Below are 1,149,184 nucleotides of genomic sequence, written 5' to 3' on the forward strand. Positions count from 1 at the left end.
ACTACAGGACCTTGGTTGCAACCCATGTTCTATATGGTCCCAATTTATATCAATAACATCACGGTGTTCGGGCCATGAATCAGAAAAAATGGCCACATCATCGAGGTAGGCAACTGCACATTTTCCCAATCCTGCTAGTAGACCATCTACCAGCCTTTGGAAGGTGGCGGGTGCATTTTGCAGTCCGAACGGAAGCACATTAAATTCATACACCCCTGCATGGGTGATGAAGGCTGACTTTTGTTTAGCGGGTTTATCTAGTGGTACTTACCAGTACCCCTTGGTTAAATCTATTGTAGAGATGAATTGGGCACATCCCAGTTTCTCCAATAGCTCATCGGTGCGTGGCATTGGATAGTTGTCGGGGCGAGTTACAGCATTCAGCTTACGGTAGTCCACGCAAAAACGTATTTCCCCATCTGGTTTGGGAACCAGAACCACTGGAGATGCCCATGCACTGGTAGAGGAGCGGATGATACCCATCTCTAGCATGTTTTGGATCTCCCATTCAATAGCAACTTGGGCATGAGGAGACACCCGGTAGGGTGGGATTCTAGTAGGGTGAGCATTACCTGTGTCAATGGAGTGGTATGCTCGTTCAGTCCGTCCTGGGGTGGCTGAGAACAAGGGGGCGAAGTGAGTGCACAGCTCCTTGATCTGCTGCCGCTGTAGACGTTCCAGGGTTGTGGAGAGGTTCACCTCTTCCACCCCACCATTACTTTTTCCTTCGTAGTAGACACCTTCAGGCCACTCAGCGTCATCTCCTCCCTGGGCTATAAACTGACAAACCTGTAAGTTTCTGGCATAAAAGGGCTTTAGAGAGTTTAACATGGTACACCTTAGGTTTTAAGGAAGAAGTAGGAAATGCTATGAGGTAGTTAACAGCTCCCAGGCGCTCTGGGACCGTGAATGGTCCTTCCCATGATGCTTCCATCTTATGGGCCTGTTGCGCCTTTAAGACCATAACCTGGTCTCCTACTTTAAAGGAACGCTCTCTGGTATGTCTATCATACCAGGCCTTTTGCTCTGTTTGAGCATCCTTTAGGTTTTCTTTAGCAAGGGCTAAAGAATGTTGGAGGGTGCTTTGTAGGTTGCTTACAAAGTCCAGAATGTTAGTTCCTGGAGAAGGCGTAAACCCCTCCCATTGCTGCTTCACCAACTGTAATGGCCCCTTAACCTTGTGGCCATACGCAAGCTCGAATGGTGAGAACCCTAAACTGGGATGTGGTACAGCCCTGTAGGCAAAAAGCAACTGCTGCAACACTAGATCCCAATCATTGGAGTGTTCATTCACGAATTTACGTATCATGGCCCCCAAAGTTCCATTAAACCTCTCCACCAGGCCATTGGTTTGGTGGTGGTAAGGGGTTGCAACCAAGTGATGCACCCCATGAGTTTCCCACAGGTTTTTCATGGTTCCGGACAGGAAATTAGTTCCGGAATCTGTAAGGATGTCCGAGGGCCAACCTATCCTGGCAAAAATGTCAATTAAGGCCTGGCACACAGTGTTAGCCCTGGTGTTGCTTAGAGCTACTGCTTCCGGCCATCTGGTAGCAAAGTCCACAAAAGTCAGTATGTACTCCTTTCCTCTGGGGGTGGTCTTTGGGAAAGGACCCATAATATCCACAGCTACTCGCTGAAATGGGACCTCAATTATGGGGAGTGACTGGAGAGGGGCCTTGACCTGGTCTTGGGGCTTTCCTACCTTTTGGCATACCTCACAAGACCGGACATAATTGGCAACGTCTTTGCCCATTCCCTCCCAGTGGAAGGACTTCCCCAACGTGTCTTTGGTTCTGTTCACCCCAGAATGACCACTGGGATGATCATGGGCCAAGCTTAAGAGCTTTTCCCGGTACTTAGTTGGAACTACCAACTGTTTTTGAGGATGCCAGCCTTCCTGGTGTCCACCAGAAAGAATCTCCTTATATAAAAGTCCTTGTTCTACAACAAACAAGGATCGGTTACAAGAGCTGAGAGGCGCTGGGGTGCTCCATGCCGCCGCCCAAGCTTTCTTGAGGCTGTCATCTGCTTCCTGCTCAGTCTGGAACTGTTCCCTTGAGGCTGGAGACACTAGTCCCTCCGTAGACTGTGGACTTGGGTTTGGTCCATCTAGAAGCGATGTAGGTGATGAGGTTGTTTCCGTTGACTGTGAACCTCTCTCCGCTGGTGCACTAGGTGATATTTCAGGCTCTGGTTGGGCCTCTTGGGTAGGGTTGTCTGCTGCTTCTGCCAGTTCAGGCTCGCTGGCGACCTCTGGCGATGAGGTTGGAAACGGGTTTGCAAGCGCTGGCGTCAGTGCTGGCAACGGTTCTGCCACTGGTTGCTCTTCCAGTTCCGGTTCTGGGACTGGATGCACTATGGTGGTTTCAGTTGTTGGCATGGGATCCGGTTCCACCACCTCTGTTTGGGTCTCTGGTAACACAGATGGGGCCCTGGTGGATGGCTCAGGAACAGGGATGGGAGCGGAAGCTTGTTTGGCCTGGCTGCAGGTGACCACTCCCCCCCCTTGGCCAGGTTCACATGGTTGGCCAAGTCTTGCCCCACTAGCATGGGGATGGGATAATTGTCATAGACAGCAAAAGTCCATCTTCCTGACCAGCCCTTGTACTGGACAGGCAATTCAGCTGTAGGTAAGGTTACAGATTTTGATATGAATGGAGAAATTGTGATTTGGACCTCTGGGTTGATGAATTTTGGGTCCACTAAGGACTGGTGGATAACTGACATGTGTGCCCCGGTGTCTCTCTATGTGGTAATCTTCTTCCTGCCCACTCAAGGTTTCCCTGTGCTCCGGGGGTATTTGAGAGATATCTGGGCATGGGGATCCTTGGTGTGATGATGGTGTAATGGACTGTACTCGATTGGGATTTTTGGGGCAGTTGGCCTTTATATGTCCCAGTTTACTACATTTAAAACATTACCCAGCTGACGGGTCACTGGGCCAAGGTGGGTTGCTGGAGACTGGTGAGATGGGACTGTAGGTAATCTGAGGCTTTCCTTGGGTTGTAGCAGGGGTCTTGGGTGGCCCCCTGTGGTAGGGTTTATTGTCAGCTTGCCCCTTGTTATATTCCCTTCCCTTGATAGTAGCTTTTTTTTTTTCTGCTATTTTTGCCCATCTGCCTCCAATTTTCCCTGCCTCTGTTACATCTTTGGGCTTTCCATCTAGGATGTACCATTCTATTTTTTCAGGAACACCATTTAAGAACTGTTCCATTTGCATCAGGTGGGCCAGGTCTTCTAGAGATTGAATCTTTAGTCCTGACATCCATGCATCCCAATTCTTTCTAATGTAGTAGGCGTGTCTGGGGAATGACCCATCTGGTTTCCACTTTAGGGCTCTGAACCGCCGACGGGCATGCTCAGGTATTAGCCCATTCTGATTCTGGCCTTTGTTTGGAACAGTTTATAATCATTCATGTTTTCCTTAGGCATTTCAGCTGCCTCCTCTGCTAAGGGTCCACTGAGCTGTGGCCTCAGCTCTATCATGTACTGGTCTTCAGGGATGCTGTACCCATGGCAGGTCCTTTCAAAATTTTCCAAGAAGGCCTCAGTGTCATCACCTGCCTTGTAGGTGGGAAATTTCCTGGGATGGGGAACAGTGCCTGGAGAAGGGTTGTTAGGGTTGGCTGGAACATTCTGCTTGGCCTTTTCTAATTCCAGAGCCGGCTTCTGGATTTCCAGCTCTTTCTCTTTAAACTCCATTTGTCTCTTGTGGTCAGCCTCTCTGGCTTGTTGTTTCTCCATTTCTCTCTTGTGGGCAGCTTCTTCCCTGGCCGTTTCTGCATTAAGTAGTTCCATTCGTCTCTGATGTTCTTTCTTTTTCTGCAGCTTCCAGCCTAGCCAGTTTGAGTTTGTCAACTGTTTCACTGTTACTCATGTTTGTGTGCCTTCTGGGGCTGGCCACCCGCGCCCCCCCTGCAGTCAGTGAATTGACCGTGTAGCTTTAGCTCAGGTTGCTTGGTTTACAATTTCCTAACCTTTCTATTCCCAACTGAATAAAAAGAAAACAAAACTTTTCATTTGCAAATGGTTTTGCTAGTGGTTGCTGGCTCACAGCTTCTAACTGTGCTTCTTTGACCGAGAAAAAAGACCAAAAAACTGGTTTGTCCTGTTTCTAGCAACTTGCTAATGAGGGGTAGGCCAAGGCAGCAGGTCCAAACCCCCCTTGCCAGTGATGAATAGGCTGATACTGCAGTCTGCCCCAGTGAACAGGGGCTAGATGGAGACTGGGCAGTAGCCAACACTGAGGCAAAGTGGGGATAGTGGGGTGGGGGTTCCCCTGGGAGGGGGAGACCCAGTTAAAGGGGCACCAGGGTCCTGGGAAGGACATGGGGGGCCAGTAGCTGGAAGGCGGATCACCGGCCTGCAGAGGGCGCTCCAGAGCTGGAAAGGAGCTAATTCCCGAGGATGACCAGTAGGAGGTGCCACAGGGGTGAGTTTGACCTGTTTACACGTGGTGGAGAATGTGGGCATAGTGGTCCACCCCTCATATAAGGGGCCAGGGCAAGGACTGTGGGACAGTTGCCTGGAAGAAGAGCTGAGTCCAAGATGGTGGAGAAGAGGAGCAGTTATTGGAGGGCCTGGGCAGCGGCAGAGAACATTGCTCTGGCTGCTACGGGTGTGGGCACCCGGACCTTGTAAGAGACCAGGCGCTGGGGGCGAGAGGCCAGGGCCTGGACTTAAAAACTGTTTTGCCTGTGTGCGACAAGGGCACTTGAAAAGGGAGTACCCCTATCGGGAGAGCGCAAGGAGGCCCTGCCCAGAAAAGGTACCCACTGTGAGGGTAACAGGGGGAGCCCAGACTTGTTGGGCCTGTGGGCGGCCAGGGCACCAGAAGAGGGAGTGCCGGTATAGGACTCACAGGGCCCAGGCAAGCCCTGGAGGAAGGGCTGCACTGGAGACAGACCGTGGACAGACAAGAGTGCCCCCTGCGAAGCTAACGGGGGGTTCCAAACTTGTTGGGCCTGTGGAGAACTGGGGCACCAGAAGAGGGAATGCACTCAGGGGACTCACAGGGCCCAGACTAGCCCTGAGGTGGTCAGGGTGGGCACTGGCTGTGCTGCCTCTGCCACAAGGAGCACAAGCAGCCTAGTCCCCAGAGAAGTTGTGGGAGGCCGGAGGACCAGGCCAGGTCCAAGATTGCCCCAAAGGAGGGGGTGGTGATGACCAAGGCCCAAAAGAGGGGCCTGGCAGAGGCAGAGAGGCCCCAAACAAACTGGGGATCCCATGGAGGAGCTGAAAAGGCCACCATGGGAACCCAAACCCTGGAGGAAGGAAGCAGGCTGCTCCAAACACTGGAGAGCCTGTGAGCAGAAAGGGATTCTCTGCGGGCCCAGCTGAGGAGAAAGCTGGGCCGGTAGAGCACCCAGCCCACTCCCGGTGGAGCGGTTCTTGAGGTGGGGGGTGTGTACCAGGGTGGATCCCTGCTCTGGCCCTGAAGGGGTTAAAAACAGCCCTGGGAAGGGGCTGAGGCTTGAGAAAGCAGCTTTTATGCTGGGCTGATTGGGAAGTGGCTGCAGCTGGGCCACGCCCCAATCAGGCCCAGCTGGCCCCTATAAGAAGGCCAGGGAAGCCAGAAGCCCCAAAACAGTCTCTCTCTAGCTGTAGAGGGTGATGGGCCTGGCTTCAGGGAACTGGACACAAGGTACCTCAGTGAAGCAGGGCTGGGGAAAGGCTGAGGAGCTGGGGAGCTCTAGCCTGGAAAGCCCCAGGCTGTGGCCTAGCATTGGGCTAAGAGGTACTAGGGGTTGCAGAGGGCAGCCCAGGGGTAGGCCAAGGCAGCAGGTCCAAACCCCCCTTGCCAGTGATGAATAGGCTGATACTGCAGTCTGCCCCAGTGAACGGGGGCTAGATGAAGACTGGGCAGTAGCCAACACTGAGGCAAAGTGGGGATAGTGGGGTGGGGGTTCCCCTGGGAGGGGGAGACCCAGTTAAAGGGGCACCAGGGTCCTGGGAAGGACACGGGGGCCAGTAGCTGGAAGGCGGATCACCGGCCTGCAGAGGGCGCTCCAGAGCTGGAACGGAGCTAATTCCCAAGGACGACCAGTAGGAGGTGCCACCGGGGTGAGTCCGGCCCGTTTACAGAGTCCTTGTGATACCTTAGAGACCAACAAATGTATTTGGGCATAAGCTTTTGTGGGCTAAAAACCACTTAATCAGATGCATGGAGTGAAAAATACAGGAAGCAGAACAGGGCCGCCCAGAGGATTCCGGGGGCCCGGGGTCTTCGGCGGCGGGGGGCCCTTCCGTTCCGGGACCCGCTGCCGAAGTGCCCCGAAGACCCGCGGCGGGCCCCCCCCCACCGCCGAATTACCGCCGAAGCGGGACCCGCCGCCGAAGTGCAGCCCGATCTTTGGCGGTGATTCTGCGGCGGGGGGGTCCCCAACACGGGTCTTCGGGGCACTTCGGCGGCAGGTCCCGGAACGGAAGGCCCCCCCCCCCGCCGAATTACCGCCGAAGACCGAGCTGAACTTTGGCGGCGGGTCCCGCTCCGTCTTTGGCGGTAATTCGCCGGCGGGGGGTCCTTCCGCCCCGGAGTGGAAGGACCCCCCCGCCGGCGAAGACCGGGAGCAGAAGAAGCTCCTGCGCCCGGCTGCGCAAGAGTTTGCCGGGCCCCCCGGAGCAAGTGAAGGACCCCGCTCCAGGGGCCCCGAAAAACTCTGGTGGGGGCCCCTGTGGGGCTTGGGGCCTGGGGCAAATTGCCCCTCTTGCCCCCCCCTCTGGGCGGCCCTGAAGCAGAATGTACATTATAGCACATATTCTGGCCTTGCAGTCTTTGACTTGCGCCTCTAGGGCCCGGGACATTATGGGGGTGGGGAAACACCGAGGGGCAGGTTTGCCCCAATCTTCCCCCTCCCGTCTCTTTGGCCCTTCACACCCAATTGGCATCAGGATGGTAAAGGCAGCCCCCGCCCCACACACCTGGGTGCTGAAAAGGGGCCTCGGGCAGTGATGGCTGAGGCCTGGGTATTTCTGACCCACTCTATTTGTCTCCCACAGTATTCTTGCCAACAAGTTAAAGTAGTATGGATTGGATGAATGGACTATAAGGTGGATAGAAAGCTGGCTAGATCGTCGGGCTCAACGGGTAGTGATCAGCGGCTCCATGTCTAGTTGGCAGCTGGTATCAAGCAGAGTGCCCCAAGGGTCAGTCCTGGGGCCGGTTTTGTTCAATATCTTCATTAATGATCTGGAGGATGGCGTGGACTGCACTCTCAGCAAGTTTGCAAATGACACTAAACTGGAGGAGTGGTAGATACGCTCGAGGGTAGGGATAGGATACCGCGGGACCTAGCCAAATTAGAGAATTGAGCCAAAAGAAATCTGATGAGGTTCAACAAGGACAAGTGCAGAGTCCTGCACTTAGGACGGAAGAATCCCATGCACTGCTAGAGACTAGCGACTGAGTGGCTAGGCAGCGGTTCTGCAGAAAAGGACCTAGGGGTTACAGTGGATGAGAAGCTGGACATGAGTCAACAGTGTGCCCTTGTTGCCAAGAAGGCTAACAGCATTTTGGGCTGTATAAGTAGGGGCACTGCCAGCAGATCAAGGGACGTGATCATTCCCCTCTATTCGACATTGGTGAGGCCTCATTTGGAGTACTGTGTCCAGTTTTGGACCCCACACTAAGAAGGATGTGGAAAAATTGGAAAGAGTCCAGCGGAAGGCAACAAAAATGATTAGGGGGCTGGAGCACATGACTTATGAGGAGAGGCTGAGGGAACTGGGATTACAGTAACTCCTCACTTAACATTGTAGTTTGTTACTGAAAAATGCGACTTTAAGCGAAACAATGTTAAGCGAATCCAATTTACCCATAAGAATTAATGTAAATGAGGGGGTTAGGTTCCAGGGAAATTTTTTTCACCAGACAAAAGACTATATAAAACAGTAAGTTTTAAACAAACAATTTAATACTGGTACACAGTGATGATTATTGTGAAGCTTGGTTGAGATGGAGGAGTCAGAAGGTGGGATATTTCCCTTACTGCTAAATGATGAACTAGCAATTGGTTGAACCCTCAAGTGTTAACTCTCTCTCTACACAAGGCAGCAGGAATTGAGGGAGATGTGCGCATTTCCCTTAAGTACACTGCTTGTTAATAAGATCAGCTTGCTGAGAGGCAGCTGCTGCAAGCTTCCTCTGTCCTGAGTCCTGGTCTGTCCCACCTGCTCTATGGAAGATGGGGTAAGCGGGGTGCAGGAGCAGGGGGGAAAGGGACACCCTGACATTAGCCCCTCTCTTGCTCCCGCACAGCAAGCAGGAGTCTCAGGGAGCACCTCCAAGGCAGAGGGCAGGAGCAGCATATAGCAGTGTGGGGAGGGACACAGCTGGACTGCAGGCAGCTGCTGCACAGGGAACTTAGGGAAGCGGGCAGATGATAGGGGGCTGCTCTCCCTGCAAGCAGTAGACAAAGCAGGCGGCTGCCAAACAACATTAGAAGGGAGCATTACATAACTTTAAAGGAGCATTTTCCCCTAATTGATCAGCAATGTAACAATGAAACAAGGTTAACCGGGACGAATTTAAGTGAGGAGTTATTGTATTTAGTCTGCAGAAGAGAAGAATGAGGGGGGATTTGATAGCTGCTTTCAACTACCTGAAAGGGGGTTCCAAAGAGGATGGATCTAGACTGTTCTCAGTGGTACCAGATGACAGAACAAGGAGTAATGGTCCCAAGTTGCAGTGCAGGAGGTCTAGGCTGGATATTGGGAAACACTGTTTCACTAGGAGGATGGTGAAGCACTGGAATGGGTTGCCTAGGGAGGTAGTGGAATTTCCTTCCTTAAGGTTTTTAAAGTCAGGCTTGACAAAGCCCTGGCTGGGATGATTTAGTTGGGGATTGGTCCTGCTTTGAGGACTAGATGACCTCTTGAGGTCCCTTCCAACCCTGATATTCTATAATTCTGTGAAATCCCCCCAGTTTCGCTTGGGCTCTATGTCGCCTGCTCTCCAGTGGGCAGCGCTGCTGGGAGCTTTCTGCTACTCCTCGAGCTGGTGACATAATCTGCACCGCTCAGTTTCCACTTCCAGCCAAAGCAGGCCAGGCTGCTTCCTTGTCACCTGCTGGCACTGGCTGCGTCACCCCTCCGCCCCGGGCCAGGCAGGCATGGGAACTTCCCACGCAGGGAAGAGATGGAAACCGAATCCGATGCCCCTGCCCCAGTGCCAAGGAGTGATCCCCAGCTTCCAGCAGCAGCCCATACTGCAGTTTCGTTTCTCTAGTGAATGGAAAATGAAACTTAGCAGATCAAAACCGGGGAAACCCTTAGCTCTGCTGCTGCCAGTTAAGGTGGCCTTAGGGAGCAGCTCCAAAGTGCTCGCCCAGGTGCTCGTCTGCCCTGGCTCCTGCATTGGGGTGCGCTGCAGGTGCCCCCCCTCCCCCAAATCCTGCTGTTCTTCCTTCAGCCAGGCTTGAAAATGCCCCTCAGCCAGGGGGCAGGTAGTCGCTGTCCGGGTCAAGGGGGAACCTCACCACCACTTAACCAGCCCTTTCGTAAAGGAAGGGCCGGCCTGGCAGGCTTGCTGCTGGAGAGGAAGCGCAGCAGTCGGGAGGCTGCCGTGAGGCTGCAGGCAGATGGCTCCAGGACCCCCCCTGGCACTCAGGGGTGTCCAGACAGCAGGCAGCAGAGTGACATTAACGAGACTCTGGGCTGGGGGTTCATGTCCCTGCCCACGGCCCTTCATTTGGGTCTCCCTGATTCCTAGATTCCAGGGCCAGAATGGACTCTGCCCTCCTGTGCAGCACTGGCCAGTGACCTGCCCCAAAATAACCCTGGGTGCAGCTCTGCCAGCAAAGCATCGGGTCTTGCTTTAAAAATGGCCAGGGATGGAGAAGCCACCACCCCGCCTTGGTAAGTTGTTCCAATGGTTAATTGCCCTCCCTGTTAATTGGTAACTGCCCCAGGGAGAGTAGAGGGTCCCTGTGTCCCAGCCTAGGCGCATCAAACTGACACGGACGAGGTCAGTGTCACTCTCTGGTGGGGTGGGGGAGACAGACACTCAGGATAGGGGCTGGCATGAAGGACAGCGCCTGCAAACAGGGCCTAGGGACAGCCCCCTCCTAGGAATCCCTGGGGATGGGGGAAGTGCATTGGGCTGTCCTTGGAATTGCGGATGAGGACCAGCCCCCAGGTTTCTCTCCTAGCCATGCCCAGCAGGCGTCTGGTGGACAGTTCTAGTCCTGTAGCCCAGGCCACCTTAACAAGCTCAGCCTGATGTCATCCAGAGGGAGGAGATCAGCAGGGCTGGGCTTTGCCGGGGTTGCTTAAAAGCAGCAGCAGCAGAGGAAGGCAGGGACAGGGAGCAAAGCAGCAGAGATGGAGCTGTACCAGGTGCCCGCAGGATCGCTGGATGCCTGGATTGCAGAGCATCTCCAGCCCAGTGAGGAATTCCAGCTGCAGGTGAAAGACACTGTCCGGAGGATCTGTGATTTCCTGAAGGAGACGTGCTTTGATGACATCAAGGTGTTCAAGACGGTGAAGGTGAGTCTGTCCTGGACCAGCTGCCGGTGTGAAAGAGCTTGTCAGGGCTCCTTTGGTGCAGGCAAAAGCCTGGGTGCCTACACTGTGATCAGGGCAAGCTGAAACCACCAGCTGGATGGGCCAAGGGATGCCGAACAGGGCTCCCACTTACAGCTGGCAGCAGAGGGCATTATCCCATAACAGCCCTGGCTTCCCCGTTGCTGGTGGGATCAGGTAGGAACGTAGGAGCTGCATTGTCAGGTCAGAGCAGTTTTAGCCCAGTAATCTGTCTCTGACAGTGACCAGCACCAGCTGCTTCAGTGGAAGGCACAAGATCCCACCTCGTGGACAATTATAGAATTATTTGCCTATAGGGGAAGTTTCTTCCTGACCACAGGCTGTTAGTGGTCAGTTTATGCTCTGAAGCATGAGAGTTTGTCTCCCTTGTACGGTGACATGTTTCAGACTGGTAGCCGTATCAGCAAAAAGAACAGGAGTACTTGTGGCACCTTAGAGACTAACAAATTTATTTGAACATAAGCTTTTGTGGGCTAAAACCCACTTCATCGGATTCATGCAGTGGAAAATACAGTAGGAAGATATATATACACAGAGGACATGAAAAAATGGGTGTTGCCATAGCCCACCTTAACTGATTATTCTCGTTATAGTTGGTATTATCAGCAGGAGGAAAAAAAAACTTTTGTAGTGATAATCAGGATGGCCCATTTCCAACAGTTGACAAGAAGGTGTGAATAACAGTAGGGGGGAAATGAGCACAGGGAAATAGGTTTTACTCTGTGTAATGACCCATCCACTCCCAGTCTTTATTCAAGTCTAATTTAATGGTGTCCAGTTTGCAAATTAATTCCAATTCTGCAGTTTCTCGTTGGAGTCTGTTTTTGAAGTTTTTGTTGGGGTATTGTGACTTTGATGTCTGTAATTGAGTGACCAGGGAAGTTGAAGTGTTCTCCGACTGGGTTTTGAATGTTATAATTCTTGATGTCTGATTTGTGTCCATTTATTCTTTTATGTAGAGCCTGTCCGGTCTGGCCAATGTACATGACAGAGGGTCATTGCTGGCACATGATGGCATATATCACATTGGTAGATGTGCAGGTGAACAAGCCTATGATGGTGTGGCTGATGTGATTAGGTCCTATGATGGTGTCCCCTGAACAAATATGTAGACAGAATTGGCAACAGGCTTTGTTGCAAGGATAGGTTCCTGGGTTAGTGTTTTTGTTGTGTGGTGTGTGGTTGCTGGTGAGTATTTGCTTCAGATTGTGGGGCTGTCTGTAGGTGAGGACTGGCCTGTCTCCCAAGATCTGAGAGTGAGGGATCGTCCTTCAGGATACGTTGTAGATCCTTGATGATGTGCTAGAGAGGTTTTAGTTGGGGGCTGAAGGTGATGGCTAGTGGCGTTCTCTTACTTTCTTTGCAGGCATCCGATGAAGTGGGTTTTAGCCCACAAAAGCTTATGCTCAAATAAATTTTAGTCTCTAGTGTGCCACAAGTACTCCTGGTCTTTTCTCCCTTGTACATTTCCCTTTCTGCTGAAAACAAATAGGGATGTTCTAGTTATCCTTCAAATGTCTTATCCTGTGGAGAGGGCTCACAAGCTCATGGCCTCATTTGAGTGAGTTCCACGGATATGCTGTCACAAAAAATACCTTTTCAGGTGTTTTAAATGTGTTGCTTTTTAATCTAGCATTATTAGACATGTGATACATCTTCTCTGAATCAATGGCTCTCAACCTTTCCCCTGTTGGGTCACTACCTTGTAATCAGCACTCCCTTTACCAATAACAGGACAGGAAGTTTTCAAAACCTCTCCCCAGTCCCATTTATTACGTCCAGAAAAATTACACTAAAAAAGAGTTATTGAGATTGCAACTCAAACATTAGGATGTGCCAGAGGTAAGGTGGCCTGTTTAACCTCATTTCGGCCCCATTGTGCATATGTATTACAATACAGGCTTTAATGACATGATCACATATTATTTTTCCCATGGGAGCCCCTAGGGTCTGGTTTGCAGAATTGCTGAGTGCTCACAGCTGCGACTGAAGCCAACGGGAGCTGGGCTTTGACGGTACAACATGCTGTATAAATGCTACATCATCTGAGGGGCTGGCCAAACTCTGACACATCTGTACTGAGCACGTGCAAAGGGGGAGATTTCAAAGGTTCTTAGCTTGGGCAAAGTTGGGTGGGTTTTCACGGGCATGGCATAAGGTGCATCCCTGAGATGTAGGTCACCCCGCTGTCAAATTTCAAGGCTCTGCCCCGTCTTCAGTGATCAGGAGATGCAGGGAGAGGGCGCCCCAGCAGTATACACTACAACACAGGATTCATCCCAGGAATATTTTCTATCCCATCCTAACAGTTCTGGTTTGTTTCTGGCTGCCCAGCAGGGTGGGTTGTGCCAGAGGGGTGACCTGGCTCAGCGGGCGCAGGGGTGAGGGCCCCCGTACGGCTCAGCGCCCTGGGATTGTTGAGAGGGTAGCGCAGTGAGCAAATGCTTCTGTTCCTTGGCAGGGCGGCTCCGCAGGGAAGGGGACAGCCCTGAAGAACAACTCGGATGCGGATCTGGTCCTTTTCCTCAGCTGCTTCTCCAGCTACCAGGACCAGATGGAGAACCGTGCGGCTGTACTCAACACCATCAAGCAGAAGCTGAACCGGTGCCGACAGACCATCGCCTTCAGCGTTGACGTGGAGGTTTCCAAGCCGAAGGAGAAGGGCACCTGCCCGCGCTCGCTCTCCATCACCATCCAGTCGAAGAGACGGTGGGAATCCATTGAGGTGGACGTGCTCCCGGCCTACGATGCCTTAGGTAGGGACTGTATCCCTGCCCCTCAGCTCGGCCTCCGGGGATCCAACAGGTTTGGGGGTACGCACCCCCCGCAACGTCCTCATGGGCCCCAGGGCTTATCCTGAGAGAGCTCATGGGAATGACGGTGCAGCCTATGTATGGGACACAGGACTAGCCCAAGGCCCATTGGGACAGGACTCCCCTCAGATCTGTGTGTGGTGACCCTTCCTCCACTCTCTCCCCCAGGGCAGGTGACTCCTGGCAGCAAACCTTCCCCCCAGGTCTATGAGGATCTGATTCGGGCCAGAGCCGGGCCCGGTGAGTTCTGCACCTCCTTCACCGAGCTGCAGAGGGACTTCGTGAAGCGTTGCCCGGCCAAGCTCAAGAACCTGCTGCGGCTGGTCAAGCACTGGTACAAAGAGGTGAGGTGCCCTGCCCTGCCCCAGTCAGTGATTCCCCTCTCCCCCGCCCTTGCTCCTTCTAACACTCCTCCAGTCCTGGGGGTTACCATTGTATGTTAATGTGGGTTCAGCTGGAGAGCTCTGGGCTGACAAAAGAACCTCCCACATGCTAAAAACCCCTCTGGAATAAAGCTACTGAAGGTGATCACAGGAACCCCTCCACCTGCCAGCGCTTCTCAAGTCTTTCCAGAAGATCACTTTGCTTCCCAGCATTTTGCTCACCGGAGATGGTGGTCGTCTTGGCTTAGCCTGGTCTGTCCTAGCTCACTGCTCTCCTGGATGCTGTTGGGGTGGGCTGCAGTGACTGGGTTCCATCACCCCATCAAAGGGCCGTGGGTGTCGCTGGAGGCAGACAGGACACTGGACTAGATGGATCTTGGCTCTGATCCAGTCTGGCGAGTTTGCTGAGTCCCTCTCTAGCAGTCCCAGAATATCTGTCCAGATCACTGGTCCCCAAACTGTGGGGCACCCCCCCCCAGGGGCACACAGAGGAACATTCAGGGGGGACACCGCAGGGCCTGGGCCAGCCTCCACAGAGGGTAGGGAGGGAGCGCCACCCAGCCCCACTCTGCCCTCAGCTCCAGCTCTGCTCCAACCCCGTGGCTCCACTCCTGGCCACAGCCCCAGCCACAGCTCCAGCCCTGGCCTTGGCCCCCGGCTCCCAGTTCCCGCATGGGTGCGGACAGATTACATTATGGGTAAGGGGGGCGAGACATGAAAAGTTTGGGGACCGTTGGTTTAGATGGCTTGGGTCACTCTGAGACAAGCGCTCACAAGATCTTCTGATCATTGACTGGACCAGAGGTTAAACAACAGAATTGTTGGCCATCTTGAACAGAGTCTGACTAGGAAACAGAATCGATTTAAAAATCATTCCAAAACAACAATTTATATATCACTAGAGATAGAGCTAGATATAAATTCCCCATTGGAACTAAATTTGTGTAGCTTCATAACAACCAAACCCTCAAACATCCAATCACACGTCTCCTCCTCTAATCTCAGGGCGAGCAACTGAACAAAGAGCAAATTTCAGATAATGATTTAACAACCTATTTGCTGCTCACTTGAGTGGAAATGACACTAGCCTGTCCCATGGCACTTTACAGGGCCTGGGGAGAAGAATTTTCTTTATCCTAATAAACACCTGAAATGAGTCAGTGCCTGATGCCACAGTCTGTGGGGACTTCACACCAGCAGTGGAAATAAAATGTGGAGCCTTCCGTTTCAGAAGCACGGACCTCTGCCACCTGAGCTAAAGGAGAATCCCCACTAGATGTTAGCAATATAGGGCCTTGACACACAACTGAGCAGGTCTGATTACACACGCACACTCTCTCTCTGTTTCCAGCTGGTACATTACACCCCGGCTCACCTTGTCTGGCCACTGCTAAGTAGTTGAGGGTTGTGATGAGCATAGGACATGGGCAGGGGAGGGCACCCACCTGACCACGCAGCAAGAGGGATTTGAGGCCCCTGTACTCCCACCCCATCCCATGTCTCAGGCCGGCTTCCCCCATCTCCTTAACAGCTTTCCAAGACAACGACGGGCTTGCCAACCAAGTATGCCCTGGAGCTGCTGACCATCTACGCCTGGGAGAGTGGCACCGAGAGGGCAGAGAAGTTCAGCACAGCTGAGGGGTTCCGCACGGTGATGGAGCTGCTGTGCCGGTACCAAGATCTCTGCGTCTACTGGACCGAGTTTTACGATCTCCAGTCCTCCGTGATAGGGCCCCATGTCAAACGGCTGCTGCGGGAGCAATGGTGAGACCCCTGCATCTGCTCCTCTTGTCTCTGCACGGCTCACTCATGTCTGGCTGCAGCTTGGCCTTCCTTTCTGCGTGGGAGGGAGACTCTCATACCTGGGGACACGCAAGCAGAGAACTGGCAACTCTGCTCAGCGTCTCTCAGCCCTGCCACCCCCAAGACCCCTGCGGTTACACTCAGCATCAACCAAGCAATGTGGCCGGCCCAGCAGGCCCTGCACCATGTACAGCCAGGTTGCCTCTGGGGGTGTAGGCCCAAGAGGAGCCCCAACCCCATGGAGCTCACTGACGGGGCGAGGGCTCGTGAATGAGTGCGTGTGGTACCCGGCAACACCCCTGGGCCGGCACTAGAGATGGGTGTGATAGTATCGCATGTACTAGGGCAGCAGCTGTCTCCAGCCCCTCAGCTGCCCAGACCCTGGCTTTTCCAAGCTGGGAGACCCCAGACCATACTCACCCTCCCCATTGCCCCATCCTCAAGCCCCTGGGACTCTGGCTCCAGTCGGCCAAGCCTGAGACTCCCTCCTCCAGCTCCCCTCTGCTCTCCCTCCCCTCAGTGCGGTGCCTGAGCCGGGGCAGGCAACGTGGTCAGCAGGCAGCTGGCATGTGTCAGCAGCCTGGACACAGAGCAGGGCCCGGCTCATGGGGGAGAGGGAGCGGGCTGGGGCAGACAGCAGAGCCTCTGGCCACGTAGGCAGGCAGCTCAGCCGAGGAGCCATCGACAGAGAGAATCTGTTGTGTGTTCGCAGCCCCGTGATCCTGGATCCAGCCGACCCGACAGGAACCTTGGGGCAGGGAAAGAGGTGGGACCTGCTGGCGAGAGAAGCCGCCAAGTGCCGGGACCAGCTGTGCTGTAGGAACGGCCTCGCCCCCATCCGCTGCTGGGACGTGCAGGTACCAATGCCTCACAGGGCCCCTTCCCACCCCAGCCTGTGATGAGCTCTTCCCTGTTCAGAGCCTCCCAAGCATGGAGTAGCCGGGAGCTCCCCTGATGGCCCCTGCTCCTGCCCCGCTACCCACAGCGCCCCCTGCCGGGAGAGGCTGAGGCTAAAGTTGCTGCCCCTCCCCACAGCACCCCCTGCTGCGGAGGCTGCGGTTGGCATAGCCGGAAGCTCCCCCACAGCCAGTGCTCCTGCCCCGCTACCCACAGCGTCTCCTGCTGGGAGAGGCTGGGGCTGGAGTAGTCGGGAGCTCTCCCCACAGTCAGCGCTCCTGCCCCACCCCCACAGCGCCCCCTGCTGGGAGAGGCTGGGGCTGAAATTGCTGGGAGATCCCCCTCCCCCCACAGCCAGCGCTCCTGCCCAGCTCCCTGCTACAGAATCTGATGGGCCCAGAACTGCGGGAAGCGCTCATGTTGAGATTCCACTCCCCAGCAGAGGTTGCTATGCCAGGGTGCCATTAGAGGTTCTCCGCTGCCCCACCTGGGCTGTCCAACCCCCACCCATCCCCATCTCCTTGTCTCTCTTCCAGCCAGCCAGACCCATGCAGGTGATGGTGAAGCAGCTGTCAGGGGTCAGCCTGGCCCTGCGCCTGAGCCCCTCCACTACCACATGGGAGATTAAGGAGGAGCTCGAGCGTGCATGGGGCATCTCTCCTTACACGCAGCGCCTGGCCCTGCAGGAGCCTGGCCTGGAAAACCAGCTGCTGCTGGACGATCAGACCCTGGCATCTCACCACATCTTCTACGACACCACGGTCCTAATGCTCACGACCGAGCCCCAGGAGATGGAGATCTTTGTGAAGGACCATAACAGCAGAACTATCCCCTATGGTGTCCGCGCCAGTGACACTGTCCTGGGCCTGAAGAAGAAGATCGAGGGTCGCACGGGTGTCTCCGCCAGCCAACAGCGCCTGACGTTCAACAGCAAAGAGCTGCAAGACGACTATACGCTCGCCCATTACAGGATCCGGAGCAAGAGCACGGTCTTCCTGCTTTTGCGCCTCAGGGGTGGGTAAGATGCTCACTGGGACCTGCACCCTGGCAGAGAGAGCATCACAGTGGACTATGTTTCCCAAGATTCTTTGCATGATAATTCAGGACTTTGCTAATGCCCCCCACGTTCCAGAATCAGCACCACGTCCTTCTGTAGTGCCAGCCCATCCCCACGCCTCCTGCTGCAGCTCCTGGGAGCTCTTTCCCACTGCTCCATGGCCCGTTTCGGGATGTACTGCCCGCAGTGCAGAGCTGGGTGCTGGGCGCCCACCAAACATTGTTCATTATCCCCGTTGTTGTAGTCCCCTTCCTCCTCATGTCCTGACTCCACTGCTGTGTGTCACCATCTCCATTATTATGTTGTGCCAAATCCCGACCAGTGTGTGCCGCTTGGAATCCGAAATAAACTGCTTTACGCTAATCCCAGCTCCTGGATGTTATGTCCATGGGATGTGGGTCCCACCTGCCCTGTGCATATAGCTGGGGGTCATGGATTCAGAGATTCATTTACTGATCTCATCTAGTCTGACCTCCTGTGTCACACAGACCAGAGACCTGCCCCACATTAATTCTTCCAGCAGATCTAGCAGCAGTTCTGTGACTGGGTCGTGGCCCCCTCATCTGACCCGGCTACAGCAAACTTGGCTGAGTTGTCTCCTCCAGCGGCTTTGTTCAACACACACAGCCCCGCCGGCTTCCTCAGCGAGGCAGTGCATTGTGGGAGAATCTGGGCCACACTCCCATAGTGCCTCAGTGGAGACAGCGTACCTGGCAGATGGGGACACACAGCGGCACCAGCAGCATGTGGGCCAGTGCACCCTGGGATATCTGTGGCACAGGGAGCTGGGAGTGTCATGGACACGGTTATGGGGGGAGGCTCATTTACACGCCCAGCTGAGCTGTAATCAACCTGCTGACATGTTCCACCTCTAGGCTGAGCTGGAAAGGCACAATCCAGGAGGAGTAATGTCCTGGCTTGATACAGGACGGGGCCCTGTATGGAGGGCACGGGGTGTGGGCTCAGTGAGGGAACCAGAGGGCTGGAGGGTGGGGACTGTGCCCAAGATAAGAGGGACTCTGGCCCAGCCAAGTGCAGCTGGCACAGAGGTCTGAAAGAGGGATTTTTACACCATGTTTCAGCTCAGCCAACTTGTGGGACAGCTAAGGCCGTGGGACGCCCAGATGATGTGGGACTGGACAGGCCATTAATGTTTCTAGGACCAGGGCAGCATTCCCTTTGGTGGGAAAGCCCATCAGCCATTGGGGCAGTGATTTGTTGCCTCCTAGCCCAGAGAGAGATAAGGGATGTGTGTGGAGGGGGGAGATAGTGAGGATGTGGCAGATGAAGGGGGGATGTGGGGGTCATGGGGGACATTCATACACCCCTATCCATGACCTTATTGATGCCCACACAAAGGGTTAATTATATGGGGGAAATATTTTTGTCCAGCCTGCTGCCCCCCAGCACTTAGCAGAGAGGATGAGCACCCAATGGCAGAGGCAATGCCAAGATCAGACAGCAGGGGGAGGCAAAGAGAAGCATCCAGCTTCCCTCCTGTGCCTGACTGTGCACACAGCAACAATGTCAGCAGCAAGGGCGGGGGGAGGGGGGCTCACTCTGCAGCATGGCCCCCCCACATGTGCTATAATGTATATTCTGCTTACTGTATTTTTCACTCCATGCATCCGATGAAGTGGGGCTGTAGTCCACTAAAGCTTATGCCCAAATAAATTTGTTTGTCTCTAAGGTGCCACAAGGACTCCTCGTTAATTTAATAAAAAGAAGAGCGACTCTCAATCAGCGTTTGCATTGCAAACCAATTGCTGAGAACCCAAGAGAGTAGGGTTAGGTCATTTTTGCTGCATTCCCTGAAATCAATTTATTCCTGGACTTGTTTGGGAACAGACAGAGCCTGGATTCCCACCCCCCACCCCACCCCCGCCCCATAACAAGAAGTGTTCTACAGTAGATGTGCTGAAGTACTGACAGGTTTCATAGTAGCCATGTTAATCTGTATCCACAAAAAGAACAGGAGTACTGAGAGCACCTTCTAGACATCGCTGGCTCATTGGCTAATGACAGAGAAGAGAGAGCTCGGCTAGAGATCATATCTGTTGGATAAATAATGTGGTATATTTGGGCGTTTTGTTAACTGCTTTTGGTTTAGGAAGAAGGGGAACAGAGAGAGATCAGGCAGCGAAAGAGAGAACTAAACAGAACCAAGGAGTGTGATGGATTATTTTTCACTGGCAATTTTTAAATCAAGGGTGGGTATTTTTCTAAAGGACCTGCTTTAGTTCAAAGGAGAATTCATTCAGGGAAGTTTTCTGGTCTGTTTAATGCAGAAGCTCAGACTAGATGATCACAGTGGTCCCCCTTGGCCTTGAAGACAATGAAAAAGAGCAGAGGACTGTGTGTTAAAGGGGGAAAGAGTCAGAATGTGCAAGTGCCCCAAATCTGCGACCTCAGGTATGTCACATCACCTCTCTGCGCTCGGGTTTCCCTATGGATAACACTGTCCCATCTTGCAGAGGGGCAATGAGAATTCACGCTATTCTGCTGGTAATGTGGGCTGGCCGGGGGGGGGGGGGGTGTAGGATGGTCCTTTCCAGTTGATGGGGGGAGGGGGGAGGTCTCTGTGGGATGGGAAACTGGAGTTACCCCCTGGCTTGGGGCTAGCAGGCTTAGCCAGTTCCTGTGCACCCATGGCCAGCACAGCCTGACCAAGGCAGCAGCCTTTCGGACTCTCAGTGGGGGAGCGGTGAGGGGGCTGGCAGATGTGTTTGCTGGAGGGGGAAAATCCCTAGGTTGTCTCAGTCCCTCAGGTACCTGGGGGGGCAGCCCAGGGACCCCCTCTCTGGAGTCCAATTTCTTCAGCTGCTGGCAGCTCTTCCTTACTGAGTTCAAATCCAGGGCCGCCTAGAGGGGGGTGGCAAGTGGGGCAATTTGCCCCAGGCCCCGCAGGGGCCCCCATGAGAGTTTTTTGGGGCCCCTGGAGTGGGGTTCTTCACTCACTCCAGGGGCCCCGGAAAACTCTGGCGGGGCCCAAGCCCCTGGAGCATCTTCCACTCCCGGTCTTCGCCGGCAGAGGGTCCTTACTGCCGAAGCGGGACCCGCAGCCGAAGTGCAGCCGGGTCTTCGGTGGTAATCCGGCGGCAGGGGGCCCTTCCATTACGGGACCCACCGCCGAAGTCCCCCGAGGACCCGCAGCTATGGCCCCCCACCGCTGAATTACCACCAAAGACCCGGCTGCACTTCGGCAGCGGGTCCCTGCTTCGGCGGCAATTCGGTGGCGGGTCCCGGAGTGGAAGGACCCCCCGTCACCGAATTACTGCTGAAGCGGGGGCCCCCTGCATCCTCTGGGCGGCCCTGTCCAAATCAGCCAGGCCGAGTCAGTGCCACCCAGGGTCAGGGACAGATTAACACAGGGGATTTAGGGGCTGCAGCCCAGGGCCTTGGCCTAAGGGGGGACCCCATAGGCCCACGGGCTGGATGTGGCCCGCTGCTTCTTTTCATCTGACCATACGCCAGTCCCCGCGCCTTAGCACCGCCCCCACCCCGCAGGCTGGAGCCACAAGCACTGGCTCACCGGCATGCCCCTAGGCAAAGGGCATTCAGGGACTCTATGCATGCTGCCTCTGCCCCCAGTGCCAGCTCTGCAGTTCCCATTGCCCGGGAACCGCAGCCAATGGGAGCTGCAGGGGCAGCGCCTGTGGGCATGGGCAGCATGCACCACACAGACCGGCCTGGCCCTTCCACCTAGGAGTTGGACATGCCAGCCACCTCAGAGAGCAGAGCAGCACGGAGTCAGGACTAGCAGGGATCCTGCCTTAGCCCCACTGCATTGCTGAGCAGGAGCTGCCCAAGGTAAGCACCTCCAGGTTGGAGCTACACCCTGCACTCCCTACCTCAGCCCAGAGCCCCCTCCTTCACCCAAACTCCCACCCGGAGCCTACACCCCAACCCCCTGGCCTATCCCTGGCCCCACCTCTCCCACACCCCAATCCCCTGCCCCAGCCCTGAGCACACTTCCGCACTCCAAACCCCCAAGGGCCTCACAAAATCTAACAGCCCCAGGCCCACAGGGGAGTTAATCCAGCCCTGCCTGGGGTGCTGGGGCCGGCCTTGGGGCTGTGCATTTCGATGCTAGCCGGCCACCAGATCCGTCCCGCAAAGATCAGAGCACTTTGCTGCTGTCCCAGCTCTCCCCAGGCCGGAGCCCCCGCCCACACCGCCCCATGGGCACCGCTCTGCAGCTGGCTTCGCATCTCCCCGAGCGCTGCCACGTGAAACACGCCCCAGGAGAGCCGCCCGTAGCGGAAGGGTTAACACGGCTCCGGTCCGCGCGCGGCGGCTGCAGGGACTTGTAGTCCGTGTCCCCGGCAGCGGTACCCAGGCGCGGAGCATCATGGGCCGCGTAGTCCCGGGCGCCTGTCATAAAGCGCGAGGGCCGCGGCGACCCCCCCTCGCGGACTGCGCTTCCCAGGGGGCAGCGCGGCGCGGCGGCGGTGGCCGGGAGTGCCCCGCCCGCGAGCGAGGGAAGATGGTGGCGCCGGCGACTGCCGCGTGGTTCCCCTCTCAGGCAGCGCCTGGCCCCGGCCGCCCCCGGCCCCGTCCCGCCCCCTGAGAGCGCCCGGTCCGGCCCGCCATGCCCCGCTCCCGCCGGGCGCACGCGACCCGTCGGGGCGGCCGCGGTGAGTCCCCGTCGGGGCGGGCGGTTGCCTGGCGGGGAGCTGCGGAGCGGGGGTGCGCGGAGAAGGGGCTGCGGGGTCGAGGTGGGTGCCCGGGGGTGGAGCTGGCCGGCCGGGTTCCCTTGTAGGGAGGGTGCCCTGGGCACTCACCGTGGGCCCCGTTCTCTGGCCCCGATTTACTGAAGCGCCCCCGCCCCCGCCGCTAGGTCCCTGGCCCCGCTGCCTGTGCGAGTGGTGCCGTGGCTGGGGTCATGGGGCCGCTGGGGCCGGCTGGCAGCGGGTGCGGGGCCGGGGCCGGGCTGGCAAACTGGCTGGCACCTTTGGGGTGAATCTCCCGTGATTGGCTGCAGCGAGTGGACTTGTCTTTCGTGCCCACTGAGGGCCTGGTGTCCAGAGACCACAGGGGGCAGGCTAGGTGGGACCCGGTCAGGCTCTGCCTGCTGTGCCTTAGACCTTTCTAGGGCATGGCCCACTGTAAACTCCACTCCCCCCCTCAAACAGTGCCCCCTCCCCAAACAGATCTGTAGGCTGCTGCCCTCCCCCTGCCCATGTCTCCCGTGACCCTGCTTGGGCTGCCCACTCCCAGCAGTAGTTCTGGGCTGGGCTGCACTGCACGTGGTCTTATTGAACTTACTGCTCAGACTGGGGGTGGGGTGACTGGCAATGGGGGAAGCACTTTGGGGCAGGTGCTGTCATTTTGTCCTGTGTTTGTGCAGCACCTGTCACAGTGAGGGCCTGATCTGTGCCTGGAACTTCTAGGTGCTTCCACAATAATATGCTGTTATCTTCAGTGTACAGAGACTGTGGTCTGGTCTACACCTAAAACTGAGGTTGATGTAGTTATGGTGCACAGGGGTGTGAAAAATCCAGGTATGCCAACCTAACCCCTCCTCCCCCCTGCAGTGCAGACTTGGCTAGGGTGACAGAAGAATGCTTCCATCGCTTAGGGAGGTGGAGTTACTACACCATAGGGAAAACCCCCTTCTGTCACTGCAATCTGCGTTGACATTACTAGTTCCTGTAACGTAGACGTGGCTTAAATGACTGACCCAGGGAATCAGTGGAGGAACAGAAACTTGAACCCAGATCTCCCAAATCTCACACTAGCACCCTATCCGCTAGACACTGTCCATCCTTCCTCTTGATGTGGTTGACTGAAGTCTCCTTAGCTGAACAAATCTTGCCTTTCCTATTAATTTAGGGCCCTGGTAATTGAAACAGCAGGTGCAAATACACTTGGTTCTGCCTGCAGTTCTGTTGCTGTTTTGTGCATTGACTGTCCCCTTGTGGTGGTACTTGGTCAGGGCATCTGTTTAAAAATGATTAATTGCATGATACATTTACAGGCTGCTCAAACTTTGACTTAGTACTAAAAATATAAATCCAACAGCAAAATAACGCTTTTGGACTTTTAAGATTAAATTGGGGGCAGTGGGTATGCCTGCTAAATCAGGGCAGCTCAAGATCATCTTCAATATTGCTTTGCAATCTGTGAAGACTACAGATTCCAGCATGCATGTTCTGCTGTAATCAAAGCACCCAGAAGTGTAGTTGGCATACAGCACCTCATATTAAAGATGGGGACAGCTGTGATCTGCTTCCTTCTCCCAAGTTAGGTACATACTTTCTGCCAAAATGGAGCCCTCAAATATGTGGTTTTTAAAAAAGAAAAAAAAATTGGGAACTGAACCTAGTTTTAAAGGTGAACAACAAGGGGGGAAAATTGAAGTAAGCGGAGATATGTCCCATGTGCTCCCACTAACAAAGCTTAGAGAGGGAGGAAGATTTCATCACAGGAGGAAAAAATTAGATTCCTATGGAAGTTCTGGATTCAGTAGAGAAGGCCCAGAACATATCAGTGGTTGTGTGGGACTTAAAGTGGCTCTGGCTTCATGCGTCTTAAACCAGGAAGAACAGGAGGATGTTCCAGATTCTTTAGCAAAGTTCTAAAACATTTAAAGGATTGCCTTGTATTTTTGAAATTGACTAACTTAAAATCCCAGTTTCTGATAGTCTTCTTTAGATAGTAATCATAGAATCTCAGGGTTGGAAGGGACCTCAGGAGGTCATCTAGTCCAACCCCCTGCTCAAAGCAGGACCAAACCCAACTAAATCATCCCAGCCAGGGCTTTGTCAAGCCTGACCTTAAAAACCTCTAAGGAAGGAGATTCCGCCACCTCCCTAGGTAACCCATTCCAGTTCTTCACCACCCTACTAGTGAAAAAGTTTTTCCTAATGTCCAACCTAAACCTCCCCCTCTGCAACTTGAGACCATTACTCCTTGTTCTGTCATCTGGTACCACTGAGAACAGTCTAGATCCATCCTCTTTGGAACCCCCTTTCAGGTAGTTGAAAGCAGCTATCAAATCCCCCCTCATTCTTCTCTTCTGCAGACTAAACAATCCCAGTTCCCTCAGCTTCTCCTCATAAGTCATGTGCTCCAGCCCCCTAATCATTTTTGTTGCCCTCTGCTGGACTCTCTCCAATTTATCCACATCCTTCTTGTAGTGTGGGGCCCAAAACTGGACACAGTACTCCAAATGAGGCCTCACCAGTGCTGAGTAGAGGGGAATGATCACATCCCTCGATCTGCTGGAAATGCCCCTACTTATACAACCCAAAATGCCATTAGCCTTCTTGGCAACAAGGGCACACTGTTGACTCATATTCAGCTTTTCGTCCACCGTAACCCCTAGGTCCGTTTCTGCAGAACTGCTGCCCAGCCATTCGGTCCCTAGTCTGTAACAGTGAATGGGATTCTTCCGTCCTAAGTGCAGGACTCTGCACTTGTCCTTGTTGAACCTCATCATATTTCTTTTGGCCCAATCCTCTAATTTGTCTAGGTCTCTCTGTATCCTATCCCTACCCTCCAGCGTATCAACCACTCCTCCCAGTTTAGTGTCATCTGCAAACTTGCTAAGGGTGCAGTCCACACCATCCTCCAGATCGTTAATGAAGATATTGAACAAAACCGGCCCCAGCACCGACCCTTGGGGCACTCCACTTGATAGCGGCTGCCAACTAGACATGGAACCATTGATCCCTACCCGTTGAGCCCAACCATCTAGCCAGTTTTCTATCCACCTTACTGTCCATTCATCCAGCCCATACTTCTTTAACTTGCTGGCAAGAATACTGTGGGAGACTGTATCAAAAGCTTTGCTAAAGTCCAGAAATAGCACATCCACTGCTTTCCCCTCATCCACAGAGCCGGTTATCTCATCATAGAAGGCAATTAGGTTAGTCAGGCATGACTTGCCCTTGGTGAATCCATGCTGACTGTTCCTGATCACTTTCCCCTCCTTTAAGTGGTTCAGAATTGATTCCTTGAGGACCTGTTCCATGATTTTTCCAGGGACTGAGGTGAGGCTGACTGGCCTGTAGTTCCCTGGATCTTCCTTCTTCCCTTTTTTAAAGATGGGCACTATATTAGCTTTTTTCCAGTCATCCGGGACCTCCCCCGATCGCCATGATTTTTCAAAGATAATGGCCAATGGCTCTGCAATCTCATCAGCCAACTCCTTTAGCACCCTCGGATGCAGCGCATCTGGCCCCATGGACTTGTGCTCGTCCAGCTTTTCTAAATAGTCCCGAACTACTTCTTTCTCCACAGAGAGCTGGTCACCTCCTCCCCATACCGTGCTGCAGAGTGCAGCTGTCTGGGAGCTGACCTTGTCTGTGAAGACAGAGGCAAAAAAAGCATTGAGTACACTAGCTTTCTCCACATCCTCTGTCACTAGGTTCCCTCCCTCATTCAGCAAGGGGCCCACACTTTCCTTGACTTTCTTCCTGTTGCTAACATACCTGAAGAAACCCTTCTTGTTACTCCTAACATCTCCGACTAGCTGCAACTCTAGGCGTGATTTGGCCTTCCTAATTTCACTCCTGCATGCCTGAGCAATACTTTTATACTGCTCCCTGGTTATTTGTCCAATCTTCCACTTCTTGTAAGCTGTTCTTTTGTGTTTAAGACGAGCAAGGATTTCACTGTTAAGCCAAGCTGGTCGCCTGCCATATTTACTTTTCTTCCTACACATCGGGATGGTTTGTTCCTGTAACCTCAATAAGGATTCTTTAAAATACAGCCAGCTTTCCTCGACTCCTTTCCCCGTCATGTTATTCTCCCAGGGGACCTTGCCCATCAGTTCCCTGAGGGAGTCGAAGTCTGCTTTTCTGAAGTCCAGGGTCTCTGTTCTACTGCTCTCCTTTCTTCCTTGTATCAGGATCCTGAACTCGACCATCTCATGGTCACTACCTCCTAGGTTCCCATCCACTATTGCTTCCTCTACTATTTCTTCCCTGTTTGTGAGCAGCAGGTCAAGAAGAGCTTTTCCCCTAGTTGGTTCCTCCAGTAATGCCTACGCTTTTGTCTAATTTCCTCTCCTTTTAAAAAATGTAAGAGTTCATTTGCTCTGCTTGCTGCTTCTGTTCAAAGGTCTTTTCAGCAGGGGAGAAACTAATTATATATGGGAAATGGAAACTGACTAGTCACTAGTGCTGTCAAATGCGCAAAGTACACTGGGGTAAATAGAGAATTTATTCTCTCATATTTCATTTTTAGTCTTATTATTTGGGTCATGGACCAAGTCCCATTGCATTAGGCATTGTAGTAACACAAACAAAAAGCCTCTCTCTGCATCTTTTGTGTTAGTAACTGTATAATAGGTTTAACAAAAAAGTTGACAGGAATGTGACTTTTTTCAAGTTGACAGCATCTTTTTAAATCTTATTTCTGTGCTGAAATCCCTCTTTCCAAAGCACATTTCTGTTTTATCTAGCTCCATTTTCACTTTCCAGTTCACTCTTAATCTTGTTCCTAAGCAGCATCCTTGCATGAAAGAATACTACAAGTAGGGTACGTTCTGTCAGCCTATGTCTGAACTAAAAGGAAGCAATGTGTCTGTTACCTAGCCAGTGCTTGCTAGCTGCTGGAGTTTTCTGATACCTGGGTGCAAACAGGAAAAGCTTCCAGGTGGGAATTTGTCACAGTTGTTATACAAAGCTGTAGCTGTTTTGCAAGCCACACTTCTTGTGCTATTTCTGTGCGTGCATCTCCTCTGAAATCAGGTACTCCAGCTCATCTCCATTTCATGTTCTTTGCTGCTACTGAAGAGCCCACAGTGAGATCTATGCTGTATGCCATGCAAAAGTAGCCTGTTTCTGCCTCAGGTAGCTTAGCATCTGGAAGACACTGAAGACTAGATATGCTGTGAGATCAAGAGGAGGGAGCAGACATACCTGGATGTATTTTTTTCAATATCTGTAAAATGCAGTAGTGAAACTTCTCACTTAGAGACAAATCTTTGAGTGGACAAATCATGGAAGCCGTTACTGTCTGTCTGCAGTTCAGTGACTGCTGGGGAATGTGTTGCTAGCCATGTTTCTGTTCTTTGCGGACCACGTCATAGTTGACGTTATGGGGGACTCTTCAGTGAGGTTATTCCAAAGGGAACAACTTCACTAAGTGGGATGAATTTTACAGCTTGGGCACTGCAGTGTCCCTGACCCAGCCTGAAGCTTTCCATTCTTCACAGCTGTGAGAGCGGCATGCCCAGTGTGTCTTCTGCAGGTGTGTTGGATGAGTGCACGTTCACCTGTGCAGCTGTTTGCAGTACTCCAAATACACACAGATGCAATTGTGCCAGACTGCTGTTTACTTACTAGTTTGGAATCCAATGTTGGGCAAACACCTGTTTGGTGTCCTGAGCATTGTAGGATCACCTGGAAGGTCTGGCTGATGTGGATCTACCCCAAACCATGGGAAGCCCCTGCCAATGGCACAACTTATTCTTTAGGTTGTAGTAGAACCTGGATACACATGGCGCTCTCCAAACAACCAGTTTAAGCAACTGTGTTCAACAGAGATGTCAGACGCTCCCCTACCAAAGCTGGATTTGAACGTGGTATTCTCTAACATGGGTATACCATGGTTTTAAATGTTTGCTACATGTAAACATAAGCTATTAACCAGGGCTGGAGTAATTTTCTAGGTACTTATTAGCCAAAGGGCTAAATCTAATAGCCAGAGAGCAATGCAAAAGATGAGGGTGCAGGATAAGATCTGGGGGCTGTTTTTGCTGAAATCCACAGCAGGGCGCCCTCTGCTTGTACTGCTGGGAATAGGCAGTTCTTGGACTCTGCTCGGGCAGCCCCATCTTGGTTTGGCTAGTGGCCATTTGGCTAGAAGCCATTTTACAGAGACTTCCCTCTGAGGATCTCAGAATGCAAATCTGTTAGTAGTAGGTGGGTCCATGCACACCTGGCTGTGGTGAAAAGGGGGATGCAAAGGGGGCTTCTCTCTTCCTCTCCTGCTTGGGAGGCATGAGAGATTGATGCTGAGAAGGAGGATGAGCCTTGCCATGTGTTGGGTGTATCATTAGAGCTGTCTTTATTGCTCACCTGACAGAGCTCCCTGTACTGATACTTGGCGTCAGCATGAGGGGCAAATTGTGGGCACTTAACCACAACAGCAGCTAGCTGAGCATGTAAAAGTTCACCTATGTGCTCTGCAGAGCTCTGTGCAGAAGGTTGCATGGAGTGGGCTGTTCTCAGGAGCAGATCTGAGCCCCATCCTGCTCCGCGTGCCTCTCACTAGCCCAGGGGGCTCAGGACAGGTTTTGTGTCTCGTTCGGGTTTGAAAGGCCCATGACCCCCATGTGCCCTGTTGTAAGGGACATGCTGACTCTGCTTCCCAAGGATCCCAACCTGCTGCCTTTCCCCCTGGCCACTGCATTGTGCAGCACCCTGCTGGCAAGTTCCAGGGGGAGGGATCGCTGAGAGGGCGGGCTGTGTGCTCAGCACTACGCTTTCATCTCTCTGCCAATCAGCTCAGGCGTTCAGTGCCACGCTGTTCTTGCAGCAGGCGTGGAGCCCGAAGAATATTAACCTTTCAGTAGCATGTCACTGGTGCTCTGCTTGCTGTGATGAGTAGGACTCGATATACCAGCTGGCTTCTGGTCTTAATCCTTGTGCCTTAGCAAGAGGCTAAAAATAAAACCCAAAGGTTTGTCCCAGTTCCCCTTCCTTAGCATCCTTCTGCCTCAGCCTGTGCCCCAGTCCCTGTTCCCCTTCTCTCTCCTGCACCCCAATCCAGGCATCGCCGCCCCCCCCCGAACTCCAGCACTCCTTTGCTCTACCGCTGACCTCTTTTGGCAGTGGCTGCCTGCTTAGTTGTGTCACTGTAACTTAATGTGGTGCTGTTTTGTTCTGGTTATAGCAGCGAGGCTTTGACTCTCTTCCCACGAAGCTTGTCCGCTTCTGTGTGGGATCATGTAAGGTGAGCAAGCCTCTGTTTACCACTCAGCTCAGCTTTCTTGTGCTGCGTCAGCACACAGTTTCCAGGGCCTGTGTGCCTCTGGCCTTGCTGGGGAGGTGCCCGGTGCAGTCTGTGCATGCGCCGCACTCCCACTATGGGAGCCCGCTTGGGTTAAAGGTTCACTCCATGCAGTTCTCCAGCAGGGTTCCTCCAAACTACCCTCTAATATGTGTATAGCATTTCTTCCCCCAGTGATCCCAAAGTGCAGTCACGTCTACCACCACTGACCTGCGTATGGGGGGAGGGGTGCAGGCAAACTCTCCATGCAGTGTTCTCTGCCTGGCCTTCTTCCAGCTTCTTCTGAAGTGCTGGGCTTTAAAGAGCTGACAGGTGTGTGCCAAGCTGGCACTGGCTGGTTTAACACTCAAAGTGGCATTAAGTTCCCAGCTGTGAGCAATGTCCCCACTCCCTCAAGTCAGGCCTCAAGTGGGGAGGGGCAATGAAGCAATCTGAAGGGGGGTGGATCCAGATTGCCCTTGGGGAAATACTGAGGCTGGTTCAGTCTGCACTGGGCTGGGCTTCCAGGGATCACAGCTGTTTCAGGAAGAGATGCACCTGAAGGCTACCTGTGATGTCTCTAGCTGGTTTAGCCTCTGGAGCATCCTTGCTGTGATGTCCAGCTTTCTGCAGGACCCATGCCTTTGGCAAGTCTGGCTTGTACTCTTCATCACTCCCTTGGGGACTGCCACTGGTTTGCTCTGTGGGGTTGAAGGGGACAGTTGGCTCTGTGAACTTACATGATTAAGACACTTATCTCTCCACGGCAGCTGCTGGCTTCCTGTTGCTGCCCAGTGTGTTACTGAGATGCACCACTTCTCCAAAGCATCGCTGTGGTGATCTCATGCCCCAGGGCCAGCTGAAAACCAAGCTGCCCAGCCAACCCCTCCAGGACACACAATCCTGTGTGGGGAGCACCAATCCAGTGGCTCGAGAGGGAGAGGGAGGTCAGGCGTGGGCACTTAATCCTGGCCTTCAGCACTCGCTCCATCAACACTCCTGCTGCCTCCTCCACTGACGTGTGTCCCCCCGTCGCTGTTCATGTGCTCAGCGGCTGCTCTGGATCAGCTTGGCCATTCATGATCCTGCTGGCCTGTTGCCTGGTTCCTGTGCTTGTCATGCAGAGTAACTGGTGCTGCTTGTTGTTCATGAGCTAACTTGAGCGTGTAGTCAGTGCGCTTGGTGCTTCACAAACCATGAATGGGCCCTGCCCCAAAGAACTTGCAATCAAAGTCAAAAAGGGAGAAGATGGATTGGACTGGGATGGACTGAACTCTTAATAGCAACATACCAAGCTGTCTTGTGGCCAGTCTTGGCTCCCTTCTCTCTCGTCTCCTGCGCCTTGTCCCCTTTCCATATGGTGCTGATTATCAGAGGCTCCAGGTCTCGCTTCTTTATCAGCAGAGCATGTCTAAATTGGAGTTGCTAATTTGCCAATATCCTCCCTTGCTATCTGCGTAGACACTTGCTGCTTCCTTATTTGCAGGCTACATATGGTGCAAGCTAATATTCCCGTCCCCATCAGCACTTGTGGCAATAGTAGCGAGGCGTGTGGGTCGCTGAACCCAGCCCTCAGGACAGACTCCTCACCGGTGGGGATCTAGCTGGCACCCCAAGTCACAGTACAGCTGGCTAGAGGCATGTGGCGCCCGCACAGCATGTTGAGAGGCATGGCGCTTTGCAGGCATACAGCTAGGTCCCTGCCTGGCAGAGTTGGCAGCCTGAGTTGGATGACTCGTGAGTGAGGCTTAATGGGCAGAGGATGGGGGACATGGGAGATCCAGGGGAGTGGAGGGGGAATTGACTAGATCTCCTTTTGCAAGCTTCCCTGGCATGTTACATGGGCAAGTTCAGTCTGCCTTTGCACACCTTAAGCTACTGGCCGCTACAGGAAGCTGGGCCAGCTAGCTCAGTGATGGCAGATCCCAGAGGAGGAGGAGGATCGTATTTCTTATGGTTGCTGGGGCAGGGTAGGAAGGTGATTAATGGAACAAGCAAGGCTCTCCAGGAGTGGAGTATGGGGCTCTGCTCTTTCTGGCGGCTGCCCCTGTCAACCTAACCCCGGCCCCCTCCCGTTCTGGTTCCCCAGGAGCTCGGAGCAGCGCCAAGGCAGAGTCCCAGGCCAGCGACGATGAGGCAGCCAGTGAAGTACTGAGTCACTACAGCAGTGCTAGCGAGAGCACCAGCGTCGCTGAGGAGGGGGCCGGTGAGTGAGAAGCAGGGGGCGTGATGGGTGCAGAAGAGCTGGCTAGAACCTGTGGCCAGACGAGCAAATCAAGCACGTGACAACAGAGTGCTCTGTGTCTCACCAGAACCTCCCTTTTCCCCAGCATCTTCCCCCCCGCCACGGGGGCGGCAAATTCCAGGCCTCAGTTGCATAAAGGACTTTAACTGATGGAGCGCGAGGGCTTATCCCAGGCCCAGTCGCTCTAGCTGACCATGGAGCTGCCTCCAGGTCAGCCCCACAGTGTCAGTGGTTCTGATTAGGTGTATGAAGCATATGGGTGCCAGGTGGCACAGCTGCTACTCTTCTTCCTGGGACTGGATGTGGGGGTTGGCACTGGGGCCCGAGGTGGGAAGAACGGGTCCATCTGGCTGCTCGGTGTTTGACTCTGGCTGTTGCTTGCAGGGAGTGATGCTGTGGACGAGCAGGCCCAGCAGGAGGAGGTGGAAGACAAACTGAAGGAGTGCATTGACAACGTGACCGACAAGAGGTGAGACGGGGATGGCCCAGGCCAAGGCTTCCTCCTGTTCCTCAGCCCTGGCCCTTCCTTGGGGAAAGCACAGATGATCAGCGTGCTTCAGCTGTACTGGGAGCTCTCGCCTCCTCTCTCGCCCTTCTCTCCAGGATCCTTGCGATGGGTGTCAGGAGGTGTCGGGAGCTCTGTGCGACCCTTTGCTCCTAGTAGGTGCAGCATGCTAGTGGGCTCAGCCAGACAGGGAGGAGCCTTGAGAGCTTGTCTGGATTTCATCCCTGATGGGAGCCATGGCAGATACGGTGCATAGGCAGCTCCCCTGGGATCTTGTCCTGTACAGCCCCAGAGAAAGTACTTCTGTTCCTCCTCTAGCTGCAGCGAGGCCAGACTGGACAGGACTCCCCTGGGCTGCTGTGGAGCAACCCTTAGAAGCATGTAATCATAGCTGGCACCCCCTTTACTCCGCTGCCCTGCTGGGCTGGGCACCTCCCTCAAGAGGGGTAAACTGGCCTTGGAAGGGGTGTGCTCTGCACCCCCTGTTCAGAAGAACCCATTGGGATGGTGACTCACCCTTTCTCAGGGCTTCCCTGGCTTGGGAGGTTTTTCAGCCCTTTGGGACTGGCCCCAGAATATCTTCCCTCCCCTCGCCCAGGCTGCCTGCCTACAAGGAAGCTGATCTAGGTGATGGGATGGCCCTTGCCAGCCTTTTCAAGTCCCCACCTCGCCCTCAATGTCTAGCACAGGGTATGTTTTTCCAGCACCAGGACCCGGCAGGTAGCCCTGGAGAGCCTGCGGCTGGCTTTCTCCTCCAAGACCCTTTTCGACTTCTTGTTGGAACGCAGGCTCACACTCACAGACTCCTTGGAGAAGTGCCTGAAGAAAGGTAAGGCTACCCCTGCCCTTCCAGCCCTGGGAAGGCCCTCCGTAGCGGTGGGGCCACCATCTTCCCTGCAAATCCGGCCCCTTGGCGTGAAACCAGTCTTTATCTGCAGCCTAGATCTTCTCCTCACCTCAGCAGATCATAGCAGGAGCGCCCCCAGAGCATCAGCTGCCGGGGGGTGGGGTAAGTAGCAGGAGCAGAGAGACCCAAGGGGGACAACCAGCAGAACATGCAGTGCCTTGAAACAAAACCTTTGCCTACTTTTCCCTTGCCTGCCTGGGCCAGCCCCTAATGCAGTTTAGGGAATGCAGGAGCTAACTCTGTCTTCAGCTCCTACAGCAGGAGCACTGGTTTCTTCACTCTGCTCTGGGTGGGTTGAAAACCTCAAATCTATCAAAGAAATCAGCTTGGCTGAGAGTCCCCTCCAGTCTCAGGAGACCAGCCCGAAGTGCTGAGCAAAGTTCTGCTTTGCCTGCATTGGACATTCGCCTCCATCCAGCAGCTGAGGGGTGTCGGTGCACCTCGCTGCGTGTTCCTTGGTTGCATGTATGTGCCCTGTGTTGCTCTGGCACTTGAGGCGGCCTCCCAGGTGGAGGAAGGGAGAAGATCTTGAGGCTGATGGAGGTTTTCTTCTCCTGCCCCGCAGGTAAAGGGGAGGAGCAGTCTCTAGCTGCTAGCGTTCTCACACTACTGTGCCTTCAGATGGGCTCGGGCCCCGAGGGGGAGGAAGTGTTCCGCAGCCTGAAGCCCCTCCTCATCAGCATCCTGACTGACTCCTCGGCCAGCCCCATCGCTCGCCAGAGTGTAAGTTGCAAGTCTCCTGGACACGGGAGCCCAGCTGGGTTCCAGGGGCGCAGAGCAGGGAGCAGCGCTGATGTGCTTTAAAGAGAGCCGTGTGCGGTGTGGAGCTGGGTCTCCCTGGCACCTGGGTCTGTCTTGGGTTAACTCTAGGCTTGTAGCAGAACTGAGGCTGGGTTATCATCACAGAATGTGTGGAACTGACCAGTGGCTGTGGAACGCGGCATTCGCTTTCTACCAGTTCCAGCTTCTACAGGGAGGAATGCAGCTGCGGGTGTGATGGGGAGATGTGGCTCTGAGACAGGCTGAGTGCCGGTCCTGGCTGGGCCAACCAGCTTTTGGACTCGCTCACACTGAGCCTGCAGACCTGGCCCCCGGGAGAACGGACCAGACTCAATACTATGTCAGAGGACAGGCTGGGACAGGGTCCTCTCTCCCCTGAATCCCCGTTCTCTTCCCATCTTTGCTCTGTCGGTGGTCTCGTCTACAAAGCTGGCTCCGTGATCCAGGGGATGAAACCATTCGGGAGTGGGAGGGAACTCTCCAGAACTGAGACGTGGAGGCCTGACCTTCCCGCTCCGTCCAACCTACCTGGATCCAGGGACACGGGCTAGAGGAATCAAAGCGGGCGGGCCAGCCCCAGGGATGCAGAGACAGGAGACCTCCCTCCTGAGCCGCCTTGTGTGCTGTCCCTCAGGCCATCAGGACGGCACCCCAATCCGTGCTCTGCTAGGAATCAGACTGCAGCTTGCCCTGGTCACAGGGTGCCCAGGCTCCTGACCACGCTGAATCCTTAGCTTCACGTGCCACAGGGTGCGGCTTTGGAACGTGCTGGAGTAACAGCCGCCCTCTTAGCCAGCACCAGGGTATGAACCGGGAGCTGCCAGCACTAAACAAAGTGTGTCCAGCTTGGGCTGCAGATCCAGGGCTCCCTCGCTGGGCTGTAACACTCCTAGCCTCTCCCCGACCCCCAGAGGTGGCACCCCCCACCTTGAGCAGTGCTGCTTGTGTGGTGTGCTCCCACAAGGAGAACAGCCTCGGCCTTACTGACTTCAAGTGGTTCAGTGTCAGCCCAGTTTCCTGGGCCCTATGGGATCACGCAACCCAACTGCCCCTGCTTGGCCTCCTCCCTGGCATGCTCCTAGGCCAGGGATCGACTGGGCCTGGGAGGCTGGACCAGTGTCTTGCCCATAGACGGGTCCCTGCAGGGCACAGGTGACATAACACTAGCAGGCAGCATGAGGGCAGCTTGCCCTGCCTTGTGCCTGCGTGGCAGAGAGAGAGTTCCTAGGCTGGCCACCAGCAGGAAATCACCTGAACAAAGTCTGCTTCTGCTCTGTGCCCCCTGCTTTCTGCCAGTGTGGGGCACGCCAAGAGCCATGGAGGCCAGGAGCAGGGCCAGATCAGCCAGCGCAAGCCCTGGTGTGAACAGAGGGCTTCCTGGCCATTTCCCACAGGAGAGGAGGCGCCCAAGCCCTAGAGCAAAGGAGCCTGTGTTAGCTCGTGGTGCCGGAGGGTTTTACCAGAGGGTGGCTTGGAAGGAGTTAGGCACTGGGACCTAGGGGCAGGGATTGGCCCTGCATTACTTTCCATAACCCACTCCTCTTCCTGTCTAGTGTGCCACGGCCTTGGGTATGTGCTGCTACATCGCTGCTGCGGATGTGGAGGTAACTATGCGGTGGGCTAGCACCCAATGGGTGCTTTAAATGGAAAAGCCAGGGAAGTCTGCTCAGCCCCAGTAGGGTCGGGTGTCCCCTGCCTTCCACACCCCAGAGCCACCACTGCCACCATCTCGAGGGGTGCAGCAGTTGCTACTGCTAGTCACGTGGCTGCTTCAGGGAAGGTGGTCTTAGATCTTCTTGTCTGCAGTGCTATCGTACCAGCTTGTCCTGCCTGGCTGCTGTCCCTGCCCTGGAAATGTCCAGTTCACCAGTCACCTGGCTCTGCCTAGTTGGGTGATGGGACGGCTCCCCTCCGGTGGGGGAGGGGCTGTGATCCTCATGCTGTTACCAGAGCAGCTGTTCAGAGGAGAGCAGCGTCCTGTCCCCCATGATCAGACCCACCCTCAGGAGGGACCCAGGTAACTGGCTGTCATGTCACATAGGATGCGGGAGTCTTCAGCCCTCATCTTCATATCCTTGCACCTCCAGCTGCTGCCAGTTATCCACAGGCAGCCAGTCTCTGGGGCTGGTTCTTCATCTGTGACCAGGACAATGTGGAAGCACCAAGAGACACCCCCACCCCCAGCACTTTATGACTGGGTTAGGCCTGTCCAAGGAGTTCCTCTGCCACAGAACCTGGAGCTTCTCTGGATAACAGGCTGCTTCTGGGCTGCGCAACACACAGTCAACCTGTGGAAGTCCTTGCCAGAGGATGTGGTGAAGGCCAAGACCATAACGGTTCAAAAAAGAACTAGATAAATTCATGGAGGATAGGTCCATCAGTGGCTATTAGCCAGGATGGGCAGGGATGGTGTCCCTAGCCTCTGCTTGTCAGAAACTGGGAATGAGCAACAGGGAATGGATCATTTGATGATTACCTGTTCTGTTCATTCCCTCTGGGGCATCTAGCACTGGCCACTGTCGGCAGACAGGCTACTGGGCTAGATAGACCTTTGGTCTGACCCAGTAGGGCCGTTCTTATGGGCAGACCCCAAATGTGTTGACCCAGCTGAGATGCTCTCATCAGAGGCTGCTGGGGCTCATTTCTGCCCTTCGATTCACCTGTCCGTGTAACTCCCTGGTGTGCTCACTCTCTCTCCTGCCCTAGGATCTGGTTTCCTGTCTCACCTGCCTGGAGGGCATCTTTGGCACTTCCTGCCCAGAGGAGGGCAGTTCTGTCCCCACCCACCACAGCCCCCTGCTCCAGACTTTGCACTGCAACGCCCTCCAGTCCTGGTCCCTGCTCCTTACCATCTGTCCCAGCTCCCAGATCAAGAAGATTCTGGACAAGTGAGTGACCTGGCAATGCTAAGGAGCTAGATGTGGGCTGGGGCTGAGCTGCCATTTGACCCTTTCATGCCAAGGGTTCAGAGGGCAATGCATGTCCTGTTGTACTGGCTGGGTGGCAGGGGGTTGGACTTGTGGGGCTGACTGAGGAACAGCTTGACTGAGCGGATAAGTGTCCCATCCATTGTATGGGGGAAGCTAGCCCCGACTCCAGCACTAGCCATGTCAGTCTCCATTGTGGCTGGCAAGTAGCACAGGAGTGTGCTAGTCGCTTTCCATAGGAAGTGTGACAGGCTGGTTTCCTTGGTCTGTCTTCACTCCCTCCTGCCTGAGCAAGGCCCAAGAGGGTCTCCCCTGGCTGCCCATTGTCCTCTGAGTTGCCCAGGCAAGCGCAGCGTATCTGGCGCTGGCTCTGCCTTGATTCCCCAGCTCTCCTGCTGCAGTCACCTACTGAAGCTGCCGCTGCTGCTGTCCAGCGACAACGTCAACCTGCGGATTGTGGCGGGCGAGACGATTGCGCTGCTCTTCGAGCTGGCCCACGAGCTGGAGGTACGTCTCGGGGGCGCTGCTGGGGCTCAGGCAGGCTCAGTGGGGCCCGTGTGGAAAGGCTAACCCTCAGCCGTGGTGGCCAGCTCAGTGCTGCAATAGCGAGGAGCAGAGGAGGCTGGCTGGCTGGGGAAGCTGCCCAGGGCTCCTGCTGTAAGGGGGCTGGCTTGCTCTCGCCTCTTGCTGTTTGCTTTCCCTGTGCTCCTGGCAGGGTCCCTGTCTGTCCCTTGCTGCCACGATCCATGTCGCTGGCAGGGGATGCCCAGGGGCATGGGCTGGTTATGTGTTCAGTGGGTGGTGTCCATTGGGAAGACTAGCAGTAGGACCTGCTCCCCCACTAGAGAGCCTTCCCAGCCCAGCTGCCCCTATCCAGGGAAATCCCAGCAGCTGGGCTCCAGGTTAACCCCCTCCTAGCACTCCAGCCACGGCTAATCCCTGCTCTCAGCCAGGCTTCGAGCTGTGGGGTGAATTCCAACAGGCTGCTCATCTCCTCCAACCTTGCTCCCTCCCACGCAGGAGGAGTTCTTCTACGAGGACACGGACCTGCTGTGCACCAAGCTCAAAGCCCTGGCCACCGACAGCAACAAGTACCGGGCCAAGACGGACAGACGCAAGCAGCGCTCCATCTTCCGCGATGTGCTGCACTTCATCGAGGTGCCCACTAATCCCTGCCAGCCCCAGAGAAGCCTCACTGATGTGTGTGCTAGAACCGGGCATGCCCAGGGCAGAGGCCAGCCTGGGTCCTGCTAGCAGGCTGCTTGGCAGGGTTCTCTGTTGGGATACAAAGCTCTAGGCCCCTTCAGCCTGTTACTGCCCCGGCCCTGACTGCAGGTCCCAGCTGGCACCTCGCTGGGATCTCTCTGGGGGTGGGGTTGTGCCACCCTGAGGTGACCCTGCCCCAGTGGGGTTGGAGGTGTACCCTGGCAAAGGGCTCAGTCACTAAGGACTTTGAGTGTCTGTCAAGCAGTGCCCAGTGTGTGACCCACTCGAGTTGCAGGGCTGAGCATGTCAGAATGCCAAGGGGCTAGGGTGGCTGCCGCCAGCCAGTCTGCAGGGATTATGAAATAGTAAGTGGCTAACGGCTATGTTGGCACCTCAGCTGGCCCAAGGTAAGTGTCTTCCCCAGGGCACAGAGGCCTGCACATCTGAGGAGAACTACCAGCTGGCTTATGCCAGTGCACTGTGGGTGAGCTATTAAGCTGTGCCTGCTGGGAGCTGCTGGGCTCATGGGCCGTGCTTTGTCCAGTGGCATCCCCTGCTGGGGGCAGCTCTTTCCCATGCTCCTTGGCTGCGTGTGGGATTGGGGGTGGGAGGGACTCATGCTCTCCTGGGCTGCCTGGCGAGGCACTAATGCCACCTCCCTGCCCCCAGAATGGTGAGTGCCATGAGGAGACCATCAAGTTTGGCCTGGAGTGCATGTACGTGGACAGCTGGGTCAGGAGGAGAATGTACAATGCCTTCAAGGAGGTGCTGGGCTCCGGGGTCAGGCATCACCTGCAGGTACTGGACTGGGGGTGGGGTGCTGAGAAGGTCTGGCTCGGGGGAGGTGGGATCGGAGACCCTCCCAGGTCAGGGGGAGTGTCTGCTGAATAGGTGCTTGGCTTGCTCCAGGCGACCGTGTGTGGCGGCGGGGCTCATCGCTGGGGCTGGGTGTGGCAGGGAAGCGGCTGCTCCCTCCCTGTGAAGGCCGGAGGGCGCACCAACAGGTCTCGTCTCATGTCGCCCTTAGAACAATGAGCTGCTGCGTGAGATCTTTGACCTGGGGCCTCCTCTGGTGCTGGACGCTGCGGCTATCAAAGCCAGTAAGATCTCCCGCTTCGAGAAGGTATGTCGGTCGGGGCCTCGAGCCAGGCCTGTGGTCCCTTTCTCCCTGGCTCCAGCGCCCCCTGCGGGGGCTGCCTGTGTCCCAGGGGGTGCTGGGCAGGGCAGAGCACTGGTTTCCCAGCCCTCCTTGAGAGGGGTCACTGAGCCTAGCGGGAAGGCACCAGGGAAGGGTTGGAGAAGGCTGCAGGTAGGCAGAGCTGTGATGGCTGGGAGGACTCTGCCAACCCTGCTAAAGCCCATCTCTGATTCCTGTGGCCAGGCTGGGAAGAGCAGAGGGAACAGCTCCCCATTCCAGGTGGAGCTTTCCCCACAAGCCTTGGGGATCCAGAACCAGGAGCTCCTTCCCACTTGGGGCCAGGTTCCCGGGGCCTGTTGGGATGGTGGGTCCAGTGCCAGGAGCTCCGTTAACACGGGACTGGGCCCGGACACCTCCAGGCTGCATGGCCAAGTCACTGGGCTCTCCCAGCGAGTGAGACAGAACCCCAGTTGGCCCAAGCAGCTGCTTCCTTCTCTGGTGAGGGGATGGCCCCCCTCTGACTGTACTGGCTGGAAGCGGGAGGACCTGCTGGAGTGCTCCATGCAGGGCTGTAGAGGGTTAATAGGTGGCATATCAGGAAGAAGCTGCCAGTGTTGGCGGAGTAATCTCCCCAGGGAAGGGCTGGGAGCCCTATGGCTGGGGATGCAGAAGGTAGCAGCAGAGCTGCCCACAAGCAACCCTGCCTTGTGCTCTGGGGCCAGCCAGGATGGGTAAATGGGCCCTAATGGCATAACCCAGTAGTCCGGTACCTCCCCCTCCAGCTGACTGTTCCCTCTCCTCTCACCCCCAGCACCTGTACAACTCAGCTGCCTTCAAAGCCCGGACGAAAGCCAGGAGCCGTGTGCGCGATAAGCGAGCCGATGTCCTGTGACGGAGGCTGCTCCCTCCACTGCCTCCTGGACAACCCACGGACTGCAGACCCCAACCACTGTGACACAGGGGAGGAGCTGGGAGGTGGGGCCCTCAGCCCTCCCAGCTCATCAGCTCCTGCCATGCCCCTCACCCCCAGCCGGGGGGGCTTTTAGACGTGTACAGACTTGTATTTAAATGACATGGCTGGTGGATCCCAGCAAGAGGGCCATGGGGTGGTTTTATTTTTTTAACCCAAAAAATGAAAGTGAGGTCTGGGTGTGGGGGAAGCCCCCCGTTTTAGCTGGTGATTTTAGCCTCCTCCGGCCACCTCCCACTCTTGCGAGCACATTGGGCCATCCAGGTGCTGTCCCATGGAAATACTGTGAATCAGTGCACAGCCTGGGGGACAGGCTGGAGGCAGCGGGAAGGGGGGAGGTGGATTTTCAGCTGAGTGTCTTGTTCTCTCTCCTGCTGTGGGAGCTGTTTAGCTTGGCTGGGTGAAGTGGGAATTGGCAATTGAAGTGGCTGGTGAAATGCTGAGTGTCTGGCATTACTGGAGGGGCTGTTCCCCCTCCACTCTCCCTGTTCCTCAGTTACCCCCACATAGCACCCGTGTTCGTGCCCTGCTGTCCCCAATACACACGCTTTGCATTGGGCCCCTCCCATGTGCACAGGCCAATCAGCTCTTCCCCTGCCCTTCCAGGGGCATGGCTCAGGATGTGCCCAAGGGGCCGTGGGCCATCAGCAGCTACTGGTTTGAGAGAAATCCCCAACCAGTGTCAGGGTGGAACTAACAGGGCCCTATGGGGGTAGGGCCACTGCTGAGGAGCTGCTGCTCCCCTCGGGTGCTCTTGTTTTGTAGGGTGGGGTCTTGGGGTTCATCTCCCATAGCGAGGTGCAGGGGAGGGCAGAGCGTGCAGTGGGGATTGCTTGCTGAGAGGGGTTGATACAGTCCCTAGTGTTACCGGTGAGTGGGAGATGGGATCCCTCCACCCCGGGGAGAAGCCGGAGATCTTGGCGCGAGCGGCAGCCTGCTCGGGGCCCTGGGCCCCTGGCTGCTAGGAGATGAGGATGGGGATTGTGGGTGATGAAGAAGGCAGGGCTAGAACTGAGCACGGGAGCAGAGCACATATTCCCCCAGCTCTGTCCCTGCTGGACAGATCTCCCCTGTGTTAGCCAGGTCTGAGTCAGTCTAATAACTATGGAGTGCACAGCCTGGACTAGCCCCAGCCCTGTCCGCCCCCCACCCCCGAGCTGAGAGAAACTGAGCAGGTGGGAAAGGTGAAACTCGCCAAGCTGAGGGAGCAAAGGGCCACGGCGGGGGCAGGGCAAGCTTTGTAAAGGCTCAGTGAGGCATTGCAGGGCTGGGAACGTGCTCGCTTTAACCAGGCATTGTCTCTTTAAAAATCCGCCTTAGAAGTGATTCTTCCTCTCCCCACACTCTGCCTGCTCCCCAAAACACAGGCAGGCTTAGTGGGACTCGGGCCCGGCTGTAGGCACCAGTGTCCCAAGCCTGTGCTTGGGGCGGCACTCTGGCCTTTTTTGGAGCCAACCCTGGTGGGACCCTACAGCCTGTGCTGGGAGGGGAGGGTCCCCTGTTTCTGTAGTGCCCCCTCTTGCCTTGCTTGGCAAGTGTTGGTGGGGGGGAAGGCCAGGAAACACCCTCCCTCTGCCCTCCCTGATGAAGACTTGCCTCTCTGAGAGCTGCAATTTCACTTTCTTCTGAACCCTGTTCCCTGCCTGTCGGGTGTTGGGCCCCTTCCCACTAGCCTCTGCCCAGAGCTGGGGGAATGGGGCAAGCCACCCCCTGCCAGGAAGCATCTCAGCTGGAGTGCATTGAAGGTGGCTCCCCGCCTGGGGTTGAGGCCTTCCCTACGCTCTCCCTCTGACAGCACAATGGCCTAAGGGGCCGAAGCTGGCCCAGGTGCTCTCTGGCTAGGAAGGTCACATCAACTTCTCACTGTTGCTCTGCTGGGCTGGGCTCTGCCATAGCCGGGGGGCACACACAGCCCCTGTGCCAGAGGAGGAGAAGAAAGACAGCAAGGGAAGAGTGAGATGGGACAGGACAGCAGCATGGCCCAGCTGTATCATGGGAGGACGAGGACTTTGCTGAGGGGAGCCTAGGGCCTCCTGGTGCTGCTGTTCTGAGAGACGTCTCCCCCCTGGGCCATTGGGGTGCTCACCCCATCCTACAGGGCTTCCCTGGAATGGATTGCTGGAGTGGTTTTATAACAGGGTGATGAGCAGAGATCATTAAAAGGCAAATGGCTGGGCTGCCTGGTCTGATTTCAGAGGCAGTAAGTGTAGGGCAGCACCCCCTGCTGGGGAGAGGTGATCAGAGCTTTGGATGTGGGTGGGCTTGCTGGGTTGGGATGGGCTGTTCAGGGGAGCGGTGTGCTGCAGGGCCATCTCTGCAGCTCCTGAGCATATACTTTGCCTGCACCAGGGCTACCTGCCCCATGCAGGAGCCAGGCATTCCCTCCTCCCGTCTGCGTCTGGCCCTTGCCCTCTCCCAGCCCCCTGACGTGCATGCAGGGTCGGTCCTGCCCTGTCCTGCAAAAGGAGCAAGAGGCAGCATTCCAGCTCCCCTGCCTCTTGCACCTGTGCTGTGGCAGCTGCCCCTTGCCACTTGGGGGAGCCAGTGGGGAGCTCTCTACTGCTCTGTCTCCATCCAGTCTGACCACCTGTGTAACACAGGCCCCAGCCCTGCCCCACTAATCCCCAGAGCAGAGCTGCTAGGAAAACACTCTGGCTTGATCTGACCATTGCAAGGGATGGAGGATGGACCATGCCCATTAGTAAATACTTCCAGGGGCTAAGGCAGTGGTTCTCAACACAGGCTTCATGGGGCCTGGGTGGTGGGGTCCCAGCTGCCTGCCTGGCTTGCATGGCAGGGTCTGGGCTGCCTGGCCACTGTGTGGGGTTGGAGCTGCTGCCTAGCCCTGCACAGCGCACCTGGGGCTCTGCTCCTGGCCCTACTCTGTGGAGGGGGTGCTGGGCAAGAGGGGGGGCACTGTGGTTCTCAACCTGCAGCCCAGGTAACATGTGGGAAGAGACTTGGGGCTGATGCTCCACAGAAAAGGCCTGAAGGCCCAAACAACCCCTCAGGGGCTCTTGCTTTCTGCAGCCATGGAAGGTCAGGCTCTAGTGGCGTTCCCGGTCTAACTGCCTCTCCCAGCTGGCCTGAGCCCTAGGCTCCCCCAGCCACCACTGAGCTGGGCCCCCTGTAGCATGCCTCCTGTTTCAGCTCACAGGCCCTTCGGGCCCTCCCCAGCAAAGGCAGAGCAGCTTCAGGGTGTGCCTAGGCTCAGGCTGTTTGGCAGGTGCCCACAGCTGGAGGGCTCTGAGCATGGCCTCTCCCTTGGGGGCAGAACCAGCCCAGGTGGGGGCCATGCCCTGAACTCCAACCACAGCAGCTTCCTGGCCTGCTTGAAGCAGCTGGTAGCCAGCTCCTATGGGGCTGTTGCAGGGAGGGGGTTGATGGGGGTGGGTGCTAGCACAGCTTTATTGTCACATACAAAATCTATATTTAGAAAGGATAAATAGTGCTTGGGGGGGAGAAGCTGCTGTTAGAGGGGGAGGGGTTATAAATAAGGTGTGACTGGAGAGGATAATAAATAGGGTGGGGGGGGGGAGTAATGATGGTGATTCTCATTACCCCTCCCCCCCTTTAGTCCTTTGCAGGTTGCCTGCTGCTGAACCAGACCCCAGCATTCCAGCAATGGCCCCCTGAGGCCAGGACTGCTGGGCCTGGCCCTAGAGAGCCTGGCCTCGGGTCATTCCATGTTCCCCGCAGAGAGGGGGCGCTGTCTCCTTGTCCTGGGGTGCAGGAAGTAGTGCCTGGCTTCTGACCTCCCCCATCAGAGGGAGCAGCAGGCCGGGCTGGGCGGCTCATGTCTAGTCCCTGGCCTCGCTGACATTCAACCGCTTCCACAGCTGCAGGCTTGTGGCCTTCATCTGCCGCACGGACTCCTCCTGGGCCTCCAGCCACTGGGACAGGACTCGCAGTGACTCACTCTGCAGGACTGCAGGGGAGAGAGGAAACCCTGGGGGTGGTGCTCCTGGCCACCCCTGCCCCCCATCCTGGTCCTTCTTGCCTAGGGCCATGGTCACCACGGGCTTAGAACTCATAACCTGCAGTAGAGGGACCGGCTCTAGCCAAACCACGCCACTAGGGGGCAGGCCTACCCATCAGCACCCACTGCTGCTTCAGCCCCGAACTCCCACTGGGGCCAAGAGACCCTCTCCGTCGTGCCGCAGCGCCCCCTTGTGGGTAGCCTGGGAGCTCAGCTAGAGAATGGTGATTCTCAGGGAGTCTGCCCTTGAACCCAGGAGGATCCCACCCACGAGCGCATACCCGCTGCTGCCACCAGGCTGGCCCCCTCAGCCCATGTCTGTTAGCAGCAACCCACGCACGTGATTCTGCTCCAAGGTGCCTGCGGCTCCCCCCAAGCCAGTACCTGCTGAGGGCTGTGAGTGGGAATAGAGCCTGTCTCTGCCACAGGGAGAGGGGGCCAGTGGCAGGGCTCGAACCCAGCTCCCCCAACACACACACCCATGCTGCTGTCCTAGCGTGGGCACAGGCTCAGAGCCTTTCCATGGTGATCTCCATGGCTCAGGGTGGTGGAAGGGGCAGCAGGGGATGGGAGGTGCAGAGAATGGGACAGGGCAGAGGCTCAGCTCCTGCTCCCATGGGATCGGATGTGGGGGCACCAATAACGCCTCAGGCTGGCCTGTGAACTCTGCCCCTGTTGGTCTGCTACTAAAGTAGCTCCTGGCATGGCTCCCCCATGGCACCTTGCCACCCGTGCTGCCTCCTTCACCCCAGGAGCAGCAAGTGCTCTGATTCTACATGAGACACCCCTGCCCCCTCTGGGTCCCGTTTGCCCAGCAGGTGCTCCCAGCCCAGTGGGGCGGGGCCAGCATGGCGAGTGCTGAAGGAAATGGTCCCACATACCGCTCAGGTACACGGCCAGCGTGGCGAGGGCGAGGCTGGCCAGCACCAGGCCCCCGAGCAGGGCGAAGAGGGCTGTGCGGCAGCAGGCAGGGCGGAAGCAGGGGCAGATGGGGGTGGTGCGGACGGCTCGCAATGTCGGCAGGAGGGCTGGCCCAGCCATACGGCGCTGGGTGGAGTGGGCCTGAGGGGTCTGTGGGGTGGTGGACTGAGACAGGCCATTCCCTGGTGGGAGAAGTTAGAAAAGAGTGAGACACCAGCCCCTAATGGTCCCGCTGCCCCCTTTCTGCCCAGCAACCCCACTGAGAAGCATCTGCATGAGGGTGGGTGATGAGCTTCCCTGCTGCCATGCCAGGCCCATGCCATGCAATGGAGCTACCGCAGGGCCATGCCAGTGCAGGCTGTCCCAGTGCCCCTCCCGTGCCAGTGCCCGTCAGGGTGTAGCACTGCCCGACCCCTGCCTGAGCAATCCCAGGCTGGCAACAGACTCTGTCGGGGGGCAGGTGTCCTGAGGGAGGAACCAGCCTGATCTGAGCAAACCCCCACCCTGTGACTGCTCCCTTCCTTCTCTGCCACCTCAGGACTATCCCATACTTGCCCTATCACTGGGGAGGGCTTGGCATTAATTATCCAGGCTGACCCCCCTCCCAACAACCACTGGAGCCCCAGAGCCAATCTCTCCCCTGCCCCCCAGTACTTAGAGCCTCTTTGTTTCAGCCCCGGCCTCTCCCCCAGCTCAGCCATCACCATGCTCCTAAAGTGACCGGGATGCTGTGGTCTGTGTAGTGCCCTGCTGCCGCCCTCTAGTGGTGGCTGGGCCATACAGCCGCTGATGAGCCTGCTATGGCCCTGGCTAGCCGACCTGGACCCTTTAGTTCAGGCCAGAGAGATCCAGGCATCAGAGGTTCAATCCCCGCTGCCCTAGCCCAGCTGGCCTGCAGCATTGCACAGGCAGCCCCTGGGGGGAATGAGCCTCACCCTCCGCAGCCTTGTGGCCCCCAGACACCCAGTACAGGTCGCTGATGGAGTCCACCGAGTGCAGGTTGATCTCTGCCAGGTCGTTGCCATTGAGGTCGATGGGCTCCCTGGGGGGAGAGGTGTCTGCCTTCACCGCGGTGTCTGCCAGAGGAGGAGGAGGAGCTGTGAGGTCTGCTGGCTTGGCCCCTGGCCCTCAGCCTGGTCAGTTTCACTCTGACTCTGGTTAGTTTAAGTGGAACAAAGCTAGCAATGGAGGTGCCTGCAGTGTGTCCTGTCCAGGTTAAATGGCCAAGTTATGGGGCCCAAACCACCTCTCCCCAGAACCCATGGAGAGGGGGGTACCTGTTAGCCTGGCCTCACAGAGCTTTCCCTCTGGTTCCAAGTCCTGCCAAGTCTCATCTGGCAGCTTCTGCCCATGCAGAACCCGTTTTTGTGTACAGCCTCCGGGGGAGCTGCAGATGGACTGGAGCACACAGTCCCTCTGCTTGGTGCAGGCGTCTGGTCCCCCAACCCAGAGTCACGTCCAAGCTGTGCCAAGCAGGCATTGCTGTAGCTTGTAACAGCCGGTCACACCCCCTGCACTTAGCTGGATTTATCCCACGGGATGCAGCGGATGTGTGATTCCCGGCCAGCCCATGGCAGGACTCAGCAGCTGCTGTGAGCCATGCCCTAGATGGGCATCACACACTGATGTCATGCTACCGCGCAGCCATAAATACACAGCTGACTTGTTAATGCCGCCCGGCTTAATCACGCTAATGTCCCGCTCTCCTAAAACGGCGCCTGTCCTTAGCTGTGGCCATGCAAAATCCAATTGGTCTGGACATCAGCCTAACTGCCACCTGCCATTTGACAAGCAAAACCTTCTGCAGAATGGGACAAATCATTGCTAAGAGGAAGCAGTTCATTGCCCCCCGCCCACCCAGAGAGCCCCATTGAGTCCTCCCCATGCCCACCTCAAACCCTTTTCCTCAGCCCCCACAAATGCTCAGGGTGAGTTCTGGTTACCTTTGTCGCTCATCCCAGGAAATGGTTGGCCCTTTTTTAAATTGGCACTAGATGGCTGAGGGAGGGAGGGCAGGCTGGTGCCTTCCCCGGCTGGCTCACTAGTGTGATCCAGCCGGGGAAGTGATCCAGCACTGATACAAAGTACAAGAATGGTTAATGCACATCTGGAAACGGGGGCCGGGGGAGGGTGTTGAAACCCCATTGCTGTCAATGAGGTGAGGTTTTTCACTCCCATCTATTCCACAGACTCACTGCATGACCTTGGGCAGGTCGTATTTCTGCTCCATGCCTCGGTTTCCCCAGCTGTATAATGGGGGGTAATCCCCCCACAACCTCACAGGCATGTTAATGCACATGGTGCTGCTCAGACCTAATGGGCAAAGGCTCTGATGTAGGGTGACTAGACAGCAAATGTGAAAAATCGGGAGTGGGTGGACGGTAATAGGAGCCTATATAAGAAAAAGACCCAAAAATCGGGACCGTCCCTATAAAATCGGGACATCTGGTCACCCTATGCTGATGGCTGACAATGAAGCAGTGATGACCAATGCTGACTAGCAGTGCCAGACTAGCAAGCATTGCTTTGCCCACAGACCAGATGCCAGTAGAGGGAGTGTCTCTCTGCCAATGCCCCAGACTTGACCTCTGGGACCTGTTCAACCCTTTGGCCTCTCTGACCAAGAACACCAGGTAGGGCCAGTTGTGAGGCTGCAGTTTGTAACATGAGCTGATGTAACAACCTTGCCAGAGCCTGTTATCAAGCCCCCACCCCAACCCCTGCAGACAGCTTCTGTGCACAGCTTTGGATTCCCACAGGTCCAAAATTGGTCACTGTCGCGCAGGGCTGATGCTCCCATTTCATGCTCAGGCTGTTTAGCAGCAGTCATCCCTGCCAGTCTCCTGGAGCTGCGTGAGAGGGAGGAGAAACCTGGCCCACGTGAAGTGTATCCGCCGGCAACAAACACTGGAGTCAATTAGCCCTGTCACCTTAACCTACCGGTCACACTGCCAAGCTAACCTGGGGGGACATTCCGTCCCGACCCCAGATCTTGGGATTGGATGGACTCTGAGCATATGTGCAAGCCTCACCAGCCAGGCATCTGTAGTAGCTACTGATGAGACCCTTGCGTTGTTCTGCTGCCCACACCACAAAGCCAACGGTTGCTCCAGCCTACGTGCCACAGGCTCCTGCTCCTGTAGGATTTAGTTTTCTGCTTCAACGGGCCCCAGCCAGCTAGAGCCAAGCCCAGCATTAAGGTGTTTTTGTTTTGAGGGGTTTAACCAACCCTCAGCCATAGGGCCAGCCCCACCAACCATGGCGGGCTCTAGCAAAATCATGAGAGTGTCTTAAAAGGCGTGAGATTTTTTTTAAAAGCTATTTTGGGGTCTTTTCCTCTATCTTCTTACTTTGGAGCCTTTTGGACACCTCTGGGTCACATTTTCAAGCTTGTCTTTGCAACCATAATGACTAGAAACATACTTTTTAAAAAAGCTCCTCACATTGTCATGTGTTCCCATGACTCCAGGAGCTGAGGCTTTAAGGATCATCACCATTAACACAGCACATGTAACCCACTGCCCTGTGTGGTATGTGTCCTCCTCTTGTCCTATCAGCATCGATTCCAGGCCCCCTACGGTCAAGCTTGGGTCTTTAGTACTGGAGGGCTGTGGTTCAAGCCCATCATGTTTCAGCCAAGCTAAGTGAGGGTTAGGGGGTTGGTACTTTAAAACAGAGGTGCCACAGCTCATGAAGGTTCCCTGCAAGCAGGTTACGCTGGTGCTCGTGTTCAAGGAACTCCCAGTTCCACCAGCTGCTCCCTGCTGCGTGCTCTCTGCTGCTCTAAGTGTGAGCTGATGGCACCCTGGTTGTGTGACCAACTGTCAGTGCCCAGCCTAGGGTTAGCGATGTGCCGAGCAGGCACTGAGCCAGCCCCATAGGATGGGGGGGGGGAAATCAGGGGGTTAGTGGGGTGTTAACACCCTGCTAGGCTGGCAGAAGCGACAGTGCCGTTATCCCTGCACGCCGGCCTGTGCTGCCAGCAGCCTCGCTGGGGTCAGCCTGGCCTTGGACCCACCTGCAGCTGCCTGCACCATCTTGAGCCTGAGCTGGGGGCTCCACTTTTAAGCCCGGCCTCTCCTGAGCTGGGCTCACGCTGGGGACTCCTCTCAGACCTGTGCTGGCATCTACCTCCTCCGGTCTGATCTTGCCTGGGAGTCTATGCCCTCCCAGGGCTGGGACAGGGTGGCCTCACTCTCCCCTTGTAATCCCACGGCTGTGCCCGGCAGGATGAACACTGAGGGAGGCAGCTCGAGGCTGGCACAGGAGCAGGGGAATGGATCCCACCCCCTTCCCACACGCTGACGGGCACAGTGCCCCTGATGACTGCCCTTCCCCCATACCTTCTCCAGCCTCCCTCGGCATCGCTGTGGGGCCAGCAACCGCTGCAGCCGTTGTGCCTCTGCCAGTGGTCGGGCTGTGGGAGCCGCCGGAGGAGGGCCCTGGGTCCCTTGGGAGCTGCCCAGGAAGCCGGCGCTGGTGCCCACAGCACCAGCTGCTCGGGCTTAAAATAGGCCTGAGAGGAGCCCACCGAGGAGCTATAAATAGAGGGGGAATGAACTGGGGCGGGGGTGTGATGGGCTATATTAGGGGAATGCCTAGGATGACGCCACAGCTGGGGGCAGCCAAGGGAAGGGGAGGCAGCCAGCCTGGGGAGCTGGAGTGGGTCGGGAGGGGGGAAAGGGGCCCCAGCCCATGATTTGTCTCCGGCTGGCTAGGAAATAGTTAACCCCATGAGACCCGTATCCGCGTCATGGCTGGGAATGAGAAGGGCTCGAGCCTTCTGGAACACCCCTCACCCCCGAAAGGAGCAGGGGCCACACCCCCTAACTAGTCTGAGGCTGGAACTGGAGGGGCTGCCATGGCGGGGTGGCCTGTGCAACTTGGGACTGGACTTGACAACCCAGGAGGGCCCTTCCAGGCTGATGAGCCAGATGGGGAAACTGAGTCACAACAGAGCAGGTGACCTGCCAGAGGGTCTGCAACAGCACTGAAGGCAAACCTGGTGGTTAAGGCAGTGAACTGGCACTTGAGGGACATGGGGGGATTCCCAGTCCCTGTGGGAGGAAGAATAATTCTGCCTTGTCTAATTACTTTGTAGGGACTGACCCTCACTAGGGCTGGGTGCAATGGCTGGTGAATCCCACTAGAGCACACTGCCTTTCACGTGAAACCCTGTTACTGCATCATCTGCCCTGGAATGGGAGCTTTTTCTGGTTCCAGACACATCACATCATCTGCAGAGGAACTTGACAATCCCATCAAGGAATGGGAATGAAATCAGATTACAAAAATCCCTGGGGTATCCTGGGGAAAGCTTGGAGACCTGCACCCTCGATTTCCCAGGCAGATCCCATGGTCCTTGCACATTCAGCCTCCCCCGCTGATGTCAGTGGGAGTTTGACATATAAAAAAGCTGCAGGCTGGTACATGCTTGGTGCTATGCAAAGAAGATGCCTGGCACCCCAGACAGAGGGCCAGCACAGAGCCAAGGTACCCTGTAAGCCCTACCAGGGAGTTTCAGTGAGGCACAAGCCTTACACCCAGAGTGCGGGGAAGATGGCAGGTTTCTTCGAATCAGAAAACCGGAGTTCACTTCATCTATCCTGGACTGCAACTTGCTTCAACTAACCTCTGCTGAGAACTCCAGTCACCGAGGAGCTGTTGGTCCATCCTGGGCACTACATAAGAACCTGTGACCTCCAACTGGCAGAGGGCACAGAGGGGCTGCCTAGGGGTTTACAGAGTGGTATGTGAGGGCTCTGCCAACAGTAACACACTGGTCCTCTTAGCCATTGTGAACTTGCAGGTGATATTTAAGGCATGATGGCTCTAGGCTGAAAATTCTGACCTTAAAGTTAAAAGCAGGTCGCCAGGCGGTGACAGGCCAGGGACCGACTCTGTTCAGCCAGAGGGCAGGAGATGCTTCCCTCTCTTTGCCTGCTCAGGTGTGCAAGCAGGGGGGGTGTCCTGCTTATGAACAAGAACAAAGGCTTGTCCTGCCTTAGCTAAGGGCCCCAAGCGATGCCTTTCAGCCTTCACAGAGGAGACAAGCCAAGCATGTGGCTAGGTCCATGAAAAAGGGCTTGCAGGGCTGCCTCGCTGGAAAATGCTGCAGACGGCTGAGCTAAACGTCATTATACAGTATCAGAGGGGTAGCCGTGTTAGTCTGGATCAATTACGCCATTACATGCGTCTGACTAAGTGGGTATTCACCCACAAAAGCTCATGCTCCAATACGTCTGTTAGTCTATAAGGTGCCACAGGACTCTTTGTTGTCATTATACAGGAGAGTGTTGGCCAATATATGCCGGTAGCACATATATTAATCATAGCATATTAGCGGCACCATGCATTAGTTTGCACAAAGCACAAATAGCATTAGGCACAGCCAGTTTTAGAACCTAAATTGGCCTATATCTTTGCTCTAATACTGGTCTCTATGCTAAGTAGCCCACACCACATTGCAGAAGTCAGTTGTTGGCTTAAGCAAATAGAGACACTGTTGAGCTCAGGTCAGAGGAGTGTTTTACCATAGCAACAGAAAGGGAGTTACTCTCACAGGTGAACATGGCCTGTCCCAAAAGAGGAGGAAAAGACATGTGATTGTTCTACAGCAGTTCAAAGCTAGGAGATGGCTTCATGCCCCATGGTACAGTACTTGGAATGCATGTGTTCAGAACAACGTGATGAGGGGGACACCATGGGACCATGCGTGGTTACATGTAGTTTCCGATGTACCCTGTACTTGTAACCAGGCAGGATACAAACTGATGGCTGTAACTTTGGGTGCACAGTGCTGTGTAAGGTGAACACAACAAGGCTGCACGAGCCAGCTTCCTGGAACTGTACTGAACCTTTGTCCTTTTCTATATTCTTCTTGGCTTTTAGCAATAAACCCACTGATACTGGGTATTTGATCTCCTGACTCTTTCATAATGAACCAAACTGTGGTCAAGCAATGGCCTATGCAATTTATCAACACCAATATCTTGTTAATTCAATCGTGGCTCCAAAAGGCTTTTATTTTAAATGTAATGCCATGGTCCCAAGCTTGCCACTTGCCAGCATTTGATTTGCTGCTCTTTGGTAAATACACTTTAGCGTGTTCACTACAAACATGTCTAAGTGCTGTGTGTGTGAAGCAGAGCTGTGTGCAAAGGGGGAGTTGGGATGTAACGTGAATCCCATGAGTGGCCAGTGGGCCAGGGGTTTGGCACTCCAGAACCTATCACTAACCTACCGAGGAACAGCAGAGACAGCATGGCTGGCGGAGCCAGGGAGCTGACCCCTGGTGGGCACAGGCAAGGTTTCCTCACACTAAGGGCAAGTGGTAGCAAGAGGCCTCACAACCCTGGGTACCCCCGGGAAGTGTCACAGAGCCTCTAAGCAAAGCTCCCTGTCTGGGCTTGTCGAGGCAACAGAGAAGACACCAGCTTTACACAGTTATGGCTTTAGTTAAGTTATATTGCAATTACATGGACTCAGGTAACACATATCATTCTGGTTCATTTCATCCTTGGGGGCAGGGCTAAAGAGTGAACAACCATTTGAGGGAGTGGCCAGACTGGAAAAGGCATGGTGTGATTGGACGCACAAGCTTTTCACTTTAATTTGAGGGCAGGAGCATAATAAATACTGCTGGACTGTGATTGGCTGAAATCCTTTCCCTCATCTGAAGTCATCTTAATGGACTGGTTTTAGTCAGCCATTAATTGAGCTGTAGGAGTGGGGCTGGGGGTCTGATCACATCCAGGCTGAAGCCATAGGGAGGAGAGACCACGGTGGAGCTTCCAGGGATGTAGAACATAGAGATGGGACCATGCCACACAGCTCAGCCATCCCCAAGGGCTCGGGTATCAAAAGCCAGGGGCCAGTCAGCGAGGTCTGACCTGCTGCCATGGCGAGGTGCGTAGAAGCCCATGGCTCTTGGCTTGCTCCCCTCACTAGAGCATCTGATGGCCGAGGCCCTCAGAGGTGCCCATCACAGCTCACCCCCAGCCCTTTGCAGTGCCAGGGCCCCTCTTGAGATGGCAGCAAGAACAAGTGCAGCTGGCCCTGTTCCCGAAATGCAGCCATTGGGGGCGGGGAGGGATGGTGTAGGGGCACTGGGGGCAGGGAGGAGGCCGGGGTTGGGGAGTCATGCTGCCTCCTGAGGATTTGGGGCCTTTGAACTGCACCATCCTCCCTGCCAAACTCCCCCACTGCCTATGACTTAATGCACGAGACCGCTCCTTGCTGATCTAACGGCAACTGAGTGTCACTACCCCTGGCCCTCAGAGGAGATAAGAGCTATAGCCTCCTACAAGGAGCAACTTATGGAGGAGCTACTCCTTTAGCTCATGGCGTTGGGGCATGTGCTTTGGGGACAGAAGGTGCCCTGGTTCTGTCTCTGCTGATGCGGCTCATGTTGGGTGTGTTCCATGAGGCTAGATCTCCCCTGGATGAGCTCGTCTGGGACTGGGCATCTCCTCCCAGATGGATTAAAGATTAAAGAATCCTTATTGAGGTTGCAGGAACAAACCATCCCGATGTGTAGAAAGAATAGTAAATATGGCAGCTTGGCTTAACAGTGAAATCCTTGCTGATCTTAAACACAAAAAAGAAGCTTACAAGAAGTGGGAAATTAGACAAATGACCAGGGAGGAGTATAAAAGTATTGCTCAGGCATGCAGGAGTGAAATCAGGAAGGCCAAATCACACTTGGAGTTGCAACTAGCAAGAGATGTTAAGAGAAACAAGAAGGGTTTCTTCAGTTATGTCAGCAACAAGAAGAAAGTCAAGGAAAGTGTGGGCCCCTTACTGCATGAAGGAGGCAACCTAGTGACAGAGGATGTGGAAAAAACTAATGGACTCAATGATTTGTTTTGCCTCTGTCTTCACAAACAAGGTCAGCTCCCAGACTGCTGCACTGGGCAGCACAGCATGGGGAGGAGGTGACCAGGCCTCTGTGGAGAAAAAAGTGGTTCGGGACTATTTAGAAAAGCTGGATGAGCACAAGTCCATGGGGCCGGATGCACTGCATCCGAGGGTGCTAAAGGAGTTGGCAGATGTGATTGCAGAGCCATTGGCCATTATCTTTGAAAACTCATGGCGATTGGGGGAGGTCCCAGATGACTGGAAAAAGGCTAATGTAGTGACCATCCTTACAAAAGGGAAGAAGGAAGATCCGAGGAACTACAGGTCAGTCAACCTCACCTCAGTCCCTGGAAAAATCATGGAGCAGATCCTCAAGGAATCAATTCTGAAGCACTTAGAGGAGAGGAAAATGATCAGGAACAGTCAGCTTGGATTCACCAAGGGCAAGTCATGCCTGACTAACCTAATTGCCTTCTATGGTGAGATAACTGGGTCTGTGGATGAGGGGAAAGCAGTGGACGTATTATTCCTTGACTTTAGCAAAGCTTTTGTTACAGTCTCCCACAGTATTCTTGCCAGCAAGTTAAAGAAATATGGGCTGGATGAATGGACTATAAGGTGGATAAAAAGCTGGCTAGATCCTCGGGCTCAATGGGTAGTGATCAATGGCTCCATGTCTAGTTGGCAGCCAGTATCAAGCAGAGTGCCCCAGGGGTCAGTCCTGGGACCAGTTTTGTTCAATATCTTCATTAATCTGGAAGATGGCGTGGACTGCACCCTTAGCAAGTTTGCAGATGATGCTAAACTGGGAGGAGTGGGAGATATGCTGGAGGGTAGGGATAGGATACAGAGGGACCTAGACAAATTAGAGAATTGGGCCAAAAGAAATCTGATGAGGTTCAGCAAGAACAAGTGCAGAGTCCTGCACTTAGGACGGAAGAATCTCATGCACTGCTACAGACTAGGGACCGACTGACTAGGCAGCAGTTCTGCAGAAAAGGACCTACGGGTTACAGTGGACGAAAAGCTGGATATGAGTTGACAGTGTACCGTTGTTACCAAGAAGGCTAATGGCATTTTTGGCTGTATAGTAGGGGCATTGCCAGCAGATCGAGGGACGTGATCATTCCCCTCTATTAGACATTGGTGAGGCCTCATCTGGAGTACTGGGTCCAGTTTTGGGCCTCATACTACAAGAAGGATGTGGAAAAATTGGAAAGAGTCCAGCGGAGGGCAACAAAAATGATTAGGGGGCCAGAGCACATGACTTATGAGGAGAGGCTGAGGGAATTGGGATTGTTTAATCGGCAGAAGAGAAGAATGAGGGGGGATTTGATAGCTGCTTTCAACTACCTGAAAGGGGGTTCCAAAGAGGATGGATCTAGACTGTTCTCAGCGGTACCAGATGATAGAACAAGGAGTAATGGTCTCAAGTTGCAGTGGGGGAGGGTTAGGTTGGATATTAGGAAAAACTTTTTCACTTGAGGGTGGTGAAGCACTGGAATGGGTTACCTAGGGAGGTGGTGGAATCTCCTTCCTTAGAGGTTTTTATGGTCAGGTTTGACAAAGCTCTGGCTGGGATGATTTAGTTGGGGATTGGTCCTGCTTTGAGCAGGAGGTTGAACTAGATGACCTCCTGAAGTCCATTCTAACCCTGATAGTCTATGATTCCCCTTTAAACGGGCTATCCCAGCATGGATTCATTGATTGTTTATTTGTGGGAGGGAAGGATGTAGTCTTATGGCTGGAACAGTTGATCATCCTGTGGCAGATCCAGCCATCTAGCCAGGAATAAAGGGTGTGTCAGTGCAGGAATTTCCACCACCACCACAGGCTCCCTTCTCCCCAGGTTCTATGTCTATGAGCCTGCTGATGTCCCAGGAGCCACTCCCTGATCCAGGCGGTCACCTGAGCTCTGTCTTCCCCTCGTAGGCAGACTTAGGGCAGATCTGGGAGCCCGCAGTGTTTCTGTCCCGCACTGCGACGCAGATGTCAGGATGATGGGCTCGTGCAATGCAGTCCGGGTCCCTGATGGGCTCAGTCCACCCCGGCTTCTCACAGCTGGCTCCCGTCCACCCGCGGTAGCAGCGGCAGCAGAACTGCCCCCATGTCCTCTGGCCCGGCTCGTCCATGCCCACATAGTTGGTCAGCACGGAGTCCGCTCCCCACTGCTGCGGGCTGAGGTGCAGGAAGGCTCCCAGCTCGTCGAGGCGCTGCCTCACACACCGTCCATGCCCGTGACACAGCTGGCGGCTGCACAGCTGGGCCGCTGACGTCACGTTCACCACGTAGGGCCCCAAGGTGTGGGTGATGTAACGGCGGAGGCTCCTGCAGCTCTCCTGAGGGGCAGAAAGCCACATTTACACCCAGTTCCGCTGCAGAGGCTGGCATGACCGGGGAGCAAATGCTGCCACCCGTCTGCCCCACCAACGCGCCCCAGCCCTGCCCTGGAGGAACCCCACTTCCAAACTGAGCTAGGTCTCAGGGCCCATTGGCTCGTGGGCCTCCCTGCTGAGAAAGAGGAGCAGCCAGTGCCGGCCACGCAGGGCCCCCGGGGAAGGGATCTGAGAACCCACACACTCATCTCACACCCCTAAGAGTGAGTCCCTATTCCCAGACACCTCCTGCACAGCTGCTTGCATTACGACTAACACATAGGTGAGTAAATGGAGGCATCGGGCCACGTGGATGGGCACCGTTCATGCCACATGGACAAAGGGCAGCGCTGCCAGAAATGAATGTTCAGACTATTGCAGCTCTTAGTATCTAGGTGATTACCCCCTGGCTCTGCTGAGGGCCTGACCAGGGCGAAGTGGGGTACTTACGGCTGAACGGGAGTAGGAGTTGTCCCCCCACAGTGCCAGGCCGGTGGCGCCAAGCGCTGCGCTCTCCCCAATCGTATGGACCAGGTCAGCCTGACCGAGGAAAGAAGGGAATGAGAAAGGGACATTTAGACAAGTAAAATTTGGGCACCAACTCTGGCACCAGTCGCTGGGGGCACGTTACCGTACAGTGCTGTTTTCTTTGCTGGTCTCATGGCACTGGCACCGCATCATCTGTGCGTGGGTGAGAGGCGGTGCCCGTGGGATTGGTATCCCCCCGGTTCTGGACAGCTGCAGCGTGGTCCTGAGGGCGCCCACGAGGCGTGAACATAATGTTTATGTTGGCCTGCAGGTGATATTGGCATCCCCCATGACACTGCATGTGCCCCCAGTTCAGCACAGCCCCATGGCACTGTCGGGGCAACATATGAGCCCCTGGCCCCACCTTTCACTGAGCAATGCCCCTCATTCAGCCGTCGGTGTCACTGATGTGCAATGAGCCCTAAGCAGAGATCAAAACAAGCCGGGGTTTGCACTGACTGAGGCTGTGTCTACACTACAAAGATAAATCGACCTGTGTAAGGTCGACTTACAGCCATCACATCTCTTACTGCAGTGGCTGATGTTCACCCTGCCCTCCTTCTGTTGGTGCAGCGCTTCCAATGACTGAAGAGGGGCAGTGTGGGGGACAGATCCAGGGAGTGGAAACTGTGAGACTGAGGAGCCAGGAGCCGACTTTCTTGTCAATTGAACAGCTCCAGCAGAGCCCTGAAATTGACAAGAGGGCCAACAGCAGATGTTACTGCAGGATATTCTGTGCCAAAAAAATAAAAATTATTCACATAAAATTTTAAAATTTTGCAAATTTTATTTGTCAATAAATAAATGTGGCTCCAGCATGGGAGTGGGGAGCACAGGCCACTGGCTGCACTGAGGTGGGAGATCACCCTGAAGCCCCCACCTCCCCCAATACAGTGACTCGGCTGCACCGGACCCTGACACAGTGCAAGGGCTGGGCCTGCCCCAGAAATGCCCTGTGGGCCCTGCACCTCTGTGCCAGGTGCACCAGGTGTGGATGGGCAGGCTCAGCGCATCAGGATCCAAGTGGGGAGGGGCTTAGTGTGGGGGGGGATCCAGGTGTGGGGTGAGAGGGTTCTGTGTGGGGCAACCTGTGTGCAGGCGGCTCAGTGGGAGATCTGGATGCACAGTGGCTCACTGGAGGGTTCCAGGTGCAGGGGCAATGGGACTCTGCAGAGAAGCCAGATGAAGGTGGTTGGGGCTCAGTGGGGGGGTCTGGGTGAGGGGAGATGTGGCTCAGCAGGGGGGTCTGGATGTGGATGGCTTAATGTGGGGGGCCGGGTGCTGGGGGAGTGGGGCTTGAGGAGGTGGGGGTCCAGGTGCAGCTGGTTGGGGCTCAGTGGGGTGGAAGCCTGGTGGGGGGGGTTGTCAGAGGGGTCCAGGTGGAGGGGGGCAGGGCTTGTCAGGATGAGGGTTCGATGGGCCTGCTTAACAGGGGAGCCCCAGCAGCTGCCAAGAGGACGCTGCATGTCGGGCTCCCACTCACCCCCCACCACCTCAATTCCTGCATCCCCTATTCCTGTCACCTCACACCCACATTCCCCTCCCCATGCCCTATTCCACACCCCCTTTCCTTCCCCGCTGCCTCTTTCCCCCACCCCATCACTTCCCTCACTCCCCCTTACCCAGCCCCACCGCAGGCACTCACTGTTGCACAGAAAACAGGAAGGCTCCCAGCACACAGAAGGGGAGCATGACTGGCACTAGGACCCAGGAGGTGGCATTCAGCTGCAGTCAGCAGAGCCCAGATATCGCCTCCTTCAGCTGGGCAGCTCTGCACTTGCAGAAATGGGGTGGGGAGGGAGGGCAGTGGCATGTACCCCCATGTACCCCCCATGCCTCGCCTCTCTTTGGGGGGGGCAATAATATCCCCAAAACTATACCCATGATCACCCCCCTCTCCCCAAACATGTAGCTTCCCTTTGCTTCCCTGACATTTTCTGCGAGGGGGGATTTTTCTGTGGAAGCACAGTCACGCAGAATCCCCCCAGGAGTAATCAGATATAAGGAAGGCAGTGTTTACACAGACACTACCTTGTCCTAACTACACCGACATAAGCCTCTCATTGAAATAGCTTTATGATGTCAGCATAGCAGGGGAGTTACATCAGTGGAAGGAGTATTTCAGAGCATACACCTACACTGTTTTGTCTGCAAAAGCTGACTTTCTTTGACAAAACTGTAGTGTAGACAAGGCCTGAGTCAACTGGGCATATCCTGATTACAACAGCCCCCACCCTTGCTAGCCCCTGGCTGTCCTAGAGGTGCAAGCTTCACCACCTAGTAGCCATCAGTGGCTGATCCAGGGCTATTCCCAACCACCAAGAAGGCTAAAGTCTACCAATGAGCAGGATACCAAGCCCATGGATCTCCAGCTCTGGTTCTCTCCTTTGTGTCCCAATCCCTGGCTCTTACCTCGGACAGGTACCTGGCGGAGTGCCGATAGGAGACTCGGGAGTATGCTATCACCGGCAGGGGCTGCTCCAGGCCAAACCGTGCCACGCGGAAGGCCTCTTGCAGGCGGTGGTGAACATAGCTCTGGCGCTTGGCTGGCGGAAGCTTGGGTGGGAGGTAGATGCTCGGGTAGAGGGCAGTGGAGGCCTCCCAGAGCCACATGAGCCGGTTGTTCCGCAGCACCTCCATGGCATTGCACTCCCCCGTGTAATTCCCCCTCTTCGTCCAGTTATCGTTGAAACAGTCAGGGAACCTGTAGAAGCCCCACAAACCCCAGGGCCTCAGCTCTTTCCCCAGCTCCAGTGTCCTCTCCATGAGCTCTTGGGCTGCTCCCTCAAACTCTACCTCAGCCAAGTAGACTCGCTTCTTGGCACGCATGTCTGGGAACCTCTCCCAGACCCACTGCTCAGAGGCCTCCTTGTACACTGCTTTAGGGCCCCAGTTCCGTCTCCACAGCGGCCTCCACTCCTCCCAGTCAACCACGGCCAGCCCGTGGAAGTCTGGCTGCAGGAGCTGGGTGATCTCCGCTGTGGCCCTCTCTAGGTGCTGCTTGAGGCGGACTTTCTGGGGGATCCCCGCATTGTAGTATTCGCCCTCCGGGGAGATGTAGGGGTAGAGTCCAAACTTGTTCTTGTAGAAGATGGTCATGTTCTGGCCCTGGAATGCATTGCCTTGGTTCTCCACGATGGCATAGTCCTCAAGAGGCAGGGCAACCCCAAAGCGCTGGTGGCACCGGGCCGTGGGCATGTTCCACACTACCACAAATGGCTCGTGCTGGAGAAGGGGGCTGGCAGATGCACTCTCCCAACTGCGCCCTCTCAAGGGCAGGATGGCTCCGAGGCAGAACAGGACCCAGGGCCAGACAGTTAGGCCCAGAGTCATGGTGGACGTTCTGCAACTACGTCTGGTCTGGACCCCCTCCTGCTTCCTTCCTGAATGAACACCCTACAAGGGGAGAACAAATCAGAGGCGGAGTGAGACCAGGGAGCCACGCCTGGTCTAACACTAATGGGAACAGCTTGTCCACGGCTTCCTCTCTCAGCCCCACATCCTCTCCCTTGAGCTCCACCCATGACAATGGGAGCAACCAACACAACCTGTGCCCAGGACAGACTGTGGCAGGTCACCCTGGAATCCTGGGGAAAGGCCCCAGCCCATGTCACCCACGTCAGGCTAAGGAGGACCCGATGCCAGCTGAGAACTGGTCTCTTCTTGCTACATCCTGAGGCTGCCCACGGTCAGCTTGTGGTTGAGCCCGTTGGGGCGCCAAAGGGCTACTGGAGAGGACAGCTGTGCAAACTATGCCCCAGGATTGAGAAGCATAAAACCCCATGGCTTAGTTTGCTTTGCGTCCCTCCTTGTCGTTTGTTGTCCCTTCCAAATTACAGGTGTAATGGGTGTTGAAACCTATAGGTGGTGTTTCTCTGATTGTATTAGTGCATCCCAGCCAGCCTTCAGCCTGGGCTTTGTCCACCCCCATGATGCTGTCTCCACTGTTTCTTGCCCCTTGGACTGGACCTCACCTCTGACCCGGCCTTCCCACCAGATCACACTTGGACCAGGGACTCACTCTCCACAGGGAAAGAGCCAGAACTCCCAGTTGACACCAGCAAGCAGCATCACTCTCAGATCAGTGCCCCAGGAAAGGAGCCCCTGCTTGGCCCGTCCGGGTGCAGCTCCCAGGCTGGGATGCATGAGAGGATCTAAGGCTCCTAATTCCCAATGGAAGCTGTGAACGTTTGTGGATCTGGGCCTTAAGTTCTTTGGGGCAGGGAATGTCTCTTATTATGTATGACGGGCAGAGCCGTCCCTAGGGTACAGCAAATCGGGGTGACCGCTCCAGACCCTGTGCTTTGAGGGCCCCATAGGCTGACACAATTGGCCAGTGCAGCTGGTCCCAGAAGTGACGGGTCGGTCCCGGAAGTGGCAAACTCATCACTTCCCCACTGATGATGGGGTCCTGATCTTGGAAAACCTCCTGCAATGAAACAGCCACATACTCGTCTCCCGCCGTCGCTCTGATCTGCAGTCAAGCCCCAATTGCACGTAGCTAAGGGCAATGCTAGGTTCTCTCTGCTGGTGCCCCTCCACACCAGGGTATACAGATGGTCCTGAGTGGACACCAAGAAGCTCAGGCTGAGGGAACCACTTCGGGGGAGATTTGCAGTCAGGGGTGCAAGCAGGGCAGTACCCTCCAGTACACAGTATCAGCAGGAGATTTTTAGCGGGTATGGGGTACCAGAAAGACTTGGGGCTCGCTCCCCACTCCAGAGGGCGGGGTGGGGCTGCGCTCTGCTCCTTAAAGGAGCAGAACGGGGCTAGGGAGAACATTCATTCTTTAAATGGCTTTAACAGCACAATACATATGCTAACAAATATAAACAAAGGCTTTGTTTAATTTTTTTAGCATATATATTGTGCTGTTACATTGGTCAGGAGTCCTTGGGGGCGGGGGCAGAAGGTGTTTAAACAATGTTTTTTATTCTGTTTCTCCCCATTGGTCTGAATTATCCATGACATTCATGCTTCATCACATCAAGTCCAAATCATTAGAGGAATGCCTCTGCTTGCACTGACCAGAGGATGTTTGGATTGTGATGTCAGCCCAGTTCTGCAGCCTGATGGGAATCAGGTGTTGTCCCCAGTGTACACAGAATTCTTCTTTGCAGCCAAACTAGTCTAACATGCATTTTGTTAACTGGAACTGGAGCAGCAAAACAAGGAAAACAAATGCCTCATTTTCCAGCTTTGTGGGTGAGAGAACTGTAAGTGAAGATTATAATGCCGGACACTGATGGCCATAAACCAGCTGCCTCAGGAATCTGCCAAGAACTTTGCTGAAAATATGTTCCTCATCTTAGCAACGAGCTACAACTTACCACACATCTGCCCACCTTTATTTGAATGAAGCTCCTTCTGATCTGACAGCTCAGGCATTGTCAGTTTCATCCAGAACAATTTACAAACTTGGAACCTAATCCTGTAAACTCTTAATCATTTCATCCGTCCCAATGGGACTATTTGCATGACTATGGACCACTTTTGCGGACTGGTAAGAGTTTCAGGAGTCTGTTTCTATAAAAACAACGAGGAGTCCTTGTGGCACCTTAGAGACTAACAAATTTATTGTGGGTTATAGCCCACGAAAGCCCAAATAAATGTGTTAGTCTCTAAGGTGCCACAAGGACTCCTTGTTGTTTTTATAGGAACAGACTATCATGGCTACCCCTCTGAAACTTGTTCCTATAAAGGAAGTTGAATCCCCCATTGAAATGCAATGTTTGGGTACAATACCATAAAGCAGTTTAGGATACAGTTCTACTTAAAATTTGTCTTTTAATAAGTCAGACCTATGCTGAAATGGCTCCTCACCAAACTCCCATCATGGCTAGTCTATAAGGCTAATGGCTATTAGAGATGATGAATGGTGGTGTCCTAGCCTAGCCTCTCAGAGGAGGGAGATGATGATGGGGAGAGAGAGAGATCATTGATCATTGCCTGTTAGGTTCTCTCCTCAGGGGCACTGGGGCATTGCCACTGTCAGAGACAGATACTGGGGGAGATGGACCTTGGTCTTTACTGCACGGCCTTTCTTATGTTCTTATGTTCTTATGTTCTCCCATATTCCATATAAACAGACTGAATACTATATATGTGGGGGGAAAGTGAGTAGTTAAGCATGTTGATGTTTGTATATACAAAGGGGGGTGTCAGAGGGGACAGGGAGAGTGTGGGGTTCCCAGGCTGGGGGCAGGGCAGGGAGGAGTCACATGGAGGGTCTGTGCCCGCCCCCCCTTGTGTCCCTCCCATGAGTGCAGTACCAGCAAGAAATGATTTCTACTTGCACCACTGTTTGCAGGGGGCAGTTAGGCACCACTGGAAGTTGGGCGCATAATGCTCAGGCTGCCTGTAAGCCGCAGCACCAGCGGGGAGCATTAAATATCACGTTCCCACTCATGCACAAGCCATGCCACTGCCCCCCTCCTCGCCAGCTCAGATGCACCCTCCCTGCGGTCGCGCCAATGACCAGCGAGGTGAATGCAAGTTGGGGGAAGGAGTCCAGAACAGTTCTGACTCTCCCCACCTGATCCAAGGCATTGGACCAGGCCTGGCTGCATGCGGCCAGGGCAGCCAATGCCAGCTTGCCACTCCCAGCTGCGACAGAGATATCTTCGGAGAGAGAAGATTAGGAACCAGATCGGTCTTGGGTGCCAACGTGACAGCCCAGAGCCACACTCTAATCCCCCCAGAATGCACTGCCTGGGCTCGCACTGCCTCCCGGCACCCCGGAGACAGGCTCTAATCCCCCCAATCTGCTGCTCAGAGCTCAGTTACAACTGACCTTGTTGCTTGAATGTCACCTACCTTTTCCCCCGTCTATTTTCACAGCCCCGGTTATTCTAGGTCTGTGTTTTCCCAGCACAAACGCTCCAACACTTATCTATACACTGCACTCACACCAGCAGCCCAGCCTGCTCGGAAGACCCTGCAATAACAAACCCAAGTGCAACACCCAGCACTTGCAGGCAACCCTACAATAACAAATCCACGTGTGTATAGCCCAGCACTTCCAAGCAACCCGACAATAACAAACCTATGTGTGTATAGCCCAGCACTTACAAGCAACCCTACAATAACAAGCCTGTGTGTGTATAGTCTAGCACTTCCAAGCAACCCTACAATAACAAACCTATGTGTGTATAGCCCAGCACTTCCAAGCAACCCTACAATAACAAGCCTGTGTGTGTATAGTCTAGCACTTCCAAGCAACCCTACAATAACAAACCCACGTGTATAGCCCAGCACTTCCAAGCAACCCTACAATAACAAACTCACATGCAACATCCAGCCCTTGAGAAACTCTGTAATAACACCCTAGTGTGTGAATTCCAGTGCTAACAAATGACCCTGCAATAGCAAACCAATGTGTGCAGCCCCTATGCTCCCAACAACCCTACAGCACCAGCGTGCATGTAACTAGCTCCGCTTGAGCCCTTAGCAGGGTTTGAGTGATGGCGCTAGAAGCACAAGCACTATTTGAGCTAAAGAAATCCCTCTTAGCAGGCAGCTGTAGTAGACTTTTAGCCTCTTACATGAACCAGCCACTAGAGGAAGACAGAGACTCACTCTCCCCAGTGTGGGTTACATGTGCCCTTGAGCAACTCTGCAATGACCAGTCCCAGGATATAAAGCGCATCATCACAAGCAAGCTCCCCACAGAGCAGGACACTCCACCTCACACCTGCCAGAACAACAGATGCAAAACCTGCAGCCTTATCTCCACTGCTACAATGATCAACACCCCCACCCCACCCCAGCACATCTTTCAAGATCCACAGGTCCTACACATGTCAATCACAACATGTGCTGTGCCCCATCCAGTGCACTAAATGCCCCAATAGCAACTATGTGGGTGAAACTAGGCAATCCCCATGCTCTGGAATGAACCCTCACAGGAAAATGATAAAAGACAAAAGCACCCTATCACTTCTCACAAGGCGATCACTCTTTGTCCTTTGACCACTCAGTCCTCAGCCCCAAAGGAAACCTGCGCAACACTTACAAGTGATGAACCTGGGAGCTTAAATTCATAACTTTGCTAGACACAGAAAATCCCGGATGGAACAGAGACAGACAATAGATTTATGGCTTATCACAACAATCTATAACCCACTAACAACCCATCTCAGCTGCTTTCCCCCTCTGACTGCAAGGGTGTTAATGGGCCACCGCAACTTGACTTTTGGGGGGAGGGATAGCTCAGTGGCTTGAGCATTGGCCTGCTAAACCCAGGATTGTGAGCTCAATCCTTGAGGGGGCCATTAAATGAACTGGGGTAAAAATCTGTCTGGGAATTGGTCCTGCTTTGAGCAGGGGGTTGGACTAGATGACCTCCTGAGGTCCCTTCCAACCCTGATATTCTGTGAAATGTGTGTTAACTACTTATGCTAAACAATTGTTCAAATCTGGGATTGAATTGTGGCACTTTGAGGAAGAGCTCTGTATAGCTCCAAAGTTTCTCTCTTTCACCAACAGAAGTTGGGCCAATAAAAGATATTACCTCACCTGCCTCTAATGTCTCTCTAATATCCCCTAGAGTCAGAGAGCACATGTGCGTGTGATGGGGAGGGAGCATTTTTGCTAAGGAAGCTTCAGAAAGGAGCTCAGCAACATTTTTAGATGGGGGGATATAATGGGTTCCCGACAGCTTCAGCAGAGATTCTGTGCTAGCCGAAACATTGCCAAGTCAGTACAACCGGCCCCACGGAGCTCACAGCGGGCAGTGGTCCAGGGATGCCCAGACAGCTGTTCCGTACTCGGAGTTCCTTACGGGGCTGGGGTATTGACAGGCCAGCATTCAGGGTGGCTGACGTCCCACCTGGACTCATTCTCATTTTCCCCACCCCAGCTGAGGGCCCTTTCCCAGCAAGCTCCACAGCAAATGAAGATCCCGGCGGCAGGTGTGAATGATCACGTGACTAACAATGACTACATAGAAGCAGCTGTGGATGATGGGACAGGGTGGGATGCAGGAGATTGATCTCAGCCACTCTCTTCCCCAGTTCTCCCGGTGTTGTCACTGGGGTTCAGAAGAGCTACAGTTATGGCAAACCCCATTGCCACCTTGCATGTCAACAGTGCTTCCCCACTAGAGCTGCTCCCCTCCCAGGTGCAGGGGACAAGGGTGCAGGAGGCTCCTGGGGGGTTCCCCTCATCACACGGGAACATGGGTCTCTGCAGACAGTGCTGCTTCCTACAAAGGAACCTTGATCCTGGTGACTCCAGTCTACTGAACAGGAGTGGATCCAGTCGGCCCACAACAGAGGTAGGGGTTATCACCCCAGAAGTGGCTGCATTTCACCAGTGGGAGAAGTGACTCCTGTATAGTAACCATAGGCCAAGGAGGCCAGGTTTGGTTTTTCTTGAAAAAAAATAGGGGTGGTTCCAATGCTGGTTCCATTTTATCCAAAGCACCGAGCTCCAGATAACAGCCAGCATGGGCCCATCTCCCTTGTGAATACTTAGAGCCACATTCTACTTTCAGATCCTTTCAGCGCTTCTCCGCTTACAAGAACCCAGTTACACTCATAAGAACGGCTATAGTGGGTCAGACCAATGGTCCATCTAGCCCAGTATCCTGTCTTTGGCAGTGTCCATGCCAGGTGCTTCAGAGGGAACAGGGCAATTAACGAGTGAGCCATCCACTGTTGTCCAATCCCAGCATCTGCAGGTTTAGAGACTGCCGGAAAATGACATTGTGTCCCTGGCCATCTCATTTAACAGCCACTTATGGACCTTGCCTCCATGAACAGATCTAATTATTTTCTGTGTATAGAGCAGGGGTCGGCAACCTTTGGGCAGTGATGTGCCAAGTCTTCATTAATTTAAGGTTTTGCATGCCAGTAAAAGGTTTCGCATGCCAAACCGGCAGCATGGGCACCAGACGGAACCCCAGACCGGCAGCGGGCTGAGCCGCTCAGCCCGCTGCCAATCTGGGGTTCCGTCCGCCGGCCCCTGCCAGCCAGGGTCCCAGCCGCCAGCCCCGCTCAGCCCGCTGCCGGCCCAGGTTCTGTCATCCAGGCCGGAAGCAGGCTAAGCGGGACTGGCAGCCGGGACCCCAGCTGGCAAGGGCTGGCGGCCGGGACCCCAGACAGGTAGCGGGCTGAGCGGCTCATCCCGCTGCTGGTCTGGGGTTCCATCCATTGGCCCCTGACAGCCAGGATCCTGGACGCCGGCCCCACTCAGCCCACTGCCAGCCCGGGTTCCGTCCATCCAGGCTGGCAGCGGGCTGAGCGGGCCCGGCGGCCAGGAGACCCTGGCTGGCAAGGGGCCGGCGGCTGGGACCCCAGACCAGCAGCAGGCTAAGCGGCTCATCCCGCTGCTGGTCTGGGGTTCCATAATCCAGGCCTGCAAAGGGCTGAACGGGGTTGGCGGTCAGGACCCCGGCTGGCAGCAGCATGCCACTAAAAATCAGCCCGCGGGCCACCTTTAGCATGCGTGCTGCAGGTTGCCGACCCCTGGTATAGAGCAATCCCTCGCTAAGCCCACCCCCTTACCCACACAAAACCAGCTGCTTCTCCCCACCTCTCAGCACAGTTAAGAGCAGACAGAGCTGTGGCAGTAATTCACATTACCAAGACTTCCCTTTGGTTACGAAACAAGTTGCCAAATGGTTCCCAGCACATCACGAAGCAGCCTTGTGGGTCAGAACCCACCACGATTGCCCCAACAGTCAGATCAAAGGCCTTTTGGTGAGGCACTTGCCTGGTCTGCTGAAAGTTGCATTTATTCCCTTCCTTGCAAGATACGCTTTCGCAATGGGGTTTCCCAGCCATTAGCCTGGGGAAATTCTCATCTTAGTGGAGCCTGCCATGAGTCAATTGTCCCATTGTGCCATCTAGCACACGCCCAGTACAGGATTGTTTGCAATTAACCCCTAGAACAACTGACCCAGGGTCCTGGACCTTCTCCATCACAAACAATTCTTAAATCCAGATTGGCTCTAGGAATTATCATGGGGCAGCTCTCTGGCCCGTATCATGCAGGAAGTCAGCAGATGATCACAAGGGACCACCCTGGCCTTGAAATCCATGAGTCACATCACACAGTTTGAGTGACATAGGGGGGTTGTTGGCAAATGGGTCTGGAACTAACCCTTACTGCTCTCCCACCTGTATATATAGGACTTTAACTCCACCCCTAAATCAATTAACCTGGCCCCTGGGAGGGGCTTATTTTAAAATGACCCATTCTCCAGTTTGGATTTCCCCTCCAAAGAGAGAAAGTCAGACTAGAAGCTGGCAACCAAAGAGATGAGGGAAGAAGTGACAGAAGGGCGATGGGTCAGAGAACGTCCCCTCCAGCCAGCCTGTCCTCTCTTGAACAAGAAGGGTGGCACCTTCTTGATGCCAGCTGGGATGCCCTTCTGACACCCACCCACCATCCCTCTACATAGAGCACCCCAAGAACTTCTTCCAGTCCGTCTGGTGCCTAGTTATAAATGCCTCCCAAATGATCTATTTACAGCAAGACAGTGGCCACCACTGTCTTCTCCCCATGTACCTCACACATTGCAGATATTCTTGTCTGCCCTGTATGGGCACCTGCATGTGATTGTCGCCCTGGGGATCTGGCTGTAAGACGGATGGCCTGGCAGTGTCCCAGGCCCTCCCTGTGTCTCAGCTGGAATGTGCCTGTTATTAGCTGCAGTAGCTCAGGGTGATGGCAGATCCCAGCCCAGGAAGCAGGTTGTGGGGGGCCCCTGAGAGAGAGGCACCTTCCCCTCTGTGCTGGCCATAAACTCCTGCAGTGTAGCCTAGTGGGTTGAGCACTGGAGTGGGACTTAGAAGGCCTGGGCTCTATTCCTAGCTTGGCTGGCTGGGTGACCTCGGGCAAGTCACTGACCGCTTTGTACCTCAGTTTCCCCATCTGTGAAAGGGGGTTAATGATCCTGACTTCCTCTGTAAAGCCCTATGGGCTAGATTCACAATAGGACTTTAGACACAACTGCCACTTTAGACACCTGAATCAGGGATTCACAAAACCACTGCCCCCACCCCCAATCTTGGTAGGTGCCCAAACTTGTTTGACACCTTAAACTTTCAGGGTAAAAGTTTCCTGGGCACTTCTGTTTCTGCCTCTGAGCACGCATACTGCAGCCCCAGGTCACGCATCTGGGCACCTACGCCCCAAAGAACGATCCACAGGCCTCACAGGCTCTGAGATCAGTGCCGTCCTGCTTAGCCAGCCATGGCACTCTCCTGCCCTTGCTGAATCATAGAATATTAGGGTTGGAAGGGACCTCAGGAGGTCATCTAGTCCAACCCCCTGCTCAAAGCAGGACCAATCCCCAGACAGATTTTTGCCCCAGATCCCTAAACTGCCCCCTCAAAGATTGAACTCACAACCCTGGGTTTAGCAGACCAATACGCAAACCACTGAGCTATCCCTCCCCTGCCAGCTAGAACTGGGCACGTGACCAGTCAGGCTTGGCACAGGTGTAACCCACCAGAGCTTCATCACCAATGCACAAGGACCAGCCCCACGCAGATTTGTTAATGGGGCTCTTAGCTGATCGGCCTTGGACACACAAGGAGCAGGCCTGGGGAGTCCCTTTGCAACCATACTTTCAGCTCCAAGCCCCATGTCCCATATCTGGGCCTCAAAGGCCTTCCTCTCTGGCAATGGGAATAGAGTAGAAGGCCACTTGCTGATTTCCCTACCCCTGCAGCTTGGGGAGCACCCATCATAAGGCCAGCCCTGCTGCTGCTAGAGATTTCTCCAGCTGCTTCCCCAATGATTCAAGGAGGCAGCTCGCGTGAGTATCTCTACATTATAGATTTGCAGGGTCTCTCTGTAGAAATCCCCTTCTGGCTGGACCAGAAGAGATACAGGCTCCCTGATTTACCCAGGTGAACATGGCAGATGGCCCAAAAGGGAATGACTGGGATTTGGACTCCCACCCCACCCCACTGGAGTCAAAACTAAAACAACCAAGCAGTGGGTAAGGTGGGGGGGGAGAGTTCTCCCCACCCCCAACTTTTAATCAGCAGCTCATTGGCACACTGTGCAGGAGTCAAATGTCCTTCTTCATCCAGAAGATGGGGAGCCCTCTGAGGTCACGGTACGGTGTCTTCAGGAGGCTGTGATCATAGGGCTCCTTCCCTGCTGGACTGGAGGCAATGAGGCCAGGAGAACCTGGTTGGCCTGGCAGAGGGAGGAGGCGTGGTGGAGGACCAGGGGGAGGGGGCGGAAAGTGTGCAGAGCTTACATGGGCAGCTGATGCAGGTAAAGTGGGTGGTGGGGGAAGCCCAGCAGCAGCAGTCTTGGAATGGAAAGGGGAAGCATGGTGAGGTGAAGGTGGCAAGGGGAGTGGAGGAGGAATGGCAGATTGTGAGAAGTTTAAAGAGCAGGTCGGTGGAGACAGAGACGGTGGCAATGGTGGCGGAGGTGGTGGTGGGCACACAATGGTGGTGCACTGGACAGGGGGTGTGGAGGACGGTAGTGGAGGCAGGTTGGCTCCTGAAGTTCTGCTAAGATGGGAGGTGGTGGGGCTGGGCTTTCCCAGTCCCCAAGCAGGTGCTCTAGCGTGAGGAGGGGGGCTGGAGAACATCTGCAGGAACTCCATGGGGACCAGGGAGCTCATGAACCCCATGCTCTGCACTGGCTCAGATGTGGTGTAGCCCAGGTGGGCATAGAAGTGCTGCTTGTCATGTGTGGTGAGATGCAGGTGCCTGAAGCCACGGGACTTGGCGTAGCGCTCGGTGGCTTCCATCAGCTTCCGGCCATACCCCTGGCCCCGCAGCGCCCTGGAAACCACTACCGTTTCCACAAACAAGCTCTCGGGCTGGCTGACTACGCGGGACAACCTGGCGTGCCCAAGGAGCTGGGTCTTTGCCATCTTCCCTTCCTCGGCAGCCTCTGTGGCCCTTTGGGTTTTAATCAGCACCAGACACATGGGGAAGTTGTCTGTGGACTTCTGGAGTGAGTACATGCGAGAGGTCTTGCTTTTCTTCCACTCTTCGTTGATGAGCTCGGCGCAGACCTCCACCAGATCCGGCCTCTGGTGAAGGGGAACTGCTGTGAACAGCTCCGAAACTGAGCCCATTCTTCCCACCACGGAAGACCAAGTGGGCAAAGCTTTGCAAGTCAGAGAGAGCTAGCACCGCTCCCCAAAGCCACGAGACACCTGGGCGGGTGCACACAGCCAGATGCAACCTTGCTGCTGGAATTCCAACGATCACGGCAACGGGCCATTCCCACCGGCCTTGGGCAGATTGTGGGGAGACAGGGAGACATCAGGCCCCCCCGGGGGAGGAGGGGAGAGAAACTCCCCCAGGCAAATCCAACCAGGCGCACACCCAGTCTTGCAAGGGTTCAGTAAGTGCTATGGGTCGTCTTGCGCCAAGAGCTGATAGAAACAAAGCAATGGGCAGAGCTGTCACCATCTCGCTCCATCTGGCACCTGGAGAGTTTATTCCTTTTAATTTTTTCCATTTCTGGATGAGCATTTGAAAATCCACCCACAAAACTAGCCCTATAAATACCACATCTGTTAGAGGAATGGATAATAAATGGGGCGGGAAGGTGCTGGAGAAATACCGGCTGGGTCACAGAGCTGCCACAGCCGAGCTGCGCTGGTCCCCTTTCCTGTCCCAGCAAAGGGGTATGGGCCAAAGAGTGCTGGGCTCCAGCTGGTCACAGCTGGCAGATGGCCCCCTAGGGGCCAGGGACACAGAGTGTAAATCCAAGCAGCCCCAAGGATGCTCTAGCTTACATCCAGGGGTGGGTGACAGCTGGTCCAAGCGTACATGGAGGGCAAAGGTGGCCTAAAGCCATCTCAGGCCAGGCGCCCTGCTCCTGCATAGACAAAGAGTGGGGACTCCGCAGTCTGCACAGGAGATCGGACTCTGGGGCTGGTCAAGTCCTCGCTGCTGAGACCAATGAGGTTGATCAGTGCCAACTGCGATGCCAGGGTCTGTGATTGGGACACAAGGCTGAGAACCACCAACTCATTGCATGCACGCCCTTGCTGCCCACTTGAGAGAGGAACTTGGCCTGACCATCAGGACAAAGAGGGAGAGGGCTGTGTCAGGCTGGGCTGGGCGAAGTGGGAAGGGGCCATGCCACAAGCACAGTCCGTTCCAGATGGGCCCCGTCTGTTCCAGGCCGAGGAGGTCCCTGCCCCATCTCAGCTTTGGCTTGTGCCGAGCTTTAAACCCAGGAGACGCATGCACGGACCCCACCCACACTGAGGCTTGGTGCCTACTTTAATGGAGGCTGCCTGTGTCCCCCAGGAGATGGCAGCAAGCCATGGCATACAGGGTACCTCTCCTGTGTGCCAGCTCATCTCAAGAGGCTGCTGTCAGGCCCCACAAACCACCTGTGCACCCAAGCTAGGGGAGACAGAGCACAGTAAAGGCTGCACCTCACCAGTGGACAGTTTAGCTAGAGCGTCCCTGCCTCCCAGAGTCACACCCCCCGCCCCCACCCCGGCACTGAGCCAGCAGGTCACAGCCCAGCAGATAGGCCTGTGGATGCAGTGAAATCCTCACCCCACGCACTCCCCCCCACCCCTGACTTCCGCTCTGGCTGGGTCACAAACCTTGTGAAACTGCAACATGCACAGTCACCACCACGACTTCCTCTGAGCCATCCGCTCGCTGGATTTAGAGGCATCTTGAAAAGACCCCAGCCTCTCCCAGCAGGGGGCGCTGTAGGGATGGGGCAAGAACGCTGGCTGTGGGGATCTCCCAGCTACTCCAGCCCCAGCCTCTCCCAGTAAGGGGCGCTTCAGGGAGTGGGGTAGGGGGCACTGGCTGGTGATGGGTGGGGTCCTAGCTACTCCAGCCCCAGCCTCTCCCAGCAGGGGGCGCTTTGGGGAGCAGGGCAGGGGGTGCTGGCTGATATGGGGGGATCCCAGCTGCTCCAGCCCAGCCTCTCCCATTATCAGAGCACCGGTCTGCAAACTCATCAGACCAACACCTTTCATCAGCACTAAAGTCACTTAAAAAAACCCTGAGAGGAGACAGAGCAAACACTTGCCGTCCTCTATCCAGGGCTTACAGGGACCAGCCCACCCCTGGCACCACTCTGGAGACGCTTGAATTTCCTGGCACTGGCAGGCGCCTTTCCCCCAGGCTAGTTCCCCTCGCTAGGAGCCGGCGGGCTCTGGGAAGCCACAGGCAGTTTGCAAGAGGAACCACCAGCTAAGCAGTTTTCTCAATACAGTCTGATAGCAACAACCGTGCTTCCCCGCCAGCGTTTGGAGACAAAGAAGGGCCTGGCCTCGGCAGGCGGACAGGCTCCCAGCCCCGCTGCAGCTCAATCCTGAGACAGGCTAACGTCTCCTGACCTGGGAGAGGCCAGATCTGACTGTCCTGTGTCCCATAGTAACTGCACAACCCACCCTGGTGCAGCCAACCCCAGCTCAGATCCCCTCACCCTGAGCCACAGCCTTATCTCCAGGGCTTCATCCAGCCTTGTATTAAAAGGTCCAAATGAAGGGGCGCCCTATTCTGGGGAGGAGCTATCACAGCCTCGGCCATCTCTGCAGATGAGCCCCATTCTCCAGCCTGCCTTTGCCATTGCTCCATTTCAACCTCATAGTGAGAATCAAAATACCCATTCAGGCACTGGGGAATGGCCTTAAAGGCAATGGCATCCCCCTTTATGCCAGGCCCCCTCTCAGACCTGCCAGGAGCAAAGCCAGCCTCCCAATCCCCTCTGCAGGCTAGGTGTCATCACCCCCACTGGGGAAACTGAGGCATGAGGCATGTCCAGAGCCAATAGTGGGGTTGAGAAGAGATTCCAGGAATTCCTGGCTCCCAAGCACTATGGAGACCAAGTCAGCTCTGTTAGCCGGGGAGCATGTTTCTGCTGGGTGTCCACTCACCCTGCCCAGCATCAATGCCCGTCGAGCTCCTGTGCTCTGCGTCTCCTCCCTGCCTGGGGATCGACTCAGAGACTCTGCTCTGACTGAGGCCCCAGAGACACTGTCCAGCCTCTTTCACAAGCACCTCACAGGAAGCTGCACGTTCCCCAGCCAACCACAGACACTGACACCCAGTTCTGCTTCCCAGCCATGAATGACGTGTCTGTTTAAATACAGGATGAGCCCTTGGCCCACAGACCTGGAATGGAAATTGGTGTGGGGCAGCCCCTCCCCAGCGCTGGCACACGGCCCTGAAAAGCTCTGCTTGCTGGGGGCTCCTAAAAACCAGGTAGGGCACAGCAGAATTTCAGTTCAAAGGTGGCCGAGTTGGTGGGTTCTCAGCCTGATCTCCCCATGGAGCCATCGTGTGGGCACAAACCAGCCCCTTACAGGCAGACTCAGCACAAAGGCCAAGAAGGGGGGTGGCGGTAGAGACAGAGTTCCCTTCGCAGCTGTCAGTGAGGGGCACATCCAGGGGGCACAGTGAGAAGAGAGCTTGCCCTGGCGCTGGCTTGCCCAGGGGTCTCTGGGGCTTCAGCCTGGCACCTTCAACCTTCAAATAAAAACAAGACCCCAGCACAAAGGCCCGGGGCATACAAAGGGTTAAAACAGGGAGTATTCACTATGGTACCTGGAGCACTCCCATAACTGCTATGCCATAACACAAGCCCCTGGGGGACCAAGCTTCAGGGCAGCAGAGTGGGGAGGAAGGAGGACCAATCTCTAGATAGGCCTGCCTGTCTAGTGAACCTACATGGCCGGGGTCCTAGCAGGCACCCACAGGGCACAGCCAGGGGGACGGTCACCCTGCCAGGGTTCCACCTAGCACCCTCAGGGCACAGCCGGGGGAAGCTCATCCTGCCAGGGTCCCAGTGGGCACCCACAGGGGGTGTGCTTACATGGCTCAGAGCACAGAGGTGGGCTATGTCTGTGCAGCCTGGGGAAGTGTGGACACACGCCTGGGCACAAGGACAAACCCCTGCATGGTCCCTGTTGAGAAGGGGGCCCAACTGCCCCCTGCAAACATTCCCTGGCACTGAAACAGAAATTAGATTCGGACGAGGGGGTGGGGGGAGTGGGTCAGCCACCAGGGCTCCTCCTTGCTCCCCTAGGGGTGGGGAGAGCCCGCCGCAGCAAGTACAGCTCCACTTCCAGGGCATTGTACCTGCCATTCAGCTCCCCTGCTGTGGAGGTTTGTCCTAATTCTCCCTCTTGGGATCAGATCCCTCCCTGCACCTGGCCCAAGAGGCGGCAGCCTCCCCTACTCAGGGTAAGAGGGAAGTAGGGGGACCCCAGCGCAGCCCAACATTGTGCCTCTACCTCAATGAGCCCTATGGGGTTTGCAGGGGTGCAGAATCGCAGGGGTGCAGATCCAGCCCCACCTCCTCCCATCCCCATCTGCTCCCTTTCTCTGGCCCTTCGCCCCAGGTTGGCCCAGTGCCCAGAGCTGCTGCAGAGATGGTGTAAAGACCAGGGATATTCCCCAGGGGCTGACACCTGCCTGGCACAGCCCCTTGGCATCAGCCTCGCTGGCACAAAGGGCACCTGATTCCCCATGCCCTGTGGAGCCATTTAAGCCAGGGCAAAGTGTGGGTGAAACTCCCTCATGGTGACTGAGTGGCACTCAGCATCCTCTGTGCACTGGCATAAATAACCACCCGGGGCGTAACGGAGAACCAGGCCCCAGAGCACCACATCCTTCGGGTGCTCCCGCCACCGTGTCCCTGTTGTGGCTCCCATAGACATGGGCTGGCCAAGCTTCCTGCTTTTACCACCAGGGACGGCTCGGATGCAGGGCAGGGCCCTACCCACTGGTGCTCTTGGCAAAGCACTAGCGAGAGCTGTGGGCAAATGTGGGGTTTCCCTCCCCAGTGCAGACAGGGCTGCTGCTGTCTGAGAGCCAATGTGTCACCAGACCCAGCGTCTAGACGGCGCAGGGAGACAGAACCGCCCCGATCACCCTGTGGGTTTAGTCCCCCGCCGCCAGGCCGGGTCACAGCCCGAGCGGGACCCCCCCGCCGCCAGGCCGGGTCACAGCCCGAGCGGGACCCCCCCGCCGCCAGGCCGGGTCGCAGCCCGAGCGGGACCCCCCCGCCCCCAGGCCGGGTCGCAGCCCGAGCGTGGCCCCCCCGCCCCCAGGCCGGGTCGCAGCCCGAGCGGGGCGCTATGGGGCAGGGCCCCGTTTCCCCGCCGTTCCACCCCCTCGCAGGGCCCCGGTACTGACATGGCGGCACCGTGCGCTGCGGGTCTCGCGTCCCGTCCCGACGCTCTCCCCGGCGGCAGACACAGCGCCGCCTGCTGGCCGGAGGCTGCCGAGCGCTGAACCCGCTCCTCGGCCGTGTGAACGGGGCAGCCCCCCGCCCCCGCGTTCGGTCAGGCCCGGCCTATGGGCACCTGGCCCTGCCCCCTGATACCCGGCCTGGCCCATTGTCGTGGGGGCTCTACGCTGGCAGAGAAGCGGGGTGTGATGTACTCGTGGAGGAGGGTGTAGGAGGAGCGGGGGTATCAGGAGGGCTGCAGGGGAATGGGGAGGTGCGGGAGGGTACAAGGGGAGAGATGCGGGTGAAGAGAGAGTACAAGGGGAAGGGGTGCAGCGAAGGAGCGATGGGGGGAGGTACAAGTGGAGGGGCTGCGAGCAGGCTGGGGGGGTGCAAGGGCTCAGAGGGGTAGGTGCTGACAGCTGCTTCCCCAGCCCCGTGCAGGCAGAGCTGAGAGGACAGACACTGACCCCACCCCCCACCCCAGGTGCCCGAGCCGCGTGGGTCTCCTGGTGGGGCACAGGGGCAGTATCCACTGCCCCACTCGGAGCTGGGCTCTGCCTCTCCCCACCCAGGGCAGGTAGCGCGGGGCTGAGGTGGGGGAGGTGTGCAGCGGGCTGGGTCCGGGGACAGGAGGGGGCAGCTCCCTGGCAGCTCGATCTGCCCAGCCACTCGCCCTGTCAGCGTGCGAGCCGGGATCTGTGCCCCCTGCCCAGCCCGGCAGCACCCTGCACAGCCCACTCAGGCAGGGAAACGCCGCGCCACCCTGGGGAGACTCAGAGCCAGTGATTTCCCTACACCCCCCCCCCAGGGGTACATCCCCCCTGAATTTTCTCAACACCCCCCCCCAGTTTTGTGAGCTAGTTACATACCAATTTAGTGACTGTTTGGAAATCTAAATTTAAACTGAAACATTAATACACACTTTAAAAGCTTATACAGTGTATGATAAAATATGTGTATCTGAAAAAGTATAATAGCTTTGAAAAGTATGAACATAGACTAGCTTCCTTGTTTCCTTATACAGCTGTTTTTTATGACAATGTCAGTGCATTCATTTCGGTGATGTTGGCCAACCTAATAATTTCAAATGATGATTTGTAAGCAAAGTCTAAATGAGTTCTCCCTGACAGCTAGTGATGAGCTGGGGGCTAAGGCTTCAGGGCCAGATCATATTTACATTCACACCTAATCTACCTAGGTATCCAGCAAACAGAGCTGTGTTGTCCAAGTGATAGATTTTTGGCTGGGGTTGGGTTACAAACCACTTGAATGTGGGGGTAAGGGGGGATGAAATGTTGTTCTTATTGTATGAGTAAAGGGCAGTAGAACTGTACTTAGCCTGTGATGATTTGAAGGCATCAAGAGAGAGGGTGGAGACCTGTCCCTCTCCACTGTTTAAAGACAGAGCTGATTAGGCTCCATAGATAGTCTTTTGTTCTGTTAAGTGACCACTGCAGCCGAAATCACTGACAATCAGGTCTAAGTGCTTAGTTCTGTTGTGGGGACAATAATAGAATCATAGAATCATAGAACTTAAGATCAGAAGGGACCATTATGATCATCTAGTCTGACCTCCTGCAAGATGCAGGCCACAAAAGCTGACCCACCCACTCCTGAAATAATTCTCTTCCTTGACTCAGCTGTTGAAGTCCCCAAATCCTGATTTAAAGACTTCAAGTAGCAGATAATCCTCCAGCAAGCGACCCCTGCCCCATGCTGCGGAGGAAGGCGAAAAACCTCCAGGGCCACTGCCAATCTACCCTGGAGGAAAATTCCTTCCCGACCCCAAATATGGTGATCAGCTGAACCCCGAGCATGCGGGCAAGACTCTCCAGCCAGACACTCAGGAAAAAGACTTTCAATATCCCAACATTGACCCTTGGTACTAATTACCAGTGGTCGCACGTTATTGACCTATTGACTAAATCACGTTATCCTATCAAACCATTCCCTCCATAAACGTATCAAGCTTAATCTTAAAGCCAGAGAGGTCCTTCGCCCCCACTGTTTCCCTCGGTAGGCTGTTCCAGAATTTCACTCCCCTGATGGTTAGAAACCTTGGTCTAATTTCAAGCCTAAACTTCCCGACTGCCAATTTATATCCATTTGTTCTCGTGTCCACATTAGTACTGAGCTGAAATAATTCCTCTCCCTCCCTGGGTACAGTGTTTTTGTGTAAGAGACAGCCCAGACTGCACTAGCAGCGAGGTTCCCGCACTGAGAGCTCAGCTGAAATCACTGAGAGCTGGTGGAACCTCGAGACCAACTCATAGAGGTCACAGTGGTAGGTGACAGAAGAAGGTGACTGTGCAGGGCCATTGGCAACAGAGTGGTGGAGTGAACGGTGGCACAACGATCAGCTGTGGCCAGAGCGAATTGTGCTTTTTTGTCCCCCACCTGGAAGGTGTACTCACGTGAAAGCACCTCTGAACTCTGAGTCTCCACTGACCAAGGACAACACCGGTGAGTGGAGTGCGGTGGAGGGAAAAGTGAGGGGCATGTTAAATAAACATTTGTTTGTTGGACTATATTTTAGTCACTTTGCTCCAGAATGCTAGATTTGAGACTGGGAATGGAAACTTATATAAATATGTTTCCCAGTAGGCCAAGATTTTTAAAATGCAGTATTTGCCAAGGTTGTTATCTCACATTGTTGCTATCTTGGGAGGTCATTATGTTGGGGAGTTTCTGTACTAAACATTTTTATTATAATTAATTTTTACATAAGAATGGTCATACTGGGTCAGACCCATGGTCCATATAGCCCAGTACCCTGTCTTACAACAGTGGTCAAGGCCAGGTGCTTCAGAGGGAATGAATAGAACAGGGAATCATCAAGTAATCCATCCCCTGTTGCCCATTCCCAGCTTCTGGCAAACAGAGGCTAGGGACACTCAGAACATGGTGTTGCATCCCTCTCATCCTGGCTAATAGCCACTGATGGACCTGTTCTCCAGGAATTTATCTAGTTCTTTTTAAAATCCTGTTATAGTTTTGGTCTTCACAGCATCCCCTGGCAAAGAGTTCCCTGGGTTGACTTTATATTGTGTGAAGAAATACTTCCTTTTGGTTTTTTTTAAATCTGCTGCCTATTAATTTCATTGGGTGACTGCTAGCTCTTGTGTTATGTGAAGGATTAAATACAATTTCCTTATTCACTTTCTTCGCACCAGTCAAGATTTTGTAGACCTCTATCATATCCCCATTAGTCATCTCTTTTCTAAGCTGAAAATTCCCAGTCACTTTAATCTCTTCTCCTGTTTCATACCCCTCATCATTTTAGTTGCCCATCTCTGTACCTTTTGCAATTCCAATATATATATTTTTAGGATGGGTGACCAGATCTACACACACTATTCAAGGTGTGCACGTACCATGGATTTATATAGAGGCAATATGATATTTTCTGTCTTATTATCTATCCCTTTCTTAATGATTCCCAACATTGTTTGCTTTTGTGACTGTTGCTGCACATGGAGTGGATGTTTTCAGAGATCTATCCACAATGACTCCAAGATCTCTTCCTTGAGTGTTAACAGCTAATTCAGATGCCATCATTTTGTATGTATAGTTGAGATTGCTTTCCAATGTGCATTACTTTGCATTTATCAACATTGAATTTAATTTGCCATTTTGTTGCCCAGTCACCCAGTTTTGTGAGATCCCTTTGTAGCTCTTCGCAGTCTGCCTGGGACTTAACTATCTTGAATAGTTTTGTATCATCTGCAAATTTTGCCAACTCACTGTTTACCCATTTTTCCAGATGAATATGTTGAATAGGACTGGTCCCAGTACTGACCCCTCAAGGATACCACTATTTATCTCTCTCCATTCTGAAAACTGATAATTTATTCCTACCCTTTGTTTCCCATCTTTTAACCAGTTACTGATCCATGAGAGGATCTTCCCTCTTACCCCATGATGGCTTACCTTTCAAAAGTCAATTTAAATTAAATACATTTTTTTTAAATTATATATTTTTTTAGAAATCTAGATCAGTTATGTGTTTTGGTGTAACTTGCATTTTCCTTATGTTAAATTTGCATTATCCTAACAAAACATTTACTTTATTCACTTTCTTCACATCAGTCAAGATTTTATAGACCTTTAGCATATCCCCCCTTAGTCGTCTCTTTTCTAAGCTGAAAATTCCCAGTCATTTTAATTTCTTCTCCTGTTTCATACCCCTAATCATTTTAGTTGCCCATCTCTGTACTTTTTGCATTTCCAGTATGTCTTTTTTGGGATGAGGTAACCATATCTGCACACAGTATTCAAGGTGTACATGTGCCATGGATTTATATAGAGGCAATATGATATTTTCTGTCTTATTATCTATCCCTTTCTTTAAAAAGAGGTTTCAGAGTAGCAGCCATGTTAGTCTGTATTGCAAAAAGAACATAAGCTTTCGTGGGCTACATCCGATGAAGTGGACTGTAGCCCACGAAAGCTTATGCTCAAATAAATTTGTTAGTCTCTAAGGTGCCACAAGTGCTCCTGTTCTTTTTAAAAAAGCAAACAGAATGTTGGGAATCACTGACTGCCACTGCACACTGAGTGGATGTTTTCAGAGAACTATCCACAATGACTGCAAGATCTTTCTTGAGTGTTAACAGCTAATTCAGACTCCTTCATTTTGTATGTATAGTTGAGATTGTTTTCCAGTGTACATTACGTTGCATTTATCAACATTAAATTTCATCTGCCATTTTTGTTGCCCAGTCACCCAGTTTTATAAGATCCCTTTGTAATTCTTCGCAGTCTGCCTGGGAGTTAACTATCTTGAATAGTTTTGTATTGTTAGGTAAAAAGCAAGTCCTTACTCACCTCTCCAGCACCCGAGTTTGTGCGGAGTTGGTATGGGGCTCACAAATCTGTCAGAGACCAGACAATTCGTTGATCAACGGGCTCACACCATCCTTAGCTTACAGAAAAGCTTCGGAGTAAGTGTGGCAAGTTTATTAGGGGTGAGCATCAATATTTATACACAGAAGTAAACAAAGTGATTAACAGATCATAATGGTCATGCATAATCAATCAAGATTCTACAGGATAAAACAGGTTAAAATGTAAATTGGAGAAGACATAAGAGGAGATGACTACTTATGGCTACTTATTGGGAGGGGAAGGGTCATGAGTAGTTCGCAGGTCAAAACTTTTGATTAAAAGTTTCAGACAGAGACATGTAGTCTGAGTTAAGTTTCAGTTCATAAAGAGTTCAGACTCAACAGTATCATCTGCAAATTTTGCCACCTCACTGTTTACCCATTTTTCCAGATCATTTAAGAATATGTTGAACAGCACTGGTCCTAGTACCGACCCCTCAGGGATACCACTATTTATCTCTCTCCATTCTGAAAACTAATAATTTATTCCTATCCTTTGTTTCCCATCTTTTAACCAGTTACTGATCCATGAGAGGACTTTCCTCTTACCCCATGATGGCTTACTTTTCAAAAGTCAATGTAAATTAAATACATTTTTTAAAATGTATATTTTTTTAGAAATCTAGACCTGTTATGTGTTTTGGTGTAACTTGCATTATTCTTATGTTAAATTTGCATAATCCTAACAAAACATTTACTTTATTCATATCTCTTTTATATATCTCATTGGTCCTGACACCCCCCCCCCCCGTAAATTTGAACACCCCCCCCCTAATTTCAATTCCTGGGGAAACCACTGCTCAGAGCAACAGCAGCAGCAGGACCCCTCCCCCTTCCCTGCATCCCGGGCCTCACTTCCCTCCCTCCCCGGCTCCTCACACCCAGGCTGGACTGCAGTGCAGGCTGCCCTGCCGCTGGAGAGCCAGAGCATCATCCCCCTGAGCTGAGCCCCTCTCACCGCCACAGCCCGGGCTCAGCTCCGGGGGATGATGCTCTGGCTCTCCAGCGGCAGGGCAGCCTGAACTGCAGTCCAGCCTGTGCAACTCAGGCTGCCATGAGCGCCATCTAGCGACTGAAGCAAGAACTGCAGTGCCAGTTCTAGCTCAGCCTGAAAGCCTGAGCTGACAGGGAACATCTTGGTTCAGGGCCAGCTCCCAGCTTTTTGCGCCCCAAGCAAAAAAAAGGGGGGGAGGGGGCTGGAATGTCGCCCCTTGGCCAGCCACCAGTGCTCAAAGAACCGTGGTAAGGGGGCAGGGAGTGGGGGGGTTGGATAGAGGGCAGGGGAGTTCAGGGTGGGGGTCAGGGGTGGGGGTGTATAGGGGTCAGGGCGGTCTGTGGGTGGGGAACGGGTTGAATGGGGGCAGGGGTCCCGGGGGGAGAAGTCAGGAAGGAGGAGAGGTCGGATGGGGTAGCGGGGGGCAGTCATGGGCAGGGGTTCCAGGGGCGGTCAGGGAGAAGGGGTGGTTGGATGGGACAAGGGTTCCAGGGGGGCAGTGAGGAATGAGAGGAGGGGTTGGATGGGGCGGCGGGGGGCAGTCAAGGGGTCAGGGGACAGGTAGCAGGGGGGATGGATGGGGCAGGGGTCCCAGGCGCACCGTCAGGGAACTGGGTGGTTTGGATGGGCCAGGAGTCCGGGGGGTGGGGGCGTCAGGGGGCCAGAAGCAGGAGGGGGTGGATAGGGGGTGGGGGCTGGCCCACGCCCCCCTCTCCTAACCGGCCCGCCATACAATTTCCAAAACCCGATGCAGCCCTCAGGCCAAAAAGTTTGCCCACCCCTGATCTAGAAGATACCATCAGAGATGCTTAGTTTTGCAGTTCTCAAACTGTGGATTTGTGTCGCCAGAGAGAACATGCTTGTTAATAGCAAAAATGTTTTTAATTAATTAAATAAATAATATGTAGAGGTGAGAAATAACAGACCTCAACCCTATTGTCCGTGTCATAAACAGATAGTTAAGGGTTAATGTCTCTTTTACCAGTAAAGGGTTAACAAGCTCAGTGAACCTGGCTGGCACCTGACCAGAGGACCAATGAAGGGACAAGATACTTTCAAATCTCGGTGGAGGGAAGTCTTTGTTTGGGTTCTTTGTTTTGGGGGTTGTTCTCTCTTGGATCTAAGAGGGGCCAGACGTACATCCAGGCTCTCCAAGCTTCCTGAAATAGTCTCTTCTGTTCAATATAGTGAGTATTAATTAAAAAGGCGGATTAGTCTTTTGTTTGTTTTCTGTATTTGCAAATGTGTATTTTGCTGGAAGAATATTTTACCTCTGGTTGCTGTAACTTGTACTTATGCTAGGGGGGAGGGAGTCCCTTTAGTTTTATAAGCTGTATACCCTGTGTGGAAGCCAGTAAATAATTAACAAGGATTTAAAGAGATCTTAATGAATGTTAGTTAGCAAGAGTCAAGCCATACTGTAACCTTAATGACGTAAGACTTGTAGGAGCAAAGATAGTGACAGGACAGGAATTGTGTACAAAGTTATTACGACCTTGCAATCACTAACCAAAATGCAGGCTTGCTTTTCTTAGGATTGAGACAAATAAGATAAGCCTTTTTGCTATGTATAAACAAAATGTAGTTGTTGCTTTTTACTGTCTGTATTATTGCTAGAAATTGTCTGAAACAACGGTATAAAGGCTTGATGTAATTGTTTTTGTGTGAGAGAGACCTGTCAGGACCCTGTCCCTATGCACTCTCTCCCTCCATGGTAGTTACTGGAGAAATAATAAAGAATTTGATTTTGCTGCACCCAAACAAAAAGTGAGAACTGAGTTTTTCTTCGACACCTGTAAGCATTTCCATCCTGATTTTACAGAGATAGTTTTTTACTTTTTCTTTCTTTAATTAAAAGCTTTTCTTTTTAAGAACCTGAGTGATTTTTTCCCTTGTTTGATGTCTGTTACAGCTTTCCCCCTATTCCATTTTGTTTCTTACAGCTGTCCCCTTACTCCATTTTGTTTTTGTTCTCCTCCTGTGGCCGCCCCTCCCTGGCTGTTAAGTTGTTTACCAGGGCCACTGCCTTTCTCAAAGGGAGGGCCCCTTAAGTCGTTCCCAAGAGCCATTGCCCTTCTCAAAGGGATGGCCACTTGTGCTGCGTGCTAAGTGGGACCACTGCCCTGTTCAAAGGGTTAATCCTGTTATCACCTTGTTAAACCTGGGTTCGGTGTAGGGGGCGCTGCCCAGAATGCAAGACCTGAAAAGGCCAAATAGCTGAGCATATGAGTCATTCCTGTGGCTCAGAAACTTGCCCACGCATGTCTGTGCTCACCTGAAGTCTCCTCTCCTCCCCTCTAACAAGGGGAACCAATCAAAGTTACTGGCGGGAAGATGCCTGAGTTTGCCTTTATAACCAGGCATTTTCTGATCAGACCTCGGAGAGGTTCCTGCATTGCCACCTGGTCTGATCAGCTAGGGGTCTTTGGGGGGGCCTTCTCCCCGCTCTCGTTTGTTTTTGAGCGTACCCTCGTTTTTAAACTCCCCTCCCACGAACAACGAATTTTGCCTGGAGATCTCCTGATTATTGTAAGCGAATCAAGTCCTCTCTGCGTCCTCTGATGCTGCTGCTGTTCCTGTCTCTGTGCTTGCTGCTGTCCTGGGATTGGTAAGAACTCCCTCTTGCAAACTCCCCCTGTCCTAGCTGCTGGCTTTGTTTCCCCAGCAGACAGACCCAAGTTAACTCCGTGGTCTGTGTTCTGTAACTGCTCTGCCTCTAGCTCTGCAGCGCCTTTGCTGCTAGAAATAAGCCTGTGTCACTGCTGAGCTGTGCCTTCCTGGGCTGCAGGCTTGCAGTCGTCCCACAAATGCAGTCACCCCGACCCCCTTGGGGCTGTATCCTGGGCACACACCACTCTGCCCTCTGTAACTACCCCTAGCATAAGGTGCACCCATTAGGTTAGGTTTAGCCTTTAGTCTAGATAAGTTGTAATTTCATTTTGCATAGCTGTGGTTAAGTTAGGTTTAGAGAATTGTTTGTATTGTACTCTGTAAGTTAAGTTTAAGAAGTTGTTGCATTGTGTTCTGTTGCTTGCTAATTTGTGTAGTCTTGGTTAAGTTAGATCATAGATAAGATTTTGCTGTGTTCTGTATAATTGTGATTAAGTCTGTCTTCCCACTGTCAGCCCCCCCACCCCCACCCCCCGGGGCTTCCCCAGTCACTTACAGCCTGTTTGTTCTCTGTGTCTCTCTGAGTTTAAATCTCCCTCCGCAGCGCCTCCGCCTTTGCTCTCTGCTCCACCACGTGCTTCTCTTCCCCCTTCCCAATCTAGCATAAAACCCCATTGGTTACCCTTTTTCTCTCTGATACACCTCACATTCTACATTTACACCACTGTGACACATTTTTACCTAAAATTGTTTGCTATTTAACATATTTTATCCATAACTGTTAGTTGGTTATATGCTGCTGTGACACACCCTTTACATAGAAACTGTTAGCTACCTGTTACATTTATACTTCAGTGTTAATTGGTTACCAACTGTACTGTACCCCACTGTATTGTACCCCACTATTGAAACCCCCTTTACTATTTACTAAAAGAAACCCCTCCCCAATTGACTACCTTAACAAACCCCATAGCCCTCACTATTAAATTTTCCCTGCTTTTGCATTTTCTTAATAAAGTTTATTTTGCACCCCACCAGTGCAGTAGTTGTCCCCCAAGATCCCCTACCTGCTGGCAGGGACATTTGAGACCCCAGAGGGTTAGTCGGACTCACCAGGGATAGGTGGGGGGGGAAAGAGGAGGGGGAAGGTAAATCCCTCTTTGTTTTAGATTCAAGGAGTTTGAATCAAGGTAGTCTCTCCAGACGACCAAGGGAGGGAAAGTCTGGGAGGGGGAAAGGTGGAGGAATGGTGTATTTCCCTTTGTGTTAAGACCCAAGGGGTTTGAGTCTTGAATTCCCCAAGGAAGGTTTGGGGGGAATGGAAAGTGTACCAAAACACTATATTTTTGGTTGGTGGCAGCGCTATCAGATCTAAGCTAGGATTTAAGCTTAGAAGGGTACATGCAGGTCCCCACCTTTTGGACGCTAAAGTTCAAAGTGGGGAACAAACCTATGACAGTCCGTCTGCACATTTGTGTACAGAGTCAATCCCTTACCTCTCTCTAAAAGTGCAAAGTTTCAAAAAGTTCAATGAATAGAAGATTGTTGGGGTCAGACTAGATCTTGACAAGGAGAAGTCTGGAGATAAATGTGAGAAGGGAGGGACAGGCAGTAGAAACAAAAGTGAAACTGAGCAGCATATTCCAGAAGTCTTGAGGTCTTTCTGAGTGTAGCCTTCATTGATTTGAGATCTACCATACCATTCTCTCACTATGTAAGGGGCTTACCAACTAGGTTGACCAGACAGCAAGTGTGAAAAATCGGGACGGGGGTGGGGGGTAATAGGAGCCTATATGAGAAAAAGACTCAAAAATCAGGACTGTCTCTATAAAATCCGGACATCTGGTCACCCTATTACTAACATTCAGTGGAGGTGTTTTGGTTGCTAACTCCCAGTGCTAAAAGAAAGGGGAAGGGTCGATGGGAAATCAGGAGCCTGAGACTGACAGTCCCCAAGGGCAATGGAGAGAGGCCAATGCTCCAGGTCAGCCTGATTGACAGGGCAGGCAGGCTAATCAGGGAGTCAAGACACCAGGGTCCCATCCTCCATGTGAGCTGGAATTGCCTGAGTCAGACAGAGTGGGGCCGAGCTAAGGAGAAAGCAGAGACCCAAGCTGAGCTGGGGAGCAGAGCCGCACCAGCCAGAGGGGCCAGAAAACAGCCCAGGAAGCAAGTCAGAGCTGGGAGCAGAGTCACAGAAGCAGCCCACAGAGCAGACCTCCTTGGGGGAAGATTTGCAGCCACAGAGCCAGAGACACAGCCCAGAGAGAGCAGATCCAGAGCTGCAGCCATAGAGCCAGCTGTGGTGAGCAACTGGGGCCAGCCAAGGGGGGATTCTGGGCAAAGGGCCCAGCACAGAAAGACACCCCCAGCCAAGGGTCCCTGCAGGCCAGACTGGGAGGGGGATCTTAACCCGAGGGGGAGCTGATGCTGGGAAGAAGGGTCCCACCACCCAAAGCCACCATCAGAGCAAGTGTCCAACCCGCAGCATCCCTGCAGCACAGCCAGGGCCTGAGAAGGCGGCCTGGGACCTACAAGGAACAGACGGTGAACTGCCCTGACGTTCCAGAGACACTGTTTGTGATGTTCCCTGCCACAGAGTGGGGTGATGTGTTTTCCTTTAACCTTTCCCATTTGTCCTTATTCTTTTTTTTTAATTAATTGTTGATTAAACAACTTGTATTTGCTTTAAATTGTATGTAATGGTCAGTGGGTCAGGGAAGTGTGTCCACTGCAGAGAGCACCCCGGAGTGGGGAAACCCTAGCCTCTGTCCTAGGTGACCACAGCAGGGTTGGGGGTCAAGCCCCCCAGGAATCCTGGGCCCAGCCTTGTTGGGGTTACGAGGACTCTGCCAGACAGGAGAGTGGAAGGGGAGTTCTCAAGGGCAGGGAGGCCTCTGGGTAAAGGAAGTGGGAGCGAGGACTCAGATCCTTTCGCTAGCCCACCTCACCGGGGTAGTGCAGAAGCCAGGAAAGTTCCCCACAATAGCGGGACCATTCCCCCGCTTACATAATTAGAAGGGAAAAGCTATAATGGCAGCAGGCCATAAAAGAGACCCAGTTTGGGAATATTTTAAGGAAGTTCCTCTACCTGTGGGTAAGACAGGCATGTGTGCAAAATTCAAACAGTGCAACAAAGAAATGCAAGGCCTGGTTGCCTGCATGAAACAACATCATGAGACGTGTTCCTTCTCAGAAGGAAGCTGTGTTGAAGATGATGAAAGGAACATCTCTTCAGGTTGGTAAACTTTTTTATTTTGTATTTCTTTCTTAAGGTCTGCCTGACTTCCTTCTGGACTATTCTTGAATTTTCATGTTTGAGCAAAAAAATATAATTGTTACTCTGTGGTACTATCATTTTAGATGCAGTTGTGATGAAAAATAAATAGCTGAATTAGGCAGATCTTCCCTTTACAATTTCACCTTTAAAGTAGTAGTGAGTGTCATGAATGCAATGAGTAATACTAAATGAGCAGTGTGGTAATAATAATTAAATAACTGCATTGACTTACTTTGTTTAGGAGAATCCACCCTCAACATACAGGATTCTGAAGACTATCCACTTTCAAGATCACCATCATTTTCTATAGTTTCAGAGTTATCTGCCAATGATAGTGTTTCAGTCACATCATGTATGTCACATAACCACAGTATATCTCCTGTAGCAAAAAGGGGACAAAAATCTACATCTTCCAGAAACAACCATATATAAGTTTGTGATAAGAACCAGGAGATAACAAAAAGAGTTAACTGATGAAAAAATTGCCTGGTTTGTTTATGCAACAAACTCTCCTTTCCATATGATTGAGAACCCACACTTAATTTACATGGTTCAGTCATTACGAGCAGGATACAGTCCACCCAACAGAGCAGATGTCGCAGGCAAATTGCTGGATAAAGTGTATGAAAGAGAAATTGAGCAGTGTGCAAAAGATCTAGCGGGTGAAATTGTTAACCTGAGTCTTGATGGGTGGAGCAATGTCCACAATAATCTTGTCGTATGTGCTCATGTGACAACAGAAGAAGGGAATGTCTTCCTTACAGAAACAATTGATACATCAGGAAATGCACACACAGCAGAATACTTACAAGAAGTAGCAGTAAAAGCTATAACAAACTGAAAAAAAATTCAAATGTCTAGTACGCAGCTTGGTCACAGACAATGCTGCAAATATATCCAATATGAGAAGAAATTTAGAAGAGCGTCCCAAGCTAATAACACACGGTTACAGTGCTTATTTGATGCACCTCATAAGAACATAAGAACATAAGGAAAGCCGTACCGGGTCAGACCAAAGGTCCATCTAGCCCAGTATCTGTCTACCGACAGTGGCCAATGCCAGGTGCCCCAGAGGGAGTGAACCTAACAGGCAATGATCAAGTGATCTCTCTCCTGCCATCCATCTCCATCCTCTGACGAACAGAGGCTAGGGACACCATTCTTACCCATCCTGGCTAATAGCCATTTATGGACTTAGCCACCATGAATTTATCCAGTCCCCTTTTAAACATTGTTATAGTCCTAGCCTTCACAACCTCCTCAGGTAAGGAGTTCCACAAGTTGACTGTGCACTGCGTGAAGAAGAACTTCCTTTTATTTGTTTTAAACCTGCTGCCTATTAATTTCATTTGGGGACCCCTAGTTCTTGTATTATGGGAATAAGTAAATAACTTTTCCTTATCCACTTTCTCTACATCACTCATTATTTTATATACCTCTATCATGTCCCCCCTTAGTCTTCTCTTTTCCAAGCTGAAGAGTCCTAGCCTCTTTAATTTTTCCTCGTATGGGACCCTCTCTAAACCCCTAATCATTTTAGTTGCCCTTTTCTGAACCTTTTCTGGTGCTAGAATATCTTTTTTGAGGTGAGGAGACCACATCTGTACACAGTATTCAAGATGTGGGCGTACCATGGATTTATATAAGGGCAATAATATATTCTCGGTCTTATTCTCTATCCCCTTTTTAATGATTCCTAACATCCTGTTTGCTTTTTTGACCGCCTCTGCACACTGCGTGGACATCTTCAGAGAACTATCCACGATGACTCCAAGATCTTTTTCCTGATTCGTTGTAGCTAAATTAGCCCCCATCATGTTGTATGTATAGTTGGGGTTATTTTTTCCAACGTGCATTACTTTACATTTATCCACATTAAATTTCATTTGCCATTTTGTTGCCCAATCACTTAGTTTTGTGAGATCTTTTTGAAGTTCTTCACAATCTGCTTTGGTCTTAACTATCTTGAGTAGTTTAGTATCATCTGCAAACTTTGCCACCTCACTGTTTACCCCTTCCTCCAGATCATTTATGAATAAATTGAATAGGATTGGTCCTAGGACTGACCCTTGGGGAACACCACTAGTTACCCCTCTCCATTCTGAGAATTTACCATTAATTCCTACCCTTTGTTCCCTGTCCTTTAACCAGTTCTCAATCCATGAAAGGACCTTCCCTTTTATCCCATGACAGCTTAATTTACGTACGAGCCTTTGGTGAGGGACCTTGTCAAAGGCTTTCTGGAAATCTAAGTACACTATGTCCACCGGATCCCCCTTGTCCACATGTTTGTTGACCCCTTCAAAGAACTCTAATAGATTAGTAAGACACGATTTCCCTTTACAGAAACCATGTTGACTATTGCTCAAGAGTTTATGTTTTTCTATGTGTCTGACAATTTTATTCTTTACTATTGTTTCAACTAATTTGCCCGGTACCGACATTAGACTTACCGGTCTGTAATTGCCAGGATCACCCCTAGAGCCCTTTTTAAATATTGGCGTTACATTAGCTAACTTCCAGTCATTGGGTACCAAAGCCAATTTAAAGGACAGGTTACAAACCTCCTAGCCAAAGACTTCATTGTTCCAGAAATAAAGGCTTAATGTTGTTGAAATTGCAAAATACATCCATAACAACCCTTTGCAGCAGCTGCTCTGAACAAAGTGGGAAGAACCAAGCTAACTCTCTCACAAGACATGTGATGGAACTCAGTAGTGGACTGATTTGAGCACTATATCAAGAACTGGTCTAATCTGATGACAGTTTGTGAACAAAATCGTGAAAAAATAGATGGCACTGTCACAGCCAAAGTTCTCAACATTGGGCTTAAGAGAAATGTTGAACACATGCTGAGTACCCTGAAGCCTATTTCTGTAGCATTGAACAAAATGCAGGAAATAACTGTTTTATTGCTGATGCTGTTGAAATTTGGAAAGAACTGAGCGAGATCATAAAAAGAGAAATATGCAATGACAGAGTTAAATTACAAGCATTAAAAAAACGAATGAGACAAGCACTATCTCCAGCTCATTTTCTTGCAAATATTCTCAATACTCAGTACCAGGGTCAAACCTTAACTGCTGAGGAAGAGGAGTTGGCTATGACATGGACATCCAGCAATCATCCCTCCATAATGCCATCTATAATAAACTTCAGAGTGAAGAGTGAACCATTCAAGAAATATATGTTTGCTGATGATGTTTTAAAGAAAATCACACCAGTTAACTAGTGGAAGTCACTTAAGCACTTGGATTCAGGGACTGTTGAAGTGATAATCTCACTTTAAATAGCATTAGCTTCTTCTGCCGGTGTAGAAAGAATATTTTCTTCCTTTGGACTAATGCTTTCCAAATTGAGAAATTGTTTGAGACCTGAAAAAGCAGGAAAGCTTTGAACAAACAGGAAAATGAAGGTGAAGACAACTGAGTTAGCTGCAGAAGCCAATATTTTAAGTTTCTCATGTTGACCTGGCTGATATAGTTGATTTAATTTTTTTTTAAGTATTTCATTTAACTATTTTAGTTAAAAACAATTTTAACAAAAACAAACCTGATTTTAAAAAAACTTGACTGTTTAACTAAATTAAAAAATCCATATGCTTGTTTTGTTAAAATATTATATGATTGCTGTTGAAGAAAAAATATCCAGAATACATAACATTGTTGTTTTAGTTAAATACAACAATTTAAATGTCTGTCTGGTGATGTTCTCCTCCTAATACAGCATGGCCAGAAAATCCTCCAAATATTAATGATTAACCGGTTGAACTGGAGATAGTTCACCTCCCAATGACTTCATAAATATCTGCTTCCATTACCTTTGGTAAATGAAATAACCAATCATTCATTTTCTGATATAGCTGTAAAACTAATCTGAAAAGTTTTCAAAATAAATCATTTTAAAAATGTATAGTGTGTACCTTCTAAAAATGAAACCTACATCTATCTCTGAGTTGTGAAGATTATGTATTAAGGTTATAACAACCAACAAGAATGCACTTTTATGTAGAAATCCATGAATAAATCAAGTCTTCCTGACTAGTGTTTTAAATCAAATCTACCCTGACACCCAACCCATTGACACCCGGCCCAGCCCAGCCCATTGATACCCATCCCATTGACATCCGGCCCATTGACACGCAACCTGGCTCAGCCCAGTCCTTTTACATCCACCTGGGCTGGACCCATCCATTGACACCTGGCCCGGCCCTTTGACATCCAGCCCACTGACACCTGGCGCAGCCCATTGGTACACGGCCCATTGACACACGGCCCGGACCACTGACACCCAGACTGGCCCAGTCCTTTGACATCCAGCCCATTGATGCCCGGCCCAGCCCAGTCCTTTGACATCTGGCCCATTGACACCCAGCCCAGCTCATTGACACCCGGCCCATTGACACCCGGCCCGGCTCGGCCCAGTCCTTTTACATCCAGCCCATTTTCACCTGGCCCGGCCCAGTCCTTTGACAGCCTGCCCATTGATACCTGACCCCTTGACACCCGACCCATTGACACCAAACCCAGCCCATAGACACCTGGCCCGGCCCAGCCCAGCCCATTGATACCCGGCCTGACCCATTAATGCCCAGCCCATTCAAATATGGCCCATAGACACCCAGCTCATTGACACCCAGACCAGCCCAGTCAAATATGGTCCAGCCCATTGACACATGGTGCATTGACACCTGGCCTGGCCCATTCACACCCGGCCTGGCCCAGTCCTTTGATATTCAGTCCATTGACACCCAGCCCAGCCCATTGGCACACAGTGCATTGACACCCGGCCCAGCCCGCCTGGCCCATTCACACTGGGCCTGGCCCAGTCCTTTGATATTCAGCTCACTGACACCTGGCCAGATGCTTCACTGGTGCTACTTAGAATCAAACACATTGAGATACAAGTACATAGCCAATATTCATAACTTCAAATACAAAAATGATACACACATGCAGATAGCATAATCATAACCAGCAAATCACAACCTTTTCATAGACACCTTCTTGACCTCCTTTATACAAGATTTGGTGCAACTATAGGACCTTGGTTGCCACAATGATCTGTGCGGTCACAGTTCATGTCAATATCGTCACACCTACCCACAAGTGTATCTACCTCTCCCCCAAACTTAGTGTCCCCACTGTGTCCCCTTCCAACACTCTCATGTAGCTCCCTGCCCTCTCCCTGCTACCCCTTCCGCTCGGAATTCCCTTCCAAAATCCCTTCAGCCAGCCCCCCTTGCCTCGGTCACTCCTAGATAGCACCATCAATTAAAAAAATGCCAGTGTGTTTGTGATCCACCAGTGGGTGGGGATGTTATAGGACTGATCCACACAGGATGAGAGCCTTGTATAGGCCCTGCTAGGATGCCTTGACTCTTCAGCTCAAGCTTGCAGTCGTTCATGTGATTAGCTCTGGAGGTCTCCTGTTCAGTCCCTGGGGTCTCAGCCAAGATGGAGGCCATCACACGCTTACACTTGTGCAACTAAAAAGCCATTTGATTGGGTGGCAGTGCCGGGTGCTCTGCATGTGTGAATCGGCTCTTGAGCAGGGGCGGCTCCAGGCCCCAGCACGCCAAGCGCGTGCTTGGGGCGGCATGCCGCAGGGGGCGCTCTGCCAGTCACTGGGAGGGCGGCGGGCGGCTCCAGTGGACCTCCCGCAGGCATGCCGCCGTGCTTGGGGCGGCGAAATGGCTCGAGCCGCCCCTGCTCTTGAGGTTGGCATGTGAATTCTTTGCATGGGTCTAGCTTGTGATTTCTTTTTATTTCGGAATGATGTGTTCCAGGGGTGGGGTGTTCCAGGGGTGGGGTGTATGGGCCACGTAGGGTGCATGGGCCATGGGGGGGGGGGTGTTTAACAGCCCCACACTGAATGGTTCAGTGTAGGAGGCTTACACCGTTGTAGCCCTTGCATGCTGCTAGTTACAGCGCACATTTCGGGCCATGAGGTACGAATCTCTCTCCGTTGTGGACATGACAGAGATCACTATACGTGGTATGCACCTCTCTGTGAGGTGGTTTTTAGCATAGGATGTATCTGACACTTACATGTCAGTTTATGATGGGGTTCCACATATCATGTATGTTTCCTGTTATAAAGTACAGAGTTACACTATGTGAGGGGTACATGACAGAAAGGCTTGAACTGCATCCCAGACTGTGTCCATATTGGTGTTCAGGTGTGTTTCAGGGTGAGGGGGCCACGTGGGTGCAATGGGGCCATGCGAGGGGGGGGTGTTTTGGGGTAGGGTGCATGGGGGCCATGTGGGGAGTGTTTCAGGGGTTGGATGTAAGGGGCTACATAAGGTGCGTGAGCCCACGTGGGGGTGTATATGTGGGGTGTGGGTATGTCAGGAGTGGGGTGTATGGAGCCATGTGGGATGCATGGGGCCATGTGGGGAGTATATGTGGGGTGTGGGTATGTCAGGGGTGGGGTGTATGGGGCCATGTGGGGTGCATATCAGGGTGTCTCTGCTGAGGGTCTCACGCTGGGTTGCCCTCATGTTCACACTGGGTCCCTGCCCAGCCAGTGTAGCATTGGCAGCTGAATTCTTCCACCAGCTTGGCTTGCTCCTGCTTTGCCAGCTGTCCCTGCAGGTGGAGGTGGGGCTGACTGTGATGCCTCTGGACGGTGAAGCTGGAGGGGCTGAGATGCAGGAACGCGCCGGGGTGCCCGGCTCGCCGCACACAGCGCCCATGGCTGGAGCACACCGTGACACTGCACAGTGTGGCGCTGCTGGTCACATTCATGATGTAGTGGCCCAGGCTGCTGTCCACATACTCCTTCAGTGCCAGGCAGGACTCCTGTAGGGGGGCACAGTACAGACCCAGGCAGGGCTCTCTCAGAGGAGAGGAGGGGCCCATTTTCCTGTTGTGCTTCCCTTCCACACAGTCCCGCCGGGACCCACCCTCCCAGCTCCTGAGTGCAGGGGGAGCCAGACCCCAGGGCTCTCACTCTCAGCATCACACACACCTGGGAACTGCCAGTTGCACACCATGCGAGACGCCCACACACACCTTCCCATCCTCTGAGCGCGGGAGCATCCACACCCCAGCCAGGATTCCCATTCCCAACCCATAAGCAGCCGTAGCCCCCGATGTAACGCACCCGTGAGCGAGTGTAATCCTCGTTGCCCCACAGCACAACCCCCGAGGCACCTTGAGAAGCACTTTCCCCAATGGTGTGGACCAAATCCTCCTGCAAGAAGCAGAGAATCACCATGAAGATAACAGCTTTGGCTACTAACACCTGGGAGGGGTGGAAGGCTGTTCCTGTAGGATCCACACATGCATCTTTCCCGCACAGATCGCCCCCTTCTAGCACAACAGCAGACAACCACCAGCATCCGCTGCCTCAAGCCAGATTGAGGAACCTCTGTGGTTCTGTTCCAGGTGAGGGGGGTGGGTCAGAGACAGTGGCATCGATTCACTGCCCACATGCAAAGCCGTGTTATGCTGACAGGTGTTAATGACTGCCAGCAAGTGGGATCTACAAACAATCACACACCTGGTTAAAGCAACCTTCTTGCAGGCTAAAGGGAAGGAGCAATTAAGCCCCTTTATGTAGTGACATAGCTGGAAACAACAGAAATCACCATCCAAGGCAATGGCAAGTCCTGATCAGAAGGTAAGCTGTGCGGGCTGTGGGGTTCCCTAATGGCAAATGCAGGGGCTAGGAGCTGGTTTGGCAAGCTGTGAGGGGGTGCTAGAGCAGAGGTGGCCAGCAGGCAGGGAGACGTCATGGCCCTGAGAGAGCAGAGGGACAGCTCGGTGGGCCCAGCACTGACTGAAGGCCTGGGGATTTCTCAGTAAGGAAACTGACGGCTACTTGTTTCTTTCTGTTCAGGGAAGCTGGACTTTGTGCCCATTCTTGCAAATAAACAATCTGACTCAGAAACGACTTGCAAGGCCCCAGCTGCTGGCTAATCACTAAGGGCCACTGGGACCACAGCAGTGTAACAAAGACAGGTTTCTGCTAAGCTGGGGTGGGCTGGGGATGGAGAGTTGGCTGAGTTGGGGGTATTTTCTTTCCCGGAGGTATTGGAGGTATTTTCTTTCGTGGAGGTACAAAGAAAAGGCAGAGGAATAGCCTGAAACAGGCCAAATATAGAGAGACCCTCCAGGAGCCCAGACCTTTGTCTTGTGTGAAAGCATTGCTCTCTTCTGGCCCCATGGCCCAGGATATGGCCCTTGTCCCTCACACATCTCCCGCTGGGATCCCTATGGAGCCCCCTTCTGCCCTCCAGGGCTTCTCCACACACACACACACACACACCCCGAGCTGACTTCATCCTACCAGACTTCCTCCCTCTGCCCCTTCTCCGCCAATGGCTGCTCCTTGGCCCCGGGTGACAATGGTAAGCAATGGTCGAGAGGACCTGGGCTAGAAGATGGGAAACACCCCCGCCCCTAAAGCTGGCCTCTGCCTCATGCTGCCCCTCTATTCGGCCCTGGGGGGGGGCACGGCAACGCTGGCTGGGGGCATCACCTGCGAGAGGAAGTCCTCCGTGAAGTCGTACTGGATACGGGCGTAAGGTAGGACTGAGAGGCTGCCGGTCCCCATCTGCCCCTGCACCCGGAATGCCTCGGCCACACGGTGCCGGACAAACTTGCCAACCTGGTCTGTCAGCCGGAGCTCCTTGGGCAGGTAGATGCTGGGGTAGAGCGCCCGGCTTTGGTTCCAGAGCCACCAGAGCTGTTCATTCCGCCGCTGCTCCACGGCGGGACACTCCCCTGTGTAGTTGGCCGCTTTGAAATCATAGTTATAGCAGCTGGGGAAGCCATAGAAACCCCAGAAGCCCCCAGGCCTCAGGCTCTTGCCAAGCGCCAGGGTCTGCTCCATGAAGGCCCGGGCGCTTTGCTCAAATTCCTCCTGAGCTTCCTCGGCCACCCTGTCTGGGGGCCAGTCGAGGTGCTGCTCCCGGACCAGCTCTTGGGACTTCTCCTTATAGAGCTCCATGGCATCCCAGTTCCGAGCCCACACGGGGCGCCAGCTCTCCCAGTCGATCACTGCCAGGCCCCGGAAGCTTGGCTCCGATATGGCGGCCTGGATGTCGTGCCTCGCCTTGCCGAGGTGGGCCAGGAGGCTGCCATTCTGGGGGATGCCCCCATGGGCTGCCATCCCCTCCGGGGTGTAGTGTGGATAGAGGCCCAGTGTGTTGCTGTAGAAGAGGGCGATCTCCTGGCCCAGGAAAGACTCGTTGCGGTTCAGCACCACGTCAAAGACCCCCAGGTCAAGGGGCACATGGTATTTTGTGCTGCACTCCTGGCTCGGGGCGTTCCACACTGTGACAAAGGGGCGGTTCCAGAGAACGGGGCCCCCGTCTGCCGTGCTTCGAGCCACCAGGGCCAGGCTCAGCAAGCATGCCCAGGGCAGTAAGAACGCGGTGGCCGCCATGTTGAGCCTGCGTGCCAATGGCTGGCGTCTAGTCCTTGAGGCCTCGGGAGAGCTCCTGGGGGGCCCGGCTCCTCAAATCTCAGAGGAAGCCCTGGCTGCCTAGTTTCCCCACTCAGCCCCCCCCAGGGATGGGGAAGCTGGGAGAGATGCGGAGTGGATTCCTGCTGCCCCCCAGGGGAGCCGAGTGCTGTCAGCTTTCCAATGCTAATTCCTACTGGTTTGTCCCGACCTCGTCCCTCCTAATAACTCTCCCTGCAGAGGAGCGAGGGCTGGAATCAAACCTCTGGCTTTCGCAAGGATTTGCGGTGGGAGGCCTGGCACCTGCTCCAGAGCTTTGCCCTCCCCATGACCTTGGCTGATGTGTCAATGGGGCCTATTCCCTGCCCCCCCTCTCTTCCCGTAGGAGACACCAAACCGGACCCTTGAGCTCCTGTCCTCGGGGGCAGGTGGGGGGAGTGTTTTCCCCATGTGAAGGGACTGCTGGGCCATGATGCCAGGGCCACTGCTCCAAAGGGAAGCAGTGTTTGCAGATGGGGTGGAAGAGCCCTGGGTTGGCTGCTCTGTGCCCAGGTTAAAGATTTACCTGCGGGGGGGGGAGGGGGAAGAAGGAGCAGGGAGAACGGGTCAAAGAGATAGCGTGGGGTCAACGGAACATGGGTCAGAGCTGCCATGCTAAACTGCAAGGCCAGAATCCAAGCCATGGCAACAAAGACACTGCTCTGAGGAAGCGCACAGCGCTGGGGGCCAGCTGGCATGGGCAGGGCACTGCTCCAAGGAAGTGCACAGCACTAATGATTAGCTGGCATGGGCAGGGCACTGCTCAGAGGAAGCTCACAGCATGGGGCCAGCTGGTGTGGGTAGGGCACTGCTGTAAGGCAGCTCACAGCGCTGGGGGCCAGCTGGCATGGGTAGGGCACTGCTCCGAGGAAGCTCGCAGCACTGGGGGCTAGCTAGTGTGGGCTGGGAAGGCAAATCATATCCTGGGGCTGGATGTGGATCATGCCCATATCCTTGTGGCTATGCTCAGTAGCAGAAGCAGTGGCCCACGCTGACTAGCCTTGCCAGGTTCCAGTGTAACAAAGTGGAGCCAGCCAAAATCAGCCAGGCTACTTCTCAGACCACAGGAGTCAGTCCCCCCCAGCCCCTATGGAGAGGGCCCCTTTCCTTCCTGCCCCACTAGGAGCTAAGCCTGTAGCATCAGTGGGGAAGCTGAAGTAAGTGGAGACCTGTCTATAAATCTCTGGGCTGGTGTTGGGATGCAAACTGATAGGGGTAAGCAGAGGGCAAGGGCAGAGAGGCTCATGGGAAATGCAGTCCTGGGGTGGTTCAGCTCCATCCCCAAGGAATCCTTGCATCCCCATGCTCTGCAGATCCGCGTGGTGCTGAAACTTCACCTGTACTGCCCCAGCTGGGCTGAGGGTGTCACACTCCGCTACTGCGAAGCCAGAAATACGGCCCTGGCATCGGTCGCTCCCGGGAAGGAGAGCATTTTATAAGGGGGCAGCCAGGGTAAAACACCAGGCCCAGGGCTGGGCCTACTCCCTGAAGGACCCAGGGCCGGCTCCAGACCCCAGCGCCAGCGCGCTAGGCGGCGTGCGCGGGCGGGCGGCAGGCGGCTCGGTGGACCTCCGCAGGCGTGCCTGCGGAGGTCCGCTGCTCCCGCAGCTCCAGTGGCGCCTCTGCAGGCACGTCTGCGGGAGGTCCACCGGAGCCACGGGACCAGCGGACCCTCCGCAGGCACGTCTGCAGGAGGTCCACCGGAGCCGCGGGACCAGCGACCGCCAGAGCACCCCCTGCGGCGCACCGCCCTGCTTGGGGTGGCGCAATTCCTAGAGCTGCCCCTGGAAGGACCTCTGATTACAGCCCTGCTCTGCCCATGGCAGCATGTCCCTGTGAGCCCAACATGACAACGCAGGCCCGAGGGTGGCTTAGGACCCAGATGGAGCCCACTGCCAGACCCTACACCCTGGGATTGGTGGGGCTGGATAGGAGGGGCTGGAGGAAGCTCAACTAGAACAATGCCTCCCTCTGAGCCAGGAGCTTAATTTGCTATAAGAAAGCTCCAATCTCCCACCAGCTCTGGGATCCTTCCCGTCCTCCTCCCCTCCCCCGTTTGCCTCCTTCCCCAGCCAACGGCAGGCTGGGGGAGTGGGATGGGGCAGACCCTTCCAACCAGGGATTAAGGGGATGAGTGAAGCTTTCCAACCTATGAGAGCCTTAAGGGGTGGCATAATGGGGAGGAGGGGGGGCTGTTTCCACCCCAGTAACCACAGCTGGCATCCCGGGGGAATCTCGGGGGGCTGGGGTCTACTCCGGAACATTTCCAGGTGGTCCGTCAGATGAGATGAGGGAGGTGCACATGTGCAAGCCAGATGGGCCACGTCCTACACAGCCCTGGCGCCAGCCACCCTCGAAACCAGAGCGCTGAACCCAGACCAGGATCCTGATCCAAAGCAGGCCCTGATTTCTATAAAGGGCCAAACCAAAACCCAGGACCGGCCCAGCCCCCCAGGCTGCCTCAGTGTGTGTGAGATGGGGGCAGTGGTGCTGGCTCCAGCCCTGGCCTCCAGAGTATCCTCTTGTGACAGGGAGTGGTCCTGCAACATCCATGCCTCAGTTTCCCTCTCTTCAGAGCTCCTCAATAATTTCACAGACTGGTTTGGCTGTTGCAGTGACTTGACCCTCTGCCTAAGTCCCTAACAAAAGGTCCACCCCCATCCCAGGTATACGAGGCCAAAACCCAACACAGTTTTCACACTGGGCCTGTCTTGAGAGTCTGGTTGGTCTTCACTAGCTCAGACACGCTTCTGCCTGCCTGCCCTCGGGGCTCAGCTTTTCCCCCTTCCCAGGCTCCCCTCCTTCCCCCACCCCAGCTCCTTTGTGCTGGACCCTGCTCCTTCCTCAGCAGCCACCCCCAGGCCTTCCTGCGTGGAGTCCCTGCTCCCCGGCACATCATGATACCGTGCCAGAGCCTTGCCAAACTCTGCAGCCCTCAGCAGCCTTCTCCATGCCTCTACCTTCTCTACCCCAATTGGTGACATGATTCACTAGTAACATGACCATCAGCATTCACCCCACCTAGAGAGGTGAGCTGGCTGGGTCACAAGTCTGCTGAGCCCCATCGCCTCTGAATAGGCCCAGCCAGCCTAGAAGAATGTGTGATAACAGTGCAGTGCTGTGGGGTGCAGTGCTGCAGGGTGCCCTGAAGGGGGCAGTGTGCGATAACAGTGCAGTGTGTGTGGGGGGGGTGCCCTGCAGGGGGTGGTGTATGATAACAGTGCAGTGCTGCAGGGTGCAGTGATGTGGGGTGCCCTGAAGGGGGCGATGTGTAATAACAGTACAGTGCCGGGGGGCCTGCAGGGGGCAGAGTGTGATAACAGGGCAGTGCTGCAGCAGGCAGTGCTGCAGAGTGCCCTGAAGGAGACAGTGTGCGATAACGGTGCAGTACTGAGGGGTGCCCTGAAGGGGACAGTGCTGGGGGGAGGGGCTGTAGCCCAGTCCCCTGTTGTGATTAGGGGAGCAGTTCCAGGCATCGATCAGCAGGTGTCAGCACACGCACGCACACAATTCTCAGAAAAGCAGCCGGCCAAGCACTGGGGAGGAGGAAGGGAATGGGGCAGAGCTCAGCCCCCACCGAGTCTGGTTCCTATTACACTGCGGTGGGGGGGCCGCCAGGGAGACTGGGAAAGGAAACAATCCAGCCTTCAGCTTCTGGAGACCTGGGGCCTTGACTCATGCAGCTCAGCCTATTAACTCTTTGCTGGGGAGCGGGCAGCAGGCATTTCAGGCCCTGCCCAGGGCACCCTGGGTTGCGCCCGCACTACACCAGATGAGGCTGCCCCGTTGCAGTGCAGGTGGGGTCGTGGCTGGAGTAAACTGGCTGGCTGCAGCCTTTAGCCAAGCAAACACCCCAAATAAAACAGTCACCTATTTTGGACGGGCCGGGGGGGCAATGTTGGGGGGAGTAATGGGGGGGCTACACCTCCCCTTCCCCATCCTGCCCCTGAGTGCCCCCAACTGTGCATTGCACTCACTAGCGACTGCTTTGTCCATTCTGGGAAGAGATGGTGACACCGGAGCCTTCCCAGTGATAGGATTGCTGAGGCAGAGAAGGACACCTTGGGGCGGGGAGCAAGGAGTGCTGGTTTGAATCCAGCCCCAGGCGGGAACTTGGTCCTGTCTGATGGCAGCCCTGTAATGGGAGTCTTAATCCCCGCTAACTGACCCCCTGGTTGGCACATTGGCAGAGGGGGGCCAAGGATGGACTGAGTCAGTGGAGACCAAATGCCCTGCTCCAGTTACAGCACAGAGAGAGGCCAGTGACGTTACTGCCTGTGCTGTGGCTGATTTCTGGAGCCATCTGTGGCTGTCACGGCCCAGGAATACCAGCCTGGCCTGGCCACAGCACCATACCCACTTTTGCAGTGGGAGGAGGAGATGCCTCTATATCTAGGGAATGCCACGCTGCTCCCACCATACTGACAAAAAGGGTAGGCCGTGCTAATGACCCTCCTGGATGCCATTTCTCCTGCCAGGGCAGAGGAGCTGAGATTTCAGCAGGTTTCTGAAAAGCCACAAAGGGTTAAAGCACCCCTGGAACATGGAAATGACAGGGCTCCTCCACCCACACACCTCTCACTGTCATAGGACAAAGGGCTTGAAGTGATCTGGGCCAGACTGCATGGGGGCGGGTAGGTGGGGAGAAAACACGCCCCCATCAGCCCGGGGTGGGGGTGTGGGGGGAAGAGGAGAAGAGTGATTCAGACTCTTGGCTCACAGGGGGAAGTGGAGAGCAAAGGCTCAGGTCTAACCCCTGCATCGCCCCTTGCCCAGGAGAGCAAATTCAGGGCCAAGAAAAGCACTAGCGAGCTGTGAAGCCTCCCAGAGCAGGTCATAACCCAGCATCTCCTCCGGAGCCTGCATTCTACGGGCCATTGCAAATGAATTGGGTTTTACAGCTGGTCAAAGGAGATAGCTGGGGCCAGCTGGAACGGTTCCCCATACAGCCCCCTGTAGGTTTTCCCCATGCAGCTCTGCCAATGCACTGAAGTCCTGTCCCACAGCCCCTGCTAGCCCAGCCCGGGGCTCCCCACCCCCCTACAGCTCTGCTGGTGCCCCTCAGCCTGGCCTCTTGGTGCCCTGCCTATCCCAGCCACAGGCCTGTTCTGAACAGACAGCTAAATGGTTCCACACTGTACAGTAGTTTTGGGGAGCAGATGCATCTCTGCTTGGCTGCAACCAGTGGCTCTGGTTTCCCTGGGGTAGCCAGCGAAGAGGCTGCTCAGAGGCTCCAGCTGGCAGTACCCATTGTGTGATGAATGGGGAGGGGGCTCCAGCCTGCCCATAGCAGGCACTGTCTCCACATCACACAAACCACCTCATTGGTCACCTCAGCTGGGTGGCCACAGACTGGGTGGGTCATTGAAACAGCACCTGTGGGCCCCCCAGGGCAGGGTGCATGGTGCTTGCCCTGCTCCCATCTATGCTGCACCCACTCCGGGTATGTGCCCCTCTCTGGCGTTAACCCCTCGCACCATGCATTGTAGGACAAGGGGCCTGCCCCTTGGGCCAGCACAGGCTCCCGTCACAGCCAAAACTGGGGGACTTGTGAAGACCCTCCGGTGCAGGCGCTGGAGAAGCCGGTGGAAGTCAGGCCCTGACAGACAGCAGCTGCCTCCTCCTTGCAGCCAGGGCAGGGTGCTAGCCCTGCTCCAGGCCCTGGGGAGGTTTCCCCACGCTGGCCTGGGCTGTGTTTGCTTTGGCTGCCCAAGCTCAGCTCCTGCCAAAGCGGGCAGCAGGAGGCGTAGGGGTGGGCAGTGCAGTGGCGGTGCCAGCAGGGAACAGTGCGAGGGGCAAGGTTGGGGCACAGACACATGCCTGGGCAGCGGGGACGCCAGCATTGCCAAGGGGAACTGGGCTGGGAAACCTCGAGGAGGGAGAGCACATGGGCTGCTGGGCCTAGCACATGGACACCCAGCAAAAGGAGCCCGTGGCCTTCCCCATCCCCTTCCCCACTCCTTCCAGCCCCCCCATCCCCTCCTTAAGCCCCCCCCCCCCAAACTGGCTGCACAAACCCCTCCTTCCCCTTCCCCACTGAACACTTGCCTCAACCCCCATATAACCCCTTTCCCTCACTCTGTCCCATGGTGCTTTGGGGCATGTTGCCTGGCGGGGGTGGGAGTCAGGATGGAGCCCTCTGTCCCCTCCTCTCTCCCATCCCCCTTGTCTTCCTTCCCCTTCCTCCCCTCCTCTGTCCTGGAACAAGGGGGGCCATTCTTGCAAACTGCACTGGAAGGCCAGCAGCCGCATGCAAGTCAAGCCCGGCCTCCTCTTTGAAATTATTAGTAGGTAACGAGAGAACGTGCCCGCCACTCAGCCGCCCTCTCCCTACTGACCCCAGCTCCATCCCGTCCAGCCACGTGCCCAAGCCTGGCAAGCTGCCGGGTCCCTTCCCCATGAGGCCACCGCGCCTGCAGCTCCAGGACTTTTTCTAACAGGACTACCAAAAAGCCCTGTTGGGCTGTTGCCCCCTGAAAACACACCCCAAAGCATCACGGGACACATATGCCCTGCAAAAAAACACAAAAACCTAAGACATCAGGGCTGACCCTGGCAGAGAGGCACCAACAATGTGATACTGCAGCTATCTTGCCTGTGCACCTGCTAGCTGGCACATACTAAGCAGGGTTGTGGGGTGGTCACCCACCCAAGTCTTGGCTAGCCCAAGTCCCAGCTGGTACAGGAAGCAGGGTGGGGTACTCTGAGCTGGTGCTGTGTTGCAGGGAGTATAAGTGGGTGCAGGGCTGGTTCTAGAGTCTCATTACTGGATCTACTTTGGGGCCCTGGATGTCACTGAAAAATAAACATTGGTACATTGGCAGATGTGTGTTAGACCACCGGGAGATCTTGGATTTTAAGCATTTACCAAAGTAAAAGTTAGCACCTGACTATTGCTCTGTGATGTCTGTTATAGAAAAGATGAAGACTGGCATGTTCTGGCTTTTCTGACAATAATTTGGGGGCCCTAGGAACTTGCTGGGGGGGAGGCAAATGCCCCCATATCCTTCCAGTAGCACCAGGCCTGAGTAAGGGGCTCAGTAGGGGGCATGCTCCCCTCAGTCACTGCTGACCCCCATGGGAAGCTCAGGATGCTGTGTTTCAGGGAGCAGAGGGGGTTACTCAGTAGGGGGCGCTCTCCCATCAATCAATGCCAATCCCCGCATGCTGCTGTATTTCAGGCCAGCTGCTAAAGCAAGGCCCCTCCCCTAGTGCTAGTCCCAACCCAGGGTGATCATGCCTGGGGCAGTGGTGGTATGGGGGGTGGATAGCACCAACACGTGCACTATTTAAGGAGAACACAAAGACGAGTGGGCAAAGACAGCCCCCCCTCCCTCCTGGCTTCACACCATACTGAGCGGCATGAGCCCACGGGGAAGGGAAACATCCCAGAGCAACAGGCACCCCCTGGAGCCAAGCTTCCAACACTCAGAGCTGGGGGCTGGCAGCAAGGGGGGAGCTATGTAGCTCAGTGCAGCACCCTGCAATGCATGAGCAGGGCCAGCTGTCAGAGATGGATCTCACCTCCTGTAATTAATCCTGAGCCCCCAGCCACATGGCTTCCAGAGAAACCCCCCAGAGAGGGTCAGTCACCCACTGGGGTTTCAGCAGCCCCAGCTTTCCTCCTCGCTGCTGGCCTTGAATGAGCATGCAGCATTCCCGTACGCAACACAAACACCCCTGCGTATCTCCCCAACGCCTGCAGAACCCACGCTGCTAGCACGCAGGGCCACCAATAGTTTTATGGACAGCTGTTGGCATGAGGGGGCTCTGGCCACTCCTGGAGGTCAGGCAAAGGGGCAGGTGTCCCATGAGGTACCAGCCTCTGTACATGGAACAAGTCACAGGCTGAACGATAAATGACCTAGCTGGGGGCTGGGCTAGGGAGACATGGGGCTGCCTGCTGGCCCCCCGTGGCCTGGAGCTGCAGGCATGACTCATGCCAGCTCCCAGCCTTAATGCCCCCTCCACAAGCTAGCCTTCCCCACAGCTTTCTTCTGCTGCCACCCCAGGGGCAAAGGGAAGCCACGGCCCAGCCTTGCCCAGCCAGGGAGAGTGCACACCCTACAGGAGCAGGAGACCTCACGGGCAGATGTCTCCATGCTGTGTGCCAGGGGCTAACAGAGGGCAGCTCAGTGAGCTGGGGAGGGAGGGAGGGGTGCTTGGTACCATGCATGCTGGCTGTTGAGTCACACACTAGGGGCCAGGAGAAACAGGGAATTGGCAGCATGGGGGGGGGGAAAGCAGTATGGTCCAAACTTGACTCAGATATAGTTGCCTCCCTAGCCCAGGTACTGTGCCAGCCAAGAGGGGCCCAACTAAAAGCCCCCAGAACGCCTGCCCCAACCTCCCCTGCAGCAGGGGTGGGGAAAATGGGACTGTCCCCTGCTCTCAGGGCAAGGGGGAGCCGCGCCATAAGCCAACAGCAGCCGCCTGCTCTCTCATTCTGCCTTTAATGGTGAGGTAAAGCACTTTGGTTTCTCGGTGACAGAGGCAGGGCGCTGGCTCCCAGGAGGCCCCCGGCCCAGGCCCCACCTCACTCAGGCACTGAAAGGCAGATCCTCCCCCAGCCCGTAAACTCAGCCCCAGGGGGGTTTCCAGACACATACAGTAGTATGTCACATCAGGCCTTGCCTCCCAGACACTCCTCCGCTCATTGCATAGCCACCCCCCTCCTTACACCAGAAGAAGGGCCCTGCCATCCCCTTGCTCCTCCACCAACCCCAAAGCCTAGAGTAGAGCTAGGAGGCACCCCACACCCCCTGTGCAGCTTGGCTCACGCCAAGAGGCCCCTGTCCCTCTGCTGAACTGGGGAGGGGGATGAGCACCCCCCCAGCACCATGGGGCCAGGCTCCACATTGGGGCACACCCAGCAGCAGGGAAGGAGGGGCTACCTGGCCCTGGGGGATGAAGCCAGTCCTGGGCACAGCCCTTGTATTTCCACACCAGGGCAGATCTCCCCTCACTCCCAGCTGCAGGCTGCCCCCTACCCCTGCATCACTGCCCAAGAACACCCTCCACCCCACAGCTGCAGGCACTCTGCTGGCCAACAGGGAGCGCTGGAGGGGTCTCTTGCCCCCTCAGCCATGGCAGAGGGCCACCTCCAAGAGATCCACTACATCGGTACTAAATGAAATACAAAAGGCTCCTGGGTTCTAAGTCTGTCTGCCCCACGGAGGGGCACGCCAGGCTCTGGCTACAAGTGCCATCTATTGCACCCATGCCCCTGCCATGCTAAGCACCAGGAGACTGCCTACTGCCATGAGGACCCCAGTAAGGGGCCAAGCTAGTCCAAGTGGGCCAGGAGCCCCAGCGCCAGGAGTCCCAGAATGGCACAAGTCGGGCAGGCTCCACTGTTGTGTGTGCTCAGCTGCCGCTCGCACGCGTCCCCACGCCAGCCCTGGTAACACTGGCACCGGAAGTGGGTCCGTAGGTAGGCGGTGTCGGCGGCAGACAGCTCCCCCTCCACCCGCAGCATTGGCTGCTGCCCGTCTGCCTCACCCCGGCGCCGGATCTGGAAGCTGAGCGGGTTGAGGTGGAGGAAGACGTTGGCGGTGCTGTCCCGGCGCAGGCAGCGCCCCCAGCCCTGGCACAGTGCCTGGCTGCAGCGCTGAGCTGCCGTGGTGACGTTGATGATGTAGTGACCCAGCTCTTCCTCCAGGTAGGCCTTGATGGTCCGGCAGGTGCTCTGGGAAGGGAACGAGGGGTGAGTGAGAGCCAGAGGGCAGCTGTGGACCAACTGCCATGGCAGGCCCTGCTAGGAACCCAGGAGCAGTTCAAGCCCACCAGGGCATACCAATAGCACTGCCAGGTTCTAGCACTGTTCCTTCACATGCCTTCAGATCCCCAGGGGCTAGCAGCACTAGTGCTGCATGCAGGGGGTGGTTCCCTATGCCCAGGCCAAGCCAGGAGGCAGAAATGCCAAGCAGGCCAGGATCAGCAGGGCCCCAAGGAGACTGGCAGCTTCCCCTGCCCCACTGACTGCACTGGGTCAGGCACCATGGGATGCTCAGACCTTGCGGGCACAGACCAGAGCGTCCAGCAAGGCCACAACACGTGCTGTGTGCAGCCCCGGTTCATTCACAGGACAAGCTGCGGTAGGCAGATGCCAGCAGGGCACCAGGCCCAATCCTGTTTCAGTCTTTGACTCCACAGGAGGCAGGAGCAGGCCTGTGGAGAGGCGCTCCCCATGCTCGATACCAGAGCTCAGATGGCAGGCAGATGCTTCCCTGCTGCGAGCAGAGGGGGAGCTGTCCTCCCCCGGTACCTACCTGGCTCTTGGTGTAGTCTGCATCACCCCAGAAGATGGCACCAGCTGCCCCCAGGGCAGCACTCTCACCAATGGTGGAGACCAGGTCCATCTGCCAGGAAGGAATCCAGACAGGGCCAATGGTTAGGGTGGAAACTTGCAGCAGGAGGTAGGCAGGTGCAGCACCCCAAACCAACCTGCAAACTCTAATCTATTACTCCCACCTGGATACTCCAGGGGCAGGAGGATCAGGATCACGTGAGAGGGCAGTGCTGTAGCAGTCAACCCCTGGGGGAGGGGGTGCAGGGGTGTCCCCACATGCGCTCACACTCTAGTTGGCTGCGTCAGAGACGTGAACTCTCTGCTAGTCTCTGAGCAGAGCTAGGCCTGGCCAGGACTGGGACAGGAGGCCTCCCAGGTGGTGCTCGTGCCCTGCTGTAGTGTTAGAGGCAGGTGCTTTTGGGCATGCTAACTTGCCACCTGAGGCCATTAAAGATCCAGTGTCTTTTTCCTGCTACCCTCCCCACACCCAATTCTGCTGCCCAAATCCCAGCTCCCTACACTGCACCTCCCTGATTGCTCTCCCATCTCTTCTCCAGTCCAGCTGCCTGGGGAATTCTTCATTATGTGCCCCACACTGTTGCTGGGTGCTCTTAGAACAGCTGCTGTGCTCCACCCCAGAGGGGGCTGCCTTTCTGGCACCAGGGAGAGCAGTCCCAGCCTCCCCCTTACAGTCCATGAAGCAGCTGGGGGTGAAAGGTTGCCAGTTACCTAAGATATGAGATATCCCAGGGCTGCACCCAGCCTAGTGGCACGCACTTTGTGACGGGGTGGGGGTGGAGCCCCACCCCATGCTCCTCACATTCCTGCCCCTCCCTTCCTTGCCCCAGGCCAGCATGCATGTTCCTGGGCTGGGCCTAGCCACCAGGGCTGCTGAGACAGCAGGTGGCCTGATGGAACAAGCACTGAAAGTCAGGCAGGAGGGAGCCGCCAGCAGCTAGTGAGCTGTGCGGAGAGTGCCAGAGGTGGGAGGCAGGGCCTGCGTGCAGCTCAGCTCCTGCCTAGGATGGGGGCGGGCAGCTGCAGGATTAACTTGTCTAGCAAGAGGGACTGGCGGAGCTACTGAGAACCAGGCTCTGAGTAGCCTCCCCACACATGGCCTTGCCCACATTCCTGGCTGCTGCAGGCCCCTGAGATCCCAGGCCTGGGCTCCCTGCACACAGCCCTGACAATGCCCCTCAATCCTGACCCACAGCAGCCCCCTGCTATCCTAGTCTCATAAAGGGGTTGTAGCCTATTAAAGTCCCTTCACGTCACATTAATCCAAATGGAGCCAGCTCTTCAGCACTGAGAGGTTAGTGCATGGGGTTCTCAACAAAAATTTTGGTGGCTTCGGAGTGTGATCACCAACACTTGCTAGTGCCAGACTGACACTTTTTCCTAAAATACTTAACTTTAGGAAAAAAAAATATCCATGTGTATGTGTTTTTTTGGTACAGACAATAAAAATAGTGCTGTGAAAAGTGATATTTGTATGTTGGTTACTATCACTTTTCACAGCACACTTGGTAGCTAGCTGGGAGGCTGTGATAGGTCTGCTGGGAAAAAAGTGATACCTGCGTGTTTGTTAATATCACTATTCTCAGCAAGCCCCAGGACAAATTAAGTCCTAGATGGGGGGGGGGGGGTCAGAGGAGGAGGTAGTGGGGGCCTGGGGCCATGGATGCAGGGCCAGGGGAGACAGCAGAGGCCCAAAGCAAATGGGGGAAGGGGGTGGTGAGCCTGCATGGCTGGAGCCGGGGTTCAGTGCCCATGGCTGCGTGGTCAGAGCCAGGGGCTGTGCAGCTGAAGCTGGGGGTCAGAGCCTGCTGCCGCACAGCAGGGGCTAGAGGTCAGCACCAAGGGTTGGCTCTGCAGCTGGAACCCGGGACCAGAGCCAAAAGCTGGGGCCACATGGCCAGAGCCGAGGGTTGGCACATGCAGTCCTGCCACTGGAACCTGCTGCCCAACCACCCCAGGGCTGAAGTCTGAGCCCTACCACCCCCCATCAAGGTGGGCTGAGAACTCACCTTGCTCCTGCAGCATTGTACCCCACCTGTCTCCAGAGGCAGTGCAGGGTACCGCATCCAGGCAGAGCCGCCCAGAGGATTCAGGGCCCCCTCGCCGCCAAATTGCTGCCGAAGACCCAGCACTTCGGCGGCGGGTCCCGGAGCAGAAGGACCCCCACACTGCCGAGACACAAACCTCCACAAACTCCCCATGACTTGTTCACAAACAACCAGTGAGAGGCTATCACAGCCTCCTCCCTGCTAGCAATCCCATCTGTGTCATCAATCATAATCAATCATCCTCTTCAATCCTCACTCTCACATTTGAAGACATCAATCAGGTTTCCTCCCCCTCCCCTTTCCTTGAAGACTTCCATTGTTTTTTCATTTAAGTTTTTGTCAATTTTTTTTTCCCTTTTTTTTTTTTTTTTTTTGCTCTTTTTCTGAACTCTCCAATGCTCTTCTCTTTCTGAAGTGGGGGCTCCATCCTGGGACCTACAGGTGCAGATGATGCTCCATCCAGGATGAGCAGGACTCATACCTCCTCCCTTAGATGACTTCTCAACAACATCCCAAAATGTGAGTTGGGGAAGGGGAAGGGGGCCTCAACACCACCAGGGGACAGCAGCACCACCTCACCCCAGCAGCAGCCAGCCCCAGCCCCCAGCCAGTTTTTTTTCTTAGCCCAGTTTTTATTTTTTGTTTTTTTGTAGTGCATTGTTAGTTGCTTTACTTTAGTTCATTAAGTTTTCTCTCTTGATTTCATCAATTTGTTTGTCAAAGGTCCTTTCAAAATTTGTCTCAAGGTCCTCCAAAGGGCCAAGGTCCCCTCCCCCCCCCAGCATTTATATATTTCAACTCCCCCCCTCCTTATACACCCAAGTCAAACACTAAATCACCACCCAAGTCACCCAAGTCCTGCCTGAAATGACCCAGCGCACATCTGCAGGACCTCACTAGATGCACATTCCCAGCTAACTATGAAATACCATCTTTCAGCCAGTTGTGCATCCACTTTACCATAATGCCATCTAGACCCCATTTCCCTTGTTTCTGCTGCATGCCAGTGCTATGCCTGGCTGCCTGCTAGCAGCCAGTGCTATGCCACAGCATCCAGTGTCTCAATGCACTCATAATCACTCCTCCTCTTGCCCTCATGAGGACTCCATGGAAACTGACTGGATGGGAAGAGAGAAGGGGAATATGAGGGAGAGGGAGAGGAGAGGAATTATTCAGAATAGAGAAAGAAAGAGAACCCAGGCCAGTCGGCTCTTCTAGCCCCCTGACTCCCCAGCCCAGCCTCTAGCCCCTAGACCAGCCCATAGATCCCAGAGTCAGTTCCCCCACCCCAGTCCTGTAAACATCCTCTCCTCCCTCCCTCCATGTGCATCTTCCCTCCCACTGCATATGAGCTGTCCTCCAGAGGAGCTGCACTCCAGCAACAATGTAAGCAAGAAGCAGCCACAGCCCACCACCCCGCCACCCCGCCCCCCACCCCCCCCCCCCGGACCCCTTCCCCCCAGAGGGCTCCTCCTGTGCCACCAGAGTTGCACAGTGAGAGCAGACAACAGGGCAACACATAGGCATAGGTGCACAAAAGGAGCAGAGAACAACAAACACCAAGGTGGGGGGGGGGGGGAATCTGCCCAGCTGGGGTCACTCATCTCCACCCCCTCAAAATGCCCAGAAGGCTGGGGTGGAAAGGCCCCACTCCCATGCAGCTAGGAGCCACCCAGCTGGGCAGGACAGCATGGGGTCCCCCCCAAGAACCTCTGACTCCCAGCCTGCCCCAGAGAGATGGCTTTGCAGCCCCAGCCATGCTAGCAGTTGGCTGTGTGCAGGGCCCCCTGGACTTCTACTCAGTCACTGACAGGGGGCGCTGTGCCCAGCAGGGGCGGCTCTAGGATTTCTGCTGCCCCAAGCACAGCGGTACGCCACGGGGGGCGCTCTAGCAGTCGCCGGTCCCACGGCTCCGGTGGACCTCCCGCAGGCGTGCCTGCAGATGCTCCACCGGAGCCGTGGGACCAGCGGCCCCTCCGCAGGCACGTCTGCGGGAGGTCTACCGGAGCCGCCTCCCGCCCTCCTGCTGGGATGCCGCACCAAGCGCGCGCTTGGGCGCGCTGGGGTCTGGAGCCGGCCCTGGTGCCCAGCAGAGCTGGCATGCTGGGCACTATAGATGGGCTAATGGGCGCAGCCATGGGGGTCCCTGTGGTGCTTTGGGCCTCAGTGGCACTTTCACCTCCATCTCAGCAGCCAAACATCCCGCAGAGCCTCTGTGCTGAGAGATGTCCCACAGGGCTTGGCTCAGCTTCCTCCCCCTGTGCCTGCAGGGTGGGAGCACAGAGTGGAGCTGGGCTCAGACCTGAGCCCATTCACATGGGCTCTCTATTACAAGGGGGCCCTTTATACTAAACAGCTGGGAGACCCCACGTCCCCCATGCTACATCGATTCTGTTGCCTCCTACCCCTGCACCATTGCTGCCAGGGAGCTGGGTGCCTGCCTTGCCCACCCACCACCTGCTAGCACCTGAGACTCCTCCATGCTCTGCTGGAGGAGCCCACCCAGGGCATAGCCTTGCCCCATCAGCAGGGAGTTTGATGGAGCTGCTCTCCTGGCCCACGGAGCCTATGCGCAATTCCCATATCGGGCTGGCAACATGAGTTGCCCAGATCTAACACTCCCCCCCGTCACCCCACCAGCATGACTTGAAGCCCCACCCAGGACAATGGGGCACCCTCCTGTGGCAGATACTGGCCTCTGCCTGCCCGCTCACAGCTCGAACACACCCCTGCCCCACAGGCAGAGACTACAATGGCTTCTTACCCGAGAACGGCTTAATGTATCTGCAGGCCCTGCCACTAAGTGCCAGGCACGCATGGGCCAGAACAATGGTACCAGCACCACCCTCCCACTCCTGCCTTTTCTCCCCCCACCACAGACACCTCCCTGCCCATCATGCTGCCCCCACAGGCCCTTGTGGGGGACAGTCACACCCCAGGGCACCAGGAAACAGACTTCCCAATGGAGATCCTTGGCACCGCAGAGGGCATCCTGTGGCAGCATGGCCCTTCTACACTGGGCAGGGGGGGTTGGCTAATGGGGACATAGTACAGGATGTGATCATTCCAGACTCTGCACCCCACCACAGCTCCATATGGCTCCCCCAACATGGGACCTTTCCCCATGCTGCACCTGGGGTCCAGAGAGCTCAGGCACCAGATTTTCAGCTGAGCTCTTGAGAAAATCTGGCTCTAGGTGATTTGCCCCTGCTCAGGCAGGAGGGCCAGGAATGGAACCCAGAAGTCCCGGCTCTTGAGGCCATGCTCTTCTTCCAGCTGCCTCCTGAAGCTGGGCTCTGTGGGACAGGATCCAGAAAGGGGAAGTCATGGCTGTCAATGTGCGGTTAGCCTGCACAGCAGCAGGGCCACAGCTCCCATTTCAACAGCTGCACTCCCCCCACCAGGAGGGGCATGGTACGGTCAGGAACTCATCCTCAGCCATGGCAACGCTGGACAGGACCAGGGAGCTGGAATGCAATCTCACAGACCCACCTGGCTAGCACAGGAAGATTCCCCCCACCCCCTATCCACTGCCCATCCTTCTCTCCTCCACCCCAGCCTGCCAGGAAGGCCACAGAGCTGCCCTGTCTCAGCTCCCTTGGCTACCACAATGCAAGAGCCCTATGTCCAGGCAGCACACGCAACAAGGCCGCTGGCAAGTCAGCTCAGATGCAGAGGGGCAAGCGGGACTGGGACCCTGCTCTACCCCATAAAGCACCACCAGCCCATGACAATGCAGGAAGGGCGCAGCTGGGGTTGAATTTGAGGAGCTGGTGTTTAAAGCCTTGGATGGTGGGAAGAATCAGTTCCTCCTGCCATCCCTGGTGGAGATCACATGGGGCCTGGAAAAGACTGTGCAAAGTCTGTCCCCTTGGTATGTTCTGGTGCCTTTGCTGTAATATGCTGGGAGGATGTGTGATCACACTGCCCCCTAGTGGTGAGACCACCCACTACCCTCTACGAGAACCAAAGAGCTAGAGGCCCAGGAAGAAGCAGGGTTCTAGTCAGAGTCAGTGAAAGTAAGCCGGTACGCCCCAGTACAGCATACCAGCAAGAGCTGGTACGCCATACTGGACTGGCTTCCCCAGACAGCAATTAAAGGGCCTGGGGCTCCCAGCAGTGGCTGGAGCCCCAGGCCCTTTAAATGGCCACCAGAGCACCGCTGCTGGAGCCCTGGGGTAGCGGCAGCAGGGCTCTGGGGGTTATTTAAAGGGCTGGGACTCCCGCTGCCTCTACTGCCCTGGGCCCTTTAAATAGCCACCAGAGCCCCACCGCTGCTCCAGCAGCTATTTAAAGGGCCCAGAGTGCTAGAAGCAGGGGACCCCCGGGCCCTTTAAATAGCCCCTGGAGCCCTGCTGCCGAAGCCCTGGGGTAGCAGCGGCAGCCGGGGGCTCCGGCAGCAGTTTAAAGGGCCCGGGGTGGTAGCAGCAGCCGAGCCCTGGGCCCTTTAAACTGCTGCCAGAGCCCCCAGCTGCTGCTGCTATCCCAATGGGGGAGGAGGAGGGCACTTACCAGTATAGGGCAGGCTGGGGCTGGCTCTGACCCCCCACCCCATCCCCACCCCTTCTGGGGTGGAGAGCTGGCCCCAACCCAGCCCAGCCCCATACCGGTAAGTCCCTATTTCTACTTTCACCCCTGGTTCTAGCCCCAACATCCCTGGCAGAAATAGGTCTATCCCTGGGGTTCGGGCACCGCCTTACCCTGCTCAGGACGTCCAGCTTACGGCTGTAGGTGGGCCTGGTGTAGACGAAGACTGGCAGCGAGTAGCCATCATGGTGCTGGTGGGAGATCCGCAAGGCCTCCATGACCCGCGAGCGCACGAACTTGCGGCCGTTCACAGAGGAGGCCAGGACCTGGTCTAGGTAGATGGAGGGGTAGAGGGCTGTGCTCTCCTTCCAGAGCCAGGACAGCCGGTCATTGCGTGTCTCCTCCACGTCAGGGCAGCGGCCCGTGTAGCTGTCTGGATTCTTGCTGTAGTCATGGTTGTAGCAGTCCGGGAAGAGGTAGTAACCCCACAGCTGCTTGGGCCGGTAGCTCTTGGCATGCTGCAGGGTGTGAAGCATGAATCTCCGGGCTGAGCTCTCAAACTCATACTGGGCCTCCTTGTTCACCATGTCCTCCTGCCAGTTGGGGTGCTGCGACAGCACCAGCTGGCGGGAGTTCTTGCGGTAGATGTCTTTGTTCTGCCAGTTGCGGATCCAGATGGGCCGCCATTCCTCCCAGTCGATGACAGCCAGCCCTTCCTTGGCCTCTGAGCGGATGTACTTCCGGATGCCCTCCTGGAGGCGGTCCAGGTGCTCCCGTAGGCTGCTGTTCTGGGGGACACCCCCATTCACAGCCACCTGCTGCTCATCATAGTAGGGGTAGAGGCCCAGGCGCTCCTTGTAGAAGATGGTGAGGTTCTGGTCTACAAAGCCCTCATTGGGCGAGGCCTGCAGGTCAAAGAGGCTGAAGTCCAGCTGGACCTTGAAGCGGGGCCTGCAGTCCTGGGTGGGTGCATTCCAGGCCACAATGAAGGGCTTCCGAGTGAAAAGGGGGGCAAAGGCTGGCTTCTCATCCTGCCCACGGCCGCCAGTGACAGCAAGGACCAGGAGCCATGGCACTGCCAGCACAGAGCCTCCACGCATTCTCTCTCACTGGGCTGCTCGGTCACAGGACAGCTTCAGGTCACAGCCTGCAGGGGAACAAGACTGTAAGAGGGTAGAGCAAAAGGCACTCCCCCACCCCGCTAGCAGTAGAGCTTTGCAAGCTTCTCCCAGTTCTGCCAATGCCCCCCTACTATCTCAACCCCACAAACTCAGCTTTGCCAATGTCCCTCCAATCCATTGAGGTACTCAAATGGTCTGCCACTGGCCCCCATGTGAGCACCTCACAAATGTCAGTGCATCTCTGCTCTGAACTGGGGAGAATACTTTTCCACTTTGCTGAAGGGAAACTGAGGCACAAAGCTCAAGTGACTGACCTGAGGCCATACAGGACGACTGCAGTGGAGCTGGGAACTGAACTGAGATCTCCTGCATTACAGACTAGCATCTCAGACCTCAGACCAGCCTTCCTGCCCTGCTCTGCCAAGGCACTTCGGTCCTGATCTGCCACAACCCACCTGAGCCCAGTACGACTTGATGGGCAGCAGAGACTCGTCCTTAGGAGAGGGAGCTTCCAACCACAAAATCCTCCAGCACCAGCACAGGTAGAGGGCTAGGAGCAGTCCCAAACCCAGGTCTGTCAGCACAGTAGGCTGAGCAGCCTCCCCAACCCCAGCAAAGGGCCGGCTCCAGAGCTCAGCTCCAACAGTACAATTCCAGCATAGCTTTCTTGACAGCCCCACCAGCAAGAGCCAGGCCCCATCATACAGCAGGCACATAACCTCCCTGGAAGGAAGCTTGCAATGTAGGGCCTGGTTCCGATCTCTCCCACACGTGGCGCCGACTATTCGGGTCGAGTCACTCCGGATTGAGGCTGGCGGTAAACCGGAAGGATCGGGCCCCACGCCGGAGGTTGAAGCCCTAAAACATCCCAGGAATGTGCGGGCCTTCGCTTATCAGCGCAGTCGGTGGGTCGAACACGTTTTGTTCCAGACCGATCCCTCCCTCTCCCCTGGCTGCGCCCTCGTGCGACCCCCAGACCCCCACCTCAGCTCCGCCGGGGTGTGCCAGCGAGGCCACCTTTTGTTCGGCAGCTCCGCGCACGGAGCAACAGGCTTCGCGCGAGCTGCGGGGCACTGCGAACTTTTTTCCATTGCAATAGTCTGCGAGGCCAAGCGATCGACAAGAAGCAAGAGCCAGAGATCAAATAGCAAAGGGGGCGGGGGAGGGAAAAATGTGGGTGTCAGCAGAGCAAGGGCTCGCACAAAGCCGCCCCAAGGAGCGGTGCTGCAGCGAGAACAGCTCCGCTCTCAGCCCGGCCGGCAGCTAGCGGCACAAATCACAGCACGGCGCAGAGCCGGTAGAGGGAACTCGTGCAGCGGCGCGTCCGGGACAGAGCCGGGACTCCCCAGAGTTACCAGCTCCCCCGGCGTGGGGGTGGGGCGCAGGCTGCCCGTCGCCCCCCCCGCCAGACCCCCAGCCAAGCCGCACACCGGGATCCAGACCGCAAGCTGCTGGAGCGGGGCGGCGGGGCAGGGCAAGACGCGGAACAGGGGACGTTTCCCGGCCACCCAGGGCTCTGCTCCAGAGCGGGACGCTCGCCGGGCCGCAGGGGGGGTCGGCAGCTCCCGCGCTGGAACCGGGGCCGGTGGGAGCGCCCCACGCCCCCCAGCGCCGCTGCCTCCCGCCCCGCTCCCGGCAACTGGGAAAGTTCCGTGCCCGCCCAGTCCCGGCCGGGCGGGCCCCAGCAGCCCCCCTGCGCTCCGGGCGCGCACTCACCTGGGGCTCAGCTCCCCATCGCCCCCGGCCGGCCCCCAGCAAGCCGCTCTGTACGGGCCACGAGCCCAGCACCGCCCCCTCGCTGCTGTCGGCCTCGGCAGCCCCTTTAAAAGCCCAGCGGCTGGAGCGACCCAACGCGAGCCGGAGGGGAAGGGAGATCCCCGAGGAGCCCCCAGGCTCCAGGGAGGCACTGGCTCAGCGCTCGGCCGACCGGCCGGAAGCGGGAGGCAAGTCCTGTGGCCCCTGGTTCGCTCTGCGCCGTTTGTAACGCTCCGTGGCAACGGGGACTGCTATTTGTATGTGCCCTAGTCCTCACCCCCCTCCCCAGCCGCCAGGAGCCACTTGGTACAGCCCAGCTGTCTTGGCATGCCCGGCGCCGCTTGCTACTGAACTACAGGGGGCGGCGCGCGCCGGGGCAGGGCGGGGCTGGGGGAGCGGCCGGGCCAACTGAGCCCGCCCAGGGCGGCAGTAAGGGGAGCGGCGAACTGCTGCAGCGCCGGCCTCTGCCCGCAGGGGGGCGCTGTGGGGAGGGTCACTGGCTGTGTGGGAGCTCCCAGCTACTCCAGCCCCAGCCTCTCCCAGCAGGGGGCGCTGTGGGGAGTGGGGCAGAGAGTGCTGGCTGCGGGGGTCCTGGTTACTCCAGCCCCAGCCTCTCCCAGCAGGGGGTGCTGTGGGGAGCGGGGCAGAGGGTGCTGGCTGTGTATGTGTGGGTCCCGGCTGCCCCAGCCCCGGAGTCCCCTGCAATTCCAGTATTCGGAGCCCATTTTCTCCGGGAGCTGCAGACAATGGGGCAGGCATGCCTGCTGCCTTGCCCTCGCCCAGCACGAGTTGGTATAAGGATTGACTTGGGAGCACTGGCTCTCTGATCAAGTCACAAAGCAGTTGTTATGTCAACGGCTGGGAATCCCTTGGAACGTTTGTTTCGTTATGGACTCTACATAAACATCTGCTGGGGGAACAATGTCAGCCCCAGTGAATGGCCATTGTCTCGGGAGGGCCATTTTCCTTCCCAGGAATGCGCCCGCCAGTCTGCTGGGTTCAATGGCTCCCCCAGAGCCCTGGCAACTGGCAGCCGGGGCAGGGCTTGGCATGCCAAATGGCTGGCACGTTCCAGCCAGACGGCATTCTGGAACCCCTCCAAAGTGCCACTAGAGCTCAATCAAAACCAGCTCTTCAGAGCCAGAAGGCCAAGCGGCTGGATCTTCTCCCATCACGAGGTTATTTGCATGTTGTTGTGATACCAGAAGCTGACAGCACTCAGGGGTTCAATGGGGCTTGTCTGAGTTTGGTGGCTGGCCAGCTTGGGAACCTGCAGACACAGGATGCTGAGTGATGAGCCCTGGTTGAGTTCAGCTGCAGTTGAGGGTTTTCCTCATCTCTGGAAATCAGGCTTCTGTCTAACTACATAACAGAGCCACTGCTTTCCCCATACCACCTGGCCAGCGGGCCTCAACCCTGTCCCAGAAGGGCCTTGAGACCCCATGGTGTCCCAGGCCTCTCTGCTCAGAGTGCCACCACCAGGGGCAGAAATGGTGCTTGTCAGCTCAGGATGTCTCCAAGGCTTTACGCTTTGCTTGAACCCTCCTCTCTGGGAGCCCTGGGCCGTGACAAGGAACATGGGGGTTAAAGAGACAGTGCTGCACAAATGGATTCCTTATTGATTAAAGCCTCCAAAAAGTGCCTTCAGTCACCTACGGTACTGGGATGGCTCTGGGGATGGAATCTCTCACCTCTAGGTCCCTAGTTCCATAACCCAGCCAGGGCAAAGGAGACCAAAGAGCCTTCCCTTGGGGTGGCTGATCAGTGGCCTGTTGGCCATGAATTAGATGGGGAGGGATGTCCCAGTCCATTTCCAAATGGGCCAATATCTACGTGACACCCACTGCCACCAAACCTGCTGGCACTCCCAGCAGCGAGACCAAGAGCTGAGTCAGCCACAGGGTCCCTCTGCAGTAGGGAAACAGCCCACAGGCTGACCTCGGTTGCCCACTGCAGATCTCTCTTGATCCATCCAGGATTGCTGCTGCAAATGGGGATAATAGGACGAGATCATTGGGGACACCGTTACAGGGCGCACGACCAGGCCCCAGTTCTCAAATGGTTTGGGCCCATCTACAGTAGCACTTCCCTCAATGGTGAGAGTGGGTCCAATGGAACGTATTGATTGCTTTTGTTGGCCTCCAGTGGACTCCCCTGGTTGGTCTCTGCGGGGTGGGGCTGAGGCATGTGGGTGATATGGAGGCTGTTTGCCCTGCCACTGCCCATGCTGTATCTTGGCTGCAACCAACCAGAGGCCTTTGAGCTCCAGGGCTGTCACCATGGCCCCAGTCTCACCCCCTTCCCCCCCAATCCAATGCAGTTTTATGTTTGCACTGCCAGCTGACCTGGGCACCTCCCCTTCCTTCCTCTGCTGGGCTCGCAGGGCTTGCTTCTAGCTGGGCCCTGCTTTTCCAGCCACATGTGAGCCACATACAAGCCACTGTGGGTGTAAAGTAATTAAGGGCTTGTCTACATGGGGAGTTTGACCACATACACTTAGTCCAGAAGTGCCTGCTTCTGGTTTAGCTTAGCTCCCTTTGGTTGTCCACATGTAGGCTTACAGTGGTTTAAATTCACTCCCTTAGCTTCTACTGGCAGAACTTCCTGGATGCATGAATCTGAACAAGCAAACAGGATGAGGCCAACTAGTGACAGCTGGGGTAAGAACACCCCCCCACACACACACACACACAGGGTAAGGAGCCACTCCCACCCCATCATTACTCGCCGGTTACACAAATGGAGGGACAAACAACAGGGCATCACATTAGGGCTGTTCTTAATGAGCAGCCACCCCATTCTTTACCGCTTCTGCTGGGAGAGGTGGGCCCGGTAACTGGGGGCTTCCCCCACACCCAGCGCTCCTGCCCCTCCCCTCAGTGCCCCCTGCTGGGAGAGGCTGGGGCTGGAGTAGCTGGTTGCTCCCCCTCTAAATCCCCCCACAGCCAGCGCTCCTGCCCCCTCCTCACAGTGCCCCCTGCTGGGAGAGGCTGGGACTGGAGTGGCTGGGAGCTCCCCCACAGCCAGCGCTCCTGCCCCCTCCTCACAGTGCCCCCTGCTGGGAGAGGCTGGGACTGGAGTAGCTGGTAGCTCCCCTCATAAATCCCCCCACAGGCACCGCTCCTGCCCCCCCTCCCCACAGCACCCCCTGCTGGGAGAGGCTGGGGCTGGAGTAGCTAGCAGCTTCCCCATAAATCCCCCCACACTCAGCGCTCCTGCCCCCCCTCCCCACAGCACCCCCTGCTGGGAGAGGCTGGACTGGAATAGCTGGGAGCTCCCCCCACAGCCAGTGCTCCTGCCCCACTCCTTACAGCAGGTGCTAGAATCATCAGGGCAAAGTGGTACCAGCAATGCCCTCTGAGCAGCAGTGGGTGGGTTCTGGCAGTGCACGCCCACCGTGTGAGGCCCAAGGCCAGGGAATAACAACACGGAGGAGAGCTACTGGATTAGCTGGAGCCTTTGTCCCAGCTGAGATGGATCTCCACCGGCAGAGGAAATGAAGGGCTGCTGATCTGTAATCCGATCACAGCCCCTCACACCCCTGCGCTGGGGAGGGGCAAGGGGGTGAGGCCCAAAGGCTCCCTGGAGAGCTGGACTCTGCAGTTCGGGGTGGAGGGGGTGAGCTCCCAGCAGGAGGAGGGGGAAGGGAAAGGCACCGGGCTAGGCTGAGGAAGGGGGCCAGGCCAGCCAAACAATGGGGGCTCCCAGAGGAGCTGACTGTGGAGCTTGGGGCTTTGTTCCATACAAAAGGCTCAGGAGGCAGCAGTGGGGCAGCTCCCAGCAAGGAGACTAGCCAGCCCACGTTCTGGGAGCTGGGGGCTCTGTCAGCCCAACCCCAAGCCATGAGCACAGGCAGCCAGTTCAGGGTGGATACACACCACCAGCCATGCCAACCACGCCTGCACTTCCCCTCCCCCCCGCCCTGAGCTACCTGCCCCGAGCTACCTGCCCCAGTTCCCACACTCCGCCCAATAAAGACTCCAATTCACTCACCCACCCCCATTACAGACCCCAATTCCCACACTCCGCCCAATCAAGACTCCAATTCACTCACCCACCCCATTACAGACCCCAATTCCCCTGCCCAACCCCATTACAAACCCCAATTCCCCATCCACCACCCCAGCCCACCCCCATTACAGACTCCAATTCCCCCTTTCCACTAACCCGGCCACCCCATTACAGACCCCAATTCCCTCCACCCCATGTTGCACCAGGTCTCTACAGGGGCCAAGGCTGACTGTCACTAGGGGATGCCGTTCTGCCTTGGGGGCTGCCCTCTGGGTGTAACACTGCGCAATGGCTGCAGCATAGGATTATCGTTCCATGCCTCCTTGCTGGGAACAAAGCAAAGCAACCCAAGCTGGGGCTGACGGAGGAGATAATACACGCAGCCAATCTAGGATGACCAGACTGCAAGTGTGAAAAATTGGGACGGGGGAAGGGGTAATAGGAGCCTATATAAAAACAAGACCCAAAAATCGGGACTGTCCCTATAAAATCGGGACATCTGGTCACCCAAAGCCCATCCGGCTTCTTGGCAGGCCAGGAAATCCATGTGCCTGGGATGGAGGAACAGCCAGGAAGAAACACAGGGAGCCAGGTGTGTTCCAGCCTGGAAGCATGAGACACTCACCGACAGTCCAGAGGGAGAGGCAGGGGCTGGCATGGCTAGGAGCTTCCACCACCAGCCAACACTCCTGCCACCTCCCCACAGTGCCCCCTGATGGGACAGGAGTGGCTGGGAACTGCTCTGTGTCTAGCACTCTCACTTTTCTGGACAGTGCCTCCTCTGTTTTAGTCCTGGAAACACTGTAAATAAGCCACTTCTCCCCAATACAGAGAACTGAGATAGCAAGTCCCTGGTGAGTACTCTGGTCTGGATACAGAACCAGAGCACCCCCACACACACACTTTCCACACACACACAAACCAGAGACCCAGAGCCCTGTATCCTTCCAGTTACCGAGTCTCATGTTATCACACTAACAATATAGATCACAAAGCCCTTTGCAAAGGTGGGGGTCATTATCACCATTGCACAGATGGGGAAACTGAGGCACTAAGAGTTAACTAAAGACACATTGCAAGTGAGTGACAGAGCCAGGTCCTGAACCCAGCTCCCCAGCGCCACGTCCTACCCACAGGGTCATGCTGTCACACGCAGCTCTAGTGCATTGCTGCTGTAGCATCTCAGCTCCAGCTGATCTCTGCTGCACATCATGCAGTCCTCAGCCCCACCAGGGCAAGGTTCTGTCTTCAGAACATCTCGCTTGCCTGCCCTAATGGTGTCCGAACCTGCTGCGCTGTTGGTCAAACTGCCCTCTCATTGACCATCAGGGCTGGTTGTTCCAAGCACTGGCACATGGGCAGCCAAAGGGTGTCCCCACTAGATGGCTAGTCACTGGCTTGTGTGACATGAGTTTGTGGGGTGTCAGTCCCATGGGCCCGTCACAATGCCAACAGGCCACCTGCTTTTAGTCGCTGCAGATAGGCTGAGGACTGACTGGGCCACGGAGCCAACCTCCCTGCTCACCCCAGAGGCTGAGGCAGAGAGCGGTGTGTGAGATGCCTGGCACTGCTTCTGCCCATGCTGGGCATACACTGGCAAACAGTTACCATGAAACTCCCTGAGCCCTTGGCTCAGATTCACCCTCAGCAGTGTAAGGGCCTAGCAAGGACTATTCTATATAGGGAAGGTTTCTGCCATACACCTAATATGAAGGAGGCAGGGCACTGAGCAGGTGTCCATGCCCAGCTAGATGAGCATAATGGACATTGCAGGTCACTGGATGTTCTACTCCCCTCTGGGACAGCTGGCAGGGGTGGTTCTAGCACAAGACACTGAACACTCACAAGGCACTCACACTCCGGTTAGTGCATTAAGTCTTGTCTCCTACCCCTAGCCTGGCATTGGGGTAGGATCAGATCCTTTGCTAGCCTCCTGCGGCCCCTCTATAGGTTAACACTGGATGTGTCCTTAGCACCACCCATTGGAGGGTGTCATAGCACTTTGTGGACATTAATTTACCCACAGAACCACTCTGGGAGCCCAGTCAGTATCATTGGCCCCATTTTATAGATGGGGAAACTGAGGCACAGAGTGAGGAAGCAACTTGACACAATCATGAAGCAGGCCAGCAGCACAGCTGGGCCTAGAACCCAGCTCTTCCAAGGCCTAGCCCAGTGCACCAGCCACTAGGTAACACTATCAGAATGGGCATGTGATGGACCTCAGGAGTCCTGACACACATTGCCCCCCATTCTCACTGTTAGATCCCCCGCCCCCCACTTCCCTTCCAGAACTGGGAATAGGACCCAGGAGTCCTGATTTCCACCCCCTACTCCCCTTCCAGAGCTGGGAAGAGAACTGAGGTATCCCAACTCCTTGCTCTTATCACTCCCTTCCTGACCTCATTTCTATTGCTAGGTCCATCCCAGCCCATTATTCTCTCCAGGTAAAGCAGGTCCCTTCACCTTCCCCAAGTATAAAAAATGACTCACCTGCCTGGCTTGGCTTTCTGTGGCTCCGGGTGGCAGCAGCAGTGTTGGCTCAGGGAAGGGTGTGGTAGGGAGATCAGTCCACACTGGGGGAAACCCCTCACGGATGGCTGCACCCAGCGAAGGAAGGGAGAAAGAAATGAACGAAGGAGCCGGCAAGGAGGAGAGTTTTGACCCCCACAGGGGATCTCCGAACAGTCCAAAGTGTCCGGATTGGACAGAGACACTTCCTGGGCTGTGCCGTCCCAGGGCTAAGATTCCAGGGCCTGTGGGGCTGGACAGTGGCTCTCTCTCTCCCAGTGTCTCTCTCTCCTCAGCTCTCCTATGCTCGGTCCCCCTCTCCAGAGGTGCACACTCTCACTCTCTGCAGCCCAGGGAGCTGTGCGCTCCCCAGTTCTCACCCGCCCCCGTGGAGTTGCCCTATGTGCCTTAGCCAGTGCACACCCTCTTGTCCCCCTAGACTCCCCCTTAGCTTGGAAGGTCTTTCTCCCGGAACCGAGCCTCATTTCCTGCTGGCAAATGGAAAGGGAAGCTGTGCAGTCCCTGCTCAGCAACCACAAGGCCTCCGCAAGCTCAGAGGTGGGAGGGAGGGTGGCTCAGAGGTCAGCGAGTGCTCAGGGGATCTCCCCTGCATTTGCCTCCACTTGCAACCCATAGTGAATGCTGCTGACTGTTCCATGATGCACCAGTCCAGCTTCCCCCACCCCTGCCGATGGGGCAAGATCGGGGCTTAGCATGGGCCATCCTGTTCCTGCTCTTCTGAGGTCGCCACCTGCTCCACCCCAAAAGAAAATACTGTAACAAGAGTCACCCGAAAGCTCTCCGGACTCTTGGCTCCAACGTGCACCTCTCCCAACCTGTAGGTAGCACTGCAGAACAGCCGGGACTGACATAGTGCCCCTCAGCTGTGCTCTGTGAGTGTGTCCGGTACCACCACAATGTGTCAGAAGGTTCTACTCCCCTTGAATGGTTCTTCCTCTGCTTCTGGGTCTGCCTGACTCCAGCAGGACTGGAGAGCACTGTCTACGGGCAAAGGGACCGGAGCCTGCACTGTTAGAGGATGTCAGAGAGGCTATAGCCCCCATTGCCCCCTAAGCTGAACTGCACATGGGTGCAGGGCCAATACAGGAGCCACATTCTGGGGCTGGTGCAGAGGTCCCTGGCCGGTTGTTTATGGAGCACTGGCGGGTGTGCCATGGAGATCTGGCAGGGCACAATGGCACAGGTGCCCCGTCTTCTTTACGGGTGCTAAACCCCATAAAAGACATTAGAAATGCACAAAGACTTTCCCACAGAAGCACATGCCAGAGCTGCCCCAGAGATGTTCTGGCAGTCACCAGGGAAGGGGGGGGTGGGTAGATGTCCCCATGACACTCTCCTGGGCCCAGACTGAGGCTGTAAAGAGACTTTGCAGGACCCTAGGATTTGTTGTGAGTTGGTGTCAGGGGGGTTGATCCTTGTCTGGGCTGGCCTAGAATCAGGGCGGCTGCGCTGAGCCCGCAGCGCGGGCGCGCGCGCCGCCCTTCGGTCCCGGGCGGGTCCCTTCCTGGCCGGCTCGGTTGAGCTCCTGCTGCGGCATGCCTGCGGCGGACGGCCGGGCCCGAGCGGGCCGCGCCTGCCGAGGGCGCGGGAGCTCCGACAGGGGGGAGGACGCGGGCGCCGCGTCATCATGCCGGCAGGTCCGCCGGCTCGTCTCCGTCCGGTGGACCCCACCGCAGGCATGGCGGGCGGAGCTCCACGCCAAAAATGCGCCCCCCGGAGCGCGCCCAAGCGCCTGCTTGGCGCGCTGGTGTCTAGAGCCGCCCCTTCCTAGAATTGGTGGGACTCGGTAAGTGGCAGGCGGGGGCGGGGGGGGTCTTCTCAGGCCTTGTTGCCTTAGAAGGGAAAATTGCTGGAACTCTGCAATTGTAGCTTTAGTTCCAGCTTGTTCCCAAGCATGGTGCAGTTACAGTTCAGTGCTAAGGAACAGTTTCCCAAGGGGCTGTTTGCTATTCCTAGCCCAGGGTACAAGGGTGCTGCCAGAATCCCTCGGCTAGCAGGGGGATGCAAGGGGCAGGTGAAGGAGCAGCAGGACAGAACCAGCATAGTTCTCTCGGGGAGCATCATGGCTGTGTGGTCCCAGGGAATGCCAGCATTTCAGGGGGGGGTGGGATTTCCTCTGCCCGTCACTGTGCCGCTGAGTGCGCGGGTTGTTCATGGAGCTGCTGGGTCAGCCCTCCGGTGCCTCCCCTTTCTGACCTCACCGTGGTGACTCAGCAGCTTTCTAGAACCAGGAGCAATACAGGAAGGGTTTCCTGTCCCGAGCTCTGCTGGGCTGGGGCCAGGAAAAGAAACTGTAGAGATCTGTCCTGGCCTCAGAGTGGAATGGACCTGGCGGGACCTAGCAGAGGTCAAGCTCCCATGACACTCAAGGGTTAGCCATGCTGCTCCATGAAGAAAGAACTCACCTTCCTCAACAGCCTGGGGTGGGGTGGCTGTCGTCATGTTCCTTCAGACAGAGGATCTGCCCACCACCACCCAGCCTGAGACCCCAGAATCTAATGGCTGATGCCTAAAGCCCCATTTAATCCAAGCACCCCTCCGCCTGAGCCACATGAGTGATGGCTGCCAAGGCACCCAAAGAGAACCTGCTCCCTTTCTTAATGACCCCCAACCAAGTCTCAGTCACTATCCCCATCCACCCATCTATGCAGAGCCTCCATCAGCATGATATCCATGCATCTTCTATGTATCTGTAAGTGTCCTGCTCCATGCAGTGTTACCCAGGGTTCTTTCAACCCAAAGCTCTTGGTAACTTTACTCTGTGTGAGGAGGTGTCAGGAAATAAATCAGGGGAGACACGGCCGTCCAACCGATAGATGGCTGGCACAAACAGGACAAGACAAGCGTGCTTTCACTTAAAGCTAAACTTTACTTAGTCTCAAGCACTTACACACGTCTGCAACAAGTTAGTAAAACACCCCCAACCCTTGATAATTACCAAAGCTGAGTGTGGCTTTCGAGTGATACAGCAGCAGCCTGTCTGCCGCTGGGGAACACAAGATGCATCCAGAGGGAGAGCCCAGTCACAAAACGAGTCCCATCTGTCTCAAGCTTTTTCCCCTTATTTATACATTAGTAATTAAAGAAACCTTGTTAAGTAAGCAGTTTCAAGCAAGAGGTTCCTTCTGATTATTGATTAACCAGGTGTGGGTTTTTCCAGAACTTGCAGCCTTGAGACCTCAATAGATATTCCTGGGGCATATCCTACTCTTTGAAAATGCATGTATCAGCAAATTTTAACACAGTTCTTATCAGGAAGGATGCGGGGTCAAGCTGCCCTTTCGGTGGCACCCTGAATCCCACCTCCCCTCCTGCCTTGGTCAAGCTGAGACTTGCTTTTAACCGCTTTCTGTCTTTAACAATAAGCCATAGTGGTTTCAGGCACTTTACTGGTTTGCCAAAGTCTCCCCGTACAGCAGCTCCCCTACACCCTCGCCATCCCCTGGCCCCTCCTCTGGTGCATGTTTCTTCTCCAGTACCTCATCACTGAGCCCACCTGCTTCCTTGGGATGGGTGCTGGGATGGCAGCCAGCAAGCCCCATGGGGTGGGACTCAGGGGCAAGTTCTCTGATGCCAGCAGCCCCAGCTGTGATCCCAAGGCAGCCCCATGTGTCACCACTACCCAAGTCTTGTTCACTATCGCTGTGTGCAAGGGCCTGGCTGGCTCAGGGATTCGAGCTATATGGCCTTCCTAGCTCAGCAGTGACTGATGTCTGCCCAGAGGTATCTGGGAAATGGGTTGCACGGTCCTACTCCAGTTCCTAGTGGACAAGCGCCCACGCTGGCACTAACTGGACCCCTTGCTAGCAGTATCAGCTGATGGGTCAAGGACTGAATGGGCCACGGAGACCAATCTCCCTTCTCTGCCTACTGAGGTCCTTCCAAGGGGGGCAGAGGCACAACAATGTGTGATCTGGAGAAGCCAGCCCTGCCACAGCCCATGCTGCTATACCTGCTCTGTGGATAGAGGAGTCCAGGTTCCAGGAACATTTCCCCAGCACAGGAGCCATTTAAATCAAAGCACCTTCCCCAGGATCCACCACTGGCCATGGGGCAGCACCATGGAGCAGCTGAAGGTGACACTTGTCTCCAGGCAGACAGAGATCAGGCAGGGAGGCTAGCCTGGCTGGCAGGGGCTAAGTGGGTGGGCAGGGCATCAGCCCTTTGACTGGCTGGCAAGTGCTGCAATAACAGACCAGGCTCCAGCCGGCGGCGCTGGAGTCAGCCTGAGCAGAACTGCAGGCTGGCAGCCCAGCCTGGCACTCTGGAGCTGCCCTGACTGTCCTTGTGCAGAAGAAAGGCCGTCTGTCTATGGGGCTGATTTGGTGGTTTTTTTGGCCATGCTATTTCCAGGAGACAGAGTCAGTTTTTTTCCACTGAGAATGGAAGCGAAGGTCCTGCTGAAGGCTCCTTTATGTGTGTGTTTGTGCAGGTCCCTCTGGGTGCCTGTCTAAGGGGAGTGTGTGTGTGTGTGTTAGTATGTCCAGGGTGTGCATGTGTGATTCCTGGCACACACCCACACACGGAGCTGGCCAGGAGGCTACCAGGGGCTGCTAATCTGAGGAATCTCACAGCCCCAGTTGGACAGATTGTCCCTGATCTACCCTGTCTCTGCCAGGGCCGCTGCTCTGACTCCCCCACGGTGCCATGGAGTTGATGTGCCCAGGTCAGGACAGGACAGGACAAACTTCACCCACCCCGCCAATGAGCATGAGAGCTGAGCAGGGCCGGTGCAAGGATGTTTCGCATCCTAGGCGAAACCTCCACGTTGCGCCCTCCCACATCCCCGAGCCCCCGCCCTGAGGCGCCCCCCCCGCCCCGCGGCAGCTCCCCTCTGCCCTGAGGCGCCCCGCGGCAGCTCCCCATCCCCACCCTCCACCCTGAGGCACCCCGCCCCAGCTCACCCCTGCTCCGCGCACAAGCATGAGCACCCTGAGCACGCCGTGGCAGCGTCACATCTCCCACCAACCAGGCTTGTGGCGCCTAAGCTGATTGGCGCCGCAAACCTGGGAGGCGGGAGAAGTGAAGCTGCCACGGCGTGCTCGGGGAGGAGGCGGGGCAGGGGTGAGCTGGGGCAGGGAGTTCCCCTGCGTGCCTCCCCTCCCTTACTTGCTGCAGGCGGCCCTCCCCACGCCCCCCTGCCCCAGCTCCCTCCGCCTAAATGCCGGCGGCGACCGGGATGGCCAAAGATCCAGCCGCTGCCGAAGAAAATGCCGCCCCCCAAATCCTAGTGCCCTAGGCGACCGCCTAGGTCAGCTAAATGGTTGCACTGGCCCTGGAGCTGAGTGGGGAGAGCCATCCCCATGTGCCAGCCTCTGCTCAGAGTGAAAGCGCTGTCTGGCTTCAGAGTTCTGCACCCAGCGAATGTTGCTGCAGGGACTAAATCACCATTCTCAAATGCGGCCACCAGGGGGTTTCCCCTGGGCGAGGGAAGGCAGGGCTGGCGTTATCATGAGGTGAACTGCGGCAGGGCCGCCCAGAGGATTCAGGGGGCCTGGGGTCTTTGGCAGCGGGGATCCCCCACTGCTGAATTGCCGCCGAAGACCCGGCACTTCGTTGGTGGGTCCTGGGGTGGAAGAACCCCGCTGCCCCCAAATTACTGCTGAAGATCCGGAGCGGAAGAAGCTCCGGGGCCCCTGGAGCCAGTGAAGGACCCCACTCCAGGGGCCCCAAAAAACTCTCATGGGGGCCCCTGCGGGGCCTGGAGCAAGTTGCCCCACTTGCCCCCCCCAGGGCGGCCCTGAACTGACGCAGCCACCTAAGGTGCCAGACTGTGGCGGGGCACCACTAGGACCCAGAGTGTAGAAAATTGTGTCTGCTGCTGGTGCATGTATTTTCTCTGCTCTAGATGCACAGAGATGGTGGAGTGCTGTGCTGGAGGAAGGAGGGCACAAGAGACATAACAGGCAGGCAAGAGAAAAGGTGAGAGGGAATAACAGAAAGCAGCAGGAGCTGCAGGGAGAGAGAGGAGGAGGAGCCTCTTATGTACCTCTCTGGCACCCCCAGGAGCCTGGCCTGATTAACACCAGCTTCTCAGGGAGCTCCCTGTTTCCTGCTGCTTCCCTGAACCCACTTGAGGAGAACAGGCAGTCAACTGAAGTAGTAGGAGCCAGTTAGGTTCTTAAGACGCTGATATCTTCCCTCACTCAGGCCCTGCTACCAGCCTGCTTATTTGTCCCCTTCTATTGAGGGTTGAGAGCCACTATAGCTGGCACAGAACAGCAGTCATGAGTGAAAGAAGAAAACGCCCCTCTGGGGCAGCATTCAGAAAAAGAAAGAGGCAAAGGAAGCTTTTCTATCTAAGCAGGAAGGAGCTCTCCTGAGATACATAGACACAGATGTTCATGGTGAGCCTTCCGGCCCCAGTGAGGATGTGAGTGGTGAGGAGATGCCTGATCTTCCAGTTAGTCAGAGTGCAGGTGACCTGGCAGCTACTGCAACATCCATATCTCCATCTCAAATGGATGTAACCATGCACATTCCTGAAGAAAAGTGTAGATCAGAGAAGAGTGTGGTAGAGGTGCAAGAAACAGCTGCTGCTGAGTTTAGTTCCTTAAGTCTAGATGATCCAGGACTGTGGACCCACTTGAGCAGTAGCCTGAGGGACTTCCTTGCACTGCATGGGCCACAGCAACTGAAAAACTTCATGTTCCCCAAAGACAATGAAAATAGAAGTTTCCATCCAACACACAACTGGTGTGAAATCCCCAATGGTGACAAAGTGGAGAGGCCATGGCTTATGTACTCAAAAACCCAGAATGCTGCATAACTGTTTTTGTTGCAAACTCTTCCAGTCTAATGTTCCAGCCACATTGGGTTCTACAGGAACAAAGGGCAGGAAAAATCTGGCTAGAAATCTGGCATGCCATGAGAAGGCAGCAAATCACCAGAGAGCATTCCATAGGTGGAAAGAGCTTGAGATGAGACTAAGGTTAAAGGCCACCATAGATGATCAGCATCAAGAGAAGATTGCATCAGAGTCTCTTTACTGGCAAAATGTTCTGAAAAGGCTCATTGCCACTGTGAGAATGCTTGCTACCCAAAACCTAACACTGCGTGGCACTGCAGATCAGCTGTATGTGCCAAACAATGGAAACTTCCTTAAAATTGTGGAGCTGATGGCGGAGTTTGATGCTGTACTCCAGGAGCATGTAAGAAGAGTCACCACCCAAGAAATGTACATACACCACTACCTTGGAAAAACAATTCAAAATGAGATCATACAGTTTGTCAGGGTTCCCTCCCCACTCTGAACTTCAGGGTACAGACGTGGGAACCCGCATGAAGACCCCCTAATCTTATTTCTACCAGCTTAGGTTAAAAACTCCCCAAGGCACAAATCCTTCCTTGTACGTGGGATTAGGTAACGCTGCCACCACCAAGTGATTTAAACAACATTTAGGGAGGGCCACTCGGAGCCCTACCTTCCTAAAATATTCCCCCAAACCCCTACACCCCTTTTCCTGGGCAGGCTTGGGAATAATTCCCTCACCAATTGGTACAGGTGAACACAGACTCAAACCCTTGGATCTTAAAACAATGAAAAATCAATCAGGTTATTAAAAGAGGAATTTTAATTAAAGAAAAGGTAAAAGAATCACCTCTGTAAAATCGGGATGGTAAGTACTTTACAGAATAACAAAAGACTCAAGAACACAGAGGATCTCCCCTCTAGGCAAAACCTTAAAGTTACAAAACCAGGTATAAACCTCCCTCTTAGACAAAAGAAATTACAAGCCAAAATAAAAGTAAGCTTTCCTTCACTGGTACTTACTAATACTAATGGAGCTGGAGTGCTTGCTTTAGAATTGTAGAATCATAGATCATTAGGGTTGGAAGGGACCTCAAGAGATCATCTAGTCCAACCCCCTGCTCAAAGCAGGACCAATGTCCAAATCCCTAAATGGCCCCCTCAAATCTGTCTCCGGCAAGCACACAGAACAGACAGACAAAGAACAGACAAAACAAAGCCTTTTCCCCCTCCCCAGATTTGAAAGTATTTTGTCCCCTTATTGGTCCTCTTGGTCAGGTGCCAGCTAGGTTACCTGAGCTTCTTAACCCTTTACAGGTAAAAGGATTTTGTGCCTCTGGCCAGGAGGGATATTATAGTACTGTATACAGAAAGGTGGTTACCCTTCCCTTTATATTTATGACACAGTTACTATCAACAAAATTCAAATAAAAGATTGTGGCAGATCTGAAGTCAGCAAGATATTACTCTGTTATTCTGGACTGCACAGCTGACATAAGCCATACGGAACAAATGACTTTAATGGTGTGTTTTGTAACAACAACAGAACCTAGTGAAAATGTCCCTGCAATGGTGACTGTCAGAGAGCATTTTCTAGAATTTATTGACATTGATGATACTACAGGAGTGAGTGTGACAAATGTGCTTCTTAAAAAGCTGGAAGATACAGGAATTGCGATAGCTGACATGAGAGGATCAGGGCTACGATAATGGTGCCAACATGAGAGGAAAGAACAGAGGAGTGCAGATACAGATCTGAGAATTAAACCCTAGAGCTTTTTCTGTCCCGTGCAGTTCTCATTCATTGAACTTGGTGGTCAGTGATGCAGCATCAGCTTTCAGTGAGGCTGCTGAATTTTTTAATGTAATTCAAAGCATCTATGTATTTTTCTCTGCATCAACTCATTGATGGCAAATTTTGAAGCAACATCTGGGAACAGCCTCTCTGACACTGAAACCGCTGAGTGCCACACAATGGGAAAGTCGAGTGGAGGCAATAAAGCCTATAAAACACCAAATTGGGAAGATAGATGATGCCATAGTTGCCATTATGGAGGATAATGCTATGACGGGAACTGTTCATGGGAGAACAGTGGCAAAGGGAAATGGAATCACCAGAAACATACATAACTTCAAATTTCTGTGTGGCTTAGGGTTGTGAAATGACATACTGTTCGAAATAAATGTTGTAAGCAAGAGACTCCAAGGTGTTGACCTTGATATATCTGGAGCAATAGAACAACTGGACAAAGCAAAGTCATATCTACAGTCTTACTGGTCAGATGAGGGATTTCAAAATGTTCTGAAGAGTGCACAGAAGTTGGCAGAGGAACTTCACACTGAAGCTATTTTCCCACCCATTCAAGAATACAAGAGTCACTAAAGAAGAAGGCATTTTGATTATGAGGCATAGGATAATCCCATAAGAGACCCCAAACAACAATTCAAAGTTGAATTCTTTAACCAGGTGCTAGTTTGTGCAGTCAGTTGAAGAATGTTTCATGCAGCTCAAGGCCCTGTGGGTTGAAAGGGACCTCAGGAGGTCATTTAGTCCAACCCCCTGCTCAAAGCAGGACCAATCCTCAACTAAATCCCCAAATGGCCCTCTCAAGGATTGAACTCACAACCCTGGGGTTAGCAGGCCAATGCTCAAACCACTGAACTATCCCTCCTCCACTCAAGGAACACAGCAGTATATTTGAGATGGTGTATGATATTCCAAAACTCCTCACTATACCTGAAGAAGACCTCCACCAGCAATGCAGGGCACTAGAGACAGTGTTGACACATGATGACATGTGCGATATTGATGCAAGTGATTTAGGTGATGAACTGAAAGCCCTTTCAAGATACATTTCAGCAGGATCAACTCCAAAGGCTGTTCTGGAATATATGTGCACAAATAAGATGACCACCCTCTTTCCAAATGCTTTTGTTGCTCTGCGCATACTTCTAACACTTCTTGTAACAGTTGCCAGTTGAGAATGCAGCTTCTCCAAGCTGAAGTTAATAAAAACACATCTACGCTCCACAATGACACAGGAGAGGCTGGTCGACCTTGCAACCATCTCAATAGCGCATGAGCTGGCCCAGACTATGGACCTTCAGGAAGCAGGTCAAATCTTTGCAACCCAGAAGGCATGGAAAGCACCACTTTGATTATTCAAACAGATAAAAATGCCAGTGTTTATTATGCAGACAAGAAAAGTTACATTTGCTGTTCAGGCATTTGAAAGTTAAGCATTACTTAAAATTTTTGAACAAGGCATTTTAAGTTGTTAATTCTTCTTTATAGGGGTAGGTAGCAGAGCAGTATCATTAGAGGAGTAGAACAGGAAGAAGGCAGAATTGAGACCTTTCAAAGTTTTGGCCAAAGCGAGGGGGCGTGGGGGTGTCATTTGAGCTCTCCGCCTCAGGTGCCAAAATGTTGTGGGCCGGCCCTGGGGGTGCGGAAGTATCATAGAATCATAGAATATCAGAGTTGGAAGGGACCTCAGGAGGTCATCTAGGTGGTGGGAATAAGGGTGTTTGACTTTTGCAGGGATTGCTCCAGCTGCCTGCACAGATCCTATGACTGCCCCTTTGTAACCTGAGACCCAGGAGCGGGATGCGATCAGGTGACTCTTGGCCCAGGAAGCGAGACAAAGGCCGGAGGAGGAGCAATGGGAAGGGCAGGGGCCAGGCAGCTGGAAGCGAGTCAGTCTCATCTGGCTTGGGGCACCGAGGGAGGGTTAGAGCCCTGGCTCTGGGCTCCCCTCCCCCCAAGATGGACTTGGCTGAAAGACACTGATTTCTGTGCTAACAAGTTCTGTCCTACGCTGAGTTCTAAACCTTCTGTTTCACTGGTTGGCTGAGAGTCATGTCTGACGGCGGAGTTGGGGTGCAGGGCCTTCTGACTTCCCCAAGTGCCCCACCCGGGTGTACTCGCAGCAGGAAGCACATGGTGTGTGAGTTCCACCCAAATCAAATTATGACCTGATACTTGGTAATGGTGTTTAATATGGTTTGTTTATTGTCCGCCATTTTGGTTTGTAAAGTCCAAATAGTCCACCATGTTAGACAGTCTTCTTGTTCCCTTAGGAGAGAAAAGGCGGGAAATCTAGTGGCTTGTTGTTAGGCAATGGGAGGGATTATATAGGTTGGGAAAGAGCAGGGAGGGGTTCTTCTTCCTCTGCTCTTACCTCGGAGAGAAGGAAAGAGATCAGACACCAGTTATCCATCTAAGTAATAGCTCAACACTAATTCAATGGGAAAAGATCTGATTTATTGTTGGAGTTTATTGTTTTAAGGGAAGCATACTTCCATCCACAGGGTTTCTATCTCGAGTGGCTAGGGCTCTTACTCACAGACAGGATGTCACAAAGGGGTTAGGGTGGGAAGTTAGTTAGGCCTCTTACCTGATTCCTCATTGTCATTTTCTGGTGTGGTCACTGTTCCAGAGGGGATCGTGGTCCAGTGAGTCATTCATCAAATCCTGGTCTCATCAGAATCTGGACACGGTATAGAGAGCAGCCATCATTTACCCTTTTGTAATTCCTGTGTGAAAGAGTGACTGCTTATAAAATCTGTTCAGTATTAATCCTGCCTCCCCATTCCCTTCTTGCCTATCCTATTCCTAATTCCCTAGTTAATAAAGAATCGGTTGTTTAAGTTGTGGTCTCTGTGATTATTTTAGATAAGCTCTGATAGATGGGCAATACTGAGGTAATCTTGGGAGACTTCTGTTGGCTTACCGCAGTCTTCTGGAAGTAGGGTCCTGAAATAAATAAAAAATAATTAACAGGTGTGGAAGGGGATGCTGAATGTTTTGAGGTCAGACCCAGGAAGGTCGAAGCTGTGTAAGCTTCTTGCTCTGGAGACAGTATGCTCGGAGAGAGGAGGCTCCCCCAGAGTCCTGACTGGCTTTGTATGCAGTAGTTCCAGAGCATTGCCCCAGTGACTCCATGACAGTGGGCAAGACCCAGCAGCCAGACACCTGGGAAAGAATTCTCTGTAGTAACCCAGAGCCTCCTCATCTAGTGTCTCATCTCCAGCTATTGGAGATATTTACTGGCAGCAGCCGCAGATAGGCTACATGCCATTGACAGAGCAGCTCTGATCTTAGGCTGGGGAGTTACAAAATTTCACCAATCTCTGTAGGGGAACTGGCTTATTCTGGGTCTAGATCATCAACCTCCACCTGCAATCTGAAACCCAAAGACGAGGAGCCCCTGCAATGGTTGCAGAGAGGGGCTGTATTTTTGGCTGCTTGCTGTTACCAGATTAACTTCAAAGTTTCTGCTTGTCACGCTAGCCACTGCACACAGCAGGGATGGATCCTCAAGTGGAGTCTGTATGTACTCCATGGTCCAGCTTGAACCCTTGCCAGTGACAAATGCCATGGTATGACGTGCCACTGAAAACAGTTCATGCTGGCTGATGAATGGATGGCCTAATATGCACGGACAACTATGGCCAGCTTTCTTTGCTTGAAATGACCAGTTATGTGGCTATCCAGGCTGATGAATGTCACAGGTGGCTGGTGAAAAATTCTTGGGGAGGAGGGGGCCTGAGTCCCACCCCTGTGGGTGTTTGGAAGGGACCTACTCTCAGAGAGAGAGGAGAAATCAGCAGCTCCAGTTCCATGGGGCTGGGCCCAGCTCCCCGCTCGAGCATTCACTGATTAGGAGGATCCTGCCCCAGCATCATGTGATATGTGCATCCATATGCAGGCAGAGTGCCACTGGCTTGAGGGCTTCACTTACCGAGCTGGGCATGCATGTGGGCAGCAGGGTGTCAAAGCAGAGATAGGTTTGGGAAGGGGGATGAGCCCTGTCTAGCCCTGCCCACCCACCACCTATGCCTAATGTGTGGCCCTAGGGTGGTGGTTCCAATGTAGCTCAGGTCACGCCTCTACCAAGAATTACACGAGACCCTTTGGGAATGAAAATCCTGGTTGGGAGTTGTGCGTGGTGGACAGGGATTGATAAACAAGCAGAGGAAATGGCATGGTTGTTAACAAACACAACGCAGACCTAGATATGCTCCTTTGCATTCTTGGGGGTAGCCATCTGCCCCATGGCAGCAGATCCACGTAGCCCCCAGGGGCTGTTAATGGAACATATGCCTTTGATTGCAGAAGATGCCCATTCTAAATGGCCTGAAGTATTCTGTATGAACTCTGCGAATTCCACGCAGATGGTGGAAGTATTAAGACTTGTTTGCACAGACAGAAGTTCCTGACCAGATTGTAAGTGACAATGGAACTCAATTCCCATCCAAAGAGTTTAATTTGTGTGTCAAAAGAAATGGGATCAATCATGTCACATCAGTGAATTCCCTTCTTGCCACAAACGAAGTAGCAGAAAAGTTTATTCAGACATTCAAACAGTTTGCACTACAGCCCTGGATAAAGGCAGTTTACAGTACAAGATTGTGAATTTTATGTTGGCCTATAGGAACGTAGCCCATGCTGCTACAAATCAGGAGCCAGCAATGTTGTTTATGGGACGTAATTTAAGGACTCTCCTGGACTTGTTAAGGCCCGATCTACGATCTACACAGAGACATTCATAAGAAACAGTGTGATCAACTGGCCACAAAATAATCCCACCCAACCGCATAGTTTTCACATGGGAGAAAGTCTTCATAAGAGACACCTGCTTTAAGTCATGGAAATCTGGAGATTGTGTCACAGACTGGTCTTCTGCCTTATCAGATAGAAGAGGCACCAGACATGTCGAGGAGAAGACAGAGACCTGCTTTGGAGCACAAGTCCTGTGGAATGTTCTGTCCCACAGCAACGCCTGTTGAAAACACTGAACTTGCAATACAGCCACAGCAACTTGTGATAGCACCAGTGAGCCTCAGGGCCCTGTTTCTACTACAAGAGACCGGAATACTATAGGGCAGAAGGCTGTTGCTGATCCAGCGACCTGAGAAAGTGCAGACACTGTTCCGAAATGGGTGGGATGCCAGTGAGATGTGATCCACGGAGAAGTTACAAACCAGTTCTCAGACTGAATTTGTAGCATGTTGTGCATTTAGTGAGTGATGCATTGTAACTTTTTGGCATTTTACAATTACATTAAAGGTGGAGGAGCCTGTAGTGTATAGGAATAGGGCAATATCCCTTTAAATCGTTTGTAAACCTTCTAGTGGCGCTCACTGTGTTTTGTTTAAGAAGCTGCAAGAAGCAGAACCCAGCCACAGCAGCAAACTCTATGTAGCCAGGCCTGGATGCTGGGGATGTTCAATAAGCAGAGCTATTTGGACCCCACTGGGCCTGGCTGGTTCCTTAATATTATGTTTGTGTTTCCCCTGGTTTCTTCTGGCCATGAGTTCTAGATTGGTGGCCAGTCCCCGAGAATGCTCTGTCTCCTGCACGTGTCTTGCTCTTGCAGCTGCCGGTTCCGTTACTGTGCTGGAGCAGAGGGTGATCATGCACGGTGATGGTGTCATGCTGGTGCTATGGGCCCATCCTCTGGAGTCCAGTGAAGATGAGGACTGAAGTGGTGCCAGTGTACAGCCAGGAGCCAATGCTGATTGCTGTTGTGATGTGATCTGGGCAGCCTGTGCTGCTGAGCTCGGAGCCTGCTCTTGCTCTTTCAGGACTACGCAGGTACCAAGAATGGCATAATCAATGTCCAGGAATGCATAGGCCAGTCCAGCTGGAGGCATCGCTGCATGTTGGGATTTGAGAGCCTTTGGAGTGATGCAGTGCTAAGTTCCTCAAACTGCTACAGCAGAAACAGTTCTGCTGCCCCGATCATGAGGGAGGAGCCTGTCTCCAAACAATGCACATTCCTAAACACTCCCTAATCTCTAGCACCTACTGCACCGTTGCCTGCCCTCTATACCCAAGGAGTGGCTGATAAAGGTGCCTAAGGTGAGAGGAATCTGTTGCCTTCAGCTTAGGAAGCCCCACTGGAAAGGGCCTACTACCCCCATGGCTCACACAGAGCTGAGCACTTCATGGTGGTAGAGCTGAGCCCTTTCCAGTGCTGGGCCAGTACCACTGTCCTTGGAGACTGAGGCCCAGAATGGTGAAGTGACTCAACCCAGTCCCACAAGGAGTTGCTGGCAGGGTCGGGAATAGGGGCCAGTCACTTGCTAACTACCGCCTTACAAGCAAACTGCTTAACCAACCAGGGACCTCCTCCTCGTTGCTCCTTTCACCCCTGTCCTAGTGTGAGGGCTGGGCAGAGGCAGCGGAAGGCAGTTGGCAGCTCCCTTCTAGCTGTGCTGTAGGAAACACTGGGACAGGAGGTTCTGTTTAAGTACAATAGCCTTGTCTGCCCAGAATTGTTTCCTGATGGGAGGGACAAAATTTTCTTCTCTTCATTTGCAACGTTTAAACTGGCACAGGCTAGAGAACAGCTTGTTCCTGAGCGTCAGAGAGACGCAGTACCAAACGACAGGGGCGCCGGCCAAGCCACACCGCACCATGCTGTGCCACTTTCAGATGGCACAGGCAGGCCAGGTCAGGACTGGCAGGGCAAGGGATGAGCAGGGAGCAGTTCGTGACTCACTACGGGGCACTTTGCTTTCTAAACCAGGCCTGCAGTGCTGTGGCATTGCAGGTGCCATCTTTTGGCAAAGACTTAAAACTAAGCTGCTGATCACTTAAGGTTATTAAAATTCCCAGGGTAGGTCCTGCAAGAGTACGTTCATTAGCCCTGCTATCCAGGCCCGATTCTAATTATACTCTGCTTCCCTGAATTCCCCCTGCTGTTTCAAAGGGATTCCAGATGTCTGGTTCCCAGGGAGCACCTCTGCACCAACTCTAGCTCAAGAGCCCAAGGTAGAGAGCAAACACTTGCTGTTTGCACCAGCTCCCAAGCAAAGAATGTGCATCACAAATATGGCGTGTTGTTAAAGACTGGTCTGTGCTTGCATGCTAAGAAAAGGGCTTGTAAGGCTCTGCCTAACAGCACCATCTGGTGCCTCCTGCATAGAAATAGCGCTTGGCAACTAACCCATCTAGCCAAACAACTGCAGAGACTAAGCCCCAATATCTGTGTCTGCTGGTGGATGTAAAATTGAACAGCAGCCCTATCTGTGAAATCCTGCACCGTGTATGCTGAAGGGTTAAATACACAGTAGTCAGCTGCAACATGCTCTCATACCAGCCAAGCAGGCTCTGCAGTAGGAGAAGGAAACTCCACCTCAGCTAATGCTCCTGTTTGCTAAAGGGAAGATCCTTCCCTTGCACATTTGCACACAGCCAGGGAGTGGGAGCCATCCACCCTCCAAGTTCGGTGTGTGAGGAGCTTCAGGAAGGCTCCCTCCACCAGCCTGGGTTCTCCAGCCCACTTCTGGGCTCTTCCCACATTGGGGATGCTCAGGAGGGCATAGGGGCCAGGAGCCATGCTGGCAGGGAGGGGTCTGTGGGCTGTTTCCACAGCAGCTGGAGAAATGGCCCAAGCTGTGTTTTCTTCCCCTGCTCCGGGATTATTCCACTTGCGCTGAACTCCGAACAATAAAAGTCAGTTCTGGGCTCCCCTGCTGCTGGTGACCACGTCCCCTGGCAGCGCTCCTGCTCCCTTTGATTCTCTGGCTCCCTCCATATCTCATCTGCCTTGAGGTCACTTCCTTCCTTAGCCGGCTCACCCCTGCTGCCTGCTCCCTGGGGCTTGTGCTGCCAAAGGGCTTCAGAGCTCTGCTCACTGGGGGGCCTTTCCCATTGGCTGCCTGTGATGTCATGCCTGGGACAATGGGCCCCAGCAAGCTCACGGTGCTGACCTGCTCTTTCCTGAGTTGTTTTATAGTCTCTGTGTCACCGGAGGCAGTGAGACTCAGTGTAAGCTGTGCACTGCCTGGAGAACCCTATTCCTCAGCCTTTGAGTACCTGCTGCATGCACTTCACCAGTGCTGTCCCAGCACCCTCCAGGCATGGCTCATCACTCACTTACTTCAAGGCACCCAACCTTCCCCGACCAACAGCTGCATTCACCTAACATGGGGCACATTGCGGCCACGTGATCGTGAGGGCCTACGGCATGCAGCGCTCCAAGTAGTACCCAGAAAGATGGCAGGTGACGATCCCCATCTCCAGCAGTGAGGAGCACTGCATGCTGGGGCCTGTGGTTGTGCCTTTGTGATGGGATCCCTGGGGTGTAACCTGGGACTGGGGGACCACTGTGCCTCCTTAAATCACTAATCTGGGTCATCTTGCACAAGCCTGGTGACAAGCAGCAAACCCTTCCAGGTGCTGTTACCACTCAGTACAATCGCATGTGGAGCCCCACGCCCAGCCAGATTGCATGAATGCTCCCAGAGCCACTCATGAATCACACAGAGAAAGGCACCAGCCAAATCCTCCTAACTTCCAGCACTGTACCTCAGGAATATACCATCTTGCACTGCTCAAGAACCTTTCTTGAACAATGCAAGTTTATTAATGGGTTCACCACTTCATCAATGGAAAGTGGACATACACCAGCCTTTGTAATGTGAGCAGATTTACCAAACACTTCAGTCAAACCCACTGGTAAAGATAAACATTAGAATAAGTGTATTGATTACAAGAGATGGATTTTATGTGATTATAAGTGATAGGCAAAAAAGTCAGAGTAGTTATCAAAAGAAAATAAAAGATAAGCGTGCAGTCTCAATTCTCAACTGTATTAGGCTAGGCAATATCTGGACTAAGCAGATTTTCTCAGCCTATTGGATATTTCAGGTTGGTTGCAGTCCTTCATATGCAGGTTCTCCTTGTTAGCCTGGGGACCAGTCTCCTCAGCTGCAGCATTCTTGTTGCCTTCAGCATGGGTGGGGTAGGAGAAAGGACCAACCATGCGGCCTCTGTCCCCTATTTTATATCCTCTCTCCATGTGCTTGGAGAACACAAGTCCTGGCATGTCTGGTGGGCATTTCTGAGTCCCCAGGCAAGGTTGAGCAATTCATAGAATCATAGAATATCAGGGTTGGAAGGGACCTCAGGAGGTCATCTAGTCCAACCCCCTGCTCAAAGCAGAACCAATCCCCAACTAAATCATCTCATCCAGGGCTTTGTCAAGCCTGACCTTAAAAATCTCTAAGGAAGGAGATTCCACCACCTCCCTAGTTAACCCATTCCAGTGCTTCACCATCCTCCTAGTGAAAAAGTTGTTCCTAATATCCAACCTAAACCTCCCCCACTGCAACTTGAGACCATTACTCCTTGTTCTGTCATCTGGTACCACTGAGAAGAGTCTAGATCCATCCTCTTTGGAAGCTCCTTTTGGGTAATTGAAAGCAGCTATCAAATCCCCCCTCATTCTTCTCTTCTGCAGACTAAACAATCCCAGTTCCCTCAGCCTCTCCTCATAAGTCTTGTGCTCCAGCCCCCAAATCATTTTTGTTGCCCTCCACTGGACTCTTTCCAATTTTTCCACATCCTTCTTGTAGTGTGGGGCCCAAAACTGGACAAACTACTCCAGATGAGGCCTCACCAATGTCGAATAGAGGGGAATGATCACATCCCTCCATCTGCTGGCAATGCCCCTACTTATTCAGCCCAAAATGCCGTTAGCCTTCTTGGCAACAAGGGCACACTGTTGATTCATATCCAGCTTCTCATTCACTGTAACCCCTAAGTCCTTTTCTGCAGAACTGCTGCCTAGCCATTCGGTCTCTAGTCTGTAGCAGTGCATGGGATTCTTCCGTCCTAATTCCCCTGGGGGGACTTGTGCAAGTGAGTCATTGAATTGTAACTCCCTTGCTGGACAATGGCTGTTGATGTTTTTTCAACACCCGCCCGGGTGTTGCTTAGTTCCCTTGTTATCTCTGGGGAGCTAATATCTGGGCGATTCCCCAACTCTCAGCATATTTTAGTGACAACCATAAAACACAATCTCATAACTTCATATACACCAGTAATATACGTACTTAGATAGAACAATGGCTTTCAGCAGATTATAACCTTTCCCATGATAATTTACATGGCATGCTTTATATGAAATATCCTAATTATATATAAATGATTAATATGGAGGTTACAGGGTGCTCCCCTGAGGTATAGAGTGTCACAGTCTCTGTAGTGAATATGGCCTTTGGCACCACGTTAGGCTCCTTGGTAGGCCAGATGATCTGGCTAGAGCTTTGCATGCTGGGACATGTAGTCTTTGTGGGCCGCACCTCCGCAGGAAGGCAAGGATGGCCAGAGACTGCACAGTAGAACTCCATGGACTGTGCTCCTCGATTTAACGATGATGGTGAATTGTGAGGAGGAAAAGACTGAGATGATGTCAGTGGGGAGATTGCTTCTACCTGTTAAGCCTCCCCATGACCGCTTGCCAGCTGCCCTGAGAAGCCCCAGGGCAATCTCGGAAACACAGAAGGGATCAGGGAGCCGGCAGTCTTTAATGCAGCCAGGGTCTGCGGCACCAAAACCCAGTGGGGTGGGTTTCTACACAGGCAAGGTTGTTCAAGGCCTTGAGCCCCAGGTGCTGGAAGGCAAGTGAGCTGCTGGTGGGGGAGAAATACTACCTGGAGGGAGCAGTGACCCGGCTGCCTGCCTGCCCGCCCGGCCTGGGGGCTGCTGTTGCAAAGTCACCACTGCACAGACAAGGCTCAGTGTGCACCAAGCCAAAAAGCTTTCAGTAAGTGACTCTGTGGCAGTTTCCTGTTGACAGCTTTGTGGGCCGGGGGTTTCCTTGTCCCCTTTACGTCCTGTGCTATCCGATGGGGAACAGGAGACCGTCTCTTCCTGAGCATGGGTCACGTTCCAGCACTCAGTGCCTGGGAACAGGCAGGGAGCAGGAGGCCTGGGCTGCTGCCTCTTCTCATTTCTCTCCCAGACCCCGGGCAGCCTTCCTGCCTTGGAATCTTGGGTATCCCCACTGCAGCTTATGGGCACTCCCAGGCTCAGCCTGACATCCCACTTGTCTTCACCCTCCCCCACTTTCTAGGCCACGTGTCATCACGGCCACCAGCCAAGGTGAACTGGAGCCCATCAAACCCTGCTCCTTCAATAGCCAGAACTAGACAGAGACAGGAGCCATTCACTGCTCCCAGCCCTGCACGTCAGTACCTGCAGCTGGGAATTGTCCCCAGCGCCGCCCCCCTCCCCCACAGCATAGTGGGGCAGGGCCGGTGCATTCATTCTATCCTAAAATAAGAGGGCAAGGGGACACTGAAAGGCAGTATGCTCTGGACTAGAAAAGGGAGATAGTTATATAGGCAGGTTGTAGTTAACCCAGGGGACTCACTGCTGCAGGAGGCAAATACAACCGTGGGGTTTGCAAAAAAGGCTGTGTAATAAGTGATAGCTATCATATTGCAGAGCTACATGAGCTGAGGCACTGAAGAGCATAAATCCATCTCACTCCACAGCGCAAGGGCTTGATGACTGTGGCACATGCCTGTGGCACAGCTAGGCCTGGCTCTGATTCAGGACAGGGCTCTCAATCGGTTCCTCAGTGGCTTCTTCACTTGGTCGAAGGATATTTGAAGATCCAAACAAATTAAGTCCGACCAGTTCCATTATCCACTGTTTGTTAGTTTCTGATGGGTTTGACAAGAAGCATGATTTTCCTTGTCAGCCATTGGGCTGCTATGCCCCTGACGTATGATCATCAAGGTGCTTCATAATTCTAGTTGTAATTATCATTTCACCAATAGAGAATGAGGAAGGGGAGGGCGCCTGTTTCACTTGGTAATAGAAGAAGAAAAAGTTCTGAACAAAAATAGCGCTTCCAGCATCTATCTATATTTAGCTGTCTCAGTGTCTCTCTTTGTCCCCGCATCATCCACCCCCCAGATCATGTGTAGAGGATTATGAGTTTGCCAGTGGCTCTGGCCCTGTTGTCCAATCAGGACAGTCTCTTACTTTTAGATCTGGAGTCCTGGATTCACCCTGCGGTACCCGGAGGAAGTCCCTTCCCCTCTCTGCCTCCATTTACTTTCTGCAAAATGGGGATCAGCATGGTGACTCTCCCTCATAAAGCGCTTTGAGATCTCTGATGGCAGGGCTCAGGTTCAGTCAGTGTGGGGTGGGACAGCAGGCTGAAGCCACTGGTGAGCTGCTTGGTTGGTCTGCAGAGGCTCAGCTTCCACTTAAAACATGAATAAAGGCTCTAGCTGTTCCGGTTGCGAAACCAACCTCAAAAATGGGACCCAAGCCTAATTGGTGCAGAGCTGGGGTTGTAGAGAGCCAGCAGGGACTGGAGAGGTAGGACTGGCCCCAGTGACCTCAGGGAGGAGTGAACTGTTTCCTTGCTCAAGTCAAACAGGAGAGAGAGGCTCAGAGATCTGCACAATTTATCCTGAGGTCTGGGCTACACTTGAATGTTAGGTCAACAGAGGTATGGCCCTCAGGGGGGTATGCAGGTGTGAAAACCCTGAGCACTCTAGCTATGCTGCCCTAACACCAGGGTAGATGCGACTAGTGGACAGAAAAATCCATCCATTGACCTATCTAGCTATGATCACGTGGAAAGCTGTTTTACCTACACTGATGGACAAACTCTCCAGTGATGTAGGAAGCATCTACAGTCTGGTGCTATAGATGTGCCGCCATAGTGTAGATGTAGCACCGACAGACCCTGGTCGTCAGTGGGTGGGATCGAACCTGGGACTTCTGGAGCTAAATGTCATCTGGCTGTTAGAAAATTCATTAATCTCTCGCTAAGTGGTCTTGGTGCCTGTGGTGGGGTGATGACTCACTGGCACGGCGCCTCCTGCTGGTCATCCTGGCAATTAGCTCTTCTCCAGCTCCGGAGTGCCCTCTGCAGGCCGGTGTCTCGCCTGCCGCTGGCCCCCCATGTCCCTCCCGGACCCTGGTGCCCTCTGCCCAGGGGCTCTGCTCACTGCAGTACCCCCTCGGTCTGGGTCTCCCCTCCCAGGGGAACCTCCAACCCCCTATCCCCACCTTCACTCAGTGGCTACTGCCAGTCATCATCTAGCCCCCGCTCCCTGGGGCAGGCTGCAGTCTATAAACCACTAAGCATTGGCAAGGGGGGTTGGACCAGCTGCCTCTGCCTTTTTCTGGGCTGCCCCAGTACCTTTTGTGGGCCCTTAAATTGGCCTGCAGCCTGGGGCTTTGCTAGGCAGGAGCTCCCCAGCTCCCTCTGCCCTTCCCCAGCACTGCTCCACCCTAGATACCCTTCTCAGCTTCCCAGGCAGCCCAATCCCTCTCTCTCTCTGAAGCTAAAGAGAGTCTCTTTTTTAGCCTCTGGCCCACAGCCCTCTTATAAGGGCCAGCTGGGCCTTAATTGAGCTGGCCACAGCTGTGGTCAGCTACTCACTCAGCTTCTCCAGCTCTTCTTAATCCGTTTTACCCAGTTGCAGCCCCCTCCAGGACTACTTTTAACGCCTCTGGGCAGGAGCAGGGTGACCATCCCATTACAGTCCCACTTTATGGGACAGAGCGCCATGCTCAGGAGGTGTGTGGCTTTCTCTAGCTTAGGAAGCACATCCTGAGCTTCAGAAACTTCCCAGCTGAAATCCCAGACAAGCCCCCACTTGTAACACCACCAGACTCCGGCCATTGGCAGGTGGGATTGAACGTGGGATCTCTGGAGCTAAATGCATGAATCTCTACCGCATGAGCTAAAGCCATATAGCTGTTAGCTATGGCTGTAGAGCAAACTCCAAAGCCAAAACTGCTGGTGGTGCGTTAATTCCAAAGGGGCAGGCTCTGGGCTAAACCCCAGCTTGGTGGGCTTGTTCTGGAGAACTTCCACCCATGGCCCAGGAAGCTGGCAATGACAGCCTCAACTAGGTTGCAAGGCAGAGGAGGGCGGCCCCTCCTGCCTGCTGCAGGGCAGCAGACTAATGAAGAGAAGCTGTGTCCCAGTGGAATGGTGCTCCCATGGGCTGAGCCCTCACAACGATACCCTCCTCCCAGGATTGCACCTAACACTTTGTCCTTCTCCAGCTCCTTCCATCAGCCTGATGTCATCGTCCCCTAGGCTGTAAATGGGGAAACTGAGGCACAGGAGGGGCAGGGACTTGCATGAGGCCAGACAGCAAGTCGGCTTTCTCCAGGCACCATTTAGTCCGGGGTTCCCGCAACAAATTTTTTGGTGGCCTCAGAGTGCGGCCACCAACTCTTGCTGGTGGCTACACTGACACTTTTTCCTAAGATTATTTATTTTTCCTAAATTAATAAGGTAATATACACATATATACATCCAAATCATTGTAATTTATTTATGTAAGGTTTTTTTTGGGGGTTGGGTTTTTTTGCAGACTCAATAATAAAGATAATGGACAGTTATCTCTATTCTTTAAAAGCGGCAAAGAATTCTGTAGCACCTTATAGACTAACAAACGTATTGGAGCATGAGCTTTCGTGGGTGAATACCCACTTCTTCGGATGCACTCTATTCTTTACTGGACCTAACAGAATAGAAAGACAAATAAGGTGCTTTGCATGTTCTTGTCTTTATTTATTATTATTATTATTATTGTTTTTTTCTTCTGCTTTTTTGATAAAAGTGGTTCTACAACAATTCTGAAGTAAACTTAAAAATGCTTTGTCATAATAGAAGTCCAAATAATAATGAAAAACATATCTGGGCAGCTTGGGTCTGGGGAGGGAAAAGGAGGGGAAAGCTGTGGCTGCAGCTGACCCAGGGGCTTCTCCGGGGAGGTGGTGGGGCTCAGAGCTTCGGCCGGCCCTGAGCTCTTCTGGCTGAGAGGGGGTGTGCTCCGGGCTACAGCCAGCCTGCGGCTCCTCTGGGCAGGGGTGTTGGGGGGGGACACTCAGGGCTTCAGCAAGCTGGGGCTCCTCCAGCCGAGAGGGGGGGGTGCTCGGGGTTCTCCGGGTGGGGGGGCTTGTGGCTCCAGCCTAGGGGGGGGCAGAGGGGTCTCGTGGCTCCAGCTGCTGGGGCTAGGGTGGAAGGGGTTGAGGCGGGGGCTAGCTTCCCCAAACGGGGGCTCCACCCGCTACCCATGCACCCGCCGCTCACCTCTTGACCCACCCCCCGCCCGCCTCCTGCATCCCTCCTCACTCCCCCACTGCAGCCAAGCCCAGCCCTGCCTCCTCACTCTTCTGCGGGCTCACCCCCTGCCTCTTTACCCCCTCCCAGGCTCCCCCTCCCCTCCCCTCCTCACCTTGCTCCTTAAGCATTGTGTATCCCACCTGTGTCTCCAGAGAGGCGGAGCATGCAGCAACAGAGAGGAAGGGCAGTGTTCCCTCTAATTTTTCCCACCCATGTGCAGAATGAATCATAGAATCATAGAATGTGCAGAATTAATTTTGTTATGTGCACCAATATGGAGGTGATTTGTGACACATCACTTTCATATTGGCGCACATAACAAAATTCATGTGGTTCCGGTGGGGCCGAGGGGTTTGGAGTGTGGCAGGGGGCTCAGGGCTGGGTCAGAGGGTTGGGGATTCAGGGGTGTGAGGGCTCCATCTCGGGGTGCAGGCTCTGGGGTGGGATGAGGGGCTTGGGGTGCAGGAGAATGCTCTGGGGCTACGACAGGGAGAGAGGACTCCCCCCAGCTCTCCTCGCAGAAGCACCTGGGCTGGTGGGGGAAGGTGCCTTTCCTGGCCGTGGCAATTCTGGGGCTGGGGCTGCAGGATAAGCGCCCCTTTGCCCCAGCAGGTCTGGGCTGGGGCTGGGTTTGGGACAGGGGAGGAGAGCTGGGTTTGGGGAAGGGGTACCCAGGACAGGGCTGGATTTGGGCCAGGCCACTCTGGCCGCACTGGGCTGCATCCGGGTTGCTCCAGCCACATCTGGGGCCGTGCTGCCCCGGCCGTGGCAGGGCCAGGCCGCAGGAGAGTTGGGGCTGGTGGAGGGGTGCCCCAGCCGTGGCAGGTTGGGGGCCGGTATAGGGGCACCCCTCCCTTGGGCGGGTTCCCTGAGCGCCTGCACGGCGCTAAAGAAGCTGCTGCACGGCTGCACAGCTTACAGGGAAATTGGAGGGGCTGGTCAGGCTTCAGAAAGCCCTGGCTGGGATGATTTAGTTGGGGATTGGTCCTGCTTTGAACAGGGGGTTGGCCTAGATCAGGGGTCTCAAACATACGGCCTGCGGGGCTATTTCCTGCAGCCTGCCAAGCGGCCCGTGCCCGCCCCCCCCCCCCCCGCCTGCCTCCAGGCCAGGGGTGTGCAAACTACAGCTGCAGGATTGCCCCCCTCGAGCCCCGCGCTGCTCCCTGAAGCGGCTGGCATCATGTCCCTGCAGCACGGGGGGGTGGGGAGAAGCAGAGGGCTCCCTCCCTCTGTTGCCCTAGCTTCCAGGCACCCCCTCCCCAGCTCCCATTGGCCAGGAATGGGGAACCACAGCCAATGGGAGCTTTGGGGGAGGTACGGCAAGCAGCAGGCGGAGCCCTGCATCCCCCTCCCTCAGGGGCTGCAGTGACATGGTTCCAGCTACTTAGTGGAGTGGGGCTGGCAGCCTGCCCTGGCCCCAATGTGAGCCGCTGCCAGCCCGGAGCCCAAAGCCCTCCTGCACCCCACCCCACAACTCCCTGCCCTGAGCCCCCTGCCTGCACCTCAACCCCCTGCCCTGAGCCCCCTGCTGCACCCCACACCCCAACCCTGTGCCCTGAGCCCCCTGCTGCATCCCACCCCCCTTCTGCACCCCAATCCCCTGCCCTGAGCCCCCTGCCTACACCCCAACCACCCCCTGCTGTACCCCAACTCCCTGCTCTGAGTGCCCTGCCTAAACCTCAACCCCCTGCTGCACCCCACATCCCAACCCCCTGCCCTGAGGCCCCTGCTGCATCCCACACCCCTCCTGCATGCTGAGCCCCCTACCTGCACCCCAACCCCCTGCTGCACTTCAACTCCCTGCTCTGAGCCCCCATCACACCCCTCATGCACCCTCTGGGGGCAGAGAGGGGGCGGAGTTGGGGTGGGGACTTCAGGGAAGGAGTTGGAATGGGGGCAGGGAAGGGGTGGGAAGAGGCAGGGCCTCATGGAAGGGGTGGAGTGGGGGCAGGGCTGGGGGCAGCGAGGGGTGTGTGTGTCAGTGATGCGGCCCTCGGGCTAATGAACTAGCCCTCATGGTCAGTTGAGTTTGAGACCCCTGCTTTAAACCATGATTTGAGGACTTCAGTAACTCAGCAAGAGGTTAGGGGTCTATTACAGGAGTGGGCGGGTGAGGTTCTGTGACCTGCAACGTGCAGGTCAGACTAGATGATCATGATGATCCCTTCTGACCTTAAAATCTATGAGCATAGTTCTGTTCTGCCAAGGGAAGAGATCTAGACACGACAGGCATGATCTTCCACCACACGCAACCTCACTGCTCCTATTGCATATGGGGAAGTGGCACACACTGACTTTACAGGCAAAAATGCACCTTAGTGCAGAAGAGCCCTCTCAGACGACATGAGCTTCTTGGCCTCATCAGGCGGCCTTGGTGCAGCATACGGGCCAACACCAATTCTGGGTAACAGTTCATTTAGGGGATGTCACACTGTCCCTCTGTTTGGCAAGAACCTGTGGTCATAACTGACTGTCCGCAGAAAGGAACATAATTGTGACACTTTTGTGGTTGGGGAACCGTAAGGCTTGTCTTGTGATTGAATCAAACAAGCTTTGTCAATGGTTTAGCCACAGAACGCAACGGGGTCCTGGAACAAGCTCCATTTTCCCTCTTTGCTCCCTGAGCGCATTCAGGCAGCCTCACAAGTACCTCTGGGGTATTCTCTGGGTGCTCTTGATCATAGAATCATAGGACTGGAAGGGACCTCGAGAGGTCATCTAGTCCATTCCCCTGCACTCATGGCAGGACTAAGTATTATCTAGACAGATGTTTGTCTAACCTGCTCTTAAAAATCTCCAGTGATGGAGATTCCACAACCTCCCTGGGCAATTTATTCCAGTGCTTAACCACCCTGACAGTTAGGAAGTTTTTCCTAATGTTCAGCATAAACCTCTCTTGCTGCAATTTAAGCCCATTGCTTCTTGTCCTAACTTCAGAGGTTAACAAGAACAATTTTCCTCCCTCCTTTTTGTAACAACCTTTTATGTACTTGATACTAGCTCCCGTGAACAATATGTTGCACGTAGGAACACTGAGTACCAGGAAGGCCCTGTAATACCTGGTCCATGACTTGTGGCCAAATAGCAGGTGCTATTCCAAACACAAGCTTCTTACATGGAACTAAGCCTGATGTGTGTTAATCACGAGCTACGACTTGCCAGTCTTTGTTTCCAAATAGGCTTGGGCAAGGTTGGTCTTGGAGAAATGCTTCCCATTAGCTGATGAGGCAAATACAGCCTCTGTTATAGGCAAAGGATACTAAGCCACATGCAATTCTGGGTTAATGGTAACCTTAACAACACCGTCGATCAGGGCCGGCTCCAGACCCCAGCGCGCTAAAGCGTCCCAGCGGGAGGGCGGCAGGCGGCTCCGGTAGACCTCCCGCAGACATGCCTGCGGAGGGGCCACTGGTCCCGCGGCTCCGGTGGAGCATCCGCAGGCACGTCTGTGGGAGGTCCACCGGAGCCGCGGGACCGGCGACCGCTAGAGCGCCCCCCACGGTGTACCGCCCTGCTTGGGGCGGAGGAAATCCTAGAGCCGCCCCTGCCATCGATGTGAACTGCCCCCTTCTTTTTCATTGCTGTCACTGTAGGGGTGTGCCATTTAACCTTGGATATAATTCTGGAGTCCTGCCAATGCTGCAGGTCTGCCTCTACCTTTGACTGTTTTGCAAAATAATCTGCTACAGTGGAAGCTGATAATGGCTGCCATCAATTGAGTCTTTGATCTACAGACAATGACAGATCTGCTTAAAGCCGATAGGGGGGCTGAGCAGTCTTCATTCAGGTTGAAGTGGAAGGAGCAATTAAGCCCTCTTGTATAGTGAGATAGCTTAAAAACAATATAAGCCACCCTCAAAGGCAATGGTCTGCATGGCAAGAACTGATTAGAAGCTAAGCCATGTGGGCTGAAGGGTTCCCTAAGTGCAAATACAAGGGCTAGGGGGACTGGCAAGCTGTGGGTATGTGCTAGAGCTGAGAAAGCTAGCAGGCAGGGAGAGAAGCAGTCACGAGTCTGGCCCTGAGAGGCAGCAGAAAGACAGAGCTATTTGGGCACAGGAAATGCTGGAGATACAGGCATGGGGATTTCTGCATAAGGAAACTGTCCGATGCTGTTTATTCTTACTGTGTTCAGGGAAACAGGACTGGCTGTCCGGTCTTTGTAACAAACAGGATTGCACCAAAGATATACCTGACTCGTATCACTGGTTCCTCCTCCTAAGGGAAAGAACCCTGCTTGACCCCAAATACTGGCTGACCGTGCAGGCTGAAGGGGAAGCAGTGATGGAGGAGTGATGTGACTTTTCGGAGTTGCTGTCTCCTCAAGCACAATTGTGACTTCCCAAAGGTTGTGATTCCACCCTGAAGCCGGCAGCTGCCTCCTCCGAAAGCTCAGCTTCATTTTTGCTTGGGGATGGAATTTGGGTGGCTTTTTTTTTTTTTAAACCTGTAGACATTTTATGCTTTGCCAGGGTGGCTGAATTTCTCTCGGCCATTCTCTAATCCCATTGTAATTTTGGGAGGCATTGAGGCAGCATGTTGATGCGGACCTGGACAGATACAACACAAGACAAGCATATGGCTGCCCTTCTCTACGGGGCTCATCTGTGCACTGGGGTAGGCTCTCTCATCTAAGTGAGGAGGGGAGCAGCTGCTCATATTTCCCCAGGAACACGATGGTCTCCCATGGTTACAGTTGGGGAGATCTTGCTGGGTCACTGACCTGCTAGCAGCTTGGAGAATTTTGCTTGAAAACAGGCCAGCAGGCGATCTAGGACCCTGGTTGCTGGTGGAAGGGAAGGGGTAAGAGCTACATTGCTCAGGGCATTTAAAATTGGCCGTGACAAAGGCTTTGCAGAACCAAGCCTGCCTTGGCCAAGGAGAATGGCACCTCATGATGGGGAGAACTCCTCCAAAATCACACCTTTTAATTTTTTAATAATTGGAGATATACCAATCTCCTAGAACTGGAAGGGACCTTGAAAGGTCATGGAGTCCAGCCCCCTGCCTTCACTAGCAGGACCAATCTAAGTGGCCCCCTCAAGGATTGAACTCACAACCCTGGGCTTAGCAGGCTTATGCTCAAACCACTGAGCTATCCCTCCCCGCTTTGAGTCAGGGGGCCTCAGGCCCAGGCAAATGTAGCCAGGTGGGCTGGCCAGAATGCAGAGAGGAAGGTTAGAGATGATCGGGGGTTGGAAGGGCTGGTTTAAAAGGTAAGAGGAAAGGAAGGGAATTGGCAGGGGTGTGTCTGAAAAATGGCGGAAAAGGAAGGCGATGCCATCTGCAAGTGTCCGAAGGGTGGACACGGCCGGGAGCAGAGGAAGTGCTCTAGCAGGAGCACCAGGGCATTAACTAGCAGGGAGTTAAGGAAAGGAAACCTTAGGCTGAATCTCAGGAAAAGCTCGCTGGCAGTGAGATTGCTGAGGCTGCAGAATTCTCTTCCCAGAGAACAGGGGGAGTTCTGGAGACTGGGGCAGTTACTGTTTATACCATGGAAGCACTCAGAGACAGAGATCAGGACCAACGCAGTGCTTGGTGCTGTATGTACGCAGAGTGACCAACAGAGCCTGCTCCAAAGAGCTTACATTCTAGCTGGACAAGACAGAGGTGCAGGAAGGGGAAGTAATTGCCAAAATCATCCAGGTGGTCAGGGATGGAGCTAGCAACAGAACCCACACCTCCTGAGTCTCAGGACAGCGCTCTGCCCACTGGACCCCCACCCCGTATCACTTGAGAGGACTGGACATACTTACCACACATGCTTCCCAGCTTCATCTTCCCTCCCCCTTTTAATTGCTATCGCCTGCTCCATTGACAGATCGGCACAGCTGTGTCATTCTCGGTGCTGACTGGTTTGATTTTCAGCATCTCTGCGATGGAGCAGCAATGAACCGCCCTGCTTGAGGGCTATGCTGGAACCTTTTGCACCTTCTCTTGTGGTGCAGGAGGCTTTTTTTGAATTAAAGAAAATTGGGGAGGAGCCACAAAGCTCTGGACAATACCCAATAAGGGCCAATCCTGTCCTGGCCCTTGGGGAGCTGTGGATGGACCGGATGGGATTTAACAGCTTTCCCATCATTAGCAACCAGGGTTATTCTGTAAAGACCAATTCTACTGTCTTGTCCATTTTCCCATCTCCATGTGATCTATTGTCCAGTTCTTCACACAGACTGTGTGTAACTGCCACAAGCCCTGAGCCTCACACCCTTTCCACTGGGGAGATTAAGCTGATTAGATTTCCTTTAGATAACAGCTATTCAGCCTGGATGTTCCCTGGCTCAGTCTCCCTTCAAGCCAGTGGCCCAAATCAAAGCCTTCCTGTCCCACAGTTTATCAGCTGTCCCTGAGCCTGTAATTCACTACACACCACATCCTCTCCCAAGCTGGGCAGCACTGATAAAGTGCAGGAGTCACCTCCAAGCTCCATCCTTCTGCATGGAGGCTGGTGGCAGACGGAACAGTTGTATTGTCAGGGAAGGGCCTTGTGCCAAATTCAGCCAGTTTCTCTCTGAATGACTGTGACGTTATTGATATAATCTGGGACCATATAGAACATGGTTGCAACCAAGGTCCTGTAGTGGCACCAAATCTTATGTAAAGGGGGTCATATAAGGTGTCTAAGACCAGGTTATGGGTTGCTGGTTATGATTATGCTGTCTGTATGCATGTGTCATTTTTTAGTTGAAGTTATGAATATTGACTCTGTACTGTCTGTACTTCAAACTTATGCTATGCTTCTGGGTGACATCCCAGACAAGTTGGTGTTAGCTCTGCCTAGCCTGCTTGATGGCCCATTAAGGACCATCAGCTACACAATTGACCCATGGAGAGAAGGCAGATACGCCTTGTAACACAGCAAAGTATGCAGGGACTTGGCCTTGTGACTCCAGACTCCATTTTACTGTAATTTTCCACAGTAGGAACAAAGACATGTTCTTACACCTGGAAAAGACTATAGAAGGCTGATGCCTCATCGCCATCTGGTCTTCAATCCTGCTTCTTACCTCTGGAGGGACTTTGCTACAAACTGAAGCTCTGAACAAAGGACTGAATGACCCATCCCAGCGGGGGATGTACTCCAGAGACTTGATTTGAACCTGCAGTTTACTCCATCACTGCTAGAAGCCTGAACTAAGAACTTTGCCATTACTGTATGTAATTGATTCCATTTAACCGATTCTAGCTCTCATCTATATCTTTTTCCTTTTATGAATAAACCTTTAGATTTTAGATTCTAAAGGATTGGCAACAGCGTGATTTGTGGGTAAGATCTGATTTGCATATTGACCTGTGTCTGGGGCTTGATTCTTTGGGATCGAGAGAACCTTTTTCCTTTATTGGGGTGTTGGTTTTCATAACCATTCATGCCCAGGACGAGTGGCACTGGTGGTGATACTGGGAGACTGGAGTGTCTAAGGGAATTGCTTGTGTGACTTGTGGTTAGCCAGTGGGGTAAGACCAAAGTCCTCTTTGTCTGGCTGGTTTGGTTTGCCTAAGAGGTGGAAAAACCCCAGCCATGGGCTGTAACTGCCCTGTTTTAAGCGATTTGTCCTGAATTGACACTCTCAGTTGGATCCCAACAGAACCGCATCATTACAATGACACCTGGGTCTCTGGTTGTTGCTAGCTTGAAAAGGTCTGGGGTAAATGGCAGCCAGGTGCTTCACTGATAAGGGAACTCAGGAGTGGAAAGGGAGCACGGGCCATCCGGTAAGCACTTCTCAGAGTCAGGAGACTTCTGGTGGAGCCCTGGCTCTGTCCCTGCTTGGCTGGGTGACCTTGGGCAAGTCCCTTCCTGCTTCCGTGCCTCAGTTTCCCTATCAGGATAATGAAGGTGATGATTCTGCACACCCCTCTGGAGGGGTGTCTCCATTCATGTGTGCCAAGATCCTCCCATAGGAGGAGCCATAGAAGGGCAAAGTATGACAGTGAGATAGGGCTCCTGCCCCTCTGCTCCACAGGCCTTGCCTAACTCCTGACCATGTGCATGGCACTTGGTTTGCGATGGAGACAGACCACCACATTTACACCCTATTACAGCACGAGCATCCAACATTTCTACTGGGACCACGCTCCTGAGAGATCCCAGAATATATCGCAGGCTAGCTGCAAGCTGCAGGGATTGCTCACCAACCTGGGACACCTCTGGGGAGGAACATGGCAGCCACCCTGCAGCAAGGAACGGAGCCAGGAAAGATGCTGGGGAGCATTCGCGATCACTAGGCTGACCACACATGGTCAGGGGCCCCTGCTTCTGCATGGCAGCTGAAGACAGCATCCCCAGCAGCACAGCGCCCCCTAGCACTCCATTGGTATAGCACCCATTCAGAATGGCACACCACATACTGAATCATCGACACCGCTATGGCAAGAGCCAGCTCCCCCAGTCTTGAGCCGGCATGGCCCTGTATAATCTGATCATCTCAGTACTGGAGGTGGCCTGACTGCAGATGGTCTTGTAGGCCAGTAAGGTGTCTGATCTCATCACATGAGCATTCACACACTCTGGGAAATGTGACCAGGACCTGGGCAGTGCGAGTGCCACTGAAAATCAGCTCACGTGCCGCCTTCAGCACGTGTGCCATAGGTTGCTTACCCCGATCTACATTGAAAGACCCATGGCCTCATCACGTCTGGCCTGGGTCAGCTGACTGGCTTAGGGGCTATAAAATTGCAATGTAGACAGTCAGACTCACGCTGGAGCCTGGGCTCCAAGATGCCGCGCCGGGGGGGGGGGGGGAACGGACGGACCTGGGTTGCAGACGCATCGCAAGGTCTGAACCTCTACACTGCAATTTGCAGGCCCAAAGCCTGAGCCCTGCAAGCCTGGATCAGTGGATCCAAGCTCTAGGTCTCGGTGCCATGGGGTTTTTATTGCAGTGTAGACCTACCCTCTGGTAGCTAAGGTCCTGCCCAGCCTCCTCCCACCTACCCAGCAGGGGCTGTTGGGACACTAGAGAGGCACACACATCTTTGATTACACACCGGTTTCTGGAAGCCTGAAATTAATACTGTAAGATTCCAGGAAAGAGGAGCCTAGCTGTAGAGGTGCTTCCAGTTTTGGGTGCTCAGCATCAGAAGCCTGCAGATGGATTCATCCCCTGCCCCCGAGGCGCTCACAACTCCCAAGTGTTGTGAGTGGGAAGTCAGTACCTCTGGAGCAGGGGAGGAATCAGTCTACACCCAAAAATGGAAACATCCAAGATTCATGCCCACTTCCCTGCAAACTGTAGGGCAGACATAAGGGGAAGCTACTCTTTATGAGGGGCATTGCATGGGTTCACAGTGGCCAATGAGGTTTGTTCCATTCACACCCAAAGAGATCATTTTTCTCACCAGCACCACTGCTCACTCAGATCTTAGTTTGAATTGCACCTCTGTTCTTAGACTTCGGCCTCCTAGCTCATCTCCTGTTAAAGATTTTGCAATCGGGGCTCAGCTGACCTTTGGACAGGGCAGAAGGGAATCCGTCTCGCTCTGCAGCCTGAAGAAAAGCTAGCAGTCACGGAGTCACCAAAGAAGCGTCATTTGACCAGATACACTTTTCAGACCGTAACTGCACTCTGCTCGACCGCTTGGAGAGAAGAGCTCTGCTGGCCCCAGCAAGCAAACATGGACGGGTCTTGTCAAATTTCACCAGTCAAAGCAAAGCTCTCACCAGTGGGTGAAATACCACTAAAGACAGTAAAAGCGGAACAAATGGCTCATTGTCTGGAATGGCCGCAAACCCCAGCGCATGCTCCTCCACATGGTCTAGAAACACGAATGCAAATGTGAGTTGCAGCCTGGATGGTTTAAATCTCTGAGCTAGATCAGGACACAGCCATATAAGGACGCACAGCCGCATGCTCCTAAAGCAACTGGATGCTGCCCTCGTCTGGGCAACAGCTGGAATGACAGTTATTCGTAGTGCCTGGGTGACCCTAACATCCAGCGCTCTTGGGACGCAGCATGTTGAGGGGTGGGGAATCAGTCATTTCGCTGGCTGATGTAGGTTTTGACAGAAGGTCGCTGAGCTTTGGAAGATTAGTTTCCAAGTGGGTAGGGCCCGTTCTAGGTCACTGGTCCAAATGCAGGGAAGGTGAGCATTAGCGTCTGAAGGCCTTTCTGAATTTAGCTTGGAGGGGGTCCATGTCTGAATGTTAGTCAGAATCACAAAGGACATGCCTGGCCCTGACCAACCTGGGCTCATCTGAAAAACCAAAGCCCAGACAAAGCTGAACTCCCTGCTCTTCACCTTGTCTATTTACATTCCAGGCTCTTTGGGGCAGGGACCGTCTCTTGCAGCACCAGTACCTAGCACAGTGGGCCCCCATTTCTCGGTTGAGGCTACCATAACACACGCCATTTCACAGCCAGGGCAAGACTGATGGGGCAGGGGTGGGTTAACCACCCTGCTGCCAGAGAAACAAGAGGACTAGTCTCCTGGGCCATGAATCTAGCTGCCTCCATGATCAGCAGCGACGGTGCCCCCCATAAGGCTTTATGGAAATATGCTTAGGAATGTATATATATGACCTAATTGGAATATGTTTTATGCTACATATGCCATGTGACATATCTATGTAAAGGTTATGATCTACTGAATCTATTCATCCTATTTGCATGCACGTATCATTTTTGTATTTGAAGTTATGAATATTGGCTGTGTAGTGGTTTGATTTTCATGTAGCATCTGTAAAGCATTTGGTCAGCTTCTTGAGAAAGAAATGTGCAAATTAAGTGCCCAGTCAAGAAGCCCTTAAGGGACAATGGATCTTGGGAGGCTTTAATTCACATAAGAAGTATACAGGAGGACATTCAAGGTAGCAGGTAAGCGATGGCTGTTGCCTGTAAAAACTTAGTCATGCATGGACATGTGGCTCCAAAACTCCATCTTGAAGCTGGACTTTGCATAGGAGGGAGTCTCCACCCACAAGAGAAAGTCTACTTAAACCCCTGGGAGACTCCTCTATTTTGTCTTCAGCTGGCTAAAGAGACCTCTCCACCCCCCAAAGATACCTGAAAGAAACTGGAACAAAGGACAGTAACTGCAGGGGGTGTGAGTGATTGCTGGACCCAGACTAGAAGGAGACTAGTCTGTAAAAAGGAAGCTTACTGAGTGAGGTTTTATCTGTATTCAGTTTTCTTAGACATAGACTTGCGTGTTCTATTTTATTTTGCTTGGTAATTCACTTTGTTCTGTCTGCTATTAATTGGAACCACTTAAATCCTACTTTCTGTATTTAATAAAATCACTTTTTACTTAATTAACTCAGAGTATGTATTAATACCTGGGGGGGAGGGGGCAAACAACTGTGCATCTCTCTCTATCAGTGCTATAGAGGGCAAACAATTTATGAGTTTACCCTATATAAGCTTTATACACAGGGTAAAACAGATTTATTTGGGGATTTAGACCCCAATGGGAGTTAGGCATCTGAGTGTTAAAACAGGAACACTTCTGTAAGTTGCTTTCAGTTAAGTCTGCAGCTTTGGGGCATGTAGCTAAGATCCTGGGTCTCTGTTAGAGCAGACTGGTGTGTCTGGCTCAACAAGACAGGGTGCTGGAGTCCCAAGCTGGCAGGGAAAGCAGGGGCAGTAGTAGTCTTGGCACATCGGTTGGCAGTTCAAGGGGATTTCTGTGATCCACCCGTCACAAGCACTGTTCGCTCTAACCCAGGAGAGATGGCCGAGGCTGAGCAGATCGTCCACTCACGTCTGTCTGCAGTTCACAGCCATAGGCATGGAGCCTAACCCAACTCTCACTGAAAGCCCAAGAAGTCTTTCCAGTTGCTTCAGCAGCAGCCGGATCAGAACCCCACTAAGCATTATTTATCTGGACAATTGCTAGGAAGTCCAACGCTGATCCGATGTGTCTCTCTCCCCAACATTAAGTGCTCCTGTACGAGCTTTCCTTTGGAGAGCTGCACCCCATTATCCTATTATGCCCCTGTGGCAGCACCTCTCCTGTAAGTTACTCCTCCATTTTTGTAGGTGACTCTTTCACATCCTTCCCCGAAGCTACACATGTATGGTGGATCACGGCTCTTGTCAATTCTCCTAAGACTGTTGGCCAAGGACCAGTGGTCTGCCATTCTTGACAGACATCTCAGCCTGAAGACACGTCAGCATGGCCCTTCAGTCTAAATCTGCGGTTATGGGTTCAGCCCTGGTGCGGATATTGCTAGTGGGTGCTGTGCTTCAGTTTGGCTGTTAAATGGAGTTGTCTCTGCAGCGAGCCAGAAGTCTCATGAGTCTGAAGAGCCAAAGAATTTCAGCGTCCTGGCCAACATTTTCCTCCCCCACCTCAGAATGCCCAACATTCACGACTTTAAATGGCTGCTTGGTTTGCCTACAGAAGAATTGTCTAAATTTTTCCGTGCTCAAGAGCCACATACATTCAAATTGGAGCCTGTAGCTGCCTTCTCTTTAATGCAATGGTAGGGACGACAGATCACAACAGAGGTCACTCGGGTCAAGAAAGAGCGCTATGGGCTGGAAGTCACGGCATTAAACAGAGCAGAAAAGGTTCCATGCTAGACAGTAGAGCAACCTTGGGCTACACTATGGAACTTCCTGGAATGTAACTTGGCATGCCCCATGTAACTGCTCTGATGGGAAGCCAACTCTCTGAAAGTTACACAGAGCTTGGGACACCGAATTCACAAGAGGTCATGGCCAGTCTAGTCTTCCCCATTTTTGTTCATTTCAGAGACAGTTCTCAGTTTTCAATTGCAGGGTCACATCTTTAACCAAGAGAACTTCTCTCCCAACCTTACAAGGCATCTGAGTTAAACAGGTGTTAAGAATAGGAAAACTTGGGTAGTCTAAACAGAACCACATCACCTTTTAATTACGTTTTACAATCATGGCGCCCTAATCTTACCCAGTTCTCCAGTCATCTGAGAAAAACAGTATAGGAAGAACCTGAATTGCTAATGTAAGAAAAGTCACAGGAGTTCCCATTCCAATTAGCAGCTTTTAAGCCATTTCAATTTTCCCCGCCCAAGCCACATCCCAACAAGAAATGCTGGTAGGACAAGCTGCTTCCAGCAACTGCTGCTTCCCAGATGCTTGCACATCATCCAGCCAAGACTGCCAACGAGATTTTCGCTGCATCAGTCATTCTCATTAGAACTTTCGTCAATGGCTCATTTTCTCCCAGAGACCAGGCCTGTGCTAAGGAAATGATGAGTGCTGCGGTACAGCAGGAAACCATTTACAAGCCATTTGGCTGTTCAGGGGAGGGGAGAGAGAAAGCAGGATGCAGCGCAGAAAGCAAGACAATGTTTATTTCAACATACAGTGTAATTGGGATCAAAGGCCACCCACATGAGGCAAGCTCCTGGAACAGCTCCACACTCAGTGTGGAGACACTTCTTGGACCACTACCTCCAATGATCAACTGACCTGTCACTCTCTTGAGTGACTGCTGAAGATGTGGTTCTAGATTTATTTTCTAACCCACAGTGGTGGTCTATCAGACCAATGAGTACATTCAGTGTAAGTTAATTTTTAGGACTTCTCTAACACTAGAAAATTCTTCCATTTTAACTCTAATCAATATAGCTAAAGCTGCCAACCCAGGCTACATCTACACTAGGAGTGCTTTCCTAGTATAGGAACACACCACAGTATACTACACCAGCAAAGCCCTCCTAGTGTGGCTGCAGCTAATACCAGCAAAGCTGTACTATGTACCAGTAAAGTAAAATCAGCCCCAAGAATGAAATACATCAGAGGGCATCTGTGTTGGTATAACTGCATCTACACTTGGGGCTTTTGCTAGCATAGCGATGTTGGTCAGGGGACACTTCTTCACAGCCTTGACACAGCCGGGCCAACAGAAATCTGTAGCACAAACCTGGTCCTAGTGCGGATGCATTCATAATGGCATAAGAGTACTTATACTGGCATAACTTATTCCAGGCCAAGAAGCAGAACTAACTATACTGGTATAAGGCACCTTTATACTGAGAGCCATGCGCAGATACAAAATTTGCATCTGATCTGCAAAAATGGTCCACAGACTTCAATCACCCTGACATCTTCTGGGAGAGCAATACAGCAGTGCACAGACAATCCAGGAAGTTTTTGGAGAGTGTTGGGGACAACTTCCTGGTGCAACTACTGGAGGAACCAACCAGGGGCCGTTCTCCTCTTCACCTGCTGCTTACAAACAGGGAAGAATTGGTAGGATTAGTAGAAGTGGGTGGCAACCTGGGCAGCACTGACCATGAGGACGATTGAGTTCAGGATCCTCACAAAAGGAAGAAAGGAAATTAGCAAAATATGGACCCTGGACTTCAGAAAAGCAGACTGACTCCCTCAGGGAACTGATGGGGAGGATCCCCTGGGAAGCTAATATGAGGGGGCAAGGCGTCCAGGAGAGCTGACTGTATTTTAAAGAAGACTCATTGAGGGCACAAGAACAAACCATCTCGATGTGCAGAAAAAATTGCAAATATGGCAGCTGACCAACTTGGCTTAACAGTGAAATCTTGGATGAGCTTAAACACAAAAAGGAAATTTACAAGAAGTGAAAACTTGGACAGATGACTAGGGAGGAATATAAAAATATTGCTCGAGTATGCAGGGGTGTAATCAGAAAGGCCAAAACACAACTGAGTTGCAGCTAGCAAGGGATGTGAAGAGTAACAAGAAGGGTTTCTACAGGTACGTTAGCAACAAGAAAAAGGTCAGGGAAAGTGTGGGACCCTTAATGAATGGGGGAGACAACCTAGTGACAGATGATGTGGAAAAAGCTGAAGTACTCAATGCTTTTTTCCCCCTCAGTCTTCACAGACAAGGTCAGCTCCCACACTGCCGTCCTGGGCAACAGAGTATGGGAAGGAGGTGAGCAGCCCTCAGTGATGAAAGAACACGTTAAGGACTATTTAGAAAAGCTGGACATGCACAAGTTCATGGGTCCAGATCTAATGCATCTGAGGGTGTTGAGGGAATTGGCTGATGTGATTGCAGAGCCATTGGCCATTATCTCTGAAAACTCGTGGTGATCAGGGGAGGTCCTGGATGATTGGAAAAAGGCAAATATAGTGCCCATATTTAAAAAAGGGAAGAAAGAGAACCTGGGGAAATTCAGACTGGTGAGCCTCACTTCAGTCCCCAGCAAAATCATGGAGAAGATCCTCAAGGAATCCATTTTGAAGCACTTGGAGGAGAGGAAGGTGATCAGGAACAGTTAACATGGATTCACCAAGGGCAAGTCATACCTGACCAACCTGATTGCCTTCTATGATGAGATAACTGGCTCTGTGGATATGGGGAAAGCAGTGGATGTGATATATCTTGACTTTAGCAAAGCTTTTGATACAGTCTCCCACAGTATTCTTGCCAGCAAGTTTAAAAAGTATGAATTGGATGAATGGATTATAAAGTGGATAGAAAGCTGGCTAGATTATTGGGCTCAACAGGTAGTGATCAACGGCTCTTTATTAATGATCTGGATGATGGGATTAGATTGCACCCTCAGCAAGTTCACAGATGACACTAAGGTTGGGGGAGAGGTAGATACACTGGAGGGTAGGGATAGGGTCCAGAGTGACCTAAACAAATTGGAGGATTGGTCCAAAAGAAAACTGATGAGGTTCAACAAGGACAAGCGCAGAGTCCTGCACTTAGGACGGAAGAATCCCATGCACTGTTACAGGCTGGGGACCGACTGGGTAAGCAGCAGTTCTGTAGAAAAGGACCTGGGAATTACAGTGGATGAGAAACTGGATATGAGTCAGCAGTGTGCCCTTGTTGCAAAGAAGGCTAATGGCATATTGGGCTGCATTAGTAGGAGCATTGCCAGCAGATCGAGGGAAGTGATTATTCCCCTCTATTCGGCAATGGTGAGGCCACATCTGGAGTATCGTGTCCAGTTTTTGCGCCTCCCCCCCCCCGAAAGGATGTGGACAAAATGGAGAGTCTCCAGCGGAGGACAACGAAAATGATCAGGGGGCTGGGGCACATGACATACGGGGAGAGGCGGAGGGAACTTGTTTAGTCTGCAGAAGAGAACAGTGAGGGGAGATTTGATAGCAGCCTTCAACTACCTGAAGGGGGGTTCCAAAGAGGACGGAGCTCGGCTGTTCTCAGTGGTGGAAAATGACAGAACAAGGAGCAATGGTCTCAAGTTGCAGTGGGGGAGGTCTAGATTGGATATTAGAAAACACTATTTCACTAGGAGGGTGGTGAAGCACTGGAATGGGTTACCTAGGGAGGTGGTGGAATCTCCTTCCTTAGAGGTTTTTAAGGCCCGGCTTGACAAAGCCCTGGCTGGGATGATTTAGTTGGGGTTGGTCCTGCTTTGAGCAGGGGGTTGGACTATATGACCTCCTGAGGTCTCTTCCAACCCTAATCTTCTATGATTCTATCCATGGATATAAAGTGGATATCTGTGGATTTGCAGGACTCTATTTATACCAGTATAACTGCCTCTACACTAGGGCTTTTACTAGCACGATCATGGGGGGGGGGGGGGGGAAACCACACACACCCACCACACACTGATAAGACAAGTTTTATCAGTAAAACCCAATGGAGACCAGCCCTAAGGGAAAGTTAACTTTAGTTAAGGTTGCTGAATGTATTTTGAAACAAGACATTCCATTACACACCAAAACCCAAATGTTACAAACCTGAAATCACAGAACAACAAATAATTCAGATGCTACTCTTAAAACCCCCATTCATTCCCTCACCAAACAAAAATTCTGCACTTTAAACAACCTTAACTTTGCCCTTGTAACAGGCAAATTGACAGTCTAAGCCTTTCCTTTCCATCCATCACAATTTTCTCACAGCAGTGCATAAAAGCTTTAATACCTTCCTCTGATTTGTACAAGTCTGGTCTTTCATAGAGAAAGAATCATGCAACAAAGACACTAACTTCTGAATGCACAAAGCGCACTCAGAAATCTTCCCCCCAAAACACAATTCCACCTACTCCTAATTAGACAAATATCAGGGAGCATAGGAACATAACATTAAGTTTTACATTAGATCATAAAATTATGTCCCTTACATTATAACAGCCTTTACTGAAAAGCAAAAGTTCAAAGTACAGTATAACAGCTTAAATTTGAAGCACGAACTGTATGGAAATTTACACATAGCATTTTAGCTGCTGTAGATTGGATCACTGTCAGCAATTACTGCAGATTATTACTTTGTTCCAACACCAATTTTGTCCTCAGCGTGAGTGCATGCAGACAGACCTGCCCAAGACTGTGGTTTTGCAGTGCCTATGCATGAGAGGTCACAGAAAAGTCATGAGACTCCATCCTTGAGTTTGACAATTTGAGTGGTTGGCATCTAAAAATCTGTTTAACCAGAGCTTTTGAAACTTTAGGGACAATTTTTTTTCCAATCCCAAATCTATAATTTAGAAGAAAGTTATATTTAGAGGTTGTTCCAATCATAAGTTAAAAGTGGGAATCAAACCACGGCTCCTGTCTGAACCCACCCAAAAAAATCATGGACCACCACAACCTTTGCCAACACCACATTGTTTACTCGACTGGTGTGTTCTACCCTTTTCCCTCCACTCTGTGGGTCTGTCTCATCTGGATTACATGCTCTTCGGGGAAGGAACTGCCTCCTGTTATGTGTTTTTACAGCTTCCAGCAGTTCTTGATTGGTCCTTAGGCACTACTATAAGTAAACATGATTGATGATCACCCAAATTCCAGCTGCAACTACAACTGTGGTGTCAGGGCCAACAAATTTGCAATTCTTGCTACATTAATCCTTGCAAACTAACTCTACCAAATCCATAAAGGATTTGCCCATTTGCTTCTCCACTACCTGCAAGGGGATCACTCACATCTTATGTCTTCACTACTGGCTGGATTGGCGGGCAGCGATTGATCCAGCGGGGATCAATTTATCGCATCTAGTCTAGACGCAATAAATCCATCCCGCAACGCTCTCCAGTCAACTCCTGTACGCCAGCTGGGCAAGAGGTGCAGGCAGAGTCGATGGGGGAGCGGCAGCAGTCGACTCACCGTAGCGAAGACACCGCAGTAAGTAGATCTAAAGTATGTCGACTTCAGCTACGTTATTGACATAGCTGAAGTTGCATAACTTAGATCGATCCCCCTCCCCCCCAGTGTAGATCAGGCCTTAGGACCTCAAGACCATCATGATGTAAATAAACTTCAACACCACTGTAGCAGGGTGCTGGTGCAAAGGCACCTAATTAGCCCCTGCTCAGCCAGCCCCAATCAGAGGAAATAGATTGGGGCTGGGGAGAAGTGTGGTGCCTGGCCTTTAGAACTGGCTGCACCTGTGGGTTCAAGGCCTATAAAGGCTGGCTGGCAGCCAGAAGGGAGATGGCCAGGGGAAGGTCAGTCTCCAGGCTGAGGGCAGACTCCGTGTAGGAGAGGAGATTGTAAGGCCTGCAAGCTCTGTATATAGTCTATCACTGGTGGTGGGAGAACAGGATGTAAATAAAGCCACGGGTGCTGTAGAACTAGAAGCCTCTCTGAGCTTTATTGGGGCAGCCAGTGGGCCCCAGGAAGAGGGGCGGGCAGAGGACTTGTTACAACCACATAATCCAAGCTTCAGCACTCAGATAGCCCCCAAGGCTAACTGTTCATGTGTTCAATACCACAAACTGCATCCACACATGGCATTTGAACAGCCTACGTAGCAATAATGTGGGGTGTAAGCATGTCGAGGTACCACATGCCTGTGATCTCAAGTGGGGTGGGGTGATTAGAAGCATTCACTGGGCTGCAGGAGTCTAAAGAGCAGCTGTGCTTAGCTTTGCCTCTTTTTTCTGCCCTTATCAGTTGAAAACAGTTGTGTAATTATAGGAGATGAGCTCAATCAGCTGGAGATAAGCTCTGTTAATTTTATAAAGACTCCACAGATAGATTCCAAAGCCACTAGGGCTGTTCTATTTACAAATCTGTTTATGAACAACCCAGCTTGGTGGCTTTCACTTACTACCACAAAACAGATGGCACAAAACACCATGCTTTAGAGACATTGATTGAGATCCTGAGGTGGATGTAAGCAGACAGATGTGTGTCCCTCAGGCAAGCCCTATGTCTGAGCACAATTCAGAAGAGTCTTTCCTTGTGTCAGTACAACTGAAGGGGAGAGAGAATCAGGTAAGGCCCCTGAGTAGAACTAGTGGGGATTGCTACAGGGGCTGTGACATCTGTATGGGTAAAGCCTGCATTGTAAGTTCATATCATGTTAGCTCTAACATGTCCTGTCTTTCCTTACATGCAGAGAGACCAGTTACAAAATCACTCTCCAAAAATAAGACAGCTCTTGAACTTTTGGGATCTACAAATAGTTTTATTGAAATTTAACAAAATTAGACAGATGCACTCAAAGGCAGAGGAAGAAGGACCATAAATATTGTACATGTTTGAATTGGAAGCTCCTATCCATTCGCTAGAGGAGCTGTAAGTGTAGTGTTGGTGGGTACAATTCTATACATCCACACTTGAAAGCACAAAGTCGCACAGAAAGAAGTTGTAAAAAAATTGAAAAGAAACCAAGTGGGTTTTTTTTGCTTGCTTCAACAACATAGTGGACATAGATACTATTTACAATCACCTTCACATTTTAAATATCCCTTCAGCAGTTCCCAAGGGTGGTCCTCATCCCATCTGTGTAGGGTCAAGGGGACCGGAGCTACTAGGAAATATGGTTGGGGGAGAGAAAGGCTGGGATTCTAGACTCCATGCAGACTGACTGCACAGCTTCGACCCCAGTGGGCTAACCAGCCTAGAAAGAAGTGGGTCAGGAAGAGGGGTAGGAAACCTGCTGACTTAGAAGTAGGGTGCAATGAGCCCTTCCTTGGGGAAAGGCTCTGAGTGGATTGTTCGGGGTGTGTGAAGAGAGGGAGTTTCCCCAACAGGCTGTCTCAGAGCAATTAAAGGACAGTGAAAGTGGGTATAGGTTACCCATGGTGCTTTGCTGAGCGAAGGGTGCTCTGGCCACCTCTCCCTATTCAGAAGCAAGGTGGCCAGTAAAAGAACATGAGAGGGCTCAGCTACTATGTTACGGCCAGACGTGAGAAACAGTCACTGTACTCTGCACACAGTGGTATGTCTGCACTGTAATTCAATACCACAGCTGGCCTGTGCCAGCTGACTCAGGCTCAGGGCTCTTTAATTGTGGTGTAGACTTTCAGGCTCAGACCCTCAGTCCTCACAGGGTCCTTGAGCCTGGACCTGAAAGTCAACACTGCACTTAAACAGACACTTAGCCCAAGCACTGTGAGCCCAAGTCAGCTGGTGCAGGCCAGCCACAGGTTTTTAATTGCAGTGTAGACAAACCTAGTGCCTTTCAGTCTTGTCTGGGCACCCCGAGTGTTACACTCACTGTGCAGTGAGTAACCCATTCCTGCTCCCAATTCCAGCAAGGGTTTGCCAAGGTGAAGATGTGCTACACAAACCCCTGTGCAAAGGGGAGGGCATGGCTTCCTCTGTGAAAGCCATTCAACAAGCTCCGCCAGATGCACTCTCCCCCGGCCGGCCCTGCTTGCTGCCATGAAACACACCATCTGCTTCCAGAGTCAAGCCCTTCATCTCTGCTGCTTGTGGTGTGCAGATGGTTTCTGTGAATAACAGAATGGGGAGCTCAGCCTGCTCAGGACTCTAATCCCCCTCCCTGCTCTCTTTTTTATACTAGTGGGAAGCATCTTGCCTTTCCCTCCATACAGTCTTCCCCAAAAGAGCTAGTTCACCATTCAGCTCACTCATTTCTGACCAACTCTTGGCACGGAGCTTGTTTAACAATGGCCGGCTCCACCTGGCATAGCCCATGACACTGCCCTAGGCCAGTTTGGCATTCACAACACAGATCTAACCCTGCTGCTCCAAACCTGCCCAGCACAAGGATAAGGACCCTATCCCTGCATTTGCAAAAACAGGTACCACACCCCACACCAAAGCACATGGGAGGTGATGCCCTACCAACTTCTGCTCCAGGGGACATGCGGGGGGAATAAGATACTGGCCAGCGGTTCTCATTTCTCTCTCACCATGCACTCTCCTCCATACCAAACACATCCTCATTTCTTCGGTGCTAGATTCCACCCACCACTCAGTACCTAACCAATATTGCTCTTCACTCAAGAGGAGGCCAGTGGCCTCCTGCTGTCTCTCACCTCCATCAAGAGAAGCCAGGAGGGCTCCCAGCCCAAGTTGTCTCCTGCACACACCCCACAAGCAGCAGCAAGGGGGTAGTTTTCACAGCTAAGTCTCCCCATATCAGAGCAGGGGTCCAGGGTTAAGTCAGCCTCACATAACTTGATCCCTTCCTTTGTTGGAGATGGTGTCCTCCAGTCCAGCTCTGCCACCAGAGATGTGCCTCTTTCAAGGAGATCTGTGAGCCTTGGTCTGAGATGAACCCAAGTCACCTGCTAGAGAATAGCTGGTGCAAACAAGAGACATTTTAATAGGATATTTTGTTAAGAGCAACTTTTCCAAGTAGGTGGAAGAACACTGATCTAGAAGGAAATGCTCAGCGTCACAGTGTAAAAGTGCTCTCTGCTGGAGCAGTAATAAGCACTCTACCTGTGAAAACCAACCTCCATGCCAGCTGGGGAGGGGAAGGGGGGAGCAGAACCTTTGGTCCCTCAGTGCTGTGGTTTCACTCCAACCACTACAGAGAGCTATCAGGGAACAAGGCCGAGTCTGAGGTTATAGGGAGACAATGACACAGAGCCAGCATTGCTATTGCTAACTACCAGACCCCTATCAGAATGGCATACAGCCCCTAGAACTGTTCTCAGGGGTGTGGAGAGGGATACATCCAATACAGACACATGGATACTGCTAGCAACTTTGCACCAGCAGCTTAAATTAAAAATCGAGGTAGCAAATGTCTGAAGTGCTCAGAACATAAATGACATGCTCTGGAAGGGGAAATGAGATGTTTCTAATAAGCTGACCACTGTGGGAGCCATGTCTCGATCCAGTTTTAAAGCTTCACCAGAGTTCTTGGAGGGGTAGACAGTGGTAAGGATCCCTGACATCCTGCTTGTGCACAGCGACTCTGCCCATTCTCATGCAAGATGGAGACAAGAGACCATGACTTCTAGTGTTTGGGATGGGGTAGTCTCACCCCGGCTCAGCAGCAGCCAGCTAGCGCTCAATCCTTCAAACAAGGAAGCAGGCATGAAGTGGCAGACGCACCAATGCACAGTTTCAGTGCTGCCACCATGAGTCTAGCTGGCAGAGGGGGCCGCCCCAATAGCTACGTGTTTCTTTATCAAGTTGGGTGGGGAAGAGAGAACCTTCCATTAAAGTGCATTGCATTCTCTCTTGACCCCACAGGGAGAAAGAGAGGAATGGGTGCAGTGGAAGAACCCAGGCTTCATACCTCAGGGAGGTTTCCAAGACCGGGGAGGGGGCTGACGCCAACTGCTTTAGAGGGTAAAAGCTAACTCTTCATTCCTGCCTTGGCTCTATCACAGCTACACACAGCCGGGGCATGCTGTCAGCACCGGGGCACAACTGATCAACACATGAAAGTTACCCAGAATCACATTCTGAGAGAGACTGAGCCCCAAAATAAACACTATGGCTAATACAAGAAGTCACACCTTGTACCCCGCACTTCAACACACCAGATTCAGGAGGGGGAAGAACGCCACTCAATAGGAGCGCAGCCTGCTCCCGCCAAGGCAGACGCATGCTAATGGATGGCAAGCTAAGCCCTGCTGTGCGAATCCTAACTGCAAAGCTGTGTGGGTTAACATGGGCTGCCAGCCCAGTCACTCAGCTCTAAGCACTGCTGCTGCTTCCAGCAGTGTCCATTGGTTTTGCTGCAAAGATCGGACTGTTTGCTCTGCTGGCTCTGCACAGCACCACCAGTGGCCAATGGATTTTCAGAGAGGTCTGAACAACAGCTGAGCCAGGGTATCTAGAGCCATTGGGAAGGATTCTGGGGACCAGACGAGCCATATCGCTAGAAGTACAAAATAACGCTGAGCACAGGAGAGGGCCGTATAAAAGAGGAGACTGAGGTCTGATGCAATGAAATCTGGTCTCCTACCTTCCCGAGAAGCGCTACTGTTTCAGTGGGGTTCTCAAGATTAGCTTCACCTCAGACCACCCCATTTACCCTCCATTCCCAGACCAACTTAGGGACAGTACTGCATAACCAACCCCCCACAAAGGATAAACCATACCACTACCCTTTTATTCATCGCCACTTCATAGGGAAGGGGCATTAGGGGTCTGCCCCTAGCCCCACAGAGGTGAATTAACTGACCTCAACTCTACCTGGGGCAGATACCTGCGAAGCAGGGATTTTGTTCAGCGAGAGATGCAGGATGGCTCTCCCTTTAAAACCTCAAACACGAGCGTCACAGGCAGTTCAGTGATCCATCCAAACATCTGATGGCAGCCACAAGAAGGATTTCAATCTTCTGACTCAGTCAAGGGTATTGTTAAGCATGTTGCTAAACAAGTTCACATGTCTTGTCTGACTTGTGAACAGATCCCTAGCCAATTCTATTCCAGGTAACTAGCCAATTCTGCACCAGCTCATCTCTTTCTCCTTCTCCAGGCAAGAGGAGCTCCAAAGTCAAGAGTGTGTGCATCTGTGCTCGCAGTCCATTGTGGTTCAGGGACACAAGGCAGCCTTGTGTGGTTACATTAGGTGCAGTAAGGCCAGGCAGGTCGGGTGCACTGACGGCACACAGCAGCAGCTCACGCTCCCCCCGCAGCTCAGACCTCACAGATGATAACAGGGAAGTCCACGTGAATGCGAGGGTGCTCCAGTTTCACTATACCCTGAAAAAAGAGCAAGGAGGGTAGTGAGGCAGGGGAGACACTGGCCAGAGCAGAGTCCTAAGAAAAGGCCTGCAAACAAAGGACCCATGCTCTGCAAGTCACTGCAGATGGAGACAGACAATAGAGCTTATGTCCCAGTCCAGTTCTTAATGGACAAGAGTTTATTAAACCATCACAATTGAGCTGTTGGTTGACACTCTGAGCACCAGGCAGGCAAAACAGACTGGATGCACTGCTCGAACTAGCCCCTAAAAGTAAGACTAAGGTGCTCAGATCTTACGATGCTGAGCACGACAGGTCTGAACGACAATGGCATGAGAGTGGGGGGAAGCAGTTCGGCCTGTCACTGCCCACGTTCCACCTGATCCATGACTAGGTGGTCACCAGCTTCCAGGGCTGTTAGTCTGGCACCTTAAATTTAAAAGGTCATTTAAAAGACTGGAAAGGAAAGGCCTCTAAGTGACCAAAAAGAAGAAAAGATCAAAGACACTTGTGCACAAGCAAGCTTTCTGGCCAAGGAGTGATACTGGGAATGTAACAACCATCTGTATCAACTAAAGCAGAACTCTAAGCCTTAGGCATTTAATGTGCTCTGGTGTGAATATTCTTCCACTACAAACACATCAGAAAGCAAAGTAGCTTCAGGGTCTATAGGCAAAGGATGTGTGTGCTAGTGGGTTTTATGCTCTGATTTCACAGAGGGATCAGAACTAGACTGAACCAGAGCAATCCCCACTAGACTTACAAGAGGCTGGGAATGTGGTAAAATGTTTAGAATATGAAAGGGTGAAATGACTTCTCTTCGTGCTTACATTTCTCCACCTGCAGTACGGTGACAATATTCTTGGAATTGAACTGGTTCATTTGTGTTTGCAAGGCTTCTGGAGGGCCAGAACTATACGGTGCTAGCGAAGAACAAAGGCCTAGTGCAAGGATGACAAAAACTGAGGAAAACAGTTTTATTACATTTAATAAAAGATCTGTATTTTCTGGAGAACAGCCACAATTTTTGCAGGAGTGTAAAATGAAAAAAAAAAGCAGCTGGGGGATGCCTTGACCTGTGGCCTCCCAATTAATGGGCCTTGCTTGGTTCATGACAATGCAGACTGGTTCTGTCACATGGCAGCTACTGCTAGAAAGTGGCAGCAGCTCATATGGGTGCCTGGGTATAGCATGAATGCAACAAATGTATTTTGCAAAATAAACAAGACCTTCATAACTACATACAAAAGCCTTAGAACAGATGAGAATTCCCATGGCCCCTGCTAGCAGGGGCCATAGAAATCAGGGATTCATCCATACTCATTGTTATATCAGTCCCATCAAAAAGCCACAGCTAGGCAGAGTTTATTTTTAGTGCTCATGAAAGGTGCCAGCCTAACAGTCCTGGAGAATGAGGTCCTCTGTCCCTAAAACAAATACAGCACAGGTAGAAACTGCATCCTGTCTATGTGCCTCACTCCACCGCCCAGATGGATCCCCTCAAGGAGTGAAAGGGGAGCTTGCTTCACACAGCCCATTCAGCCTCTCTCCTAAGAATGCCAACAGTGGCTTCAATTAGTGGCAACTGTGCAATATGGACAGCTGCCCACTAGAAGCTGGACTGAGACACCGCCCCCCCAAACTCATCTCATAGCAGCCACTGAACTGCTGTCAGATGGCGACAACACACCCATTTTCACTGACCTACAGGCAGTACTGCTGTGTTGGCATGAAGTCTGCTCTACCTTAACATCTGCTTCAGCACTTCTGAATTTTAAACCCCTGAAAACTAGTCAAATCATAACCAATACCCCACATTTAGAACCCCTGGTCCCTTCCTACATCTGATTCTCCCACCCCATTTAGTCTTTTGTCTGATTTTAGGACAGTTTGTTATATTGTTCCCTTTACAGTTCATAATAAAAGAACTCCAAGGACCTGAGAGGAAGGTTTAAAAATGAAGAGGTTTTATATCAATGCTGAGTGTTAATACTGTAAATCACAGAACAGGGAGTCAATGTTCATTTTTAAGGTCAGACTGTTGGCTTCAGAAAGCAGGGACTTCCTGACACAAGTGTATCATGCTCATTGGCTTCCCTGACCTCACTGTGCTGGTTCACTAAGTCAGTTTGGATTTTGTTCCAGACTGGCGCCATCAAGTGGCTCCATGTGGTATACCAATGTCAGAGTTTCCCTGGCATTTGCTGTCTGGAAACTAGTGTTTAAAACTGTCAAGTTATTTCATAGTTGTTTCTCTCACCCCTGTCAGTGAGAGGTAGGGGGGTTGAGCCAAGCACTTAATCACACAGGATTTTCAGAATACCCCCATACATCGATGCTCTCTACTCAATTTTATCATTTCTGCTTCAGAACAAGGAGGCCTGGCCACGAGGGTGGGGGTGAATACTCACCCTTCCCTTCTGGAGCTTAGAGCAGAAAGATAAATCTGGGCAAAAGGTTTCCATGTACTGTTGAAAGCCATTGTCCCATAGGCATATCTAGTCAGAATTGCAGTCAGCTACCACTAGACTTCTAGGGGATGAGACTTGGCACAAATCCTAGGTGCCCCATGGGTAAGAGATCACAAAGAAACCCAGGCGACCTGCATAGCATGCTAATACATTGCCAGTCGCGTCCCCACAAGGGTCGCTTTTGTTTCTGAGCATGTTACCCAAGGTATCAGGTTCTTGTGGACAGACAGGCTGATGATCCATCAGCGAGGACAATGGACTGTGAAAAGGCTTGGCCTTCCTGAGGATGCTCCGTACGGCCACTGACTCATGGACAAGGCAATACTACAGAGTCAGATAGTCTTGTCACCTGATACTAAACATTACCTGGGACCTCTTGCAACTTTCCACTGGAAGGGAAGAGGAGTCAAGTTTGGGAAACAAAGGATTCACTCCTTATGTAAATCCAATTTAAGGGTGGAAAGGAAGGCAAACAGGACTCCTCTCCATGGCCTGTTTGCCCAAGAAGAAAGACTGCTAAAGCCACTTGAAGGGAAGGCAGGGGAAGAGTCCAGACTGAGACAGGGGTCCAGTCTGAAAAGAAATATAACTGGAACTCTGAACCACAGAAACTTTGCAAGCTGCCTAAAATAACATTTAGGGTAAGAAATTACATTTTGTAACCTGTTTCTTAAGTATATTGAGCCCAGCTTGCACATTTTGTTTTATTTGGTCAGTAATCTGCTTTGTTCTGTCTGTTGCCTCTTATATTCACTTAAAATTCACCGTCTGTAGTTGTTAAACTTATTTCTTGCTTATAATATGACCCAGTTTATGTAATTTCTAACGGGGGGGGCGGAACAGCAGCAAGAAGTTGTGCATATCTCCCTCCACATTAAGGGAGGGGGTGAATTTCATAAAACCTTTGGGTTTGTACCCCTTAAAGGGAATGGGCACCTTTCCCACCCTAGAGTGCTGGGGTAAGCCTCTAAGGCTAAATCTTTCCAGAGCGGATCCCTGCCTGTATGCTTGGTTGGAAGAGGCTTGTGAGCCTAGCCCAGCAAGACCAGATAAATGAACCCAGGCTGGCAGAATAGGCTGACTCAGTGGCATCCCAGCACATCAGGTGACACTTCAAAGGGCCAAAATCTCTCACAGTGGGGTCATTTTTGTTTCTGAGCACGTTACCTGAGGTATCAGGTTCTTGTGGATCCTTTTCAGTTTGGCGCGCTTTCTCCCATTCTTGGTGACAATTGTCTCCTCATAGAATTCATGGGCGAGATCCCCATCCTCATCATAATACATGGAGCTGCAAAGAAATGAGGAGAGGAGCACATAAGGGACGGGGAGGACTGGATATCAGTGATCCCTCCCCAAACTTTTTGGGAAGAGGGCATTAGTGGGCTGGCAGAGATCAATACTCGTGGACATTACACACTGGAGACGTCTGGGCACCATGGGACTGGGAAATGGGATATGGAGCCTGTCAACAGCCAAGAGTCATTTCCATCTAATAGCTGTTCAGCAGCTGTGAAACAAGAAATTGGTCTCAGTGCAGTCCCTAGTAGGACAGAAATCCACATCATAAAGCCACTCAGACAACTGGCATTAAATACATACAGTACTCAGATTTCAATAGACGTGCCAGCAGCTGCTGTGTAGGCAGATCAGCCCACCCATAGGTTGCATGGTGAGGCTCAGTGGAGAGGTAAGGGACTAATGGACCATGGAGATTGCAGTCCCTCCATCACAGGGGCCTGGCCAAACCAGGGGTGAGATGGGAGAGAGAAGAAGCTGGAACTACTGCTCCCATTCTGCATACAGAGACAAGGTTTGCTATCAACTCACACAGCTGGATGATTGGTTTTGTACAGAAGCAATTATAAGCAGTTAAATACAGACCAATGGAGCCATGGTAAATCAGCACCAAGCATGCTTCCCAGCTCTGATTCCATGCACACACTGGCAGATCTGTAGCACTCAAGGGTACAACGGCCACCAGAAGAGTTTCACTTTTGGACAAGCAAGCTCAATCGTTGCCAAGCTAGAAAGCTATTCAGCACGAAGGGTACAAGGCCATTTTTAACTACAAGGTCAAGTCTTACGTTCACTGCTCAAAGACACCTAGTTTTAAGTTAAAAGAAAGCACACTTGCATCAGGCATGAAATAGGAACCACAAACTAAGCTCACTAAATGGGGACCCTGCAGTTCAAGAGCACTCTCTCCTATCCCAAGAGAGACTGCTGCAGTTAAAGGGGAAAATAAGTCACTAAATGACTTCAGGATTTCTTGTGGCAAGAGGGGAATTCAGTCTGATCTATTCAGTGCCTGGCTTATCTGCTAGCCATGGAGCTAATCAAGGCGCACAGATGGTGGGGTTTGTGATGTAAACACCTCTTCACTAGGATCCAAAGTGAGATGGCCAGTTTATTTCACAGGAATCTAAATCATCAGGTGATAACCAACTTGGGTCACTACTAATGGATCTATATCAGAACCCATGACCTGGTGGTAAAAGGCCCCAGAATTAACTTCCCCCTTGTCCCACTTTATGATATGTTTGAACACTCTTCCCTTTCTCTATGGGACTGAACCAATTTTACCATATAGCACTAAGACTGCTCATATGAACTAATGTAAACACCACAGCTCCAGGCACACACAGATACTGAGTGTGCCAAGATTTGTACAGCTGACCCACATGTGCCTGAAGTCCTCCAATGACACAAACGACATCTCCCATGCTACACCATCCAATGCTAGCCCTACCCACAAAATGAACATAAGAGACAAAAACAATATACTGGTACCTCTAAAGAAGCTACATATGGGATTACAGAGTAGCACAGCCTCCTTTCTAGACAGAAGCCACATATAAACAAAAAATAAAGGCCCAACCACAGACTTTTGGATTGCTGTTGAATTGCCCTGTTTCCACACACTGCAAATCCTGCACCTCCCGACTGGCTTGTGGGCAATAAAGAGAGACAAGCTACTGATTTAGGCTAGACAAAAAAGAGGGGTACTGAGACGATGCCAATTCCCTGATAAACATCAGTTCTTACACTTTCCTTTATATCCAAGGAAGAGTGGTAAAAATAAAGCTAACCATAGGCAACAGCTTGCCAGCTATGCCATTTGATTCAGATGTACCTGGCCACTCTCCTGTCAAGAGAGGAGGGACACTGGTATGCCAACAGCTAATTAGGAGGAAATGAACCCAAAGCAAAAGTCAAGGATTTTGGCACAATATTAATCACATAATTTAAGAACTGGCAAAAAAACAGCTTTGTGGTGCAAACAGGTCTGACGGAGGCAATCCATTTCAACTGAGTCACTAAGATAAAGGCATTAGCTGCAGCTCCACATTTACTTCCCTCTCTGCTAACAGTCTGCTAGCTCCCCGATAGGACTATATGGCTGCCCCTGACAGATTTGCTCCACAGAACAGCACAAAGATCAGACAGTATTTTGTTGGCAGGTACAGTCTGCTTCCAAGTTCTTGGCAAAAGGCTTGAGGCTTTTCCAGAGGTGAAAAGCCTCAAACAGCTACTGATGGGAAATAACTCCAGACACAGTGACCAGCAAAAAGCACTAACAGAAGCCTCAATCTAAACTGGTGATAGGGACTTGCCCTGCCCCAATGCATGAAGATTGGATGGCAGGCAATCAGCAGGATCCCACGTTTTTGCCTCAGTACTTCTCAGTGCTTCTCACTGAAGGAGTAGCTGCTACTGAACACCACTGACTTTGCACATCTAAGTGACTGTACCCTGGTACCTCTATAATTTAGGGGCTATTCCTCACCCCAACTGTGACACCTGATAAGGCAGGGAGCACAGCTCTTCTTGGGCCCCTCTTTGAGACCTAGACACAGCTGGGTCACTGGACTCAGTCATTCACTCTTCCTCCCCAAAGGTAAAGTCCCATCTCCTTGGCCCGACAGTCAGTTCTAGCTCCTTAAAATCAGATCTGAATAAGAGCTGCAATTAGATGACCTATTTATTTTTAAATAAAAAGGAGACAAATCAAAAGAAATTATATATGCTTATCTGTGCACAGATGCCACTATATTTCAAAGGTTAGTGGTGACAAACTCCACTCAGAGCCTTTTGTTTTACCTCCCCCATTCCTGCCAAGAGCCCTGGGAAGAGTAACATTTCTGTCTTCCCAGACCTCAGCACCCTCTCCCTTTATTAAAAAAAAACAAAGAGTCCTTGTGTCACCTTAAAGTCCTTGTGTCACCTTAACAAATGTATTTGGGCATAAGCTTTCGTGGGCTAGAACCCACTTCATCAGATGTATCAGATAAATTTGTTAGTCTCTAAGATGCCACAAAGACTCCTCGTTTTTTTTGCTGATACAGACTAACACCACCACCACTGAAATCTCACCCCTTTATAGTGAATGCCCCTTATAGGCAAATCCATCCTCCTCCCAGACTGCTACGTAGGGCGTCAGAGTGCAAATCCTGTATATAAACTGTACCTTCTAATAACTAAGAAAGTGCATAACTTTAATAGAGACTCTGCAGTCCCCCCTAGAGGGGCACCACAGGGAATATTCCATGGATACAAACATATGGACCAGCAGCACTTGCAAGTGCTGGGTATCACTGGGTGCTATAAGGCTCCAGATAAGGTTGCTCAGGGGCACAATGGTGCCCAACTGAGCCTCAGATTGCCAGGATGTGACAGTTTACTCAGATGTCACAGCTGTCAGGTGCACACCCCTGGACCCCACATGCCCATTAGGACACCCCAAGGGTCACTTCACAGCAGAAGATGCTCATCTGAAGGCATCATGAAGGGGGCAGAGGACTATATAGCAAATCATAGAATCTCAGGGTTGGAAGGGACCTCAGGAGGTCATCTAGTCCAACCCCCTGCTCAAAGCAGGACCAATCCCCAGACAGATTTTTGCCCCAGATCCCTAAATGCCCCCCTCAAGGATTGAATTCACAACCCTGGGTTTAGCAGGCCAATGCTCAAACCACTGAGCTATCCCGCCCTCCAACATGATGTTCAGCCCCCAGCCACCGCCTACCCCAGATAAGCCGCTCCCTCCAGCTCTGACACCTTCCTGCCGCATGGAAACCTGCCCCACAGGAGCCCAAACCCCAACACCCCCCCACACACACAGCAACACACCCCGTGGAAATCAGCCCCCGATCCCATGGGACCCCACCCCATAGCAACCCACCCCCTGCCCCATGGGAGCCCATTCCCCAGCCCCCCAGCCCATGGCAGCCCGCCGCGTAACAACCCACCCCCTGCCCTACGGAAACCAGCCGCCCGCCCTTACCCGCGGCGGGTGAAGACGAATGGGGTCGCGCTGCGGCAGCCGCGCGCCCGAGCCAGGGCCTGCTCCCCGCCGGGTCCCGCGGCGCCGCCCGGCCCGGGGGAGGCGAAGGGCCAGAGGCCGCGGGCCTTGGAGCCGCTGGCGCCCATGCTCAGGGCGGGAGCATGGCCCAGGGAGGCGGAAGCCGCCCGGCGCCTCCGCGGAGCCCAGCAACGGAGCGCGCCTCCCGGCCCGCCCTACGCCACTTCCGGCCGCGCGGGGCGCCCGCCTCACGTGCCGCAAAGGAGGGGGTGGCGACCCCTCCTCACGTGATCAGGGAGGGTGGACTGGACTACAGTGTGAGACTCCTCCCCCTCACGTGACGCCGTGGGTTCGCGGTATTAGGTTACGGGCTGTAGCCCTGGTTCCCGGCTCGCGCATGCACAGCTCCTGTCCCCGTCCCGAGCCCGGTCACACACAGCCCCCATCCTGCGCCCTCCGCCCTGACCCCAGTCACACATAGCCCCCAGTCTGCCTGCTGTCCTCATCCCTCCAGCACACATAGCCCCTATCCAACTCCTGCTGCCTCTGCTCCTCCACCCCACGCCCCCATCACACACAGCGCTCATCCCACTGCCACCGCCACCCCCTGCACATACATCCCCCTCCCCGCTCCCGCTGCCTCTGCCCCTCCACCCCCCTCCCTGGCACACACAGCCCCCTTCCCTCTCCCGCTGCCTCCCTCTCTGCCCCCTGGTCACGCACAGCCCCCAGTCTCACAGCTGCCTTTGCCCTTCCACCCCCACAGCACACACATCCCCATCTCCCTCCCCCTCCCCATCCCGCTGCCTCCCTCTCTGCCCCCTGGTCATGCACAGCCCCCAGTGCCCCTGCTGCCTCTGCCCCTCCAAACCCCCCCCCCCCGCACAAAGAGCCCCCATCACCCCTCCATCACACACAGCCCCCTGTGTGACATAGTGGAGATTTTCCCTTGTTATGTTATACGTGAGCCTATGTGAGTCTTACTGTTTTGCATGAATGCTGTGTGTGCCTCAGTTTCCCTGTGTATTGCACCAATGCCTAGGTGGTGGGAATAAGGGTATGTGACTTTTGTGGGGGTTGCGCCAGCCACCCTTCCTAACTTGAGACCCAGGAGGGGGATGTGACTGGGTGCCCATGGGCGCCAACTTATATGGGCTCGTGGAGCTAAAGCCCCAGGAATATTCAAAATCAGGGGCTCTGCTCCACCAATATTTGGAGCTAGGTTTTGCCCCTTTAAATCCCAGCCCCCGCCGGGAATCAGAGGGCTCTGGGCTGCCTGCAACCGCAGGGAGCCCAGAGCCCTTTAAATCCCAGCCGCGGCTGGGAATCAGAGGGCTCTGGGCTGCCTGCAACCGCGGGGAGCCCAGAGCCCTTTAAATGTCAGCCGCGGCTGGGAATCAGAGGGCGCTGGGCTGCCTGCAACCGCGGGGAGCCCAGAGCCCTTTAAATCCCAGCTGCGGCCGGGAATCAGAGGGCTCTGGGCTGCCCGCTGCGGCAGGGAGCCCAGAGCCCTTTAAATCTCAGCCTCGGCTGGGAATCAGAAGGCTCTGGGCTGCCTGCAACCGCGGGGAGTCCAGAGCCCTTTAAATCTCAGCCGCGGCTGGGAATCAGAGGGCTCTGGGCTGCCTGCAACCGCGGGGAGCCCAGAGCCCTTTAAATCCCAGCCCCGGCTGGGAATCAGAGGGCTCTGGGCTGCCCGCTGTGGCAGGGAGCCCAGAGTCCTTTAAATCCCAGCCGCGGCTGGGACTCAGAGGGCTCTGGGCTGCCTGCAACCGCAGGGAGCCCAGAGCCCTTTAAATGTCAGCCGCGGCTGGGAATCAGAGGGCTCTGGGCTGCCTGCAACCGCGGGGAGCCCAGAGCCCTTTAAATCCCAGCCGCGGCCGGGAATCAGAGGGCTCTGGGTTGCCTGCAACCGCAGGGAGCCCAGAGCCCTTTAAATGTCAGCCGCGGCTGGGAATCAGAGGGCTCTGGGCTGCCTGCAACCGCAGGGAGCCCAGAGCCCTTTAAATCTCAGCCGCGGCTGGGAATCAGAGGGCTCTGGGCTGCCCGCAGGGGCAGAGAGCCCAGAGCCCTTTGAATCCCAGCCACAGCGGCTGGGATTTAAAGGGCTCAGGGCTCCCGGCGGCTGCCAGCAGCTCCGAGCCCTTTGAATCCCAGCCCCTGGCTGCTGATTGCCCCTCCCGGACCCCCACCCCCTATCTAAGCACCACTGGTCCTTGTCCCCCATTACCCACTCCCGAGACAACTGCCCCTAACTGCCCCTTGGGACCCCAGCCCCTATCTAAGACTCCCTTCTCCTTGTCCCCAACTGCCCCCTCCTGAGACCCCACCCAACTTCCCGCCAGGACCCCACCCCCTACCTGTCCCCTGATAAACCCCCTGGACACCCATGCCTATCCAATTGCTGCCTGTCCCCTGACTGCTCCTCCGAACCTCTGCCCCATCCAACCCCCCCTGCTCCTTGTCCCTTGACTGGCCCCTGGAACCCCCTACCCCTTCTCCAACCTTGTAATCTTGTGGCACTGACGCGTTGTAGCTTCATTTTATATCGGCTTACAGGGCGGGAGTGGGGGGGGGGGGCACCACCATTTTGGACCCCACCAAAAATTATACAAACCTGCCGCCTATGTGGGTGCCTCTTGGCCTGGGAAGGAGACAAAGGCTGGAGGAGGAGCAATGGGCAGGGCAGGGGCTAGGCAGCTGGAAATGAGTCAGTCTCGGCTGGCTTGGGGCGCAGGGTGAGAACCAGAGCCCTGGCTCTGGGCTCCCTTCTCTCTAAGACGGACTTAGCTAAAAGACACTGATTTCTGTGCTAACAAGTTCTGTCCTACGCTGTGTTCCTGTTGACTAATAAACCTGTCTTACTGGCTGGCTGAAAGTCACATCTGACAGTGGAATTGGGCTGCAGGGCCCTCTGACTTCCCCAGGAGCCCTGCCTGGGCGGGCTCGCTGTGGGAAGTGCACAGTGTGGAAAGGGATGCTGAATGCTCCAAGGTCAGACCCAGGAAGGTCAAAGCTGTGTAAGCTTCTTGCCCTGGAGACAGTATGCTCAGAGAGGAAATATGTTCCCCCAGAGTCCTGACTGTTTTCATAGGGAGTAGTTCCAGAGCATCGCTCCAGTGACTCTATGACAACTGGTGGCAGAGGCAGGATAAACTGCACCCCATGGACAGAGCATTCTCCAGTAAGACTGGAGAGCAGTAAAACGAAGGGGGATTAGTGAGAGATGGGTGCTGAAGGCTCTGAGAGGTGCGGTTCCAGGAGGTGGAGGAGCCTACAAATTAACCCCAAGAGAGATTGGACCCACGACAAGGGCTGTTGCACTGCAGGGGACCCTCTCAGGGATCATGGGGAGCTGAGAGAGCACAGGCCTGTAAGTCAGTCACCACTTGGGAACAGCGTGCAGATGGCCTATAACCATCTCCTTAAGAAGGACATTGTAGAGCTGTGCAGAGAGAGAGGGCTATGCATTGGAAAGTTCACTAAGGCATAGCTGATTTCAAAGTTGGAAGAGGAGGATCGCTCTAAGAAGCGCGTTACTGACCCAGCTGGGGCCGCAAGAGAGGCTGGGAGCAGCTGGATGTCCCGGAGAGACCCGTGTCCCTGACCAGCAAGGGGTCTCCACCAGGTTCCCCCGTTCAGGGCCAGCTTTAAGCCGATTCGCCTGATTCCCCAGAATCGGGACCCGCGCCGGCACCTTTTTAATTTTTACTCACCCGGCGGCACCCTGGGTCTTCAGCGGCATTTCAGTGGCGGGTCCTTGAGTGCTGCCAAAGACCCCAGCAAGTGAAGGACCCGCTGCTGAAGACCCGGAGTGCCGCCAGGTGAATATGAATCAGGCCCCGCACTTGCTAAAGCCGGCCCCTGCCCCCATTGTTGGATCTGAAACAGATGTAATTGGAGCTGAGATCAAAGGAATCTGAGGACCATGAAAGACAAGGAAGGCATGAAGCAAAACAACAGGCAAGACAGAGGCATCATGAACTGGCGATGGCTGAACTGAGAGGCAGAAAGAGCTGTCCAGGGGTGAGTGGGGATGGACCCTGGGATGCCAATTCCAGAGGGAACCTCCACACTAAATTGCTGCCCCAGGTTAAGGAGGGGAAAGATATAGATGCCTGTCTTGTGGCCTTTGGGAAGGCTGGCAATTGGAACCAGGCTGGCCCTGTGGAAAGGCTCTGGTGTCTAGCCCCCTTCCTGGGTCCCAAGGCCATAGAGCTGTTTAGCCAGATGGGCGGGGTGGCAGACTGTCTTTCACTCCTGGCCCCAGCATATATGTCTGCATGGACTCTCCTGGGCTCAGGCCCCTGGAACCCCAGAAGGTGGTGGTCAATAGGGAGACATTCCTGGGGTGGCGAGACCCTGAGACAGAGAGAACTGTTGTCAGGCCCCGGGTGGTGCAGCCTCACCAGATGGTGAGGGGCTGTGTGACCTGGGTGAAGGTCCCAGGGATGAAGCCTCTAGTCCTGCCTATGGCCCATATCCCTGTGCAGACACAGGAGGGGTCTGGCTGGTAGTTGGAGTTTTCCAAGATATCGGCTGTAACCTCCTGTTGCGGAATGACTGTGTCTCTTTGGGACAGGATCCACGTCCTGCTCCTAGAACAGCCAAGGATTTGAATATGTATCCAGGGAACCAATCGGCTGAGACTGAAGCGGTCAGTGAAAATGCAAATGACCTGGCTGGGATGGGGCAGGAGCTGCTAAGCTCAGGTTACCTGCCTGTCTGTAACCAGAGCTCTGGAGCTGAGTGGGACAGAGAGATGCTCCCCGCCCCCCTGCACACGGGGGAGGTGGCTCACGCTAGCTCTGATGCTGTGAGCAAAGCAGTGGGCTCCCTGCCTGCCCTCACTGGGGCAGCGGGGACAAAGCTGAGCTCAGGGGGATCGGAAACCCCAGCTGAGTGTGGGGAACCACAGCCAGGGCAGGACAGCTGCCAACCAGGACTGACTTGTCCAGAGGTGCAAAAGGCCCAGGACAAGGGTAAAGCAGCCTTGAGACACCTGCCTGTTATAGAGGAGCCTTTTCAGAAGGTGGCCCTGGATTTGGTGAGGGACAAATGGGAGGGGAAAGCCTCCCCCGATAGAGAATCAGTGGTGGAGTATGTGCTGACTTTCCAGGATAAGCTTGCTGAGCTCATGGGTCTGGCCAGGGAGAACCTAGCCAGGGCCCAAGGGAGGCAGAAGGTCTGGTACAACCACTCAGCCTATGGCACCGGGGACCAGGTGAGGAAGAATAAGCTGCAAGCTGCCCGGGACAGGCCCTTCAAGGTCATCAAGCAGCTGAATGGGGAGAATTTGTGGCCAGTGGGAAAAGGGGGAAGATCCCCTGGTGAGTCTCTTCACTGAGACAGGAGCCAGCCTCTTGCTGGCAGATCAGAGAGATGCTGCATTCATACCAACAGCAGTTTTCCAGCCCACTTGGGCTCACTAACGGAGCTGTCCACTAGGTGGAGACAGGAGCCCGCCCTCTCATCAGGTGTTCCCCATTCAGGGTAACTGGGAAAATAGCCCAGTCCCTGGAGGGAGAGGTCAGAAACATGCTGGCTTTAGGGGTGATTCAGCTATCCACCAGTCCCGTGGTGCTGGTCCCCAGGAAAGATGGGTCAATTCGATTCTGTATGGCCTATCAGAAGCTCAGTGCCATCACCATGTCTGATGCCTGCCCATACGTAGGCCTGATGAGCAGGGGCGGCTCTAGGAATTGCGCCGCCCCAAGCAGGGCGGCATGCCGCGGGGGGTGCTCTGGTGGTCCCTGGTCCCGCAGCTCCGGTGGACCTCCTGCAGACATGCCTGCGGATGCTCCACCGAAGCTGCGGGACCAGCGGACCCTCCGCAGGCACGCCTGCGGGAGGTCCACCGGAGCCACCTGCCGCCCTCCCGTGGTACACTGCCCCAAGCACGCGCTTGGCGCGCTGGGGTCTGGAGCCGGCCCTGCTGAAGAGATCCTAGACAAGTTGAGGGAGACTCAGTACTCCATGACCAGGGACCTCACCAAAGGCTACTGGCAGGTGCTTTGGATCCAGATGGCAGGTTGAAACCTGCTTTTGTCACCCCTTTGGGGCTGTACAAGTCCCTGGTCCTACCTTTTGGCCCCAGGAGGTGCCGATCACCTACCAGCGCCAGGTGGCTCAGTTACTGAGGGGGATGGAGAGTTTTACCCTAGTGGACATTGATGATATTTGTGCCCTTAACCAGACCTGGGAGGACCATGTGTCCCAGGTGAAGAGGGGGCTGAGTCACCTCCAGGATGCAGGGCTGACTGTAAAAGCTGGGATGTGCAAGGTGGGGATGGCAGAGGTGTCGTACCTGGGCCACAAGGTGGGGAGCGGCTGCCTAAAGCCAGAGCCAGCCAGGTGGGGGCAATCAGAGACTGGCCTGCTCCCCAGACTAAGAAACTGGCCCAGGTCTTTATTGGGATGGCGAGGCGCTACTGGAGGTTTGTGCCCCACTGTAGCTCTGCGTCAGCTCCCATCACTGAGCAATGCAAGAAGAGTGAACCAGACAAGCTGGTCTGGACTGGGCAGTGCCAGAGGGCTCTCTGCATGCTGAAGGAGAATCTGGTAAAGGGCCCGGTGCGGGGAAACCCAGACTTCGACAAGCCCTTTATGGTGTTCACTGATGCCCCAGACACAGGGCTGGGCACAGTGCAGAGGCAGGTGTGACAAAGTGGGGTTTTATACATCTTGTTATGTTGCATGTGAGTCTTACTGTCCTATACTGTGTGTACATTAGTTTCCCAGTGTACTGCACCAATACTTCTGTGGTGGGAACTAGGTGTGTGATTTTTGCTGAGGCCCTCAGGGCAGGTGAGGCTGCCCAGCTATTTGCACCTATGACCCAGGAGGGGGATGCGACCAGGTGGCACCTTTTGCCTGGGAAGTGAGACAAAGAGAAGGAGGAGGAGCAACAGGGGGTGTCCGAGGTCAGATCAGTGAAAGCTGGCAGACTGCATGGGTGACTGGAAGAAGGGGATAACAGATGCCTCTGCCCCTCCACCCCCCCCCATCACACACAGCCCCCATTCTCCTCCCGCTGATCCACCCCTCCACACACCCCCATCACACACAGCCCCCATCTCCCTCCCACTGCCTCCACCCCTCCACATTCCCCCCATCACACACAGCCCACAAGCCAACTGCTCCCCCCACACATACACAGCCTCCATCCCCCTCCTTCTGCTGCTGCCACACCACCCCCGATCACACACAGCCTCTCCCCCCCTCCTTGCTGCCTCCACCACCCCCCATGGCACACACAACCCCCATCCATCTTCTGCCCCCACCACGTCACAGACAGACATAATCTCCCCTATTGCCCCCACCCTCCCAGCACAAACAGCCCCCATCCTCCTCTTGCCCCCGGCACACATTGCCCCGATCTCCCTCCCACTGCCTCTGCCACTCCACCACCCCTGCCACACACAGCTCCCATCCTCTTCCCATTCACCCCCAGTCACCCCAGCCCCCAGTCTCCATGCTGCCTCTGCCACATCACCCCTGCTGCTGGCGCACACAGCCCCTATCCTCCTCCTGGCCCCCCATCACACACAGCCCCCATCCCCCTCCTGCTGCCTCCGCGCCTCCACCCCCCACATCCCACACAGCACCCTCCCCGTCCCTCTGCTGCCTCCCTCTCCTGGCACACACAGCCCCCATCCCCCTCCCGCCGTCACACACATCCCCTAGTCCACCTGCTGCCTCTGTGCCTCGCCCCCAGTCACATACAGTCCCTGCCCCCCAACTGCCCCACACTACCCCAGGGCATGGCCTGGCTGGGGATGGAGGTGGTAGAGGCGGGTTGGGCTGCATGGAGGTAGAGTGTAGAGTACTCGTAGCATGACCCATTGGCACCTGCCACTAGGCTGGCACCTGGGCTTCCCAGCCCAGTGGGGCACTGGCCCTGGCGGGTGAGCTTTCCCAGCTGTGGTGAGTGGGAGGGCATCTCCCCTGCTCTGGTACCTGTACCCCTTATGGTGCTGCCCAGACACAGAGCCAGGGGGCTTGCTGGAAGCCCTCACCCTAGACCTACTGTGTAGTTTCTTGTTCTTCCCGGATCAGAAGCTTGGTTGGGGCGGGAAGAGCAGGAGTCATGCCAGGGAAGCAGCTCTGTGGCAATGGCACATTGGTGCCAGGGCTTCTCCTCCATTCTGCTCCAGCAGCAAATCTAGCTGGGTGGTAGCATGGATTTGAAAGATTCCTCCACCCACTGGCACTACCTGTCGTGTGGCCAACAGCGCCAAGGCCTTCCATGCCGTGCTCAGGAATCCAGCCTGGGCTGGCAGTGGGATGGAACCCACTCAGCCCTCCACAGCTACATGGGCTCTGCAGGCCTGACAGGGACAGAGGGCTTGTTCCTAGGCTGAGCAGCTTGTGCAGGGAGTAGAAAGGGTTTAGGGTAAGGGTAGAAGTAAGGAACTCCCTCCCAGGAGGCAGATTATGCAGCCCCTGCTCTGCCCTGACTATGGCTAATGTCAATCCACAGCACACTATTACTGTCATCAAACTGCCAGGGACAGTTCATCCCGTTGACCTGCCTGCCCCAGCAGGACTGAGGAATCATAGCTGCAGGCCTCAGCATGGGGATCCTGAACTCCAGCCCCCAATTTTGTTCCCATTCTGTCTCCCATGGCCTTGCTCGGCCAATTGCAATAAGCCCTCCTCAGACATCCTGTAGATTAGTGCCCCAAATACTGCTATGCTGGTGTGGGATGTATGGTACAGGGGGGTACTGAAGGTGGAGGTCACGGGGCGGGGGGGGGGGGAAGGCTGCATGGGGCAATGTTCTGTCAAATTCCTAGCAGTGAGAATTCAATTCCACCTCCCTAATTCCTCCTTGTGTACACTGGCATCAGCTTCACTTCCTGGTCTACACTGGTGCATATCACTGCCATGGGTAGTTGTAAACAGCTGCCATGCTTCACCCCAGAGGTGGCTGCATTTTAGGGACAGGGGAAATGAACCTTGTGTTTCTAAAGGGGTCTGGGCTTATGCAGGGTGAGTAGCACCATACCACTGTAACTTGTTATATGCTCACCCATTCTTCCTCAGGGTGGAGCCCTGGGCGATTGATTCACCTCTGACCTGGGGTGGCGGGCTGCACAACTCATGGTGTGAGACAACAGCCTGAATCCTTGCAGGTTGCCCCATTGCTTATCAACACAATGTGGGCTAGCGTAATGAGCCAGCCAACTCATGACTCAGCAAATCTCAGTGACTGTGAACCCAGTGTTGCCAAACCAAACAGGTACCCCTCAGAGAAGGGGACCCTTCTGCAATGGCCATTAGCTTGCAAGGGAGAGTGCAGTGCCCTACCCCCACCACCACCATTCCCCTCCTAAGAGAAGAGAGCATTGCCTGGACTGGGACACAGAATAACAGACCAGCAGGCAGCAGGTCCTCACGTCACATCAGGGCTGATCACAGGGCCATGTGGAAGATGTGGGCACAGCTATGCATGGCAGCAAGTGGAAGTTGCATGGACATGGTGAGGGGAGGGGTCAGTTTGCCCCCATCGTTGAATGGTCCCTCCCCCTTTGCCTCCCTATCCAATGTGGCCCAGGCATCCCAACTGTTGCACCTTTAGGCTTTGCCTGTTCCTCTCGCTGTGGCTGGCAAAGCATGGTGGGAGGCCACTGGGGTGGGGGTGGGGAATAGGCTCAGGAGCTTTGGGGTCTATTGCTGATGCTAGACATAGACAGGACGCAAATGCAGCTAATTTTGTTTGTTTGTTTTGCTGTGGGTGGAGTGAGGAAAGTCGTGCCCACACAACTTGTGACATGCCCCCAGCCAGCCAGATTCCCCTTTAAAACACAGAGGATAAACAGCACAGATGGGAGGAAGGGGACGGCCGCTCATCTCCCAGCTCAGTGCTAGGAACACAGCCCAGGCAGGTGGTGACTGGAAGTTGCTACAACAAGCAGGCCCCATAGGTGAGTCAGCTAGACTGTGCCTAGGTCGGATGCACTGGCCCTCGCCCTGGTTGCGCCAAGGACTGGATGGGGCATGGGGACTAAACTCCCCTCTCAGCCCGAGGGCTGGCTGCTTCCAGGCAGTGCTGGCCTATGCAGATAGGAGCTTGCCCTGCTGCTAGTCATGCAGACACCGTCTGCCTGCAGGGTTGTTGTTCTGGAGCCAAAACTGGCTCCAAAGAAATAAAAACAGCAAAACAGCCTTGCCCCGAATCATTTATTGATCCACACAGAGCCAGCACCACGCACAGGCCGAGCCTCCAGGGAGCGCGGCCCCCCTCGAAGCTCGGGACATTCGACAGAGTCAAGTTCAAAAACATTCACTGAAAAACTCAAATCTCCAAGTGAGGCCCCCCTGCAAAGCAGGCGGCCTCTTGGATGCATTTGAATGGCCTCAGGTCCCACACGCTCATGGGGAGTGGCTCGATTGCTTCACTCCAGCCTAGCAGTCCTGCACCAGTGCCCCAGCTCCCTCAGCACCGGGGGTCTGCTGCTCCTCCAGGGAAGGGTTAGGGCCTGTCCAAGGCTAGGGCTACCACCCCTCTCACTCCAATGCTAGCTACTTGCCATTGCTATTGGCCCATGCTCCCGCCAGGATGCACTGAGCTTGCTAGGTGCCATCCCTCCATTCACATGATGGATCTTGCCATGCAACAGTGCCCGGGTCCTCTTCTCCAGGATACCCATGGGGGCAGACACATCCCTGGCACCAGCTCCATTGAGGCAACACTTGGGGAGGGGGTTGCCCCATGTGGTCCCCTGAGCTCCTTCTCCTGGCCTTCCTTTGGATGCTGCCCTCTACCGAGGCCACCTTTGGTAACAGGGATCCTGGAAAGACCGATGCAGGGTTTTGAGGGCTGCATTGGTCCCTGGAGTAATTCCCCTGGGCTTGCCCCACAGACAGCCCCGAGCGCAGCTGGATCAAGAGAGTCCTCAGGCCTGCCAGCTCAGCACCCTGAGCTGCACCTGTCCAGGGAACTAGGGTCTGGCTACATCAGGCAGTCTTGGCTGTCCTGCTTAATGAGCCACAGGGCAGGGCTGAGCGGATCCAGGGCCCTCCCACTCTGAGTCCATTGCTACCCCCCAGGAATGGGGAACAGGGTTCAGGGGCTGCCATTAAGGTCCACATTGAGCCTCCATCTATCCCCGGACACGGCTAGGCCCAATGAAGCCAGAGGCCCTGGCAGGAGGATGAACCCAGACCGGCTCTACCCCCCACCTCTCCCCAAGGCGCAGCCAGAAGCGGCCATCCCAGCAGTGACCCAGCAGCCTCACATATATGCACACATGATTGGGGGGGGGGGCAGTTCACCCCACCCCCCTAGGGAAATGGTTCCCATGCACACAGCCCCTCCATCGCTCACACTTGTGCCTCACACGGCACCGGGGGCCCCCGCGGGGGAGACACCCACGGCCCATTCCTCCGCCACCCCCTCCCACACTCCCCCCCCCACCTCCCTGCACCCACGCAGGGGAGCTCCCGACCCACAAGCATAGTCCTGGAGCAGATCCGTCCATATCCGCCTCGCCTCCTCTTCTCCTAGCCACCTGGTGTCGGTTGGAGTGTCAGGTCCGGGACGGGGTGGCTCAGCCCGGGGTGCGGGTAGTCAGTGCCTCCTGCATCTTCTGGCGGCAGCGGGCATACTTGTGCAGGATCTGCCGGACGTGCTCCTCCTCCTCGCGCTGCAGGATGCGCAGGAAGTTGTGCAGCTCGGGCATGCTGAAGGCGTCCCACTGCAGGGCGAGAGGGCCTGTTACCCTGGCAGCCTGTGCCATGGTGTGCAGCATCACCTAGGTAGTGGGTCTGGGCTGTGGGGCATTAGCAGAGCTCTCGGGGGATTACGGAGTTGGAACCCAAGGCTGGACTAGCGTGCGGGGGTGGGGGGGGGGGAAAAGAGAGCTGTGGGTCAGAATGAAGGGGCATCAACAGAGCTGAGTGGGGTCCATAACAGAAATAGCAGGGTGGCTGCAGGTTAGGACTGATGGGCATTGGCGGGGGAAGAAAAAGAGGGAGCCCAGGGCTGCAAGTCAGTTGAGGGGCACCGGCAGTACTGCATGGGTTCCACGACTGGAACAGCAGGGGGCTCTGGTCCAGTATCCTTCAATTACACTGCCCCATGCCGACCTAACCTTACAGGAATCAGTAGTGATCTAAGATTCCCTCCCAATGGCAAGGGGGGGTTGAGGTTCTCATGCTGGGGCAGTATCCCACACCTCACTGTCCCCATCTCATGCTCTCAGGAGTAGCCTTCTGTTTCTACCCCTATCATGCCCACGTCCCAGATGGGGCCTTTCTGAGCTCCCCTATTTGATCCCATTGTTCCCCTTATCCTCTGGAATGGATGATTTTATGAAATTGTGGCATGAACTGACTGTGTCAGGGATCACCTGTCTGTATGTGGATTCCCCAAGATTTAGCAGGCCCATGTCTGTCTGCTGGGCCAGAGATAATGGGGACTAATCAGCATACAACAATCAATCCTCTATTCAAAGTAAAATGCTTTGGGACAAGGGGCTTGCTCTAGCTGGGAAAAGACACTTCCTGCCCCTGTCTGAAGGGAGGGGGGGTTGGAAAGTTACCAGGAGAATAAAGGAAGCAGGTGCCCCTCCTGGAGTCTATACAGGAGCTCACAGAGGGGAAAGGTCCAGGAGTGAGCCATTTTTTGCAGCAGATGAAGAAGAGGGAGGCTGCGACAGGGACAGGCTAGGCAAGGGGGGTGCCCACCTGCCGGAACACAGATGTTCCCCAAGGGAAGGGTGAGCTAGTGAGGGACATCGCATTTAGGATGTTTGACTGTTTTGTATGGTCTATAATCTCCTGCCCATCACATCAACAAATATAAAGAGCATCAAGTTGAAAGACTGTACAAAGCACGTGTGCGGCTTCCCACCTATTGTGTGCCCCTGACAGAGAGTTAAACCGGAACCAGCGTCACCCCTTTCGGGAGGAGTTCTGGGCATGGGGTGTGTTCATGCACTGGGGAGTGTGAAGGGTCAGCCAAAGGGCAGGTGGCTGGACAGCGGGTTCCAGCACCTGGAGTGGGGTGGCCAGATGTGAGGTCTGTGCCATGAGTGCGCTGAGGGATCATGGGATCATAGACTCATAGATTATTAGGGTTGGAAGGGACCTCAGGAGGTCATCTAGTCCAACCCCCTGCTCAAAGCAGGACCAATCCCCAAATGGCCCCCTCAAGGATTGAACTCACAACCCTGGGTTTAGCAGGCCAATGCTCAAACCACTGAGCTATCCCTCCCACCCTGGGATCCTGAGACCCAGGCAGTGGCTGGACTCCATTCAGGCTCCAGGAGCTTGAAGCATCCTGGGGATACTAAGGACAGAGGCTCGGATTCCCCTTGCAGCAAGCCTGGTGGGTGGCCAGGAAGGGGCGCTTACAAGAATCTGTGACACCCCTCTGCACTCACTTAATTCCCCCTTTCCAGCCATCTGGCCCTGTCAGTGAGGCAGCCAGCAGGGGGCAGTGCTGTAACACCCTTCCCACAACCCATAGGCTTCCCAGAGAGACTCAGGCTCCCACTCGAGACACATCAGAGCATTCCCAGACTCACATTGACCTCTCCGGTCTCATTCTCCTTCAGAACGAAGCTGAGGACCTTCTCGCTGGGGCCAGCCAGCAGCCGGAGATGCAGAGGCTGCTCCTCGTCTGAGAGCTTCCGCAGGTACACTGCAATGACAGACGGGCCACGCAGCTCAGTACAGTGGAGCAGACAGCTCCAGCTGCTCCAGCCCCAGCCTCTCCCAGCAGGGGGGTGCTGTGGGGAGGGGGCAGGAATACTGGCTGCGTGGAGGTCCCAGCTATTCCAGCCCCAACCTCTCCCAGCAGGGGGCGCTGGGGGAGTGGAGCAGGAATGCTAGCTGTGGGGAGAGCTCCCAGCTAGTCCAGCCCCAGCCTCTCCCAGCAGGGGCGCTGTGAGGAAGTGGAGCAGCCACTGTGGCAGGGTAAAACTTAAGCCCTGGCTTGTCAGTGTAATCTAGGGTGACCAGACAGCAAGTGTGAAAAATCGGGGTGGGGGGTAATAGGAGCCTATATAAGAAAAAGACCCAAAAATTGGGACTGTCCCTATAAAATTGGGACATCTGGTCACCCTAAGTGTAATCTACACACTGGGAATAGCTCTGGCTGGTTTTAAAGCCGGTTGAGATAGGGACTGAGCCCAAGGGAGGAAAGGACGTCAGGTACCTTGGTCATCCTTCTCAGCTCGCTCGAAGAGAGCGAACTTGCGGGGGTTGTCGACCACCATAAACTTCTTGAGCAGGGCCTCGATGACCTCACTGGCGCGGGTGCGGGAGATGATGTGCAGGTGCTTGACCGTGTCCTTGGGCAGGTAGAAGGACGTGCGGCGCGTCACCACCTGGGAGCGCGGCGCCTTATTGACGTCCTGAATGGAGGGTGCCTTCTTGCTGGCTGGCACCGAGACCGGCCGAATCAGCTTCAGCTGCACCTTGATGAAGCCAGTGTAGGAGCCATCTTTGTTCTGGGAGGAGGCAGAGCCAGAGAGAGAATGAGCTGGGCAGAGCCGGGGAGTGGGGCAGGTGAAATGGGCTCTGGGTGCAGCCCCTGGGAGCAGGAAAGACCCAGAGTGGTGTTAGGCCTGAATAAAGATGTAGCACAAAACCAGTTGTGCCAACCTGACTGAAATCAGGCTAGCAGAGGTTTCTGGGTAAACCCAGAGTGGAATACTGAGAAGCAGCATTGTCTCACAAAGCCCTGGGAAAGGGTAAGATAAGTGAGGGGGCTGGTGCCAGCTGTGTTGTGTTAAGAAACAGTGTTTGAAGGACTGATAAGAAACACAAGCATCTCACAGTTCTGACTAACTCCCTGGTTTAGTGTTCGGTGTGTTTTTAACTCCCTCACATTCCTAACCTTTGGCGCTTGTTGAGATATTAACAATATAATGCTGTAGAGACTAGGCATGCGTATATATTAAAAAGTGTCTAATTTCTAGTTAACAGACGTTTTGCAGCATGAGCTTTCGTGAGTGAATACCCACTTCTTCGGATGCAAGAAGTGGGTATTCACCCACGAAAGCTCATGCTGCAAAACGTCTGTTAGTCTATAAGGTGCCACAGGATTCTTTGTTGCTTTTACAGATCCAGACTAACACGGCTAACCCTCTGATACTTAATTTCTAGTTGTTAGACAAAGGGGGTGGATTGCTTAAGTAAATGATTTATGACGTAATAAAACTGTCTATATAAGCTATACTAAGCTGTAAAGGGGGGGCTGGTTCATTTCGGATACGAGCTGTTCTTTACTGATACGTGCACTTGTCAATAAAGAACTTTTGATCGGACCTTGCTGGTGTTGCCTGTCTCTCTGCGGTCAGACAACGAACTTCGCTGTTGGGGTTCGAGTCCCCGACAGTGGGATCCCTGTGCCCCCTGGAATGGGCTCTGGGTGCAGCCCCTGCGAGCAGGGAAGACCCAGAGTGGGATCCCTGTGCCCCCTGGAATGGGCTCTGGGTGCAGCCCCTGCGAGCAGGGAAGACCTGGACATGGAGCCATGACCTCTCTGGAATGGATTCTGGGCATGGCCCCTTTTTAAGAGTTCAAATCTGAAGCTCTAAGCTCCTTGCCATGCCCCATCGCCCGGACGCAGACCCGCCGTGCTCCTGGCCTCACCAGGCTCATAAAGAGGTTGCTGTTGATCTGGCTGTTGTATTCCTTTATCTTCTGCTCGATCTCGGCTTGGGTCAGAACCGGCTTCTCCCAGTCAATCTGCTCATCCTGCAGGAGAGAGAAGCATAGGGTTAGCCCACCTCCCTGGATAGCAGGGGCTCCCACGTGGCTCCTATCCCCACTGCTGCCCCCTGCATCTCAGCCCGGCCACAGCCCAGGCCCACTCGGCACAGCACCCACAATGCCCTTCTGCAGGAGTTAGGACTGCTATGCTTCCCCTGCCCCAGCCCCAACAACTTCCTGCTGCCTGGTCTCTGGGCATGGGTGCTCTGGAACCTGTGCGCTGGGTGCGCTTCCCCCGCATGGCCCCCTCCACCCTGCCCTGGCAAGTTCACCTCTAGGAGGAAGACACTCCCTGACCTGGCCCAGCTCAGGAACCTAGCAGCACCAGCACCAAGAAGCACCATGACAGAGACCATGCCCCATTTCCTGGTGAGGCCCTCAGGGCAGGTGAGGCTGCCCAGGAGTGACTCGGATGTAGCAAGTGGGTCACAGTGCAACAAGAGAGGGGGCCAGGCACCGTGTGCAACACAGACGGCTCGATTTCAGTCCAGTGGGGCGTCCTGCTGCTTTGGCCTGGGTGAGCCAGATGGGGGTGGGGGGAAGGGGCAGATGAGTTCCCTGCCCCCACAGGAGAGGTAGATACCAAGTCTGCTTTAATCACACCTGCTCTTCAGGGCAGACCAAAAACTTCTGTGGGCAGATACCTCATGTGAAGGGTGCATCTGGAGAGAGAGAAAACCCTGCTGAGCCTTCCCGTAGGGTCCCCCCAGCCCTGGCTGGGGGCAGCTCCCTGGACCCACAGGCAGGATCAAAGTGGGGAGTCAGGAATCATCCCCCCTGTTTGTTATCCCAGAGGCTTCTAAGAGGCTGCGAGCCAGAGAGAGGTTTATATCACGCAGCAGCCAACCCCACAGAAGCCACAGGCTGGGCCCAGCAGATGGGCACTAAGGGAGGCTGAGGGCAGAGGAAGGCTGTGCCCATGTTGAGAACAGGGGGGACTATGCCAGCCAGCAAGGCAGACTGTCATTACCACTGGAGAAACCATTTCACAAAGCCAAGAGCTACAGCAGCTGCTGGCCTGATCCAGGGGCGAGGAGGCACTCGCTGCCGAGCAGCGCCCACTGGCCACACCCCCATGCTGACACAGGGAACTCACACAGACGGGGCTGGAGTGCAAGTCAGAGACCAGCCTCCAGAAGAAAAAAACAGGAGGCTCCAGCAGGAGATCTCATCTCCAGGGCGCCTCGGGCAGTTGCATCCCTGACCCTGCCAGCAGGCCAGATGTGGGGCCTGCCCAAGGTGCCTCTGTGCCACCCTCAGCAAAGGGGTAATCGGTAGATGCCCAGCATTTGAGCTAGAACAGACTACTCAGATCACCTGCTCTGAGCCCCTGCAAACACAGGCCAGAGAATTCCCAGGATTACTTTCAAGGGGCTAAGCGGCCCAGGCCCTGTGGTACTAAATGGGGAGCAGGCACAGCATGAGAGTTCCAGGCTAAACACCTGTCCTCCCTGACCAATGCAAGGCAAAGAACAGCTGCTTGGTCTGGGATATTTGTTTCAATGCACGTGTTGCTCTTCAGGGGCTAACTCGGCATTGCCCGAGTGTGTTTTTTGGTTTAACCCCATGGCCATCCGCCTGCAGTTTGAGCTGCACCATAGCAAGGGTTGGGGTCAGGGTGGGGGTGTGGAGAGGGAGGAATTTATCAACCCCATGCTGCTCAGGGCTGGCACAGGAGATCTAGACACAACTCTCCTCTAGAGCATGTCCCCAACCAGGAACCTGGTTAGGAGCCCCAACACCACAGTGATGGGCCATCTTATAGCACCTCAGTAGGACAATGCAGCCAGTTCCTGAATTACCAGCTCTTACTTCCCACAGATTACACACAAACACGCCCAGGACACACATGCCGCCAGAGCAGGAAGACCAACCCTCTCTCTTTCCGCTGCCACAGAACTGCATTGCACCCTCTTGCATCAGCCTGGCTTCCTGCTGACATCAGCCCTCTGCACGCCCCAACCCTCCCCACACAAGGGGAATTACAGATGAGCTCACCACAGACCAATCAGAGCTCTCCTGGGATTTCTGGGAACCACTTCCTTTCCTTTCCCACCGCAAAAGCGGCAGCTGCCTGCGCCGGATGGCAGTGGGGGAGAAGAGAGAAGCGAATGGCACGTGGCACACACACCCCTCACTGCATGGCACACATCAGACATGCGTGGACACACCCCTGGATGCTCACACCCATGTACACACAAACAGATTCTACATAGCGTATGGGTAGTAACCCGCACCTGGCATTAGCACCTGCGGCAGCTGCCCGGCATGCTGTCCAGGGAGAAAGATGGCCAATGAGAGGGCAGATTGCGCTGGGGAGGGGGTACCGAAGCAACCCAAAGGGGCAACTGGCAGAAGTGTTAGAGAAGGAGAATGGAGATGCTGAGCTAGCGGGCGAACCGGAGGTGGGCTGAGCAAAAAAAAGAAGAACAGGAGAATACAAGCAGGGGACTGGGAAGAGAGAAAGAAGGAAAAATAGGAAAGGTTTCAGGTCAGGAGAAGCAGGAAAAAAAACAGACCTGGGTACGTGCGCAGGCACTGTTAGAGAAGGGAGGGAAATCAGATCTACAGACTTACCGGAGAGAGAGAATCAAGGGGGAAAAATCTGAAATATAATTGGGGAAAAAGGGAATTGATCAAAGCTGTGTGAGATGCAGCCAGATCCTGAAAATGGTAAATGAGACCCCACCCCCCCACACACAAAACACCTACAGTACTTGGAAACAGAGAGAAACTCTTTGAACATCTTTTGACAGAACACAGCTCAAAAGATGCGCAATGGCCAGGCGAGGGCCCACGAGGTGTGAATAAACTCGGTGCAAAGTGGTACAGCCACAGAAACACAGAATCTAAGGAGCACTTTGAGCTGAAGAGGAGCAAAAAAGAGGACAGCAAGAGTGGAACTGGACTTACAGCCAAGGAGAGGAAACGTTGATTCTTCTCTGAAGTGACACAGGATATTGTTGAGTGAGTTCTTGTGTTCTTGTGAATAGCAATGCATTTAGTACCAACCGCACAGCATGGACAAACACACAAAGGTTAATGGGTTTGTCACCTATATTGCTTATTATTATAAGTAGTAAGTCTTTGGTAATGTTCGATATTATTTGTGCTCCTGGTACAAGTTGGGGGTTTTCCCTATAAAATGTAAAGTTATCCCGTTTGCCTCTGGCTCTCCTCACAGCTAGCACAGCCTTGCCTAACCAGGTCACCACAAGTGCAACACACACACACACCAAAGACGGACCGCACACACACACACTGCTGGTGCTGCACGCCAGAGACCATCTCATCTCAAGCAGAAGCTACAGCAGCTTCTAATTTGCAATTGCTAGATCTGTTTTCTCCTCTTAACCCATATCCACCTGCCTTCCTGTATCCAACCCTAGACAGTGCCATCAGCCCCTTACTACCACGCATGCCACATTTACCCCATCAGGTCTAGCAAGCATTCACGGAGGGTGGCAGGACTGCTTCCCCATCCCCAGGCTGCCTGCTAGTTAATATCTATCAGGTGTTTGAAACTGGAGAGCTCTGTGGCTTAGCTGAGCCTGCTTTATCACCCACCAACTACGGTTGCTACTCTGGTCCTTCCCCAGCCCCCATATCTCTGACCCCCACAGATCAGTCAGCTGATGATCCTCTAGGGCAGTGGTTTTCAAACTCCCACACTCCAGCCCCCTGCCCCAGCCCAGAGCCCCCTCCCACACCCTGAACCCCTCATTCCCAGCTCCGTTGGGTTATAGGCATCAATAATTTTCTTCAACTGGATCACCAGAAAAAAAGTTTGAAAACCCCTGCTCTAGGGAACGGTTCTCCAGCGCGATCATTCAGCCTGCACTGCCCTAGCTCTGGGCAGGTGCTTGTCCCCTGGTTGTGGGGGATGGAGCAAGTACCCAGGTTCTGCTCTACAAACAAGAGACCAGGGAATAATTCAGAGTGGCAACCAGAGGGCCCTTCAGGCTAAGCCACAGACTCCAGGGCCTGAAGCACATTAATAGCAGGACACGCCACTAATCACGAGGAATTATCCAACACATTTGGAGCTGTGGAATCCCACACAGCCTCCATCTAAAGCCGGGGACGGGTCTGCAGTGTCCAGACATCCATCTCCTGACAAATGCCATTAGATCAATGGCTTGTCCCACCAACACAGCACGGCTGGGCATTACAATTACCCTGATTTTCCCGGAAGACTTGACAGACAACTGGAAAACTGCTGGGTTACATCAGCACACACCCGAGAGATGAATGATGATTAATGAAAGGGAAGGAGAGAGCAAATGCTCAGAGCAGTCTGTCTTTGTTAACACCCATCTAACTCAAATGCTCAACAAACAGGCAGAAGGAAAACTCTCCCTGTTAAAGTTTCAATACCCTTCAATTAAAGACTGAGAAAGCTCTTGCCCCATGTTACTGGATGCTCTGGAACTACTCCATACAAAGCCAGTCAGGACTCTGGGGGAGCATGCTTCCTCTCTGAGCATACTGTCTCCAGGGCAAGAAGCTTACACAGCTTCAACCAACCTTCCTTGGAGCATTCAGCATCCCCTTCCACACCATGGGCTTCCTGCAGTGAGTCCGCCTGGGCAGGGCTCTTGGAGAAGCCAGAGGGCCCTACACCCCAACTCCGCAGTCAGATGGGACTCTCAGCCAGCCAGTAAAACAGAAGGTTTATTAGTCGACAGGAACACAGTGGCATAGAACAGAACTTATTAGCACAGAAATCAGGGACTTTCAGCCAAGTCCATCTTGGGGGAACAGGAGCCCAGAGCCAGCCGAGACCAACTCACTTCCAGCTGCCTGGCCCCTACCCTGCCTGTTGCTCCTCCTCCAGCCTTTGTCTCACTTCCCAGGCCAAGAGTCACCTAGTCGCATCCCCCTCCTGGGTCTCAGGTTAAGAAGAGGTGGCCATGGCATCCATACAGGCAGCTGGAGCAGCCTCTGCAAAAGTCAAACACGCTTATTCCCACCAGCAGACATCGGTGCAATACACAGGGAAACTGAGGCACACAGCATTCATGCAAAACAGTAAGACTCACGTACAACATAACAAGGGAAAATCCCCACTTAGTCACACCCCAGTTCTCTAGTCTTCCAGGGACATCTCCAGCAAAAGCAGAGGAGACAACTGCACATTCCTGTTCTTCCTACAGAAGCAGTCCAAAAAAAAAAAAAATTGGAGCCAATGCCTAGTTTTCTGGTTGCCTTCCCAGGTCACATTTAGGACAGGAAGTGCAAAGCTGCTTTAAACTCCTGCATGCTATGGTTGTAATGTTCTCTGTTAAACAAGGACTGCTGCCCCAGGCCCAACGTCTGGCTGCCCCTGAGTCTGGGAAGGAGGTTGGGTCATGTGGATTTTGCCTTGTCCATGTAGCCTTTGGGAATCAATGCATTAAGTGCAAGTTACTAGCACTGTTCTCTGTCCACAGCTGTAATTCCATGGGTGGGAAGCTCTGCTCTGCAACCAGGCCTACAGCAGTTTAGGCAGAGGCTTACAAAACCCAGCCCGGCTACGCTCCGACAGGATGTGGGAACATGGGTGTGCGTCAGGGTGGAGCGCGTTTCCCATGTGCAGAGATCAGATCCAAGGAACGAAAGGGGGAAATCTCTGTATCCTGAGGACCAGGGCAGGCGGAAGCCTGCGAGGGTGAGGTGCACAGCTCGCGGCTGAAGGATGAAAAGTCACAGGGAGGGACACTGGCATCCTGTTTACAGAACAAAGGGAGTTTTCTCCAAGGCCCATTTTCTGGGACATTACATAACGCATCACTCCCTGCTCCAATGCCGCAGCGCCTCCTGCAGGCACCCCTGGCTCCAGACATTCCCTGCCAGCTAATGCTAGGGCAGCAATAGCGTTCCCCACACACAAGGGGGCATGCCCTGCCAGAGTATCTCACACGCCTGCCCCACGCCACTACCCTCAGCTGCTCCAAGCCCAGCTAGGGGAGTAGCTGCCGCTTTGCTCAGATCAGCCTTGTTTTGCTTACAACAGCTTTGAGGTTGGCTCTGCTGCTCCACAACGGAAATATCACAGGGCTGGTTAGTTACCGGGTAACGGCAACACAGACGCACAGGGCGAGGGTGTGTTACGGGCCCCCTCACCCGTGCCAAGCCACACAGGAGGAGTCTACCACTGCCCAAGCTAAGCAGCCTCAGCTCTGTCGCTCAGCTGCTTGTGCATTTAGCCCTGGAGGTTCCCGGGGAGTTAGTCCCACATATGCAGGAAGAGGCCCCTATGTGGCACCTGAAGGGGTGGTGAGATGCCCAGCCCACCTGCACAAGCCACATGTAACTATCAGCACAGGTCAAAGAGGGGCAGCCTGGAGCACTGGCACAGGATATTGTGCCAGGGCGTAGTGGATACTGGGCACCCATGGGTACTCACTGTATGCTGGACCCAGGAAAAAGGGGGTGCACCCTCCTGGAAAGGGAGAGGGAGGCCCTGGCAGCAGCGCCCCCTCCCAATGGCATTAAGTCATCACGGCCGCACCCCACCCCACCCACAACATGGCACATGGCATGGGAAACAGCTGCTATGCCAGGGTGAAGACAGCAAGGTGCCTAGCAGCTATGGGGTGCCCTGCTGGCTGGGAGGGAGCACCCCACAGTGCCGCATGACCAGCTGCCTGCCACCAGCACCAGTAGGCATGAGACATGGCCGTGACCCAGGAGGGAAGTTCAGCAATCAGGGTGCAAGAGGCCGGGTGTGCAGGTCAGCACGGTGCCACTGCAAAGCCCGGCAGCCGATCTATGCTGCCATAAGGCCCTGCTCACTCCCTATCCCAGAGCCAGCAGCACCTTGGGTTATCACACAGCAAGCAACCATATACAGGCATAACGCCCTCTCTCACCACTAGGACTGTGTTCTTGGGGATGGGCCAGGCCCTGCTTTCTGTGGCATTGGCTTTATATACACACACGCTGCAGCCTCCAGCATGCAGTCAGCCAGTTTATCCAGGGTCCATGTCCCCTCCACAGCTTCCCACAGGAACACCCTATGTTCCAAGAGTCCATCAAGCAGGAGCAGGGGCTGGGATGCAGAATGGACGAGATCTGTGTTTAGCCCTGGAGGTTCCCGGGGAGTTAGACCCCAGGCGGCCTGGCTGGGCGCAGGGACCACAGCAGATTTTCACCCTGGCTCCAGCAGGGCCGGAGAAGAGCTGTTTACATATTTGAGAGGCCTGGGATTGTTGGATCCTAATGAATATTTAACCCCCGATGCCTCGGATGAGATCCCACAACCTCCTGCCTCTGCTCAGTAGGGGAAGATGGGCGTGGGGGAGGGAATTTCCTCCCAGCCCACTCCCCTCATGCTTTCTGGCTGCATTCCTCCCTCTTTCTCCAGTCTGGGGGCATCCTGCCCCTCCAGTCACTGCAGCTGGGTTCTCAACTGCCCCTTTGTTGGGCAGGGCACCAAAGCTACAGCCAGTCCAGGCCCGGGGGCATTGTTCCCAACTGCCTGCAACCTCCCCATCCCTCTGACCCCTGCTGAGGGGGCCGGCTGCTCAGGGACATGGTGAAATGGTTAACAGCCGGTCTGCTTCCGCTCTCTGACTGAGTCAGATGGATTGTATTACAACCCTGCTCCATCACCCTTAGTCAGGGGTGAGTAGCACTCCCATCAGGCACAGAACTGTGTGTGTGTGGGGGGGATACTGCTCCCCCAGTACACAGACACCACACAGCTGGGGTGCAGGTGGCCCTTTGCATGGAGCGCAGAGCGGGAAGGCAGCAGCCCTGACTCCCCTTAAACCTCCCGGGCCATGGACGAAGAGCCAGAGTTGCCCGGAAGGAAGTGGACAGGGTTTACCCGGGGAGCAAAGTGCAGCCTAGCCCCAACTTCAGGAAAAGGCCCTGTGCTTTCCTGGCCTGTGCCTGGGAGTCAGCCTCAGGCAGGCTCAGCCCCTACCCATCCAACACTCCCATTAAGAACCATCCTGCTTTGTGCTTTGCCAGCCCTCAGGGAAGCAGCAGCTGGTGATGCCAGGCAAGGCCATGGTGATGCTAACCCAACAAGGGCAGCACTCGAAATGTCTCCTGGTATCCAGGACGTCCAGTCGGCCACAGCCTTGGGGTCCATTTGGACTCCTTGGTGTCAGGAGAGGCCCCCAGAGCCATGAGGCCAGAGATGCCCCCTTCTTATTTGCCACTGGCCAGAAGGTTGCCCCCCCCCACCCTCGCCATCACAGCCAGAGGCAGGTCCCAGTGTTTCACACAGTTGTCGCCTCAAGACATGAAGCTCCCCACACTGAAAAGCCCAGCAACACAGATCACTGCCAGCTGCCCCTGGCCCCTCCACAGTGCCCTGCCCTCTGCACCGGCTCCCCATTGAACAGAGAGCCCAGGGCAAGGTCCCAAACCCTGCCATGGCCCTGATTATCCAAGAAACGCCTCTCCAGCTATGCCACAATCTCCAGTGGACCAACGGGGAAGAGGGGCCAGTGGCTACGGCACAGGACTGGAGCTCAGCAGACCCAGGCTCAACTCTTGGCTCTAGCACTGGCCTGCCGGGGGAAGTGGGACAAGCCCCAGATTTTCTGAAGAGCTCAGCTCCCCCGTAGGCACCTAAATGAAGTGGGCTGATGAGAATAGCTCTGCTTGGTGGTAGTCTCAGCACAGCCACTGACTCATACACAAACGCTACTTCTCCTTCAGGCCCATCATTAAGTGCTTGGGAGTGCTCAGATGGGGGCCAAACCCAGACAGAGCCAAGGATCTGAATGCACTTTACATCTGGGAGTGAACCAAGCTTCACAATCCATCACGCCCAGGATCATTGTACAGAATGGGAAACTGAGTCACGGAGCTTTGAAGTGACTCGCCCAAGGTCACCTGGTGAGTCAGTGGCAGGGCTGGCAACAGAATTCAGGAGTCCTGACTCTCAGACCCTCTCCTGTAACCAGTAGATTCTACTCCCCACAGATCTGGCAACAGAACCCAGGAGTCCTGGCTCCCAGCACCTCTGCTCTAACCACTAGGCAACACTGAATCACACAAACAGAGGAGACTAACAGGGCTCTGTAACTCACATAAGGACACCTCGCAGGGGTGTCCCCAGATGGTTTCCTGAGCCAGCTGGGGGATTTACCCTTCTGTTGGAGTCTTAATGTATCACAGCTGGGAGGCTACAGCCTTTGCCAGCGGCAGATTTGGCACTCGGGGAACAATTCCTTTCCACCAAGCTCTGCAGAGTGGCAGGCACTGGCACAGCTGCAGGGGGCAGCAGGGCCCCCTTTCCCCCCGCTGACAAACTGGCACCACACAAAGGCCAGACTCTGCTCAGCAGCAGCCCAAGACTGGCACAGCAGAGGGTGTTGCACGATAGGATTGAGGGGCATCAGTCAATCTGGGGGTGAGGACAGGACCAGCAAGGGGGGCTGTGGCCAGGAACATAGTGCACTAGCAGAGGGCAGGGGGCTGAAGTTTCCACAACACCCATTCCCACTTTGCTTAGTTTTTGCCAGCTAAGTCAGCAATTCCCTTTGGGGAATTAAAAACTCCCCCAATTCATCCATGCCTCCCCATATGTACGTACACACACACATACACAATCTGTTCCAGTCACCAGTTGAGTGGAACCAACTCATCCACACCCAACCCCAGCCCAGAGGCTGAGATCATCCCATGTCTCACACCCTTGTGTCTCCTGACCTCAGATCATCTGCTAAAGCCACGAGCTGAGCCAAAGGTCAGCCAGATTCCCAGTCCCTTGGTGAATAGCACCAAGGGGCAACATGTCCCACAATGCTGGCCCAGTTCAGCTCCTATAGGGCCACAGACTGAGTGGCCCCAGAGCACTTTGTAGGCTCCAAGGGGCCACCATGCACAAGGATCTCCCTAGTCACTGATACCCACTAACACCACAACCTCCTTTGGCCGGTGGCAGCTGGAGGTTTGTCATCGCAATGCTGGGCACTGGTCTATGAAGCCCTTTGGAGTTCAAGTCCTTCCCTGGCACAGATGCTACCCACCCTGCAGCTTTTAAGACAAGCTCAGTCATCTCTTTGTTGGGTTCTCAGGTCCCACAGCTTCTTAGGACAGATGGAGACGGAGGCAGGGCAGTAGAGTGGCTAAGACAGCAGTGGACAAACTATGTCCTGTGGGCCAAATGCAGCCTGCCAGCCATTTTAATCTGGGCCTTGAGCTCCTGCTGGGGAGCGGGGTCTGGGGCTTGCCCTGCTCCAGCCGTGGGGGGTGGGGGGGTGAGCAGGGTCGGGGGCTACTCCACGCGGCTCCCGGAATCGGATCCCCCACTCTGGCTCCTATGCGTAGGGGTAGCCAGGGGCCTCTGCCCCAAGTTCCGCCCTGCAGCTCCCACTCCCTGGGAACCACAGCCAATGGGAGCTGCAGGGGTGGTGCCTGCAGACGGGACAGCGTGCAGAGCTGCCTGGCTGCACCTCCGCATAGGAGGCGGAGAAAGGACATGCCACTGCTTCCGGGACCCGCTTGAGGTAAGCACTGCCCAGAGCCTGCACCCCTGACCCTTTCCCTGGGCCCCAACCCCTTGCCCCAGTCCTGATCTCCCTCCCGTCCTCTGAACCCCTCAATCCCAGCCCAGAGCATCCTCCTACATCCCAACCCCATCATCCCTACCCTAGAGCCCACACCCTCAACTGAAGCCCTCACACACATCCCGCACCCAACTCCCCTGCCACAGTCCGGAACCCCCTCCCGCACTCTGAACTCCTCATTTCTGGCCCCACCCCAGAGCCCGCACCCCCAACCAGAGCCCTCACCCCCCCACACACCCCAACCCCAATTTTGTGAGCATTCATGCTCACCATACAATTTCTATTCCCTGATGTGGCCCTCAGGCCACAAGCCTGCCCTCGGGTAGCACAGAGCTGGGTGGGTTGGGCCTCCTCAGGCAGAGAAGGAGCCTGGCAGATGCCCCATCACAGGGCAATGGTGCCAGGTGGCAATTTGAGCCTGTCCCTCAATGACCATTCACCATTCTGGGTGCCAGACACAGCTCAAGCTGGTGCCCCGCCACAGGGTCCTCCAGGGCAGATCTCCCTAACTCAGCCTCCATCTGCCACCTCCCCATTCCTCCCTCCCCTATCGGCCAGGACGACCTGGGAGTGTTATCATCATTCATCAAACCACAGATCTCCATAGTCTTCTATCCTGGGCCATTCGCTCTAGCTGGTTCCAGGTATAGCCCATTTTTTTGCTATCAACCTCAGGTTGGGAGTGTTAGTTTGATGCATAAAACCAGAGAGCTCCTCCTGCCCTTACCACCACCTCAGTGCCCAGCACTCTGGGGACGGACACCATAGGAACTGGAAGCCCAAAGACAGATGGAAAAGGTGAAGAATTTGGAGAGCCGGATAACAATGCGGCTGCACTCAGTCTCAACCCACAGCCCCCGCCTGCTGTTCCAGTCTGGGGTCCCTCCCAGTTCGGCCAGTGCCCCTCAATCCTGATCCAAAAGCCAAGTCTTCCAGTAGTGCCAAACTAAGTGAGGGTTTTACGCTAAATGACCATTAAGGGGTTGGCAGGAGACACACCAAACTCATGCCACGTGTGATGTAGCCATAGCTGAAGGGCAATACTCCACCTCTCTTTACCCCACAGACCTCAGCGAGCCATGCGTCGGCCAGGCCAGGAAGACAAGAACACCCCTCTCCCCCGACTGGCCCCCCATGACATTTGGCCAAGATACTTCAGCCCTCGTGACAGCAGAGAAAGAGTTAGTTTCACATACACACACACACCTAAAAAAACCACCACCACGGTTCCCGGAAAACACGCCTACCCAACCAAGCGCATTTGATACACCCGTGGGAAGGCTCAGTGGAGGCGCATGGGGGACCAGCCCCCCGCCCCGGTACCCTGGGATGAGCCCAGTCAGCCTGCTTGCTAAGTGCCCAGAGCCTGGGCTGACGGGGTACGGCTCGCTGGCTAGCCAGCCCCCTCCACCCAGCTTCGCTCACCTCGGAAACCCACAGGGCAGCCCCCCATCCGCGGCCCGTTCAGCCCGTGTGGCTCCCCAAGGCACACAGGGGACCAGCCAGTGGAGAAGCAGGACCCAGGAGTAACAGGCTCGGGTCCGAAGAAATCGGATCAGGCGGCAGTGAGGTCTTTTGGGCAGGGGCCTTGTTCACCCCACAGTATCTGCGCAGCGCCAAGCAGATCGGGGCTCTGGGCACAAGGGCAATCGAAATAACAGTCATCTGGTTCAAAGGAAGGGGGGCAAACTCCAGCTCGAGGATCTGGATCTCCCCCTCCACGTACGGGGAGATCCGGATTCCGCCCCCGCGCCGGCACGCTCCAAGTCAGGGCTCCCCTACGGAGCACTGAGGGGGATCCGGATCCCCTCCCCACTCCGAATCGGGACTCCTCTTTCGGGCACTGAGGGGATCGGGATCGGGATCCTCCCGCCCCCCCCCCCCCTCCGAATCGGGGCTCTACCTCACCTTGTCCTTGTGGGGTTTGCGGATGAAGGAGGTGCGCGCCGTGAAGTACTGCTCCAGCTCCGAGTCCGAGTCCTCCTGGCTGCAGTAGCCGCTGCTGGTGGTGCTGCTCCAGGTCATTTCGAAGGACGGAGTCCCCGGCTCGCACTCGCTCATCCCCTCCCCGACCGCCGCTCGCCCTCCGACCCTGGAAACCAGCCTCGCCCTTCTCCGGCGCGGGCTGGGAGTTCTCAGATCACCGGCCCCGCTCGGAACAAGCCCGGATCTGCCGGCAGCTGGGTCCGAACCAGGCTCGGACGATGGAGAGGGTCGGAGCGCAGCGTGTTACCCTCACCCCAAGCCCTGACCGCCCGTCTGCACGCCCGTGGTCCCGGCTCCTCCGCCTGGCTGCAGCCGAGCCGTTGAGATTGAAACGTACACACCGCGCCGGGGGCCGGCCCGCATTGGGGGAGGCTGGGGCGGGGCGAACGCGCTCCGGACCCTCCCCTTTCCGGCCGTGATTTCATCCCCAAAGCAGCTCGCCCTGCTTGCGGCGGCGGCGCGTCACAAACATTAGCCAGCCTGGGGCCAGCATCGCCCATTATGCAGGGACGCCACTACCACCTCCGCCTCGCTCAGCCGCGCAGGGCGCCCATCATGGCGGTATCTGGGCGCTTCACAGGCCTTATTTCTTTATCCTCCCAGTAGGGTGACCAGACAGTAAGTGTGAAAAATCGGGACGGGGTGGGGGGTAATAGGAGCCTATATAAAAGAAAGACCCCAAAATCAGGACTGTCCCTATGAAATCTGGGGTCCTTCCCAGTTCAGCCAATGCCTCTGGTCACCCTACCTCCCAGCCCCCCTTGCCAGGCAGGGAAGCGCCAGGACCCCCATATCACACAGGGGGAACTAGAGCACAGAGACTGGGGCCAGATCCTCCATGGTCTTTACAGCCTAACAACCTTGCAGGATCTGGGCCTAAAGTGACTCACCCAAGGTCCCACAGGTAGGACACGTGGTGGAGCAGGGAACTGAGGTCAGGCCTCCCTTGTCACACATTAATGCCCTAAGCCAGCCTGTGAATAGCCCCAATTCTCAGGGCTGTGCTCTAACCACCCGTCCATGCTCCCAGGTAGGTAGGTGGGTGTGTGCGGATTTAATCAGCCCTTTCACCCAGGAGTCAGAGGTGGGTGCAGCTTAGGCCAGAAGGACCAAAGGAGAGAGACACACACTAACTCAGCAGGACATGAGGATCATTTCCATTAAGACAAAACTGCCTTTCTTCTGCATGAGGGAGGTGGTGACAGCCCCAGCAGCGACACAGAGTTCAGTGCGGGGCAGTGCAAAGTGGGGATGAAACCTGGCTGCCCTTTGTCCCCTCCCCGATCTGCCTCGGTGAGTGTTCCCCAGCCGCTTCTTGGAGACACAGGCAGGGTGCTGGGGCTGACCCTGCTTTCAGGTTCTCACTTGCACGGGGAATCCCAGGCAGTCTCACTTTCTTGCATTTGTGATCAGGGAGGGGCAGCCCACTTTGGAAAGAGTGAGAGCTGGTCCTCCCACCTGGCGGGAACTTCCCTTCCCCCACAATGCAGACTGACCCCCCCCATCTTAGCCCCAAAATGCAAACCTCCCTCCCAAACTCAAGCTAGCCCCCCAAGCATTTAGCCAAACCAAAGCACAATCTAGTCCCCCGCACTCCAAAGCTTCCCCCAAACACAAACCAAACTCCCTTTGCCTAAAGCACAGAGCCCCTGATCCTCCGCAGAGACGGCAAGGTTTGGTTCGCTCCACTCCCGTCTGTGTTCCCTGGCCCTGGCCAGTAGCAGAGTCACCTGGAGAAATGCGGCTATCGATGAATTTCTGATTGCACCAGGAAGAACCAGTAATACCATGATAAACCCTGGCCTTTTAAGAATTCCGGTCTGGATTCGCAGGCTGGGGCATTCAGACGGCTCTGAAAAGCACCCAGCTGTCTGGGAGTGGTTCAGACCCACCATCCAAGGCAAAGTGCTACTACAACAGCTCAACAGGGCCACAAGGAGCCTGCTCTACCCACCATCAGTGAACTCCTCAGCCAAGGCAACAAGAGACACGCGATGACCCACAACCCAGCCAGGAGCCACTCTGCCTTTACGGTTCTCCTGAGCAGGCTACACAGGGATGAAAACCTTCACCAGCTCCAATCCAGCCAACAGGCGGTGATGATTCATTGTTGCTATGGCCTCTGGAGGGTGCAGTCAGCATCACTGTATTAGGCCACATTGTGCTAGGGGCTGTACAGACAGAGGAAAACATGGGCCCTGCCTCACAGGGTTCCCATTGTCACCACCTAATGGCTGTGTGGCAGCCCCGGGCATGTGCCCCAGAGCCAGAGGTACTTATATAGTGCTCATCAGGATTGTTGGAGCACTCTACAAGGGATTTTACACTCACACCCCAAGGAGGTAGGGAAAGATCCCCATTTTACAGATGGGAAAACTGAGGCACAGAGAGTCTGTGGTTGAGCCAGGCCTCTCAAGTCCCAGTCCAGTGCCTTAAGCACTAGATCACCCTCCCTGCTGCTCTACAGATGGATCAACAGCCCCTTGGACACTATTCACCAGCACAACGCTCACTGCTGTTTAAAAGGTTGTCCCCTCAGGGTGGAGCTCAGACAGGATTTCCTTTGCATTGGATTTCATCCTGAGAACCTCTCCACATGCTCAGAGAGGGACAATGGTGGGTCTGTGGGGGAGGGGAATTGGGGGTCTGTAATGGGTGGGGGGGTGATGGGGAAAGGGCAATGGTGGGTCTGTGGGGGAGGGGATTTGGGGTCTGTAATGGGGGTAGGTGGGTGTGATGGGCAGAGGGACAATGGTGGGTCTGTGGGGGAGGGGAATTGGGGTCAATAATTAGGGTGGGGTGACAGAAGATTCTGACTGACTCAGCAGCCGGGGCAGGAGGTGTGGGCAGTAGGGGATCCAGACCCACTGGGCGTCCCAGACAGAGGGGCAGGTGCTTGTCTGCAGTGTTGGTAGGTGTCAGAACAGCCACCCCGGCAGGAGTTAATTAGCAATGTGCCTGCCCAGCTGTGCAAATGGGCCTCACCACCCTTCCCCCACTGTTCCTGCCCCTGGGGAGTCCTTAGCCAGGAGGCCCCAGCTGCCAGGAGTGGAGCCACAATCTCAGGATGAAATTGGAGCTGGCTCCTCCACCAGGGCCACAACAAGATTTATGAAGCTCTCCCTGGATGCCAGCTGATCCCGCGTGCACACTGCTGTGCATGGGAGGGGAAGGAACGTCCCAGCAGCTGAGCAGCACCCACGCCCTGGGCTGGGGACAGATAGCAAGGGGAGGAGCTTGATGAACTCCAGCTCCAGCCTCTCCCAGCAGGGGGCACTGTGGGGAGGGGGGCAGAGGGCACTGACTGGTGGAGCTCCCAGCTGCTCCTGCCCTGTTTCCCCCCAACATGGGTGCATTTTGCAGCCTGCAGACCTAGGTCAGAATCCCAACTGCTCTCCTACCACGTTGGTGTCTTTCTCCACGGTCTGTTCGTTGGCCTCAGCCGGGTCACTGTCCTGGTACCGGGGGCCGCTGCAGTCCAGCCTGATCAGGGCACGGCACCGATAGTGGCAGGTGAACTTGCAGTCTGGGAGAGGGGAGAGGAAAGAGGAGACAGCGTTAGGTGGATGGGAGCCAGCCTGGGGGAAAATCCAGCAGCCTGCTGGAAGGAGCAGCAGCCCCCGGGGTCCAGCGCTTGCCAGAACCCCAGGGCTAGGATCAGGCAGTCTGACGCCATTGCACATCCCGGTCAGCTGTGTGATGGCTCAGTATTTCCTATCCTAGCTCCCTGTCTCCCCGCTTACATCCCAGGTCCCAGGAGAGTCCTGCCGCATGGGAACTCGGAGTGGGGCTGTATGACAAACCTAACCTTGGATCACCCCTGCCAGACCAGGAGGGAGTCGTTGGCCCCCATCTCAGCCAGAGCTGGTGGCCAGTGTGGGGTCCTCGGAAGCAGAGAGGCCCCACTCTGGGCTGAATCCCAACTATCCAGGCCTGCGCTTTGGGATTTCAGGAGTGAATGGAATAAAGGAGCTGGGGTCCCATGAGATCCCTGCCAGAAATCAATCAGCAAGAGCACGGGCCTCTTTCAGCCACTTGGAGGGGACCTCACCTTTCCAGTCATCCCAGCTCTGCTGCCCGCCCCCAAGATCAGCCAGCGGAGGGATGGAGGGATGGTGGGACTGGGTTCTGGGGACACTCGCTCACACAGGTTGCCCGGCCCATACCACGCCACGCACACCCCTGCAGAGCTGGGGTCTGCCAAGGAAGTGGCATAGGGGAATGAGGAGACACGAGCCAGGTGCTCAGCCTGGGAAGCAGCCATGCAGGTGGAGGGGAAAGGACCAGGCGTTACAGGCGGACGCCAATCCCAGGTGGAGCCAGGCACAGCCTCAGCAGCCAGGGAGAGGGACAGAGGGGAATGGCACCCTTGACAGGTTCCTGTTCTGCCCTCTTCACTGTGGTGGTGGTGGAGCATCTTCAGTGACACACCCAGCATCTGCCAGTGGCCAGGGAAACAGACCCCAGGGGCTGCTCCTGCCCCAGCTTGCGGGAAGGCTGGGCTGGACAGAAGCTAATGGGGCTGCTGCCCCTCTGATTTCTCTGTCCCTGTGATTAACGCACCGTGCAGCTCTGTGGCACCCGGACACTGCCCTGCCAGCCCCAGGACCTCTGATGGACCCAGCAAAACCGCCTGTACCCAGCCACGAGGCCTCCACTCAGACACCGTCCATGGGGCGAGGGAGAGAGCAATCCCCCCAACGCACACACACACTTCAAAGGGACCGAGACAAAGACCCTCTGTGCCAGCAGCATTGCCTTTCCCTGGAACCATACTGCCACCCGCCAGCACAAAGAGCCTATTAACGGGCACCCGTCTGCCTCCGCAACCATTCACCTGGATGGGCTGCAGCCAGACATGGCTCCCGCAGTGCAGATGAGCTTGTGCAGGAGGAATGCTCCAACGGCAGTCACATGGTGCCATGACACAGCCTAAGAGATTCCCCCCCATTTGCCCTGTGTGCCCCCCCTCAATCTCTGGAGGGATGCCCTCTTCCCCACACCCTATCTCACAGGGGTCTCCTCTCCCCCATAGGAAAGACCTTTTCCAGTTAGAACAAATTCTCCATTTCTTTCCCCTTGTTCTGCGTTACTGGCCTTGGTCCCACCACCTTTGAGGTCTGCTTGTGACATTACAATCATCTCCGTTGCAACCTGTGATGTCACAAAACAGAGGATTCAGCTTGGTAGCAGGAACCAGTCAAATGCTCTGGAAAGAAAAATAGTTTGGGGTTTCCCTCCCCCAGATCTCCCGAGCAACAAAGACTGAGGCAAAGATTAGGGAATCTTGGTATAAAAATAATTAAAAAAAAAATTGGAGAAACAACATGGTCCTCATTTCATTCCTGGCCGTTTTGTGGCCCCAAACACATCACTTTTCTGGCCTTTCCACATCAGAAGATGAATTTCAAAATGTTCCCTATCTTGAACCAAAAGAATAATTGGTTGAATGAGAATATGGTTTCATAGGCCAAATATGTGGCTTGAAAAACAGAGCTGAATTCACTCTTAAGTAGCCCTGTGTTCTTGCCAGCACCCCAAGCCTCCATGCACCCAGGTGGGGAGTGGGGAAAATGAGAGCAGTTGTGACTATAGAAAGAAAACGAGAGCACCTCTGATTTTGGAGATGTTAGAGTTCAGTTGTGGCTATTTCACAGGGCCACCAACAGAGACAGGGAGAGAAAAGCATGCTACTTCTGTTCTCTTTGCAGTATCTGCAATGTCAGGAGTCCCGTTTCCCACCCCCCCCCCCCCAAAATAAAATCACATCAGGCCTCTGAAAAAGTCACAAGACTAGCTTAAAAAACTATGAGACCATGACAAACTAACACATTTTGGGTGCTTATTTGCCTTCTGGCTTCTGAGCCTTTGCCATGCTTTCAAGCTGTTCTCTCTGCGAGCACATGGGCTAGACAGTGACTTCAGAAGAAAATTTATTTGGACATTTTCATGTAACCCATAGAGACAAAAGCCACAACATATTACAAGAGTCAGGATATAATCGTGATAGGTGTTGACAGTGGGTTCAGGCAACTCAAGGGCCTCCCCCCGCGACTGGGACATCAGAACAGTCCCAGTGTCTACATCCAACATGTGAGCTTCCTTCCACCGAGAGAGAAGCCAAACTTCCATTTTGCTGAGACACTTGAATGCCTAGTCAGCTTCTAACTAGCCCACTGAGACCCAGGCTGCCCTGTTCCCTGCCTGCAGCCAGGCGGCTCTTTAGGAAGCAAATCCATGATGATTTCCAACCCAGCCTTTCCAACCACTGGCTCTGCGAGCTGCAGGAGAAAGAGGCCCCATGCCGCAGCTTTGGAGAGCAGGATTTAGCTGCAGAAGCAGAACAATCTCACTTAATTCTCCATGGAAAGTTCCTCCCAAGATTTCCATGCATTCGCAGCTGTTCTTTTTAGAGGGGAACGAAGACTTTTAATAGGGCTCTGGCTCCCTCTAGTGGTTATCTCTGCAGCACAGCAGGACACCGAATCCAATTCTTTGACACCAGTGTCACTTCACTGGAGTTACTCCGATTCACACCAGTAAGAAAGCAGAGGATCAGATCCATAGATTTTACAGTGGTGCGGTCCACTTATCTCAGACACCCGCTGCTAATAACGGCCATGTTCAGAGGCAGGGGTGGCTGTGATGGTCGTCGCTTATAACTAGGCCTGGCAGAATTAAATTGTTACTTTTTTATCATTTTGATGGAGAATCTCAAGATTTATTTTTAACTATTTTTTAGATTTTTATCCATTTCAATTTTCACAGTTGCTGGAAATTAGGGGGGAGGGAGGAGACAATTGTGTACTGAGAACAAACACTGAGATTCCAAAAGGTAACACTTTATAACCGCTAAACACAACATTGACAACATCACCTGTCAAAATGCACAAAGTAACTGCCCTTCAATCAAACTCTAACGAGTTCTCAAGCAGTGTTTTCCTTACATTGGTACATTTGGATTATTACTGACTGAAATATTTGGGTTTGTAGTGAAATTGACATTTATCAACATTGACAATAAAAATCAGATCCTGCCAAGCCTGCTCACAACCGGGCACCATGTCTAACGGGCTCTGCAGCTGCCCCTCATTGAACTGTGGTCTCATTAGATCTCACATATAAGCCTGGTGAGCACTTGCATGGAACTGAACCAGGGGATGCAGAAAGTGGGATTGGTAACTCAGGGCGCCCCAGGGGGTGCTGTGCTGCAGGAAGTACGTCCCAATGTCCCAGTGTGGTGGTAGGGCACAGTGTGCTTCGGGAAGTGGTGTTGGTAGGTCAGTAGGGGGCATCCTCCTCTCTGATTTAGTATTGACCTCGGTGCAGTACTGACCTCTTGTGGCCAGTCACAGTCCCTTGGCATTTATAGAAGTGCTAAGCATTATTATTATTATTCTTTTCACAAGAATCGTTGCATGTTAATGTCAAGTTTGGGCTGAAGTGCAAAATTGGTCATTAAATTCTGCTGACCTGGCCTCCCCCTACAGTTTCAGTTGGACACAGCTTTGCTTCCTATCCCAGGGTTGCTGTGTGCTGTTAAACAGGTGCTGTGTTGCACCCCAGAGGCAGCTGCATTCAGCGGGGTGGAGTCAAAGAGTTTATCTGTAACTGATGCAACACTTTGGCATGACAGAGGCTCTCAGTGATAGGTTAATTACAATCAGAAGAGCTTTGCCACACTGGCCTTCATGCTGTTCAGTTACAGCCTTGTCTGCCTGTCCCTCTGGGGAAGCCGCTCTCCTGACACTAGAGCAGCCGCGGATGGGGCAGGAAGAAGCAGACTGCCTCAGGGGAGATGCTGAAAGCATTCCCATGTCCCATCCTCTGGGGGGTCAGAGGCACAGAGCACGGGGTTCAGCGTGGGGTGACAGCTGCGAGCAAAGCAGATTGTGGGAGCGGGGTCGCTGGGCCAAAGGGACCCAGAAAAGCAAGAAGGGAAAGGAAGACTCAGCTCAGCTGTCTCTGGCCCAGCATCAGAGCCAGGCAGATCTCCCCATCCCCTCATGGCAGGGGCACACAAGCAAAGGTTTCAGCTTCCTCCTTCTTCCCAGGAAAATTCCACCCACTGCCCTTTTTCCAGGGTTAAAAACAAACCAAAGGCTCTGGCTTCTCCTTTGGTCCAGAAAGGATCATGGCAAATCTCAGGGCTGATCTACACAGGGAAAAATCGACCACAATAGCCACTGAAGCCTCTTCCACTGGGGAGTCGGGCACCACAGGGAGCCAGCTGGCCTGGGATCCCGCAAGCCTGGAATGCCCAGCCCTGGGGCAACCCACATGGCAGGGCTGCTGTACAGTCACAGAGCCTGGAGGCCTGTCTCAGGACTTCCCTGCTTTCTGTGGCAGAGCCAGGTGTCAAGTCCTGGCTAGAGCTGAGGCTCCCAGTGCTTTCAAGCTCCCAGCTCTAGGGTAAGGAGCCTGGAAACTTGTCACGGCAAGGCTACTCCAGAGCCCCGGCCCTCAGAAACCTTGGGGGCTCCAGCTCTAGGGCTGCCAGGAACCCCAGCAGCCCACTGGTCACCTGCCTGGGATTTGCTGGCAGTGAATGGAGACCCAGATGCCCCTGGAGAAGTGGAGGCTGAGGTGGAAGAGAAATCGCACTAAATAACAGGCAAAGCAGGTTGGCAGCTGGGGCGTGTCAATCTGTCAGGGTGGGTGGGGCCTCCCTGTCCTTTGGCATGGGACACTTCTGCCTCCTATTATTTCCATCTCTAAAATATTCTGTTCTGCCCTATACATTTCTCCCTGCTCAACAGGGGCAGGATGGGCGTTCCTGAGCACGGGCCCAAATCAGTTGGCTGATACTGTCTCTAAGGACGCCAGTTACCACCACCCCATTGCCCCATATTACGGCCCTTGCAGGGCTCCGTGCACTCACCACTGGGCTGTCAGGTCCATGCCCTGACCCCTCAGGGGCCCTGCCCGCCTCCATGCCTACCATCTCCAGCAATCACATCACAGTGCGCGCCAGCATGGCTCCCCACTTGTCGCTCTCAGTGCCTGTTGCCATGCCCAGCCTCAGTGCCCAGCCACTCCAGAGTCACTCCTTGCCTCTGCCAACTCTCCCAACCCATACAGACACCCTGGTGCCATTCTGCACCCCTCCAGCCAGCCTGAGCCAGGCCTGCTGCCTCCCCTGCTCTCCAGGAATGGGCCCCACCAGCCTCTTCCTCTTCTAGCAGGAGGAGGAATTTGGGAGATAGCAAATGGTTCCCAGGCTGTCCCAGGCTGGGCGAGTCGGCCCTGCCTCAGTGTTACTGTCCCACCAGAGAGATCTCCCTACTACACAGCCACACATCACTGAAATGCAGCTGTCTCTGAGGCAGAACACAGCAGCTATTCGACACCACACAGTGATGCCACCCAAGCCTTTGGATGGAAACGGAGGAGACTGAAGAGGGATTCGGGGGAGGCGGATCGTAACATCGCGCAAGGAGGGACCTGGCCAAGCCCTTAAGGTTAATACCTCCAGACTTGCAGACAGTGCCCCACCATCTTTAATGCCCGCAAACAGGCAGGAAGTCAGGTTCTGGCAGCAGAACTCTACCCCCTGACCTAGAGGGTTTCCCCAAGAGTGCCTCTCATCCAGCCCAGCTCAGCCTGGCTTGCAGGACCAGAAGAGATCCCAGTTTGACATACTATGGCTGGAGGACAGCCTTGGTCTATCTGTGCCACTAGGGCCTTGCACCCACACCTGCCTAGTGCCAGCACAGCATAGCAAACACATCGAGGTAGAGAGTCCGTTAACCCCAGGGCTTCCTTCCACACATACACTTCCTGTGATTGGCAGGGGGAGGGCAGGAAGGCAAACGAGCCCTCTGATTCTTACTGACAGCTACACCTGGCTGGCAGGGGATGCAGCACAGGGATGCACCTGCTGTGCATCTGCTGGGAGCACCAGACCCCACAGTGCCAGGGGCTGGGGTTTAAACACCTTCAAAAGGAGCTTTCACTGTCTCCTCATCCACAGGGGCTGGCTGTGGTTCTCTCCCCACTGTGCTGAGTGCTGGTCAGGTGAAGGCGACTGGAGATCAGCATAGGGAACCATCTCCCCTTCCCCACAGTGCCCTCCCACACACACACACATTCACAGGGCTCCCCAGGGGGCCAGGGGAAGACTGGGAGCTCCTGAGGGTTGGGTAAAGCACCACTGTGAGATGGTGTCCCAAGGCAGATTTTGCACCAGGCAGGCAGACCCCAATGCCATGTGTGTGGGGGCATTCCACATACCCACGGTATCACCATTCTCACAGGCCCTGGGCTGGCTCTGAGTCCTGGGGGCTCTGAAGTCTTCACATGGCTAATTTCCTCTGTGCACCATTGTGAAATCACCAGCAGGGGGAGCCCGTTGGGACGATAAGGTGACTTGGCCAGGTCGGGAGGCCTGGGTACCATAACACTACAGATGACCCATAGCAGTAAGCATTGCTCGGCAGAACCGAGCGTTTGCCGTGTGTGACAACCCCAAACTTCATCAGCCTGGAAACGGGGCCAAGACATGCAGCAGGACCTGGCCCCAGCTCCATGCATGAGCTAGCACTGGGCCCACTGTGGAGTCTGTGCATTGTGCTTAGCCCAGAGCAGGCCAGGAGCTGCTGAGCCGGACTGGGGGAGGCAGCAAAGAGCTGGTCTCTGTGGGGACAGGACTGAGTCAATAATCACCCTGTTCTGTTCATTCCCTCTGAAGCACCTGGCACTGGCCACTGCCAGAGGCAGGATACTGGGCTAGATGAACCATTGGTCTGACCCAGAATGGCCATTCTTATAGGTTTGAAGAGCTGAGTCCTGAGTTCATCCCAGGCAGAGAAAGGTCTGGAGAGGGGCGAGTGTCCCAGAACTGGGCTGCTCACACCAGCTCACAGGGCTCCCACATGGCCACCCCATGTGGCCTAGCAGCGACGGAGATACGAGATGATGCATGGCCTGGCACGGATTCTTTGTCTAGCGGAGCCATGCGCTGGGCACTATGCTGTCCCTGGCTGGAGAACAGGAGACGAAGGGTCCCACCATCCCGGCAACCAGAGAGAAGAGCCAGGGAGAGAACAGAGGAGGAAAGGGAGTCTCCTGCCCTCTCTCAGACCACAAGGGGACCTCTGGGTGGGTTGGGGCGGGAGGCCTGTGCCCTGAGCCACTGCCTGAACTCTGGGAAGGAGGAAGCTGCAGACCCCTGGTTCCTGCCCCTCACTTCCTCTCCCGGCTCCTGCTCTGCAGACTTTGGCAGGGGAACTGGAGGGCAGCCTGAGCAGCTGACAGACCATGGCTGCAGCCCTCTCCACCAGAAGGGGCAGGGCTCTCCTCTCCGCCCCCAGATGCCTCTGGCCTGTCTGCAGGGAACGGTGCCAGGCTGAGTCTTTCTAGCCTGGGCAGGGCAAATGCCCCTGCCGAAAGCCCACCCAGATCAATGGGCCTCAGAGCAGTACTGGGCGGGGGTTCCCTCTACTGGGTTACCAAGAAGGGGCCAAGAACCCAGCCTCGGCCAGTCCCGCTGCCTGCGCCCCCCTGGAGGTGAGTCCCGCTGCCCCGAGCCCCCGCCGCGGTACTCACGGGCGCACTGTAGGCTCTTCCGAGGCCCCCCCCAGACGAAATCTCCGCACAGGTCGCACCAGGTCTGCTGGCCGCGGGTGCAGGGCCGGAAGGCGTGGCCCTCGCCCAGGTGGCCCGTCAGCCGGGGGTCGCTCTGCCCGCCCAGCAGGCGGATCTGCCGCACGCGGCTCAGGAGCTCGGGCACTTTGCCAGGCGTGATGCGCAGGGCGTTGGTGCGCTCCAGGCGCACGGGGCGCTCCGGGGTGCCCCGGGGCTCGCGGGTCAGGTCGATCCGCTTCTCCAGCTCTAGGTTCTTCAGCTCGATCATCTCCTGGGCCGCGGCCATGGCCCCGGCGGGGGGGGGCAGGGCAGAGCCCCTCCGGCGATGGCAGTGGGGTGGGAGAAGCCTCAGCGCGAAGCCTGGCCTCGGGCCCTCTCTTCCTAGCTCCGTCTGCCTCGCTCCTCTTTTCAGCCCGCCCGGCTCTTTCCTCCCCGCCCCCTGGGTTTGAACGAGGCGCAAACTCCGCGCAGACACTGGTTGGGATCAAAGCGAAGGTCCCGCCGGGTCCGGGCTCTCCTCTGCCGGGGCGCGTTGCCCCAGCCCCGTCGCTTTGTGCTGGGGAGGGGGATCCCGGATTCTCCTCCTCGTTCATCTCGCTCCGTCATAGGGCGGAAACCCCCGCGCCGCCACCCCACAGCGGCTGGGTCTGCGAGCGCAGCGGTCCCAGCTGTGCGCCCTGGGCTCCCGCTGGAATTGCTGCCTGCGCCTCGGGGCGCCCGAGGAAGGACGGACCGGGCGGGAGCGCGGGGCAGATTCACCCTGAAACCTTGTCGGGGCCGCGGGGAAAACTCCCCAGGCAAAGGCCGGGGGGGGCGGGACGTGCTGAGCAGGGAGCGCAGAAAATAACGCCGCGGGCAGCAGGAAAAGCGGTGCCCGGCTGCCCCGGTATCCCAGCGCGCCCCCGAGGCTGCAGTGGCAGGATCGGGTCCCCCAGCGCCCCCCGGCCCGGCTGGAGGTTCATTTCCTGCTGTTCCTAGAGCGGTGCCTGCAGGCCTGCGCCCGGCGTCCGCACTGGGGAAGGGGTGAGAGCGGGCGGGGGCCCCGAGAGAGAAACCGCGGGCTGCTTGGGGCCCTTCGGAAAACTGGCTGAGGGGAGTGCGCTGGGCGCTGGCTCTTAACCCTTTGTGGGGCAGGGTCCCGGCCGGGGCCAGCCCCACAGAGGCGGTGTCCATGGGTACAGCAGAGGGGTTGGGGGCAGGGCTGGTAGGTCTGGTGATTCCTGGTTGGGGGTGGGGGAGATTGTGGGTCCGTGGTTAGAGCAGGGCAGTAGGCGCCAGGGCTGGTGGGGTCTGTTAATCTCTGGGCAGGAAAGGCTAGTGGTTAGTGTCGGGGTGGGGACTGGAAATCAGAACTCCTGGGCTGTTTCCAGGTGTGTGTGATCTAGAGATTAGAGAGGGGGACTCTAAGTCTGGACTCCTGGGTTCTGCTCTGAGGGAGTGGGGTCTAGTGGGTGGAGCAGGCAGCTGGAGACTCCTGGGTTCTGCTCCCGGCTCTGACACTAAGCTATTGAGCATTTTCCTCCCCTGTACTAGCCTTTACCTCCCTTCGAGGGGGCCTAATAACTAATGAATACAACCCTGCAAAAGGCCATGATGAGCAGGGGTGAAGGCGGGAGGTATTCCAGCGCCAGTTGGGGCTGGGGGCTCTATTCCATGCTTCGTGAAACTGACCAGACTTCTCTGAAAAGCATCAAGCATGGACAAAGCCAAGTGACGTGGCAACACCGGAGCCTCGCTGAAAATTCAGCTCAAAGGCATAACCGGGTCCCAGAGACGGCTCCAGGGGAAGTTGTAATGTATAAACGACAAAGTAACAAGGTTGGGTTGATTGTCTACGGGGGCAGTCGGTTCTGAAGTGAATAGTGTCTACCTCTCAGTGCGGCCTAGTGACGAGCACCCTGGACTGGGACACAGTATTCGCAACTCTGCCACTCCGTGCCTCAGTTTCCCCATCTGTAAAATGGGGTTAAGGATATTGCCCTCCCTCAGGTAGGGGAGAGTGATGGCTGACAAGTTCTGTGTATTTTTTCCCCTTCCTCTAGTGACTCTTCTCCTTTATCTCTGCTGCTGCTTGGTCTTAGCTGCTGGGGGGGTTGGTACACCTTCTTGCTTTGATGTGCCACACAACCACTCCAATAAAGATCAACTTTATTTGAGAAGGAGGGTCTTTGTTCCAAGGGCTGGGCGAGGCGCTGGAGGGCCACAGATAAAGAAATCTACCCCTGTGCCCTCTTGATAGGGCAAGGGGTGGTGCAGAAATCCACAGAGGGCAGGCCGGGAAAGCAGGGCATCCCCTGTGGAGATTCACCTGGTCTCTGTGCCCGGAGAGGGACAGAGATGCCAGTCAGTGCAGACATCTCCCCCTCCCCACCCAGTGCTTATGCCCAGCGAGGGGCAGAGATGCCAGTCAGTGGAGACTTTCCCTGGTAGGTGAAGGCACTGCTGCTTCCAGTTTCCAGCACTGCAGGGTGAAGGCAGAGGCAGCCCTGGCTAATGGTGCCAGCATTGCCTTGGCATGGCACTGAGGGGCACAGCTGCACGGCAGCCCCCAGGGCAGGGAGCGGAGTTAGAGCCAGACAAAAGTTATGTACAGATGCTTTAGCCTATTCCCAGTAAAGCCCCTAAGCAAGGCAGAGAGCAGCATCCCTACTGGCTGGGAGGGAGGGGGCAGGGCAAGGGGAGGGAGGGGGCAGGATGCGCCCACCCTGCTCTGACCCACTGCCATCTTCCAGAGGGAAATGCCCCTGGCTGGCACAGGAAGCCTATAGCCTGAGCTAGGGAGCCCCTGGCTTTTACCAAGTTCAAGCCCAGCTTGTGGCAGCAGGACCCCACTTCCTTTCCTCACCTGTACTACAGAGCTAGGGAGTAGTCCTGGCCCTTTACTAGCTACTGTCCCCTGCCCGCAGCTCTCCCCAATAGGATGCACTGCTGCAGCCTCCCTCCTCTGTACACTCATGCTGGAAGTTTGAACCATCCGCTCCAAGCCAAGACGCTCCTTGGGAATTCAGCAGCTGGGCTCTCTGTGCCATCCCTCCCAAGCCGCCCCGAGGAAGACAGCTGGCCCCAGCCCAAGCAGGGAGCATGCCTCAAGGAGTAGGTGACATCCCAGTTTGGACAGGGTGCTTCATGCCTGAGAAAAGCTGGAATGAAGCAGGCCACAAAGAGGAATAGGACCAGAGAGGCGACCTATCATCACTGAAGCCCAGCAAAGAGAGGAAACAGCCAAGCTGCATGTGGATAGAGGGAGCTCCCTTGGGAGGGGGCTCACCCCATAAGGGGAGCTGGGCTTAGCCCCACTTTTAGCATGAAGAGCAGCAGATTCTCCTGGGAGCCAGCAAGTAGCTCAGCTGTGAGTTAGAGCTGCAGGAGGCCCCAGTCCCTGTGCAACCCCACACAGGCAGCCTGTGGTGTGTCATCCCACAGAAGGGAACAGAGATGCCCACCTCGACTCCCAGGCAGCCAGCCTCTGGAGAGAGTCCTTCAGGGAGTAGATTGGCCCTTGCAGAAGACCCCAGCTCAGGGGGGAAGGGGCATATTTGACGTACTGACGTTGGGTCCTTTTGAGGAAATAAAATGGGACTGGGCTCTGTGGCTGGCACATTCTTTGGTGTACAGGCCGGTGCAAGAGCCCATTGGCTTACACACAGCCCCTGACATGATGGGTGGGATGTGGAGGACGTTTCCAGCTGCCCCTTCCTCGTGCCCCTGGCCCAGTTAAGACAAACATCTTCCAGTGTCAGTGAGCTCTGTTGATTAGCTCCTCCAGTGCCCCCCCATCCCCTGCCTGTTTTGCCCCCTCTAATCTGCCCCCTAACCTAAGAAAGAGGTTGGGCCCAGTCCACGTTGAAGTGCGGTCACTCCCGGGTGAACATGGGCCATCCGGTTCAGGCTGAAGGTCACTTCTCCATGAAGCCCATTGGCACACCAACTTTGGTGCCTTCTTTTTGTAGCCCCTTTGGAAAACGTGTGTGTGAATCCTGGTGCTGGTGTCTTGGAGCCTTGGGGGAAGTTGCATGGCCTATGGGACACAGGTGGTCAGACTAGACAATCACAATGGCGCCAGCTGGCCTTGGCATCTCTGAATCTAAGCCTGGAGTCCGGCCCGGGCAGCTGCATCTCCTCGCCCTGCAGGCACTCCCAGAACTGATTGGGTGGGAGGGGGTGTGTGATTCATTCAGTCCAGGGCCCTGCTATAGACCAGTTTTTGGGGACAAGGACACTGATCCACTAGGACAGTGCTTCCCCACCTTCCTCACTCTGGCTGACGAGAGGGGGAAGAAGAGGACAGAGAGAAAGTGCTGCTCCGGCTGCTGAGAGGAGGTCAGGCTAGCTGCATCTCAAATCCAGAACTTCTTGTTGCTGGTGGTCACTATGGCAGCGCAGTACAAAAACAACAGTCAGCTGTAAAGACTGTCTGGTTTCAATGGAAAAAAATCAAGCCAGAGAGATGGGTGGACCCAGGCAAACCAGAGGAGAGCGTCCCAGGGGCACTGGTTGTGGATTCTTGCTGGCACTAAAATAGAAATGAAGAGATCCAAAAATATCCCAGCAAGAGTCTAAAATCGCTCCCAGGAAGAGCCATTTCTGGGGCGAGAGTCCCAGGGAAAGGTTAACGTTTAGGAGGAGTTTAAAAGTCAGCACCAGTTCGGGAAGAACAAGAATAAAAGGCAATTTCCCTCTCTCTCCATGTGTTCTTGGCCTGTTACATCCAGGCATTGGAAAGATTATTTCCCTGTGACCAGACTTCAAGCTCTACAGTACTAACCTGAGGTATTAAAAACCCCCATGCAGGGCTGACACAGGGGATAAAAGTGTGTTAGCTGCAACACTAAACATTTAAACACATTACTCCAGATTCTAGCACTAGTGTAAATACAGTCAGTCCCTGGGAATCAGTGGTATTCTTTGTCCAGTGTAAATCTGGAGTCACTCTGCTATTACAGCTGGCTGACTCTAGATTTATACTTGTGTAAATGGGATCAGAATTGGCTTGAGTGTCCTCTAGACTTGCTCCCTACCTATGACATGGGTTTCAAGCTGTTCTGGCCAGCTCACATCCCACAGGCAAATCACACCAGCAAAGCCCGTATTTTAGCCATGTTGATCCCTGGTTCTCTCAATAGAGTTTTATGCTCTGTGTAAATAGGGCCTGATCCTGTTATTCCATAGCACTGGAAAAGGGCAAAGCAGTTCCTGCCTTACCCCTCCGCTCAGATCAGCTTGTGTCCTGAAGCATGAGGACTGATAGCCCCAATAATTTATCCTTCTAGCCCAAGGCAGCCATTTAAATACATCACATGAAACCAGCTCCCTCACCTGAGTGCTATTCACCAGCTGCTTTCTCATCCTCCTAAAGAGGGTGCAGCAAGGCCAGCCAAGGCACTATCTGTTTTCTATGGGGCAAACCAGCCCCACTGAGTTCCGCTCACAGCTAGGAGGGTGATGCAAAGCATGAATGGCAGCTGGGGCCTGATCCTGAGAGGTGTTGAACATCCACCATTCCCAGCCAAGCTGACTTCAAACACCAAAAAAGGCCAGTGCTCTAACTGGGCACAGTGGGTCCTGTGCTGTTCTTCCACAGCTGGGCTCAGGGGAGAAGTGGGCCTCAGTAGCATCCAGCTCCTGTAGGAGAGGCAGGGCCAGGTCCCAACTGTGGATCTCTAGTCATGAGTGAGGCGGCAGCTTTTTAGCAGAGGCCACAGCGATACTGACAGAAGCTACCCTGCAATGTTCAGCAGAACCAGCTGTGTGCATTAATCCAAAGCGCTGGACTGTCACATGGCAGCGCACAGCTTTCCATTCCAGTGCTGGCCAAGGCAGCCCAGTCCATCCCACTCAAAAGGATTGAGATGACACTGCAGGAACATCCTTCTCCTGTGGCCTGTAGGTCAGCTGCCCCTTCTTTCCTTCCTTGGCGACACGTTTACAAGAGGATAAACTCTGGTTTGCTGATATCTGGCTTCCTTAGCAGGAAAGGGTGTGTGAATGCAAAGAAGAGGCTGATAAGGGGAAGGAATTTATTATACAACAGCATGTATAAGCCAGGTCCTCAGTTCCCTGCCAGAGAACAACACTCAGCGTGTTGGTGGATGACAAAACACAGGGGGATATCACTATGCACATTTTATCGACGGGGCAACTGAAGCACAGAGAAGATAAGCGACTTGCCCAAGCAACAAAGAATCCTGTGGCACCTTATAGACTAACAAACGTTCTGCAGCATGAGCTTTCGTGGGTGAATACCCACTTCTTCAGATGCAAGTGGGCCACCCATTAAATCAGTGGCAGAGCTGGGATTAGACCCCAGGGCTCTCAACTTCTAGCTTAATGCCTTATCACTTGAACCTCTCTCCAAAGAAATCAGGGGCACTTCCCCCTAAGTATCAGCAGCAGCTCTTCCAGAATCATTGACCACTTTGCCCTGTGAGCTGTAATACCCTCAGCCTCCCCTGACAGCCATGCACTGATTCTGTGCCCTCTGCTCTACAAAGGCAGGGAGGGGACTTAAGCATCCTGACTGAAAATATGCCCTAGACCCACAAGTTCAGAGCCCAGCTTGATCAACTCAGCCCTTCATCTTCCGGAGTCACAGACACTTAATTTCATGTTTTGTTCGTTCACCATGTGATCTTCTGGCCAAACCTTTCAAAACTAAAGGTCTCAGAGGGCCTCAAAGATCACATAGGGCAAAAGATCTGAGTGAAACAGGTAATGTTACAGCTGTGGTTTGCCTAAAGGTTTCCTGTTCCCTTACAGTGCAGAGCCCCACCCCAGCATGGAAAAGGTTCCTGTGTGTGCACTTTTGAAAAGTCAGACGCATTTCAAACCAGCCTGTTACCTGATTATTTCCTGCTCCACTAACATTCAGCACCCAGATTGTAAAATCACATCATGGATGAGTCAACAACTTCTGACAGAGAAAGTTTGGCAGTAGCAGTTTTAATCTGCAAGTGCCCTCTTTGTTCAGTGCCTGAACGTCGTCATATTCTGTGCTCTTCCAGTTCAGTCTCTACCACATGTATGGCTAAAAGCAGGAACTCAACTGGTACTTTCTAATTCCCAGTCACACTCTCCGCACAGAAAGGGGGTGGGGGGGATCTGTCTATAGCCCCCGTTGGTGTGGTCTCCGAGCATCTCACCATTTTCAATGTAGTTCTGCTGATCCTTCCTCCAGGATAGGACTGGGGAAAACCCAGGGCCAGTTGAGATGCCAGAAGGGGGCTGAGAGAGGGTTGAAGGAAGAGGAGGTCTGAAGTTTGGGAAACTGGGAGAGCCTGTGATAAGAGAGTCCTGTCCCTCCAGGCTGGCCTGGCGCAGCATGCTCATGTTTACATTCATGCTTATCTACAAGGAAAGATTAAAGAAAATGCTGAATCTAACGTTCACAAAGGCAAAACTGCTCTCTGAAGTCGCAGGCTAGATCCTTTTCTCCGGCTCTTCAGACCAACAAACATCTCTGTCTAAACTAGCATCTGCCCAAGAGCCACATCCAGACACAGGTGACATGAGCCTCAAATGCCCCCACAGAACATTTCCAGGAGTTTGACTTTCCAGCCCCACTTCCATTACCTAGTTTTTGCACATACTTGTGGTATTTTCCATTCATTTCACTTGTTCCATGATTGCTGACACTTGGGATTTTATCGTGAGTCTCAAGACACTTGGTGATTTTCTTAAAGCCCCAGCTCCCAGAGTCACATGATTAATGGAGCATCTCAGCTCACACTTAAAAGAGAAGTATGTTTCTAGCCTTTGTGGTTGTGGAGAAAACCTTGATAATATGGCCACTAAAGGGTGAAAAAACAGAAGACCAGCACTGGTTATTTTTTAAAATCTTGTTTTTTAAGACAATCTCATGATTTTGGGGGCCTCACAGTTTTTGAACACTGGGGATTGGTTAGCCTCACTTTTTCTAATGCATCAGATCGAGAGGAGACTGAGCTGAAAGTTCAGGTGAGAACAGCATAGCCTTCAGAAGAGTTCAGAGCTGGATCCAAACTTCACTGCTTTATTTATCATGGGTGGAAGCAAACCCCAGCATCGAACATTTTGAGTGTTCGAATAAGGCTCGCTCCTGATTGGACTAGCTCAGACCCATCTCTAACATCAAACTAATCTAGCGGAAGCAGCCCTCTCCCCTTTTCTGGAGGCATATTTATACAAGCCCGTGGCTTCTGGGCAGGATGACCTGGGGGTCAGCAAAAGTTAGAGAGACAGTCAGAGAGGCCACTTTTGCGGATACAGGATGCTATGGGACAGCTCTTGCAGGACTATTTGTTGTAACTGTCCATATGGTCATTAGAGAGACAAGGTGTATGAGCACAAGATTGTTTAGCATAAGTAGTTAGCACATATTGTAGGGACCATTCAAGGTGAAGTGGTCTGTTAACACCTCGGCAGCCATAGGATTAAAAGAGGGGGTTAGTGGGTTACAGATTGTTGTAACAAACCATACATATAGTCTCTGTTCAGTCCATGAATTTTAGTGTCTAGCAGAGTAATGAATTTAAGTTCTGCTAGACACTAAAAATCTGTTCCACTTGCATTTTGCTGTGAGGCTGGGAGTACCTTTCCCAGGCCTGAAGAAGAGCACTGCGTAACTCAAAAGCTTGTCTCTCTCACCAACAGAAGTGGGTTCAATAAAAGATACTACCTCATCCACCTTGTCTCTCTCATAGCCTGGGACCAATACAGCTACAACTACGCTGCATTCACAGACATGGTCATTAACAGGATTGAGCTGGCAGGATTCAGGCTCACTGGAGGCTAACACTGGGGGAGCCAGCACACCTCATAGCATGACCCAAACAACTGGGGAAGTTACTGATGAACTTAGCTACAGGGTGTTCAGCATGGGGGGGAAGATCAATATCAAACATGGGGAAGATCAATATCAAACATGACTGGAGACGAGCTGCATGGGGACTGATCCTTGGCATTCTGACCAGAACACGACTTTGGATGACCAGGGCTGACACAAGAATGACTCGTGCTGCTTTCTGGATGGAGCTGATTATTAATTTTGTTTCTCACTACACTGCAGAGAAAAGAGAAAACCCCAGAGCAGGAGGCAAGTCCCTCAGTAGCCACTAAGACACCGCATTATGCTCTAAACCGTGAAACAATGAGCCTCCAAAAATTGAAGTATTTGTCCTAACCACATCCTTTTCCCTGCCCCTCCCCCAGCCTACACGGCAAGGCCCATGCAAGGATGTTATAGAACTGAGCACCTAGATAAGGAAGGTACAGAAGATGTCACCTTCTGGGCAATTCCCTCCCAGCCTGTATGGCCCTGACTGGCATCTGAGCATCAACAGAGACCTTATAAACTCATTATTGGCAGAGATGGGGTTTATAAAATCCTCCCCAGTAGGATGATGCAGGAAATAAGTGAGGAAGTGGTTTTGTCATCTCTAAGGTGGCTGCTGTAGACTGTTACAGAACGGAGATGAATGAGAACAAGATGGTTAGTGGTTCAACCCATTTACTGGAGAACAAATTGTAAGGGGGGGGGGAGGGGGGAGTCACAGCAGAAGAGGGTCTGAGCCCAGTGCGGCTATTGCTGGCCTCTGAGCCCTGGGAGCAGAAAATATATTTTCCTTAAGGCCCATGGTACAGTCCCAGCAGCAGGTAGTGAGAGCAGCAGTCAGTGGTTAGTTCCAAACTTGTCAGCTGCCATTGTGCTCTGCCGCAGTGTGGCGAGATCTGCGCTCACTGCCATGCTGCATGACGGGAGGTGGCGCCTGCTTCGGGCAGGATGCCCGGTAACACAAGCTGCTTCTGTGTCATGGGTGGCAGCACGGAGAAAGCTGCTTAGCATAAATGAGTCCCCGAGGTCAGGATAAGCCTGTTCTCAAGCAAGGAAGTGTTTAGAGACTAGGAGACAGAATGGGGTATGAGAGAACCAAGGCTCCCAATCTCAGCAGTTGTGCTGGCCAGTGGCTGCTGCCTCCCACTGAGCTGAACATGATCCCATGGTAGTGGATCTGGGCCTACTGTCCGTGGCTGCAAGGCTGGGATCTGGAGCAGCCCATGCATTACCACAGCATGTACAGTTACACAGGAGGCAGGCACCAGTGGTGCACTGGGCCCAGGTTAGATGAACAAGGGGTTGTCTGTCTCTAGTTCTAACTGGCGACCCTTTGCTCTCGGATTGCTGGAATGCCTGGGAGGAGAAGTCCCTCTTTGGAAAGCTCTGGCTCTGCATTACGGCTGCACTTTCAGGTCCTCTTTTATTTTCTTCAGGGCATCAGCCATCAGGTTGCAAGCTTTCTTGTGCTTCTGCCAGTGCTGCACCTGGCATTCCCTGCAAAGGGAAAGAGGACAGAGGGGCAATGGTAGAAAGGAACACATTGGAAACTGGATCACGGGATTGGGATGCGCTATGGAGGCCTTCAGCTCTACTTGTCTGCGTGAAATAAGGGCCAGCCAGTGACAAAACCTGTTCCCATCTACCCGTGGCTCAGTGGTCTGTGTGAAACAGAGTAGGGGTATCTGTTGTAGTGGTCAATTGCCTATAGCCACTGTCACTGACTGGCCCCCTCTGCTAGTCTCAGCAATGAGGCTAAGGAGTCCCAAAGAGGCCAAGGACACTGAATTCCCACCCAGGGTGGTTCCCTCTAGGTGTAAGGTGAAGCACATTCACTGGGGAGAGGGTAAGGTGGGGAAGCTCACATTGCTGCTTTTGTTGTGGATAAACAGGGGACTCCGGAGTATCAGCCCAGCACCTTCCAGCATCAGCACAAAATTCACTGGGCTTTTCATAAAAGGAAACATGGAAAGGCTGCTTCTGCTCCGGCTTGTGACATAACTGACCCCAGTGGAGATTCACTGTGGTGCAAGGACAGCTGACCTCACAGTTCCAGTGATGCTAATCAGAGGGTTAAGGGCTGTGAATTCATGCACTGATTTGAAACTCCATGACAGTCATGAAGTCCAGGTGCACGGGATATAACACCTGTTATCATGACAGGTGCAGAGACCAGCCAGGGCTGCTAGACCCAGCATATTCAGGTAACAGTGAGCACCACTTGCTCCAGACAAAGGACCAAGTCCTAGCATTGGCATGGCCAGGTCTCACAGCAGGACTCTAGTACCAGCTGCGGGCCCAAGGGAGAGGTGAGATCCCAGCTAAGCCCTGAGGGCAGCAGGGAGCTCTGACAGATCAGACAACACTAAGAATCATTACCGTTTGCAGTACCACTCGTTCTGGCATCGAGAGCAGCGCTTTGTTGCCTCAAAGCCGCACAGCCCACACTTGGGTTTCTCTGGGACGAGAGCCTCCATCACATCCAGGTTGTATGTCCGTGCCCACCTAGTTGGGGATAGAAAACAGGCATCAGCACCTGTAGCAGGAGACTCATGATATGAAAGGTGGTGTCTGTCCTGATTCATCTTCCTTACCCTCCAGCACAGGATGGAGCCTTTAGGTCTGACCCTGCTATCCTTCCCATTCCACTCTCCAAAGGGACCTCCTGCTGCAGGCTAGGATTCCTGCCTCGCTCAATGTCTCAGTCCTCCCCAGGGCAGTGAAATTTACGCTGGCTATTTTCTCTTGTCAAGAAGCCCCTGCTCATTGGGATGATGGTTGTGCTGAGCCTCCTGTAGCTAGCAGCCTCATGACACAAGAGGAAAATGGGGACTGGCTTTGCAAATGGGCTCTCCTGCAAGAGGGAGCTCAGGGTTGCTCATCATAGAGGGGCTGGGGTCTTACCAGCATGCCAGATCTTTCAACTCATCCTCTGAGGGGCTGAACATGTGCTTCACCTGGTGCTTGGCGATCGCCTGCCACTTCCCAGAATTCTCTCTGACAATGCGGTCCCTGATGACAGGAACCTGTTGGGACAGTGAAAAGGGTGAGAGGAGCATCGTGTCCCAGCAATGTGGGGGTGATTCTGGGGCAGGATATGCAGGGGCAGCAACAATGTCTGGGGTAGCTCATGGACTTGTATGAGAGCCAGAAGCAGGGATGAAGGATGTGTGTGGGATGAAGGAAGATGTGACAAATCTGTGTGTGTACATGTGCATGTAGGGAGCTAAAGGATGATGTGACAGCTGTGTGTGTACACACATTTGTGTGCAGGGGCATGGGCAGCGGGTAGCATAGGCTGGGGGAGGCTGTGCCTCCCCAAACAGTCTGGTGTGGCCCTGCTCACGCTCCACCCCCCGACCTCCTCCTGCCTGCTCCCAGTTCCCCTTCCCACTCTTCTGTGGCCGAGAGTCTGGGGCAGGCAAACTGGGGCTGGTGCTTGTAAGGCCTACAGCTGGGGGTGCTGGGCCCGCGGCCACGTGGTGCCGTCCACCCAGTGCAGGGGTTGGGGGCGCTGGGACCACGCCGCCTGCCTGCCCAGTGCTCCAGGGCTGGAGGCACTGTGGCCAAGCTGCTCACCTGGGGCTGGGGGGCACTCTGGCCATGCCACCCACCCACCCAGCATTCCGGGGCAGGAGGCACTCCGGCTGCGCCCCCTGCCCAGCGTTCTGGGGCTGGGGATGCTGAGGCCAAGCCACTTGCTTGGGGCTAGAGGTGCTCCAGCCTCGCCGCCTGCCCAGTGCGCCAGGCAGCTGCGGGGGCAGAGGGTGCTCTGGGCTCCACCAGGGAAGAGGGGACAGAAGGGGAGTGGCTCTGGACTAGCCTCCACCAACAGCTCGTTCACCCACCGCCCATGTACAGGGGTGAAGGAAGATGACAGATCTCTATGTATACACACAAGTATGTGTAGGAGTTGAAGGAAGAGGTGACATATCTGTGTGTGTACAGGTTGAAGGGAGATGTACACGTATAGACCTACCAATTGTGAATGTACGGGGTGAAAGAAGATGTGGCAGATCTGCAGAAGCCACAGCAGTTTGCTATGAGAAGAACTCCTTCTCCGCATTGTGACAAAGTTCCTCCTCTACCTTGGTGGGTCCTGCGCTTATTGGCAGATTTGCTCACCTCAGTGATCTTCCCCACAGTCTGGATCAACTCCTCCTGTGTCTGATCAGGAGTTGGGAGGAACCCGGGCCCGCCCTCTACTCCAGGTTCCAGCCCAGGGCTCTGTGGATTGCAGCTGTCTATAGTGCCTCCTGTAACAGCTTCATGACAGCTACAACTCCCTCGGCTACTTCCCCATGGCCTCCTCCAAACACCTTCTTTATCCTCACCACAGGACCGTCCTCCTGGTGTCTGATAACACTTGTACTCCTTAGTCCTCCAGCAGCACCCGCTCTCACTCTCAGCTCCTTGTACCTCTTGCTCCCAGCTCCTCACACACACTTCCTCTCCTCTGGCTCCTCCTCGCCTGACTGGAGTGAGCTCCTTTTTAAACCCAGGTGCCCTGGTTAGCCTGCCTTGATTGGCTTCAGGTGTTCTAATCAGCCTGTCTGACTTAATTGGTTCTAACAGGTTCCTGATTACTCTAGTGCAGCCCCTGCTCTGGTCACTCAGGACACAGAAAACTACTCATCCAGTGACCAGTATATTTGCCCTCTACCAGACTCCTGTACCCTACTGGTCTGGGTCTGTCACAGCGTTTATTGAGAAGAGGCCACAGCACGTGCCTCCTAGTTGCATGACACTGAAGGGAAAGCTCAGTTGTTAACAGCATTTATTCTGGGAGGTGCTTTGATCCCCTGGACCTACTCCATCTTCCCAGTACATTTGCCTCCTTAAACTCTCCTAATTCCCTCCCTTACACCAACACACTCCTTGAATTCCCATGTCAGCCCCAGCCTCCCTTCTCTCCAGGAGGATGGAGGTGATGAGACTTCTTTCAGATTCCTTCACTGACAGAGGTGATAAGGGCTAAGTGAAACAAGGCTATGCCTCCCTCTAATCCTTGGGAGTGAGAGATCAGCAGCAAGACTTGAATTCTAGTAACATGAAGCACTCTCACCAAGCTGCGGGGGTGACCCAGCTCCCAGAGTCTCTTGCCTTATTTGATCTTTCTCCCAGAACTGAGAACTTTTTCCACTCATCATTTCTCTGAACAGAAACACCCTCACGAGAGCCTTTCAATGCAAAAGAGCAAATGCCAGCCAAGAACAGAGCAAGGAGCTCAGGCTCCAGAAGAAAAGCTGCTGCTTCAAAGGAGCTGTCATCCCTGCGGAGTAAAATAGCCAAGCAGAGATGGCGAGAGGAGGACTGTTCTCAGAGAAGCAACCAGTGGAAAAAGCCTTTTTCATCATTGCTTGGCACAGTGACAGTGGGTGAGTTCATGGGGCAGGATGCATGATTAGCATGTGTGACTGCAGCTGGCTTCCCCCAACCCACTTGAGATGCTGAATTCCAGTTACATGCATGAAGCTAGTGATGCAAGCTGAAAAGGAGATTGACGAGGTTAGGATGGCAGCACATTGAAGGGCCACACAAAACCCTCCAGAGCGATAGCTGCCAGCCCCTGCATTGCTAACTCTTAACTTTAGCAAAGCCTTTGATACAGTCTCCCACGGCATTCTTGCCAGCAAGTTAAAGAAGTATGGGCTGGATGAATGGACTACAAGGTGGATAGAAAGCTGGCTGGATCATTGGGCTCAATGGGTAGTGATAACGGCTTGATGTCTAGTTGGCAGCCGGTATCAAGCGGAGTGCCCTAAGGGTCGGTCCTGGGGCCAGTTTTGTTTAACATCTTTATTAATGATCTGGATAATGGGATGAATTGCATGCTCAGTAAGTTTGCAGATGACATTAAGCTGGGAGGAGAGGTAGATATGCTGGAGGGTAGGGATAGGGTCCAGAGGATTGGGCCAAAAGAAATCTGATGAGGTTCAACAAGGACAAGTGCAGAGTCCTGCACTTAGGAAGGAAGAATCCCATGCACTGCTACAGACTGGGGACTGACTGGCTAAGCAGCAGTTCTGCAGAAAAGGACCTGGGGATTACAGTGGATGAGAAGCTGTATATGAGTCAGCAGTGTGCCCTTGTTGCCAAGAAGGCCAACGGCATATTGGGGTGTATTATAGGAGCATTGCCAGCAGATCGAGGGATGTGATCATTCCCCTCTATTTGGCACTGGTGAGGCCACACCTGGAGTATTGCATCCAGTTTTGGTCCCTCCACTACAGAAGGGATGTGAACAAATTGGAGAGTCCAGCGGAGGGTAACGAAAATGATTAGGGGGTTGGGGCACATGACTTATGAAGAGAGGCTGAGAGAACTGGTCTTGTTTAGTCTGCAGAAGAGAAGAGTGAGGGGGGATTTGATAGCAGCTTTCAACTACCTGAAGCAGGGTTCCAAAGAGGATGAGCTAGGCTGTTCTCAGTGGTGGCAGATGACAGAACAAGAAGAATGGTCTAAAGTTGCAGTGGGGGAGGTCTAGGTTGGATATTGGAAAACACTATTTCACTAGGAGAGTGGTGAAGCACTGGAATGGGTTGGTTACCTAGGGAGGTGGTGGAATCTCCATCCTTAGAGGTTTTTAAGGTCCCACCTGACAAAGCCCTGGCTGGGATGATTGTTGGCTGATGCCTTGCTCTCCACTCAGCCCTGGCTGCAGCATGAAGCAAAGGCTGTCCACAAAGCCGCTACTGTAGCAGGGTGCGGAGAGAGCAGTGCTAGTGAGAGCTGGAGTCTGTGCAAGGCTCCCATCCAGGTACTGTGTAGAAGAAAAGGCAGGCACAACTTGACCTATGGTACCAATATGGCCTCCATTACCACGGTAGCTGTGCACCTCACAATCTACAGTGCATGTATCTGGACCTCAAACACCCCTGTTGGGGACAGGGGTATTATCTCCATTGTCCAGATTGGGAACTGAGGCAGACAGAGACTGAGTGACTCACACAAGGAGTCTGTGGCAAAGCAGGGACTGAACTCAGTTCTCCCAAGTCCTAGGGTAATGCCCTAACCACTGAGCCATCCTTCCTCTCCATAATATAGAATTCCATCTCAGGGCTCCGGTGACTCTGGCTTTGCTCTCATATCACCATCGCCTGATGCAAGGGCGAACTCCCTGCGTCTCAGCTGCCTGTCTGGCCTGCGTGGAAGTAAGCTCCTCAGGGGATGATAGTTGATAGAGCAGAGGCCCATTACTAACGTGAGGAAGAACTGGATGCCGTTGTAGGGCCAGTAAAAAAAAAAGAGTGCAAAGCACAGGTTCAGTGCCAGGGCATGTGCCATCTCTCATCACAGCATCACGTTCTCCAAGTGGTGGGAATATACTCAACCTTTGGAAACGGGAGGTGGGATTACAGAATGCTATCCAATATGAAATGCAGCAGCCTTGTGCAGCTGGAATGGAGGAGACCAACTGGCCTTGGGAGAGGGATGGTGCTGGAGGTACCTGCTCCAGGATGAGGTCCTTTTTGGGTGGAACAGGCTCTGTCATTACGAGGTGGCTCAGAAATCTCTGCATCTCCACCAGATTTGGCAACTGGTCAATGAGGACATCAGTCAGGAATGCACGGAGCTAAACCCAGAGAGAGAGAGAGGAGGGTAAAAGGAGAGAGATCAGAACAAGGCAAAGAAATAATCCACTGGTTAAAAAACAAGCTGCTGGAAAAGTGGCCAGGTGGTCACATGCCAGCTCAGCAATGCCCCACTGAGCAGAGCATTAACTGCAAAAGAGAGTGCAGAAGGGTTATCATCATCAAGGGCTAAATTCATCGAGGCTCCATTGCTCAACATCAACAGCCAGAGGTGAAAGTAAGCCGGTACGGCGTGCCGGACCGCACCGGCTTCCATGGCGGGGATTTAAAGGGCTCAGAGTTCCCGCGTCTGCGGGCAGCCCAGAGCCCTTTGAATCCCGCCCGCGGCTCAGGCGGCCGGGCTGGGGCTGGGATTTAAAGGGCTCAGAACTCCCCACCACTGCGGGCAGCCCAGAGCCCTTTAAACCCCGCCCGCAGCTCTGGCTGCCGGAGCTGAGGGCAGGATTTAAAGGGCTCAGAGCTCCACGGCGGCCGGAGCCCCGGGCCCTTTAATTTGCCCCTGAGCCCCGGGGGCTCCCAGCCACTTCTGCAGCTGGGAGCCCCGCGTTGATTTAAAGGCCCTGGGGCTCATAGCCACAGCCCGTGCCACAGGGCCCTTAAATCTCAAGAGGCCACGCCCCTTCTGGTTGAGACCACACCTCTTCTGGATGAGGCCACGCCCCCCTCAGGACTCCAGCAGTCCTATAATTTACTTTCACCCCTGTCAACAGCACAGCTAGGTATTAAGAAGTGTCAAAAGCCTGCAGTACCTGGAACTGCAGGAAGTGCTGTGGGTGAGGACTGAGGGGCATTTTCTGGATTGTGTGGGGAGCTCAGGGCTGGAATAGCAGGGGGAGGGGAGCTGTGGGTTGGGATTGAGGTGCATTGTCAGAGTTGTGTGAGAGCCCAGGACTGGAAAAGCAGGAGGGGGGCCCCAGGCTGGGACTGAGCTGCATTGGCAGAGCTATTAATGGGAAGTTTATATAGCACCTGCCAGCATGGTGTGTGGCTCTAGTGCTCTCAGACTCATCCTTCTACAGGCACTAAATCCATACATGGCATAACCCTAATTAAAGCAATAAAATAAACCTCTCCACCTCAACAAGCCACTTGTGAAATTCTCACTAAGGTGGTGGATTGGCAGCCCTATGTCTCCACAGAAACTGCAGCAGCAGTGTGAGTTTCCCAACACATCCTGTCAATGGGTCTCAAACCTGGCCTGGAGAGACCATTCTAGGATGAGTCTAGTCTCCATGGACCTCTCTGTCCTTGGACTCTGCTGATCAACAAAGAGCTAATTCATGCCAGCTGGTGGGGTATTTGCCTCTAAACTTGACTGGCATGAACAAAGAAGCCATCTTGGAACTGACGACATGGTATTTCCCAGCTTGTGATACAGGTTTCAACCAGGAAATGCTCACCTGGCACATTTTGAAAGTGACGAGAAGAGGATATCTATACCTGAGGGAAGGTCCTAGTCCTCCCTGCGCCTAGACACCATGCTGGGTATATGTACAGGCTATGCACACTGAAGTCTTGTACCTTTAGGAGCTGGCTCTTGTTGAAACCGTCTAAGTTGTATTTCCTCTGGCATTCTGGGCTCAGGAGGAGGTTATAGAGGGCAATCCACACCTGCCCATCCAGCTTGGTCATCTTCACATGGTCTTCAGGGGGCACCACATGCCACACTCCATTCTCAAACTTCTTTAGCTTGCCTGAGAGACACAGCCAGTAAGACAGAGGGTGAGACCGAAACACCAGAGAAAAGAGGGCCCAATGTTTAGGGTGCCAGCTGGGACTCAGACCTAGGTTCAATTCTCTGCTCCAACACAGACTGCCTGTGTGACCCTGGGTGAGTCAATTAGTCTCTCTTCACCTCAGTTTCCCTCTGTAAAGTGGGGCCAATCGCACTTCCCTACCTCACAGGGGTGTGTGAGGATAAACGTATTAAAAGATTGTAAGATGTTCAGAGAAAGGTGATGGGGCTAGATAAGGATCTAAGAGAGATGAACAGAGCCCATGGTTTTATCATCTGTGCATTCACTCAGGTATAGCAGACAATGCTCAGGGTCAGAGTCATTGTGGGAAGAGAAGAAATGGAAGAAGTGATCATGGGTCTGTGGCAAAAGCGAAGAAAGATGATGTGTAGCTTCTGGGACAGCTTGGACTCCTGGAGGAGATCATGGCTGTGCTTCCCACACTTATCTGCCTTTACTTGCCATTCCAGGGATGTGTTGTGTAGCCAGTGGCCTTGCCTACATAGGCCTTGCTACTAAATTAGCCACCATGCTTATACTTGGTTATGGCTGAACCCCTGTAATGCTAGTGTGGACTAGCCAGCCTGGTTCTGAATCAGGTTAACTCTGCCAACACTGATCTGATCCACTGTATGAGAACCCAGTTTAAGATGGCCTGGAAGCATGCTTGTTAAATCTGTTTGGAACTCCAGTTTGGATGGGGCTTCAGTGCAGACAGCAGGGGTGGGATGAGGGCACAGTTGCCAGGGAGAAGTGGGCTGATAACCAGGTCTTTCTAAGCAGATCCTGTTGCTACTCACAGAGCATGAGGACTCCCTGCAGGGCAGGATGGGGTGGGTGAAGGGGGCTGGCAGATACATTAGGGTTGTATTGTCCTCTTTTACTGCATTGTGGACACTAGCTTGGGAGCTGCCAGACTTGGATGAGAGACAGTCACAAGCAGAGACCATTTTTGGAAGCGCAGCTCCTCAATCCCAGTTGAGTGGTGTCTGCTCAAGAGCGGAGCCAATGGGCGCATACAGTCCCATGCAGGAAGTGATTCCATGTACCTGGATGGGACGGGAGGGAGATGGGAAGGCCAGATGGAAATCCATGTGAAAGATGGAGAGTGAGAACTGAATCTAGGGAGGACCTTTCAGCTATTTCTCCCTATATGGGAACCACCTACCAGATGGAGCTCCAGGTAAAAAATGCTACAGCCCCATGGATGCACTAAGGTATGAGCACATGATTCATACCTGCTTCACGGTGGCACCATGGACAATGCTCCAGGAGCTCTACCAGGAGGCAGGGCACGTTATGAGTGTTCAGCATCCGTGTCAGGGCACTCAGTGGCAAACTGGAGAAAAACAAGAGAGGAACTAGTGAAAACACCTATTGTGAGCAGTACAAGATCAGCTACAAATGGTCCCCAAGACTCTGGGGAAGAAGAAAAAGTGACAAAATAAAATAAATTACAGTCAGACCGGGCAAAATCCATACAAGCAGCCATTGAGAACAGCCTGATCCCACACCAGGATCCACACAACCAGTCACCCAAGCATGGCAGGATCTACACACCAGGGCACTAGTACCAGGATCCACACATCGGGCAAAGCCAGATCCAGACCCTGGTGCTAGGTTTGATACTTTCAGCTGCTAGGATGGATCTGCAAACCAAATGCCCGGCAAGATTCACTGAGAGCCAATCAGCACACTGATTTCTCACTGCCAGCTACTGAGAACAGGAGGAAGCACACACCGGAACTGTAGTGCCATGATCTGCACATCCAGCTACTACACACAGCGGGATCCAGACAACAGGGCACTGCGCCAGAACTGATGCTCCCAGTCTCTGAGCATAGGACTGACACCCGCAGACCAGTGCAATGACTTAAACAAGCCCACTCCAGTTCCTAGGCTCATCTCTAGATTCTCCTGTGAGCCAGCTGCTTACCTGTCTACCTGATCAGTGATGAAACGGAGCACAGAAAGAGCCCTCAGGGAGATCTTAAACTCCATCATCTCTGCCTGCTTCTGTAGTTCCTACGGGGATGAAAGCACAGACTCTCATAAGCACACCAGATATAGAGCTAGATTTTTTTCTGCAGAGTAATAAAGGAGGCAGCATATGCGCTGGCTCTCAGTAGCCAAGGACTCGTTAAGAAGCCCAAGCCACATAATGCTGATTCCTGCCCCAATCAATGTAAACTGCAGTCACACAAATGCCTTTCTTACAAGACAGTGACGGAGAGCTGGATGGTGTAAGCACTGCTGAAGATAGCAGCTAGTCATGACATGAATGCACCAGGCTCCCCATATGAAGTACGCCATAGGCTGCTGCTGGCAGTGTCACATACAGCCAGGTCGCAGCAGGACAGACCATTTACTCAGTCCTGATGCTGAGTGCTCAAGTCCAGCCCAAGGAAGAAGTAATTGTCCCGATCCACCATTTGAGAGATCCTAACATTAGCATGACCCCACCTCCAGATATCTGCCCAGAATCCCTTCTGTAAACTCCAATGTCATGATCCCACGTCTGGAGCCTCCCCGGGTTGAGTGGATGAATATAAACTGGCCATCAAGAAGTTTAGGTTTGAAATTAGGTGAAGGCTTCTAACCATCAGAGGAGTAAAGTTCTGGAACAGCCTCCGAAGGGGAGCAGTGGGGCAAAAACCCTAACTGGCTTCAAGATTGGGCTTGATAAATTTATGGAGGGGGTGGTATGATGAGACTTCCTACAATGGCATGTAGCCGATCTGTGACTGCTAGCAGCAAATATCTCCAATGGCCAGTGATGGGACACTAGATGGTGAGGGCTCTGAGTTACTACAGAGAATTCTTTCCTGATGTCTGGCTGCTGGATCTTGCCCACATAACTGATCATCGTATCTGGGGTTGGGAAGGAATTTTTCCCCAGGTCAAATTGGCAGCGACCCTAGGGGGGTTTTGCCTTCCTCTGCAGCATGGGGCACAGGTCACTTGCAGGTTTAAACTAGTGTAAATGGTGGATTCTCTGCAACTTGAAGTCTTTAAATAATGATTTGAGGACTTCAGTAACTCAGGCAGAGGTTAGAGGTGTATTAGATGATCATTATGGTTCCTTTGGGCATTCAAGTCTATGAGTCTATGGGAGTCTGAGTCCATTGCATTAGGGGGATAGGGAGCTGAGCGATCAGGGCAGAGAGCTAGGTAGGATGACAGAGAATGCTGTGCTCTAAAGCAACTGCAGTCCTAGGCAATGGATACGACTTCACCTACCATGTCTATGCCAATGACTCACAGATCTACCTCGCCATTCAGAACTTGTCTCCTTCTGTCCAAACTAAACTCTCCGCTGGTCTCTCTGATATCTCCATGTTGATGTCCAGCCATCATCTTAAGCTCAACATGACCAAAACAGAGCTCCTAATCTTTCCCACCCCATAAGCCTCCCTCCCTCCCTTCTTTCTCAGTTACTGTGGACACTGCCACCATCCTCCCTCAGGCCCAAATGTTGGTTGTCATCTTTGACTCAGCCCTCTCTCGGTCCTCACATCCAGGCTATGTCTAAATCTTGCTGATTCTTCCTTCCTAACACCTCTAAGATACGACCTTCCCTATCCATCCACACAGCTAAAACTTTTGCCCAGCCTCTCATGACTTTGTGTCTTGACTATGGCAACATCCTCTTCTGTCTTTGATAAATGCAACCTTGCCCTGCTATGCAGAAGCATTCTGACTGAAAAGATCATTTTCCTAGACCTCACTTTGACCACATCTCCTCTCTTTGAGTTCCTCTACTGGCTCCCCTTTCTCCATTGCAAATAGGAGCTACTTGTCTTCACCTTCAAGGCCCTTCACGGACTATCCCCACCTTACCTACCATCTTATATGTCAATAGCATATAGATCAACTCTTGCCTCTGATCAGACGGTGGAGCCAGGCTTCATTGCCCACTTGTTAAATTTCCAAACAAGCATCTTTGTGCTTTCTCCCTTGCCAGCCTTCACATATGGGAGGAGTTCCCCATAAGCATCTGCAAAGCCACCTGATTATCCACATTCAAAAACCTCCTTAAAACTCTCCTTTGATGTGACACCTACAAAAAACTTGACAATGGTTCAAGGGTTCCTAGGCCAGAAGGGACCATTGTGATCAACTAGTCTGTCCTCCTGTAATAACACAGCTATAGAACACCCAAAACCAATTCCTAGAGCAGACCTTTTACAAAATTAATCTTGATTAAAAAATTGTCAGTGACAGAGAATCAGTCACAACACTGGGTAAACTGTTCCAAACCAGTTAATTACCCTCACTGGTTAGACAGCTGGTGTGCTGAGAATATGGCCATCGTGCAGACCAAAACAGTCTCATTGATCCCTTGTACTCCCCACTCTGTCTGTATCCATCAGTCATTTGCAGGTCCTGAAGAAGAGCTGTGTAGCTCAAAAGCATGTCTCTTTCACCAACAGAAGCTGGTCCAATAAAAGATACTACCTCACTCACCTTGTATCCATTTGTTGTTTCTTGAATTATACTGAGATTGTAAGCTCCTTGGGGAAAGAACTGTCTTTTTGTTCTGAGTGTGTACAGTACACAATAGGGTTGTGGTCCATGACTAGGGTGCCTAGGTCCTATGTTAATACAAATAATTAATAATTGGCTCCATCATGGGGAAGAAAGCAAGATTGTTGGTTTAACTCTGTCACACGGAAGGATGGCTGTGGATAAAGTTAGCAGAGACTGGACTGGGCCTGAGAAAACTGGACAGATGTTTTTCTAAAAGATATGCTAATTCAAACAGGAATTATTTTGGGGAAGTTCTCTGGCCTGTGTTATACATGAGATCAGACTAGATGATCACAATAGTCCATTCTGGTCTTAGAATCCTCACAGCATAAGTAGCTTTCAATACTGCAATAGCTAAGACTGTCATTCTCCCTTGGGCCACCTCCAAGGGTTAACAAAAATGCCCAGTGGGGAAACACTTCTCTACTGTTCTCAGGAGTCCCATGACTTCCTCTCAAGCTTTGAAAGATGAGCATAAGTTTGGGCAGGAGGCCAAAGGGTGAATGCAATTCTGGAGACTACTGCTGAGGTTGCTGTGTCTCACTTTAAATCCATTTTAAAAGAAGATTATGATGTCCTGTTTACAGAGAAGAATTTTAAGAGCTGAGAAAAAAAAATCCCAGATGCACAATACTGCCTCACACCAAAATGCAACTGAAAAAGCGACAAGCGATGGAGCAACAACGACACACCCAGAACTGGGAAGGGTTCAGGAGGTTGGGTATGACCTTTTTCTCCTTAGGTCATTGGTTCAAAATTGGTCCAGGACTGCAGAGACTGAGTTGTTACCATCTCGTAGGCGTTGGGTGGCCTGTGTGAAATGAGTCTTAGACCAATTCCAAGTGGAAACCTATAGAGATCTCAAAAAAATACCATTGCAATTAACCCTGACTGGTTCCCTCACTCCTAGTCTTAGGAGGCAGGTCAAAAACACAATTGTTCATAGAAACTGAACTGCCCTCTTGCCCCTAGAGAGAATCTCATAATGTCACACTTGAAGAACACTTGTAGGACAGAGTGGGAAAACTCACACTGTCTCTGCTCATGATGAGCCACCAGTGAGAACAAATCACCAATCAAGAGACCTCCACCAACACCAAATTCATGTAGAGGAATGCCCAAGTGGAGTGGATTTATTCATCAGGTTCTGGATACAAGGGCCTTCATGGCTATAACTATGGTCTTTCCCAGTCATGGAAATTTAACTTCCCTCCAAGGTACAAGGTCAGATAGACCTGCTGGAAGTTGAAAACTTGCACTTTTAACCCACCTGCATTGATGATGCATTGGTCAGATCCTCAGGCAGAAGCTTTTCGTGGGTTGGAAACTCCCTGTTGGTGCTCCAAGCTGCTAGCAGGGTCAGTTTCCGGTAGCTATAATCGATCAAGTCCAGAATGGTGTCCTCAGCTGATTCGCAGATCTCCTACACAACAAAAGGGCATCAGAGTGCTGTTTGAGAGGAGAAGGTATTCCCTTCAGAAAGATCATTTTTCAAAAGGCCTTCTGATTAGAAAACACCAGTCCAATTGCACCAATACCTGCAAACCTCAGTGTCACAGGGAGTTGATTGAGATCCACCTTATGGCTTCAGGCTGAACATAGAGATATAGGTTGTTTGAGTTGCCTTAATTCTGTATTTCCATACTCTCAGTTGTCTGTGGTTTTATGCTTTACCTTTAAACTGGCAGAACTGGGACTAGAATTCAAGGGGGCCTTGTCACAGGGTCTGATCTATGCCCCAGCTTGTCACTAGTCTCCCAGGAGTGACAGCTTTAGCATGCCAGGCTCCAAGGGCCCATACAATCCCACAGGGGAAGGTCTGTGACCTCCAAGCCTGGGCCTTTGGCACCAGCGTCTCCTGTCTCTCTCTGTGGCTCCCTGCAGTGAATCTAGCCAAGCCAGAGACCTGCGGGAGGCTGTACTTAAGCCCTTCAGGGTGCAATGCTCTCAGTATTTACAGTGACACAGGCAGCCTTTTAAAAATACGGTAACAATTTATTTGTCACCAGGCACATGGAATCTAGACGTCCTTAGGTTAGCACAGAGAAATGAAGGTTAAAGTATAGTCCATTCTGGTCAGTGCAGAGTCCCAGTCAAATTGTAGTGAATCCCATGCTCAGGTTCTGTCTCTCCCCCACAGTCTGACCTCCTTGGTCAGTTTCCAGATGATAGTCCTGACTCCTTCCAGAAACCAACACTTTATCCCCACACCTCACACCTTCCAGTCCTTTGTTCCAGAGCTGGGGTCTGTGCCCAGCTTCCCTGCGGTGAGGTGGGGGAATCCATCTCCCTCTAGGTTGCTGGTTGCTAGGTGTCAATGTCCTGGTGCCTGGGCTTTCCACTGTCATCTCAGATTTTCTGTTGATATGAGGTCGGCCTCAGTCAGTCCTTTTTTTAATGGCCCATTCAGGCTCGGACAGCTAGGTTACACACATCCACCTAGCTCTCTTAACTAGCCCTGACAGCAGACTTAGTTCTCCCCCACCCCCAGGTAGCCAGGCAAAATCTAGGGGAAACTGAGGCACACACAAGATTCACAAAAATACTACAGAAAATTCCCACTTCATCACAGGTCTGGAATCTACTCCCATGATCGGCCACTACATCACACTGCCTCTCTAATTACAACTCTTGGGAAAAATGTTTCATACGCATGACCTGAAATCACATCTGGGATTTCCCCGTTCTGGGGCCCTTGATTTAACACAGCTGAACTAATCTCTTACCTTATGAAAAAACACTGTCTCCAGGAGGTTGACAATAGAAGCTTCATGGTGCAGCTGAGGGAATGTGAGGAGAGAAAGCAAAGGTCAGAGGAACATCATCTACAGTGCCCATGGTAATATGCAACCAGCCTGTAACTGAGGTAGCCCCCAATACAGGTGCAGCCGAAAGCCCGGCCGATGAGGCAAATGCAATCCATGGAGTCCTTAGCCAAGCTCATCTTTAATACAGATATGTGGCCTGGGGAAACTACAGGTCCCGACTCCCAGCAAGCAATGCTCCATCATCATCTGAGAACAGGCTGGAGCACTGCAAACTGGGAGCCAGAGTCTGAACCCCTGTATCACTGCAGTCTGCAAGTTTATCATGCAAATGATACCTCTGGTTCCTGGCAGCTGGCCAGTATGGCCCCTCTACTGGAATAGTTTTCCTGGCTTCACTAGAAGAATACTAGTGCACTGAGATACAGGAGTGTCTTTTGCTACTGAGATCAGTCCCACCACCAAAAGAGCCAGTGAAGACCTCTCACTGAAATTCTTATAGCAGCAAAGGGCCACCACTTTCCAGTCACCCTGGGGGTCTTACAAGAAATGTTTTGGTGGCCACAGAGTGCGGACACCAACTCTTGCTGGTGGCCACTGACAATTTTTCCTAAAATACTTAATTAACTTTAGGAAAAAACACGCATATGTAAATACGCATATATACATGACCAAATCATTGTAATTTATTTATGTATTCTTTTATTGCAGACTCAATAATAAAAATAATGTAGTTGTCTCTATTCTTGACTAGACCTAAACAGAATAGAAACAAAAAATGTGCTTTGCATGTTCCTGTTTCTTTTGCTGTTGTTTCTTTTGCATTTTTGGTTGCATTTTTAAAGACTTGCTAACTAGTAAGTCTGTGTCTGTGAAAAGTGATATTTGTATGTTTAGGGGGGCAAAGCAGTGTTAACAATCACTTCCCAGGAGGCTGTGACTGCACAAAAAGCCCCTGGTGGCCGCATGTGGCCTCAATGGCCACATTTGAGAAACGCTAACCCAAGAGATCCCACCAGATGGCAGATGTTGCTGTGAAGATGCCTGGAATTCCAAGAGCACATTGGTGGCATTACAGGTAGTGACCGGTTTCAGAGTAGCAGCAGTGTTAATTTGTATCCCGTAAAAAGAACAGGAGTACTTGTGGCACCTTGGAGACTAACAAATGTATTTGAGCATAAGCTTTCATGGGCTACAGCCCACTTCATCGGATGCATAGACTGGAGCATGTAAGAAGAGTATATATACACATACACAGAAGATGCCATAATTAATTAATTAGCCTCTTAGAGCTGGTATGGCATCTTCTCTGTATGTATGTGTATATATATATATATATTATATACACTCTTCTTATATGTTCCAGTCTATGCATCCGATGAAGTGGGCTGTAGCCCACGAAAGTTTATGCTCAAATACATTTGTTAGTCTCTAAGGTGCCACAAGTACTCCTGTTCTTATTACAGGTAGTGTGGGAGGAAGTTCTACACCTTCTTCTAAAACAGTGGTGGGTAACCTGCAGCCCATCAGGGTAATCCACGGGTGGGACCCCAGACAGTTTGTTTACATTTGCACGGCCACCCGCAGCTCCCAGCAGCTGCAGTTCGCTGTCCCCAGCCAATGGGAGCTGTGGGAAGTAGTGGCCTGCATGTCGCTGAAGGCCGCACAGCTTCCTGCAGCTCCCATTGGCCGGGAACGGTGAACTACAGCCACTGGGAGATGCGGGCGGCAGTGCAAATGTAAACAAACTGACTGGGGGCCCACCAGCAAAGTACCCTGTGTTGCCCGCAGGCCACAGGTTGCCCATCACTGCTCTAAAATATCCATCTTTGGCTGCCATCGGAGCCAGAGTACTGGACTTGATAGACTATTAGTGTCTATTCCTATCACAATTCCTAGGAGAGTGCCCCCTGATCCAGCATTAGCTAGTGGCCCTATTTGAGGTGTCCAGGGCAGACAGGATTGTGGAAGGATTTCTTAGAATCCCAAAGAATTTACTGGACTATCCTTCTTCCACATACATGCTGGGTGCAAATAGTGTGGAGTCCTGTCAATCAACAGCATGAACACCTGTGAGCTGTGCTAACTAAAAGGCAGTGAAACTCGGCAGAAAAGACAGTCTCTCTGTTTTTAGAAGCAAGAGATTTGTAGTGCCCCGTTAAATGGCCAGAATACCATAAACGTTCAATGCCTGAATTAAATGTAAATGATCAGCCCTGAGAACTTTCGGTCATTCAAGATTCTATGGCTGTTTTTAAAGAGGCAGCAGCTACCCCAGTGTCCTGGCCAAAGTCTAGGATAGGTGATTACATTCTGCTGGCTGTCAAAATTTCCACTGTAGTTTCAACTGGATAGGAGATCCTTCCTCATTTCCTGTCCTACACTTAGGTAGTGTTGCTGTGTGTGCTGTTAAACAGCTCCAATGCTGCCACAGGGGTGGCAGCATTTCAAAGATGGGGGAAGTGATCCTTGTGAAAAGAAGTTATTTGGGATCCTTGAGAAGAAAGGCCCTATGTAAATAAGGGTAAGTTATTTTATCATTAAGCCATTGCCTAAAACCTCTTCTCTCCCCTCCAGCCCTTGTGAACAGTGACTGTCCAACAGAATTTGTGTTTCATAAGAGTTTTGCCTGTGAATATGACTCACATGCAGCTACCATATGAAAAGCCTTATTGGAATATGGACAAGGTGTCTTGTGAAGCATGCCTGTTGAAGCAGAAGTACCATGCAGTGCTACCACCCTGCAGGACATTCCAGATCATGGCAATGCGCTTGAATACTGTATGTTTGTTCTCCAAGACCTCTCTGTACTCACCACCAAGTAGATGGGAAAGGTGCTTTTTGGCTTGAAATCCTCCAGCTGGCACAGCACAGGGAACACCTTGTGCTTCCAGATCTCCACAGAGATCAATTCCTCGATGAGAGTAGGGATCTGGACAGAAGAATACCCGTGGAAAGTGAAACCTTTTCAGGCAAGAGAAAATGTACAGAGAAGCCAAGTGCCATACAAGTATTTTAGTCCTAGAGGAGAAGATGCTGGGACAAACTGCAGCTCTCAGAGTTGGCAGTTTTGTTACACTCTTCATCTAGGTACTTTCAATATGCCTCATCATCGTATTATCTGCTTCATTCCATTGATAGTCATTTCTGAATCAGTATCTGTCCCCACCTTCCATTGGGTGAGATGAGACAGTGCATCTGGTGCAAGTAAAGGAGGGAGGCAGAGTTCTGCTAGTCTATTTCCTAATACACCAGCAACATTTCCAACTGACCAAATTTATCTCTGAGATGAGCTCCACTGATTTCAGTGTTACATCAGAGATAAGCATAGCCCATGATCTCATGGACAGAGAGACTCACTTTATTTAGCAACAGTCCTTCTCTGGTACAACCAAACTTGCATTCAATGTTCAGTTCTGGGGTCCTTTGTACTCAGAATATAGACAAACTGGAGGGAGTACAGAGGACAGCAACAACTATGATTTGGGGACTAAGGAGGGTTACTGGGAGGAGAGAACAAGAGCCAAAGATGTAACAAATTTAGGCTAGAAAATAAGGCACACATTTTTAACAATGGGTAGAACAATTTATCTAGGGATGTGGTAGATTCTCTGTCACTTGAAGTTTTTAACTCAAGCTTGGCTGTCTCATTCCAAAAAAGTATGCGCTAGCTCAACCATGAAATATGGGTTTGATGCAGGAATCACTGTGTGAAACTCTATGGCTTACATTATTCAGAAGGTCAGACTAGATGGTGAGAATGGTCCCTTCTGGCCTTAAAATCTATGAATCTATAATGTGGCTAAATGACTGAGGTCCAGACTGCAGTGTCACAGACAGGGCTGACTACATAATATTGGAGGGGTGCAGATGCCAAGCAGGGAGAGAATTTGATTACCACAGAGTGTATTTGAACAAACAAAAATTTGTGCTCCAAATCGGGACACCATCCCTGACAGTAAGGTGAATTAGTGCATGCATCTCCCCAAAGAAAGAGGCAGGAGCCCAGTTGGACTAGGCACTGTAGGGGGCAAGGTTGCCTAGGATTGGTTGGCAGAGAAGGATGAATGGGACCCTGCAGAGCTTTCCCTGTGTGTCTTGTCCAGTGGATGCTGTCCCCATGGGGGAGGGTGCTCTTATCCCCCAGCTCCCTGTGGCTTGCACAGTGCTCACCTTGGCATAGTTCACCAGCAGCTCGATTAGGAGCTGTTCCTGGCCGGCAGAGGCGCTCAGAATGGCCTGCATGTTCAGCTTCTCGATGGCCTCGTGCTGCCGGAGCCATCTAGGGAGCGGGAGCAGGGGCAGGGGAGTCAGTTTCCACATCTCATGGCACCCCTGGTACCCCAGCTCCCCTCCATGCCACCTTCCCCACTCAGAGACAAACCCCCAACCCAGGCGGATGCTTGCCCCCCTCTGAGGGACTCATCACATCCCCAAAGAGGCGCCTCCCCTGGAACTGGAGGGCTTCTTCCCGCAATCAACGGCCCATCTCCCCAGCTATGGTGGGGCTCACCTTTGCCTGAGGAGCAAACCCTCAAACCCACTGGGGACGCACATCTGCCCCTGGCCCACACAACCCCCGACTCAACTCAACCCCTGTTGACTCACTTCCCCTCACACCCCACGCCCCTCCCCTCGGGGGACCCACTCCACACACCCCCTTATCCCCCCAGGGACTCCACACACATTGCCCCCTCCCCTCAAGACCCCCCGTCTCGGACCTGTGGTCCCCGGTGTTCCGCAGCGGGCCGCTCCGCAGCGCCTGCACCAGGGCCTCGGCCTCCCCCGGCAGCAGCACCGCGGCCACCTCCGCCATGGCCCCACGCCGTCACCATGGAGACCGACGGGGGCGGGCGGTTGGAAAGCGGCCGCGAGAGCCGGGGCCTGCGCGCGCCCGGCAACCCCACCCGCCCCGTTAGGAGCGCCGGGCTCGGGACCGGCTTTGAGCCCAACGGTCTGTCTCCCCCGCCCGCAGGCACGGGGCAGGGCGAGGGGAGCGGAGAGCCAAGGGCCCTCTGCAGTAGCAGCACCATCCCTGGGGGCACAGGTGGGCTCGGAGCAGGGCTGCCCAGAGGGGGCCGGGGGCAAGAGGGGCAATTTGCCCGGGTCCCGCCGGGGCCCCTGGAGCGGGGTCCTTCACTCGCTCCGGGTGGGGGGGGGAGGAAATTCTCGCGGGCCCCGGAGCTTCTTCCGCTCCCGGTCTTCGCCGGCGGGGGGGTCCTTCCGCTCCGGGGCGGAAGGACCCCCCCGCCGGCGAATTACCGCCGAAGTGGGACCCGCCGCCGAAATGCAGCCGGGTCTTCGGCGGTGGGGAGCCCTTCAGTTCCGGGACCTGCCGCCGGAGTGCCCCGAAGACCCGGCTGCACTTCGGCGGCGGGTCCCGCTTCGGCGGCAGGGGGCCCTGCCGCGGGTTTTCGGGGCACTCCGGCTGCAGGTCCGGGAACTGAAGGGCCCCCCGCCACCGAAGACCCCAGGCATCCTCTGGGCGGCTCTGGCTCGGAGGGAGAGGCCCTGCCCCCGTCCCCGCTCCCCCGTCAGTGGGCACCTGTCCCCCTGGTGCACCAGAGACCCCTGCCCCATACCACATCCCTGTCCCCCCACCAATGGGCACCAGTCCCCTCGCTGCACGGGAGAGCCCCTACCCTGCACCCTGGCCATGCTCCCCTGCCGCACTGGAGAGGCCCTGTATCCCTGCATTGCTCCCCCACTAACGAGTACCAGTGTCACATTGCTCCCGAGAGGCTCTGCTATGTGTCCCAGCCCTGCTCCCCTGCCAGTGGGCACCGGTCCCCCTGCTGCACTGGAGAGAGCCTGCCCCCATACCCCAGCCCTGCTCCTGGGTCCCGTAGCTGCTCCCACACCAATAGGCACCAGTCCCCCTGCTGCACCAGAGAGCCCCTGCTCTGTACCCTGGTACTGCACCCACGCCAATGAGCACCAGTCCCCCTGCTGCACTGGAGAGGCCCTGTATGCCTGCACTGCTCCCCCATCACCAACTACCAGTGTCCCATTGCTCCGGAGCAGTCCTGTCATGTATCCCGGCACTGCTCCCTCACCAACAGAGCCCAGTCCTCTCACTGCACTGGAGAGGCCCTGCCCCTGTACTGCTCCCACACCAATGGGCGCTTGACAATACCAGGGGCACAAGGTGCACTTGAGGGAGAGATGAACAGCAGGCACCGCCTCTTAGTACAGATCCCAGCGGTATTTTTAAAGTTGTGTCCCTGTTAATTTGCAATTTACTGTGCTCCCCCCCCCCTTCCAACACACAAACATACGCACACACTTCATGCTGGGTTGTTACATTCCATTGTGCCTTTCCAGTGAGGGACTAGCCTGGTCCATTTCCTTCTTTGGTTCCCCTGTCCCAACCCAGGGCTCCTGCATTCGAGGCCCCCCACACTGCACAGGAAAGTCAGGAACCATTAAAGTCCTTGTGTGTTAATTATCGTCAAATTCTTTAATCAACAACTGAATCGTAAGTCACCGGAAGCCGGTTTTCTGGCTCCCTCCCCAACACAGACAGGCTGGGTGGCTCATTATGATGAGTTAGAGGGTGGAAGTGGCGCTCCCTCCATGAGTCCCCTGGTGTCACCAGCCTGAGCCACCCCTGTGGCTTTTTGGCCTGGGCGACTGCCCCGGCTCACCCCACCCCAGTTACAGCCCTGCCCTATAGTGGTTTCAGTCAGCTTCTGTCCCCTTGTGGGATTGGGTCCTGCTCAGCATTCCCCACAGTGGCACGGTCTGGCATGGCTCTCCGCTCCAGGTACTGCAACCACTGGTTTGGCCCTGCCCCGACTGGACCAAATTTGAGAGAGTGGAGTTGTGGAGTGGGGGTGTGGTGCCATTTACTCAAACTTGGCCTACCAGGGCTCCTGCCATCATAGCGGCTGGGCCAAACCTGAGTGGCTCCAGACGCTGCTGTGCCTGGAGCAGGGAGATGAGCCCAGTCCACCCCATGGGACAGGAGTTGCCATACTACCCTTTGAAGCATTCTGGCGACCCAGTTTTGGGGCCCACACCCACAGGCTGGGAAACTCTGCATTCGACAATAGAGGGTTAACCATTTTCCCTCCCACACACCGCCCCCATAACCAAACCCAGACTAGTTTTAAGCAATGACCTTTTAGTCCCATTAGAACACCAGCTCACACCCCCAGTTTCCATCCTCCACAAAGCTGGAAATTCACCAAAACTTCAAAATGCAATTTCAACAGTTTTATTACTATTCACTCACTCAGCCCCTGCCTCCCTTTACCTAACCTGGCTACTCCACTCCTACAGCACCCTCTGCTGCTAGATCCACAGAACAGCAAGCATAGGTGTTTCGTTCCCAGCTGCAATGGGAGATGCTGGGAGGCTGGTTAAGAACTAGTTGGGGCAAAACTATCAGTGCTTCTGAGAGTGGGAAGGAAACCAGCCCCCTTCCCTTTTAACACAAGGACTCAGGTGTTCCACATGTAGATTGTATGTGCAGCAAGTGGACACTCTCCAACAATCCCCAATATAGCGATGACAGTGTTTCTATGTGACCTAGACTGGCAGCAAGAAGGCCGGCACAGGCACCATGGAACTGATGTTTTCAGTGGCACATAGCAAAAAGCAGCTGGCCAGCACTTTGCGCTGAGAGGTGGGACCTATGCTTTGCCATTGTGGAGGAATGCAAAGACATCCGACGCGAGTTCTCTCTCTTTCTCCAAGCAGCATTAGCCTGAAATACACAACATACTCTCCACTAAAGGAACCAAGTCACTTGAAAGAGCTGCAGTCAGGGGTCTCAGTTCCTCTCCGCGATGTGGACAGCTCAGCCATCCTTTTCCATGTTCTTTTCTCTGTGGGGCAGGGTGCTGCTGGTACTTCCCCAAGAGAGATTCACTTCCAGCAAACAATGATGTTGGGATCATTCTCCAGTCTCTCATCCAGCTCTCGGTAGCTCATGCCTCAGGAAGAAGCAGAGAACAACAGTGTTATAACCAGCACATCTATGGCACTAACGTGAGTCCACCCTGCCAACTAAAGTCCCTGTTATCGCTGATGGGGGGGAAAGGCAGGCAGAGGGGTGACACAAGACTAGAACGCCTGATTATGTTGAGTTGAGTCCTCAACTCTCATGCTCCAGCCACTGGGTCTTGGTTTGACCTGAAGAATGGCCCAACAGTGAATCCACAGATTCTGGATTTTGTCTCTCCCAGCTTGGTCACTGGAAAAGTGGGGCTAAAACAGAGACCTAGACCAGTCAGATATCACAGTTTGATCCTGGCTATCTCAGCAAGTACCATTTCAGTGCTGATGGCCATGTCTGATAAAAGGAAGACTCAATGTAGACTGGCACTGTGCCAACTTTCCCCGTTCTGCTTTGCTAACCTCTTTCGATCCTTACCTCTGACACCCACACTTTTGCAATCTTGCCCAAAAAAACTCCTCACCTCTGACACCCATTTCAGTTTTAGCCCTTTCCAGAGAACATCCTCCCGCACTGGTATGGCCAGTGATCTCAGTGGCTCATGCATCACTCCCCCTCACCTGTAACTTCCCTATGCCAACCCTTCTCTTAGGCTGGTCCTGAGCAGACACTCCAGTGCCCCAAGCAGTCCAGCGGTTGAGACGTGGACAGCTATTCCTTCAGTGGGGATCTAATTAAGACCACTAAGTTCATGCTAGGTGTGGGGCATATCCACTTTTAAATCCAAGTCTCCAGAGGAAAAAAGGTTCAGCCAATACCCTTCTGAAGTGCTCAGCTCTCAAATCCCCTCCTATAGCCAGCTCCCTCTCCAAAACGCACCTTTCCATTGAGCCTTTCAGCGATTGCCACGAGATTCCTTCTGCATCTCTCTCTAAAGTCTCTAGCATACGGCTGAACTGTTTGTTCTCCATCTGTTCTAGACTTTAAACTTCTAAGGCATGCAGCACTGCCTTATACTAGCAGCGACCCTACTGTGAACACTCCAATATTTTGCTGTCTAAACAGGATTCAAGAAAGGGCCAGGAAAAAAAAAATCAAATGGATTCTGCTGAAAGGGTCTCCTGAGCCAGAACCTCTTCTGGGGCCCTGAGTTTCCACTGTTAGGGCCCAGCACAGCTGGAAAACGGCTCTCAGCTAGGTTTGTTACAAGGTGACGTTGGGAAATGTCTGCAAGTTATTTCATTTGATCAAGTGGGTTTGTCAGGTGCCTTGCAACTCCTGCAATATTGCTGCTACTCATCCAAATTGCAAGAACAAAATCCCTCCCACAGCAGTACAGAGCCTAATGCAATGACTGCTGCTCATAGGTGCTACTGCAATGCAAATCCTAGAGTACCAAATGTTACAGACTTCAAATTAACACCCGCTTCTACTGCTGAGCCATGCTTGGTCTGTCCTCCCTCCCTCACACACAAAGCTGGGTTCCTGTACCTGTTTTACAGCAGATCTCATCATAGCTGTGGCAGCCCGTGTACAGCCGGGCTGGGTGACTTTTCTCATCCCGCACTATCTTCACGGGATACTTCTGGAGCCGTCGGATGAGGCCCTTCATCAAACCGAACTGGATGAGCTTCCTGAGAGAAGAAGGAATTGCTCTCAGAAGGGCTGCCATCCCAGGAAACCTAGAGTTGGAAAGGTCCATTCACCAGCCACATGGTCTTAAATACCAGTGGGGGCTCAGCTCCAACCCAGCTTCTCCTCCCACTCGAGCCAAGTCAGAACACTAAGCAGGTGACCTGCCAGCAGGTCTGGCGGTTACACACCAATGAGGAGGACTTCACCACACAACCCAACAGTTAGGGCTGCTGGGCCGGCAGAAAGTGAACCATAATCTCAGTATGACTCTGAAAAAGGAAGGTGCTAGAGCAAGAAAGAGTCAGGAGACCTGGGCTGTGTGCCTGCCTCTGCTGCAGCTTCACTGTGTGACCTTGGGTAAGTCACTTTGCTGCTGTGCCTCAGTTTCCCCATATGTAAAGCTGGGTGAATTATACTGAGGGGAACACCCTAAGCTAGCTCTGTTAACTAGCCATGGGCATCCTGCATCACTGAGCCACTGGCATACATCTGCACTTCCACTGGCATGCAGCAATGTTATGGCCTCATCCTCAGAGCTTCCTTCGGAAAGGGGATGCAGCCTCAGACCTTTCGTCCACTCTCTGGAGCTGCAGGGTGTAGCGGCAGATGAGGTCTCGCACCGTCGTGCCAGGGCTCAGCCCGCAGTAGAGCTGGAAGACGTCTCTCAGACTGGCTCGCTTGTGACCTGTGGGGAAGAGAGACACCACTGAACAGAGGATAGAGCTAAGGAAGAGATTGTCCTGGAGATTAACAGGGCCTGGCCAATCTCACTACCATCCCCAAGTTAAATGGTGGTGGAACGGTATCAACACAGAAATATGGAGCTGCCTTTGTGTGCTCTGCAGGTCATACAGCTGGGATATTGCACCAATCAGAAGGAGGGAACGTTGGTCAGGACACACGGCTTATCCCAGACTCTGAGATCATGACGTTCTACCAGAACACGTGGGACTTCACAAGACCCTGGTTTAGCATCTCAGCTGAAAGATGGTATCACCTCGGGTCTGAGTATCAGGACCAAGTCCTGCAATGGGACACATCATTCTCGCCTGGAGAAGTGCTCCCAATGCGGCTTCACTCTTACCAAGCTCATAGGAAATAGCCACACTGGATCAGAGCCAAGGTCCATCCAACCCAACCGCCTGTCTCTCACAGCAGCCAGCACCAGCTGAGTCAGAGAGTGATGTAAGAACTCTGCAGTAGTTGATTTGGGATAATGTGGGGGGCAGATTAAATATCATCCTGGTCTCTGTTAGAAATTCTCTTAACACCTGAAGCACAAGGTTTAATATCCCTTCTAATCGTGTTATCATTAATTATGGTAACTGGCTATAATTGCCATTCATATAATTATTCAATCCCTTTTTAAATTCTGTTAAATTCTTGGCCTCCGCAACATCCCATGGCAGTGAATTCCACCATCTGATTACACACGGTGGGAAAATGTATTTCCTTTTTTGAATTTGCTATCTTTTAATTTTATTTGATGTCCCCTTGTTCTTGCATTACATCACAGGGAGAATAGAAACTCCTCACCTCCCTTCTCTAGCCCATTCATTATTTTATAGACTTCTATCGCGTCCCCTCTTTGTCGTCTCCTTTCTATGATGATGACCCCAGTTTTTCTATTCTCACTCTTCTCTGAACCCCTCTGATTCTGCAATATCCTTTTGGGGCTCGGTGGCCAGAACTACACAGAGCATTTCAGATGAGGCTGCACCACTGATTTATACAAAAACATTAGAAAAGCCTATTATTCTCCACCCCATTCCTTATGCCTCCAACCATCTGGTTTGCTTTTTTAACTGCAGCTGCCCACTGAGTAGAAGTCTCCATTGATCTGTGTACAATGATGCCCAGGTCTCTTCCTTGAACTGATACAGTTGACTTAGAACCCTTGCAGGCGTGGAAGTAGTTAAAGTTTTCCCTTCCACTGTGCATTACCTTGCATGATTTATCAACACTCAGTTTCATTTACCATTGTGGTGCCCACCTGCCTCGCTTTGTTAGGTCTCTCTGAAGTTCCTCCCAGCCATCCCTGATCTTTACTAACCTAAATAACTTTGTGGCATCTACAACTTTTGCTGCCTCAATACTCAACCCCTTTGTCAGATCATTAACATACTAACACAGGACCTAGTACACAAACTTGAAGGCCCCACTACCAGCCTTGTGTCATGAGCAAACTCGAGGGAGAAAGAGCCAATGCTGGACTTTTGGTTTCCAAGTCCCTAGCAGATCTCTGGAGGAATCAGAAGGCCGCGACAGCATATCCTGGGCCAGCACAATCTTATCATATCTAGCTCAGTTCAGGCCTGCTATACCTTGCTTGGTGACATAAGAGAGACATTCTTCCTGGAGGCATTTATCATCCACCAGATCCTGGACTTTAGGTGTAGTACAGTATACATTTGAGTACTGGGAAGGAGAGAGAGAGAGAGATATGAAATTACTATTAACCAGAGGCTGAAGAGTTTTAGCTCTGGGCCTAGGATTTAAGCCAAACAACACTAGAGACTCCAAGACAAACAAGTTGGTGGAGCCAGCCAAGGAGAAGCATCTGCAGCACATGACCACCATAGAGTGGCATAACTGGCATGTGAACCAAAGCACTGTGCAGTCCTAGAAGAATTACCCTCTATAGAGCATAGAGTGCAACTGCATCTCAGAAGCACAAGATTCTTCCCCTTTCTAAATCTGGTATCGTTAGCCAGTGATTCTGCTCGACCAAATTCTACAGCCGCTGCTGCCCCAGGTTTATACACACGTGAGTGTTAAAGCAGATGTGTCCTGTATGCAGTCCTCTCCCCAACAGTACCAGAAACCAGGAACTATTAAAAGAATATGGGGAAAAACATAGCAGGTCCCATGTATTCAGATGTCCTTGGCAGTATGACCAGAGTTGGGACAACAGCAGAGCTGCAGGTCAGTACTAAAGCTTTACAACCCTATTGTGGTTCTTAGTACCAGCCTGGCACTCCCATACTGGTTTTGTCCTAGGTCTTCTCCCAAGTCTGTCCACTAGTGAGGTAGTTTTGCGCTGTGCCTAACATGAGGCCAGCAGACTTCTTCCAAGAGAGACCAGATCTCCAGAGGTGAAAGGTCACATGTGTTAGGCTAATAATGGGCTGGAATCTTTTGCTCCTAGCCATACCCACCTGAAGTATGGAGACCAGAGTCACCACTCCATAGTATCTGCAAGACAGACAATGAAACATTAGAAATCACTGATTATAGATTCAAACACCAGCCTGTTCCCTAGTGAATGCACAGGTTTTATTACTTTCCACTAGCTGCAGGCTGGGTTTTCTGTAGTGCTTCCTCTACAGAGAGCTCTGCAGGGAATTTCTTCTAAATTTGGAGTCCCATGTGTCAAGGGGACGCAGGGCTAAGTGAGAACTGGGGACAAGAAGGGTGGGTATATGGATCTGTGTGAGTATTCTGATCAGAGACCCTTCTCCTTCCTGATGTCCTAGATCTTAGCACTTACAGCAGGTTCTGGATGGCAATTCGCACCAAATTGAGCTCCACGTCGGCTTCAGCAGAGATTTTCTGGATGTGTCGAAATCCATCAATGTACGGCAGGATCTAGGGAGACAGCACGTGAGAGCCATCAGACCAAAGAGAAGAAAATCTGCACGCGAGACTCCCTATAGTGACATCAAGGGGAGCGTGCTTGTGAGGGAAATCTAGTGCGTCTTCAGATTACATTATCAATCTATGACCACAAACAATTAAATGCCTCAATCATCATTTGCATGGTTATTGCGTGGTGTCTCGTGTTTAGGTACCTTAACTGCACATTGATATGTTTGGATTTCTCTTCAGTTAACTTTAGCTCTCTGTTTCCTGTGTTTATAATGTTTTGTTTGGGGAAAGTCACAACATTCCTGCAATGTTTTTTTACCATTAAGTGACTGATACATACTCTCAATGGTATCTCTGTCTTAAGATAGCATTTTTTCCATGAGACAGTGATATGGTTCTATCACCAGACACATGCACTTCTAACATCCAAGAACTCTTGTATCCAACTGCAAAATCACATGCACTGGGAGAAGAAAATTATATCGTTATAGAACTGAACAAAAAAGGCAGAGGCCACCTTGGGCCAGATTTTCCAGTAAACCTGGTCCATGCACAAAGGGTCAATGAAACCATCAGAAGAGATTTAACACGGATACCGCGCTGAATGAGAACACAGTGCAACCTCACTATAAACACATGTACCTCCGTATTCCAACCCTGTTTGGAAGTGTCTGCAACTGGAGCGCAGAGTTCCACACTATTTAACACTTTGTTAACCATCTCTAGTCACTGGATGAACACTTCCCCATAAAGGACATCTTTGCTTGATTTGGACAGCTGTTGCCGTTTATCACATGTTCACTGGGAATGGTTCAGCAGAGGCATACCCCTGCAATCAGCAAAGTCTTCTCCACAAAAGGGATCAAGCTCCCCAGTCCTAAGACCCTGGGAAGGCTGGGCTGCTACCCAGTAGCATTCTCCTTCCTCTTGTCTCCCAAGCAGAGGATTTATAGGCCCCAGGCAAGGGCTACAGATTGCTGAGCTGTGGTTAACCCTTTGTTCACTGGGCTCCAGGTAGCGCAACCGACCCATCACATCTCCATGCAGCTAACTGAGTTGCTGGGATTGGAGATGATCCCATTAGAATGTCCCCCTTGCTTAGCCCCACCCCAATGAAGCAGACAGACCTGCTGAGTGGTGAGATCCCACTGGGCATTGAAGAAGTCATCCTTGTCCAGAGTGAAGACGGGCACGTCGTACTCCTGCACAATGGGAGGGTCTGGCCGCTGCTCGATCACTTTCAGGTGAATGGTGTTCGATTCATCTAGGAGGAGGAGACGAAAGCACTCGGTTCTGCTAGCAAACACCTTCTGTCTCTCTCAACTTTCCCAACCAAAATCTGCCCTGATATAACAGTGTGAGTACCACCCCATGAACAATGGGAATTGCACCCGCTGCTGAAACCAGGGCAGGATTTGACCCTCAGATGCCAACCTCCCTTTCCATCCTCTGTGCAAGACTCTGTTACAGCAATCTGGTCAGTATAGAGCAGCTGCTCTTTTGTTCCCAGCAATAGCCAACTCCGCTGTAATCACAGTCCATTGGCACTCCAGGGATGGCAGAGGCAATAAGGGAACAGTGCACTCCCTCAGCGCATCTAACTCCCTTCTCTCCCCTGTGCTCTTCCCCCACGAATGTCCCCCGAGCAATACTTCAAATACCACAAAACAAAGCAACACAAGGGTGGGGTACAGGTGGAGCTGTAAGTCTGACCCCACACCCTCAAGCTACAAACTTTATATCAGGAGGCTCCTCTGCCTCAGACAGGATCCACTAGTGGGGTGATGCTAAGGGACTCATTGTGAAGCTTGGAAGGGACACAGAAAAAGACTACATTACAGCTGGATGTCCAGAGACCCTACCTATTGGCAAAGTACATTTCCCAGTGGCGTTGAGCTCCTCCAGGAGGATGGTCATTATTGGCACCAGCTTTTGTTTACTCTCTTCATTGGAGATGAAGCCACTTTCCAGCTAGGAGAGAACAGGGTCAGTGTCATTGCCTCTCAGTAGCAGCAAGCCACATCCGATCTCTCTATAAAGCTGCTGTGGAGCTGTTATGCAGGCGATACAGTACGGAAACCCCACTGGTATTTTTTCCTTTGTTCTTTTCTTACTTTTAGTCTGATGCTGAAAACCTGTCACTCACCTAATTAATGACAAATCTCTCCTTTACACCATGATGTGTTATGCAGGATCAAGGGGTGAAATCCTGGCTCCAGTGAAGTCTCAAACTCCCAACGACCTCAATGGATTTCACCTAAGGAATTATTGTTTAGGGCCGTTGTAGAACCGATGAATAAAATTGTTTTTAATTATTCACTTTATTATTATAACTTCATAAGTAAAGTTTTATGAATGAAACAACATTCATTCATAAAACCGGTTACCCCAATAACTGGCTAATTGACAATTAAGATGCTTGTTAAGAGTGACAGCCTTCAGCCAGCTGACCTTGTAAGTTTCACTTTCAATCCAATTGCTGCTTAAATCACTGAAACTTGCACTGTTTCAACACTGTAACTTCTGCTCACTGTTTGCCATTCATTATACTTGTCTACATTGCAGCTTCTGTTCACTCTTTGCTACTCCTTACACTTGTCCATATTGTAACTCAAACTCCATTTTGTAAAAGCCTGCTGCAACCTTCATTTTGCAAAACCCTAATGTAATCTTATTAGTTTAGTTTAAATGTGTGAATGAGGTCTGGATGGATGATGGAATCAACCTCCAGCGCCAGTCTGTCCTAATGAAATAAAGTTCAAACACCAACGGCTGAAGATGCAAACAAAAGCCCTAACAACGAAAGAAAAGTCCACCCTAAAAAGAAAAAACAAAAGTACAATAGAAGGAAAATCACAGTCAGGTCCAAGGCTAAAAGTCACCTCTGCAACTGACAGATGATCAATCACACCGAACCCAGAGGCAGTGTGACACAGCAAGACCTATAGACTCTGGATTCAAACTAAAAGCCTATAGAAAGATGAGTGAGATGGAAGACTTTGGGGTGGGGGCAACGTTCTGCGGCCAACATGGGAGAGCAGACCCAGCCCTTCCTTGTGCCCAGCTTTCCTGGCCAGTTAGCCTCCACAAGCTACAAACCCAAGCTGCAAAATCAAGCCATGGACTCAAGCTACGTTCAGGACTGGTAACTATACAGCAGCTGCAGACATCTGATGTGTGTGTGTGTGTGCGGACGTGTGTGTGTGTGTGTGTATAGGTATTAGTTATTGGTCGTAAATCAAATTGTGTTATCATAATAAATGTGGCATCTTTGTCTTGTCCCCTAAAACACTCCTGTGTAGTTTTGTCTGCAAAACAGCGTAAGCAAGCACAGATGCCTGAAAGGATGTTTTTAAAATTTTTTTTGCTGTTTTTAACTTGAGAAATATTAGGAGTGTCAAGTCTGGTTCTCCATGGCTTTGTTGGAAGATCTGCGGGAATGATCAGGGATGTTTACCATGGGCTGTTAATACCTACTTGAAAGTTTAAGCTTCCATTCAAAGTGTTGCTCAGGAAGAAACACCACAATTGGGTCTCTTGATCCTAAACAACACACATCATCACCCGAACTACAAGCTTCCCTATACAGTTACTATGGTCACCTGCATGATTCTGAAAGTACATAGCTTATACCATTTACTGTTAAAAAGGAAATTTGAAATCAATGAACTCACACTTCATAGTAACAAACCATCCCCATATTATTTATTACAAATCATTAAAACTGGCTGACTTAAAATAGCCTTATTTTTAACAAAAAGTGGCTGGAGTTTCTCCATTATGAGAACTCAGTTTCCCAGGAAATGGACCAGAGAAAATAGTGAGAAAGAGACACTACCTGACATTTCATTTTGTTTAAATAAACAAACAAAAAGTGAATGGGTGTGACATTATGTGCTTTTTAATTAACCATTGGAACAATTTACCAAGGGTGGTGGTGGATTCTCCCTGACAATTTGTAAATCAACGCTGGCTGTTTTTCTAAAAGCTCTTCTCTAGGAATGATTGTGGGAAGTTCTCTGGCCTGTGTTATACAGGAGGTCAGACCAGATGATCACCGCAATCCATTCTGGCTTTGGAATCTATGAATGACAATAAGGCCTTGTCTACCCAGCCACTTTCCAGCGCTGCAACTTTCTTGCTCAGGCTATGGCTACACTTAAACTTCAAAGCGCTGCCGCGGCAGCGCTTTGAAGCGCTAAGTGTAGTCAAAGCGCCAGCGCTGGGAGAAAACTCTCCCAGCGCTGTCCGTACTCCACCTCCCTGTGGGGAATAACGGACAGCGCTGGCTCCCAGCGCTGGGGCTTTGACTACACTGGCGCTTTGTAGCGCCGCAATTTGCAGCGCTGCAGATGGTGTGTTTTCACACCCTGCTGCAGCGCTGCAAATTTGTAAGTGTAGCCAAGCCCTCAGAGGGGTGAAAAAAACACACCCCTGAGCACTGCAAGTTACAGCGCTGTAAAGTGGCTGTGTAGACAGTGCACCAGCGCTAGGAGTCGCACTCCCAGTGCTGGCAGCTACTCTCCTCATGGGGATGGGTTTTTTTTACAGCGCTGGGAGAGCTGTTTGCTTTCAGGGCAGGCTGGGAGACATAGGTATGAATATCAGAGGGGTAGCCGTGTTAGTCTGGTGCAAAACGTCTGTTAGTCTATAAGGTGCCACAGGATTCTTTGCTGCTTCTATAGGTATGAATGTGGCCTAGCTGTCTGAGCATGAATGGGTCATTGGAAAAGTACTGGCTGAGGCCGGCCCCATATCAATGGGAAATCTGAGATGACAATGGAAAACCTATTCACCAGGACACCAACACCTAGCAACCAACTACCCTGAGAGAGATGGATTTCCCCACCTCTCAGCAGGGAAGCTGAGTAGAGACCCCAGCTCAATAACAAAGGACTGGGAAGGTTCAATCTAAAAAGATGATAAGACCACAGGGCCTACCCTGTGTAGGAAGGGCGAGACCTCTCGGAGGTCTGGCACAGCAAAGGCGTTTCTCCTTTTCTGAGAATTTACAAGTAAACGCGTTCATCAGTTTATGAGAGAGAGTCATTTAAGAAATTTAGCATCTGTGCCAGACTGTTCTAAAGCTGGGGGTTGTAGCACCAATCCTGTGGATCCATGACAAAAACCATTAGGTATTGAACGGGTGCATCAGTGCCAAATCTGACCTCTAAGGTGGTGAGATAACCAGCCAATTTCTTCACGATGGGTTCCAATGCACAAGTCTTGGCTCTAGCATCACAAACAAAGCCCAGATTGAAAAGCAGAGCGTTCCGGCTGTATTTTTTGTGCTCAATACAAACTGGGCAGCCAATCAGCTTCTTCTCCATAGCGGTCCTATCAAAGAGAAACAAGCACAAGCCGTCAACTGCAACTGTTCTGGAAGCACTGGTCAGAACTCCATAGTGAAAGATTTTGCTTTTAAAATAGACACTCCTTTGTTTTGTATGAAAAATACAAAAGATCCTCCCCAAACTCCCAGCCCTTACTCCGAGCCCAGAAAGAATTTTCTGAGAATTTACAAGTAAACGCGTTCATCAGTTTATGAGAGAGAGTCATTTAAGAAATTTAGCATCTGTGCCAGGCTTTGTCTTGAATTCTCTTAACAGAAAAACGCAGACTCTTCAAAGTTTCCATGTAGTTAAAATTCATTGACATCATGTGCACAGCCTGTAATTAAATTATTAAAAATGGTGGTTGCTCATTGCTATGATTATACAGTGCAGTTCTAGGTGGTACTCACACTGTGATGAGCTTGTTCTGCAGCTCGGGTTTGGTGATGATGTACACCTGGACTGTGTCAAAGAGCTCTCGGGATATGAAATCCTCTGGGACCTGCATGGCCAAGGAAACAATAATGTATCACTGAAGCGCCAACAGACATAACCCTACAGTCTCATAAGAAACCCGAGCAACAGGCTACAGGCATGACAAGGAGAGTGAGCATCTGTGAAAAGCCACTTTTGTAGAGAGCCGTATGATGTCACAGTATAAAATGTCACAGTTCAGCTGAAGAGACACACAGGGCTCAGCTGCAGGCCCTTGGCTGATGGGGCCAGCATTGGCTGGATGCTGGAGACAGCAGACTGAATTCCCTCAGTTCACTGCCTGTTTGAATACTCAGTAGACCCCCTGCCCCAAATACTCTGGCATTACTGACCTGGTAGGTTATTTTAGGCCCCAACGTTGGGTGGAATTCACTGAAGAAGATGCACTCAATTCTGCTGCTGCTGTCCATGGTTATTGCTGCAAGAGATACACCACAGAACTGATGCTTACCAAAAGAGCAATCAAGTGGATTCTCTTTGGATTTCTCTTCCCTTGGTTTTTTTCTCCCTCTCCCACAGAGAACGCTAGTGCAATAAAAATAATACAAACTTTACTTTAATGCAAATTTTCAAAGCACAAGAGTCATGTGTTCAAAGTTAAGTTACAGCAGCTGTAAATCTGGCCTGCGTGACATATACAGACTCTGAAGTTAATGCCATGTGTGATAATACACATGTATTGGAGGGACAGGTAGTGTATAAAATATCTCAGTCTTTGACACAGCACTAGTGTGGCTTTATGCACTGAATTCCAGTGCAATCACCATACTAGTGGCTGGGCCCTGCCTCATTAACAAAGTCACTTCACATCAAAACAGGCCTTTGCCTCTTCTTCCAATCCAGCAGTTACTTATGTGAAGCAACACTTTAACACACCCTACTGCCCTCTGGAAGTTGACTGTACATGCAAAATATAAGTTATTCCCTGACTTCTACATGATTAAAACATTAACTTGAAAGGTGTCCTGCAAAGGTACACAAAAATGGAATAGAATACGATATCATAAAAGGCAAGAAAAGTTCAGCAACTACAAAAGAAAGGAGTCTTAGTCAGAATATTTAAATTTTTATTCCTCAGGAGCAGGGGCATGGGGTGAATGTTAGGCATGAATATTAAAAAAAATCAAAGTTTGCTTCTGTTGGGTATTAAAGAGTAATATGAGCTTTTTGCAAAGATTCATGTTGCAAAGCTCAAATTTGCAAGTTTTATGCACCATGAACACAAAAGTCAAACTGAAGTTCATGTTCAAATGCAAATTAATATTTGCAGAACATTCCCTTCCCCCATAGCCACACTTCCTTTGCTCAGTGCTACAGCTGCTAATACCTAAAGTTTCTATAGCACTGATCATCCCAGGGTGTCAGCACATTAGTACAGCTGGTATCATCACCCCATTGACTGTACAGAGACAGAAAGCCTGTTCAAGAGCATACAGCAAGCTGGGAAGGTGACTCTGAGTCCCGGCTCTGTGAGCTAGCCACTGAACTCCCTTCCCCACGATGGGGATAGAACCCAGGAGTTCTGGTTCCCAACCCCCTCAGCCCATTAGACCCCTCTCTCTTCCCAGAACCTGGACAGAACCCAGGAGTCCTGGGTTCCAACTCCCTCAACCTCTCTCCCCTCCCAGAGTTGGGACAGAAGAACCCAGAAGTCCTGGCTCCCCTCCCGCCCAGCTGACTGCACACCCGGGGTTCTCAGCTCTGGGTGGCGCAGGGGTGCCCGTGCTCTAGGCGTAGGTGACGGGAGCTGTCCACATGACGTGCGCTAGACGGGGCCGTGACAAACAGCCGCTCCCAGGCGACCCTACAATAACACCGGCACAGGGCCCCATCCCTTGCAACTCAGACGCTGATACGAAACCAAGCAATCACCTACCCGACTTCGCACATGCGCACACAGCCGGCCCAGGAGCACACTTACCCGTGCACGGTAGCAAGGAAGGGGGTCGCGCCCAGCCGGCCGCTCTACGCATGCGCACTGAAGGCTCGCCCGGATAGGACTACAGCACCCCACCTTTTGTCACGTGTTCCTGGAGCATGAAGGCGAAGCCGCCGTGAGATGGGGAGGGGTGGGTCTTACAGATGATAGACAGCAAAGTTCAGCCACTCAGAGGCTCTAGGAGGAGGGTCAATATAATGAAGGACAGCAGACCTTACCCAATCAGGAGGTGAGGGTTGTTTTTCCGGCTTGTCTCCGAGTTCTAGGAGATGCTGGTGATCCAGGATCAGGTGAGGCTTCCCCCGCGGAGCCCGCACCTAGAGCCGAGGGAGCCATGGGCCCCTCCCCCCGGGTGGGGGAACCGGGGACACCCCCCCCCGCGGCGCTGAGCCCCTCCCCCCGGGTGGGGGAACCGGGGACACCCCGCGGCGCTGAGCCCCCGCGGCGCTGAGCCCTCCCCGGGTGGGGGAACCGGGGACACCCCCCCCCGCGGCGCTGAGCCCTCCCGGGTGGGGAACCGGGACATCCCCGCGGCGCTGAGCCCCTCCCCCCGGGTGGGGGAACCGGGGACACCCCCCCCCGCGGCGCTGAGCCCCTCCCCCCGGGTGGGGGAACCGGGGACACCCCCCCCCGCGGCGCTGAGCCCCTCCCCCCGGGTGGGGGAACCGGGGACACCCCCCTGCGGCGCTGAGCCCCTCCCCCAGGTGGGGGAGCTGGGCCCCATGGTGGGTGGGGTTCGAAGGCATGCAAACCTCCCAGTAGTCGTGCCTGCCAGCAATGCCCTGAGGCCCGTGGGGGGCTGGTGAGGAGCAGGGTGACCTGGTGAGTGTTGAAATGCCCGGACTCTTTGCTGCTTCCCGCCACGCGGGTGCTGAGTGTCCTGTGATCATGCCCCGTAAGGTGACGCTGACATGACCGCTCTCCCGGTACAGAGCAGGTCCCTGAACCGGCTCTCTGGTCCCCATTGCCAGGTCCCCTTGGGGGCAGGTGGCTTGAGGAAAGGTTTGGTCAGTGAGAGGCCTCTGCTTTCCCCTGTTCCTCTCAACGTGTGGCTAAGCCGTGCCTAGGGATGGGTTTGCAGAGGAGGCGGAGGCTGTGTGCCTGTGTCATCTTAACCCTAGTGCTCCCTGGCACATAGCGTGTGGGCCTGAACATGCCTCGTGCCCTTGCAGTTATTTGAGATCTGTTCATCTAGTGTCACAAAAATAATGGCCCTTTCTTGTCCCAGCTGGGTCTGATTCTACTCTGACTTCAGGATCTGCTCCATGTGCATTTTGGAGTCACACTGCTGACTTTACAGCCCTGTCTTCAGGACTTCAGGAAAAGGAGCCTTCTGCAGCATTAGCTGAAACTGGCTGCAGAATCTGTTTCACTGGGAGGATGTAAGAGGCAGGAAGGAGAAACCCAGCGGGCTTTCAGATTCCAGATAGAAATTGTAGCACTGACAGAAAAGTCATCTTTTTGGCTTGTAAACACAGCTTCCTCCATCTGTTGTCTTGAGTGAGAACTGAACATGGAATGTCATGATGATACTCATTTTTCAGAGTCTAAATGCGCTTTGAAGCCAAGCGTTCTTTGCTGATCCAGTGGGAGGAGCCCACATGGCAGTGGGTGAGATGACCTGTGTATTATAAACTCCTTTCTGGAATGATTTACGCTTTGTGTATTCTAAATACACACTGCCACTGTATCTGTGTTCAATAGACTGAAATGTGATAGTACCATAATTGCCTTGCAGTGGTATAATATATCGGCTTGTGTCTTGGTCTCCATTATTCCTCCTCTGTTGATTAAATAGATTCGATCTGCTCCAGCTAGGTGTATCAATTTCTTCTACTTGTCACGCTCCTCTTGATCTCATCTGAATTTTTGGAACAAAGGGCCGTGTGTTCCATGTGATGCTGCATGTTCAATCAGCTGATTCCCACAGAATTGTGATAACATCCCCCTAAATCAAGCCATTCTCTCTTGTCTATCAACAGTCCAGTGACAAAGTTTGATGCTTTTAAAGTTGGTCCCGCAAGCTCCTTCCAGGCTGAGCTGTTCAGCATGTGCCCTCCTGATTGGCATTCATATTGTTTTGTTGTTGATGCATATTTCTTTCAGCGGCACACTTGACATTTTTCCAATAATGTGGAAAGACCTGCCCCACCCTGCTAGAGGGCTGAACACTTGCCATTGCCTATGAGTGAGTGAACAAGCAACCAGTATCTGCAGTTTATAAACTGCCTTGGCAAACTTCAGGAGTCTCATCTTTCAGATTCACTGGTGGGATCTTGTATGAGCCTTCTGATGCTTAATGATAATTTCCCCTCATTGTTGTTCTTCAGGACTTAACTTTATTTTTCTCATTTTCCTGCTTTCTAGATAATCCATGGATGTCTAGGAAGGACAGCAGAGAATTTCTCGCTTTAAGCCAGGAACGGTCTATGGTGCTTCCTTGCTGGATCTCTCCCTTGCTTGGATGTCTTGGGGAAGCTGATGCCTGCTAGACAGCCCGTGTAGCCAGTGGGAGTTAAATGGTGTAAGCGCTGCTGCTGTGGGGCAGAAGACAGGCTCATATCGCAATGGCTCTGACCATCGAGACAGAGTCACGGATCTACCGCTCCTTGCGAGCCGTCTCCGGCATCACTGCCCACCTTGTCTCACTTGGTTTCACCATCTTTGTGGCCGTACTGGCCAGACCTGGGTCAAGTAAGTAGAAGCCAGTGCGGGGCAGAGCTACTGGACAGCATCCATGATTAAACAAACGTGTGGGATTGATTTTAGTGCTTCTGAAAGTGATGGGCTGGCTAGTGCCAGAGGATGCATGCAGGCCTTATGTAAACTCCCCAGGGACCTCTGCCACCCCTGTGGCTATTTGAGTCCTGCCCCTTTCTGCCAATGCACATTAATCCTGCCTGCAGCATCCTACCTAATATTCTTGCTATTCTAGTCCTGGGGCTCCCGCTCTGCCAATGCACCTCGCTTGTGGTCTGCTGCATTCCCAGCTAGGCCTTTTGCAATCACAGACTCCTACTCCTTCTCTTGGTGTTTTTATACTGTGAAGGATGAGATACCCAGCCTTGCTTTCAGTGATGACTGAAGAGGTACGTTCCACACAAGTGGATCACCCCGCTGGCTTCCCTCAACCATAACAGTTTTGCTGACAACTGTTGCACTGTCAACTTGAAATAAAGAGTTTTAAAAAATCCCCATCTGCCCCTGGGTCCCCCACTGCCTGTTTTTGCAGGTTTGGTCACATTTCACAGTGTGGTTCCCTGGGTGGAAAAAACCACCCAAATGGGTGAAAGTAACAAGACACAAAGTGCTGTCAAAGGAAGTAAACAAACTGAAAACACAGTGTGTTTCTTTCCAATCGCTTTCAGTTATAATCTATCTAGCTAAGGTACTTGTATGGCCTCCACTGCTGTAGTACCTGAGAGCCTCACAATCTTTAATGTGTTTATTCCCCCAACACCCCACCAGCCAGGTGAGGCACAGAGCAAAAATGACTTGCCCTGGGTCATGCAGGAAATCCGTGGCAGAGCAGGGAATTAAAGGCAGGTTTCCCAAATGCCAAGCTAGCACCCTGACCCCTGGACTATCCGATCTTAGGTGGCTGCATGTGATAATGGTGGGTTAAAACATGGAGTGATTTTTGAGGTGATACCTCTAGTGGGGTGTGGGGTGTTTTTTCAGCTATACATTAGTTTTTGGCACACCGGATGGCTAGTCTGAAAGGGCTCATTCCTCTCTCTTGTTTCATTCCAGGCTTGTTCTCCTGGCATCCTTTCTTAATGTCGCTTGCGGTAAGTCGGACAAAAGAGCTCCATGTTACCTGCCTCCTTCCCTGTAATCTAGGCTTCAGTAGCCAGTGGTAACTCCACCCTCTCAGGGCTGGAGGCTGCTCACAATGGGCTCAGTGCAACATTGCCCTGCATCTTGTCACGTCATCGTAGTGCATAGCAAGTGTAAAATGTTGCTGAGTCAGAATGGCAGAGTTGTCTACCTGCTTTGCACTCTTGAATGATAACACAGGGCACCGGTGGTGCTTGGAATCCCATTTAGCTGATTCCCCACCCCTTGTCCTCGCTCTCCCATCTGGGTATCATCTCTCCCGGGCTATAACCAAATCTGTTTAGCTCTTCAAGCATCTCTCTTCCTCTGTCAGCACCACTGCCAGGCTCCTGAGGAGTTCAGGGCTACTGGGCTAAGTCTGGTCCAGGCACCTGGCCAGGTGCAGTAGACTGATGTCTGCAAGCAAGTTCTAAACCACAAGTTCTTTGCCAGCATGGAGAGAAAAATTGTAACCAATGGGAGCAGTGTTCCCTCTAATTTTTCCCACCCGTGTGCAGAATGAATTTTGTTATGTGCACCAATATGGAGGTGATGTGTGACCCATCACCTTCATATTGGTGCACATAACAAATTCATGTGGCGGGGGTGGGGCCAAGGGGTTCAGAGTGTGGGAGGGGTCTCAAGGCTGGGACAGATGGTTGGGGGTGCAGAGGGGGCAAGGGCTCTGGGGTGGGGCCAGGGATGAAGGGTTTGGGGTGCAGGCTGCTCTGGGGCTACGGTGGGGAGGGAGGACTCCCCCCTCAGCAGCACCAGGTCCAGAGCTGGGTTGGAGCCAGGGGAGGGGTGCCTTTCCCTTGGCTGCAGTAGGTCCTGGGCTGGGGCCATCAGGGAGGGATACTTCTCCCTGCTGTAGCCCTGAGCGCCTGCACGGCACTTAATAGGCTGCTGTGCGGCCGTATAGCTTAGCAGGAACTTAGATTGGAGGCTCAGGACTCTGAACATCCATGAAACTTCTGCCCTAAATATTCCAGTGTTACAACCTCTAGTTACCATTTCTGCAGCCAGGATCTGCCTCTGATGGCGGGGCCTCGTAAAACCAACAGAACTAACCTGCATGTCTCAGCCAGCTCTTCTTTCTTATGCAGCCCTTTCCCAGGCACGCTTTGCGTCCCTCAACAGCTACCTGCTGCAGGGGGGAGTTGGAGAGGCTGGTGGTTATAGCATATGTGAGCTGTAGGGGAAGCAGGAGCAGTGGGTTACATCCCATGTTAGTGGGAGATGCCTAGTTCAGAGCCATGACATTGAGGAATGTAACACAGCCTGTGGAGACCAGCTGTACTGAATCTGTGTGTCTTAGGTGCTTATCATCTTATTGTTTGGGCCCCAGATGGCCATGAATATATTTCCCCTCCCAGCTCCCCTGTGAGAGAGGGAGGTGGTGGTATTCCCACTTGACAGATGGGGAACTGAGTCCTAGAGTGACTAAGGACCATGTTCTTAAAGGTATTTAGGCACCTAACTCCCATTTAATAATAGGAGTTAGGTGATTTTAAAAATATGGCCCTAAATGACTTGCTCAAGGTCACACAGGAAGTGCCTGGTGGAGCAGGGAATTGAAGTGGGGTCTCCAAGCCCCAAACTAGCCCCCTAACCACTGGACCACCTTTCTCTGGTTGCCCACACAGCACTGGCTACTCTCCCAAAGCCCTGTCTCTTGGTGCTGTAGGGCTCAGTGTAAAACCTGAATGGGCCTCTCAGGAGGGAGGCAACCATTCCTTTGGTTGTTCCAAAGTCTTGGTTGGCTATTTGGAAGGGCCATCTCCAAGATGTGATGCTTAGGGTGGGGACAGTTTTCTGGGGGGGCTGGGGAGAGAAAGTGGCTGCTGCCAGCACTAATCTGCCTGCTGCCGTGTAGTGTCCATGACAAACCTTCTCCCTTTGTCCCTCTCAGTTCTCCTTCTTGATGACCGAAGCCCTGCTGGTTTTCTCGCCGGAGAGCTCACTGCTCCGCTCCTTCTCTCGCAAAGCCAAGGTCCGCTTCCACTGGGCCCTGCAGCTGCTGGCCCTCCTCTGTGCCCTGCTGGGCCTGGCTATCATCAGCTACAACAAGTACCTTAACAGCAAGGCCCACTTTGTCACCTGGCATGGTCTGACAGGCCTGCTGACCGTGCTCTATGCCAGCATGCAGTGCATAGGCGGCGTTGCTCTCCTCTACCCCAAGCTGATGAAGAACTGGACGCTGGCCAAGCTGAAGGTCTACCATGCCACATCGGGGCTGGTGGGTTACCTCTTGGGCTGTGCCAGTTTGATGCTGGCCATGTGCTCCTTGTGGTTTACCACCACAGTGACAGGTCTTTCCTGGTACCTGTCACTGCTGTGTCCCATTCTCACCAGCCTAGTTATCATGAACCAGGTGAGCAATGCTTATCTCTACCGCAAAAGGATCCAGCCCTGAGGTACCACGCTGAAACCAAGTTTCCCTGGGAATGTTCGAGGTGCCACGCACAGTCCCTGGGGCATTGGACCAGGGAAGTCACCTGTGTAGGGTCTCTCTGGAGCTAGCTTTCTAACTAACTCTCTATTTTTAATACTGGAAATGTCTATAGCATTGTGCCCAGTCCATGAAATTGCTCTTCCCAGAATGCCTAGCAGTCCTGGGCACGGTGGTATAGTTGCCATCAGACAGTGTGTGTGACGGACAGCAGCAATTTAGCCCATATGTGCTTTGGTGCTGAACGGTTTCCCAGCCACATGCAGGTCTAGTAGCTAGAACAGCTGGGCGCTTATCAGCGGAGCCCCATATGAACTACTCCACGCTCAGACTTTGTACAACCAGTGGCGAAAGGATTAAAGCTGGAATTCAGACCTGCTTCCCCTGGTTGGGCTGAACACTAGTGCAGGATGTTCTCATTGATAAAGCACCAGGACTGTATTGCAGTGTGGGGAACTTGTTATATCCCTTTTGTGATTAGGCATGTCTGGAATTTTCCCTTCCCCATCCTTTTATAGGAGTAAAGCTCAGTATTTCCTAGCAACAAGCAAACCTGCAGGGAGGACTGCCCCGGGCCCACAGCCCTAATCCAGAAGGAGGTGCTGCAGTGCAGAGAAGAGGGGATCATGGTAGTAGAGATGGGACAGGCACCATCTACCCTTGAGTAATGTTGACCCCTCTGCCATGGGCTGGGGAGTCTGCCTTGGAGAAGGTGCAGGCTAGGGAACAGGAGGTGGGAGGGAAGGGCCATGGCTACCTTCTCCCATGGGCAGAGGAGCTTTTCAGGCACCCTGTGAAGATTCTCTAAATTAAAGGTAAGTGATGGTTGTTTCAGCCCACCTGGGTGAAGGGTTTGAGGCTGAGGGAATGAAGGCGGGGTGATGACTAAGGAGAAGCCCTGGAGCAGAGGGGCTTGGGCTGTCCATGAGCAAAACTAGAGACAGGTGAAGCTAAGGAGACCATCTTGCCTGAGCTAGGGCTGTGCTGAGTGGGTGAGGCTCACCCTGGGCAACCTTAGCTTGGATCTCCTGGTAGAGCATGGGCTGGAAATCCAAGCTCCAGGAGTGGCAGAGCCATTCAGCACCTCCCTGTGCACTTCGACTGGGGCTGCTTGTTAAAGCCACTCTGAGTGGAGCCAGCCAAGGGCCTTAATCTGCATACTCTCTGTAGAGCAGGGCTCCAGCCTTGTAGCAGCTGGGATCAGCTGCTGAGAGGGATCTCCCCAGTGTGCCATTTGAGCAGCTCAGATCTGCGGGGCTGGAATTATTGCCCAGATGGTTTGGAGGGGATGGGAAGTTGGGACCTTCTCCATGGAAGATCAGAGAGCTGAGGGCATACGCTCTTGCGTCCAGGAGCACCTGCCATCCAGGGATCTCTCAGCACTTTTGCAGCTGCTAATGAGTCCTTCCCACACCCCTCATGGAGTAGCCAGTATTGTTCACCCCATTGTACAGCAGGGGAAACTGAGGAACAGAGAGGGAAGTGACTTGTCCAAGGTCTCACAAGGAGCCAGTGGGCAGATCTGGGAATCAAACCCAGCTCCTGAGGTTTCTGCACCATCCTCTCCCCACTGTTCCTCTGACAGCCTTCTGGGCAAAGCTCAGGCCCACTGTCCCCTTCCATGTGGTATGTGGGTGTGAGAGCAGCAGGCTTGCTGTGTGTTGTGTGTTGCTGGGACACAGTCCTGGTGTATGTACTGTAGTGTCTTTAGCTGTATCATGTGGGAAAGTGCCCACAGCCTCCTGGGCACTGAGAGACTGGGAGTGGGGACGTATTGCACACATGGTGCTATGGCCCACAGGCAGAGCCTGTCTTCTGGGGAAGGGGAGAAATGAGTTGGACTGAACCTTCTGCGCCTGGTGGGAAGGAAAGAACTTGGGCTCCAAGAAGGAGGAGCTTGGAAGCAAGTCCTGGTTTTACACCTCTTGGGTAAAAGAACAAATCTTGGGTTAGGCCCTCCAGGCTCCCTAGGTCCAGCCCTTCTCTGGGAGAAGTCTGGGGCACATAGGCTAGACTAGGGCTTGATTCTATCACAGCACCCAGGGGCCCTTCCTTGTGCCTGGAGTAGCCCTGGTGAGGATTCCTAATGGTGCTCTGCTGCATTAGCTGCTGTGCAGTATTCCCCTTGGCCGTTGTGTGAGCATGGAATGATCCTGGTGGCCCATTCACCTTAATGTGGCACTGACACCTCCCTTCCCCTCCTCTCTGTTAGAGAGCTAGGAGCAGCCTTGGTTCAGGAGGCAGCCCCGGGGACTCTCTCTGCTGTGTGTGCAGCTCTCCTCCCTGGTTAAATGAACCCCCCTGCTAGCAGGGAGGTCCCACTGCTCCTGCTCCGCAGGCCTCGGGGCTGTAAAAGGTGCAGAAAGGGTTTGACTCCTGCTGGAGCCCAAGGAAGCTGCAGCCAGCCGCAGCTGCCATTTCAATCCTCTTACTGAGGTGCAGCATGTTCCCTTGGGGGCAGGGGAAGTGGGAGCAGGGCCTGCTCAAGGAACATTAAGCTGGAGTCAGAGGTTTTTTAATTAAAGATTTCAAGCAGTTGCAGCCTTGTCAGCTTTGTGCCACTTTGTTTTGGTTTTAATTGCCTCGTTATCCACTAAATTCCTGCTGAAGGAACAGAAGAATCCTCTTTGATGGGTGCTTTCATCCCTCCATTAACATGCAGCAGGGAGCATTTATCACCACAGGGTATGAACAGCTCCCTTTGCCTAGGGATCCTACCCCTAAGCAGCTGATGGGAAGGAAGCAGGCAGAGGAGAGACATGGACTAACTCTAGATACCCTACCAGTGAAGATGCTAGCACAGGAGGGACAATGATGCAGCAGGCTGTATCTCAGCGTCTTAGCATAGTTTCTTCCTGCCATTTGCAGGCTACAGGTCAATATCACTAGCTTTTTTTGGCAGCTGCCGAAAAGGAAAAAAACAGCTCAGGCCACCTGGGGCACCTGCCAACAGTAAGCCCGGGTGCTGCTGGGAGAAGTCATTGTGTCATGCTTAGTCACTTATTGGCTGAGCCTGCATCTGCTGTCCTGGAGCACCTTCCACAGGAACTCAGTGGAATTCACCCTCCCCGCAGTAATTGTAAAACTGCTGTGCTCGGTGCCCCCTTCTCAGACACTGCTCTCTCAGATTAAATGAATCCAGCTCGGAAACAGGGTGGCTGCTGCTTTAAGATTAAAAAAGGAGAAGCAGATTTTGCATCTAAATTAACATTTAATCAAGTAGATTAAGAAACTAGCAGGTTTATGGGAGGGAGGTAGGAGCTATGGCAGCTAATTCTATGCATCTGGGATCAAGTGCAGCATTTTAACCCTCTGGGCACCAGGATTTTCCAACACATGTTGCTCATGTCAGGTACATTAATTCACACAAGCCATTAGCTGCAGTGCAGTGAACCAGGGCTCGGGGGATCATCAGCCCAGCATTTCACATCTGACCAAGGGTTGTGGTTGGATTCCCCAACACTGACAATTTTAAAATCAAGATTGAGTACATTAAAGATCTACTTTACTTCAAACAGCTTGCAGCTTGTTCTTCCTCACGGGAATGCAAAGCATCATCTGGTCCCCAGTAGCATAGGACTGGGCATGTGCTGAGCAGTCATACCAGACCTTCTGCTTCCCTTGGGCCCTGACTAGGTTGCCCCTGGCCAAACCCATGATCTCCGCGAGCTTTTCCCAGGAGGTCAGTACATACTCCACCATGGATTCTCCATCGGGAGAGGCCTTCCCCTCCCACTCATCCCTCATCAACTCTAGGGGTCCTCTCACTCTCCTCCCATACAGCAACTCGAACGGGGCAATCCTGTGGATTCCTGGGGCACTTCCCTGTATGCAAACAGCAGGTGGGGTAAATATTTGTCCCAGTCCTGCAGGTGCTGGTCCATAAAGGCTTTCAGCAGCATCTTTAAAGTCCCATTGAATCTCTCCACCAGCCCATTGGACTGAGGGTGATGCACCGAGGCCCAGGTGTGTTGGACCCCACACTTCTCCCACAAGCACTGGAGCAGGGTTGACATAAAGTTGGACCCCTGGTCTGTAAGGACCTCCTTGGGGAACCCTACTCCGCTGAAAATGGTCAGCAGTGCGTCTGCCACGGTCCCTGCCTCGATTGACAACAAGGCCACTGCCTCGGGATAGCGCCTAGTGAAATCCACCACCAGCAGAATGTATTTCTTCCCTGATCAGGTCACCCTGCTGAAGGGCCCCCACTATGTCCATAGCAACCTCTGGAAAGGCTCCTCTATGATAGGCAAGGGTCTCAGAGCTGCTTTACACTTGTCCCAGGCCTTCCTCACCCTCTGTCAGGAGTCACAGGACCTGCAACACTGTTGGACCGTGTCAAAGACCCCAGGCCAGTAAAAGTTGTGCAGCAGCCTCTGCCTGGTGCACTGGATGCCCCAAAAGGGGAATATCATGGGCCAAGTACAATAGTCTGTGGTGGTACCTTTGGGGGACCACCAACTGCCCCCTGGCATTCCAAGGTTCAGTTTGCCCTGAACCAGCCCATTCCCAGTACAAGAATCCCTTCTCCCGAAGGAATCTCTCCTGGTGGTCCTCCCCCTGGGATCCTGCAGCACTGTGCCCAGCAAGGGCCCTCAGCTTCTCTAAGGAAGGATCCTACTGCATCTCTGTCTGGAATTCAGTTGCTGGGTTTCAGGGTACAGCCCGGTTGGCTGTGCCTCAGTTTCCCCACCTTGGGACAGAGGCTCTGGCCCAGTCCTGTCAAGCCCTACCCTCGGTGCTTCAGTCCCCTCCTTCAGGAGGTCCCGCATCCCTCGCTGGCTCTGGCTCCAGGTAAGGACCAGGGCGCTCCGAGTGCCATCCAGCCAGTCCTCCAAATAATTACCCATTAGCACCTCGGTAGGCAGGTGATCAAGCACCCCAACCTCTTCGGGTCCCTCCTTAGCCCCCTCATTTCAGGTGTATCCCCGCTACAGGCACCTTGACAGGGGGCCCAACACTCCCCTCAGGGTCATGTATGCATTGGGCACTAGCTGGTCTGGGTCCTCCACTACAGGCCACGCCAGTGTCACCTCTGAACCCACATCCCAGAACCCCTGGATGCTCCTTGTACCCATTGTCCCCTGGGGCCTGTCCCACACACCCCCAGAGGATTGAGTATGGGTGCTCTGGAACTGGAGCCCTGCCTTTGAGAGGTCTCTGGGGACTCGGAAGGGGAGTCACCCAATGTGGGTCTCCCTCCTCCCCCATATCTGCCACAATCTCATCTGCCAGTGCCCCCGCACTGTGCAGATCTTTAGGCTTCTGGTCCCCTAACCACACCTTAAGGTCTGGAGGGCAAATGTCAAACAGCTGCTCCAACCCCACCAGGTTATACATGGCCTCTGCAGTAGTGGCCCCTGTGCCCTTCCCCCGCTTGCGGAGATATTCCCCCAGCAGGCTGGCAACCTCCTTGTAAGTGACGCTTGAGGTCTTGCCTACACCCTGGAATAGTTTCCTGTACGCCTCAGGGGTCAGTTGAAGTGCAGCAGCAAAGCCTGTTTGAACAGGTCACAGTCCCCCATCTCAATACCATCCATTTGGCTGAATGCCTCTATGGCCTTCGGACCCAGCAGAGGGGTTAGCCTGTCTGCGGGGTCAATCTGGTGCAGATCACAGGCCTTCTCAAAGGCTGTAAGGTAGGCCTCAATATCCCCCCTCTTTAAACTGAGGCAGCAGTTTGGTGTCTAGATTCCCCAGAGAACTGACGTCTTGGGGCCCTTCCCCACTTACCCCCTGGCAGGTCCTCTTGGCCTGCCTCTCCTCTAACTCCAACTCATGCTTCTGCTGTTCTGCAGTCTGCCAGCCTCTGCTCCTTCAGCTCCAGCTGCTTTGCTTTCAACATCCGCCTCCGCAGCTCCTCCAGGGAGAAACCTAACTGGGGAGTTGGACTCCTGGCCGCTACATGGACTGCCCCCACAGCTACTCCCCAGCTCTCCGGGCATCCCGGGAGCCCCCCGGGATCTGGAGCCTGTTCCTCAGACTGATCATTCTCTACAAGCTAAGCCATCAGCTGTTCCTTAGTGAGCCTCCCCACGCTCAGCCCTCTCCCCCTGCACAGATGTGCCAGGTCCCTCTTACGGAGCTTGTTATAGGCCATTTCCACACTGGTTCCTTAAATTTCCTTGTTTTATCACTGGCAGCCACTCACTGCAAAGGGCCTGCACTCACAGCCAACTGTCTACAGGATTCATCCACAAACCATCCTCTGCTACCACGTTGTCATGGACTCTCAGGATGTGCCCGCTCTTGGCCCATACAGTCCCTGAGGGGACCCCCATTCAGTGTGACAGCCCTTCTCGAGGGTTCACTCTCTCTCAGGGGTTAAGACCCTCTGCCTCCTGGAACTGCACCTCTCTGAGCCTTAGCACACCTCTCTCTCGCCATTGGCCCCCTCAGGGAGTCCACTCGCTCTGGACCCCCAGGGCCTCCACTCCCAGAGGGAATAATGCAACCCTGTTCTCTAGACCAGAGCGACTCTCAGCCAGCGTAAAACAGGAGGGTTTTTTGAGCCTCTGAACACAGCATAGGAAACTCTCAGGACCCTCAGGGATGGCCCTCCCTCAGCACAGTACATCTAAGTCTCCCCTGCATCCAGGTGGGCTCTGGCTGGTCTCCCCAGTCCCAAGCCCTCTGCTTTCCAGCTGGTCATCCAGTACCACCTGCCCCCAAGCCGTCTCTGTCCTTCGTCTTCTATCCAGGTAAACAGGGTCGCCTGGGCCTCCTCGCCTCTCATCCATCCTTTGTTCCCCACCGGCTGGTCAGGTCACCGGGCTCCACTCTCTCCACGGCCCATTGTCCTCCCACTGGCCAGAACCAGCTGAGTCGCCTGAGCTGGGCCTCCCACTCACCACTGGTGGGGTATCCATTCTCCCAGGCTTTGGTTGGGGTCCCAAGTTCCGTTGCTGGCCCTCTGTAACAACAAACTCCCTCTGCCATCACCTCATTAAACCAGCAACACCCAGAGGTCCCACCCCTCGGCAAACCATTGGGGGTGGGGGGAAAATAAAAATCAAGAAAATCCCCCACTTCGTCACACCTAACCCACAGGATTTCCAGTTATTCCAACCTGAACCCCTACCTCTCATCGCACCCTCACATGGTACGCCCCCATCACTCTCTCAGAGACTGGAAACCATCATGTGACTAAATGGGGGACTAAGATGAGACTCACTGAATTAGTTTCTCAAGGGACTGAGTTAGGATCTGAGCATGGCTTGCTAGGGATAAGAGCCCAGCCCCTAAATTCTTCTGCTACCAATGCCAACCAAACCCCAGGAGCCCTCGCCCCCAGCTCTGGTCTTGGCAGAGCCAGTCTCGTGTCCTGTGCTCTAGCAGCCACCTAGACTAAAGAGACAGCTGCTCTTAAACAGAGGGATCATCAATGGCTCAGAAAAACATACAGCTTGAAAGCTTCTGCCACACATTAGGATGGGACTCGGACTTACTGGTGATGTAGGGATCAGAGCAGATAAGGGAAATAAAATGAAATGGAAGGGTGACCCTCCAAACAGGACCTGGGCTTTGAGTGATCTACAAACTAAAGTGAGAGGCACTCTTTGAAATAATTGTTTATTGATACTGAAATTCCCGTATGTTTATTTCTCGGTTGACAAAACCTTCTTGTGTGGCCCTTTTAAAAAAAGGGTCATCACACATGCACACTCCTCAATTTGGTAGCTGCCTCCCAGGGAAGTATACAAGCCGAAGTGGTATAGTCTTGGGGGGCTGGTTCTCAAGGAAAGCTTTTCCAGAGAAGCCCCCCCAACCCCTCTCCAAAAAATCCCATCAGCACAGAGGAGGGGAAAAGGAGAGAGGAAGCCAACATTTTAATCAAAGGGAGGGGAAAAAGCAGGTGTTGGAAGAATTGTCAAGAGCCCCACCATAAAACAGATTTGCCATCTGACAAAGAATCAATGCACAGATGATTCATCCAAGCTGCAGTGAACGCGCAGGTCCTACCCAGTTCAGAGGCTGTGTTACAATTTAAATCACCGCGAAAGAAATTAGAGAAAATCCAAAGTAGCAACAACACAAATAAAATTAAACCCCTCTAGGACACCCACAGAAAGACTAGGGTTGATGTATGTCTATGGACTAGGCTCAAAGCTCTGTGGCCCCAGACTTTCCAGTCAATAATTCAAGGTAGGCAGCTGCAGCAATGGGGCGGTATTAAGCAATTACTTTGTAGCTAAACAGGCTTATCTAATGATCATGGCAAATTCCCAACTCAGGAATTTATTGTAGTCAGTTCTTGCCAGATAATTGGGGCCAGAGGGGAAAGGGTTAATATAGCAAAGGGATTAAGAAAAAACTTCCTGCTCCTCAGATCAGTAACAAAACTAACTTTGAAAGGGAAAAAGGAAGCTGCAGGGTACTTTTTAACAACCACCACCACAAAAGTAAGAGAGAGAAAGTGCTGTATCACTTGCTGAGTTTGCCCTCTGGGATGCTGTGAGGGTCATTTAGTGGTCTAGCACACAGGCTTCAAAACTGGGACCTGACCAACCACGCACAGGGCAAATCCTGAGGCCGGATGAGTCCAGTGCCTCCACCCAGACAGTGCCATGGCCACCACTGAGGCGTACACAGTCAGCTAGCCCCAGTGGTGGCTACTGGCAGAGGCGGCCAGCATAAGGCCTCTCTGGACAGACCAGTCCATGTCCTGTGCTGAAGAGACACACGCAAGTCCACCCCCCTTGGTGGTTGGTGCCCAGCCCTGCTTAGTGTCTTTGAGGAACCTCACATCACCACTGAAGAAAGCAAATGAGAACCAGAGCCCCAGCAGGAGAGAGAGCCCTTCCAAGAAGCCAGCACTGGCTAACGGTTACCACCCAGAGACAGTCTAGAGACATGGCATCAGCTGACTGTGGCTATTAAATGCTGGAATGAGGTAGCCCTCTCCTCTTGAGGTTGCTGGAGGTGTCCCCTTGCTCCCTGCAGACAGCATTACCGGGGAGCAGACAGGACTGTGAGAAGATAGAAGGGATCACGCTGACAGGGGAGGTGGTGTGTTCACAGGTCACAGCTGAGGGGGGGCATCCTCAAAGGTAATGAGGCTGGACTCCTGGCTGGTTCCTTTCCCTGCGGCATTGGCATCCCGGCTGCTTTGGCTCTTCTCAGGGAGCAGCGGGCTGTCCGCCTTGGGACCTCCCTCATCCTCATCGTCCTCCATGCTGGGCCACGCTGACTGGTCCTCCACGCGTTTCAACCGCTCATTCAGCGCCTTCAGGGCAAGTTGTCTGTAGGACAAGGACGAACATGCAGGGTTAGTGCAAGATCAGCTTCAGGTACTCCCAGGGAAAAGGCACGTGTTACAACGTGCTGGGCACTTCATGGGTATTTCGGGGGAGCGAGGGACATCTTCCAATGCTTCTATCGACCATCTGTCCAGCCCAAATAACCACTAGAGTGGGAGCAAAAGAACTCTAATACAATAACCCTGCTCAGATTCCTGCCCACTCTCCTTTTGCTGCATTTCTGCCCCACTTCCTCTGGTTCAGTCTCTGAGTGGCTACTGTTCCCCATACATCAGTTACCATCCTTGGTGCTCCTACACCTCCTGCTGGCTCGTAACTCGCTCCACCAAACCTGCATACAGCTCTCCATCCCTATCGACTCAGGTGTATCTCCCGTTTATTCTGGCTGCTGCTTCTCCCAGTCTGCAACGGCTTTATGGTTTAGTCTAGCCCCCTCTGCTCATCTCCCCATGGCAGAGCACCCTCAGCAGCAGCAAAGAGTTAAGGACGTGTCTCTGCACTTCCCGCACATTGCCTATCTCCAGCAGAGGCAGTAGGGTTTTTGTGTCAGTTTCACTTGGCTGCTCTTGCCTGGGAGATGCTATGGGCAGTAGTGAATGCACCAACACAGTCCTCCTTGGTGGGCATTCCTTACAGGGGAATTTCACAGGGCAGAGGCCTAAGTGCCAGGGAAATGCAGAGCTCCTGCAGGTACTCCCAGGAGTGAAAGTAACTTAAAGGACTTACATGCTGCAAAATGTCTGTTAGTCTATAAGGTGCCACAGGATTCTTTGCTGCTTTTACAGATCCAGACTAACACGGCTACCCCTCTGATACTTAAAGGACTTACTGGTATGCCAGAGTCCTGAACGGGGGCGTGGCCTCAATCAGAAGAGGTGGGGCCTTTCAAGATTTAAAGACCCTGGGGCTCCAGCTGTGGCTGGGAGCCCCAGGGCCTTTAAATCACCCCGGAGCTACCAGCTGCAGTGGTGGCAGGGAGCCCAAGGGCTCAGAGGCGAATTAAAGGGCCCAGGGCTCCGGTTGCTGCAGAGCTTCGGGCCCTTTAAATCACCGCAGGAGCCCAGCTGCTGGAGCTTTGGCAGGGATTTAAAGGGCTCGGGGCTCTCCGCAGCGGCCGGAGCTCCAGGCCCTTTAAATTACCGCTGCGGAAGCCGGTCCAGTCTGGCACGGCGTACTGGCTCTTGCCAGTACACCATACCAGACTGGACCGGCTTACTTTCACCTCTGGTTACTCCCCAGATCTAGCACAGACCCTCCTGTGGCTATGCCTTGAGTAACCTTGCTAAGATCTGAACAGATCAGGGTCTTCTGAAAGGCAGCAACCCACCAGGTTAGGCCATCAACACCAAGAACCACATTTGGTGAAAACACCGACGAATGGGACTTGGGAGGGTCTCCCAAGGGACAGAATCTTTCAGGATCTTGGCTTCAGTCAGGACAGCATCTGAACCAAGACCCTCTTCCTGCTGCCCTCCCCAAGTACAGTCAGTTGCACTTAAGGCGTATCCCTTGTGAATGCAGCATTGATATGAGACCCATGAGATTGTAAGGTCTCTGGGGCAGAGAGCATCTTTTACTATGTGTCTGAATAGCACCAACAGGGCCCTGATCCTGACAGCCTTGTGGGCACTATTGCAGTAGTAATAAATACTAATAGGGACTGGGCAGCGATTCTGTGATCCAGTTTAGGCAATAGAAGGATTTCAGCCAGTCTGAACACAGAAGAGAGAACATTCTCCTCCCACACACTACACTGAAATCTTCAGAGACAAAGGACACAGATTTCAAACCCTGGCCTCTGAATTAGGGCCCCTAGGTCCTCACTGGGAGCTCAAAGTGGCTCCTAAGATGTGTATTTGAACAATCTGACTTACTGGACAGTCAATCACTTCCTCCCTGGTCCTTCCACCTAACTCCTGCCCCCAAACAGACACTGCTGGAGTCCTAGAAGGCAGCAGGACCAAACTGCAGCTTCCCTTCCTTGTGGGTATCACATCATTTGAAATATGGTGCTGGCAGAGAAACAGACAAGGTGCTAACCACAGAAGCAGCTTATCGAATCCCTCAGCCTGGCTGTAGCGTTAGATCACCCAGGAGCACTGTTCAGTGCCTCCGTTACTCTTCTGCTGCTAACATTATCCCTTGAATAAATCTCCCCCTCTTTTCTGGGAATGTCTGCTCATCAGCTGAGGTCAAGCCCCCACCCTTCTGAAGGGAAATTCTGAAGAGTGTGGGAGTGTTTGTGGAATATATGCATGCCAGAACACCAGGAGATTACATTTGGTGCAGGCCTGGGGGCATCCTGTGCCCCCATCTGTGCTGTGCTAACCAATGTCCATCCTCTCCTGGGAGAATCTCCCCTGGGCTGTTCCTACACAAACTGCTTCCCCCTAAGCATGCTGGCAGTAAATGCAACTGTGGAGTGAAACTGGCACCATCCTTGTCAGTTTTACTCCTGCTACCACTGGTTAACCACTAGAGTAGGAGGGACACAGGCTTCATCCTGGGGCAGAGAGAGGTAAGAGACTGAAGTGGAAGGGAGAAAGAAAGGAGGTGGAGGAGACTGACAGGTCAGAGCACACATTGGCCAGTGGGTTTCTTGTTCTTTGGGCCAGAAGAGGCTGGGAGAGCTACTGACACAGTTCAATCATTACCTAGGGGTGGGGAAGTGCCATGTCAGGCAATGCTCCCATCTAGCTGCCTCCAGTTGGGAGAAAGGAGTAAAGGTAGCCTAGGAGATACCACTGCTGGATAAATATAAAAATGCAGATTAGTTTAAATTTGATTAACAAAATATATTTGTATTGTAAAGAGACCCTGACTAGCAAGTAGAAGGAATACCTTGAAATAATGAGTCATAAGGCCAGAGGGAATGAAGTGGGGAGGACATCTGGTTCAAAGACTAACTGATTAGATAAGGGGAAGTTTCTAAAAAGGCAGCCTCTGATCCATACAGGTGACTGTGGATGATTTTAAATAAAACAGAGAGAATCTGTCTTAAAATGAGCCAACATTGCCCTTCCCACCAATGTTAAAGCTTATGTGAGCCCCGGTGCATTGAAAAACTGTTAGTCAGCAAGAGGGAGGGGAGGAAAGGCCTTGAGGATTGTAAATATTATCTGGATTAAGATTGGAAATAAGGGTGAACTGTCTCCGACTGGTTTTTAGCTGAGGTCAGTAACTGGCAATGATATCACTTGTTTGTTGAAGGGCAGAAAAAGTAAACTCTTAAAGGGTTCATTGAGTCATGCAGATGTTATATGTTGCAGCAGACCAATATGGGTCTAAGCACGCCTGGGTTTAGCCCACTGAGTAAGTATGTTGATCAAATGCTTATATGTTGTTACTATATTGGGTGTAATAAATTGCTTATTATTTAGGCTTTTAGGCATGTTCAAAGCAATTGTATAAACACTATTTGGCCTTTGGATTTAATAAAGGAATTTATGATTAAATTAGTGTTGTAGTAATACCCTGTGCAAAAATTAATAATTCCAACGTCACCCACAAAAACAAGAAGGGAGTGGTGAGACAGTAGCAGAGAAGCAAGAAGAGAGGGAAAGACAGTAACAAGGACCCAAGACAAAGGTCTGTTAAACAGAGAAACCCAGAGCTGTCCTGTCCCACCCCATGTCTCAGAAGTAATTTAACCCTCACTGCAACAGGAAGCCAGACCAGAAAGGTTAAGATATATGGAGCCAAACAGGTGCTTTATCTATTCTACATAAAAACAAGGACATTTGTTTTTCAAGTCAGTAATGGATTACAATGCAACCCTCACTGCAAGCTCCTGCAGAGAGTCTGCTCTGAATTTGCACTGGCCATTGACTCACATTTGCCATGCCACATTATATAGGAGCACTCATTGTCTACTGGGAAATTATGCTGTGTGGTGCAAGATGCAGCCGGAGGAATGAGACACATTCCAGCTCTGAGTCATTTCTGTTCACTGCCCAGCCGTAGTTCAAGAGCCTGCCAGATTTACTCACTGGATAGAAGGGGGGGAGGAAACAACTGTCTCATCTCTAGAGGTGAGTTCCCTCTGAGACAGGGCTGAGGCATACTGACAAGGTAATTGGGGCTGGGGAGTTTGCACTGCTGCTCATCAGATCACCATTTCTGTGGGTCGAGTCTCCTGGGCTCTTGAGCTGGCTGGTTTCACCATCACTAAAGTTGCTTTAAAACGTACCCTGGTTGTGTGCATCCAAAGGGAACAACTCCACATGAGATCCTGGGACAAGGAGGGACTAGACGGAACTTAGCAGGTTTGTGATAACTGCCAAGGGCCTATGTCTGTTCCAGATCCCATATCACCTCACCATCTCAACAGGACTCACCTGAAATATGCCAGCGAATGAGAGAGAGAACTTGGAACCTGGGTCGGCTGGAGGAAGAGGAAGCGCTTGAACCAGCAACACGCGCCAGTGTTATTGCTCTCCCAGAGCTGGTTTAGTGGAAAGCAAACTGTCTCACCTTTTCTGAGGCAGAGCAGGGGCCAGGTGAGTCTAGGCCCACCCATAACTAAAGGCCTGCCCCCTCAATTACAGGAGAGGAAGCACTAGGTCCAGGCTATAATCGATTGCTGGGGATAACCAAGGAGAAAACAGGAATGGGCTTGAGATTAAAGGCTAGAAATCAGGGAACCAGAAGAGACATGGAGTAGAGCTCCCCAGACAGCGCCCACCACCCTTCAAAGGCATCCCAGGAATCAGAGGACACTGCCCAGAGATATGAGCGGACAAGAAATAGGCCCCATGGGTGCAGAGCACCTCTCCTCTCCGCCCCCCGCACCAGCCAGCTTTCTTCTCCCGGTATGATGGATGGTCATCTCAGCTAGCACCAGGAGGATGCTGACGAGCAGGTCCCATGACTTTGTGGGGGCGTGGATGGGGTGTGCAAGAATCAGGAGGTGCAGGGAAAAGTGCAACCAGAACCTCAGTAAGAGGTTTTGGAGAAGCCAGAAGAGGGGCTGCAACCTGACACATTCTACATACACATGTGCCAGGGTCTCCCTCTCCCCACAAACAGGACAGGTGTGTGTGTGGGGGGGGAGTTTGTGAATCATGCCAGGTACATGCCAGTGCTCATGGCACTGTGAAGGAGTCACATCCCCACTGGGGATGTGACACCAAAGTGGCGCACAGACTGGCCCACTGGGGTTCCTCACCCTCAGCAGGTGGCAGCAGGCCCCGCCACTTGGTGTCAGGATGGAACCCAAGGGTGAGTAAGTGGATAGTATGAAGCACAAGGATGTACAGATGTTCCCTGGGCCTGGTTCAGAGGTGGACCGACTGGCTGGATGTCGTTCAGCCAACTCAGATAACATGTTAGGGGCGGCTGAGGAGGCTCATGGGGCAGGGGCCTGATGAGTTCTGGAGGGCTGGAGTGAGTGGGGAGGACCTCCCACAGGAGCTGCTCGAAGAAAGTAAGAGAAGCAGGAGGCTAGGCTGCCCTCACCTCATGGAGCATGACAGGGGACATACAGGGTTGGCAGCCCCATGCGCTGGCCAAAGGGTCCACCCAGTCCCTCTGATCGTTGTCCAGGAGGTCTCTGATTCTGGTGGTGCCAGCCAGGACCGTCATCTGGCACACCAGAGAGGACTCCTCCACGTGCACACAGCAATGGCGGGTTGTGTAGCAGCGGTTCTGTGAGGCGGTCCTCCCGCTCAGTGGTAGCTACAGACCTGGTCCCCAAGACTGACTTGCAGGTCCTGAGGAGGTCCTAGGAAAAGACTGGCAGCTCAGAGAAGCCTCAGGGGAGACCTCTGAGGTGGAGGCAGAGCACAGGGGCTGCGGCTGGCACCTCTTTGAACAAATCAATTCACTCCTAGGAAGCTTTAGTGAATTATGCTGAGACCCAGATGCTCTCTGATGTGACTAGAATATTGGTGTCAAGACACCAGCAGGGCAGGAATGCCTATTTCCACCCTCACTACAGGCACTCAGCTTCCACTGATGTCAATGGCAGCTTTGTACCTGGCACAGCTGCAAATCCGTGGCCTGGCCTGGCCGAGAATTCTGCCCAGTTTTTAAAGCCACTCCCCATGCCCTTTGCCTGTCTGCTTAAACCCATCACAGACTTAGGACAGAGAGCTGCCTCTGCAGAGGGACTCTTCACATCAGTCTCTTCACTGCTTTGCATAGTGCCCATGCCCGCAGCCATCTGCAGTTCTCACTGCCATTGTCTGAACACCCCATGTCAGTCAGAAAGGCCAAAGCAAGTTCTTCACATTGAAACTGGGCTCTGTGGGAGTCAACCTGGGTGGGTCCAGGAAGGGACTGAAGGATTTCAGATACAACTTCTGTGCAGGCACTTAGAGCTCCCAATGGCTCACCCTAACAGAAGGGCTGGTCACATGCCCTCTCCGATATGTTACCAGGGAGGGAGACTCCAGAGAAAAAACACCCACATCAAGGAAACTGACCCTCTGGATAAAACACCCAGTGTGCAGCTCAGAACAAGCCACAGGGGGAAGAGGCTGCAGCGCCCACATGGTCTGCACCTGCTCCAGAGTTAGCCATTCTAAAAGGTCAGCGAGCAGGTGTACTCTTCTCCGTCATCACATGAGCACGATCAACCCTCTACCCTGAAATGCGAAGCTTTCATTTAAAACTCAGCCCGCAGTTATTGTGAGGCAATAGCAACAGCACTTCTGGATGGGCTACAATAGTGTTTCTCAAACTGGGGTCACCGCTTGTGTAGGGAAAGCCCCTGGCAGGCTGGGCCAGTTTGTTTACCTGCCCCGTCCGCAGGTCCAGCCGATCGCGGCTCCCACTGGCCGCGGTTTGCTGCTCCGGGCCAATGGGGACTGCTGGGAGCGGCACGGGCTGAGGGACTTACTGGCCACCACTTCCAGCAGCTCCCATTAGCCTGCAGTGGCGAACCGTGGCCAGTGGGAGTTGCGCGGGGCAGGTAAACAAACTGGCCCAGCCCGCCAGGGGCTTTCCCTACACAAGCGGTGACCCCAGTTTGAGAAACACTGGGCTACAAGAAGCCAGTTTGACAGCCAGCTCCAAGGAGGAGGAAAAAAGATCTGGCTAGTAGGACATTTCAGAAGCCCAATCCAGGCCAACAATGCAGGCAGCTAGGAAGGTGATATGAAGCTGGGAAGAGCTTTCCTCCACAGCAGAAGGGCTGGATTTCCAAGAAAGCTCAGATCTAGGGCATCAGCAAATATGTACAGATGGTTTTTATTATAAGTTCGGCAACTGCACTGGAGCCAAACTCTCCTTTTCCCCTCCAGGCTTCCTAGCAGGGACTCCTCCCTCAGTCCTCCAAATCTAGGCAAAACAAAGCAATCAGTCTACCCAGAATACACCGTGACTACAGTGCATCCTATAGTGCTCTGGATACCTGGCATTGGCAGCTTCTGTGGAAACAGGGAGTGCAATGTGGGGATTCATAAAAGAGGGCACACAGCAACCCCCTGAACTGTCAGTGCATGTTGTACTCTAGTTATTTGCTTTCCCACACTAACCACGTTCTCCACCCAGGCATGCAATCTCATTTCAGCTCCTTTCCTCCCCTCTAGCAGGATCCTCCACATCTCCAGTACGCCTAGCAGGATTCCTCCACTTTAATCCCTCCCGGCACGTGATGCCACCTTCTGACAGGGGCTACCTATGAACATTCCTACTTAACCTGCCAGTGGAGGGACAGAGGGGTTCTCTCTCCACTGCACTTTTGTCCTCAATCCCAACAGCCCATCTGCAACCAAGAAACCATGCGTTTGGGCGGGAATTTAACCCTTCGCCAGCTCCCTTTTATCCTCAACTGATATAACAAAAGTCTGTTCCACTGCATGAAGCAATACATGACGACTTCTGCTTTAAGAATGGCCATCCAGTTGAATGCCAGGTGGAAAGCACCTGAGGCTGGGCAGCTACCTACAGGGCCTGATCTGGCAGAGAGCCAAATGCTCTCAACTAAGTTTGACAGAAGGCACCTAGCAGAGCTGGGCCCAGAAACGCCCATTACGTTGAGCCGTCATTAACAAGAACGTGATTAGCTGGCAACTTTTTTCAGCAGGTTCTTAGCTCCATTTCACTCTGAATGCTCCAAGCTGGGGCTTGAGACTTATTTAAGCCAATCTTTCCTGAACAGCCTGTGGGAAATTACTAACTGGGCAGCTGTGCAGATGTGGCAGCTGCTCAGGTTACTGCCACCTGGCTAGCTCTAGCAGAAGCTTGAATCAGTTACCATTATTCCAAGCCCTATCTCCCCCAAACAGGACTAACCTGAATACAGGGAAATGTTTACACTGAAGACAATAAAATGTGAAGGTTTCTTGCCTCACTTGCTTGCGAAACTCATGAAACACATGATCAGATTGCACAGTCAACTGAGAAGTTAAAGGGAATGTGTGCAAAATCTGACTATGAATAAAAGGGTTCATGAAAAATTTACAACAGTGTTTGCAATTTTTCTTTTTAAATATTTTGCCATTGAGTTCAAACCCAACCAGCTGCCTGGATTCAACAGATCAAGGAAGTGAAAGTGACGAGAAAAGGTGAAACTGACTCATCTCATTTTCTTCCCCATACTGGAAAAGGGAGGAAGAGTAAGCTAGCATGACTGGCAAAGAGCAAATTAAGGCCTCAGTCAAGTGGAGACTCATGAACCTTCGGCCCACTGATTTCAACAGGAATACTCTTGCACTTGAAGTTAAGCATGTGCACAGGGACTAGATTATTAAAATGGCAAGGATCTAAGCCATGTATTAGGAACAAAGATAATATTTTTAAAAAAGGAAGGTTCAACAGCTTCCCTTGAATTCTTAAATAGGAATGATGAGATGGCTCCCACTTCTGAAGTGGGCTCCACTGCTGATGGAATGTTCTGGTTTGATGCACGGAAAGTTCCTTTCCTTGGGTAGTTTTATTTTTCTCTGCACTGGAAATTCCTTTTTTGGGATGGGGTGGGGTGAGGGGGGAAATAGGTAGTAAGAGGTGAACTAAAAGGATTGCTGCCTGCTGACCTCAGGGTTTCACTCCCCTTAAGAGACCTTGTCTGTACAAGGATCCCCTTCAGAACTTCTTGCGATTATCATCGCTGAAGTTTTACTAGCAATAGCAATGGTTGGAGTGCTACTGTGCACAAGGCATGAGTGTTTTTAACAGTGTGTGGGGCAGATCTGCTCTCAGTAGAACCAGATGACATAGGCCCTAAAATGCAGCTGTCCCACATCAGGGCCTCCACTGCTGCTGTCATCAGTAGGGCTCCACCAGGGAACAAATCCTAGTGCAGACAATAGTTGATGGCTCCCCGATGTCAGATGCAGGGGGTAAACACAGAGCCCTGAATTCAGATTGTGAGAGGCAAGTAAAGGAGGGGCAGATTTTCAAATATTCCCCTTTTAAAAATAATCCTTAAAACATTTAAACCTAGACACAGTAATCTGAAACCAAGCAGTTTTGTGGTCTTATTAAAACTCATCTCAATTCACCTTTAGTAGGTATCTAGCACTGGGTATGCTGCATGAACTCATGATCTCTAACCACACAATATATTTCAAGGGAACATACAATACCTTCTCCTCTCAGCATCCTGTGGGTCTGTTCCAGGCAGGCTGATGGTGATGGATGAAGGAGCACCGACATCGTAACGCTTCACTGTTTTCCGGCAAACTTTTACCTTCACCAAGATGCCATGCACCAAGTTGGCCACCAAACCAATCACGGGCTGCAGGATCTCGGGGAAGAACGTGGCAAAGGCAAAGTGGTCTGACATGTCTCCACGTCCCCTACTGTGCCTCTGGTAGAAACGAAGATAGATCCAGCTGGAGAGGACCCCAAAGCCGTAAGAGGCCAATAGGTTGCTTTCAATTAGGGTGGTCAGCCTCAGAGCAGCCAGGATAAGGAGTAAGAGCATAGGGACCACTTTCATCCGCACCTGGGGCACCTTCAGGACAGTGCTGTCACCCATGGTCTGCTTGAGGGCCACCAAGACCCCACCGAGGAAGCCCAGCATGCCGTGAATGCGAACGGTAAACAGGTACAAGAGATTGAATGACCCCACATAGGTGAGAAAGTAGGCAAAGGCTCCCAGAAGCCCAACTGAGATATTCACCACTGCAAAGAAGATCAGGAGCTCCAGTGCTCCCCACAGGGGCTCCAGCAGCCTGCCAGCCAGCACTACTGTGGCCAGGCTCACACCAACGTCCCAGACATGCTTCTCCACCACACTGTGTGTGGCCAACGTCCAGATCCAAAAGTTGGGTGGAAAGAGGTAACCGGGAGTCACGCCAAGCCCGAACACTGTGTCCACAGCAAAGGATAGAAGGTAGAGCAGGATGACAGCAGCACAGATGGACTTCACCACCACACTGGTGCTGGCCAGCACAGCCAGAAAATGCTGCCGGGCTACTGGGAGGTAGCGGTTCATGTTGAATCTCTGCCCCCACACACCTTCACTGAACCAGTCAGGGGCCTTGATTTGATTCTTTTGGGGGAGTCATGCATCCAGCAGCCCCCTCTCCACCTCTTCCTCAGTATGGATAAAGCAGACTTCAGTCCTGACACCAGCCACCACAGGCACCGAGAGGGGGGACGACAGAGCTCTCCGCCCTGCTGATCAGCCTCCCCCCCGCCCCCCCCCGACAGCACAGCAGGGGACTGTTACCCTGCCTGCCAGAGAATCCAAAAGGGACGAGCCCAGATCCCCTTGGCCCTGTTACCCAAAATGCTCAGATACCGCAAAGCCCCACTGGAGTGCCTCCACCACACCCTGTGCCCCCTGCACCCCGTTACCCCACCCCCGCTCGTCCGTCCCGGCCTGTGCCCCCTGCACCCCGTTACCCGACCCCCGCTCGTCCGTCCCGGCCTGGGCCCCCTGCACCCCGTTACCCCACCCCCGCTCGTCCGTCCCGGCCTGGGCTCCCTACACCCCGTTACCCCAGCGGGCGGGGCAGAGCCCGGCTCCCCTTGGCTGTGTGCGCACGGGGGGGAGGGGAGGGCAGGTCCCGAGCCTAGGGGCGTGTCTCCGGGCCTGCCACTCACGCCCCCTTCACCTCAGGGGGCTGCCCGGCCTCTCTCCTGGGCCTGCCCCAGGCCTGGCCCCGCGGGCCTCACTCAGCCTCGGCCCCTCCCTCCCGACCGCTCCGCCCGACCCCGCCTCCCGCGCCCGGCTGCAGCCCCGCTCGGCACCCTACGCCGCTGACTGCTCCCCACGGCCCGGGCCGCGCCGCGGCCGCTCGGTGCCTCACTCACTCACTACCCCGCCGAGAAGCGACGCGGACAAACAGGACACTGCGCCTGCGCAACACCTTCAGGGCCCGCCTGATGCACGCCGGGTATTTGAGTCTCGAGGCCGTGCACTGCCACGGGACGCAAAGGGGAGAAGAACGAAAAGTCCCAGCATGCACCGGGTTGGCCGGAACCAGGGGCGCCGTTGGCGAAAGGGATGCTGGGGGATGTAGTTTTGGGTAGGGATGAAGTTCTCCAGGGCAGTGGGAAACTGGCCCGTGCGCTCGCTCAGACCGTGTGTGTCCACGAGCCGCCATGGGGGGAAGCGCAGCGCGGGATGTGGCTGTCCCAGGGCACCCCGATCCACACTGGCCAGGGATTCCCTTGTGCCCAGGCTCGGGGCAGGGCCTCAAAACAGAATCCCAGCCCTGACCTAGGGAGCTGGGGGCCGGGAGGGGCCCAGGGGTGGGGAAATGAGACCTGCCTTGCCCCTTCCTGCAGCCACACTGCTAGCCAGCCTCTGCAGCAGGGAACGGGTCTAGTGATGTAGGGACACCAGATCGCAAGTGTGAAAAATCAGGACATCTTTTTGGGGAGGGGTCTGTAGTGGTTGCATATATAAGACAAAGCCCCTAATATCAGGATGTCTGGTCACCCTAAGGCAGTGAGGTGTGATGGAACTCCAAACCTGGGCACCCCATGCTCCCCAGGCATCGGGGCACCTTCCTCCTGGGAGATGGGACAGACTGGAAATAGGGGGAAGCCCTGGTGGGGGCAGGGCTGGCTCCAGGGTTTTTGCCGCCCCAAGCGGCGGGATAAAAAACAAAGCCACAATCGCGATCGGTGGCACTTCGGCAGCAGCTCCACCGTGCCACTTCATTCTTCGGCGGCAATTCGGGGGCCGGGATGGAGGGACTTTTCTGTTGGCCGCCCCAAGCACCTGCTTGCTGCGCTGGTGCCTGGAGCCAGCCCTGGGTGGGAGTTAATCATGAGGGGTCCTACCCTCAGCTTGCCCATCCTCATACTCCTTCATCCAGCTAGGCCACGGGGGTTGCAAAATCCAGGGCTAAACCCTGATGTTTTTTGTAAGACCAACAGGGACACTAGGGGGAATTCCAGCTTTCCAGGGGTGGGAGCAACCACTTGCTGGTCTGGGTACACCAAGCTCTGAGGATCTCAGCAGCATGACAAGAAAGTCACCTAGAGACCCCTCATGGCAGGGTGACCCGATGGGTACTCTGTATTCGTTTATGGACAGGGGCCTCTCAGCATGGGAGCAATGTAACAGGCTCTCAGGCTTGTTATAAAGCATTTGGAGTCCATCTTGATGCCACCCATAACAAAGGGCACCCTAACATTTCACCAAACACAATAAAGAGGTCCCAAACTTCTCACCAGTCACTGCCAAGGTCACCCTAGTGTCCCACCAATCACAGCATAGGAAACCCAAGCATCCCACCAATTACAGTCAAGGACAGCTCAATGCTTCAAGCATTTCCTCCACCTTGAGACTGTGGTATCCTCAGATGCACGTGATGTTCTCCTGCTTGCATGTTCTCAAGCCCTTCGAACGAGGACACCAACATTTCCCGGTATTGATACTGTTCTTATGCTTTATTTCCATAGCATCATGGGCTCCATGTCCCCATACAGCCAAGTACAAAAGGTCCCTGCCTCTGTGGGCTTACAGTCTGAATTAGATACCACAGTGCAAACAAGGATGGGTTAAGGGATGTATGATGGGTAGAAGACGGGCTAGGACCATAACTAGACTGACACAGCCTCCGACTGTTTTGCTATCCCCATTGTTTAAATGTGAGATGCAGAAATGTCTGTCAAACCGACACAAACAAGCCTGCAGTAAACACAGCCCCAAACATTCCAAAACCATGAGTCAGCCTCCCGCCCCCCCGCCCCCCCCAGTCATGACATTGACTTAGTAGTCATGAGATGTTCACACTAATCAGTGCTTGGTTCTTTTTATTTGCCTCCTGGATTTTGGGGCTTTTATGCACCACATTTTCCAGCTTTTCTCTGCCATCACAAGGGCTAGCAATTTACTATTTTTTAAAATGAAAGCTGAGTCTCAGGTAACCACTTGACTCCTGGCACTGGAACTAAAAGAAAAAAACCTCACTACTGTGAGACCCATGTCAAATCACAAGAGTTGGCAATAGCAAGTCTGATAAGGACAGGGAGGAATGAGAGCTCACTAGAAAATGATGGTGTTGGAATCAAGGATTAGAAAACATGCCTTATAGTGATAGATTCAAGGAGCTCCATCTACTTGGCTTAAACTCCCTTGGGACTGTCACGTGGTGCACTGACACTACCTCTGAGCCTGTTTTCTCTGCCAGTTTGGGCCTCCAGAACCCTGCCTTGTCGAGCCAGACATGCCAGTCTGCTCCAACACAGACCCAGGATCTGCACCACGCGCCCCCAAAGCTGCAGACTTAACTGAAAACAGCTTAAGAAGTGCTCATGTCCAGACACCCAACTCCCAATGGGATCCAAACCCCAAATAAATCTGTTTTACTCTGTATAAAGCTTATACAGGGTAAACTCATAAATTGTCCACCCTCTATAACACAGATAGAGAGATATGCACAGCTGTTTGCTCCCCCAGGTACTAATTACTTACTCTGGGTTCAATAATAAACAAAAGCGATTTTATTAAGTATAAAAAGTAGGATTTAAGTGGTTCCAAGTAATAACAGACAGAACGAAGTAAGTTACCAAGCAAAATAAAACAAAACTCACAAGTCTAAGCCTAATACATTAAGAAACTGATTACAGATGAAATCTCACCCCCCGAGATGTTCCAATAAGCTTCTTTCACAGACTGGACTCCTTCCTAGTCTGGGTCCAGCAATCACTCACACCTCTGTAGTTACTGTCCTTTGTTCCAGTTTCTTTCAGGCATCTCTTTGGGGTGGAGAGGCCATCTCAACCCAGCTGAAGACCAAATGGAGGGATTTCCAGGGCCTTTTATATTCTTTCTCTTGTGGGCAGAAACCCCTTAATTCTCCTGTGCAAAATCACAGCAACAAGATGGAGTTTGTAGCCACCTGAGCAAGTCACGTTATTGAATGATTCAGCTTTTTGCAGGCCGACGCCATTGTTTACATGTTAGTTTGAAGGTTCCCAGGAAAGCTCAGATGTGGATTGGCGTCTCCCAAAGTCCATTGTCAGTTGTGTGTTTCTTGACTGGGCACTTACTGAGAATAGTCCTTTCTCAAGAAGCTGACCAAATGCTTCACTGGTGCTACTCAGACACATTGAGATACAAGTACATAGCCAATATTCATAACTTCAAATACAAAAATGATACAAACAGACTACATAATCATAACCAGCAAACTACAACCTTTCCACAGACACCTCACTTGACCTCCTCTGTACAAGACCTGGTGCAACCCTAGGACCCTGGTTGAAACAATGATCTATACAGTCACTGTTCATGTCAATAACATCACAAAGGGGTGACTTGATCACAGTCTATAAATACCTACATGGGGAACAGATATTTAATAATGGGCTCTTTTGTCTAGCAGAGAAATGGCTAATGCAATCCAATGGTGGGAAGTTGAGGGTAGATATATTCAGACTGGAAATAAGGCGTAATTTTTTAATTAACCATCAGAACAGATAGCCAAAAGTTGGGGTGGATTCTCTGTCACTCACAATTTTTATATCAAGATTGGATGTTGCTGTAAGAATTATTGTGAGACAGTTCTCTTGTCTGTTACATGGGACGTCAGACTAGATGATCACAATGGTCCCTGGTGGTCTTGGAATCTAGGAATCTATGACTCAAAGGGTTACAAACAATGCACCAAAGCAAAGGGAATACAGAAGCAATTTCCCTGCAGCCTCATGGGCATTTTACTTCCAAGAGCTGTCGTTCGCCCAATGGCTCATTCATGAGGACATCATGATGACTGTCCTTTATGGGCTTCTAATGGGTTTCCATGCTGGGTGCCTTTGGAAATGTTTGGTTAGGAAAGCGATTGAGCTGCGTGTGAAGCCTCCAATGCTCCCACAGCTCCAAGAGAAATACTCTCGCTTTGCTCATGTTCCCTTAGCTTGATTTCCTGTTCCAGACATTAAGGAGAAGACTGTGCTCATCCGGCTGAGTCATTCCACCAGCTGACATCACGGGGTCACGGTGAGAAATGGGGCTGTTAAAATGGCCCCTTCCTTACTGCCCAGACCTGCTCCAATAAAACCCTCACATCCCACAACCCATTACTGCTGCTGGATGTGCCCCAGATTTTACAAATGTTTTCCTTTTCATTGGGACTATTTTTTGTAGACATCTGCCTGTGACACCAGGCTTCCTTGGTTGCCACTGGCCCAATTCTCCTCTCTCAGCACGTCACTCAGGAGTAACTCCAATGGAGCTACACTGGCATAAAACCCTGGTGAGAAGAGAATCCAGCCTCGGGAGTCCCACTATAAATGGCTTAGCATGCATCCACACTAGGAAAAAGGGTGTTAATGAACACATGATAAAATCCTAGATACCATTAGAGGGAGCCTCAGGCTGCTAACTCAGGGGAAAGCAACAAACCACCGTGTCTTTCAGGATTTTACCTGGTGGGAAGAACACACTTTTCTTCCTAGTGAAGACAAGGCCCTAAGAGGGGAGAGAAATTCTAACAGCTACATCTCAGATCCCTCTAGAGAGGCTTTTAAATAGCTCATCACTGGATCATGAGACAAGCTGAAAGCACAGCTGCTCCTACTAGTCTATTTCAGTAGTGCCTAGAGGCCCTGGTTGAGATCAGGATGCCAGGGTGCTAGGCGCTGTACATACACACAGTAATAGGTGGTCTCGGCTGGGAAGAGTTTACAGACAAGACATTAACAGATGGGTAAACAGAAGAAGAGAGAAGACAAATCGGTTGTCCAAAGTGGCAGTGGCAGACCCAGAAAGAGAACCAAGATCTCCTGAGTAAGCCCATCTTTCCCGTCTTCCTTTTCTAGCTGCTCTGTGGGTGCTCTGCTCCCCATAGCTGCAGGGGACATGAACAGTCAGTGCGGGAGGGGTAAAGTATTGGAGGAACAGCTACATCTTCTACCCTGAGCAGTAATAGCTCCCCATCTGTGACTCTGTCAAGCCACAGGGGAAGTCTGGACATCCGCCTGCGGGAAAGTTGGCCAGGGAGCTTTGGCAGCTTTGTGAGCCATCCATGCTGCCGCTGCTGAGGTGGAGGAGATTCCTGGAGGTCTCATGAGTGCATTCCAGGGGGCTGTGGGACAGCACCTTACACTCACCTTGCTGCTCAGAGCAGCAGTATTGCCGGACCCTGGCAGCTTTCCCCTCAGCTGTAGGAGGGGAGGAAATGAGCTCTTGTCTTTTGTTCATGGAGTTGAGGACACGGTAATTTTTAATTGCAAAACAGATACACAGCTTGGAAAGGTCCAGGCGCATGTTGGGCTGGGAGCAGATTCTGCAGGAGAATTTTAAAAGCACAGCATCAACATGAGAGGACAATATGTTTGGGTAGAGGACCCCCAGCACAAAGCACACAGGATCCTAGGGCAACGCTGCACCACTAAATTCCCTGTTGTTGACCGTCCAGAGTCCACAGCTACAGCTCTGCATTTCAAAGCCAACATGTTGATGCATCCCTAAAGGAATGCCAAGTTCTCAAGGGCACAATGTCATTCCCCAAGACTGATCTCTCTGGGAGCGAGATTGCACCAAAACTAGTTATAGAGGTAGTATGATGAGTGGAACTGAAGAGAGAGGATAAGGTTTCAGGCGGGACTCAGATTGGTGAAGGACCTGAGGTGCAGCTATAAAAGCCAAGTACCTGGCTGCTACTGGCATTAATAGCAGAACCTCAGTAGATACTGCTGGCCTCACAGCATATTAAACACTGTAACTCTGCCTGCTTAATGCATCACTTATTGCTAGTGAAATGAAACCACACAGCCAATTGGATTAGATTTTTATCCATAAACATTGGTAAACATTGATTTCACCAGACACACACAAAATAACAAAATAATATTTTCACCTATAATAATCAAAATTTAGAGAGTGGCACAGTTAGAAAAACTGATTAGAGTTTGATTTAAAATTTACATTGTATATTTTGACAGCTGATGTTGACAATTTGTGATTTTATAATTATAAAACTTTAACTTTTTGAATCTCAGAATCTATTATTACTAATTATTGTCTGACACCCCCCCCGATAATTTCCCACAACTGTGAAAGTTGAAATAGCTGACAAAAACATTAAACATTCTTAAAATCCATAAGCTTGAGCAGCTGTGAAACATTAAATTGATAAAAATAGAAAAAATGTTTAAAAATAAACATCAATATTATCTATTGAAATGATGAAAAATAAAAATTGAATTCTGTCAAGCCTGCTTATATGCTCAAGGATAAAGAAGCAGTTTATGCCCACATTCGAGAGGCTCTTTCTGCCAAATTTCAGTAACTGGGGGACTTTTCCTTGCTTCAGGAAGACTCCTTGCCATAGAAAGAACAGGAGGACTTGGGGCATCTTAGAGACTAACAAATGTATTTGAGCATAAGCTTTCGTGGGCTACAGCCCACTTTATCGGATGCATAGACTGGAACACACAGACAGAAGATATTTATACATACAGAGAACATGGAAAGGTGGAAGTACACATACCAACTGTAAGAGGCCAATCAATTGAGATGAGCTATCAGCAGCAGGAGAAAAAAAAACTTTGAAGTGATAATCGAGATGACCCATAGAAGGTGTGAGGATACTTAACATGGGGAAATAGATTCAATTAGTGTAATGGCCCAACCATTCCCAGCATCTGTTCAAACCTAAGTTAATTGTATCTAATTTGCATATTAATTGAAGTTCAGCAGTCTCTCTTTGGAGCCGGTTTTGAATTTTTTTTGTTGTAAAATTGCCACCTTCAAGTCTGTCACTGAGTGGTTATAGAGGCTGAAGTGTTCTCCCACTGGTTTTTGAATGTTATGATTCCTGATGTCAGATTTGTGTCCATTTATTCTTTTGTGACTGTCCGGTTTGGCCATAGGACACTCCCTCCTGGCAACAGGCCCCTGCCCCAGCAATACACAGTAGTACCATTAGATTCACTCACCTCTCCCTCTGCGTGTTGGCAATCATGGAAGGACTGATAGTTATGGCTGCTGGTGTCTCAGCCAGGCTGTCTGGCTATTGGTGCTTGATTGTTTTTCCCTTCTCCGTTCTCTGTGGCGGCTGCTTTCCAACAAGTCTTGTGCACGTCGAAAGGAAAGTGCAGTCCTTTCTCTAACAGCAGATGACACAAACATGGATGGGGGTCCGTGTGTATATACGTATGTGCATGTGTGGGCACGCACATGGGCATGTGTATGTTCATACATGCACTGGGTTTTCTGCTGTTCAACTGTGACAGTGCACCCCATAAACCTTTATGGAAACATGCTTAGGAATGTATATATGACATAACTGGAATATGATTTATGCTACATATGCCATGTAACATATCTCTGTAAGGGTTATGATCTACTGAATCTATTCATCCTATTTGCATGCATGTATCATTTTTGTATTCGAAGTTGTGAATATTGGCTGTGTACTTGTTTGATTTTAAATAGCCTTAGTAAGGCATTTGGTCAGCTTCTTTAGAAAGGAATTTGCAAGTTAAGTGCCCAATCAAGAAGCACTGAATGGACAGGGCTGGCTCCAGGTTTTCTGCCACCCCAAGTGCCGAAAAAAAAAAAAGGTGATTGGCGGCACTTCGGCGGCTGTTCAATCGCGCCACTTCATTCTTTGGCAGCAGTTCGGCGGCGGGACTGAGGGACCTGTCGCAGAATTCCCACCGAAGACCTGGCTGTGCCACCCTAATAGCGGACAGAGTGCCGCCCCCTTTGTATTGGCCGTCCCAAGCACCTGCTTCCTTAGCCGGTGCCTGGAGCCGGCCCTGTTAATGGACAATGGATCTTGGAAGGCTCCAAGCCACATAAGAAGTCCACATGAGGACGTTCAAGGTAGCATGTGAACCATGGCTGCTACCTGTAAGTTCTGAGTCATGCATGGACATGTGACTTGTGCATGTGACTCCAAAACCCCATCTTGTAGCTAGAATTCTACACGGGAGAGGGAGGAGTATCCACCCACAAGAGAAAGTCTATTTAAACCCTTGGGAGACCCCTCCATTTTGCCTTCAGCTGGCTCAAGATATTGCCAAATGTTTCATCACCTTTGAGAGACTGTGCACTCTCCATGCAATCCCTGAAGATCAAAAGATGACCACATTGATAGCAAAATTGACTGGCAGAGCTCTGGACTTATGCACTAAGATGCCTATTGATGATGCTTCAAACTATGGTAAATTTAAGGATCTGGTTTTGAAACAGTTTCAGGTTACACTTGAAACCTACAGGGTTAAATTCAGGAGTCTTAAGAGGGAACCTGGATTGAGTAATGTGGCTACTTTAATTGAAATGAGAAATTTGGTAGATAAGTGGGTGAGAGGGAAAGGCATTACAAGCTTTGAAGGAATGCGTGATTCCTGAATATGTGCAGTGATGATGTAAAACAGTATTTGTGGGACAAAAAGGTAAATGCAGTGGGTGAATTAGCTGGTTCTGCAGACGCTTATGAGCAAGTACAAGCTGCAATTAAATATAAACTAGTGGTAGAGGGGTACAGGGCTGGGGGAAAGCAGAAGCACCATTTTACCTCTGGGAAAAAGGAGGCTGGGCATTCACCTCCCCACACCCCTGTTACTCGTCCCAAATCTCCTGTACAAGTAGAGGAGCCCAAGAGGTGCTATAATTGTAGGTCCACTTGGCACCTGAGGAATAAGGTGGAAACAGGAAGCAAGTAACACATTAAGCTGCTGTTTCTCAGAGCCCTGCTGCTGCCTCTTCCCACATAGGATTTGTAAAGCTTGCTTCTACACGACCAAGCAGGGAGCATATGCATGCCATTAAACTTAATGGTAAATTACTCATTGGATTGAGAGAGATGGGGGCTGAGATTTCTGTGGTCAGGAGGGACCTGATCCAGGAGAAGGATTTGTTGCCAGGGTAAATGGCAGAATTAGAACTGGTGGGAGGTTACAAATTCCTTGCACCTTTAGCTAAAGTACACATGCAAACTAGGGGTTTGCAGGCTCAACCGATTGTTGCAACAGTGGCACACAATTTTTCACCGTTTCTACTAGGGAATGATTTCTTTAATGTGGCAGAATGTGTCCCAGGATTGGTTAGCAGTGAGAAGGAATCTTGTGCTGAAAGCCCCGGGGGGGGGGGGGGGGGCATAAAATCACATGGACTGCTGGGGAAATAGGAGGATGTCTCAATGAAGCTCTGGGGGCAGGGATGGTTGTAGCCAGTTCCTGTAGCTCCAGGGCTCAAGGCAAGTTCCAGAGGGAGGGGCTGGACGAAGCCAGCTCCTGTCCTGTAATCATCTCCCTAGGGGAGGGGAATGTTCCACCTTGTAGCAGGGGGGCCACCTCAGCTGCTGACTGACAGTAAGTTGCAGGTCAGCAGGGGACAAAGCTTGCCCTGGGGTGCACAGAGACATGTATCCCGAAGGTGGAAGTTGGGGTCCTGGTGACCGCTGCGGTGGGAACAGACCCCAAGGACTCTGTAACTGGAAGCAAGTTCAACCTGAAGGAATTTTGCTGGCCAGTGAAAGGTCTGTCATAGCTGGTAGCTGTGAGCCCAGGGCTGGACCAGGGTCACTTTCCCTTTTGGGGGACACAGGGGTGTCTGACCCAGAAGGAAGGTGGGGGGGGGGCAGAGAGTCCGCCACCTTTTGTAGGGAGGATCTTTGCCAGGAGGAGGGTGAAAAATCTGCATTTAAAATGCCAGACCCCTCTTCTGTAGATCAGGGTTTAAGGAAAAGCCGGGGGTCAGATCTCCTGGAGGGGAACACCCCCCCAGCTAACCTTTTGGGAACAGAGAGTGGGGTATCCAAGAGGATCGTACTAATCCAGAGCACCCCATTGACAATCATAAACAGAGGCACCTCTTCCCTGCTGATCTTCAACCATGGTCCCACCACGGCCTTACTAAACATAAGGAGATGTAAATCTGGCCCCTCCCTTGAGCTCTCCTTCTGCAAACTCTCACCTTCTCCACTTGGACTCTGCAGGCATCTCCCCTACTCTATGGCTGGGTGCCACCAGCCAGGGCTTTCTCGCTGGATGCTCCTTTTCCCCCAGCAGGTTCTCACTTCTTCCCCTCCCGCAGGGCTCCCTGCTGCTCCTGCTTCTCCTTCTTAATGATAGCCCTGCTCCTTACTGGGAATACCCATCCCCTCCTCAGCTGCAGCCCCGACCCTCCTACAGGCCCATGTACCATTCTGGGCAGGTGCTATGAAAGGCATCCTCATTACTCAGCTGGAGCAATGGGGTAAGCAAGCGGCTTAGCAGAGCCCCGAGCTGATGGGATTTCCCTTCCTGCTGGGGTTTCGGGCCCTGAGCAGAAGATGACAGCACCCAAGTGACTCAGGAGCGTTGCATATGCTGGGCACTGGAAGGCAGGGAGAGCCTGATGCCTTACACAAATTTTGACAGATTCTTGTATGTTCCCCTGAAGCCTTTTACTGGGCACAGCAGAAACCATAGGGGCTTGATTCACTTCTCATTTAGGGCCGATTCTCCTGCTATAAAGCAGTGATACGCAAACCTCCATGGTTCAGGAGCCAAATTAGCACTCAGTATTACCCAAAAAACCTTCATTGTTTCATTTACTATAGTACTACATAGTCCTATTTAAACAGTATGACAGGGGAATGATAGATCCATCAATGCTATTAGCCAAGATGGGCAGGGACTGTGTTCCTAGCCGCTGTTCGCCAGAAGCTGGGAATGAGCGACAGGGGATGGATCACTTGATGATTACCTGTTCCGGTCATTCCCTCTGTGGCACCTGGCACTGGCCACTGTCAGAAGACAGGATACTAGGCTAGATGGACTTTTGGTCTGACCCGGTATGGCTGTGCTTATGTTGACTGACCAAGTATTATTATCAACTACAGTTAGTTAATAATACAGTGAAAACATCCTGATTAGTTAATAACTTAAGACGGGTTAACAATGAAGTCACTCAGTGTTTTAACATCATGTGCTGCAAAAGCCACATTGTGGCGCGCAAACCACAGTCTGAGTATTGCTGCTATAAAGGACCCTACCTTTGAGTTTGGTGGCCTTAAGTTGGCACCTTACCCTGGTGTAGCTCAGCGTCTGTGGTGCTACGGCTGAGGTTTCGTTGCCACTGCCATCTCTTTGCTAGTTGCAGCCAGAGACGTGTTACTCGGCTAGTCAGCTCTTTGAGGCAGGGATACGTGGTTTTGGTTTGTGTTTGTACAGCGCCTAGTGCAATGCAGGCTTCTAGGCGCAATCACAGTGCACATACCTAACAAACAATAAGAGAGGGAGGGCTAAGAATGCAGCAGAGTTCCCTCTAAAGACAATATTAAGAGAACATTATGATTGTCAACAAACCCTAATTGCTAGCAACTCAGGCAAGTCAATGGTCCAACAGCACCCTTAACTCTGCCCTCCTGTGTCCTCTGCCCACCTTCTCCCTGGCCTAACCTCATAGGTGGGTAGAGGACACAGGAGGGCAGAGTTAAGGGTGCTGTTGGCGTTTAACCTGCCCATGTGGGGTTATGAATCGCGGTAATGCGACCAGTAGTTGTTGGCTGATTTCAGCCACACTCCCCTTTCTGGCTTCTGCCAGGTGGTGGCAGGGTAAATCTTTGAGGTCCAGCCTGGTTCTGGAAGGGCCCCAATTTGGTCAGTATCTAGCTGACATTTACTGAACTCATCTTCCTGTAACCCCTGAGGGGTAATGCAGGGCGGCCCCAATGCCTAGGTGGGGAAACCGACACACACATAGAGGGGAGATAACTTTACAACACAGCCAGGATTAGAACTCATGCCCTTACCAGCCTGACGTTGACCTGTTCCGTCCCCCCATCCCCACCCCCACCCCTTGGTGCAGCTGTCCACCAGCCTGTCTCCCACCATTGCCAGCAGGCCAGCCAGCAGGCGGTCGTGTCTTTGTGGGGCTGCATTTTGTGGCATAGGAAGGTGTATGTGTTTGTGACTAAACAGCAGCTGAGAGACAGATCCAGGGACTGGGATGCTTGGGGTGCATTTGTGCAACCTCTATCATGTCTCCCCTCAGCCAGCCCTCTGGCTCTCCTAAGGAGCCTGCTGATGCCATAATGAGCATCAACCAACCAGGTGTGCTGGAGGACACTGATGGGTGCTCCCTTCCAGGGGCGGCTCTAGGATTTCTGCCGCCCCAAGCAGGGCGGCACGCCGCGGGGGGCGCTCTAGCGGTCGTCGGTCCCGTGGCTCCGGTGGACCTCCCACAGACGTGCCTGTGGAGGGTCCGCTGGCCCCGCGGCTCCGGTGGAGCTCCTGCAGGCGTGCCTGCGGATGCTCCACCGGAGCCGCGGGACCAGCGGCCCCTCCGCAGGCACATCTGCGGGAGGTCTACCGGAGCCGCGGTCCCAGCGGACATTCCGCAGGCATGCCTGCGGGAAGTCCGCCGGAGCCACTTGCCGCCCTCCCGCTGGGACGCCGCCCCAAGCGCGCGCTTGGCGCGCTGGGGTCTGGAGCCGGCTCTGCTCCCTTCACCAGCGCCTTCCTGGGGGAGCAAGCTGCTTCCTCCAGCCTTGGGGCACTAGGTCTTGAGTCCTGATATGACACCAGCCCAACTCAGCTGCCCTGACAAGTCTCATGGCCAGGATATGTTGGGACGACTCGTCCTCCTGTAGGAAACCCCCCATACCTGAATGCAGGGCTTGTCCACTTGCATTCTCCATGTTGGGCCCACGTGGTTAGCAAGGGGGCAGCTGGCTTTGGCCATTGCAACCCCCTGCCAGCTGAGTACAGGAGCACAGCCTGCCTTGTATAGCTATAAGAACGTAACAATATTCTGCACTGACATGTCACCCTCCCAGAGTCAAGCAGGAGCAACCAATCCATTAAAAAATATATTCTGCTTGCTAGAATATATATTCTTCTTACTGTATTTTTCACTCCATGCATCTGATGAAGTGGGTTTTAGCCCACAAAAGCTTATGCCCAAATAAATTTGTTAGTCTCTAAGGTGCCACAAGGATTCCTCGTTGTTTTTGCTGATACAGGCTAACACAGCTACCGCTCTGAAACCAATCCATTGAAGCAGCTACAAATTCCCCACATATATGGCATCCCAGCCACCCTCCCCAATCCCATTCAAAACCAGTTAAAAAAAGCCACCACGTGTGAAGTGAAAATATGAACATTATTTAATAACTGATCCTCTGTAATAAACAATTTGAAAATATCTTACAAGGAATCACACACACAATATTTTACAAAGTTTTTTGTCTTTTTTTTTAAGTTTTCTGACTCTTCTGTACAAAAAAAGATAACAAAATAAAATCAAATTAAAAAAAACCAACCCTTTCGAATGAGCAGAAGAAAGCGTTCAGATGAGGAATGATCAGGATTTGATCCCAGCAGAACAACTATCTAGTGGTTCGCTTTGTTCTTTTAGTTTTTTAGTTTTTTAAACGTAAAATAGAATATATATATATTTATATTTATGTATAGGCTTTTTTTTGTTATTCTCAAATGAGCACCTAACTAGACTATAGAATTACACAGACTCCCAGTAACACAGAGCCAGCCATCTGTTCAAAACACGTTTCCCAGAGACATTTAACCAAACACACACTGAAAAAGCTACAAGCAAAATGACCATTAATTAACCCAGTAATTAATTAATGAATCACTTCCCTTACCCCCCCGCCCCCTCCGGCTCAAGGGTCAAACCAGCAAGGTCCGTGGCTTCCCCCTGCCCACCCCCCTCCCATCCCATCCCCCAAGTTGGTTTAGTTGAATTAATTTTATAAAAGCATTCTGAAGGTCCGGAGACTTCAGTTCCAGCCAGCCCTGGGCGCCCCCTGCTGGCAGCTGTGTGTGGGGTACAGGGGTACATGGACACGCTAAAATGATGATGGCCAATAGACCAATGCAGCCCCCAGTGCTGCACTGGAAACGGAGCAGCTGAGGGTGAGATGAGGTGTTCTCCAGCCCCCGTTGCCTTCCAAAATGGGGATGGGGTAGGTCACCAGTTCCCCATTTCCTGCCCTGCGCCCACCCCCAAACCCTGGCTCCTCTCCTCCACCCAGTCCCCAGCACCCTGCACATGCACAAAATTCCTTCACGGGCTCCCTCGCTAGCCTGAGCGTACTCTGCACAGCTCTGCCCTGGCCATCCCCTCTACCTCCACCATCACCTCATCCCTTGCACTCTGTCACAGATATCCCCTCTACCCCCACCCCCACCTTATCCCCTGCAGTCTGCCCCGACCATTCCTCACCCCCACCTCATCCCCTGCACTCTGTCCCAAACATTCCCTACTCCACCCCCACTTCATCCTCTGCATTCTTCTCCTGCCATACCCCAGCTCATCCCCGACACTCTGCCCCAGCCACACCCTGCCTCACCCCCATCCCCCGCATTCTGTCACAGCTATCCCCTCTACCCCACCCCCACCTTATCCCCTGCACTCTGCCCCAGCCATTCCTCATCCCCACCTCATCCCCTGCATTCTGCCCAACTCTTCCCTGCCTCACCCCCACTTTGTCAGCACACTCTGCCCCAGCCATCTCCTCCCCCACCCCCACCTCATCCCCTGCACTCTGTCCCAAACAATCCCTACCCCACCCCCACTTCATCCTCTGCATTCTTCTCCTGCCATACCCCAGCTCATCCCCGACTTTGTCAGCACACTCTGCCCCAGCCATCTCCTCCGCCACCCCCACCTCATCGCCTGCACTCTGCACTGCTGGCGCTTCACTGGGAGACCTCTGAAATTCCTTCAGGCTGGCAGTGCCAGCCTCCTGCAGGGCACACAACTTGGGGGGCAAAGGGGCTGGGGTGCTCATGGCAATGGTGGGATCTAGTAAGATTTCCTCCAGGGAAAACGAATATAGTGCCAGGGGAATTCAAGGGGAAAAGCCACCTCTAGTGCTGGGTGTTCTGACAGGTCTCCTGTCTGGCCCTGCGGCCGCTGGGTGAAGTTTGTGTCAGGATCAGAGGAAGGATACAGGGGGAATGGTACTACCAGGCTCCTGGATGAGGGGTGATGGCAGTAGCCTAGCACAAAATGGCCCCCTGAACCAAAGATTGTGTTAGGGTGTATGCGGGAGTGTGTGTATGTACGTGTGGGTGTGTGTTCACAGGAGAGGTAGCCACGTGGGCCAGGTGTGTGCACGGTTTGGTGTATGCGTCTGTGAACGTACAAGAGTGTGTGTTCTCTTGTGGGTATGAGGGGATGTGTCTGCACGTGGCTGTGTACACACATGGAGTGAGTGTGTGTGTGGTGGGGGGTGGCTCCGTGGCTTCAGGCAAACACAGAGGTGGGGGCAAGGTAGCAACAGGTTGGTTTGTACCCTAGGTGAGAAGTGGAAGGAAATGGAGTTAGGGCGGGATCTCAGTTAGTACCTCACAGACGTTTGCCCATGTCACAAAGCAGTCGCACCGTCTGGCACGGCTAGGCAATCTTGGCTCAGGAGACACCGAGAGCTAGGGTACAGGATGAGGTCGGGGCCACAGGTCAGCCCCTCATGATGTTGCTCTATGCGCCCACCCATGAAGCAGCAATGAGCGAGGGTCCTTTCCCCTTTCCTGGCCACCCAATGCAAAGAGGCAGAGGAGATATTTGGCTGAAGAGAAGGGGGCTTTGGGGTCGGGAGGGTACTCAAGTGCAGCTGAACCTGTGTAAAATGGCATCCCAGCCTGTGCACCAGGAACAGCCCCAATGGCTGAGGACAGGCACAGAGCTAGCCCCGCCGCTTTGACATCCCATCTAGCCACCACTCGCTATGGGGGGAGGGATTCTGACTTTGATTTGAAAAGCCAGCCCCAAACATAAAACATGCCGCTATGAAGACAACTGGAGGGGCTCTTGGTGGGGGACAGGGGCTTGAGTTGAGTGGCAGGTGCTCATAGAACCCTCTCCCCTAAAACCAAATCTGAAAGGCCCATGTTGGGGGCATCTGATGCCATCTGGATACATATGTGACATCAGGGACAGAAAGTGCTGGCTGCTGCTTGAAAGACGGGTCAGTCTCAAGTCTCCCAGTTAGCGAGACCCTAAGATCCAGATGCTCTGCCCTCTCCCAGACATCTGGGTGCTTCACAGGCCCAGGGTAACTCCCATCATGCAATGAGGCATTCCGAGTGTGAAAACCAGGGCCGTGGGCACCCAGGGAATAATGTGTCAAATGCACCATGGCATCCCCCTGCTGGTGGTGCACCTGACACGTTACTGGTGCCTGTGTAGCATTTTCCTCCTTCTCTTGCCCTGCATGCTGTTTCAGGAGACTGAACCTACCCCTCTGGGGGCCTGACCCCCTGCTCTGTGGCCAAAACCCCTCACTAGCGCATGTCCCTTCCCAAGCGTCCACCAGGCTTACATGGGGCAACCAACGGCCAAAGGTGCGTCAGGTTAAACTCTCCCCTCAGAGGCAGAGTCAATGGGAGTGACATGAGGGCACCACTTAGCCATTTTGGGGGGCTCAGTTCAGGGACCCTCCTCCTCTAGTAGAGCTGCCCTGGATGCCAGTCCCTCTGGGGTGGTATTTGGGGGGTGAGGGCCAAATGCTCCCTGGTGTATCTCTGCTGACTTAACAGTTACACTCAGGGGCGAGCTTGGGCTGGGTTTTTTGGAGGTGTTGAACCCCACTGAGGTCAATGGGAGCTGTGGGGGCTCAGTACCCTGCTTATATCAGGCCCTGGGTGTTTTAAAAGGCCCTGTTGGATCCTCTCCAGCTCTGCATGCCTGGTGGAGAATGAATCAGCACACAGGATCAGGGCATGCTACTCAAAGGAGTGGGCAGTGCCTGCCCCAGTGGTGGTAGTCTGGTCCAGAGAGAGCCCCATGAACCCTTAGCCAAGCTTCCTGCCAATGTACCCTTGGGTTAACTGTCCAGGGGCATCTGTTATCCGGCCTGGGTTGTAGTGGGAGGCTGTCTCTGGGGAATGAGGCAACAACATGGACCACAAAGTTCTTCTTAGCCATGGTTAGTCCCACCCACTGTATGCCAGGGCTAGAATGATGCACATGAATGGCTGCTGAAGGTCTTGGATCCCCTCTCCCACTTCCCCACTACAGAGTTATCAATTTAAATAAATAATACTGACCATGACATTCAATTCAAGTTTCTTTTTTTGTGTGTGTGTCCTTGTTGCTGACAATAAATATTTGTACTTCTTCAGGCTAAAATGTTGGAAAGCAGATGTAGAAAGATATGGTTTAAAATCCTCAGGCTACAAAATAATAATTGAAGATTGAGATAAGATGGATGTAAATAAGGTGAGACTTGGACGGGACGGTGTTGGAAAGCACCTAGGGATTGGGTGGCATGGAGAAGCAAATGAGGACATTATAAAATATAACATCGGTTGTTTTTTGAGTTCAAGAAGCCACGGTGATTGGTTGAGAAGTTAACAAGACTTGTCTCGATTTGGCAAGAAAACACCATTTTTTTTCTCTTCTATTTTGTTTTGTGTTTTTGTTTGGATGGGAAGGGCAGGAGGGCGGATTATCTCAAATACAAGAGTAATCCGGCATCGGTGTTGGTTAAATACTTTAAGACAGCAAAATGGTAAGACGTCTCTCAATGGAAACTACAAAATCTCCCAGAATTCCACAGGTTCCATGAGGGAAAAGAGAAAAAAAAAGAAAACCGAACCAAAAAACCAGGTCACTGTTCTTCATATTTGGCCAACAGCTCAATGGAAGGGAGAGGACGGGGTCAAGGAGTCAAGAGCACAAGGACGCTTGCTGTCTGAAGAACAGAAGCCTCAAATGGGTTGTGATTCCCCAAGTCTTGCTCAAGCTCAGTTCTTGCCAACCTGCTGCACAGAGACGCTAGAAAGGCAAGGCCAGGTTGGAGAGGATGGGAAACAAAGCAAAAGGAAAAAGAAAAAGATATTCCAGGCTCCTCAGTGGAGCGAGAGGAGGTCCTCATGAGCCACAGCCAAGGTGTAACCAGAGCGGATGGGACGAGAAGAAGTTGCCCTTTTCCAACACGCCTGGAGAGGATGGAGATGGAGTTTTAAACAAAAGAAAAATGGATGGGTTGGACCAGATGGATGTTTTAAAGGCAAGATGCTGAGGACAGAGGCTGGCGGCTGGCAGTCAAGTAGAGGAGCAGCAGCTGCAGGGATAACAAGACGCTGAGGGAGGGTTTGAAGGAGGCCCCTCTGCCGCAGTCTGAGGTATCTTCCTGCGGAGACAAAAGGTGAGATGGGTTTCTGCAGGGATTGGGTGGGCAGGCGAGATCATCACACATGTGCCAGTGGGACCCAGGACAAAGGCAGTCCCCATGCAGTGATTGGATTCTGCTGACTGACACCCAGAACAGATGCACTCATTCTAGGAGAGCTTTGGAACCAGAGGGAGGTTATTGCCTGTGACCTGGCGCATCCTTAGAAAAGTGAGAGCTGCTGGCAACCTTGCTTTCCATCCCCAGCAGATTCCACGCATAGTTTGCCCTGCCTCCCTTCTCCCAGGTCCCCAGCTTCCCCTGCCCCTTGAGCCAGTTCCCCCACTTACCGCTGCATCATAGTCAAAGCAGATGTGGGGGCCTTTCCGGTACCGGGGCTTGTCTACCAGCTCACACTGATTTGGATCTCTCGGTGGAGCTTCACGTGTCAAGGAAACAACGCAGTGAAGGGATGATTCTGGGGTTGAGGGCAGAGGGACGAAGTGGGGCTGGGGTGGCTTAGAGAAGTTAAGCAATTGGACAGGAGGCCCCCCCGAATACAGGGGACTTCATGAGGTCTGCAATTAGGGAAGGACCGAGACCTCCCAAGATATTCTCCCCAGTTCTCTTCTCTCCTCGCTTGGAGGCTAGTGCACAGCATTGCCCATTGGCTTTTAACACTTCTCTACAGGGAGCTGTGTATCTCAACCCATCGTCCTGGATCCCCTTCCTGTCTTTGAAGCCCTCTGGCAGGTTGTTTTGGTCTCCTCTCTTCCCATTGAGAACAATCTCAGCTCCCTTAACCTTCCCTCATTGGTCATCGGGCATGGAGAACCTAAGTGATCACCTGGGCAGCTGAACACTCTTGGAGGGTGTGGACCCAGAGCTGAACTCACATGAGGCAGAGACACAACCAGCTCCAAGGGGAGTTGATCTGTGGATTATGTTTGTTATTTCTAAGGCATTGGGCTGCTGGGAGGGTCCTGCACTAGCATGGACTGCACTTAAGACTCTCCTGAAACCTATGGGCTTGAAGAGGCGCTTATACTATACTAGCCCTCAGTGCGGGGTGAATTCCACCCTCTGTGATCATCCAGGAGAAAAGCTACTCTTCTCTCCAGTAGCTGTTGGCCATGTCCTGGGGCTGAGGCAGGAGCTGTGAAGCCCAATGCAGCAACAATCAAAGGATACCTCGTATCTCCGCTTGAGGGAGCTTGGTGGACTCACACTGGCTGCACATCGGCTTATCCGCTACAACGAACAGCAGATTGGTGTTGGCGAGCCTCTGTGCGTGGAACAGTCTGTGGGAGGGGAGCAATATGGTTATCCAGGGCCACATCTCCTGCGCTGCATCCTCCACCTCTGCTGTGCCGCTCCCAAGCAGCAGAGAGCAAACCCTGCTAGTGCTACTTGGGAAACCCTAGCCACCATGAGTGCACCATGAGTTCTTCCTTGGCGTGGCTGACCTGTGACCCTGAGTACAGGCCGCCACATCCCCTGCCATCGGTGACCTCCCAAGCGTCATCAGGGAGGGACGTGAAGGAAGATTAAGGTACCAAAGAGGCGTCCAAAGCTTTCACCCCATCTGGTGGCCCTGTTCAGCCAGGTGAAATTCCTTCCTTCCCAGGCTGCGAGGGCTTGGGTGTCAGAGCTGCTGTGTTGACGTTAGAGGGGAAAGGTTCCACTTAATGAAACCCCAGTAGTCTGCACAATTTGGAGCTCAGCTTGAGTCCAGCTCACTCAGCCCATGGGGCTGTCGGTACCACCAACTGCTGGTGTCATGGGACAATGCTATTGAGAGTGTTTATTTATATACAGGGCCACGGCTGTGAGTGGTGCTTTACAAACAGAGAGAGACACAATTCACACCCCTAATCTAAAATTAGATCAGGGCCACAACAGCCATCACATCACGGAGGGAACAGTAGCTCCGGCACCACCAACCCCAGCACCGCTGCATCCTCCTTCCCCTTCTCAGCAGGCGTGGGAACGATCCGGGGACTTGGGGTCGGGGGGATCACTGCTGCCACCTGGGCATCTCAGCAATCAATAACTGACCATCGGCTGAATTAAAGTCATTATTAATTCATGCACCCACAAGACTTTTTTAGTCTTGCAGTTCTTATTGAGTCAGCAAGGTGCCCAAGCTTTGCCCAGCAGAGGGTGACATATCAGTTGGGTAGGAGATGAAGGGCCCCATCCAAACTGCGTAACATGGAGCAGGATGCAGCTGCCCACTGAGAGACTACAGATCCCAGCATGCAAGGCACTCCTTGGAATTGAGTAGCCTGGCCTTGGTGCATGCTGGTGGGCCTCTGGCTAATGTGGCTTAATTAGGATCGGCTAAAATGATCATGTAACAAATTCTGTGGTCCCTTACACAGATTTGTATTTGGCCCAGTATAAAATACACCACCATTTTAAACTCCAAGGCCTCCTGAGTTAAAAAAAGGGAAAGAGAAAGTTCCTCTCCCAGGCATCAGTGTTCTCTAGCTCGTCATCAGGAAGGCTTTCTGGGCAGAGGAGTCTGATAGGCTAACAATGGCTCAGAGTGTGCAGATCTCTCATACAACCCTGCGGATCAGGGACTCCGCAGCCAAATGCAACAAAACAAATCACACAAACGCAAGCAGTTCTAGAGGCTGCCTGTGATTCTGCATGGAGCTGATGGCACAAAGAGTTTGGCTTCAAACCTGCAAATGCACTCGAGATGCAATACCACTGCATGCTTGTTGGCTGTTACTGCTTATGGCACTGCCAGCGCTGCTGTGTTTGTTCCAGTCCTTGGTGCTACTGCAAAGCAACTGTGCCACTCTCAAGGAGAAGCAGCTAAAGTGGAAAGAAGAGGTGGAGCCTCCTTTGCATGGGACCTGATTCAGCTCCCACTGAATGAAGTATTTGCTTTTATTTTAACAGGAGTTGGATGGGGCCCAAGGAGCCATCTTCATTGTTCTGCTCTTTTTCTCCACGTGGTCGGATTAATGAGCCTGCTGCACAGAACTGACACTAGGGCACTCCAGCGTCCTCAGCCTCAGGACCCCTTGGCAGGAGAAAGACCCTCTGATGCCCCCAGCCCTCCTTGCAACAGAGTGCGTGTTGTCTAGCTGTGAAATGCACTCTGGATACTGTGTTCTGGTTACCAGCTGCTCTGAACCCCGCCGCTGTGGGCACCCCGTCGCACTGACCTGGAGCAGTTTCCACAGTCAATTATAGCATTATAGGTGGCGTTGACGGTGCTGAAGTAGTACTGCGTCTGCTTCATGATGCAGCTGGTCTCTCTGGACTCCATGCTGTCTGCTGTGACATCCTCTGTCACCAGGGACAAGAGACACAATGGGACACGGCAGAAGGAAAACCCTAGGCTGCTCATTCCCACCCCACTGAAATGTGCCCTGCTTCTCTAAGCCCCTCTGAAGTAGCGGCCAGAACTAAGGTGGACTTTGCTGGCCAAAAACACACTCCACGATATTTTGGAAAGCAATACAATGTACCCCAGATATCTGCGTGCTGGAGCTGGGTGGTTACTGCAGTGACTCCAGGTGCTGGCCAGTGGAAGATCAGCTGGTGACATCATCTATCTATCTCAGTCGCTTAGTACGCTCCATTCCCCAGTCAGACATTTACTTCTCCTCTCTCCAGTGCTCCCTCCTCCCACTCATCCCTCTTGCTGCTGCACGGCATTAACCAGGGCAGGACTTACCTGTTTGAAACCAGCTGCTGTAGGTGAGGCTGTACAAGAGCTGCTGGAACAAAGACCTTTGGGAAGGAAAACACAGAGCTGTTAGCTGACATGAGAGGCCAATCAGAACACACTCCTAGGGCCAAGCTATGCACTGAATATAAGGCTGTGGGCTGCTCCCTGGGAGCAGGGCCGGCTTTAGGCCAATTCAACCAATTCCCCTGAATCGGGCCCCGCGCCTAAGAGGGCCCCGCACCCAAGCCCTGCCAGTGCGCTGTACCGGGGTGGCCCAGCTTCCCCAGGGGGCAATTTAAAGGGCCTGGGGCTCCCAGCAGGGACTGGAGCCTCAGGCCCTTTAAATTGCCACCAGAGCCCCACTGCTGGAGCCCTGGGGGCTATTTAAAAAGTCTGGGGCTCCTGCTGCTTCTACTGCCCTGGCCCTTTAAATAGCCCCCGGAACCCCGCCGCTTCCCCAGGGCTCCCGTGGCTATTTAAAGGGCCGGGGTGGTAGAAGCAGGGGAGCCCCAGGCCCTTTAAATAACCCCCAGAGTCCTGGGGTAGCAGGGGGCTCCAGCTGCCTCTGCTGCCCCGGTCCTTTAAATAGCCCCCGGAGCCCTGCCGCTTCCCCAGGGCTCCCATGGCTATTTAAAGGGCTAGGGCGGTGGAAGCAGGGGAGCCCTGGGCCCTTTAAATAGCCCCCGAGCCCCGGGCTGCTGCTGCTACCCTGGTGGGGGAGGGAGGAGGAGGAGGCACTTACCGTACAGGGTGGGCTGTACCCCCTGTACCCACACCCCCTGCCTGCACCCAGCCCCTGCCTGCAGCCAGCCCCGCACTCCCAGCCCTGCCTGCAGCCAGCCCCTGCCCGCACCAGCCCCGCACCCCCTGCCCTGTCTCCAGACAACCCCTGCCGCACGCCCCTGCCTGAAGCCAGCCAGTCCCGCACTCCTCTGTCTCCAGGCCTGCCAACCCTTGCCGCACCCCCCTGCGGCTCTGCCTGAAACCAGCCAGCCCACCCCACATCCCCCTGTCTCCAGCCAGCCCCACACCCCTTGCCCTGCTTGCAGCCAGACCCTACCTCCAGTCAGCCCCTGCCCTGCCTGCAGCCAGCCCCATGTCCACTGGTGCCCTGCAGTTCCCAGGGCAGTAACCCTGCACACCTGCTTCAATGAGAGGGGCAGGGAACAGCTGGGACCCACACATGTGCACACCCTAGGGTGACCAGACAGCAAGTGTGAAAAATTGGAATTGGGGTGGGGGGTAGTAGGATCCTACATAAGAAAAAGAACCCCAAATCGGGCCTGTCCCTATAAAATTGGACATCTGGTCACCCTAGCACACCCCCAGGGAGTGGTGGGGACCCACACATGTGAAACAGAGCTCATTTCTAGTTCAGGCCCATCTTTTTAAAAAAGAACTTTAGGTAGGGTTAACGTACATCCGTATTTTCCCAGACATGTCCAGCTTTTTGGTTCTTAAATCGCCATCCGGGAGGAATTTTTAAAAATACGGACATATGGTAACCCTATTGGTACAAAAAATACATACTGTGGCACATTCCTTAAAGCAGGGCACATTCCTTAAAGCAGAACTTTTTACAGGGAACCGGTTGCTAAGAAATGAAAGGCTTTTTTTTACATGTTTTTTTTTTTAGTCATCCCTGCCGGGGCCCCGCCGAAAATGTTCGAATTGGGCCCCGCACTTCCTAAAGCCGGCCCTGCCTGGGAGCACTAATATAGACAGTTTTACACTGTGTCAGCTAAGCCCCCTTCACTTAGCAAGATCAGAAGCCAGAAGAAGATGTTTCTTCTCCCTTTCACTCTCTGTGCAGGAGGTTGCTTTGCGTGGCTTTGAGCTACTCTGACATCACGAAGGCAGGTACAGCCATCGCATGGAAAGGAACCCACCCTATTCCACCATGAATCTGATCAAAGCCAAAGAGACCCAGCCACTCTAAGTCTTCCATTCCATCAAAGAGCACTCACTTTCCTCAGGCTAGTTCTCCTTTGCGTGCGGAACTCAAATTCTGTCACTTGGCAGGTGACATCACTGATGCAGATACGAGCAATTAACACAAACGCGGCAAAAACTGGGTAAGAGACGACGTTCTATTTGCTAATAAAGTACGATTTTCAAACCAAACCCACACAGCATTCAGGAGCTCCTCTATTGGCCCCAAGGCTATCCCCTTCCATCTCTCTCAATCCAAATAGATAGATCTATCTGGATGGACGGATCTATCTTCTAATAGCACGCCAACCACCACTGCATCTCAGCACCAACCTAATGATCCCGTAAAAAGCACAAAAGCCAAAAATGTTCAAATTTGAGTGGCGAAAGTTAGATATTTATATCCACATTTAGACCCTTAAATAAAAATGATCTGATTTTCAGACATGCATTGCTGAGCACCAGCAGCTCCTGAGAAAGTCAGGGAAGAAGCCACTTATTTAGATATCTAATTTTAGACATCCATATTTGAAGCTTTCTGCTTAACTGTACAGAGAAATGTTTAACTGATGCCTAGGGGTGTGTGGGCATCTGTGTGTGTGAGACACAGAGAGAGAGAGATGCTGACTAAAGGGAGTATCTCACATTGTATCTGAAAGGTGTAAACACCAAGGGAGCAGAGCAGGAGATCTGGGTTGAAATGGATTAGTGCAGACATAGGCTGAATTGCAGGGAACATTTTCTGATGCTGAGACGTGTTAGGCGGAAATGGAGGCTCCCTAAGGAAGTGAGGTGGAAGCCCCACAGATTTAGAAGAGGCGTGGGCAAGCCCCAGGAGAATGGAGTGTAGGGAATTCTCTGGCCCGGGGGATGGCATGGACCAGATGCGAGCTATTAAGGCATTTCTACCTGACTTCTATCACTAGCACTCTCTCACTCTGCCTCGCTGTGGCACATCCTTACTCTCCAGTCTCACTCTAAAATCTGGGCCGCATTCAGCTCCCCAGGCTGCTTGGGGCTCAGCAGCAGCAGTGCCGAGAGAGATGGAGACTTACCATGCTGCGGCTGATGTCCACCAAGCCAGGTTCAGGAAATCTGCCATGGTGGGCTGAAAAGAAAGAGGAGAAGGAAACAATGTGTCAACGGAGCAGGGCCACAGAAAGACCCTACAATAATAAACCAGTGGGCAGCATCCAGGGATTGATGCTGCAGAAGAACAGGTGTGAAGCGCTCCCCGGAGATGCCTGTGCTAGAGCCACATGGATAGAGGGCTCCATTTGCTCTTGTCTCCCCTGCTTTATAACCTATTAGTGGCTCTAAATATGGCTAGTGTCCATACCTCCCCGGGTTAACGCTTGGTTAGTGACTGTGGCCACTAGTGGTCTTTCTCCCAGCCAGAGGTCTGTGCCGGCACACTGCTGTTACCGGCTAACCTGTCTGGCTCACTGCTCTTTTGCAGAGTAGTGCTAACTCCTTAACCAGGCCTGCATAACTGGTGCGGCTGGTCCCCCTTCCTCCCCACTCTCTGTGCGGTAGGACACCCCAGAGTGCATTGCAGTACGTGATGCTGGGGCTGCTCTGTGTCGCGTCCAGTGGGCACTCGAGACCCCGCTGTGGCACTCTGGGAGAGCTGCCCGTGTTTTCCCAGAATGCACTCAGACCGACACAGTAGGCAGCTCGGTAAAGGTGGATGCACAGCCACAGCTGGCACGCGACTGTGCTGTGAGGAAAGCTGCTGCATGGACACAACTCAGTAATGCTGCTGGGTACCATATTGGAGGAGACCGCAGCCTGGCCACAAAGCCTAAGCGTGTGTGAGACAAAAGGCTATTTCAGACTCTGCATCTGACAGGGAAGCTGAACCTTGATGAGCTACTCTCCACAGTCCCCCGCTCCACAAGGCATAAGGAAGAGGAGGGATAAAGCAGCCCTCTCCTAGTCCAGTGCAATGTTGAATCCCCTGGGGACACAGCACTTGAGGCTCTGTGACAGCAAACTGTCGAAGTATCACTCAAGGCTTGGTACCAACAGGCAGATTAAGAGGACTGGCCAGCTTTCTCCTGTTGCATTCTGGGAGGACATTTGTTGCTCTGATTGGCTGCATTACCCAGCTGCTACGCCCTATGGGAAAGCCAAAGGAATTCCCCCCACTGATTTCTTTGTGCCAATCAATGGTTCTTTAATTGCCTGGCTGTCAGGGATACAGCCCCTGGACCAGCAAGTGAACTTAGCCCTCGCCTGGGCTGTGCGATCGCTGCCCATAGTCCTGCACTCACCACAAACACCCCTCTGGGGGCAGCTCCTGTGTTGCTCTGAGCTTCCGGGGTGCACACCGACTGGAAGTTGTAGGACTCCTTCCGTGCGAAGAAGGAGTTGTTGTAGAGGGCAGACATCAAATTAGCATCCACTTCGCTGAAAAACTTCCCCACCTGGAACAGACGACACCAGAGCAGAGGGGGCGAGTCTGTGCTGAGCATGAGAAATGAGACATGCTCTCTGCACAGCAGGGCTCTGCGTTGGGTCATCCAGGCAGAGCTCACGGGTGCAGTACAGGAACCAGGCTTATGGTCACAAATGAAATGAGTTCGGAGGTCTCTGCTGAGTCCCCTGTGGGTGCTTCATAACCCAATACACAGTTCAGTACCAGCAGGAATGACCCAGGAATGGAATAATGGTGGTGGAGCCACAGCGCAGGACTGAAGGTCACTGGCAGAGCTGGAGGGGAGGGCAAGAACTGGAATAGTAGGGGGTGCTGTGGGGCAGGACGCAGGGGCACTGGCAGATCCGTAGAGGGGGTCAGGCCTGGAGGAGCAAGGAGGCTGCAGGTCGGGATTGAGGTGCATTGGCAGAGCTGTGTATGTGGGGAGGCTTGGGCTGGAATAGCAGGGGGGCTGCAAGCCATCAGCCATGCACTGTGCTTAGGGGCAGCGCTATCAGTCCTTCACTTTCAGACAGAACTGAAATTTACCCAAATTTGCCATGAGGGGGCAAATCACCACACTTCTCTGCACTCTGACTGGGATTTCCCTTCCTTCGGCTCCCAGCATCTCAGAGCCAAGACCCTCCTCCCCAGCCTTTGGCAGAAGAACTGCTGCTCACCTGGTACCAATGATCTTCCTGGTTGGAGAGCACCAGAAAGCCTCCATCGTCAATGAGAACGCAAATGAGGTCCTGCAAAAGGAGAAGAGCATTGGTCTGATGTAGGCAGCTCAGAGCTACAGGCAGCCCTGCTGGGCTCAGCTGTGTCCAGGCAGCCGTGCCATGGGGGCAGAACCCAGGCATTGCCTATTGGCCAAAGTCAAGCGAGTTTCAAGAGAAATGCAAGCGGCACATGAAATTCCTGGACAGGTGACAAGGTCAGTCAGCCCTGCCCTGAGCACCTAGTTCCCTGGGGCCCTCTTTCAGGATCTGTCCTGAAAGCACATGGGTCTTCATGTGTTAAAGGGCTGCTGTACTGTGTGAAAGGGCAGCACTGAAATACAGCTGCCACATTAGGAGGTACGGGCTACACAGGGGATGGAACAAACCTTTGTAAAGAGTCTGTATCAAAATCCACTTGCCAGGGCGATGTCTGATGACAAGGGACAGGGGCAGAGTTAAAGGCGTCTGCATCACTCTACGTGTGTTTTTGTCCTTTTCAATTTGATGTGTTCAGGGGCAACCTTAACTAAGAATTTCCTGCCTTTCTGAAGATTTTAAAATCACATCAGGGTTTTTCTACTGCGATTTCCTCTGGAGTTACAGATGGGTATTTTCAACCTGAACCAAAGTTTTTTGTCTTGGAATTTCCTTTGGGTTTTGAAAACATTTGTCACAAAGTACTCTGAGTCGGGAGGCTTTGCAGGCTCTCCCATCCCTGTAGTGTGTAATAATTATGCCTAGCTCTTAGCATTTCTCAGCAGTAGAGCTCAAAGTGCTTTACAAAGGATCATGATCTCCATTTTGCAGGTGAAAGAGGGGAAGTGACTTTCCCCAGATCACCCAGCAGGTGGAGCCAGGAATAGAACTCATGTCCCCTGAGAGTCCCAGACAGAGGGGGCAAGTTGTGCGACTGCAGGAGTCATGCAAGGTGATGATGTAGATCAGAGGTTCTCAAACTGGTGGTTCGTGAGCTCCATTCAGGTGGTCTGCGGATAGTTCCCTCTAAGGTGCGCGCCTGGGCAGCCACACACAAGAGAATGAAGGGCCACCCTCCTAATTAGTGGAGCCGCTCAGGCGTGGCTCCACTAATTAGCTGCCTGGACCCTGAAGAAGATGCACATGTAAGGTGAGGTGGTGGCTTTGAGGGGAATAGAAGGTAGGTGGGAGGGGGCAGTGGTGTGAGAAGTGGGGGTTGGGGGAACTTGGGATGTGCAGGGCTGCAGCGGCCAGAGAAAGAGGCGACTTTCCCCAGCTCCAGGGCTGTGGCTGCCGGGGAGAGAGGGCACATCCATCATATCAGAAAGGTAAGACTAGTGATATTAAAATATGAGTTGTGTGCTTTAATTTGTAGAATAAAAAGAAAGTTTATTATTATTACGTTTTTTTATATAGCACTTCTTTCCAAAGCGCTTTACAATACTTAGCTAATGGTACAAACAACATTTGGAAAGATCATTAAGTGGTCCACTGAGACCTTCAGCAATTTTCAAGTCGTCCGCAAAAAAAAAAGTTTGAGAACCACTGATGTAGATTGTAAATGTCAGGGGGCAGGGATCACGCCAGCATCATGAACGCCTGGGGCGCTATACACAGGCTTAATAAAAATTGTAAGTGCACATGAGGGGCGGGGAGGAGGCACTGAATTTGGCTGCCATGCTCTGGACTCATGGCCCAGGGCAAAGTCAAGGGGCTGATGGGTAAGGGGCAGCTGTCCTCCTGAGCCCCCCATCCCACTGCTCACCTTGTTGTTGGCCTCACAGTCCATCTCGCAGCTCGTGGAGGGGTCGCACTGTCAATTCGAGCAAACACAAAGAAGGGGGGACAATTGTAAGCAGGGCAGCAAGCGGGGTGTCTGCAAGTGATCTGCTTCATTCGGAATCGCATCCATTTCTCCACTGACCATGTCCCAGCTCCTCCTGGCTGTACTTCCCCGGGGAGATCAGAAGCCAACCAGGAGAGAAGGAACATGGATGTGGGAGGAAAGGGCAGGGGGGTGTAATGGGATGATGGGTGGAAGGAATGGGCAAAGGGGGAACCAGGTCTGTGTGGGATGGAGGAGATTGGGATAGCTAGGGGGCTGGCTGGTAGGAGATACTGGCAGGACTGTGCAGATCAGGGCTGAGCTGGGATTGCTCCTGGAGCAAAGTGGGACAGGTCTGAGCAATCCCACTGGAGTGCCCCTCTCTGTGCTAACTAAGATCCCACCCGTAGAAGCAAAGCCCAGCAGTCCTGCCCAGGAGGGCGACAGCTCAGATTTTTCCTCTTCCCTCTCCCTACTCACCCTGCGCGTTCCCAGCTGATCCCGGTCTGTCCGATTACTTGCCAGGACTTTAAACTTTTCAGCCCAAGCCTCCAGGTCAAGCTTCACTCCAACCACTGGGGAGAGGAAAGGAGGGTGTGGGAAGGTCACAGAGCAGCTCCCCTTCATTCCCACGGCCATGCCCCATGCCCTGGAGAGGTGCGTTGACTGTGGCCAGCGCATGTTGCCCCATATGTTAAATCACAAGCAGCCAGACTCAGTACAGTAACTCCTCACTTAAAGTCATCCCGGTTAACATTGTTTCGTTATTAGGTTGCTGATCTATTAGAGAACATGCTTGTTTAAAGTCGTGCAAAGTTCCATTATAAGGTTGTTTGGTTTGCCTCGCTCCACCCGCCCACCCGGCGCTCCTGCCAGGAAGTGGGGTTGGGGAGCGGGAGCTTGCCCTGTTCGGCCTACTTGGTGCTGGGGAGTGGGGTTGGGGAGCAGGGTCGGGGCGTGGGGGCTTATCTCACTCCGCCTGCCCAGCATTCCAGCCGGGGAGCGGGCAAGACCCGACCCTGCTCCCTGGCAGGAGCACCGGACAGGCAGAGTGGTCTAGCCCCCGCGCCCTGACCCGACTATGTCCCACCTCAACCAAGCTTCACAATCATCACTGGTGAGTACAGTATTAAATAATGACAGGTTTCAGAGTGGCAGCCGTGTTAGTCTGTATCCGCAAAAAGAACACGAGTACTTGTGGCACCTTAAATTTGTTAAAAGAACAGGAGAACTTGTGGCACCTTAGAGACCAACAAATTTATTTGACCATAAGCTTTCATGGGCTACAGCCCCACTTCATCGGATGCATGTAGCGGAAAATACAGTAGGAAGATATATATACACACAGAACATGAAACAATAGGTGTTACCATACACACTGAAAGGAGAGTAATCAGTTAAGGTGAGCTATTATCAGCAGGAGAGAAAAAGACTGTAGTGGTAATGAAAATGGCCCATTTCCAGCAATTGAGAAGGAGATGTAAAGAACGGGGGCGGAGGGGGGATAAGCATGGGGAAATAATTTTACTTTGTGTAATGACCCATCCACTCCCCGTCTTTATTCAAGCCTAGTTTGATGGTGTCCAATTTGCAAATTAATTCCAATTCAGCAGTCTCTCGTTGAAGTCTGTTTTTGAAGATTTTTTGTTGTAATATTGCGACTTTTAGGTCTGTAACCGAGTGGCCAGGGAGACTGAAGCGTTCTCCAGCTGGTTTTTGAATGTTATAATTCTTGACGTCTTTGTTTGTTAGTTTCTAAGGTGCCACAAGTACTCCTGTTCTTTTTGCAGTATTAAATAGTTTGTTTAAAATTATTTAAAACTTATACTGTATATGTATATAATGTCTTTTGTCTGGTGAAAATTTTTCCCTGAAACCTAACCCCCCCCATTTCCATTCATTCTTATGGGGAAATTGGATTCGCTTAACATAGTTTCACTTAAAGTAGCACTTTTCAGGAACATAACGACAATGTTAAGTGAGGAGTTACTGTATAGTCGAGGGCTCAGGATCATCCTCCTAGTTCCCACATGGGCCAGAGGGAGGTGGCTGCTCCCCATCCATGGAACCACACAGGGGAAGCCCAGGATTGACTGGACACAGAGAGCTCAGACTAGAGCCAGGGGCACAGGTTCCAACTTTTCCGCTTCACCACAGGTGCTCAACCCCTGCTTCACCCCAAGGCCCCGCCCTCACTCCACCCCTTCCAGTAAGGCCCTGCCCTCGCTCCGCCTCTTCCTGCCCCTGCTCTTCCCCTTCCCCCAAGGCCCTGCCCTCGCTCCGCCTCTTCCTGCCCCCACTCCACCCCCTCCCCAAGGCTCCTGCCCACCCGCTGCTCTTCGCCCTCCCCCAAACCTCTCTCCGAGCCACCAAACAGCTGTTTGCCAGTGCCACCCCCTATCAGCTGTTTGGCTGCAGCAGGGAACAGCTGTGGCCAATGGGTGCTGAGCACCACTATTTTTTTTCCAAGTGGAACAAAAGGCGGAGACCCCCTAAGCCAGGGTTAGCGTCCTGAGTGGCAGAGCCCACAGCTGGACAGAGCGTATCACCCTGCAGGCTGGGCCCAGACAATCCAGGAGATACCCATAGAGGGGCTTTCCCCTAGGTCTGCCATGCAGACATCTCCCTGGGCACCCTGACCTGCTGGCTTCAGGGTCCTCCCGCCAATGCTGAGCTCCACGGCTGTGCTGACCAGGATCCCAATGGTGTTGTTTTCGAGCTCCAGCCCTCTGTAGCTGGCTGTGGGGAGAAGAGAGAGACCGGAGACCACATGAGATGCGGGGAGGTCCACCAGGCAGGTCCCTCTGGAAGGGGAGGCCCTGGGTCCATCCCTGCTGCCATGGCACTTTCTTAGATTTATAGAATCCAAGGCCAGAAGGGACCTCTTGGATAACACAGGCCAGAGACCTTCCCCACAATGCCCCTAGAGAAGATCCTTTAGGGAAACCTCCAATCTGGAGTTAAAAGTTGTCAGTGATGGAGAATCCACCATGCCCCTTGGTAAATGGTTCCACCACTCCTTATTTCCAGCCTGAATTTGTTCAAAGGGCCTCCCTGCCAGGCGGGGCTTGGGGTATTGCATCTGCTGGGTCAAGAGCTGGGCAAACCACACAGCAATAACTGTGTTCACACCTCCAGCTGAACCCTCTGGGCTTCGGCTCCCACTCAGTGGAAAGGCTTCTTCTTCCTTCTAGCCTGATTCCACCTGTGTCTGCTGGCCCACCGATGCACCCGCCCAGGGGCAGGACTCTCTGACGGAGCCTCTGACCGCTCCAGGCCATGGATCAGCTGGGGTGCTCCAGAAGCATGGACAAACCATGTGCACCTTGTTCTTTAATTACCATCTTCCTGGCAGCCTAGACAGCAGGAATGCCTTCTGGTTTGCCAGCACCAGCGCATACGGCCTGGCAGAGTAACGCTGCAGGCCCAGCTCATGCCGGCCACCTTGCTCACCATTACAACGCAATTCCCACCTCCAGGAAAGGATTCTCCTACCCACCAGTGGGCAATGGACCAGGATATCTGAACCAGCAGAGCCCAAGAGATGAAGCTGCCCAGGGCCAGATCTTAGGCGTGTTTCCCCAGGAGCCCTGGGCAGGGCCTGCTCTGTACCTCCAGAGGCATAGGTGCCAACTTCTGCTCCCGCCGGTGGGTGCTCGACCCCCCTCTGCTCCACCCCCACTCCACCCCTTCCCCAAAGTCCTCACCCCCACCCTGCCTCTACCCACCCCTGCTCCGCTTCCACCCTGCCCCCACTCCACCTCCTTGAGTGTGCTGTGTCCCCGCTCCTCCCGCTCCCTATGGGAGCGCCGCCAAACAGCTGTTTGGTGGTGGGCAGAAGTGCTGAGAGGGAGGGGGAGGAGCAGGAACGCGGCACTCTCAAGGAAGGAGGTGCAGAAGAGGTGGCGGGAGCTTGGCTGCTGGTGGGTGCAGAGCACCTGCTAATTTTTCCCCGTCGGTGCTCCAACCCTGGAGCACTCATGCAGTCAGCACCTATGTCCAGAGGTAGCAGAGATGCTTCCAGCCCCCAGACACAGCTCCAGGCCCCGAGAGCCACTGCTGTCTCCTCTCTCGGTACTGCTGCAAAGCGGCTGAGCCCAGGGAATCCTGTCTCATTCCAGAGGGCCATGAAGCACTGGGCTAGTCCCTGCCATGCACACCAAACTGCTGTCTGGTTGGGGTGCTGCTGCAGGGTGGTACTTACGGTCCCGGAAGGGCGGTTTGAAGATATACCCCCTGTTGTCTAGACTGCGCCGATAGAAGCTGGCATTGAAGGGTTCCGGGTCCTCTTCCCAGTCGTCGGCAGCTCTGGAGGGGGGAGGAGAAGAGGCCCCGAATCAGTGAGGCCATCAGTGGTGATAGCTCATGTATGCCAGCTGTCCCGCCTGTTGAGGCTGCACCCTCACACAGACAGGGCTGAGACGTGAAGGGTAACCAAGGCCACTTACTTGTTAGGGAAAACTCGGGTGATGCCACCATCCGTGGCCGCAAACACGGCCAGGAGACTGTACCTGCAATGAGACAGGACAGGAGCACAGAGCGTTACAGCTGGCCAGAGGGCGCTCCAGCTCCTTTTCCCTCCTCAGCGCTGCCCTCACTTCCACCTAGCTATGGGGTTTTTCCCTACTGCTCATCATCGTAGGATCCGGGCTGCTTCCATGCCAAATCAATAGCAACAGTGAAATCCCCCATGGACTTGGTGGAGTCCCTGGCACTTCTTCCTTGTCAGGGTTGAACCCTGCTTGGGCTGGGGATGTTCTGGGGGCAGAGTTGGGTATTAAATGGGTGTTTGAATGACTGTGATCGGTTGCAGCTGGGCCCCCAGGGGGTTCAGTGCTTCCTATAACAGTGCCATTGACAGCGGAAAGGCTCTTCCTAAAAGGAAGGCCTTGTGCAACAGTCCCTCAAGATGGTCTGACTCTGGATTTGCCTGATCTGGATCAGCTATTGCATGCACTGGAACTGTCATCTTGAGTGCCATCCATGCCAGCAGGGAGAGCTTCCCACAGCCGTGCCCTGCCCCTGCCGCCTACTGTTCTAGGAGTGCAAGCTTTCGTATAGCAATGCGGCCAATGCAGCAACGTGGGCTCCTTCCAAGGGCTGAGTCTCCGGGGCTGTGAGCTTCCCCAGCACAGTGCCCTAGCTGCACTTGGAGAGTCACACATTAACACCACAGCTTTTACTTTGAAACCTATCTGGGTTCAGAGTGCCTGCCAGGGGTGGCTGTATTCTCCACTCAGCACAGAAGCTGGCTACTGCATGAGCCTTGCTCAGCGAATGAACATCAAGGTCAAGGCAGAACGTCTGGCCTCAGGTAGGGGTTTCACGGCTGCTAATGCTGGTATTGTCTAGCCTACACGGGCCCGTCCAGAGCCCATTCCAGGAGGGCCCTGCCTTCCAGCTGGGGTTTCCAGGTGCGTCATTGACTAAGGGACTCAGTCTCTCTGCTCCCAGCTAGAATTGCCCCTGGCTGGGCTGCTGCTGGTGGGACTGGGTCTGGAATGGGGCTGTGCCTACGTATTGAGGTCCTGGTCCTTCCACACCCTCTCCACCAGCTGCTGGGTGATTCCTGTGTCCAGGATCAGGTTGTGAAGGAGGAAGTTGTCACCTTGAAAGCAAGAGGGAGAGAAGAGAACAATGAGGTTTGTTCCCCACCCGGAGCCTCCCCTGCGACCTGCCAAGCAGCAGTCTCCCCCACCCAGGATTCCTGCCCCAGGGACTCTTGCCCCTTTGAGTGATGGGTGAAGGAGGGTGGGTTCTCCTTGCTCTTTGGCCTTGGCTGCCTTTCCTCTCTGTCCACTAGAGCCCCTTCTCCATGCTGTCTGAGCCATGGCACAAGTCCTAGCCACAGGAAGTGGGCTCTTCCGTGGCTACTGTGCTGTTCTGCACCAGCCACGAGGAAGCTGGGGCTAGAGAACTGCAGAGACAATTCCAGGATAGGGCAGGTGGGACATGGATTCGGGGCTCCCACATGGCAGCCAGCTGTGCAGATCCCTGAGCTACCGAGCCGAGTGCCTCCTTTGACCTTCTCTGGGACATACTTACCATTAAGCAATACAGATATAACCACTGGGGAGAACACAGGGCTTGCAGGCAGGCATCTCCGCCAAGGTACTCTAGTCCTAATCTACACCATCCCCTGCTAGCCCAGCCCTAGGCTCTCCATACACAGCTCTGCTGATGCCACTCACTCCCAACCTGCAACCCCCCTGCTATCCCAGCACTGCTCTGTCAATGCCCCTCCATCCTGCCCTGAAGCCCCCCTGCTATTCCAGTCCTTCATCCCCCCAGCTCTGCTGATGCCCCTCAATCCCAACCTGCAGCCCCTTCTGCTATTTCAACCCTGGACCCCCACCCTAGCTTGGCTGACACCTCACATTCCTGCCCTTCCACACCTCTTCCTGCTGCCCCAGCCCAGCTGGCCCTCCCTTAGGAACAGACTATCACACAGTGTGCTGCTTTTGGGGCTAGGACCAACGCCCACTTGGCATCAGAGCCCACCCGCCTCCTTTGGCTCATGAGCCGATCCCAACCTGGAGCTCAGTCCTGCCAGGTGTGTGCCCCAGCCTGCTGAGTCAGCTGCCGATCTGGAGAGGTGTCATTAACCATTTAACCCCCTATTCATCTCCTCAGCCTGCTGTGACCCTTCCCGACCCAAACCCCTCCCTTTCTTCCCCGAGAGAAGCCCAGGACCGCTCTGCCCACGCTGGCCCCTGTGGTACTTACACTGTTTGGAGTCTGGGGTCACCTTTTCCATGAGGGCGATAAAGTTTTCCAGGAATTCTGTGTTGTTATCCGACAGGTCAAGGTCTTTGCAATATTCTCTGGGATTAGGGTGAAAAGATTTGGCGTTTGGAAGGAGGAAAAAGTTACTGTCACTTTTCTCCCGCTCAGGACTGGTTCAATCCTGTCTGTGTGCACGTGTGCGGGCGCACAGGGCTGCCTGTATACGGGTGAGCGTGCATGGGCTACATGTGCGCTGATGCCTTTGAGCTTCTATGTTCATGGGGCTGCAGGTGCAGAGTGAGTGTGCGTGTATTTGAGGAGGTGTCTGGGAGGGGTATATGCATGCAGCACCCTATATGTGTGCACACATGGGTGTGTGTGTGTGTGTAGGCCTCTGTGCTCGGACGTGTCTATGAGGAAGAACCTACACAAGCGTGTGAGGAGGTGCTGGTGAATATGTGCAAGGGGCAGATGCTGGGTGACATTTGGGTGTGTGAGCGTCCCTCCAAGTGGGCCTGCACTATTTGCAAGGGCTGCGTGGAAGCATGTACATTCACCAGAAAACTGCACATTCAGGCTTCCCACAGTGGCACTGCATCGTCACCCAAGAACCACTGAAAGTTTATGAAAGAATACGTGGCTAATTTCAGTGGAGACAGCCGCTACACTGGAATTTATCAGCCATAGCAATCCTGGGTCAGGCACTGCTGCTGGCTATCTTGATACCTAGTCAGCCATGCCATCAAACACCATGGGGGAAGGCTGCTAACGCTGCGACGGCACAGCACCACCGCCAACTGGGCTTGCTAATGTCACTGAGTGGAAGTACCCTATGAGCAGTCACTGCACCCTCAGATTGCTCCGCGTCTGCTCAGATAAGCTAGAGATCGCTGGGTGCTTTTAGACTTCCCTTTCAGTTCTTGGATTCAATGGGCAGAAATAAGATGGTAGCACATTCTTCAGACCCAGTGGGTCTTCGGTCAATTGCCCAGGGCTCCTTCCCTTACACTGACTCTTGTCATGGCAAATCCCGGGGCTTTGTTGTCAATGTACCAGGGCTCAGCTGGCCACGCATGTGAGTACTAGATAGTGTGATGGTACTAGATGCCATTGCACCTTCTCTTAGCATGCAGACTAGACACACCATGAATATCCACAGCACTCTGCAGCCTGAAAAGGGCCCACAAGTGTCCTCTAGGTGAAACTTCACAAAAGAAACACTTGTCTCTGGGGTCTGAGATGTGGGGAGAGCAATCAGATGACACGCAACTACTTGCTTTCATTAGCAGGAGGGGTGGCTATCTCTGCCGCACGGACAGCAGGAAGTAGCCAGAAGCAGCGTCCTGTCACTGGAATGCTAACTAGAACCTGTGGATGGGAAGCATCACCTGGAGTGACAAAGCTGGTGCCAGCTGCTATGACTCCCCAGGAAGATGGTGCCACCTGGCAAAACAGTATGATGCTTTCTGACATTACTGCCCAGAATGGTGGCAAGAGCTCCTCAAAATACAGTGCCCCCTGGCACAGAAGGATGTGGCTTTTCAAGGATGACAGCTGGAAGGGCCATAAAAGACCTTTGAAGGGAACATCAAGTAAGGTGAGATCTTCAAACCTACCTCTTTTTCTATGGGTGATGACTGGCACCTATCATGGTGGTATCAGAACACCTGAAGGCACTTACGCAGCATCAGAAGTACTATTTGCTGGGCTGCCTAAAACGGGATCTTATAAAGGGTGAAGGCAAGGCAGTTACAGAATTTATAATCCAGCTGCTGATCCCAGGTCTAGCTTTGAGGTGACTTAATGGGATGGAGACCTTGGAAAAGTCACCAAACTCTCATCATTGGCTGACACAACACCCAGTGGTAGTTTTTCTCTCAGCCCTTCCATGGAGGTGAAGGCCCCATTGCACTCACCCTGTGCATGCAGCTTCAAAATCCAGCTAACGTGTGATTGCTTCTGTGACGTTATGACTGTGATATAATATCTCATTGAAAGATGACAGGGCCAGAAAGAGTTAATTAACTCATAGACTGACCTGACCCATGGGTGAACCTTGAGGACGGTTAAGAAGATATGTAAATGACTAGAGCTTTGAAATGCAAGTCTGCATTGTTAGAGGTAGAAGGGGAGATGTTTGCTCAGGTCTTGTGATGGCAGCAAACAAGTCTTGTCTATTGCTATAGTTTTAATTCAAAGATCAAGAAAGGAATATTAACATTTATGATGATACTTGAGTGAAATAGTATTATTGTCTATGTGTCTCTTTGAAGGTTATGCTAACCTGTATCTGAACTGTTTAATGGATAAATTACTCTGTGCTAATTGCCAGGACATTTGGGAGAAGGAGTTAAGCCTATTGTTTTCTCAGGCCGAAAGGCTGCTGGAAATGTATAAGAAGCCTGGGACAGGGTCCTTCTTCATCTCAGATCTGCTTTGGGTTTTAAGAGGGGGAAACCTTAAGCCATAAGGATTGAGATCCCCAGTCATTGACTGGATCCACCCTGAATATGGAAATTGGACTATAACCTATGGACTATTTCTAAAAGGACTTTTGGCAACTACAAGCTCATCTCTGCTGTGTATCTGAACCTCAAGAATTGAATTCAAGTCTGTCTGTAGATTAATCTTTTAACCAACACTCTCTCTCTTTTCTTTTTTAAATAAATTTTAGCTTAGTTAATAAGAATTGGCTATAGCCTGTATTTTGGGTAAGATCTAAGTTGTAATTGGACCTGGGTATGTGGCTGATCCTTTGGGATTGGAAGAACCTTTTCTTTTATATGATGAAGTAAGATTCTTAGGAATCATCATCATATCTGACAGGTGTGTCTGGACGGAGGCCTGAGGCAGGGCACTTTAAGGGAACTGCGTGGTTTGGACTTCTAAGTGACCGGTGAGGTACTGTAGAAGCTGTTTTGTGCTGGTTGGTAAATCTAAGTATTGGAATAACCACCAGCATTTGGGGTTTGTCTGCCCCGTTTGGTTTGCAGTTCACCCTGATTGAGTGACCTCAGCTGGCTCCCACGGGCAGCACCGTCACAGCTTCAAGTGTCACTGCAGGTGAATTAGCCAAAACTTGGGGGCTGTCTTCCTGTCACAAGCGAACCCTAACACTGGTGAGGAAAACTGTGGAATGTGTCAGGCCCTTAGCTGAGATAGGAACAAGGCTGGAGGAGATGGACACGGTCTGGTGTTTGAAGGCATCTCGCGCAGGATCGCCTTCTCAAAAAAAGTCTGAACTGCACAACTTCAGATGCTGCTGCAATAGAAAACAAGATGCTTCCAAATGCCATGGGACAGCCTAAAAGAGGCCCAGGGTTTAATAAGCAAAGACTCTACTGACCACATTAAGTCTGGGAGGAATTTCCCTTGACTTCCATAACACAGGTACCTATTTCCAGGTCTGGGTTGCACCTGATTAGACTAGGACCGAATGTGACTCTAGTTTCTTTCTCATGTCGTCATTTTAGTAAGGGTGGGCCTCACAGTTCAAGACAGGAATTCTTCAATGGACCTGGAGAAGCGTAGGATTCAGTGACCATGTGCATGAATTCCCCTGTCACCTTAGGAAGCAGCTGGTCTCTCTTTGGTAGGCCCACTCCATTGAGAATCCCATTCTAAAACCTGGAAGGATGCCTATACTGAGCTTGCAATACTGGTTAATGATGTTTGATGGCATTCAGACGGCAATGTCTTACGTTACAGACTGTTACAAATGGGTGCCTTAATGTGCCATGACGTAGGTATATTTTATGCTATGGCATTGTGGCCATTGAGGACTGATTGTGATGGCCTCAGAAGTATCCCCACCTACCAAATTGCCAGCAGCTATTTAGGTGTTTGCAAAAGAACCGTCACATCTCCAAACACATGAATTCTTACTGCACACGGAGGATAAGCCATGGCTGTCTATAGGCCAGGATGAACAATTCAGTAGATTGAAAGACTCCTGAATATGAACAGCATTAGAATCGTGAATGCTGCAGATGGTATCCTGTGATTTGACCATGTGGTCAGGAGCTCTGGTGACGTGAGCAGGTAGAGTGGTGGATCACAAAGTAGGTTAAGCACTTGATGACTGGAGACTGAGGGAGTGTGGTTTAGTGGTTAGAGCAACAGCTATAGGAGACAAGACTCCAGCATTCCTTCCCTGGCTCAGTCACTGACTCACTGTGTGACCTTGGGCAAGCCAACTCACCGCTCCATGCCTCAGTTTCCCCATCGGTACAATGGGGATAACTATACCTACCTGCCTCATGCAGAGGGTTGTGAGGATTAGTTTATAAAGAGCTTGGGGACTGCCAGATACAGGGAGCAGTGGAAGTGTATCAAATTGAGACTGGTTCGTGCTCCATTCACCAAGTGCTCAGCTTACCGCGTGCTCTGACAAATACGCTCCCATTGCTGGGGCTGCTGCTTGTATGCTCCAGTCACAGCAAGCCACATGCCCATCAAGTTAGCCTCACCAGCAAGAAAGCAACCTCTGGAAGCAAAATCTCTGGCGAGTCAGTTGTTTGTATTTTTCATTCAGTTAGTGCTTTTGTAGACTCCGCTCCTGGAAGGAACGGAGGGAAGGGGCAGGGAGGGAGGAAGCAGAGAGACAGCTCTGGGGTCTGTCTCATTGGTGGCACAGTTTCTACTGCACACAGCTGTTTTTGTCTTAGCAACATGAAAGTAAGATGGCCAGCCATGCTTTACCCGGGTTACTGCATTGGAAATACCGGTACACACACACACACAGACACACTCTCGTTATACATATCTGTACCTTTTATGTAGATAGATAGGTGCTGGTTTAGCTGTGTAGAAGAACATGTACATCTGGCATAGATGTATTTGTGTTCTGCAAAGAACCCCCCAGTAGCTGCTGGGGGTCCTCTGTTGTCCCAGCCCCCACAATGTGTTGATATCAGAACGCAGGCACGCACTTGGCCTGGAGTCCCGTCCTGCGGTGCATTAGAAAATGAAGGTCATTGATAGTTTAAAAGAATAAACTGGATGGTGTGTGTGTGTGAGAGAGGTGTGATTGCATGTGTCTGGGTGTGAGGTGTATGAAATTATATAGGGACAGATTCTCAGCGGGGGTAAATGAGTGTTGTGCCATATGCTGATTGACACCTGCTGAGGATGTAGCTTGGAGCTTACAATATTCATGCCTGGAGTAACTTCGCTGAAGCCAAGGGGATGAGTTTGGCTCAGTCTAGGTTTGCCCTGAGCGAGCTCCTTTTGGGTTCCATGTCAGCCCCAGCTGGGAGTCCCTGTCTCCCAAATACCCATGGCTGCAACGTGTCATTCAGGAAAGAGAAACCAACTGCTTTTAAACCTGCTTCCAGCCATGCTGGTGCTACTTCCCCGATGGCTGCTGTCTCCAGCTGCTGGGCTCCCATCGCTTTCAGTCGCCAAGTCCCCAGGCATCAGGCTGCCTCAATCACGCCAGGTTTCTTGTACCTGTGAGTTCTGGTATGAGGGCTACCATCTTGGCCACTGCGCCAGAGACTGAACCGGGGACTTCCAGAGCTAACAGCACAGGTTGTCCAGACTCCCACACTGGCATCTGTAACAGCCTCATCTCTGCAGATCGGGCACCGTGGGGAGGCCTGTATCACACTAAGCACGAGGGTTACACTGGCATGATATTGCCCCTCGCTGCCAGACTGCCATCACTTCCAGGGGTAGGGTGCCATGGGGAGCAAGTCCCAGCTGCTGTTGCCTGCCAGGTGCAAAGTGGATGGGAACGGGTCAATTTAAGGACTGTCTTTACAAACTCTTGGCTCTGTGGCATTGGTCTCCCTGGCTGGAACTGCGGCTGAGTTCCCTGGCATGGGACAGAGCGGGTCCTGCAGCCTGCAGGGCTTTCTAGCCTGTTTCATCAGTTTAGTTATTACTGCTTTATTTTAAGCCATCTGTGTAATTATGCTGAAGGATCAAATGTACTAGGAAGGCAGATCCATGCCTACAGGATAGCAGATGGCAGGGTATATGGGTGCCCATGGGGAATGCTTGGGGGTCTGAGACCCCTGTGGAGTGGGAGCATCTCACAACACCCGGCTAATGAGGGCAACTGATGCTCACCACTGCGTGACCCTGGTATCAGCCTAGAGCATTTCCTGACACACAGCAGGCCCAGCTCTGGGGCTCAGATCAGTTGGCCTGCCCTTTGTGGGCTTAGCTCTGGCGTACGCTGAAGTGACTCCTGGGGAGAAACAAAGTGGTGGGGAGGGAACCCCTGGGCATCCCATCCTTAAGCAGCTCTGCATGCAGCAGGTGTGACTCCTCTTCTCACTAGGTCAAACTACCCCAGGAGAGGTGATTGGCGTGCATTGTCTCTCTAAAGAGCTGAGCAGTGGACTCATGACTGGCCCTGAAATAACTCATATTTGAGGCAGGGAGTCGATTTCACGTGTACCCACCATTTTGGCATTGCTAGGTCACTGCGCACACAGTGATCTGACCAGGACTCTTTGGTGCAAAACTATCCAGATGATGCAGTGCCGCTTGGACGGATTGGACTTGAAAAGAGCAGCAGTGGAGATGCATCTGTATGTGGCAGGCATGCTTACAGTATAACAGCACTAACAACAGGGGTGTGTGTATGTGAAGGTGGGGTTCCTCTGGAGGGGCACCAAGTCCCCCCTTTGTGTGGGCAGCTGAGTGGGGCAGCCATATGTTTTTAATTTCCTGCTGCACTGTGCAAGGTCCAAGTCTCCTCTTTCCACTCCACCAACATGATGGAAATTGTCATTCACCTCCCGTCTTCTAAGCTTTTCACATGATGGCTAGAATGCATTGTAGATTCCCACACCCCTCTGTGGCTCAAAGATCTATAGGCGTCCCAAGGTCATCTTTAACTATAGCCACCTATATATCTACACAAACGCGTACAGATATATGTGCTCACACACGCACAGAGATATTAAATGGTGATATATGGTTTCTGAAAATTGCCAGGGGACATATTAGAATTGATGGGATATCATACAGTCTTATTGACACTCATGTAATCTCATATGGTCCTCCTGGGACATCTTACAGTCCTTTTGGTCCCCAGGGATATGTAGGTTAGGGAAGCAATGACACAAGATCCTATTTTTTTTTCTGATGTGTCACAGTATTGATACCAATTTGGAGCAAGGAACATTCACAGAACAGATTTCAAAATGGAAGATTCTTACCTATTATTAGAAAAATGGTTAATATGCAATAAATCACTACAAGGCAATTCCAAGGTTCTCTTCTCCTTTATGAACTACATCATTCGGATCTGAATTTCAAACTGTTGGATCGGGCCCTTCTCTAACATACATGAATAATACATTGGTAACGCAATGGATTTCTAATAAAAAGCTAGAAATTCATCAAGAGCTTCTGGTAATGTTCTATGCTGGGAGCTGAAGTTGGAGTCACCTGACTGCTATAATGTACAGTAGATTCTCATAAGATGTGGGTTGGGTTTTTTTAATAACATATGCTTTGAAATTTTATGTCTCTAGTTGACACCGTCTCTGTTTAAATTCCATACTCCTTAAGTGTCTCATTAATATTGACTCTATGCCTCGTAACGAACATTAGTTTTCTGGAAAAGTCCAATAGCATTTAAAAGAAAATAATCCCATTTGAGTCCAATGTTATATTAAGGGTATATTTATAAATGGCTTATTAAGGGTCAATGAATGATTAATGGATGTTATAAGCACGTTACAGACATGAGTAGCATGTGTTATAGATAGTTATAAGCACATCAATAGGTGTTATGGATGATTCTAAGATGTGGCTATAAGCAATCTATTGAGCTGTTGGACTCTATAACTGTATTAACCATTTATTAACCCTTTATAAATATACCCTTAGTAAAAAGTGTGACAATATTTCTATAGATTTTTTCCTATAGAGTTTAATAGAAATTTCTGTCCCTGCTAGAGAATCTTACAAAATAAAAACATCTTGTATAAAGGAGTTCCTTATCTATTAAGCCCTATCAGTTTTTAGAGTTATTTCTATAGGACCCTCTGAGTCCAATCCCTATTACCTCCTATTAGACTTTTCAATATGAGTGGAGCTGGGTGAACAAATTGATTGGTAGCATTTTCACTAAATAAAGTGCATCATTCTATTGGCTCTGACTCAAGAGTGTTCAAACTACCACCTGGCATTTGTGAAAGTGTTCGCAACTCTTCAGACATCCACAAATTTTAGTCAAACTATCATTTCTTCAAAAACTCACGCCAAAAGTGTGTTAAGTGCTACTTGTTATTCTGCCATTTAAAATCAAATGTGTTTGGTCAACCAATCAGTGACCAGAAACACCATGTGACTGATGCAGCCAATTACATGAGCTGAATAATGAATCATTGACGCAAGCGATCCCAGCTCTGAGAATGATTGTTTGAAACTATCTGAGGGACACCTAGGAATAAAGGACCTGTTTGCAGAAACTCAGGCCTGGCTCCTGAACAAATCTGCCATTCTCTCTTCCTGAAAAAGGACCTTAACTTGAACCAAATATTATCCATAATTGAACAGTCTGACCCGCACAGCCAACATGACTGTATGATGTCACAGCAATCCCACTATGACTTCTGGGATTGTCTGCTACTCTACGAGACTTTTCAGAAACTATACCTATATATGTACACGTATATACGCCTCATATACAGCTATACATATATACTGTGCTCGTGTATATAACAGAACTGAAGATAGACACAGCCTGCCAACTGTGGTGGAGTCTCAACAGAGTGCAGGTAGCAGCTACCGTCTCAGAGAGGCACACAACACACACAAGAGACAAAAAGTAAGACAGGCACAATGAAGTGGCATCAGTTCTGGAGAAGAAGGGTGATGAGAGGGGATATTTGTAGGGGTGGAGGTGGAAATGGGAAGAGGGGAGTTGAACTAGCCCCGGGGTTAGCGTGGGGAGTGTGTTTAAATGGACACCTCAGCAAGCGCACACGCAAAGCTACCTGGGAGCAATGAATACATGTCCCTCGGACTCAAAGCTGTTTGGCAGCAGGAATTCAAAATCTGCAACAGAAAGGCAACGTTATCTGGTGGGGGTTTCAAACAAAGGAAGGGGCTTTGTCTCAGAATATGAGAAAGAGAGAGAGAGAGGAATAAACGAAAGAGATCAAACAATTGACTGATTTTTAACAAGAGAGAAAGGAAGGGGAATTCTGTTGGTAACTGTAGCATCGCACAAGAAGGAGAGTTATAGCCAATATGTTGCCAACATTAGAAAGATTTGGTGATTTGATTGGATTTTTTTTTTTGGTTTGTGCTCTGAAATGCAATATATTTCCTCTGTTGTATATGTATGAATACAGGCCGTATAGTTACATATACACACATACATATATATATGTGCACACATTTATATATATATATATATATATATGCATGTTCAGTAGGTCATATGGGCATCTCTCTCTTATGAGGATTGTTAACAACGAAAAGAAACCACATGCTATGCTTGTATATTACTACAACAATTTTTTTTTGTAATAAAAATCATTGTTCAGGCATCAACATGGCCAAACCAGGGTCCTTTATGAAGACAGTCCAACCAAAGACTTACCCACCAAATAAAAGTCAAATGCAATGCATTGTGGGGGTGTTGCTGCCTTCTGGCTGCCAATGGTCTACAGCTCAGCAATAACCATCCCCCTTGGTCAGGCTGCAATGGATCCTTCTAAATCTGGATTAAGATGGGGCTGGGGGAAGGATCTGAAGGAGCTGTCGGAGCAACCTAGGCTAATCTTCCTGCTCTTCCAATGGAGGTTTTCCACTCTGGCTCTTGCAGATTCAAGGACCAAAGCTGAGGGCCACAATGTTATCTCTCTGCATTTCCCTCGTTCTGTGCTAGTGGTTTTCACTGCCATTGCCATTATCTCCTGGTTATGTGGCCACTGCATCTTCTTGGTACAAAACCTGGGGCTGGCTGCCTAGACGAATGGGAGATATTTGCCCCAGGAGGCAATGTGTTGCTGAAGCCTGGCCCAGTGGGCCCAGGAGAGGACCTGATGGGGTGGGAAAAAAAGGAGTCAGCCAGGATCCGTGCAGCTGTTTGGAAAGGCAGAGGCCACACCCATAACTAGAAAATCCGTGAGTTGCTGAAAGCGACTCTCCAAAGCAGAAAGCTTCATTTTCATTTCCAACAAAGGCTAAGGTGTCCTCAGGCCATTGGGCAGGGAATGGTTGGGGAATGAAGGTGAGGGGTTATCAGTCGTATTAAACATGGTTTTTCTTTCCTTAGTGGTGGGTATGGCATCAGGCGTTTGGAGACACCCTGGATTTCTGGCCCAATCATGGATGTTACTTGCAGCCTGGTCCTGCCTCATTTACTCCTGCTAAGAGACCTTACTCAGATGAGTCGCCCCATAGGAGCCAAAGGGATGGGCGACTTGAGTATGTATTACTTGTGAGTGCAGGGATTAGGTCCTAAGGGTTTTCACCCATAAAAATTGCAGGGAAACCTTGGGCTGAACTGTGGCCTTGGAGGATGGATTTTGGCTTAGACAAAGGCTAGAGCAGCATATGTGGGGATAGGGGATGGAGGAACCTCCCCCAGATGACCCAAGTGGTTTGGAGGCAAGGAGGGAAAACAGTTGGGAGAAACCCCTGCTGTGCATTTGGCATATGCCCAATCCTATTGGGATTTCATAGCTTTGGTGGCTAGTCCAGCAGGGAAGGGTCCTTTGCCTTGCTCCCCCTAGGGGATGGCTGTTGTCAGCTCTCCATTGCAGGCCATTTTCTGACAACACAGGCTCGACTAGTACAGTCTGTCTGCATTTTTCACAAGGACCTACATACTCATAAATATTCAGAGGTTAGCCCTACCAGCAGCCATGCCCCTCGCCCTCCCCGCCATGTCTTCCCACAGTGCATTGCAAGACACACAAGGCCCTTTGCCAGGCAGCACAGCCATAGGTTGGACTGTTGTTTTCTGTAAGGCGGGGTCTGGATACAAGCCAATGAGAGGAGGAAGAGGAAAGGAATACAAAAACACTAGTAATTATTCCATCAGCATTGCCATTACAGGGTCACTGGGAAGAGGCAACTCAAGGCTGATAGAACAGGGCTGAGGACAACGCTCCCCTTACCTTTCTCTTTCCTTCCCCTTCCTCTGTGTCTGTCTGTCTATGGCATCTGTGCCCCCTCTGAGTCTGTCCATCCCTCCCAAGCTTCTGAGCCTCTCCTCTCTGCCTGGCTGGGGGAACTGATAGAGGAGTGGGTAGCTTCCAGTGGTTCTGCTCAACACACTGTGGAGTGGGGTTGTAGGTCTCCTTGGTGGATGTGGGGTGGGAGTGGGGGAAGGAGGGTAATGGGAGGCACATGCTCCCCATTCCCCCAGGTGCAGAGAAAGCGACTGGGAAGCGAAGTCAATTTCCCACACATTATTTCATTACTTTAAACCCATTGGCTGTACTTTTCACTTGATCAAGGCTCTGATTCAAAGCCTATCCATCGACTCTGACAGATTTTGTGTCAGGCCCTCTATGAGGCACAGCGTCAAGCCAATGTTTTCACCAGTTGGACTTTAATGAATCCCACAGGATCTGGAAAAGCAGATTGAGGAGGGACCTGGTATTTTAAAAATGAAATAAGGGCTGTTGTAACAAGGACGGGGATCAATTGTTCTCCATGTCCAGTGAAGGTAGGACAAGAAGTAATGGGCTGAATCTGCAGCAAGGTGAGTTAGGTTTGATATTAGGAAAAACTGTCTAACTATCACAGTAGTTCAGCTCTGGAACAGGCATCCAAGGGAAGTTGTGGAATTCTTGTTGCTGGAGCGTTTAGGAACAAGTTGGTCAAACTCCTGTCAGGGATGGTCTAGGGTTACTTGGGCCTGTCTCAGCGCAGGGGACTGGATTTGATGGCTTCTTGAGGTCCCTTCCAGCCCAATGTTTCTATGGTTTTATGATCTCTCAAAGTATTTCAATGCCTCTTTCCCTGGGCAGCCTTATTCATGGAGTCACTGTACCAAATTCTGCCCTCAGTCCCATCCATGCCCTCCCACTGTATTACACCGATGTTCCTGACAGTAAATGTGCCCATGAACTGGACCCTGACATGTCTCCTTTTGGTTTGGAGAGCAGGAGAGGCAGAGTTGGTCCTTGGCTGCCTGACATCTCTGGATTTACGTGACAGGGTTTTCAGACTCAGTTCTCCCCAAAAGGCAGGACCATGTCTTGCTAGTGCCTGGGCAGGACCAGCCATTTCCTCTCTCTGTTTGTGTAACAGACAGAGAAGCGGTGAAGGCAGATGCTGAAGGGTAAACATTATCCCACTGCACAAGGTTCAGGGATGGAGCACCACTAATGCCACTGGGAGACTAGCGGGGCAGATTGCTGAGTCAAATTCAGAAGTTACTCAGCCCCTACTCCTGCTGAAATCCGTGGGAGTTCTGCCTGAGTAAAGACTGTAGGAGTTGGTCCAATCTCTGGAAAGCTGTGCTTATGCTAGGCCACATCCTGAGAGGTGACCAGCACCACCCATTCCCACGGGATGGGAGTTGCTAGTTGCTCTGCATTTCTTGGTGTCTGGCCCTTTATCTTGAGCTATACAAAGGATGGAGAAAAAGGAAACCATGGAAAGACAGCTCCATCCAAACTCATCCCCCTTTATTTTTCCACTGAGGGTGCTCCTAGATCCCGATCCAATGGCCACTGAAGTCAATGGAAAGACTCCCATTGACTTCAAGGGTCATCGACTCAGGGCTCCATTGCATTGTGGGATATTCATGTCCAAGCAGATGGTCCAGCATCACATCAGATTGTACTGTATACACCTAGACCCATTTACTTGAATACACTGAGCCAGCCAACTCCACCTTTGGTGCCACTAGACCCAGGATATCTCAGGCGGCTGCAGCTAGCTCAAAACACCGAGGCTTTCTCTACACACATTCATTTGCAGCACATGGACACATGTGTTTAGGTTTAAGAGCTGTTCATTTGGGGATAAACCCTTCCCCAATCGACTTAAACTAAACCATAATAACTTGGATTTAAACAACAACAAGAGAGTCCTCACTCCTCCATTAAACTAAATAGGCCTAACATCACACCTGGAGTTAAACCAGTGCAACTCAGCATGTGGACCAGTATGACATAGCCATGGCTGGGACTGACATGATGCACTGACATACAATCTGGGGCCTTCTTAATATGATAACTGAGACTTGATCCTGGAAGAAAAGCTTTAATTCACACATGCCATGGACCTTCCTGAGATTTCAGCCCCTTTCTCCTGCTCAGCCAACATCTCCCCACTCAGGAGGTCTAACGCTTATTATTATCAGTTTTGAAGCGATCAATGGATCTAGTTCCAAGTACTGCTGAGTCTCGAGGTCTCTGCACAGCCCTATCCCATTCAGTTTGAGTTGTCTTGAAGAGGAGGGACGCACAGGAGCAAAGATGGGAGGAGGAGAGATTTGTAGGGAAGGAGTGAGAGAGGGAAAGAAGAACAAGAAAGGGGGCTGGGGGAGGCGGAAGAGCAGGATATTAAACTAGCTACGAAAACCTTGCTGAATCAAAACATAACAATTCCATAGGAGATGGACTCTAACGATATCAAATCGAATTTCTGAGCAATGCACAGGGAAGGAGTGCAGAGATAAATAGGGACAAAGCTCTCATGAACATAACAAGACATGTTGCTTTCAAATAAAGGGGAAAGAACTGGAGGGAAGGAGTGGAAGAAGGAACAGTTTGGCGGAGGTTTGCAAGGTTAGGTGTGGCAAACGGGCACAGGAAATGGGCAAGCAGGCTGGGTGGGAGAGGTGGGGGAGAGTTGGTGAAGGGTGGGAGTGAGGGGTGGGGGTACTGGACACGGGGGGTGGTGGTGGTGGTGAAGGGTTAGTGGTCTAAGACTGAAAATACTTGCCCTTCATTTTGATGTTTGGTACTGTGTGAATCCACCAGAGAGAGAAAGCAAGAAAAAAACAAACGAAAAAACAACAAACAAAAAAAAAGGGGGGGAGGGTTGGGTGGAAAGGAGGAAGGAGGGAGGGCACAAACAATATTTTATTCAATTTTTGTTTGAATAAAAATATTGTGTATCATAATCAGACCGAAAGGAAACCTCTTGCAAAAAAAGACATAAAAAAAGAAAAGAAAAAAGGCCACAGTAAAATAATAATAAAAAGTATAGATATAACTAGAGAACTATAATCCATCTATATTTATATAATCAAAATAAAAATGAACGTCAGTAGCAAACAGTTGCAACAGTCTTGATATAGAAATGTTCTTACTGAGTTAGCAGACCATGCAAAAAGACAAGGTTACAAGAGACCAGAGGGGAGACACGAGAGTGCCCAGAGGCACAGAGACAGAGAAGGAAGAAAGGTGGGTGAGAGAAGGAAAAAGGTATACAGAGATAGGCAGGGGGATAGAGAGCTCAAGACAGGGAAACGGAGGATGTTGAAGGCTGTTATCTCACTCTGATGTAAGTGGCTGCTGAGAGAGCAAAGACCTAGGGCAGATGTGGGCAAACTACGGCCTGCGGGCCGCATCTGGCCTGGCCCCTGAGCTCCCAGCTGGAGAGCCTAGTCCCTGGCCCCTCCCCCACTGTTCCCCCTCTCCCGCAGCTGCACAGGCCGTGCTCTGGCCTGCCCCTCCCGCTGGGCAGTATGGGGAGTGCAACTGGCTCTGGCCTGGTGTTGCGGCTGCGAGCTCCTGCTGCTGGTAAGGGGGTGGGGAGTGGGGGGGTTGGATAAGGGAGAGGGGGGTTCTAGGGCGCAGTCAGGGAGGAGGGGGTGGTTGGATGGGGTGGAGGTTCGGGGGCAGTCAGGGGAGGGGAAACAGGGTGGGTTGGGAGTGGGAGTCCCAGGGGGGCCTGTCAGGGGGCAGGGAGGTGGATGGGGTTGGGAGGGCAATCAGGGGACAGGGAGCAGGGGGTGTTGGAGAAGGGGGTGGGATCCTGGGGGGCAGTTAGGGGCGGTGGGTCCCGGAAGAGGGTGGTCAGGGGATGAGGAGCAGAGGGCAGTAGGATAGAGGGTGGGAGTCCTGGGGGGGCTGTCAGGGGGTGGGGGTGTGGATAGGGGTCAGGGCAGTCAGAGGACAGGGAGCAGGGGGGTTGGATAGAGGGCAGGGGTCCAGGGAGGGGGCGGACAGGGGACAAGGAGTCGGGGGGTTGGATGGGTTGGAGGTTCTGAGGGGGGCAGTCAGGGGGCAGGAAGTGGGAGGGGGCAGATAGGGGCAGGGGCCAGGCTGTTTGGAGAGTAGGCTCTAGCTGCAGCCCAGAGACAGCAGCAGCATGTTTCACTTCCATCTCTAGAACAGCAGCTGCTCTTCCTGGAGCAGACGTTGCAGCTGCTCCTTCCCCAGGGGGCACTGGGGCCAGTGAGTGCCAGCTCTTTGCTGCCCAACATGGGGCTGGATGAGGCCCCTGAAGCCTACCTGCTCATCTTCGAGTGGTGCTGAGGAATTTGGGGCCCTCCATTTATCTCATTTTTTAACAAGTCAGACTTAAGCTGCAAATCTGGCCCTGGGTGAGTACAGCTACAAGGCCCTCCTAGCTGCCACCCTGGGCTGGCTGCGTTTGGAGGAGCTGTGCTCCAGGGCTGAGCCCAGCCGTGAGCCTGTGAACCACAACTGATCCACTGGGCAGCTTGAGCCCGCATCATGAACCAGAAAACTGACGGCCCTAGTCACTCCAGAGCAATTTTTAGGACGCAAGCTTGGCTTGATGGCCCCAGCCATCTATGCTGGCACAGCCTGGGCAACACACGACGACTTCTACATGGAGGCTGAGCAGCCAGAGCAACCATCTAGCGGACTCAGGGTGCACCCAGACATTGGTGCAGAGGGCTTGGAACAGCTCCAACTCCTTCAAGTGACAGAGCCCATGGGCATCTCCTTGAGGGGCATTGCCCTGGCTCCCATCACCTATTGCCATGGGGCGAGATCAGACACATCACTGGTCTCTCCTGGATTCCATGAGATGTCCATGGAGTCATGGGATTGACTCCCAGCCACAGGGCCAAGACGCAGGCTACCACAGGGCTTTGCAGGAGTTGGATCCCAATGGGGCTTGCAATGGAGAGGATACCAAACTGGACATGTTGGCACGGGTGTAGTGGGGAGGTAGGTAACAGGATGGCAGTATTTTCAGGCTATCAAGTGCTGTTCCTGCTGGGAAAGGGTTACATGGGTTCTGCTGACTGATGCAGATGGCTGACTGATGCAGATGGCTCACTGCCCCACCTAGATCTATCTAATGAGTGAGGACCAAAGGTGTGGGCTGAGCAACTCCTTGAAGAGGAACCCTGGGAGCAACCAAGCCTGGGGAGACAAGTCCAGCTGAATTTTGTGTCGGTTCATTCCAAATTCCTATTGTGAATAAAATCAAACCCAGACCTACGTTCTGACCTGCTATACTAGGGAATATGAATGCAGCAGGGTGCTCGGAAAGAGAAAGGGACAGTGGGCAGCAGAGAGAGACAGACAAAGACAGAAGGAGAGAGAAAGGAGGGAGAGAAAGATGGAGGAGGAAGCCTGATTCACCCCCTTCAGGAGTGACTCGTATCCTGAGGTGGGAGAATAGGTTCTGGCGTAGAACGAGAGAGAGAGAGAGAGAGAGGTGAGCAGGTTAACACATAAGTACATAGATTAATTATAAATTAATTAAAAAGAAAATCAACCAACCAAAACTTAAATCATAAAAACAAAAGTGGTTTAAAACAAAACCCAAAATAATCTTAACAAAAATAAAACATGCAAATTTTCACAGGCTTTCAAAGTAACTGGCTGCTACAGAATTATCACCTAGTACATCGAAAGCATATACAGCAGCACGTCAACCTCATCTCCTCTAGAGGGGTCTTTATTTTTTTTTTAGGAAACATTTTGTTTTAGGTTTTTTTTTTTAAATGCAAAATCTAAGTCCGAAACCCTCACATTCCCAGGCAGACAATTAACCTTCCATTTTAAATGTCATTGTTCATCTCTATTTTGAAATGATGATTTTTCATTTTAGTAGCACACATTTTGTTTATTTCCCCCCCATTGGTCATTCTCTGTACCAGCTGGTAGGTTCAGGGTCAAAGGGCATGTGAAAGGGCAAAAGGAAAAGGCAAGTGTCTACTTACACTTCACTTGGAGAATCTGGTCGCTGAGGTTTGCCCGGATGTAGTACGTGCTATAAGGTGGCAAGGCTAGCCCCAGGCTGTGGAAGAGAAGGAAGGAATCAGCATGTTTCTAGCCTGCTGTCAAACTATTTCCCAGGGGTAGGATCCAGTGGGGCCAGGATTTCACCCAACATGTTGTTCTAGACTCTCGTTTGACAATGTAATGGGGACATCTGGGGCCTGATCCCTGGCAGGAAGCTCTGTCCTTTTGGAGCTCTGTCCTTGCATTTGCGAGCTACCCCGGCACCCACACGGAACCTCACTGAGAACAGGGGCAGATCTCAGGCTCGAAGCCAGAACATGCTAACCCCACCGACGATTGTTAGACTGAAGGAATGTTTGGAACATACTCTCTTCCACCCCACTCCCCCATTAGATATAGGGACGGATGGCTTCGAAGTGTCTTTAACTAGTACATTCCCTTTAGCTGACCGGATACAGAGATCCAAATCCAGTTCTTCCCTCCCAGGGGCTGCACCCAAAGTCCGTCCCAGGGAGTTCAGGAATTCAGGCAGGTGGATGTCTTAGAGCCCCCCAGCACATGCTCTTCCATTCAACAGGGAGCTCCAGGAGGGTATTTCTGCTATCGGGGACCCAGAACCCCACCTGCCTGGGGCTGTGCTCTCTAGGATCCATGAGAGCTGGGTCTGTCCTAGCCACCAGGTTCTGCCCAGCTCCATGTGGGACGTTATTTGAAGGTGAGACCCCACCACTGATTTCCCATGCAGGGTCCCCCCAAGCTGCTGGAGCCTGTTCCCTGCAAAGCCCAGAAATGAGATGGGCTAATGGGGAAGTCAGTGGTGACAAGGGGGCTGGAGGCTGCTGAGAAACGGGGGCTGGCATGGGAGTGAGGACAAGGGGCGTGAAGCAGTGCGGGGGGTGGGGTGGGAAGAGCCAGGATGGCCCTTCAGAGTTAGAGCCCGAAATAGGTCAGGAGCCTGAGAAGGGGGCAGTTCTAGCCTTGAGGGGGGTTGTGGTTTTGGGGCAGCCTCCCTAATCTACTCCCGATTTTGTCCATTGCCAGCCCTGTCATCTCCACTCCGCTCCTGTCCCTCTCCCACAAGGTGGTGCCTCCTCTCCCTTCCTCAGGGCCTCTGCATGGATAGGTGAAGCAGAGGGTACCCAGTCTGTCCCCTCCCCACATAGGGACAGCCCCCTCTGTCTGAACTGGTTTGGTTGTGTCCAGGAAGCCCACAGCTCCCAACAGGCCAGCAAGCAGCGGGAGTCCTCCGATCCCTTTCCATTGCCCTGAGGGATTGGAACGCCATATTTTTTTTTGTCACGCCATAAGCACAGGGACTGTCCCCTCGCCCCTGCCTGGGTGTCCAGCCTCTGAGACAAGGCCGCATTGTCCTCTTATGATTGCCCCCCTTTTGTGCTTCCTTCCACTCCCCTGCCCCTCTGTTCTGTGGCTGTATCATGCATGGGATCAGATGGCCAGCTCTCCAGACCAGGGACCCTGTGCAGTTTCTCTAGTCTGCTTCATAGCAATCCCTAGGCAGTGTTTCCCGAACTTGGGACCCGCTTGTGTAGGGAAAGCCCCTGGCGGGCTGGGCCGGTTTGTTTACTTGTCACGTCTGCAGGTCCGGTTGATCGCGGCTCCCACTGGCCGCGGTTCGTCGTAGTGAAATGCAGCTGGACCTGCAGACGCAGCAGGTAAACAAACCGGCCCAGCCCGCCGGGGCATCCCAAGTTTGGGAGAAACTGCTCTAGGGAATAGATATACTCACAATGAACCTGTCTACCCACTAGATGGCAGCCTTCCCCAAGGCAGATTATGCTCTAGTCTAGAAGCCATAGCAAGCAAGCAAGCAAGATCTGTTTTTCTATGGCTAGCACCTGCAGCTCCCACTGATTTGAGAGGTGACGGGGAAGCTTAGGACCTTTGAAAACTGGGCAATGGTTTTATTTCCAACCATGGCTGCTGCCTTCTCTCCCTGCTCATGGCAGTTAGCGTGCGTAGCCTTCATGAGCAATACACGGGCACGATTTCACATGAGTCCCAACTCGCGGTTTGCTCCTCATTCTACTTTAACATTTATTATCAGGTGACTGGGAGACTCTGATTGGCTGGTAACTATTTTGGGCTATGGCCGATGACAGATGGGAAAGTCATAGCAACTCGCCACCAAATTCTGAGAGAGACGTCAGATAACTTGACTTATTTCTCCAGTAAAACTCAAGTGCCAAAGATGCCGGGTTTGCAATAATAAGCTACACTACAATGTAACGTAGTGGATGGAAAAGGCTGTGGGTGCAGCAGCACTCCCTGGCCAAAGTCAGAAAATGCCAGTTAAAGGAGGCCCACACAATTTTCACTCTGCTCCAATGTTAGTAAGTATTAATTCCCCTAAAATCCCTACTTACTAGAGGTGGGCGGGAAATGGTTTTCCCAACCCAAGAGAATTTTGGGGATTTCAAACTTTTTTCCTGTCCTGAATTGGGATCAAATGTAAAAATCTCTAAATTTTTCACAAGCTATCTGGTAAATAAATTTATCGGGTTAATCAAAATGTTTCGTTTTGAAAATTTCAAAATGTTTCATTTTTTACTTTTAATTCCCCTCCCCCGCTTTTTAACCATCCATTAACTAAAATTTTTAAACAAAAAGTTGTTTCCAGTAGAAAAAAACTAAACTTTTTTGGTTTGAAAATGCTGAAACAGGACATTTTGACATATTCTGAACACATTTTCCCTCCCAGTGTTTTTTGGAATTGGGAGATTTGTTGAAACTGACCCTTTCCCACCAACAGTTTTGGTCTTGATGAATTGCAGTTTTCTAATGGAAAATGTTTTGTTGGAGAATTCCCAACTAGCTCTATTAATTACTTCATCACATACTAGTTCTCCAATAATATATCCAACCACTTGCCCCTGTGGTTTAAATACCCTTGTTGGGCCCTGCGGAGTTTCTTTTATTCCTTGCACATTTTACAAGGCTGTAGCAAAAATTCCATCTTGTATCTGAAAAATAGACTGTGACCATGTCATTACCGTGTATTGTAATGTCTACGCATAAGAAGGTAGAATTAAGGTTGTACGTGCAATCTTAACTTGGGCATTTTCTGAATTTCGAATTCTTAATGGTTTATTAAAATAGGTTTTTTTTTAATGGAATTTCCTAGGTTTTACAAATTTGTTTAGAGAAGAGAAAAATCCATTGTCTGGCTCAGTCTGCCCAGGCTCCATATGTTCAAACCTTTAAGGCAGTGTGAATTACATGTTAATAAAGAGCGTCTACTGGACACCTCTTCTTGCAGTCGGGATTATGTAACACCCCTGAGCAGTTGCTGACATGGGGATGTGACATTAGGAATGTTTGTCATGAAATTTGGTGTCTTTCAGTGCAGTGTAAGATACAAGATGAAATTCAATAGAAGACAAGTGCAACGTACTACACTTAGGAAGGAAAGATCAAATGCACAACTCAGGGCCGCCCAGAGGATTCAGGGGGCCTGTAGTCTTTGGCAGCGGGGGGCTCCCGCCACCGAACTGCTGCCAGAGACCCGGAGCGGAAGAAGCTCTGGGGGCCCAGGCCCTGCGAGAGTTTTCCAGGACCCCCGGTGCGAGTGAAAGACCCTGCTCCAGGGGCCCTGAAAAACTCTTGGGGGGGCTCCTGTGGGGCCCAGGGCCTGGGGCAAATTGCCCCACTTGCCCCCCCCTCTGGGTGGCCCTGGCACAACTACAAAATGAGGACTAAGTGGCTAGGTAGTCATGCTGCTGAAAAGGATCTGGGGGTTAAAGTGGATCAAACTGAATATGAGTCAACAATATCTTGCAGTTGCAAAAAAGGCTACTATCATTCTGGACTGGGGCGTATTAACAGGATTGTCATATGTAAGACACGGGAGGTCATTGTCCTGCTCTGCTTGGCACTGGTGAGGCCCCAGCTGGAGTGCTGGGTTCAGTTCTGGGCACCGCACTTTAGGAAAAATGTGGACAAATTGGAGAGGGTCCAGAGGAGAGCAACAAAAATGATCAAAGGTTTAGAAAACCTGATCTGTGAGGACAGGTTAAAAAACCTGGGCATGTTTAGTCTTGAGAAAAGAAGGCTGAGGGAAGACAGAGCTGGGGACCACACCCAGGTCTCCTGATTCCCAGCCCGGTGCTTAAGCCACCGTTCCATTTATCTCGGACCCTACCAAGAGTCTTTTGTCACCCATTTCTCCCTCTCCAGCCGGTGGCTGGCATCCATCTGATTCTGTGCCTTCAGAGGGGCTAACACAGGGGATGGAGCAGAGCCCTCCCACCTCCCGCTCCCTCCTGCCAGCCACACCCTGCTCACCTGTAATTGGTGCTTTTGATAGGGGCCCAGGTGTAGGTCCTGATGACTTCATCAATGTATCTCTGGAATTGCAAAGGGAGGAGACACTGAAATGGCAGCCCAGGTGCTACAGCCCACGGACAGGACAGTGCAAGGAGTCACACTCCAGGCTCTGAGTGCAACAGGCCCCATGAGTACCAGGACTGTCACACTGTCTCGCTTTGCCATTGCGTTCCATTTTTATCCCCAAGAATGTAAGAATTTCCCTCCCCATCTCCGCTTGGGCCCTGCCAAGTCCTTACCTCATCCAGGGATTTGATCAGGGTCTTGATGACTCTCTGCCCTTCGCTGCCATCGATCATACTTCTCCGGATCTAGGGAACAGGCAGGAAGGGAACTGAGCCCTGACACACACCATGGCTCTGCGCCGCAAGAGGCTGAGCCCTGGGCAGTCTGCTGCCTGTGTGGGCTCTCTGCGATCCTGTCTGTGCCCAGCGCTCCAGACACACGGGAGGAGGGGGGAGACGGGGAGGGGGCGAATGTGGCCAGCCAAGAGCCCAACGGATCACCAGAAGGGAGAACAAGGCACCGTGCCGGCCCCAGGGACGTTGAGATCAAAGGAGAGGGATGACAACCTCTCTGATGGCCCTGTGAGTGGGTGGGATGGGAGCGGAGGATGTTTATGGAGTGAGGGCTGGGTACAAGCATGTTCACGTGCGCCAGTCCCCGGAACTCCGGTGTGGGACTGCTTTCCCTGCAGGAGTCAGGATCGATGCCAGTGGGCGGGCGCTCAAATCCCCAAACCCCACCACCCCTGCCTACACTAAGGACCAAATGAGGCAAGGTGTCTGCCCTCCCTTCCCATCCTTAGGCTGTTCCCTGCAGGGCAGGGCAGGGTAGGGCAGAGGCAGCATGGAGGAAGCCTGCTGCCCGGGCTGTGCTTGTCCTGTGCACAGAATGCAGCAAGTTCCCGGGCCCCTTTGCCAGCAGGGCCACCTAGATGCTGTTTTTAACTCAGCCTTTGCCTGAGTCTCTAGTCTTCGTCGAGGGGTGGAGGGAGAGCCCAGCTCACCTCCTCCTTGTTCTCATCCTCCAGCTCAGCATCCAGAAAGTCCAGGGTCACGGGCTCTCGGAAATTGATGATCTGAAAGGAGAAAGAGGCTGGTGAGAATCCAGGGTTCATGATCAGCAGAGCTGGGCCCAAGCAGCTCGGAGCCAAGTCAATTTCCCCTCATCCAAACCATCCGACAGCCTGGGCTCAGCCACTCAGCGCACTAGTAAAGCACTTGATTGGTCAGCCAACGCCCTGAGGCATTGTGGGTGCTGGAAGACATGGCAACAGCTTGGAAGAGTGAGACCCAACAGGCTGTACTAGCAGAGCTGTCTAGCAGTTTGCCTTCCCTGGCACCCCTCACGTCATCTGCTCACTGGGGATCCTGAAGTGCTATGCAGACACCGATGAACTAACGCTCCCCAGTGTCCTGAAGCGGGGAGGGTTATGAGCCAACTTTTACGTAAGGGGAAACTGAGGAACAGAGTTGGGCTTTTTCCTACAGCCTTGTACTCCTGTCAGCCCCACAGAGCCAGCACAACTCCAGGAAATGGCGCTCTAGGCTATGGCGTGCCGATGAACGTGGGCTGCACAGGTGGAGGGCAGTGAGGGGTGAGTCCAGAGGCAGTGGGGGTTGCATAGCAGTTGCAGAGGACAGATTTGCCTGCAGAACCCTTATTCCTGGCGATGTCCAGACTGACTCTCAGCTCCCTGGGGGCGCGTGCTGGGCCAGCAGATGAAATAAACATCCCTTTGTCTGCCATCAGGGCACATTAGATACAAGGATTCCTGGGAGACCAGAAGCATGGAGGCCACCAGTGCTGTTCGTCCAGTCGCTTTTCTGAAGAGAACCACTCGCCCTTTAACTTCAGTGGGCTGATCCTGAGGCAGTCAGGGCAGGTCCCCACTGCCCAGCCCTGCACCCTGGCACGTTGTGTTTAGCCCCAGTTCTGGTGGCTGCCCAGTCACTTTCCACCCAGCACTGAGCTCTTCTCAGGCTTCCCTGGTTTTCTTTGCCGATCAGCCCTGGGGCTCTCTGGGCAGAGCTTGCACCCCAGGCACAGAGCCACCTGTAGGTGATTGAATGAAACTGACGAACAATGACCTGGAGGGGTCAGGGCACCGAGACCCTGCCTGCCCCAGCAACCAGCCTAGTGAGCGTTCTGGAGCTGGGGGATGCCCAAGGAGGCATGACGTGGCTGCTCCTGGAATAGGAGACTGTTTTCAATCAGATCGGCAGGTCCTGCAAGGCTTCCTACCCTGGTGATCCCCAAGTCAGTGCTCACAGCACACTCTGGGCACAGAAAGGAGGTTACTGTAGGAGGCCCTCACCCCCAGGGATGCTGGACTAGTTCTGCTGCTATGAAAATAGCTTAGTTGTTAGGGGCTGAGCGGGGACTGGGGTGTGTGTGTTTATAACTCAGGTATGTCTACATGGGCCACGATCACATACCATCAGCAGGGGAGAGTCCAGGGCCGTGGTGTGGCCCAGGAGGGGACAGCCATTGTAGGGACTGAATGCTGGCTGGGACAGATTTTCACACTCATCAGGAGCTTATCCAAGGATCTATGTGGCTGCTGCAGTGCACAGGACACCCTCCCCCAAGCAAGGGGGCTGGCTCCTGACTCAGACCTCTGTGGGGCGGAGTGACGAAGCTGGGCTGGAGCCTGTGGGTCTAACTGGGCACTCGGGGGGGGGGCAGTCTGGGAGCTCTAGAAGAGCCGCATGCTGGCACGTGGAGGGGTGAGGGATCCGTGAATGGGGGGTGCTCCTTGCCCAGTTACTAGAGGGCTGGGCTTGAGCCTGGGTGGGGGCTTTTTCCATACCGCCTCCCAGGGAAGCCTCTTGTCTAAAGGCTGTTTTGAGCCATGGGGTCTGCGTCCCCACTCGCCAACCTTCCACAGTGGCAGGCTGAGGTATTGCTGCAGTGCTAGAGTCACCCTGGCCTACAGGCAGCATGGGCACACACGCAAACACACCTATCTCTCCCCCGCCCCAATCACAGTACGGGGAGCGCTGGGCCATTCTCTGCCCCCGGTGCAGCTATCCACCCAGCAGGTGTGCTGGGCCGACGGGGCCAGGAGTGAGCGCAGGCACCATAGTTCTCTGCGTGCATGTGGGCAAAGGGGGCTACACAGCAGAAAGGTAACACCTGGGACAGAGCCCCACACTCCTGTGTTCTCAGCAGCCCTGACACCCAGATGCCATTCAGAACAAAGGGTCTTCACACCTGGAGGGATTGGGCCGTCCTGTCTAGAGACAGAGGCTGCAGAGTCCAGATCTGATCCTCCCCAGAGTTTGGTGCCGTTTCAATCTGGTGTTCAGGCCTCTCTCTAAGAATGGGGGAATGTCACAGCTTGCCCGGCCCAAATTGAAGGTCCTGCTCAGACCGATGTGCCCTCCCTGGCATCTCTCATCGTGCTGGGCTGCGGCATGTAAACACAACACACACCTGGGCAGCCATGGGGAGAGGAATGGGCCAAGTACGCTTTCAGCCCCATCGAGCGGAAAGGGACGGAGGCGAGAGAATAAATCCCACCGTGTCCCTGTCCATCTCTGCCACTTATCCGCCGCCCATTAATAACGCTGATGAGCCCCATGGGACATCTGTGCCAATGAAACATATTTCACTCTGATTGCTGCCATTTCTCAGTGCCTAATTCCCAGCTCGCCTCTGAATGATGAATCTCTCCGATTAGCTCTGAAGCAGGGAGCCGATTTCCTCCGCTCTGCACTGACGGACGTGGCAGCCCCACAAGATAAATGATCCTGCTTGCTGCTTCATGTCCCCAGGAAGGCATATTTCATAAAGGGCTGGGCTAATCCCTTCGCATCCTGTCTGGAGGGGAGCAGGGGCCCATACATCATGACCCAGAGAGGGAGCGATTAATGCCCATGGAGCAACAGGGCTTCCTACTCAGCTGTGAGCACTAGAGAGGGTTTTGGGGGCATAGGAGTGAGGGGTAATTAGCTGGGGATTGAATCCACCCAGGCCCAGCCGGAGCCCATGTGCCTGGGATTGGGTGCCCTGCTCGGCGTGGCACAAGCCAACGGGTACACCCACTTGCAGACGCTCAAACACATACAAGCATGTCCATGCACAGCACAAGATTGCAATGTAGCAGCCTTCGCCCTGAGGCAGGGGGATCAGAAGGGGGCCCTCTGCAGGTCACAGGAAGCCGATACCACCTCTCCTGCCAGTCAGTGCAATATAATGGTCACAGTGGGCAGGATCAAACACCTGGGTCCTACTCCAACACTGACCTGCCATCACCACGAGCAAGTTGCTTCTCTGCTCTGTGACTAAGTTTCCCCTCTCTGTGCTGGGGGATAAGGATCCTGATCTGCCTGCCAAGGGGTGGGGTGGGGGGGCTATAAAGTTATTCTGTGGAACACGGTGCAGACAGAGCTGGCATCTCAGCAGTGAAGGGGGCAGGGAGGTCTATCTGAGTCTGTCTCTTCCAGGCAGAGGGGGCTGTGGCCTAGTAAAATCCAAGAGATCCTGGAGAGGCTCCTTCCGTGAGAAGCCAGTGTTTGCTGTCTGGCTGAGCCTGAATTTCACGTGGTCCCGCAGACATGCTTTGCTGGGGGAGTCAATCACGTGTGTGAATCCCTCTGATCACACTGTTATTCAGAATCCCTGCTTCTCCTGCTCAGCTGGGTGGGCACTGAGGCTGGCGGAGTGCGACTAGTGGGACTGGGATGTTTGTCCCAGCTGTGACTGGCTCCAGGGGCTTTCCATGGGGGTACCCTGGCTATGCTCCAGCTGTGTGTGTGTGTGAGGGGGGGCGGGCACGGAGATGTTCCATACATTCTCTCCCAGCCTCCTCGCCCATGTGTCCTGGGCTGCGCCCATCCCTCTAACTGAAAGCGGTGACAACCTCAGCTGGCATCAATCTGTGTCGATCCAGTGACTTCACTACAGCTATGCCAGATCCAGGGTATTCAGGTCTCTGTCATTCCCCCCTGCCATGGCACGGAGGCGCTCTCTCTCTAGACCAAACTACATCAGCACTGGCCTGCTCCTTCAAAGCCCTAACTCGGGGGAGAGCCCGGCTCACCTGGCACCCTTCTCCAGCAGCTGTATCACCAGGGATGGAGCAGGTGACGTCCAGCTTTTCACAGAGACAGGTCAGGCTCCATTTTAACAAACTGGAAAACTGAGGCACAGAGCCCTGACACCAGCCGCCCAAGGCTGTGAAGCACCAGGAAAAGCCTGGAGCTTTGCTCTTCTTCCTCGAGGGAGCGGCATCCTTTGATATGTATGGAATGGGCACGACTACTGCCGTCCTACTCCCCACTGTCTGCTGACACTTGGCTCCGGAGCTGTGAGTCCAGGGGCGGCTCTAGGAATTCTGCCGCCCCAGGCAGGGCGGCGCGCCGCAGGGGGCGCGCTGGCAGTCGCCGGTCCCGCGGCTCCGGGGGACCGCTTGCAGACGTGCCTGCGGAGGGTCCGCTGGTCGCGGCTCCGGTGGAGCATCCGCAGGCACGTCTGCGGGAGGTCCACCGGAGCCGCGGGACCAGCGGACCCTCCGCAGTCATGCCTGCGGGAGGTCCACCGGAGCTGCCTGCCGCCCTCCCGGCAAAATGCCGCCCAAAGCGCGCGCTTGGTGCGCTGGGGTCTGGAGCCGGCCCTGTGTGAGTCAGACCCTTGGCGAGTTGCAGACTGCACAGGATCAAGGCAGACTGCAGTGGGTGAGGCAGGGCGAAGGGCCTGGGACTGTGAGGGCTCCAGGCTCCCCTGCATTGGGACCCCAGAGAGTAGATGTGTTCCAGGCCCGGCTAGTGATGGCGGGGGTCAAAGCTAGGGAGCAAGGCCCCTGCCCTTACCTGAGGTTGCAGGTTTGGATGCAGCAGGACGTATCCATTGAGATCGATGGCAAAGATGTAGCCGTTAGCCCCTAGCTGGGGGGGAGGCAAAGAGAAGAGACTGTGGGTTAGGATTCTCATAGAGAAGCAGCTTGGAGCTTGCCAAACTGAGGCCTGGAGCTCGGTGTCTGCCCAGCACAATCGCAGCCTTGGTGTGCGGGGCCCACCTCAGCTGATCCCAATTCAGAGACCCCTGCCTCCTTCAGGGCCCACCCCACACTCCCCTGCCTCCTCCAGGGTCCAGAGAAGCCTGGTTCTGCTTCTCATCCTCTCAGGGATGGAACCCATCACCTCTCCTTGATGGACAAGGAAACGCAGCCCAGATTCTTACTCTGCAGGCGGCTGGAGTCTATTCTGGGGGGCCCAGAACCCCAGTCAAGGCCCTCCCGCCCTGGGCTGAGGGAACCTTCTCTTTCCCTGGCACTAGGCTTTGTCCGCTAAGACGTCTCTGCCTGCAGAGTTGCAGCGAAATGCTAGGCTGAATCGAGGTGACTCAGCAACCGGGCATGGAGCGGTCCGATACCCCCCTTCCTCTGCCATCTCCAACATCTCGCCGAGCCGATGATCCCGTTTGCCTGAGCCCTCCCCGCCTGAATGTTTGATACGCTCCTTGCCCAGGGGCTCCTTGCTGCCCGGTTCGCTAGAAAAACCCTGCCGCGGTAGCGGGGACTGGATCCCTGGATCCCAGCAGATGATGGTTATTCAGAGGTTGGATCGTACCATCCCCCCACGACACACACACAGGAGCGACAGGGTGAAGTGTTCTCAATCCAGCCAGGTAGGAGATATGACAGAGCAGGGACATGCCTCTAGTTCTGACCCTCATAAGCCAGGCTGCTGCTTCCTGGCCAGGCAGTAGGGTCTCTGTAACCCAGCTGTGCTCTTTCCCAGCAGGGTGTGACATGTGGGGTCAGATCCTCTGCTGGATGAAGTCATCCCTGCAGCTTCTCTAGCATACACCAGCTGGAGAGGAGGCCGGCACCCTTTAGTGGGGTACCTGCTTCCTAAGCAACACAGGCTTTCTGAGACTGTATCCTGTAGTGTTCCTCCTGCAGGGGTTGCTACAGGGGCTGGTGCAGTGAGATTTGGTGCAGGGAAGCGATGCAGAAAGGACCGAGGGAGACTGGTGCTGATCGGCACCCAGCTCATTCTATGCCTCGCGTTCCCCTCCCCTCATGGCCAAGGGCAGAGCAAAGAAGCCCGTTTCCCCTCCCTCCCGCCATGGCCCTGCAAGGTGGCGTGGGAGGGACCCTTCTGAGTGGGGCTGGCTTCTCCACGCACGTTGTAGCGCGGCGTCAGCTTCTTGATGTCATTGAGAGCCACGTCGATTCCCATCACGCCCAGGATGAGCTGGTTCTGCAAGAAGCAGACAAAGCCGCATCAGCGCCAGGATCAAGGGCAGAGCTGTGGGCATCCCACGTGGGCAGGAGCACGGGTGCCATTCTACTCCCTTAGTGGGTGCAAAACACACCCACCCACCCACCCACACACACACACACTTGGATTTGGAGGGCCTGCTGCAAGTCAGTGCAGAAACTTCACACTGACAGCCCACTCAGTTTCCACAGAAGCGCTCTGAGCACCTCCACTTCATTCCCTGAGCCCAGCCGCAAAGGACTCATCACCCAGCAGCTCCCGTGAGGCCCTGTCTGCACTGGGACTGGAGGTGGTGCTAGCTCCTTAGGAAAACCACGCAGCACTGCTTCAAATCTCAGGGCCAAGAGGACAGCTGTGGGAGAAGCTGGTTCTCATGGGTCTGTTCCCCCTACAGCTTTCTGCTTAACTCCTCCATGTACATCTGGGGCCTCTCTGATAGCAGGGCTCTGTCAAGGGAGCAGTGAATGCAGCCAGCTCTGGGGTGGAATTTAGCAACTATTCTATAGTGTAATGGATTTGCAAAGCAGGGGACTACAGTTCTCACTAACCCTCTTCCCCTGGCTGGGTAAGGGGGGAGGGATAGCTCAGTGGTTTGAGCATTGGCCTTCTAAACCCAGGGTGGTGAATTCAATCCTTAGGGATCTGGGGCAAAAATCAATACAGTACTTGGTCCTGCTAGTGAAGGCAGGGGGCTGGACTCAATGACCTTTCAGGGTCCCTTCCAGTTCTATGAGATAGGTATATCTCCATATTTAAGGGAAAGATCCTGAATGAGGAAGTGCCCAGGGCTCTGTTTGGGAGTGGGGGCCGCATGGCAGCAGGGAGCTGCAGACACACCCCAGAACTATGGCCAAAGCTGCAGGTAGAACAGGCTGTGACTGCCAGACGTTGCACTTCTGGGTGGGATTTATGGGGGAGTGCAGCAGCGGCTGGGCAGGGAGTCGGTGCAAAGGGGCCCCAGTGAGAGACACTAACTGAGCCTGGCTTGAAAACCCACAAATGCTTATTTGCTTGAACAGAAACTGGACTGGACTGGAGAGCACCCCAGGCATCAGGACTGCCCCAGGGACCCAGACAGGAATGGCTATGGCTCATCAGGGCTAGCACCTACAAGGCCTAGTTGCTGTGCTTGCCTCCAAGATGCAGTACACTGGGCACGCTACTGGCACCCTTGGGGCTTGGGGTACGGAGTAACCCCAGTAAGTACAAAGGCAACGCAGCAACACTACAAGCAGGAAGAGATGACCACAATTCAACAGCAGGGGGCATGTGAAGCAGGCCTAATGTACTCACTAAAATGAAGACAGAACAGCTCAACTCCTGAAAGACACTTGGGCGTCAAACTCCCATCAGGAGTTAGGCACCTAAATGTACCTTGGAGGATCCAGGACAATAACCCCAGCCTTATGGAAAATGCCACAGCCTCTTAACAGAGAGACCAGCAAACAGTGATGCTCTCTGGGACTTGGGGCCACCAAACTAACCACAAAGCCAGGACAGGACACAAGGGAAAATCACAGTAACGGGACTATCCTATGAATGTGAGTTCAGTGCCAGGGGACAGCTGTCGAGAGGGAGGGGCTTAGTATGGAGACCATTAGAAGAAGCCAGAATTGGGTTGTAAGCCTGCCTACTGACCGCAGAGCTGCCCTGGGTAAAGTTAAGCCAGGTCACTTAATTACGAGCAAAGTGCTCAGGTTTTCAATGGCTGTCTTAGCGTTTAACATCTAGCTCTTTAGCATTGGTTCTGTGCATTCCCCCTGCCCAAGCTCTCCCCAGAACAGTAACGGAGTTTTGCAAGCCCTGACTGCTGCTCTCTGCACTGTTCTCTCCTTATTACCTGTGAGACCTGAACGGCAAACTATAACCTCCTCAGGCAACGAGCACAGCTATAAAAAGCAACTTGACCTGAGGGTGGATTTTCTCCCCCAGGTCCTAATTGTTCCCCAATGACCACGGGTGTGGGAGGTTGGTGGGTGATGGTCTGAGCCGTTTTGCTGCACGAGGATCTGCTTGACAAAGGCGAAGACTTGATTCGATCTATCGAAGGCATTTACTGATGTAGTGTCTCAGCATCTCACCATCTTCAATGCAGTTCTCCTCCCAACATCCTGTGTGGCAGGTCTGTTATCCTCACTGTACAGCTGAGAAACTGAGGCACAGAGAGGCTAAGGGATGTGCCCAAGGTCACACAGGCAGTCTGTGGCAGAGCAGGGACTTAACCCAGGTTTTCCAAATCCTAGGCTAGTGCCCTGACTGCCAGACCATGCTTCCTCCATTGCATATCAGGATTAGAGATGACTCTGGATCCCACAATCCAGCCCCAGGCCTCTGTTTCAGCTCAGTATGGAGATGGGTCTGAGCCAAAAAGTCTGGCTCCAGATCCAAACTTCCTCCAGCTCTGGGGGTGTGAGCAGAACCACAGTTTTAATCTGCCCCATTCTTGGGAAAGCAGCCAGCTGTCAAGGTCTGGATCCAGATCTGAAGTTTCTAACAGTTTGGTTCCAGATTTTGGACCAGGGCCTACCTCTACGCAGGACGTGCCCACTCTCTTCTCCGCCCTCACACATCCTGCCCTCCTGCTGCTCCCCTTGAAGAGACACCAATGCCCACAGCTGCCATCCCGCTAGATGTGGGACAGGCCAGGCTGCTTCAGCAGGCAATAGCCCAGCTCCCCAAGGGACAGAGGCTTGGTCTCCGGCCTTGTTGCTTACCCAGTTGGGAAACAGATCGCTGGCTGCTCAGAAACACAAAGTGCAGCAGCAGTGCCACTGCTGCAGTGATCAATCCAGAGCAGTACTAAGAGGGGAGCATGACACTGGGAGAGAGGAGGCTGAGCCAGTGCAGAGCAGTGAGTTGAGGGGGGTGATGGAATTAGGGCACCATTGCTGGGGATCTGGTTAGCAAGGGCTACGTGTCGCATTTGCTCGTTGCTTTGTGTTTCACCAGCCTGCCCTGGCTGCCTCTGGGAGCTGCCCAGAATTCACCCCCACCACCTCCCTTGTCAGGCAGCATCCGACTCCCCTTCAGCTGGTGGCCTGCTCTTTGCTATATTGGAGCAAATTTCTGGGCACCTGGGGCTTTCCTCGCATCCCTGTGGTCTGGGCCATGACCGCTTGAGAGCGCACAGCAGCAGGGGCAGGCCCAGCCTCTGGCTCTGGGAGTCCATGGGGTGGGTGCAGGTGGGAGGGGATGATGCTAGAACAGCTGGCCTAGAAATGCCAGCCACCTGAGCACAAGAATTGTGCCGCCAGCCCCAGTGGGAGTGGTGGATCCCTGTTAGGGGAGAGGCGGGGTGTGTGCTCCAAGTCCGCTCTCCCTTCACCACTGCTCTAGCTGAGCCCCTACTGGCGGTGCTCCTGCCCTTGCCAGCGCCTATCATTGGCTACATCCAGTGACGCAGCATCCCTGGAAAGGGTTGTTAGCATCTCCCGAGTGAGCGCGGGCTGCTGGCCCAGCAATGGATCCCTACGCAGCACCCCAGGGCCTCGTCACATGCTGCAGCTGGGACTCCAGCCTTTGCTTTGGTTCCTGGCACAAACAGCCACCACGGCACACACAGGGCCGGCTCTAGGCACCAGCAAACCAAGCACGTGCTTGGGGCGGCACATTTTCAGGGGCGGCATTCCGGCCATCCTTTTCTTTTTTTTTTCTTTTTTTTTTTTTTTCGCTTTGGGAGGCAAAAGCCTAGAACCGGCCCTGGCAGCAGCAGCGCGTCGTGTGCAGGGGGCGCCCTGGGCCACTGCGGTTCGTGCTGCGGGGGAGCAGCGCCCGCACCTTGTGGCTGGACTGGGCAGGCTCCGAACGGGGGACACTCGGGCTGGGGGCCGCCCTGCGGGGCACACGGAGCCATCTGCAGGTGCTGCAGAGCGGCCGCCCCCCAGCACCGCAGCCAGGGCTGGGCGAAGCGGCCCGAGCTGCCCAGGGACTGTCGCAGGGCGGCCAGAAGCAGCAGTGGGGCCATAGAGGGCAGGGCGCTGCCGTGTGGGGCCCGCGTCCTGCTCTTTGGGGCCACCCTGCCCCGGCTCCTGAGCCCCCTGCCAGGGTGGTCCCCCGGCTCTGCCCTCCTGGGTCCCGGCCAGTCCTGGAGGCAGGAGCCCCGGCTGGAGGGACCCTGGGCTGAGGCGTGGCCCGGAAGCCTCGCCGCTTACCCCGACCCTGCCAGCACTGGACTGGCTGGAGGCGAGTGGGGAGCGGGAGGAGTCAGCACTGTTGCGGGGGAGCCCAGGGCTGGGGTCGCTGGGGGTGCGTGTGGGGGGGAGAGCCCAGTGCTGGGGCAGCAGGGGGTGGGAGGAAAGAGAGAGCCCAGGGCTGGGGTGGCAGGGGGTGGCGGTGGGGGAGGGCACTGGTGGTGGGGGGGTGAGAGCCCAGGGCTGGGGTGGGGGGCAGCCAAAATTTCTTTTTACTTGGGGTGGCAAAAAACCTAGAGCCGGCCCTGGGCACACGTGGCTCCCTCAACCCCCTGCGAGATGGCACAAGCTGGGTCTAGCTGCACAACGTTTGTACTTTAATATCGTATCAACTCAGGAAACTACAATAGCTGGCAAGAAAGCCCCGTGGGAAGGGGGCTGGGGGAAGAGCTCCATTCAGCATATGGAGCCATAAATTGGTTCACTAACCCCCACCACTGCTTTCCTCACCTGCCCTGCCTCCCTGATCTGCAAACAGGATCCACAGAGTAACGGGAGCCACTGCTCCATCTCTCTACACCCCACCCTCCCCCTCGCCCCAGCAGCCCCCCTCAGGACATCCGTGGTTCCTGGGGTGAATGCAGCATCTCAGCTGTCCCAGCCCTGCCTTTTCGGGTGGGTTGATCCAGCCCATGTTATCAGCATCCTCATGGCTCTGGTTTCATTCCCAGGGAATTACAATGAAAATTAAACCAGCCCCAACCTCCCATGTCACATGGTGCTGGCTCCGCCTCCTTGGCACCTGCTGCCACCTTCATAGAATCATAGAATCTCAGGGTTGGAAGGGACCTCAGGAGGTCATCTAGTCCAACCCCCTGCTCAAAGCAGGACCAAACCCAACTAAATCATCCCAGCCAGGGCTTTGTCAAGCCTGACCTTAAAAACCTCTAAGGAAGGAGATTCCACCACCTCCCTAGGTAACCCATTCCAGTGCTTCACCACCCTCCTAGTGAAAAAGTTTTTCCTAATGTCCAACCTAAACCTCCCCCTCTGCAACTTGAGACCATTACTCCTTGTTCTGTCATCTTCTACCACTGAGAACAGTCTAAATCCATCCTCTTTGGAACCCCCTTTCAGGTAGTTGAAAGCAGCTATCAAATCCCCCCTCATTCTTCTCTGCTGCAGGCTAAACAATCTCAGTTCCCTCAGCCTCTCCTCATAAGTCATGTGCTCCAGCCCCCTAATCATTTTTGTTGCCCTCCGCTGGACTCTCTCCAATTTATCCACATCCTTCTTGTAGTGTGGGGCCCAAAACTGGACACAGTACTCCAAATGAGGCCTCACCAGTGCTGAATAGAGGGGAATGATCACATCCCTCGATCTGCTGGAAATGCCCCTACTTCTACAACCCAAAATGCCATTAGCCTTCTTGGCAACAAGGGCACACTGTTGACTCATATTCAGCTTTTCATCCACCGTAACCCCTAGGTCCTTTTCTGTAGAACTGCTGCCCAGCCATTCGGTCCCTAGTCTGTAGCAGTGCATGGGATTCTTCCGTCCTAAGTGCAGGACTCTGCACTTGTCCTTGTTGAACCTCATCATATTTCTTTTGGCCCAATCCTCTAATTTGTCTAGGTCCCTCTGTATCCTATTCCTACCCTCCAGCGTATCAACCACTCCTCCCAGTTTAGTGTCATCTGCAAACTTGCTAAGGGTGCAGTCCACACCATCCTCCAGATCGTTAATGAAGATATTGAATAAAACCGGCCCCAGCACCGACCCTTGGGGCACTCCACTTGATACCGGCTGCCAACTAGACATGGAACCATTGATCGCTACCCGTTGAGCCCGACCATCTAGCCAGTTTTCTATCCACCTTACCGTCCATTCATCCAGCCCATACTTCTTTAACTTGCTGGCAAGAATACTGTGGGAGACTGTATCAAAAGCTTTGCTAAAGTCCAGAAATAGCACATCCACTGCTTTCCCCTCATCCACAGAGCTGGTTATCTCATCATAGAAGGCAATTAGGTTAGTCAGGCATGACTTGCCCTTGGTGAATCCATGCTGACTGTTCCTGATCACTTTCCCCTCCTTTAAGTGGTTCAGAATTGATTCCTTGAGGACCTGTTCCATGATTTTTCCAGGGACTGAGGTGAGACTGACTGGCCTGTAGTTCCCTGGATCTTCCTTCTTCCCTTTTTTAAAGATGGGCACTACATTAGCTTTTTTCCAGTCATCCGGGACCTCACCCGATCGCCATGATTTTTCAAAGATAATGGCCAATGGCTCTGCAATCTCATCGGCCAACTCCTTTAGCACCCTTGGAAGCAGTGCATCCGGCCCCATGGACTTGTGCTCGTCCAGCTTTTCTAAATAGTCCCGAACTACTTCTTTCTCCACAGAGAGCTGGTCACCTCCTCATGCAAAGAAGCTACAAACAAATGAAGTTCTTTTCTGCTCCATGCCTCTCCCCTGGGATGTGACCACAATGGGAGGGCAGGGGTCCCAGGGCAGCCTCCCTGCTAGGTAGCAGCCTGTGCAGCCCTATGGTACAGTCTGGGTACGTAGTGGCACGTTGGGTATGGATGCAGGCAGCCGGATGGAAAGCTCCCTGGAGTTCTGGTCAAATTCTAGTGTTAGCAACCAGCAGGGCCCAGTGACTGCAGAGGACCCGCTAACTCAGCACCACTCTACAGCCACAAGCAAAAATCATCCTTTATTTAACCCAGCAGGCAGGGAAAGGCCAAATAACCAGAATTTAGAACCAGACCCACAAAGGTATTTAGGCTCCTAACTTCCACGGATTTCCTGACATCCAGGCTGCACGATACCCTCCAGCTTTGTGGGGTGTGACCCCACGGCTCACTGTGCTTCTTCTAGAGCTTCGTCACCACCAGAAACATCTGAGCGATACCCCCTTGCCCCTCCCTGCCTCTTACATACACACGTCCTCGCACCAACACACACTGAGCAGTGGGGAGATCGTGGAATCGGAGGGATCCCATCTCCCGTGATGATGCTAGCCACTGACACAGACGCTTTGGTCCCAGTATCACAAAGTGTTTTACCAACGGTAATTAGTGGAGCCTTTCGCACTTGCCCCTCTCATGGAAGGGATAAAAAGGGACCTAGATCTAGACACACCGCCCCTGCTGGGGTGGAAAGGAGCAGCTGTTCAGCAGCACACAGCAGTGCTATACAACAGTTCATGGTGGGAAGGGAAGAATATCATATCCAGTGGGAGCTGGTAAAACAGGGAGGCAGGCTAGGAATTTGGCCAAAGACCAGAGCAAACAGCCCTTCCATTTCACAAAGCAGCAAGGCATTTCTAAATCGTCAAGACCTTGATTTTCCATCTCATGCAAAAGAGGGCGGGAGATCTTTGCAAGCAGATTCAAGGTTGGGAGAACACCACCTGTTGAGCACTCATCACTAAGGCTAAGATTATGTCACGGAGGTCGCAGAAGTCATAGAATCCATGACTTCCAGCAACCTTTGTGACATTGGGGGTCCCGCAGCTGACCAGCCGCTGCTGGCAGCAGGGGACCCCGCAACAGCCCAGCCTCCGCGGGCGACAGGGAACCCTCTGGCGGGACCCCCCGCAACTAACTGGCTGCTGCTGTTGGTGGCAACCCCTGAGCTGCCCAGCTGCTGCCACTGGCAGGGATCCCCCCACAGCTCCCAGCCACCAGTGGCAGAGGGACCCTAGAGCTGCTTAATGGCTGCTGGCAGGGGTTCCCCCGCAGCTCCCAGCCACTGCAGGTGGTGGGGAACTCCTCCCAGCCACTGGGCAATGGGGTCCCTGCAGCTCCCAGCTGCTGCGGCGGGTGAGGGGCAGGATGCTGGATCCTTCTCTCTCCCCATTTTGTCAGGGATGTTTTTAGTAAAAGTCAGTGATAGGTCACAGCTTCCATGATTTTTTGTTTATTGCCCATGACCTGTCACTGACTTTTACTAAAAATATCCATGACAAAAATCATAGCCTTACTCACCACCACCTCCTGCAGCACCGAGTGTTGTTATGCGACGTCTCCCATCCCAATACTGACCCACCCCAAGTCTGCTTAGCTTGGGAGAAAGGCTGAGCTTGCAGCAAAAGGTGGCACGCCTGTGGGAATCCATGCACAGATCATCCCCTCCCTGCCCAGCCAATGACTCCAGCAATTGTCTCCAGCACGAGAAGATGGGCAGGGAACAGAAAACAGTCAGAACAAACGAGGTACCGAGTCCAACACGTGCCCATCTCTCCCGCTAGTTTTCTGGCCAGATTCATTTGTGATCGAGTTCTGAGCTGCCCCTTCCTCTTTAAAACCCAGCAGGGACTCGCCCCAGCTGGCCCCAAACATCCCAATCTCCTGCTCCTCTTGTCCCTATGCTCTCCGCCTCTCTCCATGCCATCTCTCACCTGCGGGCACAAGGGCCACGGCACAGGGCCAGCCTCCCTGTATCTCTCCACTTCCTAGTCTCATTGGAAGATGAGCCCTTCCTCCTCTCTCACTGGCTCCTGGTCCCCCCGTCCCTGTTTGAGATGCAGTTTGAATTGACACACAGTATGCACAGCAACGCTGGGTTGTGTTTTGTCTCTCTCCCCACCACACACACACAACTTGATTCTCCACTCCCACTGGCTTGGCTCCAGTGTGACCCCAGTTTCTCTTAGTTTACAGGGGTGCACAAGCCCCTGGAGCGGGAGAGAGGACGGTAACGTTTCATACCTTCCTGTTGCTGCTGCCATCCTCCGTGAGGTTAAACACTGGCAGGGTGCCGGTCACCATCAAGCCCAGGCCCTGGACATAGAAAGGAAATGCAACCAGTCAAGCAAGCTCTCAGACACGTCTGGCTCTGGTCTGACAGTTCCTTCGCAGGCTCCGCGCCACAGCTGGCCTGGGCCCATTGCATGGCTGGGGAAATCTGGGCTGGGGCAGACGCCACAGAACGGAGTTGGTGAGCTGCAGTACCGAGCCCTGGGGGTCCGCTGTGCTGATAAGGATCCACTACCTGAGTCTGGCTTGACTCACTTCCCACCGTGAAGTTCTCAAGGGGGGTTGCCATGTGGTTTCCTTTTGGCACCAGTAGAGCGACTGTAAATCTACCCTGACAGTTCTGAGACTTGTGGGGGGTAAATCCCAGGACTGTCCACGTGTTGCAGGGCTACCAGGTCCCTGCCAGGGGCTAGCAGCTCCCAGCTCTCGCCTAAAGCATTATCATAACCCCCTGCTTATTGGAAACTGAAGCTAAACGTCCATGGAGCAGCACCGAGCAAGCAGCGGTTCCAGCAGCTGGGGGAGGGAAAGGACAGGTGGGTGCGATGGGCTCGCTTCTGTCTTGCTTACCAGAGCATCCTGATAGACATTGGTCCATTGAACCTGTTTTGCTTTGTTCCCTGCCAGGACCATGGGTCTCCCCAGCACGTCCAGGTACTCCTGCAGACACAAGGAGAAAGGCCAGCTGTGAGACAGAGACAGGCACTCCCACTCCCCCGGTCAGAGATGAACACACACAGCCCCAGCCCAGCTGGGAGCAGTGAGAGGAGAAACGTTGGCTCATATGCGGCTGATGAGAGAGGGGGGGGAAGCTGGTAAAAATTACCAGGGCCCAGTGGTCCGGAAGGGGGCCTGGGGCCTGGCTTCGTCGGCCCTGTTTAACCGGTCCACCCTTGCTGTGGTGCCCGAAAAAATTTTTTCACCGGGGCCCGAACCCGATCTCAGAGTCAAGGGCAGAGCCAGGAATGGGACCTTGGAGTCCTGCTGTCCTGCTCTAACCACTAGATGACACTGCCTTCAAGTGATGCCGTTGAGCTGAAGGCCAAGAAATCCCCTTGGAGCTGGACTGCGCACATGGGGGCAGATGGGGGAGGGACTGGCACTGGACAATTCTTTCTCTGTCTCTTCTACTGCCACCATGACCCCCTCCTTTCTCTGGGCATGTACAGGCTCTGTGTCATTGCAGGGTCCTTCCTTCTGCCCCCTGCCGGCAGAGAACCATCCCAACAAACCCATCCCCCCACCAGTGCAACGCCGGACATTGACAGCAGCACTGACAAGCATTCAGCATTGACTCAGGCACCCAGGTCAAGGCCAGTTTTGGGGCCCAACTTGAGACTCCTTAAAGGGGCAGGATTTCCAGTCGATGGGTGCTCCCCACCCAGGCCCCTTTGAGGAGTCTCAAGTTGAGCCCCCCAAATCACTAGCCCCTTTTGAACACCTAGGCCTGAGCATGCAGCATGGGGAATGTTTGTGGGGGAAGTCTCCCGCCCCTGCTTCTGGGAGGCAGTGTGGGCTAGAGGATAGAGCACTGGGTTGGCATTTAGGAGACCTGGGTGCTGTTCCTAGCTCTGCCGTGCTGGGTGACCTTGGGCAACTCACAGCCTCACTCCGTGCCTCAGTTTCCCCATCTGTAAATGAGGATCATGGCACTGCCCTCCTTTTGTAAAGCACTTTGAAATGTGCTAATGGAAAGAGTGAGGTAGCAGTGCCCACCTCCCTCTCACTCACTCACTCACCCTGTACTACCCCCGTGGCAGCACTCCTGCTCTATACTGCTGCGACAGAGAGCACACCCAGGCCCGAGGTGGCTCCCATGGGGAAGTAGTTTTTTGTCCTACAGGCTTGGGAAGGATTTAAGCAGCTGAGCCCCACCAGCGCTGCAGACCACAGCGGAAGGAGGGTGTTGAGGGGAGCACCAGCAGTGATGCGAACCACATCCAATCCTTTCTAAACCAGTGTCTCCCTGGGTGCCAGAGTAGGGGGAACGAATGGGGACAGACTGGAGGCTCTGTGCTCTCGGCCACCTGCCCAAGTGCATTAGGGGGCAGCGCTTGCCAATCAGCCCTCCCTTCTCCCCAAATTGATTAACCCCTCCCTGCAGGTTGCCATGGAGAGAGCAGCAGGCTGGAGCCTGGGCCCTGAGGGGGCTGTATTCTTTCTGGATGACAAGAGAGAGAAGGAGAAGGCATGGAGCAGGAGGGAGCCATGCAGCCAGAAAGAGAAAGCATAGCTCCTAGGAGAACACCAGGGATGGCATTAAAGCTGTATCACCACTCACCGTTTACCCCCATGGGAGAACTATCTATCTAAGCTGCTTATATGACCACTGTCATATCTGGGCACCTGACACTCTTTAATCTATTTATCCCACCCCTATTCAGCAGGGCAGGGCTGGTATCCCTAATCTGAAGCTCAGTGTTGCATGGGACAGAGCAGGGAACCGAACTCTAGTCTCCTGCCAGCGCTCTGACCACTGTCTCTCCACTCAGCTGCAGCACCCGGTCACTGAGCCCTGCTCTGAGCAGACCTGAGTCCCCACAGGACAGCAATGGCACAGCTGTCCGGCGGCAACCTCATAGAATCATAGAATTCAAGATCAGAAGGGACCATTATGATCATCTAGTCTGACCTCCTGCAAGATGCAGGCCACATAAGCCGATCCACCCACTCCTGAACTAATTCTCTCCCTTGACTCTGCTGTTGAATGCTCCAAATCATGATTTAAAGACTTCAAGTAGCAGATAATCCACCAGCAAGCGACCCCTGCCCCATGCTTCGGAGGAAGGCGAAAAACCTCCAGGGCCACTGCCAATCTACCCTGGAGGAAAATTCCTTCCCGACCCCAAATATGGCGATCAGCTGAACCCCGAGCATGCGGGCAAGACTCTCCAGCCAAACCCTCTGGAAAAGGCTAACAATATCCCAACACTGACCCTTTGTACTAAACCTTGCAGAGTTGTTTAAAATTAGAGCATTGGAGGTGAATTCTGAAAGAAACCGACCTCCGGGCCCTTACCGCTGTGGGTACACCCCACTCTCCATGAGCACGCGGATCTGCACCCATGCCAACCAGCTGGAAACAAGAGTGCTAAGGGCATGTCTTCCCTGCAGCTCGTGTAGATGTACCAAGCGAGCTGGGGTGCAGAAGCCCGAGTGATTCCACAGGGTTCCAGGCGGGCTCGTGCAGCCCACGAGGGTGCCTGTGTTGCCATGGTTTCAGTGCTCCAGAACCCAAGCAAAGCAAGATTCAGGCTAGCTCAGGTCCATCAACATGAGCGGCAATCCCAGCCTGTGCTTGCAGTGTAGATACATAGTGAGAAAGGTTCTCAGCTCTGCCGCAGATACTCTGTGAGACGCTTCGCCCCGTGCCTTTCCCCGCTGGCTCAGCCATGGGGGACCGGGAGGAGGGATCTGGCTGGACAGGCGGCTGTGAGTACCCTGTCGAAATGGGATTGAAGAGTGGAGACGATCACTGGCTGGTGAAGGAGGTTGCAGGAGGAAGTGGAGGCAAAGAATGGAGAAGAGGGAAGCAAGCGCTGTCAGCCACATGGAAAGAATTCAAAGCAAATGGCAAATTCCAGTGCAAAGCATGGCCATGCAAGAGACGCCCCCTCCACTGTGGTGCCTGGGCCGTACTGGGCCCTGGCTCAGCCCCACAAACCGCCGGCTGGCAGCGAGTCTCCGCTGGCCAGCTGCTCTGGGTGCGCCATGCACTGGGTCACACACCTGGAGGGCTGGCGGGGCTGGGAGGGATATTCCCATGTTCCAGTCTGAGTCGGAAACGTTCACTGCAGGCCAAACGCTCTGAGGAGTGCTGGGAGGCTGTGCCAGAGAAAGGGAGGGTCCCAGGCAGCACCAAGGGCTCAGGGGTCTCTCTCCGCCCCCTCAGGCTGCCTCCCTTTTGTTTGTCAGCACACCTTCGCACAGCGACTATGCATCACGGGGTGCATCCTCACCCTGGGAGGCAGCATTAGGAAGTGGCATGACATCACCACGGGCCCCCGATGCAATGCGGCACTGTGGAAGCGTACGGTTCAATAGCCAGCTTTACTGCAGGCCGTGGGCCCATCACACCCTCTCGTTACTACGCACTCAGCCACATCTGGGACTCCCTCATTTTCCTCAAGGCCAGGCTGGGGGATATGGGACAAAACACCAAACCCTTCTGTGAGCAGCACTACAGGAAAGAGGTAGGGACAAGGAGCCACTTCTTCCAGAACATCCACCCCTTGCCTCCCACCCTGCTCACACTGCCCTATGGGCCCCCTAAGAAAATCTACAGCTGCACCACGTATGAGGGGCCCTCTGGCAAACTGCAGGGCTGCAAGATGCAGCCCCGTCCCCGATCCCAAGTGACCACTGAGTCAAGAACCTGGCAGTGACCCCATCAGAGCCCAGTGGGAACGTCAGCAGGGGAGATGGATGTGATGGGGAAGCAGCCGTTCACCATATGCAGGGACCCAGCATAGCGAGGTGCTGGCCAAGCCCTTCCGAGTGATTGTGGAGGAGTCTCTGCCGTGTGGTAGGCTGAATGGCTCTGGATGGCCAGGAGCAGCAGGGGTCAGCCGGGATGGGGATAAGAATGGCTCAGGCACCAGCTCAGCAATTCTCCAAACTGTGCTGGCAGAGCCCTGAGAAATATCTTGGCCGCGTGAACGCCGGTTGTATATGATGTTCATGTTACTCTGCACCCCCTGGGTGGGAGCAGGAACTGAACCAACGGCCTCTGGATCTTAAAAGCAGGAGCCTCAATGGCGGGAGTGCAAAGATCTAACCCAGAGCCGTGTTGGGCTCAGCAGCCTCTCTCTGGCCCAGCCACCACTGGAGTGGTTGCAGTCCCACTGCGCGATGGGCTGCGGAGGTGTAGTGAGGGAGACGATAACCGCAGACGACGCTGGAGGACAGGACTGGTTGCCCAGAAAAATGGTGCCTGGCTCATCACATCCTCAGCAAAACTCTCAGTTCCAATGGGAAGGTTTGCCCGAGGGAGGACTGCAGGATCAGGCCCATGGATCAGACAAACAATAGTCCGGAGCACGTCCAGACGAACACGCTGGTGATTTATCTTTTTGAATGTGGGGAGCAGCAGACACCAATGAGCTCAGTAACGTGACATCTGTCACTAGCACAGCAGCTTCACTTTACTACCCTCCGTTCCAACCAATCTACTCTGCCTCACCCCAGGCACTAAGAACGGGGGACACAAATGGTTACATTATCCCACCTAAGCAACCCCTCTCAGAGCCATTACGTGGATGGAGTTTGACTTTTCAGGAGAAAGGCGACAGACTCCGGGGCCGTCTGAGCTCAGACTCAAGACAGCGGTGCGCTTTGTGTTAGTGTGGTTCTGATCTTGTTTTACACTTAATTTCAAAGGGATACAGTTACTGCTCTGCAGCCGAGACGTTAAATGCCGAGTACGGATGCCTCTGAGAAATGAATGCATTGTAGCTCTGCATTGCTGGTTGGGGTCTTTTTAGTTGTTTTCTTGTTTCTGAGCTATTAGGGGCTGTGTTTTCAAGCTGAGAGTCTCATAAGGTGAAAGAAATCATCAAATCTGCAAGGCTTGTAATCCACAGATTCCAAGGCCAGAAGGGAGAGCTGTGATCATCTAGACTGGCCTCCTGTATAGCACAGGCCAGAGCCCTGCCCCACAATAATTCCTTTCGAACTAGTACAGACCTTTAAAAAAAAAAATCCAAATCTTGATTTAAAAGTTGCTGCTGACGGAGAATCCACCACGATGCTTGGAAAATGGTTCCAATGGTCAATTACTCTCACTGTTAACAATTTACACCTTATTGCCAGTCTGAATTTGGCCAACTTCATCTTCCAGCCACTGGACTGTGTTAGACCTTTGTCTGCTGGCCTGACGAGCCCAACAGCAAATAGTTGTTCCCCAGACTGTGATCAAGTTGCCCCTTAATCTTCAATGTGTTAAGCTAAATAGGTTGAGCTCCTTGGGTATGTGGACGCTGCAGCCTTCCTCCATGCAGACAGACCCGCCGTAGTGGGGCTCACGGTAGTGTGCTAAAGACAGCAGTGGAGGTGCGTTGGTTTGGGCTGCACCTGGGCCTCTCAAGGCTAGCGGGTCAGGTGGGCTGGAGCTCCCAAGCTGTAACATCCACACTGCTAGTTTTAGTAATGCACTAGCGGAGCTGGAATCTGTCTACCCAGGCTGGGAAGCTCATGCCAGCAGCAGGGCAGACATACCCAATGAGTCTATCGCTATAAGTCCTTTACTCATTCCTATGGCTCTTCTCTGACCTCACTCCACTGTATCAACATCCTCCTTGGATGGTGGGACCCAGAACTGGACATCGGATTCCAGCAGTGGCTGCACCAGTGCCAAATACAGGAAGAGAGTTGGCAATGCTGCCCGAGAGAAAGATTTTATCGCTTGCACCTTTACTCTCGGGCCAGGTCCTCAGCAGCACCAGCTCAGGATATGGCCCATGATTTTCAAACTGACCATGTGTCACTTAGGACCATGACAGTGCCATGCAACATTCCCTGAGCGTAACCCCCTGCTCTGCTCACAGCACCCCATTGGACTGCTCCGTACCTATACAGGGCTCCCCATCTGTCTCATTCTCCATCTCCACAAGATGGACCATACCTACACCCTACCCCAGAGTCATAGGATCAGGGTGTGGGGAGCACATGGCACCTGGATCCTACCCCAGGATGGGATGACGGAGTGGACAACATGACACTCGAACCTATCCCAGGATGGGGGCAAGGGGTGGGGACACCAGGACTTTATTTGCTCCCAATCCTTGCTGGTTTCCCTTTGAGTATCCAACACGTCAGCTGCAGAGAAACCAAGGAAAGGCAAAGGGAGCAGAGAACTGCCCCCACAGACAGGGCCGGCTCCAAGCACCAGCCCAGCAAGCAGGTGCTTGGGGCGGCCAACAGAGGGGGCGGCACATCGGGCTCTTTGGCAGCAATTTGGCAGCGGATCCCTCACTCCTTCTTGGAGCGAAGGACCAGCCGCCGAATTGCCACCGAAGACTGAAGCGGCGGTAGAGCTCCCGCGGATCGCGATCACGGCTTTTTTTTTTTTTCCCCCTGCTTGGGGTGGCAAAAACCCTGGAGCCGGCCCTGCCCACAGATGAGAAAGAGAACCAGGGGAAAAGCAGAACATCTCCAGCCATTCAGCGAGGCAAGGGGACAGGCCAGCCCCCGGCGTCCCATGGACAACATTGTGCAACCAGCTGAAGCTCGCTCACTCTCCCATTCATTTCCCCCTCCCTCTTTTGCCGCGTTGTTTTGCAATGGTCTCGCTGGAAGGCCTGCCCGGGCTGTGAACGGAAGGCCACTAGCCCAGTCCGGCAGCCCCATTTGCCTGGAGCTAGTAACTTGTCCCCAGCTCTCAGCTGCCGTCTGTCACCTTGAACAGCCCGACAGATCAGCTGGCGCCGCTCGCTCCGCTCCATGTGGATTAAAGTACGAAGTTTAATAACTAACCACTTAAGGAGGGAAGGGAAAAAAGATCCAAGAAGTGGGCCATTCATTTCAATAATGCGGCTCATCAGGCCCTGTGACGGGTACCTGGTTTCTGCTCTCCTTTCCCAACATGGACTCAGGTCACGCTGAAATGGGTCTGGGGGCCCCAGCTGGGCACCCCATAGATGTCTGCCTGCATTATGTACTCAGCAATTCAGGGCGCTTGGGGGTTGGGCCCTGGGAAAGATTCAAGGCTGGGACAGCAGGGCGAGTGGGCTGCAGGTGGGGACTGAGAGGCATCTGCAGAGCAGAGTGGAATGGCCAGGCAGGGTTTGCAGCTTGCAGATTTCATAGATCCCACGGCCAGAAGGGGGCACTGTGGTCACACAGGAAATCAGACTAGATAACCTCGGCCAGCGAACTTCCCCAGAATAATTCCTATTGTACCAGTCCAGAGTCCAAGGGGTAGGTGAGAGGTTCTACAAAACACAGGCAATCTGGATTTAAAAATCGCCAGTGATGGATGTGCTGTTTTTGGGACGGGGGGGAGAGAGGAGTCAATTCTCCCAGTGAAGTCAGCACGGATCAGAGCCAGCTCTGGCCCTTTGATCTGACTCCCTTTGGCCTCAGTCCTGGGCAGAGGGAAGTCCCTGGGCCCCTGCCAGCACCAGCACATCTGTCCCCACACTTCTGAGGCGATGCTGCCCGTGCGCCAGAGACGTGTTTGAGCCCCGCTGCAGGAACAGGGGTAAAACCTTCACTTGCGAAGGCCGTGTCTGCACTAGCATTCCCCGCTTGATCTACCAGCACTGCAGCTCCCGTGGCATGCTGGCAGCTGTGGGGTAGAGGAGGCGCCAGCATTCTACCCCTGTGCTCGATGCCATGCTAGCCAGCAGGGCAGTAACAATGCTGGCAGCCAGTGTGCACCAGGGCCCTTACTCTGAGGCAGCACTGGTGCTGGGACAGCAATGGGGGATTCCAGGGGAGAAAATCTAGTGCAGGCCCAGCCAGCCCCTTCCAGGGGCGACATTACTGGGCTCACTGGCAGACAATCCAGTGGCTGGGAGATGAAGCCAGCTAAGGACAACCTGGAAAGAGGTGCCTGTGTGTAAGAGTGAGGGTGATTAACTTCCCTTTGGATTGGCTTCTCCTCCATCAGCTGGCGTCTTACCCCAGCACTGGGTGTCTCTCTCAGAGCCCAAGCCATTAGGTCTGATGCAAGAACCCCAAGAGCTGGTTCTCTAGCTTGTGTCATGCAGGAGGTCAGACCAGAGGGATCATTTGACCTTCCCTCTGGTGGATCTCTGGGTGTATGTGTGCTGGGGGCCCGGGGTGGCTCCTTACCTGTGTGTTGATTCGGATGGCTCCAATGGAGGGAATTTCGAAGTAGTAACCTATGCAGAGAAAAAAAGCAGGGAGCTGTAGAAACACGCCCATTGCGCACAGCCTGGTACCTCCCCATTCTCCCTTTCCCCAGTGCCCTCCCTCCTCACAGCCTCAGAGCCACTGAGGATGTGATCCCAAAGTCCCACAGGTACCACCTTCAGGGATCCCTGAGCTGAGCCCTGGGCCCTAGAGACAATGGGCCCTGGGTGGGGGGAAGGAGCTAGCAATGGAGGGGGGAGCAGGATCCCCAGTTGCTGTCTTTGGATTGAAACCAGGGCAGGATTCTGCAGGCAAACAAACAAATGGGGCTGTGGAGAAATGAGACTGAAAGGAGCTGTAAGGGCCAGAACAAAGATTGAATCCTACAGGGAAGGAACAAAGGGCATGCACAAAGCTGGGGTGGGTGCAGCCCAGGGCTGGCAGAGCAGAGGGCTGTGGGTAGGGTGACCAGATGTTCTGATTTTATAGGGATAGTCCCGATTTTTGGATGTTTTTCTTATATAGGCTCCTATATAAGACCCCCATCCTGATTTTTCACATTTGCAGTCTGGTCACCCTAGCTGTGGGTCAGGCGTGACGGGCAAGGGCAGAATTTATGGGTGGGAGCCCAGGTCTGGAACAATGGGGGCAGAGCAGCTGTGGATTGGGATTGAGAGGCACTGGCAGGGCTGTGGGCATGGGGAGAGGGATAGCTCAGTGGTTTGAGCACTGGCCTGCTAAACCCAGGGTTGTGAGCTTAATCCTTGAGGGGGCTGTTTAGAGATCTGGGGCAAAAATCTGTCTGGGGATTGGTCCTGCTTTGAGCAGGGGGTTGGAGTAGATGACCTCCTGAGGTCCCTCCCAACCCTGATATTCTATGAGAGCAGAGGGCTTTGGGTTGGGATTGAAGGGCATGGGCAGAGCTGGAGGGGAGGGAGAGAGCAGGGCTGGAACAGCACGGGTGGTACAGGTCCAGAATGAGCTGTAGGATCAGGCCCATGTGGAGGAACCTGAGCCAAGCCGCTCTCCCAGGCTCTGCTGCAGCTAGCACCGATGCTGTCAGTCTACCAAGCATGCCACCCAAAGCCCTGGGAATTCAGGAGGCAGTTTGAAAAGTGCCCCTCCCCCACATTAGATGCTAATGAAGCATCAATCAGCTTCAAAACAGACCAGTGATTTGGGGAGCCTGTCAGTGGTCACTTTTGATCTTCAGCACCCCTTTGTGGCAAAACCAAGTGACACCATAATTCTACCTCAGTTTCCCCTGCATTGCTGGAGTGATCATTATCTAGCCTGCCTGTTGATTTTTTGCTACAGCCTCGGCCCTCTTGCCAGGTCACTAGTGGTCCTATTCCCTCGCAGAGCATTTGAGTCCCATGGATCAGGAGGCCAGTCACCCTTGGTTCGGGGTGTACAGTGCGGGTCTCTTCAAAGCATGGCTTGCCGCTTCAAGGCCTTAGTAAAACCCCTTGCTGGGTTTCGCACGGGAACCCAGAGACTCTGTCTGAACCCATCAGAGTCACCCTGGGGTCTGCTCTTTGAGAGGATCCGGTTTCTTGGGTAGCATCTCACCAGTCTCTGGCTGAAGGCTCCTGCTCCTCAGCCTCTCTGGCAGCCACCCCTCCCATCCACTCCACAGCTCTCTTATCTCCACAGCCCAGCTGTGAGGCCAACCATCAGCCCAGCTAAGCAGGCAGGCAGCTTTCCCTAGTAACCCTCCAGCAGCCGAGACAGCATGTGCACCCCATGGTACCGGGGCCCAGCGTGAATTCCCTGAAAGAGGCCAATTTGCAGAGAGCGGGTTCTCTGCATCCACTGAAAATCAGGGGGTCTCAGGCTCCCAAAATCACGGGTCACTTTCCAAAACCTTAAAACCCGCACGCTGAGAGAGATGCAGAACCGGGACCCCACCCCAAGAGTCCATTGCTGTAACCGCTGGGCGCCCCGTGTTCCCACGAGCGAGGCGTGGATGGGAGCTGATAAGCCATAACGAGCATTATGGTAATTGAGCGTGGTAATTGAGACTCAAGTGGGGCTAAGACGGGGGAGGAACAGACGCTGTAGGCGCGTGGTGCATGAATTCCCAGACGTGCTGGGAGGGGAGAGGGAACCGAGAGGATAGCTGAATTAATGCTAGCCCAGGAGTTGATGGGTGCCCGCAACTGATACAGCCAGGTAAGGGGAGATCCCTGGTCAGGGATGAAGGAGAGCCCAAAGCAGTGTGGGCTAGGGAAGAGGCAGAGACGGGAGGCAGCAGGTAGAGAGGAGGGAGAGAGACTCGCGGGAGGGAGCATCCTTGGCAGAGGCCGGAGCCAGGAGACTCCTGAAGAAGCCTGGGGAAGGGACACACAGCAGGCTCAGGGAGTGGAGGTGTGAGTGCAGGGGGCAGAGCAAAGGCTCCTCACGGCTCCCCCACAGAGCAGGCTGTAGGAGAGGGCTTGGCACTGGCAGACACGTTCGTCAGGCGGGGAAAGAGGTATTGGGCTGATGGCAGGAGGGGAGAAGGCTGGGCCAGGCCGAGCGGGCAGAGCCCTGTGCCAGGCCTCTCCAAGCAGTGTGGGGGACTAACTGCCCCAGCCTATCCCTGGTCCTGAGTCAGCTCCCGAGGAGAGGCTCACTGCTCCTTGGGGCCCAGTTGGCTCCTTTGCTCATGGAACCCCACCCCCCAACCCCACTCCTGGGCAGCTCTGCTACAGGGTGAGGCCCTCCCCGTAATCTGCTCCATGCCCCCATTCTGCACTCATGGCAGTGACCCCCACAAGCAGCTCCCATCCCCTATGTGTGGGGGTCCTGCACATGCCATCTGGCTCCCCTGGCAGACAGTGTCCCCAGTGGGCACAGAACCGACACAGGGATGGCTACCTCTCCCTTTACAGGCAACTACATGCCAGCGAATGGTGCCAGCCTGGAGCCCTCTATCCAGACAGCAAAGGCAGAGAAAACTTCCCATGCACCTCCTCTGCCACTCAGTGTGACAGAGCTGTCGGAGGGTGAGGGCACCTCAGCCCGGTCCTTGGCCCCTCTGCTGCATGGGCTAGCAGGGCGGGTGAGCCTGGCTCGGTGCTGGGGTGCATATGAATGGAGCTGAGGTGGGGGGGACCCTGTTTTCTGTGCAGTCCAGCTTTGAAGGAGAGGCGTCTCCCAGCTGCGGCACTGAGCAGCACACAGCACTGGCTCCCAGGGAGATTTTGTCTCCTCTCTCCACCTCGGCCATCGGGCAAGGTCAGACTGGGAGGAGGCGCTTTGCTTGTGCGGATGGAAAGCACAGATGCCTTCCGTCGGCGAAGGGCGACTCTCCTGCACTTTCCCTGCAGGCTCCCAATCAGCCAGCAGATGGCACTCTTGGGTTAGGTTTGTTATGTTGCCAGGGCTCTGAGATGCTCTGGAAAGCAGGGAGAGACTATTTGGAGCATCTTGTGAATTGCACAGAGTGAGCCACAGAGTGCTGGGCCTGGCACCCTGGCTCCTCGCTGGGCCCCGTACCCCAAAATGCCAGAGCACGATGGGCAAGACGTCAGCCGGACCTTCCAGTAAAACAATGTAGCAGCAAAGCCGCAGCCCTGTACCTCGGAGATTAGATCTGTTTGCAGTGGGCAATGCCACGCAATCATTGAGCGGGGTGAGCTTCCCCACAACAGTGCCCTGCCCACCCCGCTCAGAGCCCGGCTGGTAGGAGCTGCCTCCCTCCCCTATTTGCCCCACTGTTCATGGTGTGCTGGCTATTCCCCCACAGCGCCATCCTACTTACCTTTGTTGGCACAAGCCATCCACTGCAGGGGGGTCACGTCGTAGTTGTGCTGCCCCACCGAGAAGGTGAACACTCGCACCTGGTGGAACGGGGGGCAGGTTAGTAACGGGGGACAGAGACAGGGATCTGCTAACTGCACCACGCCCCGGAATGTTTCACACCAGAGTGCAATGCCACGAGAGCTGGGCCTTCACTGAGCTAGCTGGCCTGGCTGGGCTTGGGGCACTGCAGTGCAGGAGCCCAGGGCTGCAAGCTGAAGCCAGACTATCTGAAACTAGAAACAAGGCACAAATCTTTCACAGCGAGGGAGACCAAGCACTGGAACAAGGTCCAAGGGAAGTGGTGGAATCACAGAATATCAAGGTTGGAAGGGACCTCAGGAGGTCATCCCCCTCAAGCATTGAACTCACAACCCAGGGTTTAAGCAGGCCAATGCTCAAACCACTGAGCTATCCCTACCCCCCTTCATCCATTGGTGTCTTCAAATCCAGGCTTGGCTGCCTTGGCATTAGCCAGACCCAGGTTAGCGGGCTTGGCACAGGGGCAACTGGGTGCGGTTCTCTGGCCTGCAGGAGGCCAGACTGGACGATCCGATGGCCCCATCTGCCCTCGAACTCTAGGAATCGATGAGCACAGCAGTGTGGTCAGGCGGACGGAGCATGGGACTGGGAGACAGAAGCTCCCAAATTCTTCTTCTTCTCCTAAGGCCCTCACTTGAGATCAGGGCCTCCCTGTACAAACACAGCGAGAGACAGTCGTATACAACTGAAAAAGGTGAGACAGGGACAATGAGCCAGAGAGGGGAAGTGACTTGCCCAATAGCACAGCCAGACAGTGATTGAGCTGGGAAGAGCGCCCAGATCTCCCGAGGCTCAGGCTTGTGCCCCTCTCCACTAGACCATGCTGCCTCTGATGCCCGCCCACCATTCCACTGATGGGTCTCCCGCTGATCCTGTCTGTGGCCTGGTTCACTCCCTGTGTGCACCTTGGACTTAGGGCCAGCCTGGGAAAGGCATTTAGGTACTGTTCTGCTCCACGTTGCTATGCCTAACTGATTTAGGAGCCTGAGTCCCACTGACTCTCAATCAGTCAGTTAAGCATTGCTTTGCTCAGCCGGGTTGCTCAGCTTTGAAAATGTTATTACAATCTAAAGCGAAGAAAATCTCGCTCCCCATAGACCCTCAGTCTGTAAGGTCCAGTATTTTCTGTCAACCCCTCAAAGCACCCCGATCGAATCAGCTTAGCATTGTTAGTACTGAGACACTTATTACTCTTGCTTTTACAGTAAACGCATGGGTGGGGGTAGGAAAATGTTTGACTTCCACCTGCTCTAGACAGCTCTTTGAGCCAAGCAGCAGCTGTGGACTACAGCTCCCAGCATGCAACACTCTCTCTTCGTCTAGATTAAATTACTATAAAGTGGGTGCAAAACTGGCTGAAAGACCGTACTCAAAGTGTAGTTATCCATGATTTGCTGTCAGACTAGGAGGATGTATTTAGTAGGGTCCTGCAGGGGTTGGTCTCGAATCCATTACAATTCAATATTTCCATTAATGGCTTGGATGATGGAGTGGAGAGTGTGCTTACAAAATATGCAGGGGACACCAAGCTGGGATTGGTTGGCAGCATTTTGGAGGACAGGATTAGAATTCAAAACAGCCTTGACAAATTGAAGAATTGGTCTGAAATCAACAAGACGAAATTCAGTAAAGACAAGTGCAACATATGGCACTTAGGAAGAAAAAAAATCAAATGCACAACTACAGAATGGGGACTAACTGGCTAGGTGGCCGTGCTGCTGAAAAGGATCTGGGGGTTAGAGTGGATCAAATGGAATATGAGTCAACAGTGTGATGCAGTTGCAAAAAAGGTAATATCATTCTGGGGTGTGTTAACAGGAGTGTCGCATGTAAGACACAGGAGGTCACTGTCCTGCTCTGCCTGGCACGGTTGAGGCTCCAGCTGAAGTGCTGGGTCCAGTTCTGGGTGCCACACTTGGGAAAGATGTGGACAAACTGGAGAGACTCCAGAGAAGAGCAGCAAAAATGATCAAAGGTTTAGAAAACCTGACCTGTGAGGAAAGACTAAAAAAATGAGGAGTTTAGTCTTGAGATAAGAAGACTGGGGGGGGGGGGGAGGGGTAGGGGGGGAACACACCTGATAACAGTCTTCAAATATCTTAAATGCTGTTACAAAGAAGATGGTGACTAATTGTTGCCCACACCCACTGACAGTAGGACAAGAAGTAATGGGTAATGGGCTTAATCTGCAGCAAGGGCAATCTAGGTTTGATGTTAGGAAAAACTGTCTAACTCTCAGGATAGTTCAGCTCTGGAACAGGCCTCCAAGGGGGCTGTGGACAAATCCCTGTTCCTGGAGAGTTTTAAGACTAGGTTGGACAAACACTGTCAGAGCTAGTCTAGGCTGACCTGGTCCTGCCACAGCCCAGGGGGCTGGATTGGAGACTTCCTCCAGCCCTACATTTCTGTGCTTCTCTCCCATTCACCCCGTGTGGCCCAGCTTTGAGGGGGCAGGGCTGACAAGGGTTTGGGTCGGGCTGGAGGGCTTGCTGCTTGGCTGACCCTCCAGTCCTCCTCAGCAATGGAAAGGATGCTCGGCCCGTGGAGGATGGACTAATGAATGTGGAGCAGTTCCATTCCCGCTGCACGGTCTGGGCTGGAGGGGATTCCCCGCTCCCCTTTGCTGAGTTACTGGGGGGATGGATGGGGGTCACAGCGCAGTGACCTGCTGCCAATAGACTGGCAGGAAAAGGAGCCATCTGGGCACAACCCTCCTACCTCCTGGGGACTCCTCTCCCACGGTCCTGCAGCCCCTTGAGAGCACTCCCCGCTGATGGGACTGGGAGACACCGAGGTGTTCCCATTCCCCTCCCTCCCAGCCCAGCTCTCCTGTGACACCTCCCCCTGTGTGCCAACAGCCTGGGCAAGGGAGCTCTGCCCATTTCCTTCCCTGGCACTTCAGCACAGGTAATAAAACAGCCCTGGCACGTGAGCCGCCCCATTACAGGGGCAGTGGCTCAGTGCGGGAGCAGGCGGGCAGGAAGGGCAGACGTTGTAATAGCTCCCATCAAATGAGGTGGAATCCGGTGATAAAGCCGGTGGCTGTTTCCCCTTTCCTTGTGATGAGCTGGCGCAGCGCCAGGCAGCTCCAGAGACTCACTTCCAGCCCCCTCGCAGAGCTTCTCACCCGCCTTTCCCGACTCATGCTCAATCTGCTACTCGTGACGGGCAGCCCCAGGAAGGGACGGAGGGAGCCAGGTGGATGATACCACCTCTGCCCACCTCGCTGGCTCATTCACAGCATGTCGCTCCCAGGGAGAAACCCCATTGCATTTCCCAGGTATTGTCTTTGCCTGCTCTTCTGCCCCTGGCATGCGGCTCTGTGCACTAGATCCCTGTCTGGTGCTACGCAGGCACAACCCGTTCACTGGCGGGCCCATCCCTTGCATCCCCAACCTTTTGTCCATCCCCTTTCCTCTGAAGAGGATGGAAAGGTCAGATCCCTCCATAGCTCATAAGACTCCTCTGAGCTCAGAGCTGGGCTGCAGCAGCTCCACATTTGGCTCAGTGCCCTTGGGGACTCAGCCCTTGTGCACAGACACAAGGGACAGCACAAGGTAGTGGCCGTGCAAGCTTCCCCTCCGTTGTGCCTCTGGAGGGCCCCAGCTCGAAGGAGAGCTCAGGCCTTGGCTACCCTGCAGGCTTGCCCTGGTTCCACCACCTGTGCAGCTGCAGCGAGATGGGGTTCACTGCAATTTGCATCAGTGGATCACACCCTGTTTTCAGAACCCAGTGCAAATCACGGCTCCCCCTGCACATACTAGGGGTCTGCTCTGGTGGCTGGAATCCGGGCAAATTCCGAGTCCAGACTGGCCCTCCGTCACCATGGCCCTTAGCCTCTCACTTGAGACTGTAACCTGACTAATGCTGGGGTGGCAGTGGCTTTTGTGCTACGGATACTCGCAGCGGACTGAGAACAGAGCACTCATTTCACACAGGCCACCAAACTTCCACTGCACAGGGCTGACTTTTGGTCTCCAGTGAGCTTGAATCCAAAGGCTGCTTTTCCCACTCCCACCTCAGTGGGATCACTGCTCAGCAGGGACCTGCTGGGACCATGACAGTCCCCACCTGCCAGACCAGCAGCCTTTAACCCAGGCTTTCCTTACACACGCGTAACGTAGCAATAGGTGCACACAGCATCAAATCCTGCCTTCACCTATCCCCTGTGCAACCCCACTGCAATCAGCTGGGCTGCATGGGATGGCCACCTGGGCAGGGCTCTGGGCTATACTGTTTGGCGTGCCCTCTAGTGGTAGCTCCAAATACAACACTTCTTAGTACAAGAAAGGCCTGATAGTCTACCAAGTATCAGAGGGGTAGCTGTGTTAGTCTGTATCCACAAAAACAATGAGGAGTCTGGTGGCACCTTAAAGACTAACAGATTTATTTGGGCATAAGCTTTCGTAGCTGGTTTTTCACCCACGAAAGCTTATGCCCAAATAAATCTGTTAGTCTTTAAGGTGCCACCAGACTCCTTGTTGTTTCTGATAGATTACATTACCCAGAATGCTTAACAGGAAGCAGCGTGTGCCTGTCGCAGTAGAGTGGATCAGTACAGCTCAGTGGATCCTTAGCTGCAAACCTTAGGTTATTCCTTACAAAAATGGATCCAAGGCCACATGTGTCCAGTACCCCATGATGGGACCCTTTTCTCCAGGCAGTCGAACAGCAACTTGTTAGTCACTGTGCTCACAGTGAGCATTGGAGAGAGAGAGTGTGTGTGTAAGCCCACATTGCGGGATCTGCTCTTAAAAGCCATGAAGAGGTTTCCCTGCCCCCCAGCCCTGCTAATGCAATTCACACACATCTTGACTCCACCCAAGGGGATGCTTTTGCCTTATCAGCCTGCCTGTTATCTCACCGGACCCGACCCTTCAATGCAGACCCAAAGAGAGTGAAAGTCTGTAGGTATGTAAATGTTAACTAGGGCAGGATATAGGCCCTCCGTCAGCCGCTCTGATCTACCCTCTCAGGGCCCCGAGGGAGACAGAGACTCACACTCACCTGGAAACTGCAGAATACACTGAAAATGGACATTTAGTATCAGCTTTTAAATCAGATGTGGGCAAACTACAGCCCGTGGGCCACATCTGGCCTGCGGGACCATTCTGCCCGGCCCCTGAGCTCCTGGCCGGGAAGCCTAGTCCCCGGCCCCTACCCCGCTGTCTCCCCTCCCCTGCAGCCATGCCTCCGCACGGGCTGCGCTCTGGCCTGCCCCTCCCGCTGGGCAGCATGGGGACTGCAGCTGGCTCCAGCCGGCTGTTGCGACTGCGAGTTCCTGCTGCTGGTAAGGGGACAGGGAGCGTGGGGGCTTGGGTAAGGGAGCGGAAGGTCCCGGGGGGCAGTCAGGGAGGACGGGGCGGTTGGATGGAGTGGAGGTTCTTGGGGGGGGCGGTCAGGGGATGGGGAACAGGGAGGGTTGGGAGTGGGAGTCCTGGGTGGCCTGTCAAGGGGGGGGGATGTGGATAGGGGTCAGGAGGGCAGTCAGGGGACAGGGAGCGGGGTGGTTGGATAAGGGGGTGGGATCCCGGGGGGGAGTTAGGGGCGGGGGGTCCTGGGAAGGGGTGGTCAGGGGACGAGGAGCAGAGGGCAGGGGGATGGGGGGGGGAGTCCCAGGGGAAGAGGGGGCTGTCAGGGGCAGGGTTGTGGATAGGGGTCAGGAGGGCAGTCAGAGGACAGGGAGCAGGGGGTGTTGGATAAGGGGGTGGGAGGTCCCAGGAGGGAGTGGTCAAGGGACAAGGAGCAGAGGGCAGTTGGATAGGGGGTGGGAGTCTCGGGGGGGGCACTGTCAGGGGGCGGGGTTGTGGATAGGGGTCGGGGCAGTCAGGGGACAGGCAGCGGGGGAGGGTTGGATGGGGACAGGGGTCCTGGGAGGGGGCGGTCAGAGGACAAGGAACAGGAGTGTGTTGAATGGGTTGGGGGTTCTGAGAGGGGAGTCAAGGGGCAGGAAGTAGGAGGGAGCGGATAGGGGGGCAGGGGCCAGGCTGTTTGGGGAGGCACAGCCCTCCCTACCTGGCCCTCCATACAGTTGCGCAACCCCGATGTGGTCCTTGGGCCAAAAAGTTTGCCCACCCCTGTTTTAAATGCAGCACCATAAAGGGCTGTGATGTAAACCTTGGACCTGCATCCCTGCCTAGCTACAGTGACTGCTGCTCTTGTAGCATTCCCTACAGCACCCACTGTTCGGAGAGGCTGGGCTGGCGTAGCTGGGAGCTCCCCCACAGCCAGCACTCCTGCCCCCTCCCCACGGCACCCCCTGCTGGGAGAGGCTGGGCTGGCGTAGCTGGGAGCGCCCCCACAGACAGCACTCCTGCCCCCTCCCCACAGCACCCCCTGCTGGGAGAGGCTGGGCTGGCGTAGCTGGGAGCTCCCCCACAGCCAGCACTCCTGCCTCCTCCCCACGGCACCCCCTGCTGGGAGAGGCTGGGCTGGCGTAGCTGGGAGCGCCCCCACAGACAGCACTCCTGCCCCCTCCCCACAGCACCCCCTGCTGGGAGAGGCTGAAAAGTGAAATAGCTGGGCGTCTTCCAAGAGCCAACACTCCTACCCAATTCCACACAGTGCCTCCGGCAGGGAGAGGCTAGAAGTAGAGCCCAAGAAACAAACGCACAGCACACAGCAGTCCGGTCATTCTGGGTAAGAAGTGAACGCATATACCGCCTGTTGGAGCATGGGCAGTGCTCATGGGCTGCACCAGAACCAGGACCACGTCAGCAGGGGATTGGTGCATCTAATACCAGAGCACTCACCGTTTTATTGGGCCAGTTGTACTTCTCAAACACATCCTGGACCCGGTCTTCCCCGCCATCCGTGAACATCATGATCATCTTATTGCAGTTGGCTCGCGTGATGTTGGACTGCAACCAAGAGCAAAAAACAGAGTGAGGGCAGGGACAGAGCACTTTGATTGCCTGTCATGCTCCTGGGTTAAACCAATGCAAGGGCTTTTGCTAAGAAAGGTTGTATACTCTGTGTGTGTGTGTGTGTGTTATACACAGCAACAAACTGGCTGGGGTATTGTGCCCCACTGTCTGCTGCTGGATGGGATCAGAACTACTCCATCATGTGTCATATGCCCTATACTGCTGACATCTATGGGGGATTCTCCTTTGGCTCAGATAGTGTGTTTGGAGCACAGAGGTTGTGAGTTTTATCCCAACAGTCACTCTGACGTTCTGGGAGGCCACTATGCCCGGACTAGTAACCACCGTGTCCTGCAAGGTGCCTACAGAATTGTTTCTGTATTGTACATGTGGGTGCCTATACATGTCCAAGAGTGAGAACACCACATCCATATAACATGCCCCCATTCTCAGGGCAGGAGGGATGAAGAGCTCAGAAGCGCCTGTCGAGAAGCAGCCCTGGTGATGAGTAGCATCAGTCGCAGTATCATCCCACGCAGGCCATTACACCTGCTGCAACTTCCTTCCTATTCAGTGAAGCCGGGAAGGACTTAGGAGGTTATCTGGCTGATTCCCCTTGGCCAGCAAAGTCGGGCTCCCCGTTCTCCAGCCTGGTCTGAAATGAGCCAAGCCATGGGGTGCCCACTGCTCTCCTGGGGAGAGGAGGCCTCCAGAAGTCTCCTCTGAGATTCAGACCGAATTTCCCCTCCCAGACATAGCCCGGGCACTTTGGGGTCTGGAAGGGAAGGGAACGGGAAGCAGAAGGGGCCAGAGCCAGCTCTGCTCTGAGGATGCCATGACCCGGCAACGAGAACCATTGAGGACCCCCCAGTGCTTGCTGCTGGGCAGCCCAGGGTGATTCTGCCTCTGCCTGGAATGAGTATAAGGAAGCTGTCAGGGAACTAGAGGGGCCAGCAGGGGCAAGAGAGCCATGCCTGCACCACAGGACCTGCCCAGACAGGGAGAAAAGAGCAACATGCAACTGGAAGAACGCTCAGCTGGGCACACAACGGACAGTGGGAGAGGCTGGGGCTGGAGTAGTTGGTCTTTTCCCCTCCCCACAGCACCTCCTGCTGGGAGAGGCTTGGGCTGGTGTAGCTGGGAGCTCCCCCCCTGGCCCGGGCTCCTGCCCCCACTCCCCACAGTGCCCTCTGCTGGGAGAAGCCGGGGCAGCCAGGAGCACCAGGGCAGCCATTGGTAATTCCTCTCCTATACACCTGTCTCTCCTGCTGCTCAGATGGTGACAAATCCAAATCTATCTAACTCCCTTGTCAGGTCTGCCTGCATCTCACTGTCTCTCCAGGGAGGGTTTGGAATCCATGTGGGTGCCCAGGGCTGCAAGCCAGCCTGCACATTTCCGCTTGCAAACAGAGATGTGTGTGCGTGTGTGTTTGCGTCCACAACAGTGTGCATGCGTGCACAGCAGTGTGTGCATGTGCACGTGTACTGCAGTGTGTGCACGTGAGTACAGCAGGGTGTGCATGTGTGCATGGGCATGTGAGTACAGCAGGGTGTGTAGTGAGTGTGTACATGCGTGGGCACAGCAATGTGTGCATGGGCGTGTGAGTACAGCAGGGTGTGCATGCATGTGTGAGTAAGGCAGGGTGTGTGTACATGTGTGAGTAAGGCAGGGTGTGTGTACATGCGTGTGTGAGTACAGCAGGGTGTGTGTGTACAGATTTCTCTGTCTCTATGCAGGACTCAGCCCTGGCTCACCATGTGGCCATGACAAATCTGTTTTCCCTGCCTGATTCTCCAGGGTGAAGGTGGTGGAGGTGAACTGGGAGTGGGGGCTGTCTGGACAGAAATTATGTTGTGACTATTACTGCTCAGTGATTAATAGGGCCATTCATCTTTATCTGGCCCACCGCCTTGGCGGCCTGCCTGAGCCGAGCCCTCTCACGCTGGCCCTGTGAACTTTTTAATGAAATGTAAGAGGCAGCAGTTCCTGTGAAAACTGAAATTCCAATCCCCGAGATTCTCCATCGATCTGGCCAGGGCTGCAGCAATAACACAGGCAGGTCCTGCCAGCAGAGCCCTGCCCCGGGACAGGCTGAGCTGTGCTTTTCCAGCCTGGGCGCTGATGATGGCCTCACGCAGCGCTTAGCAGCTGCATGTGATGCTGGGTGAGAGCCTTGAGGTGGGCATCTGTGAAGGGAACACCAGGCAATCCAAGGCGCACCCTGTAGGGGACACTGAAGGGGATGGTGAAGAGGACTGCTTGTTAGTGACTGGAAAGCTGATCGCTGGCGGCCGGGGTGTGAGGGGCCTGAGGGACTGAAGAGCTCTGTACCGAGGAAGGATCAGCCATGTTACAGAGCAAAGGTCCACGCTGGGACCCACATGGATGTCCCCATGGCTTGGCAGCTGCTTGGGCCTATGGGCTCCAGCCCATTGCTAATGGATTTTGGAAGAAGATCCCATCAAAGACACGGGGGCTCGGAAAGGAAGGGCTGACCTGAGACTCTGAGAGGGAAAGTGGAGGCTTCCCTACAAGGCTAGAGTGTGTCCAGCTGCCAGGCAGAGGCCATGGGAGAATCTCCTGTTTCCAAAAGGTACGTTTTGACAGCACTGTCTCCTGGTTTCCTTGTGCTTCCTCATGTGTCGTATCTAGCTGGTGTCTCTTGTCTTATACTTAGAGTATGTCGACATGGCACGCTTCTTTCAGTGGCGTGCAGTGTATATACCTAGCACGAGGATGAATAGCAGTGTAGATGGTGAAGCACCTCGTAGGTGAGTAATGACACGCCTGAAGGGTGTGAGGATACCCGCCCAAGCAGTGCCTCCCATCTACACTGCTGTTTTTAGCAGAGTTGTGTCCTGCTGTCTCCCCACCACTTGACCCTTACCCCACTGTCGGGGAAAGACTCCAGCAATGGGGAAAGGCTCTGGCAGAGGGGAGGTAGCGACCAAAACCTCAGGCTTTCCCCACTGTCTCCCCCAGCCAGAGCCTTTCACTGACGCATGTAGCTACACACTGTAGCGTAGACGCAGTCTGTTTTTCACTGTGGTGTGTAGCTGTGCATATCCTACACGCTGGTGTGCAGTGTAGCCATAGCTTTAGAATGGAAGCTCTTTGGGGCAGGGACTGTCTTTCTGTTCTGTGCCTAGCACAACGGAGTCCTGGTGATGATGGGGGCTCCCACGGGTTACGATAATACAAATAATAAATGATAACAGCAAGGACCTTCCCCACTAGGCTGAGATCCCCAGGTGAAGAGGAGAGAAGTTCACAGAGTCACAGGATGGGGGTAGCCTCCTGCAAACAGCTGATTGAACACAGTCCCCAGGCTCATGAGCTGCAGAGTCATCTGGCAGTGAATAGTCCTAGCCTCCTGCTCGGAGGCCCAGCATTTCACCTGGAAGCCTCCAGTCAGAATCCTGGAGCTCCCACCCCCAAAACCCAAGAGTCTGAGTCTTGGAACTACCTGGGATTTTGTCCTTTGGAAGCCCCTGTGTTTGAGTCCTAAAGCTCCCCTCCCACAAGGCCCCGGGTCTGAGTCCCAGGCTTACGTTTTGCAGCTGGTCAAAGGCGTACTCAAAGCCGGCTTTGTAGTCGGTCGTCCCCTTGGCCACCATCTCCTGCACGTCTTCCTTGAAGACTTTCTTGTTGCGGATGTTGGCCTGGACCAGGTGCTTGAAGCAGGACACAGGTTTTGCCTTCTCGTTAAACTAGGAAGAAAGAGAGAAAGGGACCAAGTGTCACAGCTTGTTGGAGGGGCGGAGAGGGAACTGCAGCAGCGACTGCTGTAATCCCCAACTGAAAGGCAACCAGCTTGGGAGAGGAGGCAAGAGGAGAATCAAAGACTCGTCGCCTTCCCCATGGCAAATGCTTAGCAGATTATAAATCACAGCTCCCAGCACTGCTCAGCACTCAGAACTTATGGGGCTTCTCCATGGGACACCTAGCAGCTCAGTCCCTGTTGTGCTAAAATCATTTCGCCTGCCGTTGTACCTGGCGTGGCTGGGATGGATCTGTATCAGCGTAAGTGCCAATACGCTGCCTGTAATGACAAAAATCTAGCCCAATAAAAGGAATATGTGACAGAGAGTCAAAAATCCATCCTGGATAGAAACGGGGGGCATCTCATACTGCAGGACCCAGGAGAATGTTTCCACAACATCTTCAAGAGCTGGGCGTAAAATCTGCATCCTCCCCTGCAGGCCTGGGCAGAGCAGGGAGCTAGGGAGTGACAGCTTGTGGCTGGCAGGGATGGGGAGATGAGAGGAGCCTTGCCTAGTCAAGCAGCAGGCAGCAGAGAAGCTGGGTCAAGCAGTGCTGTGGTGCCCTGCAGATCTGGCCCATGGTTATAGAATACAGTCGTGTAATAAAGGAACACTGGGACCTTCCCAAGGAAGCTGGTCTGTGAACTTCTGCTGGAGAATGCCTGCCGCAGCAATCTCCTCTAGACCAGGGGCTCTCAAACTTTTGTACTGGTGACCCCTTTCACATAGCAAGTCTCTGAGTGCGACCCCCCTTATAAATTAAAAACACTTTTTTATATATTTAACACCATTATAAATGCTAGACGCAAAGTGGTGTTTGGAGTGGAGGCTGACAGCTCGTGACCCCCCATGTAATAACCTCTTGACCCCTGAGGGGGTCCCAACCCCCAGTTTGAGAACCCCTGCTCTAGACAGCTCAGTCTTTGGGCAAATTTGCACCTTATCCCCTTTGTGAGATTGTTAACAAGGGGTGTGGGGCAATTAGTGCTAGTTACGATAGGGGGTTTGTGTGTTTTGTGGATACCTAGTAACTGGGGGGCAGATGAGTGAATAATCCAAAGCCCAATGGGAGTCCTTCCACTGACTTCCATGGACCTTGGATCCAGCCCCGAGAGCTGCACTGAGATCACAAACTCATTTCACACAGGCCACCAAGTGGCAGTTAGCTGGCAGTGACTTGAGGCACCTGGATTTAGGACAAAGTAAAACCTGTGACCTAGAGGTGAAAACACTGGGCAACACTTTCAAATCCAGGTGCCTGAAGTTAGATTCTTAAATCAATAATTAGGCACCTAAATAGTCTGATTTCCGAGGTGCTGGACACAGCACTTCTGAATGATTTCAACCACAGCTGCAGTTACTTGGTACTTCTGAAAACAAGGTCACTTTTGTGTAGGAGCCTAGATATGGATTTAGGAACCCAAGTTTGAAAATTCTGGCCAGTATCATAACAAACCAACCCAGCAATCCAACCCACTGCATCTGCACTGCAAAATTCCCATTGTCAGTCTGACAGACGTGCTCATTCTGCTTCTGTTTTGATAAATGTGATAGAAAATGAGCAGGAGAATAAAAGGGCAATAAATAAAATACTATAATCACCTTCCTAGAAACCAGTCATTTCCAAAGAGCCTGGAATCATATCTTGCTTATCACATTGCTTTCAGCCCATAACACTTATTTAATGGGACACTGGCAGGAATATTTTAGACCCTAAAATTTAGGTTGAATAAAAACAAGACTTATCAGCTAAGGCGACTAGAAATGTTCCCATTTTAAACAAACAGTCCAGTAAAAAACAGCTTCCTTAAAACTGGACATGGCCCTTGTGACCCAGACAGGGCAGTACTGGGCTAATGCAGGAGAACCAGGAAGCAAAGCTGACTAGAAGCCACAGTGAACCCGACTAGCCTATTTTCATTGCTCCAAGCTGAGTGAAAAACACACAGAAAACATGATGCAAATGCAGCAGCATTCATGTGGGGAGCTGAAGACAGCCCAGATGTGACTCAGAGTCTGAAAAAGCTTTCAGATTTAGTCTGATGGGTTATTAGCAACTGGGGTTACACACGCAGGATGGTCCAGTGGCTAGGCCTGTGTTCAGTTCCCTGCTCAGCCACAGACACACTGTATGATGTTGGGAAAGTCGCTCTGTGCCTCAGTTTCCCATCTGTACAATGGGGACAATTACCCTGTCCTGCCTCCCGGGGATGTGAGAGGATACATTGAAGACTGTGATGTGCTCAGACGGGGTGTGAGGTGCTGGTGACAGGGGCTGTATAACTACCTGAGACAGATAGAAAATGGGTCTCTTAACAATCTATCGGGCCAGACCCTCAGATGTGCTGCAGGAGGGAGTAGTCGGTGTACTGTCCCCTGCCGGCACAGGGTTTTCAGAGTGCAGTGTGCTCCTGCCCCTGGAGTACCCTTTATGCTGAAGGGCAGCCAGGTGTGCGCCCACTCCTGGAGAATCCCCAGCTGCGCTGTCAGGGCAGCTCCCCATCCCCTCTGTGCTGCTAGAAGGGGCACTGTAGAGGTGCTGGCCGGGGCTCAACCCTCTCCGGGCGGAGGGGACCCACACCAGCTCACTGCACACTGCTGAGGTTTGGGGAATTAGTCCGGCCGCAGGAGTCTTTCCTGGCGGCCCTTGTGGTAACTGGAATAAGCACCGTAAGCCCAGGCCCTGGGGCAGGGTGGGGCGACAATGAGTCAGGCAGTATAAAGAGTATACTGAGCACTGGCAGTATAAACAGTAGCAATAAGCCCAGGCCCAAGGTCAGGGCAGGGCAATACGGAGTCAGGAGCTCAGGCAGGGCTGAACAATGACAGTAGGCCCAAGCCTCCAAGGCCTGGGAGAGGGGGAGACTGCCACCCACAAGTTGGGTGGCAGGGGGGACGCAGGCCCTCCCACTCCACTGCGACCCAGCAGCAGCAGAAGAACCGCTGCTTAGTCAGTGGGGATCCTGGCCGCAACACACTGACATCGGCTCTGGCAGTGCTGCAGCCAGACTAGGGTCGGCTGCCCACGGGCTACTTCCAGACTCCCCCTCAGGTAGTACTTGGGTCAGGATGTTGTCCTTCAGGGGGTCCAGCACCATGGGTTCCTCAGGGTAGTGGGTGAGCAGCAGGTCCAGCAACTCCTCCAGGTAGCGAGCATGGGGCAGGCCCGGCAACTCCTCCTGGTAGCGGGTGCAGGACAAGTCAGACCAGTCCTGCTGTGCACCTTGGGCCGCGGGGGTTTCCCAGTCGTGGGCTAGACTGGAGACGTCTGGCCTGCCCGGCGGCTGGTTCCCTAGTGAGCTCTGAGGGTGAGCCTTTATACGTCCGGGTCACCACCTGACCCTCTGAGGGGCGGGCTCTGAGCTCCATAGCTCCGCCCATTCCAGTCTCCCGATGGGCTCGTCCCACTCCGGGGCGGAGGGGAGCCACACCACCTCACTACAGGCACAAAAGGGACAACTAGTGGGCCAGGATCAGCCTGGTGATTCCTAACCTGATGCTGCCTAGTTACCCTATCAGCTGTTCACACACGCCAACAGAGCGGTGAGCTCATGCTCAAGGCCTCGAGAAAGTATTTCCTGCCCATTTCCTCCACACCCCCTGACTTCCTCTGAGACTGGAAAATCATCACAGCTCCTGAACAGGACAGGGGGAGGAGGAAGAAAAGGAATGAGAACTGATAGGAACTGTCCCCCCAAGTGAGAAATGGATGTCTAGAAAGAAGTGGGATTCATTCCCCATTTGCTGAATGTCAGGGCCCAATTAATCACACAGCCAAATTTGGCTCTCAGTTATGATGGTGTAAATTCTGGAAGAACTGCATGGATTTGGGTGGAGTTAGATGACATTTACACCAGTGTAACCAAGAGCAGAATGTACCTGTCCATGGAGAAAGCTGTGATTTCCCTGAGCATCTCTGGGTAGGATTTCTGCAGGACATTTGAGTGCCTTATCACAAGGTGGCAGACCCACTTAAGCAAATGTCCTGCACTGTGCTCCAGCACGGAGAGGCCTGACCTCCCATCGGGGAGCAGAGGCAGGGCCGGCTCCAGACCCCAGCGCGCCAAGCGCACGCTTGGGGCGGCATTTTGCCGGGAGGGTGGCAGGCGGCTCCGGCGGACCTCCCACAGGCATGACTGCGGAGGGTCCGCTGGTCCCGCAGCTCCGGTGGACCTCCCGCAGAAATGCCTGCGGAGGGTCCGCTGGTCCCGCGGCTCCGGTGGAGCATCCGCAGGCATGCCTGCGGGAGGTCCACCAGAGCCGCGGGACCAGCGGACCCTCCGCAGGCACGTCTGCAGGAGGTCCCCCGGAGCCGCGGGACCGGCGACCACCAGAGCGCGCCCTGCGGCGCGCCGCCTTGCTTGGGGCGGAAGAATTCCTAGAGCCGCCACTGAGCAGAGGTGAGAGGACAGACAGAGCAGGGGCTCACAGATTGCTGGAAATACAGAACGTTCAATAGGGAGGCAGGGATCCAGCAAAAATAGCCAGGTTACACTCATTACTTTCCTGCCAGAGAGAGGGCATGTGAGACAAAGAGCAACTACAGCTCCTGACTCCCGCTAGGCTAGGCCAAGGGGCCGAGAAAGCAGCAGGCTGTCTCACTGGGTGTGATCAGGGCAGGGCACAGACCTATGCAACGTCAGTTGTGATGAGTTCACAATGTTGCTGCAAGACATCGTTCACTGGAGGTGGCAGCACAGGTCAGCTTGTAGAATCCTGGAAACATCGGGCCGGAAGGGACCTTGAGAAGTCATCTGGTCCGGCCCCTGAGCTGAGGCAGGACCACATAAACCTGGCATGCTCTCAGTGCTATATAAATCAATCAGCAATAATGGATGCTGTCCAAGGAGAGATCATCGCTTGTCCTGGGAGCAGATCATGCTGAGAACGGAAATAGTTGGAGTCAGCAGCTGCAGCTAATCCTCCATAAAGATATTAAGGCCGGGACAGGAGGCACATTTCTCAGTCTAGACACCTGAGGATCTGAGCTGTGCTGGGGGCCTGTGGATAGATCATCTCTGACAGGTGCCTGTCTCACCTGTTTTTAAAAGCCTGCTAAGACAGGGATTCCACAACCTCCCTAGAAGCCTGTTGTAGAGCTCAGCTATCCTTAGAGTTAGCCAGTTTTTCCTAATATTGAACCTAACTCTCCCTTGTTGTAGATTGAGCAGATTTTGTTGCTCTCCTTTGGAAAAACAAGTCCAACAACTGCCAGTTTGCTTCCCCTACCCTAAGAGAAAACCTCGTGCAGAGCACATCCTCCTCAAGCTGGCCTGGCTTGTCTCTGCTCTGCCCCAGCCCTTTGGTCCCATGCTTCGCAAGCTGCTCCAGCCCTGCCTTCCGCCGATGCCAAAGGCTTTCAGTGGCTTGCGGCAGCCTCAGGAAGAGGCCGAGTGGGATGGCACGTGAGACCGTAAGGGATGCATTTACAAAGGTGGCTTTTAATTTTGGGAGCCACGTGTTTTTGGGCAACCTGCTGGCGTCTCCCTGGACTTAATTCTCAGAGGTGCTAAGGAAGTCAATGAAAAGCAGGCTCCTAAGGTCACGCAGGCTGACTTCCCAACATCAGAGACTGTTTCTGGCCTCTCCCTGGGAGTCTGACGGGCCATCCCTCCCTTCGTTCAGGTCCATCCTAACCAGCCTCTTTCCCAAGGCCTGTACATACACACTTGTCCTCCTCCCGACACATACTGACTCATTTAGAAGGGAAAACATGGTGGCCCTTATGGGAAGCCTGCCTGCCTCACCACTCAGTCATTTTGTTTCTGCTGCTGTATCCTCTCCCTCATCTACATGCGGCATAGCTGGCTTCACGATTGTCTGTTAAGCGCCTGGCAGGCTCCTGGTGCTATATGAATCAACCAGTAACAATAATGCATGCTGTGCAGGGAGAGATCATCGCTTGTCCTGGGAGCACATCGTGCTGAGGAGGGAAGTAGCTGGGGTTAGCAACTGCCGCCAATCCTCCATAAAGATATTAAGACCGGGACAGGAGGCACATGTCTCAGTCTAGCCACCTGAGGATCTGAGCTGTGCTGGGGGCCTGTGGGGTGCACTGAGGACCGATCAGTTTGCAAAACCTCTCAGGGCATGCGGGTGCCATTCATCTTGTATTCCAAACAGCTCCCTGGGGATGCTCCAGGAGCTGAGTCTTCATGACTCCTTTGCAGCACACAGCAGGGTCTAGAATCCGGAACAATGTCTGCAAAACTGTTTGAGAAGCGCTAATTATGTTTTTTTTTATTATTATAAACCCCTGGAGAGGAAAGAACTAAAAGGACTGGGAACAAATCCAGTACTGCCAACCCCAAGAGGTTAAAAATCAGGAGTCAAGCCTCCAAAAAAATCACAAAATTGGCTTAAAAATCATGAGATTGTAAGGAATAATAATACTGAACACTGAATTTGTTCTTTGCCTTCTGGTGGGTGAGTCTTTAGAGGGCATCCCAGTACTTTTCAGTGCAATGGGGCTAACAGCCTTGCCCTGCCTCACAGAGCTGTTGTGAGGACTAATATGTTAAAGAGTGCGAGGTGCTCAGATATGAATGTGACGGCAGGCACCTAGGATGGCTGCTTTGCTGGAGCAGCGCCAGAGTGCTCAGCACCTTCAGGATCACACTCTATGGACGCCATCCGATGCCTGCCGAGGGGAGCCTTTCCCTGGGCTACAGTGGATCATGCCTTATTCATGTACTGCCCCTCCTGGACCTAAGGGGGGGTGTTGCGAAGCGGAAGCCATCGATCTGCCAAGCTGGACTAGTTTTAACGAGCCCCAGGCCTGCAGCCACGTTGGCTGGTGATACTGACTACCGGACAATAGACCTTCGGCTCTGGGGGCAATCGAGTCTCAGCTCCAGACATGCTGCTTCTTCAGTCATCCCAGAGAATGGGAGAGAGGCCTTGATCACCTGAGAGCACAGCCAGTCTAGAGAACCACCTGCCTGCCATAAGACATCTGGCTGCCTGGTTAGCTCAGAGCTCTAGTAGTGATGGCTGGAGAGGTGTCCTCAGGAAGGTCACTATTACATCTTGGTCACCTTTTGGCTGACAGGAACATCACGTATCTTGGCTGCTGGGAAAAACTGGCCCCTAGTAGCTTCACAGCCTCAGAGTTTGCTGCAATTGCCAACATGCAAGAAGTCGCAGTTTCCTCTGTGACTTTTGTCAAGATCTCTGCTCTGCTCTCTGGCCTGAGCTGAGCTTCCCAGATGAATCTGAACACCTAGGACTCTTGTGTTATCCCCCATAGCCTCTAAGAGATGTGATGCCACCAAACACATCCCAGTGCAACAGCCTGGGATGGGACAGGGCCCCAGGGGTAGCGAGTTGTATGGCCTGTGGTGCCTGGGCTTCAGCAAATTTAGGGCCCGGGGACCCGGTTCACTAATGTTCAGGGCCAGGTCTCTTCTCTGGCCCCATTTGCTGCCCCTGTGTGCCCCTCACCTGAACATCCCTGCCTGCCCTGGGCTGCGGGCGGCTGCCCCCTGCAGTTCTGCGCTGTGCTCCCTTGCCAGCCATGGCACTGATGGCTACAAGGCAGCAATGCTGGGGGCAGGCTGAGGAGGCTGCTGCACCTATGGAGGGAGGAGGCGCGTAGCAGCCCCTACCCGCAGCAGGCAACTCCGGGTGGGGGCATATCCTGGCTGGACCTCCTGAGCAGCAGCCTGGGGGGGCTTGCGTGAGTGTTGTGCCAGGGGGGCCGTGCCGGGGTCTTCCCCTCACCTCGAGCTCGCTGTTGCTGGCAGGGAGAGGGCTGAGGGGAGTCCTCCTCTCTGGCCCCCTGCCCCAGGGCAGCCTGCCTGCTGTACCCCAAACTCCTCCTGCACCCCAACTCTCTGTCCCAGCCCAGAGCCCGCACCCAGCACACAACCCCCCTCCCAGAGCCCGCACTCAGCACCCCCAATCCCCTCCCGCACCCACCTCTTTCCTGCAAGTAGTCCTTCACCAGCTTCCATCCCTTCCCAAGGGGAGGCTTGCGTTTCCATGGGGTACTCTCCCTGCCTGCAGCCATCCCAGGTCCAAAGCACTAGCCCACGATGCCTGCCCTAATGCCAGGTCTGTGGAGGAGTCTCCCAAGTCTGCTCTTTCCCCGCAATGGGGAGAACCTGAGCAAGATTTTTTTTTGAGGCATCTACATGCCTGAAAAACGAGGGGACTCTGGACAGACCCCTAATGCCCCCTGGGAGGGCGTGTAGACTAGGAAACAATTTCCTCTGACTCATGACAGATAAAATGTCCCCGTTGCTCCAAACTGTTGTGTGTCCCATCTGGTGGGAGGGATAAGCCAGACTGTGAGCCCCTTACGCCCGATGGCTAGTACCTTACTCCAGTCAGCAGCACGACTATCTGAAGCCACATGTATCCTATTAACTAGATCCTGCTCTGCCCTCGGGAAGCCAGAGCTCTTCCTGGCTGGAAGCCAGTCTGATTCCAGAGCACCCCCTGCAGAGCCACAAAACTTCCTGAGCTAGTTAGGATGATGCAGCTGTACGTCTCCCTCGGCCAGCCCCAAGTCTCAGCCTCCCCTTTGCCTCTCACACCAACGTCCCATTATCACCACAATGAACATCCCCCACAAAGAAAACCGGCCGTCAAAGCTGGTGCGGGGGAAATGGCAAGGGAAGCATGTAATTTATTTCTCACCGGTGTGTTTTGTCGGTTGCAATCGATCAAAGGCAGGGGGACATTGGGAGAGGGAAGGGAAGGGAAAGGTGACAGAAATGGTAAATGGGGCTGCGGGAGCCATGCAAGGCAGAGGGCAGCGCCTCTGAGCAGGGGCGGCTCTAGAAATCACGCTGCCCCAAGCAGCGCGGTACGCTGCGCCGCCCTTCCCCGGTCCTGCGGCGGGTCCCTTCTTCCCGCGGCTCCGGCTCCGGTTGACTGCGGCGGGTGCCGTGGTCCCGCGGCTCCGGTTGACCTGCCGCAGTCATGCCTGCGGGAGGTCCAGCCGAGCCGCGGGACGAGCGCCCCCTCCGCAGTCATGCCTGCGGCAGGTCTACTCGTCCCGGGCTCCGGTTGACCTGCCGCAGCCATGACGGCGGCAGGTCCGCCGGCCCAGCCTCACGCCCTCCCCGGCTGCAGGGGACGCCCCCTAGATTTTGCCGCCCTAGGCACCAGCTTGTTTTGCTGGTGCCTAGAGCCGCCCCTGGTGGCAACACCAGGGAGGTCTTGCCATGCTGGATCTCAGGACCCTCCTGCTGAACCAACATGTCTCCGGTCCCACCCGCCTCGGGGCCTGCTTTGCCAAGGTGGTGAGTAATCCCATTGATCTCCATAGGAATGGTGGGGGCTCAGTGTTTCTGAAGGTTTTCCAGGGTACTTGTTCTTCCACCAGCCCTGCTAAGGTGTCAGCAAAGCTGCCAGACTCTTAGATGTCATCCAGGCTCCCTGGGAGTTGACACTGGACTTGGGTTTGACACCCTCTTTGATGGGTGTTGGGGGATTCGCGGTTTTGGGGTGGCTGAAAAGGTCTGTCAGGTGCTGGGTGAATTGGCTCAGGGATGGGATGGAGAGGGAGGAAGGAAAAGAGCCTGTGGCAACCCTCATTAAAAACAACCCTATCCCAAGAACCACGGTGAGCACTCGTGCTGACACTGGAGCCCTCCCCACGAGGCCTCAGACACACGGGCCGGTGACAAGACCTTCCAAGCAGGAGGGGAGGAGGAGGACAGAGATGAAACGATGCCCATGCTAGTCACAAATGTCCCAACTCTTTGATGCAAGTGCGCACTGTGACCCAGTAATTAGAGTGCACGTCGTGACGATGCGGGGTCAGGGTCCATATCCAAGTGACCACATTCAGTGACACAGGCTCTCTATCGCTCTACCTCTGCAAGACTGAGCACCATAGGTGCTGCACCTTTTTGCAGCCAAGAAGCAGAGTGCAATTAGCTGGCATTTGACTACTCTACAGAGAAATTACTGGATAACAATTCCTTAGCTCCTCGCTGTACACAGCTCCAGTCACAACAACAGTTATTTAGCAGCTAAGTGATCCACTGTCATAGCCCAGAGTAGCACTGAGGTTACTTGTCTATAGAGAGTATCTACAGAACAATTACAGTTTGTTGGTTAGCAATAAAAAAGGTTACAGTATAATTAGTGCCACTCAATTTACCCTGTTGCCAAACCATCATGGATACTGTATAGTATGAGGAGTGGGGTGTGTGTGTGTGTGTGCCATGTGTGACACAGTTTTATTAATATGTAGGATTGGTGCCCTGAGGACAACCTTTTGCCCTTATCGGGATGAGCCAAACTGGGAAAGTGGCGGGGAGTGGTGCCATCTTTGCTTGGTGATGAGAGTCAGCCTGCAGGCACAGGGTGGACGCACGATGCAGCGGGTGCGATATGCATCCCAGGTGAGTGCATGGTGTGGAAGGTAACATATGCGCTAACTGACTGAGGGCTTGACCACACCCCGTGAGAGTTTGACCACACCCTACTGGGGCCAGGTGTGCCACGTGCATGGTTGGTGGCCAATCTCCTTCCCTAGCGACTCTTGGACAGTTTGCAATCCTGGCCTGCTGTTACAGGCAGGGAAGAGACTTCTACACCCTCTCCCTGCATTAGTGCGGCCAGGGTTTCGCCTTGCCAGTAGTTTGCTAGTGGTGGGAGAAGCCCAGAGGGCTAGGGTATTCAGAGGGGCACCCATAGGGTAAGAAGGACCTTTCAGGTTCAGCTGAACTGTCCAAATCTCATGCTGAAGTGACCTGAACAAGGGCCTGGGGCTAGAGAGGTCCTGAGTTCTAATTCCAGTCTGGTCACTAGCTCCCAGCGGGGCTTTAGCTCTCTGTGCCTCAGTTTTCTCATCGGTACAAAGGGGGTGACAACAGGCATCTAACTCTGGGTACTTGCTCAGCGCTTTGGACATGTGAAATTGCTCTGCACTGGCATCAAGACCCTGCCATGCCAGGACAGACCCTCTGATGGTGCGTCAGAGCCGCTGCTCCTGGGAAAGGAAATGTGTAGGAATCATAGAATCATAGAATACAGGGTTGGAAGGGACATCAGGAGGTCATCTAGTCCAACCCCTTGCTCAAAGCAGGACCAATCCCCAGAAAGATTTTTACCCTAGTTCCCTAAATGGCCCCAAAAGTGAGCTGAACTCCAGAATGGCTCAGGATCAGCTCAGGCTTTCGCTGCACCCCTCCTGGTTTGCCCATCCCCTGTGCAAGCAGTGGGGCTGGGGCACTTTTGCAGAGAGCTGCATCAGACTCTGGCTGCAGAGGGTCCCCCTTTGCCTTTCCCTGAACATGCTCAGCCAGGGTGGAGAGGTGTCCTCAGCCAGAGCTGTACGTGGTGAGAGCAGCGTGAAGGGGCCTGGGGTACTTTCCTGAATTTCTTGCACAAGGCCTCAAAAGAAAGAGCACCTCCATGTCCAGCTCATCTGGAAACAATCCCAGCACCCACCACGGTCCAGGAAACGCTCTCTCCTTAAGAACTATCCACTGCCTCCCCGATCACTAGCTACAGAGCCCCCAGCTCACTAAACATTGAGGCAGAAGGGACTGTTTGGATTGTCTCATGTATAGCACAGGCCAGAGAACTCCACCGAGCGATTCCAGCCCAGAACTTCTCTCTTTTAGAAAGACCAATGCATTCTGAATTGACAGGGAGTCACATGGGTTTGCTATTTAGCCAAAGGAAACATAGTCTGGAAATTTCCTCCCAGTGAGCCGTGTCAGTGTGGGAGGGCTGCGAGTCCCGGTATTTGGGTGCCCAATTGGGTGCCCAATTGAGACCAAATGGTGGAGCACAGGCTGGTGGGCCATGGACATAAAGGGTGTTCTCCATCTCTTGTTGCTAGGGTTCCCCACCCCTCTCCCCTCCTCAGAGTGGTACTCACCGAAGCCACGTTGACGTAGTCGTCATCCGAAAGGGTGTCCAGCATCTCGCAGACTGACGTCTTCATCAGCTTCAGTGTGAGGCCACTGACGCTGCCGCTCCTGAGGAGGCAGAGGGGGCATGGCTTGTGATGTGGCTCAAGGCAACACATAGCTCTGGGGTGGGGAATACAGGACACTGCTGCTTGCAGGGACAGGGCAGGGGAGGAGAGAATGGCGTGACCAGTGACCCCACTGCTCCTCAGCAGCCCCCCAGAGCCTTCCCTTGGGGGAGGTGGGGGTGGCAGAGTTACAGGCTCACTCTGGCTCCACCCATTTGCAGCCTGTTGATTGGCTAGGTGAGAATTTCACAAGAAGGCCCTGGCCATAAAAGGAATCCAGGGTTCCTACAGATTCCTCCCGGGCAACACTCACACGTCCACGATGATCACCATGTCCTTTGGAGAGGAGGCCCCTTGGATATACCTGCAATGAGCAAAGACAGAGCGTGAAGCATGCCCCGGCCTCCCAACGCACCTGGGGAAGGGACTGGCATCGTATCACAGCCCGGGGCCACCTGGGGAGGACGAGGTTGGGATGGGAGAACTACAGCAGTGGCTGGCAAGAGGGCATGTATGTGTATGTCTATTGTCCTGGGCTGGATAAAACTGCTCAAGAACCAATGATTAAATTACTCCCTGATAACTGGAGGACAGTCCGCTCCACAGAACGCTCAGGGCTCTATGTAACAATTATGAATACGCACATGTTTTTTTAAATGCCGTCTACTGGCCGTTCTAATAACTGTAGCCTGCTGGACTACACTACCCAGAATCCTCAGCAGGAAGTTTGGCAGGTCTGGATTCAGAGAGTGCAAAATGAAGCATGATGGACTGGCAGCATCAAACTTCAAAATCTCTGTGCACAATGCACAGCTCATCAGCTGGAGCCTGTGTTTTGAGCACCACATGCTGTGAGAGCTGTTCCCTGTGGCGTGCAGAGTGCTGTATCTCCCTGGCTACAGCGCTGGTTGTACTCCACCTCAGCCTGGGGAATAACGATTATAGCGCTGCTGATGCAGCACTGCTCTGCCAGTGTGGCCACCAAAAGCGCTGTTATTGGCCTCCAGAGGTATTCGGAGGTATCCCAGAATTCCTGTTCAGCCACTCTGCTCATCAGTATGAACTCTACTGCCCTGGCCTCAGGTGACCCGCTCTTTAAATGTCCTGGGAATTTAAAAAATCCCCTTCCTGTTTGCTCAGCCAGGTGTGGAGTGCAATCAGTGAATCTTTCCAGGTGACCATGCCTCCACGCGCGAAACGAGCCCCAGCATGGAGCAATGGCGAGTTGCTGGACCTCATCAGTGTTTGGGGGGAGGAAGCTGTGCAGTCTCAGCTTCGCTCCAGCAGTAGGAATTACGATATCTATGGGCAGGTATCAAAGGCCATGCTGGAAAGGGGCCATGACCGGGACGCGCTGCAGTGCAGGGTTAAAGTGAAGGAGCTGCGGAGTCCCTATTGCAAAGCCCGCAAGGGAAACCGCCGCTCCGCCGCTGCCCCCACGACCTGCCGCTTTTACAAAGAGCTGGACGCGATACTTGGGGGTGACCCCACTGCCAATCGGAGGACCACGATGGACACTTCAGAGTGGGGGGAGGAGGAGGAAACCGAGAGTGAGGGTACAGGGGTGGGGAGAGACACCCCGGAGTCCCAGGAGGCATGCAGCCAGGAGCTCTTCTCAAGCCAGGAGGAAGGTAGCCAGTCGCAGCAGCCGGTACTTGATGGAGGACAATCAGAGGAGCAGGTTCCCGGTAAGCAGTTTTTATTTTCATGATGGAAATTTTTCGGGAGAGGAGGGGGGGTTAGGGCTGCATGCATTCATGCCTAGATGCGGAATAGCGCATTGATGTGGTCTATCATGTCGCGGTAATCGGCCTCGGTAATCTCTTCAAAAGTTTCAGCCAGAGCATGGGCAATGCGCTTGCGCAAGTTTATTGGGAGAGCCACTGTGGTCCTTGTCCCAGTCAGGCTAACGCGTCCGCACCACTGTGCAGCGAGGGGTGGAGGGACCATTGCTGCACACAGGCAAGCTGCATAGGGGCCAGGGCGGAATCCGCATTGCTGTAGAAGACCCTCCCGCGCTTCCCAGGTGACCCGCAGCAGCGAGATATCTTCCAGGATCAACTCCTGTGGAAAATGTTGGGATAGTGTTCAGTGTAGGTGCCCCTGGCAGCTGTTTGCTTTCCCCAACGCACAGAAACCCCGAGGACAGTAGAGCCCTGAAGCAATCAGTCCCCCTTACTCACCATTTCGGGGCTCCCGTGGGTTATGTGCACTCTCTTTGGGATGGGAAAATTATGCTATTGTGAAGACTGTTACACTCCTTAACTGCGTGGGAATAACTGTCTGGTATAAACAATGCTGCCTCTGTTAAGTGTTGCATTTTTTGCCTTTACAGAAGCAACTTTGAGATCTTGGCTGCCCGTGTTATCAACGTCTCAAAGACTACAAAACCTCCGGAAGAAGCCGCGAAAAAGCAAAGAAGACATGCTGCAAGCGGTTATGCAGCACTCTGTCACAGAGAATCAAAAGGTGCAGAACTGGAGGGAAAGGGAAAGCAGGATCCGCCAGAAAAACGCAGCGGCCAGGAAGAAAAGCACAAAGCAGCTGATAAGCATCCTGGCGCGCCAAGCAAACTCTATCCAGGCGCTCGTAGCCATGCAGGCAGAGCACTACCCCACCCCCGTCCCAAAGCTCTTTCCCTTGTGCCCCAATGTCAGCTCAAAACCCCCTTCCCCAGCATCCAGGTTCTTACCACCAGCAGCTGCCTCCAACACCTGTACGTTCACCAACCAGCCCTGAGAACTATGACCCTTACCCTCTGCACTCAACCCCCATCACCATGCAGTATAGCCATCCTGAAATGCAGCAGTCATTGCACAGCACTCCAGAAAGGACATATTCAAACCTGTGACTGTACAGTTCCACTCCCCACCCCCTGCCCTTTTAGGTTCCCAAAATGTTGTGTGTCTGTCAATAAAATAATTTTATTTTCAATAAATGAATTCTTGGCTTTGAAAACAGTCTTTATTATTGCAGAAAGTCAAAGATACCTTAGCCCAGGAAAGAAACAGGCACTGCAAATCAGCTTAGGAAACACAGATTCCTACTAACAGTGTAACCACTGCACTTCACTCTCATGCAAGGTATCAAACATTACTGTTGGTTTTCAGCCTCAAATTCCTCCCTCAAGGCATCCCTAATCCTTGCAGCCCTGTGCTGGACCTCTCTAGTAGCCCTGCTCTCTGGCAGTGCAAATTCAGCCTCCAGGCGTTGAACCTCGGAGGTCCATGCCTGACTGAATCTTTCACCCTTCCCTTCACAAATATTATGGAGGGTACAGCAAGCGCATATAACCGCAGGGATGCTGCTTTCCCCCAAGTCTAGCTTCCCATACAGAGATCGCCAGCGCCCCTTTAAACGGCCAAAAGCACACTCCACAGTCATTCGGCAGCGGCTCAGCCTGTAGTTGAACCGGTCCTTGCTCCTGTCAAGCTTCCCTGTATACGGTTTCATGAGCCACGGCATTAACGGGTAAGCGGGGTCTCCAAGGATCACAATGGGCATTTCAACGTCCCCTACTGTGATCTTCCGGTCTAGGAAAAAAGTCCCGGCCTGCAGCTTCCTGAACAGGCCAGTGTTCTGAAAGATGCGTGCATCATGCCCCTTTCCGGGCCAGCCTGTGTTAATGTCAATGAAACACCCACGGTGATCCACAAGCGCCTGGAGAAGCATTGAGAAATACCCCTTCCGATTAACGTACTCGGATGCTAGGTGGGGTGGTGCCAGAATAGGAATATGCGTCCCATCTATCGCCCCTCCACAGTTAAGGAAACCCATTTGGGCAAAGCCATCCACAATGTCCTGCACGTTCCCCAGAGTCACGGTTCTTCTTAGCAGGATGCGATTAATGGCCCTGCAAACTTGCATCAACACGATTCCAACGGTCGACTTTCCCACTCCAAACTGGTTCCCGACCGATCAGTAGCTGTCTGGAGTTGCCAGCTTCCAGATTGCAATAGCCACCCGCTTCTCCACCGGCAGGGCAGCTCTCAATCTCGTGTCCTTGCGCCGCAGGGTGGAGGTGAGCTCAGCACACAGTCCCATGAAAGTGGCTTTTCTCATCCGAAAGTTTTGCAGCCACTGCTGGTCATCCCAGACTTTCATGATGATGTGATCCCACCACTCAGTGCTTGTTTCCCGAGCCCAAAAGCGGCGTTCCACGGTGCTGAGCATTTCCGTGAATGCCAGAAGCAATTTAGTGTCATACGTGTCAGGCGACTCGCTATCATCGTCAGATTCCTCATCACTTTGTATCTTAAGGAATAGCTCAGCTGCCAAACGTGATGTGCTGGCGAGACTCGTCAGCATACTCCTCAGCAGTTCGGGCTCCATGTCCCACAGAAATCGCGCTGCACAGAAACCGTTGAGAGAGTCAAGATGGCGCCAAACGTGGACGGAAAAACAGGGATTGCTGGGATGTGAAGTGATGCATCACGGGGCGTTGGGACAGGAAGCAGAATAACCCGCACCCTCCGCCCCCTTCCCACAACCCACAGCGCCAGAATGGGAAGAGGTGCTCTGTGGGATAGCTGCCCATAATGCACCACTCCCAACACCGCTGCAAATGCTGCAAATGTGGCCACACTGCAGCGCTGGTAGCTGTCAGTGTGGCCACACTGCAGCGTTTTCCCTACACAGCTGTACGAAGACAGCTTTAACTCCCAGCGCTGAACACCTGCAAGCGTAGCCCAAACCCTCAGTCTTGAAGCCAGTTAGGCAGGGCCATCCTTACCCATACACAAAGTACGCAGCTGCATAGGGCACCAGGAAATTTGGGGCACCAAATTTTCTGGTGCCCTGCACAGTTGCATGCTGCTCCAGCCCCTGATCCGGATCTTCCCCAGGGCCCCCACCCCTGCTCCGCCCTGCCTCTTCCCCGCCCCAGCCCCACCCCCACTCCGGCGGTGGGAAGTGCAGACCTGGCCCCAGCCATGCCGCCGGTGAGTGCTGGGGGGTGGTTCCCCCCTGCTCCGCAAGCAAGCCCTGCCCCCCCCACTCTCCTCCCTGCAGAGGCCTCCCCCCCCGCAGGGGGGGCTGCGTAGGGCCCCAGAATAGCTAGGGACGGCCCTGCAGTTAGGTTTTTCTCCCCCACTTCTCGCCTCGGGAGGCTGCTCCAGAACTTCACTCCTCTGATGGTTAGAAACTTTTGTCTAATTTCAAGCCTAAACTTGTTAATGGCCAGTTTACATCCATTCATTCTGGGGTACACATTGGTGCTTAACTTGAATAATTCCTCTTCCTTCCTGGTATTTATACATGTATTTATAGAGAGCAATCATATCTCCCCTTAGCCTTCTTTTGGTTAGATTAAATAAGCCAAGCTCTTTGAGTCTCCTCTCATAAGAGAGGTTTTCCATTCCTTGGATTATCCTAGTAGCCCTTCTCTGCATCTGTTCCAGTTTGAATTCATCCTTCTTAAACATGGGAAAGCAGAACTGCACACAATACTTCAGATGAAGTCTCACCAGTGTAATGGTACTAACACTTCCCTGTCTCTACTGGAAATACCTCGCTTGATACATCCTAGGATCGCATTAGCCTTTTCACGGCTGCATCACATCAGTGGCTCATAGTCATCCGGTGACCAACTAATACACCCAATTCTTTCTCCTCCACTGTCACATTCAACTGGTACGTCCCCAGCTTATAGCAACAATTCTTGTTGTTAGTCCCTAAATGCATGACCTGGCACTTTACAGTATTAAATATAATTCAGTTTTTATTACTCCAGTTTACAAGGTCATCTAAGATCTTCTTGTATGATATTCGGGTCCTCCTCGATATTAGCAAAACCTCCCAACTTTGTGTCATCTGCAAATTTTATTATCACATTCCCACTTTTTGTGCCAAGGTCAGTAATAAAAATGTTACATAAGATCGGTCCCAAGACTGATGCCTGAGGGACTCTACTAGTAACCTCCCTCCAGCCTGACAGTTCACCTTTCAGTACAACCTGTTGTAGTCACCCCTTTAACCAGTTCCTTATCCACCTTTCAGTTCTCATATTAATCCCCATTTTCTCCAAGTTAACTAATAATTCCCCACGTGGAACTGTATCAAATGCCTTACTGACATCCAGGTAGATTAGATCTACTGCATTTCCTGTCTAAAAATCAGTTATCTTCCTAAAGAAAGATATTAGTAACTTTGTTACCACCTCTTGAATATAACAATTGAAACAATTGTAGAAAAATCATTTGGCTACCTACTTTTTGCAGTTCACAAAGCTTGGAACAGATCATTTAACTTTAGGAAACACCCTAACAGCCCTTTCTTATCTTAATCACCTGCTAATCACTCTGTTTATAAAGAACATTCTGACTCCCTGCCTCAGGGGTGCAAGCTGGGAGCAGTCTCCTCCGCAGAACTTGTTACAACGCCTTCCCATGCCCCCCAAACTCTGCCTATGTTAAGGTCATCTTCCTTTTTGGAAGATGGGGTGCTGGGTGGGAGGGAGAGATGGCACTGGCTCCAGCAGATGGCAGGTCCCATTGCTGTGTTACATCAGGTTTAAATGGAAATAATACATGATATGACAACAGCTTAGCTGATGAGCATGGCAACTACTGATCTGGTTATCCCCCATAAATTCATGATGGCAGAACTTCTCCTCCTGGCTTTGTACAGACACTGGGGACACTGCAATGCAAATCAGTCAAAAATGGGGCATGAGGAAAAACCTGCCCTATCCAAAGTATAGGGAGCGTGAATGGCCAGACTGCTCAGTTGGTCCTGCAGGCGTTCCAGAAGCTTGGCAATAGCCTCTCTTCCTCTACCAAATACCCAGCTCTGCAGGTAATGGGGTCTTTTGAAATCAGTGTTACCAGGATGCACAGTTTGTGGCTGTCCCTAAAAGTGGGGTGTACACACTGCCTGGGAAGGCAGGGGCTGTGTGCCTGTGTGCTTATTCACTCAGCCAGATGGACAGGGCTTTGTCGCTCTCCCTGGGGCTCTGACTCTGTGACTGGGAGTGGACAGGAGCAGGGTCATGGGAGATTCTGCCAGGTGCTCTCTTCTCTGCACAAGTCCTTGTAGCAGACCAGGGCTCGCACTCCGTACCACTCAGTAACTGATAGGCTGCACTCCTCGTGCACTGCAAGCTCCCCTGCCCTTCAGTGCCACGTTTCCCCAAGTACTGCTCCTGCAGCCAGATCCACAGCTAGTGCGCTCAGCACACTGCAGCCTGCTGAGCCACTGTACTGGCTGCAATGGTTTGTGATGGAAGTTGGGACACCAAGGCAAACGGCATTACTTGTATGCCATGGAGACTGGAGCGCGACAGGTGTCACAGCAGAGCTCTGCAGCACCGTAGCACAAATTGGCAGCAAAAATCCTCAGCTATGGGGGCCATGGATCAGCGTTCACATACCACTCCCTGTCAGTACCCAGCCCAGGCCGGGGAAGCTAATGATCCAACCAGTGGACCAAATTGGGTGAGGAATCCGGGTCACGGCCCCCCTGCCATACGTTGTGCATACGCTAAGAAGACCTTCAGCTGTGGCAGCCCCACTTGCCCAGGAAAGTGTGCCAAGGAGAAGGGGAGAGAAGATGATGCTAGCTCTCCTGGAAAGCCAAGGGAAGGCTGCAGAAAGGCCTTGCAAATTGAGAGTGACCCGCCATTCAGTATCATATCAGCTTAATGAGCTCGAAATGCTAAACTCTTCCATCAGCACAGTCTCCTTTTTTTTCTTAGTAGTGATTATGTTGCTGACACACACATTCATATTAAGATGCTGTTTGCCCCCCTGGTGGTTTCAAAGGCCAGACCTGATTAGGTTATTTTTAGCTGCTTGGAGGAAAAAAACACACCCTGAACCCACCCGCTAAGAACAATTAGGAAAGCGTTTATCGCCTGTTTAAAGAGCACACACAAAACTGGGCTGTCTGCTTCCCACCAAGTGCCCCTCACAGCAACAGGGTGAAAGCACTGTCTCATGGGGTGAGGTTCATACCTAACTTGGAGGCAGGGGGAGACAAAACAGGACACAATACTGGCCGCAAAGACCTCACGCAAAATCCTAACTCCAAAACAACTGCAAAAGGACCTCCCTGTCCTCCTCCAGAATGCTGCCCTCTGCTGGGATGCCTGCAAAACAGTGGACACTGGTTTGTCATGCCCACTGCCCAGCCTACTGATCAGTATGGCCTCATTGTTTCCTTGCGCTCCCCCGTCTGTCTGTTATAGCCACCTGTCGTCTCCAGCCTTAAAACACTGAGCCTTCAGGGCAGGGGCTGTCTCTCACCATGAATGAGACCTGCTGCCAGCTTCCAAGGGTCAGCGACTGCTGTGGAAATGCCACCCACCCTCTGCCAAACCCTCTTTCTGTACCCCACTGCGGCATGCAGGAGCAGCTCATCCAACAGGGCTGGATCCATGACTCAGCCCTGGCAGGAACAGACTCATGCATGGAGCATGTGGAGCCTCAGCTAAAATGTGTTGGCACTAGCCAACATCGCTTCCGCAGAGGGAAGCATAGACACGTGCTACCACAATATGCTGCGAACCAATTCCTACAATGGCTCCAGTTAGTGAGGCGCTGGGAACCCTGGGCTATGCCCCCAGAAACCCCAGTGCCAAACCCACGTCACTGCAGCCCTGTGTGGACGAGGCCCATGTATGGCTCTGCAGCGTGGATGCTCAGAGGAGGGGTTGACAAGCATGGGTCTGCATGCAGGGGAGACATGTCTGTACAGCACCCAGCACACTGGGGCCCAGACTGGTGCTCTCACATTGCAAATTAATACTTACTGCCAGATCTTTGCACTTTGATTGGAATGTTAAATGACCCATTTCTGTGTGTGCATAAAGAAGAGTGGAAATCTGCAGTTTTCCAATGCAAACTGGATCTGTTTTCACCCTCCCCAGTTCTACCCTCAAAGTGGGGGCTGGGGCGGGGGAGAATTAAAGGCTATGCTGGGAGATTTGAAAACCCTCCTCGTTCCTGACAAACAGCCGGCTTGCAGCCCCACAGCGCGAAATGCCACGCTGCACGTGACGGGGGCGGGGTGGGAACAAGGCAGCTGGCAGCAGTTTTGTGAAAAGCACATCCAGGGCATGAAGCAGTTTGGAACAAACACAGAAACGTTTGTGTGACACTGGGCACCATGTTTCGTTCCCTGTGCACAGCTCTGTTTATAAGGATCTTTGGCCCAAAGTTAAGGTTATTATTTGTTTTCTGGAGGCCTCTGCTGAGATCATGACCCTATCGCACTGGGTGCTGGACATACGCACGGTGAGAAACAGCCCCCCAACGGGCCTGTGATGGAAACAGACAAGACAGACAGGTGGGGGGGAAGTGACTTACCTGAGTTCACAAGCAGAGCCGGGACTAGAATTCAGCTCTCCAGAGTCCCAGTTCAGGGCCCTGTCCACTAGCCCCCTCTACTTCCCAAACATAATCCCTCCCCCATGGCTTCCTATGTCCCTGAGGCTGTTCAAACTCAGCCTCCAGGCACTGAGCCTCTGCAGTCCAGAAGCTTTCACCCTTCCCCTCACAAATATTATGGAGCATACAGCATGTGGCTATAAGCATAGGAATATTGTCATCGGCCAGGTCCAGCTTCCCATAGAGGCAGCGCCAGCAGGCTTTTAAATGGCCAAAAGCACACTCGACAGTCATTTTGCACTTGCTCAGCCTCCTTGCTGCTGTCAAGTTGCCCCGTGTATGGCTTCATAAGCCATGGCATTAAGAGGTAGGTGGGGTCTCCTAGAATCACAATGGGCATTTCAACTTCCCTACGGTAATCTTGTGGTCCGGGAAGAAAGTCCCTGCATGCAGCTTCCTGAACAGGCCAGTGTTCCGAAAGATGCGTGTGTCATGCACCTTTCTGGAGCAGCCTGCGTTAATGTCTGTCAAATGCCCACGGTGACTGACAAGCACCTGGAGAAGCACTGAGAAATACCCCTTGCGATTAATGTACTCGGTGACTATGTGGTCTGGAACCAGAATTGGAATATGCGTGCCATCTATCACCCCTCCGCAGTTGGGGAAGCCCATTTGTGCAAAGCCATCTACAATGGCATGCACGTTGCCCAGAGTTATGGTCTTTCGGAGCATGATGTGATTAATAGCCCTGCAGACTTTCATCAACACAAGTCCAATGGTAGACTTTCCCACTTCAAACTGGTTAGCGACCGATCGGTAGCAGTCTGGAGTAGCCAGCTTCCACAGTGCAATGGCCATGCGCTTCTCCAACGACAGGGCAGCTCTCATTCTTGTGTCCTTGCATCGCAGGGCTTGGACGAGCTCATCACACAGTTCCATGAATGTGGCTTTCCTCATGCAAAAGTTCTGCAGCCACTGCTCATCATCCTAGACATGCATGATGATGTGATCCCACCACTCAGTGCTTGTTTCCTGAGCCCAAAAGTGGCGTTCTCCTGTGGTCAGCACCTCCATGAATGCCACAAGCAATCTCGTGTCGTAGCTACTACACGTGGTGAGATCAATGTCGCACTCCTCTTGCCTTTGTAGTTTAAGGAATAACTCCAATGCCACCCATGACGTGTTGGTCAGAGCGAGCAGCATACTGGTCAGCAGTTCGGGATCCATTCCTGCAGCCTGATGAGGCAAGGCGCGCAGTACAGAAACCGATGAAAGATGGCGCCAAATGTGGATGGAAGCAGAGGGATTGCTGGGACACAAAGCAATGCATCATGGGGCATTGGAACAGGACCCAGGATGCTCTGCGACCCGCTCTGCCGTCCTACAACTCTTAGCAGCAGAAGAGAAAGAGGTGCTCTGTGGGATAGCTGCCCAGAGTGCACCACTCCAAAGTCCGCTGCAAGTGCCGCAAGTGTGAACACGCTATCGCGCAGGCAGCTGACAGTGTGAACACCCAACAGCGGTTTCCCTTCAACGCTCTCTTGAGTGGCGCTGTAACTCCCGACGCTGTAACTCCGCCAGTGTAGACATGCCCCCAGAAGCTGGTACTGGGTGACAGGGGATGGATCACTTGATGATTACCTGTTCTGTTCATTCACTCTGGGGCACCTGGCATGGGCCACTGTCAGAAGACAGATACTGGGCTAGATGGACCATTGGTCTGACCCACTGTGGCCGTTCTTATGTTACCAGTGCATCTCCAGATGGCCTGATCCTTCCTGCCATGTCTACATGCTGCTTGGCAAGGACCTGATCCTGCCCTGGTCGACGTCAAAGGCAGCTTCATCATTGACTCAAACAGGATCTGGCCTGATGTGAATTAGTGCTTAATTACTGTCAATTACTCACCATTACTGGGAATTACTTGTAAACGGACAGGCCTTGATTACTAAAGCGAGTGAGGGATGTTCACTAATTGGAAATGATTATATTTTCTTTGGGGGTGAGGCTGAGCTCTCCTCCTCACAAGCAGCCATGGGACCAACCAGTCCCTTTGCTTTTGGCACTGTCCAGGGAACAAGAGATGTTTTCCAGCTGGTAAAAGAGCCCCGTCCTCTCTCCTGCTTTGCCTCGGCGCCCCTGACTCCACATCCCAGACTGCATGTGTGCTGGCCAGGGGAGTGCAAGGGTGAGCACTTTGTTCTGGGTTCTGAGTCCTGCATTTGGCGGCAAGGCATGGGGCTTTCTTTTCCTGAACCATGCCGGGGGGTGCTGTGACAGGTCAGCCACAGCTGGGGGACAGCAGGTAACCCCTCCCCATCCCCATAACCACGAGAAGCAACAAAGAATGTTGTACTGAGTCCTGGAGGGAGGGGGGAAAAGGGACAGGACACTGATTTTTAGGGCTGTCCCCTCCATCCTCTGCTATGAACCCTGGTGCCAAGAAGGCAGCACTAGCCCTAACTGGCACAGCAAGAGCAAGCACTGTTGCCCCCTGTGAGCAAGTCTGTGTGGATTGTGTACGTGATTCCCGCCACTGACATCCAACCCAACGGAAGACGGACACTCTTGGGATCCCTGCACGTTGATATTCCCCAGCACTTGTAAACAGTGAAGATCAGACTTAGGAGAAAAGAAAAGGCAGCCCAGCACTGCAGTGACATCCCCATTAATTGCAGAGATTCGAGCTGGCAGCAAGTCCCATCTTGCCCTGGGCCACTGATGCTCACAAAGGACCCATTCTCGCACTTACTCATGCTGCTGGGGAATAGTTGATACAAGAAGATGCACACACACCAGGGCCATCACTTGGGCCGGCAGAAGACTTGACCGAGGCTGGGTTGAAGTGCCCCCCACATGCTAGCTCCGAACAGATCAACGCTGCAGCAAATACTCAGTTCTTCAGATTCACTTGAAATCCAGAGGGCCAGGGGGAAATACCCTGACACCATCCCCACTCATAAACTTCAGTGTAGAGCATGTGCCATGGACGGAGTCTAGGACAAAAGGGGGCCTGTTGTGGGGCTCTCCTGCTCCAGTGATTCTGAGCTGTTCTAGGCTGCCATAAATCAGAGCCCCACCCAGGCTGCTCTATACCAAGCGCCTGTTTCAGCTCCTGAAGCAGCCCATAATATGTATAGTATAAGGTGGCTTGGATTCACCTTTGCTTCCTAGAACTCTGTGCTTCCCAGAACTGAACCAACCCTCTGAGCCTTGGGGAAGCTGGGAGCTGGATCCCAGTTCTGCAACTCAAGACTCATTTTAAACTGGGGCAGGGTTGCTCAAAACCTTAACTCCAAGGACCCTGGATTATGACTGGGACAAACAACCCAGCCTGGCTGATTCTGACCTCCACCAACGACAAGGAGCAGAGGGTGACAAAGGATCTGTCTGCTGTACCAGGCCCTGGCATGCTTCCGAAATGAGCTCTAAAACCATGGGATCGATACAGAGTTTTATGGGCAGCCAATGGAGAGACTGTAAATCAGGGAGCGAGGGGACTGGAGAGCCCCGTGCCCCTGGTGACATTACAGGTGCACAAACAGGAACGTATGTACAGGTGCAGGTGAAATAAACCACATTAGACTTTGGTGAGTTTCATGGCTCTTCGGGGGAGCGCAGGGCATATTCTGGGCACCCGTGTGAATGGGTCTACCTGCCTCAGCCTTTAAAGCTGGACCCATTTCTCCATCTATAGACCTATGCTCTGGTTCGTTAAACCATGCTCCAGTCTCCCACACTGGACGGCATAAGGAGGCCGAACTAAGATGCTGCTCCTAATGGATGGTGGCAGCGCATTTATCTCTGCGCACTGAACTCGGCATAATACTCAGGGCACTGCAGGAAAAGGGTTTATTTAATAAGGCCATTTATCAAGGCAGGGAGCAAGGGAGAGCTGCCCACTGGCCGTGCTGCTGGGCAATCCAAATGGCTCTTGGCAGGAGCTGTGTGCTGGGCCCCTCACTCTGAGAAAGAAAGGGGGAGCTAAGGAGTTTGGCAAGCTGGAATTTCAGACCCTGAGCTACCATCACATGACCCCGCTGGAAGCACATTGTTATTATGTGTATTACAGTAGGACCTATGGATCAGGCCCCCTTGTGTCAGGTGCTGTACGCTCTAAACAGACCAAAGGGCTTACACTGTAAATAGACTGGCAGAACTCAGCTCTCCTGACTCCGCACCGTTGCCCCACTCACTGGCAATGAGAGATTAGCTCTTGGAATTAACTCCAGGGCCTGTCCCAGCACTCCCCATTCTCCCATCCCAGGAGGGCTCTCCCTGTGTATGTCTGCCCACCCTGGGCAGAGCTATCTCTGAAGGGGCAAGGGAGATCTTGGTCTTCGGCCCAGCTGCAACCTCTGTTTCTCTGCCTCCTTCACCCCACACTTCCCCCTACAATTTCCCACTGCAGCTCGCAGAGTCCAGCAATGGGGACTAGCGATGGTGGGTGTGCTCTCATATGGAAGGCGCTGGTGGCCACTGGTCTTTTGGCCACCAGGCGGTGCACACCTGCTCTGAGCAGGGCCAGGCAGGGCTGTGGTTACGGGAACCCCAACTGCTGAGCAATGCAAGGGGAAAAGGGCTAGTGTAGCCAGGAGGAAGGGATAGCTCAGTGGTTTGAGTATTGGTCTGCTAAACCCAGGATTGTGAGCTCAATCCTTGAGGGGGTCACTTAGGGATCTGGGGCAAAATCAATACTTGGTCCTGCTAGTGAAGGCAGGAGGCTGGACTCGATGACCCTTCAGAGTTCCTTCCAGCTCTATGAGATAGGTCACCAAGGATATGTCTACACAGCAAAGAAAACTCACAGTACTGAGCCCAGGTCAGCTGACTTGGGCTTGGGCCGTGGGGCTAAAAACAGCGGCATAAATGCTCCTAAACCTGGCAGGGGTTGGGGGGTGGGTCTTGGAGCCCAGGCTCCGGCCCTAGCCCCAGGGTCTACACTGCTCTCAGCCCAAGTCAATTGACCCAGGCCTTGGTGCTGTAGGTCATTTATTTCAGTGTAGACATATTCTTGGGGTCTGTCTTCAGTGCAGATTGAGCCCTGGCTCTTACGGGTATTGCTCTAATACTCTCTCCTCCCGCCCCTTCGACACACAAACCCTCTCAGCTGAGTTTGGTGGCGTTTTTAACTCAGGCTAGCTGTCCTGCCTCAGGGTGGGGGGTTAGAGCCCAGCTGCTACTTTCACTCTGCAGTGAGGACGCAGGCTAAACCATGCACTGACAGTCCACTGGTGCCTTCCCAGAATTCCCGCTGTGTGCCCAGGAGGACAGACCCATGCTCACACAGTTCACTGGGAGAGAGTCACAGAGACCCATGAGATGTGCCCCCAGAAGTCCTAGTGACACACACGGGGCAGAGCAGCACCAGTGTGGGACACAGCAACTGGGGTCTGATTTGCAGGGCAGCTGCTAACACCTGGGCAAGGCTAAGTCACGGGCCGATCACCAGGGCTACCTCTGCACTGAGGATGTCCCCCCAGACTGCAGAACCTGCCCCTGCTGTAGGTGGAGGGGGGATTCTCTCCCCATGCGTAACAGCCTCCCTGTTTGTTCCTCTAGAACTGTCCATGTGGGGCGTACAGTTCTCCCAGGCCCCTCTCTGGAGGGCTCACAGCCGGCTCTTCCCACAACAGTTTGACTTTGGTTAGCGTTAGAACCAGAGAAATTCTGAGGAGCAGGCACTTTCCATTCTCAAGTGCACAGGCTTGGGAGGTCAGTCCCAGCTCTGCAAAACACTTCAGTCCTTGTTTAGCTCTGAGCATGCACTTAAAATCCCATTGACTTAAGCCCACGCTTAAGTGCTTTGCTGCTGCTGAGGAGAGAGAATTCATGCTGGTGCTAACAAGGATTGTTCTCCAACAAGCTCCAGGAGAAAGCGCATCAGTGAGGGGCTTAGCACAGTAACCGAACACAAGCCAGCCACACTCGGCTCCTTTCCTAATAACCTTGCACAGCCGCCGCAACTGAGGAAAGTTAATAATTAATGTGCAGCAATCAAAGACAATTAACCATAATGGTGGGGTCATTAATTTCCTGTCAAAGACAGAGCCTGATTGGCGCTGGGGTGCGCGCTCCCACCGCTCCATCCTATTTGTCAATCTGGTGACAAAGCAAGGCTGGGCAGGGCAGGGCAGAATGCCTCTTGAAATCCTATGCACGCCTGTGCAATGTAGTGCCCTCCCTTAGAGGAAAGCATGCAACCCCCCCAATCCCTGCAGTCAGGAGCTGCTGGGGCCTGATCCTGTATGCCTGCCACATGCAGAACTCCCATTGACTTCAATGGGAGCTAGGCATCTGCTTTGGGCCCGACCCTGCATGTCCTCAGTGTGCAGAGCTCCTGCTGACTCCAACCTCTCTCTGACTCTCATGAAGTGTTTGCTGGATGAGGCCCTGGTAAGACAAAGCTGCCCTGCAGCGATGCTGTGCTGCTACAAGCCTGTTTTCAGCTGGGTTTGCAGACAGCCAGTCTCCCCAGGCAGCGTGTTTTGCACACAGTCTTAAGGGGCAAATTATGATACAAACATGTTGTTTTTGTAAAAACAAAGCGGGTTGTGTGGAAATCACGGAAACGATACACAATCCCCATGGAAAACAACCTTCCTTCTTCTGCGATTTCAATAGACAAAAAACCATGGCATTCAAGATCTGAGTGTCGTTTCAGCTGTCCGGTGATTGGCACCTGTGTCAGCCTAGCCTAGGTGGCAGCCTCCCCATGGCAAAGCCCTGCCCTGTGACTGTGTGTCCTCGCTGTTCCTGCATTCGTCTGCACACATCCCATAGTTCTTGGTGCTCAAATGCCCCAGTCAGCTGTGTCAATTGAGAGAGAACTTGTCTGTCCTTCAGGGGGAATTGTGGGAAGGCCCTGGAGGGCTGTCAGCACTCAAGTGATCTTGCCTGCGTCCTCACTGCAAAGTGGGCAGGTTCCAGCAGTGCAGGCAAGTATGGGTTCAGAGTGCAAATAAGCATGCGCTTGAGGGGTTTGCTGTGGATGGCAGGAGGATTTGGGCAACAACACATGTAGGCGTATGGGCCAAGGCTGCAGCATAGACATAGCCATAGTGATAGTCCCAGCTCCTAAGAGCTTAGTATCGCTGGCTGGTCTATGGATACAGTATCCATAGACCAGCCAGCGAAAACAAGGATTATTAAGCCCAGTTTTAAAGATGGGGAATGGAAGCCCAGAGAGAGTAATTGTCATACATCAGTCAGTGGCAGAGGGAGGAGATGAACTCAGATTAATGAGACACCTTTCTCAAGAATGAAATTTGTTCAGATTAAAGAAGCAAAGATGACTAAAGCAACAGGAAGAAGGTATTCCCCAGAGAAACCAACCAGCTCTTTCCTTCTGCGCAACAAATACCGTCAGAAGGAAAGAAAGAAAAGTCTAAACAGTGTCTATTCGTGGCTTCTGGGTAGCAACTTCTCCAAGGGATTCCAGTGTCTGCTACGCGCTGGATGCATAATGTGTATTTATATGAGAGAAGAAAAGGAGTCTGAAATGTGACAGCTTCCAGCACTCCTTGTTCATGTCTAAACACGGATTTAGAGCAAATGCTACATTCATGTTGCCACCCACAGGTTTCCAGGAGAGGGTTGTTTTTAATGTGGCAAACTAAACAAAGAGAACCCACCTGTTAAAAATATCCCCAGGAGAAAGGATGAAAATATATATATACTACACACACAAACCAAGTTGTATGTAATTTCCCACCCCCAGGCTCCTTGTCCCAGTTTACTCCCCGCACACCCGCCGCAGGTCTGGCTTTTGTCTTCTCTGCATTAGTGTCGGGCAGCTTCCTCCTGTCAGGCTGCTTGGGCCCAGCAGGGGTGTCACTGAGAGGGGTCAAGTATCAGAGGGGTAGCCCTGTTAGTCTGGTTCTGCAAAAAGCGACAAAGAGTCCTGTGGCACCTTATAGACTAACAGACGTATTGGAGCATAGTCTATAAGGTGCCACAGGACTCTTGTCTCTTTTTACTGAGGGGGTGTCACTCTCAGCTCTCAGTTCAGGTGCCCAAACTTGACATGGGCTTTAGCTTATCTGACCTCTCAATCTTCGTCTTTAAAGGAAACCTGCACAACACTTTCAAAAGACAAGCTGGGAGCTTAAATTCATAACTTTGGTAGAGGCTAAAAATCATGGACCCAAAGACATTGGATTTATGGCTTATTACAACAAACCGATGGATAGACAGACAGATGATGAAAACACTTTGCTCCCCTCATTCACCACCATGAGGTATGAACTTGCAGAGCCAATGGAACCATTTAAATACTAAAGCCACTATTCAGGAAAGCATGTCAACACATATTTAACTTTAAGTACATGCATAAGGGCTTTCTTGAATCAGGGCCTAATATCGTTAAGCACAGGGAATGTTTCATTTAAAAAACTGGGTCTGACCCTGCAATCCCATCCCTTTGCCTGTGCAGAGTGCCACTGACTCCAGCACATGGCAGGTGGGTGAAAATACCTGCACGGCTCGGGCCTTAGACCCAGACACGTCAGACAATGGAAGAGTTACAGTTCTCAGACCATTAACATGGCTACATTGCGCCTAGTGTGGCAGATCCTCAGCCCTGGTGCGGCCCTGCTTTACAAAAAGGGATTTAGGCACCTGACCCCTATATTTATGCTCCTAAATTCACTCAAGGGTCTGCACCTTAGTGCTTTAATTTCCTGACTTAGGTGCTTTTGACTCCACCACCTTCGCATTGCATCACCCTGCAGGTGAACATGCTCACGCCTGTCTCTCTCCTGGCAGCTGAGAGAACCTTATCTGTTCTGCAGCCAGCCCTGTTGGGATGGGGCTTTGTCTGGCTCCAGATAAGCAGGGACCCGGAGTTTAAAGGACAGACTTTAAACAAGCTGCTACTGTTTATGCAAATGCTGGCTATTAAACATGAAAACCTTCCCCAACTCTGACATTTTTTCTCTTTGTTGCCCTTCCAGGGCTTCTGCTTAGGATGCCCTCCTGCTGTGTCCTTCCAGGAGGTAAATACCTGTTTGGACAAGCAAGGGGCTAAAGAGGACATGGGTAAAACCCGATAACAGCAGTTGTCAGGCAAACAAAAGAAAAGAGCTGTCACCTAAGCAGAGGTAGGCTCAGTGCAGGAAGAAGGCTGTTAGGTAGGGATCAAAGCAGAATGTAGGGAAGCAAAAGCACCCTTATATTTTCTATTACCCCCTGCATCACAGGCAGCCAGTGCCATTTGGATAGTTAAAAGGAACCCCGAATAAACAGGAAATCCCAAGCACCATTTGTGGTGGAATAATTAGCCCTATAGAGCTAGCTCCTCTACCAGGCTAATCGTAACTGATTCAATCATGCTTAACTTGATGTGTGGCTAAATTGATGCTTGCAGCTATCACTTCAACACAGTCTGTCATTGTGCCTCGTATTTCTCTCGCTGTCCTTCTGGCTCCAGCTTTTGAGAGTCGTTCGTTTTTCTTTTTAAATGGGATCCTATGTGAGTGCTGCCTATGAATGAGCCCCACACTTACCATCTCCACTGGGGGCGAAAGGAAGATGATCAACCCGCTTGATCTGTATCTAAGAATCTATCTGCCTAACCCTCTGTCTTCCCCAGAGGCAGGAAGGAAGGGGAGGGGAGGAAAGAAGGAGCCAAAAGCTGCAGCTCCGATGCCCCTGCCTGTGTTATTGTATCCATTTTCCAACACCAATGATGTGTGAAATGAAAATTGGACAGAGCTGGCTGCTCCCAGACCTGGAGTTTCATACAGCCTAGCTGCCTCCCTACAAGAGTGAGCGAGGGATGGAGGGAGAAGGGGAAGAGAAGATGCAGGCAAGAGGAGAGAGAGAAACAGGAAGGGAGGAGACTCCTGAACAGCTACACACCAGGCCTTGGTAAACCCATCACCATTTTAATAGCTGCTTGTTGGGGCAGTGCTGGGAGTGGGAGGGGCCTGCTGTGTTCATTTACATGCAATTGCCCAGAACGCTCTGCCAATGCATGGCCGTGCTGGCAATTTACAGTACCTGAAAGACTGGGGCGTTGACCATGGTATTCTTGGCTCTTTTCAATGCCCTTTGTGACCAGGTCAGCTTTGCTATGAGCTGTTGGAGCCTTGAGGCAGCACAGAGCTCCATGAAAACAAACAGCTGGCTACCTCAATGGGAGCTTCCAAATATGGGTGCAGCCTGCAGGGGGTGGGCCTAGCCCTCGGTGCCCAGGAATTTGCTGGACTGTATGGAAGGCAGGTGCCCAGATTGTAGAAGTGGTTCAGGGTGCGCTCACCTCCCATCCCGGTATGTCATTCACATGCAGCCCTCTCGCCCACCCCCCGGGGGACTGTTCCCCTCCCCTCTCACCAAGGCCTCCTGCGGACGTCATACAGGTCGATCTTATTGGGAGCTCTCCAGGGGGTGGCTGCAATGAAAACAGAGGAGATGTGAAACACCGCTGGGGAGGCCGATGTCAGCACACGGGATAGAGGCTGGGGGAGGGGAGGCAATGAGCTAGCTCATTGGTTCTTAATCTATTGCCCATCATGGGCTGCAAATGCAGCTCTCTGTGTTATGTGGGCCGCATCCACACAGTATATATTCTACCTGGATAGCCCTGAGGATGTCACATGGGCTGCAGCTGTGTGCTGACTGGGCTGCCCGTGGGCTGAGAAACAATGAACTACATGCTCCCTGCAGAGGCAAAGCTGCTGTGGATGTCAGCAGGAGCTTGGCCGGTACTGGGGGCATGTGATCAGCCCAGTGCCAGAGGAGGGGCCGAATGCTCCCAAGGAGTTAGGTATCAGATCGCAATGCCTTATAGGCACCTGTAAAAGGACTGTGAATCTCAAAGCCTGAGTTCAGCACCTAAGCTCCCAGCATGGCACTAGGCAGCACTGTGCTGCTGCCCCCTAACCTGGGCATGCCCCACCTCCTAGCAGGGGTGTTTGAGGCTGCTGCAGTTACTTGGGGGCCATGCTGCCATGTTTCCCTTCCCCCCAGAAAGCCGCGATGCCGGCGCAACAGACCTGGGTAGTAGCGGGTCACGCCAGTGGCGCTGCCGAAGACCTGCCACAGCAGAGATGGGTCTTCCTTCCGGTTCTCGATAAACACGTCCTCCAGGGCTTCAGTCCAGTTCAGCTCATTGAGGATCACGGTGGCTGGAAAGGAGAGAGCCCAGACGGGCTGAGTGGGGGTGTACAGGACCTAGGGAGAGGACCTCGTTCATGTCCCATCCTCGGCCTGAAAGGGGCTGGCCAGGGAACACATGGACACGGCAGGCCATGTCCTCCGCTGGTGCTGACTGGTGTAGATCTAGACCGCGGCGCAGCTGGCCCAGGAGAGTAACAATACCCAGCAGCTACTGCTCTGCTGTGAATCTCAGCTGTGTGCCATCACGTGGCTGATGGTAACCCTTCAGCACATCCTAGCGCTCACTCAGTAGCCCCTGTGCCTCCCCTGATACGGGGAAGGAGGGGTGGGAGACCCCCACTCCTGCAGCAGGGCACAGGATGCAAGGCTGGGGCCAAGGGGATGCTGGGGGTGGGAGGGCAGGGGGCTCAGAAATGACAGCTGTGATGCTGGGGCCCCAAGAGCAGAGCACCATGGAAGGGAGAGTCTGGGCTCCATGAGGCACTGGAAGCCGCCCCCCAGGCCCAGACGTGGGCACGTGGAAGCCAACGCCAGGCAGAGGTGAACCCTGGTTTGTCACAGATCAGCCTGGAGCTACCCAGCTCTGTCTGGGCCGCGTCACATCGGAATCACACTCAGCACAGTGCTGTCCCTGGGCCCCGTGTGCCCTCCTTCCCTGCCCACTCAGTGCACTGTGCCAGTGTCTCACCCACTGCCAGCCCCTGGGCCTGGGCTCCATCTCCTTCCTCCTCCATGTCTCCGCTACCCACTCACCATCCACCAGCGCATGCCCGCTCTTGCCCTGATGCCCCTACACCCAGCATGGGCAGTGTAAGCAGGCAGCTACTCTGAGGGGAGCAGGCCTGGGTCAGGGCAGGATCTGGCCCCTTGAACCTAAGTCATGTCACACCACAACTCTGGAACTAAGACAGTGTAGTCCCGGGCCTTCTTTGTGTTGACACCCGATCCTGCAACGGAAGGGCTGATCCTGCCAACGCTGGCTCCCAAGTGCAACCACTGGCCCAGGGGTGACCCCATTGTAGTGCAGGGGGCTGGTCTCTGCAGGAGATACTACACGCAGCTGTCAATGTTTGCAAAAACCGATCCTCAGGGCATGTCCTGGCAGCAGTTCTGGGGTGTGGCTTCAGCTGGCCATGCTGGGGCTAGCTTTAACCTGGGTATCCCGTGTCCCAGAGCAGTGGAGCTGCAGCAGCACACACTTCCGCGGGGTCTCTATGAGCCCTCCTGAACCCTGCATGATTATCGGACAACTCACCTGCACTAGGACTCGAGTGAGCTACAGCCAAGCAAGTGAGCTACAGCCAAGCCCCGTCACTGCCATATAGACCTACCCTCTGGCTGTGAGCTAGGGGCCTTCTCCTGTGTCTGCGTACCCCAGGGTTGCTCTGTTCTCTGCCCGATCCTCAGGGGAGGGGAGTCTGTGACTGCAGCTGCCGAGGTCCCTAGTTCAATGGCCAGGGTGGGCCAAGATGGGGGTCCTCACAGATCTGAGCTCCATGGCTTGGGGTACTTTCAACCTGGGGATGGGGAGATGGACAAATCCGAGCTTCCCAGACTGATTGTTTCTTTCTCGATCAGCAGCTGGCAGAGACTCTGGGCCTCTTCTTCACACACTATTGCACAGATCCAGAAAGTCACCCCAGGCAGGTGTCAGGCTCCCAGTCTGAGTGGCTGGTGGGCAAAGGACCCCCCTCCCCAAAACGAGGAACTGCAGGAGGCACATTCAAGCCTGTGGTATGTGCTTGCTGCCAGAAACCCGCAGCAGATGGGAAATAAATTGGGTCTGTTTCCCATGGGGGCCGCGTTCGAGTCCCTCCTCCATCAGCCAGTCCCCAAGAGACAACAGGTGAGAGGAGCGGCCCTCCAGGAGCTCGCCCCACTCTGCATTCACACCGGCCCTCGTGCTCGACGCAAAAGCAATTAAGACACTGGCAAAGAGCGATTTGAAATGATTCCGCTACTGAGGCGAGCGATGAGCTCAGAGCAGCCTGACTGTGATTATCAGATGGGACTGGGACTGCTGAAGTGCGTGGGACAGGCATGCGGTTAGTCGATCTTTACAAGGAGTTGTTTCTTTCAGAAGCCTCTAAGGATAGTACTCGAGTGGGGCAGCTCCTACAGGGCTGAGCCGGGGGCAAGGGGTAGCTGGGGACATAGGGGGGTTTCTGCAATGACACAGGGCTGAGCTGCGGAGCTGAGCACGGGGGAAGAAGGATGAGGAGGTCTGAACCCCGTAGAGTACTCTCAGGCTGGTGAGTCTCTCAAACTCCTCCTGCTGAAGATCTCGGCTCTCTGCGAGGAGGAAAACATAGAGCCTCCTGCAGCGCACAAGTGGGCTGAACTCTCCCCACTTTACAACACAGCAACTGCGCCTGGACTACAACCCAGGAGTCCTGACTCCTTTCATGTTATTGGCCCAGTCCATCTCTCTCTCCTCCCTTCCTCTTCTGCAGCCTCTTCATGCAGTGGGAATAAGAACCTCGCCTGCCCCATCCCCTCCCCAGCCCCTTTCTGAAACCCCGGAACTCTGCACCTGCTTGGGGAGTGCCCACCTGAGCCCAGCACAAGCTCCTGCCTGCTCTGCCTCCCTGCGGCTCCACTCTCAGCAACTGCACCACATGTCAGGGGAGATGCTGCTCCATATGCAAAGGTAGACAACAGCACAGAGATGGGAAGGGGCCTGACCCTCTCCAGCTCAGAAGAGATTTCACAGGGTCACCACCCCGCCAGACCCGGCAATGGCGCAAAGTGTGTCGGGGGGGGGGGGAGGTATTTGGAGCAGGGCAGGCTGGCAACATCTGAGACGGGGTAGACAAGCCTAATGCTCTGCAAGCCACCCGTCCCATTTGGGGTTTGAAGTGCACGCTGGTGAAGGAGCGGGGAGCACTGAATGGTGGTATCCATCCACGGGCAGGACAAGGGAGGGAAGAGACAGGGAATAGATAGGAAAGGAATCCCTTCTCTTCCATCCAAAGACTATGTGAGCATTCCCCCTCCACCAGTGCCCCGGCACCACAGCGATATGGCAGGTGCAGCACAAACAAACGCTTAGGCAAAACAGATCGATGGCCAGAACAATGTCTGCATAGAGCGAGGGGTCTCAGATTTCAGGCGACAGCATTAACTGCTCCCATGGCACCTGTGCAGCACCGCTGCTGTGCCGGGCAGAATTTGGCACTGGGGGGCTTGTTCCCAGAGCAGGGGCTTCTGAGGGGCCTTGCAGGCTCTGAAGATGCCCCAAACTTGCTGGGAGCTCAGCCCCATGAGCTGAGGGATTTTCAACATTTTAAAAGCCAACATTCTAGGAGAGCATTTGTGGCTCTGAACGCCACTCTTGAAAGCAGAGCCGTATCTTGCCTGAAATTAAACAGAGGAAAAAACCAACCACCACAAACTGGGCAGCCCCTCCTAGCCCTGCTCCCTCCCAGTGCCAAGAGGGGGTGCCAGCCTGCACTGTGGAATGGCACGATGCTGACTGCAGTGTCATGGCCTCAAACCTCAGCTAGGCTGGCACACACCTCCAGAGCAGCTCCATGCCCTTGAAGGGCTGCAGCGAGAGCCCACATTGGGATGGGTGGGATGAGGGGACTGGGCAATCCAGCCCCATCAGGGCTCGGGGCAGTTGCAAACGGGGCCAGTTTTGCATCCAATCTCTCTGTTGCTCCCCTTTGCTGACACCACCTGCTGCGCTGTTTGCACATCCCAGTGGGGGCTACTAGGCCAGAGAGGCTTGGACACAACCTGTGCCCTGAGCAAGCCAGCAAGGCTGCTGCCTTAGAGCTGCTCTTGGTCTCCAGCTTTCTGGCCATTGCACCGGTTTTGGTTTCTTGCATTCTCAGTGACCTTGTGAGAGGGAGATTAATCTTCCTTAAGCAGCAGTTTTTGTACCTGAATATAAACATCATAGGCTGCCCTCAGGAGACAGCTACCCAGAGAAAATCATGCTGGCTGGATCCCCTCCACTTGGGTGCTGCACCCAGGGCCCCAGGGCTCAGGAATCCAGGTCCAGTTCTCCCCCCAGGGCCCATGCCATGCAGGCCCAGAAACCCAGATCCAGGTTCTCTCACGACTCCAATATTCTGTAACAGCCAACGTTTTCCCATTGCCGACTCCCTAGCGCTGGTGATGGCTACAGATTGCCTCATTATCCTTCCTTCCTACCTACCTAGCTGTATCCAAGTTACTCTACCTTGCCTATTACTGAGCAGTCACCATCTGCTAGCTACACTCCTCCTGTAGATCCCATAGCACAGGGGTTCTCAAACTTTAGCAACCCAAGGACCCCCATTTTGGTTTAAATTTTTTCACAGACCCCCCCCCCAACCCGCAGATCAGCCCCAGGCCCTGCCCCCCCTCTACCTCTTCTCTCAAGGCTTCACCCCTGCTCCTCCTCTTCCCTGCCTCTTTCCGCCTCCTCTCCCAGCACCTCCTGCACACCCCTGAACAGCTGTTCCCTGGCATGCAGGAGGCACTGGGAGGGACGGGGAGGAGTTGATCAGCAGGGCTGGATCTGGCTGGGTCCCCTGGAGCACCCTCACAGACCCCAGTTTGAGAAACGCTGCCATAAGATACAGAATTTGCCTCCATTCTCTGCAGACAGAACAGGCTCCTAATGGTCCATCCAGCCTGGTAACCTGCCTCTGCCAGTAGCCAAGGTCATGGTGGCCTGCCGGTGGCTGTTGCTGGGAGGCTGGACTTGGGTTCCGGGCTCAGTTTTATCCTGGGAGTTCCACCTATTCCTCCCCAAAGCCCCCCAGGCAATTCCTCCCCATCCTTAATGTGACCGATGCCCTTACAACCCCTTATGGAGAGACAGCTATCAGAGCTCTGCTCAGTCGTCCTGCAGCATCCCTGACCACTGAAGCAGTGTGGCCCAGTGGGTAGAGCACTGGACTGGGATGCAGGAGACCACTTAGCTCTGCCCTGACCCTGCTGGGTGTCCTTGAGCAAGTCACTTCCCTCTCTGCACCTCTGTTTCCCTGCTTGCCCTTTGCCAGGCCTGTCTGTTTAGGCTGTAAGAAGCTACCTTTGAAGATCTGGGCCCAAGCTCTTTGAGGGAGGGGGGGCGCAGGGGCTGCCTCTCAGTAAGTTCACATGCAGTGCCCAGCACAAAAGGGGCACTGATCTCAGCTGGGGATGCCATGTGCTACTGTACACAAAAATGGGGAGGAGGGGGAAGGGCTCCGAGAGGTTTCGAAGGCGCTAAGGAGTTGTCCCCAGCAGTCAGCTGCAGGGCTGCTAAGGTGCTCACAAGAGGGGCTTTCTCATGTGCCCTGGAACAGCTCCACCAAGGTTATGTTGGGGACAGCTGACTGAGGGGGTGCGCCTGCATAAGGGATGCCTGCACCAAACTCTCTCACATCCCAGCGAAGATGCAGGGAAGCCCGGGTGTGCAGGGGAGAGCCCGATCCTGAAACACTTTTGGGTCTCCAGGCTGCAGCAGCACACATTGGAAGGTGTACGGGTGCTAGAATGTACCAACATTTGTCCTGCCAGCTGGGGAGTTTCACAGAACTGAAGACTGGAGCTTCTCTTCCTTTATTTTGTAAAATTGCTTCTCCTTATCCATTGTATTTTTTGTAACCCCACCCCCAAACCCCCAGGAAACTCCAGTGGAAAAAACTGTGAACAGAACATTAAGGTGACACTGCTAAGCACTGAGAAACCAGGGAAGGCCAAAGGTTAGGTCACACATGTAACCTTAACTCTGCCCCCTCATGGACATAAATTATGACACAGTCTATTCCTACATGATCCCATATCATTTCTCTAATACTGCAAAACAACATGCAGGTTTTTAGATAGCCCTGTGTAGCAGCTTCTTGTGCTATGCACTGCTCCAGGTATCTTAAGATTGCAGGGAAAAAATGGCACGATCAGTTGTATTATATGAGAACTGGCATGTGACCCGAGGAATATATTTAGTTCTCTTAGAGGTTCCTCGTACATCAGTCCCTTCTCTAAACTCCTTAGTCACCCTTATTACCCTTCCCTCGAAGCCTCAAGGCACATTGGAGACAGCTCGCCAGGCCAGGCAACAGATGAATCATGCTGCAAAGAGCTGGGGGTGCAATACGCGGGAACACACAACACAAGGACTATCCACTGCCCACTATCCTCTCCCAACTTTGGGCCTACAGCTATCCAGTAAAGGGGCCATCGATTGGCCCTTGAGAAGGAGCATCTGCTGGGGCCATAAAGAAAAACACCTTCCCATCAATTTCATTATTTGTTACTGTTATGCGACTTGCCCCAGCACTATGGGGGGATCTTATCGGTCTGGGGTCAGGGTGCAGCTGAGCACAGAATGGGTTAATAGACTGTAATATACGACCCCTTTCTCTCAGATCTCTACAATGCTTTTTATGGAGGAAACCCTGCATCATAACGGGAGTCGCTTGGTGCGAAGCTCTTAAAAATTTGGCTCTGACCTGTCACGGAAACATGATCTTAAGGGCCCTTAACTGCAGCTGGAGTCAACAGAAGCTCAGCGCCGCTGCAAATCAAAGCTTAGCTTCTGTCAAATCAGCAGTTAAACACTAGTGGTTGTGCCTCAGTTTCCCCCATCTGTAAAATGGGGATAATAATAGAGTGCAGTGAGGATAACACCATGAATGCCTGTGAGGTGCTCAGACACTAATAATCAATCAACCAATCAATTAAATAAAATATTGAAAATCTTTTCATTTTTAAGTAACTCCACTTTCATTTTTAATTTCCTCCATCTGAGAAAATAAACCTTTCCATAATAGGTATTTAATTCCAGTTAATTCAGGCATGTGGCAAAACCCACAGACACGTGGTCTCATTCACTTCTTCTCACACACGGCTTCTCAAAACCAAACCTGTATACACAAAAACCATGCGCCTCCCAAACCGTGCCAGTGTTGTGCTGCAAAAGCACAGGTGCTGGCAGATGGCTCCAACCCACTCTGTGGACCGGGTACTCGCCCCAAGCAACTGACAGCCAGATACGATGGGAACGTGGAGCTGGAAATAAGGACTGATTCATTCGAGCCCAAGAACTGACTAATGAGAGGAAAATCAGAGACTCCCAACCTCGCCCATTAGACAGAAGAATAAGCAGATGCCCACAGCACCATGGTGGCATACAGTCCTCTATGTTCTCCTTTGTCTCTAAAGGCCTCCTTTTCTGTTACTTTCCTCCTGGTAGCCAATCAATGGCACAGCACACGCTCTGCGACGCCACATTAGCAGGAGTGAGGAATGTGCTTTACGTATTGATCTCCTTCAATGTACACAATAGAGAACGGAGAGGAGAAAACAAAAATTAATCTCTCTGGAGTCTCCTGCAGCCTCTATCTTGATGCCCCGCCGGGGCGGGCACTGTGCCCTGCAAATCTTTTCTGAACGGCACAGCAGCAACAACTTCAAAACCAAAAGTCTTCTTTCATTAATGAAAATAAACATGTCTCACCCAATTCTGCACTGGAGATTCTGGGGCTGGTGTAGCTGGGAGCTCCCCCACAGCCAGTGTGCTTGCCCCACTCCCTACAGCGCCCCCTGCTGGGAGAGGCCAGGACTGAGGCAGCTGGGAGCTCCCCCACAGCCAGCCTTCCCCACTCTCTACAGCACCCCTGGCTGGGAGAGGCTGGCGTAGCTGGGAGCTCAGCCACAGCCAGTGTGCTTGCCCCACTCCTTACAGTGCCCCCTGCTGGGAAAGGCTGGGACTGGAGTAGCTGGGAGCTCCCCCATAGCCAGCCTGCCCTGCGCTCTACAGTGTCACCTACTGGGAGAGGCTGGGACTGAAGCAGCTGGGAGCATCCTTTGGTAATATACCCTTATTCCATAGAAAAAAATCTCTGTAGTAGAATGTTAGAGTTATACGGTTATGCCTTCGATCGTCAGAAAATGAGCAGGTCACAGTTGCATGCCTACCCTTTCCTCTGCCCCCTTGTGTGTATGCCAAACAGGCTTTAATGACAGGAACACACACTATTTGTCAAACCATATCCTATATCAGACAGTTTTTTCTACATCTTAGATACACACATGCAGCATGGGGTAAGGTATTTTTATTAATGTCATTGACCTAATGGCCTGAGAATATTTATACTGATTTAGGGCTGAATCCCACACTGGCCCTTAGCCTGTTATATATGACCTGTTGTCTTCTCTCTAAAGGCTGGATCGGAATATATTTCTCTGTATCATGCCCTATACAGTGAAGAGGACTTTTTTTTCCCTTCTGCAGACAGATATGTCTCCAACCAGTAATTTATGATGTCAGTATCTCAGATGCTGTTTCTCAGAAAGCTGCACATACTGAGTTGTGTTATCAGTGTATTTCACATGATTTCTTGTTTCACTGTGCCAACAGCTGTATTTTTTCCATGAGGGAAAAAAAACCTGGTGGTGGGGAAATGACAGATTTCATGGGAAATGGTTACATTTCATAACCACCTCATTTAATTGTGGGCATCAACCAACACAGCTTGATATGGTACCCAAGATAGATCAATACACACAAGACCTCAAGAGAAAAACAACGAATCACCATTCACTGTTAGCTTCTTCTTCTTGTTATAGTATTGTTAATAAAGATCTGTTATGTGGTTGGGGTTGCACTGTGCTAAACACTGCACAAACACGAGCAATAGTGCACTGAGCCGGACCAAAAGATGCAACACGTGGGTATCTACGCTTGTAGAAAAAATTGCATGATGTATTGTTGTGCTGAAGGGTATTTGCTAATGGCTGCCGTGAGGTGGGTCTAAAGATAATCAACAGAAGGAGAAAGCAAACCCCTTTCTGTAGTCAAAACAGCTGAAGATAATGGAGCTGACCAGACAAGGCACTATGATGGATGGCAGGTCAGAGCTATGCCAGGCAGGTACTCAGAAGACCCAGGTTGTAGTCCTGGCTGTGCCACTGATCTGCTGGGTGACTTTGGGCAAATTAACTCACCTCCCTGTGCCTCACTTTCCCCATCTGTTATGATCCTGACCTCTCTTTGTAAAGCGCTTTGAGATCTGCTGATGAAAAGTGCTAGATAAGAGCTAGAGACTATGATTATTATGGGTAAATTAACAGAACTCCCCAGATCTTCCTCTCCAGCGAGCGCTGTGTCTGCTTCCTCTCAGGGTCTCCCTCACACAACTTCCCCTGGCTGCCTGCCCCCAACACCCACAGCTTGCAACCAGCATCACCCTGTTACTCTACCCCTAATAATCATGGTCTCTAGATGCTGCTGAGGTCAAGGAACAGGACTGTGACCATTCTTTGTAAACATACGAGATTGCTCCAGGAATGTCTCTGACTTGTACCACTGATTGTTCATCCTAATGGAACCAGCCCTGCAAGGTTCGGAACTTTGGGTAACTGCTGGGTTCAAGGGGCAATGGTATTATTTGGGAAACAGGCTGTGACTATGTAATTAAAGGCTGCATCCTTATTTGGTTAAACCAGTTTCCTGGGGCATGTCCCGGTAATTCAGATATCCCAATAGAGTTTGTTGGTACAAGCAGCAAGTACCATGATATTTTACATTTGAAAAATGATTTTTATTCCTGCAAAGTGATGTCTGCGTTATATACACAGGGCACTGTGGAAATGCAGCAGACTCTGGGGAGGAGAGCAGCAGTCAACCAACACACAGAATTGCTGCACAAAATGGCAGGGCTGAATTTTATACGTCTCCTGAGCAAATCTCTTCTCTCGTGCACTGCACTATGGGCTCGTCATCACCCACCCACACAACCAACAGGGATTCGCTGTATAAACCCTGTTCTGAACAACATACACAATGTACTGCATGGGGCCTTGAGGATAAACGTCTGAGACAGTCCTGCTGAGACGGGAACCAACAGCTCCAGGGAGAGGAAATATTTCAAGCCTGATACTGAACCCACAATGCCAGTTCCTCTGCGTGCTTTCTTTCTTGCTTTCTTCTTAAAGCAACTTGTCTCTTGACAGAAATGGCTCAAGCCCTCCCCCACTCTGATCCCTTACTGATCTCTCCTGGATGTCTGTCCTGCTCACCCATGGTTGGGAGAAGGCATCAGAGCCAGGACAGAGGTTCTGTCCACAAAGAAAAACCTGGGGGGCCGAGTTTCAGAGCCCAGGTCTTACAGGACTCAGGCTGCGGGACAACAAATAGCAGCATAGATGTTCCTGCTTGGGCTGGAGCCCGGGCTTTGTAACCCGGCGAGCAGGGAAGGTTGACACTGCTGTTTTCAGCCCGTCAGTCTGAGCCCCACAAGCCTGAGTCAATAGACCTGGGCTCTGAGGCTCAGTGCTGTGGATTTTTCTTTGCAGTGTAGATACACCCAGGCCCAGTCTCCACTACAGGGTTAGGTCGATGTAAGCTGCCTCATGTCGACCTAGCTGTGAAAGTGTCTTCACTTAAATCTGGCTCCCGCTACACCAATTTAGTAACACCAGCTTCCCATGTGGCGCAGAGTGAGTGTAGACACTGCATTGCTTATGCCAGCTGATACTGGCCTCCAGGAGCCATCCCACAATGCCCCACACTGACAATGCAGTCGATACAAGCACTCCTGGTGAGGACGCATAGCACCGACACAAGGAGCCAAGTGCGCACACAAGCAATGTAATTACTGTGGTGGCTGCATGCTGATGTAATTTTATAGTGTAGACATGGCCCGAGAGGGAGGGAAGTTTGCTTTCTGTGCAGTGCTCAACCTCTCCGGGCCTTTCTGACCCCATCTCACAGACGGTGGCAATGGTACTGGCCTAACCTCTTGGAGGAGCGGCATGAGGCTTTGCTAAATAAGAGTTGTGAAGTGCAGAGTTATTTAGGCCACTCAGCAGAGGGAAAGGGACACTGGCATTGCCAGACTGGCCCAGACCCATGGTCCATCCAGCCCACGTTCAGTCTCTGACAGTGGCCAGCGCCCGATGCTTCCGAGGGAAGCGACAGAGCCTCCCAGTAGCAGATGTGGGATAAACTGCCCCCGCCCCCAGCCTCATCCTGGTCTCTAATAGTTAGAGATTGGCTTAAACCTTGAAGCCTGAGGTTTAATCTCCCGTCCATCATTTTTGTTCTCATTAACTATGATAGATGTGGATAGCCTTGATCTCCATATAAGTGTCCAACCCCCTTTGGAATCTTGCTCAGTTCTGGGCCATGGTGACTTCTTGTGGCAATGAGTTCTGCAGTCTAACTGCATGTTGTGTGAAAGACTATTTCCCTTCATCAGGCTGAATTTGCCTCAGGATTTGCCCTCCTGAATCCCAGCGCAGTGCATGGCTCCCTCGGCTGCTTGGGGGCATTTTTTGGTGGGGAAAGCAACAGCTGCCCCTGTTTTTCACTGATGCATTTGGAAAGTGGGTCCGGCGCGCCTGCAGTAATTTAGGAGATTAAGCAGTAGCGTATGTAACTGAGAGGGCCACACAAGATGTACAATGGAACCTTAGCTATACAGTTATGTGCTTAGCAAGAAAATGCCAAACAAAATGTCCCACGCATGCATGAGGCCTGATTTTCCGTAGGTGAACACAAAACTAAGTTTCTTCAGAACATTTTAAAGCACTTCCAAGAGAGGGCTACTTCTCTCCCAAATTTCAACTTTGCACCCCCCTGCTGATTCTCCTGCAGAGCAGTTCAAAAAGAGAATGCAAAGGGGTTTTTTTTGGTTTTGAAATGGCGAATGTGTGTATTTTTCTTCTTTCTACCCTTTCCAAAATGGATGAATGGGTTTTGCTCAAACATTAAACAAAGGCCACTTTTGAGCAGGGACCACAGTTGGAAAATTCCAGATTTCAGAAAATTGTAAGTCACCAAAACCAGAGGCTTAGAATAAAAACTCTCCTGTAGCCTTAACACCCATGAGTCATTCCAAGGCTTTCCAGCAGATACAAATATTCCCCAGAGCGACTTCATAGCCAAAGCTCCATACAGGTGGGGTGTTGGGGAGGGACCCAGATGTGTCCCTTGGAAAATCTTCTCCTGTGCCAAGTGCCAAATACTTTTGCCAAAGCCTCAGGCAACTCCCCAAGCCAGGCTGATGGGCGCAGGAAGCTTCCCTTGCTATGCTGAACCTGAACACCAGGGTGAGCGTGTCATCTGGGCGCTGGGCTTTGCATGTGAAGGCTGCTGGCCTCTTGATGGTGATGCGGTTTGGATCCTAGCTGGACCCTGCTCATTCCCCCACTCTGCTTTGCCTGAATGGCCCCTTTGCACTTCAGAGGGAGATGGGGGCAGGCCGCTTTGGGTTGTGTGTAAACAGACAGTTTGCGGGTCTCCTTTACTACAGCCAAGCTGCTCCATTATTATCCCCTGTCAGAATTAGGGGAGTGGGCGAGCAGAGGGCCTGATCCTGCCAGCTGAGGGGACTTCCCCATGTGAGGGGCTCAGAGACGCCCCTTCCTCTCTGCTGTCCCACTCCTGGGATTCTCTGCTGGAGCTTCTTGTCTCTTATTAGTGGGACTGAATCAGGGGACTGGGTCCATCCAGGACTCCTTCCCCGCTCAAACACGTTCCAAATCCCCATTTCTCTCTCTCCTTCCCCAGCACTGCCTCTGGTGATTCCACCGCCTCCTGATACGTGAGGCTGGATCGAACCCCTCCAGGCGCCCTCCCCACCTCCAGACAGGCAGGACCAGGCAACGCCCTCTAGCAAACGATTAGGGATTTAATTAAAAGTGACACAGTAAATAAAAAACATGTAAAATGTAATTTGTGTGTGTAGTGACGGGTGACTGCGGAGGGCGTTTCATTCCATGTATTAATTAACATGCCCACCGGCGATAGTGCCCCTCCAGTGCTTCTGTGCCAGACTGGCATGAGACAGGGCTAGGGTGCTGGCAAGCCAAGGGGCACTGCCTGTGCCTCTCAATCCCACTCGCGCTCCCCGACAGCCAGCTACACCTCCAACATCCCTGGGGAGAGCTGCTGCCGCCACGTGCGAACCCCCTAAACGCTGGGAATCACTGCTTCCCTGCCTGCTGCCTCCTCCTAGTCCTTCCTTGAAACTGGTGGCTGCCATGTGGACTTCATGGGGCTGGCTAGAGACAGACGAGGTCCCCCTGCCACCCAAGATCACAGGCCTAATCTAATGCCTGAGATGCCCCTTTCATGGGGTCAGACCCTAACAATACCCCCCTTTTCCAGAGGGGAAGTGAGAGGCTGGCACTCTCCACGGAGCATCAACCTGTTTGAGCCTCAGCCCAGAGCCCCTTTCCCCTCCGTTCCCAGCCTTCTCTCTGCAGGGCTCCCTGGCCAGGGCCAGGCCTCACCCCTGGAGGGTGCCGGTCCTTGGGAGACACTGTCACTGGCTGCTCTCCCTAAATCGTGTTGGGCACATGGGCGTGGGGGACTCCACTGTATTGGGCTGAAAGCTACCCAGGGGAAATGATGCCAGCGATGGGGCCAGGCAGAGGGTTCCCTAAACAGGCTGGACTGGGGGGATGTCCTACCCATTGGATGCCCCATGTCCAGTCTCTATCCAGGGCCTGGCGCCCGCCTTCCCCGGTGGGGAGGGGCTGGTGTCATGCTGGGGTTTGGCTCCCCACACGGCAAACCCCATCAGCCAACAGTTACATGTGGGTACCCAAAGCATGACTGCCTGGGGCTGTGACTGCGTCTAGCTGCCCCCCCATTGCTGCTGGCTGGGCAGCCCTGCTGGGAAAGCCATGCTTCCCTGGTGAGTTACAGGTGAGCCGGTTGTCAAGCGCATTCCCTGGACAGGAAACCCTGGCTCTCTTTTTTTTTAAATTAAAACTAAATAAAGAGCAGGAAGAAACTTCTCCTGGCTCTGACCCTTTTCCTGGGAACTCACTTTCCATCATGGAGAAACGCCAGGCATTGGGGCTCGTAAATGGGCTTTGGAAAAAGAAGAAAAATGAAATTTACAACAAATGAGGCAGCGCTGATAGTTTCTAATTACCGCAGTTCCCTGGCATGGCTGCTCCTCCCATTTTAATATCCTTATGGAGGCACTGATCAGGGGTCTGCAGGGTCAGCCTCAAAGCCTTATTTTGACTCTGCCCCACCCTTTTAACTCTTTGGTTGCTGGAGCAACTGTTCTCACAGGCCTGGTCTACACTACGCAGCGTTAAACCGATTTAACCCTGCACCCATCCACACAACGAAGCCTTTTATATCGATATAAAGGGCTCTTTAAACCGATTTCTGTACTCCTCCCCGACGAGGGGAGTAGCGCTGAAATCGGTATTGCCATGTCGGATTAGGGTTAGTGTGGCCGCAATTCGACAGTATTGGCCTCCGGGCGGTATCCCACAGTGCACCATTGTGATTGCTCTGGAAAGCAATCTGAACTCGGATGCACTGGCCAGGTAGACAGGAAAAGCCCCGCGAACTTTTGAATTTCATTTCCTGTTTGCCCAGTGTGGAGCTCTGATCAGCACAGGTGGCGATGCAGTCCCAAATCCAAAAAGAGCTCCAGCATGGACTGTACGGGAGACTGGATCTGATCGCTGTATGGGGAGACAAATCTGTTCTATCTGAGCTCCGTTACAGAAGATGAAATGACAAAGCATTTGAAAAAATCTCCAGGCTATGATAGACAGAGGCCACAGCAGGGACTCAGCACAGTGCTGCGTGAGAAGCGTAATGGAAAGCTAAAGAATCAAATGGACGCTCATGGAGGGAGGGAGGAACGGAGGGAGGGAGGGGGTACTGAGGACTCCAGCTATCCCACAGTCCCCGCAGTCTCCGAAAAGCATTTGCATTCTTGGCTGAGCTCCCAATGCCTGAAGGGTCAAAAACATTTTCCCGGGTGTTTCAGGGTGTATGTATTCAATTTACACCCTTTCCCCCCGCCCGAAAGAAAAGGGAAAAAAATCGTTTCTCGCCTTTCTTCAATGTCACCCTATATCTACTGCATGCTGCTGGTAGACAGGGTGCTGCAGCGCTGAACACTAGCATCCTCTTCCTGGTGGCAGACAGTGCAAAATGACTGGTATCCATTGTCATCATCAGCTCGTGAGTGCTCCTGACTGGCCTCGGTGAGGTTGGCCGGGGGCGCCTTGGTAAAAATGGGAATGGCTCCTGGTCATTCCCAGCAGACGGTACAAAAGGCTTGGTAACCGTCCTCATCATAGCAGCTGGAGGCTGAGCTCCATCAGTCCCCACCTTTCATGTCTAAAGAAGATTCTGTACTCCCTGGACTATCATAGCAGCTGGAGGCTGCCTCCCCCTCATTTTATCTCACTAAAAACTCAGTGTTTCTTATTCCTGCATTCTTTATTACTTCATCACACAAATGGGGGGACACTGCCACGGTAGCCCAGGAGGGTTAGGGGAGGAGGGAAGCAACGGGTGGGGTTGTTGCAGGGGCACCCCCTAGAATGGCATGCAGCTCATCATTTCTGCGGGATCTCTGGGGCTCTGACCCGGAGCAGCTGTGCTCTCTGGTTCTCTAGTACACTTGCCCCATATTCTAGGCAGGACTGACTCTATTTTTAGACGAAACATAAAGAAGGGAATGACCCGGGGAGTCATTCCCATTTTTGTCCATGCGCCCCCAGCCGACCTCAGCGAGGCCAGCCAGGAGCACCCATGACAGCAGCAGACGGTACAAAAGGATTGATAACAATCATCGCCAATTTCCAAATGCAAACGGTGCAAAATGACTGATAACCATTATCTCATCTCCAATTTACAATGGCAGACAGTGCAATAGGGATGGTAAACATCTCTGCTACCTTGCAAAGGCAAATGAATGCTGCTGTGTAGCACTGCAGTACCGCCTCTGTCAGCAGCATCCAGTACACATACGGTGACAGTGACAAAAGGCAAAACAGGCTCCATGGTTGCCATGCTATAGTGTCTGCCAGGGCAATCCAGGGAAAAAGGGCGCGAAATGATTGTCTGCCGATGCTTTCATGGAGGAAAGATTGAGTGACGACATTTACCCAGAATCACCCGCGACACTGTTTTTGCCCCATCATGCATTGGGATTTCAACCCAGAATTCCAATGGGCGGGGGAGACTGCGGGAACTATGGGATAGCTACGGGATAGCTACCCACAGTGCAACGCTCCGGAAATCGACGCTAGCCTCGGTACACCGCCGAATTAATGTGCTTAGTGTGGCCGCATGCACTCGACTTTATACAATCTGTTTTAAAAAAACGGTTTCTGTAAAATCGGAATAATCTCGTAGTGTAGACATACCCATAGACTCATAGACTTTAAGGTCAGAAGGGACCATTATGATCATCTAGTCTGACCTCCTGCACAATGCAGGCCACAGAATCTCACCCACCCGCTCTGAGTTTGTGTGCAGCAGGACTGGGCAGGTAAGAAGTGCTCAGGAAATCTTTCTCCAAATTGAAAGCAAACTTGTTTCTTATGGTTCTTCGGCCTATTCTATCCAAAACCCCAATTTACTATCTTGGTGGGAATCTGTGCAGCTTGATACAGGGTAATGTATCTGTGCATCACGATTTCAGAGCTCACTCGTGCCTTCCAATATTCCCACAAGGTCTATGGTGCTGTGGTGGGGCAGCTGCTCCACACAGTGAGGAAGGGTTAAAACAGGCCAGAGGGAGCCTGCGCAGAACCCTCCAATTAGAGGAGAGCTCACTAAAAAAGCCAGTCAGGAAGTGGCTTGTTGCAGTGGCCAATCAGGGCCAGCAGGGGCCATATATAAAGGGCTGCTTAACAGAGCAGAGTGGGGTCTTTTTCTGCTTGCTAGGGAGAAGGATGGCTGCCTAGAAGCACCCTGGCTAGAACAGTGCTGGGTAGGGTAGCAGAGCAGAAGGAGCTTCTGGCTGACTGCTGCCAGACTGAGGCCCTGGAGGAAGGGCAGATAAGATACTAGGGGTGCCCCCACTTGCCCTGAGGGAAGTGGCTAACACAGACTGCAATTTGCCTCTGGAGCAAGGGACTAGACTGGTGACTGCAGTGGGCCACTGAGGCAAGTGGCTGGACTATAGATTGTCTCCCCCACTTTTGGGGGAACTGGCAACAGAGAGGGGGACACCATGGTCTGGGGAGTGACACGGGTCACAGTGGAGACAGCAAAGTGGGAGTAATGGCAAGTAAGACACCACCTGAGGAGGGTGCCCTGTGGAAGGACTTGTGCTAATTCCAGAATGGCCAGTAGGTGGTGCTATGGTGATGAGTCTCACACCACTACAGGTGCCCATCGCAAAACTGTCCTTTAATCTGATGGTTAGAGCTTCACAGCAGAGAATTTGCAGTGACCCCACCGGCTGTGGATCTCCACAGGAGAAGGGTCTGCCCTCTGCAGTCCTCTAAGGAGCTGCAGCGACAGCGTGCTCCTCCCACCATGGGAAGTTTTGGAGCTCTGTTGTCATGAGGGCTGGGCCCTGGCTGCAAAACCCAGAGTGAGGTCCAGAGTGAATTTCCCACGGCTGGGACCATTCGCAACAGGCTGGGAACCACCTCTGGACCCAGGCAGTTATTTCTCATTCAGTACGTAATAGTACTTATACGCAACCTTGTTTCTAAGCAGATGGAAGCACCAGTTGCTCATGAAGAGTCCAAGGGCAGCTTTCTCAAGACAGGTCTGTCTAGGGTGTCCCATTGCACAAAGAACATGCCAGCGCACTTAAAACTCACTATTGCCTTAACCAGACAGCTCATCTTTTTTCCTCAAGCCCCATCCATCCTCTCCAGCCGCACTGCTCAGCTCCTGAGCACAGCACAATGATCTGGCCTGGCCTCAGTGAGCTCCTCCTCCAGGACTCACCCCTCACAAGCTTCAGAGGCAGAGATCCTTTTCTGCTCCTGCTGCTCTGGCCGGATCAACCCCCAATCCTGGTCTCTTCCTTCCACAACAACACCCCTCTTTCTGAAGGGGCTGCACGGTCCTCTCGGCAGTCACTAGTGAGGATGCTGCACTGGACGGCCACCAGAGGGTGCTCTAAGACCCTCACTTTTCCTCTCTCCCCAGAACACACAGGTTGCTTCTCCAGCGCACCTGAAAGCTGCTCTCACGGAGCAGGGCGGGTGCGTGGATTGCTCCAGAAGCCAGGCTGCCAAGCTGGTACAAATCAGAGGTGCCCTGTCAGGTCCTGTCTCGTTCCTCCCCTGCAGCAGCAAGCACAGGAGTCATCCCCGCAGTCTAGTGTGCGTTGTTCAGTCCATATTTAAAAGCCTGTTTCCACAGCCCAGTCCCTTGGGGAGATGATTCCACAGCCTTGTAGCTCTTGCCAGCAGAAAGATCTCCCGAGACTCCAACTAAATTCTTCTCTCCCGCTTTGGTACCCAGGCCTCACCCTCGCTGGCATTTACACCCATTCCACACATCCAGACTGCTCTGCTCACACATCACCCTTCAGCTGGGCTCTGCCCTCTCCTGCGAGTCCCTGCCGTTAACCGCCGTTACCTTTGGTTCTGCGCTGCCCAGACCAAGTGGCCTTAATCTGCCCACACTGCACGTGCTTACTGCGCATGCTTAACTTTGCTCCCTCAGCTCTAGCTAGTTCTGAGCACGATCGAGGCTCTAGTAGCACCTGCTGCCCAGATGGTCTCCGCCATAGCCTGCAGGTGATGAGAGTCCATGACACCCCTCCCCAGAGAGTGTCTGCACAACTCCCAGGTGGGTGTGGGGGTATCACTGCAGAAGTTTGTATCTCAGGACCTTTGTGTTGCGACATGATGGCCTCATGCCAGATGTTTTGGGCCCTTTACAGTTCCCGGCATGACAGGGGAGCCCGCCACCAAAGGCAGCGTGGATGCTAATCACCCCCAAGAAGAAGGACCAGGGCTTGCTCTTGGGCCTACACGGGGCAGAACTCTGTTAATCCTCCACAGCCACAGCATAGGACACAAGAGCATCCAGCTCTTCCCCAAGCAAAGCCCATCTCTAGCTGACGGCTGTGGGGGATGGACGGTTGTTTCATGCCATTCACTGACCTGGGAGCAGAGTCCATTCCGGATGGGTGTGTGGAGCCACTGCCAGTTCTGCCATCACATCCTGTACCTGAGTCTATATCCAATGGGACATCAGGCCGGCCCAGGATCTTCACGCTGCAAATCAACGCACTGTCTCATGGCGCATGCAGCCTGTTGACTTCAAACACTGGGCTCCATCAGGCCTTCTCGACCCTGGTGGGCACCTGAAGCAGTGCAGAAACACTGCCCCAGGGGGCTCCAGGAGGAATCCTGCCTTGGGAAGGCACAGCCCCTCCTAGCACACGGGGAAGGCACCTGCTGCTCCACCCTTCCAAGGGCCCAAACACGACCGCCTTGACTCTCTGGAGATGCGGCTGCTACTGCCTCTGGCCAGACAGGAGAAGACAGATCCCCTAATCATTTCCTTCGCAGACACATACTGACCGGGGAGCCAGGCAAGGAGTGGGAGCAGAACAGCCTCCTGCCCAGCAGCAGAGAAGATGGGATGGAGCTGGCGCCAGTGTTTAATAAAAGGTTTAAAAAATGATCTAGCGGGGAGATGTGGTGGAAAGTCTGCCCCTGCAGCAAGGATTCCCGCAGTGTGGCCTCAGGCTGTGTGCCCGGGGGGGAGGGAGGGGGCAGAGAATCGCCAGGGCAGCATGCTGCAGACGGACCGGGCCTGCCCTAGACGCTGCAGGGTGTGTGTGTGTGCATGCACTGCAAAGTACGTGTGCATGTGGGGAGTGCACAGCAGCTACAGTCTGCAGCAGGGCCTGGCGTCTGTTCCCTCCAGCCCATTTCCTCATGCTGGAAGAGGCGCACCCATCGCCTGCCCTGCTCCTTTGATGAGCCAAGCACCGCTGCTGCCCCAAACAATCCCTAGCCTTACAGCCAGGGAGCATCCTGGCGTCCCATTCACACAGGGCGAACCAGAACGTGGCTCTATCTGTGGCCCTTGGCACTGGTGCTTAGATACCACAATGTCTGCTGCCTTGGAACTGTCACATAGTGCCTTGTGCTTTTACTCCAAGCCCTCTTCCCTCCCGCCATGCTGCATGCCAGGACTCCACCCCGACTCCACCACACTTGGCAGCTATTTCCACGCACCAGAACGCTGCTTCGGCTCATTTTTGCAATGGTTATTTCCAAAGAAGCAACGTTCTTCCCGACAGAGCTACTCAGTTCTGCCCCCACTCCCCTGCCCCCGCCGTCCCCTCCCGGCCATTATTTCTCCAAATAGGCCCCAACTCCCCGGAGTGAGTTAATCTCCAGTCTGATTTTCTTCCATAGCTGAGCATGGTGATTTATGTGGCTTTGGCAGGACATTAGCAATTGTGCCAGCTGAAGAGCAGGGGGTTGGAAATCATGAATATTTCATCCTGCTCACCCGCCCCATGCTTCCCCCCCTTCCCAGATCTCATGATTTGCTTCATTAGCTGCTTGGCCCGTGCTAGCTGGGTAATAAAACTAATTGCAATTTCTAATCCACTGATGCCGATGCAGTGAAATTGTTCCACGGATGTGCGCCTGTACATGCCGCTAACGAGTTTGTATATCAGCACATGATGGAAAGTGCGGTTAAATAAGGTGATGTGAGCTAGGCTCCAATCACAGGCGAGACGGCAATTGGAAGTGGAGGGGAGCCTCATTGGGCAGTTGGGGTATCTGTGTGTGTGATCTAGGAAGCTGTGTCTGGGCTCCCTACTTCCGTACTCCTAGCTGGGAGGAGGAGCATGAGTTTTCCGAGCTAATGTGTAAACAGTGACCTTGCTTAGGCCAAGAGTGGGGTTTGAACCTGGGACCTTCACAGCTAAAAGCATCAGCCTCAACCCCTCGTGCTAAAGGATAAAGGCCCTCTGTGACTGGCTGTCGCGGACTTATCAATGTCTATGGTGGACCAACCACGAGGCCAGTGGTTCTCAAACTTTTGTACTGGTGACCCCTTTCACACAGCAAGCCTCTGAGTGCGACCTCCCTTATAAATTAAAAACATGCTTTTATATATTTAACACCATTATAAATGCTGGAGGCAGAGTGGTGTTTGGGGTGGAGGCTGACAGCTCGCGAGCCCCCATGTAATAACCTCAAGACCCCCTGAGGGGTCCCGACCCCCTGTCTGAGAACCCCTGCACTAGACAAAAGGTTCCTGGTGTATCCAAAGTAGGGAGTCTGACCAGCTCCCTCACACAGGCTCAGTGCTCCCTGGGGCACGCTGGAGGGGAACTCTTGGCAGCTCCCTGGTGGGTACGTACTGCACAAATGTATATATGTGCTTGGCTCCATCCAGCACCATCAGGTCCCTTCATGTTCACAAGCACAAAATTCCCCATAACAGTGAAGCACAAAGTGTATGCACTATGGTTAGCAATGAGGAGCCAGAGAACCCCTGAGCCTTTGATGCAGGACTCCAGCTGGGCGCAGGTGATTTGCACTGCCAGTGTGTAGGATGTAGTGAGCAAGAGTCACAGCTTGCGGGCCCTGCTCTGCTTTGCAGGTTCCTGGTGAGAGGGCAGGAGCATGGGGCATGGGCGCACTCTAGTGTAACGGACAGCTTTAGAACTCAGCAGGCTCTGGCTTTGTCCTTGTTATTGTTCAAGGCCCAAAGACAACGTGATGGTTGATGAGTTTTGCTCATTTCTGGGGAAAGCCCAGGGTTGCTCCCAACAACCAGCCAAAGTTGGGAGATAACACAGAAATGAAAGACCTCATCCTCTGGGTGGGAAGGGACCTCAGTGAGACAATGCTCCCTGCATGAATGCAGCGCGGCTCTCATTTTCTGCAAGCCAGTGCAGGTAGCAGGTAGCCGATCCCAATCTCCTTCTCAGTCACAATGCAGAAGACTCTCCTACCAGGCCCTCAAGCCCAAAGACCTGCAGTGGGACAGTCTATGGGAATTCATACTCATCCCTTTGCTATTTGACAGCTCCCTGACTCTATCCCGGGGCTAGTTAACTTGGTGCCAACTCCTCTCGGGCCCCTGGTGAATCTAACCACCCCAGGTGCTGCTCGAATCTGCTGATTGAGGTCGGCTGTGCTGCAAGGAGCATTCTTCTAGCTGGTTCAGAGCAAAGCCTCTTTGGATCATGTCAACATTAGGAGCCAGCACCAAACCACGCTGTTCCTCCAACGCAGCTTAGCCACTGTGCGGAATGCCAACCTGGCTCCTGGATGAAGACGCCACCCTCACCGCACGTCCCGGGCAGCGGCGTCAAATCCAGCCTCAAACACCTCAGGTGATGGGGACACCACAACTTCCTCTGCAACACGTCCCATCACCCGGGGGGCCTTTGAATTAATGCATTCCTCTCCATTAGCTCACCCGGACGTGTCTGTCTCTGTCACAGGGGATCACTGTACTGGCTCAGACCAACGAGCCATCTAAGGCTGGTACCTTGACCTGATGCTTTGGAGGAAAGCGGAAGAGACCCACAATGGACAGTGTCAGAATGCTCTGCTCAGTGGGGAGGGTTCATCCCAGCTGCTGTCAGGAGGAGGTGCTGTGACTGGACCATCCTCTGGGAGTAACAGAGGGGCAAGGGACTCTTCTGGTAAGTGCCCATCTTTAAAAAAGGGAAGAAGGAAGATCCAGGGAACTACAGGCCAGTCAGTCTCACCTCAGTCCCTGGAAAAATAATGGAACAGGTCCTCAAGGTATCAATCCTGAACCACTTAAAGGAGGGGAAAGTGATCAGGAACAGTCAGCATGGATTCACCAAGGGCAAGTCATGCCTGACTAACCTAATTGCCTTCTATGATGAGATAACCGGCTCTGTGGATGAGGGGAAAGCAGTGGATGTGCTATTTCTGGACTTTAGCAAAGCTTTTGATACAGTCTCCCACAGTATTCTTGCCAGCAAGTTAAAGAAGTATGGGCTGGATGAATGGACGGTAAGGTGGATAGAAAACTGGCTAGATGGTCGGGCTCAACGGGTAGTGATCAATGGTTCCATGTCTAGTTGGCAGCCGGTATCAAGTGGAGTGCCCCAAGGGTCGGTGCTGGGGCCGGTTTTATTCAATATCTTCATTAACGATCTGGAGGATGGTGTGGACTGCACCCTTAGCAAGTTTGCAGATGACACTAAACTGGGAGGAGTGGTTGATACGCTGGAGGGTAGGGATAGGATACAGAGGGACCTAGACAAATTAGAGGATTGGGCCAAAAGAAATATGATGAGGTTCAACAAGGACAAGTGCAGAGTCCTGCACTTAGGACGGAAGAATCCCATGCACTGCTACAGACTAGGGACCGAATGGCTGGGCAGCAGTTCTGCAGAAAAGGACCTAGGGGTTACGGTGGACGAAAAGCTAAATATGAGTCAACAGTGTGCCCTTGTTGCCAAGAAGGCTAATGGCATTTTGGGTTGTATAAGTAGGGGCATTTCCAGCAGATTGAGGGATGTGATCATTCCCCTCTACTCAGCACTGGTGAGGCCTCATTTGGAGTACTGTATCCAGTTTTGGGCCCCACACAACAAGAAGGATGTGGATAAATTGGAGAGAGTCCAGCGGAGGGCAACAAAAATGATTAGGGGGCTGGAGCCCGTGACTTATGAGGAGAGGCTGAGGGAACTGGGATTGTTTAGTCTGCAGAAGAGAAGAATGAGGGGGGATTTGATAGCTGCTTTCAACTACCTGAAAGGGGGTTCCAAAGAGGATGGATCTAGACTGTTCTCAGTGGTAGAAGATGACAGAACAAGGAGTAATGGTCTCAAGTTGCAGAGGGGGAGGTTTAGGTTGGACATTAGGAAAAACTTTTCCACTAGTAGGGTGGTGAAGAACTGGAATGGGTTACACCTAGGGAGGTGGTGGAATCTCCTTCCTTAGAGGTTTTTAAGGTCAGGCTTGACAAAGCCCTGGCTGGGATGATTTAGTTGGGTTTGGTCCTGCTTTGAGCAGGGGGTTGGACTAGATGACCTCCTGAGGTCCCTTCCAACCCTGAGATTCTATGATTCTATGTCATGAGGGGCTCTGGCTTAACAATGGCCCAGTAGGCTAAGGACTTGGGAGGTGCTATCTGTAGCACACCTACCTCCACCCCAATGGGACTAGTTATGGGACAGGGAGCTGGCCTTAAAAGCAGGGTGCTCCTCCCCTCCCACCCTCCCCTTCTGGGGACACCGAGACGATGCCTGGGGGGTGAAATACAGCTAAGCTCTTCCAAGGAAGCTGCAGGGCCGGCTGCTCCTATTAACAGTGTTGGCATGGGAAGCTCATTAGAAAGAAAGAGGGTTGCTCTGCAGCCACGCAGGGACCAAGCACTAACTGGGCTCCAGATAGGCAGCTGTACCGAGAGGTTTGGAAAACACCCGATGCCTATTCCCACCCCCCGTATGGCGAGATCGCTGGCAGTGTTTTAGACAGCCCCAGCCATAGGGGTTAGAGGGCAAGGACTTTGCCTCACTGACAGAGACTGAAGGTAGGTGCCCGTACCTCCCTCGTGAGAGCCAGCCAGTGATGGTGCTGGGTAACTAGCAGACCCCGTGGCCACAGTGCAATACAACTGGGGCTTCTACGCATGCGTTCCCCAAGCTCCTTTCCCATCTGACACCACGGTTCACCAGGAGACAGTGATGCCCGGGCAGACCATGTGTGAGAGCTCTCCAACTTTAGCCACTCATGACAAGGCCGAGGCCAGTCTGCAACAATGGATGCACCACTGGTCCAGCCACTCCACGGCCCTGCTTCTCACAGAGGCCAGTCTCTAATGCGGCAGAGGGAGGTGGTCCCCTCTCACCCACCAAGCACCTGACTGCGCAGTAGCACTGGGTGAGGAGGATGGAGAGCCCCGGAGGACCAAGTGGCAGCAAAGGTGGGCTGGGTTCCAGGGCAGCGGGGTGACACATTCCCTTTCCCGGTATGTGAAGCCAGCCAGGTCAGTCCCGTGGCAGAGAATGGACCATGGCTCCCTTCGCTGCCTCCTTCCCTTCCCTCTCTTTGCAATTCAGCATCGAGCAACGCTGAGACTGGAGAGACGGGGTCTGCTGGGCCGTCCCATCCCACCCATGGTCTTGACTATAGTCCTGTCCTATTCCTCTGCCCTCTTAGGAACTGAGTCAGTGTCTCAGCCGCAGCAAGTTCTGCGAGATACAGACACATCCATCGCATGTCCGGCAGCAAAAGCTCCCGGCGGTTGGCCCCCCTCTTACTTGATCAGGTTGTTCTTTGGCACCAAGCTCACAAACCCAACACAGGCCAGGGCTTTTGTTTGACAGCGAGAGGGAAACCAGGGGAGAGCAGCCTCGGACCAGCGGCAGTGACACTATGGCCAGCACACACAATCCCACGGCTTCATCTGAGTCATTAGGCTGGGCTGCTGACATTCTCAGCGTGGTCTGGGAGAAACCGGCTGCGCCATTGTGAGTGGAGACTGGGGAGCTATTTACCAACTGTTCTGCAGGGAAGGGAACTGCCCACACAGCGTCAGCATGAGGCAAACTTTCCATGCAGGAGCGTGGCTTACAGAGGGAGGCAGAGAGATACCAAGGGGCCTTGCAAGGACCAACTCTCCCATTACAGAGCGGTGGAGGTGACAGAACCCCAGGGCAAAGCGACAGGGTGGTTTTGGTGCAGTGCCGCTAATCGTCCAAGACTTCGCCTGGGCGCTGCAATGGCTGGAGGTGGATGGAACCTCCCCTAGGTTGGGGAGTCTTTGGAGTCAGACCCATCTCTGCTATAATCCCGGCTCCCTTGAACAGGGGAGGGAGGGGTTCACTCACTGTAGCACGCACACCCCTCCTCCCAGCGGCAGCTTTGCCAGGGGAAGGTGCATGCTCCATCTTCCACAGGCCACGCCATGTAACTGCATTGACGGGACATTCGTGCAGGGGCTCAACAGCTCTACATTTACAGCAGCCTTTTGAGTCCCCAGACTCTGGTAGTCACAGGCTGTGCGTTATTTTTCATAAACCATGAGTTGCCCAAAGACAATAATAGAGAGAGGAGAGCTAACCCATGAGCGCGGCCCTCTGTCCCTCCCTCAAGATCTTTACATCAAGGTCAGAGGGCTCTCTCTAAAAGACACAATCTAGCTCAGTCAGAGTTATTGACTTGATAGAGAATTACTGGATGGAGCTCTCTGACCTACGTTATGCAGGGGGGTCAGCCTAAGTGATCAGAATTGTCCCTAGAAATTTAGGAGAAAGCAGCACTCACAGCCTTTGTAGATGTCCGTAGGGATCTGCACAGCGGCATACGAATAGTTAACCTTGGTTTTGAAGTTCACATCTTCGGTAAACTCCAGCTTCAAGGAGTTGGACTTCTCCCTTTCTATCTCTTCTCCCTCTGGATCATCCTGGGAAGAGAACAGAACACAGCTTGTCAACACACCGCCCAACCTGGGACAGGCAGAGCGAGTGGTGGGAGGGCCGAGCGTGGGTAGCGCTTAGCCCAGGGCAGCCCAAGCACAGTGAGATCCCACGGTGGTCCAGCCGCCAGACCCACGTCACGCATCAACACAGTGCGGGGCAGATGAAGGCACCCGTGCATGTCAGAATGCTAGGGTTGGCATGGGACTGCGTAGCTGTAACTCGCCAGCCCTACCACCCACCAGGACCAGCGCATGGTGTGGATACCAGCCAGGCAAAGCGATCACATGCACAGGGGAGATAGGCAATTCTAGCTCTAGTGCGGTGATTAAATTTAACCCCTCACTGCCCACCTCCTAATCACATCTGGAGGCACAGACCCAAAGAGCCTTGGCAAGAGCAGTCAAGGCAGGGGGCTTAGAAAGAAACCCTCTGCTCTCCACAGAAAAGGCTGGTCGAAGCCCCGGAGGCCCAGGTTCAGCTCTGAGCAGGGTGTTATCCTACAGGGTTGGCTCCAAGTGGTTTGTGCCAAGAGCGCGTCTCTCTTTTGGTGGGTCCCTAGAGACCACAGGGGCTGGTTTTCCAGGTGCGGAGCCCACACAATGGCTAGTGCTGTAGCCACTCAGCTCTGCTGACACAATCAGATCCACAGCGTCTTTCTGCTCCCGTTACAGCTCCCGTGGCACTTTTTGGAAGAGGAGGGGGTTGGCACTACTGTCTTGGAGGATATTTCCCTTGGAGGATATTTCCCAGGGCTGGCTCCAGGCACCAGCTTAGCAAGTAGGTGCTTGGGGTGGCCACTCCGGAGAGAGGCGGCACGTCCAGGTATTCGGCGGCAATTCGGCAGAGGGTCCCTCACTCCCGCTAGGAGCGAAGGACCTCCCGCTGAATTGCCGCAGATCGCGATCATGGCTTTTTTTTTTTTTTTTTGGCTGCTTGGGGCCGCAAAACTCCTGGAGCTCGCCCTGCCCCCCGCCATTGCGCTCTGCAACGTTTGTTTCCCTCTCACCCCAGAAGTGGCTGCATTTCAGTGAGGCTGCATGCACCGAGTTTGTAAAGAGCCTTGGGCTCCTCTGAGATGGAAGGCGCTATCAACATCACAACACTTCATGTTACTATGGTCGCTGGCGTCTGAGGAATGCCAGGAACGAGTTCCCCAGACACAGTCAACCAGCATAATTTTCTGCAGTGACTCAGCCCTCATCCCATTCCTTACCGTGCCCCCTGCTGGGAGAACCTTATTCCCCACAGTGCCTCCTATTGGGAATGGAGTGGCTGGCAGTTCCTCTCCCATTCCTACAGCGCCTCCTACTGGGAGAGGTCAAGGCTGGCATAGCTGGGCGCTCCCCCCACAGCCTGTGCTCCTGTGCTATTCCCAAATACCCTGCTGGGAGAGGCTGGGACTGGAGTAACTATGAGCTCCCTAAAGCCAATTCCCCTCCATCTCTGCAGCAGCCTCCAGCCTCCCCTGTTACCCAGAGACGAGCTTGGAGCTTTGTGTATCAACTCGTGTAGGTGGAGATGATGAGGGAAGCTAGCTGTGTGCGAGGACAAGCCGGTTCCTGGCTCGCTCCTCAGCTCCGTGTCACCTTGCCTCTCTGTTTTCAGTGGCACCGCAGGTATTAAATCAGACAAAAAATAAAAACCACCCTGAAAATCAATTAGCAGAAAAAGGCGACTATCAAAGAACAAATTAAAACGGAGTGCGGCTTAGTGCTCTGTCAATAAGCAATGCAAACAATATTTAATTATGGTGGAGAGACAGCAAATTCCCCACTGCTGGAGCTGGAACACACTGGCTCTCTTTCACACTCCACTTCCCTCTCCCTCGCCGAAGCAGACTGCCATATCCTTGGCAAGGAAACTGAATGAAGGGACCTGTTGCCGTTTAGAAGGAGATTTAACCTGGTGAAGAGGCAAAAAAATCTCTCGAAGCAGAAGCATGGGGCTGGGCTCTGATGACTTGCTGGCCCCATGCAGGCCAGTGCAGGGATCTCCAGAGAGCTCCGTGCATGCAGGGGCAGGGGCAGATCACAGCTGAGATGCAGGCCTGAGAGCTGAGCAACATCCTGTGGCACTTAGGGATGCAGATCTCAGCACAATAGCCAGCAAGGGGCAAGGAGGCTGCTCCAGGTGCAGCCAGCACAAAACAGAGACTGAAGGGAACTCCAGGGAACATGCCACCCCAGAGCCAGGCTCATCTGCCACAGCCTAGCAGGCCCACCGAGCCTAGGGCCATCCACACAGGAGCTTGGAGAAGGACATTGGCAGCGGCAGGTGCTGCCATTGGGGACAGGAGGAACCTCTCCTCTCTGCAGGACACTTCTCTCTGTGGAGCCAGCACCATCCCCCAGAGGGAGACTGGCAACAAATCCCCTTCCAGCAGCCCTCTAAAACTCCCCCCAGCTCAGGGATGGGGACACCAGTGAATGGTCCTTTCTCCCCCCGGCTAGTCACTTCAGTGATGGGCACATGACAATACAGCAGATTGGAAAAACAGAGACATACACATGCTCAGTGGAGCAGCCCGGGCTACTTGCCATCAGGGCCGCTCTCCTGGCTGTTCCAGCCGCTGAGAGCCCAGGGGAAGGAGATGTGTGGCCTGAAAGGCCCCCAGGACTCTGTAGGGCAGGGCCTCTCAGCTTTCCCCTAGCACGGACCACCTCCAGAAGCAAGAGATTATCTGGCTGGTGTGACAAAGTTCCTCCTCTACCTTGGTGGGTCCTGCGCTTATTGGCAGATTTGCTCACCTCAGTGATCTTCCCCACAGTCTCAGTCAACTTCTCCTGTGTCTGATCAGGAGTGGGGAGGTTTGGGGGGAACCCGGGCCCGCCCTCTACTCCGGGTTCCAGCCCAGGGCCCTGTGGATTGCAGCTGTCTATAGTGCCTCCTGTAACAGCTGCATGACAGCTACAACTCCCTGGGCTACTTCCCCATGGCCTCCTCCAAACACCTTCTTTATCCTCACCACAGGACCTTCCTCCTGGTGTCTGATAACACTTGTACTCCTTAGTCCTCCAGCAGCACATCCTCTCACTCTCAGCTCCTTGTGCCTCTTGCTCCCAGCTCCTCACACGCACTTCCTCTCCTCTGGCTCCCCCTCCCTGACTGGAGTGAGCTCCTTTTTAAACCCAGGTGCCCTGATTAGCCTGCCTTGATTGGCTGCAGGTGTTCTAATCAGCCTGTCTGCCTTAATTGGTTCTAGCAGGTTCCTGATTACTTTAGTGCAGCCCCTGCTCTGGTCACTCAGGGAACAGAAAACTACTCATCCAGTGACCAGTATATTTGCCCTCTACCAGACTCCTGTACCCCACTGGTCTGGGTCTGTCACATATCCCTCCCCCCTGCTCAACACCAAGGGGTTGGGCAGCTTGGGATTCTCCTTGTTCCGCTGCATCCATTGAAGAGGGGCATGGTCGGTCACGAGGACAAATCTGCGCCCGAGCAAGTAGTAGCGCAATGCTTCCATGGCCCATTTTACGGCGAGGCACTCTCTCTCTCTCCACCACTGCATATTTTTGTTCCCTCGGAAGGAGTTTCCTACTAAGGTAGATAATCGGGTGTTCCTCCTCCCCGACCATCTGTGATAGAATGGCCCCCAACCCTACTTCCGATGCATCTGTCTGCAGGATAAATTCCTTGGTGAAATCAGGGGCTATCAGTACAGGGTTACTGCAGAGGGCAGTCTGTAGGTCTGTGAATGCTTCCTCTGCTATGTCAGACCATCTCACCAGATAAGGTCCACGGGCTTTCACTAGGTCTGTCAGGGGGCTTGCCCTCGTGGCAAAGTGGGGGATAAATCGTCGGTAATACCCCATTATACCTAGGAATGCCCGGACTTGTTTCTTGCGATGTGGTCGGTGCCAATTTTGGATGGCTTCCAACTTGTTCACTTGGGGTTTTACCAGACCTTTTCCCACAATGTAGCCAAGATATTTGGCCTCCATAAACCCCACGGCGCACTTGGCAGGGTTTGCTGTAAGGCCAGCTCACCTGAAGGTATCAAGGACTGCCTCCACCTTCTCTAGGTGGGTTTCCCAGTCTGGGGTATGAATGACCACATCGTCCAAGTAGGCAGCAGCATAACTGGTATGCGGGCGTAATAGCTTGTCCATGAGGCGCTGGAATGTAGCTGGGGACCCATGGAGTCCAAAAGGGAGGACAGTATATTGAAGAAGACCCTCTGGTGTAGAGAACGCAGTCTTTTCCTTTGCGTCTTCCACAAGGGGAATCTGCCAGTACCCTTTGTTAAGTCTAGAGTAGTCAAATACCGGGCATTACCCAGACGGTCCACTAGCTCATCTATGCGAGGTATGGGGGATGCGTCAAACTGGGATACTTCGTTTAGTCGCCGGAAGTCGTTGCAAAACCTTGTGGTGCCACTGACTGTGGGATTCTTCGATGATCCCCAACTCCAGCATTTTTTTTACTTCTGCTTTTATTTCCTCCCTTTTGGCCGCTGGTACCCAATAGGGCCTCATTGTTATTCTGGCCCCAGGGTTCGTGACGATGTGGTGATATGTCTCGGTTGTTCGACCCGGTTTTGTCGAGAACACATCTTGGTTCTGGAAGATCATCTCAGACACCTCATTCTTCTGGTCTGGTGTTAAATCGGGAGACACTCTCACCTGTTTGGAAGGCTTGTTTTCCTGGGTTAGGTCTTTTTGGACAGTTATGCACACCTCTTGTGCATGCCAGGGTTTCAGAAGGTTGATGTGATAAATCTGTTCTTGTTTTCGGTGTCGTGGCTGCTGTACCTTGTAGGTTACTTCCCCCACGGGTTCAACCACCTCATAGGGCCCCTGCCATTGGGCCAGAAGCTTGCATACTTCCATGGGTACCAACACCATCACCCGATCCCCTGGTTGGAACTGTTGGACTTTTGCCTGGTGATTGTAATGGGTTCTCTGGGCCTCTTGTACCTTTTCCAAATGTTCCCGTACAATAGGGGTGACCCGGGCTAGCCGGTCTCGCATCTGTAATACATGTTCTATTATATTTCTCCCCTCATTGGGTTCCTCTTCCCAGATCTCTTTGGCGATATCTAGTATGCCATGGGGGTGATGCCCGTATAATAACTCGAAGGGGGAAAACCCAGTTGAGGCCTGAGGTACCTCCCGGATAGCGAACATAAGATAGGGCAGTAGGGTGTCCCAATCCTTCCCGTCCCGACTTACCACCTTCCTTATCATAGCCTTGAGGGTTCGGTTAAACCTTTCTACCAACCCATCAGTCTGCAGATGGGAGACTGAAGTTCTCAGAGTATGTATATGGAGCAGCGTACAGAGGTCCTTCATTAGCTTTGACATAAATGGGGTTCCTTGGTCTGTTAATATCTCCTTTGGTAGCCCCATTCGGGCAAAGATCCCCACCAGCTCTTTGGCTATCGTTTTAGAGGCTGTGTTCCGCAGGGGGATGGCTTCTGGGTAGCGAGTAGCATTGTCCAAAACAACAAGTATATATTGGTGACCCCGAGCTGTCTTCTCCAGGGGTCCCACTAGGTCCATGGCTATTCGCTCAAAGGGGACCTCTATGATGGGAGGGGGTACTAAAGGTGCCCTCAGGTGGGGACGGGGACTGTGCAGCTGACACTCCGGGCAGGACGCACAGTATCTCAGCACTTCTTCATTTACTCCGGGCCAGAAGAACCGTCATAGGATTTATGCCAGGGTCTTCTCTACCCCCAAATGCCCCCCAAAAAGATGACCATGAGCAAGACTTAATACAGCGTTCTGGTGTTTTTGAGGTACTAGGATCTGCTGTACCTTCTGCCCCTGTACTGGTGATTCTTCTTCATTATGATAAGAGATTCTTCTTCATTATGAAGTAGGGTCCTGGTCCCTGGGTTTTCCCTTCCACGGGGACCCCATCTATTTCAGTCACCTCCTTCCTAATGTTGTCGTACCTTGGGTCTTCAGCCTGGTCTCGTCCAAAATTTCCTCTCCCAGGGCTAATCTGCCCAAGAACTAGGGGCCCAGTCTCTGTTGCCTCTACTGGTTCAGAAGCGTTAGGGTCGGGGTCAGACTCAGGTGCTTCTCCCTCCTGGGTGGCCTCCTTTTCAGCTGCTCGGGTCCGCCTACCTACGAGAGCGACCCTCTGGCTCTGAGTCAGTATTCGGGTTCCCATGGCCTTAGCTGCCCTCCTTTCCTTTTTCGACTTTCTGCCCTGTCTGGGAATGGAAAATAAATCTGGGGATATTTTCAGAAGACTGGGGGCTGACAGTCTACTGTGGATGCCTCACTAATTTCAGGGTTCCCCTCTTTCTCCAATCCTCCCACTGGGAGTAAGTCTCCAAACCCTGGGAAGTCCCTCCCCATGAGCACCGGGTATGGGAGTTTAGGGACTACACCTGCTGCTACCTCAGTAGTGTTCCCCTGAATCTCAATTTTTACTGGGATGGTGGGGTAATAACCAACTGTCCCATGGACACATGTTATCCCCGTACGCTTAGCCCGTAGCAGCTGACTACACTTCACGAGCTTCCCCGAGACAAGCGTGATAGCACTCCCCGAATCAACCAGTGCCGTGGTCTCTAACCCATTTAGCTTTACTGGTCTGGTGTACATATGTGGGGTTAGTGAGACCCCCACAAGGTGGATTAGGGAGCATGGGTCTGTCCAGTTCCCCATACACTGCATAGGCTCCTCAGCATTGGGACACTGTGCAGCTATATATCCCCACTCCCTGGAGGCATAACATCTGTATGGGGCCCTAGGCATTCCCCGGTCTCTTGGTTTGGGCAGTCTAACATCCCGATCCTCTTCTCCCTCAGTGCTCCCACTCTTTGAGGCTTCTGGTGGGCCTTCAGCCCCTCTCTTTTTCCACCTGTGATCTCCCGGTTGCCCAGTCACCCGAGCTCTAGGGCTTGGTGCTGCTAGTTTAACCCGGGGTGTCTCTTCCTTAACTGCTCGGGTCAGCTCCCTCACCATCCTTCGCCTCTTTACCAGTGTGACAACCTCATCATAGGTGGAGGGTTCATTCTGGCTTACCCAGGCACGAAGGTCTGGCGGTAGCCCTCTCATGTATCGGTCGATGACCAGAACCTCTAGTATCTCTTCCGGACTCTGGGACTCCGTTCGCAACCACTTTCGTGCGAGATGGATGAGGTCATATAATTGGGACTGCAGGGTTTTGTTTTCCTGGTACCTCCACTCGTGATACCGCTGGGCCCGCACTGCGGTCGTTACCCCAGATCTGGCCAGGATCTCTGCTTTCAGCTGGGGGTAGTCTGCTGCAACCTCTTCAGGCAGATCATAGTAGGCCTTCTGGGCCTCCTCACACAGGAATGGGGCAAGGATGCCAGACCACTGATCTCGAGGCCAGGCCTCCCACAGGGCTGTCCTCTCAAATGCCAGAAGATAGGCCTCTACATCATCCTCCCGCGTCATTTTCTGCAGCCAATGGCTGGCCCGTATGATCTGCATCCCATCATGGCCGCGGTTCAGCTCTGTAAGGGTCTTTACCTGGTTTACCAGATCCCGCAACATAGCTTGGTCTTGAGAAGCCTGGTCCATCAGCAGGCGATTAGTCTCTTGCTGCAGCCACACTGCCTCCTGTTGGGCCACCATAGCTTGTATCAATGCCCACACTAAGTCATCCATTGTGGTGAAAAAAAAATAAACCCCCTACTTTTTTTTTTTTTTTAAATCACCCTCCTTCTGCCGCGCTGTGCACTCCAAATCCCAGCCCTGACACCAGTTATGACAAAGTTCCTCCTCTACCTTGGCGGGTCCTGCACTTATTGGCAGATTTGCACACCTCAGTGATCTTCCCTACAGTCTCGGTCAACTTCTCCTGTGTCTGATCAGGAGTGGGGAGGTTTGGGGGGAACCCGGGCCCGCCCTCTACTCTGGGTTCCAGCCCAGGGCCCTGTGGATTGCAGCTGTCTATAGTGCCTCTTGTAACAGCTGCATGACAGCTACAACTCCCTGGGCTACTTCCCCATGGCCTCCTCCAAACACCTTCTTTATCCTCACCACAGGACCTTCCTCCTGGTGTCTGATAACGCTTGTACTCCTTAGTCCTCCAGCAGCACCCGCACCCGCTCTCACTCTCAGCTCCTTGTGCCTCTTGCTCCCAGCTCCTCACACACACTTCCTCTCCTCTGGCTCCTCCTCGCCTGATGGGAGTGAGGTCCTTTTTAAACCCAGGTGCCCTGATTAGCCTGCCTTGATTGGCTGCAGGTGTTCTAATCAGCCTGTCTGCCTTAATCGGTTCTAGCAGGTTCCTGATTACTCTAGTGCAGCCCCTGCTCTGGTCACTCAGGACACAGAAAACTACTCATCCAGTGACCAGTATATTTGCCCTCTACCAGACTCCTGTACCCTACTGGTTTGGATCTGTCACACTGGTCACCTCCCTCCCTTTGTGATTGCTGAGACCCCTCCTGCCTTCCACCTGGCATCTACAGCCACGGCTTACATGGAAAAGCAGTGCTAGCAAACTACTGCATGGGACTGTCATGCAAGGGAGCAGTTTGGGCTCGGGTATTTGGTGGGGGAGAGATTAGCCTGGAATCAGTTTCCTGGGGGCTAGTGTCTCAGAGACCTTAGCAGGAGGGCCCAGCTCTCTCTGGGCCTGGTATATCACTACGGAGCATCTGGGGGATCCTGTGGGGCAGACAGGTCAGGAATGTTATGGCCCAGGGCTTTCCCTACCTCTGTTTCCCTACTTCCTCTCTGCATCCCCCTCCCCACGTCTTTAAGGCATGAGTGAGCAGGAATCATAGAATCATAGAAGATTAGGGTTCGAAGAGACCTCAGGAGGTCATCTAGTCCAACCCCCTGCTCAAAGCAGGACCAACCCCAACTAAATCATCCCAGCCAGGGCTTTGTCAACCCTGATCTTAAAAACCTCTAAGGAAGGAGATTCCACCACCTCCCTAGGTAACCCATCCCAGTGCTTCACCACCCTACACCACCCTCTGGTTTCTGTAAAGGGAAATCGTGTCTTACTAATCTATTAGAGTTCTTTGAAGGGGTCAACAAACATGTGGACAAGGGGGATCCGGTGGACATAGTGTACTTAGATTTCCAGAAAGCCTTTGACAAGGTCCCTCACCAAAGGCTCTTATGTAAATTAAGCTGTCATGGGATAAAAGGAAAGGTCCTTTCATGGATTGAGAACTGGTTAAAGGACAGGGAACAAAGGGTAGGAATTAATGGTAAATTCTCAGAATGGAGAGGGGTAACTAGTGGTGTTCCCCAAGGGTCAGTCCTAGGACCAATCCTATTCAATTTATTCATAAATGATCTGGAGAAAGGGGTAAATAGTGAGGTGGCAAAGTTTGCAGATGATACTAAACTGCTCAAGATAGTTAAGACCAAAGCAGATTGTGAAGAACTTCAAAAAGATCTCACAAAACTAAGTGATTGGGCAACAAAATGGCAAATGAAATTTAATGTGGATAAATGTAAAGTAATGCACATTGGAAAAAATAACCCCAACTATACATACAACATGATGGGGGCTAATTTAGCTACAACGAGTCAGGAAAAAGATCTTGGAGTTATCGTGGATAGTTCTCTGAAGATGTCCACGCAGTGTGCAGAGGCGGTCAAAAAAGCAAACAGGATGTTAGGAATCATTAAAAAGGGGATAGAGAATAAGACTGAGAATATATTATTGCCCTTATATAAATCCATGGTACGCCCACATCTCGAATACTGTGTACAGATGTGGTCTCCTCACCTCAAAAAAGATATTCTAGCACTAGAAAAGGTTCAGAAAAGAGCAACTAAAATGATTAGGGGTTTAGAGAAGGTCCCATATGAGGAAAGATTAAAGAGGCTAGGACTCTTCAGTTTGGAAAAGAGAAGACTAAGGGGGGACATGATAGAGGTATATAAAATCATGAGTGATGTTGAGAAAGTGGATAAGGAAAAGTTATTTACTTATTCACATAATATAAGAACTAGGGGTCACCAAATGAAATTAATAGGCAGCAGGTTTAAAACAAATAAAAGGAAGTTCTTCTTCACGCAGCGCACAGTCAACTTGTGGAACTCCTTACCTGAGGAGGTTGTGAAGGCTAGGACTATAACAATGTTTAAAAGGGGACTGGATAAATTCATGGTGGCTAAGTCCATAAATGGCTATTAGCCAGGATGGGTAAGAATGGTGTCCCTAGCCTCTGTTCATCAGAGGATGGAGATGGATGGCAGGAGAGAGATCATTTGATCATTGCCTGTTAGGTTCACTCCCTCAGGGGCACCTGGCATTGGCCACTGTCGGTAGACAGATACTGGGCTAGATGGACCTTTGGTCTGACCCGGTACGGCCTTTCTTATGTTCTTATGTTCTTATGTACTAGTGAAATAGTGTTTCCTAATATCCAACCTAGACCTCCCGCACTGCAACTTGAAACCATTATTCCTTGTTCTGTCATCTGCCACCACTGAGAACAGTCTAGATCAGGGGTCTCAAACTCAAATGACCACGAGGACCACATGAGGACTAGTACATTGGCCTGAGGGCCACATTACTGACACCGCCCCTCTGCCGCCCTCGGCCCCGCCCCCACCCCACCCCTTCCATGAGGCCCCGCCCCTGCCCCACCTCTTCCCATCCCCTCCCTGCCCCCATTCAAATCCCTTCCCCGAAATCCCCACCCCAACTCCGCCCCCTCCCTGCCCCCAGGCAGTGCAGGAGGGGTGTGGGGTGTGGCAGGGGCTCAGGGCAGGGAGTTGGGGTGTGGGGTGCAGGAGGGATGAGGGATGCAGCAGGGGGTCAGGGCAGGGGGTCGGGGTGCAGGAGGGGTGCGGCAGTGGTTTCAGGGCAGGGAGTTGGTGTGGGGTGCAGAAGGGGTGGGGTGCAGCAGGGGGTCAGGGCAGGAGATTGGGGTACAGGAGGGGTGCAGCAGGGGACTTGTGGCAGTGGGTTGGGGTGCAGGACAGGTGCAGGGTGTGGCAGTGGGTTCAAGGCAGGGGGTTGGGTGCAGGGAAGGGGGTTGGGGTTGGGGTGCAGGAGGGTGCGGGGTGCAGCAGGGGACTCAGGGCAGGGGTCAGGGTGCAGGGTACAGCAGGGGGTCGGGGTGCAGCAGGGGACTCGGGGCAGTGGGTTGAGGTGCAGGAGGGGTGTGGCAGGGGATTGGGGTGCAGGGTGTGGCAAGGGGCTCAGGGCAGGGGGTTCAACTGCAGGAGGGGTTCGGGGGGCAGGCTCTGGCCCGGCGTGCACTGGGGGCAGGGCAGGCTCCCTGCCTGCCTGCCCTGCTCTGCCCCCGTGCTGCTCTGGGAAGTGGCTGGAACGTGGGGGAGCAAGGGCACAGGGGCGTGTGTTGCTGTTGCTTCAGGCACTGCCCCCAGCATCTCTCATTGGCCGGGAACAGGGAACCGCGGCCAATGGGAGCTGCTGGGGGTGGTGCCTGAAGCAACATAAACACACGCCCCTGCGCCTCTCTTCCCTCACCTCTGCTTCCCAGAGCAGCGCGCGGGCAGGGCAGGCAGGGAGCCTGCCCTGCCTCCAGTGTGCGCCGGGCCAGAGCTGCTCTAGGTAAACGCTGGGGATCGCGGGGGGACTGTGAGGAGCTCGCGGGCTACAGAAAATAACTTAGTGGGCCGCATGTTTGAGACCCCTGGTCTAGATCCATCCTCTTTGGAACCCCCTTTCAGGTAGTTGAAAGCAGCTATCAAATCCCCCCTCATTCTTCTCTTCTGCAGACTAAACAATCCCAGTTCCCTCAGCCTCTCCTCGTAAGTCATGTGCTCCAGCCCCCTAATCATTTTTGTTGCCCTCCGCTGGACTCTCTCCAATTTTTCTACATCCGTCTTGTAGTGTGGGGCCCAAAACTGGACACAGTACTCCAAATGAGGCCTCATCAATGTTGAATAGAGGGGAATAATCACGTCCCTCGATCTGCTTGCAATGCCCCTAATTGCACAGCCCAAAATGCCATTAGCCGTCTTGGCAACAAGGGCACACTGTTGACTCATATCCAGCTTTTCGTCCACTGTAACCCCTAGGTCCTTTTCTGCAGAACTGCTGCCTAGCCATTCGGTCCCTAGTCTGTAGCAGTGCATGGGATTCTTCCGTCCTAAGTGCAGGGCTCTGCACTTGTCCTTGTTAACCTCATCAGATTTCTTTTGGCCCAATCCTCTAATTTGTCTAGGTCCCTCTGTATCCTATCCCTACCCTCCAGCATATCTACCACTCCTTCCAGTTTAGTGTCATCTGCAAACTTGCTGAGGGTGCAATCCACGCCAGACCGTTAATGAAGATAGTGAACAAAACTGGCCCCAGGACCGACCCTTGGAGCACTCCGCTTGATACCAGCTGCCAACTAGACATGGAGCCATTGATCACTACCCGTTGAGCCCAATGAGCTAGCCAGCTTTCTATCCACCTTATAATCCATTCATCCAATCCATACTTTTTTAACTTGCTGGCAAGAATACTGTGGGAGACTGTATCAAAAGCTTTGCTAAAGTCAAGATATATCATGTCCACCACTTTCCCCATATCCGCAGAGCCAGTTATCTCATCATAGAAGGCAATCAGGTTGGTCAGGCACGACTTGCCCTTGGTGAATCCATGTTGACTGTTCCTGATCACCTTCCTCTCTTCCAAGTGTTTCAAAATGGTTTCCTTGAGGATCTGCTCCATGATTTTTCCAGGGACTGAGGTGAGGAGCTGGTGTGTAGAAGGGGCTGGGCCCACCTCTTCATCAGATTCTGCCCCCATCCTCCACTGAAACCAACACAACCAAATTTAAATACAAGCTAAAGGAAAGAGAACCAAGATAGGCTCCTGAGCTGTCTGGAGAGGAGTGACTTCTCCTCGAAAAGCAGCTTGATGCCTGTCCCATTGTGCATGTTCCCAGACTGAAATACGTATCTTTGAGCCCGTATGAGACGGGCTGATTGCGGTAGCAGTGATCATCCCAGGGAAAATGATAAGAGATGTGACTGGAAGAGAGAACAGCCCCGGATGCTACTAGCTGCTACAGCAGGGCTGCCAGTTTGATCCCCTGCATGGCTTGGAAAGCTCCTCCTCTGTCCCAGTCTGCTGCACGCATAGCTGCCAGTCCCAGCCCTTTCTGGCTGCAGCTCAGCCCTGTTGCCCTGGTTTTCTTCTCCTTCAGCCCCAAGGAGACAGGCAGTCTATACAGCGCCTTCCTCCAGAGAGCTCCTGCTGATTGGCTGTGAGAGAGGAGAGCCCCGCTCACTCTGATCCTGGGCCCTTAAAGGAACAGTGTCCTGTGGTTCTCCCCATCCAACTCCTAACTCCCCAGGACCGCTTCCCCTCTTCTGCTACGAGTCCATTTCCTGGGCCTCTGTTCACTTCAATGCCCTGGAATGGGATCTTCTGGCCCCCTCTACTCTTAAAGGGCCAATATGCCCGGTTAGAGACATGTACTTCCTCCAGCTTCCAATCCAGCCTGGCACATGAGCAGCCCCTTCCTTGCCTTCCAGAACGACTGCCCTTCCAGAGTCCAGTCTGACTCCAATTCCACCAGGCTCAGTCCTGCCAGCAGGCAGCCAGCTTCAAGTGCCACCATCTGGCACTGTGACAGTCATCAGACAAAGCTGGCAGCCGCACCAGGTAGAAGCAGTCCCCTGCCTTTCCTAACCTTGCTGGCTGGGATTCCTGGCAGGCCCCTTAGACCAGTACCTCCAGGAAACGAGGCTCCTTCTCTAGGGAATGGTGAGAGACTGCTGTGTTCTGGCAGCGGGGCCCTAGGCTCCCTGTGCTCATCAAGGCCCCAAAGCTGGCCAGTGCGCCTGGGGTCTTCCTCCTCATCAGACAGGGGCTGGCCATCTGCTCTGTCAGGCACAAGGTCAGCACATTGCTCTTGCTCCTGGGGCTGTCTGTGTCTTCTCCCCCAAACAAACAAACAATCATCTCCCACTGGGGATCAGCTCAGGTCCGAATTGTGCCCCGCTCCCTGACTGGGCAGGATCTAGCCCAGATGCTCTGCATTAAGAGCAGGGAAGGGACTTTCACTCTTGCATACGCCAGCAGGATATGATGTTGATTTCCCCTTGCAGTGGGCACACATGCAGAACACAGTGATTCCTACAGAGGACAGCTTGCTTTCTTACCAGATCAGCTGTGGGTCACCAGTGTCATTAGATGTTGATAGATGTTTGGCTGTGTGTGTGTGCTCCCTCTGTGTGCCGCCCCAGCCCTGCGCAGACAGCTGGCACGGCAGACCTCGAGCGAACGACCCAATGACTACAAGATCTGTTAAGGGACGAAGGCACCCAGCCAGGTTTATTGTCGACAAAGCATGGTACTAGTATCCCACAGGCTCTACTGGACCACTAATCGTTGCATGCCTGTGTAGCGGGCCGGTGTGGCTCCCCTCCTCCCCGGGGAGCGTTGAGCCCCGGACACAGGAAGGGGCGGGGCTACAGAGCGGTGAGCCCGCCCCTCAGAGGGTCAGGCGGCGACCCGGAAGGATAAAAGCCGGCCATTCCAACTCAGTCGGCGCCCAGCCACCGTGGGGAGCAGACCTGCCTGAGGGAGCTCCTGACAGGGAAGCCGCTAGAGTCCAGGGTGACTGGCCGGAGATCCCCCTCGCTCGCTACTGGGAAGACCTGCCGGAGCTTCCCCGCGCCACCTACGAGGAGGAGCCACCAGGAACTTCCCCGCTACCTTGCTGTTAGCCCGAGGAACCCCCGGAGCAGAATTGGCTGGACTTCCCCGCGGAACTACCAGATCTACCCCCCAGCCCGGGTTGTGAGGAACCCATGCAGTGGGACTTCCCGGGACCGGACGCCGTGGACCAGGTAGGACCCGAGGGGGATATTGGAAGTGGCCTGGGGGCAGCCGACCTCAGTCAGGCTGCTGACCAGACAATACCCATGTCAGTGTGTTGCGGTCAGGATCCCCACTAACCGTCAGCGGTAACGACCGCTGCCTAGGGCCCCGGGCCGGGACACAGTGGAGTGGGTGGGCCTGTGTCCCCCCAGCCACCCCACTTACGGGTGGCAGTTATCCCCCTCACCTCACTGCTCAGCCCTGCTACAAGAGGCCTGAGCTCCCTTGTACTGTTTACTGCTCAGCCCTGCTACAAGAGGCCTGAGCTCCCTTGTACTGTTTACTGCTCAGCCCTGCTACAAGAGGCCTGAGCTCCCTTACACTGTTTATTGCTCAGCCCTGCTGCGAGAGGCCTGAGCCTCCTTGTACTGTTTACTGCTCAGCCCTGCTGCGAGAGGCCTGAGCCTCCTTGTACTGTTTACTGCTCCGCCTTGCAGCCAAAGGCCGGAGCCCTAATAGATTCTGACTCTGTCGTCTAGCCTTAAAGGGACAGGGCAGAGCCCTCGTGAGACCAGCGGGCCGGTGTGGCTCCCCTCCTCCCCTCGGAGGGTTGAGCCCTGGACGCACCCGGTTACAAGTGGCACCTGACCAGGGACCTGGTCCCTTGCCCCTGTGAGAAGGGGCCGGTAAGAGGGTGGCAGTTCGCCCCCTCTTAGCCTAGGAAAATGGATATGGACCGGCTGTTCCAGCTGCTGGTGGAAAGCCAGGAGCGGCAACAGGTAGCTCAGCTCCTGCAGCAGCAGCAGCAGCATGCCGCCCAGCTGGAACAGCAGCAGCAGCGAGACGCAGCCCAGCTCCAGCAGCAGCAGCAGCAACAGGCAGCTCAGCTGGAGCAGCAACAGCAGTTAGTACAGCAGCTGGGGAACCAGCTGCAGCACCTCCTGGGGCCCGCACCCCGCCCCGCCGACTGGCCAGCGGGGGAGGGTGCTGGGGGGGGGGGCATGTTCGGCGGCCCCCCTGCGCCTGACCAAGATGGGCCCAGATGACGACCCCGAAGCCTTCTTGGTCACTTTTGAACGGGTGGCCCTCGTCGTGGGGTGGGCGAGAGACCAATGAGCCACTCTGTTGGCCCGCTATTTGACCGGGACGGCCCAAGCAGCCTACCGCAGGTTGGCGACCGAAGAGGCCAGGGAATATGACCGAGTAAAAGCTGCAGTCCTGGACGCTTTGGACGTCAGCCCCGAGACGTTTAGACAGAGGTCAGGACGGCGGAGGAGGTCACCGAGCAGGTGGTCTTAGAGCAATTTGTTCATACCCTACCGGCCAAGAGGAGGGCCTGGGTACTCCGCCACCGGCCGACGACCTTAGCTGACGCCGTCGCGCTGATGGAGGGCTTCCTGGCCGCTGAAGCCTCTATAGGGCCCACCTTCCGGCCACCTATCGCAGGGCCCGAATGGCCCCGTGATGAGAGGAAGACGTCAGACCTGCCCAGCCCACGAGGCTCGGGCCATGGGCCAGACTCCCGACCGGGATCCCAGACTCCGCGCTTGGAGGCAGCTTCCCGGCTGACTACCCCGGCTTTCAACCAGGGAGCTCCAAAGGCCCGTCGAAGTCCCCCCCGAAGTACCAGAGCAGGCCTCCCTCGGAGCGGGCGCCCCGAGCTCGGTCCCTGTTTTAGATGCGGGAAAGCGGAACATATACAACGAGACTGTCCCGAAATGGACTGCAGTTTCGGGCAGGTCTACGCAGGGGACGGCCGGGCCTGACTGCCAGAGGCACCCAAGCTCCCAATCCCGGTGATGGTTGAGGACCAAGCCACACGGGCCCTGACTGACTCTGGGTGCAGCCAGACACTGGTTCGCCAGACTTTGGGACCCCCGGCCGACCCCCATCTGAAACCGATCCATTTGCAGTGTATCCATGGGGACGTCCGACCCTACCCGAGCGCTTGGGCCCGGCTAACGGTGGATGGCATCACCCAACAGGTAGTAGTCGGCTTGGCGCCCTGCCTGGCGTATCCCGTGATTCTGGGACGAGATTGGCCCACCTTTGAGGAGATCCTCCAGTCGACGCCGGGTTTGGCAGCCGAACCCCAGGCACCTCCGCCAGAGGCGGAGCAGGCTGGTGAGAAGGATGAAGGAGGAGACCAAGAAGCCAGTGGGTCGCCGGGAAAAACCCTCGACGAACCCCGCTTCTACACTGACTTTTGCCACGACCAGCGCGCGGACCCGACGCTTAGCCGGGCCTACGAGCAACTCGCGGCCGTCGACGGGTCCGTGGTGGATCCTCATTGGGCCACTCAGTGGCCCCATTTTGAACTACGCCGGGATCGGCTCTACCGGATCGACCGAGATCCTCGCACCCGGGAACCCCAAACGCAGTTGCTGGTACCCCGCTGTCATCGAAGGGCCGTGATGCAGTTGGCCCATGATGTGCCCGCCGCTGGGCATCTAGGGCAGGAAAAGACCCTCGCCCGAATCCTGGCGCGGTTCTTTTGGCCCGGCATCCACCAAGAGGTGAAGCGATATTGCAACTCCTGCCCAGAGTGTCAACTGGCCGCTCCGCCTCGGGTACCCAAGGTGCCCTTAGTCCCTATGCCGGTGGTCGAAACCCCCTTTGAACGGGTCGCCATGGACCTGATAGGCCCACTCCCCCGGAGTGCGGCCGGCTTCCAATATGTCCTCGTCCTCGTGGACTACGCCTCCCGTTTTCCAGAGGCTATCCCCTTGCGGAGCATCACCGCCCGGACGATTGCGGGGGAACTGGTAAAGATTTTTGCCCGAGTAGGATTGCCCAAGGAAATCCTAACGGACCAGGGCACTAATTTTACGTCCCGGTTGCTCCAACAGGTCTGCAAGCTCCTGGGGGTGAAACAGCTCCACACGTCTGTGTACCACCCGCAAACCGATGGATTGGTAGAGCGGTTTAACCGCACCCTTAAGGACATGCTGAAAAAGTTCCCCCCAGGGGAACTACGGCACTGGGACCAGTTCCTACCACCCCTGTTGCTGGCCATCCGGGAGGTTCCCCAGGCATCAACCAAGTTCTCCCCATTCGAACTGCTGTATGGGCGAAGACCCCGCGGCCTTCCGGACTTCATGTGGGAAACGTGGGAAGAGTCGGCCTCCCCAACCCAAGGCCTTCTCCAGTACGTCCTCCAGTTACGGGAGTACCTAACTCAAGCCGGGACACTGGCCCGGGAGAATCTGAGGGCGGCTCAGGCGAGGCAGGGACGAAACTATAACCGAGAGGCACAGGCCCAGGAATTTGCTCCCGGGGACCGGGTCCTACTGCTCTTACCATCCAGCAAGTCAAAGCTGTTGGCCCGCTGACAGGGGCCTTATGAGGTAGCTCGGAAAGTGGGACCGGTGACCTATGAGATTCGCCAGCCCGACCGATGGAAAAAGACCCAGTTATACCATGTCAACCTGCTAAAGCCATGGTGCGACCGGGAGGGCCTGCTGATCAACCCTTGCCCGCCTGAGCCAGAACTGGGCCCGGACGCGACCCAGACGTTGGGCTTGGAGGAACCCCCGTTGGGCACCTCGCTCACGGAGGAGCAGCGTAAGCAGGCTAGGTGTCTCCTGCAGGCCTTCCGGAAAACCTTCATGGCAGTACCGGGGTACACGACCCTGGCCTGTCACACGATCCAAACCGAGCCAGGGAAGACAATCCGAGAAACCACCCGGCCCTTACCATACCGGATGCGTCAGGAGGTAGAAGAGGAGGTCCGAGCCATGTTGGACTTGGGGGTCATCGAGCCATCCCGCAGTGAATGGCGCAGTCCAGTGGTTCTGGTACCCAAACCGGACGGCACCCGCCGATTTTGTATAGACTTCCGGCGGGTAAATGCCATCTCTCGTTTTGACGCCTATCTGATGCCCAGGGTGGACGAACTCCTGGGACGCCTTGGAGAAGCGCAATTTATCACCACCCTGGATCTTAGCAAAGGATATTGGCAGATCCCGCTCGACGAAGCGTCCAAAGAGAAAACCGCCTTTGCCACCCCATCGGGGCTTTATCAATTCAACAGGATGCCGTTCGGCCTCCATGGTGCCCCAGCGACCTTCCAGCGGCTGATGGACCACCTCCTGCGGCCACACCAGGAGTATGCGGCCGCCTACCTGGACGATGTGGTGATTTATAGCCGCCGCTGGGAGGACCACCTCAACCGGGTCGCCACGGTCCTACGAACCTTGCGGGAGGCAGGGTTGACCGCCAACCCTAAGAAATGCAGGATAGCCTGGCAGGAGACCACCTATCTTGGCTACACCGTGGGAGGAGGACGAATAAAACCCCTTGTGGGCAAGGTACAAGCCCTTGCGGACTGTCCCACGACAACGACGAAACGCCAAGTGCGGCAATTCCTGGGCCTCGCCGGGTATTATCGGCGGTTTATCCCGCAGTTCGCATCGATCGCCGCACCCCTAACTGAGCTGCTCACCAAAAATAGCCCCCGACAAGTGCGGTGGACAGCCGAGTGCGAAGCTGCCTTCAGGACACTTAAGGACCGCCTGTGCCAGGAACCGGTCTTGTATAGCCCGGATTTCGACAAGCCGTTTATCCTCCAAACGGACGCATCGGAGACCGGCATAGGGGCGATCCTGTCCCAAGAAGTAGACGGGGGGGACCATCCGGTAATATACCTAAGCTGGAAACTTTTCCCCCGCGAGCGAAACTATGCCGTGATTGAGAAGGAAGCCCTAGCAGTGAAGTGGGCCTGTGACGCCCTCCAGTTCTTTCTCCTGGGTGCCCCGTTCACCCTCATCACGGACCATGCGCCCCTCCAATGGTTAATGCGGATGAAGGGTAATAACCCCCGTATCATGCGTTGGTACCTAGCCTTGCAACCCTATGCCTTTGACATCCAGCATCGGGCAGGTAAGGACCACGCGAATGCCGACTTCCTATCCCGCCTTGGGGAAATGGAAACGATCTGGCCCCAAGAAGTGGGAGCCAGACTTGAGGGGGGGGAGTGTAGCGGGCCGGTGTGGCTCCCCTCCTCCCCGGGGAGGGTTGAGCCCCGGACACAGGAAGGGGCGGGGCTACAGAGCGGTGAGCCCGCCCCTCAGAGGGTCAGGCGGCGACCCGGAAGGATAAAAGCCGGCCATTCCAGCTCAGTCGGCGCCCAGCCACCGCGGGGAGCAGACCTGCCTGAGGGAGCTCCTGACGGGGAAGCCGCTGGAGTCCAGGGCAGCTGCCCGGACTGGCCGGAGATCCCCCTCGCTCGCTACTGGGAAGACCTGCCAGAGCTTCCCCGCACCACCTACGAGGAGGAGCCACCAGGAACTTCCCCGCTACCTTGCTGTTAGCCCGAGGAACCCCCGGAGCAGAATTGGCTGGACTTCCCCGAGGAACTACCAGATCTACCCCCCAGCCCGGGTTGTGAGGAACCCATGCAGTGGGACTTCCCGGGACCGGAAGCCGTGGACCAGGTAGGACCTGAGGCGGATATTGGAAGTGGCCCGGGGGCAGCCGACCTCAGTCAGGCTGCTGACCAGACAATACCCATGTCAGTGTGTTGCGGTCAGGATCCCCACTAACCGTCAGCGGTAACGACCGCTGCCTAGGGCCCCGGGCCGGGACACAGTGGAGCGGGTGGGCCTGTGTCCCCCCTGCCACCCCGCTTACGGGTGGCAGTTATCCCCCTCACCTCACTGCTCAGCCCTGCTCCAAGAGGCCTGAGCTCCCTTGTACTGTTTATTGCTCAGCCCTGCTACAAGAGGCCTGAGCTCCCTTGTACTGTTTATTGCTCAGCCCTGCTACAAGAGGCCTGAGCTCCCTTACACTGTTTATTGCTCAGCCCTGCTGCGAGAGGCCTGAGCCTCCTTGTACTGTTTACTGCTCCGCCTTGCAGCCAAAGGCCGGAGCCCTAATAGACTCTGACTCTGTCGTCTAGCCTTAAAGGGACAGGGCAGAGCCCTCGTGAGACCAGCGGGCCGGTGTGGCTCCCCTCCTCCCCTCGGAGGGTTGAGCCCCGGACGCATCCGGTTACAGCTTGTAACAATGGACCAGCTCAGTGAATGGCAGGACTTTCCTCCCTAAGGCCAGACAAAGATACTCCCTCTGAGATACATCTTTATACCCCAATACGAACAAGTTAGTACTGCTCCTTTGACATAGTTAGTTACTACCCCCTGAAGTTGCTAGTTATCACCCATCACCTTGTACATGTTGGTTCAATCAAAACATCTCAATTACATCCTGACGATATCTTTTAGGAGGGGTCGGTGTGTTCCTGTTATGCTTGGGGAATGTTTTTGTACCATCCTTGATATTGGGATGTTCTGGTACCACTTGATATCAGGATGTGTTTGCATGAACATTCTGTGACTAGCACTTCTCAGGAATGTGTATTTTTACAATATCAGCCCTGTTCTTGCCAAATTCTGTGAGCAGGTCCTGCCTCATACCAGGCCTTTGATACAAGGGCTTATGTCTCAGGCTCTCTTCCTACTACAGCCCCCACTCCTGATTCCCTCCCGCATTACAACCAGTGCAGAAGGCTATTCCAGCTGAAAACCGCTTTGATCTCTCATTTTCTTTTCACCGTGCCTGCTGATTGGTTTCCCTGGGCATTTTACAGAGCTTGGGACAAGGAATATGCTAGTTCAGGGGTAGACAACCTACAGCACGGGTGCCAAAGGCGGCATGCAAGCTGATTTTCAGTGGCACTCGCACTGCCCGGGTCCTGGCCACTGGTCCGGGGGGCTCTGCATTTTAATTTAATTTTAAATGAAGCTTCTTAAACATTTTAAAAACCTTATTTACTTCACATACAACAATAGTTTAGTTATATATTACAGACTTATAGAAAGAGACCATTCTAAAAACGTTAAAATGTATTACTGGCACGCGAAACCTTAAATTAGAGTGAATAAATGGAGACTCGGCACAGCACTTCTGAAAGGTTGCCAACCCCTGGGCTAGTTAATTTCATGAGTGTCGCTAGTCAGTTTCCATGCCTTGTTCCTATCTGGCGGTGCAATGGCAGGGGATGCTTACATCTCAAAAAAATAAAAAGCCATTTTAACTGAATCTTGGTGTTTGCAAGACCTCAGGTTTGGGCCTAGAGTACTTGAGTGTGTCCCTGTAAGCTTGAACTTTGCACCCACAGCAGCACCTGCTGCTCCCTGGGGAACCGCTCCTCCCTTCAGCACCCATGGCTCAAATTACCCCAGTCAGTGCCTGAGGTCGTGTCTACACAAGGAGAGCTTTTACCACCATAATTCAGGCAAGTGCTGCCCCCAGCAAAATAAGCTAGTCTGGTAAAAGCGCAGCATTGCCAATATAGCTGCATCTGCACTTAAGGTTCCTGCTGACAAGGCTCTGTCAGTCAGGGTGACATCTCGTCATGCTCCTGATTGACATGTCTGCAGTGTAGCCCTGGCCTGAGTTATCCAGCTTGCAGCTTCTCTGTCTGAAAAAAACAACCAAAAGAGCCATGCAAGTGCCAGAAGAACTCAATCTTCTCCTTGTCGGCACGACCATGATGCCCTGGGATTTGCGAGACCAAAGCTCTCATTCCATCCAGAGAGAGAGCCAGCAGCGCTGACCTTCGACGCTGAGTTCCTGGCATGGCCTAATGACACCGCTGGATGCATCAGACAAATAGATTGCTGACTGAGATGAAGTCACACCAGAATGAATCTGGCCCACAGACGTATTAAAGAGAAGCTCCCAGTGGACCCCTAACCTTGCAGAGAGCAGACCCGAGCCACGTTCCTTGCGTACACCTTGCTTAGTGGCCGAGGGAAGCAGAGAGAAGGGCATGGTAGGGGAGTGAGGCAGGCTGCAGCCATGGTGGCACAGCACTGAGCAGTTCGGTAGCAGACCACTGTGAAGCTTTCCAGCTGCCCCTTCATGGACTGGAACAGGCAGCACTGCTTTCCCCACCACTCTTGCTGTGCACACCATTTGCTGCTTGGCGATCTGCAGTGCGACACGGAGAACGGCTTCCAGGGCAATTTGGCTGGTGTTTGAAGCCTTTCTCCCCATCATTCCTCCCCTGCTCCAACATGCCTCTTGAAAAACTGGAGTGCCTGCTTTGCAAATGCCAAGTGGTTGAGAGTTAGCCTTCCGCCAGGCCTGGCTGGCACCGCAGACCCATCTGACAGTGCAGCAAAGCACAAGGTCACCTCTGGCTGGGGCTCAGGGCTGATGATTATCACGAGCCCGGGGATAAGATGCTCATCTGATTTCCAAAGGCTTTGTCCTTGCTCCTAACCATGACACTCTGGCATCGAGGAAGGCTGCCAGGAGGGGAGTTATAAACAGAACTGCAGATAACGCAGGCTCGGCTGCTGTTCCCCTCCATGCACAGATCTCACCTGAAGGCTCCCTTTGATTGCAGTTGCAATCACTCATGCACTTGAGACACTTGAAGCAGGCCTGATATCAGGTTCTCGGCTGCTCATCCCAGACAAGCCCTGAAAGGGGGACCAGAAAGTTAGTGCAGCGCTGTCTCCAGAAAGGCAGCAGCACCCTGCATTACAAAGCCAGTGTCCTGGGCCAACAGACTCGGCACTGCATGGCCATCTTGATCCCTTAGTCACACGGCCAATGAAGCACTGTGTTTGGTGCATGGCTACAAAGAATTCAGCAAGGAAGGGGATTAAAAAGCTCCTTTTCTGAGCAGCTGAAACAAAGGAAGCCAGCCCAGAGGTGGGGCTAAGAACCAGATCCAGGCTATGATGGGAGCACTCTGCCTTTGCAAAGGAACAGACGTGGGAACAGAAGCCAGAGACTGCTAGGAAAATACAAGTGGAAGCCACTCCCAGCCCAACTCAAGAAGGACATGTTAATTCCCCAGCCCTCTGTTACAACCAGCCAATCAAGGCTCTTTCCTGGCTGTCTCGAAATCACGCCATACACCCAGTGAAGAGAAAATTAATAAGCTAATGAAGCTGATGGCCCATTTCAGTTCATTTGAAGGGGAAGCACACATATCAGGAGCTGCAGGAGGGGGCCAGGGCTGTGACTAACAAACAGCGATCGTGAGGCAGAGGACGGGATAGGAGCACAGCGGCAGAAATGCAGAAATCACCCCCACACCATGGCAATATCTGGACACGGCTTAGGGTGCGCTGATGGCACAGCGCATGCAGGATTAGCTGGGTGGGCTGTAGGCCAAGCCTGAGGCAGGGGTGGCTCTAGCTGCCTCTGGCCTGAGGTACACTGGCAAAGCAGTGGCAGGAAGGGGCCGGCAGGACTGGAAGTCAGGATCGAGGGGCACTGGTAGAGCTGGGTGGCCAGGGGGAGCCAAAGGCTGGACTAGCAGGAGCTGCAGGTCAGGACAGGGGTGCTGGTAGAGATGAAGCTCGCCCAGTGCTGGCCTCTGCCATCTTGGCTCTAGCTAGTAACATGAGTCTCTGACTTTCACGTACGCTGCACATCAACGCTGACCCCTCAAAGGAAACCTAAATCCAGCCCTAGGGATAGGTTGGCACTCACGAGCAGCTCGAAGGTGGCACCTGCCTCGCTCCCAGGCTGGAGCATCCCCGGTGATGAAGGTTCATTAAGCGTGCAGCTTATTTATAGCTGCACATGCTCCATTGGGCAGGAGTATGCAGCCCGCACTGGAGGCAGAGAGCACAGTTCAGCTCTAAAAACAGCCCCTGCTCTCCCCACAGCATCATGCCAATTATGGCATCTCACCAGCACAGGCAAGAGAAAAAACCACCCACCCTCCAGCCAGCCTCAGCTGACGGACCCTCACAACATAACTGGGGTGGGGTGGAAAGAGAGAAGGCAGCGATTAACCCCTGCAGGTGTGTGAAAGGGACGTGGGGGAGCCGAGGGGAACGTAGGGTGACCAGACAGCAAATGTGAAAAATCGGGATGAGGATGGAGGGTAATAGGAGCCTATATAAGAAAAAGACCCAAAAATTAGGACTGTCCCTATAAAATCGGGACATCTGGTCACCCTAGAGGGATGACAGCTCTCCTGTGCATTGGTTTCCTTTCTTACACTACTCACTGAGGCACAAACACCCAGCGCCTCCCCTCCCCCCCCCAGGGGACAAGTTGTGACACAGCAAGGACAAGCAGAGGGCAATCACCCTGCCCCACCTGCTGGAAAATATCATCTCCTTGCTAAGGCAGGCAGGTTGACAGCAGCAGATGGTCCTGTCGCTCTCTGCACAGCACCGGCTCGTAAGCACCAATGGCCGTCCTCGCCATCCTGGGTGCGTCCTCTGCTCCCCAGGGAAGTGACCCTGGATGAGCCCTGACGCTGACTCTCCTCCCGAGAAGGAGCAGGGCTCTGGAGGCTGCCGAGACACCTCCAGACCAGCAAGGAGACGCTGCCTGCCAGCTGGGGATGTCTCCTTCTCTCAGGTGCTGACTCCTTAGCAGCCCTTTTGGGTCCCTCTGGCTCTCAGCCGGCTAAAGGATCAGCACTAAGGCAGTGTGATCAGCCATCAGAAAGAGAACACACCTCCCAGACTCGACTGCAGGTCAGTTAGCTTGGAGGGAGGGTCTGGTCCCTTCACATCGGAGGGGAGCAAAAGGCAGTGTTCTGGGAATCTGCAGGCTGGTCCCCCACAAATGTTACTGGCATTGCAGAAAGGGAATAGGCCTGAAGTGAGTTCGCCCCACAGAAGGTCGCCTTCCTGTGACTCTGATCCCACTTCCTGGGCTCCTCTCGTCCTTTCGGAAGAAGGCCTGGGGATACGTTCAAGAGTCTACAGGGCCGGGAGGGGTAGAGGTGGAAGAGGCTAATCTGCCCTCTCCAAGAGGTTAAACCCACTTCCTGCCATTTCCAGCTCTCACAATGAACCAGCAGATCTCCTGCTCTTGCTGGCTCTACAAATAGCAGGTGCCTGCTGGAAAGATGGAGCACAAATGAATGAAAGAGACTGGAGAAAGCCAGGGGGCCTGGCCTATCGACAGAGAGGAGCAGCTGTGTTCCCAAGCAGCTATGGTCCTTCGGTAGCACTGACCAGCAGGCTGTTCCTGGGTGTTCTTCCATGCCTACGAGAATGGTGCCTTCTTTTATGATCCGCCCGCTGCCCAAGGCAGATTGCCTGTGCTGGAGGTTGGCTCATCAGCGTAATCTACCCCACAAGTACCTGTCCGTGGTGTCATCCAGGCTGTGCATTCCAAGGGCTCTCCCAGGAGCAATCAGATTTACTCTCTGTTTCCTTCTGAAATAAGCGACTTTTATAGTTTAGCTTATGCCACCCTTAAGCCAGATCCTGCCACCCTCACTTGCATCCTGGGAAGAGTTCCATTGGTTTCATTTGGGGCCAGATTCTGGGGCGATATCACAGTGTGAGATTGGGAGGGCAGGATCTAGCCCAGAATGAATAAAGCTGTTTGCACGTGTAATGGCACCTCCTAATTGGATCAGCTGCTGGGACTGAACGCACGAGCCTAAATGCACGAGCCCGGCACCTTGAGCTGAAGAAGCAGCTGCATTAGCACAGAGGAAGCAGCAGACTCATCAGCCTCTGTTAGCCATTAGAGGGGGACAAACAGCCGCACCATGCTAGCTGGGGTTGCACGCACGCATGCACACACAGCATAGTTCATTCCTCTGCAGTCGGGCTAAACAGCGGGCTCCCTTGCTGTACCTTCAGCCATTCGCTCACAGGTCCTCCTCCTTGTCAGACTGCAGTGCTGCCCCAGAGAAAAAGGCTGCTGGTTGGGGATGGCAGCCCTACATGGTGCCAGGACAAATGATGCCAATGAAAAAGCATCATGACGTCTTAGCATATGTGTAACCCACTGCCTAGGATGTGTTCCTTCAGGGCCACCTCTGTGCCCAACCCACAAGTGCAGGTGCTCCCGTGCTTAGCTCTGGAGGTTCCTGGACCAGTCTCTGATACAGCAGCAGGTTATTTGTCAGCTGCAGAAAGCTGCGTCCTCTGTCTCATCCTATAAAAGCCATAGACAAAGCCCTCGAAACTCCCTCCATGCAGCCCAAACCTGGCCTGGGGACACCCCTGTGAGTGGTGAATGCTTCCAGCATCCGGACAGCCTGTGACTCTTCTGATAAGGAGGAAGACTGTGCTGTCCCTGTGCACCGAACTAAGGAGGCAGTATCCAAGGAGGGCTTGACACAACAGACCGCAAGGGGTTTCAAGGATCCCTTTCCCCTCCACTGGCTCAAGAAACATGGAGCTGTTTAGAAGTGTCCTTGTCGCACCGTTCTCTGTTCTGGCACCGGGGTGTGTGCGCATTGGAAATAAGTTACAGTAACGCCTCGCTTAATGTTGTAGTTATGTTCCTGAAAAATGCGACTTTAAGCGAAATGATGTTAAGTGAATCCAATTTCCACATAAGAATTAATGTAAATGGGGGAGTTAGATTCCAGGGCACTTTTTTCACCAGACAAAAGACTCCTATCCAGACAAAAGACTCCTATCTATCTAATCTATCTATCTATCTATCTATCTACACACACAGTATAAGTTTTAAACAAACAATTTAATACTGTACATAGCAAAGATGATTGTGAAGCTTGGTTGAGGTGGTGGAGTCAGAGAGTGGGATATTTCCCAGGGAATGCCTTACTGCTAAATGATGAACTAGCAATTGGCTGAGCCCTCAAGGGTTAACACTTCATTGTTAATGTAGCCTCACACTCTACAAAGCAGCACGAATGGTGGGAGAGGAGACAGCATGGCAGACAGAGACAGAGACACACAGTATGTGTGTGAGAGAGAGATGCGCATTGCCCCTTTTAAGTAAGCTGACCCCACTCTAAGTTCACTGCATTTTTAAACAGATCAGCAAGTTGAGACAGCAGCTCCTGCCAGCAAGCTCCCTCCATTCTGAGCCCTGTCATGTCCCCCCCACTCTATGGATGGGGTAAGTGGGGTGCAGGAGCAGGGGGGAGGGGGATACCCAGACATTATCTCTCCTCTCCCCGCCCTGCACAGCAAGCACGAGGCTCCGGAGAGCAGCTCCAAGGCAGGGGGCAGGAGCAGCACATGGCAGTGGGGGGAGTGGCAGCTGAACTGCTGATAATTGATAGCCTGCTGGGCAGCTGCTGCACAGAGAACTTAGGGGAGCGGGGAGCTGATGGGGGGCAGGGGCGGCTCTAGGCACCAGCAAAGCAAGCACCTGCGTGGGGCAGCCCATTTGCAGGGGCGGCATGGGAGCTGAGAACCAACAGGGGGCTCTGGGAGCTGTAGTTTCTTGGTTAGCTCCCTGCCTATAGAGCCAGCCCTGGAGCAGGGAAAGAACTACATTTCCCAGCATTCCCTTGGCCACTACCAACTGGAAAGGAAGGGGGGAGCTCATGCAGCAGCCTGCTGCGAGTGGAGAGTTGCACTGTGAATGGTAGGGACACCATATTTTAACATTCAAAAAACAGGACACTCCAGGGGGAGGGATGCCCCACCCTGCCACCATCCACTCCCTCCGACTGCCCCCCACAGAAACCACAACCCATCCAACCCCCCCCCCCTCCCTGTCCCCTGATCACCCCCTCCCGGGACCCCTGCCCCTAACTGCCCCCCAGGACCCCACCCCTACCTGTCCCCTGACTGCCCCCAAACCCCTGACCCATCCAACCCCGCTGCTCCCGGTCCCTTGACTGCCCCGCCGGAACCCCCTACCCCTTCTCCAACCCCCCAGCCCCCTTACCATGCCACTCAGACCAGCGTGTCTGGCTCCGTGCAGCGCCAGACATGCTGCTGCATACATGCGGCCTGTTCCCCCGCGGAGCCCACAGCCCACCCCCCAACACACACCCAGCACCTGCCTTCCAGATTTGAACACCTCAAAATTCAGGAGTGCTCAAGCTCAGTTTGGGCAGCTGTTACTTCATTTCTCCCAAATCAAATATACTGATCCAATGTAACTTGCTGTAGAAAAAGTAGGATAAAATTGAGCAAGAAATGCTTCCCAGTGGTTATTAGGACTGGAATTGCTATTTTCAACAGCCATTGTCTTTTTTTCTGTGTGTTTGTTTAAAAGGAAGACAGTGTTATTGCATTGGCAAATTCCCCATAGAAAGAAAAAGTGGAACAAAAGAATAATAAACTTTTCCTCATTTATGGAGGACAGTCTTATAATATGCACCCAGATATCCTCCAGTCACACAAGCTGAAAATTGTTCCACTTTACTGCAGTTCTGTAACCGTATGGGAACCAATCCTGTCTGTGTTTTGTGCACATCCAAAATTCCTGCTGAATGACCCGCCCTGGGAGCGAGTTACCAGTGACCCAGGGCTGCGGCGGAAGGAGAGTGCAGGTGTGTGTGGGGGAGAGCCCAGGGCTGGGGTGGCAGAAGGTGTGGGGGGGGACACTGGTGGGGGCAGGGCTGGGGCGGCAGGGGGTGTGGGTGTGGTTGTGGGGGGGGAGAGCCCAGGGCTGGGGCAGCAGGGAGGTGGGGGGGGAGCCCAGGGCTGGGACGGGGGGCAGCCAAATTTTTTTTTTTTGCTTGGGGCAGCAAAAAACCTAGAGCCGGCCCTGATAGGGGGGCTGCCAGTTCACCCTGGTTCCAAGCCCCCACCAGCTAGCTGCAATGGGCTGCTCTTCCTGCAAGCAGTGGACAAAGCAGGCGGCTGCCAAACGATGTTAGAAGGGAGCACTGCACAACTTTAAACGACCATGTTCTCGAATTGATCAGCAACTTAACAACGAAACAACGTTAACCGGGACAACTTTAAGTGAGGAGTTACTGTATTTAATGAGAAATCAAAGACAAAAACCAAACCCCCAATGAGCGTGACCTCAGGAGTGGAGCGGAAGAGGTAAGATGGGGAGTCAACGCTGAAAGGCGAAGGCTGCCACAGCTGACTCTACTCACCACGGCCAGGATCAGCTGACATCTGCTGAGCTGCCTTCACTCAGAATTCCCAGCCAGCTTGTAAGTCAGACTTGCAGCGTGCCTGCAAGGTGATTTGATGAAAGGGGAACATTGGGCGGGTGCCCTTGAGAAGTCCTGGAGGCATTTGTTATTTGTTTCTCCTTTTATTCCTGCTTGCTTGTCACCTTAGAAATACCAAGTCTGTCAAACGTGGTCTCCCTTGGTTTTGCTGGAGGACTCAATGCATGTCTCGGGGATGCGGGCTCTGAGCTTTCTCAGCCTTGAATTAACTGGTTCGGGCGCTGAACGCATTAGAATGAACTCTCTGACCATTAGAGAGGCATTAGCCAAAAATACCCAGGAAGAAAATAAAGAGTTTTAAACAGTCCTGACTAAAAATATCTTCATCCTTCTGAGTGATCAGGTTTCGCTTATTACTATTGTTTATTATTTCCTGGACTGTGATTCCATTGTGCTAGGCACTGCCCAAACACACTTCCTTGGTATCTCTGACATCACAATCCCCCAAGGTCTCCCGTCACTTATAGAGTCTTCCAGGAAAAACAAGAGCGAGAAAAGCTGAATTTCTAATGATAATATTCAGATAAACAAACTGAAAGGAAAACTATGAGGCCTTTAAAAATAATAAAGAGGCAATAAAAATCCCCAAATGCCCCAGACCTACCGACAAGTCCATTTTTCCTTTGCAAGTCACTTTGCTGTCACAAGCAACTACCAGTCGTCCCTCTCTGCCCATTCCGCAGACAGTGGAGGAGGGGAACAAAGATGAAATCTTGCTTTGGTAGAATAATACTCCCCTGACGCTGCAGCTGTGGCAATAACGTTCTCCACGGCTCGGAAGAGTAATAGGATTGCTATGCAAGGCTTGCTTTTTAATTCCAGCCAGTGTACTGTATGTGTGTAAATACACTGTCTATGGGATCCTAATACAGTAGGCCTAGTAGCCTAGAAAGATGCTGAACTCAATTATGTGTGCAGTCTCCAAGCATAGGACATGTATAGACCGTAAGGAATGATTGGAGCACCCATGGAGGTGTACCTCAATGCTCTAAATCCAGATTCAGCCCTCAGTTACACCCGTGTAAATCCAATGACATCAATAGCCTGACCCAGTATAAACCAATGGAGTTTATGCTAGATTTTGCACTGATTTAGCTGAGTTCGGAATCTGGTCAACTCCCCATAGCGTGTACTAGATGCAAAATTGAGCAAAGGCTTAGGTGTGTGCAAATGACAAGCAGCCTGTTTTTCAGCAGAAGTCAGGGGCCAGGCCCCACTGCAGGAAAACACCTCAGTACACCAGATCTTAATCCAATACACCTCTTTGAGCTTGGGCCTTCCCCTTTAAAGCCTGGCCCCTGCCTAAAATACACACAGAGAAAAGAAGGATTGACACCCAAGCTGGAAATGTTAAACTCCAGTTCTATCCTTTGAAGTCACTATTATTGAGAGAGTCACAAGACGGCATTGGCATGCACCTCTGCCGTTTTCAACCACCTCTGTTCAAGGACTGGTGTATGTAGTGTAAAAAGCCAAGTTACACTAATGATGCACTCAGACTCCACATCACTGGTTTCTCTTCCAATAGGAAGCTGCTCTGCAGGGCCCCCACTTGGTGGAAGGGCAACATCATTCAAAACCCGACCCTTCTAGGAAAGTATTATTTTCAGCTACAGAAAAGTATTATTTTCACCCACTTATACTCACGGGAGAGTCTTAACGTGCTCTACAAACATTTCTTTATGAAGCTCCACAATTTCCCTATTAAGTAGGTGCCATGTTATACCTAGTTTGCAGATGAGTAAGTTAAGGTACAGCAAGGTTAACCCTTAGCGTTTCTGCATCATCACTATAGAATATTGCAGTATTTCTTTATAATGAGGACAAAGCTTTGCCCAAGGTTACACAATGAGTCAGTGGCAGAGCCTGTAGAACCCAGGAGTCCTGCTTGCTAATCCCCCTCTAGACCACACTGATGCCTCAACTGAGCTTTCCAACATCAGTCCTAGGACTCCTCCATGTATGTGTGTGTGTGTGTGTGTGTGTGTGTGTGTGTGTGTGTGTGTGTGTGTGTGTGTGTGTGTGTGTGTGTGTGTGTGTGTGTGTGTGTGTGTGTGTGTGTGAGAGAGAGAGAGAGAGAGAGAGAGAGAGAGAGAGAGAGGGGTGGGGGGGTGCTGTTCTCTCTCTGTTCAGCATGAGCTTTCTCTCACTCACACCCATTTTGTGACAAAACACACTGCTTTTTGCCCTCCACCATGGCTGGAGCCCTGCTTTAAGACGTAAAAAATCAAGGCTCATTCCCACCCCACACCGTTGTCATATTTATCCACTACTTCCAAGAAGCTTTAAACTACAGCAGATAGTTACAGATGCTCTGTCTGTCATTATGCTGTTATATCATCCACTTTTCAGTGGCTAATTAGTATTCTCCAAGTTTCAGAGCTGTCTGGCTGCTTTCATTCATCTATTCATATAGCCACATACACACAAATCCTGCAGACCAATCCTGCATGCAGCTGTCTATATGTAGGATACTTCATGTGTCACTGAGACCTACAAGGCAACGTACACACATCAAGATCTGATGGTTGCCAAAGAGTGAATACATTGGGACAAATATTTATCTGGGCGATCAATCTACTGACTTCAGTTGAGCTGTGTCTGATTAAACCAGGCATGAATCTGGCCCATAGTACGGAGTCACTGCAGCGCACATAAAACCAAATTATTATTATTTGGATTACAGTAGCACGTAAGGGCTCTGTCAAGGATCAAAGCTCCAAGATAGACTCATAGACTTTAAGGTCAGAAGGGACCATTATGATCATCTAGCCTGACCTCCTGCACAAAGCAGGCCACAGAATCTTACCCATCCACTTCTATAACAAACCCCTAACCTATGTCTGAGTTATTGAAGTCTTCAAATTGTGGTTTGAAGACCTCAAGCTGCAGAGAATCCTCCAGCAAGTGACCCGTGCCCCATGCTGCAGAGGAAGGCGAAAAACCTCCAGGGCCTCTGCCAATCTGCCCCGGAGGAAAATTCCTTCCCGACCCCAAATATGGCGATCAGTTAAACCCTGAGCATGTGGGCAAGACTCACCCACCAGCATCCAGGAAAGAATTCTCTGTAGTAACTCAGATCCCACCCCATCTAACATCCCATCACAGACCACTGGGCATACTTACCTGCTGATAATCAAAGATCAATTGCCAAAATTAGGCTATCCCATCATACCATCCCTTCCATAAACTTATCAAGCTTAGTCTTAAAGCCAGATATGTCTTTTGCCCCCACTACTCCCCTTGGAAGGCTGTTCCAGAACTTCACTCCTCTAATGGTTAGAAACCTTCGTCTAATTTCAAGTCTAAACTTCCTAGTGTCCAGTTTATACCCATTTGTTCTTGTGTCCACATTGGTACTAAGCTTAAATAATTCCTCTCCCTCCCTAATATTAATCCCTCTGATATATTTATAAAGAGCAAGCATATCCCCCCTCAACCTTCTTTTGGTTAGGCTAAACAAGCCAAGCTCTTTGAGTCTCCTTTCATAAGACAGGTTTTCCATTCCTCGGATCATCCTAGTAGCCCGTCTCTGAACCTGTTCCAGTTTGAATTCATCCTTCTTAAACATGGGAGACCAGAACTGCACACAGTATTCCAGATGAGGTCTCACCAGTGCCTTATATAACGGTACTAACACCTTCTTATCTTTGCTGGAAATACCTCGGCTGATGCATCCTAAAACTGCATTAGCTTTTTTAACGGCCATATCACATTGGCGGCTCATAGTCATCCTGTGATCAACGAATACTCCAACGTCCTTCTCCTCCTCTGTTACTTCCAACTGATGTGTCCCCAATTTATAACTAAAATTCTTATTATTAATCCCTAAATGCATGACCTTGCACTTTTCACTATTGAATTTCATCCTATTACTATTACTCCAGTTTACAAGGTCATCCAGATCTTCCTGTATGATAGCCCGGTCCTTCTCTGTGTTAGCAATACCTCCCAGCTTTGTGTCATCCGCAAACTTTATTAGCACATTCCCGCTTTTTGTGCCAAGGTCAGTAATAAAAAGGTTAAATAAGATTGGTCCCAAAACTGATCCCTGAGGAACTCCACTAGTAACCTCCTTCCAGCCTGACAATTCACCCTTCAGTATGACCCGTTGTAGTCTCCCCTTTAACCAGTTCCTTATCCACCTTTCAATTTTCATATTGATCCCCATCTTTTCCAATTTAACTAATAATTCCCCATGTGGAACCGTGTCAAATGCCTTACTGAAATCGAGGTAAATTAGATCTACTGCATTTCCTTTGTCTAAATAATCTGTTACCTTCTCAAAGAAGGAGATCAGGTTGGTTTGGCACAATCTACCTTTTGTAAAGTATCAGAGGGGTAGCCGTGTTAGTCTGGATCTGTAAAAGCAGCAAAGAGTCTTGTGGCACCTTATAGACTAACAGACGTTTTGGAGCATGAGCTTTCGTGGGTGAATACCCACTTCGTCGGATGCATACCTTTTGTAAAACCATGTTGTAATTTGTCCCAATTACCATTGACCTCAATGTCCTTAACTACTTTATCCTTCAAAATTTTTTCCAAGACCTTACATACTACAGATGTCAAACTAACAGGCCTATAGTTACTCGGATCACTTTTTTTCTCTTTCTTAAAAATAGGAACTATGTTAGCAATTCTCCAGTCGTACGGTACAACCCCTGAGTTTACCGATTCATTAAAAATTCTTGCTAATGGGCTTGCAATTTCATGTGCCAGTTCCTTTAATATTCTTGGATGAAGATTATCTGGGCCCTCCGATTTTGTCCCATTAAGCTGTTTGAGTTTGGCTTCTACCTCAGATGTGGTAATATCTACCTCCATATCCTCACTCCCATTTGTCATCCGTCCATTATCCCTAAGCTCCTCATTAGCCTTATTAAAGACTGAGGCAAAGTATTTATTTAGATATTGGGCCATGCCTAGGTTATCCTTAACCTCCATTCCATCCTCAGTGTTTAGTGGTCCCACTTCTTCTTTCTTTGTTTTCTTCTTATTTATATGGCTATAGAACCTTTTACTATTGGTTTTAATTCCCTTTGCAAGGTCCAACTCTACATGGCTTTTAGCCTTTCTCACTTCATCCCTACATGTTCTGACCTCACTAAGGTAGCTTTCCTTGCTAATCCCGCCCATCTTCCACTCCTTGTAGGCTTTCTGCTTTTTCTTAATCACCTCTCTGAGATGCTTGCTCATCCAGCTTGGTCTACAACTCCTGCCTATGGTTTTTTTCCCCTTTCTTGGGATGCAGGCTTCTGATAGTTTCTGCAGCTTCGATTTAAGTAATTCCAGGCCTCCTCCGCCTTTAGATCCACAAGTTCTTCAGTCCAATCCACTTCCCTAACTAATTTCCTTAATTCTTTAAAGTTAGCCCTTTTGAAGTCAAAAACCCTAGTCCCAGATCTATTTTTGTTTATCCTTCCATCTAGTTTGAACTGAATTAGCTCATGATCACTCGAACCAAGGTTGTCCCCTACAGCCATTTCTTCTATGAGGTCCTCACTACTCACCAAAACCAAATCTAAAATGGCATCCCCTCTTGTTGGTTCTTCAACTACTTGGTGAAGAAATCCATCAGCTATCACATCCAGAAAAATCTGAGCCCTATTATTGTTACTAGCACTTGTCCTCCAGTCTATATCTGGGAAGTTAAAGTCTCCCATGATCACACAATTCCCATTAGTGTTTACTTCATTAAAAACATTAAAGAGGTCTCTATCCATACCCAAATCAGATCCTGGTGGTCTGTAGCACACCCCAAGCACTATCTCAGGGGAGGCTCTAGTAGCTTTCTTTCCCAGTGTGATTTTTGCCCAGACAGACTCTGTCTTATCCATTCCATCACTTCTTATTTCTTTACAGTTAACCTCATCATTGATATACAGTGCTACTCCACCACCTTTGTCTTTATTTCTGTCTTTCCTAAAAAGCACATAGCCTTCAATACCTGTACTCCAGTCATGACTACTATTCCACCATGTTTCTGTTATCCCTATAATATCCGGTTTCACTTCCTGCACCAATAGCTCTAGTTCCTCCATTTTGTTACCTAGGCTCCTCGCATTAGTGTACAGACATCTTAGTTTTTGCCGTTTGGCTTCACTGACATTCTTTACCCGGTTAGGCACAGGCATTCTACCACCAGCATCACCTATGAGACTGGTAACTACACTACCCTTCCTCCTTATGTCCATTCTTCTGCCCACGGCTGTATCCTCTCTTACTTTGTTTTCTTCCCTCTCGGTGTTAAATTCCGGCGTGGAGATTACCTGGACATCTCCCAACCATCTCCCCCAAATTCCTAGTTTAAAGCTCTCTTAATCAGTTGGGCGAGCCTGCATCCTAGAAGTCTATTTCCCTCCTTACTCAGGTGAAGTCCACCCCGAGAGAACAGTCTTCTGTCCATAAATGCTTCCCAGTGGCCGTACATCCCAAAGCCCTCCTTATAGCACCACTGCCTGAGCCATCTGTTGATTGCCATAATCTTGTCACACCTTTGTTGCCCTTCTCTAGGAACTGGCAGAATCCCACTGAAGATCACCTGAGCCTTGATTTCCTTAAGCGTCTTCCCCAGTCTGGCATAGTCTCCCTTGATACGTTCCAGCGAGAATCTAGCCGTATCATTCGTTCCCACATGAAGGACAATCAACGGATTCTTTCCCGCTCCCGTTAGGATCCTTTTCAGCCTCAGGTCCACATCCCGTATCTTAGCACCCGGCAGACAGCACACCCTTCTGTTCTCCGGATCAGCTCTAGTTACAGGCCTGTCTATCCTTCTCAGTAAGGAGTCCCCAATCACATAGACCTGCCTTTTCCTGGTGACAGTGTGATTCTCCGGTCTATCCCCTGCACCCAACTGGCTGCAAGTCCTCTCGATTCCTATTCACCCTTGCAATCCTCCGCAACCCTTACTGTATCCTGCTGGGGCTCGTATTTGGTGTTGTCTCCATTGACTTTCCCCCTCTTCCTGTAGGACTAGCAGCTCTTCTCTTTTTCCTTGCCCTCTCACCTTCAGCGACCACCTGCTGTGCCCCTTCTTCGTTTTCCAACTCTGCAAACCTGTTCCTGAGCTCTATTTCTCCTTCACTGGCCCGTCTTTTCCTCTGCCTGGTTCTCTTAGTCACATGCTTCCACCGTCCACTTTCCTCACCCAGCAGTCTCTCCTCAGAATTCTTTGGTCCTGCTGCCATCTGCAAGTCTGAGCTTATCCCTTCAGCCTCCTCATGTCAGACTTGATGCTAGGTGCTGTGCAAATACATAGTGAAGACACAGTCCCTGCCCCAGAAAGCTTAACAGTTCAACCCTGATGCAACTGCACTGGCTGCAGCCGAGTTACCTCAGGGCTCAAGTATACCCACAGTGTAGACAAACAGCTCAGCATTCTCAGACCATAATGCCTATGAGAGGAAGCAAGGCCCAGTGGTTGGACAACTAGTGTAGGACTTAGCAGATGGGGCTTCAATTCCTTGTATGACCACAGCCTTCCTGGGTGACTATGCATAAGTCACTGGGCCTCAGTTTCCGCATCTGTGTAATGGGGATAATGGCCCGGCCCTGCCTCCCAGGGGTGTTATAAAAATAAATACATTAAGGATTGGTAAGCGATTGGATAGCTACTGATGAAAATGCAGTGGTTTTCAACCTGTGGGCTGCGGACCCACTATGTTTAAGATTTCCAATGGGGTCCGTGCCTCCATTTGAAATTTGTTAGGGATCTGCAAATGAAAGTTGAAAACCACTGTGCCAGATCCAGGCTCATTTCAGATCTGGAGTAGTTAGGTGCTACTCTGCTGGAATTACCCCTGCACACACCAGGGACGAATCTAGCCCAATGGAGCAAAAATAGGGGGTGCCGTGGCAACCCAAGAGCAGCTTCCTCTGCTTTGCTTTGGCAGATCTGTACCATTTATTAGCTCCATTGCAGTAGCGTGGTCCCTGCACCAAAGAGCTCACAATCAATGTATGAGCATCTCCTTCAAATATCAGAGAGGTAGCCATGTTAGTCTGGTTCTATAAAAGCAGCAAAGAATCCTGTGGCACCTTATAGACTAACAGACGTGTGTGAAACCTTCCCATAGTTCGTTTGTTCTTTCAGGACCTGAGATGGACCCAAACTGCAATTCAAAACATAAACTCCCTCTGCCTTGATATTTTGGGGAGGTTTGGAACCAAAGAGAGGCCTTGGTTTTAAGACTGAGTTCAGATGTAACCCAAAATGGCGGAAAACATGCATGAATAGCCAAGCTTCATAGATTTCCATCATTTAAGTCAGAAGAGCTGTACAAATACCTTCTTTAAAAAGTGCCAGTGGACCAAATTCCAGTTTATGTTATGCTAGTGTAGCCCCAGAAGAATGTGATTTGAATGAAGAGAGTTACTCTAGCCTTACATCAGTCTAACTGAGGGCCAAATAAGGCCTGGTCTCTATCCACACTCAGAGCATTTTATTAAGAAATAATAAAATAAACAAACAAACAAATAAATAATAATCATAATAATAGTATAAGTTCTGATCTGCTGGCTCCTAAAGGCTCAAAATCCAAAGGTAAATACAAAGAACTCAGCACTTATTATTTTTAAAATCTCATGATCTTTGAGGCCTGACTCCTGATTTTTGAATGCTGGAGGTTGGGTTATACTGACTGCTTCAGTTATTATTACTTACTTGTATCATGCTAGTGCCTGGAGGTGCCAGTAAGTGTCCCACTGTGCGAGGTACTAAGTACATGTGTAATGAACACATGGTCTCTACTCCAAAGGGCTAGTCTGTGTACTGAGCGTGTGTGGGCAATGCCCCTGCAGTGCCGCCCCAAGCATCTTCTATTTCCCTGTGGAAGTGTTGATATTCTAGTGAAACTCAGGGCTTACAGGTATGCTGTCAGGTCAAATCAGTCTCAAAATGTAGATGTTACAAAACAAGCTAATCCAAAACCTAAAGCCAGTGGAGATGATCCCGTAGGGTTTTTGCTTAAAGTCCAACTGGGACCTTCCCCTCCCAAAACCCAAGTCAATATCCCCCTGTGATGTTCGCAACTTATACATTGCAACATTTGGCCAATGCATGAGAACCAGAAAGTAAAACTGACTAGAAACAAAAGTGAAACTAATTTATTTTCAATCACCCCAATTCAGATCTGAACATAAGAACATAAGAATGGCCATACTGGGTCAGACCAAAGGTCTGACAGTTATTAGAGACATGGGATTTAGATGGATAGAGGAGACAGCCATCTGAAAGCTGGGAAATTTGCAGGAAGAAAAATGCTAGATACAGCAAAAAGTCAATGAGATGTTTAAGATGATTTCACTTTGAATAATCAGGGGTATTTGTCACAGCTTGTCTACACACAAAGGTGGTGCCACTTTAACTTTCTCTGTGGAGTTAAAGCACTACAGACCCCCGAGGATGGATACGGTTATATCGTTATAAAGGTGCTTAGCCGACTTTGGTATGGATAGGGTGACCAGATGTCCCAATTTTATAGGGACAGTCCTGATATTTGGGCCTTTTTCTTATATAGGCTCCTATTACCCCGTCCCGATTTTTCACACTTGCTGTCTGGTCACCCTAGGTATGGGAAAGGGCACCAGCTATACCAGTATAAAGCACCTTTCAACCAAAATTCGCATTAGAGGTTCTGCTGAAACAGCTATTTTGATAAGAAACCACAACCCTCAGTGGTGTAGTTACACTGGAACAAAGCCTGTGTATAGAGCAGGACTTATATATGTAAGGACATTTGTTAAAAATATTTGGGGCCCAATCCTCTTCTGACATCAGTTTTACCCTTCTTCATTTTCCACTGACTTTCATGGAGTTACTCCAGATTTACACCAGAGTGACAGGAGAATCAGACCCTTGATTTTTGTCCTAACACTTGTATGTCTACACTGTAATCAGCCAGGTAAGTAGATCTCTTGTTGCTAGCCAGGGTCTGTGCCGTCAGGTGTATTTTAACAGTGCTAGCTAGAGCAGAGCTAGCAGGGGTATGCCTGTCTGTGTTGCAGTCCCTCCTCTGATTGCAGCGCGGATATGTCACAGAACCAGAGGGCTATAAGGGGCTGCCAGAGTGATCTAGTCTAAGCCCAAATATCCGCTGTCTCTTCATACAAATGGTGTCTTGTTACGCTGCTGGCACGAGCTGAGTGTCCGCAGTGTCACCTGAAAGCTTTAGTGGAGGCTCTGATGCTCTTGGAAACTACCTGTCTTTATCATGTGTAGATTTCTGTTGGCGGAGGAGCTAATAAATTAACACTGATCCTAAAATCAGCATAATTTGCCTTGACGCTGCTTTGATTTTGACAGCATAGCGGGATTTTCCTGAGCCGTTTACTGAAATCACCTATCTCCTGCCCATCTTAATTGCATTGTCATGATGGTCTCCACGGACCAGCACTGACATCACTGCAAGAATTAATTGGAGTCAGCACTGAGGATCTGTATTTAGTAAGAAAAGCCATAGGTATAAATCTGCAGTCACTCTCTGCTGGGCTGGGCTGTTTCTAGGCATATAGGGGGCTTGATCCAGCTCTACTGAGATCAGCTGGAGTCTTTCCGCTGACTTCACTGGGGGCAGCATGGAGCCCAGGGTTTCCAAGGTGACTGTGTCAATGTGCCCAGATGTGATGTTGAGCTCCTGTGTTTGAAATGATGGCTCCGGGAGCAGCAAACTCCCTCTGTTCAGCTCCACGGGGTGCTAGTCAGCAGAGTTAATGAGGGCTATTTAAATGTCAGCACCGAGAACAAACGCGCTGTTGATCATGCTAGCAGAGACAGCCAGACCCCTTAGGCTCGTGGCGGGAGCTTAAGGGTGGTGGGTTGAGCCTGGTACCACCAGTCTTTCCTCCAGCCTGACGAGCAAATGCCATTGTAACCCCCATGTAACTCTTTGGCCCAGGAAATAGAGTTACCACACATGCTTGATAACTATCACCGAAAACCTGGGCCATAATCTTCATATGCCTACAGGCACTAATCCATGTGAATGGCTAGAAAAGCCTGCTCAATATTAATAATAATAAATACCAATTACTACTACTAATGAATAATAATACTTAGCAAATATATCTGTTCCCTCTGGAGACCCCAAAGCACTTTACCAAGGTGGGCAAGTATCATTATTTCCCCGTTGCAAATGGGAAAACCAAGACACAGTGCGAGAAGTTGGTTCCCCAAGGTCTCGCGGTGAGTCAGTGGAAGAGCCAGCAACAGAACCATGATGACAAGCTGGTAGTGGCTGACCTCGGGATCCTGCTGTGTCCCAACGAAATGATGGCTGCTTTGCTAGAGAAATATGCCCCAGGTGTCCAGAAGGCGTTTCAGGCACCAATCCACTGGTAGGGCACCTCTGCAGCTGTCTACACAGCAAGAGATATAAAGCTCTGAGTGCACCAGGAATTCAGGACCAAGCCTGAAAGAAGCATTAGCACCAGGGCCTAGGTCCTGAAGGTATCCAGTTACATCATTTCCATTGATTTAGGGGCCTAAATACGTGGAGGAGCTGGGCCTAGGACTAGAACTAGGAATTTTCCAATTAAACTTTTTTTTATTATTTTTTTTTTTGGTGTGTGGAAAATGCTGATTTGCCAAAGTCAAAAATATTCATGGGAAAAGGCCATTTTTGATGAATCTCCCAATTCGAAAAAAGGTTGAATGCTCCCCCCGAAATTACAGAAATGGGACATTCTGGAATTTTCAAAAGGAAAGTTTCTTTTTTGGGAGTTGGAAATAACTTTGTGATTTGAGATTTTAGTGAATTTATACTGAAAAAAGGTATTTTTTAAAAAAAAGTCAAACTGAACTGAAGTGTTCTGATTGATACAATCAGGGATTTTTGTGGGGATTATCGGGTTGTGAACATTTTTGAGATTTTGACTTTTCATCCCGATTTGAGATTAGAAGATTTTTTTTAGCGCTCAAAAACTCTCATGGGATGGGAAAACTCTTTCCTACCGAGCTATAGGTAGGACAGGCATGTGCCCACACTCCTGCATAGCTGGTTGGCATTATGGAGGCCAGAGAGCTGAGACAGAGGGCTGATCTATGCCCATCTGAACCAGTCTGATGCCCCTTTAAGTCCCAAGCTAAAAAATATGGTGGGCCTAATTCTCATTTACACTGAAGGCCCTGTTATGCCACTGAGGTCACGTCTACACTGCAGCTCAAGGAGGCATATCAATCTGTGCTAGCTCTGATTGAGCTAACATGCTAAAAATAGTGTGTAGCCATAGTGATGTGACTGGAGGGATGCTAGGCATGTCTTCGGTGTGGCCAGCCCCACCTGCCCCTTGTGCCATGGCTGCTACGTTCTATGTGCACTAGCTCGATTGGAGCTAGAACAGGTATGTCTCCCTAAGCTGGAATTTGTCTCGCCAGCACAAAGTGTGGATGCGCCCTCTGACTGTGTAAAGGTGCTTTAAAGTGAGTTACAAGATACAAAGGTGAGGAGGAAAGAGAGGCATAGGAGAGGGGCAGCTGTGAGCTAGTATACTGAACACAGCTCTGGGGGATCAGGACACCTGGGTTCTATTCTGGACTCTGCCACTGACCCACGGCATGACTTTGGAGAAGTCAGTTCATTCTGCTACCCCTGCCCCTAAGCCCAGGATGACGGCATTTTCTTTGCAATGGGCTTTAAGAGGCATGAACAAGAGGCTCTATGCAAATGCAAATGAATCTTATTAGATTTCTCAGCTTTTCACATAACACAGAAATCCACGCGGGTGCTGACGCCAGGGGAGCAAGATCCTGAGCTCTCCACACCACGTCCCAGCTTTTCTAAGCTGCACAGGTTATACATAACAATCAGTCTCTTGCGCTTACGCGCTCCTCTTTTTTTTTTAATCTTTGCCAAAGGTACTGTTTAGAGATCTTTCTAGACCATTTATTTTTAAATTACCAGCCAGAGGAGAGACGAAGGGACGAGGGGAAAAAAAAGAAAAGAAAGAAAGTTAGTTCTCGGGCTGATAGCTTATCAGAATGAAATCCAAATGTCACATTAGTTGAGAAAGTTGGGAGATTAAATTTTCTAACGCCCTTCATCTGCAGCTGACATTTCAGGGGGCTTTTCTCCCTCCTCCCCTTCTCCTCCTCTCCACGTTTAACTTCTTGAGCAAAAAGCTTGCGGAGCCTGCTCTGTGCACTGGGCCTGCAGATATCTTCTTAAGGTTAATTTTTTAGGCTTTAGTTTGACCCAAGGACTGTAGTTTGCGCTGTACACACAGCGTGTGTGAGAGAGTGTAGTGCTTGTAGGCATTACACAACATCATTTGAACTGAAATCCTTTCTTTTTATGAAGCTGTGATAAGTCATTATTGTTATTTACTGGGTTTTACTAGCTTGTGCCGTGCAGACCTATTCTGTGAACAGATTTTATTCTTTGTCTTGTGTATTGTTCGCCCCACCAAGCTCACACATTCGAAAAGCCCGAGTCAGACCTCACAAAATCCCGAGACTGGTTTAAAAACCAGGAGGGTTTTTAAAAAATAATTCCTGCTGGGATCTGTTCATTCCACTGATGGGTTTTGAGCCAGCAGGGGTCATGTTTTCAAGCTCTTCTCCACATATTAGGGCTAGAAACTTAGTTTTTTAAATAGGAGCTGAGAGTCTTAAGTAACCGCATGACTCCCGGAGCTGGGGCTTTAAGAAAAACACCAAATGTTAGGAGCCTTCTGAGGAAATCCTTGGAGGTGGCAACCCAGTGCAGAAAGGGATTCTTCATATGATGCCTGCATTGCAACTTCTGACATTTGGGGCATTTTCAGTCTATCCTCTGAGGTGGAGACAGGCCTGACGTGAATTCCCAGATCTAAAGACCCCCACACTTTGGGCAGAGCTGAATTGTGCATTTTTCTAACTGTTACCTGGGATCTGCATGCCTCTGCACTCTGGGATCTGGATTCAGTTCCAACTTTGCAGCCAGCCAATCATAGTGACACAAACCTAAACACAGGCACCAAGCCCCCAAACTCTAGAGGAATCCGGCTCCAGAGTGGAATCTTGCAGCTTTGCCCCCTCTCTGCTCTGAAAAGGTTTGTACTTCTCACACAGTGGGCCAGATTCTCAGTTGGTGTAGGGACAATGGAGCTACACTGATCTACACCATCAAATGGTCTGGCCCACATTTCTGGAGCCTCTTCTATACTGTAAATGGCCTGAACCTGTCTGTAAGAAACCTCCGGCTGAAGTGTCATAGACAATACGTGGCATTAAAGCGGGGGTAGCGTCTGCTCTCAGTTACACTGAGGTAAATCCAGAATAACTTCACTGACTGCAATAGTTACTCTGCATTGACCCCTGGTGTGAGCAGCCGTTAGATTCTACCATATCTACGCTGTGCATGCACACAAACAATCTTTTCTGTACATTTCACCCGGTGGAACCAGGCTGCAGCTACTGCAAGGAACTAAACCCTCATGCCCCTTCCTAAGTGGTCTCCCACATTATTAGCCAATTACTCCAGAGTACATGGAGGATGCTTGGTTGGGGTCCCTGGCTGCACTGTGAAACCACCCTCCAACGGACAGCACTCACTCCGTCTCCCTCCCCTGGCAGGACAGCAAGGTAGATGCATGCAGCAGCCTTCTGACCCCAAACTGACAGCTATTAACGATTCCTAAAAAGCTATAATGAGACCCCAAGCATAGCTGCCTGCCAATCATTTCGCTCCACTGTCCGTGGCCAGACCGGCTGGTTAGAACGCTGTACATGTGGAGGAAGCAGAATGGGGGGAGGGGAGAAAGCAGTCATTGTTCCTTCTGAGCAGGAGCCAGCAATGTGGGTATAGGGTAGTGATCTGTGGAGCACATCCTTATTTGCACAGGTTAGGGATGAGTACAGGACACCCATTGTGGAAGAACTACTGGATGGAAGAACTGGTTTGGAGGGTTCTGTGCAAACTACAGCTGCTAACTGAGTCTGTAACAAGTAGGGTACGTCTACACTGCACATTAGGTCAGGCTCTGACTCCGGTTTGAGCCCAAACCATCCACATGCAAATCAGTCTGACTCAGGCCAGCAAGCACTCAGGATCCTGGCCCTGCTAGGCCATGGGTCAGAGCCCGGGTCCTGCTGTGACGTGGCTCCAAGCCCGGTCATTCTGCAGTGTGGATGCAGCTGAAGCTGCAGGTCCAAGTCAGAAGGTCTGCATAGTGCAATATGGACCTGTTAACAGGGTTGGGAGACCCAGGTCCAGCAACTGTAAATCCAGGTTTATAATACATTGCGGACACTCAAGTGCAGGTTTGGAAACACCAAGCCCACAAGCCTGGGTCCCACAGACCTGGGCCTGCAATGCAGTGTAGACATACCTTTAGTGGCCTGATTGGCACTAAACATGGGCCCCACATAGCTAAAGCTCAGTTAGTAATTGTGCCAGCTAACAGCACTTTGCCCCTGCCACAAGCCAAAGCTGGCACATGGCATCCTGCTGAAACTGCTTTAGCACACTGATTTACTGCAGTGTAGATGGGACGCCTTTTGTAACTGGTTTGGCCAGTCATCCTCCTTCCCAGGATATCCCTGAGGGCATCACCCATGTGTTGCTGGTGGCTGCTCTGCGGGCACATGCCCTGGGCATTCTGTCACCTGCCGAGGCACTGTGGGAGAGCTGCCCAGATTTTCCCAGAATGGACTCAGACAAAGCCAGACAGTGTGGTGGGCGCCTATGCACAAATGCAGCTGGGATGGCAGAAAAGCTGCACTGTGGACACAAACCTGTGGCAAGTAAACTGACTGTGTCTCACTCCAGTTACAGAGCCACAATTAGAAGCAACTGAGCGATTTGCTATGTGTGTGATGTACAGAATTGCTTCTGTATGCCTAGGAACACAGCAGCTACCACAGCTACAGAAACAAACAGCTCGATTCTGACCTCACTCACAATGGTTTTACGACTTCATTGATTTCCAGGGAGTTATTGCCAATTGATTGGTGTAAATGTGATCAGAATCAGTCCCTTTTGCCTCTGACAAGGCCAGAAGCTTCAGTCCGTTGCTGGCCCCTACAATAATGCACCAATTATGTGACACTACAAAGGGATTCTTCCTGACCCCCAACTGGTGACCAGTTTGTGCCCTGAAGCATGAGGACTGATACCTCTTGTGATTTTGAGTGACTCAAGACGTGATTCTTTCAGCCTCTCAAGAAGTGACATAGTGCAGTGCCTGTGCCGTGTAGCTTAGATCCCCCTTGCATGAGAGAATTTGTCCTGACTTATGTTTTCCAGGGCTCACCATCCCATACTGAATTTATACCCTCCCAGGCCTCCTGCTATACCTGCTCTCACTCATGCTGTTAGCATTTCTGTGGAAATAATATGATCTATTGATGAAGGGTTGGGGTTTTTTTATTTCCCGCTGGTATGGTATAAATATCTGATATTTATAATAATTACACAGACAGCACCAATTCATGATTCTAAAGCTGTCACGGCATTGATCATGTTTATGAACGCTAGTGAACATGCAAGCCTTGACAGCTTCAGCACCTCTAACTTCCCAGAGTCCTCTGCATGGCACTTCATAAGCTGCTGCTGAACGCACAGAAAGCCGTCTAGCTGCATTGCTAAGGAGCCAAGCACCTGCTGCTGCGGTGGAGTGAGGATGAGCCAGCAATGAGCTCCTCACACAAGCCTCCCGTTCAACTCAGTGGGAGTTTAGCATGACTAACCACACTGTGCCAATCCTTCACCAGATTACTTAGCTCATCTATTGTAACCACATCCCCTCTGTCTCCTCAGACTGTAATCCCAGCAGAACAGAGACAGTCTCTTTCCTACATCTGCACAGCGCCTAGCACAATGGAGCCCCGATCCTGACTGGGGCCTCTGGGTGCTAGCAGACTGTCAATATTTAATAAAAAAAATCATATCAATGCTGTCCAGCAGGTTGATTCTGCCCAGCCCTTCTCGCTGCACAGTCATGGGTCCGTGACTCTATCCTGGACTGCAGTCCGTCCACACAGTTCCCTTAGCTGCTCTCAGAACTAGAGCTGGACCAGGACCAGAGCCCTGTGACTTTCACAGTGAGACTGGACGTCTCTTTCTGAAAGAAATGCCCTGGTTGAACCAGACATGATGGGCTCATGGTAGGAATCAGCGGGTGGAATTCTCTGGCCTGTGCTGGGCAGGAGATCAGACAAGAAGCTCTTTGGGGCAGGGTCTGTCTTTTCTGTGCTGTGTTTGAACAGCACCTAGCACAAGGGGGTCCTGGTCTGTGACTAGGCGTTGCAAGAATAAGAGAGAAAAGATGGTAACAATGGTTCCTTCTGGCCTTAAAATCTAAGAATTTCTGGAAGGCTGGGATCTGAGTTCCTGGTGCCATCCCCACCCCTATCGTTTCTGGTAGATCCAACCCCTGGCTGAGCATGTTTTCAGCTCATCTCTCAAGATTTCCACCACATGGGGCCAGAATCTCACCAGAACTGCTCATGAAATAACGACACCACACAATCTGGACATGAACCACAGCCCTCATTCAGGCTCAAACCCAGACCTCTGGGCCTAAACCTGAGCCAGAATAAGATGTGAATACAAACAAACACTATCCCCTGAAAATGCACAATTTGGTGTACAGGGGAATTGCCCTCAAGTCCATCGTCCTTAGGCAGAACAACAGGAGCCCCTGTCCTGTCAGCCGCACTGAGTGACCCAATGAGCTTCATTCAGTCTAAAGTCACGTCTACACTGCACTCTGAGACACGAGTGCAGGCTCTAGTGGGCTAAGGTGCGAGGAGGTGTATCTTATACCTCGCTGTGTGAGTGCCATCGAAAGGAATCAGTTAGGCATGCCAGATGCTGCGAGGGTCTAAGGGACTGGAAGTGGGACTACGTGGGGGGAATTTACATGCTGAAGGGGCCAGATGAAGATGCAAGTTACAGCAGCCTGGACTCATCCCTAAGGAATGTCTGTACTGTAATTGGGAGATGTGATTGCAGCATGTGTAGATGTACCCAGATGTAGATCAAAGTTAGCTCAAGTAACAACAGCAGTGAAGTACGTACCCAGAGTCCTGGGCAGGCAGGGCTAACCCTTGCAGCTGCCTGTGGGGACTGGGAAGGGCATGAGGCAGCTAAATGAGAGAGCAGAGCTCTCCTAGGACAGCTGAGCAGAAGTTCTGAGGCCCGGAGACCTCGGAGCCCAAGATATTTTCATCTCTCTATTAGGAGGATGCTGCCTTGCCCCAGACAGATGTCCCCTTTAACCAGGTGTGCATTGGAATCCCAATCCCACTGCAGCCTGGGCCCAGCCCTGCTCCCACTGAAGCCAGTGGGGATCGTGCAGTGTACATCCCAACGTGAGGGAGCGGGGTGAGTTATGCAGCAGGATTATACAATTTGCCTGTGATGTAGATGGCCGAGTTCACATTCAGAGGCTCTGCCATTACTGTACTCACTCTTTTAAGGGCACAACTTTCTCCATTTACATAAACAATGAGGCACATAGCAAAGGAAACCTAGCTGCATGATGCACCATTTCTAGACTGTCGGCTGTGTCTGCGGCTACAGCTTTTCCAATCAACATCTTGTATCGATAAGGTCAGAGCAGGATGGTATCTGAGTGATATCTAATATGAGCTAGTCCTTTGTACAAACGTAGGAGGCAGGCTCAAAAGATAGGGAAGCAAATCAAATACACAAGCTTACAAATGTCTCACGAAGCAGTAGAATTGGGAAGTGGAGCGAGGTACAGGGCTCGAGTGCTGGAAAGGATGATACAAAGATATCCCCAGTCTATACTGCCGAGCGCACCATGGGTAGGCTATCCCAACCACAAAAGAAGGGGCAGTTGCAAAAAAAGCCTGCCTTCCATTTTATAACTCTGGGAAATTAATGACTTGCCACTGATCAGTGGCAAAAAATTAACATCATTGTTGTTATGGCATAAAGGACCAGATCCTCCAGGGCCGACATGGGACACAGCTCTATTGATTTCAATGGAGCTTTGCTGATAAACAGCAGCTGTGGCTCCGCCCTGTAGGATTTGGGCCTCAGTTCTGATTTAAACACTGCCCCCTGCCATAAACATAATCTTAATGCCTGGAAAATTATTTTAATTTTCTACCATTCCGCCAGTGGTATCCAGCTGAGAATGTTTGTTGATTTGAACACTTCTCTAGGACTAAACATCGAATCTCTCGCTTCAGGGAAGAGGCAAAAAGTTCTTGACTTCTGTAAACATTCTGAGTGTCTTGGGGTCCCCGAGTGAACCTTCGGACAGTCCCCGTTCATTTGGGGAAAAAATAAAAATGGGTTCAGGAAGATAGTGAATAGGAAACGCAACTCTATTTTCCCTCCACATTTCAATCTGGCGTGAGGCTCATGAATGAAGTCACAGTTTCACTGAATAGGCATTGTCTATTACAACTAACTTCATTTCAGGGAGTTCTCGTGCTCAATTTAAATCTAAAAAATGGAACTAAAAAGAGAAAAAGATGCGGGTTTGCTATTTACTTCAATTGCAAGCGTCCTGGTATCTTTTTTTTTTATTATTTCATCATCTTTTCTGTCTTTTATTTTGGTTGGAATTAAATTAGCCGGGATTTCATTGGGAAGAAGTAGTAGTTCTAATAGGGTAGAGTCCCATCCATGGAAAATTACAAGCGTTTTCAATAGGGCCCATACAATTTTGCTATAATAAAAAAAGAGAGAGAGAGAAAGAGAGAGAAGCCCAAATGGGAAATGATTTGAGCGCTGCCATTGACATGGATACAAACTGCTAACTTCATTTGGTTCCTTTTCTTTTCTGCTTTGTTATGAGAGCTGCAGGTTTTAAAAAGCAGCGATTGCTGATGGCTCGGGAGACCTCAATGGCTTTGCAACCATCTGGAGATGGAGGGCCTGATTCATTCTCACTAGCACAATTTGCATCCTCTGGTGTGCAGAAGTAGATGCCCTAGTAGGGGCAATTCACCCTGGAAGAGGGAAGCAGCTGTCTCCCAGGCATTCCATAGAATGCAGGACTGCATGAGTGCCCAGCCAATGGAGACTGCTTGAAAAACCTGCTGCATCTCCCAAGCATTCTGGACATACCCCCTTGCAGATGGCCCCATCCACTTTGTAGGCTGCAAATCATTGATTTTTCGGGGCTGAACTGCAAAATCCCTCCCCAACCCCCAAACCAGAAGTTTATTTCAAAGCCAAACTGATTTGTTTAGGTTGTTCTCAACAAAACAAAAACAAAAAAATTCATTTGGGTCGAAGGAAAACTTTCAAACCGCGATTCAAATGGACATTTTCTAAACAAAATGTCGATTTGAAATAGTTAGTTTAGAAAATGTCCAAAATATCCTATTATTTTTCCTAGTGTTTTTCCAGACAAAACTATTTGCTGTACTTGACCCACCTTTTCGATGCTTTTAAAAAAAGTTTTTTCGGGGAATTTACTATTCGCTGAAAAATATTGCTGAGCTCTATGCATCAGTTGGTTCAGCCTAGGCAGCCTGCACTACTTTGATTCATGTTCCAATTGGACTTTCCACCTCTGAGGCTCACCTTCTGTTTGCACAACCCAGGGGACAGATGAATCAAGCCTTCAATGACACACAATTTTAGACCCAAGACCAATTTCCTAAACCACCATGCTTTGTAAAGCAATTATCAGTTTCTCCTCAGGAGTTGTCACTGTCCATTTTGCTGTGGCTTCACTGCTATTGTTATGTGAGCTAGTTGTGACCATGCTCAGGTACATCTACAAGGGCTGCAAACACACCTCCTAAATGCAGGGTAGACATACCCTTGGTTGCCAGAGGGGGCTACAGCTCATTTCAGGGAAATCTCATGGAGGGAAATTTGGACAGCGCTTGCTTTGGGCACTCCTGGTTCCAGCCAGTATCAGGAGACCCTCGTCTTCATGAGCACTGCCGATCACTGAAAATATTGTTATAGTCAAGACTGGCCTTTTCAAAAGCCAATACTGTGTCAAGCCAAATCCAGAATCATAGGAAGATTTTCCTAGCCCTCGTCTGCTAGAGGCTGGTTTATGCCCTGAAGCACGAGGGTTTATATCCCTCATATGTTCTAATCCCATCTAATGTCACCGTGGATGTTCTCAATACACATATAAATGTCTAATCCTAAAGCTAACAGCCAGAAGTTGCTGGCGTTTTGCATAGGAGCAGCCTGTCTTGCACTAAGATTGCTGCTGCATAAGTACCAAGTAACTCCTGCCTGGTAATAGGAGGGAGGTGTAAGAGAACTTCTACACTGTAATCAACCCATGCCCCATCTTCTGTTTTGTCAAAGCATCTTCCTGCCCCCTGCTTTCCTTGCTCAGATTAGTCTCCTGGGCTGATAAAGTCTCATACTTCCCCTCCAAGGAAGTCACACCTGTTTGCATCTGTCACTGCTGTTTATCATTCCTGTAGCTCTCGTTAAACTTTCTGTTCCTGGGACAGCAGGAGCAGGCCATGTGACCTGTTGCTGTGTCAGCGGGGGACGATGGTGTCGGGGAGGGTTTGTCAGCGATTGCACTTTGAAGAAATCGATCTGATCTGTTTTGAATTTGCCCTCAAGCACTGTTCTTTCTTGTTATTTCAGAGCCTCTGTGACAGGAAAGCTAGATCTGAATATCTGATGCATTGTTTGGCACTCAACTACTATGTATAAATTCTAGAGGTGGCTGAATCCTATTCGTCAGACTGAGCTGAGGCTTCTTATCAGCTCATAATCCATCCCTGCTTTCCGTGCATGTATTTGTAAGTGCTCAGCCAGTAATTTGGACTAATCCTTTTCAGATGATGGGTGCTTTGCACGCTATTTGTTTCAACTATTTGCTGGTCACGATTCTCGATGTGCCATTGCCATGTGGATTTGTTTCTGCTCCTTGCGTGGATGATTTGAACCAGCAGTATATGGAAGAACGAATCACGCACTGCAGTGTGAATTCATTCAGCTTGCAGGAGTTGCAAATATTTTCACGGGTGCCAGAGAATGTTGGTGCCCAACAAGGAAGCTGACCTCACACAGAGAGTGGTTTATTCACAAATCTGGGGTTTCCTTTAGATAACCAGCTTTAATCATTTCTCCAGGCCACATCCTAAATTAATTCCTCTCTCTTTACACAAGTCAAACTACCAATGATTTCAAATGAAGTCTTCCCACATCGGCCTGAAGGAACAGCCAAGGAAGAACTGCAGGATCTGGCCCTGAGGTGCAGATCTTGGGACCACACCAAGTGTCTAGGCAACACCCACTAAGACGCCGTGCAGCCAACATGGCCTGACTGTTATTTTTTATGTAGCCTAGTATGTCCCAGAGGTTCCCACATTTCTTCACAGAGTGGGTGCCATCTTAACAGAGAGATTACCATGGGGCATTTCCCCTCCCAGTCACCCACCTGGGGACCCCTCCCCTCCCACTGAGCTCACATCCCAACCCAGCGAGCGCCACAGCAATTACTCAGGTGGGAAGTGACCTTAGGAAAGTCATATATTTTTAGCTTCGTATGTTATACTGCAGGGCTGGAACTAGATGCCCAGCTAGTGTGAAATGACCCAGCCCCGCTGTCTGCAGTGACACTACACTGGGACCCCAGCCGAGAAGCGACTTCCCCTCCCCCATTGTAACATGGCTTGGCTTGCCGTTGATGGTGCAATTGCAGTGCTGCGTTAGTGCTGTTTATCTATGCCCAGGTGCACGTCTTGCCCCATTCGCCATAGCGATGGAGGGCTACAGGTAGTAGTGTACGAGGGGGCGGGAGAGCAGGTAGAAGGGTGTGTCTTGCTGCGTTTCATGGACCCAGCACTGCACCATCCAGGTTAGGGAAGAGGGCGGGAAGAGCAGGGCTAATATGGCCCCAGCTGCACCTGGTAAGTGGCAGCAGCCGCTGCTCTGTTCAGACAGCGATGCCGGCACAGGTCACATGCAGAGGGGGAGATCCCGCAGCCCCACCTGGATTTATGACACACACCACATGCTGGAGGTCTGGCTCCAGCAGCGCTGCTCTTGCAGGCAGGTGGGCACAGACAAAGATACATGGTCCTTCCAAGGTGAACTGACTTTGGGGATGGGGACCTCCTGGCTTCAACTCTGTTTCTCCTTCTTGGTGCCTGGGTAGGGTTGTTCTGTGCTAAATGGTCATGTCCACCCCCTAGCCCTTCCCCGTTCAGCACCTAGCTGCTGGCTGGGGAAACCGATCCTGTGAATCGGTCTCTGGGTCAAAGGCCTGGATGCTCTCCCAGTCCTTCGCTGCTTGTCTCTGTGTAAAGGAACATGTGGGACATCAGGGGCCAGGCCTGGGCTCCCAAACCAGGGCCGCTCGTATGTTATTTACAATTGCTGCCCGCTGCTATTGCCTTCCACTCCGGCTAGGGAGTGTAAGCGGCTGGCAGAGGCCTAGGGGTGCAGAGTGTGGTTAATGGGGGCGGTGCGACAGGGGGCTTTTCGTTCACAAGGTTCTGACTTGATCACATTTCATTGCTTTTCCCCTCCAGCAGTTTAACAGCCCTGTGGAGGGAAGGGGCAGCAGCAGGAAAAACTCCTTCCATCGCTGTGCCTGAGCCAGGTCTTAGAAGTGGGAGGGGAGCTCAGTCAGATGAAGAAAGAACTACTTTCTGCCAGCCCAGGGCTCAGAGAACAATCAACAGCAGCGGCTTGTGCTTATAGGGCATCTTTCATCCTGAAGGACCCCAAAGTACTTTACCACTCCCATACCCAGGCAACCTATCACGTGCCACTAAAATGCAGCCACCTCTGGGGTGAGCTAGGGCAGCAGCGATGCCTGTGAAGTGCTTTGATCAGACAAAGCACTAGCTGAGCGCTATCATCAAGAAGTGTAACCGGCACATGTCGACCCCCTTGGGAGCCCTGGGAAATTCAAGCTGTCTGGTTTATATTTAAAGCACTGATTGCCAGCATCACAGGACGGCTTTGCCGGGAGGGGGGTCGAGAATTAGATTCAGTCTCTAATTAAAGGTTTGCTCTTCATTTGAATTTCAGATACCGGCTTTAATTTTAGAAACTTTCCCAGGAAGCAGAGCGGCTTGCCTTAGCGAACACGCACCTGGATCCCCCTGAGACTGGCTCCGGCTGACGGCCCATCCCTGTTGGAGCACAGAGTCTCTCTGCATGGGCCTACAGCCAGCAGCCATCCCCTAGTGTCCAGCCCAAGCAGCTGGGCTAGGCCTGGGGGATAAACCTGGGGGTTGTAGGGAGAGGAGGAGGAATCTGCCCCAGGCTGTGGGATGAAGGTGCCCTAATGGCTGGAGTAGCCTAGCAGTTCTCATCTGCAGGCGGAAGCGCAGGAAGGCCATGCCCTCCCCACCATGCTGTACAGGAGCGCCCGCCACCCCAAGCAGGGCTCTGCAGTGTGCAGTGCACACCCTCTCTGCAATGCAGAGCCATCCGCTGCACACTGGTTCTGCTTCCTGGGTGACGGCACTGGGCACTAAGTGGCCCCTCTCAGAAATTGCCTGGTGTAACAGAACAGCATAGCACTGGCTCTTAGGGACCGTAACCAGTTACTGCTAGGGAGCCCAGCTGGCTCAGCCAGAGAGACAGCACTTGCTACAGTCATACGTCTGGGGTTATGCTGATTCTAATGATCTCAAGGCATCTTGTAATCACGCTCCAACAGCCTGCACTCCTGCCCCACAGTGCCCCCTGCTGGGAGAGGCTGGGGCTAGAAGAGCTGCCTCCCCCCCACACCAGCCAGTGCTCCTGCTCTCTCCTCACAGCACCCCCTGATGGGAGAAGATGGACTGGAGAAACTGGGAGCTTCCCCCCCACAGCCAGTGCTCCTGCCCTGCCCCCTAAAGTGCCCCCTGCTGGGAGAGGCTGGGGCTGGAGTAGCTGGGTGCTCCTCCCATAGCCAGTGCCACCACCCCATCCCCACAGCACTCTCTGATGGGAGAGGCTGGGGCTGGAGTAGCTGGGAGCTCCCCCACAGTCCTGTGTAAGGGGTATAGAGCATAGATATATCTTGAATAATTACTAAGTATGAACTCCTCCTGGCCATTAGAGAAGCTATCCACCTCTGTTTATCTCAAAATAGGATCCACCTAGGAAGTAAAGACAATAAGAAAATGGTTCACATCATGTGAGACATTTTGTCTAAGGACCCACAAATCAACCAAGGCTAGAAGTTACATTCCCCAAGAACACAGACTAAAGCGGCTCAATGAGACTACTGTTACTCATTTACGCAAGACTCATAATCTGCATATGGATAAAACCTCTTTCTCCCTCCCAACCTAGCTAAAAAGAACTCCAAATAAGTTACCAAGAAGGCTCGCACCCTGCTTTCCTAGCAAAGCAGCACACTGCATACGGAGGCCCTGTCTATGCTGGCAAGTTTCTGCGCAGTAAAGCAGCTTTCTGCATTGTAACTCCCGAGGTGTACACACCACTTAGTGTGCAGAAACTGCGCAGTTGTAGCGCTTTAAAAAAACCAGCCCAACGAGAGGCGTAGAGCTTTCTGCGCGGGGGCTACAGTGCTGAGGTGCCAGTGTAGACACCGTGGTGATTACAGCGCTGCGACTGGTCTCCAGGAGGTGTCCCACAATGCCTGTTCTCACCTGTCTGGTCATCGGTTTGAACTCTACTGTCCTGCCCTCAGGTGACCAACTGTCATCCCCACCCCGTAAATTCCTGTGGAATTTTGAAAGTCCCCTTCCTGTTTGCTCGGTGATGCATGCAATAGTCTCAGCGCATCTTTCCAGGTGGCCATGCCTGCTCCACGCACCAGGCTATCTCCCACTTGGAGCAATGCCAAGCTGCTGGACCTGATCAGAGGAGAGGAGGCTGTCCAGTCCCAGCTGCACTCCAGCTGTAGGAATTATGATACCTATGGACAGATTTCACGATGCATGCAGAAAGGGGCCATGACCGGGACACACTGCAATGTAGGGTCAAAGTGAAGGAGCTGCGGAACGCTACCACAAGGCGTGAGAGGCAAACTGCCGCTCCGGTGCTGCGCCCACAAGTTACCGGTTCTACAAAGATCTGGATGCGATACTTAGCAGTGGAGGAGGGGTCACCGCCAAGACAACTGTGGATACTTTGGTGGATACATGCCAGTCAAGAGTGGATTGAACCAGGAGGAGGAAATCTTGGATGAGGATAGCAGCAAAGAGTCCTGTGGCACCCTATAGACTAACTGCTCATGCTCCAATACGTCTGTTAGTCTATAGGGTGCCACAGGACTCTTTGCTGCTTTTACAGATCCAGACTAACACGGCTACCCCTCTGATACTTGGATGAGGATGTGGCGGGAGAGGGGGCCTTGAGGCAGAGGATGACTCGGAGGTCAGAGATGCATGCAGCCAGGAGCTCTTTTCTACCCCGGAGGAGGCTAGCCAGTCACAGGTGTCGGAGACTGGCAAAGTGCAAACAGGAGAAGAGGCCCCAGGTAAGTGGATCTGATTTTGGAAATCGGTGACATGAGTTGTTAGGGGCAGGAGGGTTGCAGGCTTGTCTCCCCCTACATGCCTAGTCTGAGGAGCGGAACAGGCTGTTGATTGACTCCCTCACTTCACAGGAATCTCCCTCAGAGATCTCCAGAAACTCTCATGGAGATACTGGGCAATCTGCTGCTGCAGGTTCTTCGGCAGAGCTGCTTTGTTTTTTGCCCCAGTAACAGTAACTTTCCCGCACCACTGTGCCGTCATGGGGGGTAGGGTGGGCGACCATTGCTGCACACAGGCGAGCCACATAGGGGCCTGGACAGAAGCTGCAGGCTTGGAGAAGACTGTCCCTTGATTCCCTGCTCACCCTCACCAGCGAGAGATCTTCCATAATGATCACACCCTGTGGAAAGTGTGGGGACAGGAATGATTATCAGGCCCCTCCTACAGTGCTGGCTCTCCCCAAGAGCCATGTGCCCAGTGTACAGCAGGGTCCGGGAAGAGTGATTTACTCTGCCCCTGTGGCTACTCACCATTTTGGGGGTCTCGTAGCTCATGTGTGCTTGTCTGTGACAGGTGTGTGAGTACTGTCTGTGTTTTAAATCACTGAATCAGTGTTCTCTGTGTTGCAAACAATACTGCTGCTGTAAAATGTTGTGTTTAAACTTCACAGAGACGACCTTGGGAGCCCAGCCTCCCTCTTTGTTATCGGTGGCTGAATGGCAGCGCAGAATTAGAAAGCGGCCAAGAAGAACTAAGGAGGACTTTCTGCGTGATGTTATGAGAATCAGGAATTGAAGGAGTGGTGGGACAGTGAGAAGAGGGACTGAAAGGAGAACGCGGCATGCCAGAATGAAGTCACAGAGTGGCTTTTAAAGTTATGGAGTGCCAACCGGACACACTCCAGGCAATACTAGCTCTTCAAACCGAGCTGCTCTGCTCCCGCCCTCTCCTGCAGCCACTGTTGCAGAACTCTTTCCCATGCTCCCTCCCCAGACACTGCCAACACACTCTTATCAACCTCCTGGCTCTAGTCTATATCCGCGGTATTCCACTTCTCCCCCTCACAGTCCAGCACTGTGGACTCCCTCTACCCACTGCACTCAACACCCGTCCCTCTGCAGTTTGGCCCTGCTGAAGTACAGTACCCACTTCATTGTACTCCAAAGGAGAAGGTTGGATAAGATCCCTGGACATACAGAAATCTTAAGCTGTTCCGGGACCCCTATTCCTCCTGGGACCTTCCCTTCCCCTGTCCTCCTCACTGTTGATGTTTTTTTTGGTTTGACTCTCTCCTCTAGTTGTTGTTTTTTAATAAAAGAATTGTGTTGGTTTGAAACCAATCCTATTAACTGAAAGCAAAAAGAGCCCTGCAAAGCAACATACAATTATGTTAAACCCACATATTGCATCGTCTGCACCAATCACCTCCTAGTATTACAAGCTCTGCACTCCTGAGCATAGCAACAAATATTAGTGGCTTTCAGCTTCAAATTGCTGCCTCAAGGCATCCCTGATCCTTATGGCCCCGCACTGCACCCCTCTAATAACCCTGGTTTCTGGCTGTTCAAACTCAGCCTCCAGGAGCTGAGTCTCTGTGGTTCAGCCCTGAGTGAAGCTTTCACCCTTCCTCTCACAAATATTACGGAGCATACAGCACGTGGCTATAAGCGAAGGAATATTGTCATCGGCCAGGTCCAGCTTCCCATAGAGGCAGCGCCAGCGGGCTTTTAAACAGCCAAAAGCACACTCAACTGTCAATCTGCACTTGCTCAGCCTGTTGTTGAACTGCTCCTTGCTGCTGTCAAGTTGCCCCGTGTATGGCTTCATAAGCCACAGAATTAAGAGGTAGGCGGGGTCTCCCAGGATCATAATGGGCATTTTGACTTCCCCTATGGTGATCTTCTGGTCTGGGAAGAAAGTGCCTGCTTGCAGCTTCCTGAACAGGCCAGTTTTCTGAAAGATGTGTATGTCATGCACCTTTCCGGACCAGCCTGCATTAATGTCTGTGAAATGCCGACGGTGATCGACTAGTGCCTGGAGAAGCATTGAGAAATACTCCTTGTGATTAATCTACTGGGTAGGCAGGTGGTCTGGTGCCAGAATTGGAATGTGTGTGCCATCTATCGCCCCTCTGCAGTTCATAGAATCATAGAATCTCAGGGTTGGAAGGGACCTCAGGAGGTCATCTAGTCCAACCCCCTGCTCAAAGCAGGACCAAACCCAACTAAATCATCCCAGCCAGGGCTTTGTCAAGCCTGACCTTAAAAACCTCTAAGGAAGGAGATTCCACCACCTCCCTAGGTAACCCATTCCAGTTCTTCACCACCCTACTAGTGAAAAAGTTTTTCCTAATATCCAACCTAAACCTCCCCCTCTGCAACTTGAGACCATTACTCCTTGTTCTGTCATCTTCTACCACTGAGAACAGTCTAGATCCATCCTCTTTGGAACCCCCTTTCAGGTAGTTGAAAGCAACTATCAAATTCCCCCTCATTCTTCTCTTCTGCAGGCTAAACAATCCCAGTTCCCTCAGCCTCTCCTCATAAGTCATGTGTTCCAGCCCCCTAATCATTTTTGTTGCCCTCCGCTGGACTCTCTCCAATTTATCCACATCCTTCTTGTAGTGTGGGCCCAAAACTGGACACAGTACTCCAAATGAGGCCTCACCAGTGCTGAGTAGAGGGGAATGATCACATCCCTCGATCTGCTGGAAATGCCCCTACTTATACAACCCAAAATGCCATTAGCCTTCTTGGCAACAAGGGCACACTGTTGACTCATATTCAGCTTTTCGTCCACCATAACCCATAGCCCTACCCTCCAGCGTATCAACCCCTCCTCCCAGTTTAGTGTCATCTGCAAACTTGCTAAGGGTGCAGTCCACACCATCCTCCAGATCGTTAATGAAGATATTGAATAAAACCGGCCCCAGCACCGACCCTTGGAGCACCCCACTTGATACCGGCTGCGAACTAGACATGGAACCATTGATCACTACCCGTTGAGCCCGACCATCTAGCCAGTTTTCTATCCACCTTACCGTCCATTCATCCAGCCCATACTTCTTTAACTTGCTGGCAAGAATACTGTGGGAGACTGTATCAAAAGCTTTGCTAAAGTCCAGAAATAGCACATCCACTGCTTTCCCCTCATCCACAGAGCTGGTTATCTCATCATAGAAGGCAATTAAGTTAGTCAGGCATGACTTGCCCTTGGTGAATCCATGCTGACTGTTCCTGATCACTTTCCCCTCCTTTAAGTGGTTCAGAATTGATTCCTTGAGGACCTGTTCCATGATTTTTCCAGGGACTGAGGTGAGACTGACTGGCCTGTAGTTCCCTGGATCTTCCTTCTTCCCTTTTTTAAAGATGGGCACTACATTAGCCTTTTTCCAGTCATCCGGGACCTCCCCCGATCGCCATGATTTTTCAAAGATAATGGCCAATGGCTCTGCAATCTCATCGGCCAACTCCTTTAGCACCCTCGGATGCAGCGCATCCGGTCCCATGGACTTGTGCTCATCCAGCTTTTCTAAATAGCCCCGAACTACTTCTTTCCCCACAGAGAGCTGGTCACCTCCTCCCCATACCGTGCTGCAGAGTGCAGCTGTCTGGGAGCTGACCTTGTCTGTGAAGACAGAGGCAAAAAAAGCATTGAGTACACTAGCTTTCTCCACATCCTCTGTCACTAGGTTCCCTCCCTCATTCAGCAAGGGGCCCACACTTTCCTTGACTTTCTTCTTGTTGCTAACATACCTGAAGAAACCCTTCTTGTTACTCCTAACATCTCCGGCTAGCTGCAACTCCAAGTGTGATTTGGCCTTCCTAATTTCACTCCTGCATGCCTGAGCAATACTTTTATACTCCTCCCTGGTTATTTGTCCAATCTTCCACTTCTTGTAAGCTGTTTTTTTGTGTTTAAGACGAGCAAGGATTTCACTGTTGAGCCAAGCTGGTCGCCTGCCATATTTACTTTTCTTCCTACACATCGGGATGGTTTGTTCCTGTAACCTCAATAAGGATTCTTTAAAATACAGCCAGCTTTCCTCGACTCCTTTCCCCGTCATGTTATTCTCCCAGGGGACCTTGCCCATCAGTTCCCTGAGGGAGTCGAAGTCTGCTTTTCTGAAGTCCAGGGTCTCTGTTCTACTGCTCTCCTTTCTTCCTTGTGTCAGGATCCTGAACTTGACCATCTCATGGTCACTGCCTCCCAGGTTCCCATCCATTATTGCTTCCTCTACTATTTCTTCCCTGTTTGTGAGCAGCAGGTCAAGAAGAGCTTTTCCCCTAGTTGGTTCCTCCAGCACTTGCACCAGGAAATTGTCCCCTACACTTTCCAGAAACTTCCTGGATTGTCTGTGCACTGCTGTATTGCTCTCCCAGCAGATATCGGGGTGATTAAAGTCACCCATGAGAACCAGGGCCTGTGATCTAGCAACTTCTGTTAGTTGCTGGAAGAAAGCCTCGTCCACCTCATCCCCCTGGTCTGGTGGTCTGTAGCAGACTCCCACCACGACATCACCCTTGTTGTTCATACTTCTAAATTTAATCCAGAGACTCTCAGGTTTTTCTGCAGTTTCATACTGGAGCTCTGAGCAGTCATACTGCTCTCTCACATACAACGCAACTCCCCCACCTCTGCCCTGCCTATCCTTCCTGAACAGTTTATATCCATCCATGACAGTACTCCAATCATGTGAGTTATCCCACCAAGTCTCTGTTATTCCAATTACACCATAATTCCTTGACTGTGCCAGGACTTCTAGTTCTCCCTGCTTGTTCCCCAGGCTTCTTGCATTTGTGTATAGGCACTTAAGATAACTCGCTTATTGTCCCGCTTTCTCGGTCTGAGACAGGAGTCCTCCCCTCTTGCAGTCTCCTGCTTGTGCTTCCTCCCAGAATCCCACTTCCCCACTTACCTCGGGGCTTTGGTCTCCTTCCCCCGGTGAACCTAGTTTAAAGCCCTCCTCACTAGGTTAGCCAGCCTGCTTGCAAAGATGCTCTTCCCTCTCTTCGTGAGGTGGAGCCCATCTCTGCCTAGCAATCCTTCTTCTTGGAAGACCATCCCATGGTCAAAGAATCCAAACCCTTCTCTCCGACACCATCTGCGTAGCCATTCGTTGATTTCCACGATTCGACGGTCTCTACCCTGGCCTTTTCCTGCCACAGGGAGGATAGACGAGAACACCACTTGCGCCTCAAACTCCTTTATCCTTCTTCCCAGAGCCACGTAGTCTGCAGTGATGCGCTCAAGGTCATTCTTGACAGTATCATTGGTGCCCACATGGAGAAGCAGGAAGGCGTAGCTATCCGAGGGCTTGATGAGTCTCGGCAGTCTCTCCGTCACATCGTGAATCCTAGCCCCTAGCAAGCAGCAGACCTCTCGGTTTTCCCGGTCAGGGCGGCAGATAGATGACTCAGTCCCCCTGAGGAGAGAGTCCCCGACCACCACCACCCTCCTCCTCCTCCTCTTGGGAGTGGTGGTCGTGGAACCCCCATCCCTAGGACGGTGCATCTCATGCCTTCCAATCAGTGGAGTCTCCTTCTGCTCTGTTCCCTCAGGTGTATCATCCACTCCACTCTCTGCACTAGTACCTGCGGAGAGAACATGAAAACGGTTGCTCACCTGCATCTGTGTTTCTGGTACATGGATGTTTCTGGTACTCTTTCCCCTTCTGGAAGTCACATGCCGCCAATTATCCTCGCTGGCCTTCTGTCCCCGCTGCGTAGCCTGCTCTGAATCTTCAGAACATTGTGCCCGCTGAAGCTGATCCTGACGTCTATCCAGGAAATCCTCATTTTCTTTTATGGAACGCAGGGTTGTTATTCGTTTCTCCAGACCTTGAATCTTCTCTTCCAAGATGGAGATCAGCTTGCACTTTATACAGAGCCCATTTGTAGGGAAGCCCATTTGTGCAAAGCCATCCACAATGTCACTCACGTTGCCCAGAGTCACGGTCTTTCAGAGCAGGATGATATTAATGGCCCTGCACACTTCCATCAACATGAGGCCAACGATCGACTTTCCCACTCCGAACTGGTTAGCAACCAATTGGTGGCAGTCTGGAGTAGCCAGCTTCCACAGTTCAATCGCCAGGCACTTCTCCAATGACAGGACAGCTCTCATTCTCGTGTCCTTGTGCCGCAGGGCTGAGACGAGCTCATCACACAGTCCCATGAATGTGGCTTTCCTCATGTGAAAGTTCTGCAGCCACTGCTCAGCATCCTAGACATGCATGATGACGTGATCCCACCACTTGGTGCTTGTTTCCCAAACCCAAAAGCAGCGTTCCACTGTGGTCAGCACCTCTGTGAATGCCACAAATAATCTCATGTCGTAGCTACTACATGTGGCGAGATCAATGTTACACTCCTCTTGCCTTTGTAGTTTAAGGAATAACTCCACTGCCATTTGTGACATGTTAGTCAGAGCAAGCCGCATACTGGTCAGCAGTTCGGGATCCATTCCTGCAGCCCAAAGAAGCAGGGTGCGCAGTACACAAACTGTTGAAAAATGTCGCCAAATGTGGATGGAAGCACAGGGATTTCTGGGATGCGAAGCAATGCATCACAGGTCATTGGGACAGGATCTAGGATGCCACACAACCCTCTCCGCCTTCCCACAAATCTTAGCAGCAGGAGAGAAAGAGGTGCTCTGTGGGATAGCTGCCCAGAGTGCACTGCTCCGCAGAGTGCACTGCTCCTAATACCACTGCAAGTGCTGCAAGTGTGAACACATTATTGCACAGGCAGCTGACATTGTGAATGCACAACAGCCGTTTCCCTTCAGTGTTCTGTGAGCAGGGCTCTAACTGCCAGCGCTGTAACATTGCCACTGTAGAAGTGCCCTGACAGTTGATCCAAAGATGGGTGAGGAAGCTGCAAATTAAACAAACTATGCATAACTGGCTGTGAGACTGAAGGTCAAATAGGGCAAACTGCCTGTTACCCTAAGAAACTCAAACCGCATTTTCACCCCAAATTATCAATTATACATGTGTTTTCCTAATAAATCAAATATACCACGGATAATCTGTTTTGTCCTATTGATACGTTTTTCACTCTGAATTAGAAGCTGCACGTTTATCTGCTCTGGGAATCAGGTAAACTCGCTCTTTATATATGGATATGGATAATATCTCTTGTTCTGTTGCAAGCCCTAAATAATGTGAAATGCTCATATAAAATCAAAGACTGTATCCACCAAATGTAAAGGCTTAGAATGGATTTTGTTTGTTTCCTTGGTGAATGATTGCTGCACTCGAGGAGTCATAGGCACAAAAAGAAAGGTGGAAAGATATAATCACCTAACCACAGTATAACTTGGAATTATTAAAAGAAATTGCTTAAAAAGGGGAAATTTCAATTAACAACATGGGCTAATACTGAACTTAAATCCCTGAACTGAATCGAATTAAAAAGCCTCCGATAAGAAAAAGATTGAAGAAATGTATTATACACCCGCGCCATCTACTTGATACCGACAAAAGCAGCAGAGAAACTGAAAGGGGTGAAATCTGAGCACTCATGTGGCAACGGGCCAATGGAAATCCAAGGGTGCCCCCCTCCAATGAGCCCAGGATTTAGGGTATATAAATCTGAGGTCACCATGGGGGACCCCAGAGTTGACTGAATCCCCGCATTGCAACATACTCCTGCACCAACCACGTGGAACGGACTCTCCCGACAACCCAGGGTTAACCAGTTAAGAAGAAGTGGTGAGATTTCATGTCAAAGATTGTATTCCTCCTTTATGCATACATAAATAACTGAAGGGTACCTTGTTCAGTCTAGGCTCTCCAGTGAGACATCAAGTAACCATATTTTAGATTTTAACTCATGCTCTGTGTATGTGCTCCTTTATAAACCCAAGCAAACTGGCCTAAGAGAGATTTGAACCATAACTTCAAGTCATTGCTTTTGATATTCTAAACTTGTCCCTCATCCCCAATCCATTCATATAGCAGGGACCACACTCTTAAGAGTGCCTTACAGACATGTACATTCTTACTCCTTGGAGAAATGTTAGAAGGGTGATAAATTTGTTAGGTACTAAAGAAGTGACGACCCTAAGCAAATGTGATAAAAAATCTTAGTAATTTGCATTGCTGAGCCTCAACCCTACTCTGTGACAACTGCTTGCAAGGCTGTATTGGGGTGTGCAGAACATAACTGGAACATTGGTTCTGTCTAAACTTGATTGATGAACTGTTGGTTGTATACTAATGTGGCTCTCGGTGAATTAATAAATTGCTGTTTGGTTAAGAATAACCCAGTGTCTTGATTTGAGAAATACTGTTGAAGTTAAAAGTTGACCTAAGAAGAACCTAGTGTTAAGGTGGTAAGCTATTGCCCCCTGGACTCGATAAAAAGAGGTTCTCCTATTAGATTCCATTCTAATATTGGCTATCACACACATCAAATTAGCAATTTGTTAGATTTCAGCATTAAAATCTAAAAAGTACCTCAGCAAAGTCATAACATTGACCCCTATCCATGTTGATACCTGTCCCATTGCCTACAGCACCCCCTGCTGGGAGAGCTTGGGACTGGAGTAGCTGGCAGTTCCCCCACAGCCGCCCCTGCCATGCAATGAGTCCAGCTGTTAAAAAAGACGGTTACTCACCGTTGTAACTGTTGTTCTTCGAGATGTGTTGCTCCTATCCATTCCAGTTAGGTGTGCGCACGCCGTGTGCACGGCTCGTCGGAAGATTTTTACCCTAGCAACACTCGGCGGGTTGGCTGGCGCCCCCTGGAGTGGCGCCACTATAGCGCTGGATATATACCCCAGCCAACCCAGCCGCTCCTCAGTTCCTTCTTGCCGGCTACTCCGACAGTGGGGAAGGAGGGCGGGTCTGGAATGGATAGGAGCAACACATCTCGAAGAACAACAGTTACAACGGTGAGTAACCGTCTTTTCTTCTTCGAGTGATTGCTCCTATGCATTCCAGTTAGGTGATTCCCAAGCCTTACCTAGGCAGTGGGGTCGGAGTGAGACATGGCAGAGTGTAAGGCTGCTGAGCCGAAGGCTGCATCGTCTCTAGATTGTTGCACCAACGCGTAGTGGGAAGCAAAGGTGTGGACAGAGGACCAGATGGCCGCTCTACAGATGTCCTGGATGGGGACATGGTCCAGGAAGGCGGCAGAAGAGGCTTGCGCTCTCGTAGAGTGAGCGGTGAGACGGCTAGCTGGCACATGAGCAAGCTCGTAGCATGTCCGGATACATGATGTCACCCAGGAGGAGATCCTCTGAGAGGAGACCGGCTTGCCCTTCATGCGATCGGCAACCGCTACGAATAGCTGGGGCGAACGCCGGAAGGGTTTCGTTCGCTCTATGTAAAACGCAAGGGCCCTGCGGACGTCGAGGCTGTTGTTCACGACGTGAGGCGTGCGGCTTCGGGAAAAAAACCGGGAGGAAAATGTCCTGGTTCACATGGAAGGCCGACACCACCTTAGGGAGGAAGGCCAGGTGTGGCCAAAGCTGCACCTTGTCTCCATGGAAGATGGTATATGGTGGACCAGCCGTTAGGGCATGAAGCTCGGAAACTCGTCTTGCTGAAGTTATAGCTTCGAGAAAGGCCGTTTTCCATGACAAATAGAGAAGGGAACACGTGGCCAAGGGCTCACAGGGGGCTCCCATAAGCTTGGCTAAAACTAAGTTCAAATCCCAGGAAGGTGTAGGACGCCATATCGGCGGGTACAAGCGATCTAGTCCCTTAAGGAAGCGGGAAACCATCTGATTGGAAAAGATGGACCGTTCTCCTACACCAGGTCGAAAGGCGGAAATGGCCGCCAGGTGCACCTTCAAGGAGGAGACCGCGAGACCTTGCTCCTTGAGAGACCAGAGGTAGTCCCGGATCGTAGGAATAGGAACCACGAAAGGATTGAGACCCTTCTGATCGTACCAGAATGCGAAACGCTTCCATTTCGCGAGGTAGGTCGACCGAGTGGAAGGCTTCCTGCTTTCCATCAGGACTTGCTGCACCGCAGCAGAACAGTCACGCTCCGCTCAGATCAGCCACGTAGGAACCAAGCTGTAAGGTGGAGGGACTGCAGGTCCGGGTGGCGAAGCCTGCCGAAGTCCTGCGTTATCAGGTCTGGCCATAAGGGGAGGGGAATGGGATCCCGTACGGAGAGTTCGAGCAGCAGGGTGTACCAGTGCTGTCTCGGCCAGGCCGGAGCGACGAGTATGAGGCGGGCCCTGTCCCTCCGGAGCTTGAGTAGCACCCGATGTACGAGGAGAAACGGAGGGAAGGCATATAGCAGGTGACCCGTCCAGGAGCAGAGGAATGCGTCCGATAGGGAGCCCTGGGAGCGACCCTGGTAAGAGCAGAACTGGTGGCATTTCCTGTTCTCTTTGGAGGCAAACAGGTCTATTTGGGGAAAACCCCACCTCTGGAAAACTGTGTGGATAACATCTGGGCGAATCGACCACTCGTGGGAGAGGAATGACCTGCTGAGATGGTCGGCCAGCGTGTTCTGCACTCCTGGAAGAAACGATGCTACCAGGTGAATAGAGTGGGTTATGCAGAAGTCCCAAAGGTGCATCGCTTCCGTGCAAAGCAGGGAGGAACGAGCCCCGCCCTGTCTGTTGACGTAAAACATCGCCGTCGTGTTGTCCGTGAAAACGGCCACGCAGCGCCCTTGGAGATGGGCGTGGAAGGTTTGACACGCTAAGCGAATCGCCTGCAGCTCCCTGACATTGATATGTAGGGAGAGCTCTTGGGGCGACCAGAGACCCTGGGTGTGCAGGTTGTCGAGGTGCGCACCCCACCCCAATACCGAGGCATCCGTGGTCAGGGTGACGGAGGGGTGGGGTGGGCGGAATGGAACTCCGGCACACACTACCTCTGGGTTCAGCCACCAGTTGAGCGGTTCGAAGGTTGATCTCGGGACTGTGACCACCATATCTATGGAGTTGCAGTGCAGGCGGTACACCGACGCAAGCCAAGTTTGAAAAGTGCGAAGACGCAGCCTCGCGTACATGGTCACGAATGTGCATGCCGCCATGTGGCCGAGGAGGCGGAGGCAGGACCGCACCGTTGTTGTCGGAAAGGACTGTAGGTCTCGGACGAGGGAAGCCATAGTCTGGTGCCAAGGTCGAGGGAGGCAGGCCCTGGCTAAATTGGAATCCAGGACCGCACCGATGAACTCCACCCTTTGTGTTGGAGCTAAGGTAGACTTCTCGGCGTTGATCATAAGGCCTAGCCGTTGAAACAGGCCTAGGATCTCGGCCATTTGACTTGTTACAAGTTGGCGGGATGATCTGCGGACCAGCCAGTCGTCGAGATACGGGTAAACATGTATGCGACGACGGCGAAGGGCCGCGGCAACCACTGCCATGCACTTGGTGAAGACCCTCGGTGCCATGGAGAGGCCGAAGGGGAGCACCGTAAACTGGTAGTGCATGCTGTTGATGACGAAGCGCAGGTAGCGCCAATGAGGGGGGTAAATCGCGATATGGAAGTATGCGTCCCTCATGTCGAGGGCGGCAAACCAGTCTCCCGGATCCAGGGAGGAAATAATGGTCCCCAGGGTTACCATGCGGAACTTGAGCTTGAGCAGATATCTGTTGAGCTCTCGGAGGTCTAGTATGGGTCGGAGACCTCCCTTCGCCTTGGGGATTAGGAAATATCGGGAATAAAATCCCCTGCCTCACATGCCTTCCGGCACCTCCTCGATGGCACCCAAACTCAACAGAGTCTCGACCTCTTGTAAGAGGAACTGCTCGTGAGAGGGGTCCCTGAAGAGGGACAGGGAGGGTGCGAAACAAACTGGAGTCGGTAACCAAACTGCACCGTGTGGAGTACCCAGTTGTCTGTTGTTATCTGGGACCACGCCGGTAGGAAGTGGGAAAGACGGTTGAAAAACAACGGGGAAGGATCTGGTAAAGAAACTGGTGGGCCGTCCTCGGGCAACCCATCAAAAGTTTCGTTTAGGCCCCGGAGGGGGGGGGGCTTGGAGGGCGCTTGGGGCTGATTTCCCCGGTTGCCCGACAGTCTACGCCGATTCACTCTGCCTCTGCGCCTATTATTGGGGCACGGTCTGGGCTGGTTGAATGGGCGGTATGGCTGTGGTCTGAAGGATCTCCGCTGGGTAACCGGCGTGTGCATGCCCAGGGAGCGGATAGTGACTCAACCATCCCTGAGGGTCTGCAGCCTTGAGTCTGTTTTTTCGGAAAATAGACCCTGGGTATCAAACGGTAAGTCCTGGATAGTGTGTTGGACCTCAGGTGGCAACGTGGAGGCCTGCAGCCATGAAATTCTCCTCATGGTCACCCCAGAGCCCAAAGTCCTGGCTCCTGAATACGCAGAGTCCAGAGAGGCTTGGAGTGCCGACCGGGAGGCTTTCTTACCCTCCTCAATAAGGGCCATGAATTCAGGCCGGGAGTCTGATGGCACCAGCTCAGTGAACTTTGACAGAGACACCAAGGTGTTATGGGTGTATCTACTGAGGAGAGCCAGCTGGTTGGCAATCCTCAGTTGGAGGCCACCAGCTGAATAGACCTTCTGTCCCAAAAGATCCATCCGTCGCGCCTCTTTAGATTTCGGTGCTGGAGCTGGATGTCCATGGCGCTCACGGTCATTAACGGACTGCACTACCAGCGAGTCTGGAACCGGGTGCGTATACAGATACTCATACCCTCTGGAGGGGACTGAGTATTTCCTTTCCACCCCCCGAGCTGTGGGAGGGATGGAAGCCGGTGACTGCCAAATAGTATCTGCATTTTGCTGGATCGTGCGAATAAAGGGCAAAGCCACCCGAAGAGGCGCATCAGCCCCGATTATGCTGACCACAGGGTCATCATCCTCTGCCACATCCTCAACGGGCAGGTTAATGTTTTGGGCCACCCGTCGAAGTAAGTCCTGGTGGGCTCGGAGGTCAATCGGGGGAGGGCCCGATGACGACGCCCCCGCCACCGCCTCATCCGGAGAGGAAGACGAGGACAGGCCCGGGACTAGGGTGTCCGGTGGGGGCTCGTCAATGTGCTGCGAGATCTCCGCGACTGGGGGATGCTCCACAACTACAGGTGGCAGAGGTTCCTCTACCAATGATGAGGGAGGAGGTCGGCTGACCGTAGCCTCAGGCGCCCTGTGGTTGGAAGTTCTGGGGCACTGAGAGGGGGGTACCCCTTGAGCCTCATGATAGGCCCATGGGGTCCAGAAGCCCCATTGGGGGGGACCCTGGTCCTGCCCTTGAGGGTCGGTGCGTGGATCGGCTACACTGTCCGCTTGAGAGGAGACAGACGGCTGACGCGAAGGCCACGGTGGGGAGGAGAGACTGTGGGACTGCGCCATCGACGCTGCCGGTCTGTCCCTGGACGGTACCGGGAAACGGTACCGGTCGTCACGGTGCCGGGAGTGAGATCGGGACCATCGACCGTGCCGGTGCCGGAAGGTCGACCGGGATCTCGATTCCCGGCGGTGGGAGCGGCTGCGGGGATGAACGGTACCGGGAACGGTACCGAGATCCGGATCTGCGTCGATACCGCCGGTCAGGAGAGCAGGACCGGGATCGTTTCCGGGAGTGCGACCGGTACCGCGATGGAGAGCGGTACCGGGACTGCGACCGGCGCCAAGATCTGGAACGGCGTGAAGGAGAACGTCTCCGGGATCGGGACCGGGACCTGGAGTACCGTCTCTCTCGTCTGTCAGGGGAAGGAGGCCGCATGATAGCCGGCTTACCCACTGACTTCACAGCCCGCACCGGCGGTGCCGGGGGCTGGATACGCGGTGGCTCAGTGAGCGCTATCAGCTCTCTCACCATCGAAAAAGTTTCGGGTGTCGACGGGAGAGGCAGCTCGACGACGGTTTGCACCGGGGAGCAAGGCGGTACCGGACTCAACGGCTCTTGCGGTGCCGGAGTCAACGGTACAGCGCATGGTTTGGGCGCCGGCTGAGTCGGTGGTAAGAAGGAACTGAGGAGCGGACGGGTCGGCTGGGGTATATATCCAGCGCTATAGCGGCGCCACTCCAGGAGGCGCCAGCCAACCCGCCGAGTGTTGCTAGGGTAAAAATCTTCCGACGAGCCGTGCACGCGGCGCGCGCACACCTAACTGGAATGCATAGGAGCAATCACTCGAAGAAGAACTAGTAACTTGCCACGAGTTCCCAGACCTAGCAGTCACACACCCTGTATTGATATGAACCCGAGTGAACTGGGTCCTGTTCCTCTGTCTGGGATAAGTTTGCCATGTAAAAGGACGTGCTCCTGCCAACAGCTGCCACAGGAGCAGGTTCCATGCATTGTATCAGAGTGGGTCAGCCAGAGTAGAGCGTCAGCCCACACCCACCCCCTACCTGTGACTATTGGAGGATGCAGAGAGATTGTACTCACATATTCCGTGTCTGCCTTGGAGTCGTAGTATTCAATATCCTCCTCCTGCAAAGAAAAGGTAAAAGCTCCGGTTAGTGCTATGCACAGCCCTGGCTGGCAGGCCCACACCACCCCAAACGCTCACAGAGGCTGTTCAGTCCCTTGCCTCCCCACTGGCCAGGCTCCTGGAAACAAGGCTCAGAAGGAGGTTCCCAAGAGAAAAACGGGAGCTTAAAAACAAACCCCATTCCTGAGCCGTCACAGTGACCATCAGATGGGTCCAGCTTCCCCCTCCTCCCTCCCTTTGCACTTTATTTCTTTCTGTTTCTAAGAGTCAGTGTTAACTGTAGCACTTGCTTCACCATCTCCGCCCTGATGACGTCAGAGTGGGGGTATGACATCACGGCCTACCACCTCTCCTCCTGCCTGACCATCACAACCTCAGTGGCATCTCAGTGCATCATCACAGTGAGGTTGTGATGTCATTGCTCATCACATCTCCTGCTTGGTGACATCATGATGCATCATCACGTGGGGGGAGGCTTGGTGACATCACAGTGCTTTGTCCAAGAAGGGGCTGTGATGTCACAGCCCCAAAGAACGTTACTTTACTTCAACCACAAGTTGGTGAGCCATTCGCAGGAATCATTGAGAGGAATGATATAAAAAGAGTATAGAGACACAAGGAAGAAAGGAGAGCAGCAGTGTATGGACCCTGGACTTCAGAAAAGCAGACTTTGACTCCCTCAAGGAACTGATGGAAGGGATCCCCTGGGAGAATAACATGAGGGGGGGAAGGAGTCCAGGAGAGCTAGCTGTATTTTAAAGAATCCTTATTGAAGTTGCAGGAACTAACCATCCCAATGTGTAGAAAGAATAGTAAATATGGCAGGTGACCAGCTTGGCTTAACAGTGAAATCCTTGCTGATCTTAAACACAAAAAAGAAGCTTACCAGAAGTGGGAGATTGGACAAATGACCAGGGAGGAGTATAAAAATATTGCTCAGGCATGCAGGAGTGAAATCAGGAAGGCCAAATCACACTTGGATTTGCAGCTAGCAAGAGATGTTAAGAGTAACAAGAAGGGTTTCTTCAGGTATGTTAGCAACAAGAAGAAAGTCAAGGAAAGTGTGGGCCCCTTACTGAATGAGGGAGGCAACCTAGTGACAGAGGATGTGGAAAAAGCTCAAGTACTCAATGCTTTTTTTGGCCTCTGTCTTCATGAACAAGGTCAGCTCCCAGAAGCACAGCATGGGGAGGAGGTGACCAGCCCTCTGTGGAGAAAGAAGTAGTTCGGGACTATTTAGAAAAGCTGGATGAGCACAAATCCATGGGGCTGGATGCGCTACAGCCAAGGGTGCTAAAGGAGTTGGCAGATGTGATTGCAGAGCCATTGGCCATTATCTTTGAAAACTCATGGCGATCGGGGGAGGTCCCAGATGACTGGAAAAAGGCTAATGTAGTGCCCATCTTTAAAAAAGGGAAGAAAGAGGATCCGGGGAACTACAGGTCAGTCAGCCTCACCTCAGTCCCTGGAAAAATCATGGAGCAGGTCCTCAAGGAATCAATTCTGAAGCACTTAGAGGAGAGGAAAGTGATCAGAAACAGTCAGCATGGATTCACCAAGGGCAAGTCATGCCTGACTAACCTAATTGCCTTCTATGGTGAGATAACTGGGTCTGTGGATGAGGGGAAAGCAGTGGATGTGTTATTCCTTGACTTTAGCAAAGCTTTTGATACAGTCTCCCACAGTATTCTTACTGGCAAGTTAAAGAAGTATGGCCTGGATGAATGGACTGTAAGGTGGAGTAGTGATCAATGGCTTGATGTCTTGTTGGCAGCCGGTATCAAACAGAGTGCCCTAAGCGTCGGTCGTGGGGCCGGTTTTGTTCAACATCTTCATTAATGATCTGGAGGACAGGATACAGAGAGACCTAGACAAATTAGAGGATTGGGCCAAAAGAAATCTGATGAGTTTAACAAGGACAAGTGCAGAGCCCTGCACTTAGGACGGAAGAATCCCATGCACTGCTACAGACTAGGGACTGAGTGGCTAGGCAGCAGTTCTGCAGAAAAGGACCTAGGGGTTACAGTGGATGTGAAGCTGGATATGAGTCAACAGTGTGCCCTTGTTGCCAAGAAGGCTAACGGCATTTTGGGCTGTGTAAGTAGGGGCATTGTTAGCAGATCGAGGGGCGTGATCATTCCCCTCTATTCGACAGTGGTGAGGCCTCATCTGGAGTACTGTGTCCAGTTTTGGGCTCCACACTACAAGAAGGATGTGGAAAAATTGGAAAGAGTCCAGCGGAGGGCAACAAAAATGATCTGGAACAGAGGACTTATGAGGAGAGGCTGTGGGAACTGGGATTGTTTAGTCTCCAGAAGAGAAGAATGAGGGGGGATTTGATAGCTGCTTTCAACTACCTGATAGGGGGTTCCAAAGAGGATGGATCTAGACTGTTCTCAGTGGTAGCAGATGACAGAACAAGGAGTAATGGTGTCAAGTTGCAGTGGGGGAGGTTTAGGTTGGATATTATGAAAAACTTTTTCACTAGGAGGGTGGTGAAGCACTGGAATGGGTTACCTAGGGAGGTGGTGGAATCTCCTTCCTTAGAGGTTTTTAAGGTCAGGCTTGACAAAGCCCTGGCTGCAAAGATTTAGTTGGAAATTGGTCCTGCTTTGAGCAGGTGGTTGGACTAGATGATCTCCTGAGGTCCCTTCCAACCCTGATAGTCTATGATTCTATCTTGTAGGAGATCAGACTAGATCAGTGGTTCTCAAACTTTTTTTTAGCGGACCACTTGAAAATTGCTGAGGGTCTCGGTGGACCACTTAATAATCTTTCCAAACACTGTTTGTACCATTAGCTAACTACTGTAAAGCACTTTGGATAAAAGCGCTATATAAAAAAAACCCTTAATAATAATTAACGTTTTTTGTTCTACATATAAAAGCACACAATTCATATTTTAATATTACTAGTCTTACTTTCGAATGTGATGGATGTGCCCTCTCTCCCCCGCCGTGGCTGCCCCTGAGCTGGGGCTGGGAAGGAGGGTGGTCTCTCCCCAGCCACAAAGCTAAGGCTGGGAAGGAGGAGGGTCTCTCCCCCACCACAGCACCCACAGAGCTGAGGCTGGGAAGAGGACAGCTGCAGCCCTGGAGCTGAGGAAAGTCTCCTCTTTCTCTAGCCACTGCAGCCCTGCACATCCCAAATTCCCCCCATCCCCTCCACTAATTAGGTGGGTGGCCCTTCATTCTCTTGTGTGCGGCTACCCAGGCACTCACCTTGGAGGGAACTATATGTGGACCACCTGAATGGAGCTTGCGGACCACCAGTGGTCTGTGCACCAGAGTTTGAGAACCCCTGTACTGAATGATCACAATGCTTCTCTGCTATCAGAGGTGGTCGTGGTGGTGTTGGGGGAAGGCTGGAAATGCCATGAGCCCCACCCTCCCCATCACCCCCAGCAGCAGCAGAACAAACAGCCTGAAAAATAAAAAGCAGCTTCACCATTCCCTTGGAGAAATCCATGTAATTAATTTGGGGTATTTAGAAACCATTTATGCAGAAAGGTCTGCTCTGATTCCTCGTCCCGCGTGCTAGGACATGTGGCAGCTGATAAAATTCATAAAGAGAAAGGCAATTCGGAGAGCAGTAATACTGTCAAAATAGAATTTTATATTCCATCCAAAGGGGTAATTAAAGGGCAGAGGGAGACTATTCTGGAGGCGGGAATACAGCAGCAGTGGCAGCGCGCTCAGTGCTAACATGGCTGCCATTCAATCAGCCACTACACAAAGACAGCTTTCTCTCCTGGAGCTGTGTCAGTGCTGATGGGATTTTATTATTATTCTTATTATTATTTAAAGGGAAAAACGATCTGTGCTGAGAACAGCAGCTCAGGCAAGAAACCTGCAAGGATCTCAGTTGACTGCACTGCCACGGGCCCGGCTCAGCAAACGGGCTCAGGCCAAGCTCAGGGGCATGGCTATACAGGTGTGCGGACATGGCTGAAGGGGTCAGCTACCAAATGTGTGTTCACTGGCCTGTTGTTCTGTTCCACAGGGATGTTATAGGCAAGAGCCGGTGTGGGGAACAACCAGTCTGCAGCCAATAAGGGATTTCAGGATGGAGAGGTGTGAAACCCCACAAACCAGCCACAGTTCTGTGAGCCTGTGCCCTCACCCCCACCCCCTGAGTCTCTGATTGGCAGGAGGGGTTGAACAAGCAGGAGAAACTGGTTAGAGAGAGGAATGGCAAGAAATTCTGTCCCGATGGCCTTTGCAAGCCTCCTGTGAAGAAGAGGTGGCGACTGGGACAGGGGGCTGGATGCACAGTGCCCCTTGGAGCAGCGAGAGTGCCAACAGCTGCTGCAGGGACCCAGGAGTCTGAAAATTGGAGCTCTGGGCTGGGGGAAGAAGCCCTGGGAGCAGCCTGGTCTCATAAGCCTGCATTGCCGGTAAGGACCAGCCAGAGCTCAAAGGGAAGGGAGCCGCTCCTCATAGGTGATGGAGGGACACTGGGCCATGGCTGACAGAGGTGACTGCTGCTGCTGATGGGGAGTGTTTGTTACTGATAATGGCTTTGGAGTGATTCTTTCCTCCCCAAAGGCCACAGGAGGGCTCTCCACCACAGGGCAAGGAGAGGGAGGCTGAGCAAGGGGAGCCTCTGACAGAGAATAGCAACAGTGATGGGTGTGTGAAAGACACCTCATGGCCATCGCTAAGGAACTCATGGACTGGCATGGTTCCATAAAGCTGTGGGCCAAATCCTGCCCCCTCAGGTGTGATGGGAGCCCAGAGGGTATATGGAGCCTCTGAATCACCCAGGGTAGCCATGCAGCAGCACGCACTAAATCCCAGGGAGGGACGCATGCTGCCCCAAGCAGGCTGGCTGGCATGTGTACTCAGTTCCCAGTGAGCTATGCCATGGTGCGCAGAGTACATTAGCCCAGGGCACACCAGCTGGCTCTGTGCTAGCAAGATGGCCCTGGAAACATGCACACAGTCAGCACTGCTCCACTTCCCCTTGTGTCTCCCAGCAGCAAGGGCCGGGCTCGGGCAGTATAATACTGCAGCTAGAACATGACAACCAAGACCAAAGCTGTATAGACCTTACTTCATTGCATGGGACTAGGTGTAATGAATCGGGTGACCAGACCAGCGCCCCAAGATTAGTGTATGGTGCGGTCAGTCCTAGGGGCTGTCTGGGTATGGACAAAGCTAAGAGTCTCCCGCTGACTATAAACAAAAACATGGTTTTCTGTAAAGATGTTGTTTTCATCATAGCAATTTTGGTATACACAGTGGCCAAGATGTTCAAAGTGACCAGTGATTTTGGGGGGTCCAATTTGAGACATCTTAAAGAGGTCTGGTTTGCAGAGGGTGGATGCTTGGTGCTGTCTGAAAAACAGCTCTCTGTAAGGTGTCTCCAGTGGGTTGCCCCAGATCACGGGTCACTTTGGAAAATCTTGGCCAATGTCGGACATTTACAAGCTTTGCATATACTAAACAGGAGCTACTTCCTCCATTGCAGCCACCTCTAGAGTGGAACCTGGCAGCTTTCAGACAAGGTCAACAATGCACAGCAGTTTAGGACAGGAAGTGAAAAAGAAGGTCAAACATTCAACAGAAAGTGAAGGGGGATATTTAGGAAGGCAGAATGTAATGATGACGTTTGAGATCTTCAGTGAATAAAGGGCCCAAGGCTACAGATGGGAGGAAGCAATCTGTGTAACACCCTGCCCTGTAGCATCACGCCGGGGCACTGGTTCAGTGCTCATGCAGCGGGAAGAGTGAAACGCCAGCTGTGCAAACTTGTGGTCATTGAGAGAGAAATCCACAGCAGCCTACAAGCCAGGTTCCCCTTGGCCCACACTCTTAGTTCACATACCTCACTCTTTTCAGGGTGCATTGCTGTTTTCTCTTTAACTCATCCATGCATAAAAAACACTGAAAAATTGTCTGTCTGCCTCTTAGGATATGTCTGTACTGCAATCACAGGGTGTCACTGCAGCTCGTAGCTTTAATCTAGCTAGCTCAGGTCCGACAACAGAGAAGCTGTGGCAGCATGGGCTTCGGAGGGGCTGTATAAACCCACCTGGAACCCTAGGTAATTGCTTGCAGAGCTAGCCCATGCTGCCGCAGCTTCACTACTCCGGTACCCAACCTAGCTCGATTAAAGCTAATTTGGGTATGTCAGCTCGAGCTGCATTCACACTCTGTGACTGCAGTATAGACATATCCTTAGGAATGAACTGTACCTACATGGCTACAAAATCTCTTCTCCCATCCCTCTCCCTCCACCCTTCCCTTCCAGTCTGATAGGTAATGTTTCTCAGCTGACAACAACTCTCCTTGGCTACATCACCACCACCATAACCAACTCATGTCTTCCTAAGACTTCACAGCTGTCCCTATGCTACAGCCATAGCCACCTGGCTGCACACCTGAGACACGGGTCCCTTAGGGCACAAACTATCCCAGCCAGATCAGTCGCTTAGCACCTGTTACATATCCCCTGGAGCTGTTTCCTTTGCACAGATGGATTTTGTTATTGGCCAAGAGTTTGCATCTGGTGAGTTAATTCAACTCCCCGTGACGCCGTCAGTATTACCACCTCTGTCATGCTGATCTCACAAGGAATGTAGTCAAGGAGCAGAATGATACTAACCCTTCTTTGGAGTTATCCTTAGACAAAAATCTGCTCAGCTAAAGCGCTTTCCTGTTTCTTCTCTGGATCGTTAAGACCCAAGCTGACAGCATGCTCAAGCTTAAAGAGATCTGGGCAAATTACATAGGCATAGAGTGGAAGAACAATCAGTGGGGAGACGTCTGGCAGCTGGTTAGAAAGGAACACAACACATAAGGCATAAGCTAATCTTTGATGTTCACCATCACATGTACCTTCCTCTGCACAGATCAGAGAGTGTTCAGTCAGGAGACACCTGACTCCCAGGGATGCGTATCTCACAATGGTTCCCCAGTGCATTTGCAACAATCTAGTCCAAGCCTAGAGATGTGGAAACAGATGATTGGGTTTGGACCACACTGTGCCCATGCTCGTATGGGCAGAGGCAGCAGAAAGCTCAGGGAGCTGGGATCCCCACCATGGGACTCAGGATCCATACTCAGGAAAGAGGCAAGGCAAGAGGTGCGGGGGGTACCACAAAGGGCTTCTCCAGCTCATGCAACACACAATGACTAATAACTTACTTGCTCTCTGGGCCTGCCCCATCCTGAGAGTGATGGAGCGGACAAACCCACACTGGGTCAGGGAAGGAAGGGGTTAATGATCTGTCTGGGAGATGGGATCTGAAACTGGCTCTGTGTTTATACAGCTCCTTGCACACTGAGGTCCTGGTCCACGACTAGGGCTCCTAGGTGTTACCGCCTCCTAGGGGTTTTATCCTGCCACCTGTCACTGTACTCTCTGGGTTCCTTCCACATACAACAGAAAGCAGTAGTAAAAGCCCTCGTGGACTTCATGAAGTCTCTGTCTCTCTCCCTTTTCAGGGTCAAAACTCTTCTTGGGGTATTTTTGTTTGATTAATTGATTTCAGATTTTTAAAAATTTGTGTTTATTTTTAATTTTGGGGGGTGGGAGGTGAGGGTTGCGTAGGTGGGGTGGTCAGTATGGTGAGTGTAAACCTTGCTACGGTGGAAGGACTTTTGCAAAGAGGAAGGTTTCACAGCATCTCTGGATGACCATCAGACTCTGGATTCACCTAACCCAGAGGTTCTCAAACTGTGGTGGTCCACGAGCTCCATTCAAGTGGACCGCGGATAGTTCCCTCTAAGGCAGTAGGTCTAAAACTTTTTTACTGGAGACCCCTTTCACATCGCAAGTCTTGGAGTGCAACCCCTCTAATAAATGAAACACTCTTTTAAATATATTTAACACCATTATAAATGCTGGAAGCAAACGGGGTTTGGGGTGGAGGTTGACAGCTCATGACCCCCAATGTAATGACCTCGCGACGCCCTGAGGGTTCCCAACCCCGAGTTTGAGAACCCTTGGGTGGCCGCACACGAAGGAATGAAGGGCCACCCATGCAGGCGTGGCTCCACTAATTAGGTGCCTGGACCCTGGAGAAGACGCACATGTAAGGTGAGGTGGTGGCCTTGGTGGGAATAGGGGGTAGGTGGGAGGGAGCAGTGGAGTGAGAAGAGAGAGTCAGGGGAATTTGGGACATGCAGGGCTGCGGAGGCCAGAGAAAGAAGCGACTTTCCCCAGCTCCAGGGCTGCGGCTGCCAGGAAGAGACGGCCCTCCTTCCCAGCCCCAGCTCGGGGGCTGCCACGGCGGGGGAGAGAGGGCACATCCATTGTATTAGAAAGGTAAGACTAGTGATATTAAAATATGAGTTGTGTGGTTTTATTTGTAGAACCAAAAAACATTAATTATTATTTTTTTTATATAGCGCTTTTATCCCAAACGCTTTACAACTGTTAGCTAACGGTACAAACAACATTTGGAAAGATCATTAAGTGGTCCGCCGAGACCATCAGCAATTTTCAAGTGGTCCATGAAAAAAAAAGTTTGAGAACCACCGACCTAACCTCCCCAGGGAGTTTGTTCCATTGCCAGATCCCATAGACCAAGAATGGCTGAATATGGAGTTAAGAACATACCCCGAGTCACCCCATTCTGAAAGAACTTGGCCACTGATTTTAGTGGGTTCCCCAAAAACAGAGGCCTGGAGGGGAAGACTTGTCCAGTTAATTTATCTATTTTGCAGGAGCTGAGAATAAGTTATATTCTCCCCACAGAATATTTTCTAGAGCTTTGCCCAATCTAGCTCTAAAGTGTCTCTGGAGATGGGAGCGAGCGCTGGTGATTGAGAGAAGTCATTACGCCTAACCCAGGCAGAGACAAATGGTGAACCCCGCCGCTGCCTTTCTAATTGCTGAAAAATAGCTTCTGATAGGGTAGAATAGGACTATTTGATGCTAACAGAGCAAAACTCTGCTTTGGATTCAAAGCCCTTGGATCCCAACTTAACAGACTAATTTGGAATGATGCTTTCTCATGGGTCACTGGCTTAGTAACACAGCCATGGGTAGGGCTCCTGTGGGGGACAATGAAGGGTTGGAATGCCCTCTCCCAATTCATGCCCCCTACAAAAATAAGCTCCAGCTTTCTCTCCCTTCCCTTGTTATTAAACACCTCTCCTACTCCCTGCTTCCAACCTGCAATGGTAACAGCATTACCTTCCCATTCTCTAAGCACCACTGGGTGGTACTGAACACTCCAGACTCAGAGCAGTGCCTTGCTTAATGGATTATTTTCCTGGTGTTTCTAAAATGAAGGATTATAGTACATTTAATTCAGTCTGAATTTTGGGGCCCGGCTCCTGAGTGTGAGGGTTCGTTTCTTCTTATTTATGACACACTATTTTCTAATTTATTCCCTTTCCAGATGACTCAGAACCTCTCCCGGGGAACCGCTCATGTGTCTTATGGAGGCGGCCTGCCAAAGTCCCTACTTTGTGCGATGCAAACATTTCCCTTCTCATAATCCTGAGCTACACTTTAATATTTCCTTGATTGTCTGGGGTGTTATAATCTCCTATTGACCGCCTCCGTGCCTTTTGTGGTGTGTTAATCCCTCAGCAATTGGAAGCCGCGCAATGCAGCCTCGCCACAGAGGCTGTAAGAATCTTTGCATCAGGTAGCAAACAACACTGGGAAATGTGCAAAAGACCAGGTGCTCCCTATCTATCCTGGCATGATACAACAGGACGCACCCATTCACATGAGTGAAATTGATTGGTGGGTGTGCGCACACACCCCCTTCCAGAAAATACATAGCTATTAGAAAAAGAGGTAAATTATTTATAGCAACAGGACTAGAAGCTTTCACTAACACCCCTGGGTACTTTGGCATTTCACCAGTCAAATCAACTCTCCAGGATCCATATCTGAACACCAGCGGTATTGCAAATGCTGTAACAAAAGCTGTAAAGAGTTTTGGTCACAATGTTCCTAATTATCAGAGGGTTAGCCGTGTTAGTCTGGTTCTGTAGAAGCAGCAAAGAATCCTGTGGCACCTTATAGACTAACAGACGTTTTGCAGCATGAGCTTTCGTGGGTGAATGCCCACTTCTTCTTCTTGGCTTGCATCCGAAGAAGTGGGTATTCACCCACGAAAGCTCATGCTGCAAAACGTCTGTTAGTCTATAAGGTGCCACAGGATTCTTTGAATGTTCCTAATTGTACTGCTCCTAGCTTTCCTCTTGGACTGGATGGTGCCCTTAAATCATTACCAGTCTCCGGGCCCATCGGGGAGGTTTGTGCAACAAGGAAAGACAAGGCATGGCACATATATATTTAAAGCTGAGGAGAACATGGTATGTTACACTATGAGTGTGCCATTACAGGCTGTAACCTAATGAGGCACACACACAGGGGGGCAGAGTTAAGGTTGAAGAGTTAGCCGTTTCCTGACATTCAAGGGCTTAGCCAGCTGGGAGAAAGAGCCCATTACCTCCCTCCCGTGCCCCAGGCGCTGTGACACAATTGAGGCCGTCCAGTGATGACATGGGGTAAAGGGCTGAGCCGTACCCTGGGAGTCACTCCTGGGGTTTGTAACTGAGATGACAATTCACCGCACTGATAACACATTGTGAAAATGCCACCGCACAGGAGACTCATGGGGACCATCCCGATTTCACAGCTGGCCCTGTTAGCCTGCAACAAATTCCCCCTCAAAGCCCCCTGCCGACAATGATTCTGAGCTGCCGTCACATGGCTATTCCATTTAATGCACTCTCTTCCCTCTACCCCTTGCTGTGCTGTCTCCTCCTGCCCAGATGTCCCACTGTGCTGGCCCCAAAGCCCCAAGTCGGCCCCCTCAGGCTTCCCAGCAGTCCAGTCAGGAAGTGGAGATGAAAGACACATTTTCCCACCTGTTTAAGCTGAAGGCAGCAGGCTCCTTGGGAGCCTCAGTGCTACTTTTAGCTTCTCTGCAGCACATGATCAATTTAGCCCCGCATGGGACTCGCCTGTCACTGCGATGGAAGAGAATGACAAACAGCAGCCTGGCTGGCATCTGGGGCATCTGCTGCTAATTACACAGGTGTACGTCAGAGCTGCACTGAATGGAGCCAGCACAAGGGGGGCGGAGGGGGAAGCTGGCAAGAATACCTCTTCAAAATAGCCCTCCTCGCACCCAACCTTAGCTGGCACCGCAGGTGTACACAGACCAACACACCCAGCTGCATGTTCCTGGCGAGCAGGAGTCCACCTTCCCAAAACCACTCTTTGTTGTCAGTCTGAGCACAGAGGCCAAGCACCAAACAGGCTATTGAGAGTGAAATACGCTCGTTAATGCAACCGCATTTCTGAATCGAGGCAAAGCCTTGGGCATGTGCACAGAACCAGCAGGAGTTGGGACAAGGTTCCAACATGGGTAGGTCCCAGTCTGTGCTACATAGCGGAGCTGTGTTGTGACTGGGATGGAGAATCACCTGGCTGCACAGCAGTGGTGGAATCTGTAGCGTAGATGGGCGCTGAGTTGAGCAGGGGAGGCTGTGGTACCATGAAAGGGCCATGCCGGCTGAAGCAGTAGAAATGCTCTCTCTGTTTGAAGATGCTGCACTACAACCAAGCTGTCAGTCACAGGCTCTGGCTGTCTGCAGATCTGCCATGGCCTCGTGCTTGTAACAAGGTGGCTTGACAGTCAGTCGAACAACGGTATGAACTTCCCCGCCATCCCCATGGTGTAGCATGTAGCTATCTGTACTCATGATGACAGAGTGCTATGAACCCAGCGTGAGAGAGGCGCTCCTTTAGCGTCTCTATTCCATCTACACGTACCTGCTCCCCAAACCTCCCTGGCAATACATGCTCTTGCTCGGCCCAGTGCCAGGCACCCAGCCTGGAGTGCTCCTAATTGTTCCCACTTTTGTTTCATTCCCTCTGTCTCCTCCCCCTCCCCATGCGGTCCCCAGTTCCTGGCCCAGACCTGCCCTCCTGGCTGTCCTGCGGCTCTTCTGCCCACAGTGTGCCAGCAGGAGCAAAGGGCAGCTTCCAGGTTCTCTTGGGCTGAGCTGGGCTGCAGAGAAGGTCCCTATGCCCTGCAGGTGCTGGGACACTGCTCTGATGTGTTCTGGTGCAACAGAGGCACTGAGCTCTGCTGGGGGGCACTGCTGCTGTTCCCACCACAGGCAACGGCAGCCAACAGGACTGCCCAGCACTAGTGCAGCATGTTATGGTGGAGCCTGCATTCTCAGGGAAGGTGCTATCTAGTAGGAGAAGGTGCTGCAGCTGAGGTTTGCTCCCAGGGTGCACTGGCGCTGCTGTTCAGGGTATGTCTGCACTGTAACCCGATGTACCCAAGTTAGCTTTAACCTAGCTAGCTCAGGTCCCAGCGCAGCCATGCTGCAGCAGCGTGTTACAGCATGGCTTAGCTTGCCCAGAGCCCTGGGGAACTATTCGCTGGGCTAGCTCACTGTCCTGGGACTCAAGCTAGCTAGATAAAAGCTAGCTTGGGTATCGCTACTCAAGCTGTAATTGCACCCCATGACTTTTCTCAAGCTGTGTTTCTGTCCCCTCACCTCCCACACCACGCACCATGGGACTCTGCCCTCTCTCTCCCCTGCCTGTCCCGGGACTTGAGGGATCTCTATCTTAACAGCTCACAGTGTGAGTTGTTTTGACAATAGCTTTAACCCCCAGGAGACAGCGATGGTACTTTGTGCTTCTGGAATGCAGGCTCCCACTGCTGCCAACTGAGAGCACCATGCTTCCAGCCTCCCATTAAACAGCGCGTGCCCACTGGTGCATGGGTGGTTTACAATGGTGGGTCTCAGCTATTGGGCGATGCACAACTGAATGGGAGTCAGCTGGCACTGGTTGAGGGCCCACTATGGCAGACTGGCACAGCCAACAATTCAGGCTGGGATAGCAGGGCAGCCAAGGAGTCAGCCTGGCATACTGGCAGGGGCTGGGATTAGGAAATGGGTTTCAGCATCACCCATTGCACAGCAGTCTCAGCAACTCTCATTAGAGCGATAAGGAAAAAAAAACGGAAAGGGGGGGAAGAAAGAAAGAATTGACACAGCATCTTCCAATTTCTGCTATTAAAAAGCCCAGTCATTAAGGGAATGTACTTATTAATTATCTGTGATTTGTTGTGAAATGCTGAGGGGTTTACAACAACAAGGACGGGGAAACAATTAATTTCTATTCCATTGCCTTCCCAGCTCCTTCTCTGCATCCCTCCCAGCTCCCACACAGCTCTACCCCCTTTCCAGAGCTGCCCCAGTTCGCAGCCATCTGCACTTCGTAATTAACGGAACCCCTGGGAGACCCGTAACACAAATGAGCTAATTTCATGTTTAATGATCTTTAATCAGAAGTGAGTGTGACTAACAACAGCCATCCAGAAGGTGCTTTGTTATTCATTTTATCTTCCAGTGGCTCCTCTGAAAAGCTAAATTCGCCTTTGACATGTGATGGCCCAGCTCCGGAGGAAGAGGAGGAGGAGATGATATAAGCGGGCAGTGCAGGGCAGCAGAGCTCAGAGAGATGAGCAAGCTCTCCAAAATCCAACACAAAGTGCTCTCCGTCTCTCAGGCCCATACACAGACATGCAGCACCGGGGTGACTTGTCCCTCCCTCCGTGCTGAGGGATAGCTTTCTGCAGGATAGCTTTCTGTTTCTGGAGACCATTAGTAGGTCTGATTGGAGCCCGTGTCACCTCCAGACAAGAACCTGAAGCCTCAACCCCACAATGCAACACAAGATGGAAGGGGAAGGGGGGCTTCTCTGACACTGCAGAAGAAACGGCACAATATTCTGTTGGGTTATTTGAGAACTAGCGTGTGATCATGTAATTAAAGACCGTACTGTAGGAGGCCCACACGACAGGGCAGAGTTAAGGTCACACACAGAGTACATGATAAAAAGTGACAGGGAATCTTTATTCTCCAGTTATCTATCATATGCCCGTCACCACAAGACTTGAGGGCACGTTTCTCAGGCACTCTATAGTCATCTTTAGGATGGTAGCCAGCCAGCATGGGAGTGAGCCCCAGGAGGAGTTAGAATTGAATGTAGAAACATGATCCACTTCTGTATATCATTACTCTCCGCACTCGACAATTCTAACCCCACGACCAGCAGAGCAAACATAATCCCACTCCAAACCAAAACACACCCTGGACAGATCAGCATCTAAAATAAGAACAGCTCAGACCCAAAACCAAGCCAAGCTGCTAGAGATCCCCGCCCAGTACTGATATATTAGCAACACATTAAAACTCTCTTCTGGCACGAAGCCTACAAAACACTTGACACCGGTGAGGCTGCTCGTGTGCCTCTCATACAGATGAAGAGTTTCTTATTGCATCCCTCTGTCTGTATCCATCTGTTGTCTTTCACCTTATACTTAGGGCAGGTCTACACTAAGAGCGGGGGTCGAACTAGGGTACGCAAGTTCAGCTACGTGAATAGCGTAGCTGAATTCGAAGTACCCTAGTTCGAACTACTCACCCGTCCAGACGCCGCGGAATCGAAGTCCGCGGCTCCAAGGTCGACTCCGCCACCGCCTTTTGCAGTGGTGGAGTACCGGAGTCGACCCCGGCGTTTCCGGAGTTCGAACTATCGCGTCCAGATTAGACATGATAGTTCGAACTCCGAGAAGTCGAACTCACCGCGTCGACCCGGCTGGTAAGTGTAGACTAGCCCTTAGATGGTGCAGTTTGTGGCCTGGACTTTGTGCTCTGTGTTTGTACAGCACCTGGCCCACTGGGGTTCTGGAGCATGCATAGGGCACCTAAGCACTTCAGTAGTACAAATAAATAATAACAAAAATAATTGCAGACATGCCACTTACAAAAGCAAGGCAGATTCTCCCCAAATGCTCAGGGTGGAAATGCGGGGAGACAAGGCCAGAGAGAGATTGTGAGATTGATGGGAGAGAGGACACAGCCTGGCTTTCTACTCCAACACCCAGAATACGAGTCAGAGATTTCCTCAAATGATCAGGGATCCCTGAAGACATTTCATCCAACTGTGATGAGGAAACAAAGCCCCTAGCCCTGGGAAGAAAGGAGAGGCGTGGCATGGGGCTATGGAACAACCTGGCCCTGGATTGGGAAGGGACAGACGGTGGTGCCAGTCGGTCACTGGGAATCACGCTACACACACAGCGTGCGCTGTGCAGCTCATCCCCATCTCTGACAGTGACCTGAGGACTCTGTCTATTTTCTCTCCATGCTGGCAGCACCCGTCCAGCTTGTCAAGCTAATGCAAGTCTGGTTGAGTGGAGCTGAACAGCAAGGCGAAGGCATGCAAGCTTCTGCCATCCCATGGCAATGGCACTTGGGCGGCTGCTGCTGGGGGTGGGGGAGTCTGTGGCCCAGGCGTGTGCAGTCGCCTCTGTGCCAGGGACAGCAGGTGAGTGTGCTCTGCTGCCTCCAGCAGGGTAATGAGGTGGGAGAAGTGCAAGGCTGAGCTCCCCTCTGTTAAATATCACCAGCTATTCACTCTCTCCATGTAATCTCTCAATCAGAGATGGGCTGCCTTTGACACTCAAACACAAGGGAGAGCGCCCCATCTGCCCAAGTGGGGTGGAGTGAGGCCGTGGCAGTAGAGGGAGTGTCTCTTCCTTCCCTTCTCCTGCAGCCCATTCAGGGCACGACGGCTAACCAGGAAAAATCACTGTCCTCTTGTTACGCTTAAAAGCACACTGGATTTATTTATTATTATTATTTTTTTTGGGGGGGGGAAAAAGGCAATACGCCACATTTATTGAAGATACAACAATTAGCACCGTTGTTCCTGGCTAAATCATCGGCACCCAGCGAAATCACCAGCCCTGCTCAGAGCCCTGAAGGATACAATATGGAGAAGGATCAGACCAAGTAACACAGTTGCTAAGTTTAGTACAACTTCATGGGTGACATTTTATGCAAAGTATTAAATGAACTCATCTGCATGTCTGAAAATAATTCACGTTGACCCATACACTTCAGTTTATGGTCAAAACACCCCTTCCTGAGCAGTGGTGGGGACGGGAGATGATGCTGCACAGAGCACAGCAGCATTTAGACTGGCAGGACAGGGAGGTGGGCGGGCGGCTAAGGGTAGTGTTTGAGATTGTCCGATGGGTTAGGTAGGTGGGAGTAACTGGTGCTGTGGGAGATGGGGATGCCAAGATGTCTGGGAGTGGTAGGATGGGGATTGGTAGCTGGTGGAGGGGTCTCTGGAGGGCTGCGGTGTGGGGTCCAGCTGGTGATCTCTTTTGGGAGTCGGGGTATCTCTGCATCTGACAAAGTGGGTATTCACCCACGAAAGCTCATGCTCCAATACGTCTGTTAGTCTATAAGGTGCCACAGGACTCTTTGCGGGGTATCGCTGGGGGTATTGTGGGAGGAGTCAGTGGGTCTCTCAAGGACTAGTGCCTGGCTGGGGAGAAGGGGTTTGACTGGGGTCTCTCTTGGGGGCAGGATCTGTGGTGGAGTCTCTGAGGGGCAGGCAATGTCTGAGGGGCACTAATGACTGGCTGGGGAGAAGAACTCTGGTGGGGATCCCTCTGGGCGGTAGCAGGTCTGGGATCTAGCTGGAGGTTAGGGGGTCTCGGGTTTGCAGCGGGTTTCTCTAGAGGGCATCAGGGAATTGGTCTGGGGGTGGGAAGAAGGGAGTCTGCAGACTGGTTGGGAGGCAGGGCCATGGGGGTCTCTGTAGCGGGAAGAGGGTTATTAGAGATTCTCAGATTCTGAGGCCATAAGGGAGCACTGTGATCATCTAGTCTGTCCTCCTGCATAGCACAGGCCACACAATAATTCCTAGAGCAAAGTTTTTAGGCAAACAATGGTAAATTGTTCCAACGGCTAATTACCCTCACTGTCAAAAATGTACACCTTATTTTCAGTCTGAACTGGTCTCGTTTCAACTTCCAGCCGTTGGATCATGTTAGACTTTTCTCAGCCAGACGGAAGAGCCTATTAGCAAATATCTGTTCCCCATGTAGGTACTCTTAGGCTGTGACAAAATCACCCCTTCACCTTCTCTTTGTTAAGCTAAACATAGTACCGAGCCCCCAGTCACCTTCCATCCCTGCTGGCTGGGCCACTGAGGCAGCCCCTGCCCCTGCCCCTACCGCAGCTGCTGTGCCATCCACAGCTGGTTCCATCAGGGGCAGCAAGCAGAAAGGCAGCCATACAGACAGGCTGCCAGAAGCTAAGCTCCACAACGACAACTAGTGTCCAAAAGTTGCAACTGCTACTCCTGCCCCAAGCTGAGCTATGGGCAGGTGCAACTGCCCTGCCGGGATCATGAATGTCCTGTGAGGTTCATGCCACTGGGCAGCCTTGGCTTCAGAACCCACTTTGCCCCTTCATCCACCATAGCATGGCCTGATTCCAGACCCTGCTGCCAGTACACAGCGCCCGCGCTATAACGCAGCCTGCATGCTCCTTTTCTAAACCATGTTGTCTGTATCTCAGATCGGATGACTACTGCTGCGAGCTAGCTGGCGAGCCACTGATTGCAGGTGTCTGCCCCATCCCTAATGAAGCACTAACCCTACGCAGGTTTCCCCCAGACTGATTCAAGAATCATTGACCTAGGGAATGGTAATGAACCACGGCTTCCCTGAAGCTCTTCCCTTCTGTCAATCTCAAAGGTGGCTGAGCATTACTACATCCGTTACTCAGAGGGAGAGAGCGAGGGCTGGTCACAGCAAGGTCTTTCTCAGATTCTCTCCCAGCCACTGGAGGATCTGCCCTGCTTCAGGGGTGCTAGAAACAGTGGGAGTGACAATGTAGACAGGCCATGTGGGGGGTTTAGCACTGTATTGCATAGCGGCAGGGCTAGACGACATGTTAGGTAACGCAGTGGTAGTTGATGCTCACCAGCGCTTGTGCTGGTGCTACTGGTAATAATGCCACAGAACTAGAGCAAGAGGGGAAGGATTTGCCCAACAGCATTAGGGTAGACCCCACTGGAGAGGGGAAGGGACTTGCTAAGGTCATCCCGCAGGACAACGGGAGAGCTGGGAACCCGGATTCCCAGCCCGGTGATCTACCTACTGGACTTGACTGTCTCCCACCCCTCAGGAGGGTCAGCAGCATGACACTCTGCTGTCACTGGCTCAGAGGGAAAAGTGACATGCGCTCAATAACCTTCATCAGCTGCGAGGTTCCCCATTCCTGCGCTGACGAGCCCTGGTCCAGCTAAGCTTGAGCTACCAAGATTCCTGCTCTGAGGCATGCGGTATCTAAGCACCATTTATGGCCTTCTGCTTTGGTTGACTGTCTCAGCTCCACTGGTTCCCATGTGTAATTCCGAGCCCCCTTCTCCTCCCTGTCACATGCCTCTCTCCTCTTTCCCATTTGCGTTAGGACCCCTTCCTAGTGCATCGCCTCATTTACATGCACTGCCCTGGGAGACAGGCAGCAAGGGCACTGATGCAGAGAGATTCCTGCCACAGCCACTCTCTCTGCCCATGCTGGCTGAGGATCTGCAGTCAAACACCCCTGCCAGAAGGCATTAGCTCAGTAGCCTCTGAACTGATGTAACTACTTAGGCCATAATGGCTCAGGCTTAGCAATCCTAATTAGATGACTGAGGACAACACCACCTTGCTCTCTGCTCTCTCTCCAGTGCCTGTAGCTGCTCCTTCCTTTGCCCCTCCCCACAATCCTGTGTTTGCTCCGCTTTCAGATTCTCTTCCCCACTCAGTTTTTCATTCCTGCTCACACACTCTCTCTCACCTGCTCCTAAGCAAACCTGGCCTGCTTTCCAATTAGCATCCATCTGCTCAGGTGGGTATACCGCTCCCCGCTGGGAAGGCTTGGGGTTAAATACACATTAAACAAACCATCTGATTGCTGGAGTCACTCATGCGCTGCCTGAGATGTTTAAACTGTGAAAGCTGAAGCCAGGCTGCGGGGCCCAGCAGTGGTCATCAGCCAACCAGACACTGTGCCAGCATGTCTCAGAAGCGGCAGCTGTCACCCATAGGACCGATGGAGGGTTCAGGCCTTGTGGTCCACCCCGCCTCGAGGGGGTGTGTAGGACAAGGCTGTGTGTGTCCCTCTCTTTAGGAACTCAGCAGGTGACCAGTTTGCTGAGAAATACAGTGTCTGGAGGAGAGCGGGAGGCATGGTCTGCCTAGCTCAGCCTGATGAGATTGACTGGCTTCCATAACACAGAGCATTTACATGGGGAGATAGGCCTGCATGCATGCATCTGTGAGCCCATCACCATGGCATCCGGGTGCCCAACAGGATTAATTAATTCAGCCTGGAGGGGCCAACAGCAGATCTTTGCAGTGGGCAGGAAGTGAAGAATACCAGGTCTGACAGAAATGACAGATAAGGAATTTACACTGGCAGAACGCCTAGGATGTTTAGCCAGCACAATGCAGAATACTCCAATTAAAAGATGCCATAGATCTTGCAATGGGATAATATCACTTTTAAAAAGTGACATCAAGCCACTATATCATCATCAATTCCTCATGCTGTGACCCTGGCAGGAACAAGACATCTCAGCAAAATGGGAGTAGAAGGGGTCTAAAGATGAGAAACATCCTTAGATTCCCCCCTTAACGGGATGTCAGCAGCAACATTCCATTCAGGCTGAATCCCCGTCCAACTGGAGTCAATGGTAAAGATCCCATTGACATCAACAGACTCAGAACTTGGTCCTTAGTCTCTACCAGGATAGACTTTACTGTGGTCTTCACACTCGGATTGTCTACGGGCTACCACTCATCCGATATGCTTGCATCAGGATCCTCGCTACCCTCTGGCTCTTCTGACCAGTAGGCTATGTTCTTCCAACCCTGATGTGCTTGCCAGTCACAGACCTCATTCCAGAAGTGGGCCCCATATCTTACGAGGGGCTCAGGTAACAATTGTTCCCGTTTTTATATCAGCCACTTTTCACTTGCGTGGATTGGACCAGACAGTAAAGCTTTACTGGAGATGCTTCTTACAGGTGCAGTGTACTTTGGAGGTATAGCTCTCTCCTTCCAGTGGGACATGTCTCTGGAGAGATCTCACTCTTTCCATCCATGCTGAAACCTAATCTCTCCAGCCTGGCTTCCATTCCAACCCCTTACTGATGGTTTTAGTTTTATTATTCTGCACAGCGCTTTGGAATTCTTGGCATTTCAGGGTTCACACAGACTGACTGACTGACAAACCATCAGAGCTCCTCTTCCACATTACATATCCCCAACCCCATGCAGCCTCACCTCCAATGGCTGTTCACCTAACACGTAGGTATGGCTAATTTGATGTCTCTCATCTTGCAATGTGCATGCACATGGAGCTGGCTTGGGTCCTTTTTAAAAGACTGATTCCAGTGATGGCTTCCTTCACTTTCTCATTCTCTAGCAGCAGACATGCATGCTCCTGAAATGGTGCATCCTTGGATAAGGACATGTCACCAGCAATCTGGAATCAGACATTTACACACTGGGAACGGCTACTTGAGGACTAATTGGAAGTGGATATCCTGATGTCCCAGAGCGCATACCTGCGAGTACCCCTGGACACCCCCCACATCTGAACATGGAAATCCTGGATTAGAAACATGTTTTCTAGGAGTGGCCATCCTCAAATCTGACACACACACACTCTGGAAGTGAAGAAACCCCCTACCCTACACCCAAGCTCTTAACAGATGTGGATACCTCCGAGGCCTGACATGCAGCTTCTGGAAGTACACATCTCAGCTCAGGAGCCCCCACTGAAACCAGAGCCTTAGCACCACTACCTACCCAAGCTCTCCGATATGGCAAGTGGTCACTGCCAATCAGACCCAACACTGCCTGGCACTGACGGAAGGACACTGTACTTTGTAAGAAAGGATGGACATTGTCCCTAAGGCAAAACATTTAAAGAATGGCGTTGAGAGAGAAAAGTCAGGAGGCCTGTAGCCCTTGTTCAACCCAGCTTCCGCTCTAATCCTCTTCTTCCTCCTCCCCCTCCCCATGTTAATTCAAGTGCACCTTCTGTGTGAACTGCTCTGGTGTCTGCAGGCTCTTTCTGAATAGGACTCCAGGAAAGCTAAGGGGTGGGTGGAAGATATGGAAGACTTTGAAGCCTAGTTTCCAGCACACGTTATTCCCTTCACCGAGAATGAAAATGTAGTGGCAAGAAACATGAGTCACAGAGTTGAAGGCCAGAAGAAACCACCAGGTCACGTAGTCAGACCTCCTGTCTAGCTAACTAGCCACTAACACCCCCAGCACCCACACACTAAATCCAACAACTGAAATGAGACCAAAATATTACAGCCCACAGACTCAACTACTGTCTGCTACAAGCAGAGAATACGAGGTCATGAAGTGCACCAATGCCTGAGGCCTCGGCAATGGCAGGGAATCGATTAAATGAGACACTGTTGATTGGCAGGGAATTGATTAAGTAGATCATTGTTTTAAACTGCGGGGGACTGACACCAGGTAACTGTTCCTCAATACTACGTTAACTGCTGACCATTTAATTATACTCTAATTGCCAAATGGCGTCTGGGTAATGGCATTCTAAGCACCATATCATTACAGGATACACACAGAGTTACCTCAGTCATCTAAACCCTCTGTGCAGGTTACACAGCAATTACTTTGAGATGTAAGTTCAATTACATGGTAATGTGCAGAATCCGGTAAATACCATGTCATTCCCTGGTATTTGATTGTAAAACCCAACGGAATGACCATGGTCTCAGTTCCAAATTCCTTATGTAAGGTTGACAGACCCTGGTCGTTGAGGGGCAGGATGGATCAATGGTTCCATGTCTAGTTGGCAGCCGGTATCAAGTGGAGTGCCCCAAGGGTCGGTGCTGGGGCCGGTTTTATTCAATATCTTCATTAATGATCTGGAAGATGGTGTGGACTGCACCCTTAGCAAGTTTGCAGATGACACTAAACTGGGAGGAGTGGTTGATACACTGGAGGGTAGGGATAGGATACAGAGGGACCTAGACAAATTAGAGGATTGGGCCAAAAGAAATATGATGAGGTTCAACAAGGACAAGTGCAGAGTCCTGCACTTAGGACGGAAGAATCCCATGCACTGCTACAGACTAGGGACCGAATGGCTGGGCAGCAGTTCTGCAGAAAAGGACCTAGGGGTTACGGTGGACGAAAAGCTAAATATGAGTCAACAGTGTGCCCTTGTTGCCAAGAAGGCTAATGGCATTTTGGGTTGTATAAGTAGGGGCATTTCCAGCAGATTGAGGGATGTGATCATTCCCCTCTACTCAGCACTGGTGAGGCCTCATTTGGAGTACTGTGTCCAGTTTTGGGCCCCACACTACAAGAAGGATGTGGATAAATTGGAGAGAGTCCAGCGGAGGGCAACAAAAATGATTAGGGGGCTGGAGCACGTGACTTATGAGGAGAGGCTGAGGGAAGTGAGATTGTTTAGCCTGCAGAAGAGAAGAATGAGGGGGGATTTGATAGCTGCTTTCAACTACCTGAAAGGGGGTTCCAAAGAGGATGGATCTAGACTGTTCTCAGTGGTAGAAGATGACAGAACAAGGAGTAATGGTCTCAAGTTGCAGAGGGGGAGGTTTAGGTTGGACATTAGGAAAAACTTTTCCACTAGTAGGGTGGTGAAGAACTGGAATGGGTTACACCTAGGGAGGTGGTGGAATCTCCTTCCTTAGAGGTTTTTAAGGTCAGGCTTGACAAAGCCCTGGCTGGGATGATTTAGTTGGGTTTGGTCCTGCTTTGAGCAGGGGGTTGGACTAGATGACCTCCTGAGGTCCCTTCCAACCCTGAGATTCTATGATTCTATGAACCTGGGACCTCTGAAGCTTAGGGCATGAGCTTCTACTGCATGAACTGGGGACTGAATCAGGTACCTACGCACCTAAATGCTGCTGGAGAGGCTGCTTCAATGTGTGTCAGGTGCTTTGAGATCCTGAGATGAAAAGCAAATAATTTTTAGTGCACCCAAGAACGCAAAGGGTTCATAGATCACTGATAGAAAGTTACAGCCAAGTGCCAACTCTTTTCTGCCAGCTTTTAATCATTTAAATATCTGTTGCTTGGTTAGGAAATCTCCCAATGCATTCCCTGTAGCAGGAGTCAATGCGTTGGGCAGACAAGACCCTGTGCCCTGAGCATTTCAAAGATAAGGGATCCGGGGTTTTGCAGAAGGGGATTTCGGCTGATTCAGTAAATGGAGCTCAGCTTGGCTGGAAATCCCAGGGGGACACCAGCTTACAGCACATTACTGCCCCAACAAGCCCACCTGCCACACACCCTTTCTAGATGTGTCACAGGTTCTGGAGAGGCCTGAGTGTGAACAGAAATCTGGATCAGATACCAAGACACAGCCAATGAGGCTTCTCATAGAGTCAGGCAATACTCAGCATGAGGAAGGCTGTCAGAATCTGGGCTTCGAATATTTATTTAACTCAACATGGCAGTTTATACAGCATCTGGAGAACTGTATGAATAATCCTTGCTATGACCTGTTCCATTGCGTTTCTACAAGTGCCATCTCACCCTCACCAGCTCATCTCCTTGAATCCCTCCCCAAAAGTTAAGAAACTTAGAGTGGAAAAAGCCTTTAAATGCCCAGAAAAATGTCCATGATCACAAATGAAAAATGGGCTGAAATTAATGTACTTGGGTCAATTTGCTATCTGAGTTCAGACATCAGTTGGCACTTGGCTATAACCTTCTGTCTGTGATCTGTGAATCTTTTTTGTCATTGAGTGCATTAAAATTAGTAATATTTTGTTCTTCATCTGAGGATCTCAAAGCACGTGACACACCTTGAAGTACCAGCTCAAGAGAATCTCAAAGCAGGAGTTTGGAATTACATTACTTCAACAAAAAACAGGTGATGCAATTGAGAGAGGAGGAGAGTTAATCTGACTGCATTTCTTGATCTCCAAGATCCATCACGACACATTGGCTAATTTTTAGAATCAGTGGACTAATGCACTGAAAGCCCGTAAACTTGGGTCTTGCCTAGAACATGCCTATAGACAAATTCTGGTTGGTCACACCCCATCTACAGGTAGATGGAGTCTTGTCAGAGACATCTTCTGTTATATAGAAGGAGTTCTGGTGGATCTCAGTTTGTTCCCCAGTGAGTGGTCCCATGCTCTGCATTTAGAAAGAGTAAATATGAGCCTGCGCAGATGGACATTAGCCTGAGATACTCATATGGAAGCTGCCTGGCAGATGGAACTCTGGTGTTTCCAGACTGTCTCCTGGTAGATGGGTTCCTGCCTGAGAAATATGCATTTTCTACCCATTCCAACCTTCTAGAAACCCAAACCACCAGAAAACTAGATTCTACGAACTGTAAGTAATAGTAGGTCAAGCACACAGGTATCTAGAGCAAGCTCCACCCCTTGTTATCTCTGTGTCTTTTTACATGTAGCCTCCCAGGCACTAAGGCCAAGGCGATCCTGTTTCTACATTTCAATTTCAGTCCTAGGCTGATCCGCACAGCAGAGACATTAAAACACTGAGTTAATAGCCAATTAATTACAAACAAATCTGTGACCTTCCCAGGAGCTGCATCTTGACCCACTTCCTGCTATTCAGGCGAGGACCACCCTCCAGTATGCGCCAGGTGGAGGAGAGTCCCTAGCTGATGAACTGGAGGGTAAGTTTGAAGCCCAAGAAGCCAAGGTCAAAGAAAGTAATTGGAATGATGCCTGCTTAGTATCGGCTACCATCATATTCAGAATTCATCACCAAGAGGAGATCAATCCCCTAGTTGTTGTGGGAAAACATCTGGGACAGGTTCTGTTCTTATTACCACCCTCATGGTAACTCCCTTGCTCACAATACAGTTTAAAGTTCTCTTTTCTTCTTACTCTTTCGGTACCTCGGAAATAGTTCATTTCCCCCCTACATCAGTTACAGCAACTAAAAATAACACTGAAAAGGTCAGTGCAGTGATATCATTGCTGTGGTCCTACAGCATAGTGGGTGGAGTGGAGGGAGCCTGGATGATGACTCTGAGCTAAACAGCCCAAAGAGATGGCAGGCAAGTGAGTCACATGTGCAGCTGCAGTGCGGTTCAGATGCACAACTTTCCAACCCCAGGAAAATGCCTCCTTGGAAGGATGGAACAGCTGGTGTGTGAGCACCAGAAGCCCAGCTGACCATCTCCAGGCATCCCTGCACATTGCCTTGTGAGCTATTTCTGGTGAGTACTGTCACTCACACCAGCCCCTTGGCCTCACGATTCACTGGTGGAAAGCATTAACACACGGTTACTCAAATCCCCTTTGGCCATGGTTTAGAGAGGCACCTATGTGGCTCATGCAAGACACAGGGTTAAGGCTTAGCCTCCAGTTTACCTGCCCTTCAAACAGCCCACACAGACAGGACCATATGAATCCACGGCATACAGCTGGGCAGGGCTGCCCAGAGGGGGGGGGGCAAGAGGGGCAATTTGCCCCAGGCCTCAGGCCCCACAGGGGCCCCCACGAGAGTTTTTCGGGGCCCCTGGAGCGGGGTCCTTCACTCGCTCCGGGGGGCCCGGAAAACTCTTGCGGGGCCGGGCGCAGGAGCTTCTTCCGCTCCCGGTCTTCGCCGGCGGGGGGTCTGTCCGCTCCTGGGTGGACGGACCCCCCGCCGGCGAATTACCGCCGAAGCGGGACCCGCCGCCGAAGTTCAGCCCGGTCTTCGGCGGCAATTCGGTGGCGGGGGGCCCTTCCATTCCAGGCCCCGCTGCCGAATTACCGCCAAAGACCGGGCTGCACTTCGGCGGCGGGTCCCGCTTTGGCGGTAATTCGGTGGGGGGGGAGGGGGCCCGCTGCAGGTCTTCGGGGCACTTCGGCGGCGGGTCCCGGAATGGAAGAGCCCCCCGCTGCCAAAGACCCCAGGCTCCTGGAATCCTCTGGGCGGCCCTGCAGCTGGGCATTGTGGATGACTGATATTGGACTGTGGCTTACGCACCCTGAGTGGCTTTTGAATCACATCTTCCTCTCCTTTCTACTAAGGAACAGCACAATGGCCATAGGATCGTAGGACTGTAAGGGACCTCGCGAGGTCATCTAGTCCAGTGCCCTGCTCTGATGGTAGGACTGAGATGGCCAGTATCACTGTGAGGCTGAGCCAGTCATCTCTTTGGGCTCCCTCCGTAGAACCTAGCACAACATTGGGCCCAATCCTGCTCCCATGTCAGTCAATGGCAAAACTTCCACTGACTTCATCAGAAGCAGGAGCAGGCTGATGAGGCTATATTCTATTCCATCCTGCCTCAGGCAGACTCCTGCTGAGTAAAGAAATGAGTAAGAACTTCAGGATTTAGCTCTTGGAGAGCATGATCACATCCTATGGACTGCACGGGGTAACGATAGCAATTGTGTAGCAGAAACGCAGCACAGGGACTAGGAGTTATTGGGATGCTGTAAGTGGGACTAGTTCTGATCTCACACTACCACTGCTCCATTGCCTCAGGGAATTAGTGCTCATCTACATCAGCGTATGTGAGATCAGAATTAGTCCCTGTATATTTAGTCTTGGAAGTCTGCAGTCAGTAATTTTAGCAATGTTGCTTTGTTTTGGGGCGCATAGGTGAAATATGGCTCATGTAGCTTGGAGCCCTCACGTTAGTTACTGACATCCAAAGTGGGGTTGGGAGATACCAATCGCTGTTTTTGTTCCTCTGCAAGATCACTCCAATTAGCTAATCCTTTCCTATGGGTCAACAGGCCTCCCTGGGATCTTGGCCCCTCTGCCTGCGAGGGCCCTTCTGCTAATCATACGCCCTAGAGACATTTTAGCAACTCATCTAGATGTTCCCAGTAATTCCTGCTGAGTTGCATCGATCTGGGGATATCTCATATTCCCCAGCTGTCGGTTTCATTCAGTCAGTCAGCATGGAGGGCCCGTGGGCACATGAAATCTCTTTGAAGATTTAATTGGCTCACAAAGGACCAAGTTCTGTTGTCGTTTACCTTAAAGACAACTGGGAGCCACTCTAGTGACTCTGAGGGACTACTGCTGGTATAAATGAGGCCAGAGTTTGGTCCAAAGCTGGTAGCTCTGTTCACTCTCCATCCCCTAGCACAGGAGTGGGCAAACGTTTTGGCCTGAGGGCCACATCGGGTTTGCGCAACTGTATGGATGGCCGGGTAGGGAGGGCTGTGCCTCCCCAAATAGCCTGGCCCCACCCCCTATCCGCCCCTCCCACTTCCCGCCCCCTGTCTGCCCCCCTCAGAATCCCCAACCCATCCAAACCCCACCCCCGCTCCTTGTCCCCCAACCGCCCCCTCCCAGGACCCCCACCCCCTATCCAACCCCCCTGCTCTGACCCCTATCCACATCCCCACCCCCTGACAGCTCCCCCGGGACTCCCACTCCCAACCCTCCCTGTTCCCCATCCCCTGACCGCCTCCCAGGACCCCTCTCTCCCTTATCCAACCCCCCCGCTCCTCACCCGCTTACCAGCAGCAGGAGCTCCCCACACTGCCCAGCGGGAGCGGCAGGCCAGAGTGCGGCCCACGCAGCGGCATGGCTGTGGAGGAGGGGCTGGGGACTAGGCTCCCCGGCCGGGAGCTCAGGGGCTGGGCCAGATGGTCCCACGGGCCGGATGTGGCCCATGTCTGCCCTAAGGGATGCTGGAGTCTGATGCGCAGAGGAGCAGCACAGACAGCTGTGCATTGCTCTGAAGCTGTGCTGCACCTGTAGGGCCAAATTTGCCACTTTCATAGGCACATGTAACTCCACCGAGGTGACTTTACACCCGCTTATGCCAACAGTAAATTTGGCCTCTATAATCTTTGAACTGGAATATGAAATTGAGTTGCTTCTCTAGATGCCAGCTTTAAGATGTGAGACAGACAAGCAACACATTGAATAACTAACCCATCATATCACTTAGCAGGAGGAAGCAGGATGAAGGAAGAAGGCTGAAGGGAGCAGGCATGCCTGTAAGATATCATCCGGTCTGTTCATGATCAAATCTCTCCACTGGTATAAGCATTTATAATCAATAATAAATATTCAGGTGGTTCTTCATTTCCAAGAACCATTGGGTACACAGTAATAGTAATAAATAGGAGAGGATTTTGCTTTTGTGTGCAAGGTGTCCTTTAATAGCTCTGAGTTGGGCACTGATACGGGAGTGGGCAAACACAGCAGCTGTTACCTGCTCAGCTATAATTCCTACATCGCTTAAAGCATTCGCAGCATTTATCAGAATTAGGGGCTAGCTGACAGAGGAGCACTGGTGATGGGACATAAAGTATTTCAATTATACAGTCAACAATTTAAAATCTAACTGGTGTCAGGAGTGGCTGGAAGTGCTTATCTCATGGCCTATAGCAAATTAGCTGTTGGTTTCAGTCTGGTTCCTTCTGGACAGGTGTCCCTATTCAAAAAAATCCCATCTTAAGTGGTCTCTATGGTTGGCTGTCTCAGATAATAAGCCAAAGACTGGAAGGATGCAGAGACTGAACTACCCTCTCAGCTCTAAAGATGGTCTTTCCAGGTCGAGTCTGCCATGCTGCGCTATTACAGTGAATAATTAACATTGGAACATATGTTCCTAGGAATGTTGCAGGATTTATTGCACCAACACCAAAAATGCCATCTCCTTTTAAAAAAAAAATAGCCTCTTAAATCGAGGGAAGGAAGGATAGTTTATTCCCTTCATGTGATCTTTAATTTCCACTGGGATACACACCAGAAGGGGCTTTAGTTTAACATTTCATCTGAAGGACGGATGGCTCTTGGATGGGTTCTGGTTTGTAAGCCACTGTTGTTTTACTTATTGCCTTTGGACCTTTTTCAGACTCACTGAGCAGTCAGTATGCCAGAGATAGCTGCATGCACTGGTTCTAAACCTTTCATTCAGTGAACACCAGAGTAATCTGGCCTTCTCTTTGTGATGGCCACTGGAGCTCTGGTCACACTGCAACTCTTCTAAATATTTAAGTAATGACTCTGGGTTTAGAGGAATTGGCAGAGATTCATGCTGAAAGACGTTGGGGTGCTTTCAACTGCTTTCCAGGACTGACCCCTAGATCCACATGCAGATAATGTCTGAGCCCCAAGGCTGCCAGCTTTAGCACCTCTATCATTTCTTCAGCTTGTTGAATGCTCCTCCCAAACCCCTTTCCTATTTAGGGCAGAATTTCTTTCTGCAAGTCCACAGAGCAGCCAACCCAAAGTTACCTATTCATCTGTCCCATCTTCTTCCCTCCAACGCCTGAGGTCCTTACCCACCCAAACTCCCAGTGACATCAGTGAGTGCTTTGTCCAAGGATGGACTCCAGGCTCTGCCACCATTGGCTAGTTTGGGGTTTTAAGGGGATCTTGGAGCATCATTGGCCATTTTCCCATTGCTTATTGCCAAACCTGTGGCACGCTGGATTTTCAATGGGCTAATTTGTACCCATTCATGTTCTCTTGTTGTAGCTGTTCCAGCTTCATCTAATCCTGTGACTCCTGCATCCTGGCTAAAGTGTTTTTTCCCCTGGCTCCCCAAACGATGTAGGTGGCAAGCCAGGAAAGGCCCAAGAAGCTAATGCTGTCTGACCCTGATATTAACATCAAACTGCTCTCTGGGGCTCCCAGCAATCCAGAGTGGCGTGCTGGGCTCCATTTACGGCAGAGATTACTATCTTTCTTGGAACACTACATTTTTCCCCATTAAAAGCCAACTGCTTCCATGCAGTATTATCTGCGCAAGCACAGGTAGTTCTGGTTTCAGGCACCACAAAAACGTGTGGGAAGCACAGGCAAAGGCTGATCTCTTTATCCATCACTGGGCTATCTATAGGTATCTATTTCCCACATAGTGAGGTGATGAATCCATCCCAAGTCCTCCATGAATCTGATCACATTGTCTGTTAGGCTGAACTGTCACCTGTCCCACCCCAATGCTGTGGGTAGTAGATATTTGATTAATGCATAACTGCTGTGGCTGCAAACATGCCTGCCTTTCCTGTAGCCTTCTGCCTACGAGCTCCTTTGTACTGCCTCCAGCAGCATGGGGCTAGATACATTACCAGGGACAGGCAGGAACAGTTGTCATGATCTGCCTTGGCATTTTTTTAAAAAGCAATTTCCTCTTTTTGCCACATTGAAGTGACCCCGTCGACAGGTTTATTTAATCTCTGAAAGAAGATGTTTTATCTGATCTTGCTTTGCCTACTATTTTTCTTCTCATGGCATCTTGCTCCCTATCCAGTCAAGACTGGCTCACATGAGACCTGGGTGATTCCACCTTAATTCTGATTTCAGCAACCCTTCCTGCCTTGCCAGCTGCCCATGGGGAAAGACCATGGGCTCCTGCCGGGCAAACCATCTGAAGGGAAAGCCTATAGACTCTTGCCATGCCAACCACCCACAGGGAAAGCCAGAGGGATCCTGCCAAGCCAACCACCCCATATGTGAGGAAAACCAGTCTGCTCCTGTCATGCCAACCACCCAGAGGGAAAGCTACTGGTCCCTCAGATCTCGCTGTGCCATGCCAATGACATTGTCAATTCTTTTCTGTTTTAGAAAGGAGGGGGCCTCCATTTGCTTTAAAGAGCAAATGACGAAGACATGTTTTTTTTGTGAATGATTTTCTTGTTCTACTTTCAGCCAGAATGGTTCGACAGTAAGGTTGGTGCTGTAACACAGAAGTTCTCAGTGCGCCCTCAGAGCGTAATGAAAGCTGACATTATATCAAACACAATAAAGACTCTCTGTTGATGAAGATCATTCCTGAACACACAAACCTATTAAACCAAAAAGAAAAAAAAATATCAATTCTACACAGTCACCAGCCAAAAGCAAATGTGATTTGTTATCTAAAAAGGGGTTATAAACACAGCTTCAATGCACTTTCGGCTCGGTAATGAAAACTAGGTTTGAAATGGCAAGACGACTGCAAATTAGAGCATTTGATTTTATTTTCTAACTTTTTAGGTAAACCTTTCACAAGGGCAAGTGCAAGGTTAAAGAGACGATCTTTCTGTTCTCAGTCGATAAGTGGGCTCCATAATTAAAGGGGAAAAGAAATGAAATGAGGGGTGATGAGCTTGCGTTTGCTCTTCTGAAGAGGCTTTGAACACAAAGTCCTGCTGATGCAGCTCTGCAAAATAACTGATAGATATGCACACATATACCTGCACACAGTCTTGCAGCCTGAACTGAAGAAACATTTCAGAAATGAGCAGAGACATCAGTACTCTGTGCAAATTACAAAGCTTTGTGGCTACTGCTGTACCCACCATGTCCCCAAACACACACTTGGATCCCTTTGGAGGGGCACTGGTGGGTGCGTAGTACACCCCATTAGTGCACACCGACAACAACTTGTCGTGCCAGCAGAACTACGCAGCATGTCCAAATACACAGCAGAGTGCTGCACCAGCCACGAGAGCCCGCAGCACAGACCCCTGTCAATCACATGCCAAGACTGCAGCATTTCTTTGCTAGGAGCGAGCATCATTCCGCATGCAGCGTATGGAGCTCTTTTCTTGATGATGCACTGTTTGCCCCTCACAGTCGGGAGCTCAGAACAGAGGTGTTCAGCAGCTTTTGTGGTTAGGCAAATCATAGAAATGTAGGGCCAGAAGGGACCACGAGACGTCATCTAGTTCAGCCCCCTGAGCTCAGGCAGACCAACTCAACCTGGACCATTCCTGACAGGTGTTTGTTCAACCTGCTCTTAAAATCCACCGGTGATGGGGATTCCTTAACCCTCCCAGGTAACCTGTTACAGTGCTTGATTGTAGGGCTTGTCTACATGTACAGTGCAGTTGCGCTACTGTAGCTTTAGTGAAAATGCTACCACGCTACCAGGAGAGCTTCTTCCGTCAGCGTGGTTAATCCATCTCCACAAGAGTGGTAGCTATGGCAATGGAAGAAGCTCTCCCGTTGACATGGCACACCCTCCAAACGGGTGAGGTTGGTAATGTAGACCCAGCCATAGTTAGAAAGTTTTCCCTAATATCTCATTTCAATCTCCCTTGTTACAAACTAATCTGATTTTTTTTTGTCCTACTCTCAGTGGACATGGAGACCAATTGATCACTGTTCAGTGTACATTGTTACCGTCATTTCATTGGGCTTCTACCAAATTTTGTCTCAAACCCTCAAGCTCCGTGCAGGGTCTGTGCTGCATCAATCGACAGGTGAGAGGAGTGACAGCGCTGGAGGAAGCTGCACAATTCATCGTACATTCATACACAAGGTACATTTGCTGCATTCCACCCAATGGGAAAATGGGAGGGGTCTGTACTAGCTCGGGCGCTCCATTGCTACGGACGGCCAAGCTGTCTGCACTGTGTTAGAGCCCTGGGCAGAGGTGCCTGTGAGATCGGAATAATGCTCCTCGCCTGTACAAATGCATTAGCTCCTCATCCACATACATTAATTAACTCCTATAAAAGGTTTTCAAGCTCCCAGCTGTGGTGGAAGAGAGATTGCGGCATCAAAGGCAAACTTGCACATGTGAGCATTAAAAACGCAGAGGGGGTGAGTCTGACCATGTTCAAACAGGCCAACGAAAGGAGGACGGGCAAGGGAAGCACAGGGTGCCAGCCAGTGGCCTCTGACCCATGGGGGCACACACGTGATGGCTCAAGGTACAAGCAAGCTCTGCCCAAACTGTAGACTAGACCATATCTCTCTCTAGCTGTGCCCTGCTTCCCTGGATAATAGCTGCATTGCCCATTGGAAATCTGCTGGATAGTTACTGCTTCAAGCACCAGCAATACTCCACTCCATGCCTTCTTTCCCTTGGGGATGGGGCTGGCATGGGCGGGGGGGAGATGTCCAGTGGCAGCCGGGCTCCATTTCCTTTTACCGATTTTAAATCGGCTGCCTTTCCATTTCTTTAACTATCCCCTTGTTCTCGTGCCAGGAGACAGGGTCACTGGGAGTACCTGATCCCCCTTCAAAATAATGAATGGTCCAGTGAATGATCAGTGCTCACTTATAATTATTCAATTATCAACTGAATGTACAACTTGAAATTTGCTTTCAGCAAACATTTCAGCATTGCTGCTTAAAAACTGATTGTGGCGAGCATTCTTGCCAGTAAATCCTGAGGCGCCAACTTTTGTAGAAACTGACCATCGAAAGGGTGGCAGACATGGGAGACATTTCTTTTTTATTTTCAATGAACATTAACAGAGTATAAATGGCTACGCACTGGACTGCGACTCAGGTGATCAGGTTTCAATTCCCAGCTATGCCACAGATTCCCTGGATGACCTCAGGCACATCATTTCATCATTTTGTGTCTCAGGCCTTGATCTTGCAAAAACTAAAGCACGTGTTTAACTTTATGCACCGTGAGCAGCTTCTTGGGAGTAAATGGGAATTACTGACAGTGCATAAAGTAAAGCATGTGCGCCAAGTTTTGCAAGATTGGGGTCTTCAATTCTCATCTGTAAAATGGAGATCATCTTCCTTCCATTTTTACAGCATCATTCGGTACATTCAGAGCAGGCAGTGGGGAGCAGGAGGGGCAATGAAGATACACGTCGAAGAAGAGGAAAACTTAAAGGGAAGGCCTTGTTCTGGACCAGAGCAATCCCTCAGGCTGGGCCCGAAACAGAGCGGAGAGAGCATCAGACAAGGCTGCATCTTTCCAATGCTGATTCCCAAGGTGCCTCTCCATGCCAGGCCTCAGCTTCTATTAGCTATGGCACTCAGAGAAATCCCACCACCATAGTATCTGGGCACCTTGTGATCTGTAAGGTATTTAACTTCTCAACTCCCCTATGCAGCAGGGTAGGGCTGTTATCTCCATTGTACAGTTGGGAAACTGAGGAACACACAGGCCCAGTGAGTTGGCCAACGTCACACAGGAAATCTGTGGAAGAGACGGGAACTGAAATGTAAATACAGGGGCAGGCATATCCTATTTAGGGGGAGTTTGCAGCACCCGTGTATTTATAGAAGCATTTGAGAAGAGCTCTTTGAAAATCCATCCTCCACGTTCACTCAGCCCTAGCTGGCTCACTCTGTGCCCTCCACCCCTTATCCTAACTGGGGTCTGTGGGAGCAGGGTGAGACGGGGACGGGGCCCCATCATTCATTCATTCATTCATGCCCGTCACCCCAACTGGGGTATGGGCCGCCAACACGCAGGGCTTAAATTCAGCTGGAATCGTCTGGAGCAAAACGCAAGTAAATAGTTTCAACCCCCTGGGGTTTTCATAGCAAGCTGGGGAGTGGGGGAGGGGAAGCGTGGGAAGCTCCCGGAAATACTCTATGAGAATTTAAGCCCTGGCCCAGGGATTCTTCTCAGTTGGGTGGGCACTGTGCAACATGGAGATCCCAGGGTGCTGCCCTCTGATGCTTGGTTGGCTGCATAGCTGAGACAAAGCCCACCCCAACACACACAAGGAAGACAAAGCTGGGAGGCTAGCAGTAGCTACCTGCTGTAAAAATAAAGCCCCTCCTTAGCCAGCTTGGACTCTAGCCTGGCTGTCAGGAGACATGAGGGCAGGGCTGTTTGCTAATCAGCATGCCAGATGAGGCGGGGGCTGGGGCAAGCTATGAAGAGCTGCTGGATAACACAGAGCTGTGCTCCTTTATGATATTCCTGAGCAGACCCCACCTCGCCGCTTTTCTTTCTTCTCCCCTATCTCCCTAGCCCAGCCAGCCCCCAACGCACCCACTAAGGCTGGGAGTGCGGTGAAATCACTGGACAAAAGAACTGTGCTCAGGCAGAGCCTTGTGTGGGGAGAATGCAGAGGGCAGAGGTGGGGAGAGGAAGGGGAGAGGGAATAATGAGGAACTAACCCAATTAGAATCTGCATTGCCCTTTGTGTTGTAAAGAAGGGGAAGAGAAAGAGAGAGAGACAGAGGGAGAGGGAGCGAGGTGCTGAAAAGTGGAGCAGCTCAGCGTAGGTAGGCAAAGAGGAAGCAGAGGGCTGGGCTCTTGAATGATTGAGCACGGAAAGAATCAGCCCACAGAGAGGAAGCATTTTAGAACTGATCACATTGTCAGGCACTAACACATGGCAAGGCCGAGGGGTCCCTTGTCCTAATGGCTCCCCCAAGGATGCCCAAAGTATGGCCCACCCCATGCCATCCTTGCTGAAGGAAATGTGACCCGCTCCGGTGGCCCTCCACACCCTCCCGCTGCTGCTGTCCAATTCCATTGGGTGCGGAAGTAGCAAACAGCACTCTCTGTGGCAAATGGCAGCACTGGGAGAGGTGGGCATCCAAGCCAGCCACTGCACCAAGGAGACAGGATTTGGTCCATGTTTCTAGCCACCCCAACATCCCCTGAGCATCTGAGGGTACATGTACACTGCAGCCGGGGACGAGCTTCTCAGCCCGGCTCAACAGACCTGTGCCAGTGAGGTTCGCTAGCACCCTAAAAATAGCGGTGTAGCTGGAGGGGTGGGCCTTGACGGCTCAAGCCCCAGCCCAACCCGCAACGTGAAAGCAATGTCTAAACAGTGATTTTAGCACATTAGTGCTAGTGTGTCCGTGGACCCTGACTCACCAGGGGGTGAGCGCAAAGTGGAGAGGAAAGCAGCATTTCTCTTGGCCAGTCACAACTCTAACATTTCCACCATGGGATCGCAGGACAACACAGTCCCCACTGATCCAGCTATTGTATTAGGCACTAAACAGAGGTCCTGGCTAGAAGTATCACAAGATCCCAGGCACCTTGTTGTCCTGACCAGTTTGGTTCATTATATTCTGCTAGCCTAAACTCTCGCTGCAGTTACAACTTGATAGGATATTTGCCTTTACTTTCTGCGGTGACTCTTGTGCAGCGTTGCTGCATGCTCTTAAACATAGGTGCTGGAAGTAGGGGTGCTGCTGGCCTCCCCCCCTCAGCTTGAAGTGGTTTCCATCATATATAGGGTAGGTCTACCCTGCAAGTGAAGGTGTGATTGCAGAGGCAGGCATATCCATGGCTAACAACACTAGCATGGGTAACAACAGCATGGAAGATGCAGCAGCATGGACTGGCAACCTGCATACAAGCCCGCTGGAGACCCTGGGCACACACTCGGGTTGTTAGCCCCTGCTGCCAGGTTCCCAGCGCTAGCTGATAGATTAAAGCTAACATAGGTATGCCTACTCATGCTACAACCCTACTTTCTACACTGTAAGTGACATACTCATAAGCAGCTGCAGCCAACTAGCTCTTCTCAAATGCTATTGATAAATACACGGGTGCTGCAAACTCAATAGCCTAGGATCTGCCCCATGATCAAACCATTCATTAATAAAGCCTAGTCTCGGATGTTCAGGAGAAGGGCGAAATTATTAGAGCTGGTTGGGAATTTTTTGACAAAAGTGTCTTGGAGCAAGGATGGAGTGTCTGGTGAAAGCACTGGAGCAAGGACTTGAACCAGGGTCTCCTGCTTCTCAGGTGAGTGCCCTGAGGCTCTAGAGTCAGTCTCTTGCGCTCTCTCACTGGCCCAATGAATATTTAATTATTTATACAAAGCAGAACAGCTCCAACAGGAGAGATTGAAAGAGCCCCAACCCCAGAATAGCCCATAGCCTGGTGTCGGTCTAGGGCACTCACCTGGGATAAGAGACCCAGGATGAACATAAGAATGGCCCTACTGGGTCATACCAAAGGTCCATCTAGCCCAGTATCCTGTCTTCCGACAATGGCCAGTGCCAGGTGCCCCAGAGGGAATGAACAGAACAGGTAATCATCAAGTGATCCATTCCCATCGCTCATTCCCAGCTTCTGGCAAACAGAAGGTAGGGACACCATTCCTGCCCATCCTGGCTAATAGCCATTGATGGGCCTATCCTCCATGAAGTCCCTGCTCCAGACATGGGAGAACAGGGACATGAACAGCACTGCAAGGGAATGGCCTAAACACCTGGCTATCCAGGGCTGGGTGGACATGCACGCAATTGCTCTCTCTTGTTTTTCGAGGAGAATTTGGAAAGGTCTCAGTTTTGTCCCACTGTGGAATGGGAACAGCTCTGAAAACTCAGATTTTTGTGAGCTGGGAAAATGGTTTCCCATCCAGCTCTGGAAATGACCCACAATGCACCTGGATAATTGGGGCTAGTTGCACACATCGCAAAAGCAAATCCCCTTCTGGTCCTGCAATGATTGGTTCATTGCCTGTAGCAAGAAAACTGGTTGGCTGCAGGACCTTTGCTTGCCCGACTGCAAATATTGGGGGAGGGATAGCTCAGTGGTTTGAGCATTGGCCTGCTAAACCCAGGGTTGTGATCTCAATCCTTGAGGGGGCCATTTAGGGATTTGGGGATTGGTCCTGCTTTGAGTAGGGGGTTGGACTAGACGATCTCCTGAGATCCCTTCCAATCCTAATAATCTATGATTACTGGCCACCAAATTATACTATCCTCTGGTTAAATCTAACTAGAGTGTTGGAGGAGAAGGTAAAATAAGAGTTAGAGAAAGCCCGAGAAGAAACAACTAATCTCAATTCCTGGTAAGCTGTTTAATCATTAGGAGATGGCATTTCCTATTACATCTCCTGTTATGTCACAGGAAAACGGGAGGGCCTGCGTGGACTAGGACTGGGATATGGATCTTCCCACCCAAGTCAAATGCAGCCCGGGTTGAGGGGACTGAGCGCCATTGCCACTGAAGGCTCTTCAAGGGCCACTGTTCTATTACTTGGTGGCCTCAGTTCCTACTGTAGTGGGGCCTGAAAATGTGTCCAACCCCCCATAAACATCACTGCCCACAAGAGAAAATGTAGGACAGGGGCTACGCAATGGAACAGGAGACTTCCAGGGAAAAGAAATGCCGAGCTGGTGGGAGGCGCTGCAGGCTAATACCAAAGGCAGCTCAGGTTCTATGCTACCACAGCAGGAACCCACCAACAGAGACTCCAGGGCTGCCTCTGGGTAGAGGTACTGGGCACTCCGGGGAAGCAGACAGAGACGCAGCTTCTAAGGTAGCTCTGCTGGGGATTTCAGGGGTTTATTCAATATTCCTCAGACCGACGGACTGTTAGCAGCAAACAGCTTCTTAGAGCTGGGCTGGGAGGGTTGGGGAAAAGAAGGACCCCTTGTCCTTTTGCAGTTGAACTGCAATAGAAGATAAATGCTGGGCAAAAGTGTAAGTGTTACGTGACATACTACTTAAACCAGGAGCTCTTTGGGGGTGGGGACTGTATTTGTACAGCACCTAGCAAAATGGGGTCCTGGTCCATGACTGGGGCTCCTATGAGCTACTGCAATACACCTATTACCAACAAAAATGTACAATGTCTAGCACAATGGAGCCCTGGTTCATGACTGGAGCTCTTAGGTATTACCACACACGCACGTGCACGCAAGCATGCACACAAATAAATAAATAAATAAAGCAACAGCAGCTGTTTGGGGCAGGAACCGAGGCTTAGCACAACAACCAGAACCAAGCCTCTGGATACGACTGCACTATAAATAGTAAATAAGATAATACTTGTGCTTGGGCTCTCATCCATGGTGCCCAACGATGGCTTCTATGTTCTCCCGTCCTCACTCTCCCAAGGAGGCTGTAAAGCCTGCTTTGGCCAACTTCCTAGATGATCCCAAGGCTTCAGCTGTTATGAGCATGCATGTCTTCCCTTCTTTAATACACACACCCTGTCTGTACATGATGTGTAATGCCATCGGTCATAATCATAGCAGAACATTAGTCCAAAGGAAAAGGCTACAGTACAAAACAGACATGCTGTGTCAAGGTCTTTTTACTGCTGTGCGCATCATGAAACTTCAATGACTCTTAGGTGAATCACATACAGGCACGGAAATGTAGGGACCTTGAGAGGTCATCAAGTCCAGCCCCTATGCTGAGGCAGAACCTAAACTGATGGTTCTCAACCTATTGACCATTGTGGGCCGCAGATACGGTTCTCTCTGTTATGTGGGCTGCATCCACACAATATATATACTGCCTGTATGGCCCTGAGGACATCTCTTGGGCCACAGCTGTGTGCTGATTGGGCCACAAATGGCCCCTGGGTTGAGAGCCACTGACCTAGACCATCCTTAACAGGTATTTGTCCAACCAGTTCTTAAAAACCTCCTATGATGGGGATTCCACAACCTCTTTGGAAAGCCTGTTCCAGAGCTTAAACTACCATTATTAAGTTTTTCCTAGTATCTAACCCTTGCTAAATCTAACCCTAAATCTCCCTTGCTTGCAGATTAAGCCCACTACCTCTTGTGCTACCTTCAGCAGACATCGAGAACAACTGATCACTATCCTCTTTATAACAGCCCCGAACATATTTGAAGACTTATCAGCCCCACCTCTCACCCTCAGTCTTCTTTTCTCAAAACCAAACATGCCCATTTTTTTTAAACCTTTCCTCATACGTCAGGCTTTCTAAACCTTTTATCATTTTTGTTACTCTCCTCTGGACTCTCTCTACTTTGTCCACATCCCCTACATAGATGGGGATTGCAGAGCTGGACCCTGAACCACGAGAACATGTTCAGCTCCTGTCAGGATCAGGTCCTTAGCATCCGATTCTGTGTGCTGCACCTGATCCATGCATGCACACCAATACAAAACATTTACTGTCTTAGGGCGACTGTCACTGGAGAGAAGGTTTCGCAGAGACATTTCCACTCCTCACACACTCAGGCCTAGGGACTCGTCTTCCCTGGTGCTAGAAGGCACCGTAACCCTAGCCTAATGCGGGGGGCATTCATTTCCATCCTCCCTCTCTCAGCACAGGGGACGCCTTCCCTGGGTGCTGTCACTGAACCTCAGCCTGACGGGAGCACCCCCTGCCATCACTGGTGAGATGTGTCCTTCCTCCCCACTGTGCTCCCAGGGCACCGCAGTGCCATCTTCTTCTTCATTTTCTCTTCCAATAATGCACTCACTTCTCTCTCCTGCCTGGATCTCTTGGCCCTAATTAGGAACAACTTCCTGATGATGCATGCACACTGAACTCCAGCTGCCTCCACCGACGTGCCCTCAGCTTCTGCAGGGAAGCATGACTCGGCTGAAATCCAAACCCCACAAGGAAAAGGTCACTAAAGCTACACGAGCGCCATAGTTTTGTATGCTGCTAAGGCAGACTGAGGCTCCTTGCCCTGCTGCTGCTGACAGTACGTGGGGCTACTCCGGAAAAGCTCCATGGAGCTGCTGAAAGGGGGGACCAGCAGCTGTGAGATGAACAGGAAGCAAGGGCTTCCTCAATGCTTCTGATCCCTGCCTCTGCTTTGGTGGGTGCTTTCTCCATCTCAACCTGGAGGGAGGCCTTAGTGATTTAGACACTTTGTTGCCCATCCTGAAGGAAGGACTCATTGGAATGTGATTTCTCCTCTCTGGGAGGGTTGCAAGGGCTCTCTGTGCAGAAGCCTGTGTTCCAAATGAGGATCACCGAATTGCAGGATGGTCCTAAATCCACAGCAGGGCAGCGAGGGCTGGCTTGCATTTGAATGTCCTGGTGGGTCTTCTGCCCTCGGTGCCCAGCCTTCCACAGCATTCTTTAGTCAATCACACAGGCAGAATTTTGGATCTGGATCTGAATTCTGCAACTCGGGCCCCTCTCTCATATGAGATCCTACTGCAGCTCCACAGCTGTTCAAGGAACTAGCTGTTGAAAGTCTATGACTTTATTATGGAGGAAGTCAGACCAAATGATCACAAATGGCTCCTTCTGGCCTTAGAATGTACAACTTTGGGTATGTCTACACTACCCGCCGGATCGGCGGACAGCAATCGATCCAGCGGGGGTTGATTTATCACGTCTAGTCTAGAGGTGATAAATCAATCCCTGAGCGCTCTCCCATCGACTCCTGTACTCCACCACCGCCAGAGATGCCAGGCGGAATAGACGGGGGAGCAGCAGCAGTCAACTCACCGCGGTGAAGACACCACAATAAGTCGATCTAAGTACGTCGACTTCAGCTACATTATTCATGTAGCTGACGTTGCATAAGAGACGGTTATTCACCGTAGTAACTGTTGTTCTTCGAGATGTGTTGCTCCTATCCATTCCAGACAGGTGTGCGCGCCGCGCATGCACGGCTCTTCGGAACATTTTTACCCTAGCAACTCCGGCGGGCCGGCTGGCGCCCCCTGGAGTGGCGCCGCTATGGCGCCTGTTATATACCCCAGCCGGCCCGTCCGCTCCTCAGTTCCTTCTTGCCGGCTATTCCGACAGTGGGGAAGGAGGACGGGTCTGGAATGGATAGGAGCAACACATCTCGAAGAACAACAGTTACTACGGTGAGTAACCATCTCTTCTTCTTCGAGTGATTGCTCCTATGCATTCCAGTCAGGTGATTCCCAAGCCTTACCTAGGCGGTGGGGTCGGAGTGAGACGTGGTGGAGTGTAATACCGCGGAGCCGAAGGCTGCGTCGTCTCGAGACTGCTGCACCAACGCGTAGTGGGAGGCGAAGGTGTGGACAGAAGACCAGGTGGCCGCTCTACAGATGTCTTGGATGGGAACATGGGCCAGGAAGGCGGCAGACGAGGCCTGCGCTCTCGTCGAGTGAGCGGTGAGGCAGCATGCAGGCACGCGAGCAAGCTCATAGCATGTCCGGATACATGCCGTCACCCAGGAGGAAATCCTTTGTGAGGAGACCGGCTCACCCTTCATGCGGTTGGCGACTGCCACAAACAGCTGGGTCGAACGCCGGAAAGGCTTCGTCCGCTCGATGTAAAAGGCAAGGGCCCTGCGGACGTCCAGGGTATGAAGCTGTTGTTCCCGAGGGGAGGCGTGCGGCTTCGGGAAAAAGACCGGGAGGAAGATCTCCTGGTTGAGGTGGAAGGCCGACACCACCTTGGGGAGGAAGGCCGGATGTGGTCGAAGCTGCACCTTGTCTCGATGGAAGACGGTGTATGGTGGACCAACCGTTAGAGCACGGAGCTCAGAGACTCGTCTCGCTGATGTAATTGCGACGAGGAAGGCTGTCTTCCAGGAGAGGTAGAGCAGAGAGCACGTGGCCAGAGGCTCAAAGGGCGGACCCATAAGCTTGGCCAGGACGAGGTTCAAATCCCAGGCCGGGGCAGGACGCCGCACCGGCGGGTACAAGCGGTCCAGGCCTTTAAGGAAGCGGGAAACCATCTGGTTGGAGAAGATGGACCGACCTTCCACAGATGGACGAAAGGCGGACACTGCTGCCAGGTGTACCCTCAGGGAGGAGACCGCAAGACCTTGCTCCTTAAGGTACCAGAGGTAGTCCAGGACGGTAGGGACAGGGACTACGAATGGATTGAGTCCTCGTTGGTCACACCAGAGCGCGAATCGCTTCCATTTTGCAAGGTAGGTGGAGCGAGTGGAAGGCTTTCTGCTCTGTAGCAGGACGTGCTGTACTGCCGCCGAACAGCCCCACTCTGCGTGGGTCAACCACGCAGGTACCAGGCTGTAAGATGGAGGGACTGCAGGTTCGGATGGCGGAGTCTGCCGAAGTCCTGTGTGATGAGGTCCGGCCATAACGGAAGGGGGATGGGATCCCGAACGGAGAGCTCGAGCAGCAGGGTGTACCAATGCTGCCTCGGCCAGGCCGGAGCCACGAGTATGACTCTGGCTCTGTCCCTCCGAAGCTTCTGTAGTACTCTGTGCATGAGCGGGAATGGAGGGAAGGCGTAGAGGAGGTGAGTCGTCCAGGAATACAGGAAGGCGTCCGACAGGGAGTCCGGCGAGTGGCCCCGGAACGAGCAAAACAGGTGGCACTTCCTGTTCGCCTTGGAGGCGAATAGATCTATCCGGGGAAACCCCCACCTCCGGAAGATTGTGTGCACGACGTCGGGACGGAGAAACCACTCGTGGGAGAGGAACAACCTGCTGAGATGGTCGGCCAGCGTGTTCTGCACTCCCGGAAGAAAGGACGCTTCCAGGTGAATCGAGTGGGTTACGCAGAAGTCCCATAGGAGCATAGCTTCCTTGCAGAGGAGGGTGGAGCGGGCCCCGCCCTGCTTGTTCACGTAGAACATTGCCGTTGTGTTGTCCGTGAACACTGTCACGCAGCGGCCTTGCAGGCGGGTGCGGAAGGTGTGACACGCCAAACGGATCGCTCGCAGCTCGCGGACATTGATGTGGAGAGCGAGCTCTTGGGGTGACCAAAGGCCTTGGGTGTGAAGGTCACCGAGGTGAGCTCCCCAACCGAGCGCTGAGGCATCCGTGGTCAGAGTGGCGGATGGGCGAGGAGGGTGGAACGGGACTCCCGCACACACGACCTCCGGGTCGAGCCACCAGCGGAGGGACTCGAGGGTCGGCTTGGTGACCGTGACCACCATGTCGATGGGATCTCGATGCGGCCGGTACACCGACGCGAGCCAAGACTGGAACGGGCGGAGGTGGAGCCGCGCGTACGCGGTGACATACGTGCATGATGCCATGTGGCCCAGGAGGCGGAGGCAGGAGCGCACCGTCGTGGTCGGGAAGGTGACGAGGTCCCGGATGATGGAGACCATCGTCTGGTGCCGAGATTGCGGTAGGCAGGCTCGGGCCAATGAGGAGTCGAGGACCGCTCCAATGAACTCCACCCGCTGCGATGGAATCAAGGTGGACTTCTCGGCATTGATGAGAAGACTGAGTCGCTGAAAGAGGGACAGGATTTCTGTCATCTGGCCCATTACCAGCTGTCGAGACTGTCCGCGAACCAGCCAGTCGTCGAGATACGGGTAGACATGTATATGACGACGGCGGAGGGCTGCGGCAACCACTGCCATGCATTTGGTAAACACCCTCGGTGCGGTGGAGAGCCCGAATGGTAACACGGCGAACTGGTAGTGGGCGTTGTTGACCACAAAACGGAGGTAACGTCGATGAGGAGGGTAGATCGCGACATGGAAGTAGGCGTCCTTCATGTCGAGGGCGGCAAACCAGTCTCCCGGATCCAGAGAGGGAATGATGGTCCCCAGGGTGACCATGCGAAACTTGGGCTTGAGCAGGTATTTGTTCAGCTCGCGAAGGTCCAGGATAGGACGTAGCCCCCCTTTCGCTTTGGGGATGAGAAAGTATCGTGAATAGAATCCCCTGCCCTGCCTGTCTTGAGGCACTGCCTCTATGGCACCCACGCTCAACAGAGTCTGGACCTCTTGTAAGAGGAATTGCTCGTGAGAGGGGTCCCTGAAGAGGGACAGGGAGGGTGGGTGGGAAGGTGGGGGCGAAACAAATTGGAGGTGGTATCCCGACTGGACTGTTTGAAGCACCCAGTTGTCCGTTGTTATTTGGGACCACGCCGAAAAGAAACGGGAGAGGCGGTTGTAAAAGAGAAGGGCAGGATCCGGTAGGGAGAGTGATGGGCCATCCTTGGGCGTCCCAAGGCCCCGCAAGGCTCCAAGCAGGCCTTTTGATGGAAGGGGCCTGGGTCTGGTTGCGCCTGTTGCCGGATGGACGACGGCGATTTTGGCCCGGTCGCCTGCTGTTGTAAGGGCGATACCGCTGCTGAGAGAAAGGCCATGAGGGTTGCTGCCGGAAGGACCTGCGCTGCGGTGCTGGTGTGTGCATGCCGAGGGTGCGGATGGCAATGCGACCGTCCTTCAGGGTCTGGATCCTGGAATCAGTTTTCTCGGAGAAAAGACCCTGGGTGTCAAAGGGCAGGTCCTGCAATGTATATTGCACCTCCGGTAGCAGGGTGGAGGACTGCAGCCAGGAGATGCGCCGCATCGTCACCCCTGAGGCCAAGGTCCGAGCTCCCGAGTCCGCGGAGTCAAGGGCAGCCTGGATGGAGTACCTGGAAGATTTCTTCCCCTCCTCCAACAACGCCGAGAACTCCTGGCGGGAGGCTGTTGGTAGGAGCTCTGTAAATTTTGCCAGGGACGCCATGATGTCATACACGTACCTGGCGAGGAGGACCATCTGGTTGGCAATGCGAAGTTGCAGGCCGCTGGCCAAGTAGACCTTGCGGCCCAACAGGTCCATTCGCCGCGCGTCCTTTGACTTTGGCGCAGGGGCAGGTTGACCATGCCTCTCCCTGTCGTTGACCGACTGAACGACCAACGAGTCCGGGGTTGGGTGAGTATACAGATACTCGTAGCCCGTGGGGGGGACTGAGTACTTGCGCTCAATGCCACGGGCCGTAGGAGGGATGGACGCAGGCGTCTGCCAGAGTGTGGTGGTGTTCTTTTGTATCGTCCGAACGAACGGTAATGCCACGCGCACTGGAGCCTCCACTCCAATGACATTTGTTATGGGGTCCTCGTCCTCCTGGACCTCTGCCACGGGGAGACCTATGGCCTTCGCCATGCGGCGAAGCAGATCTTGGTGCGCCCTTAGGTCTATCGGAGGAGGATCCTTGGCAGATGCTCCGGCCACCGCCTCGTCCGGTGACGACGACGAGGACAAGCCCTGGACGACCGCCTCCGTCGATGGACCTGCTGACTGCTCGTTGGCTGGATCGGGCTGCGTGGGGTGGGGGTCAGGCAGTATGGAAACCGAGCCCGGTGGTGAAGGGGGCGGTCGACTGACGGTCGCCTCTGGTACCCTGCGCTTGGAGGCAGGGGCTCTTGGAGGGAACAGCACCCCCTGAGTCTCACACTGGGCCCAGGGAACCCAGAAGCCCCACTGCTGTGCCCCCTGGGGTTGGCCTTGTGGGGTAGGTGGCAGGTGCCTGTTGCTGTCCGCCCCGGAAGCGACCGACGTGGGGCGGGATGGCCATGGGGGTGCCGAGGCGCTGACGGATTGTGCCGTCGAATGAGGCAGTCTGACCCCGGACGGTGCCGAGGATCGGTGCCGGTCTTCACGGTACCGGGATGGTGAGCGAGACCAACGTCCGCCGCGGTGCTGGGAGCTCGACCGGTGCCGGGAACTCGACCGGGATCCGGACCTGCGATGCCGGGAGCGGCTACGCGAGTCACGGTGCCGGGAATGGTGCCGGGAAGCAGACCTCCGTCGGTGCCGACGCGAAGGCGATCGGGACCTGGAGCGACGCAGGGGGTGCGACCAGTACCGCGACGTCGAACGGTACCGCGACTGCGACCGGCGTCGAGACGGTGACCGGTACCGCGATGGCGAGCGGTGCCGAGATCTCGAGCGATGGGACGGTGACCTGCGGCAGGACCAGGAACGTGACTGGGACCGGGAGCGTCGTCCGTGCCGTCTGTCTGGAGAGGGCGGCCGGATCATCATGGCCGGCTTTCCCGCCGATACGACAGCCCGCACCGGCGGTGCCGGAGGCTCGGTGCCTCTGTGAGCGCTATGAGCTCGCGTGCCGTGGAGAAAGTCTCCGGCGTTGATGGCAGCTGGAGCTCAACCACGGTCGGTGCCGGGGAGCATGGCGGTGCCGGACTCGACGGCCCTTGCGGCGCTGGAGTCAACGGCCCGGTGCATGTCCTGTGCACGGCCACAGCGGGGACCACAGGTGGCGCAATTGTCTTGGCTGCTGTGTCCTCAGCCTGGGACTTGGCAGCCGCCTTCGCCGGCTTGTGCCTCTTTGATGGTGACAGAGAGCGGTGCCGGGTCTTCGGCGCCGCTGGCTGAGGTCGCAGAGCCTCGGTGCCGGAGTGGCTCAGGGCCGCCGGTGCGCTCTCCACAGATGAAGTCCTCGGTGCCGGCGCGGACAGTGCCGGGGGCCGGAGCGACGCCTCCATTAGGAGCTGCTTTAACCTAATGTCCCGCTCCTTACGCGTCCGGGGTTTAAAGGCGGAACAGATAGTGCACTTATCTGTCCTGTGACCCTCTCCGAGGCAACGGAGGCAGGAGTCGTGCGGATCCCCGACCGGCATAGGCCGCTGGCAAGATGCGCAGGGCTTAAAGCCCGGTGCCTTGGGCATGAACCCGCACCGGGGGAGGAAAGGGAGGGGAAACCCCCCTTAACCTTATCCTAAAACCTAACTAACTAACAGAAACTATCTATACTAAGTACTAAACGAACTATATACACGAAAAAGTAGCGAGAGCTAGGGTTGTGGAGGACAGAGAGCACTCCACAGTTCCAACTGGCCGTCACGGGCGGGAAGAAGGAACTGAGGAGCGGACGGGTCGGCTGGGGTATAAAGCAGGCGCCATAGCGGCGCCACTCCAGGGGGCGCCAGCCGGCCCGCCGGAGTTGCTAGGGTAAAAATGTTCCGAAGAGCCGTGCACACGCGGCGCGCACACCTGACTTGAATGCATAGGAGCAATCACTCGAAGAAGAACTTAGATTGATCCCCCCCCCACAGTGTAGACCAGGCCTTTATGAGCGGTGCTGGCAAAACTGGCAGTAGGGGATGGGGAAATACAGATGAATGCAGAAGGATGAATCAGTTAACTTTGCAAAGAGCTATGAAATATCAAAGATGCTCTGCACAGGTCCTAATTTGACAGTCCAAGCAAAAGAGGTGTTAAGGGAGTTTAAAAGGCATCCAATTCTGCCATGGGTTTATTCACCGCAGCACAGTTTGCCAGCAACTCCAGATAAGGAGCAGCTCTGAGACACTGAGCATGGGAAGCCTGGGAAAAAAGGAAGGAAAACTGCAGTGCTAATATCTCCTGCCCTGCAAATGGCCCCACTGAGTTTAACTGTGACCAGCAGCAAAGAAGAAGCAACAAAGGCATAGTCTGCGATTGCTGGCTGCAAAACACAGAGAGGTTGGATGGCCCATCCGCTCCGCTGCGCCGACTCATTTGCAAGGAGCACATAAAGGAAGATTGCAAAAAAATAAAGCTACCTTCTGTAATGGTTATAGGTACATTTTGCACCTGTCGCTAGTCTGAGCAAAGTGGCAAACAGAGGACTGAAACCTGGTAAACAGCAATGCAGCACGCGCTCCGGAATGACAGCAGCCGATGCTCCAGCTGTCCAGGAATATCTGCGCAGAGGAGGGGGAGTGAGTGCTGGGCTGACCCACCCTTCACAGAGGTCTGCTGCTGTGGTTAAGCCAGGGTCTCGGTGCTGGGAAGGCGTTTATATGTTGTATGCACAGATAATATTGCATTTTGGATTTGCATGTTGAAACAGAAACAATCCCAGTCTAAGGGCATAGGCAGGAGGTGAGGGGTGTGCCCAGCCTCAGGGCACTGTCCAGGAAATATGCTCCCCCAGGGAGCTCCTAGGATGCGCCTGAAAGACAGACACACCTGTAATGGGAGATGAGAACAAATCAATGGAGAAAGCACAGGAAAAGCTCAGGGCAAAAGTGAGCAATTGCAAAGTGGACTAAAACTTGATATTGGCCTGCTGGCACACTTCCAAACTGAGGGCACGTTTACACTTACCTGCTGGGTCGACGCGGCAAGTTCGACTGCTCGGAGTTCGAACTATCGCGTCTGATCTAGACGCGATAGTTCGAACCCCGGAAGCGCTAGTTCGAACTCCGGTACTCCACCGCGGCAGGAGGAGTTGCCGGAGTCGACCTTGGAGCCGCGGAGTTCGCTTCCGCGGCGTCTGGACGGGTAAGTGAGTCGAACTAGGGTAGTTCGAATTCAGCTACGTTATTCACGTAGCTGAATTCGCGTACCCTAGTTCAACCCCCGACCTTAGTGTAGACCAGGGCTGAGTTTTCCTCATCTCTCTCTACCTCCAACATTCTGGGTGTGTCTTTTTATACATACCAGGTAGGGAGATGCGCATGCATGTGCACGCACACACACATGAGAGATCTTCCAGAGAGTTTCCACGCTACATCTCATCCCCAGAGACATTTTTTTTCTCGGAAGTTTGGTAAAGACTGTCAGACCCGAAGGTTTAAAGTGATGTTGTTTGGAAAATGTCACTGAAATGCGCTTTTAAAAAATTATTCTAACTTTTTTTTTTCCTTCTCTCTAAACTAGCTTGGCCTAGAAACTTTGCCGAGCTTCGTATCATCTGCAGGGCTGATCTTCTGCAGACCTCACACCCAATGCCATGCAAACTTTCGGAGCACAGAAAGAAAAAGGGAAGTTTGCTAACAAAAAAAGCTTTAGAGCTCACATTGGAAGCCTGAAGCCCAGGAGTCTAGCTATTACCCTATTGAAAAGAACACCCTTTCTTCACAAAAATTTGACACCTTTTAAAATCTAATTTACACTGCCCATCCAAACTTAACTGCTTCCCAGTAAAGCTTGCAAACATATACCAAGGTCAACATAAAACACTGCAAGTAGTGTACAAAGTGTCCTCTCTTACTCTCTAAGAGTAATCGCCTAATAATGGATTACCTTTGATCTGAGCTTATATTTTTGCAAATTAAGGTCCTGATCCAATGCCCATTCAAGGTGACTGCAGTAGGCCCTGGACTGGGCATCATGGTTAAATGGGGGACGAGCCCAGAGACTAGGGAGGGGACTATGATTTGTATATTATTCTGAGATGAACACACTTGGAGATGCCTGCCCTAGCATCCAGTCACCCTGACGGAGAGTTAATGTCACCATTGATAAAGACAATGAAACCAGCAGAGCCAAGGCCGGCCCTGCTCCTCCCCGACAAACAGCGAAGCATCAGCATCATCAGCCAAACCTCCCCTGCTCTGATCCCACAAAGACATACAACCCACAAATGCCACATCCCACATGTCTCACCCGCACCATATGCCTGCTCTGCGGGGCTTTGCCACATGCCTGGAAAGACAGCACCTTGGGGCTATACTGGACCAAGGGGCAACCTCTGATCTCCAACCATAACCCAACCACCCTCCAGGTAACCTGAGCCCCCATCCCCACAGGAAGCCTCCTCCAAATCTAACTGTGCCTGGTTCCTGGTCCCTCCCATGTTCCTAGAGTTCTGCTGCCTTAGCACTCAGGATTGCGTAAAACCCCTCACAAGGCACCCTCACCTTGGAAAGGAAGATGAGCACAATCCCTCCCCCCTCCTTGCCCCTCACGTTGGGGAGGATAATGATAGGGCATCCTAAATTCATGTTACATTGTGTGAGGCTCCCACTCCCATGCTTAATACTGCCCTTCAATGAAAAGGCCTCCAATGAAAAAGCAACTCCCCACCACCATGGGTCTCTCACTCCCTTCCATGGAAGGATTGTTGGCCATCACATCCCAGCTCGCTGTCACCAAGCGCAGACGACTGAGGCACTGTGACAAGCCCCTTTCAGCTGCAAGGAAACCAATACACTATCTGTGATGGGTCTGGGAGAGATGCACCTGGTGCCATTTCTTGGGCTGAGGCCTCCAGAGGAAAACCACCTCATGGTGGCAGGCTTGGTCCAGAAAGGAATGATAGCTCAGTAGTTTGAGCACTAGCCTGGGACATGGTGTGACCCAAGGACCTCCTGGTGCCAACTGGCAGAGGGCATAAGGGGAGCATGAGGTTTTACAGGCATCCCCTGGATCTGACGGTCACAAAATAGTGCACCAAAGGTTGGCATGTGAGGTCTCGACCAACAGCCAACACTGCACTGGTCACCCTAGTCATGGGGAGATGTATGTATGGAGGATATTTAAGGAGTGAAGTATCCATACTGAAAACTATGTTCTGAAGGTCTGTGAGTTAAGACAGGTGAAAAACAGGCTCTGTTCAGGCAGGGGGCAAGAGATGCTGACCATTGTGTATTGTGTGTCTTACAACGTAAGTCTGATGCACATGGAGCCACCAGCTAATCAAGACCATGAAGTCAACAACTTGTAAACTCTACAGGGAGAAACACCTGCTAATGACTAAGATCAAAGAATTAGTCTGGTATACCAGGAGAATGCAGACACACCCAGGATCCTTTACTGAGAAGACAGATTGCGAGTACAGCTTGTTTCATGATCACAGTCTACCTGGCTGAAAAACGTTGGTGAGCAATACTCTAGCACATGACAGTACCTAGTTAAGTCAGTCTAGGCTTTAGAATGCGAGCTATGATTTTATTTTACATGTAACCATTTATTTCCAGTACTTTTGCTTGCCACTTCTTGAATCTCCATGCTTTATTAATTACACTTATACCCATTTTTACTATAAGTGTGTCTAGGTGGTGTGTGTTAGGTGGCGTTGTGTTCTGAGGTGTCACTGACAAGCTGGGGGCATACTGTTCCTTTGGGAACAGCATATCTGTCAATTCTCTAAGTAGCAGCAGGGGCTGGGCACTCTAGGGGGAGGTCAGAGGGCTCAGGGGTGGAGTGCACGTTGCGAACCTGCAGAGGGAGAGCGTAGCTGGCAGAGGCTGGGAGAAAAGTGCTTCTGTTTTCTGTGGAGTCAGGGAGCTAAACCTCAACACGCAAGGCAGTGCGGTATCCTGAGGACGCATCACACGTGGGAGACCTGGATTCAGTTGGGCAAGTAACTTAGTTTCAGTTACCCGTCAGTACAATGGGGATAACAGCACTGCCCTGCCTCTCAAGGGTGTGTGAGGATAAATAAAGTCAAGCCCGTGAAGCGCTTTGAGATCTACTGACACAAAGCGCTACACAAGAGCTAGCTGTTGTTGTTATTGCAGTGCAGACAAACATTAGACACAAGGGCAAACCAAGGCAGCGGCTAGAGTGACTCAGCCACAGGACCCAGCCTCCATTTCTAACGTGGCTCCCCATGGCATGACAATCCAGCCACGCACATGGACTTTGGACCACTTCTCCTTGAGCGAGGGGTTAATCTCCTAGGCAGGGAGTTAGGGGAATGGGAGATGGGACACGTGGGCAGGCGGGAATTGGCAGCTAGCCTGACTATTTTGTTGTGGGTAAGATCAACCTTCATCAGCAAAGAGACTCAAGGAACCCCATACATAGTTGGGCCAGAGCCTCAGTTTGCGTAAGCCATCGTAGTTCTATTGACATCCCTTTATGTCAGAATAGAAATGTTTCAGTGGCTCCTAGTGCTCAGCCCATCCCCTCATGTGATCTCCTCTGAAGTCCCCAGAGCAGTTCTCCTTCCTGGCCATTCTGGCTGCAGAGACCCATGGTTGAGGAGCAGCACAGGAACACATTATGAAAGCAGCAGAACCCAGCAGTGCGAGGACAGGGGCAAGGAGAGGATCCCCTGAGGTTGTCGTCCTGTTGGGTGGATCCAAAGCCAGGATAGAGGGCGTAATGATGCCTGAAGGTCATTCCAAAAGACATTGCTGCAATCAAGCCCTTTGGAAAAAAGAGTGCTGGCATGTGGTTTAATATAAAAAAACCCTAGAAAAAAGAAACTTTCCATGCAGGGATCACGGTTCTGACTGATTGCCCAGCTGATGATTGCTGGAAACAGCCTACCAACCGCTTTCACTCCTGCTCTTGTTTCATTTTCCCCTGAACCTCCATAGCAACCCATCTGCAGTGAGTGACTCTAATGTTTAATGGTCCTGCCATTAGCACTAATGCATTCCAAACACTCAGCATCTGCCGTCGTGCATTCAGATGGAAACACAAAAATAACCACACTTGGCGCAATCTGTCATAAACTCCAGCTTGAGGTTACAAAATGACACACTGGGAGAGGGGAGAGCGGTGTGGCCAAAATTAACAAGTCACTTGGTAAAACAAGTAAAGGAGGAAAAGCCCGCAGTGTAACTATCAAGCAAGGGAAAGGGGAAGGGTGGATAAGCCTCATGCAGAGCTGCCCAGAGACATGGCAGCAAGAGGTCGCTCTCCAAGGGGCTGATTTAATTGTCCGCCATGCACACCAGCTAAATGTAAACAAACCTAGGATACAAATTGGGGCAATAAAACCCTTCCTTCTCTCCAGTAGCATTATTTGGAGATAAACACTTGTGGCACATGCAGGTACTAATGGAGAAGAAGAGAAATTTTATAGCCTGAGACAGGGTGGCATTCACTGTTAACTACCTTTCAGTGCCTCTCCAGATGCTCTAAATTGCCACCTCCAAGTCTGCGAACTGATTCCATGCTGCAGTTAAATCAGTGGGATTTTCCCCCCCGGAGGAGGATTCGGTCGCTGTATTATATATTTTTTAAAGCAGGACTGATGGTGTGATAAATGAAAAGGGGGGTGGGGGGGTTGCTCCCTTTTATGGACCCAGTCAGCCAGTTAGCTAGAAAATCCCTCTTAGTAGCTGTTCTCTACTTGCTTTACCTGTAAAGAGTTAAAAAAGCCCATAGGTAAAGGGAAGTGAGCGAACACCTGGACAAAAGAGCCAATGGGAAGGCTAGAACTTTTTGAAATTGAAACAAGACTCCCCTTTTGTCTGTCTGTTGTTGTTCTCGGGGAGAGGCAGATAGGGCTAGAACTATGCTGTAAGAAGCCTGGGGCCAGGTATGAAAAATAATCGGTATCATACCTACAAATTACTCATTTTAAACCCCAGATATGTAAGTAGATCAGGAAACGTCTAGGAAGACGCAATCAGGTTTATCTCCTTTTATTTCTTTACGGCTTGTGGACTCCTCTGTGCTAACCTCAGATGCTTTTGTTTTGCTTGTAACCTTTAAGCTGGACCTCAACAAAGTTATTCTTGATGCTTAATTCTTGTACATTTTTTTTTAAATCTAGCAATAGCCTGAGTTTCCAGATGTATTTTCTTTCTTTTTGTTTTTAATAAAATTTACCTTTTTAAAGAACAGGATTGGATTTTTGTGTCCTAAGAGGTTTGTGCATGTTGTTTAATGAGCTGGTGACAACAGCTGATTTCTTCTGTTTTTCTTTCTCAGCTCTTCCCCAGGGTGGTGGTGAAAGGGCTTGAGGTCACCCCACAGGAAGGAATTTCCAAGTGCGCCTTCCTGGGTTCTCAAAGGGGTTTTGCACTTGGGTGGTAGCAGCATCTACCCATCCAAGGTGAGAGAAAAGCTGTAACCTTGGGAGTTTAATACAAGCCTGGAGCGGTCAGTATTACTTTTTAGAATCCTTGCAGGCCCCCACCATCTGCACTCGGAGTGCCAGAGTGGGGAATCAGCCTTAACAGATGGACTGTATACAACGCAGAACGCAAACATGCAGCAGCAGTTAGGAGCTTAGAATGTGTGTCTCCATAATCTTCTGAGTGGACAGTGCCGGTGTCGGGAGAAAGTTAACCAGCCCTTGACCCCTCGGTGGCATCAGTCCACCACTCTAATGAAACATTGTGAAGTCCAAGAAACCGAGGCATCTCCTCAGTAATCGCCAGAGAACAAAAGGCCACCCAAAGGTGCAGAGAGCACATATGCGTAACCTGGGCGGGAGGATATTTCTACCTGGAAAACGTCTGATTTAATTATTTGTAAGGTTTTCAAAGGAAAAGAAGAAAAGTAGAGGAGAGTTCATTTTGAACCCAAACTAGCACAAAATAGTCCAACTATTCCATTTCTGAATCCCACATACACAGCTCTGCCCATGCACCACAATCCTGACTGACTGCCTTCCCTGTACCCCAATCACCTCCGCATCAGCCAAGATCTGCATATATACCATTGTCCTGACCTGCACTCTCCTGCTATTCCCAACCGAGATGCTGTCCATGCACAGCTCCGTCAATTTCCCTCCACCTTGAGTGGCAGTGCTTGGTGCCCTTCTGCTCCATTGTGAGCACAGACTGCTGAATAGGGTAGTTGGTCCTGCTGTAACGCCACAGACATTAGTGCGGTTGTACCCTTATACCACAGCTGAGCTGGCCCCAGTTTTAAAGAACCACACCAGCCTTGGAGAAGTCAATAACTTGTGTATCTCCCACTTGTGCTCCTCTGTGCAGCAACACAAAAGACTTCCCACTAACTCCCAGGCAGCAAGGTGACAATGGGGCTCTGCTGGTGCAGTCTAACCCAACCTCTATGGAAAGTCTCCATTTCCATCAAAGGGTGTCTGGTATATGGAGAGCATTAAGGTTATACAGTTAAGCAACACAAACTCAGCAAGTACCAGAGTTAAAATAGGGCACACTTCCCCTTAACTCTGCCCCCTTGTGCATGTATTTGGTAATGGTCTGATCACGTGACCATGCTCTCTGTCATATAATACAAAATATCTTACTATTTTGCCACACACACACACACACACACACACACGGAAGGAGCCTTTACGCTGGAGCTAGAGCACAAGCAATGAACTGGGACACAGCAGATCTTGGCTCCTAGAGCCATCTCTGTGGAACACAAATTAATCGATCATCCCCACTAACAGATGTTTACTCCTTCACATTATACATATGCAGAAAATGAGATTAAAACCTGGCCAGAAATGCTAGGACAAGCCATTTATTTAATCGTTCCTTTCTTTCCTAAGCTTTTAATAAACACACAGTCATCACTGATGCAGTAGATACATTGCACGCTCTCACTTTGGTGGGTTGCATGAGGAGTGATTCTGCCTGCAGTGCATGGGGTGTGCTGTGAAGAGCAGGGACAACTAGTCAACCATCCGACCTATCCAAGAGAACAGCGCTGGGCTGGCCTGATAAAGCAGCTGTGTGTTGTGGAGCAGTTCGCCAGTGTACATCGGTTCCAGGTGGCTCATTCCTAATTACCTGCATCTTGATTAAGCGGTTGCAAACAGTACTGTTAAAAAGGTTTTCCTAAGGAAGTGGATTTCACAAGCACGTGTCGCACACATGGCAAAATAAACCAATGGCCCACTCGCACCCCAGCCAGTTTTGTTTTGTGTATATTGAGGTTGTTGTTCACCTCTGAGTCACTGGTTCAAATCTGGCTCAAGATGGTACAGACATTAGTCACTCCCATCTGCAGGCTGTGTGACATGATGGAGGATGGCATTTGCAAGACCAGCATCCACAAACGTTACCCATCACATTTGTCACTGACCGGCCCCCTTGTTGGGAGCAGTAGCACCAAGAGTTGAATGGAGCTGCAGGGACTCAACTTCCCTCTTGCTTGAGATGGCCCCTGCAGCTCTGAATCAAGGCACCACAGTGGGACAGGGTACAGGAAAGCTTGCCGTGCTGCACACTCCTATGGGACCTGTTCTGGGGATCGGGCTTCAGCCTCCAGGGCTGCTCATCTGGCACTGAATCCAGTCAAGTGACAGAGCGACATGTTACTCCTAGAATGGGACTCTGAGCCCACATGGTGATTCACATGTGAGAGCCATGCTGTCTGGGAGCGCTGCGGATGTGCCATGGAGGGAGGGGCTCTCTCAGCGGACTCCAGGGTGGATGAGAGCAGCTAGAGGACATGGTCTTTGTAATGCAGGATCTATGTGCGGGGGAGACTGGGGGATCCCAGCGATCCCCTCCAAAGAAAGTTAATGAGTGCCATTACTGCAGGTACCAGTGTGCAGCACATTTATGGACTGCTCCTGCCCCTACCACTGGGCTCTATAGGAACCAGCAAGCTCAGTCTGCGTCCCAGAGGAGCCTGGAGTCTGCCACTCCACGATCTACATGCTGCCATCACTCAGTACAAACCAGCTCATGAGGCTGCAAGACAAGAGCTCAGAGACCAGGCTGCCACCAGAGTTCCTGAGGACAGGAGCAAAACACTGAAAAAGCATTCGCAGCTCAGAAGAATAATGACCCGACAGGAGAAACAAGAGGAAACATGTCTTTTCCCATCCGACACTACAAACAATATTGATTTTGAGTTGCGGCCATCTCTGTTCTTCCTCCTGGGGAAGGAGCTTTAAGAATGGTGGCCTAAAATTAAACCCCTTCCTGCACCAAGGAGAGCACGGCTGCTATCCGTCAAAGGGAGCGAACGTTCATCCAACTCAGCATGCAACTTCCATGGCAGCTGCCATTGAGCAAGTGTTTTGGCAGTGGGTGAAATGGGGCCTAATTCGCATTAGAGCTACCCATAGCCAGCCACACCCCCTCCACTCCAGCTAGTTATACCTATCTATCAATATCTATACACACAAACAGGACTCTTTGCTGCTTATACACTCAAAGAGCATTGTAGCTGGCTATAGCCATGTATACAATCACACACATTTGGCAGGGTGCAGAGCATTGAAAGGTGCCGTCTTTTCTCCCCATGGATTGGAGGGGGCCTGTAGAGGGGAGGAAAGGACACTGGAGCCATCCTAAATCTACTGCAAAAGCACTGGCCCCCGTGGGTGCTGACAGCAAGTCTGCTTATTGGTCCCATAGATTCATAGACGCCAAGGCCAGAAGGGTCCATCGCGATCGTCTAGTCTAACCTCCTGGATGAGACAGGCCAGAGACCTGCCCTGAACTCATTCCTGTCTGAAGAAGAGCAGATCATCTAGAACAGGAGTGGGCAAACTTTTTGGCCCGAGGGCCACATATCGGTATGAAATTGTATGGTGGGCCATGAATGCTCACTAAATTGGGGGTTGGGTTGCGGGAGGTCTCCAACTGGGGGTGCGGGCTCTGGGGTGGGACTGGGGATGAGGGCTTGGGGGTTCAGGAGGGTGCTCCGGGCTGAGACTGAAGGGTTCAGAGGGCGGGAGGGGGGATCAGGGCTGGGGCAGGGGGTGGGGTGGTGGGAAGAGGTCAGGGGGGCAGGCTCCGTGTGGCACTTACCTCAAGCACCTCCCAGAAACAGTGGCATGTCCGCCCCCTCCGGCTCCTACCCGGAGGTGCAGCCAGGTGGCTCTGTCCACAGGCACCACCCCTGCAGCTCCCATTGGCTGTGGTTCCTGGCCAATGGGAGCTGCAGGGGTGGCACTTGGGGAGAGGGCAGCGTATGGAGCCCCTTGGTTGCCCCATGTGTAGGAGCAGTAGGGGGGACATGCTGCTGCTTCTGAGAGCCATGCAGAGTGGGGAAAGACCCCGACCCTGCTCCCTGGCTGGAGCGCCAGAGCAGGACAAGCCCCAGACCCCATTTCCTGATAGGAGCTCGAGGACCGGATTAAAACGTCTGGAAGGCCGGATATGGCCCCTGGGCTGTAGTTTGCCCACCCCTGGTCTAGAAACACATCCAGTCTCCCAGGATGGAGAATCTGCCATTCAACTCCTTTCCAATGGCAGTCTGAGGTGCTCCAGAATGACTGGGAGAGGGGGGCAGGTCTCAGCCCTGGGATCCTGATTTCCCCTTCCGGTTCTCAGGGAAGGGCCCTCTCTCAGACTGTGACTGCAGCCTCTGTGGAGACAGCCCCACCTCCTTCAGGGAGAGGCAGCGCTGGCCCCCAGGACGTGGCTGGCAGACAGCGGGGCAGCACTTCACAATCACTGAAGCTAGTTAAAGATGGAGGCAGGAGGTGGTGGGAAGGCGGGGGGTAATGGAGGAAGCAAGAGGGAGACATGACACTGAAGAAGAGAAAGGAGCAGAGGGAAGTGGGGAGAGCAGATGGGAGATGAGCCTCAGCGGCCCAATCCCCCTTCCCTCCAGCCCCAAGGAAACCGCTCAGTTTTGGGGTTCCACAGATTTATGGGAGTCCTGGCTAGGAGCAGCTGCCGGGTGCTGCCTTATGCTCTAGAAACACGGGCTGACCCTGTGCCTGTTAATCTCTCCAGATCCCCCATCCCTGAAAATGGGGGAGGCAGAGGCCATGCATGGGCTGGCAGGTAGGGGATGGAGGGCATAGGAAGCAGTGCAGAGGGGCCTGCGCTCCATGAGAAGTCCCAGCCCACTGGAGGTGTCCTTGGACTTCCCCCATGGATCCTGTGCTGTCTGCCACACCCCCTGCTCACGCCCAGGGCCGGCGAACCCCACCCCTCGTCCTCCAGCAGATGACTCTCAAACTCTGCGGGGGCAAACTCACACGTCTTAGCCTTCCCAAAGCTCCTCTTTCTGTGCCAAGTTAGACACGGTGCTCTCCCCTCCATAGCTACTCCCAGAGCCCAGACACCATCCCACTGCGTCTCTCGGCCAGGAGCTCCCATCCCCACGCACCAGGGGCCTTTCTTATAGATCCTTCCAAGGAGGGGGGAGTTGGGGGGGGGAGGCCCCTTCCCTCCCCAGCGGCTGAGAAGGGCTGAGTGCAGAGAAGTATGAGCTGAGTACATGGGGCCGAGAACCTGGAGGTTACTTTGCTCATCTCCCTTTCAGCTCCTCAGGAGAAGTAGCAGCCTGGTCACCTGGACACCTTAAAGTGCCTCTGTCGTGCTGGGAGCCAGAGAAGACAGGTTGGCCTCAGAGCCATGAGTCTCCCAGGTCCCTGAGCTGGCCTAGATGGCTATTGGGAACCAGGGTGTGCTGGGCCAGGAGCATGCTCAGCCACAGGGGTGGGGAGATACCCCCGCCAGCCTGCAGTCAGACAGGCATCAGTGGGACATCTGGAGCATGGCAGAAAGAGGCACTAGGGACCCCACAGGGTTGGGGAGGAGTGGACAATGAAGACCCCCTCCATATGAAGATACTCAAAGAAAATACAATGCCTATAGGATCACCTGTTGAAAGGCATCTCCTGCAGTGCAGAGCAGACATGGCAGAAACAATGCACTGTAGCGGGGATTTCAATCCATTGCTCAACAGGACACCTCTTAAACTAAGTCCGAGTGACAGCTTTTGTATTCCCCCTTCCCCTCCCCACCAATTGCTGCTGATTATGTCTGCCCCTGCCTAAGAGATTGGACTAAGTCTCAGAGATCTGACCTGATTCCAGAGCAAAACTCCTCTGTGTCTCAGGGATGTTCAGGAGCAGGTTTCCGGTTCTGTCTCCTCATCTCCAATCTCCGCGGAGACATGGTCCTGACAGGTCAGTGCATGGCTCAACTGCTGGATTCAGGGGGTGGCCTCACAATCCTGCATCTATGGCATCACCCACCAGCACAACTGAAATGACTGTGATGCAATGCACATTAAGTGATGGCATCAGAGAATGAAGCAGGCAGCAGGAGGTGAAGGGCTGTTCTTGGATGCAGGTATCTCAGCCATCTGCAGTGAGAATAGGAGTGGGACTGATAGAAGGACAAAGGGCAATTTATCTGGGGAATTGGAGAATTATGGGGAACTGGAGAATTATGTATGCCAGTGTGAAGTTGGGGTGTCAGGGCTCTTTAAAAGCCTCAGCAAGCTGGTTTTACTGGGCCAGTGGCTATGCCAAGCACCTGCCTGTGAAGCTGACAACTGTGTGCCCTTCTTGTGACAGTATGTGCTGACTCAGTGCCATGGCATCTGAAGCTTTGTTACATCATTGCTGCCAAGCAGAGCCAGCCTCAGAGGTACCCCAATCCGGGGACAGATCAAGGTGGAAGGGGCAACCCCCTGTGCATCAGGGCTCATTTGCTTCCTGTGACACAAGTTTGCTGCTCACGGCCATGCCTGCTGATGTGAGTCAGCCGCTGCCTGCTGGCGCTGCCTAAGAAGTGGTTCTGTTTCGCAGCACAAAACACCACCGCGGCTGGCCTCAGGGCTTCCAGCTCTCGTGCTCCAGTGACGTTAATGAAGGGAGAGGAGCTGCTCCTGCGGGAGCTGGAGCTCAGAGCAAGGCAATTCGGAGTCCTTGCTGGAGCGACCTTGGATCTCTGTGATGGTGCCTGCCTTCCAAAGAGACCAGGCAAGAACACGTGTCTATTGGCCTATCCCCTGTGGATTGAAAAGGTGACATCCTGACACTTTTGGTTGTTTATGGTAGAGACTAGAGAGTAGCTAAAAGCAGCCTCACTTGCATCTCCAACTCAAGTGGAGGGCACTGTCTAAGCTTGCTCGAAGCACATGAAGCTCTAGGCACTCTTCGTTCCCAGTACATCCTAATTAGTCACCGGCAGCTGCCCCTGTATGTTTGCTGCAGCTCAATGAGATGCCAAAGCCTCTACAGAAGGAGAATGCTGTGGCCTCTGCACCACAGGGGCTACTAGTCCAGCTGCAAACCTGCAAACAAGAGTTCCAGCAAGAGTGCAAATATCACCTGATTTGCTGCTGGATCCCAGGAGCATGGTAACCCCTGGGAGGCTGCAGGCATGCCACAGACACTGCTACAATCCTGGGGAAAAAAGTCCAGGGTGTCCAGATGGGGACAGATGTGCACAATACCTTACAGCATTTCCCCCTGGGCTTTAAGGAAAACAGAAGGGAATAGCTTTTCAAGCAGGTTTGCTGAGTGTCCCAAAGAACAAGATAAGTATGAAACTGGAAAGGACAAAGCCAGCTAGCAAAGGGAAGGCGGGGGGAGTATTACCCATTTGCGGCAAACCTTGCTTTATCAAGAGTGCCAACTTGGGTATCTCTGTAAGACAATATCTAATGTAGCAATTCAGAAATGAGAAATACACATGCTGCTTCCTAAACAGAAATGGGGCAGGAATAAACTCTACCTGTCCCTACAGTACTTGCTACACAGCTGCCTACAACTTTCTGCTGTAACAGCCCTGAAACCCAGCAGTTGGAGTTCCCCATTAGCAGGTCAGTGTGTGTTTGTGGGCGCACCAGTGGCTGACAAGTTCTGCTCATGGAAGCCAGGGAGGGCTCACACCTCCCTTTTGTGCACTGCTCCTCTGAGCTGTTCTGCTGATCGTTGGCCTGAGGTTGTGTTTTGTAACGCTGGTGTCCCGAGTTTTGTTGGAAGTGATGCAGCCAAACACGAGAGCATCCTCCCAGCTGCCTGCTCTAGAAGCAGCCTTCTCCTTGAATAACCTCAGCCCTGAGCATTGGCTACTGTAGGCAGCAAGATCTCACCCATGAGGCAGTTGTGTGTTCTCTGGAAAGGCTTCAGAGGGGCCAGGTGCATGTCTCTGCTTGCTGCAGAGCTTCACTCCAATGTATTGTCCATTTCGGCTAAGGAGACAGGGCTGAAGGAAAAATTAGAGCAGTATAGCCCATGAAGTTTGAGAGTGGAAACTGAGCACAAGAGAACCTTCAAACCACAAGTAATGCATACAAGGAATTAAAGACTGTGCCCCCCCCCGCAGTTTATTTAATCTAGAATGTCCTGCTCTCTAGGAGACAGAGGCCTCCAAACAACCACATAAACCCAGAAACAGCTGCACATTAGGCACTGACCAGGGAACTATCTGGGGATGAAATGACAGGATTACTGTTAAGATTGGCTTCTTGAGATAGAAGAGGTATCAGATTCCTGGAGCAATGGGTCCAGCCTGCAGAGTTCAGATCCAGATCTTCCACCCAAAGGGTGTTTAGAGCTGGGATTTTGGTTCAGACCATACTCCAGATCCGCCCCCTACTGTCAGGAAGTCACTGGGATCTAACACTATGGAGAATAAACATCTTGTACATGAAGAGTAACTTTTCATTTAGATGAGGATGAAGAATGGGCTCTAAGGAAAACGAAAAAAGAAAACAGCGTAAGAGGCAAATGTGGGTAGATACAGAATGGCAGCCAAAGGCTCGTTCTTTCAAAAGATGACCAATCAGACAGGTGGTGCTTGACCCACCTGTTCATTTAAGTTTATATTACAGAACTCAGCATTTGTTCTTTGAAATCAAAACAGACTTTGGGAACCAAACCTCCTGCCAAAGGAAGAACCGCCCCACCCCCATCCCAGCGACTTGGTAGAAAATTCGTTTTCACTGGATGGTCAGATCTGAGCTGGGATCGACTGTCTCATGACTGCAAGGTCTGATACAATACTGTGGTCTGTTTGTGTTTGCTCAATGGCTGACGCACAGCTAGAGATTCCCTCCCAAGATTGAAAATATTTACAACCCGAGAGACGTGACAGCAGCCACCACAGATACAGGGACCACTCCTACTCCTACCAAAGTCAGTGGCAAAGCCACCATTGGCTACAACAGGAGCAGACCAGCCTCACTGTTTCTAAGGCTAGTTCCCTAGTACTTTTGTTTTCAGATGTTGAGTTTCACTGGCAGCTCCTCCTCCACCACCTTTGCTAGGAATTTTCAATCCCTCACTGAGGCAGGAGGGGAGGGTTTCATGGTTAATTACATTACAGCTGTGCCTCCAAAGGCCTGCTGAGATCAGGGCCCCCTTCTGCCATGTGCTGCACCAGTCCAGAGACCGCCTCTGCCTGAAAGAGCTGACCCTGTAGACAGGCAAAGTGTGGAAGGGGAAAGAGAGGGCTAGTTAAAGGAAACAGCTTGCCCAAAGTCTCGCTGCAGGTTAGTGGCACAGTGCGGAACAGCACTTAGATCTCCTGACTCCCAGTCCAATTCCATATCCATTGGACCACCCTGCCTGGGATGCACCGGAGCTGAGATTCTGTGAGCAAGCAAGAATCCGTGCAGACTTTACTAAACCGATGCGTGCTTCTTAATCAGGATGCAACTGTACCCAGGCCGCTCACCTTTTATGACCCTACAGATGTTGATGTGAATGATTATTAGATCAAAAACACAGTTCAGATTTCCCGGGCTCTTGGGTTTGGTATCCCAGAATTCAGGGGGCCTCCAGAGCGATGACATCTGCAACACATGACTAAGCAACAAATTCCAAGGCTGCCATTCCTGCATATTTTATACACAGCTACAGAATGGCCTTATTTCTAATATTTATTTAAAGTCCTTACGACACCAGGGCTCATCTGTAGGGCCCTACCCAATTCACGGCCATGAAAAACACACCATGGACCGTGAAATCAGGTCTACCACTGTGAAATCTGGTCTTTTGTGTGCTTTTACCCTATACTATAAAGATTTCATGGTGGAGACCAGCATTTCTCAAATTGGGGGTCCTGACCCAAAAGGGTGTTGCAGGAGGGGGGGTCACAAGGTTATTTTAGGGGGGTCGCGGTATTGCCACCCTTACTTCTGTGCTGCCTTCAAAGCTGGGTGGCCAGAGAGCAGTGGCTGTTGACCAGGCGCCCAGCTCTGAAGGTGGTGCCCCACGAGCAGCAGCGCAGAAGTAAGAGTGGCAGCTCTGCCTTTAGAGCTGGGCTCCCGGCCAGCAACCGCCGCTCTCCAGCTGCCAAGCTCTGAAGGCAGGGCCACTGCCACCAGTAGCGCAGTAGTGAAGGTACCAGTACTGCAACCCCCCTACAATAACCTTGTAACCCCATCCACACAACTCCTTTTTGGGTCAGGGCCCCTACAATTACAACACAGTGAAATTTCAGATTTAAATAGCTGAAATCATGAAATTTACAATTTTTAAAATCCTATGACCATAAAATAGACCAAAATGGATTGAATTTGGCAAGACCCTATTCATCTGGGATGGGTGGGGCCAGACAAGTGAAAGAGATCAATGCTATAGCATAGGCAGGACTCCTGGGGAATACGGAATGTAAGCAGATCACGATTTAAATGAGAATATTCTAACACAACTTTAAGTTATAACCCATTCAAAAATTGTCCTGCCCTATGGCCAAGTGCCTTGCACTGATTTTGCGCTACTTTGCTCAACAGCTGAGCACTGAGTACTGGTCATTTCACTGGCCTGGCCTGTCCTCCGGCTCACTGCCTGGCATTCTAATGCAGTCAACTTGGCAACGGGTCTCTCTCCCCAAAGCCACCATGTGCATCTCCAGATCTTCCTCTGCCAGGCAGCTGCAGCCGACAACGTCCCTGATACTCTAGCTCAGCGTTTCCTGAATGTCTGATGAGAGAACTCCTGGTGCTATGAGAACCTGAGCAGTACAGTGTAGGAGGATCATGGGAAGCAAGCAAATGAGGACAGACCGAGAGAGGCTGTAGCTATAGCGGATACAGACTAACACAGCTGCTACTCTGAAACAGATACCAGTTTCCATCTTGAGCTGGTCAAGTGGCAAACTGAACACAGTTGGCTCCTCCCTCCTGCTTCATTCTTCTATTGCATGGGCCAAATTCTGCTCCTCAGAGGTCAATGAATGGACCACAAGGGGGGTATCTAAGAGCTAAATTTGGCCTTAGGTCTTACTCTCATCTACCCCACATCTTTTCAATTCCTTCCTTATTTCTGTCTCCAGGCCCAGTCTTCACAATGGAGCTTTTGTCATGCCACAAAACACCTCCTCTGCACACACACCCATTCCACATCCCTCTTTGCAAACAGTACTCTGGCCACTTTCTCTTGCAAACAGCACACACTAGAACTCCTCAACACATTCGTGCTGTGCTATGAGAGACTTTAACAATGCTCAGAGAGTTCGACCTCTGTTCCTTAGAAATAGAGATGGCCAGTTCATTCCATCGAGATAATACAAACACCAAGTAGGTCTTCTCTAGTGCTTTTCATGCACAGATCTCAAAGTGCTCCCAAAGGAGGAGATCCTTATCCCCATTTTACAGATGGGGAGAGTTTGGCCACATCTGGCTGCTGGGCCACGAGTGACATGCATAAAAACACAGAGGGGCCAGGAACCTGCTGGAGACACAGGCTGGGCCAATATCTTTTTGACAGTGCAAGAGGTGGTTTCTCTGGGCTGGTTTCTCATGTTAGCCTGGGGTTACTCATGGAGTAAGGTACTCCTCAAAGTGAGGAATGGTCACAAAATCTGGGGGTTGGTCTCTCAGAGTTTTTTTCCCAAAGAATCCATTTAAACTGAAAGGAAAACAACCACTTCTTCCTTTTGTATTATTGTTATAATTTGAGAGCATTTCCAGGCAGAATCCTTCAGATTCCTGCTGCGCTTTATCACTGCCATAATTACAAAGTCAAATGCAATCATTAAAACAACATTTTCCCTGCACCAGCCTCAATTACTCCTTCCCCCAGAACCAACCCTGAATCGGAATTACTGTCAGGCAATAGAAAAATAGGCACACAACCTTGTGTGTGTGCGCGTGTCTGTCGTCATTTAACACAAGACCCCCTACTGCACCGAGCACGCCCCTCCAAATAGGGTCCCTGATGACCATGCAGATGACTCGTCTACTGAGATGGTGAAGATGTAAATTCTCTAGGGAGCTCTCCAAAGGAACTCAATACCAAAGTATTTAACCATTAGCTTGACCTTCACCTTCTGTCTTCTGACTGCTCTTATTACCTGCATGCACAGACAGAAGCAATGCGGGAAACGAGCTCAAAATTACTTCATTCACTTTCATTAGGGCTGGCAGGCAGCAGGGACAGAAGACGAGGAGCAGGGCAACTGTGTGTGAACTTGCAGAGATGAACAGAGTGTCATAGACACAGCTTGCTTTAAAAATCACAGCGCGAGTGAGGGAGTGGGCAGAGAGAGAGAGAAAGTTGGGAATGAAAAGCCAGCAGATGGGGAGAAGGGGAGAGAGAAAAACCACAAAGACTGAGATAAAACCAAGAAAGAAAGAATTGGAAGGGCCAAATTCTGCCTCAATGATTCCTACAGAACTCCAGTGGTTTCAGGAGTTGCATGCTATGGGTGGGCTAAATTCTACTCTGGGAAACAAAGTGCAAGACAGAGACATACCAAGACGAGCCCATTAAAAAGGATGCGACACCTGTGGGGAGAGTCAGAGCCTTACCCTGATGTTGTCCTGCCAGCGGTGGGCTTTCTGGAACTTCTCAGCCGCACCAGCGAGTCTCTGCAAATAAAACAAGAGAGAAGAAGTGACCTCAGAGAACATGTTTTGTAACAACCAGGACACAGCTGATTTGAGCTTATCCCACCACCCCAGGAGGGCATCGGCTCCTGTGGGGCCACCGACACCAGGAGTTGAGCTTGAGTCAATGATCCAGCTCTCTAGATGGGGGTGAGAACAGGCTCACCTACTCTGTGGATCAGACACAGCGGAGGATGCATTCCACGCACGCACACACACACACTTTCTCTCTCTCTCTCTGTGGGAGAGTGTTTTCAGAAGCCTTTGTGACTGGACAATGCATCAGCATCAGGACAGCGCAGCTATGTAAATCAAACTATTAAAGATCTGTGGAGATTTTATAGCACAGGCTCCCTCCTCAGAGCTTCAGGCTGCAAGGGGCTTCCATTGCCCCCCTAGTGCCCATCACTAACTCACGAGACAAGAAGAAGCAACCAAGGGGCTGCAAAAGCCCTTGCAATGAGATCTCTCCCCTCGTTTCCAGAGAATTCTTGAAGGGCGAGAGGGAAGAAGGCGGAACCCACCCACTAACCACAGTCCTTGTGTACACACACACACACACACACACACACACACACACACACACACACACTCACACTGTCTAACTAAAGCTTTGATATGAAACCAACTCCATTAAACAGGTGCAAAGGGCTGTCATTTCAGTTTAAAGCAGGTTTCTTGCAGTTTTGCCCTCATCAATTCCTTACTGACTTAGGCTGAGCTGAAATAAGCCACTCACAGTGAGATAAGTGTCTATATAGTGATCTGAACCAGTTTAACTAAATCCATACAGACACTGCTCGCTTCGCATGTCGATAAGGCCTGGTCTACACTAGAACTTTAATTCGAATTTAGCAGCGTTAATTCGAATTAACCGTGCACCCGTCCACACCAGGAAGCCATTTAATTCGACATAGAGGGCTCTTTAGTTCGAATTCTGCACTCCTCCCCGACGAGGGGAGTAGCGCTAAATTCGACATGGCTATGTCGAATTAGGCTATGTGTGGACGGAAATCGACCTTAGTAGCTCCGGGAGCTATCCCACAGTGCACCACTCTGTTGATGCTCTGGACAGCAGTCCGAGCTTGGATGCTCTGACCAGCCACACAGGAAATGCCCCAGGAGGGAGAACCTCTCTCAGTACCAGTGCTCACACAGCGAATGGGAGGACAGGTGGCATCAAGAGGACCAGCAGGCGACTCAAACGCTGCTTGGACTAATGAGGAGCAAACGGACACGCTCCGGCGCCTTGTGGATGTTCTGCAGGACCGCAGGCAGGAGGACAGAGCCCCCCTTCAGTGTATCTGCAACCGCCCTCCCCCGCCACAAAGTCCCATACCCCCCCTCACCCAAAATAACCAGAAGGAGGGGCGCCAGGGGCCATGAAAACTGTCACTGCACCCCTGCAGAGTGCTCAATTACCCGAAAGCTCTCATTCCCTAAATGTTGAGAAGTCCTTCCCTTCCTGGCTCACCCAAGCCCCAATCTCAGTTTCATCCCCTAACTGTGTAGTTGATTATTAAAAAGAGTTTGCTGTTAATTACTGTTTCCGTCATGTTTTTTTAAAGAAGACTTTGTGTGAAGGGGGGGGGGAAGGGGGTTGGTAATTGCATAGGACAGTCACCATTACCAGGGCACAGACACGGGGGCAGAATCAACAGCAGGTCTCACACACAGTGCAGTCAGTTAGGCACCCTTGTCGGTCTGGGAGGTGCTTTTCATGTTCTGTGGAGTGGGGGGGTTACATGACTTTGTGGCGGGGGAGGGCGGTTACAGATCATATGCAGCAGTCCTTGTCCTGGACCACAGAGCCACGCAGCAGGGGAATCTGTAACCATCCTCCCCCGCCACAAGGTCACATAGCCCCCGCACACAGAGTCCCGAAAAGGAGGGATGGCAGGCTCCGTTGAAACAACCAGTCCGGCACTGCAGACCGCTCTAGGAGCAGGAGCCTGTCATTCCTCGAGTGTAGAAGCGGTCTTTCCATCACTGCACACCCTACCCAGCACAGTCTGCGTCCCTGTTTCAAGCCTTTAACGCGAAGTCATTAATAAGAAAAACGTTGTTCATTAACAATGTTCCATTTACTTTATTTTTAAACGTGTATTGGAAAGGGGGAAACGTAGTGAACGGGGAATGTAACTGCAGAGGACAGTCAACAGTAACTGAAACAGGGGCAGGTTCAGCTTCTCTGTAAAGAAACTGAACAGTCACAGGTTACCCTGCTCGCTGAGGAACCTAGCTTTCAAAGCCTCCCGGATGCACAGCGCTTCCCGCTGGGCTCTTCTAATCGCACGGGTGTCTGGCTGAGCGTAATCAGCAGCCAGGCGATTTGCCTCAACCTCCCATCCCGCCATAAAGGTCTCCCCCTTGCTCTCACAGAGATTGTGGAGCACACAGCAAGCTGCAATAACAATGGGGATATTGGTTTTGCTGAGATCCGAGCGAGTCAGTAAGCTCCTCCATCTCCCCTTGAGACGTCCGAAAGCACGTTGAATGATGACAGTTACCCAAGACCACCCTCGACACATTTTTCCCCCCAGCATGCATTGTGGGGAAATCCCAGAATTCAAATGGGCAGCGGGGACTGCAGGAACTGTGGGATAGCTTCCCACAGTGCACCGCTTCCAATGTCGACGCTTGCCCCGTTAGTGGGGACTCACAAAGTCGAATTAGTGTCCTTAGTGTGGACACACAAATTCGACTTTGTAAGGTCGATTTCAAAAATTCGAATTAACTTAAATCGAACTAATCTGGTAGTGTAGACATACCCTATGCCTAGCTTTTCAGTCGTGACTTAGAACAGGAATTGAACTCAGGTCTCCAGAGCAGACAGAGAGGAGGCAGTTAGCCACAGCCAGCCCTAGCTGCTGCCACTCTGTGGACAGTCCATAGCCCCTGAGATGGCAAGGGAGTTACTATCTCTGTCCGGAGCTGATTCATCCTCTCACATCACAACAGATTATTTTTACACCTCAAGTGCAAAAGCCCAGGAGAGTCAGTTGGGCAGCACTGAGCTGGTCTGCAACACACTAGTCATTCCCATGGGCTGCAGAACGGGGAGAGGAATCAAGGAAGATATCTCGGCAGCTCTGCCTTTAATCACTGACTGCAGTAGGGAGGCTCCCATACCGAGGTGGCATTTAACGGCAGCCTAACGAGGTTTACTGAAAGGACAGGTTAAGCACAGACACAGGAGCCAGCTCCTTCCTTCAGAATGTACGAGATTTTAAAATATCTCCGTATCCAGAGCGAGAGGAGAGTCTCCAACACAAGTGAGTGCAGAGTCAACATCATCCCTGGAAAGGGAAGCAAGAGGCAGGGCCTGGTACGACCGGAGATGAGGGGGGACAAGGTGCGCTGTCTTCCCACTCAGCTATGTTACCCCATGCAACGTGGCTGGTCCGGCCCAGAATGTGAAAAGTGAGAGGAACAAGGGTTGTGCAAAAAGGGGGTGAGCAATTTCTTTGTTTACTGCAAGAAGACAGCATGCAGCTACTCCATTCACACTTTGGGTCGAACAGGCCCTACTTCACCAGGGGACATGGCTGAGGGATATTGCGTGGGACTATCTAAAGAACCATTAGGCCCAAATTTCCAAAGGAGTCTGGCAGCTCTAGTTTCCATCCTGAGACACCACGGGCCTGATTTTCAGAAGCGCTCACCAGCCATTGCTCCAGTGGCCACCCCGGGAGTTACTGGTGTTCAACACCTCTGACAGCCAGACCTTGTGCCTCAAGTGGGGCTCCCTACCAAGGCATGTGAATTCACTGGCCATCTGGGGCACGTGAGTAAAAACAGAATGTGCAGCACTGCTGATGGGGACTAGGCAGCAAACCCCAGCACCCCAGAGAGAGCAGGGGCATCAGGCAGCTCTTAGTCCTTCTGCTGAGCAGCCAGCATTGGCCACTATCAGAGACAGCAAAGCGGGTTAGATGGACCATTGGCCTGCTCCTCAGCAATCCTGACCCAGAGAGCCCCCATCCCACTCTGGGCCTCTGGGTTCAGGGCCCTGGGATGTTCCCTAGGTCCTTCCCTCTATTCATTTGTGTATCTCCTCTCATTTCTCTGAAGCTTTCCCATTCCCTGTCGCTTGCTCAGCTCCATACGGGGGTGTGGAAAGCGGGGTTCCTGAGGCAGCTGGCAGAGGACAACAGCCTCAGATGTCATGGGTCCATCGTGCAATCCACAGCATGGCAGGGCAGGAGCAGAAAAGGAAAGAAAGGAAAGAAAGCCAGGCAAATCGATTTGTATAATAAAGCACCAAGAAGTAGCTGTGGTCGGCTCTTTTAATTGAGCTGAAAGGCGCAAATGTCAAGAGCCTGGAGAAATCCAAGGGGGATCAATTCTGCATTACTAAGTAAATTAAAAACAGAAAGCAAAATAAATTGCACAACCTCTCCCCACAACCCAGTAGCCCAGTTCCAAGAGCTGTGTGCCAGCAGGGCAGGTACACAGAGTGGCCACTTTCCAGATGTGCGTGGTGAGTCCAGCCCAGACCTTGCAGGGCTACAGGTCAGATGACAAGGGAAAACACAACTGGCTTTGGAGAGAGAGAGAGAGAGAGAGAGAGAGAGAGTGTGCGCGTGTGTGTGTGTCACAGAGCCCATGCGGTTTCCAGCATGGGCCATATCTTACTCTGGCAGAATGGGGTGTGGACTTCAGGATCTGCCCCTATTTGCCCTTAACAGCACCAAGGGAATGGATCTGACTTCTTACCACCCTCATCTGTCAGTGTTAGAGTCACACAAGACTGGCTTCCCCAGATAGACACTTCCTCCGCTCACAGTGGTGATGTTTCCCAGGTGATGAGCACCCTAAGTCTGATCTCAGGTGCATTGTGCGTATTGCTGCAGCCTTGTAAAATCAGACACACCCCACTAGCTCACACGCAGCTGTTGGCTTTATGGGATTCTCAGGGAATATGTGCCATGCACGTCTGAGCTCGGCTCCAGGGACTAAGTGGCTAATCCGTAAGGAGGTTAATTAGCCATGAGGCTACCACAACAAACAATACAAGAGTTAGTGAAATACATCAAGGCAAAGACATTGCTCATTGCAGGCCCTACTACCTACATACAGTCCTTCTTTGTGTGTTTACTCAGGCAACTGTCTGATTGATTTGCCCTGATAACAGACAATGTCCATAATGCCTAGAATCTCAAACTCTGGTGGGTACAAGGACTGTACAGTCGTCCCTGGCATGGTTTAACAGTGCACAGCCTACACAGGGTTTAGGGCAGGGAGTGAAGAACAATACCGTACCCACCCACAAGGTGGAAAGTGCTGGGTGATCTTTAATGACGACAAGTGGTAAAGGCCCCAGGCTGTTTTGCTGCTGTTATTCACGTGTTTTACTGGAAAATTATAAACAGACTAACAATGCTCAAGGAATCCCATAATGAAGGAAAAGCAAACAATGTGACTTGAAGCCAACAGAACCTCTCACTGAAAACCAGGAAGCTATTGAAATAGCTAGTCTGAGGAGAGTGATAAAATCATTGCATTAATAATTCATTGTAGTAATAAGCAAAGGAAGCTGCATTTATGCTCAAAATGGCCAGCGCAATAGCACCAGTTTCCCATATGTCTGTCAGTGTCTCTTTACATGCCCCATCAGCAACTATTTCACTGAACATTTGATCATTATACTCACAGGGCCAACTGTGCCCTTAGATACACCCTGGCACCCACGCTGACTCATACGGGAGTTCTGAATCCAGATGGGAGATTTCGGCTTTGCTAATGGCTCTGTCTATTCTGCACATTCAGTTTAAAGACAAGGGAAAGGCACTTGTTCGCAAAGCCTTTGTAAGATGTTCCCAAGCTGCTACTAAGGGCGCAAGAGTCAAGATACTAAGTGACTTGTTTGGTAATTTTTTGACTTCTTGTGCAAAAGATCCAGAGAACTGTGACCCAAAATCATTTCCTAGGGGGCATTAACACAATAGGTGCAGATGTGACTCTGTTTGCTATTATACGGCCAGTTGTTTTCTTTTAATGTTGCCTTCCACAGCTTAATTGGGATCCAAATTGTTCCATGTAAAACCAAATAAGATGGCCAGGGGACTGCTGCTGATTACCAAGAGTGGGCCAACTGGCTAGGAGTCACTCCCAAGGAGCTCCTATTTTAGCCTCCTCCAGAAGGCAGGGAGAAGTTTAGCTATTTTCAAGAAAGGAGAGAATTTCCCACAGCTGGATCTGAGACACGTTTGAAATAAAAACAGAGGGCCAAATCCCAGTCCCATTTAAGTCAATAGGAGTTTTCCAATTGCCTGGAATAGGACCAGAGTTTCATCCATAAGTCATGCCACTGTTCCCGTTGGGTTTGGTGCCTAGGTGCTCAGTGGTGGGTGCCAATATAGGAACCTAGGGCGATAGAAGAGCGACGGGTGCCTTAGAAATGCTCAGATCAATACAGGCAGAGACATGATATTGCACCTGGCTAGGAGTTATGTGATGGGAGAACTGGTGGTGCTGCAGGAATCAGAGATAAGCACCTTGCGATGCTGTGGAAAGGAATTGGTGCCACCAAAATGTAAAGCCAGGGGAGATGCTTTAGCATGCAAGCAGGTGGGTGTTAATTGGGCCCTACCAGCCCCATCGCTGGTTTCTCTGCACCATCTCTACCTGTCGTGGCTTAGCAGCAATACAGATATATCCAGACAGCCGCACAAGAGAGAGAACAAACCTGAGAGGCAATGGGAGAAGCCAAGCAGATTAAGGAGATGTAACCCACCCGCTTTAAAAAAAACAAAAAAACAAAAAAACAAAAAACTCAGCCAGTGAGTTTCTGCCACGCATCAGGTCCCGATTCACCAATATAACAGGCCATAAATGTCACATTGCCAGTGCAAACCCACACTGATCATGATAATGCACTGATGTGATAATTTTTATACCCTCCATTAGGAATTCCTCTGACTCTCCTGTAAATTGATGTGTAACGCAGAACAATTCAGCCACAGTTAATGGCCGTGGAGCACAAAGTGTGAGAAAGAACGGTTAGCGTTCAGTATCCGGAGACACTGAATAGACTGGAAGATCTGGTAAAATGTGCCAACCTTATCCCTGCAAGCAAACAAAGAGGCGAGGAAGAGAAGGAAAATTCTCTTGCTCATCCCATTCTTCCTCCTCTCCGTCCATTTCTCCCGATGGGTGAGGCTACATCTTTCCAGCCACAGATGGGGCGTGGGAGGTACACAGCACTGGTGGTAGTCGCGGGAGGCATTCTGCCAGCAGTGTACTGAAGCCTCGTGAGCACCATGCTTGGAAAGGGTACAGGTGCCCTTTCCCAAAGCTGGCCTCCAAGCACTAGTGGATATGGAACAGGCATGGTCCTAACCATGCCCTTGGATTTATGGAGACAGAGCCACAATGCATGCCAGCAACAGCTTGCCCGCCTGTGTGCGGTCAGGGACTACACGCACGGACACCCTGTATGAAGACAGGCACTGGCTGCCTCCACATGAGCCAGTAAGGTAGGTAAGGGTCTCCTTGTGCCCTCCCCCACTTTGCATAATTATAGCCATGATCTGGCCCTATGTATCTGTGTAAGCCTGTAGGATAACAGGAACACAGCTAGTCTGTTAGCTAGCAGGATGGCTGACGTGACAGTGAGATACTAGACAACAGGGACCCAAGGGCAGCAGGTGGAGCGGAACATCATGGCCTGGCAGCAGCACACAGGCTAGGGCAGTCTTCTCCAGACTTTAAAAAGCTGTCCTTCCCACCCCTTTCCCAGCATTAGGATGAAAGCAATTATGCCTCCCCTACACCCCACCACATGTCAGGACTTGCCCATTCCATGCCCACCCCAGCTGGGCCTTTTTGTCCCCAGGGGGCATGTCTCACACACGGGGGAATGCTGGGCTGGCTAGTGAAACTCAGCACTGATAATGTACACAGGAAGTCACAGGAAACACAGGAATTCCCTGGATCAGACCGAGACCCATCCAGCCTCACACAGTGGCTGATTTCCGCTTCAGAGGACGAAACAAGACCCCTGCAGTAGGCAGGTGTGGGATAACCTGCCCCCACAGAGCTCCTGTCCTAACCCCTACCAGTGACTGTAGGGTGACCAGACAGCAAGTGTGAAAAATTGGGACGGGGGTTGGGGGTAATAGGAGCCCATATAAAAAAAAAGCCCGAAATATTGGGACTGTCCCTATAAAATTGGGACATCTGGTCACCCTAAGTGACAGCCCCTTTTATAGCCTTTGAAAACACTCCTCTTTCAGCATTAACTACCCTAACTCTGGCTATTTCTGTTATCCCTCTCCTTGCACTGCTGGCACAGAGTTCCTGGAATTAATTCCTGAAGCTGGAAGTTTTGCCCTTGACTTCAGTGGGGCGAGGATTTCACCCATTGTTTCAAACCCCAGTTAAGGTGACTGGAGCGGACTGACCACAGGGCACTGGTCTGGGTCTCTGGACACCTGGGTTCTATTCTTGGCTCTGCCACTGGCTGGTGGGTGACCTTGGGCAAACCACTGCCTCTGGTCTGTGCCTCAGTTTTCCCATACATAAAATGTGAATAATGATACTCAGTGGCGGATTAACAAATTTGGCGCCCCTAGGCCCTCATAAAATTGCCCCCCCCCAACTCACCTCTGCTCCCCTGCAAGTAAGCCTGGAAGGGAGGGGGGAGAAGGGGGAGTTGTGGCGTGCTTGGGGGATGGCGGAGGTGGAGTGGAGGTGAGCTGGGGCAGGGAGCGGTTCCCTGTCTCCCCCCCAAGGCTCTCTCCCCACGCCCGCCGGCCCCAGCTCACCTTTGCTCCGCCTCCTCCGATCGCACCGCTACTTGCTTCTCCCTCCCTCCCTCCCAGCGCTTTTGCACAGTGAGCCTGGGAGGGAGGGAGGAGAAGGGGAGTTGTGGCGCGCTCGAGGGATGGCAGCGGTGGAGCAGAGGTGAGCTGGGGTGGGGAATGGTTCCCGGCCCCCCCGGGTTACTCCCCATGCCCCTGGGCCCCAGCTCACCTCTGCTCTGCCTCCTCCAAGTGTGCCGCTACTCGCTTCTCCCTCCCTCCCAGTGCTTTCGCGCAGCAAGCCTGAGAGGGAGTTGAGAGGAGGGAAGCGCAGCGCGCCTGGGGGAGGAAGCGGGCTGGGGATTTGGGGAAGGGGTGGAGTTGGGGAGGGGTCGCAAGAAAATTTGCCGCCCCTGCCAATTTGCTGCCCTAGGCCTTGTTGGCCTAGGCGATAATATGCCGCTGATGATACTGCCCTCCTTTGTAAAATGCTTTGAGATCTAGAGTAGAGAAGAGCAAGGAATTGTTAACAGCATTTCAATGCCTAGGCATTTAAAAGCAAGGCAACAAACAGCTAACATCATCATAAATCTTACACTATTCACATCAGAAACTAACTTTATTCTTGTCAAATATAAAGGAATGCATATTTCATCACAATACAACCCTCTCAGCTATAGACTTGTAGCCTGTTTCTCTTGTATTGTTTCATTTTTATCTTGTTTTCGGGATCCAAACATTTTCTTTCAAGGGATACTATTAAAGGGGAAAGATCAGTTAATAGAGTTATCAACTGACAGTTGAATTTTGTGGGATAATGGGGGAACAGAATTCTATACAGTAGCTATTTTAATAGGAAAGGTGTGTAATATCTAATTCTGTATGAGGACTTGCATGTGAGGCTGATAAATGTGCATCATTAACATGTGTGTATATCCAATCGTAGGACTGGGGCCATAGTTTCTGTGTTTCATTTTCCAGAAGGTTTTGTGCTGTGTTTTTATGCTGAGATTGCTGATGTAAGAAGAGCTGCTGATGAAAGAAAAGTATTTATTCTGAATCACAGTTAAAGCTGCAGTGCTGAAATATGCCTCTCTCTAGATTTGGTAAGAATACTGGGTTTGTTTATAATTGTGGCCAGCGTAAGATTATAGATATCCCTAACTATTTAATGTCTTGTTTTAAGTACCCAGGTTCTGCAAACAATGCAATAGACAAATACTACAGCTGGTTGAATATCTTCCAACAGAAATTATCAATTTGACAACATTTTGTTTAAAAAAAATCAATACAAAGCATTTCGATAAAAGAACCCATTCAATTATTTTGTTTCAAAATTACTTTTTGTTTCAAAATATATTTCGTATTATATTACCATGAAGGTTTAATAACAATTTTCAAATAATAAATAAAAAATAGTTGACAAATCTGACCTTAATTTCGTTGTGTCTCACTTCCCCATCTGTAAAATGGGGATAATATTACAGGAATGTTGTGAAGATTGATTGATTGATTAATTAATGTTTGTGAGACTCTCAGATACAATATTGATGAGTGCCACAGAAAAACCCTCAAGGAAATTAACAATTCTATCTCCAGAGCAAGGTTTGAATAGCATGCAGTAAAATAGGGCCTAGGACCACACACTGAATTATGAGAAAACAAAATATTACATAGCTGGTCATTAACTAAGCAACATCCATCCTGTGCACCAAATGAAGCAGGGGTCCTGTGAAAAAAAACAGTATGTGATCATGTAATTACAGACTGTATCATAATGTATATGCACAAGAAGGCTGGAATTCAGGTTGCACAGGCACCTTCATTCTGGAATTTCCTGATATTTGAGTACTTGACTTTGCAACTTTAATAATGTTCTTTTAACATAGCTTTTGTGTAAAATACATACATATACAAAAAAAGTCTGATTCTTGGAAAACGTGAGGCCTGATTTTCAGAGATACTGCACCCACAACTCCTCCTGGCAGCTGGGGGGGTGCCCGCAGGACCACTGAAACCCAGCCATTGGGTCTGACATGTTGTCTGCTAATCAAATCCATCTTGGCTATGCAATACTGCCTCCGACATATAGGCAATCAATCCTGGTTGGGTAAAGGTGATGGGAAATTATTTAGACGTTAAAAAGCAGAATTAGATCCTGATTAATGTTGTAGCATTAGAGACAATTCAAAAGAAAACAAAACAGTTACTTATTGGCACACTTGAGAAATAGCCCAATAAACTCTTGTTTATAGCCCCCAAAGTGTGCAGTGAATTGATTGGCACTCTCACTTTGAGAGAGACAGACCTGATCCATTACTTTACCTCCTCTCTATCCGCATGTCTGTCATGGCCAGAAACAAATAGACAGGACAGCTAGCAGGACTGACACAGCTCTGGGCTCCTTGGGGATAAGTAGCCCTCTCTTTAGTAGTCAGATATAAATTGTAATGAAGGTGGATAAGGTGGACCAGTTGGTTCATCTGATCTGAAAGGAACCCAAGAAGTGAAGAGGAAAAAAGTCACTTCTGTGATCACTACAAAGCAGGATGTTTATGCAGTCTGTACTGGGACTTGCTACCTAAGCCCTTCTAAATTCTTATCACAATAGCGGCTCCATCAGGGAGCCAGGGTGCTCAGTGCTGCACATAGAATAAGAAGGTTATCCTTCCTCCAGGGAGTTCACAATCTACATGGCAAGATGCAGCAAGGGCAAGAGACAGACAAATGGGCAGAGGGGATGGGAGGATGATGTATCCATCATAGGATGCATCGATCTCCACTCGCAATATCGCCAGTCTTAAGCGGAATCAAAACTCATGATTCCGATCTCCAAAAATAAATCAGACTGGCTTAAAAAATTATGAGATTTTTAAAGAATGATAAATGTAGGTTATTTTTCTTTGCCCTTTGGTTTTTGATCCTTTCTTATCTCCATAATTAAGGAGGAGCTAGAAATTTATTAAAAACCACCACCATCTTAAAATCAGATTTAATCACAGGACTCCAGGTGCTGGGACTTGAAAAACAACAACAAATATTGCGAGATGTACAAAATCACAAAAGTTGGCAACACTGACTCGGAGGCCACTATAGCTTCCTGTGGTGGGAAGTTCCACAGGCTCAGCAAGCACAGGTGAAAAATCCCCACATTTCCTTCAATCTATTTCAGATGCATTTCCTTTTAATTGAATTAGCCATTGTCTTGTTCTAAGACACTAAATCAGAGAGCCCTAGCGACCGTCTCTGGACCACTCATTATTTTATATGCCCTTTTTACCATTTCCTCTCTAAGGCTCTGACTCAGCAAACCACTTAAGCACATGCTTACGTTCCACTGATGGCAGTGCTCTAAACCGAGCACATTCTTAAATGATTTGCTGAACAGGGGCCTAAACTATTTGTGTTTTCTCCTCATATTAAAGACTTTCTGTGCCCCAGCCATTTAAATCAGTGTGAGAGAGAGAGAGAGAGAGAGAGAGAGAGAGATTTCATGTAATTAAAGACTGTGTCATAAGGCGTATTCTGGCATTACCGAACTTTTTAGCACTTGACTTTGCAACCTTTATAATGTCCTTTCAGTGCAGTTTTGTGTATGTACTATGTACAGTGGGTGCCACTGAAAATCATGGTTGCTAGTCTGCAGCTCCTACAGTGCGGTGTTTTCTCCTGAGTAAGGTAAGATACCAAGGCCACTGCAGGTAACAGCAACTGTGAGCATTTAGTTTTTAATGGTGGCCAGTATATTATATACATATATAATTTAAGGATGGGAGGTGCAGGTGGTGAGCCTTGTACAACTCAGGACCGCATTACAGATCTCTACAAAGAGCTGCAGACTCACTAGCTAGGATAATTATCATAATTGGCACCAGCTTCAGGACATATGACAACCAGAGTGAGTATGAAATTCCCCACCTTGGGCATGCTAGTGCATAACTCTGTGGTATGGGGCAGTCTATACTTTCCTTGGAGACATCTGGTATTGGCTCCAGACAGAGACAAAGTGCCGGACTAGAGGGAGTGCTGATGTGCTCCATAATGGCAACTCCTATGTTCCTAAACAGAGTGTGTTTAAACCCTGATCTTGAGGAATGGATACAGTGCTCACGAAGTGCAAAGCTGGTAGTAGTGGCTTGAGCCAGAACCAACTGAAGGAAACCTTGGTGCAAGCTTTCCTCTGCAGTTCGGCCAATGCACCTCATTCCCAATCTGCAAACTTCCGCTACTCCAGCCCTGGGCATTCTCAGCAGCTCAACCCAACCTGAAATACCCAGCAACATCTTTGCTACCACAGCTCTGCTAATCCAGCCACCTCAGTCCTGACCTGCAGTTCCCCCTGCTGTGCCAGGCCCAGATTCCCTATACAGCTCTGCTGATGCCTCTCAGTCTTGACCTGCAGCCCAGCCCCCACCCCCACACACTATACCTGCCTGTGATGGGGTGCACTCGCCCCGCATGGGGTTAATGCCACATTGTGGGCTGAGGAAGCCACGCCCCCTTCTCCCTACTGGGCATGCTCCAGGTGTACCAGCATAAAAGAGAGCGGCCCAGCTCAGTCAGCGAGGGCTCCAGGAGCTCCTGTTGAGGACAGGCCAGAGGGGAGCAAAGACGTGGACCATAGCCTCAGACCTCATGGAGCCCCAGGGTGCTGGGGAACTAAGAGATCCCAACACTTCCTGGACTACAATGCCTGAGTCTGCGGTAGGAAGTGACCAGGGGTGGTGTCGGAGTGGTATCTCCCACGAGGTAAGCTTGGCGTGTGTCATGGGACTCCCCAGGCAAACTCCCCAAACCAAATCAGAAATCACCTTCCTCCCGAGGCCCTATATGGCAGAAAGAGGTGCCACTCGGAGGAGTCAAGCTAAATCGGATAGGCACACCATCCAGAAGACCGCAAGACCGCTGTTATGAGTGTGGTAAAGCAGGGCATTTTCATCAGGATTGTCCATACATGGACTGTAATTATGGGCAAGTCTGGGTTGCCAGCCCCCAGGCTCGGAAGAGGGGCCCAGGGAAACTAGGGGTCCCGCTGCTCATCGAAGGGGTTTCTATGACAGAATTGACTGACTTGTGTTGTAGTCAAACCCTCGTCCGGGGTGACCTTGTGCCTAATTTGGAGCCAGACAGAACCCCTATTTATGTCCAATGTATCCATGGTGACCTACATTCATATCCCACGGCCCGGGTGATGCTGGTAATACGCAACCCAAGTGCCGACCACCTGGTGGGTATAACCCCGAGGCTAGCCTACCCAGTGATCCTAGGGCGAGACTGGCCGTAGTTCCAAGAACTGTTACAGGAGGCCGCCCTGGACCCTTGGGTGTGATCTTGAGGATGAGGTCCCTGGGGAAGGGACCTCTAGACCCACTGAGACCCCAGTACCCTAACCAACGTTGATAGATTCCTCTGTTGAGGAGGAACAGGGAGAGCTGGAACGGGATGCTGATTTTATCCAGGAACAGTGCCAGGACCCCACACTTAAGCATGCCTGGGAACAGGCTACCATTGGGGACCGAGAAGGGGAGGAGGCTTCCCAAAGACCCCAAGGCTCGCACTTTGAGGTATGGTGGGATTGCCTCTATCGTCTGGTGGAGGAGCCCCAAACTCAGGAAATACTCTGTCAATTGCTGGTTCCTTGAAGGCTGCGCCAGGGACTTTTGTACCTTGCCCATTCGGTGCCCTGGGCAGGGCACCTGGGAAGAGAAAAGACCCTCCAGTGGGTGGCGCGGCAATTCTTCTGGCCAGGGATTCACCAAGAGGTGAGAAATTACTGTGCGTCATGCCCAGAATGCCAATGGTCGGGCCTGAAAGGACTACCCAAGGCACCACTCATACCTCTTCCAGTAGTCGGCACTCCCTTTGAATAAATAGGACTTGACATGGTGGGCCCCTGGAAAAGAGTGCTGCAGGCCACCAATATATCCTTGTGATCATAGATTACGCTACCCAGTACCCAGAAGTGGTTCCATTATGGACGGCCACTGCCCTTAAGATAGCTGCTGAACTCATCAAAGTCTTTTCCCAGGTAGGAATACCCCGCGAGATCTTGACAGACCAGGGAACTAATATGACTTCTCATTTGATGGCTGACCTTTGTCATGTTTTAGGCATACAAGCCTTGAGGACATCCCCATACCACCCTGTGGTGCGGCTTTGCTGCGGTTCGTCTCTCAGCGGGGCCGTGGGGTATCCCACTGCCTCGCTCTAGTCCCCCGGCCGTCGGCTCTGCGGCAGTGTGGGATGGCCAGCACACGGTCCGGGGCTCAGACCTTTAAGCAGGGGGCTGAGCCAATAGTTCAGATAGCCACCCAGGCCCTAGACCAGGGCGGGGCAGCAAACAAGCTGTCAGGGACTCCGGCCTTTCAGCGGGGGCTGAGTCACTAGTCAATATCAGCCCAGGCCCTGGGTCAGGGCGGGGCAGCAAACAAAGAGGCAAAGACTCAGGCCTTTAGGCAGGGCTGAGTCAGTAGTTTATAACAGGAGGTCCTAGCCTCTCCAGGCCAGGGAGAAGGGGGAGTCTGCCACCCAAGGAGTGGGTGGCAGGGGGGACGCAGGCCCTCCCACTCCACTGCGTCCCAGCCCGGGGCCCTAACAGCGGCGAAGACTTGCTGCTGTCAGTGGGGATCCTGGCCGCAACACACTGACATAGGTTCAGGCAATGCTGCAGCCAGACTGGGGTCGGCTGCCCTCGGGCCATTTCCACACTCCCCCTCGTAGGGTACCTGAGTTGTGGTAGCGTCGCCGGCGGTCTCAAACACCCACGGTTCCTCTGGGTAAGTCGCGGATGGTAGGCTCAGCTGCTCCTCGGGGTAGCTGGCGAGAGGCCAGCTCGGCTCCTCCTCGGGGTAGCTGGCAAAAGGCCGGCTCGGCTCCTCTTCGGGGTAGCTGGCAAGTGGCCGGCTCGGCCAGTCCTCGGGGTAGGCTCGGCCAGCCCTCCTCTGGTTAATGAGCGAGGGGTAGGCTCGGCCGGCCTGGGGCAACCTCAGGCTGGCCGCGGCCTTCTGCTGTCTCCCCCGAGGGAACTCGGCTGCAGACGTCTGGTCTCTGTGGTGGCTGGGTCTCAACTGAGCTCTGCAGGTGAGCTTTTATTCTTCTGGGTCTGCGCCGTGACCTCTGAGGGGTGGGCACAGGACCCAGTGGCTCTGCCCACGTTGGTGTTAGGGGAGGCTCGTCTCTCAGCGGGGCCGCGGAGTATCCCACCGCCTCGCTACACACCCCCAGACGGATGGGTTGGTGGAGCGTTTTAATAAGACTTTGAAGAGTATGCTACGCAAATTGGTGGACGAGGGTCCGCAACAGTGGGATACATTACTCTCAGACTTGTTATTTGCTATACAGGAGGTACTCCAAGCTTCCACGGGATTCTCTCCATTTGAACTCTTATATGAAAGACAACCCTGAGGTATCCTTGACCTCCTGAAGGAGGGCTGGGAAGAATAAGAGACCCAGGGAAAGGGGGTCATCCATCATGTTCTACAGTTATGGGAGAGGTTGCAGAGATTGGGAGCCTTTGCTAGAGAGAACCCGGAGCAGGCACAGCAGAGTCAGGCCCAACATTACAACAAGGGAGCCAGGTTGCGGAGTTTTGAACCCGAAGACCGGGTCCTGATCCTGTTGCCCTCATCCGAGTCCAAATTGTTGGCTAAGTGGCAAGGCCCTTTTGAAGTCACCCGGCGGATCGGCCTGGTTGACTATGAGGTTAAGCTGCCTGGCGAGCAGCACGAAACACGCACATACCATGTAAATTTATTGAAGGCCTGGTGCAGTAGGGAGACGTTACTGATTACTCCCTACACTCCCAAACCAGAGCTGGGACCCCTGGCAGATGAGTCCTTTGAAGATGGGCCAGTAACCATCAGAGCAGACCTTAATCTGAACCAGAAGGAACAACTCCAAAGACTATTGCAGTTTTACCCAGAGGTCTTGTCAGCACGGCCCGGGCGGACGTCTGTCATGAGTCATCATATCATCACCCTGCCGGGACAGAAGGTACACAACCCTCACCGGCCCCGCCTAAGAAGATGTAGGAGCCCATTCGGAAGGAACTGGAGGTTATGCTAGACATGGGCGTGATAGAAGAATCCCACAGCGAGTCGCGAAGCCCAACAGTCCTAGTCCCAAAACCAAATGGCTCCCTCCAATTCTGCATTGATTTTAGAAAGGTGAACGATATATCTTGGTTTGACGCCTACCGAATGCCCCAGGTCGACGAACTCCTAGAGAGGCTGGGGGCGGGAGGGTGAGCCAAATTCCTATCAAAGCTAGATCTTACTAAGGGATATTGGCAGATCCCCCTGACTCCAACCTCACGCCCAAAGATGGCCTTCCCAACCTCTTTTTGCCTATACCAATTTGTGACCATGCCATTCGGGTTACATGGAGTGGCGGCCACCTTTCAGCGACTTATGGCCCGGATATTGCAACCTCATGGACAGTACGCAGTGGCGTACATTGAGGACATTGTCGTAAACAGCACTAGCTGAGACGACCACCTGGAACATCTTTCTAGGGTCCTACAGGCCTTAAAAAGAGGCAGGACTGACAGTCAACCCAACAAAATATCATTTTGGGCAAGAGGAAGTAACCAATCTTGGTTATACTGTCGAGGGCAGCGAGCTACGGCCCTTGGTCGACAAGGGCCTGTGCCAACGACCAAGAAGCAGGTACGGCAATTTCTTGGCCTTGCTGGATATTACCGGCAGTTAATGCTGCAGTTTTGCAACTTTGGCAGCCCCCTTGACTGACCTAACAAAGAAGGCACAACCTCAGAAAGTCCAGTGGTCAAAGGAATGTGAGGTGGCCTTCCAGGCCTTAAAAGAGTGGCTGACACAAGAACTGGTCTTGGCCCATCCCAAATTCCAGAAACCTTTCATCCTACAGGCGGATGCCTCTGAAGTAGGGATCGGCGCAGTGCTGTCTCAAGGTGAGGCTGGAGAAGAACACCCTATATTATATTTGAGTCAGAAATTATTCCCCAGAGAAACTCGTTACTCAACTATAAAGAAAGACTATAGAGAAAGACTGAGGCATAGACTCTCTAAGATATTACCTGCTAGGAAACGCATTCTGGCTAGTTACTGACCATGAGCCTCTATGTTGGTTGCATAATATGAAAGAGACCAACCCTCGGATAATGCGATGGTACCTATCCCAACAGCCATATGACTTCCAAGTGGTGCATCGCCCAGGTAAGGCACACGCTAATGCTGATTTCTTTTCTTGGCCAGAGGGGGAGGTAAGAGGCCCCGCCCAGTCCACTATTAAAGGGTAGGATGTGTGATGGGGCGCGATTGCCCCACACCTGATGGGAAGGGGTTAATGCCACATTGTGGGCTGAGGAAGCCACGCCCCCTTCTCCCTACTGGGCATGCTCTAGGTCAGGGATGGGCAAACTATGGCCCGCGGGCCGGATCCGGCCCTTCAGGGCTTTGGATCCGGCCCGCGGGATTACCCCGGTGGTGCTGCGGGCCCGGCGCTGCTCTCAGAAGCAGCCCCCGGGCCGGGAGGCAAAGGGCTCCATGTGCGCACGCAGAGCCCTCTGCCCCCCCCCCCCAGGGGCCGCAGCACTTCCTGGAGTGGCGTGGGGACAGGGCAGGCATGCAGGGAGCCTGCCTTGGCCCTGGTGTGCGCCACTGCCACCCCGGAGCCACTTTAGGTAAGCGGCACCGGGCTGGAGCTCAAACCCCTCCTGCCCCCCGCCCCCCAACTTCCTGCCCTAAGCCCTCTGCCTGTACCTCACACCCCTCCTGCACCCAACTCCCTGCCCTGAGCCCCTTTCTGCACTCCTGTGCATTCCAACCACCTGCCCTGAGCTCCCTGCTGCACCCTGCACCCCGTGCACCCCAACTCCCTGCCCTGAGCCCCGTCCTGCACTCCGCACCCCTCCTGTAAACCAACCCCCTTCCCTGAGCCCCCTCTTACACTCTGCACCCCTTCTCTGCCCCAATCCCTTGTCCTGAGCCCCTTCCTCCACATCCCGCACTCCACCCCCCCTGCCCTGACCCTGCATACAATTTCCTCACCCAGATGTGGCCGTCGCCCCAAAAAGTTTGCCCACCCCTGCTCTAGGTGTATCAGCATAAAAGAGAGCAGCCCAGCTCCGTCAGGGAGGGCACCAGGAGCTCCTGCTGAAGACAGGTTCCAGCCTGCGCCAGAGGGGAGAGGAGACGTGGACCACAGCTTCAGACCCCAGTAGCCCACGGAGCCTCAGGTCGCGGCCGGTGCTAGGGAAAAAATGGTTACTTACCTCTTGTAACTGTTGTTCTTTGAGATGTGTTGCTCATGTCCATTCCAATAGGTGTGAGTGTGTGCGCCGCATGCACGATCGCCGGAAAGCTTTTCCCCTAGCGGTACTCATCGGGTTGGCTGTGGAGACCCCTAGAGTGGCGCCTTTATGGCGGTGTATATGTTCCTGCTGACCCGCTGCCTGCTCAGTTCCTTCTTGCCGGAGTACTCTGACAGTGGGGATGCGGGTGGGATTTGGAATGGACATGAGCAACACATCTCGAAGAACAACAGTTACGAGAGGTAAGTAACTGTTTTCCTTCTTCGAGTGATTGCTCATGTGCATTCCAATAGGTGACTTCCCAGCAGTTACCCGGGGGAGGGGTTGAGTTCACCTGATTGCTGAGTGCAGGACTGCCCTACCAAAAACAGCATCATCCCTCACCTGCTGGGTGATGGCGTAGTGTGAAGCGAAGGTGTGGACTGAAGACCAGGTTGCTGCCTTGCAGACAGCCTGGATAGGGACCTGAGCCAGGAATGCTGTGGACACTGCCTGCACTATGGTAGAGTGCGCCATAAGCGGAGGGGCTGGAACTTTAGCCAGGTCATAGCAAGTACTGATACGGGACGTGATCCATGACGACAGAGCTGTAACATGGCATTTTTGTGCCTGAGGCAAGGGCCGGCTCCAGGCTCTTCGGTGGCAATTCAGCAGCAGGTCCCTGAGTCCCTCTCGGAGAGAAGAACCCACCACCCAATTGCCGCCGAAGAAGCAGCAGCAGTAGAGCTGCCGCTAAAGTGCCACCGATCACGGTAGCTGCACCTCTCCACTTTGCGCGCCCGAGGCAAGTGCCTCACTCGCCTTGCCCTTGTTACGGCACTGCATGACGAGATGCGCTGTGATGAGATCGGGAGCCCCCTCATTCTTTCTGCAATAGCAATAAAGAGCTGTGGTGATTTATGAAATGGCTTTGTGCATTCAGTGTAAAATCCCAAGGCACGTCTAACGTCCAAGGAATGGAACATGCACTCCCTGTTAGTGGCATAGGGTTTAGGAAAGAACACAGGTAAAAATATATCTTGGTTCTCATGAAACTGGGATACAACCTTAGGCAGAAACGCAGGGTAAGGGCATAGCTGCACCTTGTCCTTATAAAATACCGTATAAGGAGGTTCGGAAGTCAGTGCTCTGAGCTCGGATACCCTTCTAGCGGAGGTTATAGCTACCATAAAAGCCACCTTCCAGAAGAGGTAGGACAGAGGGCGGGTAGCCATGAGCTCGAAGGGGGGCCCCCCATGAGTGAGGACAGGACCAGGTTGAGGTCCCTCTAGGGAACAGGCCGACGTACTGGGGGATAAAATCTGTCCAGGTCCTTAAGAAATCTGCTCACCATGGGGTTACCAAACACTGACCCTCCCCCCGCCACTGTTCCTGGGTGAAAGGCCGAAATGGCTGTGAGGTGTACCCTCAGGGATGATATCCCTAACCCTTGGTGCTTGAGATATAAAAGATAATCCAAAATAAGGGGAATTGGGGCTGATTGTGGCTCAGATCCCCTTTGTCAAGGCCAAATGGAGAAACGCTTCCACTTAGCCAGGTACATGGCTCGAATGGAGGGTTTCCTACTTCACTGAGTGCGAGCACTGAAGCTCAAGAGGGCTCAGCCATGGATTTTCGATGCAATGAGGTGGAGGGACTCCAGGTTGGGGTGTTGCAGATGGCCTGTGTGATTAGAGTCGGACAGAGAGGACTGGTCTGTCCACTGAGAGGTTCAGTAATATGGTGAACCAGTGCTGGTGAGGCCACACTGGCGCTATGAGGATCAAAGAAGCCCTGTCCTGACGAGTCTTGAGGAGCACACTGTGTATGAGGGGGAATGGCGGGAACACATACAGCAGATGATCCGTCCATGACAAGTGAAAGGCATCCCCAGTGGAGCCTGGGCTGTGGTTCAGGAAAGAGCAGAACCTCTGGCACTTCCTGTTGCTCTGCGTCGCGAACAGGTCCATGTGGGGAGAGCCCCACCTCTGGAAAAATCGAGTGAGCGATGTCCGGTCTGAGGGACCACTCATGTCCATGGAATGAGCGACTGAGGCAGTCAGCCAGCTCATTTTGGGCCCCCGGAAGGTACGACTGTAGATGTATAGAGTGGGTGATGCAAAAGTCCCACAGCGCGAGGGCTTCCTGTCACAGGGGAGAGGAGCGAGCACCACCCTGTTTGTTTCTATAGAACATCGCTGCACTATTGTCCGTGAGCACTGATACGCACATGCCCTGAAGGTAGGCCTGGAACGCTTGGCATGCCAGACGAATCTCCCTCAGCTCCCTTATGTTGATGTGCAGCGATAGCTCTGCATGGGACCAGAGGCCCTGGGTTCTGATATTGCCCAGATGTGCTCCCCAATCGAGCGCCAAGGCATCCGTGACCAGGGAGAGCGTAGGCTGGGGTTTGGCAAAGGGTACTCCCACATAAACCAGCTGTGGTTGCAGCCACCAGTGGGGAGAGTCGAGAATCCGAGGCAGAGTTCAATGGGTCCCTGCCCAGTCTGTGCATTTGCGCTAACCACGCCTGAAGGGGCTGAAGGCACAGCCTGGAGCGCTGTACCAAGTATGTACAGGCTGCCATGCGCCCCAATAGTTTCATACAATTTCTGGCCGTGGTTGTGGGAAAGCAGAGTCGGGTCTCGATAATGTCCATGAGCGCTTTGAAATGCAGTTCCGAAAGGAATGCCTTCGTGTGCGTGGAGTCCAAGAGAGTGCCGATGAACTCTATTCTTTGTGTGGGGGGTCAATGTGGACTTGGGCTCGTTCAATACAAGTCCCAGCCCGCGAAACGTAGCCTGGGCCAGGGACACATGTTCTGCCACCCATGCTTGGGACTTGGCCTTGATGAGCCAGTCGTCCAGATATGGGAATACCTGCACCTGGCGCCTGCGGAGGAAGGCTGCCACAACCGCCATACACTTGGTGAACGCCCGGGGGGGGGGGGGCATTGAGAGGCCAAATGGGAACACCCTGAACTGGTAGTGCTGGCCACTGACAATGAATCTGAGAAAGCGCCTGTGGGCTGGGATAACAGCAAAGTGAAAGTATGCGTCAAGTGGAGGGTGGTGTACCAGTCTCCCAGATCCAGGGAGGGAATGACGGCAGCCAGAGAGACCATGCAAAACTTTACCTTCTTTATGAATGTGTTGAGGTCTCATAGGTCCAGGATAGACCGAAGCCCGCCCTTGGCCTTGGGGATAAGGAAATAGCGAGAGTCAAACCCTTTGCCCCTGAGGAACCTCCTTTATTGCCCCTAGAGCTAGGACCGATTGCACCTCCTGTAAAAGGAGTTGCTCGTGAGAGGGGTCCCTGAAGAGGGATGGGGAAGGGGGGGTGGGAGGGCGGGAGGGAACAGAATTGGATAGAATATCCCGCCCCTACCATGCTGAGGACACAGCGGTCTGACGTGATCCAAGACCAAGCATGGTAGAAGTGGGAGAGTCGATTCACAAAGTGGGGAGAAGGATCCAAGATGGTGACTGGTGCACCAGCCTCAGGTGCATCTTCAAAAGTTAGGCTTAGGGCAGGGGGCTGTTTGGCTGAACCCTGGCCTTGGCCCGAGGAGGATTGCGGTGGGCGCCTCCTATTATTCCTGCCCCTTCTCCTTGATGGATCTCGTCTAGGAGGCCCAGGGTAGAAGTGGGACAGGGGCTGAGGTCTAAAGGGCTTTCTCTGAGACGCTGGGGTGTATAGCCCCAGAGACTTCAGAGTTGCGCGAGAGTCCTTTAGGCTATGCAGGCGCGTGCCGTGTTTTGAGTGAACAGGCCCTCGCAGTCAAAGGGGAGGTCCTGTATGGTGTTCTGGACCTCCAGTGGGATGCCTGAAACCTGGAGCCACACACTGCGCCTCATTGCAATGGCAGTGGTCATAGTTTGAGCCGCAGAGTCCGACGCATCCAGTGCTGCCTGGAGGGTGGCCCTAGACACCACTCTACCCTCCTCAAGGAGTGCACCAAACTCCTTGCAAGAGTCAGCCGAGATTAACTCCTGAACTTAGGTGTATGGGCTAAGCACTGCCTGCTGATTCGCTGCTTGAAGCTGGAGCCCACCAGTCGAATAGACTTTACGGCCAATGAGATCCAGCTTCTTGGCGTCCCGTGACTTAGGTGCAGGGCCTGGCTGTCTTTGCCACTCCTTGTGGTTTGCCGCATCAACCACCAGAGTCCCCGGCTGGGGGTGGGTAAAAAGGTGCTCATAGCCCTTTTGCGGCACAAAGTAGTATCTCTCAACCCCTTTAGCTGTTGGTGGTATAGAGGCCGGGGTTTGTCAGAGCACCTCCGTAGTGTTCTGAATTATCCTTATGAGGGGCAAGGCCACTCTAGAAGGACCCTCGGGAGTGAGGATATCCACCATTGGATCCGAGTCCTCCATAACCTCCTCTGCCTGGAGGTTAAGGTTAACTGCCACCCTCCTAAGCAGGTCTTGGTGGCCTTTGGTGTCCATTGGTGGTAGACTGGTAGAGGTGCCCGCCATCGCCTCGTCCGGCGAGGAGGAGGGAGAGCTTCCCGGGACGGGGTCTTCCTGCCCCTCCAGTTCTCTGGAGTTCGGGTCAGGCACCTTGGAGCTCCCAACGTCGGTGGAGGAAGGGCCGTGCTTGTCTGTCCCACACGGGGTCCTCGGGGGCCCTATGGGTGTGTAGCGTGCCAGCGACATCGCTGATGGAGGGGCATGTGGGGCCGACACTACCAATACCGGCCTGGATCCCTGATCCTGAGCCTGGTGGTAGACCCAAGGGGTATAAAACAGCCATTGTACTGGGCCCTGCCACTGGGGTGGCCAAGTGATGGCTGGTGCTGGCCTACAGTGCTGGGATCGGTGCCGGGACCGGGACCGGTGGTGGCTGCCTCGGGAGATGGAAGATTCAGCGTCTGACTCTGAGGAGTATTCTGTACCCGACCACGGGGGAGCTGAGCCCAACGGTGCCAGCGAGCAGTACTGAGGAGAAGGAGATTGGTGCCGCAACATCATGGGCTTCCCTGATGATGAATCAATGGCAGTGCAGCTGTTGGTGACGTGACGGATGTCAGAGCCGTCCGCGGTGCTGGGCTCGACGCTGCAGTTGGTGCCATCACTAGTGCTACTGGCAGTACCTGAGTTTGCGAAGCCGGGCCCTGCATCTGCGGGGCCGGCTACTGTGCTGTCATGGCAATGAGGTCTCGAGCTGCCTCATGTGTGTCCGGAGTTGAGTGGAGGTCAAGCTCTTCCTCCAAATCATCCCGGGTAGGGGAGTCCATTCTCGCCAGACTCAATGGCTCTGCCACTGGGGCCGGAGTCAACGGCACCAGTTCTTGAAGACCAGACCGAGGGTGTCCAGCCACAGGACACACCCCACTGGAATCCCTTCTTCTTGACAGGGGAACGTCCCTTGTCTGGTTTCTTTTTCTTATGGGGCACTGCGAACGGTGCCGCCTGATGGCACTGACCTTGTGGGCCGGGGATCAGTGCTGGTGCTCCCTGGCAGAGTCCTTCCTCGGTGCCGGGATCCCGCATCGAGGATGCTGGTGTCAGCTCTGGCAGTGGCTGAAGGGCTGACTCCATCAGGAGGAGCTTCAGACGATAGTCCTGCTCCCTCTTAGTCCTGGGTCTGAAGCTCCTGCAAATTGGGCACTTATCTGATGGCCCTCCCTGAGGCACTTGAGACAGGTGGTGCACGGATCACTTGTGGGCATAGGTTTCATGCACTTCTCGCATGCCTTAAACTCTGCGACCAAGGCATGCCCCCGGTGCCAGGGCGAGCAGAACAGGGGGAAGCCCCCCAAAGTAAGCTAAACTGATCTACAACTATTAACTACTAACTAACTAATGACTATTTACACAAAAACAAAGGAACCACTAGGTAAGGCACTTGCAGATGCAAGATTCTGGGCTGTTCCAACGACCATCACAGGCAGTAAGAAGGAACTGAGCAGGCAGCAGGTCGGCAGGGACATATATACACCGCCATAAAGGCGCCACTCCAGGGGTCTCCACAGCCGACCCAACGGGTACCGCTAGGATAAAAGCTTTCCAGCGATTGTGCACGTGGCACGCGCACACACATATTGGAATGCACATGAGCAATCACTTGAAGAACTATGAGATCCCAACATCTCCTGGACAACAATGCCTGAGACTGTGTTAGGAAATGACCTGGGGCAGTATTGGAGTGGTATCTCCCACCAAGGTAAGCTCAGCGTGTTTCAGTGGGACTCCCTGCGGAGCTGGTAGCTGGTCATTCCACCGCTACTAGGGCTCTCCTGCTAGCGGCCCCCGTGAACTCTGGCCATTGTGCCACACCACCCTGACAATAGGGGTGAGATTCATGGACTGCGGCTGCTAGGCCGTACTACCCTGAACAGGCGGGGTGCTTGCATAGACTCTGGCGATTGGCCCGCACTGCCCTGGCAGTAGGGGTGTGTTTCATAGACTCCGGCCGCTAGGCTGTACTACCTCCGGAAGGGGGAAGATTGGAGTAGTGGGCACTGCCGGAGGGCAGTGTCCTGAAGAGGACACCACGGTACAGAGAACGATGCGTGTCCTGGTGGTGGAGACAATACAGCCGAGCAGACAAGAGGCAAGACACCACCCGCAGAGGGCGCCCCACAGCTGAATGAGCTAATTCCTGGAGCAACCAGCAGGAGGTGCCACGGTGGTGAGCACAACCCGTTACACTGCCCTTATACTGTCATGACCAGTGTCTGCCAATAATGGTGTACTGGGTGGTGGGTTAATTCTTTTCATCTGTCCCAATGGGGACAAGGATAAACCAATCACATTCATTTTTACTTGCAACTGAAATCCAGGATTTGAATTCAAGTCTCCAGAGGCTGGGAGAGGGGCCAGCTCATCTGCGGTGCCACCTCGCTTCCTCTTAACTCTCTTCTCCGAAGAGCAGATGAATGGTGATGAGAACAGGATTCCCATGGTGCTATATGTGGCTATACAGAACATCCACACTAATGACAAATGAGTTCATCAGGAATAATATTATCGCGATCAATAGAGCTACAGGATTATTGGTAATCCTTAAAAATGATTAGACCATTATTTTTAAAGCATTACCGATCAATCAGTCCATCTCAAGGGGCACCCCATGCACAGACTTCAAGACACTTGGGAGGCAAGCGGTGAGCTAGAGAGACCAGGGAATGAGGCTGGCGCTGCTGACAGCCATGCAGAGAGAGATCTAGCGCTGGGCAGATGACACACGTGAGGGGAACCGGGGCAGGAAGGGGAGAGGGGTTGCCAGTGCCACAGAGCTGATCTGCAGAGAGAGCAGACACAATTTATGGAGAGTGACACATAGCACCTTCCAAGACTGTAGGTGGAGAAGGAGCAGCACAGGGTAGAAAGGAACAAAAGCAGGGAGAATTAAAAAAGAAACCACAGAGCTGCACCCACCAGAGCCCAATCCAGGTGGCACAGAAATCCAGTTCAGGTTTCCTCCATACAATGGCTGCAGTCGGAGCCCATTGAGGGTACTATAAGAATCCAGTTCCAGTCTCCCCCATAGTGGCACTCTATCCAGAGCCCATATAAGAGGAACAGGAATCCAGGTTAGGTTTTTTCCTTGCCTGGGGCAGCACCCAGAGTCCATTCCAGGAGGCGCAGTAAACAAGGCCAGGTTCCTCTACTCATGGGGGGCTGCACACAGGTTGCACTCCAGATACATCATAAAAATACACCCTAACACCTCTTGCTTTCCAGTGTAAACAGAACCAGCCTGTGCCAGAAGGAGGCAAACACACAGACAACAGGTTGAGGCTAATACAAACATCTCTGGATTGCTCTGGGACATCCTAACAAATAGCACATGTATAAAGCACATATCATTTGGCTGTGTCATAGGTCTCACCCCCACTTAGAGCTGTTGGGTTCCAAAATGGGGACCTGCACTGGTTTCCCTCTAAACTAAAAATCCTAGTTTAGAGCTGGTAAAAGCTGCCACCACCCAATCAGGTACGTGGATTGGGACACAGTCCTTCCCCAAAATCCTTGGGGATCCCAAGAGCCCCAAATCCATGGAGTTCTTACACCTAGGAGAAATAAACCATTCCCCCCTGCTTCCTCCCCCCTCCCTTTTCCTAAGAGAGATACCGGGATCCACTACAGAGGGATGCTTCCCTCCTCCCCTTTCCCTGAAGGAAAGATTAACCAAGTTCTTAACAGAAAAGATTTATTAAAGAATAAAAAGAAAGTAACTTGTCTCTGTAATCCAAGATGGAACAATACACAGAGTCTAACCTATAAACCTGGAGAGCATTCCCCCTCCCCCTTTCTTTCTCAGTAAAAGCAAAGTAACAGCAAACAGGAATAAAGAATTTCCTTCAGCAAACACACAATTGCAAATGTAGAAATCAAATTATAAGACTAATCCGCCTTTCTAATTAATACTCACTATTGAATAGTAGGAACTACTCCAGGAGAACTTGGAGACATGACTGGCCTCTCTTAGATCCAAAAAGAGAACACTCTAACAAAGAACACAGACAAAGGCTTCCCTCCACAGAGATTTGAAATTATCTTGTCTCTGATTGGTCCTCTGGTCAGGTGGTCATCAGGTACTGCATGTTAACCCTTTACAGGTAAAAGAGACCTTAACCCTTAACTATCTGTTTATGACACGCCCCCCAAATCGCAGACAGTGGGGGACCCACACTGGCGGTGATTTCCTTCTAGAAACTTTAAAATAAACAGATTAACAAAACACATGCACTATTACATATACTACTAAGTATGTATTTATGACAGGCTGTATCCCCAAAGGCTTGACGAAGTACAAGCCCAAGAAGGAAGAGAATTCCCTTCCTTGTCCCGGGACCGAGGACGCCCTGGGAAATGTTCGGCTTTAGGGGTATGAACATCTTGGCCACTGTTGTTCACACAGGTAAATGGCTTGATTTGCTTGTATGTACAATATGGAGGCAAACACTAACCCAAGTCAGACGTGGCTATTCCCTTCGCAAAGTGCTTCCTCACTACAGTGAACACATGCAGCCAAAGCCCATACACTTGGATTTTCAGAGGTGCCCAAATCCCACTGACACACCATAGGAGTTGGGCACTGTCAGGAGACCCATGGGAAGAGTTGCACTGGGGAAGCCATCTGCAGCATACATATGTTTCACTGCTCCTGCAAAACCCAGGAACTCTGCTACATATTCCTGTGCACCATCTCCTGGCACTTAACTACTTACATATGTACAGGCACCTAATTCCCTTAGGCTCCTTTGAAAATCTCACTATTGTCTACAGAGAGGTTTATGTCCTCCACATACAGACCAGAGGAGATCACAGCTAATGGGACAGGCAAATGGAACTGCCCTATAAAAATGGATCAAAATTCCTTTAGAAATAGCACTTGGTGCACAGGAAACGCCTGGTTCCTAGCAGAGCGGAGGGTGCAGAATTGCATGGGATGCTCACTTCCTTCCTCACATCAGTAAGAGCCTTCGAAGAGATGGCCAAGACTGAGTTGCCCACTGTCCTCCCAGTGGCCAGCCCCAAGCACTTCCCCAAGTTGTGGTAGATGCTCTCATTAGCACCACCATGATGTCTTGGCAGGTCCGGCACACCTAGAGAGTAAAACTGTCAATTGCAATGATCAAATAACAATGAAAAGAATATTAGAGGCTTTAAAAATGGGAGAGTTGCTAAAGGACTAAGTATTGGCGATTTAGAAACTAAAAATCTTGAATTTAAATGAGTCCTGCAGGTCATAAAAGGTCAATAATAGACTTGAGATTTACTGGTCTTTCCAGTTCCCCATGGCTGCAGGTAGCTGGATGCTAAAGAACCTATGGGTCAGATTTGGGAGGGTGGAGGGGCCGCATAGTTATTTAGTGCATCTTGCCTTCTTTTTTATTCTGCACACTCCTCCTCTCATCACCTGGGCAAATCCAGCCTGAGCTTTCTATTCAGAGACAGAGCTCCAAGTCAGGCCAGGATTAGGGCACATCAGGGAAAGCAGTGACTCAGAACTTTCAGACAATGACAAATGGAAGCCGCTAAGTTTCTAGAATTGCATAGAAGCTCTACTGGAGCTGAGCAGGCTCTCTCGTTGGAAGGCCCAGAAAGGAAAGGAGGGTAAAAACAAACCAAAAAAAGGGTCTGAGACCAAACAGGAAAAAGCATTTTAGGGATGACGGATGGATCGCTGATGTTAGGCAAGATGGCAGCCCCTCGCCACACGAAGCCAGTGCTATACCAGTGTTTGCTGGGAGTGGATACGTGCTCTGATTCTAATGCAATTGACCCAAGATGAGAATCCAAGCCAGCTGCAGCGCCCCAGTTGCCTTCTCACCCTGTGATGATGCATCTGTCTGGCTTAGGAATTACTCCTGACAGAATTCTGCGCTCTTGTGGGGGAACAGAATTCATATGGTCCACATATTTCTGTGCCCCCCCCACGCAGAAAAATGCAAAATAAATCTTTGGGGGCACACACACCTCTTCCCTGGCAGCCCAGGCAGAGCGCATCTGTTCCAGTGTGCCTGGAACAGTCTCAGAGAGGCAAATCACTGTGGGGGGAGGAGTCTGGGCCTGCAGGAGAGATGTTGATCACCATAAGAGGGGCAGGGCAGGGCTGGGCGTGTGTGTGTGCCAACAAGCGAGAGAGACTCTGTCCCTCTCACTTGCTACTGTGGCTCACTGGAGTGTGGAGGGGTAGGTCTTTTTATTATGCATGAGGCAGGCTCTGTTTCTGAGGCAGAAACGTAGCAGCCTACCTGCATAGTAACATTGTTAATGTCCCTATTGTTAGTTAACTGTTCCCATTCTCAGTCAATATTCCCAGCAACATAAAACCTGTAAAAGTTTTAAGGCCCCTACATTGCCAGGGTGATGTAAAGCCTTATAAATGACAGTAAGGGAATCAGCTAGGAAGATCTATGTGCTCTCTCACTTTTTTCCTGTGCCAGAGTAGCACAATGGGGTTAGATTACAGCTCAGGATTTATTTTACTTACACATTAAAAGAAAAGACTTTGAGGGCAAATAAAACATTTACCAAGCAGTAAATAAAATGTCAGGACAATCAGAAGCAAGCACTTCCCAAAGTACCCAGCCAGGTCCAGGACAATGATTAGCAAAACAGTCTGACTTTCATGTGTGAAGTCTGAGCAATTTAAAATGAGATTTTGTTTTGTTTTGGGTTTTTTTGCTGTTTGGTGTTCTGTAATGTAATTTAAATGAAAATCCAGGATCATAATTAGAATGCAGCGTATTAGTTATCAAGTGTTTGTAACTTAACTTTCATGTGTCTAGGAAATGCTGAATTGTCATTGTAATTTAAATAAATTACCAAAATAACTGAAACAGGTGTGATTATATGACATTATTTTGACCAATAAAATACGCAGAATTTTGAATTTTTTGGCGCAGAATCCCCCCAGGAGTAAGGAATACAGCTCTTACCCCAGGCCAGGTGGTGCGAACACCAAAGGGATCACAACGTCCCCATGTAATGCACACATTTTGTTGCACAAGGGCTGCAAGGAATCCACCACTGCTTCTGTGCTGAGGCTTATTGTCACACTGAGCTGATGGGTCTCTTGCCCCAACCCAGCGCCTGTTGCAGTCAAGGCTAAAACTCCTCAGTGTGAGCTGTGCCAGCCTTTCAACCAGTGGTTAGTTCCCATATGAAGGGAAGAGGGGAGGGTCTTTCCCACTTGCTTTCTCTACAGGGGGAGCTCACAAGTTCTAGGTGGAAATGTTTTAACAAGTTGCTTTCTTTCCAGCCTCACGTCCACATGACAGCAGCGTGACTTCTTTATGTCTCTGCTGCCTTCTCTCTCCCTGCCACGTGCTGGTAGTGCAAATTAAGAGGCTGGGCAAGACAGCCATCTGGACCATCTGGTACAGCCAGCGTTTCCTTGTGGCCCCAGACGTTGAATGGTCTCAATCAGAAACATGGCTGTCAATTCACAAAGCAGCCAGGTGCTGTCTCGGGCCCCAGTCCAGCCTCGTCAGCAAGCACTTCAGCACATGCTTAAGACTCAAGGGAACTTAAGTGTGCGTTTAAGTGCTTTGCTGATCGTAAGAACTAGCTGAACTGGAGCTCTGGTGAGAGTTACAAGCAAGAGGGATTTAAAACGGGGAAAGGGCAGTGCAGAGAGATGGGCAAAAACTCTCCTGCTCTGCTTGGATCAGCCCTGGTGACTTTCATATGCTCAGAGAGTAGGGCTGGCTCCTCTGCAACTTGTCCTGTGAGACGAACAACCACAACATGTATACAGTGCTTTGACTCTCACTGCCTCCCCGGTGTCCCGTGCTTTAGGAATGGGCTCCACACACACCTTCTTCCACAGGCATGTCCCACTCTAACTGGGGCATGGCCCCCCATCACTTTGCCTGCCTCACAGTCGACCGGGAGGTCTCCTAGCCACGCAGTGACAAGACCCAGGCCTGCTTTGCCTGACCGAGTTCCCAACCTGAGGACGGAGGATTGGGGTTTATAACCCATGATTCTTGGCCTGCTGGGAGTATCTGCAGCCTCGCTGAAAAGGGACGCCACAGGGCAGCCTCTGTAGTCCAGGAGCCATGGGGCAGGGGTACATTGGCCTCAGGACTCTGACGATGAAAGTTACTGCTGAATATTTAAACAGTGACTTCCTTCCAATGGTTCACCTGGGCACTGGGCATCGGGGCAGCTCCAGTTCTCAGCACATGGAGCTACCAAGCTGATTTTAATCAACAGCCTCCTGCTTCCACTGAGGGTGGCATTTACAAAGCACTGCTTGGTAGCTCCTGAGCAAAACCTTGAAGCCAATAGGAGCAGAGGCCCTTTAGTCCCAGTGCTGAGCACTTGGCAGGATTGGGTCCTTGGGCAGCTTTCAGGATGGTGTGCAAAGCAGAAGAGGTTGTGGCCCTTTCCCTGCCTCCTCTCCCCATGACTCTGCATGGACAAGAACCTTCCTTCCAGCTCCAGAAGGCTGCAACTTCCCGCAGCACTTACCAAAGTTACTGTGATGGAGACACAGTAAGGGCATGTCTACATCGCATTCGGGAGAGGTGATTGCAACATGGACCACGGCTACTTAATTATGTATCCAGGGCCCCGGGTGGCTGGCCTGTGCAGTCACGGCTCTTGTTACTCAAGCGAGCTTTGATCTAGCTCTACTACATGCGCTGCAATCACACCTCCCAACTGCAGCGTATAGCTCCTAAGCTGCTCTCGGTTTCCTGCTGGCACAGGAGCATGGGGAAGCATACTGTGCCTACTACGTGTGTCAGGCTGTGCGCCACCAGGCCCAGCCCTGCCAGGTGACTTTACCACAAAAGAGACCAATGTGCAGACAACCAGCTCTGGGATGGGACAAATTCACCCCTGGTAGAACCCCCAGGCCAGCACTACACCCCACTGCCTCCAGGACCCCTGAGCAGCCAATGCCAACTCATTTAAACTCTGGCTCTCATATTAAAATCGAGACAGTTGATCATTACAATCCCAATTCCCTCCCATTACCTCACTGGCAATTTAAGGCACCAGGAACTGCTGAGAAGTCAGAATTAAGGTTGACCCAGAAGACAGAGACATTTACATCATCGTCAGCGGAAGCCATTAGGGATGGCTGTACCCTGACAAGTTCAGCCTGGTTGACTTAGCTAACAGCAGCAATCTGCCTGGGAATTGATGAGGCTCAGGCTTAGTTCTGCTAGAGCAGCACCGTAACTAACTTCACTGGGCTGGCGCGAGGGAGGCAGGAGTGAAGGGAGATCCAGGCTGGGTTGGCATTATTTCTTGCCAACCTGCTGATGCACACCCTAGACCTGCCTTTACATACAAATTGCTTCTGCTCTCACTTTAGAGCCTCTCATTGTCTTTGGGGAAAAAAAACACATTCCTCTGTTCATTTCAGTACAGATAGGAGGCCCCTATGCCTCCTTCGCACCCTCTTCCCCCATGCACCTATTGCCTGAGATCTCTCCTAGGTTCTTTCCCCTACCTGTGAATGTTACCTTCATTATTTCCTCCCCAGTCATCTCAATTTACTTCCCCGCTTTTCCTTTCCTCCTCCCTTCTTATGCTGCTTTCTCCCCAGTGACCCTTCCCCACCCCATCCACTCTCTCTTCTCCGAGACCATTGTGTGGTGACCTTTGAAACTGGCTCAAAGCTTTCCCAAGTTTCCCTTCACTGCCTACAGGTGGCTGACGAGAATGAGGCAGACCCAATGTGCGCTCAGATGTTCATAAGTTTCACTGTGAAGGCTGCTGAGCAGACGACACTAAGATACTTGAGCAGGGTGCAGGCAGGCAAAATGCCATGGGTGGACTTATAAGTATCGCAAACAGGCAGGTTCAGGGCAAATAACCTGTCACAGGAAGCCAGGCCAAGGAGAGTAACAGCAGAAATATTGTCTCCTCTGGCTCCAGCCCCTTTCATTAAGCTACAGGAAGCAAAGAGGCTGCATCTGTAACAACGGCAATCAGAAAATCCTGCGTATGCAGCCTGATGCAGGGAGGGAAAAAGGGAAGGATTTAGAAAGAGCAGAAGGTGGTGGTGGAAGGAATTGCTCTAGAAAGAACAGATGCACCCTGGGGCCAGAAGAGGAGCTGTTCCATATAGAAACACGTACCAGAGGGTCTCCAACCACAGTGCTGCACTCTCAGATCAGGCCTAGGCTAGACAGGAGCAGGCATCTAGGTTAGGCTTTCTACTCAAAGCACAGCAGGAAAACTGATGGGAAAGCAACGATTGAACTCAGGGCTGCTGGATCTAAAAGTAAGAGCCAGTCACAGCTGCTTGAGCTAACAGACCAGCTCCATTAACTGGAAGAGCAGCAAAGAGTCCTGTGGCACCTTATAGACTAACAGAAGTTTTGGAGCATGAGCTTTCGTGGGTGAATACCCACTTCGTTGGATGCAATTGGAAGGCAGCTGTGGACTCATAACCCTTACACACAGCCCGACTGCTAAAGGGGAAAAGAGACCCACACCCCATTCCGGGCTCCATCCTTCTTCCTTGGACCCAACATATCATGACATTGACGCAGAAACACCATGGATCATCTCACGCCAGGATCTGACTTGGGTCTGGCTCTTGGTCCCTAGGTCAACCAGGGCCAGGCTGGGGGCAGGATGTTTTCATCTGAATCTAAACGTGTGGGACACCCTCCTGGAAGGGGATCTCTCACCTACTGCTTCAGGGATTGAGGCCTGTCCTGTGCCCTTGGACAGGCTTCCCTTCCTCAGATTTCCACATCCACATGTGCTTCCACCTGCTCCTGTGGTTTCCCCATCCCCTTTCATCCCTATTCTGGAATTAAATTGAGACTGGGTCCCTTCCGTCTGCGTGTACTCGCAAGGCTGAGGTATGGCAACTGGCCTGAGGGCTACTGAGTTTGGTCTTGTGGGCTAGGTTCCCCATGTAGGCTGGCTGCCTCCATCTGAATTGTGACGTTTTGTGTTGGCTTTACTGTGTGGCACTTTGATGCTCATTGGCCAGAGCCTTTTCAATGTGGTAAATAAATGTATTCATAACCTCCTAAAACCAAGATCTGAAATCCATGGGAAGAAAAGAGGAAATACAGCCCAAGCCTGATTTAAAGGAGACCTGAAAAAGGGAGTACATGGCTTTGTGCTCTTCCCTATTTCTTTAGGAGGCCCAAAGGAGGCCTGAAAGGGTTTGTTCTGCTTGCTGTTTTACATTAGAAATCAGGTCTCTTCTTCCTGGAAGACTTTATAGACAGCTGGAGAGCAGGGATGGCACCATCACAGCTACCAAGGAAATGAAACCTCAGACTGTGCATAGAGGGGATATTTGTTTCAACTGTGTCAACTGTTGATACTTGTTTTTGCAAAGCTGTAACGTAACTCTGTTCTATTCCGATTCCTTTATCGCCCTTATGAGCACCTTCCAGAAGTGCACTAAACTCAAGTGCCTTAGCAAACCATTGGATGAAGAGGTCATTGCTGAAGATTAAATACCCCTTCAAATAAAGGGCCAAGTCGGCTTCCAGCGCACATGTCCGAGTCCGCCACCAAAACCAGGCAGCAGACATGAGACTCCTGATGTGGCCGACGTAAAATAAAAAGAACAAGCAGGAAAAATGAATTGGGATGTGGGGGGAGAACCCAGAACTTTACTGCATTTCCTTTTCCGTCATAAAGAACTGAACAGGACACAAAACCTACCCCCTTCCCTGTACAGGTCACCTTTAAGTCAGGGCCTTTCCCAGCAGCTTGGGAAAGAAAAAGCACCTCCACAGGAGGCTTGGCTGGCCAGCCTGTGTGAGCCCTGCTTTGCAGTTAGGGCAGATGGATTCACCTGCATAAAGCGCTTTTCCTCCTCCCAGTCCAGAATCTGCCTCTGCAGTGATGCCAGTGAGTCAGAGCCTCAGTTAATGGAAGTCGGTGCAATTCCCCTGAAGCCAGTGCAGCAACGCTGATTTACAGCAGCGGAGGATCTGGCCATACTCCTCTGCCTGTGACATCACAGCCTGTTGCCATGTGAGCAATTGTGATGTCACAACTCCAGTGTTATTGACCCCAGCAGCATCCTTCCTTCCTAGCAGGCCTGGGGGGGAGAGTCCTCCGCTTTTTGTACAGCCACAAATGTTTTTGGATAATTAGAGAGCATCGTAAGAGTATGTATCACAAAGCAAGTCTGGTTAATTGATTTCTGTTCAAGTCAGAGGAAGCTTGTCCTCAGCAAGCAGGAAAGTCCCTCGTCAAACGAGCCCAAATGGATCACTGATATATACACAACAGGAATCAGACTCTTAAGAGGGCATTATGGGGGATTACAGACCAGTCTGGCACAACATCCCAGCTCCTCCAGAGAGGGTATTACCAGGTGTTACAGAGTTTAGCAAGTAATACGCCTTTGCCGTCAACAATCCCCAATAACGCCCTCTCTGGAGGGGATGGCACCTCTTGCCAAGCTGGTCTGTAATCCCCCATAATGACCTCGCTAGAGACTCTGGCTTTACAGAATTCCTGATGATGTTCTTGCAATCAGTAAGTCCCTGTGTGGCCCTGGACATTGTGGGAAACAGCTCATGGCCTCAGGACAGATACTGAGCATCCTACGGCTCCTGCTTGTGCCACTGAATACACTCTGGGGACCGGGGTGGGGACCTAAGACCCTCGCTCTCCACCTCTTGGGAGACAGCTCCAAATATCAGGTGTTTAGGGGGAGCCCCCAGGCTAGTCCCCATTCACAGGAAAAGGCAATTGGTGCCTTTGAGACGTGTAACTTGGCAAGACTGGGAATCTCCGCTGAGGTCAAGTTCTGTGGCTGGGAGTCCTGGAAGGAGATGGCTCTGCAGGCTATGCTGCCATGGTTGTGGGGGAAGGGACTTGCTGCACTACAATGATAGTAACTGATACTTTCAGCAAGATGCTTTAGTAACAGTAATTCAGAAAGCTTGTGAGGTAGTTAGTGGGTAAACTGAGGCAAAGGGTATGCGTCCACTGCAGTTGGGAGTTGTGACTGAAGCACATGTAGACACAACTGAGCTAGCTATGATCCACCTAGCTCAAGTAACAATAGCAGCAAAGCCCCGGGCAGCATGGGTGGCTTCATGGGCTAGCCGTGACTGCCCAGGACCCTGGATTAATACTCAAATGTCCATTGCCCACGCTGCTGTGGCATCACTGCTATTGTTACTCAAGCTACCTTTGCTCTAGCTAGTGAAGCAATCACACTTCCCAAGTGCAGTGTAGACTTACCCCAAGAGGGGGATAATTGCCTAAACCAAGATCACACCACAAGTCATCAGCACAGACAAGGGCAGATGCCACAGGTCTTACTCCAGCCACTAGATACTGGCCTTGCCTTCACGCACAAGATCAAATTCAGCTTGGAGATCTAGAGAAAACCTTGTCCATCCCAAACCACTCACCCACTGCCCCGCCAACTCTGTCTGCAGAGGCATCCCAGCATTGCACCATCACAGGCACTAAAACTCATCCAGCAAACTCGGAAAGAAAGAGAAGGAAAGAGCAGAACAGCGTTAGATGACACTCTGAAGCACACGGGTCAAGCACTGAAAGGGTTAACCAACCCCCCCACCCCCAATACCATGGTAGCTCCACAGCCTAATTAAACAAGGAGCTGCAGAGGAGAGGTAGGCTGGCCAGAGATACACAGGCCTGTGGTACTTTCAAAGGGGAGAGCAATTGGCACCTAACAACTCCCTGTGCTAATGACCAGTTTTCAAAAGGTCTGAACAGGCTCCAAAGCCCAAAGATGAGACTGATTCTATCAGCCGAGGGACTGGGAAAGGCAGCTCCTACAGGTAGGGGAGCTCAGTGTCTGTTGGAGGCTACACATCCAAGCCAGCAGGGTTATTCTTTGCCAGCAGTGTGGGGTGAGTATGCTCCATTGCAGCTCCATAGCCAAACGGGAGGGGATGAAATTTTCAGGTAAAGCATAGAGCCCTCACCCTGCGGCTTCAGATGCAGCCTTACGTCTCTAGCCAGGTCCTCTGAGAATCTCCCCATGGTCCTCCAGCAGAAGGAGAGAAGTGAGAACTGTGTCCAGTTCTGGTGAGCACAATTCAAGAAGGATGTTGATAAACTGGAGAGGTTCAGAGAAGAGGCATGAAAATGATTCAAGAACTAGGAAACCTGTCTTATAATGATAGACTCAAGGAGCTCAATCTAATTAGCTTAACCAAAGGTAGGTTAAGGGGTGACTTGATTTCAGTCTGTACATATCTGCCTGGGGAACAAATATTTAATAATGGGGTATTCAATCTAGCAGAGAAAGGTATAACCTGATCCATTGGCTGGAAGATGAAGCTAGACAAATTCAAACTGGAAATAAGGTGTAAATTTTTGACAGTGAAAGTAATTAACCACTGGAACAACTTTCCAAGGGCTGTGGTAGATTCTTCATCCCTGAAAATTTTAAAATTCAGATTGGATGTTTTTCCTAAAAGCTCTGCTCCAGGAATGATTTGGGGGCAGTTCTCTGGCCTGTGCTATACAGGGGGTCAGACTAGCTGATCACAACAGAGCCTTCTGGCCTCAGAATCTATGAGGGCCTGAGATTTCAAATGGAAAAAGTCAGCAGAACAAAAACAATTAAAATTCCGTTTGAGGAAGCCGTTGTAAAGTGCAACCACTTTTCTCTTTCTTTCTTTGCCTCACAGGACACCTTTAGTTGTACCCCCTGGAAGGGGAGGAATTCTTTTGGGTGGTGCGAGGGTAGCATCTAACTGAAATGAAATTTAGACTGATACATTTCCTAACCGAGTGAGATGCAGCTGCCTGTGGAATCACCTCTTGGGGGATAGCGGCCCATGCCCCATCATTCGTTCATTTGAAACTGGAGAACAGACTACAGGGTACAGTCCTGTACTGAGTACAGAGTGGAATAGTCACCCTTGCAGAGTTGCCTCTACTTTGTAAGGGTATGTCTACACTGGAGCGGGGCTGTTATTCCCAGCACAAGGAGACATACCCCCCCGAGCTCTGATCAAACCGGTGCACTAAAAACAGAGTGTAGCCACAGTGGCACGAGTGGCTAGCTGCCCAAGTACGTATCTAGGGTTCCAGATGGGATCAGCCGGTACTGCTGCTTGGGCTGCTGTGACTACACTGCTATTGTTACCATGTTAGTTCGATCAGAGCTAGCATGGGCATTGTCCCCTCAGGCTGGAATTGACATCTCCAGCTCCGGTGTAGACGTACCCTGTAATCATACGCTAACCCCTTTTATAAAGTGCCGGAGCTGAGATATTTTCAGAAAGGGGCTTCTAAGTCACACATCCATCTGCCTCCCATCTCTCAGGGCCTGTCTACACTTAACATGCTACAGTGGCACAGATGCACTGCTGCAGTGCTTCAGTGTAGACGCTACCTATGCTGACAAGAGGGGTTCTCCCATCAGCGAGGTAAACCACCTCCCCGAGAGGTGGTAGCTAGTCGACAGAAGAATTCTTCTGTCAGCCTAGCACCATCTGCATGGGGACTTAAGTCAGCTTCACAACATCACTCAGAAGTGTGCATTTTTCACACACCCTGACCAACGTAGTTAAACTGACCTGATTTTCTAGTGTAGACCAGGCCTCACTGCTTCCAGCCTGTGGGTTTGTTTGCCTGTTCTCCTTTTTCATCCCAATTGTTTCATCCTGGTGTTTGTCACACTGGCTGCAGGAGAACGGGGAAAAAAGTGCCCAACCCCAAACAAACAGTAATGATACTGTAAGTACACGACCATCAAAAAATTATCAACCAGCGACAAGAAAAGACAACCCCTTATATACACACAGGGAATATAAATCTTTAGTAAACACTGTAAAGCAGCCAAGCATCTCATCCTGTAATAATCTCTGAGACAGTTGATCCCAGGGCTCTTATTACCCCAGCAGCCCGCATCTGAAATCCACTAGACAGCAGGCTTAGCCACCACTGAGTATTGATCAATGAGGCAGCTTCACAAAATGCTGCAGCATTTTTCTTTCAAAGCACTAACTCATTTGTCAATAACGCTCTCTTTGGCACAGCGAGGGTTGAGCAGGAAGGGATGGGGGGGAAGAGGGATCTTTTCTTCTCTTCACATGTAGTCAGTGTCTTGTCTTTTTCTCCGTTTTCCCCCATGGGGAAGGGGAAGCAGTGTGAGGCAGCAATGGTTTGCTAATGTTCTCCTGCCGATCAGAGAACAAACAAAATCATATTCCTGCTGGTGGAATTCGTAGATTTCCAAGGATTCATCACACTACCTGGATGGACAGCAACAGTTATTAACGTCCACCTGCATCGATAGTGGCAGTGCACCATGTCAACCAGATGTGGACCGCACTCCTGATATGCTGGCAACAGGAGGGGCAGGGATTAGTCAGAATGTAAATGCCCTCATACATACGTGGTGCCAGTGCAGAGCAGGGAATGGAACTGGGTGAACTGAGGGCTCCTCATGTCTCGACATTAAGGGAAAGCTCAGTATACTTAAGGCTTGAAAGGCATCCATCGCCTAGAATCGACCACAGCTCAAACCGCTTTGCCCTCCCAGGGCGGTAGCCTGCTCAGGATTCGACCTGCGAGTTGCCAGCTCGCTGTGCAGAGGAAGCAGGGGTCAGCGCAAAAGAGGAGACAATGGGTAATTCTGCAACCTAGCTAGTTTGAAACGGAGCTAGTTTGAATGGGATTAGATGATGGAGTTGCCTGGGATAGCCAGAGCCTGGACTCCAGGACCTAGGAGGTCCCTTCCGTCCTATGTACTTATTACAGCCCAATACATCACTAAAGTAGACAATCCTCTTTGATCCCAGAGGGACATCCCAGAGGGCTTGTACTGGGCTGCTGTATGGCCAGTACACCACATCAGCACCTCCCTGAAGCTGCTACCTAATTCTCCAGAACATTGACTTTCACTTCAAAACAACACCAAGTTTCCAGCTGTAACAGCTGCAAAGAAACCCCCACAAAAAGGAACCGAGTGTAACAGATGCAGAGAGATCAGAGTCTGCATGGAGTTTGCAGCAATGGTTCACACATAAGTGCGCTGCCTTATCCATCTCGGTGTGGCATTAACGCAGCTGCCCAGTGATGATCACTGGAATGTCAATGGAGAGGGAGGACCAGAGATCTGCAAAAGCCACGTCTCCTTTGAGTGCCAGGAGTGGGTGGTGTTTGGGAGATTTTTCTCCCCCAGTCAAGGAGCAGAACCTGGAGGGCACATTCCCATCCCAGTGAGGGGCTCAGTGGAGCTGCACAATTGTATTTGGAATCTACCGTGGGCAGCATCTCAGTCTGGTGGCCAACACAGATGACGTTTATTTTGTGGGAGAAGCACTCCCCAAGGTCCCCTGATCCCGACCCCTGGCTGTCCACCTGCGCTCCTTTGAATGGAATAATGCTTTTAGCAGGTGGGAGAACAGCAACAGGCAAGCGAGTGCCCCAGGCAGAGTAATGAAATCACTCCAGCTCAGAGTGAACAAAAGGGACTGAAGGGGTCTCACTTGGCCTGTCCCACCACACCCCCTGGAGAATTTTGGATTTTTTGTCCCCACTTAGCATGTCAGATCTTCGCCCCATCCACCCAAATCCTTGGCCTCTACAGATCCTTGCTACCATCAGAAAGCTATAAACAGGGGCACTCAGGAGGAAAAACAGGGTCCCGGCTTCCAGATCCATAGCACTATGAGAGCTGTGTAGCAGCACAGAGCAAGTAATACTGACTGCTCTACTGAAATCAGAGTGCCTGTCTGAGCCAGGGGCGTTTGGCACATATGGGGTCGCGTGGGACTCTGTGGCAGGCCTGGATATCGGCACGTTTAAACACAGATGAAAAGGACAGACTTTTCTTCTGCTGTAAAATCCCTTTCATGCCTCTAGAATGGACCTTACATCATACAAAATGGAAAAGTACCCAAGGTCAAAAGGACAGCACTGGCTGCCTGCGTTTCCAGGGAGTCTGAGGCTTGTCTGGGTTCCTCTTTAACTCAGTCTCCTTCAGAAAAGTCTGGAAATCTGTATTTTCTCTCCTCTCGGTTTTGCCCTTCACCAAGGCAAAATTCTGCTCCCAAGCGACGAAGGGCTCAGCTCCAATCATCCAGCCTCCCTTGATAAGGGAAGTTCTGCGCTTGTGAGGAGGAGCATGGACAGTGTCGCTCTGAGATCACCACCTGCCCCATATCATCCCATCCCCTTGGAATCTGTGCTCTAGGACACTCTGCTGTCCGGGCTGCCGACAGCACCCACGAGGGCAATGATCTTAGCGAATCACCATCCTTCAAAGCTGCCTGGGGGGAGAAAAATGTTCCCATGCAGCATTGATGTGCACAGGATTCCACTCTCCTCCCAATTGGGCATCCAGGGAGAAGTGTAGTTGTCCCAAAAGCAGGACAGACTTTGTGGCAGGGCACTGCTGGGGAAGCCCCAATCAGCTCCTGCCACTCCAGCCCCAATCAGGGGAAATGGACTGGGGCTAGGTGAGTAGCCTAGGTTTGCCTAATCACTGACAGCACCTGCCAGCCTCATTAGGCAGGAGCTATAAGGCTGGGAGGGGAAGACCAGGAGGGAAGGGAGAAGTAGGAGTCTGCTGCTCTGTTCTGACCAGGCCTGTGTTAGGCCAAGTCATTGTAAATAGCCTGTATATAGTAGGAAACTGGTGGTGGGAAACAGACATCAATAAAGAGCATGGGAGTTGCACCAGCTTGGAGTATCCCTGAGTCTGTGAGGAGCAGGGCCAAGGGGCTGGATACGTAGGGGCATGATGGGCACCCCATTACAGACTTGTAGAAAACGAGGCCAGCGAAAGCTTGGGGTGGATTTCATCCTACTTCACTTTTGTTACTTCACTGCTGAGTCAGCAAGGGGAGCTCACTACATTGCATTTTGCTGTTCCTGCAAAAATAGAAGCTGCTGTTCCACGCCACTTTCCCTATCACAAATTTGACACCCATTTGCCCAGAAAAGGCCAGCAACATGCTGCCCTATAGAACAGAGCTGTGATACGGAAAAAGAGACAAGACCACTATAAGGGGCTTTCAATTGAACTGGCTGAAAACCAGCACAAGAGGAGAATGAACCTGGCAAATCTCCCCAGCCTTTAGTTTCCACTGGCCAACTCTGCTCCCCCTCTTCTAGTAAAGTTCAAAAATCTTCCTTTCTGCTCTGAACATCACAGTGCTGGGACCAATCTTTAATGCTACCCCAAAAGTGGAGAGACATGGGGGTAGGAAGGCCTGACCCCAACCCAGCACACTGTGGTTCCTTGAGATGTAGAGAGCTGCTGGGCACAGTGGCTAACCCTTCCACTTGGCACTGGGAGCACTGACACCCTGCTTTGCATTGCTCCTGCACGGATTCTCTTGGAGAACCCTGCAGAAGATATGGCACAATCCTGCTTTTCATCTAGTGAAGGAAACCGTACGGAAAACAGAGACTGTGAAGCTGAAACACAGATTCCCACCCCATGGTTTGCAAACATCCTGCGCCCTTCCCACAGTGCTAAATGGGGAAGGAGAAAGATCCCTAAGGGGTCCCAGCATGGAAAAGGTTAAAAATCACTAGTTTGCAAGACAGAAGAATAGGAACTGTTGGCAGGAAGCATCTCCAGAAGCAGCAACCTCTGCATTCTTTCATTTAACCACTTGACTATTGGCTAGAAAGACTCATTTTGCAGAAGTTGGAGGAAGTAGCTCTGGCTACATCCCCAATCTCCTGGAGTTCTGCAGGGTAGGATAAGGGCATTTTGACACACCATGGGTGAGCTCAGATCTGCGGGTGAAACACGAGCACCTTCGCACCCTTTTAGTCCTTAACACGGGGCTTATGTGGTGCAGGTGGCCTCGTGAGATGAGTAGTCAGGTAGATTTCCCTCCAGAATAGTCATATCTGCACAAATCCCCTGGTGTGGATGCAGTTCAGAGATTCCAAGGCCAGAAGGGACTAACTAGTCTGACCTCCTGTATAACACAAAACAGAGAACATCCCCAAAACAATCCCTTATACCAGTGAATAGGTGCCTTCCCAGAACAGCTTATTCCCTTTCCTATATGGTGAAAAGCTGTACTGGTCTAAACCATCCTTATCCCACTGTAATTACATCCACACTCAGGGGATAGCACCACTTTGATTAGATCACAATTTTTGTGTGTAGACAAGGCCTTCGGAGGGAAACACACAATCTTGCTTATTTCATTACAAAATAAAATGCTCCCCCGCCATGCCCATTGCATCAGTATATGAGCACCTTACCCATTACTGGAGTGAAGACGAAAATAAGTCACCGTCCCAGTTGAAGAGGGACGGCTTTGAGATTTGTGCATGGCAGGCAGCAGAGAAAAGTGGGGGATGGGGTCCTGGTGGATGACTGGGCTCCCAGATGCTACAGTAATACAAATAATGAATAATCATCATCCCCCCCCAGATCTGCCCACTATCCCTACAGGTTTGCAAACACTTCCTCCATCCCTGTCCAGCACCTTGTGCCTGGAGGTAGGCTGGAGAGCCGGTACACAAAGGGCAAATCCAGGGCAGAAGGGAAAGCCAGTTTGGCTTATTCATCAGCTGTGTGGTAGGTTTTCCCCACAGACATCTCGGAGCAGATTTTTCAGAGAGGTTTAGCCTAGGGGAGCTACACTGCTTTCATGGGAGTCCCATGAGTAAAATCTGCCGTACGGCATTGGAAAATGGAGGGTTGAGATGCTAGAGGACATTCTCCATCTGAATGGAAGAGGATGATGTGGGCATCTGACCAACTCCTTACAAACAGCCTGTGGGTTTAGCGCTGGACGAAGCCAACCAAAAGACACCGTGCCTCTGAGAAGGAATAATGCTCAGGAAAACACCCCTGGGCACCCCACTGGCCGCTCCGTGTTTTAAAATTTGGAATTAGTTTAAATACTTATAAAGAAAGGACCTAACAAGCACTGGTTTCACTTAGGCATAAAGCAGGCAGGCACAGTGGATATTACTGCCTAATCCTGACCCATAGCCCCCGCTATTCCAGCCTTGGGTTCGCCCCCTAACTCTGCCAACCCCTCTCACTCCTGACCTGCAGCTCACCTTGCTATGCCAGTCCTGCCCCAGCTCTGCTGCTGTCCCTCACTCCCCACCTACCACATCATCACAGGATTGTTCTTTTCATTTAAGAAACTGTCTCTGTTCCAGAAACGCAATTTGCTCTTGCTTTCCAGGACCAATATATCTTCTTTTTGCCAAGAAGCAGCTCATGGCTGTTTTTTCTAAGAGGCATTTAGACTCTTTGTAAGAACTGGTTACATTTCGGCAGGTTTGCACCAACCTCCCGATATCAGCCACAAAAAAGGCCCAGCAGGAATTCCAGGCATGAAAGTCAAGGTAATGCAGGCAAACAATAGAACGGCCATCACCCTGACAACCTGGGATCCCCTAAGCAGGTTTCTCCCATGTAGACGGCTAGAAACTTCATTCCGGGATGTCTCATAAGAAGAATAAACAGTTCTTGAGCAACATGCCAAAGGCAAGAGCCAGTCACCCGTTAAGCTTTGCTTCTTCACACCAGCTGCTTCTCTGGCCCCATAGTGTCCCTGGAGCACTGCCTCAGGAAGCTGGGGCGGGGCATTTACTGCAGATGATGGAGTGAGCATTAACTCATGCCAGAAATCCCAGCAGGGCTTGTGGGGAAGGAAGAGCCAATGGAGCCAGCTATCACCTCCTGCCCTTGGCCCGAGTCTTTCCCCCTTACTCAGCCCCATTCCCACCACCTATGACTATTTGTATTTCCTGAGGTGAGGCAGAGACCTATTATCCTTTCAACTTATTATTTAAAGAATATGTGATGGAGGGAAAAAAAGTTGCCTGCTAGGAAAACTGCCCCTGTGCATTGTAGATATCCATGGAAGATAAAGCTGTGGCTACTCTTCCTTTTTTCTTGCTTTCACTCTCCCTCCCTCCCTCCTTCTGATGCATGAAAAATTTCTGGGCGTGGCAGGCCCGTTAATGTCAGTGGTAGGATGTCAATGGATTTTCAAAGGCTGCCCTGGGTGATGAATTCCAGCACAGCGGTTTCAAATTGTTCTCATTTCATCCCACTTGCAATGTTCTGTTACGTGATCGCAGCAATGCATTCTCTACAACTGTCTTACCCCCACAAATCTGAGAAACATTTTTATCTATAGATTTTATGGTATTTATAGTACATGGAATGCTGTCCACCTGTCTGCAGAGGTGGGTAGGTTGTGTGGGAACTGGCCACAAGGTAAACATTCAGATTTTATATATCTGGATGGACGTATCTTGCTTGTGGATATTTAAGAACTAAAGCCTATATATATATATATTCATTGCTAAAACATAAATAATGGCTCAGGGTGGAGGAGAGAAGTCGCAGCTAACCCTAACCTTAGCTTGTGATGTTATGAGTGTGATACAATATCTCACTGAAAGATGACAGGGCCAGAAAGAGTTAATTAACTCACCGACTGACCTGACCCATGGGTGAACCTTAAGGACTGGTTAGGAAGATATGTAAATGAATAGAGCTTTGAAATGCAAGTCTGCATTGTTAGCGATCTCAAGGGTAGATGTTTGCTCAGGTCTTATGATGTAAGCAAACAAGTCTTTGTCTATTGCTATAACTTTAATTCAAAGATCATAAAAGGAATATTAACATTTATGATGATACTTGAGTAAAATAGTATTATTGTCTATATGTCTCTTTGAAGGTCGGAGTAACCTGTATCTGAACTATTTAATGGATAAATTATCCTGTGGTAATTGCCAGGATGTTTGGAAGGTGAATTAAGCCTATTGTTTCTCAGGCAGAAGGGCTGCTGGAAATGTATAAGAACCCTGGGACATGATCCTACTTCATCTCAGATCTGCTTTGGGTTTCAAGAAGGGGAAACCTTAGGCCATAAGGATTGAGATCCCCAGTCACTGGCTGGAGTCACCCTGAATATGGACATTGGACTATAACCTCTGGATTATTTCTAAAAGGACATTTGGCAACTACAAGATCACCCCTACTATGTATCTGAACCTCAAGAATTGAATTCAAGTCTGTATGTATATTGATCTTTTAACCAACTCTCTCTCTTTTCTTTTTTAATAAATTTTAGCTTAGTTAATAAGAATTGGCTATGAGCATGTATTTTGAGTAAGATCTAAGTTATAATTGGATCTGGGTATGTGGCTGATCCTTTGGGATTGGAAGAACCTTTTCTTTTATATGATGAGATAAGATTTTCAGTAATCATCATCATCATATCTGACAGGTGTGTTTGGACAGAGGCCTGAGGCTGGGCACTTTAAGGGAACTGCATTGTTTGGACTTCTGAGTAACCAGTGAGGTACTACAGAAGCTGTTTTGTGCTCGCTTGGTAAATCTAAGTATTGGAATATCCACCAGCATTTGGGGTTTGTCTGCCCCATTTGGTTTGCAATTCACCCTGATTGAGTGACCTCAGCTGGCTCCCACGGGCAGCACCGTCACAGCTCTTCACAGTTTTTCAAACTCTGGATGTGGGAGAAACCAAAGGCAGCCCAAGAGCTTAAAGTCCAGAAGGTAGCTACAAAATCCAGCTGGCCCAAAGCCCAGGAACGATTTGATCCCTTGCGGCTCCTGGCCTGTAATGTCCATGCAAAATGTCTAGTTAGATGTTTGATATACAGCAAGCGACCACCTCTTGGTGTGGTAGAATGGTTTAACAGCATGAGTCTGGAATGCTCATCAGCAGTGAAGCTACAAGTCAGTTATGCGAGCTTCGATGCCATCCCAAACTCATGGGCAATAAAACATCTACACCACCCTACAGGCAATCCTGTCTCAGAAATGATTACTAAATGTTCTGGGTACTAGGGCTTGTGTCCTTCCACCCGGTAAGCTGCTTCGGTCCCAACTGCACAGAGACCGTAATTCATTCTTTATAGAAGTTTCCAAAAAATGATTTCAAACAGATTCATTGTGCATTATGTCACCATGCAAAGGTCTGATAATTTATGCTCTGGCAGACAGCTCCCACTGGAAAGGGAAGATTCCTCACTGGGACTTAAACCAGAATATTTTGGGATTTAGGCCAGGGTAACTTGGGGAAAGGGGAGGGAATATTTTGTGGCCGGTAATTACTTACTTAAAATAGCTGGCAGCTCCTGGCAGGTGCTCAGAGGTCTGGAAATATCGGCAGCAGTCCCAGAGGAGCAGAGTGCAGCCATGATAAATCACTTAGCCTCTGCAGTTTACTGCATGGGCATTAGCACCACCCAAGAGGTAGCACTATTTACCCATGGAATGAATGGTACAGATGCCATTCTCTAAGAAGCATATGTGCTCTGCACAGGAAACAATGCAAGTCTGTTTCCATTGATCATGCCTGTTTGTCCCTGTGACTGCAGTGACCCAGTCAGGCAGTCCTGTTCTCAGGCATAAGGCTTGCTAACCCCCTTGCATGGGACCTGCTCTCCTGTTCTCAGCACTATGTTGGTTCTGTTCTTAGTGAACTCAGAACTGGTGAAAGCTGCCAGCTTGGCAGCCCTGGTGACTGAATTCTATTCTGATTTCTTACACTGTTCCCAGCACTGTGGTATGCTTGCGCTTCAGTCTTTGCTCTATCCACAGAGCGAGTAGTAATAATAACATCATCACCACCACCAAGTTTTTACCTAGCGCTTTTCATCCATGGTACTGAAAGCACTTTACAAAGATCATCAATATCCCCATTTTACAGATAGGGAAACTGAGGCACAGGCAAGGGAAATGTCTTGCCCAAGGTCATCCTGCCGACCCCGATATATAGATATCGGCTGAACACAGTATTTATTGATATATTTACAATTTTTAAGCTGACAGCCTGAGTCCCACTGCCAGGGGCTAACAGTCCTGTCCATACTCCTGGCCACAGTCCCAAGATGATCAGATAATCAGCATTCCAATGTATAAGGTTTTTATTTTTTCACAAAATATAGAAACTAAAGATTCTCTGTAAAAATGCAGATTCCACATTTCTCCATAGCAAACGGATTTCTAGGATCCTCTCTGAGGGGACTCCAGCGTGACCTGCATCACTGTATCCAGCAGCCTCAGGTCATGCCTGTGTAGGTTTTACAAAAGCTGAGGAAAGACAGGTGGGCTGGAGCTGACATTCTATGGAGAAGCCTCCGCCAAGTCTTCTCCTGGAGCCTGGTGGTGGGGATGACAAAGGTGGTGATTTCCTGGGGTATGGCTCTTGTTAGAAACACTAACCCGGCCCACTCAGGGAGAGCAAGAAGAGATCCAGGTTCCCACTGTGCCTAGTCTCCCGAAAGACCTCAGCACTATGCAAGGGGAGGGAGAAACTCAACTAATGTTAACTCCTTCTTTGCCGGAAAGTGCCCTTGACCCACACCTGCACTGTGGGCTCCAGGGAGGCAGGGCTCTTCAGGCTAGGGCACAGACCAGGGTAGTCAAAGGCCAGCACCCATTTGACACAGGAGAAGGATGTGGGCTACAAAAGGTTTCTATGGAATCGTATGAACTTCAGGCTCCCACCTCATCCCCATTCTGCTTCCTCTGTAACTGCAACCCCTCTGCTGAAAAGAGCCCTGCTGAACCCGTGCCCAGGCAGCAACTGTGCGCTAAAAGCTTGGGGCATGCTCCTGCGCTGAAGCGCTCATTACAAAATAATTTAGGGGGCAAGTGTCACCTCTGCCCCATAGAGTGCCATGTCTCCTGGCAGGGAGGGAGGTGGGCAGCAGGATGGGGCTGCTCCCAGGAGCTGCTTATTCACACTCCCCCAGCTGAGTGACAGCTGCATTTCTTGACACTTGTTAATCTCCTTGTCTCTTCCCTGGCAGGTTGCACTGGCTCCTTCGTTTATTACTTTCAGAGCAGTAGCCGTGTTAGTCTGTATCAGCAAACAGAACCAGGAGTACTTGTGGCACCTTAGAAACAAACAAATTTATTTGGGCATAAGCTTTCGAAAGCTTATGCCCAAATAAATGTGTTAGTCTTTAAGGTGCCACAAGTACTCCTGGTTCTGTTTGTTTATTACTGTTATTACTCGTACTCCTGGGGAGTTAGTGCCTATATGCTGCCACTGACGTGCCAGCCACACCCTACCTGAACTCCCTTGCTAGCCCTGGGCTATTGTTCCTCAGCCCCACTCCTGTGGCACTGCAATTAGCGACTGTGAGCTGGTTACTGCAGTCAGCCGTTTCAGTTACCGCCGCTGCCATCCAGCCCCGAGGAATTTTCACAAAACGGTAGCCTCTCTTTTCGGGGCTAATGACTGCAACCAGTTCCATGCTGACACAAACATGCAATGACCTCTCTGCAAAGCTCACCTCTCCTGCAACTCAGGATGGTCTGGGTTTTGGTCACTGACGGAGCTGGGCAGGTGCGGTTTGCTCCCTCCAAGGCAAGCAGTTGGGAGCTCTGAAGTGGTGCAATGCTTCCCTCAGCATAAGCTCAGGCAGTGCTGGAGTTTCCGTTATCAATCCTAATTGCAAAGACGTGATGACCCTGCCACAAAGACTGGATCTTGGCTGAATTCTGGCTTAGAGCCGGGGCACGTTTCACCACTCTCACCCTGCACAATACATCTAAGGAGAAGATCGGTTGAGCTATGGAGCAGATCTCCTGACTTCTAGGCTTACCTTGGGGAGGCAGAATGTCTAGTGATTAAAACAGTGACCTGGGGATCAGGACTCCTGAGTTCTATCCCTAGCTGCGCCATGGACTCACTGTGTTCTTTTGGACACATCCCTTAACCTCAGATTTCCCATCTGTAAACCAGTGGGAACTGTTCCCAGCCTTGGAGGAGGCAGGCTTAATTATGGCTTACAAAGCATTTGGAGTTCTGCAGGTGTGAAGATGCAAATATCAAAGGCAGAGTTAAAAAACCCCAAACCAAACCGGAATGAACTATTTACAAAAAGTGTCTCGTACTCACTAGGCCAAATTAAGCCCTGGTGTTAACCCTATTCAGCTTTTTATACTGTGTCCATCACCATGGTGTCTGAGTAGTTGAAAACAGTGATTGCAGTACAGTTGTATCTGCTTTAATTCAAGGCTTTATTTGGCCTCTACAGATAAAAAAATCTATTTAGGAATTAAACAGGTGGTTCATCCCTAATGAGCATCAGTGTCTTGCTATTTTACCGGCATGCACAACAACAGTGTAAGAGAACAAGGGAGACAGCATTTGTTTAAAGCTGCTTCTGCTGGGTGCATTTTCACTGCGACCCCACTAAGCTTTTCAGCCATTGAATTTCCACAAGCATGGATGACACCTGCACTGGCCCCTAATGACCCCCATGTCAATGCTGTTACCATTTGTCAGGGGTTACTGAGCCACAAACCAACATTTCTCAAAGGTGGCCTTGCTCTGAAATGTGCTTTGTGCCCGCTGATCCAGGGCTCTCTGTCAGCACCCCTGGAATCCATGTCTTAATAGCTTTTTGCTCACAGCAGCTGGTGGAGGAAAGCCAGGACACAGTTTGCGTTAGCAGGGAATAGATTGCAGAAGCTGCCTTGTCCTTCCCATCCCTATCTTCTATGATCCTGCACATCGCCAAACTTTCTTAACTCTAGAACAGCTGCTGAGCAAATAAATAAATAATACTGAGGTGCTCCCTTCAGTTGACTAAGTTTTAACACTCCAGTGAAACAGGCAAGGGAACAGACAGGCCTTCCTGTAATATGAATGGAAAGATCATGGCTCATTCTTTACTCATTAACGGAGAGTTTTCTTTTTCTGTGAGGGGCAGGCCCTGCCTGTCATAGCTCACACTCTAAAGAGACAAGACAGACAAAGATGGAGAGGGGAATCCTTAAGTACCAAGAGAGGAAGGATGTGCTTAAATTCACACAGGTTGGGGGGGGGGGTCCAAGTCTCCCGACTCCCAGTCCAGTGCCCTACCCACTAGACCTCAGCATTAAAACCTTGTCCTGCAGCATCCAAACTTATATTCCAGCAGCAGAGACCAAAATCTCCTCAACTCAATAAATTTGGCAACACTAATTATCACGCCAATATTCTGGGGGGTGGACAGTCAAAAGACAGACCAAAAAACCCACTAGACAATCTTAAACTAAAAAACCTCCTGATTTTTGGGCCTAGGCCCTGATTTTTGAGGGGCCTGATTCATGATGTTTGGCCTTTTGGATGTGGCAATATTGTATCTAGGCTGCCCTTCACCAGAGTCAGGTCCCAAAGGCCACAGGCAGGGTACACACGAAAGGACTGATAATGGTAAACCCAGGTAGTGAAGAGAGCTACAAACCTGATTCACCTCTCAGCAGGGACAGCTGCAAACTGGACCAGAACCACCAGACAAAGGTCGAATTAAGGACATCACTAATGAACCCAATGGTAGAGACATAATCCATGGCGTGAATTAATATCATTTTGAACATATTTCTATTTTGTACTCCAGTAGCATCTGAAACAGGGCTCCATTGCGCTTGGCGCTGTACATGTATATTACAAATATTCACTGGGCCAGAGAACTTGCAGTCTAGGAGAACAATGAGGTGCAAGGGATGGAAGACACAGAGAAAAGGGGGGGCAGGAATGGAAGGATGAGGGAACAGTAAAAGGAGCACATTTTGTATGCAAATGGATGGTATCAGCTTGCCACCTAGCTAAACGTGGTCAGATAGCAATGGTCAGCAGACAATGCAGAGGTGAAGCTAGAGGAGGAGTCTGATGGCCAGCAAGACAGTGGCACTTTTCTTCATAGATCTCAAAGAACTTTTACAAAGGTGGCTGGGTATCATCATTCCTGTTGGATAGATGGAGAAAGCGAGGTAGGGTCCTGCCCCAGGCCACACAGAGTGTTAGGGACAGAGTTAAGAATACAACCAGGTGTCCTGGTTCCCAGTCCAGTGATCCAGGATTTATGAATTTGTCTCAAGATGGACAGTGAGAAACAAGCTGTCCCGAGATGGGTGCCACAGGCTGAAGGAAGATAATCAGAGTGGCACTGCTGTACCATGTACAATGATAGGAATCCTTTTCCCATCAGGAGTGAACTCAGCCTGCTGCAAGGAGAAGGATGGAGCTGGACTTGGGGGGACATGAAGATGAGAATCCCAGCCCGTAGGTGAAGAAAGACCTGAACTAGGCTCAGGGTTTACTCATACATATACCAGAGTTTCTTTGCCAATCCTAGACCCTCCTCATCTTTCCTCAGCTGCTAGGCATCATATCTATGTCCAAAAGGCGCAGCAGGGAAATGGGGTGGAGGACTGTGCCGTACAGCACAGGACCTGTTGGACAGGCTAACGCAGCACTTTTAGAGAAAGGGCAGGGCTTGGGGCACCAGATCTCTGAAGCACTCTCAGCTTCTGCAGCCTTGTGGTTGCGAGAACGGGCAGGAAATGTATTAGTCAGCATTTTGAGCCACTGCTCCTGCCTTCATCTCCTCCTTATTCACACAAAACGCTCGGCTAAGCTCAAATCATTCAATCCAACAAGGTTCCCTAAATCACATTCAAATAATCTGCGGCGCTCCAGTTATGATCATCAAGTAGGCCTCGTCACAGTTCAAATTCCATTACAATAACCACAAGGCATTTCAGCGGCAATTATAAGAGATAGTTTCACTTAAAAATCAATTTTACTTAGAGCTCGAGGGAACAGTTCTTTAAAAAAATAAAAAAATAAATAAACCAATAAAGTGATAGAGCCTGCCATTCGGGCAGGAGAACAAGACATTTGCCCGGGTGGCTCTTATTAGAGCACAATGCATTGTCTTAGCAGATAGGGCATCAAATGGAAAAAAAATGATTCCTTTCATTTTGCAAAAAATATGTATATTTTTTAATAACACAAAGTTCAAAAAGTGGCTTATTTCTTCTTCATATAACACTAGACGTTAATACAACCAGACTAACAGATAAGCTCCAAAAGATCTCTGGGAGCTCTGGGTACATCGCACACAAAGAAAATGGAGCTGGGGTGACAGCTGCCACTTTCCCTAGGAAATTCCAGCTTTGGAAACACTTGGAGTGGAGGTTGTCACAGGCAGACTCCAGTTGGGGGTCTAACCCCCATGGAAAGTCAATGGGAACTGGGTGACTAACTAGAGCTGGGTGAAAATTTTCAGCCAACTTTTTTTTTGGGGGGGAGGGGGGGGAAAGAGAGCAGTTGGAGAATGCAGATTTAGGACACCAAAACATTTCTCAAATTTCTGTTGGTTTCACTGAATTGTTCTGGTAAAAAAAAAATTAAATGCTTTTTGTTTTGTCATTTTAAAAACATTTTGACGTTTCATTTTGAAACTACGTTTTGTTTCAAAATTTCCTTTAGTTTTTTTTTTAATTAAAACATTTTAAATGGCAAAAATCAAAAGGAAATGTTTTGATGTGAAACATTTAGTTTTACTTTTCAATTTGAAAAATGTAGTTTTTAGTTCATGCTGTAACAATTTTCCCCCAGCCCCCAATTTTTCAGAATTGCCAAAGAACCAAAAAACCCATTGTTCACCTAGCTCTACACCTTATGCCATTTGTGCTTTTGAAAACTGCCTCTTTGATTCTCACTATTTTGTTCAATAGGAGACCATTATAACCTTTGCATTGGAAACTGTGGAAAATCAATATATTTTCAAAAGGCATCACCTCTTGCTGTGTTGTGATGTGTGAGCTGTAACATGACCTTTTACACTGTTTAGTGTTGCATGGGGATTTCTATACAGTAGACTATGGAGCAATAATAGTTACTCCAAGATTAAAGTTGCTGCTGAGTTTCAATTATAAAGGCCGATTTTACACCCACCCCTCTAAAATCTACAAAAAAGTCATACTGACCTGAAAATTAATAGGGGTTTATCTACACGGAGACAAATAAATCTGTGCCCAAATAAATCACTTAGTCTTTAAGGTGCCACCAGACTCCTTGTTGTTTTTCTACACAGAATTATTCTGGAATAGCTATTGCTGATTAACTCCATGTGCAGAAGGTTTCTAACCATCAGAGGAGTGAAGTTCTGGAACAGTCTGCCAAGGGGAGTGGTGGAGGCAAAAGACATATCTGGCTTCAAGATTAAGCTTGATAAGTTTATGGAAGGGATGGTATGATGGGATAGCCTAATTTTGGCAATTAATTGATCTTTGACTATTAGCGGTAAATATGCCCAATGGTCTGTGATGGGATGAGATCTGAGTTACTACAGAGAACTCTTTCCTGGCTGGTGAGTCTTGCCCACATGCTCAGGGTTTAGCTGATCGCCATATTTGGGGTCAGGAAGGAACTTTCCCCCAGGGCAGATTGGCAGAGGCCCTGTTTTTTTGTTTGCCTTCCTCTGTAGCGTGAGGCACGGGTCATTTGCTGGAGGATTCTCTGCACCTTGAAGTCTTTAAACCAGGGGTCGGCAACCTTTCAGAAGTGGCGTGCCGAATCTTCATTTATTCACTCTAATTTAAGGTTTCACGTGCCAGTCATACATTTGAACATTTTTAGAAGTAAACAAGAGGCCACCCAGAACGGTTTCTGCTTTACAAGAAACATCAGGATGGTGCAGGGATGCCTAATGCCTGCCTGGCACCTGGAAGGTCAATGACAAATCACACAGAAGTACTCTGTGAAGGGCTGCAGGCTGGCCAACCCCAACCATTCAAAAATCATGAGTCAGGCCCCCAAAGACCATGAGCCTGACTTACAAATCATGAGATGTAAACAATTATAAATTCCTCGGGCTGAAATGCTTCAGGGTGGGTCATGTTTTCAAGCTTTTCTCTGCAACCAGGAGGTCTAGAAACTTGCTTCTTTTTCTAAATGCAAACTGAGATTCTTAGGCAATAACCTCATTCTAGCAGCTGGAGCTTTAAGAAAAACACCAACACCATGAGAGTTGATAATATTGGCCGACTGACCCACTCCTGGGCCGCCTAGGTCTATAACTCGGACAGGAACTCACAGGCAGTTCAGGGCCACTTGCATGTTGCCAACAGCTGCTTTAGCATCAGGCTGTGCTTTTCCTACTGGGATCAGATTCTTTGCATCAGGCCCCAGCCCCTTTGTTTGGATGGCAGCTGTTCACTTATCACATTTTTTGCTTCCAATAGAATTCCCAAGGCCCCACTGAGAGAACAGAATTTCCAGGTATACGTAATCCTGCCTCAGCACGAGGGGATAGGCTAGATGACCTATTGAGGTTCCTTCTAGCCCTACATTTCTGCGATTGTCATAATATGGACCCCCCCCCCTTGAACCACCCTATTCTCATGCTCCTTCTTGGAGCCCCCTCTCCTGTGCACCCTGGCAAAAAGGCAGCTATTACCTTTTCAGATGCAGCTGATACTCCAGTGGAGCCATGCCTCTAAACTAGGCCTGCACAGTGTAGCATTCCTGAGCTAGGCATCTTATGAGCTTAGCAAGGAAATCCCGCACTAAAGGTGGAATTCACCCATGCACAGATGGCCAGCCCAAGGCATAGGCACCATTTCCGTCTTCAGAACAGCACTGACGTGGTGCATTGGACTTGTGTTGTCCTCCTCTGCCCAAGGGTGAATTTCATTCCATCTGCACAGAGTCAGGGTAGCAGTGGGGGGATAATGCAGTCAAATCAAATCCAGTTTTCAGGGGATGTTTTAAACAAGGTACTTCTCCATAACAACTAGTTCTTGCTAAATTTTAGCTCGATACCTACAGCCATTTGGGTGCAATAGCTGCTACCATTTATATCTATAGATATAGATATATATTGCAATTGCTTCTCTTCCAATGACTAAGTCATTTTTCATAACCACACTCAAAAATGGCAGAACCAATTTGGCTCAGACTTTCAGAAAAATAAAAATAAAATCATTCCCCTCTAGGCTGCAGCCAAGCCTGGGAAATGAGAGGGGAAAGTTTCATAGAGTTGTAAGTGGCTGGATACAGGGGGCTAAAACAAAAGCCAGCAGTTGCTGCCTCTCCAGCTACGATCAGGATTATTACTACTTCATGCTCATTTCTCTTTAGCCATGAAATCATTTCTTGTTCTCATTGCAGAGTCAGCTTCAATTACTGTCCGGGCTAGCTAAGCCTTGGCATGCTCGCACCCACCGGCAGTTGCGCAGAGGGAACGATCATGCTACTATACACATGGCGGGAGGGGGAAACCCAGTCATCCCCCAATAAATGTCAACAGGGATGACACATAAGGGCATCCCATTATCTCCTAAGCGCTTCAACAGGCCTGTGTGCTGCAGTCGCTGCTCCACCCCATTTGTGTTAAGTGCTGTTGGAGAGGTGAATGGTATCAGCTTACAGCTTCCAACAGGAGGGGAGTGACAACGACTGACCTGCCATAAGCAAGAGCTGCCTGGTGCCGGGGCTGAAAATTGTGTTTTGACTTTCACAAGAGCACGGTAATTGCTCTAATTGAGGAGAACAAATAAATCTGCTTTGTGCCTTTCCGAGTGTTATTTTAATACCACTGGCAATAAGACATCAGCTGTTTGGAGCGTCTATGCTTTCATGTTCCCAACAGCTGGGGTTCCTCATTGCATCACCAGCCAGCATTACAGTTCAGAGCCAGATCCCACTTGCCTTGCTCATGGGACCAACTGCACTGATTTCAATGGGACTACTTGAGGCAGGCCAGCAGAGTTTGACCGTGCAGATCTACCCGTGGCTCTCCTTATGAGCTTTTGTTTCCAGGGATCTGGAACTTGGCCCGAGCCATTTGTTCTGTGAATCAGAGTGCTGGTACTCAGGACTTGATGGGCAGCTGTATAGACTGAATTCCTCCACCTACACCTACAGCAGGTACTGCACGGCCAAGCTTCCCCTCCCTACACCGCCCCACTCTAGAGTGACCACTCATCTCCAGGAGCCAGAGGGGGATTTAGTCATCATGGCTCACACAGAGTGGAATTCACTCCTGTGAACAAGGCCTTGGCACCACATAAGCCATCATCCTAGGGCGTGAGTGGAGTGGAACTTGTGCATAGGTTGAGTGCTGGCCTTCAGAATGGGGGAAATTTTACCCTATATCCATAGCTTCTGTGCTGGCACTGCCAAGGGCCCCAGGTGTAAAGGTGTACATCTCCAGGCCCTGGATGTACACACGTTCCCTCCATCGCAGAGCTAAGGCTGCTGAAGTTCGAATCCCACAGCCCTAAGTTTCTAAAAATCAAAGAAACTACCAAGTAATTGACTAAGTCCCTCCCCCCGCACACACACATTCTCTCCCCATCCTCATTTCTCCTCATCTGGCTCACCAACACCCATGATCTTCTCACAACGCACATGCACCTCCAGCACTCCATGCAGTAAATGGTAGGTGGGGTGGGGAGCACACTTCAGGCACCAATCCCTCAACACAGAGGCACTTGGGTGTGCCTGGCACATAGCATAGCTGCAGTCCCCACCACTCCTGGCCTGTCTCTTATGCCCACCTGTGCATCCCCACTAGTCTTCCTCTCCCCATCAGAATTCCGCTTGATTCTTCATGCTTCTGATGCCCTCTCATGCCCGCGCCCCTCCTCCAGAGTCACCTCACTCCCTCTGTGACCGTCCCCCATAGCCTCTGAGGAGTGGAGCTCACAGCTCAGGGAGGCAGGCTGTCCGGGACACTAAAGGCAGACATCTGACCTAACATGCCAGTTCCTTTAGCTGCTCCTTGCAGAGATCAGCTAAGTCACAAAGAGTGGGGCTTTACATGTGATATTTCAAAAATGGTCTGTGCCCAAGCTGGCACCCAGATCTAGGTGCAGCCGGACCCATACATGAGAGAGGAATTTACAGGGATCGTGGCTGTTGAGCTAGAGAAGTCCAAAACCGCATAAGCTGGTCAGGGCAACATTAGCATGTTTTCAATGTCTGCTCTGCAAAGGGAGGCAGAGCGAAGGATCCTGGGAGGGCAAGGCTGGGCCTGCAGGAAGTGTCACGAGGCTAGAGGACAACTAAGGAGGGATATGAGGCAACAACCAGTGACAAGCAACCACCCGGCATCCACACCAGGAGCCAAAGGGGGCATTTCTCAGAGGCAGGTACAGTTTCTCCAGCAGCATAGGTGCAGCACCACCCCATACAGAGGGAAGCCTGAGTTCTCCCCCCACATACACACCCTGACAGCTCTTCTGGCTGATGTGGGATGGTGAGGCCATGGACCCATCCTGTTCCCTTTGGGGTATCCAGCACTACGGAGCATTAGCATGGGATGAAATTTCATAGTGCACAGTGCATGGTCAGGCGCTTAGGGACTGACAAGAATTTTTGCTATAACCTGGGGACATATCAGTTAGAAGTGACAGAGGAGGAGAAAGACCTATGTGTATTGGTTGGTCACAGGATGACTAAGCCACTGATGTGATGCAGCTGTGAAAAATGCTAATGCAGTCCTAGAATGCATCAGGCGAAGTATTTCCAGTAGAGATAGGGAAGTGTTAGTACCATTATACAAGGCACAGGATATCTCATCTGGGATACTATGTGCAATTCTAGCCTCCCACGTTTAAGAAGGATGAATTCAAACTGGAGCAGGTGCAGAGAAGGGCCACTAGGATGATCCAAGGAACGGAAAACCTATTTTATGAAAGGCGGCTCAAAGAGCTTGGCTTGTTTAGCCTAACCAAACGAAGGCTGAGGGGAGATATGATTGCTCTCTATAAATACATCAGAGGGATAAATACGAGGGAGGGAGAGGAGTTATTTATGTTAAGTGCCAATGTTGACACAAGAACAAATGGATATGAACCAGCCATCAGTAAATTTAACCTTGGAGTTCGGGTCAGGAAGGAATTTTCTCCTGGGTCAGATTGGCAGAGACTCTGGGGGGGTTTCACCTTCCTCTGCAGCATGGGGCACAGGTCACTTGCAGGTTTAAACTAGTGTAAATGGTGGATTTGCTGTAACCTGAAGTCTTTAAATCATGATTTGAGGACTTTAGTAACTCAGCCAGAGGTTAGGGGTCTGTTATGGGAGCGGTCGGGTGTGGTTCTGTGGCCTGCAACGTGCAGGAGGTCAGACTAGATGATCACATTGGTCCCTGCTGGCCTTAGAGTCTATGAGTCCAACCCTCAGTCTTTGCATGCAGACAGTGCAAGTGGCAGCCCCTGGGTAAGGATGCCAGGGGCAGATGCTTGCTGATGCCCCTGGTTAGGACCAAGTGCACTCTGATTCCAGAGAGCAGGAGGCACTGTGCAGCGGGATAGTAAGGAGCCATTAATGAGGAATAAAGGGATGAAAACAGGCAAAGAAAATTTACTATCTGGGCAAGGGGAGTGTACTTGAATAGTAGGGAGAAAACTGGTAATAGTGAGATCAGTGAAACAGTGTCCCCAGGAAGCGGTAGATGCTCTAACACTTGAGATATTGAAAAATGGACAAAGCACAGAGCATCACAATGAAGGGTAGAGTCTTGCATTGGCCAGGGGGTGGGCTGGCTGATCTCTACAGCTCTCCCATTACTACAATACTTTGATAATTGTACCTAGAGACCTTGACGATCTATTAGGTAAATTATAGGTTTCATTTTTGAAAGTCCATTATTATGAATATACACAATAACAATGTAACAAAGGCTTCTGGTGTTTGTCTTAACCTCCGGGCTCTGAAGTCACTGCTAGCGGTGGATGTTATGCTAGGTAAATTCAATCCCTGACCCAAAGTTTTAAAACCAGGAGATGGAAAGAGATTAATGAAGTGAAGTGAAATTTGTAACACGGATCTGTTCAAATCTTACAGATGTCTAGACACTAATTGAGTGCCCCCACTTGACTGGGCGGAAGGCAGCAAAGCCAGGCGGATGCAGGCATGTTTTGAAAACTTGGCCTGGGTCAATGAAATACTGCTTCTATTATGAATATCTGGCCTTGGTGGGTGATAACAGCTTAAGAAGAGTTTGCATGAGAAGAGGAAGTTACTCATCTTGTGCAGTAATGATGGTTCTTTAAGATGTGTGTCACTAGTTCCTGCAGTGATGGAGGGAGGGATAGCTCAGTGGTTTGAGCATTGGCCTGCTAAACCCAGGGTTGAGAGTTCAATTCTTGAGGGGGCCATTTAGGGCTCTGAGGCAAAAATCTGTCTGGAGATTGGTCCTGCTTTGAGCAGGGGGTTGGACTAGATGACCTCCTGAGGTCCCTTCCAACCCTGATATTCTATGATTCTATGACACAAAGAGAAAAACTCTTCCCTTAACAAAAACATATGGCAGTATTCTATGTCAAACACTGCAACAACACGACTGAGAGCTGTGATCTTTGGCAGCCCAGTCACCCAAGAAGCACTACTGTGGGCAGCAGCATCAGGGTGTGTTATTGAACAACACATGCGTGCAGCAGCACAGCAGTGGGCTGTCACATTTGGCAGCACCATTGTACAGTAACACAGTAAGTTCATAATACATTTTAAAAAGAACGGTTTAACACACCTGTTTTTTCTACCCTAGGACGTTTCCCTACAACGCCCTCGTTGCAGCGCTGTTGTGGTTCCTTGCGCTGCTCACAGGTTGAGGGTAAGAAAGCTACTTGTGTGGCCATTTGCACAGATGATGAATTTCCTTAATCCCTGCCCTCCTGTCCAGCTCTGAAAGCACAGCGCATTTGGGTAAAAGCCCTACCTGTCATCTGTCCTTGGCTATAGAGACATTGACTCCTGCCTCCGATTCGCCCATGACACCAGCCTCCATCGCCTAGTTGTTATATTTTCCAACAAGCCCCATAAATGTCCACAGAGCCCCTCATTATTCTCCTTCAACGCCTCTTATCCTATGCCATGATGCCTACAAAATACTGGACGCTGGCTAGGGCTGCTGGGGTGCAGAGACCATCAACTAGCATGCTGATCAATATTGTCTCTTGTCAGATTATGAGCTATTTGGGGCAGGGACTGTCTTTTTGTTCAGTTTGTACAGCACCAAACACCATGAGGTCCTGGTCCAGGACTGGGCTGCCATGTGCTACCGTAATACACCTAATAGCAATACAAATGTACAGCGCCTAACACCACGGAGTTCTGGTCCATGACTGGGGCACCTATGCGCTACAGTAATACATCTAATAGCAATTAAAACGTACAGGGCCAAACACCATGGGGTCCTGGTCCAGGACTGGGGCTCCTATGCACTACCATAAGACCCCTACTAGTAATAAAAATGTGCCACACCTAGCACAACAGGGTCCTGGTCCATGATGGGAGCTCTCAGACTCTACCACAATACAAATAACAACAGTCTCCCCTGATGGTCAGCCCTGAGCTCTGACTACACATGCAACCTTCGTTCCGGAACTAAGGAGAGAGGGATTTTCCTCCCAAACTTGGCGTTTTCCAGCTTTTACAGCCGTTTGGCATTCCTTAAACGTAATTTCACCCATGTGGTTTACCATACAATTAATTTCTGACTGGATTATTATTTTTTTCTTTTTTAAAAATAAGATAATTCTCTTGCTTTCTGTTGAAAATTCAGCTCTGCCCCATTTAAGGCATAATTCCTGCCCCACAGACATGGTGCTGAAAAGGCTTCGGTGCTAATAAAACCACCTATAATGAGAATTCAGATCCTCCCCCCTCTCCTTTGGCCAGTTTGATTGACTCCCATTCTTATTATTAATAAAGAGCAACTTAAGCCCAGGGAAATGGATTCGAAGCACAGCAACTCGCCAGCGTATAGCTATTTCTTATTACTTGTCTTAGTTCATTTCCCCTCTACTGTGCCGGTGCTGGATTCCACTGTGGAGCCACTCCCCAGCACCTCTGTCTGGGTCAGGGTGCTCTAGATCCATGCCATGCCACAGACCCAGCCTCCTGGCACCACCACAGGGGGGTAAATAGGCAGAGAGGGGCTCCAAAAGCACAGAAGGCCTTGAGATGGGCTGCTAGGCCCTGCCCTTCCGGCGCTGGAGGAGCCGCACGGGACCTGCTCATGCTCCATGCCATTCCCCTAGAACTGTATGTATCACTGCTTTGGAAGTTTCCCCATGGCACCTATTCTGGGTCATGGCAGCCCAGTTTTGGCAACATCAGCTGAACTAGCCCCCCATGTGCTAAAGCATTCAGCTGTCAAATCCTCCTAAGCTAAGTCTGTGTGTGTGGGCCTCAGCAGCCTTGTTCATGCTGTGCGCTCAGCACTCCATGTTTGTTTACAGCTGAGGTCCAAAGTCTGCCCTCGCATGTGTGGAGGCAGCTCCAATGGAAGTAATGGGAATTGCACACATGGCAGAATTTGCTTCCCAACATCGGAGGAGGTTGCCAAGATCCACTAGAGCTGGCTGGGAAGCTGTTTTTGCATCCCATGAAAACATTTGAGATTTCAAATATTTTTCCCTGTTTCGTATCGGGAGGAACCCAAGACCTTTCAATGGATTTTGCTAAAATCTGAGGGGGTGAAATTCTGTATAACTGATACGTTCCCAAGAGATGTTTCGGTTAGGAGAAATTGGCATTTTTCAACAACAACAAAACCCTCTTGTTGAAAATTGTTCTAGCTCTCCCACCCCCACGGCTGCCAGCTCTGATGGACACAGATTTTGGTTCCACCATGATGACTTGCCAAGAGTACCACAAGTGGGAGAGGAATCAGAATCCATCAGGTCATTTCAATGTGTGTCTCAGCAGAGGAGAGACTCAAGAGAACCTTGAATTTCTGTAAAAATGGGCCCGATCCTGCATCCCTTGCTGATGTGACTGCAGACTTGGACTCCAACTTCACAAAAGAAAACAAAACCCAGCTTCCTTCTCCTTTGCAAATGTCGGGTCCAATCCTGCATTCATATACGGGCTGCTGGGTCAAGCCCACTGACAAAGAAATTAAAGAGCTTTTAGTGTTTGTTTCTCTGATTAAAGAGCACATCTCAGCCCTATCATTAAACCTGGAAAAATCAAAACAAATTAACACATTTTTGTTATGGGAAAAAAAATGAAGGGGAACAAAAATAAAGAGGAAAAAAAAATCCCCTAAGGGAAAATCCATCAACTGAAACAAGATTTCACCAACTACATATTTCCTGACCTTTTCCACAGTCATATATTTAGTGGTCCACTGACGAATTTGATAAAAAGAAAGAATTAATAAAATAAATTTCATTTTTTAAAAAAGGTCAGGACATGTGTTACAGGGAAAAACTCATTTAAGTTTGTATCTTCCATCTCTCGAAAGCTGGAACCTCGCTCCCCTTCTCCTCTCCCCCTCCCTAACCAGAGGACCTTTTGGCAAGCTGTGGATTGAAGTCATTGATTTTCATTTGTTTGCACCACTGCGTTCAGAGCTTGGTCTATTTTGTTTTTCCTTCCCCAGCCAAGCTCTGATTCAGTAACCAGGAATCACTCAGAGGAGGAGATAAACGCTTGGGAGAAGCCAGTAACTAGTGAGATGTAGCAGACATAGCACAATAATGCAGCCAATCACAAATGAGATTCTGGAAAAAAAAAAACTTGGAAGCCATCTATTACCCCAGAGGTATAGCCACTGAACATGGGTTTGCCACCAGCAACTGGGCAAACTGGTAACAAGAGGCACACAGCAAAGAGGGGGGCTGCAAACAATAACTGAGGTGCCCCCAACAGTAACTGAAGAATAGCATGTAAACACGAGGGTGAAATGCACAACACTGATGGCTCATTACATACCCTAATGGCAATCCCAGGAGGCTCCATTAAAATCCTTCTAGCTGATCTCTACTGGTTTCTACTTTGTTTCAGTTGACATCTACTGGAAGATGATGTAAGCTCTGTAAACAACCAACCAATAGAGCTGCTGCTCCATTCCAAAACCTAGCAGGCTAACTAGAAACCAGATGAACCTTGGAATTTCCTTTAGGATAAGACCAGCAAGGATAACAGCAGAGCACCCTTGTAAAATTTATAGCTACTGATTGCAGCAGACAGGCAAAAGTGCATCTCTCTATTAACAGATTTTAAGACCAGAAGGGACTATTAGACCATCTAATCTGACCTCTTGTATAACCAGGCCCAAAAACCCAATTACCTCTGTATTGAGCCCAATAATTTGTATTTGACTAACACAACATCAGCATCTCCATTATCCACTCCATGTTGGTTTAGTATCTTGGTTGCTTTGAAACACGCTGGATTGACACCTGGCACACACAGTTGTCCACCCAAAGGAGATTTCCCCCTGTCTTACAGAAGTACTTAAATCAGTTCTTCCATGTTGGATTTAGAGATTGCCAACAGCAAACGGAACAAAACAGACTTTCCAGGGAAGCACTTCGGATCTAACCTACTGACCAAAACTGTTTGTAAAAATTAAAATATTTCCCACTGGCTCTTTTTCATGGGGGATCCTGGTTCCTGATATTTCAAAAAACCTTTGGGGGGAAAAAAGCACAAACAAAACCTTTCACAATATAGGCCACAAACATTCATGTTTGTAAACTGGCTGCTCAGCAAGTAGAGTAGACTTTTCCTAACCTCCCCCCCTTTACCATTTTCTGATATTTTTTATTGAATAACAAAATATAAATTAATCAAAGTTAGCAAAAAAAAATTACCCTGATAACATCATACCAAGTTATTACGAGGTGACAATGGGAGACAATTACAGTATCTAGTCCTTTATACAGTACTGCAGCCAGGATGAATCAAAGCAAATACTCACAATGAGTGGAGATGAGCTTATTAATCAGAACATTAGTATAAGTGAATATAATACCTGCCATTCAGATTGTACATTCATCTCTGTGGTCCATGCAGTCGGCTGGAGAGATTGGAAAGGAGAGTCAGAAAGGGGGCGGGATGGAGAGAACAGACCAGGTGCAGAGTGCAAGGAAAGAACCTTCTCCCTCTAATCAATTTCTCCAGAACAGTGGTATATTTCAGACAATCCCATTGATTGAAGCCCACCCAGGCGGGATTACAATTTGGGAACTCAGAGAAGAACACCATGCCAAGTTTTTGACCGAGTTGTCAGAGACAGAATTACATTTGTATTCTAATTAGGTAAAAATGGTAGAATGGCAAAGTGGCTTCAGCTAGATGTGTCAAAACACACACACACACACACACACACACACACACACCCTGCATGAACCTGATTCATCAGCGTCCCCAGCATATGTAACACTAAGAACACACTGATGAGACACCTTAAGAGTAGTCAGCAAAACCTCCAACCATCGGACAAGTTTTACTTGTTACCTTCACATAAGCTGTGTCCAGTTACTAGGTTGGAATCTAGCGCGTGCGCTCCAATCAGTTGCACATGTGACATTTGGTCTTGCTACACTACCAGGCACAATGTAAAGCCGCACGTGATGCATCGCATGGGGAGGGAGGGAAATGACACAGCAGCTTGAAGCTGCAGAAGATGACTTATGATTATTATTGGGAATCTATGTATGGTCCATAATATGCATAGGCATGGATGGGGTGCACCACTCAAACCAGGCTCAAGAGGCACACGGGCCTGGTGCTTGCCATCTGACTGGGGTGAATTTTCCCTGGTGGGGTTATAAGAACAGGTTTTAATGCGGGGGTTTCTCAGGTCGGAGCAGCTGGTGGGATGCAATAAAATACCAAGTTCTAGTGTGAGACGGTAACATTTCTGACCATGCGTAAGTGACTTAGGGATTATGGGGGAAATTTTCCAATGTCCCTCTCTGCCTGCATATTCATGCAAAGAGATGAGCCTCAATCAAAGCTAAGGCATCAAACACAAATGACAGGTTGTGGCTTGGAAAGCCCTTCCTGGTCTACCTACCATCTCTTCTCAACTGTCGAGCTGTCAGCCCCAGGTACTGCTCTGCCAGCAACACCAGCCTTCACTGCCCATTTGTCGAGCTCACCCACAAGCACCTTCTCATTCTTTCCCATTCACAGCAGAAGCTGATCATAAAATATCCATAAGGCCACTGTACAAGCCTCCTTTACTTTTCTCCTCTATACTCATCTGCCCCACAAGCCCACTAGACGCTCGGTAGCGGTTAGGCAGCGGGCATGCTGTGACCGCTGCTTACCAGAAGGGTTAGAATGGTCTCTCACTGGCACGTTGCGCTCCCACATCTCTCTGTTGTACTGGACTGTTGCATGTAGGTGTCAGCTTGCTGTCCTGTGTTTGTTCAGTGCTCACCACAGTGGGGCTCTGATTCCTAACTCGGGCCACTAGACACAACTGTAATACAAATAAAGGAAAGGACTCTGATCCCAGCCTCTCTGGCCAAGCCCCTCTCTGGCATGCAGCTCACAATCCATCACTCTTTCGCTGACCTGCCCAGCTAGCGGCCCAACCCTGCACCACAGTGCGGGGCTCCTCCTGAGAGCTGCTGAGTGTCTTCTGCGGGCATCAGCAAGGGCTCTGCACCCTACCCAGTCGTCTCATTTCCAGCTAGTTCTGCCCTTTCTACGGTGACATTGGGGGGGGGGGGCAGAGTGTGTGTGTGTGTGTGTGTGTGTGTGTGTGTGTGTGTGTGTGTGTGTGTGTGTGTGTGTGTGTGTGTGTGTGTGTAAGCAGTTCTTAAAGACTCCGGTAGAGTTATGGTGCTGCTTTTCCCACCTCTTTCTGGCCACCTCTAATGTGTGATTTCCAATGTGGAGAAGGGAGGGCAGCTCCAGCACTGGAGAAGACTCCTCATCTCTAGAGGTGTCAACCATTGCCCAGTCTCCGCCTTTCTTTGCTCCCACTGGAGTCACCAGAAAAACTCCCATTGATTTCAATGGTAGCTGCATCAGGCTAATGCTGGCCCTTTCCATAATCCCACCCTAAGCCTCTCTGGCTCCCGTGAATTGGGAACATTGTAAAGCTGGGAGGGCTGTCTTGGGACAGGTCTCTCAGAGAGGCTGCGCTAAGCAACAGCACGGACCAAGCTGAAAGAACTTTAGATTCATCCTGATGAGAATCCTTTCCCCCCGAGGCTGGGCCATATGGAAACTGGTCTGAGGCCTTGCTTGCAATTGGTTCTGCAGTGCCCAGCACTATGTTCCAGGAAGGCTCTGAGCGGTGTATTTCTTTTTGAGGACTTCCCACAGGCGGGATTAGTGACCACAGATAAAGGCGCACTCAGCAGCAGGATCTGATGCGGTTTAGTGGAGGGCAGAAAGCAGTACCCTTTTGCTCCCAGGAGGAAGGGAGTCCAGTTTGATCCATCTGGAGCGCTCTAAGTGGGTGCATTATTATTTCTGAGCAGACTAAACAAGGATGGACCAAGAAATTGACTGGTATGAGACACACATCTGTGAAGGTGCGCAACACACCAGGAGCAGAGTTAACACCTGTATCCTCTCAACAAGAGTAACCACTGAGACAATGCAGGTCTGGAATCAAAAAAGCCTTTTCTCCATGCAAAAGATGAACTAATCTGGGTAATAAGTGACCTAAAACAATACAGCAGGATCCACTAGTATTTATGATGTGTGTGTCTAGGATGGAGCTGCATCTTGTAATCCAGTGGTGTAGTGGTAAAAGAAGGTAAACTCCATTTACCCTTGACTACATTACAGTCACAATCATCATCATTCCTGAACATTTCCATGCATGGGGCTACCCTGCCACACCTTTTGGAAGGTGAAGCTAAGCTAAGCAGAGGGCTCAGTCCAGCCACTGTAGCGTAGATGCTTCCTACAATCGACTGAAGGAGTTTTTCCCATCACTGTAGGTAAGCCACCTCTCCAAGAGGCAGTAGCATCTACAGCAGGGGTTAGGTCAACCTAAACTACTGAACTCAGGGCAAGACATTTTTAGAACCCTGAGTGATGCAGGTAGGTCAACCTAAGTTTTTGGTATAGACCTAAGGGCCTAAGAGAATGATCTGGAGCAAAAGTTGCAGGACTTCTCTTGTCCACTTCCATTCCCCAGGCTAGTTCTGGGGGTGGTATTGCAGGAAGGCAAATGCACAGAGGCGAGATCTCACTATTGCTCTGAATGGGGGAGATCTGGGCTCATCCTCGTTTCTGGTGGGATGGTGTTCTCCAGCCTGGGGCCTGCTACCATAAAGTCCCTGTCCCAAGTCCATGTAGCATTCCTAATGCCCACAGCTGCCAGGGGAGTCATGGAGAAAGAGGAGATTCTCTAAGGCACTCAGGGCCCAGATAATCGAGAGCTCTACCGAGTAGCACCAGCACTGCTTGGGTGAATCTGGCGCTGCACAGAGAACACACGGAGAGCACATGAGCACCGCAGCGATGTGATCTTGTCGGTCTAGCCTATGCATAACAGCTCCTGCACATTGACCTAGGTGGGGGTTTCCATGTGGCCTATGCATCCTACCTCAGGATGTTACTACAGTTCAGCCAGGACACGGTGAACTGGTAGATCTCTGTGGTGTATATCATCATCGAACAAGAAAGGCAACTTCTTGGACAGCCAAAGACACAAAAAGAGGCATTTCCGTCTACTGCCACACCTTGGGCACCCCAGAAAAGCCAAGAATACAGTGATGATAGCTATCCTGGGTTCTGAGCACTCCCAGACGGCACAGCACCATTGTGACTGGAGCATGGTGACCTAGAGAGGAAAAGGCAATGGCTTTGGCCAGCTCTACAAAGCATTCACCTCTTCCAAGGAACATCATCTAAGTGCATCCTGCACATGGGCACTGAGACAACTGCATGGAGGTACTATGAACATTGGCTGAGCAAAAGAGGTAGAGCTAGGGGTCATCAACATGGGACTTTCTTTGGATTTCCTTAATGTTCGTTAAAGCAATAAGGTGCTGTGTGATGCTTTGCTACACAGCCCTGCTCATCGCTAGATGCTGCTCCATACCATAGACTGGTTTTCTGTCCAATTTCTGGATTTGGTGGACCGACCCTGCCAACTTATGTGGGGAATGAGTGCAAATATTTTTCCTGATGGGTGCGATATAATCAGTCAACAAACTGTCTTTAGCTACAACTAAACCATTGACCTCTTACATCTATTTAAACTGTGCTGGGGAATATTTTGAGACATTTTCAAAATAATTGCAAGAGTTTTCTCTTTGTACCGAGCAGCTAATTAAATGGATTATAAACAATGCAAAATGATAACATCTTTCACTTCCTGCAACACATCTCATGCTCTTAAAAGTAGTATGTGAGGGAGGTAGAGCTCCGCCTGCTGGCCCAGCCACAGAAGTTCATTAGCAAACACATCTCAAGACACCTTAAAGACCAACAGATTTATTTGGGCATAAGCTTTCGTGGGTAAAAAACCTCACTTCTTCAGATGCATGGAGTGAAAGTTAGGGTACGTCTACACTACGGGACTATTCCGAATTTGCATAAACCGGTTTTGTAAAACAGATTGTATAAAATCGAGTGCGCGCGGCCACACTAAACACATTAAATCGGTGGTGTGCGTCCACGGTCCGAGGCTAGCATCGACTTCTGGAGCATTGCACTGTGGGTAGCTATTCCGTAGCTATCCCATAGTTCCCACAGCCTCCCCCGCCCCTTGGAATTTCCGGGTTGAGATCCCAGTGCCTGATGGGGCAAAAATCATTGTCGCAGGTGGTTCTGGGTAAATGTCGTCAGTCACTCCTTCCTCTGGGAAAGCAACGGCAGACAAGCATTTCGCGCCTTTTTTCCCTGGATTGCCCTGGCAGATGCCATAGCATGGCAATCATGGAGCCTGTTTTGCCTTTTGTGACTGTCACCGTACGTGTACTAGATGCCGCTGACAGAGGCGATTCAGCAGCGCTACACAGCAGCATGCTTTTGCTTTTGCGTGACAGCAGAGATGGTTACCAGCCATACTGCACCATCTACCAATCCATAAATTGGTAAAAAGATGATCATGGCTACCAGTCGTTTTGCACCATTTGCTGCTGTCATAAGTGCCCCTGGCTGCTCTTAGCCAGGGGCACAAAAGCCAAAATTGGGAATGACTCCCTGAGTCAATCCCTCCTTTTTGGTATCTAAAAATAGAATCAGTCCTGCCTAGAATATGGGCAAGTGTACTAGAGAACCACTGTATCAGAGAGCACAGCTGCTCTGTGTCAGATCCTGCAGAAATTATGAGCTGTATGCTATTCACAGGGGGTGCTCCTGCAACAACCCCACCTGTTGATTCCGTTCTTCCCCCAGCCTTCCTGGGCTACCGTAGCATTGTCCCCCCACTTGTGTGATGAAGTAATAAAGAATGCAGGAATAAGACACACTGACTTGTTAGTGAGAAATGAGTGGAAGGCAGCCTCCAGCTGCTATGATAGTCCAGACAGGACAGTAAGGAGTGTGGAGGAGAGGAGCCCAGCATCCCTCTGCTAGTCCAGGGGCAATTGAATCTTTTTTTTACACATGAAGGGTGGGGGCTGACAGAGCTCAGCCCCCTGTTGCTATGATGACGATGGTTATCAGCCATACTGCACCATCTACCAGGAAAAATTAGGGCCAGGCGCCCTTGATCGACCTGACGGATGCTAGTCAGCATGGTTACCAGCCCTTTTGCACTGCCCCATGTGCCAATAGGCTGATGATGAGGACGGGTACCAGTCGTTTTGCACCATCAGCCACCCATGGCGGGGGGGGAGCAAGGATGTTGGTGTTCAGTGCTGCAGCATCGCGTCTATCTGCAGCATTCAGTAAAGATAGGGTGACATGTAAAAGAGTCAACAGAGGATTGTTTTCCCTTTCACTTCTGGGGGTGGCTGGGGGGGTGCGTAAATTGCCTAGCTATGCCCTGACCCACCGCGGACACTGTGTTTGACCCTAGAAGCATTTGGAGCTCAGCCAAGAATGCAAATGCTTTTCAGAGAGACTGCAGGAACTGTGGGATAGCTTGAGTCCTCCAGTCCATGAGCGTCCATTTGATTCCTTGGCTTTCCGTTACGCTTGTCACGCAGCAGTGCGCTGAGTCCCTGCTATGGCGTCTGTCTGGAGATTTTTTAAAAATGTTTTTTAATTCGTCTTCTGTAATGGAGCGTTGATAGAACAGATTTGCCTGCCCTTACAGCGATCACGTCCGCATGGTCCATGCGGGAGCTCTTTCTTTATTTTGATTTTTAACTGCATCGCCACACGTGCTGATCGGAGCTCCACGCTGGGCAAACAGGAAATATTCAAAAGTTCGCGGGGCGTTTCCTGTCTACCTGGCCACTGCATCCGAGTTCAGATTGCTGTCCAGAGCGGTCAGTGGTGCACTGTGGGATACCGCCCGGAGGCCAATACCGTCGATCTGCGGCCACACTAACCCTAATCCGATATGGTAATACCGATATTAGCGCTACTCCTCTCGTTAGGGAGGAGTGTTGAGATGAGTTCCTGTCTGCATCCTGTAGAACTTGCCATACCAGTATTGCCCTGGCCTCTTCGCTTGTCATTCAGTGTTAAACACATTCTAAAACAATATGCATTTCCTCACCTTTTGGGGGCGAAGCCAGACTTTAAGGCACCTGCTCCCCTACATGGTGTTAACTTCGCTTGTGCCAATCAGAAACAAACACAAACAGGTTTTGGGCCCCATCCCCTATGACACTTCTATGATGTCATTGTGGGTACTTTATGGCCTGCCTGCCATGTGCAGGCAGGGAGAGGAGAAAGAAAAACGAATCCTGTGTATACCCGTGTATCCTGTGTATACCCGTGTATCCTGTGTATGCCCGTAACCGAGCCTGATCACCTCGAAGCCTCTCTCTCAGCTCACGTGTTTCAAACAGAGCTTCTACGTTTGCCGGTCGTTATGCGTTGGTTTGTATTTGTAAGTATCAGTTATTACTAAATGCTGCATCTTTGTTTATAAATATTGTTAGTAGATATTTTAGTCATTGTGTGTTTTAAGTTTCATTAACTCTATTAGCTAATCATACACTGCTCCCTTACCCCTTGTAATTATCCCCAATAAAACTTTTAAATTGATTAAGTTTAGAGTGTGTGTGTGTGTGTGCGTGTGTGTGCAGTTTGCATCGTGACCCACACTCTCCTTGCATCCCTTACCAATATAGTCTGTTGCCACGTGCAGCCTGGTAAATAACAGGCCTGCATTTTCTTTCGCCCCTGCAAGTCCAGAGCGGTCAGTGGTGCACTGTGGGATACCGCCCGGAGGCCAATACCATCGATCTGCGGCCACACTAACCCTAATCCGATATGGTAATACCGATATTAGCGCTACTCCTCTCGTTAGGGAGGAGTACAGAAACCGGTTTAAAGAGCCCTTTATACCGATATAAAGGGCCTCTTAGTGTGGACGGGTGTGGCGTTAAATCGGTTTAATGCTCCTAAAACCGGTTTAAACGCGTAGTGTAGACCAGGACTAACACGGCTACCCCCGATACATCTCAAGAGCTGTTGTCAATCCTGTTGTCAATTCAGTGAGGCCAGTGTGTGAAACGGGAAGTAAACAAGAAGGCAAGCTTAACTGCTGCTCCTATAAAAAAAACACAAGGAGCAAAACAAAACGCCAAATGCAGAAGGAAATCATCAGCAGATAAATACTGTTACGTCGATTGTAAGCTCTCCAGGCAGAGTGTCTTTTAGTTAAGTTTGCACAGTGCCTAGCATATCAACAACAACTAAGGGCCCGATCCTCCACTGGTGTAAATGAGTGTTTTTCTGCTTCTGAAGAGCCTGTTGCCATATGCACTGCATGGCAGGAGGCACTTTTAAACTCCAGTCAGCACTTCGGCAGCTCTTGCTGAAGAGTGACCTCATGCAGTCACCAGCAGCCCGGGAATCCCAGGCTGTGGACTGGTTCCCATCCTGCTCTCGTGCCCATTGAACAGTGTGACAAAAACCTTCTCTGCTGAATATTTAAACAGGACGTTTAAAGATTTAAAGCCATGCAAGTCTCCTGGTTTTAGCTGGAGCAGCATTAAAGCAGGCTGGGGAGTTTCCAGCAGTCCTTCAGTACTCCCCACTAGCTTGGATTCTAGGATGAGGTGCAGCGAGGGCAACTCCCTCCCTGCTGGGTTCACAGCTCGGCACTCGTCAGGAAGACAGCTGATGCCAGCAGAGGAGTCGGGAAGGGGCAGCTGGAATAGTTTCAAAGAGGTTTCTTGATGGGAAGTGAAAAGAGAGGGCTGCAGTGGGTGGGTTTTTTAAAGTTCATTCTGGAGCAGTGCTGAGTATTTGCTTCTTTCCTGGGAAGAAACCCAAGACAGGAGGCACAAAACCTCACAAAGCAGAGTAGAAGAAATGACATGGGCAATGGAGTGCAACTGACGCCACAACCAATGATGCATGTCCTAGGAAGATTGAGGAGCCCCTCCCTTCCATCAGTACTGAGGGACAGGTAACAGCTGGGAAAGTTGCAGACGATGCACCTTCGAGCAGGGATGCCCAGGCCTGCCCAGCGCCTGGAAGACACTAACAAGCCATAAAGAGGGGACCCTGTGAATAACAGCCAGTGGACCTCACTGGAAATTGACATGCTCGATTCTTGGTGGGTCGCAGGAGGAGGTGCATAGGAAAGAGTTAGCTAAATTATGTCCTGCCCCTCCGTGACCCAATGAGAATGTGGGTTTTGGATAGGCACTGTCTCATTTGGAGAATTGACCACAGATTTTAATTCTCACTGGACTCGGCTGGCAGTTGAAGTAGAGCCCATAGCACCAGGCTCTCCTCCATGCAGTCTATTCTAGGCAGGTTCTTATACAGCGAACCAATTGCTGTGGTTACACAACATTCATCCAAGCCCCTTGATCCAGTATTTAAAAGAAGCCAGTGCAGCCTGCCCATCCATGGACTTGATAGGATGCTCTCTCGCTTAGAATCTGCCAGCCATATCAGAGGCATCTCATTCTCAGTCACTTTTTGGGGGCACATCCCAGGCTCCCATCTCACACTAGCTAGCCAAGGTCTCTTCCTGCATGGCCAGGGCTCGTGGGTTTGAAAGATCAAAGGACCACGCTTCCTGGGCAAAGAGGGAGGGGAGAAATGAAACCTCCTGCTGCTGCCAGAAGAGACCCAGCTGAGACATTCTCGGGTCTGATTCTCCATAAAGAAGAGGAAGGGCTGTCCCTATGTGCTCTCTGTGCTCCGCCACAGAGCAATCCTCTCCAGGCTAATGCATCTAATAATTGTTTGGACAGCTCCTGCCCCTTCTCCTCCTCAGATCTGAGATCTTTCGCCCTCTCCACTGGCCTGTCTCCTTCCCAGGGCTGAAAAACCTATTTTCCTTCACCGGAGCCAGATCTCCTGCTGCTACAGTAGCTTTGATTCTTTCTTTCGAAGACGTTATTTTTACACTTCTCTTAAAATACAACACAGAGAGGCTTCTTGACTATATTAACATTAGGAATCTAATCAGCAATCAGACAGCTCATAATTTTCTGATTAGCTCTGATTATACTCAATCTTTGGGAAAGAAAAAAAGAGAATAAGCGAGAGAGAGAAGGGAAAAAAGGAGGAAAAATATTCTTTGCTCATTTCCTTGTTCTAATTCTTGCGATGAGGGTGTGAGCAACCACACTGGCATCTCAGCTATCTCTGGTTAAGGAAGGTGATGCCACAGTGACCTAGTAAACGAAAGCTACTGAATAAACTACAGTGCTGTCATGCTTCCTTCTCTTCAGCGGTTTGGTGCACAGGATGAGCAGCTTCTGTCCAGAGCCTTGCCCCAGCAGATAACTCAAGGTATGGATACGAGTGGTAGAAGGGAACTTACACATGAAATTGCCACACAGAGCCTTACCCAACATGCCTAAACTGGGAGGAGTGGTTGATACGCTGGAGGGTAGGGATAGGATACAGAGGGACCTAGACAAATTAGAGGATTGGGCCAAAAGAAATATGATGAGGTTCAACAAGGACAAGTGCAGAGTCCTGCACTTAGGACAGAAGAATCCCATGCACTGCTACAGACTAGGGACCGAATGGCTGGGCAGCAGTTCTGCAGAAAAGGACCTAGGGCTTACGGTGGACGAAAAGCTGAATATGAGTCAACAGTGTGCCCTTGTTGCCAAGAAGGCTAATGGCATTTTGGGTTGTATAAGTAGGGGCATTTCCAGCAGATCGAGGGATGTGATCATTCCCCTCTACTCAGCACTGGTGAGGCCTCGTTTGGAGTACTGTGTCCAGTTTTGGGCCCCACACTACAAGAAGGATGTGGACAAATTGGAGAGAGTCCAGCGGAGGGCAACAAAAATGATTAGGGGGCTGGAGCACATGACTTCTGAGGAGAGGCTGAGGGAACTGGGATTGTTTAGTCTGCAGAAGAGAAGAATGAGAGGGGATTTGATAGCTGCTTTCAACTACCTGAAAGGGGGTTCCAAAGAGGATGGATCTAGACTGTTCTCAGTGGTAGAAGATGACAGAACAAGGAGTAATGGTCTCAAGTTGCAGAGGGGGAGGTTTAGGTTGGACATTAGGAAAAACTTTTTCACTAGTAGGGTGGTGAAGAACTGGAATGGGTTACCTAGGGAGGTAGTGGAATCTCCTTCCTTAGAGGTTTTTAAGGTCAGGCTTGACAAAGCCCTGGCTGGGATGATTTAGTTGGGGTTGGTCCTGCTTTGAGCAGGGGGTTGGACTAGATGACCTCCTGAGGTCCCTTCCAACCCTGAGATTCTATGATTCTATGCCTGGACCAGTACAACAGAAGCTAAGCTATTTCACCAGCACATTGGATGGAAAGCGAAGGTGGCCAAAAAGACTGGGACCTAATCAATCCATGTGCAACATATGCAGACTTTCCCCGAAGAGCCCCTGGTGTGTCTAGGAGCCTTCTGCTCATGGCTAGCTTGGCCTCCTGGAGCAATATTTCCAAGAGGAGGCAGGGAAAGATGGTAAAAGCCAGGAATGGAAGCTGGGTGCCTAACTACTTTGAAAGTCCGCCCCGAACTCCTGCTCCTGACCAATTCCATGGTAACATCCAGGAGAGAGCATCGTTTACAGTGGAGAATGCACATAGCAGGAGCAGACTGGGCTCATGGGACTCAATCGTGAACCAGCCCAGAAAGCACTTGCACCTCCTTCTCCATGATTCACCTGCGAATCAAACACTCCAACTCTGGGACTGTACCTGGGGAGGAGAAACTTCCAAAGTGCCCACCACTGGTCCCTGATGCATAACCCTATCGGGGTGGCAGAGAGTGTTCTGGCTGATGGCTTAGCACCTTGATATTGGAGTATAGGTAGCATGGTCTCAGACCCTGTTCTTCTCACTTACTCAGGAAGGGAGCTAGCAACATGGCCATTGGCTTACACTGGTCTGAATGGGAGGGAATGGCTACTTATCCCAAGGAAATCCCAGGGACCTTTGGCTGTTCTAAATCAGTACATTGCTGAAAAGCGTCACTGGGGTTAGTGGAGAAAAGGGGCACCCTGGATCGATGGCAGTCAGAGCAGAGGCTCCCTGTCCTGAGTCTTGGAGATGTGACAAAGAGATTGAGACATCTGAGGAGTAACACAGGACACCACTGAGTGCCTGGCGGTGCAGTCCCATAAACATCTGCTCCAAATGACCAGGACAATTGCTCTTCTGTCTAGGAGATACCAGAGTAGCCCCAGAAATTCTCTTGCCTCCTGTGAGTATCTGAGAAATGAGAGCAGTATGTTTCCGAGACGCACAGATGAAGCAGAAGGGGAAGATGGATGTGAATGGTGGAACGTTGCTGCGAATGAAATGATCCAATAGGACTCCTCCACCTTATCAGCTACCCCAACGAAGAAGCCACACCCCATCAGGCCTATTCCTCACGCAGGGGCAAACTGATGCTCAACAGTGCTCAGGTTACACCCTCTGCTGCTCACATATGGTGTGGTACAGTCACATCAACCATATCAGCCTTAACAAGGGGCCTTATTATCTATCCCCGCTTCATGGGAACATGAGAGCTACTCTACGAGATGAGGCCATAGTCCACCTAGTCAAGTATCCCACCTCCTGTCATATCCAATAAGCCCACTGGTCCATCTCCTCCTATATCCTGCCCCTGACATGGGCCATGAAAATAGCTGATTCTTCAGAGGAAGGAGATTTACGCCCTCCCCCAACCCCAATATACCTAATCAGTCATGCAAAGCTGCACACAGGAGATTCATTTCCTGCAGTTGGAAATGATACACCAATGCTGTGAAGCATGAGATTTTATTATTCATATCATAGTCAGAGCCTGCATTACTACAAATGTTATTAATGGTCATACAATTATCCAGCTGGCTTTGCAAACCTGCCACTCCATGCCCTCCTATAGCGGTGAATTCCACAGGTTACCAACAGGAGCACTGCCTCTTACTGGTTCCCAGTTTAGTTTCACGTGTTCTCTGGGTCTCATGTTATGGGATGGGAGAATAAAAGAGGGAGTGACTAGTTCCCACTATGCCCCACAGAAGCTTAAACACCTCAAACTCGGCATCTCCTCTCTTCCCTCTCCCTACACTTCTCTTTCTTTTCAAGGCCAGGTCACAACAACAGGCCCTGGTTTGTAACCCTCACCCAAGAATTGGAGAATGAGTTAAAGTGTTCCCACAGTTAATATATGCAGTTCTGGGCCAGTGACAAACTCATTGCTAGCCTGAGTGGCCAGACACAGTATCTGATACCATAGGGACCATGATGGCTAGAAACACCTGCTGTATACCAGCTGGGATGCTACAATTTCCAGTGGTGTAGGGCTGGAGACAAATGCCTCATTAGGCCACAAGTCCTCAGACCTCACAATGACATCACTCTGATACACTCCTGTTTCCCCACGCACCTTGCTCCTGTCATTCAAAATGGTTCTTGCAGCCACTGTCCTGCACAACCAGGGCTAAAAACCAACTCTCTGTGCTATCTGAAAGCACAATGCAACCTCAGTTCTCAAACTGTATCAAGCATTAACCTCTAGAAATCTGCTTCGGATTGGCTGCTGGAATCATGGCAACATAGAACTAGGGGGCTGGGGAGCAAAGTAACAAGTAGAATAACTCAGCTGGCAGTTCCCAGATCTCACAACCTGTCAAGGCTACAAACCATCTGGAAGGGCCATTAAGCTTTTGCCCTGAGCATTAGTCTGGGGGCAGTGAGCAGAAAGGAAGAGTCTCATTCCTTTGAGGCAGAGGGAAACTAGGAATATGTCTACGCTATGGAGACAAAACCCTGTAGTATAGATACAGAAGGTTTTGCCATTGGTGTAGGAACACCACCTCCCTGAGAGACAGTAACTACATCGAGAGAAGCCTTCAGCCATCTACCTCGCTGCATCTACATTGGGGGTTAGGTCGGCATAAGTACAGTGCTCAGAGGAGTGGATTGTTCACACCCTTGACCAACGTAGTTATATTGACCTAACTTTTCAGAGTAGACCAGATCTAGAAAATGTCAGTTTCTCTAAGGACAGGTCTACACACACACCCACACACATTTGCACTGATTTAGTTAAACTGGAGCAAACCCCTGCGTGAACACTTATATAGGTTTAAGAGTCGCTTATTTCAGGTTAGCTTAAACCATTCCTAATCAATATAAGCTAAACCAAAGTAAGTCTGGTTTAAACTGAAATAAGAGAGTCCACACAGACTTTTGCACTGGTTTAACCAAAGCATTTTAGAATCCCACTTAAAGTAAACTGGTGCAAAGCTGCATGTGGATGAGGCCTGGTCTACACTAGGGGAGGGTTCGATCTAAGGTACGCAACTTCAGCTACGCGAATAGCGTAGCTGAAGTCGAAGTACCTTAGTTCGAATTACTTACCCGTCCTCACAGCGCGGGCTTGACGTCCATGGCTCCCCCGTCAACTCTGCCACCGCCGTTCGCGGTGGTGGAGTTCCGGAGTCGATGGGAGCGCATTCGGAGTTCGATATATCGCGTCTAGATGAGACGCGATATATCGAACTCTGAGAAATCGATTGCTACCCGCCGATATGGCGGGTAGTGAAGACGTACCCTGAGAAAAAAATAAACCAAACACTTGATTTGTTAAGATCCTCCTTCCCCTCCTCATTTCACAGCCTGAGGGAGAGAGAAGAATCTTCCTCTATCACCCAGATTCTAGGGTACAATCAATCACAGCTGTAATCAAACAGGCAGCTGTGGTGAGAGGCGAGAGGCACGGTTGGAGAACAACTCTCTTTTGTATAATTCTACCGAGAGCTTGAACTTTGTGCGTTGTTGTCGCACTCAACACATATGCTGGTTTCTGCAGCTGATACAAATAAAACCTCCAATAAAAGGGTTCTATAATTAAACCACCTGAATTTATGCATTAAAAGCTGCTTGAGTTCATGTGGCCAGGCCCTTTCCCTCCTCCCCAATGCCAGGAAAAGTCTTCTCCTCACACTTCAGACCCTGTAATCATATCCACAGAGCCCTCTTTTGTAAAGCGGCGCTGGGGATGTAATTAGTTTGAGGTGACCTCTGCAGAAAAAAAAAGTTCAAGTTTAAAAAGAAAATCTCTCTGGTTAATGCTATGCAAATTGCCAGAGAGGCAATCAAGCTGACTTTTAAAAAGCTGGCCCCCGTCGGAACCACTCACAAGACAGGCTTATTGTCTCTCTATCAATTTGCATCTCATTACCCACAATGCTCTGCTCCTTGGAGGTAACCTTTTTTGGGGGGCATGCTGCATAAGAGTGGAGGCTAGGGATAATACAGTTACTCATGTTTACAAGGATGTAATGTGGCTGGGCACCTCCAGTGCAGTTGTTCTGAGACTCATCCTGCTGTCCTCCCCTTGTCCCCTTCCTTCCCTGAGAGGTGGCAGGACTCCTGCAGCAGCTTTCAGCCCTCAGCTAAGCCCCTGCAGATGTCCTGGAGGGCAGGTGTGAGCTCAGCAGCCAGTTCTGCTACCTCAAAAGCCACATCGGGGCTGCCTTCGGCATCAGAGCACTCAGTCCATGCAGTGCAGCCCTGAGTGCAATCCTTGCATCAGAGCTCCCAGGCCCTGCAGCACAACCTTGCATCAAAATCTCTGCATCAAGCTCCCAGGAGCCCTGCATTGCAACTCCTGGCCACTGCATCAGAGCTCCCAGGTCCTGCAGCACAGCTGTCAGTCCCCACAGAGCTCCCAGCCCCTCAGCTCTGCATCACAGCTATTTACTAATGACAAACTTAAGTAAAAAGAACAAAGGTTTAAAGTGTGTTTCAGTGGGAGGAGTTGCAAAGGAGGTGGTGGGGGTATTTCTCCACATGGGAAACTTAAAGTTTAAAATCTCCTAGACAGGGGCGCTCTAGCTTTTTGCTGCCCCAAACATGGCAGTCAGGCAGCCTTTGGTGGCTTGCCTGCGGGAGGTCCCCGGTCCCGCGGATTCGGCAGTGCGCCTGTGGGAGGTCCGCTGGTCCCGCGGCTTCAGCGTACCCGCCGCTGAATTGCTGCCAAATCCGCGGGACCAGCGGACCTCCCGCAAGCAAGCCGCCAAAGGCTGCCTGACTGCCGCCCTCGCAGGGACCGGCAGGGCGCTCCCCGCAGCTTGCTGCCCCAGGCACGCACTTGGAGTGCTGGTGCTTGGAGCTGCCGCTGCTCCTAGATATAAAACATTAAAAGTTTCACTTGCATCAAGGTCCCTGCCCATTTCTACATGCCCTCCCCAAGCTCTCATTCTTTTTCCACACCTGCCCCGTCCTCTGTTCCTTCTTTAACCACCCCCTCCATAGATCCAGCCTCTTCCTGACTCATCCCAGCACCTAACAGAACAACAACATGTAAGCAACCCAAGCAAAGAAACAAAATCCTGCACCCTGCCCTTTAAATCACCCACCCACACACTCAAAGAGCATACAGTATGTAGAACCTCAGAGTTACAAACTGACCAGTCAACCACACACCTCATTTGGAACTGAAGTACACAATCAGGCAGAAGCAGCAGACAAAAAAAAAGGCAAATACAGTACTGTACTGTGTTAAATGTAAACTACTAAAAATATAAAAGGAAAGTTTAAAACAATATTTGACAAAGTAAGGAAACTGTTTCTGTGCTTGTTTCATTTAAATTAATATGTTAAAAGCAGCATTTTTCTTCTGTATAGTAAAGTTTCAAAGCTGTATGAAGTCGATGTTCAGTTGTAAACTTTTAAAAGAACGACCATAATGGTTTGTTCAAAGTTACCAACATTTCAGAGTTCCGAACAGCCTCCATTCCCCAGGCGTTCGTAACTCTGAGGTTCTACTGTATCCCCAACCCAGATAAGCGGTATCGCTGCCTCCAGTCTCCCAGCATTTCCCTTTTATTCCTAACCCTATGACATGGCTGGGCTGGGCACGTGTGCCTCTTCCTCTTCCCTCAGCTCTCAGGGTGCCTCCCTCAGCATTTGCCAGCTCCCTTTTCTGTCCCTGTTTTAACAAGCCACTAGTTAACCCCTTGCCTGCTTACCTGAGCTCAGGGTGCCCCGAGCTATTTCTATGTTCTATTACACGGCTTTGTAATTTCCCCACTAACCACCCACCCTCTCTAGAAGTCGGTAATAGAAATGCACTTCTCTGCAACAAAGTCAGTGAGGAAATTAACCTGGAGTCTCTAGAGCAACCCGCACTAGCAATAGGCTAAGCTTTCAGACTGCAAGTGCTTTGGGGCAGGGACTGTAATTTGTTATATGTTTGTACAGCACCTAGCACAAAGCAGCCCAACCTGACTGTAATATAAACTGATAAAGTTCCTCCTCTACCTTGGTGGGTCCTGCGCTTATTGGCAGATTTTGCTAGCCTCAGAGATCTTCCTGTGTTGGGTCAGGAGTTAGGAGGTTTTGGGGGGAACCCAGGCCCACCCTCTACCCCAGGTTCCAGCCCAGGGCCCTGTGGATTGCAGCTGTCTAGAGTGCCTTCTGGAACAGCTACACGACAGCTACAATTTCCTGGGCTACTTTCCCATGGCCTCCTCCCAAAACCTTCTTTGTCCTCATCACAGGACCTTCCTCCTGATGTGTGTTAACGCTTGTACTCCTCAGTTCTCCAGCACCACGTCCTCTCACTCCCAGCTACTTACGCACACACCACTAACTGGAGTGAGAGCCTTTTTTTAATACAAGGTGTCCTGATTAGCCTTAATTAATTCTAGTAACTTCCCAATTGGCTACAGTGTCCTAATTAGCCTGCTGGGCTTAATTAGTTCTAGAAAGTTCCTGAGTGTTCTGGAATAGTCCCTGTTATCTTACCCAGGGAAAAGGGACCTGCTTAACCTGGAGCTAATGCATCTACCATCGACCACTCTCTTGTAGCCATCTGGCCTGACCCTGTCACAAAACGTTATTCTTATTTAATAAGTAATAAGTCAAAACTGTTGGAAACATTTTCAAAAGGGACCCTCAGGTACATTTTCAAAACACAGTAACTCCTTTTCTGATTTTGACTACACTTTGCAGAAATACTGGGCCCTGGGATGAGGCGAGGGATGAAATGTTTCAGGGAGAGAGGCTGCTTTTAGGGGAGGGAAGGGAACGAAATGAAAAAAGTCAGGCTTGTAAGTGGAACCTTGCTTCAACCTTAACAATCAAGCAGTAGCAGTTCCCGTCACCCAACAATCAGTCAGCATATCGGAGCCATCAGCGGCAGCACCGCTAGGAACTGCAGTGCTGCATCACAGCTGCCCTCCACCAGCTGCAAGCACTGGATCTGAGTGGTCCGTTTTAAGCTTCAGCATCAGGAATATCAGCTATAGGCTGCTGCATGAGACCTGTGGTTCCTAGTCAGCAGCTGCAATCAGAGCAGCCATCAGCCTCAACAGAGCTGACAGCTTCAGTGTGCAATGTGGAGGCCTGGATCACACTCCCGTATGTGTAACCCCTCGCTAGACTGGTCAGGGCAATTCAGGAGCGAACCTGTTTTGCACAGCCAAGGGCCCCTTTGGCCTATCTCCCGACTGGGGTAGGCACTGGATCTTGGGTCACTTCCCTCAACAATTCTCAGACCTTCCTCCCATCCCAGACCTCTATGACCTCCCTCTTTGAGATCCTCTGGCCTTCTCCAGCCTTCCCTCTCTTCCAGCAGCTTTGAACCTCTCCAGTCTCTGCTCCTCTAGCCACAGTAGACCGCTGCCATCTCTCCTCCGCTTCCGGCAGCTCCAGGCCATCTTCTTGTCTCCGCTGCACTGACCAGCCGCCTCTCTCAGCCCAGGGGTTTGTTCTGATTGCGCCTATTAGCTGATGGAGATCTGAGAGTCCACTGGAGTCTTTGCAGCTGGAGCAAAGCCCACCAGGAGCATACAGCTGCAAGGCATTGAGGAAGTCAGAACTGTACCAGATATACATGCTGAAAGGAGCACGCATAGCTGGCCTGCAGCCCTCTCCAGGTGAGCGATGGGAGCTGGGGCCACTCCACCACTGGGATGTGAAATGTCTCTATGCTCACCCCATACACCTCTTCTATGGCTATTGAAGCACAAGCACTGGCTCTCTGCTCCTTCTGCCAGCTCCAGCATATCTGCACTGCTGTGCCTGGAACTAGTTACTGGCGAACCCTATAAAGTCCCTGACATAGCGTTCCCCTCTGACCTTCACTCACTCATCCTCTGCCAGCCAGTCTATTCTCCTCTACCATATCGCTGGCCTATGCTGCTCCTTTGCACTTTGAGGCCGTTAGAAGACAATTTAGCAGCAACCCTCCCATACGGATCAGTGCTGAAAGGTCCTCTCTGCCCCACCACACCCCAGAGTGCAATGGCAGCCACACAAGTCTCATGCTCTCTCTCTCTCTCTCTTTTAAAACAAACTTTTCCATATCGAAACTTCCCATCGAGGCTGGGAGGGATCTTGTGTTTTGCTTTTTAGAGATGCCTGTAAAGCATCTTTCTCCAGCCTCCTGCTCAAACAGCGTGGGACTTTCGCGTTGCTAAGCACTTCCACAGCCCTCGACCAATGAGGAGCCACCACCTCAGTATCCAGGCCAGAGGTGCCAAGACAACAAAGAGATTTTTTAATAGTCAAGAGAGCACTACTGTGATGAAGAAAACCTGATCGTTTAAAAACCCTTCTGAATAATAGGTCTGCCTCCCTGCTGCTGAAATCAGCCGCAGCATTTTGTTATTATGATAACTAAATATGGCAGATTTTAACAGCTGGAAATGCAGCAACAATATTTAAAAGAGCTTTTTAAATTGTCAGGATTTTATTCAATAATAGTAATGGGTCTTTTTTTTTTCCTGTTTAAGACACAAGGTTTCCTTTTTCTGCTGTTTCCGCACCATGCTGGTCAGGCTGCGAAGCCCATGGCTGCGTGGGGATGGCAGGCCTGCTGGAGACAGCATGTGCATGAGATATTGGCAGCGGCATGTGGAAATTACAACTGGCTGTTCAGGCTTCCTGCTCAGTTTCAGATTCTCTCTTCTCAAATTGGCTGTAGGTTCAGAAGCTTCAAAAATTACAAGTCACTGCAAAGAAGTGTTAGATACCATGGCCAGGAACTCGCAGTAACTCTAGCAGTCACTAGATTTACAAGAGCTAATCCCTCAGCTATGGAGCCAGGCCAATAGACTCTCATACACTTTGGATCAGGCCCTGAGATACTCTTCTAAGTTCTCTCCTCTTCTAAGTAAAGAAAAACACTTTATTCTCTCAGACACCATGAGATAACTGGTGGGACGCATTTGCATTTTAATGGCAGCCACAGGGCTAAAGATACTTGCTTGGAGATTTACCAGGTTCCAAAGAGTATGAAAGCAGGACTTAAAGCCAAAAAGTGCACCAATATTAACATAGCTCGACTACTGGCCTTTTCAAGGTATATTACTGTTATTTGTAGTATTGTAATGCTAGCCTTGCCTTGCCACGCTTGTTACTGGTACTTTTAGATCCCATATTAGAAATAAAATGGAAAAAAAATACAAAACATTATGACAAACCTGGATAGAGCAGAACATCACTAATCCCTGTGGTTTGACAAGCCAGGCACACTGAAATGGCGCTGCTGTAAGACCACTCATGTAGCCGCCCTATGCCGATGGGAGAGAGCTCTCCTGTTGACATAATTAAACCACCCCCAAGAAGCGGCAGTAGCTATGTCCCGCCAACACAGCACTGTGCACGCTATCACTTATGCTGGCATAATTTATGTCACTCAGGGTGGTGGTTTGTTCACCCCCCGAGTGACATGTGTTTTGCCAACGTAAGTGCTAGTGTAGACATGGCCTTAGAGCGCAGTGTCTTGGAGTGCTCGACAATTCACGCCCCAGAGCCTGGACAGCAGCATCCTGTAGACAAGCCCACAATTAGAGTTACAGTGCTCATGGTACAAAGAATTCATTAGTCCTGCAAAACAAACCACAGTCCATTGCCAAGTAATTAAAAGGAGGCTATAAATGTCGATATAAATGAACAATAGGACATTTTATGATGTGGTATTTTTGATTTTTTTTTAAATTGCATTAGTTTCCTAATTCACAAAATTCTGTTGGCATTGGGTTTCCCAGTCATTAACAAGATAGTACCGTAATTCACTTCTGCCAGCTAAAATTTCCCCATGCAGCTTCAGAGGGATACACTATTCATCCTTCACTTCATTTTCTGGATGTTGCTATGCACAGCTACATACCCAGTTTGTTCCACCCCAGAAAAGGGTGGATTCCAGTGGCTGAGGGTGGGGGAAGTGCACTGGCAAGGGTGCTCCGTTGACCAAAATGGGGCCAGGATTTCACCCATTTCGTATTCATTTAACTTGTACCAAATTCTTAAACCTTTAAAAATGTATGGCAGTGTAGCCCAGTGGTCAAAGCACTGGACTGTGACTCAGGAAAGGTGGGTTCTATTCCTGGCTATGCAACTGGGTGACCTTGGGCAAGTCATATCCCCTTGTGCCTCAGTTTCCCCACTTGTAAAATGGGAACAATGATAGCAACCTCCCATATCAAGCACTTTGAGATCAATGGATGAAAAGCACTATATACAAGCTAGGGATTATCATCACTTCCTTCTCAGTCAAAACACTCGTTAAAAATCAATGCAATTTTGGCCAGAGAGTTGATTAAAAGCAAAGTAGCAGCCTCAAGTCTCTGGCCATGGATGACAGTCAAAAAGGCGATGACACCAAGTGCCCTCACACATGGGAAACCCCTCGGCAGCCCCTTGGAATGCTGGGAAAGTATCCATTGCAGGGGCTGATGCAGACAAGGAACCTTTTCACTGAGGTGGCCTGTTGAGCTCTGCTCTGTCCCCACTTTCTAAAATACCAGCCAGTGAATCTCTGCCTCTGCTCCCTCTGGAAGGTGAACGGGATTGCAGCTAGCAGGGTGAAAATGTCCCAAGAGCTCCCGAAATCAGTCACTGCAGATGTCACTGTCTGAGCCAGAGAGAGGACTGGGGGCTTCCTGGAGCACAGCAGTGCCCAAATTAGAGCCCACAGGTAACAATCCACCACTGACTGCTATACAGCTCTGACGACAGCTATATCCCTACAGCTGCACACATGTACACTTGCCTGCACACCTCCTGCCCCATTTGAGAGGTTCTTAACAGGTGTTACAGAAGCCAGTGCAGTTAGTGGCCTGTTTGAACCACAGCTAGCAGGGATGAAAGCTGATGCATTCAACCAGGGTAGAAACTTGGCTACAACACACATCACCCTTTAAAGACACTTTGCCTGTCAAAGCAATTCAAGCATTCTATTGGGATGTAAGATTAACTGGCAGGGTGTCTCATGCTCTCGTATTGGGCCTCCTTTTATTATCATCAATTAATTAAATAAAAAATCAGAGACTGGGTAAAATGCAACAGGAAAGGCTTCTTCAATCCCCACAGACAAGTTGCAAGAAACAAAGTAAGGAAAAGCAGGCACTGGGCAGCAGACTGACTTGGCCATGCTGGTGATGTCATCAATGTCACTGGTGCAAAGAGGAGAAGGATGTAGCAGGTGCCTTTTCTGACCAGCTCTAAAACAAAGTCCAATGTGCAGAATCAAGAACTCGACCTTGACCTGGGATTTGGTTTTATTAACAAAGAAATTAACAACAACACAATAAAGTTCCACACAAGCCTTCACACTCCAGACTTGGCTGCTTCTAGGGCTCCTCCCTCTGGACTGCTCAGCCCACACTCTGGTTCCTCTCTCTCTCGAGAGCCACTTCCACCTCCCTTATATTATGGCTTAGCAACAAGCCACCTGTGACAGTGACTCAGCAGTACCCTCTTTACCCTTTCCCAGCAGGAGCAACAGCTATAAAAGGGTGGGTGTGTTTCAGGCTAATCTGTTACATTGTCGAAAGACAGAATTCCTGTCGGGGGAGGGCATGAAGAGGGAGAAGAAACTGCATGATTGAGAAAATGAAAGTCCAAACAGAGAGAGAAGAGAGAGAGAGAGAGAAGGAGAGATAGGAATCAAGTGTAGATCAGAACAAATGAAAATGCCAAAGAAGGAAGGAGGAGCTGCTGCTAGCTGTAGTTACTCCGGAGAAAAGTGTTATTTTAATGCTTCATTCACAGGCATTGGCACCCTTCACCTTGATGCCCATTTAGCGTTGTCCTATTCAGCAAGTGTCCCCATGATCTGGTCATTATCTTTTGCTTACAAAAGAGCATCTCCGTGTCACAAATATTCCCCTCTCCAGCTCTGCTACAGATCAATATCTCCTCAAGGCCTTTCACTATTGTTTGGAGGGATATAATTGATTTCTCGGAGGAATGGCTGCATGTGGGGAACAGGAATAAATAAAAGCACCACCGATGCGCCACTGCCAGAGTTCTGTTGAAGCCTGTGCTGTGTGAGTTGTGAAGCGAAAGGAGAACCTAAGCATCTCGACTGACAATGTCATACATTGTGTTTTACCTGAACTAGCTGTTTCTGCTGAATCAGTGGCAGGTGATCCATTCCATACCATTTACAGACAAAACATTTAAAGAGCTGGCTCTGAAGGAGATTTCCAGGTCAGGACCCTTCCTGCCTTCTTAAGGTTTCAGTACAAGATGCACAGTACAAAGGTTCCGATTCAGCAAAGTACTTTCAGCAAAGCTCCCATTGACTGCAGAGGGACCTAAGTGCCTTGCTAAACTGGGGCCTAAGTTACTCTTCTGCAGAGTGCTAGTGAAAAGCCTTAGCCAGGGTGAGACCTTCTAATTTTAGAGTACAGCACGTTGAAATGCTGTCAGGGTTCCCTCCCCACTCTGAACTCTGGGGTACGGATGTGGGGACACGCATGAAAGACCCCCTAAGCTTCTAAATACCAGCTTAGGTTAAAAACTTCCCCAAGGCACAAATCCTTCCCTTGTCCTTGGACGGTATTGCTGCCACCACCAAGTGAGTTGGATTCAGGAAAAGGACCACTTGGAGTTCCTGTTTCCCCAAAATATCCCCCCAAGCCCCTTCACCCCCTTTCCTGGAGAGGCTTGAGAATAATATACTAACCAATAGGTTAACAAAGTGAGCACAGACCAACCCCTTTGGTTTTTAGGACACTAAAAATCAATCAGGTTCTTAGAAGACGACTTTATAATAAAGAAGAAAGTAAAAGAATCAGGATGGAAGGGTAATAAAAAATTTAAAACACAGAGGATTCCCCTCTATGCTCAACTTCAAAGTTACAAAAAAAGACAGTTACCTGTTCCGTAACTGGTGTTCTTCGAGATGTGTTGCTCATGTGTATTCCACAGTAAGTGTGCGTGCTCATCACATGCACCGGTGCCGGAAGTTTTTCCCTTAGCAGTGCCTGTACTTAGGGAGCACCACTGCGACTCCTGGAGTGGCGCCTCTATATCACACTCCCCCAACCCTTGGTTCCTTCTTGCCGGACCAACTCTCGAAAAGGAACCCCTTGCAGCATATTGCTCAGGTAAGAGCACCATTGTAGGGAGGCAAGTATCGGGGACAGTACCGTGAGAACCTTGTCTAGCCCGTCCCGGGCCTGGGAGAACTGGGAGGCCAGCCAGAGCTGGAGGAGCCTCATTCGGAGCCTGGTGTGGCGGACCACATACATGCATGCTGCCATGTGCCCCAGGATCCGAAGGCACACTCTCACTGTTATCACCAGGAAAGCCGTGACCGAGGCGATGAGATCTTTTAGCTCCCCTGCTTCCTGGAGGGGGAGCAGTGCCGGCTGGTGGAGGGGGCCTCGCTGCGCACTGATGACGCGGTGCCAGGCACCGATTCCATAAGGAGAGCTCGAAGCCTGATGTCCCTCTCCTTCTTAGTCTGCGGTTTGAATGACCTGCAGATTTTGCAGCATTCACTCATGTGAGTTTCGCCCAAGCAGCGGAGACACTCAGCATGCGGATCACTCCTTGGCATGGAACGGCAACAGGAGTCGCACGACTTGAAACCTGGGGCGCGGGGCATGCCCCAAGCCCACTCTAACAACTGAAAACTACTAACTCTAGTGAACGGTACTACTAAGGTCGATTAGAAAGGCTGCAGCAGAGCTGGAGCACGAAGTTCTGACCACCTTCACTGGTGGCAAGAAGGAACTGAGGGTGGGGGGGAGCGCGCAGGTCCCCTTATAGCACAATATAGAGGCATCACTCCAGGGGTCGCAGCGGTGCTCTCCCAGTACGGGTACTGCTAAGGGAAAAACTTCCAGCACCGGTGCACGTGGCGAGCACACACACCTACTGTGGAATACACATGAGCAATCACTCAAAGAAGAACAGGAATAAACCTTCCTCTCAGCATAGGGGAAATTCACAAGCTAAAACAAAAGATAATCTAACGCATTTCCTTGCTATTACTTACAATTTCTGTCATTTTATATGTATCATTTCAGGGTATTGTTAGGAGCTGGTTTACCTGCTTGGTCTCTCTCTTTGTGCGGAGAGGGAACAAACAAAGAGAGCACAAACAAAACCTTCCCTCCTCCCCCACCCCCAGATTTGAAAGTATCCTCGTTCCCCATTGGTCCTTCTGGTCAGGTGCCAACTAGGTTAATTGAACTGATTAACCCCTTACAGGTAAGTGATTCTGTACCTCTGGCCAGGAGGGATTTTATGTTACTGCATACATAAAGGTTGTTACCCTTCCCTTTATATTTATGACACATGCAATCAGCAATTGAGGGAGCGCTGACAATTGAAACCCAGAGTATAGCAAATGTCATCTCATCATGGCGATGTAAGACTGCAACAGGCACCTTAGATACATGGAAGCAGGAGGTACACCCAAATCTATCAAGCAAATCGCCAGCTCCAAGTGTTCACAAATATTGAGTTGTGTCCTGCCCCCCAAAATCAAGAGATTTATTAAAAAATCATTACATTAAAAATAAAATTTGGTGTTTGATTTGCTTTCTGGTTTCTGCTTTTCTCCACAACCATGAGAAACTTGCCAGAAACTTACTTTTTTCCCCCCAAAGCGAAAGCGGAGATTCTCACAGAATCACATGATGCCAGGAGCTGGGGCTTTATGAAAGACACCAAATATCGCAAGAGCTGTAATTAAAACCATGAGATTTGGTAACACAGGATTCGGAGAAGCAGATACTGCGCTAAGGGGGTTACAGTTGGATGGAAAGCACCAGGAGTTCATGCAAAGGGGCCGCCGGGACACAAACCAGGAAACATGTCATGGGAGATACAATACACCAAGCCCAACAAGGCAGGACCAATTGCAACCTTCAGTCTATTCTCTTTCTTTCCTTTTTCAAGCTTTTCAACCACTTCCTAATTTTTTCTTGTTCAAGTGAAATAAAGTGTGGGACGAAGAAGGGGGATTAACACAAGAAAATCCGTTGGCTCTCAATTCCTAAAACCCTGCTCAAAGTGCGATAGCTCAGTTTCTGGGGGCCATACTATGTACTGCAGTTCAGCCCTAAAAACCCCTGCTGAGGTGCTGCAGCTAGGGTGACCAGATGTCCCAATTTTATAGGAACAGTCCCGATTTTGAGGACTTTTTCCTTATATAGGCACCTATTACCCCCCCAACCCCGTCCCAAGTTTTTACACTTGCTGTCTGGTCACCCTAGTTGCAGCTCAGAAGCTGGGCACTCCTCCAGTCCTGAAGCAGTGACTGATGCTGCAAGCACACTTTTTGTACCGATTCAGCTAGAGAAACTGAGTGCAACAGAGCTACCTACGAGAGCAGGCTGCAAACCAGTAGGAGAAAGAGACATTAAACTGGTTTTGTCATACAAGGTCCATGTACCGAACTACCAGTACTAGTGCTGGCTCAGATAGGAAAGGAAGGAGTAAAAGGAAAGGGTCCAGGAAGTTAGAAGGAGAACCAGTGCCATAGACTAGGGGTGAAAACCTGGCCCACTGAGGGAGTTTTGCCATTGACTTCAGTGGGGGCAGGATTCCACCCAAGAGGTTTTGTGAATGAGGGCTCAGATAAGAAGCCTGGGCTGCAACCCAAACCAGGAGGGGACATCAACACATCTATCTTATATAGTGTTTAGTGAAGGTTTATACAGACACTGAGGTTGCAGCTTTGCAGATCTCATTGTCTGATGCTTTTGTTCCTCTCTGCTCAGGAAGCAGCAAAGGACCCAGTGGAATGAGGATGGATCACTGGAAGGAAAGGCATTTGAAAACTGAAATAGGTTTCTCTGCCTCTACTGGCCCTTCCAAAAAGACTGGAGAGGGGCTTACTCTCAGAAAGATGTTACCTGTCCAGAACATCTCCTGACAGTTCTTGTGACATCTCAGAAACATAGCGGAATTTCTTGCAGGAGGGAAGGTTTAAAGTAAAAAGAGGGGTGGGCAACTGGATGGAAAAAAGAGCAGATATTTAGGAGCAAAGTCCAGAAGAGCCCTGTGCATCTCCTTGCCTGGGTAGAAGAAAAGGAAGGCTCCAAACTTACTGACTTGTGTAGTGAGGATGACGGATATGAGTAATGTGGCCGTCATCACAAGAAGGTAGAGTGAAACCAATCTCCTGTTTTAGCTATGTGATACCTGAAGAGGGGGTCTGACCCTTTTTATGGTGCTTGGGAAACAGGAATTGAAGGCACCTATAGAAGGAGTGTGACCAGTTGGGGAATTTGTCTGTACAGATTATGAATTCTGGCTGATATCATGAAGTGGTTAATATGAAAATTGCTGTACCACTGAATGCCTCTATGTAAATGTGAAATGTTTCTGCCAGACCAGGGACAATAGTGGGTGGTCAGAATTTAATTACTGGACAATAGGTATGTTAAAGAGGTTGCTGAAGAGGGAAACCCGTTCTCTTCAACTCCCCTCAGCAGGGGACTAGGGGTTTAGAGAGTGGATAGTTACCAGCAGCAGAGCAAAGATGCCAAGGAGGCAATGTCCAGTCTTTAAAAAGCCTCACAGAGGGTGACTGGGGGACACACACAGAGGATACATGGGGCAGGAGAGAGAAGGGGACCGATTGGCTAAGGTCAAAGAAGGTAAACTGGACAGAGAAGGCTCCACGTTTCAGAACCCAAGCCATGCATTGCAGCTAAAGGACCCTGGAGGGCCCCAGATGACTGACTCCAGCCCACAGACTACTCTGGAGTGGTGAGGAAACTGAGGCAGGGAAACACGTGTATCATTTTTGTATAGATTTGCATATTTCTTGTGCTATCAAAGAAAGACCAATAGAGTGCTAGACTCCAGTGCAGTGTCTCTGCATTTCATGTGTTACACCAATCATATGCCCCGCAAAGAAGCTGCAGTCCCAGAACACCCCATGGCTGGAGCTCTGGGAGAGGGTGTGGTTAAGCTATGGGGGCAGTCTGAGGGCTCAGCACTGATTCCAGGGGCTGAGCAGTGGGCCCTGTGGTTGCAGCTCTCAGGAGAGGGTGACAGGTAGAAGGTCTGCACCCCAAGAGCGTGCCCAGAGGCCCTAAGACTCTGGGGGCTTAGAACAGCTGGAGGTTCAGTGGCTGATCCCCAGTCTGGTGAGTGGCCAAGAGGGAACTCTCGACTGGATCGGTGACAAGGTGTCATTACAAACTGCCAGACTCAGAGCTCACAGGTTAGAAACGTGCATGCTGTAGCTGAGACTTCTGTTTAACTCCTGCAACAGTTAATGCAGGAAGGCACTCAGTGGAACATGCAGGTGTGGAAATAGTCCACTCCAAACACACCAGCGACCACCAACGGTGAACATTTTCCTTAGCATTTTGAGACGAGGAACAGGAATCTTGAAGATTCACCCTCTTCCAACCTCCATGCTGCAAACTTCAGACAGGCAGGGCACTTGTACCCTGGAGGATGGGAGGGATCACAGATTGAAGCGGGCTGGTGCCCCATGATATCCCAGGGGCTAGGAGAAGGACCTTTGCATGGTCCCAGCTGATCTTCCAAACCAATGGAATAACGAGGAAAGGCAACAAGGAAAGAAGAAGGAATCTACATTCCACACATTGTGTCCCAGTGTGTGGATCAGCAGATGGGAGAGGTGATAGCTCCCATGGGAAGCAAACAAGGCAAGCTGGGAAAGTCCTGTATAAAGATGTGAGCGAAGCTGACTAGTACATGGACATCCCCTTGGAGGAAGAGTCTGTCAACTATAGGTCGCTTAGCTTCCCAGAGCTACAAGCATGCTTTCCCCACACTGCTGCTGAGAACTTCTGCTCTGGAGGAGTTCCTGGGTTCCACGCAGAAGGAGGGTAACAGTGATGTGTCTGAAGGACCCGTGCCACGACCAGCATTCTACACGTTACTTGGAAGAGAAGAGGAACAAAGAGGTGGCAACTTTTTGTGGATAGGGAAAAATTAGATTAGTCCAGTCTGGATAAAGCGGCAAAGAGTTTCAAAAGGACCTACCTCAACTACAGGACTGGGAAAAAGACGGTTACTCACCGTTGTAACTGTTGTTCTTCGAGATGTGTTGCTCCTATCCATTCCAGTTAGGTGTGCGCGCCTCACGTGCACGGCTCTTCAGAAGATTTTTACCCTAGCAACACTCAGTGGGTCGGCTGGGCGCCCCCTGGAGTGGCGCTGCTATGGCGCAGGATATATACCCCTGCCGACCCATCCGCCCCTCAGTTCCTTCTTGCCGGCTACTCCGACAGTGGGGAAGGAGGGCGGGTCTGGAATGGATAGGAGCAACACATCTCGAAGAACAACAGTTACAACGGTGAGTAACCGTCTTTTCTTCTTTGAGTGATTGCTCCTATGCATTCCAGTTAGGTGATTCCCAAGCCTTACGTAGGCGGTGGGGTCGGAGTTAGATGTTGCAGAATGCAAAACTGCTGAGCCAAAGGCTGCATCATCTCTGGACTCTTGGGCCAATGAGGCAAAGGTGTGGACCGAGGGCCAGGTAGTTGCACGACACATCCCCTGAAAGGGTACGTGAGCCAGGAAGGCAGCAGAGAAGCCTGAGCCCTGGTGGAATGTGAAGTAAGGTGGCTCTATGGAACATGGGCCAAAACACAGGAGGTGCGGATGCACGATGTCATCGAAGACGAAATCCTCTAGGAGGAGACAGGCATGCCCTTCGTCTGGCACGCCAGCATGACGAAGATTTGGGGGGCATTACGAAAGGGCTTTGTCCGCTCGATATAGATTGCGGATGCCCTACGGACGTCTAGGGAGGGCAATTGTTGCTCTCCTTGCTATAAGTGAGGCTTCGGAAAGAAGACCGGAAGGAAGATATCCTGGATGATATGAGAGGCTGACACCACCTTTAGGGAGGAAGGCTGGACGTGGTCACAACTGCCCTTGTCCTTGAGAGACACAGTATACCGTGGGTCCATCGTGAGCGCCTGAAGCTCGGAGACTCGTCTGGCCGATGGAAAGGCTACAAGGAAAAACTGTCTCCCAGGACAGGTATGTCAGCGGCTCGAATGGGCAATCATAAAACTGGTTAGAACCAGGTCGAAGACCCAGGTTTTGGCGGGGGCCAACTGGGGGGGTATAACGCTCCAAGCCCTTGAGGAACCTAGAAACCACAAGGTGTAAGAATACGGAGTGGCCACTCTCCGCTGGGTGGAAGGGAGAGATGGCTGCCAAGAGTGCCCTTAATGAGGACCGCGCCAGGTGCTGCTGTTTGAGAGACCAGAGGTAGCCCAAGACGAAATGGATCGGGACCTCGGCGGGAGAAACATTGTGCGTTTCGTAGCAGCAGGAGAAACGCTTCCACCCTGCCAGATATGTTAACCGAGTGGAAGATTTCCTACCACCCAGGAGAATCCTGTAGAACCGAGGCAGAACAATGTAATTCGGATCGGTTTAGCCACGCAGCAGACATGCTGTGAGGTGCAGGGATTACAAGTCTGGATGGTGAAGCTTGCCGTGATCCCGCATCATGGGGTCTGGGCAAAGAGGTAGGGAAATAGGGTTGGCTACCGACAGGGGTAGCAACCTGGTGTACCAGTGCTGCCTGGGTTACGCTGGAGCGATCATGATTAGGTGCGCTCCGTCCCTGCGGAGTTTTAGCAGGACCCTGTGAACCAGCGGGAACGGTGGGAAATCATACAGCCGATGGCTCATCCACGGCATCAGAAAACCCCTCCAAAACTGAGCCCGGGGAGAGGCTTTGGAATGAGGAGAACTTCTCTCTCTTTTCGCTCTCGCGGGAGCGAAGAGGGCTATGCGGGGAAAGACCCACTTCCGAAAAACGGAATGGATAATGTCCGGAGGAATGACCACTTGTGAGACAGGAAGGATCTGCTGAGGCGATCCACCAGCTGAAACGCCTGGTATACAAGGCAGACTGCTCTCAGCTCTCGGACATCGATGTGCAAGGCCAGCTCTTGAGCCGACCGAAGGCTGTGAGTGCGAAACTGACCCAGGTGAGCACCCAGCTGAGAGATGGGGTGTCTGTCACGAGGGACCCCGAGGGGTGAATGGAACAGCATCCCTGGATACACCAGGGAGGGCGCTGACTCCCAGTCGAGGGAGCCTAGGATGCTCAGGGGGAACGAGACGACCAGGAGTATGCTATCTCTGCCCGGGTGGTACACCAAGGTGAGCCACGATTGAAGTGGACGGAGGCGAAGCCTGGCATGTTTGGAAACAAACGTGCAGACAGCCATGTGACTCAGGAAACCTAGGCAAGTGCGAGCCAAAGTTGTCGGGAAGGTCCGTAGACCTTGTACAATTGTTACCATCGCATGAAACCGAGGCTGAGGTAAGCAGGCTCTGGTGAGACTGGAGTCCAGGATGGCCCCAATTAATTCTATTCCCTGTGTGGGAACCGGAGTGGATTTTACTATTGATCATCAGGCCTAGACACAGGAATAGGTCCGTGTCGATACCCACAGGACTGGTAACTTGGGCCGGGAGGTCCCTCGAATGAGCCAATTGTCTAGATACGGAGAACGTGTATCCGACGGTGGCGAAGAGAGGCGGCGACTACCGCCATGCACTTTGAATACACTTGGGCTGTATAGAGGCCAACCGGGAGGGCCGTATACTGGAAACAACGGTAGGCCCCCAACCGGGGGTACCTTCTGTGTGGAAGAGAAATGGCGACGTGAAAATACGCGCCCTTCATATCGAGGGTGGCATACAGTCTCCGGGATGCAAGGATGGGATGACGGTCCCCATGGGTACCATGCAGAACTTATCTGCATCGTGAACTTGTTGAGGTCCCGCAGGTCTAGGATAGGTCTGAGACCTCCCTTCGCCCAGGGGATTAGGTTTCGTCCTTAGGTACCTCCTGTATAGCTCCGATGAAGAGGAGTGTCCGCACCTGTTGCAAGCGGAATCGCTCGTGAGAGGGGTCCCTAAGAGGGATGAGGATGGGTAGGCTTTTGCCCCATTGGTGGTTAGAAGGACCTTAATTTTGGCTCCTTTGGGGGCCTGATTGACGCCTACGACCGCGTAAGTGACGCCTGCTGGCAAAGTCCTGTCTTTGTCTAGTCGCAGGGTAAGAGCGGTGAGGCTGGGGACGGAAAGGTCGGCGCTGAAGCACCGGCGTGTGCATGCCGAGAGAGAGCGCAAAGTGACCCTGCTGCCCTTCAGGCTTTGCAGCCTAGGGCCCGTTTTTCCAGAGAACAGGCCTTTGCCATTGAAGGGCAAGTCCTGTATAGTGTGCAGCAGCTGCGAGGGAAGGCTCGATAACTGGAGCCATGAAATGCGCCTCGTGGCAACACCCGAGGCCAGGGTTGTGGCAGCGGAGTCAGCTGCATCCAACGAGGCCTGGAGGGAAGCTCTAGCCAGCTTCTTCCTTCGTTCCAGGAGGGCATCGAACTCTTGAGAGGAGTTCTGAAGAACCGACTCTGTAAATTTGCCCACCGCCACCCATAGTAGCGGCTAAGCAGGGCTTGCTAGTTTGCTACATGAAGTGGCAGGGCCCCCGCCGAGTACATCTTACGGCCCAGTAAGACCATTCGCCTAGCCTCTTTGGATTTAGGGGCTGGTGCCTGCTGGCCATGGCGTTCCATCCCATTGAGGGACTGGACGACAAGGGAGCAGGGGGGGGTAGATGTACCTATAGGTACTCGTACCCCCTGGATGATACCATGCACTTGCGTTCCGATCAGAGGAGGGCCCGAGGAGTATGTTCCTGCCCCCGCCTCATCTGGGGAGGAGGCAGAAGAAAGGCCAGGGACAAGCGGGTCCTGTGTGGGCTCGCGCTCCTGGACGACCTCCTGATCCGGTGGGATCTGGGAGCCCGGTGGCTGAACCGGGGCTTGCTCCGTACCGGTCGGAGGGGGACAGCTAATTGTCGCCTCTGGCACCCAGAGCTCCGATGGAACGGAGCGAGATGGGAGCACCGGTATGCCTCTGGCATGGTAGTACGCCCAAGGTGACTAGAAGGACCACTGATAGGTCTCCTGGAAGACTCTGGAGGGCACATCGGAAAACAGAGTACTGCGCATATGAAGTGTCCGCACGTGGCAACACTGATGCGCGGCTGGATGGCCCTGAAGGAGCTGAAGAGCCTTTGGTAGAGTCTCCTTCTCTAACTGACGTCGCTCGACGCGGCACCGGGGATCGCTACCGGGAGACATACCGGTACTGAGAACGGGACCTGCCACCGGAGCTGTGCCGGGCGGTCAAGTGAGAGCGCGAGGCTCGATGTTCAGGAGTGGCTACGGGAGTCTCAGTGCCTGGGGCGGTGCCGGGAGCGGGATCGGTGCTGAGTGTACCGGGCCAGCGAACGGGACGCTGACCGGTGCCGCGAGTACTAAAGGTACCGAAATAGAGAACGGTGCCGAGACTGCGAGTGGCGTCGGGACCTCGATCGGTGATGGGACCGAGAACGTCTGCGGGACCGCGATCGGGAACGGTGCCGCTCTGTGGTACCGACGCAGGATGGCATGAGCAAGACAGGCTCGCCGATAGACAATATAACCCGCACCGGCGGTGTCGGGGGTTAAAGCAGCGCAGGCTCTGCCCTTGCCATCAACTCCCTTGCTGTGAAAATGTTTCCAGCGTGGAGGGAATAGTGAGCTCGACCACAGCTCGCACCGGGGAGCGTTCAGGTGCTGGACTCGACGGCTCTTGCGTGTCTGGAGTCTACGGTGCTGATACTGTCGGTGCCGCAGCAGGTACCGGTGCCGGGCAGTACGATGTAGTAGAATGCTTGGGCTGCGGAGCAGGCGGCTCGGACGCAGCTTAAAAGCGAGCTCGACCACGGTTCGTACCGGGGAGCTTTCCAGCACCGGACTCGACGGCTCTTGCCTGGCCGGCGTTAACGGTGTGGATACTGTCGGTGCCGCGGCAGACATCGGTGCCGGGCGATCCGACTGAGCGTAGCGCTCGGCTGCGGAGCAGGCGGCTCGGACGCAGCTTCATAGCGAGCTCGACCACGGTCTGTACCGGGGAGCTTTCCAGCACCGGACTCGACGGCTCTTGCCTGGCCGGAGTTAATGGTGCGGATATTGTCGGTGCCGTGGCAGACATCGGTGCCAGGCGCTCCGACTGAGCATAGCGCTCGGCTGCGGAGCAGGCGGCTCGGACGCAGCAAGTATATTGTGCCTCTTCATCCTCCAGGAGAGGGAACCATGCCGAGTGGACGTCGGAGCCAGCGAGGGCCAGTGCCGGGAGGCCTTGGTGGTACCGGCGATCCGGTGCCGAGGGAGCGCTCCTTGAAGACTAACCAGCGCTCGGCACCGAGAGTGGAGGAGCAAGAGCTGCCTCCCTCAGGAGCTGCTTGAGACGAAAGTCCCGCTCCCCTTTGTTCTCGGATTAAAGGCCTCACAAATGCGGCACTTATCTGTTAGTTGAGATTCCTCGAGGCACTTAGGAGAGGATCTCTTGTCGGCATCGGCTTGTGGCCGGCCGAGCAGTGTAAAACCCTGTGGACCGGGCATCGGACCCGGCACCAGGTGAGGGGAAGGGGATAAACCCCGAACCCCTGAAAATAAATACTAAACTACAAACAAATAAAGTTAACTACAACTATAAACATCTGAACTATATACTAAACGAGAGAAACTACGAGTAGCTAGGGAAGTGGAGGTCAGCTAAGCCGTGCTCCATTGTTCCAACGGCCGTCACGGGCGGGAAGAAGGAACTGAGGGGCGGATGGGTCGGCAGGGGTATATATCCTGCGTCATAGCGGCGCCACTTCAGGGGGCGCCCAGCCGACCCACCGAGTGTTGCTAGGGTAAAAATCTTCCGAAGAGCCGTGCACGCACGGCGCGCACACCTAACTGGAATACATAGGAGCAATCACTCGAAGAAGAACACATTGTTAGATGAAATTCAGCGCAAGCAAGTACAAGGTAATGCTCACTGGAAGGAATGCTTGGAGCTCTACATGCTGATGAGTTTTCAATTAATGGGAACCCCCTCAAGATAAAGATCTAGGCATCAGTGAACGTAAATATCTGCTCAGTACACAGCGGTGGTCAAAAAAGCCCACAAGATATTAGGTTGTATTAAGAAATATAATGAATAATCCTGACGTACTATCAAGTTGGTATATAAATCAATGGTATGCCCTCACTTGGAATACTGCATTTAGTTCTGGTCACCATAACTCAAAAACGATAGAGTACAAACACGTGGTGGTTCAGCGAAGGGCAACAAAAGCGGTGGAAAGATGCCCACAGAAGAACAGACTGGAAGGATTCAGAGTATTTAGTCTAGAGAGGAAGAGACGAATAAGAGGCTAGAAGTATATAAACTAATAGATGGTACAGAAAGGGTTGGTCAGAGCTTTTGATTTAGCTTCTCACACAAGTCAGGAAGAAAAGGGAACATCCAACGAAATTAAAAAGCAATACATTTAAATGTGATAAAGCCCTAACACTTCAGGGTATAAGCTACCAGGCAACTGCTTTGAAAGAAACTTCTGCAGTCAGCCTGCTAGTGCATAAGTGTTGCCTATGAGGGTTTTAAATCTTCCTTTGCAGCATCTGGTATTAACTACTATTGGAGACAAAACCATGGGCTGGATGGACTGTAAGTCTGATCCCATCTGACTGCTATGTCGTAAAATGGGTTACTGAACATTATTTTTCATTGTATGTATTATAGCAGTACCTAGAAGCTTCATCATGGACCATGACCCACTGTGCCAGGTGCTGTACACACACACAAACAGAAAGACAATCCTTCCCCAAGGAGCTCACAATCTAAGCAAAGACAGACCTTTAGAAAGGAGGATGCTTGCAGGCAGGGGCGGCTCCAGGCCCCAGCACGCCAAGCGCATGCTTGGGGCGGCAAGCCACGGGGGGCGCTCTGCTGGCGCCGCGAGGGCGGCAGGCAGGCTGCCTTTGGCAGCTTGCCTGCAGAGGGTCTGCTGGTCCCATGGCTTCGGCAGACCTCCCGCAGGCAAGCCGTGGGACCAGAGGACCCTCCGCAGGCAAGCCGCCGAAGGCAGCCTGCCTGCCGTGCTTGGGGCGGCAAAATGCCTAGAGCCGCCCCTGCTTGTAGGCAATATGTGCCATTGGATTTTTATTGTATTCATTATATTTTCAGTGGCTTTTAACAATCAGGCATTTCCCCACCATGAAGAGACATGCAGCTGGGCATACAAGAAGCTATGAAGGGAACATCGCAACAAATGTGCATTTCCCTTGGTGGATCTGAGGTTTTATATCACGCATCAGAGCTGCCTCTTGACGTAGCATCAGACCCAGGCAAGCAGAATTAACACATGCCTTGGATAAGCTTGCCATTTATTTTTTTAGCCTGTACTTTCCCAAAATGTTCCCAAAGCTTAATGCATTGCAGCCTGCGCAATTCTAGTGGAAATGCATTATCGAGGGAGGCCAAGGTGGGGGTGGAGTGCAGTCTAGGCAGAATGTTTCTTTTCTTTTTTTTTTTTTTTTTGCATAAATTCTAATAGGCAGATGTTTCCAACAACTTCCTGAACGTTTAATTGATGTTGACTTGTTTGCCATTTTAAGATTGAACACGAGGATACAGGAACATAGCTCCCAACTTCCCCCGCTTCATAGAATCATAGAATCTCAGGGTTGGAAGGGACCTCAGGAGGTCATCTAGTCCAACCCCCTGCTCAAAGCAGGACCAAACCCAACTAAATCATCCCAGCCAGGGCTTTGTCAAGCCTGACCTTAAAAACCTCTAAGGAAGGAGATTCCACTACCTCCCTAGGTAACCCATTCCAGTTCTTCACCACCCTACTAGTGAAAAAGTTTTTCCTAATGTCCAACCTAAACCTCCCCCTCTGCAACTTGAGACCATTACTCCTTGTTCTGTCATCTTCTACCACTGAGAACAGTCTAGATCCATCCTCTTTGGAACCCCCTTTCAGGTAGTTGAAAGCAGCTATCAAATCCCCCCCCATTCTTCTCTTCTGCAGACTAAACAATCCCAGTTCCCTCAGCCTCTCCTCAGAAGTCATGTGCTCCAGCCCCCTAATCATTTTTGTTGCCCTCCGCTGGACTCTCTCCAATTTGTCCACATCCTTCTTGTAGTGTGGGGCCCAAAACTGGACACAGTACTCCAAATGAGGCCTCACCAGTGCTGAGTAGAGGGGAATGATCACATCCCTCGATCTGCTGGAAATGCCCCTACTTATACAACCCAAAATGCCATTAGCCTTCTTGGCAACAAGGGCACACTGTTGACTCATATTCAGCTTTTCGTCCACCGTAAGCCCTAGGTCCTTTTCTGCAGAACTGCTGCCCAGCCATTCGGTCCCTAGTCTGTAACAGTGCATGGGATTCTTCCGTCCTAAGTGCAGGACTCTGCACTTGTCCTTGTTGAACCTCATCATATTTCTTTTGGCCCAATCCTCTAATTTGTCTAGGTCCCTCTGTATCCTATCCCTACCCTCCAGCGTATCAACCACTCCTCCCAGTTTAGTGTCGTCTGCAAACTTGCTAAGGGTGCAGTCCACACCATCCTCCAGATCGTTAATGAAGATATTGAATAAAACCGGCCCCAGCTTCCTTCTCTAACATGCGACATTATCTTGTGCTGGGATGAGTGTTCTACCAGGGGTGCGCCAGTGAATGAGTCGCCTCAGCCAGAATTGCTTGAAACGGAACCAGGGGAAGGAGTTGGAAGGGGAGGATGGAAAAAGAGAGAGAAGAGGATAAATGGAGGGAGAAAGGAATACTACTAGAGCATTATATAGCATCTGTCATCGAGAGAGCTTTAAACAAAAAGGCTGAGGACCAATATTAGAGATGGTTGAAAGACACTAATTATCTTTGTGGAAATTTTAGAACTTTCTTTGCCCCCCCCAAAAATGCCCATGATTTTTTTTCAGTTTCTTAATGAAGCCCCTTTTCCCCTGCCCCCGTAGAATTTTCAGTTAGGGAGGGGGCTGTCTTAGCTTATTTAAAAAAAAACAAAAGATTTTGATCCAAATGGTCTGTTGGTTTTTTTCATTTTGGTCTCAAGACTAGTTTTCATCCAAAAAAATGCTGCAGCAGAACAATTTCAACCAGTACTAGTCAATAACCCTGCTTTACAGAGGGAAACTGAGGCATGGCAAGATGAGGTGTCCTGCCCAGGGTCACCGAACAAATCAGTGGCTGATTTGGGGATAGAATCCAGATCTCCCAAGTCCCAATCTGCACATGTTATCTTGCTGTGGTACCACAAGAAAGAGAACCAAAAATCTAATCACAATGTCCTTTCTTCCCAAATCCACAAGAGCACTTCAGTTTAAAATCTATTAGCCTTTTTTTAAAATCAGTTCTTATTGGAGCTTTCTTATCAGCTACACAGCATGGTTGAGAGGTACTTCTCCACCATCCTTGTCCCTGGCTCTGATGCTACCTGCATGCTTCTTCGAGTGCTGGGGCTAAACTCCTGATTGTGTGTTTGTAACTCTCTGCCTTTCACAGCTAACTGTCAGAGAGGAAACTCGGGTGCAGAAAGGCAGGTCCTGCTCCACTTCCCGGTTCCTTTTGAGTCTCACAAGCATGTTTTCCATTACCACAATTTCTTCCCCCTGCAACACCACAGGGGAAGATGCTTTCAAAGCCTTCCTAATAGGCTCTCTCTAGCTAAGTGACTCTACTCCCTTGCAATTAAATCTCTCTGTAAATAACCAACTCTCTTACAACAAGTTTGGAGGAGCCATAGTAGGCAGAGCTAATGTACTTTCACAAGCAATGTTAAACCTCCTGCTTGGGGATCGCACAGCCATTCAGGGTTCCACTTCAGACAGGTGATAGTTTATCTGGTGCTGCATCACAGTTTGTTTTGTCATTTCATCACAGCCCTCTGGGGCCTGTTGGAGACCATTCTCCAGAGCAGCGATTGCCAATCCAGGTAGCCCCATGTCATTTTCCCCATAACATCCATTTCCCATCCACCAGGATCTGTGTTACTGAAGGTTCATTACATTACAGATGCTGAGAGATACCACTGGGAGAAACACAGTGGTACTGCACTATGCTGCAAAGCCTAAGGTAATGCTAATTGCTTGGCTGGTTCTTTCTGGGGGATCATTGAGCAAAGACAGTTGGAAGCTGATACAGATCTGCAGCAGGTCTACAGGAGGCCTGGACCTAAAGGGCAGCCTCCTCCCATTCCCATAAGAGTGGGAGGAATGGCTGGGAGAGGTGTAAAAGATGCCAACCAGGCCCACTCCTCTAGGAATCAAAGAATATCAGGGTTGGAAGCAACCTTGGGAGGTCATTTAGTCCAACCCCCTGCTCAAAGCAGGACCAATCCCCAGACAGATTTTTGTCCCAGATTCCTAAATGGTCCCCTCAAGGATTGAACTCACAACCCTGGGTTTAAACAGGCCAATGCTCAAACCACTGAGCTATCCCTCCCCCATGGCAAATGGGCCCTTCTACTCCCCTCTATACCACATCAGGAGACGGAGACTCACAGGCCAGAGCTTCTAACCCCAAGTAGGACATGTACCAAATTACACATCACTGAGGTGTCACGTCACCCAGCAACGTGTCACACCACAAGATGTATCCAGCCAGACCCTGCTCCCAACCATAACCAAGGGAAAATCAAGGATGTAAGGGTAGGATAATGTAACATCCCAGAACCCAACAGCTTCCGAGGCTTTTACACAGTTGATTGTGGGTCTCTAAAACTCAACACTGAATTGTGCTGCTCAGCTCTGACCCAGTTTAATACTTGGGCTCATTTTTCCTATTATTTTAACCCTCTGTATTCTAAACAGGAACTCTCTGTAGTGACAAGGAGGACACTGATGGGATGATTCTAATTGTTCCTATTGGGATCTTTATGGACTGAATATCCCAGAATTCTGCACTGGAATGATGGACAAGATCAAGCCTTGTTCTCTTTGTTGTGTTGGAGGGGTAGAGGTTGCAGAGAGGTATCCGATTAGCTGAGGTCTGATATGTGTGTATTAGACACACAGCCAGATTGGTGCTTTCAACTTCCAACACAGTCAAGGGACCAATTTCAAACACTTCTCTCTGGCCCCAGGGACAGGGGAACAGCTGTCTTTTCCTACAGACACCACTGCTGCTGGGAGTCTTTGCACTGAGCACTGACTTTCAGACAGCCTCCACTGGTGCCTCATTGGGAGTGTTTTTGCAGTTTAAATTAAATCATGTATTAAAACGCATGGCACCACATTGCTGTCTGACAGCATCAACAGGAGAACTGGCTGTTCAACAGGAACAGCAATGCTGAATCCAAGCTAGCCTCAGCACTGCAAGGTTAGAATTCCTGGGAAGTTTGCATAGTGGGAGCTACGCTCCCCTGGAATGCAGGAAGGAAGCGGTTAAGATGGTGGGTTACTGAACCAGTCTTTGACCTCTGGAGAGCTGGATTCAAACCCTAACTGAAATCACTACTGACCTCAACTTGGGAGCTTTAACCCCATGCAGAGTATTTTCTCAGCACAAAAATCCATGCAAAGTTAATGGAAGAGTTGAAAATGATTTGTGGACGTTGCTCTGGAAGAAAGACCCAGTGCTGGACACAGTGGGGCTAAGAGAGCAGGTTTTAAGTACACTGGAAAATTCTGTGAGCGCCACAGGACTGAAGTAGCAGGGGGTTCTGCAGATCAGGCATAAGATGTCTGGCAGAGGTGTGTGAGGAGCCCAGGTCTGGAATAGCATGGGCTGCTACAGACCAAGATGAAGGCATGCAGGACTGGAATAGCAGAGGGCACTGTAGCTCAGGACAGGGTTGGATGACAACTGCCTCTCTCCATTCTCTAAGCACTTCAATTAAATTTTAACAAAAGCAAACTCCATCCCAGGGGAACTGGGAAGCATGCATGGCATTGAGACCGGAAGGGGCAGAAACCCAAGTACAATTCACCTTTGAACACCCACCTTCCCTCTGAGTGTGTTTGGCTCCAAGAGCGTTTATCCCGTTACCGTCTCCTGGGGCTGGGTCACCTTCCTTTACCAAGAACTTGAACACAAGAGGCCAAAATAATATTTGGGGTTTCCTGCATTGACATCAATGGGCTTATGTCAGGGATGAATTTGGCCCCCACAGTTGTAAAAAAAGAAACTCAGGGTACAGCTGCCTTCTCAACAAGGATCATAGCCCATAAAACCTGCCAGAGGCAGACACATCCCAGAAGCCCTTTCTCACAGACGACAGGCCACCTCCCTGATTCAGTCTGGTGCAACGGGAACCATAGCATGCTAGGCAGAGTGTGGCTGTGCTCCAGCCCAGGCCAGCAGAGACAGCCTGTGCTGCCAATGGAGGAACTCGGCAGACAACACTTCTGGCTCTGTGCTGGTCCCGAAGGGATGCTGAGACGACGATAACTCTAGCCAACTTGATGGCTTGGAGAGCGCTGGGCTGCAATGGTCACTTCTGGTTGATGGCCAGTACAAGATGAACACAAACTACCCTAACCTGTAACCCTCCCTCGCCCCACAAGCCCTGCCTCTCCTAGCCCAGCCCCATCCCTTCACCATCAGCCCACCTCACCCCCTCTGGAGAAGGACAGAACCTCCCTCATCCCCTTGCAGCATTCAATCCCCCTCAACACCAGTGAAGATCCCTGCCTTAAGCAGAGCTGAGTGCTGTGTGGCATTGGCTTGTGCACTCATCACAGCTTGCTTGTCTCCTGAGGCCATGCAGGGAAAACAGATGCAGATGCCAAGGCTGAGGCCAGGGAGGAGGAACAGTTCCTTATAAATGACCACAGACCAGATCCTGGGGAAGGTGGCTCCCTCCCGGGAGGGACAACAAGTGTCATGGCTGTTTGGAACACAGACCCCCAGCCAGCCAGCATGCACTGCAGGGTAGAGACCAAAAGCAATGTTAGTGGGGCGTATCCACAGCAGCTTGGAAAACTTCTGTCACCAAAACTGCCATTGAGGATTATCCCTCACAGGATGTAGGAAAGTCACCTGACATGCACTCTCTCTCGCTCTCTCTCTCCCCGCCTGTCATATCCAGGCAGTGTCAAGGCCAATGTTTGAGTCTTGTCATGTGTTTCCCCTGCATCAGCTGTCCAGAAGGAGTGAAGTAAACATTGCTATGGGAACTGTGAAACTAACTGAGCTGACAGGACTTTGCCCAGGGTCTAAAGAGGACAGTGAATTAAGACAGCCTTTCATTTCAGGAGACCTGTGTTCAAATCAGACCTTTGCACAGAATGGAGGAAAAATGTATTTCAAAAGGTCACCAAACTAGCAGCCCCAGCTGGTCCAGTGATGGAATACTGGCGGGGGGGAGGAAAGGGGGCTGCAAGTCAGGATTGAGGGGCATCAAGCAGAGCTATGGGGATGGGGGCTAGGGCTTGCATAGCAGCGGGACACTGGCAGAAGGGCCAGGAATGGAATAGCGCAAGTATTTATTGCAAGACAGGACTGAAGGACAATGGCAGAAGCTGTGTGATGAAAGTTAGCCAAATCCACTTCCATCTTCTTCTACCACTAACCAGCGTTCTCAGCCCTTAACATTAAAAAGGTCGTAGAACAGTTTTTAAACTAAGGATGGGGGAAAGCCGACAGGTGCGGAGGAGCACATGGTTCGGACATCCCTTATGTAAGGAGACTTTTGCCCCCTTACTAACATTCAGTGGGGGTGTTTGGTTGCTAGCTCCCAGCACTAAAAAGGGAGGGGTCGATGGGAAATCAGGAGCCTGAGACTGACAGTCTCCAGGAACAATGTGGAGAGGCCAATGCTCTAGGTCAGCCTGATTGACAGGGCGGGCAGGCTAATCAGGGAGTCAGGAGGCCAGGGGGGTCAGTCCTCTGTGTGAGCTGGAATTGCCTGAGTCAGACAGAGTGGGGACGAGCTAAGGAGAGAGCAGGAGCTCAAGCTGAGCTGCTGGGAGAAGAGCTGTAGCCACCAGAGCCAGAGGGGCCAGACAAGCAGCCCAGGAAGCAGGTGAGAGCTGGGAGCAGAGTCACAGAAGCAGCCTGCAGAGCAGACCTGCCCTGGGAGCAGAGCTGTAGTAACCAGAGACAGAGAGGCCAGAGAAGCAGCCCAGGGAGCTGAAGGCAGAGCAGCAGCAGCCGCCATGCTGAGGCAGTGTGGAGCTGGAGCTGGGGCTGGAGCAGTCTGGAGCCGGGTATGGTGAGCAGCTGGGGAGAGCGAGGAGGACCCTGGGCAGAGGGCCCAGCACAGGGAGGCACCTCAGCCAAGAGGCTCTGCAGGCCAGACTTGGAGGGGATCGTAACCCTGACAGGGCGGGGGCAACGCTGGAAAGAAGGGTCCTGTCACCTAGAGCCTGAGAGCGTGTGGCCACTGCCAGAGCAAGTGTCCAACCTGCAGCGTCCCTGCAGCACAGCCAGGGCCTGAGAAGGTGGCCTGGGACCTACAAGGAACAGACTGTGAACTGCCCTGACATTCCAGAGACACTGTTTGTGATGTTTCCTGCCACAGAGCAGCGTAATGTGTTTTCCTTTAACCTTTCCCATTTTTCCTTATTCTTTTTTTAAATTAAGTGTTAATTAAATAACTTGTATTTGCTTTAAATTGTATGATGTGATCAGTGGGTCAGGGAGGTGCCCAGTGCCAAGAGAGTACCCCGGAGTGGGGACACCCTAGCCCCTGTCCTGGGTGACCACAGCAGGGTTGGGGGTCAAGTCCCACAGGAATCCTGGGCCCAGCCTTGTTGGGGTTACGAGGACTCTGCCAGACAAGAGAGTGGAAGGGGAGTCCTCAAGGGCAGGGAGGCCTCTGGGTAAAGGAAGTGGGAGTGAGGACTCAGATCCTTTCGCTAGCCCACTTCACGGGGGTAGTGCAGAAGCCAGGAAAGTTCCCCACAATAGCAGGACCATTCCCCCCCTTACACTTAGGGGAGGAGCTATTAATAGAGAATCTCTGTGTCTTAGTGAGGATGAGAGGATGGAAAATGATAAAATACAGGCAGGGTCTGATCAGAAACAGTCAAATAAAAAAGAGTCCCATTCAACTACATCATGTAATGGCAGACAGCTAAAAGGAGACAAGTTTTTAAAGTGCTTATATACCAATGCTAGAAGGCTAAATAATAAGATGGGTGAACTAGAGTGCCTCGTATTAAATGAGGATAGTGATATAATAGGCATCACAGAAACTTGGTGGAATGAGGATAATCAATGAAATACAGTAATACCAGGGTACAAAATGTATCAGAAGGACAGAACAGGTTGCGCTGGTGGGGGAGTGGCATTATATGTGAAAGAAAGTGGATAATCAAATGAAGTAAAAATCATAAATGAATCAAACTGTACTATAGTTTCTCGATGGATAGAAATTCCATGCTCTAATAATAAGAATATAGCAGTAGGGATATATTGCCGACCACCTGACCAGGATGGTGATAGTGACTGTGAAATGCTCAGGGAGATTAGAGAGGCTACTAAAATAAAAAAAGCTTAATAATAATAATGAAGGATTTCAATTATCCCCATATTGACTGGGTACAAATCACCTCAGGATGGGAGGCAGAGAAAGTTTCTTGACATCTTAAATGAATGCTTCTTGGAGCAGCTGGTCCTGGAACCCACCACAAGAGAGGCAATTCTTGATTTAGTCTTAAGTGGAACACAGGATCTGGTCCGAGAGGTGAATATAGCTGGACCGCTTGGTAATAGTAACCATAATACAATTAAATTTAATATCCCTGTGGCAGGAAAAACACCACAGCGGTCCAACACTATAGCATTTAATTTCAGAAAGGGGAACTACACAAAAATGAAGAGGTTAGTTAAACAGAAAGTAAAGGGTACACTGCCAAAAGTGAAATCTCTGCAAGTGGCATGGGAACTTTTTAAAAAGACACCATAATAGAGGCTCAACTTAAATGTATACACCAAATTAAAAAACAGAGAACCAAAAAAGAACCACCATGGTGAAACAACAAAGTAAAAGAAGCAGTCAGAGGCAAAAAGGCATCCTTTAAAAAGTGGAGGTTAAATCCTAGTGAGGAAAATAGAAAGGAGCATAAACACAGGAAAATGAAGTGTAAAAATACAATTAGGAAGGCCAAAAAAGAATTTGAGGAACAGTTAGCCAAAGACTCAAAAAGTAATAGCAAATTTTTTTTTTTAAGTACATCGGAAGCAGGAAGCCTGCTAAACAACCAGTGGGGCCACTGGAGGATCGAGATTCTAAAGGAGCACTCAAGGACAACAAGGCCATTGCAGAAAAACTAAATGAATTCTTCGCATCTGTCATCAGGGCTGAGGATCTGAGGGAGCATAGGCGCCGACTCTGTGGGTGCTCCAGGGCTGGGCAGGAATGGTGTCCCTAGACTCTGTTTGTCAGAAGCTGGGAATGAGCAACAGGGGATGGATCACTTGATGATTAACTGTTCTGTTCATCCCCTCTGGGGCACCTGGCACTGGCCCCTGTCAGAAGACAGGATACTGGGCTAGACAGACCTTTGGTCTGACCCAGTATGGCTGTTCTTATGTACTAAAATTCAAAGCCAGCTAGATACGTCGCAGAACTTCAGCTGTCTCTCTCTGCAGTGGGTTTCAAATAAGGAAAACAGGTTTGTCCATCCTAATTTCAACCCTACAGGTACATCCTGATTTTGAAAGTGAGACTTAAACAGGACATAATTTGGATTGTGTTGTGTTAAGTGGAATGTGGGAAAGAAAGAGAAGAGGAAGAGAGGCTAGTGAAAAATATGGGGTGAGAAATGGAGCAGAGTGAAAACCAGACAGAGGAGCTGGGAAAGGTGGCGCAGAGAAGGAGAGAGAAAAGATAGGCGGAGACTGTATAACATAGCACCCTACCTATGCAGGGAGTGGAGGTCTCCTGCCTCCACCTTTCAGCTAGGGAAAAAAAACTGAACTGAATGTTTGAATTGAACCACCCTTGAAAAAAAAATTTGTGGGATTAAATTACATGCAGAGAGGGTCACAGTCTTGTTTTACAAACCTGGTGAGCCTGAAGTACAGTGTGTGAGCTTCACCAAACCTGGGCTGTTCCCCTAACCCCTACTTTCAAGGCTGAACTCACCAATGCAATAAGCTTTGACATATCTGCAAAATCCCTAGTAATTGATAATACATTGCAAGACTTCTGGGCGCATGCTTTAGTTCAGTTTGTGTGTGTAGTCCATGACCAGCACCAGATTCTCTCTGAGAGAGGAAGGATGGTCCAATGGTTAAAGTGCGCGCCTGGGATTCTGGAGACCCGAGATCACTTATTTGCCCTGTACAGACTTCCTGTGTGACCCTGAACAAGTCAGTTAGTCTCTGTGTGCGCCCGTTCCCCATCTGTCTAATGGAGATAATAGCCGTGCCTTGGTGCATAGATGCGATGGGAGTATAAATACAATAAAGATGCTGAGAGCCATACAAAGACCTATGATAAAAAACAGGTCATGGGTAATGGGGGTCTATCATAAAGAAGCAAATAGTGGGCAGCCTGCAAGTTGCTTTGGTGGCCCCTACCTGGGAAATACACTTGCTGTTTAATCTGCAGACTCCTCATTTTTTACAGTATTTACGACAAGCTACAGAATGGTGCCCTCTGTTGACCAGATAATTGCAGAAGACTTAGCGCCTGCCTAGGGTACTATAACCTTGCTGCTTAAATTCAGCACTGAAACGGTTTAGAGTCCAGTGCAGAGGTACCTGAGGGTAATAAACAAGGAGAGGGACGGGGGAGCTGTACAAGTAAACTGTTCTGATTCTGCAAAGGTTTGTGTTTTCTTTCTTGTTATCCTAATAACCCTTTTATAGAGCATATTGTTGGCAAAGCTCTTTGCTGAGGCAGCCGGTTCTGTGTAGGCACAAGACAATTTGCAAAAGCAATAAGCTGACATTCAACTGAAAAAGCCTGCGAGAAAGATGAGACATCAGCAAATCCCCCTACACACGCATGGCCTTAAAGACACATTGGCTCTATCTCACAGTTACAGGGAAAACAAACCAAAACAAACACACACTGCTCTGGAGAATCGCAGGTGGCATCTGGCAAGCTGCACTGATACATGCTTCCAGTGCAGCACGATCTCACAGCTCTGCTTTTTTGCGCCTCCTCCTATACTTGATGAATCCGAACACAGTGATGTATGGATTCAAATGGACTCAGAGACCTGAGTGAGGGTTTCCTGGCACTGTGGCTTTGATTCATGGCTTACTGGGCTCTCAGATACAATGTGAATCCTAGCACTCGTGCCCTAGTGTGTTTCAAGTCTTTGAGCCTGGCTTTTTGCCCAGTCTGTGTAGAAGCCCCCCTCTCACCATAGTGCATAGAATCATAGTGCATAGAATCATAGTGCATACAGAAACAGGAAAACAGTCCTGCCATTACCTAAAGGAAATCAACTTTTAATTGAGAAACTTTCAAGGCCAATAATGTGACATTTGGAATTTACTTTCTGCTCCAGTTAGTAAAGAGGAAAACAAAGGAGCATACTGTGGAAAAGAGAAAGGAGCATAAATTCTGGCAAGTCAAGTGTCAAAGTATAATTAGGCAAGCCAAAAAAGAATTTGAAGAGCAACTAGCAAAAGACACAAAAACTAACAGGGGGAAAAAAAAGTGAAACAAGAAGCCTGCCAAACAATCAGTGGGGCCACTAGACGACCGAGGTGCTAAAGGAGCACTCCAGGTGGACATGACCATTGCGCAGAAAGTAAAGGAATTCTTTGCATTGGTCTTCATTGCAGAGGATGTGAGGGAGATTCCCACACTTGAGCCATTCTTTTTAGGTAACAAATCTGAGGAACTGTCCCAGATTGAGGTGTTGATAGAACAGGGTTTGGAACAAGCTGATAAATTAAACTGTTATAAGTCACCAGGACCAGATGGGATTCACTCAAGAGTTCTGAAGAAATTCAAATATGAAACTGCAGAACTACTAACTCTGGTATGTAACCTATGACTTAAATAAGCCCCTGTACCAGATGACTAGAGATAGCTAACGTAACACCAATTTTTAAAAAAGGCTCCAGAAGTTATCCTGGCAATTACAGGATGATACGCCTAACTTCAGTGTCAGGCAAATTGGTTGAAACTATAGTAATGAATAGAATTATCAGACACATAGATGAACAAGATTTGTTGGGGAAGAGTCAACACAGCTTTTGTAAAGTGAAATCATGCCTCACCAATCTATTAGAATTCATTGAGGAGGGTCAACAAACATGTGGACAAGGGTGATGTAGTGTATATAGTGTACTTGGACTTTCAGAAAGCCTTTGAATAGGTCCCTCACCAAAGGCTTTTAAGCAAAGCAAGCAGCCATGGGATAAGAAGGAAGAGCCTCTCATGGATCAGTAACTGGTTAAAAGATAGGAAACAAAGAGTAGGAATGAATCGTCAGTTTTCACAGTGGAGAGAGGTAACAGTGGGGTCTCCCAGGGATCTGTACTGGGACCTGTGCTGTTCAACATACTCATAAGTGATCTGGAAAAAGAGGTTAATAGTGACATGGCAAAGTTTGCAGATGATGCAAAATTACTCAAGATGGTTAAGTCTAAAGCTGACTGCAAAGCATTACAAAGGGATTTCACAAAACTGGGTGACTGGGCAAGAAAATGGTACACAAAATACAATGTTGATAAATGCACATTGGAAAACATAATCCAAATTATACATACAAAATGATGGGGTCTAAATTAGCTACCACCATTCAAGAAATATCTTGGAGTCACTGTGGATAGTTCTCTAAAAACATCTGCTCAATGTGCAGTGGCAGCCAAAAAAGTTAACAACTGTTAGGAAAAGTACAGATAATAAGACAGTAAATGTCATAATGACACTATATAAATTCATGGTGCCCCCACACTTTGAATACTGCATGCAGTTCTGGTTGCCCCGTCTCAAAAAAGATATATTAGAATTGGAAAAGATACAGAGAAGGGCAACAAAAATGATTTGTTATACGGAAGCTGTTACACCCCTCCAAAGATTAAAAAGACTGGGACATTTCAGCTTGGAAAAGAGATGACTAAGGGGGGATATAATAATGGTCTATAAAATCATGAATGTTGTGGAGAAACGGAATAAGGAAGTGTTATTTACCTCTTCACATTACACAAGTACCAGGGGTCACCTGATGAAATTAACAGGCAGCGGGTTTAAGACAAACAAAAGGAAGTACTTCTTCACACAACGCACAGTCAACCTGTGGAACTTGTTGCCAGCGGATGTTGTGAAGGCCAAAAGTATAACTGGATTCAAAAAAGAATTAGATAAATTCATGGAGGACAGGTCTATCAAAGGCTATTAGCTAAGATGGTCAGGGATGCAACCCCGTGCTCTGGGTGTCCACAAGACCCTGACTGGATGACAGGGAATGCATCATTTGATAATTACCCTGTTCTGTTCATTCCCTCTTAAGCACGTGGCTTTAGCTACTGTTGGAAGACAGGACACTGGGCTAGATGGACCATTGTCTGACCCAGTATGGCCGCCCTTATGTTCTTAAGAGCATCAAAACTCTGCTCATGTGTGCCACGCATTGTATTAGACATACATGAAATGTGACTTTAAAAGGATTATGGATAGCCAAGGACTTCCAGTGCTCCAAGGAATGAGTCACAAATTGGGGATGGCAGGAAACAGCCATGTTCAACTGTAATGTAGGACCAGGTTTGCTGGAAAATCTGGACAGTAGGCGTGGGAAAGTGTCACAATGGCAAACCTAACCACTGCAACTTTAAGCCTTATTTCTTCACAGACCTAATCCTGCTAACATCAAGCAGAGCTGAGCATTTTAAGGGGGAGCCCTATTTAGGAAGAACCTTTCATCTTCTGGGAATGAAAGGCAAATAGATCTCATTAGGAGTGGGAAGGTGCTTTGTACACCCTAGCCCTCATGTCATTATTATTCCCTTTTCCCCAGGTCAGGAGTTAGGTGTTAAGCATTATTTATATATCATCTCTGGATACCCCACTCAATTGTAACAGCCTCTTCTAAGTGGTTTCCACCTTGGTAATTTACAGCACATGCAGACGAGCAGATGGAATGATCTGGCCAGGCAGGATCACTGGCTGAGATCACTGCTCCATATCTGCGTATCACACCGAAAAACCCTGCACTCACCTAGTCTGTGCAAAGACAGTCTGTTCTACAGTTACCTTCTTGTCCCTCCGCTACCCCTCTCCCACGCATAAGGTCTTGCTTTAAGATTACAAAGTCTTCAGGGCTGGGCCTGTCTTTTGCTATACGTCTGCGGAGCGGAGCAAAGGACCTAGGATAATGTGACCTAGCTGGGGAGAGTAGGCCCTACTGCTACACTAAAAGACCACCATTGAGCAACAAGTGGCTACATTCATAAAACTCTGCAACCTTCACTCACTGCAGAGCACCCTATGCTCTTCCCCTGACAGAGTGTTAATTCTTGGCAAGCAGACTGGTTTGCCATTACTGAGACCTAGTCTACAAGCACCGGCTCTCTGCTGGTACAGAAGGCTAGATCTTGCTTTAGGGCCAGTCAATGCTGAGGGTCATTATCCAGGAAAAAGGAGGAGCTGGAGGGCATGCAGCTGAGGTAAAGGTGGGTAAAGAAGCAATTTGCTTCTCGCTAGCGTCCTTGCAGAACCTCTCCACTATTAGTCAGCACACTTTTTATTTAATCTTTCTTTTAAAAGTGCATCTTATGTAAATAGGATGATTCTTATTAAGATAATTAACTCCTCCATTTAGATCTAAATTAACCTCCCTTTACCCTACCTTCTACAACACCTTTCAGCCAGATCCAAATTCCCCTTCATCCCACACGCCTGTACTGGTTGTTATCGCACGATCCATCATCCCTTTCATCCCTCTCTCATTACATATTCTATGTTCCCCTGAGTGCCACACAGAACTGTCACAATACTACACAGTCGTTCATCTCATCCACCCCCACCAGAGACCTGCCATTATCCACCCTGCCCATCACCCCACCCGCTCCCATTACAGCCTCCAACTCCCCCTGCAAAGACGCGCTGTCATTCTTGTCCTATCCCCCTTACCCAATAAAGGCCCCAATTCCATTCCCCTGCACAGACCCCTGTCCATCACCCCTATTACAGACCTCAATTCCCTTCCTCCACACAGCCTTGCTATAACCCATCATCTCCCCATGCCCCATTACAGACCCTAATTCCCCTTCCCTGCACAGACCTGTCCTTACTTTCTATCACTTCCTTCACAACAGAGCCAAAAATTCTTTTGCAGGACTCCCTAGATACACTTTGCCATTGAAGACAGTCCATCACCTCTCAGCCCAGGTTAATAGGCAGTTTTCTGTGTAGCAGCAGCCAGCTTCAACTACCAGCAAAGTTTTTATTTCATTCCTGAATGCTGACCACCAAACCATAAAAAAATCCCAAACCCATAAAGAAATCAAACTTTTCTCATAGTGTAGCTGCTCTCTCTCTCCACTTCTTTTCAAAGGAAGAGCATCTTGCTAGAACAAAACTGGAGTTTTTAAAAATCCTTTAACATGTTTCATGTTTCTTTTATTTTTTAAATGCTTTATGCAGCTGTCAGTGTGCAAAATGAGAACTTTCTTTGTTAGCACAGTCTTTGAAATAAGAATGCTATGTGGGATCAATTTTTTTATGGCAGTAAAGTAAAAGGGGAAAATAGTAGCAATTTTCTCTTTTGAACATGCCCTATTTAATGGAATGGATGTCACAGTGGAGTTTTATCCAACGGAGATGGAGAAAGAGCCACAAAATGATACTGTGGTCAATCAAAGACTTCTACACTACAATCTTGTTACTCACTCTCTCTCTCTCTCTCTCGCTGTCTCAGCCACTCGAGATTTGCTTTGCTCTCTCCTCATCCTCCCTGCTTGTCTACTTCCGCTCCCCTCCCAGACCCGAGGGAAAGGAAAATAAAAAAGTAGATGCAGAGATCCAACAGCACTCCCTTGGCAAACACTGAAACACCAGGCACAAAACTCCCCACCCACATTGGGGGGGGGGGGGGGAGAGGAAGCTTCCCTGGTATTTATTTGGATTTCTAGGATAACATGCCAGTGAGAAAGTATGTTTCATTAAAAACACCAACAAATGTGCATCTGAAATGCATAGATATTAAACAGCAATGCTGGATTTTTTCATGTGCAGTTGTTTTCCTTTCTTCATAAACATAGTAGGAAAATGAGACTCCTCTTGCATCTTCACTCACCAGGTCTCCCAAGCCCCTCTTGGTTCCTGTTTCCTTCCATCTCATTGCTGCTCTCCATCCCCCTGCTCACTCACCTCACCCATCTACATTACAGTCTAGTCCCCCTGGCTGCAGAATGGCAGATGGCCAGCAGGGGCACTGCTGAACCACCACAGAGTCCAGGCACCAGCCACTGCTGGCTGGCATGGGAGTGGCTGCAAGAGCCTGTCTGTACTAGAGCTCTCCCTGACCCATGCGGGTTGAAGCTGAATTGATGGCTGCGGAGTGGGAACATTGTGTCCCAAAAGGCCTAACGTAGACCAAGCCAGCCAAAGCAGTAGCCCTGGGGCTCAGCCCGCTGCCAGCAGACGGAGCTCACTGCCTGCCCCAGAGAATCGCTCATGGCATGGGGCCTGCCTCTTCCTCCCTGCCCGGAAGATGCTGTCACGGTCATTCCTACGCGAGAGCCCCATGCGGCAGCTCCTGCCAGCACTTCCCCTTGCAAATGCTCTCCAGAGTGAAGGCTGCACTGTTTTACAAAGGGGATACAAAAAAGCTGCTTTAATTAAAATAAAATATAGGAAGAGTCTAAGGGGGAAAACCCCATGCAAGAGAGAATCTGGCTTGTCAAACTCCTCCATCCTTCTAACAATCACTCTTGAAGCACTTGCCTACGGGCAGGGAGGTGTGGGCGGGAAGCTAGATGGTGAGTAGGTTTCTAAAATACCTTGCACACCAACTAGCTTCCAGTAGCTGCAGGAACAAGCTGTTGAAGGTTTCCTTATCAGGCTGTTGGTGAACCAGGCTGTGCATGTGCAGAAGAGGACAGGAAGGAGGGAGAGAGGGGGACAGGATGGAGAGCAAGGGGGGATGAGGATGGGAGAGCCTGTCTCAGAACAAGGAGCAATGCAAGTAGCCAGAGGGATTCAGCCTCTTTCCTGTCAATGGGAAACACAGTTAATATTATACAGAACAAAAATAGACAAGAAGGAGAGTTTATTTCCAGACTCCTGGGACACGAAGGAGAGGGAACTGGCAAGGAGACAAATTTATTTAAAGCCTCTGTCAGCTTGTTTAGGTCCCAGCTTTAGGTTATTTTTTGCAGAGGGGCTTTCACAAAGCTTAAGATGGACTGAAATGGCCAAATAATGTGTTAGGGCTTGGCTACACTTACAAGTTGCAGCGCTGGGAGTTACAGCGCTGCTCATGCAGCTGTGTAAGGGCCAGCGCTGGAGTGTGGCCACACTGACAGCAACCAGCGCTGCAGTGTGGCCACACATGCAGCACTTTCCAGCGCTGTATTGAGAGGTGCAATGTGGGCAGCTATCCCACAGAACACGGTCATTCCGCTTCCTGTTTGCCAGCGCCCGTGGTGCATCGCTTCACATCCCAGCATTCATTCCGGCCATTGTGAGGGTCTTTCTGTTCTCTGTGAATCGCGATTTCTGTGGCAAATGGAGCCCGATCTGCTGAGGACTCTGCTGATGAGTGTCACCAGCACAACACGTTTGGCAGTCGAGCTATTCCTTCAGCTCCAAAGTGACAGTGAGGAGTCCGACGATGATATCAATATGGATTTGTCTGCCGTGTGACACCTAGAGTGCTTGCGCATTCACGGAAATGCTCAGCACAAACAAGCACTGAGTGGTGGGATCACATCGTCATGGAAGTCTGGGATGACGAGCAGTGGCTGCAGAACTTTCGTATGAGAAAAGCCACTTTCATGGGACTGTGTGCTGGGACACAAGATTGAGAGCTGCCCCCGGTGGAAAAGCGGGTGGCTATTGCAATCTGGAAGATGGCAAATCAACCAGTTTGGTGTGGGAAAGTCGACCGTGGAAATCGTTTTGATGCAGTTTGCAAGGCAATTAATCGCATCCTGCTAAGAAAGACCGTGACTCTGGGAGCGTGCAGGACATTGTGGATGGCTTTGCACAAATGGGTTTCCCTAACTGTGGAGCGATAGATGGATATTCCTATTCTGGCCCCCACCTGGCATCTATTTCTCTATGGTTCTCCAGGCGCTTGTGGATCACGTTTCATTGACATTTACACAGGCTGGCCTGGAAAGGTGCATGATGCACATCTTTCGGAACAGTGGCCTGTTCAGGAAGATGCAGGCAGGACTTTTTCCCAGACAGGAAGATCACAGTAGGGGATGTCGAAATGCCCACTGTGATCCTGCCTTGGCTCATGAAACCCTATACAGGAAGCTTGACAGGAGCAAGGACCGGTTCAACTACAGGCTGAGCCGGTGCAGAATGACTGTGGAGTGTGCTTTTGGCGTTTAAAGGCTCGCTGGAGATGTTTGTATGGGAAGCTAGACTTGACCCTCCATAATATTTGTGAAGGAAGGGTGAAACATTCAGTGAGGCATGGACCACCGAGGTTCAAGTCCTGGAGGCTGAATATGCACAGCCAGAGAGCAGGGCTAATAGAGAGGCCCAGCACAGGGCTTCAAGGATTAGGGATGCCTTGAGGGAAGAATTTGAGGCTGAAAGCCAACAGTAATGTTGCTGCCTTGCATGTGCACTGCTTACACTGTTATTCTATTATCCATAATAATAATATGATTTGCAGTGCCTCTTTCTTTACTGGGCTAAGGTGTCTTTCACTACCTGCTATAATAAAGACTGTTTTCAAAGCCAAGAATTGTTTTATTGAAAGAAAAAACTTCCTTGACAGACAGACAGACACACAACATTTCATTAACACAAGAGGGCAGGGTGTGGGTTGGTGAACTGTACAGTCACAAGTTTGCATATGCCATGTCTGGATTGCTGTTTAATGAATCCTGCACTTCAGGGTGCATATACTGCATGGTGATGGGGTTGAATGCAGAGGGTAAGGGTGGTGGTAGGTATCAGGGCTGGTTGGCAGGTGTTGGAGGCAGCTGGTGGCCTGGATGCTGGGGAAAGGTGGTTGGAGCTGACATCCTCTTGGCCACTGCATTTCTCCTCCTTCAATTCTTTTCTCTCTGTAGCAGAGTGCTGAAGAACAGTTTTCAGCATGTCCTCTTTGCTCTTTCAAATTTTGAAGCCTCTGTGATGTTGAACATCTGGGCAGTCCAGTCAAGGTCACTGTACACACAGAAATGACAACATTTAACACGGGCAGCATTGTATCCACTATCTCCAGACATGAATTGTTACACTGAGGAGTTCTCACTTGCAAGTTCTCACTTGCATTCTTTATCCCAAAAGGAAAACACAACAGAAGCCACGAAATGGTGAGTGAATCTGGAGTGCTAGAGGGGTTGAGTGAAGATGCAGATGCAGGGGTGATCTTATCTCCTATCTCTTCACTAAAGAGTCTCCCAACATTTTTCACAGGACTTAATCCTGGAAGATGTTTCGCTGAGATAACTGAAGCAGATTTGATAGACCACATCATTACGCTATTCCACATCTAGACGCTGCCATGCATGCATCCATAACCCCCTTCCTCTCCAGAAACATTTCCACCCAGAAAATAACCTCTGCCTGTCCTTCTGCAACTGCTGGCTGCTGCTCCTCCTGGCTTGAGAAGAGCTCCTGGCTGCATGCCTCATCCCAGGAGCTTCACTCGCCTCTCCCCCGCAGCCTCCTCCTCCTCCTGTCCCCAGCCTGCTCAGAAGTGTCCATCGTTACCCTGGGATTGGCAGTATGTTGTCCATCTCAGCTCTTTAACTTTCACCCTGCATTGTAGTGCGTCCGTTGATGGCCCCTATCCAGCATGTCCCTTGATATCTGCTCAAAGATATCGCCTCACCCCAAACACTGATGAGGTCCTGCAATTCACCTGTGCTCCATGCATGGTTACCTGTAACCTGTAACTGATTAACTGATTGCACTCCACACCTGGCTGCAGCAAACAGGAAGGAGATTTTAAATTTCGGGCATTTAAAAGGCGGGTCACCTGAGGCAAGAGCAGTAGAGTGCAAACTGATGTGCAGAGTGGCTGAACAGGAATTCTGGGATAGCTCCTTATTCCCTGGAGGACAGGTAGTTGCAGCGCTCAAGCCCTTAGTCTCTAAGGCTATGGCTACACTTGCAAATTTGCAGCGCTGCAGCAGGGTGTGAAAACACACCCTCTGCAGCGCTGCAAATTGCGGCGCTACAAAGCGCCAGTGTAGTCAAAGCCCCAGCGCTGGGAGCGCGGCTCCCAGCGCTGTCCGTTATTCCCCACAGGGAGCTGGAGTACGGACAGCGCTGGGAGAGTTTTCTCCCAGCGCTGGCGCTTTGACTACACTTAGCGCTTCAAAGCGCTGCCGCGGGAGCGCTGCCGCGGCAGCGCTTTGAAGCGCTAATGTAGCCATAGCCTCAGGTGTCACAAGGATTCCTTGTTGGTTTTGCTGATACAGACTAACACGGCTACCACTCTGAAATGGCAGGGTGGGGATTTTTTTTTAAAATTTCAGTTAAAAACCTAAAAGTATTTTTTAAACTAAAAACATTCCCCTCTGAGGCAGAGACCAAAACAGGACAGTGCAGGGCTAGGACAGGAAGTGAAATGGACCCAACCGGTGTTCTCAAGCAGGGACAAACAGCATGAGGAAGGGAAAGGGAATGATTTTGGACTGGTGCAGTGCTGATTAGAGGTGTGCTGGAGGCCTGGAGCCAGGATTCAGATTCAAACTTCCCTCAGATTTGAGAGTGTTAGGGTCTGGTTTCTGATCCAGCTCTAGCTGTGTTCTGCATTGGAGGTGTTGGTAGCAGCATAGCTAAGGAATTTCCTCATGGCCCATTCGGATCCTTGCCGTAACTCCATTAGCTATGCAGGGGGTGAGGTGGGGTGGGGGGAGAGTTCAAACCATGGTTTTGATCACAATGAGGTCTTTTACTTTAATTTGGCGGGGGGAGGAGCTTTAGAGGCTGGTTCTAGAGGGAGAGGGAGGGGAGATGCCAAGTCTCTTTGCTGATGTTACCACATTTTTTTCTTCTTGTGCAGCCAGCAGGCGCCAGCTTTAAATAACACTGAGCCCGAAATGGCAACACTCAAGGCACGTGGTGTCTTTCAGCCAGCCGATCCCAAGGCAAGTAGGCATCATTGGCTCACAGATGGGGAAACTGAGGCACAGAGTTGTTAAGTGACTTGCCCAGGCTCCCGCTGTAAGTCAAAGGCAGACCCAGAAGTAGACCTCAGCTCCCTCTTCACTCGCCATCCCATTCCTGTCTGCTGAATCAGGCACTGACACTGGGCTAAGGCAGTCGTTTCGGGGAGGCCAAAGCAGGGTCCTGAGGCAGTGCTCCAATACAGCCCTTCCAAAAGGGTGCTAGAGGAGAACAGTTCACTTCCTGTCCCAACCAGAGGGTTGTGTCAGACAGATGCTGTGTCCCACTCCTGAGGGGGCGGCATCTCACTTACAGGCGAAGTGATCCCCAGGCTATGGTAAGGTGGCAGGGTGCTCTGGTGCCTGGCTGGAGGAGAGACTGCTTGTAAATGTGAGCTCATTATCCTGGGTGGGTGGCCCAGGCTGGAGCAGGGGTTCTAGCGCAGCTGGCAGTCTAACGACCTACAGGTGTGTGGGGGGGGCAGCAGAGGCGGGGTCATGCCATTCCTGTACAGGAACACAGGAAAAGGGACACTGGAGCCCCCTGTGAAGCATGGGAGTCTCCCCTGTTAGTGAGGCCTGGCTGGGACACACCCCTCCCCAGCCCCCAGGTGTTTAACACAGGGAGCAAGATGGACAAACCTTGCAGCTGAGACTGAAGAGGGAAAACAGCTCGCAGAACTGCTCCTCCAGAAGGAGCATGGTCCTGGGGCTACACTAAGGGGGTGGAAAGCTCCTCCTTGCCTGGCGCAGTGAGAGTTCCCCCCTCTCCATTGCAGTCTCCTTTAAACCCTGGTGCAGTCTATATCTAACATACCATCTGTGAATCATCACACCCCTTCCTGGGGCTGCCCCAAAGAGAAGAAAATTTGCTCAGGGAAAAGGCACTGGGCTGGAACTCAGGAGATCTGGGTTCAACCCAGAGCTCTGCCACAACCAGTCCTGTGTGACCCTGGGCAAGCCACTGATCCTCAGCTCCCATCTGCTCCATGCTTCTGCACCTCCTAAGGTGGTGGAAGGGCAGGCACATTGATCAATGGCTGTGAGGTGGATGTGGGGGCACAGAGAAGTCCACAAAAGAAGAATAAGGAGCTACTACAGCCCCTGTTAGAGACCGGTGGGTCTGGAGTGGAGCAAGTGGGGTTCTGCTTGCCGCTGCACCAGTGTGGACACAATTTACCTGGTAGCTGTGTCTGGCACCTGCACATGGATTTCTTTCTTATATTTGTTTCCCATCTGCAAAATGGCGCACACCACCTCCCAGTGAGCACTGTGCGGCTGCGCATCTTGACAATGCTTTGAGATTCCCAAAGGGCAGGCAAAGCATTCCTGCTCCTATTCCCTCCCATTCGCCGCTGGCAGAGGTAGTGGCGATGGGGCAGGGGGAGGAGCTATGACATCGTGGCCAGGGGAAGGCGCACCAATAAATCTACTTAGGTGCCTCCACCACAGCTGCTCCTACTGTTCTCTAGTCAAAAAAATCCATTCTAAAGTAGCTGAAGCAGCTCCACTGAGTCGTGGCACAGCCCAGCTAATGATGCAAATATCCTGCATGTTACAGTTCCCAATTAAAAGCCTCGGCCCCGAAACAGAGACTCTCAGAGCCCATTCTTCTGATGTTTGCCAATCACCTGTTTCAAAAGGCAAGCCCTTGCCCATCCCCACAGACCCGGGCTGCCTTGGCATTTACCTTGGAAGTGAACACTTACAAATAATTTATGTTAAAGGGATTAGAGCACGCGGCTCACCCCTGTAGCTTCTTCCAAGCATCTAAAACCTACTTCCAGGATCCAGCCCGATGCTGGAGTGGGTGGGAGAGAGGGGCGCAGTTGGGTAGGATGGGACGGGGAGGCAGCTTGCTGAATGAACCCTTTCACATACTTACTGCTATGGTTTGAAGCACTGAGTGAGTGAGTCAGTCGGGGGGAGGGAGGTGGGGCAGTGCACAGAATGTAGGCCAGCTACAGGAACAGCACCTTGGGGGGCAGGAGGAAGCAGCAGGGTGGCTGCAGGAACAGCACCGGGGGCGGGGGGAGGCTGGAGAGGGGTAGTTCAGCTGCAGCAAGGCAGAATGCATCAAGACATCATTACAGCAGCTGTGGGCCGGGGAAGGCAGATGCTGGAGAGCCTTGCTGTGCCCTGGAGCAGGCAGCCCCATGCTTCCCCAGGGCGAGGCTGGCCTCAGCAGAGCGACCATCCCACAGGCACGAGACCTTCACACTGGCTGCTTCGGCACTTCCTTGCTATGGCACGAAAGGGGGAAGACACACAAAACCAAACTCCCCCCACCCTCAAATCCCTCCTGCCCCATTCCACTCTCCCCAGGTTCTGCTTTTCTCTTCCTCCACACAGCCCCAAGGCTCTTTCCCTGGCTCCATGCACCTTCTTCCCTGGCTCTGTGCTCCTGACCCCTCCACATGCGGCAACTGCTTCCCCTCAGTCCCATGTTCTCCCCTGGCTAATCCAACTGTTCCCCAGCCCCCTCTTCTCATCTCCCTCTCTGCTCCCCACAGGTGACGTCCGTGGCCTGGGGAGAATGCCCAGCTTCTTTCCTTCTGGTACATAGCAGGGGGAAGTAATGGCTTTGCCTATCAGGTGCCCTGGTTCCAGTCCTGGAGGAGGAATGACGGGGTGGCTGCTTTAATGCAGTCTCTCTCCTTGCAGGCAGCCTGTCCATGGCTGAGTCAAGGGGGGCTGAGAGTCCAGCTCTCCACACGCTAAGGGGCCAGGATCCACAGTTCACGAACCCTAGTGCTGCCAGCTTGTGCAGTTTTATCACAAGTCTTGCAATATTTGGGGCTTTTCCTAAAGCCCAAGCTCTTGGAGTCCTGTGATTTTGAGAGAATTGCAGCTTACATTTAAAAAATAAAGTTTCTAACCCTCATGGCTGCAGAGGAAAAACTTGAAAACATGAAACCTAAAGGCTGGAAACCCAGGAGGCAAAGAAAACCCAACACTGATTATTTAAGAAAAACAAACAAACCCCTCATGATTGAAGGCGGCTTGATTCAAGGTTGGTGAAGACCTGGGGTTGACAATACTGCAGACACACCCAGGGGAGAGGAGGGGTTCACCTTGGATGGACATAAAGCATGGCCTCAGAACTCCAAGTTGCTTTGCCCTGTTGATTTTCCAAGGCCTGAGGCCTTTGGCCACTTGGGAGTGTCTTTTAGGGGGCAGGGGGGATTTTTATTTATTCATAAAAGGTGATTTCAGCAAATCCATTGCAAAACTCCACAGAGCTCATAAGCCGGCACAGGAACTCTGACCCCACCAGGTATGAACTTCCTGAACAGCGCATACACAGCACACGTGCTTCGGAAACCCCACATCCTGTTACTTCTCTGACCTGGGGCTTCACAGCACCATGTCCAAGGAAATGCACCATGTAGAACTCAGGAACAGCTTAAGAATCTTGTATCTGCCAGGGGTGGACTCTCCAAGTGAGGAGGGAGCAGTGGGGGCCTTTCCCAGCCCAATAATTTTGCCCCTCAGCATAATGTGGCAGAGCTAGGATCACCATAAACCCAGGTCCCATCTCATCCTGCTAACACCCCACCCCTGCAGTCCCCTTTACTAGCCAGCTGGGGTGGGCTCCCTGTGGCTGTGGGCACTCTACCCCCGGCATGCCACATCCTTGCAGCTAGGCCAGAGACACTCTGCTGGCCAGACCACAGAGGACATGGCATGACCTGTCTTCAGCCACAGGCAGAATGCCAAAGCAGACCAGGATTAAGACATCCACAGCCACCCGGGATACCAGCCAAACCGGCAAGGCGTCCAAGCTTTAACGTGTCAACTAACTGCAAGACAGCAATCCTATTTTTGCCAGGGACACGGATCGACTTTACACAGAAGATAGGTGGGAGGATGCAAGCTGCCTTCAGCCCCTGGTCTTAGTATTCCCACATTCCCCACTGGGTTTGGGGAGCGGTGGTGAGACCGTATAACCGTAACCATCGCTACCTAGTTCTTGGCTTTCAGGCACTTGTGTTTTTTCCCCAAAGGGCAATGATCAGTTCCTGGATTTTTGCTTTAGATCAGGGATATGTATAACAAGTTCAAAGCCTGGCACCCGGGAATAAAAGCCTGGGGAGCAGGAGCTGGTGGGCAAAGCTTAGTGGGAGATGTGTGTTTGGAAGGGAAGAGAGGAGGTTGGTCAGGAGACAATTCCAAACATCAGGGGTTCCATGGAAGACAGAGCCGGAGAAGGCTAGAAGCAGGGGAAGGCAGCCAGAGGGAGGTGGTGAGAACTGTGCATAGCCCTGAAGGTGCTGAGAACTGGCACAGATCTCGAAATGGTGACAAGCAGGAAGCGCTGGCACAGGGATTTCCATATTTAGAGAGGAAAAGAACTGACACTTCCTAAATATAGACTGGCACTCTAACCTACTTATGTAACCTAACGTGACAGCACAAAGGTCCAGTTCATCAATGATGCTGGCACCTCACCCGAGAGTGCCCAACTCACTGAGTATCTCTGCTGCTTCATCACACAGTGCATAAGTGGTTTAAGAATCATAATTACTGCTGCTTAATTGAAAGCATTAACGGTGCTATGATACATACAGGAGAGAATGCCAATCCTGTCTCCTCCCGAGGGCACCCGATGACTGGGCGGGAGCTGGGCCACTGAGGGGAGCATACTGGCTGGACTGGCACCTTCCCACCAAGGACCAGGACAATCCTGTCCACTGGCCTGTGGGGAGTTGTGTTAGATGGCAGAGCTCCTGGGTCCTCCAGTTCCCAGAGCGGACCAGAGTGTGACACTCCCGGCCAATCTCAAATCGCCTGTCACAGCAGCCACTTTGTGGTCTACTCAATGGGTGACACTTTACGCAAGTTGTTCAGTGGGCTCATTTGCAGATAATCTGCATGTAACCATAAATTTAAACTGATGGTCAACACCCTGCACTGAGCTGAACAAAACCCAGCAGCTCTGGGCGAGGGAGATATGTTAGGATTTCGGGGGCGGGGGAAGGGGGGAGAGAGAGAGACCAGGTGGCTCCTGGGACTGTTGGGACTTCCAGGAGATTGCAGGTGCTGGGGATCCTGGGGCACCACGGGAAGCCCAGGGAGGATAAGAGGTGCTAGGTTCCTAGGGATAGGGGACTCCTGAGAAGGGATGCATGGGGGCAGGGAAGCCCAGGGAGGATAGGAGATGCTATATTCCTGGGAGTCAGGGGGCCATTTGGGTGGGATGGAGGAGACTGATGCAGAAGGTTGCCAAAGGGAAGTAGCCTGGGGCCCTTACTGGCCCCTCACCTTGTGCTGGAGCAGTTGTGCCTGTCCACCTGCTCACAGGCTCCATGACTCCCTCTAGTGGCCAGAAGGCACAAACGCCTCCAGCTTTCCCACAGCTCAGCCAGACACGGGCATTTCTGCAGGGCCACAGGTATGCGGATGGGATGGTCAAAGGCGTGGCCCTTGGCAGCATTGTGCTGTAGACACAGGTGCCTCTGTATGCTCCTTCCCTCTGCCTGCCTGGGCAGTAACACACTGGTGTCTTCACACCAAGGCACCAAAGGCAGCCTGTAGGCTGGATTTGGGGGAGGGGAGCACATAAGCCTGCAAGTCATTCATCATTTAATTCCATATCTTGGTGTGATAAATGAAGCAGGTAGTAGCTCCTTTTTATGAACACCCAGCCAGCTAACTAGAAAATCCTTCTTGGTGGCAATTCTCTGCTTGCTTTACCTGTAAAGCAGGGCTTTGGAGTTGTGCTCCAGCTCCGCTCCGGCTCCAGGCAAAAACTTGCAGCTCCATTGCTCTGGAGCTGCTCCACGCTCCAGCTCCGGGCTCTGCTTCAAAGCCCTGCTGTAAAGGGTTAACAAAGTCCCCCAGGTAAAGGAAAGGGAGTAGGCACCTGACCAAAAGAGCCAATGGGAAGGCTAGAACCTTTTAAAAATGGGGAAAAAATCTTTCCTTTGTCTCTCCCTTGTTCTCTCTTGGCTGAAGAGACGGGGCAGCAGGAATGCTGTGTAAAGTTTGAACCGGGCATGAAAAATTATCTTCCATACCTAGAAGGATTCATTGGGACAGGGTATGTTTATTTCAGCTTGTGGATTTCCTCTGTGCTAAGCTCAGGTATTTTTTGTTTTCTTTTGTAACATTAAGCTGGAATGCAGGGAGACATTCCTGGTGTTTAACGCCTTTTCAGTTGCTCTATAACATCTAGCAAAAGCCTGATTTTCCAGATGTGTTTCCTTTCTTCTTTTTTTAATAAAATTTACCTTTTTTAAAAACCTGATTGGTTTTGTGTCTTAAAAGGTCTGTCCATGTGTTTTTCAATTAGCTGGTGGCAACAGCTGGGTTTTGATTTTGTTTGTTTTCTTTCTCAGCTTCCCCAAGCAAGGGGTGGAAAAGCTGAGGGGCCTCAGGGAAAAAACTTCCCAAGTGAGTTTTTCCAGGATTTGCAAGAGGCAGTTTTCATTGGGTGGTGGCAGCATTTACCAAGCCAAGGTCAGAGAAAAGCTGTAACCTTGAGAGTTTAATACAAGCCTGGAGTGGCCAGTATTAATGTTTAGAATCCTTGTGGGCCCCCACCTTCTGCACTCGGAGTGCCAGAGTAGGGAATCAGCCTTGACACCTGGCATGCAGAGAAGAACTCTCTCAACTCCCTCTGCTCCATCGGCCACCTGACACAAACAGCGACAGACCTCTGGAACCCATTAAAACTCCTCTAACTCAGGCAGAAACACTGGGGGAGTCTCCCAAAGCACCATTCACAGTGCTCGCCAGCCAACCGGGAGGAGAGAGCACAGACCTTCAGAACCCATCAGGCAAAACACCACTGATGTAAACAAACACCCCAGATCTACAGGTGCTGGAGGCCCTCAATCAACAGAGCGCATGAGCTGCCGTACCTGACAACAGATGCATGCTTACTCCGCATCCAGCGTGGAGCCTTTGACATAATTAGCCATTCTGAACTACAAAACATTGTCCCAGTGGGATAATAAAGTCCAACATCTGTCAGAAGAGCTAGCGCCTATCAAATTGCCAAGAGAAACATTTTTTCTCCTCGTTCAATTCACATCTAAATTGAAAACAACCCCAGAAAGTATCCAGTGGCACCAAATCATTATACATCTCTGAGCACGCAAGCTGTTCGCCACTGCCAGCAAAGCAGGCCAGCCATACAGCGATCACTCACTCAAATTAACAAATCATTTTATCTAGATAAGAAAAGGATTGGTAACTGGCTGATGGCATGCCCCCATATGGCACCGTAAACTGGAAAAAAGAGGAAAAAAATATCAATCCAATCAGCCACACCTCTTCTTCCCCCCATTCAGCATCCACACTCGCTACAGCAGAAGCAGGGAAATGTGACAGCAGGCGTCACTGTAAGGAACAATGGAAAAGCTGTGGAGGGAGGAAACTATAGCTGACCCAGTCAATTCTTGTGTGCAAAAGCCATTGCAGAGCCTGGTATAGGAGCACTGGCTGTGGGGGAAGCTCCCAGCAGTAGACACAGTACAGAATGGCCCAGGAATTCTGGTCATAGACAGCTTCTTGTTTCTCTAGACCAGGGGTGGGCAAACTATGGCCCAGGAGCCCTTTTAAGCTGTCCCGGGAGCCGCACCATGAGGGTCAGCCCTGCTCCAGCTGGGGCGCAGGGTCAGGGCCTCACCATGTGGCTCATGGAAACCGCGTCATGGCCCCGCTCCAGCTCCTACATGCTCCAATGGGAGCTTCAGGACAATGCCTGTGGGTGGATGGACGGGGCAGCGTGCAGAGCTGCCTGGCTGCACCTCCGCAAAGGAGCTGGAGAAGAGACATGCCAGTACTTCCGGGAGCCGTTTGAGGTAAGCACCGCTCAGAGCCGGCACCCCCTGAGCCTCTCTCTACGCCCCAACCCCTGCCCCAGCCCTGATCCTCCTCCCGCTCTCTAAACCCCTCGATCCCAGCCTGGAGCACCTTCCTGAACCCCAAACCTCTCATCCCCAGCCCCACCCCAGAACCCGCAGCCCCACCCCAGAACCCGCAGACCTTTCTGCACCCCTGCCCCAGCCCTGATCCCCCTCCCGCCCTCTGAAACCCTCTGTCCCAGCCCAGAGCACCCTCCTACACCCTAAACTCCTCATCCCCAGCCCCACCCCAGAGCCCACACCCCGTCCTGCACCCCAACCCAAATTTTGTGAGCATTCACAGCCCGCCATACAATTTCTATTCCCCAACGTGGCCCTCGGGCCAAAAAGTTTGCCCACCCCTGCTCTAGACCACCCTCTCCCAACAGGAGGTGCTATAGAGAATGGCCCAGGACTATCTCTCTAGCTAAGGGCCCCATAGATCACCCCCTATTATCAAAGTGATGTTGTGGCAAAAGGTTGTGAGCACCTCTACGCGGGAGGGAAGTTCTATTATCCTCATTTGACAGATGGGGAACTAAGGGACAAGTTTCCAAAGGTATTTAGGTGCCTGAAGATGCAGACAGGCACCTACCCTTGGGCACTTTTGAAAATGCCACTAGGTACTGTGCCTCCTGACGGTGTCTTTGTCGCCAGGAACCCAGAAGGGGATCAGCCCCTGCGAGACAGAGGACCTGTAGTGAGTCGGTGTGGCTCCCCTCCGCCCTTGGGAGGGTTGAGCCCCGCCCCGCCCGGTCACAGTACCTAAATCCAATTGGTTTCAGTAGGAATTAGGCACCTAATCTCCATAGATGCTTTTGAAAACCCCACTAGGTGCCTGCCTACAGCATTAGGCACTTAAATACCTTTGGGACCATGGCTCTAAGTGGTTTGGCCCAGGGTCACACAGGAGGTCTGTGGCAGAGCCAGGAAGTGAACCCAGGATTCCCTCTCGAGTGCAGCCCCGTGCTGTAAGCGTAAGGCCATTTTTCCTCTCTGCTGGTTAACATAGAGCGTTTCCACCTACTCCAGACCCATCCTCTCCCAGTGGGAGGCACGCCAGGGATGGCGAGGAGTAATGAGTGTCACAGAAGCTCCAAGCAGGGACAGCGTAGCCAACACTGTAAAATTGTTGGCTTTGGGGAAGCTCACAGCTGGTCCAGTCCCAAGTCGCTGTGAGGAATGGTGCAGAAACACCAGGTGTGGGTATGACCCAGCAGTCCCTTGGTGCAAACTGGCAGAGGGCTCAGAGGGGTACGTAGGGTTTTACAAGGATCCCCTGGGTCAGATAGCTGCATAATAGCTCACCAAAAGGCAGGTGAAGTCTCTACCGAGAGCCAGTAACCCACTGGTCACACAGTCACTGGGAAATGGACATGCGGGTCATATTGAAGGAGCTCTGTATCTATACTGATAAGTATGTTCTTAAGGCCTTGGAGTTAAGGCAGGTCACCAGGAGGTAAATGACACCTATCTCCCTGTCTGGCCCTTTGTATACTGCAGGCCTAGCAGTGTGGAGTGAGCGATTGTGAAACTGACAAGGGAGGAAATTGACAGGATGAAACAAACAGCTGAGGTGTGTCCCCTGTTTATGAACAAAGACCAAGGACTATTCCAGTCCATCTTGGCCTGCAAAGAGATGCACTGAATCCTTCACCAAGGAGGTAAGCTGACAGCATGCCTGTCTCATGAAAAAGGGGTCACAGCCACCCTTGCTGTAAAGCGTGGCAAGGATTTTGGGTCAGCAATACTAGTAGACAGGAGAGTATCTTGCCAATTCAGTCTAGGCTCCATATTGGGAATTATGACTTTATTTTATATGTAACCATTTGTTTCCAATACTTCTACTTGCTCCTACTTGAATCCCTCTGCTTTGATAAATAAATTGACACGATTTCACTACAAACACATCCAAGTGCTGTGTGTTAAGCAGAGGGGTAATCTGAGGTGGAACTGCTAAACTGGAGTATATTGTTTCTTTGGAAGCAGCGAATGGATGATTACTGCGAGTGTCCAGTAGACCAGGCAGGCTGGACACTCCAGGGAGACACGTGGAGGGCTCAAGTGTTGGAGTGCAGCTATAGCTAACCCGCAGAGTGACCGCAGGGCCTGAGAGGCCTACAAGGGAGGGCTTATCTTGCCCATGGCCAGGGGCGGCTCTAGACATTTTGCCGCCCCAAGCATGGCAGGCAGGCAGACTGCCTTCGGCGGCTTGCCTGCAGAGGGTCCGCTGGTCCCGCGGGACCAGCGGACCCTCCGCAGGCAAGCCGCCGAAGGCAGCCTGCTTGCCGCCCTTGTGGAGCCGGCAGAGCGCCCCCCGCGGCTTGCCGCCCCAAGCATGAACTTGGCGTGCTGGGGCCTGGAGCTGTCCCTGCCCATGGCATTGAAGCACTGACCCCTGGCAGGCACAGACATGGCCTCCTCATGCTAAGAGCAGGTGGTGGCAAGGGGCCTCACAAACCTGGGCGCCCCCAGGAATGGCACAGTGGGGAAGCAACCTACTCTACTCTAAAACCAGAAGTCTCTGTTGGGAGTGACCTACATGTCAACCATCTGCATGTGTGAACATTGTGGTTAAATTCAAGATATAAACTAAATGCTGAATTTCTTAGGAATTCCTACAATAAACTAGATTCCACATACCCCTCGTTAAAAAGAAGAGTCAGAACATGCCCCATACAAGGCTTTCCCTCCTTAATTCCCCACCCCCAAAGACTCGCACAACCCCACTCACTGGTCAGTGAAATATCAGTTGATTGGGTAGGTTAACTTCTAATGGCATTGGCATGTGTAAGAGGAAGAAGATAGGAGTTTTCACAACAAAATGCCTTCCGAGGCATTTTGTGCACGTTTAGCCCCAGTGTAAAAAGGTGCACGGTCACAGAATTCTGAGACTTACAACCGGGCCTAAGTCTATTGTTTGGCCTTTTGAGAAGGGAGCCTGGTAAAGTTAAAGATGATGCACCAGATTCAACTACAGTCAATGACCCTGGGCTTGTTAATTTCTCTTTTACATTTGAAAACTTGACAATGTAAAGAAACTGGCAATGAGATTACCAGGAGGATTTCATTCTGCAAGCAGCACCACTGACTTCAGTGCAACTACTCACTGAGTAAGGGGCTACTTAACTTGAGTCAAGGCAGCAGAATCTGGCCTCTGCTGACTACAGCAAGACACAATGCAGGAAAACACTTTGAAACACAGATCTGCCAGTGCACCTCAGTCCTGAGCTGCAGCACCCCCAGTATTCTAGCCCTAGACTCCCACACACATAGGTCTGCTTATGCTCCTCAGTTCTGACCTGAAGCCCCCTTGCTATTCCAGCCTGGGCCCCCCAAAAATCCTAGTTCTTCTAATGCAGCTTGACCTTGCCCAGCAGCATGCCACAGTCCTGGCTTTTCCTGTACAGACCTAGGCTACTGTGGATAATGCACCAGAGGTTTAGTGTTCTAGGCTGAAATATGGAGATTCACTTTCCCCTTCACAATGTAAATCCAGGGCCCTTCTTCTCTTCTGTGCGCATGAACCCTCAGCCTCGCTGGGCCACGCATTGCCTTTGATTCACATGTGCAACTGCATCACCGTACAAGGCCAAGGGCGCAAGGGACGCACGGTTTCTGTGGCAGCTAGAAACTCAGAATGGCACAAAACAAAAGAGAATTTACAAGTGGTGTCACTGACAATACAACAGCCCGTGGTTTCTCAGCCCATATTGACTTTGGCAGCCCTGTCCCCCCCCTTTACCATCTGCAACATGCTGTATGCCATGGAAATGGGACTTAAATGTCATCGTCCCCCCCAAAAAATAAAATAAAAAATCAGAACTCAAATAAGCTGTGGTTTGCAAACGTGTCAGAATTAGAAATAAATAATAAAGAGGAGCGGTTTGCAAGCCATTCACCTTTATTTATTTTGTCAGCTACAGTTTTGCCAACCATGCACAGTGCCGGGCAACATTTCTCTCCTTCCCCAAAATGTCAAAATTGTTATGACTGCGTGGTTGGAAGCATTCCGTCAACAGAGGAAAACTGCCTCCAGTGCCTGTCAGTCTAGCGAGCCCCAGGACTCCTGCGGATAGCACAGCTTGGCCTGACAGTACATCTATCACCACGCAAGGAGATGAGCAGAACAGGAAGGAGGGGTTAGTTGGATTACTCCCCTTGACCCTCCCCCGTCCGCTCCCTCCCTTTGATCCAAAAGGAAAGTCAGTTTAACCAAATGAGAAAGAACAGACGAAGGGGAAACCCTTTAAACCAGTGTTTCTCAAACTGGGGCCGCCGCTTGTGTAGGGAAAGTCCCTGGTGGGCCAGGCCGGTTTGTTTACCTGCTGCGTCCGCAGGTCTGGCCAATCGCGGCTCCCACGGGTTGCGGTTCGCTGGTCCAGGCCAATGGGACCTGCTGGAAGCTGCGCAGGCCGAGGGATGTACTGGCTGCTGCTTCCAGCAGCTCCCATTGACCCATTGATCGGCCGGACCTGCAGACGCGGCAGGTAAACAAACCGGCCCGGCCCACCAAGGGCCTTCCCTACACAAGTGGCGGCCCCAGTTTGAGAAACACGGCTTTAAACTACCAAGAGCTGGTGGGAGGGAGCATGGGGACAGGCAAGTGGGAGTCAACTTTTGCCATCATGCAAGGCCAGGAAGGCGTGAGATACCTGCAGCTTGACAGCCCCCCCCCCAATACAAACCCCTGCCTGGGCTGGCATACCCTTCAAGCTTCCCAATCAACCCCTGCCATGCCACACGCAGCCACTGGTGCTCCAGTATAAACTGGAGGGATGCAAGCAGGATTTTACTTGACAGTGAAATACCATCAAGACTTTATCTCGTTCACACAGGCAATGGTGGAAGGGGTGCTTGGATCTGGCTCATTTCCTGGTTGAAATAAAAAATTAGTTCAAGAGCGCACATGCTTCATATGGGGATGGACTGTTAACGCTTTCCAGCTGCTGAGCCACCCTGCTCCCCAAACTCTCCTCCTGGAGCCCCCTTCTTCTGCCTTCCCGCCCGCCCTTCTCAGTGCTTTCCCCCCCCCTCCCGCCCTGCTGACTTCCCAGCCACAGCCAGCACTGCCTTCCCACACCAATTCTTGCCCCTGCTGCCAGATCCTTTCCCCACCCTCTGCACCCATTGCGATATCCCAGCTGGTAGACGCATATTGTGCAGGAAAGCCATGGAAATGGGGGGCCATTGCAAATGATTTTGGGATCAGCAGGCTACAGCATATCAGGTGGCTGAAGGCTAGCTAAAACTTGCAGAGCTCTCTGTACAGCCACTACCTCCCTGCAGAGGAGCCCCGTGCGGCTGGCAAACGGTGCTACTTTCGTATCATGTTCAATAAACACTGTTACAAAACCTACAATTTACAAGGGTTTCTCCTCACAAGCGGGTTCAGAGCACGGAATGGGAAGCTGCATTCTGCACATTTAAGGATCTTTCAGGAAAGTGGGGTGATGTTTGAATTCCTAGCAATAAATCCAGGAGACAACTCGCTGATTTCCTGGAAAGCAGAGCTGCTTTCTCACCTCGCCTCCACCCCACGCTGTCAGCTTTGGTTCCATGCAGACAGACAGAGCTGCTGCTCCCTGCAGCTGTAAGATTCCAGCAACAGAAAAGCAGAGAGAACTCAGATGTTTACTGTAGGCAGAGAAAATATTGCAAAAGTAGAGTGCAGCTGGGAAGCAGTCTGAGTGCAAAGCCAAAGCAAAGGCAGGCAGCTAGAACAGAGGCACAACGGACAAGTGCATTAGCACTTAGCCTCTACAGGCCTCAGGTTCAAATGCTACCTTAGATCACAAGTGAAATGAAAGTCTACAGCAGTCTAAGCAGCATCCTCCTGGAGATTTAGCCTGACTGCAGTTGCATGTGGCAGTGTCTGCTTAGGACAGGCCCAGGCCTTGAGGCGCAGTGAGGTGCTTAGTGTCACAATTCTGAGGGCAGCGGGGGCTGCGCTGCAGGATTAAGATGCCCTGGGCAGAGTTGGGGGGGATGCCTGCATAGCAAAATACCAGGCTGGTGGGAAGCCGAGGGCTCTCTTGCTGGCCACTGCAACGAAGCACGTGCTCCAGCCACAGGGATCTAGTGCTTTTTTCTTTGGGGGTTCAGCGCTGCACCCCTCAAGATATGCTTATTTACCACAACTTCAGCATCTCAGTCATGCCATTTTCCCTTGACCCAGGGTCTTCTGCAGGAGCCGATCTAATTCCTGCAGCTCTTACTAGCAACTGATCTCTTCCTGGCTCTTGGTAGAGCCCTCCATCCTTAGAGGTTTTTAAGGTCGGGCTTGACAGAGCCCTGGCTGGGATGATTTAGTTGGGTTTGGTCCTGCTTTGAGCAGGGGGGTGGACTAGATGACCTCCTGAGGTCCCTTCCAACCCTGAGATTCTATGATTCTTCTGAGGACCAAGTGATCTTCAAGCCATTGTCTGAACTAGGTGCTCAGGTGCTGGAATTAGGGGTTCAGGGGGTGCCGCTGCACTCCCTGGCTTGAAGTGGTTTCCATCATACACAGGGTTTACAGTTTGGTTCAATGGCTCTCAGCACCACCACTGTACAAATTGTTCCAGCACCCCTGGTCTGAGCCCTAGTCTCACAGCACCAGCCGGTAGGTAGCTACTGAGTCACAGGTGGGTCTGTACCCAACTCCCATCTAAGGCAAGCCACCTTGTGGCACTGGTCCCGTAAGTTTCTCCTTTTTTGTAAGTACCAAGTTTACAAAGCAGCAGCAATGAGCCACAGAAGAGATGTAGCTAGACACTCCCTCCGAAAAGAGGCCGCTGCGGATGTACTTACGCTGTAAAAAGAACCCCCTGGCAGAGTCTCAAAACCTGGTTCGACTGACTCAGGCTCACTGGGCTTGCACTACGGGGATAAAAATAGCAGTGTAGATGTTCAGGCTCAGGCTGTAGCCTGGGTTCTGAGACTCTCCTTCCCCGCCGGGTTTCAGAGCCTCCAAAAAAAACCCTCTAAAACCCTCACCTTGTAGGCCAGAATGGGCCTAAGACCAGACCCCCAACACCATCAATATCTCCTAACAGAGATGCTGTAGAGAGCTCAGACATGTTCGGGCTGGATGCAGGAATCACCGAGTGAAATTCTGTGGCCTGTGCTGTGCAGATCAACCTATACGATCAGAATAATCCCTTCCGGCCTTAAAAATTGACGCAGCTATGACGAGTAGGGGAGGAATGGAGAAGCAGCATGCACTGCACTGCCACGCAAGTTTACAACCAGGAAACAGGCTTAGCCAAGAGAATGCTGACCCAGAGGATGGAAATGGCTTGGGAATAAAGGCAGGGTTGGGAAAGGACTTCCCTATTGGTTTGCTTTTTTCCTAAGGGACATTTAGGCAGGATGCTGAAAGGAGAGACAACTGGACCAAGTAGAGTGAATAAGAACACACCACCTGATCCAGCAAGATGACTTCAATGAGTTTAAGATCAGGCCTGCAGTAAAAGTCTAAGTGCGCCTAAGTCCACCGAGTTCAGTGATCTACATCGAAAGTCATGGCTTTGCTTGGTACCTCCCAGGCTGGCCAAGGTACGCTGCATGCCGCTGATTGGTGTTTCAGCATGAAGGCTGCATCTTTTGAATGCCTGCTAGCTTCAAACCTGGAGATTAATGACCAGAGGAAGGAGCCTATCTGGGAGATGAAAGCATTTTGTTAAAAGCATGACAGTAATTATGTTCATATTAGTCACAAAACGCTGCACGCTCTGCGAGATTTTTGGTCGGTTCTTTTGTTTATTCCCCTTTCTGGCTGCACTGATTTCATATTTACATCCCTTCTGAAATGAGGATAATTCTATAGGAGGTCTGAAATCCTGACTGCCCACAGACCTGGTTAAAATTAACCATAAAGATCCAACCTGAGCCACTGGCCACAAAACCGAGCTGGTAAGGTCATTTATCATGGCTCAGGTTTCCTAGTTTTTTTCTTGTGCCAACATTTGCTGCTGCTGAACACAAGGAGCTGATAGGTCTGGATAAAGGCAGGTTATAGTGCAGGCAAGTGATGTGCAAGCTTGCACCACACAGTTCTGCCAACAGCCTCAGTCCTTGCCTGACATGCCACATGTCTTTGGTGCCTGCCCGGGGACAGCACAAAGCTCTGATCTTGACCAGTCACTCCTGACCCGTAGCACCTCCTGCTGTTCCTATCTGGAAATCCACATACAGCTCTGCATGCGCATCTCCGTCTGATCTGCAGCACCACCTGCTATTCCAGCCCTGAGTCCCCACTCAGCTCTGCCAATGCCCTTCACCCTGACTTATAGCACTGTCTCCTATCCTAGTCCTGGGTTCCCTACATACGCAGCTCTACCAATACCCCTCAATCCCAAATCACGGCCTCCCCTCCTATTCCAGTCCAGGGTTCCCCATACACAGCTCTGCCAATGCACCTCAATCCTGCCTTGCAGTACGTCTGTCCCAGCCTGTTACTCCACTCCTGAGCAGCAACTGCAAAAACTCACCAAGCGACTTAGTATCTGAGCAATACACATGAATGTTCTCCACTTGCTAGACTGAAGCCACCAAACTCACGTCACCTGCCAGTCAGACATCAAGAGTTAGAGATGGTGAAATGGCTTCCTTCCTCAGACCCCCTTCCTGATCTGTTAATAGTGACACAGAAAGAGGCCAAAGGAAAGGGGAGAGAGATCAACAGGGTCTCCAGAAAGGAGAATTCATAGCATTGCCAAAATTCATCATGCCTGAACCCATATGCTCCTCGAAAGAGGATCCAAGAAGCACTAAGACATCCCTCTAGGCAACACAGAAGGGCCCTGGTAACAGGAGACACGGATGAGACAAACAGCTGATCTCACCATGCTCAGGGACGCAGCATGAGACAGCAACACCGTACACACAGTCAGAGCTGGGTCACCAGCATCCTCCAGAATATCCACTTAGCTACAGTGAGACTGAGCATCAGATTACTGTTCAAGAGGCAGGTACAGGCTGTCAGCATTTACAAAAGGGTTTGTGGCCCATTTCGTTGTTGATACAAAAGAACTTGGCTCTTCGCTGCTGATTTTTAAGGCTACAATTACATCTCTACCCCGATATAACGCGACCCGATACAACATGAATTCGGATATAACACGGTAAAGCAGCGCTCCAGGGAGGCGGGGCTGTGCACTCCGGTGGATCAAAGCAAGTTCGATATAACGTGGTTTCACCTATAACACGGTAAGATTTTTTTGTCTCCCGAGGACAGCGTTATATCGGGGTAGGGGTGTACTGTAAATCAAAGCAGTCAGGAGGCCCCATGGTTGACACAGGTGACACAGCCAAATCGCAGGCTGACAGAGACCAGGCACCCAGTGGAAGTCATGCCCGCCACCTGGGAAGACGAAACACGGATGCTGATCATGCTGCTCAAGCGTTTTATACCAGCTGGCTGTCGTAGTGGCATCAAATTAAGCAATGTGTATTCCAGTCCCCCAATCTGAGAGGGGAGTCTCAATTAATCTCTGCACCCCTCCAGCTTTATCAACACTTATAGCTCACATATAGTGTCAAAAGTGTACAAGGAGCTGCACAACAAGAGAACTGTGCCAAATCAGCCGGTTCCCAGCCTCAAAGGCCTACAGGATAGGATGGGCCTGTATCCTGAGAATTCTCTTTTTCCAGGTGCTTTGCTGGCTGGTTCTTGCTCATATACTCAGAGTCTAACTGATCCCCTGATTTGGGTCAGGAAGTAATTTCCCCCCCAGGTCAGACTGGCAGGGACTGTGGTGTTTTAATGCCTTCCTCTGCAGTATGGGGGTGCAGATTGCCTGCTGAGATCATCCGGGTATCTCTCACCTAATCAATTCTTTGCTACTGCAGGGACCTCTGACACTGGCTTGCTCTCTCCCTCCTGTTCTCCGAGTGTGGCACACAATAGTTTATGTTATACTTTGGTCTAATTCCAAAGTTGTTGGGTTTAGCGTGTGGGCGCTGGATGAGGTTTAGTGGTCTGCGTTATACAGGAAGTCAGACCAGATGATTTGCTGGTCCCTTATGATGAAGAGAAATTATGATAAGCTGGTACAAGCCCGGAAAAACAATACAGTACAGAAGGGAGGTGATGAGTGGCCACTGGAGGGGCAATGTACCCCCGAACGTGCAGGTCTGGAGGAGAGGATTAAGGGAGCTTTGCATGCATGACTTGGGAGCATGTTGTTTGAAGCATGCAACATGAAGCAGCAGAATGCATAGTGCCAAGGTTGAGCTATGGGGGAGGTCAGCATGAGGCTGAGGTGGAGCAGACGGACAAAGAGGTGATGCTGCAGCAGATGAGAGCAGAGATGTAGTGGGGGAGAGGCCAGCAGTGGATAGCCATGGAGGTCAGAAGGAGGTTGAGCTTCAAGCAAAGGAAGTGGGGAAGCAAGGCAAAGATGCAGTAATGTGGAAGACTCAACTGGGGCAGCGGGAAAGGAAAATTATTTTGGAGATGGGAGAGAAAGCAGGCACAAGGCTGCAGTGCTTCAGGAGTGAGGTGAACAGAGCACTAACAGCTGAGCATGGACGAAGGGACAAAGACAATCAAGACCCCAAGGGCAGGAGCCTGGGTGGTGTAAAGGATGGTGTTATTGATAGCTGAGACCACAGAAGTAAATGAGATCTCCTAGAGAAAGAGTATAGAGTGAGATGGGTGAGGGAACAAATATCTGATAATGGACTCTTAAATCTAGCAGAGGAAGGATAACACAATCCAATGGCAGAAAGTTGAGGCTAGACAAATTTAGACTGGAAATAAGATGTAATTTTGTGGCACTGGGAGCAATTAACCATTGGAACCATTTACCAAGGGTTCTGGTGGAGTCTCCATCACTGGCAATGTTTACATCAAGATCAAATGTTTTACTAAAAGCTCTGCTTCAGGAATTATCTGGGGACAGTTCTCTGGCCTGTGCTGTACAGGAGGTCACACTAGATCAGAGTTTCTCAAATGCAGCCACCAGTGGATTTTTTTGCATCCACGACAGCCTCCAAAACAGGGGTGGAGATTGGGGGGGGGAAGCAGCCCCTCCTTGCAGCATGCAGCTGTTGCTCCTGAATAGCTGTTACCAAGGGCAGCGAAATGTGCAGCCTTGGTGTTTGCACTGGTGCTGGCAGCAGGGATCAGCACCCTGCACCACACAGCCTCCTTGGGGGTTCAGGGCGATGGTGGATCTGGTCAGTGGAGAAGGCTGCAGTGTTCAGTTCCCAGGGAGCTTCCCTGTGCAGCATCCCTGCTCCAGCCCAGCCAGGGCATGCAGAGCCTGGGACTCCGCAGGCAGCCAGTGAGTTCCTGACCCACCTTCCCCAGGGTGGGCTCTCGATGAAGAGTCCCAGGAGACAGGGACAGAGAGACAGATTTGTCAAAGCAGACCATTACAGGGGGTTCGCCAGAAAAATTTCACTAATGGCAGCCAGAGGACCCTAGGCACTGGAGGCAGCAGGTGGGACCTCGTTGCAGGACAGACAGCCCGAGCCCCAGGAAGAGCGGGGCCAGGCAGTTGGGGCTGGCAGCCTGAGCCCTGCCCATCAGCGGGGGAGCCGGCAGCCCAAACCCCAGCACCCCACACGGGGCTGGCAGCCCGAGCCCTGCCCCCGTCAGCAGGGGAGCCGGCAGTGGTTCCGGACTTCCAAGAGCTATGCAGAGCAAAGCAAGCACATCCATCACACTAAGGAAATTTAAACTTAAATCCCTGGAAATATTCATTTTTAGAAGGGGGTTCACAAGATTTCACGATTTAGTGAAAGGGGTTCGCGGGCTGTTTGGGAACCACTGGACTAGATGATCACAATGCCCTCTTCTGGCCTTGATATCTAGGAATAAAGGCTGAGCGGGAATGGGGAAGGAGGAGGCAGAGCCTCCAGAACTGAGGAAGAAAACGTCCAGGGAGGTAAGCGAACCAGAAAAAGCGATCCACAGATGTCCAGGGAGGGCATGACTGACGGGGCCAAGGGCAGTGGATATAAAGAAGCCTCTAGAGGAGAAGAAACCATTAGTCTTGGCTAGCAGGGAATCACTGATGACCTACTGAGAGTAAGGAAGTGAAACAGATGAAAGGGGTGCGAAGCAAGGAATGTGAGGGCTCAGCTCCACACTCGAAAGCAGTTAAAGGTAAAGTCGGAGCGGGACGGTGGCAAGGAAGTTACTATGAAAACATCATGGTGTCATAATGCCACTTAACATTTACACTGTGCACGTTCGCTGACTCCCACTTGCTGCCATCCCCTTCGGAGGTAGCTATTGTCCCATCATACAGAAGTGGATACTGAGTCACAAACAACTTCAGTGACTTGCCAAAGGCCATCATTGAGTCTGGCAGAGCTAGAACCAAAAACTCAGCAGGCGCTGTGGCTCCTAGTCCCAATGTTTGCTCCTCTTCTCTGGAGCACAAACAAAGCATATGCACAAACTAAGCCATCAGCTGTAAAGCAGGGTTGATCAGAAGTCTGGTACATGAGAATTCCTTGCAAAGATGATTAACCCTTAGCGCTCAACAGACTTTCCAATGCATCAAGTGGCACCCGTATGACCCTGAAATACGTTGGACATACACTGTACATCCTGTAGAGCCATGTTAGAGTGCTTTCAACTTACTCTCTCAGCACTGCAACATCATTACTTCGAGAGTCATTACATCAAAACTGGCTCCTAGCCACCAATATACAGCAGCAGATTGGGGTCAATGTAGTAACTTTAGTAAAGTTCATAGCTCAATGTGCTAAATGGCCACATCCAATGTGTTTTCATCACTCCACCTGCACTGCAGTAGAATTCCACAGCACTCTGTGAAGTACTTCAGTATGTTTAAAGTGCACCGTCACTAATTTTAGCGTCATGATTTGCAGTATGCTAAGTGCATCACATCAGAACATAACACCAGAGCATCCAGTTTTGCATAATTCCCTCTCAAATTCAAACACATGGAAACTCTTTATATGAAATACGTATGAAACAGGAGCAAAGTGTCATGTAAGAAACATTTTTAATTTATAAACTGTCACACAAAGATGCTTCAGAATTAAAAGATAAGGGGGAAAATCCCACATGGGTAATTGACACCCTCCATAGCCTAAAAGTGTTTTGTTTGATTTTTTTTTGTCAGCAGTAAAGATTTTCATATTGTACCAGAACATAGAAGCAAGATGCGTTCAAAGACAGGAGACAGATGTGCTCTGAGACAGAAGACAGATGTGGCTCCGAGACAGAAGTGTAGCAAGAATTTAAAGTGCAGTAGCTTATTTAAAAGGCAGCAGCACATTATTCTTTTTTTTAAAAACACAGTTTAAATTGTTTGATGTTTTTAAAGGAAAAATTAATTAAAATTGTAATTTCCTAAAGGATCCACTGAGAGCTGACAAATGTCTCTGTGGACATCTGCAGAAGAGGATCCCAGGACACCTTTCTTCCCAATAGCCCACGCGGTCATAGATTTATACACTGACAGATGTTAATTTTTTTTATGTGAAGTTATTGATTAGTCTGTGTCTTGACTGTATAACTGAGGGTTCTACATTACACTGTGTCGAGAATCATCTAATTGTATAACAGAATGGAAAAGTGTGTTCCCAGACTCATTCTATACACCTCCAATATTAGGCCGTCATCCTTCATTTAATCGCAAGCCACAAAAAGTATCCTGTCTTAAGTCCCCGCATTCAGGAGCCCCTGCTGCAATAGGGAGAAGTTTGAAAGACAGTCGGTAAAGAAACAGTTCTGCTCCTAAATTCTACAGGACAAATTCTGCACTGACTGGTGCCAACCCCTCTAAACCCTAATCCTTGAGCTACCCCAGTGAAGCAAAAGATGTCACACGGGACATAGATCAGCACAGACCTCCTCTTTGTTTGTTACAAGTGAAGGTTTCACTGTTTCCTTTACTCTAAAGCAGGGGTCGGCAACTTATGGCATGCATGCCAAAGATGGCACGCAAGCCAATTTTTAATGGCACGCTGGAGCCTGTCCGGACTCCAGCATGGCATTAAAAATCCTGCCCAGCCTCGCCCGCTCTCCTCTGCCTTCTGCTCCCCCTGTGGGAGCAGGGAGCAGAAGCATAGCTTTACACACGGGGTGGGCAAATGGCCCCACTCTCCCGGCATGGCAAGCCGCGGGGTTCGCGCTCCGGGGCCGGAGCGCCGGCCGAGTGCAGCAAGCTGCCGGCCCCTCCCCTGGAGCCCTGCCGCCACGTGCAGCGCTCTGGGGGGTCGGGGCTGCGCGCTCCCGCGGGGCAGCATTTGGCTCCACGGGGAGGCAGACATGCTCCCTGCTCAACTGGAGCTCTGCTGCCGCCGCGCGCAGCACTCTGAGGGCCGGGGCTGTGCTCTCTGGTGGGGCAGCGTGTCTGGCTCTACGTGGAGCCTCAAGGTAAAGGGCCCAGAGCTGGGGGGGTTGGATATGGGGTGGGGGCAGTCAGGGGACAGGGAGCAGGGTTGGATGGGGAGGTGAGGTCTTAGGGGTATGGGGTGGGGGTCTCTGGAGGGGGCAGTCAGGGAGCAGGGGAGGTTGGATGGGGCATGGGAGTCCTGGGGTTTGTGAGGGGGCAGGGGGTGGATAGGGGTCAGGGCACTCAGGGGACCAGGAGCAAGGAGGGTCCGGGGGGGTAGTTAGGGTGGGGGTCTCTGGAGGGGTGGTCAGGGGACAAGGAGCTGGGGTTGTATGAGTTGGGAGTTCTGGGGTCCTGTCAGGAGACAGGGGTGTGGAGAGGGGTTGGCGCAGGCAGGAGTCGGGGTTGGATGGGTTGGGAGTTCTGGGGGTCCTGTCAGGAGACAGGGGTGTGGAGAGGGGTTGGCGCAGGCAGGGAGTCGGGGGGGTTGGATGGGTTGGGAGTTCTGGGGGTCCTGTCAGGGGCGGGGAGTGGTTGGATAGGCATGGGAGTCCCGGGGGTCTGACTGGGGACTGGGGTGTGGATAAGGGTCGGGGCAGTCAGGGGACAGGTAGGGGATAGGGTCCAGTACGAGGATAAGGAACAGGTAGGCTTTGATAGGGGGTGGAGTCCTGGGGGGCAGTTGGGGGCAGGGGTCCCAGGACGGGGGGGGGGGAGGGGACAAGGGGCAGAGGGGTTGGGAGTTCTTAGGGGGGCAGTCACCCATCCCTCTCTCCTGAGCCCTGACCCCCACACATACACCACACCCTCTTCCCTGAGCCCTGCACACCCCCCAGGTCCCTGCCCTGAGCCCTGTACCTCCCTCATACACACCTAGCCCTCTGCTTGACCCCTTCATTCCCCCCACCCCAACCCTAGCCCTGACACTGGCACCCCCACCCATACCCAAGCCCCCCTCTGCCCTGACATCTACACCCCCCCACATACCCAGCCCTGACTCCAGCCCTCTGGGTCCCGGCCCCGCACAGCCTGCTGCTGGTCTTGGGTTCTGGCTGACGGACCCTTGCCAGCTGGGGTCCCGGCCACAGGCCTCACTCAGCCCGCTGCTGGCCTAGGTGAACAGAACCCCAGACCAGCGGTGGGCTGAGCAGGTCGGCAGCGTAAGATCAACATTTTAATTTCATTTTAAATGAAGCTTCTTAAACATTTTGAAAACCTTGTTTATTTTACAATACAACACTAGTTTAGTTATATAATATAGAGACTTATAGAGAGAGACCTTCTAAAAAACATTAAAATGTATTACCGGCACCCGAAACCATAAATTAGAGTGAATAAATGAAGACTCGGCACAGCACTTCTGAAAGGTTGCCGACCCCTGCTCTAAAGTAAGAGAGTCACCCCAACCAATATATGGCTGCTCTTTGTGCCAGAAGTAACTTCAGAATTAGGACTCCCAAGCTATATGCCTCCTGCCTGACATCTGGTGGCTTTTGCGAGCCAAGATGGGTAAGAATGGTCATGGATTGTAAGTCCTCTCCCATTATATAACTAATGATCAGCAGGTAACAGGTGCCTGACCTTAGCATATGGAGGCTGAAGACATCTGAAAGTCCCCAGGAGAAATGGATGTGTATAAAAAAAGGAGACACTCACCCAACTTACAAACATGGATAAAGATCCTATCAGGTCAGGGGCATTTGTCTTATCTGTCCAGCACCAGACACAACTGTAATGCCATATAAGTAACATATCCGATTCCAAACAAGAAAAGCACAGCCTGCCCTCAGGGGCCACCGCTACGGTTTTTCCAAACGAGAAATTTCCCCTTCCCCCTGCTTCCATCACAAATCTTGCACAGAAATAATAAAGAGGAATCCTAATGCACCTTCCATTAGGGAGCCCCCTTTGTGCTGTTCCCTGCTGCAGCCTTTGCACGGCAACAGAAGCTGGCATTCTGGAGGCATCCTACCTGGCCCATTTGGCGGCCCCAAAGCAGTTACAAACAGATAAGTAGTGTATAAACTGTAATTTGTGATTATCACTGACTCCTCCAACAGCCTCTCTGCTGCCGTCTCTCTCCCCCACCTCCCGCATTTCTAGAGGTGGGGGGAAGGAGAATGACCGATGCAATATTTTGCAAAATGAGATAATTATACAGCAGCCACATGTAAAGATTAGATTAGTCAGAGATTTCAATGCAAGGATATTTAACAAGAATGAGACACAGGTACATGAAAACGCAGATGCAAAAGGTCATCTTCATTGCAATGATGATATTGAGATTATGAAACAAAATGCTTATGACCTACATGGGCTCCCTGCAGTAATTCTGTTGTCATTGCAAATGCAAACAACAGGATTATTCTGAACAGGAGATGTATATCCAAATGGAGACAAAAAACTTATGCTGAAGTGACAAAGGCAAGATAACTCAGAGGCAAGGTGGAAACTCCATGCTAGACTCATCCCAATCTGCAGCCTTTGTGTCCTGCACCTGTCCATCAGGTTGGGTTAGGGATAGAGAGCCCATGTGTATGTTTGTAGCTACCAAAGTAGTTACACCAGTGCAAACTCCCAGCGTAGACATGCTGCAGCAGTATAAGTGGCTTACACCAGTGCAGCCAATCCTGGGCTAACCTACAGCAGTGCAAGCCATTTTATACACTGGTGCAGTGTGTTTGCACCAGAGCAGCTATGTCAGCACAAGACTCCCCTATGTAGACACGCCCTGGGTTGTCAATCTCCTGGTCTCTGTTATCTTAATGCGAGTCCTAGTGATGGATTAGCATTTTGTGCAGGGTTTAAAATTTCCCCTAATGTTATATTAAGCATGAGGTGGGAAGGGAGCGGAAGAGTCACTCCTGACAGGATACACTATCCTCTCGCAGAGATCTGGTACGCACACAGATATACTGCACTCAGATGAAACAATTTCCCAGTGAGGAAGCCACACTCCATAGGAGCTGTCATTACACTCCACGGGGACAACAGCAAGTCTATTTTGCTTAAAAATGCATCTTATTTACCCAATAGGCCAGCTGTGTGTTTAACACATTTGGTTTTAAAAAGGGAGTGCTCTCTTTGCGTCTCAGATGTTGGAACCTCTCTGAGCAAATACATCACTGTGGGCAAAGCTCTAGCCCCTCCCCTAGATCCCAAGAGCACCCTGCCTGCAGCAGGACCCCTAGAAGGAGAGAGATGGATGTGATCTGGGGTGCTCCCTTTCTTAGGAGTCAGAGCCCAGCCCTGCAGAGGCTCCTGCAGGAGCCCAGAGCAGTGGTGCTTTGGCCACAGGAGGTAAGCGTGGGCTGAGAGGTTGAATCACAGATGAAGGTGCAGCAGCAGCAAGAGTTATACAGTGTTGCCCACTCCTGTGATTTTATCACAAGCCTCACAATACTGGGTGCTTTTTGGAAAGCGCCAAGTGATATTATTGGGTGAAACTCTCAGGTTTTATTATTTGAAACAAAGTTAAGTTTCTAGCCCTCACAGTTGCTGAGACAAGCTGGAAAACAGTCAACTCTAGAGATTTAAAACCAGAAATCAAATGAAAGGATCCCAGAATGTATTCCTTCTAAAATCTCATGACTTTGAAAGTGATCTTGTGATTTGGGGGGGGGGGGGGAGCTGACTTTTGAATACTTGGGGCTGACAACATGCCTCAGCCTTTTCCCTTTCTCATTGTTGCTGAGTCTGCATGCGCAAAACCTACTTACTGGGGTGTGGAGGTTGCCTGGGCAACTGTGGGGGTGGCTGGAGAAAGGATCTGGCCTACTATCCTGGGCATGCACTAGACCAGTTCAAAGAAACTGCTAAAAATGATCTCTCATCTGAAGTTGCACCTGACAGGTTTGACCACTTGCCAAGTTTCACTGTACAATAAATGACACATTTGACACACACACATTGGAATGATGCGAGCCTGGGAATGCACCCAAGTGCACACAGGTAATAGTTTCAACAAAAATATTTGCGCTCACTTAAGTGGGAACAGCTTCATGCAGGAAAACCTCCACAAACAGACCCCCAGCAGGTTGAGCAGCCAGCACACCAGAATCCACAGCAGATCGTGTTTCACCACAGCGCCACTGTGCAATGATCCCCACAACCTCGCACACGAGGGGTCTAATGGAACTGACAGGTCCTTAACTATGCTGGTGCTACTGAGAACCTGCTATAAGTGGCCCCAAGGGGGCAGCACATGTTTCTCAACCTGCTAGCAAACTCACTCATGGAGAAAGGAATTGGTTAAGACAGATTTGGAACAAAATGCTCCTCTCTGGTCCGCAGTGAAGATTCCATATACACACAGAGGGTCTCTGATGCTGCTCTCCCCCACCGTACAGCAACTTCTCTCTGAGCATCTCCAGGTGCTTTGCAAACATTAGTAAATTAAGCCTCTGCACACTAGGAAGGAGAGGGAATAATGTGCCTGTTTTATTGGGAGTGTACATGATTCACCCCGGGGCCATAAAAAAAGCCTGTGACAAGATCAGAAATGAAGGCCACATAGCTTGCATCCCAGCCCTGTGTTTCAACCACTAGCCCATGCTTCCTGGCATCCCCAGAAAGCAGATGACAAGAGACACTGGCATAATTCCTGCATGAGGTACAGGTGCAGGATGTGCAAACCCACTTGACCTCCAGGCTTGGGAGCCCGAGCTGCAGTGGCTATTTTTAGCACACTAGCTTGAGCCCTGCCAAGGTGAGTCTGTCTCCCCAAGCTGAGAGGTTAGCTCCCTGCTGCAGTGTAGACAGACCCAAAGTTCCGGCAGCTAATGGAGCCTTGTTTGAGTAGCAGAGCCCCTGCAGGCCCCCACCTGTAAATCAGCCACCGATGAGCAAGGAAGTGCTGACTGTCGAGGGGTGCTACAGTGCATAGGCCCCAGACTCTTCTCCCAGCATGCTTTGCACAGAAAAGACAGCGCTCAGCTTCCCTTCCCCCCTCCTGTTATGAGGGTGACCATGGCTCCCCCTCAACTCCCCCATTTCTAGATGCTCAGAAGACCAACCTTTACACACTCTGTAAGCAGAGTCAGGATGAGCTCTACCCTGACATCTGGTGGTAGATTATGGGGAGTGCAGAAAGAAGTTTCAAGTATTCGCATTAGCATTTCAGTTATTTGCATTGGCACTCCCACCCCACTTAGCATACTGCACAGCAGCCTGGGATGGTTATTTTCACAGCTATGGGAGCCCCAATTTCGTTGTTATTGGGGCAGGAGCAATAAAACGTTGTCACCCCAATTAAGTAAATGAGGAACTACTAATAGGTTTCATTATCAACTAAATAGCACTTGCTAGACAAGGGACATGGGTTCCAAAACCCAGTCAAGAGAGAGAGGCTGGGGACAGATATCTGTACTTGGTGGTGCAGGCTCCTTGTGTGAGCCAGAAGCACCAGTTCCACCTGTGTCTCTCTCCACTGTGGAATGTCAGAGTTAATTTTTGATTCCCTTAAGAATCTAGATACAGGTTACTGAGCTGAACTCACTGGCACTGGGGCTCCCCTACTATGAGCTGAAATCACTGAAGAGCTGGACTTGCTGAGCTGAGAGCACTGAGTACTGTGCTAATGAGTGGGGGAGCCTGAAGCAATACCGCGGAGCAGAGCAGCTGGCAGAGCGGAGTGGAGCAGTTGGTGCAGCCACTGGGTGAGTGGAGCCAAGCAGCTCGCGAGGATGGCTGGAGTGGATCACAGGACAGCTGGTGGACCAGAGCAGCTGGCAGAGCGGAGCAGCCCACAGAGCAAGCGGAGCTGAGCTGTTTGCGGGGATGACTAGTGGAAGCAGAACCCCACGAAGAGGCAGGGCAGTTGGCCCCGAAACCACGCTTTCTACCCAGGCTGGGGAGGGGGACCTCTGCAGAGAGACTCTTGAACTCTGCGGCTGCACTGACCCGGGACAGAGACTTGGGATTGTGGGACTTTTGGGACTCTGGGTGATTTGGGGGTTGCTGGACTCAAGGGCCCAGAGAGAAGGACACGGCCCAATTTGCTGGGGTGGGTCTTTGCTCACGGTTTGACCTATGAACTCTAGTTGAGGTATTTTCCCAATTTAATGCTTGTTGTTTATCATGTAATTAAACCTTTTCTGCTACACCAAGACTCTGTGCTTGCGAGAGGGGAAGTATTGCCTCCTCGAGGCGCCCAGGGGTGTGTGTAAGATTTTCCCAGGTCACTGGGTGGGGGCTCGAGCTGGTTTTGCATTATGTTGAGGGGAAGGGACCCCTATGTATTGAACCCGGCCCTTGCTGCTATCATTTCAGCCCGGCGGAAGGGTTACACTCTATTAGAACGAGGGGGGCCCTGAGCCACTCTTCTCTCAGTGCCCCAACAGAGCCAGCACTGGACACTCTATGGATCTAGCCTGCTCCTACCCAAATGGGGGACATGGGAGATGGAAGCTGTCTGTAAAGAGACAGACACTCTCACAGCCCTGTCTAGCGCTGGGTTAATGCAGCCACTCCCAGCTCCAGCATGGCCATCCTGCCTGGGGGAGAGGGGATGACAACTCCCCACTCAAAGACACAGACACACTCCATGATGCCCTGCTGTTGGGGAGAGAGTGGCCAGGTTGGTAGCTGTCCATGAAAATTAGGGACCCTAGGAATCCATCTGTTTTCCCCAGCCCTACTTCTGGCCCTGGCAATGACCTACAGTTCATTGCCCAATCTCAGGCAGACCCAACAAACCTAGTCTGCAAAGATGTGACCCACAGCCCATCCACACAATACCAGGGAGATGACAGTAGCTGAAAATGACATTTTAACCAGCCACACATGAGGCTCACCTACCCTTTCCCTGTGGTTTAGTATTTAGGAGTGAATCAGAGAGGACAGATGATCTTATGGGTACGACACTGGGCTGGGACTCAGGAGTTCTGGGTTCAGTTCTGGGCTCTGCCAGAGACTCCCTGTGTGACTTTGGGCAAGTCACTTTCTTATTAATAATTATTATTACTGTAACACCTACGAGCCCCAGTCACGGGCCAGGACCCTGCCATGGCAGGTACCGTAGAAACACAGAACAAAAAGACAGCCGCTGCCCCAAAGAGCTTGCATTCTAAGTACAACACAAGAGCAACAGATGGCTACAGACAAATAGGCAAGGGAGCACAAGAAAACAATGAGACAATGGTCTTTCTGCACCATTCCCTAGCTATAATGTGGGAACAACCACCCTTTCTCCCTTCTCCCACCCTTTTTTCTGTCTTGCCTATTGCTGATTTGGCTCTGTATAGTTCAGTTCTAAACACACTTTGTACTGTGCGCTCCATGACAACTTTATGACTGTATTTACTGAAATGTCATGGTTTTTTTTTTTAATAAAGGATCAGTAAAAAAAATGGATGGATTTGGAATGCTGACTATGACATCTGAATACCTCGCATATTGTGCCATGTAAGAACTGGGATCAAATGGATATTTTCCTCCAGTGAAGTTTGGCAACACCTTCATAGCATATTTAAAGAACTCAAATGTGAAGTTGCGGAACTATTAACTAAGGTTTGTAACCTGTCCTTTAAATCGGCTTCGGTACCCAATGACTGGAAGTTAGCTAATGTAACGCCAATATTTAAAAAGGGCTCTAGAAGTGATCCCGGCAATTACAGACCGGTAAGTCTAACGTCGGTACCTGGCAAATTAGTTGAAACAATAGTAAAAAATAAAATTGTCAGACACATAGAAAAACAAACTCTTGAGCAATAGTCAACATGGTTTCTGTAAAGGGAAATTGTGTCTTACTAATCTATTAGAGTTCTTTGAAGGGGTCAACAAACATGTGGACAAGGGGGATCCGGTGGACATAGTGTACTTAGATTTCCAGAAAGCCTTTGACAAGGTCCCTCACCAAAGCCTCTTACGTAAATTAAGCTGTCATGGGATAAAAGGGAAGGTCCTTTCATGGATCGAGAACTGGTTAAAGGACAGGGAACAAAGGGTAGGAAATAATGGTAAATTCTCAGAATGGGGAGGGGTAACTAGTGGTGTTCCCCAAGGGTCAGTCCTAGGACCAATCCTATTCAATTTATTCATAAATGATCTGGAGAAAGGGGTAAACAGTGAGGTGGCAAAGTTTGCAGATGATACTAAACTGCTCAAGATAGTTAAGACCAAAGCAGATTGTGAAGAACTTCAAAAAGATCTCTCAAAACTAAGTGATTGGGCAACAAAATGGCAAATGTATCAGAGGGGTAGCCGTGTTAGTCTGGTTCTGTAGAAGCAGCAAAGAATTCTGTGGCACCTTATAGACTAACAGACGTTTTGCAGCATGAGCTTTCGTGGGTGAATACCCACTTCTTCGGATGCAAGCAGTGAAAATTTCCAGGGGCAGGTGTATATATAAGCAAGCAAGAAGCAAGCTAGAGATAACGAGGTTAGATCAATCAGGGAGGATGAGGCCCTGTTCCAGCAGCTGAGGTGTGAAAACCAAGGGAGGAGAAACTGGTTCTGTAATTGGCAAGCCATTCACAGTCTTTGTTTAGTCCTGAGCTGATGGTGTTAAATTTGCAGATGAACTGGAGCTCAGCAGTTTCTCTTTGAAGTCTGGTCCTAAAGTTTTTTTGCTGTAGGATGGCCACCTTAAGATCTGCTATTGTGTGGCCAGGGAGGTTGAAGTGTTCTTCTACAGGTTTTTGTATATTGCCATTCCTAATGTCTGATTTGTGTCCATTTATCCTTTTCTGTAGAGACGGTCCAGTTTGGCCGATGTACATAGCAGAGGGGCATTGCTGGCATATGATGGCATATATTACATTGGTGGACGTGCAGGTGAATGAACCGGTGATGGTGTGGCTGATCTGGTTAGGTCCTGTGATGGTGTCGCTGGTGTAGATATGTGGGCAGAGTTGGCATCGAGGTTTGTTGCATGGGTTGGTTCCTGAGTTAGAGTTACTATGGTGCGGTGTGCAGTTGCTGGTGAGAATATGCTTCAGGTTGGCAGGTTGTCTGTGGGCGAGGACTGGCCTGCCACCCAAGGCCTATGAAAGTGTGGGATCATTGTCCAGGATGGGTTGTAGATCCCTGATGATGCGTTGGAGGGGTTTGAGCTGGGGACTGTATGTGATGGCCAGTGGAGTCCTGTTGGTTTCTTTCTTGGGTTTGTCTTGCAGTAGGAGGCTTCTGGGTACACATCTGGCTCTGTTGATCTGTTTCCTTATTTCCTCGTGTGGGTACTGTAGTCTTGAGAATGCTTGGTGGAGATTTTCTAGGTGTTGGTCTCTGTCTGCGGGGTTAGAGCAGATACGGTTGTACCTCAGTGCTTGGCTGTAGACAATGGATCGTGTGGTGTGCCCGGGATGGAAGCTGGAGGCATGAAGGTAGGCATAGCGGTCGGTAGGTTTTCGGTATAGGGTGGTGTTAATGTGACCACCACTTATTTGCACCGTGGTGTCTAGGAAGTGGACCTCCCATGTAGATAGGTCCAGGCTGAGGTTGATGGAGGGGTGGAAGCTGTTAAAATCATGGTGGAATTTTTCCAGAGTCTCCTTCCCATGGGTCCAGATGATGAAGATGTCATCAATGTAGCGTAGGTAGAGAAGGGGTGTGAGTGGACGGGAGCTGAGGAAGCGTTGTTCCAGGTCGGCCATAAAAATATTGGCATATTGTGGGGCCATGCGGGTGCCCATAGCGGTGTCACTGATCTGGAGATATATATTGTCATTAAATTTGAAATAGTTGTGTGTGAGGATAAAGGCACAGAGCTCAGCAACCAGTTGTGCTGTGGCATCATCAGGGATACTGTTCCTGTCAGCTTGTATTCCATCAGTGTGTGGGATGTTTGTGTAGAGAGCCTCTACATCCATGGTGGCTAGCATGGTGTTTTCTGGAAGGTCACCAATGCATTGTAGTTTCCTCAGGAAATCAGTGGTGTCACGGAGATAGCTGGGAGTGCTGGTAACATAGGGTCTGAGTAGAGAGTCCACATATCCAGACAGTCCTTCAGTGAGAGTTCCAATGGCAGAGATGATGGGGCATCCAGGATTTCCGGGTTTGTGGATCTTGGGTAGTAGATAGAATAACCCTGGTCGGGGTTCTAAGGGTATGTTGATTTGTTCCGGTGTTAGTGTAGGGAGTGTCCTGAGTAGATGGTGCAGTTTCTTAGTGTATTCCTCAGTGGGATCTGAGGGAAGTAGCCTGTAGAATTTGGTATTGGAGAGTTGTCTGGCGGCCTCCTTTTGGTAGTCAGACCTGTTCATGATGACAACAGCACCTCCTTTATCAGCCTCTTTGATTATAATGTCAGGATGGTTTCTGAGGCTGTGGATGGCATTGCATTCTGCACGACTTAGGTTATGAGGCAAGCGATGTTGTTTTTCCACAATTTCTGCCTGTGCACGTCGGCGGAAGCATTCAATGTATAGGTCCAGACTGTCATTTCGACCCTCAGGAGGAGTCCATGTGGCAAATGAAATTTAATGTGGATAAATGTAAAGTAAAGTAATGCACATTGGAAAAAATAACCCCAACTATACATACAACATGATGGGGGCTAATTTAGCTACAACGAGTCAGGAAAAAGATCTTGGCGTCATCGTGGATAGTTCTCTGAAGATGTCCACACAGTGTGCAGAGGCGGTCAAAAAAGCAAACAGGATGTTAGGAATCATTAAAAAGGGGCTAGAGAATAAGACTGAGAATATATTATTGCCCTTATATAAATCCATGGTACGCCCACATCTCGAATACTGTGTACAGATGTTGTCTCCTCACCTCAAAAAAGATATTCTAGCACTAGAAAAGGTTCAGAAAAGGGCAACTAAAATGATTAGGGGTTTAGAGAGGGTCCCATACGAGGAAAGATTAAAGAGGCTAGGACTCTTCAGCTTGGAAAAGAGAAGACTAAGGGGGGGACATGATAGAGGTATATAAAATCATGAGTGATGTTGAGAAAGTGGATAAGGGAAAGTTATTTACTTATTCCCATAATACAAGAACTAGGGGTCACCAAATGAAATTAATAGGCAGCAGGTTTAAAAAAAATAAAAGGAAGTTCTTCTTCACGCAGCGCACAGTCAACTTGTGGAACTCCTTACCTGAGGAGGTTGTGAAGGCTAGGACTATAACAATGTTTAAAAGGGGACTGGATAAATTCATGGTGGCTAAGTCCATAAATGGCTATTAGCCAGGATGGGTAAGAATGGTGTCCCTAGCCTCTGTTCGTCAGAGGATGGAGATGGATGGCAGGAGAGAGATCACTTGATCATTGCCTGTTAGGTTCACTCCCTCAGGGGCACCTGGCATTGGCCACTGTCGGTAGACAGATACTGGGCTAGATGGACCTTTGGTCTGACCCGGTACGGCCTTTCTTATGTTCTTATGTTAAAGGTGAGGTTACACAGATTTGACCTGGATAATTTTTTCAGTGCAAGAACAACGTGTCAGAATAATGAGTATGTGATGCCATTCTGACAACAGCTGGGGGATTCAATAACTCAGGGGATACGTCGCCTTTCTCCTCAGGGCTGCTGTTTCCAAGCCACCCGAGGCTACATATTCCCAGGCTTAGAAGTTACTATCTGCTACTATGCAGCTGCCTATGGAAAACAATTTTGTGCCCTCACTCCCATGCCCAGTAGACAAGCCTCCTATAGCACAAAAAAAGCAGTTATCACAAATTGCCCCCTTGTGAAGAGTGCCAGCAAAGGAGCCAGGACTGGATGAGTCATGGAAACAGGACTTCCCCTTTCATCCCTAGAGCTGAGTGGAAGCACATTGGTGGGAAGGAGCAGGAAAAGCTTCCACCTGTGGCTCGTGTTCCTGTGAGTAAAGGATGTCAACTCCAGCCGTGTGGATCTGTCACATTTCACCAGACCTAAAGTTCATGACAAGAACCCAGAATTGAGGAATGCACAGGCAGAATTACAAGCTCCTTGGTCTATATCCTGTTGAGTCTCAACACGACTATTTAAAAAAAAAATCAACTGGATCTAAATTCAGACTGAGCAGGTATTTATCGGCACACAGTGCTACAGGGAAGAATTCCTCTCAGCCTGGGATACAGATGCAATAGCAGCACATGCTCCTCACATTAGCAGGAAAGCTGACTTTTCTTTGTCTCTTTATAGGTCTCCAGCTAGTCTCAGTTCCCTTTGGACACCACTACCTTTTCGAAAACACAGTGCATCTGGGTCAGGAAATCCCAGTTCTCGGTCCCCAGGTTAAAATCAATCTAAAAAAAATTCCAATCCAAACAGCAAAGACAGGGAACAGTATTAGTTCTGATCAATTCTTAGTGGGTTTATAATAAAACAAACAAAACAATTATAGCCTGAAAGATAAGGTCTTTTTTAAAGAGTTGACAAGCACAGTACAGTACTAATGGTCACAGCAAAATATCTGCCCATTTTCAGCAGCACTTTGATATACTATTACCAGACGCATACCAGCCAGGGGAATGATTAAAAATGTTAAGGCTGGCAAAACGTACAAAGCTTTGAAGAGCATGTATCAGAATGGATTTTACTGTGCTGAAACAGCCCCGGGCTCTGCAAATCCATTTTTTCCTACAATTGTGTTGAAGTACTAGTTTATCTCCCCTGTTAAGTAACCTGTATCAGAAAGATCTGTGGAATATTTCTGAAGTTTCTGGTGACCCAGTTCACAGTAACAATGTGAAATGTATTAGTCTTAGCTGGGCAGAGGTGGGGAGTGGACATGCCACATCTGCACAGAGACTTATAATAGCCTCATGGCAAACTGTGGTCAGGGATTAGGAGGCTCCTTGTTAATGCCAACAGGACCTGAAAATAATGTCAAATGCCCAGGGGAAAAGGAAATTCAATTACTCACAGCTGATGCCGAGAAGACAACTGCCCTTTATAAGTTTAGGGGTGTGTGAACCGCAAGCAGTGGAGAGGTAAGCAGGCTCGCAGAGGTCCATGTCACACTGAATTATCATTGAGCTACAATGAACAGGTACGCTGGAGGGAGCCTCGGGCTAGCTTTAATATGCTGAAAAATCTGAGACAGCACTCAGAATGAGTAGGAACTGAGTCCAGACATGGGGTGGAGGGAGAGCATCCGGAACCTTTAGTAAGATCTATATGCTAGTGCAAGACATGACATTCCTTCAGAAAGTGCCCCTGGGTTTTAGTTGTACCAAGAACTGACCATCTCCTGCCACATGCGACTCTGCACAGCGAAGAGCCCTATTGCCTCAGAGCAGTTAGAGCAAGAGACAGCAAGTCAATATCTGGAGTCCATTCCTGGTGCCTATACTCCCTCCCCACAAGCCCATATTCACCCTGGGGATCTGTAGCGATCTCTGTGAAGCACTTGGTGCACCTTGGGTGAAGTGCTCTGTAGGAGTGCAAAGCAGTAACACCAAGGAGGCAGATTCTGCCTAGGCCTTAACCATCCAGTACTGAGTCTACTGTTAGAGTTGGCTTGGAAACCCTGGTACCTAACAGCTCCTGCATATGCCAGAACAAGTGGGAGGCTGGGAGATGAGTCCTCCCCTTTGTCTGCAGCAAACCAATCAGCACCAGGGAGAGTTGGAAGTTCGTACGCATCATTCCCCAAGTACAGACCACGCTTATGCCCCTGACCTGAACTTGCGTGGCGATGAATCATTGTGTGTTTGGCCAGGCTGAAGAGAAGGTGGTCATACCATAAATACCTTAATGCAGCCCCCAACCCTGCAGTACCTGAGCAGTGCACAAGTGTATTTTCCCTCACAACAACCCTGTGCTTTTATCCCTATTGCACAGAAAGGGAAGTGGGCCACAGAGAGCCTGAGCGACTTGTCCAAGGACGCACAGGGAGTCTGTGGCAGAGCAGGGGAATTGAGTCAGAGGCTAACACTTAGACAACTGAGCTATCCCTTCTTCCAGGCTATCTATCTCTGTTACCGCAATTTTATATTACCATGACATAGTAGTCGCCACACTGACCATTCTCCCTCTATGTCATACCTTTTTCCCATACCATCTATCTCTGTAAGCCCTACCAGGTAGGGGTTATCCATTCAGTGCTGTCTGGAAAGTGCTTAGCACATTGTGAGCGCCATCAGACGTGAAAGGAGCAGACGCAATTGGCTCCAGGCAGGAGATCAAGCCCTATCTGTGTCCACAACACTCTGAAGTAAAGGGGAAGAGGTAACCAGGTGTTGGAGATTAGGTTATATCATCTAGCTCTTACACAGCAGATTTTCTTCTGTCAATTTCAAAGTGCTTCTATAAAGGGGAATTGGCAATATCACTGCACTCCATTTTACACCTGGGGAAAGTGAGGTATGGAGAGGCAAAATGCCTTGCCCAAAGCCACACAGTGTGTCGATGACAGAGCTAGGAACAGAACCCAGGAGTCCTAGCTCCCAGTCCAGCGCAAAGAGAGTCACTGTTCTGAGAGTCTAAGCCTTCAAAGGTGAACTTTATTAACTATATTTCATACTTACAAATGTACTGTAAGCAATTTGGGGCTGGTATAGTAATTTACTGTGTGCGTACACAGCACCTAGCATTTACGACCATGGCCTGATTGACCTCTAGGTGCTAGCACAGTATAAACGCTAAATAATAGTCTTATGAAATGAGCCAGCCTCAGGAGCCATCCATGTTAGGGAAGAATTGAGTGCTGTAGGGAAACTTTTTTCTGCTAGGATTTTAGCTGTCTGTAACATTAAGAACTCTTTTATTAGCCTGCAAATCCCTCTGAGGTTAATAGGAGTTGTGTGTGCTCCATGAGGGGCACACAGAACTCCTTCACTCCCTTTAAAGGTTCACAATGTGAAATTACAGCCATCGCTGTCAGTGATGCCAAACACCTCCCAGAGCAGAGAGAGGGCCGTGCACCCTGCAGTCTCCCGTTTATGGAGTTGTACCGAGTCAAGACTGCAGCCATGATGGTGTGTCTTGCACGCTGCCTATGGAACAGATCCAAAAACCTAACCCTAACTAAATACTTGGGTTTATTAACCTGGGCCTTCTGGCTGAGAAACGCACAGGCACTGGCCTCTGGGACAAGGGGAGCATCCAGACTCCCAGCTTCCAGAGCTGAAGAGTTTGGTTTTTTTTTAATCTGTGGAAGCACCTTATGCAAATGACGACAACTCTTTACAGACCTATCTGAGGTCTATAAAAGGCCAGAGTTGATGCAACTACCATGACTTTTCTAGAGCTGGTATCTAAGCTTCCAGAATCCAGGAGAGACTGGGTCACCTATCCTCCAGCCCCCATGGTGCTTCCAAAGCACCCAGTAACACAAGATCACAGCATTCAGCAGCCTGAACTAGGACCAAAACCGGGCCCCACTCAAGTCAAGAGGCATTTTATCATAGACATGTGTAATGTCAGGCTTTGGCCCTTAATGTTGCTAGTGCTCTTCAGAAAACTAGGTCCCAGTGCCCACAGTGAGCTGGCCTCAAAACTGCAGTCCTAGAACAACATTAAAGCACATTCCCATCCCAAGCCAGCCCTGGGGCCCCAAGCAAGATCAGATGTCAGTGGCTGACCTTAGTATTTCCAGCATCAATAGTCAAAGCCACAAATATGCTCTGCTGGATCCCATGCAAGTTAAAGGGCACCCAGAGGGGCCTGAACCATGTGTGAATCACACACACGCACGCACGCACACTGCCCATTAACATCCCTGGGTAGAACAGTCCCTAGATTCCAATATCCTTAAGTCATGTTGATTAATACATTACTCAGTGAGTGGTCCTATTGAAATCAACAGGATGACTCATGGAGTAAGATACTATTCAATACATGCAAGGATGTCAGAATCCGGCTCTTAGAGTTAATTCTACATGGTACATTCAAGATAGCTTTGATTTGCTTTTGAGGACAGATACTACAGAGGGGCACAACGCAGCAAGGGAAAGAACTGGAGAAATGGCACCAGGATTATAACAAACAATGATAAGAGACAACTGTGCTGTGCAGCACAGATCACTTTAGCACCAAGCCTTTCCAAATGACTCATTTCCAATCTTGCTGCACACTATGGAAAAATATGACGGGATACTCCTCATCTCTCTAATGTGCTTTAAATAGATGATGTTCCAGATGGTATTGACATTGCTAAACAAATTGTGAAACTCACATGCCAAACACTGTTGGTAAACACACCAAAGCACCTCTTGCAACAAAAGAGGCTAAAAACTCCAATCATCCTCAACCTTAAATGCTGCTCACAAAGAGTATGTCTACACTGCCTGCCAGATCGCTGGGCAGCGATCGATCCAGCAGGGATCGATTTATTGCCTCTACTCTAGACGCGATAAATCAACCCCCAAGCCCTCTCCCGTGGACTCCTGTACTCCAGCGCCATGAGAGGCACAGGCAGAGTCGACAGGGGAGTGGTAGCAGTCGACTCACCGCAATGAAAACACCACAGTAAGTCGATCTAAGTATGTCGACTTCAGCTACATTATTCACGTAGCTGAAGTTGCGTAACTTAGATTGATCCCCCACCCCCAGTGTAGACCAGGCAAAAAAGTGGGAAAGGGTCTGGGCTGCAATAGCTATTTTTAACAAGAAATCAGATGGTATGATACAAACTGCAGCCCAGATTCACAATACATTCCTCCGAGGGACCTGGGAGAATGGCAATGGGATGTGGAACCTCTCACCTCTAGATCAATAGGATCAACAGCTGAGGTCAACAGAGACTGAAAGTCAATGAAATCTGACAGCTGTTTGGTGGCCTGGGTAAAATGGGTTGATAGGTCTCAGTCCAATTTCGAGCGTACATCACAAAAACCACCATCACATCTGGCATTACTTACCTACCTTGCCGTTGTTGGCAGTCTCAGCATGGAGACGGAAATAGGCTATGAAGAATGAAGACTGAATGCCCCCTTATGCTTCTAGGTGTTATTTACCCTGGAGAGCAGGCCCTGTTAGTGAGAGACTATGCCATACTCTATCAAAGAAACTGAGGAACCACCTGATCAGCATCCTATACAGCAAACAGGAAAACATCAAAAAAGAGCTCTCCAACCTGGAGACTCTCATAAATAACCAAACTTCCATACAAACGGACTTCACTAAAATAAGACAGGAGATCTACATTACTCACTTCACCTCTCTACAAAGGAAAAAGGACTGTAAGCTGTCTAAACTCCTACCTGCCACATGGGGCCACAACCGTGGTACCCCTAACCCACCCAGCAATATCATCAATCTATCCAACCACACACTCAGCCCAGAAGAAAAGTCTGTCCTATCTCGGGGACTCTCTTTCTGCCCTGCCACCGCCACTAACATGATACAGTTCTCCGACTCAAAGAATACTTTCAGGATAACACTGAACAGCCCACTGATACACAGTTACCCTCCCACCAACAGCACAAGAAGAAGAACTCCACATGGACTCCTCCTGAGGGTCGAAATGACAGTCTGGACCTATACATAGAATGCTTCCGCCGACATGCACAGGCAGAAATTGTGGAAAAACAACATCGCTTGCCTCATAACCTAAGTCGTGCAGAACACAATGCCATCTACAGCCTCAGAAACCACCCTGACATTATAATCAAAGAGGCTGATAAAGGAGGTGCTGTTGTCATCATGAACAGGTCTGACTACCAAAAGGAGGCCGCCAGACAACTCTCCAATACCAAATTCTACAGGCCACTTCCCTCAGATCCCACTGAGGAATACACTAAGAAACTGCACCATCTACTCAGGACACTGCCTACACTAACACTGGAACAAATCAACATACCCTTAGAACCCTGACCAGGGTTATTCTATCTACTACCCAAGATCCACAAACCCGGAAATCCTGGATGCCCCATCATCTCTGGCATTGGAACTCTCACTGAAGGACTGTCTGGATATGTGGACTCTCTACTCAGACCCTATGTTACCAGCACTCCCAGCTATCTCCGTGACACCACTGATTTCCTGAGGAAACTACAATGCATTGGTGACCTTCCAGAAAACACCATGCTAGCCACCATGGATGTAGAGGCTCTCTACACAAACATCCCACACACTGATGGAATACAAGCTGACAGGAACAGTATCCCTGATGATGCCACAACTGGTTGCTGAGCTCTGTCCCTTTATCCTCACACACAACTATTTCAAATTAGATGACAATATATACCTCCAGATCAGTGGCACCGCTATGGGCACCCGCATGGCCCCACAATATGCCAACATTTTTATGGCTGACCTGGAACAACGCTTCCTCAGCTCTCGTCCACTCATGCCCCTTCTCTACCTATGCTACATTGATGACATCTTCATCATCTGGACCCATGGGAAGGAGACTCTGGAAAAATTCCACCACGATTTCAACAGCTTCCACCCCACCATTAACCTCAGCCTGGACCAATCTACACGGTAGGTCCACTTCCTAGACACCACGGTGCAAAAAAGTGATGGTAACATTAACACCACCCTATACTGAAAACCTACCGACCGCTATGCCTACCTTCATGCCTCCAGCTTCCATCCTGGGCACACCACACAATCCATTGTCTACCGCCAAGCACTGAGGTACAACCGTATCTGCTCTAACCCCTCAGACAGAGACCAACACCTACAAAATCTCCATCAAGCATTCTCAAAACTACAATACCCGCACGAGGAAATAAGGAAACAGATCAACAGAGCCAGACGTGTACCCAGAAGCCTCCTACTGCAAGACAAACCCAAGAAAGAAACCAACAGGACTCCACTGGCCATCACATACATTCCCCAGCTAAAACCCCTCCAACGCATCATCAGGGATCTACAACCCATCCTGGACAATGATCCCACACTTTCACAGGCCTTGGGTGGCAGGCCAGTCCTCGCCCACAGACAACCTGCCAACCTGAAGCATATTCTCACCAGTAACTCCACACTGCACCATAGTAACTCTAACTCAGGAACCAATCCATGCAACAAACCTCGATGCCAACTCTGCCCACATATCTACACCAGCGACACCATCACAGGACCTAACCAGATCAGCCACACCATCACCGGTTCATTCACCTGCACGTCCACCAATGTAATATACGCCATCATATGCCAGCAATGCCCCTCTGCTATGTACATCGGCCAAACTGGACAGTCTCTACAGAAAAGGATAAATGGACACAAATCAGATATTAGGAATGGCAATATACAAAAACCTGTAGGAGAACACTTCAATCTCCCTGGCCACACAATAGCAGATCTTAAGGTGGCCATCCTGCAGCAAAAAACTTCAGGACCAGACTTCAGAGAGAAACTGCTGAGCTTCAGTTCATCTGCAAATTCGACACCATCAGCTCAGCATTAAACAAAGACTGTGAATGGCTAGCCAACTACAAAACCAGTTTCTCCTCTCTTGGTTTTCACACCTCAGCTGCTAGAACAGGGCCTCATCCTCCCTGATTGAACTAACCTCGTTATCTCTAGCCTGCTTCTTGCTTGCTTATATATACCTGCCCCTGGAAATTTCCACTACATGCATCCGACGAAGTGGGTATTCACCCACGAAAGCTCATGCTCCAAAACGTCTGTTAGTCTATAAGGTGCCACAAGACTCTTTGCTGCTTTTACAGATCCAGACTAACACGGCTACCCCTCTGATACAGATTCTTCCTGTACTGAAGCTAAGCAGAGGTCTCCCATCTCTAAGGCTGTTCAATCTAGGATCTTCTTCAGCACCAATCACGATTAGAGGCTTCACAAGGAAAGGTACCAGGAGGGGCTTCGTCTGATGAAGTTATCGGAAAGTGGGACAACATGCAATCCCGAATGACAGCACAAAGCCATCCAAGGCAGAGATGACATGTTACAAATTACACATGTTTGCTGAATATTGAAAGGTCCTGTCACAAGGCACATTCCTACTTCTCTGTCTCATTAAAACAATTTGATGTGGAATAGCAACTCTCGGCCCTGTGTTGTATTTCATCTGTGCATGCTGATCTGTGGCACGAGCACAATTCTAAACAAAGGAAGGACAATGTAACCATTCAGCAAATGGATGGAGCCCAATCCCTGGTGTAACTTCAGGGAAGAAATGGAAGGCGTAATAGGCATCGGATGAACCTGGCCCACGGTGATTATGCAGGGACACAGAACACAGATTGTGGACAGGTTCCTGGATAAGGGGGGGGAGTCCCAATCTCCTCTTTTAACCTGCAATTGGGCTGATCAAATGCAGTCCCTAGAGAACATGCAAGGAACAAGTGGGACTATGCCAAGGAAAGCTATTATCAGAAAAAATGGCCCAGACATCAGATGCCAATGGCAAAGCGTGAGAGGAAACCCTGTGGCTTATCAGCGTGCAATGCTGCATCCTAGCAAATGTGGCCGGCCAGAGAAGAACCAAGAGGGAAGCACAGTACCTCTACTTTTCCCCCTTTTCTGTATATTTCGGTAACTATACCTACTGTTAGTTGCAGCAACTCAGTTTTCTGCACTGCCTTAGGCGATATCCCTTGCCTATGCTCCTCCGTACCTTCACCATCCTGTGCTTTTAAATTAATCCAGGATCATAGGTAAACTCTTCAGTGAAGCGATGGCCAGCTAATATACCTTTGTACAGCGCCGAGCACAATGGAGCCCTCATCTATGGTGGTGCCCCTAGGGAATACCACAATGCAAATAAATCAATTGCAGTATAGCCACTGGCCAGCAAGTAGAAGTCACTGAACACCTTATTTTAAAAGGGACTGGATTTGATCTCCCTTGAAGAGGGGTTCCCATCTTACAGGCAGTAGTTACTAAGCAGATGAATATTTCAAATATAAGCTCAAATGCTGCTCCATTGAGAACCTATAGAAAACCCAAGAGAGAGAGCGAGAGAGACTGCGCACAGGCATGCAAGAGGCAGCTGTAATTTGGATGGCTGTATTCCAAGAGCACAAATGGGAAAGCCATCTAGCATTACCCTAGAGGGGGCCTGCCTGGGTGGGAGTACGAGGGGAAAGTTGGCGCTGATCACACCCCCACAGCTCCCCATAAAGTGACTGGCTCCTAAATCCATAACTGAGTTAGATCAGGATGGTGGCACAATTATAATAGAGCAGGTTGTGGTTCAGTGCTTTTCTTCAACTATAAAATCCGAGAATGGAAAAAGTTTAATTTTCAAGGTTCAAAGGGGGTATTATGAACAGCAGAGTTAAAGTATAAACCCAAAATTACTAGATCTTGTTCTTTAATTACTGGTAACAAACTTCTGCAGAATTCCCAGGGCAGTAACATACAAGATGAAATGCCTTCAAAAAGGTTTCACACTCTTTGTTTCTGCCCACATTTTTAATACTTTTTCCTTTAAAAAAAATGTAATGATGGAGGGGAAAATAAAAGACTTTGTAGGAAAACAAAACAAAAATGTTTAGGAGCAAAAATTATTACAGCCTTAGGGGGAAAATGTTGATTTGTTTATAGCATATTTGTCCTGGTGGGGCTGTAAGACATATAGAGAAACAACGACTAAGTGTTAAAGTTTTGCATTTCTTTAAAAGGCTCTTCAGAATCCCAGCAATACTGTTTGTCCTGCACCTATGCAGGAGAATGGAGGGGAAGACCCTCAGCAGGGATAAGAGGCTATGGCTCAATGGAACAGTGTAGCGAGGGGGCATGGTCTCCTGCCCTGACAGACAGGAAGAGACCCATGAGCTGCCCCTGGTGGGCAGAGGCAGAACACCCGCGGCTGCCCCACTGGAAGCAGAGGGGCAGGACAGGAATCGGAACTATAAAAGACTGGCCCTCTAGTTCAGTTGGGGGAGAGCTGCCAGAGGACCAGGACGTCTCTCCCCCACTGGTGGAGCTTGGAACTGACAGAGGCTACCACCATGCCTCTGACTCGGAAGGGCTGCTAGAGCCAGACACCGATGAGATGGTGGGGCTGCCGCTTGCTGTTTACCCGGGCAAGACCAAGGACAACCCTGGAACTCAGGTACCCCAGGACATGGAGGGTAGGAAAGAGCCCAGGGAAGCTGAATAGGGCTCAGCTGTGGGACTGATTGTAAGCCAGCCAGTGTGTTGCAGGCGGATCCCTGCTGACCCAGTGGCAGAGCACTCTGCCACTGATAGGACCCTGGGCTGGACCTGCATCCCCATATCCCGGCCACCGTATCCCTCGAGGGTGGCTGTCTGCCCCGTTAGGCAGGATGTATTGGTCGGGCACTGGCCAGAGTCAGGGTGCCAGACAGCTTTGGCTGTAGCTCCTCCCGAGAGCTGATTGACCCCGAATTGCTGTATTGCTCTGCCTGGACCCAACCAGAGCTGTTAACTGTGGATTGCCTGCTGTGATTATCTGGCCAGGGCCCTCAGACTAATTGCTGCTCTGATTGATTACCAGCCAGGACTAGTAACTGCTGGCTGCCCCGCCCTGCTTGAAGGCTCTGGGCAGATAGTTTAATTGCAGCCCTGACTGACTGTCAGCCCGGACCATTGACTGTTGGGTAACCAGCCCTGCTTCAGGGCCCTGGGTTTATAGACTCCCCGCTGCTCAGCCAGCAGCAGGATAGAGCCAAGTGACTCCTAGCTAATTCTCCCCTGACTGAGTAGTAAGGAGCATGGTCTCCCGCCCTGACAGATGGAGAGAGACCCACGGACTCCCTACAAACAGCCACCTCACTTCTGCATTGTGGGGTGGTTGTTTGCATTCTAAGAGGTCCATCATGACCTCTTGACTGGCTCAAAAAACATGCACTAGAAATTCCAGAGCCTCTGTACATTGCCAGGGCAGCAGGATTTACTCTGTGTAGGCTTGGCTTGGCTCTCTTTTGCTATGGAGGAGACTGTGGGTATGTCAACACTGCGAAGTTGTCGACAAAACGTTTGTCTTTCACAGGTACTTAAAGCCCCTCTCCCCCTCCCCACAAAGGACAAAAGTTTTGCGGGTGCAAGTATCATTGTGAACGCAGCTTTGTCTGCTGACAAAGCTAACGCCACTCGTGGGGCTGGAAGCAAAAGTGCCAACAAAGATGTAGCATTTACACACGCTGACTTTTAGCGACAAGGCTGTGTCGGCATAGTCTTGTCGTAAAAGCTGCGTGCTGTAGACAAGTCCTGTGAGGGGACTCCTACAGCGGTGGGATGGATTAAGGTAGTATGAGGCCATAGGCACAGTTGCATGTACTGGAAGCCGAGCTCCAAACAGCAGTGGCGTGGACTTTCCCCAAGCAACAGGGGTTTGGTCTCCTTTGGTGGCAGCCATGGGGGCAGGCAGCTTCTTCCTTAGTGCTATTGGCTGCTGCGTCTTCCTCTTCGGGAAGCTGTCTGCAGACTCAGACATCACTGCATCAGTTATGCTCCAGTCATGTTTTCAACCGTGAAGGCTAGAAATATTAATGAAAGCTCTTCTGTTCTTTCTTATTTTTTCCAAAGTTACCAGCCATGTTCACATACTCTGAAGTTCTACATCCTCATGACAAGAAGCAGAGGCGAGTCCAATGACATCTGGTACAAAAAGATATTGGGCTCAATTCTGCAAGCTCTCTGTGAATGGAACTCAGCACATGGAAGGCATGTGGTAAAATGCTGTCAGTGACAGGGGAAGGAAAGGAGGTGCACTCCATACTATTCTTTGGGTTGGGGGTTCTCTCTTTCTAGGTGTCCAGCACCTTGCACAACGGGGCTTTGATTCCGAGTGCAACTCCTGGACACTCCTCTAATCTCAGTATCCCAAAACAAGGTCACGCTCCTTCCTAAACCATGGCAGAGACATTTTTGGTTAATTTTTTTGTATCTTTTGATTTCTTTCCCATTAGGCTCTACTATGTTTTATTTACAGCTTCTGGTTTCCAGAACACCCCCGCCCCCTTAAAAAGAAAAAAGCCTCCTGCACTTTTCACAAACCCAAACACATGCAAAGTTGGAAGGAGAGGACCACTTTTAATTGCCATCCCTGAATGTCAGCCCTGAAATCCTGGCATCATATTGAAACTGCCTCTGGTAACCTGAGTGACAGCACACTCCTATATGGAAGTTACTAAATTAAACATAGCTTGGATTCCAGCCATTTACATCCTGCATAACACACTGAAATGCCAACAGGCATATTCCATTTAACTTAGGGCAGACCACAGGGTGTACAACTCTAGAGGTGTCATTTCAAGGGGAAGAGAGATGGAGACAGACAGAGACTGAAAAGGAGTAAGCCATTGCTATGAAATAATTATGAGTATATGTATTTTGGACAGCACAGTGTTTAACAAAGGGACAATTGCCCTAACCATGTTGCTAAGAAGGCTAGATCAAGTGAGTTCAGTGCCTCATAGTACAGAGAGTACAGTGTCTGAACGCATAAAAAAAAAAACACACAGAAAAACTTGGACGTGGTCTGCCACTGTAGCAAGAGGTAGGATGCTTTGTCACCATGACTGTGCAGGAGTTGGGCTGAGCTGAACACCATGGCGACAGAGTGAAAGGTGTTAGGGTAGGGGAAAATGTGATCAGTGAAAGGGCTGAGTAACAGCCTAGAGAGCTTAAGTCACACCCAGAATTAGGGCACAAAGATACAGCTCAAGGACTTTCTGGATCCCAGAGCAGGGAACTCCCAGTAACTTCTGATTACATCCCCGAATCCTGCTGTGAGCAGATATGGATTAATCTGCCCCCAAAGGAATCTCTTTCCAAATGTCTGATCCCTTCCAAGACTTACTGAAACAACTCTGGATATTCTTGCTCTCCGTGCTATCACCCAAACCCTCTTTAAATTTTTCTAGTTCTTGCACTCAGCTATATCCTGTGGCAGTGAGTTCCACAGTCTAATTAGGTATTTTTATCAGTTTTCCACCTTCCCATTCCACTGACTGTCCCTTGGCTAGGAAAACAGCGGATGGGCTTCCAAAGAGGGACTCTCAGACTACAGGAAAGTGTGTGGGGCGGGTGGGGGGGTGGGGTGTCTGAGCTCAGGAGAAGAGAGGAAGTAGACACTGTGTTTGGGGTGGGAGGAGAGGGGCCCTGACTTACCTCCTATTTGTGTGACACACACATATTTGGAAGGCCTACAGTATCCTCAGAGAATGAGCAATATTGTGAACCTCATTACTATCGCCTCAACTGATGTCTAAGGCCAAGATTTTCAACAGTGACTAGTGATTCAGGAAGCTTCAGTTATTTGGGTGCCCAACCTGACAGACCTTATTTCCAGGTTCTCAGCACTGTCTGAAAACGAAGCCCATTTCACCGGTCTCAAGATGGGAATAATTGTGGGATCCAAAAAAAAAAATTCAAAAAAAAAAAATCACTAGTCGCTGTTGTAAATCTCTGACTTTTTCTTATCCCATGAGCTGCCCTTGCAAGGAACAGGACAGAGCCAGCAAAGGCCTGACTGTCCTCTGAGGTTTGAGGTAGGTGGCGACCCTGATGGACAGTGAGTATTTCAATCCTTTGAAAGCACAGACTGCCAGCTCATTGCAGCCCCAGGCTACAGAGTTACCTCTGGAACTTGCTTTCCTCCTATCAGCTAGAAACACAGGGCAAGAGGGTACCATATGCCATTAATGCCAGGGGAGGGCACGGTGGCACTAGCCAGGAGCTGGAAAATGAGAGTACTTGAAAAGCAACAGAAAGGACAGTTACCTGTTCCGTAACTGGCGTTCTTCGAGATGTGTTGCTCCTGTCTATTCCACAGTAGGAGTGCGAGCTCGCCACGTGCACTGGTGCCGGAAGTTTTTCCCTTAGCTGTACCCGTACTGGGGGAGCACCGCGGCGACCCCTGGAGTGGCGCCTGTATATGGCACTATAAGGGGAGCGGCGGGCTCCCCCCACCCTCGGTTCCTTCTTGCTGGACCACTCCGACAGAGGGGAAGGAGGGCAGGGTGTGGAATAGGCAGGAGCAACACATCTCAAAGAACGCCAGTTACGGAACAGATAACTGTCCTTTCTTCTTCGAGTGATTGCTCCTGTGTATTCCACAGTAGGTGATTCCAAGCAATATCTGTTGGAGGTGGGTAGGAGTTCATGATGGTCCGGTACGAAGTACCACCCTGCTGAACCCGGCGTCATCCCTAGACTGGGAGACGATTACGTAATGCGAAGTAAATGTGTGAACTGAGGTCCACATGGCTGCCCTACAAATGTCCTAGATGGGGACATGGGCGACGTAGGCAGCTGATGAGGCCTGAGCCCTCATAGAGTGTGCCCTGACAATCAGTGGCAGGGGAATCCCTGCCAAATCATAACATGTGCATATGCACAAGGTGATTCAGCGTGAAAGCCGCTGCGTGGAGATGGGTTGCCCCTTAGCCCGCTCGGCCGAGGCAACGAAGAGTTGAGAGGATTTCCAGAACGGTTTAGTCCGATCCAGGTAAAAGGCCAATGCCCTACATACATCGAGCGTGTGGAGGCGTCATTCCTCGATGGAGGAATGGGGCTTGGGACAGAGCACGGGAAGGAAGATGCTCTGCTCCTTATGGAAGGCGGAGACCACCTTCAGGAGGAACGTTGGGTGTGGGCGGAGCTGGACTTTATCCTTATGGAAAACCATATAGGGGGGTTCCGAGGTTAAGGACCTGAGCTCTGAGACACGTCTGGCCGACGTAATCGCCACCAGGAAGGCCACCTTCCAGGAGAGGTGCGACCAGGAAAACATGGCCAGGGGTTCAAAGGGGGAGCCCGTGAGACAGAACAAGACCAGGTTGAGGTCCCATTGCGGTACTGGGGGCCTGGCGTATGGGAACGAGCGGTCAAGGCCCTTTAGGAACCGGGAGGTCATAGAGTGGGAGAAGACCGAGTGGCCTTGCACCGGCGGGTGAAAGGCCGATATGGCCACCAGGTGGACCCTGACAGAGGCACGCGCCAGCCCCTGGGCCCTAAAGGATCTGAGGTAGTCCAGGATAAACTGCAGGGGCACGGCAGAGGGGGACATTCCCCGCTCACTCGCCCTCCTAGCAAACCTGGACCACTTTGCCATGTACGTCCGACGCGTGGACGGCTTCCTGCTTTCCAGGAGTACTCGCTTTACCTGCTCCGAACACCTACTCTCCTCCTCATTCTGCCACAGAGCAGACACGCTGTCAGGTGAAGCGTGGCTAGATTGGGATGGAGGAGGCGCCCCCAGTCCTGGAAGAGGCGGTCCGGGCGGAGCGGCAGCCTTCTTGGGGGGGGGGGGGAGGGCTTCCAAGAGGTGTAGGAGGGACCCATACCAGTGCTGGCGGGCCCATGCCGGGGCTATGAGAATGACCCTTGCCTTGTCTGCTTTCACCTTCTGAAGGACCTTGGTGATGAGTGGGAGCGAGGGAAAGGTGTAGAGAAGCTGGCCTGACCAGCTCAGGAGAAACGCGTCGCAGATCACACCTTCTCCTATCCCTCCCCTGGAGCAGAACCTGGGCAACACCCGTTCTGACAAGTTGCAAACAGGTCGATCTGGGGAGCTCCCCACTCTTGGAAGAGCTGATGAGCGACCTCCGAGTGGAGCACCCACTCGTACTGGGGGGAGAAGACCCTGCTGAGGCGGTCCACTTGCGTATTGCGCACGCCTGGGAGGTGAGCCGCCCTCAGGGAGATATCGTGGGCTATGCAAAACTCCCATAGGTTCAGGGCTTCCTGGCAGAGGGCAAGGGAGCGAGTCTTGCCTTGCCTGTTGATATAGTACATTGCGGCAGTGTTGTCCGTGAGGACTCTGACCACTTTGCTGCGGAGGTGCGTGAGGAACACCACGCACGCCAACCAAACCGCCCTGAGCTCCTTGGTGTTTATGTGAAGGGGCAAGTCCGGGGCCAACCAGGTTCCCTGGGTTTGCACCTCCCCCGTGTGGGCTCCCCAGCCCAGGTCCGAAGCATCGGACATCAGGTCTACGGACGGGTTGGTTTCCCTGAAGGGAACTCCTTGCAGGACCACCATAGGAGGGAGGCGAGAATCTGGGGCGGAACCGTGAGAATCTTTCCCAGACCATCCCAAGCTTGGGAGAACTGGGAGGCCAGCCATAATTGGAGATGTCTCATACAGAGCCTGGCATGGCGGACCACATACGTGCATGCCGCCATGTGCCCCAGAATCTGAAGACACGCCCTTGCCATGGTCACCGAGAAGGCTGTGACAGAGGCGATGAGATCCCTTAGGGTCTCGAATCTGTCCCGGGGGAGAGAGGCTCTGGCCTTGGAGGAGTCCAGTAGGGCCCCAATGAAGTCTATGCGCTGAACTGGCACTAACGTCGATTTGGTCTTGTTCACGACCAGGCCTAGATCAGCGCATGTCGAGAGGAGCAGCTTTATGTGGGACTCTACCTCGCAGCAGGACTCTTCGTTGAGGAGCGAATCGTCCAGGTAGGGGAAGATTTGTACGCCCTCCCACCTGAGGTAGGCCACCACCACAGACATACACTTCGTGAAAACCCTGGGAGCCGTGGATAGGCCAAAGGGGAGGACCATGAATTGGTAGTGGTCCATTCCCACCATGAATCGGAGGAAGCGTCTGTGCCCCTCGAAAATATGGACATGAAAGTACGTGTCTTGGAGATTCAGGGCCAGGGACACCATGCGAAACTTGGAATGGGTTAGAAACCTGTTCAGGTCGCGCAGGTCCAGAATAGGCCTGAGACCCCCTTTTGCCTTTGGGATGAGGAAGTACCAGGAGTAGAACCCTTTGCCCTGAAACGAAACCAGTACCCTTTCCACCGCTCCTAGCTGGAGCAACCGGTCCACCTCCTGATGCAGGAGACAGACATGTTCTGGGTCCCCTGGGGCCATCATGGATGGCGGGAGTGAGCTGAACTGCAACACGTAGCTCTTGGAGATGGTACTGAGGACCCACTGGTCCAAAGTTATGCGGGACCACGCCCTGAGGAAGGCAGACAATCAGTTGTAAAACAGAAACTTTATTAACCAGGGGGTCTCCCTGGCAACAGGCCTGGTGCCCCCCTGCTGACAGTCAAAACCACCTCTTCCCTTGCCTCTTGCCATTAGAGGGCCCAGGCTGCGTGGCAGAGCGAGACTGGCGCTGAGACCGACACTTCTGGTCTCTGGGCCTTTTGTACGGGGGCTCATATCTGCTCCTCGCAGGTTGAACCACCGGAAGCAATTTGGCCTTGTCCTTAGCCAAGGACACAGAGGGACACAGAGGCCCAGGGTCTGCAGGGTGGTCCGGGAATCCTTCATCTCATGCAGCCTGGTCCGCGAAGAGCGCCTTGCCATTGAACGGGAGGTCCTGCATCAGTGATTGCACCTCCATGGACAGTCGGGATAGCAAGAGCCACGACGCCCTACACATGGAGATCGCCGAAGCCATCGAGCGGACTGCTGTGTCCGCCACATCGGACGCCGCTTGCAGGGCCGCTTTTGCCACCGCTGGCCCTTCTTCCACCAGAGCCTTGAAGTCCTTCCTGTCCCGGTCCGGGAGGAGGGGCTCAAATTTAGGCAGGGACTCCCACAGGTTGAAGTTGTACTTGCTGAGTAGGGCCTGGTGATTGGCTACGCAAAGTTGGCCGACAAATAAACTTTTCTGCCAAAAGAGTCCAGCCTCCTGGAGTCCTTATATTTTGGGGTGGGTGCGGGCTGGCCCTGACGCTCTCTGTGGTTTACCGATTCCACAATGACTGAGTTGGGAGCCGGGTGTGAATACAAGTATTCATGGTCCTTAGTCGGCACAAAGTATTTCCTCTCGGCCTTTTTCAAGATTGGGGCCAGGGAGGCGGGAGTTTGCCACAAGGAGTTTGACATGTTGGCAATACCCTGGTGCAGAGGTAGGGCCACGCGGCCCAGTGCCAAGGGAGACAGGACATTGAAGAGGGAATTGGACGGGCCCTCCATCTCCTCGGCCTGCAGCTGGAGGTTGGAAGCCACCCGCTTTAGCAGGTCCTGGTGTGCCCTGAAGTCCTCCTGCGGGACCGATGGCGGAGGCGCCACTATGGTGTCGTCCAGTGCTGGGGAGAGTGCCCGCGCAGAGCCAGGTGCCTCAGTTGGTGCCGGTGTGTCGGTCTCGAGGTCAGAGTCCAGGCGCGGATCCGACGACCCGTGACCTGCCGACTTGTCTTGTTGGCGGCCAGAGGAGACAGACGGCACCCAGGACGCTCCAGCAACCGAACGGGCCTCCACCTGGGGTGGTGACGATGGGTATGGTGCCCACTGGCACCATTGTCCTTGCCAGGGTGCCCCTTGCCACTGGTTCGGCTGAACGTGGGATGGCAATACGTGCCCCGGCGGAGCGGCATGTGCGGAGGGCAGGTGGGCGTGCCCCGAGGCCGAGGTCTCTGAGGAATGCTCCATCCCGCAGGAGCGGTAGGAGCGGTGTCTGTGTCACCATCTCCCTCGGGACCGGGATCTCAACGACGATGACTGGTACCCACGCAACAACTGCTCCGGTACGTGTGACGGATGGTGATGCCCCACTCAGTGCCATGACTCTGAGGTACCCTGAGGGGAGCCTCTGGTGCAACGCCTAGACGAGCGGGAGCTGGAATGGGAGCGGCGACGCCTGTCCCGTCGAGAACGACTCCGGTATCCATGTCTAGCAGGTGAGCGTTCCCAGTGCCTTTCTCAGTGCCTCCACTAGCTGGCAGGTGGCGTGGAGGGTCCCCACGACTCCCGTCCTGAGCACTCGGGACGGCCAGGGACATAGTGTCCATTGCAGCCTGCACCGCCTCCGGCGTCGACGGCATCCATACCGGTGGGGATGCCTGGGTTGATGGCACCGGGCTGCTCCGCTCCACACGAGTCGGAGTCTTAGAGCCTGGGGGGGATCGAGGGCTGCCCAGCCTCCTCCTTGTCCTTATCGCGGCATCGTTGCGAGGTCGCACTCTTCCCTTGCTTTTTGGCAGGAGAGCGGCGCTGACTAGTCAACGGAGCCTTGCTACATACTGACGATGCGGCGGCCGGTGCCGAGTCCGATCTGTGCACCAGCGTCGGGGTCGGCACCGACTCCAGCAGGAGAGCTCAAAGCCTGAAGTCTCTCTCCTTCTTGGTTCTTGGCTTGAACGACCTGCGGATCTTGCAACAGTCACTAATTTGAGTCTCATCCAGGCAGCGAAGACACTCAGCGTGAAGGTCGCTCCTGGGCATAGAACGGCGACAGGAGTCGCACGACTTGAAGCCTGGGGCACAGGGCATGCCTCGAGCCTGCTCTATTTACTGAAGAACAATCCACAACGGTACCACTAAGGTCGAGAAGAAGGGCTGCAGCAAAGCTGGAGCACAAAAGTTCCAACTACCTTCACTGGCAGCAAGAAGGAACTGAGGGTGGGGGGAGCCCGTGGCTCCCCTTATAGTGCCATATACAGGCACCACTCCAGGGGTCGCCACGGTGCTCTCCCATTACGGGTACTGCTAAGGGAAAAACTTCCGGCACCGGTGCACGTGGCAAGCACGCACACTTACTGTGGAATACACAGGAGAAATCACTTGAAGAAGAATCATATTGCTCCCCACTTTCACAATAGCTCCTGCAAGTGCTGGCCAGTGTTCAGCAATCTGTCATGGCCAACAGCTGGCAGAAAACAAGTTTACTAACAGTGGTATGTTTATACACACAGACGCTACCAGAGTGTCTGTCAGTCTCTGGGAGGGAGTTCCTTACATTAAAGCCCTGAGACTCATAACCATACTGATCATGTCCCCACTGCGGGGGTATCCGCGTGACATTGACTGTGCTCCCAAAGTCCACTCTCAGCATGGGCTGGCTCAATGTAAACCTGGAACAGACTTGCATTGGGGAGTGGCCGACCCTCTTCGGTAATCCTTCCAAAGGGCACGCCCACAGGGCAATACATAGCAAGTTGACTACACCTGACTATGGATGATTGCAAATGGATGATTACAACAGAAATGGCCTCCCCACTATGCATCATTGCTGCAATGATGGCACCTTTTCAAAGTGTTTTGGACAAGGCCCTTTGAACTCACCCTGCCCAACAATGCACTTGGGGACGCAGTATAGCCTAGTGGAGAGAGCATCAATTTGGACTCAGGAGACCTGGGTTTTATTCCCACCTCTGTCACTGGCCTGCTGGGTGATCCTTGACAAGATACTTCACTGCCCCGTGCCTCAGTTTCCCCATCTGTAAAAACGGGCATAACGCTATTGACTTCCTTTGTAAAGCAAATTGTGATAGGAAGATGAGAAGTGCTATACAAGAGCTCGCCAATATTATTATTGTTGTTGTTCTCTTATTCCTACTGCCTTCTTGCCAGCATCTTCTTTCCCTTGCAATAGAAACGTTAATAGTCATAGGCACCACAGTGGTTCATGAAGATCAACACTTGGAAAGTTTACAAGGAAGTATACAGCCCTAAGCAAAGTAATTATCTGAGGTATTTTTGTATCAAAGAGACCAGATGGGTGAGGTCTGTCATCCTTCTCTCCCTCAAACCCATCCTTGCCATCTGTCAGCCACATCGGGTCTATGTTTACACTGTGAACCTCTGGGGTAGGGACTGTGGCATAACTGTTCTGCAAAGGAACACAGAGGGTGCAGTACTGTCAACTCCAGCAATTTTATCATAACATTTGTTGTTCTTGAAGCCTCCACTCTCAGAGCCCTGAAATGAGAAGCTCAGCTTTCCCTTTTAAAAAACAGTACGTTGTGAACCCTCAGGGTTCTGGTCTGGAACTCTAAGCTGTGATCTATCAAACCAGAAAGGAAAAACAAAACACATTTATTATTTTTAAAATCTCATGATTTTTATGCCAGCTTCATGATTTTGGGGGCCTGACTCATGGAGTTTGAACGCTTGGGGTTGGCAAGACTGCGCTGAACAAAAATAAATAAATAATCCCATATCTGGGCTGGTCAAAAGACAGCTCTGGTCATACCTGGCGCCACAGACAACTGCCATCCAGAGCGACGCATGGGTCACAGCCACAGCTTCAGGCCTTTCCTCACATTCTGCAGCCAATCCGTCCCCTATTCATCACAGCTGCTGAAGATGAGAGTGGGGACACATCTTCAGATCCCACTTCCCCTTCAGCAGTGCATGGTGAAGGGGACCAGATCCCAGCCCTACTTCCCTGCTCTATCTATTCTACCCTAACTAGGTATATAAATACTATGGGGTTATATGAGCAGCTCACACTTTTTAATAGGTTTCATCTGACCAGTGCCTTGTGAGGAAGGGAAGTGCTACTAGCCCCAATTTACAGATGGACAGCTAAAGCACAGGGCATATGAAGTGATGCCTCCTGGATCCAAGTCCAGTACCCCACCCGTTAGGCCACCCTTTCTCTCTAGGTTCATGAAGAAGCTGCACTCCACTACAGTTCCACATATTTGGGGATGGTACCTTTTGTGCTTGGGAGTTTTTTTTACAGACAATTCTGGCAGCCAATGTTAGCAGGTGAGGTGGGGCCACTTAGGACACAGAAGGTTAATAGAAAGAAATCCTGTCCCTAAAATAACTGGTTTGCTCCTGAGCATCATGTGTGTGTGTGGGGGGGGGGGGAGTTTGTTGTTGTTTTTTGTTGTTGTTTTTTAAAAAAAAGCAGCAACCGGTTTAATAAAATATATAGTGACTTATTTTCAGATCCGATCTCAATACCAAGCTAGGATATGGCTTCTGAGAACCATGCCCTGAAAATACTGCAGAAAAAGCCTTCTGCTGGGCATGAGCCGCAGCCCATCAGACAACAGGGCGAATCTGAAGAGACAGCAGTTTGTTCATTGCTAAGAAATGCTGCTGCGGAGTTTTACCAACTCTAACCTCATTCACAATGCATCAAGGCTCCACACAATATTAAAGAGGTGCAGCACAGTGGCTGGCATGCCCTCCCTCCCTGACGGAGCCACATGGCAGAGTTAGAGCATGATAGAAGGGAAAAGGGGTCTGTCTACCCCATGCGAGAGATGGCAGGGTGGCTCTTCCAAGCACAGCATTTTCCAGTGGGAAAGCGCGTGCGTGCATTTTAGTCTGCTACTACGCAGCGGTGTGTGGAAAAACAAAAATGTAACTCACTGTGCCAACGATTGCCAAAACATGAAACACTAAACTGTGTTTGTGAGCAGGTGAGACACAGAATGTGATGCGTGTGTTGCAGTGAAAGTGGTCCCCGGTATCCTTCTATATCACCCACACACAGATTTACACATGCATGACTGCAGCTTGGCAGTCTCTGCTCTGTAGAGTCCCACTGCTGAACTAACACAAACTGAATTGCTCTTTTACCTCTGCTGCACCCAGCTCCTCTCCCTTCCCCCCATGTCCACCCTTGAGAGATGACATTTCCTCTGGGGTAGACAAGTCATGGAAGAAACATAGTGCACCTGAACAGTGGGTATGAAGGGGATGTTCCCAAGTCTCTAGATCCTCTTCCCTCCCCCAGCAGCACGAGCTGCCGACCTAGATGTGAAAAGAAATCAACAGAATTAAAAGCTACGCCTGTGAAGCAGTGGAATAGTGGGGCTAGACTGGTGATCTAGGGAAAGGGGAAGAGGAGAACCCGGCGAGAGCTTCCAAGTTATTGGCATCAACCTGTCCCAAGAATTTCACACAAGCCTGTCACATCTGCCAGAAGCGATCTACTCAGAGAGGAGCAGTGAGAGAAATAAATAAATCAAGAAATAATGAATAAATAAAGGACATTAAAGAATCTTAAAAGACTGCCTCATGTGAAACAGACCCCTTGGGGAAGGTAAGGGGCAGCAGCCGGAAGGGTGGCTCAGTACCATTCCCAGTGCTCTGACAAGATTACATCAGACAGAGATACCAAGCGGGTGGGGGTAGTTCAGGGCATGTTTCATACCCTCTCTTCCCCATGCGTAGTGACCTTCCTGTCACTGCTAATTATCATCGCATTCATGGACTCGGGGAAGAAACCACAGCAGATAAACTTTCCACTGTGCGCACAACAGCGCGCGAGATGGGGACAGGAGGGGTAGAGAGGGCAGTCTCATGCTATGGTTGGGTTTGCGATGAGCGTTCCTGAATTCAATGCATGCCGACGCAGACTGGGGAGGGGAAGGGACACATTCAGAGAAATGACACCCACTTCCCACCCAGGGGGAGGCAAATCGAAGACAATTATATGTCTCCTTGATGTTTCTACGGGCAGGCTAGGATGGATGTTGCGCTAATCAAAAGGGATTTGATTCCTCAGGACAATGTGCACCAAATAAGGGAAGACCACAAAGGAGCACTGAGGAGTGAGATGAAAGCATCGGAGCCAATACAAATAAGAGACTATAGAACTCAGCGAAATAAATAACTGACATTGTCTGTGTATCAAGGTGGAATAACAACAGTTGAGAGCCCACCCTCACTTGGTACACTTTACCCATTGTGCAGCTGTGAAGTTAATACAATGCAGGGCGGCAGTTTGCTATTGTGACTGGAGCTGGTTGAATTCTATTCAACAGATACAAAATCCAGCCAATTGTGGCTATTTTGGGCTTTACTAATCATTTGCAAACAACTCCATTTGGTATTTGAAAACATGCAATGAATCTCACAAGCCAACAAGCCACAGCCTGCATGCTACTCTCTGAAAAGCATCCCGTGTGACTAGCCAGGATTTGAGCTTCAGAACGGGCCATCCGAGTCATTAGCTGGGGCCAAAGCACATAAGACACATCAAATCCATGGGAGCAAATCATTCAGGCCCATTTCAAAGCTTCCTCAATTCAGAAATACCAAAGGGCTGCACTGCAGTAGAAGAGAACCTCAACCTTCATGTATGGAAAACATTCCTCTTCTTGGTACTGTTTGGCCAGCTGCCATTCTGCCTACCCCACAAAACTGGACCACGGGGAGCTGGGCTCAGTCTCTGACTCTGCCACTGATGGTAGATGCGGTTTGGCCAAATCTCTCCCCCCTCTACCTTGTAAAAGAGGGACACCACCACTCACCTCACCTACAGAGTCTAAATTAATTAGGACCCAATTCAATGCTTAGAGAAGTCAAAGGGAATCTTTCCATTTCCTTCATGGGAGTTAGATCAGACCCTTATAGTGTTCATGAGGTGCCTGCAGATCTTCAGGATGGCAGGTGGTGCTGAAGTGCAAAGCAGTATTAGCAGTTACATGGCTGGACACTAAATCCAAGGCTTTGGTACTTAAAGGATGCGACTAATGTTTAATATTCATTAGATCCTTTTTTAAAAGGCTAATTTTAATACTCATGAAAAAGGAAACCTGGAAGCAGACGGGAAAGTGCACTAGGAGACAGATCATACTGAACTGGTACCCTGAGATTGAAAGCTTGGCAAATACCAGCTACTTGACCTACTCCAGTGGGGCCTGGTCATCTCCAACTTCTGAGAGGCAGACAGCACTAGCAAGAGCCAGGCATAGTGCAAGAACGATTCAGGATTCCCTCACACAGCTCTGCCAACGTCTCTCAAGCCTGACCCACAACGTGATGTTCTATTCCAGGCCTGGGGCTTTCCTGAACAGAGACGGTAATTCAAATTCAAGCCAAATTATGCTATAAAATGGGCAGTGCTTCGTCTGACACCCACTAGGAACAAGTTCAGACTTTCAAACTCCCTGTGCTGCAGAGAGAAGCCAAATTTGAATGGGGGCTTCCAGAGGTGAAAGGCAAGGCATCTGTGCTATTTAATCCTCCACAGTAAAGTACACAAGGACAGGGCTGAACTTATCAGTTCTCTGGTGATTTGATGAAGCAGCTGACCCTTCCCCGAAGCCACAGACACAGCAGAGGGGAAAGCTGATGTGACCACAATAATTTGCACTACATGTAGCGGTAAGAAACTTCTCCAAGGAAGCCTGCACCTGGGAAAACCCCAGCTGACGTACCAAGAACAGCCCTGGTCAGACGCTCATGCTCAGAGGGTTCCAGCTGGCAGCTCTCCTGCACTGCCATCAAGGAGTTCACAATGCCAGAGAGGGAGCAGGCATTGACAAGATACTGTTGAAAGGGAGCTTGTGCCGTCTGTGGGGAGGATGGAGGGGCCATAACTAGAGGCCACAAACCTGGATTCTGAGCATTCAGGGGCAGGAGCTGTCTGTTTTTGTATGGTGTCTAGTACAGCAGGGCCTTGATCCTTGACTAGAGTCTGCAGGCACCATCACAGTACACTTAACACACCCCACAAAGAATCACAGAAGTGCCAGGGCACTGTTGCAAGGAAGCTCACAACGCAAGACATCTCAGCTAACACTTGAAGGGCACTGCTGCAGGGAGGACAACACAGAGGGAATGGCATGCAGTGTGCACACATTCCTGCCAACACCATTGGCACCGAAAGGGCACTGCTCTAAGGAAGAAAACAATGACCCTTTTCTGTATGTGCAAGAAAGAGAGAGACACACATACACACACAGTATATAATCCGTGTCACTAACCATTCCATTCACTTGGCTGTTTCCCTCTTCAGAGATGCCTGCTGCAGAGTGACACAGAGCCTGCCTGACATGGAGACAACAAATTAATCACAAGGAACCCCCCCACACACACAAAACACAATTGGTAAGCCATGTGGCAGTGCACATAGAAAAGAGAGGAGCTCAGACCCAGGTCTCTCCACCTGGCAAAATGATCGGAAAAATGCATTAGCTTGAAGAGATGAAAGATTAAAAATGTCACCCCGAGTACAGCATCTACTCTAATACCTGTCCATGTTGCCATCCAAGGAGCTGCCTGACACATTGACTCAAACATGCAAAATGAAAGTGCCTCCAGAGGGTAAACCTGTCACTTTAGCAAGTGCGGATTTTATACCTAAATTTGTTTATAGTTGCAACAGGGCTCCCTCCAGCATATGCAGAGGCAGAGCCGCCACCAGCAGCCATACAAGTCGATTACAAGCCTCCATTCTCGGCGGGGTTTTGCAGACGCTAGAGCTTGGTAACAGGAAACTTTTATACGCCTTCATTGCTGCCACCGAACTTGATTGTCATGCAGGACTACAACAGTGCATGGCTGTTTACAGACCAGTAAAAGATGGAGCCCTTGCCCCAAGAAAGTTACAATCAAAGGCCCCAGTCCCACATGCAAATTTGTACAAGAGGTTCTCATGTCAATAGGGAGCCCCATCCAAGTCAACAGTGTTCTGTCTTGGTGCAAGAGGCTGTGTGAGCCCACTAACCAGACAGAGAACTAGGTGTGATAGGACACAAGGCAGAGAAAGTTCTGAGATCACTCCTCTTTGCGCCATATACACTGTGTTATTTGAGGTGATGGTCTTGTGTTTAAGATGCCGGGCTAGGACTCAGGACACAGTGGGTTCAATTCCTGGCTCCGCCACAGCTTTTGGACAAGTCACAATCTCTCTGTGCCCAGACAATTACACTCCCTCTCTCCCACCCTTTGTCTGCCTCATCTAGCGTAGAATAAAAACACTTCAGGGCAGCAGCTGTCCCTACCTCTGCAGTGAAGACAAGCTAACTCAAACGACAACTCAATTGTTGCCCTTAATTTGAGTCCACACACAAAAACCCTTAATGCAAGAACGGTGGTGCTTTTAACTCTAATTGGCTGGCCCAAGAGGAGTATTGGCTAAAGCTCAAGTTAACACATCTTGACAGATGCTAACATGACCACCAGGTAGTGTGGATGCAGACTACCTTCCCTCGAACGCTGCTAGTGTTGCAGTCCCTAACCACAACTCTCCTCCTTCCAGTGGGTGCTCAGAAACGACAGGAAAATTCCCCCACAATTCATTGGAAAAGAATTCCTAGAGTGGCTCAGCTTACTGCAGTGCAAAGAACTATGGGATATGCCCCCAGCCTTTAGTGTCACACAAATGAGCGCAGTACCATGTGGACATGGCAGCTCCCATTCCATTTCGCAGCGTGGCTGCTCTCACACAAACTAAGCTACGTATTTGCTGTATTGGTAAGGGGAGCATGAGGTGAGTAATATAGGGCCAGGTTTCCAAAACCAGCTGTCTGCTGTACTCACAAAACCCACCTGCACAAACACTCACATGTATGCATGTAAGTAGCCCTTTCTGTGCACATGCTTGTTTATGTGAGCAGCTACCACTTTCCACATGCACTTCTGTCCCCACAATACTGTATTGCTTATAGGACATTCATCAGAAGGAGTAAAACTTTCCTGTGTACAATCCATCAAGCTGGATGCATCCCCAGTCCCCAAATGGCCATGCAATTAGCAGATGCAAGCTTGGAGTCACTGACTGATTCTAGGGCAGCCAGAAGTTTAACAGGTGAAATAGAAAACATCGCTTCAGAAAAAGGACAAACTAATGCCAACAAAACAGATTTTAGTATCATGGAATGGACCGCTACTCCTGTTGGGCTCCTTCAAAACTAAAAGGACAAGTGGTGGATCAACTCCAAAGCCACACACAGCACTGTGTCACAAAGTGAGCAAGTGGAAACCTGATTGGTAAACCAATGCTGCAGCTCAGGCACCTATTGAGCTACCCAAGTACTTACATGGCCCTCATCACTAGAATATTGGAGCATCTCACAGTCATAGACTCATATAGACTTTAAGGTCAGAAGGGACCATTATGATCATCTAGTCTGACCTCCTGCACAACGCAGGCCACAGAATCTCATCCACCCACTCCTGTAACAAACCCCTAACCTATGTCTGAACTACTGAAGTCCTCAAATAATGGTTTAAAGACCTCAAGGTGCAGGTGACCTCCAGCAAGTGACCTGTGCCCCACGCTGCATTAGTGATGCATTAAAGGAGTCTGTTTAGAAAGTACTGAGCACCCGCCCTCGGAAAACCAAACCACTTTAAAAGTGTTAAGATGTGCACCCAAAAATTGAGACTCTCAAAAACATTAGTTACTCTTGAAAATGTAGGCCTTAATATTTAGTGACCAACTGACATAACTGTATATTAGAGCTTGTTTAATAACTGTCAAATCTGTTAAAATATATCTTTAATACAGTCATTAGTGTATTTATCCTCCAGTACCCTGTAAGGGAGAAAGTGCTAGTATCCACAGTTCACCATCTGTGAGACAGGATAGATTAAATCTATGACAGAGCCAGGAACTGAACTCAGGTCTCCAGAGCCAATGTAGTAACTTAACCCACAAAGCCAGCTGCCTCCCTCCCTGCCCCCCCAGATTAAAATTGTGGCAATTGTCACTGTTGATCAAAACTTCAGGACAGAAACAGCTAGAAGGGTACAACCCCGTATCTCATGCCATAGTCAAAGCAAAGGACTACCAGGGTCATCTACATGCACTGGAGACAATTCCACCTGTAGATGAAGAACACTGAAGAATTCTCTGTTCTGTTGGGAAGGGACCACAGAAGAAACCTGGAAAAGCCAGGCACTATTCCAGAGTACAAGTACCTATGCTGGGGATACTTCCTGTAGTCCCCAAAGCACAAGACACAGACGTATGGTCTTGGCAAGGAAATGAAATGATGTCACACCAACTCTGAATGACATCTTGTAATGGGGCTGCCACTGCTCAAACAATACCCATCTCCTTGAAATGGCAGCTCTAAGTACATCATCTCACATTGGTCTGGAACAGATGATCGTTTGGAGCACCTTCAGAAGAGTTGCAAAACACCATCAAGCAAACGATCAACCCTATGAATAACCAACTCAGTCACAGCCAGGGCATCATCTACGAAACAACACAACAAGAACATGACAAATCACGGAGGATGGCTGCAAAAAACCCACCACCCATATCACTAACATTAGGCTTGCTAAAAAAACCCTCAGAGCCTGACCAATACCTTGATTGCTGCAACGTAGCTGAAGCGTGGGTGCTCTTATGTTCGGGATTGTTTTCCTTTCAAGTGTAGCTTAGTTGACTTCTGAACAGTTGATAAAACAGCAGGGCACGTTTAGCAGATCACTTATTAGAATGAGTTAGACATTTAGTCTATCCAAGGGGGTTGGACTGATTTAGTATTGATAGAAGGGTTACTTAGTGATGTTCAGCCAGATGCAGCCCAGAGAAAGGAAGAGCAACTCCCCCGCAAATGCCTGAGTCTAATTCAGCAGGGATGTAAACGGTGATGAGCGCTTGTTCCTCAAACAGGTGGCCATGACAAGGTACAGGGGTATAACTAGCACTGTTTGGTTTGGCACAACCGCTGGTTGCTGAATGTAACTCAGTCACTGAGGGGGTGGAAAGGTGGGGGGTAAATCAGGAAAAGCAATAGCAGGAAGGGGTAAGATAGCAGCAGGGGGCCTGCTTTATGCCAATCGCCAAGACAAAGTCAACACCGGCATACGGCATCACAGCTCCTGGTGCCTTCAATCATGGCTGCACCCACTTTAACCATGGTTGAATTTGATCTCCCCTGAACACTGCCTTAGTGTCGGCTGCATTTAGTTAATATCCTCACCGCCAGGCCTACTGTCTGCACTCAGTTACACCTGTGTAAAGCTGGGGAGGTGCACGGATTTTGGAGGCCCACTTGAAGCAGCTAGTTACGGAAATCTAGTCCAGGGTGTAAAAATGAGTCTTTGCTTTAATTCACCCTCCCCAAAACACTCCCTGGATCCTTCCATCCAAATGCCTGTTAACACGTGTGACAGTCTCCCATGGCCAGCATGCAGCTGCAGGGAAGCTGAATAAAGACATTTGGGTGCCGGGAAGGGGCAAGACACTGGTATTGCCAGAGGACAGGGCACAGTTTGCAATCTGCAGCAACATGACTTCTGGGTGCAGCTCACAGAGCTCTATCACCTCCCTGCACCATAACAAGCACCACTGCCATCAGAAACGCTGTTGTGCGGGGCTTGGGCTGGAGTGCCGGGTAGGTGAGGGAAGCACATCACCTCCACGCTGGCTTAGGAGTTGAGGCAGCTGCCAGGTAAGGGGAGAAGATGGTGCACTGGGGCCTGGGAAGACAATAAGGAGGAAAAAGCCCAGAGGAAAGAGGTGGGTAAAAGGCTCCCTGGGATCCTGTTCAAGGCAAGTCACACTGCTCCGGTTTGCCAGATGGTATGGCAGACATGGGGGTGAAGGCCCATCTCTGTGCCCCCTGAAGGCACTGCATGCAGGCAGGGAAGAAGCCTAGTCCAGATGCCACAGGAACAAGGGGGAAGGCGGCCCTGGAGTATTTGAGCCCAAATGATTTCTGCGGTGCTCAGTTCCACCCTCGCTGGGCACTGTCGCCAGGGCAAGGGTTGGTTAAACAGCACTTCTGCAATGAACACAATGCAAAGACACTTGGCAACCCACTTTATTACCATACGGCTAATATCTTACAGCTGCACCCTCAATTGCAAGAGCCATTTGTTTGTGTCTCATTAAAGCACAGTGTGTGTGTTTTATTTGGGTTAGACCAGCTCGCCGAGAGCAATCACTCTGTACTTCCAACGACAGCAGCTACTCTGAGCAGCACCAGCTACTGCAAACCCTCCCGCATACCCCTGCTCAAGTGCTTCTGACTCACTACGAGCTTAGCTTCGAGGTTCAGAGCCAAAGAGGGGAAGGGGTGCAGACGGTACCAGGATCAAGATTTATAAGGATCTGTCAGGTCCATACAACATGAAGCACTAGGTTGCAAGGTAGGAATGGATTAGTTGTGCCCTGACTTTGTTACAAGGCAGGTCCCTTGGTGTAGATGGGAACTAGCCAAGTCCAGAGACACTGTTAACATCCTGTTCACACTACAAAAGGGAGCGCCACAGACCTGTCCTGACTGAAATATCCAAACCAGCAGCATACAGAACAGACAGACTCCCCGTCATCCACACAGACTTTGCTATTACCAAACCCGTTTCCAGGGAAAGTGCTCCAACACTACAGCAGTGTAAATCCCTATGGTAGATAGCATTGTTTTCCATGGCTTCCTCACAGTGGTGCCAGCGAGTGACGGTGGTGTTCACACCTTCCCAAAACCATCAGCGACTCCCATCATCTTGATTATGTTACTTCTATTAACAGAAGCATCCAAAGGCCCTGTTGTGCACAGACACAGAAGCAGACGCAGCCCCTGCTCAGCAGAGCTGACAATCGAAAGACAAGTGATGTGTGAAGGAGAGAGACACACTGAAATATATATACACTCTTTAGGTACAAATATATATTCCCCATCTCCTTTCCTCATTCCTGTCAAAGCCCAGAGCCCTGCCACAATGTCTCATCACAGGTGGGTCTCGAGGAGGGAAGAGAAGTGGGGAGAGGATAGTGGCTTTACAGATCCAGTACGGGAGAGGGTGCCATGCAGAGGTGCAAGCAGAGCGGACAGTGACACGATTGTGGAACAATCAGGCACACAGGTAGCAGAGGCTGCAATTGCTGGAAGAGCGGAGGGTCACGAGAGCGTATCCAGGGAGGAGTTGAGATGGGAAAGGGAGGACAACTTCAGCACTACACCTCAAACTTTGAGCTGCACCGAGCCACCGTGTGCGACGGAGACAAAGGAACCCATTGGCTGTGGCCATCCAGTGCTTGGCTTCTGCACGCTGCTGTTTGCTAACAACCCTCTTCCCCTTCCATCCCATCGATGCCAAGCGCCTGCAGGTCACATCTGTATCTAATCATCACACAAGACCCATCTGAAGAATGAACCCACTTCCCCAAACCACTGTAGCTCAGGCAGATTTCAGCTGCTCTCTGTGGAAATTGCTACATTTGACATCCAGGGGTTTCTTCCACTTTCAGTCTCTCTTGTTAAGGAATGTCTACAAAGGGTGAGGGACAACAGCACCCAGCTCCCTCCTTTCCCTCACAGAAGCCTGGGGCTCAGTTCCCTCCCCTGCCTAATTCTCCCATCCCCACACAGAAGTGCAATGTGCTATCACTGCACCTCTCCCAGAGGCTCTCTCCCCTCCTCCTCCTCCTAATGCAAAGCTTGCTGTAAAAAGAATAATATTTGAGAGTAATCGTCTGCCTCCAGACATAAGTGAGTGCTCTTCTGAGAGCCCCAGTTAGCAGGCAATGCCCCTTGCAAGCACTCAGGCACTTCCATTTGTTTTTACAGTGCGGAACACACATTTAGCCAATGTAAATTTGACCTTTTATCCAAAAAAAAAAAAAAGAAAAGAAAAAAAGAAGAAGAAATAATACTGGATTCTCGCTCTCCTCTCCAGCTGAGTAAACATTTTCTTCTTTTCATCCCACAGTATCTTTACAGACATGGGGAGCAGTACAGCGTCACCATTCATTCCTGTCCATGGCTTTTTCCTCCATTAAGCCCAACCAGGTCATGTCCCTGCGTACAATGTCCTGCCATCTAGCTGGTGGCCAGCCTATAGGCCAGACTGACCTTGGTTGCATTTACATTATTTTCTTTGCATTCTATCATCTGTTTGTCTTCTGCAGTGTCCCCACCATCGTAATCCTTTTGATTGTAGCCAATCTTGTCCCTGATGTCACATTCTCCTCTCCTTCTAAATTCTCCATTTGTCAAAAAATCATTCCATTTTACACCTGCCATCTTTTGAAGAACTCTTAGCTCTACTGCCTCCAGCCTTCTGATGTCTGCCTGTTTCATTTAATGCAGCTGCTTCCAGCCCATAGAGTAAAATTGTTAGTACACTGGCTTGATACATTATCACTTCAGTACCAAATATAATGTTTTTATCAGTACATAATTTCATCAGCTTCTGTGCAGCACTTGTAGCTAAACCACATCTTCTTTTAACCTCATCCCCGATGGAACCATGGCACTGATCAAGCTTCCTAAGTACACATAACATCTTACTTGTTCTACCACTTCACCACTGCTGCATTTCAACGTTTTATCTATTGTCCCTTTTCCAAGGTACATCCATTTCATTTTCTTGGCATTTATTTTAAGGTCAAGCTGACTATACCAATCTTCCAAGGTAGCAAAGAGTATCATCATTAATTCAAATAGGTCTGCCAGCTGTACAATGTCATCTACATAAACTAAAGAGATTAACTCCAGATCATTTAACGCCATGCCCGCCAATTCGTCTAATATTCTCAATGTCCAGTTTAAAACCATGATGAACAGTGACAGTGATTCCCTGCCCCCTTGTCTAACATCAAACTTTTACTTTAACCAATTCCTTTATTTTCCACCAATTCTTACAGGTTGCAAATGGAGCCTCATTTGATCTAGGTAAATTAAAGGATAAAAGAAAGCTCTGTGAAGGAGGCATACAAGGTGGCCCCTGGAGTAACTGTTAAACCAACAAATATACCTCCCCACGCAGCTTTCTGCATGCTGGCCACACACATGCGGCTGGATTGTGGATTCCTCTGCCACTGCTGCCTTAGGGGGTGAGCACAGACTCCGCACAAGGAAAGTGACTTGAGGCATGTGAAAGAGAAAGGCAGACTCAAAGCCTTCCACAGTGATGGGTACCCACATCTCCCAACCCACCCTTTGCAGGACAAAGGACCAAAATGTCATGCTGTTTTTCACTGCTACTGCAATGGGGTTTCAGGGAGATGACCTCTTGTTGTTGGAGGCTTCAGATGAGCTAGGAACAAAAGGCAATCCTGGCTCCCATGTCCAAACAGTTATCTCTTAGGAAAAATCTGAAGAGACTGAAGGGCTATAATCCATTAATGTGGATGTAAGATCTTAACTGCAGTTTCTGCTAAGAACTTTTCATATAGGCCCGGGGTCCACAGCTTGGCTTGGGCCATGGGGGCTGGCTAACAGAGAACAATACATAGCTAAGAGAAACCCTTTTTCAGAGAAAACGCTGCATAAAATCCTGGATATATATTTGAAGGTGCCATTGAACAGATGGTTGCCAGAATTCCCAGGCTATAGCAACCACCATTCACATGGTTTCAATGATCTGACTCCACGCAGTAGCCCAGCAATAAAGAATTGGTCTATTACGGCAATGTACATAATGATAATCCGCTAGACCACTTTACACAGGTATCGAGCGAGGCAGAGGATAATGCCCTGTGTCAGCACTGGCCTCTCAGAACTGCACTTAAACTCCATCAAATCCTCAACAAATGAGGAGGTACGTGCATGTTTAACAAAGCTTTTAACCCTAGGCCACCTGCCTTTCAGGATCGATTGCTCATGGTGGAAACACTGCTCCCACTGTCCGGGGGCACTGGAGTGGCAGAACGTGGGTTTTCCATAACATATTTAACGAAAACAATTCCACACACTAGCTGAAACAATATTTGTGGGGGGCGGGAAGGGAGGGGTTAAACTTGAATTTGAAAAAAATCTACTCAATTCTCAGTTGTGACTCTGACTGGTGGAGCTGTGGCATTTTAGGGTATGTCTACAGGGGAAAAAAAAACAGCAGCATTAAGTTTCACAGTCTGAGTCTACAGTCTTGGGCTCGGGTTCTGGTGCTAAAAGCAGCTGTGTAAATGTTCTGTCTCAGGCAGGAGTTCGGACATACCCCTAGTGAGAGACAGTCCTTGCTTCAAAGAGATTACACTCTAAATAAGTAAAGGTGAGAGGGTAAACAGAGGCAGAGAGAAATGAAGTGACTTGCCCAAGAGTACACAGCAAGTCAGAGCTAAGAACTACATATCCACCAGCAAATGACTTTAGGAGAAACTTAATGTTATGGCATACACGCACAGAAGTTAGATCACATAAAATACTCCTTCTGGAAGGACGCAGCGTAACACTATTTTATCTCTTAGAATTCAGAATGATAACACACAAAAACCCAGAAGCAGAGAGAGAAAACAGGCTGCTCTCTAAAACGAGACACAACTCACCCTACCTTGTTTTGAAGTGGCTCTTTCCAGACTGACTGTGATTGCACACTTTCCTACAGAGCCACCTAGAGTGCAAGCAGGACTGGGAACAACGCCAGCACACACACACTTTTAGGACAGGTCTACACTGCACCTCGGGTAGACACACATACGAGCTCTGCTCAAGCTAGCACACTAAAGATAACAGTGTAGCCAGGAGTAGCAGGGGTGGTGGAGGCTTGGACTAGCTGCCTGAGTACAAACCCACCCAGACCACCGGGGTACACACTTAGCTCAAGCCACCACCCATGCTATTCCTGGTTACTCTGCTAGCGCATTTGCTTAAGTAAACCAAAGCCCTCTCCTAGCTGCGGTGTAGATGAACCCTTAAAGTGGTAACTTGCAATTCCAACACAGTCCTCAATACACCACACTTAAGGTTGCACAACAAGTACTGAAAGAGTCAGGCAATGCCCCAGTGAAGGCTCTGGCAGTGGCTCTTGGACTGGGAGGTGCTCATAGAGCAGCCAAAGACACCGAAGTGCAGCAGTAGAAGTTCACTCAGGGTATGTCTACACTGCACACTAAGCCAGGCTCTCACTCATGTTTGAGCCCAAGCTCTCTTCATCTCGGGTCAGCAAGCATTCAGGATCTAAGTCTAGGACCCTGCTAGGGGGATGGGTCAGAGCCCGAGTCCTGCCATGACTCAAGTCAAAGCCCTGTCATTTTGCAGTTTGGACCAGAGTCAGAAGGTCTGTCCAGTGCAGTATGGATGTGTTACCATGGCTATGAGACCTGGGTCCAGCAACTGTAAACCCAGATTTATAATGCAGCGTGGATGCTTGAGTGTGGGCTTGGAAACACAGAGCCTACAAGCCCGGGTCCCACAGACCCAATTGCAATGCAGTGCAGACATACCCCCTGTTGGTGACAGCACAGGCAAGGGATGGGAAAAAATACTGGGATGGAGGCTTGGGATCCATTTTATTAAAAGACAGAAAAAAAGTCACTGCAACAAGCCTTCACTGCTGCCACCAGTTTGTGACAGGCACTATCTTTGCGAGGAAGATGCCTGGAGAGTTACTTCTAAAGAGAATGAGGCAGGAAAGTTGGGGTCATGGCTAAAGCACAGGACCGGGTGAGGACACTAAAGCCTTCATCCATGGATCTCAACAAGTTTATGGACAATAATAGGAGATATACCAATCTCCTAGAACTGGAAGGGACCTTGAAAGGTCATAGAGTCCAGCCCCTGCCTTCACTAGCAGGACCAAGTACTGATTTTACCCCAGATCCCTAAGTGGCCCCCTCAAGGATGGAACTCACAATCCTGAGTTTAGCAGGCCAATGCTCAAACCACTGAGCTATCCCTCATCAGTGGGGTAGGTAAGAACAAATTGTTGTAAAACATGCATAACAGATGGGGAAACAAGCACAGACAGGCCCAAGGGCATACGATGAGTCACCGATAGACCAGGGACCGGCCTGTGGAAGTTCCAGCCTCCCGTGCTTAGTCCATGAAGCTAAACCCGCCTCTCACAAAATTACATCCCACATCAAAGGGAATACTAACAGGTTTGTCAGGGTTTGGAAGCCCATGATAATGCCCCAAGCCATTATACCCTACAGTGCATGCAGAAGGCTAAGATTGTACTCTCCCTCCTCTCACTGATGCAAGTATATAGTGCTTCCCCCTAGGAGACTGTTACAAAGGGCATCTCAAATGCCAGCTTCCCCGATCCACGGCCAGATACCTCCCCTTCCACTGTCTTCCAGGACAGATGTCCCTTGACTCACTCTTTGTAAAAGACTCTCGGTAGACGCTGCAGTGGGTCCCATTAAGGCCACACAGTAAGGGTTTAACCAGAGAGCCCCCAACTATGCGGGTGAGGAGTGTAACAATGCACATTCATCACCAGTGAACCCCTTGTGTCAGGGTGCAGTGGTTCTCATCTCCAGTAACCCCTGCAGGCCCCCTGCCTTCACAGGATGCTCTGCCCTCTGGCTGAAAAGGGGCTGGTCCAAAAAAAAAAAAAAATCACCCTAACCTCTGGGCCCTGATGCTCAACCCTTTCCTGGGATGCCATTGCCTTTCCCTGGCTCTGTCCTGCCCAACCAAAGTCTCCTGAGGCCTCTAGTTTCCTTCCACCTCTGGCATTTCAGCCCTTTACAGGAGCCAGCCTTCTCGTCTCCTCCCTGTGGCATCTCTCCCCTGATTGAATTCTCTTAGCACAGGTGTCTGCTGATCCTTTTAGTCCTGTCATCTCCAACTGACGGGGAACTGCCCAATTACCACCCAGGTGGGGTAAATATGACTAACTGTGCCTTTAAGCCTTTCGCACCTGTGATGGGGGTTTTACCCCATTGCGAGTCTCATGCTAAAGCTGCCAGAGTGCACAAGCTGTTGGCTAAGGAAGCCTGCTAATAATAGCTTTGAGTCTGTATCTATGCATGCTTGGATTTGCCTCCTCGCAAGACAACACTGAAGCATTAAAGACCCACCCCTGGCTATGCCCATCATTTGATTCTCCAGTTAAATGGCCAAACTTCCCCAGCGCCCTCTCCATCTCTGCTTTTGTGGATGCTGTAGCTGGCTCCTTCAAAGCCTGGTATGTGAAGTGGCAGCAGGTGCAGCGCTCTGTCCTCCCAGCACCGTACGTTTACCACAAAGTGTTATATAGCCTGCCATCATTAACGGAACAGGAAAGGACTGCACCGGGAATGATGTGAAGGTGTTTATCCAGTGACGATCTGCTGTGACTTCAGGAGACATTTTGCTATGTGAACACATACAAGGTAATCTTGCTTAGTGGAAGGATGATGGTTCCATTTCTTTCATGGAGCTGAAAGACCTATAACTCACACTCACTAGAGGCAAAGGGCTATTAAGGCCCTTCTCAAGGGGGACATTTTGCTAGCTCAACATCATATTTCAGGGAGACGGTGCCCCCCCTTCTTCTTAAGACAATATTTTTGAGTTAAATAAATGAATGCATTAAGGTGACAATTTAAATCACCAGCAGCTGCACAAAAGCGGAAGGAAAGGGGATGGGGGAATGGATTCTGAGTTACGGCTGCCACTCTATCCTCTGCTTATCCCCCAGTACCTGAGTACTGCAGAGATCTCAGAGCAGTGTGTGATTTCACACGTTCAGGCTGCAATAATCCTGGCACCATAGGAGGGAGATGACAAACAGCCTTAAATCACTTCCTCGCTCTAGTGAATCTAAGTCAGCGGCTTAAGTTTGGGGTTTCTTTTTAAAAAATTTGTTTGAACTGAGCTGTGGTAAAAAGGTGCCAGATAGGTGGTGGCCTTGGAAGGTAAACCTTCTGTCTAGCCACAGAACTGGGGCAGCACAGGCTGTGGAAGCTCCCGCACTGCAGTTCTTCTACATTGAGAGGTAACACAGCTGGGTGGGAAGCTGCATCCCCATGCTGATGGAGATCACAGATTCCAAAGCCAGAAGGGACCATTGTGATCATCGAGTCTGGCTTCCTGTATAGCACAGGCCAGAGAACTTCCCCAAAATAATTCCCTTGGAACTAGCACAGATCTTTAAGAAATGCAAAAAATAAATAAATAATAATAATTTAAAAAAATCCAATCTTGATTAACAAACTGCCAGTGATGGAGAATCCACTATGACCCTGGATGAATTGTTCTAATGGTTAATTACCATAAATACTTTCCTCCTGGCATGATGACCTGAAACTAAGGGAGGGGCAGGGAAAACAGCCCACATCGATATGGTTTACACTCTTGTATTTGGTATCTAGATGGGTCCTTAGGCTGTGAGTGCTGATATTGTGAGCAGCAACCACGTAAGTGTTTGGAAAGTGCCTAGTGCATAGTGATAAATTGTAATGATGGGTCCTCTAGAGATACATGGAGAAATTCCTCTTCAGTCCTTGGCCTGTCTGCCTGGGCCTGCCCACAAGGTAGCCACTGGTAGCAGTAGTTTCTGAAACTTGGATGTTTGCCTGAGAGGAAGTGTCCTAAGATAACTGATTAAGAAGCACAGCCCCTGCCCATAAATAAGGGCTTTTCAGCATGAACAACATCTCCAGCTCACATCACCGAATAGCTAGCAAAGTTCTGTTATTTTGTTTCCTTTACAGAAGAGTTACAGTGGTAGGACAGAAGGAAAGAAAATACCTGCCTCCATGTACACGGCAGTCAATAGGAGAGTCCTTAAAGCTCCACGATCATTGGAGGTAGGTGACACTGGAGACTGCCAGCAAATGATCCAATGTTATTATTCAGTAGATTAAGACCACAATTGAGAATACTCCCCAAGATAAGGGTGTGTCACTGTATGCATTGGTCTAGCTAGCTGACAGAACCTTAGCAAAAGGTTATGTGCTGCTCCAGGAGTCCTGGGGTTAATGTGCTACACTCAGAAGACCTGGCTTTCAATTTCTGAGCTCAGTCTCTTGTTATCTGTGCCCTCTGGTCAATCAAAGGAGTCAGGTTGATGGGAAGAAATCGTACATTTTTTCATCAAACTAGGTCATGCCAATGCACAGGGCAGAGACGAAGGGAAATCTTCCACTGAGGACATAGGGAAACCTTTGTTGAGGATATGAGAAACCAAAATATTATAATTTCAAGTGCTCCAAAACTTCTGCAAGCTGAGAGGATGATGTACCCTACTAACACACCTCTGCATCTGTCCCGAAGGGCCCAACACTACATCTGGGGAATAGTTACACTGTAAATTAACAGTCAGCGCCAACAGCCTCACCTGATATCAGTGGTATTTCCCATCCTATTGTGCATTTCATGCGTGTAATTCCCAAGGAAGTGAACATTATTTACATTTACAAAAGTGCGAGCATACAGCCTTCTTTACAGAACACTTAGAATATTCCACCCTAGTGTGCTACGCAAAGCTCCCATTATGATTCAGATCGAGCTGTCTCTCACCCTTGAGCCTACCGGTTATGCATCAAATCCTGTAGCTTGTCTTAACCCCATGGGATTCAATGGGCTGAATAAAGACTGCTGGATGTGTTCCTCAGTGCAATAATGGATGCAAAGTAAAGCAATATCCTAAGGAGTAGCCAGTAGCTGCTTTTCAAGCTGCAACTGATCAGGGATGTTTGTGGGGAAGGACAAGGAGAACGCCTCAAGATGTGTCCACCGTTAAAGTGATTTTTTCAAAACTCAGACCCCATTTTCCTGGACACCTGCATGGTACCCCGGGGAATTTATATTTTGGAGTTAAGAGGCCAGGGTATGGCACAGCTAATTTAACATAACATTTGCAGGGGATGGAGTTTGCAATAGACCCCAGCTGGCACTGGGATATACATCATCAGATGGAGAAAGTGCCTCCAAACTGGTCTCTATAGTGAAAAACACATACAGATCCTTAATTCTGAGGACAGCAGGAAAGCTGTAATTATGTTAAATGCACAGACTTCTGCTTCATGCTTTTAAGACATGTAATCTTTCATCAGAGCCTAAGTATCTTAAGCTGAATGGGCCACATTCATCCCTGATGTAATGCCACACATTTCAATGGATGAATTCAACCCAGGTTGTTCTATTTGGGTGCCCAGAAAATGTCTTATATTTAAACCTCTCTGATCTAAAGATGTCCTAGCTGTGCTGCTGTAACAGTGCCAAGACATCTGGCTGTGTGGCTTCCTTGCAGACCAGTGTTTTGAAAAGGGGATGCACAAACACTGGCTCTTTGGTGTTGCCAAAGTTAAAAGCTGCCTCTCTGCGTGCCTGCTTCTGATGATAGATTACACTTTGTGTAGTACTCTCTGATGTTTGGGTGATTTGAGCATAATCAGACTTAAATGCAAGCAATCAGAGAAAATGCCTTCATAGACACCCTAATTTCCACACACTGGATCCTAATTGGCACAATGTATTACTTTTCTTCCAAGAGATGGAAATGGATGGTCAAGATCTTTTAATGCATATAATAGATATAATGCATAAAAATACATTTACTGTTTAAGACACTGCCTTTTAATTTCTAAGGGAGAAAAAAATAAAAGCAATAGCAAAGTGGGAGGGGGCAAAATATCTTAAAACCCCATTAGAGTGATGCACATTTTGCAAGTTAATTCATCTCTCTCCTTTCCATTTTCTCAGCCATTGATCAAAAACAATTCTCCAAGAAGGAGAAACAATGCCCCGGTTTGACAGTACAGCCATGAAAGCTGGGAGAGATGCATACATGTGCCCAAGGAACAGGAAATAAGGAGGTTCTCACTAGATAGCCATCTGCCTTGATCTAGAGTCCACTTCAGGGCTAGGAGGAATCTCAGATACAAAGCAGTCACATGGGTCAGCATCAGCAAAGCTAAGCTGTAATAGATGGAGAAGACCTACCCTGGCCAACCCAGTGAGGGGCAGATGCCTCTCTCCCTCCAGAAATCCTGATGACCAGTGCAGCATCCCATCAAATAGGCTGTGGGCAGGTTACATGCAGTTTGCTGAGGCTCTGGAAAGGAAGCACTGCATGTCCCCGACTAGCCAGGGCACAGAGTGTGTACGCAGTAGGCAGCTGGGAGGCCAGATGGGCCTCCTGCAAGGGTGCGCAGGGCAGCAGGAGTGAGACCAGCTACTTTCACCCTCTGATACCTGGGCGCCCTATGCACCCTTCTCCTTCCCCATGCAGAACGTAGGTGGAAGGATCTCCTCCAAAGTGTGTGCCTGGTTACCCTGGCATAACTACTTACAGCCTCTGCCATGTTTCCCAGGTTCGCTTGTTAAAATGCACCTGAAATAACTAGGAGAAGAGGCCGTGCTGGCTGTTAGAGATGCAGAAGTGCGGCTGCCTGGGAAACAGATATATGATGGGCCCAGCACTGTCACCATAGCCCACTCCATCATGTTGTTCCTGGGACACCTGGCACCTTTTGCGGACTCACTCTTTGAAATGCTACAACTACAGGGTTGTCCACATAATCAAGAACCATCCCAGAACCACTGAAATGCCAGCTGGGCTTCAGGGGAGGTTTTCTCCCAATGGAAGTATAATTCTGAAAATTATCAGTGTGTCACATGACTGGGCCATGGGCGGTGGTGCCTAGTGAGGGGAGCTGAACTCAGGCCTAATGGTCAGAGCAGGAGTCAGGCCCAACGGTTAGATCAGGAGTCTGTAACCAGGAATGGGAGTCAAAGGTCAGAACATGAGCAAGAGGCGAAATCCCAAAGCCAAGGGTCAGGGCCAGAGTCGGAGGTGAGGAATCAGAGACCAGGGTCAGAACCAGGTTATCTGGAGTGGCGCAAGGCAAGGTGCAAGGCAGGGAACAAGCAGGAGCAGGAGCTATCACAGCCATGGGCAAATGCTTTGAGCAAGAACTAGGGGTCACCAAATGAAATTAATAGGCAGCAGGTTTAAAACAAACAAGAGGAAGTACCATATTTCTTCACACAACGCAGTCAACCTCTTGAACTCCTTGCCAGGGGATGTTGTGAAGACCAAGATTATAACAGGGTTCAAAAAAGAACTAGGTAAGTTCATGGAGGACAGGTTCATCAACGGCTATTAGCCAGGATACGCAGGGATGGTGTCTAGAGCCTCTGTTTGCCAGATGCAGGGAATGGGTGATAGGGGATGGATCAGTTGATGATTACCTGTTCTGTTCATTCCCTCTGGGGCACCAGGCATTGGCCACTATCAGAAGACAGGATACTTGGCTAGATGGACCTTTGGTCTGACCCAGTATGGCTGTTCTTATGAGCAGCCCTGAACTGCAGCTGCTAGGCTTAAGAGCCAGTCTGCTGACTCTTCCAACCAGTCAGGCAGCCAACTACAGACCAGCTACACTCGTTAGCTCGCTCGGAGACTGGCTGAGCCTGCAGGCCCTGATTCCTGACACTACTTGAGTTTTTACCTGCAAGGGTCTCCCCCCCCATGCGCCACTGGGAGCACAGAGGGGAACAGTCAAAGAAGTGCCCTTCTTTCAACACATCTTTCAGAACAGAGGAGTTGCTATGGTACAACTGGCCCAGTGTCCCACCAATCATTACATCTTACTAATGCTTTGGGAGCAAGACACAACACACCCTGCCCTCAATGCTGCACTTACATACGCTGTAATGGAGAGATCCTAGCCAGAGACTGGCTGAACTCCTCCTGAAGCAGGGGACGGAATAGCCTCTCTTATTTACATCCATTTACATGCTGCATTTTATAGATGCTGGGATTGATCCTGAGAGCCTTCGTCACATGGAACACACCCAATGATTTCCAGAGAGTCACCACTTCAGGGATTAAGGACTATTACTGCACATAAAAGGTGGCAGAATCAGGTCCGTTATTCTTGTTCATAAGAATATTTAATCTTTTTTTTGTGCCTTACTAACTTTTTTGCCTCAAACAGCATCCTGGAGCAGCAAGTGCTACAAGTTAATAATACTTCCTATTAAAAAATATTTGTTTGACCTGCGCTGAATTTTTCATTACCCCAGACGCCCTTACGCTCCTTCATTAGGAGTAAAGGGGGAAAAGAAACACACCAATGGTCTTCTGGAGAAAGGTATGTTAGTTGCTGTAGTTCTGTTTTATTGACTCTCTGATTTTCAACACTCAATAACCTTGATCTGTTTAATCTAAATTTTAAAAAGGAAAAAAGAAGAGTATCTTGAGAATTATACTCATTTCAACCCCTAGTAAGATAGTGGAACAAACATTAAGAAAAAGATCTAAGAGGCTAGAAGATAATGGAATTGAACAATCAGCAGCAATAATAGTGCAGCAAAGTTGATTGCTTTTTTAAATATATAAAATTACAAAATCAGCAAGGAGAGGAAAGTGGTAGATATGACATTCAGATTATAATAAAGCCTTAAATTCAGCACCTCAAAATCTTACTCTCACGAATGAACTACTGTTGACTTGGATAAGAACAAAGTCACACTGACTGATGGGCTGGAAACAAAGAGCAATGGGTCACACACTATGACAATGTTCCACTAATTAACTTTATACAGTAGAACCTTAGAGTTACAAAGTGACTGGTCAACCACACACCTCATTTGGAACCAGAAGTATACAATCAAGCAGCAGCAAAGACAAAAGAAAGCAAATACAGTACGCTGTTGTGCTAAATGTAAACTACTAAAAAAATAAAGGGAAAGTTTAAAAAAAGATTCAACAAGGTAAGGAAACTGATTCTGTGCTCATTTCATTTAAATTAAGATGGTTAAAAGCAGCATTTTTCTTCTGTATAGTAAAGTTTCAAAGCTGTATTTAGTCAACGTTCAGTTGTAAACTTTTGAAAGAACAATCAATGTTTTGTTCAGAGTTACGAACATTTCAGAGTATCAGAGGGGTAGCCTTGTTAGTCTGGATCTGTAAAAAGCGACAGAGTCCTGTGGCACCTTATAGACTAACAGACGTATTGGAGCATAAGCTTTTGTGGGTGAATACTCACCATTCCCAAGGTGTTCCTAACACTGAGGTTCTACTGTAAATGATGAATAGGATGAAATTCAGTATGGACAAATGCAAAGTACTCCACTTAGGAATGGGAAATGACTGCCTAGGAAGGAGTACTGTGGAAAAGAATCTGGGGATTAGGCATCAACTGGAGTATTGTGTCCATTTCGGGGGGGGGGTCACATTTCAGGAAAGATGTGGACAAATTGGAGAAAGTCCAGAGAAGAACAAAAAAAAATGATTAAAGGTCTAGAAAACATGACCTATGAGGGAAGACTGAAAAAATTGGGTTTGTTTAGTCTGAAAAAGAGAAGACAGAGGGGACATAACAGTTTTCAAGTACATAAAAGGTGGTTACAAGGAGGAGGGAGAGGAATTGTTCTTAACTTCTGAGGTTAGGACAAGAAACAATGGACTTAAATTGCAGCAAGGGTGGTTTAGGCTGGACATTAGGCAAAACTTCCTGTCAGGGTGGTAAAGCACACGAATAAATTGCCCAGGGAGGTTGTGGAATCTCCGTCATTGGAGATTTTTAAGAGCAGGTTAGATAAATACCTGTCAGGGGTGGTCTAGATAATACTTAGTCCTGCCTTGAGTGCGGGGTCTGGACTAATGACCTCTCGAGGTCCCTTCCAGTCCTATGATTCTAATAGATTTTATAAGCATGTTACAGACATGAGTAGCACGTGTTCTAAGCACATCAGTAGATGGTTACAGATGGTTGTAAGTCATGGCTGTAGGTATGCTGCTTCACTCTATGACAATTTATTAATCCTCTATATACTATAGACGTGTGACTGAAAGAGATACTGAGTGGGGGATGAGTCTAGTGGAGATCTGTGGCAGGTGGTGCTCGGCCAGGTCACAGTTCACAAAGTCTGTTGTGATCTATCGGGGGAAGAAACAACTCCCTGAAGGGGCAGAGGATTGTAACTAGAGAGGTTTTGTGAACACCAGGAAGATCGGAGAGTTGAAATACTGGCAGAAAAGTAAAAATAACATTCAAGTTGGTCAAACCGCTAGTACCTCGGAACGGGAAGGGAAGGGAAGAAGTAATTACACACAGAGATACACACTGGGATGCAAATGGCTAAGGAGACCGAGGAGTGAACATGGGCAACACATTAGACATGTTTACGATGTGAGAGGGTAGCAGAAAAATCCCATTGCTATTCTGAGCTGCAAATGTCAAGTCATGAGGAAGGGAGGGAAGAATCTCTCGATCTGACAGCTCTGGTGTGACTGCTCCTGGATTCCATTCCATTCTGTGTAACACACATTTTTATGATGATCTAATGGATTTCTTCTATACTAGACCAAAAGCTTTGGATTCACCAGAGGAGTAAAGGAATCTATAGCAAGGCTCCATGCCTAGATTTAGACTGTTCTCAGTGGTATCAGATGACAGAACAAGGAGTAACGGTCTCAAGTTGCAGTGGGGGAGGTTTAGGCTGGATATTAGGAAAAAAATTTTCACTAGGAGGGTGGTGAAGCACTGGGATGGGTTACCTAGGGAGGTGGTGGAATCTCCTTCCTTAGAGGATTTTAAGGTCAGGCTTGATGAAGCCCTGGCTGGGATGATTTAGTTGGGGATTAGTCCAGCTTTGAGCAGGGGGTTGGACTAGATGACCTCCTGAGGTCCCTTCCAACTCTGATATTCTATGATTCTAAGAGAAGCCTGCAATATTCTCCTGCCACAACCCACGCTGGAAGGGACTTTCACATCTGTCAGGTAATGCTCTTTGAAACCCCAGGGGCCAACATTACAGATCAGAAGCCTCTGACTTCTTGGCCAAAAAGGCAGCTATTGCAATGGTTGAATTAATCTTAAAAAGTAAGCCAGGTGTAGCTCTTCCACTTCTCTAATAGGCTGCTCTGATAAGCCTGGCCAATCTTTCAAGAGAAGGTGGCTTTCATAGCACCTGACTTTCCATATCTCCTCCCATGGAGCACACACCACCTGTGATCTCAATAGCTGGAGGCCTTTTGAGGTACAATTTTCACATCCAAGGTGTGGACCTTCCTTTCATTATTATTTGGACGTACGGAAAGGAAAGCCTCTTCTGGGCTCCCATGGAAAGCTGAAATGGCTTCAGGAATAGGGCATGGTACTGCTTGTAGCATCAACTTGTCTTGCTGGCAGAGAGGGCTCCTTACAGGACAGAGTCTGGCATTCCTCTCTCTCTCAGTCCAACAGATAGCTCCTAGGTGGAGAACTTTAAGAGACATAGCTAGGGCCCTACTAAATTCACAGTTCATTTTGGTAAATTTCACAGTCATTGGATTTTAAAAATTGTAAATTTCATTATTTCAGCTATTTAAATCTGAAATTTCAAAGTGTTGTAATTGTAGGGGTCCTGACCCAAAAAGGAGTGTGGGGGGGTACTGTTACCCTTACTTCTGCTCTGCTGCTGGAGGCGGCCCTGACTTCAGAGCTGGGCAGCTGGAGAGCAGCGGCTGCTGGCCGGGAGTCGAGCTCTGAAGGCAGAGATGCTGCCAGCAGCAGCGCAGGAGTAAGGATGGCATGGTCTGGTATTGCCACTCCTATTTATGCGCTGTTGCCTGCAGAGCTGGGCCTTCAGTCAGCAGCTGCTACTCTCCAGCCGCCCAGCTGTGAAGGCAGTGCAGAAGTAATGGTGGCAATACTGCAACCCCCCGAAATAGCCTTGCGACCCCCCTGCAATTCCCCTTTGGGTCAGGACCCCCCAATTTGAAAAACACTGGTCTCCCCTGTGAAATCTCTTTAGTATAAGGTAAAAGCACACAAAAGACCAGATTTCACAGTCCATGACGTATTTTTCAGGGCCGTGAATTTGGTAGGGCCCTAGACATAAATCATACTCATCCACAGCCTCTATAAGTAGGTTGAAATGAATCAAGCACCACGTTAAGGTCTTTGAAGGAGACATCGGAGACCAAATCTTAAGGCATTTCCTTGATGAATCTGGCCATGGATTGGGATGGAACTACTATGAAGTTTGTGCCCTGTGTCTGTATAAAGCAGCACCTGGCTGTCCTTGGCAGATAGCTAAAACTGCCTCCCTCTGGACTTGCCTGTCTTCAGAGAGTTAGTAACAGCGGCATGTGCTGGGTCTGTCTTGGATTCTCTACAGCAGGATAAAAGGGCTCCAAATTCTGAGTTAAACTGAGGAAGAGAAGGTTTGGGGAATGGATCTCCAGCTCTGGAGAGAGAGCATATAAAACCTTCCCTGGGACAAGACAATCCTCATCACTCCATTAAATACATTACCACTAGAAGCAGGGACAGTGCATGCCTTGAAGAGACCTATTCTTTTAGCGGCTTGGCTATCTAATGGACCTGACCCCAGAGCACTCCTCTCTCAAGCACTGCACTCATTTACCCATTTTCTTAGCTTGACCCGGGCCAGCATGACCACTGCCTGCATTTGTGCTCTGTGTCATTCAGCCAGCCAGCCATTAATCACCTAGGTTTTGGCAGAGCACGTCACCAGGGTCTTTTTGTCCAATCTATACAATGAAGGCCACTTTCCCCCACACTCAGTATTCTTCCCAGGCTATGGCCAATTCCAACAGCACTCATTCTCTCTCTGATGGAGCTGTAGCCCCTTTCAGTCTCCCTGTGTTTGTAATTGTGCTCTGAATGCACTGCTGATGACTGTCTGGCATTACTCGTGCCCCCATTTAGTTTCACTGAATTCTTTATTTTGTCCATTCTTCTGCTGAAAGTGCAGTCTGGTACAGCATAATTTCACCATTCTGACTCTCCTTTCCATTGGGCTTCTCAGTAATAGTGTCTTGACAGAGGTCGCCTAGTATCTTTCAGGCAGAAAACATTGATCTGTGCTTCATCTTCTCTGCCAAAGTGGTTTGAATGGGACCGGTTGGGTTGGCTGCTATATCCTAATGGGAATAAGTTTAACAGATTTTTTTTTTTTAAGCTCCCACATGAATTGCTCTATGGGACATAGAGTCGTGCTCTAAAAATAAAGTCAGAGAGGTGGCATCCCTCGGGGACTGCAACCAAGTCATTGGCAGCGTTCTTTCCTTCAGGTCAGTTTGACGGGGACTTGGGACCTGGCAACTTATACGCAGCCTTCTGCATCACTGGTTCTGCTACTGCTCTCTCAACAAACCTCCTCCCTCTGCTCAGAGCACAGCAGCTCACTTTGCTTCTTGCTGTCAAACAGAAGGGGTGGTTTCTATCACATCCAGATGGGTTAATTCCCAGCTACAGGGAACCATCAGTCCCCAGCCACTGTGCACTGTACCCATCAGATACACAGCTCAGTGCTGGATTATGGAAGGGGCACAGTCCCACAACCCACAGTGGGAGGGAGCAGATGGTGCACACATGGCACCAGGCTCTGGGAACATAGTAGAAAAGAAGAACTGAACAATGGGGAAGCCTGAGTGAGGTCTCAGGGGTAGCATGGAGGGAGCCGGGCCAGACTAAGATGGCCACTACTACATAATGGTTGCAGTGACCAGTCAGGCACTGCACTGCGCTGGCATGATGGAGTTTGGGAGAAGTCTCGAAGCTGGTGGCTGGTTCAGGATAAATGTAAGAAGCAAATAATCTCCTTTTTGGAATAAGATACTGAAACAGAAGCCCCAACGCAGAACACAGGCCATAAGCCAGGCCAGTCAGGAGCCCAGCTACGTACGTGGCGGGGTTTCGCAGGGCGTTGTTTGATGGAAGCGTGTGTCTGTGAGCAGAAGCACCCAGAAGCAGCCACAGAGAGAGAATCGGCCAAAAAGTCAAGCAGACAGCAAGACAGGGACTGGAAATGTGGCCCTGAGAAAAAGTCTAGAGAGCGCTTTGGGGGCAGAGTGCTGACTGGAAAGAGGCTTGGAACTATAAGCAGAGAAACTGCCTCCTGCTCAATTCCTATTGTGGCCCAGGAAACTGGACTTTGTGAACATTCTTTGCCAAAAAGACAGGATTGCACCAAAAAATGCCTATCATCAATTTCTCCCCCGAACAGAAACCACCCACAAGCCCCTGAACACTGGCAAGCAGCTCAGGTAAAAAAGGAGCAATAATACAAAGGCACCCCCCAGCCCAAATTGCTGGAAGGAATCATGTGTGATTCTGCTCTGGGTGAACAAGTGCCCCAGTGCCAATCATTACAGTTTCAGCACTGGGGCAAACCTGCTTTGTAACTAGCTGTTTCTCAGCCACATCCCTCTTCCAAAGAGGGTGCAGCTGAGGCTGTTTTAATCAATCTCTGTTCAGAAGGACAATCCCATTAAAGAGCATACGTCTCGCATGCACCAAATCCCTACAGGAAATATGAGGCCTTTTAAAGAGGGAGTCCTAACCTTGTTATAAGAATCAGCTTCCAGAGCCCCAAAAGCAGCAAATAAACAATGGAGGAGGGAGGGATCATTACATTTATTTTTTTTTAAAACATATAGGCTCTAATGGAGAATCCCCCTCCAACCACTTGAGTCCTTGGAAGGAAATTTAACATTCCCAGGAGTCTGCAAAATGGCTCCTCCTCTATCTGGGAAATAACTAGTGTCCCTGGAGGTTTGGTCTCTTACTGCAAAACACATCATTCTCCCTCACTCAGGGAAGAGAGTGAGATGAGAGCAAATAAAAGTGGAAGCTAGTTTATTTTCTAAACCCCAAAAACAAGAGATGGGGGGGGGAAATCAAGCTGTGCATAACCCCCCCCCGCCCTCTCTCTCTCTCTCTCTCTCTCTCTCCCCCTTCCAATGTAAATTGTAGCTGCCCTGTGATGAGAGGAGGCACTTTAGAATTTTTCCTCAGTGCTAAGGATTAGGTAAATTAGCCAGCAGCCTTCTGCAATAACACATCCAATCAGTCCCCTTCCTTTTTGCCTCATCAGCTACAGCCACTGGGAAGAGTCTCATCTGGTAGAAAGCTTGCAGATATCCTGGGGAAAGGTTAGAAAGCAAGTGCTTTGTTGCAGTTACATCTCTCCAGGGAAGGGCGCATTACTAGCCCTGCCACAAAGGGTTATTCCCTAACTTTAAAAGCCAACCCTGAACATCACAGAGCTTCTCTATCCAATTAACACGTGCCTCAGACCTGCCACTCGCTGCAAACGCTAGTACGGCTAGGCCATGATCCAGCAGAGTGCTTCAGTAATTGATTTACTTTAAGGGTAGAATTTTCTCCAGAGACCTGTAGTGAGAGCTGTGAGGCTGTACGGTGGATGGAGGTACACTAGACTCCAGAGCCCAGGTCCTCAGATGGTACAAGGGCAGGAAACTCCACCAAAGTCAATGTAGCTGTTCCCCATATGCCAGCTGCGGCTCTGGCCCCATGCATCTAAGCAGAGTGCTAGAGAATGACCTCCTGCCAGGAAAACCCTCACTTATGTTCCTCCTGCAGCATACACTGGTCCACTCTGGAAACTGGAGGACCAAAAGCTATAAGTTCAGCTCAGCTCCACATCTCCCTATTTTACTCATTTTATACTTCTTCCTACCTATGAATATAAACCAGTAAATGAACAATTCAGAACAGAATTCAAATCCTTTGGTGCTTCCAAGGTTTGTGCAGTCCTGCCTTAGCACAGGGGGCTGGACTTGGTGACCTCTTGAGGCCCCTTCTGCCTCTACACTACACTCTGATCTTAAACCTCTAGAGCTCAACAACCTAGGGCTTGTGAGGGGTGCAATCCCTTAGGTACCTTTAAAAATCCCACCTTGAAGCACATGAACAATCCTATCGACATCAACATGACTACTTGTGCGATTACAGTTCAGCATGTGCTTCGGTGCTTTGCTGGATTGGGGCGTTTGTCGCCAATGAAAGCCTGAGTAGCCAGCCAAACATTTTATCACTATATCAATTTCTTCATTGTTGAAGGAGGGTGGTTAAGAAATCTAATGAATCTCAGAGGCTAGGTAGAGGTACAGAGCCTGCAAACCACCTTGCATGGACCCCCTCAATCAGGCAGGAGAGGAGTAGGATTGTCCTCCTCCTGCAGCTGTGTGGCCACAGTACCAAGCACTGCGACCACAGAAGGCACTTCCCACACCATGCAGCACCATGGGCCATGCTGGTCCTGTCAGTTTGACACAGGATCCTCTATCACTTTCCCACTAAAAGGATAGAGGGAGCCTTGATAAAGAACGTGGGTGGGAAAGGAGCTGGAAGGAAGGAATGTGGCACCTTCACCCCGACTCTTTCTAGCTGCTGGGATGGACCTAGTACCGACTACCTTCTGGCTCTGGGGACAGGGAGTGTGGGGGGCTGAGCAGGCAATCAAGTGGGGATCTTAAATCTGTGAATACAAAAGCTTTTGGCTTGATTACACCTTACCTTGAAGGGAGGTGACAGTGCCAGCAAACCTGCCCCCAAAGCAAAGAGGAGCAGGGTTTCTGCAGCAGATAGCTGAAATGGCAAACCCTACGGCTGCAGACACTGAATCGGAGCTCACAGGGCCCTGGACAACAGTGACTTCTGTGCCATTCTGCCATCCAGTCACATAGGTCCCAGTGGGCTCCTGGAACGCAATATCACAACATTGCAGCCACACACAGCGCCCTGTCTTGGAACAGCTCTTTCACTACTGCAGCAAATCTGTACACACAGACTAACTAAATCCCCCTCTCCAGTATAGTGCCACCAGAATACAGCTACAGAGCTTCATACAGACAACAAACGTCCATCCTTTTCCAAGGCACAGTGAAGCAGCAGAACCATCATTTAATCTGGATGGCCTTTGTCTGGGATTTATTTTAGACAAAACCTAAATGACCATCAGGAGGGTGGGCAGGGAATCCTATGCTATGACTAAGATGGCAATAAAGAGGTATGGAACAGCAATATGGAATTCTAGAGTTTGTTTCATTTCTATTTGCTAAAACTTTAAAAAAGAAAACAGGGAGGATATCAAACCTTTTGGCCCTTTCCCGTATCTTTCTATTTCCATCTCTGTTTTAAATGAGGTTTCAGGATGTACATTCCCCTGGGATGGCAGGTGCTTCAGAACGTGCTCTCCCCATAGCGCAGAGGGCGAGTGTTCCCCTTTTAAATGATTTTCGTTTCTATTCCCTATTCGGAGAATTTCATATTCCTATCAACAGACTGCCAGAGACAGTAAATAGTGACAGGACTGCATGATGGGAAATCAATAGCAATAGGTGGGTTTTATGTTTGTCTGCTCCCCTGGAACTGTTTTCAGCAGCCATGTATTACAAACCTTTATAAAAACAGACCACATGACGAGAGGGTTCCGACTGGCTGAAAGTTCCAGCAGGCAGGTATCACTGCAATGGCACAGAGCAGGGCTCATTAGCAAGGGGTCACCTGAGCCACAAAATAGTTTGTGAAAGTGGCACTGCCCTTCAGAAATCAGCTCTGCTACTGCAGGGACTCGAGAGGCCTGGCAGAAAACCACACTTGCTGTACGTAGCTCATAAACCCCAGGCATAAGCTCTTGTGTGGAACACGGCAAGGAGCGCAAAGCCAAGAGTGAGTGGAGGCAACACACAGGCGCGGGTCGGCGCCAGACATCATCCTCCACCCTTATCAGGAATCAATCCTCCAGCCCATTGGGCATCCACTGCCTAACTTTCAAAAGCAGGGGCTGAGAGGAGAATGGGCATGTCTGAGGTGATACAGAGCTCATGGTCCCTTCTTAGACCTCCAGCTTGCTGCTAGGCACAGCCAACCAAGCAAACACGCTCTCGGTGCTCCTTGTCCTATGGGGCCACTTTGTACCTGGCATATGTAGGATCCTGATCCAAAAGGGGTGGGGTCAGTAGGAGGACACAGGATGCCTTGACCTCATGCCTGTCTACATGAGGAAATGGAAAAAGACAAGTTTCCTCTCAGCCACTCCACAACTGGATTTCCTGGCTACCTGCAGGAAACCAGAATCATCACAGAGTTCACAGCCAAACAGGACCACCGGATCATCCAGTCTGACCTCCCAAACATGACATGAAGCAAAATTTAAAATCATATAAAGAATATTCCACCTATTTGAAGGGACTCTGAGGACGGTGAGGGATCAGCAACTCAGGATCTGTGTTTTTTGCAGGCTGTCTAGATAGGGCCCATCCATCAGTTCCTCCTCTGGGCCATTCAACATCACTGTCATGTCATAGCACCCACAGCCTTTGCCCCCATACCTCTGGCATGGCCAAGTACCCCGCCATTTCTGATGTGGTACTAAAGGCCTGAGAAATCCCCTGCAAACCTGAGCCCCATGCAAAAAGCTTTGTGTTCGAAATAGACTGGAGCCATGCAGCCACAAGAGGAATTTACAACACAGACCTCTACCAGGCTCTCCTGCCAAGTCCCTTCCTAGAAGCAAGAGCTCCAGACACTGCAACACTGAATTTTAAAACAGGATGGAAATGATTTTAAAAAATGTGTCATCAGGAACACTTACAGCACATTGGCAGCGGGGGAGGTTTCCACGACTCCTCAGAGCACTGACCAGGAACCAGGGTTATTAGTGAATGTATTGCATACCAACAGCGGAGTCCCTTCAGCAGGTGGCAGGCTGCCCTACACAAGGGCGGCTCTAGGAATTTTGCCGCCCCAAGCATGGCAGGCAGGCTGCCTTCCACGGCTTGCCTGCGGACGGTCCGCTGAAGCCGCAGGACCAGCGGACCGTCTGCAGGCAAGCCGCCGAGGGCAGCCTGCCTGCCACCCTCGCAGCACCAGCAGAGCGCCCCCCGCGGCTTGCCGCCCCAAGCACGCGCTTGGCGTGCTGGGGCCTGGAGCCGCCCCTGGCCCTACAGCCAGACTGCGCAGAGCGCTAAACATCTTCAGCTCCCACTGAAGCCAAAGGGAGTTTTACTATTGACTTCAATGGGGGCAGAGTCCAGCCAGCACCAAGCCCTTTAGAAAATTCCACCTCGTTATTTTGCAGGCTCGGGTCTTACACCAGCCATGGGCAGCACAATTATGAAAGTCTGACCCTGGAAGGCCGCCTGTCTCTTTGGAAAGGGGGGAATGGCTGGGAGACACAGCAGAATTTCAAAGCACTACAGAAGCCAGCTCTGGGGCAGATATTCTCTGAAAAGGATTCAGACACTACAACCATCTCCCCAGCATGGAGAGCTTTTCAATATAAAGTAATTACATGTTTCCACTTCATTCCAGCAGCTCAACAATGTACACCCACTGCTCCAGCTCCACCCACATATTTGGAAGAAGCCACAGATCCAAGCATTTTGTTCACAGAGATATATACATAGAGAAAACTTATTATACACTTTAATAAAATCTGAGCTGAGTGTGCTTTGGGATACCCTCCCTCAAATCTACAAAAGAAATAATATATTTGGAATATTAACAGGAGCATCAAAGGAAATGCACCACAACAGGGTGGCTCACCAGAGAGAACCCTGATAGAATTATGTGGCCAAACATAATCAGAGATGTACTGAACAGATTTCAGCTAAGATTAGATTGTCCCCAGACCAGCTCGAGGAATGCTGATCTTGTAATATGCAAGAAACAAATGACAAAGAATAATGACCATGAGCTATCACTACATTGTACCATATGTAGAAAGGTGTCACCTCCTTTCTATACTGAATAATTAACACCTGCATAGTTACCCACACTTAGCAACATTACACCAAATACCCATGGACTGGTACTAAGCTATGAATAAAAACCTCTGCATCAGCAGCTTGTGGATCCATCAGCCCAGAATCTATTGCACTAAGCACCTATATTCTTACCTGTGTTCAGCCACAGCACACAAAACCTCCACACTGTATCTACCTACCTGTGCATTCACCTGTGTACTTGCTTACATCATCACAAAATGTGAACAAAGAAAGGCTCATCCATTAGGATCAGGTCTGTACAAGCCACAGGATTGACTTCCTTTGGTTATAAAAGATGGACACTGGTAGGCTTCAATCTTTCTTGGGTGTCTGTGTTTCTCAAACAAGTGACAATAAAGATGGCAAATATGGGGCACTACAAAGAACAACAAGTGGCAAGGATGAGAAGGGAGGTGAAACTAATTTCTTTATGGGCTCACCCAAAGCCCACTGAAGTCAGCAGAAAGACTTCCACTGACTTGAGAGCCTGATTCAGAGTCCGTTTAATTTGTGTGACCTTGTGCCCGTTTCAGTATTTCCAATAGTGGCAGCCTGTAGTAACACCCCCAAATAGCTGATCTGGAGAGATTCTGAGCATCTGCAACACCACTGAAGTCAATGAGAGTTTTCTGTGATTAACACCACTGAGTCAGGTCCCAGATTTGACCACAACTCAGAGGCAAAACTGAATGAAAACAGTGGTAATGTAAGTCATGACTGGGCATGGATGACAGGTCTCTCTGCTAGGAACTGGCTCTAACATTCCCTGTAGGATGATTTCAATGAACGGCCTGGTTCTAGCAGCCCGGACCTTCTTTTGTTAAAAGATATAATAAAGTAAAATTGCTGTCCTAAATATTACTAAAGCACTGGCTGACATGTTTAATAAACCTTTCCATTTGGATAAATTAGCACTCATCTGGACAAGTGCTGAAGAGCTGTTACTTGAGGAAAAATATTCAAGGCTCGGAGTTCAATTTAAATAATTATCAGCCTATTTCTGCTCTTACTGTTTTGCTGAAATTACTAGGAGATTGATGCAGTCTGAGCGTAAAGTGTCTTTTGTCTGCATGTAATTTATTGACCCCATCTCAGTCAAGATTTTTGGCCCATTCATTCTGCTACCTCAGCTTGTCTCCCAGTAACCAAAGAAGCCTTTACAGCCAGAGATTGTAAAGTCAATAGCAACTGAGCTAATTTTATAGATTTTGACAGGGACCCTTGATTGATCAGTTACCACCTAGTGCTCTCGACATTGGCTAAACCTTAGATCAGAAATAATTGTCCTGCTTCTGCACTGTGCTCTGCATTTCCTTACAGGCTGGTTCAAAAACAGACATTCTACCGATTTCCCACAGGGAAACAAATAACCGGTCTGGCTAGACAATTACCTCACCTTTGGCATGACCAAAACAATGCATCAGTGTCAGATGACAATCCCCTGCAGCATGAACTTAGCCCAATATGCAGTATATATGGCGATTAGCTGACCCCCAGAAGCATGAGTTTTGGTTACCCGGACCTGTCTGCTGTCATAAAATCATCCAGCCCATTGTACAAACCATCCATGATATTTGACACACTGACCTCTCGTGGCAGTGAGTTCCACAGGACAGCAGCATGTCAGGATGTACCAAGGATACCAGGCAGCACAATGGGTGTAAGTTTTCTAGACCTACCTTGTGCATTTATCACAGTAAACCGGGTTGTTATTTAAGGTCACTGTCTCACCTGATGAGGAGTAGGTAGAGCTTGGAACTTGCGGGGGGGTTTACAGATTCCTCACTGGGGCAGAAATTAATTACACAAACACTCCTCCTAGTCTATTCTATTTGCTGCATTTAATTAAGCCCGGGAGGAGGGGGGAAATTGCAAGATTTCTGTGTAGTTAAAGACATTTTTCATTTAAAAACAAAAAAAAGTTTCAGCCCCACTCGAGTTCCACAGTCCATTCCACTAATCAGTAGGACAGTCATCCTCCCTCAGTTCAAGCCCCGCATGTGTGGTACACTGCATAGCCCATGCTGCAGCTGAAAGGACTGTATTCAGGTAAGGAGAGAGGGCCAGGTCTGTCTGGAGGAGATAAAAGGTGCACACACTCTAAAATAACTCCCTGCCACCCAAAACAAATATGCATTCCGCTAGTGATTCAGCCATCTGCGCCTTATGGCTGCTATAGCTAGGCAAGAATCCCTTCAGGGCATATTCTGTGAACCTCACATTCACCAACTCATCAATCCTTGGCTCTCATCAAAAGACAAACTTAAAAACAGGTCCAGACGCTCTGCTCAGGTTTAATGGAGGCAGCTAAGGAGCTGTGATCATTTGATGTTTTCTGATGATAGCGGTGATGCCTGAGGCCAGCAATAATATTACCATGAAATAAATCTGCAGTGATATAATTAGCAGGGCTGCTATTACAGCCTGGGTTTTACTGCTGCTCAACGTACGGGGAATAAAAACTGCTTGGATGGGGTGGTATTGAGGATCTGGTTTGGGTGAGGAGGGGGCAGAGGGAGACACTGTGATGTCACAGGGAAAACTCAAGCATGAGCAGTGTGGAGATTATCTGGACTAATTTTATACACATCTCCGTAGGGTTAGAGGTTACTGTGGGGCTGGGTCTATGGAATCTTAAAGGGTTAAGTCCAGGTTGAGCATTCCCCAGCTTTCCAGGAACTCAGCCGTGGCTTTAATTCAATTGCCTAGTATACAAAAGGACCGACGGACCAGGTACAAGGTCCCAAATCTGAGCAAGGAACTTTAAAATCTTGAACAACATATCTTGGAATGAATAAGGGAGCCTGTGAATTCAGGGGGAGACAGCAACTGAGGTGGGGGGGGATCAGAGGTAGAGGTAGAAGCTGCGCGGGCAGGCTGCCTCACCCACCCCAAGGCTGGCAGCCTACCCAGAGCTGGCAAGGAAAGGCCAAGGCTGAAGTCAAACATTATGTGCTTAGAGACAAGGTCATCATCATCATCATCATGTTCCTATTATGCCTCTGGCTTTTAGGACGGTGATGAAGCTCCTCCACTCCTGTCTTGTTTCTGGCAGATCTTCCAATGGTTCCCCAGCTGTACCCCAAGTTTTTCAGCTCGGCTTCCACAGCTCTTCAGCATGTTGTTTTCAGGCAGCCTCATTTTCGCTTGCCTTCTGGTGTCCATCTTATTGCTACTCTGGTGATGGAATCAGTTTCCACCCGAAGCACATGACCGATCCATCTCCAACGCCTCCTGGCAATGATGGTGCTCAGATCCTCTTGGCTGCACTGTGTCAACAGATCTTGGTTTGAGATTGTTCTGGGCCAAAAGATATGGAGGATTTTTCTGAGGCAGGTTATATGGAATGAAGACAGTTTGGGCATGTCATACTTTCTCATTCCCCAGCATTCTGCACTATAAAGTAGTGTTGAAAGTACGCAGCTCTGATAAATCTTGAGTTTGGTTTTGGTGTTGTATTTTGATGATTTCCAGACTGTATTTAAGCTCCTGAAGGTGTTCCTGGCTTTATTGATTTTGTTCTGGATGTTCTGGCTTGTTCCATCGTCCTGACTGATGGTGCTGCCCAAGTATGTGAATGTTTCTACATTGGTGAGAACATAATCCTCTCTCCGTACTGGTGATGGTGAGGCAATATTACAGGTCATGATATCTGTCTTACTGCGGTTGATTTTCAGTCCAATTTGCTGGCTGAATGCATTGAGTCGAGTTGTTTTTTCTTGTATATGGTGTTGGGTACGTGATAGGAGAGCGACATCATCTACGAAGTCCAGGTCTTCCATGGATGAGAAAAGTGTCGATTTAATGCCTCCCACTCTCAGAGACAAGGAAGGTGAGGTAATATCTTTTACTGGCCCAACTTCTGTTGGTGAAAGAGACAAGCTTTCGAGCTCCACAGAGCTCTTCTTCAGGTCCTGAAGCTTGACTCTCTTTCACCAGTAGAAGATGGGCCAATAAACAATATTACCTCATCCATCCTGTCTCTCTCACACTCTGGGACCAACATGACAACAACACTGCAAACAACGTGGTTAGGTGGTTGTTATTTTAACCCTGGCCTCTCTACTTGTGATGTACCTATGGATCAGTCATACTTGTTTTGAAAAAGTTGTCCTAAGTCCCTTCATCTATCAGCTGGTGACAACACCTGAACAGCAGTATATGGCAGGCCCAATGGGGTTCAGGCCCTGCTGGAGTAATACAGTCAGTGAAACAGGGGGCACTGTAACATAGTGACCGATTTTAAAAAACAGTGAGGTGAACTGTGGGGTTTTCCCTAAGAAAAGCTCATGTGTGGGTCTGTGGCTTAAAATGGGAGACTATGGGAGAGTTGCGAGTGGGGTCAAGGTACAAAATATCCCTGCAACCATAATATGTTATGGGCATCCCAGACTGAGACTGCCCATTCTTCCAGCCCTATCTCCATTTTTCAATTGTCGTTTAGTTGCACTCGAGCACATATCCTCCAGCAGGTTGCAAAAGAAGGCAGAGAAAGGAGCAGAGCAGTGGTTTGGTACAGAGGAAGCAAAGAACAGCTGGACACTATTATACAAATAGACTATTTAAGGGTGACCGTCAACATTTAAAACCCATGGCCCCCGTAGCAGCCTCTGTTACAAAAAAAGTATGCAGACGAGGCTTTGGACCATCGTTCTCCTCCAGCAGTTTTGCTGTTTTATTTCTAGTGGTAACCCTTGAGGAATGGTCTTGTGGTTACAGATATTGCCCTGAGATTCAGGAGATGTGGGTTCTACTCCCAGCTCTGCCACACTCACTATTTGAAACTACTCTGTGCCTCAGTTTCCCCATGTGTAAAGTAGGGATTGTCAGCCACTACCACATCAGAGTGGTGTGAAGTGCTTTGAGTTTCTTTGATGAAAATTGCTTGAAAAGGCAAAAATATTATCTTGAGGTGGGTTTTTTCAGGACACCTACTCTCCAAAGCTGGTCTTGTTTTGCTTGTGTAATATTTAGTGCTTATATTGCTCCCAACACTGTTACCTGGTTCTCCTCCCCCCATCATCATCGGTCCTGGGGCCAGTTTTGTTCAGTATCTTCATTAATGATCTGGAGGATGGCGTGGACTGCACCCTCAGCAAGTTTGCAGATGACACTAAACTGAGAGGAGTGGTAGATACACTGGAGGGTAGGGATAAGATACAGAGGGACCTAGACAAATTAGAGGATTGGGCCAAAAGAAATTTGATGCGGTTCAACTAGGACAAGTGCAGAGTCCTCCACTTGGGACAGAAGAATCCCATGCACTGCTACAGACTAGGGACCAAGTGGCTAGGCAGCAGTTCTGCAGAAAAGGACCTAGGGGTTACAGTGGACGAGAAGCTGGATATGAGTCAGTGTGCCCTTGTTGCAAAGAAGGCTAATGGCATTTTGGGCTATATAAGTAGGGGCATTGCCAGCAGATCGAGAGCAGGGCCGGCTTTAGGAAGCGCGTGGCCCAATTCAAACAGTTTCGGTGGGGCCCTGGCGGGGATGACTAAAAAAAAAACACGTTAAAAAAAAAACCACATGGCGCTTGTATTCACCGGGCAGCGCTCCTAGTCTTCGGCGGCGGGTCCTTCACTCACTCCAGGTCTTCGGTGACACTGAAGGACCTGCCGCCGAAGACTAAGAGCGCCGCCCGGTGAATACAAGCGCCATGTGGTTTTTTTTTTAACGTGTTTTTTTTAGTGCTGCTGAAGACCCGGAGTGAAGGACGGACCCCCTGCCAAAGACCAGAGCCCTGCCGGGTGAGTAAAAATTTAAAAGGAGCCTCTAGCCAGGGAAGGGATTCTCAGGCACTTGCCCCACCCCCCGGCGGCTCTGCCACTGGGTGCGGGACCCTCTTAGGCGCGGGGCCCGATTTGGGGGAATTGGTGGAATTGGCCTAAAGCCGGCCCTGATCGAGAGACGTGATCATTCCCCTCTATTCAGCATTGGTGAGGCATCATCTGGAGTACTATGTCCAGTTTTGGGCCCCACACTACAAGAAGGATGTAGAAAAATTGGAAAGAGTCCAGCGGAGGGCAACAAAAATGATTAGGGGGCTGGAGTACATGACTTACAAGGAGAGGCTGAGGGAACTGGGATTGTTTAGTCTGCGGAAGAGAAGAATGAGGGGGGATTTGATAGCTGCTTTCAACTACCTGAAAGGGGGTTCCAAAGAGGATGGATCTAGACTGTTCTCAGTGGTAGAAGATGACAGAACAAGGAGTAACGGTCTCAAGTTGCAGTGGGGGAGGTTTAGGTTGGATATTATGAAAAACTTTTTCACTAGGAGGGTGGTGAAGCACTGGAATGGGTTACCTAGGCAGGTGGTGGAATCTCCTTCCTTAGAGGTTTTTATGGTCCGGCTTGACGAAGCCCTGGCTGGGATGATTTAGTTGGGGATTGGTCCTGCTTTGAGCAGGGGGTTGGACTAGATGACCTCCTGAGGTCCCTTCCAACCCTGATATTCTATGATTCTATGATCAGTTCCCACACACAACCTCTGCAAAGCCGAATCTTTAGATCTAAATTCTCACCCAGCTACCTTAATGGCAACTAAAAAAGTTATGGAAGTCTCCATTTATGTGGGTGGAAAGTGAGTAGTAAAGATTGCTCTGGAAATAGTATACACAAGAGATATATGTTTATATATAGATAATTCATCCATACAAAGCGTGCCATCTACTGGCAAATCAGAATGTGAAACTGCTCATAAATTAAGTACAATAAAGTTGTTGTTGCTATGCAGTACAAATGGTTTCCAGAGTCCAGCTTAACAAGGCTAATTGCGTGCATGCACATTCATTCATGCTGCAATGGATATGAAGCAAGCTCACTGATTCAGCACCAACAGGGCCAAGTGAAGTCATGCAGTGTTGTCAACTCTTAAGATTTTTTTGCAAGTCTCACAATGTTTGATATTTTCCTTAAAGCTGAAGCTCCTGGAGTCAGGTGATTAAAAATTAAAGCTGAGGTATCATGCAAAAACATTTCTTGCCCTCTTCATTGCAGGGGGCGAAAAAGCTTGAAAACATGATCCCTAAAGAACCAAAATCTAGAAGGCAAAGAAAAAACCCATACACATTATTTTTAAAGCATCATGATTGTCCAGTGATTGGCACTGGCATTACTATCAATGGGAGACAGGAAAGGAAGAGCAGCAGCCAGAGATCATAGACTCACAGAAGATTAGGGCTGGAAGAGACCCCAGGAGGTCATCTAGTCCAACCCCCTGCTCAAATAGGACCATCATCACAGCCAGGGCTTTGTGAAGCTGGGCCTTAAAAACCTCTAAGGATGGAGATTCCACCCCCTTCCTAGGTAAACCATTCCAGTGCTTCACCACCCTCCTAGTGAAAAAGTTTTTCCTAATATCCAACCTAGACTTCCCCCACTGCAACTTGAGAGCATTGCTTCTTGTTCTGTCATCTGCCACCACTGAGAACAGCCTAGCTCCATCCTCTTTGGAATCCCCTTTCAGGTAGTTGAAGGCTGCTATCAAATCCCCCCTCACTCTTCTCTTCTGCAGAATAAATAAGCCCAGTTCCCTCAGCCTCCCCTCCTAAGTCACGTGCCACAGCCCCCTAATCATTTTTCTTGCCCTCCGCTGGACTCTCTCCAATTTGTCCACATCCTTTCTGTAGTGGGGGACCCAAAACTGGAATCATAGAATCATAGAATTCAAGATCAGAAGGGACCATTATGATCATCTAGTCTGACCTCCTGCAAGATGCAGGCCACATAAGCCGATCCACCCACTCCTGAACTAATTCTCTCCCTTGACTCTGCTGTTGAATGCTCCAAATCATTATTTAAAGACTTCAAGTAGCAGATAATCCACCAGCAAGTGACCCCTGCCGCATGCTTCGGAGGAAGGCGAAAAACCTCCAGGGCCACTGCCAATCTACCCTGGAGGAAAATTCCTTCCTGACCCCAAATATGGCGATCAGCTGAACCCCGAGCATACGGGCAAGACTCTCCAGCCAGACCCTCCGGAAAAGGCTAACAGTATCCCAACATTGACCCTTTATACTAATTACCAGTGTGGCACGTTATTGACCTATTGACTAAACCCGTTATCCTATCATACCATCCCCTCCATAAACTTATCCAGCTTAATCTTAAAGTCATGGAGGTCCTTCGCCCCCACTGTTTCCCTCGGTAGGCTGTTCCAGAATTGCACTCCTCTGATGGTTAGAAACCTTCGTCTAATTTCAAGCCTAAATTTCCTAACTGACAATTTATATCCGTTTGTCCTCGTGTCCACATTAGCACTGAGCTGAAATAATTCCTCTCCTTCCCTGGTATTTATCCCTCTGATATATTTAAAGAGTGCAATCATATCTCCTCTTATCCTTCTTTTGGTTAAGGAAAACAAACCGAGCTCCTCAAGTCTCCTTTCATACGACAGGCCTTCCATTCCTCGGATCATTCTAGTGGCCCTTCTTTGTACTCGTTCCAGTTTGAATTCATCCTTCTTAAACATGGGAGACCAAAACTGCACACAATACTCCAAATGAGGTCTCACCAACGCCTTATATAACGGACTAGCACCTCCTTATCTCTACTAGAAATACCTCGCCTAATGCATCCCAAGACCGCATTAGCTTTTTAGCGCCACATCACATTGCCTACTCATAGTCATCCTACGATCAACCAGGACTCCTAGGTCCTTCTCCTCCTCCGTTACTTCCAACTGGTGCGTCCCCAGCTTATAACTAAAGTTCTTGTTAGTCATCCCTAAATGCATAACCTTACACTTTTCACTATTGAATTTCATCCTGTTACTAATACTCCAGTTTACAAGGTCATCCAAATCTCCCTGGAGGATATCCCGATCCTTTTCCGAATTGGCAATACCTCCCAACTTCGTATCATCCGCAAACTTTATCAGCCCACTCCTACTTTTGGTTCCGAGGTCAGCGATAAATAGATTGAATAAAATCGGACCCAAAACCAAACCTTGAGGAACTCCACTGGTAACCCCCCTCCAACCTGACAGATCACCCTTCAATACGACCCTCTGCAGTCTCCCCTTTAACCAGCTCCTTATCCACCTCTGGATTTTCATTTCGATCCCCATCTTTTCCAATTTAATCAGTAATTCCTCATGCGGTACCGTATCAAACGCCTTACTGAAATCAAGATATATTAGATCCACCGCATTTCTCTTGTCTAAAAAATCTGTTACTTTCTCAAAGAAGGAGATCAGGTTGGTTTGACACGATCTACCTTTCGTAAAACCATGCTGTAATTTGTCCCAGTTGCCATCGGCCTCAAGGTCCGTAACCACTCTCTCCTTTATAATTTTTTCCATGACTTTGCATACTACAGATGTTAAACTAACAGGCCTGTAGTTACCCGGGTCACTTTTTTTCCCCTTCTTGAATATAGGAACTATATTAGCTAATCTCCAGTCGAACGGTACAACCCCCGAGTTTAGAGATTTATTAAAAATCATCGCTAACGGGCTTGCAATTTCACTCGCCAATTCCCTTAATATTCTAGGATGAAGATTATCCGGGCCCCCCGATTTACTTCCGTTAAGCTGTTCAAGTTTGGCTTCTACCTCAGATACCGTAATGTCTACCCCCATATCTTCATTCCCATCAGTCCCTCTACCACGATTCCTTAGCCCTTCATTAGCCTCATTAAAGACCGAGGCAAAATATTCGTTTAGATATTGTGCCATGCCAAGATTATCCCTAATCTCCACTCCGTTTAAAGTTTTAAGCGGTCCCACTTCTTCCTTCTTGGTTTTCTTCCTATTTATATGGCTAAAAAACCTTTTGCTATTGGTTTTAATCCCCTTCGCTACGTCCATCTCCACCCGGCTCTTTGCCTTTCTCACTGCTTCCCTACACCCTCTGACCTCAATAAGGTAGGTTTCTTTGCTGATCCCTCCCATTTTCCACTCCTTGTACGCTTTCTGTTTTTTCTTAATCACCCCTCTGAAATGCTTGCTCATCCAGCTCGGTCTAAAACTGCTACCTACGAACCGTTTTCCCTTTCTCGGGATACAGGCCTCTGACAGCTCCTGCAACTTCAACCTGAAGTAACCCCAGGCATCTTCCGCCTTTAGATCCCTAAATATGTTAGTCCAGTCCACTTCCATAACTAGTCGCCTTAATTTAGTAAAGTTAGCCCTTTTGAAATCATAAACCTTAGTCTCAGATGCAATTTTGTTTATCCTTCCATTTATTTTGAACCGAATTAGCTCATTATCACTCGAGCCAAGGTTGTCCCCTACAACTATTTCCTCAACAAGGTCCTCGTTACTCACCAAAATCAGATCTAAAATGGCATCCCCCCTCATCGGTTCAGCAACTACTTGATGAAGGAATTCATCAGCTATCACGTCTAGGAAAAGCTGAGCCCTATTATTATTACTAGCATTTGTTTCCCAATCTATATCCGGGAAGTGAAAGTCTCCCATGATCACACAGTTCCTATTAGTATTTACCTCCTTAAAAACATTAAAGAGCTCTCTATCCATATCCAGGCTAGATCCAGGCGGTCTATAGCACACCCCAATCACTATCCCAAGGCACGCTCTAGTAGTTTTCTTCCCCAATGTCACCATTGCCCAAACAGACTCTGTATTATCCATTGCATTGCTAGTTATTTCGTTACATTTCACCTCATTATTGACATACAATGCTACTCCCCCACCTTTACCTTTGTTTCGGTCTTTCCTAAACAGCACATACCCTTCCATACCTGTACTCCAGTCATGGCTACCGTTCCACCATGTTTCGGTTATTCCTACAATATCCGGTTTCAATTCTCGGACCAGGAGCTCCAGTTCCTCCATTTTGTTACCTAAGCTTCTCGCATTGGTGAACAAACATCCTAATTTTTGCTGTTTGGCTCCTCTCACCCTTTTCACCCAACTTGGTAGGGACACAGTACTACCAGTACTGGAAGCAATACTCCAGATGCGGCCTCACCAGTGCTGAATAGAGGGGAATAATCACTTCCCTTGATCTCCTGGCAATGCAGCAGATCCTTCACTTGCAACTCATGCCCTGCACTAAGGGGACCAGAGACACAATATGCTTGAGACTGATTGCACAGCTCTGACAATAATATTTTAAGATGGTCTTATTTGGTTGAATTCATCTCAGTAGGGTGTGGAGAAATCAAAACACTACAGGATGGAAATCGTGCACTCTAAAGAAGAGATTTAACGGGGAAAAAAGTCAATTGGCCCAGAAGACATGGGAGACTATTGTAAGCATTAGCATAGACAGAACTACCAATTTGCAAGTTCTAGGCTGGGTTATGGGATTGTTCAAATCTACCCACAAATGCTACTCTCACACTGCAGCTGCTGCAGACAATGTCTTTGCCCACGTAGTGTCTGTAACCCCATTAGCTCCTTATTATTCGGCTAACGTGATTCAAGCTCTTTAATATTAGAGCATGAAGCCTAGGACCATTGTATCCAGTCACTCTGCAATAGAGATCAGCGTCCAGGTGAGGCACGCTCCTGGGGAAAGACTTCTGCTTCCATCAGTCTCACTTGCCTTGTGGGTAGTCACATGATTACATGCTGGTAGGTGCATTGCTCAAGATTTCTCCTACGGTTCTGGAATTTACTGAGCTGGGCTGCCTCTGTGGTAAGGTATATTTTTAATTCTAGTTTGTTAGGCACCCAAAGGCCAGCAGGCTTGGGCAGCCTATTTTAAAACAAAGAGGATATAATCATTATTATGGCAACCGGGCAGCTTTTCATTCATCCCCAGGAAGCAGACAGTTTCTTGAAGCTCGAGGTTGTAGGTTTAGAGACGGCTTGTACAGAAGGCTCAGGCAATTTACATACTTTCTGCTGAAATTCCACTGCCTAACAAGGATTGCTCTTTAAAGAGCGGATCACAGAGCTTGGCACTAAACTTGCATTAAATTGATACGATCTCTTTAATGTTATCTGCAGCTCGTTATCGCAATTGTATGTGCAATTTACATTCTTGTTGGCTTTTTTTTATTAAGATTTGCTAGATACCTAATGTAGATATTTTGTACATTGTTCCAATGTCACTCAAATGTTTAATGGACATCAGTTGCCCTGAGAATATGTAATAGCTCTATGCTATGGGCTACGCCTGATGCTGCCATTTTTCATGCTCACTTCAAGGGTGCAGACAGAGCTGTGGGCAGCCCAGGCCTCCATCATTTGCACTGAGAGAGAGAGAGAGAGAGAGAGGCAGGCAGCCAGTTATATAGAGTTTAGCAGCTGCGGCTTAGAGTCAAGCCACATAACAGGGCCTGTGCAAGCTGCCTTCATGTCAGTTTGAGGCTGTCTCTCAATCTTGACGTGCACCAGCCTCTGCTATGCCAATTCAGGGGTTACCCATACAGCTCTGCCAATGCTCCTCACCTGCCCCTACTCTTCCAGTCCTGCACCTCTCCTAAGCAGAGAACACCAAATTCACTTTCACTTGGACCACAAGGCAGGATTTGAACTGAGCTCTCAAGACCCTAAAGGCTAATGCCCCAAAACTGCACAAATGTGCATAGTAATTACAATCACTAACTGAGCTGGCAGCTCACAAAGTTGCCTATCTAGTGTAGAATTAAGCTGAAACTCCATTCTCTGATCTCAATTCCTGACTAGATCCGGTCTCTCCATTTCTTACTGCGACACTGAACATTTGAGTACCTACAGCCATAAGTTTATTTATCCCCTCTATCCTTGTATGTTCCTTGATCTGCATGGAGAGCAGTGTCTGAGCCAGAGCCAGAGGTTTTTAAAGCTACATTTGGAAAAAGGAAGGGTCAGGAATGGAGGTCCTAGGCTCCAACACAGTTGTGCCTATGCACCTCAATCTTGATCTACAGCACCCCTGGCTCTTCCAGCCCTGGGACGCCACATGTCTCTACCAAAGCACCTAAATCCTGGCCTGCAGTTCTGCCCATGCACAGCAGCCCTGAATTTAAACACCCATTTATTCCCAGCTGGGATTCAGCTGCGATTGCCAGCAATGCTAAGCTTTGGGTCAGAAAATGCATTATGTTTAGCACTGACTCTGCAGAGCACTTTATGTTTTCAAAGTGCTTTACAAACATTAACTAGTATGAACACATTAATTAACACTAATGCGTAAATGTGGGTAAGACAAACATCCACAAACTACACGACAACCTAAGTCAGGCAAACCAGGGTCTCCAGGGACTAAAGAGTGCATCAACTGGCTATGTCCAATTTCCTCTCTAATAAACACTGCTCAGTGCCAGTCTGCATCTAGGGGAATATTCATAACTATGCAGGACTCTAGGGTATTTTCTGCACAAAAGCTCCTTCACGTTCTTGGCTTTTTTTTAAAAAACAAAACCAAAAAAAACCCAGCAGCAGTAAAACTGAAGCTAGAGTTTGCCAGGTTTTAAATTTACGTGGGCTGTTAACAGCTATAGAATACTGAAGTGATGTAGCTTAAAGAGATATTACCAACTTGAAATTCAGCCCATTAAAACCTATTTTTAGGAAAGTCTGGTACTACACGGGAGAAAGAGCCACAGAAACAACATGAGACACTGACTGTGTAGGGGAACCTGAAAAAGAATGATAGTGCTGTCAAATACAAAAGCTAAACAATACCGGCAAAGTTTTAAAAAACCGCCCCTCTTTCTATTCTGAGTTTCAGGGGTCTCTGGGGCCCTTGCAGCAGTAGAAATGAAAAAGGTTAACAGGGGACTGCAGCCCTCTACATTTTTTTTAACTCAAGATTAAAATTTTTTTTTTTTGTAAATTTGGGCCAAATGTTCACATGGTCCAATCTCCTGTAAGATGCATCCACATCATTTGTGACATCCCATTATTACATCTGCATTGTAGCAGCAAGAGACCCGAATCACGAATCAGGGCCTGTTGTGCTAGGCAGAGTATAGATATATAGGGCCTGATTCTCATTTACCCTAAGGAAGCCTCTGTACACTACTGTGGCAGTGTGAAGAGCCTTAAAGAGGGTGTACTTATAATTCCCCCTCTCCCCTTTAAGGCTCCTGCATGCTGCCAGAGTAATGTAAAGGAGCCTTAGTGCAAACAAGAATCAGGCCCATAATGAAAAGGCAAAGAGCCCCAAAGTGTTTAGAGTCTATCTTGTACCTCCAGCCTTGTGGGTGCAATCCAGCACCCACGGGGCTTGTGTTTTCAGGTACGAGTACGCCAGGCATAGAAGTGCCAGGGCAAATTTTACTCAGCCAGTTTAGAAAACGCAACCCTTTAAGTCAAATGCAGTTGGGCCGCCCTCACAGAGCAATTTTAGGAGTTCAGAGCCCACAACTGAGGACAGTGCAATGAACAGAAGCATACTGAAACTGCCTGGTGTCATACCTATCTCAGGAGAGACTTCAGTGTGGAGCAAGCACCAGAGAGAAAATACTTTAGGAGCATGAAGAAATACAGAAGCCCAAAATAAACTCCTGAGCCAAGCCCATAGGTACAGACAGCTGAGCAGCAGCAACCCACAGTAAGTGACCAACTCCAAGGCAGCTCAGCTCTTTGATGAAAGCTGGACACTAGTGGCGATAATAGAGAAAGGAAGAGAGATCATTTACCGTATTTGATCAGGAAAGCACAATGAGACAAAGTAACTACTTGCCCAAGGCTAGCCAGTTATGCTTGAGGAAGTGGAACCCAGGATTTCCCTGGCCTCTGGACCTTTGTTCTAACCACTAGAAAACACAGATTTCTTGCTCTTGAGCTGTGACGGAGTCCACAGCCCAAGCACACACTACATATAAATCAAAACAATTAAATCTACAAAAGCCGAGCACCAGGTTTTAGATGCCCTGTAGCAAGACAGAAAAAAGGCCATTGTATATTTATTCATTCTTTGGCAACATCCTCTCCCAGCCAAAAGTGCGTGAGGGCTCATACACATATGTACAAGGTTAGGAAGTATCTTCAATGCAGAGACTTATCAGGTATCTCCATACATGAGTTACTACCTCCTATTTCCCAGCACCACAGCTCAAATGCATCCTGAGTGACAGACATGGCACGCCACTGTGGCTGCTTCGAAGACCCACATGGAGCGAGTTGGAGAGGCCTCTGCTCAGGAAGTACTCTGATCTCTTCCAAACACAGGGCACATGGTGCCACTGGCACCATCACTCAGGGCCCTGCAGATGCCACAATGGAAGGATGTGCGGCCTCACATTTCCCTGAAGCCTCAGAGCTCACCAAGCAGCTTACAAAGTTTTAAAGCAAACAGGGCTGGGCTTCTGCCAAGCCTACATGCAAGAAGAAAGGAAAACGTACGACATAATCTGCATGGAAGTGCACGAAGCCCTAAATCGTGTTAGCATTATTAGAAGGCTGGTTACATTGCTCTGCAAATGGGCCCAATACAGTTCTGATAGACTTGTTACAAACATCTGATTGTCCCTGATTAGATTAGACAATAAACTCCCATCCTGGTGTGTGCGCATTGTTCAACTCCCTCTCTGCAATCTGTAAATTAGAATTCCAGACTTGAGAGATTGGATTCAAATTGGATTACTGGATCAGATCCAGCTCAGGAACAGTGGAGGGAGGAAGGAAGAGGAAGAGAAGGGGAGGTGGGGAAGAGACAGAGACATGCACACGTACAGGCCAAATAAATAAATAAATAAATAAATAAACAAACAAATGAAGCGAGTCAGCCAAGATTTGATTAGGAGTGAATTAAAAATATAATTAAAACAAAAACTACTAACCAGCAATTAGGAAACAAGTGGGAGAAGGGACAGATTATCACTATTAATTAACAAAGCAAGGAGATTATACCTTTAAATGTTTGCAGTTCAGGCAGTGTGTTATTTCCCCCCCCCCCCCCTTACCCACCTTCTCTTTAAATGCAAGTGCTGAGCAGAGAAAGCTAATTTCCATCTTTATTGCTGGGTGGGTTTCTGCTCTGTGTGATTGGGCACAGTATGATGTGCAGTGTCTGAAGGAAATACTTCCCCACATAGGTCACCTGCCATCTGAAATGGGGAAAGACAGGCAGATAGTGTGACCTAGTGGACAGAGCACTGGACTGGGACCCAGGAGATGTGGGTGTAGGAGTCTGTCCTCTTCCTGCCCTGCCCGAAAGCCTCATGCTGTGTAGAATCCATGGGCCATGTCTGGGTAAACAGGAGGAACCCTACAGGCCTGCGTGCGTAGCACACTCTGCTGGAGTCCTGGGAGCCCAACAGTCTGGTGGACTGTGGTTCAGTATAGTCTTTATTTCAGCTCAATGACCCCTTCCTGCTGACTCTTCCTCTGCAGTTGAAGCAGCAATGGCTCCAGCACCTTCTCTCTGCCAGTGTTGGCTCCTAGGCTCATCACAAGGAGGCCAGCTGTAGCTACCAATGTAAGTTTGCTCCGCTGACCCGAGCGGGTAGCCTAACAACAGCAGGGCCACTGCCTCGATGGGAAAGTTCAGACAGCCCCAGACATGCCACTGGGAAGAGGGGGGAGAATGCTTTTTATGAGCACTATTTCACTATGCTACCCAGTCCTCCATATCACATGCCTCCAGAAGCCAGAGAGGAACAATGCTACAGGCATTTAGCATGGAGAGCAACAGGACAAAGAGAGAAGCAGCTCCTGACACAGCTCAGTGGCTTTCACTGGAGGTGGAAGGGCAGTCCTGTTCCAAACTGGATTAGCCTTGCCCATTGTGCCCTAATACCACCCTCAGCACAAACATTGCTGTCACAAGTCAGATAGGTTTCCACAGGAGAGATTTAACTGCATGCAATGACAGCGACATAAGACTTACTTATGGGGGTGGGGGTGGTGGGAGGGGGACCACTCTGAATGGAGCAGAGGAACATTTTGTTGCATGCCAATCTTTGCAAGTCTTCAAACCAGTGAAACCTTTCACTCTCACTATCAGGGAGCTGAAGGGCTGATAAGACTCCATTACCTAATACCTGTAAGGGAAATCTCATGGCTATCAGAGCTGTTAAAGGGATAAACCTGTCCAATTAAATCCTCTCTGCATGCAAGATATATGCTAGACGCAGACTGAGCCTGAGACAACTCCCAGCGGGATAGAACCAGGCAGTGTACAACAGGGCTAAGAGCATCAGAGGATGAGCTGCCAACCCTACAAGCACTCTGACCAACCAGCTATCATCCCCAGAAAGCCCCGATACAAGGTTCTACAACAACGCACCACACTTCTGCAGGGCCTTCCCTCCCAGGACTCAAAACACTTCAGAAGCCTTAATTGCACTACCATGCAAAGCAGATGAGTAATGATATCCTGATGGGGAGACGGAGGCACAAAAAGTTAAGTAAGTTTCCCAATTTCTCCAAGTCTCCTGGGTGAAGCCAGGTCTCCTGATGCCTAGTCACATGCTGACACCACTAAGATGCTGTCCCCTTTCTCATGCACTGCACAGCCAGTACTGCCAAGCATCATCTTTGGAACTGGAGCCAGGGGAGAAGGCAAACACACTCCTCAGTAATAGCAACACCCCCAGGAAATCTCTTCAAGGAGACCTGCAAAAGTGTTTAAAATAAAAATACACTCCGAGAGCTTTGCGCCTGCTGCTTGTGTTTTGCAGTAGGGTAACGTGGAAGGTCATGCCTGATCTTCCCTGCCTTTGCTGAAGGACGATTTGGAGATCTTCTAGGATGTGCACAGTGAGCTCTTGCATCTTAACTGAAGGGACAGGAATGTTGAATCTTTACCAAAGAGGTCCTTTCGCCAGAGCATTCATCATCAGGCACTGGAGATAAGTAGGTGTTAACAAAACCCATGGTTCATCCACACAGGTCAGCAGCGGGAGAGACAGAAGGTGAAAACAAGCATGGAATTGTGATGGGGAGAAAGGAGAGAGAATAAGCTGGAAAGAACTGGAATTGGAAAGAACACAGGACCCATTTAACTGACCGCTCCTGGGCAGCACCAGACTCCAACACCTCACTCACAGGGCTGAAGGCTACAGGAAACAAACAGGTCTTCACCATAAGGCAGCTTAAACTTTTCTACTAGAATTTTTGTCACTTTCCCACTAGAATTTGTGCAGACTGAGAAATACAGCCTCAGCTGCCCACCCTTCAGGCCTGTGCAAAGACCCTGGGAAGGTAGTCCAATGGGTGGAGAAAGAGGCTGGCTTTAGCACTGAGCACCGCTCTCAACGTCTTGCCCCCAGAGGTTCAGATCTAGGAACTATCAAGCAGAGTGACCCAGCTGAACCCAGCTGCCAGGCTGGATCTTGGAGAAACGGGCAATTGCTAAAGGAGCTGGGACCTGGACTGCTTAGGGTCTGTTGGTTCTGGTCTCCATCTCCCATTCCCAGTGTTCTAGGTTAAACAACAGAGTGTGGCTATTTGTATCTTATTTTATTGCATCAGCTGGACTCCTTTCCGAAAAGGAGAAAACACCAACACAGCCAGCACTGTTTAGGCAAGTCACAGTGTATAAATAACTCAGCATAGCCCACAGTAAGCAATGGGATGTACAGCTATCATGAGGCAAAGCAAATCATCTGCGGCTAAGCCTGTGAAACGGGAACCAACCAGCAGTCGAATTAGCCTTCAGAGGTCTGCATGGGAAAAGCCCAAAATGAATCCCAGGATCAAAGCTTTCCTTCCTGCCCCTAACCCCTAAGAATGTGGGGAAAATTCAGATCCAGATACTAACTGCACACACAGCTCGTATCCCTTGCTGATTACAAAAAAGCAGTCATGGGACATTCATGGCCCCGGGGGGAGACAATGCCCTGTTTTACCACTCTGAGTTGAGTGGAGCTAATCAGCAACAGTGACTTTTCCACTTGTGTTTGACTTTAGCTACAGAGAGATGCTCCGAGAAACTGCTCAGCAAACAGAGAAAAGGACCCTGCTGCCACAGCCCTGGGACCAGATTCTCATCTCCCCTACACTGGGATCAGCTGGGATAACACCATGGGATTCAGGGGAAGAGTGACATGGTGGGAATCGGGCACATGGAATTCAAGAAGCTCCCGCCATGGAAAGCGCAGCCTCCCAAGTTTCAGGGAGTTACTCTGGCAAAGGGTCATGTCTATTGCTGCAATTAATAAATAATTCCCCTGTGCCACTTAACACCTCTGGAAAATGTCAGTGGCATATCAGCTGTTTGCACTGATGCTTTCTGAAATCCGACATCAGCTCAAACCCCTGCTGCCCTCCTCCCTTTGCTGTGCTGCAGCTTGGCATTTACAGAACCGGTTAGGAAGAGAGTCTGGGCTGAGTGGAGCACATCAGTGGCACGCAGTCGCAGAGAGCAGGTGGAGGAAGCCATGGAAGTGGCATGCACAGCTTAACACGAAGCAATTACTACTCTGATCTGCACATTCAGGTAGCAAGCGGAAGCACATGCAGGAAATAGCAAACCTCTGCCTTAACTGTCATGCTGGGTCCCTTCCTCCCCAGTCTACCTTGGTCATCAGCTTCTCCTGACCCCAGGGCACATGCCGCCCTGGAGAGTGGCTAATCATTGGCATGGGAAGTAACACACAACAGGCCCAGAAGGGAGGGAGAAGAAGCCAGCAGCAATACCACTGAAGGGGATTATACTTCCAAGAAGTAAATCACCCAAATTTATCCACAGCCAATAATAAAAATCAGGTCCATTTAGTAAAGTTTATTTTTCTCCCAAACTCTTCTGCAGGCAGCAATTACACAGCAGCAGCATCATTATAATACAGCACATCTAGGCAGCATCTCCTGTACTTATCCAATACACAGAGCAGCACAGGGATTTCAGAAAGAGCAACAATGCAGACATGGGGAAGGGGGACCCAGCTTCCCCCTTCCCTATCTCTCTTTCATCCTTCTCCCATAAAATCTGCTGTCTCCGGGGTCCTCATCAATCATGGATTCCCTTGGGGCTCCCCTGACTCACACAAGTCACTCCACTGATTTCAGCAGGGCTGCCTGTGTGAGTGGCGCCGGCAAGATCTAGCCTTTGGCCCTGTGCATCAGAGACCACTGCAGCTGCAGCCTGGAACACCCGAGCCTGTTTGCTGACACAGGATTCTTCACTGCCACGTCACCTGTGTGGAACTAGAGCTTTCTCCCCCACCCAGCCAGCGCCTGAACACAGAGAGTTAGTGTGCTCCAGAGATGGGCGGGGCCCAATAGAAATATCTTAACTCAGGTTAAAAAAAAAACCCAACACCAGTGAATGGAGCAGGGGAGGGAGGCAATGCCAGCCAGCCCCCTCTTTCCAGCCTGGCACTCACTGCCCTCCGCAGGCATTCAGAGTGCCAGTCTCATGAAGATGGAGTTAACTCACCACCAATCATTTGGCAGTTGCTGACACCTTGACCCTTTTGCAAGGGTCAGGGAAGACATATTTCCCAGGCAGAACCAGGGCAACTGTTGGTCTGGGCCAAAAAGCACCAGAGATGTTTGAATTTGATGCAGGAAAGCAATCAGAGCCATCCATATTGTTTCCCTATAATTCATCTGATGTGACACACTGGCTAAGTAAGTTGTGTCCTATAGTGTCAGCCAACTAGGATACAAGTCTATTACAGCCACTAGCAGGAGTTACTCCATTAGCTCAAGGTAGAGGGCTGTGCTTTTGGGATTGAAGGCCTAGGGTTCCATCCCTGCTGGTGACACTAGGAAGCAAGCGGAATGGTGATTGTAGGGCCTAAGAAAGGATACAATGAGACAGTTAACACAGGGCTGGGTTGGTGTGAAAGGGGCTTCCCCTGGACAACAGGCACTGGGGACAGAGGCAGCTCCATACTGATTTCATGCTTATGGCTGGGCAGAAGGGTGGGCCAGCAAGAAGTCTCCTGATATCTGGCAGAGTGCACTAACCCCACAGGGCCAGTGGAAAATGTACCTGGAGGGAACAAGAAAGGAGTGTTGCAGAGAGATCCTGCTGGGAATTTTTCCCGTCTCATGAGGAAACAGGACGAGAGATGGTCCAGTGGAAGAGCAGTAGCTAAGTGCCCAGCCTTGCAGCTCACTTTTACTGAGGGAAGCAATCACTGTCCTGCCCCCGCATTACTCTGAAATACACGTGGGAAATAAGAATGCCTGTAATGGCCAGACCCCTGCTGCAGCCATTAGGCTGTGTCAAGCCACTGCCACCAAAAGTCAGCACTGAGTGTGGTTTCTGGTGTTTAATTCTTGTTTCTATAGGGGAACCGGGGGTGGGGGGGGGACTGTAAATATTATTAATAAACGCTCTGGACACAGCTTAACTTTCTTTAATCAGGATGCATGAATGTTTTCCTTTGAAATTAGGAACAGCAGGCTCTTTGACGAATGGGCTGAATCATCGTCTAATTTGAATGACTCCTATACAGTGCCTGTGCAGCGTGTCAAAAGACTAGATAGTACCTTCCTCCAGAAACCTTGCTCACTGAGAGATGTCCTACACCTCCTACAGCAACAATACAGAGTGGGGAGGGGACTACTTTTCCAGTGGTGGAAGCATACAGGTATCACAAAAATTGTGCTACATAAGGCCTGATGCCCCCTCCCATTCTCACCAATACACGTCAGTCACACTTGACTCAGCCACTAAAAAAAAATCATTTAAGGAAAATCATCATCGTTCCCATGAGTCATGGGGGAAGGGGGGCGAGGAACATCTCAGAGAGATGATTCAACTGGAAGGAGAGCTGAGGCAGAGGAAAACGTAGGTTGGAGATGAGGAAAAACTTCCTGGGAGAGAAGAGCTGTGTAAGGTTTTGTCTACACTAGCACTTTTGTCAGCAAAACTGTTGTCGATCAGGGGTGCGGACAGCACTAAGTCCACAGGAGACTTTACAGCGGCGCAGCTGCAGTGGTACAGCTGTGTCATTGTGAGGTCTATAGTGTAGACATAGCCTTAGGAACATAGCCTTAGAGACTCCCAAAGGAAGCAGAGGGAGTGCTGTGGCTTAGATTCTGACCCCTTTGGCACTGTACAGTCCTGCACTGGCAGGGAGAGGGGCTGGAGGAGCCTATAGGTTTCCCCCATCCCCAGATTCTATTGCCTATCACCAATCTGGAAGGAGAGACTAGGAACACCTGCTAAAATATTATAATTGAGGTGTATGGACATTCAAACTGGCTTGATGAGAGATGAACCACCCAGGGTCTCATTCTGAAAGTGCATACTTCAGAAGACACATTCAAATCAGGATTTGAAATCCAACGAAGCCACAGGCTCTCTCAGTCCTGGATAAATACAAGTCACCTCACCATGCCAGGCTACTGAATAGGGGGCTCTTATCACAGACAGAGATAGAATCAAGCTGGAAGACAACTGAGGTTAAGCATGAAAGCAAATAAATTAAAAAAAATGATTTGGGATGGTCCTTAGTTGCTGTGGGAGTTCATGCCACAGTCTGGGACCAGCCCCTAAGAAAGCTCCATCTCTTGTTCTCTTATTAAGGCACAGAAAGTTTGTATTTAACATTACATAACACAACAATGAAAGCCTGCTCCAAACAGCTACAGTGTGGTCTTTCCCTGCAGTCCAGCCCCCCTCCTACCAAGATGGAAGGCGGCCTTTGATCTCTCCAGCTGCACCCACACATCCTTACAAGACACTTCATCCATCGCCCCTGGTTAACTCAGCTGCATGCCCGGTTAGGCCAGCATTGCCACTAGAACTGTGCTCCCAGGTGCAGAACTTCACCACACACAAAGTTTCATAAAATCAAGCACTCCAAAGGAAGCTACAGTTCCAATAAATGAAACAGCTTCACTCCCACCTAGGCACAAGCTCTCTCTGTTCCACGGAGATAAAATCCTTGTTGTTTCTTCAGCTAAACTTACTGAGAGCAGCTCAAAAACTCCAGATGCTGAACATGATCACAGAGAGGGTCAAGTTCAGACAACATGGCAGTGTGATCAGGTTATCTTGGTCCAGCACTAATGAAATGAGCTCACTCAAAGAGAAAATAACACAAAATGGGAAGTGAGATTGGAAACTTACACAGATGCCCAAGGGGACAACTCACATACTTATATCACAGGATATGCGCACTGTCCAACTGGACCATTGGACACAGGCATGCGAGCATTTCAGGGTGCAGCCTCTTAAAGAGCCAAAGCTATCTCTCCGTAACACTTTTCATAAGTTGTGCTAAGGAACTGAGTTACTTTCCCCCCGTTCAGTAGTTGCGGAGAAAACACTGGAAAGCCAACGAACGTCTCTAACCGTAGCAGCACACATAGCAGTTATCCTGAGACCAAGGACGACACTTTACTTGAAAAGTCCTCTATGCTGGAGATTTGCTGAAATTTACCAACCCATGTGCTTTCCACACCCTTTCAGAAATATTCACATTAAGATATGCAACCCCTAAGAGATGCGGTGCCTAGGAGATAGCATGTCACCATGTTCTGCTGGCAAGGTCACACCATTCCACCAGGGTCATCCCTTCCCGCAGACCTCAAACACACCACAAGAGACCAATGCACCAGTCAGGCCCCTTACCTTTAAAGCCCGAACTTTCTTGGCCAACAGGCTCTCAATGTCTCCCGACACTTTCTCCACTAATTTCTTGGGGACGTTCTCCTTGACCTCGAACAGGTTCCTGTTGTCATTGTAGATCTAGTAAGGGGAATAAAAGGAAGAGAGAGACAGTCACCACTACATAAAGACATGAGAAAAACAGTGCCAAGGGATTATCCTGCACAGGTAAGATGGGGCTGTGGGATTTGGAAGTTGGGAGGCTTAGCACGCAAGGAAGGTGTGCACAAGGGTATGGTCTGAAGCTCATCCCTCTGGGCTTTCCAGCTTCCTCTCTTCTCCAGCAGAGACATCAAGGGCCTCTCCTCCCACAATGCTTGAGACATCCCAGTGCAATGGCCACACACCCCTCTGGTGACCCAAATGTGCAATTTTTTCACCCATTTTTCAGTGTCTAAATGATGTCCCCAGACCCCAGTCACAATCCACACTCCAGATTTCACTTGCCAGACCAGGAAACTGCAAGAAGAGTTCACTGCCACCCCCCAGGGTCCATATGTGCTATCTGCTGTCAGCCTATGGCACTGCCACCCAGTGCCGTGTCAGCAGGGGGCAGAGGGGAGGTTAGCCAGCCAGATCGGACTGAAACTGGGATAAAACCTAGGACTTCTCCAGTAAACCCAGAATTTGACTGACTGTGCTGGAGAAGGACTAGAGAGAAGTTGCCCTGTGGTGAAGGCAAAAAAAAATCCTGATACAATTAGCTACTCATTTGGGTTTCTAAAGTTTGCAGCCTTACTCCTGCACAAGGATGGAAACCACTCTAGCTGAGCACATTCAACCCCAAGGAAACCCCACTGCAGTTCCAATGGAGCCACTCTGGGGACTGATCTGTCCCCACCAGCCAGAAGCTGGTGCTAGAACAATCAGTGAAATCGTTAATAACCACACTGACATGGTCAGCATTAGGCTTCAGAGTTAACAACTCTCATTCATCTCCACAGGGATGGGAGGAGGCTTAAATTATGCAAGAAACAATCCTTAGGGTGACTAACTCCACTACAGCAGGTGGAAGTTCCATGCATGACAATTTCCAATACCACTGATAACAGGGTACTGACTTTCATTTCTATCAAAGTACCTACCCCCTGGCCTCTGCCCAAGACAGATACATAATTGCCCCCACTTTGTGACCTCCCCACATGGCCTCATGCCCTCTGTCCCCCCACAGCATGCCATACCTCTTCCCTCTCCTAATTAAGAGGCTTCCTCCCACAAGCCCGTAGGCCCTAGGTCTCCCATCAGAGGCGTGTTAAACCAGACAGCAGAAAATCACCCAAATAAATCTGAATCCTTGGAGTTCACAGGCCACAAAGTCAGCATCATTGTTCAAGTGCACTGCTCAGCATCTCATCCCCCTCGCCCCGTGTACAAGACTGCAGACTCTTTGGGGCAGGCAATTCTGTCTTCATGCCTGCCTACAAACCATCCAGCACACTTCAGGTGTCTTCGCCTTTTGGACATCAGTTCAAATCTAGATCTGATCAGTGTAGCAGGGTGGACCCTGCTCCTGCCCAGAGGGGCTTGAAAAGCTGCCTGCCAGGGCTTGAGAGGTGTGGCTCTGGAAGCTGGGCTGAGTAAGGAAGTGGCCACAGCTGGGGCCACGCCCCAAACTGAAGCCCTGGGGCTTATAAGAAAGCAGGGAAGCCAGAGCCCAGGCAGTCTCTCTCTGGCTTCAGAGAGGGATGGGCCTGGCTGCTTATGAGCAGAGGTAAAGTACCTGGGTGAAGCAGGGCTGGGAACAGGCTGGGGAGCTACAGCCTGGAAAACCCCAGGCTGCAGCCTAGCGGTAGGCCACAGGTACTGGGGGTTGCAAGGGGCGACCCAGGGGTAGGAAGAGCACCACGTCCAAACCCCCTTTGCCTGTGACGAGAAGGCGGATACTGCAGTCTGTCCCAGGAGCTGGGGCTAGAGCACGACTGGGCAGTAGCCATTCTGAGGCAAAGCGGGGAAAGCAGGGTGGGGGTTCCCCGGGGAGGGGGAAACCCAGTTAAAGGGGCACTGGAGTCCTGGGAGGGACACGGGGCCAATAAGAAAACAGGCGGATCACCGGCCAGCAGAGGGTGCTCCGGGCTGAAAAAGAGCTAATTCCCCGGAAAAACCAGCAGGAGGCGCCGCGGCGGTGAGTAGCCCGTTTACAATCAGTAGCAACAGCAAGTATTCAACAGCAAGTATTTGCTTGCTTCTTGCTTGCATATATATACCTGCCCCTGGAAATTTCCACTACTTGCATCTGACAAAGTGAATATTTACCCACGAAAGCTCATGCTCTAAAACGTCTGTTAGTCTATAAGGTGCCACAGGATTCTTTGCTGCTTTTACAGATCCAGACTAACACGGCTACCCCTCTGATACTATTCAAGGCAGGGACTGTTTCTCACTATGTGTCTATACGGCGCCTAGCCAAGTGGGGCCTGACCTGGGATGGGCCTCTAGGCACTACTGTAATCCATCTGAGATGTCTGTGGTGGCTTGTGTGCAACACGCAGGGAGTCTCAGCCCAGCTCCCTCCCCAGCAGACAAAACACATCACAAAAGTTACTAGACCTGGACCAGCGCTGGCAGCCTCAGTGGAAAGATTAAGGATGGGCTGGGACAGAAACAATCTCTTCTCCGTTGAGGGGATAACTCTATAACCAGCAGGAGCATTTGTGGTAACGCAGGCCTAGATCAGAGCAATGAAAGCTGGTGCTTCAGGGCATGCCTTGGAGACAGGATGGTAGTGCTCTATACACACTGCACTACACCACTAGATAGGTCGGTGTATTTCAGAGTCAGGTGAGGTGGGGCTCCAATTCCCAGAGGCTAGTGATGGGATCAGGATCCCAGCAGATGGGCCAGTGCCCTGATCCAGCATGACAAACACTATGTACACTTCTGTAAATTGGCAGGGGGTGAACTGGAGGGAGCTCGCACTGCCACTGTTCAGGCAGCACTGAGTGTATAAAACAGGGGGCTTCGGTGACCAGAGCAGCCAGGCTGACACCTTTCACTGGCACTATGCTCTCTGAAGAGGCTGGAATGAGAACTCCTGCTCTGTATTCCAGCTCCACCAGCAGAAAGCAAAGAACATGTTTAATTAATCAGACAAACACTGGCTCCTGTATCAGGCCTAATGCAGAGACAACTCCTATAATGGAATATGCCCAATGCTACTATTTAGGGACAGGGAAGGCCACCAGAGTATTACCCTTCAAAGGCGATCTTCAAAGTACTCCTGCAAAACAGCCCAGCAGAAGGATGCAGACACCAACCCCATGGAAAAATTCCTTCGATATTTCCATCCCCTCCACCTCTTCCCTGAAAATCTGAGCTGAAGCAGTTTCTCAGTGGACAACAAGCTCCTGATAATTTGAAGGTAGCTAGAGGTGAATTTAAAGTGTCTGAATACTGAATCCCTCCAAGGTACCCCTCCCACCTTCCCCCACGGGCCCAGACAAATGGTTACAGAAGCAGAGGCTGCATGTGGTGGTTTCTGAGGCTAAGGGAAATTATGCTTTTCTCCTCTCGGACTGTCTCTCCAGAGTTCCTTCAGGCTTAGGCCACAGGTTCCCACCTTGTTTCCTCAGACCCTTACTGTAATTGTCATTCCGCCCAAGCTATTTCTGATGTGCCCAATTTCTCCTTTCTTCTGTGCTGCTGGTATATGCCTGACAACAGCCACCTCGTGCTGACCTTTCATCCAGAAATACCACTCCACACAAGGCTCCACTCCCAGAACTTATGGGAGAGATATCGTCCTTCCCAAAAAGTCAGGGTTTCAAGCAAGTTACCCTGGGTGCCAGCTTTTCCTGCAAATGGAATAACAATCTTCCTCCACTGATGTGCCTGTCAGCTGCATTCTAACTAGCAGGAGCAGCATGTTGAAATTTGCAAGACTCCCCTATTCTGAGGCCTATGGAAAGTTCTTGTCAATTTCTCTATATTACTGGCTCACAAGAATGGGGCTGGTAGGCGCAGGGAGTGGAAGTGTGCTCCAGCACCCCACACAGAGCAGAGGCCCAGGGAGGTGATTTGTTTGCCTCACCCATTGCAATCACATGCCTGTAAGGAATAACCGGGTAGATCAGGAGACACCTCACTGGGTCTCCTCCTCTCCCAGGCTGAAGAGCCATGTGGTTCACAGGAAAGACAGGAGGGATCGCCCTAGAAACTAACCCCTCAGAGCCAGCTGCTTCAATAAGTCTGTGCCTCTCAGGAACCCACTCACTTTGGCCCCAAAGTCATCCTATGTTCCATACCAATCTGGTGTCCCCACAGCTTTTATTGTTGGAAATTACTGACATCAGAAATAAAGATTCATGGATCTGGGGAACAGAATTATTTACAATAAAAGGAGGCATCCCACAGACATTTTAAGTATCCTGCGTGAATAATCTGTGAGCACCCCTCATTTCAGGTCCTTGTCACACAGCTGGGTCCCAGCAGGCTGGAAGGTGTGTGCTGCTGATAGCAACGGATGCTATTCTGGAAAAGAATCTCACCCGAGCACAGAATGGGTTAAAGATAGAAAATTGAACATAAATTATATTCTCCCTCACTCTCTTTTTTCCTTTGGTAAGTAACAGCATAACAAAATAATGTGTTTTGAAGGCACACTACCTCCAGCTGAGCAGCAGCAATTAGGGAAGCAAAAGAAGAGGAGCAATCTTCAAGGAGAAAGCTTTGGATAAAAAGGGCATCCTGAAATTTGTGTTTTCCTATTATGAAACGGAAAATCATCTCCCATTGGTTACAGCCAGAAACTGTGCCTACCCATTCTCGGCGGGGGAGGGGAAGAATAAGAAAATCAAGCAATGCTCCCCGGCCCCCATCACAAACCCTCTGCAGCTACAGACCTATGCAGGCTTTTTGTCCATCAATTTATCTAGGTTAATGAGAACATTTCAATTCAAAGAGAGGGTGACCAAAAAAAATAAAATAAAATAAAAGTCAGGTGGGGTGGTAGCATTGCCTGTTAAGATTGCCCAACACTTTCCATTATAAGACCTTGTTTTCAGATGCGTATAACTTTGCCAAACTAATCGTTTCAGCTGAAATTTTACATGTGCATGTTGAATGTCTGCCTCAGGCCGAACAGTTTTGGAAAATTTCAGTCAAAATAGCCCAGCCGTTTCTGAGAATGAAGCTAGTGAAAAATACATCGTAATGGCCTAGCTCACGGGGGATCTGGAGCATTATTTAGCATTTACAGCGCTCTCTGAAGATACAAAGCACCAGGGAAGTTAGAGCTGCAGCACTGAAGCTGACAGCTGCTCCCTCCTCAGCTCTGTTACAAAGCTTCCCATGGCAATTTGGGCATCCATGACCGATCAAAATTCCCCTGGCAACCCTAGTCATGCTGCTGCCATCAATTCTTGGCCTCCTCTTCTCTGAGTGGGCAGCTTTGCTGTCAGACACTAAAGGGAAGCTACTTTGAAATACTCAAGTATTCTACAGTAATGGACTGGACTACTGTACTAACTACTGCAAGGTGCAGTACTGCGGCCCCTTCACCGTTCGTGCAGAACAGTGGTTCTCCACCTTTTCTAGAACAGGACCCCCTGCAATCTTCTCCCATTCAGACATAACCAATACCCTGCTCTAGTTATCCGTCTGAGATAGACAGGATGACCATGTTCCCCGATACCTGTTTGTGACCTCCTTGGAGAACCCATTGTGCAGAATAATGTAATTATATATTTAATAAGGCGTGGACTTCAAGAAAGAGTCCCTTAGAGAACCACAGAAATCTCATTTTTGGGTTTGTTTAAAAGGTAAGATTCTAGCCCACTTGCTTGCAGAGAAAAAGCTTGAACATGTTCTAAATCCAGAAGGCAAATACCCAAAATTTCTCGTTCTTACAAAATGTCACGATGTTTTCAAGCCTATCTTGATTTTTGTGGGCCTGCCTCCTGGTCTGGTCAGGGCTCCCAGAAGAAGGGTGAGCATTCCAACAGGGGCAGAGAGCTGAGAACTCCAGAGTAAGGGAGCAGGTCTGCCCAAACTCCAACACTCACAGAGACTCCCTTAAAAAAAATAAAAGGCAGCTTAGTAAAAAAAAAAGTTATCAGGCAACATCAATAGTTTAAAAAAAAAAAAAAGCCCAAATGGACTATTCCACACTGAGCAAAGAGCACAGCACCTGGACCAGGCCTGCAACCTTCAGATCCTCCCCAAGCTTAGCGACTGCTCAATGCTGCAAGCAGAGACATAAAGAATCAGATTCCCATCTCACTCTTACTCCCCTGCTGCACCTACTGTTCTTAAATTTCATTGCCTGGTGCTTATATTTCATGCTATGATTATAATCACTGTGGTGTCTATATTACATTAACAGGATGTCAGCTCCTGTGCAGCATCAGGGATAATCAAGCAGGCAGTGATAAGAATGACACCGGCCTTGCTGTCAGCGCGTCGGGACAATTTGCGCTGTCTTCAGCATGTTACATGGAGGACATCATACATCACTGCAGAGGGAGAGGCGATGCAACCCAGTGGAGAGGCAGCTGGAGGGAAAGGGAGAGCGGTTACTGGAGAAGAGGCTGTAAAGAGAAGGCAATAGAGGCAGCAAGGAGAGAAGTGAGCCAAGAGGAGGAAAGGCAGGAGAGGGGAGGAAGCAGCAAAGGAGTTACAGTCCTGCAGCCTGGTTGGGACAGGACGCATCGTCCCCCCCCATGCACGCTGCTCCTCAGAGCCGGCTCAATCAGAACCATTATCACAGGAGCTGCAGTAGCACAGCAAGCCTGCCAGCCCTTGATGCTGCTGCTCTGGGATCTTGACTCTTCCCTGATCTCAGGGGGGAGCAATAAGCCGATTTTAGATGGAGGCACATGTTGCTGACTCAGGACCTGAATGCTGGAAGGAAGCCAGTCTGGAGGATGGACCTGCAGTCACCCTTTCCCCTCCCCATGCCCTCAAACCTCCAGCATGCCCCCAATAAGAACCCTTGTTCCTATAGCAGTGGGATGTGCATGAGGGATAACGCAAGAAAGGAAAAGAGAACCTGACATTTTTAAATCCTATCTCCCTCTCCTTGCAGGCAAGCAGTTTTCCTGCCACCTTTGCTCCTGTTACCTATTTAATAATAAAAAAGCAGCTGTCCTAGTAGTTCTTTGCAACATTGCTACAGGAGCAGTAGAGGGAAGCATGTAGTGAAGCTGCTCCTCAGGGACAGCTAGCTATAACGAAGCAAACAAACAGAAGTGACGATGCTAAGGCTCAGATTCTGAGATGAGCTCTGTCCAGACAGAGCTTGATTCCCCCATGATGCACCATCAATGTCAACAGGGGCCCATCCACACAGAGCTCATGGTAGGATTGGGGCCTAAGTTCATTGAAGCATGCTCCAGTGAACCACATACAAGAGAAGAGCTACAGGAACACAGATAATATTCAAACACGCTGACAGATCACATGAGCTCTAAGGGTATCGCTACATTAAAGAGTTTACAGCAGTGCAGCTGCACCATTGTAAGCTCTCTAACGTAGCTGTTCTAAGATGACGGGAGAGAGCTCTCTCACCGACATAGTGTTGTCCCCACCGGTGCTTGGGTCGGTGTAACTTATGTTGCTCAGGGAGATGATTTATTCATACACCCCCACAAGTGGCATAAGTTATGCCGACATAAGCTGTAATGTAGACATAGCCTAAGTTTACCCATGCATGACACACTGCACATTCCAAAGACAACCTTAACTCTGTCCACTAACCATCTTAACAGGGACATAGCTCCTAGAGCCTTAGAAACCAATCCAACAGACTTCTTGGCTCAGGGTAAATGAAGAGCAGGCTGCTCAAAAAAGTGTAATCAATTTAACTAAGGCCTTGTCTACACACACAAATTGTCTTGCTTTAATGCTACAGGTATAGTCAGAACTATACAGCTACCCCTAGGGCAGGTTCAACTATATCAGCATAAAGGTGTTTTATACAGGAACAGCTATTTCTGTAAGGGAAGGGGAATAAGCTGTACCAGTATAAAGCACCTTTATACCAGTTTCACTGAGTCCACACTGATATAGTTATCCCAGTACAAAACCTGTTTGAAAACCTGACCTATAAGGTGTGGGGTGGGTGGTGGTGGCTGTTTTTAAAGCAATGCAAATCCTTAGGTGAGCAAATCAAACTGATATTAACATGGTTTATACTGATTTAGCTGAGGTTGATTCCTTGCTGACTTTGCTTATATCAACATAAGGATTAAATCTATTTCAGTGACCACACAGGAGCTGGCACCAGGTTAACTAACTTGATTAAACGCCCACCCTTAGTTAAACCACCACAGCTTGTGGGCACAGATAAACTCATAGAAAAAGTACCAAACTAATTTAGTTTTTGGTATTTGTAATCAGGTTGGCTTTTCAAATAGGACTTAGGATACTTTATACTTACACATTTCTTTACAAGACTGCATGGGAGTGTTTGAATATTGATCTGCCTGCCCTTAGCGGTTTATTCCCATGTTTAGGTATTTTTAAATTAGAACATTCCTTGCAATTTCTGTTTAACTACTTAACCCTAACAGAAAGTTAACTACATGACAGGATGAGGGGATATTAAATGTGTATCCCTGACCTAAGTCAAGTGACCTGAGCCAGGAAACTAAGACCACTCTGGTAAGGGGGGAGGGTGAAAACAGGAGGGAAGTCACCAGAGCCCCTTTAGAAGGCATGTGGATTTAGGAGGTGCTTGGTTGGAGAGGCTGGAGAAGGGAGTTGGAAGCCTAATTAGGCAGGGGAATTTTGTGCAGGGAATGACAGCTTCAGCGGGTGTGTGGATCAGGTAAGCAAGGAGTAGGAGAGAGAGGAGCCCGACTAACCTAATTGCCTTCTATGATGAGATAACCGGCTCTGTGGATGAGGGGAAAGCAGTGGATGTGCTATTTCTGGACTTTAGCAAAGCTTTTGATACAGTCTCCCACAGTATTCTTGCCAGCAAGTTAAAGTAGTATGGGCTGGATGAATGGACGGTAAGGTGGATAGAAAACTGGCTAGATGGTCAGGCTCAACGGGTAGTGATCAATGGTTCCATGTCTAGTTGGCAGCCGGTATCAAGTGGAGTGCCCCAGGGGTCGGTGCTGGGGCCGGTTTTGTTCAATATCTTCATTAACGATCTGGAGGATGGTGTGGACTGCACCCGTAGCAAGTTTGCAGATGACACTAAACTGGGAGGAGTGGTTGATACGCTGGAGGGTAGGGATAGGATACAGAGGCACCTAGACAAATTAGAGGATTGGGCCAAAAGAAATATAATGAGGTTCAACAAGGACAAGTGCAGAGTCCTGCACTTAGGACGGAAGAATCCCATGCACTGCTACAGACTAGGGACCGAATGGCTGGGCAGCAGTTCTGCAGAAAAGGACCTAGGGGTTACGGTGGACGAAAAGCTGAATATGAGTCAACAGTGTGCCCTTGTTGCCAAGAAGGCTAATGGCATTTTGGGTTGTATAAGTAGGGGCATTTCCAGCAGATCGAGGGATGTGATCATTCCCCTCTATTCAGCACTGGTGAGGCCTCATCTGGAGTACTGTGTCCAGTTTTGGGCCCCACACTACAAGAAGGATGTGGATAAATTGGAGAGAGCCCAGCGGAGGGCAACAAAAATGATTAGGGGGCTGGAGCACGTGACTTATGAGGAGAGGCTGAGGGAACTGGGATTGTTTAGCCTGCAGAAGAGAAGAATGAGGGGGGATTTGATAGCTGCTTTCAACTACCTGAAAGGGGGTTCCAAAGAGGATGGATCTAGACTGTTCTCAGTGGTAGAAGATGACAGAACAAGGAGTAATGGTCTCAAGTTGCAGAGTGGGAGGTTTAGGTTGGATATTAGGAAAAACTTTTTCACTAGTAGGGTGGTGAAGAACTGGAATGGGTTACCTAGGGAGGTGGTGGAATCTCCTTCCTTAGGAGGTTTTTAAGGTCAGGCTTGACAAAGCCCTGGCTGAGATGATTTAGTTGGGTTTGGTCCTGCTTTGAGCAGGGGGTTGGACTAGATGACCTCCTGAGGTCCCTTCCAACCCTGAGATTCTATGTTTCTATGATAGACAGCAGTGGCTTAAAAGAAGCTAACAGATTGAGGTGGGCAATTTCTCTGCTTCCCCAGCTCTCCCCATTGTGTGTTTATGTGGCTGCTCCCCTCTGCCATTCATCCCACTGCCTTGAGACTTAACAGTCTATTTTCCTTTCTCTAGCCTCCTTCAAGTCGCCTTCTTTCTGCTCTGGCTCTTCCTTTAACTGACACTGCACAGCCCGCCAGGGGGGCTCCGTCCCAAGGTGAGACACTCAGGAGACAGAACTTTTGCTACAGCTGGTACAGACCCTTCAGGGCCCCAAAGGGGGCCGCTCCCTCATAAGCATGGCTCATCATTGCCTCAGTTTCCCTAATAACAAAAAGGGAAAGGCAACATGGCTAAAAGAATTGGGAAGCTAAGACCCAGAGGAGTTCCCCCAGGAGCTTAAGGAAAGGAGGCAGGACAACTACACCTAACTTTCCAAAGCACCTATAAAGGGGGCAGTCTCCACAGCTGCTGCTGCTAGGAGAAAACTGCTTCCTCCTCCCTGAAGGAGCATCCTTTGCTTGTTTTGTATTGGATGATCCTATTTTTAAAAAAGCAGCCCAGGGACCTATGGGCCCTTATGAGACTATATGCTATGCTGGCTCTAAAATAAATAACCGGGGCTCTTTCCCAAGAAAGATGTCAGAAAAGCATCTCCAGTTTGTGGGAAGGGCTCTGCTACATGGGCCTAATTAAAGTTTTCATGCAAGCTTATTTTCTAGGCTGTCCTTTTACTAGCGTGCGTGCGCGCGCACACACACTTCTATGCCCACCCCTGTTATTTTCCATTCTTTTTGCAACCACAAAGGGCCCAATTCTGCTCTCCATGACAGTGATGTAAATCCAAGGTATCGCCACCAACTTAGTTACTCTGAATCTACACTGGAGCAAGGAAGTGCAAAATCTGGGCAGGTGGGGCCATGCTACCAGTGATATTAACAGAGTTGGGCCCAAAAAACACAATGAGAGTGGTTTAAAAATCCTGAGCTTTTAAAAAAGTTAAGTGTCTGGTTCTTGTTATTTGCTTTCTGGTTTTAGAGACACTAAGGGATCACGTTTTCAATCTCTCTCATAACCACAAGAGCTAGACTTTTTTTTTTTTTTTTAAATGCAAGCTGAGATTTTTCCCATCATCTCCTGACTCCAGGAGCTGGGGCTTTCAGAAAAGCAACAAATATATCACGAGACTCTCAATAAAACCAGGAAAGTTGTCCGCATTGTATCAGCCAAAGACATTCATTATCCAACTCTTCACTTCCAAAGAAACCCCACTGAAACCTGTGACTATTTCTGCCATCTATGTCTCATCTTCGACCGCCACGAAGGACTATCCAGTACCTCCTAGCTTATAGGCTGACAGCCCCAGTTCACCTCCTGAACATGACGTTTCCTGTCCATTGTTTTCAGATCATCTGTAGTCATTTGATCCAGGAGAAGTGCAGTGGTGCTGGAGGGAAATTTGGTAGGCAACAGTAATAATGAGACAGCCCCAACAAACATGCTGTCTGTAAGCAACACATAAAAAGACAAAATGTCACCAAAATACCTTGGGAACCCACCAAGAGACAATGCTCCCATTAGCAATTAAGAACAAGGTCCTCGTCATTAAAGCTCTCTAATGAATTTCTACTAATCAGAGTAGGTTTTTCTCATGTTTTTCTAGTTTACAAAAAGGGTAAATAATGGATTAATTTCTACAGAAGATCTGAGAGGTCTAGGTCACCTTGCCATGGGGAGCTCAAACACATGGGGGAGGCAGTGCGGACTAGTGGCTTTGCATCTTTCATGAGGGTTGGGTTCAAGCTATGCTGAAGGTCACAAATGGAAAATAAACGTGGTGGGTTCCATCCCAGACTCTGTTTGGAAGCATCACCCTAGTTACCATGGCATTTAACAAGGCTAGAAGGCTTTGGTCACAAGATGCACAGAAACAGTATGGGGCGGGGAGGCCCCCAAGTGAGCAGTGAGGTGCACTGAGAAAGCTGGGTGAGATCCCAGGACTGGGATAGCAGGGGATGCAGCAGACCAAGTCTGATGGGCACTGGGAGAGCGGTAGGACTGGAACAGCAAGGAGGGCTGCGGGGCAGGATTGAGACACGTTGGTAAAGGTGTGTGGGATCCCAGGACTGGATTAGCTCGGCATGCTGCAGGTCAGAACCAAGATGCACTTGATCTCATGACAGAGCAACAGGGTGGTGGCTGTGCACCACTAATGTGCACTGGCAGAGCTGTGAGTGAGGGGCTTAAACAGCACCCCACTGTGCTATGTCCGACCCCGTCTGGCTCCTCAACCCCCACGCTGTCACAAACTATACAGATTAGTTACATCGGAGAAAAACCACAGCCCTCAGTCAGAACACCCTGCTGAAGAGGATACCACTCAGTGCTATTTACGTGTACAAACTGTTAGCATGGAGCCTCCCAGGGAAATGCAGGTGCAGCTGTCGCATCGCAACTCTGACAGCATGCTGAGGAAACCCTTCAAATTAAAGAGAAAAATACAGTGGGGACCTCTTAGTTGAGCAGCAAATCACCTTCCCCCCTGCAGCTGCTTCAGCCCTCAATCAGCCCCTCATTTAGCTGTGTCTATGCTGAACACGAATAGCCCCTGCATCAGACACCTGTGGGGCTTGGCATGGAGCGGAGGAGATATTCCTGGGCACTGAGTGTGGGCATGGGCACAGGAGTGGGTTATGCATCCAGCACTTCTCCTTTGAGCATGTAGAAAGGATGAGGCAGAGCTCCATGATGCTTTCCCTACCTTCTATTGGGGGTCTCCACACAGATTGGGACTCCGCTGCGTAGGGATGGCTTAGGAGGGAGGCTGCTTTCTGCTGCCTCAGGCCCCCCAAACCATACAGAACAACCCCAAGGCCAGAGAACACTGGGCCTGTGTTCACTGACAAGAAGGGTGTGTTTTTACTGCAGGGTAACTAATATCATAGAATCATAGAATCTCAGGGTTGGAAGGGACCTCAGGAGGTCATCTAGTCCAACCCCCTGCTCAAAGCAGGACCAACCCCAACTAAATCATCCCAGCCAGGGCTTTGTCAAGCCTGACCTTAAAAACCTCTAAGGAAGGAGATTCCACCACCTCCCTAGGTAACCCATTCCAGTTCTTCACCACCCTACTAGTGAAAAAGTTTTTCCTAATGTCCAACCTAAACCTCCCCCTCTGCAACTTGAGACCATTACTCCTTGTTCTGTCATCTTCTACCACTGAGAACAGTCTAGATCCATGCTCTTTGGAACCCCCTTTCAGGTACTTGAAAGCAGCTATCAAATCCCCCCTCATTCTTCTCTTCTGCAGGCTAAACAATCCCAGTTCCCTCAGCCTCTCCTCATAAGTCACGTGCTCCAGCCCCCTAATCATTTTTGTTGCCCTCCGCTGGACTCTCTCCAATTTGTCCACATCCTTCTTGTAGTGTGGGGCCCAAAACTGGACACAGTACTCCAAATGAGGCCTCACCAGTGCTGAATAGAGGGGAATGATCACTTCCCTCGATCTGCTGGCAATGCCCCTACTTATACAACCCAAAATGCCATTAGCCTTCTTGGCAACAAGGGCACACTTGACTCATATTCAGCTTTTCGTCCACCGTAACCCCTAGGTCCTTTTCTGCAGAACTGCTGCCCAGCCATTCGGTCCCTAGTCTGTAGCAGTGCATGGGATTCTTCCGTCCTAAGTGCAGGACTCTGCACTTGTCCTTGTTGAACCTCATCAGGTTTCTTTTGGCCCAATCCTCTAATTTGTCTAGGTCCCTCTGTATCCTATCCCTACCCTCCAGCGTATCAACCACTCCTCCCAGTTTAGTGTCATCTGCAAACTTGCTAAGGGTGCAGTCCACACCATCCTCCAGATCGTTAATGAAGATATTGAACAAAACCGGCCCCAGCACCGATCCTTGGGGCACTCCACTTGATATCGGCTGCCAACTAGACATGGAACCATTGATCACTACCCGTTGAGCCCGACCATCTAGCCAGTTTTCTATCCACCTTACCGTCCATTCATCCAGCCCATACTTCTTTAACTTGCTGGCAAGAATACTGTGGGAGACTGTATCAAAAGCTTTGCTAAAGTCCAGAAATAGCACATCCACTGCTTTCTCCTCATCCACAGAGCCAGTTATCTCATCATAGAAGGCAATTAGGTTAGTCAGGCATGACTTGCCCTTGGTGAATCCATGCTGACTGTTCCTGATCACTTTCCCCTCCTTTAAGTGGTTCAGAATTGATTCCTTGAGGACCTGTTCCATGATTTTTCCAGGGACTGAGGTGAAACTGACTGGCCTGTAGTTCCCTGGATCTTCCTTCTTCCCTTTTTTAAAGATGGGCACTAATTAGCTTTTTTCCAGTCATCCAGGACGTCCCCCAATCGCCATGATTTTTCAAAGGATATCCCTTATATATCCTGCTGGGAGAGCTGAGTGGGGACAAGGCACTTCAGTTTTACTGTGAGGTAAACTGGTGATGGGCAAAGGGGAGTGTTGACCAGGCCTAGCTACCTCACGGTAAACACAGCCAGCTTCTTGTCTCCATTTAGGATTTCACAGTGAGATAATGATCTATTTTTTTTTTAAGCCATGAGATAAACAAAGTGAAGACACCGACCCAGTCAGTGTTTTCTTGTGCGTTGTGAGCCGCCACACAGCGAATTCTTAACGGTGATGTCAACCCGCATCTTTGCCTCTAGGTGCCCCCTCCTGCCTGGACATGGCCTGGGGATTTTGCCTCTCACACCCTTCTTGAGGCCATTTTCTCAGCCGCAATGACCAGTCCAGCTGGTCTCTTCTCTAGACTCTCTCGCTGGGTCTTCTACGGCTCAGACCTCCAGCCCAGGCATGCAACAACTCAGTTCCCTTCTGACGTTCATCTCTAAACCAACAGTCCCTTGCTCCACCTGGACTCAACCCTAAACAAAACATCCTTCACCCCTTCTAGGCTCAATTTCAATTCCTTGCCATGATACTGACCCCCACCCCATGATCTGCCCTGCTGGGAGTCCAAGTGCCACTTGAACTAGCCTTCCACCTCTTCTGGGCTTGTGTCTCATTCCCTGGCCTTTCCTAGAGAGAGGAAATGCCCTAGCACCTCTCATGGGTCCCTCCCAACTGCTGAGCTCCCTCAGCTCCTTATACAGCCTAGCCATGAGGCAATTAGTTAATCACCTGCCAGGGGATGGGCATAACTAATGAGGTTATTTTCCTGGCCTTACAAGTGATAGGGTTAACCCCAGCACAGGTCAGTTCCGAGAGACTGACACACAGAGGTGACGTGTGGGCCTCCCTACCCTCATGCTGGTCTGTGCTGTCTGGGGCCAATCTATCCCCTGGAAAGGGCAGGAGATGACCTGAAGCCCAGGAGAGACTCATCAGGTTTGCTGGGAATCTCTCAAGTCCATACGAGTGATGCAGCAGGTTTAGTCGCTTAGCAGCTGTACACCACAAGCTGAGCAGCGAGTTAGCTATTGGTGGAGTTTCTCCCCTTACCAATACTGGACTGGGGTAAGCCCACAGGCTTTGCAGAGGCACACCTCACGTGTGATCTGTAAGTGACTCCTCTCTAAGTTGCCTACCAGATGATAGTATGAGGAATTGTTACTACCATAATTGCTACCGTCACCTGACACCATTTGCACAGATTACCAGGACCACGAACTGACTTTTCCAAAGATGTAAAAAAGAAGCCAGACCAAGAGTCCCTGCTGTATTTAATACCCTGGGATCCAATGAGGTCTGCAAACAGTTTGGGAGTTGGGAGACAGTACAACAGGGAGTCAGTGATCCTCTTTCCTGATTGCAGCACCTGATTCTGTTTCAGGAACAGGTCTTCACACAACTCTGTCCATGCATCCTTCGTTTCCCTCAGCCTTTTGCCAATACATCTGAACCCAGCACTCTTCTATTCCAGCCCTGCCCTCCCCAAACAGACATACACACAATGCACCTCAGTCCTGAGCTGCTACTCCAGTAATGGGCTCCCAACACAGGTCTGCTGATGCATTTTGACACCTGCATGTGACAGCGAGTGCTGTTTCAGTTATGCCCCTGCATGTCCCCAAGAACTACTACAACAGTATACTGAGACCACTGAGCTACCTTCATTTACAGCTTAATCCAACTCCAAACACAAGCAAGGAGTAATGGTCTGGTAGTTAAGGCACATACATATAGGGGAGCCAGGAGATGTGAGCTCTTATCCCCCAGTTCTGACACTGACTTGCTGTGTGACCCTTGGGCAAGTCAACTTCTTTGTAGCAGAGTTTTCCCATTGATAATGAAACTGGCCTACCTCTGGGAGACTGTCTCTTTAACGTTTGCAGAGTGTTTTGGAAGCCTTGGATGGAAGGGGCTATGTGAGTGCAAAGTATTCATATTCTGTTCTGAGTCTCCAGCTGTAAGAGCCTGGGTGCATTAACAGTAGTACAAGAGGAACCAAAAACTCTTGTATGTTTCAAGTCAGACACAAAATACCACCAGATCTCTGCACATGCTTTCCATCAGCATAAGATGTGTCCTCCAGCCCTTGGTAAGCCTATAAGACCAGAGCCTCAGCTTTTGGCTCTCTAGGATCAGGCGAGTGGGCGTGGGATGAGCTCTGTTTGAGGAAAATGCCTTGGAACACATCAGACCCCATACACAGTATGGGATAGTTTCCTACTGTCCCAGCACAACATTAATCAGAGACAGAAATTATTCCTTCCTGATAGCATGTTACCAGTTTCTAATTTCATTCCCACTTGCCTGTCATCAAGTGGATGGGAAACCTGTAGCGTGGATCAGTCCTGCCATGTGCTTCATTCTTATGTAAAACACACATACCTTCCTATAGATATGTACACACACCCTACACATACATCATATGTATGCACGCACACACACACCCCCCCTCAGATCCATGCACAACCACAAAGGCATGCACAGGCAGATGGGCATGTGAACAAACATGCAAACTCACATCAAGACACACATAGAGCTTTAAATCAAGATACACACACACACACACAGGTAAAATCAACTCCCTGGACGAACAGTGCCCAAAGAGCAAGGTGGCTTTTAAAACTCAAACATTTCCCTTTCCCACTCTTTTTCCTTTGCCCAGAATGTTAATTAGCGTTACTCTAAACAGCAATAGCAGCAGCCTAAGCCTAAGCAAGCTCCAACTGCTTTAAAGGAAACCTGGTTATGAGTTCTTTCAGGCATGAGATGATTAAGCCAAAACCGAGATGTACATCAAAGGGTGATGTAGCAGGCTCTTTTCATCCTCCTTTTTAATACCATTTTAAAACTCGCCTTCTAAAAATAATACAATTTCCCAGGAAGGATGCCATTGTTTCTCAGTGCCATCCAATTCTGCCTGATGTACTGAAGTAGGATGTCAGGAATGTATGTTCTAGCTTCTGTACTGCACTCACATCACCATACCAGTGGTTCTCACTGCTACACTCTAAGGGCATGTCTATACTGCCCACGTTACAGTGCAGAGAGCTGTGACGTGGGCAGCGTAGACACTGCTTTATCGCCGGGGGAGAGTTCTCCCGGTGATTTAAAAAAAACAAACCACCCCACGAACAAGTGGTGGTAGCTTTATAGCTGGGAACACAGCTCCCGGCGATAAAGCACTGTCTATACTGGCACTTTTCAGCGCTAAAGCTTTTCTCGCACAGGGGGGTGTTTTTTCACAACCCTGAACAACTAAAGTTTTAGTGCTGAAAGTGTTAGTGTAGCCACAGCCTAACATGGCATCAGTACCACAGTCATGGTCTCAGCACTGTAGCTTCTGTACTAAACCAAAGCAAAGCTATTGCTGCTGTGCCTGAGCCCTGCAGACTGTGTGAGACTGGGGCGGTATCAGAGCAGAGTTTAGTTGGTCAGACAACAGAAAAAACAAATGTTCAGTTATATGCATAAATAACAAGGCTGACTTTGCTCTGTGACTCTATATTAGCACGCAGGGACAACTAATATGCTCTACATACAAATGTAGCTGATCGAGTATCCCAAGACACTAGCACCAATTTCGTCAAAAAAAAATGTGCCAGAAAGTGTATTCTTCATTAGTCGCTGTTCATTATATGCTATTTACCACTGTACTATTTAAAAAGTTTCTCATCCAAGCAGGGAGCAGAAACAATGCCATACGTCTTAGGTGACCAATTACACACCTCAGATAGCACATAGTTGAAGTGAACAATTCATAACCATCCCATAGGGTGAATACAGTTGGTCTAAACTATCAGGGGAAATAATTATAAATAACAAATCCATGTGCAGAAATCTGCACTGGTTCACAGATGATTCAGAAGGAGACAGAGAAAGAAGGCTACGTTCTCTACACAGTGGAAAACAAAACTACTGTACAGCAGAGTTAGATGCTCAGATACTATGATGATGGCTTTACTCGGAGGACATGGAAGGACAGACTGTAAATGCATTTCAGGGCTAAGTTCCCCATACCATGCTGTAACACAGCAGAGATAATGCAGCCCTGTCCCAGTGCTTCCTTTTAAAAAGTACATTATGCATGGCTTAGCTGTGTTTTCAGCAAGAAGCACGTTCTGGGAGCTTTCAGCTCTGTTATCTTAGAAGCTGAAGAGTTTGTGAATGGGAATAAGTGCACGGAGGAGAATCACAAATACAAAACTTGTTAAGTGTGGAACCATTAAAAGAGCAGAAATCTGCTTCCATCCACTGGCCCAGTTCCCTGGTGCAAAGCGGTTCACTCCTACTTCGCTTTGACATCATTTAGCGCCTGCCTCAATGCAGCTCACTGGCCTTCATGATGCCAGGCTATCAGACACTGGCAACATCATAGTTCCAAACCCTTCCACAACTCAGGTGATGAGCAAACTCCAGTGCTGCCTCTTCCATCTCCTGTCTCCTCCTCCAACATAGCTCCGGCTGACAAAGGATACCACTACCCCTCTCTCGTTTTTTCTTTCCAGGGCCATTGCTGGGTTGTTCCAGAATAATTTACACTGAAAAGGGGCTCACATGACATTACAAAAATCAACTCGTTTCCAGGAATTTAATGTTCTCAGTAGTGATATCCTTTTTTTATGCTCTTTACATTGCTACTAATGAACTAAGCCAACATAATGCCTGGTAATTCCCAGCTGGGACTGATCGTCAAGCTGATGAGAATTTTATAGTTGGATTCTTTCCTGCTCTTTTTTTGCTCCCCCCAATCTGAATAGACAAATACACAAAAAATGAGAGACCGGCATGCCTTTTTCCCTTGCAAGACACACAGAATAGTCTCTCCGGGAGATGCCTTTCCTAGTCACATTAGTTATTACTGCCTCTGCATGGCTTCTAGTTATGTGTGCGTTTGAAGGAGGAGGGGAAAAATGCCCAAAATACCTTCCTTTCTGCTTCAAGATGCCTCTGTGAATGTTTGGAAAGAAATGACCCATAAACTTTTAAAGTGATTAACAGTTTATTAACTTGAAGGGCAAATCACATAACAGAAACAAAAATAGAAAAGCAAAGCATCAAGTTTCCCTAGAAACACTGGGAAGTTCTGGGGGAATCTAATGATCTAACTGAATCATCTCTTTCTTTAAAATGAATTCTTCTATTTTGTGCCATTTTCCTCCACTACACTCCTCACCCTGCCTGCTACGAAACACTCTTCCAACTCAGAGTAGCATCCATCCATGCTGTGGGCATTTCTTATGTAAACACCCAGCAAATATTTCAGGTATGACTCCAGGAAGTATGTGCTCCAGGTACCTTCTCTTAACAAAAAGAAGATTAAGAGGTGACTTGAATACAATCTAGTTATTTACGTGAGGAACAAATATTTGATAATGGGCTCTTCAGTCTAGCAGAGAAAGGTACAACATGATCCAATGGTTGGAAGTTGAAGCTAGACACATTCAGACTGGAAATAAGGTGCACATTTTTTAAACAGGGAGGGTAATTAACCATTGGAACATTTTACCAAAGGTCGTGGTGGATTCTCTGTTACTGACAACTTTTAAATCAAGACTGGATGTCTTCTTAAATGCTCTGCTCTATGAATTATTATTGAGAGGTGCTAAGGCCTGGGTTATACCAAAGGTCAGACTAGGTGATCAAAACAGTCCCTTCTAAACTGGGAATCTGTGAATCCATGGGTTTCGACTTTGCTCTGAAATCCACTGGTCTGGTAATGCCAAGATCTGTGGCTCCCATCCACTGTTTATTCTACATCAGTTGCCTTGACTTCATTTTCAGTTCCCTCCATGCCTCTGCAATCCCAACAGTCTCATCTTGCCATCGCAACTCACAATGCAAGAGTGGGGGTCTCTCTTTTTACAATGACCTTATAAGAATTCAGAGCTCTGCCCAGTCCCAGTCTTCTCTGGAGCTCCTGTAGAGAAGGGGACATTATGCCAGCAGGTGTGTATAGACAGAAGCTTGGAGTAGTGCTGGCTGCACGGGAGAAGGAAGGGTGGTGGCTCCTAGCTATTCCAGTTACTATAGGGAATGGTTCAGAGTATTGGCTGTAGGGAATCTCCAAGCTATTCCAGCCCCAGCTTCTCCCAGCAGTGGGAGCTTTAGGGAACGGTGCAGAGGCACCACCTGATGTGGGAGCTCCAATCTACGCCAACCCTGGCAGGAATCATGTTGAGATATGAGGTACTTCACGCCGCAGCTTCCCTCAGCAGGAGTTACTGAAGGCCAGGAAGGGAGAAGAGCAGTAGTGGTGGAAGAGAGCCCAGCTACTCCAACAGGATCTGTGCTTGTGGAAGAGCAATACAAAAAACCCTCCAGAGAAAATAAAAATATGTTTCTAGAAACCATGAAATGCCAATACACGCTTGCTATTCCGCCCCCCCCCCCGAGACTCCAACAACAAAACTGTGAAGATATTTTTAATAACTGACACCAAATGATGTAATGCATATAGTGTAATTATGCTTAAGTGCTTTCCACGTTAAATGTCATTTCAGTTATCACTTTTTAAATGCAATTTTTATTGAGTGCACAATAATAATTTAGCTACCGTATGAGCAAGTTACAAAAAGAGAACAGAACCAGGGAGGGAGGGTGGGAAACCTGAAACCCAACAATGAAATGCACTGGGATACACAGAGATGCTGTCTCTGAAAAGCTTGCAAATAATAATAAAAAAGCCCAAAATTACAAGGCTGCAAATTGCAATAAAATTACAGCTTCTACCAAGGCCGATAATGGGAAGTGGAAAGGGGGGCAGGGAGACAAATCTGCATAATTTGTTACCGCCAACCCCAGACACCTGGGCAGCCTGCAAAAAGTAATAGAATGTTAGGATAGTTCAGAGGCCCAGTGAACAACAGTTCTCAATGGCCATGGAGGAGGTCAGGACTGGGGCAGTTCCCGCAACCCACGTTCCAATACAGGAGCCTCCTTGCCCCAGAGCCCCAAAAGAAACACATGGTGCCCCCACATGCCCCTCTACAATATACACAGCTGGGATTCTGGGAGAGCCTAGTCAGTGGAACTGCTTTGTAACAGGCTGAGCCCACAGTCTGAAGCTCCTGTCTGCAAACCAACGAGAAGGAAAGCATCATCAAAGAAAGCAGTTACACTTCCCCAAGGACAGGGAATGAATGCACTTAGATCGTCTGTTAAGTACTGACTCTTGGGGTATGTCTACACTGCATTTGGGAGGTGAGACTGCAGCATGTGTAGACACAGTCCCAAGCTAACTGGATCAAAGCTAGCTCAACTAACAATAGCAGTGAAGCTGCAGCAGCACACACACAGCTGTTCCAAGCTAGCCCCGCCTGCAGGTTCCTACTCACGCAGGCGCTGCCTATGCTGCCACAGCTCCAAAGCTAGCTCAGGTATGTCTACGTGTGCTGCAATCACATCTCCCAATTGCAGCCTTAAAGATATGACTCTCCCCCCAAATACCTTGCCAAGCCCATAGGATCAAATTCACCCTTGTCATGAGTGGGTGAAACTGCCACTGGAGTCAGTGGGAGATGTGTCCAATGGCCCAAAGCAGAACGCTGCACAGAAGGCAGCTAAGAGAGAAGAGATTGTTAGCAACACAGGGCTGGCAGTCTCCAACCAGACTGACTCACGGGGGGGGGAAACAGCTAGTTCCCAGGCCACAGTTACACAAGAGGCACTTCAGCTGGCAACTCTGAACCAGATGGAGGAGAAAAAAAAGGCTCTTCTCAGGATCGGGGCCAGACGTTGGGCGACATTGTGCTGCCAATTCTGATGCACAACTAACTCCCCGTTGATTTTATGGCCCAGGGGCTCCACTGAAGTCAGCGGGAGCTCAGGCTTTAAAAACAAACAAATAAATAAATAAAGAGACAAAGGAAAATCCAGCAGAGTAAAACAACAAACAGACTCAGAGCAGCCAGGTTCCACGAGTGGAGATGAACTGGATCTTAATCTCTGGAAAATTAAATTGGAAAGAAAATGGAACAACAAAAATAATATTGGCTGATGCAGATCATTCTCTCTCCTGCCTCTCCACAGCAACTCTGCCAGCTCTGTTTGACTAAAACTTGTCAGAATGGAGGAATTTTTTTTTTTTTTTTGGGCAGGAAGGGAGAGTTGTTTTAATTTTTCAAGTGGGGGAAGGGAAGAAGAAACAACCTGATCTGAGCCCACTCCAAGCAGCTGATGCTGGGGGGGGGGGGTAGGGGGGAAGTGTCCTAGCACATAGGGCTGGTGGGAATTTACAGGTATTTCATTCCTTATGCAGGGATTACACTATTCACAGGCATTTGATTCCAGTTCTTTGGGGTCTATTTGGGTGACAGGAGGAGGAGAAAGCCCTTCAGAAGCCTGGTCGGGCTACTACGTTGCCGTGAGGCCTTTCGCTAATCTCAGAAGAAACCCCACATCTCAGTGTGAGATGGGTCAAAACCTGTGAGCATGGTATTACAGCTCTGGGGACTGGCCATGTAGGATTTGTGCCCCACATTACAAATCACCACCACGCTTGGTGTGGATTGGCCTCCTTGGGGGCAGAGTCATCAGAATGGCCAATAGCTGAATGGGCTGGGGCAGTAAATCACCTTCTCGCCCTTCAGAGTAGGAAGGAGGTCTGTTGGTGGGACAACATGGAGCAAAGCATAACCTGCCACTGCTCCTGCTACATCTGTTCAAGGGCTAAAGGACACCAAGCTCCGGGGCTGTCAGGCTAGCACTACAATACAAGGCTGGTTCTGATTTTGCAAGGGAGGTCAGGCAGAGGGGAGCCTATGTATCCTTGGGAGCACTGAGCATGCTCTAAATAAAATAATTAGTCCAAAGTGTACATGCAGAGGACTGAAGGAAAGGCAAGTGGCCCTGCTACCCCTTCCCAGTCCAGTCCTTGATGCAAATACCCCAGTGCAGCAATAACAATGGGCCTACAGAGCCCGGTCCAGCTCAGTCCTACTCATTCTAGAATGGCTTGCTGGGCAGGGAGGGATTTTGACTGGATTCGCCATCCTGATCCCAGTTCTTCAGGGACACTTCACTGCGGAGATGGTCTCAGGCAAGCAAGAACAGACTCGGACAGGCTGAGGCTGCCCCTGTGCACGTTCTCTGAGGTCCAGTTGACTCCCTCTCAAGAGGATGCACAGGATTAATGATGGTAGCCAGATAGCAATGCTCGTGCATCACCCCAGCAGATGGAGATCTGCTGACTGAGTGCCCAGCAGGACCTGGGCCCAGTAGCACTGAGAGCAAAAGAGAGATGATGCACAGAGGCACTGCAGCCTGAGCGCCATGCTGGCATTTATAAACTAGACAGGAAGTCTCTTGAAGGTGAGGGCTCAGTGCTCCCCCCACTCCCTGAGGGGCCTTCCCACATGGCTGATGTGTTCCAGCACAAGTCGCTAATCAGGGCAGAGTGAGCAGGAACTGGCAGGCGCTGGCTCCAGCACTTTCTTCTCAGTGGGAGCTGAGTGCCAGCACTTCCCCTGCACTAAAAAAGGGGACATGTCTCATGATTTCACAGGACCCAGGGAAAAAGGCTTCAAAGGTTTAAAATAAATTAAACAGAAGGTTAAAGGAAATGCAATTTCCAAGGGAAGAAGAGTTAATTCCAGGGTCTGAACGGAGCTGTTCTGCAGGGCTTGGTCCTGCTTTTCCATCTCCCCGCCTCTGGGACTCAGAACCGCAGTGCAGCATCAGCTCATCTGCTGCTACCCACCTGCCTCATCACAGGAGCTCCTCTTCTCCCCCACAGTGCTCCCAGCGCTCGACTCCCTGGCTCCAGCCTGCTCTGCAGCCTGCTCCCCTGTGCGCCACTCCCAGCTGAGACCCATTAACAAGGGCAGTACTCTCAGTGCCCAGGGAGCTTATGAAGTTCATTAGCTATGTTATGCCAAGTGGAACACAGAGTCACTGAACTTTACCGGTGGAGCCTAGAGATGCTGCTGGCACGGCCCAATCACTGCAGCCTCTGCCACGGACAACCCTCTGCTAACGCACCAGCAGCCAGCCCGCTTCTCCATCTGCTTACAAGCACCACCTGAACCCGGGGGTGGGTTGGGGTGGGGTGAGGGGGCAGTTACCAGATGGCTCTCTCCACCAAGGCTCCTTTCACTAGATCCCTGATCAACTGCCATCCAGTCCTTCCAAATCCCCTGGCCCCCTTCTCACCCCAAGGCCACTCTTGTCATCCCTGACTAATCAGCTCGCTCTTTCCCCAGCCTTTGGATTTTAGGCTACTTTGTTCTGCAGTGTGTACTGGGCAGGAGGAGATACAGCTCTCCTTGTCTGTCCCACCACCCAATGCCTCCTTGGGGGAGAAGCCCTCTCCCACACGCTGCCAGAAGATCGTGCACCATCTGGAATTCAACCTGCTAGTTGAGCCCTAACCCTTCAACCTTTACATGCAGAAAATACAGAGACACTTTGCTGTGGGTGAAATGGGGAGATGAGGGTAGCAGGTGCCAACAATGCCCTTGCTTCCCCTCACCTTCCTATCACTCCTCCACCTCCCTGACATTGCTGTGCCTTCCATACTCCCATTAGCCAGCCTACCCGCCTCTCCCCACGGATAGATTTTCAAGAGGCAGGATTTTCAGCTGCTAAGTCAGGGCCAGGCTCACAGCAGAGCTGAAAACCCAGCATGCACCCAACCTTCTCAGCTCTCCTGAACATCATGTCTCAGACCAGACACTGGCTGTTTCGCCCTTGCTACCAGGCTGCTGTATCAGAAGCAGAAAGGGTGGGCTTGGAGCTTTCTCTTGGGTCTCCTATTAAAAAGCTCCCCCCTACATTTCCCCCTAGCTTCGCCAACCCCCAACTCCGACTGCTCCAATCCTTGCCCTCCTCTCTCTGAGCCAGTGCCCTCCATCCATCCCCTAGCCCTCCTGCAGAGCCAGAATCCACTCAGCAACTTTTGATTTTGAGAGACAGCAGATCTTCTCCCCAAGAGCCATTAGAAATCCCCAGGGCACAGAGGGCAAGCCGAGGACATGTGGCCCCACCAAAGGGCTAGGGAGCTCTGCCCCCCAGCACCAGCTGCCAGCCTGCCTCCTAGCATTTCAGAAAGAAGGGTATTGACTAGGGCTGCTAAACATCTTTCAGAAAATGAGCGATAATCGATGATGTGCCATTGGAGCTCCTGAGATAATACTATCTAATCAAACAGGCCCAGGGAAAACAGCATCTTATGGGCCATAAAACAGTCAGAGGCTTATTCCCCCTCATAAATACTGAGCAGCTGCCGCCACAGCAAAAACCCCTTTGGCTCTTCCTTCCTCTTCTCCCCTCATATCCTTCCACTTGAACGCTCTGCTGCTGACAGACCCTAATGACTTGGAGTCAGATTCGTCTGACTGTTTAATCAGGGATGCGCTAATGGAGATGTTCTCCGGTCCGGTCTAATCCTGGATGCATGCTCAGAGGGGAAGCAAAGACTCTACATTGCAGGAGAACAGGTGCCTCGAGCACCCACATCCACCTACCCGAACAGGTGCTTGTAGAAGCCATATCCACACATCCCCAAACAGGTGCCTGTAGCAGCTAGAGACCCACACGCGTGCACACGTGCCTGTAGTGCACACATGCACATGTCCACACACACACACAGCTTGACTCTCCACTGAGTGGCAGTCCATGTAGGCACTTCGGGTGAAATCCTGGCCTTGCTGTCATCAATGGCAAAACTTCCATTGACACCAAAGAGGCTATGACTGGACTTCTCATTTGCATAATGAAGATGGTGACTGAGACCATGTCACCTCAACACGCCCCCTCTGTCCACACCCCACCGCTGCATTCTGGGGAAAAAGGGGCTGAGCATCCACAATTCCCATTGCCCAGCCCCTTGGAAATCCATGCCCACAGCCTGCCTCCATCTGGGCACACCCCACATCCTACAGGCACAAACTCAGGGGCCACTTTTTAAAGATTTTGGCTCTGACTTTCACTCCCCTCTCCAACTTAAAATGTCACTCAAGAAACAGCAGCTGTCCCTAGAGTTGGGGCAATTTCTCCCTCCTGTTCTGGTGTAGAGCTATTGAAGTCAAGTAATGCTGGTGTAACGGACAGAAGAATTTGGCCAAAATATGCCCTAGGCTCCCCTCAATCAACCACCCCCCACCCCCCGGCCATAGCAAGCTCTAGTATCGATTTTGGATCATCACATCCCCTTGCCCATAGTCATTCCATACCCTTTTCCCTTCTTATCATTTGATGTTTGTTTTATTTTTGCCCTTCAGCTGGAGGGATAGCTCAGTAGTTTGAGCATTGGCCTGCTAAACCCAGGGTTGTGAGTTCAATCCTTGAGGGGGCCATTTAGGGATCTGGGGCAAAAATCTGTCTGGTGATTGATCCTGCTTGGAGCACAGGGTTGGACTAGATGACCTCCTGAGGTCCCTTCCAACCCTGATATTCTATGAACCAGGCAATTTATTTATTTGGAGATTTCAGCATTGCCCCATTGTGACCATATTTAGCACTTTAAGCTTTAAAAAGTACATCCTCTTTCTCTCCCACAACATCCAAGGAAAACAAGGAATCAGAACTCCTGGGTTCCATTCCCAGATTGTACCAATGATTTGCTACTTGTTCTCAGGCGTGTTATTTTACCTCTCTAGATGTCAACTTCCCCTGATTGCAAGATAGGTATAATACTGACCCACCCTTATAAAGTGCTTTGAGATCTTTGGGTGATGTGGGCTGTACAAAGGTTAAAATTACAACTCAGGCCTGGGTCCACACTAGAACTTTAATTCGAATTTAGCAGCGTTAATTCGAATTAACCGTGCACCCGTCCACACCAGGAAGCCATTTAATTCAACATAGAGGGCTCTTTAGTTCGAATTCTGTACTCCTCCCCGACGAGGGGAGTAGCGCTAAATTCGACATGGCCATGTCAAATTAGACTAAGTGTGGACGGAAATCGACCTTAGTAGCTCTGGGAGCTATCCCACACTGCACCACTCTGTTGACGCTCTGGACAGCAGTCCGAGCTTAGATGTTCTGATCAGCCACACAGGAAAAGCCCCGGGAAAATTTGAATTCCTTTTCCTGTCTGGTCAGTTTGAATCTCATTTCCTGGTTGGACGTCGGGGCGAGCTCAGCAGCACCGGCAACAATGCAGAGCTCTCCAGCAGAGGAGTCCAGGCAATCTCTGAATAGAAAGAGGGCCCCAGCATAGACTGACCGGGAAGTCTTGGATCTGCTCGGTGTGTGGGGCGAGGAGTCTGTGCTTTCGGAGCTGCGCTCCAACAAACGGAATGCAAAGACCTACGAGAAGGTCTCCAAAGCCATGACAGACAGAGGATCCAGCCGGGATGCAACGCAGTGCTGCCTGAAAATCAAGGACCTGAGACAAAGCTACCAGAAGACCAAAGCGGCAAACGGACGCTCCGGAGCCTGCCACCACTGCCCCACCAGTGACCGTGGACTCTGACGATGGGACAGTGTCGACGGCCAGTTCCTCGGCGATGTTCGTGGACGGGGAAGATGAGGAAGGGTTTGTGGAGGACGAGGCAGGCGACAGCGCTTACAACGCTGGTTTCCCCGACAGCCAGGATCTCTTCATCACCCTCACGGAGAGCCCCTACCAACCCTTCCCGGCCGTTAACCTGGACCCTGAATCAGGGGAAGGATCAGTCGGTAAGTGCGTTAAACATGTAAACTTTTATTATTAATGGAACAGGAATCTGAACTATGTGAAAAGGAGGTCTATATATATGGGGATAGAACAGAAATCCTCCTGGGAGATCTCCACGAAGCTCTCCTGGAGGTAATCGAAAAGCCTCCGCAGGTGGTTCCTGGGGAGAGCTGCCTTATTGGGTGCTCCGTGGTAGCACACCTTTCCGCACCAGGCTTTCATGAGGTACTCAGGGAGCATTGCCTCCCCGAGCACGGCTGCATAGGCCCCTGGTTTGTGCCAGCTTTCACGCAGCATGCGCTCTCTATCTCCTTCAGTGACCGTCCTCAGGGTGATCTCGCTCGGAGACTCCTGCATCTAATTAGGGGAATTACTGTAATGTTACGCCTGGTCCAAAGTATTTTTAAAAAAATCTCCAGACAGACGGCGTAGCAGAGACTCAGCACGCTGCTGCGTGACAAGCGTAACGGAAAGCCAAAGAATCAAATGGACGCTCATGGAGGGAGGGGGGACTGAGGACGCAAGCTATCCCACAGTTCCTGCTGTCTCCGAAAAGTATTTGCATTCTTGGCTGAGCTCCAAATGCTTCTAGGGTCAAACACAGTGTCCGCGGTGGGTCAGGGCATAGCTCGGCAATGTACACACCCCCCAACCCACCCCCAGAACTGAAAGGGAAAACAATCCTCTGTTGACTCTTTTACATGTCACCCTATCTTTACTGAATGCTGCAGATAGATGCGATGCTGCAGCACTCAACACCAATATCCTTGCTCCCCCCCGCCCCATGGGTGGCTGACGGTACAGTATGGCTGATATCCATCGTCATCATCAGCCTATTGGCACATGGGGCAGTGCAAAAGGCCTGGTAACCATGCCGACTAGCATCCGTTAGGTCTATCAAGGGCGCCTGGTCCTAATTTTTCCTGGTAGATGGTGCAGTATGGCTGGTAACCGTCCTCATCATAGCAACAGGGGGCTGAGCTCCATCAGCCCCTACCCTTCATGTGTAAAGAAAAGATTCAATTGCCCCTGGACTAGCAGAGGGATGCTGGGCTCCTCTCCTCCACACTGCTTAATGTACTGTCTGGACTATCATAGCAGCTGGAGGCTGCCTTCCACTCATTTCTCACTAACAAGTCACTGTGTCTTATTCCTGCATTCTTTATTACTTCATCACACAACTGGGGGGACAATGCTATGGTAGCCCAGGAAGGCTGGGGGAAGAACGGAATGAACAGGTGGGGTTGTTGCAGGAGCACCCCGTGAATAGCATACAGCTCATAATTTCTGCAGGATCTGACACAGAGCAGCTGTGCTCTCTGGTTCTATGATACAGTGGTTCTCTAGTACACTTGCCCATATTCTAGGCAGGACTGATTCTATTTTTAGATACCAAAAAGGAGGGATTGACTCTGGGAGTCATTCCCAATTTTGGCTTTTGCGCCCCTGGCTGATCTCAGCCGGGGCACTTATAACAGCAGCAAATGGTGCAGTGCAAAAGGACTGGTAGCCATGATCATCTCATTACCAATTTATGGTATGGTAGATGGTACAGTATGGCTGGTAACCATCTCTGCTGTCATGCAAAAGCAAAAGCATGCTGCTGTGTAGCGCTGCTGAATCGCCTCTGTCAGCGGCATCTAGTACACATACGGTGACAGTCACAAAAGGCAAAACAGGCTCCATGGTTGCCACGCTGTGGCGTCTGCCAGGGCAATCCAGGGAAAACGGGCTCGAAATGATTGTCTGCCGTTGCTTTCCCGGAGGAAGGGATGACTGACGACATTTACCCAGAACCACCCGCGAAAATGGTTTTTGCCCCATCAGGCACTGGGATCTCAACCCAGAATTCACAGAGACAGACTAGACAGTGTTCATTGTTCGCAAAAATGTATCTTTGCAAGGAATTCACTCCCTGTTTCCCATCACACAGCTTCGACTGTCTCCAGACCTGCCACAGCATCCCCCTCACAGAGGCTGGCAAAGATTAGGCAACGAAAGAAAAAGACACGGGACGAGATGTTCGCTGAACTTATGGGCTGCTCCCGAGCCGAGGCGGACCAGCAGAGCCAGTGGAGGGAGACCCTCTCTCTGTACCAGCGCTCACATAGCGAACGGGAGGAGAGGTGGCGTGAGGAAGAGAAGCAGGCAACTCAAACGCTGCTTGGACTAATGAGGGAGCAAACGGACACGCTCAGGCGCCTTGTGGATGTTCTGCAGGACCACAGGAGGACAGAGCCCACCTGCAGTGTATCTGCAACCGCCCTCCCCCGCCACAAAGTCCCATACCCCCCTCACCCACAATAACCAGAAGGAGGGGTGCCAGGGGCCGTGAAAACTGTCACTGCACCCCAGCAGAGTGCTCAAGTACCCAAAAGCTCTCATACCCTAAATTTTGAGAAGTCCTTCCCTTCCTGACTCACCCAAGCCCCAATCCCAGTTTCATCCCCTTACTGTCTAGTTAATTATTAAAAATACTTTGCTGTTAATTACTGTTTCCGTCATGTTTTTTCACAGAAGACTGTGTTTGAAGGGGGTGGGGTGGGGAAGGGGTTGTTAATTGCATATGACGGTCACCTTTACCACGGTACAGACACGGGGGCAGGATCGGCAGCAGGTCACACACACAGTGCAGTCAGTAGGCACCCTGGTCGGTATGGGAGGTGGTTTCCAGGTTCTGTGTGGGTGGGGGGGGGATGTGACTTTGTAGCGGGGGAGGGCGGTTACAGATCTTATGCAGCGGTCCTTGTCCTGGACCACTGAGTCACGCAGCAGAGGAATCTGTATCCATCCTCCCCCGCCACAAGGTCACATAGCCCCCGCACACAGAATCCCAAAAAGGAGGGATGGCAGGCTCCGTTGAAACAAGCAGTCCGGCACTGCGGACCGCTCTAGGAGCAGGAGCCTGTCATTCCTCGAGTTCAGAGGCGGTCTTTACATCACCGCACACCCTACCCAGCACAGTCTGCGTCCCAGTTTCAACCCTTTAACGCAAAGTCATTAATAAAGAAACCTTTGTTAAGTTACAATGGGACATGTATTTTATTTTTACACGTGTGTTGGAAGTGGGGAAACGGGGTGAACGGGGTATGTAACCGCAGAGGATAGTCAACAGTAACCGGGTAAAGAAACAGGGGCAGGTTCAGCTTCTCTGTAAAGAAACTGAACAGTCACATGTCACGCTGCTCGCTGGTACTTGAAGAGTTCCTTCTCACTGTCCAAGGCGTCTGTATAGGGCTTCATGAGCCAGGGCATTAGCGGGTAGGCTGGGTCCCCGAGGATCACTGTAGGCATCTGCACATCCCCAACAGTTATTTTGTGGTCCAGGAAGAAACTACCTTCCTGCAGGTGTCTAAACAGACCACAGTTCCTGAAAACATGCGCATCATGAACTTTGCCTGGCCACCCGACGTTGATGTTGGTAAAACGTCCCCTATGCTCCACCAGTGCTTGCAGCACCATTGAAAAGTAGCCCGATTTCTCAGCAGCTGACTGTGGAAGAGGTGGACGATAAGGTGCGAGGAGGTGAAAACGGCCATAACTGCAGCGGGCTCCATGCTCGCAGTGCTGTGGCGTCCGCGCTGTCACTGACCAGAAAAGTGCACGAACAGATTGCCCGCAGGCGCTTTCGGGGAGAGAGGGAGGGCGTGATTGACGGTTCAATGACGACAGTTACCCAAAACCACCCTCAACACATTTTTTCCCCCAGCAGGCATTGGGGGCTCTACCCAGCATTCCAATGGGCAGCGGGGACTGCGGGAACTGTGGGATAGCTTCCCACAGTGCACCGCTTCCAAAGTCGACGCTGGCCCTGTTAGTGTGGAATCACAAAGTCGAATTAGTGTCCTTAGTGTGGATACACAAATTCGACTTCGTAAGGTCGATGCCACAAATTCGAATTAAGTTGACTCGAACTACTCATGTAGTGTAGACATACCCTCAGGCTAAAGCTGAAAAATTAGATCGTGCAGCATACCCCAAGAGTAAACAGACTAAGGCAATGAATTGCAGAGCCCAGGGAGCTGCCCTGAATAGTCAGACATTAAAATGTAGGGGGGGGCTAGACTGAACAAACCTCAGCTGTTGCCATAAAGAGTAGGACAAGAGACTGCCTCAGAGACAGTCCTCAAGTATATAGAGCTTTGCCTTGTTAGGATACTTTTAACTAATGCCACTTGTCTGCAAAGCGATAGGCACCATCCTTACAGCTTGTAGGGCCCTCCAGAAGAAGCAAGCACAATACATGCACGATTGGTGGAGGGCTCACTCGCACACACTTCCTACCGACCCTGTCGAGAGCCATGTAACCGCCTTCTACAAATAGCCCCTTACCTCCATGTGCAGCTCGTGCTTTGCAATACATGTTCACATAAGAACAGAAAACTAAGGGTAACTGAGTCTCTGCTGCGTCCAAGGCAGCCCATGTGGTGCAGTGGGCCCAGGGGCATTCTCAAAGGTGTCCATGTCCCAGGAACATGCTGGCACATCTGCTGCACAGCTGGCATGCAGACAGCACTGCACATGCATTTTGCCCCTTGTAACACTCATGGCTGGGTAAATGGAAGGGAGTTCATAGAATCATAGAATTCAAGATCAGAAGGGACCATTATGATCATCTAGTCTGACCTCCTGCAAGATGCAGGCCACATAAGCTGATCCACCCACTCCTGAAATAATTCTCTCCCTTGACTCTGCTGTTGAATGCTCGAAATCATGATTTAAAGACTTCTAGTAGCAGATAATCCACCAGCAAGCGACCCCTGCCCCATGCTTCGGAGGAAGGCGAAAAACCTCCAGGGCCACAGCCAATCTACCCTGGAGGAAAATTCCTTCCCGACCCCAAATATGGCGATCAGCTGAACCCCGAGCATGCGGGCAAGACTCTCAAGCCAGACCCTCTGGAGAAAGGCTAACAATATCCAATCATTGACCCTTTGTACTAATTACCATTGTGGCATGTTATTGACCTATTGACTAAACCCGTTATCCTATCATACCATCCCCTCCATAAACTTATCTAGCTTAATCTTAAAGTCATGGAGGTCCTTCGCCCCCACTGTTTCCCTCGGTAGGCTGTTCCAGAATTGCACTCCTCTGATGGTTAGAAACCTTCGTCTAATTTCAAGCCTAAATTTCCTGACTGACAATTTATATCCGTTTGTCCTCGTGTCCACATTAGCACTGAGCTGAAATAATTCCTCTCCTTCCCTGGTATTTATCCCTCTGATATATTTAAAGAGTGCAATCATATCTCCTCTTATCCTTCTTTTGGTTAAGGAAAACAAACCGAGCTCCTCAAGTCTCCTTTCATACAACAGGCTTTCCATTCCTCGGATCATTCTAGTGGCCCTTCTTTGTACCGTTCCAGTTTGAATTCATCCTTCTTAAACATGGGAGACCAAAACTGCACACAATACTCCAAATGAGGTCTCACCAACGCCTTATATAACGGGACTAGCACCTCCTTATCTCTACTAGAAATACCTCGCCTAATGCATCCCAAGACCGCATTAGCTTTTTTAGCGGCCACATCACATTGCCTACTCATAGTCATCCTACGATCAACCAGGACTCCTAGGTCCTTCTCCTCCTCCGTTACTTCCAACTGGTGCGTCCCCAGCTTATAACTAAAATTCTTGTTAGTCATCCCTAAATGCATAACCTTACACTTTTCACTATTGAATTTCATCCTGTTACTAATACTCCAGTTTACAAGGTCATCCAAATCTCCCTGGAGGATATCCCGATCCTTTTCCGAATTGGCAATACCTCCCAACTTCGTGTCATCCGCAAACTTTATCAGCCCACTCCTACTTTTGGTTCCGAGGTCAGCGATAAATAGATTGAATAAAATCGGACCCAAAACCAAACCTTGAGGAACTCCACTGGTAACCCCCCTCCAACCTGACAGATCACCCTTCAATACGACCCTCTGCAGTCTCCCCTTTCATTTCGATCCCCATCTTTTCCAATTTAATCAGTAATTCCTCATGCGGTACCGTATCAAACGCCTTACTGAAATCAAGATATATTAGATCCACCGCATTTCCCTTGTCTAAAAAATCTGTTACTTTCTCAAAGAAGGAGATCAGGTTGGTTTGGCACGATCTACCTTTCGTAAAACCATGCTGTAATTTGTCCCAGTTGCCATTGGCCTCAAGGTCCATAACCACTCTCTCCTTTATAATTTTTTCCATGACTTTGCATACTACAGATGTTAAACTAACAGGCCTGTAGTTACCCGGGTCACTTTTTTTCCCCTTCTTGAATATAGGAACTATATTAGCTAATCTGCAGTCAAACGGTACAACCCCCGAGTTTAGAGATTTATTAAAAATCATCGCTAACGGGCTTGCAATTTCACTCGCCAATTCCCTTAATATTCTAGGATGAAGATTATCCGGGCCCCCCGATTTACTTCCATTAAGCTGTTCAAGTTTGGCTTCCACCTCAGATACCGTAATGTCTACCCCCATATCTTCATTCCCATCAGTCCCTCTATCACTATTCCTTAGCCCTTCATTAGCCTCATTAAAGACCGAGGCAAAATATTCGTTCAGATATTGTGCCATGCCAAGATTATCCCTAATCTCCACTCCGTTTAAAGTTTTAAGCGGTCCCACTTCTTCCTTCTTGGTTTTCTTCCTATTTATATCGCTAAAAAACCTTTTGCTATTGTTTTTAATCCCCTTCGCTAGGTCCATCTCCACCCGGCTCTTTGCCTTTCTCACTGCTTCCCTACACCCTCTGACCTCAATAAGGTAGGTTTCTTTGCTGATCCCTCCCATTTTCCACTCCTTGTACGCTTTCTGTTTTTTCTTAATCACTCCTCTAAGACACTTGCTCATCCAGCTCGGTCTAAAACTGCTACCTACAAACCGTTTTCCCTTTCTCAGGATACATGCCTCTGACAGCTCCTGCAACTTCAACCTGAAATAACCCCAGGCGTCTTCCGCCTTTAGATCTCTAAATATGTTAGTCCAATCCACTTCCCTACATAGTTGCCTCAATTTAGTAAAGTTAGCCCTTTTGAAATCATAAACCTTAGTCTCAGATGCAATTTTGTTTAGCCTTCCATTTATTTTGAAACGAATTAGCTCATGATCACTCGAGCCAAGGTTGTTCCCTACAACTATTTCCTCAACAAGGTCCTCGTTACTTACCAAAATCAGATCTAAAATGGCATCCCCCCTCGTCGGTTCAGCAACTACTTGATGAAGGAATTCATCAGCTATCACGTCTAGGAAAAGCTGAGCCCTATTATTATTACTAGCATTTGTTTCCCAATCTATATCTGGGAAGTTAAAATCTCCCATGATCATACAATTCCTATTAGTATTTACCTCCTTAAAAACATTAAAGAGCTCTCTATCCATATCCAGGCTAGATCCCGGCGGTCTATAGCACACCCCAATCACTATCCCAGGGGACGCTCTAGTAGTTTTCTTCCCCAATGTGACCATTGCCCAAACCGACTCCGTATTATCCATTGCATTGCTAGTTATTTCGTTACTTTTCACCTCATTATTGACATACAATGCTACTCCCCCATCTTTACCTTTGTATCGGTCTTTCCTAAACAGCACATACCCTTCCATACCTGTACTCCAGTCATGGCTACCGTTCCACCATGTTTCGGTTATTCCTATGATATCCGGTTTCAATTCTCGGACCAGGAGCTCTAGTTCCTCCATTTTGTTACCTAAGCTTCTCACATTGGTGAACAAACATCCTAATTTTTGCTGTTTGGCTCCTCTCACCCTTTTCACCCAACTTGGTAGGGACACAGTACTACGAGTATGACCTGTTGGTCTAGTATCCGTCCCCCCCCTCTTCCTTATACCTAACCGTCCCCCTCTGGCTATATCTGTTATCCTGCTGTTCTCACTCTCAACGTATAAATTTGGCGTGGAGAGTACCTGGACCTCTCCCAACCGTCTCCCCCCAATGTCTAGTTTAAAGCTCTTTTAATCAGTTGAGCCAGCCTCCCTCCTAGAATTCTACTTCCTTCCCTACTTAGGCGGAGCCCATCCCGTGAGAACAGTTCTCTGTCCCCAAAAGCCAACCAGTGCCCATACATCCCAAAGCCCTCCTTGTAACACCACTCCCTCAGCCAACTATTTATCGCCACGATCCTGTCACCCCTTTGGCGCCCTTCCCTAGGGACAGGTAGAATCCCACTTGCTTTGCCCAAGTCCAGGGCTAAGAAATGGGCATGTCAAGGCTCAGGTGAAAAGTAATGATGAACCTCTGAAAGCAGGGGTTCATCAGGAAAATGCCAGGTTAACTTTAACTCTAGTTGCAGGGTCAGGGTCTTCACTCCAAGTACCAGGAAATCAGAAAAGGCTCAAACCCAATCCCTCTCAGCCTAGAGGTTTGATTAATTGGATATGTTTTTATTATTATTTTTTATTATCATTATTGGCACCACTCTCTCTTTTCTCTGGTTTTGTCTGAAAGCAACGGGCCCAAAGGTTGGAAGGAATTCATTTCTGCCAGTGATGCTGACAGACGGCAATCAGGAAGGAGTGGAATTGTCTGCGCAGAGCCGGTTACCGTAAGATTTCCAGCCTCACTTTAAGACCATAGTGTTATGTTTTAGAGGTGGATAAATCATTTCCCATGTTCTGAGAGGAGATGGTCACTGCTCAAAGTTCAGGGAAGAGTATCAGGAGAACTGGGTTGCACTCCTGGGTCTGCCACTGATTTCTTGTATGGCCTCTAGCAAGTCACTTCCCACCCTGTGTTTCAGTTTCCCCAACTAAAGGGAGAACAGTGATATGAGGTGCAGACCTGTCTCCCCAGCCCACAAAGGACTCATTGCCATGTCCAGAGAGTTTTTCAGGCTGTTAGTAAAACAGTACCCTAGAAGAATTCAAACAAACTCACTTCTCAGCTAGTCACAGGAACCCGCCCTCCCTTCAACTGAGTGCTCTCAGGGAACACCTGACCCCTTCCCAACTAGGTCTGAAAAAAATGGCCATGGTGGGCAAAGTGGCTCAGGCTCTTAAAGGGGCAGGCCACACTATTACAGGTGTGATGAAGTTAAATTCCGTAAAACTCTTCAAGATCTGAGATGGAAGGCAGGGGAGAGGCAAAAGCATCAGTCTTATGAATTACAAGCCCATTACGATGAAGTCAGTTCTGATCACAGAACTAAAAATTAATGGTAGCCAAGGTATAAGCAATCAGAACTTGATCACATTTATAATGTGCAAGCAGAATGAAGTTCAGACCAGTAATATACATACTTGGTACTTTAACACGGACAATTTCACAAAGCTGAAAACAATGATGAGCCAAATCAGCTGGGAGGAAGAATTTAATCAGAAAAATGTGAATGATAATTGAGAATCATTTAAGAACACCTTACTAGATATGCAAAAATCCCACAATCCCACAATTGAGGGAGAAAGCCATATTGTTTTTTTTTAAATGACCTGGTTTAGAGGGGAAATGAAGCCAGAATAAAAAAAATAAAATGTTATATTACTATATGCATGTGCACGCACACACACGCGCACACACACACAGAAGAAAAGGGAAAGTGATAGTAATGAATATAAATCAGAAGTTAGAAATTGTAGAAAATTGATCAGGGAAGCCAACGGACACAAGAAGAAATCTATGGCCAGCAAAGTCAAGGAAAATAAGGAGGAGTTTTTTAAATACATTAGGAACAAAAAGAATCCTGGCAATGGCATTGGTCTGTTACTAGATAGAAATAGTAGAGTTATTAATATTAATGAAGAAAATGAAGTGTTCAATAAGAATTTCTGTTCTGTATTTAGGGAAAAAACAGATGATATAGTCTCATTATATGCTAATGAAAACACTCTTTCCATTCCACTAGTATCTCTCGAGGATGTTAAACAGAAGCTATTAAAGCTAGATATTTTTAAATCAGCAGGTCCTGGTAATTTGCACCCAAAAGAGTTTTAAAAGAGCTGGCTGAGGAGCTTGCTGGACTGTTAATGTTGATTTTAAGCAAGTATTGGAGCACTGGGGAAGTTCCAGAAGACTGGAAGAAAGCTAATGTTGTGCCAATTTTTAACAAGGGTAAATGAGATGACTCAGGTAAGTACACGCCTGTCAGCCTGACTTTGATACCAGACAAGATAATGGAGCAGCAAACATGGGACTCTGTTAATAAAGAATTAAAAGAGGGTAATACAATTACTGCAAATCAATGTTTTAGGGAAAATAGATACTATCAAACTAAATTGATATCTTTTTTGATAAGATTGCAAGTTTGGTTGATAAAGCTAGTAGAACTGACATAATATACTTACACTTCTGTAAGGTAGTTGACTTCTTACTACATGACATTTTGATTAAAAAACTAGAACAATATCAAATTAACATGGCACACATTAAAACTGGCTAACTGATATGCTTCTAAATGTAATTAAATAGGGCATCATCATCATCAAGCAGTTGTGTTTCCAGTGGGGCTCTGCAGCAATCAATTCTTGGCCCTATGCTATTTAACATTTTTATCAATGACCTGGGAGAAAATATAAAATCATCACTGATAAAGTTTGCATATGACACAAAAATTGGGAGAGTGGTAAAAAACCAAGAGGACAGGTAATTGATTTAGAGCAATGTGGATCTCTTGATAAAATGGGACACAAGCAAACAATGTGTGTTTTAGTATGGCTAAATGTAAATGAATACACCTAGGCACAAAGCATATAGGCCATACTAACAGGATGGGATACTGAATCCTGGGAAGCAGTGCCTCTGAAAAAGATTTGGGGGGGTCATGGTGGATAATCAGCTGAACATGAACTCCCAAGGTGATGCTGTAGCCAAAGGGCTAATGGGATGTATAAACAGGGGTATCTCGAGCAGGAGCAGAGAGGTTATTGTACCTCTGAATCTGGCACTGGTGCCACTGTTGCTGGAATACTGTGTCCAGTTTTGGTGCCTACAATTCAAGAAGGATGTTGATAAATTGGAGAGGGTTCAGATAAGAGCCATGAGAATGATTAAAGGACTGGAAAACCTGCCTTGTAGTGATAGATTCAAGGAGTTCAATCTTTTTAGCTTAACTTTTTCTGTAAGAGGTGACTTGGTTACAGCCTATAAGTACAAACTTGGGGGACAAATATTTAATCATGGGCTCTTTAATCTAACCTGATCTAATGGCTGGAAGATGAAACTAGACAAATTCAGACTGGAAAGAAGGTGTACATTTTTGACAGGGAAGGTAATTAACCACTGGAACAATTTACCAAGGATCCTGGTGGATTCTCCATCACCGACAATTTTTATATCCAGATTGGATGTTTTGATCTGCCCCATGTTAAACAGTATTGAAGCTTCATACAAGGAACAGGCTTTGAATGCCAGGGATTTCACTTCTGCCATGTTGCTAGAACCCAGGCACAGGGGAAGGCCTAGAACCTAAATACCTTTTTGAAAACAGTCGTCTTTATGCACGTTAGCACGAGAACAAATATATAATCTGCATATTTCACCATTTGGTGGAAGGGCTTTTTAATCATTTAACAGTTTTAATCCTTTATCCGATGTTCATCTAAGAGGATTTTGCTGCACTTACAAGATTTAGTACAGGGTCATTTGCAATAAATATATTCATTTAACAGGTTTATTTCCCAGCCACTCATGAATTTGAGCAAGGGGCATGTTATCTGCCAATCGACGGAGGAAGGCTGCGAGACCCTCCCCAGCCCCAATCTCCTCTCCAGGCAGTGGCAGGCTAGGGTGTCTTAGCTACAATGTCTTGAGAGGTGATGATCACCCAACCAGACACACCCTGCTGCCATACCCTGCCCCCCTGCAAGGGAAAACATAAGACTAAGCATTAAAAGCAGCTGCAGCTTCCCTTAAAGTAACATCTGCAATGAATGGTGAAAGGCAATCAAATGGTGATGATGAATCGGGCCAGAGCTGCGCTTGATGCCGCCTGTCTGAGGTATGGAAACGAGGCATCACAGCAGCTCATTAAGTCACTCAGTAACACCCCACCTGCCTTGTCTCAGATTGGTCGCTTGCAGGAGATTGTAAATCTACTTTTCCAGAGACCAAGTAAAAATTGACTAAGACTAAAACACGCTCTCTAGTTGACTAAATTTGCCATGGAAGATGTTACCCAGTAACAACAGTGTAAATGACAGCCCAATATTAGAGGGAAAACAGCACAGCTGAAATCTCTGTAATTTTCAAGTTAGATTTTTGGTTTTTAACTACAATAAAATCCACAGCTGAGTTTATAGCGAGATGAAGCTTCTCAGACTTGCAAGGGTCTGTCTATGGAAAGCTGGGACTGAAGCAAGTCTGTGTGTTAATTCCCTAAGTGTGCAACCAGGGGGAGGGGGAACGACACACCTTCAAACTTTTCTGCATGAACAAGATGGTTACTGACTGTTTAGTGAACTTAGTGCTGGCATGGGTTGCTTGTCAGAGGGTCAGCTGATCCTGAAGTGTCTGGATAGCTGTACCTCAGTTTCCCCTGGCAGGACTTGAATCTTAGGCAAACACGTTCCCCCCCCCCCCCCCAAAAAAAAAAACACAACAACCCTCCAAACAAGCAGTTCCTTAGCCCCTTCAGTAAGCTCAGTCTAATGGAAAGGTCTATCTGTCTCAGACACATACATACCCCCTCCATCACCATAGCACTTGAGTGCCTCACGATCTTTAACATGTTTATCCTCACACCACCTCTGGGATGCTGGATAGTGCATCGTGCAGGTGGGCAACTGCAGCACAGAGAGACTAAAGGATTTGCCCAAGGTCACACAGGAGGTCTGTAGCACTGCTGGGAATTGAACTCAAGTCTCCCAAATGCCAGGCTCGGGCCCTAATCCCTGAACCCTCCTACTACTTCCTCCTGCTGCCTTGTAGCCACTGACCTTCTTTTCTTCTTTGAAGTGGACAGGAGCCCTCCCCTTCCTCTACCCTCTCCTCCATGTTTTTACAGTTAGTGCAAACAGCTAAGGCCCTTCATAGGGCAAGAGCATTAACTCTCTCTGCCAGCCCAGGGAAGGGCTTGTGCACCCCAAGCCCTGTCTTTCTCCACAGATCAGGTACAACACAGGCAGCAGCAGTGCAAGCTTCCCCACACTGCTTTGTCTCTCTTAGGTCCCACCATCTTACTCTTCTTAGCGTATGCACAATGTGCCTCACGTAGTCTGTGACCAGGATTCATGCCCCCACATCATCTATTTGTATGGGTCCCCCTTACCCAAAGGGACCCTGCCTCTTGTGGGGAGAAGATAATTCAGCCTCTAGAGCCCATTGGGTCCTGGGTGTCTCCAATAATTCTGCCAACAAGCCAAACAATGCTAACTAAGGGTTTAGGGGATGCAAGCAGAACAGAGTACCGTGACAGATCTTCGCTGGATTTAAAGTCAGTAACATACAACTAAGGTTTGCTATATCCATCTCCCTGAGCTCCCACTAATACCACTGGCAGCTGCACCCCTTTAAGCTAATGCAACCTAAACCCCCAACTGACAATTACAAAAATACTTTCCCCTTGATTTGCCATTTGCTCTGTGGCTTAATAGCTTTGATTGCCCTTCTGGCGCCAAAGGAACATAACATAAGAACATAAGAACGGCCATACCGGGTCAGACCAAAGGTCCATCTAGCCCAGTATCTGCTTACTGACAGTGGCCAATGCCAGGTGCCCCAGAGGAAGTGAACCTAACAAGCAATGATCAAGTGATCTCTCTCCTGCCATCCATCTCCATCCTCTGCCAAACAGAGGCTAGGGACACCATTCTTTACCCATCCTGGCTAATAGCCATTTATGGACTTAGCCACCATGAATTTATCTAGTTCCCTTTTAAACATTGTTATAGTCCTAGCCTTCACAACCTCCTCAGGTAAGGAGTTCCACAAGTTGACTGTGCGCTGCGTGAAGAAGAACTTCCTTTTATTTGTTTTAAACCTGCTGCCTATTAATTTCAACAGACTCCACAGATTTGACTGTGGCCCAGCAGAACTAGCCACTCCTGGAATAAGAGAAGAAAGTCAGTGCTGTGCTACTGAAGAGACAGCCCTACTGCTTTCAAACACATGGCCAAAGCTGCACATGAGCCAGACATGTGTCCTGCCTCAGTGGTCCCACATGGCAGTGCTTTGGGTCAAGCATCTTTGCTCCCCCAGAATATGTCACTACTGGCAATTTGCAGCAAATGTTTACCCAGGTCGTACTGTGGATGGGCCCCACATTTTTAAAAGTCCAATATTGTATCCCTAACTAGAAAAAGGGAATACCCTGTCCAGTGGGTCTGTTTAAAGGTGAATTCAGTCTCTTGGGTTCATCCAGAATAAGCTGATCAAGAAACGACAAGGATAAGCAATACTGAAGCAACATTCAGCAGCTGCACTGTGAACCAGAGCCTCCCTCGCCATGCACTTGTGGGCATCAGAGGGGACAGGGAGAAGTGTCAGCAACAGGTGAAACTCTTCTCGCCCTGTTCCCTCTCTGCCTCTAATTCATTGTGTTTTTTCAAATCCTCAATATTTTGCAAGACATGAAGATGCACCGCCTGCAAAAATGCTGCAGTTTCACAGGGCACCCGTCAACTCCTTCACAAGCAAATGCTAATGCAAATTTTCCTGCAAAGATCTTCGATTGTAAGCACTCCAGGGCAGCGACCGTATGTTCCTGTACGCACTGAGGCACTACTAGGACTCAAATAATGAAGAATCCTGTGCCCGAATCAAGCCATCGCTCATTAGAACAACTGGCAGCTGAGATTTAGTCCACTAGTGCATGAAACTAAGAGTTAATGTTCCTCTAGTCTGGAAAATGCAATGTGCACCAGAGTCTGTTACCCTCTGTCTGCATAGAATTAGATCTTATGGTTTTTAAGGTTTATTTAGCAAAATTAATAGGGTGATGCTATTTACTCCCTATTTAAAACATTCCAGAAACACAATGTTTACTTGCAGTCTCAGTACTCCGATACTTAAGTATCTGTGTGGTTCAATGGGTTGGTACAGCAGTGGTAGGCTTCTTGCTTTGCGAGAGAGAGTCCCCAGGAAATCTCTTGAGAGAATTTTCACTACTTCTGCACCTTTACATTTTGCTTCAGGACTTAAGACCATCCCATGAGCGGCAGACTTTCCCACATCTGCCCAATGCAGAATCTCTTATGCCATCCTCTATAGCATCTGTTGCTGGCCCCTCTCAAAGATCAGATACTGGACTAGATGGGTCTGACCCAGTATAGTAATTCCTATGTTTCTAACATTAGCCCCACTATACAGCTGGGGAAACTGAGCCCTGAAGAGCCTCGTGCATAGCTACTAGAAATAAAATGCACATCTCCTGACCCTGTAAAGCCATCTTTCCTCCTACTAGCACATGGACAGTGACACCAAATGTCCCGAGCCTCAAGGACAGCATCCTGACTACGGTCATCAACAAACTGGAGATATGCAAGTCTTCCCAGCTGCCCAGCTGGTGCTCCAGCAACACAAGTATTAACTAAATAAGCCCTTGCAGAATCCACACACACTCAGAGTTGTTGCACATCACAGATGCCCAGCTCCTTTGCTGCCAGACTGATGGAAAGCAGAGTGCCAGGGTCCGCTACCTTTGATATGCAGCAAGGATAAGCTACAAACAAAACCTCTGTTTGTCCCTTTGGGAGTCTACAAGAGCAGCCCGTTGCCGGGGAGCAGAGTCAAGACAGGTCTGTTCCCTGGCTCAGAACCTTGAAAGGGTCCTTAATAAATGCTGCACTCGCACCACCCAGAGAATGAAATGTTGCTAATGGATCACAGTCACCCCTGGGATCCATTCAGACTCAAAGCCACATCAACACTCTTATCATTCATAAAGCTGCCCAGCCTCAACCCACTCGGAATGTCCCAAACTGTCCCAAACAGAGGGGAACTCAAATCCACAGCCAGATCTCGATCAGGATTTGGTAAACATCCCCCCCCCACTCTTCCCCCCCCCCCCGGCTTCTAATGGGCCAAACCCAAACTCTGGATCCAAATAGCCTCAAGTTCTTGCATCTGGATCCCAATTATGCAGCTTGGGCCCCCCTCTTGCCTGAACAGACATGCCAAGCACATGCAGGTAACAAAACACACACAAGCACACGTATCCAGGGAATTTATTCACCCCATTTGCCAAGATAAACAGCATGCTGAGTGTGGAAGGGGGGGGAGGAGGCTGGGCTGATTTAAGTGATTTCATTTTGCAATTTGCTGTGCTCTTTTTAAGTCGCTTATCCATTTCAGTGCTCAATATTCGGCTCTTTCCCTAATTAGAAAATCGCTAATCTGCTCTGAAAAATGTAAAAGGGAGTCTTGCTTACGTGCACTGCTTGGAATATGCAAGTGTGATTTTTTTTAAAGTCCTCTTTAAAAGCTAAAACTGTTGTTTTTTATTTATTTATTTAAAGTCCCTGGTGTCTAAGTATCATCTGTTCCCCCCCCCCCCCCAAATCCAGGCCCCAACCTCCACAGCGACTCAGGGTATGGCTACCCTTGGTGCGAAGGGTGTGACTCCCAGCTCGAGGAGTCATGCTTGCATGCTTCAATCAGTAGTGTAGCTACAGTAGCAGAGGCTGCCTTGAGTACGTGTCCACAGGGTCTGAGCGGATCTGTACTCAGGGTGGCTAGCCCATACTGCCGCTCGCCCCTACCCGTGATCCCCTGGCTATGCTATTATTTTGAGTGTGCTGGCTCGATGACTGCTAGCGTGAGTACATCTATGTGAGCTAGGAATTGCACCCTTAGTTCCAAGTACAGATATAGCCTCTGAGTAGTGCCACCTGTGCTGGTGTGAAGCCCACGCTCTCCTGACTACTCCTGCCCTGCTCCACCTCCCCCTCGGAGGGATGTCCCCACCCAACTCTTCGCCATCACCCAGTGGGACTCACTCCCACTGGAAAAGAGTGCCCTTCCCCCTCTCTGCACTCCATTCCTCGTCACACCACCCAGATGATCTACAGTAGGTTTCAGGCTCAAAGCTGCTGGGAGCCAGTCATCTGGCAGAAAAGACGGTTACTCACCGTAGTAACTGTTGTTCTTCGAGATGTGTTGCTCCTATCCATTCCAGTCAGGTGTGTGCACCGCGCGTGCACGGCTCTTCGGAACTTTTTTACCCTAGCAACTCCGGCGGGCCGGCTGGCGCCCCCTGGAGTGGCGCCGCTATGGCGCCTGTTATATACCCCAGCCGGCCCGTCCGCTCCTCAGTTCCTTCTTGCCGGCTACTCCGACAGTGGGGAAGGAGGGTGGGTCTGGAATGGATAGGAGCAACACATCTCGAAGAACAACAGTTACTACGGTGAGTAACCGTCTTTTCTTCTTCAAGTGATTGCTCCTATGCATTCCAGTCAGGTGATTCCCAAGCCTTACCTAGGCGGTGGGGTCGGAGTGAGACGTGGCGGAGTGTAATACCGCGGAGCCGAAGGCTGCGTCGTCTCGAGACTGCTGCACCAACGCGTAGTGGGAGGCGAAGGTGTGGACCGAAGACCAGGTGGCCGCTCGACAGATGTCCTGGATGGGGACATGGGCCAGGAAGGCGGCCGACGAGGCGTGCGCTCTCGTCGAGTGAGCGGTGAGGTGGCATGGTGGCACACGAGCAAGCTCGTAGCAGGTCCGGATACATGCTGTGACCCAGGAGGAAATCCGTTGGGAGGAGATCGGTTCGCCTTTCATGCGGTCAGCAACCACTATGAACAGCTGGGGCGAACGCCGGAAGGGCTTCGTCCGCTCGATGTAAAAAGCGAGGGCCCTGCGGACGTCCTGAAGCTGTTGCTCCCTAGGCGAGGCATGTGGCTTCGGGAAGAAGACCGGGAGGAAGATCTCCTGGTTGAGGTGGAAGGCCGACACCATCTTGGGGAGGAAGGCCAGATGTGGTCGAAGCTGCACCTTGTCTTGATGGAAGACGGTGTACGGTGGACCAACCGTTAGAGCACGGAGCTCAGAGACTCGACTCGCTGATGTAATGGCGACGAGGAAGGCTGTCTTCCAGGAGAGGTAGAGCAGGGAGCACGTGGCCAAGGGCTCGAAGGGGGGACCCATCAGCTTGGCCAGCACGAGGTTCAAATCCCAGGTCAGGACAGGACGCCGCACCGGCGGGTACAAGCGGTCCAGGCCTTTAAGGAAGCGGGAAACCATCTGGTTGGAGAAGATGGACCGACCCGCCACAGATGGACGACCTGCAGGTACCAGAGGTAGTCCAGGGATGGTGGGAGGACAGGGACGAAGGGAGGAGGAGGCCGCTGTGGTCACACCAGAGCGAAACGCTTCCATTTTGCCGGTGGAGTGGAAGGGCTCTCTTCTTCTGGCAGGCCGTGTGCTGAACTGCCGGAAAGTCTCTCTCTCGCGGGGTCAACCACGCAGGTACCAAGCAGGGAGGGCGGATGATGGGCGGAGTCTGCCTAAGGTGGGTGATGAGGTCCGCCATAACGGGGGAGGGGAAGGGGATCGGACGGAGGAGCAGAGCAGCAGGGTACTAATGCCCAATTCGCCAGGCCGAGCTACGTATGACGCGGCTCCTGTCTCCCGCAGCTCTGCAGCACTCGTGGCAAGGCGGGAACGGAAGGTGTAGAGGAGAGGGTGATCCTTCCAATACAGGAAGGCGTCCGACAGGGAGCCCAAGTAGTGACCCCCGACGACGAGCAAAAGAGGTGGCACTTCCTGTTCTCCTTGGACGCGAATAGGTCTACTGGGGAAACCCCCACTCTGGAGATTTGTGTGTGTACTCGGGATGGAGAGAGACCACTGGGAGAGAAACGACCTGCTTTCAGCCAGCGTATTTCTGCACTCCCGAAGAAAGGACAGGTCCAGGTGAATGGAGTGGTCACGCAGAAGAGAGGAGCATTGCCCCCTGCAGAGGGAGGGGAGGAGGCGGGCTCGCCTGCTTGTTCACGAGAACATTGCTGTTGTATTGTGGTCAGCGGCCTTGTAGGCGGCGAAGGTGCGTGCACGCCAAACGGATCGCCCGCAGCCGCGCGGACATTGATTGGAGAGAGAGCTCTGGGGGGCAAAGGCCTTGGGTGTGGGAAGGTCGCCAGGTGAGCTCCCAACCAAGCGCTGAGGAGCGAGACTGTCCGACTGTCCGCCCACCAGTCGCCGAGATACGGTAGACACATGTATGTGATGGCGGCGGGGGGCTGCTGCGGCTGCCCATGCCATTGGTAAACACCCTCGGTGCGGCGATGGCAAATGCGAAAAACGGCCGAACTGGTAGTGGCATTTGTGAAAACAAAACAAACGTAACGGAGATGAGGAGAGAGGATTGCATGGAAGTAGGCGCCTTCGTCTGTCGAGGGGGGCAGTCAAAAGTCTCTCCCCAGAGAGAGGAATGATGGTCCCCAGGGTGACCATGCGAAACTTGGGCTTGAGCAGGTATTTGTTCAGCTCTCGAAGGTCCAGGATAGGACGTAGCCCTCCTTTCGCTTTGGGGATGAGAAAATAACGGGAATAGAATCCCCTGCCCCGCCTGTCTTGAGGCACTGCCTCTATGGCACCCACGCTCAACAGAGTCTGGACCTCTTGTAGGAGGAATTGCTTGTGAGAGGGGTCCCTGAAGAGGGACAGGGAGGGTGGGTGGGAAGGTGGGGGCGAAACAAATTGAAGGCGGTATCCCGACTGGACTGTTTGAAGCACCCAGTTGTCCGTTGTTATTTGGGACCACGCCGAAAAGAAATAGGAGAGGCGGTTGTGGAAGAGAAGGGTAGGATCCGGTAGGGAGAGTGATGGGCCGTCCTCGTGCGTCCCATCAAAAGGCCTGCTTGGAGCCCTGAGGGGCCTTGGAAGAGGCCTGGCCCTGGTTACGCCTGTTGCCGGAAGGACGGCGGTGAGTTGGGCCCGGTCGCCTGCTATTGTACGGGCAGTAGCGTTGCTGATGGAAGGACCGGGGGGGTTGCTGCCGGAAGGACCTGCGCTGTGGAGCCGGCGTGTGCATCCCGAGGGTGCGGATGGCAATGCGACCGTCCTTCAGGGTCTGGATCCGGGAATCAGTCTTCTCAGAGAAGAGACCCTGAGTGTCAAAAGGCAGGTCCTGTAACGTATACTGCACCTCCGGCGGCAGGGTGGAGGACTGCAGCCAGGAGATGCGCCGCATCGTCACGCCGGAGGCTAAGGTCCGAGCTCCCGAGTCCGCGGCGTCAAGGGCGGCCGTGATGGAGGACCTGGATGATTTCTTTCCCTCGTCCAACATTGCCGAGAACTCCTGGTGGGAGGCTGTTGGCAGGAGCTCTGTAAACTTCGCCAGGGACATCATGATGTCAAAGACGTACCTGGCTCGGAGGACCATCTGGTTAGCTATGCGCATTTGCAGGCCGCCCACCGAGTAGATTTTGCGGCCTAACAGGTCCATTCGCCGCGCGTCCTTCGACTTAGGCGCAGGGGCAGGTTGACCATGCCTCTCCCTGTCGTTGAGGGACTGAACGACCAACGAGTCCGGGGTTGGGTGAGTATAGAGATACTCGTAGCCCGTGGGGGGGACTGAATATTTGCGCTCGACCCCACGAGCCATAGGAGGGATGGACGCCGGTGTCTGCCAGAGTGTGGTGGCGTTCTTTTGTATTGTTCGTACGAAGGGTAACGCCACTCGCACTGGAGCCTCCGCTCCGACCACATTTGTAATAGGGTCCTCGTCCTCCTGAACTTCTGCCACGGGAAGATCCATGGCCATCGCCACGCGGCGAAGCAGGTCCTGGTGAGCCTTGAGGTCTATTGGCGGAGGCTCCTTGGTAGAAGCTCCGGCCACCGCCTCGTCTGGTGAGGACGACGAGGACAAGCCCTGGACGACGACCTCAGTCGAAGGACCTGCAGACTGTTCGTCGGCTGGTTCGGGCTGCATGGTCCTCTCGCGGTCAGGCTCGTGTGGTGGTGAAGGGGGCGGTCGGCTAACAGTCGCCTCTGGTACCCTGCGCTCGGAGGCAGGGGCTCTTGGGGGCAACGGCACCCCCTGAGACTCATACTGGGCCCATGGCACCCAGAATCCCCACTGCTGTGCCCCGAGGTTGACCGTGTGGGGTAGGCGGTAGGAGTCCATTGCTGTCCGCCGCGGAGGTGACAGACGCAGGGCGGGATGGCCATGGCGGTGCCGAGGCGCAGATGGATTGCGCCGTTGACTGAGGCAGTCCGGCCCCGGACAGTGCCGAGGATCTGTACCAGTCTTCACGGTGCCGGGAGCTCGACCGGTGCCGGGAGCTCGACCGGGATCCAGATCTGCGGTGCCGGGAGCGGCTGCGCGAGTCGCGGTGCCGGGAACGGTGCCGGGACGGAGACCTCCGTCGGTGCCGATGCAACGGCGATCGGGATCTGGTGCGACGCCGGGAGTGCGACCGGTACCGTGATGACGAACGGTACCGGGACTGCGACCGACGTCAAGACGGCGACCGGTACCGCGATGGCGAGCGGTGCAGAGATCGCGAGCGACGGGACGGTGACCTGTGGTGGGACCGGGAACGTGTCCGAAGAGGGCGGCCGGGTCATCATGGCCGGCTTTCCTGCCGACACTACAGCCCACGCCAGCGGAGCCGGGGGCCGGAGGCTCGGAGCCTCTATGAGCTGTATCAGCTCGCGCGCCGAGGAGAATGTCTCCGGCGTAGATGGTAGCCAGGGCTCGACCACGGTCAGTGCCGGGGAGCGTGGCGGTGCCGGACTCGACGGCCCTTGCGGTGCCGGAGTCAACGGTCCGGTGCACGTCTTGTGCACGGCTACCGCGGGGGCTGCAGGTAGCGCAATCGTCAACGCTGCTGAGTCCTCCGCGCGGGACTTAGCAATCGCCTTCGCCAGCTTGCGCTTCTTAGAACTTCTTAGCGGGTCTTCGGAACCGCTGGCTGAGGCTGCGGAGCCGCGGTGCCGGATCGGCTCGGGGCCGCCGGTGTGCTCTGCACCGATGAAGTTCTCGGTGCCGGCGCGGACGGTGCCGGGGGCTGGAGCGACGCCTCCATTAGGAGTTGTTTTAATCGAATGTCCCGCTCCTTACGAGTTCGCGGCTTAAAGGCGGAACAGAAAGAACACTTATCTGTTCGGTGACCTTCGCCAAGGCAACGGAGGCAGGCGTCGTGCGGGTCCCCGATTGGCATAGGCCTCTGGCACGATGCGCAGGGCTTAAAGCCCGGTGCCTTGGGCATGAGCCCGCACCGGGGGAGGAAAGGGAGGGGATACCCCCCTTAACCTTATCCTAAAACCTAACTAACTATCAAAAACTATCTACACTAAGTACTAAACAAACTATATACAGGGAACAGTAGCGAGAGCTAGGGTGGTGGAGGACAGAGAGCATTCCACAGTTCCAACTGGCCGTCACGGGTAAGAGAAGAAACTGAGAGGCGGCGGGCCTGGGGGGGGGTATATAAGGCGCCATAGGCGCCACTCCTCCAGGCTAGCCGGCCCGCCGGAGTTGCTAGGGTAAAAAAGTTCTGAAGAGTCGTGCACGCGCGGCGCGCACACCTGACTGGAATGCATAGGAGCAATCACTCGAAGAAGAACTCGCTGTACATCACAGTGACACACAGGAGGAGAGCCCAGTCCAGGAGATAGCTGGAAGTCAGGCACAAAGCCACCTGTTGAAGTCATGTCAAACTTCATGTGCCTCAGGCCTCTGCTTTCCTCTGTCTTTCAGATATGTTGGCTAAGGTACCCATCCAGGGAGAACCAGAATGGCAATGGTGTGGAAGTAACAACGCACCCAAAAGAGTAGCCCAGTGGCCCCAACATTCTCAGGCACACCGGTGGTGTTCTCTTCTCCATTCTGGACATGTGGCTCTGAACCAGCTGTTCCAAACCCAAACTCCTTAAAGATATTTTGCATCATTCCACCTCTCCCCCCCCGTATAATTTGCATCTGTATGATAGAGGCCAAGATGAGGTAACTTGCAAAAGACACGGTCAAATTTCACAAGCTAAGTTTGGTCAGGTGTGGTAAAAACTTGTATAGGGGCCCCCCATCCAGCATGACAACTTCAGTGCTGCTGGGAACCAATAACCCAGCATTTTGGAGGTAGTATGGCCTGCAAGAGACATAAAACTACAGTAATTAAAAATCAGAGTAATGATTCTTGTCCCATGGGCCTTTTGAAAGAGCAGGGGTGCTAACTGCAGGAATGGGGTTAAGTTCCAATGCAGATCATTCAGTTCTGCCTCCCTCAATCTGCTCACTACTCACTTTATTTCCTCATTTCTTTTAGTATTGCTGTGCACTGTTAAACAGCTCCTACATTTCTTCCTGAGGTGGCTGCATCTCAGTGGCAGGTGAGTGAGATTATAAATTACTTGGAGCAGAGGCTGTCTTTCTGTTCTGTTTGTACAGTGCCTAGCACAATGGGATCCTGATCCATGAATGGGACTCCTGGGCGCTACAGTAATACAAATAATATAAATAAAATCCCAGGGCAAGATTCATCCTTGCACCCACACTGTGGCCATCACAGGAACAAAAGCTGAAGCATCCTGTACTTCCTCTTCAGGGGCTGCCATGGGATAATGAACTGTGCCTTACTTCAGCTACTTTCCTGCTTTCAAGATCCCTACAAGCCATTGCATGGACACACTTTCAACAGGGCATAAGAATGACTCAGAGGTGTCTCCTCCCAACCATGGCCTGGAACACCCCATGCCCTGGGTTGGAGGTGGAAGCAGTGAAGAGTTGGTGGAGTGGGTACTGCAGCTGGCATAGAACCCCCCTGTATTGGCATTAATTCCTGGTGGGGGAATGGAGCCAGCCCTACAGCCCCTTGGACCAGCTCAGCAGAGTCCAAGGGGGCCACATGGTATCTGGCCAACAGACAATAGCATGCTTAGAGCTTCCTTTGGAGGCAAGATGCAACATAAATTCCAGACATCATCATTAGCACTAACTGATTTTTAAATAGGCACCAGTAGCATTTGGGAAAAGCTTGGGAAGTTCACCCAGAGTCAGTATAGCTGTCTGCTGCTAAGTGGACAAAGTTTACCATTTATCTTCTACTCCTCAGATCACTTGCAGAAAGGACGGGGGGAGAAAGAGAAAGAGAGTGACTCCTATACAGCTGCCATCATAAACCTTTTTAGCCAACCTGCCCTGCTTCATTATAGCTTGTCACCTGCTCAGGGAAATCACTTGTCATGAAGATTTTCTTTTCCGCTTAACAACTTCAGACTCAATTTGAGGGTTGGCTCAGCAGGCTAATGCACTGGCCTTCTGGCTCTGAAGGACTGGGCCTACACGTAGGTTAGGTTACAAGCATTAGATATGCGGTGGTCTCAGCCTTTGGCCACAATGCAAAGTTCCAATTCTGTTTGGCACAACCAAGGCGCCACCTCAGCAAAGCGCTTAAATCCCACTGACTTACGACAAACTCATGCCTAAGCGCACTGTTGAACAGGGATGGGAGAAGACTTGTGGTTTGCTGAATCAGGGCCTGGCCTAAGGAGGCCTAGGGCTGAAATGGAAGGCCATTCCAGTTCACGAACAGAACTAGGAGGAGAGGCCAACATGGGAGAACTAAATCCATCCCTCATTTAATTCCACTGAATTCAATGGGTTATTGCAACAAAAGAAATTGGCCTGGGGAGTTAAAGGTCAGGACTGAAGTATGGAGGTCCCGGGCTGGGATAGCAAGGAGGTGGCGGGTTCAGAACTCAGGTGCTTTGGCAGGGCCGTGCAGAGATCCAGGACTGGAACAGAAGAGTGTTGCAGCTGTACCAGCACAGCTCACAGAGGAAACTTCACAGAACTTGCCATTAGCCTCTCATTTTCATTAGCACTAATTAAGGACGAGAGTTTGTTGTAACACTGTGGTGTTTTAACCCACTGGGTTCTCAGGGGACAGTTTATGTTTCCATAATAAATTCAGTGTAACCCAAGCAGGAGATGTCACTGACCCAGATTCGAATGATTAGCTGGTGATACTATTTATTATCTACATACTGACAAAAATATGTGAGATCTAGAAATCAGAAGAAGAGCTGGATAAGTACCCTCCCATCCATTTTACAAATGAGTAAACTGAGGCAAAGTAACCAAGGTCACCCATAAGGTCACTGGCAGAGCTAGGACAAGAACCCAGGTCTTCTAAATCCCAGTTCACTGGCCCTATCCAGTGGTCCATACTGCCCTTCATATGACTACTGCTTCAAAATACAAAATAAGACGACAAGGAGGCTTTCCCCCACAGAGATGAGATATTTTTCTAAAAATATGAATTCTAATTTATTAAAATTGCAAAGAAAGATAAACAGCCAATAAGCCAGTTGATATTACTGCATTTTTATTTTTTAAAAGCCTTGCTCCTCCATAAATACAGAATCTGAACTATAATCTAGATGCTTAAAATAAGTGGACATTGAGTTCCTCTCAGCATTTGATAAAAATCAACAGAACAATATTACAGTGGTGACGTCACAGGTAAGACTGTGGCAAAGCTGTCATTTACTTATTCTAGAATCTTCCTAAACAGCAGTAACCTACACAAGTAAAACTAAACATTAACCCAACTCATTTATTCCTTGGACAAAAGGTGACCTCATCCTTCCTAAAAGCAGAAGGCACTGATCGGACAACTAATGGGGTCTCAGTCCAGCTCCCAGAGGAGCTGTGATCCTATCACAAAAACCACCACCCCACAATTGGCACTGATTGGCTCCCAGTCCATGTAACACATACACCGCCTTGGTGGGTCAGCAGCAGCAGGAACTGAATCTTTGACCTCTGGTTCTAAAAGCATAGCAGCCTCATCAACCTCTACGTAGCCCAGCCACCACTAGAGGGCGACAGAGTACTACACCGAAGGGGCAGAGTCTACATTAGCAAGTCTTGGGAGAGTGGCCAAGGACTGAGGGCCTGATCCAGCCCTGCCCTTTGAAGCCAAAGGGAGTCTTCCCATTCCCTTCAGTGGGTGTGGACTGGGCCTAGAAGGAGCCATAGAGAATAAACGTTCCACTTTCTGTTAGATGTTTCTCCAAGAGAGAGTTGAGGAACGCTGTCAGTGCTCTGCTGCTGCCTGTGCTAGACCTCTCCTATAGACAGCCACAGGACTTCACTCTCCAGGGCTGCCCCCAGCACTAAACTGAAACACTCCCCTTCTTCCCAAAAACTCATGCATTAAAAGCAGGACGATCAGATTTATAACTGATCATTTTTAAACTGAGCTAAAAATGCATCCTGCAGGGAAAAAAAAAAATCTTCCACGTACACAAATATTGGAGACTGCATTTAACTGAAATTTTTCTGTCTGTAAATTAAGATTTACTTTTTAAGGGGAGACAGGATTGTCCAGCAGATTCAATGAGCCCTGCACAGATACAAAATTTGTATTTGCATCCAAACCGCAAACATGGGCCATGGATATGAAGCGGATATCCACAGATTTGCAGGGCTCTACCAATGAATTCTCTAAATCCTTGTAATATAAACTTACTCCTGCAGCTGCCCTCTGCTCCCCCTGCAATGGATGTTCACTTTCTAATAACCCCAGTAAATTAATGACAAGCAACCAGTTCCTTTCTAATTGGTTTATAAGTGACCAGGTCTCCTTTTTAAATAGCTGATTAATAACCAAGCTGTCCAATGAGAAGCCGTGATTCGCTTGTCTCTCTACAGCGATTTAACATAGGGTGCTGAGGCTTCCATGCATAAACAAGGTGACTGGCACAAAGGGCCTCTTGCACTCGCCCTGTGCTTGATGCTGTTGTCATGGATCTGTGTGCCAGCCAAAATTAAGCCAGACAGTGGCCTTTTCAGATAACACTCCAGCTGGTTCCACCCCTCAAAAGGTTAATGGAAATAAAAATGAGAAAATCTTTATCAAGGTAAAACACTACATTTGTCAGGGAGACAGGGCTCATTTGGTGTTAAATTTTTTAATTTGGCTACTAGTTAAATCCAGGCAAAGACCTTGATGTTAAAATGAATTGAAACAACTGCACTAACATGCCTAAGCTTCCGTTGCATACTCCCTTCCTTCTCCCCGCCTGCCCCCAAGAGGGAGAGAGAACTGCACGAAAAATGGGCAGATTAAGTAGAAACAAAGTTATAAATCAGTGTGAGGCTCGGTTAATGCAGTCATGGCTTTCTGCTGTCGTCATTTCTCTGTTTGTTGTTTGCAATCCTTTTAAGGTGGCTGCATCTTGGAGACAGTGTAATCCTGATTGTGTGTTTTTTCCGTCCCCCATTGCTGGCAATTGATTTCAATTAACATTTTCATTCCTCTGCCTGCTGCAAATAATCACTTGGCATTAGAGTCTCTCAAGTACAATCGGCAGTGGCTGCTCACTCTCTTACTGGCAGTTGGGGGGGGAGGGGGGGCGGGAATCTGGCAAGCACTAAAGTAAGAAGTTTCAAGTACCTTCAAAATGTGAGGGAGATTCCATCACATGTAATCAGATTAAGTCATGGCTGCAGGTGGCTGAGAATTCATTTTTTTAAAACTTGGTGCTCATGTGACTGAAGGACAAAGAGTACAGCAGGGGTAGGCAACCTATGGCACGGGTGCCGAAGGCAGCACTCGAGCTGATTTTCAGTGGCACTCACACTGCCCAGGTCCTGACCACCAGTCCGGGGAGCTCTGCATTTTAATTTAATTTTAAATTAAGCTTCTTAAACATTTTAAAAGCCTTATTTACTTTATAAACAACAATAGTTTAGTTATATATTATAGAAAGAGACCTTCTAAAAATGTTAACATGTATTACCGGCATGCAAAACCTTAAATTAGAGTGAATAAATGTATATTCGGCACACCACTTCTGAAAGGTTGCCGATCCCTGGAGTACAGGTTAGAACCCAGCATCTTGGGTCCAATTCATCGTTGGTCTGCACCTTGTGTAGTCACTAACCCCAGCAGAAAGTGATTGCAATGTTATCATTCTGGTCAAGTAGCCCATTGAGACCATTTTCCACAGGTGCAAATGCCTATGCAAGGTGCACAGCCATGATGAATGGGTCCCACTATGTGCATCTGCTTTGCAAGCTTTGAAGTGCAATGGTAAAGCCAGCTATCTGTGTGCAATCTTCTACAGCATCATCACCTGATACTCCAGTCCTGCACCCTCCTCCCAGCTCAGCCAACATCTCTCAGTCCTGACTCGCCAAATGCCGTTACTACCTGTCCTGGGCTCCTACCTAACTCTGCCAATGAACCAGTCATGACCTGAAACACCCCCTGCTATTCCAGTCCTCCACTCTTTCACAAAGCCAGGACTGTGTAAATCACCTCTATCCTTCTGGGCAACAGCCCCTGCTAATTCCAGGCCTGGACCCTTCACCCAGTTTTACTAGTGCCCCTCAATCCTGCCCTGCACCACCCTGCTTTTTCCATCCTGGGTCTCTCCTGAACAGTGAGACTGACAGTTCTGTTATGTAACATGCACAGTCTATGAGATCCACTGATGCACCGCCCAAATGGAGCATCTGAAGGCAGGTTTCCAGTGGGGCCAGGTGAGAGCATGGCAGCTCACCCTAGCATAACCGGGCATGGATTTTGTTTTAACATTACAGTGAATACAAAAATGGGATTTGCCAGAGTAAAAAAAAACTTTGTGCTTTCAAATGATCTTTAATCCAAGCAGCAAGCCCATTCAGGGAAGAAGGACATACAATCCAAGAAGCAGATACAGCCCTGATCTCAAGACCCTGTAAACTGGCTCGTAAAACCTCCAGTTGCCACTGATTTAAGAAGGGCCAACTTCTGTGCAGGCTTATATCCTGCAAAACCCCACTGGCTTCAGCAGAGTCATAAGGTGCAAGTCATAGCAGACTATGGCCTTACACATGGATAATAAAGCAGTAAATGAACTAGTGACAGCAAGAGAGGGAAAGAACGTTGCATCCAAGTCTATCACCAGGATTACAGCCATGTAACTCCATTGATTGGAACTGAAACTACTCCTGATTTGTGCCAGCATGAGAGGAAAATCAGGCCACATAGGCACATAGTAGCAATAATAAAATGCAGACAAGTGCTTGGGGGGCTGCATTTTCTAAGTGCAGGAGTTACGAATAAATAAGAGAGTAGCGCCAGTGTCCAGGATGTGTCAAACTGGGCACCCAGAAAGACACAGCCTTGTCCTTAGCTTCCCTGTTCCCCCTTCTCCGAGATGGGGGATAATGATACTCACTATTAGGAAATGCTGTGAAAAGAACCATGCAAATGCAAAGTCCTAAAAAAGGACTAATTTGCAACGGATGTTTGGTTTTTTTTGGCTTTTGTTTAAAAATCATAAGGCTGTTCTGAAGGGAGCTGCTGACAATACCAACAAGCAGGGCTCATACCACAGACTATGCAGTATAATTCTCCCCTCTTTGTGATGCAGCAATAAAAAGCACTGGCAGTGCCAGGACACAGGCAACCACAGACCCCCGACTTTGATCTAAATACTGAACGCTCCTCAGCCAATAGCTGTTTATCCTTCCCATGCCTCTCCTTGCCATCTTCCCCTTGCCAGCCCCTGCCCCTCCAGCCCCTTGCTGAACTTGAGCTCAGAGGCAGAGCAGAGAGAAGATGACAAAATAGGAGTTGGCAGCTCTGCAGTGGGAAGCCCAACAGAACAGTCACCTTTCGCCTCCCCTCTCCGCCCCACGCACAGCACAGTCCAAACAAAGCTCAAAAGCAAAAGCAGCCCAGCAAATGCCAGCCAAGCTTGCGACCACAATGGAGGGCATGAGGAGAAGGGGAGCAGAGGAGGAGATAGTTGCCTTTTACATGTTTAATGCACTGATCCAAAGCATGCCCGTAACCCATCTGGAGTGCTAGGGGAGCAGTGATGGTCAGAGGCATCTTGCTAGCCCAAGGCAGCAGCAAGCAGAAAGCCTGGGGGGAAGGGGCGGCACTGAGGGACCATGCTCGACCACATCCCTCACAACTGCTGCGAAAGGTGCTACACCAGCTCCCCTCTCAAGAGTGCCTCAGGGTACCAGCATGTGCAGAGGGGACTCCAGACCATGACCACAACCCAAACCTGGCAGGCCCTTGGCTCTCCTGAGGTTGTACAGGGGTTGGACTGGCTGCCCCAGTCATCCTCTCCCCTGCTCCCATGTGCTCACGGGGTGCTCAGCAAAGCCTTGCTCGGATTTAGTCTTCTATCGGTTTGCTGACTGTTGATTACAAGACTCCCCTGCCCTGAAAATAGTTCAAGCCTCCTGTATCAGTAGCTAGAATATATCCAGGGCCAGTGGGGCAGGAACCTACGGGAACGTTGTTCCTGCACATTTTACCACACACACAGAGTACATCTGAGATCATGCCCCATGTAGGATGCCATTTTATACAGAAATGCACCGGGGAGGGAGTACCAACACTTAAAAAATCAGCACTACGCCCCAGCCCAGAGCTCTAATAACTGGCTCAGGGCTTGTGGCACTGTAAAAATCTGGTGGCTCTTCTTTAAGGAATTTAATTTTAGCAACCCAACATTACCCTGGCTCCTCCCTTCCACAACGTAGAGCATGCATGGAAAATTCTCATTCCACTTTATTTTAGGTGTGCATGCACTTTGCAGTGAACAAATTAAGTTTTGAAATTAAGTGGGCTGCAAGCGGTCTGATACACTGTGTGCAGAGCACGCGTCTCGCAGCCTCCGTCTTTAGACAAATGCAAAAGGCAAAGAGAAGAAAAGGAGCCTGGGAGCAATTGACTCGTTGCCGATTGCAGAGCGTGATTTTCTGGGGCCTGGGTGTGAGGTTCTACATAAGTGGCCACAATCAGGGGATCTCATGGAAATTTAGGCACTCAGAAACCAGCGAATGAGAGCTGAAGAGGGTAAATGGAAAACACTTGAACAGAGGAGGTAGGTAAAAGCACACCTGCCTTTCCTATCGCTTCCGGAAGACAGAGCGAGCAGAGGGGCGAAAATACGATAAGGGAAGAGTACATGGGAAAGGAGCATTTTAGAGGGAAGGAAATATTTCCCCAGGATCATCTGGAATGGGAGCATACAGGCTCCCTCACACAGTGCAGGGCAAATCTTCCCCTATACCTCTGCACAGAGTCGCTGGCCAGCTGAGCTCTGCTAGGCAAGGGCAAGAGTAGGAGTTGCAGCTCCCGGTGGAACTGACTGAAAGAGCCAGCGCATGAATGGGAGGGGAGGGCTTGAGCGGCTGGGTGGATTCTCCCCTCTCCCCCCAATAAGGATGCATTCAGCCCTAGAGGTCACTGCAGCAGAGACCAGACTTCCTGGCCACACACGTTTCCCCAAATTTGGAGCTAGTCACTACGCTGAGGACTTGCCCAGCACGCAATAATCCTCAATTCAGGGAGCTGCTGGAACCTGGCACTCCATTGGAGCGGTCCTCTAAACATGGCTGGATCTGCGCTGAGTCTAGTCACGAGTTGAGGGCAGTTCTCTGCTGGGTCATTACCATCAGGTCACTGCTTATAGGGTGCGAATGGAGAGCGGAGCTTCCTTTGGCACAACGTTCTTCTCTTTGAATAGTCCATTAGACCTGAGCAAATACCTCAAGAGCATCACTAAGAAATACTTAATTTCAAATTTGCTGTCGCTGTGTCATTCGCCCCGCCCCCCGCGCGCAACTCCTGTTCGTCTGCCCAAGCTATTCTAGTGATCCGGCTCACTAGCACAGATGTCCATGGAAACAGAGATCTTTATGCAAACATGCATGATATAAAGGGATTCCAACAACTAAAATTAACCACCACCAATCCAGTTACAGGAATGGCCTGCTGTTCACTAGCAACTTGCAAACACACAGAAGGCAATGTTCATCCTACAAATAAATGGCTGCTCTCAGACCTGCAGTCAGCGACCTGTTTGGGACTCCCAGCCCCAGGCAAAATTCAATCCAGAAAGACAGAGCAGACAGGAAGCAGAAAGGCTCCACATGCAGAGCTGGGTGAACACTGCAAGGCCTTTCCTGAGCATTTCCTCAGAGTTTCCCAGAGTGGTGAGCTTACTTTAGCCATAGTCTTTGGTTGATCAGTAAAGCCCTGCGTGGATACAAAATCTGTACCCACATCCAATCTGCAATCCGCAAAAATGATCCGCGGGAGCAGGTACCCGCACGGATATAAAGCAGATAACCGTGGATTTGCAGGGCTCTATTGATCAGCCTAAACTAGTTGATTTCCTCAGCCAATCAGCCAGTGTTCGCCTTTCTGCAACCACTCCAGTGCTGGAGCTTTCCGCATGCAGACCCTTACAGAATGCGTCGTAGTAGGAGTGCTCACTCTGAGTTTAACATAAGGGGGTCTGCTTCACCCCAACACGGCTCCCAAATGCTCCTGACCAGAACGCCAGCACAAAGGCAATTAAGTGAAGCAGATGAGGGTCTGACCGCATCCTTTGCCTGCTAGGAAATCCCCTCCCTTACCATAAGTGGGGCTGACCGGAAAACAAGAATTGTGGCTTGCAAAAACAATATTGGAAGGTCTTTTCTTTTTGTTCTGCATCAGAATGAAATAGACTTTTCCAATAAGATCTGTGAAAACAAACAGAGAGAGACCTGGGCCCAGAACATCCAATAGCTTAGCAGCCAGGGCACTCCCTTGGGATTCAGAAGACCCAGGTTCAAGTCTTTGCTCCTCCCGAGAGTCCATCTTTCTCCCACACACAATCACACCTGTCGAAACTGTTCCACTTTGTATAAGTAATGAAATAGTCACTGGTCAGAGAGAGGGAATGACTCTAGAGCCCTGTAGCTAGGGCACTTCCCTGGCATGTGAAGCTCTGGGCAAGTCATGTCCTCTCTGTGTCCTCTTGTTCCTTTTATCTTGTCCATTTAGACCAGTGTTTCTCAATCTGTGGGTCAGGACCAAAATTGGGTTGCTAGGATGTTTCAAAGGGTGGCGTGTCAGCTCCTGTGACTCCTGTCCCATGGAGCAGACTGGGCTCACCTCCCTGCTCCAGGCACTGCAACTTCTGGACCACGGGTGGGCAACCTGTGGTTCTGGAGCCACATGCGGCTCTTCAGAAGTTAATATCAGCTCCTTGTATAGGCACCGACTCTGCGGCTGGAGCTACAGGCGTCAACTTTCCAATGTGCCAGGGGGTGCTCACTGCTCAACCCCTGGCTCTGCCACAGGCCCTGCCCCCACTCCACCCCTTCCAGGCCCCTCCCCTGAGCCTGCCATGCCCTTGCTTCTCCCCCACCCTCTAGAGCCTCCTGCACGCCAGGAAACAGCTGATCAGGAGGTGCAGGGAGGGAGGGGGAGGTACTGATCGGTGAGCTGGAGGCACTGGGAGTGGAGATGGAGCTGATGCGGGCCCGCTGATGTATTACTGCGGCTCTTTGGCAATGTACATTGGTAAATTCTGGCTTCTTCTCACACTCAGGTTGGAGTCCCAGTGCCTGCGTGGAGTCCCAGTGCCACTCAGGTTTGGTCCAGCCGTCATGACAACGAGAGTCTAGGTAGGCCAAATTTGAGTGAATGGCACTGCAACCCCACGAGCCAGGTCACAACTCCACTCACACAAACTGGGTCTTGTCACAGGGGCAGAACCAAACCTGAGCGGCATTGCAGCCCCAGAGGTTACAATGCCCAGTGCAGAGAGCCAAGCCCAGCCAGCCCCACAACACAGGAGCTGCCACTATGGGGCGAGTGATAGGCAGGACCCAACCTCCCTAGGGACTAGAAGCCGACCCCCAGACTAATTTTCTGGGACACAGCAGGCCAAAAACACTTACAAATGGGTCCTGAGCCCGAAAAGGTTGAGAGTCACTCGTTTAGACTGTAACCTTCTCAGGGCAGGGCCTGGCATTTGTTACTAAGAGTTTGTACAGCACCTAGATCAGTGGGTTGTGACAGTGATACAATTTTTTTTTTTTTTAAGAACCTGTGTGCCACTTTAACCCACTATTCTCATTTTTACTGGTGTTAATGGTCCACCCGAGCTGCTGAATCCATGAACCTCCCCACATCCAGATTACATGATTTGTGTTTAAGGAAATAAAAGTCACATTTTATAAGATGCCTACAGTTCTTCCCTGTATCCCTCATTAAACCTTTTTGACTCACACTGGGTCCATCCCCCCATGGGGTACGAGCAGTATGGAGGGAAGAGAAACAGCTTGAGATTCACAGTATATTAGAATTGACAGCCACAGCAGTCAAGTGTATTTCTGTCCAATCTTTTTTTGAAAGGCTTATAAAATAAAACAGGGTCATCTCCAGGTATTTAATTGAAAGTTCCACAAAGAGAAAGAAGACAAACATTTATATCACACTGAGAATCTGCTTGAATGATGGGCAAGAGTGGGTGGAGCCTAAGGAAGCCATGTGACCAATGGGTCAGTGCCCGAGACCAGGATGTGGGCAGTCATGCCTAGTAGTTGGAGCAGGAGTCAATGACCCAGAATACAAGCCCAGGGTCAGAGGCAAAGTCATAAGTCAGGAATCAGAGCCAAGGGACACAGCTGAAGTCAGAGGCCAGAGCCTAGGGTCAGAGCTGAAGTCAGAAATCAGAGCTGAGGGTCAGAGACAGGTTACTGGGGGGGTTGGAGGGAGGCAGGAGCAAGGCAGGAGCAGGCCTGCACACAGGTGGGTGCAAGGCTGGAAACAAGCAAAGGCTATCACAGTTGTGAGCAAGTGCTTTGATGAGCCAAAGAACTGCTGCTGTGCTGGGCTCAAGAGCCAGCCTGCTAGCTTCCTCAGCCAATCGGGCAGGGTGTCCTGTCAGGGAGCCTAGCTGATATAGCCCAGGTTTGCTCATTAGGCCATCAGGAGATGAAGCAGTACCTGCTCTAGGGCCTTATTCCTGACTCACAGCCAAAGCCCTGTTCCTTTTGCAAGGCTACTGTCTGCCCCCCCTAGATCACACCAGGAGGGGATTTTTTTCTTCCATGAGACCAATGTATGCAGAGCTGGGTTTACTGCATCCTGGTCCAACAATGTCCCAGCAAAACAACAACAAAAGAAGGCTCACTTCAGCCAAGGGCACACACCAAACAGTCCTTAGAGCCTCTCGTCAGCAGTACAGTAATATGGTCAATTTCTCAGTTTCTTCTGACTAACTGGGTCTGAACCTGGGAATTTCCAACCCTGTTTGGTGGCTAGGCAGAGAGAATAGATCTTTGCCTCCACTTTATAACCCTGCTTTAATTAACCTCTTCCCTGCAGAGGTTAGTGTGGGGTATGTACACTCCAGCTCAAACTTTTCATATTGCCTTGTGGCCCCACTAATCACCCTCTCCAAAAGAAATACTTCTCCTCATCAAGGAGAGCAAAAGCAAACAGCTTTGGAGTGTGCAGGCCAAACAATTATGCAGATCTGACAGGCCAAAACACAGCCAGGACATTTCCCAGAAAGGTAATAGCCGGGACTTTTTATTTTTTTGCTTCTTTGCTTCTTTTTCCAAACCAACCAGAAAAAAAATTAAAACCTGGCACTGAGATATGGCGTCAGAAATTTCAGGGCGACTTTTTTTTTTTTTTTTTTGCAGAAGTAGGGTGCGGGGGCTAACTTCCAGGCTTACTATGGGAAAATTCAACAGTAGCCAAATAGCTGTGGGAGTCCCTCTGTGTATAGGTGTCTATTGACCTAGGTATTGAACTTACATCTGAATTTACTTGTGCATCTGCCTATTGTACCTGTATGTGCCTCTTAAAATTCAAAGTTATTTAAAGAAAATTAAATAAAAAAAGCCCTCCCCTCAAGCAGGAAACAAGTTTCAAATGTCAGTACCAATTACAGACTAATCCCTTCATACCCTCCTCCTGCCCAGACCCCACCTCCCCCGACAGGTACTTTAAGAGCGGAAAAGGCATCTTTTCCATCCAAATGCACTAGACCAGCCTATCACATCCATCTAAGCCCAGCTCCCAGTCTAGAAATTCCTCAGCTTGACGATTCTCTAAGAGGAAGTGGCACTGTCAAGAATTGCAACAGGGGAAATTGCTCTACCGGATATGAAGCAAAACCTGGAAGGACACACAGCCTGGAAGCCCTGGAACAAAGCTGCTAACAGGGAAAGCTGGCTGAAAAATGGGAATTGTTTAGAAAAAGATTCCACCAGCATTTCTTCACTGGAAACCAGTTTTGACAGAAGATTGCTGACCACTTCTGCTATCAAGGATGCGACTCATCAGGCCCTGGCTCAAGGAGAAGGATGAATGTCTCTGGAAGACCAGGCCACCTCTACTGAGCAGGGAGTTCGGTTTACAGGGGCTAGTCTATTCTTCACCCCCCGCTACAGCTGCCAGTTGTGATCTTGCTATAGAGACAGATGTGTCCACTCGGAATGGGATTGAGGGCACCTGCTCAGTTCAGAGATCACTAAACAGCCATTAGTCATCACTGACCTGAGTTGGTTTCAAACAGATGAGCCAGCTCCACAATCACTACCGCCTTTAACCCTCAGCTGCCATTTTGCTGCCCCTATAAAGGAAAGCTGCAGCCATTGTACTCGCCCAGCAATTCAACAGCTCGGCTGGTGGAAAGCACGGTGCACAAGAACCGTTACGGTGAGATAACCGGCTCTGTGGATGAGGGGAAAGCAGTGGATGTGCTATTTCTGGACTTTAGCAAAGCTTTTGATACAGTCTCCCACAGTATTCTTGCCAGCAAGTTAAAGAAGTATGGGCTGGATGAATGGACGGTAAGTTGGATAGAAAACTGGCTAGATAGTCGGGCTCAACAGGTCGTGATCAATGGTTCCATGTCTAGTTGGCAGCCGGTATCAAGTGGAGTGCCCCAAGGGTTGGTGCTGGGGCCGGTTTAATTCAATATCTTCATTAACGATCTGGAGGATGGTGTGGACTGCACCCTTAGCAAGTTTGCAGATGACACTAAACTGGGAGGAGTGGTTGATACGCTGGAGGGTAGGGATAGGATACAGAGGGACCTAGACAAATTAGAGGATTGGGCCAAAAGAAATATGATGAGGTTCAACAAGGACAAGTGCAGAGTCCTGCACTTAGGACGGAAGAATCCCATGCACTGCTACAGACTAGGGACTGAATGGCTGGGCAGCAGTTCTGCAGAAAAGGACCTAGGGGTTACGGTGGACGAAAAGCTGAATATGAGTCAACAGTGTGCCCTTGTTGCCAAGAAGGCTAATGGCATTTTGGGTTGTATAAGTAGGGGCATTTCCAGCAGATCGAGGGATGTGATCATTCCCTTCTATTCAGCACTGGTGAGGCCTCATTTGGAGTACTGTGTCCAGTTTTGGGCCCCACACTACAAGAAGGATGTGGACAAATTGGAGAGAGTCCAGTGGAGGGCAACAAAAATGATTAGGGGGCTGGAGCACATGACTTATGAGGAGAGGCTGAGGGAACTGGGATTGTTTAGTCTGCAGAAGAGAAGAATGAGGGGGGATTTGATAGCTGCTTTCAACTACCTGAAAGGGGGTTCCAAAGAGGATGGATCTAGACTGTTCTCAGTGGTAGAAGATGACAGAACAAGGAGTAATGGTCTCAAGTTGCAGAGGGGGAGGTTTAGGTTGGACATTAGGAAAAACTTTTTCACTAGTAGGGTGGTGAAGAACTGGAATGGGTTACCTAGGGAGGTGGTGGAATCTCCTTCCTTAGAGGTTTTTAAGGTCAGGCTTGACAAAGCCCTGGCTGGGATGATTTAGTTGGGGTTGGTCCTGCTTTGAGCAGGGGGTTGGACTAGATGACCTCCTGAGGTCCCTTCCAACCCTGAGATTCTATGATTCTATGAACCACCGATTGTACTGCAAATTAAGGTGTTTAATTGAAATGGGCACTTTTAGGTCTCCTACTGGTGGCAATAGGGCTGCCACCACCAAGTGAGCCTCTATTGGTGATACCAGCAAGCAACATGGGGTCCAATGATTAACAGAAACCACTCTTCTCTGCACAGCACCTCCTATGGGTGTCTCTTAGGACAAGCTCTGGCCAGAGGTGGAATTGGTCAGGCACAGTCCAGCTGGCTCATCACAAAGGACCACAAAGAAAGTAACACAAGAGAAAAGATCCCAACAGATCCAGAGCGAGACACCATGTTGCCAGCTCTGTGTATCGACGTCAACTATCAGACACTCATTGTCTCCCCAGATCCTATTCCCAGTCCTCAGCTCCTGATGACACCGCAGCCAGAGCAAAAACTAAATAAATAGTTATGCAAAGCATTTGTTAGGCTGGCGTACATACGATCATTTTGCAGTGTGGTCTAGAAGCTCAGGGACGTGGCAACTGGGGCCGTCTCCCAGGAGAGGCTTGTAATTTCCAGAGAAGACTGATATCGATAATAGTGCAGAGTCAAAGAGGCAATAAGATGGGGTGGGCTTGGGAAAGGAGGGGGAAGTTCATCTTCTGATGCAAGCAGTGAATTCTGAAATTAAGCCCAGAAGGCTAGAGTGTGCTGTGTGTATTATACCATAATGCAACTTTATTTTGTCTTTCACACAAACTCGAGCCCCCAGGTACCAGAGCAAGTTAATAAACAGCAGCTGAGGGAGAGAGGAATTAAAGAGGGAAAGACAATGAAGGGAGAGAGAGGATTTAACAAGAGCTTTGTCAAGGGAGGGAGAGCTGATAAAGGGGACTTGGTAGAACCTGCTGAAGAGAGGTTTCAGAGTAGCCGTGTTAGTCTGTATCCGCAAAAAAAACAGGAGTACTTGTGGCACCTTAAAGACTAACAAATTTATTTTAGCATGAGCTTTCGTGAGCTGCAGCTCACTTTCGACCCAAAGTGACACGGTCATGCAAAGGAGAAGCAGCTGCTCAGTGAGTGGAGGGCGTGATGCACTCTGGGACTGGATTTCCAAAGATCCTGCTGCGCGCTTGTGAGCTAAGTAGTAATCCAGGCCTCTCTTCTGGGGAGGGCAGCAGAGCAGCAGTATCTAGAGGGCAGCGAGTGTGGGGGCACACATACTTTGCAGTCTTCTCTTCTCTTCTCCCCGTGTAGGTTCACTTAAAGACCCTGCATAGGCTACTTCAGCCACTGAGTCGATGTCACTTCCACCAAGCAGCTCTGCAGTCTGCCTAGCTATCAATGGTATTTATCATCACAGTAGTATTCCAGCACCTCAGTCCTTAATTTATTCTCACAACACCCTGTGAGGTGGTGAAGGATTATCCCCATTTTGAAGATGGGACACTAGAGGCAAGAAAGATCAAGTGATTTGACAAGGTCAGATAGGGAGTATGTGGAAGAGCAAGGAACTGAACAAGGGTCTCCTAGATGCCAGGTCCAGGGTCAACCACAAGACCATTCTTCCCTTCCTCTATAGTACCTCTCCCCCCCTTCCCCATCCCAGCTACTTGGCCCAGTCTCTAGCTTTGATGCCTTTTTTTTTTTTTTAAAGAAGACCTTGATCCAGCAGCAGCAGCAGCAGCTGAGCCAGTGAAATGGCAGATTCGGACAGCAAGCCCAAATTAAATCCATTTCTAAATGAACATGAACACTTTCCCTGCTTCTCACTCACACAATCGGATGGCTGCAGAGGAGAAGGAGGGGCAGTATGCTTTGGGCTGAATTACAGCCTCTCTCCCTGAGAAGGGAAGTGTGCTGCCAATCAGGCAGGGGGAATGCAAGTCTTCAATCTATAACTGTGCAAACACTAATGCTGCAAAAGCTAATTTTACAGAGTTCCACTCTATGGACTCCTCTTTGTCCCAGAATTCCTCAGCTTGGGAGATTAACAGTATAGAGATGGAGAAAGAGAAGATATTTTAAAATTCAGCATAAAACAGACTCAATGAGCTAAAAAAAATGATTGGAAAGTATCAGTTGGGGGAGGGGGATTAGAAAGGACTCCAACAGAAAAATAATTGAAAGAATGAGAAGAAAGTGTAGATCTGCCACTCTAGAAACACCAATACGTGCTTTCATTTTCAATCTCCTCTTCATGCCCCTTTGGAACTCACTCACTGTCTTCCCAAAGCCCATCCTGGTCTAAACAAACAACAAAAAAACCCCACCACATTCCCAACTACAGCTACCTTCAAGCCTCCTTGCTGCCAATCATTTGTTTTACTCCTCCATACCACATCATAATTTGCTACCTCACTTCCAAATGTAAGGATAATTCCCTAAACTAACATAACTGAGGACTGAAAAACTCAATACAGTTTGCTTGAGTTAATCGTTGGACCTGCACCAACAGTCCCTAGCCCAGAACTCTTCAGGCTCTCAATCCTCCACACTATCTATGTAGGTTCTTATATGTAGGTACTATTAGTTCCATTGCACAGTAGGTACTATTAGCTCCATTGCACAGATGGGGAACTGAGGCACAGGAAGGCTAGGTAACTCTCCAAGGTCTCACAGGAAGGCTATGCAGAGCTGGGATTTGAACCCAGGTCTCGAGAGTCCCAGGCCAGCCCTACCACTAACCATTCTCCTCCCACCCAGAGCCTGGCCTACAGGGAAGCCAGGAGGGTCCCAGGGTTAAGGCACAAGGCCTGTGGGTCAGACAATGTAGCATCCAGTCCCGGCTCAATGCGTGGCCTTGAGCATGTCACTTCTCTTCACTGTGTGAATGGGGATAATGGTACCTCCTTGGTCCCAAGAGGGGCTTTCATGCCCATAAAGCGGTTAGAGATCCTCAAATGCCAGGGCAACGGAGGACAACAGTGGGTTTTGACTTTGAAACCCCCTTCCCAAATCAACACCCCAGATGTTGATGGCGGTTCAGACTAATCAAGCTTGCACAGGAGAAGGAGACACACATTCCTGCAGCAAGAAGACGCAGCAATGTCTTCAGCAGGAGTTCATTACGCTTGTTTATCTTCATTTCGTCGGTAACAGATGAACAGCATAATGGCTCTGGCTTTCCTGGATGCCATGAGCCCAGAAACACCCTAATGAAAAATAAATGTATTTACAGGGAAATGTCAAAACAGCCCAAGACAAGTCAAAGTAATGGGCTTGCGATGGGAGTGAGTGCTTTTATTTCATCGCCCCTCCATGGCCTTCAAGCAGATCACGCAGCAGAGAGAGATAAATATTTTAAATAGCGACACTTTGGCGATCGACGGTTGTGCTAGACAAGGAATAATTAGAAAATAAATTACTTTTTTTTCATCCCGGCATTTCCAAACATTGAATGAATTAGATTATTTGACAAACTCCAGGGCCATGCCAGGTTTGTCAATGCTGAGGGGTCCTACGCAATCGGGGGTGCTCAAATAAATAAAAGGCTAGGGAAATACAAACAAATACAGTTCAAAGAAAGTGCTTAATATCTGCCTGGCAACTTTCATAAATCTAAAAGATTTCTGGCTTTACACCAACAGTCTGGTCTAAAAATAGCTTAATCTCCTTGAGAGCAAAGGAGCAATCATCAAAAGCAGACACTCTCCCCCTGTGCGCACACACATGCACACTCCAGCAGCCACCACACTCAGACACACAACTTATCCTCTAGTTAATTTTCAGACATTTTCACTAATTCTGTTCTGCACAAGTTCGCAAAGCCATGTGCCAAACTGCTGGACTGAGCAGAGGGCACTGGGATGATTTCTTAGAACTAACCATCCTTCTACAGTTTTGGAAGCCAATTTGCATACATGCAAATGTGGTTCCCTAAATCCTAATTAATTATACAAATGTATGTGTATACAGTATGATGAATACACACACTATTATTGTGCTGAGAAAACACTTCACCTCTTTGGAGGAGGATATTGAGATTTTAATTTACCAGTGGTGGGGATGGTATCACACACCAGCCAAGGTATAAATTACCCTACTAAGTCAAAACAGAAAAACGTGATGCACTGTACTTCTAGCATATCTGCAGAGGCTTTCACAGACTCCTGGAACCATGACATGCTTACGGAGAAGGCTGTATAACACAGAAAGGCGCCGTATAAATGTGTATTTGCATCCTATTGATGGCATCATGCTATTTATAGAATGCAGAAACTATATATGCTATAGATATGCAAACAAGCAAGCTCTGGTTCGAACAAATTAGTTGAATAAGGACATGATACGAAGCTGGCTGGCTATGGCTGAATCTGGCCAGGCTTATATTTCCGAATTTAAAAAAGCGTGTTAAAAAATGGAGCAAAAAGCTGGAGTGAACTGGTGAGTTGCAATCAATGTATTGGCTTAGTAGGTGGTGTTAGTGAAACTGACACAGTGTTAAAGGGGACAGGGAGTTCCTGAGTCCCAACATGTCTGTGCTTTAACAGCCCCGCTCTGCACACCGGCCTCAGCTCCCCTGGCAGCACTGCCTCTGGGCATGCTGGAGAACCTTTCAAGCACTGATTTCCAAGCTAGAAGCGGCCACAAAACCTTTAATGGAGTAGTAATAGGTTGGCCACACCATCTACCAATGAGAATGCTTCACATGTGTCCATACCACTGAGTCATTACACTCAGCATAACTGTTGCATGCAAATAGCTGTAGAAGAACGGTGATTGGTTTAGTTATCTATGACAGTGATTCTCAAACTTTTGTACTGGTGACCCCTTTCACATAGCAAGCCTCTGAGTGACCCCCCCCCTTATAAATTAAAAACACTTTTTATATATTTAATACCATTATAAATGCTGGAGGCAAAGCAGGGTTTTGGGTGGAGGCTGACAGCTCACGACTCCCCCTGGAATAGCCTCATGACCCCCTGAGGGGTCCCGACCCCCAGTTTGAGAACCCCTGATCTATGATGTATGATGGCCCTGCTTAAGAGTTATCTGACCCAGTCTGTAGCTTAGCAATTAATTAGATATAACAATCTTTAAATAGTTAAGCTAAATTATTACCTAATTTCTTCAAATATAGCCTCTGCACAAGATTTCACTTCATTTTAACTAGCTGAAAAGTTTGAAGTGTCTGTGTTACTCCATTGTTAAGATCATTCGAGACCTAGAAAAGAGTGAAAGATGCTACTTTTCTGAAAGGATCCAGTTATTAATTAATCCAGAGACATATCCCCAAACCATCATATGCACCTTCTCCCAGAAACAGGTAAGAACCCAGGAGTCCTTACTCCAACTCCTATGCTCTAAGGGTTTGGCTACACTTGCAGGTGTGCAGCGCTGGGGGTTACAGCTGTCTTCGTACAGCTGCGTAGGGAAAGCGCTGGAATGTGGCCACACTGACAGCTACCAGCGCTGCAGTGTGGCCACATTTGCAGCAGTGTTGGGAATGGTGCATTATGGGCAGCTATCCCACAGAGCACCTCGTCCCATTTTGGCGCCATTTTGGCACCGTGGATTGTGAGAAGGGTGCAGGTCATTCTGCTTCCTGTCTCAACACCCCGCTTCACATCCCAGCAATCCATTTTTCCGTCTATGTTTGGCGCCATCTTGACTCAACGGTTTCTGTGCAGCGCGATTTCTGTGGGAAATGGAACTGCTGAGGAGTATGCTGACAAGTCTCGCCAGCACATCACGTTTGGCAGTTGAGCTATTCCTTAAGAGCCAAAGTGATGAGGAGTCTGACGATGATAGCGAGTCGCCTGATGCGTATGACATTAAATTGCTTCTGGCATTCACAGAAATGCTCAGCACCGTGGAACATCGCTTTTGGGCTCGGGAAACAAGCACTGAGTGGTGGGAGCACATCGTCATGGAAGTCTGGGATGAGAAAAGCCACTTTCATGGGACTGTGCGAGGAGCTCGCCCCTACACTGCGGCGCAAGGACACGAGATTGAGAGCTGCCCTGCTGGTGGAGAAGCGGGTGGCTATTGCAATCTGGAAGCTGGCAACTCCAGACAGCTACTGATCGGTCGGGAACCAGTTTGGAGTGGGAAAGTCAACCGTTGGAATCATGTTGATGCAAGTTTGCAGGGCCATTAATCGCATCCTGCTAAGAACAACTCTGGAGAACGTGCAGGACATTGTGGATGGCTTTGCACAAATGGATTTCCTTAACTGTGGAGGGGCGATACATGGGACGCATATTCCTATTCTGGCACCACCCCACCTAGCATCTGAGTACGTTAATCGGAAGGGGTATTTCTCAATGCTTCTCCAGGCGCTTGTGGATCACCGTGGGTGTTTCATTGACATAACACAGGCTGTCCCGGAAAGGTGCACGATGCACGCATCTTTCGGAACACTGGCCTCTTCAGGAAGCTGCAGGCCGGGACTTTTTTCCCAGACCGGAAGATCACAGTAGGGGATGTCGAAATGCCCATTGTGATCCTTGGAGACCCCGCTTACCCGTTAATGCCGTGGCTCATGAAACCGTATACAGGGAACCTTGACAGGAGCAAGGACCGGTTCAACTACAGGCTGAGCCGCTGCCGAATGACTGTGGAGTGTGCTTTTGGCCGTTTAAAGGGACGCTGGCGATCTCTGTATGGGAAGCTAGACTTGGGGGAAAGCAGCATCCCTGCGGTTATATCCGCGTGCTGTACCCTCCATAATATTTGTGAAGGGAAGGGTGAAATATTCAGTCAGGCATGGACCTCCGAGGTTCAATGCCTGGAGGCTGAATTTGCACAGCCAGAGAGCAGGGCTAATAGAGAGGCCCAGCAAAGGGCTGCAAGGATTAGGGATGCCTTGAGGGAGGAATTTGAGGCTGAAAACCAACAGTAATGTTTGGTGCCTTGCACGGGAGTGAAGTGCAGTGGTTACAATGTTAGTAGGAATCTGTGTTTCCTAAGCTGATTTGCAGTGCCTGTTTCTTTCCTGGGCTACGGTATCTTTGACTTTCTGCAATAATAAAGACTGTTTTCAAATCCAAGAATTCATTTATTGAAAAGAAAATTATTTTATTGACAGACACACAACATTTTGGGAACCTAAAAGGGCAGGGGGTGGGGAGTGGAACTGTACAGTCACACGTTTGAATATGTCCTTTTTGGAGTGCTGTGCAATGACTGCTGCACTTCAGGGTGCCTATACTGCATGGTGATGGGGGTTGAGTGCAGAGGGTAAGGGTCGTAGTTCTCAGGGCTGGTTGGTGAACGTACAGGTGTTGGAGGCAGCTGGTGGTGGTAAGAACCTGGATGCTGGGGAAGGGGGTTTTGAGCTGACATTGGGGCACAAGGGAAAGAGCTTTGGGACAGGGGGAGGGGAGGGGGAAAGAGGGGCCGGCGCGGTAGTGCTCTGCCTGCATGGCTACGAGCGCCTGGATAGAGTCTGCTTGGCGCGCCAGGATGCTTATCAGCTGCTTTGTGCTTTTCCTCCTGGCCGCTGCGTTTCTCTGGCAGATCCTGCTTTCCCTTTCCCTCCAGTCCTGCACTTTTTGATTCTCTCTGGCAGAGTGATCCATAACTGCTTGCAGCAGGTCTTCTTTGCTTTTTCGTGGCTTCTTCCGGAGGTTTTGGAGTCTTTGAGCTGTTGATAACACGGGCAGCAGAGAACTCAAGGTTGCTTGTGGAAAGGCAAAAAAGGCAACACTTAACAGAGGCAGCATTGTTTATATCTCAGACAGTTATTCCCACACAGTGAAGGAGTAACATTCTTCACAATAGCATAATTTTCCCACACCAAAAGAGAGTGCACATAACCCACAGGAGCCCCAAAATGGTGAGTAAGGGGGACTGATTGTTTCAGGGCTGTACTGGGGTTTCTGTGCTTTGGGAGAAGCAAACAGCTGCAGGGGGCACCTACACTGAACACTATCCCAACATTTTCCACAGGAGTTGATCCTGGAAGATATCTCGCTGCTGCGGGTCACCTGGGAAGCGCGGGAGAGTCTTCTACAGCAATGCGGATTCCGCCCTGGCCCCTATGCAGCTTGCCTGTGTGCAGCAATGGTCCCCTCACCCCTCGCGGCACAGTGGCGCGGATGCATTAGCCTGACTGGGACAAGGACCACAGTGGCTCTCCCAATAAACTTGCGCAAGCGCATTGCCCATGCTCTGACTGAAACTTTTGAAGAGATTACCGAGGCCGATTACCGTGACGTGATAGACCACATCAATGCGCTATTCCGCATCTAGGCATGCATGCATGCAGCCCTAACCCTCCCTCCTCTCCCGAAAAATTTCCATCCTGAAAATAAAAAGCCGCTTACCGGGAACCTGTAAGGTGGAGGACAAAGTACTGGCTGCTGCGACTGGCTACCTTCCTCCTGGCTTGAGAAGAGCTCCTGGCTGCATGCCTCCTGGGACTCTGGGGTGTCTCCCCCAACCCCAGTACCCTCACTCTCTGTTTCCTCCTCCCTCCCCCTCCTCCCGCCCCGCTCTGAAGTGTCCATCGTGGTCCTCGGATTGGCAGTGGGGTCACCCCCAAGTATCGCGTCCAGCTCTTTGTAAAAGCGGCAGGTCGTGGGGGCAGCGCCGGAGCGGTGGTTTCCCTCGCGGGCTTTGCAATAGGCACTCCGCAGCTCCTTCACTTTAACCCTGCACTGCAGCGCGTCCCGGTCATGGCCCCTTTCCAGCATGGCCTTTGATACCTGCCCAAAGGTATCGTAATTCCTACGGCTGGAGCGCAGCTGAGACTGCACAGCTTCCTCCCCCCAAACACTGATGAGGTCCAGCAACTCGCCATTGCTCCATGCTGGGGCTCGTTTGGCGCGTGGAGCCATGGTCACCTGGAAAGATTCACTGATTGCTCATCAGTTCGAACTCTACTGCCCTGGCCTCAGGTGACCCGCCCTTTAAATGCCCTGGGAATTTTAAAAATCCCCTTCCTGTTTGCCCTCCACACCTGGCTGAGCAGAGTGGCTGAACAGGCACCTCCGAATACCTCTGGGAGGCCAATAACAGCGCTTTTGGTGGCCATACTGGTGGAGCAGCGCTGCATCACCAGCGCTGCAGTCGTTATTCCCCAGGCAGAGGTGGAGTACAGCCAGCGCTGGAGCCAGGGAGATACAGCGCTGTATGTGCCTTGCAAGTGTGGACGGTGAGTGAGTTGCAGCGCTGTAAAGCCACCACCAGCGCTGCAACTCTCCAGTGTAGCCAAGCCCTCAGTGCATGACACACTCACTGTTCTGGTACTGTGCTGGGAGCAGATTGTGCCCTACCATCATAGATGCTGGAAAACAAAGAAATATTTACAATGTCTCTGGATGGGTCAGTGTCTGTGGGGACTGAACCTAGGACTTTCAGGATGCATATCTATTGCTTGAGATATAGGTCCAGGAGCAGATGCCTACCCCATTTTATAGGATTTACCCACAAGAGGGGGAATGGCCATGCTGTGTCAGCATGAGTTATACACTGAAGAAATTCACTTGAGCAATCTTAACTAAGTTATAAGAGCTTTTTGTATGTGGAGCTAGATCTGTGAGCTCACAAAGATACCAAGAAGAGACTGATTATGCACACGGGTCCATACAGAGAGTGATCTCAAATTGCACCTGTGGCTGAATGAGCAGCCATTTCAGATATCAGGAGCTTGATCTTGTTCTCATATACACTGGGATAAATACCCTGTAATTCTGGCAGGTTCCTCCACATTTACACCAGCACCACAGAGATCAGAACTGGTCCCCAAGTATCCTTCACTTATCCTACCTTTTCCTTCCAGATTCCTCTGAGCCCCTGACTCCTGTAATAGATGTCTCCTTTGCTCATGCATGACTCTGCTAAACAAACACTCTTTCCCCTTCATGCTATTCCCTGCCTACACCTCACTACTGCTCGATCCATCTCAATCTGTCAGCATTTCCAGCCTGAAACCTGTCACCCAATCTAGCCTGGCAGGATGCAGACAGCAAACGCTGGAGGCCCTTGACTTTGTGAGATGCAAATACAGAAGGGGAAAAAAAAAAAAGACAGGATCTAATTTTCTGATAGGAGGACAAGAACAGCTACTGACCCCTACATCTGACAGGCATGGGCATAGGCCTATTCAGAATGCTCTAGCTGTGCACTTCTTAAAACAGATCCACTTCATGATATTGCGTAAGTGACAGTGGGGCTGGAGAGGAGCAGAAAATGAAAAGCAAATGGGGAAAAAAAAAAATCCCAGTGCCCTATTCTGTGCAGTAGACCATAGCTGTAAGGCGAAGGGTGCCTGCCCTGCAGCCACAGAAACATCTCTCACCCTGCTGCTGACACAAGTGAAGGAAGTAGTAGTAGAACCAGGAAAGACTTTTGGACTCCAGGGAGAGATCTGATGGAGGTGGTTGGTACTCCCAGTGCCACATCTTAGGGAAGAAAGCAGAGGTGTTTATTGGAGCCTGCAAGCTCTTCTGGACAGGTACCATGTCTTTGTTTACCCTTATATGGTGCAGAGCAACTGGTGGGAGCCCAAAAATAAATAGTAATACAACGGATGCTGGAGGTCCGACTAGAAAGGACAGTCTGTTAGTTAAGGTGTTGAACCCTGGCCTCCTGAACCCCATTCCAATTCCCTGCTCTGCTACAGACTTCCTGTGTGACTTTGGCCACTCAGACTCTCTGTGCCTCAGTTCCCCATTTGTAGAATGGGGATAAATAATGACCCATCTCCTGGGGGTGTTGTGAGGAGAAATACATTCAAGATTGTGGGGCGCTCAGATACTGTAGCAATGGGGTCCATCTAGGTACCTTCAATAGAGAACCAGACTACAGAGGCACCAGTAGTGTAAAGATAAGGGGATAGGATGAGCAGAGCATTGTGATGCAAGCCAGCTGTTTGGGTGAAATAGCAAGTGCAGCACCAACCTCCTAGACTTCGCAAGCTCTGCCAATTTTGAGAAAACAGCCAGCGAGGTAGGAAAGTATCATCAGATACCATGGTGACAGGCAGAATATAAGAACCTGAACAGAACAGGGCAGCTTTCACTTAATGCTTTGAAATAATCCAACATGTAACTTTAGCATGTAAAGTTGTAGAGGGCCTGGGACCGAGGTGGATCAGAAGCGTTTTAAAGAGAGCAGTATTAATGTACTCAGACAGAAATTCTGCCTCGATTTCTGGCTCAATGTGGCATAAATTTACGCAAGCAGCCAACCAACATCACCAGACAGGCACTGCAGTGGAACCCCAAGGCGGAAAAAAGAGAGAGGAAAAGAAATACGGGGGCGACCTTCAGGTTGATAGCAAAAAAATGGGCTATACCTGGAACCAGCTAGAGCGAATGGCCCAGGATAGAAGACTATGGAGATCTGTTGTTGGCGGCCTATACCCCGGTTGGGGTGACGGGCATGAATGATGAATGATGAATGTGGCATAAATTAAAACCGAATTTGGCCCCAGAGGATTTGTGAACAGATCCCCAGGAGAAATAAAGCAGGATAAAACAAGGAACAGTGTGACTAGCCAAACAGACATAGTGAAACCTAATGAAATGGTCTCCTCAACTTGGCTGTCAATCCAGAAGAGTACCCTCTATGCAAAAGATCCAAACCATAGAAGAGGTGGAAGTCAGTGCCAAAAGACCTTCCGATACCAGCGAGACACCATTTGATAATAACAGAGTAGTAAGCCAACCCTGCAGCCAAGGACAGAAGACAAAAACAGGAAACAAGAACCTTCCCTGGATATCTGCGATGGACCCTCAGGGAGAATGAAACATTCCAGGACCAAACGCGAGGAGCTTTTAACTATATGACACTGCAGCTGGAGGAGGAGTTTAATTATCCAGACATCTGTTGGGTGACAATATGGCTAACCAAGAATCATCAGTGAGAGTCAGAAGCTACACAGAAAACAAGGTCATGTGGCTGCTCTCCCTTGTGCTGCAGTTACCCTGAGAAGCCCCACAATAGAGATACACTGCATATAGCTTACCACCAGATATGGAAGATGGGGAGATAAGAGATGCTGCACACAGAGAAGGATCATAGTTTGAAATCTGCTCCACTCACCAGTGTGTAAGGCATGAGGTGAGGGTGTACAGAGAGGAATTCTCGGTACCAGACAAACAAATAGGCACATAAGTTATGACAGGACAGAGAAACAGGAAGGGACAGTACACAGACAGAAAGGGGGAGAGAGAGAGAGGGATCTATAATATCATGGCATCTATGACAGAAGCAGGAGGAGGGAAAAAACACAGAAGGTGCACTGTGGCTCAAACTTGATTCTCAATCTGACCCAGGTTTATTCAAAACTTGGCAGACCATTCAACAGAACCTGCAATCAGTCTGTAGTTAGTCAAACACAGATGTGATACATGACAGATTTCTTAATCAAATATAGTCACCAAACTGATAAGAGGGGATACCATTTTAGATTTAGTATCGATGAGGACCTTGGTTCAAGTGATCATGAGCTAATTCAGTTTAAACTAAATGGAAGGATAAATAATAGGTCTGAAATTAGGGTCCTTGATTACAAAAGGGCAAATTTAAAGGAATTAGTGAAGTGGGGGGACTGAAGAATTCAAGGAGCTGTATGTGGAGGAGGGTTGGAATTACTTTAACTGAAAATTGCATAAGGTATCTGAAGCCCGTATCCCAAGCAGATTGGACCTTGCAAAGGAATTAAAAACCAACAGTAAAAAAGATTCTTTAGACACAAAATAAAAAGAAAACAAGGGAAAGATGAAGTGGGACCACTAAGCACTGAGGATAGGGTGTAGATTAAAGATAATCTAGACATGGCCTAACACCTAAACAAATACTTTGCTTCAGTTTTCAATAAGGCTAATGAAGAGTTTAGAGTAATGGCAGGGTGGCTAATAGAAATGGAGAGGGAGCAGATAATCTCCACCCAAGCATATTAAAGGGACTGGCACATGAAATTGCAAGCCCAATAGTGAGGATTTTTAATCAATCCATAAACTTGGGGGTCATGCCCTATGACTGGAGAATTGCTAATACAGTACCTGTTTTTAAGAAAAAGAGAAAAAAAAAGTGATCCGTGAAACTATAGGCCTGTTAGTTTGACCTAAGTTATATGCAAGGTCTTGAAACAAATTCTGAAAGAGAAAGTAGTTACAGATATAGAGGTAAACAGTAACTGGAACAAAATACAACATGGTTTTACAAAAGGTAGATCATGCCAGTCCAACCTGATCTCTTTCTTTGAGACTATAACTGATTTTCTAGACAAAGGAAATGCAGTAGATCTAATCTACCTGGATTTAAGCAAGGCATTTGATACAGTTCCACTTGGGAAATTGTTATATTAATCCCCATCTTCTCAATTTAGCTGAGAACTGAAAGTTGGCTAAGGAACCGGTTAAAGGGAAGACTATGACGGGTGTGACAGAGTGCTAGGTATGAAAGCCTGAGTCAGCACTCTGTTCACAGCAGCTCCAATCAGGCAAAGCAGATTGGAGCTGACTAAACAGAGCTGTGCCTAATTTGTGGGTGGGGCAGGGCAGAAAGGCTAATTAAGCCATTAGCCAGAGCCCACAAATAGGCACAGGAAGGAAGTAAAAAGGGGGGGAAGCAGGCGGTGAGAGCGAGTGAGCAAGCAAGCAAGCATGCATCCATCCATCCATCCTTAACAAGCAGAGGAGAGCAATGTATGTTGTGAAGGTGGTGGGACTTCTTTATAATTAAACTGCACAAGGTGCTGGACCAGCACAAGGGTCTCTGTGTGGTTTGTAGACCAAGGAGGCCTTGTTACACTGGTCATACTAAAAAACGTGAACTGTCAGGCTGGTGGGAGGTAACTAGTGGAGTTCCCCAGGGACTGGTCTTGAGGCCAATCTTATTTAACATTTTCATTAAATAACCTTGGCACAAAAAGTGGGAATGTGCTAATAAAATTTGCATAGGACACAAAGTTGAGAGGTATTGCCAATATGGAGAAGGACTGGAATATCACACAAGATCTGGATGACCTTGAAAACTGAAGTAATTTAAATGGGATGAAATTTAATAGTGCAAAGTCATGTGGGGGACTAACAAAAATTTTTGCTAAAGAAGTCAGGGACTTATCAATTAGAAATGTCAGAGGAGAAGAAAGACCTGGTGTATTGGTTGGTCATTGGATGACTATGAGCTGCCAGTGTGATGCAGCCATGGAAGAAAAAAAAAAAAAAAGCTAATCCTAGGATGCATCAGGAAAGATATTTCCAGTAGAGATAGGGAAATGTTATTGCCATTATACAAGGCACTGATAAGATCTCATCTGGGACAGTGTGCAATTCTGGTCTCTCATGTTTGAGAAAGATGAATTGAAACTGGAACAGGTGCAGAGAAGGGCTACTAAGATATCCAAGGAATGGAAAACCTACCTTATGAGAGGAGTCCCAAAGAGCTTGGCTCGTTTAGCCTAACCAAATGAAGGATATGGGGAGATATGCTCTCTATAAATAGATTAGAGGGATAAACATCAGGGAGGCAGAGGAGTTAATTTAAATTAAGTGCCAATGTTGGCACAAGAACAAATAGATATAAACTGGCCATCAACAAGTTTAGGCTTGACATTAGATAAAGGTTTCTAACCATCAGAGGAGTAAAGTTCTGGAACAGCCTCCCAAGGGGAGTGGAGGGAAGAGGCAAAAAACCAAGCTGGCTTCAAGACTGAGCTCAATAAGTTTATTGAGAGGATGGTATGATGAAGCGGGTCACATGCTATTGTAGGCAATCTGCGACTGCTAGCAGTGTACATTTCTAATGGCCAGTGATTGGGATACTAGAGAGGGAGGGCTCGGAGTTACTACACAGAATTCTTTCCCAGGTTTATGGCTGCTAGGTCTTGCCCACATACTCAAGTCTAACTGATTGCCATATTTGGGGTCAGGAAGGAATTTTTCCCTGGGTCAGATTGGCAGAGACCCTGGTGGGGGGTTTGCCTTCCTCTGCAGCATGGGGCACGGGTCACTTGCAGGTTTAAAACTACAGTAAATAGTAGATTCGCTGTAACTTGAAGTCTTTAAATTAAGATTTGAGGACATCAGGAACTCAGCCAGAGGTTAGGGGTCTATTACAGGAATGGGGGAGGGGGATGAGGTTCTGTGGCCTGCAACATGCAGGAGGTCAGACTAGATGACCACAATGGTCCCTTCTGGCCTTAAAGTCTATGTTGTGCAATTGAGAGGGCAGAGACATGTATGCATCATGGGCAAGTGCTTTATGAAAAGATAACTAGAAAGTGATATTGATAGCCCTACAACATCATCACTATTTTAAGTAATTTGCAAGCACATCTGGTTTTCAGTTTCATAATGAAAGTGGCATAATGAGTTCAATTTCCAGCCTAGAGATTCAGCAAAGTGTAGATAAGCCCTAAGAGTCCAATCCAACTGCCATGACAGTCTATAGAATGACTCTCATTGACTTCAACAGGAGATAGATTGGCAACGGGAATGTGTCTCTGTACGGAGCCAAGCCTTCCAACTTTCGCCCTACTACAGATTTCTGGCCACTCCAAGATTAGAAGAGGATTTCTCCCTGCCAAAGTTTACAGCATTACGAATTAGAAGCTGAGAAATATCTTCTTTGACACATTTCACTAGGCATGGACCTGAGCCATGAAGGCCTGGCTCCAAAGTGAGGTCTGTACGTTTCTAAAGCACAGGAGTGTTCAGATTCATGGCCCTAGCCCAGCCCATTGTAACGATATGGGATGGTCACAAAGGGATTTTCCATTCACCCCGTTATAAAAGTAAAGGCTAGCCACAAAATTCAGTTAGACATGCAAACTTCCAGGCTTGTTCACGTCAGGAGCTTTCGTGTGCAGGTCAGAGTTGGGCCTGAACAAATATTTCAGGCCCAACGCAATAGTTTCTAATTAATAACATATTTGCTCCTGAAAAAAAAAAAATACATGGACTCCTAAATTCAAGGATTGAACATATTTTCTTTCTGAAAGTGAACTGTGAGAAACTTGACTCCCGAGAAATATGGTCTTGTGCCTTATAGCTAGGGTGGCCATATCTCCCAAAGGACATTGAGTGGGACTGGCCCAACCCCTTCTCCTCCCCATCCCCTAGGGGTGGCCTGAGGCACCTCCCCCCCCCCAAGGCTGGTCCAAGCCCCCCTCCCCATGCAGGGCTGGCCAGAGCCGCTTACCCCAGCCCTGCCTGCCCCCCCCATGCAAGGCTGGGGTTGCTGCTTGTTGCTCGCTCAAACCTGCCTCCCTCCCTGCACAGGCCTGGTATTGCCCCTTACCCCACCCTCTCTCGCATGTTCTTCCACACTGCACCCCACTTTTTTGACAAAAGTGGGCATTTGTCCCATTTGCTCTTGCCAATGGATAAAGCTGGTAAGAGCAAACAGGACAAATACCCACATTCATCAAAAAGAGTCAGGACAGCCGGGACAGGGCTTAAAAAAGGGACTGTGCCAGCCAAGATGGGACGTATGGTCACCCTACTTATAGCCATCTTCAGTACCAATTAAAGAACACCTGCATAGAATATACAAGGCACCCCCATGAGTGGGCCCTCATTCCTGTAAAGGAGATTTTAAAAGCCTCCCAGCAGCGCTCTCTGAAATGGAACAACCTCGTTAACAAGAGGTATTACGACACACTCAATTCTAATCTACCCGTTTACCTTCCGTGTGTTCTCTCCATCCCCTCTCCCTCGCAAAAAAAAAAAAAAATCCTTTGCCCATCTGGCCCATTTTGAAAATTATTTTTAAACAGAAGTTTTTCCTGCTCCAGCCCTAGAAGTCCTAGGGTCACATTTCAAAACAGGATGGATTGTTTACCATCAATAATATGTGTAGCTATACATGCTACAGTTAGGGTAATCAAAACCTTCTGCCTCAGGGCATAAGCTGATTGGGATAAGAGTCAGAAAGCAATTGATCTCCTTCCAATGTACAGCATTGTATGACTGACCGGATGCACTATGGGGATATTTTCTTTCCTCTGAAGCATCATGGGCATAAGCAACTTTTGGAGACAGCATATGGAATTTGATGGACCAATAAGCCAAACTGTGTAAATCCCATGTTCTTGCTCTCACTCTTCTCCTCATTTACAGCCAGATCAATGTAAAGTACCCACAACTCCAGCTGCAGTCAAAGGGGGTTGAGATTGAGGTGCCAAACAAAAAGATACCATAAAATGCAGGCTTACATCTACATTTCAGGAATCACAGCCTAATTCCATAGATACAGCTGGGCCAGCTATCTGCAGCAAGCAATTTAATGAAATCTTGCAAATCTTGGAAGAAGGGCTAATTATACCCAGACTAATTTTTATGAAGTTGTTTGTTACGCCAGATCATTGACAAATGGTTTATGCCAACATATTTCGACCTATGGACAACTTAGGAACTATCTGACATGACTATTACAGCAGTCTGTGCAACTGGTCTCCTAAATCACAAGAGACTGTTTCTGCCCTTTGACTGGATAACTCCCAAACCTGCAAAGAGCTTTCCAGATACAAATTTGCAACACCACTTTCTCAGCTGAACATTGTTGCAAACAAAAGTTGATGTCTGTGAATGTTCACAGAATGTGAACAAAAGAGGTACAATTAAATATTTTTTCACATTAATCTATGCAAATATACTTAGATGTGTGTGGGTATATATACATATTTTTCATCCCCCAGCAGTCACCCATCTGAGGCTATTGACATCACAGATTCAGCCTTCTAACTTCCACTACTTCCAACACAACCGTGGCAGCTGGAAGAGAGCTCCTATTCAAATAGCAGCCAGGAGAATACATAAAAAATTACTGGCTAAGTAATTGCTTTTTGTATAAATGTTCTTTTTTAAAGTTTTCCCCAGCGTGGAAGTCCTTTTTAAAAGGAATAAATTTACTGTATGCCAATTTATTCAGAGCCTGTAGATTCAGTATAATGAAATCCTCCTAAGTAAATATCTGATAAAGGAGCAAGTGGTTAGCACTTGACCCCAGGAGCCAGGATTTCTTGATACACTGCTCTAATGCAAAACAGCAGGAACCTCAGAACTGTTCACACAGAGGAGTCAAGTGAATAAAACCTCGAACAAAGGTCCTGGCTCCTCAGCGGCACAGGCTGCCAACAGAGTGGGTTGGGTCCAAACATAAGACTTCACCTTTGACCCCCAAGACAGCCAGAACAGGCAGCACTAGCAAGAGGAGGTGCAGTGCTCTCAAAGGGCAGGGCATGCTACAGTGGGCTGCATGAAAAACCCAGGATCAGCCTCTTTGCAATGACTGCTGTACCACTGTCACCTTTGCCAAGTGCAGGACGAGACTACAGCAACTGCCTCAACATGTATTGCGTTTCTAATGGTCATCACTGCACTAAGCCATAGATGGATTCCTCTTCTCTCTCCTGGTATCCTAGGTTTTGGGTCCCAGCAAGCTCTGGATGTCATAACCCAGCCAGGTACTCCCTGAAGGAGGGTATACTAGAGCATTTGGGAGGGGAAAATCTCATTCCCTCATGTTAAGACCTGCACACTATAACACCTCAGTCCTTCACAAAGCACTGCCTGTGAGCTCCAAGCCCAGCCCAGAGGAGGCACGGAGAGGTCTTAACACCTTGCAGGATCAGGCACTTCAGACCATCTATTGGGGGCTCCCCCAGTCTCTAGGAGAAGACTGTCTCTGACAAGTTCTTCTGTCAAGGCTTTTTCAGCATCTCCTGCTCCAAGGTGCGTCAGTAGCAGCACCAGCAGCTGGGAAGGCTGATCCAGTGTGAGGGTTCTAGTGGTCCTGGAGAACTTACAGAGGGATCAATCCTGCTCCCACATAGGTGACGGGAAGTTTGGTTGCAACGGGACCTGGATTTGACTCTTGGGAGAACTACTAGGCACCTTCACCTCTCAGATGACGGATGCTCTAGAAAAAGCCTGTGTTTGGGCATGAATGCGAGACACCCACTTTCAATTCACCCTGTCCCTCAATCCAGCACCAGACACTGAAAAGTACATGGGGGCTTCTTGGAGAAGATCATGAGAGTCTCTCCTTGAAAAGTGACATACCCACTAACATTCTACAGGCCAGGTACACAGAACAGTATCTTCTCCTGCTGAGACCTGAACTAAAGCTCCTAAAGTAACTGCTCTACAACTGTAGCTATTGGAGAATTGCTGGCACTAGTTATCTACAGATATTAACATCCAGGGTAAGGTATGACTGCACTGCAAGACAGTACCATTAGCAAAAAAATTAACCAAGAAAACAGTCAGGTGGCCAAAGAGCGACCCCAGGGACTGCCCGTCACTGGCCAATTTCTTGTCTTTGCTCTCTCAGTGCTCTGGGCTGCTGTCTCTTTGTTTAGTCACTCTTAGTGCAGGCTTTTTGCCAATTCCTAATCTCTCTTTTGAGGACTATACACTCCAGTATCCCTGCTTTAGCCTCTGTCCCTATTAACTAAAGGGAACAGGCACAGATGGAATCATACCAACCAGTCTACCAGCTACTGCACTGCAGAACAGCTCCTCTCTGCCATGGGCCACATATGTGAGAAATTTCTTCTGCAGCATCTAGTGCAATGCCAGAGCCACATTGAAAGCGTTTACTGCCCAAACTTTGGCCTTCCGTGTTATTGGGCCTTTAAAGCAACATGTCCCAAGGTGCTCCTCCAATCCATTCATAAACAAGCAAAGCCAGTTTCCAGCCAGAAAAAGCTTTAGCCTGATAAACAAAGACAGTAACTGTCTTCCTGTTAAAAACAAGAGAGAGAGCTCCAGATCCAAAAGGGAGAAATAAACAACAGATAAAGTCTCAAGGAGACAAAGATCTTGAGCTTATGCCTGGATGTGACCTGAAAGTACATGTGGAAGGTGATTATTATTTATTCATATTACAGTAGTGTCCAGAGGCCTCTAGCAGGGATAGGGGGCAGGGGGAGGGGAGGGCAGAACTTGCTAAACAAATAAATACAGAAAAAAAAAAAAAAAAAAAAAGACAGTCCCTGCCCCAAAGTGCTCCCAGGGCAGGTTAGCAATACAATGCAACAGGAGAATGAGACAAACCAATGGGCAGGAACATGGGAGATAACAATAGCCCAAACCAGTTCTCAGTAGTTGTACGTACACACACATACACACACACACACACCCTCTCTCTCTCTGTAGGCATCATGGTGAGTGAGTTTCAAGACGTACAAGAGCCCTCAACTCCCATCAACTTCAGGGCTAGTGGAAGGTGTACAGGACCAAGTCCTAATGGGGAAACCAGCAGGATGGCCAGTTGGAATGACCCACCACGAGCTCCATAAGTCAGCATCCGCCTCCACGCCAGAGGAAGCCACGTGTGCCAGCTCTCAGCTCCACAGGCTGGGTGCCAAAATAAAAAGATGAAAGATTCAGTGGGGAGGGAGGAAAATAAACCCAGCAACTCTCTTTGTATCTAATTCGAAAGCTCCTCCAACAGCACAAGCGGCAGCCAGACAGTCTACAGGGTAATATTTATCCTGTGCGTGCGCATCTGTAAATGATCTCCACCACCGAGCCAGAGACTTCTCAGTTCTGCTAATTAATTGCTTAAGTAGTTCTCGCCCAGCTCTCTCTCTGACACAGAGCTATCAGCTTCTCTCTCCCCTCCACTTAGTGCCTCAGTAGCATCGCCTGCTCTACCTGAAGATCCTACAAGGAAGCCAACATCCCTTTCTGAGTGTCTCTCTCACACACACACACACACACTCTCCACATTTACAGACAGATATTGGTTCTTAACAATTTGCACCACTAATGCACTCAGACTTGAGACGACAGTGCACACCCATTCCCTCTGTCCTCTTCCCATGCCCCACCACTCCTCACCAACTAACAGCAGCATCAATGTATCCATAGGATTTCAAACCACACAAACGCCAGTTTGGGCCTGGTGGGTTTGGTTTCCTGGATTCCCATTCCACCACTTCACTTCTTTACAGATGCTGGGAACATACCTAGAAACCCTGTTTACTGGAACCCAGCTCCCCATAATATACCGTTCATCAAACTCAAAGGGTGTCCTGCTGCCACCCCCATGGAGCGTGAAGTACACAATGAAATGCAAGAAGAGAACAAGAGATGGAACTGAAATCTCAGGGTCTTGCATCAATCAACATGCAGTCATTCTAGTACAATAAAAGAATCCAAGGACAGCAAATGGGCAATGACTCCTTTCCAATCCAAAGCCCTAAGCAGCTACCCCATCATGATCCCAATGCGTCAGGCTGCACCAGAACCAGATCCCTGTTACAATCCCAATCCCAGGGTTATACCCTAAGAACCCCTCAATGCCAAATGGCAAGGGGCATTACAAGAATACCATGATCCTGGTTCACCAAAGAATATCACATGAGGTCTTAAATCAAAAGCCAAAAGGCATGCTGGTCATTAACATAGTTGTGAAATGTAGGTACAGATTCTATTTAAGGAGTTGTGTATATATATGAAAAATAAGTTCCTAAAGTCTGTGTCAAGGCAGAGTTGACAAACAGGTTTACTGTCAGACAACCGGTGTTTAATTTACATGTGACAGGTGTATAAACATTGTAAGCAAACACACTGGAAGCCCCATTTATATACAAAGTCAATGAGGGTGGTGGTGGTTGTGAAATCGACACGGAGGCAGCACACTGGAGAATAAGCTATGGGGGGTTATCCTAACTTTAGGGACAGACAGTGAACTTTTGAGGATATAAGGAGAAAGCAAGGCAGATACCACTTTATCCTGCACCTAGGAAGTAACTGGGCTGTGTGATTATGTTCATGAAAACAGGATCACAAATAGCCTTGGCTGGAACACTGCAAAAGACATTTGGGGTGAGAAACTTCTTTAGACGGGTTAGCCTGTTATGTATAGTCTCTAAATATGGCGTTGTGATTTTGTTATATAGTAACCCTTTTGTTTCCATTATCTTTTCTCACTACCTCTTCATATTGATCATAAACTTCTTGTTGTTTTCACCATAAATGTGTCTCAGTCGTCCGGTATTATAGAAGGAGCAGATCCCGAGCTGAATCAGTCAAGCTGGTATGTACACTGTTCCCTTGGGGACCACAGACCTGGTATTACTGTGAGTGGTCAGTGGAGAAGGGGCAGGACATGCCAAGGGAACACTTCAAAGGGGCGCTGGACTGGGGTGCACCTAATGTTAACTTGCAAGGCACAGCAAGGGCTGGCACAGCCCAGAGGAGAGTGTCTGGGTGTCTAGCAGACTGGTAGCATCAGTAAGCTGATACCCAGGTAAGTGCAATCAAGTTACCCCCTGCCTCCAGCGAGAGGGAAAAAAGTCCTGGGCACTCCAAGAACCAGGAGCTGCCTAGGGATGGTGACCCCACTGTGAAAACAATCCTGGGACCACCCACAGACAGCACCCCATTAAAATATTGATGCCATGACTGCACATACGTGATGATGTCATAGGTGGCGATCCCATATAGCATTATTAACAATCACACTTTGTGACAGCATATAGCCAGCAGTGACCCCACTGATTTAAACAGACATGACGAGCGTCACTGGACATTTTAAACAGGCAAACACCAATTCAAATCTCACACTGATCAAGAATCACCACCACCAGCCAACCAGTGTAGAATGACAGCCGGCCTCAGGTCAGTCCCTAGCAGACAGACAGGTGTCCCCACCCCAACCAACACAATACCTTGGCTGGTGGCCATGTTTGAAACCATTTTCCTAAAACACACCTATGGCTGTAACATGCTTTGCACCCCTGCTTAATATGGTTACAAATCGTGGTACAGTTGTACTAGAATCATGCATGGACAGGGTTAGGTGACAGAGAAATGAGACTGCTAGCAGAAATTAAGTGGCTGATGCTAAGACCACGCTAGCTGTGATCAGAAACAGTTCTCTAGCACGTTTGGCCTAGAGCCATTTACGGGCTAGCACGTGTGTGCTGATACACAGCCAAGGCCCAGTCTGTGCCCCTATTCGGCAGTCTCAGCAGACAGACTAAGGACTAAATGTTCCTGGAGACTGCGATTCCCCTTTTGCCCCTGGAGCATACGGCTGCAGGTCAGGGTTGAGGCAAAAAAACAAGAGAAGCTTGACCTGCTGGTGTATCTACAGTGTGGATAAATAGAGGCCATCAGTTCCCAGCTCTGTCATCCTGGCACCTTTTACAAGCACTGAATTCCCTTTTTAAAAGAAAAAGGGAGGCTATATTAAAAAGTGAGTGGACAATCCAAACGCCTAGGTGAGAGTCTTGAGCGAGGTTAAGAATATTTTTACAGTGGCACTAAAGGTGAATGAACACCAGAGCTTTTTGATTTCCTGCCTGGTTTCAATAAATGTTGCACTCACAGGCACCCAAGGGACTGCTGTGGTTTGTCAAAACCAATTAATTTTCTTCCTCAGAATGCTGCAGGCTCCTCAAAATGTCATTTGAGAGCTAGCACACACCCGAGGAGGGAAGCCAGTGAAAAACTGCAGCTCTGGCTGCAGAGCTCAGTGATTGGGGCCACGGCTCCCCACACCCCAACTCACTGACAGAGAGAGAGAGAGAGAGAGAGAGAGAGAGACCACAATGGGAGCCCAGCAGCCAGGCCGGGGACAGAGACAAGAATAGGGTCAAAGCAAAGGCACCATAACAGAATAAAGCAACGTGAACAGAATTAAGGAGTCTCTGCATACCGTGCATCCTATGAGCAAGCTTCCAAGGAGAGAATTCAAAGCTCAGAGTTGTTTCTCTCATGTGCATTTCCAAGCACCAAACTTTGTTGCTGGCACTTGCAATGGTCAGCCAAGAGTTACAACTGAAGCCCCTATTAATATTAAAGATACATGGGAGTTTTGTCTGGTATTTAGAACATAGGACTTGAGGTCAGGATCCCTGGGGTCTGTTCCCATCTCTGCCACCGATTCACAGTATGGACCTAGAGCAAGTCACTTCTCTCTGCGCCTCAGTTTACCCATCTCTAAAACTTGGGGAGAAACCATTACCTACTTCAGAGTGGCAGGAAGCAAGAGCAAGTTAGCATTTGTAAATCACATTGGGATCAAAGACGAAACACACTAGAGGGGAGGCCAGTATTATTAGGTCAGGATTTCTTTTTTCAATGGATACCAAAGCAGCAAAGATTCATCATATACTGGATGTAATGGCACAGACTAGATGGAATGAACGGTCTCTTTATATTTACCTCTAATATTAAACAGCCAGCATTTATACAAGAGTGAATACTAAGAGTAATTACTACCTGGGTGAAGTCATAGGTCATCCCTTTCCCTTTGTAAATTGGAGGGGGAAGGAAAGTATCCATTTCCACGTGCCTCTTCATATCTTCTGCAAAGGAGGGTGATGAGATATACCACCTGCCCCAGGACTCCTCCCTGAGGTTGAAGCAGCCCACAAATGAATTCTGATACCTAGCACTTTTACAGTAGTTTCTATCAACTTCATTATCCCCATAGTACAGATAGAGAAACTGAGGCAAAGAGAAGTTAGCCAAAATGTTCAAACTTGGGTGCCCAAATAAGAGTGATTTATTTTTCCAGAGATGCCCAGGACAAGCTGCTCTCATTGGCTTCTTTGGGAATTATGGGGCTCAGCCCCGCTAATGGTCAGGTCACTTTTATTCAGATTCCTAACTGTGGGAACTCAAATTTGCACATTTCACTTTAAGCGATTTGCCCAAGGTCACAAAGTCAGTCAGTGGCAGAGATTGCAAAGGGGGCTGAGCAGCCAACTCCCTAAAGGTCAATGGGATCCGCGGACCAATCTTCTCTGAAGATCCCCGTCCAGGTCTCCCAACTCCCAGTCCCGTACCCTGCCTACAGAGGGCTGCACTGAAACACAACCCCAAAGCTCTGCCAATTAAAAAGCAGCAGCAGACTGAGCAGCAAAGTGAGTTCTATTGTGTAACAAATCTTTCAAAAAACAGCCCAGGAATAAATCCCCCTTTTCTTTCTCTCTGCTCACCAACCGTAGTTTCTTCTATGGGCTTACTCTCAAAGGTAAGTAATCCGGCATTTACCAATACAAGCCTCTTTATGACAGAAACACAGCTCCCCCAGTCACATAAACCCATTGGATATGCGCTCTCCTCCCCCTCTGGGTACCTGGCTTTATAGCTGCAATGGGGAGCTGTGCAAATCTGCTCCCTCCTCCTCTTTTGCTGGAAGGCAAGTCTTTCCACGGAGGCCCTGGAGATGAGAACTAGTGCAACTCTGAGGACAAGCTTCTAAATCTCTCTTTCACACCACTAGCACCACCTGTTTGAACAATAGCCTCCCAGCTAACCTGAAGCCTTTCTCCGTAGAAATTGCAGTCACCTCCCACCATTGTTCCCTCAAACATTTATACCATGTTTGGATAAAGAGACTTTTTTTGGTACTCTTACCATGTAATATTTATATTACTGTAAGTGCCCATAGGCCATGATCAGGCTGGTCCCCTTTGTGCTGGCTGTTGTACAAACATATAATAAGTGACCGTCCCTGTCCCAAAATGCTTACAATCTAAATCTTAAAAGGCAAAACTATCCCCACCCCAAAACAACAAACAACAACAAAAATCACGAGACAGAGGTCAAGGGTTAAAATTAAGAAAAGGTGATAAGAGACAGGACAAAGAGGAGCCCAGCCAGCCCAGATCCTAAATCCCTTGGAGGACTTACGCCTCTTTTGACTTCAATGGACTTGTTCCTTAATGTATATTCTACAGGGCTTTACTCAGGCAAGTTGTAAACGACACAAGTGATGGAACTTCTACTGCTCCCCATGGGCGATCACTCCACAATGTAATACATCTCCGCAGAAGGCAGTTTCTCCCAGCAGTGGAATTTTCCAACACCACCACCACCACCACCACCAATTCCCTGCTCTTCTATTCCACAGATCTCAAGTGCTTTACAGGAGTTTAGTATCATTATCACTATTTTACAGATGGGGAAACTGAGGCACAGAGCAGGAACGTGACTTACCCACGGTCACCAGTAGACCCAGGAATAGAACGCAGGTCTCCCAAGTCCCAGTCCAGTTCTTTGCACACTCAACCAGACTGCTTCCTTCAGGGGGTCCTACCCATGCCAGTTGCCCATCTTGCCCAATGAAATGCTGACAGCTATTGTTCTGTAGGAAGCTTTGCCTCCACGCAAGAGGAGGATTTTTCCAGTATGAGGAATTTGAGAGGAAAGGAACGATGGCTCGCTGGTTTGCCTGCCTTCAAATCACAGGACAAGCAGGGCCGAGCACTGCATTTTCAGCCAGTGTACTGTTCCAAATCACATTTCCATCTGAAGTTGGGCAGGAAATGGATATTCCACTACAGTAACTCCTCACTTAACGTTGTAGTTATGTTCCTGAAAAATGCAACTTTAAGTGAAACAATGTTAAACGTCCAGTTTTCCCATAAGATTTAATGTAAATGTGGGGAGTGAGGATCCAAAGAAATTTTGGGGAGGGGGGCAGAAAAAAGGCATTATATACTGTACAGTACTGTACTGTGGTGGGGAGGTGCCCCTGGCTTACCCCTGGGGCTCAGGGCTAGGGGTGCAGGGTCTGGGAGGGAGTTAGGATGCGGGAGGGCGCTCAGGGTGGGGGTGCGGGAGACAGGGCTGCCCAGAGGATTCAGGGGGCCTGGGGCAAAGCAATTTCGGGGGCCCCTTCCATAAAGAAAAGTTGCAATACTATAGAATGCTATATTCTCGTGCCCCCCCGGGCAGCCCTGGCGGGAGGAGGCTCAGGGTTGGAGCAGGCAGGAGGTGCAGCTCCTGTTTGGTGCAGGAGGTGTGCAGGTGGCTCTCTGCAGCACGGCACCGCCCCCATGCCCGCAATTCTGGGAGCTGCGATTCTGGGAGCTGCCCCACCCCCTGGCAGGCAGGCCACCCAGAATTCAGGGCTTTAGGGGCTGCAGGGCCCTGGGCTAATGGGGCCCTGGCCTGCAGCTGTAAAGCCCCTTTCAGAATGCAGCCCTGCGAGCACGGGACAGAGGACTCAGGAGGAGCAGGGGCAGCCGCGCAGCCAGCGGCTGGAAAGAAGCAATGCTTTCCCCTTCAAAGCAGGGCCAAAGCAGGGCCCCCTTAGCCCAGGGCCCTAAAGCCCCTGCGTTCCGGGTGGCCCTGCCTGCCGGGTGGGGGGGGGGTAGCTTCCCCACTCGCTCCCTCCCTCCCAGAAAGTCCTAAGCGCCGCCAAACAGCTGTTTGGTGGCGGGGGAAGTGCTGAGAGGGAGGAAGGGAGGAGGAGGAGGCGGAGAAGAGGAACTTGTGCAGTGCTCCCTTGTAAAGTCAGACGAACGACATTATAAGGGAGCATTGCACAACTTTAAAGGAGCATGTTCCCAGCGACGTAACTTCGAAACAACGTTAAGCAGTAGGATGTTAAGTGAGGAGTTACTGCATTTTGAATTTTTTTCCATTCCAAAATGGAAAGAAAAAACAAAAACCATCTCAAAATTTCCCACAGAACAAGATGATATAATTTGGGGTCAATTGAAACATTTTGTTCCTATTTAGACCTTTTAAAAACAAATTTTTCTTTTATTTTTTTTAAAGATCAGTTTGAAACAAGAAACCAAAATGTTCCACTCCAAGAATACCAAAAGGGGATGTGTCAACATAAACAAAGCATTTTGTTACTTCCCAAACCCATGTAAACAAAATTAAGTCAAAATTGACATGTTTTCTAAACATTTAGATTTTTTACAAAACAGTGTTTTTGTTGATCAACTGTTTTGATTAAAAGTTTCCCACCAGCTCTACTCACAACCTTTTCAGCCATCCCCTTAGTCTTTGAACAAGGCGCTCTGGTATAACCAGATCACAGCCAAGATCAAAAAGGGAAAAAACCTGAATCAATGTCAGATGCTGCGGGTTCAATTTTTAAACTCTGAATGATTAAAAAGAAATGAGGAAACTGGCAAAATTATTGCAAGCCAAAAGCTGCTATGAAACAAGGGAACCCATGCAAAGTATGCAGGTCAGAAGTCAGAGGTGCTCCACCTTAATGAGAAACCATAAATATACTCACTTAACAGGCAAGTTTGCAGCTGCAATTTACAGGGCTGAAGCCTCACTCAAATAAAAAAAGCAAATATGGCCTTGAGGAGCCACCTATCCCAGACCCCTCATTGCATTTTAATGCTGCCATCTTGTTATTTCATACATGTGCCAAGACAGGCTATATAAAGAGGGACATCCTCTTTAGAGTACTTGGGAGCATATACTCATGTGTTGAAATGTGCAAACAGTCTCGGATCACAGACCAGCGATGCAGATTTCTCCCCATGGTGGCGTCTGAGACCAAGTTTTGGTTTGACAACCCAGGTGGGGACATGAAAGGCAACCACCACCCCCTCCAGCGTTTCTGGGTGGAAAAGGCAATGCAGTTCCCCCAGCCTCAATTTATCTTGGAAGTCTGACGCCATACTGGACATTTAAAAAAAAAAAATTCTCCTTGTTTTGATTCCTGATCAGCGATAAAGCTGCATCTTCAGTTATCAGCTCTCACAGGAGATTGTGTCCCAAGCAGGGCCGGCTCCAGACCCCAGCGCGACAAGCACGTGCGTGGGGCGGCACTTGCCGGCAGGGGCGGCAGATTGGGCCAGCGGACCTGCCGCAGTCACGCCTGCGGGAGGTCCACCGGAGCCCTGGGACGACCGGACCTGCCACAGGCATGACTGCGGACGGTTCGCTGGTCGTGCGGGTCGGCTGGACCTCCCGCAGGCATGCCTGCGGCAGCTCAACCGCAGCCGCCGGTCCAGCCGAGGTCCAGCCGAGCCGCGCGACTAGTGGACCCTCACCAGTCAAGCTGCAGGAGGTCCGCTGCTCCCGGGGCTCCGGGGCGCCTCCCGCGCATGACTGCTTGGGGCGGCGGAATATGTAGAGCCGCCCCTAGTCCCAAGCTACATCAATTCCCCTGCTGAGTGTAAAGGAAAAGAACCATCTGGAGAGAATAATAAGACAATTAACGTTCCATTAAATAATAATATGTGTGTGTTTTTAAAGAGGCGAACTTTAACAATCTCAGCCTATTGATTCATTTTGCATTCAGGAGATTTGTTTTGGTTTGGTTTAACCGCTGCCTGAACCTAATGGTTTAACCTAGTATTAAAATGGAGGGTCATGTGGTTTCTTGGTGTCTCCACAGTACAAGCACAGAACCCAGGTAATTAATGGCACCAGAACGCTGTCCATGCTCTCATTGTTCCCACAGCTGTGCAGTGCCAGCACCCTAGATCATAATGGTTTTGTTCAACCGTCATGAGGATCTCACATGCATTGCCACTGGGCGTCTGGCTAAAAATTCAACATTTGTTGGAAACTTCAGAAAACAGGGCTGTGCATCCGAGAGATGTGCGCGTGCGAACATCAGCATCTGCTGAACACTGGGCCTGTCCCCTCATCGACAATACTGGGGGTAAATCAGTTAAGTCAATGGAATCTGTGTCATCAGACCACGATATTGCCAGCTTGACGATTAGCTGAAAATGCATCAGTATTCAAGCCTAGTTCTGTCAACCAGAGGGGGTTACAAACAAGGTCTTTGGGAGCTATTACTATGCCAGGTCAGGAACAGGAAGAGACCCTGCCACTGCACTTCAGGTCTGAGATATGCAAACACAGCCCCTAGGAGAGGTTTCCACACTGGATCATGGCCCAAACAGCCATGCACAGTCAGCACCTCCTAACACCCCCACTTTCATGAAGGAGGGTTCAGCAGTCTCTGTGGCACTTTCCTAAACCCTACCAGTGCCTCTGGGGTCTGTTCTGAGCAAGCGAGGGAAGGGGGGCTGCTGGAGGAAGGAGTCAGCCAGCCAGCACTTAGAAAGAAGTGGGTGCAAGCTGCCCTCCTTCTGGACCTCCAAAAGTTACTCAAAGATGATACAGCCTGGGGGAGGCCGCAACCAGGGGTAGGCTTTGGGGACTTGGCTCTAACAGCGCTGCGTTGCCAGGGAGCTAGAGAAGGGACAGTGGCACTGGGCTTGCACACACCTGGATGCAGCCTCCCACAGGAAGGGTTCTGGGTTGAGCCTCAAGGCCTCTTCCCAGGGTGGCACACCTCTTCCTCCATCATAGCCCTACCACCTTCCCACAGGCATGGATGTCCTTAGGAGAGTGCTAGCTGTGTGCTGGAGCTCTGGGACGTACACTGCCTCCTAAAGGAAATCAGCTCCACACCTAACCACACTGATGCCAAAGCCTAACAGGCACAACCTGGCCCAAGCCCTGGGAGGCAGGTCAGTCTGTAAGATACGTTCACTGATGAGTTGTGTTGGAGTTTCACTGGATGGTTTTAATGCTGAAGCCTGGAGTAAGTAGAAAACAGACATATCTAAACTGACATCTTTCTAGCACTTGGGCTTTGTGCAACGTGTCACATTTTGGTTCAGGATTTCCCCACTTCCCTCTGTGTTACAACAGCTGGTTGGGGGAATTTTGACAAGACCATATTCCAGCAGAATGTCCAGTTTTATCAAAAACAAAAGTTCTTCATGAAACTGGGTCAAGAAACTGGGAAGAAAACCAGGGAAAAAAACCACAAACTTCCGCCAGTGCGAAACATACCGATTTGACATTTCTGGAACAAAACATTTCGATCTTTCATTTTGAAATTACATTTATTTTGAAAAAAAGTTTCTATTTTGCATTATAATATATACAAAAGCACATTACAAAAACAAACAAACACATTTTGATTGACCCAAAACAGCTCTTTTCCTCCTGGAATTTTCCTTCAGAGAATTTCAAAGTGTTCAGTTTTTGTTCTGACTTGCATTAAAGCCAAATTTCAAAGTCTTAATAAAACCCTTTGCAAAAAAATGGAACTTTCATCCTCCGCACAGCTCTGGTTACAATATGTCTTTTTCTGGACAGTGACTTCTTTCAAACGTGGGGTCTAACCTCCTTAGGCACTTTAACACAATGAGCAGGAGCACAGGCAAATGACTAGAGCACATCACCAGCAGAGAAGATGCCAGGTTTTGTCACAACTCCACTGCATGGCCTTTGCCAATTCAATCTGCCTCAGTTTCCCCATGTGTAATAGATCCACAGGGAGGATGTGTGGCTAAAATCATTCATATTTGCAATGTGTATTGAGATCCTGGGCTGGAAAACCACAGAAGAAAGCCAAGAGTGTTTTTGTGTTGTTTTTTTTAAATTGAGGAAATCAGCTTGTGATCTCATTTGTTGCAAGTGAGATAAATCACCATAGTTCAATCAATCAGATCCTCCTATTACTAAGCATTTCCAGGGACTCTCAGCTTTCCACTCACTCAGCTCATGGAATAAACAGACCAGAATGTTCTTTGCCCTGTTCAGAGCCTGCAAACTGGGGAATCTTTCCCAAACTATTGTTTTAAAGGCAGGGAGGACAAATATTCATGTTTCCATGATCAGTCCCCTTGGCAAAGGGCAGATGACTAGAGAAAATGTATCAGCCCAGGAACAAAATCAAGTTTTACCAAGGCCTCTACAAAAATAAATAAAATAAAATAAATAATATGAAGAGCTAGAGGGCACACCTTCACTTCCCCACCTTCACTTCGAAATATTGCAGAGCATTTTAAATTCACAGCTTCCCACTAAAAGAAACAAGTTTCTAGCCTAACATGTGAGACTTCTAGGCTGCTTCGCCCCTTTGTTGTAATGCGCTGGGCTCCCGCCTGCTAACAGGGGTGTTTCTCCCTCTCTCAGAGAAGAGCTCCTGTATCCGCCAAGTCAACTGGGCTGCAGTCTGTTGTATTGATTCATCCCTTCCAACCTCCTCACTGGGTTTGCACCAGCCACTGGAAGGGATTTAACGAGGGGTGCAAATGCCATGGAGTGAACATCCACATGCAGCTATCCCCTATGAATTATTCATACATATTAGCCTCATTATGCAAATGAATTAAAAGCTGGAGCATATGTTTCCCTGACAGCTCTTAGGATGGATGCAATACACTCTAAGTGGAGAGGAAGGGTGAAGAGGAGGGGGCTGCCAGAAGGAGCCACTTGCAAAGACCCTGCTAAAGGGTGGCACAGGAAGGCACCCCCCCCCCCCCGCCAAGCTGCTGCGAGGGGAACATTAAAAAACACTCCCACTCAGTAATACATAGTCAGCTTTGCACTCAGTGTTGAGCAGACTGCTGAAGCTGTTGAACGGCCTGGGCAGATTAAAATAAACCTGAGCAGTTTGGAACTGGAATGTGTTTATCTGGCATCGCACACTTCACCTCCCCAAACAAGAGGAGCAGGAGAGGGCAGAGCAATGGCATTTGGAAACAGTGTGTGCGTGCATGGGGGGGGGGGGAGAAGAACGGTGAGTACCAGCTTAAATAGACAGCACATGAACCTTGCTTCCTATAGGTGGGGAACAGACGTAGGGGGCTGGGTATCAGCATAGGCTGGCCAGCATCGCACCAGGATGCATAGTCCCTATTCCCGGCTAGCACCTCCTGGGAAGCTAGCTGTCTGAAAGTGGGAAGGAAGGGGGTGGAAATTAGTCAGAACTGCACCTCCTTTCTCAACACTGAGCACAATGCACCCACAACATGGGCAGCAGAGCTACTGCTCAGGATTTTGACTCCAGCAAACATTCCTTCTATGGGCTCTAGCCACAATCTAGTCCCTAGGAACTCTCCATACTTAAACACACCTCAGCGCACTCAGGATAGATCTGGCTTTTAAGATGGGCAAGACCAACCCCTTCCCCATCACCAGGGGATGGTTTTAAAGCATGGTCTAGCAGCTAGAGCACTCGACTGGGAGTCAGGACACTTGGGTTCTCTTCCCAGCGTGGCCACTCATCTGATATAAGAGCTTGGCCAAGTCATGTCCCCCATGTGCATTTCTCGGTTTCCCCTTCCACCCACTGTCATCTTGTGTATTTAGACTGCAAGCTCGCAGGGGCTGGGACTGTCTCTCAGAAAGTGTCTATACTGCTCCTAGCACAATGGAGCCCTGATCTCTGTTACTGTAATACCAGTTCATTTTTACTAACACTCTGGACACTGTCCAAATCCCTACCACTACCCCCTGAATTCCCAGTGAGAGTCCTCCTCACTCAAAGGAAATTAAGGCAAGCAAAGCAATGCTCCACCACCCCCAAAGGCAGAAGACGGATCCGTTCCACAGCCCCCTGCCCCAGACAGATCAGCATTCAGGCTGACAAACAGGTAACAATACCCGGCTACAGAAAGCGTCATCCAGTACATGCAATTCTCACAGTTACCTGTATCGTTATCATTAGAAGACTGAACAGAAACACACTGGCAGCTACCCTCACAAATGTGCTTCTCACCTGCTGATGTCATTTAAAAAAAAAATCCTCTGGTTCTTTAACAACATTTGTATAGAGGCTGCAACAACACAGAAGGGTGAAAAGCAGCAGGTTGCAGAGACACATGAGAAGGACAAAGGCAGGAGCTACAGTGGGTTCATGCACTCACCCTTCAGCTCTGCAGACCCAAATCCAAATCTTTGCTCAGAACAAAGACTTTAAAATACACTGAATCCTCACTGGCGCACAGCCAACTCCGACAATTTGATGGGAAGGTAGGTCTCAGCTCACGAAAAGGCCAGGACCAATGTGCACAAGCAGAGGTGTATGGACACGTGGAATTCAAACAGCAGGTGGTGCTGGCAAAGCTTGCACAGTATCTGGCCACACTGGCCCTCCCCAGCCAGTGCTCAAGTCCCTCACTTCTACAACCCCCCAACAACAACAAATAAGAGAACTTCCAGGCAAGCAGGGGTGCCAGACTGTCAGGTAAAGTTAAAGAGTTGGGAAAGCAGAGCACAGCAAGAAGTGAAAGTCCTGATGCAGTCAAACAAAAAAAAGCCACTGAAGAAAAATTAGATGTCAGTTTAGGAAAGACTGGAGCCATCTATCTGCTCCAAGGTGCTCAGCAGAGCCTTCGAGGGAGGAACGCTACATCCAGAATGGCACACCCGCCACTATGGGATTGCCCGTAAATAGAGGAAGCCCTCCGTGGGATCGGCATGGCTTTAAACTCACGCCCTCCCCCATGCACCCTGTTCAATCTCTGTGCTTTCCCCAACATTGCAGTGACACCTGTAGAGGAGGATCAAGCATCGATGGGCTGGAGGGCAGCCGGCTGCCAAGCTCTGCCAACAAGCTGCTCCTCACACCCAGCTGACGGCTCAGCTTTTCGGGCCATCTGGACCTTTATGGACTGGGTGTTTCCTCATTACTATTAGGAGACAAAAAGGGCAGCATGATCTGCAGGCAGCAAGCTGGTGCTGGATGAAAAGGACGCAGGGCTGAGCCAGTCACCACGACCTACTTCTCTGGAGAGGGTGGCAGAGGCAGCCTGCTGGATTCGAGAGGGGACTGTCAGCTTGGTTCAGCCGATTGCAGAGGTGAGGGGCAGGGAGGGACCCTGCACCTGCTCTACTCTGCCTGTCCCACAGTGCCTCACTGCTAACCCCCACCTGTTAGAGTAATACCGACATGAAGACCTTCGGAGCACAATGTCCCCGGGGTCAGCCTTTGTGCCTGTCCCTGTGGCATGCCCCATGGCAGCAGGCAAGCCAAGGGATCCCAACAGTCGCAACTCTACAGCTGGGTTTTTCTTCACCCGGCTGTGAGGACTGAAGCAGAGGATCAAGGCCATTACTCTGAGAGTGAAGGTGCTGGGGAGAGGTAAGGGGGGCAGATGACACTGGTTTGAGGCATCAGCCTTTCATATTTGGAGACCTGGGGTCACATGCAGTTTAGTTAACAATTGAGAAGAACCTGGCAGTCTCATCGGTTTCACAAAAAATAAAGAACACTGCACAATTTGCAGCTGCTCACAAAAGGTCAGGCAGCGCAAATGCAAGACTGTAATGCAGGCCAATATTGAGGTGCGTTGCCAGATTTGTGAGACGTCTCATGACAGGAATTGCAGGAGCGCACCACAGGTCAGGACAGAGCTGCATTGGCAAGAGGGAGTTTACACAGCACCTGTGGGCACTGTGCCTGCCTCAAGTCTGTGATATGAGTTCCTCTGCCTTTTATATTTAAAATTTATGAATTTCTTTTTGTGAACCCAGGGTACTAATAGCACTACATGAGTCAAGCATGGTGCAAGCAAGCTCTATGTAATGTACCATAGTGACAGAGACCTGCTGAGGTACCTCAATCAACCCTGACTACCAGCAGACAGCCCCTCAATCCTGAGCCACAGCCCCTCTGATTCTAGTCCTCTCCCACAGCTCTGCCAATGCCACTAACCTTCAGCCCCACCCCCTACACAGTTCCATCAATGCCCTTCAATCCCAACCCACAGCCCCGCTGCTACTCCAGTCCTGCGCTCCCTATCACACACACACACACCACCTCTACCTCTGCCAATGTACCAGCTGCTATTCTAGTCCTGGGTCTCTTGAGCATAGCACCAAACTCTGTGGTGCTTTTTGTGATGTGAAGACAGACTACAACAGGAAATCGCTAATGCACTGTCACTTTCCGACTAAACCTGGTAGTTTATGACCACACTAAAACATGGGAAGAGAGTTAGAATTTTAGGGACATGGCAGCACACAATGTCAGTATTACATTACCTGTCCTGCAAAATGCTGAGAGGACTGCTGTGACCAGGGGGAAATAATCTAAAGTTACTAACAGAGCAAACACAAAAGAAGACCGGGAGTTATGTTTGGGAATAAAATATACCTTATTTTAACAGAGAAATGTGTATTTTAAACTGGTTAATTATATCGAATGAATACTTGAAAACCCCACACTCCACTACACTGGACAGAGTCAAATTTGCAAGGATTCATGGAGGAGCTGGTTCAGGTATCCAAAACCATGGTTTTGGATGGGAGGGAACAAACCACGCCAAACCCTTGAGAATCAGGGTTTTGTCTCTGAAGTCACATCTGGGACAAACCAATACAGAGCCTGATCCTGCACCACTGAGGTCAATAAGGGTTTAATCATTGGTATCTCTGGCCACTGGATTAAGCAGATGAGGCCACATCTGCAGCTCCAACCCTGAAAATACTTAAGCACATATAGTCCCATGCAGGATCAGGCCCTTAGGGGAATGCTGAACCTATATCTCGGAGATGAAAAGCCAGCACTTTGGCATGCCATCCCACTGCAACCGAGGCCTCTATCACTCTTTTATGACTGCAAAGAAAAAACAATGTACAAAAACAAAGATGCATCTGAAGTGGTGCAAACTCAAAAAACATCCATCAAAGAGGCGCGCAAGATGACTATCTTCAGGCTTCAGGAGAGGAGGAAACAGGGCATCTGACATTTAGTATGCCAACTCCAGGAAATGACTTAAGAGTTAAAATTAAAAAAAAAAAATCATTCTCAGGTGGGCAGAATAAAATATTCAGCACCATTATGTTCCCAGAGACCAGCTTTCTGACAATAAATTTCATGCCTCATAGGCCAAAACAGTTAAGATGTGGGACTGAAACCTCATTTCACAGCAACCAAAAAATATAAATAAATAACCCTGACAAAGCTGAGGAGGGAATTTCTATTATTGTTATTTACTGGGTATAGTCAGGCCTGGACTGAAGATCCATTTCTGGAGCAGCACCGTCCCCAGTACTTGCTCCCTCCATAACCCTGTGAGAGACGACGGCGGGACCCAGAATGTACACTGGCAGGGGTTCACGGATCTGGACTGCAGCTTCTGCTTGAACAGCAGTTTTCTCCAATACCCCATGAGGAGCTAGGGGCATGAATCACCAAATTTAGATCCACATAATATTTCAGGTCCCAAATCAGGGCTCCTGCTGTGCTAGGTGCTGTACATAAATTTACAAAGAGAGTCCCTGGCTCCATGAATCTGCAATCTAACTTGGGAAATGCAGACAGAGCTAGGACATACACACACAGAGCTAGAACCCGCAAGCACACTCACTGTTAGTTCCTGATCCCCTGCCATGAAAAGCAACACACAAAGTCTGGGGGAGAGGGGAACAACCAGCATGTGCACTAGTTGTATACAGGTATAAATTTGCTTAAAATGCATACACATCAGGTACATGCTACAGTCCCTAAACCTACCCATACCATGGCACTTGCAGAACCTGGAAAGATGTGTGTATTGAGGAAAGAGATGCAGAAAGATAATGGAGCAAATAATCTGCAAACACCTAGCAGATAAGGTGATAAGTAACAGTCAGCATAGATTTGTCAAGAATAAATTGTGTCAAATAAACCTAATCGCTTTCTGTGACAGGGTAACAAGCCTTGTGGATGGAGGAGAAGCAGTAGATGTGGTATATCCTGACTTTAGTAAGGCTTTTGATACTGTCTTGCATGACAGACTCATAAACAAACTAGGGAAATACAACCGAGATGGAGCTACTAAAAGGTGGGTGCATAACTGGTTGAGAAACCATTCCCAGAGAGTAGTTACCTGTGGTTCACAGCCAAGCTGGAAGGGCATATCAAGTGGGGTCCCGCAGGGATCAGTTCTGGGCCCGGTTCTGTTCAATATCTTCATCAATTATTTAGATAATGGTATAGAGGGAATACACTTATAAAGTCTGCAGACGATACCAAGCTGGGAGGGGATGCAAGTGCTTTGGAAGATAGAACTAAAATTCAACATGAACTAGATAAACTGGAGAAATGGTCTTAAGAAAATAGGATGAAATTCAATTAGGACAAAATGCAAAGGACTCCACTTAGGAAGGAAAAATCAGCTGCACACATACAAAATGGGAAATGACTGCCTAGGAAGGAGTACTGCGGAATGGGATCTGGGGGTCATGCTAAATATGAGTCAGAGTAACACTGTTGGAAAAAAAAATGTGAACATCATTCTGGCATGTATTAACAGGAATGTTGTAAGCAAGACAAGTAGTAATTCTTCCGCTCTACTCCACGCTGATACAGCCTCTACTGGAATATTGTGTCCAGTTCTGGGCACAACATTTTAGGAAAGATGTTGACAAATTTGAGAAAGTCCAGAGGAGAACAACAAAAATAATGAAAGGTCTAGAAAAACATGACTTATGAGGATAGATTGAAAAAACTGGGCTTGTTTAGTCTGGAGAAGAGAAGACTGAGAGGGGACATAACAGTTTTGAATACATAAAAGGGTATTACAAGGAAGAGGGAGAAAAATTGTTCAGGATAGGATAAGCAGCAATGGGCTTAAATTGCAGCAAGGGAGGGTTAGGCTGGACATTAGGGAAAAAAAAAAGCTTCCTGTCAGGGTAGTTAAGCACTGGAATAAATTGCTCAGGGAGGTTGTGGAACCTCTGTCATTGGAGGTTTTTAAAAGCAGGTTAGACAAACACCCGTTTGGTTCAGCCCCTTGTACAGCTACAACAAATCAGAGCCAAAGCTGGGTCCTGACTTGGAAATAGCCCCAATACCTCCAACCTCACATTTTCTCTCTTTCTGCTTTTGGTTTCCAGATTTCCCGCACTCAGAAGACAGCATGACCAGTCTCTAATACTGAAAGCAGCACTCATTCCATCGTTCTTTCCCCTACCTGTCTCACAAGGAATTACATCTGCCTCATAATCATCCTTTTTTACAAGCCCCAATAAGACATTTCCATTTAGATGCAAGCTTCAGTTCCCATAGCTTCTCACAAAGTTGTATTCCATTCTTCCCTCCTGGTGATTCAGCTGGTGCTCTTGTTGTCTGAGTCAGTCCCAAACCAAAGTGCCTTTGTGATCTTTAGAGTGGTGTTTTGCTGGAGGTGGTGTCTTTCAGATGAGACACAAACCCAAGGCCCTGTCCAGATGGCACTTTTTGAAGAGAGGGAGTATTAGTCAGTCCCTAACTTTAAACAATTATGTGCTCCTGCTCCCTAAATATCCCCAACAGATTACAGTACTCCCTTTTCACTTCCTGTCCTAAACTGCTCTGTGCTGTTAAACAGCTGCCACACTGCATCCCAGACGGACTGGTGGGCAACAGTGCTGTATGTGCGTACAGTTTGTAAAGCTCTTTGGGATGAAAGGCAGCTAGGTTTAAAGTCAATGAAGCTCTGCCAATGTGCACCAGCTGGGGATCTGCCCTCTAAAGTAGGTGTCATTCATTTTACATTCTGCTTATGAAATCAACCCTTAAGCACCATACCAGGTCCCCCATTTGTTGATCCATAGATAACCTTGGCTATTCTTTTACGATTACAACAAGACATTCAGTGGGGTGATGTTAAAAGTTGTCAGTAGCCCACCACTTGCTTGTACAGTCACCACATAACAGTGTACAAAAATTCTCTTTCTGCTTCACGTTAATCCTGTCTGATTTCAACTGATCCTGTGCTATTCAATTACAGCTTGGGGAACCCTATGCCACAAGAATAATTAAACAGAAGGAAGTGATCACCCTTACCTGCAATTTACTGACTGGCCAATGGGAAACAAGGGCTGATAAAGTAGAGTGTAACTTAATGTTGGTATTAGACAGAACACTATTTCATTTTGGATTCCAATGCACCTATTTAACGTGCATGGGAGCAAAATGCAAAAGGAGAACAACATTATATGAATGCGCAGTCGCAGATGTGGAACTAAGTAGTAGTCCTTCCCAGGTGCTCTTCTGAAGAGCATGTTGTCCATCACACACACACACACACACACCCTATACAGGATGTGCTGGTAGCTCAACACCAAGAGCCCAGTTCTGATTTGAGAGCTTGTCTATATGCAAAGTTGCCCCAATTTAACTAACAGCATGATTTTAAAACTTATTTACTTAAACTGAGTCAAAAGGTGATGTGGTTGCTCTTAAATGAATATAAACCTGGCCTATATCCATTTAGCCTAAGTCAAATAGTAGTGACTTAAGCTAGCCTAAAATAAACCACATGAAGAACGTCTACATGGGGTTTTGCACCTGTTTAACTCAATCCTTTTAAAAACAAGTTAAATCAGTGCAACTTCTGCATTTAGACAAGGCCACAAAGTCAATGGTAGGAAACTAGAGTAACTGCTGTCAAAACAAAGGAGTTGCACCTGTTTTAAACCAGTGTAAATGAAAGAATCAGACACAGAAATATACTATATATTGCTTTGTAGTGGTGGAGCAATATATCTAGCATGCTGCAAGAGCCTGATGTCTTTAGGATCCTCACACCTCTAGTGTTTCAATATTTATTTCAGATTATTCCATTTAAATAACTAATAAGGTGAGGATGGAAGTGTTGGGGAAAGGAGGCCCTGGAGGCTGAAGTGTTCTCTCTCTCTCTCTCTCTCCCCCTCCCCCATAGTGCCAGTACAGCATGGGCAGAAATAGGGCAGGCTTCTCTTTCACTACCCCCAACTCAGACTTGGAGGAATCACTTCCAGGAATGAGGAGGGAGTTCTGCTGCCACAGACCATTCAGTCCCTGGCTTCACCGCTTAGCTGGGCAATGAGGAACAGAAGGGTGAGGAAACAGGGGCCTCTGCGATGGTGTTTTATTTGTGAACACCTGTACACGGGGAAACAGATTGTTATTCGCCAACTAAAAACCACCACGTTTCATTATGGTACTTAGGTGCAAATCAGCCACTCAGATTATTCTCTGAATGCAGCCTGTTTTAAGAGTGAGAGTTTAAACTTACAAGGCGAATATGAGCACTGCCTCTCCTTGGCAGCACAAGCAGCTGGATTTAGTGTGTGTATGCTGTGCAGTACAGGGAAAGAACACAACGAAGTGTGAGAAAACAGTCACGTGCAGCCATACAGAAACCCAGGTAGATGGCTACAAAACACACATGCACACTTGATAAATGCATCAAATTGACTAGCAACCAGAGGCACAGGCAGCCACAACCCTGCACACAGAGAGACGGTGACTTATGACAAGCGTTCACGCAGGCAGCTTCTCTAGAATAGGAGAGCTGCTCAGTGCCACAAGGAAGGAAACAGAGGGCAAGAGAGACAGCTTACCCCTCTGAGCTGCTGGACACCACCGAATAGCCTCATCACTCCATCAATCTCCTGCTCCAGCCTTCTGGTCCAGTACTGCATCCTGCAAGACGGGGAGAGAGAGACGCACGGAGTCAGAGCCCTGACACTTAGATCAGCAGGATAATCGAAGGCGGAGGAAGGAAATCAGTGCCCACAGCCAAGTTTACTGCATGCTGTTTCTGCACTGCCAGATGTGGGCAGAACACCAAGAACGTCTGTCCTTAGAGTCATGGCTGGGGCTTCAGGACTGTTAAGTTTACACACAAAGGAAAGGGGAAGGGGAGGGCAGGCAAAGCAGAAATTGCAACGTGCCTCTTTTCGTCCTTTTACTAAGCAGGAGAGACAGATAATCTTGCAACCCCAAAGGGACTATTCAAGGCCTGAGTGGTTCAGTGCTTGGCTTTTGCTATGGAGAGCAGCTTGTTGCTCCTGCAGGCCTGTTTGGCCACGAGCACCCACAGAACCAGTTCAGGATCAGCCCTGTCTTCTGGCAGGAGACTATGCCCTGCCCCAGCTAGGGAATGGGCTCTAGGCTATAACAGGGCTTTTCCGATGTTAATTTATATGATTGCAAGGCCACAAGACAGCATTTGACACACTTGGGAGCCTAATATTGGATCAGGAGAATCCCAGGGCTCAGCTAATAAGCAGCCCCAATATTTCTCATTCCCATAAGAGGTGGTGCTGCCAGGTCTGAGAAGAAGTTATTGGCAAAGCTGCCTCTTGGGTTACTTGATCAGAATGGGATGGGAAGCTGCAGCATGGACTACACCATGTCACTCCTATGTACCGATCACTTTATGGCAAGAGTTCCCATTGCTGGCAAGCCTGCATTTGTCCACAGCACACTCTATACCCCCCACACCCCACCCCCAAATGTATTTTTAGTTGTAACAACAAACAAAACTCCTCAAATTCACAGCTTTTAGTCCTCCTCTGCTTTTAATGAGCTTCCCTGACTTCTTTAATTCCTGGCCATGCAAATGTCAAATCTCCCACCCGGCCTGAAAAAGTGCTGCTGGCTTGTCTACATCCCAATTATTATTATTTTCAGTGCTATTCCCATGGCACCTTTCATCTCTAAGTGCTGCATCAGAAAAAGGAGCCAAAGAGGAGTAGACGAAACTGAGGCCAGTAATGGAAAGTAGGAAGCCAGCCTCACAGCAAGTAGGATCATGCAGTGGAGAGGGCATAAAGCGATAGAGCTATCGGCCTTGGACCATATTAAATCCAGGACAATTCCCCCAGATCCGAGGGGGGGGGGGGGCGCTCTCCCTATTTTTATTATATATATATATATATATATACACATATACACACACACACACACACACACACACACACACACGCCACTGAACCAAACTAGCCTCTCTGCAAGGACAGGAGATAGGGAAACCCAACTTATGAGAGGATTGTAGTACTGTATTTTACAGTCTAATGATTGTCAGCCTGGGGCCAATATGCATTTCCCTTAGGCACAAATTCCAGAGAAACACCCCCCTCCCCCCCCACACGCACACAGCTTCTCTTTTAGAGCAGAAGCACCACTTGTAAACACCTGGAGTGGAGGCACCTAAGGAGGACAGGAATCTGGCCGGCAGATACCTATGTTATTCACACAGGTGGAGCTCTTGCCAATTGTTAACGTTACACAGGAGGCCGCCAACAGAAGGCTAGTATAGCTGCACAATCCAAGCTTACAGAATTAATCATGCTGAAAACCTCATCTCTCTGATTAAACTGGTCTAATGTTCTAAAGCAGGTGATGCTCTGATTTTTGCCCTCAGGAGTTTGGTAGAGGAGGGGAAGGCAGGCAGGGGAGCATATGGGCAAGAAAGGAGCAGACACATTTTCTCTGAGAAGCAGAGAGCAAAGCCACACAGACAGCGGTTTTAAAAGGTGGAGGGTCAAGTTCTAGAAGCCCTCTGAGGAGTTTACACAGCTGGCATCTTTCACTGAATTCTAGCTACCTACAGCATCTGTCCATCCCATCTCTCTAGGAACACTGCACTTGCCATATCAGATGAAACCTATAGCCCATCTAGTCCATTAATCCTTAACAAAAAAAAGAAAAAACATCTTCACGTGCCATCAAGGCACAAGATTTCAGACAGTTCTAACTATATGGGAAGTTTGAGGCATCTACATTATTCTGTTAAGATCATTCAAGACATATACACCAAACTGACATGGGGTGCTCATTTTCTTAATTTTTAAAGAAATTTTAACTCAAATGAATTAACTGAGTTACTTAAATCCACAGAAAATTCCTTCTGTGCCCAAACAATAAGTGCTGTCATTTTGGGGAGGAGATAAGGTATGTTTCCAGGCATAAGAAAAAAGGTTGGAATTTTGATTCAAAGTGTAAAATTCAACTGAGCCTTAACTCTGGAGCCACGACCATCATCTCCATATCCAAGTATCTCTGGCCTAGCCTGCACCAGTGGTACATGTACCCCCAGGAGGTACAGCAACTCATCTAGATGTTTGCCTAGTTTTTCAACAGGCTAAATGAAAAGCACTAGCTAAGGCAGTAAAAACTAAAATTTCATACAGACAATGACTTGTTTATACTGCTCTAAATACTATATCAGTGTTTCTTAACCTAGGTGGTCATGATTTTTTTTTATAATTATATGGTAAAAATTAGAAAGTAAGCAATTTTTCAGTAATACTGTGCTGTAACACTTATATTTTTGTTCTGATTTTGTAAGCAAGTAGTTTTTAAGTGAAGTGAAACATGGGGTATGCAAGACAAATCAGACTCCTGAAAGGGGTACATTAGTTTGGAAAGGTTGAGAACCACTGGCTTCCACTACAGAAGGTTTGCCAGTATAGTTATACCAACAAACTCCCATAGTGTGGATGCAGCTTACATGGGCAAAAAAAGAGTGCTTACGCCAGTTCTCTGAACAAAACAGGCTATACTAGCAAAAAAGTAATTTTGCTGGTATAACTGACTATACCAGGGCTTCTGTCAGTATTGAATGGTTAAAGAAAAATAATTAATTGCCTGACATTACTACACCAGCAAAAGTTTGTAGTGTAGACCTGGTTTATATCTATGGATTCCTAAATGCAGCCATCACTATAACATTTGGGGCCAGTGATTCTGGTGACCAGGAATGTTCAAGGCCAGGCACATCCTAGAATTTGGCATCACCTCTTCACCCACCACTTGCCATGTTCTGGGTAGGAAGGTACTATTAAAAAAAATATATTACTATTCTACCTCAGTTGACCTCCTGCTTCTGTGATTGTTCCTCTTGAAATTTTACAGAAAGGGATTAGCGCAAGGATGAAAAGGACAAAGAAACTGATATGCCATTATGCACATGGAGATTTTACTTTGAAGCAACTCTGGTATGGAAGCTGTAAGCAATAAGACATGACAGTCATTGCATCTCTAGGCCATTATTGCACGCCTCAGGTGGCGTTACGGGGCTCGAGGAGCAATAATTCCTCGAAATGCTTAGCCCGGAGTGTCTTACCGCTCTTGTGAAATGGCATTTATAAATAAAATATAAAGCAAACAGCAAGGCCGCTGCACTTACTGGGATACTATTGACACAGATGCATTACCAGTCACAAGGCCCCATTTGCGACCTGTGTGCTAAAGCCTTTTCCTGAATTTAATTCCAGCTGCAGCAGCCTGAAGTATCCTTCTCCAGTGAATTAATATGAGAGAGGAGGATATCCCAAAGACAGGAGTTTTGGGTCACCACTGAGCAAGTTACTAGATAGGCACCAGCATACCATAGTGAGGCTGCCTCATGGTCCCACTCTCCACCCCGTTTAATGACTATCCTGCACAGCTTACCTCAGTCCCTGCCAAAAGCAGACCCTTGACCACGTGTGGATGCAATGTGTAATTTCAAGTTCCCTTGGCACTCAAATACAAAAATGTTGTGTGTTTGGTGGCTCCCCCTGCCCCCAATCTGCACCATTTATAAACCTGCTGTACGATTTGTAACAAGGAATATAAAGAAATCTTTAAAAAAAAAGCAACATCCTTTGTCATTGTCTCCTCAAAGGAAGCTTTAAAAAATGTTAATTGATTTCATAATCTGCATATTTGATTTTTTGTTTAGAGAGAAGAGATAAAACTTAAAAAAAAAAAAAAAAGGCAGCACTTCAAAAATATTTACTAGCACACGCATCCAGTGCTGCACTCCAACCTGTGCTATATGGGAGCTAGAGAAGTTTGCACCTCACATACATTCCTTCAGAAAAAGAGGTGGATCTCTTTTCTGACTGCTCTCCTATTCTGGACATACCTGGTTTGGGCCCAGGGCAAGTTCCCCATTTTACATAAGCCAGTCCCCTTTCTCAAGGTCCCATACCTCCATGGAAGACTTTGGTTAATATGTCTGAGCTGCTGCCGCCGCCACCACCACCACTCCTGGGGGCATTCATTGGGAAGGGAATGGGAATTCCCGTGGAGTCAAGGAACACCCCTTCCTTGGCCCAAGTCCCCCCTAATTCCTTAGCCCTGGTCTTCTGCACAGCAGCTCTCACTCACAAGCAAGCCACCAAGACAGGTCAATTCCATTTGTTTGTGGTCTCAAGAATGTAAAAAGGACAAGCAGCAAAGAATCCTGTGGCACCTTATAGACTAACAGATGTTTTGCAGCATGAGCTTTCGTGGGTGAATACAAGGACAAGGGGAAAAACAATTTGTTGAGAGGATATGCTCCCCCAAGGCTCAATGGGCTATACAGAAAGTATTTTGTACAAGCGTACACACTTAATGCTGTGTGTTCAGCCAACAATGCTTCACTCTGATTCCTGTTTTGCTTCAATATCCAAATCATAGAATATCAGGGTTGGAAGGGACCTCAGGAGGTGATCTAGTCCAACCCCTGCTCAAAGCAGGACTAATCCCCAGATTTTTGTTCCAGATCCCTAAACAGCCCCCTCAAGGATTGAGCTCACAACCCTGGGTTTAGCAGGCCAATGCTTAAACTACTGAGCTATCCCTCCCCCGTTATTAAATATCGCTATTTAAAAAGGTTATTAATTATAGTGTTGTCCAATTTTTGCTGTGAAGGAACTTTCCCTTTTAATTGGCTTATTCTTCAAAATTCTCAATTCTCCAACTACCTTCACATGTGTGTGCATTCTTCATTTCTTATATATTTGAAAGGGAAAGCCCTATACAAGCCAATATTTACTGACCAGAAAAAAAATATGACCCAACATTTGTTGTTGTTGAACAGGACTTCTGGAGAGTACTGGTTTGTAACGGAACAGCCACAGATATTGCTGGCCACTCTGCCAGTCATTTTCAAACCTCCCATACTGTCATTTTCATGACTCCCTGTTAATTTCAAGTATGTGCACAGGTGCTTATCAGGAATAAGGGCAAGAAAATACCTAGACAATTCATACACACTCGTGCATGTATGTGTATACATATTTATATACAAATACATTCACACACACACACACACACACACACCCCTCCTCAAGATGTTACTCACCCACTTTCACCCCACAATAAAGCACCTTGGAGGGGGATGAAGGAGAGAGAAATTCCAGAAATCTAATGGAAGAAAGATCTATTAAGAAGATAGGATGGTCTGCTAGATAGAACCCTGGACTGGAATTCCCAGCTCTTCCGCTGACCTGCTGCGTCATCTCGGCCACACACGTCCCCTCTCTGTGCCTTTGTTTTCCCCTCCCACTCAGTCTTGTCAGCTCATTGCAGCAGGCAGTCTCTTAATGCGTGTGTACACAACACCTAGCACAGAGGGGCCTTGACCTCAGCTGGGTCCTCCAGACCTCAGTGTAAAAATTAATAAATAAGTAAATAAAAATCAGAGGGATAATTTGCAGAGATGGCTTTATGGGCCCGCAACCTAGACCTGGGCAAATAATGTGAACAAAATGCCACAAATACTAGATTACATTTTGTAACAAAACACACTTTAATTTGTGCTCAATTTGTTAACCACAAATAGTCCAGTGAACAAGTATAACTGGCAGGAATGTTCACAGAACTAGCCAATTTTATAGGGAATACGAGAGAATATTCCTGGAAAATGAGTTTTGAACCTGAAAACCCAAGTGTTTGCCATCTAAGAGTTACACTCCACCAATACCATGTGATCAATGTGTCCTGTCAAAATACTCACAACCAGCTTTTTTCCCAGAGAAGCTGGAGGCCAAAGGATAATTCAGTGAATAAATTAAAAAGCAGGCTTGAGAAAAATCATGCTGTTTGTAGATGACTGGCCAATAGAAAGAGGAGAAATTAAGTGGTCAAATGTACCAAATACCATACTTAATGGTACTGCGAAGGGTCCCCAGAAGATTGATGTATCCCTTTATCACATCAACTCACACACACTCCCACAGCCACAGCCCTGGTAATTAAAAAAAAAAAAAAAAAACACACCAACCACAACCAGCAAAGCACACCACAGGAAATCTTTTGCAGACAGTGAGGCAGAGGGGAAGGCAATTGCAGCATGAGGCTCCCCAAACCAGTCACTATCAATCTCAGAGTGGGTTTCTTCATTATGTGACCATTTGGAAATGCAGCCATCACATGAAGGGCACTGGAATTTTAGCAACATTATTTTGCAGTTCTTCCACCAGAGGATCCCAAAGTCCTTTTCAACCATGAAAGAACTAAGCCTCACAGACTCTCAGAACCTGACATTATGTTGTAGCAACACTGGGTTACAGTTGTTTCAGTGAGAGCAGAATCATGCAGGTGAGGTGCAAGGCAGGTTATCCTCAGCCAAGGCACGGAGAAGTTAAACCAATGCCAAAACAGCAAGTCTCTCTCTCTCTCCCCCCCCCCCCCTCTTTCCAAAAGCCTTGATCACACCTACACTAGTGTAAATCAGGAGTAACTGTACAGAAATTGGTGAAGTTTCTACTGTTTTACAGTGAGATTGGAACCACACCCTTGAACTCTTAAAGCCTGTAACAGAACTGAAGAGCTGCAAGATACTGCTTTAATAAATAAGGGAATAGGTGTCAGTTTTATAAAACTATTTATTGCCTGAAGGAAGTTCACCCAACACATCCTCTCGTAATTTTCACTCCCCATCAAGCCCTCATGACTGACAACGTCCATGCATCACCATTCAACCAGCTAGGTGCACAATGGTTTACATTAACACCTCCCTCTGTGCCACCGCTATCTCGGCTGTTTCACCACTCTTTCAGCTGCTACGTCTTTCAGTCATTATGAGGATGGAGGGGTTGAAGAGATCCCATCAACCAGTGCAAGGTGAGAACAGGTCCAAAGCTTCTGCTAGCAGCATGAATTAACTGACTTTATGATGTAATGACAGACACACTGATTTATTTGTTTATTGTGTATAATTCATGGCTCTCTTGGGAGGCAACAGGGAGGGGTGGGGGAGATCATTGCAGTTCTCGTTTGTTCCAGGAAATGAACATCAGATGGAAAGCAAAGCTGCCTAAAGAAGAGCAGTCCCAGTTTCCATGAAGCAGCTCATGGGATTCCAGCACCCAGCTGGGGACCAGAACACATGCTCCACAGCTTGGAAAACTAGCACAGCAATCAGACCGACATAGCCAGAGTTGGCAAGAACTCAGATGCTCTTTGTCTGGGCTCTGGTGACAAAGGATGCTAGACTATCTCCTAACCATGTTCTGAGAGTCAACTTCTTCTGCAGCATCTCACCATCAGAATGTTTGCACCCTGGCACCTGGACATTGCTTGGTGATGTGATGATAAAAACCACAAGAGAGCTATAATGCAGCTGCATCGCCGTGTTCCCACCCTTTCTATGCAGGGTCCCAACATGACGAAGGTCATTGGCCCTTAGGAGAATGGAGGAGTCTAAACATCCTCCACACCTCATAGAAACAACTTCTTGAGAAGAAAATATATTGGAGTATGCAAACAGTCTCCCCTAAGAGAAATGGTAGAAGTCCCCTGGCTTGGCTCATTTAGGAAACTGGACTGATCCACACATTGGGGAATGGACTGTAAGGAACAACCCTCCACTGCCTGCTGGAATACGATTTTAAACAGAGCTTACACTTGTCCTCATTTCCACAATGTCTAGTTTACAGGGTGTGGGGCAGACCCTGTTTAGTAGATAATGGGGCTCATGGCAATCAGGATTTGTAAGCACGGCCACAACTCCGGGCTAGAAAGAGCCCACCAAGGGGATCACTGCTCTGTGCTGGAGTATCTTACCACAAGACACTTATGGCAAGGAATACATTCCAAAGTGAAAAGCTATTAAGCAGCAGACGGTAGGACTGAAAGAGACCAGTTGCATCCCCCTTCCTGACCCCAGCATGCTGCAGGGCCATTCCCTACATCATTCCCCCTAATGTCTCAGCTAACCTACACTGGGCTCTCTGCAGTGATTACTTAGGTCTTTAAAACACAGGCCACCTTGAAAGGTTCAATGATATTCAGTTACAGTAAGCCTGATGGCTAGCTGGTGCTGAGTTGGGCCTGAAGTAAGTTGGAATCTACAACTTCACCCCTGGCCAAGCAAAAGTATCATTCACCTCTTCTGCGAGGGCCTGCGAATATGAGAAACATTCAGCCACACCATTTCCACTGCTCCTCGGCTTCTAACTGCATTAACCCACCTTCTCCTAGGCTGGTTGAAGTAGACTGGCACAGCATTATATACATGTCTCTAGGGCTTTCTGGGCACCATTTTCACTAGATATGTATTAAGTTAAAACCCCTCTCCCCACCATTACTCCACTTGAGGAATTCCTGGGCCACAATAGGAGTGGCATAAAGAGAGAGGGTGGTATAATCATTGTTATTATAAAGCACTTAGTGATGCTCACTCAATGGATCTCTCGATAGCCAAACATGCAGGACCCTGTCATTTTTACATGCAGGCTACCTCGTTCACAGAAGCTGCATGTTGGATGTTCCTTTTCAGCAATGCACTCAAGGGAAAAGGAGGAGAAAAAGCACTTTTAACAATTAATTGATTGCACTTTATGCCATTATCTCAGTGCTTTATGATTCATGCCTAAGAGCTGCCTCCAGTACCTTTGGATCCAATCAGCACCAGTGTAAGGTGCACACTCTGGAAGCATAAAGCTGTGTCTGGTTTTATCACAATACCACCTCATCCATCGGTGCTGCATAACATGAGGGGCCAAATTACAGCATTAGCTGGTCACAGACCCCCCAACCTCAAGCACATGGCTCACATAACACAACTGAATACAATCTAGTTTCCCTTCAGTGACAACACAAAACCCAGCTTGCCCTATGAAGCCTGGGGAAGAACTAGATCAGTGCTACAGCTGGTCCTTTCATTTAAAGAAGCCACTCTCCTGTACATTTTAGAGCTTAGGAACAGTGAAGGAAGAAGGGGAGAAGGCAGGGAAAAAATGGTAAAGTTGTGTCTGCTTCCCGAAACACTTCAGCAGCATTAAACAGGTGATGCAACCACAGCCCTGCCTCAATTCTGATCTGCCAGACCCCCTCTGGGACTGCTTAAGGACTCTGGCTGAGAGACATTTACAAAGGTAACGTCATTGGACAGTCTTGTTACAGAGCTGTTCAGCATTAACTAGGCCATCCCCATAATACACAGGTGATTATTCTTGCCGTTTTTACAGAGAGGGAACACTGAGGCACAGAGGTTAAGTAACTTGCCCGTGTCCACAGAGCCAGTCAAAGGCAGAGCCAGGACTAGAACCCAAGAATTCCAGATTCCCAATTCTGTGCTCAAGCCTCAAAAGGGTACATTTACCCTGCAAGTGAAGTTAAGTCTGTAGCCTGGACAGACATACCCCTGCTAACTTTAATCTAGCAAGTACACGTAACAACAATAGTGTAGATGTGGCAGCATGTGCTAGCAACCGGAAAACGTACCCAGTGTGCTTATACTCGGGCAGCTCTGAAGCCCATGCTACTACGTCTACACTACTGTTGTTACCCATGCTAGCTAGCTTAAAGCTAGCACGAGTAGGTATACTTTTACTTGCAGCATAGACATACCACTTAAGGAGGCAGCAATCAATTCAGAAGGAAGGATGCTCCCACAGACAGTGACACCCCAAGGCACTTGCCGTGCTTACCAACCTGAACACATGCACACACATGCATGCACAATAGAAACCGGGGAACCAAAGATAATTCACTTTTTTTCTTTTCACTGCCAATACTCATTTATGAAATCAAAATTCTTGTTTGCAGGCAACCAAAAAGCTTGTGCAGAGAATATTCAGAGGGGTTTTTTTTGTGGTTTTTTCTCCTAGAAGACAAAACCAGTTTTAATGTGGCACTCTTGATGGGTCTTATGACATCATCAACCCCTTTCTATTTAGAATAATGATTTCTTCCACACGCCACAAGATTTGAAATTACCTGTGAAATATATTTCCCTAGGCACAGGCTCAAGAAGCATGTAAATTACCCAGGCTAATGGCCTCTAGAATTCTCTCTCTCTCCAACACACACACTTTCACCCCGAGTTGCAAATGTTCAGAAGAGATCATGGGAGACATGCTAAGGGGTAAATATTTGTGGGATGAGAGAGGAGTTGTGCTGAGGCTTCCCCAAGAGCTAGCTCTGCCTTTAGGAGCCAAGATACACAAGCCTTATACAGACAGAAGTTGGTGCACTGTCAGCACAAAAATGTAATTTTAAAAGAGCGCTTTCTTGGGACAGTTGCCTGGCCATAATTTCCACAGCACAAGCAGCCACACATACTATGGATTATGCTGCAGAATGAACCCCTTTAATTTTCAAACACCTGATGTTATGGCACGTTGAGCAATTGGCAGCAATTCCTTCAACTCTTCTCTCAACTCCTCAGAGAAACAGCCCCGTTCAAGCATACATTAAGCGCCTTGCTTTGGTGCCAAAGAGCTTGCCAGAGTCTGGCCCCCAGAGTCTGGATTCCACAAGGACAATTCCCATCCACCCCAAGACAGGGAAAGAGGGATTCTTCCTTAGAGGTCAAACTCTCCTAGCCACGTCTCTACTCACAGAACATCGGTATATAAAACGAGATGCACCAAGTCCAAGAGAAGGTGCCTTGTCCATTGGGAGGAGCAGATATCTGGGAATTATATGGCCTGAGTTCTATTCCTAGATCTGCTATTGACTTAATGCCTGACCTTGTCATGTCAACTAATACATCTGTTTCACCTGAGCTAGTCATTCATTTTGAAGTGCAAACATTATAGCAAACACACTAAAAGGAAGAGAGTTATGTAGGGGAGAACTAGGCATAGGAGAGGGAACCAAGGATGCACACATGAGAGGAGAACGTAAGAACATAAGAAAGGCCGTACCGGGTCAGACCAAAGGTCCATCTAGCCCAGTATCTGTCTACCGACAGTGGCCAATGCCAGGTGCCCCTGAGGGAGTGAATCTAACAGGCAATGATCAAGTGATCTCTCTCCTGCCATCCATCTCCATCCTCTGACGAACAGAGGCTAGGGACACCATTCTTACTCATCCTGGCTAATAGCCATTTATGGACTTAGCCACCATGAATTTATCCAGTCCCCTTTTAAACATTGTTATAGTCCTAGCCTTCACAACCTCCTCAGGTAAGGAGTTCCACAAGTTGACTGTGCGCTGCGTGAAGAAGAACTTCCTTTTATTTGTTTTAAACCTGCTGCCTATTAATTTCATTTGGTGACCCCTAGTTCTTGTATTATGGGAATAAGTAAATAACTTTTCCTTATCCACTTTCTCAACATCACTCATGATTTTATATACCTCTATCATGTCCCCCCTTAGTCTTCTCTTTTCCAAGCTGAAGAGTCCTAGCCTCTTTAATCTTTCCTCATATGGGACCCTCTCTAAACCCCTAATCATTTTAGTTGCTCTTTTCTGAACCTTTTCTAGTGCTAGAATATCTTTTTTGAGGTGAGGAGACCACATCTGTACACAGTATTCGAGATGTGGGCGTACCATGGATTTATATAAGGGCAATAATATATTCTCAGTCTTATTCTCTATCCCCTTTTTAATTATTCCTAACATCCTGTTTGCTTTTTTGACTGCCTCTGCACACTGCGTGGACATCTTCAGAGAACTATCCATGATAACTCCAAGATCTTTTTCCTGACTCGTTGTAGCTAAATTAGCCCCCATCATGTTGTATGTATAGTTGGGGTTATTTTTTCCAATGTGCATTACTTTACATTTATCCACATTAAATTTCATTTGCCATTTTGTTGCCCAATCACTTAGTTTTGTGAGATCTTTTGAAGTTCTTCACAATCTGCTTTGGTCTTAACTATCTTGAGTAGTTTAGTATCATCTGCAAACTTTGCCACCTCACTGTTTACCCCTTTCTCCAGATCATTTATGAATACATTGAATAGGATTGGTCCTAGGACTGACCCTTGGGGAACACCACTAGTTACCCCTCTCCATTCTGAGAATTTACCATTAATTCCTACCCTTTGTTCCCTGTCCTTTCACCAGTTCTCAATCCATGAAAGGACCTTTCCTTTTATCCCATGACAGCTTAATTTACGTAAGAGCCTTTGTTGAGGGACCTTGTCAAAGGCTTTCTTGAAATCTAAGTACACTATGTCCACGGATCCCCTTGTCCACATGTTTGTTGACCCCTTCAAAGAACTCTAATAGATTAGTAAGACACGATTTCCCTTTACAGAAACCATGTTGACTATTGCTCAAGAGTTTATGTTTTTCTATGTGTCTGACAATTTTATTCTTTACTATTGTTTCAACTAATTTGCCCGGTACCGACGTTAGACTTACCGGTCTGTAATTGCCGGGATCACCCCTAGAGCCCTTTTTAAATATTGGCGTTACATTAGCTAACTTCCAGTCATTGGGTACCGAAGCCGATTTAAAGGACAGGTTACAAACCTTAGTTAATAGTTCCGTAACTTCACATTTGAGTTCTTTCAGAACTCTTGGGTGAATGCCATCTGGTCCCGGTGACTTGTTAATGTTGAGTTTATCAATTAATTCCAAAACCTCCTCTAGTGACACTTCAATCTGTGACAGTTCCTCAGATTTGTCACCTACAAAAGCCAGCTCAGGTTTGGGAATCTCCCTAACATCCTCAGCCGTGAAGACTGAAGCAAAGAATCCATTTAGTTTCTCCGCAATGACTTTATCGTCTTTAAGCGCTCCTTTTGAATTTTGATCATCAAGGGGCCCCACTGGTTGTTTAGCAGGCTTCCTGCTTCTGATGTACTTAAAAAACATTTTGTTATTACCTTTGGAGTTTTTGGCTAGCCGTTCTTCAAACTCCTCTTTGGCTTTTCTTATTACACTCTTGCACTTAAGTTGGCAGTGTTTGTGCTCCTTTCTATTTGCCTCACTAGGATTTGACTTCCACTTTTTAAAGGAAGTCTTTATCTCTCACTGCTTCTTTTACATGGTTGTTAAGCCACGGTGGCTCTTTTTTAGTACTTTTACTGTTTTTCTTAATTTGGGGTATACATTGAAGTTGGGCCTCTATTATGGTGTCTTTAAAAAGGGCCCACGCAACTTGCAGGGATTTCACTTTAGTCACTGTACTTTTTAACTTTTGTCTAACTAACCCCCTCATTTTTGTATAGTTCCCCCTTTTGAAATTAAAGGCCACAGTGTTGGGCAGTTGAGATGTTCTTCCCACCACAGGGATGTTGAATGCTATTGTATTATGGTCACTATTTCCAAGCGGTCCTGCTATAGTTACCTCTTGGACCAGCTCCTGCGCTCCACTCAGGATTAAATCTAGAGTCGCCTCTCCCCTTGTGGGTTCCCGTACCAGCTGCTCCATGAAGCAGTCATTTAAAGTATCGAGAAATTTTATCTCTGCATTTCGTCCTGAAGTGAAATGTTCCCAGTCAATATGGGGATAATTGAAATCTCCCACTATTATTGGGTTCTGAATTTTGATAGCCTCTCTAATTTCCCTTAGCATTTCATCATCACTATTACTGTCCTGGTCAGGTGGTCGATAATAGATCCCTACTGTTATATTTTTACTAGAGCATGAAATTTCTATCCATAGAGACTCTATGGAACCTGTGGAGTCGCTTAAGATTTTTACTTCATTTGAATCTACACTTTCTTTAACATATAGTGCCACTCCTCCCCCTGTACGGCCTGTTCTGTCCTTCCGATATATTTTGTACCCCGGAATGATTGTGTCCCATTGATTGCTCTCAGTCCACCAGGTTTCTGTGATGCCTATTATATCTATATCCTCCTTTATCACAAGGCACTCTAGTTCACCCATCTTATTATTAGACTTCTGGCATTTGTGTACAAGCACTTTAAAAACTTGTCCCTGTTTATTAGCCTGCCTTTTTCTGATGTGCCAGATTCTTTTTTATGTGACTGTTTATCATCTGATCCGGCCCTTACATTATACTTCTCATTCCTCTGCTCCTGACTATAACCTGGAGATTCTCTATCATCAGACTCTCTCCTAAGAGAAGTCTGTGTCCGATCCACACGCTCCTCTGCAGCAGTCAGCTTTCCCCCCATCTCCTAGTTTAAAAACCGCTCTACAACCTTTTTAATGTTTAGTGCCAGCAGTCTGGTTCCACTTTGGTTTAGGTGGAGCCCATCTCTCCTGTATAGGCTCCCCCCATCCCAGAAGTTTCCCCAGTTCCTAATGAACGTGAACCCCTCCTCTCTACACCATCGTCTCATCCACGCATTGAGACTCTGAAGCTCTGCCTGCCTACCTGGCCCTGCGCGTGGAACCGGGAGCATTTCTGAAAATGCCACCATAGACGTCCTGGATTTCAGTCTCTTCCCTAGCAGCCTAAATTTGGCTTCCAGGACATCTCTCCTACCCTTCCCTATGTCATTGGTACCTACATGTACCACGACCACCGGCTCCTCCCCAGCACTACACATAAGTCTATCTAGATGCCTCGAGAGATCCGCAACCTTCGCACCAGGCAGACAAGTCACCATACGGTTCTCCCGGTCATCACAGACCCAGCTATCTACATTTCTAATAATCGAATCTCCCATTACTAACACCTGCCTTTTTCTAGAAACTGGAGTTCCCTCCCCCAGAGAGGCAACCTCAGTGCGAGAGGCAACCCCAGCACCATCTGGAAGGAGGGTCCCAACTACGGGAAGGTTTCCCTCTGCTCCCATTGACTGCTCTACTTCCCTGGGCCCTTCTTCCTCCTCAACAGCACAGGAGCTGTCTAAGCGGAGGTGGGACAATTCTACAGTGTCCCGGAAAGCCTCATCAACATACCTCTCTGCCTCTCTCAGCTCCTCCAGTTCCGCCACCCTGGCCTCCAAAGTCCGTACATGGTCTCTGAGGGCCAGGAGCTCCTTGCACTGACTGCACACATACGCCACCCGCCCACAGGGCAGGTAATCATACATGCGACAGTCAGTGCAATAAACTGGATAGCCCCCACTCTGCTGCTGGGCTTCTGCCTGCATTGTCTCCTAGTTAGTGAAAGGGTGGTTTAAGGAAAGTAGTTTTGGAATGTAGTTTGGTTTATAGGTTTTAGGATTTTAGGGGGGGGCCACAGGGAAGGGGTTACGGCTGGCGAGGGACTCCCGCTCCCTTCCCACTCCCCTTCTAAACTCCCTTGCGAAACTCCCTGTTAGCAGCCCCTGTTCGCGCACAAGCGACCAGGGAGCTTTGCGGCTTTATAAAGCCCTGGCCTGGCCTGAGTGAAAGACATGTAGGTGCTCATACTTCAGCAGAGGGGGGCAAAATGAAATGGGACCTGAAAATAGAACTATCCACCTACTCAAAAGGGCAGGACTGAGTCATAGAAATCAACTCTTTAGCTGGTGTAAACAGCTGCAGCTCCACTGGGGACCTGGCCATGCCACTAACAGAGCTGACAACCAGTCACCTTTCACCAAAGTCATACAAAATCACAAGAGCCCCTGAAGATCTATACTGAAAAAAAACAGTAGGTGGGAAAATAGGAACGGCCACAAGATAGCACAGAACAAAATGGGCCAAGTTTATCCCCCCAGAGGGATTCCACTAAAGCAAGTGGAGGGAGGCCAGGGATGAATTTGGCACAATGGTCTTTGCATGGGTTTTTCAAATTCAAGGTCAAGCTGCAATGCATTTCCCAGACATATCCATCCTGCTAAGCCATGGTATCACACTGCTCTCATTTTCCAGAAGCATAACTAGGACAAGCAACTTGAGCATTTTCAACAAAGAGGGCTATACAATATATGTCAAGCCATTTTCCCCATCAACAGCTAAGATCTGCACACACTCTTCAGGGTCACGCTCAGAGTTCAAAATTAACTGTTGGCTCAGACCACTAATACAACCACCACACTATATACAAATGATCAATCCTGAAATACTAAGTCCAAGTACAGTGACAGCAGAGAAAGCCTCATTCCTTTTATTCCCACTGTTACAATGACATGTTTCATTGCTGTGACCCAAATGAGGACAGCACTGACTTCATTCACAAGATTTGCCAAAAATATTTAATACATGATTCAGAATATTACATGTTTTGCCTGCTGAATTTGGATTTATTTATTGAATCATATTGCACTTCTCGCAACCTTCAAATGCTTTAGACAACTTCAAACTTTACACTTATAAATATCACCCCCGAAATGCAGCTGCCATTCTGTATACAACAGTTTTAGCGCCAGGCAATGAAGACACATTCTGCACCCACTTAAACAGGAGCAGGAATTTAAGCTGGCAGATTAAAATTATACAGTCAGGGCCTTAGTTTCCATAATAACATCTGAGACAGCACCCCTTCAGGCACACAGCAACTCCCCTTCCCCAACACCACATTGGGATATCGCACTTGTCCTCCTGAGTCAGGGATAAAGCAATTTGCTAAATCATCAACACCTCTTCCTGCCTGGTTATCTTTGGGAGGGGTCTCCCATCCATGTGTTGTCAACATCTAACTCTCATAAGATAAGCAGAGGTCACAAATGCTATGCGGTATGGCTACATGAATGGGTAAATTCAGTTAGAGAAGAAAGTCAATAGGGTGTACAACCTATCATACAAAAAAAAAATATTGACTCTGGCCATGGGCACATCCATTCATCCACCACTTAACTATGCTCTCACACAATATAAAAGGCTCACTCCCTGATGAGAAGGCCACACACTCAGTTGCCTGAAAGCCACCAAACAAGTGACATTTATTAAGTGGCTCTTGCAAAAAAGAAGCTCCTTTCAGTGCATGTAATCACATTCATAAACAGCTTGAACTGCCAGTGCAAGACTCTACTTTGAAAGATGTCAGGAAGGAAGGGGGGAGGGGGAAAAGATTCTAACTCACCAGCATCACTATTGGCAATTCTCCACACAGCATATTGGCCGGAGTATTCAGTCTGATCCCAGACAAGATAAAATAGTACCTTCTGAGGCAAATGAGGTACAAACAGGGTTGTCAGAATGGTACGGTGTACAAGACAGCACAGTGCAAGGGGAGAGGGAAAAGAAACCATTTATCTCAGCAGGCATGATGGTGAAATCAGACCCTGTGTCAGACCTTGGCTCTCATGCATCCTTTCACAACTGGCCACAGAGTGGCATTACAGCTCCATTTCACCCTGCAGGATGCCTGGTTAAAAGAGCAAGGAAAGGCAGGTAAAAGAAATGCTGCCTCAGCTTGGACCACCTTAACCATAAGCACTGCCTCACTGGGGTGAGAACGCTGCCCAAAATCCTCATCAGGCCCTCAAGATAGTGAATAAGAAGCAGAGCTGATTATATTTCTCTCCAAAGAGAAACTGAGTCAAGACAGCTCATTTCCAAGGCCAACAGAGATAGTAAAAAAAGAATGACAGAGGTGCTCCATTCAGTCTTGGGGCAAGGGGAGGAAAGTTGGCGTTTGTGTCAAAAACATCTACAAGGCATCTGACATCAGGTCACATGTGTGGGGAGGGGATAGATAAGGCTGCCTAGGAATAAGTGGTGAGGTACTGAAGCTACATGAAAGTATGCAAATTATGTGTGTTTCTTTCCTTCACACCAACATAAAAATCAAGACAGAAAAAACTACAACCTCCATCCTCTTTAAAAATGGAGCCAAAAGCACAAGTTCATTCCAGAGCTAACTCCACTGCCTTTAGCAGAGCTGCACTAAGGATAAATTTGGCCGCAAACCTTGAAAACACTTGGATGGCCCTCCCCCTGCAAAGAACATGCTTCTACAGCAAAAAATAGCCTGGGAGACCGAAGATGGTGAATTCTGCTACACAGCGACACAGACAGGATGGTTCAACTGCAACGATAAAATAGCCTGCTGTGTTTGGGGAGCGGGGCTAATGTTGATTCACTCCCTCCCTGTGCTCTTGAAATGGCTGTCATTCCATGGCAGGCAGAGCAATGTCATCGGCTCGGTCACTGATCTACAATTATTAAGATTCCCAGGCAAAACAAAGAGAGAATAAATAAAAACTAAGAGGTACATAACGTGGAGGGAAGGCATTGATTTTTATACCCAGTTTCGTGGCAAGGGCTGGGTGGGAAGGGAAAGCACAGAACCCTCTCTGAAGCTGTGATACATCTCTAACTGGTTGGAGGCTCACAGACCTCTCTTTGGCCTGCAGGCCTTGAATAATTAAATGCAGTTTCCTCCAACCTTTTTTTCCCTGCTATGCGCGATGGGCTGCAAAAAGGTTTACCATTACCTTCGGAAAGGGCTTCTTGTCCCCCTGCAGAGCCCCTGCCAGCACACAGGCCTTATTCTCCCGAGTGGAAGTGCAGATGCATTGTTTTATTCTCTTCCCCCACCCCCGCCCCAGCACAAGAAATATGTTATCAGCGGTGAATGCTCAAGTATATGGCTCTAATTTATAAGGCTACATCAGACATGAGGAAATGGTACTTTGGCTCCTCCTAGCTCTGCTGAGTTCATTATAGAGCAGTAAAAGAGGCTCAGCCACACATAGCCCAGAATTTGGCTGAACATTCAACACCTGATACAATTGTATCTTAGGTGCTCTGCTTAGCTTCTTCCTCACTTTTTTATTCCTCAGTCTCTGTTTTACAGCAGCAAAAAAACCTAACTAGGAACAAGGGACTTTATCTCTTCCTGTCACTGCACCAAGCCCCTAACTAGGTGACCATTTGACCATTCTGAAGAGATTTATGCAAAGCTTATGAACCTGAGGACCTAGCTACAAGAGTTTCATTGATTCAGAGGGAGCGTTATAAGTGAGTCAGCTGCTATGCTCCAGGTGATTAATAAAGCTGACACCAGCCACTCCGAGTAGAAACAAAGGCTCTAGACCTCTTGTACCAGGCTGGGGTGTATATAAAATGCCCCCTGGGTAAGAAACAAAGTCTGATTTCAAAGCAGATCGGTGTCTTGCTATTGAAGGAGTGTTCTGGGGGCTGGTTCTGGAATTTGTTGAAACAAGTCATATATTATATATACACACACGAGAGAGAGAGAGAGAGAACATAATTTCTTCGTTTGTCACTTGAGTGGAGATGGATTCACACTCTCTCCCAATTCTTTCCACCAATTTAACAGTTTAAGGGGCAAATCTGTTTGTGTGCAGGAAGGCCAAGGAACTAAAGAAACTGGGACTTACGATGCTTCTTTTTAATCAAAAAGTCAGGTATGCGGAGGCAGCTGCAGTGCAAACCCATGCCAGGCCTGCCGCATCATGGAGTGTCGGCTCTGAACTGGGGGATGTTGGGAACCGAGATGGCCAGTTAGTTCCTGCCAGAGGAGAGCTTCAAGATGATTGCTGGCTGATACATACTCAGCACTCTCCCCTTCGGGCTTGGATTCCCTGGGTAACCTTGAGCAGGCACCATTGTACAGCCAAACGGTCTCCTCACTTAGCACTACACGCAGCCCTTCCTTCTACGTACCAGCCCAGCACAACCAAGCATGCTAGTGCCTGAAACCACATGTAGTTCATTGGAACAGGAGCTTCCAACGCAGCTGAAACATTATACATTGCCTGATGCAACAGAACCCTTTTCCCCCCCCACTAACCTTACTCACTTCTTCTGCAATACGTTGATGTGGTCCCACCTGCCAGCCCTCCAACTGTCAATATGACACACAAAAAGCAGACACAAAGCTTTATCTAGCCAATTTATAGGCAATTCCGAGGCTTGATACTCCAGCCCTTAGTCATGGAAATAACTCTTACTGGAGTGAGTAATCCCACTGAGTTTAAGACTACTCACATGAGTAACTATTATTCATGGATAAGAGACTCCAAGTCTTTAGGGCATTTGATTTGTGTTCTTTCCTCCCAGCATAAATTGCAATTATATTTCTAACCCCACAGTGATTTTTGCTCTGATGCACAGTGTAATCTCACTAATTTGCACTTCATTTTGCTGCACACCTCATCATTTGCACATGGAAACTGTGGTCTCCCATTCTCATCCCCTCACACACTCCCGCAACTTCTTAGAAATATAAGCTAAGACTTCATTACGTTTACAAAATTTACTGCGGAACATTCACTAGCATGCTGTGAAGGCTCATAAATAAATTAGAGATAGACAATCCTCGGCAGGTAAATTAACATGCATTTTGAAATGCATTATCCTTGGTTCTCTATCATGCTTGTTCATTTACTCGCTAATTGGCAAAATCCAGTAGTTCACAATGGACAACTTCCTCCCCCCCCAAAAAAAGTCATCCATGCGGCAGGGGACAGTAAGACAGACTCTGATTTCAACAGCACCAATGTAAATCTGAAGTCACTGATTTCAGCTGTGTTACTCCAGATTGCACTGCTGCTAGTGAGAGGGGAATCTAGCCCACAGAAAGTAGAATTTGACTCCTTATTTGAATAGATACGGATACGGTGGAACTCCATTACAGCCAGTTAATAAAAGTCAATGGAAGCTGATAGCTCCCCAAAATTCTCCCCCTTAACTTCTACATGAGAAATCTGACAGATCTCAAGAAACATCCACACTAGAAATGCATTGGGCCCCATCCATCCTCAGTTTAATTCCATTCACTTTGCTGGAGTTACGAATGCATTTGGCTCATTATATATACACAAATTCCACTCTGTTTTGGCTGCAGTGCCCATGGCTTTATCATAGTCAGCTACATTTCATTGAAGGTTTTATATCCTCATTAAGTGCCCAGGCCAACAATTTGATTGCTGACATGGGATGGGACCATGCAGAAGAGACAGGATCAGGCCTCATCCCTCACTCCCTTCAATCCCCAGCTCGGTTGATGCTGGGAACTTGAGTCTCCCACAGGAGACAGTCCAGCATGCATTGGTCTCTTGTGCCCCCATTAGCTCACTAAGAAGCAGCTTTAGAGGAAGCTGCTTACTTTCCTAATTGCAGGAAAGGATCCAGGGTTTGCATGGAGTGCATGACAGGATATGGAAACCACATACCACACAATGTTTGCCTGGCCTGATTCAGATTCATATGCCTGGGTCTCCTGTCCTGCAGCCCAATCCCCCCATTCACTCCAACCGATCTGGCTAAACATAGTGATACACGGATGCAGAAGTGGACGTAAACAGGCATATGAATTACAGACAAAAGAACCAATTCTTCACTCTGGGAAAATGCTCAGCATATTCATCATCTGACTAATATCTTCCAGTATTGACCAGCATTAAAAGATTGGTGAAATAAGGACTCACCAAAACAACGATAGGGAGGTTGTCAAAGTTGGTGAGTAATTCTGCCCATGTGCTTTCCTCAAAACAGTTTGGTGCATTTCCAACTCCATGACCACATTCCAAAGAAATCGATACCATTCAGGTTATCAGTGCTGTATAACCCTACAACAAACCAAAGTGCATAGCCCAGAACTCAGGAGCAACTCTACACCAACCAACCACTGCGGACACCAAGAAAGAAAACAAATATGCTAAAGAAATACATTTTGCTTTCCCAGGGTTCTTAGGAAAGCATATATTTAAATGTTCCGACAGTGTGCTTCCTAGAAGAGTATTTAATTCAAGGAGTACTTGCTTGAGAATGAGTTTTTAAAAAAATCCCATCCTACTTGGCTATATCTTCAACTTAAAAAACAAAGCTGTTGTCCAAGTTGTGTTCTTTATTGTACATGTACAGTGTTGTACTGTAAATATACACTCCAGCACTAGACCCTCAAGGGCACTCTGCTGGCTTTTGAAGCCCAAAAGCCAATAGACTTGATTGAGGATAAACTCCCAAGTTCCCATTTAGCCTGCAGCTGACCTTCTTCAATGGAATTTTAAGGGAGTTTTGCACAGAAATAACAGTTTCCTCAGAATGGAGCCTCTGGACTAGGCCCAATTGTGGGTTCAGAGGGATTAATTCTACCCTCCAGCGCTCAGGAGGGTCCCTGTTGATTTAAGTGGGAACCTCACACACAAGACCAAAATGAAGTCCTTAAAAATTAAAAACAAACAAACCAAAACAAACCTTTCCAGGGCTGAAAGAAGCAAGCCAGGGGCATCATGATGAAGGGGGTTCACGTAAGCAGGGAGCATGGTGCATTTAACCCATTGGAGATAAACAAGAAACACCCCTCATCATAATATTACCCATGAGCAACCCATACTGGAGGATGCTTAGCAGTACAAAGGGAACTGCCTTCCTGGCCTCCTCTCTGCCAGAGGGAATGTGGCTGTGGCAAAGAACGTTTGAAAGTGGTTGAGATGGGAACAGAACTGAGAAAATGAAGAACATAGAGGATCATTAAGAGAAAAAAAATGAGCCCTATTAGTGAGGGATCCTGCAGAATGAGTTTAAAGACTGAGCCAGGTCAGAAATGACACACATTCTGACATGCTGGCTGACATGGTTCCTATAGTGGCTTCACTGTCAGGAACAAGGACTCACATGCAGCTGTTTCAGACACAAGCCCTGAGCAAGGGATGTCTGGGAAAAGGGGCAAGAGGGGGAAGAGAAAGAAAAGGAGATTTCAAACATCTGAGAGAAATATAGCAAATGAATGTTTTCTGAATGGGGAACTGAAGCACATCAGGAGGTTAAGGCCCAAACTTACCAAAATGGCCAGTTTTGAGGCAACCTAAAAACTCCTGGTTTTCAGAGGTGCTGAACACCTGCAGCTTCCAGCAACCTCAGATGGAGCTCTCAATGCTCCGGATAATGAGGCCTGCAGCATCTCAAATTAAAAATCTCACAAAAATATCACTGCCCACTTTTGACAGCTGCCCAAGTTCATAGAGGAATGGCTGTAGCAGGGCCAGCAAATGAGCCCACCTCTCTGAATCCCAGTCCAGCCCCTCAACTGAGAGGCCATCCTTCCTCTCCTCTGACAACCAAACAACTAACAAGATGTGCTATCACAGCAAGAGACTTAAGCAGCCAACTCTCACCATGGGGGATAAAATGGTTCCGAACACACATGCCACCCTACAAGAAGAAAATGGGTCACCGTTCTCTAGCCAATGGCAACTTTTTTCAAGTCCAAGTGATAAATGGCAGGTTCACAGAGTGAGGCATGGGCTTGCTCTGTTTCCAGGGTTTATGTAACAATTTATATATGGGCTATTCTCCAGCAGTTATGCATGTGTAATTCCCATTAACAGGAGTTTGGCGTAGGCACCAACAGGAGAAAAGTCCCCTAAGTGGTCAGCATTTATAGAGAATATGCATTTTATATTCTAACAATGATCAGGAAGAATCCATCAGGGAATTCATGTTGTGCCTTCGCAGGGATCTCACTGCAACCCAGCACCAACTAGCTGATGCCTCTAAGTATTTAAAAGAAAAAAAAAATCAGCATCAACCAGCAGCCCTTCCCCCCCCCCCCCCCGAGCCATTAATCTCGTTCACGACATACACACACGTGCCCACCCATAACAAGAAAATCAGTCGGTCAAGTGGACACCGCCCAGCCCGCCTGCTTGAATGGGTCTGTTTCAATCGGGGATTTTGCTTTCTAAATCTCAATGAGAAATTTCCCTTTGGACAACTGCTGAGCTGAGCCTTCCTTAGCTCAGCATAAGATGATTAAAACCATGTTACCCGGGAGGAGAGAGAAAAATATGGAACACTGACTATTTACCAGGGACAGAACCAGAAACCAATATCCAGAACTGCCACAGACAATGAAAGCAATTCCTACTTTCAAAAAAAAAAAAAAAAAAAGAACCATTTTCCCCCCCGTCCCACCAAAAAAGGAAAATGTTCTAATCATTGCACATGCTGCTCTAGGTCATAATGAAACATTTCTAGGGAGTCTGCAAAAACAGACTCATTCCTGAGGACCCTATAAAGGGAGACAACTTAAGTAACTCACACAGAAAACCTCTAAAGATAAGAAGGGTTTCTAATAAAAACTCAATATTGTTCTTTGTTGATATATGGAAGAGAAAAAATTGGTTTTATAATTGGAAGAATTTAGCATCCAATTTAGTTTTGAACAAAGGAATCCTCCAAAATTATACCTGCGCTACAGGTTTAAATTAAGTCTTTTCAATCGCTGGACTGGTAAGAGGGGGAGGGAGGCTTATAATAAGGGGAACTGCCAGAGAAGGGGCTTAGTTTGAGTGTAACAGTAACTGTCACAAACAGTTTTCTTCTGTTCAATATTTCTTTCCTTGAGTGACAGATGTTACAATCCTGAGAGCTCCAGAGTACCGTACATAAGGCATTACAGTCCACATGTTACAGGGCATTAACCTACTGCCCAGCAATCATGCCTCATCATCATCCAATACTCACACGACTTCTTTTTTCCCCCCGGGTTCAGAAAACAGGTCATAATGAGAATAAAATAACACAGCAACAACAGGCCTGGCTGAGGTCTCAGTTCCGATACTTTTCTTCTTCAGATGCAGCATAAACCAGAATTGCCTTCTGCCCTCTGTCAGCAAAGGCACACACACTCACACAAGCCCCTTTTAGGGCCAAACCTTCTGCTTTATAAAAGTTTGAGCGATATATTGTCATTACTGGGACCAGTTTTACATTCCTGGCACACGTCAAACTCCCACTGATTCAATGCAGGATCAGGCCCATTCTGGTAACACTGACATTCTATTGAAGCTGCTAATGAAACATACCTTATACTAAGCACTGTTTTGCCAGGAGTTTAACATGTCTGGAAAAAAATTGCTGTGAGCCAAAACCTAGCATAGCAGAGAGGAGCAATTTAATAATATTTAAATAATCAATTTGGGTGGAAGAGGGAAGCAATTTTTTAAAATAAATTATAGTACTCTAGAAACGTCTCCTGATTTAAGATCCTTGTTTAAACTTTTATGACAGAAAAAACATTACTCTAAATTAAAAACTGATATCTGGAAAATAATATGGTCTGATACACTTCAAGATCTCAACAATGTTTTTTGGGTTCCCTCTCCATCCTTCCCCCAGATTCTGAATGTAAGGATCCAACCCTACAAACCTTACTAGTGTGATGAAGGATTAACACCACAATTAGGCCCATTGACTTCAATGAGACTTCTCACATGAGTAAGAATTACTCACATGAGTTGTAGTTGCAAGATCCGGCCCTAAAAATGTGCTATCTATGCAGTGCAGGCATATTCCACACACACCCCGGCAATAGACACCTCTCAAGGTTTTATTCTGAGGAACATGTGTGCATGTTTGACAGCCAGATTGACAGAAAAAGATCAACAGCTCAGTATCAGAGGTCAATAACATGTGGGCTCCGAAGTACAATTATAATGGGCTCCATAACAGCTCTGGAGTCATCTCTATGATGTGGTATGATGCCGAATAAACACCACAGCTAACTATGCCTTTTAGAATGGAGTGCTAGGATAGTAACACAATAGACCATAATGATTCCAAATAAATAATTCAAATAATTATGTTAATAAGCTTCCTTTTTAGAAGACCTAAACACAAGTCTAAACATGCATTCAAAAATATTTTGGCCCTTCAGTAAGTTACATTCATTTAAAAAAGTCTTTCATCAAATATTTCCATAAAAGCATGAGCTAAAAGTCAAAATCTATATATAAAAAAATCTGATGCTTAAATACCACAAAAATTTTGACTCAAAGCAACAAATATCCGGGGAGGCAAGAACAAAGTTAAGGGTGACAGTGCCATTATTAACCCATGTCATTGAGACCTTTCTCCACCTTCAGAAAAGCACAACGTAAGGACACAGTGTCAGCCTTTACTCCGAACAGCCTGGCTTTCCCCGTTTTGTGGCACAAACCCTTAATGTCTTGTAACATAGATGGTAGCATCTCAAAACACATTCCAGAAAGGTTTTGGGTGGATTTGCGGAACGGAAAATGGTTGCAGCTATCACATTGTGGAATGAACAAGTGAGAGAGCAAAAATTCCCAACTCTAACTGCAAATATAATTCCAGTCTTCTTTTACAACCCTTCCCCCCACCTCACCTTTCCCTCCTCCCAAAAAAACCATATGCTTTCTGATTTTGTCTCACCAGACTAAAATCAATTTGTGTCAGTTCAGAGAGGGGGCAAATATCCTCAGATTGATAGTTCCACAGCCACAGGCTATTATTAGTTTGTACTAAACTCCACCGGGCACTCCTGGATTGCAGATGCTGTACTGTGCACCTGTAAACCAGAAAAGCAACCTCTGTTTCTTCCTCTCTCTATAAATTAACATTTATATAACTGTATTAAAGAAAAAAACAGAAACCTCCAGGCACTGGTGAAGTTTGAGTCTTCTAGCAACTTACAGTCTATTTCTATTTTCCGGGGGGGGGGGGGGGGGGGGGGGGGGAGAGATTTCAGACCAAAGATTTTAAAACTTCTTATTAGAAGAAAATAAAAAGAAGGCTGCCTAAACGAACCGCCTAAAAAGAATTAACTTGCTGGAGTGTCACCTCCTGATAACCTAGACAGAACAATCTTTGCTCCTGCATACACACTCCAGGTAGTCACGCACTTGCAATACCGAGGGGCGTGCAAGGCAAGACTCAAAGCCCATCGCTGGTGCTACCCCCGATCCCTTCGCACGCTGCGTGTATGAGAGAGTTTGCCAGGGAGGAGCTGCGGTCATTACGTTAATTAACTTTCACCTGTCCCTCCGAGCACGCGGCCCTCTCCCCCCACACCTCACTTTCGGAGGCATCTTCTTTGAAACCCGGGGAGCTGCTATGCCCACGGCGCCCGGACACCTGTCCCCGCCGCTCCCCACGGGCACCGCGGGAGGGTGCCGGCCCCGGGCGCTCGCCAGCCCCCTCCCGCGCCTGGCCCCGAGGGAGCAGGGTGCCGGGCCGGTACTCACGTGTAGTGCTGCGGGAAGCTGTAGCCGTGGGCGGCGGGGGCGGCCAGCAGCAGGAGCAGCAGGAGCGGGCCGAGGGGAGCCGCGCGGCGGGGCTGCGCCGGCATCGCCATGTTGCCATGAAAGATGCAGCGGGGAAGGGCGAGCGGCGGCGAGCAACCTCTGCCCCCCCCTCCTCCTCCTCCTCCTCCTCCTCCTCCTCCCCCCGCTGCCGGGGCGGCCGAGCGCCCCCTCCCCGCTCGCCTCCCCCGCCGCGGGTGCGCTGAGCCGGGCCGTTCTCAGCGGGGCGGCCGGCAGCACTGAGCCCAGCCAAACGGAGCCTTTCCCTCAAATAGCTGCCGCGGCGCCCAGCCTCCTCCCCCTCGCCGCTTCTCCCCGGCCCCCATCGCCGGGCGGCACGCGCCCAGCCCAGCCCAGCCCCGCCGCCGCGCATGCTCCCCCCGGCCCGCCGCCGCCGCGCGCCCCGGCCCGGCCCGGCCCGGCCCGGCCAGGCTCGAGCGCTCCGGACCCGAACGGGCACAGCCCGTCCCCGCTCGGTACCTGTGTCCCCCACCCCACCAGGCAGTGTCCCCGCTGCAACCCCCCTCCCGTCCCTCGGTGCATCCCCCCGTCCTGTGCCCCCTGCAAACCAGCCCCCCATCTCCCTGCTCCAGCCCCCCTGCAAACCAGTCCCCATCCCTCGGTGTATCCACCGGTCCTGTGCCCCCTGCAAATCAGCCCCCCATCTCCCTGCTCCAGCCCCCCTGCAAACCAGTCCCCATCCCTCGGTGTATCCACCCGTCCTGTGCCCCCTGCAAACCAGCGCCTCCAGCCCCCCTGCAAACCAGCCCCCATCCTTCGGTTCATCCACCCCTCCTGTCCCCTGCAAACCAGCGCCTCCAGCCCCCCTGCAAACCAGCCCCCATCCTTCGGTTCATCCACCCCTCCTGTCCCCCCTGCAAACCAGTGCCTCCAGCCCCCCTGAAAACCAGCCCCCATCCCTCGGTTCATCCACCCTCTTGCCTCCCTGCAAACCAGGCCCCCTAGCCCTCCTGTATCCACCTGCAAACCAGCTCCCATCCTCCAGTGGCATCCACCCTACTTGTGCCCCCCTGCAAACCAGCCCCCCCATCCCTCAGTGCATCCATCTGCTTTGTGACCCCTGTAAGCCAGCATCTCAGCAAAGCATCCCCCAGTGCATCCACCCTGTCTGTGCCCCCCACTGTAAACCAGCACCCCCATCCCTCAGTGCATCGCTCCTCCCTGTGCTCCCATCCCCCTGCATCCCCTATAAACCAGCCCCTCCAGCCTACCTGTAAACCTGCCACCCCATCCCTCATTGCATCCATCCTGCAAACCTGCCCCCCCCCTCCAATGCATCCACCCTGCCTGTGCCAGTTTCTGTGCCTCCTCCTTGTACACCATCCCCTGGTGCATTCACCCTCCCTGTGCCAGCCCCTGTACTCTTCCTGCAAACCAACACCCAGCCCCTCTGTGCCCCCTGCAAACCATCCCTCCTGGGGCATCCACCCCGCCTGTGGCCCCCTGCAAACCAGACCCCCATCCTCCAATGCATCCACCCCACCTGTGCCAGCCGCTGTGCCTCCTGCAAACCAGCCCCCCTATGGCCTCTGCAAACCAGCCCCCCATCCTCTCTGCTGCATCCACCCAGCCTGTGCCATTGACAGAACAAGGAGTAATGGTCTCAAGTTGCAGTGGGGGAGGTTTAGGTTGCATAATAGGAAAAACTTTTTCACTAGGAGGGTGGTGAAGCACTGGGATGGGTTACCTAAGGAGGTGGTGGAATCTCCTTCCTTAGAGGTTTTTAAGGTCAGTCTTGACAAAGCCCTGGCTAGGATGATTTAGTTAGGGATTGGTCCTCTTTTGAACTGGGTTGGACTAGATGACCTCCTGAGGTCCCTTCCAACCCTGATATTCTATGATCACTGATCCCTGCAAACAAACCCCCCATCCACCCAGTGATCCACCCTGCCTGTACCAGCCCCTGCAAACCAGTCCCCCGCTCTGTGCCCCCCAGAAACAAGTCCTGCATCCCCCCAATACATCTACCCTGCCTGTGCCAGCCCCCGTGGCCCCTGCAATCCAGCCCCCACCCCAGTGCATCTACCCTGCCTGTGCCAGCCCCTGAGCTCCCTGCAAACCAGACCCCACCACCCCAGTGCATCCACCCTACCTGTGCCAGTCCATGCCCCCTGCAAACCAGCCCCCCCCCAATACATCCACCCTGCCTCTGCCAGCACCTGGGCCCCCTGCAAACCAGCCCCCCAGCCATGCACCCTGCCTGTACCAGCCCCTGTACAAACCAGCCCCACACTCCATCCACCCTGCCTGTGCAAGCCCCCAGACCCCCTGCAAACTAGCCCTCACCCTCATCCCCCCAGTGCATCCACCCTGCCTGTGCCAGACCCAGGGCCTCCTGAAAACCACACTTTCTCCCCAGCTGGTGCATCCACCTTGCCTGTGCCATCACTATGCCCCCTGGAAACCAGCCCCCCACTCCAGCTGGTGCATCCACTTCTGTGCCAGTCCCAATGCCAATGCAAATTAGACCCACCTGCCCGCCGCTAGTTACACCTGCTGGGGGGAAATTGGGGAGGAGGGTCTGTCCCTATTTGCATGAGAGAGGACATTGAGATGATTTAATTCTACCCCACTAAAGAAACCCATCATTCCTATGGCCTCAGGACATGTGTGCACAATTCCCAGGGCCCTCACTAATAATCTGTCTCATTCTGGCCCCTTCCATTTGGGCTGCAAAATTTAAGATTAGCACCCCCACCCCACCCCTGGTAAGCAGGAAAGTGTGTAATTTAGTTTGTGCACTTGCTTTTTTTTTTTAATAGATCTGTGCCATGCTTGGGGCATATCTGCACTTATAATGTTTTTTAAAGAACAATTTAGAGTCACTCTCCAACAAATTGGGAGGATTGGGGAGGGCTTAACAGGGCTCTCTAAAACCCCAACTCACCCTCCAACCCCCCCACCCTGGCCACCCCACACAGCCCCCAATAAAAGCCAAGGCAAATAAATGGTCCTTGCACCATGCTCCAAAGGGCAACAAATTCTGCCTTTGGAGAAGCAAAGCAGGAAGTACATTGCGGATCTGAGGACAGTTGTCCCCCACCCTCCACAGGGCACCCTCACTCCATGCCCTCTCCCAGTTAAAATGGAAGTGAGGCAGCTACCTTACATGCTAAAATAATCTCAACTGCCATATCACGTCACACAGGGCAGTGGTCTTGGAGGTAGCTGGCACCTGACTTCTTTGGGGTTTAAAACCTTGCACCTTCAATTTCATCCAGAAATAAATACAAAGTTAGTGCACTCTGATGTAATATGCATCCCAAAAGAGATTCCCCCAAAACAGCAGGCTGCTGCATTCTGCACTTGCTGCAGTTTGGTGGGCATTAAGGTATAGCAACGTGTAGAGTATGTTACAGAAATGGGAGGCATTTGGTGCACTAAGGCAGAGCCCCTATGTGACCAGTTAAGGTTCACCACCATAGCACCCCTTATCAGAGCTTCCTGTGCAGGCGTTCTCACGTCCTAGTGCACAGGATCCAGCCCTCTGGCTGAGAAGCATCTAGTTCAGCTGCCTTTCAGCACAACAGAAGATTTAGCTGATGCCCAAAAGCCCAACAAATCAATCCATCTTCAGTGCTCTGTTCTCTGTCCCCTTTCTGGGGGGACTCTGGAATCTTTTCCTCAGCTCTGGTACTGAGCACAGACCCCCTCAGACTGAGGGGTTTTTTTTGGGGGGGGGGCATGTCTGCTCCCCTGCTGATCCTGGCTCCAGGCTCTTTATAAGTATCTCTCTACAGCTTCCTCCCAAAGACTGGCCTCTCTCTCTGCCTTTTATGAGGCCTGGGTGGCCATAAAGTTATCACCTGACCCTTCTTAATCCCACTCGCTTTCGCTGAGAAGTAACTAATTAATTATGGCACAGGTAAAGTACATGTGACAAACTGGCCTTAAACCCTCTCTAGCCCATGATGGGGTTTCACTCCATCACAGTCAGTCCCCATGTCTAAAAGAAATGTTTGCAACATTTTGGCTAGGTGTGAATGACCAAAGGAATTCTGATGTAACCTAACTAGATTCACCAGCACCCAAGGTTATGAATTTCTGTAACAAAAGGCAGTTCCGCTTCTGTCATTGAGGGAGCTAGTATCTTCTCTTCCATGTCTTCTGCAGGTTCTGTCATGAGTCTTGATTTTCTTAAAGTCCGAACTCCTGGAGTCAAGTGAATCTCCATTTTAATGTTTAAGAAAGTAACTGTCTTGCTCTCCAGGTTGTGGAAAAAAGTTTGGAAGCATGATCTGACTGCAAGCTAAAGACTCAAACATCAGAAGGGAAATAAAATGAACCCCAAAATTATTATATTTTTAAATCTCATGATTTGGGGGTCTTAGTTAAGATTTTTTTTAAGACTTGGGGTTAGTAATACCGCTTCAGGCTGATTGCATCAGAGTCTTAGCTGGAGAGAGTCACAGCCAGCTTGCCTTCAACAAAACCCCATCCCCAGCAAGAGACTGGGACAGTGGGTCTACTTCTCCATCCAGGATGGATGAGAAGGAGATATAGAGATGAGTGTCATCTCAATACTGACTCACTATCTCCCCCAATAGCCTAAATCTAGGTTGTCTTTGATCAGGGAAATCTGAGGACCAGAGCAACTTTACCTCTTCTATAACCTTAGAAACAGAGTGAAGATTTGCAAGATTATCCATGTCCAGAAATACTTTTTAAGCTAGACCCTAGCCAATGCTTCCTTAAGAGGTCTATGTTGGAGGTTAGGAAAAACTATTTCACTAGGAGGGTGGTGAAGAACTGGAATGGGTTACCTAGGCAGGTGGTGGAATCTCCTTCCTTAGAGGTTTTTAAGGCCTGTCTTGACAAAGCCCTGGCTGTGATGATTTAGTTGGGATTGGTCCTGCTTTGAGCAGGGGGTTGGATTAGATGGCCTCCTGAGGTCTCTTCCAGCCCTGATCTTCTATGATTCTAAGAGACTTGGGTCCATCTTTTAGATGGTGGCCCAAAGCATCACCAGCATCTCAGCAAGTGAAACGGGGCCAAATTCCAGAACCCATTGGGAAACTGAGAGCTCCATCTGAATCCATGTGATCAGGTTCACATGAGGACGTCTCGTAGTTGAGAAACACTGTGGTATAAATTGGAACTATGAAGATTTACCAGATTAACTATCGACCAGAAGAGGTCCATTGAGCAGGGCAGCCCAGAGCAGGCCAGCACACTGAGGTACAGAAATGTTGTTACATACCCAAGGTCACATAGAAAGTCAGTCATAAAACCAGCACTAGAATCCACGGTCTCTGTGCTGAACTCATATGGAGAGGGTTTGCAGGAAAGGGAGCCCCGATTCCCAGTCCTGTGCATCAATAAAATAATAATGAATGTAATACTTTTATCTCATGGTTTCCTTGTGCTCCTGTCCATTTCTTGTACTTATCTGTTGAATCTTGTCTTGAAGTTGGACTGTAAGCTCCACAGGCATGGACTGTTATTTTATTTTGTTTGTACAGCACCTAGCACAGTGAGGCCTTGGCCTATGATTGGTGTCTCCAAGTGCTACTGTAATACAAATACTAATAATAATTATGTAGATATTACACAGTACTTTTCATCTGAGAATCTCAAAGTGCTTTACTAAGTCAGGTAAGCATAATGTGGCAGATATTGTAATCACAGGCAATATCTGTGGGGACTGCAGTGTATTAAATCTGAATGGTTTATGAATTATTGTGTTCTGCTCCATGCAGTAGGACTACCACAGCTGCAACAGAAATTAAAAAAAAAACAGAGAGAGGTGATTAAAGTTGAATCAATTACACTAAACAACTCTTGAGGGGTACCAACCCCTAGAGGGGACTGCATCTACTGATTCAAGCTGGGTTTCCAGAGACGAGGAGACAAAGAAAGGGCTTTTGGCATAGAAGGATAACCTTCAACTGACTTGGGGCCTTCTTTCGGATCCAGCAAACAGACAGGACCTTCTGTCCATGCCCCTCCGCCTCAAGCCTTGTGCAAGGACTTGGAAAGCCTTCGGCCTAGTAAGGTCCCATTACACTAATGGGTGACTCCAGGTATGTGTAGTGTATGTTTAAGTGTTTATTGTTTGCCTGTGTTTTCCCTGTAATGCTTTCACCTTAAGAATAAAGGTGCTTGCTTCAAGAGAGCTGTGTGGTAACTTGTAACCACTGATACTTAGCCCTCGGAGAGAAAGTAACACACAGGCACTGGTCATTAGGCAGATTGGCTTCCTGGGGATATCACAGTATAAGGCTCTGCAGCCTTAAAATCCCCAGTCAGAAGAGAGTGGGGCAAAGTTATCGTGGATAGTTCTCTGAAGATGTCCACGCAGTGTGCAGAGGCGGTCAAAAAAGCAAACAGGATGTTAGGAATCATTAAAAAGGGGATAGAGAATAAGACTGAGAATATATTATTGCCCTTATATAAATCCATGGTACGCCCGCATCTCGAATACTGTGTACAGATGTGGTCTCCTCACCTCAAAAAAGATATTCTAGCACTAGAAAAGGTTCAGAAAAGAGCAACTAAAATGATTAGGGGTTTAGAGAAGGTCCCATATGAGGAAAGATTAAAGAGGCTAGGACTCTTCAGTTTGGAAAAGAGAAGACTAAGGGGGGACATGATAGAGGTATATAAAATCATGAGTGATGTTGAGAAAGTGGATAAGGAAAAGTTATTTACTTATTCACATAATACAAGAACTAGGGGTCACCAAATGAAATTAATAGGCAGCAGGTTTAAAACAAATAAAAGGAAGTTCTTCTTCACGCAGCGCACAGTCAACTTGTGGAACTCCTTACCTGAGGAGGTTGTGAAGGCTAGGACTATAACAATGTTTAAAAGGGGACTGGATAAATTCATGGTGGCTAAGTCCATAAATGGCTATTAGCCAGGATGGGTAAGAATGGTGTCCCTAGCCTCTGTTCGTCAGAGGATGGAGATGGATGGCAGGAGAGAGATCGTTTGATCATTGCCTGTTAGGTTCACTCCCTCAGGGGCACCTGGCATTGGCCACTGTCGGTAGACAGATACTGGGCTAGATGGACCTTTGGTCTGACCCGGTACGGCCTTTCTTATGTTCTTATGTTCTTATGTAAAGGTTTCTACCCAGAGACAGGTAATGGCTGGAGACCAGAGACCTGACTGGGCGTTCCTGGAGTGGACCATGGAGGAGGGACAATGTCCACTTGATAAATGGGGAAACTGAGGCAAAGAGGGATGAAGTGTCTTGCCCCAGTCAGGAGCAGAGATAAGTACAAGATAAATACATTCTAGTAATTTGCACATCAAATTTAGCCCCTGTCCTCAGAAGGAGTCATAGTCTGTTCTTAGTTACTGCCGTGCATTATCTTAGCATTAATGCGTTTGCCATGGTCTAACTGAGAGATTACTTTTTCCCTCAGCAGCCACTACAACTGAGAAGAGAATTTGGCCTTGGAAGTTTGGGTGCACAAGGAATCCATCAATGAGCCCCAAATGTCTCTATTAACTGATTTCCAATATTGCTGTCTAGGGTCGCTAAGAGTTGCTATCAAAGCCCTCCCAGAAAGAGTGATGTGGAGAGTTTCCCTCTTTTTAAAAAGTTTTGCTGCAAACCTCCCTTGTGCATATGGGCATTTTGTTTTTGTTCAGGGCTGGCTCTAGGCACCAGCATTCCCAGCATGTGCTTGGGGCAGCCTCTTTTCAAGGGGCAGCATTCCTTTTTTTGTTTTTTGCTTGGGGCGGCAAAAAAAGCTGGCCTGGCCCTGATTTTGTTGCAGTGGTTCCTCTCCCCCCCCCCCCGATTATACGTGTAGCCCTCTGCATTTGCAACTGTGAATGCTTTTAACCACGTTTTACTTTGTATTGAGAGCACTGTAAGCTGGGAATGGACAGTCTGCTAAAAGCAACCCATTTGAAAACAGTCTTAAGTGTGATGGGGCAAAAATGAAGGTAATAGCACACATGACAGGGAAAACGGGGCATTCCCAGGCCGCTCCTAACAAAGCAGACACACTCAAGGTCTCTTGTACCATTGAATTCATTGGTGTAAATCTCAGCCTAAAGCCATTGCTTGCCTTTCCTGTTCCTAGGGTTTCCTCCTGCTCAGCCCCTAATTCTGTCTGCCTCTGTGAGAGATGCTCAAGCCTTTTTATAGCCTGGCTTGAGCAAACAGGACCTGCCTGGTCTAGCATTTGCCTCATTCTGTCTCCCTCTCTCTGTCCCCAATGACTAGTTAAGTATTTATTCACACTGGAAGAGTCGTTGGGCCAGAGAGAGAGTGAGGCTCTGCTTAGGGCCCCTGCCTGGAGGGTGGGAGACCCTGGTTCCAGTCTCCCAGCTCCAATCACGCTTTCATTAGTTATCCACTATATAAGAGCTTCAACAGGAGAGACTGAAACAGACCCACGTCATAGAATCATAGAATATCAGGTTAGGAGGGACCTCAGGACCAATCCCCAACTAAATCATCTCAGCCAGGGCTTTGTCAAGCCAGACCTTAAAAACCTCTAAAGGATGGAGATTCCACCACCACCCCAGGTAACCCATTCCAGTGCTTCACCACCCTCCTAGTGAAAAAGTTTTTCCTAATATCCAACCTAAACCTCCCCCACTGCAACTTGAGACCATTACTAAATCCCATAGCTCTGTGGTTAGAGCACTCTCCGGAGAGCTAGGAGAACCCCATGTCAAATCCCCCCTTCCTCTGGCAGAGTGCGGGAATTGAACCAGGGCTTCCCACGTCCCAGGTGAGTGCTCTAACTGCTAGGCTAAAAGTTACAAGAGGGAACCCTGCCTCTAGTCAGCAAATAATGCAAAAGGGGAATGGGAGGCAGTGGGACCATGGCCCTGTCCCCTCTCTGCACCAGCATGCAGAGTTGGACCACTGCTCTGGAAGGCTAGGGGAGAGTGATCTACACCATCCCAGTGGATTGTGAACCTTCTGGGTACACTGGACAACTCCGGGCAGAATTAGCCACAATGGGCCTTTTCCCTCCTGGTTTGACACTGTTATGGAGTTACTCTTGCTTTACACAAGCAGAAGTGAGACCAGAATCTCCTCGGATGGCCCAGTGTAAGGATTTTGTTTTGGAGCAGGTTGGAAGAGGCACCTGGTTCACATACAGAAGGGTTAATAAGTCTGCACTAAGATAAACCAGTGTAAATCTGAAGTCATATCATGGAGTTCACCTGGATTTATACTTGTGTAAATCCAAGTAGAATCTGGCTCTGCACAGCTAAAAGATGCCTGTAACGGACATAGGTGCCCACCTTCCTTTTAGATTCAGCCTCTGAGTGAGAGAATGGAAAATGCTGGCTGACACACCATTAAAGCGAGACAAATAAGGGTAGGAGATAATTAAGAGTAAACAGATGATAATAGCTAATACACATTCTGACTTTAGAGGCTTACTCTTTTTATCCAATGTTCTTCAGCCTGAGCTTCTTGGCTGATGATATATGGGGCTGTTTCATGCCAGATATTAGTGTTTCAGAAAAGGGGAAAAAAAGACTACACTCAGTGCTAATAGAAACATAATAAGTAACTGCTGTGCTTACCAGAAGTCAGGGAGAACCACTGTGTGTCTGAACAGAGTTCAAGAGGGAAATAACATCCACAGCAGAGCGGTGTGCAGAGTTTCTGGAGTGCGCAGTGTAAGAACAGTGGTGAAGAAGGCAAAGAGGTACCTGTGGGACACCAGCATGAACAGCACAAGAAAAACAGAGCCCAGGTGCTCACACAAAGGATGCCCCAAGATGTAGTCCTGTGAAGTGAAGCAATGTGCATGCTTCAGGGCCTCTGCTGGAATTCCACTGCAAATGCTGCAGAGCGCGCGTATCTTGACAGCCATGTGGCCTCTTTGTCCAAACTTATGGCAATCAGAATCAAAGGCTTGCTTTGACCCCAAAGTGGCCAGCATCCCTCCCTCCTCCCCAGACCTGCAGGATATGGGAGGTATGCTATCCGTATCTGCTATACAATATAAAAGATATTCATGCTGCATTTCGAAGCGGCAGACTGCAGGATAACTCAGTGTGAAATTCGCCCTGGTGCAGAGGCCCAGCGCATGACGAGGCATCCCTTGCATGCTATTTAGGGGGTTTAATTGGGATCTGAGAGGCACCTAGGCCTTTGCTAGCCCTCTGCACAGGGGGAATTACTGAGTGAAAGTTATTCTAGGGAGATGCAGGGTAGTAGGCAAGGGAAAACTGACATTTGTCAACTGTCCCCTTACATCAGTTATTTAGATGCAAAATCTAGCATTCTGAGGTGGGACATGGATTTGGGAGACTCACTGGATGACATTCAATTCATTACCGATAGGGCAATATACTGTTAGTTAAGGAAACAGTATGTATAACTCCTTTAGAAACCAAGGGGACAGCTTCATTCATGATGTAGCTTTACTGACTTCAAATGGAATAGCACCAGGGAAGAATTTGGCCCCAGGTGTGAAGAGAATAAAACTTGCTCATTTTAAATTGTTTTCACTGACACGTGCTCCTGCGCTTGACGCAGAATGCGGCCACTCTCCTTGCTTTTATTCAGAACCTAAGCAACTTCTAGATAGTAACCAAGACTTGGCCTAGAGTCTGGCAGAGGAGATATGTGTGCTTGCCCCATTTCTTCTTAGGTGTCATATCATTTCAGGTATGGCGCTTGGGAAGAGCCAGGTTACCAAGTGGTTTCCTGGTCTTTCAGCAAAATTTATGCCATTTCTAATAATGTTCTTTCCAGTTAGGTGGATGATTGCTTAGAACTCAAGGTGGTCCAGCTGATGGCCCATGGGCTGGATCTGTCCAGCCCCCAGATGATTTTCAGCTTTGTGCAGTCCTGTGGGCCCTTTGCGCCCCTGCTCCCAGTGGCGGCTGGCAGGGTTGCCATTCAGTTTTTATTTTGCTCAGTACAGAGATAAATCTTTGGCCTCTATTATACAGAGGTCAGGCTAGATCATCTAATGGTCTCTTCTGGCCTTAAAATGTATGAAAAAGAAGTGATTATTGTATGTTTCAGTTTGGGGAATGGCTAAGGGCAGTATTATACAACAGGAAGAGGTAACAAAGCATGCTGTAAAAACTGAGGGCTCAGGTCTGGAACCAAAGAGCAATTGTTTAAACACTTCCCAGGTGTTGTAAACCCCGCCCCAAAAAGTGTTCTGTTCACAAGGATCCAAATTATAGGACAAAAAACACCACAGCAACACTGTCAGCATTACAGTGCTATGTTCAAATGCCAAATGGAATACAAACAGCTACCTGGTTGGAAGAATTATATACAGACTTGGCAGAAGTCAATTTTTTAAACATAATTTTGACTAATATCAATGTTTATTTTTATGCATTTTTCAATTTTATCAAATTAAATGTTCACAGTTGTGCAAAATTATGGGTTTTAAGCATTTTTTTTATTTTGATCAATTTAAATTTTCCTAGCTGTGGGAAATTCTGGGGGGGGGGGGGAGATTATTTAATGACAGTAGACCTTGAGCTTCAAAAATTTAAAGCATAGAACCATTCAGATACAAACTGTCAATATCACATGTCAAAATATACCTTAAATCAAACAGTAATAAGTTCTCAAGAAGCATTTTTCTTACTTTGCCTATCTGTAAGTTTCAAATATTATAAATGGAAATAGTTTTTAGTTGGTTGGTGTGTGTGTGTGGGGACAAACAACGTTTGCCAACTTTTACCCATAATAATCCTGCGGAGCCTAATTATACATCCGAAACATCTAATGAAGTTGTGTAAAGCACTTCATAGACATTAGTCTGGGGTGGCTGCATTACTTATGAGTAGTTATAAAATCTTTTCTGCCACATCACAACATCATGTAGTTTGTAAATGCCACTGATTTTACAGCCACTCTGTCTTAGAAATATTTTAGGATGTTTTCCCAATCCAAATGGCAGTACTGTGTTTTGTATTCCTCTGCCTATAATGCAACTCTCAGTTAGTACCATGATTATGGCCTCAGTTATGCAATGGGCTCCATATGGGTTCAGGAGTCTGCTAGCATGGAGGACTGGGGCCTATATGTGCTCTCCTGAGAGGTACATGGATGTCAGCACATGGTTCTTCCAATGAGAGGGAATCATTTGGTCCTTCTTCCTATCTACATTCTGATCATCAACACAGTAGCTGAATGAAAACCTCACAGTTATGAGTGTACTTAGCCTCACAAAATCCCTGTGAGGTAGGGAAGTTCTATTCTCCCCACTTTACAGGAGGGGACCTAATGTACATGGTGGATGGAGTGATTTGCCCAAGGTCACCCACAGGGTTGCCAGGAGTCCAGTTTTCGACTGGAACACCTGCTCGAAAAGGAACCATGATGGCTACAGCTGGCACTGCTGACTGGGCCATTAAAAGTTCGATTGGTGGCGCAGCAGGGGCCCAGGGCTAAGGCAGACTCCCTGCCTGTCCTAGCTCCATGTGGCTCCCAGAAGCGGCCGCCAGGTCCTTGCAGTCCCTAGGTGCATGGGTGGCCAGGGACGCTCCACGTGCTGCCATTGCTGCAAGTGCTGGCTCCGCAGCTCCCATTGGCCAGGAACTGCGACCAATGGGAGCTGCAGGGGCAGCGCCTGTGGCCACGAGGGCAGCACATGGAGCCTCCCTGGCTGCCTATGCACCTAAAGCAGGCAGGGACCTGGTGACTGCTTCCTGGGAGCCATGGTAAATGCCACTGGGACCCCAAGCCCCCTCCCGCACCCCAACCCACTGCCCCAGCCCGGAGTCCACTCCTGCACCCAAACATCCTCCCGGAGCCTGCATGCTGCACCTCCCCCACACTCCAACTCCCTACCCCTCTCTGAGCCCCCTCCTATACCTCAAACCCCTCATCCCTGGCCCCACCCCAGAGCCTGCACCCCCAGCAGGAGTTCTCACCCCCCACACCCAATCCCCTGTCCCAGCCTGGAGCTCTCTCCCACACCCTGAACCCTTCATTTTTGGCACCATCCAGAGCCTGTATCCCCAGTCCAGAGCCCATACCCGCCCCAGCACCCCAACCCTGTGCCCCAGCCTGGAGCCCTCTCATGCACCCCAAATCCCTCATCCCTGGCCCCACCCCAGAGCCCGCACCCCCAACCAGAGCCCTTACCCCCTCCTGCACCCCAACCCCCTGCCCCAGCCTGGTGAAAGTGAGTGAGGGCAAGCGACGGAGGTAGGGGAGATGGAGTGAGCAGGGATGGGACCTCAGAGAAGGGGCAGGGCAAGGGAGGGGAAGGGGCGTTTGGTTTTGTGCCATTAGAAAGTTGGCAACCCTAGTCACCCAGGAAGTTTGTAGCAGAGCAGAAAACTGAACGTAGGTCTTGTGAGTGACAGGCCTGTGCCCTAACCACTACACCATCCTTCCACCACGCCCTTCCCAATCTGAATAGAATGAAAACAAAATAAGATGATGTGTGAAAAATAAAATGACACAATTTCTCAACAGTTTGAATCACAGAATTCATGTGTCTTTAATCTTGGAAGGACACACACACATACAATCTTGCAACAAGAGCTAAACCTATGAGAGCATGACAAATCAGAAAGGCGGCCTGCAGCAACATGGACTGACAGTCTGTCATTAACTCATTCCAGCACTTGTTTTTCCCCCTCAAGGGGCAAGTGGTAGGTGTCAAGCCAAGCTGCAGCAGCCCTAAATCAGAGTGCTCCTCTGGTCGCGGGTTTAAAGTCAGACTCTTCGTGTTCGCCAAGCAGAGGTTTGTGCGGTTCCTGTATCATATTAAAAAAGCCAATTTGCAGACTGGTGCTTCCCATATAAAAGCCAACTTCCTTCCCTCCCCACCATTAAGTAATTCAGTACATCTGGCACCCAGTCTAGCCTGCCAGCAGGCTTTTTCCTCATTACATTCAGGCAGCTGCTGCACCTTTAGCTTTTGTCCAGTTTGGGGGAGTGCTGAGGGTACCTGGTCAAGAGGGAAAAGGGGACATCATCCCCTGGAATTTAAGATCTAGGTTGAACATGGTGAATCCTTTGCTATTTTGAGCTACTTCAAATAAAACCAGGTTGCTTTTGCTGAAAATATGTTCTGTTTCTCCTCATTCTCTCTCCATCATTCCCTCACCCTCCGTTTCACCCCATCTCACCTGCCCCAGTGAGCCTTCTACTCCAAAGATGATGGGAAAATCTAATCTGTGCTTTTCTCCCCCAAGTCCTCTCTCTGCCCACAAACCTCCTGACCCTACTCTCAAATCCTCTGTCCTGCCCCCCAATCCTTTCTGCCACCTCAAAAATCCTTCTTCTCCCAAATCCGAGGTCTCCGTTTCTCTTCCCCAAATCTCCCAGTGCTCCTTTCCTACAAACCCATCTCTGTCCTGATCTCATTTTGATCTTCTCAGTACAAGAGCCCAGGTCTTTCCCAGATGACAGAAAAATACCTGTAATCTGGTCGTCCCAGTTGGCATTGAAAAGCATGCAGCCAGTGCCAAGGCTTGCCAGGGTTGAGCCCTGGCATGACTGGGCTTGGCAATTCATAGCCCCAGCACTTCTGGCTTGCCACATCAGTTAAGTTGCCACCTAAGTCCCACTGAAATCAAAACCTAAATACCTTGGAGGATCTGAGCCTCAGTTTTCCAGTCTTCTAAAATGCTTACCCACATTTGAGGAGCATTGAGATCTACAGATGAAAGGCATTCCCGACTATCAGTGCAAAGGAATATAAATTGCAAAGGTTTATTAGATTCTGAACTGTATCCTTTTCAGTTCACCCACAGGATCTATGAATGATCTGTTTTATAAACCCCTTGATATTTGTGGTTTGTATTGGTTAATACTTTCTCAAGTCTTAGTTTGTAACTACATTTATTGCAAAATGAAAATCAATAAGAAAAAGAGGATTTTTAAAGAAAAGAGTACTATATATATTTACATGAATGAATAGGGTTCCTTCTACCCCATCCATACCTATCTATCTATCTATCTATCTATCTTTGGATGGGGTAGAAGGAACCCTATGCATTTGTAACTGCTTTTAAAAGCATCTGACAATCAAATCTCATCTCTGTCTCTAAATGGAACTATTCTATAGAGATGCTTTAAATACACAAGCTGTATAGGCTACATACAGTATCAATCTATCTCCCCCCATCACCCCTCACCCCAGGTCTTTCTTGCTTGCTTTGACTATTAACTCTACCATAGTGTTGCAAAGAAAAGAGGTCTTCAGATATCAAAATGATTCAAGGACCTAGGAGACTGCAAGAAAGAAAAAGGGTATTTTCTAAACCAGTTCTCCATGAAATCGCTGAAACTAGCTTTGTCCTGGGGGATAATAGAATGGATCATTAGGTGCCTTAGAAAGTTCACATTGGATTTCAAAGCCACATTGCAAGATGAAAAAAAATCAGTATTTTAGGCAAATAAATAAAAGTCAGAGGGTCCCCTTTAAATCTGCAAAACGCAGAGGTGCGGGGTTTGTAACCAGAAAGATTTCATTCTTCCCAAAACAGTGAGGATTTAAAGTCCCTCCTCCCCCACTCCTCCTCTTTTTCTCCTGGTGATTTAATCGCATATGATATTGTAAATCAAATCATTTCCTTTTCTCCTCAAGTGTGAATTAGCTCTTAATTAGGCTATTGGGTGAAATTTCCAGTTAAAATGAAATGCATGTTATTAATAGCTCACGATAGCCTTTGTGTTAATGTAAAGGTTAAAACATGGTTCTTTATCAGCATATTGAGGCCTGGTTTGGGCTTACTGTCAAAGATGTTACCCCCTCCATTGACTTCAGTAGAATTCCTCCTAATTTACACCAGCGTAAAATGAAAGGAGAATGAGGCCCATAACATTTAAGTTTTCCATTTCCAGAATTCATTTATAATAGAACAGATCTGGGGTGAAGTATCAGAGGGGTAGCCGTGTTAGTCTGGATCTGTAAAAGCAACAAAGAATCCTGTGGCACCTGTCTTGCATCCGAAGAAGTGGGTATTCACCCACGAAAGCTCATACTGCAAAGCTCATGCTGCAAAACGTCTGTTAGTCTATAAGGTGCCACAGGATTCTTTGTTGCTTTTACAGATCTGGGGTGGTTCGGGGGAAGAATGCCAAGCTGAGAATCCAAATGATCTGGTCAGTTTTCTTTCTTTCACAGCTCCCTTTATGAGCATCACTGTGTTTGAGATGCCACCCATCCTCAGGACAGTCTCAGTCTCCGTGGAGGTGCAGGACGATTGAAGCATCCAAGAGACCTGTGGGGCCAATGTAACATTCTCCTGTGATGCTGCTGCATTGTCTAAGTTGCCTCTGCTCCATGATGTGATGAATTAGCCATGTGGTGACAGTGTGATATGCTATAATCGCATTACATCCTGATGTGGTGACATTTCTTTGTGTAACACATCCCAGCACAGTCTTTGTTCCCCCTCAAGTGTGTGGAGGATAAGAGCCCACTACAGCTAATAGATTTACTCTTTTAACTCCAGTAGCAGAAGCTCTTTGTTTCAACGATGCATGCCCCAGGTTCAAACCCCACTCTCAGCCCAAACAGAGTTGGTTATACTTACAATAGTGCAAACCTTCACCATGCTGAGAGTGGTGTCTTGCCCCAGTGCAAACAAAGGTGCAATGGCAGCAGTTCTACTACCACTGGTCAATAGCCTCATGTTGTTCTTTTTGGAACTGACTTGGAAAAGAGTCGATTAGATGAAACCAGTCACTGCTTGGAATTTCCTTCCCCCTCATCAACATGAGTTAATGAATTTAGCTTCCCACTCTAGGCCCTCACCCTGTGTCTCTGCTCCCCACCTGCAGAACAGGAAGTGATTTGCCTAACATCACAAGGCACATCTTCGGCAGAGCTGGGGACAGAATCCAGCTGTCCTGGCTCCTGGTGTTGTAGCACTAACCTCGACGCATCACTTATATTTACTACTAAGCTGATTCTTTTGGGGGAAATATTTGACAATGACTCTTTTAAACCTCAGATGAGTCACTCTACGGGGTCGGATGTGAAATGGGGTGACTAGCTGGACTGGCACTTGCTGTGCTGAGATGCCACCAGTCAATAGGATGTATAGGTTAAATGTTAGACCAAGAATATGGAGCCACAAACCCACTTGCATCTATTAACCCACATCCTCAGCTGTGGCAAAGCTCTGCTTTGTGCACTTAGTGTGGTGGTTTTAAAAGGTGAGCATGGGGCAACCAGAGGTGGATTTGAGCCCAGCATAATTTATTTCAGTTTATAAAGTGCCAGATTTTAACAGATCCCCAGGTGCTTTTATGCTGGCTGAGGACTGACGGAGCACAGAACATTTCATTCTTCCATATTCTCACAAACTCCCACCCAACACCTCCTGTACTAAGGGCACCCTTGGCTGTCTGCTTAAGACAGTTTTAAGGTTCCTTTGTGCTGCCAGAGTGTTGTCAAGGGATCAGAGCTCAGCCCAGTATATGGCCTAGGGAGAGCTGTAAAATGTACAGAACTCTTTTAGAACGTAGGCCTGGGTTGACTCATCCCTTGCACCCTGTTTTAATTAGTCATGGTAGGTCCTTGGTTTGAAAAGTAGAGACCTATTCAAGACCCCGTGCCTTTACAAACTCCAGCAGGGCAGAACACATTTGGTGGCTTTATACACAAAAATAGGTCCTTTTCTAGTGCAAGCATTTCCATGTGAGTGGGATAAAGCAAAAATGATTCTAGCACTAGCTAGTGTGACTTGATTTATAATATCAAACAGGAATCCAGAACACAAAATGCTAGTTTGGTGCTAGCCACTGCAGACAACATAAGGCTGGCTCATAAGTCAGGTCTCAGTGAAAACAAGATCTTTGCTAAACAACGGCAACGCAGTAACTAAAATGTGAATAACTAAATCATACACTGTGGAAATGAAATCACGGCGTGAAAGTGAAACACTGAATTATTTCAACACTCTTCAAACCCAATTTAAATTTCACCCACTATTGAGACCTCTGTTTGCTGGCATCATAACTAATAACGGGAATGTTGCTGAAACGTCAGTTTAGCGAACAGCCCATTAGGAGAACGAGGAAAAAAGAGACATCATACAAGAAAACCAGCCGCTTACAACAAGGCAAATAAGCTTGTTGCATAGAAATTCAAAATAGCTGGAAATAAAAGCACTGCAGTAATTGTCCATTTTATAGCACACTCAGTAACCAAATCCATCCAGGGAGCCCTGACTGTAATCATTGTGCAGGAGATGCTGCAACAGAATTAAAGCTCACCACTGAGGGACTAGATGACACAGAGGATGGGGGGGGAAACAGTGGACCTTTTCACCTTTAGGTCTCTGGTTTGAAACCAGCTTAGGTTAATTGTGAGTGGAAAGTCATTTCCATTTGGTTGTCAGTTTGAAATGAGCGGGTGGTGTATTGTATCCAAATTGCAATTGGTAGCCTCTGCAGAGAGGCTAAGATAGACCATGGAGACTGAACTGCTCCCAAGCCCTAGATGGTCTTGTGGCTTGTCTACACATGGAGTTATTCAGGAACAAGTATAGACCAGCCCTTAGAATGCTACTGGCTTTCTTAGCTATAAGTGAACAATTATTATTTATATTACAGTCAGGGGTCAGCACCGTGTCTGGACACGGACACAAGTGTCCGTGGTAAACATTTTGAGGTCTGTGGTAATTTTTCAAAAAATTGAATGACTGAATGACATAAGCCCCCACCACAATGTCCGTCACTAAGTATGGTAATTTTGTCAAGTGTCCGTTATGCAACATGGTGGTGCTGACCCCTGATTACAGTAGCAACTGGAGGGCCAAATCAAGATCTGGGTCCCACTGTGCTCAGATCCATACAGAGACATGGTGAGAGACAATTGCTGTCCTGAACAGGTGGTGGTGGGGAAACTGAGGTACAAAGCAGGGACAAGACTTACCCAAGGTCATGTAGCAGGTGAGTGGCAGAGCCAGGAACCAGGGCTGGCTCCAGGGTTTTTGCTGCCCCAAGCAGCACACACACACAAAAAAGCCACGATTGTGATCTGCGGCAGCTCTATTGCCACCGCTTCATTCTTTGGCGGCAATTCGGCGGCAGGTCCTTCGCTCTGAGAGGGACTGAGGGACCTGCTGCCGAAGAGACGGACGTGCCGCCCGTCTCCATAGGCCGCCCCAAGCACCTGCTTGCTGAGCTGGTGCCTGGATCCAGCCCTGCCAGGAACAGAACTCAGGTCTCCTGTAGCCCACACTAGTGCTCTATCCACTGAACCTCACTGCTTCCTTGCAATGCACTCATATCTTCAGACTAGGGGTGCCAACTCTGTAATATTTAAAAACTGGACACTCCAGCAGGAGTACTGGAACCTCCCCTTCCTTGTCCCTTCCCTCTGAAGACCAGCCCTACCCTACCCTGCCCCTTTGCCCCAGGCCTCACCCCTACCTTGCCTCTTCCCCCAAGGCCTGGCTCCTGCCCTGCCCCGTCTCCCTGAGGCCCACCCCCGATTCAATTCTCCTTCCCTCTCCCTCCATTGCTCACTGCTTTTCCCCTCTCCCCTGCTCCCTAAATGGGTCAGGACCAGGAGAGGCTTGCCTGCAGAGCCAGGGCTGGAAGCAGCAGCTGCCTGATGCATTTAAGAGGTGGCCCTGGCTGAGTAGAGACTGGTGCGGGTGACGATTCCATGCCTCCCCAACCCACAGTAACCAGACTTTGGGTTTCCAGTGAGTAGTCTGACTGGATGCTGTCAGGTCCCCCTTTCAACCAGATTTTCCAGTAAAAAACCAGGCACCTGGCCATCCTACTTCACACTCCTGTTAGAGCTGAGCAAATAATGCATACAAATAATTCATCTGTCAAAAGTCGCCTCCCTTTTCTGTTCCTGAAATGTTTGCCAGGGGCTAGCTAAAGTCTCAGAATTATTCATTATATTCCCCATTATTTGTGAATTTCTTTGCATTTTTTTCTTAAAAAAAAACGTATGCCCAGTTTATTTGTGGTCTTTGAAATCTGAGTTCAGAATTACTTGGATCATAGACTCATAAGGGTAGAAGAGACTGCAAGGGCCTTCCAGTCTAATCCCCAGTCAGAGTAATTGACTTCTGGTTAGTTACAGAAGTCATGTGTTATTGTTTCTGTTTCTGATTGGATGATTTATATAACCAACCAATACCCAGTGAATTGCAAATTTCAATGTCAACTGGTGAAATGGCTCTGCAGCAAACAACTGCAGTCAGCAAGATCTTTCCCTCAGGAGCTGGTGTCTGGAATAAGAATAGAAATGACCACAAACAGAGAAATCCCCCAGCATGGGGCTTGGGGCAGTCCTACAATGCTGGGTATGCCCTTCCCAAAAGTATCTTCCTTCTTCTGGTCCCCAATTCACAGCCCTTTCTCTGACCACCTGTGCAAAGAGAGGAGAAAGCTGAACTGAGGTTAACCCTTTGTTCATCTGTTGGAGCCCCTGCTGCCTCCTCCATCCTTTCCCATTCACAGATTACACCTAAATATACAGTTTGAGCCTTTCTTTCACATTGGAAGATTTAAGCATGAAACTCATTTCGTGGGTGATATTCATGCCCAGGCAGGACCGCAGCATGAGCCAGGTTTTCAAAAGAACTCAGCAAGTTGGGTGCACATTGGGTGCTGAGCTCTTTGGAAAACTGGGCCTCAACTTGGTGCTGAGCATTAGAAAATCCAGCCCCTGGACTTAAGTGGTGTGTAAGGGCTTATAATGCAGCCCCTCTGCACAGGGTTAAAGTGCCATGAATCATCTCAGAAAGTGAATACGGTCAAGATTAGCATTTACATTTCATAGAATCATAGAGTCATAGAAGATTAGGGTTGGAAGAGACCTCAGGAGGTCATCTAGTCCAATCCCTTGCTCAAAGCAGGACCAACACCAACTAAATCATCCCAGCCAGGGCTTTATCAAGCCAGGCCTTAAATACCTCTAAGGATGGAGATTCCACCATCTCCCTAGGTAACTCATTCCAGTGCTTCACCACCCTTCTAGTGAAATAGTGTTTCCTAATATCCAATCTAGACCTTCACCACTGCAACTTGAGACCATTGCTCCTTGTTCTGTCATCTGCCACCACTGAGAACAGCCAAGTTCCATCCTCTTTGGAACCCCGCTTCAGATAGTTGAAGGCTGCTATCAAATCCCCCCTCACTCTTATCTTCTGCAGACTAAACAAGCCCAGTTCCCTCCGCCTCTCCTCGTAAGTCATGTGCCCCAGCCCCCTGATCATTTTTGTTGCCCTCCGCTGGACTCCAATTTGTCCACATCCTTTCTGTAGGGGGGGACCCAAAACTGGGTGCAATACTCCAGATGTGGCCTCACCAGCGCCGAATAGAGGGGAATAATCACTTCCCTCAATGTGCTGACAGTGCTCCTACTAATGCAGCCCAATATGCCGTTAGCCTTCTTGGCAAAAAGGCACACTGCTGACTCATATCTAGCTTCTCATCCACTGTAATCCTCAGGTCCTTTTCTGCAGAACTGCTGCTTAGCCATTCAGTCCCCAGCCTGTAGCTGTACATGGGATTCTTCTGTCCTAAGTGCAGGACTCTGCACTTGTCCTTGTTGAACCTAATCAGATTTCTTTTGGCCCAATCCTCCAATTTTTCTAGGTCACTCTGGACCCTATCCCTACCCTCCAGTGTATCTACCTCTCTCCCCAGCTTAGTGTCATGTGCAAACTTGCTGAGGGTGCAGTCCAAGCCATCCTCCAGATCATTAATAAAGATGTTGAACAAAACTGGCCCCAGGACCAACCCCTGGGATATTCCACTTGATACCGGCTGCCAACTAGACATCGAGCCATTGATCACTACTCGTTGAGCCCGATGATCTAGCCAGCTTTCTATCCACCTTATAGTCCATTCATCCAATCCATACTTTTTAACTTGCCGGCAAGAATACTGTGGGAGACCGTATCAAAAGCTTTGCTAAAGTCAAGATATATCACATCCACCACTTTCCCCATATCCAGTTATCTCATCATAGAAGGCAATCAGGTTGGTCAGGCATGACTTGCCCTTGGTGAATCCATGTTGACTGTTCCTGATCACCTTCCTCTCCAAGTGCTTTAAAATGGTTTCCTTGAGGACCTGCTCCATTATTTTTCCAGGGACTGAGGTGAAGCTGTAGTTCCCCAGGTTCACCTTCTTCTCTTTTGGATGGACATTTGCAGAATTTCCACCCCCACCCCCCAAACACACACACTCTTTGCTCTGCTGTAGTTACCACCTACACAACAGCAAAAGTCCCTTGCATTGCTAGGACTCTCCATTTCCTCATCCTGCACTCACTGTGTAATTTGCTGCGAGATCTTTGGATTTCAAGTGCTTCCCTTCACATCTACCCACCTTTCTTTCCATCAGCCATTTTCCAGCCCAGTCCTCCTAGAGTACTTAAAGCTCTCTGAAGGATATCTATCCGTTCCTTTGGAATTAACAGTACAGTATCAAGTATCATTCAACGGTTGCTGCTCTGCAGATGCTGCCTTGCAGTCACTTATAAGTGAGCTGAAAAGCAGTGACTCTCGTACTAATCCCTCTGGGACTCTACTATTGACCTGTCTCCACTGCAACCTAATGTCATTTAATTACTTCTGCTTGCTCCCATTTGCTTTCATATACTGGAGCTCTGTGTTCAGGGTGATCAGTCTAAGACTCCAGCCCTTTGGTGAATTATTTTATCAATGGCTTTACTGAAGCTGAAGTAGACAGAACCTTCACGTGCATTCCCCTTGTCAGTAGTCTCCCTGATGCACTCAGAGAGAGAGGTTAGGTTGGACTGGAGTGATCTATTTTATATACCATCCTGTTGGGGTTTTTTCATGTATAAATTTTGTCCCTTCAGCCTATTCCATCAAACTGCTTTTTGTAAGAGATTCCATGGGTCTCAATTCCACTCTTAATTTGGGGTAAACCAGGAGTGATTCCATCCAGTGTCAGTGTGATCAGAATCAGGCCCCATAATCTTACTGGGGACTGAAGCTAGACTAAAAGGCCAATGGTCACCTGCATCACACTTTTTAAAGACAGACTAACATGAACCACTCCCTAGCACAGCAGGGATAGCTAGCAACATGCTGTTATGCTCATACTGCCTGGTCTGTTGCCTCCTGCCTGCAGTATCTCTACAATATTCCAAGGTAGATATGCCACATTGCACACAATATGTTCACTAGCAAAGTAGCATCCGTTAGGGAGATCTAGAAGAAGTGTTATTAAAAGGCCTGATGACAAGGAACAGAATATCTGTTGCTCCCCAAGAAATTCCAATGCTTTGCTGTGGAAGATGTAAAGGGCACATGTCTGCCTGCAGTCATGTTCTGACCCCAGCACTAAGATCAGGAAAAGGGTGAATATGGCTGCCAGCAGTCGGAACCTCTCAGCACTCCCATAACTCACTGGAATGCAAACCATCCAGGCCTGGTGATTTACTGGATCTACATTTTTAAAATGCTGTTAGCACCAAGTTGATTTCCCAACCTGTAAGCTCTTCAGGGCAGGGACCATCTTTGCATGTACCCAGACAGTGCTGAGCGCAGTGGGACCCTGGTAATGAGTGGTGCTACTGGAATATAAACAGGGGCGGCTCCAGGCCCCAGCACGCCATGCGCGTGCTTGGGGCAGCATGCCGTGGAGGGCGCGCCGCCGGTCGCCGTAAGGGCGGCAGGTGGCTCTGGTGGATCTCCCGCAGAAATGCCTGCGGAGGGTCTGCTGGTCCCGCGGCTTTGATGGAGCATCCGCAGGCATGCCTGCGGGAGGTCCACCGGAACCGTGGGACCAGCAGACCCTCCGCAGGCACGTCTGCGGGAGGTTCACCGGAGCCGCGGGACCGGCGACCGGCAGAGCGCCCCCCGCAGTGTGCCGCCGTGCTTGGGGCGGCGAAATGGCTAGAGCCGCCCCTGAATATAAATAAATAGTAATAATAAAGCCCACTGATGCCTTCATCCTCCATGCACCCTTGCAATTTTTTTATTTGGGCACCATCATCATCCTCTTTGAAAAGCCTTTATTCTTGTCCTTCTTGCATCTTCCATATTGGTCTTCCCTGCTTCATTTTGCAGATGTCCTACAGTAACCTTCCCCCAAGGATTCCCTTAGATACATTTACACACTGATGTGTTGTTCTTCCTACTAATTTTAGCTACTATGTTCTCCTCTCACATATGTGCTCTGGTGACTCTTTTCTTCCATGCCCAGGAGCAGGAGAATCTATATTTTGCCCCACCCAACAGCCATATTGACATCTTGCCAAGAGATCAAGGCTGCAGCTGATTTGTACTAAATGGAGTGGCTTGGCCCATGTGGGAAACAAATGTGACCTGCCGAGACTATGAGCCCCAGCATGCAATTTTCTATCCTGAGGTGAGTTGCCCGGCTCAAATTAAGATGTGTATCCCCATATTCATGAGGGCAGTCACAGGCCATGTTGTAGAATGTTGTGAACCGCAATTTGCCGCTGGGCAAGTTAATTCACTGAACTGAGCCTCATTTCTTCTGTCCCACTGCTCTGCCAGATTTCACCCATACTGTAATGAACCGGCCTTCTCATTACTGGGCACCTTCCCTCCTGAGCTGGAGGGAAAGGATCTAACCACTGGAGGACATTGTTTTACTCAGTTCAATGTCTAGTCAGCAAAGTACTCCATAATCCCTAGAAAGCAGGAAAAGGCAGTAATATCCTGACATCAGAGGGGGCCAGGTTCAGGAGAGCATCAGAGGCTGCACGTGGCAGGAGCAGCAGCACAAGAGCTGGCCAGTCAGCAGCTTAAAAGCTGGATCGAAAGCTGGGCAGGGAGCCGGCAGTGCCTGCAGGAGTAAATAACACCATGGTGTGCACTCAGGAAGACTGTAAGTGCTTCAGAACAGGGACTGTTTCCTACTCTGTGTTTGTACAACACCTAGCACAGTAGAGCCCCACCTTTGGCTGGCCCTGAGTCACTACTCTAACAAACACAATTTTTAATAATAGGTGGAGCAACTACACATGCACAGCAGCAGGATGGTGCAGAAGGGACCCCAATGAGATTGTTTCCCTTCGTACGCCTGTGCTGGGCTGCCCCTTGGGACTGGGCTAGGAATTTTTGGGTTAATCACTTAATGTCCTTGTGCCAAGGGTATTTGCTCATTTTAGTTTTTGGCAGCCCTAGTAAAGGGGTTTGCTCAAACTATGTGTGGGTTTATGGGAACTCACTCCCATCCAGAGCCTCATGCTTGGAATGGCAACAGCATTTGCCTCTCAGCTCATGGTACACAGAGCACACTGCTAGACATCTCAGTTGGGTGGGTGCACCACAGTCCTCACAGAAATACCCAGCTGTGGGGTCAGTTACAACAACTGGGACCTCTCTTGCAAGGATCTCAGTGCACTTTACAAGGGTAAGTAAATATTAGTATCCCTATTTTACATATGTAGAAACTCAGACACAGGGAGGGAAGTGACTTGCTAAAGGCCACATGAGGAAGCCTGTGACATAGCTAGGAATAGAACCCAGCTCCAGGCTCCTCTCCCCCATCTCCTGTTCTAAGCACCAGGCTGTACTTCTTCCCTATTCATAAGGGCTCCTCTTTTCAGCTAACACGCTGTCTTTTCATTCTCTTTGCTAATTGAGGAGGGCTGCTCTATTACCCGTGTGTGCTTTTCTGAAAATTGGGCTAAATCTGCTCCTTGCTCTAATTAGAACTGAAAATGCCTCCGCGCTCTTGCCTGCAAACTAATTGTTCCAATTAATCCTCAAATAGGTCCTCAAAGAAAAAAAATGCTTGGAGGGGGTAGCGCTGGAGGTCATATTAGCTGGAAGCCAGTGTAAACATTGCTAAGCACATAAAATAGCTACTTTGCAACGGGAGGAGAGATGGGTGGCTCAGGAATTCACATGGTCACCAAGTCTAGCTAGGACTAGATCTCAGTGGCACCTGGAAGTTATTACCAAGGGATGGCTATGCAGTTGTCTGTGCACTATGAGGCTAGCCTGCAGCAGCCAGGAGTCCTCATCCCCAAAATCCCATTTTAACTGGTAACCTGGATGGGCATCTCAGCAGATATTGACTAGGGTGTGGAGACTGAACTAATCCCTTCTCTCTTTTAGGCGGTCTCTCCAGGTCAGCATTAAGGCCTGTGGGTGGGGTGAAGCTTGCACTGTGTTTTACCTTTCCTGGGGGTTAATTGAGGATTTCAGTCTCCAGTACAATCACCTGGCACTTTGCACCAGCATGATATCCACATGGAAAATGTTTAAAAAATCAGCCTGCCAATGCCTTGCTGACTTATGCTGTCACTCTGGAGACCCCAGGTTTGGTTTCCAGTCTTGGGCCTTATCCCCAGAGAGAGCAGCCGTCTGCAGCCTCCCTCTTTGCACATAGAAGCCACCAAATAGCATTCAGGTGACAAAGACTTTTGCCAACTGCTAACAAAGGCAGGATTTCAAGCAGGAACCTAAAGGAAACCAATGCAGGTTTTATAACATCAAGTTAGTACGCTGGCCCTGAAGAGACTTGCCATCCAGGACCTAAATCTCAAAGCATAGGAAGTTCACACTCAACACATTTTGTATCTATAGCCTGAACTTGGGCATCGTGGTCCAATGGAGAGAGCCGAGAACTGGAGTGAGAAGGCCTGGATTGTGTTCCCAGGTCGGCCACTGACTTGATACATGACCTTGAGCAAATCAATTAACACCTCTCTACAACTCAATTTCCCATCTATAAAAAAATGGTGAGAATGACATTTTCCTAGCTTTGTAGCTCTGTGATCTATGGGGGTGGTATATACCAGCCTAGCATTAACTAGCTGGTTCTGCTGGTTCTCTTGGGGATAGAGACAATGATGTTTCCATTTTATGCATCTCCCAATGCTGCCAGAGGCATGCTCCAGTGGCCCATTAATACCCACCATGTCGTCTCTCACTTTTGCAGTCTAGAACTAATCTGCCTCCAGTCTCGGCTAATTGGAAATGGTTTTTTCCTCTATGTTGCGTGGATTTCCAAAGTTAAATCTTGAGTGATAGACAGTTCTGTCACAGCAGCATTAAGTGTTTAGAGAACGATTGTTCTTGAAAGACTTTCATTTTTCAAACTTTTGCTTTTACAGAAAGCTGGAGAAATAAATGAGAACACTTAGGGCTAACCAACCCTTCAAGCTTTATACAGAGATCTACAAAAAGGAGAAACAACAGCCCAGACCAATGCCTAATATATTTACAATTACAAGCATTTGTAGTTTTCCCCACATCCCTATAGGGCATTAGGGACTTACCTTATCCTAAGTCCTATTCATAACAGTCAGAGTGCTCCTACGAGGAATCACTCCTAAAATGTCAGTATACTTTTTTTTAACCTGTTTAATAAAAAAGGAGACAGCTGCAATTAGTGATGAATATTCCATATAAATGAGATTATTTTAAAAGCACCAGCAATATTATAAAATATTTTCAGTAAGTGAACAGCTGTCACATTGGCAACTTTTGTATGCTTTTATTCTTTTTTAAACATCACTTTTCATACTGGGTCACTTATTCTATATGAGTCAAAACCTGCAGTCATCATTCAGTCACAATTCCCTACTGAAGCTAGTGGAAACTTTGCCTGTTTAAAAGGTGAATAAAGACTGCCCTGTGCTTAGAATCTCATTGCAACCAGTGGCTTGACACCCAGTTACACTAGGGCTGAATTTGACCCATGGACTCTTGAGCCCAATTCTGCCCTCACTATACATCTAGATCAACTTCATAAAGGGTAGACCACAGGCCTGCTTTGGATATGCAATACACCTCACTGCCTTGCCTTGGGAAATTGGCGTCCGCGCACCGCTGCTGCCTGCCAACCCATGCTGCAGCACGAGGACCCAAATGGTAACCTCTGTTGCAATGCCTAGCTAGGATCATGAGCTCTCTGGCTGTTAAAAGATTAAATCCAAAACCCTGCTATCAGGACGCAGCAGGAATGCAGGAAGCAGCCTCCACTTCTCTCCTCCCAGCTACTCAGCTTTGGCATATTTTCTTTCTCTTCCCTTAGATGCTACCAGCCCGGTGCTTTGCTATCACACCTCTGCATCTCCCTCCTCCCCAAAAGGAATACAGAACAAATAGCATTTTAACAAGGCTTTATTAATTGTTATTATTATTATTTCCCCCCAGATCTCTCAGTGAGGCCCTTCAGGAGGAAAGCTTTTGTCATCAACGAATACGCAGCACAAAGCAACCCGGCCTTATCTTATTAATTACTCCAATGACTCCCCACATCCAATCATGCTGCCTGTTATTTATCAGTTAGAATATTGTACTGCAGTCTATGGGGGACACGCAAGCTGGGATTGTCTCTGTTTACAGAATTCCAGCTTTGGCAATGAGGAGAAAGGTGCTGGTGGGGCCAACAGTGGCCTCCAAGCTGGAGTAGTGGCCGCTGCCCTTCCGTGTCCCTATGTGCACTCTCTCGGTCCCTGGCTCCTCATGCTGCCCCCAACATTCTTGGAATAGGGTGGCTTGCCCAATGAGCTGGAGAGCCAGGGGCTAAGCTAGCCCTGATCACAGGATAAGTCTCACCTGGGGAATCAGGAGTATAAAAGGAGCAGAATGTTACAGTGAAGGGGAGAAAAAATGCTCAGGGGACTGGGGTAGAGATTGAGGAAAGCTCTCTGGGCAGGAAGGCCTGGGAGAGATTGCAAAGACCTGTGAGGAGGAAGAGAAACCTTGAGTTGTGTGGACTTATGAATGGATTTTGTCTGGGGTTTCGGAACTTTATTTACGGTTTATTTTATATTAATAAACCCAGTCACCAAGCTGGGGTATTTTTTGACCAAGAAAAAACCCGAAGTGAAGTTTATTTGAACAGTCCAGGAGGGGAAACTGGGGCAGGCTGCCTGCAGCATGACCCTAGGCCACGAGGGGATGTAGGAGAGGCACCTGGCCCAGTTACAATTCCCTTATGTGCCAGCATATTCTGAGCTGTGGAGCCCAGCTCCCCACTGCAGAAAAGACACAAAGGCCTTCCCCCCAGGCAGCAGCTCCACTCCTCATCCTGCAAACATCCCTCTGGGATATTGTGCTAAAAAGCTCTTTTGATGGCTGTTTCATATCCAGCTTCCTCTGACGGCTCTGTGTTTTAAGAAGATAGCATCCAGGACCTCATAGCATGACACACTGCATGCCATCGCCTCTCCGAGAGGGCTGTTCCCAAATCCTGACTTGACTCTTCCTCACTCAGTATTTCTGCTTCAGTAATGGGACCACGCAGTGCCATACTTTCCTCTGAAGCACCAGATAATGGTCACGGTTGCAGGGGATGAGGAAGAAAGTCAGGCAATAGGGCGTGGCTGGGATCAGTAAGCAGTTATGAGTTTTGCAAGAGGAAGAACACAAGCTGCTCACTCCCCGCCGAGTTGTTCCATAGAGGAGATACACCCGAGTTGTGTATGTGCAAATACTTTGCCATCCCCTCATACCCTTCCTGTGAGAATCCCAAAGCATTTTACTCACAAGGATGAATTAAATTTCACATCCATGGTGAGACACAGGCAAGTATTGCTACCCCAACGTTAGAGCATGAGGAAACTAAGGCACGGCGTGGTCAAGCGACTACCTGAGTCACAGAGCTGAGTCAGTGACAGAGTTGAGACTAGGACATAGGAGACCTGATGCCCTGTCCTTGGCTCTACCCACTAACCCACCCTCCCTCCCTCAGCATATTTAAGCAGCACACGGCTATAGTTATACTACATACAGTAAGCATTATTCAATTATTAACAAATGGCAGCTTCACAATGGTATTTTTTCTTAGCTTTCTCATTTCCAAAATTCCCAGGTACAGCACAGCCTGTACCTTGATTTCCAGCTGCAGCACCTTCCCCACTCCAGAGTCAGCACCCCAAAATCCTGAGTTACTCACGATATTGCTGTTGTAGGTAAAAACAGCAGCAACTCTGCTGTCTTCCAACACAGCCTAGAGCATCACAGTCTTTTTCAATGAGAGCAGGACTGTTGCCAGGACATTGGGATTATCACCTGCTTTATTCAAGAAGTGTCCTGGGATCCTAAAGGTCCATCTGGACAGGCTGCAGTCAGCCACAGATGGGACCTCAGTTTAACAGCTGCAGTCAGCGCAGAATGGCAGCATCTGCGCTGAGCAGGAGCCGGCCCCTAGTGTGGTACTTACGCTCATGTTGACCCTTCTGGCCAAGCCGTGAGACTGCTATCGAGTCGGCTCTCGCACGTTGCATGAGAGATACCATGTGATTCTGTTTTGTGTTTTAACATGTCATTAAATGATTCATAATTAGGACAAGACCAAACCTTTGATGCCCATTCATGCTGTCCTATATTGGCAGTGGGACTGATCCTCTTCTCACTCAGACTGCTTTTAGGTAAGTAAATTTGATGGAGTTACTCCAATTCACCCTGCTGGGAGAGAGATCAGAATCAGGCCCAGCTTTCTAATATCTATTCTAATTTAATTTGTGTCGCTGTCTCCGCCTGGGAATTGTGATCTAGACGTGCCCCCCTTTGGGCCTTGTGCTATTTCCAAATATAGGGCCTTCTCCCACTGTCTGATGGGAAGCCCGGCTGCTTCTAGTTCGCTCAGATGATAGCTCTATATTGTTAAGCTTAGATTCACGACACTTCTTTCCTCCTGCCTCCCATCACTTTCAATTGCACTGTGTTTTATAGTCGTATTTCAGGTTTTTTGCACATAAATCAATATATAATAAAGCTAAGCACTTTTACACTCATCAGAGCACTGTGCAAACATGAACTCTCCTCACGCCCTTGGGAGGTGAGTAAAATAACGTCTACACAGCCCATGGCAGGAGTCTCAGATCCCATGTCAAGAGACTGGAGCCCACTCCTGTGTCCCTAGGCTTCAGAGTCTCAGCCTGAGCCCAAACTTCTACACAGCTATTTTTAGCCCTGTAGCATGAGCCCGACTCTGTCAATCCACCTGCTGTGTAGATGAACCCTAAGGGAATAAGCATTATTATCCTCCTTACTTAGGCCCTGCTAGTGCGCTTGACACTGGAGTAGCTACAAGCACATTTTACAAACAGGGAAAATGAGGAACATGACCCAGAGAGGTTTTGCTGCAGCTGGGAGGGTGGATGCAGAGAATCTATATCCCTCATGTGCTATGGGACTGTGTTCTGTTATTATCCTAGTGTGCAGGGGCTTTTGCGTGCAGGTCAGGAGAAAGGACAGTATTAGTGGATTTGTGCAAACATGGTACATTCACCCCACTAAGGGATCTGCCCTGAGGCTACAGAAGCAGCTCCAAGGTTGAGTCCCTCCTCTCTTGTCCCCTATAGAACTTCCCAGTGCATTGGGCTAAGGATTTAGCCCTGCGTGATTTGACCAAGGTCACACAGCAAGTAGGGGCAAGCCAGGATTAGAACTCAGGAGTTCCTGGCTCTCAGCCGAAGCACAATCTATCAGAGCGCAGCTGCCTCTGTGCATTATAATAATGATAATCTGAGCTGTAATCTAGATGGGCAGCTTTGGAGCTGATATATATACTTAAAAAACAGAAAGTGGCTAAAAGGACAGACCTGTGAAATGAAGCATTTCTCTGTGCCAAAATGAACCAAAGCATTCATATGCAACATCACAGCAAAGCCCCTTCCAACCAGAAAACACCTGGGAAAGTTTAAAGTACAAACCAGTAGGGGGAAAAGGAAGTAAAATGTCATATGACGCAAACTTGTTAAAGTCAGCGATCTGTTAAATACACACAGTGTCCCTTCACCCATCCCAGGCACGTTTCAGACACTAATGCAGTGTTTGCAAAGGGATTTCTGTTAGGGTAAAAATTATACCAGTGCAGAAGTCCAGCACAAGTTTCATACCCACTTCAGCCTTCAAAACAGGTGAGCTCCAGCAGCTATTTAAGGGGCCACACATCCAGCAGGATGCTGTGTAGTGCCACAGTTCCTGCTGACTCCATGCATAGAGCCAGCCACTAGTAGCAGAGATTGAGACAGAGAATTGAGCTAGGTCATATTACAGTAGTATCAGTACTGTGTTTACTATGCAAGTTATTTCTTGCTCTGTATTGCCAACCCCAGCAAGTCAAAAACCCGTGAGTCAGGCTCCCAAAATCATGAGATTGGCTTTCAAATCATGAGATTTAAAAAAAAATCTAGAGACATGATCTGGGGATCTTTTCTTGTGCCTTCTGGGTTTTGAGCCTTTAGGCTGCACTTGGAATGCATTTTCAAGCCTTTCTCTGCAACTGAGAGGGCTGGAAATTTACTTTTAAAAATATGAAAGCTGAGATCCTCATGTATTCACCTGACTCCAGGGTGTGCGGCTTTAAAAAACCCACCAAAATCACCAAAAACCATGAGTGTTGGTAACCCTGCTTGTTGTTTGTTAAATATATTATTCTAACACCTGCCTCGGTTGCCAAGGAAATACCACAGATGTAAGTCAGAAATTTCCACTCTCTGTAGTTACACCAGGCAGAGACACCGTCTCTCTTACCTGATTAAATATCATTATGAGGGGCTCTCAGTCTAGGGTGACCAGATAGAAAGTGTGAAAAATCGGGACAGGAGGTGGGAGGCAATAGGCACCTATATAAGAAAAAGCCCGAAATATTGGGATTGTCCCTATAAGATCGGGACAGCTGGTCACCCTATTTCAATCTGGGGGTCAAACTGTCAGGTGCTTGGGGAACAGGTATCAGAGCGTATGACCCTCACCTTCTCACACTGCTGAAAGGGAGAGCAGGGTCTCAGCATGATGGGAAAGGGGTGTTGGTATGGAAAAGGCTTGAGAATCTCTGATCTAGATATCTGGCTTCTTGTGACTATTTTCAAGGAGTGAACATTCACCATCTGTAATAACTGAAGACTGTTTTGTTGTTGTTTGGAGTACTAAACAAGATGACTATCCACACAGCAGAGGGAAATGCAGAAGAAATTCATAACAATGAAGAAGAAAATGAATTTAAGATTGAATCCCCAGGACAATAACCCAAACACCGTCCTAAAAAAAAACAGCAAAGAACTGCACATTCATTAAAAGTAACTATCTCACCCTTTGTACTGGAAAATGTTGTGCTGATTCACATACTGCAGAAATAGTGTCAGAAGAATGTTTTCTTTTATAGGTCATTTTGGAAATTTAAGAGATATTAAGAGATAGTGGGTCCAAGTTATCTATGGGACTTTGCCTATGAATTCCCAGATTTTCAAATATTTTTAAAATTTTATTTTAATCTAAAACCCTGATCGCCATTAATAATAATAATGATAATTAATTCTATAGTGCTTTTCAGCTGTAGGTCTCAAAGCACTTTACAAAAGGACATCAGTATCATTACCTCCATTTTACAGATGGAGAAACTGAGGCACGGGGAGAAGAAATGACTTACCCAAGGTCACCCAAAAGGCCAGCAGCAGAGCTAGGAATAGAACTCAGGCTTTCTGAGTCCTAGTTCAGTATACTGTCTGCTAGGCAACATTGCCTTCCCTTTTATGGTGTTTATGAGGTAATGGTGCCCAGCTTTCCCGTCAATACATCCATATGTACGTGTACTCTTTCATATATACAGTGACAAAAACAATTTTGCACACACCTCCAAGATCAAAACACTGAACACTTTGTGAAAGTGCATGGAAGCAAGTGGCTGACTGTTTGCTTTATCTTCCTTTGGAGATTTGAACTGCTATTTGGGCGATTGTGCAGCCCAACACCACATCTGCTGGGCATACTGACTCCCCCATGCCACCCGAGGGGGTGTCCTCTTGACCCTGAGAGGTAGGAAGGCTACACCTGGACTAGCTCAGTGGAGGACTGGACATTGAGTCAGTCATCAGCTGCCAGTGGGGTTGCCAACTTTGGTTGGACAAATTCCGGGAGGTTTCATTACATGATACAATCTTTAATTAAAGTTTAATCTTTAATTTCTGTAGACTCCAGGACAATCCTGGAGGTTGGCAACTCTAGCTGCCAGGGCAGTAGCGTCCAGACCAGGGACAGTGGTCGGCCCTTAAACCTGAATGGTCAGTTGGAAACACCCTTGGCCCAACAGGTTGGCTGCAGCCTAGGAGCCTCTGCAGGAAGGTGGGAGATGGAGAGTGGAAAATCCCCAGCAGCAGAACAAAGGAACCAGGCATTGTTGGCGGGATATATCTATTGGAAGGTCTCTCAGCAGAGACACACAGCACCCTGGGGCAGGAGAGAGGTGTATGCTTTTGCAGCAGGGGGGCCTGGTTAACTACAGATCAGCAGGAAGAAGGAAACAAGCTGTGTGTGTCTGCCCCATTCGCTCTGTTTCTGAAAAGAAGCCATGAGCTGCAGGGAAAGGATCCTGAGCAGCACAGAAGACCGTGCCTAAAGCCAAAGAATGTCAAGAGTGGTGAGGTAACCGCAGCAGGTGATTTGTGATTTTCTCTAGATCTGTGTATCTGTTGCGCAGGGGTTCTCAGGACAAATTATTTGGTGGCCTCAGAGTGCAACCACCAACTCTTGCTGGTGGCCACTCTCACACTTTTTCCTAAAATGCTTTATTAGTGTAGCGCCCCCTCTCCACCCAATTACCTTCTTTCATGCCAATCTGCTTACAGGTTTTGATGGACAGGTCTGGGTTCTTCTGGATCTTGCCACCCACTCAGCAGGGTGAATCTTCTTTATTTTTTTCTATGAATTTGTTTGGCGGTGCCTCCACCCTCCTCCCCGCATCCTGGCAGGGTCACCAGGGCAGCTTGGGAGGAAAATTCTAACCACAGGGTAACCCCCACTTACTTGCCAGATAGTTGGAGACTTCCAAGAAATAACACAAACACAAAAATTATATTAAACAGGAGACAAATATAACATAACAGGGTAAAACACTATTTTTAGGTTCACCGGTGCCCACACTGATAATACCCGTGACTTTCCCCCAGTCACATGACTTGATGTAGCAAATGTAAGATTAGTGTCCCGCTGGTATGCATACTTAGTTGGGGCCCTTGATGACCACAAAATTCTTCTCTGCAGTGGTCTAGCAGTGTGGCTGACTGGGTTCAGTACAGTCCAAAGGACTCACAAGTAGGAGAAGTTGTTAAATCCCTCCATAGGTTTAATATGCAGCAGGTTATAGAATCCCCAAACCCTTACTCCCTGGCCTGAAGACACAGTTCAGGGAGTGGGGGGGTCCCCAAAACAAATTCCCTGACTAACTGAAAGATGGTGCACCCACAAACTCCATGAATGATCCTCAGGTTCAGAGATGACTCTGGACTCCTCAGTCACTGCAGAGAGGCAGATCTCTGCTGGCAGGGATCCTCTTCAGACAGGAGTCAGGCTGCTTCGGTCCCAGGATTTCCCCTCACCACAAAGAGTGCAGGGCTCAAGGTGCAGATTACACAACTGTACTAAAATCCAAACTGTAGTCTCCTAGGCCAGCGTTCAGACACACACACAGAGCAGGCAACAGCCCTGGATTAGCAGACAGAGCAGAGCTGACCATGTGGTGACTGGTCTCACCTAGGGAGCTGGAGGGCTAACTCAGCCTGGCTGGGGAAGTTTCCCAGTAAAACTCTACAAACTGGGAATCATCAGTGGAGAAGGAAAAACCCAGCTGAGGGATCTTGCTTTCAGGACCCTAGAGGCCAGTTCTCAGGGGGAACCCTGCACGCAGGCCTGGGACTCCCCAGCTCCCCACACAGCCAATCCTGCCCTTGCCCTGGCTGGCTCCACACTGACTCAGAAATGGCTTCTCCCCTTTCCTGAACTCCCTGGGAAGGGCATCTCACTCCCTATTGGTTGCCGGGCAGACTCTGAGTCTGCCTTCGCTCCCCCTCCCTACCAGGGACAAGTGTGCCTCTCCCTGAGCTGCCAGAGCCCCAGGAATCTAGGTAATCTCCTTGGGGGTTACATTAGCTTTAGGAAAAACAAATAAATTTGCACATATACATGTCCAAATCATTGTAATTTATTTATTGCTAGCTAGTAAGTCTGTTGTGAAAAGTGATATTAACAAGCATTGCTTTTCACAGCAGACTTACTCAGCCCTGTCAAGACTGGTGACAAATTAAGCCCTGGATGGGGGGGACGGGACGTGGCAGACAGTGGGGGCCAGGGGCAATGGGGATGAGTGAGGGGGGAGGCAGTGGGGGGCTGGAGCCCGAAGCCATGTGGCCAGAGCCTGCTGCCCCGCCACTCCAGGGCTGAAACCCAATACCACTGGGAAGGTGGGGAACTCACCGGCTGATGGAAGGTGCCATGACAGACTGTGTGTGTGTTGTGGGGGAGGGTGCAGGGTTGTCACCTAGCCCCAGGTCTATTCAGGGCTTTAAAGATCAAAAGCCAGATTCTGATCTCATTTACACCTGTGTACATTTGGTGTTGCTGTACTGAAAGCAGTGGAGTAATGCTGGGTTTCCACCAGTGTAAGCTGGATCCTGATCTCAGAAAGAGGCTGGTTTTGTGGTTACAATGGAGGAGTAGGATGCAGGAGATCTAGGTTCAATTCCCCGTTCTGCCATTAACATCCTGAAAAAATTTGGGCTAGTTGCTTCATCTCCCCGTCCCTCACTTCTCCAGGTGTAAAATAAGATAATGGTCTTTCTGGGTCTGTCTTGTATATTTACATCAGCAACTTTTTGCTACATATATCTACAGTAGCTAGCACAGTGGGATACTGATCTGGGCTGGGGCCTCTATGTGTTTCTAATAATACAAATAATAATAGTCTGTCCCCAGCACCCTGAATTGCACTCAAAGCGCCTTGATGGCAAGACTACGATGCTCTCCTGTCGACCTGCCATGCTTGAAGAAGGATGCTGCACTAATGCTTCCTAGTGGTCTCCAAGGGTGGCCCTTATGAGGAGAATAAGCAACGTAACTAGTGGGGTTTTAAAAATGATGACCCTGTTTCAGTGCAAATGCCCCTAGGAATGAGAGACAAGAGGGAGAAAACAAGAAAAGCTGTGACACAGGGAGAGGCAGAACTGTCTCCCAACAGAAAGCTTTCCAAAGTCTTCCACTAGGTACCCTGGATCTTTAAAGGGCACCATCGAGTACTTTTAAAAATAGTTTAACTCCCCATTGTTTGTCTTTCACAAGCTTGAAAAATGCTGTCTCTCCCTACTGATTTTGTTCTTTTTGCTTTCATTGAGCAATCATTATTTCCCATGCTTTTAAATGATGCTGAAATTAGCTTGGTTATTTTTGTTTAACAACAGCCTCGATGTATATGGTGCTCTTATCCTGCAAAAACAGCTTTGTTTGTTCTCCAGCATCAGTGGTGATGTCAGCAAAGCTCCCGGAAGAGTGGCTGCTGTTAGTTAATTGCTGGCTACTTCACAGCCAGCAAAGAGGTGGTAATGAGGCCAGGTGCTTTTGTAGGTCCTACAGAAATATCCTCTATTGCATTTCTTGATAGAACTTTCCTCATCGTAAGTCAACAACATTACATAGCTAAAATATAACCTTTAAATCCTTGGCTGTTAAAAGGACAGTCAGTATTTTCATTTTTTCTTTTTCTTAATAATTATTAATAATAGTAATACCTGGAAAATTTCCCCCTTCAAGTTTATAGTAGCAACTTCTGATTAAAATGTTTATGATCAGAGAGATTGTTCCTTGTGATAAGGCCTTCAGTGGCCAGGCAGCCTAGATTGCTGGTTAGGGGCTGTAGGGGGACTTGACCCCTCCTTCTCCCTCAGGTCCTGGCCCAGAATCCAGGTTCACTCAAACCCCTAATCAGGGGAGATGGATCGGTCTCCCAGCCATGGGGGGAGGAGAGGTTGTGTGTTTCAGGACTTGTTGTCTTGAGCTGCTCCCTATACAAGTCCTTTAGTTGCACCATAGCCCTGCTAGTCCAGTTTCCCCACAGTTGGGCTTGTCTGCAGGCTCCCCTTGGCAGGGGAAGACTGACTCACCTCCAATGGCTGCCTAGGAGGCAGACACACACACACACCTTCTGCCTCTTTCCCAGAGATAAGGGGGGGGGGCGGTGTAGCTGAACCCACAGGTGTTCTTTAATCCCTGCTGTGCCCGGCTGCAGTTTCTCTGCTCCTTCACATTCCTCCATTACTCAGGTAGATTGGCTTGTTATTCTAGGTTGTTAGACAGCTGGGGTTTGCACATGGGTTTGTTTTAGTAGGGTCACTCAGGAGCTAGTTTGTTATTGCAGGGTCATTAAAGTGTATCATCCACCTCCCCATTCTCACTGATATCTATGAGAAGAGACCATGGAAACTGAGGGCACAAGATGGCCTTGAATGAAATGAATACTTCAGGGAGCAGAAAGGTAGAAGTAAGCCTTTTCCTTCATTTCTGCTGGTAGCAGCTGGCCATGTCACACATAGCAGGAAGGTCAAAGGGAATGGAGATGCCCTGCCCTCATCCAGGAGTCTGTGTCTCCCGGCAGACTGGTGAGTAGGAGATTGGTAACTCTTCAGCCCTGCAGTTTCTGAACTCAGACTCAGAAGCCCAAGGGTTAATTCTGTCCCTGCTGAGGCCCCACAGCTACTTTCCTTTGATGGAATCTGCATGCAGATTCTCCAGCAGTGAGGAAGAGGGCAGGTTTTTCCCTTCCAGGCTTTCATTATGTTGCAGTTTTCATGATTTTCCAGAGCTGCTGGGTTCATGAAAATTAATGCAATTCTGCCAGACTGTTTCCCTTGCTTCTGATGTGCCCTGATACATTATGAAACTGTTCAAGTGACTGAAATTTCCCTTCCGCTGAGTACAGACCATCAGGGCTTGATTCACACTGTTTCAGGAGACTCCTTTCTGACACAGGTGGTGCTGTGCTAAGTGACCCAGCTGACTAAATCAGAGGAGCCTTCTTGCGCTCTGGCCCTCTTTCTCAGCTGCCTCTTCCAGTTTGATGACATCAGTTCACTTGCTGGGAAATGTTGTCGGTTCAACAGGCAGATTTTGCAAAATATGTCAATTCTGTAATATTTCCAAAACATTTATCATCTTTCCTGTTCCTTTAATTCCTGAACAGTAATAGGGGAAACAGATTGTAGACAGGAAACATTTAGCAGGCTGGAGTTTTTACAGACATTAAGAATGGGTGGTGGTACTCTTGGTTAGCCAATTCACTGATGTGCATATTACAGTCCCACACAGTGTCCTACAGGAGGTTCTAGTGAGCTGAAGTTTTGGCATGTGGAAATTCTCATATTTTGACTTCACCCTACTTCTGGTGTCCTATTGATTATTGTAGAATTGTTCTGTATTTCAGTGCAAGCATTCTGTAGGGGCCTGTTAGTTTGTATCTCTTGGTTATGTAATGTCCATATCTTCTGGCAGGACTGGTACCCACTGAAAGCATAGGACTGATTTCTGAATAATAATAATAAGCAGGAAGTTAATAAATTATGAACTGATTCCGATCATGCACATTGGAGAGGCATAAAGATTTCACTAAGAGATGCCAAGTGGACATATCTGAGAGAGGGAGACCAACTCAGGGGAGTGCCAACCCCACTGTTCACATAGCATCGTTGAATGGAGAATGGGCTCTTTCTCCTGAGGGTCCTCACCTTCCCATTTTTCTGGGGTCATTTGATGAGATAGGGTACTGTACTTGCTCCCAATGTGTTTCCAATTGGCTCCCACAATAGCTCTAGGATCTATGGGATTTTTCAAGAATTTAAATCAACCAATAAATTTTCTCATCAGGTATTTTGCTTTAGGTGGCTGTCAGATATCTCCTATTCCAGAGGTTCTCAACCTTTTCCATACAGAGATGCCCCCTTCCCATTTAGCTAGGATCTATTTGGGATGGAAATAGCAGGGTGATTGTGACTTGCTGATACCTGGTCATGTCTGCCAGGTTGAGGATCCCTGTCCTATTCTAAGTACAGAGAAAACTGACTAATTCCAGGTACCACTGGGCAGAAATGGTTGGTGCTAATGTAGCCTTTTTAATAGGAACCATTGCCTTTTTTTCTGAAGGGATGGCAAGATGATAAAGACAGTATTGATAGGGTAGTTGGGTAAGTGCCCATTGGGTGCACTAGAATTCTTGCGCGGATTGTTTGAACTGATCCATGCATCTAGAGCAGTGGTTCCCAAACTTGTTCCGCCGCTTGTGCAGGGAAAGCCCCTGGTGGGCCGGGCCGGTTTGTTTACCTGCCGCGTCCACAGGTTCGGCTGATCATGGCTCCCAGTGGCCACGGTTTGCTGCTCCAGGCCAATGGGAGCTGCTGGAAGTGGCACGGGCCGAGGGACGTACTGGCCGCCGCTTCCAGCAGCTCTCATTGGCCTGGAGCAGTGAACCGTGGCCACTAGGAGCCACGATCGGCCGAACCTGTGGACACGGCAGGTAAACAAACCGGCCCGGCCCACCAGGGGCTTTCCCTGCACAAGCGGCGGAACACGTTTGGGAACCACTGGTCTAGAGCTTTGGACAGGTGTGTAAATCTAAACAAGTCTGTTTAGCAAGACATCAATGGACCATGAGATAAATTCTCAGGCCCTTATTAAGTCACATCTGTAGGCTGTCGCACTGCAGCCTAAACATCAGCATGCTCCAACCACGTTTTATCGTGACAATGGAACATTTGTATCCCGATGTGCCAGAGCACTACCATGATGGCAAATTTGTCCTTCCAGTGCAAGTCTCCTCCCACAACATTCCTTCCGCCCCCACTTTTATTTCTGCAAGGGGGCTCACCCTAACCCCACCTGCAGATAGCACTGGGCTCTCCAGTGCTTCACATTTCCTTCTGATGAAGGGCACCTGGCTCTGTGGCCCAAAAGACTCTATGAGGAATCGTTGGGAAATAGTGCAAGGACTCATTCATTTCCAAAACTTTTTTCTTTTTCTCCAGTCACTGTTGTTAATTGGATTGTTGGTAGCCAGTGGGCTTTTGATCTGCTTTGCTGCCCCCACGGCAGGGGAAGGGAGAGAAGAAGAGAGAGGGTTTTAAATGTCATAAATCACACAGAGCTATGTAAGGGTTTAAAATGATCAATAAAACAAACAATTATCCTGTCATTACCCAATACGCTGTCATGATGGCTTCAAGCACCAGCAAGAAAGATATAAATAATAACACCATTTGGGAGGGAAAAAGAAAGTAGAAGCCTCGTCAGGTGGCTGTAGAACACAGTGGAATGGGGTTCTGGGGTTGAGGTGTTTCTGCAATGCCTTTATTAGTTAACATTCCAGTAGCATCTACAGTTCCCAACTGAGATCAGAGCCCCCACTGTGCTAGGCAATGTACAAAGGGTGAGATAGTCCCCTGCCCTGAACAGCTTTCAATCTAAATACTCAAGAGAGACAAAGATTGGAAAGGAAAACAGAACCAGAGAGGGGAAGTAACTTGCCCAAGGTCACCCGGAAGATCCTTGAATAGAATCCAGGTCTCCTGACTCCTGGTCCACTACCCTAGTGACTGGATCACACTGTCTACCTGCTGTAATGGTATTATAGGTGGCACAGATAGTGACACATAATGAAGATTGCCTGACACTTTCCATGGTACATGCATCCTGTGCGCTGAAGGAGGCAAGGGGTTTTGTGGAACAAATAGCACATGATCATGTAATTAAAGACTGTAGCATAATGCACATGCATCAGGCTGCTAAAACTGAGGTTGCACGGGCAATCTTAATTCTGGCATTTCCTAACTTTTGAGTGCTTGACGTTACAGCCATAATGCTCCTTTAATGTAGATTTTTTGGCTGTATTAGGATGTTTCCAAGGGGCAGAGAGGGCTGTGAGAAATCCTTCAGGGCTGAATTCTCCCCTCCCCGCCTCCCCCCCCACCCAGAACTCTAAGAGAATAAGCCATTGGAGGAGACTCCAGTGTTGTTAATCAAGGACTACACTCAGCATCTGTTTGCACTGAACTTACAGCTCCATCTCGGGATTTCCCTGGGGTCAGCTTCAGAGGAAAGAATCCCTGTGTGTCTGTCAGGACACTGCCTCGATCCATCCTGCTCCCCCATTTAAATCAATGGGAAAACTCCTGCCTGCTCCTGCTGGAACAGACTCGGGTCTATCAGCGACGCTGGCCCCAGCACAAGGATATGAATGGAAAGAGCTGCCTTCACATGGGCACCCCTGATGCCGCAGAAATGCCGACAGAATTGGCCAAGGGAGGATACTCCTGTTGGGGCAAGGAGCTCCCCCTTCCCAAGCTCCACCAATCCCTCGAGGTGTGTGCAGATCTCAGGGGATCCACTGGAGATAGGAGGCCCAGCGGTTGGATAGCCTGGGCCTCTTCTTCTGCCCCAGCTCCAAGGGACCCCACTTCACCTGCCTGTGGATGCCCCCCAAGTCCATTCAAGGGGGATTCCCCAGTGGGCAGAGGCTTCCACAGAAATAGCAGTGGAGCAGGAGGTGGCTTCCGAGCAACGCACCCCTGCTCCTACACCTGCTGAAGCCAAGGCAGCAACTCTGCGGTGGCTCTATTACCATTCTTGCAGAATGGGGGAGGCTTCCCTCCCCATCAGTCCTTTTAGCCTAAGCTTACCCCGCCTCTGTGAGTGGGTATGCAAACCCTACACTGGACCACAAGGGGTTAAGAAGATGCTCTGGGCTCAGGTAGCTCCGCCCTGTCACACCTGTGGGGCATGCCCAGGCTGGCAGAGGATTAAAATTAAAATGGGAGCAGAGGCGCTTACCTGCATGCACACCAGAGGAAAGGGCTGACTGCAGGCAGGAGCCTCCCTGATAACCCTGGCCTGAAGGCTCCTCCTTGGGGGAAGGGAGGGCCAGAGCCTGATGCAGCCTGACTCAGTTTATTTGCATTAATTCCCCTTGCTTTTTGTTCATAGACTACCCTGGATGGGGAGAGACGTGGAACCAGAGGGTCAGGTCACAGGAAGAGGCTGGCTAATGCAGAGGCAGAGCAGCTATCAGCAGGAGACAACTAGCAGGAAGAGTCCTGCTATGCCATGCCCAGCCACAAGGAGGTGCTACTGGTGAGTCAACCCATTCACACCTCCAACGTCGCCTGAGGGCGTTGAGGTAAAAAAAGCCACAAACAGCCTGCATGCATCCTCACTGTTTCCCTGAGTTCCTTGGAAATGTGCTAGCACAGTGGTGGGCCTGAGAGGCCAGCAGGGAAAAGGTTAATGCAGTTGACAGCTGGGGAGAAAAAGCACTGAACTTTTCACGGGTATTTATCCGTTTTTATTTTTTAAATGTGAGCGCTTAAATGATACATTTATACCAGCTGGAGGAGCTTTATAGTGCTGTAAACTGCAGCCTTATAACCTGTTTTAGGCAGGTGGGGAGAGGAATGGTGCTATGAAACAAAGATAATGATGTCACTTTATTAGTGCCTTTGCAGTTCATGTGCCAGGCTGCAAGGAAGTGGCATGATGTTTGCAAGGGACATTTTGGGTGCTTGCCTTTGAAATTTGCAGTGAGAGCCACATGGGCTGCTAAGCTGGGTGCCAGAGGCTCTTGTCTCCCTGGTTTATCAATGTGGATGTATCTTTTTATATCACAAACTAAACCCACACAAGTGGGCCGTTTGCTTGTTCTCGGATTTGTCGTGACAGTGGAGCAGAAATGCCTTGATGGCGGAGTTTCTCACAGTCAGCTTTGTGCTCATGCTGGCTGCATTGCAGGCAGGCCAGCTCCTAACTCTCCTGAACATGGAAGTTCACCTTCTGGACATTCCCAAATCCCAGGTTGTTTAGAACCACCCTTCTGACTTATCGCTGTAAGAGCCATCCTGGCCTTCTGGTGAACCAGGGTTAACATTAGCTCAGCTTCCCCCATTCTTGGCCCTGGATTTGCTGGACTCCTTAGGTCACTCCATTAGCAACTGCACACGCTGCTTCCTTCAGGGATCTCTGATCAAACAGCTCCCCAGCTGCTTTCTCCAGCCCTCCTTATAAGGGCCAAGTATCTCCCCTTACCCAGTTGAGCAGCAGGAAATCAGCCACTGGTGCCAGTCACCCCCTGGAAGTCTGGCTCCACACTCAGACTAGCTTGAGCCCCAAGTGGGGGAGTCTTTCTGTTAATGTCATTCTTATTACAGTAGCACATAAAGCTGCCAGGCATTGTACACACGTGTAGTAAGAGACAGCCCCTTCCCCACAGAGTTTGCACTCTAAATAGAGAGGTCAGACAAATGCAGGATTATCATCCCGATATTACAGATGGGAAACTGAGGCACAGATAAATTTGCCCAAGGTCACACGCTGAGTGTGTGGGAGAGCTGGGAGTTGAACCCAGACCTCTTAAGTCCCAGTCCAGCACTACCCTTCCTCTGCTTGCTGCTTACAGCTGCTAATTTTGCTTTCTCGTTATAAACATAAAGCCCTAAGGTTAATTTTCTCATGGCCTTTGACCAATGTAACACTTTAAAAATACAATTTTATGAGGTTGGATGGTTAGGGGCTTGGCAAAGGTATAAGGGAGAACTCTTCGCTCCTAGATTGCTGGTTTGAATCCAGCCCTGGTTGGTTGTGAGTGAAAGTTGGGGTGATCCACCTATTGATGGATCTCTCTATTGCCAAAGGGAAGGGTGACATATAAGGGGCAAGTCCAATAGTGACCATTTCTTGTGCAACACCACTTCTCCAGCTAGGGCTGAACCACTGCAGTCATTGGGAGTCTTTCCATTGACATCAGTGGGCATTGGGTAAGAGTCTTAATGAGCTGTCTGTCTAGCTTGGGTATGTATAGGGCTCCCATCACCCTAGTTTCTGAGCACCTCACAATCTTTAGTGTGTTTATCCTCAAAACACCCCCACAAGGCAGGATTGTTGTCCCCCTTGTACAGATGGGGACCTGAGGAGCAGGAAGGCTGAGACTTGGGCAAGGTCACACCAGTAATCTGTGGCAGAGTAGGGAATCGAACCAAGGTGTCCTAAACCCTCGAGTAGACCCCAACCATCAGACCAACCTCCCCTGCATCTCTGTCTCTTCTAACAGTTCCACCCCAGTGCAGGAGAGTGGCTCAGCGGAACACAACAAGCTGTTACAATTCCCCTTCCCTTATGGGAGGAAAGGAATGAGGAGCTGCAGGTCTGGCTGCCTCAGATATGTTCTCAGAGACGTTTGTAAGCAGAGGCCGAGGATTGACGTGCTGCCCACATTTCCCCAGCATTGCCTTCTCCATTACCGCCATATCCAGACTCTGATGCAAACATTTTTGGTTTGGGGAGTATGGCAAGTGGCACATTTTGTGTCTTAAGGGTGGGGTAGCTGGCATGACAGCCCTGACGGTCCGCAAGTTGCATTTGCTGTAACTTGGCTGCTGTGGATACGTCAGTGTTTATGAACTGTACCTATCAGGTGCTAGACGAATATGATCCGTTTGACACGTTACTGCATAATTCTGCCTTTGTGCAGTGTAGGTGTGACTTGTTGCATACATTAAGTGGTAATTTTCCCATGACACTGATTTTTGACAGCTTGAAGTGTTCCAAAGAGCTGGTAACAACTTAAACAGAAAACAAATCCAGTGCTGGGCCAGGCATATGCCCCATTGGGACAGCCAGGCCAAGTGGCTTGCAAACTGAAAAAACAGACATTTGGAAATCTATTCCCACCAATACATTGCACAAGGAGTTATGTCTAATACCATCTAATGTACTTGAACCAAATCTGCAGCCACAGCTATGAACATGTTGGGCCTTGGAGTGACAGTGAAGATCAAACTCTGGTCTGCTGTTCCAGAAACACAGGCCCCTACTAACTGAACTAAATAGAATTCCAATTAGGCGTTAACAGTATAGAGCCTATGACACACAATTGAGCAATTTTGATTTTGTCCAGTAGAGGACAGTGTGCACCTGCCAGTAGATTCTGATATCTCTTTCTCTGTAATATTACTGACTGGTCATCTGTTTCCCCATTTTGGCTTTCTTTTGCATGCCTTGACTATTTGTTCTTGCAGTGGTTGCGCCTCCTATCAATGTAATCCCCTCAGACCTTGCAAGCTGAAACAGGGTTGGACTGGGTCAAACCCAGGCCTGGAGACCTCTAAGAAAAACCCCGGGCACCAGACAATTGATTCTGATGACCCAGTATTAGGTGGTCTTCCGAGTGAGTCTGTATGGAGCGGATGCCAAAGCTGCTCGCTGTGCATGCTGCATTGGAGTAATGGCTAACTTTCAGATAAGAAGTAGAACAGCAGCTCTAATCACTATGCTCATTTGGCAAGGGGGTCCTAGTCACATCCCAGTGTGGGTATTGATATACTGTCTGCTTAACTTCCTGCTTCCGTTTCAGTCAGATGCATTATTCTTTTTTATTTTATGCCCTAATTTATGACGTAGCATTGCTGTGCACTGCTAAACTGTTGTCGTGTTCCACCCCAGAGTAGGCTGCATATCAGTGTTGGGCAAAGTAATTCTTGTGTATATATTGACTTTCAAAAACTAAAGTCTTTGGGGTGTGTCATGGGGTGCACCACTCACCACCTCCTGGTCACTCTGGGGATTAGCTCTCAAGGTCGATGCCCATTTCCAGGATCACACACCATCTCTCTGTCAGGTCTGCAGCTCCTCTCTCATTCCAGGAACTGCAGTGTTCTCTTTGTGACTCAGCCCTCTGGCCAGGCCACTCAGCATTTCCCCCCTTCTGGAGTATATTGAGGTCTTTCTTGCAGCAGCCCTAGGCAGTCTTTCCATTCGCAGCTTTAGGTGACACTTCTTCAGTGGCTGGTAGGGGAATCTGGGCCCGCCCTCTACTTTGGGTTTCAATCCAGGGACCCTCAACTCAGCCGTTCTTGGCTTTCCTGTCCCAGCCCTCACTGTTTGTTCCCTAGACTGCTTCCTACTGCCCTGGTTCCCCTTCTCTCTCTGGGCATAACAGCTCCAAACCCTCCTCCCTTTTCCCATGGAGTGATTGCCCTTTCCTAGCAGCAGTCCCTACCTGGTGCCAGCTTCTTGGCTTTATAGGCCCTGCCTTCTCCTGCACAGCTGAACCTGTTTGCAGTTAATTCCCTGCTCCCTGGCTCTTCCTCTAGGTGCAGCTTGTGGAGTTAATAGGCCTACCTGGCTACCATAAACCTTCCAGTCCTGTGTGGGGTAGACATCCCATTACAGGGTGAAAGCACTAACTGAAAGCAAGGTGGTATTATTATAATGGGGCCTTTTCAGAGCCATCATAACGTGTTTCCTGGAGAAAACACGTTGCTGGCTCGGATCCGCAGCCTGACAACTGGTGAGAAGGGTTGGATTTAAGTTGCCCTACCACACAGAGAACTGCAGACCATTTGCCATTGCCATGCACAAAATAAATGTACCTTGACTTGTGCTCTTGAGAAATCATCAAGAATTACATAGACCCTGGACTTCCCATATGAAGCGAGTCAAATCAACTAAGGGAAAAAATCCATTTGAGTCTAACAGTTCAGCTGCCTCCATGTAACCTTATATCAGGTCACTAGCTCAGTGTGAAATGCCCCCAAGAGTACCCAAATCAACTGTAGTTTTCCTGATCTCACCCCCAGCCTGCTCCACCACCATCTCCACAGCATGAAAACCAAAAAAGTGAGCAGAAGCTGTCCTTCCATTAAAGAACATGCTGAAACTTGAGGCAAGTATTGGCCACATCTAAACACTGATCCTGCCCTCAGTTTCACTGGAGCAAAGCAGCAATAACTCTACTGTGGTAAAAAGTGTAAAACTGAATGGTACGCTCAGCTCAGAGTTGATATACAAGCAGAATGGTCACCATCAATAGAGGGTGGCAGGATCCTGCCCTGGACACCTGGAGGAGTTGAATGAAATTGACCTCATTGTTTGCAGTGAAGATCCTGTCAAAGAGGGAACCCCCCCCCCAAAAGTCAGTAAAAGCATAACATAGAAAACCACACTTGCTTTTAAAGCCAAACTGCAGCAGTTCAAAAATCCCCGCTTCCTGCTGAGATTTGTGAGTCTGTCCCTGTACTGCTATCAGAGGAGCATGGTGCAAGGTCTAATCACCAGGCTTGGAGTCAAGTGCTCTCGATTTTAGTCCCAGGTCTGCCAGGCACAAGGCCTTAGTCAAGTCACTTTGTCTCACCGTGCCTTAGTTTACCTACCTATAAAAAGAGGATACTGCTGCCCACCTGAGAGGGTACGAGCAGGCTCTGTTCATTAATATTTGTAAGGCACATTGAGCATATCAGATGCAAGACTTAAGAGAAGACAAAAGTATGACTATTAATATAAGTTGGGCTCTGTGCTGCACCCACTGAAGTTGCTATTGAAGACGCAGGGCCAGAGCTTTAGGGGATGATGTGTTTAGCAGGTTGTAATCCTCACTGGCCTAAAGAATACCTGGGACACATCCCTGTCAGTCGAGATGAAATGCTCCTTTAGAACATACTGCTGGGAAGATGTTATCCCCTTATAGATGTCTTTTATTCTCTGATGCTTCCTACAGCACCATGCACTGTTCACTGTAGTAAATCTCCTCCATCAGATGAATAGACACAAAACAGAAAGTGATTTATTATTCTGCCCCATTATGCCTGTTTTCAGAGAAACTAATTATTCCACATTGTTGCATTAGATACTTTAAGAAAGATTACATTTTCTTACTTTTGGCTGATAAAAAAAATTAAATCCATCAGTTTTCCTAAACACATTAGCGTAAAGACAGAATTTCTGGTTCTAATTATTAATCAGTCGGATTTGAGGATGCAGAACATTTGACTTAAGCTCAATATATTCACGAACAATGTCCCAATATCACATTTTGTATGGAAACAATTTTTCACTTTATTCAAGTCTTTTGGAGAGGAAACTGAGCTGCAGCTCTCGCTCAAGGTCGTGGGAGCTTAGTGAAGCCTCCTTGGTGTAACAAAGCTTAAACGTTATCTTCAACTTTCCAGACACTACAGGCATTTCTCTCCCTCCTTCCAAGCTCTGTGGTGTGGTGGGGACAGGATAAGAGAAAAGGAAATTAGCTAGCAGGGTGTGGCACCTGGGTGAGAATACTTCTTTGTGAAGGAGGGCGGGGTAGCAGCATGAGGGGCAGAGTTAAGGCTGGCTTTAATCGCTTATTGACAATTTCTTGACTCTTGTATGCACTAGGTTGTGGAGTTTAGCCCTGGTTCAGTAATTCACATAAGCACATGAATTGTTCTATTGAGGTCCATGGGACTGCTGGAAGGTGCAAAGTTAGGCAGCATGTGTCTAAACACCTTGCTGAATCTCTGAGCCTCCATTGGCAGGGAAGGTGAGTGGGGGTGTTACTTCTCTAAACTGCCTGGCAATTTCCCATTGAGGCAAATAGGAGCTGTCAGGGCATTAGCCAGTTCCCTGCCTCTCATGCTCAGCTGTTCCTTAGGTCACCCCCCTACCTGCCTCCTGTATCCTGGACTGGCCTGCTCTGCAGTGCACCTGAGCAAGAGGAGAGGAGGGCAGAATGCAGCCCTGAGCACTTCAGTTCTCCCCTCCCATGTTGCAATGCACTTGGTGTGTTGTCAGGGGAATAAATTCTCCCCTGTTGCTGCGGGGAGCAATATTTGGGTGGGGAGGGTTAAGTTTTGCTTGTATTTCAGCTCAAGGTGCCTTGCAGTCTCCCTGGGTCTCAGCTTTGCAGGAAGTGAAAAATTCATTGGCTGGGAGAATCTGTGTTTTGATGAAAAGCAGAAGCTACTTGAACTTTCTCCCATCCCCAGACTGAATGCGTGGGAGGTCCGAGAATGTGCAGTCAGCTCTTGGCAGGCCTGGAGCATTGCCCCTTAAGAACTGAGCCATCCTGAGTCAGAGGAGTTAAATCCTCGTTCCAATTTTGCTCTACTTCCAGCAAGGGGATTACAAAGTTTCTTTCTGAGGAACTGCTGCAGAGCTGCCTACTCAGCCTGGCTTCAGGCTAGTGGCTCCCTCACTTTCCCCTCATTCAGGTTGGATTGCCCCCGAGCCTTCTGGCCTGCTTTGGTTACTGCAGTGACGTTGCCGTCCAGGAAAGTTATTACAAAAAAAAAAAAGAGTCCATCCTTTCCAGAGTACCCAACTCCAAAACGAACCCAAAGCCTTCCGCTCAAGCTGGGCACAGCCCCTGCTTTCTAAGGTCTGTCTTCTCTACAAGTTTCAAACGCTCTTCAGCCCATCCCCTGGGTTCAGTTCTCAACCCCTTCCCAAGCTCTCCTGTCAGCCCCTCCTGGGCTCCTTTGGGTCACCCCCTGCTGTCTACTGAGCACCAATCCCAGGGCTTCCCAGCTGGAGTCTCTCTTGGTTCTCAACTGGCTTCTGTTTTATCACCAGCCCAAAAACCTGCCTGTCATGTGATTTGGCTCATTTTCTCCACCTAGGGAAGGGAGCAGAGTGTGTCACAAGGGACCGGTCTGGGCTCCTCTCCCCTTAAAAAGCCAGTCCCCTCTGTGACAAGGCCATTAAATACCTGCCCTGCTCCAAAGGAGCATTTGGGTTGTCAGCCCCCTTCCTGGACTAACGCCTAAGTCTTATTAGGGATGCAGGCCTTTAAAAGAGAGCAGCTGGGCTACAAGGGTCCTTGGTTCCAGGGAGCAGCATGATGTCTCTGGCGCCTGGCCCATTGGTCCAAGGTCTAAATATACAGGGACTGATTCTGAATGCCCTGAGAAATATTTGGAGGTCGTGGTGGATAATTGGCTGACCATGATCTCCCACGATGACAGCATTTAGCCAAAAGAACTAATGCGATCCTGGGATGCATAAACAGGGGAATCTCGAGCAGGAGCAGAGAGGTTGTTGTATCTCTGTGTTTTGCACTGGTGTGACTGATGCTGGAATGTGTCCTGTTCTGGTGCCCACAATTCAAGAAGGGTGTTGATAAATTGGAGAGAGTTCAGAGAAGAGCCACAAGAATGATTACAGGATTAAAAAATATGGTTGTAGCAATTAGACTCAAGGAGCTCAATCTATTTAGCTTAACAAAGAGAAGATTAAGGGGTGATTTGATTATAGTCTGTAAGTATCTACATGGGGAACAAATATTTAATAATGGACACTTTGGTCTAGCAGAGAAATGTATAGCGCGGTTGGAAGATGAAGCTAAAAAAATTGAGACTGGAAATAAGGTGTAAATTTTTGACAGTAAGGGTAGTTAGCCATTGGAACAATTTGCCAAGGGACATGGTGGATTCTCCATCACTGACAATTTTAAAAATCAGATTGGATGTTTCTGCTCTAGGAATTATTTTGGGGAAATTCTCTCGCCTGTGCTATCCAGGAGGGCAGACTAGATGATCACAGTGGATCCCTCTGGCCTTGGAATCTATGCATTTCATCAGCTTGGTATTCACAAAGCTCCAGCATTGCCTGGAGAATCAGGAGGTGTTTGCTGTGAGTTAATCTTTCGAAGGGGTCTGGAACAAAGACCAGTTTAAAACCTACAACCGTGTTGGGCCTGCTGTGTGAACTTGCAGTAGGCTAAGCACTAGCCACAGATCCCGATCTTTATAGTGGGTTGAACTGAAATCCCAGATCCAAACACACCAAGATTTTCCAAAGTAAGGAGTGATTTTGGGTGCCCCAGGGAAACACCATAAAATGCTAGTCATTTTGGACAATCTTGGCCCTGAACTCTTGGGCATTCAGACTCTAGATCCAGAACTGAATTTTATACCGTGAGTCCTTTTCTAGTGTTGTTCATTTCCATGCATCTCTGCAGTTGCTGGGCCTAGCTGAAGTAGCTTGGCAATGGCTGGTCTCAGGGGTTCTCTGATAATCTCACAAGGGCCAGTTCTAACTCAAGTTCTAGCTCTAACTTTGCAGACCTAAGTGGCTCAGGAAAGCATCCAACCTTCCATCTGCAAAGAGCAGGACCTACCAGTCTTCTGAGGTTTCCTCATTTCTAGCTGGACCTGGCATCCTCCACCCTCAGCTATCCTGTACAACCCCACTAAAGTCAGCTGAGTGTAACTGAGGGTAGAATTTGGTCTTATGGGTCTATTTTTACTAAGATATCCATATAATTACATGAGCAATGGCCAGTTCTGCATTCAGCAGGTCCTCTGAGAGCATCCATACCCTCGATGTGGATGCAGCCAAGGTAACGGCTATCCAAAGTATAAATGGGAAAGAATGTTTGCACATGCAATCAAGGCAGCATTTTAGAACACCAGGCCCTTGGTGAGGTGGTAACACAAAGATCTGGTCTCCTTCATCAGACCCGTAGGGGCTTGTACTGAAGTGCAGTGTGTTTGTGTTGTGTCAGCACTCACAGCAATGCTTGTTTTTATTAGAACAAGAATAAAAAACCAAGCCTCTCGCCTCTTCCTCACTCTCCTCCCGCAAAGCCCACTGTCAGCATGAGACTCAGGACATCAAGATTAATGGCAGTGTAATGCACATCTATGTCATTTCCATTTTAATTCTAGTCTGCGTTTAGCACAGTAAGTGTCGCTTAAATGTAACATATGGAAGCTGACACTTTGTCACTGCTGTCACGGGCAACGGATTGTGGGAAATATTCCGAGAGCTGGGGCCACGCTCCATCATTGTCTCCTGTAAAATATTGTATCGTAGCAGATTGAGTTCCATTGCACTTCATACAGCCGCTTTCCATCACTGTTGCCTCTGTGATTTTTTTTTTTTCAGCATCTTTGATACCAGCCTGCCAGTGGCACTGATCCATGTGTCACAGGCCAGAAAGAATTGGCTATAGTCACGTGGCGCTAGGGAACAGTTATTTTCTCCCAATTTTGTGCAAAGTGCTTTGCCGTTTCTGTCTGCAGGATCTTGGCTCTGCAAAATTATGTTGTGAAATTTCTGGACTCCAGCTCCTTTTTTCATATGGAAACCTCATTCAGTGCTGAACTGGAGAAGGCTCTTGGGAGACTTGTGTTAAAGTTCTGTTGCCAAAGGTTGGAATGACTTCCCTGCTTCTGGTGATATGCACCTGATTGGCTCCCGATGTGCTAACTTTATCTACCACTCCATTTCTAAGGCACCCATCATTGCACTTCACAGGCACTGGCTTCAAAATTGAGTGGGGCATAACTACTCTCTGGAGTGTATTTCACTGGTGGAAATCAGGAGCAACTCCAGTCGTGTAAATAGAGTTGTTCTGGTCCAAAACTAGAGGAAAATTGGGTCTATTGGCTGGGCCTCCTAAGGGAGTTAGGCACCAAAAGCTCATTGAAGTAAGGATGTGGTGCTCAGCTCCCTTAGGTGCCAGTGAAAATCCCAGGCTTATTCTCTGTTCTCCTTGTTGGAGATGATTTGTACCTAGGGATCACACCCCTGGAGAATAAATGTGTTTGTCTCTGGAGTCCAGTGCCTGGCAAATATTTACAAAGAGACTGCAGGAGAGGGGACCCCTAGCTTTCACACATGGTATTTGTGATGGGTTCGGTCACAGAGATTCCCTTGGGACTGTCGCCTGATGTGCTGAAGTTACCTCTGAGCCCGTTTTCCCTGCCAGCTTGGACTTCCAGAACCCTGCTTTGTTGAGCCAGACCCGCTGGCCTGCTGCAACACAGACCCAGAGTCTGGGCCACACTCCCAAAGCTGCAGGCTTTAAGTGAAAACAGCTCAGCCGGTTACTTGACTCCAGCACCCAGACACCCAGCTCCTGATGGGATCCACACCTTAAATAAATCTGTTTTACTCTGCATAAAGCTTATACAGGGTAAACTCATACATTTTCTGCCCTCTATAACACTGATAGAGAGATAATCACAGCTGTTTTCTCCCCCAGGTATTAATCACTTAATCTGGGTTCATTAATAAACAAAAGTGATTTTATTAAGTATAAAAAGTAGGATTTAAGTGGTTTCAAGTAATAACAGACAGAACAAAGTAAGTCACCAAGAAAAATAAAGCAAAAACACTCAAGTCTAAGCCTAAGAAACTGAATACAAGTAATAGGTCACCCTCAGAGATGTTCCAATAAGCTTCTTTCACAGACTAGACTCCTTCCTAGTCCGGGTCCAATCCTTTCCCCTGATACAGTTCTTGTTAGTTCCAGCAGACATCTTAGGTGGAAAACCGGGGATTTCTTATGACTGGCCACCCCCTCTCTCCTTCTCCACCCCTTTTCATAGCTTTGGCACAAGGCAAGAATCTTTTGTCTCTCTTGGTCCCCACCCCTCCTTCTAAATGGAAAAGTACTAGATTGAAGATGGATTCCAGTATCAGGTAACATGATCACATGTCCTGTGAGATCCCAGCCTCCATTCTTCCTGGGCTGGCCCACACATACACTGGAAGGTTTGCAAGTAAACAGAGCCATTTATAACCAATTGTCCTAGTCAATGGGAGCCATCAAGATTCTAAACCACCATTAATGGCTCACACTTTGCATAATTATAATAGGACCTCAGAGTTATATTTCATATTTCTAGCTTCACATACAAGAATGATACAGGCATACAAATAGGATGAACACACTCAATAGATTATAAGCTTTGTAATGATACCTTACAAGAGACCTTTTGCATAAAGCATATTCCAGTTACATCTTATTCACACTCATAAGCATATTTTCATAAAGCATATGGAGTGCAACATCACAGTCTTCACTCTCCCCAAACTCCAATGGCAGCAGCTGAACACAGCACTGTAGGTGCCATTTGCTGAGGATATTTTTCAGGAACAAAATGTAAGCTTTTTCATGCAAAGGCCATGACCTTGGTCTCCACCCCTCTTTGATGACTTCTCGCTGTAACTGGGGACCAGAAAGCCAGGGACTGTAGCTGGCCATGCAGGGTCGTTAGGTGGGAGGAAGGCTCCCTGAGCCTCCTTCCTTGCCTATTTGTACACATCCCACCACTTTCAGACCCAGTGTTTCTAATGCCATGGTGAATTAGCTCCAATGAAGTTGATGGCCCACCAGGGTCTGTACCATCAGGAGGATGACATAGCCGGGTGGGCATTACTGCTACTGACTAAGCCAGTGGAGATGATGAGTTCCAGCCCTAGCGCACAATGCTAGCTGCGGTCCTGTGCCTAAAATGGCACTGTGCTTGGCCTCCCATGTAAGCAGTATGGTTCTGAGACCCAGCAGAAGGGCAGTCAGGGCAAACTGGATGGTGCTGTCACAACGGCCACTGGCTCTCATTTTCCATTTTCTCATTCCATGAGAAGCAGCCTGCTGTTTCTGATTTGTTTGTTTTAAACTGCAACAGAATCTTCTCCTGGCTGCAAAGCAGCATGTCCAGTAGATTGCAGTATTGCCAACCCCACATGTTCAAACAGCATGAGTCAAGCTCATTAAAATCAAGAGATTATATAAAAAAAATTGGTATACTTTTTATTTGCCTTCTGCTTTTTGAGCCTTTAGGTTGCACTGAGGTCACATTTTGAAGTTTTCTCCACAGCACAAGGGCTAGAAACTTACATTTTCTTTAAGAATGAAGGCTAAAATCATGTCCCACAGGAGTTGGGGCTTTAAGGAAAACAATAATTATCATGAGATGCACGACAAAATCATGAGAGTTGGCAACACTGAGATTGTGCTTTCCTTCTCCATGTCCCTGTGGTAAAAGGCTGTTAGTGGCACTTTCATGCTGTGTGAATGAGAGGCAGCGTGTTCTAATCAACAGGCCCCCTGGACTGGGAGACAGAAGACCTGGGTTCTAATGGCAGCTCTGCCCCTGAGCCACTGTGTGACCTCGAGAAAGATATTTCACCTCAGTTTCCCTTCCCACTACTTGTCTATTTAGATCATAAGCTTTTTCAGGGCACGGTGTGCATGCAATGTCCAGCACAGTGGAGCACTGATCTCACTTGGGACACGTAGGTAGTAGTACTGCATTACAAATGAAAATCTTCAAAAAATCTCACCTGTGAATATTAGAGCGACAAAGCAGGTGAAGTAATATTTTTTATTGAACCAACTTCTGCTGGTGGAAGGGACAAGATTTCGAGCTTACACGGAGCTCTTCTACGGGTCTGGGGAAGGTAATCAGAGTGTCTGAGCTAAATGTAAGTTGGGACAGATTGTTAAGCATAAGGGATAACACAAGTTGTAGGAAACTACTTAAGGGTTAGCAGGCAGGTATGTGTTACAGATTATTGTAATGTGCCATGAAACCAGTGGCCTTGTTGAGTCCACGGTTTTAGTGTCTAGCAACGTTATGAATTTAAGTTCCCACATTCACCTTTTGAAGGTGTTATAGAGGTTTCCTTTGAGGATGAGTATTGAAAGATCAGATATGGAGTGATCACTTTAGTGAACAGTGTTCACTCACGGGTGATAGGATGTTTTTGTCTTTTTTCATTTTTCTGTGGCATTCATGAGAGCATAGTGATTGTCTGGTTTCACCCACACAGTTGTTATTGGGGCATTTGATGCACTGGATGAGGAATACCACATGTTGTGATAGGCATGTGAACGACTCATGGATCTTGAAAGGTGCATTGTGGGGGGCATTGATCATTGTAGTGGTGGAGATATGTTTGCAGGTTTTGCATCTATTGGTATGACAGAGTCTGGTGCCGTTTTGCATTGGTATGTTCTGTCCCATGGATACTTGGGAACTTGCTTCTGATGATGAACTTTGCGGTTATTTGAAGGCCAGAGGAGGATGTTTGGGAAAGATTACTTCCAGGATGTGGTCCCCATCAAAAATGTGTTGTAGATGTTTGATAATAGCCTTAGGGAGGTTTTTTTCCCCTTGTATCAAAGCAGGTTCTCCCAAGGTACTTAGATGACCCTTTCCAAAAACACCACAATCACCTGTCATCCAACACATTTTACAAAGCAATCACTCCATATCTAATCTTTCAATACTCATCCTGAAAGGAAACATGTATAACTTATTCAAAAGGTGAGCCTGGGAACTTCAATTCATAATGCTGCTAGATACTAAAAACCCCACACAAGGCCTGAAGGGGTTAAGATGACCATGTGGGCTAATTAGCTGCCCAGACTGCACCTGGAATTGGGGCCAGGGAGCACAGATTAATTAGACAAGGCTCATCTGGACAGGAACAGGTGGGGCCTGTATAAAGCCCAAGAGCTGAGAGCAGCAAGGGGCTGCAGGGGAGGCAGTCTTCAGTCACTCCCTGGGAGAAGGGATGTGTGTTACTAGAGGGTCATTCACAGTTACTCCCTGGGAGGATGGAATTGGGAGGCTGGTGAACCCAGAGAGGGGGGAAGCCAGGAAGGTAGCAAAGGCTCAGGGGGAAAGCAGCAAGGTAGAAAAGTGCAGGCCTTGGCTACTGACTGGAGGGCCCCTGAGTAGAGTGCAGGCCTAGGCTACCCTACCAGCCACTGGGGATGTGCACAGACCAGGCAGAGGACAGTGGACTGCCTGGGACAATTTGTCCTGGAAAGACTTTATTATGCTCCCCCTGGAAGGCAATACACTCCTAGTGACCTGGCCAGAGGGCCAAGTCACCAAAAAGCAGCAGCTGGAGCTGCAGAGGGTGCAAGAGGACGACGGGAGATATACCACCAGAGGAAGGTGCAATGCCTGGCCAGAGATAATCCCCAGAGTGACCAGGAGGAGGTGCCACTAGCAGTGAGTGGATCCCATGACACGTGGATTCAACAGGGCTACTGGTGTCATGGCTCATTACAATTTATAACACACTAACCCTTAAGGGCCCACTTCCAACTCCTTTTGAATAACAATGTAATCTTTATTTTAAATGGCCTCCTACAAGGTCTTACTCCTCTGCTATAGATCTGTCCCAGCTTGTATTTAGCTCAGATGCTCTGATTTCTTCCCCATACCTGAAGAAGAGCTCTGTGTAGCTCAAAAGCTTGTCCCTTCCACCAGCAAAAGCTGGCCCAGTAAAAGATATTAACTCACCCACCTCGTCTCTGTCATATCCTAGGACCAACAACACTGCAAACAAGTGTGACTATTGTCTGAATAACGAAGCAGCTGTAGGATCATGGGCTGAGTCTCTCCATGGCAGAGGGGCATTCATTCATCACCTGTGTGCCTGACTGTAAAGAGAGGTATGCCTCTGCTGCTGGACAATGATCTGAACTGTCCCAAAATGCAGGGGTGGGGATTGCTCCTGGGGTCTGGGCCCAGGGTTACTCACTCACTTGTAAACTTTCTCCTTTCATTTTAACGCACCCCACTGTCGACGCTTGCTGATTCCTTCTCCATTGCGCTATTGCAACTTGCTCTTGGCCTGTGGGAGTCTGGAGCTGGCTGGCAGGTGCTCAGGAAGGAAGAAGCTGGCTGGAGGCAGGAATGGATCACTTCCTAAAGCAGGGGTGGGTAAACTATGGCCTGGGGGCCACATCTGGCCCTTCAGACATTTTAATCCGGCCCTCGAGCACCAGCCAGGGAGCAGAGTCGGGGGGCTTGCCTCACTCCTGCGATCCAGTTGGGGAGCGGGGTCGGGGGCTTGCCCTGCTCCGTGTGGCTCCTGGAAGCAGTGGCATGTCCCCCATCCGGCTCCTACGTGTAGGGGCAGCCAAGGGACTCCGCTCGCTGCCCCTACCCCAAGCGCCACCCCTGCAGCTCATATTGGCCGGGAACCATGGCCAATGGGAGCTGCAGGCGCAGCACCTGCGGATGGGGCAGCATGCAATGTTGCCTGGCCGTGCCTCCGCGTAGGAGCTGGAGGGGGACATGCCGCTGCTTCTGGGAGCTGCTTGAGGTAAGCACCGCCCAGAGCCTGCACCCCTGACCCCCTCCTGTGCCCCAACTCCCTGCCCCAGCCCTGATACCCCTCCAAACCCCTTGGTCCCAGCCCAGAGCACCCTCCTGCACCCCAAACCCTCATCCCCAGAGCTTGCACCCCCAGCTGGAGCCCTCACCCCCCCCATCCCACATCCCAGCCCTGTGCCCCAGCCCAGAGCTCCTTCCCACACACTGAACTCCTAATTTCTGGACCCACCACAGAGCTCGCAGCTGGAGCCCTCAGACCCTCCCGCACCCTAACCCCCAATTTCATGAGCATTCATGGCCTGTCATACAATTTCCATACCCAGATGTGGCCCTTGGGCCAAAAAGTTTGCCCACCCCTGCCCGAAAGGATTGTGTATTGTGCTGTATTTAAAAAAAACAACATTTTTGACAGTGCCATTTCCCTGAGTCCCTAGTGACGGGCTCCAGTCAGATTTCAGGGTTGTTGTGACATCCCTGTATGATACCTACTAGGATGGAATCAGGTATCAGCAAGTCTACACTTTGGGTGGCTCTCAAAATCATAGAATCATAGAATATCAGGGTTGGAAGGGACCTCAGGAGGTCATCTAGTCCAACCCCCTCCAGCCCTGCTCAAAGCAGGACATAATCCCCAACTAAATCATCCCAGCCAGGGCTTTGTCAAGCCTGACCTTAAAAACCTCTAAGGAAGGAGATTCCACCACCTCCCCAGGTAACCCATTCCAGTACTTCACCACTCTCTGAGTGAAAAGTTTTTCCTAATATCCAACCTAAACCTCCCCCACTGCACCTTGAGACCATTACTCCTTGTTCTGTCATCAGGTACCACTGAGAACAGTCTAGATCCATCCTCTTTGGAACCCCCTTTCAGGTAGTTGAAAGCAGCTATCAAATCCCCCCTCATTCTTCTCTTCTGCAGACTAAACAATTCCAGTTCCCTCAGCCTCTTCTCATAAGTCATGTGCTCCAGCCCCCTAATCATTTTTGTTGCCCTCCGCTGGACTTTTTCCAATTTTTCCATGTCCTTCTTGTAGTGTGGGGCCCAAAACTGGACACAGTACTCCAGATGAGGCCTCACCAGTGCTGAATAGAGGGGAATGATCACATCCCTCAATCTGCTGGCAATGCCCTTACTTATACAGCCCAAAATGCCGTTAGCCTTCTTGGCAACAAGGGCACACCGTTGACTCATGTCCAGCTTCTCGTTCACTGTAACCCCTAGGCCCTTTTCCTCAGAACTGCTTCCTAGCCCTTCTGTCCCTAGTCTGTAACAGTGAATGGGATTCTTCCATCCTAAGAATGGACTCTTCACTTGTCCTTGTTGAACCTCATCAGATTTCTTTTGGCCCAATCCTCTAATTTGTCTAGGTACCTCTGTATCCTATCCGTACCCTCCAGCGTATTTACCACTCCTCCCAGTTTAGTGTCATCTGCAAACTTGCTGAGGGTGCAGTCCAAGCCATCCTCCAGATCATTAATGAAGATATTGAACAAAACCAGCCTCAGGACCGACCCTTGGGGATTGATACTGGCTGCCAACTAGACATGGAGCCATTGATCACTACCCATTGAGCCCAAAGATCTAGCCAGCTTTCTATCTACCTTATAGTCCATTCATCCAGCCCATACTTCTTTAACTTTTTTAACTTGCTGCCAAGAATACTGTGGAAGACTGTATCAAAAGCTTTGCTAAAGTTAAGGAATAACATGTTCACTGCTTTCCCCTCATCCACAGAGCCAGTTATCTCCTTGTAGAAGGCAATTAGGTTAGTCAGGCATGACTTGCCCTTGGTGAATCCATGCTGACTGTTCCTGATCACTTTCCTCTCCGCCAAGTTTTTCAGAATTGATTTCTTGAGGACCCATGATTTTTCCAGGGACTGAGGTGAGGCTGACTGGCCTGTAGTTCCCCGGATCCTTCTTCTTCCCTTTTTAAAAGATGGACAGTACATTAGCCTTTTTCCAGTCATCTGGGACCTCTCCTGATCGTCATGAGTTTTCAAAGATAATGGCCAATGGCTCTGCAATCACATCTGCCAACTCTTTCAGCACTCTTGGATGCAGTGCATCTGGCCCCATGGACTTGTGCTCGTCCAGCTTTTCTAAATAGTCCGGAACCATTTCTTTCTCCACAGAGGGCTGGTCACCTCCTCCCCATGCTGTGCTGCCCAGTGCAGTAGTCTGGGAGCTGACCTTGTTTGTGAAGACAGAGGCAAAAAAAGCATTGAGTACATTAGCTTTTTCCACATCCTCTGTCACTAGCTTGCCTCTCTCATGCAGTAAGGGGTCCATACTTTTCTTGACTTTCTTCGTGTTGCTAACATACTTGAAGAAACCCTTCTTGTTACTCTTAACATCTCTTGCTAGCTGCAACTCCAAGTGTGATTTGGCCTTCCTGATTTCACTCCTGCATGCCTGAGCAATATTTTTATACTCCTCCCTGGTCATTTGTCCAATCTTCCACTTCTTGTAAGCTTCTTTTTTGTGTTTAAGATCAGCAAGGATTTCACTGTTCAGCCAAGCTGGTTGCCTGCCATATATACTATTCTTTCTATACATCGGGATATTTTGTTCCTGCAACCTCAATAAGGATTCTTTAAAATACAGCCAGCTCTCCTGGACTCCTTCCCCGCTCATGTTATTCTCCCAGGGGATCCTGCCCATCAGTTCCCTGAGGGAGTCAAAGTCTGCTTTTCTGAAGTCTAGAGTCTGTATTCTGCTGCTCTCCTTTCTTCCTTGTGTCAGGATCCTGAACTCGACCATCTCATGGACACTGCCTCCCAAGTTCCCATCCACTTTTGCTTCCCCTACTAATTCTTCCCTGTTTGTGAACAGCAGGTCAAGAAGAGCTCTGCCCCCAGGGGCGGCTCTAGGCACCAGCTAAACAAGCAGGTGCCTTGGCGACAAAATATATGGGGCGGCATAATACTGGCGCCCCAGCTCATACCTGAAGCGGCATCCTGGGCTGGATCCTGACCGTCCCGGGGGGCGGTAACCAGCCTGTTGTTCTGCCGCTGAGTGCGGCCGGGCAGGGAGCTGGATAAGTGGGGAACGTGTCCCTGCCGCTCTCCCGCAGGCAGCGGCCATCCCCGACCCCTCAGGCAGGAGCCAGTAGTGTGGCCCTGCCCAGCTGCAGAGGACAGGCCGCTCCTCCTTGGCTTGTCCCTGCCACTGCAAGCTGAGGAGCAGTCCGTCCTCTGCAGCCGGGGCAGGGCCGTGCTACTGGCTCCGCCTGGGGGTGGGGGTGGCCGCTGACCAAGGGAGAGCAGCACGAACAAGCTGAGGAGCGGTCTGTCCTCTGCAGCTGGGGCAGGGCTGCGCTACTGGCTCCGCCTGGGGGTGGGGGTGGCTGCTGACTGAGGAAGAGCGGCGGGAGCCAGTAGCGCGGCCCTGCCCGGCTGCAGAGGATGGGCCGCTCCTTAGCTTGCAGCGGCACGGACAAGCCAAGGAGGAGTGGCCCGTCCTGGGGGTGGGGGTGGCCGCTGACCGCAGAAGAGCGGCGGGAGCCAGTAGCGCGGCCCTGCCCGGCTGCAGAGGATGGGCCGCTCCTTGGCTTGCAGCGGCAGGGACAAGCCAAGGAGGAGTGGCACATCCTGGGGGTGGGGGTGGCCGCTGACAGTGGAAGAGCGGCAGGAGCCGGTAGTGCGGCCCTGCCCGGCTGCAGAGGACGGGCCGCTCCTCCTCGGCTTATCCCCGCCGCTCTCCCGCGGTCAGCGGCCACCCCCCACCCCCCAGATGGGAGCCGGTAGCGCGGCCCTGCTCCGGGTGTAGAGGACGGGGGGAACATGGTGCCCAGGCGGGCCGCTCCTACTTGGCTTGTCCCTGCCTCTGCATCCTCCTCCTCCTCCCCTCTGCACCACTTCCTGCCAGGGGAGGGGAGAGGGGAGCAGAGCGGCAGCCCGGGCTGAGCCCAGCTCGTGCCAGGGCCAAGGTGAAGACCAAGGATGAGCGGGGCTGGGATCCAGCAGCAGCCCCAACCCCTGGCCCTGGGAGTGGCGGTGTTGGGAGATGAATCCACCTCGGGCCAGATCCGCAGCAAGGTAAGAGTTGGGCCAGGCGGGAGGGTTTTGTTAAAATTAAATGTTAAAATTACACTAGTAGGAAAGGTTTCAGAGTAGCAGCCGTGTTAGTCTGTATCCTCAAAAAGAACAGGAGTGCTTGTGGCACCTTAGAGACTATCAAATTTATTTCAGCATAAGCTTTCATGGGCTACAGCTCATCCGATGAAGTGGGCTGTAGCCCACGAAAGCTTATGCTGAAATAAATTTGTTAGTCTAAGGTGCCACAAGTACTCCTGTTCTTTTTACTAGTAGGAAATTGTTTTATTTCTCTATTTTCATTTATTTTTTAATTTTAAACAGTCAAAACAAAACTCATGGGGGCAGCCAAAATTTTTTTGCTTGGGGCAGCAAAAATCCTAGAGCCAGCCCTGTCTGCCCCTAGCTGGTTCCTCTAGCACTTGCACCAGGAAATTGTCCCCTACACTTTCCAAAAACTTCCTGGAATGTCTGTGCACCGCTGTATTGCTCTCCCAGCAGATATCAGAGTGATTGAAATCTCCCATGAGAACCAGGACCTGTGATCTAGTAACTTCTGTTAGGTGCTGGAAGAAGGTCTCGTCCACCTCATCCCCCTGGTCTGGTGGTCTATAGCAGACTCCCACCACGACATCATCCTTGTTGCTCACATTTCTAAACTTAATCCAGAGACTCTCAGGTTTTTCTGCAGTTTCATACCGGAGCTCTGAGCAGTCATACTGCTCTCTTACATACAATGCAACTCCCCCACCTTTTCTGCCCTCCCTGTCCTTCCTGAACAGTTTATATCCATCCATGACAATACTCCAGTCATGTGAGTTATCCCACCAAGTCTCTGTTATTCCAATCACATCATAATTCCTTGACTGTGCCAAGACTTCCAGTTCTCCCTGCTTGTTTCCCAGGCTTCTCGCATTTGTGTATAGGCACTTAAGATAACTCGCTGATCATCCTGCTCGTGCGTCCTCCCAGTATCCCCACTTACCTCAGGGCTTTGGTTTCCTTCCCCCGGTGAACCTAGTTTAAAGCCCTCCTCACTATGTTAGATGCTTGCGAAGATGCTCTTCCCTCTCTTCGTTAGGTGGAGCCCATCTTTGCCTAGCACTCCTTCTTATCCCATGGTCATCAATCCAAAGCCTTCTTTCCGACACCATCTGCGTAGCCATTCATTGACTTCCACGATTCGGCAGTCTCTACCCGGGCCTCTTCCTTCCACAAGGAGGATGGACAAGAACACCACTTGCGCCTCAAACTCCTTTATCCTTCTTCCCAGAGCCATGTAGTCTGCAGTGATCCGCTCAAGGTCATTCTTGGCAGTATCATTGGTGCCCACGTGGAGAAGCAGGAAGGGGTAGCGATCTGAGGGCTTGATGAGTCTCGGCAGTCTCTCCGTCACATCATGAATCCTAGCTCCTGGCAAGCAGCAGACTTCTCGGTTTTCCCAGTCGGGATGTCAGAGAGATGACTCAGTCCCTCTGAGGAGGAAGTTCCCAACCACCACTACCCGCCTCCTTCTCTTGGGAGCGGTGGTTGTGGAACCTGTATTCCTAGGACAGTGCACCTCATGCCTTCCAATCGGTGGAGTCTCCTTCTGCTCCCTTCTCTCAGATGTATCACTTAGTCCACTCTCCGCATTAGTACCTGTGGAGAGAACATGAAAATGGTTGCTCACCTGTATCTGCATTGCTGGTACATGGACACTCCTCTTTTTTCTTCTGTAGGTCACATGCTGCCAAATTTCTTCACCATCCTTCTGTCCCTGCTGCGCAGCCTGCTCTGATTCTTCAGAATGTTGTGCCTGGTTTGCAGCTGGCTGCCTTTTTATAACAGTCAGACCCACTCAAGGCCCACCTGGAACAAAGCACTACCAATTCACATTTTTCAAACAATCAAGCACACGATCAAACTGACAAACTGTCCCCGCAACAGACACTCAGATGCTCACCAACACAGCCCCCCAATGCAGCACTTAGTGTACCTCCTCTCAGACAGATCCCAGTCAAACTCCCTCTGTTAGCCTCTCTGCTGTTCCTTGTCTGTTCTTTGAGTTGAATGACCCTCTGCCTCGCTGCTTTTTGGCCCATAACGCCACAATTCCCTCATTATTCAAATTGGATCAGCAGGATCACCTTTAAACAAACCCCTCACTGTACCAGGCTCTCCCCCAATCCCTGTTCTCTGAGTTACTCTTTGCTTTGATTCCCAAAGCATTGTGAAGAGGGGAATCGCGTCTGTGTATGTGCCAGGTGGGTGTATGTGGTACAGAAATAGCCTGGATCATATAGTTTATGTTCAGAGCACTCGAGGGAGGATATGTAGATAAAATTTAGCTGGAGAGGGAGCCTTTTATGGCAGAGTGTTCAGACATGTTCCTGTTTCCCCTGACAAAGACAGAGGAGCACTGTCAAAAGCTTCTGAGAAACATTTCCCCAGCTCTGCATCTATCTGCCTATCTCCTCCCCTTCTTTTCCTCCATCCCCATACATACCTGTCTGCTTTATACAGACTCATCACTCTCATGATTTATATTGTTGCTTGACACCTTCCATAGAAATGCAGATGCGTAACCTGCATGGCTCAGAGTAGTTTTTAGACTGCTTGTCTGCTGATAAAGAAAGAGACACCAGGACGTTGTCCTTAACACCCACTGCTCTCTCTGGTGTGTCTTTTGTATAATGCAACTGCAGTGCTGGCGAAAGGGGCTGGTGTGACAGTGCTGAAGTCTTTGTCTAGCCACAGGTCAGGGCAGTGTGGGCAGCACTAGAGCAAGCCATACTTCAGTGTCCCTCTGCCCAGCCTTGGAGGGACCAAGGGGAGTTGAGTCCCAGTTTGGCAAGGGCGATGCTGAATTTTTACATGTTTTGTGGTTGCTTTGGTTAGTGTCCCAGACCTGTGAATCCCCTGCTCCCTGCAGGCAGCCTCCCTGCTGAACTGGCACAGCTGTGTGGGTGGGTAGGAGGGTAGAGGTGACTGGAACTGGGAGCTTAAAGAGCAGCAGGTGGAAGGGTGAGAAGCAGCTACACATGGAGGGCAGAGAGTGGACAGAGAGTGGGGGACAAAGGCTCAGGTCCCCCAGGGGTTTTAGGTTCCTAACTTTTCTGTGGACATCACTGGAAATTAGGAGCCTAAATACCTTTGAGGATCTGGACCAAAGCCTTGTGGGAGAAGAGGTCGATGGGCAAGAGGAGCCATGAGGAGAGGAAGAAGTCTGATGTCACTGAGGGCAGAAGCATGAAGGGAAGCATTGGGAAGGGTGAGAGATGCACTAAGGGCATAGCAGACAGCAATGGTCAAAGCAGATTGAAACAGGAGGGGGAGTTCTCACTGCACCGGCCAAGGAGGGGAGAGATGTGGGAGAATGCTACTTACCCAAGCCAGGGAGCTGAGGGGGATGGTGCAGGCCTTGCTACTCTGTCTTATGGACCCCAGAACTCTTGGAACTTGCAGTCATTTGTTGTCCAATTACACCAGGCCAGGGAGGGAAACTGAGGCAGTAGCCACACCAAGACACTACATATTCCTACACCTGGGCCCAGACAACCCCCCAGTTAGTGCCCTCTGCAAGGAGACTTCTTTTAAAGGGTGCGTCACTTTTTAAAAATGTTATCAAACTTGTTAAAGTCCCTTCAGCTCTGGCTGATCTCTTGGGGGAAAAACTGCTCTCCACACAAAACCGAAAGCCCAGCAGCTATCACAGAACTGGGATCACCAGATAACGGCAGAGAATCTCTCTCTGGTGCGCAGGTTAATTAAATGACACAGATAACCTTGTGCATGGCCAGAGCGTGCATGTGTGTTTTCTCTCTGAAATCATATCAATCATTTAATTAGCCCTGTGCTCACGCTGACATTATCTGGAGTTAAAGGCTGTGCAATTATTGCTTGGTTTTCTTTTTCTTCAAAGGAGCCACCGTTTTCTTTTAAAGGCTAAGTTATTGCCCTAGGTAAAGAGATCCTGCGGGCTGTTTAGTTGCACTCTGAATCCAAATCCAAACCTCACTGCCTACTCTATATAGAGGCTTTTCATTGTAATAGAGATGAGGGCCTTCCAGTAGTGCATTAAGCAAATTGACTAGCATGAGTCATGTGTGGTGAGGTGCCCAAGGATGCACATTCAGTGGCAGGATAGGGATTACATTTGCTGCTCCCATGCCAGTGCCCTGTTTGCTGGCTCGCACTGCTAGCTCACTCACCTGGCTTGGAAGATGGTCTTTGCCCCTAATCAGGCCCCTAATGTCTTTGAATCAAACCTCAAATGAGCTTGAATCCTACCTCAATCTGAAGGGGGGACAGGGAAAAGAACTCAACCGAGCTACTGAGAGGTATTTAGGCACCTGACTCCTATTGATTTCAAGATCTTTCAGGACCTAGGCCACAGGTGCTACAGTGATAAATGTATAAATGCTTTGATATATGTTCCAAAACCATCTGTTCTGGCATGATTGACAGACATTGCTCAAATTAAGAGAGACCTTGGTCTGGAATAGCTGAGGTCCTGCAGGTGAGAAGTCAGAAAGTGATGAAGGGCAGGACTGGAATAGCAGTGGGGTGCCCAAGATTGAGGTGCAGTGGCAGAGCGCTGGGGGTACCCATGGCTGGGATAGTAGTGGGGCTGTGGATCAGGATTGGGGTGCATCGGCAGAGCTGTGTTGTGGAAACTTGCTTAGCTCCTGCCCATGCCACATGGGTCATTAACAAGAGCCACGAGGATACCTCTCTCCTATTCAGGAACAATATCATCCCTGCATTTTATTCAGAGAAGATGCACAAGAAGGAACAACCACTAGCTGAGTCAGTTTGTGCCTAACCCACTCTGCTGTCAGTAAGGATGCGTTGTCAGGATGCCCCAAAACTTTGCATGTGCTGCCAACCCCTGCAACTTTGCAGTGCCTATTGGGACTCCCCTTCTGTTCTGTACCCCACAGCTGTGTCCATGTTGCACATCTGTACTGCCCACCCTAGGTGAGGAGTGTCTGGCAGCAAAATACCTTGGACCCAGGGTGCCAAGGATGGGAGCTTTTATGCCAAGGAATGAAGAATGTGGTGGTGGGGGGCAAAGTTGGATTCTGGATACAGAGCCATAGAGAAAACTTCCTGTGAATTAGGAAGAATTTCTTATCGGCTTTGACTGTAATTTGTGCCTTGAGAGCACGGGTCCCTCGCCAGCTGTTTTTCCTGCATTGAGTGCTCCACTCGCTCTTGTTCACATTGCAGTCTCTAGGACTGTATTATTTTTTTCTTTACCAGAGAGCTGCCAGCTGGTGGTGTTGATCACACCCCCAGCAGCAGGCACAAAGGCCAGGCACAGTTTACACAACACTCCTTCTCCTTCCCTTTCTATTTCAGCACTAATAAACACATTGTCATTTCACACATAAGCAGCTGGGAGCGTCGCTAATTTCAGCCTTTTGATTAAGGTGGTTTGGCAGAGCTCCTATGTGGAGTTCTTCGTGTCCCAGTGCTGGGTCAGGGCATGGGATAGCCCTATCTTCCAGATGCCATAACCTCACTTCTCTTGGTAACTTGCCACCCTGACCCATACAATGTCAGCCTCCCATCACTCACATGCCCCTCTTGTGGCACATGTTCCCCCACTTGATTGGCAATTCTTCCCAGCTTCCAAAGCCTTCCTCTGCAGACATGCAACCTTCCCGTAACCCTCCTCACTCCTCCATGGATGGGCATCCCTGACCTGTCTGTGCCCTCCCATAATCCTCTCCCCCTCCTCTAGAGACCTGTATCCCTCACTCATCCCCTACCATACCCTGACCTCTCCTCTCGGGAAATGCAACTGTCACCCATCCCTGCCTCTAACCCTCTCCCCTCCCTTCCCTTCCAGGGGTATGCAACCCAGACATGTCCCTTCCCATAACCCTCATCCCTCTCTCCTCCAGCGACATGGAACCTCAATCCATCCCCTCTTATTACTTCCCCCTCCAGGGGTACAGAATCCCAACACAACCCATCCCATAACCCTTGAAACTACTGAGACATGGAGCCTCAACACATTTCCAGTGATAACTATCTCCCATGGAACTGCTATCCTCTCTTCTCCCCCACCCCAACCTTGACATTTTGGGCTGTAAGTGAACAGACTGTGTAGCTGATGTGGCTGGGTTTGGAGAGCGGCACTCCCTGGACTGGGCACCTTCCCGCCACATGGATCTGTGCTCGGCACCACCCTCCTCTCAGGAATTCCAGTGCTAGCTAGTGTGGTGATGAGCCACGGACTGCGTGGGGCTGTCCACAGCTCTCCCAACCTTCACCCAGCACCTGAAAGTTTTCCCCATGGTGTTTTCCATTTAGGTTGCTTTCCCACTCCTGATCTTTGTAGGGTAGCCTCCCTCCTGGGTCCCCCTGGTCTGCAAGAGGGGTAGAGCCCACTTTTTCCTTTCTCCTCCATTGCTGTGGCCCTGTTGGCCCTGGGTTCTAATCCCAGCTGTTTTGCTAGGCTGGGGTGTGACCTGGGCAGTCAGTTCACCTCTCTGAATCCTCTACTATGCTCTGTCACTCTTGTCTGCTCAGACTGCAAGTCTTTTGGGACTGGGAGGGTGGGTGGCCTTTTCAAAGGTGCTCAGTATTGGCGTAACTGGGCTCCACTGAAGTTAATGCTAAGATTGCCACTGATGGAGTTAGGCCACTGTGGAGCACTTTTTGCAATAGGGACCCTGATATTTGCTGAGGCTTCCAGGTGCTGCTGTAATAGAAATCAGTATCAATAACTGTAATCTACTCTCACGTCACCTCTTCTTCCAATGGGCACCTGCTCTCTTTGGCTCCTCATTGCTAGCCTCCTCCCTTGGCTTCTGTTCTCCTCTCATTCCCTCCTGTCTGCATTCTGCAGTGATGCCACCAGACCAAAGCTCCCTTGCCCAGGCTTTCTTGCTGCACTCCGTTGTGACCCATGCAGCAGTCCCACCCATCCCCATCCCTGCTCTGGGCTTTCACTTCAGATAACGTATTTCCATGGGTGGCTCTCCCACTACACCATGGATCTGAGTTCACAGTGAGCTCACATTCTCCATGTTCTGATACGCGGGTGATTTCTGCAGGGTGATGTCCAGGAAACTCATTTGCTGGTGACTTCAGGGTCAAACTCATGAATATCTAGCACCTGCCCAGCAGGGGGCCCTTTGCTTTCCAGCTTCCTGCAGTATGTGGGTCTGACATGAGTTAATTGAATCCATGTGCTGTTAGAGGTGCACAGTCATGAGTCACTGCAGAGGGAAGGCCTTAATTTCCAAAGCAAACACCTCCCATAGCTGACTCCTCCTAGAGACAGGTGATTAACCTGTGTCACTACATTCCCTCTTTCTCCGACTATCACTTCCAGAATCCATACCCTTTTCATTTACATAGTAGCTATCAGTGTGCTTGAGAGAGAGTGAAAAAGCCAAGGCAGCTGACCGAGTACAGTTTTATTACCACCAGTAAGGAATGACAGCATCACATATTTACTCTGTGAGTTTTATACATTCAGTTCTTCCAAATGTAAATTAGGAGTGTATTACAGTGCTACCCATCATTCATTATATTTGGACCATTCCAGAGCAGCTATGGTTGTACCTAGATTTGCTTGTGTTATTAATAGGCTTGGAAGGGTATGATTTTTATCAGTAAATGTCAATTTCACCATACACACCCAAACTGTCAAAAAAAAAATCCATTGATGATTGATCATAGAAATATACAGATAGGCAAAGTAAGAAAAATGCTGCTTGAAAACTTAAGAGCGTTTGATTTAAGGACATTTACTTAGTGCATTTTGACATGTGACGTTGACAGTTTGTGTTTTAACAGTTATAAAATTTAACTTTTAGAATCTCAGCATCTACTGTCATTAAATAATTAGTGCCTGACCCACTGCCATTTTCTGACCCTCCTATAATTTCCCACAACCGGGAAAATGTAAATTGTTACAAAAATAAAAAAATATGCTTACAAATAAACATTGGTATTGTCTGTTGAAATTATATATATATATATAAAATTGAATTCTGCCAAACCTAGTTATTAGTAGGATAGCAGCAATAATAAGATGCTTTGACACTTATTTCCCAGTGGGGTACTATGCTACATACTGTGCAAATGTATGTGTCATGTGTGTCTGTATTTTTCCAGCCTTTTCTTGTCTTATTCTTGCCCCTCTGGTGTGTGTTTGACAGCCTCCACTGGGCACGTTTTAGCAGAGGAGACAATCCCTTCTGCATCAGCTGCGTCTGGAGTTGCCCCATGTAGCCTTTCAGCCTTTTATAGCTGGTCCAGAGAGCAACCCCCTCACCTTTTGCCCCTGAATGGCATCTGGACAGCCAGGCTAAGCTGCACACCTGGCTAACCTTCAGTAAAGCAGGAGGGGAAGCCAGCGTGGGGAGATCTGTTTTGTCAGGCAGCAGGAGGCGGGAGTGCTCAGGGGGCGAGAGAGCAGATGGGGAGTGATTTAGAGCGTTGGCTGTCTGCTATCAGAAGGTTGTCACTGCAGAGCAGGTAGGGGGAGATGCAAAGCAGCCTTTAAGGCCTGTCTCTCTTTTTCCCTCTGTAACTCTCACCTTGAGGGCAGGTGCAGTTGAATGCGTAGTCATGGATTCACAGAGGTGGCACCTGCCTTCTTCTAGGCACCAGCAAAGAAGAGGAAATGTCTCCATTTTCCTCATCTTTTAAAACAACAACCTCCAGTGACCCCCAAAGGAAACCCCAACCTAAACAATTACAAGGCTCTCCACCTATTCTCCCACTTCCTGTTGTTCCTGAGAAGTTGTTAGCTTCCCATCTGTAACAGAGACTAACTGCAGGCTGGGAGAAGGGGGAGGGGAAGGCTGGGGGCTGGAGCCATTTAAGCTGTCAGCAACTCGATCAGCACATTTAAATCACTGACACAATAACAATGCCAAATATTGCAGTTCAAAAACAACCAGCACCCCCCCCCCCGCACACACCGCAGACAGGACAGATTAATGCGTTTCCAGCCTTGTTGTTTGTTGATGTACAAGAAATGGAAAGACAGACTCAGGGGTCTAAGCGGCATGGCAGGGCTGTACGTACTGGCTGGGTAAATTAAATACAAATAGCATGAGCCCTTTAGGTTCTCTTCTTTCTATTTAAATGGGCAACCGCTGGTAAGAGCCATGATAGGGTCTGTCAGCAATTCCAAAATAAAGATGAGCAATCAAACCCTTAAACAGAATCCCAGGGATAGGCTATAGACCATCAGGGTTAAACAGATACTTATTGTATACGATGACCCTGCTAGCTTTAGGGCTGGGAAGTCTCTCTGCACTAACAGTGCAGGACTATTCCTGGCAGTGAAACCATGGTGCTGCTAAGCGCTGTACTGGGCACCTCTTGTGAACAGCCCCACCCCATGCCCTTCTTTGGCAGAGGCTAATCTACATCCTTTCTATAATGGTCCCCCTCAAGCTGGGTCCAGTCAGTAGAGTTACTGCCACTCCCATGGGGGCTAAATGTGGCCCCAGGGTCTAGTGTCAGTGCCCTCTTCATGTGTGTCAGGACTGTGCACTCTTTAGTGCCCTCCTGATGCACTGTCACCAGCCCACAGAAAGGGCTTGTGGGAAGTTGTTTGCTCTCAGCGTTTCCCTAGGCCCCTCCATTTCTGTCAGCCTTTGCAGATGCTTTTTATTTGACACAGGTGAGTTTCCTTAGCCAAAGCCATCACTAGCTGGCGGGGATGGGGAGAGAGCTCTGCACAACCAAATGCACTGAGTCCATGGTGCACCTAGACACCGCCGGGCAGAGGACTGTAGGCTCACTGCAACAGCACCAAGGCACCAATTCAGCTAGACCAGTGGCTTTCAACCTTTTTTCATCTGCGGACCCCAATGAAGGTGCAGACCCCTTTGGAAACCTTAGACATAGTCTGCAGCATGACAACAACCTTTTGCGGACCCCTTAGATATAGTCTGCAGACCCCCAGGGTCCATGGACCACAGGTTGAAAACTGCTGAGCTAGACACTTAAGCACCCGCTTTAACTTCGCTGAACAGAGATGATTAAAACATGAGCTTGAAGTTAGGCATGAGTTTTCTGATCTGGGACTTAAAGCAGATCTGCTCTCTGGGTTCTCATTCCTTTTCCTGAAGGTTGCTGTGCTTAGCCATTTCTATGATTCTTCCAGAGTTATCACCATGCAAAGTAGCTCTGCTCCTCACAACCCCACATTTGGGTCCTTTAAATCCAAAGTCTCACTTGGCTCTCGTTCCCTGAGCCTGGGAGCAGCGGAGGGAAGTGTGGAAGGAATGTTTTGTGCCAACGCTAGACTGGCAGATAGCAACTGAAACTCCTGAGGCCCAGGTCCTCAAAGGCATTTAGCTGTATAACCCTCATTGATTTCCCATTGGTTTCAGTGGGAGTTAGGCACCTAAATAATTTTGAGGGTCTGGGCCTTCTTGCCTGTAGGCTGCTCAGTGGTGGATATGAGATGAGTTTGGTGGTCTCAGATCAGTTCCTACTGGGACAGGTTCCCACATCACTAAACACAGAATGGCTCTAAAAATTACCTCTTCTCTCAATCCGGTATGGGGGATCCTCTCAGAACAGAAGTGAGGCACATCAATGCCACAACATCTGTGTCCTGTTCTGTAGCTAATTGAAGATTTCATTCTCCAGAGTCAATATTGCCATATCTTTCGCACATACTAGGCTCACTTCATTAACACGTCCTTCTGAGCGCCGAGAGGCTGAGAGTTTTCCCTCGTTCAACACATCTTTAAAATAAAAAAACGCGTGCATTTGTGGGAGCAGGTCTTCACCATTCCACGTATGGGATTGTAATTTTTCTGCAGTGCCTGCGAGCCACGATTAGGAGCCAGGATTGCTCTGCTCATAGCAATCCTGCCGTCGTCTTTGATTGCATGGTATTAACTGTAAATTATACCCTTTTGGAGGCCGCATGTAAAAATAAAATAAAAAAAGTGTCAAAAGACAGAGAAAAATATTGATTCTTGAGGAAGCGGAAACTATAGCTTGGTTAAATTAGAACCTTAAAACCAAACCAAACAAACCTTTGTCAGGGTGAAACAGGGATTAAAAGAAAAGGGGTCTGATTCTCCTCTCCTTTGTGCTGGTGTAAAACCTCACTGAAGTCCCTGGAATGACACTGGTGTAAGCAAGAGGAGAATTAGGCCCAAGGAATAGAAATGAGCTCAGAGGAGGAGACGGAGGGCGTGGATAGCAGGAGTGTGGCCAAGGTGCTGATGAATCGGAAGCCTAGTTAATTAGCAAACTAAAGCACAATATATATTTAAAAGAAGAAAGAAAGAAGCTGCAGCCTGAGAGTAGTGCTGTGAGCTCTGATTGACCAGAATCCAGCTCCACTTACTAATGAAGTTTCCTGGTCTCAGGTTGACCTCAGGAGCTGTCTTTGTGCACTGCCTTGCACTGATGAAAGACTTGGAGTCGGGGGATAAGAGACCTCTTGAGGTGACCTGCATTTCAGTTGGTTATCTAGAACTGAAACTAGACTCTCTGTCTCACTCCAAACCTTGGAGTCATCCAGGTTTCCCAGGAAAATCTTTGGAAGGAAACTTCCAAAAATGGCAGAGGCATCAGAATCAGGCAAAACTCCACGTGGAGCCAGCGTCTCACCCGCATGGGCCTGGTAAGGGGAGTCCAGGGGGCAGTCAGGGAGTAGGGGGAGGGTTGGATGGGTCAGGAGTTCTGGGGGTCCCGTCGGTGGGGGGGAGTAGTTGGATGGGGCGTGGGAGTCTCCGGGGGACTTTCTGGGAGCAGGGCTGTTCATAAGGGTTGGGGCAGTCAGGGGACAGGTACGAGGTAGGGTACTAGGGGGGCAGTTAGGGTGGGAGAGTCTCAGGAGGGGGCAGTCAGGGGACAAGGAGCAGGGAGACGTAGGTAGGGGGTGGGATTCTGGGGGGCAGTTAGGGGCAGGGGTTCCAGGAGGGGGCAGGCAGGGGACAAGGAGCGGGGGGAGGGGTTCTGACCGGAGCAATCGGGGTGGGAAGTGGGAGGGAGTGGATGGGGACTAGGGCAGGTCTCTCCTCTCTTTTTTTGATTGTTGAAATATGGTAACCCTAGGCGACGGGGGAGCCAGGGGGCGCATGGGGGCTGGTGCCCACATACATCCACTGCAGCCTACAGGCCCCCCCAGGGGGGGGAGGCGCTGGGCCGCAGCCTGGGCAGAAGGGGTGGGAGGGCGCAGCTGCTTCCTGCTAGCAGTGCCACCACTGCCTTTGCAGGGCTGCTGCCCCCCTGCACCACGCCAGCTCCTCCATGGCTGGGGCTCGCTGCTGCCGCAAGCAGGACACTCTGGTTCTCCGGTGCCTCCAGAAGGTGGCTTCTCCCTGCCGAGCTGCTGCAGCAGCCCAAGCAGGGCAAAGCCAGTGAGTGGACTCGGTGCGGGGCCACCTGGGTGGGGTTGGGAGGGCTCGCATGGGGGCTGTGCAACCTCCAGGGGAGTTCAGGGGGCGGGGAGGGGAGAACCTGGTCTGGGGGGCAGCCCCTGGGCACGGCTGGTCCCTGGGGTCTATAAAGGCTTGTTGGGGATTTGCCCCTCAATGAACCGATGGGCAAGGTGGAAGTTTCGCCTAGGTAGCAAAATATCCTTGCACTGGCCCTGCCCCAGGATGTGCGTGCGTGCGCCCCAGGGTGTGCGTGCACCCCAGGTTAAGAACCACTGCACTAAACTGACAAGATCTGCATTTTAATTTAATTTTAAATGAAGCTTCTTAAACATTTTTTAAAACTTGTTTACTTTACATACAACAATAGTTTAGACTTATAGAGAGAGAGACCTTCTAAAAACTTTAAAATGTATTACCGGCACGCGAAGCCTTAAATTAGAGTGAATAAATGAAGACTTGGCACAGCACTTCTGAAAGGCTGCCGACCCCTGCTTTAAGCCTGGTTGGAGATAACCTGCCAGCTAGGCCAACTTGCCAGCATGACTCAGCATCTTAATGCAGGGTTTTAGCACCTGAGACTAGAGTGACTCAACAGAAGAGTCCTCATTCCTACCTAGGGTCTCTGAGTCCACCACCCAGAAATCCAGGCCAGTTTCGGACTTTGCCTCCATTTTGGTATGGAGGGTTTGGAAGATCTCACCTTGAGGAACCCTGAATACGTCTCCATATGTCCCACCGTCCTGTAGCCCTTCCCAGCCCCACCACCCCACTGTCCAGATTCCTTAGCCCATTATCCAAACTGCAGCTGCTCCCCATTCTCTTGCCCGGGTGCTTGTTTAAGGTTTTTGAGCAAAGTGGCACTACAGCGATCTTCACCATAAAACACTCCTCTCACTCTTAATTTTTTGGAGGGAATCGGGGGCCTCTGAGGGGGGTCTCTGCATCATCCCCTGGTTAGCACCACATCCTTCTTTCAGACCCCATGTCACTAGTGACCTTCATCAAGCCACTAAAGGTTGGTTCATAGATTCTTAGATCCTAAAGCCAGAAGGGATCACTGTGATCATTTAGTCAGACCTCCTCTGTAACCCAGGCCAGAGACCTGCCCCAGAATCACCCCTAGAGCAGAGCTTTTAGAAAAACATCCAATCTGGATTTAAAAATTGCCAGTGATGTAGACTCCAACAGGGCCTTTGGTAAGTTATTCCAGTGGTTAATTACCCACACTGTTAAAAATTAACACCTCATTTCCAGTCTGAATTTGTCCAGCTTCAGCTTCCAGCCATTGGATCGTGTTCTACCTTTCTCTGCTAGCCCATTATTAAATATTTGTTCCCCAGGTAGATACTTACAGCCTGTGATCAAGTCACCCCTTAACTGTCTCTTTGTTAAGCTAAATATATTGAGCTCTTTAAGTCTGTCACTATAAGGTATGATTTATAATCCTTTAATTTTCTCATGGCTCTTCTCTGAACCCCCATCCAATTTATCAACATCCTTCTTGAACTGTGACACCAGAACTGGACACAGGATTTCAACAGTGGTCGCACCAGTGCCAAACACAGAGGTAAAATAACCTCTCTGCTCCTACTCGAGATTCCCCTATGTATGCATCCCAGGATTGCATTAACTCTTTGGGCCACAGAGTCACACTGGGAGCTCATGTTCAGCTGATTATCCACCATGACCCCCAAATCTCTTTCAGATTCACTGCTTCCCAGATACAGTCCCCAATCCTGTAAGTATGGCCTACGTTCTTTGTTCGTTGATGTATACATTTACATTTAGCCATATTAAATATATATTGTTTGCTTGCTTCCAGTTTACCAAGTGATCCAGAGTGCTCAGACTCAGACTCTTCATCATTTACCACTACCCCAGTTTTGGGTCATCTGGACCTCCTTTTGCAGCCTAGCCACTACCTTTAGATCTGCCAGAGGCTCCCTTCAGAGCAACAGGGGAGTGTCCTACCATGTCCACAAATGGTGTGGTTGGGGATGCTACCACTACCAGTTGATGGGGTACCTGGGCCATGTTATCTCTGTCATGTGACTGGAGAGCATGTCTCACATGCCAACTGGCCTAGCTTACCTCACCCGTCCTCCCCCAATGACTGTACATTCCCTGTCAATAAATACTCAAAATAAAAAGTTTCTGATAGGTACGGCTGGGGATGGAAGGAGTTATTGGGGGGGGGGGGGGAGGAGGAGGGAAGTTCCCATGGCCAGAGTAGTATAACTAGGCACCTTTTTATGAAGTCTTTCTTTATTTCTTGTGTTTAGAGAAAACAGTTCTCAGTTTATGGCTTCTGTTCTGTCAGTGAGAAAATGAGCTATAAAAGCAGTGCTAGGAAGGAGTTAACCCATTTCCAGTTCAGTGTGTTACAATTTGCTTCAGTAATAATAATAATAAAAAGAACAATATTGGGAAACATAATTTTTAAAATGAAGCCTACCAAATCAATATGTGCTACATGACTAATCATTTTCTGTGTTCTTGGTGGAGAAATGGAGAGCTGTGATCGGAAATCAAAAGCAGGGGTGCCCAGCTTCTCTGCAGTCATTACAAATCTCTGCTTTCCTGTAATCTGTGGGAAGGGTTTTTTTCACTTGGGTACAAGCTAATGCTGGCAAATGGCACTGAAGTCACTCCTCAGTGATATCAGTGTATTTCTTGGAAAGAGAAGGAAACCCTGCTATACTGGAGGGACAGAGAGGATGAGTCAGTTTGCAAAACACTTTCACTAGTGACCTAAGTCAGCATTTGGATCTGGTGTCCAGGAGTAAAAGGCTGATTCACTACCTACCACCTCCATCAGCTATGGTAGGATTTCATATGATAGGCTCCATTTCAGCAAGGTACTTAATTTTAAGCAGGAGACCAGTTGACTACAGTGGGATTACAGGCATGCTTAAATTTAGGCATGCGCTTAAATACCTTCCTGAACTGCCACCACATAGAGCATAGATTATTATTTATAAATGTAGATCTTAGAGTGTTTAACCAAGATGGGTAAAATATTACCCCCAGACTTTAAATGAGTTGCCCAAGATCATAGAATCATACAAGATTAGGATTGGAAGAGACCTCAGGAGGTCATCTAGTCCAGCCCTCTGCTCAAAGCAGGACCAACCCCAAGATCACATGGACTCAGTGGAAGAGCTGGGATTAGAAACCATGGAGTGAGATTCCATTGTGTGTCAAAATCCCTTAGATGGCTTTGAACATCTGAGCTCAAATTGCTTGATGGTCAGCCAGAGCCAAGCTCAGTCCATTACCTGCCTATTCTGCATGTGGGTATGATTGTAGTTGTCTTGATGTTTTTGATCTTGTGGAAAGGAATGAAGGGGCTGAGCTAGTGGTGGGCTGGGTAATGATGGTGCATTGTGGTTTGGGTTTTTTTTGTATGGTGCCTTACATCCTAAAGGATCACACACAGCTTTTCAAGCTCAATGACTAACGGGTGGAATGGAGCAGCTGTATAACAGCACAGAGCCACACGACTCCACAATGATGGAGAAAGCTGGGTCCAGCAGTGTGTGTGAGGATTTTAGGAAGGCGGAGTGGAACTGGAATTTGTCTTGGACATTTGGTCTAATGTACACCTGTTGCAGAAAATGACCTGAGATCTTTCGTAACCACAAAGTGTTGACCACAGCATGGCAATAATGCCAACTGGTCTTATATAATATGCACTTTCTCTTGGAGGCTCTTCAGCACCAAGGTAAACCAACCGGATCTGGTGTATCAGCAAGACATTGCATGAAGTGGTGACACTATGAAGGGGTGGCTCGCTGAGTCACTATTGCTGAGGCACTGTAGGAAAAGCAGATGGAGGTGCCATGGACATGATCTTCTCAGTGGGAAGCCTCTTGTGTGGAGGGTTTCCAACTCCAGTTTCCCACTGCTTGTCTCAGATTTGCTCCTTGAGCCACAATATTTGCAGCCTGGTGCCCTATACTGTGAGGATCACATTCATTTGAGGATCATATACATATGAGAATCAGCTTAGATCCTCATGTGCCGTGTCCAGGCTTGCCTCAAATTCAGGAGTAGAATTCCCTGACCATAAGGTAGGGCAAATGCTTCCCCCATCTGTTGCATTTGGGAGAAATTCTGACCTCCACTTAATATACAGCACCAATTGGTAACATGTCTCCAGCGGACAATCTGAAGAGCATAGGCCAAGGTCCAAATTTCTTGGTCAAGGTATAGTCAAGGTCCAGACTCCGGAGAAAATAATAAAAAAAATTACAATAATGATAATAATGAAATAAAAATATTTTGGGGTATGTTCAAAAGCGTCTGGGAGTCCAGATTTGGCCCATGGTCCACCTATTGGTTACCCATGGCATAGGCCTTTATGTACCAGCAGTCAAATAGTGTTTAAATGAACATGCAATTACTGTGTGAATATTTCAGGTAACTCAGGTCAAAGCCACACAGAATAAAGGGAGCAGCCCTGGATCCACATCCGCAGTTAACTTCCCAGAGCAGAAAGTAATTAGTCTGCTTGAGTAACCCCAGCCTTCCCCAGGGACGGGCTCACTCAGCAATCTGATGTGCACACAAATAGCTGGTGTTGCTTTCCTAGGAAATATCTTCTTCAAAGCCTGTTTTTTATGTGGACGTTTTGAAGGCCATAATAAAGAGGAAATTGCCCTTCCCAGTGAGGCCGAGTTTATGAGGGGCCTGAAGATGAGGAGCAGCCGTTTGAACTTGATAATAAATAACACTCAGTACTTTCCATCTATAGACTCGAGGTCTCTTACACAGGAGGGCTAGCATTTTTTTATCCCCATTATTCAGGTGGTGGAATGAGGTCTGGGCAGTTAAGTGATTTGGCTAAGGGAATAGAACCCATATCTTCCCCACCAAGCATGGTACTGCCTAGCCTATCTGTTTTGAGAGGGCTTTGATGCCTTCTGAAGCAGTATGCCTCACTGGCTACCAGACTAGTTGGACCAATGACATAATCTGGGCAGTTCAAAACCCAATATTCCTGTTGAACCTTTATGAAGCAATGGAAAACACTGGCAAGATTTATTTAACAGAAAGCCCTGGGAGCTGTTTCCTAGCAAAGACCAACCTAAAGTTATTGGGGAATAAGGAGAAAATAGCAACACAAACTTCACTATAATAAACTCTTCTTAGGATGCAGCCAGTGTTTGGAGAGAGTCTGCTTTAGTCTGAGTGTTTGTGGGAGATTAGTGCTTATTAGCTAATAACCTTTGATTATGTTTACTCCCACAGCTGATGTGCTCAGGTGTTTGTCACATAAAAGCTGCGATACGGCTCAGTGCCACAGCCTGTGCCTGGTCTAGGCTTCAGAGTTTTGTTTTCTTGGCAGCAAACTGATGAATGATTATTTTTTACATAATAATTCTTTACTGTTCTGAAGGGCTTTCCATGCAAGGAACATGAGGTAATAAAAAAATTGTCTTGCAACATTCCTGTAATGTGTACAGTAAACTGGACTGTTGATAACTTGGAGAGGGTTCAGAGAAGAGCCATGAAAATGATTAAAGGATTAGAAAATATGCCTTATGATAGACTTAAGAAGCTCAATCTATTTAGCTTAACAAAGAGAAGTTTAAGGGGTGAGTTGATCACAGTCTAACAGTGGTTCTCAACCTACGGCCTGCGGGCCACTTGCGACCCAATCAGCATAGAGCTGCGGCCCATGTGACATCCTCAGGGCCATAGAGGTAGTATTGGATGCATCCCACAATTGTAAATAGGTTGAGAACCACTGGAAGTAACTATATGGGGAGCAAATATTTGTTAATCGGCTCTTCAATCTAGCGGAGAAAGATGTAACATGATCCAATGACTGGCTTGGCAGCAGGACTGCTGAGAAGGATCCGGGAGTTGTGGTGGATCACAACCTCAACTTGAATTAGCAATGTGATGCTGCTGCAGAGAAAGCAAATGCAATTTTGGGTTGCATTAATAGAGGCATAGCATGCAAGTCACAGGAGGTGATAGTACTGCTCTACTCTGTGCTGGTGAGGGCCTCAGTTGGAGTACTGTGTCCAGTTTTGGTCACCAATGTATAGAAAGGATGTGGAGAAACTGGAAAGGATCCAGAGGCGAGTGACAAAGATGATTAAATGAATGGAGTGCAAGCCATATGAGCAAAGGCTGAGGGAACTGGGTATGTTTAGTTTGGAAAAGAGGAGATTGAAGCAGGGCCGGCTCTAGCTTTTTTGCTACCTCAAGATGGCAGGCAGGCTGCCTTCGGCGGCTTGCCTGCAGGAGGTCCCCAGTCCTGTGGATTCGGTGGCTTGTGTGCGGGAGGTCCGCCGGTCCCGCGGCTTCGGTGTACCCACCGCTGAATTGCCACCAAATCCGCAGGACCGGTGGACCTCCCACAGGCAAGCCGCTGAAGGCTGCCTGACTGCTGCACTTGCAGGATCCGGCAGGGTGCCCCCTGCGGCTTGCCGCCCCAGGCATATGCTTGGAGCGCTGGTGCCTGGAGCCACCGCTGGATTGAAGGAGGACATGACAGCGGTCTTCAAATACTTGAAAGGCTGCCATAAAAAAGGAGAAAAGTTGTTCTCTCTTGTCACAGAGGGCTGGACAAGAGGCAATGGGTTCAAACTACAGCATAGCAGATTTAGATTAAATCTTAGGAAAAACTTCCTAACAGTAAGAAGAGCAGGACAATGGAACAGGCTGCCTCGGGAGGTTGTAGAAGCTCCTTCACTGGAGGTTTTCAAAAGGAGGCTGGAGCCATCTGTCTTGGATGGTTTAGCCACAACAAATCTTGCATCTTGGCAGGGGGTTAGACTAAATGACCCTTGTGGTCCCTTCTAACCCTATGGTTCAAGAATTGTAAATTGAAGCTAGACAAATTCAGACTGGAAATAAAGTGTACATTTTTAACAGTGAGAGCAATTAACCATTGGAACAATTTACCAAGGGGCATGGTGGATTCTGCATCACTGACAATTTTAAAATCAAGATTAGATGCCTTTCTAAAAGATCTTGGTCTAGGAATTATTGTGGGGAAGTTCTGTGGCCTGTGTCATGCAGGAGGTCTGGCTAGCTGATCACAATGGTTCCTTCTGGCCTTGGAATCTATGAAGCACTGGGTGGGTAAGTGACTTGGTAAGGTCAGGGAGTAAGTGGCAGAGCCAGAAAGAGATGCCAGAAACCTGATTTTTCCTCTCTCCCCTAACAAGTAATCAACATTTCCTCCCACTTTAGATAATTACATGTTTAAAAAGCCATTGTTGGTCATTTTACACTGGACTGATTGAGTGCTTCAGCATATATTGTAGGGGAACAATTGTGCATTGGCAGAGGGGCTGAATAAGATGCGTTAGTGAGATCATTGATATCTTGGTGTTTAATGTAGCCCTAATCTGTAGTATCTGAGCACCTCAGCATCATTAATGAATTTTATAATCTCAACACCCCCCTTGTGAGGTAAGGAGGTATTATCCCCCTGTTACAGATGGGGGACTAGAAGCACAGAGTAGATTGAGTGGTGGCCTTGCAGGGAGTCTATGACAGAGCTGGGAATTGCACCTAGCTCCCCTGTGTCCCAGACTAGGATTATGTGCATTAAATCTCTGTTTCCCAAAATGTTGGATGTACCTGCTGCGGGAGGGAGGTGTGCAAAGAATGAGCCTGAGATTGAGGACACAACACTCAGTTGTTCTCCAGAGTCTCAGCTTTCAGTTTAACAGGATAAGGTTCCAGCACTTTGGTTGCGAAGAAAACCTTAAATGCATGAAGCACATGTAACCAGTGCCTGAGTCTGTGCAGAGCCTGAAACAACAGCTTTGAGATGTGACCTGACCCATTCATTTCCATGCGAGCTGTCTCAGATGCCACCAGTTATACTTAAAATGTCATCATTGCCTTAACAATTTCACTGCTGACCAGAGCAGGTAAGCAAGGATAGGACTTTGCCTTAACATTGTCACCACTCTTGGAGGAGGATTATTCAAGCCTATAGAATCACTTGAGAAGTCTTGGGAACAAGCCATACAAAGCTGGAGGCCAATTTAAAATGGCTGACACATGTGCAAATCACATGCACACAGCAGACATGTTTAAGAAGGATGTATTCAAACTGGAACGGGTACAAAGAAGGGCCACTAGAATGATCCGAGGAATGGAAAGCCTGTCGTATGAAAGGAGACTTGAGGAGCTCGGTTTGTTTTCCTTAACCAAAAGAAGGTTGAGAGGAGATATGATTGCTCTCTTTAAATATATCAGAGGGATAAATACCAGGGAGGGAGAGGAATTATTTCAGCTCAGTACTAATGTGGACACGAGAACAAATGGATATAAATTGGCAGTCGGGAAGTTTAGGCTTGAAATTAGACGAAGGTTTCTAACCATCAGGGGAGCGAAATTCTGGAACAGCCTACTGAGGGAAACAGTGGGGGCAAAGGACCTCTTTGGCTTTAAGATTAAGCTTGATAAGTTTATGGAGGGAATGGTTTGATAGGATAACGTGATTTAGTCAATAGGTCAATAATGTGCGACCACTGGTAATTAGTACCGAGGGTCAATGTTGGGATATTGAAAGTCTTTTTCCTGAGTGTCTGGCTGGAGAGTCTTGCCCGCATGCTCGGGGTTCAGCTGATCGCCATATTTGGGGTCAGGAAGGAATTTTCCTCCAGGGTAGATTGGCAGTGGCCCTGGAGGTTTTTCGCCTTCCTCCGCAGCATGGGGCAGGGGTTGCTTGCTGGAGGATTATCTGCTACTTGAAGTCTTTAAATCAGGATTTGGGGACTTCAACAGCTGAGTCAAGGGAGAGAATTATTTCAGGAGTGGGTGGGTCAGCTTTTGTGGCCTGCATCTTGCGGGAGGTCAGACTAGATGATCATAATGGTCCCTTCTGATCTTAAGTTCTATGATTCTATGATTCTATGACATGCACAGACACGAGTGCACACACCAGGACATGGCAAAGTTTTGCCCACAAAGGAGACCAGCTAACAAAGGCTGATGATAGAGAGAGAACAATATCCTGACTTCCTGCTGGGTTTTGCTGCAGGTGGGAGGAGTAAATTTCTTTATTCTTCCCCTTTGGGAACAGTCGCCTGCTGGAGAGAATCAAGCAGCATATTAGCATTTCAGTGCACTTTATTAGCAGAGGGATTCTGGACAATGATGTTTCTTAATAAACTGATTTGAGTGATAATCTGCTGTCCCAGTGCTGCAAGCAGACGGGCTGCCGAGCAGCTTCGATTCATGAAGCCTTTCCAGAGGATGAAGCGACTCAGAGAAACTCTTCAGCTGGGGGATGAGGAAGGAGAGGGAGTTGCATGTAAATTGACTGAGGATGAACATTAATTGCTGGCTGGAGAAGAAGGGATATTTGCTTGAAGGGAGGATCATTACGGTTTTACTTGGATACATTATGACTTTGCGGGGGGGGGGGGCGGTGCTTGCCCTCCCCACTGTTCATTTGCTGAGGTGGCTCAGAATCTGTGCTGCTTTTGACTTGCAAGTTTGTAGCAACCAATGGCAAACTCAGACAAAGACTGTCAGTCACATAGATTGCATGCCCAGCCTGACTTCCCAGAAGAGCCCCGTATCCCAGGTGGGCACCATGCCTACTGGTTGGAGCACTGCAAATGGAAGTTCAACGTTTGTATTATTGCATTGCCTCTGCCACACTGAGATCTTCCCCTGTCCCCCAGTCTCACCACACTGATCCATCAGAAGCTTTTGGTACCATTGACCATGAGATCTTGTCAGCTGCAGAGTCTTGTGGGAGTCAACAGGGTGACCTGTGACACTTTCCCAGTGTCTTGAGTGAGAGAGATCTGGATAAAAGTGACTTGGCTGTAAGAGATGCTGGTTGACAAGGGGAAGTATTTTGCAGTGGCTTTCAACCTTTCTAGACTACTATACCCCTTTCAGGAGCCTGACTTGCCTTGCGTGTCCCCCAAGTTTCACCTCACTTAAAAACTACTTATTTACAAAATCAGACATAAAAATACAAAAGTGTCACAGCACACTAGTACTGAAACATTGCTGACTTTCTCATTTTTACCATATAATTATAAAATAAATCAGTTTGAATATAAATATTGTACTTACATGTCAGTGTATACATAGAGCAGTATACACAAGTCATTGTCTGTATGAAATTTTAGTTTGTACTGACTTTGCTAGTGCTTTTTATGTAGCCTGGTGTAAAACTAGGCAAATATCTGGATAAGTTGATGTACTCCTTGGAAGACCTTTGCGTACCCTTAGGGGTATGCGTATCCCTGGTTGGGAACCACTGATTTAGAGGAAAGGACAGAAGTTGTGTCAGCACCACCAACCAACTAGCTTTTTGTTTGCAGCTTCAGGGCCTTGTTGGAGCCATCAATGCTCCTGACCTGCCAGACAGCAGAGTCATAGTGACTTTAATCCTTTGCATTTATATTCAGGAACCACAGCCGTTCCTCTAAGGCCTGGTCTACACTAGGACTTTAATTTGAATTTAGCAGCGTTAATTCGAATTAACCGCGCACCCGTCCACACCACAAAGCCATTTAATTCGACATAGAGGGCTCTTTAGTTCGAATTCTGTACTCCTCCCCAACGAGGGGAGTAGCGCTAAATTCGACATGGCTATGTCGAATTAGGCTAGGTGTGGATGCAAATCGAACTTAGTAGCTCCGGGAGCTATCCCACAGTGCACCACTCTGTTGACGCTCTGGACAGCAGTCCGAGCTTGGATGCTCTGACCAGCCACACAGGAAACGACCCGGGAAAATTTGAATTCCTTTTCCTGTCTGGGCACTTTGAATCTCATGTCCTGGTTGGACATCGGGGCGAGCTCAGCAGCACTGGCAACGATGCAGAGCTCTCCAGCAGAGGAGTCCAGGCAATCCCAGAATAGAAAGAGGTCCCCAGCATGGACTGACCGGGAAGTCTTGGATCTGATCGGTGTGTGGGGCGAGGAGTCTGTGCTTTCGGAGCTGCGCTCCAACAAATGGAATGCGAAGACCTGCGAGAAGGTCTCCAAAGCCATGACAGACAGAGGATACAGCCGGGATGCAATGCAGTGCCGCGTGAAAGTCAAGGAGCTGAGACAAGGCTACCATAAAATCAAAACGGCAAACGGACGCTCCGGAGCCCAGCCCCAGACATGCCGCTTCTACGAGGCACTGCATGCCATTCTCGGTGGGTCTGCCACCACTGCCCCACCAATGTGCGTGGACTCTGATGAAGGGATAGTGTCGACGGCCAGTTCCTCGTCAACGTTCGCAGATGGGGAAGATGAGGAAGGAGATGAGGAGGGGGAGGCAGTCGACAGCGCTTACAACGCTGATTTCCCCGACAGCAAGGATCTCTTCATCACCCTCACTGAGATCCCCTACCAACCCTCCGCAGCCGTTACCACGGACCCTGAATCAGGAGAAGGATCAGTCGGTAAGTGCTTTAAACATGTAAACTTTTATTATTAATGGAACAGGAAAATAGACTAGGCGAACAGAAGGTCTACATGCAGGGGAATGGAACAGGAATCTTCCGCAGAGATCTCCACGAAGCTCTCCTGGAGGTAGTCGAAAAGCCTATGGAGGAGGTTCCTGGGGAGAGCTGGCTTATTGGGTGCTCCAAGGTAGCACACTTTTCCGCGCCACACTCTCAGCTGGTACTCCGGGACCAGTGCCTTGATGAGCATCGCAGCATAGGGCCCTGGCTTGTGCTGGCTTTCATTCAGCATGCACTCCCTGTCTCTCCGTGACACCCTCCTCAGGGTGATCTCGCGCGCAGACTCCTGCATGGAAGTAGAGTGATTTGTGTACTATTACTATTGGTAGTGCTTCACTGTTCCTTAGAACAACAAGAAGCGTCACTTTAGAGCCCCGTGCTGGAGGCTACAGAGTGGCAGCATACAGGGATCTTTTCCAAGGGAAAACCGTGAGGGGGTGGAACAGGGGCAGAGTTTATGCTTTCAGGATTGCCTGCAGCAAGAGGACAGAGCTGGACATTGACTTTTAAGCAGCCAAAAGTCTTTGGCTTACCATGCCTGGCTGCTCCACGGATTCAGCTTTCCTGCCCTGCTTGTCTGGCGAATGCAGATAAATCGAACTTTCCCTGAGTGAGTGCTCAGGAGATAGGTGCCGTCCATGGTCTGGTTCACAGGCAATGAGTAGACTATGTTTCATTTTTAAGAAAAGGCATCTTTGTAAGCAATTCACTCCCTTTTCCCCCTCACACAGCTGCAACAGTATCCCGACCTGCTCCACCATGCCCCTCACAGAGGCTGGCGCAGATTAGGCGTCATAAGAAAAGGACCCGGGACGAGATGTTTGCAGAACTTATGGGCTGCTCCAGAGCAGAAGCGGACCAGCAGAGCCAGTGGAGGGAGAACCTCACACAGCAGCAGCGCTCACACAGCGAACGGGAGGACAGATGGTGTCAGGAGGACCAGCAGGTGACTCAAACGCTGCTTGGACTATTGAGGGAGCAAACGGACACGCTCAGGCGCCTTGTCAATGTTCTGCAGGACCGCAGGCAGGAGGACAGAGCCCCCCCTGCACTGTGTCTGCAACCGCCCTCCCCCGCCACACACTCCAATACCCACCTCACCCAGAATAACAAGAAGGAGGGGTACCAAGGGCCGTGAAAACTGTCACTGCACCACAGCTGACTGCTAAATTACCCAAAAGTTCTCAGTCCCTAGATTTTGAAAAGTTCTCACCTTTACTGTGTTGTCGAGTATTAAAAGTAGTTTGCTGTTAATTACTGTTTCTGTCATGTTTGTTTGCTGAAGACTTTCTGTGAAGGGGGGAGAGGGGTTTGGTAATTGCATAGGACAGTCACCATGAACAGGGTACAGACATGGGGGCAGGATCAACAGCAGGTTACTCACTGAGTGCAGTCACTAGGCACCCTGGTCAGTCTGTGAGGTGTTTTTAATGTTCTGTTCATAGGCGGCAGGTGCCCTGCTCCAGGTATACTTGGAGGTGGGTCTCTCCCCCGGCCCAGCCTGGATCGGGCCCTGGTCCACGCGGGTCTCCCCCCGCCCCGTCAATTCCCTGCCTGGAGCAGGTCCCAGCGCCCACCTGCCACCCCTCCCCCAGCGTGTCGTCTCTCCCCCCTCCCCCGCGCTGCGTCCCTACCTGACAGTAGAGCGGCTACCGGCACAAATGCTGTCTGCTGCCCCAGGGTACTAGCGCCTGCCATCCACAAATGGCAAGGCAGGTTGCCCTCACTCTGCCCTTCTACCGTTGCCCTGAGCCTCCACAATGCCCCAAACCCTCAGCCCCAGCCACAGCCCGCAACCCCCTATGCCTCCTCCCCCTTCCCACACACCCCTCACCCCTTCCTACGCCCCCACCCCCAGCCCTGAGGCTGCACCCAAACTCCGTCCCAAAGCCTACACCCCTCACCCCTTCCTGCACACCCACCTGTAACCGTCCTCCCCCCAGAGACCGCTGTAGGAGCAGTAGGCTATCATTCCTAGAGTCTAGAAGCGGTCTCTACATCACTGCACACCCTACCCACCACAGTCCGCGTCCCTGTTTCAACCCTTTGATGCGAAATCATTATTAAAGAAAAGGTTTTTAAATAGCAGTGCTCCATTACCTTTATTTTTACACGTGTGTTGGAAGGGGGCAAACGGGGTGAACGGGGTATGAGACTGCAGAGGAGAGTCAACAGTAAATGGGTAAAGAAACAGGGGCAGGTTCAGCTTCTCTGTAAAGCAACTGGACAGTCATAAGTTACCCTGCTCTCTGAGGAACCTAGCTTTCAAAGCCTCCCGGATGCACAGCGCTTCCCCCTGGGATCTTCTAATAGCACGGGTGTCTGGCGGAGCGTAATCTGCAGCCAGGCGATTTGCCTCAACCTCCCATCCTGCCATAAAGGTCTCCCCCTTGCTCTCACAGAGATTGTGGAGCACACAGCAAGCTGCAATAACAATGGGGATATTGTTTTCGCTGAGATCTGAGTGAGTCAGTAAGCTCCACCATCTCCCCTTGAGACGTCCGAAAGCACACTCCACCACCATTCTGCACTTGCTCAGCCGGTAGTTGAAGAGTTCCTTCTCACTGTCCAAGGCGCCTGTATAGGGCTTCATGAGCCAGGGCATTAGCGGGTAGGCTGGGTCCCCGAGGATCACTGTAGGCATCTGCACATCCCCAACAGTTATTTTGTGGTCCGGGAAGAAACTACCTGCCTGGAGGCGTTTAAACAGACCAGAGTTCCTGAACACATGCGTGTCATGAACCTTGCCCGGCCACCCGACGTTGATGTTGGTAAAGCATCCCCTGTGGTCCACCAGTGCTTGCAGCACCATTGAAAAGTAGCCCTTTCGGTTAATGTACTGGCTGGCCTGGTGGTCCGGTCCCAGGATAGGGATGTGAGTCCCATCTATAGCCCCACTGCAGTTTGGGAATCCCATCGCGGCGAAGCCAGCTATGACGACCTGGACATTTCCCAGGGTCACTACCTTCGAGAGCAGGAGTTCAACGATTGCGTTGGCTACTTGCATCACAGCAACCCCCACGGTAGATTTGCCCACGCCAAAGTGGTTCGCTACTGACCGGTAGCTGTCTGGCGTGGCAAGTTTCCAGAGGGCTATGGCCACTCGCTTCTGCACTGTCAGGGCTGCTCGCATCCTGGTGTCCTTGCGCTTCAGGGCAGGGGACAGCAAGTCACACAGTTCAAGGAAAGTGCCCTTACGCATCCTGAAGTTTAGCAGCCACTGTGATTCATCCCAGACCTGCAGCACTATGCGGTCCCACCAGTCCGTGCTTGTTTCCCGGGCCCAGAATCGCCGTCCCATAGCATGAACATGACCCAGTGCCACCATGATCTCCACGGCGCGGCGTCCCGTGCTTTCTGACAGGTCTGTGCCAGTCTGAGACTTCATGTCCTCACCGTGCTGCCGTTGCCTCCTCGCCCGATTTCTCAGCATCTGACTGTTGAAGAGGTGTACGATAAGGTGCGAGGAGTTGACAACGGCCATAAGTGCAGCAATGATCGCAGCGGGCTCCATGATCGCAGTGGAGTGCTGTGGCATCCGCGCTGTCACTTATAACAGGAAAAGTGCGCGAACTGATTTCCCGCCGGCGGGAGTGATGGTTGAATGCTGACAGTTACCAAGGACCACCCTCGACACAGTTCCCCCCCCCCAGCATGCATTGAGGGGAAATCCCAGAATTCCAGTGGGCAGCTGGGAGTGCGGGAACTGTGGGATAGCTTCCCACAGTGCACCGCTTCCAAAGTCGACGTTTGCCCCGTTACTGTGGACTCACACAGTCGAATTAGTGTATTTAGTGTGGATACACAAATTCGACTTCATAAGGTCGATTCCACAAATTCGACTTAAGTTGATTCGAAATAGTCTTGTAGTGTAGACATACCCTAATATGGACCTCACCAAAGCCCTCCATGCATTTGTTACCTCCAGGCTTGACTGCAAGGGACTATATAGGTAGGTCCCTACCAAATTCATGCTTCACTTCGATCAATTTCACAGCCACAGGGTCTTAAAATTGGTCAACTTCACGATATCAGATGTTTACATCTGAAATTTCAGGATGTTGTAACCCTGGGGGTCCTGATGCAAAGGGGATTGTCGGGCGGGAGGAGGGGATAATTGCTGTTATCAGGATTGCCAAGCTCACTTCTGGGCTGTGGAGTTTCCTGCAGCTGGAGGAGGCTCCCAGAGGTGGAGGTAGGTCCAATCTCCCCAGTGCTGCTAGGAGCACCCCAACGGGGAGTTCCTAGCTGCTACTCAGGGCCAGTGTTGGATTAATCAAGAGGGGTGCCCCAAGGCTCGGTCCTGGGACTGGTTTTGTTCAATATCTTCATTAATGATCTGGAGGATGGCATGGACTGCACTCTCAGCAAATTTGCAGATGACACTAAACTGGGAGGAGTGGTAGAGTGGAGTGGAGTGGAGGGTAGGGATAGGATACAGAAGGACCTAGACAAATTAAAGTATTGGGCCAAAAGAAATCTGATGAGGTTCAACAAGGACAAGTGCAAAGTCCTGCACTTAGGACGGAAGAATCCCACGCACTGCTACAGACTAGGGACCGAATGGCTAGACAGCAGTTCTGCAGAAAAGGACCTAGGGGTTACAGTGGACGAGAAGCTGGATATGAGTCAGCAGTGTGCCCTTGTTGCCAAGAAGGCTAACGGCATTTTGGGCTGTATAAGTAGGGGCATTGCCAGCAGATCGAGGGACATGATCATTCCCCTCTATTCGGCACTGGTGAGGCCTCATCTGGAGTAGTGTGTCCAGTTTTGGGCCCCACGCTACAAGAAAGATGTGGAAAAATTGGAAAAAGTCCAGGGGAGGGCAACAAAAATGATTAGGGGGCTGGAGCACATGACATATGAGGAGAGGCTGAGGGAACTGGGATTGTTTAGTCTGCAGAAGAGAAGAATGAGGGGAGCTTTGATAGCTGCTTTCAACTACCTGAAAGGGGGTTCCAAAGAGGATGGATCTAGACTGTTCTCAGTGGTAGCAGATGACAGAACAAGGAGTAATGGTCTCAAGTTGCAGTGTGGGAGGTTCAGGTTGGATATTAGGAAAAACTTTTTCACTAGGAGGGTGGTGAAGAACTGGAATGGGTTACCTAGGGAGGTGGTGGAATCTCCTTCCTTAGAGGTTTTTCTGGTCAGGCTTGACGAAGTCCTGGCTGGGGTGATTTAGTTGGGGATTTGTCCTGCTTTGAGCAGGGGGTTGGACTAGATGACCTCCTGAGGTCCCTTCCAACCCTGATATTCTATGATTCTAATGCATGGGCCTATGCGGCCTGTGCCCAGGGGCCCTGGACAATTTGAAAAATGGGTGCCTCAGCTCTTGCATGAGCCACGGGATGGAAGCCCCAAGCCCCAGGAGGTGCTGCAGGGGTTAAAGCCCCAAGCTTGGGCTGTGGGCGGCTTGAGCCCGGGCATGAGCCACGGGGGAAGTGGGGAGGGAGAAGCCTGGAGCTCAGGCAGGAGCTGTTGTGGAGGGGATGCCCTGAGCTTGGGCAGGAGCTGAGGGGGCTGGCGCTGCGGCGGGTGGCAGGGCTGTGTTCAGGATGGTGTTGGCTTCTTGTTCCATTCCAGTCGCAGGACCAGGTGTTGATAATGATCTTCCGAGCCCTGACAAAGTGACACCAGGTTATCTGAAGAAGCACCTCCCTTCCTGCATCCCATTATGGCAATTAGGATCTGCAGGGCAGGGAAAGGCTCTGCATTCCTGGGGCTAGCAAAAGGGCTTTCTGAGTTACCCCTGCTTTGGTATTTACGTCTCTTAGGAGTTCCCCAACTCTTTCAGCCTTTGTGACACATGGTATTGTTTCTGAGTTCTCTAACGCTCCCTCAAGGCAGAGACCTTCTATTAGTCTGTATGGGTGCACAGCACCTAGCACAGCGGGGGTGCCAGGTACTGCTGCAATGCAAATAAAAATAATTGCTCCACAACTCAAAAAATAAATTCCCTGTCTGTTAAAAACTCAGCCATTTACATTACTCAGCAGGCAGACATTAGTCCCTGGAGGTATCAGCAAACTCTGATGTTCGTCCATCGTTTTCGAAGAAGACCTTGACATCTAGCAGGTTGTGAGCTGTCCACAGTGCGTCCGCAGGTGGCTGATAAGGCCAATACAGGCACGAAATGTTCTGCCACATGTCGGGCAGACATGTGTGGGCACCACTGTTACTACATTTACAGCCCTGGCTTTACGGAGTGCTCGCTTCTCTTGTGTAATAGTTATCCTTCTGGTTTCAGATGTCTGGCAGCCTTGATGGATCAGCGTACGCCATGTTGATCGGTCTTGTGCCAGGGTTTCCCAGGAGGTGATGTCAATATCCAGGGACTTAAGAGAGGCTTTCAGCGTGTCTTTATATCGCTTCTTTTGTCCCCCGTGCGATCGCTTTCCTTGAGACAGCTCACCATAAAAGAGCTGTTTGGGGATGCGGTGGTCTGGCATCCTTACAACATGGCCTGCCCAGTGTGTCTGGGCTTTCATAAGCAGAGTATAAATTGACGGCAGGCCTGCTCTGGAGAGGACTTCTGTATCTGGCACCTTATCCTGCCACCGGATCCTCAGAAGTCTGCGGAGGCAAGTTATGTGGAAGTGGTTCAGTTGTCTAGCGTGCCTCCTGTATACAGTCCAAGTCTCACTGGCATACATCAGGGTAGTTAGCACTACTGCTCGGTAGACTTTAAGCTTTGTAGCAAGGCTTATTCCACGGCGGTCCCACACGTTGGTCAACAGTCTGCCGAATGCAGAACTTGCCTTAGCGATTCTGCAGTTGACCTCGATGTCAATTGTCACTGCGCGAGAAAGGGTGCTGCCAAGGTATGTAAATTGGTCCACTGCTTGCAGCTTTTGTCCCTTCACTATGATGGTGGGCTCTTGGTGTTGAGCTTTCGGAGCTGGCTGGTGCATCACTTCGGTTTTCTTTATGTTGATGAGGAGGCCGAAGTTATCGCATGCTGCTGCGAATTTATCCATGCTAGCTTGCATTTCCTGCTCTGATCCAGCATTCAGGGCACAGTCGTCAGCAAAAAGAAGGTCTCTTAGCACAGTCTCCTTAGCACAAACTCTAGTGGCATCTTGAAGGTTGAGGGTCAGACAAGTTGTGGTGAGGTAAGATGTCCACTATAGGCTCTGCTCTGCTCTCCAACCCTACAGTGCAGCCGAGCACAGGTTTTCCTTTGTAGAGCTACACCTAGCTAGATTTTGGGTGGCTTTTATAGCCACTCAGGTGCATTTTACAGCAGCCTGATAAAAGATTAAAAACATCCAGTCCAGAGCATGGTTTGGGGAAGGGCCTACAGCTCCAGAGGCCATCAGGAAGATGCAGTTCCAAGGTCTGGCAGCCAGCGAGGAAGCCATTTGGTGTGAGTAGGATGGACTGACATTTTCCATATGCGAAGTTTTTCCTGTGAAAAATGGCTTTTGTTTAAAAAAAATAGAGCTTTTTACAAAATATGGTTGACATCTTTAAGTTACACATTTTTGCAGAAGCTTTGGTGATATTTTAGTCAATTTTGTAATTAAAATATTTATCAAAATCTTACTTTAAATCATTATCAAACATCTTCATTGGCTGACAACAGTTTTCCACCAACAATTGTAAGTACGATTTTAATGTATTGAAAACCACACATTTGGTCAGCAAAAAATGTTTGATGGTTTCAGGTGCAATTTGCGTTTATTGAACACGTGGTTTTTGGTAAATGAAAATGTTCAAATACAATTTCAGTCAAAAGACCAGTGAAAAAATATTGATTACAACCTCATGGAAACCTGCATGAAAGGCAAAACTTACATTTAAATCCCTGGGAAATGGAAACAATTGAACTTTCACACAAAACCAGTTTTACTGCTTTTTCTCCCACCTTTAGCTTGGTGCATCCTCCCTGATTGATAGTTATTGATTCAGTAGCATGACTCCTGGGTACCTGCTAGAGCTGGAAACCCAGCTCTGTCCTGCCTTTGCAGCTGTACTCAGGGAACTGTCACAGAGCAGAACTCCATATGATACCATGTGTGTACAACCCCTGTGCATGCCCTCACCCATTATGTATGGCAGATTTAACCACTTATGTTTCTGGGGCCCTTCGCGTCTGTGAAAGAGGAGCCAAAATTTGTCCGTTGAGAACATCTGGGGTGGACTTCCTCTCCTTCAGTCTCCTATTTGCTACAGCACAGACTTATCCATGGGACAGGTATTTGGCACGGATAATGGTTAATCACTTTGGGGGGCTAAGATCAAGTAGGCTATCAGTGTGATAGCTAAGCAGTCTGCTATCAGATGGCTGGATCCTGCCCCTGCTAGGGGACAGAGCTGAAAATACAGTGAGGCTTTTCCAACATTAATGGCTCCCGTGACCCTGGAAAAGAAAATTGGGAGACGACCAGGTTTTACAGAAAGAGCTGCTAATTCCCATTTAATTTTCTCCCCTTTATTACTAATCATATCACTGCAAACGTCGTTTACAGCAATATAAATAGGAGCTGTAGCTAGAGGGAATTGTGCAGCTTCTGTCAATTTTTCAGCACCCAAATGTGAAACAGAAGCAATTAAACTCTGAGGGAAAAAAGTAACAGTGTGGAACACATCAGAAAGCGGGTCATGAATTCACACAGATGGGAAAGGCAGGAAGCAGTGGGAAAGCAGGGTTTTGATTGACTCACCGTCAACAGTAAATGAGCCATTGGCCGTTTACTGTCAATTTTTTGCCTTTTAATCCGCATATTCAGAGGTGAAGACACACTCCCCCCACCCACCTTCTGAGGAGTGGAAGAAAGTGGGACAGGGAAAGGAAAGATAGGTATGTAAGAGAGGAAAGGGGATGATCCTCGTTAGTGCGGGAGGGCAGAAGGGCAGTTTGGAGCATCCTCCACGTGTATGACTGGAGGAACATGGGTAAAAATTAAACAGTGCCCAGACACTACAAAGATGGTCACTATAGAAATACATCATCTTTAGAGGGACAAGTGGACTCTGAGAATTTAATCATAATACTGCAGTAGCACCTAGAGGCCTCAGGCAAGTCCAGAACCCACTGTGGTAGGTGCTGTACAAATCCAGAGTAAATGACAGCCGCTGCCCCAAAGCCTTGATGAGGCAAAGCAAGGAGATGAAGTAGCAGCACCCTTCTAGTGGGACAGGAGGGGCATAGGGAGCATATTCTGTGTGCTGGGTGTCTCTGCTATTTAGGAACATTCCAGATGCAACCAGCAATGGCTATTAATAGGTTTTGGGTTGGTAGATGTGGGGACAGGGATGAGGCTCAAACAGCCACTCTGCTATAAATGCTACAGTATACTACAGGGGGTTGTATGCTGTCCAGCTGGGAGACAGTGTTGCCTAGTGCTTAAAGCACCTCCCAGCTAGTCAGAAGGCCTGACTTCTATTCCTAGATTTCCTTCTCACTTGCTGTGAGATGCTGAGTGGCCTGAACTCCCCACGATTCCATGGGAGTGAAGGGTGCTCAGGACCTCACAGGAACATCTGGCATCTTGCAGAATCGAGCCCTTTCTTAGCAGCCATTTACTCACTGGATATTTTCTTTTCTTGGGTGCCGTTCTGGGCATGAGGAAGTTAACGGCAAAACTAACCTAGCAGCAAAGTGTCAAGGGGATTTTATATATGCTAGTCAATTTTCATTATTGCTCTTCCTACTTATATTTAGGTTCTGATTCTCCTCTCACACCAATTTTACACCCAGGGGCGGCTCTAGGCACCAGCAAAACAAGCTGGTGCCTAGGGCGGCAAAATCTAGGGGGCGGCAAAAGGCTGGGGCCCCAGCTCATCCTGCCGCTGCGAGCCGAGGAGCGTCCCGTTCCCTGCCGCCGGGGGGGGGGGGGCGGCAGGCTGGGGCGGCGGACCTGCCGCAGTCATGCCTGCGGGAGGTCCACCGGAGCCCCGCGACAACTGGACCTGCCGCAGGCATGACTGCGGAGGGGGCGCTCGTCCTGTGGGTCGGCTGGACCTCCCGCAGGCATGACTGCGGCAGCTCAAGCGGAGCCGCCGGACCCGCGAATCGTCCACAGCCGCGGGAGGTCCAGCCGAGCCACGCGGGACCAGCGGTCCCTCTGCAGTCATGCCCGCGGGAGGTCCGCTGCTCCCGCGGCTCCGGGGCGCCTCCCGCGCATGACTGCTTGGGGAGGCCAAAAAGGTAGAGCCGCCCCTGTTTACACCACTGCTTCAGCAGAGTTACTCCTGATTTACACCAGTGGAAGTGAGGGAAAATCAGGCCCCTAATATGTAGCTCTGAGTAATACTTTACCCATGCAATAATCCCATTGATTTCAGTGAGACTACATGCAGAATAAGGTTCTACTCAGCGTGAGTAATGGTGGCAAAATCTGGCCATTACTGTGTACTTGTCAAATAAATGACTTTAATGGACTGGCCTGTGCAAAATAGCACACAGCACTGTGTGTTTGTAGGGGAGAAATTACATGGCATTGTATTCTATTCAAAATAATATGTGATCATATAATTAAAGACTGTACTGTGATATATACACACAAGGGTTGGAGTTAACACAGAGCATAAAATCTTAAATGAGGACTTTTAAGTGCTCTGCCAAGCATCCTTAACTATATCTTAACATAATTTTTTTAATGGAATTTCCTAGTTGTTGTTGGGTTTGTCTGTTTGTGTTTTCTTTTTGCAAGGAAAAAATTTAAAAAATGCAGCAATATGGAACTATTTGGTGAGATGCGACTGGAATACCTTCTCCTGTACACTTCATCAGCCATTCAGGAGGGGAGGGAGCCCTCTGGCACTTCTCTGGAGCTTTGCAGATTTTATCACAGATGCACAGTGAATGTAGCAAAGGCACCTTTCTCAGTCTGTGCCCAGGCTTCCTACATTTTTCACTCAGCAGCCACATTCACCGCTGGAGGCCCTGATTCCACAAAGTACTTAAGCATGTGCTAACATGCTTTGGTGAATCAGAGCGCCAGAGGCTGGATCAGTGGCGTCTACCCTGTCTCTGACCATTGACAAAAATTAGAACAAAGGGTGATTTTATTTTTAAAGAACTTTAATTTGGTCAAATCAAAACCAATTGTCACCAGACCACTAAAAGGCGAACTCAGGACTGCTTGGTGGTGGCTATTTCTGTCAGACAAAAAGTTTGTCTTTCCATTTCAGCACAGCAGCTGTTAAATAAGAAGTTGGAAGTTTTCTTGAGGGGTGGATTGGTTTGCACTGAAATAGGGGCTTAGAAGGGAAACTCTTGTGTGGCCTTAACTATTGTATGAGCAAGGTAAGATCTGGGCCTCTGCAGTGAGGTTCAGGCTCTTTTGTCAGTAGCTAGAACCCTGCTTAAAGATCTAGAGGATTTTTGTTTTTGTTTTTTTGTTTTTTTGCCAACTTGTGGGAACAGGTGAGAGAAGTAGGGGCTGGAACTGAGATGTCCTGCAGGGGGAAACCCTAGGAACAAACCATGTTCAGGAGGCTGAGGTTTGTTTTTTTGTTATTTAAGCTAACAATAATGGCAAAGGGCCCAGGAAGAGGTTGGGTGTAAGACAGTTACATTGTATGTGTGTGTGTGCACTTGCTGTTTAAAAGAACAGAGGCCCAGTCACCTGGGCTCTGCCTCTCCTGCTGGAATGGCTTGGACATACTGAAATGCTTTCTAAAGAGGATGTATGAGAACTTTAGGGACGTGGAAGAGAGAGAGAGAGGCAGAGGAAGGCCATGAAGAATTCACTCCTGCCCCAATCCCTCTGGATGTGGGAGAGACACATCCAGTGGCAGCCTGAACTCTGCATATTAGGATTTCACAGCCTCAATCCATGTCTGAATGTTGTGTAACAAATGGAAATTGCTCATGTCTAGCTGACTGAATGCATTTCCACTTGAGGGGTTTTACACTTCTATGTCTCTGCTGGAGAAAAGCGCAGGCCTGAAACACCCAGATTTCTGGCCCACCTAGAGTCACCTGACTCTTCATTTAGGTACCACAGATGACCTATCCCCAGTGTTTGGCTTACCTTCCCCCTTCATTTTATTGGGCTTGAATGTTTTTTTCCCTAAGAGAAGGAAGCCAGGAGGGTAAATGCTGGGAAGAGACAGCTATGAGAAACAACCCAGCGAAGAGCAGGCTGTGGCCAGGGAATAGCGCTTGGTGGATGGCCAAAGAGCCAGAGATACATGTGAACCTTTGGATTGCAGGGATGGACTGTAATGATGGGACTTTCTGGGCCTGTTTGTGTGCATTAAACAGCCCCAGCTGGAGGGTGATAGGATTTACAAGAGAGGGGAGTCTAATAAGGGGCCCTGAAGAGGGGATGCTGCTGCAAAGGGGCTCGGGCCACTCAGTAAGTGGCAGACCTGTCGCAGGAGGTCTAGTTGCTATACTGTTAAAAGTAGCAATGTAGAACTAAAGGGGAAGGGTCAGACTGCATGCAGTTAGAATCACTGCAGTGCCCTGCAAGAACAGGCTGATTGTTTTGCCTTTTGCATTCCTTTTATACTATTGTGGCATGCCTTACAGCAGCACCATTAAACTGTCTGAAATGAGAATGAAAAACTGTTACAAGATACCTAGGTGAGCATGATCGGACAGGTGCAAACCAGCATGGATCTGCAAAGGAAAATCATGCCTCTCTAGTCAACTGGACTTCTGTTGTCCTGTCAGCAGAATAGGAGAGAAAGGCGAAAAAGATGACATAATTTACTTCAAAATGCATTTGACCAACTCTCTCACAAGTAGCTATTACGGAAACTAGCTCGCCATGGAGTGAGAGGTAAAGTGCCTGTCATGGATCAGAGACCCGCTAGGGCCAGGAAACAAAGAGTAGGAATAAAGGATCAATTTTTAACATGCCAGCAGTGTCAAGCAGCATGGGGGTGATGAGGTTCTTCATGAGGACCAGCATTTTGTTAATTCATTAATGATCTGGGAAAGGGGCTGAGCAGTGAGGCGGCAAAATCTGCAAATGACACAATGATTTAGTCAAGAGCAGAGAAGACTGAGAGGGATGTCAGAGGGACCTAGCCAAGCTAGGTGAATGGGCAACCCAACAGGAGATTAAATTCACCAAGGCAGATCCAATGCAAGTTAGAGCGTGTTGGAGAGAGTGTTTTGAACTGCTCTTACATACTGTTGGGTCCCAAATGAACTATTATCATGGATAATGAGAACATCCACCGTTATATTAGCTAGGATTAAAAAAAATAACAAACTAGGGATATAAATCCCCATGCTTCAGGGCATGAGGCAGACATTAACTGTATAAGACCAGGAAGATATTCCTCTTTTGTGCATGTTATCCCATAATTGTCCACTGTGGAGTTCTTGCAACGTCTTCTGAAGCAGCTGGCACTGTCAGAGACAAATACGGCAAGATGGGTAACTGGTCTGATCCATTAGGCAATTTCCATGTCCCTGCATTTATGTTCTGCGGACACACAGTCCTCCTGGGCACCCAGGGCATCAGTAAAGTTGCCCTAAGCCCAGGGATCTTCTAAATGTAACTCCATTCAGATTTTTGGATCCTGCCACTTCACAGAGCTTCAATATTCTGCTCCATTCGAAAGTTATGGTTCAGATAACTTCTGGATTCTGCATCAGTCAAAATTCCAGCTGAGCTCAGGGAGCTACTAATTCCATCTCATTCAGAATTTCTGCGTGTGTTTTAAATTTTGCATCTTCTGGTCTTCCTTGTCTTGGCAGAAAATAGATCAGTTTTGAAGAGTTAGCATGTATCAATGGCTTCAGAGCTGGTCAAAAAATTTTGCATCACTTTTTTTCCTATTAGAAAATGTGGTTTCATTTAAATCAATATTTTCCGTGGGGAAAATGTTGACTGAGACAAATAATTTACATTTTCTGATCAGGAGAAACTAAACAAATTTTTTTGGTTTGAGTGAAGACTTCAAAACAAAGTAACATTTTTTGTTTCAATTCATAACGGAAAATGTCTCATTGACATGTTGGACCAAATTATTTTGGTAAAAAATGTCATCATTTTTCATTTTGACATTTTTTATTTGAAATCATTTCAGAATTTTGACTCTCCATTCCAATTTGGAATGGAAATCAATTTTAAAATTTCTGTGGGAGGAAAATTCCATTTCTTAACCAGCTCTAAGTATCTTATTGTGAAGCTAGATGATCCTGTGGCCTGAGAGTCAGGTGATCTGGGCTTTATACCTCTCTCTACCCTAGGTATGCTTGGGTAAGTTCCTTCACTTCTCAGTGCCTTGGTTTCTCTAGTTGAAATTTTAATTATGATCACTGGAAGATGTGTGCCCTAAATCCCAAGCACTACTACAGACTAGGGACCGATTGGCTAGGCAGCAGTTCTGCAGAAAAGGACTTAGGGGTTACAGTGGACGAGAAGCTGGATATGAGTCAACAGTGTGCCCTTATTGCCAAGAAGGCTAACAGAATTTTGGGCTGTATAAGTAGGACCATTGCCACCAGATTGACTGACGTGATCATTCCCCTCTATTCGGCATTGGTGAAGCCTCATCTGGAGTACTGTGTCCAGTTTTGGGTCCCACACTATAAGAAGGATGTGGGACAATTGGAAAGAGTCCAGCGGAGGACAACAAAAATGATTGGGGGCCTGGAGCACATGACTTATGAGGAGAGGCTGAGGGAACTGGGATTGTTTAGTCTGCAGAAGAGAAGAATGAGGGGGAATTTGATAGCTGCTTTCAACTAGCTGAAAGGGGGTTCCAAAGAAGATGGATCTAGATGAGGGCCAGCCCACATTTTGGCACCTGAGGCGGGGAGTTCAAATGATGCCCCCATGCCCCCTCGCTTGGGCCAAAACTTTGAAAGGTCTCAATTCTGCCTTCTTCCTATTCTACTCCTCTCATGGTACTGTTCTGCTACCTACCCCTATAAAGAAGAATTAACAACTTAAAATGCCTGGTTCAAAAATTTTAAGTAACACTTACATTTGCTGTTCAGGCATTTGAAAGTTAACTTTTCTTGTCTACATAATAAACACTGGCATTTTTATTTGTTTGAATAATCAAAGTGGTGCTTTCCGTGCCTTCTGGGTTGCAAAGATTTGAACTGCTTCCTGAAGGTCCACAGTCTGGGCCAACTCATGCGCTATTGAGATGGTTGCAAGGCCGACCAGCCTCTCCTGTGTCATTGTGGAGCGTAGATGTGTTTTTATTAACTTCAGCTTGGAGAAGCTGCGTTCTCCACTGGCAACTTTTACAGGAAGTGTTAGAAATATGCACAAAGCAACAAAAGCATTTGGAAAGAGGGTGGTCATCTTATTTGTGCACATATATTCCAGAACAGCCTTTGGAGTTGATCCTTCTGAAATGTATCTTGAAAGGGATTTCAGTTCATCACCTAAATCACTTGCATCAATACCGCACATGTCACCATGTGTCAACACTGTCTCTAGTGCCCTGCATTGCTGGTGTAGGTCTTCTTCAGGTATAGTAAAGAGTTTTGGAATATCATACAACATCCCAAATATACTGCTGTGTTCCTTGAGCTGCATGAAATGTTCTTCAGCTAACTGTATTGCACAATCTAGCACCAGGTTAAAGAATTTAACTTTGAATTGTTGTTTGGGGTCTCTGATGGGATTATCCTATGCCTTGTAATCAAAATGTCATCTTCTTCAGTGACTCTTGTATTCTTCAATGGGTGGGAAAATAGCTTCAGTGTGAAAGTTCCTCTGCCAACTTCTGTGCACTCTTCAGAACGTCTTGAAATCCCTCATCTGACCGGTAAGACTGTAGGTATGACTTTGCTTTGTCCAGTTGCAGGGCCGCCCAGAGGATTCAGGGGGCCTGGGGTCTTTGGCGGTGGGGGGCCCCTGCTTCGGCGGTAATTTGGCAGTGGGGGGTCCTTCCGCTCCAGGACCCGCCGCCGAAGTGCCCCAAAGACCCGCGGCGGGGGCCCCCTGACACTGAATTACCACCAAAGACCCAGCACTTCAGCGGCGGGTCCCGCTTTGGCGGTAATTCAGTGGCAGGGGGTCCTTCCGCCCCGGAGCGGAAGGACCCCCCACTGCCTAAGACCCAGAATGGAAGAACCTCCAGGGGGCTCCGGCCCTGTGAGAGTTTTCCGGGGCCCCTGGAGCGAGTGAAGGACTCTGCTCCAGGGGCCCCAAAAAACTCTCGTGGGGGCCCCTGCGGGGCCCGGGGCAAATTGCCCCAGTTGCCCCCCCCTCTGGGTGGCCCTGTCCAGTTGTTCCATTGCTTCAGATATATCAAGGTCAACACCTTGGAGTCTCTTGTTTACAACATTTATTTCAAACAGTATGTCATGCCACAATACTAAGCCACACAGAAATTTGAAGTTATGTATGTTTTTGCTGATTCCATTTCCCTCTGCCACTGTTCTCCCACAAACAGTTCCCGTCATAGCATTATCCTCCATAATGGCAACTATGGCATCATCTATCTTCCCAATTTGGTATTTGATAGGCTTTATTGTCTCCGGTCGACTTTCCCATCATGTGGCACTCAGTGGTTTCAGTGTCAGAGAGGATGTTCCCAGATGTTGCTTCAAAATTTGCCATCGATGAGTTGATGCAGAGAAAAATACATAGATGCTTTGAATTACATTAAAAAATTCAGCAGCCTCACTGAAAGCTGATGTTGCATCACTGACCACCAAGTTCAATGAATGAGAACTGCATGGGACAGAAAAAGCTCGAGGGTTTAACTCTTGGATCCGTGTCTGCACTCCTCTGTTCTTTCCTCTCATGTTGGCACCATTATCGTAGCCCTGACCTCTCATGTCAGCTATCGCAATTCCCATATCTTCCAGCTTTTTAAGAAGCACATTTGTCATACCAGCTCCTGTAGTATCATCAATGTCAATACATTCTAGAAAATGCTCTCTAACAGTCACCATTGCAGGGACATTTTCACTAGGTTCTGTTGTTGTTATAAAATGCACCATTAAAGTAATTTGTTCCGTATGGCTGATGTCAGTTGTGCAGCCCAGAATAATAGATCTGACTTCAGATCTGCCACAATCTTCTGTTTGACTTTTATTGCCAGTAACTGTATGATCTCATTTTGAATTGTTTTTCCAAGGTAGTGGTGCTTGTACATTTCTTGGGTGGTGACTCTTCTTAGATGCTCCTGGAGTACAGCATCAAACTCCGCCATCAGTTCCACAATTTTAAGGAAGTTTCCATTGTTTGGTACATACAGCTGATCTGAAGTGCCACGCAGTGCTAGGTTTTGGGTAGCAAGCATTCTCACAATGGCAATGAGCCTTTTCAGAACATTTTGCCAGTAAAGAGACTCTGATGCAATCTTCTCTTGATGCTAATAATCTATGGTGGCCTTTAACCTTAGTCTCATCTCAAGCTCTTTCCACCTATAGAATGCTCTGTGGTGAGTCCTGCACTTAGGACGGAAGAATCCCATGCACTGCTACAGACTAGGGACCGAATGGCTGGGCAGCAGTTCTGCAGAAAAGGACGTAGGGGTTACGGTGGACGAAAAGCTGAATATGAGTCAACAGTGTGCCCTTGTTGCCAAGAAGGCTAATGGCATTTTGGGTTGTATAAGTAGGGGCATTTCCAGCAGATCAAGGGATGTGATCATTCCCCTCTACTCAGCACTGGTGAGGCCTCATTTGGAGTACTGTGTCCAGTTTTGGGCCCCACACTACAAGAAGGATGTGGAAAAATTGGAAAAAGTCCAGCAGAGGGCAACAAAAATGATTAGGGGGCTGGAGCACATGACTTATGAGGAGAGGCTGAGGGAACTGGGATTGTTTAGTCTGCAGAAGAGAAGAATGAGGGGGGATTTGATAGCTGCTTTCAACTACCTGAAAGGGGGTTCCAAAGAGGATGGATCTAGACTGTTCTCAGTGGTAGAAGATGACAGAACAAGGAGTAATGGTCTCAAGTTGCAGAGGGGAGGTTTAGGCTGGATATTAGGAAAAACTTTTTCACTAGTAGGGTGGTGAAGAACTGGAATGGGTTACCTAGGGAGGTAGTGGACTCTCCTTCCTTAGAGGTTTTTAAGGTCAGGCTTGACAAAGCCCTGGCTGGGATGATTTAGTTGGGTTTGGTCCTGCTTTGAGCAGGGGGTTGGACTAGATGACCTCCTGAGGTCCCTTCCAACCCTGAGATTCTATGATTCTATGATTTGCTGCCTTCTCATGGCATGCCAGATTTTTAGCCAGATTTTTCCATCCCTTTGTTCCTGTAGAACCCAATGTGTCTGGAACATTAGACTGGAAGAGTTCGCAACAAAAACAGTATGTATGCAGCATTCTGGGTTTTTGAGTACATATGCCATGGCCTCTCTACTTTGTCACCATTGGGGATTTCACGCCAGTAATGTGTTGGATGGAAAGTTCTATTTTCATTGTCTTTGGGGAACATGAAGTTTTTCACTTGCTGTGGCCCATGCAGTACAAGGAAGTCCCTCAGGCTACTGCTCAAGTGGGTCCACAGTACTGGATCATCTAGACTTAAGGAACTAAACTCAACAGCAGCTGTTTCTTGCGCCTCCACCACACTCTTCTCTGATCTACACTTTTCTTCAGGAATGTGCATGGTTACATCCATTTGAGATGGAGATATGGATTCTGCAGTAGCTGCCAGGTCACCTATACTCTGACTAACTGGAAGATCAGGCATCTCCTCACCACTCACATCCTCACTGGGGCCTGAAGGCTCACCATGAACATTTGTGTCTATGTATCTCAGGAGAGGTCCATCCTAGGTAGAAAAGCTTCCTTTGCTTGCTTTCTTTTTCTGAATGCTGCCCCAGAGGGGTGTTTTCTTCTTTCACTCATGACTGCTGTTCTGTGTCAGCTATAGTGGCTCTCAACACTCAGTTGAAAGGGACAAATAAGCAGGCTGGTAGCAGGGCCTGAGTGAAGGAAGATATCGGCGTCTTAAGCAGGGCCATCCCTAGCTATTCTGGGGCCCTATGCAGCTCCCCCACGGGGGTGTGTGTGGGGCCGCAGGCCTCTATGGGGAGGGAGTGGTGGGGGCTGTCCCCAGTCCTCCGTGGGGGAGGAGCAGGGGGGCAGGCCCTGGGGGGCTGGTTTGGGGGCCACCCCACAGCACTCACCGGCAGCGCAGCTGGGGCTGGGGCTGCACTTCCCGCTGCCGGTGAGTGCAGGCCTGGCCATGCTGCAGAGCTCAGGGAAGTGGGGGTGGGGCTGGGGCGAAGCAGGGGCAGGAAGAGGCAGGCCTGGGGTGGGCAAGGGGCGGGGAAGGGGCAAAGCAGGGCAAGGGCCCTGGGGAAGAGCCAGAGCAGGGGCTGGAGCGGCACACAGCTGCGCAGGGCACCAGGAAATTTGGTGCCCCAAATTTCCTGGTGCCCTACGCAGCTGCGTACTTTGTGTATAGGTAGGGACGGCCCTGGTCTTAAGGGCCTAACTGGCTCCAACTACTTCAGTTGACTGCCTGTTCTCCTCAAGTGGAAGCAGCAGGAAACAGGAAGCTCCCTGAGAAGTTGGTGTTAATCAGGCCAGGCTCCTGGGGGTGCCAGAGAGGTACCGGTACATAAGAGGCTCCTCCTCTTCTCTCTCCCTGCAGCTCCTGCTGCTTTCTGTTATTCCCTCTCCCCTTTTCTCCTGCCTGCCTGTTATGTCTCTTGTGCCCTCCTTCCTCCAGCACAGCACTCCACCATCTCTGTGCATCTAGAGCAGAGAGATGCACCAGCAGCAGACACAATTTTCTACACTCTGGGTCCTAGTGGCACCCCCACAGTCTGGCATCTGAGGCAGCCACCTCAGTTTGCCTCATGGTAAGGCCAGCCCTGATCTAGACTGTTCTCAGTGGTACTAGATGACAGAACAAGGAGTAATGGTCTCAAGTTGCAGTGTGGGTGGTTTAGGTTGGATATTAGGAAAAACTTTTTCACTAGGAGGGTGGTGAAGCACTGGAATGGGTTACTTAGGGAGGTGCTGGAATCTCCTTCCTTAGAGGTTTTTAAGGTCAGGCTTGACAAAGCCCTGGCTGGGATGATTTAGTTGGAGATTGGTCCTGCTTTGAGCAGGGAGTTGGACTAGATGACCTCCTGAGGTCCCTTTCAAGCCTGAGATTCTATTATTCTGCGATTCCCTTCAGTGCTTTGAAAATCCTAACTCCACCTCTATGAAACAGGAATGACAGTACTTGAGTCTCTCACATGGGATGGTTGTGAGGCTTAATTAATCGGTGCTTGTAAAATTCTTAGTTGCAAAGTGCTCTAGAAATCAAAAGTGTTATTGACAGAAGTGAGTGATCCAAACAACCTGAGTGCAAATGCTGAGCATACCCTGCTTCCGCTATTAATACATTTTCATAGAAACCATTAATTGTTTGGGCTGACCAGGACTTCTAGACCCTCCCCTTCCAGGGGAAGAACACCAGTTTTTTTTCCATTTTGCATTATCACATAAATATCAGGCAGCACTTTGCAATCAGCCACATGGCCTTTGGGTAGCATTCATGGGAACAACATTAAATGGGAGGATGGCTGCTTCTGCTCTTGGTGATGTGGTATTCCACTTGGGGCTGCCACATTGATATAGGTCCTCTTTCACAGCCACTGCACCATGCTTCTGGCCCCTCCCTGTATTTTCTCTGTGTGGCACTGCTGGCATCTCTTCCCATTTGTTCAAAGAGTAGTGGATTGAAAAAGAGTTTCACAATCAGGAGGGTAAGAGGTTGAAGGTTGAAGTAGGCAGGGTAGGTAGGGAGATCTTGGGAATTCAACCAGGAGCTCTGTCTTGGTTCATTCATCATCCACAGTGGGGATGGGGAGGAAATATATTAATGGGGACTTAGCATATAGGACAGGTGAACAGTGAGGGACAATGGCAGAAACAGCCAAAGTGGAAGGAAGAGGAGATGAGCCAGGATTCTTTATTGCATTGTCCTGTAGTTTTCTATAACCTATGCAAGATTCCATATGCCAATAACTAGCACTGAGACCAAACCAGCCCTCCTGACTCCAACATGTCCAGAATGCCTGTGACCCACATTCTCCCTCAGATAAAAACAGGAACGTCATCCCACTCTGCAGCCAGCAACTCTGACTCCCTCTTGATTTCAGGATACAGTTCAGAATTGCCCTGCAAAGCCCACTGAAGTCAGTAGAAAGACTCAGTGGGCTTCAGAGAAGGTCCTTTGTTTCATGGCCTTGTTCTATTCTCCCTCTTGCTCCTCTTTCTGCTCCCTCTGCTTGTCTAACACTGGCCCCCTCTGTCTCGTCACACTGGTCTTGTCACTTTTGGTGCGAGAGCCTCCTCCTTTGCCCCTGCTGCATCCAGCCTCTCCAAATGGTATCTCTCTACCTCATCAACTCTCTGCCTCATTTCAAATCTAAGCTGAAAATCAATCTCTCTTCTTCCCCTCCTCCATCCCCACTGCTCTTTGTCTCCTCTGCAGCTGCTGCATGCCAATTAAGACCCTTAAGCCTTTGGAGATGCATTTGTATGAAGGGTGTGATGTATGGAGTGGGATTGGGGGTGGGTGGGTTATTGGCTGTGTCAGCTGCTCTGCATATTACCCTGTCTGGTCCTCTCCAGCTGCCATACACTGCACTCTGCCTCCAACCAAGAGGGCAAAGGCCCCTTTCCAAAGCTGTACCACTACATTTCCGTCAGCTGCAAGACATGAGCAGCAGGGCTGGATCTAGGCACCAGCAAACTAAGCATGTGCTTGGGGCAGCACAATTTCAGGGGTGGCATTCTGGCCACCTTTTTTCTTTTTCTTTTTCTTTTTTTGCTTCAGCATTTGGCTCCTGGAGGGTTTTTTTTTTTTTTTGCTTGGGGCAGCAAAAAACCTAGAGCCGGTCCTGATGAGCAGCATGTCCTTCTTTGAACCCCTTCACCTTTCTACACCAAGACTGCAGCTCAGGTTTAGTCTACACAAGAAAGGGTTTATTGGTATAGTTATAAATCGCCCCACTCAACAGAGAATTCTTTCCTGGATGCTGGCTGGTGAGTCTTGCCCACATGCTCAGGCTTTAACTGATCGCCATATTTGGGGTTGGGAAGGAATTTTCCTCCAGGGCAGATTGGCAGAGGCCCTGGAGGTTTTTTGCCTTCCTCTGCAGCATGGGGCACGGGTCACTTGCTGGAGGATTCTCTGCACCCTGAGGTCTTTAAACCATGATTTGAAGATTTCAATAACTCAGACATAGGTTAGGGGTTTGTTACAGGAGTGGGTGGGTGAGATTCTGTGGCCTGCATTGTGCAGGAGGTCAGACTAGATGACCATGGTGGTCCCTTCTGACCTTAAGTCTATGAGTCTATGAGTCACTCCCTAACTGACGTTGTTAGACCAGCAAAAGTTTCTAGTGTAGACTGGCCTCAGCCCTCTGCTCTCTCAGCCTGCAGTGGTTTGAAGAGAGCATCTGGCTATTATGTTTTCAGCAGAATATCACCTTGCACAGAGTTGAAGAAGATTCTGTGTATGTCTCTGATTTTCCTTCCTTTATTCCATCTGACAGGGTATTGACTTTGCAGATAGCGGTAGCTGCTCCCTGGTATGTTGGTGGCTCTGCTGGCATGGTAGCTGGCTCAGTCAGAGCTGTGGACACCTCTGCTTTGCTGCCTTTCCTGTTAGCAATACTTTACAATCCATCCTTTATAATGCCACTGGCTGAGACCTCCCCAGACAACAAAGGTAAGGGCAAGGTGCAGCATTCCAGTAAATCTGATGTCTGGGCAGCTTCAGCCGTCTGATAAGGAATTCATTTTAACCACACAGAAAAAGGTGTAATTGTTTAGCTCTGCTGTCAATTGGCGAACCCTGGATTTAGCCATTTAACAGGTCCTGTAACCAATATCTATCTATCTGCATTTCTAAAGAACCAATCTATGTTGTATCTGGGCACTATTATATCATTAAAAGTCAGTAGAACCTGGTCAGCTGTTCAGTTTGTTAATTTCATTTCAATGCGCTAGTCCTTGGGCTGGTATTTACAGGGGAGAATGTCACTAACACTGGATTTCAGAAACTGGGGAGCAAAGGATATTCAAAGAAGCCTAGGTTCCCAATTCCCCTTGAATTTCAGTGGCTCTTTTGGAAATCCAAGCCTATGGCTATTAAACAGAGGGAGGACTCATAGAATCTCAGAATCATAGAATCTCAGGGTTGGAAGGGACCTCAGGAGGTCATCTAGTCCAACCCCCTCTTTCCTCTTCGTCCACTTGTCCCATGCATTAGACTCCGCATCCGATTTGTCAACTCATCCTTCCAGCCACCTGTCTAGTCTGTTCTTGTGTCCCTGTCACATTTGTTGGTCTGTGCATGCTGTTGCCTCTCCAATGAATAGTTCTCTTGTGCACGCACATGCTCTCTCCCCTTGCTCTGGAAGGACAGAGTGTTATTTTGCACTTTGCATCCACAGGGCCTCTATTAAGCGTTTCCTTTGCATTGTTAGAACTTTGCTTCCCCGTCAGGAAGTATAATATCCTCCTGGTGCTCAGGAAAGAGAGAAAATGCGGGAGGTGAAAATGCAGCAAACAGGCACAGTAATGAGATCTGATGCCTGGTCTCCAGAGAGGAAATTGGGAGATAAATTAAAAGTTGGTCCCACTGGAAGGTTCCCCAATGGGTTATTGATCAGTATCAGGTGAGCTAGAAATAACTAGAGGAGAATTTATTAATTAGAAGCTGACATCCAATTACCTGTCCCCCTCCCAGCTGCTAGGTTGTACATTTTTGTTTGCTTGCTTCTCTGATGAAGTCAGCAGGTATATTTCTTTAAAATCCCTCCTTTTTCTATGTCCAAGAGGCAGTAGAGTGGAAGCACAGAAGCTGGCAAAGCCTGTTAAAGGCAAGCATTCTGAAATGGAAGGCAGTTTCTGCTGTTCCTTCCCCCAGGATGCTCAGGTTTGGTTAGCATTCACCTGAGACCCCACCTCTTTTTCTTATGGTTGCTGTTGTGTGTGCCTTTATGGCACGCTTAGCTAAACAGCTCTAGTAAAGGCCTGTTGGCTGGAAATATTCTCCATAGATATGAAAAACCATATCTGGTTGAAAAACCATGCTGGCTTCTGAAACAAATGACCCATCAGTACTTTGTATCTGCCTTAGCAGCATGTGTTGCTGGGTGCAAGGAGGGAAGCAAGTGGTTTTCCCCTGACTGTAGCAGCTACTTGTGGTTTAAATGTGGAGCCACCCATTGTATGTGCATTCCCATTGTAATAATAGTTAATGGGCTGGGATAGTCAAAGGAATCTGAGGGAAATATGCTGGAGTGGTGTAGCCATGTTGGTCCCAAGATATTAACGAGACAAGAAGTTGGTCCAATGAAAGATATTACCTCACCTCTTGGGAAGTAGGCACCCACATCTCTTTCAGTTTCAACGGGATTTAGAGCCTACCTCCTCCGCAAATCCTAGACAGGAATTATACAGCATCTCTCCTTCAAAAGCAATGCACAGATGCTGTGTATTATATTACACACGCACAACGATGTTGAAAGAACATCATTGAGGTTGAAAAGTCAAACACTCAAAAATCAGGAAACGCCAGATGCAAAGTTAGCAAATGCAACTTTAATTCGGCTCCCTTGTGTTTTAGGCATTGTGATGCCACCTTTATTTATGTGATCGCATACTATTTATGTGCCCATGTAAATAAACAGTGTATCTACTCCTTTCCCTCCCTCTGGTCTGGCTTTTGTCTCCTCTGCATTCAAATCAGGTAGCTTCCTCCTCCACACTACCTAGGTGCCACAAGGCAGAGGGGTCAGGGACAGCACAGAAGGAACAGCTCCCTGCTCTCAGTTCCAGAACCCACCCCCAGCTGGCCTGAAGTGCCAGCCGGAAGCAGCCATTACAGGGAATGACTGGCTTCTCCCTCATAACAGTGGGCTGGAACATGTGCCGTCACTCTGTGGGGATGGCATGTGCACAGTCTGTCAGCACTAGGAGCTATGAGGGGACCGAGCATGCTCCATGAGGATGGAATCTTCAGAGACTTTTGCTGCTAAAATCAAAGAAGTCTCTACTGAGCATGTGTGAACTGCGATTTTTCAGAGACTTATCACTTGGCCAAATTTGGGCCAGTTTTCACCAGGACAGCAAAAGGCAGAGGGCACCAGAACTGTTCAAAGAAACAGTTGCCAGAATTTTTCAACAGGGGCAAAAACTTCCCCTAGCTTCATTCTTAAAAATGGCTGAACCATTTTTACTGGCTTAATAATCAGCCCGAGGCACACACCTAGCATGGAAAATTACAGCTCGAATCATTAAAGTTTGGAAAAGTTATAAGCAACTAAAAACAGAGTCTTATAATGGCAAATATCAGAACTACCAATATTAGGCGGTGTTACCAGGGATCAGCAACTTACTGCTGCAGTGTAACCTAAGCAGTTTTGATTTGAAACCTGTAGGCTCTACCATGACCCAACTATAACATAACCACTCTTATTTGAACCTCACTTATGAAAAGTGCCTCAGTTTTCCATTGTGTTCATGAGACAACACCTCCGCTGCTACAACAATCCCCTTTTGTCCCCACATTATGTTGGCCAAACTGGTTCATTGCCCCCTACTGAATCTCCAACACCACTTCCTAGGATACACCGTTATCCTGGGAGGTCACCCTTCCAAATACTGACCAACTTGTGCCTTTCTAACTTGTGAGATCTGCTAACATCACAGCCTGAGGCAATGTGGGTAAAAGAGTGAATGAGCATAGGCTGCAGCTGAAATAGCCATAATAACAGTACAACTTGACATAGGAAGTCTGAGATTCTTATATGTGGTTTATAAGGTAATAATAATTGTACATCTTCTGAAGCATTGGCATGGGGGAGGCTCTGCTGTATAAATAATACAGTGAAGACCATGATATTTGCTGTTGAATCTGATCATGATGAGGCAAAGAGGCTTTTCCCCCCTCCCCTTCCTCTTCTGTTAAAAATAAAACCTCCAAAGTGCATGAAGGTTGCTCCTAGATTTATTTGCAATAGGTTATTAGTTGTTGGCCCTAGGTGTTTCCATATGTGATTTATCTTCGCCAGGCCTGGGACTTAATGTTTCCCCTGAGGTGTTGGCCACTTCAGCAGGACTTGAAAGGACAAGGCAGGGTTTTAAACACTAGATTCCATCTCAAGTTGGGTTCTCTTCTTTAAAAGTGAATTTAGTGCCGGTGAAAAGTGCTGGCCAGAGGGCCGCAGGGAATGATTCTCTTTATTTAGTGACAAAACTGGTGCAGTTTGGACAAGCTTCCCCACCACACACTGCCCTGCCAATGTGAATCACTCACATTGGCAGGGCAGTCTGGAGTTACCTCCTGTAGGTGTGAGTGGAGAGTTCAGTCTCCGGGTCCACTCAGTCCTTGTCCTCACTACTGAGACTGCCAGCTAGTGACAGCTGTGGTGGTGGCTTATCATGCTCTTGGCTTTCCTCCATTCAGAGCTGGATTGGGACCACTTGCTCATTTCATACAGGCCTCTCAGCAGCAAAGCTGGGTGAATGACTGATTTTTTTGGTTCACTGGCAGGTCTGAAAAATTAAAAAATTTTGGTTTGGGTCCAACTGAAATTTTACAGAATTTATGAAGAATCGAAAAAGTCAGAAAAACGTTGTTCCGGGCCAAATTAAATGCTCTCCACTCTGTGATGAATGCAATGATGGATTAAGAGCAGACTGGACTGATGGGCTGATCCAAAGAACATGCGATGGGCACCCAGTCTGGCCTCAGTCTTCCCAGGATGGTGGCCCTGTGTTTTCAGCCTGTTCAGTACAAGTTTGGCCTTATTCTGTCCTTGAGTTGCAGCTGTTGAACTAATCAAACACACCAGGGCTGAATTTGCCTGACTATAACTCCCTGGACTTCAGTGGCCTTATACGAGGGGCGAAGATGGCCCTATGTATCTTCCATATTCTAAATGGGAAAGTAGGATTTTCTATGAATGTTGCCTAGCTCTGGTTTGATCTAGGAAAGGTTGATTGTAGCACTGTTTTTCCAAAGAAGCATTACAAAATATTCCATGCTGCACATCAGGGACATTGGCAGAGCTGTGTAGACTAGCATAACAGGAGATGCTGCTGCAGGTCAGGCGGGAGGAGCCCTGTCAGAGCTGTGAGGGGACCCCAGGGCTGGAATAGCAGGAGAGGCTGCAGGTGAGGAGTGAGGGGCATTGGGGGAACTGTAAGGGAGCCAAGCCTGGAATAGCATGGGGGCTGCAGGTTAGGAGTGAGGAGGACTGGCATGCTGCCTGCCTGCACTGCTCTACGTGATGTTATCAGACCCTTGTTTTCTGAAGTACGTACATTAACCGTAATTATCCCCGGAAAGGAAGCAATTTGAAGTTGAAAGCGGAGACTGGCCATGATTTTTCAGAGTAAACGGAGAAACTGAAAGGAAGCCTGCCACCCAGCATCTCCTACCTTCCCTCTCGCGGCTGAGGACAAGCTGCAATGCTGAAAAACCATGTGGCCATCCTCTCCTCCGAGAGGGGGGCAACAGAGATGGATTTAGTTCTCTCTGTCTTGTTGGAGTTTACATGTTCCTGCCTCAGTGGAAGAATACTAGACAAACAGGGAACATAATCACTCATGCTGAGGCCACTGAGGAGTGACAGCATTATGGCTCTTCTGGATTGCTACACGGCAAAGCTGGCCTAAGAAAGGAAAGAAAAGAAAAGAAAGGCAGGCAACTAGACTAGTATATTGACTTCTTCATGGAGGCCAGAAAGTCTGGATGATAAAGCTCACTAACGCTGCACAAGTGAGGTGTTGTCTGCCCGTGGTCTGGTCTCGCAGCCAGAGTTTGGAGCTGACCTTTAGGAAACCTGAGTTTTATTCCAGGCTCTGCCACTGACTTTCTGGGTGACCTCGGGCAAGTTGCTTTACTTCTCAGCGCATCGTTCTCCCCACCAGATGATGCTGATGCACCTTATTGAATGCTTTGAGATCCACATGCTGTAGTTCGAGGAAGATGGGAGTCTCAGGCTCCATAGTTGTTGTGCTGTTAGATCCAGAATATAAGAGAGAAAACTGAATATATTTTCTTGCTGGGAGTCCCCAAACTCAGTCTGTCTGTGTCTCTCTCTCTTACTCGCTTCCTCATCCATCTGCACTTCTTGTTAAATATAGAAGGTGGCTCTGTGTGTCCGAAGGTCCTTGAATGATGGACACGTATATTTATTGAGTACAAGGGTCTTATTACCTGAAAGACCCTTCTATGGACAGGCCACAATCTCTAGATTCTCCCACAATCATTTGAGGGTAATATAACTGCTGTTCTTGCCACAAATACCCTCTGGACACATTTATTGCTGCTGCTGGTATTATTTATGAATTAATAATGCAATGGAGTAATAATTCTATTATCTGATTTAATGCTAGTGAAATGTGCCAGACAGACCTGGAAACTGAAGTCCTGAAATGATCCCCAGAACAGGCACAGCGAGGAGCAGGTCTACACGCCAAGTTAAAGCAGTTTAACTAAAGGTGTGATTTCTTTTTTAAACCAGTTTAGTTAAATCAGTGCAGCTTTGTATGGGGACACTCTTACAGCTGTTTAAGAGTACCTTAAATCTCAAGGGATTTTTTATTGTAGTGTAGACATACCCTTAGGTGCAATTCCCATTGCTTTGCAGCATGACCTTAAGCGAGTCACTTACTCCCTTGATGCCTCAGTTTCCCCATTGGTGGAATGGGGAAAAATTGATGCCTTTTTCACAGAGCAGTAGTGGGGTGTAATGCTAATCAATTATTATAAAGCCTTAAGGGACCTGTAGTGCATGTAACTATAGTATGTAATGTCACTGTTAGTGCATCTTTGCATTTCTAAGGAGTCTACTTGTCTGCAGGGGTAACTGTCATTTTGCGTGGCTGAGCTGATGCAGTATGTTACCAACAAGGTACACACACTGTGCTCTCACTCATGGAAACTTGACCTTTTATTCTTTCTTGTTTTGTTATTTCTCTTATTCTACAAATAAGTAATTGAGACTGAAAGACTAGAAAAAGACAACAAAAGTTCTATGGCTAAAAGGAGCTTTAGAAGAGCAAAGTATTATTATTTTATTTACTTTGCACTCCTATAGTACTTTCCAGACAATGATCTCATGGTGGTTTTTTGGGTTTTTTTTTCATACACAAAGAGCAACAGCTACAATAATAAGGTCTTTGTGCATAAGCTCTCTGACGCTTATGTTGGTCCAGGTGAATCTCTGTGTGGTCCCTGAGCTGTACATCCATGTGTATATCTTGGCTCTCATCCACACAGCCCCGCTCTTCCCCACCTGCATCTTGGCTCACTTGAGATCCTTCCCTATCCTCGGCTCACAGAATGGTTGATTTAACCTTGACTTTCTCTTATCGACTGCATCATTCTCCCATAGCTGAAAGAGCTAAATTGTTTTCCATTGTCCGTGAACTGAATGGGGCCAGGGCTTCAGCGAGCATGAGTTTGGAAGCACTTTGAATTGGACTGTCTGAAATTGAAGTGCTGCAGGTAGCAGAAAAGTCAACAAACACACTCCTTCCCAGGGTACACCTGATGCCCCGCCGCAAGATGGGTGTGTCAGCCCCAGCCTTCTCAGGAGGGCCGAGTACTGCACATGGCTCTTAATTATATATATGGCTGTGAGTGATGGCCATGTGCAGGAAGGAGGAAAGCTGTTAGCCCTGGGGAGAACCAGGCACAGTGGGAGGGGCATTGTGCAATCAATGCAGCTCTGCTAGTGCTCCTTATTTCTGACCCATGTTATTTCAATCATCCACCCCCATAGCTTTGCCAATGCCCCTTAATCCTGCTCTAGAACATCCCTTGCTATTCCAGTCCCTCTTCCTCCCTACCTCTGCCATTTCACCTCATTCCTGACCTTCAGCACTCCTGTTTGATCAGCCCTTGATCCAACACACTTCAGAATTGAGGGACATTGGCAGAGCTGAGAAGAGGTCCCAGGTCTGGAACACCAAGAGGCAGGCTGGGTTGGAAGTGCATTACCCCAGATGCATGTCTGTGTGTGGGACTTTCAAGCAGTACTGCCTGCACTGGGAGCCTGATCTCCCACCACGTGCATTGTTTGCTTCTAACAAGGGCATCACTCTGCACTACAGAGAAACCAAGCTTGGCCCAGCATTGAAGAGAACATCAAATGGAATGGATGCAATTTTGTCCTGACTCTTTCCCTTGATGCCCTGTCCTCCCCCACCCAGAGATGTGCTCACATTTGTTGCAGGAATTGGAGCACTGGCCGGTTCCCCTGAGCAAGCCCCTTTGTGGCTGTGCTTCCTAGGCCCTTGCTGCAATATTTTGTTGTGACTAATTGGCAGGGCTCTCTCCAGTTTTGCAAATTAAATGCAAAGATGGATTATGTGTTTGATCATCTTCCTTGGATTTGGATTAGAAGTTTCAATCTATGTCACTAACGGTCACTGAGCACTTGTGTTCTCTCTGTCAGTCTCTGCGAATGTGTGCAATACACTTAGAGATGACACATGCCTTTCCATTTTAAACCAATCCCTGGGAAAGCAGTTCTCCCTTTATTTGCCTGGTTTATGCCATGTTCAGGATTCTGTGTCTGATGTGAAGCAGCTGCCACTCTCAACCAACCACCTCCAATAGCCCTTTGTTTTAGATGCTTGTTTACTCCTCACCTTCTCAGGCCAGGTAGAGAATCCTAGACGCAGGGCTTTGCACATCTCCCACCAGGAGAAAGTGCTTTAAGCTCCTCAGATGAAGATCGCTGTGTGACCCCCTTTTACGGAGAAAGTGGCTGAACCACAAAATGAAGCGACTTTCTTAAGGTCACCCAGTGAGTCAGTGGGAGAGTTGAGTCAGAGCTAGAACCCTAGACTTGTCCTCAATCCACTAGATCGCAGCTGCCGCTCATTGACAGCATGATGAGTCACCAGGATCCTATGCGCACAGTTCTTAAAATAACTACTAATCAGCAAAACCGCACAGCCCTGCACTCAGTCACTTCTTATGCAAAACTCCCTGTAGGCCACGTTCCCTTTTCTCTGTTACACCAGTGTGTCTCCATTGAAATAGAGGGTGTGTACAGGTGTAACAGAACTTTTGAACTCACTAGGAGTTTTGGCTGTGGAAGGACTGCATTATTTTACCCCTCCCCATCACCCTGGATGCTCAGCAAGCCAGCAAGGAAGACAACCGTCTCTGCCCTAGGCAGCTTGGAGCCAATCACAGTAGCAAACTACTTTAGGTGGAGGATATGCTGCTTTTCCAGGCAGAGAAGCCAAGATGGGTCATTTTCTGTGACTCTCCTGGACAGTGTGACTGCTTCTCTGCAACGCTGGAGCCAGTGCTACGTCACTGAAAAGCATTGCTATATTACTGCCACGGGACGTGCGGTGTACCAAACGTACTGACTTGAAACTGAATCCTGCCTCCAAAGACAAGGTTTGGCCAAGCGTTGAGGAAGGCAGCTGCTGCTGAAATGTTGGCCAGACTTATAACCACTCTGAGGAATATAAAGGTCTGCGTGAGAAATACATCTGCTGAGTGACCAGAGATGTGGGGGTTGCTGGTGACCGAGTGTGTGCCCCTTTGAAGGTAGCGTGACAGAAAGACCGATTTCCTGAACTGACCCATCGGCAATCTGGTTGAGTAAAAGTGGCAGAGCTCAGTGTTGCTGTGTTGCGACTGAGCCCTACTAAAGGGGGACAAAAGCAGAGACAGAGACTGGAAAACTGGAGAGGGAGAGATTAAAGGGGGCAGGAGAAGGGGGAAGGGGAGAGAGGAGGAGACTGAGAGGGCCAGTGGGAGAACTTTGGGGTGAGGGGAGAGAGATGGGGAAGGCCTGAGTAGGCCCATGTAGGTCCTGGCTGGGGAAGGGCCTGCAGGGGGGAGAGCAGGCCCCCTGGACTCTTCCTCCCCAGGAGCCAGCAGCAGATACTATGCTCTGCATGGAGTGACATCCTGCACCCACTGGACACTGCAGCTAGTGCAGAATCCTGCTGCCCATAGAGAATTCAGCCTCTGCTCTGCCAGGGGTGATGCCACTCACCACTGCCCAGAACTGAGCCCCATGGACTCCTGTGCTTCCCCCAGCCCCACCCATGACATGTCCCCCATGCTGAAGCTTTTAGGCATGGGGCAGCAAAAGGCAGGTTGGGGCAGCTCTAGGCAGTGTCTGCCCCAGGGGGGCTTTGATGGCTCCTGGACAATGCCTGAGGGACCGACATGGGCCGCAGCAGCAGAAAGGAGCATACCTCCCTCCCTCCATCTCTTGATATAGAGCTTGAGATCCTCCCTTTTCTACATCCTAGAACATTAAGGGAATTGGCGAGTGAAATTGCAAGCCTGTTAGCGATGATTTTTAATAAATCTCTAAACTCGGGGGTTGTACCGTTTGACTGGAGATTAGCTAATATAGTTCCTATATTCAAGAAGGGGAAAAAAAGTGACCCGGGTAACTACAGGCCTGTTAGTTTAACATCTGTAGTATGCAAAGTCATGGAAAAATTTTTAAAGGAGAGAGTGGTTACGGACCTTGAGGCCGATGGCAACTGGGACAAATTTCAGCATGGATTTACGAAAGGTAGATCGTGCCAAACCAACCTGATCTCCTTCTTTGAGAAAGTAACAGATTTTTTAGACAAGGGAAATGCGGTGGATCTAATATATCTTGATTTCAGTAAGGCATTTGATACGGTACCGCATGAGGAATTACTGATTAAATTGGAAAAGATGGGGATCGAAATGAAAATCCAGAGGTGGATAAGGAGCTGGTTAAAGGGAAGACTGCAGAGGGTCGTATTGAAGGGGGAACTGTCGGGTTGGAGGGGGGTTACCAGTGGAGTTCCTCAAGGTTCGGTTTTGGGTCCGATTTTATTCAATCTATTTATTGCTGACCTGGGAACCAAGAGTAGGAGTGGGCTGATAACGTTTATGGATGACACCAAGTTGGGAGGTATTGCAAATTCGAAAAGGATCGGGATATCCTCCAGGGAGATTTGGATGACCTTGTAAACTGGAGTATTAGTAACAGGATGAAATTCAATAGTGAGAAGTGTAAGGTTATGCATTTAGGGATGACTAACAAGAACTTTAGTTATAAGCTGGGGACGCACCAGTTGGAAGTAACGGAGGAGGAGAAGGACCTAGGAGTCCTGGTTGATCGTAGGATGACTATGAGTAGGCAATGTGATGTGGCCGTTAAAAAAGCTAATGCAGTCTTGGGATGCATTAGGCGAGGTATTTCTAGTAGGGATAAGGAGGTGCTAGTCCCGTTATATAAGGCGTTGGTAAGACCTCATTTGGAGTATTGTGTGCAGTTTTGGTCTCCCATGTTTAAGAAGGATGAATTCAAACTGGAACGGGTACAAAGAAGGGCCACTAGAATGATCCGAGGAATGGAAAGCCTGTCGTATGAAAGGAGACTTGAGGAGCTCGGTTTGTTTTCCTTAACCAAAAGAAGGATGAGAGGAGATATGATTGCACTCTTTAAATATATCAGAGGGATAAATACCAGGGAAGGAGAGGAATTATTTCAGCTCAGTGCTAATGTGGACACGAGGACAAACGGATATAAATTGTCAGTCAGGAAATTTAGGCTTGAAATTAGACGAAGGTTTCTAACCATCAGAGGAGTGCAATTCTGGAACAGCCTTCCGAAGGAAACAGTGGGGGCGAAGGACCTCCATGACATTAAGATTAAGCTAGATAAGTTTATGGAGGAGATAGTATGATAGGATAACGGGCTTAGTCAATAGGTCAATTAAGTGCCACACTGGTAATTAGTACAATGGGTCAATGATAGGATATTGTTAGCCTTTTTCCAGAGGGTATGGCTGGAGAGTCTTGCCCACATGCTCGGGGTTCAGCTGACCGCCATATTTGGGGTCGGGAAGGAATTTTCCTCCAGGGTAGATTGGCAGTGGCCCTGGAGGTTTTTCGCCTTCCTCTGAAGCATGGGGCAGGGGTCACTTGCTTAAGGAGTGGGTGGATCGGCTTATGTGGCCTGCATCTTGCAGGAGGTCAGACTAGATGATCATAATGGTCCCTTCTGAACTTGAATTCTATGATTCTATGATTCTATGATTCCCATGGGGGCTGCAGTCATTCAGGCACTGGAGCTCCCTCCACCCTAGATTGGGATGGTGCTGTCAGCAGCAGGTTCTCACAGCGGGGTCCCTTGAACCCACTCCCCTCTGGCTTTCCAAAGCACTGGCTTGGTGACCTTCCAGGCAGGCTCCAAGAATAATCTATTCTCCAGTCTCTCCTCGGGGGAGGTTCAGTGGGGATCACTCGGGGGCTGTGGGGTGGGGTGGGGTGGGGTAGATAATCTGTTGTATTTGATGGCTGGGAGGGCTTCTGGAGGGATGGGGCTGTTCAGTTCTAGGTATGTTTCTCCCTTGTGGGACAGGGGTGGTGATTGTGTTTCAGGACTCAGGAGAACCTTTGAACTCACTTTGCAATGTACTAGAGCGGTTAAAAATTATGTGATACTCCAACAAGCTTAACTCTCTGAAATTTGATATTGGATTACAAGAACAAGAAGCCTGGCATATGCAAACTGTTTTATATAGCAAGCATAACGACATATAGAACAGTTGTTCACCATACCACATAACGTCATTTAATAATGGATCCTTCCACCTCTTTTTGTTAACTCAGTGTCATCATACTGTTGATATCTCTACCGTATGCATCATTTTAATGGTGAGATTATTGATTTTCAATATTTTACTCTCTTTCTAACATTGTGTTTTATTGGCTGGGCCAGGTGAGATCGCATGTGTCGTTTGATGACTGAGATTGTTCTCTCATCACCCCTTATTGTCTGTCTGTCTGTGAGGGAGGGAAGCGTTAGTATCTCCACTTTGCGGATTGGGCAGCTGAGGCTCATAGAGGTTATGTGATTTGGCCATGACCCACACAATGCGTCAGTGGCTGTGCCAGGATTAGAACTCATGGGTTCCTGGCATGCAGTCTTGTGCTAGGCCTGCTGGAGTATGTTGATAAAAACAAATGAACAATTTCCAACCTCCATAAAGTCTGGTACAGTTTTATCCAAGATGCTTTGTCCATCCCTGCATTGTACTTAGTATTAGTCATAGGTTCATAGATTTTTAAGGCCAGAAGGGACAATTAAGATCATCCAGTCTGATCGGCTGCATAGCACAGGCGATAAATTTCATCCAGTGCATTATAAACTGTGGAAAACAGTCTCATTCCGTTGTTGTTTTATAATAGATATGCCTGAGCTCGAGGAACCAGGTTCCACCAGGGAAAAAGGGGCCAAAGCCCAGCTATCTACCCTCTTTATAGGAGTCCTCATTGGTTCCTTGAGAATCTTAATGGCACATGCTCTGAGCCCTTGAAGAGAGCTCTCTTATGTCGCCATAAACATACTCTGTGTGTCCTGTTAAATTGCACAGGTCTTTGAAACAGGGATGTGTGGATCTGGCTGGCTGTCCTCAGTAACAAGAGCCATGAGTTACCTCAAGCAATCAGAAGTAAGTGCACAGTTTCTCTGGCCCAGGAAGCAGAACCATTGCTGGCAGGAAAGGGGTTAATCCAGTCACTTTTTGCAGCAGTCCCCGCTGGGTGGATGAAAATGAATCACATTTCATTCTCCTCTCCGTCAGCTGAGATTGCTCTATAATTTTGTTTTTAGTCATTCGTGACAGACCTTCTCTGGCAAATTTAGTCACCGAGTGTTTTTGCTGTTTAGCCCTACTCGGTTGAAGGTTGGGGAGAAGCACCTTTCATATTGCGACAGCTGAGAGATGAGCAAGGGGAGAGCTGATGGCTGTTGGTAGCAGACATGCAGTAGCGTTCCTATCTCCCACCTGGCTGGGCAGAGATACCCAGTTCATTTATTCATGATCTTCTAGAAAGGATTTGAGTGTCATAACAGTTTGTGATCTTAAAGGGATACGGTCAAGTATTTGTGGCCAAGAATGTGACCTACCATAGAAACTGTTATAGGTCAAAGGGGTTATATAATAGTACTTTCACCTATCACCTTGCATCCCAGCTTCCCAACACATTTTACAAACATTAACAATGAGTTAAATCTCACAGCCACCTGGCACAAAGAGAAGTATTATTTTCCCTGTTTATAGAAGAGGGAAACTGAGGCACCGTGTGATTAAGCCACTTGCCCCAGGTCACACAGAGAGTCACTCGCAGAGTTGGGAGCAGGACTACTATCTTCTGGCTCTCAGCGCTGTACCATAATCACGGCAACAGCCTTCTTCCCTTGAATGGCTGCAGAATTCTAACCAGTGCATTTGTTATTTTAATTCAGCAGTTGGTTCCCCAAAAGGAGCGTCGCCCTTTGGGGCTTAATTAAGTGAGGTGAAGGTGCCACCTGCTAGCTGTCCACTGGCCTGGCCTCTTTCCAGACCTGAATCCCTTCCCCATGACATTGGCAATGATGCTGGCACATGAGAAAGGAACCAAACAAAATAGAGACATAGTTGCATTTGCTCTATTCAAAACACGGGGGATAAAATCACTGTTTAGCAATGGGGTGAGTGTGTGTGTTGGGGGGTGATAAGAAAAATCAGTTGGTGAGACCAATGTTATCTCTAGATTCTGAGAGGTTTTGCACACAGTGGAGGGTAACACCAACACTTGCAGCGGGGACCCGAGCTGTCTGCAGAGAGCAGGAGCTAGCTCTGTTATAGTAATGTGAAGGGCTGTGGCATTGCTGAGGTTTCTGGGGGTGTTAATGCAGCACCACCCTATAGTTTCCTTGCCAGGCCACTTGCTGTTGACAATAGAAGCTGATGGGGAAGGCAGTTCCACTCTGTTAATGACTGGCTGACAGAGGCGAGAGCCTGGGGCCATTGGTGCCATTAAAAACTCTGGAAATATAAAGGAAAAAATAAAAGAAATTGCCTTTTTATGTGTTGGAGAGTTTAAAGTTGAACTGCCTGTTGCCATGGCTACAGTGTTCGGTTTGCAGTTTGGTTCTTTAAGACAGAGGCCCGATCCTGTGCTCCCACTGACGGGAACACGTCCTTTGATGTCAATGACAGTAGGATCAGATCCCAGTAGGGTGACCAATAGGAACGTGGGACTTCGTCCTCAGCATCCCATTCCATTCATTATGGGTCAAATGTCCTGGCCCTGGAGCGGTGCCTCTGCTGAGGGGCATGGGTGGGATACAGGTAGTCTTTGCAGGGTCTGCACTCCAACAGGCCTCCATGTCCAGATGGGCTTCATCTTCCACACTACAAAGTGGGGAGGGTCGGGAGCCTGGGGACTTTGGCCAGCCACCCCTGTCTGTAAAGGGCCTGGCACATCTCTACAGCTGTGTAAATAACTGATAAGGGTAAGACTCTTCTCAAACAGTCAGGCTCTGTTACTGTTGACTGCAGGTTTCTCAGCCATTTTCCTCCATCATTGACATTTTCCGGAATGCCCCTTTCTTGGCCTTGCCCAGCAGTGGAGAGACCTTGCCCAGCAATGTTTCAGCTCCCTTTGTGCTTGGTCAGGTCCCAGGACTGGAACGCCACAGGAATGTGTGTGTGCTCTGTGTTCGCACCTGCTGGAATTGATCCTGCAAAGCCAGTGGATCACTTAGTGAGGCCAGGAAACTGCTCCAAGCTTGTATCCATATATTGTGCCACTGGGTTAACACATCGCAATGTGCTGCCATCAGGTGACAAAATGACACCATCTATTGGTGAGCAATGCCAGCTCAAATCCCAAGTGCCATTCTGATGTTTCCCTCTGCACAAAGGACAGTCAGAGGCTTTTAGGCTGAACCATTTATTCTTAGATTAAAGGAAACCACAAAACAAGAGAGAGCAAAAATCAAAGGCTCCAGGAGACTGAGAGCACAGCATGTGTGTCACCTCTGTAACCGGCTGCCCCTGCCCTACCTCACAAAACAGCCACCTGTCTCTGCAGACGGTAGAGAGATTAGGGAATTAAGATGCAGTACAGGGAAAACAAAGGCATAACAGTCTCAGAGCGGATTGTGCCACTCCAGCATCTAGGTCTGACCTTTGAGTTGGGCGGATCTCTAGACATTACTTTAAAGTACAGTATCCATCCACCATTTGCCATAGCCTCTAGGCAACGAACAAGGTAATTTAGACCCACAAAACATTGTGCATAGTATCATCATGTCCCAGAACTACATTGTGATGTCGCCGATGAGTTCACTATCCTAAATGTAGGGCTTGCGGGGTGATCCCTAGGGATGTTGGGACCGTCCCCTGCATTTCAAAGCGGGTGGTTTCCCTGCCTTGCTGGTATTTTATATGCATTCTCTGTTGCTTCCTGAAAAATGACTGCCGTGTGTCCCCCTTTGAGGAATCTGCTTCTTCTCTGCTGTGGTTGCTGGCCTTTCTTCCTCACTGAGGGGTGGGAAGAGCGCTTGCCAGATCAGCCTAAGTGCGTCAAGTGCGTCAGCTGCCCACAGGTGAGACTAGATAAGAGTGCCCCATATTGAGTCAGAGACAGAAGAGGTTTTATCAGGGACGAACATGAACCAAATGAAAGCTTTGGGATTTCACTTCAAAGGGAGGATGCCATTAGCAGCCCCTCTGCTGCTGGTCGCGCAGGTGGGCAGGCATTTTATTAATGTCCTGAGCGAGCAAGAAGGAGCAGCATGGCTTTAAAAGCTGCTGGCACCTCTGCACTGTTTGAGGCTGCATTAGAGCGAGGATAAGGGAATCAAGAGGGAGCAGGAACATTTCTGAGAGAGACTAACATCCCCACAGCACCTAGCAAGACTCTTTACAATTCAGGGCTCCCTGTAGGTACCTCTATGCAGTGTCCCAAGGGGCCTGCACCACCTATGTATGGAGGCCAACAGGACGGAGCTCTCCATACACAGTCCTCCCAAGTAACACTGCAGAGCTGGCAGTGAACCGCTGTACTTACACCCAACCACATTCCCTGTTCCCCACCTAGTGTACATGGAATTAGATTTCTCCAATGAAGGGTGATCGGAGCCCCCAAACTCTTTTGAACTCCCCTCGCCCCCTAGAGCACCCAGCTACCAAAATCACCCCATCCCTTCCCAGGACCACCTCCCTTACCCCACCCCAGAGCTGCCAAACAAGGCTTCCCAACCAGACTCGCGCCCCGCTGTCAAAATCCTCCCATTCCTCTCCATAACAAGCATCCCCTCCTGCCCATCCCCTCAGCTAGCAAACATCTCCGTGACAAGACTTCCAAACCTAGCCCCCTCACCAGCTGCTCAGCCCCTCCTTTTTTGGGACAACGTGGAAGGTACCCCCATTTTCTGTTTGAGAATTGGGGTCCCCCTACAGAAGCAGGAAGAGCAAAGCCTCCACTAGCTGAAAAGACAGGTTCTTGCCTCATAATATGAGGGGGGAACTATGTAGGATAGTTCCAGCCCCCCACTCAGAAGCAGGAAGAATAGAGAGGAATACGCTAGCTAGTAACCCTTCCTCCCTCTCCCCAGTGCTACTGGTCTTCAGGGTGTGTTAGCTGGGGGTTTTCACTAGTTATGTTAATGTTTCTTGCCTGCCTTCCAATGGCTCGGAATCCACTCCAAGAAATAAGAGTGTGGAAATGTGGAAAGGATGGTTTTCCCATTCATCACATCAAAACAGCCTGCACTGGCAAAGACTGCATTTTTACTGAAGATGGATGATGCAATTGAATTTCCTTTTATAAAGGAGTTGTGTTTGGTTCGCCGTTTCGGCACTTGGGTGCGAATTTTACAGACTGGCAAATGGGAGGATGTTATCCCTGGGTAGGCCCACCTACAGGAAGGTGTGGGCTGTGCAGGATTTCCACACACTGACTGTCTGGCAATGCTCCTTTCTGAGACGGACTTGGTCCGTCAAGAAAAGTTATGCTGTTGGCCAACTTGCCATGTGGATAGACGTTCACTCGCTAGAGATTGCTAGACACTTGTCTATTGGAACCTGAGATCGGGTGTCAGTGATAGTTATTGTTATTATATAAAATAGACTCAGGGGCTGGTCCTGCAAAGTACAAAGCACTGTCAGCTCACACTGGCACCCTGAATGTTGGCAGCTTGACAGCCCCTGAGAGTTAAGTCCCACGTTGATCAGCAGCAGAGATGCACCCCCAGTGGTGTAGTTCTTTGCTGAGCTATTGTAGTAAGTGTGTCTCAGTCTGAAGGACATTTTAAACCTTAATTTGCCTCCTCTCCCTACAGCTAGCAACCACCCCACTTCTTCACCTGCAAGTTCTGTGGCTCAGCGGCTAAATCCTGAGGTCACAGATGACGCTATTCATACTACACAATCTAATGGCGTCTCTTTTACAGCTCACTGTGCTGCAGAGGCCCCTGAGCACCTGGGCTGCCGCAGTCTACAATACTGGCTGCCTAAGGGTGGTTTTCCAAGGACAGTGCCCATATAAAAATAAAGGAACAAAACCGAAAGGCGGTACATGAAGGTGTTTACAGAGGGTCAGAAGCTGACCTCAGATTCACAGATACAAATCCTGCTGACATCCACAGATGGCTGCAAACACATATCTGAGACCAAACTCTGCCCTCAAATAGCTGTATTAACAGCTGCACCTGAGAGCGTCTCTTACAGTTCAAATGTCTATCTTCACTGAGGCAGCATGGGTTACTGGGCAGGACACTGGCCTGTTGATCAGGAGACCTGGATTTCATTTCCCACTCTGCCACTGACCTGTTGTGTGACCTTTGGATAGTCACTTTCCCCCTCTGTGTCGTCAGCTGTTTGGCTGTATGTGTTTTCTCCCTGTATGCTGTCCCAGATAGCTGGCACAGCAGATCCCAAACGAACTGCCCAATGACAACAAAATCTGTTAAGGTGCGAAGGCACTTGGTCAGGTTTATTGTCAGCAAAGCATGGTCCTAGCTCCCCGGATCAATGTCTACAGTTACACTAGCACATGTATGCCCAAGACAGTGGACACAGCTCAGTCAGTGGTGGGACTTTCCACTGCCCCCTTGGCTGGACAAAGACACTCCCTGAGATACATCTTTATACACCAATACAAACAAGTTATGTATCACCCCTGACATATCAGGGTGCCACCTTCTGACGTATTAGGGCACCATCCATTGCCTTGTACTTGTAGGTTCATTCAAAACATCTCTATTCATCATGCTGTCAGCCTGACCTTATTCTTAAGATGGTTCAGCATGTTCCTGTTATCTTTGGGGAATGTGTTTATTGGGGTGTTCTGGTACCAACCTTGGAATGTGCTTAAATGAGTGTTTTGTGCCTAGCACCTCTTAGGAATATGTGTTTTTGCAATATCAGCCTGCGACGGGGCAGGACTCACTATCTCAGCGCCTCCTGCTGGCCATGCTAGGAATTAGCTCTTGGTTGCTGGTGCGCCTTCCTCTAGTGGTGTCTCACTGCCGTCACTTCTGCTCCACCTCTAAGACCCGCGTTGCTCCCTGGACTGTGGCATCCTCTTCTGGGCATGACCCTTTGGCTGTGCCCCACTCTGCTTTCTCCTTGCTGTCTCTAGTCCATCCACTTGCCACTGTGGCCTACTTTAGCCTTCAGTCTAGCCCCTCACCTCAAGGGGTAAACTGTAGTCCAAATACTGGCCACCCACTCTGTGGCAAGTGGGGGGAAAAGAGGGGGAACTGCCCCAACTCAGGGACCCTATAGTTGGCGGCCACGTGCTGCCGCTCCTCCAACTCCCACTGCCTATTTGCCTGGGCCATTTCCTAGCACCTTCCTGGCCCTTTGTATCAGGGGGCTCAGTCTGGTAGTCCTCAGTCTGGAGCTCCCTATTGCTCCCCTGACCCTGCCCAGCACTGCTCTAGCTAAGGTACTCCTCTAAGGCAGCCAGTCCCTTTCCCTTGCACTCCAGGGAGAGACTGCCTCTGCTCTGCTGTGCAGCCCTTCTTATATGGCCTCCAATGCCCTCCTGATTGGCTATTCTGGCAAACCTTCTCCTGATTGGCTCTCTTCAAGCCCTCCTCCCATTGGTTGGGTTTTGCACAACCCAGCCTTCCTGAGGGCTGCTTTAACCCTCCATCTATCTGTGTGCGGCAGCCACCCCACCTCATAGCCCTATGCTTGCCAAATTCTGTGAGCAGGGCCTGCCTCTTGCTCACAACTTAACTTTGCTTTATATCAACAACGTTGTGACTACTTTAGCCCAGGCCTCAAGCCTCAGACCAGGCCCCTGATATATGGGGTTATTTTTCAGACCCTCTTCCTTCTACTGCCTCCCACCCTTCATTTAGGCTATAAGCTCTTCAGAAGAAGCACTGCTTCCCTCTGTGTGTTTGTACAGCTCTGTGTACGATGGAGCCACCATCTCAGTTGGACCTCTGGGAGTGACTGTAACAGAATTAGTACTTAAATAATAATAATCATTAGGGCAGTTTGGAATGGCTCTTGCCCACACCAACCCCTGGATCATTGTGTTCTGGACTTCCCGGAGCTGGTGCAGGCAGCAGTATCTATCCTCATGCACACACAGAACCCTAGCCAGGCAGTGGAACACAATCCACTGCTTTGGTACATCTCTCCACTTCAGCACAGGCTGTGCCTTACTCCTGCTAGGTAATTTTCCTTTCTCCTCATATCCCACTCACCAACTCCCTTTCCTCCCTCCCTCCCTCTCCTTCCCCGAGCTGTCAGTACTAATGAACACAAAACCATCTTTATCTAACCCCTCACGACATCTCCTGCATCTGAACTCCTGGCTAATGGCTTATGGGAACCTTCCATTGATTGGGTTAATAGAGAATAAAATTACCTCGTAGCTGGATTTCACTTTGGTTTTAAAATTATGCCCCCCACCCACCCCAGGGAATGACTTGTTAACTCTTTTGATGCTAAACTACACCAGCGTTGGTGTGAATAGACCCTTGCCTGCCTGGTTGATTGGGAGAAAGAATGGGTGTGGTAATTAATCTTGGGTAATTAATCTTTCAGGGCATTGGGTGGCCTTGATTCAGAGGCACTGAATATGGTCTGAACAGGAAGTGTCACATATGAAGCTGTGCACACATCCTAAATCTTGGAGTGCATGTGCGTATTACTGGTTTCCATTCCGCAGCACGGTTCAACTCACATTTAAAAGCAACAGATCCTCTTGCAAGTCTATTTCCTCTCCCCCATGCTGACAAGAACTGAGATCCTGTTCTCCATGTATGCGTAACCTGATTATAACAGAGTGGCATCTCCTGTCTCCTGGCCGCATATAGTCTGAGTGGTAAAGCACAAAGCTGGAAGTCTACTGTATGCTTCCACATAATTGAAGTATAACTCTCTCTGGATCCCCCAAGTTCCCAGGAGTGGAAATTCTCCCCCAGAGTGCCCCTGGCACTGCAGTGGGGAAAGAAAACACAGATGTCCAGATAGCAGGACTCAAGCGCAATGACTAAACATGGGCTGGCTCAGAGATTAGAGCTTTGAGTCTTATGGGTGATTTCTTGGTTCTGGGGTTTGCTGGGGCTGGAAATGCAGCCAATGTTTAGCCCTGGGAGAGAATGAAGAAGGATTCTATCATGACGCTGAATCCCCCCCCGCACTGGATATTGTGCTGATGGTTCTGAAGGAGAGAGGGTTGAGCTGGGGAGGAAACCAGGGATCCTCCCTAGAGGAACATACAACCTGCCCACAAGCATGTCTATCTATATAATGAATACCTGTGTCCATGAAGTCTCTTTGGCTATGTCTACACTGCACCCCAGTGCAGACTACAGGCTGTGAATTGCACAATGCACCAACATTTTGCAATCTGTTCCGTTCGGATGCTGCTGGTGTGAACTAAAAGGTACCTAGTTTGTGTTAACATAGTCCTGTGGGGCCCACACAGGAAACATAGCGCTGTGCTGTTGGCTAGAAAGACCCACTTGCTTCTCTCCAAATCAGAAAATATTGCTCCTCTGCATCAGAGAGACTTCACCAGACACAGAAGCCAAGACAGAAGAAAAGAGCACGACCATTACTAATTGTTGTAAATTAGAAATGTTGATATCTAAAAAATTTCAGCCAGTTCCATGGTTGGTTAAAAAAATTGGGACTTTTTCAAAACCAACTGACATTTTTCCCAATATTTTTTTTTCAATTTCTAAATGTAAACATTTTTGAAGACTTGAAAACTGTTGCCCATATCCACAGCCAAACACTGGGACTGTGTAGTTTTTGCCCCATGCAGATTTTGGTCTGAATTAGGGATCACTATTTGTTTGAAATGGATAGACTTTACGTTGAATCTTTTCTTCATTTTCCAGACTGTATGTTGCCCTTGTTGGTAGTGGACAAATATGGAAATCCCTTGGTAGCCAAAATAATGTACCAAAGGAGGGATTCAATTGACATATTGTCTCAAGTGCATTACGATGTTTTACATCTCTATCTGCTGTATCTAGCTGGGTTTCTTTACTGCTCTTGTAACAGTAGCAGCTGAGTACCTTGCCTCGCAAGCAGCATGTAATCCCCCATCACAATAAGGATAGGTAGCAGTAGTGATGATTTCTTTTATTAGGCATAGAGCCTTTCATCTCAAAGCATCCACCGTTGCTTTGCAAACCATTTATGACCACAAAAAATGCATCAGTTTCTGGGGTAGAGGTGGATGTTGTTTAAAAATAGGCACCAAGACTGCACAACAGTTTGAGGCAGGAAAAGGACAATATTGTGTTCTATTGAAACTGCAGGGGAAGGGTATTTGTATTTCAGGGAAGGGGAATCTGATTATCAAATTGGAATTTAGCCAGGGTAAGGAACGTAAACCCCCCCAAGTCATGAGGAAAATATGGGGGTCTTAGTGGTGACTGTAATCAAGGACGTCAGCATGTTATCTCTTTTGAAAGACAGCACCGCCAGAACCACAACTGCCCTATTCCTATGTCGAGGCACTGATGCGGTGCTGACTCTGAGGGAAGAGTGCTCCTTCCTAAGTACCAGACACCACTTCTTGCAGCTTGTTGCCTTTTCCTCAGGTCTCTCCTCCATGAACTGGCCTGGCCTGATACTAATTAGCTTATGAGATCTGACAAGTTCACAACACAGAGCGATATGGCTGCAGGTTTCCGCTTTAGCTTTCAATTAGTATTTATCTGAGCCCAGCAGTTCCTCTGGTATATTGTAGTTGTTCATGGGATAATTTTTTCAAATGGATATTTAGCCTTATGTCCCATAATGGCTCCAGATATGCATATTGGCTCTCTTAAAAGACATGGACACTGGTGCTGATTGCCTGTAACAGCTCCAACTTCTGGACCCATTCCTCAGTCATTGCTCCTTCCAAACTGGCACAAGCCATTGAATCAATCCACAGGGCAAAGCCATCAATACAAATGAGTGTCTCTCCGTTTTCTATACCTTGACCTTCCTTCTTCTCTTCCAGACAACTCGCATGAATGCCCTTCCCCACCCGAAACAAACTCATATCACACTGTGATGCCACCTCAGGGGCAGGGCTCCTAATCTAATCATGACATTCAACACCCAGGCAGCAAGGCATCCTTATTAGAGCAACCTGTACCAGCTTCTTGCGTCACCATTGACTATCCCCTGGACTGGCCAACAAATATGCTTTTAGAGCAAGGTGAGAGAGATGTACTTAGAATCATAGAATCATAGAACTGGAAGGGGCCTTGAGAGATCATCTAGTCCAGTCCCCTGCACTCAAGGTAGGACTTCTCCATCCCCTCCCATGCAGGTGATCAGCTTGCTGCTCCTGGGTCATTCCGACCCATCACTGGGTCAGGGAGGAAGAGGCTGAGTCTGGGATGTGACATCTGCTTCTTCCAGAATATATGATGTTAGCTCCACTCACAAGCACTTAAAAAGCACCCTTACTGCCTGGACTTGGGCTGTAGTGTGCATGTTTCTGTACTTCATCTTACTACACCTCTCATATTACAGTGTTTGGTAATTTTAGAAACACTGCCTGGGAATACTGTTAAATATAGAGAGGGGTGAGTAAAAGGTCTTCCTGTTATCAGGCATCAGTACAGATTCTTGGCATCCCGTAGATACAGGTTGTATTGTTCCTGATTTAAGGCTCTGGAGAACCTTTGGCGAAGCCAGGCCTGTCCTTCATAGAGCAGAAAGCTGCCTGGAGCCAGCAATAGATTAAACCGAATGAGAGGTCTCCCAGGGCCAGTCAGCAAGCTGGCAGTTTGTCAAGGTAGAACTCTGTGGATGAACATGCTGCAAGCCACTGAAGGTTTAATTTGGGAGCTGCTATGTGTTATTTACAGGGTGATCTCAGGGCTAAGCAGGATGAGAAAATCACTTGGACTCAGTGCCCACAAGCAGAGAGAAAGCAAGAGAGTAAAAAAACCCAGGCAAGTGTGGGTGTGTTGGAGGGGGAAGAAAGAGGAGAGACTGTGGAGGCTCCAGGGTGGGAAACAAAAGTGGGAGGAAGAATTAAAAATGCCACTAGAGGCTGTGCCATTAAAGCTGGCATGCATAGCAGGCCCAACAGCTTGCTTGGAAGCCCTGGGGGTTCTCATGTGAGACATGTTGATTCAAGGACTCCTTTGGCAGCCAGAAGTTGTGAATAATGATGAAAATGACACTCTCTGTCTCCAGTGGAGGAAAGAAAGGAGGGATTCCGTTTGCATGCCTCTCTAGCAGCCCTTTCTGGTTCCAGTGCGGCCACTTAGGAGCTGAAGATTCATAGATTTTAAGGCCAGAAGGGACTTCTGATCTTCTAGTCTTACCTCCTGGATAACACAGATCTGAGCACTTCACTTAGCGATTCCCCAGTCAATCCCAGTACCTTGTAGCATCTCTCCTAGAAGGGCATCCATTCTTGAGTTAAAGATTTCAAATGATGAAGAATTCACCCCTTCCCATCCCTTGGTAAGTTCTTCCAATGGTTAATGACACTGACTTAAATATTTGAGCCTTGAATCTGTCTAACTTCAGCTCCCAGCTATTGGATCTTCTTATGCCTTTATCTGCCAAATCAAAAAGCCCTTCCTGAAGTCTGAGCTCCTGAACTGGACACAGTATTCCAGTAGTGGTTTTACCAGTGCAAAATACAGAAATACCTTCCTGCTCCTGCAGAATATTCTTCTGCATATGCATCCAAAAATGTAGACCAGTACAAGGAGGTGGGGTGGAGGATTGGTCCCTGTGAAGATGGGAGTGGAAGCTCCATCATCAGAGGCTGACAGGAATGGAAGAAACTGGTGGTTATCTTCAAGCAGCCACCACAAGCTCGCACTTACAGTAAGTGGCCTAATAAGGCACTACTGAGGCTGAGGCACCCATGGGTGCAAACTCTTTCCTCTTGAAAACCTACACAAGATGAGATCATCTAGTCTCTCATGGGGTAGCAGAAGTTTGGAGACCAATCCTGATAATTCTGTGTTTGCCAAGCCTTCTGTATAGCTTAAAGGTTGGTGGTGGCATGGTTGATGGGTGTAGACATCAAGACATTAGCTTGAAAACATCGGAGGGAGGAGTTTCACGTGCTGGAGGGTAAATGCAGCATCACCATCAAAAAACGTACTACAGAAACTGGCCAGAGAATGTCCACAAGATATTCAGAGCATGAAAACCCAACACTGTATGATACAAATCCATGAACCCACACTCACAGCAATAAATACTTTATTCCCCTCTGCCTCTATGATACTAACTCCGGCTGGCAATAGGATAAGAACATAAACATAAGAATAGCCATACTGGGTCAGACCAAAGGGCCATCTAGCCCAGTATCCTGTCTGCCGACAGGGCCCAATGCCAGATGCTTCAAAGGGAATGAACAGAACAGGCCAATCATCAAGTGATCCGTCCTCTGTCCTCCATTCCCAGCATCTGGCAGTCAGAAGCTTAGGGAGCCCAGAGCATGGGGTTGCGTCCATGACCATCTTGGCTAATAGCCATTAATGGACTTATCCTCCAGGAACACCTCTAATTCTTTTTTGAGCCCACATATACATTTGGCCTTCACAACATCTCCTGGCAATGAGTTCCAAATAGGGTGCAGGCAAGCGCATGTTCATAAGTTTGGGCTTCCTGCTACAAACAAAATGCAACATGGGTGAGCGCCCAGTGTGTTTCCTCAATCAAAGGGGCTGAGAACAAGAACTAGTTAGGAAACTATCTTTTTAGTCAAGAAAAGTTTTGATTAAAATATTTTTGACTACATTTTTCTGCTATATTTTCCAGGTTTTCATCAAGAAATTTTGAAAACCAAAAATATGTTTTTCCCTCAAATTGACAAAAATTGCAATTTTACTCAAATTTCCATGTTGTAAAAAAAAACCCCAAAGCCAGTTTTCTGCCCCAAACTGAACAATGTTTCAATGGGAAAAAATCAACCAGTTCTATTGGTAAGTGCAGAGGGCATATAGCCAACAAGCCAATGCCTATCTTCATGCAAATGATAACTTGCAGGTCTGTGATAAGTGCAAAGGGAATTTCTTGTACAGGGAAAGGTACAAAAAATGATATGTCTGCATACATATTGGGTAACAGAAAAGAGCACTCAGCTAGAAGGGAGTCTTCATGCCCGTGTAGAAGACAGCTTTCATGTTCTTCCAAATAGAGAAAACAGTCTGTGTGCCAATAGTAGAAAAGTGCTCCAATTTCCATGCCAACACTAAAGAGAACCTGCAGTGCCCATACAGAAGGAAATCTGCATGCCCATATAAGAGGACTTTTGTGTGAATATTAATATAAAGAGGGTTTCCACGTTGTCACTGAAGAGAACCTCCACGCCCATGCTAGCACTGGAGAGAGCTTCCATGCCAATGCTAGCACTGGAGAGCACTTCCATTCCCATGCTAGCATTGTAGAGAGCCTCCTGACTACAAATGCCTGCATAGGCATTAACAGAAAACAGAATGACAAAACCAGCCTTTTGAAACCAAGACCAATTAGCAAGGTAAAAAAAAACCCCATGATAATTAAAAATTAAAAACCAACAAGACAACAGTGTAAAAAATGAAAGGAATGAATAAAAACAATTAGCAGAGATGAAAAAGCAGGGATGGGAGTGATATAAATTGAACCTATTATAAAACACTAATGACATTCGAAAACCTAATTTTTACATTGTCAAACCATTTTGATTAAGTGTTAAATGCTGCTCTTATGAACTTGGCATATTTTGTGCTACAGCAGTAATTTCTGCCTTTATCTTTCTCTCTCTCTGAAAAGGTGCTTCTGTGCCGAGCAAGACAGCGAGTGTTCACAAGTTATCACTGTTTCCCTCTTTTGTACGTGCCATGAACCCCAGCCCCCACGCAGTAATGGCCATTCGTGTGCTAGCAAGAAGGGGGATCAAGGCGATCGGGGGTGTTGGGGCAGGTGAATAATGATGAAGCCAGTTGCTACCGATGGGAAAAATATATGTCATCGTAACAGGGAAACTTTTTTTAAAATGGAATAAGCAAAATAATTGAAAGAAAGAAAATTGACTTTTTATTGCTTTTTAAGTGTTTAACATGAAGTTTCATCTAGCAAAATTATTGTTATTTTTATCTTTAGCTGCACTGTGCATGCGTCTCCTTAAAGAAGATATTTCATGAGTTCAGGATGCCAGCTGCAAGGGGTTGTGTGGAGAATGACAATGGCCTATGCCAATACACTACATCAGCTATAAAGCACATTTCTGGAGCACAACCCTGCTGAAGCACACTGCCACTGGAATTGAATGCAGCAGGCCTTACAGGTCTGGTCTTGAGATGTGCTGCGCAATTGCAATTCCGGTCAATGTGACCGGGAGTTGAGAGTACTCAATACCTTGCAGGAGTCAATTATTCCTCACAATACCACGTGGCAGTGCAGAGTCACAAAGGGATGAGGCATGTTGTATCTACTTAAACAGCAGGAGGAGGCAGAAGGCAATCACCTATTAGGGAATTTAAACAAGCCGCCAGGGTAAACATCTTCTTATGAAAAGATCTTTAAAGACTCCAAGTGGCCAGAACCTTGGCTTCATAGCTCATCAAAACAGCAGGCTAGTGCCCCAAACATCTCACTGGCCTGTTGGGTGAGTGCTTGGAAGGATTAGTCACAGCTACAATCCCCTCAGCCTGGACTTGGGGGTCTTCCTTCTAGTTGGTCTCCCATTTATACACTGACCAGGCTTAACTAAGGAGACTGAACAAAGTCACAGTCCAAGGAAGGTTTCAGAAGGACCCTTTTGTGGGAGGGAGAGTTGCATGTAGAGCTGGTCAGAAAATGGCGGCGGAGGTAAGGCGGTTCTGTGGAAAATTTTGACTTTTTAGGAAAATAATAAACAACTGAAATATTTCACCTGACAGCCAAAAGATTTGGATTTGGAAATGTTGCCACTGTGCCTTGTGGGAGTTGTAGCTCAGTTGCCTCATGCACCCATTCTCCTCTATATGTTGGACTCCCTGAACAGACTACATCTCCCATGATGCAACATGGTCTCACCTATTCATGAGGGGTGGTGATGCATCATGGGAGTCCCATGGACACACTGCATCATGGGAGTCCCATGGACACACTGCATCATGGGAGATGTAGTTCAATTCAGGAACCCAGCCCATAGAGGTGAATGGAGATATAAGGCAACAAAACTATATCACCCATGAGACATGGCAGTGGATATCTGAATCAAAATATTTTAGTTTTGGGGTGTTTGGGTTTTTTGGGAAAAAAATGAAATTTTCTGTGGAAAATGCCACTTTTTGCCAAAAAAATTTTTTTAGTCAAAAACCCAATTATATGTAAAAAAATATGGATTTTTTTTTTACCACCCCTAGCTGCAACAGTGCCGAGCATCAGGAGGCAGTTAAGTTAAAAAGAGGAATGGTGTGTGTCAGGTTGGCTGGCCCTTTAAATGAAGCAAGTCCAGTACCAGTACAGGTGCTCCTAGTTTGTCCAATTAAAAGAATGGGGAAGCACCTGTGGCTATAAAGGAGCAAGGAGAACGAGGAGGTTGCTGTAGGAAGTTCCTGGCAAAGGCTGAAGAACAGCAAAAGAAGATGGCTGGCTGGCCGGCCTTCCCAAAACAGAGAGCCTGAGCTGGAGAGGGCTGAAGTCAGTGGAGCAGCTGAGGGTTTTACCTGCAGGCATCTCCAGTGCTTCTATATCCTGGGAAATTTCCCAAAATTTGGAAATGTTTGAGTAAAATATTTTGAATGAAAATTCCCAATTTCCCAAGTTGAAACATTTTTCTCACAAATTCCCAGGTTTTGGGAAATTTCCCAGGATACAGAAGCACTGTAAAAAACTTTATCTGGGAATTTTTCACCAGATTTGGGAAATTTTTAGCGCTAGGTTGGGAAAAGTTGGCATCACGATATAGAAGCACTGGCATGTCTCCATGCTGGAGAGCAGGAAAAGCTTAACAGAATGGAGAGTGATGGATGGTCCAATGCAGAGGGTGAGCTCCCTGCAGAGGAGCTGGGGGTTGTTTCTGCTGGGAACAGTGGGGTTGCCCTCCAACTGGGAGCCTGTCCTGACAGAAAGACGGGAGAGGACTGATGAAGCGCTTGTGTGTGGTAGGGGACACCTGTGTGTGGTATGTGCTATGTCAGTGCACTAGCAGTTGTGGGATTTTCAGGACTATGTACACTGGCTGAGATAAATGGACAATGTTTCAGACTTCAGCTATGTATTATGTGTGCTATGTTTTGTAACTAGCTGGCACCAAGGAGGGGTATTCTTGACGCAAGAGAGCCATGGTGTCCGTAAGGGCCTGTCAAGGCTGAATCCCCACTCTGTCACTCCTAGTGCATAAGGTGGGGGCCCGCAAGGATTCTAAAAATTAATACTGGCCACTCCAGGCTTGTATTAAACTCCCAAGGTTACAGCTTTTCTCTGATCTTGGCTTGGTAAACGCTGTCACCACCCAAATGCAAAAAAACCCCTTGGACCCAGGAAGGATCACTTGGTAATTCCTCCCTGTGAGGTACCCTCAAGCCCTTTTACCTTCCGCTCCGGGGAAGAGCTGAGAAAGAAAACAAAGAAAATTAGCTGTGGCTACCAGCTAATCAAATAACATGCACAAATTTCTTAGGACACCAAAAATCCAATCCTATTCTTAAAAAAGGTAAATTTTATTAAAAACAAAAAGGAAAAAAATCCATCTGGAACTCAGGCTTTTTGCTAGATCTTAAAATAAACAATTACAAAAATTAAGCAACCAAAATAGCTTTCTTGGGGGGTTCAGCTTAAAGGTTACAAGAAAACAAAAGCATCAGAGGTTAGCACAGAGGAGATCCACAACTCAAAATAAGAAATAAACCTGATAGCATCTAACTAAACATTCTCTATCCAAATTATTTCTTCTAGGTATGGAAGATACTTTTTCATACCTGGTTCAAACCTTACACAGCATTTCTGCTTATAGCATTGCAGGTCCGTGTCCCTGCAGCCCAGGGAACATAGCACACACGCAAAGGGAAAGTTTTTTTCCCCCCAATTTAAAAAAGTTCTAGCCCTCCCTTTGGCTCTTTTGGTCAGGTGCCCACTCCTTTTCCTTTACCTGGGGAACTTTGTTAAGCCTTTACACATAAAGCAAGCAGAGAACAGCTACAAAGAGGGATTTTTCAGCTAACTGGCTGGCTGGGTATTCATAAAAGGGTGCTACTGCCCCTTTCATTTATTACAGGGCCCAAGAGGGAAAATAGGATGGTAACCAAGACATTAGAGTGCCTAGCTGCAAGGGTGCATTTGGGGATGAAGGGCAATTGTTCGCAGGGGGGATTTCTCAGGCCAGCCAATACAAGCTGGGTAAACTATATGTACTCCATTAGTCAGGACCTTGTCCCTCTCCTTTCTCAGACCTTGGCTATGAGGTGTAACACAGGGAAGCAGCTAATGCTAACTCAGGTGAAATCTCTAGCTGCATGTGAGGTATTTTTGCCAAGACAGGAGCTAGGTTATACCCTGTGAGATGTCCTGGCCTACCCCACCCTCTAGCTCAGGGGTCCCCAACGCAGTTTATATGCGTCCGCGTACCGGCCGGCAGACGAGCCTCTGCCGAAATGTTGCCGACAAGCAGTGTCATCCAGAGGCGTCGGTGATGCCTCTGGATGATGCTGCTTGTCAGCGGTATTTCGGTGGTGACTCCTATTGACATTGCTGCTTGTCGGCGGCATTTTGGCAGATGCTCATCTGCCGCCACGGTCCTCCATGGCTCGTTGTCTGGCACCCGCCAGACGAAAAAGATTGGGGACCACTGCTCTAGCTGTTAGGCAGTTGGCATCAGACCCCTCCACTTGCCCTATTTCCTCTCTTTTCTGAATAGCTCCTGGGTTGAGTTCAAGGGGGGCTGCCTGTGTCTGCCTCAGAGAGGTTGAGCCAGCCAAGCATCATTGCCCTACTGCTCCTCCTGTTTCCCCCGCCCCAGCTGCACAGCTCTCTTCTGTCTCCATGAGAACAGCCAGCCCCGCGGGAGAGGGGAATCCCTGCCTGGATGGAAAGAGGAGATGGATCTTGCAGCTGGGGATGCAGGGAGCAGAGGGGGCACTAGTGTTTTAGGGAGAAGTGGGTCAGAGACGGGCCTGGCGAAAGATCATGAGGAAGGAGAAGAGGGACCTGGGCAGAAAGTGGAGAGAAGAGGAAAAGTGACTGGGAAAGGAAAAAGAGAATGCATAGGTGCAGAGAGAGAGGGGAATGTGCGTGTTTGTAGGGAAGGGGGACGCACATGTGCTGAGGGAGGGGAGAGCATAAGCTCACAACATCGACACCCTGTCTACCCACAAAAAGACCCATTACCCCTGAAACAAATCAACATAAATAAATCAACACAATTTAAAAACAAAACCCAAACCCTACCCCAAGCAGAGTTCCCTGCCGTCCCATGCCAGAGAAGCCATACAGTCCTTAGGGACTTTGCTATTACTTTCATGTGGAAGGTGCTCAGATATTACAGTGGTGGACAGCAAGCTAAAATCCCCAAATAGGTAGACCGTGCTTGAGCACAGGGTGGAGGTCGTGTGCACCTGGAGTGGGGAGAAGGAATGTAAGATGAAGGCATGAAAAAAATGAAGGAATATATATATTTCAAAGTGCTAAGTGGAAATAACCAAAGGGAAAGAGCCAACAGGAGAGGAAGAGAAACAAAAATAAATAAGAAGCCCAAGAGAAAACAGAATCACAGGAGAGAGAAATGTACAAGAGAAAAGGCCTGGGAGGGAAGGAGTTAGAGCACAAATAAACCAGAACTTTTAGAAAGTTAAAGAATTTAGAAAGAAAGAAACAAAGAAGAAAAAAGCAGGGAAATAAAAGGCCAGAACATAAACCCAGGAGGTGAGATCAGTCTCCTTTAAATCGTATCTTTACTGCCCCTTCTTAATCGCCTTAGGTGTAGTTCATGAAACACAACATCACTGTTGCAGGGTGACTCACACTGCAAATCTTTTTCACACACTTTGTCACACAGTAGTTGGCTCAGATGTCGAGAGGTCAGGGTTGGATCGGCCTCTTTGGGGGCTGACAGATTAATCAAAACAAAGAGGGTTAAGGAGGTCATTGGAGATGGCTTATGTTTGGAGTGTGCATATAATTAGAACTGAGCAAAACCTTTTGGCCAGAACTTTTTTTTGGTGAAAAATGCAGATTCAGAGACACTTAAACCTTTGTGTTGGTTTTGCTATGTTGTTCACATTGGCTTTTCCAGTCCTGTAATCATGAGATTCTCAGCTTTCATTAAAAAAAGTATGTTTCTAGCCCTTGTGGTAACGGAGAAAAGCTTGAAAACATGAATTTTAAAGGCTCAAAAGCAAGAAGGAAAAATAAAAGCTCACATTTGCTATGTTAAATCTGAAGCCAGTCTCATTTTGGGGAGGGGGGTTCTGACTCATCGCTTTGGATCACTTGTGGTTGCCAATGTTGGGAAAAATGCCCCTCTTGACACAGAGAGCCAGGCAAACATCGAGGTCCCTCAATTCATGGGTGGTAGAGCTGAGAACCAGCAGGTGAACCAGCCACAGTAAGTCCAATTGGCTTCCCCAGAGAAGAGCTGGATTGAGGGAAGGTGGGGCTAATTACTAGATCAGTCTGTGCTGAGGAGAGCTAAGGAGCTAGTTAGCTCACAAACTGGAAGAGTGGAAAGGTGCAGAGGAAAGATGTGGAAGGAGGGAGAGAGAGAGAGAGACGAGTGAGTGGGATGGAGAGGCTAGCAAAGCCAGGGTAAAGGGAGATCTCTGCGTCAAGAGATCTCTTCCCTCTCTTCTCTCTGGCTAAGGGGAATGATGTTTGTATGTCAGCATAAGAAGAGATGCTGCACAGGACTGTAAAAGAGGCAGTGGTGGTTGAGATAACACAAATAAGCCACATGCTGGTGTTTACAAATCGACAGCATTAGAGCCCTTGGTGCATGAAGACAGGTGCAGAGGGCCACTCCTTATCCCAACAGTCTACATTAGAGATGGTCCCAATCCAAAACTCTCTCTCCAGGTATACACAGTTCTGGAAAACAGTGGATCTGTTGGCCAATCTCTAATCTGCAGGAAGAGCCAGATTGCAAATGGTGTCAGCTGACTCCTGTAAAGTCAGTGGCGTTATGCTGGTGTACACCATCTGAGAATCTGCCCCTATCTATTTAATTGTCTCCTGTCACTCCACTGTTGCTTTGCTAGCTCAGCTTGCTTTAACGTTCCCTTGGTTTCGTCCCCTAGCAAGTGATAGTGCCAGGGCTGCTCCTCCCACTTCCAATGCATGACTGTGGGCTAGGGTTGCCACCTGGCCCGTTTTTAACTGGACTGGCTGTTTTTTGTACATCCTTGTCTGTTATAAGATTTAATGTGGGGTTTTAATTTTTGGGTGTGTGTGCGATGGGGTGTTCACCCCACACTTGGCCCAAAAGGGTTAATGGAAGCCACATGGGTCAGTTAACCTATTAAGCAGCAAAGAAGGGAGATACTGGCTGGGTGGATTAGAGGGAAGCTCACCTGAGCAGAGGTGGGCTGGGCTGTTAAAAACCCAGGAAGCTGGCAGCAGAAAAGGCTGGCAGGAGGAAGTTTGTGGTGACCTTCTGTTTAGCAGAGAGAGAAGGAGGGAACCCCGGGGAAAGAGTAGGACCCAGGGGGCCTGACCTGGAGGGAAGGGCATACCCTGAAGAGAGCATGGTGGAGAAGAGAGTCTGTGGGATGTGGGGCAGGAAGAAGCAAGATTGGGGACTGAACAGACCGTGGCTGTGTGTTGCTGGGTACCTGGGCTGGAACCTGGAGTAGAGGGAAGGCCCAGATTCCCCTCCCCACGACTGGGAACTGGAAGACTGCCTGGGTCATTGTGGGAGTGACAGAGACTTGGAAGGGTTATACCCCAGAAGAGGAAACTGCTGAGTGACCTGGCCAGAGGGCCAAGTCATGAAGAGGCAGCAGCAGCAGCTCTTGGAGTGAAAGAGGCTGCAGACAGGAGAGAGAGAGAGCGCAACTGTGGGAATGAGCATCTACCTGGCCAACTATTCTCAGAGTGACCAGGAGGAGGTGCCATCCTAGAAGTGAGTAGAACACCCTGTGACAGGGATTATGTTTATAATTTTTATTTTTTCTAATGCAAAAAATATACCAAAATACCAGATTCAACATAACACACAAAGGCAGTAAAGAGGCTTAGGATAAAGGAATGGATATATCTATCTTCAGGGACTGCCTCAATCATAGACCTCTAAAAAGTCAGCCCAAGTTGCTTTGAATTCTTCGGGCGTTCTCTTTCCACAGAATGCCAGTCGTTTAATAGCTGCAAGGTCAGCCATATCACTGAGCCAGGCATCAATGTTTGGTGGGGATTGACTTTTCCATTTTTGCAGGATTAATTTTTTTAGTGACCATAGCTTCATGTTGGAACCAGGCCACCTTATTACCAGGTAGTCTCCGGGTATCAGAAATATATCCAAGAACGAAACTTAAGGGGAAGGGCTTCCACTTAGCATCCAATATCAAATCGGTCCTTTGATCCACCTTATACCAGAAATTCTTGGTACAGGGGCACTCCCAAAACATATGAGCTAACGTAGTACCAAGGGAGTTATATTTCTAGCAGTGGCCGGCATTTATGAGGCCCATTCCCATTAGCTTATGTGAGGACCAGTATATTTCAAAAAGTGTCTTTGGTGAATAAGATGGGTCTATAGTTGCTTTTTTAACATTAGATCCAATTGTGGTCCACTGGGTCAAAGAGAGTTGTGCATCCAAACCTCTATTCCAAGCAACTCTCAAATTATCAGTCGGTCGCAGATTTTTTTGGGGAGTGGAACATTGTAAAAGGATACCACTGGCTGAGTAAATCTAGGAAGTTTCCTCCAAAATAATAAAACCTCTGGAGTTTCCAATGCATCCAATCCAAATACATTCCTAAGTAAATGCTTTCAGAGGAGAGATTTCCATGCTCCAGAGCAGGGCAACCCAAATTGTTGCTGGAGAGTTACAAATGGTTTGACTTTACTATTTACAATTAGCTGCGACACAGTCGTAATTTCTCTCTCCAGTCAATCCCTCCACACCAAGGTTTTGCCACCAGTTTTAAGGTGAGGATTTCTCCAAAGGGCCACCTCTACACGGAAGCAGAACTTTCTAGGCAAGTTTGATCAAGCTTGCCTCACAGCTGTGGGAGCTCTGGAGCCATCAATTCTATAATAATTCAATCCTACAATGCCTGAAAGAGGTAGAGGTTCTACCAGTTCTTATTCAATTTGAACCCACCGTGGGAGTCTGTGCGGTCAGATCTAACAGCCACAAAGATTCCTGGCTTCACAGAAGGGAGGTATGATAATTGTTCTGGTTGGGAAAATGAAGTCCCCACAGAGATGGGGGAGCCGTACTTTGTCCAGAGCTAGTCTGGGTTTCTGACTTGTGCCCCAAAGGAACATTCTGAAAATATTATTGAATTTCTTAAGAGAAGTTTGAGGAACAGAAATAGGTTGACCTCTCAGGACATGCTTGTGACGGTTTGTTTTTCGCTTGGGAGGCAGTGGAGAGCTGGACGGTTCACAGTGCCATGGTCTGGACTATGGCGCCATGTTAGGATATAATAAGAAAAAGGATAAAATAACATAAAATACAGTGTGTGTGTGTGTGGTGGAATGTAAAATGGTTCTTGTAGTGAGTCGGTGTGGCTCCCCTCCTGCCCAGCAGAGGGAGCACCCTCACAGACACCCAAGTGGGCGGAGCCACCACCACCTGTCCCTGCCCCCCGGAAGTCAAGGGGCGGGACAGGAAGTAGAAAAGCCGGCCGCCAGAGCTCAGTCAGAGCCCAGCCGCCGCCGGGAGCAGACGTGCCGGCGGGAGCTCCTGACTGGGAACCCTTCAGGACCCGAGGCAGCTGTCCTGACTGGCCGGAGCTTCCCCGCGCCCACTACGACGAGGAGCCACCGGAGCTTCCCCGTCCCTGCTGTTACCCGGAGGAGCTGCCTGAGCACGCCTGGCCGGACTTCCCGGAGGAGCTGCCGGACCTGCCACCAAGCCCTGGTCCTGAGGAGCCTATGCAGGTTGACTGGCCTGGAGCTGGTGCCCCGGACGAGGTAAGCCCTGAGGGGGAAAATGGAAGTAGCCCGGGGGTAGCCGACCCCTGTCAGGCTACAGACGCAGAGGTCCTGATGTCAGTGTGTTGCGGTCAGGACCCCACTGACCAGCAGCAGTGATAGCCGCTGCTAGGGCCCCGGGCTGGGACACAGTGGAGTGGGTGGGCCTGTGTCCCCCCTGCCACCCCACACACGGGTGGCAGTTTCCCCCCTCACTCAACCCCTGCTCCAAAGGGCCTGAGCTCATTGGACTGTTTGCTGCTCAGCCCCTGCCCCAAAGGGCCTGAGCTTATTGGACTGTTTGCTGCTCAGCCCCTGCCCCAAAGGGCCTGAGCTTATTGGACTGTTTGCTGCTCAGCCCCTGCCCGAAAGGGCCTGAGCTTATTGGACTGTTTGCTGCTCAGCCCCTGCCCCAAAGGGCCTGAGCTTATTGGACTGTTTGCTGCTCAGCCCCTGCCCCAAAGGGCCTGAGCTCATTGTACTGTTTGCTGCTCAGCCCCTGCTACCAAGGGCCTGAGCTCATTGTACTGTTTGCTGCTCAGCCCCTGCTGCCAAGGGCCTGAGCTTCCTAATACTGTTATTCAGCCGGTTCCACAGAAGACGTGGAGTGAGTCGGCGTGGCTCCCCTCCTGCCCTCAGGAGGGTCGAGCCCCGGTGCGATCGATTACAGTTCTCTAAAACATTTGACGAATTAATTAACTGTAGTCAGAACCAGGAGTCTCTGTTGTGGGGCAGCCAGAGACTGTTTTTTTTTTTTTTGCATCTTGGAGGTGCCAGCCCTACTGTGGGCTGCTCTTTAAGACAGTCACCGTTGTGCACTGAGCCACATTTGTGTGGCTGTAGAGGAGCATGCTGGATTCAGCCATGGGGCATACTGGCCACATGAGATCAGTGGCTTGTGATGGTTGGGGGTAAGGGATGCTGCTGAGCATACCCTCAGTCTTGCTTCCATTGCACCTACCTGCAGGGGCTTCTGGTACAGTGTCATTGGTGCCATGGCGCCCAATTCCTTCATCGACATCTCATGGAAGTATGGAGCATGGCATGAAATGGTCCAGCTTGATTTGGTTAGAACGTGTGTGTTGACTGTGCCTATTTGTCACAGGAGCTGCGGGGATGGGGTGACCAAGCTAAAGGATAGAGGGAGCAAAAGGAAAATTAAATGAACAGGAAGGTCAGGTTCCTCCAGTGGGTGAAATTGGCACAAGACACTGCCAGCCTCTCACTTCTCCTGGCAAGGCAGGCCTCAAAGTGGTAAAAAGTTTCCTAGCAAGTTGGCTTTGAAGTTTGCATCAGTGCAGTCCAGGCTTTTCAGCTCCAGACTGGCCACCTATGGTATGCTCAGGCTGGGGGTGGCATTGATGGCTCTGGGTTGGCCACCTCAGGCTCATCTGCATAAATGGAGGCTGGAGCATTGACTCAGGGTATGTCTACACTGCACACAAAGCCTGGGCTCTGACTCAGGATTGAACCCAACCTCCCCTTCCCTCCACACACACAAATGAACCTGACTGGGTTATCAAACATTCAGGATCCAGGTTTTAGGACCGTGATGGAGTGTTGGTCAGAACTCAAGTCCCACTGTCACTTGGGTCCATGCCCTGTCATTTTGCAGTGTGGATGCAGCTGAAGCTGCAGATCCAAGTCAGAAGGTCTGTGTAGTGCGGTATGGACATGTTAGCATGGCTGTGAGACCCCAGTCCAGGTTTACAGTGCAGTGCAGACATTCTACACAGGCTTGGAAACACCAAGTTCACACGTTCAACAGATCCAGGTTTACAATGCGGTTGCAGACATACCCTCAAACCATGCTCTTACAAATCTGTCAGACTATGAATGTAGCTTGAAGGGACTTTGTTTTCCCATCTGTAAAATGAGAATAATGATGCTGACTTCCTTTGAAAAATACTTTTAAGATCTGGTGAAAAATGCTAAATAAGATATGAAAGCAGGAGAGAGGCAGCACAGTTTATCTGTTAGTGAGGGACTGGGAGCCACTGGCTCTGTGTGTTTGGTTTTTTTTTTTTAGCAGTTCTGCCACAGACTCAGTGTGTGGCCCTTGGGTTCACCACTTAACATCTTGGTTCTTTTACTCCTTGCTTCCCTCTCCTCTATAAAATATGTCTAATGAGCCTTGCCCTCATCACAGGGAGAGTCTGAGGTTGTATTCATTAATGTACATGGGGCACTTTGACATCCTTGGACAAAAGGTGTCCAGGAAAGGAAATTCTGGGAGTGTAACATGAAAAGGGAAAACCTTAGCCTAACAAGGGGCAAGACACAGCTTCACTGTCCCGCTGTTGTTGGCTCCACCTGTGCTATCCATGGGATATGTGAAGAGCCTCTGTGGGATATGGGAGGATTTTCACAGAGCCACAGGAGAAAGCAGGTTTGGAACTAGAGTGAGAGTTGGTTGGACTGCCTTCCACCGGAGACATGAGGTACAGGGAGAGACTTGGTGGTAGAAACCTGCTTTACCGGCGGGGATGTTGCTGAGACAAAGCTCCCATCTTGAAAAGCTGTTCACTGTGTTGCTAATGCTCTGGATTTTAGGACAAGTCACCGTGACATTTGATGTTTCTTCTTGGAGTTACGTGATTTTCTGAGAATTGCAGCTTTCATTTCAAGAAAAATGAGTTTCTAGGCTGCATGGTCATGGAGGAAAGCTTGAAAGCATGACCTGAGTGCACCATAAAGGTGCAGAAAAATCCCTCGATGTACTATCTCTTCACTTGGGCAGGTCAGACTCATGATCTGGGAATGCTTGGGCCTGGAATGCTGAATTTGGCTACTCCTACTAACACCTTAGATTATTAAACACTGAGACTGACAGCTGATCTGCCGTTCAACAACATCATTATTATCTGTATTCTTATAATTTGGGCCCACTAGTTTGTCCTGCTTCTACCCCCGCTCTTTGCCATTTCTCTCTGCATTGTACCTACCTTCCCGTAGCCATGTCATCTGTCCCTGTAGCCTATCCCTTTTTCTTTGCCACATTATCTCTCTCATCCTCTCTGTGCTGCTTTCCTCACTGCCCCTCTTCCACCTGTATTTTTCTTCCTCCTGCGGAGCTGCCTTCCCTCTCCTCTATCTACACCACTTCCTCTGCTCTGGTGCCTCTCTCCTCCATACCTCTCTCACTCTCTGCCTTTGTCTCCCACTGCCTCATTCTTCCTTCTCCCAAGGGCTCCTTTCCCAGGAGAAGTTAAGTTGAATGGATCTGCTATTTAATTACCTGATGTGTTCATTGCCTGTGTTTGCTGTTTGTAAATAGGCCTGCCCGTGAGTCTCTCTGGGGGGGAGGATGTGGAAGGGGGAGAGGTGGCATATAGATGGGCTGGCAGCAGCAGCCAGAAATGCAGCTTCCTCTAAAACAAAAAAACACCTGCTAGTAACACCTGTGCTTGTAAATGTTTGCTGCCTTCCTTGGTCAGGCCCCAATGCCCGTGGAATGAACATGTCTATTCCATGGCACCAACCCTGAGATGTTTGAAAGCCTCTAACTAGCACTGTTGTCTACCACACTGTACTCAGGCAGGTAAACACAAGCTAAGAGGCATGCACCCCTTAAACAGGGATGTGGGCACATTGTGAGCGTTCATCTCATCTCCACTGCTTCTGCCTCAATAGATGGTGTCCTGGCACCAGCCCTGTGGATAGGCATGTAGGATGAAGATGTGGAAGAGGCCAGGCAACCAGACTTCACAACATTCGAGAACCTTTCACCCAAGAGTTTCAAAGCACTTGGCCAGAATGAATGATTTTAAGCCTCATGACCTCTGCTGTGAGATGGGCGAGTATCATTCTTTTCATCTGGCAGCTGGAGGAGAAACCAAGATACAGAGGGGGAGTGACTCGCCTGTGGCCACAGAAGTAGCATATAGCAGCATCAGGAATAGAGCCCAGGTCTGCATTCCCCCACTCCCAAGAAAGAAAGAAAGGGATACGAAAAAGGAGTGCATTGTGAGGGGCCATGGACCAAAGTAAGTACTGTGCTGAAGAATTCCCCCACCCCCGAGCTAGTTTTGATTTAGCACCATCGACTAGACACAAGAATCTGAAAGGAGTAAACTCCAAGAAGGCAGAAAAATTGTCCAAGGTCATCCCAGGAGGGGTAACCGGGAGAAATGACAATGACCTATGGGATGGCAGTGGTGAATGCTCCCGTCCTCTTCTATACTTTAAAGGAATTAGTTTATTTTAAGAAGGAAACATGGAGTACCTGTCCCCCTCCCCTCCGACACATACACAGAGGTAGAGGGAAGGCTTGGGGTAACAGCTGGATACAAGCTCCAGGCTCCAGAGACTCAGCCAATTAGTAGAAATCCACTGCTCTCTTTAGACGCCCAGTGAGGCTTCTTAAGCTTTAGGCAGCAGAGCATGTATGGAATGAGCTGGCCATTCACTAATACCAATCATTCTGATTTCTGTCGCTTTACTGCATCACGGTCCATGCCAAGCTTTGCTGGGAAGAACACAACACAAATTGGTGCATGTGGCAGAAGGGGCAGAGACAAGGGCGGGGCAGGTGTACAGTGTGTGTGTGAGGGGAGAGGTATTATCGCTGCTTTGACCTAATCAGACATAGAACGAGGAGGGAACCACAACCTAAAAAACAAACAAACAGATGCTAGAAAGTGCAGGGGAGCATTTCCAGTTTGCATCGGACACAGGAGGAGCTAGTCAGCTGTGTCCTGTGTGCAGTGATTTTATTATTTCCACCGCAGTGTCCAGCTAATGGGATTTGCAGCCATAGTAAATGAATATGGATTTGGGCCCTGCTGAGTCTGGTGTGTGTGTGTGCACACAAACTCGCATCTCTGGATTTATTGTTTCCACTGTGTTTTAAGAGAACATTTCAGACTGAAGAAATGCTCTGTCTTTCACCATCTCTCTTACTCTGCCTGTCTATCTCCTCTGTCTGCCTCTCAAACATTTCTCTCCTTAAAGGCCTTGATCCTTACCTGTTGTATCCATCGGTTCTCTCCCTCATCATACACTTAGACTGCCAGCTTTTTGGAGAGAGGACCATCTTTTTGCTGTGTATGCGTACAGCACCTAGCACAGTATGGCTGTGATGCCCGACTGGAGTCTCTAAGTGCTATTGCAGTATAAATAATAATTCTGCTGTTCTGCATGTGATGCACAGCAGGGAGTGCAACATTGCTCAGCACCATCACAAGCATGAGCTGAATCTACTCAGAAATGGAAGGTAGAAGGACTGCTGGGGTTTGGCGATGGTAAGTCTGGAGACCCTTTGCATTCCCACGTCCTTATGCTGAAGAGTGCATGACAAAGAAGAGGAGGCATATGGCCAAATAGTGGGCATATCAGAGGAGACGTGGTGTTCATCATGGAAATGCAGTACTGAGCTGGCGCCAGACCCCAATTCAGGAAAGCACTAAAGCATGTGCTTCAGTCCCATTGAAGTCAGAAGAGCTTCTAGGCACTCAGTGATGAGTAACTCCCAGAGAGGAGTTCAATCATTTTTGTAGCAACATGTGGCATTTGAAGCACAAAACATTTTAAAGGGGTACCCAACATCGGTTCCCCATCACATGCCTTTTCTACATGCCTGACCGATCACGGTGCAGTGGTGCAATCACCGGCTAGAGCTCAATTCACTAGCTGTTTTTTGTGTTGGCTCCATTTTACAGGAGCCATTCCCCAGCTTTGAGGGCACTAGTGGTTAGTCTTTCATGGGCTGTATAAACCCCACCCTAGAACGGAAGGGGTTAAGGAGCAGCTGTAGGCCCAGCCAACTCCCTCCCTCCACACCTGCAGAGCCTGCTCTGGCTGGAAGGGGAACTTGAAAGGGGGAAGCCCAGTGGCGGATTAACAAATTTGCCGCCCCTAGGCCCTCAAAAAATTGCTGCCTCCCCCACGCCAGCTCACCTCTGCTCCCCCGCGGCAAGCCTGGGAGGGAGGGGGGAGAAGGGGAGTTGTGGCGCTCGGGGGATGGCGGCAGTGGAGCGGAGATGAGCTGGGCGGGGAGCGGTTCCTGCCCCCCCCGGCTTACTCCCCGCGCCTGCGGGCCCCAGCTCACCTCTGCTCCGCCTCCTCCAAGTGTGCCACTACCCGCTTCTCCCTCCCTCCCAGTGCTTTTGCGCGGCAAGCCTGAGAGGGAGGTGGGAGGAGGGAAGCGCAGCGCGCCTGGGGGAGGAGGTGGGCCAAGGATTTGGGGAAGGGCCGGAGTTGGGGAGGGGATGCGAGCAAATTTGCTGCCCTTGCAAATTTGCTGCCCTAGGCCTAGGCCTTGTTGGCCTTGGCAATAATACGCCACTGGGGGAGCCAGACTGCTCAGAAGGGGACAGACAGAGGAGGAAGAGACACTCACAGCTCCTGAAGAAGAGCGCTGTAGGAGCCTTTCACTGGGAGGAAGAGGCTGCCTGCAGAGCCTCGAGGGGCTAGCGGTTTAGTTATTTTTTCCCCCTTACTACCTTGTATCAGACTTTAAGACATATGCGGGGGGGGGGGGGGGAGGTGAGGGAGACGTGGCCCAGGGAGGCAGCCTCTAGGTTGCTTGACACTGTTGCCTCTTACAGGGGCATGGGTCAGAGCCCACTTGAGTGGGAGGGCCTGGGCTTCCCTGCCATGTGCCCTTGTTACAGAGACAACCAAACCCCTTACTTCTACCCCTCAGGAGTAAGGAAAGGGTAGAGATTCTGAAAATATCGCAGCTGGGACGGTCCACCCACAGGGGTCAGTAGATGGACTTAAGCTCCTTTCAATCATGAGGGCACGGGAGCTGGTGTATATTCCTTGGGACTCTGTTACCCTGAAGAGGGGCTGGCCTAAATTGGTCACCTGGCCAGAGGATCAAGCTGTCACCCACCAAAATGTGGACCATCACAGGGGTAGTAACTGGCAGTGAGACACTGGAGGCAGGGCAAGTGGAGACCCCGTAACCTAACATCTAGGTGCTGCTGCCAGTGAGCCCAGTCCTTATCACAAAGCCTTGTTTCACCCACTCCCTTGTTCTCCATGTTGGGAAAACTACCCCAAGTCCTGATAAATCTAAACAAAACATCAGCTGGACTTTGTGTCCCTGAGGAGACGTTCCTCGTACAGATCCAAGGGTGGGGGGTGGAGTTCATTGCTCTGGCTGCAGACAGGTGCTACATTTCCTGAAAGAATTCCACTGATGGTATTACCTATTCCATTGTGACCCCACACAATTGTATTACTGCAATGCCTTCTGTGATGGACTGTCCTAGAAGATCCCTTACGTATTGCTGGTGCATCAGAAGCAGGGTGTGGTTGCCTGCCTGCCAGCTGGTGTTAATGGGATGGAGCCTACAGCATAACTTCACCAAGGCCAGGACTATTCACTAGTTTCTGGATACAATTCTAGGTGTTGACATTGCCTTACAAAGACCTATGTAGTGTGTGTCCTGGCTGCATCTGCCTGTGCACTGGGAGTAGCTGCAGCAAACATGATAGAAGTCTCTCCATAGGAATGTATGGATGCAAGGGGTATTGTCACATCAAAAGTGCCACATCCCAACCAATTTGTGGAGGGGCAGTACTGCTGTCATTGGAGATGAAGGGCGGTCTTTTGGTTAAGACACTAGTTTGGCATGCAAGACTTCTAGCTTCTGGTCTCAGCTCTACCCCAAACTTACCCTGGGTGAATCATGAAGTCTTTCTGTGCCTCATTTCTCTGTCTCAAAAATAGATTAATCGATTCCAAGGCCAGAAGGGTCCACTGTGATCATCTAATCTCCCTCCTGTGTAACCCAGACCAGACGCCTGCCAAAAAATTAGTCCTAGGACAGATCCATTTTGCTTGTTTGTTTTTTTGTTTTTTAAACTCAGTCTTGATTTAAAAATTGTCAGAAAATTCTGAAAATTGTCAGAATCTTCCACAACCTGTGGTAGGTTGTTCTGATGGTTAAACATGTATGCCTTATTTCCAGTGTGAATGTGTCTAGCTTCAGCTTCCAGCCACTGGATCATGCTTTACCTTTCTCTGCTAGACTGAAGAGCCCATTATTTCTGAACCCTCTCCAATTGATCAATGTCCTTCTTGAATTGTAGACACCAGAACTAAACACAGAATTCCAGCAGTGGTGATGTCAGTGCCAAATAATCTTTCTGCTCCTACTCAAAATTCCCCTATTTATGCACCCCAGGACTGCATTAGCCCTTTAGGCCACAGTGTGTCACTGGGAGCTCATGTTCAGCTGATTATCCACCACAACCTCAACCTTTTCCAGAGTCACCACTTCCCAGGCTGGAGGCCCCCATCATGTAAGTATGGTCTATGTTCATTGTTCCTAGATGTATACATTTAGCCACATTAAACCATTTGCTTGCATTTGGGGCTGACTGTACTGGTCCACATCACAGAGGTGTTGTGCGAATGACCCCATTAGTCTTTGAAGTGTTCAGATACGGTGATGGTGAGAGCAATAAGTATAGCTTGGGGATGACCACTCGCCCTTCTCCCCATTGGTGGGGGGTAATGGGTTTCCTTTTAACTTCTGACAGATCAGTGAATGTTGCTGGGTCTGCAGGACTTGTCTCTACATGTTTGTCACCATGCTTATCAGTGTCACTCCCTTTCACCCCACTGCCAACAAACGAAGAATGTTTCCTCCGACAGCTGCTTTCCATGCTGGCTCCCTGGAGACCAGTGATCTCTCTGTGCTGCTGTATGTAGCTCATCTCCCATTACCAGAGTATCCCCGCTCTCCAGAAATGCTTTACTCCTTTCTGGTCAGTTTGCCTATTGTGCACTGAAAAAAACAATGTGCAAGCCGAACATGCAATAATGTTTGGTTACTAAAATGTGTGTCTACATTATTCTTCACATTGGACATGGGAGAGCAAAGACAAGGAGTCCTTGGCTTAAGTTACAATGGGGTACCTTTGGCTTAGATATTGGAGAAAATTTATTTTCAGTCACAGCTGTTCCAGGTGAGGTTAAAACCCCAGGTACTTGGTGCAGGGCATTGGCACAAAGTGATTTGAACTCAGTCACCCAGAACACATTGAGAAACTTAGATCAGTGGTCATGGTAACAAGTGGTTGATTAGGGATGATGATTTCAGCAAGGGGCATTTGAACGGGGCCACACAGCTCTAGCACAAAAGGAACACGTTTGCCACATTTCGTACCAAGTTGGAGCTGGTTCAGGGCAGGTGTTGTCCTTCTTAGCGATGAGTTGCAGCAATCAAGCCTGGAAGGCACAAATGCATGGATCACTGGCCAGGTCAGTGTCTCACAGGATGTGGCAGAATCTTCTAGCTCTTCACAGGTGGAAGTAGCTATTTTTGGCCACCGTGGCTCAGGGGAATGGTTTGGAGTGGAGGGAAGAGCTGCCCATAATGCCCCTGTGAGTGTGGTGCGAGAGAAGGACCTGAGCCATTTCAGGGCATTTCCATTCAAACCTGTAGCCTCTTGGGTGTGGGAGAGACGTATATTGTGATCAAGGGCATCTGATGCTGCTTGATTGATTCACTCACAATTGGGAGGTTCGCGACAGAGCAGATGTTTGTGAGGTCTCTAGCACTGAGTGATAGTTTCTTTAGCACAGGTTGGGCTGGTGCATGTTGTTATAGGGTTGGGGTTAGTGTTCCCTTGTCAGAAGAGAAATTGACGGGATCTCTGGTCCATAGGTGTCCTTTCTTTCTAAACACAGGAAGGGCAGGGGCCAAAATCGCAGGTGGAGACCTTGACTGCCATCAGTGCTTCTTTGACTACTTCTATAGTAGATCCTGGACAGAGAAGTCTGGCAGCACCATGGTAAGCTCTCCATGCTTCTGTGGACTTACTGATGCTTGTGAGGAAGACAGTTCCTTGTGCTTGTTGGATACTGGGGATAACTGAGCACTGAGTTTTTCTGACTATACAAGAGTTTGTGGGGAGCAGGTAGAATCAAACTTCCCTTCTTTTTCTTCTTCCACAGCATTTATTTGTGGTGATAGCCACAAAAATCTCCCGTGACACTGGATACACTAATAAAAAGAGAGTTTGTCTCCCACTTTGTTCTGCCTCTGACATATCCAGAATTCAGATGTTGTGGGCTCTGATTTGGATCTTTGGCAGCACAACACAGGAATTAGATAACTTGTTCTCCTTCCTAATACAATTAGATAATTCCGTGCTGTTTCACCAACCTCTTCTCATAGCTCTGAGTCTGTGTGTCTGGGATGAGTTTAATTCCTGGCCGCCCACATATTCCTCTTAAGTTGTCATTCTACCCTGTCATTTTATCAGACTTGCCACCTGAGTCTCTGACTGCAGTGGCATGCACTTAGTCTGACTTTCAAACTGAGCCGCCTCCGGCGTTGCTGCTTTCACAAAAATTTTCTGATGACTTACAGATGATCTCATGGACTTTAGGGGAGAGTAAAAGGGTGGCTAAGCCTCTAAAAGCACCTGGCCCTGGCTGATTGTATTTAACCTTAAAGGAATCCTTCTATGCTGGATTTGCCTTTATCACTGGGACCAGACATTTTACCAGAGACTAGAGCTACTCAGCTTCCAAACTACCCAAAATATATGCTGATAAACTCCAAAGGTAAGGGGGACGCACATCTAGTTTGCCCTGGTCAGTTGAGTGTAAATTTCATTCCAATACACCCAGTGGTGGTGTCCATGGCTGACTCCCTGTGTGTGCAGTGTCAGTAGAAGACAACTTGCCAAGCTCCAAGTGGTTACCAAAGACAGAAGCACTAGTGTGAGATTTCCCCACAAGGGTGCTGTTCTAGCTGGGCATGAAAATGAATTGATTCTGGTGTTGCAAAAAGCACACACCCAGACTAAAAAGAAATTATGGTAACTCTTTGGTCAGTTGCATGCACTTGCATGTCCTCAAGGGGTTTTATTTCATAGGGAAACTAAAAATCTCGAAAGAGAGCTCTGAGAGGTCTCTGCAAGCTTTGATACTACTGACCACAAAGTGTTGTTGACTTACCTGCAGAACCTGTGGGGATGAAAGGAATCACATTACCGTGGCTCTCCTCTTCCTTCCCACCAGGCAGGATTTGGCAATGGCTCATCTGCCACCACAGTTCTCTCTTGCAGGTTGCTCAGGGCTGGCTCACCTCTGCTGTTTAACCTGTATGCAGGGCTGTTGAAGGAGATGGTTACACAGCATGAACTGTGGAGCTGCTACTTAATTGATAGGGGTAAAATTTACAAAAGTACCTAAAAGGTGCAGGTGCCTAAATCCCACTGACTCGGTCCTGGACAGTGCTGTCTGTTGCTTTCCCAAAGTGTGGCTATAATAGGAGCTTCTTCCAAGCCGACTGTAGCTTGTTTCAGACAAGACAGAGCCTAGAGCATGCTAATCCATGTGGGAAGCATTGGAGGGTGTGATATTATTCCCCCTATATAGTCTATAAGGGGCTTTATTAGCAAGGATATTAATTTATTAGTTCTTTTTGATCCTTAACTCCACCGGGTGGGCAGGAATGTCCTCTTCCACCTGTACCTGGCAAGGAGACTGCCACTTTCCTCTGTAATGCAGCTCTCACCACAATTACCCAGGCCTTTATGACCTGAAGTTGGGATTGTCATCATGTATGCTTCAGATGGGGCTATCTTTGAAGGCCTCTCAGGAGATTCTGATAGTGCAGAGCTCTGTAGATGGCATTAGCTTTTGAGGGCAATTCAAGGCATTGGATTTAATGTGTAAAGCCGTAAAGGACCATCTTTCACACAGTTTGCCTCCCTGATAGTTGAGATTAGCCAGGGCACTTGTCCTTGTGGGTCTGCTGGCAAGGCGTTCTGGGGTGGAGCATCCACGACTCGAGTATTTCCTCCCATCATTGGTCCATGAAACTCTGAGGTTACTGATATTCAGGGTGCAGTCAAAGGCTCATGCATCTGTGCAGGCTTTTGCCTGAGAGGAGAGTTTGGGCAGACCAAGGCTTGCCATGATGGTTGGGATTTTTGGAGGTTTGGGCTGGAGAGGGCTGACTTTGATCAGACTGCTGGCTCATAAAGTGATGCTTTTTAAAATGCTTGTATGTAACCCCTGAAAACACTTTATTTCTTGCTTGGCCCAAACCAGGAAACATGGCAATCTCACAAGAGAGTCTGATATCGCAAGATTTCTTGCTCAGCTTTCAGATCAAACAGATTGAGAGAAGCAGCCAAACCTCTTTATCCAAGCCAAACTTCTAAACTGTCTGAGGCTCACACATGGCTAATTAGAACTGGTTGCTTTGTGCCAAGTTGGAACAGATCGGACCTCCTTGCTATATCTTAAAGTTTCCTGACTTGCCGATCCCCTTAGGTGTTACAATCTCAGTTCTCCTTAAGGCAAATCCAGATGAAACTATCAGGTGACCTTTCCCTATTTTATCACTACTTCCAAAGCAAAGTGCAGACCCACACAGCTGCTCAGGGAGCAGTCACAGTTGCACAATTTGGTTCCAAGTTAGAGCTAGTTATGTGCTAGCATGCTTAGCAAATCCACATGACTTCCTGTTGATGGATGAGCTATTATCTAGACTACAACCTAGTATAGCCTCCTTCCTGGTGACCTTTTGCAAAACAGTGTCACTAGCTATTTAAAGAATTTTTACAGAATTGTTGTGGCTGGGAAAGATGCTAGGTTGACCGCTGTAGAGATTTAAGCCCTCTCGGTGTTCACTGAATGGGTACAGCAGAAGCCAAAGCAGCATAAGCTCCTCTTTGACAGCTATGACATACATACCACTGTGCCTCTGTCCTGAACTGGACAGGCCACTTTTAAAGGGGAGAGGAGAGTACATTCACTATCTATTGACATTACTGGCCTCATTGCCAGCAAGTGTGGGAAATTTGTGCTTGCTGTCTGTTCTGTGATGTGGGGTGACACTGGTCCTTTAAGATGGAAGAGGCCAATGCACCTGTGACTGGTCAGCTGACTCCAACTGAGCTTAAAAGAGGGCACATGGGCCATAGTGGGGAAGAGTCTGGGTGGGCTGGAGACCTGCCTGAGAGCACAGCCTAGAGAATCGAGAAAAGATGCAGGCAGAGCTGCCTGGGAGAGACAGGGAAACTGCAGAGAGAGGGAAATTCTGCCAGTCTGATCTGGGGATAGGGAGGAATTGGAAGGGCTAGCCTGCTGACCTCCCTTCACTGGACAGCCAGTAGCAGGAGACTGAAAAGAACTGAATCATTGGATTGTTTGGGCAGAAGAGGCATGAGACTGGTTGCTCGTAGGTGGTTGGCCTGGAGAATGGGGCCCTGGAACATGGGCAGAAAGGAGCGGGGAACTGTGCTGTGAACTCATGGGGTGACCCAGAAGTGATGTCCCTGGGGAGGGAGACAGAAAATAGCAGGACTTGTATATGTTTTACAGTGGGAAGTGCAGGGAATGGTAATATTGTGGGGACCCTATGGAGTATTGTATCGATAAACGAATAAACCATGGCCAGAGGTGGGCTTTTGTATTGAACAGTGAGAGACTGTGCTCTTTTTACGGCTAGACTGAGACAAAACTGAGGCAGGTACACTTGTTGGGCCGTACCTGGCGTTGGAGGGTGCCCCAGGAGGGCCCACCTTGTCTTGGGGCACCTTTCCAGTAGGACCAGGACCAAGACCATCAGCCAGTTTCACATAATGGGCATCTATTAGCAACTTTATCATAATGCTGATCTGAGCTGAATTAAATACTGGGACCCCTATAGCTGAAAGATTTGGTATTCCAATCCTCTAAGCCATGCAGCCACTGCTGAGGCTTTTACAACATTCTCTGGTTGTCTCTTGCTGTCGTGGAAATCCTTACATCTATTAATTAGCCAACTCTTGCAAAACATGGCTGGATACTGTAATCAGCAGGATTAGGCTGGCTTTAGCCAATAGATCAGCATGTCCTGCTCGGCTTTTGAGATGGTAATTTGTTGTTGCGTGCTTTTGGGCTTGCAAAATGCTGAAGAAGTCACAGCTGACCTCTTGCCTTTTTTCTGAGGGAGGATTGTTCAGGGGATGCAGCGCTCTCTCTTTCCCTCTGCTTTTCATATTTCATGTGGAATTAGTGTTCACAAATGGGAGCAACGAGCAGCAGTTGCTAAGGTCATGTAGGCATTGTGCAAGCTTCCCTCACTCTTTTGTGCCAATGCAATTCAGTCTCACCTGCAGCGCATTCTGCTTTTCCAAACCTAGACTTCCACACCACTGTGTTAATGCCCCTCAAGCACAATCAGCTATATGTCAGGCCTGGAACAGCAGGGGTCTTCAGCCAGCTCTGCCTTGGTTCTGGCTTGGAACACCCTCTCCTATCCCAGTCTTGGCTCCAGCAACCTGGCCCAGCATGGACCCCATAAAGCTCTGCCAATGTACCTTAGTTTTGACCTAGAGCAACCCTTGCTCTTCTAGCCTTGGATTTCTTTTAGGAGGAGACTGACAATTGTGTAATGGTTCTGTGATGTGAACCAACACTCAGTTGTTTTCACTTGTGACCAAAGACAGATTTGAACCCAGGGCTGCAGAATGGGAACTCAAAAGGGACACTCTCACTAATGCCATCTTCTGTTCATCTGTAATTCACTTTGTTAGCCAGGTGAAAACCAGCAGTGGAAACATATTTGAAGGCTTCACGATGGGGTGACCATTACTTGGCTGCAATTATATTATAATGTGCCAGAAAAGACAGACCCTGGCTACGGATCATTTATTGTTGTTTCCTAGCTGCGCTTGTCTGGCTCAGCCTTGTCACCCTTCTCTGATGTCTGACTGTAACCAGATAAAATGCAGAAAGGGACTGTGAAAATGAGGGTTTGTCGCAGCCACGACGAAGGGGCAACTTAAACTGTGTTGTACAGTACAAAATAGCTCATCCACTGTGATGGTACTGCAGGCTTTCTGACAACTTCACCTAATACTTTAATATTTATAATATGATTGGGCACAGTATCCCAGTCAGGATCCGGGACCTATCATATGGCTGATATACAGACACATTCAAAGACAGGAGTAACATCCAGATAGATACAAACCAAACAGTTGGGCACATTAGTTCTGGCTTAAAGTGCTAGGGAATAATATAATTTAACTTGTATTTACATATTTTACTTTATCCATCTAGAAATAGCCCAAAGTGCTTTACAAACTGTACAGAAGGATTACTTGCTCTCTTATCTATCAGTCCATCTGTTTGTCTATTTTGGGTATTTGTTGAGTTCTCATCATTTTCTCAGGATATATGGAATCACAATCTGGTTTAAAGAGGAGGCATTTACTAAAGTAAGCTACAGCCACAAGCAAACAACCTTGCACATAGCTTTAGTTCCATCTTAGTGTCTTTTGTTTACCAGGGATTACAGGCTACCTGAAACTCTATATAGCCTATAGACAGCTAGTGGCTGAATAGCATACTGCAACCAAACATATATCATTACAACACCCAAGTACTAAGTGCTCCATGGGTTGCAAACTGAGAGATTAGGAGTTGTTCAGGTTTGGGTGGCTTGTAAGTTTACTAGCTGTTCTTATCAAAGCTGTGTCTTTTGCATTCAATGCAGGCTCTTGCTTTGCATCAACTGTTTGTGTTTCTAGTAGTAGTAGTAACAGTGGCTCCTGGAGGCCTCACTCAGGATCAGGACCCTGGTGTGTGGGGCACAGTACATACAGAGAGGGAGAAAGTCCCTGCTTCAAAAATGTTATGATCCTAATTGACCAGCATCTTCATCCCCTTTTACAGCTGGGTAAATGAGACACAGAAAAAGAGATGGTTGATTACAGTGCCTGCGTAGTTAGTCTTGCTAACACAATCACACTTCCACTGGCAGTGTAGGTGTATTCTAAATGACTTACTCACCATCACACAGAAAGTGTGTGGAAGACCTGGGAATTGCACCCCCCTCACTGTCACCCTGTGTCACTTAAACCACAAGACCATCCTTCCTTTCAACATGTTTTAGAACCTCCTAAATGCACAAAACTGCAGAAATGTGTAGTGTGTCTAAGCTTTCTGGGGGAGGAGATATCAAAACATCCTATTTTCATGCTGTTTCCAACAGCCCCCCTTAGTTTATTCAACTAAAGGCTCAGTGAAGGGTGGGGATGGCAGGGGGAGCTGCAAAAAAAAAAAAAAAAAAGGGGACAGGCTGGATGGATTCTGGCAGGCATGCCTTTCTGCTCCCTTCTGGGAGGCTCTGCCCTCTGCATCACTGCTGTGGGTGTTCTACCCCCAGAACCCCATGGTACATGGCTCACTCTCCTACTCAGATGTTCCTGAGCTTTTGCTGCTGAAGCAAAGGGCGGGTGGATTTCCCTTGCAAAAAGAAATCAAAACAGAATCTGTGACATGACCATTAACTGGCTCAATGGCTCAGTCCAGTTCTTCATAGAGAGGCCATTATTGCAGTTGTTAGCACCTATTAGCCCCCTTTCTAGGAGCCTGAACAGAGGGGCGGAGGACTGAATGGCAGAATGGCATTTCTCTGTCAGTTCCCATGCTGTACCCGTCCTGGGGGCAAACAGATGAGCTGTCACTCCAGCACCTTCCACCCTGCACTCAACTCACTGATGTGTTTAGCCTTTTGTGGGCCTCTCCTGGATTACACTTCCAGGCACTGTGAGGGATTGAACTGCCAAACCTGCCCGAGGGACTTCTCTCCTGCTGTTGCCCACTTGCCTCAGAGTGAGAAATAGGGGGAGCACGCCAGCTTTGGCATGCCAGAAACCCGGCACAACCAGCTCTCCTCAGGACACAGTAGAAATCAACAGGGGATAGGAAGCAATTACCTTAATTGGGGGTTGATCTGGAAGACACCACAACAAACACCCCTATCAAAAGAACCCTGCAATATTTACTGGCTGCAAGTAGTAAGAGACTTGGATTTATGTCCCTTCAGAAAGATATCACCTCTCCCAGAACCAGGCCCCCTAACACAATGCTGGGGCATTGGCTCAACCGTGAGGGAAGAGCGCCACCTACAGAATTCCCATACCTGCAGCTCTTTCTCCCCACTCTGTTAGAGGTCTCCCGTCCCAGTACTGACCAGGCCAAAGCCTGCTTCCTTAATGCTGTCTGGTAGTATCACAGCCCAAGGTGGTGTGGCTGTAGCCTGTGAACAAAGCTAGCAACTATTAAAGGGGCCAGTAGGCAGGCAGCCCAAACCTACAAAAATACACCCTCCATCCCCTTGTCCTCTCATGGAATGCACACACTCTCTTTCTCCCTCTGTTACTGCTTTTTGCAGTTAAGTCTTCGTGGTCTTTGGGACTCTCTTCTGTTATTATTGTCATCCCTGCCCCCACCCCATGGGCAAGCAGGGACCGGGGTTCAATACTTCCAAATCATCTTCCAGACACTGACTCTCCAGCCGCCCACAAGGTACAAAGTCCCATAGATCTCTGTGTCCAAACTCATTGATCTGACAGGGACTCAGATAAACCTGCTACAGAAAGTTAAAGCAATGGAAAGCCGGATTCAGAAGGCAAGATCTCGGTGACGGGAACAGGGAGCTGACTGGGACTTGGACAAATCCAGCCATGCTGAGTGACTGAGCATCCATTCCATGCCCAACTGCCTGCTTAAAGAGACAGAGACAAGAGATCCCCACACAGCATCTAGCATGACAGCAGCATCTGTTAGGAGATTAGTGCTGGAAGGAGAAATACCAAATCAAAGCGATATTATGCTGCCACTGGGGGAGTGGGAGCGTGGCAGCCACAGTCACAGCAAACAGTTCTGGAGGAAGGAAATGAAAAGCACAAGGTGTGGGGGGGAGGGGGAAGGGGAAGAAAAGCAAGAACATAGGCATAGGTGTGGGGCTATGGGGATGGCATCCAGTACCAGGGGAGGGAACCAGTCTCAGTCACAGTGATGCTGAGTCTAATCATTTCAAAAAGGGGATGGAAGCAGGGCAAAGAGTAAGCTCCCAGTACACGTGGCAGCTGGATTGCTCTGGATCCTGCTGGAGGGGCAGATGAAGAAATGATGGCAGAAGCTGCCGGGATATCTGTGACATGTTGATGGATTTATACCTTCACTTAATAGACAGTGCTTAGCGTGAAAAGAGGATTCGTGATTGGCCAATCTGTCACCATCATCCATCAGCCCAGCAAGGAAACTATCCATAGTGGGGCAGAGAAGGGGTTAAACCTCTTTACTCAGGCGAGACAGGAGGTGATCCTGGCTGGCATAATAATGAGGACTGCATGAGCTATCAGGATGGGAGAGAAGGGTTTCAGCTGTGACTAGTTAAGAGAAGTTCCTGCTCTAAAGGAAAATTAACTTACTCGTTTTACAGATAGAGTCTTGTATTTTTCCTTTATGGCTTTGCCCCGGGGACCCTCTGTCCTTGGGCATCTGTCAGTGACCCTCTTACAGAAATTTGTAAGGGAAACTGATATTAAAGAAGATCTTGGTGTTCAAAGGGAACCCTCTGCATGACCCTTCCTGCTGAGTCCATGAGGGTGCCGTATAGTATATCTGTCAGTGCTGGAGTTGGAGTTTCTGTGAGACTTTGCAGGGAGATAGTGGTTGAGAGACTGGATAGCTAAAGGGCTCGGTAATGAGGTAGAAAAGCCCTTCACCCTGAGTTCAGTGAGTAAAGCTGTTACCGACTGCTGGCTATTTGGAGCTCTCAGTCCAGACTATATGTCACAAAATACACCAGTGGCACAATTAGCTCCCTTGCTGGCATGCTCAATTCAAAGGCCGAGGCTTGTGAATGTGCCATGGAGCAAGGGTTGCCTGTGGTTTAAAGGACTGGGATGAGACTAAGAAGTAATGCCCAAATCTGCCACAGACTTGTTGTGTGACTCTGGCCAGGGGCGGCTCTAGGCATTTTGCCACCCCAAGCACGGCAGGCAGGCTGTCTTCGGCGGCTTGCCTGCGGAGGGTCCGCTGGTCCCGCGGCGGGAGGTCCTCCAAAGCCCCGGGACCAGCGGACCCTCCACAGGCAAGCCACCGAAGGCAGCCTGCCTGCCGCTCTTGTGGCACCAGCAGAGTGCCCCCTGTGGCTTGCCGCCCCAAGCACACGCTTGGCATGCTGGGGCCTGGAGCCGCCCCTGACTCTGGCCAAGTCACCTAATCTCTCTGTGTCTCAGTACCCCATCTGTAAATTGGAAGAATAATCCCTCCACTGTGTTTAGACGGCAAGGTCTTTGGGGCAGGGATTGCATCTTGCCACGTGTATACGATACCTAGTGTGATGGAGTTACAACCCTGGCTGGGACCTCTATTGCAGTATCTATAAGGCCCTTTGTTTTCAGTTTTCATTTTGTTTAAAATTTCCTACAAAAATTTAAAAAAATGAGTGAAAATCAGTGCAAAAAATTAACTTCACAATGTTCTGGGTAAATATTGGGGTTAATACTGGGGCATGGGAGGACAGAAAAAAAGCAACACAGAGAGAAAAGTCAGAGTAGGGAAAGTAAAGGCAGTTTAATGCTGTGGTTTATTTCATTAATTGTACATTAATAGTTCATACACATATGCATGCCCATACGAGTACGTGAATGTATCTTTCACTGCATTGCTGTGCTTTAACAGACCGCCTCGCCATTTACACTTAGACTAATTTATTAGTAACATAAACACGTCCGCCTAATGTCATGGATTGGATTTTCTTAACCTAGTCAGTATTTGCATGTACTTGAGTGGTCCAAAATTCAGGTGAAAATCAGTAAACCCTCCAGAGAATAGCTTTTGTAAAACCCAGGCATTTTTCAGTAAAAACTGGAAACAAACACTGAGTATAAATGATAATACACCGTTGGGTCGATTCCTTCTATGAGAGCAGAGTGGCCGTGATGGAGCATGTTGTACTGTTGTGTGGATAAACGGAGGACTTCACACTCCAGGCCAGTCCAGCTGGCACCTTTCACCCACACTAGACTCACACAAGGTGTCACTGCTTTTGGCTATTAACCACTTAGGCCCCATCACATGCTTATGGTTCCTCTGGCATGTACTGCAGAGCTAGCTGGCTCATAAAGACATAAGCGCTTTAGTTCTCAGCCTCAGCTTTCACGTTCAGGAAGAAAACTGATTCTGAGTACTTCAGCATGGCAGCTTCAGCACAGTGAGGCCAGAAATATGGGGTGACTTCTCTTAAAATGCAGTGCAAATTAATATAGAGCAAAGAACCAAGGTGGCTGAGATTTCATTGGTCATGAGCACAGCAGAGCACAGGTAAAGGGAACCTTGAGATACAGGTTTCAATGTATGATGTGTACCTTTTCCACATCAAATTCTCCTTCCAGCCTCTTGTCTGTCTCAGGCTGTTGCTTGAGGGAAACCCCAAAGTTTAAGGTGGCTTTGCTGCTACAATACAGCTAATCAAGGAAGATGAGATTAGGACTGAAACTCTGGGTCTGAGGAAGGTGATTGGTGGAGGCAGTGATGAGCTGCCAAAATATTAACAACCGGTTCCCTCCTCCTCACCCCATGAGGGGATCATGCCCCCCCTCCGGGACTCCTGCCCCATCCAACCCCCTACGTTCCTTGACAGCCTCTTCCCCAGACTCCTGCCACATCCAGCCCCCTTCCCTGTCCCCTGACTGCCCCCTGCCGCCCCATCCAACCCCTGCTCCTTCCTGATTGCCCCCCCGGGACCCTTGCCCCCATTCAATCCCCCTGTTCCCTGCCCTCTGACTACCCCAACACTAAGCCACCCTCCCAACTCCCCTGCCCTCTATCCAGCACCCCCTCCATGCTCCCGGCCCCCTTACCGCGCTGCCCGGAGATGGGGGCCAGGCTGGGCTGCCCGGCCGGGGTTGGGGCCGGAGCCGGGGCGCCCGGCCGGCTGGGGCCAGGGGCCGGGCCAGAGCCGTGTGGCGCCTGGAGCCCTCCTTGCACCCCCGCCCCCCTGCCCTAGCTCACCTGCAGGAAGCCGCTGCTTCCTTCTCAGCTCTCCCAGGCTTCCCGCGTGAACAGCTGATTCGCGGGAAGCCGGGGAGGGGGAGGAGAAGCCTCGGGAGCGTTCAGGGGAGGAGGCAGAGGCGGAGTGAGGTGAGCTGGGGCTGGGGGAAGGGCAGAGAGCTGCTAGGGCTTTTGTTAAATTTAAAAGCCCTTTTCAAACCAGTTGTCCATCGCGGGACAACCGGTTCTAAAAGGGCTTCTAAATTTAAAAACTGGTTCCCGCGAACCAGTGGGAACCGGCTCCAGCTCACCATTGGGTGGAGGGGAGGTTGTGTCCTAGATTACTAGGAACCTGGAATCAAGATGACTGGCTGATGGCTCTCCACTTGGTAGAACTGGTTAAACATGTTGGTCCAGAATAAGCTGGGTCTTGCATAAAATTACGGGTGGATTTCTTTGGGTGCTGTCTCTGTTATTCCAGAGTCCTGGTCCAGAATTTGGAGGAAATCTTTCCAGGGCATTATAAGGAGGCTTTCCAAACCATCTCTCCAAACCTGTGGGAGCTCTGTCATCATTCACTAGGTTGTTAGCAGAGGTCTGTGCCGGGCCGGTGCAACCATTTAGGCAAACTAGGCGGCCGAGGTGAGCTGGGGCGGGCTCCCCAGGCAGGGTTAGCTGCTGGCGGGGGGAGTCTCCCCAGGCAGGGTTAGCTGCTGGCGGGGGGAGTCTCCCCAGGCAGGGTTAGCTGCTGGCGGGGGGAGTCTCCCCAGGCAGGGTTAGCTGCCGTGATCGGAGTCTTCCCAGGCAGGGTTAGCTGCTACGGGGGGACGGGGGAGAGTCTAGGGCGCGAAACTTCCTTGCACCGGCCCTGGGTCTGTGGGCTCTGAGTTGGAACAGAAGGTTTAGTGAGTCACCCAGGAGGTGCACTGGCAGAATTGGGAGAACAAAGGTGGGTCCAGAACTGGAATAGGGACAGGAGTTTGTACTTCAGCAGCTGTGAGTGGGAAGTTTTCAGAGTAACATCCTGGAGTGTGCATGCCTCTGACTCACACTATTAGTCCTTTATTTTCATGGGCACAGAAATCAGGTTTTTTTTTTTAGGGAGAATTGTCTGCTTCTGGAATAACTGTACAGTTTCCACAGTACAGGAAGGGGAAGGTAATTTAGCTCCCTGAGTTATTTAAATCCAGTATTAATTGCTTCCTCAAAGCCATAGTACCTTCAGCTGGAAATATTTGGAATAGAAGCATTGATAGTAGAGCTGGGCCAAACTTTTCAGCCAAAACATTTTTCCACTGAAAAATTTGGGTCAACCAAAACATATCGTGAACTTGTGTCAAATTCATCAAATTATTTGGGGGGGGTATTGTTTTGACATTTTTTAAACAAAATGTTTTGATATTTTGACTCAAAATGACTTTTTGTTTTAAAATTTGGTTCAATTTCATTTTTAAAAGTTCACAAAAACTAAAACAGCTCAAAACCAAAATGAACCATTTCACTGAGAGTCAAAGAAAATGTTTTGTTTATTCTGAAACAAATATTTTTGGTTCAGCAATTGCACCCCAAAAATGGTTGTTTGCCCAGCTCTACAGCAGTGTCACAATGCCCCAGTGGTCCATCTTGGCTAGGATTTTGTTTCTGAAAGCAACCGCCTCTGGAAGCTATGGAGAAAGGCGCTACCCCCTCTCCTCGCCCAAAGTCACTGTTACACATAAAACATAGAATCAGAACCCTTTGGCGGAGAAACTGAACATAAAAACTGGAAGCTTTTGAGGTTCATGCATGTCCCTACTGTAGTTAAGGTGAATGTTAACATACGAAAGGGAGGGCTAAGAGAAGCAGTCAGGAGGAGGGAAGCTACTGAGTGCTCTGTTTGTTTCAAAGGCTGTTTGGGCCCCTAACTTTGGGCAACTAAAGTTTCTATCCTTTCCCCTCCTGATGCTTGCCTGGAGAATGTCAACTGATCTTGAGGGAAGGAGGTCCCTTAAGGCCAGATTTTTAACACAGTTAACTGCCTACAGCAGCAGATAGGTGCCTAGGCACTGTTGAAACCCCCCACTAGTCTCTTAGGCCAGGTCTACACTATCAATTTATGTTGGAACAACAACATCACTCAGAGGTGTGTAAAATCCACCCCTCTGGTGGATCTAATCCCTGGTGTTTAGACAGCTCCATGTTGATTGGAGGGCTTCTCCCGTAGACAAAACTGCCACTGCCCGTGGAGGTGGATTAACTACACCGAAAGGAGAAGCTCTCCTGTCAGCAAAGTAGTGTCTTCACTGAAGTGCTACTGTGGCACAACTGGACTGGTGAGACATTGTAAGTGTAGACCTGCTCCTAGTCTCTCTGTGCCTCAATTCACCATCTGTAAAATGGGAATTATAGCACTTTCTATGCTCACAGGAGTGTTGTGAGGATAACTGCATTAAAGGTGTGAGGTACTCAGACACAATGATAATAGGGGCCTTATAATGTACAATAGGTAGATAGGATTAAAAGGGATAAGCAACTGGATCTGGTTTTCTAATGCAGTAAATTCAGCTGTGTTTCCTCTGAAGTCTTGATACCGTCCCCAGCTGGGGGAGAGTTGCTGTGCTAGGCTGTCTCTTTAAACATCTGGCCGACTGCTGATCAGTTTCCTTGCTAATGGTATCTGACTTGTGATTTCTGAAGCTGAGCAGAGAGCACTGGTTGCAGACGGCTGTACCAGTCAGGATGCTGGCACCGAGTCCCCCCTACACACACCACTGGGAGATTTACCAAGACTGAGGATGTGATTCCATTTTCGAGTCTCAGCTGGTGCAAAACTAGTAATTCACTGCGCAGCATCTGGAAAATATACGTTTGCAGGTGCTGCTTATGGGACGTAGCTGTAGTCTGCTGTCTATGGGCTTCAAGGAGAATCCAGTGCTGGATTTCCTTGTTACTCTCCCTACCGTGGGTGATGGGTATTCATCTTGCTTTCTCCCTCTCTGTGATGCCTACCAACTGTTCCAACTGCCTGTCTGGCTTCAGGTTGCTCATCTGTTTTCATGTCTCTGAACAAGAAATAACAAAAGCAGTGCATTTGTTGAAGGCATCTTTTGGTGAGGGGTAGAGCACTGCTGGAGTCCTATGTTGTATTTGACAACCGATAACACAATCTCAGCATCCTGTTGTTGTTGTAAGGACCAGTCCCTTTCACACATGGTGCACATGGTGGCAAAATGAGAACTGCATTGCTCTGGCAACTGGCCTTTCAAGAAGAGTGCTGGGTTTGCTTGGGCTGCAAACCCACAAGCCAAAACCCACTCATGTTGTGTGCATTACATCCGTGTGTTGCTGAATGCAAACTGCCTGTCACTCTAAGATCCTGTAGTTTCATGCTCTTGCCCTCCTAGTGTATTAGTGGGTTTTGTTGCTGAAAGCTGTTAAACAGCCATATGACCTTGCTTCAGACAAAATCCCATGACCATAATGAATTGTGATTTCTACAGGAGAGCCAGGCAGCATACCATCTTCTACTGTCTGGAAAGGGACCTTCTACTAACTCCAGCTGAAAGAGATCTCCTTTAACTCAAATGGCAAAGGCCTATGTTTTAGATGTGACGGAGCAGTGTCTTAGTCTTGCTTCCCCAGAGGTGTGTGTGACTTATCTAGTCACTGTGTCCGGCCTCCAGACATGAAATCTTTACAGCATCACCCAGTGATATAAAATGGAGCATCCTCATCCTGGGGTCACGCTGGTGCTGCAAAACGTCAGGCTAAAACCCTCTGAATTCGAGCTGTTTGTCTAGATAGGATGCTTGATATTAGTGGGGCTTGTGTGTGGGCCATTCGGCTGTCGGACTGAGCCTTTAGTGCAGCTTCATGAGCAGTGCTTTGTTTGTAATTAAAGAGGTGCCGGGGATCAAGCAATTTTCTTTACTTTAATATCTGATGTGCCAAGGCCAGAGGTGCCGGGGCTCTGACCTGCTGGGGCTCAGCCATGGCACAAATGAAGCACTGATTGTGAGGCAATGCCGGTATGCAACACACCAAAACAGCATCTCCTTTGTGACTTCTCCCCTCTGCCATGAGCACTATTGCAAGTTTGCTCTCTATAGGACCTTTTTCCCCTGCATGCTCTTCTGTGGCTGGCCCTTTAAATTTAGCAGAGCGAAGCTGCTTCAGCCTTAAAATGGCTGCTGCTTGCTTCATCTGCCTCCTGAAGCTGGTAAGTGCCCTTACTCCCTGTTATGCTTTCTCCTCCTTATTCCTCGGGAGATGGCACTTCTCGTCTCTTCTGGCGCGTTTTGGGCTTGTATCAGGCACGACATAGGCCACAAAGCAACTTTCCTAGGGCTGCTGCAGCCCTCAGGCGCCTGTGTTAATCTGAATATGAGGGACATGAATTCTCTCAACTGAGGGAAAGGTTCATTCATCAAAGATGGTACGATCCGGAGCATGTGGCTGGATGGGGAGGTGAGCTAAACCTGTGTTAAAACTGATATAGCCACAGGGTAACTGCAGCTGCCTCACTTTAGGGCAGAAGGCCTTTTTTACACTGGCATCATGAAAGCTTGGTCTTTCCCATTTGCAGGGAAAAGTAATGTCCTTTGTATGTGGGGGGGATGACTTCCCATGTGTGGGAATGAACCTCAGCCAGCCATACATGCCAGTCCCTTTTTCCACTTGCAGAGTAAAGCTATTCAACTGCTATCCCCAGCTCCCATCCCCAGGGTCAGAATGTTGAGAAAGGAAACCTGGTGTAAGTTTCAAGGCCATTTAGAGGTATTTAGGAATCAATGGGAGTTAGGGACCTAAATACATTTGAGGCTCAGGGCCTCAGTTACTGTAGTGGGGGCCAGAAGCTTGAAGTTCATTCCCAGTTCTTCCACAGAATTGCTGTGTGACTTTGGGCAGGCCACTTGATCTTCCCGTGCCTCATTTTCCCCATCTGCAGCTGTTTGCTCCTTAAACACAAGGTTCTCAAGATGTGCAACGCATCATTATTATTGTTGTTTCTTTAGCTATAAGAAAAATCTCAGTACCAGCAAGCAACAGAAAGGTATTTCCCGGCTATGAATGTGATGTAGAGAGAGGGCTACATTTTGCAGCTCTCTATACGGTAGTCTATATGGTAGTCCCCCAGTTGCATTATAGCTGCAAAATATGACTCTTGAAGTATTAGAAATGCCAAAGAGCTTGGATGTAAATAACAAGCCTGTATAATGTAGACTCTGTAAAGCAGGGTTCGGCCACCTTTCAGAAGTGGTGTGCCGAGTCTTCATTTATTCACTCTGATTTAAGGTTTCGCACGCCAGTCATACATTTTAACGTTTTTGGAAGGTCTCTTTCTATAAGTCTGTAATAGATAACTAAACTATTGTTGTATGTAAAGTAAACAAGGTTTTTAAAAGTATAAGAAGCTTCATTTAAAATGAAATTAAAATGCAGAGCCAGGACCTGGGCAGTGTGAGTGCCGCTGAAAATCAGCCTGCGTGCCGCCTTCGGCACACGTGCCATAAGTTGCCTACCCCTGCTATAAAGGCACGGCTGAGCTGTTCCTTTGAATGCCATCTTCAGTTTTCACCTCTCTGGAGTAAATAGCTGGTTGGTGTGTGTGTGGGTGTTTCAGAAGCATTAAAAGGTTAATTTTTACGGTGCTCAGTTACGGGAGTATTTTCTCCACAGAGGCAGAGTGATGCTTGAGATAGAATTCTGCACCGGTAATGGAAAGGTGCATCTCACCTGCTTTGTGAGGTTGGGTTTTTTTTAGCAATATTAGGCTGAGGTTTGTTGATATGTAGGCAGTATTGCCAGCATCTAAACACAGTGAGTCAGGCCCCCTGAAATCATGACATTTGCTTAAAAATCATGACATTTTGCAAAAATAATAAATTTGGGGTCTTTTTATTCTCCTTCTGGCTTTTGAGCTGAAGGGTTACAATCGAGTCACATTTACACTCGAGTCCAAGCTTTTCTTAGCAACCACAAGGGCTAGAAATGTACTCTTGATTTTTAATGAAAGCTGAGATCCTCACCCCTTTACAAAACTCTGTGAGCTGGGGCTTTAATGCAAGCATCAGATATTCTGAGATTTGTACTAAAATTGCGAGAGTTGGCAATACTGTGTTAGGAGTCTTTTATTTGGATTGTTTTCTCTCATTTTTCCCTAATAAACCTGCTTGTAATTAAGACATTGGGAACTGGATATTAGCAATTATTAAATTGGTGTCAGTCACTCAGGGGTATAGCTGGGCGAGTCATTGGAGTTTTTCTGTTTTTGTTTATTGGGTGGTGGGGGGTTTGGTTCAAACAGCACTCTGAAAAATCAGAAGAAAATGTTTGGAATTTGTAGCAAAGAGCATGTGTTCACCTGTCTCCCTTTAGCTTAACGGTTAGGGCATTTGTCTGGGATGTCAGAAGCTCCCGTTTGAATCCCTACTTTGGGGCAGGGACGTAAACTCAGCTTTCCCCCCGAGTATCCTATCCCCCAGGCTATAGTTATTCTGGGGTGGATTACTCTGAGGATATGTCTACACTACCCGCCGGATCGGCTGGTAGCGATCGGTTTATCAGGGATTGGTATATTGCATCTCATCTAGACACGATATATCGATCCCCGAATGTGCTCCCGTCGACTCCGGAACTCCACCAGAGCGAGCGGCGGTAGCGGAGTCAACAGGGGGAGCCGCGACCGTCGATCCCATGCCGTGAAGTTGCGAATCTTACATCGACCCTGCCCCCTAGTGTAGACCAGGCCTCAGTCTCTCCTGTTGAAGCTGTTCTACTTTGTATAAATACCAGTAGCTGAATGCCCATGCTGTTGAATGGGTGTAATTCATAAAGTCAAAATGGCTGAGAACATAAAAACTGGAAAGTAACAGATTGTGAATTCCAGTGATGATTGAACCTGGGGATGCGCTAAATTAGAAGAGCTCTCAGTCATGCACATAACTGCCTCCGTCACTTCACACTGACCCCCCAGACATCATAGGCTTCGAAGTGACACTCAGAGTGACAATCCTGGAGTATTTTATAGATTTATTGAGCCAAAGTGATTGAGGCACTCAACTGGGAGATAGGAGATGTGGATTCAAAGTCCTCCTCTGACACAAACAAAGAAGCTTGGGGTTGGTTAAAACTATGTTTTTTGGTGAATAAACTATTTGTCTGAAAAGATTTGCTCAGCTTTGCCCAGCCCCTCCCCGCCTTGCCCAAGAAAGAGAACCCTGTCCTTGCCTTTCCTACCTCAAGAAGCAGAAACAAGAGACAGATCGCAGGTCACAGGTTAGTTCCGTATCTCTTAGACCAATCATTCCCCTCCTAGTTAAAGGTGCCTTCAGGGGCGCTGGATAAGCTCACATAAAAGCTTTGTCTGTGACTGGCCTTGGATGATCCCCTGTGGCCACCTTGCTTTGAAGCTTTAAGGGCTTCGTTGTGGTCAAAGTCTAGAGCCTATTACCATAAGCAGTGCCCTCCCCTTACACCCCAAGGAATGGACAAAACGACACAGAAAGTGGTTCGCTGTTCAAAAAGCAATGGGAGAAAGTGTTGCTGCATCACAGGTTTATTTAAATCTAAAGAACATCTCACAAGAGAACCATGAGCTTTATGGTGCCCATGCAAGGAGAACGTTGCATGTTCTCATTCCATGCAGGTTTGACACCTTCAGCACTCGGTGTCATGAGTTAGTTGCACAGGGATCAGGAGATAAAGCAGTAATTGAAATGTGAGGTACCATGCAACATACAGCTTTCTCTCTACAGAGTCTGATCTTTTCTGCTTGCCCTGTCCAGCCTGTCCAGATGCTGGGTGCCTACGTTACAACACCCTGTTGCATGCAGTGAAGGGCATCAGTGGCTGTGCAAAGCACTCAGCAATTTCTCCATTGCAGGCTCTGTTAGATAGGATGGAGAGATGAAAATTTAAAACACAAGGCAGGACAAGCACAGAATCATTTTAGCATGATCAAACCAATATGGCAGTGGATGCTTCTTGGAATGTGTATGTGGGAGAGTTATACACCTTATTTTATTTCTATCAGTAATAATGACTAATAAACTAGCACTCCTGTAGACTGGTGATCCTAGTCACCAGTTGGGGACAGTCAGCCACACCCAGCAGATTTTCTGTCTCTCTCTTCAGGGCTGTTTATTGTCTCCACAAAGAAAGAAAGAAAAAAGTGCAAAAGTAACACAAATAACTAGCTGGCAAAGGATTAAGATTGGGACCCCCGGGCAGCTACCAAACAAGGCCTGCCCCACTTGCCTGCAGCCTCCTGCTCTGCTTACAGCAGCATATATAGCATATTTCACTCTTGATTCTCCCCTTCCCGGGCCTGGGCCCACCTTTGTACAGTCCATCTGTAGGCCATCTGTGGGCCAATCATGAAGTACTATTCAGCTGCATCAGCTGATTCCCAGAATCAGCTGATGGGTCAGCTGGTCCCTGCTCCCATTTCCTGTGCCCCAGATTGCCCTGTTACAGCTCCCCTCCTCAAATCCCAAATCTCTTTACAAATATTAATGAATTCTCACAACTTCCCTGTGTGTGACTGTGCCATTTTACAGATGGGGAAACTAAGGTACCGGGCAGTGCCACAGCCAAGAATGGACACACATTTCCTGTCTCCCAATACACTGCGTTAATCACTAAACCTCACTCCTCATGTTGTTTTACTACTAATATGAATTTGGACGGCAGTAGTGCCTAGAGTCTGCTGATCAAGGATCAGGTCCCGCATTGTTCTAGGCGCTGTACACACACATGATGGAAAGACAGTCCCTGCTCCAAGAGCTCATAGGAGACTATTTGGGCTACAGCGTTGGATGGAGTTCTAGCTATTTCAGAGTCTAGAAGTGTATAAGTAAAGCTTGTGTTTATTTAAGAAGGGTGGCACTGGATTCCATTTGTCTTCCAAACTCCTTTGACATTGAGCAGTTTGGTATGAAAGCTCTTGGGTGTTCAGTCATTTATCAGGCTGGGGTGGTACAATAAATGCAGCCGACAGGCCCAAATGCATTCCTTGCAGTTCTGCAGTGCATGTGTTCCGATCAGATAGAGGTATGGCCCAACATTCTGTATTACGGCTCCATGTCTAGTTGGCAGCCGGTTTCAAGAGGAGTGCCCCAAGGGTAGGTCCTGGGGCCAGTTTTCTTCAATATCTTCATTAATGATCTGGAGGATGGTGTGGACTGCACTCTCAGAAAGTTTGCAGATGACACTAAACTTGGAGGAGTGATAGATACGCTGGAGGGTAGGGATAGGATATAGAGGGACCTAGACAAATTAGAGGACTGGGCCAAAAGAAACCCAATGAGGTTCAACAAGGACAAGTGCAGAGTCCTGCACTTAGGATGGAAGAATCCCATTCACTGTTACAGACTAGGGACCGAATGGCTAGGAAGCAGTTCTGCAGAAAAGGACCTAGGGGTTACAGTGGACGAGAAGCTGGATATGAGTCAACAGTGTGCCCTTGTTGCCAAGAAGGCTAACGGCATTCCCCTCTATTCGACATTGGTGAGGCCTCATCTGGAGTACTGTGTCCAGTTTTGGGCCCCACACTACAAGAAGGATGTGGAAAAATTGGAAAGAGTCCAGCAGAGGGCAACAAAAGTGATTAGGGGTCTGGAGCACATAACTTATGAGGAGAGGCTGAGGGAACTGGGATTGTTTAGGCCTGGTCTACACTAGGACTTTAATTCGAATTTAGCAGCGTTAATTCGAATTAACCGTGCACCCGTCCACACCACGAAGCTATTTAATTAGACATAGAGGGCTCTTTAGTTCGACTTCTGTACTCCTCCCCGACGAGGGGAGTAGCGCTAAATTCGACATGGCTATGTCGAATTAGGCTAGGTGTGGATGCAAATTGACCTTAGTAGCTCCGGGAGCTATCCCACAGTGCACCACTCTGTTGACGCTCTGGACAGCAGTCCGAGCTTGGATGCTCTGACCAGCCACACAGGAAATGCCCCGGGAAAATTTGAATTCCTTTTCCTGTCTGGCCAGTTTGAATCTCATTTCCTGTGTGGACGTCGTGGCGAGCTCAGCAGCACTGGCAACGATGCAGAGCTCTCCAGCAGAGGAGTCCAGGGAATCTCAGAGTAGAAAGAGAGCCCCAGCATGGACTGACCAGGAAGTCTTGGATCTCATTGCTGTGTGGGGTGATGAGTCTGTGCTTTCGGAGCTGCGCTCCAACAAACGGAATGCAAAGACCTACGAGAAGGTCTCCAAAGCCATGACAGACAGAGGATACAGCCAGGATGCAACGCAGTGCCGCGTGAAAGTCAAGGAGCTGAGACAAGGCTACCAAAAAATCAAAGCAGCAAACGGACGCTCCGGAGCCCAGCCCCAGACATGCCGGTTCTACGAGGCACTGCATGCCATTCTCGGTGGGTCTGCCACCACTGCCCCACCAGTGTCTGTGGACTCTGACGATGGGATAGTGTCGACGGCCAGTTCCTCGGCGATGTTCACAGACAGGGAAGATGAGGAAGGAGATGAGGAGTGGGGGGCAGTTGACAGCGCTTACAACACTGATTTTCCAGATAGCCAGGATCTCTTCATCACCCTCACTGAGATTCCCTACCAACCCTCCCCAGCCGTTACCCCGGACCCTGAATCAGGGGAAGGATCAGTCTGTAAGTGCTTTAAACATGTTAACATTTATTTTTAATGGAGCAGGAATAGTTACTAGTTGAAAAGAAGGTCAATATATATGGGGATAGAACAGAAATCCTCTTGGGAGATCTCCGAGAAGCTCTCTTGGAGGTAATCGAAAAGCCTCTGCATGAGGTTCCTGGGGAGAGCTGCCTTATTGGGTGCTCCGAGGTAGCACACTTTTCCGCACCAGGCTTTCATTTGGTACTCCAGGACCATTGCCTCAACGAGCATGGCAGCATAGGCCCCTGGTTTGTGCTCGCTTTCACGCAGCATGCGCTCTCTATCTCTTTCTGTGACCCTCCTCAGGGTGATCTCGCTCGGAGACTCCTGCATTTAATTAGAGTAATTTGTGTACTATTAGTATTGGGAGTGCTTCACTGTTCCTTTGCATAACAAGAAGCGTCACTTTACAGCCACGTGGTGGAGGCTGCAGAGTGGCAGCTTACAGGGATCTTTCCCAGGGAACAGACGCGAGGGGGTGGAACAGGGGCAGAGTTTATGCTTTCAGGATTGCCTGCAGCAAGAGGACAGTGGTATACATTCACTTTTAAGCAGCCAAAAGTCTTTGGCTTACCATGCCTGGCTGCTCCACGGATTCTGCTGTCCTGCCCCGCTTGTCTGATCTGCAGTGCAATCCCCCAGGCAATGAAAGCAAATTCCGAAAATTCGAACTTTCCCTGAGTGAGTGCGCATGAGATAGGTGCTGTGCATGGTCTTGTTCACAGAGACTGACTAGACTATGTTTCTTCTTTGCAAACATGTATCTTTGTAAGGAATTCACTCCCTTTTTCCCATCACACAGCTGCAACTGTATCCCGACCTGCTCCCAGCATGCCCCTCACAGAGGCTGGCGCAGATTAGGCGGCGCAAGAAAAAGACACGGGACAAGATGTTCGCTGAACTTATGGGCTGCTCCCGAGCAGAGGCGGCCCAGCAGAGCCAGTGGAGGGAGAACCTCTCTCAGCAGCAGCGCTCACACAGCGAACAGGAGGACAGATGGTGTCTGGAGGACCAGCAGGTGACTCAAACGCTGCTTGGGCTAATGAGGGAGCAAACGGACATGCTCAGGCGCCTTGTGGATGTTCTGCAGGACCGCAGGCAGGAGGACAGAGCCCCCCTGCACTGTATCTGCAACCGCCCTCCCCCGCCACAAAGTCCAATACCCCCCTCGCCCAAAATAACAAGAAGGAGGCGCGCCAAGGGCCGTGAACACTGTCATTCCACCCCAGCAGAGTGCTCAAGTACCAAAAAGCTCTCATTCGCTAAATTTTGAGAAGTCCTTCCCTTTCTGAGTCACCCAAGCCCAAATCCCAGTTTCATCCCCTAACTGTGTAGTTGATTATTAAAAATAGTTTGCTGTTCATTACTGTTTCCGTCATGTTTCTTTACAGAAGACTTTGTGTGAAGGGGGTGGGGAGGGGTTTGGTAATTGCATAGGACAGTCACCATTACCAGGGTACAGACACGGGGGCAGGATCTACAGCAGGTCACACACACAGTGCAGTCACTAGGCACCCTGGTCAGTCTGGGAGGTGTTTTTCATGTTTTGTGCATAGGCGGCAGGTGCCCTGCTCCAGCTATATTTGGAGCTGGGTCTCTCCCCCGGCCCTGCCTGGATCGGGCCCTGGCCCCCACGGGTCTCCCTCCGCCCCGCCGCACTGCGTCCCTGCCTGACAGTAGAGCGGCTCCCCTCAGAAATGCTGTCTGCTGCCCCAGGGTCCTAGCGCCTGCCATCCATAAATGGCAAGGCAGGCTGCCCTTACTCTGCCCTTCCACCATAGCCCTGAGCCTCTCCAATGCCCCAAACCCTCAGCCCCAGCCAGAGCCTTCATCCCCCTACACCTCCTCCCCCTTCCCACACACCCCTCACCCCTTCCTACACCCCGACCCCCAGCCCAGAGCCTGCACCCCTCACCCCTTCCTGCACACCCACCTGTAACCATCCTCCCCCGCCACAAGGCCACATAGCCCCCGCACACAGAGTCCCGAAAAGGAGGGATGGCAGGCTCCGTTGAAACAACCAGTCTGGCACTGCAGACCGCTTTAGGAGCAGGAGCCTGTCATTCCTCGAGTGTAGAAGCGGTCTGTACATCACTGCACACCCTACCCACCACAGTCTGCGTCCCTGTTTCAACCCTTTAACGCAAATTCATTAGTAAAGAAAACGTTGTTAATTAACAATGTTCCATTAATTTTATTTTTAAACGTGTGTTGGAAGGGGGGAAACGTGGTGAACGGGGTATGTAACCGCAAAAGAAAGTCAACAGTAACTGAAACAGGGGCAGGTTCAGCTTCTCTGTAAAGAAACTGAACAGTCACAGGTTACCCTGGAACCTGAGGAATCTAACTTTCAAAGCCTCTCGGCTGCACAGCACTTCCTGCTGGGCTCTTCTAATTGCATGGGTGTCTGGCTGAGCGTAATCAGCAGCCAGGCGATTTGCCTCAACCTCCCACCCCGCCATAAAGGTCTCCCCCTTGCTCTCACAGAGATTGTGGAGCACACAGCAAGCTGCAATAACAATGGGGATATTGGTTTCGCTGAGATCCGAGCGAGTCAGTAAGCTCCTCCATCTCCCCTTGAGACGTCTGAAAGCACACTCCACCACCATTCTGCACTTGCTCAGCCGGTAGTTGAAGAGTTCCTTGTCACTGCCCAAGGCGCCTGTATAGGGCTTCATGAGCCAGGGCATTAGCGGGTAGGCTGGGTCCCCGAGGATTACTGTAGGCATCTGCACATCCAACAGTTATTTTGTGGTCCGGGAAGAAACTACCTTTCTGCAGGCGTCTAAACAGACCAGAGTTCCTGAACACATGCGCGTCATGAACCTTGCCCGGCCACCCAACGTTGATGTTGGTAAAGCGTCCCCTATGGTCCACCAGTGCTTGCAGCACCATTGAAAAGTAGCCCTTTCGATTTATATACTGGCTGGCCTGGTGGTCCGGTCCCAGGATAGGGATGTGAGTCCCATCTATAGCCCCACCGCAGTTTGGGAATCCCATCGCGACGAAGCCAGCTATGACGACCTGGACGTTTCCCAGGGTCACTACCTTTGAGAGCAGTAGCTCAACGATTGCGTGGGCTACTTGCATCACAGCAAGCCCCACGGTAGATTTGCCCATGCCAAAGTGGTTTGCTACTGACCGGTAGCTGTCTGGCGTGGCAAGTTTCCAGAAGGCTATGGCCACTCGCTTCTGCACAGTCAGGGCTGCTCGCATCCGGGTGTCCTTGCGCTTCAGGGCAGGGGACAGCAAGTCACACAGTTCAAGGAAAGTGCCCTTACGCATGTGGAAGTTTCGCAACCACTGTGATTCACCCCAGACCTGCAGCACTATGCGGTCCCACCAGTCCGTTCTTGTTTCCCGGGCCCAGAATCGCCGTTCCATAGCATGAACATGACCCATTGCCACCATGATCTCCACGGCGTGGCGTACCGTGCTTTCTGCGAGGTCTGTGCCACTCTGTGACTTCATGTCCTCACCGCGCTGCCGTTGCCTCCTCGCCCGATTTCTCAGCATCTGACTGTTGAAGAGGTGTACAATAAGGTGCGAGGAGTTGACAACGGCCATAAGTGCAGCGATGATCGCAGCGGGCTCCATGATCACAGTGGAGTGCTGTGGCGTCCGCGCTGTCACTAACAGGAAAAGTGCGCGAACTGATTTCCCGCCGGCGGGAGTGACGGTTGAATGCTGACAGTTACCCAAGACCACCCTTGACACAGTTTTCCCCCCAGCATGCATTGGGGGGAAATCCCAGAATTCCAATGGGCAGCGGGGAGTGCGGGAACTGTGGGATAGCTGCCCACAGTGCACCGCTTCCAATTTCGACGCTTGCCCCGTTAGTGTGGACTCACAAAGTCGAATTAGTGTCCTTAGTGTGGACACACAAATTCGACTTTGTAAGGTCGATTCTACAAATTCGAATTAACTTATATCGAACTAATCTGGTAGTGTAGACATACCCTTAGTCTGCAGAAGAGAAGAACGAGGGGGTATTTGATAGCTGCTTTCAACTACCTGAAAGGGGGTTCCAAACAGGATGGATCTAGACTGTTCTCAGTGGTAGCAGATGACAGAACAAGGAGTAATGGTCTCAAGTTGCAGTAGGGGAGGTCTAGGTTGGATATTAGGAAACACTATTTCACTAGGAGGGTGGTGAAGCACTGGAATGGGTTACCTAGGGAGGTGGTGGAATCTCCTTCCTTAGAGGTTTTTAAGGTCAGGCTTGACAAAGCTCTGGCTGGGATGATTTAGTTGGGAATTGGTCCTGCTTTGAGCAGGGGGTTGGACTAGATGACCTCCTGAGGTCCCTTCCAACCCTGATATTCTATGATTCTATGATTAAAGATGAGGGTGGCTCGATTTGAGCCGTGGCTTTGGGGTGAAAGTGGCCTTTATCATTAGCGTGACCGAGTCTTCTCACCATGGAACTGAGTCAGAAAATTTCAGATGCGTTGTTGGGCTAGTACAGCTAAGAACGTAATGTGTGATTTCTCATTCAGAGAATCTGCAGGAACTTTGCTAGCCAGGTGGCCCTTTTATTCTGTGAGGGTGGGAAAGTCAGAAGTAAATGATCCTCAGAGTTGGTGCAAAGTCCTTGGCAAGTGAAGTTAAATTTATTTCTCATGTTCTGTCTTGAAACATTCCAAGTATGGAGCACCTGGTGCCCAGTCGCCAGTTGGAGCAATTAAGGGCTCCCCCTCCGGCGGAGATAAATATCAGAAGGACCGCAACTCGCTTACTGGATGCTGAAATGAAGTCTGTTCTTCAAAGGACTGACTTAGCTGAATACGAAAAGGCTAAACTTTACAGTGCCATGCTTCAAAGGTACCTAACGTACGTGAAGCAGAGCCATGCAGATAAAAGGAAAATAAGTCTGTTTCTACCAGTACAGGAACAGAGTGTGACTGCGAAACCCCCAGAAACACCAAAGACCTCAGACTCTGTTGCTCAGGAGGTGTTGGATAACATGAATAAGTGTTATAAGAAAAATGCATTAGTATTGCTAAATAAGCTGGGCCAGGATAAAAATCTCTCTTCATGGAATGATAAAGGGGCTTTTGTGTACAAAGGCTCAGTCTCGATGGTTAACAGTTCTAACATGCTCAACTTAGCCAGGGCCGTCACCCAGATGCACTCTGTTCCTAGAGGGACATGTCCCTAAAGGATGGGATGTGTTTATGAATGCCATGGCAGAACTGAACGTACCATCTTCCGTCATGGGCAATGCGGCCAACAGAGATCTTTTGGAACGCCTGAGGGCCTCGACCGCCAACACCAGGGTTGATCAAGAAACACTGCCCCCCTTTTTGCCATCTAAAAAAACGAAAATTGGCTAAAAGACCCGAATGGCTCAGTGTGTAATGTTTTTCATGTTCTTAAAAAAAAATGGTAATGTTTTGCTTTAAATAAAACATTTCTATACTTTTTAAAAAAAATTGTTCCTATGTGTACTTTTTCTGAATTGGTCTTTTTTTTTTTTTAAATAAAAAACAAAAACCCACCAAACATCAATTGGATGTGAAATTTAAACCCCTCACCTGGGGTGCTTTATTGGGTAATGCGGCTATGAAAATTGTTGCAAGATGCACACGTCTGGGTTTGTTGAGGCTAGGCATGCCTGAGAATTTACATTTAATATTTTTTACAAAATTAATCACCATCCTGTTGTTTTGCACTAAGTCGTTAGAATACACTTTCAACATCTGGTTAAAAGATAAACCCTTGCTATGGTGATGTAAGAAAAACATGGCGTGATAGCCGCAGGCAACGGAGCAGGGGTCTTGTAATTGTCTAGTGTGAAATGCAATGTAGGTGGCATTTTTGTTTAAAAATTTTCATAGTGCTTCTAGGAAACAACACACTGTTCAGGGGGATGCCTGTATGAGTCAAAAAACTCTCCACGGTTACGCTCCGCCAGATACAAGGTAAGCCAGTGTTCACCTGGTTGGTTGTGAGGATGCGTGTTGACCACCAAACTTAGGCGTCTCTGAGACAACTTGCTGCCAGGGAGCCAATAGCAGGGGAACACATCTAAGAAATTCTTTTTTGTGTAAGGGTCCGCTGATAAGACACGTGAGAGCTGCATGGTGTCCATATTCACATGTAGTCAAACAGAACATTTCACCTCTGATTTATCTCTATGATGTTGTCAAAAACCCCATACCCGATCATATTGACGGTGACAGTCAAAGCCTTCCCAAAACGTATTTCTGCTTTCAGGTTCCCAGTTTTAATCAGGGAATAGTGATCAGCACATTCCTGGTCAGGAGGCAGGTCAAAGGCAAACAAGGCCTCTGTATAAATCCATGGTATGCCCACATCTTGAGTACTGTGTGCAGATATGGTCGCCCCATCTCAAAAAAGATATTGGAATTTGAAAAGGTTCAGAAAAGGGCAACAAAAATGATTAGGGGTATGGAACAGCTTCCATATGAGGAGAGATTAATAAGACAGGGCCTTTTCAGCTTGGAAAAGAGACGGCTAAGGGGAGATATAATTGAGGTCTATAAAATCATGACTGGTGTAGAGAAAGTAGATAAGGAAGTGTTGTTTACTACTTCTCATAAAAGAAGAACTAGGGGTCACCTAATGAAATTAATAGGAAGCAAGTTTAAAACAAATAAAAGGAAGTATTTCTTCACACAACAGACAGTCATCCTGTGGAACTCCTTGCCAGAGGATGTTATGAAGACCAAGACCATAACAGGGTTCAAAAAAGAACTAGATAAATTCATGGAGGATAGGTCCATCAATGGCTATTAGTCAGAATGGGCAGGAATGGAGTCCCTAGCCTCTGTTTGCCAGAAGCTGGGAATGAGCGACCGGGGATGGATCACTTGATAATTACCTGTTCTGTTCATTCCCTCTGGGGCATGTGGCACTGGCCACTGTCGGAAGACAGGATACTGGGCTAGATGGGCCTTTGGTCTGACCCATTATGGCAATTCTGATGTTCTTATGTAAGGTGTAACCCTGTGCAAACTCCTTATGGTCGATTAACAGACAACGATCTTTCATGTGTTTGCCAGCCATCTGTACCAGATTCATGTATTCTCTCATGCAGCGTCCAACCTCAAAGTCTGGTTGCAGAGGCTTGGTTGGTATCTGTTCTCCATCCACATGCAAGGCCACAAAATTAATATCGTAATGTTTAAAATGAAAGGGGTTTTTAGCATAACTTCCACTAAAGGCATCATTATCCGCAAACCCTAGGACAAACACTTTGGGTAACTGCCCCAAGAACAGGTTCTCCTGGTTACTGACCCTGCTGCCTGTGGGAATGCTAAACACTTTCATTCCCACATGGTCAACGAGGTATTTGGCATTAGCGATAAGCAGGGCCTCCATGTTCCCCAGACAGACACCCGGGGCCACCCGTACTTTCTTCACAAAAAGGGACGCAGCACTGCCCATTAAACAGAAGGTGTCTTTACTGCATGTCAGTTTAATTTTCACATCCACACTGTTCAACAAAAGTTTTTCTTGAAAAAACAGGTCACTATGTAGATGACCCAACAACTCCAGCTCAGGGCTGTCAGCTTTGCCCGCCTCACAAAACCTAGATTCACGCCATCCAGCTTTGTTTATTTGTGTTGTCTGGGAGTGTCTTTGTAAAACAGGCTGGCGGAAAATTGTGGTGTGAGGGTGTTGTTGCAGTAATTGAGCACCGATTCTATAAAGGCCCTGTAAGGGTAATAGTTGTTGCTTTGGCTTACGAGGCAGTCTCCCAGCGTGACATCCAACTGGCTAAAAATAGAGGCCACGGGGTAATTCACCAGGCCCACCTCAGCCTCCCCGGCAAGTTCAGTTCCATCTCCTTTTACAATCTTGCAACATAGGTACAGCAGCATGTTGTTTAAATCCATATAATCTATGCCATTTCCTGCTCTAAAACAGTTGATGAGGGCAGTCTCCGTAATGGCCGAAAGAGGCGGCACCTCGATGTAGATGCTTTTCTCAATGCTGGTCTGCATAGGGGCTATTTGGAACAAGTCTAGTTCAGATTTGGTGCAATCTTCAGAACCGCTGTGAACAAAAGCCATGTTGATTAAAATACTCTCTACCTGGTAAAAGAGATATATCTCCTCTTTCACCCAGGCTTCCTCTTGGACTTTCACTTATGGCCGGCCCTGCGCATCAAAGCCTTTCTTTTAAAGGGTTTCAGGGGACCCATGTGTCGTGGGTATGATGCATTTCTCTTTCTCTTCCTCCTTTTAATGTACATCAGCCCCGATCCCTCCTGTGCAGCTGTATTCCCCACCTTCTCCAGAACTGCATGGGGGACGTGTCCTACCACATCTCTAGCTATGTTTTGAGCGGCGTTTTTTATGTGGGGTTTAATAATCTCTAGCCACCTCCTCAAAAGCGGTATGACTTTTTGAAAGAGGCTACAGAATATTCCGCCCATGCCAGCTCCATACATGACAGGGGCCCCATGATATCCAAGAAGGGCATATCCAGCCTGGCCTTTGTAATAGTTGTTGTAGACGGTGGGTTGCCATAATTTTTTAGGGTCACCATAGTACTTTGCTTTTTAGAAACCTCGCTTTCTCGGGGAACGCAGATGCAGCTTGACGATCATCTTGCCAAAGCGAAATGAGATGTGTCTATTCTGATTGGTCTTTATTTCAATAGTGATGGTGTCAATATGGTGTTTACTGACAGGGATGTAATGAGATTTATCATAAATGATAGTGACAAATTCATTGTTTCTTTCTTGGATGGGGACACAGCGTAACAGGGGAATGGAAAAGTACCCCACAGACTGGTGTTCTATGATATCCATGTATAGATACAAGGCATGAAACTCCTTGTGATGTCTGCAAAGAAGGAGATTTTTTGGACGCTGCGCTTGGGGCCCAAATCCAGAATGTTAGCTAGCTCCCCGCCAGTAGAAAACATATAAGTAAAGTCAATGGATTTAAGTCTAACTTGTCTACCAACGGGGGTCGTAGTTCATGACCACCTCAGGTGGTCTGGGATGATGAGGCATGGTACTGTTCATATGATCCAGTAATTCGGGTATGGACGAGTGTAATCGATCACGCCGGGGCTCAACCCTCCTCAGGGCAGGAGGGGAGCCACACCGACTCACTCCACGTCTTCTGTTGGACCGGTTGAGCAACAGTAAACAGTGTTAGGAAGCTCAGGCCCTCTGTTGCTGGGGCTGAGCGGCAACCCAGCACACGGGGCTCAGGCCCTTTGGCGCAGGGCTGAGCAGCAACACACAGTACAAAAGGCTCAGGCCCTTGATGGCAAGGGCTGAGCGGCAAACAAACAGTCAGAGAGCTCAGGCCCTTTGTGGCAGGGGCTGAGCGGCAAACAAAGTCAGAGAGAGCTCAGGCCCTTTGTGGCAGGGGCTGAGCAGTAAACAGTATATAAGGAGCTCAGGCCCTTTGGTGCAGGGCTGAGCAGCAAACAGTAGATAAGGAGCTCAGGCCCTTTGGTGCAGGGGCTGAGCAGCAAACAGTAGATAAGGAGCTCAGGCCCTTTGGTGCAGGGCTGAGCAGCAAACAGTAGATAAGGAGCTCAGGCCCTTTGGTGCAGGGGCTGAGCAGCACCCAGCACAATAAACTCAGGCCCTTTGGAGCAGGGGCTGAGCGAGGGGGAAAACTGCCACCCGTGAGTGGGGTGGCAGAGGGGACATAGGGCCACCCACTCCACTGTGTCCCAGCCCGGGGCCCTAGCAGCGGCTATCACCGCTGCTGGTCAGTGGCGTCCTGACCGCAACACACTGACATCGGGACCACTGCGTCTGTAGCCTGACAGGGGTCGGCTACCCCCGGGCTACTTCCATTTTCCCCCTCAGGGCTTACCTCGTCCGGGGCACCTGCTCCAGGCCAGTCAACCTGCATAGGCTCCTCCAGACCAGGGCTTGGTGGCAGGTCTGGCAGCTCCTCGGGGAAGTCCGGCCAGGCGTGCTCAGGTGGCTCCTCTGGGTAACAGCAGGGGCGGGGAAGCTCCGGCAGCTCCTCTTCATAGGGTGTGCAGGGGAGTTCCAGCGGCTGCCCCCAGTACCTGTCACGGGGAAGCTCCGGCGGCTCCTTGTCGTAGTGGGCGTGGGGAAGCTCCGGCCAGTCAGGACAGCTGCCTCGGGTCCTGGAGGGTTCTCAGTCAGGAGCTCCCGCCGGCACGTCTGCTCCTGGCGGTGGCTGGGCTCTGACTGAGCTCTGGCGGCCGGCTTTTCTACTTCCTGTCCCGCCCCTTGACTTCCAGGGGGCAGGGACTGGTGGTGGTGGCTCCGCCCACTTGGGTGTCTGCAAGGGCGTTCCCTCCTCAGGGCAGGAGGGGAGCCACACCGACTCACTACAACGAGTAATAACCTCATCATAGGATGAAACTCCACGCCATCTCTCCAAAGGTGATTTCGAAAGGGGTGTTTTCGTTGATAGTGTTCCAGCTGTGTGGGTATTGTATTTCCACTAACCCCACCTCCCAGGCACCTGGGAGATCCAAGGGCTTAATTAGCTGTATTGTAAATTTTGAGCGGGTGTTTTGGGGGAAAAAGTCAGAGCTGGCGTTGCTGGGAAAAGTGATGTAAAACCTGCCATCACTCATTTCTCTTTCTCTCTCTTTGCAGGAGGAATTGTTTTCGTTTGAAGGTTCCACCCAACTGTTAAATTTATCAGGCCACCCCAACCATTTCACCTGCAGCTGCTTTTTTCTCCCTTTTCCTTTCTCCACTAGAACTTTTTCAATCCTGACTCGTTTGGGGTTTACTTTTTGTAATTCTTCAGGGTAAAAAGATCCAGTAACTGCCTCACCCTCGTAATCTTTTAATCGGTATACAGATCTCTGGCCCCTGGTTAAGGCTTCATCCACTATGAATATATCATCGGTAAACATTTGTTTATAACCTTTTTCAAAAGCTCCTTTGGTTTTAGATAGTTTCAAGTGGTTGCATTTTCTACAATGGGCAACAACCAGTTTTATTTTAAAACCGTCGCCATAAATGGTTTTCCATACCTTCAGAGAATATGAAGGGTTAACATCAGTGGGTCTGGTATGTATAGTTCTGTGAAAGCTCTGGTTGTAAGTCTTTATAAAATCAGGTAACACATTGATGTAGCGAAAGGTGTTATGGGCTGTGTCAAGGCTGATTCCCCACTCTGATACTTTGAGTGCAGAAGGTGGGGGCCTGCAAGGATTCTAAAAAATAATTCTGGCCACTCCAGGCTGGTATTAAACTCCCAAGGTCACAGCTTCTCTCTGACTTTGGATGGGTAGAGGCTGCCACCACCCAAGTGCAAAAAAACCCTTTGGAGCCAGGAAGGTGCGCTTGGGAATTCCTCCCTGTGGGGTACCCTCAAGCCCTTTCACCCTGCTCCAGGGAAGAGCTGAGAAAGAAAAACAAAGGAAATCAGTTGTTGCCACCAGCTAATTAAACAATGTGCACAAACCTCTTAGGACACACAAAACCCAATCCTGTTCTTAAGACAAATTTGATTAAAAACAAAAAGAGAGAAAATACATCTGGAACTTAGGTTAATGCTAGATTTAAGAAGAGCAAATATAATAATTAAGAATGGTTTTCTTGAAGTTAAAGCTTAATGGTTACAAGCAAAACAAAAGCATTTGGGGGTTAGCACAGAGATGACCACAAGCCAATAAGAAAAAAAAAAGAAAGAGATAAACCTAATTGTGTCATCCTAGACATTCCCTGATCTACTTATATATCTGGGGGTTTCAAATAAGTAGTTTCTAGGTATGATCTGATGTTTTTTTCATACCTGGCTTAAAGCTTCCTACAGCATAGTTCAGCCTTGTTCCTGCTCTGCATCTCCTCTCTCTGGAGAACAACAGACAGACAGACAAAGGGAAAGTTTTCCCCCAATTTTAAAAAGTTCTAGCCCTCCCATTGGCTCTTTGGGTCAGGTGCCCACTCCCTTCCTTTTACCTAGGGGCTTTTTTAACCCTTTACAGGTAAAGCAAGTAGAGAACAGCTACTAAAAGGGATTTTATAGCTAACTGGCTGGCTGGATGTCCATAAAAGGAAGCTACTGCCCCACCTTTCATTTATCACAGGCTGTAAAATATCTCCACATTGTAGTTTTTAAAGTTCTGTTAAATCACTCCACAAACCCTGCTTTGACTTCATTATTAGTAACAAAATGGCAAATGCCATGCCGCTTTAACAATCTGCTTAAAGGTTTGTTTAAAAAATTTGGAGGCATGTGACCTTAGATGAAAATAGTTTTAAAGGCTTTGGATACCTCACCACCTGTCTTGTCTTTTAGGCCTAAGGCCCGGACATATTTGGATAGACTATCTACCACTGTTAAGATGTACTTAAAACCGCTGTTGTGTTTGGAGAGCCAGTGCATATCCACTAAATCTGCCTGCCATTGCACATCCACATCTGAAACAATGGTCTTGTTTCTTTTAAAACATATTAGAGCTGGTTTGTGTAAAGTGTAAGTGTCCTGGTCTGAAAGCCAAGCTTTACCTGTCTTCTATTTAAAGTTTTACTATGCTTTTGGCCGCTTGAAAAAGAGGGTTCACCCCGCTGAAGCTCCCAGGTTCCCCGGGGGTGTAATATATGTTCTTTAACAGAACTGTCTGCGTAGACATGATTGTTACTTGTACCATCTCTTATTAACACAACTATAGAGGGGACACATTCATATTGACAAATGTAAATAAGTTTTATTAAACACCTGGTTTAACACAACCTTTTACAGTTGCCTGTGAAAATGGATGCCATGACCCCTACCATTAGGGAGTCTGAACTGGTTTATTCTTCCATTTTGTCCTTTTCCAGATTTTCCTCTTGAGATCTATGTCTCAGACATGAGCAAAAACAGTTGATGCATGATAGATTTACTCCCACAGGGCTACTGATGTATAAGTTCTCAAAGGCCTCTAGAAAGGCATCATTGAGCTGTCGAGAGATTTTCAGAAAAGAAACAGTGTAAGACCCCCACTGCATGTTTTTAGATTTACGCAACTCCGGGTTGGTTCCTATCCCAATTACACCCCATCCTCAACCGTCACTTCTTAATCGTTCATTTACCTGAGTGATGTCTTTTCCGTTCACCTTGTCCACAGTGACTCCCATGAGCCGTTGTCGCCTTTCTTCACAGGGGTGGTTAATGAGAGGCCATCACTCTCGTCGGTCTGCCTCATGAGCGCTTGGATTTCAAGATTGGGTTTCAGCGTATCCATCAACGGCTGGGCCAAAAGGCTCCCCGTGGCCTTTCCCTCCTCAGAACTGTTGCTGATGTAGTGCTTCCTCCATGGGTCGAAGGCCCTTGGAGCTAAAACAAAGTTTGAAGTTTTTATGGGGTAGTGAAGGAGTCCATTTTTTCTCTCAGCATTTCCACGATTTCTAAAACACATGTTCTTGGAATGAAATGGCCTCTTCTGCATGGTGCTGTGACTTCTAGGGGCAGTGCTGCACTCTGATTTGTAGAGAGCGTTAGGGGGAGCTCTTAGAGGGGTCACACAACCCTCTTCTAAGTGGGTCAACCCACCCTGGAACTCCCCCCAATTGGTCAAATCCACTCTTCAGGCTGTCCTACAGGAGCTGAAATGCATCCTGATTGATAGAGGGTGGTGGGAGGAGTTCTTAGAGGGGTCGCATGACACCCTTTGCTTCCAGTCATGTGTTCTTCTTGACCCCAGAAGTATGCAGAGGGGGCGGTTCTTGGGGTGAATGGTGCCTGATGAGGTCAGGGGGCGTGGCCTATGTTTGATTGATGGTAGGCCCCTTATACTACTAGTGTGGGTGTGGGGGGGTCTTTGCTGGCTCTCTTGGCACATCTACCTGGGATATCTGCAGAGTTGCCGCTCATTATTCCTGGGCCATGGTACCTACATTTTGTTCTTTAGCGGTTGTCTGCCTCTGTCTGTACAGTGCCTAGTGGGATCCCATCTCGCTTGGGGTCCCTAGATGTTACCATAGTTCACATAATAACAATGAAATATGCTTCTCGGGCTAAGCAGGGCCCGAGAGGGCATGCAGTACTAGCAGGGCTTGGGGAAAGGGGCTGCAACAGTGGGTGTTGAGGGAGGTCTGGAGGCTGGCATGCATAGGATTGCTTACAAGGCACAGAAGTAGAGAGCTCATACACTTTGCTTGTTCTTGTTCTGTGAACCTCAAATGTCAGTTAAATGTCTGCTTTACATTAGCTAGCTGAGTTTATTCAAGCTGTACATTATAGTGAATTCCAGGCCTTGTCTGCTATTGAAAAGCATTACTCCAGATTTAAAACCTGCCTCAGCTAAAGTCAGATTGGCATGTCCCTGTTGTGATTCTTCCTGGGAGGGCTGAGGCCTGGTCTACACTAGGCGTTTAAACCGGTTTTAGGAGCGTAAAACCGATTTAACACCACACCCGTCCACACTGAGAGGCCCTTTATATCGGTATAAAGGGCTCTTTAAACCGGTTTCTGTACTCCTCCCTAACGAGAGGAGTAGCGCTAGTATCGGAATTACCATATCGGATTAGGGTTAGTGTGGCCGCAGATCGACGGTATTGGCCTCCGGGCGGTATCCCACAGTGCACCACTGACCGCTCTGGACAGCAATCTGAACTCGGATGCAGTGGCCAGGTAGACAGGAAAAGCCCCGCGAACTTTTGAATATTTCCTGTTTGCCTAGCGTGGAGCTCAGATCAGCACGTGTGGCGATGCAGTTAAAAATCAAAATAAAGAAAGAGCTCCCGCATGGACCATGCGGATGTGATCGCTGTAAGGGCAGGCAAATCTGTTCTATCAGCGCTCCATTACAGAAGACAAAATTCAAAATCATTTTTAAAAAATCTCCAGACAGACACCATAGCAGGGGCTCAGCGCACTGCTGCGTGACAAATGTAACCGAAAGCCAAAGAATCAAATGGACGTTCATGGACTGGAGGACTCAAGCTATCCCACAGTTCCTGCAGTCTCCGAAAAGTATTTGCATTCTTGGCTGAGCTCCAAATGCTTCTAGGGTCAAACACAGTGTCCGCGGTGGGTCAGGGCATAGCTCGGCAATTTACGCACCCCCCCACCCACCCCCAGAAGTGAAAGGGAAAACAATCCTCTCTTGACTCTTTAACATGTCACCCTATCTTTACTGAATGCTGCAGATAGACCCGATGCTGCAGCACTCAACACCAACATCCTTGCTCCCCCCCGCCATGGGTGGCTGATGGTGCAATACGACTGGTATCCGTCCTCGTCATCAGCCTATTGGCACATGTGGCAGTGCAAAAGGACTGGTAACCATGCAGACTAGCATCGGTGAGGTCTATCAAGGGTGCCTGGCCCTAATTTTTCCTGGTAGATGGTACAGTATGGCTGATAACCATCGTCGTCATAGCAACAGGGGGCTGAGCTCTGTCAGCCCCCACCCTTCATGTGTAAAGAAAAGATTCAATTGCCCCTGGACTAGCAGAGGGATGCTGGGCGCCTCTGCTCCACACTCCTTACTGTCCTGTCTGGACTATCATAGCAGCTGGAGGCTGCCTTCCACTCATTTCTCACTAACAAGTCAGTGTGTCTTATTCCTGCATTCTGTATTACTTCATCACACAAGTGGGGGGACAATGCTACAGTAGCCCAGGAAGGCTGGGGGAAGAACAGAATCAACAGGTGGGGTTGTTGCAGGAGCACCCCCTGTGAATAGCATACAGCTCATAATTTCTGCAGGATCTGACACAGAGCAGCTGTGCTCTCTGATACAGTGGTTCTCTAGTACACTTGCCCATATTCTAGGCAGGACTGATTCTATTTTTAGATACCAAAAAGGAGGGATTGACTCAGGGAGTCATTCCCAATTTTGGCTTTTGCGCCCCTGGCTAAGAGCAGCCAGGGGCACTTATGACAGCAGCAAATGGTGCAAAACGACTGGTAGCCATGCTCATCTTTTTACCAATTTATGGATTGGTAGATGGTGCAGTATGGCTGGTAACCATCTCTGCTGTCATGCAAAAGCAAAAGCATGCTGCTGTGTAGCGCTGCTGAATCGCCTCTGTCAGCGGCATCTAGTACACATACGGTGACAGTCACAAAAGGCAAAACAGGCTCCATGATTGCCATGCTATGGCATCTGCCAGGGCAATCCAGGGAAAAAAGGCGCGAAATGCTTGTCTGCTGTTGCTTTCCCAGAGGAAGGAGTGACTGACGACATTTACCCAGAACCACCCGCGACAATGATTTTTGCCCCATCAGGCACTGGGATCTCAACCCGGAAATTCCAAGGGGCGGGGGAGGCTGCGGGAACTATGGGATAGCTATGGAATAGCTACCCACAGGGCAACGCTCCAGAAGTCGATGCTAGCCTCGGACCGTGGACGCACACCGCCGATTTAATGTGTTTAGTGTGGCCGCGCACACTCGATTTTATACAATCTGTTTTACAAAACCGGTTTATGCAAATTTGGAATAGTCCCGTAGTGTAGACGTACCCTGAGACAGGCATAGCTGGGTGCTCCTCCACAACAGTCATGCCTGCCCCACTTCCTATAATGCCTCTGGTTGAGACTAGCTAAGTGTGCCCTCTTAGCCAGAGCGTCTGTCCCATTCACTGCAGCACCTCCTACTGGAAGAAGCTGGGAATACAGTGGGGTGACCTTCCTCACTGTAAATACACCTTAATTCTCTGAGATGACTCCTTTGGGGTAGACACCAGACACAGAGCAGCTGGGAGCTCTGCTACAGCCCTCCTCACCATGGCTTCTGGAAGGAGAATCTGGGCAGGTGCAACTGGCATCTTCCCTTGCATCTTGTGCTCTTACATCATTCTTGACAGTGCCTCCTCCTGGAGAGTCTAAGAGTGGGACAGTAGGGCACTCCTGTGTCGCTATTCCCCCTAAACCATGCTTGAGAACACCATCTGCTGGGAGGGACTGGGGCTTAAGTGGCTGCAAATACCTTACTTTAACATGTTTTCAATGATGACCATCGCCTGCTGAACTCTCTTGGTTTCTGAAGTAGCCTCGGGTGACCCCTGGACTCTCTTCCTCACTGGCACTCAGTCCCACACCTGCATCTTATTGTGGAACAGGGAAATATTTTGTGTTAAGGTGGCTCAGTGGGATACTTCTAATACCGTTCCCTAGGCCATCCAAGTGCCCTAGTGGAGGACATGCCCATTCTCATTCTCAGGAACCCAAAGGGTTAAACAAGAAACAGTGTAAGACCCCCTCCTGTGGGAAAAGAATGAGCCCCTCCTCTTTCAATCCTTTTGGTGCTGTCTGCTTTTTTTAATCATCTCAGACTTTGAATGCCTGCTCCAAAGATTGTGTGTGTGTGTGTCTCTTCCTCTTCATCTTCAGCGGCTACCAGGTCCGGAGGCCTAATCAATGCAAGATATTGATAGCAAATCAATTAACTCAGACAAAGGATCAAAATGAAGGCGCTTTCACTAAATTAATAAGTGATCCTAAGTCTTTTAACAGAATGTTTCAGATAAGGAGAGCTCAGTCTTCTGGGACAGCAGCCTCCAGTCCTCTGTTTCCAAAGGCAATAGCAGCAGAGAGCGCTCTGTCTTAATAGTATTTTTTTCCTTCTTAAATGGCACTTTCTCAATAGAAAGTGCTTAAAATGTGACAGTGGAGAGGATGCCAGGCACCAGGGCCTAGCTGAAAAGAGCTGATTTATTTGTACAAGCTAGCCAAGGCCTTTATCAGCTGACTCAAGAAAGATCAGTTATTTCAAAGGCCAGATATGTACAAAATACACCCAACATCAAAACAAACTCAATATTGATTTTCATAGTGAGTGTATGCGAGGCCTGGCTTATATTGGTGGTGATGTATATCCTGGCAATTTCAGTTTCATCTACCCTGTGTCAGTTTATGTTGAGAGTAGCTGGGAGCTCCTCCATAGCCAGCACTGCTGCCCCACTCTCTGCAGTGCCTCCTGCTAAGAAAGGGTGGGACTGGAGTAGCTGGACATGCCTAGCACAGCTAGTGCTCTTACCCCGTTCTTTACAGTGCCTCCTGCTGGGAGAGGTTGGGACTGGATTAACTGGGAAATTCTCACATCTAGTATTCCTGAGTCACTCTCTACAGCATCTCCTGTTTCCATTTTTTTCCCTGATGATTTGACCAAAGGAATTCCAAGGATAGCTCCTATACGGGAGAGGGAGAGTTTTACGTCAGTCATTGTATATGTAACTGATGCTGGCCTTCCTTCTTATTTTCCTACGTGATAAGTAGGGGCAGGTTTCTATTCTTTGAAATGCCAGAAACTTTCCTGTGGTGACAATAATCAACAGGGATGCATATGGAGCTAAGAAGTGAATCACATACAAATACAGTACAGGGCTTATTCAAGATGAAACGTGATTCAGGGTCAATCCATGATTCCCTCCTGTAATGTCCTGGATAGATCCCCTTCCTGCTCTTGACTAGGACTTTGGAACAATCAAAGTACAGACCATTCCCAAAGAATCCATCCTGGGTTTTACCTGACAGTCAGAGGATGCTGGGACATAACCTCAAGATCTTTATTTAGCACTTTGCAAGCCTCTGTCTACAGGCATGCCATAAACCGGCTGGGGTTTATATTAATGTTGAGCCTTAGCTTATTATTAAATTAAATCTCCCAAAAACCTGAGGCACAACCTCTCCCACTGTCCAATATCCCTGTTTTTCCACTCATGCCTCCCACTGAACTTTACCTGGCACTTCCCGCCCTGACCCCATCTTCAGATCCTTGCCCTTCTATGCCATGTAGTTCCTTCCATAGACCCCTCTTTCTTCATAAGAACGGCCATACTGGATTAGACCAATGGTCCATCTAGCCCAGTATCCTGTCTTCTGACAGTGGCCACTACCAGAAGTTTCCAAAGGAGTGAACAGAACAGGGCAATTTATTGAGTGATAAATTTGTTTATCCTGTTGTCCTGTTCCAGCTTTTAGCAGTCAGAGATTTAGGGACTCCCAGAACATGGGGTTGTGCCCCTGACCATCTTGATTAATAGCCATTGATGGACCTGTCCTCTGTGAACTTATCTAATTCTTTTTTAAACCCACTTATACTTTTGGCCTTCACAACATCCCCTGGCAATGAATTCCATGTGCTGACTGTGTGCTGTGTGAAGAAATACTTCCTTTTGTTTCTTTTTACCCTGCCGCCTATTAATTTCTTTGGGTGGCTCCTGGTTCTTGTGTTATTTGAAGGGGTAAATAACACTTCCTTATTCACTTTCTCCACGCCAGTCATGATTTTGTAGTCCTCTATATCCCCCCTTAGTCATCTCTTTTCCAAGCTGAACAATCCAAGCATTTTTAATCTCTCCTCATATGGAGTATTCTGAGATCCTTTGTAACTCTTTGCAGTCTGCTTTGAGTACTATCTTGGGTAATTTTGTATCTACTGCAAACTTTGCCGCCTGTTTCCCCCTTTTTCCAGATCATTTATGAATATGTTGTACAGCAGTGGTCCCAGGATAGATCCTTGGGGGACCCTGCTATTTACCTCTCCACTTGAAAACTGACCATTTATTTCTACCCTTTGTTTCCAATCTTTTAACCAGTTACTGATCCATGAGCGGACCTTCCCTCTTATCCAGTCACTCCTTACTTTGCTTAAGAGCTTTTAGTGAGGGACCTTGTCAAAGGCTTTCTGAAAGTAGAACTACAGTATATAAATTGGATTACTCTTGTCCACATGCTTGTTGACCCACTCAAGGAATTCTATTAGATTGGTGAGGCATGATTTCCCTTTAAAAGAGCCATGTTGACTCTTCCCCAACAAATAGATGAACACTATGTGTCTGATAATTCTGTTCTTATATATAGTTTCAATAGGGTGACCAGATGTCCCAATTTTATAGGGACAGTCCCGATTTTTGGGCCTTTTTCTTATATAGGCTCCTATTCCCCCCACTCCCTGTCCTGATTTTTCACATTTGCTGTCTGGTCACCCTAAGTTTCAACCAGTTTGCCTGGTACTGAAATTAGGCTTACAGGCCTGTAATGGACAGGTTCACCACTGGAGCCTTTTTAAAAAATTGGTGTCATCTTAGCTACCCTCAAGTCATCTGGTATCGGGGCTGATTTAAGTGATAGGTTACATACCAGAGTTAGTAGTTCTGCAATTTCATATTTGAGTTCCTTCCGAACTCTTGGATGAATCCCATCTGATCCTGGTGCCTTATTACTCTATAATTTATCAATCTGTTCCAAAACCTCTTCTATTGATAACTCAATCTGGGAATACCTCCTCAGATTTGTCACCTAAATACAGTGTCTCGGGTGTGTGAATCTCCCACATATCCTCTGCATTGAAGACCAATGCAAAGAATTCATTTAGCTTCTCTGTAATGACCTTGTCTTCCTTGAGTGCTCCCTTAGTACCTTGATTATCCAGTGGCCCCACTGATTGATTGTCAGGCTTCCTGCTTCTGGTGTACTTAGAATTTTTTTTGCTGTTAGATTTTCTGTCTTTTACTACTTGCTCTTCAAATTCTTTTTTGGCCTGCCTAATTATATTTTTACACTTGACTTGCCAGAGTTTATGCTCCTCTTTATTTTCCTCAGTAGGATTTGACTTCCAATTTTTAAAGGATGCCTTTTTATCTCTAACCTCCTCTTTTATTCTGTTGTTTAGCCGGGGTGGTGTTTCTTTGGTCCTCTTACTGTTTTTTGGGGTATACATATAGTTTGAGCCTCTATTATGGTGTTTTTTAAAAAGTTTCCATGCAGCTTGCAGGCATTTCACTCTTGTGAATGTTCCTTTTAATTTCCATTTAAGTAGCTTCTTCATTTTTTTTTAGTTCCCCTTTTTGAAGTTAAATAATACTGTGGTGGGTGTCTTTTGTATTTTCCCCCTTGTAACAATGTTAAGTTTAATTACATTATGGTTGCTATTACTGAGTGGTTCAGCTATATTCACCTCTTGGGACCAGATCCTGTGCGCTGCTTAGGACTAAATAAAGAATTGCCTCTCCCCTTGGGGGTCCTAGGACTAGCTGCTCCAAGAGGCAGTCATTAAAAGTGTCTAGAGATTTTAGCTCAGCATCCCATCCTGAGGTGACATGTTCCCAGTCAATATGGGGATAGTTGAAATCTTCCATTATTACTGGGTTTTCTGTTTTTGTAGCCTCTCTAATCTCCCTGAGTATTTCACAATCACCATCACCATCCTGGTCAGGTGGTCGGTAGTATATTCCTACTGCTATGCTCTATTATTCAAGCATGGAATTTCTATTCATAGCGAATCTATGGTACTGTTCGATTCATTTAAGATTTTTACTATATTTGACTCTCTGTTTTCTTTCACATTTAGTGCCACTCCTCCATCCATGCAAACTACTATAATTCCTATATATTTTGTACCCTGGTATTACTGTGTCCCATTGATTATCATTATTCCACCAAGTTTCTGTGATGCCTATTATATCAATATCCTCATTTAATACCAGGCACTCGTTTACCCATTTTAGTATTTAGACTTCTAGCATTTATATACAAGCATTTATAAAATTTGTCAATATTTAGTTGTCTGCTTTCATGTGATGTAATTGAATGGGACTCTTTTTCGTTTGACAGTTTCTCTTCAGTTCCAACCTGTACTTTATCAATTTCTATCCTCTCCTCTTTACTAGGATATAGAGTATCCCCTTCAATAAATCCTCCCCTCAGGGATGTGTCTGTCTGCACTGCGTGCTCCTCCGCACCTGTCAGCTTTCCCTCACCCCTTAGTTAAAAAACTCCTCTATGACCCATTCAATTTTACATGCCAGCAATCTGGTTCCATTCTGATTTAGTGGAGCCCATCCTTCCTGTACAGGCTCCTCCTTTCCCAAAGGTTCCCCAGTTCCTAATAAATCTAAACCCCTACTCCCTATACCATCATCTTATCCACGCATTGAGACCCTGCCTGTCTAATTGGCCCTGCACCTGGAACTGGAAGCATTTCACAGAATGTTACCATGGACATCCTGGACTTAAATCTCACCAAGCAGCCTAAATTTGGCCTCCAGGACCTTTCTCCTATTTTTCCCTATGTCATTGGTACCTACATGTACCACAACAGCCAGCTCCTCCCCACCACTGCACACAAGTCTATCTAGATGTCTCAAGAGATCCGCAACCTTTGCAACCAGCACACAATTCACCATGTGGTTCTCCCAGTCATTAGAAACCCAGCTATCTATATTTCTAATAATTGAATCCCCCATTACTATTACCTATCTCTTCCTAATAACTGGGGTCTCCTTCCCAGGAGGAGTATCATCACTGTGAGAGGATACCATGACATCTGGAAGGAGGGTCCCAACTATGGGATCGTTTCTCTCTGCTCCACCTTGATGTTCTCCTTCCCTGAGACTTTCATCCTCCTGTAGAGCACAGAGGCTGGGGACTAATTTTATTGCCCTGGAGCACTGTGCTTCCCAGCTGGGGTGTCTAGGTGGGGGCTTGCTTGAGCAAAATTGAGCCAGCTAATCCTAATGGGCTGGGGATCAGATGGCCCTGTTTGTTAGACCAAGCTGGGAAAGGTCATGGGATGCCTGCAAAGGGCTGTCTGAACTCACTTGGGAGAGTGGCAGAGGGATGATTGTTCCTTGTGACGGGCCCTGAAGCAAGAGGGTGGTAGGCTGGCAAAGGCCAGTTCTGAGGCAGGTGGTTTGGGAATAAGGATTCAGCCTATGGAGAACCAGAGTGAGGGAAGGATTCTGGGCAAGAAGCCCTGAGTGTCAGCAGCCCAATTAGGATCTGGGCCTCCAGGGAGAAAGTCCAAAGGGACATCGCTCTACATGTGAGTGGGATGGAAGGATACCGCAGAGACCTTGAAGTTTGTTACCACAGATGGTCCTCCACTGGGACCAGAATTGACCCGGTCTCAAACCAAAGCAGCAGTGCTGAGGAGCTGCCAGGTGTAGAGACCTGGCACAAAGCCCTGATACAAGGGTGATTGAAGATCTCAGGGAGGGTTGCCAGCAGCAGAGAGTTTTGACTATCTGTTTTGGAACTGGGATGTTGTGGGAAGACCTGGAGGGAAACTGAGGCAGGCAGAGTAATGCCATGGTGGGCCACAAGCGGGTGCTGCAGAGGCTGACCCTGCCATGGGGCTCCACTGTGTCTTCTGTGCCCTGACCTGAGGATGGTGCTGCACTGGCCAAGGGGAATTCCGGAAATGTTCTGCCTCATGGAAACAGAATCACACTTGCGGCTTTTTGCATCCTCACGGTTATGCTCCCCAAAGATGCAGCACTCTAACCCTGTGTGACCGGCCAGTGCAGAAGGCGCATAGAGCCATTGCCATGCCCTCTTTGGGGTGTCTGACACTCCGGAAGGGAGCAATTCTTCAATATCTAGGGGAGTCAATGGATACTGACCCCTGCCTTGTGATGGGGGTGCCAACTTTCCTAACCCTGACCCTGCCACATGAGGAAATAAAAGCTAGTCTCTTGACAGCACTGCTGTGTGCCAGGCCTTCCTTTTGGGGGCTGCTGTGTGCCAGAGGCTATACTGAGGAGCACAGGGTACAGCGAGCTTTCTTGATTTCTTCCCATGCATCTGGGGAGCGGATGGACACAGCTACCATCTACCCAAAGAGAGCGTGTTGTGCCACCTGAACAGTCCTTTGTACTGTCCAAAGCACCTGACAGAATTTCTGCATAATACCACCATCCATTCCAGGTAGGCAAGTTCCTTCTGTGTTTGGGTCTGGAATCTGCTCATGAACAGAGTAACATTCATAGAGCCAGTTATAGGTGATCGACTTCTGTGAAAATGCCAAAGTGTTATACAGCCAGGCAGCTGGTGGCCAGCTAATGTCCTACTCAGC

The 1,149,184-nt window shown here is 50.3% G+C and overlaps 13 protein-coding genes and 2 long non-coding RNA genes across 57 annotated transcripts; 5 read left to right on the forward strand and 10 right to left on the reverse strand.

Moving 5' to 3' along the window:
• The first annotated feature begins 5,599 nt into the window (after window positions 1–5,599).
• LOC120369145 (2'-5'-oligoadenylate synthase 1-like) lies at window positions 5,600–19,051 on the forward strand. Of its 3 annotated transcripts, XM_039482090.1 has the most exons (8): window positions 5,600–5,647; window positions 9,713–9,858; window positions 10,349–10,488; window positions 13,007–13,301; window positions 13,527–13,702; window positions 15,273–15,505; window positions 16,257–16,401; window positions 16,978–19,050. In XM_039482090.1, the coding sequence occupies exons 2-8, from the start codon at window positions 9,834–9,836 to the stop codon at window positions 17,461–17,463; spliced, it is 1,500 nt and encodes a 499-aa protein (XP_039338024.1). In that variant the 5' UTR covers window positions 5,600–5,647; window positions 9,713–9,833; the 3' UTR covers window positions 17,464–19,050. The 3 variants fall into 3 exon arrangements, with proteins under 3 accessions (XP_039338024.1, XP_039338023.1, XP_039338025.1); XM_039482091.1 differs by lacking the exons at window positions 5,600–5,647; window positions 9,713–9,858 and adding an exon at window positions 12,486–12,560 and having other exon boundaries at window positions 10,422–10,488; window positions 16,978–19,051; XM_039482089.1 differs by lacking the exons at window positions 5,600–5,647; window positions 9,713–9,858 and having other exon boundaries at window positions 10,277–10,488.
• A 2,859-nt stretch (window positions 19,052–21,910) lies between these two features.
• Window positions 21,911–42,297, forward strand: IFRD2 (interferon related developmental regulator 2). Of its 4 annotated transcripts, none has more exons than XM_039481866.1 (12): window positions 21,912–22,216; window positions 31,534–31,650; window positions 32,074–32,158; window positions 32,899–33,023; window positions 33,667–33,824; window positions 35,435–35,485; window positions 36,588–36,769; window positions 37,210–37,315; window positions 37,829–37,966; window positions 38,684–38,812; window positions 39,042–39,137; window positions 39,964–40,181. In XM_039481866.1, exons 1-12 carry the CDS (start codon window positions 22,090–22,092, stop codon window positions 40,042–40,044), a joined length of 1,395 nt encoding a protein of 464 aa, XP_039337800.1. In that variant the 5' UTR covers window positions 21,912–22,089; the 3' UTR covers window positions 40,045–40,181. The 4 variants fall into 4 exon arrangements, with proteins under 4 accessions (XP_039337799.1, XP_039337800.1, XP_039337801.1 ...); XM_039481868.1 differs by having other exon boundaries at window positions 21,913–22,135; XM_039481865.1 differs by lacking the exon at window positions 37,210–37,315 and having other exon boundaries at window positions 21,911–22,216; window positions 39,964–42,297.
• A 1,625-nt stretch (window positions 42,298–43,922) lies between these two features.
• Window positions 43,923–49,491, reverse strand: LSMEM2 (leucine rich single-pass membrane protein 2). The gene is made up of 4 exons (XM_039481937.1): window positions 49,366–49,491; window positions 45,958–46,098; window positions 44,983–45,204; window positions 43,923–44,050 (listed from the first exon to the last, which is right to left on the reverse strand). The coding sequence occupies exons 1-4, from the start codon at window positions 49,385–49,387 to the stop codon at window positions 43,923–43,925; spliced, it is 513 nt and encodes a 170-aa protein (XP_039337871.1). The 5' UTR covers window positions 49,388–49,491.
• A 6,085-nt stretch (window positions 49,492–55,576) lies between these two features.
• On the reverse strand, window positions 55,577–75,958 carry HYAL3 (hyaluronidase 3). 6 transcript variants are annotated; one of them, XM_039480997.1, is made up of 5 exons: window positions 73,631–75,676; window positions 72,341–72,449; window positions 59,197–60,180; window positions 56,707–56,796; window positions 55,577–56,220 (listed from the first exon to the last, which is right to left on the reverse strand). In XM_039480997.1, the coding sequence occupies exons 2-5, from the start codon at window positions 72,356–72,358 to the stop codon at window positions 55,786–55,788; spliced, it is 1,527 nt and encodes a 508-aa protein (XP_039336931.1). In that variant the 5' UTR covers window positions 72,359–72,449; window positions 73,631–75,676; the 3' UTR covers window positions 55,577–55,785. The 6 variants fall into 6 exon arrangements, with proteins under 6 accessions (XP_039336931.1, XP_039336934.1, XP_039336930.1 ...); XM_039481000.1 differs by lacking the exons at window positions 72,341–72,449; window positions 73,631–75,676 and adding an exon at window positions 75,894–75,958; XM_039480996.1 differs by having other exon boundaries at window positions 72,341–75,676.
• A 16,750-nt stretch (window positions 75,959–92,708) lies between these two features.
• Window positions 92,709–98,655, reverse strand: HYAL1 (hyaluronidase 1). 3 transcript variants are annotated; one of them, XM_039482673.1, is made up of 3 exons: window positions 96,191–98,655; window positions 94,811–94,900; window positions 92,709–94,506 (listed from the first exon to the last, which is right to left on the reverse strand). In XM_039482673.1, the coding sequence occupies exons 1-3, from the start codon at window positions 97,097–97,099 to the stop codon at window positions 94,186–94,188; spliced, it is 1,320 nt and encodes a 439-aa protein (XP_039338607.1). In that variant the 5' UTR covers window positions 97,100–98,655; the 3' UTR covers window positions 92,709–94,185. The 3 variants fall into 3 exon arrangements, with proteins under 3 accessions (XP_039338607.1, XP_039338608.1, XP_039338606.1); XM_039482674.1 differs by lacking the exon at window positions 94,811–94,900; XM_039482672.1 differs by having other exon boundaries at window positions 92,709–94,900.
• A 5,002-nt stretch (window positions 98,656–103,657) lies between these two features.
• Window positions 103,658–123,550, reverse strand: HYAL2 (hyaluronidase 2). 2 transcript variants are annotated; one of them, XM_039547072.1, is made up of 4 exons: window positions 123,421–123,550; window positions 114,214–115,187; window positions 107,428–107,517; window positions 103,658–106,844 (listed from the first exon to the last, which is right to left on the reverse strand). In XM_039547072.1, the coding sequence occupies exons 2-4, from the start codon at window positions 115,138–115,140 to the stop codon at window positions 106,443–106,445; spliced, it is 1,419 nt and encodes a 472-aa protein (XP_039403006.1). In that variant the 5' UTR covers window positions 115,141–115,187; window positions 123,421–123,550; the 3' UTR covers window positions 103,658–106,442. The 2 variants fall into 2 exon arrangements, with proteins under 2 accessions (XP_039403006.1, XP_039403005.1); XM_039547071.1 differs by lacking the exon at window positions 123,421–123,550 and adding an exon at window positions 116,878–117,123.
• A 10,178-nt stretch (window positions 123,551–133,728) lies between these two features.
• On the reverse strand, window positions 133,729–179,064 carry TUSC2 (tumor suppressor 2, mitochondrial calcium regulator). 4 transcript variants are annotated; one of them, XR_005601238.1, is made up of 4 exons: window positions 178,620–179,064; window positions 174,503–174,623; window positions 134,608–134,746; window positions 133,729–134,285 (listed from the first exon to the last, which is right to left on the reverse strand). XR_005601238.1 is itself a non-coding variant. In XM_039547073.1 (3 exons), the coding sequence occupies exons 1-3, from the start codon at window positions 178,763–178,765 to the stop codon at window positions 170,817–170,819; spliced, it is 333 nt and encodes a 110-aa protein (XP_039403007.1). In that variant the 5' UTR covers window positions 178,766–178,921; the 3' UTR covers window positions 170,527–170,816. The 4 variants fall into 4 exon arrangements, 3 of the variants coding, with proteins under 3 accessions (XP_039403007.1, XP_039403009.1, XP_039403008.1); XM_039547073.1 differs by lacking the exons at window positions 133,729–134,285; window positions 134,608–134,746 and adding an exon at window positions 170,527–170,882 and having other exon boundaries at window positions 178,620–178,921; XM_039547075.1 differs by lacking the exons at window positions 133,729–134,285; window positions 134,608–134,746; window positions 178,620–179,064 and adding exons at window positions 170,527–170,882; window positions 177,123–177,231.
• Window positions 179,065–188,808: 9,744 nt separating this feature from the next.
• On the reverse strand, window positions 188,809–219,019 carry RASSF1 (Ras association domain family member 1). 4 transcript variants are annotated; one of them, XM_039480726.1, is made up of 7 exons: window positions 218,414–219,019; window positions 210,268–210,392; window positions 194,247–194,351; window positions 192,805–193,099; window positions 192,173–192,288; window positions 190,095–190,339; window positions 188,809–189,433 (listed from the first exon to the last, which is right to left on the reverse strand). In XM_039480726.1, exons 1-6 carry the CDS (start codon window positions 218,736–218,738, stop codon window positions 190,193–190,195), a joined length of 1,113 nt encoding a protein of 370 aa, XP_039336660.1. In that variant the 5' UTR covers window positions 218,739–219,019; the 3' UTR covers window positions 188,809–189,433; window positions 190,095–190,192. The 4 variants fall into 4 exon arrangements, with proteins under 4 accessions (XP_039336660.1, XP_039336662.1, XP_039336661.1 ...); XM_039480728.1 differs by lacking the exon at window positions 218,414–219,019 and adding an exon at window positions 211,704–211,847; XM_039480727.1 differs by lacking the exons at window positions 210,268–210,392; window positions 218,414–219,019 and adding an exon at window positions 206,789–207,325.
• LOC120368560 lies at window positions 207,377–210,871 on the forward strand. 6 transcript variants are annotated; one of them, XR_005582641.1, is made up of 4 exons: window positions 207,377–207,484; window positions 207,942–208,159; window positions 208,506–209,482; window positions 210,617–210,871. It is a non-coding gene; the product is annotated as an uncharacterized LOC120368560 (long non-coding RNA). The 6 variants fall into 6 exon arrangements; XR_005582643.1 differs by having other exon boundaries at window positions 207,378–207,484; window positions 208,058–208,159; XR_005582640.1 differs by having other exon boundaries at window positions 207,397–207,484; window positions 207,897–208,159.
• An 8,900-nt stretch (window positions 219,020–227,919) lies between the features above and the next one.
• On the reverse strand, window positions 227,920–248,983 carry ZMYND10 (zinc finger MYND-type containing 10). 3 transcript variants are annotated; one of them, XM_039547509.1, is made up of 12 exons: window positions 248,609–248,973; window positions 248,061–248,169; window positions 246,703–246,819; window positions 243,849–243,902; window positions 242,393–242,545; window positions 238,529–238,617; window positions 237,831–237,931; window positions 236,378–236,550; window positions 234,712–234,837; window positions 230,166–230,287; window positions 229,641–229,766; window positions 227,920–228,758 (listed from the first exon to the last, which is right to left on the reverse strand). In XM_039547509.1, the coding sequence occupies exons 1-12, from the start codon at window positions 248,701–248,703 to the stop codon at window positions 228,659–228,661; spliced, it is 1,365 nt and encodes a 454-aa protein (XP_039403443.1). In that variant the 5' UTR covers window positions 248,704–248,973; the 3' UTR covers window positions 227,920–228,658. The 3 variants fall into 3 exon arrangements, 2 of the variants coding, with proteins under 2 accessions (XP_039403443.1, XP_039403444.1); XR_005601294.1 differs by lacking the exon at window positions 227,920–228,758 and adding an exon at window positions 229,856–230,020 and having other exon boundaries at window positions 229,637–229,766; window positions 248,609–248,983; XM_039547510.1 differs by lacking the exons at window positions 227,920–228,758; window positions 229,641–229,766 and adding an exon at window positions 229,939–230,067 and having other exon boundaries at window positions 248,609–248,982.
• Window positions 248,984–251,083: 2,100 nt separating this feature from the next.
• NPRL2 (NPR2 like, GATOR1 complex subunit) lies at window positions 251,084–265,017 on the reverse strand. Of its 6 annotated transcripts, none has more exons than XM_039547516.1 (12): window positions 264,999–265,017; window positions 263,174–263,259; window positions 262,757–262,848; window positions 262,182–262,350; window positions 258,876–258,984; window positions 258,141–258,277; window positions 256,916–257,013; window positions 256,584–256,620; window positions 255,750–255,843; window positions 253,993–254,110; window positions 253,282–253,424; window positions 251,084–251,827 (listed from the first exon to the last, which is right to left on the reverse strand). In XM_039547516.1, exons 2-12 carry the CDS (start codon window positions 263,249–263,251, stop codon window positions 251,760–251,762), a joined length of 1,143 nt encoding a protein of 380 aa, XP_039403450.1. In that variant the 5' UTR covers window positions 263,252–263,259; window positions 264,999–265,017; the 3' UTR covers window positions 251,084–251,759. The 6 variants fall into 6 exon arrangements, with proteins under 6 accessions (XP_039403450.1, XP_039403448.1, XP_039403449.1 ...); XM_039547514.1 differs by lacking the exon at window positions 264,999–265,017 and adding an exon at window positions 264,763–264,898; XM_039547515.1 differs by lacking the exon at window positions 264,999–265,017 and adding an exon at window positions 264,763–264,881 and having other exon boundaries at window positions 263,174–263,366.
• LOC120409430 (cytochrome b561 domain-containing protein 2) lies at window positions 264,872–273,517 on the forward strand. 3 transcript variants are annotated; one of them, XM_039547520.1, is made up of 4 exons: window positions 264,872–265,009; window positions 267,148–267,474; window positions 268,534–268,571; window positions 270,512–273,517. In XM_039547520.1, the coding sequence occupies exons 2-4, from the start codon at window positions 267,348–267,350 to the stop codon at window positions 271,013–271,015; spliced, it is 669 nt and encodes a 222-aa protein (XP_039403454.1). In that variant the 5' UTR covers window positions 264,872–265,009; window positions 267,148–267,347; the 3' UTR covers window positions 271,016–273,517. The 3 variants fall into 3 exon arrangements, with proteins under 3 accessions (XP_039403454.1, XP_039403453.1, XP_039403455.1); XM_039547519.1 differs by having other exon boundaries at window positions 264,943–265,070; XM_039547521.1 differs by lacking the exon at window positions 264,872–265,009 and adding an exon at window positions 265,457–265,602.
• Window positions 273,518–278,607: 5,090 nt separating this feature from the next.
• Window positions 278,608–291,041, reverse strand: TMEM115 (transmembrane protein 115). Of its 3 annotated transcripts, none has more exons than XR_005582993.1 (3): window positions 289,842–291,041; window positions 282,966–283,055; window positions 280,159–280,293 (listed from the first exon to the last, which is right to left on the reverse strand). XR_005582993.1 is itself a non-coding variant. In XM_039482191.1 (2 exons), exons 1-2 carry the CDS (start codon window positions 290,693–290,695, stop codon window positions 280,074–280,076), a joined length of 1,074 nt encoding a protein of 357 aa, XP_039338125.1. In that variant the 5' UTR covers window positions 290,696–291,041; the 3' UTR covers window positions 278,608–280,073. The 3 variants fall into 3 exon arrangements, 1 of the variants encoding a protein (XP_039338125.1); XR_005582992.1 differs by having other exon boundaries at window positions 282,966–283,058; XM_039482191.1 differs by lacking the exon at window positions 282,966–283,055 and having other exon boundaries at window positions 278,608–280,293.
• A 15,125-nt stretch (window positions 291,042–306,166) lies between these two features.
• On the reverse strand, window positions 306,167–949,745 carry CACNA2D2 (calcium voltage-gated channel auxiliary subunit alpha2delta 2). Of its 8 annotated transcripts, XM_039547174.1 has the most exons (39): window positions 949,590–949,745; window positions 922,454–922,535; window positions 816,067–816,183; window positions 582,398–582,457; window positions 516,639–516,683; window positions 453,877–453,966; window positions 446,262–446,400; window positions 420,173–420,304; window positions 419,511–419,568; window positions 400,163–400,213; window positions 399,751–399,850; window positions 387,690–387,848; window positions 384,024–384,131; window positions 377,192–377,270; window positions 373,423–373,472; window positions 365,197–365,286; window positions 364,579–364,650; window positions 355,635–355,709; window positions 354,315–354,389; window positions 349,505–349,576; window positions 348,735–348,806; window positions 348,454–348,515; window positions 344,130–344,206; window positions 336,001–336,061; window positions 327,038–327,135; window positions 325,829–325,919; window positions 324,760–324,822; window positions 324,516–324,619; window positions 322,952–323,050; window positions 320,792–320,886; window positions 320,252–320,299; window positions 318,469–318,540; window positions 317,646–317,798; window positions 316,425–316,477; window positions 313,444–313,499; window positions 312,929–313,052; window positions 310,935–311,044; window positions 310,094–310,182; window positions 306,167–309,764 (listed from the first exon to the last, which is right to left on the reverse strand). In XM_039547174.1, the coding sequence occupies exons 1-39, from the start codon at window positions 949,697–949,699 to the stop codon at window positions 309,636–309,638; spliced, it is 3,420 nt and encodes a 1,139-aa protein (XP_039403108.1). In that variant the 5' UTR covers window positions 949,700–949,745; the 3' UTR covers window positions 306,167–309,635. The 8 variants fall into 8 exon arrangements, with proteins under 8 accessions (XP_039403108.1, XP_039403109.1, XP_039403111.1 ...); XM_039547175.1 differs by lacking the exon at window positions 453,877–453,966; XM_039547177.1 differs by lacking the exons at window positions 816,067–816,183; window positions 922,454–922,535; window positions 949,590–949,745 and adding an exon at window positions 617,741–617,925.
• Window positions 518,724–522,577, forward strand: LOC120409324. The gene is made up of 3 exons (XR_005601253.1): window positions 518,724–518,781; window positions 520,687–521,080; window positions 522,157–522,577. It is a non-coding gene; the product is annotated as an uncharacterized LOC120409324 (long non-coding RNA).
• Window positions 949,746–1,149,184: the final 199,439 nt, after the last annotated feature.

This window comes from Mauremys reevesii, linkage group 7 (genome assembly GCF_016161935.1).
Source record: "Mauremys reevesii isolate NIE-2019 linkage group 7, ASM1616193v1, whole genome shotgun sequence".
In the NCBI taxonomy this organism is placed as follows: Eukaryota; Metazoa; Chordata; order Testudines; family Geoemydidae; genus Mauremys; species Mauremys reevesii.

Excerpts from the sequence above, each read along its gene's own strand:
- CACNA2D2 (XM_039547174.1), bottom strand. The coding sequence starts at position 949,699 with ATGGCGATGCCGGCGCAGCCCCGCCGCGCGGCTCCCCTCGGCCCGCTC. Across the intron at positions 373,473-377,191 it reads GATGGCTTGTGCCAACAAAG|GTTACTACTTCGAAATTCCC; the intron begins GTAAGTAGGATG and ends TTCTCTGCATAG. Across the intron at positions 349,577-354,314 it reads ATCCAAACCTGCAACCTCAG|ATCATCAATTTCCGAGAGCC; the intron begins GTAAGGGCAGGG and ends TTCTCCTTTCAG.
- LOC120409430 (XM_039547520.1), top strand. The coding sequence starts at position 267,348 with ATGGCTCTGACCATCGAGACAGAGTCACGGATCTACCGCTCCTTGCGA. Across the intron at positions 267,475-268,533 it reads ACTGGCCAGACCTGGGTCAA|GCTTGTTCTCCTGGCATCCT; the intron begins GTAAGTAGAAGC and ends GTTTCATTCCAG. Across the intron at positions 268,572-270,511 it reads CTTTCTTAATGTCGCTTGCG|TTCTCCTTCTTGATGACCGA; the intron begins GTAAGTCGGACA and ends TGTCCCTCTCAG.
- HYAL2 (XM_039547072.1), bottom strand. The coding sequence starts at position 115,140 with ATGCGTGGAGGCTCTGTGCTGGCAGTGCCATGGCTCCTGGTCCTTGCT. Across the intron at positions 107,518-114,213 it reads AGCTGGACGTCCTGAGCAGG|ATGGACCTGGTCTCCACCAT; the intron begins GTAAGGCGGTGC and ends CCTTCCTGGCAG. Across the intron at positions 106,845-107,427 it reads CAGACTACACCAAGAGCCAG|AGCACCTGCCGGACCATCAA; the intron begins GTAGGTACCGGG and ends TTCCCTTCCCAG.
- IFRD2 (XM_039481865.1), top strand. The coding sequence starts at position 22,090 with ATGCCCCGCTCCCGCCGGGCGCACGCGACCCGTCGGGGCGGCCGCGGT. Across the intron at positions 31,651-32,073 it reads CGTCGCTGAGGAGGGGGCCG|GGAGTGATGCTGTGGACGAG; the intron begins GTGAGTGAGAAG and ends TGTTGCTTGCAG. Across the intron at positions 35,486-36,587 it reads TCGCTGCTGCGGATGTGGAG|GATCTGGTTTCCTGTCTCAC; the intron begins GTAACTATGCGG and ends CTCCTGCCCTAG.
- HYAL1 (XM_039482672.1), bottom strand. The coding sequence starts at position 97,099 with ATGGCGGCCACCGCGTTCTTACTGCCCTGGGCATGCTTGCTGAGCCTG. Across the intron at positions 94,901-96,190 it reads CGGAGGACTTCCTCTCGCAG|GAGGATTTGGTCCACACCAT; the intron begins GTGATGCCCCCA and ends TGCTTCTTGCAG.
- TMEM115 (XM_039482191.1), bottom strand. The coding sequence starts at position 290,695 with ATGAACCGCTACCTCCCAGTAGCCCGGCAGCATTTTCTGGCTGTGCTG. Across the intron at positions 280,294-289,841 it reads CAGGATGCTGAGAGGAGAAG|ACAACTTGCCCTGAAGGCGC; the intron begins GTATTGTATGTT and ends CTTGTCCTACAG.
- HYAL3 (XM_039480997.1), bottom strand. Across the intron at positions 56,797-59,196 it reads CCGCCAGGTACCTGTCCGAG|GCTGACCTGGTCCATACGAT; the intron begins GTAAGAGCCAGG and ends TTCCTCGGTCAG. Across the intron at positions 56,221-56,706 it reads ACTCCTACTCCCGTTCAGCC|GAGAGCTGCAGGAGCCTCCG; the intron begins GTAAGTACCCCA and ends TCTGCCCCTCAG.
- TUSC2 (XM_039547073.1), bottom strand. The coding sequence starts at position 178,765 with ATGGGCGCCAGCGGCTCCAAGGCCCGCGGCCTCTGGCCCTTCGCCTCC. Across the intron at positions 174,624-178,619 it reads TTCGTCTTCACCCGCCGCGG|CTCCATGTATTATGATGAGG; the intron begins GTAAGGGCGGGC and ends ATTTCTTTGCAG. Across the intron at positions 170,883-174,502 it reads ACAAGAACCTGATACCTCAG|GGTATAGTGAAACTGGAGCA; the intron begins GTAACGTGCTCA and ends CTCTTTTTTCAG.
- RASSF1 (XM_039480726.1), bottom strand. The coding sequence starts at position 218,738 with ATGGCCGCGGCCCAGGAGATGATCGAGCTGAAGAACCTAGAGCTGGAG. Across the intron at positions 193,100-194,246 it reads GCAACCTCTTTATGAGCCTG|AACAAAGATGGCTCCTACAC; the intron begins GTGAGGCCAGGA and ends GCCTCCTCCCAG. Across the intron at positions 192,289-192,804 it reads AGCTGAGAAGGATGACCAAG|TGTACCTGCGGAAGCTCTCA; the intron begins GTACCTGACGTC and ends CTGTCATTGCAG.
- NPRL2 (XM_039547512.1), bottom strand. Across the intron at positions 258,278-258,875 it reads GAAATGTACTTTGCCAATAG|ATGAATCGAACACCATTCAC; the intron begins GTAGGGTCTCTG and ends TCCTCCTCCTAG. Across the intron at positions 257,014-258,140 it reads GGGATCTCACCACTCAGCAG|ATCCTGCCGTACATTGATGG; the intron begins GTCTGTCTGCTT and ends CTGTCTCCCTAG.
- LSMEM2 (XM_039481937.1), bottom strand. The coding sequence starts at position 49,387 with ATGCCGAGGGAGGCTGGAGAAG. Across the intron at positions 46,099-49,365 it reads GCCGAGGGAGGCTGGAGAAG|ACACCGCGGTGAAGGCAGAC; the intron begins GTATGGGGGAAG and ends CTCCTCTGGCAG. Across the intron at positions 44,051-44,982 it reads GCTGGCCGTGTACCTGAGCG|TCCTGCAGAGTGAGTCACTG; the intron begins GTATGTGGGACC and ends TCTCCCCTGCAG.
- ZMYND10 (XM_039547509.1), bottom strand. The coding sequence starts at position 248,703 with ATGGCGGAGGTGGCCGCGGTGCTGCTGCCGGGGGAGGCCGAGGCCCTG. Across the intron at positions 248,170-248,608 it reads CGGAACACCGGGGACCACAG|ATGGCTCCGGCAGCACGAGG; the intron begins GTCCGAGACGGG and ends CCCGCTCCCTAG. Across the intron at positions 230,288-234,711 it reads AGGACCTCATCCTGGAGCAG|GTTCCTGTCATCAGGGACCG; the intron begins GTACCTCCAGCA and ends CTGTCCCAACAG.
- LOC120369145 (XM_039482090.1), top strand. The coding sequence starts at position 9,834 with ATGGAGAAGCCACCACCCCGCCTTG. Across the intron at positions 13,703-15,272 it reads TCAAGCACTGGTACAAAGAG|CTTTCCAAGACAACGACGGG; the intron begins GTGAGGTGCCCT and ends TCTCCTTAACAG. Across the intron at positions 16,402-16,977 it reads TCCGCTGCTGGGACGTGCAG|CCAGCCAGACCCATGCAGGT; the intron begins GTACCAATGCCT and ends TCTCTCTTCCAG.